Consider the following 1,153,433-nt stretch of genomic DNA (forward strand, 5'->3'; position numbering starts at 1 on the left):
GTACAAATGTTTAAGAAACAACGGACAACTCACCTGAAATAATTGCTGGCTGCTGCCAGGACTACACGGCGGCAACAGAATTCCTTGCTATCCACACATAGGACCACATCCGTGAGTGAGTTCTCCAGCTGAAGGTTCTCCAGACCATTCTGAAGGAGAAGCGAAAGTCCGGTAATCTAACTGTTTGTGCACCCCCGTCTGTTTGTGCTTCTCTGACGTCAGAGGAAAGCTTAAAAATACCCTGCATTCTGTACATTTGTGCCGGCACGTCTGAGATGCCTCTCCGAAAGCACCCCCTGACCCTGCCCGAAATCTAATATGGAATGCATGGAGAGGCACAGACAGACTGCATTAAGCAATATACACACGAGGAGGAGGCACAGCCAGATGGGGACCTGGAAACGACAGGAACACCAACATCATCAAAAGACAGCTTCTCCAGCCTGAACGCTCTACGACTTTATGAATGTTTTGGGGACATTCCTGCGTCATAGACACTGGGAGCGCTTCAGAGCTTTTCTCCACCGATTGAAAGTCGTAAATTGAAATGATGCGCCAGTGACACATTTGCCGGCTCCACTGATGTGATTCTCTTTTCCGAGAAAAGAGATGCTTGGTGTAAACGCCCAAGCTGTTGTATAGAGCAACGGAGTCGTGTCAGGATATCTATCAACAGGCAGTGGCAGACTTTTGGGCGTCCAAGAAGGCAGGAACGGGAGTGGTTGGGGGGGGTTGTGGTGGGCAGAGTAGTAACGGACTGCGGGAGGGAAGGGGGGGAGGCAGGGAAACAAAACAGTTTTAAAAATAAAGGGGCCGATAGCTATGGAAGGAGAAAAATGACAACATGGCCGTCAGGAGGCGGGATTAAGTTGAGGAAAACCAATCAGATTGCAGCATTTAGGAATTCAGCCAATCAAAAAGATAGGCGTAAAGTGGGCGGAGCTTCCCCCACTATCCTGTATACAGCATCTTTTGCGGAGACAGCGCATGCGCTGCCTAGACGAGACCTAAAAAGGGCATTTTCTCACACTGCCTCAGAAATGTGCTGGGCATAATTGATCATTTTTGACTTGACATTCATTCTTTTGCTATCCTCTCCTGTGTCTTTTGTGGCAGATGTTATCTTTTGTAGACTGGGACATATGTTATTGTGATTTCAAGATTCAATTGGCATGTTTGAACTAGGAGTGTTCTTGTTGTACTACTTTATTTTGGGTTTGATGTGACTGATTCTCTGTATTTGACAGGTGATAAAGAATCTAGCACAGATGCTTGGTTGAGGTAGATGCTGCTAAGTATAGAACAGGAGCTTGTTTAAGTGGTTTGGTTGATTTTAGCTATAATATATGAGAATTGAAACATGTCTGATGGGAATTGGGGAACAGAGAGGGTATCTGTATGAGTGATTGGTTTGTAAATAAAGCTAATGAGACTGAGCTAAATTAAAGAGTAGTTTGGGCTTGTATGGCATGGTAGGTCAGACCTCTGATTGTACTGGCATGTTGGAGCTTGTTTGTAAACATGAGTTCCAGTATTTGCCTTAATGAGTGTGTTGGGCATTGCACGACCTGCTTGAATGCAGGGCTTGACTACTCCAAGGAGGTCTGAGGCATGTTTGTCAACCCATGTTATACTATCTCAGAATTGACATTTTTGTTCATCTAAAGGGAAGACAGTACATTTAAGAGTAACTGCGATTGTGAAGCAGGTACATTTTGGCATGTAGACTTGCATTACTCCATTCTCAAATTTGTCTGTTTTTTAGCATGATTGTGTGGCTTTAGGGGAAGAATTTGTCATAGCCACTACTAACATTGTCATTGACACATGTGTCCTTGGTCCAACACTGTGAAGGTAAGATTCAATCAGGAGGTAATGGATGTCATAAAAAGTGCCACAGAGATGATCATCTGTTAATTAAGCTTAGTTTCAGACCAAGGCCTTGAAGATTGAAACTTTTTCAGGTCAACAGTGGTGTTGACGTTAGGCAGTGTTGGAGTTTGAGGTGGAAGGTGACAGCAGCAACATTGAATATCTGTGGGCCCGGAGCTAGGCTTTGGGGGTTTACAGCCTAGGAATTGATGGCTGTGAATGAGCCTGAGTGGGTTGCCAACCGAGGGCCCTGGCAGCATGAGTGAGCATGGGGACTCTTGCTGCACTTATTGCCTTTTGAGGATTTTGAATATCTCTTTAAAGACTAACATGTTCCTTTCATTGGCTTGGCCATGACAGTACCTGAGCTGTATCCGTTAGGCATGGTACCAGATTATCGAGCTCTAAATATTGTGGCAAATATTGGAGGTTGGTGGAATTAGATGTTGCTGTACAAGTAGGCAGGGCCTATCTTGTGGAGTGCTTTGTAGATGTTGATGTGAAGCTTGAAGTGTGTGCATTTGTATACATGGAGCCAGTAGAGGTCATTGAGCTTGGGTGTCAAGTTGGCCTGGCGTGGGACATTAAGGACCAGTCTGGCATTGAGTTCTGGACAGCCTGAAGTCTTCTTGTGAGCTGCTTGATTATTTTCGAGTACAGATAGTTTTCATGGTCCAATCAGCTAGATCTGCAGCACTAAATGTTCCACCCACTTAAGTAACCCTGTATCCTTAAAAACATGCCTCAGACCTGCCATTGCAGCCTGTCAGCAGTTCTAACTGCCTTCTTGATTTGGAAAAATAACCCCTTCGCTAAGCCTAAACCTTCCTTTTTAATACAAATAAGTAACTCCAAAAGTATGCCCTTTGTGCAGCACAAAATTGCCCACCCTTTACATGTCACAAATACTTAATATCTACATGACATGAATGTGCACTTAGCACATGTTTCTTGTGTGGTTTAACGATTAATGTAAGTGTTGCACTTGGCATCATTATTATAGAGTGCATTCACTGTAGGATTAGATGATATTCATATTGTGTGTTTTTACCATTACTGGTTGAGATATTATTTGAAGTCTTGATGCAATAAACCGTCCATACTTAGTAGATAAAGTACTTATAATAAAGATGAAATTTGACTTTCATAATGTACATTTTAATACCTTGAATAACATTTATTGATTAGCAAACTAAATAGAAACCAGCCTCATATATGCAGAATTGGATTTCACTTAAAACGAAAAAAAGTTTATGTAATGTGTGCACTAATGTTACACGTATATTTGATTTAAATGTACTTCCTACCCATACTTACACATGATTATTTTAAAGGTCTACATATGCTACATGTAACGTGACTCTAATGCTCTACACACTTATATTCACTGTTTTTTTTTTACTTATGTGTTTCTTTATTAATTTTTCAAACAAAAACAACTTATCCCCAAAGAGGAGACACACACCCCAACTAACACAACCCTACTTGTAGCCAATTATTCATAAGTTGATCTCTAAAAATACAGGACCCACACATCAACAGAATATGTAAGAAGGGCGTATCACAGCCTTGTACTAGCTGGCCAAATAATATAGCCATAACATGATACCACGTGTGACAAGCGATATAATACTATCAGGACAGACATCTATATTTTAATAGGACAACACCCTTCACTTGGGTTCTCTTTCTTTCCCATTGCTGATCGATAAACAGAACAACACTTATCTATGTAACAGCCAACTTTCTGGAAATAGAATAACATCACCAGACAGGAAGCCTTGACATGGGCATTTTCTTCGACTTCCTCTTCTTCCACCATCGAATTCAGCGGAGAGTATTTACATATCTTGGAGCTTCCCCCACTAGTTGCGAATTTGGGAAGAACCTACTTATATACTTTATTTAAGCCTTGAAAAAGTTACGGCAGTAACAAAACACGTGTCGACAGTTGGCTCTTTCTGCCCAGCCAAAAGACTGCATGTTCAAATGTTATATGACCAATGTATATTCATTTATAACATGCACTTTTTTTATATGCCAAAGTATGTGAACTATTAAATACAAGTTTACTTAAGTATTAAAACAGTTTTTCCTGTGACTAGAGGTACCTCCTCTGTTTAAAGGAATGATGTATTGAAAATAAATACTGTATTGGGAGTGCCGAGGTACAATTAATTGATTTTATTTGCATATAAATACTTAATCTGCCAATTCCTAATATTCTACGCGCGGCACTCCATACCTTATATACACCATGGAGGGCATTATAACAGACTTTTTTTAATAATAATTGTTGTTTAATTGCCGCCATAGACACCCCATGCGTCTTTTCCCATTACAAGTTCATATGGGGAGAGTACTTGCTCTATTTGCCCAATTGAACCAATCTGCATTGCCCCACAAGAACCCGAGTGATAGTCCTGTTTCTCACTCCAAAGTGGATAGCTCCTCCTCCCCTACACTCTCAGCCTTCCGCTAATCACGCTAGACCAGACTACCAAACTAATTTCTTTAGTTAAATCTGGATCTCCTCTCGACCCATGCCCACCGAAAATTCTTCACTTGGTCCACAAGACTATTGAGTCTGCACTTTGGCCTATTTTCAATCTCATGATCTCCTCAGGGCATTTCCTGGCGCAATGAAAAAAGCCTCCATTCTGCCACTTTTGAAGAAACCCAATCTGGATCCTGAGGACCCCTCTAGCTATAGACCCATATCCAGGCTGCTGTTTCCAGCTAAGATCATAGAAAGATTTCTAATGAATAATTGTCCGCTTTTCTTGTGGAGGGTGACATTCTGGACCACTCTCAATATGGTTTCCGGGCCCATCACAGCTAATTACTGTCATGAAAGAGCTTATGCAAACTCTTGACAGAGGGGGTAGCTCTGCCCTTATCCTGTTAGATCTCTTAGAAGCATTTGACACGGTCAACCACAATGTGTTGGTTGAGCGCCTCGCCTCGCTGGGAATCAGGGATAAAGCATTGCTCCTACTTAGTTACTCTCTGTCTAATAGATCACAATCGGTGGCACATGATGCATTTGTTTCCCCGGCTTTATCACTCCCTTGTGGAGTCCCACAGGGCTCATAGTTGAGCCCTACCCTTTTTAACTTGTATGCCACTCCCCTGGCCAAGATAATAAAAAGCTTTGGCTTTACACTGGTGTCCTACGAGGGTGACACGCAGATAATAGTTTCCACTAACAGCTCGTCCGCCGATACTGCATCTCGATTTAAAGACTGCAGGGGCCACACAGAAAAGTGGATGCAGGATAACTGTTTAAAGCTCAACACATCAAAAACGGAAGTCATGCTCTTTGGCAACATGTCTGTAATCTGGTCAGACAGCTAGTGGCTGAATCATATGGGTCCTCCCCCGACACCCACTAATAAAGTAAAAAATCTTGGAGTTCTCTTCGACACCAAGCTGTCCTTTGAATCCCAGATCAATCACACCACAGTGGCTTGCTTTTTCATTCTCAAAATGTTCAAGAAAGTACGTCTGTTTATTCCATTTGAGCTAAGAAAAAAAATAGTCACAGCGTTAATTGCCTCCAGGCTGGACTATTGCAATGCCCTTCTCACTAGTGCGAGTCCTGCTTGGGCTCACTCACTATGACTCGGCCTCCAAGGCTCTCGCAGAGCTACACTGGTTGCCCATCAGCAAACGTATTCATTTCAAAGCGTTATGTATTGTGTTTAAGGCTAGACACGGCCTCAGTCCTTGGCAACTGTCGCAATTTTTCAAACCCTACATCCCAGCTAGATCACTCAGATCAGCAGACAGGGGCAATCTGATCATCCCCAAAGTACACAAAGTAAAATGGGGAGGAAAAAGCTTTGCTTACATCACCGCCAAACTTAGGAACTCCCTGCCTATTTCGCTATAAAAAGAATCCAACTTGCTTAAATTCAGGATGCACATAAAAACCTGGCTCTACTAGCGCACCTCCACAGTTCTACCTCTGCTTGCATGCCCTTTCAAGCACCTAGACACCTCCGGGCACTTGTAGCGCTATATAAATTCTTCATTTAATTTCATCAAGATTTTCTTGTAGCAGCACTCGACTGTGTATCAGTGTAGTGGCCCCAATAATACAATTTCAGATTGGGGAGTGCCCACCCTCCTCTCTCTGTAGGTAATGTAAAAACAATTTAATGCCTGTTTGGGTCTGGAGTAAGCCCAGATAAACCGGGAAAATATATTTTCCATTGTCTTAAACCACTGGGATGAAAATTCTAAACGAATAGCCCAGGAAAAGTATATGATTTTGGGAGAAAAAGCACCTTGATCACATTACATCTGCCCCCTGAGGATAAATGCAGATTACTTAGTCTGCCAAAATCTTGCTTAATTTTACTCAAAAGAGCTTCCATATTATCTCTAATGATATTATCCATTTTAGCAGTCATACTGACACCCAGGTAAATTGCTTTCTCCACAACCCGACTGTCAGCCATCTTAATTGCTTCATTAATAACTATCTGGGTCTTATTTTTATTCAGGGCACAACCAGCGAATCTCCCAAATTGTCCAGCCTCCTCTTCCACGGCCATAAGAGCAGTTATCGGGTCAGCGATCACGAGTGCAATGACATCTTTATAGGCATGGGTTTTTGTCTTCCAGCCTCAAGTCTGAATCAATAGAATTGCAGCATTGCTCTCCAATCTGCGAATAGAGGCGTAACTATAAATAGCAAATATCGAGGAGCATGGGCAGCCTTGCCTAGTTCCCCGTGAAATCACGAATGGCTCAGATAAGACCCCATTTACAGCTAACTGTCCATTTTGTCAACAGATAACATTTTGACCGCTTGAATAAAACCCTGGACGACCCCGACTCTTACCAACGCTAACCAGAGAAACTGCCAGGAGACCCTATCAAAGGCTTTCACTGTGTCAAGCAGAATTAAGGCCATAGGGTTCCCTGTCCCACTGGTAGCATCAAACAGTGAAATAACTTTTCGGATATGGTCGGTTGCGGCTCTTCCGGGGATAAACCCATGTTGCTGTACCAAAATAATTTTATGGATAATTGGTGCTAGCCGAGAAGCCAAACCTTTCTAATAAATGTTGAAATCACAATTAATTAAGGTTTTTGGATTATAAGAACTCAGTTCAAGCTGTGATTTTTTATTTTTTTTAGAAAAAACAATAATTTTAGCCGAGAGAAAAGAGTTTGGAGGCCTACCTTCCTTAAAAATATGCTCAAATAGCTTGCTCATACAATCCTTGAGATGGGGAGTAAATATACAATAAAATTGCGTCTGGATACAATCAGTATCCGTAGCTTTACACCCCGCAAGGCCAGTAAGCAAAATCTCAACCCACTGCGGGGGACCATCTAGCTGTTCCTGATCCTCACTAGAGAATTTCAAAAACAGAACTAAATCTAAATATTCCCTGAATAAATTTGATCATGTTTTCTAAATACAATGTTTGGTAATATTGCTTAAATGCTTCCCTGATCATAACTGGGTCAATTACTCGACCCTATTCTGGGTCATTCATCTCCCGGACTGTATTTAGCATAGCCTGCTGTCTAGTTCGGATAGCGAGATAATGGCTTATCTGCTCACTAAATTCATACACTGACTCCTTCTGAACCACCAGTTTATCTGCAGCTTTTTTCACTAGCATTTCTGTAATAGCTGATTTGGCAACAGCCACCCTCAATTGACCCTCACCTTGATCACCACCCAATTGAGTGACAGTGACCAGCCTCTCCTGCAGAGGCTAAAACCACCTAAAGATCCTGTAGAATTTTTCTGCTTTGCTTAATATAAGTCAAGGAGATCCTTAGTGTTTCCCCTTGAATTCCCGTCTTCATGGCATCCCAAACCATCTGTGCAAATCTACTCCCCAAATTATCCCCCATAAACACAGGAATCCACTGCCTTATATGATTACATTAATCTTCATTTAACTGAAGAATTTGTTCCAAAGACCAAGACCTCGCCTTTGGATTAAGGTCAGCGCCCTCTAGTTCTAGAACTAACGAATTATGGTCTGAAAGAATACATGGTGCCAGTGGCGGCTACTACATAGGGGCGTTTGGGCACCGCCCCCCTGCTTTCTCGCAGTGCGAGAAGGCAGAAACATAAATGGTAATAATTTATGTTTCTGCCTTCTCGCACTGCGAGAAAGCAGAAGTGCCTGGTTGGGGGTGGGTGGCCCTGCTTGAGGGCAGGGGGGAGTGGCTTGCCCACTGTTGTGCATAGGGACTGTTTGGTCGGCCCTGGGGCCGATCAAACAGTCCGTATGCACAACAGTGGGCAAGCCACTCCCCCCCTGCCCTTGAGCAGGACCGCACACTCTCCCTTTTCTATATTTAGGCTGCTGCATGCAGCAGCCTACATAGAGAAAATGGCCCAGGTGGGGCGCGCTCAGATTCGCCTCGAGAGTTCTGATTGGTGGAGGGGAGGGAGGGAGGCTGCGTGTCCCGATGACGCAAGGAGAGCTGCAGCCGGCCGGCCGGCCGGAATTGAAGAACAGTAATTTTTATTTGGTATATATTTTTCCACTCCCACCTACCATCCACCCCCCACCCCACGGCGCGACGACCCAATTTCAAATCCTCCCCCCCCACCCGCCCGTAATGCAGTCCGCGAATGACATCCTGTGATTCTGGGCCTAATCACCAGTCCTCCCCGCCTGACTGCCCTCAACTGCCCGTTGGTGTCTACGTTTGACAGGATTCGCTGCTTTAAAACAACAAACTGGCTGAGAGGGGTTGCCAGTGACGCGGCTGTTCCTGTTCACAAACTGAAGAGCGCCAACGCTGGACCCCAGCCCAGGAGCAGAGGCCGGTCAGGTAAGTTTTTATTTTAATTTAAAACTCCCCCTGCCCCCACCCCCAGTTGCCTTGGGTGGACTTGCTGACCTAAACTACCATCAGCGAGTAGATTAAGTGAAATAACTAAGTCAGTGTCACTTCTTGTGGCGCATGGAGCAAGTACAGCTTAATTTACGTTAATTAGTGTCCACCCGCTGCTCGCGCCATGACTGAGGTGATATTTCTTCTTTTTGCTATTTTTTTATAGTGCAAAAACGGCCCGACCTAAAGTTATTTAATCGCTGTCCATGACCACCAATTACATTAAAGAATTTCACATTCAATTTGAAGACACGGGAAGTTTAAGTGATTTGACCAGGATCACAGGATGTTGAGCCGATGCCGAGACTTGAATCAGTTCCCCAGTTCCGAAGTCAAGCGCCACATCCTACTTCACGCTTTCACCCACTCCTCCTCTTACGATTCTTAGGACTGCTCGTGTCTTATTTTAAGAGGACTCTAGGACTGCATGTGACTTATTTTGAGAGGTTCTGGGAGCGACAGAAAGCTCAGGTGCTGCTCTGTGTGTGACGTATGCAGTCCGTCTTACGTTGTAGTTTGGTAAAATGCCTATGCTCTATAGTAGGAGCAAACACAAGAAGAGGAAAGTAAGTCATCAAGATCGTAAGTGCTGTTCAAATACTCATTCTGCATGTCAGTATACACTTCGCGTCAGTGCTTTAAATGGGAATAAATAAGTGTAGGTACTCATTAAAATAAGCTCGAAGTGTGTCAAGTGGGCGGAGCTAGGGGCGGGGCTAATGGCAAGATATGATGATACAAAATGGCTTCTGTACCAGTTGCAGCACATATCAAAACACATGAAATGCGTTTATCTAAACGAAACCGGGTAACTCATTACACAAAATGAAAGCCAAACTGGAGATCTTAACATTTCCTCGTTTTGTAATATTTGCTTTTTCTTAATGCCCTACTGTTATTTATTGTTGTTTGGCATAATACTGTTTATTCTCAAGCTCGCACACACAGAAAGCAGACATGTACACAAAAGCATTCCACACATTCCCTTTAATATATCTCCTGAGAGTGTCCTGATACTCTCCCTCTTTCTTACTCAAAAACAGGCACACACAAGCAGGCAAGCACACAGACATAAGCAAACACTCACACTTAAGTCCATTAATGATTTCAGAACTCAGCAAATACGTTTGCGCTATATAAAACTCTCCCCAAAAAATATCTGGCATTTTTATCTGAAAAAACGGCAAATCCTAACTTCACCTGTCAACTCACTTTACATTCCTCCTTCCCTCGTCCTGCTATGTTCGTCTCGTCTTTCCCCCAACCAAATGCATCAACAGTTGTCAAGGGAACTAATTCCTGGAGTGTTCCAACATTCCCTGCTGTGCATTGCCCTATGGGCAGGGCTCAATTCACACCCATTGTCCCAGTACCCTGGTCAGTCCCTGTTATTTTGAAAATGCAGCAATTAGTGTTTGCGGGGCACACAAAGGGAAGCAGCTCCTGTGCTAAACATAAAGATGAAAAGAAAAACGTCTTTGATGAAGGTCGAGGATTGTATTGCGCTGCCACATGCTTTAGTAGGGCCAGTGCAATACACTAAATGGGACTGGATGACTGTCTGGCAGTCCCAGCCCATTTCACTCACCTAATGGAGAGTTGGGGGGGAGGGGCGGCGAAATCACTTTCAGACTAATTGTCTTTGCGCATCTGATCAACAGTGCAGGGTCTGTCTAGACCCTGTCCTGTTAATCACAGCGTGATGTAAGCCCTCTCAACACCCGGCAGTCTTCAAACATTCAAGTGGGCGCTGCTGGAATCTGCAGCAGCGACAGCCCTGAGCTGGAGGAGATGCCTAACCTGCGCCTCCCTGCCGCTGATTAGGGTACCGGTACTCTTTCTGGCTAAAGAGAAGTGCCGGTACTGACAGGAAGAAAATTTGGAAGTGCCGGCACTCAGTACCGGTGAGTACCGGCCCATTTAAAGCACTGCTTCGCGTTGTAACCTGACACACATGGCCTCCCGGGAGGAGAAGGAGGGCATTTGCATTTGTCTAGTTTTCTGTTTTCTGTTTCAGGGACATCTCATGCAATCTCGGTGACATCTGCAGCAGAGAAACAGTAGAGGCTTTGAATACTCTTAGGGACAGAACCCTTGCCCCTTTCTATACTTCTCACTCTTGTGTCCTTATTCTCTCACCTTAACACAAACTCTCTTTCTCTTCTCTTTTTTGTTCACTCTATCTCTGTTGTGCACCCTTTTCTCTTATCTCTCTCAAGTTGCGCTGTGCGTCCCTTATTTTAGATCCGGAACAGTGAACACACAAATAATGTGCAGCACTTTTCTCTCACACACAAACAGATGACTAGACAGCAATCTAGCGAGCAAGTTTCCAAAGCCAGATGGCTCACTTCAGGCCTGCAAAAAAAGCCCTGCCTGTCAATGAACAACGAAAGGGAACTGCAAAGTGGGGTGCTTCAGGGAGCATTATTCTTCTAAGCAGAGGGCGGATCTCACCTGCTCCTAAAATAAGGCCAATATGTTTTTAAACTACCTTCAGACTGCTACTTCCTGATAAATCTCTTTGCACAACGCCGTGGTTTCTCAGCTATGCTTACAGTTAGGATTGCACGTACACATTACCACATACATTGTAAAAAGAGGTACTGTGAAATGAAAACAACACTTTTTGATGTGCAATGAACCACTCCTCCCCATCCTTGACTTATTCATTCAGCTTTTGTCAGGTGTAAGCTATAGAAAGAAGTTGTAATAAGACAATTTGCCACATGCTTTTTTCAAAATTTTCTCTGAGGGTGGAGAGAACCCCCTCTATATTGCTCTGACTCGCTCGCTTCACGATATAACACTCATCTCCAACTTTTACGCCCTACCACTTTGAAATATCACCAGCTGCCACTGCATGGTGCTTTTTCTATACTGCATTCATGAATTAGCGAGTTGGACTCAAACACATAATCTAAACTGGCATGCAATAAGTAAGGGGTGGAGAAAAAAGCAAACCCAGAGTCTAAGGGCTTTAAAAAATTCAAAATGTCAACCAATCCATGATCTTGACACAGGCCCCTCAATGCCTAGAAAACCATTTGTTTCCTTCCTGGATACCGCCAACCCTCTTTCACCGACCAATCACTCGGCAGGTTGATAATCCAATCTCCACATAAGATTATAGGAAGAGGCCATAATACTAATTCCTTAGTAACAACTTCAATTACTCCTGGGTCATCCACATTGCTCCCATACATTGTGCATATCGCAATTTTCCCCCGGAGCTTGATTGACATTCAGTAATAACCAAGCGGCCGAACTTATCAGCCCGCATCCGAGGAAACTGGAGCCCACCCCCGAAAGCCAAGAAAGCCACACCCTGCATCCGTACACTTTGGGCCATATTCTCAAGGAGCTATCGCCGAGTTAATGGCACTTTATCGCAGCCAAAGTCGCAATAACTCTATCACCCCATTTACAAGTTGGTGCTAACAGCCCATAGCACCAGTTTGCCTGCGATAGCAGCTGCAAAAACATCGCCACAGATTACCCCGGCAACTATCGCTAATGAGATGCAGAGTAGTCGTTCCCGAGCAAAAAGCCGCGACAACACCACTTCGCAACATTCTCAACGACCAGCCACATCGGTGATATGACCACAAAACACGCGATAAGGCGCATTAGCAGCAGGAAATTAACACCTGCTCTGACCTGATGTAAAGTCGGACGGCAGCCACACCTGAAGAACAACAGATGCCATGGAGCTACTCATCATGCATCTCAGAGCCCCAACAGGCCCACAACACCCACTGCCACCACCCCCAGTCCCGCCACCACACCCCGGATGCCTCCCGGACCACCACAGAGGCAGAAGAGTATGTCATTGCCCACTACAGGTTCAAAAGGACAACCATCCTCCGCATCCTCAACATCATTGCCCACAGGCTGACGGTTCCAGCACAGCGGATAACCAACATCCCACCTCAAACAAAGGTGCTGGCTGTGCTGCACCTGTTGGCCTCTGGTACCTTCCAACCAACAACTGCCAGTCGGAGGGGTCTCACAGCCAGCCCTATCAAAGTTCCTCAAACCTCTCCTGGATGCCATCATCAGCTTGGTACCCCAGTACCTATACTTCCCCCACACTGCGTAGGAACAGCTGGAGACCAAGCAAGGCTTCTACGCCATAGCTGCATTCCAACACGTGTTGGGAGCAATTGACTGCACACATGTCCTACTTGTGCTCCCTGCCGACACTGCACACAACTACCGCAACAGAAAGCACACACATTCCATCAATGTGCAGGCAATAGTGGACCACCGGGGACTCTTCACCAATGTCGTCGCGAACTACCCAGGCAGTGTGCATGATTCCTTCATCTTACGACAGTCCATCATCAACTGGCGCTCCCAGGATGGCACCTACGAAAATGCACTGCTCGTTGGTAAGTACCAAATGAACACACTACACACCTCAAATCCACAATCATTCAACTCACAACTCTGGGAATACACACGTTACAAACTCACATACAACATATCAAACAACATGTCCACCTACCAGACACGACAGCACAACTTACTGTGGTAAGCCATGTACACAAACAATCAACGGCATGGCACCTCAGGGCAAAAAACAGAAGGTCAGGGCACCTCAGCCACACAATAGAAGATTGTGGGGAAGGGTGGGAACCAGGCATGTGCGAAGGAGGCAAGTGACCCATTAATAAGCATGGACACAATGCCAAGTGTGGTGTGGATGTGCTGGCCAGACTGCAGTATGCAGACAACACACATATCTATGTCTACACACACCGCTGGTGTATGGAGTGTAGTGCAAAAACAACAGTTGATGGACAGAATGCAGAACAATGTCATACATTCACCCCAGTACAGTGATCTGGGCCTAAATCCATCGTTTGTTTTGCTCACCATGCCATTCCAGCTTGAACCCAGCCATATGCAAATCAGTCTTGACCCTGTGCCTCATGGGAACAGTCCAGCCTGAACTGCCAAGCCAGGTCCTCCCTGGACTGGAAACAAGTATCCTAGGACCGGTTTCAAAGTGGAGTGGAGTGGACAGTGGATGCAACCATGTCTCCCCAAACAGTGGGGAAGATCGCGGAAATGTAGCTTGTTACGTCTTCCCTGTAAGCTTCAGCAGAGTGGGCTGGCCCGGAGTACACCAGGCCAGCGTAGGGGTGTGAATAAAAAGCACATAGCTCTGGGCATGGTCGTCTTCCGGAATGCCCAATGTCTCTGCCAGGGCAGCGCCGCTCGCCCCGCCACAAGGCTGACACCGTCGCCGTGAGCGGTGCTGCTTGCGATCCTGTGGGCCTGATGCACCCCAGGCAGCTGCTTCCCCACCGGCGTGTGTCGAAGAGGGCCCACTACTTGCCGGTGCAAGCTCTAAGCCTGAGGCCTGCGACCTTGGCAGCCTCCTCAGACCATCACAACCTCCTCGACACAGGCCCGCAGTACTCCTTTCTCGCTGACGTACTCCACCGGCATACACAGCGGACTAGTAGGGCACACATTTGGATCTGTCTCATGCCCTCTACATGTCATTGTACAGGCCTAATCGCATACTACATCCCCTTCCAGCTCTGTTGCCCCTGAGTGTGTGCCCTGAATTTCATGGTTGAAATCTGTCTGTACGTCTGTGGCGTCTGGGCCCATGGGCTGGAGGTTGTCCTCCCCTACATGTAGCTGATACTGACAAGGTGGAAAAGTGGAGTCTGTAGCATTCAACTCCGCAATTTGCCTGTTCCTGTTTGATTCTGCCCTCTGCATCATGCCCTGGAGCGACACCTTCCACTGTCCCCCGCAACCCTCCGCGACATTCCCCTTGGACATCGACAAGTACACGCTCAGCTTGCATGGCCCCACCTCAGTGCACCGCAAGTCACCGTCCCGTGGCGGTGTGCCTGTGCCGGCTGCTGTGCATCCGGGGCCACAAACTCCGTGCTGCTCAAGTCAGGGACCCATGATGTCCGTACCTTGTACTGCTGATTGTCTGCTCACTGTTGTGGTTTTTGACAGTACCAACCAACCCCTGAGTGGTGGCTTACACTACCCAACATCCATCTAGCACAGGCGTCACTGGAGATGTGACCCTGGCAATAAAAAGGGCCGGGCGCACGTACCTATAGCCAGGCCCAGAAACTCACTCAGTGTGTCTGTGTGGTCAATATTTACGCATGTGGGAACGGGGCCATTCCACAGTACATTGTGCTGTGTACAGCGTGCACAACCATGTCACTGCAGGCAGTGGTGTAGACCTGGGACATGTAACCGTGTCGTATCTTCATGTGAGCGTAAGCGGGGTGGACAGGCGTGCGTCAGTACTGCGTAGTGGCGTCGCTCTTCCACACGTGGATCTGGGTGTGGTTTAGTGTGGGCCTTGCCAAGGATGTGGCTGATGCGTGTGTCTCTGTCACAGTGTCTGCGCAACCCGTCCCGCAATCGACAATGTTGCTATGTGGCATGTCCCCGGTGTGCGTGGTCAGCTGAAGGGGTACATGGGGGAGGGCATGCCCACTCGGGGTCAGGGATCACACATACCAACTGTTGTGTGTGTCGCTATTAGTGCAGCATGAGCCAAAGATCTACCCTCAAAGGCATGTCGAGTTCAGCCAGGCAGGTGCTCTACATCTGTGTCAGCACTGTCCTTGCAATGGGCCTACACACACGCGGTTGGCCAAATTCTGCGCAGCATCATCACTGTGTCGTACTCTGGCTTGTAGACATGTGCAGACAGGCATGTCAATGGTGTGCCGTAGGGGTGCATGTGATGTAATCGCGCTGCAAACACTAGTGAATGTGCTCGGGGGGAGGTGCAGCAGTGAGGCTACGTAGTACCCAGTGATGCAGCTCATTTGCAACATGCAGTACATGTCATACAGGAATCACTAAGTCACACATATCACACACCAATGAACCAGTGAGCCAGCCAACACATCATGCAGTATGTAGTTGTGACTCATGTCTCTCTGCACTGTCACAGGTGACCAAGAATATGCACTCTGCGCTTGGATGATGACACCCCTCCGAGCCCCAAATACACAGCCCCATTGTCAGTACAATTTGGCCCACAAATACACCAGCGGCATTGTGGAACTCATATTTGGCGTGTTGAAGTCACGTTTCAGGAGACTGGACATCAAAGGTGGTAAGCTCCTGTACAGCCCAGACCTTGTGTGCAAGATGATCATTGCATGTTGTGTGTTGCACAACATATGTGTACGCAGCAAAGCCCCATGGATTCGAGTGCCAGATACACCGGACGATGATGATGAAGATGAGGCAGTTGGACTACACCCACTGCAGCCGCAGCAGGAATAGCCCGTAGGGACTACATCATTGGCAATTTCTTCTCTGGTTGACGTCACATTGTGTGGGTCCTTTGCAGTGATGGCACAGTACGTTGACTGCCACAGACACTGCATGTGCTAATAAAAGCATTCCGATACACATTCCCTGCGTGCATGTCACTCATCTGTACAGGAACTTCACTCAGACAAGTGTGGGTGCGACATGTTGTGCTGTCAATTGAGGGATTTGTTGATGGATGGTGGGTGTGTCACCTCTGCGCAGTGAGGCTGTTTATGGTGTCACGTATTCTAACTGCCAGTTCTGTGTGTCACAGTTGTTACGTTATCCGACTCGTCGACGTTTCACATGTGTCCCAAATCATTCCATTTTGGCTGGCATTTGTGGCCTACAGGTGACAACAGGGATTCTTTTGCACTCCATTATGCACGGATGCACCCTGTGACTCAAGTCCCACGATTTGGGCAACATGTGCAGAAGTGGGAGTCACTGCCCCTACATTAGTCTGTGCTTTCATTCTTGTTTGGTCATGGACATGGCACGTCGGTGTGCAGGGTGTGTTATTTGTCCCTCTGCAATGTGAGGGGGAGATACGGTTTCACAGTGTGTACCATGTTTGTTTCCGCATTGGCGCAGGTTACGTACTGGCTGCATGTCTATGTGCATTGTGTCTGTTTGTGGGGAAATGCCTATCTGATTTGGACAATGGTCATTTGTTCTGCATCACAGCTGTGGGGTTGTGCTCGCAGGTTGTCATCTCACTGTTTATTTACTCTGATTTTATGTTGCATTTTCCCGCCAGACGCGTGGGATTTTTAGGCCGGTCGCTTGTTTTCGGTGCTTTTTGTAATGCAATTGGCCTCATCGCAGGATTTATTGCGTTCGCGTTTCGCATTTTTGCGGCATGGTGTTGATTTTATTGTGGCCATTTGACATGTTGTCTGGTGACTATCGCATGGTACCGCCGTGTTCTGAATACTTGGTTAACACGGCGTAAGTTTCCTGCAATGGACTGCGATGTTGTGGGTTGCGGTAAGTTACTTTTGCGATGGTTATCACATGTTCTTGAGAATATCCCCCTTTGTGTTGTCCCACTAATCCATTTATAACCCAGACATTTCAATAAATGCTGTTGTAACCCTCTGATATGAGTTTCTTGCACGCAAACAATATCTGCTGCAACCAGTTGTAACTCAAGTGCTACTCTCTGTCTTTTTTTAACATCATTAAGCCTGCAAATGTTGATAGTTGCCACACATAATTTACCCATACCAAATCTGTACCTTTACCCACACACTTACATAAATACTACAGTACACCAACATATATTGGCACAAACCCATCATATAAGACCTACAAACAGCATACTTTAGCCAATATCCCACCCCACCAGCGTGTGGGTTTCCCCATCTGGCTCCCCCACTGAACCCTCCACCCACCACCAAAACCACAGCAATCAGGCCCTGGCCTGAGCCTGAATGAGGAATTCTGATGCCATCCCATCTCCACTCTTCCCCCCTACCCCATCTATCACCAGAAATAGTCCACCATTGACCATAATACTAACTAAACTGTACCGGCCTCTCCCTCATTTAGTGCCGGACTCCCCAGCAGAAATTTCTTTCCACTGTAGCATGAGCAAAATCTGGTTTAAAAAAAAGATATTCCATCAAAGTCTATTTTAACATTAGGACATGCCAAGTCATACACAGCTTGTCGTAATAGAAAGTTCCCAAAGTACACCAACACTGCATGCGGTCGAGTCAAATCACTGGTGGATTTTTTGGACAACATCATTGGTAATCTATGAGCATGCTGAACTTCCTTATCCCAGTCACAGGAAGACAGTTCAAGGAGGGTGTCTTTCACCAATGTTACAACATACTTTCTAATTTCACTGCCCTCAAATCTGTTGGGTATCCCCAGCAATCTTACATTATTACACTGTTATCTATTTTCAAGGTCTTCCAGCTTCCACATAACATCGGTCAAGACCACCTCCTGTGAAGAGCACTGGGTCTTCAGAGTAGCAACCTCATTTTCCAGAGCTTCTGTCCTGTTTTAACCATACAGATTCTCTCTGCAATGTCAGAGGAATTTTTACCTATTTTCCTCATGGTACTTTGAAGTTTTTTGGCGCCAAGCTTTGCGTGTCGATTATCACTCTTCACTACCTTCTGACAGTGCCTTAATGATTGCAAAATCAATGCCACTGAGGGTTTCCAAGTTTATTCACCTTGTGCACACTGCTCGCCCTGCTCACTCTTTCGGCAGTAGTCGGATGTATCTTTTTCTCCTATTTTTCGCTCAGAAGGCAATAACTGTATGGCGGAGTAGTCTTATTTCCCCTGAGGTTTCTTTCTCAAAAGCCTCTAAAGAGGTTTCCATCCCCCATATTCTTCTTTTTCCCCCTTTTAGTATAAGATCTTCTCTGTTGGGTGAGACCCATCACATCTTCATGCATACTACTGCTGCTTAGCTGTGAGGCCGGCTTCCCAACTTGTCACCAAGATGCTTGCGTCTGAAATATCGGACTCATCTGGAAGGGAAAAAAACTTCTCGATTGTGTGCGGGGTCAAGCACATTCTAGCAGCGCCTTTTTCCTCAAGGTTTTTATCTCTCACACAACACAAGGACCATCAGACATTAACTCTCTTCCATTGATCACATTGGCCATCTCGTTAACCTCAGATAGGGGGACTACTCCGGATGCCATCTCTATAACATTACCTGAAGTAGCCACTATCGGAGGTGCTTCCAGAACAGTTACCTTATTTTGCAGTAACCAGGGACCTGCATCAATGTCACAGGCATTACCTGACTCTCTGATTTCACATATGAAGGGTGAGTTATTTGAGACATGTTCATTATAACCACCGTCGAGGGCACCCGGGATTCCTGTGAGCTCTTTATCGGTTTCCATTTGTGGCCCCATGACCCCAGAGGTTGAAAATAAATTATCAATTAGAGGTTGTGACCCCCCGGCTCCTGGGCATTGAGAGGTTCTCTTAGCCTGCTCTACTTTAGCCTTACCTGGTAGGAGTTCTCCTTTTTTCCCTCTGGGTCCGCGCTTGGGAGACCATTGGGGTAGGTGCTGCCAAAGGCACCAGGCGCTGCCTACCCCCTTTACCACCTCACGTGGTCATACCTTTGGCTGTAGAGCAGCTCTGGGTCTCCTGCCCAGACTTAACTGCAACTAGGAAACACAAATGCTGCTGCCATTGCCGCCGCCGATAACAAGCCAGCTGAGCACTTTTCACCGCTCGCAGCCAATTCTGGGCTTCCACTCACGAATCTGACCCCAGTGTTCAGAAACCAGGGTCCTAGTGCCAGGGCAGTCTTCACACCGCATATTATAGTTCAAACATCCGGAGGACAGGGTGCAAGGGGGTAGAGGTAGATAGTGACCTTACACAGACGCCATCTTGTCTAAACCAGACTTATATTCATCGTGTCTAAATGTGCACCACTGAGTTACAGTTTAATTTGTTCCGACTAGGCCTGTATTTCATCATGCTGCAGAAATACTGATTTCCATTTTCTGCTAACAAGACATTACTTGTAGGTATTTACAACCGTTGTTAGTTTGAGAGAAGATACATGACTGTACAAGCAATACAGGAGAAAGCCTGAGAAGACCTTGACTATAGAACATGAGGAGCCAGAGCGTTAACTGAGATTGGCGCTTTGTTCAGATTCTTTAGCAACCAGTAGTTTTTTGGTTCCGGCGCCAGATTGGGTCAGCCTCAATTAATCCTGAGGATCACACTATTGGTCTGCTATTTACTCTCTCCAATTGTATTTTGTAAATATCACTCCTTCCTATTCTTTGGTCAAATTGCTGTGCCATTATGGTTAACATCAACAAAATGTTATCAACTATAACAAATTCTTCTTTTTCAGTGCTACAAAGAAAATGCTGCTGATGCTCTTTAAATCCTTATGGATTTCAGATTCACTAGACAACATTGCATTGATTGCTACATCTGTCTTTTTTAGTATACACCCTTAGCTCCTTGATACAATAATTCTCTATATATGCACAAGAAAAAATGAAAAATAATGCTTTGAAAAATAGAATGCTAAGGTTAAGACATTACTTTATGTCATTTCATATCATGTCAGAAGCACAGAATCCTACAAGAGAAAGCCGTAGATGAATTTTCTCAGTGTTCCAATTGCAAATCTGCCACACTTGCCTCTCAAGACTTTTGCTCAGTTATTACAATTCATGGTCTCATCTACTCAGTCTTCTATATATGGGTCAACTATTGGCCACTGTCCTGATTGAGGCATTCATCTGGTTGTTTTTTTCATCATTCCTATATGGGTAATAATATAAATCGGTCCATATCTGTACATAGCTTCTGGAAGCAAGCTATATTTACAACTCCGTTGAAGAAACCGCCTGCTGATGACACAATTCCTAGCAACTACCATCACAAAAAGATAATGGCATGCCACTGGAGTCACGCTAGCCTGGCTGATGATGGGTGATACCCCGAAACAGGTCCCAGGATGCTTGTTTCCTGTCCATATAAGATCTGACCTGGCAATTCCGGATGGACTGTTCCCATGAGGAGCAGGGTCAAGTTTGATTTGCACATGGCTTGGTCTAAACTGGAATGGCATGCTGAGCAAAAGAAATGATGGATTTAGGCTGAGATCTCTGTACTGGGGGTGAAGGTTTGACATTGTCCAGCCTTCCGTCCATCAATTGTTCTTTTAGTAACTACCACCAACATCAAGTAAGGCAACTAATCAAGCTACCTATTTAGTTCAAGCTAGACTAAACTGTGCAGGGCGAAAGGCAAAATGCAATGTAAGAGAATACAATAATACTCCTAATTTCACTAGATCCCAAATGCCAAACACTTGAAGGGAATACTGGGATTTCTGTAAACTGTCAGACCAAGGTCTGCATTAGCACAGAGGTCCAAGACACAATTGTTGTAATTTCAGTGCTAGGTCATGGAAAGGTTTCATAGTTTTACCAAACCTAAGGAGTCCTTTGTGTCACAATCTGTCAAGGAGTGGACATTAAGAAGGCCTTTTGAGTTCCCTTGTTAATTGCCTGCGGAAAGGATGTCTCCTCCTAATAAGTGTTGTGCCACCCTGCATAGAACAGTACATGAAAATGATCAAATGTCTCCCTAAGAGAGTCTCAGGAGATAAAAACTATGAGTAAAAATTGTCCTCAATAATCTTGTATCTCTTGTCTGGAGATCAAGTTTAATACTGAAGTGATGTGGAAGGCACAAAATCTCCCCCTTGACATGAAGGAAGAAAAATGGGCCAGGTATCTCCAAAGTACAACCCAGTAGAAGTTCCAACTGCTAAAATCAAAATTAAGGACCAAAAGTAGTAGTTTTATATAGCGCAGACTTGACCCTAGTAGGGTATCCGAGTGCTTTACAATTGATTAGGCAAGAAGAAAATATGACAACCAAGCAACACAAATGCTGTCAATGCCCATTGCAAATTGGGAGGAGGTCAGTGAGTTAAACACCCTGATGGCGAGTGAGAGCCTGGGTTGAGACATTGTGTCAGTTAATTTCCATATGCTGAGTCAGAGAGTTCTAGTGTAAAACAGTTTGACTTCTATTTTGAATGAGGTGATTGACAGTTTCAGTCTGATTTCAAGGAAAAGGGAGTTGCAAATTCCAGGGCACATTGTAGAGAAGGCTTGGTTGTAGGTTTTCTTTATCCAAAATTTCTGTAGTTTTAACAATATGGTGGTAGCACTCCCAGAGGATCTGCAGCTGCCAGACAGTTCCAGTTTGTCAGCTAAGTACTTCAGTGTGTTGAAGTGTAGTGCTTTATGTGTCAAGCAAGTCATTTTCGTGTGTATCCTTGCCTGATAAAGCAGCCAGTTTAGTGTCTTCAGTTCAGGACTAATGTGATTGTTTCTCTTGGATCCAGTGATGAGTCTTGCAGCAGAATGAAGGCAAGCCTTCAGTGGAGCCAGCTTGGATTTAGGCAGACCACATAAGGTAGCACTTCCATATTCTGACCTGGAGATTATTAGTGCTTATACAGCTGTGTTAAGGTCATTGAAGGGGAGGAAGGGTTTTATTTTTCTTAGTATGTTGGTTTGAAGGTTGGCTCCTTTGGTGGATGTGCTGATGTGTTCTTGCATGTTGAGATTTTTGTTGAGTGTTATTCCCAGTGATCTAGTGAAATCTATAACTTGTGGAAGACAATTGGAGGCTGCTAGATGTTTCATCTAAACTTTGATGTTGAAGGATCCTTTTGGTGGGACTATTAAGAGGAATTCTGTTTTGAGTGAGTTGATTTTGAGGTGGTTCCTGGTCAGCCAGTCTTGTGTTTTTGTAGGATTGTGTTGAGTAGACGATATCTTCAGGGTGAGGAGATTATTAGGTACAGTGGGGTGTCATCTGCATACATGTGGTATTTGACATTGGAGGATTTCAGAATTTGGTTAGAGGCTCCATGAAGAGGTTGAAGAGAGTAGGCGATAGGGTGGACCGCTGCGGGACTCCTAAAGTGACCGGAGTGGTATTGGAAAGGGTTTGGCTAATCTTGTATCTCTGATTTTGTTGTGAAGAAACGAGGCAAACCAGTTTAGAACGACCCCTGATAACCTCATTCTGCATTCCAGTAGCTCAAGTAAGCTGTCATGTTTGGCTGTATCGAAGGCTGAGGAGAGTTTCAGAAGGATAAGGAGGCAAAAGTCCTTCTGATCCAGCATTTTAAGTATGTCGTCAACTATATGTGTTTGAACTGTTTCCGTGCAGTGACCATGATGGAAGCTGGTTTATGTGATTGCATAGTTGGGTATAGATGCCAGAGAAGGAATGGTGGAGATTGGTCGGAAGTTATTTGGATTCGAATGATCTGCTGAGATTTTTTTTTTTAGAATGGGGGTTACTTCTCCTGCTTTTAGGCAGTCTGGTATAACCCCTTGAAGTAATGAAGCATTCACTATCTTGGTCCAGAGTGGAAGTAAAGACATTTTAATCTCCTTGAAGAGGTTAAATGGTAGTGGGTCGCAGAAGTGGTTTGAAGGTTTTAGTATTGTTGAAAAATTAAGAATGGCCTTTTCGTCAACGGGTTTGAATGTGTTCCACAACATATTGTTTTTAAGGGTGAGATCTGTGAAGTAAGTGAACTGAGAGATCAGAGGTGGGCGGAGCTCAATCGCTATCTGGAGATCATTTTCAATCTTTGTTGTCTTATCAAGGAAGAAGGAGGCAAATCCATTGCAGTTTGGCTCCTGATTAGAATCAATTGTGAGGGGGTTAGTTTTTTGACTGGATTGTTGTTTGACAATTTCAAACTGTATTTTGGGTGATTTCTGGCCATGCCTAGTTGAGTTCTAAAGAAATTTGCTTTTAGTTTCTGATGCATGTGCTCCTCAGTGATCTCAGGTGCTTAAGGTGTTCTAGGGAACGGTGAGAATCTCCACACCCATTCTGCTAGTCTCAGATTGCATCTTTCTTTGATAGGGTTCTCATTGTACCATGGTTTAAAGGCTTTAGTGGAGAGTTATTTTAGTTGTAGGGGCGCAATAGTGTCAAGTATGGTCATCATGGAGTTGTTGTAGTAGTTTGTCAAGTTATAGAGATCAGACATGACTACCGAAGGAGGCAAGATGGTATTGCTGAGAGATGTCAGATCATTGAGGTGTTTGTCCCTAGTGTTCCTTTTCCAGTGTTTGGGTTTTTTAAGTTGAGGTTCATGTGTCCTCATTGATGTTGATGTCGGTCCAGTTGCATGGGACGATGGATTCAAGGTGAATGGAGTTTGCACTAGGAATGACTAGCTCCAAGGTTGCACTCAGGCTGTGAGTACGTCTGTCGCAGATTTGGCTGAGGTTTGCTTGGAAGGTTTTAAGGCTGTTAACTGATGGGGCATTCAGGTCATTCCAGTGTAGGTTGAAATCACTGAGGAAGATCTGAGCGCAGTGATGTTCTACTTTGGTAGTGATGGTTTCCATAATTTGTTCAATGAATGATAGGTTGTCACCTGGAGGGTGGTATATCAGGTGCAGTTTGCAGAGAGGTCTGCTATTGCCTGTAAAGTTTAGGCATAGGTATTCACCATGAGGTTACTGCTGTATATGCAGGCAGTGCCTCCGCCCAGTATGACTTGTCGGTCTGATCTTTTAATGTCATAGCTAGGTGGGACTAGAAGGTCAAGGATTGGAGTAGAGGAGTCATTTAGCCATGTTTCCGGAGTAATAGGTCTAGCTCATGAGCAAGATGAGTTTGGCAATATCTGCCACATGTTTCATAGCTGATCTGCAATTGAAAAGCATGCATTTCAGGTGAGGTTTGGTGTCAGCTTGGGATGTCTATGCAATGGGGACTAGCATAAGGTTGGCCTTATTTACATCTCTAACGTTCTGCCTAGGTTCTGATTGGGTTTGAGGTGATTGTTTCTATATGAGCTAGATTGCCTGTATTGTCATGTTGTGCCTGATTATATGTGTGTAGAAAGAAGTGAATGTCACTTTCAAATAGTAGGTCCTTTAGTCTGATGGGCCTCGTGGGGGGGCGTTGGGGTACGGTATAGATCGCTATTTCATGAGATGGGGTAGCGAGATTGGTAGTCGTGGGTAGTGTTTGGTGGGTGGTGGTGGGCTGAGTCTATTATTTCCTGAAGACCTTTTGGGGCATCTGGTGTATCTCATCTTGGACAAGATATTTATTTGGTTTCGTATGTCAGACTTGAGTTGGTGTAGGTCTTGTGAGATTTCGTCAAGCTAAATTACATCAAGGCATAGGAGTAGGTTGCTGTGGTTTGTGACAGAGGCCTGGGAGGGGGAGTGGTCTGGGAGGTGTGGTTAGAATGGTGCTCTTCTGAGTGAGTAGATGGGGGGAGGTTTAGAAGGACATGGTTTCTAGCTTGCGGTGTAAGGGAGAAGAGATTGGGAACCTTTTGGGCAGAGACAGGTGTGTCAAATGGGTTATGGGCAAGATAAGATTATCTAAGGGGGTGAAAACTGATAGTGTGGTAGGGGTGGTAGAGATATCTTCATTGTTGTGCATCTCTGTGATCCTTCTTTCAGTAGTGACATGGGCGCTGATTGTCTTGGAATTCATGGTGTATGTTTGGTAACAAAGAAGAAACCCAAGTTTGACATCCTTTGTCCCATGCTGCATTGTTTTGTGCCACCACTATCCATTATGTCAGGTGCTTCAAGCTGATGAAGAAACACCCCTCTGTCTGACTACACATGCAGAAACACCAGAGCAATCCAGTCAGTGGAAATGCCTAGGTATGTGCTAAATGTGATGTCCAATAATGTGCTATCAGGAAGTGGGCTGTGCACTACTTCATCCTCTGAATATGTGAAGTCTCCGGTAATCTACAGTACACCTGTCAACGCAACTATTGGAATAGATATCAGTACAGATGGACCACTTGTATGGCCACATTTCATATGTGTTGATAATATGTTCTATGCAATATCGCTATTGCTGTCTGAGGCCTGAGCACGTACAACAGGTCTAATCCCAGATACTGTAAATTCTGCATAATTGAGTAGCACATTCTTGTATGAGCTTGTATGATATGTTCAGCCCCATTGTCCTTGAACTGTGATGGGGAATTTTTCCATCTTGACCCTTCAAAATAGAAAACCCTAAAATATGTCCATAAACAAATGTCTTTTACTGCCAGTAATACATGTAGTTTGCTAATCTCTGAAGAATTTTGTGACCATTGTTTACATTTTTCTTGGGGATGTTGAGGACTAACATCTCAATGAGAGTAAGGCTTGCCTGACTTGTCCCAAAAGTGTTGAACACATAATTCATGTTTTTAGCGAGAATGGCATAGAAATTTACCAAAATGTATGTTATTTTATAAATTGTGTGCCTATATATTATATTCATCCTATTAAATGTACAGGAAATAAATAGTTGCCTTTCAGTAGAGTAAAAAAGTCTTATATTACAAAAAAATCTAGCTGCTTGCAAGTAACATACTTTTTGCAATCTCTTTTTCAGTCTTTAGACAGAAAAAGGATGAGCGTACCAAACTACCAACTATCTTTGCAATAACCCCCACCTTCACACGGCTGGTGCAGAAAGCAGAGTTGACACGTGTTTCCAACACATTTCTACATGTCCCAGAATTCCACTGGATTGTTGTTGAGGATTCCACAAATAAGACACAGCTGGTCACCTCTTTTCTGAAAAAGTGTGGTCTACGATACACCCATTTGTTCATCCAAACCCCAACGGGTGTAATAAAGTCTAGGGGTACTGTGCAAAGAAACTTGGCGCTATCCTGGCTGCGAGACACATTTAAGTCCAACCGCTCAGTAGAAGGAGTTGTATATTTTGCTGATGATGACAACACATATAGCCTTGATATTTTCAAAGAGGTGAGTACTTTACTTTTCTATTATAACATTTTTAACATGGGTGTTACTATTTTTTCAAAGGCAGAAAACAGCATCAAATCATCTTCAGGATAATAGCAATATGAAGAAAATGTATATCCTATAACATGTAGTAATAACATTCATTGAAAATTAAACTTTTATATCAAAAGGATTAGCAGTGTGTTTCAAACTAGGTGCCTTGTCACAATGGTGGTGAGACAGCTACCGACAGCCTGTCCAGGCGGTCTCACCGCCATCCATATAAACCGTCCGACCGTCGAATTATGATCTGGCGGTCAGAGCCATCGGTTCTAGTGACAGACAGCTGCTTTTCTGACTGGCTCAAGGAGCCCATCGGGGCAGCGGTCAGACCGTAATCTCTACCATGGGGGCGGTGCATGCTCAGGCACCACTGTAGGGATTAAAATTACCGTTTTACTCAGGCTGCTCATGGAAGTGTAACCGCCATGTACAGGCAGACTGAAAGGGACTTTGGGGGCCCTTAGCAGGGCCCCCATTCCCTATGAGGTCTGGGGGGTGCTTGTGGTGCCTCCCCCAAACATCCATGGACTGTGTGTCTCATGGTGCCTGGCACATGGCGCATGGATGTTTGAAACATGCCTATTTCTATTGTGGCAAGTGCTGCGGCCCTTTTCCGGGCCGCTTCTCAAGCTGCAATAGAAAACGGCATCTTTCCAACTGCCTGCATGGCAGTCTGATCATAATATGGCGGGTGGGACCGCTGACTACATGTCAGCTGGTATCCATCCTGCAATGATGGCAGTCAGACGCTTGTCTAACAAAGCAGGCTCAACACCTGAAAAGCTCTCAGTCTACACCCATTCTCATGGCAGAAAACCGCCGCCTGACCTCGGCTAGGCAGTGAATTCAATCCATTCTTTCTTCGTACCTCCTTGCTGTAACCAAATTCATGTTACCCTCCCTAACTGATCAGTCTTGGATTTTCTCAGCCAAATACCCAATCTACTCCCTTCCAAATGTACTTCACCACACAGCACACCCATCTCAGACTTCATACCCAAGTGCTTAGACACCCAAAATGCACTGAAATACATCCATATCATGGTCAGCCAAAACAGAGCAACCTTAAAACAATCAACACAACACTCAGGCAAAAGATGCAGCAGATCAAGCAACAAATCAAATGTAATCACCTCCCTCAACTGTCTTTCACTCCTCTACCTTGCTCTGCCCCAACCTTTCAACACTTTCCCCAATATGTCATCCTCCACGAGATCGAATCCCCAATACAGGTTTCCATAAAAGGATAAACCAGCCATTTTACCCGCTATTGCAGCAGGTAACAGACCACGGCCAATTAGAAACAAAACAAAACCCATGGCCCTCCTTTCCTAGTCCACCTAGTCCATGCTTGACAAACTCCCGGAATGGTCCTCAAAAGACACAAATTCACTCCAAGCCAGCCAAAAACTCCTCCTGGTGGCCTCAGCTAAAGATTTGTCAGTCAGCCTAAATGCTCTTACACCCCTCACTCCCAGATGTCCACCAGGACTGGTGTTTGCAAGCCTCTGCTCCCGGTGCCGGACTGTGAAAATGCTGCCACTGTGAATGAGACAAGGAATCAGCAAGAGAGTTGTTGACCCCAAGTACATGTTTAGCCTTAAAAACTATGTTCAGCTGTTAGCACAACAACATGAATTTGCGCAGCATGCGAAACACCCTCAAGTCTCTCTCACCTACTGTTTGTTGACCAAGTGCACCACAGTCATATTGTTCACATGGAATAGCAACGTCCTGTTTGCCAATTCTTTCCCCTAGACTGACAATGCCACCAGCAGCAGTGGAGAGAACTCCAAAAAGGCAATACTCCACCCTTGGGTCAACTGGTCCCTGGCCAGACCTCAGCACACCAGAATCTATCCCAGAACAAACCAAAACAAAACCATGCGCTCCTGCAGCATTGTCGAAAATCTGTACCTGCCACACTGTGTCCTCTTCAAGAAAGTGCATGGAGACGCCATTGAAATCCTGCAAAAAAGAATTCCAAACTTGCAAGTCTGCCCTCACCCCCATGGAAATCCATATCTTGTGATGGGGCAGAACAGCCCCAACAATGCCCAAACCCAATCCTCTGCAAAATGTCCAGCCAACCCGCACTACCTTGCGTGAAAAGTTCAGGAAACCCAGCAACATCTGCACCCCCCTGAGTTCCAATCTCCTCACCCCCAACACTTTTTCAAGGAAGGCGTAGTAGCCTGTCCTCGTGCCTTCTGCTCGTGGACACACTGTGATGTCACGGCCCAAGCTGCCCTTTGGCTTGCACCATGACACTTAGGCTAAGTGACGGTTGGCATTCCATGGTTGATGTACAATTTGTTGGCGTTATGCTTGCCGCATGGCTCGCTGTTTGTGGGAACTGTAAGATCTTATATTGCTGCAATTGTGTTTTTATTACTACTCACAATTTACATATTGCTGTATGGTGACAGTGAAATTCTTAAGGTCAAAACTATATAGTTCTACAAAAAAAACACTATGCAGGCTGTTCAACCACCACCACCCTTTCTTGACTCTCCAGGTGATCCTCCCATTAGCTGGCGTCACTGGCTTGACGCTTTTGAAACATATTTAGGGGCCATAGGAGCACATAGATTGATGCCTGAAAGGAAAAAGTTTTTATTGTTGCATTTGTATGGTTTTCAAGGGAGAGCAACTCTTAAACACCTTCCGGACCCCGTGGAGGGTGGTGAAGAGGAGCTAGACAAATACCGAGAAACAATAAAGAAACTAGATTGTAGATCTGATGTCCAGCAGAGCATAGTAGTAATAAGACACAAGTTCTTTGAAAGAATACAAAAAAGTGATGAGAACGTTGACACATATATTAGTGTACTCAGAAAATTGATAGCTGATTGTGATTTTGAAAACTTTAGCGAGCAATTAGTACGTGACCAGTTTATTAGCCATTACACAGATAGAACCATTAGGCAACAACTTCTGTCGTTAGGGAATCCCACACTTTATGAGTATTTCGGCATTGCCAAGAGTATTGAAACTGTGTCTGTGAAGGAATTAGAGAAAAACTGTTGCGGTGGTTACACCAGTATGCATCAACAATCCCAGAAAAAAAGGGAAGGTTTTCAGAGTAGTTTTTCAAAAGGACAGACATTTGCTTTTGGTGCAGTAACACTAGGCACAACAAACATAAAAGACTGTGCCCAGCAAAAAATGTTGTATGTAGGTCTTGTAGAAAAGTGGGGCATTTTCTAAAGTCTGCCAGGGACAGAGGAAAGAGCAGGTCAGGGTGGGTCATGTGAAGGACACCAGTGACAGTGATGCAGAAGACCTTATGTCAGAGATGAAAGACATGGTTCTAGTGGTCATTGAGAGTGAAGTCAGAACGGGTGACCCAGCAGATTGTGTGGATCCCTAAGCCAACATCCTGGTTGGGGAGAAGAGTCTACGACTTATTGTGGATTCAGGTGAGCGCATCACCATGATTACCCAAACGCTATTTAATGCCAATTGGGGTGAGAGACAGTTGATACTCCCTGATCGCGCACCAGTATCCTACGAAGGGTGTAAAATTGATCTGTTGGGATATTTTGAAGATATCATTGAATTTAAGGTCCGGCGCATACAAGGAAAAATCTACATAGCAATCAAAGGACTGAACATGCTTGGATGGTTTCATCAAGGTCTGTTTGATATGATGCTATGTCCTGGGGCTAAAGAACAGGTGTTGGCCATACGTAATTCTTCTCAGGTTGAAGAGCTGTTGAACAATTATCCCAAAGTGTTCTCAGGAGGCCTAGGAAAAATAAAAGGTTTCAGGCACAAGATAAAAGTCAAGGAGGGAGCCGTCCCTGTAAAACACAAGTTAAGGACTGTTCCTTTTAGTATCAGAGAGGACCTTGAAAAAGAACTGACAGCGCTGTGCAACAGAGGTGCAATCAGACCAGTCAAATCTTCAGACTGGTCATCTACATTGGTCGTTGCATGCTAGAAAAACAACGAGCTCAGGATCTGCATACACTTGCGCAGCTTGAACAAAGTGATATGGGTGGACTCCCACCCACTACCCAACATCACTGAGATGTTAGCCATGGTTGCAGGTGCCCAGTTCTTCACCAAACTCGATCTCGCATCAGCATACCACCAAGTTGAATTAGACAATGAGTCACACCATCTCACTGCGTTTAATTCCCCATCTGGCATTTTCCAGTTTTGCTGCATGCCGTTTGGACTAGCGTCAGTGGTATCAGTCTTTCAGCATCTCATGGTAAACTTACTCAAGGGACTAAAAAATGAAGTAATCTCATACATGCACCAGACAGGTTAACACATGACGAAGTCCTGCATAAGGTTTTGTCAATGTTTCAACAATAGTCTAGTCAAATTAGTTCCAAAAATGGGCTAACCTAGAACTAATTGCAATACAATTTCTGGGAGTGAATTGTTATTCAAGTTTTTCCATAGAAAACGATGGTGAAAAGTCTACCACTCTATCATGACGCGTTAATCCAATATGGCGGATTTTTCATAATGGCTGCCCATTATTAGAGATATAGGGTATAACTGTTTATATGCCCATGTGTGGTATCATTTAATATGTTTTTAGGGACGGGAAAGTCAAAAATAACATCAAAAATTGTTTCTGATGACCATAATATCAAATTGTGATTAATACAATAAACAACGATAATTATATGTTAATATGCCAAACATAGTTTTGACATTTTTTTTATTTACATTTTTTTAACATCATTTGAAAAGGATAAACAAATTTCAACTAGATAATATAGCACTTCTCAATATGACACTGACAAATGAAAATTGTTAAAGAGATACATTCAAACAGCACTCCTCAGTATAAGAATAGTATGATTTCAATCATCGTCCATGTCCACTTCCATGGAATTGCAACAGCGTATTCCTCGACAATCCGTGCACGCATCTGTTCACACTATTCCCTGTCTTTTGCATATACATTGCAGAGTCACACATTGACTCTTGCTACAGCCATATTTCACAATTTTTAATATATGATCTGGTGCTGGTGCTTGACTCATTCTAATGGGAGCCAATCTTCCATCTTTCACTTCAAATACCCACTGTAATGGATCCATATGAATACCCATCCACTGCTGCACCTGATGATATACTCTGAGTGAATGAAATTTGCAGGCATCCTCTGTAGGAGGCAAGACTTCCGGTTTCACATGTATTGTTGATTTTGTTGCCTTTGAAGTGAAAGTTCGAAGTCTCATGTCATGTAGTGTGCTGTCTCCTGTTATTCCTCCATGCAACTCTATAATAGCATTAAGACCAGCATTTTCAATTTCTTCTGTTGATTTTTGTGAAGTTTGGAATACGGCAGCACTTTCTTTGAAGCTGCCTGATTTTCTTAGCAAATTTATGGAGTCACGTTTTCCTAATCCAAATGGTTTGGAGGAGGTATCACATCCTAATACGGCGTGAGCAAATAAGATGTGAGAGCATAAACCTTTTGCTAATTTCCTAATATCATACACAGTTATATTTTTGGAAGATTTCTTAGGTTCTGGGCAAAGGAAAATATCAAATTGGTTTTCTTGAAAATGATGAGGGAGTAGTATGAGAAGATCGGTGTCCTCACCAACAATGGCTGTAGGATGAGTTTTGGCCGACTCAATAGCCTCCAAAACGACCATGAAGTCTGCATCACTATGAGCTTGCTTTGTTTTACACCCAGCTTCTTGTAACTTTTGCAATAATTGATCAATGAAGGCTTGTTTATTTTCATTATTACTCAGAAATAATTGTTTCTGGATAGTGATGGAGGTAGAAGTTATGAAATTTACTTTAGGTCCTACAATACCTCTGTTTCTTTTTAGATGGGCTTCTGATTTTGTAGAAAACGTATCTCCATATCTGTTGAATACTATTATTGCCTGGCCATACTTTGTTAGCACATATCTCTCATAGACACAAAGCAGCTCATGGAATGTCTGATTCGGACTCCAAGGCAGGTGATGTAGTAGCCACCCACCATCAATGACGAACTGCATATTTTCGGGCATGTTAGCAACGGCTGCTCTTTAATATAATTGGCAAGCTGCGACTTCCCAGATTCCCTCATAAGTCCATGCTTATTGAATAAACTAGCTGGGTATGAGCAAAGCTCATAACGAAACACCTCCTGCAAATCCACGCCACTAGTCTGAGAACAAAGCAACAAGCGCTGAAACAATAGTTCAGGATCCATAACAAAGGTTTCTTCTTTCAATTTAACAGATTGAACTGATTTCATTACCTTCACCTGTTTGCTTTTTCTGAAAGAGAACTCAGAGACTCTTTTGTCGGTCATCTCATTATGAATTCTATTTCCAATTTCTTCTGCAAGTTCAGGATTAACATCACTGCCATAAGTAACACCCGTGACAATGTTACGCAGGTTGCTGTCTCGCTCAAAAACATTGAACTGTTCTACATATACCAGTACTTTCTGTGTATCTCCTTTATCGCGTTCAATTCTTGAACTGGTCATAGTAACATGTTGCTCACTTGCTGAATACTTCACTGAAGCAAAGTCCTGCATGCATTCATTCAAATGGGCGCAAATAGGGCGTGACATAACCCAGACAAGCTGCTGCTGTTCTGTCATACCTTTTCCATGCATCATTCTGCCGAATCCTTCTATATTCTTCATTAGAACTTGTTCAATTACCAAATCAGTGGAAAGGCCACCACAAAACCTATCACTTCTTCGGAAAACATGCAGACCATTTGTAAATGCTGTGTATACATCAGGAGCTTCAAAGTCAAGCTCAAACATTCTCTCATAATACAGTCGTGCAGAACTGGCATATAAATTATGGCCACATGCTGCAAAAAATGGTAGCATCTCATTTACCATTGCAAGATGTAGATGCCAATGTCCTGTTCTTTCAGCTTTTAAGAATTGTTTCAGACTGTTGACCATTTCCAAATATTGCAACCAAAGTCAAGGAGTCCTGTAAAATTTAAGTTCATCTTTGGACTTTAGCAGTTTGGTTGCAATTTCGACAACAGCATTATGTGTAATATCCTCAACAGAAAGCTCCCCATTAAGAAGATTATTAAACAATGATCTAGCTGCCTGTAAATCGTCGTTATCATCTAGGGCTTGCGTTGCTAAAATCGTGTTGAAAACTGATGAAACAATAAGATGACCATGAATCGCTCTTGCAATAGCTTTACCAGAAAGCATGTGCTTTACAGCATTTCCTGCATATATGATCTCACGTGTATCAACCAAGCCTGCTCCACTCATCAAAAAACCGATGCATCCAAGAAAACTCATGATTGTGTGCAGGCCTCCTAGTCTCAGAATGACCTTCTTCAAAGGACTATCCTGTGATTCATTGGCTATGATGCTAAGTGCTTTGTGGAAAAGAGGCTGGTCGAATGTTATAACAGGGGTCTGGCTGTATCTCTTGGCATGGTCAGAAACAAAAAACTGTGTTGAGAGAATACACGTCTCATTTGTTGGATCCATGTTAATCATTGGCAGAAAGATGACAGATGATACACCGGGATGGTTACCTTTATGTAGTAGTTGGCATACTCCTTGCCATCCTGGAACACTGTTGCTGAGTAGATGTAAGATGTTCAATAAAATATCCAGGTTTTCAGATGGGTCACTGTACGCGATTTCCTTAATGGAATTATACTTTAAGAAACGCATCCCACTGGCCTGTGAATGATATGTTTTTATTGGGATTGGCCCCAACCTCCTCAGTTCTTCAAATGAAACTTGATGTTTCTTAATGACCGTTGAAAATTTTCCAGTTGGAGTCACAGTGGCAATAATGCCCATCCCATGAAAAGTACCATGGCCATCTATTGTAATAGTATTGTGATCAATATTGTCAGCTGCATATTGAACGAATTTCGGAGGACTTTCAGAAGGTTCCACAAGGACAGGTATAGTATTTCCTCTTTCTGCTGCAGCTGAACGTTCAAAACGAAGAACTTCTGAATAGGAGCTGCAGAATCCCATATGATTTACTGCTTCAACAACAAATCTCGAGCGTGTGTTGTCATGTAATTGAACTGCCAGCCCTAACTGCAACGGTGCAACTAAGACTCGTGGGCACACAGCTTGCATAATTGCCTGTCCTATAGAAGCTACTTTTCTCTCTCTGTTGGTTTTATCAGTAACAAAAACTGATAATAAGAGCCTTAACGAATCAGGAATATAGCTCACATGATAGTCAACACTACTCATGTTTTCAATGGGTGGATATGTTTCTGGTTCTACAGGGATGTCTTTAATATCATTTCTTATTATTTCAGCAGCTGCTATAAGGAGATTGTTTCGACCCTCTTCAACATCTTCATGGCTATGACTGTGGTACTCTTGCAATACATGAGCAGCTGTACTTTTAAAAGTAACGACATCAGCAGTCCCTGCAACTGTTCCTATGAAGATTTCATCTTCAAAATGCTCTTTGAGTTTTTGTTTCATATACTTCGAACTGTATGGTTCGCTATCTTCTGGCAGTAATTCTCGCATTTTATTAACAAGTTCTTTAACAGTAGTTTGTTCTTCATCATTTGCCTCCATGTATTTAACTACTTGAAGAAAAGTTTCCTGGCGAACTGAGTCCTCTGGTCGACCTGAAGATATTGGAGGGTTATCAGTGAACTGCCCGGGAATTAATTTTCCAGTATAAAAATTGACGTAACACTGTTTGTGGTAGCAGGCATCTACAGCATGTAAATCAGACACATTTTTTTACGTCTCTTAAATTTGTCTGCCCATTCATCATTGTGTTCGTTGCATTTTTGTAAAACTGATGATTTGAATTCAACTGTTCATGCATTAACCCCTTCTGTACCCATGAAGAGCTGGACTCGTCATGGAGCACAGTCGCGCTGTGCCCATGTCGAGTCCAGCTCGTCATGAGGCATTCCCTGGGGAATCCCTCTGGTGCGGGTACCAGAGGGATTCCCTTTCACTAAAAATAACCTCGGGAGCTGGGGAAGAGCTTCCCCAGCTCCCAAGGCCCCCCCCCCTGCTTTCAGTGTAATGACGATCGGCGCGCACGTCACGCCGACGTCATTACACTGAAAGTGAAACTGAAATGAGCCAAGAGGCTCATTTCTGTTTCTCTTTCTACGTGCTCAGTGGGCTATCTCAGCCCCCTGAGCACGTAGAAAGACGGGAGAGGTATCGTTGGAAAGGGGAGAATCTCCGCTTTCCAATGGTACCCCTCCCCAGTGGATCCCTGCTTGGGGATCGCTACAGGAGGGCGATCCCCAAGCAGGGATCCACCCACTAGACACCAGGGAGGGGGGAGCGGCCCCTTGGGCAAGGGCCTTTGCTCCCCCTGATTATTTTGGCACAATGTAGTCTTTTTGCCCCCCCTGAGGGGCAGATGGGGGCAGTAGCCCCCAATATGCCCCCCCGGGGCGGCAAAAAGCCCACTAGACACCAGGGAATTTTGAAAAAAATAAAAATAGGGGTGGGGCTGCCCAAAACGGGCAGGCCCATGCCCCCACCCCACCACCCATCCCCCAAATATTACAGTCTTTCTGCCCCCCCCCCGGGGGGCAGATGGGGCATTGGCCCCTAATCTGCCACTCCGGGGGGCGCAGAAGGCCCACTAGAAACCATGGATTATTTTGTTTTATTAGTGTAGGGGTAGGGGATCCCCAAAATGGGCATGACAATACCCCACCCCACCCCCAGAAAAATTCCAGTTTTTCTGCTCCCCCCTTGAGGGCAGATGGTGGCAGTGGCCCCTGATCTGCCCCCTGGGGGGGCAGAAAGCCCACTAGGCGCCAGCGAGTACGCAGGCTTTTTTTAGGCGTTGGGGTGGGGGCTGCCCAAAATGGTCATACCAATGCCCCCACCCCCACAAAAAGTAGCCACAGTCTTTCTGCCCCTTTAGGGGCATATCAGGATGAAACCCCTATCCCCGATTCCGCCCCAGGGTGGCAGAAAGCCCACTGGGCTCCGAATTGTTTTTAGCAATGTGCATACCTGTGGATTTTGGGCCCTAGCGCAGTGGGCACGTAGGCAAACCTAGCAAACCTGTACATTTTTTAAACCTAGACACCGAGGGGAATCCTGGATGGGGTGACTTCACTGGCTCTCACCAGGTTCTGTTACCCAGAATCCATTGCAAACCTAAAAATGTGTCCAAAATAACACATTTTCCTCACATTTCTGTGGTGGAAAGTTCTGGAATCTGCGTGGGTCCACAAAATTCCACCCACCCTGCATTCCCCAAAGTCTTCAGAGAAAAATGGTACCTCACTTACGTGGGTAGGCCTAGTGCCCGCGTCAGGCAAGGGCCCAAAACCTATTGAGGAGACATCAAAATTACCTATCACAAAACAACCTGGTTTTGCAAAGGTGGTCCCATATGAGTTTTTGGCCCCGGGCTTGGCGGCCATCTAGGGAAACCTACCAAACCCACACATTTCTGAAAACCTGACACCCAGGGGATTCCAGGTAGGTATGGCTTGCGTGGATCCCCCAACGTTTCCTTACCCAGAATGCCCTACAAACCTCAAATTTAGCGTGGGAAAGTTGTGGCATCACCGGGCTGACACAAATTTCCTACCACCCAGCGTTCCCCCGGGTCTCCTAATAAAAATGGTGCCTCACTTGTGTGGGAGGCCCAAGTACCCGCGACAGACAAGGGTCCAAAACGTAGTGCGCCTCAACAGGCTAGGGTCCTAAACGTAGTGCGCCTCATTACATTTTGGGCCCTTGCCCGTGGCGGGTCCTTAGGCTTCCCACACAAGTGAGGCACCGTTTTTATCAGGAGACCAGGGGGAACGCTGGGTGGTAGGAAATTTGTGTCAGCCCGGTGATGCCACAACTTTCCCACACAAAAATGTATGAAAAAGGTGGATTTTTCAGCTAAATTTGAGGTTTGCAGGGCATTCTGGGTAAGGAAACGTTGGGGGATCCGCGCAAGCCATACCTCCCTGGAATCCCCCGGGTGTCTAGTTTTCAGAAATGTGTGGGTTTGGTAGGTTCCCCTAGGTGGCCGCCGAGCACCGGGCCAAAAACCCAGGTGATCCCCTTGCAAAACCAGGTAGTTTTGAGGTAGGCAATTTTCATGTCGCCTCAATACATTTTGGGCCCTTGCATGTCGCGGGTACTTGGGCCTCCCACACGAGTGAGGCACCGTTTTTATCGGGAGACCTGGGGGAACGCTGGGTGGTAGGAAATTTGTGTCAGCCCGGTGATGCCACAACTGTCCCACACAAAAATGTGTGAAAAAGGTGATTTTTTCAGCTAAATTTGAGGTTTGCAGGGCATTCTGGGTAAGGAAACGTTGGGGGATCCGCGCAAGCCATACCTCCCTGGAATCCCCGGGTGTCTAGTTTTCAGAAATGTGTGGGTTTGGTAGGTTCCCCTAGGTGGCCACCGAGCACCGGGCCCAAAACCCAGGTGACCCCCCTTGCAAAACCAGGTCGTTTTGAGGTAGGCAATTTTCATTCCGCCTCAATACGTTTTGGGCCCTTGCCTGTCGCGGGTACTTGGGCCTCCCACACAAGTGAGGCACCGTTTTTATCGGGAGACCCGGGGGAACGCTGGGTGGTAGGAAATTTGTGTCAGCCCGGTGATGCCACAACTTTCCCACACAAAAATGTATGAAAAAGGTGGATTTTTCAGCTAAATTTGAAGTTTGCAGGGCATACTGGGTAAGGAAACGTTGGGGGATCCGCGCAAGCCATACCTCCCTGGAATCCCCCGGGTGTCTAGTTTTCAGAAATGTGTGGGTTTGGTAGGTTCTCCTAGGTGGCCGTCGAGCATCGGGCCAAAAACCCAGGTGATCCCCTTGCAAAACCAGGTCGTTTTGAGGTAGGCAATTTTCATGTCGCCTCAATACATTTTGGGCCCTTGCCTGTCGCGGGTACTTGGGCTTCCCACACGAGTGAGGCACCGTTTTTATCGGGAGACCCGGGGAAACACTGGGTGGTAGGAAATTTGTGTCAGCCCGGTGATGCCACAACTTTCCCACACAAAAATGTGTGAAAAAGGTGATTTTTTCATCTAAATTTTAGGTTTGCAGGGCATTCTGGATAAGGAAACGTTGGGGGATCCACGCAAGCCATACCTCCCTGGAATCCCCCTGGTGTCTAGTTTTCAGAAATGTGTGGGTTTGGTAGGTTCCCCTAGGTGGCCACCGAGCACCGGGCCAAAAACCCAGGTGACCCCCCTTGCAAAACCAGGTCGTTTTGAGGTAGGCAATTTTCATTCCGCCTCAATAGGTTTTGGGCCCTTGCCTGTCGTGGGTACTTGGGCCTCCCACACGAGTGAGGCACCATTTTTATCGGGAGACCCGGGGGAACGCTAGGTGGTAAGAAATTTGTATCAGCCCGGTGATGCCACAACTTGCACACACAAAAATGTGTGAAAAATTTGATTTTTTTTAGCTAAATTTGAGATTTGCAGGGCATTCTGGGTAAGGAAACGTTGGGGGATCCACGCAAACCATACCTCCCTGGAATCCCCCGGGTGTCTAGTTTCCATAAATGTGTGGGTTTGGTAGGTTCCCCTAGGTGGCCGCCGAGCACCGGGCCAAAAACCCAGGTGACTCCCCTTGCAAAACCAGGTCATTTTGAGGTAGGCAATTTTCATGTCGCCTCACTACGTTGTGGGCCCTTGCCTGTCGCGGGTAGTTCGGGTCTCCCACACGAGTGAGGCACCGTTTTTATCGGGAGACCCGGGGGAATGCTGGGTGGTAGGAAATTTGTGTCAGCCCGGTGATGCCACAACTTTCCCGACACAGAAATATGTGAAAAAGGTGATTTTTTTCAGCTAAATTTGAGGTTTGCAGGGCATTCTGGGTAAGGAAACGTTGGGGGATCCACGCAAGCCATACCTCCCTGGAATCCCCCGGGTGTCTAGTTTTCAGAAATGTGTGGGTTTGGTAGGTTCCCCTAGGTGGCCGCCGAGCACCGGGCCAAAAACCCAGGTGACCCCCCTTGCAAAACCAGGTCGTTTTGAGGCAGGCAATTTTCATGTCGCCTCAATACGTTTTGGGCCCTTGCCTGTCGCGGGTACTTGGGCCTCCCACACTAGTGAGGCACCGTTCTTATCGGGAGACCCGGGGAAACGCTGGGTGGTAGGAAATTTGTGTCAGCCCAGTGATGCCACAACTTTCCACCACAAAAATGTGTGAAAAAGGTGATTTTTTCATCTAAATTTTAGGTTTGCAGGGAATTCTGGGTAAGGAAACGTTGGAGGATCCACGCAAGCCATACCTCCCTGGAATCCCCCTGGTGTCTAGTTTTCAGAAATGTGTGGGTTTGGTAGGTTCCCCTAGGTGGCCACCGAGCACCGGGCCAAAAACCCAGGTGACCCCCCTTGCAAAACCAGGTCGTTTTGAGGTAGGCAATTTTCATGTCGCCTCAATACGTTTTGGGCCCTTGCCTGTCGCGGGTACTTGGGCCTCCCACACGAGTGAGGCACCGTTTTTATCGGGAGACCCGGGGGAACGCTGGGTGGTAGGAAATTTGTGTCAGCCCGGTGATGCCACAACTGTCCCACACAAAAATGTGTGAAAAAGGTGATTTTTTTCAGCTAAATTTGAGGTTTGCAGGGCATTCTGGGTAAGGAAACGTTGGGGGATCCACGCAAGCCATACCTCCCTGGAATTCCCCGGGTGTCTAGTTTTCAGAAATGTGTGGGTTTGGTAGGTTCCCCTAGATGGCCGCCGAGCACCGGGCCAAAAACCCAGGTGACCCCCCTTGCAAAACCAGGTCGTTTTGAGGTAGGCAATTTTCATGTCACCTCAATACGTTTTGGGCCCTTGCCTGTCGCGGGTACTTGGGCCTCCCACACTAGTGAGGCACCGTTCTTATCAGGAGACCCGGGGAAACACTGGGTGGTAGGAAATTTGTGTCAGCCCGGTGATGCCACAACTTTCCCACACAAAAATGTGTGAAAAAGGTGATTTTTTCATCTAAATATTAGGTTTGCAGGGCATTCTGGATAAGGAAACGTTGGGGGATCCACGCAAGCCATACCTCCCTGGAATCCCCCTGGTGTCTAGTTTTCAGAAATGTGTGGGTTTGGTAGGTTCCCCTAGGTGGCCACCGAGCACCGGGCCAAAAACCCAGGTGACCCCCCTTGCAAAACCAGGTCGTTTTGAGGTAGGCAATTTTCATTCCGCCTCAATACGTTTTGGGCCCTTTCCTGTCGCCGGTACTTGGGCCTCCCACACGAGTGAGGCACCATTTTTATCGGGAGACCCAGGGGAACGCTATGTGGTAAGAAATTTGTATCAGCCCGGTGATGCCACAACTTTCACACACAAAAATGTGTGAAAAATTTGATTTTTTTCAGCTAAATTTGAGATTTGCAGGGCATTCTGGGTAAGGAAACGTTGGGGGATCCACGCAAACCATACCTCCCTGGAATCCCCCGGGTGTCTAGTTTCCATAAATGTGTGGGTTTGGTAGGTTCCCCTAGGTGGCCGCCGAGCACCGGGCCAAAAACCCAGGTGACTCCCCTTGCAAAACCAGGTCGTTTTGAGGTAGGCAATTTTCATGTCGCCTCACTACGTTGTGGGCCCTTGCCTGTCGCGGGTAGTTCGGGCCTCCCACACGAGTGAGGCACCGTTTTTATCGGGAGACCCGGGGGAATGCTGGGTGGTAGGAAATTTGTGTCAGCCCGGTGATGCCACAACTTTCCCGACACAGAAATGTGTGAAAAAGGTGATTTTTTTCAGCTAAATTTGAGGTTTGCAGGGCATTCTGGGTAAGGAAACGTTGGGGGATCCATGCAAGCCATACCTCCCTGGAATCCCCCGGGTGTCTAGTTTTCAGAAATGTGTGGGTTTGGTAGGTTCCCCTAGGTGGCCGCCGAGCACCGGGCCAAAAACCCAGGTGACCCCCCTTGCAAAACCAGGTCGTTTTGAGGTAGGCAATTTTCATGTCGCCTCAATACGTTTTGGGCCCTTGCCTGTCGCGGGTACTTGGGCCTCTCACACTACTGAGGCACCGTTCTTATCGGGAGACCCGGGGAAACGCTGGGTGGTAGGAAATTTGTGTCAGGCCGGTGATGCCACAACTTTCCCACACAAAAATGTGTGAAAAAGGTGATTTTTTCATCTAAATTTTAGGTTTGCAGGGCATTCTGGGTAAGGAAACGTTGGGGGATCCGCGCAAGCCATACCTCCCTGGAATCCCCCGGGTGTCTAGTTTTCAGAAATGTGTGGGTTTGGTAGGTTCCCCTAGGTGGCCGCCGAGCACCGGCCCAAAAACCCAGGTGATCCCCTTGCAAAACCAGGTCGTTTTGAGGTAGGCAATTTTCATGTCGCCTCAATACTTTTTGGGCCCTTGCCTGTCGCGGGTACTTGGGCTTCCCACACGAGTGAGGCACCGTTTTTATCGGGAGACCCGGGGAAACACTGGGTGGTAGGAAATTTGTGTCAGCCCGGTGATGCCACAACTTTCCCACACAAAAATGTGTGAAAAAGGTGATTTTTTCATCTAAATTTTAGGTTTGCAGGGCATTCTGGATAAGGAAACGTTGGGGGATCCACGCAAGCCATACCTCCCTGGAATCCCCCTGGTGTCTAGTTTTCAGAAATGTGTGGGTTTGGTAGGTTCCCCTAGGTGGCCACCGAGCACCGGGCCAAAAACCCAGGTGACCCCCCTTGCAAAACCAGGTCGTTTTGAGGTAGGCAATTTTCATTCCGCCTCAATAGGTTTTGGGCCCTTGCCTGTCGTGGGTACTTGGGCCTCCCACACGAGTGAGGCACCATTTTTATCGGGAGACCCGGGGGAACGCTAGGTGGTAAGAAATTTGTATCAGCCCGGTGATGCCACAACTTTCACACACAAAAATGTGTGAAAACTTTGATTTTTTTAGCTAAATTTGAGATTTGCAGGGCATTCTGGGTAAGGAAACGTTGGGGGATCCACGCAAACCATACCTCCCTGGAATCCCCCGGGTGTCTAGTTTCCATAAATGTGTGGGTTTGGTAGGTTCCCCTAGGTGGCCGCCGAGCACCGGGCCAAAAACCCAGGTGACTCCCCTTGCAAAACCAGGTCATTTTGAGGTAGGCAATTTCATGTCGCCTCACTACGTTGTGGGCCCTTGCCTGTCGCGGGTAGTTCGGGTCTCCCACACGAGTGAGGCACCGTTTTTATCGGGTGACCCGGGGGAATGCTGGGTGGTAGGAAATTTGTGTCAGCCCGGTGATGCCACAACTTTCCCGACACAGAAATGTGTGAAAAAGGTGATTTTTTTCAGCTAAATTTGAGGTTTGCAGGGCATTCTGGGTAAGGAAACGTTGGGGGATCCACGCAAGCCATACCTCCCTGGAATCCCCCGGGTGTCTAGTTTTCAGAAATGTGTGGGTTTGGTAGGTACCCCTAGGTGGCCGCCGAGCACCGGGCCAAAAACCCAGCTGACCCCCCTTGCAAAACCAGGTCGTTTTGAGGCAGGCAATTTTCATGTCGCCTCAATACGTTTTGGGCCCTTGCCTGTCGCGGGTACTTGGGCCTCCCACACTAGTGAGGCACCGTTCTTATCGGGAGACCCGGGGAAACGCTGGGTGGTAGGAAATTTGTGTCAGCCCAGTGATGCCACAACTTTCCCACACAAAAATGTGTGAAAAAGGTGATTTTTTCATCAAAATTTTAGGTTTGCAGGGAATTCTGGGTAAGGAAACGTTGGAGGATCCACGCAAGCCATACCTCCCTGGAATCCCCCTGGTGTCTAGTTTTCAGAAATGTGTGGGTTTGGTAGGTTCCCCTAGGTGGCCACCGAGCACCGGGCCAAAAACCCAGGTGACCCCCCTTGCAAAACCAGGTCGTTTTGAGGTAGGCAATTTTCATGTCGCCTCAATACGTTTTGGGCCCTTGCCTGTCGCGGGTACTTGGGCCTCCCACACGAGTGAGGCACCATTTTTATCGGGAGACCCGGGGGAACGCTGGGTGGTAGGAAATTTGTGTCGGCCCGGTGATGCCACAACTGTCTCACACAAAAATGTGTGAAAAAGGTGATTTTTTTTCAGCAAAATTTGAGGTTTGCAGGGCATTCTGGGTAAGGAAACGTTGGGGGATCCACGCAAGCCATACCTCCCTGGAATTCCCCGGGTGTCTAGTTTTCAGAAATGTGTGGGTTTGGTAGGTTCCCCTAGATGGCCGCCGAGCACCGGGCCAAAAACCCAGGTGACCCCCCCTTGCAAAACCAGGTCGTTTTGAGGTAGGCAATTTTCATGTCACCTCAATACGTTTTGGGCCCTTGCCTGTCGCGGGTACTTGGGCCTCCCACACTAGTGAGAAACCGTTCTTATCAGGAGACCCGGGGAAACACTGGGTGGTAGGAAATTTGTGTCAGCCCGGTGATGCCACAACTTTCCCACACAAAAATGTGTGAAAAAGGTGATTTTTTCATCTAAATTTTAGGTTTGCAGGGCATTCTGGATAAGGAAACGTTGGGGGATCCACGCAAGCCATACCTCCCTGGAATCCCCCTGGTGTCTAGTTTTCAGAAATGTGTGGGTTTGGTAGGTTCCCCTAGGTGGCCACCGAGCACCGGGCCAAAAACCCAGGTGACCCCCCTTGCAAAACCAGGTCGTTTTGAGGTAGGCAATTTTCATTCCGCCTCAATACGTTTTGGGCCCTTTCCTGTCGCGGGTACTTGGGCCTCCCACACGAGTGAGGCACCATTTTTATAGGGAGACCCGGGGGAACGCTATGTGGTAAGAAATTTGTATCAGCCCGGTGATGCCACAACTTTCACACACAAAAATGTGTGAAAAATTTGATTTTTTTCAGCTAAATTTGAGATTTGCAGGGCATTCTGGGTAAGGAAACGTTGGGGGATCCACGCAAACCATACCTCCCTGGAATCCCCCGGGTGTCTAGTTTCCATAAATGTGTGGGTTTGGTAGGTTCCCCTAGGTGGCCGCCGAGCACCGGGCCAAAAACCCAGGTGACTCCCCTTGCAAAACCAGGTCGTTTTGAGGTAGGCAATTTTCATGTCGCCTCACTACGTTGTGGGCCCTTGCCTGTCGCGGGTAGTTCGGGCCTCCCACACGAGTGAGGCACCGTTTTTATCGGGAGACCCGGGGGAATGCTGGGTGGTAGGAAATTTGTGTCAGCCCGGTGATGCCACAACTTCCCCACACAAAAATGTGTGAAAAAGGTGATTTTTTCATCTAAATTTTAGGTTTGCAGGGCATTCTGGGAAAGGAAACGTTGGGGGATCCACGCAAGCCATACCTCCCTGGACCCCCCCGGGTGTCTAGTTTTCAGAAATGTGTGGGTTCGGTAGGTTCCCCTAGGTGGCCACCCAGCACCGGGCCAAAAACCCAGGTGACCCCCCTTGCAAAACCAGGTCGTTTTGAGGTAGGCAATTTTCATGTCACCTCAATACGTTTTGGGCCCTTGCCTGTCGCGGGTACTTGGGCCTCCCACACTAGTGAGGCACCGTTCTTATCGGGAGACCCGGGGAAATGCTGGGTGGTAGGAAATTTGTGTCAGCCCGGTGATGCCACAACTTTCCCACACAAAAATGTGTGAAAAAGGTGATTTTTTCATCAAAATTTTAGGTTTGCAGGGAATTCTGGGTAAGGAAACGTTGGAGGATCCACGCAAGCCATACCTCCCTGGAATCCCCCTGGTGTCTAGTTTTCAGAAATGTGTGGGTTTGGTAGGTTCCCCTAGGTGGCCACCGAGCACCGGGTCAAAAACCCAGGTGACCCCCCTTGCAAAACCAGGTCGTTTTGAGGTAGGCAATTTTCATGTCGCCTCAATACGTTTTGGGCCCTTGCCTGTCGCGGGTACTTGGGCCTCCCACACGAGTGAGGCACCATTTTTATCGGGAGACCCGGGGGAACGCTGGGTGGTAGGAAATTTGTGTCGGCCCGGTGATGCCACAACTGTCTCACACAAAAATGTGTGAAAAAGGTGATTTTTTTCAGCAAAATTTGAGGTTTGCAGGGCATTCTGGGTAAGGAAACGTTGGGGGATCCACGCAAGCCATACCTCCCTGGAATTCCCCGGGTGTCTAGTTTTCAGAAATGTGTGGGTTTGGTAGGTTCCCCTAGATGGCCGCCGAGCACCGGGCCAAAAACCCAGGTGACCCCCCCTTGCAAAACCAGGTCGTTTTGAGGTAGGCAATTTTCATGTCACCTCAATACGTTTTGGGCCCTTGCCTGTCGCGGGTACTTGGGCCTCCCACACTAGTGAGGCACCGTTCTTATCAGGAGACCCGGGGAAACACTGGGTGGTAGGAAATTTGTGTCAGCCCGGTGATGCCACAACTTTCCCACACAAAAATGTGTGAAAAAGGTGATTTTTTCATCTAAATTTTAGGTTTGCAGGGCATTCTGGATAAGGAAACGTTGGGGGATCCACGCAAGCCATACCTCCCTGGAATCCCCCTGGTGTCTAGTTTTCAGAAATGTGTGGGTTTGGTAGGTTCCCCTAGGTGGCCACCGAGCACCGGGCCAAAAACCCAGGTGACCCCCCTTGCAAAACCAGGTCGTTTTGAGGTAGGCAATTTTCATTCCGCCTCAATACGTTTTGGGCCCTTTCCTGTCGCGGGTACTTGGGCCTCCCACACGAGTGAGGCACCATTTTTATAGGGAGACCCGGGGGAACGCTATGTGGTAAGAAATTTGTATCAGCCCGGTGATGCCACAACTTTCACACACAAAAATGTGTGAAAAATTTGATTTTTTTCAGCTAAATTTGAGATTTGCAGGGCATTCTGGGTAAGGAAACGTTGGGGGATCCACGCAAACCATACCTCCCTGGAATCCCCCGGGTGTCTAGTTTCCATAAATGTGTGGGTTTGGTAGGTTCCCCTAGGTGGCCGCCGAGCACCGGGCCAAAAACCCAGGTGACTCCCCTTGCAAAACCAGGTCGTTTTGAGGTAGGCAATTTTCATGTCGCCTCACTACGTTGTGGGCCCTTGCCTGTCGCGGGTAGTTCGGGCCTCCCACACGAGTGAGGCACCGTTTTTATCGGGAGACCCGGGGGAATGCTGGGTGGTAGGAAATTTGTGTCAGCCCGGTGATGCCACAACTTTCCCACACAAAAATGTGTGAAAAAGGTGATTTTTTCATCTAAATTTTAGGTTTGCAGGGCATTCTGGGAAAGGAAACGTTGGGGGATCCACGCAAGCCATACCTCCCTGGAATCCCCCGGGTGTCTAGTTTTCAGAAATGTGTGGGTTCGGTAGGTTCCCCTAGGTTGCCACCGAGCACCGGGCCAAAAACCCAGGTGACCCCCCTTGCAAAACCAGGTCGTTTTGAGGTAGGCAATTTTCATGTCGCCTCAATACGTTTTGGGCCCTTGCCTGTCGCGGGTACTTGGGCCTCCCACACTAGTGAGGCACCGTTCTTATCGGGAGACCCGGGGAAACACTGGGTGGTAGGAAATTTGTGTCAGCCCGGTGATGCCACAACTTTCCCACACAAAAATGTGTGAAAAAGGTGATTTTTTCATCTAAATTTTAGGTTTGCAGGGCATTCTGGGAAAGGAAACGTTGGGGGATCCACGCAAGCCATACCTCCCTGGAATCCCCCGGGTGTCTAGTTTTCAGAAATGTGTGGGTTCGGTAGGTTCCCCTAGGTGGCCACCGAGCACCGGGCCAAAAACCCAGGTGACCCCCCTTGCAAAACCAGGTCGTTTTGAGGTAGGCAATTTTCATGTCGCCTCAATACGTTTTGGGCCCTTGCCTGTCGCGGGTACTTGGGCCTCCCACACGAGTGAGGCACCGTTTTTATCGGGAGACCCGGGGGAACGCTGGGTGGTAGGAAATTTGTGTCAGCCCGGTGATGCCACAACTTTCCCACATAAAAATGTATGAAAAAGGTGGATTTTTCAGCTAAATTTGAAGTTTGCAGGGCATTCTGGGTAAGGAAACGTAGGGGGATCCACGCAAACCATACCTCCCTGGAATCCCCCGGGTGTCTAGTTTTCAGAAATGTGAGGGTTTGGTAGGTTCCCCTAGGTGGCCGCCGAGCACCGGGCCAAAAACCCAGGTGATCCCCTTGCAAAACCAGGTCGTTTTGAGGTAGGCAATTTTCATGTCGCCTCAATACATTTTGGGCCCTTGCCTGTCGCGGGTACTTGGGCCTCCCACACGAGTGAGGCACCGTTTTTATCGGGAGACCCGGGGAAACACTGGGTGGTAGGAAATTTGTGTCAGCCCGGTGATGCCACAACTTTCCCACACAAAAATGTGTGAAAAAGGTGATTTTTTCATCAAACTTTTAGGTTTGCAGGGCATTCTGGATAAGGAAACGTTGGGGGATCCACGCAAGCCATACCTCCCTGGAATCCCCCTGGTGTCTAGTTTTCAGAAATGTGTGGGTTTGGTAGGTTCCCCTAGGTGGCCACCGAGCACCGGGCCAAAAACCCAGGTGACCCTCCTTGCAAAACCAGGTCGTTTTGAGGTAGGCAATTTTCATTCCGCCTCAATACGTTTTGGGCCCTTGCCTGTCGCGGGTACTTGGGCCTCCCACACGAGTGAGGCACCATTTTTATCGGGAGACCCGGGGGAACGCTAGGTGGTAAGAAATTTGTATCAGCCCGGTGATGCCACAACTTTCACACACAAAAATGTGTGAAAAATTTGATTTTTTTCAGCTAAATTTGAGATTTGCAGGGCATTCTGGGTAAGGAAACGTTGGGGGATCCACGCAAACCATACCTCCCTGGAATCCCCCGGGTGTCTAGTTTCCATAAATGTGTGGGTTTGGTAGGTTCCCCTAGGTGGCTGCCGAGCACCGGGCCAAAAACCCAGGTGACTCCCCTTGCAAAACCAGGTCATTTTGAGGTAGGCAATTTTCATGTTGCCTCACTACGTTGTGGGCCCTTGCCTGTCGCGGGTAGTTCGGGCCTCCCACACGAGTGAGGCACCGTTTTTATCGGGAGACCCGGGGAAACGCTGGGTGGTAGGAAATTAGTGTCAGCCCGGTGATGCCACAACTTTCCCACACAAAAATGTGTGAAAAAGGTGATTTTTTCATCTAAATTTTAGGTTTGCAGGGAATTCTGGGTAAGGAAACGTTGGAGGATCCACGCAAGCCATACCTACCTGGAATCCCCCTGGTGTCTAGTTTTCAGAAATGTGTGGGTTTGGTAGGTTCCCCTAGGTGGCCACCGAGCACCGGGCCAAAAACCCAGGTGACCCCCCTTGCAAAACCAGGTCGTTTTGAGGTAGGCAATTTTCATTCCGCCTCAATATGTTTTGGGCCCTTGCCTGTCGCGGGTACTTGGGCCTCCCACACGAGTGAGGCACCGTTTTTATCGGGAGACCCGGGGGAACGCTGGGTGGTAGGAAATTTGTGTCAGCCCGGTGATGCCACAACTGTCCCACACAAAAATGTGTGAAAAAGGTGATTTTTTTCAGCTAAATTTGAGGTTTGCAGGGCATTCTGGGTAAGGAAACGTTGGGGGATCCACGCAAACCATACCTCCCTGGAATCCCCCGGGTGTCTAGTTTCCATAAATGTGTGGGTTTGGTAGGTTCCCCTAGGTGGCCGCCGAGCACCGGGCCAAAAACCCAGGTGACTCCCCTTGCAAAACCAGGTCGTTTTGAGGTAGGCAATTTTCATGTCGCCTCACTACGTTGTGGGCCCTTGCCTGTCGCGGGTAGTTCGGGCCTCCCACACGAGTGAGGCACCGTTTTTATCGGGAGACCCGGGGGAATGCTGGGTGGTAGGAAATTTGTGTCAGCCCGGTGATGCCACAACTTTCCCGACACAGAAATGTGTGAAAAAGGTGATTTTTTTCAGCTAAATTTGAGGTTTGCAGGGCATTCTGGGTAAGGAAACGTTGGGGGATCCACGCAAGCCATACCTCCCTGGAATCCCCCGGGTGTCTAGTTTTCAGAAATGTGTGGGTTTGGTAGGTTCCCCTAGGTGGCCGCCGAGCACCGGGCCAAAAACCCAGGTGACCCCCCTTGCAAAACCAGGTCGTTTTGAGGTAGGCAATTTTCATGTCGCCTCAATACGTTTTGGGCCCTTGCCTGTCGCGGGTACTTGGGCCTCTCACACTACTGAGGCACCGTTCTTATCGGGAGACCCGGGGAAACGCTGGGTGGTAGGAAATTTGTGTCAGGCCGGTGATGCCACAACTTTCCCACACAAAAATGTGTGAAAAAGGTGATTTTTTCATCTAAATTTTAGGTTTGCAGGGCATTCTGGGTAAGGAAACGTTGGGGGATCCGCGCAAGCCATACCTCCCTGGAATCCCCCGGGTGTCTAGTTTTCAGAAATGTGTGGGTTTGGTAGGTTCCCCTAGGTGGCCGCCGAGCACCGGCCCAAAAACCCAGGTGATCCCCTTGCAAAACCAGGTCGTTTTGAGGTAGGCAATTTTCATGTCGCCTCAATACTTTTTGGGCCCTTGCCTGTCGCGTGTACTTGGGCTTCCCACACGAGTGAGGCACCGTTTTTATCGGGAGACCCGGGGAAACACTGGGTGGTAGGAAATTTGTGTCAGCCCGGTGATGCCACAACTTTCCCACACAAAAATGTGTGAAAAAGGTGATTTTTGCATCTAAATTTTAGGTTTGCAGGGCATTCTGGATAAGGAAACGTTGGGGGATCCACGCAAGCCATACCTCCCTGGAATCCCCCTGGTGTCTAGTTTTCAGAAATGTGTGGGTTTGGTAGGTTCCCCTAGGTGGCCACCGAGCACCGGGCCAAAAACCCAGGTGACCCCCCTTGCAAAACCAGGTCGTTTTGAGGTAGGCAATTTTCATTCCGCCTCAATATGTTTTGGGCCCTTGCCTGTCGTGGGTACTTGGGCCTCCCACACGAGTGAGGCACCATTTTTATCGGGAGACCCGGGGGAACGCTAGGTGGTAAGAAATTTGTATCAGCCCGGTGATGCCACAACTTTCACACACAAACATGTGTGAAAACTTTGATTTTTTTTAGCTAAATTTGAGATTTGCAGGGCATTCTGGGTAAGGAAACGTTGGGGGATCCACGCAAACCATACCTCCCTGGAATCCCCCGGGTGTCTAGTTTCCATAAATGTGTGGGTTTGGTAGGTTCCCCTAGGTGGCCGCCGAGCACCGGGCCAAAAACCCAGGTGACTCCCCTTGCAAAACCAGGTCATTTTGAGGTAGGCAATTTTCATGTCGCCTCACTACGTTGTGGGCCCTTGCCTGTCGCGGGTAGTTCGGGTCTCCCACACGAGTGAGGCACCGTTTTTATCGGGAGACCCGGGGGAATGCTGGGTGGTAGGAAATTTGTGTCAGCCCGGTGATGCCACAACTTTCCCGACACAGAAATGTGTGAAAAAGGTGATTTTTTTCAGCTAAATTTGAGGTTTGCAGGGCATTCTGGGTAAGGAAACGTTGGGGGATCCACGCAAGCCATACCTCCCTGGAATCCCCCGGGTGTCTAGTTTTCAGAAATGTGTGGGTTTGGTAGGTACCCCTAGGTGGCCGCCGAGCACCGGGCCAAAAACCCAGGTGACCCCCCTTGCAAAACCAGGTCGTTTTGAGGCAGGCAATTTTCATGTCGCCTCAATACGTTTTGGGCCCTTGCCTGTCGCGGGTACTTGGGCCTCCCACACTAGTGAGGCACCGTTCTTATCGGGAGACCCGGGGAAACGCTGGGTGGTAGGAAATTTGTGTCAGCCCGGTGATGCCACAACTTTCCCACACAAAAATGTGTGAAAAAGGTGATTTTTTCATCAAAATTTTAGGTTTGCAGGGAATTCTGGGTAAGGAAACGTTGGAGGATCCACGCAAGCCATACCTCCCTGGAATCCCCCTGGTGTCTAGTTTTCAGAAATGTGTGGGTTTGGTAGGTTCCCCTAGGTGGCCACCGAGCACCGGGCCAAAAACCCAGGTGACCCCCCTTGCAAAACCAGGTCGTTTTGAGGTAGGCAATTTTCATGTCGCCTCAATACGTTTTGGGCCCTTGCCTGTCGCGGGTACTTGGGCCTCCCACACGAGTGAGGCACCATTTTTATCGGGAGACCCGGGGGAACGCTGGGTGGTAGGAAATTTGTGTCGGCCCGGTGATGCCACAACTGTCTCACACAAAAATGTGTGAAAAAGGTGATTTTTTTCAGCAAAATTTGAGGTTTGCAGGGCATTCTGGGTAAGGAAACGTTGGGGGATCCACGCAAGCCATACCTCCCTGGAATTCCCCGGGTGTCTAGTTTTCAGAAATGTGTGGGTTTGGTAGGTTCCCCTAGATGGCCGCCGAGCACCGGGCCAAAAACCCAGGTGACCCCCCCTTGCAAAACCAGGTCGTTTTGAGGTAGGCAATTTTCATGTCACCTCAATACGTTTTGGGCCCTTGCCTGTCGCGGGTACTTGGGCCTCCCACACTAGTGAGGCACCGTTCTTATCAGGAGACCCGGGGAAACACTGGGTGGTAGGAAATTTGTGTCAGCCCGGTGATGCCACAACTTTCCCACACAAAAATGTGTGAAAAAGGTGATTTTTTCATCTAAATTTTAGGTTTGCAGGGCATTCTGGATAAGGAAACGTTGGGGGATCCACGCAAGCCATACCTCCCTGGAATCCCCCTGGTGTCTAGTTTTCAGAAATGTGTGGGTTTGGTAGGTTCCCCTAGGTGGCCACCGAGCACCGGGCCAAAAACCCAGGTGACCCCCCTTGCAAAACCAGGTCGTTTTGAGGTAGGCAATTTTCATTCCGCCTCAATACGTTTTGGGCCCTTTCCTGTCGCGGGTACTTGGGCCTCCCACACGAGTGAGGCACCATTTTTATAGGGAGACCCGGGGGAACGCTATGTGGTAAGAAATTTGTATCAGCCCGGTGATGCCACAACTTTCACACACAAAAATGTGTGAAAAATTTGATTTTTTTCAGCTAAATTTGAGATTTGCAGGGCATTCTGGGTAAGGAAACGTTGGGGGATCCACGCAAACCATACCTCCCTGGAATCCCCCGGGTGTCTAGTTTCCATAAATGTGTGGGTTTGGTAGGTTCCCCTAGGTGGCCGCCGAGCACCGGGCCAAAAACCCAGGTGACTCCCCTTGCAAAACCAGGTCGTTTTGAGGTAGGCAATTTTCATGTCGCCTCACTACGTTGTGGGCCCTTGCCTGTCGCGGGTAGTTCGGGCCTCCCACACGAGTGAGGCACCGTTTTTATCGGGAGACCCGGGGGAATGCTGGGTGGTAGGAAATTTGTGTCAGCCCGGTGATGCCACAACTTTCCCACACAAAAATGTGTGAAAAAGGTGATTTTTTCATCTAAATTTTAGGTTTGCATGGCATTCTGGGAAAGGAAACGTTGGGGGATCCACGCAAGCCATACCTCCCTGGAATCCCCCGGGTGTCTAGTTTTCAGAAATGTGTGGGTTCGGTAGGTTCCCCTAGGTGGCCACCGAGCACCGGGCCAAAAACCCAGGTGACCCCCCTTGCAAAACCAGGTCGTTTTGAGGTAGGCAATTTTCATGTCGCCTCAATACGTTTTGGGCCCTTGCCTGTCGCGGGTACTTGAGCCTCCCACACTAGTGAGGCACCGTTCTTATCGGGAGACCCGGGGAAACACTGGGTGGTAGGAAATTTGTGTCAGCCCGGTGATGCCACAACTTTCCCACACAAAAATGTGTGAAAAAGGTGATTTTTTCATCTAAATTTTAGGTTTGCAGGGCATTCTGGGAAAGGAAACGTTGGGGGATCCACGCAAGCCATACCTCCCTGGAATCCCCCGGGTGTCTAGTTTTCAGAAATGTGTGGGTTCGGTAGGTTCCCCTAGGTGGCCACCGAGCACCGGGCCAAAAACCCAGGTGACCCCCTTGCAAAACCAGGTCGTTTTGAGGTAGGCAATTTTCATGTCGCCTCAATACGTTTTGGGCCCTTGCCTGTCGCGGGTACTTGGGCCTCCCACACGAGTGAGGCACCGTTTTTATCGGGAGACCCGGGGGAACGCTGGGTGGTAGGAAATTTGTGTCAGCCCGGTGATGCCACAACTTTCCCACACAAAAATGTATGAAAAAGGTGGATTTTTCAGCTAAATTTGAAGTTTGCAGGGCATTCTGGGTAAGGAAACGTAGGGGGATCCACGCAAACCATACCTCCCTGGAATCCCCCGGGTGTCTAGTTTTCAGAAATGTGAGGGTTTGGTAGGTTCCCCTAGGTGGCCGCCGAGCACCGGGCCAAAAACCCAGGTGATCCCCTTGCAAAACCAGGTCGTTTTGAGGTAGGCAATTTTCATGTCGCCTCAATACATTTTGGGCCCTTGCCTGTCACGGGTACTTGGGCCTCCCACACGAGTGAGGCACCGTTTTTATCGGGAGACCCGGGGAAACACTGGGTGGTAGGAAATTTGTGTCAGCCCGGTGATGCCACAACTTTCCCACACAAAAATGTGTGAAAAAGGTGATTTTTTCATCAAAATTTTAGGTTTGCAGGGCATTCTGGATAAGGAAACGTTGGGGGATCCACGCAAGCCATACCTCCCTGGAATCCCCCTGGTGTCTAGTTTTCAGAAATGTGTGGGTTTGGTAGGTTCCCCTAGGTGGCCACCGAGCACCGGGCCAAAAACCCAGGTGACCCCCCTTGCAAAACCAGGTCGTTTTGAGGTAGGCAATTTTCATTCCGCCTCAATACGTTTTGGGCCCTTTCCTGTCGCGGGTACTTGGGCCTCCCACACGAGTGAGGCACCATTTTTATCGGGAGACCCGGGGGAACGCTAGGTGGTAAGAAATTTGTATCAGCCCGGTGATGCCACAACTTTCACACACAAAAATGTGTGAAAAATTTGATTTTTTTCAGCTAAATTTGAGATTTGCAGGGCATTCTGGGTAAGGAAACGTTGGGGGATCCACGCAAACCATACCTCCCTGGAATCCCCCGGGTGTCTAGTTTCCATAAATGTGTGGGTTTGGTAGGTTCCCCTAGGTGGCCGCCGAGCACCGGGCCAAAAACCCAGGTGACTCCCCTTGCAAAACCAGGTCATTTTGAGGTAGGCAATTTTCATGTTGCCTCACTACGTTGTGGGCCCTTGCCTGTCGCGGGTAGTTCGGGCCTCCCACACGAGTGAGGCACCGTTTTTATCGGGAGACCCGGGGAAACGCTGGGTGGTAGGAAATTAGTGTCAGCCCAGTGATGCCACAACTTTCCCACACAAAAATGTGTGAAAAAGGTGATTTTTTCATCTAAATTTTAGGTTTGCAGGGAATTCTGGGTAAGGAAACGTTGGAGGATCCACGCAAGCCATACCTACCTGGAATCCCCCGGTGTCTAGTTTTCAGAAATGTGTGGGTTTGGTAGGTTCCCCTAGGTGGCCACCGAGCACCGGGCCAAAAACCCAGGTGACCCCCCTTGCAAAACCAGGTCGTTTTGAGGTAGGCAATTTTCATTCCGCCTCAATACGTTTTGGGCCCTTTCCTGTCGCGGGTACTTGGGCCTCCCACACGAGTGAGGCACCATTTTTATCGGGAGACCCGGGGGAACGCTAGGTGGTAAGAAATTTGTATCAGCCCGGTGATGCCACAACTTTCACACACAAAAATGTGTGAAAAATTTGATTTTTTTCAGCTAAATTTGAGATTTGCAGGGCATTCTGGGTAAGGAAACGTTGGGAGATCCACGCAAACCATACCTCCCTGGAATCCCCCGGGTGTCTAGTTTCCATAAATGTGTGGGTTTGGTAGGTTCCCCTAGGTGGCCGCCGAGCACCGGGCCAAAAACCCAGGTGACTCCCCTTGCAAAACCAGGTCGTTTTGAGGTAGGCAATTTTCATGTCGCCTCACTACGTTGTGGGCCCTTGCCTGTCGCGGGTAGTTCGGGCCTCCCACACGAGTGAGGCACCGTTTTTATCGGGAGACCCGGGGGAATGCTGGGTGGTAGGAAATTTGTGTCAGCCCGGTGATGCCACAACTTTCCCGACACAGAAATGTGTGAAAAAGGTGATTTTTTTCAGCTAAATGTGAGGTTTGCAGGGCATTCTGGGTAAGGAAACGTTGGGGGATCCACGCAAGCCATACCTCCCTGGAATCCCCCGGGTGTCTAGTTTTCAGAAATGTGTGGGTTTGGTAGGTTCCCCTAGGTGGCCGCCGAGCACCGGGCCAAAAACCCAGGTGACCCCCCTTGCAAAACCAGGTCGTTTTGAGGTAGGCAATTTTCATGTCGCCTCAATACGTTTTGGGCCCTTGCCTGTCGTGGGTACTTGGGTCTCCCACACTAGTGAGGCACCGTTCTTATCGGGAGACCCGGGGAAACGCTGGGTGGTAGGAAATTTGTGTCAGCCCGGTGATGCCACAACTTTCCCACACAAAAATGTGTGAAAAAGGTGATTTTTTCATCTAAATTTTAGGTTTGCAGGGCATTCTGGGTAAGGAAACGTTGGGGGATCCGCGCAAGCCATACCTCCCTGGAATCCCCCGGGTGTCTAGTTTTCAGAAATGTGTGGGTTTGGTAGGTTCCCCTAACTGGCCGCCGAGCACCGGGCCAAAAACCGAGGTGATCCCCTTGCAAAACCAGGTCGTTTTGAGGTAGGCAATTTTCATGTCGCCTCAATACATTTTGGGCCCTTGCCTGTCGCGGGTACTTGGGCCTCCCACACGAGTGAGGCACCATTTTTATCGGGAGACCCGGGGGAACGCTGGGTGGTAGGAAATTTGTGTCAGCCCGGTGATGCCACAACTGTCCCACACAAAAATATGTGAAAAAGGTGATTTTTTCATCTAAATTTTAGGTTTGCAGGGCATTCTGGGAAAGGAAACGTTGGGGGATCCACGCAAGCCATACCTCCCTGGAATCCCCCTGGTGTCTAGTTTTCAGAAATGTGTGGGTTTGGTAGGTTCCCCTAGGTGGCCACCGAGCACCGGGCCACAAACCCAGGTGACCCCCCTTGCAAAACCAGGTCGTTTTGAGGTAGGCAATTTTCATGTCGCCTCAATACGTTTTGGGCCCTTGCCTGTCGCGGGTACTTGGGCCTCCCACACGAGTGAGGCACCGTTTTTATCGGGAGACCCGGGGGAACGCTGGGTGGTAGGAAATTTGTGTCAGCCCGGTGATGCCACAACTTTCCCACACAAAAATGTGTGAAAAAGGTGGATTTTTCAGCTAAGTTTGAAGTTTGCAGGGCATTCTGGGTAAGGAAACGTTGGGGGATCCACGCAAACCATACCTCCCTGGAATCCCCCGGGTGTCTAGTTTTCAGAAATGTGAGGGTTTGGTAGGTTCCCCTAGGTGGCCACCGAGCACCGGGCCAAAAACCCAGGTGATCCCCTTGCAAAACCAGGTCGTTTTGAGGTAGGCAATTTTCATGTCGCCTCAATACATTTTGGGCCCTTGCCTGTCGCGGGTACTTGGGCCTCCCACACGAGTGAGGCACCGTTTTTATCGGGAGACCCGGGGGAATGCTGGGTGGTAGGAAATTTGTGTCAGCCCGGTGATGCCACAACTGTCCCACACAAAAATGTGTGAAAAAGGTGATTTTTTCAGCTAAATTTGAGGTTTGCAGGGCATTCTGGGTAAGGAAACGTTGGGGGATCCACGCAAGCCATACCTCCCTGGAATCCCCCGGGTGTCTAGTTTTCAGAAATGTGTGGGTTTGGTAGGTTCCCCTAGGTGGCCGCCGAGCACCGTGCCAAAAACCCAGGTGACCCCCCTTGCAAAACCAGGTCGTTTTGAGGTAGGCAATTTTCATGTCACCTCAATACGTTTTGGGCCCTTGCCTGTCGTGGGTACTTGGGCCTCCCACACTAGTGAGGCACCGTTCTTATTGGGAGACCCGGGGAAACACTGGGTGGTAGGAAATTTGTGTCAGCCCGGTGATGCCACAACTTTCCCACACAAAAATGTGTGAAAAAGGTGATTTTTTCATCTAAATTTTAGGTTTGCAGGGCATTCTGGATAAGGAAACGTTGGGGGATCCACGCCAGCCATACCTCCCTGGAATCCCCCTGGTGTCTAGTTTTCAGAAATGTGTGGGTTTGGTAGGTTCCCCTAGGTGGCCACCGACCACCGGGCCAAAAACCCAGGTGACCCCCCTTGCAAAACCAGGTCGTTGTGAGATAGGCAATTTTCATTCCGCCTTAATACGTTTTGGGCCCTTGCCTGTCGCGGGTACTTGGGCCTCCCACACGAGTGAGGCACCATTTTTATCGGGAGACCCGGGGGAACGCTAGGTGGTAGGAAATTTGTATCAGCCCGGTGATGCCACAACTTTCACAAACAAAAATGTGTGAAAAATTTGATTTTTTTCAGCTAAATTTGAGATTTGCAGGGCATTCTGTGTAAGGAAACGTTGGGGGATCCACGCAAACCATACCTCCCTGGAATCCCCCGGGTGTCTAGTTTCCATAAATGTGTGGGTTTGGTAGGTTCCCCTAGGTGGCCGCCGAGCACCGGGCCAAAAACCCAGGTGACTCCCCTTGCAAAACCAGGTTGTTTTGAGGTAGGCAATTTTCATGTTGCCTCACTACGTTGTGGGCCCTTGCCTGTCGCGGGTAGTTCGGGCCTCCCACACGAGTGAGGCACCATTTTTATCGGGAGACCCGGGGGAATGCTGGGTGGTAGGAAATTTGTGTCAGCCCGGTGATGCCACAACTTTCCCGACACAGAAATGTGTGAAAAAGGTGATTTTTTTCAGCTAAATTTGAGGTTTGCAGGGCATTCTGGGTAAGGAAACATTGGGGGATCCACGCAAGCCATACCTCCCTGGAATCCCCCGGGTGTCTAGTTTTCAGAAATGTGTGGGTTTGGTAGGTTCTCCTAGGTGGCCGCCAAGCACCGGGCCAAAAACCCAGGTGACCCCCCTTGCAAAACCAGGTCGTTTTGAGGTAGGGAATTTTCATGTCGCCTCAATACGTTTTGGGCCCTTGCCTGTCGCGGGTACTTGGGCCTCCCACACTAGTGAGGCACCGTTCTTATCGGGAGACCCGGGGAAACGCTGGGTGGTAGGAAATTTGTGTCAGCCCGGTGATGCCACAACTTTCCCACACAAAAATGTGTGAAAAAGGTGATTTTTTCATCTAAATTTTAGGTTTGCAGGGCATTCTGGGTAAGGAAACGTTAGAGGATCCACGCAAGCCATACCTCCCTGGAATCCCCCTGGTGTCTAGTTTTCAGAAATGTGTGGGTTTGGTAGGTTTCCCTAGGTGGCCACCGAGCACCGGGCCAAAAACCCAGGTGACCCCCCTTGCAAAACCAGGTCGTTTTGAGGTAGGCAATTTTCATGTCGCCTCAATACGTTTTGGGCCCTTGCCTGTCGCGGGTACTTGGGCCTCCCACACGAGTGAGGCACCGTTTTTATCGGGAGACCCGGGGGAACGCTGGGTGGTAGGAAATTTGTGTCAGCCCGGTGATGCCACAACTGTCCCACACATAAATGTGTGAAAAAGGTGATTTTTTCAGCTAAATTTGAGGTTTGCAGGGCATTCTGGGTAAGGAAACGTTGGGGGATCCACGCAAGCCATACTTCCCTGGAATCCCCCGGGTGTCTAGTTTTCAGAAATGTGTGAGTTTGGTAGGTTCCCCTAGGTGGCCGCCGAGCACCGGGCCATAAACCCAGGTGACCCCCCTTGCAAAACCAGGTTGTTTTGAGGTAGGCAATTTTCATGTCGCCTCAATACGTTTTGGGCCCTTGCCTGTCGCGGGTACTTGGGCCTCCCACACTAGTGAGGCACCGTTCTTATCGGGAGTTCCGGGGAAATGCTGGGTGGTAGGAAATTTGTGTCAGCCCAATGATGCCACAACTTTCCCACACAAAAATGTGTGAAAAAGGTGATTTTTCAGCTAAATTTGAAGTTTGCAGGGAATTCTGGGTAAGGAAACGTTGGGGGATCCACGCAAACCATACCTCCCTGGAATCCCCCGGGTGTCTAGTTTTCAGAAATGTGAGGGTTTGGTAGGTTCCCCTAGGTGGCCGCCGAGCACCGGGCCAAAAACCCAGGTGATCCCCTTGCAAAACCAGGTCGTTTTGAGGTAGGCAATTTTCATGTCGCCTCAATACATTTTGGGCCCTTGCCTGTCGCGGGTACTTGGGCCTCCCACATGAGTGAGGCACCGTTTTTATCGGGAGACCCGGGGGAACGCTGGGTGGTAGGAAATTTGTGTCAGCCCGGTGATGCCACAACTGTCCCACACAAAAATGTGTGAAAAAGGTGATTTTTTCAGCTAAATTTGAGGTTTGCAGGGCATTCTGGGTAAGGAAACGTTGGGGGATCCACGCAAGCCATACCTCCCTGGAATCCCCCGGGTGTCTAGTTTTCAGAAATGTGTGGGTTTGGTAGGTTCCCCTAGGTGGCCGCCGAGCACCGGGCCAAAAACCCAGGTGACCTCACTTGCAAAACCAGGTCGTTTTGAGGTAGGCAATTTTCATGTCACCTCAATACGTTTTGGGCCCTTGCCTGTCGCGGGTACTTGGGCCTCCCACACTAGTGAGGCACCGTTCTTATCGGGAGACCCGGGGAAATGCTGGGTGGTAGGAAATTTGTGTCAGCCCGGTGATGCCTCAACTTTCCCACACAAAAATGTGTGAAAAAGGTAATTTTTTCATCTAAATTTTAGGTTTGCAGGGCATTCTGGGTAAGGAAACGTTGGGGGATCCACGCAAGCCATACCTCCCTGGAATCCCCCTGGTGTCTAGTTTTCAGAAATGTGTGGGTTTGGTAGGTTCCCCTAGGTGGCCACCGAGCACCGGGCCAAAAACCCAGGTGACCCCCCTTGCAAAACCAGGTCGTTTTGAGGTAGGCAATTTTCATTCCGCCTCAATACGTTTTGGGCCCTTGCCTGTCGCGGGTTCTTGGGCCTCCCACACGAGTGAGGCACCATTTTTATCGGGAGACCCGGGGGAACGCTGGGTGGTAGGAAATTTGTGTCAGCCCGGTGATGCCACAACTTTCGCACACAAAAAAGTATGAAAAAGGTGGATTTTTCAGCTAAATTTGAAGTTTGCAGGGCATTCTGGGTAAGGAAACGTTGGGGGATCCGCGCAAGCCATACCTCCCTGGAATCCCCCGGGTGTCTAGTTTTCAGAAATGTGTGGGTTTGGTAGGTTCCCCTAGGTGGCCGCCGAGCACCGGGCCAAAAACCCAGGTGATCCCCTTGCAAAACCAGGTCGTTTTGAGGTAGGCAATTTTCATGTCGCCTCAATACATTTTGGGCCCTTGCCTGTCGGAGGTACTTGGGCCTCCCACACGAGTGAGGCACCGTTTTTATTGGGAGACCCGGGGGAACGCTGGGTGGTAGGAAATTTGTGTCAGCCCGGTGATGCCACAACTGTCCCACACAAAAATGTGTGAAAAAGGTGATTTTTTTCAGCTAAATTTGAGGTTTGCAGGGCATTCTGGGTAAGGAAACGTTGGGGGATCCACGCAAGCCATACCTCCCTGGAATCCCCCTGGTGTCTAGTTTTCAGAAATGTGTGGGTTTGGTAGGTTCCCCTAGGTGGCCGCCGAGCACCGGGCCAAAAACCCAGGTGACCCCCCTTGCAAAACCAGGTCGTTTTGAGGTAGGCAATTTTCATTCCGCCTCAATACGTTTTGGGCCCTTGCCTGTCGCGGGTACTTGGGCCTCCCACACGAGTGAGGCACCGTTTTTATTGGGAGACCCGGGGGAACGCTAGGTGGTAGGAAATTTGTATCAGCCCGGTGATGCCACAACTTTCACACACAAAAATGTGTGAAAAATTAGATTTTTTTCAGCTAAATTTGAGATTTGCAGGGCATTCTGGGTAAGGAAACGTTGGGGGATCCACGCAAACCATACCTCCCTGGAATCCCCCGGGTGTCTAGTTTCCATAAATGTGTGGGTTTGGTAGGTTCCCGTAGGTGGCCGCCGAGCACCGGGCCAAAAACCCAGGTGACTCCCCTTGCAAAACCAGGTCGTTTTGAGGTAGGCAATTTTCATGTCGCCTCACTACGTTGTGGGCCTTTGCCTGTCGCGGGTACTTCGGGCCTCCCACACGAGTGAGGCACCGTTTTTATCGGGAGACCCGGGGGAATGCTGGGTGGTAGGAAATTTGTGTCAGCCCGGTGATGCCACAACTTTCCCAACACAGAAATGTGTGAAAAAGGTGATTTTTTTCAGCTAAATTTGATGTTTGCAGGGCATTCTGGGTAAGGAAACGTTGGGGGAACCATGCAAGCCATACCTCCCTGGAATCCCCCGGGTGTCTAGTTTTCAGAAATGTGTGGGTTTGGTAGGTTCCCCTAGGTGGCTGCCGAGCACCGGGCCAAAAACCCAGGTGACCCCCCTTGCAAAACCAGGTCGTTTTGAGGTAGGCATTTTTCATGTCGCCTCAATACGTTTTGGGCCCTTGCCTGTCGCGGGTACTTGGGCCTCCCACACTAGTGAGGCTCCGTTCTTATCGGGAGACCCGGGGAAACGCTGGGTGGTAGGAAATTTGTGTCAGCCCGGTGATGCCACAACTTTCCCACACAAAAATGTGTGAAAAAGGTGATTTTTTCATCTAAATTTTAGGTTTGCAGGGCATTCTGGGTAAGGAAACGTTGGAGGATCCACACAAGCCATACCTCCCTGGAATACCCCTGGTGTCTAGTTTTCAGAAATGTGTGGGTTTGGTAGGTTCCCCTAGGGGGCCACCGAGCACCGGGCCAAAAACCCAGGTGACCCCCCTTGCAAAACCAGGTCGTTTTGAGGTAGGCAATTTTCATTCCGCCTCAATACGTTTTGGGCCCTTGCCTGTCGCGGGTACTTGGGCCTCCCACACGAGTGAGGCACCGTTTTTATCGGGCGACCCGGGGGAACGCTAGGTGGTAGGAAATTTGTATCAGCCCGGTGATGCCACAACTTTCACACACAAAAATGTGTGAAAAATGTGATTTTTTTCAGCTAAATTTGAGATTTGCAGGGCATTCTGGGTAAGGAAACGTTAGGGGATCCACGCAAGCCATATCTCCCTGGAATCCCCCGGGTGTCTAGTTTTCAGAAATATGTGGGTTTAGTAGGTTTCCCTTGGTGCCGGCAGAGCTAGGGTTAAAAAACTACAGCTAGGCACTTTGCCAAATAAGGTTCATTTTTCACTGCGGAATTGAGGTGTGTCCACAATGCGTTTTGCGCCGTTTCCTGTCGCGGGCACTAGGCCGACCCACACAAGTGTGGTACCATTTTTATCGGAAGACTTTGGGGAATACGGGGTGGGTGGAAATTTGTGGATCCACGCAGATTCCAGAACTTTCCACCACAGAAATGTGGGGAAAATGTGATTTTTTAGGTTTGCAAGGGATTCTGGGTAGAAGAACCTGGTGGGAGGCAGTGAAGTCACCCCATCCTGGATTCCCCTGGGTGACTAGTTTTCAAAAATGTATAGGTTTGCTAGGTTTCCCTAGGTGCCGGCAGAGCTATGGTTCAAAAACTACAGCTAGGCACTTTGCCAAAAAAGGGTCATTTTTCACAGTAAAATTGAGGTGTGTCCACGTTGCGTTTTGCGCCGTTTCCTGTCGCGGGCACTAGGCTGACCCACACAAGTGAGGTACCATTTTTCTCAGAAGACTTTGGGGAACGCGGGGTGGGTGGAAATTTGTGGATCCACGCAGATTCCAGAACTTTCCACCAGACAAATGTGGAGAAAATGTGGTTTTTTTGGCAATTATTTAGGTTTACAAGGGATTCTGGGTAACAGAACCTGGTGGAAGGCAATCAAGTCACCCCATCCTGGATTCCCCTGGGTGTCTAGTTTTCAAAAATGTATAGGTTTGCTAGGTTTCCCTAGGTGCCGGCAGAGCTATGGTTCAAAAACTACAGCTAGGCACTTTGCCTAAAAAGGGTAATTTTTCACAGCGAAATTGAGGTGTGTCCACATTGCGTTTTGCGCCGTTTCCTGTCGCGGGCACTGGGCTGACCAACACAAGTGAGGTACCATTTTTCTCGGAAGACTTTGGGGAACGCGGGGTGGGTGGAAATTTGTGGATCCACGCAGATTCCAGAACTTTCCACCAGAGAAATGTGGAGAAAATGTGGTTTTTTTGGCAATTATTTAGGTTTACAAGGGATTCTGGGTAACAGAACCTGGTGAGAGGCAGTCAAGTCACCCCATCCTGGATTCCCCTGGGTGTCTAGTTTTTACAAATGTATAGGTTTGCTAGGTTTCCCTAGGTGACGGCAGAGCTATGGTTCAAAAACTACAGCTAGGCACTTTGCCAAAAAAGGGTCATTTTTCGCTGTGAAATTGAGGTGTGTCCATGTTACGTTTTGCGCCGTTTCCTGTCGCGGGCACTAGGCCGACCCACACAAGTGAGGTACCATTTTTCTCGAAAGACTTTGGGGAACGCGGGGTGGTGGAAATTTGTGGATCCACGCAGATTCCAGAACTTTCCACCAGAGAAATGTGGGGAAAATGTGTTTTTTTCGCAATTATTTAGGTTTGCAAGGGATTCTGGGTAACAGAACCTGGTGGGAGGCAGTCAAGTCACCCGATCCTGGATTCCCCTGGCTGTCTAGTTTTCAAAAATGTATAGGTTTGCTAGGTTTCCCTAGGTGCCGGCAGAGCTATGGTTCAAAAACTACAGCTAGGCACTTTGCCTAAAAAGGGTCATTTTTCGCAACAAAATTGAGGTGTGTTCACGTTACGTTTTGCGCCGTTTCCTGTCGCGGGCACTATCCTGACCCACACAAGTGAGGTACCATTTTTCTCGGAAGACTTTGGGGAATGCGGGGTGGGTGGAAATTTGTGGATCCACGCAGATTCCAGAACTTTCCACCAGAGAAATTTGGGGAAAATGCGTTTTTTTGAAAAACATTTAGGTTTGCAAGGGATTCTGGGTAACAGAACCTGGTGGGAGGCAGTCAAGTCACCCCATCCTGGATTCCCCTGGGAGTCTAGTTTTAAAAAATGTATAGGTTTGCTAGGTTTCCCTAGGTGCCGGCAGAGCTAGGGTTAAAAAACTACAGCTAGGCACTTTGCTAAAAAAGAGTAATTTTGCATTGTGAAAATGTGGTGTGTTCATGTTGGGTTTTGAGCCATTTCCTGTCGTGGGCACTATGCCTACCCCTACAAGTGAGGTACCATTTTTATCGGGAGACTTAGGGTAATTCAGATTTGTAAAGAAACTGTTATTACCTATTGACTTTCGATGCATTTCTGCCTTCCAAATGAAAGACATTGTGTAAAAAAGAAGTCATTCTAAAAAATGACTGATAATTCTCATGCTAGTATGCGTATACCAATTTCGGAAATGTGCAAATATCTACTGTTTATAAACTCTATATTTTGTTCCCATTTCAGAAATACATAGGTGTCTTTCATACCGATTTTTCCATGTACACATTTTTACAGAATAATTACTATATACCCAGTACATTATAAAAAACCATTGCAAGTTGCTGCTCAGTTTTTGGCTCTGGGTTAGTCGGGTTCTTGGTGAACCTACAAGTCATATATATCCCCACAACCAGTAATGTCCAGCAGATGTAACAGTATATTGCTTTCAAAGAGCTGTCAAAATTAGAAGAAGTTACAGGTGAAAACGTTGACACAAAAGGCGCTTTTTTTCAACAAATTTTAAATTTATCCTATATTTAACTGTTAGTTTCTATAAAGAAACCTTGATGGATCTACACAAATTACCCCTTGCTGAATTCAGAATTTTGTCTACTTCTCTAAAATGTATAGCTTTCCAGGATCCATTATTGCTTTTGTACCCATTTCTACCATTAACTGGAAGGAGGTTAAAAGCACAAAAAATAGCAAAAATAGGCTATGTCCCAGAAAAATGCCAAAACTGGGTAAAAAATGTTGGGTTTCTGACAAAAGTCTGGTATCCCCTAAAAGCTGGGAAAATAGTGATTTCAGCCCCACAAACTCTTTTTTGATAACATTTGCAGGGAAAAACCCAGATGCTTTCATTTGCAGCCCGTGTTTCCCATTTTCCCCCCCAAAAACTAAATTTTGCTGTATTTTGGCTCATTTCTGTGACCCCTCCAGGGGAATCCACAAACCCTGAGTACCTTCAGAATCCCCATGATGTTGGAAGAAAAGGACGCAAATTTGGCGTGGGTACCTTATATGGTCAAAAAGTTACAGGGGCCTCAGCGCGCACTACCCCAAATAGCCAAAAAAGGGCGTGGCACAGGAGGGGGAAAAGGCCTGGCAGCGAAGGGGCTAAACCAAGCATTTTTTTCCTCTCCGTGAAGTATAAACTTAACTCAGTACCACAGAAAAAACAATTTTTTCTAAAATCAAACGGGGTTTCACACGACCGTAGAACACGAGAAGCTGTGGGATCTGATTCTTTCTCCTGGAACGGAGTTTTCAAGTTAACAAAACGCGCTCTACATTTCTTGTGAACTTTCTGCCCAACACAAACGTGAAACTTAAATATTTTTCTCTCTTTGCATGTTTTTTGAATTCCAGTCACTCCTCTTTCAGTGAGTACAGATACATCGTCATCTTCTTGAAACACCACATCACAAATGAAACACTTTTCTACGTCCATTTTCACTGTATCTCAAAGCAACTCGCAAGAACCTGTAACACATAAATGAAACATTTTTGATTAACAAACAATAACAACAAAGTTACAAAACAAAACACAAACAATAGCAAAACTTTTATTTCAAAAGTTAATTGTAATATTTACGTTCCTTCACACTTTGTCATATAAGTCAACGAAAAAATTATACAAACTTTGTCTATCTGACATATTCCGCGATTATTTGATACTATGGTCATCAGAAACAATTTTTTATGTTATTTTGGACTTTCCCGTCCCTAAAAACATATTAAATGATACCACACATGGGCATATAAACAGTTATACCCTATATTTTAAATAAAGGGCAGCCATTTTGAAAAATCTGCCATATTGGATTAACGCGTCATGATAGAGTGGTAGACTTTTCACCATCGTTTTCTACGGAAAAATTTCAATAACAATCCACTCACAGAAATTGTATTGCAATTAGTTCTAGGTTCCACAACAAATTGACTTGTCTACAACAAGGCGTTGTGCTCAAGCGAGAAAAATTTGAGTACTCAAAGTCTGGGCCACACTATCTCAAGTGCAGGAGTCACGCCGAGACCAAGGCTAGTACAAGCCATTTTGGAAGCACCTCCACCCACTGACAAAACGGAGGTTAATTCATTCCTAGATTTGAGCGAATTCTACTCATGCTTCATCCCGGAGTATGCCACAAGAATACGACCCATCTCTAATCTGCTAAAAGAAGAGACAGTCTGTGCATGGGATGAGGAGTGTAAAGGAGCTTTCGACAAGTTAAAGACACAACTTAGTGAAGTCAAAGCATTGAAACCATATGATCCAGCGCTACCCTGCACATTAACTGTCGACGCCAGTTGCTATGGTCATGAGGCAGTTCTAACTCAGTCCAGAGACAATCTAGAACACACCATAGGATTTGCATCCAGGGTACTTAGGGACACGGAAACGCACTACTCTGTCATCGAGAAAGAGTTACTGGCATGTTGGTGGGCCATTGGAAAATTCATATGCTATCTTTGGGGTAGGAAATTCACCCTACAAACCGATCACAAACCACTACTTTCTATTCCGGCAACACAAATTTCCGAAACAGAACACCGCGCATTGCAAAACTTTCTTCGTCTCTCACCGGCACCCAGTATGGCCGTCATATTAGGTGCCGGTGAGAGACACGTCTGAGCACTAATAGTGCATGCCTTCTTAAACTTTGATGTGAAATTTACTCTGACTTACTTTACGGCTACATTAATGGATATCACATTTAACTGAAGATACACCGACTATACGTGAACTAAGAATCTTTTTACTTGCCTTCTTGGCCGGGACAGAATTATAACCGGTCTAAAGGTTGAAGGCTCACCTTATATTGCGAGTTAGCCCTGAGGAAGTCGTGGGTTACTCCCGGGCGACGAAACACGTGTTGGCTGGACCAACGGAAGAAAGAAAATTAAATTATATCAACTGTATTCTGTGTTGTGCATTACATTGATTTGTTGAAAATATTAAATGATAAAATTGAATGCTCGGGCTTGTAGTAATATTTATGTGATCCCCTCGGGTCGCGAGTTTTGAGGGGTGGATGTCTCCTCTCCCCTTGAACACCAACAGATAGGTACACTAGGGAACTTCTGGCTGGAATTAGTGAGCGTCACAACAGCACGGAGGCATATCATCCTGCTGAGTTATGTCCTTGTGTAACATCTTGAACACATCCAGATACTCATGCCTCCAAATATGTTTTTTGACCTTATCAGATACATGGGACCCCAGGGGCTTAGTCAGCCCCATGTAGGGCAACCGTTTCTAATGGGTTCCCTCCCTCTGTGCCATCTTTGTCCCACACCTCCACCACATTCTAGTTTGCCTTGGGAGTCTCAGGCTCCCCCTGTGTACTGTAGTCTGTGGCAGCAACCACCTTACCATCACTAGAAAACTCCCCCTATGACTGAACGCCTGCTTCGTCAATTCTCTCATCATGACTCCCCAGGATTTGCATACCTTCCAAGTGAGCCCACCTGCCTAGACTCCCAGACTGTCCACCAGTCGCCCTTTACTCTGGGAAACGGGCTGGGTTTCTGTCCGCCTGGTGGACCTTCTAGTGGTCGGCTCCATCCTCCGTCCTGCGACGGATGCATGGTTCGCACATGACTTTTGCAAAATACCAACTGGAGAGGTCATTGTGCCCACCTCCCCTTAGCTTGCGACTCATGCAACCGCTCATCCCCATCATCATGCACTTCACATCCTCCCAGTCTTCATTACCTTCATCATGATCCAGCTCCAATATGTCCCCTTGGTCACACAACCCTGTCTCAGACCGCTCTGTAGAACATATACACACACTCCCTGCCCTTACCTGCCCAGAAAGGGAGAGGGGCTCCCCCATAAAAGCGTCTCATCCCGTGCTGTAGGGAGCGCCGCCGATGATGCCCGTATTGCTTCAGCCCAAGGTGCTGCGGCCGTCATGCACCCCGGTAGGGTCTCCAAATGTCTGCCAGCCTCACCTCCTGACATTACCACTCTGCTCACCACAGGGCTGCTCCAACCATGTGGCCTCCTTGCACTACCAGCCCCACAAGCTGCAAAAGCTCCTTTAGAGAACTGTATGCCTTCCTTTCCCCAAGGTACCCAAACCCAGCACCCAGTACCCCAAACTGCCCGCCCAGACCCTCCCCATCCCCAGGGGCACCTTTGACCTTCTTAACCTGCCCACCCTGCTCCAAATGGCCCTCCCTCTCATTGCATAACCTTTCCCACTGCTCTTCAATTTCTTGCACCAGCCAGCGCTGCTTACTGAGCTGCTCCAAATCTATCCCCTGCCACCTACTCACCGGAATGGTCTCCAGCCCCTCCTGGAAAGAGAAATCCATGGACCCTTCAACCTTGGAGGTTCTGCCCCATGCCTGAGTGCCTGCCCTGAGGCTCAAACTCATGAGGGGCTCTTGTTGTGCCCCCCTTCTGTATCCACACTATCTTGAAAGTGAGGAGGGCCGTCTAAGTACACCATCCTTTTTCCTTTGTAGTCCCTGGCATATCAGACCGCTCAGAAAGGTCCAGATGCCCCTTCTGGTAGCCCATCCAGACTGGGTCAGAGTCCGAGACCACCACTGCTCCCATGGCACGCCTCTCAGGGAGGGCTCCCGCCCCCTGCTGCTCAGTGTGCTCTGACAGGCTGAAATTAAGTGCAGTCCATTGGTAGGGTGCCGGCTGACTGCTCCACCTCCTGTGGAGCGCATACCATTCCGCCACAGGGGACGCACTGCGTCCCTGCCCCGTGCCTTTTAGCTGCCTTACCTTTGAGCACGCACTTGCTGCCAGAGCAGCCACCACACTTGAGGCAGCTCTCACTGGGTGATACATGCCAACCCAGACCTCACATAGGACCCCAAGCCACAGACCCACTCTGGCCACTGCACCGATGGTGCGCAAAGCGGCGTGAACCATTTCAGCTTCGTCCACCATAAGGCCATGAAAGTCCTAAAGGAGAAAACTCCTAACTACAAAAGCCCTCAGCAACAGCCTAGCCTGTCGAGCAAGGGGCATGAGCCATAGAGAGGCTGAGCCTCTCTCTGCACACCTATTCAACCCTCGCCCAGTCCCCTCTCATGCCCACTAGCCTCCTATCCGGTCCTGCTAGATCATTCTCCTTCACAAAAGATCCCATGGGAAGACTAGGCTGCGCCCCTGCTTCCCATGAGACCCTCCATTTTTGTAGTCAGTTAAAAAATCTCTTCATAAAGTAAAGCCCAATACCTAGCAGTGGGCCGTTGGTGGGGGAGTCAGAGTAGTCCACTAGTATGGTTGAAACTGTACCCTGATTATAAGTTTTTTAAACCTTTGCTATAAATCGATAAGTTTGCTAAGTTAGTTTAATGGAATCAGTATTTTGCCTTGTGAGTTCGCTAATGCGCCAATATTACTGGCTGTAGTGACGCGAAATTTACCATAGAATTTTGGCTGCATGATGACCTTTAACTACTCCCATTGAAGATTTTGGCTAAAGAATAAAATATGCATAAAAAAAGTCCCAATAATAGACCGTAATGTATGAGTTGTCAGTGCTAAACCACAAGTCTGTGACAGTAATTCTGTGTAACATACAGTAGTTAAAAAAACCTGAAATAATAAAATCCAACAAGGAAAAACTCCCACCTGGGCATCAAAGGCATATTACTATTATAGGCGCCCATTCTATCAGCTCTACTTCTTCTGCTGCCCAGTCTTGTAGAGGGACCTGAATTTGTTTTAATTTAAGCAACTACACCTCCCCCTTCTCATCTGAACCCCAACTATGTAGGAGGCAACTGTTGTCAAACATTCAAGAATTCAACAGGACTGGGAGCGACCACAGGAAAGGAGTGTGTTTAAAAAAAAGAAAAGTAAATGTTTAAAAAGTTTTTTAAGGTAAAGAAGTGGTCCATGGGGCCACTGCTAACTCTTAAATATTCCTTTTTGCCTTTCATAAATGGGAAAGAGACCCACGGGGCCCTATCTTATTTGCAAATGGGTTACCGCCTCCTTTGAGTTGGTGGTAAAATGTTAATGCTTTTCGACCTGATTTCGGTCACAAAACATTAATACATTCTACAAAGAATTGGTATTTGCAAGAAACGTACCTAAAATGTTGCTTCCAAATTGTGATTTCTTATTGTATCCTAAATCCATTTAAAGTTTCAGAAAATATTTTCTGAGTCATTAAATGGGGTAAGTACATTTGAAAAGGGTTTTGGCATTCGCAAACCCTCTGATTTACCAGACCAGAGGGTTTACAAATGCAAAAACCCTTTGTAACTGAGACCCCCTTTTGCCAACATAACGACTTTTTGTTTTCTTGTAATGTATAAAAACTTTACACCAAACGCCAAAAGAAATGTAGATTAGACCAAGGCCTTACCTTTCTATTTAGTGTAAATATGTATTCCAGTTTGGAGCATGTATGTCAGAAAATCAATAACAAAGCTGTGATATGACATAAATATTCTTTATAAAGATACTGCTTCATTGGATGTAGAATTTCTATTAATAACTACGGATGGGTGATATATTATGATGGATCAGTGGGATATATTAAAGTTTTGTCAGATAATATTGTACTGATACAGTGTTTTCTGGGCCCACTTACTTACCATTGGTCCTCCGGTGCACCTTTTTAATCCGACTGAGAGGTGATGCAACTTAGCATTTACATTCAATCAAATTTCAATTAACCATGCAACCCATTTAGCTACACAATGAGGACCAGGAATTGGGAGGTTTAGAAGGTTTATTATAAATTAATATTCAAGTTAAAATACATAACTCTCTTAAAACTGTGCTGTAAAGGTACAGAATAACAATGGGAAGTCCCAACCTTCTAATGAAATTGAGGCGCACTAGTATTAAACAAAAAAGCAGTTCAGTAACAGCATTACAAATGAGCGGGATCAATATTTGGTGCTCACAAAATAGTCTAAGACTCTCTCTCGCCTATACGTTAGTAACCTAATCTCCTAAATCCTGTCCAGGTTAAGGGGGATGGTTCTGTAACCTAAAATCTATAGATCAGGGAATTTCCATACAGTAATTTACGACAAGACAAAGCCAGTCAAGTGGAAAAGAGGTAGAATTTCAGAAGCTTGGTCAAGAATCTTCAGTGAATCAGGAATGTTAGCCTAAGTCACACTTAGGCTAGAATCAACGGAAAGTATTGAGGTTTGGCCCAAACAAAGCCCATTCAGGTAGTAGGGAATCAGGAAGGTGCCTGCGAGGAATCCGCAAGAGAGATCTGCATAGAGTCTGGAAAAGGGTTCAGAAACACAGCTCTGAAGTCAGGAAAAGTTTGGAAGGGGTTCTGTACGGCTCTCTGAAGGGGTACTGAAGTCAGATGGGATAAACACTATGTTATAACAACCCTTGTACGTGTCATCAGGGGTCCATTGTTCTCGTCCATCTCGGGTTGCAGACTGCAACATCGGTAGGTTATCCCACACTGGGCATGGGAAGGACATCTCTTTCTCTCACACACGTTGGTTGCAGCATTTGCTCAATAGTCCTTTCAGTTAATGCTCTGGTTCCCTATGTACTACCGTCAAGGTCTTCTTCTCTTCCCCTATCTCTAGTACAGTAATGTATCTATTCTAAACTGACAATGCATGTGAATACCTGCAAGAAATATCAAATTAGCAGAAAATGGAAAACAGAATTTTATGAAATGCAGCATGGTGAAATACAAGCTTAAATTGTGAAGACAAGTTAAATATTAACTCAATGGTGCACATTTAATATGATGGACACATTTAAACACAAGTGGGTATAAGTTTCTAGTACATCGTATTGAATTCATACTACATGTAGCATAAAATAAATCTTCAAATTAATCAAGTTTAAGTATGACTAAAAACTACATTTACATGTATTTACATGTAACATTAGAGCACACATTTCCTAAACTTCATAGTCTTAAATTAAATCACATTCTACGTATATGAGCATGATTTCTATATAGTTTTCAAGTCATTAAGTGTTATCCATGCACTATAGCAGACGTTTATAAAAGTCCAAACTTCTTCTTCACTGAAAATACATTATCTACTAAGTGAGGATAACTTTAAAATCATTAGGACTTCAATTAATGGATCTATTATCATGATTGAAACATACACATAAGTATAATCTCAAATTCTAGAGAAAATGAACCCCTTAGTAGCAATGACGAATGCAACATTTTCATTAATCATCTGCCACGTAAGAAACATGTGCTAAGTGCACGTCCAGATCTAGTATCTGTTAACATATTTGTAGCTTATTTGTGACGTGTAAAGAGTGGATAACTTTGCACTGCAACAATCCCACCTCTGATGGCGAATCAAGTCATAACATCAATGTTTTTTTCAGATGGTCAATTCATAATCTGGTTATTTTCATTATCTTTTATCTGGAATCCTTCAGAAATTTCATGTCATCATAGTTGTGCATGTTTGTATACCTTATAGATTACAAACAAGAATAATCCACAAAGAGCAATTATCACTAAGAGTTTCAGAAAGCTTCCAACAATTCCACTACCTAGGTTTCCAAACCATCTGCCTATAGCAGAAAATCTATTCCGTATTGATTCCCAAGCACCTGCTGCTGTTAACCATTTCAAATCTTTTTTTAGGTCAGTCATGTTGCCAATGTATTTCTTCAAATCTTTACTTTCGTCTGGAATGTGAGTACAACATTGTTGAACTTTTAACTTTGGGCAGAATCCTCCCTCCTTTGCGAGAAGGACATCTAAAACAGGTCGAGTCTGCAAAAACATGGATCTGATGGTAGCCATTTCTGTATCTGTCACTAAAACACCTCCAGCTGTACCAGAAGACAACTTGTCAACCACAGTACAAAGCTTTCTAATCTTGTGTGAGTTGGCTATCACACATATAGATGATGTCAAAGCACCATAGATGTCTCCCACAACTTCACTAGCATTAGCACCTCTCTTTGTTCTCACATTTTTTTCCCTTGTTGAATCATTAATTTGTACCACATAATAGATATTTGGAAAAACTATCCCCAATGTAACATGTTTCATATCATCTCTTGAGTAACCTGTAAAATGTATTCTTTCCACAAACATAATGAACACCAAGGAAAACAGGATCTGCTCCATCTAGGTATAATCCCCAGTGTCTCTAACTTCAAATGTGCGATCACATTCACTAGTTCCTACAAAATGCGTGACAGTTGTGGATTTTCTATTGAAAATGCATTGCCTCCCTTATGATGCCAATCTAAAGCTAATGCTGCCATGTTTGCCGATAAACTATGTTCATTTTCATCTTTAGCCCTGTGTAGTACCTTGGAATGATTGATTAGTTGCTTTAGCCAATATATCTCTCCTACTGTCTTCTATTGAATCTATGACTTTATTCTCTACATCGGTTAGTAAACAGGTAAAGCTATGTCTATCTGCATAAGCAGTGTCCAGTGTCATGGTAGGTTTAAAGAAATGCCCCACTATCTCAGTGTTCTTAGCATCAGACTGTCGATTCAAGTGCTTCAGCACAGGAACATCTGAAAAAACCAAGCCATGATTTGAATAATGGTATTGAAAATGACCCTTTCCATGGAATAAGCTCAGCAATAAGATGTAAGTAAGTCCATATGTCAAGGGGAGATGATGATATGTAATATCCTCAGCAACTGACGCAGCTAATAGCATACAAACGTTGCAATCCCGAGTATCCATAGTGTTAACATATTCATAAAGCAGGTTTAAATAAACATGCAAGGAGTGATATCCACTAGAAGCATTTACATGTATTTCTTTCTCATCTATTGCAGGTAAATTATTGTCAGTAAGAAGTGATGTTTAAAGGTCATATGTAGATCCAAGCTCATCTACCTGTGAAAGATGGGGTAGACTCAAAATTACAAGTAAAGCAATTAGCACTGAAGTTAAAATGACAAATATTCTTATGCATATGCATTTACGTATATTAGTGTTTGTGTTAGGCTCCATGAGTTCTTTGATGACAGACCGTTTAACTAGAAGATTGCAGCACAATCCTTGCAGTTAGTTTCTACTTACGCAAGCAGCACAGCAAAGTTCAAATGTCTTTCCCAATAAAGTATGTACAATGATCTAAGTGAGACTTTTAAGTGACAACCTTACACTCCTTTACCAGCTGAGGTCGAGGTACTTTTCTTTGTAGTTTGAGCAAATCTATTAAGTTCTGTCCCTAATAAATGTGCAGTTCAAACTCACTAATGATCACTTCCAGAATAAATTGACTCCATTTCTTTAGTGGCAATACAATTTCAAAGCTCAGTTCAGCCAAACATTTCTGTTCAAGTACGGCTTAGTTGGATGAGAATTGTTATAACAGAAATGCTCTCTCCCAGTCATTGATAGCCAGGTAAGTCCATTTAGATGAAGAGTACCTCCGACAGGGTACCCTCACTCTCATGCATTTCATTACTTTTGGCCCTTCTTCATCACTGTCACTCAAGCCAGATCCTTCAGCATCTGCTGGGATAGTTTGTGGTGGATGTCATTCAGACAGACAGCATCTCACTCTCTCTGTTCTTCTTGGCCACCAGTCAACAGGTACAAGTGGTGTTACTACTGCATTAGACGTTTCATCAGATTGAGAATCTGGCACAGTCAACGCTACTGGATGGGACCCTCCAGGCCGGACTTCAACTGTCGACTTTCTCAGACACCTCATCCCCTCAAGCTGAACAAGTGCTGTCCCAGCTTCTTGCTGGTTCCCAACAGTTTGACTAACCTGCTCCCTCTGTTTCACAGTAACCACCGGCACATCAGGAACAGATGTTTCTATATCACCAAGGGGACAATGGACTCTTCGAGCATGGGCAGCATGTACCCAGTTAGGGAGACCTCCACACTTCACAGCTGTCGTGGTGAACAGAATCACCTGGTAGGGACCATGCCACCTAGGCTCCAACCACAACTTGTGCATGTACTTCTTCACCATAACCCAGTCGCCAGGACTCAAGTCATGGAACTGCTCCTGTTGAGGTGGGGCTGTAGCCTATCTATCCTGGTGAGTCACAGAACGCACCACATCAGTCAGTCCTTTGTAGCAATCAAGAATCATGGCATCTGTAATGTTCACAAGCACATTCCTAGGCACAACTGGCAGTCGCTTGGGAATTCCCATGATGATTTCATGTGGTGACAATCATGTTCTCCTATCTGGAGTACTGCGTTGACTCATCAACCCAAGAGGCAAAGCATCAGTCCACATCAGAGATGTTAAAGCACACACTTTAGCCAATCTGGATTTCAACATGCCATTGACTTGCTCCACAATTCCAGAAGCCTCTGGTGTATGACTGTGATGCAGTCTCTGCTCAACTTGTAACACTGCATTTAACATCTTCAGGACCTCATTGTTAAAATGAGTTCCTCAGTCTGAATCCAAAGAAGTCGGGAAACCAAAATGCAGTATTATCTTTCTCAACAACTATTTGGCCACTGTGAGACCATCATTTCTCCAAGTTGGGTAAGCTCCAACCCAACGTGAAGAGATGAACAGTCACTAGGACATATCTCAATTCATTGCAAACAGTCATCTAAATGAAGTCTAATTGCATCCTGTTGAAGGGACCTAATGATCTTCCTATGTGACTTGGTGTTACTGCCTCTGTTCTGCCTATGTTCTGCAGTTGGTGCACAACACATCTGTGACACAAACTTCCAGCCATTAATCTGAATCTGGGGTTAAACTATGTCTGCCTAAACAGGTGTACCATGGCGTCTCTCCATGCATGTGCAGGGCCACGATAATGTCTCGTAATGAAAGGTAACAAGCTATCAGGCAACACAGGGGTTCCATCTCCTGGAACCCAAATGTCATCCTCAGCTCTTTTGGCACAGCCTGCTCTGACCCAATCTTGCTGTTCTGCTTCTGGCACTTCTTCCTATAACTCCTTAACTTCCTCCCAAGATTCAACTGCAGTTTATAACAGATTGTAATTTGTAGTATCCAAATTTTCATTGATATACTCCCCATTAAAGGTGCATGAATTCAATGTGCAGTACCTTGTGGCCTCATTGGTATACTTATTACCCACTGTCACATAATCAGTACATTGCCAATGGGCGGCACACTTCACCACAGCAAATAGGACAGGCATTGCAAGGCCTGAAACAAATTTATCACAGTCTCACCATTGTGGATGTGTGACCCCGAAGAGGTCATAAATCCACATTGGGGCCAAAACTGGCCAAAGTTGTGAACGACACCAAAGCCATACTGATTATAAGTAAAAATTGTCACCTTTAATTGGTCTGAAACACAGCATGCTCTAGTAAGAGCAATCAATTCGCCCACTTGTGCTGTAAAGACGCCTTGAAGCCAAGAGGCTTCGACCACACCTGAAACAGTACTGCTCTCAGGTTTCCATCATGGTCTCGTAAGCAAGAGCCATCAACAAACAGCACATAATCTGATTTTGGTAGTGACACATCTTGTATGTCAGGTCTCGGATTGGTGCATAGTTCAGTAACATCAAGACAGTGATGCTCAACTTTGCCCTCAACTACCTCATTTTCTGGAAGGGGCAACAGGGTGGCAGGATTCAATACAGTGCATCTTCTAAGTGTAACATTGTCAACACTAAGGTTGACTTGCTCATACATGGTATGCCAACTATTGGTGAGGTGCTGTGTCCTAGTATGGATTAACAACACCTCCACTGAATGGGGCACAAAGATAGTTAAAGGGTGGCCTATAACAATGTTCTTCCACTGTTCAATGCTAGCACTAGTTGAGGCAACAGCTTTAAGACATCAAGGCAGAGCAGCAGCAGCTACGGCGTCAAGTGTGGCATACAATTAAGTCACAGCTCTGCGGCCATTGCCGTGCATCTGGGTTAGCACTGAAAGAGCACAGCCCTCTTTCTCACATCAACATAAAGCAAAACACTTATTATAATCAGGCATTCCCAGTGCAGAGACATTCTCTCAGCTCTGAGAAGGCACGCATGCAGCTGTCATCCCACGGTACCAGATCTGACACGCCTTTGTGTGTCAGGCTCTGTAAAGGTTTGGCCATCAGGAAAAAGTTGGAAATCCACTGTCAATAGTAGCCCAACATTCACAAAAACATTCTGACTTCTTTCTGGGCTGTTGGCGGTTTCATTTTCAGACTCAACAAAATTCTCTCTTGGGACACCTTCCTTGCGCCTTTCTCAATGTGATGTCCTAATTACAGGACTGTAATTTTGCTGGAAACACTTTATGTCCATTCTCAGCTAAGTGGTTCAGCAATGCAGTTGTGCCACGTTTGCAAGCCACCTGTGTATTTGCCATCACCGGTAGATCGGAAATGTTTTGGACTAGGACTGAGTGATAGCTCATCACTAAAGATTATAGGTTCTTTTTGAGTTTCTGTATGAAGATTGAGGGTTCTCAGTATACCCTTGTGGGACTGGCACCATGCCAAGATGCGGCTGCCAAACAGAAAGCGAAGAGAAGCTGACTATCCTCATGCATAGGTATGGAAAAGAGGCTTGACACAAGTCAATAACAGAGAACCGCTCAGCCATCTGAAACAATATCACAGCTGGATTTGGTACCTTAGAACAAAAAGGAACAACAATTGAATTTATCTTTCTCAAATCCGGCACCATGCAGTACTTACAGTACATGTGGTACTTGCCTTTGTGTTTCTGCAAACCCATTATGCGTGAGTTACATGGACTCCCAATAATCTGCTTCAGGATGCCTTGCTCAATCATTGAGCCAATCACAGGAGTAATCCCAGCAATGGTTTTGGGGTCAGATTATATTTTGGGTACTCAGCATTTGGCTTCACTGTAATGCCAACTAGTTCAACTCCTTGGATAAGTTTGATGTCTTTATCCAAAAACTCCCAGACTCCAGGTATCACTGTGTCTCTCAACTCTGTGGGAAAAACGTCTTTTAACAACATTGGGTACATTCCGATGTCTTATACCTGTCTAGAATGCTTAAAGGCAATGTTCTCATCATGCATCTGGAATTCTATTCCATTAGGGGTACAGTAAATGGAACAATTCAGCATGAACAAGAGATCTCATCCAAGCAGATTCACAGGACTATAATCACACACTAAAAATTGGTGAGTGTCCTAAAAGGACCCTATTTTGACTAGTACCGCTTCTAAAAACTGGGTTAGTCATTTGTTTATTACAACTCCTACAACTTGGATTCTTTGTCTCAAGAGGGGTAGGTTGGGAACCTCTGCTGTTCTCACTGTAGAGCGTGGAGCACCAGTGTCAATGAGGAATGAGACTGAATTCCCATTTACCTCAACATCCACGTATGGACCACGCTGGTCTACCTCTAAGATTGAGCCAAGTATGCAATACTTCTCCCTCCCAGGCCCCATCATTGTGATAGGTCTGGGCGGTGAGTGAAATAAATGCTGATTGTGTAAACTCTCCCAATTCAGAGGGGCACAAACCAAACAATTTGCTCTGTTTGTCAGCACAATTTGCTCCAAGTGTGGGAGTTTGTATCAAAATAGGGTTAGCGATTGATATGAGGCTGAGTTCATGGACGATTCCGTGTAAGTATCGGACATTTTTCTTTACAGTTAAGCTCTATAAGTAGTGGTTCTGAAACTGGGGTGTGGCCACTTCCCGGGATTGAACAGTATAGGATTTGGTCGAGAGAGGCCCGGGAAAACAATGCTATAGCTTAGTGAAAAAAATGCGGGCAGCCGGTCCGCTGTGAGAACTGAATATCACCATTCACTGGTGGTTTAAAGGAGTCCGTCAAGTGGAAGTTCCCATTAGGGTGGCGGCTTCGGCAACCGGTCTGTACTGGATTGTATATGCCTTGCCCGTTGACTCTGAGTGCCACGAACATGATTAGGGTGATGGGTGGTCTGTGTGGATTGTGTTAGACTTGTGGCGGGTCAGGTTTCTAGTGACTGTCTGGGAATATTTTAAGAAACCCATCACCACCCTTATTGCCACCAGCGCATAACTTAAGTTGAAGACTTCGCTTCTTACGTGCCGGGGACAGATTTCACTGAATTCTTCTCGGTGGCCCCACCCATTGCCTGGATTGGCACCCTTAAGCGGTGATTTGGCAAAGCCAGTCGTGCGTCACTCTGTGGACTTTAATGGCTGTTCTACTGATGGCGGAAGGTTGGCCGTGCTACTCGGCGCAGCATGCGTTTGTGGGTACAACTGCCCAGTAGGTGTCGGGATGTGTACACTGCATCGAAGGCATAGAGTACAGACCATGGTTTATTTAAAGTTGCGTCCGAGAGCAATATCTTTTCGGTAACGTGACGATCTCGGACCATGCAGCCTGTCCAAGTTATTTCAGATGGTCCCTGCAGCCTACTTGACTTGTGTCCAGCATCAGAGATGAGGCGGCCAGGTCATGGTCTTGTAGCGTTTGAGATAGGGTCACAAGCAGTGGTCGAAGTGGGGGGAAAAAGCAGGGGAACTGTGGGCAGAGAATCAGAGGACTTCCCTCCCCTCGTCCCTCCCCTCCCCTACATAATAATGACCACTGCGGGGGAGCGCTTGTAAGACCTGGACCTCGGTCACAGGCCTACACTCTCCCCAGCAGCTCCGGCACTCAGTCTCTGCCCCTGAGCCCCCAGCCTGGGTTCTCGAGGCTGCTGCTGCCCGCCTGCCACTTCGCGGTAAATCGTTTTTATGTTTTTATGCCCTGGTTGTGCTGTGTCTCACTGCCCCTATCATGTCCCCTCATCGTTCCCTTCTCCCTGTGCCTGCCGCTGCTGACCCGCAGCCCCTCCCCCCTGCCCTTGCCCGTTTCCCACCTGCCAGCTAAGCGTCCCTCCCCTCCCCTACACAACCGTGCAGCGGACGCGCGCAGCGGGCGCACTGCGTGCCAAAAGCAAGCCCGTCTGTGCCCGTCCGCGACCCGACTGCGGCCAGCGCCAGGGACCCTGGCTCCCCAGGGCACGACGATATGACGCCGTCACCCTCCTCGCTCTCAACCCCGGAAGACATCCTGGCTGCCAGAGGTCCTCACCAAACACCACCCACTGACCCTTCACCAGCATACACTGCCAACGTTCCTGCACCGCCAACAGCACCCCCACGTCTGCCGCAGACTCACGGGACACCCGTGCCACCGAAGCCCTGACGTGCATCCTCCTCAACGCGCACTCTCTCCACAGACAGATGGTAGATATCTGGGACCTGATCGACACCCTCGCGCCCGACGTCGCCTTCTTCACTGAGACCTGGACAACAGCCTCCTTCGGCCCGACATCGCCACCGCAATCCCCTAAGGTTACAAGATCCAGAGGAAGGACCGCCCAGACTCCTCAGGAGGAGGACTCGCCATCGCACACAAAACCTCCCTCCGACTCTCCACCTCCAGCACGAGTGACCCCCACTCCAACACAGAACACCTCCACTTCCGGATACGCGGCACCCTCACCTACAGACTCCCGGGACCACGCTCCTTGGCCACAACAGCTATCACCGACCTCATCGAACCCCAGGCCATCACCTCCAGGGACTAGAAGATCAAGGCCATCTATAAACACTTCAGTTACCAGATGCCATTCACCATCCCTACCCCCTCCGCTGACCACCAGCTGACCATCACCACCTGGACTCGCTCAGCCCCACGCTGTTCAACATCTACATGGCCCCCCTCGCCGCCATCGTCAGACAGCACGGACTCAACATAGTATCTTACGCCGACGACATGCAGCTCATCCTCTCACTCACGAAGGACCCCGAGGACACCAGGATCAGCTTCCAGGAAGGAATGAAGGACGTCACGGCCTGGATAAAGGACAGCTGCCTGAAGCTCGACACAGAGAAAACAGAGGTCCTCATCTTGGGACCCTCGACCTCCACCTGGATGTCGACATCAACAAGACCTTCCTACACAAGCTCCAAACCATCCAGAACACCGCGGCCAGACTCGTGCTCGGGACTCCTCGGCACGAACGCATGACGCAACACCTCCGGGACCTATACTTGCTCCCAGTCGAGAAGAAAATAACCTTCAAACTTCTCACCCACACCTACAAATCCCTCCACAACATCGGTCCCAAATACCTCAACAAAAGAGTCTGCTTCAACGCACCCAAAAGGAATCTCCGATCCGCCGACCTCGCCCTGGCAGAGATCCCTGCATCCACAGAAGCAGAGCAGGAGGAAGGACGTTCTCCTACATCGCAGCCAAGACCTGAAGCAAGCTCCCAATCAGCATCAGTCGCTCCCCGAACCTGCACACCTTCAGGAAGGACCTCAAGACCTTGCTCTATGACTGAGTTGGAGCTGATCACCCCCCCCCCCCCCAGCGCCTTGAGAGCCTCACGGGTGAGAAGCACCCTCTATAAACCCTCTGATTAATTGATTGATGAGGGCCACAGTCTTCACAGCTGTCTTTGTTCTTGCCCTCTAAATATAGCCCCAATGTATTTTTGCATTCTGATTTTACTCCCACACTTGTGCTAATATTGATCAATACATACCCTTTATATGACTTTGATAATGATGCCTAAATACTCAGTGAGGGGTCACTCTCAATTTTTAAACCAGCTACAGCTAATATTATTTTTTGTACTTGAGGGTATGTCTCTGACAGTGATTAGCATTATGACCTATCTACTGTTTTCATCTTATTTTGTTATAATTGTATATCTTCTGTTTCAGTTCTGGAAATTAGGGGGATTATGCTGGATCCCAATTCCAGCAGCTATTTTGGGCCGGATCTGGCCTACCCATGGAAATATGCAAAATGTGTCCTGGTGCCATTTCTGACACCGGGACAAAGTTCAGCAGCACCCGCACGTTGTCTTTCCTCTTTTTTTTAATTTTCTAGCCGGGCACAAACAAAGGCCTGATTTAAAGTGCAATCAGCTCTTCTTTTGTTCAAGTATCACCCTGGCAAGGAACTATCTGGGGGCTATCACCTAGACGCTAATGCAATGGAAGGAAACAAAGGCACACAGCATCACTTCTCAGATACTTTAGACTCTAAAGTTTAGAGACACTATGACTTGGAGGCAGGTTTTTGACTTTGTTCAACCCCCTTTTTAAGGGACATGTGCATTCACTGTAAGATTGCTAGATGTATCTGTGTGTATGAGTAGTTACACTAACAATGATATTAAACAGCACCTACTAATGTATTTTTTATTTAGTTATTTGATTGTGCTACTGATCCCTGTGGAAGGTGTCAGAGTACTTTATATCACACGCAGAGACACAGAGAAATCATATGTGTGTTAATCAAAGAACAGGAAATCTTACTTAAGACTTTTGAGTAATATAAGGTGTAGGAATTACATATCATCCATACTAGTAGACATTATGGAGCCAGATGAATAACCATTTTTATCAGTGAAAAAAGGGAAAATCGGGCCATTTGCGAGCGCTAAATAGGGTTGTAGTATATACAAAATCTATTTTTCAAATGAGTAACCTATTACCGACTCGCAAAATAGGGTTTGTGAGTCACTATTAGGAAGGCACATGCCAAGAGCGCCACATCCTAATAGCGAGTTGCAGGGGGATGTACGATTGTTTTGCGACTGCAAATGCGATCGCTAAAGAATCGCAGTTTACCGCCTACTTCAAGTAGGTGGTAAGCCATCCGCAAACGGGAAGATGTCCAAAGGGGACCTCTTTCCCTATGTGAATGTATGCAAAAATATTTTTTAAGAGCAGGCAGTGGTCCTACAGACTAATGTCTGCCCTTAATAAATCAAAAGAAAACTTTTCTTTTTATTTTTAAATGCATCATATTTTCCTTTAAGGAAAACGGGCTGCATTTGGGAAAAAAAAGTTGCTTTATTTAAAAAGAAAACACATACATAGTGTTCTGTTGTCAACAGCAGGCCACCATCCCTGGGCTTGTAGCCCATTCTGAATGAGATGCAAATTGCGACCTGCCTCATGAATATTAAGGAGGCAGGTCATTTGTGACCGCATTGGGAATCCCTAAACATGTCTGAGACACATTAGTACATTCCATTTTGTAAGTCGCAAAAAATTGCACTTTGCAACCCGCAGAACGGAATGGTCGTGCATCTGGCCCTATATGTTAAGAGTGAACTGTTGGGAGAAACACAAAGTCAGGATATAAAATGTGATGCAGTGATTGGGGTAGTCTCTACTAACAAAACTTTATTATTTCCCAGAGGAGGTCTTCTTTCCAATCTAAGAATACCATTATATTGATAAAAACCAAAACGGATTTACACCTTTGACTTACAGTTTGCATGCAGCTCCTTGATGCTGGTAAACAGATCACTGTGCAATATGAGGAAGATTACAATTTTTGAACTGGAAGTAACAAAATGATTTCAGTGTCAAAAGCAGAAGTGTCAAAACCACTTACCTATCTACATAAAATACAAATCATTTTATACAGTGTGCTTTGCAGCAGGTTCATTAATCCCCTATGATACTTTATGAGTCAAAACTGTAAAAACAGAACCCTCCCAAAATTGCATTAGGCACCAAAGTTATGTTACCGCCATTGTAAATCCCTTAAAAATGCTGGCACACAAAGATCTCTGTAGCAGGTGTCTTAACCCTGTTAGATGTTTTAAACCAATTAAGTAAGTTAAAAAAGATTTGCTCTCTCATTTTCCCTTGCTGCCAACTTCTTAGCAGCAGATTTTTTTTCATATAAATAAATATGCTGACTGTCAGATTTAGTTTTTTTAGCTCCACCCCTCATATCTCCACACTCTTTCCTCTACCACACCTTGACCTCCAATGTATGGGTTCCCAGAGTAAATGTTTCCTAATTCCAGTTTCTTTGCTGCAATAGCCATTCCACCTAAAAGCACAGGCATGCAACTCTTCAGATGGGCTCTGTGACAAATGTTTATGATTTCTATATTCATCTCGAACCAACATTAATTGTCGCTCTGACATAAGATATTGATCTCCTGCTTTCTTGACTCAGGGACCGACAGCATTCCGGTCTCCCTGCCATCTTCAAACAAACTATGTGATAGGTTATCTCATATTTGAGTTCATTATTTTTTCAGTGCTGCCAGGAGCTCTTTTCCATAGTTGTCACAAGCACTATTATTGACAAGGTGGACCCAGAACAGTGATGATATTTTCGTTAAGGAGGTATCAAATGGTATTGACAACTTACTAACTTCTTTTTCTTATAACGGAAACCTCACCAGCTACTTTATCTAATTGCTCAGAAATTAAAGATCTGGAATTTACGTTGTGATGTACAAAACTCTTTTCCAGTCACAAAAGCTATGATTTGCTAAATCTTAACCTTGGCAAATGCAAAGTTTACATAATGTAAGAGATAAATGTTTTTCCATGTCAAAAACTGCTGTTTGTAAGTAATTATGACTCGCAAATACTTAGGTAAAAATAATCCACGTTGTACATCAAATGATGTCAAGTATTAGTGCCTGTTTTAGATCTTGGCGGATCGGGTCCCACCTTTGCTTTTTCGGCGTTCTTCCCGTTCGCTGACTTGGTGGTCCGCCTCTTCTATTTAGATGTTGGCTGATCCCTGGAGGGATGACTGCCGCAGTCCTTACACCTCTGCCAGGATCTTTTTCCCATGTCGACGGGGTCAGAGGCAGAAGTAGCTGTTAAAGCGAGTCCTGACAAGATTCCTGCCATGCAGATTACGATGTACCTTTTCATTGACAACTGTGGCAAGTAAACCTCCAAGCTTGAGTTGGCAGTATCATTAAAAAGAGGTACAAGCTCACCTTTCTTCTGGGTTCCACCACCAAATCCATCTAGAATGCCATAGTCCAGGTCCTTCCTGTGCTGCTGCTACTTGACCACGACACTCAGCCACCGCGTTGTTGCCGGGATCTAAGGCCGGCTTTTATGATGGGTGCGGGTGTACATGCTATATGTATACATATATGTGTATTGAGATCAATCAATCAATCAGAACATTTGTAAAGTGCACTTGTTACCCGTGAGGGTCTCAAGGCGCTGTGGCGGGACGCTGCTACTGCTCGAATAGCCAGGTCTTGAGGAGTCTTCTGAAGGTGAGCAGGTCCTGGGTCTGCTGTAGGAGGATGGGGAGGGTATTCCAGGTCTTGGCGGTGAGGTGGGAGAACGATCTGCCACCGGAGATCGCTCTTCGGATGCGGGGGACTGTGGCGAGGATGAGGTCGTCGGAGCAGAGATGGCGGTTGGGGGTGTAGAAGCTGAGTCGTCTGTTGGGGTATGCTGGTCCGGTGTTGTGGAGCGCCTTGTGTGCATGGGTGAGGAGCTTGAAGGTGATCCTCTTGTTGACGGGAAGCCAGTGCAGGTCTCTCAGGTGGGGTGTGATGTGGCTGCAGCAAGGGATGTCGAGGATCAGACGTGCAGAGACATTTTGGATGCGTTGAAGTCGTTTCAGGAGTTTGGCCGAGGCTCCTGCGTAGAGGACGTTTCCGTAGTCCAACCTGCTGCTGACGAGGGCCTGGGTCACCGTTCTTCTTGTTTCAGTGGGGATCCACCTGTAGATCTTGCGGAGCATGCGGAGGGTTTTGAAGCAGGAGGATGATACGGCGTTGACCTACTTTGTCATGGAGAGAGTAGAGTCGAGGATGAATCATACGTTGCGTGCATGGTTGGTGGGTGTTGGAGCTGTTCCCAGTGCGGTCGGCCACTAGGAGTCGTCCCAGGCTGAAGGGGTGGAGCCGAGGATGAGGACTTCCGTCTTGTCCGAGTTCAGCTTTAATGGGCTGTTGTTCATCCTTTCGGCGATGGCTTTCATTCCTTCATGGAGGTTGGTTTTGGGAGTGAGGGGGTCCTTGGTGAGGGAGAGGATCAGCTGGGTGTCGTCGGCGTAGGAGATGATGTTGAGGTCGTGCAGTCGGGCAACGTGGGCGAGTGGGGCCATGTAGATGTTGAACAATGTCGGGCTGAGGGATGAGCCCTGGGGCATGCCGCAGATGATCTTGGTGGCTTCAGAGCGGAAAGGGGGGAGGCGGACACTCTGAGTTCTGCCAGAGAGGAAGGAGGCGGTCCAGTCCAGAGCCTTGTTTTGGATCCCAGTGTCGTGGAGGCGTGTGCGTAGGGTGCGGTGGCAGACAGTGTCGAAGGCGGCTGATAGGTCCAGGAGGATGAGGGCTGCAGTTTCTCCATTATCCAGCAGGGCCCTGATGTCATCGGTGGCGGCAATGAGGGCAGTTTCGGTGCTGTGGTTGCTGCGGAACCCAGACTGGGACGGGTCCAGGATGCTGTTCTCCTCGAGGTAGCGGGTCAGTTGTCTGTTGATGGTCTTCTCAATGACCTTTGCCGGGAACGGGAGTAGGGAGATGGGCCGGACGTACTTGAGGTCCTTGGGGTCGGCCTGGGTTTTTTGAGTAAGGCATTGATCTCAGCGTGCTTCCAGCTCTCCGGGAAGGTTGCTGTCTCGAAGGAGATGTTGATGGCTTTCAGGAGATGGGGTGCGATGGTGGTGCTGGCTTTGTTGAAGATGTGGTGTGGGCATGGGTCTGACGGAGATCCGGAGTGGATGGTGTTCATGATTTTGATGGTGTCGTTGTCGCTTATGTCGGTCCAGGAAAGCAGGGGGTCGGTGAGGATGGTGGCCGTGGGGACGAAGGTCTCAGTGGTTGTCGGGACGGTTGTGGCGTTGAAGCTGTCGTGGATGTCTGCGATCTTGCGATGGAAGAAGGTGGCAATGGAGTCGCACAGGTTTTGCGAAGGTGAGATGTCGTTGGTGTTGGAGCTGGGGTTGGAGAGTTCCTTCACGATGTTGAAAAGCTCTTTGCTGTTGTGTGCATTGTTGTCTAGATGGTCTTTGTAGGAGGCCTTTTTGGCAGATCTGATGAGGTGATGGTGTCTGCGGGAGGCGTTCTTGTGGGCTTTCGGCAGGTTTGCTTGGAGGCCTGGAGGTCTTCAGTGAACCAGCTGGATTTCTTGCTGGTGTGTCGGTTGGAGGGTTTCTTGATCGGGGTGAGGGTGTTGGTGCAGTCATCGATCCATTGTCTGAGGTTGCGGGTGGCGGAGTCAGGGTCGGTGGGGTCGGCAGGTGGGCTCCGGGCGAGGGTGGTGGTTAGCTGGTCTTCAGTGACTTTGCTCCAGCAGCGGTGGGGGATCTGTTGTGGGCGGTGGTACGTGGTGGGTTTCCGGAAGGTGAAGTGGATGCAGCGATGGTCGGTCCAGTGGAGTTTGGTGGTGTGGTTGAAGGAGACGTGGGAGCTTGCGGAGAAGATGGGGTCAAGCGTGTGGCCGGCGGAGTGGGTGGGAGTTGTGACGAGTTGTCTGAGTCCGAGGTTGGCGAGGTTTTCAATCAGGGTGGTGGAGTTGTGGTCGTTGTTGTTCTTGAGGTGGAAGTTCAGGTCCCCGAGAAGGATGTAGTTTGTGGAGGCGAGGGCGTGTGTGCTGACTAAGTCGGCGATGGAGTCGCTGAACTGTGGTCGGGGTCTGGGGGGTCTGTAGACGAGGGTTCCTCTGAGGGTGGTGTTGGGATCGGTGTGGATCTGGCAGTGCAGGTGTTCAGCGGTGCTGAGGGTGTCGTCGGTGTTGGTTGCGACTCTGAGTGTGTTCCTGTGGATGATGGCGATTCCTCCTCCTACTCCATTGGTGCGGTCCCTGCGGGTGATCTTGTAGCCGTCCAGGATGACTACAGCGATGTCGGGTGCCGAGGAGGGGTTCAGCCAGGTCTCCGTCAGGAAGGTGACGTCTGGGGAGGTTGAGTTGAGAAGGTCCCAGAGTTCAATGGCGTGTTTGCGGGTGGAGCGGGTGTTGAGGAGAATGCTTCTGAGGTCGTTGCGTTCTTTCCCGGTGCGTGGCGTGGCGGGCCGGATGCTGGTGAAGCTGCATCTCCAGCAGGAGAAGGGTCCTTGGGTGCGCTTCGGAGCGGCCAGGAAGCAGGTGTTTGATCGTCCGGTGTTGAAGGTGTGGAGGGTGCTGGCGGCGTAGCGGTGTCGGGCATTGTTGGGTTCGCGGGGGCCAGGGGTTCTGCCGCTGGGCGCGGTCTAGGCACAGACAGGCTTGCCTTAGGCGCAGCCATGCAGCGGCCGCCATAAGAAGGGGAGGTGGGAGGGAGGAGCAGCTGGGAGGAGGGAGTGGACGAATGGGCGAGTGGGGGGGCTGGGCCGCAGGGGACGCAGTGGTGAAAAAACGGGGGAGTAGCAGCGAAGGATACAGAAGGCAAAAGGAAGGGCACTGGGCGCAGAAAAAAAACAGGCAAACAACAGGCAAAAAGAGGGTACAAGGCACAGAAATAAAACAGGAGGGTAAAGGAGGAATGGAAACGAGCAGAAAAGCAGTAACACAAGTAATGCGATATTAACAAGCAAACCTACGGCCTACCACTGGCCACCAGGGATGAGGCGCAGGTGGTAGCCCGTGGGTGGAGGAGGACCTCGAACTGTACTCAGCAGCGGCTGCTGGGCTCAGGGTACGGTCACACAGGCGGTGCTGTGCGGCGCGGAGTGTGACCTGCCTAAAGGGTCAAGGGTCAGAGATGAAAATAAGTAGTACTTACCTGTTTCCACATTACCATGGCATCACTCCATCAGGACTCCTCTGCCAGGACACCACCAGCACAACGGACACATCTAAATCGGCCTGGCGCAATTTCGCAAGAGTACTGGTAGCCAACAGAGAAGACCGTGACCGCGACGTAACATCTAAATACGATGGGCGGACCACAATAAGTTTGACGGAGCACTTGGGAACGCCGCGTCAGTGGGACAGCAGTAATACCGCTAAAATCTAAATCAGGCCCTTAGATTTAATCCATCACACAAATTTGACAAAGGTGGAAACTCTCTCCCACTTTTGCAAAATTGATATCGATGATATAACTACTGTTTTAAATTTCAGTCACTAATGGCTTCCTCTTCAGGTTGGATACAGAGTTGAGATGTGTTTTATGCGAAGATTGCCTCCTTATCTGGCCAAACAGTGATGGGACTCCGAACAATCCTTTATGTTTTAGCATGCTATTAAAAAACAAGCATTTGCAATGCAATAGGTCTCGCATTTGCGTGTGTCTCAAGCTATAGGCAGTGTAAAATGACAATGCATTTTATTTATATGTTGATTTTCAAAACAGATAAATAAAAAGCATAGTCATTTATAATGGCAATAGCTTAAACTCTCGCAAATGGAAGACCTATTGCATTGCTTCCCGTTTCTGTCCGGGCTGCTGGCCTCCAGATGTCGAGCAGCAGAGAACCTGGATTCCGGCTCAAGAATCTTCGCGCTGCCATGATTGAAGCTGAGGGAGGAGGAGGAAGCTGCAGCCGAAGAGTGGGAGCGAAAGGGAGAGGAGGGGGAGGAGTCAGCTGCAGTGAGCTGTGCTGAAGAAAAGAAAGGTGCATCTCGTTGAAATCTATTTTTTTTTTCAATATTTAAAGCTTTTGGCAAGCTGCGCAGAATGACACCTTACTAAAAGCTAAGAATATTGAAAAAATTGACTTTGGGAGCCTCTCCTTTCCCTTCTTTGTTGCGGCTCGCCAAAGTTTATTTTTCAATATTGTAAGATTTTGGAAAGTAGCGCAGCACGCCGCCTGTGGTGCGTGGCTTACTAAAAGCTTACAATATTGAAAAATAGACTTTGGCGAGTCGCGCCTTTCTTTTCTTTGTTGCGGCTCAACAAAGTCTATTTTTTCAATATTGTAAGATTCTGGTAATCAGCGCACCATGCCGCCTGTGGTAAGCAAAGCGGACAACATTGCATGAAAGCGTGTTGTGCCTGCAGTAGGAGAAAATCATTAAAGAAAAAAGCGCTCACAGACTGTAAATAAAACATACATGTAACTACACAAGTAAAAGGGCCAGTCCTTGTGGGATGTTACAAATGTACAAAAGGTGGTACTAAGGAGGGACTAGCAAGCCTATTAACAAATCAGAAGCCAACATGTACAAAGGACTAGTCCATACCTGAATACAGCACATCTAGAAGAGACCACACAAGCGCTGCCTAGGCGAGACCTAAAAAGACCTGCTTAACCTGTGTGTGTAATTCTGGTTAATGACCCACCTTTCACACTGTCCGCTGGCTCTGGTGCAGCCACTGTGGCATCACATTTCAGCTTTAATTACTTATTACAGGAGAGCAACAATATATTTTTCTGATAACAGTTGAAGGTGATTGCACAACTACTTTTTTGCAATAGCTTTAGGGGCATTAGATTCTCATTTTACTAAAAGCGAGGGTCCAAGGAATCACCAATACACAGGATTTTAGTTTAAGAATAGTTCAATCAATAAATCAGGGGTTTATAAAGCGCGCTACTCACCCGTGAGGGTCTCAAGGCGCTGTGTGTGTGTGGGGGGGGGGGGTCGAAGAGCCAGGTCGAAGCTCCTCCTGAAAGTGTGCAGGGTGGGGGAGCGTCTGATGTTAACTGGGAGCTCGTTCCAGGTCATGCGATTTTCAAAGTACATTTTTCTAATGCAGTCAAAGTGAAATGAAGAACAATAGGATATAATGAAACTGGACTCTAATTTGTACATGTCAATAAAGGGAGATGTTGGGCTTAGCTGGATGCTGTATCGCCGTACAGAATACCAGTAGCTGTGTTATCATTGATTTGGAGTGTTATCCATGTATATATTTTAGTAGTGCAGGTGACTGCCCATCATCAATTTTTTTTCTTCATTTAACTTTGTTGTTTCTTATTAGTTTTGCATACTGTCCGACAAAAGATAATGCACTAAGCCAGCAAAGGTTTGGATTGGGACATACTTGACATATGTATACTTTGTAGCGAGGCATCACAAAGATTAATTGATGTGTTTGTTTAGTTCAGATTAAATCATAGTCTACTCTATAAACATTAATAGACTTTATAAAGCATAAATGTGTGTTCTATTTGATTAGTTATTCTGAAGAAAGTAATATGGCCTACAGGTTAGGAATCACATCACAGTTGGAATGCTCCAACAGGGTATCTAATCTGGGGAAATATGGGAACGCACGTTTAACTTCTAAACTGTGCAAAACAGGTAACCAGACCAAAGCAAACACACACAAACCATTTCAATAAATGGCAACAACCAAAACGCCCATGGGCTGGAAAACAGCTTTCTGCAGAAGATTAAGTAGGGTGAAAGACAAGTGAGATATTGCTTCAGTTCTGCCAAACATGAGCCAGTTCCATTTAACGCACTCGGAAAGGAAACTGGCCTTTACACGACAGCCGTACCAACCTCAAGTGATTGCAGCACTTGATAATGTAACTTGATTGTCCCACACAAACAGTGAGCATCTGGGAATGGGAAGAATGTATAATGTAGTATCTACACTCTTTAAAATTATTTTTATTGATTTTATTTGGCGTTTTATAGTGCGCTCATATGACCTGACGCAGCAGAGCAAGGGAAAGAGACTGGGAGGAAGGAATCGATTCTCAATTAAACCGCAAGCAGATGCAAACATTTAGAGGAACAGGTCTGGAGTTCTTTACTAAAATATCTCCTGTTAGATTCATTGTTAAGAAGAACCACTAGAGCGTGCCTGAGGGAAGAGCGTTGTTGGTAGAGACACCGGCCCCCAAGCCAATTCTTCTTGACAGGAGCAGTGAAAGAGGGCGCTGTTAAGCTAAACTAGCCAATCGGTCTGGGCAACAATAAATACATTGATTGGAGGTAGCCCGCAGCTAAGTCTCACAAGGCTTTAGGCACCAAGCAGAGGGTTATAAATTTGATCCTATGTTTGATGGACAACGAACAGAGCGAATTTACTGCGGGAGGGGGTGATATGATGGGAACCTTTCAAGCCAAAAATTAGCCTGGCAGCAAAGGTTTGGGCGCTTAGAAGTTTGCACAATGTTTTGCTCGGAGACCCTCATAAACTCAATTACGGTAGTCAATAAGTGAAAGGGCCACAGCAGTGACCAGAGCAAGTCTATCAAGTCTGTACTCCCACGGAGTTTTGTTTTTGAGTTTTTATATAGAGATAACTCGACCCGGAGGTATTGGAGTGCTTTACATGAGCACCAGTTACATCACAGGATGTTGAGCCGACGCTGAGACTCGAACTTGGTTCCCGAGTTGCCAAATCGGCAGCTCTGGCGCTTACCCCACATCCTCTCCTCTGAATAGACTGTGGTGGAAACCCATATTGTTGGTTACAGAGCTAACCTGAATGGTGAAGAATAATACAGAGACCAAGATAACTCCTTCGTTTCTAACTGGATTAGAAGTGCTGTAAAGTGCCGCAAAGTGCTCCCGGAGATGGGGCCCTTTGAGCAGCATGACAACTGTAGTGCTGCTTAAGGGCACCCATCCATTTCGCATGTTGGAGGCAGTTAAGCGCCTTGCTTCTGGTTTGTTTCTTTGTGGCTAAACGCTGCTAACTACACAACGCAAAGGTGTCTGGTAAGACACTGTTTTTCAAAGGTAGCATTGATTCGCATTAAATGAAGCTCTCCATCATGGAATTCAACTGTTGTAACCGATTACGGCCTTTCTGGGACAGCTGTAGGCGTCTGCAAACGGAGAGAATTCCTGCCCCCCATGGTACAGAAGCCGCAACAGGCCAGCAACCAAACCACCCATGTCAACACGCCGAGAGCCGCCTATTAAACTGGCATCCGCATCAGCGCACACATTGTGGATAGCTTTGATCGACCCTCAGGGTGCTATAAATCACATCGCAGCGCTTTTCCCTGTGCACATCCGAGGTCAGGCCCTCGCCCTCCGACCCTGAACGTTGTGCCTTGCTGTCTTGCCCCACTGTACCTCCTCTCCTTTTGACTCATGTGCCACTTTCAGTGAAGTAGACGGTGTCTCTCTTCACCTTTTTCTCGTTGATTCATCTAGCTGGAATCTTGCTCTGCGCTCCACTCCACTCCTCTTGCTAACATATTCATGTCCCCTTGCTGTGGGCTCCTCTGCCTGCACTGATATGCAGCCCACTCAACGTTTGTCAGTGTCACCATCATTGACATCCCGATTGCGCTGAACAGACAGCACTGGCCCCTGCTCTGAGGCCTGGCTCTGCTGTGAGGCGGCTGGAGCCCCGTGACTGATTGGAAGGGGAAGGGAGTCTCCAATTACAAAGGCAGGCTACAGTGTGCAAAACAGATGGCACACTGCACTTCAATTAAAAGAAGTGCAAGCAGAGCGAACTAACACTGTAGTTAGGCACCGCTGTATCGGGATTACAAGGAAGTTAGTAAATGACCAACAGCCAACAGAAAGGGAGATAACAACAACACTCCCACAACTAAGCCAATAGCAAGCGGAAAGACAGATTACATTCAATTTATCCCAACATACAGATTACTTTAGGTCTCGCTGAGACAGTGCATGCATTGCATGCACTGCCAAAGCGAGACCTAATAAGGCACTTAAAAATAAATGACTCAGACCATAGTGTTTTGGCAAGAGTATCTACAGGGGACATTGATATTTGAAGGTTGTTCCATTAGTTGGGGCAATTACGTACAAGTACTTTTGATTACTCTTAACAGTGCTACGATGTAGGTACCAAAGATGGATGTATAAAATGCTCCTTGGTCATTCTGTTGAATGCTCTTGGCCAATTTAACCACAACTATGGAGAATATACAAGCCTGCCCTTGGTACATGTATCTCTATAAAGGCCACTTGTATCTTAACATATGGTAACCAATTTGTTTGCCTCTTATAACTAAAACAGACACATTAAAAATTCCACTATGCAGGATGGTGCTGAGCATAAGGACGTCTGTCCAAATGGAGCCCATTATAATACAATTCTAATTGGATAGCAGCTCTAATATAATTATTCATAAAAAAAGAAAGTAATTCGAAAATGGATTGCCCCAGGATTTACACTGATTTCTGCACAACAAGCCTGGCTCATCTTTTAGTAACTATAGCACTTTTAAATACTTCTTGAGCTGCACATGCACTGCAATTCGTTGTTAAAAGCTTACCCATAGATTATGCTAGTTTAAGTTCATTTTCACCAAAAATGCTTAAATCTGTTTTCATGGACGTGTTTCGGTTGTAGATTACAACCTTATTCACAACAGTCATGAACAAGGTTGGAAACTACAACCGAAATGCGTTGACTAGTGCTCACCCATAATAAAACCAATAAAACCTTTGGGATTCACGTTCGAGTGCCGTCCTTGTTTTCCTGGTTTGGAAAGATGAGATTATTATGATATATATATATATATATATATATATATATATATATATATATATATATATATATATATATTCATGTGAGGACCTACTATTCAAACCATCTAAGAGTAAACTGAAACAAGCCGCAAAGGCTGATGAAATAGTGAGCAGTCCAAGGTTAATCTTAACTTATAGTAAACAAAGGGACAATATTAGACATATCATCAAAAAGAACTGGCACATGATCCAAAGTGACCCCATAATAGGAGATAAAATGCCTTTGTTGCCCATAGTCACTTTCAGAAAAGCATGCAGTACCAGTGACTATTTAGTGAGTAGCAGCCCGAGCTGTCCAAAAATGCCAGTTGGCTTAGTAAGCGCAAGGATTTTGTCAGATGTACAATCTGTAAGGCCTGTAAATATGGGGAGAACAAAACAACCTATAACACAGGCTTTAAAGACAAACCCATCACAATCAACAAGTTTCTAACATGTAAATCCGAGTATGCAGTATACGTATTAGAGTGCACTTGTGGATTAAAATATGTGGGAAGCACTCGCCTCCCAGTGCACAAAAGAATCTTATAACATCTAAGGGCCATATCCAATAATGATAGTTCATATCCGGTGGCCCGTCACTTCAACGCGATCCACAGTAAAAACCTGACAGAGTTGAAGTACTACGTAATTGACAATGTTCCACCTCTGTGAAGAGGAGGGAACAGAGATGCAATACTCAGACGCTTAGAAACTAAACTGATATTAGAATTAGACAGCAAAAATTCACATGGATTGAATACTACGGAAGATCTATACACATAGCTGTAAGCGAGGTAGTGATCTTATGACACCAAAATAGTATACCATTTGATTTTAACATTGCAATTCCTAAATATTATATAGCTTTTATTATATCTCTCCTCCCTCTCATAACAGTTTCCCTGTCATTAGTGTTCATGGGCTCATGACACAATGACATTGTTCATATGCACGGTGACACTTTATATATTTTAATTATTATGCTGATCAGCATAAAACACTTGGGACTTTACTGCACTATTTTGAACTTTATCATTGTATTATATAGTATGATCTAATAATGTTACAATTCCAATTAGAGCATCGGGTTGAGGCTTGTTATTACAACCATCTGCCAGCACAGACAACTATAAAACTACCACAACTCAGGAGCCAATATGTCCAATAAGGAAACATGTTTAAGCACCTAAAAACAATGGTTTTATTATGTGTGCAAGTAGGGCGTGTTTTTAATTGGTATTTATACAGTTATTTAAATCGCATATTTGCACCAGACATGGTTCCCCAAACAGTTTTTAATAAATGAGGTATAACCACATTGGACCTTCCAAAACAAAACGCTATTAGTATTGAAGATGATTATTGTTGCGGTTTGTTTTACTGTGTTTTGCTACAATTGAAAAGTATTTAACAGATATATAGTCAAGCCTACTACATCATTCCATATATTGAATTGTTTATTGAAGTGGACAATTTAATGAAGTATTACCTGATGCAATATTACGAAACAATATATACATTAGCAAGTCTGTACAGAGGAGCAATACAGCACTTAATGTTGAACGTTTGTCTTCTATGTTCATTTCACTAATTGAGCACACTGTCACTTTAAAAATGGGAGAAACTGCCTGGCAAGTCATGTGATCAAGGGCTCTGTGAAGCCCAAAACGCGTCATGTTGGCCAATGTACGAAAAATAAAGTAACAAAGCAAAAAAGAAGTGGTGTCCGTTCCGTTTTTCCTTGATAAGGCGATAAGGAGAAGGAGTATCAAGTAATAAATATATATATCAACCAGCAAGCTTCTCAATTTCTTCAAGCACGAGCCACACTGATCCAATTTCATCAAAGTATATTTATTTTTCGGGCAAAAAGACGCGTTTCGAGCTGTCCAGCTTTTGGTCACATGACCTCAGTTCAGAGTACAAGAATTATATACATTTAGGTAAAACTAAAAAAAAGACTTAGGAATTAATTCATCTCCCAACTTAAACGTGAGTATTACAATACATTTCATTTTGTACATGTATTACTATTCAAATAATTGTTAATCTTACAATTGCATGTGAAAGGATAATTTTAAATAACACTCTGTGCACAGACAGTCAGTTTGCATGTTTACGGAATCAAAAACTTTTTTTCTTTTTATACAAAGACATTATGTAGCGGTGACCAGGTTTAGTACCCAGTAGTACTTAGCTAAATCTAGCTTTTCTATTAGTACGCGGTCCCATATCCTAATTGGGAACCCAGAAAAGGCTGATACTAAGCATATATCGATCTATATATAATGAAGTAAGTGCTCGTGTTGGGTAAGGTATCCAAAAAGTGAACAAAAATTGAACTCAAAATATCTCAAAATGTCGTTTTTACTAACCTACACATGTCTAATATTCAATAGCTCAAAATAGTGTCTAGAAAAGGAGAGCGTGGTTGCAAGAACAAACATCTAATGCTCCATGCTCGTCGCTCATAACGGTAGTTGGTGACCCACACACTTCATCTGTCCAATATTTATTAAGGCAAACGGAAACAAAGGATAGGTTAGTCATATCTTCTAAAAAAGATTAGGCTATGTACACTCAAGCTTCATAACCTTTTCGTCCACTTCATAACAATATTGTTCAGTATCGTAACACCTGTTTTTGGGAAATCACATTTGCTTTCGTAGCTGGAAGACAATTGATTCATGTTAGGTTAAAACACCGCTTCCTAGTGTAATTGTACTTTGGGCAAACATGCTATACAAATGTGAGGGGATACAAAACGTAAAAAATGACAGGGTGGGGATAAGTGATACAGAAATAACTATGTACAAGTTAAAATCGATATAGAACTCAAGTTCTGTAAAGGTACATCAGGAGGTTTGTAGTAATCAAGTTAAAGATGTACATGCATCTCTTCATCATTGTTCATACCACACGGAACAACACTGCCAGCTTGCAAAATTAATCTTGATTCAGCTCTACGAAGGGCTAGGATCCTATTGCCACCCCTTGGGTTTTATGGGATGGTGTCTAATGTGAAATATTTTGCCTTCGTCCAGTCACCCTCATGATTTTGAAAAAAGTGTCTAGCTGTACTGTAACTTAAATCTTAGTTGGTGATTGCTCGCCAATGTTCAAGTATCATTTTCTTTACTGGGAAGGTAGTTGAGCCTATATACCTCTTGCCACAAGGGCAAGTGATCACATAGACTACAAAGTCTGTGCTGCACTGTATGTTCTTCCGGATATACCATTTTCTGTTGGTTCTATGTAGTGTCACCTCACTCACATTCTCACTATGACTACAAGCTTTGCATTTGCCACATCTATGGAATCCTCCCAACCTGTCTAGCCATCTGAGTTTCTGATGTTCCATGTGACTCCTCACTATTTTATCTTTGATGGATTGGCCTTTCCTGAATGTTATTTGTGGGTGTGGGCCTAGTTTTTCTTTGAGTGATTTGTCCTGTAAAAGGATGTCCCATCTTTTCCTGATTATTTGACTAAACTGATTAGACTGGGAGTTATAGGTTGTAATGAGTCTGATAGTGGAATCAGTTTGTTTTTTAGGTGCTTTGTACAAGGCCTCATTTCTCTCAATTTCATCTGCACTTTTTTCGTCCATTTTCAGCATTTTAAGTGGATACCCTCTGGCTCGAAACCTTTTAGACATTTCATCTTTATTCTTCTTTTATGTTCCCTCTGAGCTACAATTTCTCTTAGCCCGGAGGAACTCTCCAAAGGGTATACTCCACCTAAAGTTGGGTGGATGGATATATATATATATATAACCTACTGGCGATTGCCAGTAGGTAGTTATAGTTAGGACCTAGTTTCCATAGGAAAAGCGTTTTTTGATTTGCCAATGTCTTTGGCACTGTTTGACGAATCTTCGTGAAATTTTCAAAACTAATGGGACGAACGGGTCAGCTTCTATTTGGAAAGTTTTGGGGTGATTCGTCAAGCAGGGGCCGAGAAAAAAGGGGTCCCAAAACGCGCTTTCCCTATGTTCATTTCCATAGGAATTTTGAAACAGGTTACAGACTGAACTGCTGAACGTAATTACACCAAATTTGGCAAAAAGGTAGGTCTTAGTCTAGAAAGCATGCTTTTTTTTAAATGGTGTAAATCCGTTCAGTAGTTTCTAAGAAATTCAAAAATAAAAAGACACCGATATCTGGGCGGAGCCGAACCACTCACTCATCGTGAGATCTGATTGGCTGTCAGCACTCCAAACCAGGAAGTGTTGGCAGCTATCTTGTGACTCGGTAACCAAGTCACAAGAAAACAGTGGAAAAAAGATAATAAACAAGAAAAGGGGGCAGAGTAAAAACACCCCAAAAAAGAATTCTATAAAAAAAATTGACAGAATTCATGCTGAGTGAGCGAATCCTGCCAAGAAAACTTTTAAAAAATGAAGTGTGGGCTCCCGCGCTTCATTATCTGTAATCCCCTGGGTGGGCCAGGTCCTGGGGGCAATGCCTAGTAAATTAGCTAGGGGCCGCCAACTCCCCAGGGATTTTTTTTTTAAATGTGTGGGGGGCTCCTGCCCCCCCACTCTGCCCCAGGGACCACCACCACCCCGGGCCCTGTTTATCTATATGCGGGGGCCTCAGGGGCCCCACCCAAGCCCCAAGGACCGCCACCTCCCTGGGGCTTAATTAAAGAAATTAAAGTGTGGGGGGCCCTGCCCCCACACTACCCCAGGGACCACCACCTCCCCGGGGCACTAATTATTTGAATGCAGGGGTCCATTGCGAACCTCTGGCCCTGGGGACCACCACCTCCCCGGGGCCGGCTCCTGCAATGTCCCGGGGTTCCCACCACCGGAACATTGCTCTTTGCTATGGCAGGCCGGGAGCACACCTCCTGCCCTGCCATAGCAAACCTTGCTTTGCTTCGTTGAAGCGATAGCAGGAAAACCTGCATGTCAGCAGCTCTCCTTGCTCAAAAGCAATGCCAGCTCCCGCAGGAGGCAGGGAGTTGGCAGGGACACTGGGGACATTGGAGCTCCCCCCACAGTCCCCAATGCAAAGGGCCAGCCCTGGGGGATGGGGTCCCCGGGGCCAGGAGCAGCCCGGGAGGGGGGCCACGTGGTCACACTCCCATTAGTTAAAAAAAAGAATGGCCGGGTCCTGGGGATGGGGTCCCTGGAGCCGAAATTTGTCTTGGGAGGGGGGCCGCACGGCCCCCCTCCTCAAAAAGCTATAATTTTAATAATGGCCAAGCCTTGGGGGATGGGGTCCCCGGGGCCAATAGGGAAGGGGGTCCACTATTGAGGACCTCAGGACACAAGTGGACTTCATCCCTCGAGCAGCAGTGCCCCAGGAGGCATGTTTGCAGAGTGGTGTGAAAAGGGGGTGTGGCCTCAGACCACCTTTCTACAATCGAGCTGTGTGGTGCTTATTGGAGTCACCTGGTTGGCTAGTTGGCCCCCAGGGACCCACAGGAGGCAAGGGGACTTCATCCCCCAACCAAGAGCGTGCCAGGAGGCACGTTTGCTGAGTGGTGAAGAAAGGGGGTGTGGCCGGTGTCCACTCTTAGCAATCCCACTATCTGGGGCTTACTGGAGGTGTCAGGTAGGCTAGTCAGCCCCTAACGACCCCAAGCAGCAAAGGGGACTTCAATACCCATCTAAGAGATTACCATTGCTGCTGTATTGGGTCAACTACCCCTCCTATTACCTCCAGTAAGTCCCACACAGAGGTATTGCTTAGAGGTCTTTGGAGGCCACGCCCAGCACTCTGCAAATGCGCCTCCTGGCACACTATGGGTTGGGGTATGAAGTCCACTTTACTCCTGAGGGAGTTTAGGGGCCAAGAAGCCTTTCTGGTACCTCCTATAAATCCTTCACAGTGCAATTCCTGAACGCTGGTCGGAGGCCCAGACCCCTTTCTCCACCACTCTGCAAACTAGTAGTTAAAGAAGCATTTGCAATGTGATAGGTTTCGCATTTGCAAGAGTTACAGCTGTTTGCGTTGTAAATGTAAAAGATTTTTACTAATGTTTTTGGGAGTGGAGTGAATGTATGTTGTGTGTAGTGGAATTATGTGGATAGAAAGTACGTGGTATTTAGTGTGTAGGAATTATGTAGAGTGGGATTATGTGTTAAAGTGAGTAATTATGTGGTATGGTAGTCTGTGTTGTGGAGTGGTAACCTCAGGTTTAGTCTTCCTCATCTCTATAGAAGTTAAACTATAAACTCAATGAGACAAAAAAATGAAGAAACCACTGAGGAGCACTTCCAGACCTAGTTAGAGGTATGAGCAAGGCCACTGGAATTATGCAAGTGTTTGGCAGCACTGATTTTTGCATATTTATTAATTTTCTGCATTTGCCGAATAATCCTTCATCTGCTGTATAATCTGCAGACTTGAACAAAATAATCTTGTTTCTAGCTCAAAGAGCTCAAACTTTACCAAAAATGCAGCGACATGTATTACAGCGTAGTGGAAGGTCCTTTGCAAAGCTAGAATGGTCAACTGTTACTTATTGCTAAATGTGGGTGTTAAATTGGTACTAATGGTGCGCAAATCACTCTTGCTTCTTTCTGCACTTCTCGTGCCTCTTTTTGTGCTTCTCTTGCCTCTGTCTGCACCTCACTTCCCTCTGTCTGTACCTCTCATGCCTCTTTCTGTACCTCTCTTACCTCTTTCCTTACCTCACTTGCCTCTTTCTGTACTTCTCTTGTCTCTTTCAGCACTTCTCTTGCCTCTTTCTGCACTTCCCTTCCCTCTTTCTGTACTTCACTTGTTTTTCTGCACTTCTCTTGCTTCTTTCTGCGGTTCTCTTGCCTCTTTCTGCACTTCTCTTGGCCCTTTCTGCTCTTCTATTTCCTCTTTCCTCTTTCTGCATTTCTGTTCTTTCTTTTGGCACTTCTCTTGCCTTTTTGTGCGTATCTCTTGCCTGTTTCTGTACTTCTTTTGCCTATTTCTCCACTTCTCTTGCCACTTTCTGCACATTTCTTACTCTTTCTGTGCTTCTCTTGTTTTTTTCTGCACTTCTCTAGCCTCTTTCTGTACTTTTCTGGTGTCTTTCTGTACCTCACTTGCCTCTTTCTACAGTTCTCTTGTCTCTATCTGCACCTCACTCTCTTCGTTCTGCACCTCGCTTGCCTCTTTCTTCATTTCTCTTTCTCTTTTCTGCACTTTTCATGTTTCTTTCTGCACCTCTCTTGCCTCTTTCTGCACTTTGCTTTGCCTTTTTCTGCATTTCTCTTCCTTTCTGTGCTTCTTTTGCCTCTTTTTGTACTTCTCTTGCTTCTGTCTGCACCTCTCTTGTCTCTTTCTGCACCTTACTTGCCTCATTCTGTACCTCTCTTACCTCTTTCTGCACATCACTTGCCTCTTTCTGCACTTCTTTTGCCTCTTTCGGCACTTCTTTTGCCTCTTTCTGCACTTCTCTTGTCTCTTTCTGCACCTTACTTGCCTCTTTCGGTACCACTCCTGCCTCTTTCTGCATCTACTTGCCACTTTCTGCACTTCATTTGCCTCTTTATGTTCTTCTCTTAGCTCTTTCTGTACTTCTCATGGCTCTTTCTGTACTTCTATTTCCTCTTTCTGCACTTCTCTTTCTTCTTTCTACACTTCTCTTCCCTCTTTTTGCACTTCTCTTCCCTCTTTCTGCACTTCTCTTTCCTCTTTTTGTACCTCGCTTGCCTCTTTCTGTACTTCTTTTGCCTCTTTCTGCACTTCTCTTGCTTCTTTCTGCACTTCTATATCATCTTTTTGCACTTCTCTTACTTCTTTCTGCAAACCTCTTGCCTCTTTCTGCACCTTACTTGCCTCTTTCTGTACTTCTCTTAGCTCTTTCTTCACTTCTCTTGCTTATTTCTGCACTTCTCTTGGCTCTTTCCGTACTTCTATTTCCTCTATTTGCACTTCTCTTGCTTCTTTCTGCAGATCTCTTGCCTCTTTCTGAACTTCTCTTCCCCCTTTTTGCACTTCTCTTCCCTCTTTCTACACTTCTCTTTCTTCTTTCTGCACTTCTATTGCCTCTTTCTGCACTTCTCTTGCCTCTTTCTGTACTTCTCTTGCCTCTTTCTGTACTACTGTTGCCACTTTCTGCGCCTCACTTGCCTCTTTCTGCACTTCTCTTCCCTCTTTCTACACTTCACTTGCCTATTTGTGCACCTTACTTGTTTATTTCTGTACCTCTCTTGCCTCTTTCTGCACCTCACTTGCCTCTTTCTGCACTTCTTTTGCCTCTTTTCTGCACTTCTCTTTGCTCTTTCTGAACTTCTCTTGCTTCTTTCTGCACCTCTCTTGTCTCTTTCTGCACCTCACTTGCCTCTTTCTGTACCTCTATTGCCTCTTTCTGCACCCCTCTTGCCTCTTCCTGCATTTCTCTTGCCCCTTTCTGCACTTCTTTTGCCTCTTTCTGTAGTCCTCTTGTCTCTTTCTGCACCTCTCTTGTCTCTTTCTGTACCTCACTTGCCTCTTTTTGCACTTCTCTTGTTTCTTTCTGCACTTCTCTTGCCTATTTCTGCACCTTTCTTGCCTCTTTCTGTATCAATCTTGCCTCTTTCTGCACCTCACTTCCCTCTTTCTGCACTTTTCTTGCCCTTGTCTGCATTTCTCGTGCCTCTTTCTGCACTTCTCTTGCCACTTTCTACACCTCTCTTACCTCTTTCTGCACTTCTCTTGCCTCTTTCTGCACAAGTCTTGCCTCTTTCTGCACAAGTCTTGCTTATTTTCTGCACAAGTCTTGCTTTTTTCTGCACATCTCTTGCCTTTTTGTGCGCACCTCTTGCCTGCTTCTGCCTTTCTTTTTCCCCATTCTCTACTTCTCTTGCATGTTTCTGCACTTCTCTTGCCTCTTTCTGCACATTTTTACTCTTTCTGTACCTCTGTTGCTTCTTTCTGCACTTCGTTTGCCTCTTTCTGCACTTCTCTTGCCTCTTTCTGCACTTCTCTTGCCTCTTTCTGTAACTCTTTTGCCTCTTTTTGCACCTCACTTTTCTCTTTCTGAAGTTCTCTTGCATCTATCTGCACCTCACTCTCTTCTTTCTGCACCTCTCTTGCCTCTTTCTGCACTTCTCTTTCTCTTTTTGGCACCTCACTCTCTTCTTTCTGCACCTCTCTTATCTCTTTCAGCACTTCTCTTGCCTCTTTCTGCACTTCTCTTCCTTCTTTCTGCACATCACTTGCCACTTTTTGCACTTCTCTTGCTTCTTTCGGCACCTCTCTTGCCTATTTCTGCACCGTACTTGCCTCGTTCTGTACCTCTCTTGCCTCTTTCTGCACCTCACTTGCCTCTTTCTGTACTTCTCTTGCCTCTTTCTGTACTTCTCTTGTCTCTTTCTACAACTTACTTGCCTCTTTCTGTACCTCTCTTGCCTCTTTCTACATCTACTTGCCTCTTTCTGCACTTCATTTGCCTCTTTCTGCACTTCTCTTAGCTCTTTCTGTACATCTCTTGGCTCTTTCTGTACTTCTATTTCCTTTTTCTGTACCTCACTTGCCTCTTTCTGCACTTCTTTTGCCTCTTTCTGCACTTCTCTTGCCTCTTTCTACACTTCTCTTGTCTCTTTCTGTACCTTACTTGCCTCTTTCTGTACCTCTCTTGCCTCTTTCTGCATCTACTTGCCTCTTTCTACAATTCATTTGCCTCTTTCTGCACTTCTCTTGGCTCTTTCTGTACTTCTATTTCCTCTTTCTGCACTTCTATTTCTTCTTTCTCCACTTTGCTTGCCTCTTTTTGCACTTCTCTTCCCTCTTTTTGCGCTTCTCTTCCCTCTTTCTGCACTTCTCTTTCCTCTTTCTGTACCTTACTTGCCTCTTTCTGCACTTCTTTTGCCTCTTTCTGCATTTATCTTGCTTCTTTCTGCACTTCTCTTGCTTCTTTCTGCAAGCCTCTTGCCTCTTTCTGTACCTTACTTGCCTCTTTCTGCACTTCTCTTGCTTATTTCTGCACTTCTCTTGGCTCTTTCCATACTTCTATTCTCTCTTTTTGCACTTCTCTTGCTTCTTTCTGCACATCTCTTGCCTCTTTCTGCACTTCTCTTCCCTCTTTTTGCACTTCTCTTCCCTCTTTCTGCACTTCTCCTTCCTCTTTCTGTACTTCTATTGCCCCTTTTTTCATTTCTCTTCCTTCTTTCTGCACTTCTCTTGCCCCTTTCTGTACTACTGTTGCCACTTTCTGTCATTACTTGCCTCTTTCTGCACTTCTCTTGCCTCTTTCTGCACTTCTCTTGCCTCTTTCTGCACTCCTCTACCCTCTTTCTACACTTCACTTGCCTATTTGTGCACCTTACTTGCCTATTTCTCTACCTCTCTTGCCTCTTTCTGCACCTCACTTGCCTCTTTGTGTACTTCTTTTGCGTCTTTTCTGCACTTCTCTTTGCTCTTTCTGCACGTCTCTTGCTTCTTTCTGCACCTCTCTTTTCTCTTTCTGCACCTCACTTGCCTCTTTCTGTACCTCTATTGCCTCTTTCTGCACCTCTCTTGCCTCTTCCTGCACTTCTCTTGCCCCTTTCTGCACTTCTCTTGCCTCTTTCTGCAGCTCTCTTGCCTCTTTCTGTACCTCGCTTCCCTCTTTCTGCACTTTTCTTTCCCTTGTCTGCATTTCTCGTGCCTCTTTCTGCACTTCTCTTGCCACTTTCTACACTTCCCTTGCCTCTTTCTGCACAAGTCTTGCCTCTTTCTGCACAAGTCTTGCTTTTTTCTGCACATCTCTTGCCTTTTTGTGCGCACCTCTTGCCTGTTTCTGTATTTCTTTTTCCTCATTCTCTACTTCTCTTGCATGTTTTTGTACTTCTCTTGCCTCTTTCTGCACATTTCTTACTCTTTCTGTACCTCTGTTGCTTCTTTCTGCACTTCTCTTGTCTCTTTCTGCACCCCTGTTGCTTCATTCTGCACTTTCCATGCTTCTTTCTGCATCTGTCTTGCTTCTTTCTGCACCCCTGTTGTCTCTTTCTGTACTCGTCTTCCCTCTTTCTCTACCTTTCTTGCCTGTTTCTGCATCTCACTTGCCTCTTTCTGTACTTTTCTTGCTTCTTTCTACACCTCTGTTGCTTCTTTCAGCAATTCTCTTGCCTCTTTCTGCATTTCTCTTGCCTGTTTCTGCACCTCTTTTGCCTTTTTCTGCACCCGTCTTCCCTCTTTGTGCAACTCTCTAGCCTCTTTCTACACCTCTCTTCCCTCTTTCTGTACCTCTCTTGCCTCTTTCTGTACCTCTGTTGCTTCTTTCTGCACTTCTCTTGACTCTTTCTGCACCCTTTCATGCCTCTTTCAGCAACTCTGTTGCTTTTTTCTGCACTTCTCTTGCTTCTTTCTGCACCTCTTTTGCAAATTTCTATATCCCTCATGCCTCTTTCTGCACCCCTCTTCCTTATTTCTCCACCACTCTTCCTTCTTTCTGCACTTTTCTTGCTTCTTTCTGCAACTCTTGTACACATTTCTGTATCCCTCTTACCTCTTTCTGCACTCCTGTTCCCTCTTTTTGTACCTCTATTGCCTCTTTCTGCACCTCTCTTGCCTCTTCCTGCACTTCTCCTGCCCCTTTCTGCACTTCTCTTGCCTCTTTCTGCAGTTCTCTTGTCTCTTTCTGCACCTCTCTTGCCTCTTTCTGTACCTCACTTGCCTCTTTTTGCACTTCTCTTGTCTCTTTCTGCACCTCTGTTGCTTCATTCTGCACTTTCCATCCTTCTTTCTGCATCTGTCTTGCTTCTTTCTGCACCCCTGTTGTCTCTTTCTGCACTCGTCTTCCCTCTTTCTCTACCTTTCTTGCATGTTTCTGCATCTCACTTGCCTCTTTCTGTACTTTTCTTGCTTCTTTCTACACCTCTGTTGCTTCTTTCAGCAATTCTCTTGCCTCTTTCTGCATTTCTCTTGCCTGTTTCTGCACCCCTCTTGCCTTTTTCTGCACCCGTCTTCCCTCTTTGTGCAACTCTCTAGCCTCTTTCTGCACCTCACTGCCCTCTTTCTGCACTTTTCTTACCCTTGTCTGCACTTCTCTTGCCACTTTCTACACTTCTCCTGCCTCTTTCTGCACAAGTTTTGCTTTTTTCTGCACATCTCTTGCCTTTATGTGCGCACCTCTTGCCTGTTTCTGTATTTCTTTTTCCTCATCCCCCACTTCTCTTGCATGTTTTTGCACTTCTCTTGCCTCTTGCTGCACATTTCTTACTCTTTCTGTACCTCTGTTGCTTCTTTATGCACTTCTCTTGTCTCTTTCTGCACCCCTGTTGCTTCATTCTGCACTTTCCATGCTTCTTTCTGCATCTGTCTTGCTTCTTTCTGCACCCCTGTTGTCTCTTTCTGTACTCGTCTTCCCTCTTTCTCTACCTTTCTTGCCTGTTTCTGCATCTCACTTGCCTCTTTCTGCACTTTTCTTGCTTCTTTCTACACCTCTGTTGCTTCTTTCAGCAATTCTCTTGCCTCTTTCTGCATTTCTATTGCCTCTTTCTGCACCCCTCTTGCCTCTTTCTGCACTCGTCTTCCCTCTTTGTGCAACTCTCTAGCCTCTTTCTACACCTTACTTCCCTCTTTCTGTACCTCTCTTACCTCTTTCTGTACCTCTGTTGCTTCTTTCTGCACTTCTCTTGACTCTTTCTGCACCCTTCATGCCTCTTTCAGCAACTCTGGTGCTTTTTTATGCACTTCTCTTGCTTCTTTCTGCACATCTTTTGCAAATTTCTGTATCCCTCATGCCTCTTTCTGCACCCCTCTTCCTTATGTCTCCACCGCTCTTCCTTCTTTCTGCACTTTTCTTGCTTCTTTCTGCAACTCTTGTACAAATTTCTGTATCCCTCTTACCTCTTTCTGCACTCTTGTTCCCTCTTTCTGTACCTTTCTTGCCTGTTTGTGTACCTCTCTTGCCTCTTTGCACACCTCTCTTGCCTTTTTCTGCAATTCTCTTGCCTCTTTCTGCACCTCCATTGGTTCTTTCTACACTGCTCTTGCTTCTTTTTGCACCTCTGCTGCAAAGTCTGCATCCCTCTCTTGCCTCTGTCTGCACACCTGTTCCCTCTTTCTGCAGCCCTTTTGCCTGTTTCTGTAACTCTCTTACCTCTTTCTGCAGTTCTCTTGCCTATTTTCTGCACATCTCTTGCCTTTTTGTGTGCACCTCTTGCCTGTTTCTGCATTTCTTTTTCCTCATTCTCTACTTCTCTTGCATGTTTCTGCACTTCTCTTGTCTCTTTCTACACATTTCTTACTCTTTCTGCACCCCTGTTGCTTCATTCTGCACTTTCCATGCTTCTTTCTGCATCTGTCTTGCTTCTTTCTGCACCCCTGTTGTCTCTTTCTGCACTCGTCTTCCCTCTTTCTCTACCTTTCTTGCCTGTTTTTGCATCTCACTTGCCTCTTTCTGCACATTTCTTGCTTCTTTCTACACCTGTGTTGCTTCTTTCAGCAATTCACTTGCCTCTTTCTGCATTTCTCTTGCCTGTTTCTGCACCCCTCTTGCCTCTTTCTGCACCCGTCTTCCCTCTTTGTGGAACTCTCTAGCCTCTTTCTACACCTCTCTTCCTGCTTTCAGCAACTCTGTTGCTTTTTTCTGTACTTCTCTTCCTTCTTTCTGCACCCCTCCTGCCTCTTTCTGTACCCCTCATACCTCTTTCTGCTCCTCGGATACCTATTTCTACACCCCTCTTGCCTCTTTCTGCACTTCTCTTGCTTCTTTCTGCATCTCTTTTGCAAATTTCTGTATCCCTCATGCCTCTTTCTGCACCCTTCTTCCTTATTTTTCCACTGCTCTTCCTTCTTTCTGCACTTTTCTTGCTTCTTTCTGAAACTCTTGTACACATTTATATATCCCTCTTACCTCTTTCTGCACTCCTGTTCCCTCTTTCTGTACCTTTCTTGCCTGTTTGTGCACCTCTCTTGCCTCTTTGCGCACCTCTCTTGCCTTTTTCTGCAGTTCTCTTGCCTATTTCTGCACCTTCTTTCTACACTGCTCTTGCTTCTTTTTGCACATCTGTTGCAAAGTCTGCATCCCTCTTGCCTCTGTCTGCAAAGCTGTTTCCTCTTTCTGCAGCCCTTTTACCTGTTTCTGTAACTCTCTTACCTCTTTCTGCAGTTCTCGTGCCTCCTTCTGCACGTCACTTGCCTCTTTCTGCACTTCTCTTGTTTCTTTCTGCAGCCTTCTTCCTTTTTCTGCACATCTCTTACCTCTTGCTGCACATCTCTTGCCTCATTCTGTACATCTCTGGGTTCTTTCTGCACTGTACTTGCCTCTTTCTGCACCCCTCTTGCCTCTTTCTGCACCTCTTCTGCTTCTTTCTGCTCTTCTCTCTCTTCTTTCAGCACCCCTCTTGACTCGTTCTGCACCTCTGTTGCTTCTTTCTGCACTTGTATTGCCTCTTGCTGCACCTCTCTTGCTTCTTTCTGCACCCCTGTTGTCTCTTTCTGCATCCCTGTTGTCTCTTTCTGCACTTGTCTTCCCTCTTTCTGCACCTCTCTTGCTTCTTTCTGCACTTCTCTTGCCTCTTTCTGCACCTCTCTTGCTTCTTTCTGCACCCTTCTTCCTTTTTCTGCACATCTCTTGCTTCTTTTTGCATGTCTCTTGCCTCATTCTGCACATCTCTTGGTTATTTCTGTACTGCTCTTGCCTCTTTCTGCACCCCTCTTGCCTCTTTCTGGACCTCTTTTGCTTCTTTCTGCACTTCTCTCTCTTTCTATAGCCCTCTTGCCTCTTTTTACACCTCTGTTGGTTCTTTCTGCACTTCCCTTGCTTCTTTCTACACTTCTGTTGCTTCTTTTAGCAATTCTCTTGCCTTTTTCTGTACTTTTCTTGCTTGGTTCTGCACCTCTATTGCGTCTTTCTGCACCTCTGTTGCCTCTTTCTGTACTTCACTTGCTTCTTTCTGCACCTCTCTTGCCTCTTTCGGCACCTCTGTTGCTTTTTTCTGCACTTCTCTTCTTTCTTTCTGCACTTCTCTTCTTTCTTTCCACACTCTTCCTGCCTCTTTCTGTACTTCTCTTGCCTCTTTGTGCACCCCTCCTAACTTTTTCTGTACCCCTCTTGCCTCTTTTTGCACCTCTGTTGGTTCATTCTGCACTGCTCTTGCTTCTTTCTGTACTTCTCTTGCCTCTTTCGGCACCTCTGTTGCTTCTTTCTGAACTTCTACTGCCTCTTTCTGCACCTCTGACTTAGAGGTAGTTTTAATCCCCCTGCCCTATTATGTACTAGGGCCTTAAGGGGAGTTGTAGGAGAGTAGGATCTGCACTTATGTTGCCCCCACTTTGTTTCTGATGTATACACTGGTTTCTGGCTATAGTCAGGCTGGGTCCCTGCTAATCAGGGCCCTAGTCTCTCTGTTCACTCTAAACGACTTGGAGTGCATATTAGATGCACTAGTGATTGGTTACTGTGGTGCCTTATGGGCCCCTAGTATATGGTCCCTTAGGTACCAAGGGCAAAGGTACTTTACAGGCCTACCAGGGGCTGAAGCATGTATTATGCCACCCCTGTGAAGCAGACTAAATCTGACGCCTCAGGCCTGCTACTGCAGCCTGGGTGAGGTGGTGTTAGCACTCCTCACAGAGGTATAGATTCCTATATCTCACCATACACACACATATAAACCTATTAGCCACCCCTATGGCAGGCGCTATCAATCCTGAGGGCAGGGTGCTTGGTTTACAATGTGAGGGGGTGCCTCTGACTGAGCAGGGCCCCTCTGCAGCTGGCAAGGTCTATTCCCTGTGGCTGTTGGTGGATGCGGTTAAACCATATACTCTTAAGTGCATTATAACCTCCCGGTTAATGCTAACTTTGGAATGACTGCATCAAAACATGTCGTGTTTGGTGTCAAACATCTTGGAATCATACCCCCACACCAGTAACTGGTGTGGGAGTATGATCCCACCCTTCTAGAGGAGATGACATGTACCCACTGTGGAAACACGTAGAAATCTGAAAGAACCCTAGCATCACAAAATGAATGCCACCAGCACAGACACTGGGCTGCCCTCCTGCTGCTGACCGAAACTCGCAGTGGAGGAGGCCCAACAATAGGCATCCTGACACAGGGAGGTGACACCACCTTCCAGACAGGATTTAGTGTACTGGAGCTGGGTGGGTGCACTCTTAGAGTGCTTTGAAGTCCTGCACTGAGGGAGCAGTAGGCTCCTCTGTGCATATGCCAGCTCAAACCGGTTCAGGGGCTACTATCCCCTGCTCTGGCGCAAAACTGGACAAAGGGAAGTGGGTGTAACCACCCACCCCCCTGACCCTCCTAGAGGAGTGGTCATAGAGCTAGTCCCTCCCTTTCTTTTACTATAAGATAGGAAGACCTTTGCCATTGCAAGTTAGATAAACCTGGACGACGCTTTACAAGAAGAATACTGGCCCTTCGACATTCCACTACCTTTGGAAGATGGAAGAATCTCCCTTGGAGTCAAGGAGTGACTCCCCTGCTTGGCAGGCAAATGAAACTCTAATCAACAGTTGCAAACTTTCCCGCTCCTGCCGGAGTCCAAAGTTCCTGCAGCCCTGGAAGTGGATTTCCTGACTTCTCGACAGCAATTCTGAGTCCCCAGCAGAGCTGAGGTGAGTGGACCCCACGAGTGACGAGGAACTGCAATACCTGGGAACTGTGCACTATTGTCGAGTGCAACCCCTTCATGACGCTCTACAAACTTGTGCTTTGGACCATTTGTGGCCCAAGCCTCCAGCAGGTTATGCAGCAAAAATTCAGTGGCCTACCCCGTCCCGAGTGACCGAGGGCTCCTGTGAAGCATTTCCTCAAGAGGCGTCTTTGCGATCCCTTGCCTGTTAGCTTGTGGGTCCCCCAAAGACTTTCGTATCAACTAAAAAGGCTCCCCTGATTGCTCCAGGGCTGCCCTCATTCACTGTCACTGGGTGAGTCCCTCAGACCCTGCTGGTCTGCACCATCGACTTTCTTCACTTCACACGAGACTTGCTGTTGCCAAGGCTTGTTGGCTCCAATCCGGTTGCCGATACCACAGTCATCTGCAGACATTGTGGGACACTCTCAATCCAGCGGCTGGTCATCGTCGACCCCTCCTGGACCTCGTGAGCAAAGAGTCAAAACACCCTTGATCACCTGGAATCACCCGACATCCGTGGGCATCCATCTTCCTGGCCCCAGGACACTGGCACGTGACTGTGAACACTGTCCCTTCAATTTTCAGGTCTTCTACATCTTGAATCCAGCCTTGGATTCCACCGGACACTTCTTCAGTAGCCGCAAGCAGCAAGTCTTCTTTGGTCTCCATTGAAAACAGTGACGCGACCCGACACCAAAAGACCCCTATGCACCCGGCTTCCCTGGGTGAGGTAACTCGTGCACTCCTGTGCCCTTGTGTGTGTTGGCCCTCAAATTACTTACCTTGTAAGTGGCTTGCTTGTAGACTTCCTCAAAGTACCCTAAAACTTTAAAAATCAAACCGCGACTTGCTCCATTTTAACCAATAGGGAACCCGCGGCTGTGTTCTCACACTGCATGCGTCTCCCGTGGGTCTGTTACTTACCTGCTATCACTGCAGTCGTGAAGCCCCAGCGATTCTACAGGCCATAGGCCTTGTCATTCTGCAAGTTGACTTTCCTAAACCTCTTTTTTAGTATATGGTCTGGTACGCCCCTAGGGCCCCAGCCATATTTGTGCTTAACTTATTGTGAAACGTTGATATTTGAATGTGTTCCTGGCTTCTAACATCATAAAGAGATTAGTAGAGTGTGTCTAGAAATAAATACATATATATTTGATATATATACCTGTGTGGTGTCCTTTCATTTGGTAATTCAAGAGATTATAAGGTAAAACAAGCTGCTTTACATTCCTCTGAGACTTAGCCTGAAGGCTGCTCTCCACAGCTACCACTAGGATAGCTTTCTTTAAAAGGTTGTCTTAAACTTATCTACCATAAGAGTCGAATTGGACGGGTGCAAGGTGGCCACTATAACTAGTGACCAGCATATGCCAGGCCCACTTCTCACATTGGTGGGCAGCGTGTGGGATTCCAGCTTGCCATTGTTTTACCAGAAAATCTCTATTTGAATTACTAACTGAAAACCACTTAAGGTACTCAAGGTACATATAAAGTCAAGCTTAGTATCAATAAGTTCTACTGAACTTAGAGCTGTTTGTGAAGGGATAGCACACCCTTGCTAGAGCTCAAGCTAGGATCAGTAGGTCACAAACTAGTGTAGGTAGTACAACACTGCACAACACTAGAATGTCCTCAAGGGATGGACCCAGTGGATCCACCCAACCTCAGTATAAGGACATGACCTTCTTTGACTTGAAGGCCATGTGTGTTGCAAGACACCTGTGTTAGGACAGAGTCCCTCCACACAACACCTGATAAATGTGCTAACAGCAGTTGATCTGAAACTAGTTCTAGGACCTAGTGGATCTGGATCAGGAGGTAGGTCAGCCATAGTCACTGGGTCTGATGATGAAAGTCAAGATGACCTGGAGTCTGTGGTTGAAGGGCCAGACACACAAGGGTCTGTAAAGGACAGAGGAATTCTCCCTAAGAGAGCTGACAGGAGTGAAGAGAGGCCTAGGTCCCCTTCAAGGGAATCTAACCACTCATATCACTCTGGCAGAGAATCTGTCCATCAGAGGAACCCATACTTTAATAGAGAGACCTCCTCTGAAAGAAGGTACAAGATGCTCCAGTATGAGGAAGCTAAGCTTGCCCTCAGAACCAAGCAATTGGCCTTAGATACAGAAGCCTTTGAGCTCCAGAGAGCTTCTAGAAAAGAGGGGGTTAGATCCCCCTGGTGGCAGCAACAGTGTCCCTAGAGGCAGAGATTACATTCCAGACCATAGGAACCTGTCCAAGGTTGTTCCTCCCTACCAGAGTGGGGATGATATCCACAAATGGATAACTGCTATGGAGAGGGCCTGTAAAGTTCAACAGGTCCACCAGAAACAGTGGGCAGCAATCTTGTGGCTCTCCTTTTCTGATAAAGGTGTAGACAAGCTCCCCATTGTTAGAGAAGAGGATGCTGATGATTATGAAGTCCTGAAGAGTGCATTGATAGATGGGTTTGGCTTAACCACTGAACAGTACAGGTTGAAGTTCAGAGACACCCAGAAAGCACAGACTCAGGACTGGACTGACTTTGTTGATTGTGCAACCAAGGCTCTGGAGGGTTGGCTGGGTGGTAGTAGAGTTACTGATTTTAAGGGATTGTATAATCTTATCATGAGAGAACAGATCCTTAATAATTGCCAAAACCAGTTGTTGCATCAGTACCTGGTGCAATCTCATCTGACCTCTCCCCAAGAATTGGGAAAGAAGGCAGACAAATGGGTCTGAACCAGGGTGAGGCAGAAAACCCAGAACCAAGGGAGTGACACCAAGAAGCAAGATCCTAAAGGCTCTGAGAAAGGTGGGGATAAGGCAAAAGACCAGAAGTCTTCACAAGGGCCCCACAAATCTGCTTCTGGTGGTGATTCACAGTCAACAAAGGGAAAAGGCCAAAAGAAGCCCTGGTGCAAATTCTGTAAACAGAAAGGGCACTGGACTTCTGATTGTACCAAATCCAAAGACCATACCACCATCACTCAAGCCCCTAAGGCAACTGTTACCCCTAGTACAAGTACTGGTGGAGGTGGTAATCCGAATAAGGGTGTGGTAAGGTTGACCCTGGGTTCTGATGTGGACTCTGGCCTAGTCAGAGTACCAACACAGGCATTGCTAGTTTGTGAGGGAGACCTTGATATGTCCTTCCTAGTGAGCCCCAGTAAGCTAGGCAAGTAAAAACAGCAGCCTATAATAAATGGATAACAGGCTTTGGCATTCAGGGACACAGGTGCTAGTGTCACCATGGTGGCAGAGGATCTAGTGGACCCTGCACAGATCATCCTGGGTGAAATATACCAGGTAACCAATTCAAGCAATGTCAGGACCAACCATAGTCTGGCAGTTGTGAATTTTTCCTGGGGAGGGGTAACTGGCCTCAAAAAGGTAGTAGTCAGTGCAGACCTCCCTGTTGAATGTTTGTTGGGCAATGATCTGGAAACTTCAGCCTGGTCTGAAGTAGAGTTATGGACTCATGCTGAGATGTTGGGCCTACCTGCAGAGGTATTTGCTGTGACCAGGTCACAGGCCAAGATGCATAAAACTGAACCAGCTCTGAGTCCTGAAACTATGGACCAGATGCTACCCAAGAGGAGGAGCAGTAGGGTTAAGGCTGTGCCTACCCCTCTGTCTCAGATCTCAGATTCCCCTCCTGAGGGAGAAGAAGCAGAGCCTGAAGAAGGAACTGCCCCAGAGGAACTTGATCCTGATCCGGTTGAGTTTTTGGGGCAGGGGGACCTTCCAGGGAAGAACTGAGTAAGGAGCAACAGTGCTGCCCCTCTCTTGAACCCCTCAGACAGCAGGCTGCTGCTGGGGCTGCTGGGAGTGCTAGTGGGTCCCATAAGGTTTATTGGGATGAGGGACTCCTATATTCTGAGGCTAGAGATCCTACCCCTGGAGCCCCCCTGATACCAATACCTGTTGTGGGGGTTCCCTTTGAAAGGGTAGGAATTGACATTGTTGGTCCCCTTGACCCTCCAACAGCATCTGGGCACAGGTTTATCCTGGTGGTAGTGGATCATGCCACAAGGTACCCAGAAGCCATTCCCCTCAAGACCACCAAAGCCCCTGTGGTGGCAAGAGCCCTCATTGGTGTCTTCTCCAGAGTGGGTTTCCCTAAGGAGGTTATATCTGACAGAGGTACAAACTTCATGTCAGGGTATCTGAAAGCAATGTGGAAGGAGTGTGGTGTCAATTACAAATTCACTACTCCCTATCACCCACAATGCAATGGGTTAGTTGAGAGATTCAACAAAACCCTAAAGGGAATGATTAAAGGCCTCCCAGAAAAGCTTAGGCGAAAATGGGACCTTTTACTTCCCTGCCTTCTGTTTGCATACAGGGAGGTCCCACAGAAGGGGGTTGGCTACAGCCCTTTTGAACTTCTGTTTGGGCACCCTGTCAGAGGTCCATTATGTTTGGTGAAGGAGGGCTGGGAGTTACCTCTCAAACCTCCCAAACAGGATGTGATGGACTATGTACTTGGCCTCCGCTCCCGGATGGCAGAGTACATGAAGAAGGCAACCAAAAACCTTGAGGCTAGCCAAGAATTGCAAAAAGCTTGGCATGACCAAAAGGCTGTCCTGACTGTTTACCAGCCAGGTCAGAAGGTGAGGGTGTTGGAGCCTGTGGCCCCAGCAGCTCTACAGGACAAATGGAGTGGCCCCCATACAATTGTTGAGAAAAAGGGAGATTTCACTTACTTGGTGGATCTTGGAACTCCCAGGAGCCCCCTTAGTGTGCTCCATGTCAACAGATTAAAGCCATATGTGGACAGGGCTGACATGAGCTTGCTCATGGCAACTGATGAGGACCAGGAGGAGGAGAGTGACCCTCTCCCTGACCTGCTCTCACAGAACCCTGATGATGGGTCAGTTGATGGTGTTGCTTTGGCAAGCAGCCTCACTGAGCATCAGCAAACTGAATGCAGACAGGTTCTGCAGCAGTTCAGACATATGTTTAGCCTGACCCCTAGTCAGACTTCCTGGTGCACCCATGAGGTGGACACTGGAGACAGTCTGCCTGTCAAGAGTAAAATCTACAGGCAACCTGACCATGTCGGGGACTGTATCAGGACTGAAGTCCAGAAAATGTTGGAATTAGGAGTGATTGTGCCTTCAGATAGCCCTTGGGCTAGTCCAGAGGTCCTAGTGCCAAAACCTCACACCCAGGGTGGTAAGAAAGAGATGAGGTTTTGTGTAGACTACAGAGGCCTTAATGCAGTCACCAGGACTGACGCCTACCCAATTCCAAGGGCAGATGAGCTCATTGATACTTTGACCTCAGCCAAATATCTGAGTACATTTGACCTAACGGCTGGCTACTGACAAATCAAGTTAGGGGATGATGCCAAGGCCAAAACAGCATTTTCAACCCCTGGTGGGCACTATCACTTTGTGGTAATGCCCTTTGGTTTGAAAAATGCACCTGCCACTTTTCAGAGGTTGGTGAGTAAGTTCTGACTGGTATGGAAACTTATTGTTCAGCTTATCTCGATGATATTGCTGTCTTTAGTTCCACCTGGCAGGATCACCTGGTCCACCTCAGAAATGTTTTGGAGGCCCTGCAAAAAGCAGGCCTCACTATCATGGCCACCAAGTGCCAGATAGGGCAGAGTCAGGTTGTGTACCTGGGCCACCTCGTAGGTGGAGGCCAGGTTCAACCATTGCAGAGTAAAATCCAGACCATAATGGAATGGGTAGCTCCAACAACCCAGACACAGGTTAGAGCCTTTTTAGGCCTGACTGGGTACTATAGGAGGTTTGTTAAGGGATATAGATCTATAGTGACCCCCTTAAATGATCTTACCTCTAAGAAAATGCCAAAAAAGGTTCAGTGGACAGCTAGCTGTCAAAAGGCATTTGATGACCTGGAGCAGGCAATGTGCACTGCCCCCATCTTGCAGAGTCCAGACTACCAAAAGAAGTTCATTGTTCAAACATTCTTCAGAGCTGGGTGTGGGAGCTGTACTGTCTCAACTTAATGATGAAGGTCAAGACCAGCCAGTAGCTTTCATAAGCAGAAGGCTGACCCCTAGAGAGAAACGTTGGTCAGCTATAGAGAGGGCGGGCTTTGCTGTGGTGTGGGCCCTGAAGAAGCTGAGGCCATACTTGTTTGGCACTCACTTCATAGTTCAGACTGACCACAAGCCCCTCATATGGCTCAAACAGATGAAAGGTGAAAATCCTAAACTGCTCAGGTGGTCCATTTCCCTACAGGGACCCAACATGCCAATGCAGATGGACTCTCAAGGTATTTCCACTTAGAACATGAAGACTCAACTGGTCAACATTAGTTTAATGTCCCTGTGTTTGGGGGGGTTGTGTAGGAGAGTAGGATCTGCACTTATGTTGCCCCCACTATTTTTTCTGATGTATACACTGGTTTCTGGCTATAGTCAGGCTGGGTCCCTGCTAATCAGGGCCCCAGTCTCTCTGTTCTCTCTAAACGACTTGGAGTGCATGTTAGATGCACTAGTGATTGGTTACTGTGGTGCCTGATGAGACCCTAGTATATGGTACCTTAGGTACCAAGGGCATAGGTACTTTACAGGCCTACCAGGGGCTGAAGCATGTATTATGTCACCCCTGGGAAGCAGACTAAATCTGACACCTCAGGCCTGCTACTGCAGCCTTGGTGAGGTAATGTTAGCACTCCTCACAGAGGTATAGGTTCCTATATCTCACCATACACACACATATAAACCTATCAGCCACCCCTATGGCAGGCGCTATCAATCCTGAGAGCAGGGTGCTTGGTTTACAATGTGAGGGGGTGCCTCTGCCTGAGCAGGGCCCCTCTGCAGCTGGCAGGGTCTATTCTAGGCCTGGGCGTAGTTCGCGAAGTAGCACTTCGCGAAGCTACGCAAAGTGAAGTTCGCACTACGCGAGCTACGCGTAGCACTTCGCGAACTGCGTAGTACCTTGTTCGCACTGCGCCAGATGTCGTTTTCAATGATTGCACAGTGCGGACAAGCAACCGGCACTGTGCAATCATTGAAAATGGCATCTTGCACAGTGCGAGCTGTAGTTTTCTGCTGCTCGAGTAGATTTTTACTCGAGCTTCAGCTTTCTCAACGCGAACTGGTAGTTTCTCATCGCGAGCGGTCGCGAGCATACGCGACCACTCGCAATGAGAAACCTGACCTCCTCGCGTTGGAAATCTCGCCGGGAGGTTTATTTTCCATGTTCGCGATCGCCAACTTGTAGTTGCTGATCGCGAACAAGGAAAAAGTCTCGCCGGGATGTCATTTTGCTTGCTCGCGGTCGCCAACTTGACGTTGAGGACCGCGAGCAAGCAAAAAATGACCGCAGCACTACGCAACACTACGCCACGCGTGTTCGCACTGTGCTACGTGCAGTTCGCGTAGTGCGAAGTAGCGCGAACTTCGCAAACTACGCGAGCGTAGTGCTTCGCCCAGGCTTAGTCTATTCCCTGTGGCTGTTTGTGGATGCGGTTAAACCATATTAAGTGCATTATAACCTTCCGGTTAATGCTAACTTTGGAATGACTGCATCTTGGAATCATACCCCCACACCAGTAACTGGTGTGGGAGTATGATCCCACCCTTCTAGAGGGGATGACATGTTCCCACTGTGGAAACACGGTAGAAATCTGAAATAACCCTGGCATCACAACATGGATGACACCAGAACAGACACTGGGCTGCCCTCCTGCTGCTGACCGAAACTCGCAGTGGAGGAGGCCCAACAATAGGCATCCTGTCATAGGGAGGTGTCACCACCTTCCAGTCAGGATTTAGTGTATTCGAGCTGGGTGGGTGCACTCTTAGAGTGCTTTGAAGTGCTGCACTGGGGGAGCAGTAGGCTCCTATGTGCATATGCCAGCTCACACCAGTTCAGGGGCTACCAGCCCCTGCTCTGGCATGAAACTGGACAAAGGGAAGAGGGTGTAACCACCCACCCCCCTGACCCTCCTAGAGGAGTGGTCATAGAGCTAGTCCCTCCCTTTCTTTTACTATAAGATAGGAACACCTTGCCATTGCAAGTTAGATAAACCTGGATGATGCTTTACAAGAACAATCCTGGCCCTTCGACATTCCACTACCTTTGGAAGACGGAAGAATCTCCCTTCGAGTCAAGGAGTGACTCCCCTACTTGGCAGGCAACTGAAACTCTAATCAATGGTCGCAAACTGTCCCACTCCTGCCAAAGTCCGAAGTCCCTGCAGCCCCAGAAGTAGATTTCCTGACTTCTCGACAGCCATTCTGAGTCCCCAGCAGAGCTGAGGAGAGTGGACCCCACTAGTGACGAGGAACCACAATCCCTGGGAACCATGCACTATAGTCGAGTGCAACCCCTTCACAAAGTTCTACGAACTTGTGCTTTGGACCGTTTCTGGCCCAAGCCTCCAGCAGATTTTTCAGCAAAAATCAGCAGCCTTCCCCCTCCCGAGTGACCGTGGGCTCCTGTGAAGCATTTCCTCAAGAGGCGTCTTTGCGATCCCTTGCCTGTTGGCTTGTGGGTCCCCCAAAGACTTTCTTATCAACTAAAAGGGCTCCCCTGGTTGCTCCAGGCCTGCCCTCACTCACCCTTGCTGGGTGAGCCCCTCAGACCTTGCTGGTTTGCACCATCAACTTTCTTCACTCCACACAAGACTTGCTGTTGCCAAGGCTTGTTGACTCCAATCCAGTTGCTGACACTACAGTCAGCTGCAGACATCACGGGACACTCGGAATCCAGTTGCTGGTCATCATCGATCCCTCCTGGACCTTGTGAGCAAAGAGTCAAAATACCCTTGATCACCTGGAATCACCCGACATCCATGGGCATCCATCTTCCTGGCCCCAGGTCACTGGCAAGTGACTGTGAACACTGTCCCTTCAATTTTCAGGTCTTCTACATCTTGAATCCAGCCTTGGATTCCACCGGACACTTCTTCAGTCGCCGCAAGCAGCAAGTCTTCTTTGGTCTCCATAGAAAACAGCGACGCGACCCGACACCAAAAGACACCTATGCACGCGGCTTCCCTGGGTGAGGTAACTCGTGCACTCCAGTGCCCTAGTGTGTGTTGGCCCTCAAATTACTTACCTTGTAAGTGGCTTGCTTGTAGACTTCCTCAAAGTACCCTAAAACTTTAAAAATCAAACCGCGACTTGCTCCATTGTAACCAATAGGGAACCCGCGGCTGTGTTCTCACACTGCATGCGTCTCCCGTGGGTCTGTTACTTACCTGCTATCACTGCAGTCGTGAAGCCCCAGTGATTCTACAGGCCATAGGCCTTGTCATTCTGCAAGTTGACTTTCCTAAACCTCTTTTTTAGTATATGGTCTGGTACGCCCCTAGGGCCCCAGCCATATTTGTGCTTAACTTATTGTGAAACTTTGATATTTGAATGTGTTCCTGGCTTCTAATATCATAAAGAGATTAGTAGAGTGTGTCTAGAAATAAATACATATATATTTGATATATATACCTGTGTGGTGTCCTTTCATTTGGTAATTCAAGAGATTATAAGGTAAAACAAGCTGCTTTACATTCCTCTGAGACTTAGCCTGAAGGCTGCTCTCCACAGCTACCACTAGGATAGCTTTCTTTAAAAGGTTGTCTTAAATGTATCTACCATAAGAGTCGAATTGGACTGGTGCAAGGTGGCCACTATAACTAGTGACCAGCATATGCCAGGCCCACTTCTCACATTGGTGGGCAGCATGTGGGATTCCAGCTTGCCATTGTTTTACCAGAAAATCTCTATTAGAATTACTAACTGAAAACCACTTAAGGTACTCAAGGTACATATAAAGTCAAGCTTCGTATCAATAAGTTCTACTGAACTTAGAGCTGTTTGTGAAGGGATAGAACACCCTTGCTACAGCTCAAGCTAGGATCAGTAGGTCACAAACTAGTGTAGGTAGTACAACACTGCACAACACTAGAATGTCCTCAAGGGATGGACCCAGTGGTTCCACCCAACCTCAGTATAAGGACATGACCTTCTTTGACTTGAAGGCCATGTGTGTTGCAAGACACCTGGGGTTAGCAGAGAGTCCCTCCACACAACACCTGATAAATTTGCTAACAGCAGATGATCTGAAACTAGCTCTAGGACCTAGTGGATCTGGATCAGGTGGTGGGTCAGCCATAGTCTCTGGGTCTGATGATGAAAGTCAAGATGACCTGGAGTCTGTGGTTGAAGGGCCAGACCCACAATGGTCTGTAAAGGACAGAGGAATTCTCCCTAAGAGAGCTGACAGGAGTGAAGAGAGGCCTAGGTCCCCTTCAAGGGAATCTAACCATTCATATCACTCTGGCAGAGACTCTGTCCATCAGAGGAACTCATACTTTAATAGAGAGACCTCCTCTGAAAGAAGGTACAAGATGCTCCAGTATGAGGAAGCTAAGCTTGCCCTCAGAACCAAGCAATTGGCCTTAGATACAGAAGCCTTTGAGCTCCATAGAGCTTCTAGAAAAGAGGGGTTAGAACCCCCTGGTGGCAGCAACAGTGTCCCTAGAGGCAGAGATTACATTCCAGACCATAGGAACCTGTCCAAGGTTGTTCCTCCCTGCCAGAGTGGGGATGATATCCACAAATGGATAACTGCTATGGAGAGGGCCTGTAAAGTTCAACAGGTCCACCAGAAACAGTGGGCAGCAATCTTGTGACTCTCCTTTTCTGATAAAGGTGTAGACAAGCTCCCCATTGTTAGAGAAGAGGATGCTGATGATTATGAAGTCCTGAAGAGTGCATTGATAGATGGGTTTGGCTTAACCACTGAACAGTACAGGTTGAAGTTCAGAGACACCCAGAAAGCACAGACTCAGGACTGGACTGACTTTGTTGATTGTGCAACCAAGGCTCTGGAGGGTTGGCTGGGTGGTAGTAGAGTTACTGATTTTAAGGGATTGTATAATCTTATCATGGGAGAACAGATCCTTAATAATTGCCAAAACCAGTTGTTGCATCAGTACCTGGTGCAATCTGATCTGACCTCTCCTCAAGAATTGGGAAAGAAGGCAGACAAATGGGTCTGAACCAGGGTGAGGCAGAAAACCCAGAACCAAGGGAGTGACACAAAGAAGCAAGATCCTAAAGGCTCTGAGAAAGGTGGGGATAAGGCAAAAGACCAGAAGTCTTCACAAGGGCCCCAAAAATCTGCATCTGGTGGTGATTCACAGTCAACAAAGGGAAAAGGCCAAAAGAAGCCCTGGTGCAAATTCTGTAAACAGAAAAGGCACTGGACTTCTGATTGTACCAAATCCAAAGACCATACCACCATCACTCAAGCCCCTAAGGCAACTGTTACCCCTAGTACAAGTACTGGTGGAGGTGGTAATCCGAATAAGGGTGTGGTAAGGTTGACCCTGGGTTCTGATGTGGACTCTGGCCTAGTCAGAGTACCAACACAGGCATTGCTAGTTTGTGAGGGAGACCTTGATATGTCCTTCCTAGTGAGCCCCAGTAACCTAGGCAAGTAAAAACAGCAGCCTATAATAAATGGATAACAGGCTTTGGCATTCAGGGACACAGGTGCTAGTGTCACCATGGTGGCAGAGGATCTAGTGGACCCTGCACAGATCATCCTGGGTGAAATGTACCAGGTAACCAATGCAAGCAATGTCAGGACCAACCATAGTCTGGCAGTTGTGAATTTTTCCTGGGGAGGGGTAACTGGCCTCAAAAAGGTAGTAGTCAGTGCAGACCTCCCTGTTGAATGTTTGTTGGGCAATGATCTGGAAACTTCAGCCTGGTCTGAAGTAGAGTTATGGACTCATGCTGAGATGTTGGGCCTACCTGCAGAGGTATTTGCTGTGACCAGGTCACAGGCCAAGATGCATAAAACTGAACCAGCTCTGGATCCTGAAACTATGGACCAGATGCTACCCAAGAGGAGGAGCAGTAGGGTTAAGGCTGTGCCTACCCCTCTGTCTCAGATCTCAGATTCCCCTCCTGAGGGAGAAGAAGCAGAGCCTGAAGAAGGAACTGCCCCAGAGGAACTTGAGCCTGATCCGGTTGAGTTCTTGGGGCAGGGGGACCTTCCAGGGAAGAACTGAGTAAGGAGCAACAGTGCTGCCCCTCTCTTGAACCCCTCAGACAGCAGGCTGCTGCTGGGGCTGCTGGGAGTGCTAGTGGGTCCCATAAGGTTTATTGGGATGAGGGACTCCTATATTCTGAGGCTAGAGATCCTACCCCTGGAGCCCCACTGATACCAATACCTGTTGTGGGGGTTCCCTTTGAAAGGGTAGGAATTGACATTGTTGGTCCCCTTAACCCTCCAATAGCATCTGGGCACAGGTTTATCCTGGTGGTAGTGGATCATGCCACAAGGTACCCAGAAGCCATTCCCCTCAGGACCACCAAAGCCCCTGTGGTGGCAAGAGCCCTCATTGGAGTCTTCTCCAGAGTGGGTTTCCCTAAGGAGGTTATATCTGACAGAGGTACAAACTTCATGTCAGGGTATCTGAAAGCAATGTGGAAGGAGTGTGGTGTCAATTACAAATTCACTACTCCCTATCACCCACAATGCAATGGGTTAGTTGAGAGATTCAACAAAACCCTAAAGGGAATGATTAAAGGCCTCCCAGAAAAGCTTAGGCGAAAATGGGACCTTTTACTTCCCTGCCTTCTGTTTGCATACAGGGAGGTCCCACAGAAGGGGGTTGGCTACAGCCCTTTTGAACTTCTGTTTGGGCACCCTGTCAGAGGTCCATTATGTTTGGTGAAGGAGGGCTGGGAGTTACCTCTCAAACCTCCCAAACAGGATGTGATGGACTATGTACTTGGCCTCCGCTCCCGGATGGCAGAGTACATGAAGAAGGCAACCAAAAACCTTGAGGCTATCCAAGAATTGCAAAAAGCTTGGCATGACCAAAAGGCTGTCCTGACTGTTTACCAGCCAGGTCAGAAGGTGTGGGTGTTGGAGCCTGTGGCCCCAGCAGCTCTACAGGACAAATGGAGTGGCCCCCATACAATTGTTGAGAAAAAGGGAGATTTCACTTACTTGGTGGATCTTGGAACTCCCAGGAGCCCCCTTAGTGTACTCCATGTCAACAGATTAAAGCCATATGTGGACAGGGCTGACATGGGCTTGCTCATGGCAACTGATGAGGACCAGGAGGAGGAGAGTGACCCTCTCCCTGACCTGCTCTCACAGAACCCTGATGATGGGTCAGTTGATGGTGTTGCTTTGGCAAGCAGCCTCACTGAGCATCAGCAAACTGAATGCAGACAGGTTCTGCAGCAGTTCAGACATATGTTTAGCCTGACCCCTAGTCAGACTTCCTGGTGCACCCATGAGGTGGACACTGGAGACAGTCTGCCTGTCAAGAGTAAAATCTACAGGCAACCTGACCATGTTGGGGAATGTATCAGGTCTGAAGTCCAGAAAATGTTGGAATTAGGAGTGATTGAGCCTTCGGATAGCCCTTGGGCTAGTCCAGAGGTCCTAGTGCCAAAACCTCACACCCAGGGTGGTAAGAAAGAGATGAGGTTTTGTGTAGACTACAGAGGCCTTAATGCAGTCACCAGGACTGACGCCTACCCAATTCCAAGGGCAGATGAGCTCATTGATACTTTGACCTCAGCCAAATATCTGAGTACATTTGACCTAACAGCTGGCTACTGGCAAATCAAGTTAGGGGATGATGCCAAGGCCAAAACAGCATTTTCAACCCCTGGTGGGCACTATCACTTTGTGGTAATGCCCTTTGGTTTGAAAAATGCACCTGCCACTTTTCAGAGGTTGGTGAGTAAGTTCTGACTGGTATGGAAACTTATTGTTCAGCTTATCTCGATGATATTGCTGTCTTTAGTTCCACCTGGCAGGATCACCTGGTCCACCTCAGAAATGTTTGGAGGCCCTGCAAAAAGCAGGCCTCACTATCATGGCCACCAAGTGCCAGATAGGGCAGAGTCAGGTTGTGTACCTGGGCCACCTCGTAGGTGGAGGCCAGGTTCAACCATTGCAGAGTAAAATCCAGACCATAATGGAATGGGTAGCTCCAACAACCCAGACACAGGTTAGAGCCTTTTTAGGCCTGACTGGGTACTATAGGAGGTTTGTTAAGGGATATAGATCTATAGTGACCCCCTTAAATGATCTTACCTCTAAGAAAATGCCAAAAAAGGTTCAGTGGACAGCTAGCTGTCAAAAGGCATTTGATGACCTGGAGCAGGCAATGTGCACTGCCCCCATCTTGCAGAGTCCAGACTACCAAAAGAAGTTCATTGTTCAAACAGATTCTTTAGAGCTGGGTGTGGGAGCTGTACTGTCTCAACTTAATGATGAAGGTCAAGACCAGCCAGTAGCTTTCATAAGCAGAAGGCTGACCCCTAGAGAGAAACGTTGGTCAGCTATAGAGAGGGCAGGCTTTGCTGTGGTGTGGGCCCTGAAAAAGCTGAGGCCATACTTGTTTGGCACTCACTTCATAGTTCAGACTGACCACAAGCCCCTCATATGGCTCAAACAGATGAAAGGTGAAAATCCTAAACTGCTCAGGTGGTCCATTTCCCTACAGGGACCCAACATGCCAATGCAGATTGACTCTCATGGTATTTCCACTTAGAACATGAAGACTCAACTGGTCAACATTAGTTTAATGTCCCTGTGTTTGGGGGGGTTGTGTAGGAGAGTAGGATCTGCACTTATGTTGCCCCCACTATTTTTCTGATGTATACACTGGTTTCTGGCTATAGTCAGGCTGGGTCCCTGCTAATCAGGGCCCCAGTCTCTCTGTTCTCTCTAAACGACTTGGAGTGCATGTTAGATGCACTAGTGATTGGTTACTGTGGTGCCTGATGAGACCCTAGTATATGGTACCTTAGGTACCAAGGGCATAGGTACTTTACAGGCCTACCAGGGGCTGAAGCATGTATTATGTCACCCCTGGGAAGCAGACTAAATCTGACACCTCAGGCCTGCTACTGCAGCCTTGGTGAGGTAGTGTTAGCACTCCTCACAGAGGTATAGGTTCCTATATCTCACCATACACACACATATAAACCTATCAGCCACCCCTATGGCAGGCGCTATCAATCCTGAGAGCAGGGTGCTTGGTTTACAATGTGAGGGGGTGCCTCTGCCTGAGCAGGGCCCCTCTGCAGCTGGCAGGGTCCATATTCCCTGTGGCTGTTTGTGGATGCGGTTAAACCATATTAAGTGCATTATAACCTCTCGGTTAATGCTAACTTTGGAATGACTGCATCTTGGAATCATACCCCCACACCAGTAACTGGTGTGGGAGTATGATCCCACCCTTCTAGAGGGGATGACATGTTCCCACTGTGGAAACACGGTAGAAATCTGAAATAACCCTGGCATCACAACATGGATGACACCAGTACAGACACTGGGCTGCCCTCCTGCTGCTGACCGAAACTCGCAGTGGAGGAGGCCCAACAATAGGCATCCTGTCATAGGGAGGTGTCACCACCTTCCAGTCAGGATTTAGTGTATTCGAGCTGGGTGGGTGCACTCTTAGAGTGCTTTGAAGTGCTGCACTGGGGGAGCAGTAGGCTCCTCTGTGCATATGCCAGCTCACACCAGTTCAGGGGCTACCAGCCCCATCTCTGGCATGAAACTGGACAAAGGGAAGTGGGTGTAACCACCCACCCCCCTGACCCTCCTAGAGGGGTGGTCATAGAGCTAGTCCCTCCCTTTCTTTTACTATAATATAGGAACACCTTGCCATTGCAAGTTAGATAAACCTGGATGACGCTTTACAAGAAGAATCCTGGCCCTTTGACATTCCACTACCTTTGGAAGACGGAAGAATCTCCCTTCGAGTCAAGGAGTGACTCCCCTACTTGGCAGGCACCTGAAACTCTAATCAATGGTCGCAAACTGTCCCACTCCTGCCGAAGTCCGAAGTCCCTGCAGCCCCAGAAGTAGATTTCCTGACTTCTCGACAGCCATTCTGAGTCCCCAGCAGAGCTGAGGAGAGTAGACCCCACTAGTGACGAGGAACCACAAACCCTGGGAACCATGCACTATAGTTGAGTGCAACCCCTTCACAAAGTTCTTTAAACTTGTGCTTTGGACCATTTGTGGCCCAAGCCTCCAGCAGATTTTGCAGCAAAAATCAGCAGCCTACCCCATCCCGAGTGACCGTGGGCTCCTGTGAAGCATTTCCTCAAGAGGCGTCTTCATGATCCCTTGCCTGTTGGCTTGTGGGTCCCCCAAAGACTTTCTTATCAACTAAAAGGGCTCCCCTGGTTGCTCCAGGCCTGCCCTCACTCACCCTTGCTGGGTGAGTCCCTCAGACCTTGCTGGTTTGCACCATTGACTTTCTTCACTCCACACAAGACTTGCTGTTGCCAAGGCTTGTTGACTCCAATCCAGTTGCTGACACTGCAGTCAGCTGCAGACGTCACAGGACACTCGGAATCCAGCTGCTGGTCATCATCGATTCCTCCTGGACCTTGTGAGCAAAGAGTCAAAATACCCTTGATCACCTGGAATCACCCGACATCCATGGGCATCCATCTTCCTGGCCCCACGTCACTGGCAAGTGACTGTGAACACTGTCTCTTCATTTTTTAGGCCTTCTACATCTTGAATCCAGCCTTGGATTCCACCGGACACTTCTTCAGTCGCCGCAAGCAGCAAGTCTTCTTTGGTCTCCATAGAAAACAGCGACGCGACCCGACACCAAAAGACACCTATGCACGCGGCTTCCCTGGGTGAGGTAACTTGTGCACTCCGGTGCCCTAGTGTGTGTTGGCCCTCGGATTTCTTACCTTGTAAGAGGCTTGCTTGTAGACTTCCTCGAAGTACCCTAAAACTTTAAAAATCAAACCGCGACTTGCTCCATTGTAATCAATAGGGAACCCACAGCTGTGTTCTCACACTGCATGCGTCTCCCGTGGGTCTGTTACTTACCTGCTAACACTGCAGTCGTGAAGCCCCAGCGATTCTACAGGCCCTAGGCCTTGTCATTCTGCAAGTCGACTTTCCTAAACCTCTTTTTTAGTATATGGTCTGGTACGCCCCTAGGGCCCCAGCCATATTTGTGCTTAACTTATTGTGAAATGCTGATATTTGAATGTGTTCCTGGCTTCTAATCTCATAAAGAGATTAGTAGAGTGTGTCTAGAAATAAATACATATATATTTGATATATATACCTGTGTGGTGTCCTTTCATTTGGTAATTCAAGAGATTATAAGGTAAAACAAGCTGCTTTACATTCCTCTGAGACTTAGCCTGAAGGCTGCTCTCCACAGCTACCACTAGGATAGCTTTCTTTAAAAGGTTGTCTTAAACCTATCTACCATAAGAGTCGAATTGGACTGGTGCAAGGTGGCCACTATAACTAGTGACCAGCCTATGCCAGGCCAACTTCTCACAGGAGTCCATGCCAATCAGAGGGGTTACCCAACCCATAGTGTACTCTAGTGTATGTAGGTGTTTTCTCTGTATTCTAAGTGTATTTCAGCATAGCACTGGCTCTGGGCCTGGTTAGTCAGAATCAGCTACCACCAGTACCAGTCTGCAAAAAGTTGGGGGCACAGGATGACTTTGCAACAAGGCCTCTTTCTGCACCTTTGTTAGTTCTTTTTGCATATCTCTTGCTTCATTCTGTGCTTTTCTTCCTCTTTCTGCACATTTCCTGCCTCTGTAGTAATAGTTAGAAATTAGCATTTAAAAAAGCTTCGAAATTCACTCAAAAAACCATAGGTTTCAGGGATGTTATAGTTAGAAATTTTCATTTAAAAAACCTTTGAAATTCACTGAAAAAACCATAGGTTGCAGGAACGTTATAGTTAGAAATTAGCATTTAAAAAACTTTAGAAATTCACTGAAAAAACCACAGGTTTCAGGGACATTATAGTTAGACATTTCACTCATACAAAACCAGAGAAATTCAGCCGTTATAGTTAGTTCAGCTAACTATAACTCACGCCCTCACAAAGCAATGCTGATGACGTTACATATTACATCATTCATGGCATGGTCAGTGACATCACTGATGACATCACTGATGACATCTCAAATGACATCACTGATGACATCATCCACATGATAACCTGATGCACCTCCTCATACCCTAATATAGCCTTTGATACACCCACTCTAAAATACAGACTACCATTTTCAGAACCATAGGCACACCAATACCAGTTACTAAATACTCACTCACTGATTCCTAGGTATACACACACATCCACTAATTCACACATACAGTCACTCATGCATGCAGTCACACATCAATACGGCACTATCATATGCACTCATACACCTATACAGACACTCACACACCGCCACTCATCCATAGAATTACTCACACACCTAGTCAGTCATGCAAAGAATCAATCACACCACCATTTACTGACCTATACATTTAAACACACACCACCTCACTTATTAATACATATACTAACACATACGTACACTCTTATACAATCACTAATACAAGCACACACTCATCCATACAGCCACTCTCACAATCACTCACTCTCACATATAGTCATTTATATACTCCAACATTCACATATACTGCCTTTTACATATGTAGTTACTAACACATGTACCACTGAGACATCCATTCACTCACCAACACACCCATACACACACTCACCCATCCATATAGTCCATCACAGATACACTCTTGAAGCCATACACTCAGTGAATCACCCACTCATGCATCTATGCACACTCATTTAGCTACTCACCAACCCATACAACTGCTTACACACCAACTGACAGACTGATACAGACATTTACACAGTTTAGTCACTAACCCATGCATTCAGTAAAACACGTTAAATCACTCACTTATACAGATAGTCACATACCTACTAAATCATCCATTCAGACACTTATTCGCAATACACCTTCGCATATATATATATATATACATATATATATATATATATATATAAAACATATTTAAACTTTACAAAAGCACATAGTCACAGTGGAGATAATAAGCAAATATTGGTTGAACAATCTCCAATGCAAATTTGCATAGAAAGAGAAAAGTTGAACCCGACAATAATCTGTCTTCTATGGTTATGATTTTCACGTTGCACTTGTGGTGGTCTCTTCAAAAGAGAGATGAGAGTAATGCAAACCTAACCCGTGACCAAGGAGTGTAGGCTCCTAAATGCGTTGGAATATTTTAGCTGGTGTTGTGAAATGAACACGCTGATGTATTGGAGTCGCAACACTGTAGTTTTTTGGTTGGAGCAGAGAAGGATCCGGCCGCACCGACAGGCTCTGTTTTGAATATTTGGGGTTCACTACCTCGACACGTGGCTCATCGTAGAAAGCGGCTTTGCCTGAAGCGACGCGCTCAAATTGTATATATATATATATATATATATATATATATATATATATATATATATATATTTTTTGCCAATATTCCTTAATAAGGAGTGACGACACCGTGTCTTGTGCTGCAAAATGGATTGATTTGTCAGCTGCTGGACGCGTTTCGCCTGACCAACAGGCTTGCTCACCAACATTTTAAATAAAGTTTTTTCGCCATTTTAAATGTGCCAGAACTTAAACAGAGGTCACATGGTGAACTACATACACAGTGTGCTGGAAAAAAGACTCGTAGTTTTTTGCCTACAATCGTTATAAATTCACATTTCTTTTCTGCAACCGTGATATTTCAAAATTATTTCAAAAATATATATCAGTCAATTATGTAAGTACATATTAGATAAATTTGATCTCATAATTGATCGTTAAATAAAATGTTAAATACACTTATTTTATGCAAAACCAAGCGTGTTTATCTCTGTACATCGTGTTCTAACCATTCTAGCCCCAGTGGGCAACAAACGATTGAATTGTCGTCAATAATAATATTCTACGTCGACTCAGAAATATCAACTTATATTATATGGCTAGTGCCTATAAATCAACACTTGGTAAATGCAATTATGATACATCATATTCCGACTGATAAACATATATTATTTACATGTTATGTTGCAGCTGGTATAGCCCAAGTGGGCAATAATTGATACAATTATCTACAGTCTCTTTGTGACTCTAGTGGTATGTGACTCTCTCATAACAACTACTAAAATTAAATGTGTCTAATGTGAAATGGTTAAAACCGGTAAAGGGAGTGGCTTGTTCTTCATGATTCTATTATATTTACAAATGTGTAAACAGATCTTCTTCTACATTTAAACCTGCAGGGATTTTGCAGTTTAATTTTATTATATACTTGGATTCCAATCTTCTCAACTGCTTCTCACGGTTACTCCCTCTCTCATTTGGTCTCAGTGCATCTATTACATAATAGGATAAACCTGTTATGTTTTTCTGGTGATGTCGTTCAAAGTGACGTGCCACTGGGTACCTTTTGTCTCCATTTTTAATTGCTCTTAAGTGTTGCAACACTCTCTTGTGGACTGGCAAGATCGTGCTGCCCACGTACCTCAGGCCACAAGGACACTGTAGCACGTAGACAGCATGGTCTGTCTTGCAAGTATACTGACCTCTGATTTTAAATGCCTTACTCGCTAGGCTTGATGTGTATTTGATGGTATTAGTCCCATGGATGCACACTTTGCATTTCATTCATTTAATGAAACCTTCTTTTTTGTTCAACCACATCTTAGATGATTTTTTAGGCACTTTTTTCAGTACATTGCTGACCAACATTTCTTTAAAGCTTCTCGCTTTTCTGAATGTTAGTTGGGGCCTTTTTTGCACAATTTTACCCAGCACCGGATCGTTTTTGATCAGGTGCCAGTGTTTGGAAAGGATGTTCCTCACATGTGCATGTTGTGAGTTGAACGTGGTTATCATCCTGCATACATTCACATTTGAAGTTTCTTTTTTCTTTTTAGTGTTGATCATCTTGAATAAAATGTCTTCTCTTGTTCTTTTCTTAGCTTTAAAAATGGCTGAGTCTATACATTGATCTGGGTACCCTCTCGCCTGAAAACGTGTGTGTAAAGTTATTAACTCTATCTCACAGTTATTTTTATTGCTGCAATTGCGAATTGTTCTAAGGCTTTCCGCATACGGAATACTGTTAATTAAATTCCGAGGATGAAAGCTGTTGGCATGCAGCAATGTGTTGCCTGATGTAGGTTTGCGATACAACACTGTTTCTAATTTGCCCTTGTCAATGTAAATGATTAGATCTAAAAAATTGACTGTGGTATCGCTAATTGCACTAGTAAATTTTAGATTCAGGTCATTATTTTGCAAGTGTGAAATGAAGTCAATTGCAGAATTCTTGGAGCCTTTCCACACGATGAACAAATCATCGATGAATCTGCTCCAATGCATCACATTGTTCTGCCAAATTTATGGGTACAGTTTTTGGACCACCTGCTCCTCCCACCAGCCCATATGCAGATTCGCAAAGCTGGGGGCGAAGCAGTTGCCCATCGCCGTGCCACATATCTGATGGTATAGCTCTCCATTGAAGAGAAAGTAATTATTTTTTAGGCAAAAGGCTGTCATTTCAATTAGCATCTGGGTGTATGCCCAGAATTTTACTGGTCGATTGCCCAAAAAATGTTTAACTGTATTTAAGCCATCTTCATGGCGAATACTGGTATATAGACTTGTCACATCTATGGTTACCAATAAAAAATCACTTTCCCATGGCATGTCATACACTCGCTTTAGGAAATCCCCTGTGTCTTGAATGTATGATGAAAGACATTTCGTTAGGGGGCATAGAAAAGAGTCTACAAACTTAGAAGTGTTAGCTAAAGCACTGCTGATGGCCGAAATTATGGGGCGGCCCGGTGGGTTCAATTGATCTTTATGTATCTTTGGTATTAGATATAATACAGGTGTTACTGGGTTGCTAATTTTCAAGAAATTCATTTCTTCCTGCTTCAATAGTCCTCTTGTATACCAATCTGATAACATACTGTTGTACAAGACATGACTATTCTGCATAGTTGATTCAGATATTTTAACATAATTCGAACGATTGTTCAATTGTTTGTATGCTTCCAGTAAATATTTCTGTTTGTCCCAAAGTACCACGTTGCCGCTTTTATCAGCATTTCTTACAATGCAGTCAGAATTCATTGCTAGTTTATTGACCAAAGCAAGATATTCACGTTGTTGTTTTGATACAGTTTTTTGTTTGGACAGTGTTTTAGTACATAGTTGTTTTAGTTCATTGGTCACCAATTCGCTGTAGATGTCAACTGCGTCTTTTCCAGTCATGGGATAAATTTAGAGGTTGGTTTAAAATGTGTCGGATCATTGCTTATAATGTTGATTCCTTCGTCTTCTGCCAGAGATACAGCTTGATCAATGTCAACACTTGTACTAACAGATGGTTGAGAGGAGCATGGTTGTTCCTGCAGATTGTACATATCTAGCATTAAATTCATGTCGTCTACTACTAATTCAGTGGTGGCCTCAGGTGCAAAAGGGTCTTTGCACGATGATGGTATTTTCGTAGTGTTACTGAAATATTTCTTTAATTTTAATGATCGAACAAATTAGAAGACGTCCAGTCTTGTCTGAACATAGTTGAAGTCCTCTTCTGGGCAGAATGACAAGCCCAATTTTAAGATTCTCTGTTCTTTTTCGGACAATTTTATGTTGGTCAGATTTACAATTGTAGCTTTGTCAGCATCCATTATTTCCCTTTGTTCTTGGGCTTCCCTGCGTTTTCTGCATAGCTTTGTGCCTTTCCTCCTTTGATTCCTCTGCCTCTTCCTCTTGGAGGCTTTGTGTATTGGACGAATTGCCTTGGCCGGAGATTGAATCTCCTCTCTTGCTCTAAAAAACTAAACTCATCCAGTACTGAAGGGGTTGGGGCCATCCGCCCATTTGTTATTTCTTCTGCATCCGTGTCTACCTCTGAACTTGGGACACTGCTTAATTCTGACTGGCCTTGATATGTGGCTTTGCCTCCTTCATTCAATTTTTGACGTCGTATATTTTCAAATTTTTGGGCAAACGTGTAAATCTGGCCTCGCTCATAGTCCAGTTTGTCACGTATAAATTTCTGCGCTTTTCTTTCTTTTATTGACTCCTCCAACTTGCGCATTCTCTCTGACATCCCAATCTTAAATTTGTTAATAATTTCTTGGTCTGTTTCTTTATCAAGGAAGTCCATAATTTTCTGTATCTCTTCAATGATTTTTACTCTGTCTATTTCAGCGTATTTTATAAGAATACCTAACATTCTCGCTGAAGACTCGTAGTTGTTCTCTGCCCATTCACGTAACATGTTGGGATTCGGGTTTTCATATGTGGGAGCAACCAAAATGCGTAGTCCTCTAGGAATTCGCTTGACTTCAAGGTATCTTGTCAATGATTTCGTCTCCCACCATTTTGAAAGTTCTGCTCGCTTGAGCTTTTCCAACCGTTTCAATCGTACACTGACATCATCTTTGTCGACATCTTTTTGTGTTGCATATTTGGTTTTGGATTTAACCGATGCATCGTCGAAGATAGATAATGCTGCTTCCTCCCTTTCCCTTACTTCTTCAGCTGACATGTTGTATTACAAACAAAATAGTGCTTAAGAGCACGTTTTACTTGCTCCCACTTGAACCGCCAGTGTCACAGCTTGTAATTCAGCATGGACTGTAATAATAAAACCGGCTTTCCCTTTTCCTTATCGTCTAATTGAAGTCCCGGCTTACCTGGGTCTCAGTAGAAAGCCTCGGGTCCTCCGACTCGTGGTTCTGCCACTCAGCACTCCAGGTTTCTCTAAGGACGTTCTCCAAATCTTAACGCTCCTGCGTGATATGATAAGGGGGGCGGCAGTAGTTTAGATAAACATTGCGGAAAGGCGCTTGATTAATACTGCCGCATCTCCAAAGCAAAGGGCGCGTTGTCTCGTCAGACCAACCCAGCAAGGTCAGAAATGAATTGCCAATATTCTTTAATAAGGAGTGACGACGCCGTGTCTTGTGCTGCAAAATGGATTTATTTGTCAGCTGCTGGACGCGTTTCGCCTGACCTGCAGGCTTGCTCACCAACATTTTAAATAAAGTTTTTTCGCCATTTTAAATGTGCCAGAACTTAAACAGAGGTCACATGGTGAACTACATACACAGTGTGCTGGAAAAAAGACTCGTAGTTTTTTGCCTACAATCGTTATAAATTCACATTTCTTTTCTGCAACCGTGATATTTCAAAATTATTTCAAAAATATATATCAGTCAATTATGTAAGTACATATTAGATAAATTTGATCTCATAATTGATCGTTAAATAAAATGTTAAATACACTTATTTTATGAAAAACCAAGCGTGTTTATCTCTGTACATCGTGTTCTAACCATTCTAGCCCCAGTGGGCAACAAACGATAGAATTGTCGTCAATCATAATATTCTACGTCGACTCAGAAATATCAACTTATATTATATGGCTAGTGCCTATAAATCAACACTTGGTAAATGCAATTATGATACATCATATTCCGACTGATAAACATATATTATTTACATGTTATGTTGCAGCTGGTATAGCCCAAGTGGGCAATAATTGATACAATTATCTACAGTCTCTTTGTGACTCTAGTGGTATGTGACTCTCTCATAACAACTACTAAAATTAACCGTGAGAAGCAGTTGAGAAGATTGGAATCCAAGTATATAATAAAATTAAACAGCAAAAACCCTGCAGGTTTAAATGTAGAAGAAGATTTGTATACACATTTGTAAATATAATAGAATCATGAAGAACAAGCCACTCCCTTTACCGGTTTTAACCATTTCACATTAGACACATTTAATTTTAGTAGTTGTTATGAGAGAGTCACATACCACTAGAGTCACAAAGAGACTGTAGATAATTGTATCAATTATTGCCCACTTGGGCTATACCAGCTGCAACATAACATGTAAGTAATATATGTTTATCAGTCGGAATATGATGTATCATAATTGCATTTACCAAGTGTTGATTTATAGGCACTAGCCATATAATATAAGTTGATATTTCTGAGTCGAAGTAGAATATTATGATTGACGACAATTCTATTGTTTGTTGCCCACTGGGGCTAGAATGGTTAGAACACGATGTACAGAGATAAACACGCTTGGTTTTTCATAAAATAAGTGTATTTAACATTTTATTTAACGATCAATTATGAGATCAAATTTATCTAATATGTACTTACATAATTGACTGATATATATTTTTGAAATAATTTTGAAATATCACGGTTGCAGAAAAGAAATGTGAATTTATAACGATTGTAGGCAAAAAACTACGAGTCTTTTTTCCAGCACACTGTGTATGTAGTTCACCATGTGACCTCTGTTTAAGTTCTGGCACATTTAAAATGGCGAAACAACTTTATTTAAAATGTTGGTGAGCAAGCCTGCAGGTCAGGCGAAACGCGTCCAGCAGCTGACAAATAAATCCATTTTGCAGCACAAGACACGGCGTCGTCACTCCTTATTAAGGAATATTGGCAATTCATTACGGACCTTGCTGGGTTGGTCTGATGAGACGACGCGCCCTTTGCTTTGGAGATGCGGCAGGATTAATCAAGCGCCTTTCCGCAAAGTTTATATATATATATATATATATATATATTATCTACTGGCGGTCGCCAGTAGATAGTTATAGTTAGGACCTATTTTCCATAGGAAATCTGCAACATTCTATTGGGAATATTGTTGGCGCCGATTGACAAATCTTCGCCAAATTTTCCAAACTTTTGGCCAGCTCCGCTCCGCTCCTACCCTGAAAGTTTCGCGTTGATTCGTCAAGCGGGGGTCGAAAAAAAAGGAGGGTCCCAAAACGCGTTTTCCCCATGCAATTTCTCCATAGGATCTGTTGTCGCAGCTACAGCCCGAACCGCTGAACGGAATGACACCAAATTTGGCAAAGAGGTAGTCCTCAGTTCAGACTCGTGCCTTTTGCATAAATGGTGTGAATCTGTTCAGTAGTTCCTGAGAAAATTAAGGTAAACAAGTTAGTGATATCTATGGCCGCGGAGGATCCGCGGATCCTCCACGCACCCTCCCCGAACCCTCCCGAGCACGAGCTGAACGCTAATTGGCTGCCAACACTCTGAATCAGGAAGTGTTGGCAGCCATCTTGTGCCTCGGTAGAACCGAGGCACAAGAAAGCACAAAAACAAAGACACAGAACGCAACAAGGGGGCAGGGTAGAAACACCCTGACCCCATAGGCCTGCTCAGGGGGTCCCACAAGGACCCCCAAAGCCCAAAAAAATAAAAAAATAAATGTTTTAAATTGCGGGATGCGCGTATGGTCCGCGCATCCCGCAAATGAAAAAAAAACCGAAGCGCGGGCTGCCGCCCTTCGTTTACATTTAGCCCCCGGGGGGGCCAAGTCCCGGGGGCAATATAGTTTTATAATGGGGGGCCCAGAGGAGCTCCCCACCCCCCGGGGCTTATGTTAATGTATGCGGGGGGGCTCATGGCCCCCCCGCAGCCCCGGGGAACGCCATCCCCGGGGCTTTTTAAAAAAAAAAAACCCTGTGTGGGGGGCTCGAACCCCCCACATGCCCCGGGGACCGCCACCTCCCCGGGGCACTGATTATGTAAAATAGGTGGTCCGTTACGAACCCCCAAGTCCCGGGGACTACCACCCCCCGGGGCTTTAACTTAAGTGGGGGGGCCGCGTGGCCCCCCCTGGAGCCAATGATGGCCCTGGGGACCGCCACCCCCCAGGGCCGGCTCTTGCAGTGTCCCGGGGTGCCCACCCCCGGGACACTGCTGTTTGCTATGGCAGGGTGGGAACCTCGCGGCTCCCGCCATGCCATAGCAAACTGCTTTGGAATTTGGAAGAGAGAGCAGGAAACCTGCTCTCTCTTCCAAATACCAAAGATGATTGCTTTTCCACACGGGGAGCAGCATGTTAGCTGCTCCCCATGTAGAAAAGCAATGCCGGCTCCCGCAGGACGCGGGGAGCCGGCGGGGCTGTGGGGGGATTGGGGACACCCCACGGCCCCCAACGGAGGTCAGGCCCCGGGGTATGGGGTCCCCGAGGCCATAAGTGGCCCAGGAGTGGGGCCACGCGACCCCCCTCCCCAAATTGTTTTTTTTTTTTAATTTAAAAAATGGCCCCGGGGGATGGGGTCCCCGGGCCCATAGGTGGCACAGGAGGGGGGCTATGCAGCCCCCTCCATAAAATTTTGTTTTTTTTTAAAAAGGGCCATGCCCCGGGGGATGGGGTCCCCGGGGCAAATTATGGCCTGGGGAGGGGGGCCACGCGGCCCCCTTCCCGTTTAAAGAAAAAAAAAATCAAAATTGGGGGCAGGCCCTGGGGGATGGGGTCCCCATGGGCCAAAACAAAAGAAAAAGAAGTGGGGCTACACAGACCCCTTCTAAAAAACAGAGGGGGGAAAAAAAAGGATCGGGCCGGAGGCCACGCCCCCTCCTTACACCACTCTGCACTCTGCAAACACGCCCCCTGGCATGTTTGCAGAGGGGGAACAAATTCCCCTTCAATACTGGGGGTCCCTGGGGGCCAACTAGCCCACCAGGAACCTCCAGTATGCGCCAGGGGGCTGTGTTGCAGAGAGGTGTAATAGGGCCACGCCCCTTTTTACACATCTCTGCATCTGCAACGCAGCTCCCTGGCACTTACTAGAGGTACCTGGTGGGCTAGTTGGCCGCCAGGGGACCTCAGGATTCAAGGAGACTTAATCTCCCAACTTAAAATGCGCCACGGGGCGCGTTTGCAAAGTGGTGAAGGTAGGGGGCGGGGCCTGAGGTGATACTGTGCAAACACGCCCTGTGGCGCATTTTAAGTTGGGGAGTTCATTCCTCTTCAATCCAGAGGTCCCCTAGGGGACAAATAGCCCACCAGGTACCTCCACTAAGCACCACGGAGCTGCGCTGCAGAGTGTTGTAAAAAGGGGTCTGGCCTCTGAAGACGTCTCTGCAAGGCAGCTCCCTGGCGCATACTGGAGGTACCTGGTGGGCTAGTTGGCCGCCAGGGGACCTCAGGATTCAAGGGAACTTAATCCCCCAACTTAAAACACCCCACGGGGCGCGTTTGCACAGTGGTGAAGGTAGGGGGCGGGGCCTGAGGTGAGATCTGTGCAAACACGCACTGTGGTGCTTTTTAAGTTGGGGAATTAATTCCTCTTCAATCCTGAGGGTCCCTGGGGACCAACTAGCCCACCAGGTACCTCCAGTAAGCGCCACGAAGCTGTGTTGCAGAGTGTTGTAAAAAAGGGCGTGGCCTCTGAATACCTCTCTGCAATGCAGCTCCCTGGCGCATACTGGAGGTACCTGGTGGGCTAGTTGGCCACCAGGGGACCTCAGGATTGAAGAGGAATTAATTCCCCAAATTAAAATGCGCCACAGGGCGTGTTTGCACACGTCACCTCAGGCCCCTCCCCCTTCCTTCACCATTATACAAATATTCCTCTAAAATCAGCCGAACTACGAATTCCGATTTACTCACCTGTAATCAGGAGAGAACCCAGTGCTGCATCTTTTAGCCCAGCACTGACCCTGAAAAGTAATTCTAAGCGTACTTACCAGTAACTTGTATTTCCTTCCATAGGAATCCATTGTGTGGTTTTCACCAGAAAATTTTCAGTGTCCATTTTTGAAACGTACAAATATTCCTCTAAAATCAGCCGAACTACGACTTCCGATTTACTCACCCGTTATCAGGAGAGAACCCAGGGCTGCATCTTTTAGCCCAGCACTGACCCTGAAAAGTAATTCTAAGCGTACTTACCAGTAACTTGTATTTTCTTCGATAGGAATCCATTGTGTGGTTTTCACCAGAAAAGTTTCTAAGTGTCTATTTTCACAAACTAAAAATATTCCTAAAAAATTGTCTGTATGACTTAAACACATTCTTTCAACTGTTTACAGGAGGTTGGCCAGTGCTGGATCCAGGATCCACCACTGAGTAAGAAAAAGTAACGATAACACTACTTACCTGCTAAGTGAATTTTCTGCCATAGGATAACATTGGTGATTCTATGGGAAAAAGTTTCTAAGTTTAAAATACAATAATATTCCTTAAAAATCACTACTGTAACCAAAGCGCTTTTACTCAACTATTTACAGGAGATGTCCAAGGACTGAATCTAGGATCCAGTCTTGTGGTTAGAAAAGTAATCCATAAAGTAACTAATTGCATTTAACTAGAAATTCACATTAAGCTCAATGTTGCTTTGTGTTTGAAATTGTGTTGCCCATTGCAACAACTGTAACTACTGTACTTAAAAGTCTGTTGCCTATTTGCCAAGTATTTAAACTAAAGTAATTCATTCTGAGAAAGTATATTTTGTGTTGTAATGTATAATGTAATTATAATGTAATTAAAAAAAATATATCTAAAAATAAATAGTTTAAAAAATGTAGTAAATCAGTATAAAAAAAATCAGTATAACAATTAATACATTCAAAATTGTCATTTAGAAAACCTTTGAAATTCAATGAAAAAACCATAGGTTTCAGGCCTGATATAGTTAGGAATTAGCATTTAAAAAACCTTTGAAATTCACTGAAAAAACCATAGGTTTCAGGGGCATTATAGTTAGGAATTGGCATTTAAAAAACCTTAGAAATTCACTGAAAAAACCATAGGTTTCAGGGGCGTTATAGTTACCTGGACATTTCCCTCATACAAAACCCTAGAAATTCCCCTGTTATAGTTAGTTCAGCTAACTATAACTCGCGCCCCCGCAATGCACTGCTGATGACGTCACATATTACATCACTCATGACCTAGTCAGTGACATCACTGATGACATCACTGATGACATCTGAAATGACATCACTGATGACATCACTGATGACGTAATCCATGTGAAAAATTAGTGCTTCTTCTCGCACCCTTTGATATACTCAATCAAAATTTCAGACGTCCATTCTCAAAACCATAGATACTCCAATACCAATAACTACATACCCACTCATTGACTCTTAGATCTACGCACACATCCACTCACTCACCCGTACAGTCACTCATACTTACAGTCACTCAGTACAGGACTATCATATGCATTTATACACCTACATAGACACTCACACACCACCAATCATCCATAGAGGTACTCTCACACCTAGTCAGTCATGCAAATAATTAATCACACTCCCATTTACTCACCTATGCAGTTATACACACACAAGTTCACTTACTCATAAAAATAGTACTACATTCTTACGCTCTTATACAATCACTGATACAAGCACACACTCATCCATACAGCCACTCTCACAATCACACACTCTCAAATATACCCACTTATATACTCTTACACACATATATACTGCCTTTCACATATGTAGTTACGCACACATGTACCACTGAGATATACATTCAATCACTAACACACCCACAAATACACTCACCCAACCATACAGTCCATCACAGATGCACTCTTAAAACCATGCACCCATAGAATCACCCACTCACACATGTATGCACAGAGTCACACACACCCCACCCACACAAACACTCAGGCACCCAAACAGATACTCAGACAACCAATCAATAACCCATAGAGACACTCATATAGCTATTCACCAAACCATGCAGACGCTTATACACCAACAGACAGACGGATACAAACATTCACACAGTTTAGTCACTAGTCTGCAGTAAGATACGTTTAATGACTCACTTATACAGTCAGTCACGCTCCTACTAAATCATCCATTCACACACTTATACACCCACTCATTCTTCCATAGGTTTTTCCCTATATATATATTAAACATATTTAAAATTTACAGAAACACACACTCACTGGATGACGTCATCAGTGATGTCATTTCAGATGTCATCAGTGATGTCACTGACCATGTCATGAGTGATGTAATATGTGACATCATCAGCAGTGCATTGCGGGGGCGCGAGTTATAGTTAGGTGAACTAACTATAACAGGGGAATTTCTAGGGTTTTGTATGAGGGAAATGTCCAGCTAACTATAACGCCCCTGAAACCTATGGTTTTTTCACTGAATATTTATCTATATATATATATATATCAAGGCCCTCCGGGGCTGAAACGCGTAATGGCTGCTACATCGCTGTAAGGAGGAACAATAAACGCACTCTACCGCCAATTTGCTGTGGTCTACGCTCCTTTTTTTGCTCAAAGAGACGAGGAGACTTACGAGGAGTTTGTTGATATATATATATATATATATAATTCACTGAAAAAACCATAGGTTTCACACACACACGTTATAGTTAGGAATTAGCATTTAAAAAACCTTGCAAATTCACTGAAAAAACCATAGGTTTCACACATGTTATAGTTAGCTGGACATTTCACTCGTACAAAACCATTGAAATTCCCCCGTTATAGTTAGTTCAGCTAACTATAACTCGCGCGACCGCAATCCACTGCTGATGACGTCACATATTACATCACTCATGACATGGTCAGTGACTTCACTCATGACATCACTGATGACATCTCAAATGACATCACTGATGACATCACTGATGACATCATCTAGTGAATATGTGTCTTTCTGAAAAATAAATATTTTTTATATATGTATATCTAAAGGTTAATGGAAAAATAAATGGGTAAATAAGTGTCTAAATGGATAGTTTTTTTTTGTAGAATTAATTGTATAACTGACTTATTAACAGTATCTTAGTGAATACAAGTATTAGTGAGTAATGTTTAAATATTTAAATATCTGTATCAGTGTCTCACTTTGTGTATAAGTGGCTGCATGGGTTGGTGAGTAGCTACATGAGTATGTATATGGGTTATTAGTTCATTTTTAGAGTATCAGTATGAGTGTCTGTATGGTTCAGTGGGGGATGTTACTTAGCGTATAGATGCATGAATGAGTGACTCACTGTTTGTATGTGTTTTGAAGACAGTATATGAGCAGGACAGTATGGGTGGATGATTGTGTGTATGGGTGAGTAAGAGAGTGAATGACTGTCTCAATAGTGTCTTTATGAGTAAGTCCATATGTTTTAAACTAGTATATGTGAGTATTGATGTATATAAGTGAGGATATATGAGAGTGAGAGATTGGAAGAGTACCTGTATAAATAAGTATGTGTTTCTATAAGTCATTGTTTAAGAGAGTAAGTATGTGTACGTTTCTGTAGAAGTAAGTGTAGTGGTGTGTGTATAGCTGTATATGCAAGTAAATGGATGTTTATTTGCATGTGTGAGTATGTGTGTGAGTATTTCTATGTATGAGTGTAGGTGTGTAACAGGATGTATAGGTGTATGAGTACATATGATGACTGAGTACATGTATGAGTGACTATATAGAAGTGTTGATGAATGAGCGGATGCGTATGTAGATTTTGGAATTATTGAATAGGTTGTTCTAACTGGTATTGGTATCTCTATAGTTTTCAAAACTTTAGTTTGTATTTTTCAATGTGTGTATCAAAGTTTATATTAGGATAAGAGGAGGTCTGCCAGTCTTACACAAGGATGATGTCATCAGTGATGTCATCAGTGATGTCATTTGAGATGTCATCAGTGATGTCATCAGTGATGTCACTGACCATGTCATGAGTGATGTAATATGTGACGTCATCAGCAGTGGATTGCGGTCGCGCGAGTTATAGTTAGCTGAACTAACTATAACGGGGGAATTTCAATGGTTTTGTACGAGTGAAATGTCCAGCTAACTATATCATGTGTGAAACCTATGGTTTTTTCAGTGAATTTGCAAGGTTTTTTAAATGCTAATTCCTAACTATAACGTGTGTGAAACCTATGGTTTTTTCAGTGAATTTGCAAGGTTTTTTAAATGCTAATTCCTAACTATAACGTGTGTGAAACCTATGGTTTTTTCAGTGAATTTGCAAGGTTTTTTAAATGCTAATTCCTAACTATAACGTGTGTGAAACCTATGGTTTTTTCAGTGAATTTGCAAGGTTTTTTAAATGCTAATTCCTAACTATAACGTGTGTGCAACCTATGATTTATTAAGTGAATTTCAAGGTTTTTTAAATGCTAATTCCTAACTATAACGTGTGTGCAACCTATGGTTTATTAAGTGAATTTGCAAGGTTTTTTAAATGCTAATTTCTAACTATAACGTGTGTGAAACCTATGTTTTTTTTAGTGAATTTGTAAGGTTTTTCAAATGCTAATTTATGTATGTATTATTATATTTTTTATATATTTATTTTACAATAAACTACCTATGTATATAGTTATAGATTGACTGTATCCTGTAATATGGAATGGCTCAGCCCTTTTTTTTGAATTTGGATAAAGTTGAACAGCATAGTTAATATCTTCTATAAACTTATAAACAGTTTAAAATGTTTGTTTTTTTTAAGGGTTTTTCACGGTGCGCGCACCGCCAATTTTTTTTATTAAACGAAATGTTTTTTTTTTATTTACGTGGTCCTTTAGGGACCCCCTGAGAAGGTCTAGGGGGTCAGGGAGTGTCTTCCCTGCCTCCTTTTCATGTTTTAGAAATCGGGTTGAAAGTAATTTATTTCTGATCCGTGCGTGCATGCGTGCGAGCACCATGCGTGCACGGTGCGCACACGGTGCGCGCATACGTGCGAGCACCGTGCGCGCACGGCAAGTCATGTGATTACGAAACAATACTTTTCATTGGTTCATAGTAGTTTCTGTTCCAGAATCTTCAAACACCACACCCACTCCCCTCACTATTTCTTCTTATTTCCTGGGACAAGGAGCTGAACAGCTACTCTAGTAAAATTTTACTGGAAAATGGCAGAACAGCAGTCTACTTCAGGAAGTGAGGAGGAGACCTTTGTGGTACCACCAAGGAAGACCAAACAAAAAGACTCTTTCATCTGGAAATTCTTCACCTTTCCAGAGGGCCAAAAGAAGGTCAACGCCCCGAAGGTCACATGCACTATTTGTGGAACTGTCTTATCCAGAGGAGATCCCAGCAAGAAATACTCATTTAGTATTTATTCAATGCTGAGACACTTCAAGACAGTGCATCCTGTGCCTTATGCTCGAGAGACAACTAGAGCCCTAAGGGACAACCCTCCACCTGCTCAGCCGAGCACATCATCTGCGGCCGCAGATTATCCGTGTACCAGGCCACTGGACATCCGCCCACTTTTCCAGAAGGTGCAAATACATTGTAATGTGTGCAATGCTGTTCTTTGCTACGGTGAGAGCAGTATTAACTTGATTGAAAACAAAATACAGCAGCACACATGCTCCAGCCCATAATTTTTTTCATTTATTGTTTTTGTTCCTGTAGTACAGTTTTTCATTACCAGTTTTTTTTGGTGCTCTAAAAAAATTTAAAAAAATACAAAATTGTTAAAAAACTAAAAAAACAAAACAAAACAAAAAAACAGTTATTTTCAGAACTCACTTCACTTCGCCAAGAAGAGCTATATTCCTAATATACTGTGTTGTAATTTTATTGAATGAATGTGTAGTGTATACATGAATGATTGAAATGACTGAGTGAAGAGGAGGAAAGGATCAGTGAGAAAAGGAAAGTATGATCAGTCATGAAAGGGAAGTGAAAGACTGACTGCAACAAAAGGACTAAGGGTAGAGGATACAGGTAAGAAGAGTGAATGAGTAAGGGAATGGCAGTGAGTAATGGAGAGTGATGGAGGGGGAGTGAGAAAAGGGGAGTAAGGGACAGAGATAGGAAAAGGGAGTAACAGATTAAGCGGATGAAGTACAGCAGGGTAAAGGGATTGAAAGTAAGAGAAGTGGAGTGATGGTGAGATAAGGGGTATGAGGATTAGAAAAGGGGGTAAGGGAAAGTGAGAGATGGGGAGTGAGGAGATGGAGGGATTTAGGAAACTGGAGTGAGAGAAAGGGAGTCAGGATTTCAATGAGCAAAGGAGAGTGAGGGAGAGTGAAGGAAAGAATGCGAAAAGATGAAGGGGTGTGAGATACAGACAGGAGGAAGTGAAGTAGGAGAATAGGAGTGACTATGAGTAAAGGATAGTGACAGTTAGGGAAGGTGAGGGAAGGAGAATGACGGAGAAGGTTTAAAAAACTTAACATAGATGGAAAATGAGTGATGGAGAGAGGTGGAGTGGTAGAAACAGAGATGTTAAGGAAATTAAGGGTAAGACAGACAAAGGGAGAGAGACAGAAACAGAGACAGAGAGCAAGGAACTGAGAAGGAGTAAGGCAGTTAGAATGACTGAGACATATGGAGACAGGGAGATAAACATGGTTGAAAAAATAGTGATGGAGGCAGTAAACCTAGGGGAGTAGTAGAGAAGGAGTGAGAGAGTTACGAAAGAGCAGTAAAGGAAGAAGAGAGAGGGAAGGGGAAGTGAAGAAAAGGGAGCATGAAAGTGAAGGGGTGAGAAATACAGATATTTTAAACTTACCTGACCAACAAAATAACTTAATTAGAAATAAATGGTTTAATTACAAGAAAAATGGATTCAATTTCCTAAATTTTCTTTCTAGATCTGAAAAACGAAAAAAAGTAGTAATATTTAACAATACATTTCAGAATACAGTACACATATTTTCATATTTAACAAAGTAATTTTTTGCCCTTTTTTTTGCTGTTTTCAGAATATATTGAATTTCACTGAAAATAGTGATATCAATTGTATTCATCACTTAACAGCGGGCAAAAAAATAAACAATCTGAAAGATTGTTTAAAAAAGCCCTGAATCTATCCTCAGTAAAACATACCTTGATAGAAATGTAACATATATATTGAAAATATCTTCTAAGAACAATAACTATTTGCAATAAATAACGTCTGTAAATCTTGTTGCTTAAGCACATACACCAAAATATTATCTGTCAAAGAAGTCCAAAATAGAAACATTTACCTTTCCATGAGGCCAAATGGTAATTTTTAAATCCTTTTTAGGTGAAATATCCAATGGTAATCCTATAAAATCGAAATAATGGTTTCTTCAGATGCTGCAATTTGTATCTAAAATTTTGGTTTTAGAAAAATTAAGTAGGAATTTGGTAATTCTGCAGGCAAACGTTGCTTGAAAATCAATTGAGAATCATTACACAGTGTCCAGCCTTTTTCACATTTTAGATAAACTGTGTCCAGAAGTTATAGAAGGTCCATCATGGAAAATTATTGCAACTGCAACAAAAGTCTTTCCTGATATTGATAATTGATTTCCTACAAACTTCTTTATTAAAGTGTCCAATTTTGTTCCATCAGCTCTACAACGTTGCATCATTAAAATTACATACTGTCCATATTTCTTTAAAAATAACGTTGATAACATTTCTGATTTACATTGAGAACATTCCATGTTGTGATTTGCATCTTTAACTAATTAACTAAAACTCACTGATTTACTCTCTGGTAATGTTAAATGTATGAACCTTTCAGAATCAACATTAGTGCTGCATGTGTTCATACAGTTTTCACAACAATGTTCCCATTTATAAGAGAGACCAAACATATTTTCTATTTCTACCCCTTCATCTTCCAGTACCATAAGCATATACATTAAGAATTCCTGTGCATCTTGCTGGACATTTTGTGTAAACTGTGTACATCCAGAACATACATCTAAAAGATTTCTAACATCAGAAGCACTTTCTATTTTAGTTTTATCATTACTCAACTTCTCATAAAGGAAACTCAGCAGAGAACAAAATCTTTTTTCATGATTTAGTATCATCTGCTCTTGCAAACTTTCAAGATAAAATACAACATTCAGCACTACATTAGCGTAGCAGTTGACACCAGAGCTATTTTCAAAATGACAACCAACAACCTCTTCAACATTGTCATTTTTCTTTTTGCTTGCAATCACATCACTCTCCTTTTGTTTTCTCTTCTGTACATCCTCATTACAGATATTCTTAATTCTCCTTTTCCGACAAACAACACGTTTTTCAAACACAGGATACAGACCTAAATGAGGAGCATAGCTTCTTCTTAATCTTTTATACTCCTTTACACAATTTGCATCAGCACTAACTTTTGAGTCATCAAAGTCTATCATGAATAAACCAGATAATTTTTTCACTCGTGACAAAGCAACATATGCCATACCTTCTTTAAACACACTAGATCCAATGTTTACAAAAGCACTATCTACAGTTAATCCTTGAGATTTGTGAATAGTTACAGCATATGCTAGAGAAAACGGAAACTGCTTCCTACGTACATATAAGTACTTCACAAGCAAAAAACGAACTGGACAACGACTAATGTCTTTAACCTCTTCAATCTGATCAAATTTTATTTTTAAAAATGTAATTCCATCTTTTTTCTGGTAATTAACAAAACCCACAACTTTACCCATCGTTCCATTCACTAAACCTTTTTCTACATTCAAATTACTTCTTAAAATTACTCGACAGTTCATATATACATAAAGATTATTTTCTAAACCAGCTGTTTTCGATATGTTTTTCTCTAGAGAATCCAATTTAGTTTTCAATTTGCCTGTCAATATAATAGTTATTCCTTCATGCTGTATTTTATCCACAGCTTCCATTTTCATAATCTCTTCATTTTCCAATTTCAAAAGTTCTTCATTGAATATAGAGCATTCATGTAGTGTTGGCATTAAGCAGATTACAGTATTTTTTTCTGCAATTTTCTTGTATATTTTCTCTGGAACTATTTGTTCTGTTGGAAACAAATTACATAGCAATCGACTCTGTAAAGCTTTTCTGCCATGTTCTGTGAGTAGTCCAATTCTGATATCTTTGAGAATACTTGCATAATCATCATCATTTGCTTGCCGCATATTGGTAATGAGTTCTTTGTACTCAAGGTATGACCAAATATTCACATTACCTATACTTCCTAATGACTTTTTCGTGTCTTCATGTGCAAGAGTATTAAATACTGGTTGTCCTTTAACTGGAGTGAGCTGCAGTAGATCCCCAAAAACTATAACATGTTTTCCTCCAAATAACACGTCATAGTCTGTCTTTAGAATTTGCTGCATTCTTAAATGCACGAAGGCAAGCATTAAGTTTGATACCATGCTTACCTCATCAATAATGAGAACTTTCATTTTCTTCAACACTCTTGAAACTTCAAAACATGCTTCTCCTGTTAGCTTGTGGTATTCTATTTTGTTCTCATGCTCTACTGGTAACATTAGCAAACGATGTAAGGTAATTCCTTTTATGTTATATGCTGCTAACCCAGTTGGAGCAGTAACAACACAAGACAAAGTTGAATCCGTTTTTTTCTGTAGCTAGCTTCTAATTACTTTAATTAAGAAACTTTTTCCAGTTCCAGCTTGTCCACTCACATACATTCTGATTGGTTCAAATGATGTGCATGAGCACTCTTTATTTTCATGTAGTAATCCATGATCAATTTGTTTTGTGACTTCTTCATAAATTTGTTGTTGTTCATCATTCAGTTGTTGTTCCAAATTTGATAATTCTATTAAATCTTCCTGAGCTTGATTCATAGCTGTTTCCACTTCAGTCATGGCTATTGCAGCTTCATTTTCTATGATTGGTTGTCCTAGGGGATCTTGACTGAAAGTAACAGAACTTTGACTGTCTTGAGAACTGTCTCTAGCTACTTCAGCTGCAATTGTAGCTTCTTGTTCAATTTCTTCATTTAACATTTGTACATAATTTGTGAAAGTACTGCATTCTATGCTATCTTTACATGCATTAAAGGAATCTTCGTAGCTCTGAAAATCTCCAAGTAATTCATCCTCTGAACGCCATGGTTTAAACAGCTGTAAAAGTGCTAAGTAGTAAAATTCCTTTTTGTCAGTAGTGTCGCAACTCAGCTTCCTGTGATTAATCAAACTTCCTTTTGTTTGTTTCACCAAACATCCTTCCTCACCAATGACTTTATATTTTCCATTGTTGATGTCTTCTGTGGCATTCCGTGTAAAAATGTAGTTCTGCAGCACTTCATAGAGACACATGTTCTCAAGATGATGACTTCTGTTTGGGTAACATGTGTCCAACATATTTGTTTTCAAAATGTCTTTACTTTCTGGTTCATTCTCTGCTAAATATTCAATTTCTCGAATAGATTTCAGTACCCGATTTCGCATTCCTGCAAGGCCTAAACTTACCCAAATTATTCTTCTGGATTTGGAGTACAGACTTGCAGATGATAACCTATCTGAGCATTCGTATGACCCAATTTCTCGATGCGATAACATCTTTAAACTGAAACTGTATAGCTTTTTACTGACAGTCTTCTCGTGAGAAATTTCTTTCCACATTTCTTTCAATTCCGTTTTCTCAGATTTAGTGATGTAAGATGTGAAATACCGAGCAACAGCAATAGAATTGTCAGTTACATACTGAATATCCATGTTACCATTCCACATGGATAAAATGACTGGGTTGTGGTCATCTATATATTTTGACTCTTCTTTTCTTCTTAGGTTGTAGGTATTTTTCGGAGATTTTCTTGTAATGGTATGTCGCACAGCTGACATAAAACTGTTTACTCTTCCTTTTGAAAGAACAGGTCGTGGAAATCCAAATCGACATTTTGTGTAGAATTTATCTTTACTCTTGTACTTTCGTCGACAGTATTTTCCACACCGATGACCTTAGAAATGTAAAACTTGCTCTTTTAAGTTTTTATCTTCTGTGCTTTTAGGTATAGCACATGTTGCATATTCTTCAATGAAAGATAAAACTGCATCATCAGAATCTGTTCCAAATTTTGGGGCCTCCTTGATCCACAACAGCATATGAATATGGTACTCTTTTCTCCAAAAGAAATCCACAACTTCTCCAAGAGGTGGATTTTTTTTTATTGCAGATGAAGGACATCATAGCCTCAAATCTATGATTGAAATATCTGCAAACATTAACCGGATCCAATGAGCACAATTCTCCTGCTGACTTGTATTGGATGTTCTCAATATTTAAATTTGCCTCTCGAAGAAAATCCAGTAAATCATCCAAGCGTGTTCAGCACAGCTTAGGGTAAGGAACCATGTAGGAGTTCCTAAATTCCGTAGCATACATTTCAATTCTCCATGGCGTCGGTACCAATATTCATTAGTTCCACGCTGACAAGCCATCAGATTAATCAATTGAGATTCCAAATGATCATCTCGCTGTTGCACTTTGTTCATAAAATCCTTTGCAGACACATTATGTAGCTGTACTCCAGTTTTTAAAATGTGATTTCCTGCATAAGATAGTGCAGACAAGTCACTTTCAAATAAAAGATGGAACAAATAAGGAATACTTTGACGAAATCTTGGATCTTCTGCATATAATCTTGTAGCCCGATACTCAGAAGCAGGAATCTGTACTGGACGTTCATCATATCGTCCACCTTTTCCTGTAGGAAACAGCTGGGGAAAACAACGAGCTTCCAAGCTCTCCTCCCATACACTCACGGGAGTTCCTTTTGCTTTTTTCATCTGAAACAGATCAATAGTGTTTCCCATAAGTTCTTTAGAATGAAGAGGATGTCTGCTGAAATGTTCATAAGTTTCTGCTTCTTTTGACTTATCCACTTTTTCAATTTACCCAGTTGGAATTCCTGTGTCTGCTAGTAAAACTTCTTCATCTTCATCCATATAAATTGATTCATAGTACTTATTATTTCTTTTCAAATATAAATTTGCTCTTTGTACTTTTCGTACATCTACTAGCTCCTGCCAAATTTTCTTATTCTTTGTAGGTACACCATTAACCAGAATAACTAATGGTTCAGTTTCCAAACTATCTGCATCAATTGTTTCAATATTTTTTTTTCAAATCTAATGGCAAATAGACAACTCTTCCTTTTAAACCTCTTTGTAAATCTGAAGGAGGTAATTTACCTGTTTTGGGCTCCATACGAACTATAGTCTGAAACGGATGGACACACTGAATGAGTATAGACTCATACGTATTTAAATCACTAAGTTCTGCAGGAATATCAACCAATTCTAAATTATTATGTACAGCTCTAGCTGGCATTTTATTTTCTTCTAACTTGTTATAACAGTATTTACAAATACGCTGATCTTCACCCAAATCAAAACAATTTTCCAGAAACAAATATATAGCAAAATCCTTCCACTCATAATTATTTTCTTTTTCACTTTTTTCATAGCGATCAACATTCCTTGTTTGAGTTTTATAATGGCTTCTCCGGCAACAAATACAAGTAATATTTGGTATTTCATTAGAGATGATAGTAAATGTTGTCATTTGATCTTCAAAATTTTTACTAACAGTGGGTTCAACATTCTCTTCCACATTTTCTTCAATAACTGTGTCATTTCCTGCACTTTCTTGTTCTGGACCAAAATAACAAAACTGAATATCATCAGTAACCTTCTCTACATCTGATACAGATCCACGCAACAGAGCCCTATTCAACTCATTTAACTTTAGTGCTGGACTTTTAGCAAAATACAATCTTCTCCCAAACTTTCTCATGTCAGTATGATGTACTGCCAGCATCCTAAAATGGTGAAAAACACTTTGACAAACTTTCCTAGAAAGACAAGCCAGAGAATGTCCTTGCAAACCAGTATTTCTTCTCACTCTGCATGGATGTAGTCTTTGAAGCACCTTAACCTTCTGTTTAACACTTTTTTTACTATATTCTCTTAGAAAGTCACGTAATTTATCAATAGATTCTTGTCGTACAGTACAAATACTACTACAATTCCAAGTGTACACTGGGGCTTTAGGACGTTTCCCCATAACCTCATCAGCTAACACTTCTTCTTCATTTCTTGGAACCATTTTCTCCTTTTCCATTACACAACCATCTTTAACTTCAGAACTTCGACCACTGGTGTCAACTGCATGCAGCAAACTATTACTTTGAAGATAACTCTCTTCATTAAAAAATGGTTCAGTACTTGAACTATGCTTCCATTCTCCTAAGAACACATTACAAAAGTTATTTATTTTCACTACTCTTTTCCTTTTGCTTTTTGACTTCATTACATTGACTATTTTTTCTAATGTACGGATCCTGTTCAAAATTAATATGAATAGTTTTCTTTTTAATTCAAAAGCCTTTGCAACAATTGATTCAATATGTTTCTTTTTCTTATAAAATATTGCTTTCTACCTATATTTTTTCACATCCTCTAGCAAATTGAACACCACTCTTCTCTGAAACATTTTTTTACGAATGTTTTGAAATTCAGTTTTTCTTTTTAAGTCATTCTTTCTTGCTTCTGATTGGACATTAGCATTTAGTATTTTCTTTCTATTGTCTTGTTGTTTTCTTCTTGAAACACTATTTGCAGTGGATATACTTTGTACATTTTTTCTCTGTTTGAGGATATTTAAGAAATATCCTTAGTCTGCTTACCAGAAGACTTTTTCTTTTTTCCAACATGAGGTTCTTCAACTAATTTCTGTTGTCCAGTTGTCTTCAAATATAGATGTTTTTGCTGTTCTTTTCTCTTTCTTTATTTTATAGGCATGTTTAATTTATTTCAGTGTTGTTCAGCAATACCTAAAGGAAACTAAAAAAAAAATACCTTTATGTAATATAAATATATTACTATATTTTTTTGAGCTTTTCAAATCCTATCATATGAGCTGCCCTTTCCTACGAGTGCAAGTCTTACAGAACAAGAGCAACGCAAATTAAATCTCTGACAACAATTCCTGTGTGCAGACAGACTCATGGTGTGATTCTAGGCAGAAAACGATATTTGATTGGCAATTTCAAAGCACATTTACTACTGTGGTAGAGCAAGTGATAATTACTGTAACAGCCTGACACATTTTCCTTATAGTTTAGAGAGGCAGAAAAGAGCACATGTCCTAACAGCTACTTGAGACCATGAGCATGTGGAACCTGGGTGAGGGATTAGACTAGAGCAAAGAAAATGAGCCTTGGTGATGTTGAATGTGTTAGCGTTACACACTGCTATCTGAAATACCACACAGTGCTGAATAGTAAGCATGGGAGTGCAGGCGAAGCAGCTGCCTGTGTGCTAAGAGTGTGTTTCTGGAGACTGTGTATTGTCAGGTGCAAGAGAGATCTGCATGGACGCTTGCACAACTGCATGAAGACTGCAGAGATGTAAGTAAGATCACCTGTGGTAAGGGTTAATTGGAGTTTTGAACATGTAGGAACTACCTCACCCATTGCAGGAGTGGAAGGAAAATCTACCCTGTTGTTTTCAAATGTGTTAGCATTTGCCTCTCATCTGTGAGATAGTGATTTCTGCTGAATGCTAACCATCACAGTTCAAGAAAACAAGCTGCCCCTCTCCTACGAGTGCAAGTCTTACAGAACAAGAGCAACACAAATTAAATCTCTGACAACAATTCCTGTGTGCACACAGACTCATGATGTGATTCTAGGCACAAAACAGTATTCCTGGGTGATACCAGTACACCTTAACTTATGGTGAAGACATACTCCATAATATCTTACAAGTTCAAGGCAGTTAAATATCTTCCAAAACATAAAATGTAAAACACAACTTTAAAAGAAGAAACAAATGTATAATATGTATATCAAAATACACCACATACATCCCCTCTCATATTCATAACTCACCTTTAAAAGTAGTTAGTTGAGAAAGAAATGTGCCACTCACACAGCAGATTATCAGAGCCAGAATCTCTGAGCTGTACTCCTCTCACCAGAACCACTAAATGGCAAAATGTCCCTCTCTTTTTTCACACATATACATGTTAACTTCAAATCACATTGCTTCCCACATTTTTTTAAATGGAAACACACGTTTCTATTGGTTGCAAATTTCAACCCTTTCCAAATGATTCCTACCCCCAACATGACTTCTGCCTGCTACCATAGCAACAGATCATGGAACACTGGTGTGAGCAGAGAGGTCAGAAGTTCAGCACACAATGTTTCTAATCCAAAGAGCAAGAGTGCTTGACTTTTCAAACCTAACAGCATATCCAAAGTAATCTTCTGTGGGAACACATTTTTCTGAACCAATACAAAACATGCTTTTAAAAATTTAAACATACAGCCTAGTTTTTAGTGTTGAATGGTCTGAAACAGCCAATGAGTTCTTTTTATTAAAAAAAGTATGTAAGCCTTCATTTTACAACTAGCTTTCTTTTCATATTGCCATTCTACTGAAAGACACCTTCTGAGTGCATCCAGATCTCCTTGAAAGATGTTCACAGTGTGGATTGTAGGTCATAGCTATGTCTACTGAAGTGAAAAGTATGCGGAAAAAAGAGGTATTGTGAAAGACCTTGCTTTGCCAAATGTAGACATTAAATGGATTGGTCAGAGAGGGTTAAAGTGGCACCAATGAATGCCTTTGGTGAAATCCTTTCTACATCTCCCACAGCCTGACCTTATAATTGTGCACTGTGGTGGAAATGACCTAGGCACTTTAACTGGGGTAGGTCTGGAAATGCTTGTTAAGGACACCTTTGTGCAATTGATGTCACTTTTTCCACAAACTACCTTTGTATATTCTAATATATGCCAAAGGCAAAAGTGGAACTGGTCCAACCAATATTGTCCGCAGATTGAGAAAGCAAAAAAGCACGTCAATAAGTCTGTTTCTGCTTTCCTCAGAGACTATGGTATGGGTTCTATATACCACAACAACTTGCGTTTCAACATGCAAGGCATTTGTAGAGGAGGCGGTGTACATTTCACAGATGAAGGGAACAGAGTTTTCCTCTTGAACTTTAGACTCTGCATCGGTACTTACTTGTAGGTACAAAAAAACACTGAATGAACACAACGGCTCTTTTTAGAGCCAACCAACATCTAAACACTTAAACTTGATTTTTGATTCTATTTTTTTAATGAAATTTTTGCCGCCGTGCGCGCACCGTGCGCACACCGCGCAATATTTACCTTTTTTTTTTTTTTTGGGACCTTAGGGGTCTTTCATGGTCCCCCTGAGAAGGCCTAGGGGGTCAGGGAAAATAAAATGTTTTTTTCACCCTTCGGGGTCCTTCAGGGACCCCCTGACAAAGGCTAGGGGGTCAGGAACTCTCTACCCTGCCCCCTTTTCACGTTTTCCACCTTTCTTTTTCACTGTCACACACAAAATGGCGTCCGACACTTCCTGATTTCGACCGATTGGAATGTTGACTGACATCTAACCACCAATCAGAATTACGCTCGCGGACATTTGGTGCGCGCCCAGTGCGAGCACCGTGCGCGCACGGTGCGCGCATATAGATATTTATGTACTTTTAACTGCAATTTTCTCAGGAACTACTGAACAGATTGACACCATATATGCAAAAGGCACATGCCTGACCTGAGGACTACCTCTTTGCCAAATTTCAAGTAATTCTGTTCAGCCGTTCGGGCTGTACCTTCAACTAAAGGTCCTACGGGAAAATGCATGGGGAAAACGCGTTTTGGGACCCCCCTTTTTTCTCAGCCCCCGCTTGACGAATCACCCAGAGACTTTCAGGGTAGGAGCTGAGTGGAGCCCCCATTAGTTTTGAAAATTTCACGAAGATAAGTCAACCGGCGCCAAAGTTATTCAAAATAGAATTTTCAGATTTCCTGTGGGAACTCGGTCCTAACTATAACTATCTACTGGCGACCGCCAGTAGATAATATAATATATGTGTGTGTGTGTGTGTGTGTGTGTGGAGTTAGGTGTAGAAAATCTAGAATACTTAACCGTTGATATTTCCATTTTTGATATTTTGGCATCTATATTGTGTCCTATAAATATTCGGGTGTCAATATTCAGGGTGCACACATCCTGTGTGACCTCTAGGACATTGGGAGCTAGAAAAATTACAGGAAATTACAGGAAAAGCTTGAGTGGCTGTCACAGTAGTACTGAACAATGAATTGAATGTTTATTGTATGCATTGACTCTGATTTTATCTTCTTTCAGATGAGATACACCAAGAAGGTGTCTGTGTGGCCTGTGGGCCTCACAGGTGGTTTATCCTATCAGTCGGTCCATGTGAATGCTTCTGGAAAAGTGACAGGCTGGAAAGCAAGGTTTGCCCCAGACAGGCCTTTTGCAATTGACATGGCGGGGTTTGCTATCAATCTCGATCTGATCCTAGAAAAGTCAAATGCTTGCTTCCACTTGGGAATCAGACCTGGTTTCCAGGAATCTAGCATACTACAGGATATCACCACTTTAGACGACCTGGAACCAAGAGCTGACAACTGTACTAAGGTAAAAGTGTAACAATTGTCACCTGGCTGTGTAATTTGAAATACATTTACAAATGTTTTCCATATTCTGAGTGACAGCAGCATGGACAAAAAATAAGACGTTAGTTCAAAGGCTCAGCTTTTGAAAAACGAAGCATTTCGGTTCACCATCCCTCTATAGTAATTCAAAGCTAAGATAAGATACGAAAAAGATCGTTGCTTTTCCAGAAACCTTGACTTTGGAGTGAGCTTGTACTTAACACCTGAGTGTTAACAAACAGTAACCCTGAGCATTAAGATTTCGAACCCTCGATTCAGCCACAATTTTAAGGTCACAAGTTGACTCCATGGATCAGGGACTCTGTGGTTCAATCCTGGGCCATTACTTAAATACACAATGCTTTTTGGAAGACATAATTCAGGTTTTATACAATTGGACCAATTTACCTAAAGTTTGACAAGGGATAAAATGGAAAACCTATCCTCATACTTTAAAAACCCATTGAGCCCCTGTCCATATTTAAGTTTTCTCAATATACTCTCAGCCCAGCTTTATTCCATTAAGTCTTACCTCATATTTATTATCAACACCATCTTCATCATCATCATCATTTTTATTTTGGAAATCATCTTTTTCTATAAAACAAAAACATATTTTTGAAGAACACGCCATACATGTAATCAAAATACAACCAATGTTGTAACGAAATTCCCACATCGCAAAGTGCAGGTGCTTGGAAAGTGAAACAGGCATCAACATGTAGAACTTTGCTTCAGTCAGTACAGGCTATAAAAGTGCATATGCAGCATGCCAGGAAAGTTAAAAAACACCGATAAAGTGGTTATAAATAGTATTTTCCTAAAAGCTCCCTTAAAAAAAATACAACAATATAAAAACAAATACATTTTTGGGATAACATTTGTAAATAGGTCAAAGCCAGCCTGATGTTGGTAAAATTCATACCTTTAAGAAGGGGTACAATAAATGTGCAACATAAACCAGCATAAAGATCACAAAGCATAATAAAATGTAGAGTATCCTGTCCAGAAACTATATCGCACCTACATAGTTCAAGATATTTGAACTAAAACCATGCTTTTAAAGAGTTCACTACTACGAAAGAATGACTATATTTTGATGTTTGTGATTTGTGGTTAAAGAGAGGGAACCAGGTTCTGGGGTTAGCCATTTTCAAATGTATTTGTTGAAGATCTTATTCAAACTTTTCCCAGATCTTTTTATTGACTTTACTGAATCAACAACAGTTGCATCTATCATCTGAGAAGTATTTAAAATCAATAGATCCTTACATGTATCTGAAAATTGATCACCCATTTCCTTTATGCAGCTGTCTGGTTAAGGACTTAATCAAGAAACTTTTGTTGCTTGCTAGGAGTGCCATTAGGGTAACGGCATTAATGTTTTCGAACCGCTGTGTTTACCTTCACAAACTCATCTGCAATCCTCACTACCTTTTGTCCAAAATTCACCCATCCTTGACCCTCACTACGAGTCAAAGGCTAAACTCTGTATCAGAATTATAAGTTGTGTGGTAATTATCAAAGCCTCACAGGTTTTCCTGATAACTTCGGACAGGTAAATGTGCCAAAATGTTTTAGAGAAAAGGCCCAGAGAAACATGCAGAATTCAGTCTATTAAACAGCGATTCCATATGTTATTCCCCTTTTCCCTCTTGAAAACTCAGAATGAAGGCATTTACCATATGTGCTAAATATCTCACCCTGGGTTAACGGAGGTAAATACCCCACCCTCTTCTGACAAACTTGTAACCAGTGGTGGCTTCTCCGCTAAGGGAGAAGAGCATTGCTCCACTGCTTTTTGCAGTGAAAAGAAACAAAATACAAAATTATAATAACTCGATATTATTATCATTTTATTTGTTCCTGCTGCGGCGTCTTGGTGGGGCAGCGAGGGGGAGACAAAAGACAAAGCGGGCACAAAGATACAAACCTAGGGTCTACCACTGGCCACCAGGGATGAGGCGCAGGTGGTAGCCTGCGGGTGGAGGAGGGCCTCGACTACTACAATAGCGGCAGCGTCAGGGCACACAGGCAGAGCTGTGTGGGGGGAGCGACCTACCAGCAAGGTCAAGGGTCGCTCTCCTCACCGCGCAGCGGCCGCCATATATGGGGATATGGGAGGGAGGAGCAGCTGGGAGGCAGGAGGCTGGGGCAGCAAATGGGCAGTGAGGGTGGCGGGCCGCAGGGGTTGCAGCGGTGGGAACGGGAGCGGTGGGGGCACCTGAAGGCAATCGGGCACAACAGGGGCAGCGAGGGGGAAACAGAAGGCAAAAAACGGGCACAAATCAAGGGCAGCGAGGGGGAGACAGAAGGCAAAAAATGGGCTACAATCAAGGGCAGCGAGGGGGAGACAGAAGGCAAAAAATGGGCACAAATCAAGGGCAGTGAGGGGGAGACAGAAGGCAAAAAACGGGCACAAATCAAGGGCAGCGAGGGGTAGACAGAAGGCAAAAAACGGGCACAAATCAAGGGCAGCAAGGGGGAGACAAAAGGCAAAAAACGGGCACAAATCAAGGGCAGCGAGGGGTAGACAGAAGGCACAAAACGGGCACAAATCAAGGGCAGCGAGGGGGAAACAGAAGGCAAAAGGGCACAAATTAAGGGCAGCGAGGGGGAGACAGAAGGCAAAGCGGGCACAAAGATACAAACCTAGGGCCTACCACTGGCCACCAGGGATGAGGCGCAGGTGGTAGCCTGCGGGTGGAGGAGGGCCTCGACTTCTACAAAAGCGGCAGCGTCAGGGCACACTGTCGGAGCTGTGTGGTGGAGGAGCGACCTACCAGCAAGGTCAAAGGTGGCTATTACAGTTTTTATCTACATACATCCAATCACATGCTGTATCTCTTCTTTGGGCTTCAAGCACGCCAATCGATTTCCATTCATTCTTTAATGTGCCGTTCAGAAATGCTGGCTTTTTATCCGTTCATTGGTTGCATTTGTCACTCCTTCGGGTGCCAGGATCCCTCCCATTGCGACTGGCCTTATTGCATGTATGCATTCACTTCTGTTCTTTTCTGTCACTTTCGGCGCACTTTTTTTCATCTAGGTCGAGCCGCATGTGTAAACAAAGAGTTTGTAATGACATGCTTTTGTAGCCCCAAACGTCTTTTGTTTGATCAGCACTTCATGTTTCATTTTTTTTTTTCAAGGAGGTATGCATTTTGTATGTGCTTTTGGAGTCAGTGCTGATTTTATTGCCCACTGCATGAGTGTTTTCAAAATGCCCTTTCAAAAATGTGATGGCCTAGGTTGCCGCTAACAGAAACTGGTCACCACCACCATGTCCCCACCTCTGACACGCTTTTACTGCAGCCAGTTTAATGTTTTGTAAAAGCTTTTGCTTTCACTCAGGGTTTCTCCTGGTCACTCCTCCATCACTTCCGATTTGCTGATGTGCTCCCCTTCCCAGCATGCCTCGTGCACCCCTCTCCCCCATCTCCTCCTGGTGCCCCACTCCTTCTGCTCCTCCAGTGGCCTGATGAACAACTTTCATGAGAAGCCCCAGCAGCAGGGGCAGCAACAGCAGCATTTTGGGATGAAGCCTGAGGAGTTGCTGCCAGAAATCTGTGAATGTCCTATTCATTAAACTTAGAGGTGGTCAGGCAATTAATCACAACTCGTTGGTGGAGTTATCATTTTCCAAGATATTTTTTCGACCATCGATATACATTGGCCTTGCTCAACTTCGAATTGAAGGAGGAGGTAGTAGAAGCATGCTTTCAATTACCCGCATGACCTATAAATATAAATACAATGAACTGGTGCTGAAACCGTGCTGCGGACAGAGCAGCAGAAAGCAGGAAAGGGCTTCTCGGCGACTAAGGCTCCTCGTCCATACATAACTGCTCTGCAGTTGTACCCCTTACTGCCTTGTGCACACCCAACTCTACTACCCTTAGTTCTATGCCACTAACTGCCAGTCCTGAGCATGCCTTTAAATTGTTCTCTCCCTCGTCTATCTGAAGCCCTAATCCCTCACCTCCTAGAGGACATTATGTTGGGCTGCCTGCAGTCCTAACCCTTTATCTCCTTGTGCATGCCTAACATTTACCACTGTGTGCACACCCGGCTCTGTAGTCTGTGTACACCCATTTCTTCCCCTCTCCTGTGTGCCAAGACTTGGGGTTGCTGATCTGCTGCCAGACCTCCTAAATGGCAGAGCTTCTGCCGGGCTATGGTATTTTCTTTCCCATAGACTCCGTGAGACTTCAAACGCATATCAGGGTAATGCAGCTGTGCTTCCCACTGTATAAGGTCTTCTGACCTCTTTCTGCTTTCTAGAGTTATGTTATTGCCATTTGTTTAGCACGCATTACCCTTGTTAAGGAGTCGCAGAACATGAGGTGGGTGGTTTGTGTTGTTAATGGAGGGCTCCACTTCAGCACTCCTTGCTGAAGCATCCCATTAAAAAGTGATCACGTTCAGTCTCCCTCCCTTCTCCGCAATGTGCGTTTTAGCTCCCCTCTGTTGTTTTTTCTTTTTCCTTTTTGGTTTCGCCTGGGAAATCTACTTATTTTAATATCTGTTAAAAGGGATTTACATCCCATCTTCACTTCTTATTGGCCCATATGCTTGCCAGTTTGCTTTCCGACATTTCTTTTGGCTATAGCTTCTTTTGGTGGTGTGCTTCTGTTATCAGTATCTCGTGGCCCAGTTACTCATTCCATCTGCTTTTATGTCTGAAACTAGATTTATCGCATTAAGGATGGTATGCGACTCCTTTTACCTTGCCTGTTGGTAATGGACTACATTTCAAAACATCTTTTTGTGGCAGAACTTTTGTCTACATTTTTTTTTTGTTCTATGATACTTTTATTACTTGGGACTTTATTTAACTTTACGTGCCTGCACACGTTTGTTCACATGTTGGCAACGGACTACTTATAACTAATGTGTCCGTACCTTAGTTGATGCATTACAACATATCTTTTTGTGGCAGCAGTTCTGGCAACATTTATTTAGTTTCACGATACTTTTAATTATTTATGTGGCCCATTAATTAACTTCCCACGCTGCACACATTTGTTGGCATATTGCCATTGAATGATCAGTACTTTAGCTCATGCATTTAAACATTTCTTTGGTTCTCCGATACTTTTAATATCATTTGTACTGTGTTTATAAGGTAAATGCTTTTAAATTCTTTTGGTGCTCTGACTCCTTTTAGACAATATGGGGGCATATTAGCAAGTAAGGGCGATAATTATCGCCCATGCCAAGTATCGGGAGTTTTGTTATCGCCTCCTTTCCCCAGTAATATTCAGCTTCTTACCGATGTATTATCAACACGTGTGTAAGAGGCGATAGTGTCAGGGAAAGGGCGCGATAACTCCCGCTAAGAGGCGATAGGTATTCAGGCGATACCTTGCCTTCGGCAGCTATCAGCAGACATCAAAGAGGTAATGAGTATGTTGCATTATTATTATCGGGAAAGGAGGCGATAACAAAACTCCCGATACTTGGCACGGGCGATAATCATCGCCCTTACTTGCTAATATGCCCCTACCTCTTTGATGTCTGTGGGTCTTCTGATGGAGATCTGGCTTTAGTCAGGTTTTTAGCAGGTGTTAAAAACCTGCGTACATCTGGGTTTAGCACGAATTTTTTTATCGCGGGTCATCTTTAATAATGCAGCTTAGTGCTGTTTGCGATTTATACCGTGAAATTTAGGTTAGTAACGCCTACCTTGCATGTCATTAGCGATACATATCGCTGGCAGGCAAGGCGATGAAAAAAACGGCAGCTAACGCCGAAAGCTTGCGCTAACGCATGTTAGCGCAGGCTTGTTAATAGGGCGATAAACATATCGCCGCTTTATTGGCAAAAAGTGCCGCTAAAGCGGCGATAATGCCCTTGATAATATGCCCCTTGGTGTTGTTTATAATTCGCTTTACGCCACGCAAGTGGCTGCAAATTATGGGGCCTATTATCAACGGCCAGCGATAATTATCACTGGCCATTCATAGCGATAGAAAAATTATCTTGCATGTCATTAGCGATACATATCGCTGGCATGCAAGGCGATGAAAAAAACGGCAGCTAACGCCGGAAAGCTTGCGCTAACGCTTGTTAGCGCAGGCTTGCTAATAGGGCGATAAACATATCGCCGCTTTATTGGCAAAAAGTGCCGCTAAAGCGGCGATAATGCCCTTGATAATATGCCCCTTGGTGTTGTTTATAATTCGCTTTACGCCATGCGAGTGGCTTCAAATTATGGGGCGTCTTAACGAAAGTGTGACTACAGACGATTCCCCTCCCGGGCCCTGAAACGCTGCCTTTTCTTGCTGCATAATTCTAGTGGCCCGAACCCCGAACAATGACATATGAATGCATCATTGAAGGTACCGGTCATCAAGTCCCACATCTAAGCAGAGATGAAAGAAAGCAAAGGGGCAAGCCACGATTGTTAAAACCCTGCTGAAAGAGTGAGACAAGCCATGGGACTGACAGAAAATAAAGGCCTATATTAGTGAAACATCATCAAAGACTTGGCGGCGTGAGCGCGGACCCTAAGGGAAACTTCCAAGGGATGTCATTCATGAAGAACTTAAAACACAACAGAGAGAGCTAGGACGTGTGGAAGGCCGTCCTGTCTCTAGAGTCAATTATAAATCAAATAAGAAGGCCTCCTCAGATGACTGTCTGACACGATAATGTCTGGCACCTCAATGGTTTTTTAAGAAAACCCTCACACACCAACCTGGTTGGTGTCATGCTTCGTCATCGGGTTCCAGCTGAGAACAACACCTGTTTACAGTGGAGCAGGTTTGAGGTGTTGGGTGAATGTGATGAAGTGAAAGTGAAACGAAAAATACCTCCGGATTCTACCTGTTGAATTTATTCTTGGTGATCCTGGGTATATTTAAAAACTAGAGAGTGAATAAAGGATAATATGTGTAGCCAATTACTATCCAATGATGGTCGACATGTTTCAGCCCGCTCAAAAAAATAAATGGGGCTTTCTTCAGGACCTCTCAATTAACGTGAAAGTGAAAGTGTGTGGTAAAAAATCACCACGTGTTAGAGCATTTTCAGTGTTCTCGCTAAGGAACACTATGTATGCCAAAAAGGACTGACCGTAATATGGGTCCTCTCAATGGTTAAAACCTGTAAGAGAAAAGGACAAAATCCAATACGGTAAAGGACAAGTCTCAGACATGTAGTCAACTTCAGTCTCTATTGTGATTTCCTGAAAAGGAAAAAGGTGTAGTAACACACAGTGTCAGACATACGTGCACTACCCATTCATACATATGTCATGCATCAAAATGCCATGCTTGTATACAAAATGGTGGTCATGCCGTTCTATGCTGTGTAGACAATAAAGCGCATCTTTTGCCTTATTATTAGCATAGGTGTTCATGTGAACCTGTGGTGGTGATTGGCCAAAAAAGTGTTCGGCTATGTTGCGCTGTGAACATAAACCTATTATCGTTACCAGTGATCATAGAGCTGAATGATTAGTAGAAGTAGTTACATAAATCAGTTTTATCGCTCGCATATCTGATCCTGGGAGGGGGGGGAGCCTTTACATCACCAACTCTGGTGACAGAGAAAAACGAAAAAACAAAGGAATAGAATGATCTGGCTTGTTGATTAGCACAAAAATGGCGTTACGTTTAAGAAAAGAGTAAAAGGTGTACCGGCCGTGAAAGTGTAGCGCCGGTACCCTGCAGCGTGGAATAGTCTTACTTGAAGTTGTGGTCTCTCCCGCCATTCACCTAATCGGTATCCTCAGGAGCAGGCTGGCTACGGAGTGGCCGGTACTCCTTGTTTTTAAAAAGGGAAGCGGATCGGGAGCCTGCTTCCGGGAAGGGATACGTCATCACGTGGGTGACGAGTTGCGAGTAGCGCAGCGTCTAGAACGCTGAAAATGTTATGTAATGGCTCGCTAATGGTGGTGACCGGAAGTAAGAAAAAGCCCAATTTCGCAAAGGTGATAAAACACAGTGTCGAAGGCAAAACCACATTGAAGACAATAGTAGAGCCAAAATTAAAAATTAAAATGAATTTAGAACACACGTGATATGTGCTAAAAGGTACCTAGAGAAGGCGATTAATGAAGAGCATATCGTTTTAAGAAAAAATGCTTGATAGGGAAGTCCTTATCCATATACCAGAAAGTAATGCTTGGAGGAGTAATGCTATTGGTGATTACTATATAGCGTATAGATTTATAAAAATTAGATTTATAAAAAATTAAGATTTATAAAAACGCCATCACATCTTAAAGGTAATGTTTGTAGGGGCAATGGTTCAATGCTTACTATAGAGCATATAGTTTCAGAAAAAAACGTAATCACATCTTAAAAGTGATGTTTAATGGGGCAATGCTTCAGTGATTATTATCTATCAAGAGGATGAAACACAATGGTCAGACATGGGGCACATTGTTGGTCATTTAGCGATGAAGGCTGTTTCAAGGAATGTTATCATTCAAACCATGGATGTGGGTGGACATGCGGTACACCCATCTTTGTTCTTTATCCAATAGTTTTTGTTGGATATTGGTGGTGTTGTTATCTAGTTGTTCAATCACTACCCAGCGCATGTCATTCGGGTTGTGACACAGTTCCAAAAAATGATTAGTCATCCGGGATATGTTGCGTTTGCAACAGATGTTGCTTCTGTGTTCGCAGATTCTGGTTTTCATTCTCCGACTTGTCATTCCTACATAACGCAAGTTGCATGGGCAAGTTATGAGGTAGATAACATTTGTTGAGTTACAGTTTGTGTGTCTATGGATTTCCCAGACTTTACCCGGTACTAAGTTAAGTGTCTTGGTAGGGTGTGTTAAATGACACACACTACAATCACCACATGGGTGGTGTCCTGTTACTCTGGGTAACCCCCATGCATTATGGATGGTGTTCTCCTGCCGATTTCGTTGTTGGGGTCTTGTGTGGACAAGACTATCCTTCAGGCTTTTTCCTCTTTTATATGAGAATGACGGCTTTTCCCATTGTAGTTTGCCTGTGTTTAATAAAGTCCAGTGCTTCTGTACAATCTTGGCCACTTGGTTGGATACTGGATTATAGGTTGTCACGCACGTGAGAGGGACCGAAGTGTCTGCAGATGTTTTAGGTTCTAATAGTCCATCACGATTCTGTTTCCGTGCCAGTTTCTTTGCATTTCTTGTGATTGTATCAGGGTAACTACGGTTTTTCAGTTTTGAAGTCAGTTCCTGAGCCTGGTCTTTGTAGTCTTTAAGGTTGCTGCAATTTCTGCGAAGACGCAGATATTGTCCATATGGAAGGTTTTCCCTCAGGGAATAAGGATGGAAATTAGTGAAATGTAACAGGGAGTTTCTTGCCGTAGGTTTAAAATTAGTCTTAGTTTCTAGTTTTCCATGGGCGAGTGTTATTTTGAGGTATAGAAATGTCATGGTTCTTCTGCTTGTGGTGTGTGTAAATCTTAAATTAGGATCACAACTGTTGATCCAGGAAAAAAAGGCTTCCAAAGATTCCTCAGATTCTTCCTATATAAGAAGGACATCCTCTATGTACCTTTTGTAAAATTGTATGTTGGTGGTGAGAGGGTTGTTGGGGGTTAGTTGGAACTTTTGTTCGAAGTTGAAAACATACAATCCCGCTACACTTGGGGCGAATGTGCTCCCCATTGAAGTGCCAAATGTTTGTAAATATAGTTGCCCCTCAAATTTAAAGAAACTTTCTTTAAGGGCTAGTGCAGCACATTTCATGATGAAGGACTTTGGGGTTTTGTAGGACCAGGTGATACTGTCCATTGAGCTTTTCAAAACATCTAGTGTATCGTCCTGTGGTAGGCTCGTATAGAGGCTTTCTATATCGAGGCTGACTAGGAAGCTGGTGTTAGGGGTGAATGTAAGGTTCTTTGATTTGTCCGAGGAGGTCTTTTGTGTCTTTCAGGTAGGTTGTATTGGCCTGTACCAAGGGTTGAAAAAAAGCATCACAAAATTTGGAAAGTGGCTCTGATATAGAGCCTATGCCAGACACTATGGGACGGCCAGGAGGAGGGATTTTATTTTTGTGCACCTTGGGGATCGTGAAAAAGTAAGGTATTTTATCTTTAGAGGTGGTCAGGAAAATGGCTTCTTTTTTACTTTATAAATCTATATGCTACATAGTAATCACCAATAGCATTACTCCTCCAAGCATTACTTTCTAGTATATGGATAAGGACTTCCCTATCAAGCATTTTTTCTTAAAACGATATGCTCTTCATTAATCTCCTTCACTAGGTACCTTTTAGCGCATATCACGTGTGTTCTAAATTCATTTTCATTTTTAATTTTGGCTCTACTATAACCCTCAATGTGGTTTTGCCTTCGACACTGTGTTTTATCACCTTTGCGAAATTGGGCTTTTTCTTACTTCCGCGGGCACCACCATCAGCGAGTCATTACATAACATTTTCAGCGTTCTAGACGCTGCGCTACTCGCAACTCGTCACCCACGTGATGACGTATCCCGTTCCCGGAAGCCGGCTCCCGATCCGCTTCCCCTTTTAAAAGCAAGGAGTACTGGCCACTCCGTAGCCAGCCTGCTCCTGAAGATACCGATTAGGTGAATGGCGGGAGAGACCACAACTTCAAGTAAGACTATTCCACGCTGCAGGGTACCGGCGCTACACTTTCGCGGCTGGTACACCTTTTGTTCTTTACTTAAACGTAACGCCATTTTTTGTGCTAATCAACGAGCCAGGTCATTATGTTACTTCGTTTTTTCATTTTTCTCTGTCGCCAGAGTTGGTGATGTAAAGGACCCCCCTCTTCCCAGGATCAGATATGCGATCGATCAAACTGATTTATGTAACTACTTCTACTAATCATTCAGGTTATGTTCACAGAGCAACATAGCCGAACACTTTTTCGGCCAATCACCGCCACAGGTTCACATGTTCACATGAACACCTATCCTAATAATAAGACAAAAGATGCGCTTTATCATCTACACAGCATAGAACGACATGACCACCATTTTGTATACAAGCATGGCATTTTGATGCATGACATATGTACGAATGGGTAATGCACGTATGTCTGACACTGTGTGATGCTACACCTTTTTCCTTTTCAGGAAATCACAATGGAGACTGAAGTTGACTACATGTCTGAGACTTGTCCTTTACTGTATTGGATTTTGTCCTTTTCTCTTACAGGTTTTAACCATTGAGAGGACCCATATTACGGTCAGTCCTTTTTGGCATACATAGTGTTCCTTAGCGAGAACACTGAAAATGCTCTAACACGTGGGGATTTTTTCCCACACACTTTCACTTTAATTGAGAGGTCCTGAAGAAAGCCCCATTTCCTTTTTTGAGCGGGCTGAAACATGTCGACCATCATTGGATAGTAATTGGCTACACATAGTATCCTTTATCCACCATCTAGTTTTTAAATATACCGAGGATCACCAATAATAAATTCAACAGGTTGAATCCGGAGGTATTTTTAGGTTCACTTTCACTTCATCACATTCACCCAACACCTCAAACCTGCTCCACTGTAAACAGGTGTCGTAGCACAGCTGAGTAGCATTCGGCTACTCAGCTGGGACCCGATGATAAAGCATGACACCAACCAGGTTGGTGTGTGAGGGTTTTCTTAAAAAACCATTGAGGTGCTAGACATTATCGTGTCAGACAGTCATCTAGGGTGGCTGTCTTATTTGGTTTATGATTGACTCTAGGGACAAGGACGGCCGTCCACACATCCTTGCTCTCTCTGTTGTTTTTGAATTATAGGCAACGCACAGCTGCGAGAGCCCTTATTACGTCTCTTTTACAACTTGAGCCCAAGATAACACACTATGGCAGAAAATTTGGGCCTCACTTTTTCGGAGGAAACAAGCAATGATATCCTGGCAGCTGCACCATTAATGGCAGATCTTAATATTGCAAAAACAAAAGCACAAAGCACAGATTGGGAAATTCTAACTGAAATGAAACGCAATCACATCAGAACTATACTTCATGGGGTCATACTCACAGAATATCTAAGAACAAACACAGCACCACGAGGACTCATAGTGACCAATGCCCCTAGAATATTCCTCGAAGATGCCGCATTCCGGAGGGATTGGGCAAAAGTAGCTTGCCGCTGCACCAGGGATTGGATAGTATTAATTATCCAGACTTCTAAAAGATTGTCAGATGCCTTTTTAATTGAAATCTAAACCACTGAAAATCACTTTGGAACAACTTTAACAGGATACAAAAAAAAGCGAGATGAGGTCAACAAAGAGATGCAAGAGTACAAAGAGAAGTTGACCCAATCCAAAATTCAGAATTTCCCAAAAGATCTAAAAACAAATTCATACTCCAAGACATACCCACATGCGGAACCAGACTACAAAGCACCAAAACATCGCGATCAGTCTGGAAGCTCTGATGATGGCTCAACAACCAGTAGTGGCTCCAGCACAGGAAGCTACTACAATAAATGGGCTGGCAGAGGCTGGGCTGGGCCACGTCCCTGTCAGTTGCTTTTTCCCCCGTGCGGTGTTTCCTGACTATAGTCATACTACGTACTGATCAGCCAGACTACATAGGCAGCAAACTTGTGAGTACTTTTGGCCCTTGTACCGCCTTTATCAGTGGATCTGGTTATCTCCTTAACGTTTAGCTATTGAATTATCATTTCTGTAAATACAATGGAGTCACGCATTTGCTCAGCGGGGACTTTGGATGCTTACCTTCTGCGGGCCGACTCACTTATAAGCAAAGAAATTCACCTCATAGAACGTAGACTATCTATCGATTCTTCCCACCAGTCCCCACACAGCCACCTGTCTCATAGTACAGTTCCTTCTCCATCTAAAATACCTAATTCTATTTCCCCACCCGTATCTTCCTCTCCTACTACTCAAACTCTATCAGTTAATAGCAATACTCATCTCCACCCTGTAATTTCCTCTCCGAAGGGCCCACAAACTCGAGGGAAATTGAAACATCCTCAAGATACGATCCTAAGGACTACCCAGAAAAAGTGTAGGGCAATTAAACAACGCAGCAACCCCACTAAACCCAAAACGCTAACTCAGGGCACTCAAACAGACCAAGGGGAATCTTCTCCCACCCCCCAGCCCAATTGTAAAGTAACTTCATCTGATTCTAATCCACAACCTACTGTCAATCACCTAGCAGAAGAACTAAAAAATATTCTTGAACATAAACTTGACGTTATGGCCTCCAGTCTCCTTGCCAAACTGAACGACACACTTAGATCCTTTGAGATCAAGCTGACCCAACTCTCAGACTGCAAAGAGACACCCAGTTCACAACATTTTCTTTCGGATGATCTTTCTACTCCTCTTACTGACACTACTTGCTTAAATGATCCACTTTGCCAACCCGGGAAAAACAAACTGTATAACGGTGGCCCGCAACAACCAAATTGTCCATCAGCTAGTAGGAGCACAACAGATAAGAACTCACCTACGACACATTCTCAACAAAAGAAACTCTCCCCATCTGGTTACTCTAATAACCCTATCACCCTATCACCCTATCACAAGGCCTCATTTACATTTAGATCGTCCAAACCTGCCACCCGCTACTTGTCCATATATTGTAGTTCTGACTGGCGTTCCTACTTTAGACCAAGGAGTGACAGAACCCTGGCCTCCCTGCGAAATAAAGTGGTGGACTGGCTAGTCAAACACAGACACTTTAACGTGCATAACACAAACCAAATAATTATGGCACGTAGAGCAGACTGGATTGGTCTTTCACAAAAAACTATCCAGGGCGACTGTATAATTGTCAACTTCAGATCCCCCAGATTCGCTCGCTCCATCCTAGCACAAAAGGAGGATCATTCGCCCAATCAAACTGCAATTTCCACTGTTCCACTTGGTTTTTTCTATCGTCCTCCCACCCACCTATTAATACCAGTGAACGGTTCAATTTTAACACAAAACCGATTTAACTCTCTGTCACAAATTGAGGAAGTTGATTGACTACTTACGACCGCGAACCCTCTCTATATTTCAAAACTCGCACAAGTAACCAGCGAAAAACTGTTTCAACCAAATTTTTACTCAGACACAGCGCTTTCCTCACTGAGTAAACCATTACCTCCATCCCCTTCCCAACCCTTAATATCATTTATTCACCCCCAACCAATCCTATCTGTTCCCTTAATTTCCACAGACACTCAAGCTAACCCTCAAATTAAACTGCATACAGATCTCAAACCAATCCCAATCCCTGAGGTTCCTTGTGCTGCTCAAAAAATTCTTCAACCTACTCCATCAAGAACCTCAGTAAAACCTCCTCCCCGTTATTCATTCAGGTCCATTTTCTGGAATATTGCAGGGCTTCACTCTAAAATTCACCACGAGGGCTGGCTAGCCTTTGCAAGGCAGTATGATATTCTCTGCATGCAGGAAACTTGGGCTCTATTTCCAACCCATTTAAATGGCTACAAAACTTTCTTCTCTCCGGCGCTTCCCTCATCCTCAGGCCGGGCTAAGGGAGGCTTAGTGATTTATATTTCCAATCTCATTTCAGGCCAATTTATCAACGTTTTAAAATCCGAACCAAACTATCAGATTCTATTCATAATATTAAATAATCTCACCCACGTTTTGATTGTCAATTTCTATAATAACCTGCAAGACTCACAACTGATTGGTTTGTTGAAAGAAATTCGATATTTTCTCATAGAGTACTATAATCAGCCCCAAGTTAAAAATCCTATCTTAATTTGGGGAGGAGATTTCAACCTACCACTATGTGACAAAAACAACTTCACCTGCGGCCTTATGGATTCCAATGAATCCCCTTCTACTCACTTTTCCCATTCTATTAAAGGCTCGTTGATGAACGAAACTTTGTCCCTCTTACAAATTACTTTTTCCAATGAATTACTAATCCCAACTGTTAAGCTAAGCCCTACATATCATGGCAGAGGTGCTTTGACTTGCATAGATTTTATATTTCTGTCTTTTAGTGCAGTCAACCTGATTACTAACTTCTCCACCCACGACTGCATTTATAGCGACCATTTCCCCATCTCCATCACATTGGACTTACCTGGCTCCTCCATTCACACAATTAATTCACTCCACCAAGACAACCTCTCAATGAATCGACCAAATGGATACGCCCTAAAATGGTCCCGCATCAATCCTGAAAAAATTCTAAAAGAGCTTATCTCAGGAAACAGGGCAGCCTTTACAACTTGCTTGGCGGAGTCCTCTTCTCCTTTCGAGGTACTAGCAAATTTTAAAATCATTACAACAGAGATCAATAAGGCTTTAACCATTCCCCTTAAACCCAAAAAGAATTTCACAGTTAGCTGGTTTAATTCCACCTGCTCTAAGGCACACAAAGCACTTAAACTGGCACTAAAGAAAGTCCCGAGAGTTAAAACCGAGGTTTCCCAATGCAGAAAATTCTACCATGAGTGTTTAAAGAATCGTAAGTTAGAATTAAAAGAAGAACTCTGGTCCGCTCTACAAAACAGTTCCAAACTGAAGGATTCCTCAGCATTTTGGGAGGTAATTAACTCATCTTTCCTTTCAGGTCCAAAAGATCGCGGCACCCTAGAGGTTGCCATAACTGAGCAAGAATGGATCAACCATTTTTCCCATATGTTCAGTTTAACACATCTTCTTCCATCATCTCCACACTCTCTTGTCCAGAACACCCCAGCCCTTACTTATGCATCCAACTCCCCTCCTCTTGAATTCACCCTGGCCGATGTCACTTTAGCTCTTAAAGCCAGCAGGGGAGGGAAGGCCCCAGGGCCGGACGGGGTTCCCGTAGATCTATATAAGTCCAACACTGATCTGTGGGCCCCCCTCTTATGTAGAGTACTGAATGCCACAGGTGAGACTGGACCAATGGACTCATGGTCCGAGTCCATTCTGGTTCCAATCTTTAAAAAAGGGGACCGCAACATCCCGCTTTGCTACCGACCCATCTCGCTGCTAGACACCCTGGGCAAAGTGGTTGGTCGTGTTTTACTTGACCGGTTACAATGTTGGACGGAACACAACAGCATCATTTCTGACCTCCAATACGGCTTCAGGGAGGGTTTGGGCACCATCGACCAGGTCCTGAATTTAGTTTTATTAAGAGGAAAATACGTGAACGCAAAGGGAGGTAATTTCCACATGGCCTATGTCGACCTCTCTGCAGCGTTTGACTGCGTTTCACACGCAAAATTATGGTCCATTATGTTGGACATAGGGGTGGACGAGACCCTAGTGAATTACATCCGAGAACTTTACTCTGGCGCTACTGCTAGAGTGAGGTTCGGCACAGGGGGTCAACTTTCTTCACCTTTTAAGGTAGAGCGGGGAGTAAGACAGGGCTGCGTCCTGGCTCCCTTCCTTTTTACCATCTATACCAACGGCTTGGAGGCAGCCATGCTGGAAGGGAGCCAGGACCTACCTCTGATCAACAACCGCCCAATTCCCGCATTACTATATGCTGACGACGCGGTAATCCTCGCTCGTACTCCATTAGAACTTCAACGCTCCCTGATCCGTTATTATAACTTCATGTCCAATTTGGACCTAAAAATTAATCCACATAAAACATTCATCATGTCCTCTGGTAAAACACCATCAAAGGGATTAGGTATCTTTATTACCACCACCAAGATTGAACACACAACAACCTACCCCTACTTAGGAGTGGTGATAGATGATAGGGAGACTTGGAAAAGGGCAATCGAGTCTAGAAACCATCAGTTCTTAAAGGCAACAATGGCCCTAGTGTCCTTTACCCAGAGACTCGGAAAGAGATCCCCGAAGGAAATCCTGGAAATTTACCGCCCAAAATGTATTACCACTGCCACTTACGGTGCGGGTATATGGGGACATGCCCGAGTAGATTCCATCCAAAAAACAGAAAACACCTTTTTGAGATATTTACTATCAGTCCCTCAATCTTCATCTACCTACTCCTGCCACCAAGAACTCGGTTTGCCATTTATCACCGATCTCATCCGACTGCAACCAATCTTGCTGTGGCACCGCATCTGGACCTCAGAAAAGACGTCCTTAACTAAAGAAATCATCACCGATTGTCAAAAACTGGACCATTCCCAAAAAATTCCATGGTTACACTATGTTCATAATTTCTTTACTGATTTGGGTCATCCCAACTTCTACTCTGCTCCATATGATATGTTAAGGATTTCCCGTAAATCACTTAAGGCGGAATGTCTAAAACATCTTGACGATCTTCGGTTAGTAACAGAAGTCAACAAACCTTCTGTTCAGCATTCTTTATTAATTCAAACTTCTTTTAAAATTGAGCCCTACCTGTCCTCAAACTTCCCAATTTACGATGTTTTCTTACTTACTAGATTCAGACTCAACAACTTTCACCGACTAATCACCTTTCCCAAACCAAATGACTGGTCAAGGGTTCTTTCCATCTGTCCCTGTGACGATATTTCTTTACAGTCCCTTTTACATGTCACTTTCTTCTGTAAATACTTTTCTGAACCTAGAAAACGGTGGCTGAAACCCATTCTGCAGCAAATGTCAATACGCGAATGTCGCCCAGCCTTATTGGCATTACAAATGCTGGACACTCCCGCAACATGTTTTAATATTGCTATGTTCTTAAAATTTTGTATAAGGCACAGAACAAATCTTTAAATCTTAATACCTAGACGCTATGATTGTTGGCTGTTTGCGAACCAATCCCAAAAATTGCGTTCTAAAATCATATTTTAAATCACTTTGTATATGAACTCTGTTCATAATTAAGATTCCTTTATACCTGACATGTTTTGCTATCTCTGTGATTAACTGTCTCTACTTACAAAGAGAATGGATTGTCAGATTTCTCAATGCAATATCAGTATAGAAATTTTAATTTTGCTGCATTTGTTGTATTTGTATTTTGCTTTTATGGATGTGCCTTGCTTCCGAATAAAGCTTTTATTGAATTGAATTGAATACTACAATAAATCAAGAGGCCGAGGTAGATCGAACAAATGGCAACAACCATGGCACTATGGCGCACCTGGAAATTCTATGCAATTCCCATCAGGGAATCCAATGCAATTCCAGTCATTCCAACAAATGCCTCCCCATATCATGTATAGTTGGAACGCACCCTTTGCCCCTCCACAAGCTCCATTTATGAATCCTAATCAGAGGTTCCCTTTTTTAGGGAAAGGCCGCAGAGGTTGAGGAAAAAGACGGAGACACACACAAGTACATTGGGAGGACGATTCCCAAATAGGGGCCCACACCAGGAGCATGTTGAAAGATCCACGGACAGGACCGAGCACCAGCAAGAGTTAGTCACCAACTACTCTACCTATATCCCTAATCAAACAGAAATGGACCTACTGAACAAAGGCTTAGGCTTTGTACCAACGGCCCGCCTTGACAGATTTTGCCTCCAATGTGAAATGGACGATTTCTTCAGGAAAGTGAAGCTGAAGGCGTTCTTCTTTAATCAACCACCGTCAGATAACACTGAAGAAGGAGACACTAATTTAAAAATCAAGTCTAACTTTGTACCCCTCCCTTCCACAATACCAGTGGAAGTCGCAGCATTTGAACAGGCAGTCTTCAGAGAGATTGAATCACTGACAAAAACTAAGACATTCCAGAACACCACGAAACAGGAGTGGGAAGGATTAACAAAACTGAGAGACAACAAGAATGTGGTTATCAAGCCAGCTGATAAAGGAGGAGGGATTGTTCTACAAGACAAGACAGCCTATAAAAATGAATGCCTACGGCTACCTTGAAGATCGAAGGAACTATCAACCTCTTACAGAGGACCCTACACCTAGAATTAAACAACTAATCCAGGATCTGGTATCTACAGCAGAAAATAGAGGACACATCAGTAAAAAAGAAGCCATTTTCCTGACCACCTCTAAAGATAAATTACCTTACTTTTACACAATCCCCAAGGTGCACAAAAATAAAATCCCTCCTCCTGGGCGTCCCATAGTGTCTGGCAAAGGCTCTATATTAGAGCCACTTTCCAAATTTTGTGATGCTTTTTTTCAACCCTTGGTACAGGCCAATACAACCTACCTGAAAGACACAAAAGACCTCCTCGGACAAATCAAAGACCTTACATTCAACCCTAACACCAGCTTCCTAGTCAGCCTCGATATAGAAAGCCTCTATACGAGCCTACCACAGGACGATACACTAGATGTTTTGAAAAGCTCAATGGACAGTATCACCTGGTCCTACAAAACCCCAAAACCCTTCATCATGAAATGTGCTGCTAGCCCTTAAAGAAAATGTCTTTGAATTTGAGGGGCAACTATATTTACAAACATTTGGCACTTCAATGGGGAGCACATTCGCCCCAAGTGTAGAGGGATTGTATGTTTTCAACTTCGAACAAAAGTTCCTACTAACCCCCAATAACCCTCTCACAACTAACATACAATTTTACAAAAGGTACATAGATGACGTCCTTCTTATTTGGGAAGGATCTGAGGAATCTTTGGAAGCCTTTTTTTCCTGGATCAACAGTTGTGATCCTAATTTACGATTTACACACACCACAAGCAGAAGAAGCATGACATTTCTAGACCTGGAAATAACACACACCCATGGAAAACTAGAAACTAAGACTCATTTTAAACCTACGGCAAGAAACACCCTGTTACATTTCACTAGTTTCCATCCGTGTTCCCTGAGGGAATACCTTCCATATGGACAATATCTGCGTCTTCGCAGAAATTGCAGCAACCTTAAAGACTACAAAGACCAGGCTCAGGAACTGACTACAAAACTGAAAAACCATGGTTACCCTGATACAATCACATGAAAAGCAAAGAAACGGGCACGGAATCAGAATCGTGATGGACTATTAGAACCTAAAACATCTACAGACACTTCGGTCCCCCTCAGGTGCATGACAACCTATAATCCAGTATCTAACCAAGTGGCCAAGATTGTACAGAAGCACTGGACTTTATTAAACACAGGCAATCTACAATGCGAAAAGCCGTTATTCTCATATAAAAGAGGAAAAAGCCTGAAGGATAGTCTTGTCCCCACAAGACCCCAACAACGAAATCGACAGGAGAACACCATCCATAATGCATGGGGGTTACCCAGAGTAACAGGACACCACCCATGTGGTGATTGTAGTGTGTGTCATTTAACACACCCTACCAAGACACTTAACTTAGAACCGGGTACAGTCTGAAATCCGTAGACACACAAACTGTAACTCAACAAATGTTATCTACCTCATAACTTGCCCATGCAACTTGCGTTATGTAGGAATGACAAGTCAGAGAGTGAAAACCAGAATTTGCGAACACAGAAGCAACATCCGTTGCAAATGCAACATATCCCGGATGACTAATCATTTTTTGGAACTGTGTCACACCCCGAATGACATGCGCTGGGTAGTGATTGAACAACTAGATAACAACACCACCAATATCCAAAAACAACTATTGGATAAAGAACAAAGATGGGTGTACCGCATGCCCACCCATATCCATGGTTTGAATGATAACATTCCTTGGAACAGCCTTAATCGCTAAATAACCAACAATGTGCCCTATGTCTGACCATTGTGCTTCATCCTCTTGACAGATAATAATCATTGAAGCATTGCCCCGTTAAACATCACTTTTAAGATGTGATTACGTTTTTTTCTAAAACTATATGCTCTATAGTAAGCATTGAATCATTGCCCCTACAAACATTACCTTTAAGATGTGATGGCGTTTTTATGAATCTAATTTTTTATAAATCTAATTTTTATAAATCTATACGCTATATAGTAATCACCAATAGCATTACTCCTCCAAGCATTACTTTCTAGTATATGGATAAGGACTTCCATTTCAAGCATTTTTTCTTAAAACGATATGCTCTTCATTAATCTCCTTCACTAGGTACCTTTTAGCGCATATCACGTGTGTTCTAAATTCATTTTCATTTTTAATTTTGGCTCTACTATAACCTTCAATGTGGTTTTGCCTTCGACACTGTGTTTTATCACCTTTGCGAAAATGGGCTTTTTCTTACTTCCGCGGGCACCACCATTAGCGAGCCATTACATAACATTTTCAGCTTTCTAGACACTGCGCTACTCGCAACTCGTCACCCACGTGATGACGTATCCCGTCCCCGGAAGTCGGTTCCCGATCCGCTTCCCCTTTTAAAAACAAGGAGCACTGGCTACTCCGTAGCCAACCTGCTCCTGAGGATACCGATTAGGTGAATGGCGGAAGAGACCACAACTTCAACTAAGACTATTCCACGCTGCAGGGTACCGGCGCTACACTTTTGCGGCCGGTAAACCTTTTGCTCTTTTCTTAAACGTAACGTCATTTTTTGTGCTAATCACCAGGCCAGGTCCTTCTGTCCCTTCGATTTTTCGTTTTTCTCTGTCGCCAGTGTTGGTGATGTAGAGGCTCCCCCCCACCCCCGGATCAGATATGCGAGCGATCAAACTGATTTATGTAACTACTTCTACTAATCATTCAGCTCTATGATCACTGGTAACGATAATAAGTTTATGTTCACAGCGTAACATAGCCAAACACTTTTTCGGCCAATCACTGCCACAGGTTCACATGAACACCTATGCTAGTAATAAGGCAAAAGATGCACTTTATCGTCTACACAGCATAGAACGGCATGACCACCATTTTGTATACAAGAATGGCATTTTGATGCATGACATATGCATGAATGGGTAATGCATGTATGTCTGACACTGTGTGTTACTACACCTTTTTCCTTTTCAGGAAATCACAATGGAGACTGAAGTTGACTACATGTCTGAGACTTGTACTTTACTGTATTGGATTTTGTCCTTTTCTCTTACAGGTTTTAACCATTGAGAGGACCCATATTACGGTCAGTCCTCTTTGGCATACATAGTGTTCCTTAGCGAGAACACTGAAAATGCTCTAACACTTGGTGATTTTTTTACCACACACTTTCACTTTCACGTTAATTGAGAGGTCCTGAAGAAAGCCCCATTTATTTTTTTGAGCGGGCTGAAACATGTCGACCATCATTGGATAGTAATTGGCTACACATAGTATCCTTTATCCACTCTCTAGTTTTTAAATATACCCAGGATCACCATGAATAAATTCAACAGGTAGAATCCGGAGGTATTTTTAGATTCACTTTCACTTCATCACATTCACCCAACACCTCAAACCTGCTCCACTGTAAACAGGTGTCGTAGCACAGCTGAGTAGCATTCGGCTACTCAGCTGGGACCCGATGATGAAGCATGACACCAACCAGGTTGGTGTGTGAGGGTTTTCTTAAAAAACCATTAAGGTGCCAGACATTATCGTGTCAGAAAGTCATCTGAGGTGGCCGTCTTATTTGGTTTATAATTCTCGAAGAACTTGCCACCCGCAGTTCTTCGCACCACAATTAATGGTAATGAGCACTATGCAAACGCATAATTTGAAGTCCGGCCTGATCCATGGAATGCGTTTCTGGGTTGCGTCATTTCCGTTACGGCCGGTCTTGCGTATCCTCAGTATAAATAGACATGGCGACTGTTAATAACCTAGATATGTTTTTTAGGGCACATCTTGCTCATTTTGCATTGCCATCGCTTCTGCCCTGCCTGCTTTCAGTGCCAATAAGCAGCTAATGAGAAGGGCCTGGATTGATGTGCATTGACGTCCATTCTGACCAGCTGAGCTCCAGTCCTGGGATAAAGCCTTTGAGAATACCCATGCATTACCTCCGTTGACATAATGTGCAGATTTCATACATTCCCTGGCATGCAAACATGCAGACCTACAAAATTCCCAATTAGTCTTTGAGTCTTCGTCCCAAGCCTTTCAGATACATATTGTGAAAAATGTAATTTACAGCGATGTACAGTGTATCACTTGTGGCAGACTCCATTGTGTGAATTAGCACAGAAGGGGGCACACTCTAGAGAGGTGTAGATGAAAACAATAAGGTATGCAAGTGTGTTACTGGGTATCAAGCACTGTGAACCATTCTTATAATTTCGGGCGTATTTTCTGCTATTTGTACTAGCGTATACTTGCATTGTATGCTGCATCCCTAGCAATCATGCATCCCTTCTTCGCTTGGAAATTAGCCCTTTGTCTTGCAGATTCAAAGCACATTGCCTCACATGGATAAGTTACTTCAAGGTGCAATGTTTATTTCTGTATCTCAGGGTCTTTATTGTCATGGAAGAAACAGCTCAATTCTGACTTGTCATGACTGGAGCCATATTTTTACCTTGGAAATCACCTTGTAGAAGGGGCATCACAATCATTTGCTGATGCCAGTGCATTTTTAGCCTGAGGCAGTCTCGGCCTTACTTGTATTCCTCCAGCACTCAGTAACACAGTCTACTTCCTTCTGATTGTAGCGCAAATTGCACGTTCTGTGAAACTTAGTTTAAATTGGAGGAGGATGGTTTTAATTCCATTGCCATCGTTCAATCAATCTAGAAGTCCTATTCTCTTCAGATAAGCTATTCACAGACTCAGGAGCATGAAGATTTTTCATTATAGTTTTGTATCGTGATACAGCGTTCCTACTAACGCAATTAGTAGGATGTTATTTTCTCAGTCTTTGTTTTTTTTTACAAACAATACACTCCTCCCAGTCTGTAACTGACCTTCTTTGTGGACACACTACCACCTTCCTCTAACTTAAAACCTCTCTTTATAGATGCATCACAAATAGTCAGTTTCATTTAACAAAAATTTCACAGAAATAAAGACCCCACTGCTTCACCTGTTCTAAAACCTGGAGTCTTTAGTATTTGAGTATTATTAAACCCGTATGAAAACAGAACCATTGTATTAGTTCATATGTGCTGAAGGTGCTTCTATAAAGGCACAAACATTAATCATCTACTCCCACTACTCTTTTGTGCAGCCGTCGCGACCTTCAACGGGGTAATTACACTACAAATCATGTAGTGAGTTCCTTCTCCCGGTACTTTATCATGATTTTGAGATACGACAGCGGCTCATATGGAAATTATGATTGTATGCTGTACAGAATAGACGTATGAGTAAATAAAGAAAAAATCAATTGAGCAGTTCAGGAATCACGAGTGAAATTGTATTTTAGTGGCAAAATTCCAATATTGCGGCTCCTGGTACTTGGGGCCTTTATCTGCCATACTAGAAATTATAATCTGGATGTAAACAACACTTGCCAATTTTCATACTTTCAACTAAAACAAATTCACTGTTTTAGACATATTCTGGTCCATTAGGATGTAGGGTGGATCGCCACCGCCCGCATGGCGGTGGCAATCCGCCCTACATCCTTCCCCGCCTGCCACCCATTTCCCCCCGCCATATTAGTATGGCGGGGGGACCCCGGTGGACGGAAAGACCGTCCGCCAGTAGGCAATCCGCCCGATTGCTTAGTGGGCGGAAAAGCCAAGGAATATGGTGGCGTTGCTTTGCAGGCACCGCCATCCATATTTCAATGATGGCGGGGAATTGCCTTTTCATGGCAGAGACTCTGCCATGGAAAGGCAGGCGGTTCTGGTTTTGGGGGCCCGTTGCAGGCCCCCAGGGTGTTCGGGGGGTTGGGGGGTGCACCCTGCATTGTCATGGACATGGTGGCAGGCACCTCGCGGTGCCTGTCACCTTGTGCATAACAATGCACAACGTGCAATCCCAGCATTGTGGCGGGTGGTGCTGTGAGCACCGCCCACCACAATGCTGGGAATGGAGGATGCCACCGCCACAGTGGCAGTGGCATCCTAATTGCAGGTGCGGGACCGCCGCACCACTGGCAGCTGGTCCCAGCACCGCTAGGGTGGCGGGCGGACTAAAGTCCTCCTGCCATCCTAATGGTCCTCATTGTCTGGACTACCTTAAATAGCCAAGCATGTTTTTCCAAATAAAGGGAGTTTAGGTGGCCAGCCACAAATTGGCAAGACCAACAGAGGTGAAGTGGGATCGTCTCTTTCCGTAGAATACTTTTCCATGATATTTTGTCACACATGAGCTCTACAACAGCAGCATGAAACAGCGGTGGCTCCTCTGCTAAGGCAAAGGAGCACCGCCCCACTGCATTTTGCATAGTGGAAAGAGGAAAAATAAAATGATAATAATATATTAATATCATTTTATTTTTCCGTTGTCAGCAGGTTTGCGGGGCGGGACGGGGCTTGGCTGTCTTCACAGCCAGCAAGGGGAGAAATGGTGGGCACTTAAGTGTGCATGAATGTTTGGCCGGCCGTCTTGGGCCGGTCAAACAGTCATGTACACTTTGCATGTTCCCCACCAGGCTGTAATACACAGCCTGGTGAGCAACATGCTCCCACTGCCTGTATGAGTACCGAACCACAGGGCTCAGACCAATCACAATGCTGCATTGCAGCATTGTGATTAGCTTAGAGAAGCCTAGGTGTGCTTCCTGCTTCAAGCAGGAAGAGAAGAGGACGATGCGAGGCAGGCAGCGGTCCAGCAGCAAGGTAAGTAGTTATTTTATTTATTTTTCTATTACCCCGCCTCACCAGTGCTTCTCAGTGACAGCCACCACTGGAATGAAGGGAGTACAGCGAAAGGGCCCAGAAATATAGCACAGAAAGAGCAGCAGTTGATGGGTCAAGATAAAGATAGTGTCTCGGGGACTGGTCCTGAGCCGACTGATGGTCACATGTGACTGAAGAGTGTCACCATCACTAAATACCTAAGCATCACCATCTGAGACCTTACTTCCTTATTTTCTGGCCCCTCTGCACAGTACTCTAGCACAGTACTGCAGGTGAGAGTGTGTGTACCCATGCATTTGAGGAGAGAGCTGTGAGCAAATTAGATTGTGTGTCAAAGCTTCTAGGATGCCATGGTCCATGAGTGATTAGCTCAATCAATCGAGGCTTTTTTTCCATTCTGGTATTTGTAGCCCTGAATAGCATGGGAAACCTGATAGGTCTGTGTGTGTCTGTATGGGTGCATGTGTGTGGGTGAAGCAAACACCGTGCTGGCTGCATGTTTTTTTATTGTATATGTGAGGGTGTGAGCACATAAGAAAACTTGAAGATTTTCATTAGTTTCAGTATTAACTACATTCTTATATGGATATTTTCAGGTGAATTGTATCTGTGTGTTCATACAAATGTGTGTGTGTGTCTGTGTGTTTGTGAGTGCATGCATATGTTAGGAATTGGAATTCTGGTTGCAGCGGTAAGCGCCCTGTCCAAGCAGGAACAACAATCCTAGTCAGGGTAAGTCAGAAACACACCCTAAATTAACACGTGTCATCCTCAGGCAACTTGGCACACAGCAGTCAAGCTTAACTTAAGAGGCAATGTGTAAAGTATTTGTGCAACTCTTCAAATAGTAAAACAGTACCAACAGCACACAAAAATAAACCAGAGCTTAATTTAATAAACAAAACAAGACCACAATGACAAAAATCCAATAGGTAGAACTGGAGTTATGAATTTCTAAAGAGTAAACTGAAATGTAGTGCTTAAAAGCATAAAGCGCCAACAGAGGCTATCAGGTCGTGCTAGACCAGGACAAGGTCAAAAGTTAAGGCTGACCGCAATAGAGCAAGGGCCATCTACAGGGTCCAGGTTTGACCCGTTTATTTGCATTGTCACCGGAGCTGAGATGTGAGATGCAAAGGTGGGATGCGTCATCCTCGAACGGCTGGAGGAAGGCGATTATTCGGCCCGAGCCATGCGAAGTCGAGAATACATCAGGAATGGAGGCGATGCACCATGCTGTCAGCAATGCAATGTCCTTGGTCCTCATGGCAGTGGCGATTCATCAGGGGTGATGGAAATGCGCTGGTTCCTAGTGGCGCAATGGCATTGATGAGTAGATTTCTGCTTCACTTTATACCCATTTCAAATGGCCCAGGACTGGGTTGGCACCACTTGGCAGGGCAAGACTCACAGATGGCAGAGTCCAGGTGCTATAGCAGTGTGGTTGGAAGTCTATGATGTCCCTGAGACTTCAGAACAGGAAGCAAGCTCTTGGAGTCACTCTGGGTTCAAGTGATACATATCCAGTCTTTCTCACCCAGGCAAAGAGGACAGCAGGCAGGTCAGCACATCAGAAAATCTGTTTTCCCAGAGTAGAAGTCCAGCAAAGTGACAGTCCATCAGCAGCACAGCAGTACATCTTCCTGGCAGAGTATCCACAGGTCCAGAAGTGTACTCAGTTGGTATGGTCAGTAGTCCAGTTCTTCTATCCAGTGGTGCCTTTGAAGTGGGGAAGACTTCAAAGAGGGGCTTTGAATAGCACAGAGGTCCTCCCTTCCTGCCCTGACTCCAGACTAACTACAGGGGGTGAATCAGTACTTGGGTAGGGACAGGACAGCGCCTATTTGGGTGTAGGTGTAAGGCTGTGTCAAGCTCCACCCTCCCATTCTGCCCAGGATGGCCCATCAGCATGTGGATGGCCCATCAGTCACAACGACTGTCTAGAAGAAATGCACAAGGCCCAGCTGTCACCCACCCCTGACATATATTGGAGACAGGCAGCAGGGACACAGGGCTAAGAGTAGAAAAATGACATTGTTCTAAAAGTAAACACAAGGAGACTTTTCAGACACCCACCCTAAGTCACAGATCTGAGTTGAATCTATGAACATTCTTTATCTCACTTTGCCACCCCAGTTCAGACCCAGCTATATGCAAATCAGTCTTGACCCTGTGCCTCAAGGGAACAGTCCAGCCCGAAGTGCCAAGCCACGTCTTCCCTAGACTGGAAACAAGCATCATGGGACTGGTTTCGGGGTAACACCCCACATCAGCCAGGCTAGCTTGAATCCAGTGGCAAAGTGAGCAAGGGGCCCACGTCTGGGCAAACCCTGCCAACTTAGGGAGAATAAAGCAAACACAAGAAGATGATGGACGGAGCGCTGAAACTTTTCTGAAAATCAACCCCCAGTCACAGATCTGGATTAAATCAATCATCATTCTTTAGCTCACTTCGCCACTCCTGTTCAGACCCAGCTATAGGCAAATCAGCCTTGACCCTGTGCCTTATGGGAACAGTCCAGCCCGAACTGCCAAGCCTAGTCTTGCCTGGACCGGAATCAAGCATTCTGGGACCGGTTTTGGGGTAACACCCCTCATCAGCCAGGCTAGCTTGAATCCAGTGGAAAAGTGAGCAAGGGAACCACGTCTGGGCATACCGTGCCAACTCAATTGTTCTTTTTGCATCTCTCTAAAAGTGGCATTTTTAAAATTTTAATGATTAATTTGACTCTACCATTAAAGAGTATTTATCATTACAATTTCATAGGTACTAAACATGACAGCTCTATCTCCTTACAATTAGGAATTACACTTACAATGTTAACCTATGGGAGGGGTAGGCCTCACAGTGGTGAAATTCGAATTCAGGAGTTCTTCACTACCAGGACATGAAACACTTACAAATATATGTCCTGCCTTTTACTTGCAGTGCACCCTGACCTAGGGGCTACCTAGGGCCTACCTTAGGGATGACGTGTGTGTAATAAAAGGTCAGTTTAATGCTTGGCAAGGGGTTTTAAGTGCCAAGTTGACATGGCAGTGTAACCTGCACGCACAGGTTCTGGAGTGGCAAGTTTAAAGGGTAACTTAAGTGGGTGACACAACCAGTGCTACAGGCCCCCTAGTCATAATTAATTTACAGGCCCTGGGCACATGTAGTGCACTTTACTAGGGGCTTATAAGTAAATTAAATATGTCAATTGAGGATAAGTCAATCACATCAAATTTAGGGAGAGCGCACATCACTTGTGCCTGTGTGAGAGAGATATGAGTGGGTTTTTCCAACAGCTGTCTAGACTCATGCACACTAAAGAGGGACTGGGACAGGCAAATGTTTGGTGCTTTGTACAATTGGGCATAGGGTCAGTGAGGGTTAAGCTAGTGCTAAAGTGGCCAGTCACAGAATTGCACAGCTAGAGGAAGTCCATTGGAAGAGTGCAGGGGTAGAGGAGACCAGAAGGGGGGAGAAGATAGTCAGGGGCAAGGGGCAAGGCTATCATTGGTGCAGCAGGTGTAGTTGCCCCATGTTCCAGGGAGCGATGGCCAATGCACCTTACTTTTGAAGGTAGCTTACTACGCAAATGATTGCAGTGGCGCCCATCATCATTACTCATATTAGGATCTATGCCACCTTTACTGTGCCACTGGAAAAGGTCTAGTCCCAGGTAAAAGGCCCAGGTACCTATAGAAGGTGGGGCAAACACAATCTATGTGGGTGCATGACACACAAGGAGTACGTTGCACTGTTCCGTTTCTCCAGGGCCCAGGCACTGTCTAAAGGGGAGCAGGGTAAGCAACGTCCAGGCAATGTTAAGTGAAGAGCAAGTGTATGGACACAACAGAGCTCCCTAGTCTCCCAGGTCGATGAATGAGTAGTACTTCATCCAGTCCAGTTGTTTTCTTTGCATTCTGGGATTTGAAGTATTGATGTAATAATAGGATAAACAGGCCTAGAAATATTGGAATCCAAAGAAGAAATTGGACTGATGGAGATACTCCTAAAAAAAGTAGAGCTGTGTTGCAAAAACTCAACTCCTAATCAGTGTTTGGTGCAAAGTGAAAACACAACCATCTACCTCTCACATACAATGCCATTTTAGATGAGTATCTGGGATTTTGTGTATCAATCAATCAATCAATTCATTTTTGTAGAGGCAGCTAATCAACAGTGAGGGTATTCAAACACTAGGTTCTTGCTGGGACCAGTCAAAGAGCCAGGTTTTGACTCCCTTTCTGAATTCTTGGAGCAAGAGGGATATACAGAGGTGAAGGGGAATGTTGTTTCAGGACTTGGAGTTGAGGTAGGAGAAGGATTGTCCTCCACTGTAGCTTTAGTGGATGTGGGGAGTGTGTGAGAGGGCGGGGGAGGCAGAGCGCACATGTCTGGAAGATTGGTGAAAGTTCAGGCTGTGGTTGATGTATGCTGGTCCTTGGTCGTGGTGGACTTTGTCGGCATGTGTCAGCATCTTGAATTGGCATCTTCTCTGGATGGGGAGCCAGTGGAGGCTCCTAAGGGGGTGGGGGAGGGGGAAGTGGGTCCATTTTGGGAGGTTGATTAAGAGTCGGACAGCTGAGTTCTGTATTGTCTGGGAGTTTCTTCCAGATATGGGTGGTGATTCCTGCGTAGAGCGTGTTGCCATACTCCACCCTGCTGGTGACTAGGGCTTGGGTGACCATCTTACTGGCGATAACGGGGAGCCATCTAAAGTTCTATCGTAGCAATCGAAGGGTGTAAAAGCAGGGGCAGGAGACTGCATTTATCTGGCGTTTTATGCTGAGTTTGCTCTCCAGGATGACGCCAAGGTTGGGGGCATGGTCTGCTGGTTTGGGTCCAAGTTCAGAGGGTCATCAGATGTCTTCCACAGGGAGGTGTTGTTCTTAAAAATCAGCGCTTTCATCTTGTCCGTGCTTCAGGCAGTTGGTCTCCATCCAGTCATCAGCAGTCGTCATACAGTTGAGGAAGTTGGACCTAGTGGTGGACGGGTCTTCTCAGAGCGAGAGCATGAGCTGGGTGTCATCTGTGTAGGACATGAAGTTGAGGCCATGGGTTTTGATGACGTCGACCAGGGACATCATGTTATGTTATGTTGTGGATATTTGTAGCGGGCATGGCTACCTGAAGGCATCCCAGCACTAGCGGAGAGAGAGGCAGGTCACAACAGCTCAATAGGAGGGGTTTTGAAAAAAACAAGTTTTCAAACGTTTACGGAAGAGAAGGTGTTCCAGAGCTTAGCGGAGGTAAAGCGGAAGGAACGACCATCACTTCTCATCCTGTTGATTTTAGGGGCTGCAGCTAGGTAGAGACTGGATGAGTGAAGGGGTCTATTAGGGTGGTAAGGGGAGACGATGGCTTGAAGGATGGCGGTGCCTTTCTTCCAGAATGATTTGTGGCAATACATAGAGACTTGAATTTTATTCTGTCCGCAACCGGGAGGCAGTGCAGGGTTTTCAAAGCAGGCCTACCGGACTGGCTGTTGGGAATCAAAAAAAGCATCCATGCTGCACAATTCTGGATGGCTTGCAGTTTGTTTGTGGAAGCCCTAGGAGTTTCTAAATACAGAGTATTTCCATAGTCAAAGCGCAAGAGGATTCAAGCATGGACCATGAGTCTTCTTTCTGAAAAAAGGAGGAGCGGAAAAACTTTACGGAGCAGCCGCAGGATGCCATAACAGGATGCTGCCAGTTTAGTTGCCTAATGAACAAAAGTAAGTGACTGGTCTAGCCACATGCCTAGACTTTTGATCTGATTTTTGGGTGTTGGTGGGGAGCCGAGAGAGATTGGCCAAGCTAGGCCGATGCCAGAAATCGGCGAGTTGCCCAGCATCATGAGCTCTGTTTTCTCTCTGTTTAGTTTTAGGAAGGAGAGTTCCATCCATTTGGTGACTCTCTCCAGGCTGGGGCCTAGACTGGACAAGGTGGATCCTGGGTGGTTTAGGGCCACCACTAACTGGGTGTCATCGGTGTACGTAACAATGTTTATTCGGAAGGGGAGGATAATCTGTGCCAGCGGGTTCATGTAGACATTGAATAACATCGGGCTCAGGGATGAGCCCTGAGAGACGCCGCAGCCAAGTGGGATTTGATCTGAAGAGTTATCCCCTTCAAATACTTGAAAGTTCCTATCCTTGAGGAAGGACTGTAACCAGGTGATGACACTACCTGATGGACCAACATTCCTCAAAAGGTGGATCAGGATGTCGTAGTTAACAGTGTCGAAGGTGGTGAGGTCCAAGAGGATGATGGCCGTCGATCCTCCTTTGTATAGGATCATCTTGGCTTTTTCGACCATTGTGAGTAATGAGGTTTCAGTCCAGTGTTGGGGGCTATATCCAGTTTGAGACGGATGGAGTATATTATTAGATTAAAGAAAAGCATAGATAACTGAGTTAACGTGCTTTTCTAGCATTTTGCCGATCTCTGGCAGAAGGGAAATGGGGCGATAGTTTCCAAGTGTATCAGGGACAAGACTGGGTTTCTTCAATAGTGCTCTCACCATGGCGTGTTTCCAGGGTGGGGGTACTAGTCCGGTTGAAATGGAGGAGTTAATCAGCTTCAGCAACACTGGGAAGATAGTATCCCCAGCCTTACTAAAAACTTGGCAGGGTGCTGGGTCATTGAGAGAGACAGATTTTACTGAGGCACATATGTTCACTAGGGTGTCCATGTCTATCAAGGGAATTTCCCTGAGAAAGTGCTCACCAGACATGGAGTGCTCCGTGAGCCACTGATTAATGGATGGGGATGAATTGTAAATATCCTTGATCTTATTGGAGAAGAACTCTGCAAGTTTGTCACAGCGTGTGTTTGAGCAGTCCAGTGGAACATCCCTGACTGTTAGTTTTAGGAGGTACTTGGCGATCTTAAAAATTTCACGTGGGGCGTTTGAGGCGGAGTTAATTCTTTCCTCATAGTATAGCGCTTGTGCCTCCGTCACTTTGGATTGGTACATTTTGATAGAGCCCCTGTAGATCTGTTCGCTTGTTGTATCGTAATTTCTTCTCCATTTCCTCCCGAGTCTTTTCTCACATTTGTTTATACTCCTGCAATGTAGAGGAGTACCATGGAGAGGGGTTGTCATGTAGTTGGGGGCTGAGGTATGAACCTTGAGGGACGATGCAGACAGTGCTCTTTGGTTCTGAGTTAAAGGGTGGTAGAAGGATTCTCAGGGTTCATCCTGTGAAGAAGAGTGGGATCCATTTGAGAGCATATCTCCATACACTCTATATGCTGTACGTTTGATATGCTGCCACCTGTGCTGTACATAGTCTAGATGTGATGGTAGAGTGCACTCCCTGTGCATACATGTTATGTGTGTGAGGAAAGCTTGCTCTGGAGCTGCCTGTATCATGTGTCTTAGTTAGGCCCTAGAAGAAGTGTTATTTTTCACAGTGCACACGGTTCCTAGGTTACCCTCCCTTTCACACAATGACTCTTAACACACATTTGCATGCATGACAGTACTGGATTAGTTTCTTTGAAACTGGTCCACTTACAGATTCCACTGGGCAAGAACATTATCATGACTCGTTGAACACCACGTAAAAGGCACCTGTATGATGAGTAACAGAAACCTGCATTTCTGCCACTCACACTGTCCCTGTGCCAAAGATTTTAAGTTGTACCAGGAATGAGAAGCTGAAATTGCACTTTTGATTCTAGCACTGGGTGTCCTGTGCTTGGCAAATAAACCTACAAGTGCTGTAATTAAAATCTCATCTGGACAATCTACTGGAGAACTCTTTTGCTCTGTCTGTGAAGGTAATTTGCTATACTGGGCCATGTGCTGTACATGTTTGCAGGATGATGGTACTGCTTCTGAATTCACAGTTTTTTCTGAGTGAGGCAGATTTCCCTGCTGCTGCACATTCTTCCCATGTTTTGTTTGTAGACATCAGGGCTCTCCTAGACAGGGGAAGGACCGCTGCCCTGATCCTCCTCAATCGCCAAGCAGCGTTCAACACTGTGCCCCACCACACCCTCCTGCACAGTCTACATCAAATGGGGATCCAAGGAAAAGCCCTTGAATGGGTCTCCTACTTCCCTTCTAGACGAACCCAAAGCATTTGCCTCCCACCTTCACCTCAGGATCAAAAAACAGTATCTGCAGCGTCCCACAAGGATCCTCTCTAACCCCAACCCTCTTCAACACTTACATGGCACCCCGGCCACCCTAATCAGATCCCATGGCATAGCATAATCTGCTATGCAGATGACACTCAGCTCATCCTGTCACTCTCCCCAGGCCCTTACTAACACCATATCCAACTTCCACAGGTGCATGGCCAGCATTGCAAGCTGGATGCAAAGTAGATGCCTGTCAGACCTGGCACCATTGGCCTGCATTTTTTGCCTTGCCCCCTGTGTTTTTGCTGTATGTTAGACTCCATTTTCCTAGTCTACATGCTTTGGGCACTTTGCCACTGCGGTTCAGTGCCAAAATGCAAGTGCTCCCTTTGTAAATTACTGGTATGGGTTGGTGTTTTCATATGATTGGCTATTTGATTTACTAGTCAGTCCCTAGTACAGTGCACCGTGTGTGCCCGGGGCCTGTAAATCCAGTGTTGGTGGTGGGTGTGCAGCACTGATTGTGCCACCCACAGAAGCAGCCTGTAAATGTAACTCTGGCCTTCCATTGCAGAGCCTGTGTGCAGTCTAGTACTGCCATGTCGACTTGGCAAGTACACCCACATGCCAGGCCCTACCCTTTCCTTTTCTTGCATGTCAGACACCCCTAAGGTAGGCCCAAGGTACCCCTGTGGGCAGGATGCAGTTTATGTGAAAGGTAGGACATGCCTGATGTGTGAGGCATGTCCTGATAGTGAATTACTGCCAATTTAGTTTTTCACTACTGCAAGGCTACCTGTTCCCATAGGACAGAATGGGGAGTTTTTTTTATACCATCTTATAAACAGAACATGCCCTGGGAGCAAGGTTGGAAAATAAAGTGTAGTATGCCTAAACTCAGAATGTTAAAGTGCATCTTTTAGTGAGGGTGATTTTTTACATTCTGTGTTTGAAAATACCACTTTTAGAAAGTAGGTATTTTCTTGCCTAACCATCCAGTGTCCCTCTGCTAGGTTTGTGTATTGCATGTCTGGCTTTTGGATGACAGGGGCTGGAGAGGGGCAGTGGCTTTAGAAGTCTGATGAGTCAGGGCTTTGCTGAATAGACCTGGGATGCATTTAGAGTAGGGGGTGGAGATTTCCTTACACATGAATGGGCCTGGTCTGCCTTCAACAATGCTGTCTCCACCTCCTGCCAGGAAGCTGCACCAGTGAGGACCAAACTGGGTTTGGCTGGGTACAGACACTCTGCCTTCAAGGAACAAAGGATTTTTGTGTATAAAAAGAGGGGCCCAGAACCCAGACTTTTAAATCACTTCTGGGAAATCAAGAGGAACCTTTGCCAAGGAGAAGAGCCAGAGAAGCTGAGGAGGAATACTGCCCCTGTGCTGTTTGCTGTCTGGGGTTGGCCTGCAGTGGCTACTTGCTGCCAAGGAAAGGCGAAAAGGAGTTTGCTGCTTGCTTTGTTCGCCTGCTTGTAGAAAAGATCTCCAAGGGCTTGAACTGAGCTTGCCCCCTGTTCTAGAGGTCTCAGGAACAGCAAAGACCTCACCGTGTCTGTGGGCACCGTCTCTGATCATCTCCATAGAAGATAAGAGTAACCAACTCTGTCATCGAGTCAGTTGCAGGATTCCGTGTCCTGAAAGCACCGCCGAGAGCAACGCCTCGCTTCGCAACGCAACCCTGGTCTCACCGACTCCATCAACGAGCCGCTGCTTGCACCGAATCCTGAGGGCACAACACTCGGAAACGCTTCACTACACGCTGCAAGGACGTCACCGACTCCGTCGCTGCCCGACCCGAACATCACCCGTCTCGGTCACCACACTGTGACTTGCCACCACTGCAGCGAGCACCGTCTCACTCTTCAACTCAAGCCATGGTCTCACCGACTCCGTCAACAAGCCTCTGCCTGCACCGCATCATGAGGACACCGCCTACCGCAATGCTCTGCTTCACAACGCGACCACAACGTTTGCTCCGACTGACTCGAACCGACGTGTTGGGCGCAACAAGAAAGGTACTGTGTCGAGGTAGCCCCAGGAGGAGATACCGAGTCGGAAGAACTGTGTTTTATTGATTTTCCTGCAATTTAAAGGTTATTTTGCACACATACTATTATCAAGAGTAAAGCTTGTTGGATTTCTATTGTATTTGGTCTTGTTGGTTTAGAGAAAGATTTGCTATTTTTCTAAACTGGTGTGGTGTCCATTTGTAGTGTGTTAGAAATGGGGGTCTCTAGTTGGCAATGGCTGGCCACTGTCCAAGTAGGGACCCTTCTTCCTAAGTCAGAGTAAGCAGCCTACACCCTTTGACAACCCCTGCTCAACCCTGTGGTAACGTAGCACGAGCAGCTAGGCTTATCTCAGAGGCAGTGTGTGAAGCATTTATGACCATACACAGTAAGATAATGAGGAACACTACAAATGGACACCACTCAAGTAGTTATGAAAAATAGGTATTTTTATATAGACTTAATCACAAGACCAATAACAGAAAAAAAAATCCACAATACTATAAAAATATAATTACTTTAGGAATGCTGCAAGGAAAGATAGTTCAGGGTGCGCAAAATGATGTTTAGTTCAAGGCAGGGGTCTCGGCGACCCTTTTACTCACAAAGTATCTGGTTCCTGGAGCAAAGCAACAAAAATGTCGCTAAGGAGTTGTGGCGATAGATTTCCTCACGCTAGCCAGCGATGCGTTGAATCCTTACCGCAAGGGAGGATGATGCGCTGGGTTGCGGGCAGGACAAAGCGACAAACTTCTTCACGCTGATCCGGTGATGCGATAAAATCCTTGCCGCGAAGGGAGGATGATGCACAGGGCCTGTTGCGTGTGCGATCTTGCTGCGTTGACAACGGTGGCGCTCCGCGAGGAAGCGACGATCCGGATTCGATGCGGGGGAAATGGCGAACGCTCGGCGTCCGCGCTGCGATGATCCTGTTGCGATGATTTCCAGATAGCGGGCGTTTTCAGGCCTGCAGACATGTGCTGCGACGATCTTTGGATAGCGGGCGTTTTCAGGCCCGCAGACAGGTGCTGCGACGATCTTCGGGGTTAGCGAGCACTCCGCGACAGCGGAGCGGCAATTTCTTTCTCACGCTCACCAGCTGCAGCGGCTCGCTAACGGAGGTTAGCAACGATTTTTAGCGCTCTCTTCTCAGCAGTAGAACTAGAGGCCCTGGAACACACAGGAGCCTCACCTGCGGATAGTAATCCTCGCTGGGAGGAAACAGGAGGCTGATGGTGGAGTCTGATGTGCCTGAGACTCCAGCAGGAGGCTAGCTCTCTCCTAGCCCTTGGGTAGTTGCAGTAGCAAAAGAAATAAAAGTCCAATCAAAGTTCTTTTCCTCTTCTTGAAGTCCAGTAGTAGCAGCTGCAGGCCAGTCCCAGAAACAGCACACAGGGCACAAGGACAGTCCTTCTCCTGCAGATTCTTGTAGCCACACGGACAGAGGTTCTTCTTGTTATCCAGGAGCAATACCAATTGTAGGGGTTTTTGCACAAATATTTATAACCCCAAAATCTTTGTTCTTAGGGGTCCCAAGTCTCTGAACCCAGCCAGAACCAGTTCTGCCCAGCCCTGGAGCACTTTGTTGATCAGGCTGCATCCTTCCTTTCAGAAAGAGGGGGTCGGCCTCAGATGCACAGTGGGAGGTGGAGCCAGCATTCACCTTGCCAGGCACGGTCCTATTCAAGTGCAGGAGCTACCCCTCCCCTCACACCAAGGCAGGTCGCTCTATTCAACCCAGGTCTGACTCAGCCTGCCCTGTCCCTCCAAAACCAGACAGCCAATACACATCATAGCAGAGCAAACTGGAAGGCTTAGGAAAGAAAGTACCTATACTCTAAAAGTGGTAGTTTCAAACACAGAATATAAAAATAACCTTCACTAAAAGATGTATTTTAATATTCTGAGCTCAGGCATACTAGATTTGTTTTTCTACCATGTTCTGTGGGTCAGTTAGGACTATAGAATGTAATAGCCCAGACCTCCCATTCTGGCCTATGGAGAACAGGTAGCCTTACAGTAGTGAAAAACGAAATGGGGTGTAATTCACTACTAGGACATGCTACATACGTCAGGGCATGTCCTACCTTACACATACAATGCGCCCTATCATAAGGGGGGCTTACAGGATGCCAAGGGAAGGTTGAGGGGCTGGGAAGTGGGTGCACTTCAAAGCCAAGATGGCAGTTCTGGACTGCACGCAGACACTGCAGTGGCAGGTCTGAGACACACTTTACAAGCTGCTTCTGTGGGTGGCACAATCCCGTGCTGCAGGCCCACCAGCAGCATTCGGTTTACCAGCCCTGGGCACACACAGGCCACGCTACTAGGGACTAACAGGTAAACCAAATAAGCCAATCATGGATGTACCAATTCATATGTCATCTTTACAAAGGGAGCATTCGCGCTGTGGCACTGAATGGCAGTGGCACAGCGCCCAGAGCATCTATGACCAGCAAAACCAGAGGAGACACAGCGGAAAAATGGAAGGGAGACTCACGCCAATGGTGCCAGGTCTAACACACGTCCCCTCCAGCTGAAATGTGGGGAGAACTACCCATCCCCTGGGAGGTTCTCATCACTAAGGCGGAAAAATCTGGACAGACCATCAGCATTGGCGTGTTCTTTACCAGGGCGGTGTTCCACCGTAAAGTCCATACCCTGTAGGGAAATGGACCACCTTAACAACTTGGGATTCTCACCCCTCATCTGCATTAACCACCTGAGGGGCCTGTGGTCGGTCTGAACCCGGAAGTGAGTCCCAAACAGGTATGGTCTCAGCTTCTTCAGCGCCCAGACCACAGCAAATGCCTCTCGCTCGATCGCACTCCACCTCTGTTCCCGTGGAAGTAACCTCCTACTGATGAAGGCTACAGGTTGGTCTAATCCCTCCTCATTCATCTGTGACAGAACAGCCCCCACCCCATGCTCTGAAGCGTCTGTCTGGACAATAAATTCCTTAGCAAAGTTGGGCGCCTGGAGTACGGGTGCTGTACACATGGCAGTCTTGAGAGCATCAAAAGCTTTCTGACAGGTGTCAGTCCAGTTCACAATCTTGGGCTGCTTCTTGGAAGTCAGCTCAGTCAAGGGGGCAACAATGCTGCCATACCCCTTGACAAACCTCCTGTAATAACCCGTGAGTCCTAAGAAGGCCCTCACCTGGGTCTGGGTCCTGGGGGGCTCCCAAGCCAGGATGGTCTCAATCTTGGGCTGTAGAGGGGCCACCTGGCCACTCCCTACCTGGTGTCCTAAGTACACCACCGAACCCTGCCCAATCTGGCACTTACTGGCCTTGATTGTGAGGCCTGCTCTGCGCAGCGCCATCAACACTTCCCAGAGGTGGCGTAAGTGGTCCTCCCATGAGGAACTAAATACGGCAATGTCGTCCAGGTAGGCGGCACTGAAATCCTCCAGCCCAGCCAACACCTGGTTGACCAACCTCTGAAAGGTGGCAGGGGCATTCTTCATCCCAAAGGGCATCACACGGAACTGGTAGTGCCCATCTGGGGTGGAGAATGCGGACCTCTCCTTTGCCCCATCAGTTAAGGCGATCTGCCAGTACCCAGATGTTAGATCAAACGTGCTGAGGTACCGGGCAGCCCCCAACCGATCTATGAGCTCATCAGCTCTGGGGATGGGGTGCGCGTCGGTCCTCGTGACCGAATTGAGACCTCGGTAGTCCACACAGAACCTAAGCTCTGGCGTGTCACCAGGCGCTGCAGCCTTTGGCACCAAGACCACGGGGCTGGACCAAGGGCTGCTAGAGGACTCAATCACCCCCAGGGCAAACATTTTGGAGACCTATTCCTTAATGCAGGCCCTTACCCTGTCGGTCACCCTGTAAGCCTTGTGCTTGACAGGAGGACTGTCCCCGGTGTTTACCTCATGGACGCACCAGTCAGTGACACCAGGTACCAGGGAAAATAAATCTGGGAATTGCCCCAACAGCTGGTGGCAATCTCTCTGCTGTTCTGGGGTCAGTGTGGTGGAGAGGACCACACCCTCCACTGACCCATCCTTCTCTCCCGCACACAGGAGGTCAGGAAGAGGCTCACTCTCCTCCTCCATCCCTGCATCTGTGGCAAGAAGCATGCCCACTTCAGACCTCGCAAAGTGGGGCTTTAGGCGATTCACATGCAGGACCCGCAGGGGGCTCCTGGGAGATTTAAAGTCCACCAAATAGGTAACCTGACTTTTTCGCTCCACCACCTCGAATGGACCGGTCCACTTATCTTGGAGCGCACAGGGCTCCACTGGGGCCAGTACCCAAACCTTTTGACCAGGTTGAAACTCGACCAGAGTGGCATTCTGGTCGTGCCAACGTTTCATCTCCTCCTGGCTGGCTTCCAGATTTGCCTCAGCAATGTTTCTGAAACACCGAGTTTGGTTCCTGAAGGCCAGGATGTAGCTAAACACATCATGGGGAGGTTTCCTGGGAGATTGCTCCCAGCCTTCCTTGACCAAACTCAGAGGCCCTCTTACCGGATGGCCATAGAGCAGTTCAAAGGGGCTGAACCCTAAGGACTTCTGTGGCACTTCACGGTATGCAAACAACAGGCATGGCAAGAGGATGTCCCACTTACGCCTCAGGGGCTCCTCTAGGCCCATGATCATGCCCTTCAAGGTCCGGTTGAATCTCTCAACCAGACCGTTACCCTGGGGGTGGTAAGGAGTGGTGAACTTGTAAGTCACCCCACACTCCTTCCACAGAGACTTCATATACTGGGAGATGAAGTTGGTCCCCCTGTCGCTCACCACCTCTCTGGGGAACCCCACACGGGAGAAGATCCCCATCAGCGCACGTCCCACCACGGGGGCCATCACTGTCCTGAGCGGGATGGCTTCAGGGTACCAGGTGGCATGGTCCACCAAGACCAGGATGTACCTGTTGCCCATGGCTGTCTTGGGGTCCAGAGGCCCCACAATGTCAATGCCCACTCGCTCGAATGGGGTGCTAACAACTAGGAAGGGTTGGAGTGGGGCTTTGATCTTCCCCCCACTCTTCCCACTTGCCTGGCAAGTCTCACAGGTCCTACAATACGTATCTGAACTCTTGCGCATCTGGGGCCAATACAAGTGGGTGACCAGCCTTTCAAAGGTCTTGGTCTGCCCCAGATGTCCTGCCAATGGAATGTCATGAGCCAACCCCAGTAGGAAGGTTCTGAAGCACTCGGGTACCACCAGCACACGGGCTGACCCCGGCTCAGCAACCTTAGGCTCGCTATACAGGAGACTGTTCTCCCAATAAATCAGATGTGAACCGGACATATCACCTACTGCCTGGGCTGCAGCCTGTTGCCGCATACCCTCAAGAGAGGGGCAAGTTCTCTGCTGTTTACAAAACTCCTCTCTGGTGGGCCCACCTTCCTGCTGCCACTGGGTCAGCTCAGGCAGGTCCCCCAGGTCGGTACTCTGCTCCCCGGTAGGCTCCAGGGCATCCCCCTCAGGGTCTGCTCCCTCCTGGGCCGTGGGAACCAAGGGGGCCGGTTTCCCGCGCCCCCTGCCCTCTCCCTCTAAGGCAGGGACCTGGGCCATATTCTCAGGCTCCAGGTCTTTCTCAACACTCTCTTTGGCTGCCATGGACCGAGTGGTAGCACATGCCCACTCAGGCAGTCCCAACATTTGCAAGTGAGCTCTCCTCTCCACTGTAGCCCACGGTGAGTTCTCTAAATCATTGCCCAACAGACAGTCCACAGGCATGGCGGGCCTCACAGCCACCTGAAGAGTTCCTGAGACCCCCCCCCCCACTCAAAGGGAACCTGAGCCACCTCACATTGGCTCTCTGTGTTGTCTGCAGACACTACTGGGTAGAATGCGTGGGGCACAACCTGCTCTTTGGACACCAACCGGGAGCTGACAGCAGTTACACTGGCTCCGGTGTCCCTCAGAGCCTCCACTCTATGGCCATTGATGGTTACCCACTGCCTGTATTTTTTAGTGTTATCAGGCAGTGCAGGCTTAGGAACCCTTTCAAAGTCTCCTAGTGAGACAAGGGTCAACTCTTTGGGGTCCCACCCACCGGGGGCACCCATCTCCTCCTCCCCCAGGGCTACACTAGCAAGCTGGCGGTGCACGGGGTGGTGCAGGAGTATCCTTTTGGGGACACTGGGGGTCAAAGTATCTGTGGCCCACCTGGCCACACTTAAAACAAGTAGGGGGCCTCCTTGGAACAGGATTACCTGTTGGAGGCACTGGCTTCTTATCTGGGGGAGGCTGGGATACCACTGCCTGGTTCCCTTGGGAATTATCTTGGGGCCCTCGGTGGAACTCCCTTGGTTTACCCCAGTCCCCCCCACCTCTCTGCTGGGGACCCTGCCCACCTTTGGCGAAGTCTCCCACTGGACCCTTGCGGACCCGGGTGCTCACCCAGCGGTCCGCCTCCTCAGCAAGCTTCCTAGGGTTAGTTAGCTTGCTATCTATCAGATGCTGGCGTAGCTCAGGAAAACAGTTACTAGAAAAATGCTCCCATGCAATCAAGTCATACAGTTGCTCAAAAGTTTCTACTTTGCTGCCTTTTACCCAGCGCTCCATTGCTCTGCCAAAAAAAGACACATATTCAACCCACGTGGTACCCTCTAACTCCTTGCAGGTTCTAAATCTCTGCCTGTACATTTCAGGGGTCAAACCATAGCGGGTAATCAAAGCTTCCTTCATGTGGGCATAAATCATTCTACTTTCTGGGGGTAGGTCCAACAAGGTATCCCTCCCCTCACTCACAAAGCGTCCCCACAACCCCGCTCCCCAATCCTTCTCCGGGACCCGGTGGGACACCATAGCTAATTCATAAGCGGCAAACCATTGCCCAATATCCTCACTTTTATGAAAATCCTTAATAACCTCTTTAGGTATATACACTCTACTCTCATTATGCACTACCGGTATGCTGCCACCAGAGGGGGAGATCTCAATACTCTTGGCCTTAATCTCCAACTCCCTCAAAATTCTCTCATGTTCAAATTTCATCTTCATTATCTCAACTTCCAACTTCTTATTCTCTAGGTCTCTCTGACCATCCAATTTAAGCTTAGCCATCTCCATATTATGCCGCCTATCTCTCTCCCTGTCCTCCATCTCTTCTGGAGTCAGGCCCCTTGAGGACACACTAGTGCCCGGGCTGGAAAATGCTTTATCCCCTACCAAATCTACAATTTCGTCCTGCCGCTCTCTTGCATCCTCTCCCCCCTCCACAGGCTCTTCTACATTCTTTGGGGCATCCCTGGCTTCTAACCAGGCCTTCAGCGCCTTGTAATACTCTTACCTTCTAGTGAGACCTGTGATAGGGACTGTGAAGCGTTTGCAAAAATATTTGAGCTGCTTGGCATTGTAGGTGTCTAATTTCTCTTCTTCCCAGGAGAGATCCTCAGAGGCATTGGATCTGGGCTTGGCCATTGTAATAATAACTGGCAATATCGATCAAAAATAGAATCAAAAATCTCAAAAACGTACGTGGTTATGTTATGGTCTGCACTCACTAGTAGTGGACACTATAATTACTGTATGCAATCATAAATGCAAGTCCAGATCCTCACCGCTGATCACCAATGTTAGAAATGGGGGTCTCTAGTTGGCAATGGCTGGCCACTGTCCAAGTAGGGACCCTTCTTCCTAAGTCAGAGTAAGCAGCCTACACCCTTTGACAACCCCTGCTCAACCCTGTGGTAACGTAGCACGAGCAGCTAGGCTTATCTCAGAGGCAGTGTGTGAAGCATTTATGACCATACACAGTAATATAATGAGGAACACTACAAATGGACACCACTCAAGTAGTTATGAAAAATAGGTATTTTTATATAGACTTAATCACAAGACCAATAACAGAAAAAAAAATCCACAATACTATAAAAATATAATTTCTTTAGGAATGTTGCAAGGATAGATAGTTCAGGGTGCGCAAAATGATGTTTAGTTCAAGGCAGGGGTCTCGGCGACCCTTTTACTCACAAAGTATCTGGTTCCTGGAGCAAAGCAACAAAAATGTCGCTAAGGAGTTGTGGCGATAGATTTCCTCACGCTAGCCAGCGATGCGTTGAATCCTTACCGCAAGGGAGGATGATGCGCTGGGTTGCGGGCAGGACAAAGCGACAAACTTCTTCACGCTGATCCGGTGATGCGATAAAATCCTTGCCGCGAAGGGAGGATGATGCACAGGGCCTGTTGCGTGTGCGATCTTGCTGCGTTGACAACGGTGGCGCTCCGCGAGGAAGCGACGATCCGGATTCGATGCGGGGGAAATGGCGAACGCTCGGCGTCCGCGCTGCGATTATCCTGTTGCGATGATTTCCAGATAGCGGGCGTTTTTAGGCCCGCAGACAGGTGCTGCGACGATCTTCGGATAGCGGGCGTTTTCAGGCCCACAGACGATCTTCGGGGTTAGCGAGCACTCGGCGACAGCGGAGCGGCGATTTCTTTCTCACGCTCACCAGCTGCAGCGGCTCGCTAACGGAGGTTAGCAACGATTTTTAGCGCTCTCTTCTCAGCAGTAGAACTAGAGGCCCTGGAACACACAGGAGCCTCACCTGCGGATAGTAATCCTCGCTGGGAGGAAACAGGAGGCTGATGGTGGAGTCTGATGTGCCTGAGACTCCAGCAGGAGGCTAGCTCTCTCCTAGCCCTTGGGTAGTTGCTGTAGCAAAAGAAATAAAAGTCCAATCAAAGTTCTTTTCCTCTTCTTGAAGTCCAGTAGTAGCAGCTGCAGGCCAGTCCCAGAAACAGCACACAGGGCACAAGGACAGTCCTTCTCCTGCAGATTCTTGTAGCCACACGGACAGAGGTTCTTCTTGTTATCCAGGAGCAATACCAATTGTAGGGGTTTTTGCACAAATATTTATACCCCCAAAGTCTTTGTTCTTAGGGGTCCCAAGTCTCTGAACCCAGCCAGAACCAGTTCTGCCCAGCCCTGGAGCACTTTGTTGATCAGGCTGCATCCTTCCTTTCAGAAAGAGGGGGTCGGCCTCAGACGCACAGTGGGAGGTGGAGCCAGCATTCACCTTGCCAGGCACGGTCCTATTCAAGTGCAGGAGCTACCCCTCCCCTCACACCAAGGCAGGTCGCTCTATTCAACCCAGGTCTGACTCAGCCTGCTCTGTCCCTCCAAAACCAGACAGCCAATACACATCATAGCAGAGCAAACTGGAAGGCTTAGGCAAGAAAGTACCTATACTCTAAAAGTGGTAGTTTCAAACACAGAATATAAAAATAACCTTCACTAAAAGATGTATTTTAATATTCTGAGCTCAGGCATACTAGATTTGTTTTTCTACCATGTTCTGTGGGTCAGTTAGGACTATAGAATGTAATAGCCCAGACCTCCCATTCTGGCCTATGGAGAACAGGTAGCCTTACAGTAGTGAAAAACGAAATGGGGTGTAATTCACTACTAGGACATGCTACATACGTCAGGGCATGTCCTACCTTACACATACAATGCGCCCTATCATAAGGGGGGCTTACAGGATGCCAAGGGAAGGTTGAGGGGCTGGGAAGTGGGTGCACTTCACAGCCAAGATGGCAGTTCAGGACTGCACGCAGACACTGCAGTGGCAGGTCTGAGACACACTTTACAAGCTGCTTCTGTGGTTGGCACAATCCCGTGCTGCAGGCCCACCAGCAGCATTCGGTTTACCAGCCCTGGGCACACACAGGCCACGCTACTAGGGACTAACAGGTAAACCAAATAAGCCAATCATGGATGTACCAATTCATATGTCATCTTTACAAAGGGAGCATTCGCGCTGTGGCACTGAATGGCAGTGGCACAGCGCCCAGAGCATCTATAACCAGCAAAACCAGAGGAGACACAGCGGAAAAATGGAAGTGAGACTCACACCAATGGTGCCAGGTCTAACATAGTGTTTTCACTGTATTACTGTATGTGTTCACAAATGCTTTACACACTGCCTCTAAGATAAGCCTGTCTTCTCACGCCAAGCTACCAGGGGGGTGGGCAGGGGTTATTTTTAGAAGTGTATCCCCTTACCCTGACTAGAATCAAGGATCCCTATTTGGACAAAGGTACCTAACGCTGCCAACTAGAAACCCCCATTTCTAACAATGATTCAAACTCAACACAAACAAAACAGAAATACTCATCTTCTGGAGCAACTACTACCTGTGGGACGGTTCCTGGTGGCCAACGGAGCTCTACCCCGCACCCACAGAGCATGCAAAAAACCTCAGCATAATACTCGATAGCAAATTCTCGATGAGGAAACAGATCAATGCAATCTCATCCTCCTGCCTACTCACCGTCCACCTGCTCAGGAAAATATTAAAATGAGTCCCCCTTGACATCAAATGCACTGTCACCCAGGCCCTCACCACCAGCCGCCTGGACTACAGCGATTACCTCTACGTGGGAATCACCACTCAACTCCACACCTTCCCAACCTCAAAGCTCTACACTGGCTCCCCGTCAGCAAACGCTGCCAGTTCAAACTGCTCACCCACGCCGAAAAAGCCCTTCAGAACAAGGAACTAGCCGATCTCAACCGAAGAGTGAACTTCCACCAACTAACCCGCAATCTCTGTTGCTCATCCCTCTTCTTAGCCCAAACCCCCCGTATTCACAAAAGCAGGAGCGGAGGCCTCGTCTTCTTTCTCTTAGCAGCAAGTCCTGGAATGGCCTCCCCACCACCTCCACACTTTCCCCACCCTGCAGGCGTTCAAGAAGAACCTGAAGGCCTGGATACCCTCTGGTGTGATAAGCAGTGCTTTACAAATCCTGTTTTACTGTCTATGAGGCTCATCGCCTGAGTGAGAGAGGCACTTGTACTTTTGCTACTATGCTGTGCTTGTTCTGTGTGTGAGTAGAAGCTTGGCCTCTGGCTGCACATGCTGGACCAGTTGTGTGTCTGATAAAAGGGATTTTCTTATCTACGAGAGATTGATGATTTTCTCTCTCTTTGAAAGACATTAAAACCTGGCTCTTTCTGTCTCACCCTGTATTCTCATGTGCCACCTCCTTATTTATGAACTTTAAGTCCATCCTCCAGATCCTATTGTCAGGACACTCTTCTAGGTAACAACACAATATTTTACATCCCTAAATAAATGGAAGCTTCCACTTTGACTGCTCTAATGTGTTGTCCTGAAATGTGAACTTCTGTTGCCCCCCTTTACCTGCTCAGGGCATTAGTGAAGCTGGCACTACTGGCAATGGTGTCCCTGTTCTGCTTGTGAGCGACAGGGGTCTTCAGGTGTTTCAATTTGTACTTACTTGCTTCATCAGTCTCTTCACTTCCTTTCTTCCTACAGTATATCATTGGGCACAAATTGAAGTTGTGTGGGATTGAGTGCCCATCTACATCTGAGCTTCGGTATGCATGTGAATATCCGTATGTTTGTTTGTGAACATTCATATGTGCCTATGTGTGAGGCATGTATCTGTGCTTGTCTGGTGTTCACTGAGGAATTTTGGGAACACCCTGTATTTACTTAGTCACATATGTTAGAAAATGAAACATGTGTGCATTGCTGGGCCATTGTTAAAACTTGCAATGCGTCTTCACTAGGGCATTGTTCAACCTGTGCAATGTATGCTAGTGGGCGGGATTGTGAAACCTGGCCAAGTACATTTTTTGGCCTTATGAAAACAAAAGGTCTGTCTTGATGGGTGATAGACATGGATATGGGACAATTATGTAGAATATTGTAGGCATTTAGTTTTGTACATAGTATGATATGATGCTGGCTGGGTCTTTTGTGCACCAATAGAACTGCAAAATTAGAGAGGTGTTGACATTTGTTATATTATCGTATTAATGATATTGATTGATATCAAGGATAGTATGTGCTCTTGCCCAGTGGGACTGGGAATCTGAGATTCAAAGAGTTCATCGCTTTCCTCTGATGCTCAAAAAGAAAAAACATTTGAGGATGGCCACTATTGTGGTGATACCCAAAGAAGGGCGGCCGCCACAGAGATGTGGTTCGTATCGACCCATCTCCCTCATAAATATGGAGACCAAGATTCTGGCCAGAATTCTGGCCAATAGACTAACACATGTTATTACAAGACTTGTTCACAGGGACCAATCGGCTTTATGCCTAAGAGATTGACGAGACTTAGCCTTAGGCGAGTCTCCAACTGGTCGGAGACGGTGCAAAATAGAACTGATCCTCATCTCATACTGTCCCTAGATGCCGAGAAGGCATTCGACACAGTCCACTGACCTTTTCTCATGGCAGTACTGGATAGACTGGGATTTGGTCCCGAGTTCAGGAGGTGGATAGTCATACTATACGAAAGACTATTGGCAAGGGTTAGAGTCAACGGGGTTACGTCTCAGAAGTTTCTGGTAGATAGAGGCACCAGACAGGGCTGCCCCCTGTCTCCCCTGCTTTTCGCAATGGTCCTAGAGCCCCTTGCATGCATCTTTCGAGCACATCCGAACATAACTGGTTTCCGAGTGAGTGACAATGACGACCTTGATGAGCGTATTTCATTGTATGCCGATGATATACTGCTATACGTCACAAACTCCGGAACAACACTCCCTAATATTATGACAAGCTACGAGGAATATGGCAGGTACGCGGGGTACAGAATCAACTGGGAAAAATTGTGCGTTTATCCGGCAGGACAGGAGGTCGGGACCGTAATATATCCCAGCCAACTGCAGGTTGCACCCACTGGGATACAATATTTGGGTATTCATATCACGCTAGATAAACCGCTGGCATTGGAGCGGAACCTGTACAAGATACTAGGGGAATTCCGCTTAGACATGGATCGATGGGCTTCCCTACCTCTGACGCTGCTTGGAAGAGCGACACTCTTCAAAATGATAACCGTACCAAAATTCTTATATGTTCTGCAAAATACTTATCATCCAATCCCAGAAGAGGTGTTTATCAAGATTGATGACATTCTGAGAAAGTTTCTTTGGGATGGAAACCCCGCAGGGTAGCATTGGGAAAGCTACAGTGCAACCAATACAGTGGCGGCATTTCCCTGCCGGACCTTCACTCCTACTACTGGGCAGCCCATTTGATAGTAATAAACGACTTGGCATTCGGGGAAAGGGACCATCCTACATACGCGCTTGAGCACACACAATTCGTCAAAAACCATATTCACACTATCTTTATGGAGGTAAGGGGGTCGCAAGACTGTTGCCAGCCACACAAACTGTGATAATGGCATGGAAGAAAGCGGAGAAGTGGACGAAATGGGACAGCCGGGTGACCAAGGAAACCCTGCTTTGGGTGGGAACACGACTCAAGGAATTTGCCAAGCTGACAGGTTTTCAGAAATGGGACCTGGTGGGCTTAAGGACATAGTATCTCGTAAGGAGTTGGTGACGTTTTCGCGCCTCCAGACTGAGTATGACATAAACAGGATGCAACATTTTAAATATTTGCAATTCAGGCATGCTTGGTGGGCGCAGCGTATTGATATATAAGGGCCTCTCAGAATATGCCCCGCTGGAGGGAAGGCTCTTGATGGACGAAATTGGGGAAAAGGCAGTGTCCTGGACCTATAGAACAATTATGAATAATATACCAGACCCTTTGCAGAAACTGAGGTCACACTAGGAGACAGATTTGGGGGACATAGATAACTTGGATTGGAAAATGGCTTTGATGCACCCTAGGAAAGTAGCTATTAGAAACAGACTTCAATTGATTCAATTCAAGTACTTACACAGACTGTATTATGACAGAGCTCGATTGCATAGGATGGGTAGAGGAGAATCACCTAATTGCCTGAAATGTAAGACCATGGAAGGAACCTTCTTTCACACTGTTTGGGGGTGCACACACGTACAGAGATATTGGGGAACGCTGCTGAAAGAGCTGGAACTCATACTGCAAGACTCAATACCCCCAGATCCCATGTTTATTTTGTTGGGCATACCTACAGAAGTTGATCTCCCCAAAGCAAAACTAATGTTGCTCCAGCTGGGCCTGGTAGTAGCCAAAAGGGACTTGGCAAGAGCATGGGGTGCTGTGTCCAGTCCAACGCTAGAAGAATGGTGGAGGAGTGTGTACATGTATACGTTGGGGGAGAAAACACCCTATAAAGCAAGGGGGTCCCGAAAAAATTCTGGAAAATTGGAAGCCATGGACTTGCACTCACGGACTCACAGTGAATTGAAGGGGAGAGATGATGTGGTGGGGGAGAGGGGGACAAGGGATCATGTTGAAAGAAATTATTTTGGTAATGTTGATTGATTGTGTGACAGCATTGTCGAACTCCGCTCTGCATGTAATGAACAAGGTAATGAGATGCTCTGAATGTCCGAGATATTTTTGTTATGTAAATAAGAAAATGCAAATAAATACATTCCAAAAAAAAACAAGTCCAGCAGGAAGAGAAACCAAGAGCGGTTCTGGTATATTTTGGCAATTTTCTTCTGCGCCAAGCCATTTTTGACAAGGGAAGACCTGAGGCAAAGAGAACATTTGCGGGTCAAAACTTCTTTACTCGTCCGGATTGCTGCCATGCAACAGTGGAGCGGAGGTGGCAGTTCCATCAGCTGTTTCTACTATTTCAACGATTTGGTTGTGAAGTATATCTATTGAGCCCAGCTCGCCTCAAGATTATATTCAAGGGGAAGATGAGGACTTTTGTTTCGGTGATTAAAGCACAAAACTATATACAGGAGATTTCTAGCGAGACTGGAATGGGCTGAATGTTAGACATGGCTGGCTCTGGCTCTGTTGTCTTCTTTAGCTTTGCATCTCTAAGGGGGGTAGCTTACTAGTTTTTAGGTGTTCTAGTCCGGATGTGGGTTCTTGTGGCGGGTCTTCCTCTGGGGGTTTGTGGGTTTCTTTTTGGGGGGTGGTTTGCTAAGTTGAGGGTCAGGACAGGGGCAGCAGCGGCTTGGTGGGTGGGAACCATCATGAGGGTCAGGATTGACCCTTTTGCTCGTGATAAGGGATGGGAGCGGGGAGGGCTAGTTGAAAGGGGGTGGGGGTGGCATCCAAGCCATAAGGCAGGGGTTGGTCGAGCAGGCAGTAGGGCTTTTTTGGCAGGTTTTGCAGCATAATAAGTGACTAATGTAAGAATAGCCTCAATTAATATTTGCCGATTAAATAACTTTCAAAAGAGGCAAAAGGTGAACATAGAGGTACCGTTTTTGAAAGCAGATATCCTTTGTTTACAAGAAACGCATGTGGAAGGGTCTCAGAAACAGTTATTGGAATTTTCAGACTACCAAATCATTACCAGGACACTGCAAAGTTCCCGTATAAGGGAGGTTGCAATTCTGGGGCGAAAGGGCTAGATTCGCTCTAATAAAACTAGAGCGGATAGTCTTGTGAGATGGGCGGTTGCAGAAATTATGCACACGCAAGGCTTTTTTACTCTCTGCTCTATTTATGGTCCTGTTATTGATGACTCCACTTTACTAGATGGTATCTGCACCGAGCTAGCTGGATGGGCGTTCCCGTTAGTTATCTATGGGGACTTTAATATTAATATTAGGGGAGACTCCTTAAGGGTGGATACCGGGACCTATCAGGGACGCAAGCCTAAGGTCTATTGGTCACTAAAACATCTAGTTCAAACCCATGGGCTTTATGGTATATGGGCGGAACAGATCCCTTCGGACCCCGGCTTCACGTATTATTCTGCTCCACATAAAGTTCACGCCCGTCTCGATTACTTTTTTATTTCAAAATTGGATGTGGATGGCTTCAGGCGTCACGAATGTTTAAATACCCTTGTGTAATGTCCGACCATAACCCGTTGGTACTGGAGGTAGATATTCAAGCAAACCCTCAGATAAATAGGACATGGTCATTCGAGCGAGCACTACTTTTAGATGAAGACTATCTGTACCAGATGAGGAAATGGATACCGCTATTTATCATGGAGAACATGGGGACTGCCCCTCTGAGTACTGTATGGGACCCGCTGAAAGCAGGGATTAGAGGCGAAACGATGAGGTTTAGCTGGGGCAGGCAAAAGAAGGAGAAGCAGAAATTGCAGGAGCTATACCAGGCTCTCTCTTGTGTAGAGACTGGGCTGGTGGGGGCAGTTTTGGCTAAACGGGATATTGAGGAAGCCCAGCTCCGGGTTATTTTTGCTAAATCTGCAATTGGGGATATAGCTACTAAGAAGGCGGCTAGTAAATATACCGTCTGGAAAAAACATAATTTATGAGCTTAATGATAAAGTGGGCCACACCTTAGCTTTACGTGCAAGACAACAAGTGGTTTTTGGTGAGATTAAACGGATTAATGATACGGATTGTGGGCTCATCTTGGATGGAGATGGGATAAGGTCGCTTTTCAGAGATACTACCAACAACTCCATAAGGAGGAGATTTCGGATGTAGACGAGATAGAGTCCTATCTAGAGTCTTCTATCAGGGAAGGTTTGGATGAGCAAGATAGAAGTAGTTTGGATCAACCAATCTCTGCCTAAGAGATGGCACTTACAACTGCAGGGCTCTCATCGCGTAAGGCGGTGGGGTGGATTTTATATCTGGTGAATTTTATGAAGTATTTGCTACTACCCTTAGCAAATTTATGCTGGAGGTGTTTTGGGATATTCAAAGACGTTCTCCCCCACCCGAATCTTGGGCCTCTGCAAGGATTGTGGCCTTTCCAAAAAAGGGCAAACTAGTGCAGAAGTTAGGATCATACCGCCCATTCATGTTAATCAACTACAATTCAATGATCTTCGCTAAGATTCTAGCCTTAAGGTTATCTGGGATTATAAGGAAAATTGTGTCACCGGCTCAACACGGTTTTATTCCGGGGTTTGGATCATATTCGTCGGGTAATCACCTTATTTGATATAGCTAAAACTCAGGAGGACCCCATGGCATTGCTGTTACTGGACGCCGAGAAGGCCTTTGATAGGGTCTCTTTGCCCTATCTATGGTCAATCTTGGAGAAGAAGGGATTGGGGCACGAGTTTATTGGGTGGATTAAAAAGCTATATACTAATCCCACGGCTAGGATTGCATTAATGGGTGGAGAGTCAGAGCTAGTTACAATTCAGCGGGGGACAAGGCAAGGTTGCCCCTGCTCTCCCCTGCTTTTTGCCCTTTATATAGATCCGTTGATTACCCGAATTGAGATCAACCCCATAATTTGCCCAATTTTCACCTCGGGCTGGGAGACCAAAATATTGGCGTATGCGATGACCTTGCAGTCATTACTTCAGATTCTGCTTTGGCGGTTGGTCAAATTGAGACCGAGGCTCGTCTATTTGGTCGAATCTTGGATTATAAATTGAACCGAGATAAAACCCAGATTCTTATAAATGATAATGTTTGCTATGAGGATACACGGATATTGCCAGAAGCTGTGTATCTGTGGGTTAAGACTGAGGCAGACACGGATAAAATCGTTGAGAGGAACCTGGGACCATTAATAGACAAAACTAATATTGATCTACACAGGTGGAACAACCTCCGATTAACCCTGATTGGTAGGGGCAATCTATTAAAAAATGATATTTCTCACTAAGATTTTATATTTTTCAGAGCCATCCCGTTGGAGGTAAATAATAACTGGTTTAAGGTACTCGATAGCATGATGGGAAAGTTCCTCTGGGCCTATGGCAGACCACGAAGGGCATTGAAATTTCTTTGTTTATCAAGAGAACGGGGGGCTGGGAAGTACCAAATCTTGGGCTATACTACTGGGCTTCTGCCCTTCAACAAATCACTCCATTGCTTTTTGATACAGGTCAGAGAGGGGCGGTGGGCAGTACTTGTGCCAGGCAACCAGAGGAAGTGTCAGCACAAGTTGCGTTATACTGCGCAGCAGCAGGTAACAAGCTCCCTGGCCGCCCGTTGGAGTCCATAATTTAGGACTTAAGGTACTATTTGATCCACATGAGAATCAGGTCAACACACCCTGATTCATAGAGACCCAACAAAATACGGTCTCCACCACTTTTTCTTCTTCTTTTTAGGTCCTCAAGAAAGCCCACTTGACCCACATGGGCAACCACAAGGGCTGAAACATGTCGACCTTTTTTATGGACACTTACAGTGCGTTAGACCACTAACCAGTCTTCCCACGCACGACACGGATTTTAATACATCTTGAACCCAGACTGATTAAATTAAATCTGGGTATACGAGTTTTTAACATCACCTCTTGAGACTCACTTCGCTAAAAACACCTTTCTTTGATGACTACTGCAATAACCAATGGTTTACCTCCGGATGGAGGAAGCATACAAAAACTAACCCTATGATGATGCTGTCACGTTTTTAAGAGCAGGGCGGAGAATCAAGATATACCGCCTTTCCGACTTGTGTACGTGAATGAGGGTTTTTTATCGGTACACTGCACGAATTTTGCAAAAGCCTGGTTACTCAGGTCGAGTGATCCATTCCCATTTGATATCTAATCCTCAAACATCCTCAGCCTCAGTGATTCTGCCTGGAGTAGTGTATAATGAATGGCACATGTAATGTCAGCACAGCAACACCTTCCTTGAATGACCTTTGTGACTGGTAAGCAGGTGGAAGAGAGATCTGCATCCAGAGCTAGTCCCACCCATAAAACACCACCCAGTCTTTACCTTGCACCCAGGGAATGGCAGTGTTATTTATTGTCTGAGAACTTGTGTAATACAACTTTAAAATAAAAGCTACAGCAATTTTTTGTTAATGTTCTATCTCTTTAGCAATGGTACTGGGTGTTCCCCTTTCTTTAAACAAGTGTGGAAAATCCATCCAAATGATGGGCACAGGTTCCTTAGCTGGCATGCAATGATGCCTAAGAAACCTAGCGAATTAATACAATGCGACACTTGTGGACAATCGATCGCCATTGTGGCGGTCCGACCGCCGAATCAGAATGCGACAAACCGTGTTGGCTGTCGGAAAGTGCTCTATTACACTGCGGCTGGTGCTGCAGCCAAGGAAAAGGGTCACAGCACAAGCCGCAGTGTAAACGATCACTGTGTGGACATCCATGCACTTTGTGCCATGCACCATGTGGTGCATGGCACGTGGTGCATGGATGTGCTGGGGCAGGGCCAATTTGCAGTGGCCCATGAGGGACTGGGGCCCTGTTTTGGGCCCCCAAAGTCCCTCTCACACAGCGTTTTCATATCGGCCATATTGCCATGAAAAGGCTGTCGGAAAGGGGCATCGTAATCCTGACAACGCTGTCTGCTTCTGCACTGCCTCTTGTCGGGACTGTGATTACGATCGATGCCCTGTCAGGATCTGAGATCCTGGCATAGGCGGAAGTCTTCCCTCTGAAAGCTTGTGGTCAGACTGCCAGTATTATAATCCGGCAGTCGGACCTAAGGACTTTCTGTGGGTAGGATCGTCACCGGAGGCCTGTTGGTGGCGGTCCCACTGACATCGAAATCAACCCCCATTTGTGATTGGCTATCAGGAGAAAGAGAATGCAGAGTTCAGAGCCATACCCCACCCACAGATATCACTCTAAACCCACTTGCATGGGGGAGGTCATTCATTGAATTTGAACTCAAACATTTGCAACTTTTTAACAAGGATTGGCAAAGCCAATAGATATAGCTTTTTATAAAAAAGTAAAGTTGTGATTCTGCCTGGAGTAGTGTATAATGAATGGCACATTTATTGTCAGCACAGCAACACCTTCCTTGAATGACATCTGTGACTGGTAATCAGGTGGAAGAGAGATCTGCATCCAGAGCTATTCCCATCCATAAAAAACCACCCAGACTTTACCCTGCACCCAGGGAATAGCAGTGTTATTTTTTGTCTGAGAACTTGTGCATTACAACTTTCAAATAAAAGCTACAGCTACTTTTTGTTAATTTTTTATCTCTTTAGCAATGGTACTGGGCTTTCCCCTTTCTTTAAACAAGTGTGGAAAATGCATCCGAATGATGTGTACAGGTTCTTCAGCTGGCATGCAATGATGCCTAAGGAACCTAGGGAATTATTACAATGCGACATGGTCGGACCGTCGACCACTAATGTGGCTGACAGGAGACTGCATGACAAGCAGTAGGCGGTCCAACCACCGAATCAGAATGCGACCACCATGCTGGCTGTCAGAAAGTGCTCTATTACACTGCAGCTGGTGCTGCAGCCAAGAAAAAGGGCCACAGCACAAGCCGCAGTGTAAAAGATCAGTGTGGACATCCATGCACCATGTGCCATGCATCATGTGGTGCATGGCACATGGTGCATGGATGTGCATGGGGGCACTACATGTGCCCCCAGGGCCAATTTGCAGTGGCCCACGAGGGCTGGGGCCCTTTTTTGGGCCCCCAAAGTCCCTCTCGCACAGCCTTTTCATAGCAGTCGGATTGCCATGAAAATGCTGTCGGAAAGGGGCATCGTAATCCTGACAACGCCGCCTGCCTCGGCACCGCCTCTTGTCGAGACTGTCATTAAGACCAATGCCTTGTCAGGATCTGAGATCCTGGCGTAGGTGGCAGTCTTTCCTCTAAAAGCTTGTGGTCTGCCTGTCAGTATTGTAATCCGACATTCAGACCGAAAGGCTTTCTGTGGGTAGGATCGTCATCAACGGCCTGCTGGTGGTGGTCCCACCGACATCCAAATCAGACCCATTTGTGATTGGCTATCAGGAGAAAGAGAATGCAGAGTTCAGAGCTATACCCCACCCACAGATATCACCCTAAACCCACTTGCATGGGGTGGGTCATTCATTGGCTGTGAACTCAAACATTTGCAACTTTTTAACAAGGATTGGCAAAGCCAATAGACCTAGCTTTTTATAACAAGCATTTGCAATGCAATAGGTCTCGCATTTATAAGAGTTTGAGCTATTGGCATTGTAAAATTACAATGCCTTTTATTTATGTTTTGGTTTTAAAACAAATAAAAGCCATTGTCATTTACAATGTCAGTAGCATAAACTCGCATAAAAGCAGTGTGCGGCGTGCAGCAGTGTGCGGCGTGCAGCAGTGTGCAGCAGTGTGCGGCGTGCAGCAGTGTGCGGCGTGCGGCATGCAGCAGTGTGCGGCGTGCAGCAGTGTTTCGTGTAGCAGTGTGAGGCATGCAGCACTGTGTGGCGTGCAGCGGCGTGCAGCAGTGTGCGGCGTGCAGCAGTGTGTGGCGTGCAGCAGTGTCGTGCAGCATGCAGCAGTGTGTAATGCAGCAGTGTGCAGCAGTATATGGCGTGCAGCAGTGTGCGGCGTGCAGCAGTGTTTCGTGTAGCATTGTGTTGCGTGCAGCAGTGTGTTGCGTGCAGCAGTGTGTGGCATGCAGCAGCGTGCAGCAGTGTGCAGCAGTGTGAGGCGTGTAGCAGTTTGAGGCGTGTAGCAGTGTGTGGCGTGCAGCAGTGTGTGGCGTGCAGCAGTGTGCGGCGTGCAGCAGTGTGTGGCGTGCAGCAGTGTGTGGCGTGCAGCAGTGTGCGACGTGCAGCAGTGTGCGGCGTGCAGCGGCAAGCAGCAGTGTGTGGCGTGCAGCAGTGTGTGTTTAGAAACGAGAATGAAGTTAAAAGTAAATTTACGTTTCATCATTGTCATCTAATGACTTCGTTATGAGAACTGATGTACCCTGTCTTACTTTGAATACTTCAAAAATAATCATCTACATAGCAAAAATCTTTCAGAGAATCAGAATGTGTACCCATTTCTATTAGTTTAATGTTTTGGCCCCAATTACCCAGGCTGGGACAAAGCAATAATAAAAAAAAAAGAAGTAGGGGGAAATAATGAATAACGGTCCTTCAGAGAAGCAGCGGAGCAGGGCTGCACTCGAGATCTGTAGTAAACAAGCACAGTGTAGCCACACAGCTTGTTTACCTGTAGCTTGTAGTCATTTTACACAAAACGCTGCATTTTAAGACCGATCACATGCATAATCTTGTTTGCAGATTTGTTTTAAAGGCGAGCCCTCAACGTGATATACAATTTCTTAACTGTACACACAGGCCCCTAAACAGTGAGCCGTTATGCCTCATAAAAGAAGCCTAGTAAACAGTATGGCAGAATGTAAAGGTTTATAAAAGCAGCAGGCTTGTATTATGCTGTATGACGTTTGAGCACCGCATCAATGCTTACAGATGAATTACTGTACCTGCAGCCTTTTAAGGGAACCACATGCCTAATATTCTCTCCATAAGCCTTCAATTAAGGCTAGCACCCAACGCGGTACATGATTTTGTAATACCACAAGTACCGGCAATACCAAAAAAAGACTAAGTCAGCTGAATTTTTTAACAAAGCAGACTAGATCGTAGCTTTAACACATATTTACAAAAGCAGCTACCATAAGCAAGTAAAAAAAAACGAACACAAATATAGAAGACTCATGGAAACAACTAAACACTTAAGCGAGATTGCATTCCTCATGTGCTTGTTAAGGAAGAAGCACACATGGCGCCAGTGAGACGGCTGCCTATGTCCTCTCCTGAGAGTTGTAGAAACCTCAATTGTCGAACAACAAAGCAGTAAGCTAATTAACGCGGCGTGGCGCCAGCTAAACACGTGCTGGTCTTGAACACTGAATGCTAGCACGTCTTTGAGCGCGTTCACAAGTTAACAACTATTTTAGTCACCGCAAGGGCAGCAGTCTTGGCGGAGACAGAGCGCACTAATAAGCAGATTTCCCCATGCTAGTGTTGACATAATACAGAGCTAATATAGATGTGTGCACACAAATTCACAATAAGCCTAAAAGCACCAAAAGCATGGACGAGACCCTTGCAGCCTTATTATGCCTTATTAAAAAGGGCTCATACATAGTAGATCAGCTGTTCGCTGAAAATGAATATCAAGTAATGCAGTATATTAAAATGGACATGAAGAACACCGCTGAACGAGGGCAATGGCTCGTAATGCGAAAAAGCAGGCTTCGCTGCAGGAGGCACCACAAAGGCGGCAATCCTGATGTGGAGGGGGCACACTAATCCCCAGACCTCTGCATGCCAGTGGTGACATAATACAGAGGTAACTCAAAGAGGCCTTATACCCGATGGATCAGCAGTTTGCTGAAAAGTAATAGCAAGCAGTGCGCTATATCACAATGTGCCCCAGAAACACAGCCTAACAATGTACACAGTTCGCACTGCTGCGAAAGCAGCCTTCCCTGCAGGAGGCACCCCAAAGACATCAGTCTTAACGGAAAGGCCTCATACATGGTAGATCAGCCGTTCGCCGAAAAGTAATATCAAGTAATGTGCTGTATTAGAACGGACACGAAGAACACAGCTGAACGAGGGCAACGGCTCGAAGGGAAGCTGGGAAAAAGGAGAAGTGTGTGTGTGGGGGGGGAGGGGTTGTGAGTCATTCGTTGTAATCAGAGAAAACTCTGAAAACAAGCGCGCACTGAAGCTGACGAAGAGGGAGTGGGAGGGGGGAGTGGGGGCGGGCACGCAGGCTGCCAAATGGTGCGCTGAAAGGGATCGCGATCACATCACGGCGAAAGTGAAAGCAAACGAGTGCTTTCAGGCCTCCAAATGGTGCGCGCGCCCGGACGGCGCACATGCACTGTATTTGGAGGCCTGAAAATCCACTGTTTGCACTTCCAAAACTCGCTTACTATAAGTCTCGCCAGAGCAGCGCTAAAGCGCTGTCTCAGGCGAGACCTAAAAAGGAAAGTCGTTGTTACTGATAAGCAATGTTGTGCTTCTGGCCGATCATGTAGGACTGATAATTAGGTGAATGGACAGATGAGTTAAACCGTAGATGAATGGATGGGTGGGTTTTGTGCAGGGGTGGATAAAAATTTGATTAATTGGGTGGCTGGATGGCTGTGTTAGGGAGCACACCAACAAGTCAATCGTCAAGTCACCCTTTCACTCACCCAGTAATATATCCACATCACCAACTTATATTATCCCTGCATTCAGTGACTTGATGAGCCAGCCCATAAAAATGCACAAATTCACCATCAGTTACAAAGTACACTTAGCAACAAAAATCCATCCCTATGGACTTTGTCAATGTCCATTTTGAAATTGTAATTCCTTTGCCAGAGTACCATGAACATTCATCAACTTCAAGTTTTGCCATGAAAAGGCAGATGTGTCCCAAAGAAACCAGTGAATGACTTAAAAATGGTTTAATGAGATAATAAAACAATACCTATTTTAAAATGTTAAATGACCGATCTAGAACATATCCAGCAAGAAATTAGGTGTCCATTATGAAGGCGGGCGGACAAAGTCTGCCCGCCACCGTAACGGCAAAAAGGACTGCCCGCCATATGTGCGGCGGTCCCGCCATTTAAATTAGGATGCGCCCGCCACACTGGCGGGCGCATCCCGTATTTTTTACATTGCGGCGGGCGGTGCTGTTAGCAGCATCCGCCTCAATGTAAAAAGGCATTTGTGCATTTGCATGCACAACGTGGCAGGCACCGTGCGGTGCCTGCCACCTTGTGCATGCAAATGCAGGGGGTACCTAAGGTACCCCCCCATGTGCACCCCCCACGCCCTCAACACCCTGGGGGCCTGCTACGGGCCCCCAACAGCAAAGTTCGCGAGCCTTTCCATGGGGGCAATTCCGCAATGGAAAGGCGAGTGACCGCCTGCATCTTAATCTGGATGGCAGTGTCTTGCAGACACCGCCACCATGTTAAGGCCCTTCCCTTCCCATCCGCCGGGGTCCCCCCGCCATTGTAATGTGGCAGGGGAAAAGGTAGGCAGGCTGTGTATGTTGGCAGGCGGATCACCACCGCCATGCGGGCGGTTGCGATCCGCCCACCAACATAATTGGCCTCCTAGTTCTTTTTGAACCCTTAACAATTATTCACCAGTCTATTCATGGAACTGCACCCTGTCTTTTTGAGCTTCAAATTTCATCTTCGCCACCCCCGGCTCAATTTGTGATCCACCAGTCCGTTCTTATTGGACCTTCCAAAACCTAGAACAACAAAATCTGGTCCTGAGCTTTCTAGTGACTGCTGCAAGGGAATAGAATAGCCTTACAATCTCCCTTCAAAGTACACCTTTCTTTTCCATTTTCCGCAAATTACTGAAACCTATCTGTGTAGCCACCTACAAATTCCGTTGTGTAGCCAACTACAAATTCCATTTACAAGTTATGCTCTTTAATAGCACCAAGAAACATTGATGGATGAGTGCTCTATAGAGTGTAAATAACAGAATATAACAATGTTGCATTAGCCGAATGAAATGCAGGGACCAAGGCTTGCAGGTGCCGGGTGGCTGATGGACCGCCTGCCATCAAAGTAGCCTCTAAAGGTAGATCTCAATTTCCTTCCAGGTGCAGCATTCATTTGCTGCTGCAGAAAACATTTAAATGTCTCCTTTCTCAAGTGACTTGTAAAATCCTTGAAACAATGTCTGGCTGGGAGTATAGTACAGGTATATTAAAAGGCACTCACAGTAACTAAATCGTGCAGGGGCAATAATATCAGTATAAGCATAAAAAAATTTAAAGACTATTACTGTACAACTATATGATACCCTCTTTAGTGAGATAAGAAGACATATTCAGTTTTTAACAACTGTATTCCCAGACAAACTCATTTCATAGGGATTGTGCAATACACAAAAAAGAAATACATTCACGGAATACATATAAGAAAGAACGAGTCATCCAATTAGTGATTGGCCAACAGATGACACCCTCGTCTGCAGGCCCCCAGGCCCCAGACCCCCCTTCACCAACTCCATTGTGGACCTCATCACACCACAGGCTCTCGCAACCACCAACTACATCCTACTCAGAGACCTCAACTTCCACCTGGACAAGCCCAGTGACCAGAACACCGCCTCCCTCCTGGAGAACCTCCCCAACATTGGATTCAAGCTTGACCCCGTCTTCTCTGCTAGTGGGAACATCAGCTACAGCCACACCTCTGAATTTTTCTAGACCTACCATCACTGCATACACCTCACCTTTGGCACCCCCACCATACACCACCGTCATCATCGCCCCTCCAGCCACAGCTGGATCAAGGCCACCGAAGAACTTCCATCAACTCCCTCAGCACAACTACTTGCGCAACCTTCAAGTCTGCCGTCAACACACACCACCTCCTCCTCAAAACCACTAAGAAAATGGCCATCCAAGACAACATCAACACCAACGCACACACCAGCAAAGAACTCTTCACCATCATCAAGGAGTTCGCAAGGCCAAACAGCGAGACCGCAGACATTCCCCCATCCCAACAAACTCACCATCTTCTTCCACCACAAGATCAGGAAGATCTATGACAGCTTCGACACCCTAGGCCCCCACCATCGCAGACAACCAAGACGCCTCTTAACTGACCGTGCTCTGCTGGACCCCACTCACTACATGCTCAAGACCATGAAGAGCATCCACTCAGGGGACCTGATGGACCCATGTCCCTACCACATCTTCCATAGAGCAGCCGCAGTCATCGCCCCCTGCTCTGCCGCACCATCAACTGCTCCATCAAAACCGCCACTTTCCCTGACAACTGGAAACACGCCGAGATCAACTCACTCCTGAAGAAGCCATCCTCAGACTCGACAGACCTCAAGCACATCAGACCGTTCTCCCTCCTTCCCTTCCTAGCCAAGGACATAGAGAAGGCCATCAACTCCCAACTCTCCGAGTTCATCGAAGCAAACCACATCTTGGACACCTCACAATCCGGTGTCCGAAGGAACAATAGCAGAGAGACAGCACTTCTCGCCGTCACAGACGACATCCACTCCATCCTCGACCGGGGCAAGACAGCAGCCCTCATCCTACTAGACCTCTTGGTCGCCCTTGACACCATCTCCCACCGTACCCTTATCACCAGACTCCACAACGCCAGCCTTTGTGACAGGGCTCTGGACTGGATCCCCTCATTCCTCACTGAACCCAGTAAGTCAGACTACCACTTTTCCTCTCATAACTCACAGAGATCAGCTGTAGATTCCCCCAGGGCTCCTAAGCCCCACCCACTTCAACATTTACATAGACCCCCTCGCAGCCATCGTCAGAAGCCATGGACAAGACCGAAGTTCTCACCTGGGGACCCACAGCATTAGCCTGGGATGACTCCTGGTGGCCAGGAGCTCTGGGTCACCCCCCTCCCCACCCTGATGTACTGTTGTGTAGTTCCTAGGACCCCCCCAGGACCTGCGCGTTTTGGATGACCTAAACTGAGGGCTTGGTGTGCAGATATACTCTGGACACCCCCACAGGATGAGTCAGCCATTAGACCAGCTAGCTCTACGGTGCCACTACCTTCCCCCTGTATTCTACAGTGGTGTATGCAGTTTCTGGCAACCACTGAACATGACAACCCTGATTCCTCAGGTATGGTGGAAACAATATGGTATCTTTCCCTCAGTCACTCGTGCTTGCTTTTCTCAGAATACATAGAATGACGATTGGAACGGTTTCAATAATTATTTATTGGTCAAGTGTCAGTCTAGTATGAAACATGTTAGCTGCGACAATCAAAAGAGAGGAGCAGACAAATGTAATCGCTAGTACCAATATCGTAAAAAGTAGATACATTTCTACCATAGTGCTAATAAGATGAATAAAAACATACTATATAAAACAATAGCATTTACCTACTCCTACAATGCATAGCCTACCTAACTGTCACGGTACCTCGGAGGCCTCTCAGGATCGGTTTGTTGCTCAAATGGGTCCACCTATCTACATCCTTAATTCTGAGATGCTTTTATAGCACGGAAGCTTAAGGTGGTCAATCGGGGGAAGGAAAGGAAGGGAACAGTGGAGAGGGAGACCTGAGGAAAGAAGAACACCCTATTACAATACTGTATATAATACCTATAGCAATACAGTTCTCACTATTTAGCAAACGCTACTCCTATATACCTGTAAAGAAAATAAACACACTTCTGGCAGTGACTTTATGTAGAAGGATCAATGCTCCTCCTAGCTGCTAAGCCTTTACATCAGGCAGTACTGTGAACATAAACCAGATGATTAGTCCGAGAACAAAAAAGAAACAACTTGCAACCTCATATGACTCTTTATCTTTCACTGACTACCCACCACTGTAGTTGCAAAGTTCCACGTCCCAAGGGAGGAAGGATGGATTCTATGTTCATCATCTCACTGTCCCCTTGCTACAAAGCACGAACAAAAACACACAACATACACCATAAAACAGATTCCATAAGGTCCAGTTGAAGGATTGTCTGTTGAACATTATTAGATTCATAATGCAATGCCACTTATCCACCTGAATACCTTGCGGTCAAATTTATGGTATAAAGTTTTGAAGAACAAGTAATCAATATACCACCTGGTACATTCAAATTTCTCAGTATCAAGGTTTGGAGTCTTAACAGGGTTGAAACAAGACCTTTGAGGCCCCTTCGTAGTAGCGATATTTCAAGCACCTCAGAAAATGAGCACTTCCGCTTTACCAAGGCTAGGTTTGTTAGTTACAGTGAAAATGCGGCTTGCCCCTTCTATCGGCCACAATGGTAACGAACCGGGGAGGTGGTGTCATGGACACCCTTACGACACCAAGCGAGGACCACAGCAACCCACACGATTCCTTGGCATTTTCGGGATACCGGCCACATATTCAGGAATAATCTGCGCCGATCTCTGACGCCCGGCATTCATAGCCTCAGCGTTGTGACGTGACATAATTTCCTGTGCGCGCACGCGCCACACAGGTTTCTGGGGATTGGAGTTCCTACCCCAGTGTTTTCCGATCCACCATGCCCGTAGTGTTCGGTACGCAGCGGCGTACCTGTCCCAGGTCTCTGCCTGGTCTTCCCGCTGATTCCCTGCGGTGCCCGCCTCCCGTTGCTGAAAGGGTGTATGGGGTAAGTGTGTAACACTAACTGTGCTGAGCTTATATGTGTAGGTATTGCATGTATGTGTAAGTGTTGGGATATGTCCTAATGGAACCTAATGGAGCCGAAAATTCCCCGGGGAAGTACTAACCCCTTACCCAAAGGGTCTGAATGAAGGACACCGTCTCTTCGTCAAGGATGGCACCCCGCAAGGGATGTCAGATCTCTGCCTGTCGAAGGATCAGCCTGCAGAGCCTCGGTCCAGCCTGGAAGGAATTCTCCTCTGCCTTTTTAAGGGGGAGTGAGGGTCTTTTATACTAAAGTGGTCACTCCAGGGTTTTTCTACAATCGATATGTTTTGATTACGGTCCCTAATCCCCTGCTAATCCTTTTCTAACATGATCATGCACAGCTGGCTGTTGGCCATGGATGAAAAATAGTCGTGACCCTTATACAGAATAAGTCTACCGTGCCTGGGGACATGTTTATGTACATCAGGTACAGGGATTAAGATATGGTACCATGAGCCTGATTTCGAAGAGGAAGAAGTAAGCTACTAGGTAAAAGGTCACCTGTGTAAGACTGTTATGTCGTGTGGATGGGACACAATGTATGTAATCGGTATGTACATGATGGGACTAACCTAAAGGACATGACAGGACCACGCACGTAACCTTGGCATCATGCTGGACTCCTTGCTCATAATTGACCTCCAAATCAGCGCAGTTTCCTCAGCCTGCTTCCACACGCTCTGCCTGCTCTAAAAGACCTTCAGATGGATCCCCACAGATTCCAGAAGGACCCACGCACTCATCACCAGCAGACTCGACTACGGCAATGCACTCTATGCCAGCGTCACCCAGAAACAGCTCTATAAACAACAGAACATCCAAAATGCCGCTGCCTGACTGGGCCTTGACGTCCCATGCCACAATCACATCATGCAACACCTCCCACAATTCCACTGGCTTGCAGTCAACAAGAGAGTCACTTTTAAGCTCCTCACACAAGCCTCCAAAACCCCACACAACAAAGAATCAGCATACCTGAACCACTGCCTCAGATTCCACCTACCCACCAGACAACTCCGATCCTCCCAACTCACCCTCGCCTCCATCTCCAGGATCTACAAGACCAGAACCGGATGAAGATCGTTCTCCGACCTCGCTGCCAAGACATGGAACTCTGCCCCTGCACCTCAGGCAATCAGCTTCACTAATCCAATTCAGGAAGGACCTCAAGATCTAGCTCTTCGAATGATCCTCCAACCAGTCCAACCAGCAACCCCACCCCCAGCACCTTGAGACATTCATGGATGAGTAGCCACGGTTTAGAAGCCCCTGATTGATTGATTGATTGATTGATTGATTGATTGATTGATTGATTGATTGATTGATGCTAAATACATAGTGAAAGTCTGCTTCTAAATCCAAACCTCCAAACCGTGCCTAAAACAGAAACAATGCAAGAATCTACAATTCAGAAAAGAAAAAGGTCATCTTATCACTATATGCACAAACAAGCATTGGCAATGCCAATAGGTTTGGCTTATGAATGAACGTGCCTTTTGTGTCACTGATGGGTTTAGACACTAGATAAGTCATCTTACATGTACTCTGTCTCTCATCCTTACACTCATGCATCCATTTATCCATCCATTGGCTAAATCTTGCATTCACCCACTAACACAACCGCATTAAAACATACCCAAACTCAACAACATATGCATGATACATTAAAAGAATACAAGTAGACAAAAGAAAACATGCTGCCTTCTAAAAACGGCAGGCATGTGCTGGCAATAACAAAACTAAACATAGCAGTGGGTGACCATCTTGCAGAGGTATTGCAAATTGTCTCTCATTGTTTTAAAGTGCTAGCTTGGCCGCCACATTTAGAACCAATATGTTGGACATTTTGGAATGGTAAAACAAGGATACACTATGAACAATAGCATTCCTTAATGGTCTCCTGGTTTAGAGGAAGTGGGCACGTGGAATGTGGCACACTGCTGATGAAATGAGCATCAAAAAAGTGAGTGGTTACACTGCCTGGAGAGCTGTAGTACCGTCTAATAGATATTACAATAAAAAGAGGAGAAGCAAAGAAGTCAAAGGGGAACTATAAAAGTAGAAGATGAAACACAAAAGGACTGGCCAACCAGCCCTAACACTGAAGCATACTCATTTTCAGGTCGATGTGCACATGTGCCCAGAAAATGCACCATTGAGAGAGCCAATGACTGCTATAAACTGACCCATTAGCCCATGCATTATGCTGTCATGGATGGAAGCAGAGTGACACTGAAAAAGACTAATGGCAGAACAGAGCTGAACCAAAGGCCTTCTGTCTACCTATATGGGTATATATTTGATTATATAAGGATATGTGAACTATTTTATGGTTTTCTTTGTTACAAGAACCTGGAAGACAGCTAAAGAGTTTCTAGCATTATTACAGTGCAAATCCTCTTCCCCAGGGTTTGTCAGAGGCGGTAATCAGCTCCTAAATCTGTAATAAGATAATCTGTGGCATTTTATTTAACAAATATCTCTCTATAGGCTTTAATACGGAGAAATAACAACCCACTCTTAAATGTCTATTGTCTTTACCATATACTTTTTTACAGTGAATTTGGCAGGCCTACTCTGTTCATCATAACATTTCATAATAAACAGAGCAGACCTATGGCATTGGATATACTTTTTCCTTGTAAATCAATCAGGCCTCTAGCTAGTATCATTGGCTTGTCATCATAATCCTTTCAGACCTCTTATGAGGGTTAAACGCCTTCATGTATGCCACAATAAAGTTACACAAATGTACACAATGCAGTTGTCAAAACAATATAAAATCTCAACCAATATAGCCTAATAAGGTTTACAATAGTGCAAAATTGCCTATGCCCATGGTTTGTTTGGGTGGGTCACCTACACCAAAACCTTTGCCTACTAAGGTAATCTGCAGGATTCCATGTAACAAAATGCCTGTATACAGTTTAGCACAGTATAATAGCAATCCACCCTTAAAAGTCTGTTGCCTTTAACACATGTTTCAAAATCACTATCATAACTTTTCTTTGTAAACATATCACACCTAAGAAATCTTACATAACTTTTCCCAGTGTACTGATAAGTCTTCTAGCCTTTGTCAATGGCTTGACAATGTATACAACATAGGCCTACTGAAGTGTGTATAAACTTGCAGCCATGAAGCACAATGTTGTAAATGACAAAAATGTACAAAATTACAGTAGGAAAAACAATATACAACCACTCTCGATAGGCCCAACAAGAACCATCACTGGACAATTCGGCTGCAAAGGTGTGTCAGAGTCGGTGACCAACAGAAAAAACCTTGCCTATAATTGAAATCACTGAAATTACATGTAACCAAATACTTTTCTTCGGTCTGTAACATAGTGTGACACCACTCCACTGTTTTGATGCCTCCTGCTTTTACCATATGCTTTTCACAATAAAGAAGCCAGATCAACTGCTTGTGTCATAGGTTTTCATAATAAAAAGGCCAGACCTATGGCATTTGGCATTGCATTTCCCTGCAAAGCGATGAAACCATTGGGTTCTCACCATAACCTACTCAGGCCTACTAAACTGAACGTAAGCATTTCGACATGGTATTCATCAGGCACACAGTCATGAAAATGCAAATGTATATAAAATTACAGTTGCCATGACAAAATACTATCTCTTCTAACAGAGTTTAACAAGGATTCTCATAGAGCAAATCTGCTATACCAATGATTTATCTGTGAGATTCTATGTAATAAAAAAATCTATCTATAGGCTTTAATTCAGAGTGATAACAATCCACCCCTAAATCCCTATTGATAAAAACATTTGTTTTTCACAATCAATAATTTCATAATACACAATCATGCATTATCATTATCACATCACCAAAACCAACAATACTGAGCGCAAGCTTCCTACAAGGCAACTATCCAGCATTTAGTCATAAAAGTAAAAAATATATACAAAGTTAGAGATGGTAAAGCAAAATGCTACAGCTCCAAAGTGAGCCTGAAAAGGATTTTTGTAGTGCATATCTTCTGCAACCACAGTTTGTTCGAGTAAATCAACAACACCAAAACCCCGCTATAGTATTCTGTTAAAAAATATCTGCCTACCAGCTTTAGTACAGTGTAATAACAAACCATTCTTAAAAGCCAGTTGTCTTCAACACCTGATTTTCACAAGTAGGTCAGGCATACTGGCTTTTTCACAACATTTCTTAATAAATAGATCAAACCTCTGAAATATGGAAATACTTTTCCCAATGAACCGATGAAATCCTTACCCTTTACCATTGGCTATACAGTTTACTCAACACTGGCCTATTCAATTGCATACACACAGTTATAAAACTGCAAATATGTACAAAAATACAGCTTGCACAACAATATATAACCCCACTCATCAGGACCTAACAAGAACTAACACAGTAACAAATCCCCAGAGTTTGCGTGAGTGGGAGGCCAACCCCAAAACCACTGCATACTCCAGTAATCTGTGAGAATACAAGTAACAATATCTATTGGTAAACTTTAACATAGAGTAATAACCCTCAAAACTTAAATGCCTATTGACTTTAACATATGCTTTTCACCATAAATATGTCAGGCCTAGTGCCTTCACCATAACATTTCATAATAAACAGACCAGGCCCATAGTCATGATCTTTGGATTCCCACCATAAGCGATTTAGTTCTGGTGTATTGAGTATAACCTTTACCACAAGCCAAAAAGGGCCATACAAGCAGTCTTTTTTGTGACAGGCTTTGCTATTTAGGTTTTGAGCAGGCACTAGTCGCACTTTGTTATGTTTTCCCCTGTGCCAGCATGCTACCAACAGCAATGCATTGCATGTGAGGAGACTTCCAAGCAAACCTTTTTGCACTTGACTGACCACATCCCCATTGACCAGGGGGCTAGACAGGGCTTAGTTTTGGCACCTCCGCTGTTCACTTTATATGTTAATGATGTAATCGAGTTTTGAACAGGGATGGATGTGATGCACCTAAAATAGGAGGGTCTCACCCCTCCTTTTTGCGGATGATACTTTGTTAATCTCTAAGTCGCGACAGGTACTTCAACAGCTCTTGGATGCTTTCCAGTTGTTCTGTGTAGAACGGGATCTGGAGCTTAATAGCTCCAAGACCAAATGCATGATTTTTTCTAGACAGAAGGGGACCCGCTGTAAGTGACGAATGCTGGCGGGCAACATCCTCTTAGATGCATTGGCCAAAATCGATTACTTAGGTATAAAACGTACGAAAAGCCTATGCTCGGCACCGCAAGTGGAAAAGCTACAGATGTCTTTGTTCTAAACCAGTGCAAATATTGCAAACATCCACAGGAAAAACTACATCCAGAAGAGTGGCTAATGCACTAGAGATTTATAATGTCAAGGCTTTAGGATCAGTCCTGTATGGTGCGTAGTTATGGGGAGTATGAAAACCCAGAGCCATTCTACAGTGGAGCATGGGAACCTCCCAGTGAGTACTCCATTGACTCCTCTTTATTTAGATCTGGCTCAATAGAAGATTGTCAATAATATTGATTGCAAACTCCTTACCTTGTAGCATCTGCTCTGGTCTACAACAGCTTAAGAATCGTATTGGATGGGCCTTAAAGATCTCATGGCTTTGTAGTGTCAAGGCATTACTCCAGAACCTGAGCCTGGATACATAGTTAATCTCTCTTGAGACAATGTGTTCCATGTACAAGGCTAGTATCAAAGAGATTTTCTGGGAGAATGTTGCAGTTGATAGTATATTACAATGTAAGGGGTCATTATCAGTAGCCTTCACTGACTTTGAACCCGGTGCACTTTATGAGAATACTATTGATCACATTATTCCCCCTTTGGCAAGGAAGCTCTACTTACAATTTAGGTATGGATACCTACCTGTAAAGGCCTTTACTAGGAAGTGGCAAGAAGAAATGGACACTGTGATGATCTATATACGGGTTGCCAAGGGGGCCCTGAATCTTTTACTCATGTATTGTTTCATTGGCCATTTTTTAATCAGCTTCATAAAAAGTGGATTGTTCCCCTTTGTAAAAATCTGGGTACTAGGAAGTACCAGGAGACATTTAGATTACTGCTAACTGACTCAAGCCAGATTGTGTTCTTTTGCCTGGCCAAGTTCCTAATGGCAATGTGGATAAGATGCTCGAAGTATGTATAAAGTAGTTCTTACTTTGGTAGTTTCATACACTGGTGCATAGGGCCTTGCTCTGCATTTTGAATTTTATTTAGTACAGCTACCTCCTATTGGACCCCACCTCCGATATGCTGCTATCCAGTTGTACAGCTGACAGCTCTTTGTGTTTTATTATATAGGTGTTTTTTTTACTTAGTGCTGCAATCGGTGTGGATTTTACTCTTCAATGTAATGTCGATAGCCATTGTGATGTAAATTTTAAGAATTGGTTGTTCTATATATTATGATATTTTACTCAAAGAGTAAATATGTGCTATGTATAATTGTATTTACTTTATGTGTATATGTGGTGTCTTGTGTTAACCTTTTATGGTCTAAGGTGATCGAAAAAAAGTATTTTTCATTGACTGTTGCACTTTAATTTTTGTAAATGTTATGTTTTTGTATTCCAAAAGGTTCTTAATTCCGCTCATAAAATCAAAATATTATAAAAGCAGTTTATCTGCTGAGGACTTCTTCCAATTACTAACTGACAATGAAGTTTTTCGAGTCATAGGCTGCTTTTAAAAAAGTATTGTTTGCTGTTGGAAATCTATGTGTGATTATATGTGTGATGCCTCACTTGCTTGATTTATTTTAAGTGACCCTATGGTTTCTGTATGTACTTTTGTGATTATGAGAACTATAATTGAATGCAGTTTTTATGATGATGATGATGAAATGGTATACTCAGGGGAACTAACATGTGGATGGAGCCAAGCACCTTTCTCAATAGTACTCTAACAATATCTTTTTTTGCTGATCACATAAGTCAGGCAACAGTTACACTGTCAAGCTAGACCTAAAAGTCCATACTGATTAGTGTACCCCTTGGCATCCCATAGTGCTCTCAAACACAAATCTATACTCTGAAATCTAGATTTAATGATGGAAAGGGCGGGTGCAATTCATTGCTTATGGCCACCCTTCTCCCATTTGTGCCGGAGAAAGACAAACACTGTAAGTATCAAGCTATCTAGTAAATGCTAAAAGCATTGCTGTGGCCTGTGGGTGCCCTTGAAAATTCAAGCTCAGGCACTTAGAGAAATAAACTAAATATCAAAGCTGGTGGAGGGCCAGCACTTTTTGAGGAAGCCCACAACTTCTGTCTTATCAAAACATGTACTCCTGGCTCCCAAAACATGAGCGGAACCAAAGTCCTTCTCTTGGTGATTTATAATTGTCTAAGGACAGCTGCGCTATCAAGCCAGACCACTTGCTGTCCACAGGATCTCTGTGGGATACAAACAGTAGTGGTACGTGGTGAACCACACAGAGGGAAAACAAAACATTGTTTATTATGGATCTAATATATCTTGGCATTGTAGATAGTCTAATAATACTTGAGGAATTGTCCAGACATACACCCATACACATGATTACCATGCAATAGAAAATTGTCATTGGAAAGAATATCAATCGGTCCGTAACACTACTTATGCTTCGCCGAAACCAGATGATTGTGGAGCAGCACTGTGTGAAATGGCACAAATCTGGAGCAGGAATCATTACTTTTCTTTAAAGAATGTCTAATTTTAGACAGTGCCATCATGTAAAATGTTGTAACCTGGCCAGAATTTTACAAACATTACAGGTATTTTATTGTCAAGGTGCATACAAAAAAGATAAAATCAACAAAAACCAGCGTTTGTTCCCTCTGAAAAATAAATGTACGTAAGCAAATTCAAGAGGAAATCTCAAGTATTTTAGAGCTGTCTAACTATAGTTGAATGTTCAATGTAAACATAGCCAAAAATGTTAAAAGGTGCACACTTTTGATTTTACTAAAATTCTTATTTAAAGACAGGCTGTTGGCCTTCAAGAATCTCCAAGCAGATATCCAGGGACAGATCTACAAGAAAGTGCTGCAGCGCGGCACCAAAAGTCCTTTGGCTGCGCCACGCTGCGGCACTTTCAGAGCACAGGAATGCAACATATTTACAATGATATGTCGCATTCCTATCCTCTCCCCTGCTCTGGCGCAAAAACAGTTGCCATGCGCCGGCGCAGGCACCCTTGTACAATGGTCCAAGGATGCCTGCGCCATGGGGAGATTGTGTTTGTGCAGGAAGGGGCACCTTCCTGCACAAAAACAATCACTACAGGCATTTTCCTCTTTCAATGCGTGCTGTTGAATGCAGCACGCATTGAAAGAGGTAAAAACGAGGAGAAATGTTTTCATTTTTCCTCGTTTTTACCTCTTTCAATGCGTGCTGCATTCTACAGCACGCATTGAAAGAGGAAAATGCCTGTAGTGATTGTGTTTGTGCAGGAAGGGGCACCTTCCTGCACAAAAACAATCTCCCCATGGCTCAGGCATCCTTGGACCATGGTTTTCATTTCTCCTTGTTGCGCCTCACTACGCCACCTCTAGGGTGGCGTAGCATACTGACACATTTCCAGGTTTACGAGTCCTTGCAAATCTGAAAATGTGTCTCGTTCCATGGGTGTTGCATGGGAACACCCACAGCAACACCCATGGAACGCCCCTTCAACGCAAAATGCTGCGTGTAAGAGGGCCATATTTACAAGGACAGGAAAAGCCACGCAGGGTGGCTTTTCCTGTCCTTGTAAATATGGGGCAGGGAAAGGCGCTGTCAGTGAGTCACAAAAAGTGGCGTACTGGCAGCGCAAGGGGCTTGTAAATCTGCCCCCCCCGTATTTAAGCTTTGAATAGGTTGATAACCCTAGTTTGTTGAAGAATGTTCATTATGTTACAAAGTAATGTTTAAAACCTTCCCAAGTCTTAGATTTACTACTACCATTTGATAACTATCTATATTCTTCACTTTTAATAGATGATATTGAGCCTCCAAAAATGTGTGTCAAAACAAGAACATAAAGAGATGTTTTTGCATACTACACTTTATTGACATGTACAGGAAAGGAAAAATATGTATATGCAACCAAAATAACAAACACATTTTAAAAAGTATAATCCTTGCAAAACAGGCAGCCGAGACATCATTTAGGGCCAGATGTATCAAGGGTTTTCCCATTCGCAAACGGGCCGATTCCCAAAAGGCCACTGAAAAATAAGCAATTGCAAAATTTGCGATGTCCTATTTTACAAATGCATTTAAGGAGTAATTTTTCCTTCTGATATTATCTCTCTCTTCCTCCGTTCCTGTGTCACACCTCGGCTGCCCCTATTAACTTCTGGTGGGGACTCTCCCTTTTAAGCGCCAGGATACCCGTCGGGGGATAGAGCGCTATATAAGCACCTCATTACATTACATTACATTACATTACAAGGAATTGTAAATTGCGAGTCGCAAATAAGGAATGCGTAGGAATCGCTATTTAAATTTCGAAACCTACATATATTGCATTTTGCGAGTCCTTGATAGCGAATCGGTAAAATTCGCTATTAAGTACTCGCAAAATACAATGATGATACATCTGCCCCAATGCTTCTATTTCACAGTGCCAGCAACACGGAGGGCTGGGGTAATTCAGTGTTGGTTGTGCTGCATTGGTAGATGCTAATGAGAACAAAAAATAACACAAACAAAAAAGAAAAGTGCAATCCTTGCACAGCGCTAGGTACAAATGCTAGTTCTGCATCTGAGTGCAAATAGGGAAGAGTGGATTTACTATTCCTAGTTTTACATCTACGTACCTTGAAGCTATATATTTACCGTGGTGAGATATAGTAAAACTAGACTTACATGTCATTTATGTTTTTTTCGGGATTTTACACTCGAAATTGTGTACCATTGATATTCTGGGGTCAATGAATGGATGAAGCTGGACTCCCACTGGCAAAATATGAATGATGCTATAAGAGACCAATTAATACATATATGTATTTTTTATAATTGTAGTTGAAAAAAGGTCCTTGCTTACACTGGACCTAAACAGACATGGTTTGTGGATGTGCATGGCCGCTAGCAAGGACTGCTGGCTTTCCCTTTACTGTACATGTAATACAAGCTGAGAAAATCCAACTTATGGTTACAAGTTCTGCAGTGTTCCCTTGCTAAACATTGTTCTTGTTCATGCTGACCTGTTTGTTCCTAATTAGGAACATTTTAATGACAGATGGGAAACGTTTCTTCTAGCTTTATAATTAGTGGCATTCTGCCTGGTGTGCACTGAATTAAAGTGGACCACATAAAAAGACATCCAGGGAGGTTATTTACTTATGAACATTTTTTTACAAAGAAGGCACACTAAAAATCAGCTTGCTTAAAATTGCTGCTATCTGCTGTTTCAAGAGGAACAGATATCAGAGACCAAGACTTCCTGAGAACAATTTTATTATACAATTAATGTTATGTTCAAGAGATAAAGAAAGTGTATAATCCTGTACATATAAGGAAACAAACAGATATACTTCACATATAGAACAATTATTTAGTATTTAATCCAAAATTAATCAAGACCAAATTATCATAAAAAACAATAAAAAGAGACATGAGCCTACTACACCAGTAGGATCACTCGATATGGTTGCCTTACCCAATTCAGCATCTAATCTATCACTAATGCCCCTGATGGACAATTTTGGATTATGGTGCCGATTACGATCCTGTAAAAAAATTTCCTGTACGACTCGTATCCGGTCTTTTTACCGTACGAATCGTACAAGTGCCGTACAAACTGCCAAGTACGATTCGCATGGGAAAAAGTCCATACGAATCGCATTGGGAATAATTCCCCACACGTCCTCGGGTCGGAAAATGTGTCCGACACATCCTCGGACGATTTACCGTACAAATGTGAAAAGTGAAGTCCGACCGCGCTAGTACGATCCATCCCGTGCGTCCGATGTTACAACCGGATGGAAAAAACACCGTCCGCACCGAACTCCCATAGCAACCATGGAGACATGTGCCCGCATACGCGCCCAACACACCCCCCAGCCCTCCTATGTACGAGTCGAATCCCCACCCGTGTATGTACACCCGTGTATGTACAAGACGTACCCCCACCCGTGAATGTACACCCGTGTATGTACAACCGTGTATGTACACCCGTGTATGTACGAGACGTACCCCCACCCGTGTATGTACACCCCCGTACGTATGACCCGTACCCCCACCCACGTATGTATGGAGCGTACCCCCACCCCAACCGTGTATGTATGACCCGTACCCTCACCCGCGTATGTATGGAGCGTACCCCCACCCCAACCGTGTATGTACGACCCGTACCCCCACCCCAACCGTGTATGTACGACCCATACCCTCACCCGCGTATGCATGGAGCGTACCCCAACCGTGTATGTACGACCCGTACCCCCACCCCAACCGTGTATGTATGACCCGTACCCTCACCCGCGTACGTATGGAGCGTACCCCCACCCCAACCGTGTATGTACAGACCGTACCCCCACCCCAACCGTGTATGTATGACCCGTACCCTCACCCGCGTATGTATGGAGCGAACCCCCACCCCAACCGTATATGTACGGACCGTACCCCCACCCCAACTGTGTATGTACGACCCGTACCCCCACCCCAACCATGTATGTACGACCCGTACCCTCACCCGCGTACGTATGGAGCGTACCCCCACCCCAACCGTGTATGTACGGCCCGTACCCTCACCCGCGTACGTATGGAGCGTACCCCCACCCCAACCGTGTATGTACGGACCGTACCCCCACCCCAACCGTGTATGTACGACCCGTACCCTCACCCGCGTATGCATGGAGCGTACCCCCACCCCAACCGTGTATGTATGAACCGTACCCTCACCCGCGTATGCATGGAGCGTACCCCCACCCCAACCGTGTATGTACGACCCGTACCCCCACCCCAACCGTGTATGTACGACCCGTACCCTCACCCGCGTACGTATGGAGCGTACCCCCACCCCAACCGTGTATGTACGACCCGTACCCTCACACGCGTATGTATGGACCGTACCCCCACCCCAACATTCTAAGTACGGAGCGCACCCCAGGCCCCAACACCAGCACCTTCACACAACATCGCGCATGTACGAGTCGTACCAAGCCAGACACAAGGACAGCACTGTACAACAAAATTGCCGAAATACACACCGTACACACGCTAAAAACGCACGTACACAACCAGGACAAAGCACAACAACACAAGAATACACTATTCGAATGGCACAAAGCCACAAAACATGTCCAACTAGCCCAAATACAACACATTCACTGACCTGCAACTGCCAAAATCCCAAACAGAGGCCCAAAACACAACCACTCCTTATAACACACCCACCCAAAGTTCAAACACAGCCACACCCACCGATGGACCAATAAAAAGGGCCCACAGACACAAACCATGAGCCTTTGCAACAGACTCACTGCTGCCAGACCCCACAGACAACCTACAGCACCATACTTGAACCTTTACTACACCTTACACTTGCACACCTTCACACACCCACCTTCACAAACACCCCCTCATCACAATCACACACACACACCTGCACAACCACACCCACACACCCACAACCATCCACACCCACACCCCCCACAACCATCCACACCCACACCCCTCACCATGCCCACTAACAAGAATCCAAAGTTCACTAGCCAAGAGTTGGAGGTCCTTGTCGACGAAATCCTCAGAGTCGAGCCACACCTCTTTGGAACATTGGTCAGACAGACCAGCATTTCCGAAAAAACAGCCATGTGGCAGAGGATTGTCGATGCTGTGAATGCTGTTGCGTCCACCAGAAGGACCAGGCATGAATGCCAAGCCAGGTGGTATGATCTGCGGAGGAGGGTCCGAGCCAAAATGACCGACGACCACAACCAGGCCAACATCACTGGAGGAGGGCCGCCCCGCAGACCCGTACAATACCATCCCTGGGAGGAGAGGGTGAGGGCCATACTGCCGGTGGTGTCAGTGGACGGATTAGAAGGACTCCGAGACACGGGTGAGTACACAAACAACTCACCTCACATGGAGGGAACGTCATCCACAACCAAACTCACAATCAGTCATGCAACCACCCCAAGCTATCGCATGACTCAACCACACTCCATGAACACGCACATGCCACTAGCGCCACCATGCCCCATGCACCCAGCCGGACAATGCCAAGTCACAGGCCACAGAAAACACCAACACAAGACACGGTAAGCCGGATGGCGGGAGTGTGGGCCCCAAAAATCACATAGTGCAACTCAGAAGCAGACAACAATGCCCTCTGCCCATATGGCCTAGGTCACAGCCAGACAAACAGTGTGTCCCCACACAGGAAAGACTTGCCAGCAAATGGCGGACGCCTTGCATTAAGACATGGGGGTGAAGGCACGTTTTTGCACATGACAGCAGCTAATGAACAGCCAACACTGTGAAAGAGTGGCAGCACACACCACCACAGCAGCAGCGCAGACACAGACACTACACCCAATGGGTGCCTGGAGATCAGAAACAAACTCACATCAACAAGCCAAGGGCCATTCAAAGATCTGCAAAAAGTGTGTGCCCAGGAAGCTGGGCTGAGGTGACAGAGGGTGACACACAGAGGGAGGGAGAGGGGGAGAGAGAGGGAGGGAGACACAGGGAGACGGACAGAGGGAGGAGGCTGACACAGGGAGGGAGGGAGTGGGGGACAGAGAGGGAGTGAGAAAGGGACACACAGGGAGACCAATTCAGCCTTGTGGGGTGTGGGAATGTCTGCTCGTCAGCAGGTGGACTGCGTGCATGTAGACAAGGGTGGCCAGTGCCTGAATCCCCCTCTCTTCTCCATGGAAAAACACAGGGCCATGTCTCAACCTGTGCACGAGCACAACGCCAGCTACCTGCATTATATAAGTGTGTGGAACAACTCCATGTGCCCATGTACAGTGCAACACGGAAGGCGCCAATGCATGGCTCGCCACACCTGCTCACTCCACTGCTGACTGCAGTCACAATTGACGCAGAAAGTAAGACTGTGCCACACATAGGTAAAGTCTCAAAAGCTGTGGCCAAGGGACATACCCATGCACAAGTGCACTGTGAGTGGATTGCAAGACATATCCAAATTCCCAGAGGAAATGTGCCAACTTAGAAACGAATGAAACATGGATGTTGCATGGAACAAAATTAACATTGTCTATCTCACACACAGGTCAACGTCGTGGATCACCCCCCAACACTGGGGGGGAAGACTCACAGGACCCGGCTCTGCGGGATGACGGACCCACCGGCAGCGACGACTCTCACCACTCTGTGGACGACCCCGACCAACCTGGCCCCTCTGGTGTCCAACCACCTGCAGCACCTGCGTCGGGTACAACTGGGCCAACCACCACCCCCACTCCTGCCACATCCCAGGAGTCACCCAGGATCCCTGGCCCATCACCACAATGCAGCCAGGCTCACCAGGAGGGACACGGTGTACCGGGCACCCAGGAGGAGGCAGGCGACAACGCTAATGCCACCCCTCAGGGGTCCCGGAGACCCGATGTGCCCACAAGGGCAGGCCAGGTGCAAGTGGGCAGTGGTGGTGGGAGTGGAGGACGGCGGAGGCGCGAGCCTGACCAGTTGGCTGCGGAACCGGTATATTCCCATGTCAGAAACATCCTGGACACATACCGGCAGGACACCACGGGCATGGCCCAGGTGGTGTCCATCCTCGAGTAGATCAAGACCCAGCAGGCCCAGCAACATGCGGAGCAACATGCCTGTCTACTGCGACACCAAGGGCGGATGGAGGACAGACAGGCTGAGCTCGTGACGGTGTTCACGGGAATTCACAGTACACTCCGTCGGATAGCCGACAACATGGGCAACCCTCCCTGTGCCACCAGGCATAGAACATCACCACCCACAGGGAGGGATCAGGAGGAGGAGGAGACATCCGACAGAGCATCCCAAACATCGTCATGGCCTGCTTCTGAGGGTTCCCGCAGGAGGGCGGGTCGTCCACGGAAAAGACCGTGAGGGTCGGCGCAACAGCACCATCTCCCAGGACACCTGGCCTGGCACCTGGCCCACTGGACCAACAGCAGCACATCAGCAAAAGACATTCTCTGCCACATGGACTTGCTGGTCACTGTCTGACCAATGTTGACAAAGACTGTGGCATGGACTCTGAGGGTTTCCAATGGCAAGGACACCAACTCCCCTAGTGAACTTTGGATTCCACACACCCGGAAATCCCCTCATGTCATACCCCCCCCACGTACCCCAACAAAAACAAAAAGTTACACGATAAAGAGATGATGCCTACATTTTGCATTATTACCGTACATGTGTCTTGTTAAGTCTAACCATGCCTGAGTTCTCATATGACTTCAACCATCCACACCCTGGGGCCTGAGTCTGGCACAGGACACACATGGGTCACAATGTATTAGGCAACACAGACATGGAGCACCATACACACCCGTGATGGGCCCAACCAGCTGAGGGGGTGGCGCGCATATTGAGTACAGCAACAGCCATGCGCAGAGGTCAGGGATCATGTGGAGTGTCCTGGGGGGCACCCAGGTATGTGTGGACAGGTGGCAGAACCATGTCCTGCAAGCTTGAGTCAGGTGGATGCAGAGAAAGGTGGCCTGGCCAACGTTGGATGCATGGGGATGGCACATGTCACAATACCCACACAGTCATGGACATCATGCACAATACACAGTCTAATCCCACACAAACAGCTTGCATCTTGCTACTCGACACATAGACACATAGCCACTATCACGGAAAACCATGCCAGACATGCCGGATGCACCGTGGCAACACACCAGCATTGACTGAGAATAGGTACCTTGGAGGCATAGGGACACCTTTATTATTCATGTATTCGGGAATGCAGAGGCAACTCGGAGTACACATAAACAGGTCATGTGGAGTAACATGTGGGTCCAACACTGGAACCCCCCTTCTGCAGCACAAATGCATGATAGCCATGGAACTGGCACACAAGTGTCGGCTAACAGCTAAACACCCCCTGCTGCTCACGGAGAGGCTGCCATACACCATTGATCCTCTGATGTGGAAGTCCCACACCATGTCAAGCCAATGCAAACCGTATGTGTCCGAGGGCAGTGTTACACACATTGATGCCATCATCACAATCCACTATCCCATCACAGATGACTGTCAACAAGTCTGACCATCTATTCAGGTGTACCCAGCTACATGTCATGTGTCCCATGGTGATGCGACATGTCTGCAGAGGAACCAAACATCGACAGGGCCAGTGTGCACACATTGTAAACAACTGCCACACCCAATACACCCCTGATGCATCCCTTACCCTAAGGAGACTTCCAAACTTGTCCGTGCGTGTAACGCTGAGTCAGCACACGATGACGTGTCCATGAGGAATAGCAGTGCCACAACAATGCAACCAGCAGACGGCATGCGCAAGTACCTGGTGATGAGAGACACACAAGAAGTCAGCCACAAAAAGCACAGCCACTTGCATGTGCATGTACTCGACACATGTAAGGATGACAACATGCTAGGTCACAATTATGACTGGGGAAATACACTCATCACTGGCACCATCACTCCAGTGACACATCCACACACACCTCTGACTCACGTGGCATGCATGCAGATGGACACACACATCGCAACACATGCCACACGGGGACCAATGCGTGCACACACAGACACTGGTACTCACCACTAAGCAAAGAAGTCGCGTATGAGCCGACTCCGGATGTCCTCTTGCGGAACCACATCCTCCACATCACTAGCCCCATTGCCAAGCCCTTCGTCCTCCACGGGTGGATGGTCCTGATCATCTTGATCCAGGATGAGTGCCACAGCTTTCTCAACTGCCATGTTGTGCAGCATGCAGCAGACCATGAAGATTTTGCAGACCTTCGCCGGGGCATATGGGAGGGCGCCGCCGGTCTTGTGGAGGCATCTGAATCGGCTCTTCAGGAGGCCAAATGTCCTCTCTATCACTCGCCTTGTCCGGCCATGGGCGGTGTTGTAGCGGAGCTGGGCCGGCGTGATGGGGTTGCGGAGAGGTGTGATCAGCCATGGCATGTTGGGATAGCCAGCGTCCCCTACATGGAAACCACATGGACATAAGTAGGACAGGAGAAGCGGTCGTGCTGGAAGTCTACGCAAAATACAGGACAGACAGAGTGTACCCACCAACAACACATGCTCGTTCGTTGCGCAGCTGCGTCATCATTTCAGGCACCCTGCTACGCCTCATGATGTAGGAATCGTGTGCTGATCCTGGAAAATGAGCACACACATGTGAAATCACCATGTTGGACAGACACACCACAAGGGCATTGATGGAGTGGTAGTGTTTGCGATTCCTGTACGCTACCTCCTGTGCCTGTGGTGGTACCAAAGCCACATGTGTCCCATCTATGGACCCAATGACATGGGGCATCCCTCCCAGGGCATAGAATCCACGCTTGACCCCAGTCAACAGTTCAGGAGTTGGGAAATGGATGAACTCATCCAGGTGAAGCAACATGGCCTCTAAGAAATCATGCAGCACACGGCTGAACATGCTCTGGGACATGCCACCAACATGAGCTATGGTATATTGAAAGGTACCCGTGGCAAGAAAATGTAGGGCTGCCATTACCTTCAGCTTGGGTGTCAGTGCCGTAGGATACCTGTGCAGCGGTTGCAGGTGTGGTGCCAGCCTTGCCGTCAACTCCTCAATCAACGGTTGGGGGAAGCGGTAGCACCGTATACAGTCATTCTCCCGCATGTCAGCCAAGTCCGGAATTGGTCGGGGAAGAGGCGGCGCTCTGCAGTAATTTGGAAGTGACAAGGAAGAGTGAGTGCACTACAACAACAATTTATTTGTACTGAGCACATGTTAATCTGTCAATACACATATGCTACATACGGAGTCAGGTATGTGCCACATGCCCTGGACACGTATGGCTGCCAGGTGACACTCCTACCAAGACCCAGCTACACACGGAGATTGTGAACCTCCACATGCCATGGCATGGGATTAGCTGTGTCCCAGTGTAAGTGAACAGCCAGACGCAACACAGGAGTGACATACATCAACACATTAGCAGCAGTAGGATGTCGATTTCAGAGACAGGTAGCGGAACACTAGAGCCACAGGTCACATGACATTACACTAGGACAGCCCACACACCTTGCCAATAAGGTGTACATGTAATGACTCACCACACATTCATTGAGAGGATGCAGACATGTCCTTGTTACGCTACTCCGTGTCCCATGCATACATACGCACCTCACATCCGATACCACATGTGGCCTGGTGTGCGTAACAGTGTGCCATGTCCATCTACACACAGACACATGTTGGTTGCTGCAACAGCTGATGCTTTTGAGGGAGCACCAACATCAAGCTAATGGGAACACACCACACATACATGACATAGACACATCGTGCACCGTGGGTAGTCACATGTCTGGTGTGGTAACCCCTGTAGCGGGCATCAGGGGACACTTGCGTGTGTTGTTGACTGTGCCATGCCAGTGACGCTCATCCCAAGTGTGCAGTACGACATGCACACATGTCAAAGGAGTTAAGGGCATGCCTGGCACACATTGCACCGTCACACATAACATCTGTACACATCTCATCATACATCTGTTGCCTTCTCGACTCAGGAGTAATGTGCCACATCACAGCCTTTCACACCTGTGCCCCACACATGTAGTACTGCCCAGACAATGTCTTGATGTCCATCCATGGACAAGTATGTCAGCTCTATTCCTTCCTGTGTGCTGCCTGTCACCACTGTGATGTGTGAAAGGCACCGTACATTCGCTCAGAGGGCCTGTGTACCTTCCCTATCACTATGGGAGTGCTGCCGTATGTGTACCCATAGTGATAGTGAGCGTACGCACGCGTGTACGGTCCGTATCACTATGGGTACGCATACGCGAGCACACCCATAGTGATAGTGAGCGTACAGGCGTGTGTACTGTCCGTATCACTATGGGTACGCATACGCGAGCACACCCATAGTGATAGTGAGCGTACAGGCGTGTGTACGGTCCGTATCACTATGGGTACGTATACGCGAGCACACCCATAGTGATAGTGAGCGTACAGGCGTGTGTACGGTCCGTATCACTATGGGTACGCATACGCGAGCACACCCATAGTGATACGGACCGTACACATGCCTGTACGCTCACTATCACTATGGGTACGCATACGCGAGCACACCCATAGTGATACGGACCGTACACATGCCTGTACGCTCACTATCACTATGGGTGTGCTCGCGTATGCGTACCATAGTGATACGGACCGTACACACGCCTGTATGGGCCGTTGCTATGCATTTGGGGTGCCCTAGGGCCCCGGTACGCACCGTACCTGTGTTTGAAACTCCAAATTACATAGGGGACACATGAGGGACAAGTATAAAGGCCTACATGCATGCTGGTTGTCATGGAGACCATGTTTGAATTTTTTTCTGCAGGTGCACAGCAGAAGTCAGTTTGAATGAATCTACTTTGTTGCAATGTGGTTCTGGAGTTGACATCATGCTCAAGAAAAAAAACAATAAAAACCCACTGACTGTGCTAGGTTTGAAGGGATTGGAGGAAACAGGATGCAAATGTGAGTGACCAATCACTCTGTACTCCTGTGCATGAAACAGGCCAGCAAGGCAGATATAAGGCAGCCAGGTCCCACGAGGGAGCACTTGCCTGCACATCTTTGGATTCTACGACCCAGCTGCTGCTCCTGATTCCCTGGAACCATGTCAAGGTCTGTGGAGAGGGCACAGCCTTTCACCCTGGAGGAGAACCTGGCATTGCTGGATGTGATCCTCCCACAGTACCCCCTGCTGTATGGGCGACCAGGGTATCAGGTGAGTGCAGAGTCTACTAGCACAGACTGTGTCCCTTTTTTGTGACTGTGACTTCTGGCATTGTGTCCAGGTGTGACACACATGCTATGTACTGTAGGGGGGGCCCCAGGGGGGGAATGCCTGATGTCTCCCAGCCAGAGCATGCTGTGGTGCATGTCTGCCGTCCTCACTTGCATTGTGTTTACTGTGACAATCACTCCATGGTGCATGCCCCATTCTGCCTGTCTTGTCCTCCTGGGAATGTAGCCTCTACAGTCCTCATTTGATTATGTGGTCAGCCCAGTGTGACAGGTGACTGTACCCATAGATGTATGTTAGTTCTGTGTACCTGTGCTGAGAGTGTCCACATGATGTGTTCGTACCCTGGACATCGGTGTGTGTGTAAGTCCCCTGTCATGTGGGTGGGTGCATATGTGGAGTGTAGCACCCGGGCTGCATGAGGGATGGATATACCCTGTCCATCTGATGTGAGCAGGGAGCAGTGCTGTGTGTCTGACGTGCAGAGCCAGCCCCACACCTGTGAGCCCCCCCCGTCTAGTGGCACATGTGCAGAGTGAGGTTTGTCGCTGCATTTGACAATGGCAGGTGAATGTCCTGTGCCTGTGTGTGTCTGTGTACTCTGCTGAGGTAGCGTCAGTGGCCTGTGGCATGTGACTGCTTAGAGGTGCTGCACATAATCCTGGTGTAGCTTGTGATGCACAGTGTGAGCCTGGATCATTGATTGTGTTGTTGCCCTCATTCCACCTGTGTACTTTCAATGGCACGTATTGCTTTTGCCCTTCCCCAGAGGATCATGTCCCTATGACAAAGGTGCAATGCGTTGGATGCATACTATACCTTGTTGTAAACAGCATATTTGTTCTAATATGTGTCTCTGTGACATGTGCCAGGTGTATTGATGTAGTGTCACTTGTTCATCCTCACAGGTAGGCGCCTCTGCCAAGAAGCAGATCTGGATGAACGCCGTCAGTGCCGTGAGGAGGACGGAGGGCCGCAAGCGGCGCCTGGCCCAGGTGAGAAAACGCTAGCAGGATATCCAGTGCTGGACGCGGAGGATCGCACGAGTCCTGCTGGGGGACTCACCTGAGACCCATAAGAACCGCGGGCGCCGCCGTCTGACCCACATCCACAAGCGTGTGCTGGCGGTGGTATTTCCAGACTTGGACAGGCGCTTACAGGAGAAGCAGCAGCAGGAAGGGGGTAGGTACATGTGTGTCACCAGCATTTGTAAGTGCACAGTTGCATGGATACACTGCCAGGGTTTAAAGGTGCTGTGCAGATCCTGTTACCCACAGTATTGCGGTGCTCTCCTGCCTCCCTTCCCCTCCTTGCAATGTGTTCCCTGGTCTGTGTGTAGTGACTCCTTCACAAAGTTATCTAGGCTGGCACTTTATCCACGTGAACAATGCCTGTAGCATCATGTGTGGGGGTGGTGTGTAACAGGTTTTGGGAACTTGCCTGTGCCCTGTCCAGTTCAGTTCTTGTGGGTTCCATGTCAGTTGGCACTGATGCTGAGTCCAGACATGGGAGTTAGTCTCTCAAGTGTCATGCCTTACAGCACGCATGTCCTATGTTGTGGCCTGTGACATGATGTGCATGAGTGTGCAATACGCATGGTGCAGGGATGGTGGCGTGTGTTGCAGTCATTCCCATTCAGGACCATGGAGTTGTGTGGCCACTACTGTCCCCTGGGGCATATTTTCATAGGTGTCATGTGTGTCATCACAAAATGTGGACACTCTCAGTGTCTACAGCATAGGTTGTGCTCTGTGCCATTGTCCCCTGGCACCATGTATATTGACGTAAAATGTTGTACAAGTGTCCACTGTACAGCCTGACCTGATTTACCTTGTTCATACTCACGGTGGCCAGTGCCTGTGTGTCTTGCTACAATCATCTGATGATGACCATTTGTACATGATTATTTGGACAGGCGCACCTTGGGTATTTGGTGTCCAATCTTGCATTTATGCAGCCCATGTGTATTTCACATAGACTAAGAGATGTAAGTGCTTCCTGTGTCTCAACTAATTGTCTCATGTAGGGGGTGGTTGGTGCGGGCAAAGCCTACATGTCAAAACCTGATATCTCCTTGCTAGGTCTTGCCAGTGTGTGATGTTTGTCTGGACATACACTCAAGGTGCAGTGAGCCAGTCATGGTGGGCATGTTTTCAGTATTACCTATGCAGCATGTGCCTCAAGTTCATGGATATGGTCCCTGCTCATCCCTATTTTCGGCGACGCTGTGTGGTGCAGATGCAGTGCTGGATTGTCCCCAGGGCCTGGCTCCTCTGTCAAAATCCATTTCATGTCATTTGCTATTGTGTCATGCTCTCCATAGTTTTTCAGTGGCATGGTGGGTCAACCAACTGTGTGTTGCATGCCCTACATATGTACCTTGTTTTGTAGATGTTACTCATCTTTCTTTTCAGGCTATGCACTGTAACCTATGTAGATTGGACTCATGTGACATATGTATACAGTTGTATGATTAATTGCTGTCTCTTCACCTTGCCCACAGCATCGTCGGGGGACACGGAGGGAGACATCAGCACAGACGGAGCGGAGGGACCGAGCACCAGTGCCAGCAGTGACATCGTGGCTGGCACATCGAGTGGAACTGAGGCGGAGGAGAGTGAGGCCGAGGACCTGTCCACTGGCACCACAGAATATGAAGCTGACGGGTCCGAGGATGATCTCTCCGAGTGGGCGGAGGCTGCACCAGCAGCTGACAGCGGCACAACATTTCAGCCCGCCCCCTCCATTGCCATCAGCCGCCTCCCACTTGCTCGTGTCCCTTCCCAGCGTGCTTAGTCACCGCATGTCTCCTTCCTGCCAGGCACCGCACCCCCTGCCCCTGTCTCCACTGCTGCCACCAATGCCGAGTCTGTGGACATCCAGCGGCAGTTGCAGGTTGGTCAGGCTGCGATGCTTAATGTCCTCCATGGCCACAGCCAAGTGCTGAACAACATGGAGGCATACTTGGAGGGCATTTTCTCATCGCAGGCTGACCAACGCAACTTGCTGAGGTCCATTGACTCGACACTGACTGCAGCAGTGGGTCTCCGGCAGCGCTTCGTCCAACCCCCTACCCCTGACCCATCCACACTTCCCACTCCCATGCCTGTCCCACGTACACCCAGACGTCAGCATGCACCCACCACAACAGACACAGGCACCACACCAGCAGGGAAGGTCAAACGCACACCTCCTGGCACGCACACACAGGGTGAAGTAGGCACACTCACTGGGTCGGGGGGCAAACGTAAGACACGCAGCCAGAGTGGGAGTACGCATTCCACCAAATCCACTCCCTCCAAATCCCCTCCCCTCAGCTCTCCTGGCCACATATCCGGCAAAGACTCCTTCATGGTCGCTCTGTCCCTGAGCCCCACAGTGACATCACCCCGCAAGCGGTCAAGGGAGTCCCCGGTCAGGGTGGTTGAGTCCCCCCCCTGTCCACACCCTCCCCCAGTGGCGCTGCGACCCATCCCTCTGACCCCCCCCTCCTTGGGGCCTGTGGTTCCTTCGGGTGCAGGGGAGTCGCTGGAGGACCTTGCTAAGGTGTGCAGCGCCATCCTGGCCTCTGCCTTTGGCCCTGCCCCACCCCCTGTGGTGGAGTCCTCCATCCCTGCACCCACGACGCCTACCCTTCGCCCTCATGTCCCTGCGGTGCCTGGTCCTTCCCCCCCACATGATGCCCTCCCCCCTCTGGAAGACGAAGGAGTCTGACTGTGCAGGCAAGCTAGGGGACACACGTCCCACTGTGTCCCCCACCTGGCTTTGGACTTTGGATTGCCCTATGGGCATTGTACATTTTGAACTTTCAAGGGACAAACACATTTTTGGATGCTGAATAAAGCAATTTATTTTTCCTTAGTACACTACTGTCTGTCTGGTATTGCTGTTGGTGGACCGGCCCCATTATTTTGGGTGGTGATTATGTGTTGGGTGTGTGGGAATTGTAGTCTTGTGCTGGTGATAGGGTGGATCCTGGTATCTGTGTGCCATCACAAGCTGTTGGCTACATAACTTTGTTCATGCAAGCAGTTACTGCATGGTGACATCGTCTCAAGGTGTGTTCCTTCCTCTGTGTAACCTGACATCTTCCCTGCAGGGTCTTTCCAATATGTGGTGCAGAGCTGTGTCTACATTGGCTGGGTGTGTGACGGACTCGTTAGACTTGGGCCATGCATGCTGAGCGATGTCTCCACCTGCATCATTCGTGGCGTCCTTGGTGGTCACTGTACTTGTGTATGTAGACTGTTGTCATGACTTCATGTGGACATGTTTTCTTTTCGTCGCTATGCATGTATATACTCCCAGCCTCGCACACATGTGGTACATGTACTGCAGGATCTTTGTGCACCTGACTGACATTTGTGGGCATTGGATCTGTGGGTACTCCACCCTTTTCTTTGCAGGGGCACTGCTGTGAGTGTTAGGCACCCACCCCTCCTGTGTCTGGGCACTGCTGGGAGGCCTCTGCACACACCCCTCCTGTGTCTGGGCACTGCTGGGAGGACTCTGCACACACCCCTCTTGTGACTGGGCACTGCTGGGAGGCCTCTGCACACACCCCTCCTGTGTCTTGGCACTGCTGGGAGTGTTAGGCACCCACCCCTCCTATGTCTGGGCACTGCTGGGAGGACTCTGCACACACCCCTCCTGTGTCTGGGCACTGCTGGGAGGACTCTGCACCCACCCCTCCTGTGTCTGGGCACTGCTGGGAGGACTCTGCACACACCCCTCCTGTGTCTGTGCACTGCTGGGAGGACTCTGCACCCACCCCTCCTGTGTCTGGGCACTGCTGGGAGGACTCTGCACACACCCCTCCTGTGACTGGGCACTGCTGGGAGGCCTCTGCACACACCCCTCCTGTGTCTGGGCACTGCTGGGAGGACTCTGCACCCACCCCTCCTGTGTCTGGGCACTGCTGGGAGGACTCTGCACCCACCCCTCCTGTATCTGGGCACTGCTGGGAGGACTCTGCACACACCCCTCTTGTGACTGGGCACAGCTGGGAGGCCTCTGCACACACCCCTCCTGTATCTGGGCACTTCTGGGAGTGTTAGGCACCCACCCCTCCTGTGTCTGGGCACTGCTGGGAGGACTCTGCACCCACCCCTCCTGTGTCTGGGCACTGCTGGGAGTGTTAGGCACCCACCCCTCCTGTGTCTGGGCACTGCTGGGAGGACTCTGCACACACCCCTCCTGTGTCTGGGCACTGCTGGGAGGACTCTGCACACACCCCTCCTGTGTCTGGGCACTGCTGGGAGGACTCTGCACACACCCCTCTTGTTACTGGGCACTGCTGGGAGGCCTCGGCACACACCCCTCCTGTGTCTGGGCACTGCTGGGAGGACTCTGCACCCACCTCTCCTGTGTCTGGGCACTGCTGGGAGGACTCTGCACACACCCCTCTTGTGACTGGGCACTGCTGGGAGGCCTCTGCACACACCCCTCCTGTGTCTGGGCACTGCTGGGAGTGTTAGGCACCCACCCCTCCTGTGTCTGGGCACTGCTGGGAGGACTCTGCACACACCCCTCCTGTGTCTGGGCACTGCTGGGAGTGTTAGGCACCCACCCCTCCTGTGTCTGGGCACTGCTGGGAGGACTCTGCACACACCCCTCCTGTGTCTGGGCACTGCTGGAAGGACTCTGCACACACCCCTCCTGTGTCTGGGCACTGCTGGGAGGACTCTGCACACACCCCTCTTGTTACTGGGCACTGCTGGGAGGCCTCGGCACACACCCCTCCTGTGTCTGGGCACTGCTCGGAGGACTCTGCACACACCCCTCCTGTGTCAAGGCACTGCTGGGAGGACTCTGCACCCACCCCTCCTGTGTCTGGGCACTGCTGGGAGGACTCTGCACCCACCCCTCCTGTGTCTGGGCACTGCTGGGAGGACTCTGCACACACCCCTCTTGTGACTGGGCACTGCTGGGAGGCCTCTGCACACACCCCTCCTGTGTCTGGGCACTGCTGGGAGTGTTAGGCACCCACCCCTCCTGTGTCTGGGCACTGCTGGGAGGACTCTGCACACACCCCTCCTGTGTCTGGGCACTGCTGGGAGTGTTAGGCACCCACCCCTCCTGTGTCTGGGCACTGCTGGGAGGACTCTGCACACACCCCTCTTGTGACTGGGCACTGCTGGGAGGACTCTGCACACACCCCTCCTGTGTCTGGGCACTGCTGGGAGGACTCTGCACCCAACCCTCCTATTTCAGGATATGTACGCTTAGAACATACACGGGTGTGGGTTCGCTCCATGCATACGCGGGTGGGGGTATGGTCTGTACATACACGGTTGGGCTGGGGGTACGCTCCATGCATACGGGGTGGGGGTACGGTCCGTACGTACACTGTTGGCATGGGGGGTACGCTCCATACGTACGCGGGTGAGGGTACGGGTCATACATACATGGTTGGGGTGGGGGTACGCTCCATGCATACGGGGTGGGGGTACGGGTCGTACATACACTGTTGGGGTGGGGGATACGCTCCATACGTATGCGGGTGAGGGTACGGGTGGTACATACACGGTTGGGGTGGAGGTACGCTCCATGCATACGCGGGTGAGGGTACGGGTCGTACATACACGGTTGGGGTGGGGGTACGCTCCATGCATACGGGGTGGGGGTACGGGTCGTACATACACTGTTGGGGTGGGGGGTACGCTCCATACGTACGCGGGTGAGGGTACGGGTCGTACATACACGGTTGGGGTGGGGGTACGCTCCATACATACGCGGGTGAGGGTACGGGTCGGACTTACACTGTTGGGGTGGGGGGTACGCTCCATGTATACGGGGTGGGGGTACGGTCCGTCCGTACACTGTTGGCATGCGGGTACGCTCCATACGTACACAGGTGAGGGTACGGGTCGTACATACTCGGTTGGGGTGGGGGTATGCTCCATACATACGTGGGTGAGGGTACGGGTCGGACTTACACTGTTGGGGTGGGGGGTACGCTCCATGCATACGGGGGTGGGGGTACGGTCCGTACATATCCGTACCCACTCTGTGGAATGCTTGTGCGGGCCGTACCCAGGCCTTTGCCACGTGGGTACAGCCGTCCCGCCATTGTTGGGGTGACGTAGGTGTGGGCGTGGTACGACTCGTACCCACGCTCTTAAGGCGTGGGTACGGGACGTACCTGTATTGTTGTGTTGCCGGTTCGCGTCGTCAACCACTTCCGTTGTGGCGGACGCTGGCTTTGCTGGACACACCCCCACCCCCTCGTAGTGACCAGGGCCTGGGGGTCAGGTATGTCCAGGGCATGTGTGCTGTGTGACTTTGGTGGGGGTTTTGTGGCCTGCCCCTGCTCCTGCCCCCCCCCTTTCCCCCCTCCCTTTGTTGTTCTGACCTTCTGCGGCGCCTGCGGCGTAACCTGTAGAGGAGGTCGACTGCTATGAGGGCCGGGATGACACGTAGGTTCGGGTCCATGTCTGTCCGTCGCGTGCAGGTACTCCTTGTTCGCGTCGTCCTGATTTCCCGGCAGTTTTTGGCTGCCGAAAAATATTCTCCGTGCGGGATGACGTCGGTGCGAATCGTACTTCCTGGTTCGTGAATGGCAGGCTGCGTGCGTCCCGACGTCACGTCGGCGCTTTCCCGGATCACATTTGTATGTTTATTTTCGTCGGTCGGGGTTTTGTACGATTCGTACGGAAATAGTATTTCCGTGCGAATCGTACTTACATGTTTGTATATTGTTACGACCGGGTACGCGTCGGACAGAGAATATGCTCCGTCCGACGGTTCGTACCCGGTTTTTACAGGATCGTAATCGGCACCTATGTGTTTCTCATTGAGATTCATATACTATGTTGCTTTGGTTTTTTATTCCTTCCGTTTATTCTATGTTGAATCCTTCTATCAATGCCTTGTCTTGTAAAGCGCTCTGATACCCTGGGGTCCAGCCAGTGCTATATGAAACTCCCAAATAAATAAAAAATAAATAAATACTTGGTGGTGACAAGTGGTACACAGTGGATAACTTTTACTATGCATGTATGTATTTATAATTTATTTCTAGAGTATGTGTAATTTATGTGTAGAGCGCACGTACACTATGGATTATTGGCATTGGAATAAAGAAAACAAAATTACAGAAAGGCATCACAAACGCACACAGACGATCAAGGCAGGTTCAGGGGAAAGGTACCATTAAGATGGAAAGAGGGCAGTAGAAAGATGAGCTGTACACCACAGGGTCTGGTTACGAAGGCGGGGAGACTAACACCAACTGGCTGTAGGTGGTGGTCTCCCCGCCATTGTAACCAAGTTTACCACCCACCACAGTTGGATGGCAGGCGGCTGTGTGGCAGTCGGAAAAAACAACCACCACGGAGCCACTGGGCTCAAGAAGCCCGTCGGTCCATCAGAGGCGGAGTAATGCTTACAATGGTGGCGGTGCCTACCAGGCACTGCCCTCGACATAACGATGTTCCTTTATGCCGGCCCTTTCATGGCTGTGAACACTCCATAAAAAGACTGACGGAAAGGGAAATGTGGGCCCCCTGGCACCCAGACAGGGTACTTGGGGGCCACCTATGGTGCCTCTCTACATGGTGCAGGGATATGTGCAGTGTCTCTTTTATTCATTGCAACCGCCGTGGTGGCAGTTGCATCAAAATGCCTACTGCAGAACCACCAATCGCCTGTCCTAGGGTGCCCGATAGGGTGGCGGGCAGACATAAGTGCACCCGCCATTGTAATCGGGCCCCAAGTCTTCATATATCATGGGTTTATTGAACAAGCAACTTTCCCCCCATCCTTGCCTCAGCTCCTCTCCTTGTCCACGCTGTTATCCATTGAATCTCAACACTTTACACAGTATCACAAGGACAGGTACATTTCTTGGAATGTACCTGGCATATGCTTCCAAAGACCTCACACACCTAAGCTGTGATAAGGATATCACACATCTCCCTTCCTATACCATAACTTATTAAACTATGTACAATGTTTATAATACAAACATATTCAAATAACTGTTCATAAAACTGAGAGGATAAGGAAGTGTCCACAATACAGTGCAGCAAAGAAAGTAATTATTTATACATATTCTTTCAAATATGCAGGTTTGACCACACACCTGGCACTTCGTCTCACACACACACCACTCTAGCACCCCTACAATTATGATCTTCTTTACTCCCTCCTTCCTTAGCTGCTCTGTGAGTAAGCTTGACTATCCTGCTAAGGCTTAACACCCTCTGATCATCCGACCTGACTGCATTTATAAATACTTTAATCACCCTTATAGGCTCTTAATATTTTGAACCTGCAAGGACAAACCTTTTTGGGGCACTTTAATCTTCACCAAATCCCCCACTTCGAAACCGCTCTCCTATCAGCCTTGCATACATCAAACTGTTCTTTATTCTTGATCATCTTCTGAATCTCCACCTCATTTTTAGGTCTCGCCTAGCGGTGCTGAGCATGCGTTGCTCAATTTGCAAGGCATGCAGTATACACTATAGGTGAGGGAAGCCCCGCCCACTCCCCCGCCCACTTTTTCATTGGCTTGTGGCTTTTTCCTTTCTAAATGCTGCCTTCTCACTGGTTTAGAGGCTGCTAGTCCCGCCTTATGACGGCCATGTCTCCTTCCACGGCTATTGGCCCCTTTACTGCGTGTTTCCTGAGCACTACTTTTACCCGTGCCACCCCTCCCGCTGTCCGAGCCTTCTCTCCCACCCCTCCCACTTCCGCTGTTCGTGCCTTATTTTCCTTTCCATTCAGCCCTTTGCCTTCCTGGAAGCGGCCCCGCGCCACCTCTCAGGGGCACGCGCTCGCTAAACCGCTTTCCTCAGAAGGAGGACGCTGCTGAGGGATCCTCGCCGAAGCTTGTCCACGATGTCGGCCATATTGGAACGGGTCTGGTCTTGTTGTAAAGAACGAACTGGAAGACCGTTTACTTTTCGGCAGAGGCACACCTAAAGTAGATGTAACATTAAGTATTTTGGTATACACAGAACGCGGTAATAGTAAGGATAATAATTGGTTACAGTTTAACTAATAATATTGAAAACACTGTTTTCGACATTAAGTATATTATCCAATCTGCGCGGCTGTGAACGTCGCACCGGATAAAGAAGGGACGCACTCCTTGTTTCCATTGCGCCCAGGCTCTGCGCCGCGATAAGGCCTCCATTCCAAGATTGGCCTATTTGGTTTACTATCAGACCCCAGTAAAGTGCACCCGGAGTGCCAGGGCGTGTAAATACAAATGCCGCTGGTGGGCTTGCAGCACTGGTTCTGCCACCCACAGAAGCGGCCTTGTGAAATGTGTCTAGGTCTGCCATTGCAGAACCTGCGTGCAGTCTGGTAATGACATGCTGACTGGCAAGTGCACCCACTTGCCAGTCCCTAAACCTTCCCTTAACTTCATGTTAGTCACCCCTATGGTAGGCCCAAGGGCAGGGTGCATTGTAGCATAAGGTAGGACAAGCCCTGATGTGTGTGGCATGTCCTAATAGTGAATTACAGCCATTTTCGTTTTTCACTATTATAAGGCTACCCTGTTCTCATAGGCCAGAATGGGCTGTTAAGATTGGTACATCCTATGATCCTAACAGACCCAGGGAACGTGGTAGAAAATCAAGTTTAGTATGCCTGAACTCAGAATAATAAGGTACATCTTTTAGTAAGGTTTATTTTAATATTCTGCGTTTGCAAATGCCACTTTTAGAAAGTTGGCATTTGCTTGCCTAACAATTTCAGCCCGCCTCTGCGTGATGAGTATCTGCTGTCTGGCTTGTGTGAGTGACAGGGCTGGGGAAACCCAGATGGGCAGGGCTAGGTAGCCTGGTGGTGAATAGAAAGATTGACATATAGATGGGTGGGAGGAGTACACCTGGACTCTGAATAGGGCTGTGCTCTGCCACCACAATGCTGGCTCTGCCCCCTGTGGAGCGTCTGATGGCTCTGCCCTGCACCATGAAAGAAGCCTGCATCGCATCAACAAAGTGCTCCAGAACTGGACTGAACTAGGCAAGGGCCCCCCTGGCCTGGGAGAACAAAGGATTTGTGGTATAAATGTAGGAGCCCTGCTCCTAAGAAACTAGATCCTGTCCTGCCAAGAAGAAACCTCTGTCGGACCTGAAGGAACTGGAAAAGCTGCATGGAGGAGTATTGTCCCTGACCTGGGTGATTGGCCTGCAGTGGTTGCCTTGCTGCTGAAGAAAAGGAAGAAAAGACTCAAGAAACTTTTATTTGACTTGTGCTGAGAGATCTCCAAGGGCTTGTGAGTGAGCTTGCCCCCTGAACGAAGTCCCAGGACCAGTGGACTTCACCGCCGTGAGATCGCCTTGGAAAACGGACCGTTTTCCCCGCATCTTCGACTTGAACTGCTGCGTATGTCTCGCTGATCGCAGCGTACCCCCTGCAAGCTGGTATCCTGCTGTCCGGCCCGAACAAAGCGTCTGAGGCCCCTCTACGAGCCGTAGCTCGCACCGCAAAGGAAGGTATCGTCCGGCCTGAGCAACGCGACTAACAGGCCCCTACGAGCCGTAGCTCGCACCGTAACGGAAGGACTGCGAACCGTACTTGTTTCTACTCCCTACGAACCGTACTGCCCAGCGTATGCTCCTTTCCCCTGCTTTGGAAAGGCTGCGGTGCGGACGGTAGTCGCGTACGTCTCCCCTGTGCGGAGCGTACTGTTCGCTGGTATCCAGCGCTTTGAATCAAGATTGCCGATATCATGGTACGGCGCGAACGCCGTGACGAACATTGAACGCACCGTACCTACGCACCGTCCCCTGAAGCCCTGCACGCCCAAGGTCTAACGTACCGTAGTACGCATCGCACTAGGAGGACAACGCACCGTACATCGTGCTTGATGTCAGCGCAGCATCCGTGACGAACTCACCAAAAGTAAAGGTACTGTGCCTGTTCGCACCGCAGGGTGTACGCTTCATCCCGAAGCACCTACAGTGCGTGTGAGACCCGTTCCCATGCAGGTATTACCGCGTACGAAGCGTACGGAAAGGAACGAAGCGCACAGTACTTTAAAACTGCGCTAAACCCAAGAACTCTTTGTCTAATAAGTATTGTGGGCCGTTTAAACGTTATCTGGTCTTGTGCTAAGCCTAATCTATATATATAAAGTGTTATTTTTCTATATATCCCAGTGTGGAGTCCATTTGTGGTGTTGTCACTGAGTTACTGTGTGTGTGTACACAAATGCTTAACCTGAACGCTCTGAGATAGGCCTTGTCTGCTCGCGCCAAGCTACCTAGAGGGTGAGCAGGGGTTATTGTTGGAGTGTACCCCCCTACCCTGACTAGAGGAAAGGTTCCCTGCTTGACACAAGTACCTACCTGTGCCAACCAGAGAACCCGGATTCTAACATTGGTAGTCAGCGGTGAGTATTACGAATTTGCATTTGTGATACATACACAGTGATTGGTGAACGCCACATAGTGAAGGCAGACCAATACCGCAACCACTTACATCTAATTCGCATTTTTGCTGGAAATCGCCGGTTGTTAAAGAAATCGTGCCTGGTTCAGTTGTTGTGGAAAGGGCAGCATCCCTCATCTCTGAAACTGAAGACGTGGAATGGGAAGAAGAGAGATTAGAGAGCTACACCAAGGCCCAGCTGAAGGGCTTCTGCAGAAAATTCAAAGTCCCCACTGTTGGATGTAAGCTCAAAGTAGATCTTTGCAAGGCGCTGAGGGCCTGGATGGAGTCAAGAAAAGACTCTGATGAGGTGGAGGAAATTGAGCAGGCAGAGAGCATCGCTAGCTTGGGCAGAGGCCTGTCGCCAGAGTAATTGGCCGACGGGCAGGAAACCAGAGCTCATGAGATAGAGATGGCGAAACTAAATTGACAACTGGCAATGGAAAGGAAAAGGCTAGAGATGGAAGAGAGGAGAAGCCAAATGGAGCATGAGATGAAATTGAGGGAGCTGGAGTTGAAAGCCCAGGGCTTGGGAAGCACTCCCTCTGGTGGCAGCACACCCCCAGTGCAGGTAGAGTCCAGAGTGTACATACCCAAAGATGTATTGAAGGATTTTTTTTTAAATGATGACATAGGGCAGTGGTTCAAAGCCTACGAAGTAGCCATGTCCTCCCACCGGGTCCCTAAGAAGGATTGGGGAGCGGGGTTGTGGGGGCGGTTCTTGAGTGAAGGGCGGGACACACTGCTAGATTTGCCCTCAGATAACTCTTACCCCCATATGAAGGATGCTTTGATGGCTAGGTATGGGTTAACTCCTGAAATGTATAGGCAGAGGTTCAGGGGTTGCACTAAGATTCCCAATAGTACGTATGTGAAGTATGTGACTTTTTTTTGCAGAGCACTGGATGGTTGGGTAAAGGGTAGCAAGGTTGATAATTTTCAAGGGCTTCTTGATTTAATGGCATGGGATTACTTGTCCAGTAATTGTTTTCCTGAGCTACGCCAGCACCTGATTGATAGTAGGCTGACTAACCCTAGAAAGCTTGCTGAGGAGGCGGACCGCTGGGTCAGTACCAGGGTCCACAAGGGTCACGTGGGAGACTCCACCAAGGGTGGGCAGGGTCCCCAGCAGAAGAGTGGGGGGGACAAGGGTAAACAGAGGGAGTTCCAGAAGAAGCCCCAAAGTAATCCCCAAGGGAACCAAGGGAAGGGTTCTCAGCCTCCCCCACCCCAGAAACCGACCGGGGCCCGACAGGTACCCCTGTTAAAAGAGGGCCCCCAAACTGTTACAGATGTGGTGAGCTGGGTCATTTTGCCAATGATCCCAAGTGTCGCCAGTTTGGTAAGCCAGCGCCCACTGGTGCAACCCCCCGGCAGACGGCTAGTGTAGCCCTGGGTGGAGAAATGGGTGTCCAAGGTGGGTGGGGTTCGGTAGAGATGTCCTTGGTCTCATTAGGAGACCGTGAAGTGGTCCCCAAAACCCAGCTGCCTGAGAACACTAAGAAATACAGGCAGTGGGTAACCATAAATGGCCATAGGGTTGAAGCTCTGAGAGATACAGGAGCCAGTGTGACAGCTGTCAAGCGCCACCTGGTGTCTCAGGAGCAGGATGTCCCAGGAGCATTCTATCCGGTTGTTGCCGCTGACAACACGGAGAGTCACTGCCCGGTGGCTCAGGTTCCCTTTGAGTGGGGGGGGGTATCTGGTCCTCTTTAGGTAGCTGTGAGGCCCGCCATGCCTGTAGACTGTCTGTTAGCGAACGATCTGGAGAGCTCACCTTGGGCTAAGGTGGAGCGGAGTGCTCACTTGGAGATGTTGGGTATGCCTGATTGGGCGTGTGTCACCACACGGTCCATGGCAACCAGTAGGGGTGCTCAAGAGGACCTGGAGCCTGAGAGGGAGGCCAGGAACCGGCCTTAGGGAGAAGAGGCAGGGGGCGCGGGAAACCGGCCCCCGAAGTTCCCACGGTCCAGGAGGAAGCAGACATTGAGGGGGATGCCCTGGAACCTACAGGGGAACAGATAGCTGAACTGAGGGACCTGCCTGAGCTGACCCATTGGCAGCAAGAAGGAGGACCCTCCAGGGAAGAATTCTGCAGAGAGCAGAAAGAATGCCCTTCTCTCGTAGGTATGCGGCAGCAGGCTGCAGACCAGGCCAACGGTGATCAGTCTGGAACACATTTTATTTACTGGGTGAACGACCTCCTGTATTCTGAGCCTAAGGTTGCTGAGCCTGGGTCAGCCCGTGTGCTGGTGGTACCCCAGTGCTTCAGAGCCTTCCTACTGGGGCTGGCTCACGATGTGCCATTGGCAGGACATTTGGGGCAGGACAAGACCTTTGAAAGGTTTGTCACCCACTTCTTTTGGCCCCAAATGCGCGGGAGTTCAGACACTCACTGCAGGATCTGCCAGACTTGCCAGGCAAGTGGAAAGAGTGGGAGGAAGCAAAAGGCTCCTCTCCAACCATTCTCTGTGGTCAGTACCCCCTTTGAGCGAGTGGGGATTGGCATTGTGGAGCCGCTGGACCCCAGGACAGCCATGGGCAACAGGTTTATCCTGGTCCTGATGGACCATGCCGCCCGGTACCCGGAAGCCATCCCTCTGAGGACAGTGACGGCCCCTGTGGTGGGACGTGCACTGATGGGAATTTTCTCCCGAGTGGGATTCCCTCTAGAGGTGGTGTCTGACCGGAGTACCAATTTCATATCCAAATATATGAAATCCCTTTGGCAAGAATGTGGTGTAACCTACAAATTCATCACACCTTACCACCCCCAAGGAAACGGGTTGGTTGAGAGATTCAACCGAACCCTGAAGGGCATGATAATGGGTCTTGAGGAACCCATGAGGCATAAGTGTGACGTCCTCTTACCATGCCTTCTCTTTGCTTACAGAGAGGTGCCCCAGAAGTCTCTAGGGTTCAGCCCCTTTGGGCTTCTGTACGGCCACCCAGTGAGAGGACCTCTAAGTCTGGTCAAAGAAGGCTGGGAGCAATCTCCCAGGAAACCTCCCCAGAATGTATATAGCTACATGCTGGCCTTCAGGAACCAGACTAGGCGTTTCAGGGAACTTGCTGAGGCAAACCTGGAAGCCAGCCAGGAGGAGATGAAGCGGTGGTACGACCAGAATGCCACTCTGGTAGAGCTTCAGCCTGGACAGAAGGTATGGGTCTTGGCCCCAGTGGAGCCCTGTGCGCTCCAGGATAAGTGGACCGGTCCCTTTGAGGTTGTGGAGCGCAAGAGTTTAGTTACCTATTTGGTGGACTTGCGGTCTCCAAGGAACCCCTTAAGGGTCCTTCATGTCAACCGCCTCAAGCCCCACTTGGAGAGGTCCCAAGTGGGCATGCTCTTGGCAACAGATGCTGGGATTGAAGAGGAGACCGAGCCTCTTCCTGACCCCCTGTCAGCCCAGGAGCAAGATGGGTAAGTGGATGGTGTCATCCTCTCTTCCGCCCTGACCCCTGAGCAACAGAATGATTGTCGCCAATTGTTGGGGCAATTTTCTGATCTGTTTTCCCTGGTTCCCGGTGTCACTGATTGGTGCGTCCATGATGTGTACACTGGGGATAGTACACCTGTGAGGCACAAGGCCTACAGGGTGACTGACAGGGTGAGGGCATGCATCAAGGAGGAGGTCTCCAAGACGTTTGCACTCGGGGTAATTGAGTCCTCCAGCAGTCCTTGGGCCAGCCCAGTGGTCTTGGTCCCAAAGGCTGCAGCGCCGGGAGACACCCGAACTCCGGTTCTGTGTGGACTACAGAGGACTAAATTCAGTCACCAGGACTGACGCACACCCCATCCCCAGAGCTGATGAGCTCATAGATCGGTTAGGGGCTGCCAACTACCTCAGCACGTTTGATTTAACGTCGGGGTACTGGCAGATCGCCTTGACCGATGGGGCCAAAGAGAGGTCAGCATTTTCCACCCCTGATGGGCACTTCCAGTTCCGGGTTATACCCTTTGGGATGAAGAATGCCCCTGCCACCTTCCAGAGGTTGGTCAACTAGGTGTTGGTTGGACTGGATTCGTTCAGTGCAGCCTACCTGGATGACATCGCAGTGTTCAGCTCCACTTGGGAAGAACACCTGCGCCACCTCTGGGAAGTGTTGATGGCGCTGCGGAGGGCAGGCCTCACGATCAAGGCGAGTAAATGCCAGATCGGGCAGGGTTCCGTGGTGTACTTGGGGCACCAGGTTGGGAGCGGCCAGGTGGCGCCCCTTCAACCCAAGATAGAAACCATCCTGAATTGGGAGTCGCCCAAAACCCAGACAGAGGTGAGAGCCTTCCTAGGTCTCACCGGGTACTACAGGAGGTTTGTCAAGGGGTATGGCAACATTGTTGCCCCCTTGACAGCGCTGACTTCTAGGAAGCAGCCCAGGAAAGTGATTTGGACTGACACCTGTCAGAAAGCTTTTGAGGCCCTGAAAGCTGCTATGTGCACGGCGCCCGTGCTCTTGGCTCCCAACTTCTCCAAAGAGTTTATCGTTCAGACAGACGCCTCAGAGCATGGTGTGGGGGCTGTTCTTTCACAGATTAATGAGGAGGGCCTAGATCAACCTGTAGCCTTCCTTAGCAGGAGGTTACTTTCACAGGAACAGGGATGGAGTGCTATTGAGCGTGAGGCATTTGCTGTGGTCTGGGCACTGAAGAAGCTAAGACCCTACCTGTTTGGGTCTCACTTCCGGGTTCAGACAGACCACAGGCCCCTCAGACGGTTGATGCATATGAGGGGTGAGAATCCAAAGCTGTTGAGGTGGTCCATTTCCCTACAGGGTATGGATTTCACGGTGGAACATCGCCCTGGTACAGATCACGCCAATGCTGACGGTCTGTCCAGATTTTTCCGCCTTAGTGATGAGGAACTCCCTGGGGTAGGGTAGTTCGCCCCACTTTTCAGCTGGAGGGGACACGTGTTAGACCTGGCACCTTGGTGTGAGTCTCCCTTCCACTTTTTGTCGCTGTGCCTCATGTGTTTTAATGGTGTTGGCCGCTGAGAGCACTGTGTTACTGCCAACCAGTGCCACAGTGCAAGTGCTCCCCATGTAAAATGTATATGTTGGTTGGATTCCATGATTGGACTATTTGGTTTACTATCAGACCCCAGTAAAGTGCACCCGGAGTGCCAGGGCATGTAAATACAAATGCCGCTAGTGGGCTTGCAGCACTGGTTGTGCCACCCACAGAAGCGGCCTTGTGAAATGTGTCTAGGTCTGCCATTGCAGAACCTGCGTGCAGTCTGGTACTGACATGCTGAATGGCACTTGCCAGTCCCTAAACATTCCCTTAACTTCATGTTAGTCACCCCTATGGTAGGCCCAAGGGCAGGGTGCATTGTAGCATAAGGTAGGACAGCCCTGATGAGTGTGGCATGTCATAATAGTGAATTACAGCCATTTACGTTTTTCACTATTGTAAGGCTACCCTGTTCTCATAGGCCAGAATGGCTGTTAAGATTGTTACATCCTATGATCCTAACAGACCCAGGGAACGTGGTAGAAAATCAAGTTTAGTATGCCTGAACTCAGAATAATAAGGTACAACTTTTAGTAAGGTTTATTTTAATATTCCACTTTTAGAAAGTTGGCATTTGCTTGCCTAACCATTTCAGCCCGCCTCTGCGTGATGTGTATCTGCTGTCTGGCTTGTGTGAGTGACAGGGCTGGGGAAACCCAGATGGGCAGGGCTAGGTAGCCTGGTGGTGAATAGAAAGATTGACATATAGATGGGTGGGAGCAGTACACCTGGACTCTGAATAGGGCTGTGCTCTGCCACCACAATGCTGGCTTCGCCCCCTGTGGAGCGTCTGATGGCTCTGCCCTGCACCCTGAAAGAAGAAGCCTGCATCGCATCAACAAAGTGCTCCAGAACTGGACTGAACTAGGCAAGGGCCCCCCTGGCCTGGGAGAACAAAGGATTAGTGGTATGAATGTAGGAGCCCTGCTCCTAAGAAACTAGATCCTGTCCTGCCAAGAAGAAACCTCTGTCCGACCTGAAGGAACTGGAAAAGCTACATGGAGGAATACTGTCCCTGACCTGGGGGATTGGCCTGCAGTGGTTGCCTTGCTGCTGAAGAAGAGGAAGAAAAGACTCAAGAAACTTTTATTTGACTTGTGCTGAGAGATCTCCAAGGGCTTGTGAGTGAGCTTGCCCCCTGAACGACGTCCCAGGACCAGTGGACTTCACCGCTGTGAGATCGCCTTGGAAAACGGACCGTTTTCCCCGCATCTTCGACTTGAAATGCTGCGTACGTCTCGCTGATCGCAGCGTACCCCCTGCAAGCTGGTATCCCGCTGTCCGGCCTGAACAAAGCGTCTGAGGCCCCTCTACGAGCCGTAGCTCGCACCGCAAAGGAAAGTATCGTCCGGCCTGAGCAACGCGACTAACAGGCCCCTACGAGCCGTAGCTCGCACCGTAACGGAAGGACTGCGAACCGTACTTTTTTCTAACCCGCGACAAACATTGAACACACCGTACCTATGCACTGTCCCCTGAAGCCCTGCACGCCCAAGGTCTAACGTACCGTAGTACGCATCGCACCAGGAGGGCAACGCACCGTACATCACGCTTGATGTCAGCTCAGCATCCGTGACGAACTCACCAAAAGTAAAGGTACTGTGCCTGTTCGCACCGTAGGGTGTACGCTTCATCCCGAAGCGCCTACAATGCATATGAGTCCCGTTCCCAAGCAGTAGAGACCCGTTCCCAAGCAGTTATTACCGCGTACGAAGCGTACGGAAAGGAACGAAGCGCACAGAACTTTAAAACTACGCTAAACCCAAGAACTCTTTGTCTAATAAGTATTGTGGGCCGTTTAAACGTTATCTGGTCTTGTGCTAAGCCTAATCTATATATAAAAAGTGTTATTTTTCTATATATCCCAGTGTGGAGTCCATTTGTGGGGTTGTCACTGAGTTACTGTGTGTGTGTTCACAAATGCTTAACCTGAACGCTCTGAGATAGGCCTTGTCTGCTCGCGCCAAGCTACCTAGAGTGTGAGCAGGGGTTATTGTTGGAGTGTACCCCCCTACCCTGACTAGAGGAAAGGTTTCCTGCTTGACACAAGTACCTACCTGTGCCAACCAGAGAACCTGGATTCTAACAGTACTCTGTTACAGAGCACCTGCACTTCTCTTTACTGCCCCTAGGCGATTCGATTCTACCGTCCCCCCCACCGCATGTCCAGCCACAGGAAAGACTACTGCTCCTGAAAAACTACACAGCCCTCTATTGACAGAATACTTCATAGCAGGGTACAGTGTACCCCTTTCCGTCCTCTGCCCCAAGGTGACGCGTATACTTCCCAAGTGCTGTACACTGCCGTGGATCATATCCTCATTGCTCGTTGGAGGAAACAAAAGTGGTAGCATTTGTATCAGCTGTTGTTGTAGGACAAGGATTACAGTGCCTCGACGCTTTCTGAAAGAGTAGACAGTGGATGTTATTAATAGCAGGAAGGACATATAGAAAAGAATATAGGATGAAATGTAGCTAGCTGACTGCAGTTCGTGGAGTAATGAAAGCTTAAGAATGCCCTTCGTTGTCATGGTGAGCTGTACAGAAATAACATTTGGGTGTCAATGCTACGATAAGTACTAAATGCCCATTTTTTTCTTAATTCATTTCTGCTGTAGCGAGGTTGTTCTACTAAATTATCGACTCTGCACGTCACTTTCCATGAGTTGATGGCCTACACCTTAAAACCGGTCATACTTGACCGTTCGTTTCAACTTTGACCTTATGCCAATCCCTTACTTCAGGCGGACATCAGCACTGCCCACCCACCCAGTTCACAAGCAGCTGTCGAGGCAGACGGATTTCCCTTTGTGCTTAACTTGTTTTGTTGCTTGTACAGCACTCTGATACCCGGACAGGCTGTGTTCGCGCTATATAAACCTAATTCAATAAATTAATTTGCCCAGCAGCTTTTTTTTTTAACTAAATGGCAGTGAGAGGAGCTTGTGAATTCCTGGCAGTGATCCCCCTCTGCTCTCGTTCCCCTCCGGCCGCCAGCCATGTACCTGTCTGGTGTCTTGATTGTGGGCAGATGAGCAGTTATTTTGAAGAAGGACCCGTTCCTCTGACCAGGATCTAGGGCAGTCCACAAGCAAGACCCTTCAAGCGTTTTTTCCTTGGAGAAGTTCACTCTGTACTCACTCTAGAAACCAAACCCATAGTTGGGTGTGCCCCTTTAAATCCAGCAACATTAGCCCACCAAGAGCTCTGCGTCGTCTTTTACATCACTGCTCCGGTCTGGCAGTGCCATCTTTAAGGTTCCTTGTCTGACTACACCCCAGCTAGAGCAGCAGAGCGCCTTGTAATGAGGCCGAGATGTTTTACAGCAAGCAAGTAATATTCGGATATGCTTCAACATTCTAACAAAAGCATAAGCCAGAGAGAAAAACTTTAAATAACAAAACATAAATCGGGGCATTAAACCTGATAATGGAAAACAGTGATGCAGGCAATGATGCAAAATAAAGTTTATTCTTATGGCTGTGAAATAATAGGTCTGTGGTGTTTAAGTACACGAAGGAGGTATTTTTAAGCATTTCTTGAAGAGGGCTTTTGATGGAGGTGGGGGTAGTGCATTCCATATTTCATTTTTACGTCCACGGAAAGATTTTTTTAGGCACAGAGAAGAGTGATGTATCATTGTGTGGAAGGATGCATGTGTTAAGCGTGTCAAGGGAGCCATATACCTCTCTACATGTTATTAGTGTGTGTGTAGCTGCAGTGTCCTGTGTAAGAGAGAGGTGTTACAGAGGTGTGCAAGAACAAAGAGGGGTGGGGGTGAGCAGATGCAGAGCTGTTCACGGGTGTGACCGCACTGGGCTTTGGGTGAGTGCCAGGTCGGTAGTTACAGATGAGATGAGGGAGGACAGATTTATAGGATGCTGAGCGGGTGGTTAGTGCTAATGGAGCGCTCGGAGCTGTCACTTGTTGGGATAACGCTACAAAGAGCCAGAGAGCTCTCCAACATCGCTCAGGTAGCCTCGGAGTTACACAGCGACGATGTGGTTCTAAGAGGAGGGTGTTAAGCCCCCTCCTGTTGGGGAGAAGGGGTGTGACCTGATGCACGTGGACTGGGGTTTATTTCCAACCCCTCGGGGCACAGGAGGAGACTTGGCATCTGTTCGTGGTGGTCTTGCACATCTGGGATTCCAGCTTCGCTCTTCTGCTGCACATTTTACATGTGCGCTTTTTTAGGTCTCGGGACCATCCGGTCGGCAGACCGGAAGTCCGGAGATTTAATGTCATTGAGAAGAGGGGCTTGCACCCGCCCCTCTTCGCTCCTGTTCTCCATTGGCTGGCCTCTTAAATGCTGGCCAGCCACTGGAGAAGAGGTCCAGTCACTCTGTTGAAGCCCCGTCTTTTTCGGATCGGGGGGCGTGTTTTTTGCGAGAAGTCTCAGGGAGGAGACAACAGCAAAACACGCCCCCAGATCCGAAAATGAGGCTCCCTTTCTCCGAGGCATTTTCGCTGTGCCTCGGAGAAAGGCGGTCGTGTGCTCGTCCGCTCCCCCTTCGTCTGGTTGCTGCGAGTACTGATATGCTTCAAATCCAATTAGAAGAGCGTCTCAGGAGTTAATGTGATAACAGCACACTTGCCAGGCCTCCTCTAATGGTGTTAGTAGAAATGGTGACAAATACTTTGAAGACAGTTATGACTTCCGTTTTTTTTAGTAGCGCGGAAATGTCACCTGTATGTTGTGCTCTTAAGCACGTTTCTTTTTACAATGTACCGTTAGTGGTAATAATCCGTTACTGTGTCTCTGTGGGAAAGATTGCATGTAATAATAACATGCGTCAGGGAATTCCGAAGATGAGGAATGCACGAGAGTGCAAGGCGTGTGTCCGTTCTATCTGGTCTTGGTTGGTTTTAAATTCTCTTCCATTCCAGAGGCTCTACCGGCCCCATTGTAACTCTAATCTTGCAATTAGTCACGAACAAAAGTAAACAAGCAAGCATTGGGGAGGGATTTAAAACCCTCCGTTTGGCCTAGCCGTGCGTAGCGCTGGGCGGGATTCCACGCTGGGCTATACCCTCCCTCCCAGTCCCACCCCGTTTACAGGTTAGAAGAGGGTGGTTTGCGAAGCCTCGCATGCAAGAGCTTCCTTGCCTACGCTGCAGTGAATCCGTTTCTAGACAACTGCAGTGTTTGTAGACGGAAGCAGTTTACAAACATCCTAAGTCTACAAAAGCATGCAATGTACACTCTGTATGCACTATGCAGACGTTGTCTATCGCCAATGTTTTTTCCATTACCATTTTTATTTAACATTACTTTGCGTTGTGTGTAGGGATTTCCAAAGGACTGTCCCGACGCTTCTCTTGCATTTAATACATGTCCCGGTTTTTGGGACAAAGGTCAATTCATCCTGCAGAGCATAATTGAAATGAAACTCTCTCTGCTCTTTTTTCCACAATCGCTTTGGAAGTCTGGAACAATTTAAGCATTTTAGTTGTTTCTTTCAGGCACGCATGAGGAGATGGGTGCATGCTCCCAGCAGAGACCAGACAGGGTGGGGAGAAGGGCAGGGGGGCTCAGGGTAGAGGTCCTGCCGTAGCTAATGCCATGGAATCATGTAAACGTAGCCTTGTGAATATAAATGTGTGTACGTGTACATGCGTGTATGTATATCCAGTGGTCGAAGTGGGGGGAAAAAAGTAGGGGAACTGTGGGCGGAGAATCAGAGGGGGGGAATAACCTGAGGACTGGATCAGTGGGCGGAGTCAGAGGTGTGGCCAGAACGGGCAAAACATCCCAATTTTGTGTATTTGTTCGACACTGACCAGTTACAGCTTATTATGTTATTTAATTCACCCAAATGGATACACATGATTATTTAAAGCTTAATGAGTTATTGACATTAAAAAACATTCACAAAGTGGGATATGTTTTCAATCACAGAATGTCCCACATACGCTTAAAAGTGAAAGCACAAGCTATTTGTCTCCAAGCCATGGCGTTTGTCATCAGCACTTCTCCTCCCTTTTTTTCCCATGAGCAGTTCAAACATAAATAGCAAAATATACTAGTTTGCAAATGTTTTCTATATAATTGCTCTGCCATATATGACACATAATACATCATCTGCTGCATAATCTGACAATTTTAACTAATAATTGGTTTGTGGCTGAAACGGATCAAAAGTTACAAAAAAACTGACATGTTGCTGCAAAGAGGACGGCCCTTTGCAAAGGTTGACTGATCACCTCTCTAACTGCTGCATTTGTTTGTTACAATGGTACTAATGAGGCAACATTTTCTCAGAGACTGTTAGCATATGTAAAATGTCAAAATAATAAAGTATCAGTGTAAATATTGCATTACGGAAACTCGCAATGCCTTCAACTACATCCCAATTGTGCCCTGATATAAACACCTTGAAGCAACTCGATTCAAATTACGCACTGGACAACAGCAAGATGCTGTCTAAAAAAAAACCTCTATAAAGTGGTGCTAATGTGTTTAGGTGTGAAGAAGAAAACCAATCTGGCCACTTTGCGATCACTTCATCTTGCTTTATTTATTTATTTTTCAGGTTTTTACCCTTTTGTTTCTCTCCACCCAGAGGCTTCACTTTGGAATAGAAACATTTCAGAAAAAGAGTACCTTTCCAGCAAAAGTGTTTTTCCTTTTTTGATCCATTTCACAGGGGAACAAATAAACGAGCAGAGGAAAGAGAGGGTGAGAACCGTAGCTTGCAGTCACGGTTCTCAGTAAGTGAGGAGGAGCGAGACAGAAAGAGAGGGAACAAGAGGCAGCTGACCGCGGCAAAGCAGGAGTGGACACTGCCCTTGGCTTCTCTGGGCATGAAGGAAAAGCCAGAGTCCTTCTTCTTCTCTGCTCACCCGCCCCCGCACGCCCAGCCTTATCTGTAGGCTATTTCAGCCGTCCGGGGGCACATGTTTTAAACAAAGAAGTAAGGGTACGGAATCGATTGAATTTAAGAAGTACGGGCACGCCGTACCCTGCCGATCCCGCCCCTTCGACCACTGATATACATATGGGTGTGTGTGTGTGTGTGTGTGTGTGTATGTATGTGTGTATATATATATATATATATATATATATATATATATATATATATATATATATATATATATATATATATATATATATATATATATATATATATATATCCACACTGTTGCCCCAAGCTGTAAGGACGCACTCCACTGCTGTTCGTTTTCAAAACTTTATTTGGAAAACCGGCATTATTGCTGCTTGAACACTGTTCCCGGACGCGTTTCGGAGTTTCCTCTCCTTCATGGGGGTCTCTGGTATGTCGCAAAGCTTTACCAAGCACTTCCTTTTAAGATTACAGCTCCTCCCAGGTGAGTCTAATAACACAGTGGCATGCTGGTCATTGTAGTGCTTGGTAATTAATTTTAACCTTCCAGTAGGTCCCGCTTCATACCAGTTCGATCAATTCATTGCACCGCCAGAGAAATTGATATGGTCCACACGGGAGTGAAATATGCAGTCCTGTGAATGGTATTGCTGTTTTTAATTGTGCCGAACTTTACTCCTGTAGCCCACTGGAGGGCAGTGAAATTAATTGATCGAACTGGTATGAAGCGGGACCTACTGGAAGGTTAAAATTAATTACCAAGCACTACAATGCAGACTAGGAAAAACAAATGGTTACTTGTCACGGCTATACTGCGTATCATTCGTATGCACGGGGAGGCCCAGCAGCTGCACATAATATGGCGTTGGAAGGATCCATTCCCCCCACGCGCTCTGCTGCGTGCCCGTATCTTTCTGAAGGCGGCCCGAGCTCCCCGCCCCGGCTCATTGACATGCAGGGCCGGCATTGGGATGGTTTCTCGGTATTCCCTGTCTGTAGATAGAGGGCTGATAAATATGGCTGTGTCAACCCCTGCGCAGGGAGCTGCTTGGGAGAATGCCTTTCGCCGATGTATCCGTGTGGGCGGAGAGGGAAGATAGCTCTCGGGAAACCCCGACAGGCAAACGCAGCAGTGTCTGGAATCCGCCCTCAGAAATAATGCAGGGCAAGCGATTCGAAGAAAGCAGTGTGAAATGGAGCCTTTTCTGTCCCTGCGGTTTATAGAGGGGAGTGTGTGTGACGCACATAGATGCATTTGAGCACTGCCTCGCGAGCCAGCATCATGAACACTATGTGATTCTGTGTCGATAGGGTGTAGGTGCTGTGGCGAGACTAACAATTGATTCTTATCATAACTTTATTTGTAATTTAAAACATTCATAATAAAAGAGGCAGGCATGACAGACCAAGCTTAGCACACCGCTGAAAAGTTTGTGTGTATCAGTGTAGGGGCAGAATTGTGGTCATTGTTCAATCCCTTCATGGTTAATTAAATGTAGCGGGGACTGAAGTTTTATAAGGATCACGTCTCTGTCTAGTCAAAATGTAGGTAATAGATCCGTAAAATAAATTGCCTTCCGATTCACGATAGCTGTGGTTTGTGTTTATGTAATTAATGCTCCTAAGTATATAATCGCTTTGGATCAGAAATTCCATTTTTGAAAGTTTTAATGAGTGCATTGTGATTTAAATAATTTATAGAGACGAATATTCCAGCTTCTTATCGAGGTATGTAAATAAGAAAGAACATACAAACACCGCATTGGCAAAAAAAAAAAAAAAAATTAAAAACTCGGGGTCTTCTGGAAATGACAATCACGCCACTTCTCAGCTGCCGTGTTCGCAGTGCGCCTGTCCTCAGAAGCGGTCCTCCGGCCTGGGGTGTGCACCGGTTTCACCTTCTGTGGGAGGCAGACCGTGCCTTGACAACAGCCAGCCTCGCCTGCAGAGGGACTTTGCATTTTCCTGCGAGGGGACGTGGCGGCTGCTGCCAGTGCATGCTCATTCGGTTGTATCATCGTGGACTCCTGTCCGGAAGCCCAGGAGTGGTGCTTAGATTTATTGTACATAATGATATAGGCAGCCATGGATTTTAGTACCGCGTCGGTGTTTGACCGTCATAAAGGTAAGTCAATTTCTGGTAATTTCTAGGTGTCCTGCTTGCCCCCATCCCAACTGCATCCAAACACGCACAGACGCAACGTGGGCTCACCGGCCTTCAGCCCCCCCCCCCCCATGTGTGTCAGCCCGGCTGGCGTCCCTCTAATTGCAGCCGCACCCGAGTACTTCACAGGTCTTTAAAAGACCGTTTGCTCGTTAATGAGGCTTTTGTTGTGTTTCCACCCCTTTTTACAGCCACTCTGCCTATGGCTGGAAGACGTAGCCTCCCCCCCCCCCCCCCCGGAATCTTTTTCACCCCCCAAAAAATTTGGCTCTAGTTGCCCGCCTTTAAAGATCTTATGTTGGCTCCACTTTGCATCCGTCGGTGTTTGCTGTCAGGGATTAATAACAAGCATTTACAATGCAATGGTCTCGGCATTGGTAAAGTTAGAGCTATTGACAATGCCGTTTCTTTAAATGTTTTAAAAACAAAAACATAAACAAAAAAAATGTCATGAGCAATGCCAATAGCTCTAACTTTACCAATGCCGAGACCATTGCATTGTAAATGCTTGTGTTTTCAAGCAGCGGGACAATGGCGTGCTTCTTTCCAATGCCATAGTTCTCGCATTTAAATGCGAGAGCTATTGCATTGCAAATATTTTTTATAGCACTCCCACCATTCCCTACCGAAACCTTAAACCCACACCCCTGACAATTGGCAGCGCAATTATTTTATGCTAAGGTTTCCAGCCAAGACTTCCTGTTGCCGGACCACCCATCATCTGCCTGCCTATCCTGTGGCAGGAATTCATCGCCACTGGCAGGCAGGGTAAATTAAACGTTACCTTGCCAGAGGTCTGAAAACATTGCTGCCTACGCGATTTTCGAAGTTGCCCTGCTTTGCGCAGCTTCAAATACATGTGCGGTGCGCTCTGCGACTCGACATTAATTAAATCTAACTTTTGAAAACGTTCCCTGTTGGGCCCAATATTCGTGTCCTTAACTCTGCAGGCACAAACACTGATCGATTTCTCAAAAATGACTGTGAAATCTTTTAACTAATACATGTAAGCAACGCGGTCCCTCTTTACATTTAGCAGGTTTTACCCCACCTTGCTTTCTTTAAGACTAGTGGCTTTTTAACAGATTTTTTTTTTTTTTTTAACCAACGTATCACTCTTACGTAGTGCATACCGTGGATAGAATTGCCTGTAGGTGTCTATCGGTGTTCAGGTTTTGGGTGAATTTGAATATGAAGGGCCCGATTCAGAGCCCGTTTGTCACAGGGCATGCCTGTGGCTCATAAAGGTAGTCATGCTCCATGTGCGTCCAATCCTTGGCCTCTCTGCGGACAGAACGATCATATGTGTGCCAATTGTTAATTTACACTCTTTGGGAAAGTCAAAATGTAGCAGCATCAAAGACAACTCATTGCTCATAGGTGAGTAGGTGTGTTGTGGCTTAAGGGTAGGTCACGAGACTGTCCAAATACCTCTACACCTACCACAGACTTTAGTGATCTTTAATTGACAGTATTATATTTTCAGAATTTACATATTTTCTCTTCTAATTATGCACAACTGAACCCTTGTTACTCATTTCTCTGATACTGTCAACACGCAATGGAAACGCCAATATGTCTGTCTTCTTTTAGAACTATGTCTATTCAATTTTTGGATCATGCAATAACAGAAGTGTCACAGAGAATCTCCCAAATACCTATACTGGTCAGGTGGCATGCAGTTTCAAGCAATTGTTTTTTTAGTTTACACGTTGTAGGCCATGTCTTTAATTACATTAGCCACGCGTCTTGAAAAGGACTCACAGATAAGTTTATTTTGCCACTCCTCATTTAGAGACCACCCGACTTTTTTCAATCTATGTGATTTTTGTACAAAGCAGTGCTAACAGTTCCTTTTCTCTTTGGTGCCAGTGGCTTTTCGGATGTAGGCTAAAGCTTGCCATTTGTGAGTTTGTATAATGGAGGACAACCCTGACGGAATGGGTCACCTCACCTTCCCATACCATAGTAAGAGTGGATGATGTTTTTAGTGTTAGTCTTTCCCAAAGCATCATAATTTTTACGGATTGAGTGGCTCAAGCATTATTCCACCTACCCCCAGCAAGTGTGACCTTTGTCATGAGTTACCCCTGAGGAGACCCTTACACCCCAACTCACTTCAGTGGGCTATTATCCTGTTTTCTGTCATTGTCAAGACCAGACAGCTGCACATTGTCCTGGCACTTTAAACTTGCTCTCATGTGCACCCTTTTTTGCCCTCAGCTCAGCCGGGCGCCAACAGTGCTGGGTGGCATGCATGATACCGACTCTGTACATCCTGGCACTACCCATCAGTTTCCACTGCTACTCACACCAACGTATTTGACATTGTCTTGTCTTTAATATAGCGCAAACTCGAACTGAAGGAATTAGAGTGCTTTACCTGTGCACCAGTTACATTACACAAGGACACACTTGTTTTTTCTAGGCATGGGGAGATTAAGGGATATACCCAGAATACAGGATGCTGAGCAACGCCTAGGCTCAAACCTGGTTCCCCAGTTCCAAAGAGGCAGCTCTGGTCGTTACACCACATCCTGTCTCAACTGGCAGTGTTGGCTATTTGTCCTTATCACGGATGCAGAAGCATTGCATTAGAACACAGCTAGCAAGCGAATGTTTGTGTGTTAGGTGCGCCCATGCCAATTATGTCAACTCTAAGCCCTTATAGGAGAAAGTATGCTATAATCTCTAGGCAGATGTGGCTTGTAAAAGCCAAGGGGCTTTGTACCCGGAGCACCACCATGGGTGGCCACTAGAAATATTTAGACTGTGAGGAAAAGCTTGTTATCCTAGTGCTTCAACTTTCACAGAGTAAAGTATGTGACCCCAACGCTCCTCATAATAGTCTATCACATTGTATACAAACCTGGCACACATCTTACAGGCTATTTTGGCCTTACTAAACATTAGTGAAAACCTGTCCACACAAATACACACCACATAATTCCACTACAAAACACATTTCCCCATCTTATAATTCCACACCACGCAAATCAACTCCACATTATTCCACTACATAACACATAATGCCAGTCCATCAAATTCAACTCCACAAATTTCCACTCCACTCCATGCCAATAATTCCACTTCACATAATACCACTTCATTCTACTTAATTCCACTACACTCCATGCAACACAATTTAGCTCCAAATAATTCCACTACAAATAATGTCATTCCAACCCACATAATTACACTTCACTTCACAAAATTACATTACATATTTCCACTCGGCTCCAAAACACATAATTGCACTAAACAAAATTCAACTCCACAATCTGCCTCATATTTACACTCCATATAATTCCACACCATGCCACGTAACTCCACACATTGCCACATCACACAATTCTATACCACACAACATATTTACACTCCACTCCATACCACAAAAGAACAATCCACATAAATCTACTCCATACCACATACCATAGCTCCACATAATGTAATGTAATAACCATTTCTAAAGCGCACGGCTACCTCTAGGGAAGTGTCTCAGTGCTAAAGGCAGGCTCACGCAAAGGTCAAGGCTGGCAGTTATTACACTCCATACCATGCCACATAATTCCACTCAGCATAATTTCACTCAATGTCACACAATTCCACACAACACATTTCAGCTCCACACAATTCCATTCCACAACACAAAATTCAACTCCACAACACATAATTCCACTACGCACCACATACATCTAATCTGCACCACAAAATTCCACACCATAGCACATAATTCAACACCACACCGCATAATTCCACTCAATACACTCGAAAACAAGACACACAATGCCACTACACATAAGTCCACTACACTTAATACTTCATAAATACTGTCCACATAATTCCATTGCACATGCACGCTCTGATCCAACATTTCTCATAATGGCTCACTTCAGCTCTTTTAGACAGTTTCTTTACCTTAACTTTTTGAAAAATCCAAACCTCAAACACCCACTCTCCTCCTCTTCTTTCGGTGTCTTCTGCGTACACAAGAGCAGCCTCTTTTTGAATCTATAACCTTCTCACCCCTTCATACTCTCTATCTCACACACTCTTTATACTACTCTATCTAGAGTTCATTCCCCACTTCATACACAAACTACCTATCCCTCTCAATCTTACTTTCTATCTATTCTATACAACTCTCACCCTCATCTATTCACCATTCTGCATAGTACAAATATACAAATATACTACACATCACACAATTCCACACCGCAAAATTTCACAACTAACAAATCCAAATTAAACCACATAATTCCACTGCAAACAACATACATCTACTCCACTACAAACAATAAACATAAGTAAAAATACAATAAAATTATAACACCAATAGCTCTAACTCACAAATGCGAGACCGATTGCATTGCAAATGCTTGTTCTTCTCATCATCCATTGCACAACCCAGACCCTAGATCTTTGCCTAACACCCACAAGGGGCAAAGCATAGTGTCTGCCTTCATTTTCCGGAACAGTTCAAATGTAGTCTTCCCCGTCATAGTATGAGGTGTCAACCTATAATTCTTGACCCTCTTTTGTACCTCAGTCTCCAACATTTCTGGTTAGCCAGCACCCTCTAAATGGTTTCCTTTAACACAGGGATAAACCTTTCAACCATTTCATTGGTTTCTGGGTTATAGAGGGAAGTCTTCTTATGCACAATCCCCCTGTCACCCAGAAATGTCTCCATCTCTTTGGAAACAAACTGTCCTCCATTATCTAACACTATGGTCAGTGGAAGACCCTCCTTCTCCTGCTCCAGAAATGCCACCACGTATTTGGTTTCTATGTAATTGGCCAATTCAGGACATTTGAAGTACAAGTCTAATAATCCAATAAGATATTTATCCACACTTGATACCTTGATGGGACCCAGAATATCGATGGCTACTTCCTCCCAAGCTTCCTTGGGCAGTTTCCTCAAGGTCATGGGTTGTAACCTTGGTTTCAAAACCTTGTTCACACCTATTGCATTCTATACACTCCTTCACAGCTCGTTCAATGTGAATGTCCATTCCTGGCCACCGATACACCTTTCTTAGAATCTCCTTTGTTTTGGAAATACCTGAATGCCCATAATGGGCAAATTCTATCAAATGCTCTCTTAGGTTGTTGGGTGGAATAATTCTTGGGCCATCTCATCCTCATCATCAATATAAAGATGAGGTGTACACCGAGTCTTCATATAACATAGGTTTATTGAAGATAAAACTGTCACCCCAGCCTACTTGCCCCAGCTCCTTTCCTTGTCCAAGCCATTATCCTTTGAATCTAAACACTCTACATAGTATCGCAAGGAGAGGTACATTCCATTGAATGTACCTGGCACATGCTTCCAATGACCTCACATGCCTAAGCTGTGTTGAGGATACCACAGGCAGTTTTCAAATTCTTATGGAAGGTTAGGTACCCAGCGGTACAGCTCAGAGACTCAGGTAAGTCATTCCTAAAAGATACTCCAAATCTGCCACAATACTTAAACGTTAAACAATTATTTATCTGCTGTCCATGTGATAAGGGATTCAATTAAAAAGAGTTAGAGCTAGTGTTGTCCCTATCTGGATTAAGGGTCATCATCAGGACTATCAAATGTAAAGATAATTCCAGGATAGCCTACACCAAGAGTCAAGGTTTCCTGCACACCTACTCCTTGCTGACCTGACTTAATCCTTGCTTGTTTCTTCAAACACATATTAAAATAGGACCATTTATCCCATGCTTCTCTCTGGATATTTCTTTACATTTTCTGCTATACTTGTGATATCACTCTGAGTTCACACACCTTCCCAACGTCTCCTATTTTTTCATTAATAATTTATTATTATTGGGTCTGAATTATAAAGCATGTTCTGTAAGCATCTGGGTCATTTTCCTGCCATAAGTTTGACTCCCTTTTGAATTTTGAAGAGTAAAAAAAAAATTCTCTGAACAAAAAACGCTTTGTGAATCACACATTCTGTTGTTTTCTATCCCTATATCTCTCCTCTTCATTTTCCCTCTTGGCTCTTCCTTGTGATGCTGTGAATGCAGCTGCTGGACTGCTCAGGAGATCTTATTTTGTGTTGCAGGAAGTATAAACCATTTGAGTTATTTGTCTTCTTGATTATGCAGCAGGTGTTCAAACGATAGAGGTAGCCATTCATATTCTCAGAAGGAGAGGGTTACTCAGTACTACTTCAAGTGACTTTGGTCAATAAGAGATGCAATGTGATGCAGTGTTATTGAGAGAGGTGGGCGTTCAATTCTTTCACAAATTGGAACAGTGTTGAGACGATCCTGATGGTTGCAAGGATGTTTTCCAGATCATGGTCCATAGATGGAAAATGCCTGCTGCCTTGTTTCTTTCATTTATACACTTTTAGTCTGCAGCCTTGTGGTGTGCTGTCTAGGGGTGTGCCAAGACCCACCAGAGATGGTGAGCTTCTCTGATGCAGGGGGGGAGGGTACTGGTCATAATGGCTTTGTAAATGGTATGAGCCATCAAGGGGAGCCAATATAATTCCAACCTGGTGGGAGTGATGTGACCATATTTCTTCAGAACCTGCATGAGACAGGAAGTGGCATATTGGATGCCATTAAAGAGTGCCCGTGTCGAGTCCAGTAGGCCATGGAGCATGGCACTATCACTATCTACTTGCCAGAGTGTGATAGCTTGTTCAGAGAAAATCCAAGTGATTTGGCATTCAGTTAAAGTGGGGGTCCATGTCATTAAGGTTCCTGTCATTTAGGCAGGTTTGCACTGTTTCTTGTTTGGTATTCTATGTAAATAACAGGAATTCTGACTTGGTTGTGTTGTCCTTCATGTATGCAATTTACATCCAGGTCTGGATGATGTGCAGGCAGTGCATGCAAGTTGGATGTCTGAAACAGAGTAGACCTTAAAGCAGTGCTGTGTATCATCAGCATATTGATGAACCTTGAGGTTTCTGTCTATAAGAAGAGCGCCAAGCAGCTCCACGTACTGATTTAAGATGACAGTCAACAGTATCAAACCCTCAGAGGTTCACAGGTATAGGTATGCTCTGGAACCTGGAGATGCCCATATGAACAACCTGATGTCTGTTGAAAAGTTAGGGTGAGAATCAGTGAACACATTGCAAGTGAATCCCATTCAAGATAAGTTTAAGGATTAGGTTGTCTATAGAGAAATCTTTTAGGGATCTGAATGTTTGGGTTGACCTTGGTTTGTTGGAAAGACACTGCGTAGGAAGATAGGGATGGCAAACTGACATGTCTAGTCCTATATTTGAGTGGTTTGCAATGGATTGTAGGTGATGTTGATAAGACAAGGTAGAAGATGATGTTGCATTTGGAGTGTGTTGGTTGTGTGACATGCTGAACCATTTTGAGTGTGTCGATGAAATTGAGGAGGATGTCTTTTGTGTTTTGATGTCTGAGGAGTTGAAGTCACTGAAAAGCATGGTATGGGCATGTCATATGAATGAAGTGGTAAGGGGATCTGTAAATTCACATTTGAAGTCATTGTTCTGTACAGGGATACCTGTAGATAAGATGGAATGTGACTGTTCCAGTTGAAGAGAGTGGGAAATGGCATGTTAGCAGCTCTCTAAAGTTGTGTGTTACTTGCCTACCTAGGGTTCAGGATTAGAAAGACCTATGGATGACATTGAGGCTCTTTCCTTCCTATGTGTGCAGTACACCTAATAGATGCTATAACATGTGGGAAAAAGGATGTCTAGTATGTGCTTGCTTGTGGGATGAATGGTGTTTCTGTGAAGAAGGTGGTGAAGCTTGTGCTAGTGTGGTAATCTATTATGTGATGTAAGACAGAGGTGGAACACATGGGTGCCAATTACGATCCGGTAAAAAAATTCCCCGTACGACCCGTATCCGGTCTTTTTACCGTACGAATCGTACAAGTGCCGTACAAACTGGCAATCACGATTCGCATGGTAAAAAGTCCATACGAACCGCCTTGGGAATTATTCCCCACACGTCCTCGGGTCGGAAAATGTGTCCGACACGTCCTCGGACGATTTATCGTACAAATGTGAAAAGTGAAGTTAGACCGAGGAATCACGATCCAACCCGTGCGTCCGATGTCACAACCGTATGGAAAAAACACCGTCCGCACCGAACTCCCATAGCAACCATGGAGACATGTGCCCGCATACGTGCCCAACACTCCCCCCCGCCCCCGTACGTCCGAGACGTACCCCCCGTGTATGTACACCCCCACCCGTGTATGTACACCCCTGTACATTCGAGTCGTACCCCCACCCCTGTACGTGTCCTACCCCCGTGTATGTACACCTCTGTACGTTCGAGTCATACCCCCACCCCTGTACGTGTCGTACCACCGTGTATGTACACCCCTGTACGTTCGAGTCGTACCCCCACCCCTGTACGTGTCGTACCACCGTGTATGTACACCCCTGTACGTTCGAGTCGTACCCCTACCCCTGTACGTGTCCTACCCCTGTACGTTCGAGTCGTACCCCCACCCCTGTACGTGTCGTACCACTGTGTATGTACACCCCTGTACGTTCGAGTCGTACCCCCACCCCTGTACGTGTCCTACCCCCGTGTATGTACACCCCTGTACCTTCGAGTCGTACCCCCACCCCTGTACGTGTCGTACCACCGTGTATGTACACCCCTGTACGTTCGAGTCGTACCCCCACCCCTGTACGTGTCCTAACCCCGTGTATGTACACCCCTGTACGTTCGAGTCTTACCCCCACCCCTGTACGTGTCGTACCACCGTGTATGTACACCCCTGTACGTTCGAGTCGTACCCCCACCCCTGTACGTGTCCCACCCCCGTGTATGTACACCCCTGTACGTTCGAGTCGTACCCCCACCCCTGTACGTGTCGTACCACTGTGTATGTACACCCCTGTACGTTCGAGTCGTACCCCCACCCCTGTACGTGTCCTACCCCCGTGTATGTACACCCCTGTACGTTCGAGTCCTACCCCCACCCCTGTACGTGTCGTACCACCGTGTATGTACACCCCTGTACGTTCGAGTCGTACCCCCACTCCTGTACGTGTTGTAGCACCGTGTATGTACACCCCTGTACGTTCGAGTCGTACCCCCACCCCTGTACGTGTCCTACCCCCGTGTATGTACACCCCTGTACGTTCGAGTCGTACCCCCACCCCTGTACGTGTCGTACCATCGTGTATGTACACCCCTGTACGTTCGAGTCGTACCCCCACCCCTGAACGTGTCCTACCCCCGTGTATGTACACCCCTGTACGTTCGAGTCGTACCCCCACCCCTGTACGTGTCGTACCACCGTGTATGTACACCCCTGTACGTTCGAGTCGTACCCCCACCCCTGTACGTGTCCTACCCCCGTGTATGTACACCCCTGTACATTCGAGTCGTACCCCCACCCCTGTACGTGTCGTACCACCGTGTATGTACACCCCTGTATGTTCGAGTCGTACCCCCACCCCTGTACGTGTCCCACCCCCGTGTATGTACACCCCTGTACGTTCGAGTCGTACCCCCACCCCTGTACGTGTCCCACCCCCGTGTATGTACACCCCTGTACGTTCGAGTCGTACCCCCACCCCTGTACGTGTCGTACCACCGTGTATGTACACCCCAGTACGTTCGAGTAGTACCCCCACCCCTGTACGTGTCGTACCCCCGTGTATGTACACCCCTGTACGTGTCGTACCCCCCTGTATGTACACCCGTGTACGTCAGAGTCGCACCCCCACTACAACCTCCTAAGTACAGAGCGCACCCCAGGCCCCAACATCACAACCGCATGTACGAGTCGTACCAAGCCACACACAAGGACAGCACTGTACAACCAAATGGCCCATGTACACACCGTACACACGCTAAAAACGCACGTACACAACCAGGACAAAACAAAACAACACAAGAATACACCATTCGAATGGCACAAAGCCACTAAACATGTCCAACAACCACTAAAAAAACACATTCACTGACCTGCAACTGCCAAAAACAAACAGAGGCCCAAAACACCACCACTCCTTATAACACACCCACCCAAACTTCAAACACAGTCACACCCACCAATGGACCAATAAAAAGGGCCCACACACACAAACCATGAGCCTTTGCAACAGAATCACTGCTGCCAGACCCCTCAGACAACCTACAGCACCATACTACAAGCTTCACCACACCTTACACTTGCACACCTTCACACAACCACCTTCACAAACACACCCTCATCACATTCACACACACACACACACCTGCACAACCACACACCCACAACCATCCACACACCACCCCCACCATCCACACCCACACCCCTCACCATGCCCACTAACAAGAATCCAAAGTTCAGTAACCGAGAGTTGGAGGTCCTTGTCGATGAAATCCTCAGAGTCGAGCCACACCTCTTTGGAACATTGGTCAGACAGACCAGCATTGCAGAAAAAACAGCCATGTGGCAGACCATCGTTGATGCTGTGAATGCTGTTGCGGACACCAGAAGGAACAAGCAGGAATGCCAAGCCAGGTGGTACGATCTGCGGAGGAGGGTCCGAGCCAAGATGACGGACGAACACAACCAGGCCAACGTCACTGGAGGAGGGCCGTCCCGCAGACCCGTACACTACCATCCCTGGGAGGAGAGGGTGATGGCCATACTGCCGGTGGAGTCAGTCGAAGGATTAGGAGGACTCCGAGACCCGGGTGAGTACACAAACAACGCACCTCACATGGGGGGAACGTCATCCACAACCAAACCCACAAACAGGCACGCAACCACCCCAAGCTATCGCATGACTCAACCACACTCCATGAACACGCACATGCCACTGCCGCCACCATGCCCCTTGCACCCAGCTGGACAATGTCAAGTCACAGGCCACAGAAGACACCAACACATGACACGATAAGCCGGATGGCGGGAGGGTGGGCCCCAAAAATCACATAGTGCAACTCAGAAGCAGACAACAATGCCTTCTGCCCATATGGCCTAGATCACAGCCAAACTAACACTGTGTCCCCACACAGGAAAGACTCGCCAGCAAATGGCGGACGCCTTGCATTAACACATGGGGGTGAAGGCACGTTTTTGCACATGACAGCAGCTAATGAACAGCTAACACTGTGAAAGAGTGGCAGCAGACACCACCACAGCAGCAGCGCAGACACACACACTACACCCAATGGGTGCCTGGAGATCTCAAACAAACTCACAGCAACAAGCCAAGGGCCATTCAAAGAACTGCTAACAGTGTGTGCCCAGGAAGCTGGGCTGAGGTGACAGAGGGTGACACACAGAGGGAGGGAGAGGGGGACAGAGAGGGAGGGAGACACAGGGAGATGGACAGAGGGAGGAGGTTGACAGAGGGAGGGAGAAAGGGAGATGGACAGAGGGAGGAGGTTGACAGAGAGAGGGAGAAAGGGAGACAGAGGGAGACGGACAGAGGGAGGAGGCTGACACACGGAGGGAGGGAGAGGGGGACAGAGAGGGAGGGAGACACAGGGAGACGGACAGAGGGAGGAGGCTGACACACGGAGGGAGGGAGAGGGGGACAGAGAGGGAGGGAGACACAGGGAGACGGACAGAGGGAGGAGGCTGACACACAGAGGGAGGGAGAGGGGGACAGAGAGGGAGGGACACACAGGGAGAAGGACAGAGGGAGGAGGCTGACACACGGAGGGAGGGAGAGGGGGACAGAGAGGGAGGGACACACAGGGAGACGGACAGAGGGAGGAGGCTGACACACGGAGGGAGGGAGAGGGGGACAGAGAGGGAGGGACACACAGGGAGAAGGACAGAGGGAGGAGGCTGACACACGGAGGGAGGGAGAGGGGGACAGAGAGGGAGGGAGACGGACAGAGGGAGGAGGCTGACACACGGAGGGAGGGAGAGGGGGACAGAGAGGGAGGGAGACACAGGGAGACGGACAGAGGGAGGAGGCTGACACACAGAGGGAGGGAGAGGGGGACAGAGAGGGAGGGACACACAGGGAGAGCAAATCAGCCTTGTGGTGTGTGGGAATGTCTGCTCGTCAGCAGGTGGACTGCGTGCATGTAGACAAGGGTGGCCAGTGCCAGCACCCCCCCTCTCCTCCATGGCAAAACACAGGGCCATGTCACAACCTGTGCACGAGCACAACGACAGCTACCTGCATCATTGAAGTGTGTGGAACAACTTCATGTGCCCACGTACAGTGCAACACGGAAGGCGCCAATGCACGGCTCGCCACACCTGCCCACTCCACTGCTGACTGCAGTCACACTTGACGCAGCAAGTAAGACTGTGCCACACATAGTTAAAGTCACCAAAGTGGTGCCCAAGGGACACACCCATGCACAAGTGCACTGTGAGTGGAATGCAAGACAGATCCTAATTCCAAGAGGAAATGTGCCAACTTTGAAACTGATGAAACATGGATGTTGCATGGAACAAAATTAACATTGTCTCTCTCACACACAGGTCAACCTCGTGGTTCACCCCCCAACACTGGGGGGGAAGACTCACAGGACCCGGCTCTGCGGGAGGCCGATCCCACCGGCAGCGACGACTCTCACCCCTCTGTGGACGACCCCGACCAACCTGGCCCCTCTGGTGTCCAACGACCTGCAGCACCTGCGTCAGGTACAGCGGGGCCAACCACCACCCCCACTCCTGCCACATCCCAGGAGACACCCAGGATCCCTGCCCCACCACCACAAAGCAGCCAGGCTGGCCAGGAGAGACACGGTGTCCCGGGCACCCAGGAGGAGGCAGGCGACAACGCCAATGCCACCCCTCAGGGGTCCCGGAGACCCGATGTGCCCACAAGGGCAGGCCAGGTGCAAGTGGGCAGGGGTGGTGGGAGTGGAGGACGGCGGAGGCATCAGCCTGACCAGTTGGCTGCGGAACCGGTATATTCCCATGTCCGAAACATCCTGGACACATACCGGCAAGACACCACGGGCCTGGCCCAGGTTGTGTCCGTCCTCGAGGGGATCAAGACCCAGCAGGCCCAGCAACATGCGGAGCTACATGCCTGTCTACTGCAACACCAACGGAGGATGGAGGACGGACAGGCTGAGCTCGTGACGGCGTACACGGGAATTCACGATACACTCCGTCGGATGGCCGACAACATGGCCAACCCTCCCTGTGCCAGAAGGCGTAGAACATCACCACCCACAGGAAGGGATCAGGAGGAGGAGGAGGATACATCCGATGGAGCATCCCAGACGTCGTCACGGCCTGCTTCTGAGGGTCCCCGCAGGAGGGCGGGTCGTCCACGGAAAAGACCGTCAGGGTCAGCGCTACATCACCATCTCCCAGGACACCTGGCCTGGCACCTGGCCCACTGGAGCAACAGCATCACAGCATCAAGAGACATTCTCTGCCACATGGCCTTGCTGGTCACTGTCTGACCAATGTTGACAAAGACTGTGGCATGGACTCTGAGGACTTCCAATGGCAAGGACACCAACTCCCCTACTGAACTTTGGATTTGAAACTCCCGGAAAGCCCCTCACGTCATACCCCCCCCCCCCTCCCCCCAAAAAATAAAAAATCACACCATGAAGAGAATATGCCTGCTGGTTGCATTATTACCTTACATGTGTCTTGTAAAGTCTAAACATGCCTGACTTCTCTTTTGACTTCAACCATCCACACCCTGGGGCCTGAGTCTGGCACAGGACACACGGGTCACAGTGTATTAGGCAAGACAGACATGGAGCACCATACACACCCGTGATGGGCCCAACCAGCTGAGGGGGTGGCCGCACAGCCGTGCTGACAGACACATTGATTAGAGCAACAGTCATGCGCAGAGGTCAGGGATCCTGTCCAGTGTCCTGGGGGGCACCCAGGTATGTGTAGACAGGTGGCAGAACCATGTCCTGCAAGCTTGAGTCCGGTGGATGCAGAGAATGGGGGCCTGGCCAACGTTGGATGCATGGGGATGGCACATGTCACAATACCCACACACTCATGGACATCATGCACAATACACAGTCTCAGCCCACACACACAGCTTGCATCTTGCTACTCGACACATAGACACATAGCCACTATCAGGGAAAACCATGCCAGACATGCTGGATGCACCGTGGCAACACACCAGCATTGACTGAGAAGAGGCACCTTGGAGGCATAGGGACACCTTTATTAGTCATGTTTTCTGGATTGCAGAGGCAACTTGAAGTACACATGACCACTTCATGTGGAGTAACATGTGGGTCCAACACTGGCACCCCCCTTCTGCAGCACTAATGCGTGATAGCCATGGAACTGGCTCACAATTGTCGGCTAACAGCTAAACACCCACAGCTGCTCACGGAGAGACTGCCATACACCATTGATCCGCTGATGTAGAAGTCCCACACCATGTCAAGCCAATGCAAACCGCATGTGTCCGAGGGCAGTGTTACACACATTGATGCCATCATCACAATCCACTATCCCATCACTGATGACTGTCAACCAGTCAGACCATCTATTCAGGTGTACACAGCTGCATGTTGTGTCCCATGGTGATGCTACATGGCTGCAGAGGAACCAAACATCGACAGGGGCAGTGTGCATACATCGTGAACAACTGCCACACCCAATACACCCCTGATGCATCCCTTACCCTAAGGAGACTTCCAAACTTGTCCGTGCGTGTAAAGCTGAGTCAGCACACGATGACGTGTCCATGAGGAATAGCAGTGCCACAACAATGCAACCAGCAGACGGCATGCGCAAGTACCTGGGGATGAGTGACACACAAGAAGTCAGCCACAAAAAGCACAGCCACTTGCATGTGCATGTACTCGACACATGTATGGATGACAACATGCTAGGTCACAATTATGACTGGGGAAATACAACCATCACTGCCACCATCACTCCAGTGACACACCCACACACACCTCTGACTCACGTGCCATACATGCAGGTGGAGACACACATCACAACACATGCCACACGTGGAGCAATGTGTGCACACTCAGACACTGGTACTCACCACTAAGCAAAGAAGTCGCGTATGAGCCGAGTCCGGATGTCCTCTTGCGGCTCAACATCCTCCACATCACTAGCCCCATTGCCAAGCCCTTCGTCCTCCACGGGTGGATGGTCCTGGTCATCTTGATCCAGGATGAGTGGCACAGCTTTCTCAACTGCCATGTTGTGCAGCATGCAGCAGAACATGAAGATTTTGCAGACCTTCGCAGGGGCATATGGGAGCGCGCCGCCGGTCTTGTGTAGGCACCTGAATCGGCTCTTCAGCAGGCCAAACGTCCTCTCTATCACTCGCCTTGTCCGGCCATGGGCGGTGTTGTAGCGGAGCTGGGCCGGCGTGATGGGGTTGCGGAGAGGTGTGATCAGCCATGGCATGTTGGGATAGCCAGCGTCCCCTACATGGGAAGCACATGGACATCGTTAGAACTGGTGAAGCGGTCGTGCCGGTAGGCTATGCAAAATACAGGACAGACTGTACCCACCAACAACACATGCTCGTTCGTTGCGCAGCTGCGTCAGCATGTCAGGCACCCTGCTACGCCTCATGATGTAGGCATCGTGTGCTGATCCTGGAAACGAGCACAGACATGTGAAATCACCATGTTGGACAGACACACCACAAGGGCATTGATGGAGTGGTAGTGCTTCCGATTGCGGTACGCTACCTCCTGTGCGTGTGGTGGTACCAAAGCAACATGTGTCCCATCTATGGACCCAATGACATGGGGCATCCCTCCCAGGGCATAGAATCCACGCTTGACCCCAGTCAACTGTTCAGGGGTTGGGAACTTGATGAAGTCATCCAGGTGAATCAACATGGCCTCTAAGAAATCATGCAGCACACGGCAGAACATGCTCTGGGACATGCCACCAACATGAGCTATGGCATTTTGAAAGGTACCCGTGGCTAGAAAATGTAGGGCTGCCATTACCTTCAGCTTGGGTGTCAGTGCCGTAGGATACCTGTGCAGCGGTTGCAGGTGTGGTGCCAGTCTCGCCGTCAACTCCAGAATCAACCGTTGTGGGAAGCGGTAGCACCGGATACGATCATTCTCCCGCATGGCAGCCAAGTCCGGCATTGCTCGGGGAAGAGGCGGCGCTCTGCAGTAATTTGGAAGTGACAAGGAAGAGTGAGTGCACCACAACAACAAATAATTTGTACTGAGCACATGTTAATCTGTCTATACACATATGCTACATACGGAGTGAGGTATGTGCCACATGCCCTGGACACGTATGGCTGCCAGGTGACACTCCTACCAAGACCCAGCTACACACGGAGATTGAGAACCTCCCCATGCCATGCCATGGGATTAGCTGTGTCCCAGTGCAAGTGAACAGCCAGACGCAAGACAGGAGTGACATACACCCACACATCAGCAGAAGTAGGATGCCGATTGCAGAGACTGGTAGCGGAACACTAGAGCCACAGGTCACATGACATTACACTAGGACAGCCCACACACCTTGCCATGAAGGTGCACATGTCATGACTCACCACACATTCATTGAGAGGATGCAGACATGTCCTTGTCACGCTACTCCGTGTCCCATGCATACATGCGCACCTCACATCCGATACCACATGTGGCATGGTGTGCGGAACAGTGTGCAATGTCAATCTACACACAGACACATGTTGGTTGCTGCAACAGCTGCAGCTTTTCAGAGTGCTCCAACATCAACCTAATGGGAAGCCCCCACACATACATGACATAGTCACATCGTGCACCGTGGGTAGTGACAAGTCAGGTGTGGTAACCCCTGTACCGGGCATCAGGGGACACTTCCGTGTGTTGGTGTCCGTGCCATGCCAGTGTCGGTCATCCCAAGTGTGCAGTACGACATGCACACATGTCCAAGGAGTCAAGGGCATGCCTGGCACACATTGCACCGTCACACATTACATCTGTACACATCTCATCATACATCTGGTGCCTTCTCGACTCAGGAGTAATGTTCCACATCACAGCCTGTCACACCTGTGCCCCACACATGTAGTAATGCACAGACAATGCCTTGATGTTCATCCATGGACAAGTATGTCCGCCCTATTCCTTCCTGTGTGCTGCCTGTCACCACTGCGATGTGTGAAAACCGCCGTACTGCTGCTAAGAGGGCCTGTGTACGTTCCCATATCACTATGGGAGTGCTGCCGTATGTGTACCCATCGTGATGGTGAGCGTACAGGCATGTGTACGGTCCGTACCACTACGAGTACGCATACGCAAGAACACCCATAGTGGTAGGGCCGTACACACGCCTGTACGCTCCCTCTCACTATGGGTGTCCTCGCATATGCGTACTTGTAGTGGTAGGGCCGTACACACGCCTGTACGCTCCCTATCAGTATGGGTGTCCTCGCGTATGCGTACTCGTAGTGGTAGGGCCGTACACACGCCTGTACGCTCCCTATCAGTATGGGTGTCCTCGCGTATGCGTACACGTAGTGGTACGGGCTGTACACACGCCTGTACGCTCCCTATCAGTATGGGTGTCCTCGCGTATGCGTACACGTAGTGGTACGGGCCGTACACACGCCTGTACGCTCCCTATCAGTATGGGTGTCCTCGCGTATGCGTACACGCGCCTGTACGCTCCCTATCACTACGTGTACGCATACGCGAGTACACCCATACTGATAGGGAGCGTACAGGCGTGTGTACGGCCCATACCACTACGAGTACGCATACGCGAGGACACCCATACTGATAGTGAACGTAGGCACGCGTGTACGGGCCGTTGCTATGCATTTGGGGTGCCCTAGGGCCCCGGAACGCACCGTATCTGTGTGTGAAGCTCCAAATTACTTAGGGGACACATGAGGGACAAGTATTAAGGCCTACATGCATGCTGGTTGTCATGGAGACCAAGTTCAAAATTTGAATTTGTTCAGGAAGGTGCACAGCAGAAGTCAGTTGGAATGAATCTACTTTGTTGCAATGTGTTTGTGGGGCTGACATCATGCAGGAGAAAAAAACAGATTGAGAACCCACAGACTGCTAGGTTTGAAGGGATTGGAGGAAACATAGGATGCAAATGTGAGTGACCAATCACTCTGTACTCCTGTGCATGAGATGGGCCAGCAAGGCAGATATAAGGCAGCCAGGTCCCATGAGGGAGCACTTGCCTGCACATCTCTGTATTCCACGACCCAGCTGCTGCTACTGATTCCCTGGAACCATGTCAAGGGCTGTGGAGAGGTCACATCCATTCACCCTGGAGGAGAACATGGCTTTGGTGGATGTGATCCTCCCACGGTACCCCATGCTGTATGGGCGACCAGGTTATCAGGTGAGTGCAGTGTCCACTGGCACAGACTGTGTCCCTTTTTTGTGACTGTGACTTCTGCCATTGTGTCCAGGTGTGACACACATGCTATGTACTGTAGGGGGGGGTCCCAGGGGGGGGAATGCCTGATGTCTCCCAGCAGTGCCCAGAGACAGGAGGGGTGGGTGCCTATCACTCCCAGCAGTGCCCTGAGACAGGAGGGGTGGGTGCCTATCACTCCCAGCAGTGCCCTGAGACAGGAGGGGTGGGTGCAGAGTCCTCCCAGCAGTGCCCAGAGACAGGAGGGGTGGGTGCCTATCACTCCCAGCAGTGCCCTGAGACAGGAGGGGTGGGTGCAGAGTCCTCCCAGCAGTGCCCAGAGACAGGAGGGGTGGGTGCAGAGTCCTCCCAGCAGTGCCCAGAGACAGGAGGGGTGGGTGCAGTGGGTGCCTATCACTCCCAGCAGTGCCCTGAGACAGGAGGGGTGGGTGCCTATCACTCCCAGCAGTGCCCAGAGACAGGAGGGGTGGGTGCAGAGTCCTCCCAGCAGTGCCCAGAGACAGGAGGGGTGGGTGCCTATCACTCCCAGCAGTGCCCTGAGACAGGAGGGGTGGGTGCCTATCACTCCCAGCAGTGCCTAGAGACAGGAGGGGTGGGTGTGATGCACAGTGTGAGCCTGGCTCATTGATTGTGTAGTTGCCCTCATTCCACCTGTGTCCTTTCAATGGCACGTATTTCTTTTGGCCTTCCCCCAGAGGATCATGTCCCTATGACAAAGGTGCAATGCGTTGGATGCATACTATGCCTTGTTGTAAACAGCAAATGTGTTCTAATCTGTGTCCCTGTAACATGTGCCAGGTGTATTGATGTAGTGTCACTTGTTCATCCTCACAGGTAGACGCCTCTGCCAAGGAGCAGATATGGCTGGACGCCGTCAGCGCCGTGAGGAGTGCGGATGGTCGGAGGCGGTACCTGTCCCAGGTGAGGAAACGCTGGCAGGATATCCGGTGTTGGACGCGGAGGATCGCACGGGTCCTGCTGGGGGACTCACCTGAGAGCCATAAGAACCGCGGGCGCCGCCGTCTCTCCCACATCCAGAAACGTGGGCTGGCGGTGGTCTTTCCAGACTTGGACAGGCGCCTACAGGAGATGCAGCAGCCGGAGGGGGTAGGTACATGTGTGTGTTTGTTGTGTTTCACCAGCATTTGTAAGTGCACTGTTCCATGGATACACTTCCAGGGTTTATGGTGCTGTGCAGATCCTGTTACCCACAGTATTGCAGTGCTCTCCTGCCTCCCTTCCCTTCCTTGCAATGTGTTCCCTGGTCTGTGTGTAGTCACTCCATCACAAGGTTATGTAGCCTGACACCTTCTCCAAGTGTACAATGCCTGCAGCATCATGTGTGGGGGTGGTGTGTAACAGGTTTTGTGACCTTGCCTGTGCCCTGTCCAGTTCTGGACTTGTGGGTTCCATGTCAGTTGGCACTAATGCTGATTCCAGACATGGGAGTTAATCTCTCGAGTGCGAGGCCTTCCAGCAGGCATGTCCCATGTGGTGGCCTGTGACATGATGTGCATGAGTGTGCGTTACGCATAGTGCAGGGATGTTAGCGTGTGTTGCAGTCATTCCCATTCAGGAGCATGGAGTTGTGTGGCCACTACTGTCCCCAGGGGCATTTTTTCTTAGGTATCATGTGTGTAATCCGAGAATGTCGACAATCTCTGTGTCTACAGCATAGGTTGTGCTCTGTGCCATTGTCCCCTGGCACCATGTATATTGACGTGAGATGTATTACAAGTGTCCACTGTCCAGCCTGACCTGATTTTCCAAGTACATACTCACGGTGGCCATTGCCTGTGTGTCTTGTTGCAATTATCTGATGATGCCCATTTGTACATGATTATTTGGACAGGCGCACCTTGGGTATTTGGTGTGCAATATTGAATTATTGCATCCCATGTGTATTTCACCCAGACTAAGAGATGTAAGTGCTTCCTGTGTCTCCACAGATTTGTCTCATGTAGGGGGTGGGTGGTGCGGGCATGGCCTACATGTCAAGACCTGTAATCTCCTTGCTAGGACTGGCCAGTGTGTGATGTTTGTCTGGACATACACTCAAGGTGCAGTGTGCCAGTCAGGGTGGGCATGTTCTCAGTATTACCTATGCTGCATGTGCCTCTAGTTCCTGGATGTGGTCCCTGCTCATCCCTATTGCCTGCCACGCTGTGTGGTGCAGATGCAGTGCTGGATTGTCCCCAGGGCCTTGCTCCTCAGTCAAAATTCCATGTCATCTCATTTGCTATTGTGTCATGCTCTCCATAGTTTTTCCATGGCATGGTGGGTCACACAACTGTGTCTTGCAGGGCCTACATATGTACCTTGTTTTGTAGTTGTAACTCTTCCTTTGTTTCAGGCTATGCACTGTAACCTAAGTAGATTTGACTCATGTGACATATGTATACAGGTGTATGATTAATTTCTGTCTCTTCACCCTGCCCACAGCATCGTCGGGGGACACGGAGGGAGACATGAACACAGACGGCGCGGAGGGACCGAGCACCAGTGCCAGCGGTGACATCGGGGCTGGCACTTCGAGTGGGACTGAGGCGGAGGAGAGTGAACCCGGGGACCTGTCGACTGGCACAACAGAGTATGAAGCTGACGGGTCCGAGGATGATCTCTCCGAGTGGGCGGTGGCTGCACCACTATCTGACAGCAGCCCTACATCTCGCACCGCCCCCTCCATTGGCATCAGCCGCCTCCCACGTGCTCATGTCCCTTCCCAACGTGCCCGGTCACCGCATGTCTCCTTCCTGCCAGGCACAGCACCCCCTGCCCCTGTCTCCACTGCTGCCGCCAATGCTGAGTCTGTGGACATCCAGCGGCAGTTGCAGATTGGTCAGACTGCGATCCTTAATGTCCTCCATGCCCACAGCCAGGTCCTCAACAACATGGAGGCATACTTGGAGGGCATTCATTCATCGCAGGCTGACCAACGCAACTTGCTGAGGTCCATAGACTCCACACTGACTGCAGCAGTGGGTCTCCTGCAGCGCTACGTCCCACTCCCTACCCCTGCCCCTTCCACACTTCCCACTCTCATGCCTGTCCCACATACACCCAGACGTAAGCATGCACCCACCACAACACACACAGGCACCACACCAGCAGGGAAGGTCCGCCGCACACCTCCTGACACGCACACACAGGGTGAAGTAGGCACACCCACTGGGTCGGGGGGCAAATGTGTGACACGCAGCCAGAGTGGGAGTCCGCATTCCACCAAATCCACTCCCTCCAAATCCCCTCCCCTCAGCTCTCCTGGCCACATCTCCCCCAAAGACTCCTTCATGGCCGCTCTGTCCCGGAGCCCCACAGTGACACCACCCCGCAAGCGGTCAAGGAAGTCCACGGTCAGGGTGCTTGAGTCCCCCCCTGTCCACACCCTCCCCCAGTGGCGCTGCGACCCATCCCTCTGACCCCCCCCCCTCCTTGGGGCCTGTGGTTCCTTCGGGTGCAGGGGAGTCCCTGGAGGACCTTGCCGAGGTGTGCAGCGCGCTCCTAGAATCCACCTTTGGCCCTGCCCCACCCCCTGTGGTGGAGTCCTCCATCCCTGCACCCACGTCTCCTACCCTTCGCCCTCCTGTCCCTGCGGTGCCTGTTCCTTCCCCCCCACATGATGCCCTCACCCCTGTGGAAGACAACGGCTTGTAACTGTGCAGGCAAGCTAGGGGACACGCATCCCACTGTGTCCCCCATCCAGCTGTGACTCCTGGACTGCTCTATGGGCTTTGTAAATATTGAACTTCCTACATACCAGTTTTTGGATCATGCTGAATAAAGCTATTTATTTTTTGCCCTTGGAACACTCCTGCTTTGCTGGCATTGCTGTTGGTGGGGCTGCTACATGGTTGTGGGTGGTGTTCATGTGTTGGGTGTGTGGGAAATGTAGTAGTGTGCTGCTCATAGGGGGGACCCTGGGATCTGTGTGCCATCACACGGTGTTAGCTAGCTTTCTCCATTCATGTAAGCAGTTGCTGCATGTTGCAATTGTCCCAAGGTGTATTCCTTCCTCTGTGTACCCTGACTTCTTCCCTGCAGGGTGTCCCCTGACTTTAGCGCAGAGCTGTGTGTACATTAGCTGGGTGTGTGACGGAGTCCTTCAATTTTGCACATGCATGCTGAGCCATTCTCCACCTGCATCATTCGTGGCATCCTTGGTAGTCATTGTACTTGTGTATGTGGACTATTGACATGACTTCATGTGGACATGTTTACTTTTTGGCCCTATGCATGCGTATACTCCCAGCCTCGCACACATGTGGTACATGTACTGCAGGGTCTTTGTGCACCTGACTGACATTTGTGGGCATGGTATCTGTGGCTACTCCACCCTTTGCGTTTCATGGGCACTGCTGGGAGTGTTAGGCACCCACCCCTCCTGTCTCTGGGCACTGCTGGGAGGACTCTGCACCCACCCCTCCTGTATCTGGGCACTGCTGGGAGGACTCTGCACACACCCCTCTCATGTCTGGGCACTGCTGGGAGGACTCTGCACACACCCCTCTCATGTCTGGGCACTGCTGGGAGTGTTAGGCACCCACCCCTACTGTCTCTGGGCACTGCTGGGAGGACTCTGCACACACCCCTCTCATGTCTGGGCACTGCTGGGAGTGTTAGGCACCCACCCCTCCTGTCTCTGGGCACTGCTGGGAGGACTCTGCACACACCCCTCTCATGTCTGGGCACTGCTGGGAGTGTTAGGCACCCACCCCTCCTGTGTCTGGGCACTGCTGGGAGGACTCTGCACACACCCCTCTCATGTCTGGGCACTGCTGGGAGTGTTAGGCACCCACCCCTCCTGTCTCTGGGCACTGCTGGGAGGACTCTGCACACACCCCTCTCATGTCTGGGCACTGCTGGGAGTGTTAGGCACCCACCCCTCCTGTGTCTGGGCACTGCTGGGAGGACTCTGCACACACCCCTCTCATGTCTGGGCACTCCTGGGAGTGTTAGGCACCCACCCCTCCTGTCTTTGGGCACTGCTGGGAGGACTCTGCACACACCCCTCTCATGTCTGGGCACTGCTGGGAGTGTTAGGCACCCACCCCTTCTGTGTCTGGGCACTGCTGGGAGGACTCTGCACACACCCCTCTCATGTCTGGGCACTGCTGGGAGTGTTAGGCACCCACCCCTCCTGTCTCTGGGCACTGCTGGGAGGACTCTGCACACACCCCTCTCATGTCTGGGCACTGCTGGGAGTGTTAGGCACCCACCCCTCCTGTCTCTGGGCACTGCTGGGAGGACTCTGCACACACCCCTCTCATGTCTGGGCACTGCTGGGAGTGTTAGGCACCCACCCCTCCTGTCTCTGGGCACTGCTGGGAGGACTCTGCACACACCCCTCTCATGTCTGGGCACTGCTGGGAGTGTTAGGCACCCACCCCTCCTGTCTCTGGGCACTGCTGGGAGGACTCTGCACCCACCCCTCCTGTCTCTGGGCACTGCTGGGAGGACTCTGCACACACCCCTCTCATGTCTGGGCACTGCTGGGAGTGTTAGGCACCCACCCCTCCTGTCTCTGGGCACTGCTGGGAGTGATAGGCACCCACCCCTCCTGTCTCAGGGCACTGCTGGGAGTGATAGGCACCCACCCCTCCTGTCTCAGGGCACTGCTGGGAGTGATAGGCACCCACCCCTCCTGTCTCAGGGCACTGCTGGGAGGACTCTGCACCCACCCCTCCTGTCTCTGGGCACTGCTGGGAGGACTCTGCACACACCCCTCTCATGTCTGGGCACTGCTGGGAGTGATAGGCACCCACCCCTCCTGTCTCAGGGCACTGCTGGGAGTGATAGGCACCCACCCCTCCTGTCTCAGGGCACTGCTGGGAGGACTCTGCACACACCCCTCTCATGTCTGGGCACTGCTGGGGGGACACTGCACCCACCCCTCCTGTCTCTGGGCACTGCTGGGAGGACTCTGCACCCACCCCTCCTGTCTCTGGTGTCTCTGGGCACTGCTGGGAGGACTCTGCACACACCCCTCCTGTGACTGGGCACTGCTGGGAGGACTCTGCACCCACCTCTCCTATTTCACAATATGTACGCTCATAACATAAACGGATGTGGGTACGCTCCATGCATTCGAGGTGGGGGTACGTGTCGTACTTACACTGTTGGGGTGGGGGGTACGCTCCATACATCCGCAGGTGGGGGTACGGGTCGTACTTACACTGTTGGGGTGGGGGTACGCTCCATTCATCCGCGGGTGAGGGTACGGGTCGTACTTACACTGTTGGGGTGGGGGTTCGCTCCATACGTCCGTGGGTGAGGGTACGTGTCGTACTTACACTGTTGGGGTGGGGGGTACGCTCCATGCATTCGAGGTGAGGGTACGTGTCGTACTTACACTGTTGTGGTGGGGGGTACGCTCCATACGTACGCGGGTGAGGGTACGGGTCGTACTTATACTGTTGGGGTGGGGGGTACGCTCCATACGTACGCGGGTGGGGGTACGGGTCATACTTACACTGTTGGGGTGGGGGGTACGCTCCATACGTCCGCGGGTGAGGGTACGGGTCATACTTATACTGTTGGGGTGGGGGGTACGCTCCATATGTATGCGGGTGAGGGTATGGGTCGTACTTTCACTGTTGGGGTGGGGGTACACTCCATACTTACGCGGGTGAGGGTACGTGTCGTACTTACACTGTTGGGGTGGGGGGTACGCTCCATGCATTCGAGGTGAGGGTACATGTCGTACTTACACTGTTGTGGTGGGGGGTACGTTCCATACATACGCGGGTGAGGGTACGGGTCGTACTTACACTGTTGGGGTGGGGGTACGCTCCATGCATACGTGGGTGAGGGTACGGGTCGTACTTACACTGTTGGGGTGGGGGTTCGCTCCATACGTCCGCGGGTGAGGGTACGGGTCGTACTTACACTGTTGGGGTGGGGGTTCGCTCCATACGTCCGCGGGTGAGGGTACGTGTCGTACTTACACTGTTGGGGTGGGGGGTACTCTCCATGCATTCGAGGTGAGGGTACGTGTCATACTTACACTGTTGGGGTGGGGGGTTCGCTCCATACGTCCGCGGGTGAGGGTACGTGTCGTACTTACACTGTTGGGGTGGGGGGTACGCTCCATGCATTCGAGGTGAGGGTACGTGCCGTACTTACACTGTTGGGGTGGGGGGTATGCTCCATACGTCCGCGGGTGGGGGTACGTGTCGTACTTGCACTGTTGGGGTTGGGGGTCCGCTCCATGCATACGGGGTGGGGGTACGGTCCGTACATATCCGTCCCCACGCTATGTGATGCTTGTGCGGGCCATACCCAGGCCTTTGCCACATGGGTACGAGCCGTCCCGCCATTGTTGGGGTGACGTAGGTGTGGGCGTGGTACGACTCGTACCCACGCTCTTAAGGCGTGGGTACGGGACGTACCTGTCTGGTTGTGTTGCAGGTTCGCGTCGTCAAGAACTTCCGTTGTGGCGGTCGCTGGCTTAGCTGGACACGGCCCCACCCCCTCGTAGTGACCAGGGCCTGGGAGTCAGGTATGTCCAGGGCATGTGTGCTGTGTGACTATGGTGGGGGTTTTGTGGCCTGCCCCTGGTCCTGCCCCCCCCCCCCTTTCCCCCCCTCCCTTAGTTGTTCAGACCTTCTGCGGTGTCTGCGTCGTAACCTGTAGAGGAGGTCGACTGCTATGAGGGCCGGGATGACACGCAGGTTCGGGTCCATGTCTGTCCGTCACGTACGGGTACTCCTTGTTCGCGTCGTCCTGTTTGTCCGTCGCGTACTGGTACTCCTTGTTCGCGTCGTCCTGATTTCCCGGCAGTTTTTGGCAGCCGGAAAATATTCCCCGTGCGGGATGACGTCGGTGCGAATCGTAATTCCTGGTTCGTGAATGGCAGGCTGCGTGCGTCCCGACGTCAGGTCGGCGCTTTCCCGGATCGCATTTGTATGTTTCTTTTCGTCGGTCGGGGTTTTGTACGATTCGTACGGAAATGGGATTTCCGTGCGAATCGTAATTCCATGTTTGTATATTTTTTCGACCGGGTACGCGTCGGACGGAGAATATGCTCCGTCCGACGGTTCGTACCCGGTTTTTACCGGATCGTGATCGGCACCATGATGTTCTGTGTTCCGTGTTCCGTTATAGAATGTAGTCTTTAGAGTACAGTTGCCTCTTGTTGCTGTTTGAGATCAGATCTGAACACATACAACATGTGTTGGTGGTGTACATGAGGTAGTACAATTTGGCGATAAACGTAAAAAACACCCTTGGCGTGTGATTCATTAAGCTCAGTCCGTCACGATAACCACTGATAATGTTCGTGTGTAAGGTTGTTCAGGTATTATTGCACAGGCTCCAACTTTAGCTGTGTTTGAGGTGAGAGATCAGGGCAGTATTGCTTTTCAAGCAGCAAATTAATCTTGAGCGGCCAGATTGGTGGGCGACATTGATTAAAGTAGGGAAAAGATAAGGTCACTTTCTGGGCAGATGTATGGTGGGAACTGCAGATAAGCTACTTGCTGTGCAGATACAGATGTCCTCTTGCCTGACGGGCCGGCGGTGGCGATCGTTCCGCCATCATCATGACAATGACCCCTCCACATTATGATGGCGGTGGGTTTCGCGGCAGACGGAAAGTTCGTCCGCCGCTTTCCCGCCAGTAGCAACCATCACGATTGTCTGGCAGAGCGGCAAGCATGCTCACAATGGCGGCGGAGCCTAGCAGGCTCTGCCGGCACAATCATGATGCCGGCGGAAGTCAGCCTTTCCCTGGCGGTTGAACTTCCATTGAAAGGCTGGCAGATAATGTCTTCAGGGGTCCGGTGCGGGCCCCCCTTGTGTTGGGGGCAGGTGTGGGTGCACTGGGGGAGGTACCAATGGTACCCGCCCACATTTCACTGCACCAAATGGCAGGCACAGTGTAGTGCACAATCTGCTCTTTTTAACATTGCGACGGTGCTGCTGTCAGGAGCCACCGCCGCAATGACCGCAGCGGTGGCAGTCCCATCATAATTGTATATGTGGGACCGCCACACGCATGGCGGTCGGACCCAATTACTGCTACGGTGGCGGGCGGCCCAAGTCTGTCCCCATCATAATAATCCCCTTATTGCTGTTGAGAAGTCGAGGGCGGAACCATTCAAGATTCAGTTACAAGAGTCATCCTTGCAATTATTATTACCTTTTCTAAATTGGTACTCATCTCATTGATCTTGGAATGATGAATGGTTGAGTTGAATATTCCGGTATCTGCATCTGTGACCTACAGGCGACACATGGATTTCATGAGAGGGAGCTCAGTTTCTGAGCTTTATTATTATTTCTATGCTAGAATCTAATACTTAAGTAGAGTTAGGAAAAATAGTATGTGTGTTGTAAAATCATATTCATATTTAGGTGACCAGACAGAATGAACCATAAATGCATAGACAGACCATTAGAGTCACAGACCGTACAATTGGCGACAACTCTAATTAAAAGTCAGGAGAATGAAAGAGCTGAGATGCTATTTCCTGTGGCATTACATATGGTGATGAAAACACCACAAATTACTTAATTAATTTTTAGCCCCTCCCACTTTTTTGTTTTAAAAAACATTATGAATTATTTTATTATTTTAAAAGTTAATAATACACTGAATAAAAATACAAACTTTTAAAATGCATTACAAATTAAAATAATTTAAATGATTTACACAAACCTATATAGGGAAAAAAAGAACATGTTAGTGGGGGAGATTTTATTATTATTGTTTAAAAAATATTTTATTTAAATGAACTCTTTGTGCAATACAAAATTAATTTAACGAGTTATTGTGCTTTATCATTTTCTTTTATTAATTTTAGGATACAAATATATATTTAGATTAAATACATTAAGATATTTCTTCATATATTTTTTTAAAGAGTAAACAACTTTCAACATTTTCCCTATACTTTCGCATAGGGGATCTCATCACAGTGGCACGGATTTTCACGTATGTAGTAGTAATTTCAGGCACATGTGCTGCAGAAGCAAATATGACTAGACAATGTGACCTGCCTTTTTGCAAACTCAAGTGGCGAGATGAAAGAAAAAATGTATATGAATACCTCACAACGGGATAGAAAGTGACACCTTATTTCAACATGGGTAGTTTACAGAAGCTATCCTCCTGTTTATAAGAGGTAGCAGTTCTTGAACACCATCAAAAATAAATGTAAATATACTACAAAAAGTATGACCAATCTTTACCGCCTGTTAAACCACATGTGCCCTGCAGACACATGAACTACCTTCAGTTTTATCAAAGCACCTCTACTGACTAAACATTCTCTGCCTTCACCTCCAAGGCCTGCGCAGTGCTAGTAATATAGTTGCTCAGAATATAGTTTTTTTAATACGTGTTATGTATTTATCATTTATTTTAAATTTGTGATGTACTTTTTTGTATTAGTGTTGATTACGTTGTTTAATGTATGTGTTGGATTTTAGTAGTTATTACATTTAATTAAAATTCATTTTGTGTTTTTTAGTTCCATAGAGAGTAGCAGGTTTAGAGGGGAATGGGGTGAAAAATAATATATTTATAATAAATTAATGAATATTTATTATTAAATGATATTTATTTAATTGATATTTAATGGTGTTAATTATGATGTAAAGGTTTTTGGGGTAAATTGTATGTGTGGATTGTGGGGTTTATAGGGGTAAAGGGTAGGAGGTAATAAATGTTTAATTAATTTCTAATTAGTTGTTAATTATTATTAATGAATTAATTAATTGATAATTATGTTAATTGTGTAATTGTTTTAGGTGAGGGTTTTGGGTTATGGGGTAAAGACTTCAGAGGAAATTATTTCAATTAGTTTATAATTAGTTGTTAAATACTAATAGTTACTTATTTGAAAATTAATTTTAATTGTGTTTAAGGTTCATTTTAGTTGCAGGTTTTGGGGATTATAGGGGTAAAGGGTGGGAAGTTAATTCAGTTTAATGATTATAATTTAATTAATTATATTTGTTTAATTGATAATTAATTATGTTAATTGTGCAAATATTTTTTAACAAATAGATTTTAGATGTGGGGTGTGGGATTTGTAGAGGTATGGGGTGTGAAGTAAATTAATTTTAAGCAATTAATAGTTATTGTTTTAATTGTTATTAATTATTAATGTAATAATTAATTATGTTAAATGTGTACATTTTCTGGAACATGTTATGAGTGTGTTGTGTGCTTTTATAGGGATTTACTGTGGGAAGTATATTAATTATAATTAATTAATAATGAGTATTTAATTAATGAACATTAGTTTGTTAATGACTATTTATATTAATAGTGTAAATTAATTTTTAGGTGCAGGTTGTAAGTTTTGTGATGTTATAAGATGGGAAGAAACTAAACTAATTGTATGTAAAAATTAATGTTTTTGCTAATGAATAATTTGTAAGTAAAAATATTTATTTGTATGACAATAACTTTTTTATAACAATATTTGTAGGTATTTGTGATATGTATTTAAGATTGTGATATGTTTTTATCTTACATTTTTGTTTTAATATTAAATATATTTTTATTGTATTTTTCAACATATTTATATGTTTTTATTAACTTTTAAAAAAATATATTTTTATTTTTGTTGAAGATATTTTGCTTGTTTTTAATGTTGAACAGACTAGAAGGGGAATAGTACATTTTACCCCTCCACTATCCAACACTTTCCCTACTGTGAACTTATTGGAGTGTGAATAGTAAATGTTACCCCTCAGCAATTCAACCCTTTCCCTACTGTTGTACTGATGGAGTGGAAATAGTTAACTTTACCCCTCTGCTTTCCAAAACTTTCCCTACTGTTGCACTTATTGAAGTGGGGATAGCACCTGTTACCCCTCTGCAATCCAACATTTTCCCTACTGTTGTACTGACTGGAGTAGGAATAGAAAATTTTACCCGTCCGCTATCCAACACTTTCCTTGCTGTTGCACTTATTGAGTGGGAATCGTAAATTTTATCCATCCGCAATCCAACACCTTCCCTACTGTTTTACTGACTGAGGTTGGAATAGTAAATTTTACCCCTCCGCTATCTAACACTTTCCCTACTGTTGCACTCATTGGGGAGGGATTAGTAAATTGTACCCCTCCGCAATCAAACACTTTCCCTACTGTTGTATTGACTGGAGTGGGAATACTAAATTTTACCCCTCCGCTTTTCAACACTCCCCCTACTGTTGCACTTATTGGGGTAGGAATAGTAACTTTTTACCCATCCGCAATCCAACATTTTCCCTACTGTTGTACTGACTGGAGTGGGAATAGTACATTTTACCCCTCTGCTATCCAACACTTTCCTTATTGTTACACTCATTTGGGTGGGAATAGTACATTACCCCTCTGCAATTTAACACTTTCCCTACTGTTGTACTGGCTGGAATGGGTACTGTAAATATAACTTAACAGCAATTAAAAGCTTTTACCACTGTTGCATTTTTTGGAGGGAGATTTGTAAATTGTATCCAGTTCTATTATTTTGCGTTGTGTGTCGTGGGAGTAGTACATTTTTTATATATTCATTTCAATAGTTTGCTTAGTTTGGTATAAATTGTAGGGGGAACAGTATATGTGTTACATTTTATATTTTATAAGTTATTTTATGCCGTTATAATTTATATTATTATGTTTTTGTTTATTTAAAATCATTATAATAATATAATATGCGAAAAATAATTTGGGCTGCATTTAAAGAATTTTAAGTTGTTTCATTTTTTCATTTAATTACAACAATTTGTAAAAAAAAGATTTTATGTTAATGGTATATGAATATATATATATATATATATATATATATAGATTTGTTTTTATATTATTTTTAAACTAGAATATAAAATACATTATTAGTTTAATAACTTTTTTGTAAGTAGATAAATGTAAATATATTTAAATTATTATATATGTGTGTTTGACTTTTTTAATTACATTTATTTGTTATATTTGTTAACAAATATATTAAATATGTTTTACTTTTTAAAATTAATTTGACTATTTAATATATTTACTATTTAGGGCCCGATTCCAATTCCGGTAGGAAATCGGTCCAAATGACACGGACCAGGAATGTATTCCAACCGACACATACACGCGCTGTACGACCGGTGGAGTACGATGCAATGCGTGTGAAACACAACCGACTCACACGGAGCACAGTACGTACGACCGACACGTACGGAAACCAGTGATTCGGCCGTAAAAGAGCCCGATGCATCAGACTCATACGCGAACGATGCCACATAGGTTACATTTGCCCGACGCGACAGACTCGTACGCGAACAATGCCACATAGGTTAACATTAGCCCCACGCGACAGACCCGTACGCGAACAATGCCACATAGGGAACCATTAGCCCCACGCGACAGACTCGTACCTGAACGATGCCACATAGGTTATCATTAGCCCCACACGACAGACTCGTACGCGAATGATGCCACATAGGTTACCATTAACCCCAGGCGACATACTGGTACGCGAATGATGCCACATAACCTACCATGGATGGAACAGACTCAGACAACCCCACCAAAACATGACCAAGCATCCGTTGCGGTCAACGCATCTTCCATCTAATGTTCAATGAATACAATAAAAACAGATCACAAAAAAGCAAACAAGCATTGGCACATCCCCCAAAAAGAATTTCAGCCTCCTAATTTGTCTTCATGATAAGACACACCCACAACTCCACCTATATATAGGGTCAAATATTTGACCATGATCCTTTGCAAATTCCACTTACTAGCCAGCAAACCACAGCAGTAGACAGCACTGACACATACACACACAAATCATCCACCACACTACTAGCACATGTAAAATAATACACTCATTAAAACACACCTTTACTCGCACTCACTCACTAACCCTCACCTTCACACACACATCCATCTCCACCACCACCCATCACCATGCCACCAAAGAAGAATCCAAAGTTCAGAGACTGTGAGTTGGAAGTAATGGTAGATGAAATCCCGAGAGTAGTACCACAGTTATTTGGCACCTTGGTCCAACAGACCCCCTTGTCCCAGAAAACCAAGATGTGGGAGAGGATTTTCAACAAGGTGAACGCTCGAGCACCTTGCCTGCGCACAATGGAGGATATCAGGAACAGGTGGTACGATATACGCTGGAGGGTCAAGAAGCTCATTGAAAAGAACATGCCCTGAGCCAGCGTACTTGCGGTGGCCCTCCTGCCAAACCCGTGCATCTCACTTCCTGGGAGGAGAAGGTGCGGGCCATCCTACCACCAGAGGGCATACATGGAATATCAGAACCTGGTGAGTACATACTAAAATAGACTATATTATCCTGAAAATACTCATCCACAGACATCACTGTCAAGGACATAGTCATACAAATCACTGTTAGCTAATACAGAACTATATGAACCAAATGAGCATGGGATGTGTATAGCAGTCAAACAAAATTACCTGCAATCTCACAATAATCTAGAGCTATTCCATTACCTTTACAACAAACACTGAACATCTTTGTGCCAAAAATAGCATCCAGCACTGTTCGCCATCTTGTCAGCATGGTTAGATTCACTCACAGTAAGGCTGAGTCACAGGAAGGAAGTGTGGAATGGCTGGGAAGGTGGGTGTTGCCAAAAGCATGATGGGAGTCGTAGTCACAGCAACAGTTATCCTCCCACATGGACCAACAGTCCCACCTTCAACTATACACATTGCACAGGGAATGGAAAAGTACTGGCAAAATGACAGGCACTGGTCCATGGTGTGGGGACCACAAGGCCCAGTTGGGAGTTGTGCTCAAACTAACTCCATGCACCACTGTCAGACATCTTAGCTGTTACCTTCACATTCACTGTACAGAACGCATAGTACCAGGTGGCCTAGATTTGATATGTGGGAGGATGAATATTAGCAGTGAATGCAAATACCATCATGCCCTGTCCTATACACACCTTCTAATGCAGAATAAATAGCACTCTTGTGACTAGGCAGTTACTGTGTGTAAAAGGAAATGTACTGGAAAGATGGACACACAGGGGTTTCATGTAAGACATAGAAAAAAGTCACATACACTCCTTGCCCTACTCACACAACTACATACTCTCAAACACCTTCACAGTACATTAGCAACCAATTACAGGGAAAGCATTGTCCCAGGTGTGCTCACTGTGCTTGCTGTGAAGCTGTGTGGAGGACAGGACATGGTGTAAGTTGCAGTCATAGCCCTTTTCAAAACACACACACAATGAAACGTTCATTAGTGGCAATGGCTAACTGACAGTGAATGAATGGTCCACAGCAAGATGTCTGGCCCTGTTGCATGGTGTCATGTGCCCAAGGACTTGTTGTGAATAGCACTCAATTCCAACATCATCCTTGGCACTACACTCCCCTCACTGTCATTGATCCTCTGTCTACGAGTAGTAAGCTGCCCTGGTTGGGAAGAGGGGTAGAGGTCACAGCAGCACAACTCAAGCCCAAGAACCACTACAACTCACTGCTCTGTCCACGGAAAATAACATTACAATGTGGTTGTTGTAACAACAACGTGACAATTGCATGCGTTGTAATGCATGTGCTGTAATAGCTGTTTCCCATTAACACAATCAACAAAGTAGTATATAGTAAAAGCTGACATAGATTCTGGATTGTGAGTGCGCAATTCGCCACAGCAATGTGACACCTTCAAACATGCACAAAGGCAAACACACATGCACAAATCTGAATAAAGGTTCCAAATGGAAGAGTAAGTATGTCATTGTTAAAGCACATATGTGTGAAACCTCAATACCCCTGTGTCATGCACAGGGTGTCACATTACAGTCAATGTCTATGTACATTCAAGGAAATAAGACATGCACATTAATGCCTCAAGGTGGACATGCTCAGAAAAGCACATCTTGTCCAAATTACTATGTCCACATGACAAATAGTCCTGTGTTCTGTGATGATTGATGAGTATAAATTGTACTGAACTTCTAGATAACCTGCCAATGATTCTTATATGTGTATGATACGTTGACCAGTGCAAATACTCAACAAACCTTGTCTCACACTTCTACCCACAGGGTCTGATGATGAGACAGCAAGAACAGACCAGGAATCACAGGCCCAGACTCTGGTTGACCCTGAGCTCTCCGGTCTTGATGTCTCTCAGCCCTCCTCGGATGAAGACGAGCTACCTGGCAACTCCGGTGTGGGTCAGCATGCAGCACCAGCAGCAGTAACATCAGCACCCCCAGCGACCACTCCTTCATTATCTGCGATCACCCAGATGACCAGTACCCACACGGACACATCAAGCCAGGCAAACCCTGGGAGCACTGCAACACAGGGTACTCCAGAGCTGGTAGTTAACATCCCCACTGTCAACAATGAAGGAGGCCCTGTTGTGTCTGTGCATCGTACAACAGGTCCTGCTCGTGTGGGTAGGGGTGGTGGGAGTGGGCATGGTGGGAGGTCACGGCATGCAGCTGGTGCTGATGTTCAAGATGACCCACAGATGGGCTGCATTCTCGATACTGCACCGGAGACTTTGGCCAGGTAGTTGGGGTCCTCAGGTACATGAAAGAACAGCAGGCTGCCCATTTTGACCGTGTGGAAAGACATATGGACCATATGGAAGCAAAATGGGCCAAAATCGATGATCTTTCAGCAGTGCACAGGGACATACTCACCTGCCTCCGCCAGAGAGCAACAAACATGACCCCAGCTCCCTGTGTGCCCACAACATCTGTTGCCTCAACATCTGCAAATGCCACAGGGAGGGATGAGGACTCGGGCAGAGAGTCCTCTGCACCGCCGCAGTCTGCACCTGAGGGTCCCCATTGTGTGCAAAATGTTCACTTTGTTGACTTTCACTGGACTCTCCCACATGGGATGGAGTGTCAAAGTTGGATCATGTTAACAAATGACTGTGGACTTTGCTCTGAAATTTTTCATCTATCACCACTTCCAACTCCTCTGTGAACTTTGGATTTAATTTTCTGTACAGCATTTCACCTTACTTTTCTTATTTCACACATTCACTGCAATAAAAAAATATTTGCACAATACTTGTTTTTTTCCGGTGAATGAAATACAGTTTCCAGAATTTATATGATGATCAATTTAGCAAAGATTTCTCTTTTAGAAAAAAGGTAAGGGGTATTTCTACCGTATTGTGAATGAATGCTATATAACACATATGAGAGATACACACACACCAAGGCCAACACAAGACACATAGTACATGCCATAGATATTCATTGCCTCCACTCTTGTAAAATTGAAACATTTAACTGCACAAAAACTAAGCATTGTCTTATGAAAACAACATCAGGGCATAAATACTGTATATAAATGAATGTTTTATGTGTGTAAACAGACAAGGCACACCTCAATGTGTCTCGCAGCTTTATTACACCTGCACAAGCTGTTGCACTCACCACTAAGTCAAGCTGATGACACAGTGTCAATAATCAGGAATAACTTAAAATTATCATTATATGGCTGATGTGAAAGTGTAGCATTGATTCATGATCCTAATGAAGATTCTATCATGGAACAGCATTGTGGGTCTTGTAGGTAACTTATATACATACAACAGCTAAGGGACCCTGTGAAGGAAAGGCATAGAACATTATTAAATCAGAAATGTATTTATTTATGTCATTTATAAAGCGCATGAATGACCCCAACCAGGGTATCTCCGTGCTGTGACGGCCCTTGACAACAAATCCGGGAAAGATCAGAACAGTGCGGTGTTTAACTGCTTTCTGAAGGATGTGTAGTTGGCGCAGAGACGAAGGTGGATGGGCAGCTGGTTCCAATGAAATAGGCCTAGATAGGAGAAGGATTTTTCCCCCAACCGAGCCTGTTTTATGCAAGGCACAAGAAGGAGATCTTTGGACCCTGAGCGGAGGGTCCTGGAGGGGGTATATTGGACCAGTTTGTCTGTAATGTACCTAGGTCCCAAGTTGTTAAGGGCTTTATAGACCATACAGAAAATTTAAAATGTAATCCTTTTTTGTATGTGGAGCCAGTGCAGCTTGCGGAGTAGGGGAAGTGAAGCTGTTGTGGGAGGGGCGTTGGTCACTAATCGAGCTGCTGTGTTCTGGACTACTTGCAGTCTGTTTAAGGAAGATCCCTTGGCTGAGATCAACAGAGCATTGCAGTAGTCCAGACGACTTGAGACCCATGCTTGTATCAGAGTTTTCCGTGTGGACAACAGAAGTGGGGGGATGACTCTGCGAAGAAGGATTAGTATATGGAAACAACCCTAGTGGTTGAGGTGGTATGCTCCTCTAAGTTTAGCTTCTGGTCAATTTGGACCCCTAGGTTCTTTACCACTTGTTTTGGGGACGGGCCGGGCCCAGTTCTCCTGGCCACCATTTGGGAGATCAATTGGTGTTGTTGTTTTAACATCGCCCTAATGTATTTTTAACATCATTATTTACATTTGCACACCAGCTGTGAGTAATGTCAACACTGTACTGGTGATGATTAAAACTCAATATACACAGACTAAAAACAAATACCATGTCAACTAGCATACACACACACTTATATAAACATAGTGTACAGCATACACATATCATGCAAAGAAAATGCTGTATCAAACCATCTTAACATACTTACACTCATGAGAAAAAGTTGCTTATGAGCTGTCTCCTAACATTCCCCTCATCCTCCTCATCACTGGCAACGTGTCCCAGTCCAGGATCCTCCCCTGCTGGAGGCAGCTTGTCTCCTTCATCATGTATGAGCTGTATCTTCTTCTTCACTGCCATGTTGTGTAGCATGCAACACACAATGATGAACTTACACACCTTTGTTGGTTCATATTGTAGTGCTCCTCCTGTACGGTCCAAGCAACGAAATCTTGTTTTGAGTAGACAAAATGTCCGCTCAATCACTCGCCTTGTCCGACCATGGGCCTCGTTGAAACGTATCTCAGCAGGGGTGACTGGGTTCCTGAGTGGTGTCAGCAATCACGGCATGTTGAGGTATCCAGAGTCTCCTACATTTAACACAGAAAAATAAAGCACTTATCAGAAAACAGGGTACAACATGACTTACAAGTAACACACAACAGAAACAGACAACATTACCCACCAACAAGCCAGGCATGCTCATTTTGCAGCCGAGACATAATCTGTGGTATCCGACTCATTCTCATGATGTACGCATTGTGTGCTGATCCTGGGAAACGTACACAAACATGTGAGATGATCACGTCAGCCAGACATACCACCAGGGCATTTATTGAGTGGAAATGTTTGCGATTCCTGTATGTCTGTTGATTGGCTTGTGGTGGTATCAAAGCCACATGTGTACCATCATTTGAGCCAAGGACATTTGGCATGTGTCCTAAAGCATAAAACTTGCTCTTGATGGCACAAAACGTTTGTGGTGTTGGGAACCTGATATAGAGGTCCAGGAAATTCAACATTGCCTCCAACACATAGAACATAGTCTGTGACATCCCACCTGCACTGGCCACAGTATACTGGAAACTTCCTGTGGCAAAGAAATGTAGGGCGACCATCACCTTCACCTTTGGAGTCAGTGCAGAGGGATATGTGTGTCCAGGTTGCAAATGGGGGGCCAACTGGTCTGCCAACTTCTCAATAAGTCTTCTGGTGAAGCGGTATCGTCTGATGCTGTCACGTTCTTACATGGTCTGTAGGTCGGGTAAGGGTTTGTGGACAGCTGGTCTCCTGCGGTACAAAATGTTTGAAACATCAACATATATCATACAGTTTCAAATATCACAATCTACGTTCTTAAACTCAACCACCACATGAAATCAAGACACTATAAAGGCAGATGTGTGATGCCAAGCAAATACACAAAGGACAACAATGTCAGCCTGCACATACATTTTATTTTGTTATGGTCTGTAAACAAATACAGTGATGTACATTGAATAATCAATGGTGTCTGTCACTGTCCATGTGATCAAACATCACATACTCTAGACAACCCATAATAAACTATCAAAGACATTTGTTTGTAACAACTCTCACATGTCTGAAAGGTACACAGACCTGTTTCATGAAATGCAATATAGCTGATACACTAGGTACAGACAGCTTGTCACCATGCCCACCACTGTCATATTGTGCACAATGGCAATATGTCATGTCAGTCATACATGTACTATCACATACACAAAACATCCATGATGTGTTGCACATCAGTATTTGACACGCATACATGTAAGTTGGTGACACAAACACACAACAGCAAATCACATGAGAATCCAAAGCTGATGCTAATGCCTAAATACTATCTTTAGTTAATAAATGAAGTGTCTGCGTTGTACAAGACTCACATACTGTGTATTCACATGAACTGACTTCACACTATGCATATTTCCTCACTCAGTCAGTAAAGCACTGATTGTGCATGTTTGTAACCTTTTTTGACACATTCATCCCCTGGGACTGTGTCCAAGCATAGGTGGGTGATCTGTGAAGTGGTCAGTCACAGTTGTGATGTTCCTCTGAAACAATATATTTGTTTCACATGCAGCTTGGCTCATCTTGAAAATGTTCTTTGTAATGTCACATGTACCTTATGACATGCGCCACACTCCATCCACACATGTGATGCACCATTAAAGGAATATTTGCTATAGTGTTCAACATGGTGATTTAATGTTGTTGTGCACTTGAGCTCCATCAACATCACATCCTTTGCCTGTCAACTACAATGAGGAACGAGGCGGGTAAGTATAGTATGGATGCGTGCGCCACATTGTGTCTGAGCTGGACAAACCGTTTGCCTGTTTACTTCTATGAGGAACAAGGTGGGTAAGTATAGTGTGGACGCGTGCGCCGCGTCGTGACCGAGCTGGACCAACAATTTGCCTGTTTCCTTCTATGAGGAACGAGGCGGGTAAGTATAGTATGGATGCGTGCACTGCACCGTGACCAAACTGGACAAACCATTTGACTGTTTACTTCTATGAGGATCGAGGCGGGTGAGTATTCAAAAGACGTGGTGCCGCATCCGGCAACAGATTGGCTGTTGGTCATCATGGTAAAAGACGCGTATTTTGTGTCGTGGACGATTCGCGTACAAGCCGAATAGGTTAACTTTTTACACAAATGTATCCAATTCAATAGTGTTGTGAAGAGTACAATTTGAACGTTGAGGTAGGCGTGAATGATGTGTGAAATCTAATGCATTGTACCAAATCATATAATGCGAATTACTCGGACCTATCAATTTGGAGGCATGGAACAGAGTCTGCCTCTGCTACACAGATATAAGTCTGTCTGTTCCCAGGATAAATCACTTGCCTGCACTACATGACAATGGACTTCATCTCACCATACCACTGCTGCTGTCTCTGCATCCTCTGGATTATACAATGGCACGTACTGTGGAGAGGGCCCCAGCCTTCACAGAAGAAGAAAACAAGGCCCTGCTGGACAGCCTCCTTCCACAGTACAGCAAGCTGTATGGAAAACCAGAGGAGCAGGTGAGTGTTGATTATACTGTGATTTTCATAGGATATGTCTAATAAAGGCACTACTGGCATTGTGGTCACAAGGGCAAGCATGCAAACATAGTTAATGTAATTCTTACAGTGTGTAGATTTCTGTACTGGACATGTAAAGTGATGTAGAAGTGTATGTAGAGGGTTCTACTTTTTTGCACTGTTCTCATGTTTGTGAGGGAGATTTTCACACTGGACAAGTGACCATGATGATATTTGGCTACCCTTTGGACATTAAATGCCAGTCTAACCATGACTTATATCTTCATGTGTGTGATTCATATACATGTTGCATTGGGTGCAATGGTGTGTCACCTTGTCATCCTTACAGGTCGACGGCCATCAGAAAAATGAGATCTGGTTGACCGTTAGATCTGTGGGGGTATACAGACGCCGCATCTGCCACTGCCAGAAGAGGTGGCAGGACCTCCATGGCTGGACCAGGAAGATTGCAAGGGTCCAGCTGAAGCTGTCACCTCCTCTAAAGGGGTGGACGATGGACCCTGAACCCCCACATGCTCAGGATACTGACGGTGGTCTTCCCTGACCTTGATAGGCAGTTGTAGGCCAGACAGCAGCAAGGAGGGGGTGAGTATGTGCCATGTTGCTGGACTATGTCTGACATGCTTGTTACACTCCCTCGCCCTGCTTACACTCTCACAGGTTATATGCCTGGCATTACAACCCTTCATGTGCAAAATGTGATTATGACCCATTGACATATGATGTGCAGGTGTATCTCTTTCTGTCCGAGACATGTGTCACTTAGGTGCTGTATATGTTCTGTAGTCCAAGGTTCATGTGATCAGCACCATATACAACAAGTGCAATGAAATGTCCATTATGAGTGAAGTAATTGTCAAACCTGTGTCAGCACATTGAATGACATATGACCTGTTCTCATTGGGATACATACTTATCTATTAAAAATGGTGATGTTGATGCACACAAGTTTAAAAAAAATGATACACATACATGCAGCAGGTGAGACCAAAGTGGATGCCTCAGACAAATTAAACGGATAAATGTTGAAAATGTGTTGTTACCTACATAGTTCTCAGTGTAATCACATGTATCACATGTACCAATGTCAGGTATGCCAACTCAGGCCATACAAGACACTGGCACATCAGATTTTTGGGGGTCAGGCAACACTTACATCATTAGAATTTCAAAATGACATGTGTCGGACTATGTTACAGTGTGTACATGTAGAAATGTTAGATATACACAGGTGTCAAATTTATGTATTATGTACATACATCTAATGTGTGGAATGTGGCTCAGATACACAAGACAAAACATGTGTAACATCCCTTAAATGTGCATACTGGTGGCTTAAAAACATATGGGTATGCTGCATTACTTCTTTGTATTTGAGGTCTGACGAATTCATGGAAATTATTTTTTTAAATTTACATACTCCAAAGTCCTACTAGTACAAAGTGAGCCTGTCAAAGTGGTCATATCGTGTTTAGTACATAGGGGACATGTATACTTGACCCCAACAGATGTTGCTTACATCCGTCAATACATGATTGTGACACGGTGTAGACTTTATTTGTGAGAATTACTGGTCCTGAACAAGCATCAGTACAGACTGTTGAGCCAGACAGGCTAGTGGCATACTTTTACAAAGGTACTTTTGTGGAGATGCAGTATTTCAATGTGTCTGTAGTTATGCATGCAGAGCATCAAAGCACTGACGTACAATACCTGGGTGCCCATCATGATGACTGTGGATGGATGTATATTCCTCAGGTAAACTGAGATAACTTTTCCATCCCAAATGCTGTGTCACTTCCACACTCCCTTGCTGCAGCTGTGACTGGTTTGTAATGACACATGCCCCTCCGGAGCATTTCAGATCTGATGCTAAATATTCCGTTACTGGACATGCATCCATTGTTAATAGGATATCTTCTGACAAATGTTTCACATGCCTTCTTATTTTTGGGAAGCATGGTTTCCTGGCTGACTGACAAGTGCCATTTCCACATATGTGTATGGATACCAAATAAAATAAGTGAAGATAATGCTAATGTTTGCTCTGTGATGTGTTGTGTTGTAACTCTTGTGTCAAGTCTGTGCAGATGGCTGATGTGAATCTCTTTCTCATCATCGCCGTCTACAGGAGGAGACAGTTCCACAAAACAAGGGGAAGCGGAGAGCCAGACTGGGTCGATTGCGGAGGAGGAGGAGGGACCCAGTGGCTCAGAGGGTGAGGGAGCCACACTGAGGGCCGGTCTGAGACATCAACATCTGCAGGAGACCAGGAAAGCTCCAGTGATGGCTCCCTTTGTGGTGGTGGCTGCTCCCACATCAGAGGACAGTAGTTCTGAATCTGTTACCTCCCCCAGCACCACCTCCACCCTCACACCCGCTCCCATTCCCAGTGTCCGTGGTGCCTCCTGTGTTAGGGAGCGTGTCTCCTTTGTGCCAGGCACCGCACCCCCTGCATCTGTTCCCCCTACTGCCCAGAGTGTGGAGGCCGTGGATTTACTTAAACAGTTACATGTGGGGAAAACATCCATGCTGAGTGTACTCCATGCGCACACCAGTCTTTTGACACAATTGGTGTCATTCATGGAGGGCATCCCATCAAATATGTCTGCCAAACATGTTGGTCAAATCAGACCATGGCCTCTTCACTGATGACTGCAGTGTCCCTCCTCCAGCAGTCACTCACCCCTCCCTCCCCTGCCCCATCCATACTAACCACTACACAACCTGGCCCCAGCACACTCACATAGGCACATGCACACACAACAACAGACACAAGCAGCAAACAACCACCCAAGACAAAGCTTAAAAAAACAGCCACGCACACTCAGGGGACTGACATCAAACACACAGGGGAGAAGGACAAAAAACTCACACACCTATCCACAAGCACTACACATTCCTCACCTACGTCCACCTCCAAAACACCTACCCCGCACTCTCCAGCCAAACCCACTCCACAGGTTCTCTTTCTCTCTGATCTTGGCCTCTTACCTAGTGATTCATCTGACAAAACTCACATGAGGAAGGGGAAATCCCCCAGGACAGAGAGTCGATCCACACATGCTTGCACCCCCTCTTATAAGAGCGGTAAACCTGAGACTCCCATCCGTACCTCCCCCAAAACCAAATCATCAAAGTCCGAACACCATCCCACACCTCACCGCCAAAATCCAAATCCTCACGGACCTAGCCCACCCCTCCCAAAAAATCACACCACACGAGTTTCACCCATACACCGTTACAAGATCCCAAAGATAATCAGGCCTCCCCTCACCACATGCACGCCCACTCCCATGACACCACACATTATCTCTGTTCCAGACAATGCATTGGAGCCCCCACCCACTCAATCCAGACTGTCTACTGCAGTGGAGCTAACCACCCCACAATCAGCCATGTCCACTGCAGTGGATCCCAACACTGGTTTAGGCCCCATCCCTCCCACAACCCACACTGGTACCCCCTAGTCCTGTTCCTGCGGTGACTGGCAAGGTCATTTAGATGCCCCTCCAAGGTGAGATGTCCCAGAGTATTTTTACAGTGCAGGCAAGCGAGAGGATGATCCCTATTTGCACCCACCAAGGACTTGAAATCTTTTACTCTCCATTGTCCCAAGAGGTATAATTTGAAAGAGTTTATTTTTTCAAATGCTGAATAAAGTACTTATTTTTTTGCAAATTCTTTCTTGTTGTGTAAAAAGCATTGACAATATGTGAACTATCATTGATGGCCTAATCTTGTGGTGTGTGTACAATGAAATGGTGATGTCATGGACTGCATGTGCTCCATGGCATATGTGTCCTATTACCGTACGTATCTGAGTCATCATTGTATTATTTTGTCATGTTGTCATGAGCCACGACATTTGTGTGCATGATGGTAATATGCTTATACGTAAAATTGTTAAGAATTATGTCACTTTGGAGCATAGGTAGGGTTGACATTTGTAGATATTGTGCAAGTCTTTCAAAGTGCAAACATCTAGGGTGGACATGCATACTAGCGCTGTGAGGAGCTTCAAGTCATCTATCTCATCAATATAAATGTGTATACATGAAGTTTTTCTAGGTGCAGATGAGTTCAGACACACACATGTACACATGCTGATGTAAACATACTCTTCAGTGACTTGTACGTGTTGGAGCCATGTCTGAGTGTCATCATGACATGGTAGACCCATGCCAAGCACAATCTTGCAACAGCTGTACTTCCACTGCAGGTGATTCGACTCATGGCAGTGTGTTTATCAGTGACATATCCTGACACCATGATGTGTGTGAGTTGAGCAGCTATATCAGTCTTCAAATCCCCTATCATACCAAGACCATAGTCCCTCTAGTAGTGACTGTTTGAGTAGCTATCTGTGTGCTGGCTATTACAGTGCGTTCTCCACCTCATTGACTTTGTTTGGCCAAGATGTCAGTGCCCAATTTGATTATAGTCAATCTGATGACATCCCTGTTTGGGTCGAGACAAGGGCCTGCACTGTGAGCAAACTCATATGTGACTGAATCTAAATTTCACATTTAAACTTTGTTAGCATCATCAGTGTTATTTTAATGATGCCATGTGTATTTGCAAGTGTGACACCTGTATGTGTCAATGACTGCTCACAGTCATCTGATTATACACTTCCGTGTAGCATGTTGGTAACATTTCTTCTTTGTATGTCTCCTTGAGTGATTTGAGGATTCAGAGTCAGTGTTGAAGTGCCAACTGTATACATTGCATATCACATTGTGCACGTCATCCATCCTAAATGGATGTTAGAATTTCACATGTGTTATGTGTATTGTGTTTGTGATGCACAGATCCCAACAACAACCCTGGCGTTGTCCACAGTGCATGTAGGTTGGCTGACATATTTGACTGTGCTATGTCACCTGTCAATGTAGTTTTAGATGATGCACATTTGTGATGATAAATGTGTGTGTAGTTTATACAGTCAAAGTGTGGCTTGGATCCAGGAAAGGGCCTTACCTACAATGTAGCTTCACATTAGCAGCCATGTCCTGTGATTGCTTTTTGGGTATGTGAGTAGATAGTGGTTCATGCATGGTATGTGACACAGTGTGTAAGAGTGAGTATGCTCAAAGGATATGGCACACATCCATACTCAGCATCACAGAGGGTCAGCAGACAGAATTCTGTCTACCCAGTGTTGTAGCCTTGTGGGTAATGTGGAAGTGAGTCCGTTTATTGATATATTGTTTGTTGTTCCACAAAACTTCTTCAGCATATGATTCTTGGGCACCAGCATGGCAAACAATGCCTGCTTCCAACGTAGGCAATTGAAGATGTATATGTATTTATTCAGGATAGGACTCAACACACACCAGCCTTAATGGAGTTCAGCACCACAACGTATGTGTACAGCCAGGCTTTGTCAGCGGCCACACTGACAGACATGTTGTGTTTGTACACAATATAACAATTGGCACTATCATTAAGCGGGTTTACGCCGACAATACCAGATTTGTCTGTAAAACACAAATGGGGTTTACCCCCCAATACACATATTGGCACTGGAGTTAATGAAGTTTAACCCCACAAGACCTTTTTAGTCTGTTCAAAGCAAGTGTGGTTTACCCCCAATACACCATTTGGCACTAGAGTTAAGGTTGTTTGAACAACCCCAAAAATATTTGTCAAAACAATCCAAATGGTTTTTAGCCACCAATACAACTATTGGCATCAGAGTTAAGGGAGTTTACCCACAAAATACCATATTTGTTAGTACAATTAAAGTGTGGTTTAGCACACAATGCACGAATTGGCACTAGAATTAAGTGCGTTTTACAACGCAAGACGATATTTGTTTCTACAATCCAGGTGGTGTCTGCCACAGATACACGGCATAGCAGTACCATGAAAGATTTCAGGCACACATATACATATCTATCACTGCTGTGATGGGGGGGGGGTTAGCCATCATGATATTTAGGGTGTAAATGGTGAAGGTGCTTTCAACAGGGATTAACACCAACTATGGGGTACACATTACTATAAGTGTTATGCATCCACCCCCTAATGGGGTGACAATGCTTGTAGTGATAGGCATCCACCCCCCTATGGGGTGTGCAATGCTGGTAGTGATAGTCATCCACCCCCTATGAGTAGAGACTAACTTGTAGTGATAGGCATCCACCCCCCTATGGGGTGTGCAATGCTGATAGTGATAGTCATCCACCCCCCTATGAGTAGAGACTAACTTGTAGTGATTGGTATCCACCCCCCTATGGGGTGTGCAATGCTGGTAGTGATAGGCATCCCCCCTATGGGGTGTGCAGTGCTTGTAGTGATAGGCATCCACCCCCCTATGAGTAGAGACTGCTGGTAGTGATAGGCATCCACCCCCCTATGGGGTGTGCAGTGCTTGTAGTGATAGGCATCCACCCCCCTATGAGTAGAGACTGCTGGTAGTGATAGGCATCCAACCCCCTATGGGGTGTGCAGTGCTTGTAGTGATGGGCATCCACCCCCCTGTGAGTAGAGACTGCTGGTAGTGATAGGTATCTCCCCCATGGGGTGTTCAATGCTTGTAGTGATAGGTATCCACCCCCCTATGAGTAGAGACTGCTTGTAGGGATTGGTATCCACCCCTCTATGGGGTGTGCAATGCTTGTAGTGATAGGCATCCACTCCCCTATGGGGTGAGGAATGCTTGTAGTGATAGGCATCCACACCCCCATGAGTAGAGACTGCTTGTAGTGATAGGTATCCACCCCCCTATGAGTAGAGACTGCTTGTAGGGATTGGTATCCACCCCTCTATGGGGAGGGCAATGCTGGTAGTGATAGGCATCCAACCCCTTATGGGGTGTGCAATGCTTGTAGTGATAGGCATCCACTCCCCTATGGGGTGAGGAATGCTTGTAGTGATAGGCATCCACCCCCCTATGAGTAGAGACTGCTTGTAGTGATAGGCATTCACCCCCCTATGAGTAGAGACTGCTTGTAGTGATTGGTATCCACCCCCCTATGAGGTGTGCAATGCTGGTAGTGATATGCATCCACCCCCCTATGAGTAGAGACTGCTTGTAATGATAAACATCCACCCCCCTATAGGGTGTGCAATGCTTGTAGTGATAGGCACCCCCCTATGAGTAGAGACTGCTTGTAGTGATAGGCATCCCCCCCCCCCATGAGTAGAGACTGCTTGTAATGATAAACATCCGCCCCCCCTATGAGGTGTGCAATGCTGGTAGTGATAGGCATCCACCCCCCTATGAATAGAGACTGCTTGTAATGATAAACATCCACCCCCCTATGGGGTGTGCAATGCTGGTAGTGATAGGCATCCACCCCCTATGGGGTGTGTAGTGCTTGTAGTGATAGACATCCACCCCCCTATGGGGTGTACAATGCTTGTAGTGATAGGCATCCACCCCCTATGAGTAGAGACTGCTTGTAGTGATAGGCATCCACCCCCCCCATGAGTAGAGACTGCTTGTAGTGATAGGCATACACCACCCTATGGGGTGTGCAATGCTGGTAGTGATAGGCATCCACCCCCCTATAGGGTGTGCAATGCTTGTAATGATAGGCATCCACCCCCCTTTGGGGTGGACACTGCTGGTGTGATAGGCACCGTTACCCTATGGTGGTATTGTCTTTCGCAGGGTTATGCCAATTTGGTGGGTGTGGCGGGTGTCTGACTTACCGTCTGTGACGACCGCGTAGGTTAAGGTTGTAGGCGTACAGTATAGGGATGACATGCGCTTTTGGATACATGGCTGGTCCGTCTCGTATGCGTTGTACCTGCTGTGGCGTGAATCGGAGCTGGAATACGTCACGTCCGGTTGCTGTGATGTGTCGGAGTTGACATCCTGACGCGTAGGAAGTACACATTGCATTTGCAGAGCCAGAAACTGATTGAGAAAAGCCTCCGGACGACTCCATTCAGCATTGACGGAGCCTGTTCATCCGTAAAATGTTGCTGGATTCGGAGCGTACGTGTCGTCCGGGAATTGGAGACATCTGCACTTCGTACTACGTCGTTTGGATAGACCGGCTCCTGGAATTTGTTGGTCGGAAGGTATTTCTACAGATAGCTTTGGGAGGGCCCTCCGACCGAGATCAGAATCAACCCTTTAATATTTTATTTTATATATTTAAAAATCCATATTTTATACAACTATAGTAATTACATCTTTTTTTTTTCTTCGATATTTTTGTATTTACTTTATAAGTATAGGATGTCAATATTTTTGACAGCAGTATTTTGGTCATGATATTTTTGTTTGGGGATATTTTGTGTGTCGATATTTTGTCAGTGTACCCCAGGAACACATGGGCAGCTTGTCCTTATGGACATTGGTTGGGGCTCCAATATCCTTGTTTTTTGTCAATTCTTTTTATTGTTACCCTAATAGTGAATAGTATTCACTATTTGGGTACTAAAAATGGCGTTCAATTAGCTGAAATATGAACCTCCTTCGAAGCTGACATAAGAAACACATTTTTAAATGTATGCTGTGTGCATGTTTGCAGGTGAGAGTATATTTATGTGTGAGAGTGTGTGTATGTGTGATTGCATATGTATGTGCAAGCATGTGTGTGTTAGTGAACTTAAAGGTTAAAGGGCGTGTGATGTTACCTCCTGGCCTTTTAATGAATTGACGTTAATGTGAGACATGTGGGAGAAAAAATACAAAGAGAGAAAAACAGGAGAAGACAATGAAAGAAGGGGGAGAGAAAGAGTAAGATGGTGAATGAAATGAAAGGCAAAGGAGAGAACACAGAGGAAACAAAATAGGGAAGGAGGCAGAAAGAGATAATGATAATGTAAAAGAGAATAAATAAAGATCAAAGAGAGGGGAAAAAGAGAAGGGAAATTTTAGAGAGCAAGAGAAGAGATATGCAAGAACAGAGAGAGGAACACAGGCAAACAAAACAATAAAGCCAAATAGAAAGAAAAGGAGGGGGAAGAGCGAGATCAGTGATTTAGCATGAGTGCAAACATGGCAATTGATCCTCTACCCACAGTCTTGGTAGTAAAAGACAGTCATACAGAAAAAAAGAGAAAGGTTGTGATGAAACTAGTAGAGTAGGTGTTTGTCTCTCTTCTCTGGCCAGCTATGATGACAGATGGCACTTCATCATGTTACAGACCTAAGAATATTCGCTAACTCCTGCTCCTGTATATGCCTCTTACCTCGACCTCCTCCCTTGTGACTTTTACTCTCAAAATATGCAGGAAGGAGGACCCCCCCCCCCCATCCACCTTTACATATTGACAGATACATTATGCCTGGTCACAGTCACAACCTAAAAAACAAGTTACGTGCACTGTTCAGTACAATATACAGTCTATCATTGATACAAAGGAACAAACTTTTCTGGGTTATGATGTAGTGTCTAGCCATACCCTTTTCCCTGCCCAGAATATTTTTCATGACCTCCTCTGCCATTTATCACACATTCCTAATGATCCTTTTTGTAAAAATTGCATTCCAAGACATTGTTTACACTTTACCTGGCCCGAGCCAGAGATTACAGCCTGAGCAGGAGAGTACAGCCCTAGCCGGAGAGTACGGTCTTAATTTTAAGAGTCGTAAGTGATTTCTGTGAATACCAAAAATCGTTTAAGTGTCTTCTGTTAATACCAGAAGTAGTAAGTTTAGGATTTTGTCTAAGATTAGTTCTGTGAATCGTCCCCTTTGTCTTTTCAAAGTATTAGATGTATTCAATAAAAATGACATCACAGCAGTAATGTGACTAGCAACCAAGTTGTTACAATAAAATAAAAACATTTTCTACTGCTTTCCATCCAATTGTATCTTTAAAATCCTTGTGCAATTCAATTGCTTCTTCAGTGATTCTTCTTCTCTTTCTTTTCTTGCTTATATCATTATGACACCAAGTGATATAGCAACTACTTCTAACACACATTTTACCCCAACCAATCTGATCCAATATTTCAGGTTCTGCTAATGGGTGAACTCCTTGTGCAATATCAGTTGAATTTGTAACATTCTAGAATGATCTGATGCATTCATACAGCATTGAATGTTAATTGCCTTACAAACAGCTCTCTATTTTGCTAAACGTATATCTAAAGTAATTCGATGTTAAATTGCCATACTTCTAATTGAAAGCATCTCTTCACTAATACTAGCTAAATCATCTGCTGTCTAAATAGCAAAATGATTTCTAATCTTCACATCATTTAAAGCAATCCCTATAAGAGGAATAAAGGTAGAGAAAACATCCAGAATATTTTACCCTGCGCTATCAAGCTTTACACTACTATTGCAAACATGTATGTGAAACATTTTAGCAAACACTAATGCTGAAACCCAAGCCCATTGGAAGTGTGAAATATGCAGTATTGCTACATATCGGATAAATACATCTAATCATAGGGCCAATACCTAAAATGTAATGCCTATTTACATCATAAGTATACATCTACTCTTTTTTACTTCACTTTAGCATTTCACTCATCACATGTCATACGTGTCCTTTGCTTTCTTTCCACATTCTAAGATTATGATATATTTGTGACTTCTTAATCTCAGATTCTTCTTTAGAATTAAATCTCAGCACTCCAAAACCTGCAAGTTTAACATTCTGTTGTTGGTTACTATATTATGTGATAAAGCAATGCTCTACTGCAGTTAGTTTGCAAGTACTTTTCTCAGACAAAGAAATCTTCTTCACTGTAATACTTTTTATATTTGCACTGTGAAACTTTATAGGAACTGGCATAAGCTCTAGTCTTACAAAACAGAAGGCAATTCATCTATTGGAATATTTAAATCTGTATTAACTTTATCTAAGAGACTCTGAAGCATTATTATGGAGGAATATACGGAACAGGTTAAAGCATAGGTAATTGTATGAAAGTCACACTTTCAGAAGTAGGGAGATTTGTACAAATATATAAATCAGTAACATTCATGATCTCTCTATACTTCTTTTGCAATACTATGTAAGTATTTACAAAATAATCATTTTCATGATTATTTCTAATATATAATTCATAAAGGATAGTAATATTCTATTTAGCAGTCTTTGAGATATACCCCGGGGGGGGGGGGTATATCTCAAAGACTGCTAAATAGAATATTACTATCCTTTTTTTACATAGGCATGAGAGTCATGAAGATGGCAGAGTAGGGGTCCGAGCTAAGCAGATCACCTGAGGTCCTCCTCCTCTCCCTCCCTCACTCGGAGAGAATGAACCGCGACGGCGAGGCTCAAACCGAGATGTGCTGAGAGAAACTCGTAAAGACGGCCTGATCCTTCCCAAGCGCCGGAATTCGAAAAACTTTGGCGGTGTTGCGGTGGACGCTTACATCGATGTTGATATTGCCGGCCTCTGTTTTGCTTCTTCGGCAGACGATTCAGGGTCTACGCAGGAGCTCCGGACTCTGCTGGCTTCGGGTTCTTTCTAATCCAATCCGGTGGTTGAAGAGAATGCCTCAAAAAAATCTACATCGCGCAACGAGGCACAACAAACAAAATACTGGCACGGCCCCCCCGGCTGTAACGGCACGAGCGCCCGCTTCGGGAGCAACAGCAGCATTGGTCTCAGCTGTGCTGCCTCTGATCGCTCCGGCTGGAGCTGACGGAACACCCGAATCAAGAAAGGACGGGCGCAGCAGAGCCGCGGAGGCCGGGGAGATGAACAACGAAGCACTTTCCTTGCTAATGCCATTGCCTCTTTCACCATCCACCGAACCACTGCTGCAGGAAAGAGGGAATAACACTAAACAGGTACTGAAACCACCCTTGTTCACCGCAGACTTACATCTTAGGAGCTCAGGCAGAACTGTAGCTAAGCCGATGGTCAAATCTTCAGCGGGGGTTGATACAGTAGGTCCTACCTATGTTATTAAAACTGCTTTGGCGAAAGTTTCCTCCACCTTAAAGGAGACTTATATTGGCAGGGCTACTATATCTAACTTACAGGGAGTTAGTCAGGGAGTTAGTCAATCAATCCCTTGTATTTGCGACACAACGGAGACTTATGATGGGACTTCCCCTGGTCCCTTAAAGGAGCAGGTACAAGCTGAAGAGCAGACCAATGTTTTAACGGCTGGAATAGATGAGGTTCTGTCCCCCGGCTCACGCACTGCTGTGCAGAACCCAGCTGGGGAGGAATCCACTTGGGTCTACTATTAGCTGAGGGGCCGGGTGGGGGCTCCCAACAAGTGCTGCAAGAAACTGGGGCAAGTAAGGCGGATGAGCATACTTCGGGGAGAGAAGGGCTATTAATGGATCACACGACAGCTACTGAGCTCATTGAGGCAAGTGAGTTTATTGAACAAGATACCTCTCAGGAATTGATAGTAGGGTCCGGAACAGAGGATGAGCTGGAGGAGAGACGAGAGAAGGATCTTTATAAAGATAATAAGCCTAAACCACGATTAGGCAGAGGACACAAACTTAAAGGCAAGTCTAGGGCTAAACAAGCATTTACAATGCAATGGTCTCGGCAATATTATAGGTAGAGCTATTGGTATTGCTCATTATTTTTTTATCATTTTTGTATCCCTAAATAAATGGCATTGTCATTTCTATTGGCATTAGCTTTTTTTTGCATATGTGATACCTATTGCATTAGCAGAGAGAGAGTGAGGTAGTGAGATAGAGAGAGTGAGGTATTGAAATAGAGAGTGAGGTAGTGAGAGAGAGTGAGGTAGATAGAGAGTGAGGTAGTGAGATAGAGAGTGAGGTGGATAGTTACCTGCATTACCTATAAGATTGTGTACAAATGTGTGGGGAAAGGAAAGTCGGGATAGGGTGTGGGAATAATAAGAAAGAAAAGCAAGTAAAAGGGTGGAAAGGAGGAAGAAAATGGAGTTTGTAAAGACAAAAGCAAAGAGAATGAAGTGCAATGGCGTAGAAGGGTGCCAGTGCCTTACTGCAAGCAAAGAAAAGGGATCCCCAGTACTATGGTTGGGAATTAAAAAGGAGCCATTACTATGGAGCAAGGGGCCCCCGTCACTCCTGGGCCCCGGGGCCAGTTTACAGTCTGCACCAATGATTTCCGATTACCGATGTATTGGTAAAGCAGAGAAGGTAGCGTGAAAACTGTGTGAGGGGACGTCAGTGACAGCAAAGTGAACGAGCATCGAGGTGTGTGGGGGAGGAGAGAGAGGAAAGAAATGTTGTATTGCGAGGTGCAGGAAAGGGGTTGAGTATGGGTAGTGTGAGGGGAAGGACGGAAGGTAGTGAGGGAAATGCGTTAAGAAGAAATGTGTTAGGAAAAAGTAGAGGGGAGGGAGACGGAGAAGTAAAGAAAAAAAGAGAGAGTGAGGTGTATGCGGGGCAAAATGAGATGAGGACAGAGGGAGAAGCGTGTCGGGAAATCAGGCCATTTCGAGATCTTAACAGCCATAAATAACCTACCCATATAGGGGCCCTTACGATGAAGAGAGGCCATGAGAAAGGCACGAGGCAGAACACGTTCATCACACACACCCCCACACACCTTCCCCGAAAAAGTGTGGGCCCGAGAGAGGCGCGAGACTCCTTTAACACAACACTAGGAGGCAACGGAGAGCGGGTGAAACGGACCAGCTCGGACAAGAGAGGCGCCCCGCTCTCTGACCAGAAGAGCCGAGGAGGACAAACAGAAGAAAAGAACCCCCATATCCCACCCGCAAAGTGCCCCATGAGCACCAAGAGATATGATAGGCACCAGGCATGATACTTCCATGACCAGATAGATACAGACTGGTATACGGCCCCTAGGCAGGAAACGGACCCAACACCCCTCCAACAGAGAGAAAGAGAGCAGTAAATCGGCGCGAAGCCCCCCTCCCCCACGGACAGAGTCGCTGGAAGTAGGGGCGCGGCTGGGGCTGCAGCACCCCTAGACTTGGGAACATTTCATAAAGATAATGGAAAACAGCAAAGCCATTCACTGCTCACGTCAGGCAGCACGAGCCGTTTGTTCAAATACACTGACAGTTAAATGGCAACAAGAGCTCTGCGAACCCCCGATACCGCTGCCCACCCCCTGCCATGTATGTCCACGTTCATGTTATTTGTCTTCAAATAAATAGCATTTGTTAAAAAGGTATTATCACTCTTGTGATCGGGTCAAGAGTGACGCAGTGAAAGGCGCCAACGTAAACAAATAAATCCCACTTAATTAAGGTTTACCAATATTGTAAATGTGCTTCTTTTGGCTGTTTTTATTGCAGATTGTGGTGGCAGGCAAGTTTCGAAATAGGAAAAAACACACACTCTCACAGAGAGCTGAAAAAAGAACAAGATGGCTTACCTTACTCGTGCACAACAGCAAGAAGATCCTCACGGCCAGACGATACATAAAAAATGGCGGATAGAAGCTTCCAAACTTTTTCTGATTCGGGGGCGTGTTCCTGCTGTTCGAAAAAGGGCGTGGCTAAAAAGTGGAAAGAACAGCAAGAAACACGCCCCCGAATCTGAAAAAGACGGAGCCTATTTGGAGGGACGGCTCTCTCCTCCAATGGCTGGCCTCCGTTTAGGAAGCCAGCCAATGGAGGAGAAGCAAAAAGAGAGGCGGGCTAAATAGCCACTCTAGGAAACATTAAATCTCGACTTCCGGTTCTGCCTTCGGCAGACCGGTAGTCCTCGACCTAAAAAGGAGGCAAGGCCACCGCTATATCAATCCGGCCTATTACAGATAACATTCAAAATTTTAAGAAAACCCACCTAGACAAAAGCCCTTTAAGAAAATGGATAGAGGCAAAAGGTCTTGTTAAAAACATAACGATGAGACTGTCAGGAGCTAGCCTTATCGATACCTCTGAATATGTAGAACATACAGAATCTCTACCCGTCAGAGAAACACCTTATTCCTCCAGTAGTCCTCTCAATCAGGAAAACCATACTTTAACTGCTTCACTTAATTCCTCACCAGATGGGTTGAACGTTCGAGAGCTGTTACTGACTCAAGAATGTATGAGTGATCCTATAGCACGAGCAGGGAAAAACCCACAATCTATTACATCTACAGCTTCTCCGCTGACCCGCCATACTTCCCCCCCACCCCTGGAGAGTACTATTACAACAGCGATACTCCCTTTAGCCTCCCAAACGCAGCATCTTCACACAACTGACAAGGGACAAGGGCAAGAAATGATGGATTCCTCTCCAACAGACCTAATACTTCGGATCTTGAATGACCAACGGGCTACCACTCAGGAGCACTATCTCCAACTGAGGGAGGACAATAGCAAAATGCAAGCATCATTACAAGAACTCACCTCTAAACTGGGTGGGATAGCTCAGGATATCAACGAACTTCAACAACGTGTGGTCGAGATTGAGGAGACAAACTCGCGAAACACCGTTGTACTGGATAAACATGATACACAGTTATCTACACTTCAATTAAAAGTCGAGGACTTAGAAAACAGACAAAGACGCTCCAATCTAAGACTGTTTGGGATACCAGAAGGGTCTGAGGGTTCAGACCCCAGGGCTTACCTTGTGGGGCTGCTCCAGAAAGCCTTCCCTGACTTGGCAGACTGGGACTGGGATTCACAAATTCAGCGCGCTCAACGCCTACCTTTGGTCAGGAGGAACAGGGAAAACCAGTTTCCACGTCCATTTTTGATCTTCTTTGTGAACTTCCTACTCCGTCAGGCAGTTTGGCAGAGAGCACGGCCCAACACCCCTATAGCTATAGGGGAATTTTCCATTTTTGCCCGCTCAGACCTAAGCAAGGAAACAATGAATAGACGATGGATGCTTCGTAAATTAATAGATCCCATTAAATCTAGCGGGGGGTCAGGCATTTTTACAGGAACCTGCATGCCTCAAGGTCGTTAAAAATGGGCACACTCATCTTTTTAATGATGTTAAGGCAGCTGAAGCATATATTTTTGGTACAAACGCGAGCAAGAGTCAGACGGAGAAACAGCCTTAAGCCCCGATAGATTTAAATACTAATATAACCCATATGTTTTAGGTCTGGCTGGGCTATGTGGGGGTCGCATTTTGTATTAATAGTATACCTAGTAGTTAACCATTATAGAATTAAGATCTAACTTTTTGGGGTCTCCTTGCTATGTTTATTTAGACTATGAGAATACACTTACTAAGAGTTTTTTTTTTTTTTTCTCTTCTTTTTTTCTTTGTTTTTCCTCTTACCCGAGGGAGGGATTGGAGGGGGTTTCCTTAGGTGATTTGCTTTGTGCGCTGCCTCATCCAGCGGCAGCTGATAGCTAAGGGTGGTTCTGCCCCGGCTGGGGCTAGAACCAGGGGGGTGAAGTGGGGTGGGTCTGGGGGGGTGGCTGGGGGGTGTGTTAAATATAATAAAAAATGCCTACAGGCTGACATGGAAGAACTTTGTAAGATTATATTGGTAACAATTTTTTTTTTTCTCTCATTTTTTTTGCATATGTATATGTATAGGAATCACATTAGAGCATCTGGAATTGGATCCAAGGTTTTTACTCTCTACGAATGTACGAAATAAAATGTTTAGCTTGGAATGTCGCGGGGTTAAATAGTAGAAACAAAAGATCTTTGATCACAGAAGAATTAAAATTACACAATCCCCATATTGCTCTTTTATCTGAGACACATATTGCCGGGAAAGATAAGAAACTCCTCAACCAATTGGGCTATGACATTGTGATTTGTTCGAGCCTAGGGCTCTCTATTAGAGGAGTGGCTATCCTTAAGGACAAGCGCTTTAGGACAGAAACCTTACAGACCCTCTGTGATAAGGATGGTAGATGGGCGATTGCCCAGCTATGCATCGAGAACCATAAATACATCTTCTGTGTAGTTTACGGCTCTAACAAAGATGAACCGAAGGTTTTTGATCAATTGAATATCAAACTACTGGATTGGGAGGGAGAACTTATCATCATGGGGGATTTTAACTGTATCATGGATTACAAAATAGATATAACTAGAATCAGTAGCTTTCAAAGGATGCGCAAAACTAGATTATCTATTTTAGATTTATGCCGTATCCATGATATAAAGGATGCCTGGCGACACTTATACCCAAAAGCACCGGGCTACACATATTATTCGGCACCACATACACTGTGCTCAAGATTGGATATGGCACTAATAAGTGACAATTTACTAAAGATCAGCAATATGGTTCTATGTCCCCGAATCTCCTCGGACCACAATGCAATAATTCTTATAATTACTATGTCACAAAATAGGACCCCGCCTAGACCATTCTCTTTCCCTAGACACTTGATTTCAGACCCACAGTATGTGACGCAGCTTAAATTGCACCTTACAGAATTTATACATATTAACATGGACTCGGCTGTATGTGACATCGTCTGGGACGCTTGCAAAGCAAGTATTAGGGGTTTTACTCAGGCTTACATAATTAGGCAAAACGCGGAATACAGAAAATCCAACGCTTTGCTTATATCCAAAATAACCACTCAAGAAGAACTGTTGGCTTCTGCACTCCGGCTAGATCTGCCAACGACTACAGAAATAGGTCTTAAACTCGGACTTTTAAAAAATGAAGTTAAAACAAAGCTTATTCAGAAGAGCAGTGCTAAAATCCATAAATTCAAAATAGCTCAATACGAGGGTGGGGATAAAATTGGTAAAATTTTGGCCTATAAAGCCGCTGAGAATAGAGCCCGAACCCTGATTACTAGTATTCGGGGGGATGATAATATATTATATAGCCAGCCATCAGATATAGTCGAATTATTTGCTGACTATTATAGAAAATTATATACTCCTGAAAATATTCCTAATCCAGATACAATTCGGGACTATCTGGACCAACATATAACAAACCTTCAGGTCATTTCGGGAACGGACTCATTGTCTGACAATATAACAATGGCAGAATTACACCAAGCTATTGCCTTACTTCCTGTAGGGAGAGCGGCAGGGGAAGACTCACTTCCGTTGGAGATATATAAAGTCTGCTTAGCCGAATTGGAATTTCTATTCCTGAAGGTACTGCAATCTGTTGGGCTTAACGGTAAAGCACCCAACTCTTGGAATAGGGCGAAAATAATCTTTTTTTTTTTAAAAGATAAACCAAAGGTGGAGAGAGGGTCATATCGACCCATTTCTCTGATAAATACCGATGCAAAAATATTTGCAAAAATTCTGGCTCTAAGATTATCCCCTATCTTGCCTAAAATTATTAATCCTCAGCAACACGGGTTTATAACCGGGAGAGATACCACAATGCACGTAAACATGGCTATTACGGCATTTGACGTAGCAGAGATAGAGTCCACCCCACTCGGTATGATACTATTAGACGCTGAGAAGGCTTTCGACCGAGTGGGATGGGACTATCTCTGGTGCGTCTTGTCCAATATGGGGTTCGGAGGGCAATTTTTGCAGGGTATTCAGGGCCTATATGATAACCCAACAGCCCATACTTGTTATGGGGGCCTGACCTCCCCAGACTTCCCAATACTCCGTGGTACACGACAGGGATGCCCCTTATCACCCCTTTTGTTTGCTCTCTCACTAGAACCTTTTTTATCCGCTCTCCAGTCCCAAACCCAAATTGTACCTTTTAGCTCTGGTCCTCAAATGTTAAAAATAACAGCATATGCTGATGACATCGCTGTCTATTCACAAGACATCGTGGAGGCCCTTCAAGGTATTGCGTAGGAGGCTAGGAAATTCGGGGATATTTCTGGATATAAACTTAATCTACAAAAGACTCAGGTTATTGCTAACTATACCCCTGCTTCGGTTGTTCCTGAGATTTGTCAAAATGCTACATATCTAGGGGTCAAACTAACGGCCAAAATACAGGAAATTAATAACATTAATTATAATGCACTAATTAAATCTACTATTTCGCTATTAAAAAAATGGCACAGATTACCTTTGAACATAATCGGAAGAATCAATTTAATAAAGATGACGATACTACCCAAATTTCTGTATTTTTTTCGATCCATTCCATTGGCTCTAAATAATTTGTTTTTCAAACAACTGGACGGTGCATTCAGTAGATTTATTTGGGGCTATAAAAAAGCGAGAAGGTCTATGAATCTTCTTAAAAGTAACACTGATATGGGAGGGCTTAATTTTCCTGATTTTAAGTTGTATTTCTGGTCTGCTTTTGTTTCGCGCATTCGTTCTTCGTTAAACAGTGGAGGAGCACTTCTTTTCCACATTTTTATGTTGAAAGATGACTCTAACAGGTTTCTGCTTCGAGTTAATGACCCTAACTATTTTAAAAGAGTCAAATTCAAGACCGCTAGAGACTTAACAAAGATTTGGGGCAACATATTAACTTACTGTAATACTACGTTTTTTCATTCAAAATTGTCGCTATGGGGTAATCCGGGCCTTCCTGTGATTTTCAATGATAGCATCGCTCACAGCTGGTCTAGGATGGGCATTAGTGTTTTAGGGGATCTATATGGCACGCACAGGTTTCTAGACTTTAACACTCTCAAATTGCTATATGATCTTCCCGAAACCACGAGGTATAAATATCTTCAGTTGCACGACTACTTGATTAACAAAAAACAGCTCTTGGTGGTCTCAGATAGCGATATATGGACTTGCCTATACTCTGGTAAAAAAAAAATCAATAATTAGTGACACCTATAGTATTCTGACTAGCCTCAAATCAAATGATTGCTCTAAATTAGCTGATAAGTGGGGCAGGTTATTAGGCCAAAATATTACAGTGAGAGAGATAGAGTGCTCTCTGTCAAATATTAATAAACGGGTTCGATCATCCAGCTTAAGGCTCCAACAGTTTAGAACGACTTGTATGTATTACACGCCTGAAATAATTTCTAAATGGTCTGTGTAGGAGAGTAGGGTCTGCTATCCTATGGTCACCCCAAATTTTTGCTTTTTGCTTCACTGGTTTTTGACATATTGAGGCTGTGGGCCTGCCAATCAGACCCCCAGCCTGCTGTTCTCTCTACTAAATTAAAACTATGCACCCTAGGTGCATAACCAATTGGAAGTGGGTCACCCTGTCAGCCCCTGTACCAGTGTACACTAGGTACCCAGGGCATTGGTGTACCCAAGGCCTGCCAAGGGCTGCAGCATGTATTATGCCACCCCAGGCTTGGCCTAACGATTTGACACAACTGGCTGATCACTCAGCTGGGGTAAGTTGGTGTAATCACCTCTTACTTAGGTGTAGTATACCTATACCTAACCTTAAATGGGACACCTGGTAACCTATAAGTCACTCCTATAGCAGGCCTTAACAATCCTGAGGGCAGAGTGCTTGGTTCCATGTGAGATGGTGCTCTGGCATGAGCTGAGCCTGTCTGCAGTGGTCGGAACAACTTCCTTCTACTGTTTCCAGATATCGTCATACCATATACTCTTAAGTGCATTATGAACCTCGCGGTTAAATGCTATCTTTGGTTTGGCTTTATCAAAACATGTCGAGTAAGGTGTCATACGAATTGGAATACTAACCCCTCGCCAATTCTGGCGACGGGGTTAGCATTCCACCCTTCTAGAGGGACACGACATGTACAGTACCTGAAACCCGGGTAAAATCAGACATAGCCTCAGCTCCACAAAATGGATGCTGCCACCACAGACACAAGTCTGCCCTCCTGCTGCTGGGAGTCCTTCCAGCTTGGGAGGTGTGGACAAAGGGTTTCCTGCCAGGGGAGGTGCGTGCACCACCCCAGACAGGATTTTGTGTATTGGTCAGGTAGGGCTTGAAAGAAACCAGACATGCCTGTGGCTCACAAGGAGCCTCGGTGCATATGCCAGTTCAAACCGGTCCTGGGGCACACCAGTCCCGGGCCTGGGGCGAGCTGGACAAAGGATTGGGGGTGTAACCACCCCCCTTCCTGGTCCCACCCATAGGGAGGGACCTAGCAGGTAGTCCGGCCCCTAGAATCCGAATAAAGGTAGGAGCTGTGTCCTAAGACTTCAGACATCCTGGAATCAACTTGAAACTAAGAAGAAGACGGGAACTTCGACATTCTGCTGCACAGAAGACTGAAGAAAATCTCCCCTGTGGTCAGGGAGTGACCACCTTGCTAACGCAAGCACCATCCAGCGAATCACCGTCTGCTTTGCCGCCGCCTCCCGCCGGAGCCCGAGCCCAGAGACTGACAAGACCTGGACCTCCAGACCTCTCACCGCCCGATCCACAGTCCCTGAAAAGAGGAGACCCGTGGAGGCACCGAGACACGTGGAGCCAGCCATCTTGGAACGACTACGACAAGCTGACCAGTGCAACAACCGAGGCTCCCTCCAAGTTGTGCTTTGGGTCCTGAGAAGCCCAACCCTCGAGCAGCATCTGCACCAAAGGTGAGCCCTCCAGCATCTCCACGATCTGCGTGGGGCCCTTCTGCATTTTGCCACTCGACGCGCCTAACCGGTTGCTGGCCCGCTGGCTAGTGGCCATCTTGGCGACGAAATCTACGACAAACACCGCTGGTCTGGTTGCTCCAGACTGGCCCTTGCTCCCCTCCAAAGGAGCAATCCCTCTGACCTTGCTGGTCAGAACCAACAGCTGATTTCCGAATCCTCCTACAATTGCTTTTGCCAAGGCTTGGTTGCTTCGATCAAGTCGCCGACACCGCCGACAGCGAGAGCCTGCGTGGGACAGCTCGTGTGCCGACTCCTGGACGTCGTCGACCTTCAGGGACCACGTGGCTGCGGAGACAAGCTACCCCTCATCACCTGTTTGCACCCGACATCGCCTGGTACCCACCTGGTGCCACGCTGGTCACTGGCTAGTGACTGTGAACACTGTCCCCTCTGCTTACAGGTCTTCAACATCTCCGATCCACTCTTGGATCCACTGCATCTCTTCCCGACCGACCGCCTGCAGCACTTTTGTCTACAGGCCCCACGGAACAGATAGAAGAAACCCGACGCACTTCGAGGCCTATGCACCCGCTTCCTGTGGGTGAGGTAAAGCTGGCACACCTGTGCCCAAGTGTAGTATTACATCTCTAGTGCCTGTGTTCCAAATCTTAAGTTCCTAGGTCATCCGGAAGATTCCTTTTGCAGTAACTTTGTACTTTTTACGCACCCATTGAAACCTATGGGAGCACGCGTGTGACTATTTGCTCTGCACACGCCACCCGTGGACCTCCTGGTCACTAACTGACGTTAGCTCCTTGTAGGCCCAGCGATTCTAGAGGCCCTAGGCCTTCTCCCTTTTCTGTTCGTGGTACTTATACCACTATTTTAGTATATGGTTTGAGTGGCCACCAGGGCCTATCCATATAAAGTGCAACTTCTGTGTATTCTGTGATAATCTTGTTTGACGATTTGTGCTCCTGTGCTCATAAAGAGACTAGGGGTTACTTTGAGAAATAAATACATATATATTTTGAATATATATCTGTGTGGTGTCCTTTCATTGGTATAAAAGGGGGTTACTATCGGTAAAACAGCCTGCTTAACACGCATCACGAGTTTAGCCTCAAAGACTGCTTAGCCTACGCTACCACTAGGGCAGCTAGTCCGAAAAGGTTGACTTACAACCACACCATAAGGGTTGCTTGGCATGGTACAAGGTGATCACTTTAACTAGTGAGCATCATATACCAGGCCAACTTCTCACATTGGTGAGCAGCGGTTGGATTTGAGCTTGCTGTGTTTTACCATTGTAATCTCTTGGTTACCAATTGAAAGATCACATAGGTACCTGTAGGTACATATAAAACAAGATTAGATATACTTAAGTTCTACTGAACTTAGTTGTTGTAGAGCAAAGGGAGTAGCACACCCTGACTACAACTACTAGATAGGTTTAGTAGGTAAACCCAAGTGTAGGTAGATTGCAACACATCCACCCACACTTAAGAGCAATGGCCGGGGCAGAGGGGTCCACTGTACCCATCTCTGTTGAGAGTGACCCCCAGAGGGCACCATCCAGCTTTGCTACCCTTAATCAGAATGAGCTCAGGCATTTGGCAACTCTTAGAGGCCTTAAACAGCCCAAGAACCCAAACTCTGCTGAGCTCAGAGAGCTCTTACAGAATGATGAGAATCAGAGAGCACTCAAGAAAGCTTCCCAGTTAGCCCCCTTAGGGACAGGAACAGGAGGCCCCCCTTCTAAAGATGCCACTGAAGTACCCCTTCCCAATAGTCACCCCTTAGATGGGATGCCTACCACAGAGGATGAGAGTGAAAAGGATACTGACAGTAGTGAGGATGAAGGGAGAACTAGCCCAGTGCCAAGTGTTATACTTGGCCCAGCTAAACCAAGGCTATTGGGGACTGACAGTGGGTTCAACCCACTGGATCTCCCCAGTGGACTTAACACAGGGCTTGGAAGGCAAAGGAATCGCTCAGGTGACTCCAATGCTTCCCATGGCTCTAGAGGCTCTCAAGGTCACTCCAGAAGAAGGATGACCACCCCTCAGAGGAGGGAACATGAGGCCAAGATGCAAGAGGCTCAGCTGAGGATCAGGAAGCAGGAGCTAGAAGTAGCCCTGATGGAAGAGAAACTTAGCAAGGCTAGACAGCATAAAGAGAGTGGGTCTATACCCACTGGTGGCAGCATTGTCCCTAAGGACAAAGATAGGGTTTTCGACAATAGAAACCTGTCTAAGGTTGTGCCCCCCTACAAAAGTGGGGATGACATCCACAAGTGGATAACTGCTCTTGAGAGAGCCTGCAAAGTACAGCAGGTTCCTGAAGATCAGTGGGCAGCAATCCTCTGGCTCTCCTTTGAAGGAAGAGGCAGAGACAGACTCCTCACTGTTAGAGAAGAGGATGTCAGAAACTACAGAGTCCTGAAGAGTGTTCTAGTTGATGGGTTAGGCTTAACCACTGAGCAGTACAGGTTAATGTTCAGAGACACCCAAAAGACACAGACTCAGGACTGGTCTGAATACATTGAATGTGCCACTAAGGCTTTGGAGGGTTGGTTGCTGGGAAGTAAGGTATCTGATTTTACAGGATTGTATAATTTGATGATGAGAGAACAGATTTTAAATAACTGTCAAAACCAGCAACTGCATCAACACTTGGTTGACTCTGATCTGACCTCTCCCCAAGAATTGGGAAAGAAGGCAGACAAATGGGTCAGAACCAGGGTTAAGCAAAAGAACCAGAACCAGGGCCAAGGGGGTGATCAGAAGAAAACAGACCAAAAGGGTGGAGATCAGAAACCTAAAGACCAGAAGTCTTCAACAGGGCCCCAAACTACTGCTAAGGAGGGTGGGTCCCAACAGTCCAAGAAGAAGAAAGAAGGTCAGAAGAAACCCTGGTGCAATCATTGTAAAAATACAACTCACTGGACTAGTGATTGCAAAAAGGGTGGAGCCCCCAACACTGTTGCCCCTAAGGCACCTGCTCCCAGTACTACTGTTAGCAGTGTTGGTCCCCAGACAAAGGGTGTAGTGGGAATCACTATGGAAACTGAAGGAGATTCTGACTTAGACAGAACCCTGACACAGGCAGTCTTGATCTGTGATGGGGACATTGATTTGTCCCTGACTGTGAGCCCCAGTAACCTGGGCAAGTACAGACAGACTCCTTTAATTAATGACAAAGTGGCTCAAGCCTACAGGGACACATGTGCCAGTGTCACTATGGTGACACCAGGCTTTGTGGACCCTGGACAGTACATACCAGGTGAGAACTACCTGGTGACCAATGCCAGCAATGCCACTACTTCACATAGTGTGGCAGTTGTTAACTTCTCATGGGGAGGGGTAACTGGCCTCAAAAGGGTTGTGGTTAGTGCAGACCTCCCAGTAGAATGTTTGTTGGGCAATGACCTAGAGAGTTCTCTATGGTCAGAAGTGGAGTACAGGACTCATGCAGAGATGTTAGGTATATCATCACATGTCCTTGCTGTGACCAGGTCACAGGCCAAAAAGTGCCTCACTGAACCTCAGGTCTTGGATCCTGGAACAATGGACCAAGTACCTACCAAGAAGAAGAACAGGAGGGTCAAGGCTGTGCCTTCCCCCCTGCCTCAGAGTGATGATCAGCCTTCCCAGGAAGCTGATCTAGAGGACCCTGAAGGAACTGTCCCTGAAGAGCTTGAACCTGATCAGGTTGAGTTTCTGGGGACAGGGGGACCTTCAAGGGCTGACTTGAGGCAGGCTCAGTTATCCTGTCCCTCTCTTGAACCCCTCAGACAGCTGGCTGCTGCTGAGGCTGCTGGGAATGCTCAAGGTACCCATAAAGTGTATTGGGATGAAGGGCTCCTTTATTCAGAGGCTAGAGACCCCAAGCCTGGTGCAACCAGGAGGTTGGTCATACCTCTGCAATTTAGGGGCTTCCTCCTTACCTTGGCCCATGATATTCCTTTAGCAGGACACTTAGGCCAGAACAAGACTTGGGACAGGCTTGTCCCTCACTTTCACTGGCCTCATATGAATGAAGATACAAAGGAGTTTTGTCGCTCCTGTGTTACCTGCCAAGCCAGTGGCAAATCAGGTGGCACAACAAAGGCCCCCCTAATACCACTACCTGTGGTGGGGGTCCCCTTTGAAAGAGTGGGAATAGACATAGTGGGTCCCATGGATCCTCCCACTGCATCTGGGCACAGATTTATACTGGTGGTAGTGGATCATGCCACCAGGTATCCAGAGGCAATTCCCCTTAGGACCACTACAGCTCCTGTTGTGGCCAGGGCCCTGCTGGGAGTATTCTCCAGAGTGGGGTTTCCTAAGGAGGTAGTATCTGACAGAGGTACCAACTTTATGTCAGGATACTTGACAGCTATGTGGAAGGAATGTGGTGTCAACTACAAGTTCACCACCCCTTATCACCCACAATGCAATGGGCTTGTTGAGAGATTCAACAAGACCCTAAAGGGTATGATCAAAGGATTACCTGAAAAGCTCAGGCGAAGATGGGATATCCTTCTACCCTGCCTTCTGTTTGCTTACAGAGAGGTCCCACAAAAAGGAGTTGGCTACAGCCCCTTTGAATTGTTGTTTGGGCACCCTGTGAGAGGCCCACTGTGTTTGGTGAAGGAAGGATGGGAGTTACCTCTCAAAAAGCCTAAGCTAGACATAGTGGACTATGTACTTGGTCTCCGCTCCAGGATGGCTGAGTATATGGAGAAGGCATCTAAAAACCTTGAGGCAAGCCAGGCCTTACAGAAAGCTTGGCATGACCAAAAGGCTGTCTTGGTTGAGTATCAGCCAGGACAGAAGGTATGGGTGTTGGAGCCAGTGGCCCCAGCAGCACTCCAAGACAAATGGTCTGGACCCCATACAATCCTGGAAAAGAAGGGAGAGGTCACCTACTTGGTCGACCTAGGAACTCCCAGGAGTCCCCACAGGGTACTCCATGTTAACAGGCTTAAAGCATATGTTGACAGGGCAGACATGGGCTTGCTCATGGCTACAGATGAGGGGCAGGAGGAAGAGAGTGACCCTCTCCCAGACCTGTTGTCTCAGAACCCTGAAGATGGCTCAGTTGAAGGAGTGACCCTTGGAGGCAACCTCACTGCCCATCAGCAGACTGAATGTAGACAGGTTCTACAATCATTTTCACATATGTTTTCCTTGATACCTAGTCAAACTGACTGGTGTACCCATGTTGTGGACACTGGTGACAGTCTGCCTGTAAAGAACAAACTTTACAGACAACCTGACCACGTCAGGGACTGTATAAAGGCTGAGGTACATAAAATGCTGGAATTAGGTGTCATTGAACCCTCAGAGAGCCCCTGGGCTAGCCCAGTGGTTCTGGTCCCCAAACCTCACACCAAAGATGGCAAGAGAGAGATGAGGTTCTGTGTGGACTACAGAGGACTCAATGCTGTCACCAGGACAGATGCACACCCTATTCCAAGGGCAGATGAGCTCATAGACAAACTAGCTTCTGCAAAGTTTTTGAGCACATTTGACTTGACAGCTGGCTATTGGCAAATCAGGTTAGCTGAGGAGTCTAAGGCCAAAACAGCATTCTCAACCCCAGGTGGGCATTATCAGTTTGTGGTGATGCCCTTTGGTCTGAAGAATGCACCTGCCACCTTCCAAAGGCTGGTGAACCAAGTCCTTACTGGGTTGGATGACTTTTGCGCAGCATATCTTGATGACATTGCTGTCTTTAGTTCCACCTGGGAGGATCACCTGATCCACCTGAAGAAGGCTCTTGAGGCTCTGCAAAGGGCAGGCCTCACTATCAAGGCTACTAAGTGCCAGATAGGGCAGAGTAAGGTTGTGTATTTGGGCCACCTTGTAGGTGGGGGCCAAGTTCAACCACTGGAGAGTAAGATACAGTCCATCAAGGATTGGTCCCCTCCAACCACCCAGACTCAAGTTCGAGCTTTCTTGGGCTTGACTGGGTATTACAGGAAGTTTGTTAAGAACTATGGGTCCATTGTGACTCCTCTTAATGATCTGACATCCAAGAAGATGCCCAAAAAGGTTCAGTGGACAGTAAGCTGTCAAAAGGCATTTGATGACCTGAAGGAGGCCATGTGCTCTGCACCTATCCTGAAAAGTCCTGACTACTCCAAAGAGTTTATTGTCCAAACAGATGCTTCTGAGTTGGGTGTGGGAGCTGTGCTGTCACAACTTAATGTAGATGGTCAAGACCAACCCATTGCTTTTATTAGCAGAAGGTTGACCCCCAGAGAGAAGAATTGGTCAGCTATTGAGAGGGAGGCCTTTGCTGTGGTGTGGGCCCTGAAGAAGCTGAGGCCATACTTGTTTGGCACTCACTTCAAGATTCAGACCGACCATAAGCCCCTCTTGTGGCTAAATCAGATGAAGGGTGAAAACCCCAAACTGCTTAGGTGGTCCATTTCCCTACAGGGGATGGACTTTACAGTGGAGCACCGGCCAGGTACTGACCATGGGAATGCAGATGGTCTCTCCAGGTACTTCCACTTAGGACATGAAGACGAGACTGGTCAAGGCTAGTTTAATGTCCCAGCGTTTGGGGGGGGGTTGTGTAGGAGAGTAGGGTCTGCTATCCTATGGTCACCCCAAATTTTTGCTTTTTGCTTCACTGGTTTTTGACATATTGAGGCTGTGGGCCTGCCAATCAGACCCCCAGCCTGCTGTCCTCTCTACTAAATTAAAACTATGCACCCTAGGTGCATAACCAATTGGAAGTGGGTCACCCTGTCAGCCCCTGTACCAGTGTACACTAGGTACCCAGGGCATTGGTGTACCCAAGGCCTGCCAAGGGCTGCAGCATGTATTATGCCACCCCAGGCTTGGCCTAACGATTTGACACAACTGGCTGATCACTCAGCTGGGGTAAGTTGGTGTAATCACCTCTTACTTAGGTGTAGTATACCTATACCTAACCTTAAATGGGACACCTGGTAACCTATAAGTCACTCCTATAGCAGGCCTTAACAATCCTGAGGGCAGAGTGCTTGGTTCCATGTGAGATGGTGCTCTGGCATGAGCTGAGCCTGTCTGCAGTGGTCGGAACAACTTCCTTCTACTGTTTCCAGATATCGTCATACCATATACTCTTAAGTGCATTATGAACCTCGCGGTTAAATGCTATCTTTGGTTTGGCTTTATCAAAACATGTCGAGTAAGGTGTCATACGAATTGGAATACTAACCCCTCGCCAATTCTGGCGACGGGGTTAGCATTCCACCCTTCTAGAGGGACACGACATGTACAGTACCTGAAACCCGGGTAAAATCAGACATAGCCTCAGCTCCACAAAATGGATGCTGCCACCACAGACACAAGTCTGCCCTCCTGCTGCTGGGAGTCCTTCCAGCTTGGGAGGTGTGGACAAAGGGTTTCCTGCCAGGGGAGGTGCGTGCACCACCCCAGACAGGATTTTGTGTATTGGTCAGGTAGGGCTTGAAAGAAACCAGACATGCCTGTGGCTCACAAGGAGCCTCGGTGCATATGCCAGTTCAAACCGGTCCTGGGGCACACCAGTCCCGGGCCTGGGGCGAGCTGGACAAAGGATTGGGGGTGTAACCACCCCCCTTCCTGGTCCCACCCATAGGGAGGGACCTAGCAGGTAGTCCGGCCCCTAGAATCCGAATAAAGGTAGGAGCTGTGTCCTAAGACTTCAGACATCCTGGAATCAACTTGAAACTAAGAAGAAGACGGGAACTTCGACATTCTGCTGCACAGAAGACTGAAGAAAATCTCCCCTGTGGTCAGGGAGTGACCACCTTGCTAACGCAAGCACCATCCAGCGAATCACCGTCTGCTTTGCCGCCGCCTCCCGCCGGAGCCCGAGCCCAGAGACTGACAAGACCTGGACCTCCAGACCTCTCACCGCCCGATCCACAGTCCCTGAAAAGAGGAGACCCGTGGAGGCACCGAGACACGTGGAGCCAGCCATCTTGGAACGACTACGACAAGCTGACCAGTGCAACAACCGAGGCTCCCTCCAAGTTGTGCTTTGGGTCCTGAGAAGCCCAACCCTCGAGCAGCATCTGCACCAAAGGTGAGCCCTCCAGCATCTCCACGATCTGCGTGGGGCCCTTCTGCATTTTGCCACTCGACGCGCCTAACCGGTTGCTGGCCCGCTGGCTAGTGGCCATCTTGGCGACGAAATCTACGACAAACACCGCTGGTCTGGTTGCTCCAGACTGGCCCTTGCTCCCCTCCAAAGGAGCAATCCCTCTGACCTTGCTGGTCAGAACCAACAGCTGATTTCCGAATCCTCCTACAATTGCTTTTGCCAAGGCTTGGTTGCTTCGATCAAGTCGCCGACACCGCCGACAGCGAGAGCCTGCGTGGGACAGCTCGTGTGCCGACTCCTGGACGTCGTCGACCTTCAGGGACCACGTGGCTGCGGAGACAAGCTACCCCTCATCACCTGTTTGCACCCGACATCGCCTGGTACCCACCTGGTGCCACGCTGGTCACTGGCTAGTGACTGTGAACACTGTCCCCTCTGCTTACAGGTCTTCAACATCTCCGATCCACTCTTGGATCCACTGCATCTCTTCCCGACCGACCGCCTGCAGCACTTTTGTCTACAGGCCCCACGGAACAGATAGAAGAAACCCGACGCACTTCGAGGCCTATGCACCCGCTTCCTGTGGGTGAGGTAAAGCTGGCACACCTGTGCCCAAGTGTAGTATTACATCTCTAGTGCCTGTGTTCCAAATCTTAAGTTCCTAGGTCATCCGGAAGATTCCTTTTGCAGTAACTTTGTACTTTTTACGCACCCATTGAAACCTATGGGAGCACGCGTGTGACTATTTGCTCTGCACACGCCACCCGTGGACCTCCTGGTCACTAACTGACGTTAGCTCCTTGTAGGCCCAGCGATTCTAGAGGCCCTAGGCCTTCTCCCTTTTCTGTTCGTGGTACTTATACCACTATTTTAGTATATGGTTTGAGTGGCCACCAGGGCCTATCCATATAAAGTGCAACTTCTGTGTATTCTGTGATAATCTTGTTTGACGATTTGTGCTCCTGTGCTCATAAAGAGACTAGGGGTTACTTTGAGAAATAAATACATATATATTTTGAATATATATCTGTGTGGTGTCCTTTCATTGGTATAAAAGGGGGTTACTATCGGTAAAACAGCCTGCTTAACACGCATCACGAGTTTAGCCTCAAAGACTGCTTAGCCTACGCTACCACTAGGGCAGCTAGTCCGAAAAGGTTGACTTACAACCACACCATAAGGGTTGCTTGGCATGGTACAAGGTGATCACTTTAACTAGTGAGCATCATATACCAGGCCAACTTCTCACAGTCTGTTAACAATTTAAATGGTGATCGAACCAAATGCCCAAAATGCTCTGCTGAGGCCGCGGATTTGACACATATGTTGTTTTCCTGCCCTATCCTTAAGGTCTTCTGGAGGGACATCCAGAAGGTTCTCAAAATCAAGCTTATTCAGTTACCTTCATTTACTGCTGCCTCAGTTTTGTTAAGACATTTATCCTACTTCTTTCCCACAGGCTCCTCTGGCCTCAATTCTTATGTCTTGTGCTAAGTTAACTCTGGCCAGAGCCTGGATTCGTCCCGACCCACCTACGGTATGGGATTGGTGGGCATTGGTAACTGAGATCCATTCAATGGAGTTAGCACTAGCAAATCTAAGAGGGATACGCTCTCTGAGCACACATGAAAATAATTGGGGAACTTTTATGGAATGAAGCGCCTTTATTATATGTCTAGCAATGTGTAATATTTTTTTTTTTTCCACTACGACTTTGTGATGAATGAATGATATAAAAAAAAAATGTATGATATATCTGTTTCTCTTTGTTCACCAATGCATGTATTTATGTATGTCTCTCTTGTCAGCCTGTTTAATAAAAATTTAAATAAAAAAAAAAAAGAGATATACCCCAGAGGAGCAAATTAGTACACCAGCAGTCCAATAACAACAGATGAACTAAAACTACTATAACTAATTTGGAAGCCATAGAAATCTTCACCCTATTAATGGGTATTTTCTTGTTTGACCTGTTTTTTTTAAAGCAAAAATTATTATTCAAAACAATTTTCAAAAACAATGTTCTTGAAAACTCAGTTCAAAAGAATTTCAATAGTTAACTGTTTACTGTATTTCAGGAAAATGTGTCTATCACCTGAGGATTTCTCTGACTCTTTTCAATTTGTGGCTGCTCCTTTCTTCTGTTTGGATTCTTGATTCTTCCCATGGATGCCCATTCAAGAGCTGTGCACTTCCTATTTGGCTTTCTCTGTCTTGCATCAGGCCCTCCAGTAGTACTTTCTCCCGATTCCGGAGGTACCTTTGAGTCAGTATGTGCTAACTACTTCACACAACTCTTCTTCAAGTTCACCTTCAGTTTGAACTTGTTTTCCTTGAGTTAGATTTTGCGCGACTGTACTTCCACTCAAACTTCACTTTTCTTTGGTTGCTTTTAAACTTTGGTTTTCATGGTTTTTGCTTTCCTCTTCTGCCACCCTCCCCTCTATAGTTTTGAGTCTAGCTCCCTGATTCAACAACTCAGTCATTCTGGTACCCACACTCTCCGAGTATACGCGTGATTAATCCCAGAAGGTACTCCATTACATTTTACAGCAGTGTGTATTACCAGGATAACATGATAAACCCATTGCCTTGCTGTTGTAGGCAGTCCCTTCATGCTTTTGACAAGAATCCACTTTCGTAGTTGAAGATCATGACATGAAACTGATGGTACAGTGAGAGTGGCTGGCTATACCTGGTGAGAGATAGAGCATACTGCATCAGTCACACACTTGTAATAATCAAGGATCAAGTCATAGGTAATACTGAGAAGAGCTGCAGATGGGATTCCAGAGATCCACATTGATTTATCCATTAATATTTAATGTGGGCTTAGACCAGTATTTTTGTTTGGAGTACACCTCATGCTCAGTAACACCAGAGTGAGTGCATCTGGCCATTTCAAGGAAGATGATGCACACACTTTTGCCAGCTTGTTATTTTCACATCATTCAGTCTCTCAACAATACCCAGTTATTGAGTGGCAACTGCAGAGAAATCTTTGATAAGTGCTTAATGCATAACAGATCATCTTCATGATGTAATCCTTAAAGTGTCCACCTCTTTCCAATTTGATCATCAATGCTATCCCATACCTAGGTATCAACTCACTGAGAGAAAAGTTTGCAACTGTAAGTCCATCATATCTCCTGGTTGGGTATGCCTCAACCCACTTGCACATTACTACTAATATGTAACTTAGGTTATTATATAGTGCCTTTCCTACAAATCTGCTAGGAATCTGGAGAAAACACAGTGTGCCTTTCCCAGATGACTCATGACTACATGTGTTTTCTTTCCAACATTCTTTAACTCACACATTGCGCACCTATGGCAATTACTTTCTGCACTATTTATAAAGTGAGGTTTGAACTAGTAGCAATTAAATGTAAGTATCATCCCATCTCTACCCACATGTGTAGGTCTATGAAACAATCCCACTATTTGTGGTAAAGGTGAATTTGTCAAGATAAATCTTTCATCAGTGCTTTCTCAGAAGCCATCCTGTACACATAGGATTCTCACAATTTGACACTGAATCCTGAACTTCCCTCATCTCATACAATGTTTATATTGACACACAAGTAAAAACAGGTTATCAAACCACTTTAGAAGTACAGTGCCCATTGTTGCGTAGAAATGTGACTTCATCTGCTTACTTATTTCCTTTAATGACATCATCACTTCCACGCCTATGTGCTGCACATTTCACTACTGCAATTTTAGATGGCAATCTCGAGAATACAACAAATAGAAAATAAGTACTCCTTTTTGAATGGTGTCCTAGCATAAGTCATAACCCCATGTTGTGATCTAAATTGGCCAAAATTGTCTGTGACTCCAAAAGCGCACTGACTACAAGTTTGAGGACCTGAGTCAAAAAAGTCCTCCGCACTCGTGGGAAGTCGTGAGGGAGCTCCATACTCGGGACGGAATCTCCGTAGTGAGATTCCGCGCTGAGTACGGAGACTGAGACTCACCCATGACTGCAGGGCCTTCGCCACAAGTGTGGAGGCCCTTTGTGAATAAGGACCTGAATGTGCAAATTGTAAAACTATGTGAGTGAGAAATATAACAGGCTCTAGTGACAGCAATCAGCTTGACAATTTGAGTAGAATACACATTGCAGAAATATGATGCTTCAACAAATGTTAATATGCAAACAGCATATGCTGCCCACAAATTTCCTTAAATGGCTCTTAAACAAGAGGCATCATCAAATTGAAACAAATCCACTTGAATCAACAGTGCATCTTGTTTGTCAGATAAAGGTTTTGTGCACAATTCTAATACCTTGAAATAATCATGTTCTTCATCAACATCAATATTGTTATCTACTTTCAGAAGTGGAAACATTTTTGCAGAAGTTAATGTACCACAACTGCTGATTAATGCATATCGGGCTGCAAGAATTATTAGCTCATACTTGCTCAATATCACATTAGTAAGATGTTGAGTCCTGCTTCAGGTCAAAAATGTCTCCACTGAGTGCGACACAAATCCAATTAATGTGTGACCCAAAAGCATCAATCATTTTGGGTGATGACTACAGCAGTAGCTGCAACTGATCACACAGATCCAGAACAACTTGATCTAGGGTTCCATAAAAATTCAAAACAGGTCTTTTTTCTTTTGCTGAGAACAGAAAGAGGGAACTCTTCTCTTTTATGACAATACAAAAATACCCCGTTAATATAATAAGACATTCAAAGAGTGGGTGCTATACACAATGTGTTCCAGGAAGGCTTTCATGCATTCTCCATTCCAGGGTGGTAGATTAGTTATATCGTTATGTGACTGTCTCTGTAAAGGCTTTTGAGTCAGTGACAAACTGAGAATCCACTTACAACAGAAGCTCACCATTCCCAAAACATGTTCATCTCTCTCTGTGTATGGTGTGGACTCATCCTCTAAATTGAATGGATGTACTCTTTTGACACCATTCACACTCCTTTCTAAACCTGATGTCATAAATAACTTCTAACTGGCACTACTGTAATTTTGTCAGTGAGACCTTGTGTCCCCCATCAGCAAAATGCTTTAACAGTGCAATATTGTCTAAGTTACAAACCGCTCGTGTATTGCACGATCATTAGAATATGAATACATCTGAAGAAAACTGACTCACAGGGTAATCTCCGTGCCCCTAGATATTTCTGATGATGGATGGTGACTCTGTATATCCTTGAGGTAATCTTTGCCACACCAGTACATTGTTTTTGGTTTGGAGGCCAAAAGGTACTGGATATCATCATGGTGAGGAATAGTAAAGCATGTTGAACATAAATCAATTCATGCGAACCACTCTGAATCCATGGATGTTGAAACAATATTACTGATGGATTCAGGACTACTGGACAACATGAGAACATTGTGAGGCCGATTAGGATGCAGTTGTAAAAGGTTCCCACCCTGGGTCAGAGCCTTTACAACCGTATCGTAATATGCCGGTCGGATTCCTTTCTGACCACCTCATTACAGTGGAGGTGGTCTGAAAGGAATCTGACCGGTCATTCCTTCTGGCTTCCCATGGCTTCAGAGAGCCTGTCAGCCAGCCAGAATGCGGCCTTTAATCCCAAGGGCGGATCTTTCTGGTTGGGGTTTCTGCAGTCTTTCCGTGCCGGCCTGTCAGACACAGAAAGGCTCTGAAAACTTGCATTTGGGGGCCCCCAGCAGGGTTCACGGCCTCCAAGACGGTCAGGCATCTTCTAGGTCATAGGACCGACTGACACCCGTAATCAGCCCTTATATCTTTAATCATTTTTCAAACTTGTACTATTCTCCAATTCCCGTTGGCCTTCGAAATCCCTACTATAGGGGTGCTACATGATCTGTCCAAACTTTTCCTTAGGATACCCTGCTTCACTATATTCTAAATCACTAGGGCAATCCCATAGCTAGGCTTCACAAGAGAGTCTGTATTAGGGTATATGTGGATAGACTGCTGGTTTTATTATAGCATGCACTAGCTTATCTCTTTTAATAAGCTCATTACCTTTACCTGTCAAATCCCAAACCAGGAGGGTCACTGCCTGCACATAAACAATGGCAAGTTGCTGTTTCTATGTGTGCTGCACAATGCAGCACACATGGAAACAGCAAAAACAAGGAGAAATAATGCATTTCTCCCCATTTCGCCTGTGTAAGACAAGCTTTTCCCCTGGTCTTAATTTTGGCACAGCTTCCTATTTAATCCACCCTTGTAAATAGGGGGCAACGCCACAATAAATAGGTGTTGCGGTGGAACGCCCACCGTACCACTCATTGCCCCCCCTTTCACACTAAGTACAGCGTGAAAGGGGGCCTTATTTACAAGGCAGCATTAAGTCACGTTAAGTGGCTGTTCTGCTTGGGTTTTCGGATCAGATAGAACCTGCTCAGTAGAGCCTCTCTAACCCAAACCAGAACGTTACCCCCTCCCTAGGGCCTATTTACACCTAAATAACCACATATATGTACCACCTAAGGACAGGGAATTCCTACTATATATACCAAGACCTACAAGTCACAGCCTCGCGGTCCCAAATGGACCCAGGACTTCCTGCCCAGACGGCAGCCACAGACTTCCTGCCCAGACGGCAGTCACAGCCTCGCGGTCCCAAATGGACCCAGGACTTCCTGCCCAGACGGCAGCCACAGCCTCGCGGTCCCAAATGGACCCAGGACTTCCTGCCCAGACGGCAGCCACAGCCTCGCGGTCCCAAATGGACCCAGGACTTCCTGCCCAGACGGCAGCCACAGCCTCGCGGTCCCAAACGGACCCAGGACTTCCTGCCCAGACGGCAGCCACAGCCTCGCGGTCCCAAACGGACCCAGGACTTCCTGCCCAGACGGCAGCCTTAGACAAGTCACAGCCTCGCGGTCCCAAACGGACCCAGGACTTCCTGCCCAGACGGCAGCCACAGACTTCCTGCCCAGACGGCAGTCACAGCCTCGCGGTCCCAAATGGACCCAGGACTTCCTGCCCAGACGGCAGCCTTAGCACGAGTTCATCCTATAATTACCACGACATCAGTGTTACTATATATCAGATCACACAAAGACAGCTAGTTGAGCACAACTTGTTCCCCAGTTCGAAGGGCTCCTTTCTCCCTTATTCAGTTACCACCTACCTGATCAGGATTAACATCTGTTCATGTTAAGTCACAGCTGACTAGAAGAATAGGTTACCCTCTTACACAAGAACACGTAGCACATATTGCTTTACTACAAACTGAATACTTTATTTAGTTATTACATGCACACTCACGGAACATCACATAACCTGCAAAGAAAAGTGAAAGATTAAGTTGTACACTCTAATAGTAAGGGGTTGACATCACCTTGATCGTATGTAGCCTGCACTCAATGGTCATCTAGGTTCCCTTCTCGTCTGCGCCTCGGCTTCGCCTGGAAGTCACACCTCCGCAATCACGGGTTTACTCCCGTCTCCCTCTCCGAGTCACTGGGACCTCTTCCTCATCGGCTACTCTCTTCGGAATATCTATCTCTCGGTTTTTTCTCCACCTCCAAGTTTGTCATCTGTCTTCCCTGGAATAAGTAGCAGCTTTACTACTAACGGCCAGGTGCCGCCCATGGACAAGAAGCAAGTGCCAGTATCTGCCTCAAACTTTCACTAATATAGATGTGCATTTCCTCATGGAAAATTCCAGCCCGTAACCTGCCGCCCACCAAATTCTTGTACCTCCCAGTGCCAAGGACACGTTCCCAGCCGGCCGGCCTGATGTAGTGTCTTCGGCATGAAGAAAAATACAATCCTTCGATAAGGGCCGGCCTGAACCGGTTCTCTCCAAGCGAATAACACCTCCTAACTAAAACACTGCCTATGACCTAGAAACATCCCGAGCTGCCAGAGCAGGAGGAAAGATGGAGTCTCTCCCGTTTAAGGCCTACCAGGCCTGAATTCAGCACGGCTCCATGAAATACCCTCACTACAGAACAGATTACCCCTAATGCTAACGAATCTATCCCCTAGGATGTATATGCAAACCCTGATCTATGGGGAAGAACACAGGATCATGTCGAAGTGCCTAATAAATAGGCTCTATACACTACTCTAACCCTTAGACTTGAATGGGAAGAGACTGAAGTCACTTAAATCACCCTTCAACACAATAAGACCGGAAAAATCGAGCAGTACAGTGGCATAAGGCTGCCTTGTAAATAAATCAAAGTCCCTATTGCCCCCTAAATGTAAATAAAAGTAAGGTGCCAATAGGAGTTGTAAATATGCTCCACAGTTTCTATTGCCAATATCATCAATGGCATTTCAACCCATGAGTAGAGGGTCATCATTAGGGCATAGGGAATTTAGAGAATGCAAGAGTAGATAAGCTTCTGCAGGTAAAAGATATAATATGAGGGTATTAGCAATTACAAGGTAATTTTGGAAAGGGTGGTTAATTCCCCCCAAAAAGGTATCAACTTACATGGTCAAACTTCAAAAATACACTGTGAAGGTAAGCAAAAGTTAAAAAAAATAAAAGAAAATGGGCTGAGTGATAGATCAGTGCACCTGAAGAGAAGAAAGCTTAAGTGAGCCATCACCGGCAAAGAATGGAGAATAAAACAGTTGCTTCCTACCCAAGTGGGGCATGAATATTGTATTGAATTAGTGAGTTTGTATCTAAATCAAAAGGAGATTTGTTAAAAATAAAAATTAGCAAAGAGTGTAAAGTAGTGCAATTTAAGGGTAGGTATGTGATGAGTAACTTACTTGATAATACATTTCAAAGTTTATATATTTTTTTTTTCCAATTCATCATCTTTTTTCGGTCAAAATATATTAGACCATAAAAGCACATCAAAAGGAGGTACACAAATAAAATACAATACAGTAAAAGGTCCCATTTCATTTATCAAAAATACATATTTTAAAACCGTTCTTTTCATGCTAATCTAAAATTCATCTATACCTGGTTTTAAATCATCCCCACTAAAATTCTATACGTACAATCAGAGGTGTATATACATGAGTAAGAACCTCAAATCTCGATCCACCATACAATCCTATTCAGCTCTCTTGAATTAATTAATGATAATAAAATTACATTATAAAAACAATATATTGGTATTTTCCATACACAGGACAAATGAAGATACCTTTATGATTCATATAATCACTTTTCCCCTAACTGGCTGGATTATTCATATCCTCCTGCAAAATGATATTCCCGGCATATAAAACACTCCATGAAAAGGATGTAATTCTTACACAAATATCAAGATTAGGCAGTGTCTGTAAAAAAAGATACGCCGGTCAACAGAGTAAACGATAACTGTTTTAAAAGGCTTTGAATATAGTACTTCCTCCACTTTTAAAAAAAATTAAAAAAGAGAACAACGTGCATTTTACTCTTTGTCGAGGAACTGTCACAAGGACATTTACATAAGTTTGAGGACCAATCGTTAAGTTCGGGGAAGGGGACCATACAGTGAAAAATGTCCATTCGAAAACGAGTCAAAATGTGTCTGTGCTTTTGATTCGGTACAACTCTCAGGTAGTATTGCATGTCAAAACTAGTTATAATAAGCTGGTTTCTTAAAACGGTGGGCTTTAGTAATTCGGCAGACAACCTTACATTCTTTAAGTGCATTATACAGTCAGCTTTTAAATCTTGCTGATTAATTTCAGCTAGAGATTCAAGATTAGTAAAGTAGTCTGGATGCCTCCGGTCCTGACAAAAACACTGTACATATATCAACCATGGGATTCGTGTATATAGGGTTGATTTGACACAATCCTCTATAACGGACCGATTCAGAGCAGCGTACTCAGACGACCAGACTTTGTGCCACAATATAATAGGATGGATCTTAACTAGATCAGTGAGGAACTGTGCACCCAACCCTGCATGCCACACAAAGGTTGAGGCACATTTAGGTGTAGCAAGCAAGTACCTGAAAAACTCATTTTCCATGAGTTGCAATGCAGTACAGTTTGCATGTCCCATATAATGCTTTACTAACACATCTAGCCTTATAAATAATGAGCATTTCTTGAAGGGCATTTGTACCTAATCTAATGGCAAATTTCCATAGTGCCATACAGGCACTTCTAAACAGCAATGCCCTTAGCTTGATGACACGCTTCCATGTGCCATCTTTAGCGAATCAAACACACAGATCTGAAAAGTGGTTAGTAAATTATATGGTAGTACCAGGATTTCAATGGCACAGCAGTTTCCAATTTTCCTGCCGCACTTCATTATGAAGTTAATTCAAGCTTGTACGCTTGCTCCAAATGCACACATGATCTCCAATGGATATTATGGAATCCCTAATATAAAATAATGATCATTAAATAAGGTGGTTGCTAACACAAATGAAAGCTTCCTCCCATCCGCACATATGTGTATATGCTCATAGTTCAAGATAGGTATCGGGCAGCCCCTGTTCTTGTTACAATTCTGAAAATGGCACTTTCAGGAAGTTGTAACTTAAAATTTGACTTTACCATTAAAGAGCATTTTAAAAGTTGCTGTGAGTGACTTGGTTCGTGCCTAGAGCACCCACAGTAATGGCTGTACAAGGGGCTGTGGTGCGAGCCCCAGGGCCATCTCCACCCCTGCAGCTCTCCGGCATGCACCCTTTGTGGTGCAGTGGGGGCCGGCTCCATCGGGGCACAAACCTATGTTCCCTGCTTGCAAGAGTGTGAGCAGGGACTTTAAGTTCTCCCTGCCTGTGCTCTTGCAGGCACGAAACTGCCATGTCCAGGGGTTTGCAGTGTCCTGGACACTGCTGCCATCGGCCCCTGGAGATGGAGTCCCTGTGGACTACAGGAATGGAACAGAGATGTTTCATGAAAATAAAAACATTTTCTATTGCTTTCCGTTCGGACTTCTATTTTGAAAATACAAATACACTATAATTTACTGTGCGAGCATTCATTTTGTTCATGAGAAAAATAACACCTTAAAAATATATTGCATTATTAGTTTCTACAATATCTTCTTGCATGTACTCCATGCTGGAAGAAATTATCCAAAAATATAACAATATGAGAACATTTTTACTTCTGTCAAAACATGTTGCAGACCTTAACCTGGTAATGTTACATCTTGTTAGTACTGGAAACATACAACGGACCAGAAAACCAGGAGACTCAAGTTATTCACTATATATTTCGATTGCACAGAGAAAGAACCACACATTTATTTGCTGTGTGTGTATTACCTACTGTTTAAGCAACTATAAAATTGATGTTGAAAACATTTTTAAGGTGAAAATTAACTTTCTCATGACCACTTATATTTTCTCCAAGGGGTCCCTTTGTATTTCCATTTCTGGCACGGTTTCAGTGATCCCTTACCCCAGGAGAGCCTCCAAACTACAGACCTAGTGCTTAGTTTGTCTAAACACCCTGTAGTGTCAAAGCAGAACTCAGAGGGTGTCTACTGGCCTCCCATTCTAAATTAAGCTTAGTGACCTGTGGCAAAAAAGGTCTAGTCATCAATGTTTCTGTGCACATTATGTGAATGGTGTTTTTATTAAGTGTGTCAGTACAAATTAGTACAAGCAAAAGGATCCCCTTTAGCACACTTTTCCTAGGCATATCCTGAGCTGATCGCAAGCTCATTGAGACCTACATTGATACCAACTGTAGGACATTTGCCCTTTCTGCAAGTTCACCATGGATATTTCACCTTTTTCTTACCTCTATGTTTTTTCTGGATGTAGAGCTCTGTGCACTTTACCTCTGCTAACCAGTAATATAGTGTCAGAGCTCCCCCTTTTAAGTTTAGTTTAGTTTTTAAATTTATAATGCGCGACAGCTACCCAAAAAAGGGTTTCCTGGCACAGAAGCAGGTCAAGGCGTGATAGACAGAAAGCATTCTATTTATCGAACAGCCAGGTTTTTAGCGACTTGCGGAACTTGATATAGTTTGTCTCATTACGGAGAGCAGTGGGAAGAGAATTCCAAAGTGAGGGGCCTAGGTGTGAGAAGGATTTGCCGCCCATCTGGCCTAATTTGAATTTCGGGACAACAAACCTTCCTTGGGTGGCTGATCAAAGATTGCGAGAAGGAAGGTATGGCTTGGCCAGGGGCAGCAGGTAGCTGGGAGCACTGCGGGATTTAATTTTGTGCATATAGTTAAGCGCCTTGAATTTTGTTTGAATCTCGATTTTCAGGCAGTGTAGTTTGCGTCGATAAGTCGAGATGGGGGTGGTCTTAGGGACTTCACATAGAAGTCTAACTTCAGCATTTTGGGCCATCTGTAGTCTGTGAATTACCGATTTGTTTGATCCCACATAGAGCACATCACCGTAGTCAAGCCTTGATGTAATTAAGGCATTGACTACAGTTTTTCTAGTTGCTTCTGGTAGCATCCAACAAATTTTCCGCATCCATTTAATGATGGTGAAGCAGGTTGCTGCGACTTTGACTGATTGGGGATGCATACTTAAGTGCATCATCAATTATGATGCCCAATTTACGGACTTGTGGTGAGGGGGATGGGAGATCACACATTTTGCACGGCCAATGTTGCTGGTTCCTGAGGTCTTTCTGTTTTCCCAACACCAGTACCTCCGTTTTCTCTCCATTTAATTTCAGAAAATTCTTTTGCATCCATGATGCTATATTGTTTAGGCCAGTTTTTAGAGGAGAGGGGGTAGTTGTGTTATGTGAAGATAGGGAGAAAATAATTTGAGAATCATCGGCAAGAAAACATGGATAAGCTGGATTTCTCAGCCATCTCAGCCAATGGTCTTACATAAAGATTAAATAATAAAGGGCTGAGGATGGATCCCTGGGGTATCCCATGGGCAAAAGAATGGACTTCAGAGCAGGCAGTCTGGGAGAAAACTTGTAAGGTACGGTTGGAGAGGAAGGCAATGAGCCAATATAAGGTGGCCCCTCCAATACCCTGTGATTTGAGTGTATTTATAAGCACAGTGTGGGATACCGTGTCAAAAGCGGTGCTCAAATCCAAAAGAATGAGCGCCACTGTGTCCCCGTTGTCTAGATGGCGACGTATGCCTTCCATAACCCCAAGTAGGGTGGTTTCAGTAGAAAAGCCCGCTCTGAAGCCTGATTGAGAGGAATGGAGAAGGTGGTGTGTTGTGGCATATTGAGTTAAGTGAACATGAATATGTTTTTCTAAAACTTTAGACAGCACGGGGAGCAATGATATAGGATGGTAGTTGCTGGACAACTCTGGGTCAGCATTCGCTTTTTTAAGAAGGGGATGTATCATCGCATGTTTCCATGTCGAAGGGATCTTGGATTCCTCTATTGAAGCATTTAGGAGATGGGTTATCACAGATAGTGCTGAGGTGTTTAACTGTTTTAGTATGGATACAAGTAATGGGTCTTTTGGAGATCCAGATTTGATGTTCTTTAAGAGTATAGTTACACTATCTGTTGTAAGTAGAGGCAATGCCCTAAGAGAATGATCTGGGTCATTGAGTTTTTCAGCTTGGTTTGGGGGGAGAATGTGCCATATCAAGAGTGGGTTGTGATGAATGGGTTATGGTGGAATGTGCTGTCTGTTCCGATACAATATCTTGATATATTTGGCCAACTTTATGGATAAAGAAGGAAGCTAACTCCTCACATTTAAACTGAGTCAGCGCAGGAGGCTGCATTAAGGTTTTAGATCCGGCTAGTTCTTTTACTGTGTTAAAAAGGGTTTTAGAGCAATTTGTCGCTTTGGAAATGGTTGCAGTAACAAAGTTTGCTCGTGCCTGTTTACAAAGTTTATGATATTTGTAGACCAGTTTGGACGTAGAAGCGTAATCCTTTCTCCATTTTCTTTCTAGGATCTTCCAATTAGTTTTTACAGTTTTAAGTGACTCATCGTACCATGGCGCAGGTGAACGATGGTTATTAGTTTTTTGATTAGTCAGAGGTAGACAGGTATCTATGGCATCAGTGAACCAACTTGCACTGAGGCTGAGAAATGATCGACATTTTGTTCATACAATGGTTTTTGGGCATCTAAAAGATCATTGAGACTATCCATATCTATTTTTTTCCCCAATTTCTTTTCAGTGCCCCCAGTGAGCTGATAGTAGTGCCTTTGTATATTGGCAGTGTAAGGACAAATTTGATCAAATAATGGTCTGACCAACTAGTTGGAAGGGCCGATGAGCAGGAAATCTCTGTTAGATTAGAAAAAATAGAATCCAAAAAATGCCCAGCAGCATGTGTCGGACCCGAGTTTAATAAGTGGAGATTCAGGGAGGCCATATCAGAAATAAAATTGGAGCTATTTTTACAAGCTGTGTTTTCTAAATGTAAGTTTATATCTCCTAGAAGGGTGAAGTTGGCTGTTTTTATAGCATGTGGAGCAATAAGTTCGGGGAAAGTTGAAGACCAGGCTGAGGAGGAATCTGGAGGACGATAAACAAGTATGCCTGAAAACGTAAAATTGGGGGAAAGAGTCAGCTAGAAAAGGGCAGCTTCACAATTTGGGAAGGAATGATGTTCAAAGTCGCATTTGAATATATTCTTGAAAATAATTGCTATCCCTCCACCTGTTTTTAAATTACGATCCTTCCATACTATGGCATAATTTGTGGGTAACGCTGCTGCGATGTCTGGGCATGAGCTCTCATGGAGCCAGGTCTCTGTAAGGAAAACTGCGTCAGGTCGGTCATTAAATAATAAATCGAAGATGTCAGATTTGTGTTTCGGCAGCGAGCCACAATTAATACTGATAAAGGTGAAGGATTTATTATATAGAGTTTGTGGATTTGGATCGAAAGATGAATTAACGATCCTGGCTTCTAGATTGGGAATAAAACTAAAACCGCAATTTGCACATGCTTTGAACTCTACAATGGAGTGGGCTCTAGTACAATTAGGCATCAACGGTATCTGGAGAGTCTTTAATTTTTCAACTGGGTATTTACAATTGCGGGCATGTGTCTTGGTTGCCGGGTTTCAGTTATGAGAAAATCATACCTGTTCAATAGCTGGCCCTGTGCCCGGTACAGGCGCAGACGGGCGCACACAGGCTTGCCTTTTGCGTCCGCTGCACTCCCACGTTGTATCGCACATTTGTGCCTGGGCCCTGCCTCTGACTCCTCCCCCTCTCGGACAATTGGCTAAGGCCTAGGGGTGGTGTCTGGAGCGTCAGAAGAACAGCAAACAATTCAGTCCAATTTTAAAAAGGGGGTGAGTGATTCTAAACACAACAAATTCTAATGTGACAATTTTAAAAGCAAAGAGCGCTGGCAGCACCGATCTGCTCAATGACAAGCCTAAAATGGCTTGCTCTCGCGCTACGGCGTGCTTTTGAGCCTGGCCCCGCCTCCGACTCCTCCCTCTCTTGGCCGATTGGCTATGGCCTAGGGGTGGTGTCTGGAGCGTCAGAAGAACAGCGAACAATTCAGTCCAATTTTAAAAAGGGGGTGAGTGATTCTAAACACAACAAATTCGAATGTGACAATTTTAAAAGCAAAGAGCGGTGGCAGCACCGATCTGCGCAATGACACAAGCCTTTAATATGGTATAAATGGCATACCCCCTGACAGGAGTATTTAACTTTTCTATAAGTCACTAGTCTATGGTACAAATTTTAGCCACGGTCTGTGAATTAATATCACTAATCGACTACAGCACCCATTCGCCACCCACAACAGTGACAGTGCAAACATGACTGCAGGCCTATCATTTGTAGGTTGGCTGTTGCAGTTTTAAAGTGCGAATTCAACCTGTTAAAATAATTAAAATAATCTCTTTTGTCAGGAAAATCCTTCCTTTTAAGTATTTTCAAGTCCCCCCTATATAGGCTTTTTTGCCTTTAAAGCGACAGTGTGTTTAAAAGTAGGACATGCAGGAATTTAATGTTAAACATGTCCTCACTTTGAATCCCCCCCAAAGCTATTTTCATAGTAAACAAGGCTGGCTGTTACCAAGAAAAACACTGGGTTAAGAAATTACATTTCGGTTTGGAAACAGCTAGAAAATAATTAAACAACTATTTTTAATAGTTGTAAAAATCCAATTCAATTGAATATTTTAAAATATTAAGGAAAATTTACTTTTGGAAATTTACCTTTTCCCTACCTGAAGACATTGGAGGCCCATTTGCATTTGCTTTCCTACTTATGCCAGTCAGAAATTAGCATTTGAATAGGTGTAAATGGATGTGAAATTCATGATGGGGCTATGAGCCTTCTTTTTGACATTAAATCCTGCTTAAATGTCAAATCCTGCTTGACAGGTCTGCTGGGGTTTTCCATGTAACACTTGAGGTGGTTTTCAAAGAGGTCTCCTCTGACACAGGCACATGTTAGCTGACACCGGACAGGGCTCTGGCAGGCTCCAATCACAGTGAATGCCTCTTTTTGACATTATAGTGTCAAGTCGTGCTGGAGTTTGAACTCCTGCTTGAGAAGTTTGCTGGGGATTTATCTATAACACTTGGGGCACACTTTAAAGGGTGAGAACAGGATGCCTAAACCATTTTTATGTATCTATTGACTGGTTACTAGAAAACCCATCTTTGTTCCGCCAGACTTCGGTCCCTGATTTTATTAGGGGTACAGGGACTGCCTCAAACTGGATTTTATTGTTAGATGTAGGAGGACACTACGATTACCATAGTACACTCCCAACGCAACCCTAGGACCTAAGTTTTGTTTGGCCCAAGCTTTCACAATGTTGGAAATGCCCAAAGTGGGTAGTTTAGCCCCAGGAAACCATTACTCCAGTGGGCAGTGTGTGCGCAGGAGGCAGTCTCACCCATTAGCTCTTGACAGGCATACATATGGCATCTTCAGCACCCACATCAGAATATTCTTGGATCTGAGGAATATCAGAAGAAGACTGAGCCTTCTGACTGCAACCAGAGAATCGTTTTAAAGCGGCTAGAGCTGCTCTTTCTTGTATCCAGGACAAACAAGTGAACTCCAAGAGTCAAAAGGCTGGTTGGTGTCAAGGGTCATACACCTGTTTGGTGTATCCGAACAGTGCTTCATCATAGTCAGCATCAAATTGCGGCTAAGTACCAGTCTACCTCAACCATTGACTATCATTGGCACTTTATGCTTCTTGCCTCCATTTCTACTTAAACCTTTAAAACTTCGGTTCCAGTATTCCATGAAATAAGAAGGGCGATGGCCCTGCATGGCCCATGAGTAATACACGGGAGAGGGAGCGGTGCTAAGGCTTCACTGTGCTTGTAAGATTTACAATGTACTGCCATAATTTTGCTCTGTTGCAATAAAAAGATTTTTTTTTTTTTATTAAACCTTTACAACTTCATATCTCCAGTTCCTCTTATTGGATTTTTGTCATTTTCATGTGACATTGTTCTTTAAGTTGTAGGCTATGTTTCTCATTCAGGTTGGGATTTTTATTGAGCTGCATTTCAACTTTATTACTGTTTTGGTTCTGTATACGTACTTACACATTGCTCCAAGCTAAGCCTGACTGCTCTGTGCCAAAGCTACAAGGGAGTTGAGCTCAAGTGAATTTTAGGAATCTGACAAGAGTTGTGATTATTCCTTGAGGTAGTCACTCACTACAATTAATAATCCAGTTTCTTACATCATACTTCATGGATCCTGTTGCAGGGCTTCCTGAACGTGGAGATGCATGTTTACATTTTCCAATTCTATTCTTTTCTATTAGCACTTATATAGTGCATTGCTACCCGTAGGCCTCCCAGCACTGTTAGTGCAGCACAGATAGGAATTCACAGAGACAAATTCTAGAAGAGCCAAAGTTTTTAGTGATTTGCAGAATGAGAGTTCCTTTTCAGCAGAGCAAAGAGAGAAGGGGAGGCTATTCCGTAGTTTTGCTGCATTTTAAGAAAATGATCTCCCTCCAAATTTTTGTCTCCTGATGACAGGGATTTTGGCCTGATGTGCATTAGAGGAGCGCAAAAATCTCCCAAGTCTGCAGGGGGAGAGCAATGACCGGGCGATCAATGTCCTTCATCTAGAAGTGCCCCGCTGGCGATATAGAGAGATTCAAATTTAATCCTCTCTGTCACCGGAAGCCAGTGTAGGAGGCATAGGGTTTGTCATTTAGATTTATTTCTTGGTATGTTATACAGGATATTATGTGACCGAGTTCTGTACCACCTGCAATTTCTTCACTGTGGCTTTGGGTGCTCCTAGGTTAAGTGAATTGCCTTAGTCCAGGCCATGCTTTTTGAGGTGAAAGGGCGAAGGGGGAGATGTTTGCGCAGCATTGTTCTCAACATGCCGTAGTAAACAGCAGCTAGTTTTATGGCTTTAGAGATACATTTGAGAGACTCCTTCACCCACATCGCTAAGCTCTTTATGGATGGTTTGGAGTTGGAGGAGGACTTTACCAGCACAGCCAACCCTGATGTAAGAATGGGTCAGGGTTGTTGCAGAAGTATAAGCTCTGTTTTCCCCATTTAGTTAAAGACACAAGCTTTTCATCCAGTTAGAAAAGGTCTCTGAACAGAGACCTAGAGAGGGAGCCATCTGCCTGGGTTATCGAAAAGATCAGCTGCGTACCCTCCACATACTAAATCATTGAAATTCTGTAAGTGAGGACAACATCAACAATAGGTCTCATATATAAATGAAAAAGAGTAGGGTTCAACGAAGAGCCCTGATGTACTCCACATTTGAGGGGAAGGCTCCCAGAAGTGCAGTCTCCCTCAAAAATCTGGAAGGCCCTATCTTCCAGGGAAACTTGAGCCAGTCTAAGTCAGATCCCGCAATTCCGGCAGTCTGTACTCTCTCTATGAGAATGTTGTGGCTTACAGTATAAAGGTTTAACTGAGATCTAAAAAAATAATTGCTACAGAACCTCCTCAATCTAGTAGCCTTTTAACTTCTTCTACCACCGCCAATAGATCTGTCTCTGTGCCATGGTAAGGACGAAATCCTATCTGTGTAGGGTGCAGAATATCATGGTTCTCTAGGAATTCAGAGAGTGACCGATTAGTATGTTTTTCCAGCACTTTACTTATTCCTGGCAAAAGAGATATTGGACGGTAATTTGTTGGATCAAGGCGGTCAAAATTTGTTTTTTTCAAAAGTGCTTTCATCATGGCATGTTTCCATACCACTGGGAACTTGGCAGAGGTTCAAGAAATATTTGCCATTTCGAGCGGGGTAGAAAGAATCACCTATGTTCCTTTGGCCAAAATGTAAAGAGGGACCACATCCCTAGGAAAGCTGAACTTAATTTTGCTCAGAATGATTGAGAGGTTCTCATTTGTTAAAGCTGGGAACTCACTCAGCAAGGGTAAGTTAATATGTGGCACATTTTCCATAGGCTTCTCTGGATTGGTTGAAATGTGTTGTAAATGTTCTGAATTTTCCTTTGAAAGAATTTTGCAAAATCGTTACACTGTGTAGGAGAGGCTTCTAGGGTGGTTCCAGTTGAAACATTTTGCATGGAGCATTAGAGGCACCATTCATTTTCTCCTCAAAGTATGTTATTTGAGCATTTTTGATCTTGGTATGGTAAGCTCTAACGTTTTCCTGATAATTCTGTTTAGTGACTTCTTCATAACGTCTTCTCCACCCCGTTTCTGCTTTTTTGCATACTTGTTTAAGTTTACATACAAGAGGAGAATACAAGGGTGCTGATTTTCCTGTGCATCTTCCTGCAAGAGACTTCATAGGGATCACCTGATCCAATGAAGACTCTAACCACTGTGAGAGTCCCTCATTACCAGTGGTTGGATCAGACCCTAGCGATGGCCTAGAATCCCTTAGAACCTGTATCCATGCTTCTAAGGGCAATATAGACCAAGCTCGGTCTTTCAGGGTAACTGTTATAATATTTACAGGTGATTTACGGGAAAACAAAGAGAGTGAAAGCAAAAAATGGTCAGACCATGTTACAGGGAAAGGTTCTAAATGATTATATGTGGAGAATACAGGGTCGAGTAAGAGGCCCTTCTCATGGGTAGGGCGTGACACCCTTTGGGACAGATGGATGGTCATCATATCCTTTAGGAGACCTAAAGCTTGAATATTCACTGGGTCTTCCAGGTGGAAATTATTGTCTCCTAATATGGAGAAGTCGGCTCTAGTGCTGGCCAAATATGCAACTACTTATGGCAGCACTAGAGTAAATTACACTGGGTCCAGGAGATCTTTACAACAATGTGCCAGAGATTGTGGTTGTAGGAGAGAAAGTGGTAGAACAGATAACACTTTCACAATCAAGAATATGTGCATGTTCCATGAGGCAGGCAGTTTCTACCCTTCTTGTTCTCCCAGCCTTTCTGCAGGGGCAGAACCTGTACCTAGTCAGGCCCTGCCTCCACATGGAGCCAGGTTTCCATTAAAAAAACTGCCTCCGGTTTCCTATCTTCAATAAGAGCAAAATCTTTCAACCTATTAGCTCGAAGCAATCTACAATTTATTGCAAGTATATACCAGCTGTTCTCAATGTGTTTCTTAGAGTCCCCTACTCCCCTACTTCACAAGCGGAAAGAGAACATTTTTACAGACTGTTTCTCCAGTGCATAAATTTCCACAGTGGAGGCAGCCTTCACTGACATTCCCTCGTAATGCAAGTAATAAAGGGGCCAAATAAGTTAGCTTACCTTCTGAAACCATACCAGGCCTCCTGGGCTCCGGTCCCATTTGAGCGTCTGGTCCCATCAGCGCACCGCCTCTCATTATATAGAGGTCTTCCCTTCAAACACTGGAGCACTAACCAAAAGGGTGACTCCAACCAAGAGCAAGTGCAAAAAAGTGCAATGCAAGTTTTAAAACAGTGCTATTGATTAAAAAAAGTTAAAAGAGCACACTTTCTCTGCAAAACTCCCAAGTGCGTCACACTAACAACGCATCAGCAAACAGCATCTCATTATAAAGATGTATAATCTTCAAACATTGGAGCGCTAACCAAACTCCTCCACTATTGATTTTAAAAAGTTAAAAGAACACACTTTGCCTACTCAGTTTCCCTCATGATTAGCAGCAACAGGCAATGTTTCCCAAGTGTGTGACACTAACCTCCAAGGCTAGGACTATGCCTGGTACCCTACTGATTCTCTGCTGGACTGCCCTCCACTGACTAAGCCTCTATGCATCCCCACCAGCCAGTCTCAGGAGTACAGAGATGCAGACACACAGCAGATAGAAGCGCTCTATTCCTCACTAGAGACTGGAGGCGGGTTTGTCATGCAAGTACTAACTGCAAATATTGATGTAGTGAATGGTGACACTGACTGCTAAGCACACTGTCATGTCCTTCAGGCTAATCCTGCGATGTATACCCCTTTTTATATACATTGTCCCATCCACATGACAATACAGGCTATGAACAGCTGGCCTTTTACCTAGTAGCTTGCTCCTGTCTCTGCGACACCAGGCTCTTAGGAGTTTATCATAATCTCTGTACCTGACACACATAAACATGTCCAGAAGCACTGCATAATTATTCTGTATAAGGGTCACCACTTTTTTCATCCTTGGCCAACAGCCCGCTGTGCAGGATCACATTTGTTTGGAAAAACACTTATGATTATTTTCAAAACATATATGATTGTTTAAAAAACATCGATTCTAGAAGAAACCCTGGAGAGACCACTCTGGTATACAAGACCCTTATTTCCCCCTGCAAATCATAGGAGATTCCTTCCAAGTTGACATGGGGTCCTGCATGCTGAATCTTCAACACGCAGCGGTCTGACATCCCTTGCGGGGTCGAAGCAGAGACGGGGTCCTTCATTCTCTACCATCAGGTGAGGGGGATTGTTCTTCTCTAGGGGTCTCTTGGCTATATACACATATACATGGTACACCTACATCTCTAGGCTAGATACATTTAGGAAAATTGCTTAGGGTGTGCATTTTAGGAATATGCAAGTGCTACTATTTTTTTCTGAACTGCTTATGTTCATCTTATTAGCACTATGGTAGAAATGTATCTACTATTTACTGTATTGGTGCTTGCAATCTATTATGTAGACTTCTGTCTCCTGACTGTCGCAGCAAATATGTTTTACTCAAAATTGACGCTGGACCAATAAATACTTATTGAAACATCCTAATCGCCATCCTGTGTATTTTCCGAGAATAAGCAAGCACAAGTGACTGAGCGAAAAGTACTGTACCGTTTTACACGATCCCTGTGGAATCAGGGTTGTCATGTTTAGTGGTTGCCAGAAACTGCCTACATCACTGTAGGATACAGGGGTGGTGGTAGTGGCACTGTAGAGCTAGCTGGTGTAACTGCTGACATATCCTGTGGGTGTGTCCAGAAGCGGTTTAGCCACCAAGCCCTCAGTTTAGGTCATCCAAAACATACAGGTCCTGGGGATCCTTAGGAACTACACGACATGGTGCTGCCAACGTTCGTTTGCTTTGTATATTAACAGTGAAAATCTGAGTAGTTCAGTCGTGCTTTCTCAGAAAGCCCTACTCACACTTTTCGGAGACGTCTGAAGTGGGAAGGGAAATCCGCCTCAGCTGAGCAGATATACCCTGTGTATTGGCTGACAGTTTAACAAGCTAATCGGGAAGAAGGTTCCCACATTGTGCAAAACCCCTACATTTCTAAAAACATTTATTCTTCTCTTTTTGAGAATGACTGAGTCCACGAGTGGTGGTTCAGGTACGGGGGAAGAAGAATTTCTAACGCTCTCAACATTACAGAGAACTGTAAAAATGCAGTAACTATTAAGTTGATAGAACACGGCGTACCTGCAACAGGTGTTTGGATCGGAGGTATTCTATTCTTGGGTTCAGTTCCTGCCTGCAGATCCACAGATTAAATTGTTCCACACATACATTGTAGCTGAACCACTAGAAGAATACATTCCATACAAAGACATTGAAGTCCTGTTAACTTAACAGCAACACAGAAGCTGGTTTAAAGGCGCCCTTCCACACACAACATGTGTTGAGAGACTCGGTCCACTCAGCATAGAAGGAGTGGCCTGGCCAATCTTAGTGACATACACTCCACATCCAGAGATAAATACACTACCAGTAGATGAAGTCCATACAATATACAAAGACATAGTCTGGCTGTACAGACACATTGTCCAGTTCATTCTGCGAACATTGACAGTCCAATCTGTGAGAAATGCTCCAGTCGGTCCACATAAGACCACACCTACAATTAATCTACAGACACTAAAATCAGTGATGGGGACAGCTGAAAGCAGTATTTCCCCATACGGGTACGCAGGAAAAACATAGAATGCTAACCACTTGCTTGCCAATGGGTATGATTCCCTCAATCGCGGATTGTACCACTTGGGGAACAATCTTTGCTGCCGTCTACATCAGAGTACACTGTACACCTTCCATAGCAGTCATTCCAGAAGTATTGAAACAGATATAGAATAAGTACGGGGCAGGACCTGCCCTGGACTTGGGAATTAAACTGATGGGAATGAACCTGACTCAGCTTTTGAACAGGGAAGGAACTCTGATGACGATAGACAGTGTGGTAGAAGTAACAATAGCTCACCAGAACCTGAAGGATTTTCTGGTGACAGCAGTATTGAATGAACATATCATGGTTGAAACACCCGATACATGAATTAGTGTTCCACATCGATTACACAAAATTACATTCCAAATAGAGGGGGACATCTCAAGAAAAGTTAAAGGTCTCTTTTGGGAGAACATATGGATATGACATTCTGTTATCAGAAAAAGATTGGCCACCAGAATTTGTGATGGATTGCCCAAAAGGAGAAAGCGTCATTTTGCCTGCTTTCTCAGACCTCATTCAGAATCTTTAAAACATTCCGACGCGCAGGTGTGGGCGCTAGCGCTAGCTCCGGCATTATACCGCAACCATGGAGGGTGGGACATGGAGTCTACTCACCACAAAATCCAATTAAAATCTACTCCAAATCCACAGAGACAGTTCTCTATTAAAAATGATGCAAAAACACAGGTCAAAGAAATTTTAGACAAACTTGAATACCAAGGAGTAATTGAGACTTGCACCTCCCCCATGAACAATCCTTTGTTTCCTGTAATGAAACCTGATAACTCATATCATCTAGTTTTAGATTGCTGACGTTTAAACACATGCACACGAACATTTGCAGTTCAAAATGCACATAGTGCCGCATTAATGAATAACATTGTGTGGAAGAAATACAAAACGACATTAGATATCTCAAATGGATTCTTCTGCCAAAATATAGCTCCAGAAAGCAGATATATGACAATTCTCTGCCCTGGGCACTCAGCAGAATTTTTGTCATTTGCCCCAGGGGCATAAGAACAGCCCTGGGCTATTCTCGGCAAGAGTCTCGGAATTAATACAAATGTGCAATGAGGAGGCAGTGTCCTATGTAGATGATATCTATCTGACGGATGATGAATTACTTGAACACTTGAACAGGGTGAACAACATAATTGTGGATTTCGCCAACTTGGGCTACAAATTTAATTTCAAGAAATCAAAAATTGCCCATCTCAGTGTCCTATTTTTGGGGTATGAGATCTCAAGTGAAGGCAAGAGCCTGGCAGTCAACTTTTAAGAAAAGTGTGTGCTGCTCCAACATCCAAAGACTCTCAAAGGTTTGCAATCCATTTTAGGATTTTAAAATTTTGGCAAAACATACATTCTGGATTATGCAGAAAGAGTAAAACCTTTCTACAACTTAATCAGACCTGATTTCACATCACATAGGTGGACATAGCAACACACAGATACTCTCCGTTCAGTTCAGGCTGACATGATTGAATCAAAACATTTGCACACGTGTGAATACTACAAACTTGATGATAAGGGTAGTACCGGGTTTATCAGGATATACAAACATCACTTTGAATGAACGTAAGACAGTCCCAATTGCATGCAAATCACATTTATACACAAATGTTGAAATGCGATTTGCGGCAACAGAAAAAATACTGACAGCAGTACAAGTGCTGTAGTGAGAGAAAGAGCACAGGGGAAACGCATTAATAGTTGTTACCGCTGTACCAACTTTAGAAGCTGTTACCAAAGCGAGCATTCCAAATGCAAAAACACTGCATCCACAACGGATGCTATGGGCTAATTATCTCACTGCAACAGACGTAGATTCCAAATACGACCCTCCATTGGAAACACAAGCATTTCTGCAGTAAGAACAAGAATACCCTCTACAGAATGAAATCTTGCCTCTAGAAAAATATGAATACAGCATTTACACTGATGGTTCTTCTCAGCCTGCCATTGGAAGTAAACAACAGTATAGCACTGCTTGTGCTGTAGTGAAGGGACTTATGCGGGACAGTAAGTTCCATCCCAGCAATATGACTATACAATCTCTGTACAGCACAGCTAGCAGAGCTGAAAGCCCTGATACTAGCACTACAATAAACGGATCGGGAATTCCCCACGCTGATAGTGTGCGATTTGTTTTACTGTGTGCAGTCTTATAATGAATATCTTCATTACTGGGGCCAGAATGGGTTTAGAGATTCCAAGGATTGCACAATTAAGCATAAATTGTTATGGGAACAAGTGGCAAAGCGGAAAGCATGCCTGCCACGGCCTCAAGTTATTCACACCTTGAGTTATCAACATGTTGGCATACACGTTGAAGGGAATTCACTGACTGATGAAGCCACCAATGCGATAGTGCTAACTGCTGCCATTGCTGCAATCACTCGTTCTAGCACAAGGATAGACTGAGACATTATGAGAGCTGTCAGCGCCTCAAAGAACGGCTCTGCCATGCCAAAGGGCTTTCCTCTCAAATATTCCTAAAAAGTAGATGCGTAAAACACATTGTATGCTCAAATTACAGGAGTGGGCGATAGAGTCGTACCAAACATGGATCACAGATTAGGTTTAATTCTAGCTGCACACGAGGGTCTGGGCTCAACACACGCAGGAGTCACTGCTACAATTTCATTACTGTAGCAGCGATTCTGGTGGCTAGGTTTATCTAAACAATGGGTTATGTCCTAAAGTGTGCCATCTGTTAGCAGATGAAATGTTCCACCGTAGCACGGCCACCGCAAACACCATTACTTATTTCAGACAGACCTCTCACATGTGTCTATTTGGACCACTGCAGCCCCTTAAATTCCGATGTGGCTTACAAGTACATCTTGGTGGCAGTGGATTCATGTTCGAGATTTCTATGGGTTGGGCCAGAGCGCTCAGCTGACGCTTGAACGGTTTTAACGGATTTGTGAGTCTTCATCAGGACATACGCAATTGGCACGTTACATTCTGACCTTGGCCCTGCGTTTAGCTCATGGGCTTACAAGGAAGCCATGGAAGGCATGGGTGTGGCCTTGTGGTACTCCTCCCCATACCATCCAGAAGGAAATTTGGTGGTGGAAAGGAAAAACCGGGACCTAAAACAATCCTTAAAAGCAAGGGTATTAGGTGTGGGTGGTAGTTGGGTCAATCACCTATATGGGGTCAAGAGGGCACTAAACAACATGCCAAGAAAATCCTTGAGAGGACATACCCCCATGAGATCCTGCTTGGGATAAGAATGTGGGTACCTGACCTCGATTGTGCCAGCACAGTGGCAGATGTAAAACCATTTGAATTAAGTGATCGTTTGGCTGTTTTACAGGAAATCAATGAATTAAGGGCATTACAAAGCAACGTCCAAGTAAAATGCACTGCCACGGGGGAAGTGAAACAGGTTCTGGCAAGACCTGCCTGGGTCCTAAAGATTGGGGACCTGGTCAGAGAAAAGATCCTGGACAAGAATCAGTTTGGGCCATCTTACGGAGCACCTTTACCTGTCCTGGCAGTCAAAGGAACAAGAACAGTACTTCTTGCAGGAATATAAGAAAGAAGATTCGTATCCATTGATCTGATCAAACCACACTATGTGGCCAATCCCCAAACAGTAGGCCGTGAGGAATCCTGGGTAGCCGCAGATCTCCTCTCACTACAATACAGGAAGTTCAAATGGAAAGACTAATAATGTTTCAAAACTCACCTGTGCAAAATGCAGGAGTATCAAATAATGGAGTACAAATCACATCTGTTGAAATTGAACAAAGGGCCCTGAAACGCAAATTGCAATTTGGCCCAATAATGAAATCTACATCAATGTGCCTTCACAAGAAGCACCTGCCAGTTCTCAAAAAACTGCTGAGCTACCAAGGATAGATCAAGCTGTGTCTGGTTGCTTCATCAACTTCAATGACTTTTCTTCAGATCCAAGTGAACCTGAGCAAACGCCACCCATTTCCAAAAAAGAGAACATTTGAGAATTCTATCTCTGGCTTATTTTTCTCCTTTTCTGCTCTAACTGAGCTTATTTGCTTTCAAGGTGCTCAGTGTAATAATAACAACATATACAAGTTTAGAGGACCTTTTGAAAGCTTTTAGGGAAAATGACTTTTCTTTTATGGACATTTTTAAAGGCTTTTAAAGTGCTTTTAGTATCTTAATTATATATGACTTTTATGCTTTTAATTGCCCTAGCCTTATTATTATCAAGCTGATCCTGTTGACCTCCTGATGTGGAGTGGGTGTCATGTCCTTTAGGCTCGTCCGGCCATTTATACCCCTTTTTACATACATTGTCCCATCCACGCGACAATAACGGTTATGAACAGGTAACCTTTTATCTAGTAGCTTGCTCCTGTCTCTTCGACACCAGGCTCTTAGGAGTTTATCATAATCAATGTACCTGACACACATAAACATGTCCACAGACACTGCATAATTATTCTGTATAAAGGTCACCACTTTTTTCATCCTTGGCCAACAACCCGCTGTGCAGGATCGCATTTGTATGGAAAAACACTTATGGTTGTTTTCAAAACATTTATGATTGTTTTCAAAACATATCAATTTGAGAAGAAACCCTGGAGTGACCACTCCAGTATATAAGACCCTTATTTCCCCCTGGAAATCAGAGGAGAATTTCCTCCAAGCTGACACGGAGTCCTGCATGCTGAATCTTCGACACGCAGCAGTCTGACATCCCTTGCGGGGTTCATCTTCGAAGCGGAGACGGGGTCCTTCATTCTCTACCATGAGGTAAGGGGGATGGTTCTTCTCTAGGGGTTTCTTGGCTATATACACATATACATGCTACACCTACATCTCTAGGCTACGTACATTTAGGCAAATTACTTAGGGCGCGCATTTTAGGAATATGCAAGTGCTACTGTTTTTATCTGAACTACTTATGAAATGAATTTTTTTTTTATATAGTGCGTTAGCTACCCTGAGGCATCCCAGCGCTGCAGACAAGAACTCAGCGGTTTAGAGGCAGTTATTAAAAAGTATGGTTTTTAAAAGTTTGCGGAAGGGTAAGAGATTGGACTCCGTCCGCATGCGTAGGGGAAGAGCATTTCAAAGCTTGGCGGAGTTGTAGGAGAAAGAGCGTCTGCCGCATCTAGCTCTCTTTATTCTGGGCAGTAGGGCGAGGGAGGAGGATGCTGAGCGGAGGTGCCTGTTGGGCTGGTAGGGGGTTATCATGGACCGGCTGATTAAAGAGCCCGTCTTCCAGAAAGTCTTGTGCGCAATGCACATGCCTTTGAATTGGATTCTCTCCCTGACCGGTAGCCAGTGGAGGCTCCTTAGTGCGAGAGCTGTGGACTGTCGATGGGGGGTCTGGAGGAGCGTGCGGGCTGTGCAGTTTTGGATTATCTGAAGCTTGCGTATGGTGGATTGTGGGGCCCCTATGGACAGGGCGTTCCCATATTCCAGGCAGGAGAGGATAAGACCTTGAACAATGATTTCTTTTGCTTGAAATGGGAGAAGGGGAGTATATTACGTAGCATCCTCAGCAGGCCGTAGCAGGCAGCCGACAGTTTTGCCGCTTGGTAGTTAAAACTGAGGGAGCGGTCTAGCCATATGCCAAGGCTTTTGATCTGGTCTTTGGGGACTGGAGCGGGGCCAAGTTATTTCGGCCAAAGTTGCTCCAGGTTAAAAGAGGGGGAGTTCCAGAGAAGCATAAGCTCGGTTTTGTCCCCAGTGAGCTTTAGGCAGGAGAGTTCAATCCATTTGGCATCCTTCTCAAGACAGCTTTCTAGGTTGCTTGGTGACTTTTCGGGGTGGTTTAATGCCACCATGAGCTGAGTGTCATCGGCGTAGGTAATAATATTTATTCAAAATGGACGGACAATCTCTGCCAAGCACAATCATCTTATTAGACCAATACCAAGATGGCCGCCAGATAGGAGCTCTGCTTCAGAGCTACCGGGTTGGGGATCACCAAATCGGTATCTATCCCCGGATAACCCTGCCATCCACCTCGCGCTGCAACACTCTACAGAAACACTGCAAGCTGCGATCTCGGAGCAACAAGTTTCCTGATATTGGGCTTACCTATTTCGAAGATCTCTGGGAGAGGGTCGTGTTCCCTCCGTCGCCGACCATCTTGGATGCCGCTCACGGAGTCGCGGCAGCGCCCTGCTGTGGAGCAAACCGATTGTACTGCCGGAGGGATCGTCCATCTAAACTTCGGTGGTGCCCTGGTGAGGAGCTTGCCGCGACGTCCTCAGCCGGTGTGGATGCAGACGCGAAGCCCGCCCTTCGCCCTCATCTGAAGCAGAGTTTGGGGGCCGGTGTTTCCACCTGCCTCTGATGCCTGTTTGCACCCCTCTTCCGCCTGCCTACAGTGCCGAGCTTTGAGAATTTTGAGAGGTTTTAGTCCGATATTTGATGCCGGTTTGACCCTGCCTCCCGCCTGCCTGTGGTGCCGTGTGGGACCGGAGCTGGATGCCGGTGTCGAGCCTGCCTTCCGCTTGCCTCTGATGCTGCTTTTCTTCACGGTGCTCCAATGTAGAGCCGAGCCCGCTTCCTGCCTGCCTGTAATTGCGGTTTGACACCGGAGTTGGATGCCGGTGTTGAGCCCGCCATCCGCCTGCCTCTTATGCCGTTTTCCTCACAGCGCCCCAGGAAAGAGCCAGCTGGAGTGCGGATCAGTCATTGGTTGCTGCGGGGGTCCCGACGAGTGAGTCCTGCGCTCTATATCTCTCCGTGGACTGCCCGGACCCTAATTACTATTTGGAAGCGGGGCGCGCCTCGCAGGGCGTCTCACCTGAGTCCCTAACTTCGGATCCCGGCTCGCCCGCTTGAGAAAAACGCCGACAAGCCTGCCTGTTCTAATGGAAGGTGAGAGCCATGCTGGCTACTATGATTGTAGGGGTGCCACTTGAGAGACGCTTGCTTTGTTTTTCTCACAACCTGCCCGACCTAACAGACGATGAGCGCCACGCTGGCTACCATGACTGTAGGGGTGATCTTTTTGTGCGCCACTTGAGAGACGCCTGATCTGTATACACCCTAGGATTGTAACTGTCTGAGACGGCCATCTTAACCTTTATGGGCTGGCTCATCCACTTTGATGACGCTTGCATCACACAATAGAAGCTGTCCTCACTTGCCCTACTCATAGTAAGTGAAAGAGGACTGAACCATGCTTTCACAACAATAGAAAGAGGACTGGGCCAGAAGCTACCTACAATAACAGAAAGAAGACTTTTACAGTGGCCATCTTAGCATGGGCGTTGTTCTTTCGCCCTTTCAACCTACTCTACTGAATGTCACCTGGTAAACCCCCACCCGGGCATGGGCATATGTCTAACAGCCCTTGCACTTGCTTTTAGCTGCTCATTCAGATGGGCCATCTGGACTCGGCTGCACTTTCCTTAAGCAAACCTCGATAATAGGGCAGGCCTATGTATATATATCACGACGCAAACCGAATGCTGGGGCGACAATCCCATCACTCTCCCCAACATGGCAGAGCCCTTGACCTCCACGGGGGATAAATACTATACCGTTATCTATCCTCCTACTCTCTCCAAATCCGCCCCCAAATCCCTTAAACACTATATCCTGAAAAAGTCATCCCCAGACCCTGATATCTGACCATCGTCTCTGCATGAACAAGGGCACTGTCATCAACGACCTCATCTTCTATTCCAGGAAAACGTCCCTCTGGCACAATGCCTTTTCGAGCCTCCTCAAAGTACAGGAAGCCAGGAACATCCCTCACCGAAAAAAACTCTCAATCACTCCATCTGCAACCCTGCGTGCTGACCTTACCTTCACATTATACAACAGCGGTATTATCCTAATTCAAGGGCCTCCCAAAAACCTCATCAAATTTGCAGACCTCTTCACCCTCCTTAAAAAACATGTTCACAACACGTCTCAGTCCACGCTCCCGCCGCTCTACCTCTCGCCCAATCCGCCTAGTGTGCCTTGCCGCGCACCAAACACTCCTGCCAGTGACCTCGTCACTGGACATCCCGGCCCTGACACCCTGTCACCAACGCATGCCAACCACTGCGCGCCCACACCACCGAACCTAGACCTTCAAGCGATCCCCGCTCCGTTGGCTTCTGAAACTCCCCCTAGAGCCCACCTCACATGCCAACCCAGCCCCGCTATCACGCATCCAGCACATACCCTCAGAAGCGTATCTAAACCCTCAACCTTCTGCCCGCAGAATCTTCTTGCACTCCGGGTTACGGAAACTCCTACTAGGGCCCACCACACTGGTATGGAAACGCCTAATATGGCCCAGAACTTTGGTCAAGTTAGCCCCACCTCTAGGCCACACACTCAGTCAGACGAAATCGCTCCCCCCTTTCGGGCCCCTTCCCACAAGACTTTTCCTCTCATAATGACACCGATCGACCTAGCCCCCCCCTAACTCCATCAGAATAGCGCTCCTGCAACTGGTCCTCTGCCCGCCTAAACCCACCTCTAGGCTGCCAGCACACACTATCAGGACCGATCCCTTGCAAGTGGCCCCCTGCCGTCCAGAACCTACCTCTCTTAGAGACATTGATAATCTTCACCGCAGAGCCACAGAATTAACACTGGGCATCCACAAGTCCATTCTGGATCTAAAGCACCTTCTTCACCGCAGAGCCACAGAATTAACACTGGGCATCCACAAGTCCATTCTGGATCTAAAGCACCTTCTTCACATCACCGAACTCTCCTTCTCCAATCTCTGGCTCTCGCAGAACGTGACCCACATCCCCATCACAAAGCCCCTCCTTCACCCCCTACCACTTTTCCTGAGACACCTGCGCCCCCACAAGCAACCCTGCCTGCCACCTCTCGGAGGAGGAAATGTTTGCTCTCCTCCATACCTACAATCCCACCCTGGCACGCTTAATCCCTCACAACTCTCGGAGGAAGAAGTGGCTGACCCCTCAGTGGTTAAGACTCTGCCTTGACCACCCCATGCCCCTCAGACCGGAGGGAAGTACTCCCTATCGACACGGTTGCATCTAACCCTAACAAATCTGTTACCCTCCGCATCAGAGGGGTGGTAAATAGCAACCTTGCTAGAGTTCCCATCTCTGCTTCTACCCTTGACACTCACTCCGGCCCCTCCCTAGCCGGCCTCCTAATAAACTGCCGGTCAGCTGTAAAACATGCATCTGATGTCGCCGACCTCATCCTGAGACATAAATCAGACCTAGCGATTTTGACTGAATCTTGGCTCAAGGAATCCTCATCGCCCTATCTAGACCTCTTACCCCCACCCAACTATAACATCGTAAGGATGGACAGGCACTCAAAGAAAAAAGGGGGTGGCATTGCCTGCATCTACCGCTCCAACCTCCTTGTTACGGAACTGCCGGTGGACCCTACAGACTCCTGCGAATACCTCACACTCTCCCATCTCCAACAACACTTCACAACTGTGCAAACTTCACATCTTTTACTACCCCCCAGGCAAGAACGACACCTTTACGGACCTCCTTATGGAAATCATCACAGCCTAGATTTCTCCAAACTCTAATGACATTTTCCTTGGCGACTTCAACTTGCATTGGAATGACCCTAAGAATCCTCAGGTCAATGCCATTAGAGACTTCTTGGCCGATCAAGCCCTTACCCAAGCCTGCTCCCTCCCTACTCATTCGAAAAGTGTCACCTTAGACTGGATCATTGCTAAAGAATCAGCGGTCAAACTTATCTCTATTGACCCTTGTGATTGGTCTAGTACAGAAAGAACGGGTTTAGTATCTACAGGAAGAAATGGCGCTCAGCTAGTCAACGTATAAATGTCTCTAATTGCAACAAATAGGTATGGTGCTGAACTGGGAAGGGGAAACCCTAAAACCCCTTAATTTGCACAGGGAAACCCTACAACATAATAAGAACCTACAAAAACCCTTGCACACATACAAAATTACACAAGGCAAGGTACATGCATAACAACAGATTTGAACCAAATCCAACGGAGATATCTAGTCTTCTTTAATAAGTTGTACACAAAGGAGCCAGCCGACACGTGTTTCATCAGAGAGACAAAGGTCTCTGAATCTTCAGGGCTGGGAAAGATACAAAGTAATATCTGAGAACACAGTCAACATTCAAAGAACACATGTTCTCATAACACAAAACAAAAAACACCCATTACTAGTGGAGACCAAAAACCAAAGCGAAAAACCGAAAGGAAAAATTTAGTGTGAAGCTTACCCTTATATTATTAAGATAAAATCTTCCATTACAAATCATTGAAAAAACTATTTCATCGTTACAAAATTTTTAAAACATATAAAAGAAGTGTCTATCTAAATTCACAATATCAATAAAGAGACCCAAACACCAACCCGAGTATAAGTGACCAGGAGAAATACACAGAAGTGAGGCATAACTAAAAAAAAGTTAAAAAGTGACAGATAGAAAAGGTAGCAAAAAGAAGGCAACACAACCGAAAAACCTATCCAAGTGAGGAAAGTAAAGCATACACGAACCAGATACCTGTATGCTCTAATTCCAGATCAGCAAAATCTAAGAAATAATTCATGAATCAAAATTAATAGAAGCAGTCACTATATTTCTATTGCTCTATAAAAACACGCTACAAATCTAATCAACAATTACAACCACAACACAAATCCTTACCCAAGCCACGGTGATGATTCCAACCCGGTAGGGCATTAATAGGTCAAATGCAGAAGTCTCTGGTGCGCGCGAACATGAATGACTGCCAGGTGCAAACCATTGATGGCATAAACTAAATAAATAAAGTAAGAAGACAGAGTACACTAAAAATGTAATAGAACAAACACTAATAATCAGGCCAATTAAATGAAAAAATGCCATATAGTAGGGAACAAAATATAATCTCACCACAAAATCGGTGACCACTCCAAGAAACATTTAAGTGAGGTGGTGAATACGTATACCATAAGGTGAACAAAATAATCTGTGGGGAGTAAAAAAAGAAAAAAGAAAAAAATGTTGTGGCCAATAGTCACTTAAAACGAGGTAAGGATAGCTCTTGTTGAATATAAGGAGAGAAGAAGGGAAAAAATAACAACAGAAACCTCACCTTCAATCAATCCAAATATCACGGAAGAATCAAGCCTGTACAATCAAAATCCCGAGACAGAATCATGCCATGTAATACGATCCTGAATGTAGAATCACAAACAACACAAGGAGAAAAGAAACAGGAAAAGGAAAAGCAAATGAGAATAAAAAACGCCAAAAGAAAGAGCCACACGTACAAAAATTCCCGACACATACACATGAGAGAATACTCACGAAAGTGTGTCTTAATGGAAAGTTCCGGGTAAGACACGTGTGTTGTGTCTAATAGACCCCCTATGGGTCCAAACACATAAAAAAAAAGAGAGAGAGGGACAAGAGAAAGTGTTAAGGTTGCCTACCCATTGACCTCCACACAGAGGGAGAATATAATAGTGAATCAAAACAAAGAAAAAAGTCTAAGCGCTTATTTCAAAACGGAGAAATTAAGACGTCCTGGCGGTCCCACTACAATCCTGGAGTTACGCCGCAGCGTCCCGGAAGTGCAGATATATGTCCACAACCAAACAACTACTAAACCGAGTCCCACTACAATCCTAAAGTGACGTCGCAGCGTCACGTGGTCCGGAAATAAGTCCAAAGTAGGACAACAACTAGACCGAGTACCCAAATAACCGTGAGCAAATAGTACCCACCGGAAATAAAGAGCATAATAATACCTACACTTATCGTGACAGAAAATGGAAGCAAGCTCTGAACCAAAAAAAATAAGAAAAATAAACATACCAAGAATGTCTAATTGTAAAATTAAACACAATAATAAAAAGAAAAAAACAGGGGGCAAATCGATAAGGCAACCACGCGCTGACATGAATAATAAAAAAACGAAAATCCTGGCACACTATTAATGAAGCCATTACAAATGGCATCAAGACCGCTTCGCGAGTAAAGATACTCTGTAGATCGTAAATAGGCGTCAATAGCAAGATCTTAATCTCTCAATAAGAAAAAAAGAAAAAAGGGGGGATCGGGCAAAAGGAAGGGGAAAGCAGAGAAAGAGAGGTTCAATGCAAGGAAAGAAATCAAAAACTAAGGGGAAAAATTAGAAGAAGCACCCAAAGAAAAGGAAAAATCCAAGTGAATATTATATCACACCCAATTCTTTCATATTCATAATAACAGATGCCTAATCAGACAATCTGGAAACAGCAGTACTAATGAAATTACTATAGCTTCAATACATAACAAGATTGTCATATGCGCATAAGCACAAGAATGGACATCAACAGTATTTTGAGATTCTATGACTTCAATATTTATACATAATAAAATTGTAATTCGCACATTAAAAAAAGCAATGAAAATGGATCTCAGAGAGGGCAGTACTAAACACATAGTAAAGATAAGTAGTTAGATGCCATTAAACATAATCTAGTAGGTAGTAACAAGTGCTGGGGTAGACATTGTAATATAGAAACTCCTCAGCGGGCTTACTGCAAATACTACGTCCTAAGCAGATTACAAATGTACCTGGAGTTCGTGTTGGTGTACCTGGACAGAGGACTGCGAGGCCCAGCAGCCCTCCACCTTCCCGCTGCCTGCCTCTTCCTCGAGTCCCCGCCCTTGGTGACTACATCAATCCTCGCGGCCCCCGCTTCGCGGGAGCCGCTCGTTTACCTGGAGTTCGTGTTGGTGTACCTGGACAGAGGACTGCGAGGCCCAGCAGCCCTCCACCTTCCCGCTGCCTGCCTCTTCCTCGAGTCCCCGCCCTTGGTGACTACATCAATCCTCGCGGCCCCCGCTTCGCGGGAGCCGCTCGTTTACCTGGAGTTCGTGTTGGTGTACCTGGACAGAGGACTGCGAGGCCCAGCAGCCCTCCACCTTCCCGCTGCCTGCCTCTTCCTCGAAACCCCGCCCCCTGCCCACCCTTATACTTCCGCTCATGCATTTCCGCAGCGCGGAACGCAGCGCGGGCGAAGCCCGGGCCAAGGGCGGGCCCGTTTTTGCCCGTTCGTGCCCGAGAGAGTCCGGTCCGGCCCTACCCTCTTATCGCATCAATCTTGTGAGTACATTTAAATCTTGTTCAAAGTGCAGGAGAACAATGGTGAATAAAAGGGGCTTGAAACCGAGTGCTACTGATCATGTTGCTGGCTCGCTGGACAAATTTATCGTAAGAGCCTCTTCAATACTTGAGCACGAAATTTCAATTACTGAGCGTCGGTTGTCTATGGAACCACTCTCTTCTAAACGCTCTTCATTGGGCACTATTGCATCTAGCCGCTCTCCTGTTGTCTCCCCCGCTACCATGTCCACCATGATCACTCATAAAGGTCATCCTTGCCCATCAACTTTATCTATCGTTCCCACTGATAAATCTATAGTTACGGCCATTAATGTTCCCGCTTCTGTACTGGGCCCTTCCATTTTGCCTGTAACTCCAGTTCGGGAAGTTGGTACCATCCCCAAAAGGAAACGAACTGGGATATCACCAAAACGCAGGAGGAATAAAATACAGAAACCAAATCCTGATACCTTGGACACTTCTTTGACTGTATCATCAGCTACTACCAATCTAACTTGCACAGAGCGTCCTTCCCCAGATGTAGTCTCACCGCTTTTTGATATAGACTTGCTACTTGGGAAAATGTCTACTGTACTAGATCTAGCCATTCGGCCACTCGAGTCTAGATTGGTTGCTATAGAAAATAGGTTGGTTGCACTGGAGACAGCTTTAGCTAAATATGACGAAAATATACAATCTTCTGTACCTCGTTTACATTCATGCCAAAATCAGGCTAAAATTCCTGAAAACCCCATAATTTTGCAAGATCTAACTGATACTCAGTCGATCCAACAACGGGGAGTTGCATGTAATCCCCATCAGAGTCTTAGACGGGGGCCTTCTTTACCCAAACCACCTGCTAAAAATATGTCTGTTAGCTTCCTTCCAACAGCCAACCATTGTCCTGAACCTCCTGTTGAGGCTCCTCACCTGTTGGAATCCCCACGTATCGATCTTCCCCCCGAAAGTGCCCCTTACGTGGTTGTTTTGACCAATGTTCCCAAACTGACCTCTAAGAGACCAGAATCCTTTCAGGAACTTAAAAATAAAGTAATGTTCTGGTTGAACACCTACAGACCCCTGCCTATGAACGCACGATCTTCTATTTTGTTTGCCAGAAGAGTTGGTTGGGTGGGCCATAAACAAAAAAATGTGGGAGGTGACTGTGTCATTGTTAACTTTCAAGACCCTGAGGTGGTCGACCACATTTGTAGCCCGCCTTTGATAATGTATCTACCAACATTAAAACGCTTCCCCTAGGTTATTTCTACCCCCCGTCTACCAAACCCCCTTTTCCATGCCTAAGGCCTCTTGCTCCGTCTCACAATTATGTTGACCGAGAGAAATTTAGTGATGGCACGTGGGGTAGGCAGCCTGTTAATGAAGCTTTAGGCTTTCCAAATCATAATAGGTTTAGCCTGTTGGATGAGGTGGAATGACTAGAGACACAAGTTAACTACCAACCTTCCTTCACCCCCACTGTAGACGAGACCGGTGCCAAGGGAGGCCATGGTGACCTACCAGTGACCACTTTTGTGGGTTCTGCACCTTTGGCAGTCGAAACCATTTCTCCTATCCTTTTAGGTTCTACGTGGGACGCACCCACTCAACCTTCGGCTTTGAAGGTTGTCTCTGTGACCCAACTAGTAACTACTGACACTTTACCCGCCCAGTCTAATTCTATAGAGGTTCTCCCTAACCCTGATAGCCAGCTCAAAGTTCTTAGCTGGAATATCGCGGGCCTAGCTACTAATACTGGCAATCCAGAGTGGTGTTCCTTTATGGACCCCTTCGGGATTTGCCTATTCCAGGAAACCTGGCCAACTGAACCTATTCATAGACTGGGGTACATTACTTATATGCAACCTGCCATAAAAGGTCATCGGGGGAGGCCTTCGGGGGGTCTGTGTGTCTGGGTGGGCACTCATCTTGGTTTTAACATCAAGAGGGTTGAAACGAATAGTAGCGATATAATATGCATTCTTTTGTCCCATAAAAAGACTCCTAAGATTGCACTTATTAATATTTACTCGCGCCCTACTCGTGGGGGTGGCTCATCACCCACCTTCGATTCCTTGTTAACCCTTTTGGAATCACTTCCAGACGATGTTGTGTTGATGATCGGAGGAGAATTCAATTGTCACTTTGAGCCTCTGTCTGGAGTAACCCCATTTACACTTGAGGAAGACGAGGCTAGATCTATACCATTGACTAGTATGTACCCAGTTAAACATTGGACCCCTCTGGTTCTCCAGCTTACCTCCCTTACCTACGCTTTCTCTATGAGAGCGTGTAATGGTCGTTTTAACGGAGATATACCGGGCCAGTCAACATATAGGGGAATGGGTCATGAATCTGTGATTGACTATGTTTTGGTCAGTCTAGATCTATGGCCCAATGTGCTGGACTTTAAGATAACTAGACGAACTGAAAGTGACCATGATCCCTTGACAGTTGTTCTAAATTTCCACCTATTGAACATGGGGCTAGCTATAGTTACTCCTCCAGCAGGTAACCTAAGAGTCATACAAGGGGGGAAGAGGATTCGCTGGCAAACTATAAAACAGTCCGACACGGCATTAGCCAGCTTGTACCTACAAATACTCCCTCTACTTGATAAGGTGTTTAAAGGAGACGTTAACAATATTGCAGCTGATGGAACCTTGGATTTGGTTAAAATCCATATGGATCTTATAGAAATACTGCGTGGCTCTTTTTACACCACAGGTACAGTCAATGCAAAGAAGCCGGGTAACAAAAATTCCTGGTTTACAAAGGACTGTAGGCTAGCTAAACAGGACTTATTACAGGCCATCAGGGGGGGCAATCCTTCATTTATTCGGGAAGCTAGGCGGGCATATAGAAAGCTAATTCTTATTGCTAAGACCGAGTGGGAAGAGGAAAGATGGGTTGCTATGAGATTAGCTCTCGTGGCAAAAGATCTCAGATCATTCTGGAACCTTGTCCATTTTGGGAAACCGGAGGGCAACACTCTGATTGACCCAAACGTTTCCGAAGACGCTTGGGATTCCCACTTTGAAAATTTGTATTCGATTAATACAATCAGGAGTGTTGATCCCCCTGCTATTTTAATGGCCATGGATCCTTCCTGGCTTGTTCCCCCCTGGACCCTATCAGAAGTGGATCTGGCATTGGACCAGCTTCAAGCGAACAAGGCCCCAGGGTTAGATCGTATTCCCGGGGACCTCTATAAGGACGAACCGAAGATCTGGGCCCCTTACCTTCAAATCCTCTTCAACGCCATCTTACAAGGTTCACTGGTACCATCAACCTGGATGGGTGCGGAAATTATTCCCATCTTTAAAAAGGGATCTCCCCTTGATCCAGGTAACTACAGGCCTATAAGCCTAATAGATGTGAGCCAAAAAATCTACTCTAGGCTCCTCCTGCAACGGCTACAGAACTGGATAGAAGAGAATAATATACTAACCCCACTTCAAGCGGGATTTATGCCCAAAACGTCAACTATGGACCAATTATTTAGGCTCCAGATGCTTTATTGGAAACATGTCATATTGGATGGGGGTAGCCTATATATGACCTTCGTGGATTTGAAATCCGCATTTGATATGGTGGATCGTAACCAGTTATGGAACCTATTGCTAGCCATGGGGGCCCCGCCATACCTATGCTATCAATTGAAGATTCTCCACGATGGGACTTATGCTAGAGTCCGTTACGGAAAATATGGCAACTTGACTGGCCCCTTCCCCGTTGAAAAGGGAGTACGACAGGGCTGTGTTCTTGCCCCAACCCTGTTCTCTCTCTTTCTTAATGGGCTCATTGCCGATCTTTTGGACACCACTGACATAGACGCACCAAAATTGGCCTCTAGAAAATATCCTGCCCTCATGTTTGCTGACGACACCCTGCTGCTGTCAAAATCCCCAATGGGTATGCAGCGGGTGTTGGATCAGTTTACTAACTTCTGTAAAAAAAGGAACCTGGTGGTCAATATAGGTAAAACGAAGTACATGGCTTTTAATGTAAAACCCTCCAACTACCCACATCCCAAAATGGAAGGTATCGCCCTCGACCGGGTCACTATATTTGAGTACCTAGGTCTGACCTTGAACGACAAAATGGGTTGGTCCCCACAAATGCGTAAAGCCAATTTAAAACTTAACCAGGCTGTGGGGGGCATCCTTAAAGTTTACAAGAAATGCCGTTCAAAAATCATAAGTGCCCCCTTAGAAATCTACTGTGTGCAATCTAGATCCTCTACACTGTACGGGGCTGAACTTTGGGGCCATACCCGTGCAAATGATTTGGCTACCACTGAAAACAATTTTATGAGGAAACTCTTATCCCTTCCAATTAACACGCCACTTATGCCATTGAGGTTGGACCTTAACATCCGCCCCATATTAGAGGTCGTTGCCACTAGACCGGTGATGTACTGGAAAAGGCTCTGGAGTACACCAGAGCTGGCATGTTACAGAGACGAATTGAAAGTAATCCTGGGCTCACTCGGGGCCGATAAGATCCCTTGGCTACAGTATGTTAGGCAGACATTAACCCACATTGGCCTTGCCCATCTCTGGGTTAACCCAGATAATTCTACTCTAGGCATTTCCCCAAAAACTCTTGCCTTAACATTTAAAGATTACTTTCTAATGAAAGCTTATAGTTCAGTCAGACCATCTAGTCTGACAGATGCTTTCCTAGATGTTAAATCTCACTACGCCTTTGTACCTGACCTTAATGCTATCCAGCCCATTTTAGCAAAGAAGCTGTACTTACAGTTTAGATATGGAACCCTCCCTCTTTATTCTTTTACTGACCGATGGGTGGGAGGTTCCCAGCATATTTGTCCTGGTTGTTCATCTGAACTGGAAACTATGAGCCATGTCGTGCTTTTCTGCCCAGCATATGTCGGTATCCGGAAAAAATGGATCATACTATTATGTTTAAACTTGGGTATTAGGAGTTACCTTGATTTTTTTAGGATCTTGCGAAGCGATTTAAATCCACTTGTTGTGGTTGCAGTTTCTAAGTTTCTGTTCGCGATGTGGTTAATCCGTAGGAAACTAATAAGCAACAACACTGATTGATCCATTGGTTCTAAAAGGGGTCTGCCTACCGATAAACTACCATGACATTCTGTTTTTTAATATGGGCTATTGTATCAACTGAAATATGTATTCTAAATGAATTGTTTTATATTGTACTTTTATGATTTTAAACAATCGCAATAAAGCTTTTTTGGATTGGATTTGGATTACAAATGTACAAACATTTGATATTAATTTAAAAAAAAATGAAATCAAGACCAGTAGGGCAGTACAATACTGCAACCACTTATACATTAGTTCCCCAAGAAATATTGCATCTCAGAATCACAGTTGAGTCCATGCTCAACCGTATGTAAACGCATGATCCACATGGCCTCAGTTCGTCTAAGGTGTAATTCTCTATTACCACTGTATGAGAGTAGGGTTTGCTTCCTATGGTCACCCCCACTTTTTGCTTTTGCTTCACTGGTTTTCGACTTAGATGTGGCTGTGGGCCTGCTAATCAGACCCACAGCCCAGCTGTTTTTCTCTCTAAATTCACCTTATAGGGCCCTGTACAGTGTACCCTAAGTACCCAGGGCATGGGTGTACCCTAGGCCTACCAGGGGCTGCAGCATGTATTATGCCACCCCTGGCTGGCCTCCCATCATGACACAACTGGCTGATCACTCAGCTGGGGCAAGGTCGTGTAATCACCCCTTGCTTAGGTATAGTATTCCTATACCTACCTTATATATAGACACATGGGTAACCTTTCAGCCACTCCTATGGCAGGCCTTAACAATCCTGAACCAAGGGAAAGAAGAGTACCTGCCACGGATTGATAATGAATAAGGCCCTGAACAGGGTCCAACTGATTAGACACCACAACCAAAAGGCAAACCAAGACAGGGGAAAAACAACAAGACAGGGTCTAGATGAATGTAAGTATTTTAGAAAAAAGTATTTTTATTTCATCGTTATTGTTAGTATAGATGTAAGAATCATTTTTTTGAAATTTAACAGTGTAAATTAACAGAAACAATAAAGGAGAATATCAAAATAATACAGTTCCTATACATCAGATTACTAACAGTCCCACAAACTCTCCTTCAAACAAACACGCAATCATACTATCTCGCATCCGACAGCAACATCAAACAATACATAACATTAATACATACTAATAAAAACATGTACAAATTAGAATGGTCATTCCACAGATCATATTCAAATGAATGGACTTTGGACAGCCCGTAGGTCTAAAAAGCACCAATGAGCACGTTTGGAATAGCCAGAAATTCGGTTACAGAATTCTGTAACCGAATTTCTGGCTATTGCAAATGTGCTCATTGGTGCTTTTTAGCCCTACGGGCTGTCCAAAGTCCATTCATTTGAATATGATCTGTGGAATGACCATTCTAATTTGTACATGTTTTTATTAGTATGTATTAATGTTATGTGTTGTTTGATGTTGCTGTCGGATGCGAGATAGTATGATTGCGTGTTTGTTTGAAGGAGAGTTTGTGGGACTGTTAGTAATCTGATGTATAGGAACTGTATTATTTTGATATTCTCCTTTATTGTTTCTGTTAATTTACACTGTTAAATTTCAAAAAAATGATTCTTACATCTATACTAACAATAACGATGAAATAAAAATACTTTTTTCTAAAATACTTACATTCATCTAGACCCTGTCTTGTTGTTTTTCCCCTGTCTTGGTTTGCCTTTTGGTTGTGGTGTCTAATCAGTTGGACCCTGTTCAAGGCCTTATTCATTATCAATCCGTGGCAGGTACTCTTCTTTCCCTTGGTACTCGTTGATTCCCTTGGTATACCTGCCCGCATCTCATTTCAGGGGTCCCCCTTCTTAGTGGACTTAACAATCCTGGAGGCAGAGTGCTTGGTAACATGTGAGATGATGCTCTAGCATGAGCTGAGCCTGACTGCAGCTTTCGGAACCATGTCCTTATAGCTGTTCTATGATATCGCCTACCATATACTCTTAAAGTGCCTTATAATCCTCGCGGTTATGGTAACTATGGTTTGGCTTTATCAAAACATGTCGTGTAAGGTGTCTAACACTTTGGAATACTACCCCCATCCCATTTCTGGTGATGAGGATGGTATTCCCCCCTTCTAGAGGGGAAGACATGTTAAAAACCTACTACCCGGTTAAAGTTAACCAGAGCCGCAGCATCACAAAATGGATGCTGCTGCCACGGACACAAGTCTGACCTCCTGCTGCTGGGAGTCCTTCCAGTGAGGGAGGCGTGAACAATAGGTTTCCTGCCTTGGGAGGTGCGAGCACCACCCTAGACAGGGCTTAGTGTATTGGGGCAGGGAGGGATGAAAGAAACAAGACACTGCCTGGGGCACACAAGGTGTCCCATGCATAGTCCGGTTCAAACCGGTGCTGGGGCACTCCAGCCCCAGTCCTGGCGTGAAACTGGACACAGGGAAGGGGGTGTAACCACCCCCATCCCTGGTCCCACCCATAGGAGGGACCTAGCAGGTAACCCAGCCCCCCAGATTAGAATAAGAGTGGGAGCTGAGTCCCTAGGACTTTGGATTATCCTGAATTGAAACTAGACACGAAACTCTGGACCTTCGACATTCGACGACAAGAAGACTGAAGAATCTCCCTTGTGGCCAAGGAGTGGCCACCCTGTGCAAACAGGCACCAACAAGCGATCTGCCATTTGCTTTGCCCAAGTTCTACGAGGAACCGACTGCAGAGCCCGACCAGCGCCTTGACCTCCAGACTTCTCTGACCCTGAACCACATCCACAGCCAAGCTGAGATCCGTGGAGGCGACGAGAGACGTGGGACCGGCTACCTGGGAAAATTGGCGAGTAGCTTCCAGCGCAGCTTCTGAGGCAACCTTGAAGTTGTGCTCTGGGGATTGAGAAGCCCCAACCCCGACCACCATCTTCACCAAAGATCAGCCCTCCACACTCCACGAGTTCTGCGTGGGGCCCTTCTAAATTTTCTTGCTCAACGCATCTGTCTGGTTGCTTGCCCGTTGGCTAGTAGCCTCAGTGACGATGAACCCTTGACTTTTCACTGCTGGTTTGGCTCCTCCAGACTGGCCCTTGCTTCCCTGTGAAAGAGAAGCACCTCAGACCTTCCTGGTCTGCACCTGAAGCGAATTTCCCATTCCGCGTGGGTTTCCTTTGCCAAGGAATGTTGACTCCAATCGGGACGTCGACTCCGCCATCAGCAAGATCCTTTGTGGAACAGATTGTACCCTGGTTTTGGTTGTCCTCGACGCCTCCTGGTCCACGCAGCTGCAGAGACAAGCTTCAAGACATCACCTGTGTCCTGCACGACATCGCCTGGTTCCTTCCTGGTTCCACACGGTCACTGGCTAGTGACCCAGACTTTGTACCCTCTGCTTGCAGGTGTTCTTCCTTCAAGATACACCCTTGGATCCACCGGACATCTTCCTCCTGGCCGCCTGCCAGCATCTGTTCTTCAGGCATCTATAGGATCCAGCGACGACACCCGACACATCTTCACACCTATGCACCCGTCTCCTGTGGGTGAGGTAACGCGAGTACTCCGGTGCTCCAGTGGATATTGACTATCCAAGTGTCTAAGTCTTTAGTTGCTTCCTCCTAGTTACTTCGGAAGTGTCCTTATTCTTCCTATTTCTAACTGTTACATTCCCATTGACTTTAACGCAACCCGCGTCTGTATTTCCACACTGCACACGCTTCCCGTGGGCCTCCCACTTCCTAACTATTGGTAGGGTAGTGTAGCCCCAGCTATTCCCTAGGCCCTAGGCCTACTCCCTGTTCGTGACGTGGTACTTATACCACTTTCTTAGTATATGGTTTGCGTGGCCCCTAGGCCTAACTGTATTTTCCTGTGTAACTTAACGTATGCTACTTAAGAAATTGTTGTGCTTAGACCTCTGAACTCATAAAGAGTGCTGAGGGTTTATGTTAGAATAAATACATTCTAATTTTATATATATCTGGTGTGGTGTCCTTTCATTTGGTATTCAAGGGATTGTAATGGTATAACAGCTGGCTTCACATGCCATACAGAGTTTTGCCTAAGACGGCTCTTGTCCATGCTACCACTAGGATAGCTGGTCTATAAGGTTGACTTTACAACCAATCACCATAAGGGTTGTTTGGACTGATACAAGGTGTACATTAGAACTAGTGACATCATATATCAGGCCAACTTCTCACAACCACCTCTTGGGTTGAGTTCTATAGTCTCAATCCCCAAAAAAGTAAAAGTCTTATGGGGGCCCTGTGTGGTACATGAAGAAGCGTGTATTGCTACCGTATATCTAACATCCTGCTGATGTAACGCCCTCATATGTTCTCCAATTCTTTCTTTCAGTGGCCTAATCGTACTGCCCACGTACTGTTTGCCACATGTGCATTCAATGATATAATTTACAAATCTAGTCGTACAGTTAATGTTAGATCTTATTACATATGATTTGTTATTAAAACCATTGAATGTTTTAGCATTGTTCTTGGCCCACTTGCAAACACCACAAAACCCACATTTGTGGATGCCTAAGGTGTGTGGTGTGGGCCAAGTGTGTATTTTATTTTCTCTGGGAACTGTAGGGCTAAGTCTAGTGCGAAGTGTCCTTCCACGTTTGAAAGTAATCTGAGGCCGATTGGTGATGAAACCGGCCAAGGAACTATCAGCTAAAAGAATGCCGCAGTGTTTGTTGAGACTCCTTCTGAGAATATGACTAAGATCATTAAAGTCCGTCACCAAACGGAGCCTGGGATCTAAAGTGTGAGATTTCCTCTTGTTCAGTAAGGTATCTTCTCTTTTTACATTAGAGATGCGATTTTCAGCCCTTTTTAGATAGTCAGGTGAATACCCCCTGTTAATGAAGCTTGTTTTCATGTCCTTAATGCATTTCAGAAATTCAGGTTCTTCGCTACAGTTACGTCTGGCTTTGATAAATTCTCCATATGGAATAGATCTAATTTGATGTATGGGATGGGAGCTATCCGCATGTAACACTGAATTGCATGACGTGCTTTTGCGAAACAGACGACTATTGAGTTTGTCATCTTTGACATACAATTCAATGTCAAGGAAGCTAATGGTGGTGTGGCTAGATTCCATTGTAAACTGCATGCCAAAATCATTAGTATTCAGATATGAGCAGAATTTGGTCCAACTCTAATTGAGTGCCGGACCATAACAAAAGGCAGTCGTCAATGTACCTGCCCCAAAAGATTACATGATCAATCCAAGCAGACCCTTTAGTACCCCAAATCCAATCCTTTTCAAGCCAGCCCATGAACAAATTGGCAAATGAAGGGGAACATTTTGATCCCATCGCTACACCTCTTATTTGTTTATACCAATTATTTTCAAACAAAAAGAAGTTATTGTGGAGAATGAGGTGCATCATGGTAATCAGCATTTCATTATGCATCCATTGTGCGGCTGGTCTATTATTCAAGAATAGTGTCACAGCCTGTATGCCCAATTCAGGTTGTATATTGGTGTAAAGAGATACAACGTCAAGAGTGGCTAAGATCATTCCCGGCTGCCATTGTACGTCAGTCAAAAGGCTCAATATGTGTTTCGAGTCCTGAATGTAAGAGGCCAGGTTACGCACCAGTGGACCTAAAAAAATGTCCACATACTCAGACAATTTTTCTGTGGGGCCACCAATGCCCGACACTATCAGTCTGCCCGGTGGAAAGGGTAGATACTTGTGAATTTTGGGCAGAGTGTAAAGCACCGGAAAGGTGGGTCTAAAGATTTTTAAATAAGCATACTCATCATCATCAAGAAGGCATTTGGAGTGCCATTCCGTAAGATGTTTGTTGATCCGGATACTCAAAGGACCCATAGGGTTATGGTTGATTGGTTCACAGCAAGTACAGTCATCAAGTTGGGACATGATCTCTTGGTTGTAGTCTGACTTGTTCATAACAACTACATTCCCTCCCTTATCGGCTTCTCTGATTAATAAATCTTGGTCATTGCTTAAAGTCTGAAGAGCAAGACGTTCCCCTGCAACTAAATTATCTTGAAAGAATCTCATAGTGGAGGTTTTCTTGTGATCATGAGAGTTGAGATCTTCCAATACACGTTTATAAAACGTGTCTATTGCATTGCCCCCTTACAGGGTGGGAATCCAATTCAATTTGTTCTTGAGACCACTCGATATAGACATATCCATGTCTATATCCAGTTCCTCAAAAAGGCGTGCCATGGTGTAGGGAGATTGCTCTACATCTGTCAAAGAGAGTAAGAGTTTTGTGGCTTGTACATCCCGAATACTAGGAACACCATGGACATTACCCATCGCAGTATTTGTGACTTTTTTATTCATAGACGGATTACATACAATTTTTTTTTCAATTTAAGTCCTCTAATATATTTGAACAAATCAACCTTCATTTTACACAGAACCTGCACATTAAATGCTGCAGTATCTACTTGTTCTTCTCGTTGCCGGACCTGAGTTTCTTTTTGTAATCCTCTTTGTCTGCCCCTGTTGCCTCTACGAGTTTTGGATCTAGGCCTACACGTGTGCCCTGTGTTCTGTTGCCCCTGCGTATGGTCCGGACCTCTCGTAAAAAAGAAGACACAACCCGTCTGGTGCCTGAATTGCTATTTACAAAAAGAAACTCAGGTCCGGCAACGAGAAGAACAAGTAGATACAGCAGCATTTAATGTGCAGGTTGTTAACCTTTCATCCAAAATTCTCACACCAGACATGATTTCACTTTTGAGCAAAGGTCTTAGTTATAACCCACGGGATTCTGGGGATCTGTGTAAAATGAAGGTTGATTTGTTCAAATATATTAGAGGACTTAAATTGAAAAAAAAATTGTATGCAATCCGTCAATGAATAAAAAAGTTACAAATACTGCGATGGGTAATGTCCACGGTGTTCCTAGTATTCAGGATGTACAAGCCACAAAACTCTTACTTTCTTTGACAGATGTAGAGCAATCTCCCTACACCACGGCACGCCTTCTTGAGGAACTGGATATAGACATGGATATGTCTATATCGAGTGGTCTCAAGAACAAATCGAAGTGGATTTCCACTTTGTCAGGGGGCAATGCAATTGACACGTTTTATAAACGTGTATTGGAAGATCTCAACTCTCATGATCACAAGAAAACCCCCACTATGAGATTCTTTCAAGATAATTTAGTTGCAGGGGAACGTTTTGTTCTTAAGACTTTAAGCAATGACCAAGATTTATTAATCAGAGAAGCCGATAAGGGAGGGAATGTAGTTGTTATGAACAAGTCAGACTACAACCAAGAGATCATGTCCCAACTTGATGACAGTACTTGCTATGAACCAATCAACCATAACCCTATGGGTCCTTTGAGTATCCTGATCAACAAACATCTTACGGAATGGCACTCCAAATGCCTTCTTGATGATGATGAGTATGCTTATTTAAAAATCTTTAGACCCACCTTTCCGGTGCTTTACACTCTGCCCAAAATTCACAAGCATCTACCCTTTCCACTGGGCAGACCGATAGTGTCAGGCATTGGTGGCCCCACGGAAAAATTGTGTGAGTATGTGGACATTTTTTTAGGTCCACTGGTGCGTAACCTGGCCTCTTACATTCAGGACTCGAAACACATATTGAGCCTTTTGACTGACGTACAATGGCAGCCGGGAATGATCTTAGCCACTCTTGACGTTGTATCTCTTTACACCAATATACAACCTGAATTGGGCATACAGGCTGTGTCACGATTCTTGAATAATAGACCAGCCGCACAATGGATGCATAATGAAATGCTAATTACCATGATGCACCTCATTCTCCACAATAACTTCTTTTTTTTTTTTTAAATAATTGGTATATACAAATAAGAGGTGTAGCGATGGGATCAAAATGTTCCCCTTCATTTGCCAATTTGTTCATGGGCTGCCTTGAAAAGGATTGGATTTGGGGTACTAAAGGGTCTGCTTGGATTGATCATGTAATCTTTTGGGGCAGGTACATTGACGACTGCCTTTTGTTATGGTCCGGCACTCAATTAGAGTTGGACCAATTCTGCTCATATCTGAATACTAATGATTTTGGCATGCAGTTTACTATGGAATCTAGCCACACCACCATTAGCTTCTTTGACATTGAATTGTATGTCAAAGATGACAAACTCAATAGTCGTCTGTTTCACAAAAGCACGTCATGCAATTCAGTGTTACATGTGGATAGCTCCCATCCCATACATCAAATTAGATCTATTCCATATGGAGAATTTATCAGAGCCAGACGTAACTGTAGCGAAGAACCTGAATTTCTGAAATGCATTAAGGACATGAAAACAAGATTCATTAAAAGGGGGTATTCACCTGACTATCTAAAAAGGGCTGAAAATCGCATCTCTAATGTAAAAAGAGAAGATACCTTACTGAACGAGAGGAAAACTCACACTTTAGATCCCAGGCTCCGTTTGGTGACGGACTTTAATGATCTTAGTCATATTCTCAGAAGGAGTCTCAACAAACACTGGGGCATTCTCTTAGCTGATAGTTCCTTGGCCGGTTTCATCACCAATCGGCCTCAGATTACTTTCAAACGTGGAAGGACACTTCGCACTAGACTTAGCCCTACAGTTCCCAGAGGAAATAAAATACAAACCTGGCTCACACCACACACCTTAGGCTTCCACAAATGTGGGTTTTGTGGTGTTTGCAAGTGGGCCAAGAACAATGTTAAAACATTCAATGGTTTTAATAACAAATCATATGTAATAAGATCTAACATTAACTGTACGACTAGATTTGTAATTTATGTCATTGAATGCACATGTGGCAAACAGTACGTGGGCTGTATGATTAGGCCACTGAAAGAAAGAATTGGAGAACATGTGAGGACGTTACATCAGCAGGATGTTAGATATCCGGCAGCAATACACGCTGCTTCATGTACCACACAGGACCCCCATAAGACTTACTTTTTTTGGGATAGAGACTATAGAACTCAGCCCAAGAGGTGGTAATAGAGAATTACACCTTAGACGAACTGAGGCCATGTGGATCATGTGTTTACATACGGTTGAGCATGGACTCAACTGTGATTCTGAGATGCAATATTTCTTGGGGAACTAATGTATAAGTGGTTGCAGTATTGTACTGCCCTACTGGTCTTGATTTCATTTTTTTGAATTAATATCAAATGTTTGTACATTCGTAATCTGTTTAGGTCGTAGTATTTGCAGTAAGTCCGCTGAGGAGTTTCTGTATTACAATGTCTACCCCAGCACTTGCTACTACCTACTAGATTATGTTTAATGGCATCTAACTACTTATCTTTACTATGTGTTTAGTACTGCCCTCTCTGAGATCCATTATCATAGCTTTTTTTTATGTTCGAATTACAATGTTATTATGTATAAATATTGAAGTCATAGAATCTCAAAATACTGTTGATGTCCATTCTTGTGCTTATGCACATATGACAATCTTGTTATGTATTGAAGCTATAGTAATTTTTTTAGTATTGCTGTTTCCAGATTGTCTGATTAGGCATCTGTTATTATGAATATGAAAGAATTGGGTGTGATATAATATTCACTTGGATTTTTCCCTTTCTTTGGGTGCTTCTTCTAATTTTTCCCCTTAGTTTTTTATTTCTTTCCTTGCATTGAACCTCTCTTTCTCTGCTTTCCCCTTCCTTTTGCCCGATCCCCCTTTTTTTCTTTTTTACTTATTGAAAGATTAAGATCTTGCTATTGACGCCTATTTACGATCTACAGAGTATCTTTACTCGCGATGCGGTCTTGATGCCATTTGTAATGGCTTCATTAATAGTGTGCCAGGATTTTCGTTTTTTTATTATTCATGTCAACGCGTGGTTGCCTTATCGATTTGCCCCCTGTTTTTTTCTTTTTATTATTGTGTTTAATTTTACAATTAGACATTCTTGGTATGTTTATTTTTCTTAATTTTTTTGGTTCAGAGCTTGCTTCCATTTTCTGACACAATAAGTGTAGGTATTATTATGCTCTTTATTTCCGGTGGGTACTATTTGCCCACGGTTATTTTGGTACTCGGTCTAGTTGTTGTCCTACTTTGGACGTATTTCCGGACTTCCGTGACGCTGCAACGTCACTTTAGGATTGTAGTGGGACTCGGTCTAGTAGTTGTCTGGTTGTGGACATATATCTGCACTTCCGGGACGCTGCGGCGTAACTCCAGGATTGTAGTGGGGCCGCCAGGACGTCTTGATTTCTCCGTTTTGAAGGAAGCGCTTAGACTTTTTTCTTTGTTTTGATTCACTATTAATATTCTCCCTCTGTGTGGAGGTCAATGGGTAGGCAACCTTAACAATTTCTCTTGTCCCTCTCTTTTCTTTTTTTTTGTGTTTGGACCCATAGGGGGTCTATTAGACACAACAAACGTGTCTTACCCGGAACTTTCCATCAAGACACACTTTCGTGAGTATTCTCTCATGTGTATGTGTCGGGAATTTTTGTTCGTGTGGCTCTTTCTTTTGGCGTTTTTTATTCTCATTTGCTTTTCCTTTTCCTGTTTCTTTTTTCCTTGTGTTGTTTGTGATTCTACATTCAGGATCGTATTACATGGCATGATTCTGTCTCGGGATTTTGATTGTACTGGCGTGATTCTTCTGTGATATTTGGATTGATTGAAGGTGAGGTTTCTGTTGTTATTTTTTCTCTTCTTCTCTCCTTATATTCAACACGAGCTATCCTTACCTCGTTTTATGTGACTATTGGCCATAACATTTTTTAATTTGTTATTTTTAATTTTTTACTCCCCAAAGATTATTTTGTTCACCTTATGGTATAGGTATTCACCACCTCACTTATCTGTTTCTTGGAGTGGTCACCGATTTTGTGGTGAGATTATATTTTGTTCCCTACTATATGGCCTTTTTTCATTTAATTGGCCTGATTATTAGTGTTTGTTCTATTAAATTTTTAAGTACTCTGTCTTCTTACTTTATTTATTCAGTTTATGCCATCAATGGTTTGCACCTGGCAGTCATTCATGTTCGCGCGCACCAGAGACTTCTGCATTTGACCTATTAATGCCCTACCGGGTTGGAATTATCACCGGTGCTTGGGTAAGGATTTGTGTTGTGGTTGTAATTGTTGATTAGATTTGTAGCGTGTTTTTATAGAGCAACAGAAATATAGTGACCGCTTCTATTAATTTTGATTTATGAATTATTTCTTAGATTTTGCTGATCTGGAATTAGAGCATACAGGTATCTGGTTCGTGTATGCTTTACTTTCCTCACTTGGATAGGTTTTTCGGTTGTGTTACCTTCTTTTTGCTACCTTTTCTATCTGTCACTTTTTAACTTTTTTTAGTAATGCCTCACTTCTGTGTATTTCTCCTGGTCACTTATACTCTGTTGGTGTTTGGGTCTCTTTATTGATATTGTGAATTTAGATAGACACTTCTTTTATATGTTTTAAAAATGTTGTAACGATTAAATAGTTTTTTCATTGATTTGCCTTGTGATTGGTCTGACCACCACGCCGTCACCTTCCTCCTGCCCCGCACCCACAAGACATGGACTCCTCAACCTGTGATTCCCAAACGATGGGTTAGAGACACCAAGAACCTTGATCACGAGAAACTGGTAGCGTGTTGTGAGACTGACCTCCCCCCCCCTCAGTGCACTTCGGTTGACAACCTAGCGGATCATTACTCCTCAACCATATCCGACATTCTCGACGACCTGGCACCACTAAAATTAAAAAGAACCCAGATCAAAGACAGAAACCCCTGGTTCAGCGGATCCCTCAACAAGGAGAGGAGATCCCTTCGACAGACTGAACGTAACTGGAAACAACACCCTTCAGCAGCACATCTACAATTTCTCCGCCAGGCCAGAATGCCTACAATAAGAAAATCCTCAACTCAAAAAAAGAATTCTTCAGAACGGAACTGGAGAACGCCAAAAATCGACCTCGCAAGCGGTTCGACTTGGTCAAACACCAATCCAACAAACTAGCGAAAACCTCCAAAGAAACACCTAAACCCCTAATAACAAGTGAGGAATTCTCTTCCTTCTTCTGCGACAAAATCTGTGCCCTAGGTAACGAACTCAAATCTGCAACTCACCACCAAAATCAAAATCTGCCAGCTCTACCCCTTCTCTCCGCGTTGTCCTCCCAAACCTCACCCAAAAACCTAGCGCACTGGTCCAATTTTAAAATCTATGACGAACACTCTATCTCGAAAATTCTTGCCTCCTTAAGCCCGAACAATCACTTCAATAATCCTCTCCCATCTAACTGCCTAGCTGCAGCCTCTTAGGCTATCATCCCTTCCTGGACCTCAATAATCAATATCTCCCTCCTCCAGGGCTCAATTCCTGATTCGCTCAATGCTGGCCAAGTTGTCCCCATCCTAAAAAAAAACACGCTGGACCCTGCTTCCGCTGAGAACTATAGACCCATAACTAACATCCCACTCCTAGCCAAAGTTCTGGAAAAATGTGTGCAACAGCAACTGAGCCTACACATCAACAAATTTCACCTGTTAGATGACTTCCAATCCGGGTTCAGATCGGGACACAGCACGGAAACCACCCTGCTCCACATTGTAGATGACGCTCTCCAAGCCCTCAACCAAGGCAAAACCTGTCTCCTAATCCTCCTAGACCTTTCCTCTGCCTTCGACACGGTTAACCATCAATTTCTCCTTGAACGCCTCAAATTCAGGATGGAGTTGGATGGCACAGTCCTTGAATGGTTTAGATCCTTCCTCCAAAACCGCTCACAGAGAGTCCTCATCAACGGTAATCTATCCGCCCCCTCTCCGGTTATGGTTGGAGTCCCCCAAGGATCAACCCTCTGCCCTACCCTCTTCAACCTCTACCTTGAACCTCTCACCGAGGTTCTACGTGCTGCGAATATCTCCTACCTTATGTACGCCGACGATACACAAATCTACATAAAAATCTCTTCCCCTGAGGACATTTTCTCCCTGAATGAGGCCTTGAAACTGACAGTCCACTGGCTCACCACCAACCAGCTTAAACTCAACGCAAATAAAACTGAATTTCTTCTGATCGCTCCACCCAAACCCAATCCAGACCTCCAGGAATGGATCAAGACCATCTCAGCACTAAATTGCCCACCTACCATTGTTGACTCGGCAAAATCCCTTGGAATAACCCTGGACGGCAGCCTGAACATGCATGGCTATATAAACTCGATGGCCAAATAGGCTAGATTCCACCTGAGTTACCCAAGAAACCTAAAACCCTTCCTCGATGTGCCGACCTTAAAACGGCAGTACAGGCACTAGTCATTTCCAGATTAGAATATGGATGCTCTACTCTTCCAGGGCTACCCAAGAAATCTCTGGCAACATTGAAAGCCTGCCTCAACACCGCCGCCAGACTACTAACCACCTCAAAGCGCTGAACTGGCTTCCCTTAGAGGCCAGAATCCAATTTCAACTGGCCTGCATTACTCACAAAGCTCTTTATAACAACTCCCCTACATTTCTCGCACAAAAACTCATGATATCAGGAGGACCCAGAAACTCCCGATCTGCCTAAAGACCTACTGCTGCAACCTGCACGCTTCCGGAAGAAAAAAACCTGCAATCGGGCCTTCACTGGGGCTGCGCCAAGGATTTGAAACTCTCTCCCACCCGCCATCAGAAGACTTCCGTCCTTGGCACACTTTAAGAAGGAGACCAAAACCTTCTTAATGGGTAAATACCTCGCCTAATGAACACGTTACATTATTATCTTTCTATGGACGATACCTATTCCTGCACTCCTGGGCATTCCTCCAAGAGTGAGACTATGTGCCTTCTTGTACAATGTATCTACCTGTTTTGATTTCTTCCCCACATGTAGCCGGGACTTTAGACTACGTGTTTTCTTGCATTATTTATCCCCTATTTTACCCAATTGATCCCTCCCTTCCCATTGCTTTGTACACCACCCTTAATACTGTAAAGCGCTCTGATACCCTCACGGGTCTGGTTCGCGCTTTATAAAACTATAAAATAAAAGAAAGAAATAATAAAAAATTAGCACTATGGTAGAAATGTATCTACTATTTACTGTATTGGTACTTGTAGTCTCTTTCATATGTTTCTGTCTCCTGATTGTCGCAGCAAATATGTTTTACACCAGACTGACGCTGGACCAATAAATACTTATTGAAACATCCTAATCGCCATCCTGTGTATGTTCCGAAAATAAGCAAGCACGAGTGACTGAGCTAAAAGTACTGTACTGTTTTCCACGATCCCTGAGGAATCAGGGTTGTCATGTTCAGTGGTTGCCAGAAACTACCTACACCACTGTAGGATACAGGGGGATAGTAGTGGCACTGTAAACTAGCTGGTCAAAAGGCTTACATATCCTGTGGGGGTGTCCAAGCCTCAGTATAGGTCATCAAAAATGAGTAGGTCCTGGGTATTCCAAGGAACTACACGACAACACTCCCTCTCTGCTTCAACATTTGTATTTCTGACCTTCTTCCTCTTTGTGGATACCCTATAACTTTTCTTCTCTGAGAACTAACTTGACTTCTCCTGCGAGCATTGGGCACATATCAACCTTAGAACCTGGGCAACAGAAGTGTGCCTAATCCATTTTGGGGTGTCCCCTGACCACTATGCAGTGCAAAGGTTCAGCATTTGACTGGCTTGCATGATATCCAAAAACAGGTAGCAAGAAGAGGGTCGAAATTTTAGTACTAGTGTGTGTCTTGTTCCTATAGATATCCACTATGACCACCTCCTTGAGTCAAACAACCTCCACTGGTACCCAGATCTGCCCACTAGAGAGGAAGAGGGGTATTACTTTATAAGGAGAGGTAGAATATATACTCCCTAAACTAAATACCAAATAAAATTCATAGTTCTGTCCACTGCACACTTGGAATCCTAAGGTGTAGCAGTTGGGCCTTTGTTCCCAATAGGACTTTTAACCCTCCCTCACATTGTATAGCATGCTTTATCATCAGGTTCCTGCAGAGGTTAGAGCAGGTGCAATTGTCTTTTATATCCTGGCTGCTGACCCTGTAGTACTACAGTAAGTCTGTTGATTATGGAGAAGTTGTGGCACTTCTAAATAAAAAACCATCTAGTCAGTCAGAGGTGTGGGTAAGAGTGGTTGACTGCTAGGTCCCGGCTTCTGACCCAGTGGTACTACCATAAATTCAGCCATTCAGGCAATTATGGAGCAGTTGTGATCCTCCTATATATGAGACCATCTAGTTACTCTATCCTTTTATGTCTAAAACCTGTGAAACCAGTCCTGATGAAAGTGTCATATCAGAAAGGACGCTGAAACATATCAACCAATATCACATGCAGGGCCTGTCAAAGAAACTAGCTTGCCTGAGAGTAGCTGTGCAAATAAATTTGATACCAATGCAGTATACCGTCACTTGCACATAATTTGAAAACACCATGGTTTACGTCACACTTATAAACTACATCATGCTTTTTCTCCGGCAAATATGCATACAAGATAGTCTGTTTAACAAGGAGAGCATTTCAGGGTGTATCCTGGTGTTAGTTGGGGACACGATTGTTAGACCTGGCACCATTGGCGTGGGTCACCCTTCCATTTTTGTCTGTGCCTCAATGTATTTTTGTGCTGGTGTTAGCTGCTCAGGTCACTGTGCCACTGCCATCCAGTGCCACAGTGCAAGTGCTCCCGATGGGAAAATGTATTCTGTGAATTGACTTCCATGTTTGGCTTATTTGGTTTACTATCAGTCCCTAGTAGAGTGCACCAGGGGTGCCAAGGGTTTGTATATCCAAATGCTGCTAGTGGGCTTGCAGCACTGGTTGTGCCACCCACAGAAACAGCTGGGTAAAATGTGTCTAAGGTCTGCCATTGCAGAACCTGCATGCAGTCTGGTACTGTCATGCTGACTGGGCAAGTGTCCCCACTTGCCAGTCCCTGAACCTTCCCTTACCTTCATATTAGTCACCCCTATGGTAGGCCCTAGGGCAGGGTGCATTGTAAGGATAAGGTAGGACATGCCCTGAAGTGTGTGGCATGTCCTAATAGTGAATTACAGCCATTTTCGTTTTTCACTATTGTAAGGCTACCTGCTCTCCATAGGCCAGAATGGGCTGCTAGATTATAACACTCTATAATCCTAGCAGGCTCAGGAAGCATGGTACAAATTCGTGTTTAGTATGCCTGAACTCAGAATAATAAAATACATCTTTTAGCAAAGGTTATTTTAATATCCTGGGTTTGCAAATGCTACTTTTAGAAAGTTAGCCTTTGCGTGCCTAACCATTTCAGTCCGCCTCTGCTCTGTGTGTGTGTTCTGCCTAGTAACAGTAAAGGAGCAGGGCTGGGGAATTCCAGGAGACAGGCTGGCTGCCAGGTGGTGGGTAGAGAGATTACACCAGGATGGGTGGCAGGAGTACACCTTTGACTCTGAATAGACCTGTGCTCTGCCACCACAAAACCGGCTCCGCCCCCTGTGGAGCGGCTGATGTCTCTGCCCTGTGCACTGAAAGGAAAGAGCAGAGTCACCACAACAAAGTGCTCCAAAACTGGACTGAGCCAGGCCCAGGCACCCTGGCGACAAAGAACAAAAGAAACTTGGTATAAATGTAGGAGCCCTGCTCCTAAGAAATCAGATTGTGATTGAACCACGAAGAAACTCTGCCTGACCAGAAGGACCTGGAAGAAGCTGAAGGAGGAGTAACTTTCCCTGACCTGGGGGATTGGCCTGCAGTTGGTGCCTTGCTGAGAAAGGAGAGGAAAAGACTGAAAGAGACTTTGCACTTTGTTTTTCAACTATCTCCAAGGGCTTGGAAGAAGAGCTTGCCCCCTGAACTGAGTCCCAATCAATCAATCAATCAATCAATCAATGACATTTATAGAGCGCGCTACATACCCGTAGGGTCTCAAGGCGCTGGGGGGGGGGGTGCCGCTACTGCTCGAACAGCCAGGTCTTCAGCTTCTTCCTGAAGGAGAGGTGGTCTTGGGTCAGGCGCAGGTTGGTCGGGAGGGAGTTCCAGGTCTTGGCGGCCAGGTAGGAGAAGGACCTTCCTCCTGTAGTCGCTCTTCGGATGCGGGGGACGTCGGCGAGGGCGTGGTTGGTTGATCGGAGGTGGCGTTTGGGAGCGTAGAAGTTGACTCGGCTGTTGAGGTAGCTCGGGCCTTGGTCGTGTAGGGCTTTGTGTGCGTGGGTGAGGAGGCGGAAGGTGATTCTTTTGTTGACGGGGAGCCAGTGAAGGTCTCTCAGATGTCCGGAGATGTGGCTGGTTCGTGGGATGTCGAGGATGAGTCTGGCTGAGGCGTTCTGGATCCGCTGGAGTCTCTTCTGGAGCTTGGCGGTGGTACCGGCTTAGAGGGCGTTGCCGTAGTCCAGTCGGCTGGTGACGAGGGCCTGGGTGACGGTCTTCCTGGTCTCGGTGGGGATCCACCAGAAGATCTTCCGTAGCATGCGAAGGATGTTGAAGCATGCCGATGAGACGTTGTTGACTTGCCTGGTCATGGAGAGGGAGGAGTCCAGGATGAAGCCCAGGTTGCGTGCATGGTCTGTCGGTTTGGGTGCGGTGCCCAGGGCGGGAGGCCACCAGGAGTCGTCCCAGGCGGAGGGTGAGGAGCCCAGGATGAGGACCTCCGTCTTGTCCGAGTTCAGTTTCAGGCGGCTGGTCGTCATCCATTCGGCTACCTCTTTCATCCCTTCGTGCAGGTTGGCTCTGGCGGCGGCGGGGTCGTTGGTCAGGGAGAGGATCAGCTGGGTGTCGTCGGCGTAGGAGATTATGTTGAGGTTGTGCTGGCGTGCGATGGCCGCGAGGGGGCTCATGGTCCCAGGACCATTGGACTCATCTGCCTTCCAAAATTGAGTTGCCTGGACGATTTGTGCTTGTTTCCCTGCTGGATTTGGCCCCAGTATGCCTCATACCCCCATCCGCCGCGAAGCCGTGTCTTTGCCGCCCGGCACCGTGCATCTACGCTGATCCAAAAGCGTTAGTACGCGCTGTATTCCTCCCGGCCGCCTTGCACCTAACCTTCCCCGCCGATTCGAGACGTACAACACTGGCTGCCGAACCCTGTACGCCGGACCCAAGCTCCATCGACCCGCAGGTACGGTCCGTACGCTGCTAACGTACTGCACCGTGGCGTACTCAGAGCCGAGAAGCCGCAGTACGCTGATCCTCCCCGTACGCTGTACGGCGCCGAGAAGTGACGCCGCCCATCCGCACCGAAGGTACGGCTCGAACGCCGAATGCCACGGACTCCGCAAGCTGATCCGGGCCATCCGCACGTATCCCTGAAGATCGTGTACCAACGCTGCGTACCGACGCCACGACCCGACCAGACCGAATACGCTGCCGAACTACGACCCGGACCCATCAACTTGTCCCGCACCGTCCGTCGCGGACCCCACGAACTTAAGGTACTTCTTTGTTTTTAATGCGGACGAGTCGCACACCCAGGTACGAACCGTACAAAGCCTGAAAAGAAGCAGAATTGAGTAAAAGAAGCCTATTTTTTGCATTTTAAGCCTTTTTACAAGAACATTGAACTTTAAAATAATACTGTGGTCATTTTATTCGTTATTCTGGTCTTGTGCTAAGCCTTATATAAAGAAAACTATTTTTGATATAACCTTGACTGGTGTCCATTTGTGGTGTGTCATTGTTTTACTGTATGTGTTCACAAATGCTTAACCTATGACACCCTGAGAATAGTCTTGACTGCTTGCGCCACACTTCCTAAAGGGTGAGCAGGGGTTATTTGAAAGGGTGATCCCCTTACTCTGACTTAGAATTGAGAGTCCCTGCTTGTCGCAAGTGCATACCTGTGCCAACTAGAGACCCCCATTTCTAACATTGGTGGTCAGCGGTGAGGATTTGAATTTGCATTTGTGATTCATGTACAGTGATTGAGTGAACGCCACGTAGTGAGTTCAGACCGATAACGCAGCCACACAGTATTGATTTTTTGTTTTGTTGAAGAATCTCCACTTTAAGAAACCATGCCTAGCTCAGTCAATGGAGGCGGGCGTCCTCTATATTCTCTGGGGTTGATGACATAGATTGGGAGGAGAGGGCACTGCTGAAGTGCACAAAGGAAGTCTTGAAAGGATACCTCTCCAAGTACAGAATTAACAAAACTGGATTAAAAAACAAGGAGCAGTACACAAAGGCTCTGAGGGCCTGGTACGCATCAAAGGTCCCAGAGAATGCACTGGAGGTGATACCCCCAGAAGGTGTTGCTGCGCCTAGCAGAGGCCTGTCGCCAGAGGAAATGGCCGACAGGAGTGCGGCACGAGCACATGAAGTGGAGATGGCAAAACTACAGATGGAAATGGAAAGACAAAGGCTGGCCATGGAACATGAGGTGAAAATGAGGGAGTTGGATCTCAAGGCCAAGAGTTTAGACCGCTCTCCCTCTGGTGGCAGCAATTTAACAGAGTCAAGGGTGCACATTCCTAAAGATGTAGTGAAAGAGTATTATAAGCAGGATGATATTGGGCAGTGGTTCAGGGCCTATGAAGTAGCTATGTCCTCCCACTGGGTCCCTGAGAAAGATTGGGGAGCGGGGTTGTGGGGAAGGTTCCTGAGTGAGGGGCGGGACACACTGCTGGATCTCCCCTCTGATGTCAACACATCCTATCCACACATGAAGGAAGCTCTGATGACAAGGTATGGGTTAACTCTCGAATTGTACAGACAGAGGTTTAGGGATTGCACCAAGAAACCTGGTACCACTTATGTAGAATATGTGACTTTTTTTTCCAGAGCGCTAGATGGTTGGGTGAAGGATAGCAAAGTGAATGATTACCAAGGGCTGTTTGATTTAATTGCATGGGAGCACTTGTCTGATAATTGTTTTCCTGAGCTACGCCAGCACCTGATCGATAGCAAGCTGACTAACCCTAGGAAGCTTGCTGAGGAGGCGGACCGCTGGATCAGCACCAGGGTCCACAAGGGTCCCGTGGGAGGCCCCGCCAAAGGTGTTCAGGGTCCCCAGCAGAAGAGTGGGGGGGACAAGGGTAAACAGAGGGAGTTCTACAGAGGGCCCCAAAGTAATTCCCAGGGGAACCAAGGGAAAGGTTCTCAGCCACCCCCACCGCTGAAGCAGACCGGGGCCCCGACAGGTAACCCTGTTCAAAGAGGGCCCCCCAGATGTTACAAGTGTAACAACCTGGGGCACTATTCCATGGATCCCAAGTGCCCCATGTATGGTAAACCAGCACCCTCTGGTGCTCCACCCCCCAAGCAGGTGGCTAGTGTAACCTTTGGGAGGGAGGTAGATGTCCACGGGGAGGGGGTTCCCGTACAGATGACCCTAGTCTCATTAGGAGACAGTGAGATGGTCGCTGAGGCCCAACTGCCCCCCAATACTCAAAAGTATGGGCAGTGGGTGACCATAAATGGCCGAAGGGTGGGGGCTCTTAGAGATACAGGAGCCAGTGTGACTGCTGTCAAGCCACACCTGGTGTCTCAAGAGCAGGTTGTCCCACACGCATTCTGCCGTGTTGTCAACGCCGACAACACAGAGAGTCAGTGTCCAATGGCTCAGGTTCCCTTTGAGTGGGGGGGGGGTCTCTGGTACTCTGCAAGTGGCTGTGAGAGAGGCCATGCCTGTTGATTGTCTCCTAGGTAACGATTTGGAGAGCTCCCCTTGGGAAAAGGTGGAGAAGACAACTCACCTGAGGATGGTGGGTTTACCTGATTGGGCGTGCGTGACCACCCGGTCGATGGCAGCCAGTTGGGGTGAAGGAGAGGCCCAGGAACCGGCCTTAGGGAGATGGCGCAGGAGGCACGGGAATCCGGCTCCTGAAGTTCCCACGGCCCAGGAGGAAGCAGACCTTGATGGGGATGCCCTGGAGCCTACCGGGGAACAGATAGCCGAACTGGGGGACCTGCCTGAGCTGACCCATTGGCAGCAAGAAGGAGGCCCCACCAGGGAGGAATTCTGCAGGGAGCAGAAGGAGTGCCCCTCTCTAGTGGGTATGCGGCAGCAGGCTGCAGCCCAGGCCAATGGTGATCAGTCCGGTACTCACTTGATCTACTGGGAGAACGACCTCCTATACTCAGAGCCTAAGGTTGCTGAACCTGGGTCAGCCCGTGCGCTGGTGGTACCCCAAGAAGTTCAGAGCCTTCCTACTGGCACTTGCTCATGACGTTCCGTTAGCAGGGCATTTGGGGCAGGACAAGACCTTTGAAAGGCTTGTCACCCACTTTTATTGGCCTCAAATGCGCAGGAGTTCTGACACTCACTGCAGGACATGCCAGACTTGCCAGGCAAGTGGTAAGAGTGGAAGGAAGCTGAGAGCTCCACTCCAACCTTTCCCTGTGGTCAGTACCCCATTCCAGCGAGTGGGGATTGACATTGTGGGGCCACTGGACCCCAAGACAGCCATGGGCAACAGTTTTATCATGGTCTTGGTGGACCATGCCACCCAGTACCCTGAAGCCATTCCTCTGAGGACAGTGACGGCCCCCGTGGTGGGACGGGCACTGATGGGAATTTTCTCACGAGTAGGATTCCCTCTAGAGGTGGTGTCTGACAGGGGGACCAACTTCATATCGAAATATATGAAATCCCTTTGTCAAGAGTGTGGTGTGACATACAAGTTCACCACCCCTTACCATCCACAAGGAAACGGGTTGGTTGAGCGCTTCAACTGAACCCTAAAGGGCATGATTATGGGTCTTGAGGAACCCATGAGGCGTAAGTGGGACGTCCTCTTACCATGCCTTCTCTTTGCGTACCGTGAGGTGCCACAAAAGTCTCTGGGGTTCAGTCCCTTTGAGCTTTTGTATGGCCACCCAGTACGAGGACCTCTTAGTCTAGTCAAGGAAGGCTGGGAGCAATCTCCCAGGAAACCTCCCCAGAATGTATACAGTTACATGCTGGCTTTCCGGAACCAGACTAGGCGTTTCAAGCAACTTGCTGAGGCAAACCTGGAAGCCAGCCAGGAGGAAATGAAGCGGTGGTACGACCAGAATGCCACTCTGGTTGAGCTTCAACCTGGTCAAAAGGTATGGGTCCTGGCCCCTGTGGAGCCTTGTGCACTCCAGGACAAGTGGACAGGACCCTTTGAGATTGTGGAGCGCAAGAGTTCTGTCACCTACTTGGTGGACTTGCAGTCTCCGAGGAACCCCTTGAGGGTCCTCCATGTCAATCGACTGAAGCCCCACTTGGAGAGGTCCGAAGTGGGCATGCTCTTGGCCACAGATGATGGGACGGAGGAGGAGTCTGAGCCTCTTCCTGACCTCCTGGTAGCCTCAGAGCGAGACGGGTCAGTGGATGGAGTTAACCTCTCACCCACCCTGACCCCTGAGCAACAGGATGACTGCCGCCAGCTGCTGGGGCTGTTTCCTGACCTGTTCTCCCTGGTTCCTGGTATCACAGATTGGTGCGTCCATGATGTGGATACAGGAGACAGCTTACCTGTGAAGCACAAGGCTTACAGGGTAACTGACAGGGTCAGAGCCTGCATCAAAGAGGAGGTCTCAAAGATGCTTGCTCTAGGGGTGGTTGAGTCCTCCAGCAGTCCTTGGGCCAGCCCAGTGGTCTTGGTCCCAAAGGCTGCCTCGCCGGGTGCCACACCCGAATTCCGCTTCTGTGTGGACTACAGAGGACTCAATTCGGTCACGAAGACTGACGCGCACCCCATCCCCAGAGCTGATGAGCTCATCGATCGGTTAGGGGCTGCACGGTACCTCAGCACGTTTGATTTAACGTCTGGGTACTGGCAGATCGCCTTGACTGATGGGGCCAAAGAGAGGTCCGCATTCTCCACACCAGATGGGCATTTCCAGTTCCGGGTTATGCCATTTGGGATGAAGAATGCCCCTGCCACCTTCCAGAGGTTGGTCAACCAGGTGTTGGCTGGGCTGTCCGAGTTCAGCGCAGCATACCTGGATGACATTGCAGTGTTCAGTGGCACATGGGAAGAACACCTGCGACATCTCTGGGAAGTGTTGATGGCGCTGCGCAAGGCAGGCCTCACGATCAAGGCAAGCAAGTGTCAGATCGGGCAGGGTTCCGTGGTGTACTTGGGACACCAAGTAGGGAGCGGCCAGGTGGCGCCCCTACAACCCATTATCGAAACCATCCTGGCTTGGGAGCCCCCAAAGACCCAGACGGAGGTGAGGGCCTTTTTAGGACTCACAGGGTACTACAGGAGGTTTGTCAAGGGGTATGGCAGCATCGTTGCCCCCTTGACAGAGCTGACTTCGAAGAAGCAGCCCAGAAAAGTGATATGGACTGACACCTGTCAGAAGGCCTTTGACACCCTGAAAACTGCCATGTGCACGGCGCCCGTGCTCTTGGCTCCTGACTTCTCCAAAGAGTTCCTTGTGCAGACAGATGCATCAGAGCATGGTGTAGGGGCTGTTCTCTCACAGATCACTGAGGAGGGCTTTGACCAACCCGTAGCCTTTATTAGTAGGAGGTTACTTCCCCTGGAACAAATGTGGAGTGCGATTGAGCGAGAAGCATTTGCTGTGGTCTGGGCATTGAAGAAGCTAAGACCCTACTTGTTTGGGTCTCACTTGCGGGTTCAAACAGACCACAGGCCCCTCAGATGGTTGATGCAGATGAGGGGTGAGAATCCTAAGTTGTTGAGGTGGTCCATTTCCCTACAGGGGATGGATTTCACGGTGGAACATCGCCCCGGTACAGACCACGCCAACGCTGATGGTCTTTCCAGATTTTTCCGCCTTAGTGATGAGAACTCCCTGGGGTAGGGTAGTTCTCCCCACATTTCAGCTGGAGGGGACACTTGTTAGACCTGGCACCATTGGCGTGGGTCACCCTTCCATTTTTGTCTGTGCCTCAATGTATTTTTGTGCTGGTGTTAGCTGCTCAGGGCACTGTGCCACTGCCATCCAGTGCCACAGTGCAAGTGCTCCCGATGGGAAAATGTATTCTGTGAATTGACTTCCATGTTTGGCTTATTTGGTTTACTATCAGTCCCTAGTAGAGTGCACCAGGGGTGCCAAGGGCTTGTATATCCAAATGCTGCTAGTGGGCTTGCAGCACTGGTTGTGCCACCCACAGAAGCAGCGGGGTAAAATGTGTCTAAGGTCTGCCATTGCAGAACCTGCATGCAGTCTGGTACTGTCATGCTGACTGGGCAAGTGTCCCCACTTGCCAGTCCCTGAACCTTCCCTTACCTTCATATTAGTCACCCCTATGGTAGGCCCTAGGGCAGGGTGCATTGTAAGGATAAGGTAGGACATGCCCTGAAGTGTGTGGCATGTCCTAATAGTGAATTACAGCCATTTTCGTTTTTCACTATTGTAAGGCTACCTGCTCTCCATAGGCTAGAATGGGCTGCTAGATTATAACACTCTATAATCCTAGCAGGCTCAGGAAGCATGGTACAAATTCGTGTTTAGTATGCCTGAACTCAGAATAATAAAATACATCTTTTAGCAAAGGTTATTTTAATATCCTGGGTTTGCAAATGCTACTTTTAGAAAGTTAGCCTTTGCGTGCCTAACCATTTCAGTCCGCCTCTGCTCTGTGTGTGTGTTCTGCCTAGTAACAGTAAAGGAGCAGGGCTGGGGAATTCCAGGAGACAGGCTGGCTGCCAGGTGGTGGGTAGAGAGATTACACCAGGATGGGTGGGAGGAGTACACCTTTGACTCTGAATAGACCTGTGCTCTGCCACCACAATGCCGGCTCCGCCCCCTGCGGAGCGGCTGATGTCTCTGCCCTGCTGCTGAAAGGAAAGAGCAGAGTCACCACAACAAAGTGCTCCAAAACTGGACTGAGCCAGGCCCAGGCCCCCTGGCGACAAAGAACAAAAGAAACTTGGTATAAATGTAGGAGCCCTGCTCCTAAGAAATCAGATCCTGATTGAACCACGAAGAAACTCTGCCTGACCAGAAGGACCTGGAAGAAGCTGAAGGAGGATTAACTTTCCCTGACCTGGGGTTTGGCCTGCAGTTGGTGCCTTGCTGAGAAAGGAGAGGAAAAGACTGAAAGAGACTTTGCACTTTGTTTTTCAACTATCTCCAAGGGCTTGGAAGAAGAGCTTGCCCCCTGAACTGAGTCCCAGGACCATTGGACTCATCTGCCTTCCGAAATTGAGTTGCCTGGACGATTTGTGCTTGTTTCCCACTGGATTTGGCCCCAGTACGCCTCGTACCCCCATCCGCCCCGAAGCCGTGTCTTTGCCGCCCGGCACCGTGCGTCTACGCTGATCCAAAAGCGTTAGTACGCGCCGTATTCCTCCCGGCCGCATTGCACCTAACCTTCCCCGCCGGTTCGAGACGTACAACACTGGCTGCCGAACCCTGTACGCCGGACCCAAGCTCCATCGACCCGCAGGTACGGTCCGTACGCTGCTAACGTACTGCACCGTGCCGTACTCAGAGCAGAGAAGCCGCAGTACGCTGATCCTCCCCGTACGCTGTACGGTGCCGAGAAGTGTCGCCGCCCATCCGCACCGAAGGTACGGCTCGAACGCCGAACGCCACGGACTCTGCAAGCTGATCCGGGCCATCCGCACGTATCCCTGTAGATCGCGTACCGACGCCGCGACCCGACCAGACCGAATACGCTGCCGAACTACGACCCGGACCCATCAACTTGTCCCGCACTGTCTGTCGCGGACCCCACGAACTTAAGGTACTTTGTTCTGTTCGCACCACAGCGTGTGCGTCACGGACCCCGTAGTCCGCACTGATTGTTTGACTCGTACTTTCTTTGTTTTTAATGCGGATGAGTCGCACACCCAGGTACGAACCGTACAAAGCCTGAAAAGAAGCAGAATTGAGTAAAAGAAGCCTATTTGTTGCATTTTAAGCCTTTTTACAAGAACATTGAACTTAAAAATAATACTGTGGTCATTTTATTCGTTATTCTGGTCTTGTGCTAAGCCTTATATAAAGAAAACTATTTTTGATATAACCTTGACTGGTGTCCATTTGTGGTGTGTCATTGTATTACTGTATGTGTTCACAAATGCTTAACCTATGACGCCCTGAGAATAGTCTTGACTGCTTGCGCCACACTACCTAAAGGGTGAGCAGGGGTTATTTGAAAGGGTGATCCCCTTACTCTGACTTAGAATTGAGAGTCCCTGCTTGTCGCAAGTGCATACCAGTGCCAACTAGAGACCCCCATTTCTAACAACGATGATGAAGCATGACCCACTATGTGGGTGAGGGTTCATTATTCTGTTGGTAAAAAATGGATGAGGTTTAGCTTTGGGATTGGGTAGGCTGCACTTTGTGTTTTCCTCTTGCCACATTTGAGAATACTATGATCAGAAGATCCCAACCCTAGATTTGGGACTAAGCATATTGTCCAGATCCCACCACACTGCTGTTTTCCTTTACACATCAATTATTTAGTGGACTTTCCAAAAATTTCAACTGACAGCAGTGGTTAATGTGTTACCATAATTTTGGCAGGAAAAACAGTTCTGTTCTCTTTAATTTAGAAACAGTGCAGGACTCAAGATCAGTTAATAATTGCAAACAGTACATATTGGGGTATATTTTCAAGAACATGTGATAACCATTGCAAAAGTTACTTAACCCAACCCTCAACATCGCAGTCTATTGCGGGAAACTTACGCCGTGTCAACCAAGTATTCACAACACGGCGGTACCATGAGATAGTCACCAGATAACGTGTCAAATGGCCATGTTAAAATCAACGCCACGCCTTAAAAATGCGAAACGCGAACGCACAAAAAGCTGCGATGAGGCCAAGCGAGATACAAAAAGCTGGGAAAACCAGCGGCAGGCCTGCAAATCCCACGCATACAGCGGGAAAATGTACTATAAAAGCAGAACAAGAAAAACACACCAGAAACAATCCAAAGTGCGCAGCAACATGGATGCACCCTGACCGAGAGCAGAGGCCAACGCGAACCCCACAAGCCCCACAGACCACCAGCAAGGTACAACGGGTCGGGGAAGGCCAGGGAGAAGAGGGAGAGGAAGACTGGGTGCAGTCCGCAGGAAAACAAGACAAGCGTCACGGAGGTGACAGAAGACTACCATCAACTGACCCACAATCAAACTACCTGATATGCAGCCGGAGTGTCGAGGAGGCCACTGGAGGAGGCCAAAAGGCGCCGGCATGACGTGAAAACCTAAACCAGGCACAAAGACACCACCAACAGGAAGGCAACAACGGCGACAGGAGGTGGGAGTCCTGCGAGGAGCCGGGGGAAATGGAGGCCAGTCATCAGTGTGGAGATGGTGCAAGGAGATCGAAGTACGGACACAGCTCGAGAGGACCTGGCACAACAACAACAGGGTGAGTAACGACCAGGGACTGTAGAAGTAAGTAGAGCACACTGAACACCCACAATGACCCAGGATCATGTCCCTCATCCCCATGGCACACTGCAGCACACACACATAGCAAGAACAGCACATCCCATGACAATGTCGCACAAAGTGCAACACCGACACTGCAAAACAGAGGACACAACTGGGTCCACACATGTGCAGAAACAGGCCACTCACATTGAACAGAGCAGGAAACTGTCAGATGCATATGTACGTGTACAACCTCACATCCGTCACGTAGTCCAAATGTCCACTGTCCCCCCTCAAATTGCCAGCACGACCCAAACAGTCACTATGTACATTGTCACACATTCTGCATGTCTACAAGGACAATGCACCAACATACATGCCAACATGCATCTCCCCTTCACATTGCAGAGGGACAAAAATCACCTCCAGCAGGTCAGACCAGACAGCACAGCAGTGATGCCGAAGACCACCACCACACCTTCGACACCGACGCCCTACAACAGCCCATGGACATCCCAGGTAAACCACCAACATGAGCAGGGCAGCCAAGCTACATAGAGAAGACCCCAGCCCCTGCACAGACCACACAGCTGGAAGCACCCGCCACAACAGCTGGCTCCCAACACTCCACCTAAGCACACATCGCATTCCAATGCCAGGTGTCAGAATGCCAAAAGGAGGTGGCCGAACAGGTGCGGGTGGGGTCAGAGCTCATAGAAGCCGAACTTGACCACATACCTGGATGTACAAGTCCCATCAGGGACCACCTACACCCCACAAAGGAGTCCCACACTGCGACAGAGACACATGCAGATGGACATTCCCAGTTCAGAACCACGCCCAGGGGCATGCACACATCAGTCACACACCCACGTTGGCTCTGCCCACGATGGCCCAGTCCACTACCCTTACGAATTGAGTGGGTGACAACAAAGCGACATGTCCAAGCTCTGATTCGCCGCCTGTGGTGACATGTCTGCGTCTGCTGCACACAGCACAATGTAATGTCGTAGGGCCCTCATGCATACAACAAGACCACAGGGACACACGCAGATATCATGTAGAACTAGCTATGGGCACGTGCGCCCCGCCCCTTTATTGGCAGGGCCACATCTACAGTGACCCCTGTGCTGGATGTGTGTGGGGTGAGTATAAGCCAACCCGCACGGAGTGCTTGGTGCTGGCAACAACTTGAACAGTGGACACCAGTGCAATGGAAACAAAAAACACCTGCATAACAGAGTCAACTGCTGAGCAACATGGAGGGAGCAGGAGCAAGTATAGAGCTCACCCAACATACAAACAGAAGTGTCTGTGAGTTGCAGTGCACCGAGGTTGGGGCACTAGAGATGAGCGAGCTCATGTGAAGAAAATGTCTAGGATTGTGTTCCTTCGGGTCATTCCTGATGCAGATGCAGTGGAGTGTGTTAGACCTGCATCAACCTCCTTATCAACGTCACAGGTCTCCCACACTGCCTGAGGTGACATTGCTGCGCAACCTCTCCACAGCACAGGAATCAAACAGTAACGGTCCATGGGTTGCGGTGCACTGGGTCAGTGGCACCTGGAGTGCTCAGCAGGGGATCAGGCAGATGATGGCATCCACGACAGGTCCGAGCAACTCTGCTAGTCTGCCAGCACCACTGTTTAGACTCTGGCAGATGGTGGTTGGAATTTGCCCTGACGATGGTGGTGTGTGCCTCCTGTGGTGATGCGACGTCCGGGCCGGTCAGCACTCGATTTGATATGTTATCCCTGGTGGTCTGCATTTGAGGCCGGAGGCAGTGGACAGTGCAGGGCCACATGCACATGCGTCGCACAGAGGTCATCCAATATTCATTCAGACAGGGTCCCTGACTTGAGCTGCACAGAGTTAGTGGCCCCGGATGCACAGCGGCTGGCACAGGCACCCCGCCACTGGACGGTGACTTGCGGTGCAGTCAGATGGGCCACGAGAGCTGAGCGGGTCCTCATCAATGTCTGAGGTATATGTGGTGGAGGGTTGTGGGGGACAGTGGAAGGTGTCCTCCAGGGCATGATGCAGAGGTTGGATGTTATCCTGAAGCAGCAAATGGTGTGGTGGAAAGCGACAGCCTCGTTGCCAACACCAATTAGGTATCAGCCACACAAGGATGAAAACTACCCCCTTGTCCATAGACTCAGACGCCACCAATGTACGACCAGAGAGTGTCCATGAATGTCGGGGAACAGACTTAGTGGCACCGGGGTTCTAAGGGAATGCAGTCTGCGTTGAGGCCTGTACAATGACATCAAGTTAGTCATGCATAAATCAAGACTGAATTTGAATAGTGTGTGACTTACTCCACCACAGTGGAGGCCTGAGGCAGCGGTCAGCAGGGGCCCACAACCACGTGTAGTCAGTGACACCAGGGCAGTTGTCGGTGGTGTTCGTTCACCTCCGTAACGATGATCCTTTTACTCTCCGGACTGAAACGCGTCATCCTCTTACACCTCTCCTTTCATGCAATGATATGTACTCTGCCATTGACAAAGCAAGACTCAGACCCTCCGGTACGAATGACTCAAACGCAGCATGGCAGGGCAGTAGTCCTCGTGGGCCCACAGACACCTGTGGATGGACTGCTATGCACAGACTTGGTGGCACCACATCGATGCGAGTATAGTGAGATAAAATCTGCCATAATTTATGTTCTCTGCCATAGTGTAATCAAGACTCAGTTCCAAATGTGTTACCTACTTGACTGTTGTGTAGGCCAGGTGCAGCAGTAGAGTACGTCAACAAGAAAGGAGTAAAGCGGGCCTGTGTCGTGGAGGCCATGATGGTCTTTGGAGGCTGCCAGGGACGTGGACCTTGGGCTTGGAGCTTGCAGCGGCACATGGTGGGCCCTCCTTGACACACGCCGGTGTCTGCAGGTGATTGGTGTGGCCTGGCTGCGCAGGAGCAGGCCTGATGGCTTTGGGGTCCAGCGGGCCGGGGTACGGCAGGCACACAGGATCGCAGGCAACTCCGCTCAAGAGGACGGTGTCAGCCTCGTGGTGGGGTGAGTGGCGCCGCCCTGGCAGAGATGTTGGGCATTCTGGAAGAGGACCATGCCCAGGGCTACGTGCTTTTTATTCACACCCCTACGCTGGCCTGGCATATGCCGGGCCATCCCACTCCGCTCATTGTTATGGGGGGGGACGTAACAGGCAAAATTTCCGCGTACTCCCCCACTGGCTGGGGTGACATGGTTGCGTTCACTGTCCACTACACTCCATACACCAGGGGTGTATGTCGGCATGGATATGGGTGTGTTCTGCATACTGTGGTCTCTCCAACACATCGCCTCCACTCTTGGCATTGTGTACTTTCCCAATCATGGTTCTCCTGCCTCCTTCGCACATGCCTGGTTCCCACCCCTCCCCACATTCCGCTATTGTGTGGTTGGGGTGCAATGCTGTTGATGGCTCATGTTCACGGCTTGCCCAGGTTTACATTGTAAGTTGTTCTGTCGTGTCTGGTGGGTGGGCATGTTGTTTTGCATGTTGTATGTGATTTGCATGGTTGTGGAGTTGAGGTGTGTGGGGTATTCATTTTGAACTTGCCAAGAGGCTGTGCATTTCCTTTGGTGCCATCTTGGTAGCGCTTGTCGATGATGGACTGTCGGAGGATGAAGGACTCATGCATACTGGCTGGGTATTTGGCGACAACATTGGTGTAGATTCCACGGTGTTCGGATGTTGCCTGCACATTGATGTGAGACGTGGCTTTCTGTTGTGGGGATTGTGTGCCGTGTCACCAGGGGGCACAAGTAGGACATGTGTGCTGTGGATTGCCCCCAACACTTGCGTGCATCCAGCTATGGTGTATGGTCCTTGCTTGGTCTCCAGTGGATCCTGCGCATTGTGGTGGACGTATAGGTATTGGGGTACCAGGTTGATGATGGCATCCTGGATAGGTGTGAGGGACTTGGACGCGGATGGCTGTGAGACTCCTCCGACTGTGGCGGGTGTTGGTTGGGTGGTACCAGAGGACAACAGGTGCATCACAGCCAGCAGCTTTGTGTGGGGTGGGATGTTGGTTGTCTGCTGTGTTGGTGCCGTTGGCCTGTTGGGCAATGATGTTCAGGATGCGGAGGTTGTCCTTTTGAGCCTGTAGTGGGCAATGGCATCCTCTAGTGTTGAGTCTGTGATGCTGGTGCGTTTCCTGTGGGTCCACTATCTTTATCCTTGCTGCCTCTGTGGTGGTCCCGGGGGGGGATGTCCGGGGGGGTTGTGGTCCTGGGTGGGGTGGCGGTGGGTGTTGTTGCCCTATTGGAACTCCGTGCTGCTCGGGGGCATCTGTTGTTCTTCATGCTTGGCTTTGGGCTGTGCTCCCTTAGCTGCTGCCAGTTGTTGTCTGACTTTACACCAGGTCAGAGCAGGTGTTAGTTTCCTGTTTCTAACCCGCCTTATTGCCTGTTTGTGATCTTTTCGCAGATGTGGCTGGTCGTTGAGAATGTTGTGGAGTGGTGTTGTTTGCGGCTTTTTGCTCGGGAACGCCTGCTCTGCATCTCATTGCCGGGGTCATCCTTGGCGATGTTTTTTACGGCTGCTATTGCCGGAAAACTGGTGATATGGGCTGTTTGCACCAGCTTGTGAATGGGGCGGTAAGTTTATCGCAAATTTGGCTGCGTTAAGGTGCCAATAACTTGGCGATAGATCCTTGAGACTATGGCTCATTGTGTGTTAATTGGGTTCTCATTCATACAATTGTGTGTCACTGTACATTGTTTTTCATACTTTGCATTGCTTCATCACAAATATTGCTGAACAGATATTTATATTTTGTTATATTACTAAAATGTATTTATAGAAAATAACTACCCTGGCTGGGCATTCCCATCTTTATTGCAACTGTAATATTTGTTTTCTATTGCACCCAAACTCATCTATAATACTGCTTCTTTTCAGCTAAGCCTTGACTACTCATTCATGTTGCCTGGAGATTCAAGGAGACTTGGAAAGCCAAATTTCCAATGCACAGTTCAATAGTTAGTGGATGTAAACAGGCTTTTTGCAGGTTCGCCTCCACCATTTGCCCCCATTTTGACTACTATATACTGGTGTAATGACTGAGTCCTGCTAATCAGAAATCAGTGCATGTGCTTCGACTTTTAAAATGGTTTAACTATCAACTCAACTTCGTCATTTAAGGTAATGGGAAAGCCCAGACCTCCTCCTTTTTTAACATATATATCACCCCTAATTTAGGTCTGTCGAGCCCTAAGGCAGAGTGCTGTACATTAAAAGGTGGAACATTTACTTTTGCATTTTCCTCCAGTAAAAACACAAAATTGTTGTTTTTTTTCTGTGGAAATGCTAGTAGCCCCATTGGCAAGTACAGCATGTACAGAGTTACAGGCTGACCACTCAGGCCTGCTAACTTCTGAATGGAACTCCTAAAGTTGGTACTGTAAGGTATCAAAGGAATCAGTGGATTAAATCCAATTTAAGTGTTAAACCAAATTTACTGTCATTGGTGGGCAAAGTGCAACTTTAGAATTTGCCAGATTGGTTGCCCAAGAATTCCAGTGCCTGTTTACGGTTGCACACTAAGACTGACCTTGAAGACAGCCTTTTGTCGTCTTGAGGTGACGTGTGAAAGACTCTCAGGAAAGGACACAAAAGGAGCCTGCCTTTGATAGCGGAGGTAAAGGGCTACCTGCCAAGCAGTCAAAAAATACAGACAATTTTATAATTTGGTCTCTGGTTTCTTGAGCGTCTTGTGCATTTCTTCTTCAAGTGTTTTTGTGCTGTTTAAATGCTTTACAGTTCTTCTTTGTGTAAGCCTGACTGCTCAAAGCCACAGCTACCCATGGTAAGCTAGGGCTTTACCAAACAAAATCTACTAGACTAAAGGAGTTGGTAACTATATTACATGGTGAGTTCGCACAGCCCCACCAATTATTATAACCCATACGCACACATTGATGGCAGCAGTGAGATCCAGAAGTTGTGTTTAGCAGGACCATACAGTTGCTGGAGCTTGAGACCACTGAGTATCCGGCTAAGGATACATCTACAAAGTGATCCTTGTGTTTCCCAGCTAGTTGTTGTAGAAAGAGTTGTGACAAATTTCCAATAAGTTCTCAAAAGTTTGGGAAGTCACTTCTAGCAAATAAAACATGGAGCTTGACATGTCCAATCTGTCCACCCTCAAAAGGAATGAGTTGAGGAAGAAAAGAAGAGTTAGGGGCCGATTCCGATTCCGGCCGCAAAACGAACCGACCGACACGGACCCGGACCGGATACCGACCGACACGGACCAGCGCCGTACGACCCGTGCAGTACGATGCAACGCGTGAGAATTACAACCGACACGTACGGAATACAAGCCGTACGACCGAGCCGTAGGGAAAATAGTGAACCGACAAAAACCCAGAATGAACCCGACCGACCCGTACCCGCGATGTCCGATCCGCGCAGTACGATGCAATGCGTGTAAATCCAGACCGACTCGCACGGAGACCAAGCCGCATGACCGACACGCACAGACCGGGTCCACAAGCAATAGAGACCTTCGCGACTGACCCGTATGAAACACAGAAGAAAGGCAGCGTGAACGAGGCGGAGAAGCCCACACGAGACAACAGCAGCGTCCGTATCCGTTAGATGAACGTCTCCTTCATGCCTACAAAACCCAAAGGAAAAAATACAAAAAAAGGACCAAACAAGAATTGACAAAGCCAATAAATATCAAATAAAAAAAACCTGGGACAAAGACACACCCACAACTCTAACTATATAAAGGACTACAACCACTACCATCATCCCTTGCAAACAGGAGACACAGCCAGCAGCAAACACCATTACCCAGCAACCACAGACACACTCACAACTCACCCATCACACAACCCACACACCATCAGCACCTCATCCAAAAGCACACACACATATAGCCAGCAAAACCAACACCAACCCACCCTCACTTGCACTCTCACACACACATCCCTTACCACCACCACCCATCACCATGCCCCCAAAGAAGAATCCAAAGTTCACAGATAGTGAGTCAGAAGTGCTGGTAGATGAGATCATCAGAGTAGAGCCACATTTGTTTGGTACATTGGTCCAAAGGACCCCCATGTCACAGAAAACAAAGATGCGGGCGAGGATTGTGGACAAGGTGAACGCTCAAGCACCAGCAAGGCGCACAAAGGACGATATCCAGAACAGGTGGTATGACGTGCGCAGGAGGGTCAAGAGATCACGCCCTGAGTCAGTGCACAGGCGGTGGCCCTCCTGCCAAATCTGTCTACTTCAGGACCTGGGAGGAGAAGGTGCGGGACATCCTACCACCAGAGAGCGCCCATGGGCTAACAGACATACCAGAGCCTGGTGAGTACACAAACAACATACCCAAGACTGTGTGGCAAGGGGACAGCGAAACCATGCACTGCAAGCAAAGCTACACTAACCAATAGATAATCATCCCAAGATGTGTATGCCAGTCAGACAAACACAATACCTGCCATCTCATAGTGACTTGGAACTGTGTCATGACATGCACCAACCTACAAACAAATAGAGCAAGGCAGTGGCACAAAGCTAAATCTACACTGCCAGACAGTTTGCCACCACAAACACACTACCTCACAGTGCAGCTGACTGACAGGAAGGAATAGTGAGGATGCAGGTGAAGTGAGTGTATCCAAAAGCATGAAGGGGCCTGTAGTCACAGATAATGCTCCCCCTCCTGATTGGCCCATCAAGACCTCTCTGAAACATGCCCACATCACAGGGAGTGGAAAATGTCTGACAAGATGGCTGACACTGGCTCCTGCTGTGGGGAGCACAAGGCCCTGGTAGGGCATGTGCGCAAATCAGAAGCAGGACACCACTGACTGACATCCTGACAACTTGAACGCCCCACAATGGAAGCACGTTTCATGGTGGGATGTCTGGCCGGGTGGGAAGGAGGACTGACAGCTCTGACCATACTTACCAGCATGTGGAGACACACACACCCCTCAACACAAACTCCACATAACTCACCGGGTAGAATACATTGACCCACACCTCTCTGAAATATCAGCAAAAGATACACCGTACTGGGTGCTGCTGTGTGAAGCACAGGGGCTCTCTTAGGGCTTGTAGCCAAACAAACACCAGGATTTCACAGTCAGCCATCTTGCCATTGCTGTCACACCCCCTCACAGGGAAGCAGAGTCAAGAGGAAGGAAGTATGGGCATGCTGGGAAGGGGGTTGTAACCAAGACTATGATGGGAGTTGAAGTCACAGACAATCTACACCCACCCACATGGCCCAGTAAGCATACACTGAACCATGCTCTCCTCACAGGGAGTGGGAAGGGACTGACAAGATGTCTGACACTGGGCTCTGTTGTGGGGAGCAAAAGGCCCTGCTGGGAAATGGGCTACAACAAACACCAGGACTTCACAGTCAGCCAGCTTGCCATTACTGTCTCACCCCCTCATAGGGAAGCAGAGTCAAGAGGAAGGAAGTATGGGCATGCTGGGAAAGGGGGTGTAGCCAGGAACATGATGGGAGTTGCAGTCACAGACATTCCCCACACACCCACATGGCCCAGCAAGCTCACACTTAACCATGCTCACCTCACAGGGAGTGGGAATGGACTGACAGGATGTCTGCCACTGGACTCTGTTGTGGGGAGCACAAGGCCATGCTGGGAACTGGGCAACAACAATATCAAACTCTGTCCGTGACAAGCTGGGAAACAGCAGTGTACAGGCAGGCATCTGTTCGTAAAGTAGAAAATGTCATGATTGTGAACCATCGATGCATGTAGAAACATAACTCACATCGTGTGTTCTTCCAAACACAGGTGGTGCTGGGCACCCAGCACCAAATGAAGAGGATTCCCAGTCCCAGACTCTGGTGGACACTGAGCTCTCTGGTTTGACTCTGTCTCTGTCTCTGTCCTCTTCAGATGACGATGACCAACCTGGCCCCTCCGGTGTGAGTCATCATGCAGCACCAGCAGCATCAACATCTGCACCCCCTGTACCAATGCCTCCAGCATCTGGAAAGTGACAGGGCACCCCCGCCAACACGGACAGACCAAGGCCACTGAACACCCACAGCACAGGGACACAGGACCCCCCGGAAGCTACAGCAAACACCACCAGCAACACCACCCAAGGGGTCCCAGTGTCACCTGTGCGTCCCGCCGCTGGTCCTGCCCGTGTGGATAGGGGTGCTGGGAGGGGTGGGAGGCAGAGGGCACGCCTTGCAGAGGGGTCTGGACTGCATGATGACCCCCAACTGGCACGCATCATAGATGCGTACCAGGATAGCACCAGAGGATTTGGCCAGGTAGTGGGGATCATGGACATGCAACAGGAGCAGGCTGCCCACCATGCCCGTATGGAGGCCAAGTGGATGCCCTTACTGCGGTGCATCGGGACATACACCAATGCCTCCGCCAGATCAACACAAACCTGTCCACACCTCCCTGTGTGGCCACAACATCTGTTGCAACACCATCTGCCAGCACCACAGGGAGGGAGGAGGACTCTGGCGGAGAGTCCCCTGCACCGCAGAGACCTGCACCTGAGGATCCCCCCCCCAGGAAGAAGAGGGGTCGTCCGAAGAAGGACATGTGAGAGGCAGATGTCCCAGCACATCCCCCCGGGCCTCTAAACCTGTTCTGGACAATGTTCTTTGTGCGCAACCCGTTCACCTTGTCCAATCGCATACAACTCGCCCACATGACATAGAGGGTTTATGTTGGGCCAATGTCGCAGGTGACTGTGGACTTTACTCTGGACATTTCATCTACCAGCACATCCAACTCTAATGTGAACTTTGGATTCCAAAACCAATGTACAGCACCCACCAGCCTGTGCACTTTCCTCACACATGTTTGAAAATAAACTCACCAGTACACCATACTTGCCTCTGTTGTGATTCCAACTTATAATGTGTCATGGAAATGTCGATCTGATACACAACACAGTGTATGCCAAATACTGCAACAATGTGACCAACGTTAGGTAAGTCATGGTGATGTGACACATGTGAGGGAGACACACCACTATGGCACCACAACACATACTCACCATGGCCATGTTACTCATCCCACACAATGATGTTGACCTGAAACACATTGTCATGCACAGACACAACACCAACCCCAGTCAGTGGTAACAAGTCCACAGGTGAGGTAAGCAGATGTCAGTCAGATGTGGGAAGACAGACAACGCACATAACAAAGCATAGCACAGGTTCATTACATATCGGCAACATGTTAATTCCACAATAGTTGCAAGGTAATTCTACGTAACAGTGGACACACGCTCACAAAGTTTTGGAGAATTGAAGTCCAGGGATGTGTGGTACATCAGTTGATGGGAATTGACAACTTCCACACTGGTGTTGGATTCTGGGTGTTGGGGGTCAGTGTTGACAGAACAGGAGAGAAATGAAATACACATCCACAAAACATGTCGCAAGAAACCTACACAAAAACAAGTTAGCAGTACTATCCTATAGTGGAGTACACACCACCTGAATGGACACATCACTGCACGCATCCAGTCAAGTGGCACACAGACACACTCAGACAGCAACAGAGCAGCCACATTACATTCCAGGCTGTTGGACTTGGCCCTTCTAGCAAGTTCACCCCTAGAACTTTTTGCAGTATCCTAGCCTTTTTCCTGTGTTGTACTAGTGGTTTTAGGCCTCTAGGCGCTTTCACACTGTGTCCCAGTGGAAAGCGCGCGCGCTCTGTGTGGTTGAATGAGACTGACCTGCCCTCCCATAGGAATGCATGGGGGACCTGAGTGACCGTGCTAGTTCCTGAGGCGTGGGGAGTGCAGGGTCGAGTTTGATATGTGCAAACTCGTGAGAGTGAATGCTGCGCAATGATGTGTGCGGCGTTACTGTAGCTAGTATAGAAGCGCCACTTCTAGACACTGGCATAAATGTGCAGTGACTGTCTGGCGTGTGATTGGCTGGTGAGCCTGGCTCCAGGAGTCAGGATGGGTCTGCCCCAATGGTGGGTGGAGAGAGCTGCATGTTGATGAGTGGGAGGAGTAAACCTAGGACCTGAATAGGGCTGGGCTTTCCCCACAGAATGCTGGCTCCGCCCCCTGTGGTGCGACTGATGACTCTGGCCTGTTCTGTGAATAGGGAGAGGGGCTGAGCAAAACAAAGTGCTCAGGAACCAGTTGCATCTGGTTCGCCCCTCCCCTGCACCTTTGCAGACAAAGGATTTGGTGTATAAAAGAGGGGCTGTGACCCCATGAAAATGTTCTTGTTCTGGACTTGAATCTACCAGGGGCGTGCTGCTGCTGGGGCCCAGGGGAAGGCTTGCCTCCCTGGGCCCTGCCCTGCCCAGCCACTGGATGCTTGATGGACTTCTTTTGGGGGACCCTTCTGCCCTGCATTTCCCTACGTTCCCAAGGACTCATCATTTTTGGATTACTGAGGACTTGTGCTTTTGGGGCTGGGGCTCCTTGCGCCCTGTGAGCGCTTTGCTCTTTGTAGTCCATGGCCTGGAGGACAGGGACTGCATATAGCGCCTCGTGTGCGCTTTCTTTCAATTCCCCTAGGAGAGGGGAGCGCTACAGCCTCGCAGCGTCAAGCTGCCCATCGCTCCGGAGGGAATCCCCAGCGTAGGGATTCCCCCCACATTGCCGTAGTCGAGCGGGTGCCCACCCCGCTTGTTGTCCATCCTGGCGGGTGCCTACCCCGTTCACTGGCCGTCCCGGCGGGTGCCCACCCCACCGGTATCTTGAGTTTGACTCGCGGGTGCCTACCCCGCATCGCCGCCAACAGCGGATGGGAGATCACCGCCGCGGCCGGGCCGCAATGGAACCTCTTCCGGGCCGCTGCCCAGCGTGACCCGGAAGGAGGGAAAGACTGTTCCCGTGGGCGGGGCTTCCTCGCAGGAGGAGGGAAGCCCCGCCAGTGAGAGGAGCCGGCGACCGAGGCTGACGATGGCAGCACGGGGCTGCCAGGAGTGCAGGGAAGCCCTGCGCCACGAGAAGAGTGCGGCTGCTCCCGCCTGCTGTGTCCCGAGAAGTCCGTGTGAAGAAGAATCCCGGTGAGTAGGGGGGCTCCCTGCGTGCCTGTTCGAGGCACAAGCTCCCGTCCGCTCCATTGGGGGCATGATTTGGTTGAAGCTCCCGTGCGCCCCAAGAGGGGAGGTGAGATCAGTGCCTACTGCTTGAGCGGCCCCACATGGCAGAGGGCCGCTCCATCGGGGGGATGTTTCTTTTTAAGAGCCCCGTGGCTCCAACGTGAGCATAATGATTTCCAGAGCCTGCGTGGCTCCAAAGGGGCATTCCTGATTTTCAGAGCCTGCGTGGCTGCAAAGGGGCATAGTTGTTTTCAGAGCCCCGGTGGCTCCAGCATTTTGGCAAGTTTGTTCTTAGAGCCTAGATGGCTCCAACGGTTGGCGCGTAATGATTTCAGGAGCCAGTGCGCTCCACAGTACCGGGGGACATATCGTTTTAGAGCCTAGGTGGCTCCAACGTTTTTGGATACTATTACTTCCCCAGCTGCGCAGCACTTATTGCCAGCTGCAGCGTTTAGGCCCTGTTCTTGTCCCCAGCTACGTTTAGGTTCTGGTGCGACCTGGACCTAATGCGATTGAGGTGTTGTTGTGATGCATTTATTAATGCTTATGGTGTTAGGCAATGTACTGTGTGTAGTATGTTTTGCGCACCCTGTGTTAATGCTTATGGTGTTAGGAAATGTACTGTGTATAGTATGTTTTGCGCACCCTGTATTTTATACCTCTAGATAGGATTTCTGATTATGAGGTTGTTCTTGCTAGTGAGATTATGTCTCCCTGTGTGATGTACGCCCCTAGTGTAGTTATACTTAGGTGGCTAGGTCTAATGCGTTAGACTAATGAGAAATTGCATAATGTGTTTATGCCCCTGTGATGGATACAGGATAGGTTTTATACCTGATGCTAGTGTGAGGACGCTGAGGTCATTATTGCGCCAGTAGTTACTGGTTGTGCTCTACCGTGCTAATTTGTGTTACAGTTAGTATATGTCCTATGTACAATTGGTGATTTGTGCTGATTCTGACAGTGTTCCATGTGGCCCTGTCCCGTGTAAATAGTCCCTTGTAAAATTCTGCCCAGTGCCAGTTGGCACAGTGTAAATTGTGTGAATATTATCTAATGTGTTTTAGTATAATACAAAGGCTATTTTTATATAATACCTTGTGTGGAGTTTATTTTGTGGTGGGCCTTGGGTGTTGTTGCTGGGTGCGCGCACAAACGCTTTACACATTGCCTCCGGGATAAGCCTGACTGCTCGTGCCAAGCTACCAAGGTGGTGAGCAGGGGTTATCTTTGGTGTGTAACTCCCCAGCCCTGACTAGAGTGGTGGTTTCTGCCTGGCTTTGGCGCAAGCCCTAGCCAACCAGAAATCCCATTTCTAACACAGGCTAACTCCATACATTGACATAACAACCCTGGAAACTCACATTCAGGTGAAGAAGTTGTTGATGAGCTGTGAGCGGACGTCACCCTCATCCTCATCATCACTGGCATCTTGGCCCAGGCCGGAATCCTCCACAGGTGCCGGTGGTTGGTCATCATCATCGTCATCCTGGATGAGAGGCACCTTCTTCCGTGCTGCCATGTTGTGTAGCATGCAGCATACAAGGATTATGTTGCATACCTTTGCAGGCTCATATGGAAGGGCCCCTCTAGGTCTTATCCAGGCAGCGAAAACGGCTTTTCAGGAGGCCGAATGTTCGCTCAATCACCCTCCTGCTCCGACCATGTGCCTCATTGTAGTGCATCTCGGCTGGTGTCGCAGGGTTCCGGAGGGGTGTCAGCAACCACGGCATGTTGGGGTATCCGGAGTCACCTACACACACAAAAATGAACAAGTAGCTGAGTTTTGTAGGAGAGCGGAATACAACATTGACAAACACACACAATGAGAAACAGTCAGTACACACCGACAAGCCAGTCATGCTGAGCTGGCATCTGTGACATCAGCGTTGCAATGCAACTACTTCTCATTATGTAGGCATTGTGCGCAGAACCAGGGAACCGTGCACACACATGTGTGATAGACATGTCAGCAAGATATACCACCAGAGCATTGATGGAGTGGTAGTGCTTCCTGTTCCGGTATGCCTGCTCATGTGCCTGTGGTGGTATCAGGGCCACATGTGTCCCATCAATAGATCCGATGACGTTCGGCATCCTCCCCAGTGTATAAAAGGTATCCTTTATTTCAGGGAGTACAGCTGGGCTCGGGAACTTGATGTACAGGTCTAGGAAATGCAACATCCCCTCAAAGACATCGCGTAGCACCCGACTAAACATCGTTTGCGACATACCACCAGCAGTAGCCACAGTGTACTGGAAAGTACCAGTAGCAAAGAAGTGCAGGGCTGCCATCACCTTCACCTCTGGGGTCAGTGCTGTAGGGTATGTCCGGCCAGGTAGCAGATGTGGCACCAACTGCTCTGCCAACTCCTCAATCTGTGGCCTGGTGAAGCGATACCGTCTGATGCAGTCGCATTCCTGCATGGTCGCAAGGTCTGGGAATGGTCTATGGACAGCTGGTGCCCTGCAGTACAGAGATGCACAAAGGAAGATTGTCAGTTCATCCACCCATGTGGCCATGACCAGGCTCAATATCACATGATAGATCATGACATTACGCAAATTACTGAAGTGTGTGCTGTTGGGCATGGACACATATGTCACCTACATGACCATCACCTCACATCTCAATTCCACATGTCCACATGAGTCCCATGTAGTGCAATGACCAATCATCTGGGTGTGTCACCCAACCTATGTACTGCTGTGACGTTACAAACACACACCACAGTGACAAGTGAGGCCTGATGTCTCCCAGGCATCACAGATCTTTGCCATGCAGAAACCCAGGGTCCCTGTATTGCCACATCGACACTGGCATGGACATAGCGTATCACGTACACACCACAAGGCAAGTGTAAGTCCCACAGGTAGTGGCCATTGTTGTTCCTGCAGGCCCTACATGTACGTCTCTTAGACCCACACACACCATCAAGGTTGATGCATATACCACATGGATGTGGAGACTGTCATCCATTGGGCACATTTGATCAGACACATCTGAGACACAACATGCACACAGACTGTGGGTGCACATCAGTATTGTGGCTACAGGTCTCACTGTGCCGTACATGCCATCACCCCCTGGACTCAGGGTGTATGTGACATGCCCCAAACATATCCAACATGAAACTGTGTCCGTGACTCATGCCCATTACTGTACAATTGCACATCACCATGGTAATGTGCACGACACACAAAGGATTCTGCCCCCATGTACATGTGCACAGCCTGGGAGTGGCTGCACAAAAGTGCCACCCAACAAACCAAATGTGGCCCCCCCAGACACCCAAGGAATGCAGCCTTACATGCCATGGGACACTGTGTGGCCAATGCTGTAGTGTGGTAGGTGTGCACAGGTGTCCCTGGCAAGTAATTGTGTATTGAATCCGTCGAATCGTCACACCAATGAAGTTCGACAAGGGTGACAATGCGTACGCATTGCACGGTTCATGACCGAGCCGTGCGTACGCTTTGTCATTGACTGCAATGAGGTCCGACGCGGGTGACAATGCATACGCATTGCACGGTTCATGACCGAGCCGTGCGTACGCTTTGTCATTGACTGCAATGAGGTCCGACGCGGGTGACAATGTGTACGCATTGCACGGTTCATGACCGAGCCGTGCAGACGTTTTGTCATTGACTGCAATGAGGTCGATGTGGATGACAATGTGTACGCATTGCACGGTTCATGACCGAGCCGTGCATACGCTTTGTCATTGACTGCAATGAGGTCCGACGTGGGTGACTATCATGCATACGCGTCGGGCAGGCATGGTCCGAGACAGGCGTACGCCTTGGCCATTGAATCGCATGGAGACGGGTGTGTGTGTATTTTCAAAATATGCGTTGTACAGTCAGTTGACCGAGCCGGGCGCACCCATTGACTCTGGACTGTCATGGAGACGGATGCGGATTCAAAACTTGTACCAGTTGTGCACTGGAAATTCAATTGGATGCCTACAACAATGTTGCAATTTCAAGTGTTTCATGAAGGTGAAGATTTGAACGATGTGGAAGGCATGTACGAGTCGTACATTTCCATGGATTGGCCAGATTCATAGAATGCAACCGTGTTGAACCTATCACTGGGGACACATGGCACAGAGTCTGCCTCTGCAGCACAGATATAAGGCTGTCTGGCCCCCAGGGAGCACACTTGCCTGCACTACATGCTCCTTGACCACATCCCTGCTATCACTGCTGCTGTCTCTGCATCCTCTGGCTCCTGCTATGGCATGTACTCTGAAGAGGATCCCAGCCTTCACTGAGAAGGAGAACCAGGCCCTGCTGTACAGGCTCCTTCCACAGTACAGCAAGCTCTATGGAAAACCAGGGGAGCAGGTGAGTGTGCAGTCCACTGCCTTCCTAATTATGCATGTTGTCTGACTAGCAGTACTAGCAGTGTGTACACCAGTGGCAAGCATTCTCACTGACTACTTTCATCCCCCAAAGTGTGTAGGTACATGTAATGAACAGGTGACCTGCTGCTAAAGTGCATTAGTGAAAGCTTAAACTATCCAGGCATTGTAAACATGTCAGACATGCAGGTGATTTGTCCTTCCCCATGGTTGCACTACCTGTGTAACTCATTTCCCTTTGTGATGATGACATGTATATCCAAATGTGAGCAGCACAAATCTGGGGCATGTGTGTTAATGGACTTTTAAATTTGTCATCCTCACAGGTTGATGCCCACCAGAAGCAGGAGATATGGCTGACCATCGCCCGGGCAGTTCGTTCGGTGGGGGTCTACAAGCGCTGGATCTGCAACTGCCAGAAGAGGTGGCAGGACCTTCGGGCTGGACCCGGACGATAGCTAGAGTCCAGCTGAAGCTGTCACCTCCACGCAGGAGGGGCAGACACCGGACCCTGACCCCCCACATGCTCCTGATACTGGCAGTGGTCTTCCCGGACCTGGATAGGCAGCTGAAGGCCAGACAGTAGCAGGAAGGGGGTAAGTCCATGCCTAATCTGTGTACTATGTCTGACATGCTAATTGCAGTCTTTTGGCCTGGTCACACTTCCACATTACGTAGGTCTTGTAGTCCAATACTCAGGTCCCTCAATTGTGGGATGCACCCTCCTCATCTGTTCCACAGGTGTGGCCCCTACAGTCTGTTGCTTGTGTCACTAGGGCGTTGTGTCCCTGCAGTCAGCTATGCTTCATCTACTGGATAGCATCTCTTACCGTGACTCTGTTGTGTGTTTCATGGGTGGGTCAATTGTTTGCCCAATGCCTGAGATCTGACATGTGATCTGTTTGTGCCCTTGAGATGTGTTCCAATTGCTGGTCTGACTCGCAACATGTGGCTGGGGTATTACAAACAAACCCATGCAGCAGGGGACTCCAATTTTGGGGCCTCAGGAGTATGTATATCAAGTATGTCACACTTGCTTAGCCACCTGACTACTGTCCAGGGCCAAACACTGTTTCATGTAGACCTGGGCAGTCATGCCTCCTCAAGGGCATTTAGAAACACTCTGTAATCCCACTCCTGTGTATTAAATTACAGGTTGTGCTTAGTGACAAGTGCCCTCAGGTGTCTGCCTCTGTGTCATTATGGTGTGGCTTGTTGTTACGTACAACTGGGGTGTCCATGATTCAGAGGGTCAGCAGGACATCTGAGATGTGACTGTGAGAGACAAGACCTGTGTGACATATAGGTGTGTGATCATGTGACAGCGCACAATGGTGTATGCAACTGTGTCCTTCATGCAGCTGGGTTACATGCACGGCAGACTGTGATGTGTTAATGTACAGGGAGTTGTGTTTGCAGAGACTCATATGTCTGATTTGCATGATGTGGGGTCTTCTGGGTCCTGGATATGTTGTTTGCAGAGGATGGGCAAGTGCGCCGGTCATCTGCAGAGTTAGCTTTACCCCTGAGCTAGGATTGTGAGTCAGTGCATATTGTTGTTGTCTCGATGCCCTGCCCCTGTGATAGGAGACAGTGTTGACTGACTTTCCAGGCATCCCAGTGCCATGGCATTTAACTTGCTATGAGTGATCCTGCATTGTGTTCAAGTGTGCACTAAGCACCCCATTGTGGCATTGCCAATCAGGACATGAGAACATCATAGTGTGTGTTACTGGCATGCATCACAAACATGTGAAATGAGTCTCTGCCCATCCCTTCATCCGGACACCTGTACTGAGTCAGTAGCAAGAGATGTGCTGTGTGTATAGTGACATACTCCTACATGTTCACTTGCATGTCCAACTTATGTGTGGGTGGTGCATGTCGGCACATAGGGGTATTAGCATCCAACATGCAACAGACATATGTGTGCAAGTCAAGGAGGGATATGTGTGCCATGGTTGATGTTGAGAATGACAATTGGCTTATTCTAAACAGTGTTGGCACTTTGAGCTGTGTTCAGCTGATGATGCCAGGGCTTGCCCTGTGATGTGATGTACTCACTGTGGTGTGTGCAGTCAGTGCAGGTGACTTATGTTGTTCTCTTACTTCCTATTCCTATCCAGATACATCCACGGCCACAGGAGGGGACAGTTCCATGGACCAGGAGGAGCCACAGAGCCTGACAGGGACAGAAGGAGAGGAGTCGGGGGGACCCAGTGGCACGGAGGGCGAGTGGAGCCACACCGAGGAGTCGTCAGCACCGTCACCCCCAGCTGAGCACAGCAGCTCTGAGGATGACTCCCTTGTGGAGGCGGATGTCAGCAGCCACCAAAACCAGCTAGTGAGGCTGTCCCCGCCACCGCCACCACCACCACCATCACCACCCTCCCATCGGCTCCCATCCCAGAGGTCCCTGTAGGCTCCAGTGTTCGTGAGCATGTCTCCTTTGTGCCAGGCACCGCACCCCCTGCCCCTGAGTCCCCTGCTGCCCTGAGTGAGGAGTCTGTGGACTTACTTAGACAGATCCATGTAGGGCAGACGTCGATTCTGAAGGTCCTCCATGCACACACAAGTCTGTTGACGCAACTGGTGTCATTCATGGAGGGCATTTCATCAGGCATGTCTGCCCTACAGAGGACCAATCAGTCCATGGCCTCCTCCCTGATGACAGCAGTGTCCCTCCTCCAACAGTCCCGCACCCCTCCTACCCCTGCACCACCCATGATTCCTAGCAGCCTACCTTTCCCAAGCACACAAACACCTGCACATTCTCACAGAGCCACAGACACGGGCAGCACACAAACACCCAAACCAAGGTCTAGACGTGCACACAAGCAAGCGCACACTCACAGGGTCTGGTTTGCAGACACACACACAGTCATCCACAACCACTCTGCAGTCCTCCGAAACCTCTCCCTCCCAGCCCCCTTTCCTTGCCTCGCCTGCAACCCCATCTCCCCAGAAGCTCTTCCTCTGTGACCATGGCCTCTTCCCCACCGAACCAGCAGATCCTGATTACAAAGGGAAGAGGAAGTCCCCACACACAGAGGGGAGTGCCCCTCACACCCCTCACACCCGGACACCCTCCCCCAGGCGCAGTCAGCCTGAGACCCCCACCTGCAAGTCCCCCCGGAGCCGGAAGGGCAAGACCCCCCCGCCACCACGCAGCTCCAAGGCAAAGTCTCCGTCCACCATTCCCCTGGCCACCACTCCAGAGGTTCCCCCGCCACTCCCTGCCCCGGATTCCCCCAACCACAGATACACCATCCCCAAAATGCTAAGGCACTCCCCCCTACCACTTGCTCCTCCACACCTGGTCAGACAGTTAGTGCCACTGATGTGGGGACCGTGTCCCCCCCGCCAACCTCACATGCACCCCATTCCGCTCCCATGGATGTAGACACTGCAGTGGAGTCCACGACCACCCCGTATGACTTGGGCACTGCAGTGGGGACTCAATCCACTCCATCTGACCTGCCCACTGGAGTTGTGCTGGCACCCACCCCGTCTGACTTGTGCCCCACAGTTGTGACTGCACTCACCTCTTCAGTTAGCTCCACTGCAGTTGCAAGTGTCTCGCCTGCATCCACCACCTCTTCACTGTCTCCTTCTGCTGCGCCCTGATCCTGTCCCTGTGGTGCCTGGCCTGCTCCCATGTATGCCCCTCCGAGGGGATGACCCCGGTCCTTAGCAGTGCAGGCAAGCAACATGTGACAGTTGTCACTCTAGTTCACTCCTTGGCATTTGGACATGGACTGGCCATTGGCCTTTTGTTTGAACGGACGTTTAACTTTTAATATTCTGAATAAAGCTTTTTTCTTTATCCCTGTGAACTTGATTTAGCTGTACATTATGTTGATAATGTTTAACATGCCCTTGCACCTGTAATGCTTGGTTTCCAATGTTGAATACTGATGTGTTGATGTGAGGTACTCCATGTGGTCCATGAGATATGTATCCTATTCTGGTGGGTATCCATGTCATCCTTTGCAGCTTCCTGGGTGTGTCATGATCAACTATTTGTGGACATCTCTGTGAACATTTCATTTGCATGGTCACATCTCTGGCTTGCACGCTTGCACCCATGCACATATGATGTGCTTCCCATTGTCCAAATTGTCAATTTCACAGACTGTGTGCATCACCACTGGACCTACAGGTGTGGGCATCATTGGAATAGGAGCAACTGGGTCCTCTGTGCAACTTGCTAGACATGTGTTTTGAGTATGTGCAGATGACTTAGGGGAGACTCACGTACCCAGGCTGTTGTGACCAGAGCCTTAATTGTGTGGTAACTGATGGCTGATTGACCAAGTGCTCTGCTGACATGAATGAGACATGCTGTGAATATGTTTGGCACAGCTGGGCTTCCACAGGAGTTGGGTCTCCTCAAGTAAGTGTGTTGTCCTGTGACATAGCCTGGGCCCATGGTGTGTGTTGTATGAGCATGTGTGTGTGTCCACATCCCTTTTCATGCACAGGCAGTGTTCCCTTGATATGTTCCTGTTGTTGATACTTGCTGAGTGGTACTGTGTTCATCCCACTACTTTGCCATGGGCTACCAGATGTGTGGGTGCATGACACAATACTGTTAATTGGTGTATCATCATTGGATTGGGATTTGTCAGTTCTGAGTGGTGATGATGTTGTCAGACACAGATGGGACACAGTCAGGGTTCCCCAAGGCACTTGTTTATTCGCAATATCATGTAGTTGTCTCTAGGTGGTACCTTTCAGTGATTGAGACGTGTATGTGTGTGTGATTACTCCCACTTGTCGGGTTCAGGGCTGCAATGTTGGCAGGTGTCAGCATGTGTGCCTTGTGGTTCTCCTTGGCTTCTGCATTGTCCTGGGACTGTGGCAGGTATTCTGAAGGTTACGTGAACTTTGACGTCATGGCCATGTACCGCATACTGTGCAGTATGTCTGTCATTCCCCAGGGTTGTAAACTGTCCTTGTGTGATGAGTCTGTGCACCTTAGTTCCTCCCAACATTCCTGTGTTTGTCATGGGTGCATGTGCAATGTCACCTGTCCATGTGGGCTTCACAGATGCACATTGATGCAGTTCAGGGTGTGTGGTGTTGAGGGTGGACTGATGTAAATGTTTGCATGGATGGTCCCCTAGCTCCCATTTGTCCATGGATGAGGGGCCATGCTTAGTGATTTGTGTTTGTGTATGTGTGATGTATGTTTGTGGAACAGGACACATGTCTGGGTTTCCCAGTTTGTACGACATCTGCCTTTGTCATCACAGTGGAGGTGTCATGCATGCTTGTGTCACCCCAATGTCTGGTCACTGGGGGTAGTGCTGGTTTGTGTCAGTCTCTTGCTGTGTTAGTTGGTGTTCATTCAAGCTTGTGTCACATGTGTCTGTTGTGCTCCCTCTCATCTCACAATGCCTGATTGCCCACTAAGGGTGTCCCAATGATGGTTTACTTTTGTATGGCACTATGTCCACATCTGTGTCACTGTGGTTCAGCCCCCTTCATGTGTTGTGTAGTTGCCTGGGGATACTGAGACACACACACACACACACACACATGTTGTGTCAGATGTGCAGTGTGAGGTTTCCTGTTTGTGTTTGTGCATCTGCATCACTGCATTGGTATTGCTGTTGTGGGCCTTTGTCTGGATGCTGTTTCTGTGATTTTCCCTGCTGTCCCTGTGAGTCATATCACATCATTGTGCACATTCATCCTGGTTGTTAGGTCCATTGCTGGCATGGAATGGGAGTTTGTAAGCTGACACCTACAGTCTATACAGGTTGTTTTGATTAGTGCGTCTATTTTCGAGATGTGTGTATGCTTTGTGATGGTCACTTCTGCTCTTGTGTCATTGTACACTGTATGCATTGTCAGCCCCCATGTGGGGTGCCTGTCAGCACATGGCTGAGAGTGTGTTATGTTTTCACAGCACTGTTAGCCTCACCACATCTCTGTGCGAATGGGACACAACCACTACTTCGCCCCAGAAGTGTTTAATGTTTTGGAAGCAGGGATCATACATGCTGTTTGTTATTTGCAGCTTTGACCATGATGACACTTACCTTTTGGTCACTGTGATGAGGGGGGGTTTAGACCCCATCACCACAATGCTCAACATCTGCTGTAGTTTGGAAGCCCACACTTGACTTTTGTTCTACACAGTGAGGGGGTGTTCTTTTTACATTGACACAGTGCTATAGTGGTGCTTGCCTTGTGTAGGGCACACTCATTTGTTGGTCACCCATGTGCTGTTAGTTACATTGTATGTTCGAAGTCATAATCACTGGTGTGGGCATTTGTCACAGACTACACACTGTTGTCATGATGTTAGGGGGGATGTATTTTGCTGACATACCTAATATTGGAGTATGATGGATGCGTGGCGCATCACCCATCCGATGAGTGGGGGTGGCAGGGTTGATGGGCAACAGGTCCCCTATGAGTGGGGGTGGCAGGGGTGATGGGCAACAGGTCCCCTATGGGTGGGGGTGGCAGTAGTGATTGGCAACAGGTCCCCTATGAGTGGGGGTGGCAGGGGTGATGGGCAACAGGTCCCCTATGAGTGGGGGTGGCAGAGGTGATGGGCAACAGGTCCCCTGTGGCTGGGGGTGGCAGTAGTGATGGGCAACAGGTCCCCTATGAGTGGGGGTGGCAGAGGTGATGGGCAACAGGTCCCCTACAGCTGGGGGTGGCAGTAGTGATGGGCAACAGGTCCCCTATGAGTAGGGGTGGCAGGGATGATGGGCAACAGGTCCCCTATGGGTGGGGGTGGCAGTAGTGCTGGGCAACAGGTCCCCTATGAGTGGGTGTGGCTGGGGTGATGGGCAACAGGTCCCCTATGATTGAGGGTGGCAGGGGTGATGGGCAACAGGTCCCCTATAAGTGGGGGTGGCAGGGGTGATGGGCAACAGGTCCCCTATGGCTGGGGGTGGCAGTAGTGATGGGCAACAGGTCCCCTATGAGTGGGGGTGGCAGGGGTGATGGGCAACATGTCCCCTATGGCTGGGGGTGGCTGTAGTGATGGGCAACAGGTCCCCTATGAGTGGGGGTGGCAGGGGTGATGGGCAACAGGTCCCCTATGGGTGGGGGTGGCAGTAGTGATGGGCAACAGGTCCCCTATGGATGGGGGTGGCAGGAGTGCTGGGCAACATAAGCTCTATGAGTGGGGGTGGCAGGGGTGATGGGCAACAGGTCCCCTATGAGTGGGGGTGGCAGGGGTGATGGGCAACAGGTCCCCTATGAGTGGGGGTGGCAGTAGTGATGGGCAACAGGTCCCCTATGGATGGGGGTGGCAGGAGTGCTGGGCAACATAACCCCTATGAGTGGGGTGGCAGTAGTGATAGGCAACATAAGCCATATGAGTGGGGGTGGCAGTAGTGATTGGCAACATGAGCCCTATGGCTGGGGGTGGCAGAAGTGATGGGCACCAGGTCCCCTATGAGTGGGAGTGGCAGTAGTGATGGGCAACATGAGCCCTATGGCTGGGGGTGGCAGTAGTGATGGGCACCAGGTCCCCTATAAGTGGGGGTGGCAGGGGTGATGGGCAACAGGTCCCCTATGGATGGGGGTGGTAGGAGTGCTGGGCAACATAAGCCCTGTGAGTGGGGGTGGCAGTAGTGATGGGCAACATGAGCCCTATGGCTGGGGGTGGCAGTAGTGATGGGCAACATGAGCCCTATGGCTGGGGGTAGCAGTAGTGCTGGGCAACAGGTCCCCCATGGGTGGGGGTGGCAGTAGTGATAGGCAACATATGCCCTATGGCTGGGGGTGGCAGGGGTGATGGGCAACATAAGCCCTATGGGCGGGGGTGTTAGTGGTGCTGGCCATGCATCAGCTATGGTGGCCTGTTGTTAGTGGACAGGATGTGGATCCCCTGTGTGTGTGTACCATTTTGCAGGTATGTGTCGTTTGTTTGTGTGATAGGTGTCTGACTTACCGCCTGCACCGTCGGCGTCGGTTCCTGATCCGGTTATAGATGGAGAGTACTGGTATGACCTGCGCAAAGGGATTCATGATCTGTTCGTGTCGTACACTCTGCTTGTTGCTCCGTCTCGTACCCGCTGCAAGCTGGTCCGTCTCGTAGCCGTGGATTGAGTTGTGGCGCGAATCGTAGCCTAAATGCTTGTTTTCCGGATGCTGTGACGTGCCATACGTGGCGACCCATCCGGCACGTAGGAAGTACGCATCGTACTTGACAGGGCGGAAACTGCTATGGATACTGCTTTCGGGCGACTCGGTTCGGCATTTGGAGTTACGGCACGGACGGAGAATGATGCTTGAATCACAGCCTACGTGTCGGTCGTGTTTTTGGCAGTTATGCGCATCATACTTCATCTACAGGACGGACCAGCTACGGGTACGTGTCGGTCGCACGGTAAGGCTACGGACAGCTCTCGGAGAGCTGTCCGACCCGGGATCGGAATCGACCCCTTAATGTGTTAAACAATTCCAAGAAGGAGGACATGATGAAGACCCTCAAAGTTAGGGAAGAGGCCCACAGGGTCACACCACAGTTAGAGAAGGAAATACCCCAAAGTAGGGGTAAAGAAGAAAAAGAGGAGGAGGGGGTTGATGTTCTCTACCCCAATACCAGGCCAAGGCTGCCCTCTGGAGCACACAGTGTAAGGAGCACAGGCACCATCAGGTATTCCCTTCAAGAGGAAGTGGGAGCCCAGGTGCTGGAGGAGAGGGACCCTGGCAGAGAGGAAACTGGTCCTTGAGGAAAGAAGAGTCAAGATAGGCATGAGGCTCAGAAAAGATGGTGGCAGCAACAAGGAGATTGAGGTATCTGACAGGGGTGCCCAACAGGTCAGATTGCCAAAGGAGAATTGGCCCTCGCTATATCCCAGGGGATGACATTGACAAGTGGTTAGCCTCATATGAAAGAGCTCTTAGGATGTGGAAGGTGGGTGCACAACACTGGGGGCAGTACTCTGGGAGTAAGTGCGAATAGTTGTTATAGATAGACTGCGTTCATTTGAGGATGAGGTAGTAGAATCCTACCGGTATATGAAGTCAGCACTTGTGAAGGTGTTTGGACTCACTCCTGAGGAGTACAGACAGAGGCTTTGGACACCCCGCAAAGGGACAGCACAGACCTGGGTAGAGTTTGCAGATGCATCACTAAAGGTACTGGATGATTGGGTAAAAGGAAACATGATGGACACTTAAGAAGGGCTGTACATTTTGTTGATTAAGAAGCACATTTTATCTCATTTTCCATCATAGAAGTTACACCAATACCTAATGGACTCAAAGCTAACTAGGCAAAGATAGCTGGGCAAAATAGCAGATGAGTGGGTTAGGAAAAGGGTGCAAAGGAAAAACTAGGGGGGTGTGATCCCAAGAGGGTGGAGTTAGGCCTACAGCAGGGAATGGAGGGATGCAGTAATCATACCAAAGAGGTTCACTCAGAACCCCAGTACCCTAGGGAGAGGACTAATACCCAGCCCCCTTCAAGCAAGCAGAATAGTGGTGACCCAAGGTATAAGAAACTCTTAGACAAGAGGTTATGTTTTTATTGTCAGTCACCAAGAAACCACAGAGTGGATGCAGCATGTCCCAAGAAGAAGGTTACCACTGTGTCGCCTTTGAGGAGGACACCACAGATGAGTTGGCCCTAGTAGCTTTTAACTGGGAGAACGGTCCATACGGTAAGCTGGTGTCTCCCTGAGGGTGGTAGTGGGCACTTACACCAGATCAAGGTAAATGAGACTCCCACTACTGCCTTGAGAGACACAGGTACCAGTTAAAACATATTGGTGGACTGGTTAGTGTTCCGAGAGCAGTACCTGCCAGGAGAGGTAGTAGGGGTAAAGGAAGCCCAGGGCAAATCACTGTCCACCCTGCAGCATTAACGTCCCTAGGGGGTACCCTTCGCTGGCATAGGGTGGTAATCAGACTTGACCTCCCCCTAGAGTGCATTCTAGGGAATGAGTTGGTAAGTGTATAACAATGAGGTCCTACAGCCACACCATATAATACACCCCATGACCTCACAGGGGATAAAAAGTGGAACTGCCAAGGTCAAGCAAAATAGACAGACACTCTCACAATACTGTTGTTTCCTGGTGCTAGAGCACATAATTCAGGAGTACTGTCAATTCTTTTTATAAGTTGCATTTTTGTGTGGGTCAACTACAGGTTGTGCTATAGCTAAGAATTAAAGTTAAGTGACACAGATGTGTTTGGTTCATAGGACAGCAAGTAGGAGGTGTTGCATACCATATTTAGGCAGTAATAAACAGAAATAATGTACGCCTCCCAACACTATTAGAAATAAAAAATAATGAATTTTCTTACTTAAATATTTATGAATGAGCCCTGGAATGCGTCTTCAAAGTAGGAGCTGCAATCAATCCTGCACCTCTAGCAGACTGGAAGCAATGACTGTCACTTCCCTATGCTCTACTTAAAATGGAGGATGTGCAGGAGCCTCAAGAATTTAAAATGCCTTCTGTCATGCGAGTTGGATAAGAAGCGAGCTCAAGTTACAAAGATTTAAAAAATAAAAAGGGGTTTGAACGGACTCCAAAGTTACTACATTGAGTCATGTGCGCATGGAAAAAGACATTTTATTAAAATATATATTCTTGTACTCTTTTATCAATTGTAAAAAAACGCCCCTTTTTGCATGATCACCCCAAAGTTTTGTACTAATGTTGCTGGTTTTTCGGCACTGAGAGTGCACAGAGATATGCTAAACAGGCCTTAGTACCAGTGTTCTAACCTGTTACAAAATGTATTTTGAATTGACTACCCCCAATTGGCATAAGCTGACTTACTTATAAGTCCCTAGTATATGGTACCAAGGTTACCAAGGGCATGTAAGTTAGAGTGCCCACACAGGGACGCAGCACTGATTGTGCCATCTTGCATGTGACAAAGTACAAAATGTTTCCCAGCCTACACTGCAGCCTGGAAAAGCAGTTTTAAAAACTGCTAGTTTGAACTTTCCCATTTAAACCAATGGCAAAGCCCCCACTTCCCTTAACAATATATGTGAGTCTCCCCTAGGAAGGCCTATTGAGCCCTAAGGAAGGGTGCTGTAGTGTACATAATAAATGGGACATACACTTGAATATGTCCTAGCAGCAAAACCCTCATATAGTCGTTTTTGCTGTGGGAAATTTAGAAGTCCCATTGACTACTACAGAGTTACCAGTTACCTCTCAGCCCGGCTAACTTCTGAATGGGACTACTAAATAGGATACTTCAAGGTATCAAATTAATCGTAGCTTTAAACTCAACTCGACCACATATCGTGAAGATGTCACGTGGCAAAAGGGATATTTGCAGCCCATTGGCTAGTGACTGCCTGATCCCTCCAGGGCCCTTTCTGGGCATACATATGATACACCTGGCATCATGAACCTCAGATCACATCTGGACTGGAGAAAGGACTGAAGAAGGACTGCCCTGCTGACCCCTGAACCTGGCAAGAGAAGCTGCACCAGCCTCTGAACTGCACATGCTGCCCCTTGAGCTAGCAATGAGACGACTGTGCCTATGGAACTTGGCTTGAGGAAAAGTTTCTTCTGAGCCCCAGACTGAAGTCATGACTTTAAGGGTCAGTCTGCTGATTCCCTGTTGCAGAACCAGGCCCATAAAAGCTGAAGTAGCCAGTCCTAGTGCTGCAGCGGAGTTTAACAGCTCTATACATACATACACAGAACACTCATTTTGGGCCCATATACATTCATACATTCAATGAGCTAGCAAATATTCGCTGGTCATCAATTTTGATTTACCTCAGAGAACCTTTACAGCAGCATTCTTACCATCCCTGCCTCCTAAGTAAATGTACTTTGTCGAAAGATCTAGTAGTAGTTTAGAATAGGGAGGAAATAATAGTACATTTAACCTTTATTCAAAGAACCACAGACTCAATAGGAGTTTTAAAAGTGTATCTGAATTAATAATTTTTTTATGAGTCAAGTCAGGATACAAATAGATACACCAAATTCTTCAACAGGCAAGAATATACAGTTAGCTTAAGATCATTATTAGCTGGAATCTTTATGATGACAGTACTTGAGGAGAGAAAGGAACAGAGAGCAAATAAGAAGCACAACCCGATAGAGCTATATTTACCTAAAATTGTGTGAGGACCTAGACATCGGAGTATCAAGGATTCAGGACAGGGAAGGTGATCTCTTCTAGTGTAACTCCAGCGTTACACCCCTCTCTGGTGCTACTCTCTCCGGCTCGGGCGCATCCAGACTCCTTCCTAGATGTGCCTCCTCGGTTGTTCCGCGGTTTTTCCCTAGTGTTGGATTCTTCAATCAGATTGCAGCAAATTCGGGCAGCATCTCAGCATAGCATCAGCATCAAGTGGGTCAAGTGTGTCTAACTAACTAGAACTTACCTCTGTTATACCAATTCAAACGTATGATCCACCCCCAAATGTTTCAATTCTATGTACACCACTCAATTTGATTGGGCCAGACAGTGTGGTGAGGACATCACACCATACTAAGTGCAATAACTTTCTTTAGTTCTATTGTCTAATTCCCCGCCCCTTAATTTTAATACCCACAAACTTTATTCCCACAAGCATTTCATATGTGGATTGATAAATCTGTATCACAATGTTTCGGCTTCTTCCTCTCATAGGGTCAGAAGTTGATCTTCCCATGTCCTTGCTGGGCACATGGGTTGGCAGCCATTTAATGACTTCATTGGTCTCAGAACAAGGATGTAGGATGCATGCGTAGTTGTCGCAAAGGATTAGGACATCGGTCACCATCCAAGGCCCAAATGCGAGCTATTAATAAAGTTAGAGAAAAACATGTTAGAATACGACTTTAAATGAATTCACTGTATACCACTCACTTCTACTCTAACCCCATTTACTTAATATATTCTTTGCATTAATGGCTTAGTAAAACTTGCATAGGTTAGTTTCAGCATGGCATGTGCGTTAATGCAAGGGTTTCGAGCAGCCGTGTTAAAAGCTATTGCGCAGCTGCAAAGATTTCCCACCAAGCGACAGGAAACGTCATACTACATAGATGCAGTAGACGCATGCGCAGAAGAGTTACCGCGTTTTGGTATCCATTTTAAAGACACTCGGGTTACTGGTTAGTAGAATACGTAGAAAACCTTCCCCATGATACAATATGTAAAGTGTAATGCAAAATTAGTACTTACAAACATGTTGATTATAATGTTACAGGTTTATTCGAGAGAATTGCATACGAGCAAGTTTCTTTCTACATGAAACCTTGCTCCATCACTAGTCAGTTACTAGCCACTCGCAAGGAATCACCATTGACCGCTGAAGTGCACCCAAGACGACCTCTACCACAGACTCAAAATTGCCCTTGAGTATGCCAGACTCATGAGAGTAGTCAGAGTGTGGATTGATCACCAAAGATGGACACTAGCCCTCACCTAAGAATATCGCTTGACCCCGGTGTGTGGAGATTGGTAGCGCAACCGCAGCTGGAATTCAACTGGCCGAAAGAGGACTTTGAGGGACTCCGACCCTGTGACTAAAGACCTTACCCATGGACAGAGGAATAAACCCAGGAAGACCCCCGTTGACCGCAAGCACCCAGAGCATCTTTCTGCGTCTTCAGCATCCTGCAAACTCAGCTTCAGGACCACTCTATTGAAGTCTATGGTGGTCATGATGTAAAAGTGTGGAACTGGACTTGAAACTGTTTTGGTGGCCAGGTAACTGTATAAATACTTTGTACTGCCCTCCCCCCTTGGCCTTTTACCTGTTGGAATTGGTTCCCCAACTTGGGCTAGAGGAGCTGAACACAACTCTTCCAAACTTTTTGAAGGTTTGTAAACTTTACCATTAACAATGTTTGTTTGTGCTTTGGACTGAAAAGCTGAGATGTACATTTTACTTACAAATCTATATATCCACAAACCTTTGGTGGGTTTTGCTCATCTTGGTGTCTAAACATTTATACAAATATAATCTATATTTATAAATTGGTGTCAGATTTCTTTCCTATTGAGTGGCTGTCTTGTTTCGTTGTTTGGTACTTCTAAGTGCTTTACACTATTTCCATTGTTTAAGCTTTGCTCCTCTAGGCCACAGCTACACAGGGTTGAGTTAGTGGTTTTTCAAATGATCCTCACTGGAACCAAGACTCCCATACTCACATCAATGAACACTGAAAACATACAGTACAATTGAGGGCACTAATATTTACACTACGTGCTGGATGCAGGTTTATACTAAGAGAAAGAAAGATACATTACCCAGAACATCAGTTGTTTACTCATTAACAGCTAGTGAAAAAATTATTAAGCCGTATCAAAACAAGAAGGAGTTATTTAGAAAACAAAAGTTCACACCAATGTGCACTGAATGTGAAGGACATTATGAGGATAAAGTGCAGGAGCATTCATATCCATGGAAGACTCAATGAATTATCAAGGTATTGCAGTCTTACTTTGAAATCAGTCCTGTTTCATTGGAATCTTAGGAGAGACTCCACCTCATCTTCCTCCTCCATCTGCTGTGTGAACGCTGTCAATTACTTGACATTTGAGTTCATTTTCACTATGATCGTATACATCAAAAAATGAAACTCTCATTGCGTTGTTTTTTTTTTAGTGGGCTCTGGTACGATGATGGCTTAGCCTGGTTTTTACATTTTGTATAGTATGGCAAACACACTAAAGGCCACAAGGATACCATATGCAGCAGATCATATTAGTTGAGGTATGGTTCAAAAACGGGGTTCTATGTTAGAGAAACCTAGAGAAAGCAGATCTAACAAGTCATTTTTATCAAGCCGGTTTTTGTTTTTCAGCCTGCACAGCTTGTTAATGAAAATAATTTTGCTAATGTACTTCTTATCAGAATTTCTTGAATTCAAACTTGTTTTTCCTTTTTATTTTAAATCCACTCTCTGTCCTTTCTCGTTTTGCGGAGGGGGTTCCTCCCCTGGCATCCCCTGTTTTATTTTACCCACTACCACTCTCATTCATTTTATTTATTTCATTTTGTGAATTGCAAGAAGGTTTTCCATTTCGTGGATACCAGTATTAGGTTTCGAACCCAGATCCATGGAAAAATTCTGTTTTTTCATAGAATTGGGTATGCTTTGCTTTGGCACTTCATCAAAATGGAGTTTCAACAGCCTGGGATTTTTTATTTTTGGAATTCATCGAGCTAAGATAACAGAAAATTGAGTTAAAGTGTAAATGATTTCTTTATGTTGGAACTTATTGACATCATTAGTTAGGTGAAAAGAACTACAACTGCTACATTTAAAATGTTACAAAACAATTGGAGAATGAAAGACGTTCTATAGGATTTTTGTTCTCCTGAATGCACATCGCGGTCCTTGATATTACATTCCCTTTTGAAAGCAGAAAGTTCAGGGTTAGGTCACATGCCTGTAAAATATTCCAATGATTTTTGATACTTGTATCAAGCACCTTTTTGTTTTCTCCTTGTGTATTTGTTCCGTTTACCTGCAAATTAAAATAAATGTATATCGTCAACAAACTATTGGGCGATTCTTCAAATAACCCCTTAAGCAGTATCAAAACAAGAAGGAGTTATTTAGAAAACAAAAGTTCACACCAATGTGCACTGAATGTGAAGGTCATTATGAGGATAAAGTGCAGAAGCATTCATAAAGTGCAGAAGGCCTTTTCCCCCCAATGCTGAGCCCTTTTTTTGGCTATTTGGGGTAGTTTGCGCTTAAGCCTCAGTAACCTTTTGACCACATAAGGTATCCACGCTAAATTTGCGTCCTTTTCTTCCAACATCATGGGGATACTAAAGATACCCAGGGTTTGTGGATTCTCCTGGAGGGAACCCAGAAACTAGCCAAGATGCAGCAACATTTTGTTTTTTGGGGGAAAAATGGGAAAAAGTGCTGCAAATGAAAGCGTCTGATCTTTTCCATGCAAATAGTATCAACAAAGGGTTTATGGGGCTGAAATCACCATTTGCCCAGCTTTTAGGGACTGACAGTCTTTTGTCAGAAAACCAACATTTTTTACACAGTTAATGGTAGAAATGGGTATGAAAGCAATAATGTATACTGGAAAGCTATACATTTTAGAAAAGTAGACAAACTTCTGAATTCAGCAAGGGGTCATTTGTGAAGATCCTTCAAGGTTTCTTTATAGAAACTAACAGGTGAATATAGGAAAAATTGAAAATTAGTTGAAAAAAACAGCCATTTGTGCCAACGTTTTCACCTGTAACTTCTTCTAATTTTGACAGCTGTTTGAAAGCAATATGGGGATATATAGGAGTTGTAGGTTCACCAAGAATCCGACGAACCCAGAGCCAATAACTGAGCAGCGTCTTGCAATGGTTTTTCATTATGTACCAGGTATATAGCAATTATTTTGGGAAAACATATACATGGAAAAATCGGTATGAAAGACACCTATGTATTTCTGAAATTGGAACAAAATATAGAGTTTAGAAACAGTAGATATTTGCATATTCCGAAATTGTGAGTACCCATACTAGCATGAGAATTATAGGTCATTTTTCAAAATGAGTTCTTTTTTACACATTGTCTTTCATTTGGAAGGCAGAAATGCATCAAAAGTCAATAGGTAATAAAAGTTGCTCTACAATTCTGTGTTACTCTAAGTCTCCTGATAAAAATGGTACCTCACTTTTGTGGGTAGGTCTAGTGCCCGCGACAGGAAACGACTAAAAACGCAAGTGGACACACTTTAATTTTACAGTGAAAACTGACCCTTTTTTTGCAAAGTGCCTAGCTGTAGATTTTGAACCCTAGCTCTGCCGGCACCTATGTAAAAATAGCAAACCTATACATTTTTTAAAACTAGACACCCAGGGGAATCCAGGATGGGGTGACTTGACTGGCTCTCACCAGGTTCTGTTACCCAGAATCCCTTGCAAACCTAAATATTTGTCCAAAAAAGACACATTTTCCTCATATTTCTGTGGTGGAAAGTTCTGGAATCTGCATGGATCCACACAATTCCACCCACCCCAGGTTCCCCAAAGTCTTCCGAGAAAAATGATACCTCACTTGTGTGCGTAGGCCTAGTGCCCGCGACAGTAAACGGCCCAAAACCAAACATGGACACACCACATTTTCACTGTGAAAACTGACCCATTTTTTGCAAAGTGCCTAGTTGTAGATTTTGAACCCTAGCTCTGCCAGCACCTAGGAAAACCTAGCAAACCTATACATTTTTTAAAACTAGACACGCAGGAGAATCCTCGATGGGGTGACTTGACTGGCTCTCACCAGGTTCTGTTACCCAGAATTCCTTGCAAACCTAAACATTTGTCAAACAAACCACATTTTACTCACTTTTCTGTGGTGGAAAGTTCTGGAATCTGCGTGGATCCACAACATTCCACCCATCCTGCATTCCCCAAAGTCTTCCGAGAAAAATGGTACCTCACTTGTGTGGGTAGGCCTAGTGCCCACGACAAGAAACGTCCCACAACGGAACGTGGACACACCACATTTTCACTGTGAAAACGGATCCTTTTTTTGCAAAGAGCCTTGCTGTAGATGTTGAACCCTAGCTCTGCCGTCACCTAGAGAAACCTATCAAAACTATACATTTTTGAAAACTAGACACCCGGGGAATACAGGATCGGGTGACTTGACTGGCTCTCAGCAGGTTCTGTTACCCAGAATCCCTTGCAAACCTAAAAATGTATTAAAAAAAAACAAATTTTATGGCAAGGCACGGAGGCCAATATTATGCATGTATCTTTAATTGCAAACTCACAGCAGCAACACCAAACAATGCAAAGAATTTAGAACATTACTTTAGCATTCCAAAGTCCACAAAATCCTGTGCAGCCATATTCCTTCTTTGTTGCTGCTCACAGCTAAGATAAGTTCGCTCTCATTAGATCTAACTTTAAAGTGATTTTCGGATGTAAAATATGATGTAAAAGAAGTTTAAAATAATTAATGGAATGTTTGGAAATGAATATATTATTATTTGTGATGGTGATATTGATTTTATTGATTTTAGGAGAATATAGTTGTTTTAAATATTTTTTAATTTAATATTGATTTAAATTTCATTCTCAGTTTAATACTTCTTTACCGAGCGATGATTATTTTACATTTTGTTTATTTGGGATTGGTAATTTGAATGTTCCTCTTCGAGCGTGACGGTTAAATACATTTGCGTCTTGAAATGGATACCGCTATGTGTTCGTGAGCGTCTTTATGCATTCGTATGATAAGATAATTATCAGACTTGTCTTCTGAGCGTCCTTACTTCCGTATCGCAAGGGCGCTCAGTTCGTTAACATGAATTGTTCTTTCTTCGTTTATTTGTAAACGCTTGCATTCTTTGAAGAAGCATTTACGAATAAGATTGATGAGAGGCGCGCGAGCTCAACCGGCGCGTCTCTCTCCTCTCTTAGGTGCGCGAGATCAACCGGTGCGTCTCTCTCTCTCTCAGTCACGTAATTAATTAAAAGTTTGTACTTGACGCGCGCACTTATTTTATCACGTGAGCAAGCGAGAAACAGATTTATATTATACATATACCAAATAATATAAAATATATCGTTTTACCTTGACAAGGAGCTCTCTCTGCGAATTTTGTTGTGAAGATAATCATAGTATACTTTTGAACCTTAGAGGCCACCGTATTTTAGGATCACATGATAGTACGGCCATTTTGGATTGGGAATGTAATATTTTTATCAGTGAAAGTCTGGCAGCCATCTTTTGGACATGCAAAAGAGCCAGAAATCGGTTACTTTTTTGACAGGGTAAGATTATTATCACACAACCGTCAAACTGAGTTCAGCTGGAGTTACATGAGGAGAGTGTTTGTTTAAGTCTTTTGAAAGTTAAATTGTGAGGTTAGTTATTTTCCCCTTCTTAAGTGGATTTTAGTGGTGTTGTTTGTATTTTTATCGGATTCTATGTTGGTTTTGAGGAAGATTTTTGAACCCTACGAGGGAAAGTGATATTATGGAAAATAGTAATGAAAATGGAGACGTATTGGAAGGGAAGGTTAAGGAATGTGTTGACAAGGCTATGTCTGTACTGGCTTCGCAGCTTGGAAAAAAAATTGGACGATTGTGTGAATAAAATGGAGAGAAAGTTCTCTGTTGCAGACGCGAGAAGGAGACCACTGCACCCTTATGCCACATGTCGCCCACCGTGGAAATTCCGATGTCGTCCCAATTATCAAAGCCCTTGCTGTGCCTAAGCCTCCCGAGCCGCTTCGTATCCCACAGAGGCGTGAGCTGGGTCAGAACTCCTCTCCACCCCAGCCTAGCCTGGGCCGCATGCCATATGGCCACAGTCTGCCTCAGGGGGCCAATTAGGTCTGGGGTTAGCCTCCCGTCATACAAGGGTGATAGCATACCCCTTGTGCTCAGTATGTCTCTGTCCGCTTTAAATGCTGGGTCAGATTGTGAGACGTGAAGCCATTGGTTGATGACCTTTAGCTGTGTCGCCCAATAGTAAAGTTGGATGTCGGGAAGTGCTATCCCCCCGTCGTACCAGCTGCGGGTTAGTTTGGACTGTGCAATACGCGCCGGCCCGTTATTCCACAGAATGCCAGTCACTTGTGCCGTAATTGTATGAAAATACGTCGGCGGTATTTGGTACGGTGTGTTTTCCAGCACGTAGATGAAGCGAGGCAAGGCCATCATCTTAAAAAGCGCCGCCCTCCCCAACAGGGTCAGCGGCAGCGCACCCCAATGACAGACATCCTGCTTGAGACGGTCCAATGGGGGCCGAAGATTCCTTTGGAAAAATTCAGCTTGATCTTCTGTGATGTGTATACCCAGATACTTAAATGATCCTTCTGCCACCCTAAGGGGGCAATCTGCCAGTAGTTGCGGTGGAGGGACGCGCAGCACATACATGACAGATTTGGACCAGTTTATCGTATACCCTGATACCTTGCCAAAGACTTTGCAGATATTGAGTAGTGTTAGGATGGAGCGTCGCGGGGAGGCCAGATACAACAGTACATCATCCGCGTAGAGCGAGACTCTGTCTTCCCAACCATCCGACCACTTGAGTCCCCTTATCGAGGGTTCCCAACGTATCCACGCCGACAGAGGCTCAAGCACAAGGGCAAATAACAACGGCGATAGAGGACAACCCTGACACGTGCCCCGCGTCAGGGGGAAATCATCGGACATATGCCCGTTGGCTGTAACATGAGCCACCAGCTTGGTGTATAAAAGCCGAATCTAGGCACAAAATTTGGGCCCAAATCCCAGATGGTGCAGTACTGCAAACAGAAAGGGCCATTCGACCATGTCGAACGCCATCTGTGCATCCAGTGATAGGAGCACCGCTGGCTCCCCCACACGATCCGCCCGAGCCAGTGCGCTGTGTAATCGCCTTAGGTTATGGGCCGTACTTCTGCCGGGCATGAAGCCAGACTGATCCGGATGTATAATTTCAGACAGGTGCGGTGTTAGCCTAGTTGCCAGCAGCTTTGCCAGAATCTTTGCCTCTGCATTAAGTAACGAAATGGGGCGGTAAGAAGTACACTTATCCGCCGGCTTGCCTGGCTTTGGTATTACCACAATGGTGGCTGTGCGCTGATCAGGCGGGAGTTCGCCTCTCTGCAGACTGTCCGAGAACATATTGAGCAAGTGAGGGGCAAGTGTCCCCACCGTCCTCTTGTACAGCTCGACCGGGATGCCATTCGGACCTGTCGCTTTACCCGACTGCAGCGCCCCCACCGCAACCTGTATTTCTTCCACCGTGAGATTGGCTTTCAGGGCTGTCATTGCTTCAGGGGCCAATCTGGGCATATCCAGATCTTTAACATATGTCAGCGCCTCTTCCACTGTCATAGAGGAAGCGGAAGAGTAGACTGCTTGAAAGTGTCCTGCAAGGATGTTCACTATGTCACGCGGGTCAGTGGTTACCTGACCTCTCTCCGAGCTGATCTGCGCTATCCACCTAGAACCTCTTTCCCTTTTATCTAACCATGCCAGCAGCTTCCCAGTCTTGTCCCCAACATCATAGATTCTGTGCCTTGTGGTTTCCAACCGCTGCCTGGTTCGCTCCGCAAGGTGCTCCTTGTATTTCGCCTGTGCCGCTCGCAAGCCTCGGGAAGTCTCAGGCGTCGGGTTTGTGGCCTGTTGTGCCTCTGCCGCGTTAAGGTCTAATTCTAGCGACTGCAGTTCAAGATGTTTCTCGCGCTTGTGCGCCGCAATGGAAGCAATAGCTTGCCCTCTCAGGACTGTTTTATATGCTTCCCAGAGGATAGCTGGGGAGTCAACAGAAAAGGCGTTTTCTTTAAAGTAGAGACTCGTCGCCTTCCCAAGTGTGTTGCAGATTACAGGGACCTGGAGATAACCTGGGTGGATGGAATAAATACGGCTTCTGGTCATGTGATAGTGTGTGTATTGTAGTAGTATCGGGGAGTGATCCGATATGCCCCTGGGCCTAATTTCCACGCTATCCACATTCTGGAGACCGCCCGCAGAACCTAGGAAGTAATCTATCCTAGTCAAACTATTGTGCACCCCAGAGTGATACGTGTACTGGTGTTGTGCTGGGTGATGGAGCCTCCATATATCCGTTAGCCCGAGTGCTTTGAAGAAGCTCCCGAGGCGGGATGTCCCCTTGCCACCAACCCGTGCCGGGTAGCGATCGATTAGGTCGTCTATAACCGCATTGAAGTCTCCGCCCATTATGAGCTCCCCCTCCGGCAGATCAAGCAGGAATCCGCTCAACGCAGGAAGTGCTGTGGCATGTAAGGCAGGAGGAATGTAAACCGAAACAATATTCAAGGAACGCCCCTCCCACTGGGTAAGGATCGCTGCAAATCTCCCTGAACCATCGGTTTTGGCTTTGTGTATGATTAGTGGGGACTGTTTTTTCACCATTATACCCACCCCACGGGAACCGGATGAAAATTCAGAGTGTGCTACCATCTTATATCCCCACCTATCCATTGCTTTACTAGCAGTGCCCATGAGGTGGGTCTCCTGCAACAAGACCACCGCAGGGGAGCCCCTCTTGAGACTCTGAAGGACCAGACCCCTTTTAATCTTGTCTCCTAAACCGCGCACGTTCCATGTGAGTAGGGAGAGAGGCTGCGCTGGAGTGAGAGGGAACTTATTGGACTGCCCTTGCGCGGTATCAGCTATCACTGCAATTGGAGTAATGTAGAACTGGCGTTGTGAATGGATTGGCGCTGGCCGTGCCTGTTATGCTTGGTGCTTGTACTGTTTGTTGAGATAACCTTGACATCATTAACATGAACTTTCGAACAAAACCTTTGAACAACCCCTTACCCCCCCACCCCCTCCCTGCCTCCCTGCCATACGGACTCCGAACTGCCCGCCACCCCAACTCAGCAGAGTGCTCAAAGCCCAATCCCCGGAACAGTACTTGCGTGTAGTGGAGTGGGCGGTCCGAGGAAGACCAAGTACTTCCCCTGTCCCAAAGTTCAACTGTCCACCCGTTAAAGTATAACTGAGTAGGCACCGTCTATCCCCGTAGGCCATCAAGTTCTCTGCACCTTTAGAGATCAAAAAGGAACACCCAGCATGATACTTTACTTCATCCTACAGCCGGTCCGAGTCCTCCTCTCCCCGATCCTGGTCGCCGATGTCCTCCGTCCCCCCCCCCCATTCGCCGCCTCCGCCTGTCAGAGCGCCCAGAGCTGCCCACCCGACGCCATCCCTCGAGCCAGTCGTGTGCTTCCTCCGGCGTCTCGAAGAACAGTGTCTTCCCATCCGCCACCACCCGCAGTCGCGCTGGAAAAATCATGGAGTAGGGCAGTTCCCGGGCTCTCAGTTTTTTCTTGATCTCCAAGAAGCTCCTCCGCCGCGCCGCCACCGCTGCCGTGAAGTCTGGGAAGAATGACACCGTCGAGTTCTGTATGCGCAATGGCGGTGCCACCCGGGCTGTTTGAAGAATGGCATCCCTGTCGCGGAAATTGAATATACGAGCCAGTACCGGCCGGGGGGGCGCCCCAACCTTGGGCCTACCTCCAGGCACTCTGTGAGCGCGCTCCACCGAGAAGAAGGACAAGAGACCCCTGGGCTGCAATTTGGTTTTTATCAATTCTTCCACATACAGGTCCATGGCGGGATTCCCTTCACTTTCGGGAATTCCCGTGATTCGTACGTTATTGCGCCGGGAGCGCCCTTCCTGATTATCCATCTTTGTCGCCATTCGCTTGGTTTCTGCCTCTAGCTGGGACACTTTTTGGAGCAGAAAATGAGTGTCTTTCGTCAACGCGGTTGTCACTTGCTCCACTTCCGTGACCCTGGTCGTCATTTTCTGGAGATCCGCTCTGAGTAGGGACACATCCATGGAGATAGACCCCACTGTGGTCTGCACTTTAGTGAGAGCTGCCATGATGTCCTCCAGCGTCACTTTAGGTGCCCCAGCCTCCTCCCCGGCCTTTTCCGCTCTCCCATTTTTCTCCGACATTGCGGCAGCGTCTTTATTATAGGCGAATTTGCCCAGTTTACCCTGCTGGTGCACACGAGTCCCTTTCCCAGTCATTTCTGGGCAGGTGGACGCCGTCTCGAGTCTTCTCCACGCCTCACCGATCAGTCGGGGGAGTGGGGGGCCCCGGATAGACAACCCCGGCCACCACACAGATCAAAACGCAGCGAATTCGGAGCCCCCGGCAGGCAGCACCTCCACCCTGGACCATAGACCGGCCGCAGGCTCACCTTCAAGTCAGTTGGGGCCAGAAGTTTCGATCACCACTGCACCTCTCCTCTCAAGTCCTCCGCTTGCGCAGCACGACTCATGGGGCCCACCCGAGGGCGTCTGCTCATGGGGCGAAGGGCCTCCGCAGCCGGCGATTACATCGCTTGATCAAACGGCAGTGCAAGCCGATATTTCTTCCCCGGGTTGTGCCGGCGCCAGCCCCCCGCCAGGGGCCACCACCTGATGCCTGCGGTGCGGTATCACAGTGCGGGGCAATCTTCCAGGGTTTCAGCGTAGCGTTGAGCCTCGTTCGCTACAGCGCCGCCGCCTCCAACGCGACGTTCGGATCCGGCCGCCTCACTGATCCGCCCGATCTTAGGCTCCCTCCGCACCGCGCCCGGCCTCCAGCCAAATCGAGGCCCCGGTCGTGGCCGGCGGCACAGGCCGCAAATGTTGGGTCAGCGTCGATTGAGCTCCCGACCACGTAGGAGCCCCAGAGTCACCTCAGACGGTGCCGCTACCTTTAGGCTCACAGCCTATAGTACTTGGGGACAGCTTGCTTAGCGGATTGATGTCCGGATGCAAGGTGAGTCGGCCTCACCCCCGGAGCTCCTTCAGGCTGCGGCCATCTTGCCTGGCTGCTAGCCACGCCCCCCATTAGGTGAGTTTTTGGCACGGCCGGGAGATTACGGGGCCGATTTCCCGGCCGTGGAATTGGTATCACTAGAGGATCTTTTTCCAGATGTAGTTTCCGGTCTGGAAATTATCAAACAGGCTCCTATTCTCCTGGATTCTACCCACAGAGACAGAGAGGAGGAAGAGGCCATTTTAGAGGTGAAACTAGAACCAGATATCAAGGTATGTTTGCCAAAAGACCCTTTTTCTACTCAGCCAAAGGTGGGTGGCAGACTTGCTCTATTCTTAGACAGATGGAAGGATATCACTTCAGATCCTTGGGTCCTTAAGACAGTTGTAGGTTATCAAATAGATTTGGTAGGAAGTCCAATTCAGGAAAGGAGACCTCCTCTTCTAAGATTCGCAAAGGAACAGGAGGATTTAGTAAGTCAGGAGGTTTTGGAATTAGAAAGAAAAGGTGCCATAGGGAAGGCAGAGACTTTGTCAGGTGGATTTGTAAGCAATCTCTTCTTAGTAGAGAAAAAAGACAAAACCATGAGACCAGTAATAAATCTGAAAGGATTGAACGAGTGGGTGGAATACAACCATTTCAAGATGGAGGGTATTCACATGTTGAGAGATGTTTTGAGAAAAGGAGATTGGTTGACTCGACTTAAAAGACGCTTACTTAACTATTCCGGTTTGTGTAAATCAAAGAGATCTACTGAAGTTCATTTGGAAAGGGACAATGTGGAAGTTCAAGAGCCTTCCCTTTGGTTTGACCTCTGCCCGTTGGTGCTTCACGAAGGTGATGCGACTAATAGCAGCCTGGCTTCAGTCAAGGGGAATAAGATTAATCATTTATTTGGACGACATTCTTATCATGTCGGAGAACAAGGAAAAGCTCAGGAACACACTACACTAGCGGTCAGAGTTATAGAGGATTTAGGTTTTATAGTAAACAGGAAGAAATCTTGTCTGATTCCCAGTCAAGAGAGTGTCTTTCTTGGCTTTCAGATCTCGACCTTGGATTGTGTGTTGAAGTTACCAATGGAGAAAGTCACGAAGATCCACAGGGAAGTGAGGAGATTTTTTAATGAACGGTTGAGTTCCTTTGAGACAAATAGCGAGAGTTATTGGACTTCTCACAGCCTCAATTCAAGCAGTCTTCCCAGCCCCCCTTCACTACCGTGCTTTGCAGAGAATGAGAACCTTATATTTAAAGAAAGGGGTGAGTTACTCTCAGAAAGTACACTTAGATTGAGAAGCAAAAGTGGAACTAACATGGTGGTTAGAAAATCTTGTGGCTCGGAACGGCAAAACAATCTTCGGCCCTTCTCCAGATATGATTATAGAATCGGATGCCAGCCTTCAGGGTTGGGGTGCAAGATGTGGTTCAATGACTACAGGGGGAAAATGGACAGGGAAAGAGAGGAATATGCATATCAACTATTTGGAGTTGTTGGCAGGTTCCTTTGCAGTGAAGAGCTTCACGAAGGATCAAGTCAAATGTTGCGTCCTATTAAAGATGGACAACATTTCTGCAGTAAGATATGTCAACAAACTCGGGGGTCCTCGATCGAAGGCATTGGCAGATTTGGCGAAGGAATTTTGGCATTTTTGCCTGAGCAGAAACATTATGCTTCTTGCTCAATACTTGCCCGGGGTGAGCAATTCGATTGCGGATTGGAACTCATGACAACTGCAGGATTTCAGCGATTGGAGGTTGAAAAGAGCAATGTTCTTGTCTCTGAACAAGATGTGAGGTCCCTTTGCTTTAGATCTCTTTGTGAATCGTGTAAATGCTCAGGTTCGCAGGTTTTACAGTTGGAGGCCGGATCCAACTGCACAGGCGGTAGATGCATTAATGCAAGTTTGGAACGAGCCTCGAAGCTACGCATTTCCCCCTTTCGCTCTCATTCAGAGGGTCCTGCTGAAGGTGAGGAAAGACAGGGCGGGGATAGTTCTCATAACACCATTCTGGATGACTCAAGTCTGGTATCCAGATGTTATGGATATGTTGATTGCAGACCCGGTACTTCTTCCGGATGTGCCGGATTAGTTAACCAACGCTTCAGGAGATCTTCACAAGATGGTTATTTAGGGTCATTTAAAGCTCATAGCTTGGTTGATTTCGGGAGAGCTTGGCAAATGCAGGGCTTATCTTCGGAAGCTTCAAAGCTCATTAAGGAATCATGGGCACCAGGAACTGCAAAGGCATACAGATTGGCATGGAGGAGATGGGTTCGTTGGTGTACTTCGAGGAGTTTGGATCCAGTATCAGCTCCTTTAGTTGAGGTGGGTAATTACTTATCGGAAGTTTTCCATAGCGGTAAGTCATATAGTACTGTTAATATAGCAAGATCAGCTATCTCTTCAGGCCATGATTTAGTGAATAGCATCACTATTGGACAACATGATGTAGTCAGGAGACTTTTGAGTAGTGTTAGAATTAAGGCTCCTCCTGGGGCTAAGTATTCTTCCCTTTGGGATGTGGACCTTGTATTGAGGATTTTGATGAGTTGGAATGAAAATGAGTTTCTTAGTCTTAAAGATCTTTCACTCAAATTAGTTATGCTACTGTGTCTTATTTCCTTCAGAAGAGTATAAGATGTTAGGGTCTTAGAAGTTACAGGGCGTCGTTTTGTGCCGGAGGGTGTTTGTTTTTCTATTTCAAAAAGAACCAAAACCTTGTCTAGTACTATTTTCTACCCAAGTCTTAACGATTGTAGGAAGCTTTGTATGGTGAGATGTATACGTGAGTACGAAAGGATGACTGAATCATTAAGAAACGATCAAACCCAACTGCTTATTTCCTTCAAACCTCCACATAAGGCTGTCTCTGCACCTACCTTAGCTCACTGGGTAAGGAGGTCATGTTAAAAGCAGGAATTGACTTAAAACCGTTTGGTGCACATTCTGCTAAAGGGGCTATGGCTTCTAAGGCCTTTATTCTGGGTGGTGGTTTAGCAGCTATTTTAGCTGCAGCTGATTGGTCTTCTGACTCTGTCTTTAAGAAGTTTTATTTTAAACCTGTGGATTGTCCAGTAGAGAATATTATGGCAAGGCTTTGAACATGCATAATATTGGCCTCCGTGACTTGCCATAAAATTCAAATTTTCCACAGCTTGGGTGGGTAGAAAATCATGATTTTATTAAAGACACGGAGGCTGATATTATCCCTCCCTGTGTTCCCACCCCTTTAATGCTTTGTTTTGACTCTTTCAGGTGGAGACATTAAGAAGTGAGCCATTATGGAGAAGCGTCGTTGGATATTTGGAGTTTATCCTTTGCATTACAGTTCTTTGATATGGATCGAACTTATGGACTTAATCGCAGCCTTAAAGAAGGAATATGGCTGCCTCTCACAGGATTTTGTGGACTTTGGAATGCTAAAGTAATGTTCGAAATTCTTTACATTGTTTGGTGTTGCTGCTGTGAGTTTGCAATTAAAGATACATGCATAATGTCAGTCTCCGTGTCTTTAATAAAATCATGATTTTCTACCCACCCAAGCTGTGGAAAATCTGAATTTTCCTCACATTTCTGTGGTGGAAAGTTCTGGAATCTGCGTGAATCCACAAAATTCCAACCACCTCACGGTCCCCAGAGACTTCCGAGAACAATGGTACCTCACTTGTGTGGGCAGGCCTAGTGCCCACGACAGGAAACGGCCCAAAACCAAACGTTTCACAGTGATAAAGGAACCTTTTTTTGCAAAGTGCCTAGCTGTAGATTTTGAACCCTAGCTCTGCCGGCACCTATGGAAACATAGCAAACCTATACATTTGTTAAAACTAGACTCCCAGGGGAATCCAGGATGGGGTGACTTGACTGGCTCTCACCAGGTTCTGTTACCCAGAATCCCTTGCAAACCTAAATATTTGTCCAAAAAAACACATTTTCCTCACATTTCTGTGGTGGAAAGTTCTGGAATCTGCGTGGATCCACACTATTCCACCCACCTCGCGTTCCCCAAAGTCGTCCAAGAAAAATGGCACCTCACTTGTGTGGGTAGACCTAACGCCCTTGACAGGAAACGGCCCAAAACGCAACGTGGACACACCACATTTTCACAGTAAAACTGGACCCTTTTTTTGCAAAGTGCCTAGCTGTAGATTTTGAACCCTAGCTCTGCCGGCACCTAGGGAAACCTAGCAAACCTATACATTTTTGAAAACTAGACACCCAGAGGAATCCAGGATGGGGTGACTTGACTGGCTCTAACCTGGTTCTGTCAACCAGAATCCCTTGCAAACCTAAAAATGTGTCCCAAAAAACAAATTTTCCTCACATTTCTGTGATGGAAAGTTCTGGAATCTGCGTGGATCCACAAAATTCCACCCACCCCGCATTCCCCAAAGTCTTCCGAGAAAAATGGTACCTCCCTTGTGTGGGTTGGTCACGTACCCGGAACAGGCAAGGGCCCAAAACATACTGTGGAGACATTAAAATTACCTATCACAAAACAACCTGGTTTTGCAAGGGGGGTCACCTGGGTTTTTGACCCCGTGCTTGGCGGCCAGCTAGTGACCCCTACCAAACTCATACATTTCTGAAAACTAGACACCCCAGGGATTCCAGGGAGGTATGGCTTGCGTGGATCCCCCAACGTTTTTGTACCCAGAATCCCCTGCAAACCTCAAATTTAGCTGAAAAAAATCACTATTTTTTGTGTGCAAAAGTTGTGGGATAACCGGACTGACACAAATGTCCTACAATATTGATTGAAACCGGCATACCAGGACTCACGCCTGGTGATGCCTAACTCCACCGGATTCCTCTCTGTCCAATACAAAAGAACCTACTGACAGCGAGGAAATTCCGGGACACGAGTTCTCCGTGCTCGACAGTAATTTTCTGAATCTGCAATTTTCAACTAAGCACCTAGACGCGAATCACCACGCTCTGGAAGCATTTGAAGGTCAGAGGTAAACGCCCCTCCTGACCAGTTATAAAGAAAAGGCTGTGCCATTGCCTTGGCGCTCCGTCTGCCCCACGGGGCAGCATTAGGCTATCACCTTCCCCCGCCTTTGTCCTGATGAAGACCCGCACTGACTTACTATTAGTGCAGACCCTGGGTTTAAACGTCGACAATATACCCTGGACCAGTCCTAAGGCTCTGTGAAAAAAGACCTATTCATTGAATTCGCAGAATCATTAATTTCCAATATTTGTGTTCTGGCCACCGAATTTCCTGTACATATTTTAATCACCTTGTACATATTGTGCACCACTACCATTTCACTGAGCACTAGATGTCACTTTTGTCACATATCACGCTATATTTCGTTTTGTGTGTTGGCAGCCTTACAAAGAATGTTGGGGTATTTATAAATGAAGTAATTTATAAAAATTATGCAATACCCCAGATGGTCTTCATGTGTGTTCCTATGATTTAAAGTAAACATTGAATAACTCATTGATTTTTTTGGTTGTTGAAGTAATACGTGTCACCCGACAGGACCATTGTCTTCTCTATATACGATTGCCCAGGTTCTGAGGGATACTAGGTTACGCCATTGCTACTAAACTTCTATCCCTGCATCGAGCACACTTTACAATGACGACATGGTCGCTCCTTTTTGGGTGTTGCAGGAAGTTTATCAGCAAAGTGTTACTCCTGCAGCCTTGCCACGTCCTCCAGAACACATAAAGTGGAGGCTGCTGCTTCTGTATCAGTGAGACTTTAAATCAAATACAACTGAAAGTCAAGGAAAGACATGAGTCTTCCTGTGGTGGTCTGACGATAAACAACATACGCATTGTATGTTGCCATCTGGATCAAGTGAGTAAACATTTTCTTATACCAAGTGCGAGTTTAACGACTTGCATTGTATGGCTGAAGAACCTGGTCGTTCTGGTCCACTCCACCCATGTACTTGTTGTAATAAAGTATACAGGTGGGCTAGTGGACTTCGGCCAACTGACCCCAAACCGTGACAGGGGAAGTGCTCTCAGCATGAATTGTAGTGAGCACGTACACGTCACACCTATCTGAGAACTTGACTGCGAGCAGTTCGTTGGAACGCAACGCAGTGCACTGGGATTTCTGGAGCTTCTTGCAAACAAGCTCCTGCGGGAATCCTTTGCGGTGACAACGAATTGTACCGCAAGCCACGGTGCCAGCTTTGTAGAGCTCACTGAACAGCTCTACTCCTGTATAGAAATTGTCCACATAAAGGTTATAAACTTTGTGGAGAAGTGGCTGGACAAGATTGTCCATATAAAGGTTATAAACTTTGTGAAGAAGTGGCTGGACAAGCTCCCATGCGATCTTTCCTGTGACTCCTAGCATGGGAGGGCAACCAACAGGGTTAAGAGTTGTGTCCTTCCCTGTATACACTCTCAAGCAGTAGACATAGCCAGCCAAGCTTTCACACAGCATGTACAGCTTGATGCCATAGCGAGTGCGTTTGCTCGGAATGTACTGCCTAAACAGCAGCCGCCCTTAATACAAGATCAAGGACTCATCAATGGCTATATTCTTTCCAGGAGTATAAACCTCTGGAAACCTGGCAGACAAATGTCCCACGACAGGCTGAATTTTGAACAACCTGTCATGGTCATAATAGTCCCGGGGCAATGCAGCAGAATTGTCATTGAAATGCAGCATGTGCTGCAATAGCAAAAAACAATCTCTGCTCATGTATGGTGCGAAGATGGGGGTTAACCAAACCGTTTTAGTAGACCAGTAGGATACCAAGGTTGGTTTATGTACTACCCCCATTTTAAGCGTGAGGCCCAAAAATATCTTCAACTCCCCTAAAGTCCACTTGCACGCCCTCGAATGAGGCCCAAGAGTGCCTCCTTGTTCCCTCAGAAATTGTTCGGCACGCAAATTTGTTTGCTGCACAATTTCGTCAAGGAAGTCTACATCCAAAAAGAGATGGACGAAGTCAATTGGCAAAATAATTTGCCGTATCGACTTTACATCCAGCATCACCAGTGAAAGGCGGAATTTGGGGCTGAACAAAATTGGGAGGCTGCCAAGACAGCACTCCGTCTGTGCTTGGGGCCGCACGTGCCTGCACTCTGGGTTGCTCTAACCTGTTACTGGTGTCCTGCTGCACAGACTGTGATGGCAAAGGGACAGCACAACTGACATTGTCGCCTTCAGAATCGCTGGAAGATGAGTCATCGGATGGAACTGCGCCGACTGAAAAATCACTCCCAGATTCGGCTCCATTGTCCTCTCCCTCAGATGCAGTCTCTGATCCTGCCTCAGAGCTGGACTCCAGATCCAGACTTAGAGCCTGGGCAGCATTCATCCAACGATATGCCATCTCTGCGTAAAAGCCAAATGGATGCTGGTGTTGTTGTGACTTTGAAGCTCCACTTGATTCCTGCTATAGCCTGTGAACAAGGGCCGAGGTTGGCCCGAAACGCATCAGGCATCGCAACTAATCCGGACATGACGGCAAGCTTCACGCGTCAATAAAGAGCTTTTGTCCAAGTTACCTGCTGATGTACGCGTCCTCAATTCTTTGGACAAAACTTGGAGATATATTTACGGCTGTCCCGCCGAGAGGCACGCTGCCACCAGATGAATGTCTGAATGGAGCAGCAAGGCAACCGAACTGTTCATCGCCCGCTGCAGCAACAACAGGGAAGGCGCTTTTCTAATTATGTCTGGAGGGCATTGCACAAAGAATTTCCCCTGAAATGAATTCTTTGAAACCATAGGAAATCAAGTACACCAACTGGAGGGTAGAGTGCTACGCTTCTACACTACATATCCCAGCATGCTGTTAAAAAAACTAACTCACCTGCGAGAGCTCAACGAGGGGCGTAAAAGCCAAATGGATGCTGGTGTTGTAGTGACTTTGAAGCTCCACTTGATTCCTACTATAGCCAGTGAACAAGGGCCGAGGTTGGCCCGAAACGCCTCAGGCATCGCAACGAATCCGGACATGACGGCAAGCTTCACGCGTCAATAAAGAGCTTTTGTCCAAGCTACCTGCTGTTGTGCGCATCCTCAATTCTTTGGACAAAACTTGGAGATATATTTACGGCTGTCCAGCCGAGAGGCACGCTGCTGCCAGATGAATTTTTGAATGGAGCTGCAGGGGCACCGAACTGTTCATCGCCCCGCTGCAGCAACAACAGGGAAGGTGCTTGCTAATTATGTCTGGAGGCCCACTAGAGGGCATTGCACAAAGAATTTCCCCTGAAATGAATTCTTTGAAACCATAGGAAATCAAGTACACCCACTGGAGGGTAGAGTGCTACGCTTCTACACTACATATCCCAGCATGCTGTTCGAAAAACTTACTCACCTCCGAGAGCTCAACAAGGGGCGTAAAAGCCAAACGGATGCTGGTGTTGTAGTGACTTTGAAGCTCCACTTGATTCCTACTATAGCCAGTGAACAAGGGCTGAGGTTTTCCCAAAACGCGTCAGGCATCGCAACTAATCCGGCCATGACGGCAAGCTTCACGCGTCAATAAAGAGCTTTTGTCCAAGCTACCTGCTGTTGTGCGCGTCCTCAATTCTTTGGACAAAACTTGGAGATATATATATAAATATATATATATATATATATATATTTATTTTTATATATATTCACTGAAAAAACCATAGGTTTCACACACGTTATAGTTAGGAATTAGCATTTAAAAAACCTTGCAAATTCACTGAAAAAACCATAGGTTTCACACATGTTATAGTTAGCTGGACATTTCACTCGTACAAAACCATTGCAATTCCCCCGTTATAGTTAGTTCAGTTAACTATAACTCGCGCGACCGCAATCCACTGCTGATGACGTCACATATTACATTACTCATGACATGGTCAGTGACATCACTCATGACATCACTGATGACATCTCAAATGACATCACTGATGACATCACTGATGACATCATCCAGTGAATATGTGTCTTTCTGAACAATAAATATTTTTTATATATGTATATCTAAAGGTTAATGGAAGAATAAATGGGTAAATAAGTGTCTAAATGGATGTTTTTTTCTTGTAAAATGAATTGTATAACTGACTTATTAACAGTATCTTAGTGAATACAAGTATTAGTGAGTAATGTTTAAATATTTAAATATCTGTATCAGTGTCTCACTTTGTGTATAAGTGCCTGCATGGGTTGGTGAGTAGCTACATGAGTGTGTATATGGGTTATTAGTTCATTTTTAGAGTATCAGTATGAGTGTCTGTATGGTGCAGTGGGGGATGTTACTTACGTATAGATGCATGAATGAGTGACTCACTGTTTGTATGTGTTTTGAAGACAGTATGTGAGCAGGACAGTATGGGTGGATGAGTGTGTGTATGGGTGAGTAAGAGAGTGATTGACTGTCTCAATAGTGTCTTTATGAGTAAGTCCATATGTTTTAAACTAGTATATGTGAGTATTGATGTATATAAGTGAGGATATATGAGAGTGAGAGATTGGAAGAGTTCCTGTATAAATAAGTATGTGTTTCTATAAGTGATTGTTTAAGAGAGTAAGTATGTGTATGTTTCTGTAGAAGTAATTGTAGTGGTGTGTGTATAGCTGTATATGCAAGTAAATGGATGTTTATTTGCATGTGTGAGTATGTGTGTGAGTTACTCTATGTATGAGTGTAGGTGTGTAACAGGATGTATAGGTGTATGAGTACATATGATGACTGAGTACATGTATGAGTGACTATATAGAAGTGTTGATGAATGAGTGGATGCGTATGTAGATTTTGGAATTACTGAATAGGTTGTTCTAACTGGTATTGGTATCTCTATAGTTTTCAAAACTTTAGTTTGTATTTTCCAATGTGTGTATCAAAGTTTATATTAGGATAAGAGGAGGTCTGCCACTCTTACGCAAGGATGATGTCATCAGTGATGTCATTTGAGATGTCATCATTGATGTCATGAGTGATGTCACTGACCATGTCATGAGTGATGTAATATGTGACGTCATCAGCAGTGGATTGCGGTCGCGCGAGTTATAGTTAGCTGAACTAACTATAACGGGGGAATTTCAATGGTTTTGTACGAGTGAAATATCCAGCTAACTATAACATGTGTGAAACCTATGGTTTTTTCAGTGAATTTGCAAGGTTTTTTAAATGCTAATTCCTAACTATAACGTGTGTAAAACCTATGGTTTTTTCAGTGAATTTGCAAGGTTTTTTAAATGCTAATTCCTAACTATAACGTGTGTGAAACCTATGGTTTTTTCAGTGAATTTGCAAGGTTTTTTAAATGCTAATTCCTAACTATAATGTGTGTGAAACCTATGGTTTTTTAAGTGAATTTGCAAGGTTTTTTAAATGCTAATTTCTAACTATAACGTGTGTGAAACCTATGTTTTTTTTAGTGAATTTGTAAGGTTTTTTAAATGCTAACTTATGTATGTATTATTATATTTTTTATATATTTATTTTACAATAAACTACCTATGTATATAGTTATAGATTGACTGTATCCTGTAATATGGAATGGCTCAGCTCTCTTTTTTTTTTATTTGGATAAAGTTGAACAGCATAGTTAATATCTTCTATAAACTTATAAACAGTTTAAAATGTGTTTTTTTTAAGGGTTCTTCACGGTGCGCGCACCGTGCGCGCACCGTGCGCACACCGGCAATTTTTTTTATTAAAGGAAATGTTTTTTTTTTATTTACAAGGTCCTTTAGGGACCCCCTGAGAAGGTCTAGGGGGTCAGGGAGTGTCTTCCCTGCCTCCTTTTCATGTTTTAGAAATCGGGTTAAAAGTAATTCATTTCTGATCCGTGCGTGCACCGTGCGCTCATGCGTGCGAGCACTGTGCGCGCATGCGTGCGAGCACCGTGCGTGCATGGAGTGCGCATACGTGCGAGCACCGTGCGCGCACGGCAAGTCATGTGATTACACTTTTCATTGGTTCATAGTAGTTTCTGTTCCAGAATCTTCAAACACCACACCCACTCCCCTCACTATTTCTTCTTATTTCCTGGGACAAGGAGCTGAACAGCTACTTTAGTAAAATCTTACTTGAAAATGGCAGAGCAGCAGTCGACTTCAGGGAGTGAGGAGGAGACCTTTGTGGTACCACCAAGGAAGAGCAAACAAAAAGACTCTTTCATCTGGAAATTCTTCACCTTTCCAGAGGGCCAAAAGAAGGTCAACGCCCCGAAGGTGACATGCACTATTTGAGGAACTGTCTTATCCAGAGGAGATCCCAGCAAGAAATACTACTTTAGTATTTATTCAATGCTGAGGCACTTCAAGACAGTGCATCCTGTACATTATGCTCGAGAGACAACTAGAGCCCTAAGGGACAACCCTCCACCTGCTCAGCCGAGCACATCATCTGCGGCCGCAGATTCTCCGTGTACCAGGCCACTGGACATCCGCCCACTTTTCCAGAAGGTGCACATACATTGTAATGTGTGCAATGCTGTTCTTTGCTACGGTGAGAGCAGTATTAACTTGATTGAAAACAGAATACAGCAGCACACATGCTCCAGCCCTTAATTTTTTTCATTTATTGTTTTGTTCCTGTTGAACAGTTTTTCATTACCAGTTTTTTGGTGCTCTAAAAAAATACAAAATTGTTAAAAAACTTTAAAAAAAATACAAAACAAAAAAGACAAAAAAAACAGTTCTTTTCAGAACTCACTTCACTTCTCCAAGAAGAGCTATATTCCTAATATACTGTGTTGTAATTTTATTGAATGAATGTGTAGTGTATACATGAATGATTGAAATGATTGAAATGACTGAGTGAAGAGGCGGAAAGGACAGACAGAATGAGTGAGAAAAGGAAAGTATGATCAGTCATGAAAGGGAAGTGAAAGACTAACTGCAACAAAAGGACTAAGGGTAGAGGATACAGGTAAGAAGAGTGAATGAGTAAGGGAATGGCAGTGAGTAATGGAGAGTGATGGAGGGGGAGTGAGAAAAGGGGAGTAAGAGACGGAGATAGGAAAAGGGAGTAAGAGATGACGCGGATGAAGTACAGCAGGGTAAAGGGATTGAAAGAAAGAGAAGTGGAGTGATGGTGAGATAAGGGGTATGAGGATTAGAAAAGGGGGTAAGGGAAAGTGAGAGATGGGGAGTGAGGGGATGGAAGGATTTAGGAAACTGGAGTGAGAGAAAGGGAGTCAGGATTTCAATGAGCAAAGGAGAGTGAGGTAGAGTGAAGGAAAGAATGCGAAAAGATGAAGGGGTGTGAGATACAGACAGGAGGAAGTGAAGTAGGAGAATAGGAGTGACTATGAATAAAGGATAGTGACAGTTAGGGAAGGTGAGGGAAGGAGAATGACGGAGAAGGTTAAAAAATTAACATAGATGGAAAATGAGTGATGGAGAGAGGAGGAGTGGTAGAAACAGAGATGTTAAGGAAATTAAGGGTAAGACAGACAAAGGGAGAGAGACAGAAACAGAGACAGAGAGCAAGGAACTGAGAAGGAGTAAAGCAGTTAGAATGACTGAGACATATGGAGACAGGGAGAGAAACATGGTTGAAAAAATGGTGATGGAGGCAGTAAACCTAGGGGAGTAGTAGAGAAGGAGTGAGGGAGTTACGAAAGAGCAGTAAAGGAACAAGAGAGAGGGAAGGGGAATGAGAAAAGCAGAGTGAGGAGAAGTGAAGGAAAGGGAGCATGAAAGTGAAGGGGTGAGAAATACAGATATTTTAAACTTACCTGACCAACAAAATATCTTAATTAGAAATAAATGTTTTTTTTAATTACAAGAAAAATGGTTTCAATTTCCTAAATTTTCTTTCTAGATCTGAAAAAAAAGAAAAAAAGTAGTAATATTTAAAAATACATTTTAGAATACAGTACACATATTTTCATATTTAACAAAGTAATTTTTTGCCCTTTTTTGCTGTTTTCAGAATATATTGAATTTCACTGAAAATAGTGATATCAATTGTATTCATCACTTAACAGCGGGCAAAAAAATAAACAATCTGAAAGATTGTTTAAAAAAGCCCTGAATCTATCCTCAGTAAAACATACCTTGATAGAAATGTAACATATATATTAAAAATATCTTCTAAGAACAATAACTATTTGCAATAAATAACGTCTGTAAATCTTGTTGCTTAAGCACATACACCAAAATAATATCTGTCAAAGAAGTCCACAATAGAAACATTTACCTTTCCATGAGGCCAAATGGTAATTTTTAAATCCTTTTTAGGTGAAATATCCAATGGTAATCCTATAAAATCGAAATAATGGTTTCTTCAGATGCTGCAATTTGTATCTAAAATTTTTGGATTTAAAAAAAAAATAGGTAGGAATTTGGTAATCCTGCAGGCAAACGTTGCTTGAAAATCAATTGAGAATCATTACACAGTGTCCAGCCTTTTTCACATTTTAGATAAACTGTGTAATGACCAGAAGTTATAGAAGGTCCATCATGGAAAATTATTGCAACTACAACAAAAGTCTTTCCTGATATTGATAATTGATTTCCTACAAACTTCTTTATTAAAGTGTCCAATTTTGTTCCATCAGCTCTACAACGTTGCATCATTAAAATTATATACTGTACATATTTCTTTAAAAATAAAGTTGATAACATTTCTGATTTACATTGAGAACATTCCATGTTGTGATTTGCATCTTTAACTAATTTACTAAAAGTCACTGATTTACTCTCTGGTAATATTAAATGTATGAACCTTTCAGAATCAACATTAGTGCTGCATGTGTTCATACAGTTTTCACAACAATGTTCCCATTTATAAGAGAGACCAAACATATTTTCTATTTCTACCCCTTCATCTTCCAGTACCATAAGCATATACATTAAGAATTCCTGTGCATCTTGCTGGACATTTTGTGTAAACTGTGTACATCCAGAACATACATCTAAAAGATTTCTAACATCAGAAGCACTTTCTATTTTAGTTTTATCATTACTCAACTTCTCATAAAGGAAACTCAGCAGAGAACAAAATCTTTTTTCATGATTTAGTATTATCTGCTCTTGCAAACTTTCAAGATAAAATACAACATTCAGCACTACATTAGCATAGCAGTTGACACCAGAGCTATTTTCAAAATGACAACCAACAACCTCTTCAACATTGTCCTTTTTCTTTTTGCTTGCAATCACATCACTCTCCTTTTGTTTTCTCTTCTGTACATCCTCATTACAGATATTCTCAATTCTCCTTTTCCGACAAACAACATGTTTTTCAAACACAGGATTCTGACCTAAATGAGGAGCATAGTTTCTTTTTAATCTATTATACTCCTTTACACAATTGCATCAGCACTAACTTTTGAGTCATCAAAGTCTATCATGAATAAACCAGATAATTTTTTCACTCGTGACAAAGCAACATATGCCATACCTTCTTTAAACACACTAGATCCAATGTTTACAAAAGCACTATCTACAGTTAATCCTTGAGATTTGTGAATAGTTACAGCATATGCTAGAGAAAACAGAAACTGCTTCCTACGTACATATAAGTCTTTCACAAGCAAAAAACGAACTGAGCAACGACTAATGTCTTTAACCTCTTCAATCTGATCAAATTTTATTTTTAAAAATTCAATTCCATCTTTTTTCTGGTAATTAACAAAACACACAACTTTACCCATAGCTCCATTCACTAAACCTTTTTCTACATTCAAATTACGTCTTAAAATTACTCGACTGTTCATACATACATAAAGATTCTTTTCTAAACCAGCTGTTTTCGATATGTTTTTCTCTAGAGAATCCAAATTAGTTTTCAATTTGACTGTCAATATAATAGTTATTCCTTCATGCTGTATTTTATCCACGGCTTCCATTTTCATAATCTCTTCATTTTCCAATTTCAAAAGTTCTTCATTGAATATAGAGCATTCAGGTAGTGTTGGCATTAAGCAGATTACAGTATTTTTTTCTGCAATTTTCTTGTATATTTTCTCTGGAACTATTTGTTCTGTTGGAAACACATTACATAGCAATCGACTCTGTAAAGCTTTTCTGCCATGTTCTGTGAGTAGTCCAATTCTGATATCTTTGAGAATACTTGCATAATCATCATCATTTGCTTGCCACATATTGGTAATGAGTTCTTTGTACTCAAAGTATGACCAAATATTCACATTACCTATACTTCCTAATGACTTTTTCGTGTCTTCATGTGCAAGAGTATTAAATACTGGTTGTCCTTTAACTGGAGTGAGCTGCAGTAGATCCCCAAAAACTATAACATGTTTTCCTCCAAATAACACATTATAGTCTGTCTTTAGAATTTGCTGCATTCTTAAATGCACAAAGGCAAGCATTAAGTTTGATACCATGCTTACCTCATCAATAATGAGAACTTTCATTTTCTTCAACACTCTTGAAACTACAAAACATGCTTCTCCTGTTAGCTTGTGGTATTCTATTTTGTTCTCATGCTCTACTGGTAACATTAGCAAACGATGTAAGGTAATTCCTTTTATGTTATATGCTGCTAACCCAGTTGGAGCAGTAACAACACAAGACAAAGTTGAATCCGTTTTTTTCTGTAGGTAGCTTCTAATTACTTTAATTAAGAAACTTTTTCCAGTTCCAGCTTGTCCACTCACATACATTCTGATTGGTTCAAATGATGTGCATGAGCACTCTTTATTTTCATGTAGTAATCCATGATCAATTTGTTTTGTGACTTCTTCATACATTTGTTGTTGTTCATCATTCAGTTGTTGTTCCAAATTTGGTAAGTCTATTAAATCTTCTTGAGCTTGATTCATAGCTGTTGCCACTTCAGTCATGGCTATTGCAGCTTCATTTTCTACGATTGGTTGTCCTAGGGGATCTTGACTGAGCGTACCAGAACTTTGACTGTCTTGAGAACTGTCTCTAGCTACTTCAGCTGCAATTGTAGCTTCTTGTTCAATTTCTTCATTTAACATTTGTACATAATTTGTGAAAGTACTGCATTCCATGCTATCTTTACATGCATTAAAGGAATCTTCAAAGCTCTTAAAATCTCCAAGTAATTTATCCTCTGAACGCCATGGTTTAAACAGCTGTAAAAGTGCTAAGAAGTAAAATTCCTTTTTGTCAGTAGTGTCGCAACTCAGCTTCCTGTGATTAATCAAACTTCCTTTTGTCTGTTTCACCAGACATCCTTCCTCACCAATGACTTTATATTTTCCATTGTTGATGTCTTCTGTGGCATTCCGTGTAAAAATGTACTTCTGCAGCACTTCATAGAGACACATGTTCTCAAGATGATGACTTCTGTTTGGGTAATATGTGTACAACATATTTGTTTTCAAAATGTCTGTACTTTCTGGTTCGTTCTCTGCTAAATATTCAATTTCTCAAATAGATTTCAGTACCCGATTTCGCATTCCTGCAAGGCCTAAACTTACCCAAATTATTCTTCTGGATTTGGAGTACAGACTTGCAGATGATAACCTATCTGAGCATTCGTATGACCCAATTTCTCGATGCGATAACATCTTTAAACTGAAACTGTATAGCTTTTTACTGACAGTCTTCTCGTGAGAAATCTCTTCCCACATTTCTTTCAATTCCGTTTTCTCAGATTTTGTGATGTAAGATGTGACATACCGAGCAACAGCAATAGAATTGTCAGCTACATACTGAATATCCATGTTAGCATTCCACATGGATAAAATGACTGGGTTGTAGTCATTTATATATTTTGACTCTTCTTTTCTTCTTAGGTTGTAGGTATTTTTCGGAGATTTCCTTGTAATGGTATGTCGCACAGCTGACATAAAACTGTTTACTCTTCCTTTTGAAAGAACAGGTCGTGGAAATCCAAATCGACATTTTGTGTAGAATTTATCTTTTCTCTTGTACTTTCGTCGACAGTATTTTCCACACCAATGACTTTGGAAACGTAAAACTTGCTCTTTTAAGTTTTTTTCTTCTGTGCTTTTAGGTATAGCACATGTTGCATATTCTTCAATGAAAGATAAGACTGCATCATCAGAATCTGTTCAAAATGTTGGGGCATCCTTGATCCACAACAGCATATGAATATGAGGAGCACCTCTTGCTTGGTACTCTTTTCTCCAAAAGAAATCCACAACTTCTCCAAGAGGTGGATTTTTTTTATTGCAGATGAAGGACATCATAGCCTCAAATCTATGATTGAAATATCTGCAAACATTAACCGGATCCAATGAGCATAATTCTCCTGCTGTCTTGTATTGGATGTTTTCAATATTTGAATTTGCCTCTCAAACAAAATCCAGTAAATCATCCCAAGCGTACTCAGCACAGCTTAGGGTAAGGAACCATGTAGGAGTTCCTAAATTCCGTAACATACATTTCAATTCTCCATGGCGTCGGTACCAATATTCATTAGTTCCACGCTGACAAGCCATCAGATTAATCAATTGAGATTCCAAATGATCATCTCGCTGTTGCACTTTGTTCATAAAATCCTTTGCAGACACATTATGTAGATGTACTCCAGTTTTTAAAATGTGATTTACTGCATAAGATAGTGCAGACAAGTCACTTTCAAATAAAAGATGGAACAAATAAGGAATACTTTGACGAAATCTTGGATCTTCTGCATATAACCTTGTAGTCCGATACTCAGAAGCAGGAATCTGTACTGGACGTTCATCATATCGTCCACCTTTTCCTGTAGGAAACAGCTGGGGAAAACAACGAGCTTCCAAGCTCTCCTCCCATACACTCACAGGAGTTCCTTTTGCTTTTTTCATCTGAAACAGATCAATAGTGTTTCCCATAACTTCTTTCGAATGAAGAGGATGTATGCTGAAATGTTCATAAATTTCTTCTTCTTTTGACTTATCCACTTTTTCAATTTATCCAGTTGGTATTCCTGTGTCTGCTAGTAAAACTTCTACATCTTCATCCATATAAATTGATTCATAGTACTTATTATTTCTTTTCAAATATAAATTTGCTCTTTGTACTTTTCGTACATCTACTAGCTCCTGCCAAATTTTCTGATTCTTTGTAGGTACACCATTAACCAGAATAACTAATGGTTCAGTTTCCAAACTATCTGCATCAATTGTTTCAATATTTTTTTTCAAATCTAATGTCAAATAGACAACTCTTCCTTTTAAACCTCTTTGTAAATCTGAAGGAGGTAATTTACCTGTTTTGGGCTCCATACGAACTATAGTCTGAAACGGATGGACACATTGAATGAGTATAGACTCATACGTATTTAAATCACTAAGTTCTGCAGGAATATCAACCAATTCTAAATTTTTATGTACAGCTCTAGCTGGCATTTTATTTTCTTCTAACTTGTTATAACAGTATTTACAAATACGCTGATCTTCACCCAAATCAAAACAATTTTCCAGAAACAAATATGTAGCAAAATCCTTCCATTCATAATTATTTTCTTTTTCACTTTTTTTATAGAGATCAACATTCCTTGTTTGAGTTTTATAATGGCTTCTCCGGCAACAAATACAAGTAATATTTGGTCTTTCATTAGAGATGATTGTAAATTTTGTCATTTGATCTTCAAAAATTTTACTAACAGTGGGTTCTACATTCTCTTCTACATTTTCTTCAATAACTGTGCCATTTCCTGCACTTTCTTGTTCTGGACCAAAGTAACAAAACTGAATATCATCAGTAACCTTCTCTACATCTGATACAGATCCACGCAACAGAGCACTATTCAACTCATTTAACTTTAGTGCTGGACTTTTAGCAAAATACAATCTTCTCACAAACTTTCTCATTTCAGTATGATGTACTGCCAGCATCCTAAAATGGGGAAAAACACTTTGACAAACTTTCCTAGAAAGACAAGACAGAGAATGTCCTTGCAAACCAGTATTCTTTCTCACTCTGCATGGATCTAGTCTTTGAAGCACCTTAATCTTCTGTTTAACACTTTTTTTACTATATTCTCTTAGAAAGTCACGTAATTTATCAATAGATTCTTGTCGTACAGTACAAATACTACTACAATTCCAAGTGTACACTGGTGCTTTAGGACGTTTCCCCATAACCTCATCAGCTAACACTTCTTCCTCATTTCTTGGAACCATTTTCTCCTTTTCCATTACACAACCATCTTTAACTTCATAACTTCGACCACTGGTGTCAACTGCATGCAGCAAACTATTACTTTGAAGATAACTCTCTTCATTAAAAAATGGTTCAGTACTTGAACTATGCTTCCATTCTCCTAAGAACACATTACAAAAGTTATTTTTTTTCACTACTCTTTTCCTTTTGGTTTTTGACTTCATTACATTGACTATTTTATCCAATGTACGGATCCTGTTCAAAATTAAAATGAATAGTTTTCTTTTTAATTCCAAAGCCTTTGCAACAATTGATTCAATATGTTTCTTTTTCTTATAAAATATTGCTTTCTTCCTATATTTTTTCACATCCTTTAGCAAATTGAACACCACTCTTCTCTGAAACATTTTTTTACGAATGTTTTGAAATTCTGTTTTTCTTTTTAAGTCATTCTTTCTTGCTTCTGATTGTACATTAGCATTTAGTATTTTCTTTCTATTGTCTTGTTGTTTTCTTCTTGAAACACTATTTGCAGTGGATATACTTTGTACATTTTTTCTATGTTTGAGGCAATTTTAAAAAAAATCCTTAGTCTGCTTACCAGAAGACTTTTTCTTTTTTCCAACATGAGGTTCTTCAACTAATTTCTGTTGTCCAGTTGTCTTCAAATATAGATGTTTTTGCTGTTCTTTTCTCTTTCTTGATTTTATAGGCATGTTTAATTTATTTCAGTGTTGTTCAGCAATACCTAAAGGAAACTAAAAAAAAAATACCTTTATGTAATTTAAATATATTACTATATTTTTTTTGAGCTTTTCAAATCCTATCATATGAGCTGCCCCTTTCCTACGAGTGCAAGTCTTACAGAACAAGAGCAACACAAATTAAATCTCTGACAACAATTCCTGTGTGCAGACAGTGCATGGTGTGATTCTAGGCAGAAAACGATATTTGATTGGCAATTTCAAAGCACATTTACTAATGTGGTAGAGCAAGTGATAATTACTGTAACAGCCTGACACATTTTCCTTATAGTTTAGAGAGGCAGAAAAGAGCACATGTCCTAACAGCTACTTGAGACCATGAGCATGTGGAACCTGGGTGAGTGATTAGACTAGAGCAAAGAAAATGAGCCTTGGTGATGTTGAATGTGTTATCGTTACACACTGCTATCTGAAATACCACACAGTGCTGAATAGTAAGCATGGGAGTGCAGGCGAAGCAGCTGCCTGTGTGCTAAGAGTGTGTTTCTGGAGACTGTGTATTGTCAGGTGCAAGAGAGATCTGCATGGACGCTTGCACAACTGCATGAAGACTGCAGAGATGTAAGTAAGATCACCTGTGGTAAGGGCTAATTGGAGTTTTGAACATGTAGGAACTACCTCACCCATTGCAGGAGTGGAAGGAAAATCTACCCTGTTGTTTTCAAATGTGTTAGCATTTGCCTCTCATCTGTGAGATAGTGATTTCTGCTGAATGCTAACCATCACAGTTCAAGAAAACAAGCTGCCCCTTTCCTACGAGTGCAAGTCTTACAGAACAAGAGCAACACAAATTAAATCTCTGACAACAATTCCTGTGTGCACACAGACTCATGGTGTGATTCTAGGCAGAAAACGATATTTGATTGGCAATTTCAAAGCACATTTACTACTGTGGTAGAGCAAGTGATAATTACTGTAACAGCCTGACACATTTTCCTTATAGTTTAGAGAGGCAGAAAAGAGCACATGTCCTAACAGCTACTTGAAACCATGAGCATGTGGAACCTGGGTGAGTGATTAGACTAGAGCAAAGGAAATGAGCCTTGGTGATGTTGAATGTGTCAGCGTTACACACTGCTATTTGAAATACCACACAGTGCTGAATAGTAAGCATGGGAGTGCAGGAGAAGCAGCTGGCTGTGTGCTAAGAGTGTGTTTCTGGAGACTGTGTATTGTCAGGTGCAAGAGAGATCTGCATGGACGCTTGCACAACTGCATGAACACTGCAGAGATGTATGTACTACTGTGGTAGAGCAAGTGATAATTACTGTAACAGCCTGACACATTTTCCTTATAGTTTAGAGAGGCAGAAAAGAGCACATGTCCTAACAGCTACTTGAGACCATGAGCATGTGGAACCTGGGTGAGTGATTAGACGTGCCACTCACCTCATTTCTGCAATCGCCGTGAGGGGAACGGCTGACCTTTGCTCTCCGCTTGCCTGTGAGCAGCCCTTGCTGTATCTCGAGCCGTGAGGGGAACGGCATCAGCATCGGGGCCAGGAAGGACTACAGATGCCAGGGGTCCTAGCGCCAGGAGCACGCCTGACGTCAACAGAGGGCGTTGAAGGCCACAAAAGACGCGAGCGCCTCCCGCAGCGCGGGACGCGCCACTCACCTCATTTCTGCAATCGCCGTGAGGGGAACGGCTGACCTTTGCTCTCCGCTTGCCTGTTTGCAGCCCTTGCTGTATCCCGAGCCGTGAGGGGAACGGCATCAGCATCGGGGCCAGGAAGGACTACAGATCCCAGGGGGCCTAGCGCCAGGAGCACGCCTGACGTCAACAGAGGGCGTTGAAGGCCTCAAAAGACGCGAGCACCTCCCGCAGCGCAGGACGCGCCACTCACCTCATTTCTGCAATCGCCGTGAGGGGAACGGCTGACCTTTGCTCTCCGCTTGCCTGTGTGCAGCCCTTGCTGTGTCCCGAGCCGTGAGGGGAATGGCATCAGCATCGGGGCCAGGAAAGACTACAGATCCCAGGAGGCCTAGCGCCAGGAGCACGCCTGACGTCAACAGAGGGCGTTGAAGGCCTCAAAAGATGCGAGCGCCTCCTGCAGCGCGGGACGCGCGCGGGTTCGCCCGGGCAAAGCCCGGGCCAAGGGCAGGCCCGTCTCTCGCCCGTCATCGACAGGAAGAGGCAAGGCTGGGCCACCCCCCTAATGTCGACTCTTTGCCCATGCTCACAAGGCTGCCCGGACCCCGATTGCCATCACCTACAGTAAGCACTAATTCTATACTTATTTTGTGCTTAATAATGGACTTTGCCGGTGAACTGTGATCGTGGTTGGAGCGGACTTGAAGGCAAAAAACATTGGGTTAACAACAATTGGTGGTGTTTAAAGGGGGTGCTGAAGGCCCCCACAGGTGGCACGGGAAACCCTGCAGGGGTCTTGCTGAGTGGGTGGCGGGAGTATAAGCTGCCGAATATTGCTTGAAGGTACGAGGCTAATTATAGATAGAATGGCGGGCACAATCAGAACACGTTCAACTAAATCTAAGCTTAGGCTGCCCACCCCGTTAAAGCTGCTCACACAGGAAGATGGTATACCTCCCCCACAGATCACTCAACCCACGGCAATTGATCGCATGCTACAAAAAGCAATTGGGGCAGTCTCCAATGAAATTAAACGAACAGAGAGACGCCTATCTCTTACTCCAGTAACTGAACCATCAAACCCAACCCAGGTGCTAGACTGTGAGATCATGGATTTTTCCCCTTCTCGCTCGCAAGAGCTTAGTGTTCTAGACTTACCTTGTGCTCAGCAGAATCGTGAGGGGGAAACAGGGGACCACATTATGGGTACATCAACAGAGGTATGCAGCAAAACGCAAAGCCGGCTCAATAAAAGCCAGACTAAAGAAATCTAGAACCGGTAGTGCCCCGTCTAATATGAAAATTACACCAGGGGAAGGGAGGGAGGTCGAGCCAAAACAACACGTATTTCCACCTATTTGGCTATCGCAAATAGTGGCTGACCTACAAACACATTTGGAAACTTTCATTGTAAGCCAGATCAAACCACTCGTAAGTAGATTGGACAAAATAATTAATGAAGTGAAAAATAGGGATAGGGCATACAGGTCAGCGACAGATACTACTACCATCATTAATGCAATTGGCCCCAATCGGGCCCCTGTAGTAGAGGGGCAAATTAGCAGATCAGAGGAGGGACAAGTTTTAGGCATGCAGATACCAACACGAGAGGCCCATACAACGCAGCAGATTGAGACTACTAGTGCAAACGAGAGGGATCAGCATAAAGGAGGGGGAGGACAGGGCTCACTCACAATATCGAGGGATCAACTAAGTCCCCTGAACACATCTCAGATAAATCAGGTGACTTATCAGTCGGTGAGTGTGCCTTGGATAGTACCCACTGTTTCTCTTCCAACGATTAATCTACCCCCAGAGGCGTACCCACTAGTGGCGATTCTTGCGGGGGTACCAGAATTAAAAGGTGAACAGAAGGAGTCCCACCAGGAATTAAAAAAAGGGATCACACACTGGCTGAGCTATAATAAACCGTTGCCAAAGGGGAAAGATGGGGAGATCCTCTTGGTCAGAAGGGTGAACTTGCTTGGAAATAGGCATAAAGATATTGTAGGAAATTGCATTGTCATTAATTTTAGGGACAGTAGCGTAGTAAAACATATTCTCAGCAGAGATATAGGAAATTATACTGGGAATATAAAACCTCTGCCCCTGGACTATTTCTATCCTCGCCAGCTTGCCCCTAATGAGGAAATATGTTATCAGGAAGGACGAAGGGAGAGACCCCACACAAGTCCCCGCACAAATCAGAGACATTATGGAGAAAGGTTAGGGATGTGGGAAGGAGGCTCGGCTAGCTGGAGAAATAGGTTTACCCCCCTGATGTCCTTAGAGGACAATGACTGACTAACTCTCTCTCCCGTGTCACTGTTACAGCAAAGAAATGAGGAAAAGCTTAAAAATGCGGTGGCTTTGAGGGATGGACGGACGAGCCTGTTACAGAATCTCTTTCCTCTAGTCACGGACAATACAGACTCATTAGTGACATTGAGGGGAGTAAGAAATGAAGAGATTGTCGACCAGTTATTTGTACCTAATGGAGATATATTGCATCCTATCAGGGTGGAAAGGGAGATTGAGAGAGGCGAAACTCCCCAGGGTCGCGAGGGAACAATAAGGGTGTCAAGGCCCACGGGAGGGTCAAATGGGACTCAAGAAAACAGTCAAAGATTGGGTCAGGCAAGGAAGTTAGAGGGAGGCTTAAATATTATCTCCTGGAATACGGCTGGCTTAGCAAGCAAGTTTAATAACCTGGAGTGGAGGGAAAAGATCAAACAATTTGAGGTAATTAGCCTCCAGGAAACCTGGGTGACCGATAATAGCTCCTTCCATATGCAGGGATATAAATGCTTTTTTACCCTAGCTCTAAAATCTAGCTCAGGCAGAGCTATGGGGGGTTTGTCCCTGTATGTGGATTCAAGGGTGCAAGGCAAATGGTCCAATATAGTAAGTCCATCCCGTAACGTACAGGTTGTAAGGTGTGAGGGCAAGGGACTTGGACTGATCTTATATAATGTTTACAATTTGGGAGAAGGTAAGGAGGAAAATTATACTTTGGGGGTATTAGACTCGAAATTGAGTAAGGAACACTCACATACAAATGGGGCAATGCACCCATTTAATATAATCATGGGGGATCTAAATATCCACTTATGTCCATTCCTGCTCCCAACTAATTCAGATTGGTCACGTTGCCCCACCAAAAAAGGCCCTCATTTTGCCCATACATCAGAAGGAAGGGACCTGGGCAAGATTTTGTTTAGCCATGATATTGTTCATACGATAGATATGATGGCCATGGAGAATGATGGCACCCTCCCCCCGACCTTTAAAGGGAGAGGGTGTTCGTCAATTATTGATTACATTTTAGTCTCTAGGCCCCTTAAGCACAGGATTGTAGCAGTTGGGATCGAGTGGAGCCCATTTAGTGACCATAATCCCCTAACAATGGACCTCCAGTATCAGGTCTCACCTAGGACATGTCCAGTGGAGGGCATTGCTGAGAGGGTGACAGACCAAGGAAGGTGACTTAAGTGGGCAAAAATAGAGAGTGCCACATTTTATAGAGCCTTGATGGAGCAAGGGAATCAGCCTATTGAAGAATGTCTAGATCTCGAAATTGACGGGCCACAATTACTAAATGCATTTGGGCAGATAACTAGTCTGGTTGAAGGGCTCTTGACAACACGTACCTCAAAAAAGACCTTTAACCAACCAAGATGGTTTGATAGGGATTGTTCACGGGCCCTTAGGGAGTTAAAAAGTTGCCTTAAACAGAAGCCCCGGGACATAAATAGGGTAATTCAGTGCAGAGCAAAATACAAGGCCGAGGTTAAAAGGAGAAAATTAGCACTACAGGGGGAAGTGTGGGCAGATTTAAGGGAGGCAGGGGAAAGAAGGGACATTACCAAATTTTGGAGCATAATTAATAAACCCTGTTTTCATGATAGCAGCGCCCCGGAGGTTGGTGCAAACATCCTACCGGAGCAGTGGGTCTCCCATTTCAAGAGCCTGTATAGTCACGAAAAAGGAGACCGCTGCCCAGGAAGAGGGTGCTGCCCCTCAAGAGCAGTTGGTTGAGTTCACCTTAGCAGAAATCACTGAGGGCATTGAGGGGCTAACCAAAAATAAGGCACCCGGACGGGTCCCCATCTGACCTGTTCATTAGTAATGTGGAGTTATGGGCCCCGATTATGACTAGGGTGATAAACGCAGCCATCACATTTGGTTTGCCCCGATCTTGGTCAACTGCTATTATTGTCACTATTTTCAAGAAAGGTAATAGGGATAACCCCCAGTGCTATCTGTCAATCTCGCTAATTGATGTTTCTGCTAAGATTTTGGGAAGGGTAATCCTCAACAGATTAACTGAATGGACCGAGGAAAAAAACATCATATCGGACATCCAATATGGCTTTAAATCAGGGAGATCAACTAGTGACCAATGTTTGAATCTCTACATGTGAGCCGCCAAGTACACTAAAACAAGTAACGAAACCATCCATCTAGGGTTTATGGACTTGGCGGCTGCTTTTGATCATGTAAATAGGGACAAACTCTGGCTAATGATGAGTCAGCTTGGCATTGACCAGGGCCTGATTACCATACTTAGGGAATTACATAGGGACACTACAGCCAGGGTACGTTATAACATCGAGGGGGGCCTTACTGAGCCCTTCGTATGTTCTAGTGGGGTGAGACAGGGCTGCATTCTTGCGCCCTTCTTATTCTCACTATATATTAACAATCTAGACCAGACCCTCATTAATCTAAACGCTGATTGCCCAAAAGTTGGTACACGCCATATCCCAGTCCTGCTTTACGCAGAAGATGCGGTTATGTTAGCCCGCACCCCGAAAAGTTTACAGATTTTAATCAATGGTTTTGTGAAGTTTATGGGAACTTTAGATCTCTCCGTCAATCTTGGCAAATCATTTGTAATGACAGTAGGCAATAAATCTCGGTCAAAGTTCACGCACAGAATTGGGAGTCACATATTGGAAAAGTTGCAGACATTTTCTTATTTGGGCCTGCTGTTTGATGAGACGTTAAAATTCACCCCCTTGGTAGAGGAGTGATGTGGGAAATTATTATCATCAAACGGTGCAATAACTAGTTATGGGCGGAGGCTAGGGCGATGGTCTCCAGAACAAGCAATGAACCTGTACAGCTCCATTTGTTGTTCTAAAGTCATGTATGGTGCTGAAGTCTGGGGATTTGTAAACATAGAACAATTGCAGCGGGAAGAAAATAAAATTGTACGGTCAGTACTAAAAATCCCCCAGAGTATTCCCGCTGTAATTGCCCATAGAGAGCTGGGGAGGCCATATATTGAAGACATGGTTAAGTATAGACCCATTTTATCGTGGCTTAATATCTGGACAAATCCAGAAGCTGCGATAAGCAGGGAAATACTGAGAGACTGTTTAGGAAGAGAAAGATGCATGAACATACCTTGGCTTAAGTATGTTAAGACCAACCTGGAGAACCTGGGCTATACAGACTTTTTTGTCAACCCATCAGTAATCAGAGCTCAGGACAAACCCAAGCTAAAAAGATTGTTCCTTGCCCAAAGAAACACAAGCAGAATGACAGAAGAAGGAACTAAGGGAACAGTGAAAGCGCATAGCTCCGTTAAGACTACTGTGGGAAGGGAACCTTATCTCTACCTCATGCATAACGCAAAGGACAGATTTTTAATATCTCGTTTTAGTCTCAATCTTTTACCACATTTATTAGCTGACCCATTAAGTTACACTGTTTCGATTGAGCAGAAGGGTGCCTGCGGCTGCGACAATATGTCTCCGCAGGACACCCTTCATTTTGAATTTTTTTTGTTCTTTTTATTTAATGCCAAGGCGGAGATTTTTAATTGATATTATTAAAAAGGCCAAATTGACTCAAACTAAACCTGCGCTACTTTTCTTACAAAGGGCAGGTGATTCACTGACTCTGTGCTGTATTTTGAACTTTATAAAAATCGCACTGAGATTAAGAGCAACTAGAGGACAGGTGTAAATTGTGATTGCTATGAATTTATGTACCTCTCTTGTGAATATGCATTCTTCTTTTTACCAGAGTTTTTATGATGTTGATATAACTATTTTTTAAGAAGAAAGCATTGTGTATATATATCCTTTTAGGGTGTTTTAACAACCAAATAAAGAACTATTGATTGCTTGATTGAGTGATTAGACTAGAGCAAAGGAAATGAGCCTTGGTGATGTTGTATGTGTTAGCGTTACACACTGCTATCTGAAATACCACACAGTGCTGAATAGTAAGCATGGGAGTGCAGGAGAAGCAGCTGGCTGTGTGCTAAGAGTGTGTTTCTGGAGACTGTGTATTGTCAGGTGCAAGAGAGATCTGCATGGACGCTTGCACAACTGCATGAACACTGCAGAAATGTATGTAAGATCACCTGTGGTAAGGGTTAATTGGAGTTTTGAACATGTAGGAACTACCTCACCCATTGCAGGAGTGGAAGGAAAATCTACCCTGTTGTTTTCAAATGTGTTAGCATTTGCCTCTCATCTGTGAGATAGTGATTTCTGCTGAATGCTAACCATCACAGTTCAAGAAAACAAGCTGCCCCTTTCCTACGAGTGCAAGTCTTACAGAACAAGAGCAACACAAATTAAATCTCTGACAACAATTTTTGTGTGCACACAGACTCATGGTGTGATTCTAGGCAGAAAACGTTATTTGATTGGCAATTTCAAAGCACATTTACTACTGTGGTAGAGCAAGTGATAATTACTGTAACAGCCTGACACATTTTCCTTATAGTTTAGAGAGGCAGAAAAGAGCACATGTCCTAACAGCTACTTGAGACCATGAGCATGTTGTACCTGGGTGAGTGATTAGACTAGAGCAAAGGAAATGAGCCTTGGTGATATTGAATGTGTTAGCGTTACACACTGCTATCTGAAATACCACACAATGCTGAATAGTAAGCATGGGAGTGCAGGAGAAGCAGCTGGCTGTGTGCTAAGAGTGTGTTTCTGGAGACTGTGTGTTGTCAGGGGCAAGAGAGATATGCATGGACGCTTGCACAACTGCATGAAGACTGCAGAGTTGTATGTAAGATCACCTGTTGTAAGGGTTAATTGGGCTTATGAACATGTAGGAACTACCTCACCCATTGCAGGAGTGGAAGGAGAATCTACCCTGTTGTTTTCAAATGTGTTAGCATTTGCCTCTCATCTGTGAGATGGTGATGTGTGCTGTATGCTAACCATCACAGTTCAAGAAAACAAGCTGCCCCTTTCCTACGAGTGCAAGTCTTACAGAACAAGAACAACTCGAATGAAATCTCTGACAACAATTCCTGTGTGCACACAGACTCATGGTGTGATTCTAGGCAGATAACGATATTTGATTGGCAATTTCAAAGCACATTTACTACTGTGGTAGAGCAAGTGATAATTACTGTAACAGCCTGACACATTTTCCTTATACTTTAGAGAGGCAGAAAAGAGCACATGTCCTAACAGCTACTTGAGACCATGATCATGTGGAACCTGGGTGAGTGATTAGACTAGAGCAAAGCAAATGAGCCTTGGTGATGTTGAATGTGTTAGCGTTACACACTGCTATCTGAAATACCACACAGTGCTGAATAGTAAGCATGGGAGTGCAGGAGAAGCAGCTGGCTGTGTGCTAAGAGTGTGTTTCTGGAGACTGTGTATTGTCAGGTGCAAGAGAGATCTCCATGGACGCTTGCACAACTGTATGAAGACTGCAGAGATGTATGTAAGATCACCTGTGGTAAGGGTTAATTGGAGTTTTGAACATGTAGGAACTACCTCACCCATTGCAGGAGTAGAAGGAAAATCTACCCTGTTGTTTTCAAATGTGTTAGCATTTGCCTCTCATCTGTGAGATAGTGATTTCTGCTGAATGCTAACCATCACAGTTCAAGAAAACAAGCTGCCCCTTTCCTACGAGTGCAAGTCTTACAGAACAAGAGCAACACAAATTAAATCTCTGACAACAATTCCTGTGTGCACACAGACTCATGGTGTGATTCTAGGCAGAAAACGATATTTGATTGGCAATTTCAAAGCACATTTACTACTGTGGTAGAGCAAGTGATAATTACTGTAACAGCCTGACACATTTTCCTTATAGTTTAGAGAGGCAGAAAAGAGCACATGTCCTAACAGTTACTTGAAACCATGAGCATGTGGAACCTGGGTGAGTGATTAGACTAGAGCAAAGGAAATGAGCCTTGGTGATGTTGAATGTGTTAGCGTTACACACTGCTATCTGAAATACCACACAGTGCTGAATAGTAAGCATGGGAGTGCAGGAGAAGCAGCTGGCTGTGTGCTAAGAGTGTGTTTCTGGAGACTGTGTATTGTCTGCAGAGATGTATGTAAGATCACCTGTGGTAAGGGTTAATTGGAGTTTTGAACATGTAGGAACTACCTCACCCATTGCAGGAGTGGAAGGAAAATTTACCCTGTTGTTTTCAAATGTGTTAGCATTTGCCTCTCATCTGTGAGAGAGTGATTTCTGCTGAATGCTAGCCATCACAGTTCAAGAAAACAAGCTGCCCCTTTCCTACGAGTGCAAGTCTTACAGAACAAGAGCAACACAAAGTAAATCTCTGACAACAATTCCTGTGTGCACACAGACTCATGATGTGATTCTAGGCACAAAACAGTATTCCTGGGTGATACCAGTACACCTTAACTTATGGTGAAGACATACTCCATAATATCTTACAAGTTCAAGGCAGTTAAATATCTTCCAAAACATAAAATGTAAAACACAACTTTAAAAGAAGAAACACATTTCTATTATTTATATCAAAATACACCACATACATCCCCTCTCAAATTCATAACTCACCTTTAAAAGTAGCTAGTTGAGAAAGAAATGTGCCACTCACACAGCAGATTATCAGAGCCAGAATCTATGAGCTGTACTCCTCTCACCAGAACCACTAAATGGCAAAATGTCCCTCTCTTTTTTCACAAATATACATGTTAACTTCAAATCACATTGTTTCCCACATTTTTTTTAAATGGAAACACACATTTCTATTGGTTGCAAATTTCAACCCTTTCCAAATGATTCCTACCCCCAACATGACTTCTGCCTGCTACCATAGCAACAGATCATGGAACACTGGTGTGAGCAGAGAGGTCAGAAGTTCAGCACACAATGTTTCTAATCCAAAGAGCAAGAGTGCTTGACTTTTCAAACCTAACAGCATATCCAAAGTAATCTTCTGTGGGAACACATTTTTCTGAACCAATACAAAACATGCTTTTAAAAATGTAAACATACAGCCTAGTTTTTAGTGTTGATTGGTCTGAAACAGCCAACAAGTTTTTTTTATTAAAAAAAAAGTATGTAAGCCTCCATTTTACAACTATCTTTCTTTTCATATTGCCATTCTACTGAAAGACACCTTCTGAGTGCATCCAGATCTCCTTGAAAGATGGTCACAGTGTGGATTGTAGGTCATAGCTATGTCTACTGGAGTGAAAAGTATGCGGAAAAAAGAGGTATTGTGAAAGACCTTGCTTTGCCAAATGTAGACATTAAATGGATTGGTCAGAGAGGGTTAAAGTGGCACCAATTAATGCCTTTGGTGAAATCCTTTCTACATCTCCCACAGCCTGACCTTATAATTGTGCACTGTGGTGGAAATGACCTAGGCACTTTAACTGGGGTAGGTCTGAAAATGCTTGTTAAGGACACCTTTGTGCAATTGATGTCACTTTTTCCACAAACTACCTTTGTATATTCTAATATATGCCAAAGGCAAAAGTGGAACTGGTCCAACCAATATTGTCCGCAGATTGAGAAAACAAAAAAAGCACGTCAATAAGTCTGTTTCTGCTTTCCTCAGAGACTATGGTATGGGTTCTATATACCACAACAACTTGCGTTACAACATGCAAGGCATTTATAGAGAAGACGGTGTACATTTCACAGATGAAGGGAACAGAGTCTTCCTCTTGAACTTTAGACTCTGCATCGGTACTTACTTGTAGGTACACAAAAACACTCAATGAACACAACGGCTCTTTTTAGAGCCAACCAACATCTAAACACTTAAACTTGATTTTTGATTCTATTTTTTTTATGAATTTTTTGCCGCCGTGCGCGGACCGTGCAATATTTATTAAAAAATTTGGGTTTTTTTGGGACCTTAGGGGTCTTTCATGGTCCCCCTGAGAAGGCCTAGGGGGTCAGGGACTCTCTACCCTGCCCCCTTTTCACGTTCTCCACTTGTGTTTTTAGCTCTCTTCTGCCTCTAAAACTCAAAATGGCAGCTGGGGGGAGCGCTCACCGTGCGCGCACCCCGCTATTTTTTGAAAAAAAATAAAATGTTTTTTTCACCCTTCGGGGTCCTTCAGGGACCCCCTGACAAAGGCTACCCTGCCCCCTTTTCACATTCTCCACCTTTCTTTTTCACTGTCACACACAAAATGGTGTCCGACACTTCCTGATTTTGACCGATTCGAATGTTGACCGACATCTAACCACCAATCAGAATTACGCTCGCGGACATTTGGTGCGTGCACCGTGCGCGCACCGTGCGCGCATATAGATATTTATGTACTTTTAACTGAACTTTTCTGAGGAACTACTGAACAGATTGACACCATATATGCAAAAGGCACATGCCTGATCTGAGGACTACCTCTTTGCCAAATTTCATGTAATTCTGTTCAGCCGTTCGGGCTGTACCTTCGACTAAAGGTCCTGTGGGGAAATGCATGGGGAAAACGCGTTTTGGGACCACCCTTTTTTCTCAGCCCCCGCTTGACGAATCACCCCGAGACTTTCAGGGTAGGAGCTGAGCGGAGTGTACTATTAGTTTTGAAAATTTCACGAAGATAAGTCAACCGGCGCCAAAGTTATTCAAAATAGAATTTTCAGATTTCCTATGGGAACTCGGTCCTAACTATAACTGTCTATTGGCGACCGCCAGTAAATAATATACGGTAGGTAACTCAATTCTGCATGCCAGCAGCTCCCATCCCAAGCACCTCATTCAAAGCATTCCTTATGGGGAACTACTACGAATCAAACGTATTTGCAGTGATAGTGGATCCCTGAAAATAGCCCATCAGGAATACATTAACCGTTTTAAGGTACGAGGTTACAGCAACAAATGCTTACAAAAAGCCCTAACCAAATGCAATCAGGTTGACAGAGGGACTCTGATTTGTCAAACCCCAAAACACGAAGCCCCTGGCGACAGGTCAACCAATAACTTCAGATTCCCGTCAGGAGGGAGCAGTAAGGAAGATTATCAATAGAAATTGGTACCTTATAAGACAGGACCCCATAATCGGTAAAATGATCCCCAAACGCCCAGCTATTTCATATAGAAGAGGAGTATCTATGAAGGACATGTTGGTGGATAATGACACTTGTGGGATGGAAACCAAGGGATCTTGGCTGTCACAAAGACGGGGATTCTTCAAATGTAAGGTGTGTAAGGCCTACCAATATGGGGTCTCGACAACAAACTACACTACACCATTTGGGGGCCCCAACAATGAAATTACCAAATCATTGAGCTGTAAGACGGATCATGTGATATATGTGTTAGAGTGCCCATGCAAATTAAGGTATATTGGGAGCACCATTCTTCCAGGGCACAAAAGAATACTCCAACACATTCGTTCAATCAAAAACCATGACCAGGCGTATCCAGTGGCGCGTCATTTCCAGGCGAAACATGAGGGTAACCCAAAAGATTTAAGTTACTTCCTCATTGATTCTGTCCCTAAAAACAAAAGAGGGGGGGACAGAGAAAAAACACTCAGAATATTGGAAATGTACTATATTTTAAATCTAGATAGTAAGCACCCAAATGGACTAAATAGCTCGGAGGAGCTCCACGCCAGTCTGTAACGGTCACACTTATGCAAAGGTATCAAACCATAATATATACATACATGTATATAAAAAATCTGTTCCTTGCTGTAACCCTGTTCCAATCTTTGACATGGAGCCAGATTAACATTAACTATTTTTTTGTACTAATTTTAAGCTCCAGCAGTATTTTACTATTTATATATCGGCCGATATTATAGTAACTACTGGGCTACTATGACATCTAGACTTGCTTCCTTTTTTTATACATATATATATATTTATTTTTTATATATATATATTCTCTCTTTTTTTACCAGCACTTATCACATTTTGCACATCTATATATTTAGATCTATATAGGTATCAATAAATACAAAAAATAAATAAAAATTAAAATAAACTATAAAAATGTATTGGGCAAGGTTTGCCTGGAATCATCTTCTAGTAGGCAACCTGATTTGTCTTTTCCCTGTTTTTCCTTTCAAGATACGGAACCTCAGTGAACTATTGCTCCAAGTATGCTAACTCCAACTAATCAACGGCGGTAACTTTAGTCCCAACCACGTAGTTATTAGGGAATAAACCAACTGTTTAGGAGCAAACACTTAAACAGAGTAGGATTATCTCAATACACACATAAAATAAATCTATAACAATAAATCATTGCGCAATACCCTAGTAAGGATTTATCCTTTTATTCCCTGTTGGGAGCAGTTGGGTGGGCGACTTGTGATTTTACCATTGCATACCAAATGATGATTTTATTGCATTCTGGTATTGAGGACTGTTTTTATGTTTATATTTATGAAAATTGTGTATTATTACTAAACTTTTTACACAGAATTTTATACATATGTGGTTTCTTTTATGTATTCATATATTTATACATGATTTTATCTTGGGTATTTTGACGCCAGGAATGTTTTTATAAATTTATGGATTAATCTATTTATTTATATATTTATTTCTGATTGGTGAAATACAATCTGTTCATTTGAACCGGGCTCAATATACATAATTACAATCATTTATGAGACATGATATTTGAATGATTGTATTGCCTTAGTGTGAGGTTCTGTATAGATATTTATATCTGTTTAAATGAGGCATAAGGATGTCTAAATTGATAGGAAAAGCATACAGTGAAAGGACAATCTGTAAAGAAGAAATAAACATGTTGAAATTAAAGTTTAAAAAAAAAAAAGCTGTTGAAACAAACAGTGCCCAACCCCTTTAAAAGTGTAACACTATTGGTGGTTCAGCGTCATGTGATCAAGTCCCCATGCAGGGATGAAACGCGTAATGGCTGCTGTGTTGTCGATGTAACCTACAGGACAATAAACCTATCGGTATTTGAAGGATTGTGGTCCGTGCTCTTTTTGCCGTGGCTGGTGGAAGAATCGCGGAGTGGAAGAGTGCTTGACGACATATATATATATATATGCAAATGCAACCACAATCCTTAGTTGAGACGTTGTGTGAAACACAACCAGGAACGGACCACCACGCAGGTAAATAGTTTCCAAGTGCAAGTTTATTTTCCCCTTACATCAACATGACGCGTTTCGCCCGGATTCAACCGGGCTTGATCACATGACATGTCAAGACCAATCAGTGCTTTAAATACAATTTCAAGTGAAAAAAACTCATCCTATATGTTTCATAGAGCAGGAAAACAGACTAGAGCGTGGGAGCACCATTGAATACATATCACAACAAAAATGTACAAAGTATAAAATTGTAGTTAATATTGTTATTCAGGTCTGTTGCTGTGATAAATGCCGTACATAAATATTTATATAATAAATAAATAAATATGATAAAACGACAACATTAACCCCTTCCCTGCTCATGACGGAGCCACTCCGTCATGAGCCACGGTTGCGCTGTGCTCATGACAGAGTGGTTCCGTCATGCTGCGGCCGTTGGCCGCCGCTCCGCCCACGCGGCGCTAATTCCCTGCCTGTGCGGGCGATTAGCGCAGTGGGCGGAGACGTGACGAAACCACTCCGTCATGAGTACAGCTCAACCGTGGCTCGTGACGGAGCGGTTCCGTCACGAGCACAGCGCCACCGCGCTGCCCCCAAACCCCCCCAGCGCCGCGGCGGAATTCCTGCCACGGCGAAGGGGTTAAGGTTAACATCATTGGAGTTAAAATTGTTGTCCTTATAGAATTCAAAATATCCAAGAGTTACAATTTCAGGGCAAGTGCCCAGTGACTTATGGCATTTTAAGTCTCCCTATATTCCTCATACGTCAGTTACTACTATGTTTTTAAGAAATAGGAATAAAGTGCTTAGTGCAAAAATATGTGCTGAATACCTATTTGTAAGTGCCATATTAAATAAATAAAATAATAAATACAATGCATGTTCACTATTAAAACCATAGATCTCTTGCATAAAGTGTGTATAACAAACAGATTCAGCATATAGACGACCAAAATCTTATAAATCAATAGTCAGAGAAATTGTTCTTAATTGCAAATACCAAATTATAATCATATGTCAGCATAAGGTATTTACTAGTTAACAAACTGGGATGTATGACATTACAACGCGTGTCATTACAACGCGTGCAGTTACATCGCATGTGTTACAACGCATGCGATGTTACAACGCTATGCCATTACAACGCAAGTCTTTACATCGACTTGCACTAGATGGCGTGCTAACATTAGAAAAGTGTAATTTACTATTCCAACTCCAGTCCACGTAACAGTAGGGAAGGTGTTGGGATAGTAAACTACACTATTTGTAATGTTAGCATGCCATCTAGCGCAAGTCGATGTAAAGACTTGCGTTGTAATGGCATTGCGTTGTAACATCGCATGCGTTGTAACGCATGCGATGTAAAAGCTGCGCGTGGTAAAAACCGCGTTGTAATGGCTGTTCCCCAACAAACTGATTATTGAAGAAAATCAGGTTAGCAGCATTTAGCAGATATACCATAGTAACAAAGTGATATGTATGCAGATATGAGTGTTGAGAATAGACAGCATCAACAGTTCATACAAGATCCACTCAGTATCATAAATATCAAAAATTCAATAGTTGGGATGACAGAAAACTATCAAGGAACTCAAGAAATTGTATCTTAGACCTTGAAAAGAAACAACAACCGCGGTATTTTATTGTGTAAATCCCAAATGGAATAACGGTAAAATTAATTAATACAATTAATCAATAAAACCGGTAAAAAATCTGATAAAAACCACAAGATCGAAGCACCAATATGTCTACAAAGCTAAAACATTGGTTTATAAAAAGTTGTGTAGATCTTCTCCAATGTTAAGACCATTTGGCATCTTACTGTCAAATTGTAAAATATTTTGGCTTTCCAATTGACGTAGTTTTTTCTCCCTGTTGCCTCCTCTTATTGATTTAGGAACTGCGTCTACTACAAAATAACTGAGATCATTCAGATTATTGTGATGTATCAGTTTGAAGTGACGCGCAACAGGGTAGGTAGCATCGGAATTCACAATGGCACGTAAGTGCTGTAAAATACGGTTGAAAACTTGTAATTTGGTGCTACCTATGTATTTCAAATGGCAAGTGCATTCTAATACATAGATAGCAAAATCTGTTTTACATGTGAAAAAACCTTGGATTTTAAAAGGTGTTGGAGAAAAAGCATCTGAGAATTCTTGTCTGTTAACGCCGAACTTACATGCCCGACAAGAGCTACATTTATAAAAACCTTTTCTATTAGATAGCCAATTAGCAGTGTTGCTTACTTCTGGACTGGTTTTTACTAAGGCATACCTCATAGAGGGTGCCCTTCTAAATGTGATAGCTGGTAGGGCATTTAATTCAGGTGCAAGGGTGATATCAGATTTAAGAATTGGCCAGCTTTTATTTATGATTCTTCTTACTTGTTTCTCTTGACTATTGAAAGTCGTTATGAGCCTAACTGTTGGTTTTCTGTCTTCAACATGATTGGCTTCAGTAGGAGCTTCACAAGTATGATCATTGGATAACAGAGTATCACTATCCATACCTTTTACTTTGATTAAAGCTGACTGCAAATCCTTCATCCTGTACCCTCGAGCCAAAAATCTATTTACTGAATCCTCTAGGCAATCTGTTAAGTCACTCTCATTGCTGCAAATTCTTTTTATCCTTAAAAATTCCCCATAGGGTATACTCTTGATTAGATGTCTAGGATGTGTGCTGCTAGCATGTAGTGTTGAATTTCCGGCCGTGGCCTTTCTGTGGAGTTTGGTGTGTATGATGTTATTACTCACATACAATTCTACATCTAGAAATTCAACCCTCTCTTTGCTGATACTAGCTGTAAACTCTAAATTCAAATTGTTATTGTTGATTTCATTGACAAAAAGTTGTGCGGACTCTTCAGATCCCTTCCAAACCACACACACATCGTCTATAAATCTCCACCATCTAACAATGTTGTTGGTGAAAACGTCATTATTGGTGTGGCCGAGGACATGCTTCTCCCACCAGCCAACATGCAAGCATGCATAGCTGGGAGAAAAGCATGCCCCCATAGCCACACCTCTAAGTTGTTGGTATAGCTCCTTGTTAAATAGAAAGACATTTTTGGTCAAACATATTTCAATCATTCTCAACAACATTTTGTTGTGTTGGTTAAATTGTATTTTTCTATTCGACAAACAATTCTCTATCACATTTAACCCATCATTGTGATTGATATTAGTATACAGGGAACAAATGTCCATAATTATAAAACAGTATTCAGTGTCCCAGGAAATTTCTCTTATTTTGTGTAAGAAATGACTAGTGTCTCTAATAAAGGAGTGATAATGCAAAATGAGATAAGCAGAGCACTCCTACTTTTCTAATTAAACCACAGGTATATTCTGAATGATATAGGTGCTGCAGCGTGATGCCTGCTGTCAATCAGGCAAGAAGAAACAAGATCAAATAATTCAATCAACTAATGATTGACGCTGCGTAACTGAGTTACTAACAATTAATCTTCTTCACAAAAGGTTCAAAAAACACCAAACAATGGTTCTCGTTTGAACATATATTTTCAGCATATATGTAAACATCAGCTTCAAATTATAACATCATGAATATATCAACACATTTACAAGAAACGGTAGACAACTACCATATACAGTGCAATATTTAAATGTACCACATAATATTTCACAAAATCACTACAAGATGCTTGTGATGAGCCCAATGCATTTCGGGACTTTGCTGTCCCTTCGTCAGGGGCGTTCTGTGGAGAAAATATATATATTTAACAAAATCATTCTGGTATTTATACAAGAAGGATACATGGTGGCAAATGATGTTAGTTAACATGGTACAGGGAACTTAGCAGTAAAACACTCATGCGATGAAATGAACTCTCCATTTGATTTAAAGGTCACGATTATATGAAAGAGAAATACCGTCACCCAATAGTGTGGAACTCAAAATGATAATAAACAGTAGCTCTGAAGAGAAACATTAAATGAAATGAGAGTGCATTCCAGAATAAAAAGAAAGGAAAACCATACATGAGAAGAATCTGCTGAAAATGTGGTGATGTTATCTCACCTTAAATATTATGTAGGTGTTTCCATGATTGGAACAAAACGATGAAGACAGGCTAACTGTTGCCACTAAGTAAGGAGACGATATCGACGAGAGAATAACTGAAAAAATATAGGAATAAGATATAATCAAAATGGATAACAAATATATCCTGCCGCTAATTAACACACAATGAAGCAGAAAGGTCATACTCACTAGTGTAAGTGCTGAGACACCTGGATACTAGAGTTAACGTGTAGTCCAAGCATAAAATAGAGCTGTATGCTCAATCAGTCACCCGAGGCAGATGTATGGCATCAAGTGAAAATAATGCGTCTCCGTAAACAAACGCTACAAAATAATGATAGTATGTGGTTACGACCGGATCTTAACAATAATACAAGAGTCTATAACAAGCACACCACTAAACTCGATGAACACTACTTACTTAAGGAACGAGACGGAAGAGACAAGTCCAGTTCTCACAGATGGCGTCCTGTCATCACAACAAGATTTTTTTACTGGCGAAAAGCGCGCCGAATTTAAACCAACCGTAATTGCAACGTCGATGGGAGATTCATGGTGATCGAGAGAGGACTTACGTATGACGCCATGAATGAAGTGAAGTGTTCAATTTCTAACACGAACAGGGCTAAGTGTAAAGTGCAAGAAATCCTTATGAGAACAATTTCTTTGACCGCTTGTGCGTAAAGCAACAAACAGTATACTCAATTACAAGAAAAGTTACTACGTACGCCCGCACGTGCTGAATAGATACAATGTATCGGTGACTCACCGGGACCGCAATCAGATCTCCAGCGTTATGACTAGTGTAGACGCTTGCTAACCTCTACGGTTCTATTAATGAAATAATGACCGGTTAAACATGTTATTGTGATGTTTCGGTTTGTAGTTTAGTTTTTCCAGATCTTTATTAACTAATGTCTCAAAACTGTCCAAAGATGAGATCTCCACCTACCATCCATTCAAACCCAAGAGTACCTTCATGCCACCAGTATCCCATAAAACTTTGGACAGTTTTGAGACATTAGTTAATAAAGATCTGGAAAAACTAAACTACAAACCGAAACATCACAATAACATGTCTAAACATGAACGTTTAATTCTGTCTAAACTATCACAAAACCCTCTGATCACAATACAACCGGCAGATAAAGGAGGAGCCATAGTGTTGATGGATACAGAATATTACCATTCCAAAGTTGTGGCACACATTTCTGACTCCAACACTTATTTGCAACTGGCAAGTGATCCCACAACATTGCTTTTGGAGTTACTCAAGTCTATCTTAAATGAGGCCCTTGAACAAACATGGATTGACAACAATACACATCTCTTTCTGTCTTCAACCAACCCACAACGTCCCTATTTGTACATGATCCCTAAAATACATAAGGATCCTCAAGACCCTCCATTTCGCCCAATAGTCTCTGGATGCAAATCTATTTTTGACCCCATTGGCAAATTTTTGGACTACTACCTTCAGAAGTTTGTACAATCTTGGCAATCTTACATAAAGGACACTACCCACTTTTTACAACTGCTTCAACAAACCACTATTGGACCTCAGGACTCCATCTATCTATGTACTATAGATGTTACAGCTCTTTATACCTCCATTCCCCATGCGGCTGGCCTTGAAGCGGTTGAATGGGCATTACTTCAAATGGAAGACGTTAACATTGAGAAGGTTCTGGTCTTGCAACTCTTAAAGTTTTGCTTACACAACAGCTATTTCCAATATCAAGACAAATTTTATGCTCAATTGAATGGTACATCGATGGGCTTTTCAGGAGCACCAGCCTATGCAAACATCTACATGGCCCAATACGAACTGGAGCACATCATTTCCAATTCAGATTGGTGGACAAAAATACGCCTCTATTGTCGCTTCATAGATGATATTTTTTTAATCTGGGGTGACTCGAAACAGTCTTTCATTTCCATGATAGAGACACTAAATATGCAACATACTCACATTCAGTTGACCTACACTATTCATCAGGATTCTGTCCATTACCTGGATGTACAAGTCACCAAAACATCCACGAATCAATTCCATACTACAGTTTTCCACAAACCCACTGATCGGAACAGTTTATTGACCTTCACAAGTTTTCATCCACGCCACTTGATCAATAATTTGCCATTGTCACAATTTACCAGAATTCGCCGGATTTGTTCCGACTCTGATAACAGTACCCTTCAACTTCAAACCACTGTTGATAAATTTTCCTCAAGAGGTTATCCTAAAGAGGTATTACAAACATGCCTCACACGAGCGATGTCCATTCCAAGAACAGACTTATTGCAACAGAAACCAAAGACCTCCTCGACTAGATTGGTATTCGTTAGTAACTTCTCCACATCTTCACCTAAAATCAAGAAAATCATCCTGACACGGTGGGAATTATTACAACAAGAGCAGGATTTCCAACAACTTTTTCTGGAAAAACCTTTGTTTGCATACAAAAGAGGCAAAAATGTACGGAATTTATTGAAATTCACCAAAACTTCCGACAAATCCATTGTCTTTCATGGCACTCGCAAATGTCATTCATGTATCCACTGCAGCAATGTCATCACTGGGAATACCCTGACTCATCCCACGTCTGGCTCCAACATCATTTTGCAACACAACAGTGACTGTAATACCACCCATGTCATCTACTGTATAAAATGCCCCTGTGGCAAGGCCTATGTAGGCAAGACTGAAAGGAAAATAAAAACACGGATTACTGAGCATAAATCCAGAATTAGGAACAAGCACAGCACCTCAAGCCTAGCCATGCATTGGCTTGAAGCAAAACATTCTATTTCTCAACTTTGTTTCCAAATTATAGAGTCCATTGATGTCAAACCAGGTGTAGATATTACCAATTTACTTCTACGCAGAGAGCTCTTTTGGATTCAGAAACTACAGACTCTGGCCCCGAGTGGGCTCAATGACCGTTTAGATCTTTCATGTTTTTTATAAACATGTCTTTTATAAACATAGAATTGTTCATGGTCAAGCGCGGAACCTCATGTACCACTGTGATTACTCTTTATTTACTGTTGACATGTTACCATAACTTGTTTGAACATAATTGTATACCATTTCTCTGTTCCAACTCCTTTGAGGCTTATGGACTTTTTTAAACACCGTTTATTATACTTTTTCATCACACTAAGTTATTTTATTTTCACAAACTTTTTTTAACCATCTTTATATCCATCTTGATTCCACTGTTCTATGTTTATTTGTTTGTCTGATTATTTCACCTCTCACTGTCTTTATCTTGCATTCATGGTTTAACCGGTCATTATTTCATTAATAGAACCGTAGAGGTTAGCAAGCGTCTACACTAGTCATAACGCTGGAGATCTGATTGCGGTCCCGGTGAGTCACCGATACATTGTATCTATTCAGCACGTGCGGGCGTACGTAGTAACTTTTCTTGTAATTGAGTATACTGTTTGTTGCTTTACGCACAAGCGGTCAAAGAAATTGTTCTCATAAGGATTTCTTTCACTTTACACTTAGCCCTGTTCGTGTTAGAAATTGAACACTTCACTTCATTCATGGCGTCATACGTAAGTCCTCTCTCGATCACCATGAATCTCCCATCGACGTTGCAATTACGGTTGGTTTAAATTCGGCGCGCTTTTCGCCAGTAAAAAAATCTTGTTGTGATGACAGGACGCCATCTGTGAGAACTGGACTTGTCTCTTCCGTCTCGTTCCTTAAGTAAGTAGTGTTCATCGAGTTTAGTGGTGTGCTTGTTATAGACTCTTGTATTATTGTTAAGATCCGGTCGTAACCACATACTATCATTATTTTGTAGCGTTTGTTTACGGAGACGCATTATTTTCACTTGATGCCATACATCTGCCTCGGGTGACTGATTGAGCATACAGCTCTATTTTATGCTTGGACTACACGTTAACTCTAGTATCCAGGTGTCTCAGCACTTACACTAGTGAGTATGACCTTTCTGCTTCATTGTGTGTTAATTAGCGGCAGGATATATTTGTTATCCATTTTGATTATATCCTATTCCTATATTTTTTCAGTTATTCTCTCGTCGATATCGTCTCCTTACTTAGTGGCAACAGTTAGCCTGTCTTCATCGTTTTGTTCCAATCATGGAAACACCTACATAATATTTAAGGTGAGATAACATCACCACATTTTCAGCAGATTCTTCTCATGTATGGTTTTCCTTTCTTTTTATTCTGGAATGCACTCTCATTTCATTTAATGTTTCTCTTCAGAGCTACTGTTTATTATCATTTTGAGTTCCACACTATTGGGTGACGGTATTTCTCTTTCATATAATCGTGACCTTTAAATCAAATGGAGAGTTCATTTCATCGCATGAGTGTTTTACTGCTAAGTTCCCTGTACCATGTTAACTAACATCATTTGCCACCATGTATCCTTCTTGTATAAATACCAGAATGATTTTGTTAAATATATATATTTTCTCCACAGAACGCCCCTGACGAAGGGACAGCAAAGTCCCGAAATGCATTGGGCTCATCACAAGCATCTTGTAGTGATTTTGTGAAATATTATGTGGTACATTTAAATATTGCACTGTATATGGTAGTTGTCTACCATTTCTTGTAAATGTGTTGATATATTCATGATGTTATAATTTGAAGCTGATGTTTACATATATGCTGAAAATATATGTTCAAACGAGAACCATTGTTTGGTGTTTTTTGAACCTTTTGTGAAGAAGATTAATTGTTAGTAACTCAGTTACACGTAGCACAGTGCGCAGCGTCAATCATTAGTTGATTGAAATATTTGATCTAATAAAGGAGGGCAGAGCTTCCACATACTCATGGAGAAAAAAATCCACATATTTGGACATGGATTCCAACAGGCCTCGTTGAGCAGAAATTATTGGGCGACCTGGCACCGGATTATTTTGTTTGTGTATTTTAGGAATAAAATACAGAGTCGGCGTGATGGGATGTTCCGTTTTCAAAAAATTGTTTTCATCTTTGTTTAATAGACCTTCCCTCCTCCATTGTGATAACTCTTTGAATACTTGATCCTTTGTAGTTGTGAGGTCATTAAATGTGGCTTTTTTGTAGCATAATGAATCACTAAGATGTTTATTGGCCTCTTTCAAGTATGCTTCCCGGGGCCACAGCACAACGTTACCTCCTTTGTCAGCTTTGTTGACTATAATGTTCTTATTGTTATTGATTGTACTCATTAATTTAGAATATTGTTGTTCTGAATAGCTCCGGTGTTTGTTCCTTTGTATGACTGTTTTATTTAGTTGTTTTAAATCAGCAATGACGCAATCACCAAAAACATCTATTGCATCTCTCGGCATCATAGGACAAAACACCGATGGTGGATGAAATGGACTTGTCACTGGGCTGGTACTTATGATACTCATTTGTTGGAGTTCTTGTTGAGTACAAATAGGATCTTCATTAGAATGTTCTGCCAAAGAGTACATAGTTTTTAGCGTAGAGACATCTGATACATGTAGTTGTACACTTGGTTGAATTTCGGTGTGAATAGAAGTAGCAGCAACGCTTGCTTTATTGAGTTTATGATACTTGATTAATTTAAGCTTCCGTATGAACTTGAAAACGTCTATACATGACTGGACGTATTTAAAACCATTTTTAGGGCAAAAAGAGAGTCCCAAAGATAAGAGTTGGAGTTCAGCGGCATTAAGTTCTATAGTTGTTAGATTGATTACAGTATTGTCATTATTTGAATTTATAGACTTGGATGGAATTTGCCTCTCCCCGCCTCTGTTATATATATATATATATATATATATATATATATATATATATATATATATATATATATATATATATATATATATATATATATATATATATATATATATTACCTACTGGTGGTTGCGAGTAGGTAGTTATAGTTAGGACCTATTATCCAATTATCCATAGGAAAATCGTAACATTCTATTCCCAATAACTTTGGCGCCGGTTGACGAATCTTCACAACATTTTCAAAACTAATGGCCCATTCCGGTCAGCTCCTATCCCGAAAGTTTGGGGGTGATTTGTCAAGCGGGTGCCAAGAAAGAATTAAATTTTAGACACGGCTACAGCCCGAACTGCTGAATGGAATTACACCAAATTTTGCAAAAAGGTAGCCCTTGGTTCAGAAAATGCCCTTTTTTTAAATGGTGTAAATCCGTTCAGTAGTTCCTAAGAAATTCAAAACATAGTGGTGAAAAAATCATTTTCACATAGGAACCTGTAGACACTGTTATAGCAAAAACTGTAATACGGAATTGCACCAAATTTGGCAAAAAGGTACTGCTTGGCTCAGAAAGCAACCTTTTTAAAAATGGTGTAAATCCGTTCAGTAGTTTTTGAGAAATTAAGAAATAAAGATAGTGATATCTAGAGGCACGGAGGATCCGCGCACCCTCCCGATCACGAGCTTCATGCTATTTGGCTGTCAACACTCCAAACCAGGAAGTGTTGGCAGCCATCTTGTGCCTCGAAAACTGAGGCACAAGAAAAGCGAAAAACACAAAAAGGGGGCAGGGTAGAAACACCCTGACCCCCTAGGCCTGCTCAGGGGGCCCCACAAGGACCCCCAGGGCCAAAAAAAGCATTTTTTTTTAAAACCCCACGGAATATGCAGAGGATCCGCGGATCCAGCCGCAAAAATGAAAAAAACGAAGCGCAGGCTCCCGCGCTTTGTTTTCAATTAGTCCCCAGGTGGGCCAAGTCCCGGGGGCAATGTTTAGATTATAATGGGGGCCCAAAGGGGCCCCCTGCCCCGGGGACCGCCACCCCCCGGGGCTTTTCAAAAGTATTTGTGGGGGGGGCTCACGGCCCCCCCGCAGCCCCGGGGGACCACCACCCCCGGGGCTTGAACAGTAAATGGGTGGGGGGGCTCAAAGGTCCCCCGCAGCCCTGGGTACCGCCACCCCCGGAGCTTTTATAAAATATTGGCGGGGGAACATGGCCCCCCACATGCCCCGGGGACCACCACCTCCCAGGGCTTTGCACATTTTGGGAGGGGGGCCATGCAGCCCCCCTCCTGGAGCCCTGTGATGGCCCTGGGGACTGCCACCCCACATGGCCGGCTTAATGGAGGTACCTGGTGGGTTAGTTGCACCCCAGGGACCCTCAGGATTCAAGGGGACTTAATTCTCCAACTTAAAACGCGCCACAGGGCGTATTTGCACACATGTCACCTCAGGCCCGGCCCCCTTCCTTCACCACAGTGCAAACGCGCCCCCTGGTGAGTTGTAAGTTGGGGAATTAATTCCCCTTCAATACTGAGGGTCCCTGGGGGCCAACTAGCCCACCAGGTACCTCCAGTATGCGCCAGGGAGCTGCGTTGCAGAGAGGTGTTCAGAGGCCACGCCCCTTTTTACACCTCTCTGCAACGCAGCTCTGTGGCACTTACTGGAGATACCTAGTGGGCTAGTTGGACATTAGGGACCCTCAGGATTCAAGGGGTCGTAATCGCCTAACTTAAAATGGCCACAGGGCGCGTTTACACAGTCGTGAAGGGAGGGGACGGGGCCTGAGGTGACATGTGCAAACACGCCCTGTGGCGCGTTTTCAGTTAGCGAAATAATCCCCCTTCAATCCTGAGGGCTGTTGGGGGTCAACTAGTCCACCAGGTGCTTCCAGTAAGCGCCACTGGGCTGCGTTGCAGAGAGGTGGTCTAGGCCGTGCCCCGTTTTACACCTCTCTGCAACGCAGCTCTGTGGCGCTTACTGGAGGTACCTAGTGGGCTAGTTGGAACCTAGGGACCCTCAGGATTCAAGGGGACTTAATCTCCCAACTTAAACCGGCCACAGGGCGTGTTTACACAGTGGTGAAGGGAGGGGACAGCGCCTGAGGTGACATGTGTGCAAACACGCCTTGTGGCGCATTTTAAGTTGGGGAAATATTTCCCCTTCAATCCTGAGGGCTAAAGGGGGCCAACTAGCCCACCAGGTGCTTCCAGTAACCTCCACTGTGTTGCGTTGCAGAGAGGTGGTCTACGCCGTGCCCCTTTTTACACCTCTCTGCAACGCAGCTCTGTGGCACTTACTGGAGGTGCCTACTGGGCTAGTTGGACCCCAGGGAACCTCAGGATTCAAGGGGACTTTATCCCCCAAGTTAAAACTCCCACAGGGCGTGTTTGCACACATGTCACCTCAGGCTCCCCCCCCTTCACCAGTGTGCAAACGCACCCCGTGGCGCATTTTAAGAGGTAATTTTAATCCCCCTGCCCTATTATGTACTAGGGGCTTACAGAGGAGGTCATGCTAATCACAGGGGTACCCCAACGCATAGTGTTCCGTAGTGTATGTATGTGTTTTCACTGTATTCTAAGTTTCTTTTAGCATACCACTGGCTCTAGGCCTGGTTAGTCAGAGTCAGTTAACACCAGTGCCCGTCTGAAAAAGTTGTGGGCACAGGATGATTTAGTAACAAGGTCTCTTTCTGCGCCTCTGTTGGTTCTTTCTGCACATGTCTTGCTTCTTCCTGCACTTTTCGTCATCTTTGAGGACTTCTGTTGCTTCTGTCTGCATTTCTTTTGCTTCTTTCTGTGCGTTTTTTCTTCTTTCTTCACATGTACTACCTCTGTAGGCATAGTTAGAAACTAACATTTAAAAAACCTTAGAAATTCACATAAAAACCATAGGTTTCAGGCACGTTATAGTTAGAAATTAGCATTTTAAAAAACCTTAGAAATTCACTGAAAATAACATAGGTTTCAGGGGCGTTATAGTTAGTTGTACATTTCACTCGTACAAAACCATAGAAATTCCCCCGTTATAGTTAGTTCAGCTAACTATAACTCGCGCGCCCGCATTGCACTGCTGATGACGTCACATATTACATCACTCATGACATGGTCAGTAACATCACTTATGACATCACTAATGACATCTCAAATGACATCACTGATGACATCACTGATGGCATCATCCTTGTGATAGAGTGGCAGACCTCCTCTCACCCTAATATAACCTTTGATAAACACTCAAAAATAGAAACTAACATTTTCAAAACAATGGACATACCAATACCAGTTACAACACACCTATTCAGTAATTCCAAGATCTACACACACATCCACTCATTCAGCAATAGCCCTATACAGTCTGACTAACCAGCCCTAGAGCCAGTGCTATGTTAAAAGACACTCAGAATATAGTGAAAACACCTACATACACTAGGGAACACTATGCGTTGGGGTCCCCCTGTGATTAGCATGACCTCCTCTGTAAGCCCCTAGTATAATAGGGCAGGGGGATTAAAACTACCTCTTAAAACGCGCCACAGGGCGTGTTTGCACATGTCACCTCAGGCCCCGTCCCCTCCCTTCCCCACTGTGTAAACACGCCCTGTGGCTGTTTTAAGTTGAGAGATTAAGTCCCCTTGTATCCTGAGGGTCCCTAGGGTCCAACTAAACCACTAGGTACCTCCAGTAAGCGCCACAGAGCTGCGTTTTAGAGAGATGTAAAAAGGAGCACGGCCTAGACCACCTCTCTGCAACGCAGCACAGTGGCGCTTACTGGAAGCACCTGGTGGGCTAGTTGGCCCCCCGGGTCCCTCAGGATTGAAGGTGAATTATTTCCCCAACTTAAAACGCGCCACAGGGCGTGTTTGCACACGTTAACTCAGGCCCCGTCCCCTCCCTTCACCACTGAGTAAACGCACCCTGTGGTCATTCTATGTTGAGAGATTAAGTCCCCTTGAATCCTGAGGGTCCCTAGGGGCAAAATAGCCCAGTAGGTACATCCAGTAAGCGCCATTCCAGAGAGGTGTAAAAAGGGGCACGGCCTACACCACCTCTCTGCAACGCAGAGCAGTGGTGCTTACTGGAAGTAGCTGGTGGGCTAGTTGGCCCCCAGGGTCCCTCAGGATTGAAAGGGAATTATTTCCCCAACTTAAAACGCGCCACAGGGCATGTTTGCACACATCACCTCAGGCCCCGTCCCCTCCCTTCACCACTGTGTAAACGCACCCTGTGGTCATTCTATATTGAGAGATTAAGTCCCCTTGAATCCTAAGGGTCCCTAGGGTCAAACTAGCCCACTAGGTACCTCCAGTAAAACGATCGATATAGGTACCGGCAAACCATGGCTATTAAGAAAGCACACTAATTGCAATACTGATAAGGTTATCTATTTGATCACCTGTCCGTGCTCCTTGCGATACGTTGGCATGACTACCAGAAAAGTTAAACTATTAGGTGCAAGAAACAGGCGACAAGATTGACCAATCATTTTCTTGAACTGAAGCATAAGGCAGAGGATCTGAGATGGACTGTTTTGGAACAAGCTTACATTCCACTCCATGTGAGTGATATTTCAAGATTTCTATTCATTAAAGAACAGGAATGGATTTTCAAACTTAAAAGTGACACCCAGGGGTTAAACAATGATATACCTTGGGTTACACTATAAAGTATCTGCTAATAGAGATATTGCAATACAATAGATAAGTTATTGGCTACTGTTGGACTCATAATTGCCATAAATAACTTCTTTTCATTTATCTCGTATTTATTGTCTACTTGACTGGTTTTGCAAGCAGTGCTATATTCTATTGTGACCATAGCATCTCACATAAACACTGTTTGAATATTGACATCACTTAAATCACCCTTTCAGGAGTGATCGGATCAGATCAATGTCCTTATCATTATTTTTTCAAACTACCAAAACCAACCCTTTTGTATTTGAGACACATCACATGGAGTAATTCAATATGATGAACGAGGGCCAATGAGTGGGTTATTTGTTTATACACTACTCACACCAACACAGAATCGGTATGTCTAGTAGGCTGTGTTGTAACATATTGACACTTTATACATCCTTATCCGTTGGGTCATAATGAGCACATAACATAAAATGAGATACGTTATGTATCCCTGCAGTTTGGAGTCGTATACAGATTACTGCTTATTTTATTCCTGTTCCTCACGTCTTTCAAGTTCTCCATTGACTAAATTAATACATTACTGCCATCTTGTGGCTGTGGCACTCAGTGCACCGTTGTTATTATTTCACAGCCTCGACGAAGAAGCCAGCATTGGAAATAGACGCACGCACACAGGTGCTGCACATTCGAGAGCGATCACGGTCATTTGCTTAGATAACAATTTAAACAGCTATTCCTGTCCGTGCGGTTACCTCCCCTTCCGGCTCAGTCCAGATCGAGGTACCGACGGACAGGTAAGGACTCCCTCGCTCATGCAGCAGCCACGTTATGTCACTTTGCTGATTGTGTAGACTCGTTTTTGCCCTAATAAGTATGTCTTTTTTGTATTTCAAGTATGTAGTAATGCACTTTGCCTTATACTACAAAACAACTTTTGATACAATTTCTGACATCGTTTTGAGAACACATTCTCCTTTTTAGCTTCATCATAAATAGATAAGGTAGCAATCTAGCCTGACATTATGATATCTGAGATTGGGCTAGACATCATCTGCCTATACCCTTATGATATCGCCAGAGGCATTTTGCTGACAAGAGATTGGTCAATCTTATCATTTATTTCTTTTTATATAATTTACTTGTTTTGCTGGTGATTCAAGAGGTAGGTGTCAAGGAGCACCTTTTGTATTATATTGTTAGGCACTACCTGTTAGCCAGCATTTTCCTTGTTCATGGTCTGGGCGGATTAGCGCGATTATTTAAAATATATAAATATGTTAGGTACTCCCTTCTTGAAGTATTTGACTTTAATAGGTGGTTTTCAATTTTTGTACCTTCATAACAGAGCGGGGCCTCATTCCCTGAGCGGATGCCAGGTGAGGTGAGGCGCACACCCGTAGGAACAGCGTGCGTGCGTGCTGTAAGCATAGTGACCACACCGTCATCCGCTTCAGTCAACACGCATACACAGACATCACCCAAAGATTACACTGACACTTTATTTGTGGGTGAAGAACTGCTGCAGGTTTATTTCATACAACACAGTATGATAATAAAATTGGGTTATCTTACGGGCGATCCAGGGCAGGCAGCCCCTTGCTGCCCGCCCGCCTGGTGAGCCAGCACACACGGTGGGTCGATGCCCGGCAGTGTGGCACATAAATATTTGCAGATCATCCACTGGGTCACGTGATCTGCCTCCTACTCCCGCCCCTTCCGACAGGGGCGGAGCGTGTTTTGGCCACCCCCGGTTGGTCAGGCCCCCCAACCGCCCGAAGGACTAACGGGGCGCCGTCGCGGTCTTCCCAGAACCCCCTTCGGCTCCTGGACCTTGGCTCGGGCACCCTTACTGTGCCGGACAGGGGTACCCTTACTGTACCGCCTGTCGCAGAGGTACCCTTACTGTACCAGTCTGCATCCAGATCGCCCTGTAACTCCGCCTGCAACGCAAAAGAAAAAATTAAACATTCCAATAACGCGCTGTGCCTGACACGTGGGGTAAGAGGAAAGGGTGGGTGAACGCGTGTCCAGGCTGGTGCGGCGCGCAGGAGACAGAGGAGGAACTGGGCGAGAGAGCCAACTAAGTAGGGGGGTAAGCCGCGCCCCCCGCCCCCCCCCGGCCCGCCTCCAGCTCCACCCGATAGGGGTCTTACCCAAGTGGGCGTAGGCCTCGCGCGCGAGGCAGCAAGGGGGGAAGGCTCCGACGGGCGGCCACTAGAATGCTGCCCTGCTGATGTCCCACTGCTTGGGACGCGGGCAGCGGCATAGTGACCACACCGTCATCCGCTTCAGTCAACACGCATACACAGACATCACCCAAAGATTACACTGACACTTTATTTGTGGGTGAAGAACTGCTGCCGGTTTATTTCATACAACACAGTATGATAATAAAATTGGGTTATCTTACGGGCGATCCAGGGCAGGCAGCCCCTTGCTGCCCGCCCGCCTGGTGAGCCAGCACACACGGTGGGTCGATGCCCGGCAGTGTGGCACATAAATATTTGCAGATCATCCACTGGGTCACGTGATCTGCCTCCTACTCCCGCCCCTTCCGACAGGGGCGGAGCGTGTTGTGGCCACCCCCGGTTGGTCAGGCCCCCCAACCGCCCGAAGGACTAACGGGGCGCCGTCGCGGTCTTCCCAGAACCCCCTTCGGCTCCTGGACCTTGGCTCGGGCACCCTTACTGTGCCGGACAGGGGTACCCTTACTGTACCGCCTGTCGCAGAGGTACCCTTACTGTACCAGTCTGCATCCAGATCGCCCTGTAACTCCGCCACAGCTCTGGGGAGGCTACCGTCGCTGCCAGAGCCCCCCTTCCTCCTTTCGCTGTTTATAGGTGCCCGCCCCTGCGAGCCAGCTTTTAGTGGGCTAAATAATGGGTCCTGTTCTGTAACCGTAAATATACGGCATTAAGTTGCAACATTACTCAGAAGCCCAGGGCAGACTAACCACGAATGACTCTAGGCCCCAATGCCGCTCAGCTGAGGCGTGACTGGAGTTACTAGCCTTCTAAGCGATGCCACTGCAGATCTTCCTATCGTAATTATGGGAAGATCTAGCACCTACAAATGGAGTCAGAACTAAACCATAGCTGAATTCGTCAATCCATCGCTTCCCCTCATAACCTAGCCCTAAGGTGTTGATTTCCGCTTTGTCTACACAGGGATGTATATATAGCGGCATGGTACCTAAAAAACAGCTGCTGCTGCGGGGAATTGCATGATTTCTTTAGCAGGACAGAAGATTTTTTTTTTTTTTTTTTGTAACTGCTAAATGGACGTCTGCTTCTTTCATGACTCCGGATAAAGCCGATATGGCTGACTGAGCTGCCGAAGGTACATCGCTCAGCTCGAGGACCCAAATTTGTGAACGTTTCCCCCCCTCCCTTGCTCCAAGGAAATGCTGGGCGAGAAGAGTAACACCTAAATCTGATTTTCAGGCTGGAAATATGGCATCGGTAACAGGGCATTGGTGAAATAGGCGCTTATGGACCTGCCATCCCCTTAATACTTTCCAATTGGCCAACTTGGGTGCCAACTGGCACGGAATTGTGTTCCCAACAGCTACAGCACCATAAGCAGGGTGAAGGTAACGTGTGAGTTAACCCCTTCACCTACGTATATAAACACAAGCTGACATCACTGTTACCTAAATTTGCTCCCTTTCACATCGTATTAGTCTATTGTTTACTACAACCGGCCCATATCTTAGCAACATCTCCCGGTTTTGGCCTCTCTACTTGCAAATTAAGTTACCTTAAATTGGACGATAGAGTCTTATACTAGTCCCGCTGTTATCCCACTCTTTCCTTACTCTCCACTGGGACAGCGTATCCAATTCCTTGCTTGTTGAATAGCAGCTGGCTTTGGACTCTATTGCTGCTGAAAGGAGTTAATATCTTTGCCTACAGTCCTAGTTACACCGGTGTTGCAGTGCTGTAGGTAAGTCGTGGCACCGACATCATGGCTTGGAAGGAAACTTCCCATTGCTATCAAATAATTTGTTGTGAGCCCCAGTTATAATTTCGTTCCTAACCCATAATTGGCAGTGTCTCTATCCTGCCAGTGCCTCGGTCACGACCACCTTAACTCATGACAATACATCTGGCTTTTCCGCTAGCCTTGTCCATTAACCTGTCAAATGCCAGTGGAGAGCAGCACATCTCTGGTCCTGCTTATTTCAGAAGGTGCTACGCCCATGTAGGTGAGGGCATGCCATTCCCGGTGTCTGGTTGAAGTATGCACAGGGCATTGCCACTCTCCCACGTGCAGTGCTGTGAACCGTTTGAAGTAGTTCATCAGATTCAGCCAACCACCCCCTAGGTGGAGGCTTGCACTCCCAAACTTCTGCTCGTGTAAAACCCGGCCACACCTTCAGTTCAGGGAATTTTAGTAATTCGCGACACTGACAGCCCCAGGGGCCAAATACTGCGCTGTGTAAATGCGGCCCGATACCACCATGAAAAATTGGCTTGTAGGGATGGGTGTTAACCTAGGCTGGCTGAAGGCAAAACCTTTGCCAATCACTCCTGGCAAGACGTGCCACCGCAGGTAGAATAAAGAGTTATCCAGCCCTCCTCCCTTCCTTTCCCAGTTCGACCAGGTCGAAGGAGAATGCCCCTTCCAGAAAGGTCATGGCCTTATCCCTGAAGCTTATCCATCCAGCATTCTACCGGGAATCTACCGCATCGCCTAGTAAAGCAAGGGGTACGTTCGCAATATCAAAGACATGCATGTTCAACATGCTGACAGGAATCGGAGGAAAGCTAGGGGGCGATGGTGTGAATAGTGAAGGGGCATCTGGTTCACGGCTTTCAGGAATGAAAACAGCCTCCAAGGTAAACTTTTAAAATGTATGGTAGTGCTGCACGACCAGCAAGGTATCGAGTGTTTGCGCGCTTTACCTGCACACCAACTAACGCCACCCCAGGGACACACACTTTTCTTATTAGGCACAGGGAGATTAAGTGGTTTTCCAGAATCACTGCATATTGATAAGGCGCTGAGACTTCTCTCTTCATATGCAAATCAACAGTAGTCTAGAGGCATCACACCAGAGTTGTTCGATTGCCTTTCCACATAATGAAAAACACGCTTATATGTGATTAGATATTATGGGTTTTCCTAGCGCCACTTGTGTTTAAAACACATCTAGAGTGAGTGAACTTATTAGAGACGCGGCATTTGTTGTAGGAGTTGTGGCAGTCTGAGATTTAGAAAGTAAATATGTCCCCCATTTCCAAACACGAGAAAATATATGTTGAGGGGTTCACACGGAAGGAATTATGAATAAATACGGGTGGATTGCTCATACTATACGCTCAAGGCCAATATGTTCATTGACCGCCCCTGGTTCTTGCCCTTTCGATATCTGGCTTGACAGGGCATTTTTCTTATAACCCTATAGCTACAAATGCTTCAAAGTTCGGGATGGGATAAAATGTTGGTTCCCCCAGAGCAGCGTTACTCACATCATGTTACTGGCTGCTCGGTGGATCATTCCACCTCCAAGTTAATGCTTTTATTGAAAGTAGCAGGGACTACTTAAACGCTCCAAAGTACAATATATCCTCACACTTTTTTTTTTTTTTTTTTTTTTCTTTCTCCCATAAAAGCATAAACTAGAGTGACCAATCGTTCTTGCTTTATTTCCTCTGCCTATTACGTTTTGTAGTCAGGATACAAACTGAATGCTCGCCAGGCATATCAACCGGTTCGCCCAGAGCACCCACCGCGCTCCAAAACCTTGAAAGCTGGCCTGAACAATGTCGCAAACGGGCGGCGCACTCGAACCTGGCATACCGCTCCCAGTCGGCACCTCACAGCTTGCCGGAAGGCGTATGAGGTGAGAACGTTATGGCTGCAGGACGGACTGAATTGCAAAGCTCTGAACTAGCCTACGGTGAAAGCAGCCTGGCCGGAACGCCGCACAGGACTGATTTGCCAGCGGCACCTACATTGTTCCTGCTTTCTTTATAGTCATGTCTCCAGAAGGGTATTCCAGTATGCCACACTTGCAGTCACTAGCTGAAGATTAAACACTACTCTGTATAAAGGATTTTTTAGCAGGGTGTATCGGAATCTCAATGAGCCAATCAACTATCAAACGGACATATGATACTGTAACGAAATTGAATCTAATTATGGAATGCCATTCCCCAATGAGAAAACCGATTGCAATACAACAAGGATACGTCCGGAGCAGAGAGACAAGTGTCTTTATTACCATGCCTAGCAATCTTGCCCTGGGGCCAAAAACGGACAACATTCCGATGCAAAGTCTTCGCCTGGCGAGGATGAGCGTAGTTTATACCAAGGTATGTTACTGAGACTCCTTCCTGCTCCAAGCTATGCTATTGAGACTCCTTCCTATGCAAATAGTGTCCCCTTCTGCGCAGCGTAGCTCAAACCGATAGGCCGTATCTTCTCCCTTTTAAAAGCATTAGAGCAACTACAGGCATGTGAATCATCCTAGAAAATAATGCAACAAAGTGATATAGTAGGTGTGTCCTAGGATGTTTTGCAACACTGATCAATGTTCTAATAATGTATACTTTGCATTGTGTATGCAGTTCTAGGATGAGAGTTGATAGCTCACTATCCTATATTAGGACTTTAAGTTATAAATTGCAAGTAACCAAACAAGGGAAACATTTGCATCGAGTAGAGTTCATAGCTAATACAAACTAAGCAATAAAGAACTATGGGCCTTGTCTCAAAAGTGTGAATGGGTTTTCCAAATAATGCAGTAATAACAGTTTGGAGTGAAGATGAAGTGCGAATTGATAACTTTTTATGATTTTTACAAAGCAACAAGCTAGAGAGTTCACAAGAGAGAAGAAAGTGCCTCAAAGCTCGCACATCAGTTAATTCTCCATTTATACATGTGTTCATTGAGTACGATGGAGGATAGGGTATGCTGTAGAGAGGAAGCCCTGTCTCTTCTGCCTGTGTCCTAAAATGCCACACAGACACTCTCCTACCCAACCGCATTTCTAATACCCTGGAAATTGTTAGGACAACAGTTACATAGGTTAGGTTTACCATTCAAGGTGCTTGACAAATTAAACCCGTTCTGCAACATGATCAACATTTTAAATTCGTACGCTCTGTGCGGGCGTCTTAGGCCCTGAGATTAAAAAACCAGCAAGTAACAGAGGGATGCCTCTTTCGAAACAGCAACCCGCTTGCCCACGTGCATAACACGCACTCGGAATCTACTAGGCACATGCGCTTGCAGCAGGCACATTAACCCTCCGCACAAATCCAACTAAGTCAAAACCCACGAAGCGCAGAGTGTATTACCAGAATCTGTGCTAATTTGTTTTGCGAGTGTGCTCTTCTGCAAGTTCCCTGCTTCCGTTTGCTGTTTTGTCTGGCAGAACATCGTAGCGCCAGTCCTATGTTGGGCCGGGTCACGGCGCCTTGTCTCAGCGAGGGATTCTTCTGTGTAGAAGTTTGATTTTTCACTGGAGGATGCGTGCCCGATCTCGGTACATTGCCCACAATGAATGTCTGTGCATTTTGTTTTAAATTCCAGGCACCCTCAACCCTACATAAACTACCGATTGACCCGTGCACTGCTTATTTTTGATTGACACGTGAGCGCATCTTTAAAGTAAGGCACTTTAAGCGAAGCCTAGATTTGTGTAATTAAAACGGGGCTCCTCATGGGAGAGTGACCCCAAGGAAAGGGTGAGGGGGGCGCTCACTGATGATGTCACTGATATTCCTAGGGAGGTGAGAAGAGGGGGGCCCGCGTTGTGTGTGTGTGGGGGGGGGGGCGGGTGTTAAGTGTAAACCATGACCATGCAGCCTGCATCTCATCGGTGCGCCCTGGCAGGGCCTGTATCTTACCAAGAGGGGGGCAAGAACCCCCCCGTGGCCTGCATCTCCCCCTTCTGAGAGTGCTGACGTCAAGTGGCGGAACGCTGACCGAAGTGCAGGTAACGCGTCCCTGACGGGTCATGTCTCACGCACGTGCATCAAGCCCGGAAACACCAAACTGTGCAGTGTGTTTCCTCACCGTGACCCCCCAGACCCACCACAAATTCCAGGAGAGCAATCACACCGCAAATCACGCCATCAAAAACGCTCGCAGCTCCCTATTGACTACCGGGGCCCCAAGATATACGTTGCAAGCAACAAAAGGATGCCTCCCCTGAAAACGCTCGCAGCTCCCTATTGACTACCGGGGCCCCAAGATATACGTTGCAAGCAACAAAAGGATGCCTCCCCTGAACACAGCAACCCGCCGAGTCACCCACATCACACGCACTCCGAAAAAGTCCACCCGGCACACGTTCCCCGCAGCGGGCATAAAGTCAAAAACCTCCACCACACAAATCCCTGATCTCTCTATATGCCCAAACAACCAATCCCAGGGGATTCACACAAAGCCCGCGACAACATCACACGCCGCTGGCAATCGCGCCTAAACAACCACAAGGGTGGCCCCGCATCGCCTTCCGCCTGCCGTGCGCAAACCAACCTGCAGAGCGCCCGAACATGTAGGACACATGCACACTCCACCTCAAGATACAGGGACGATGTCAAACATGGAACACCTCCACAAGACCAGTGGACTCCCCCCGCGCGCACCACCCGGATCCAAAAACAGACCAGCAAGCAAAGCAGTCCGCTGGGCAGCCCGAGTGTGGATCACCAAGGATAATGACAACCCAGAGACGACCAAAGAACACAGTGCGGTTTGAGGCCCACTCCCCGACTGCCGCAGTCCTGCCCCTCCTCTCCTACGATCGCCTCCTCCACTCCCAAACTTGACCCCCGATCACCTCCACAAAATTGCAAGGCCCAGGAGCCCCTCTCCCGCGCCATCTCGGCAAGATCCCGGCTCACGCGGCCACCCACAGGCACGCCTGCGCAGACACAGCCGCTGCCAGCAACGGCGTCAGGGCCGCGCGGTCGCCAATTCAGGCAAGGGCTTAATCAACAATTTACAACAAACTCCTACATGACCGCAAAATATGGTCAGGGCTCGGACGTGCCCCCGCAGCCAAGGATCCCACACCGGCAACCAGGGAAGCACTCACTGCAAAAAACCCGACCCCCACTCCTCATGGGGCCGGGTACAACTGCCACGGCGCCCGACTGTCCCCCTGCACAGCCCCACACCGCCGGCAAAAGACTACGTTGGAGGGGGGGGCCAATACCCCCCCTGCACTCACCGGACAATGCCGACGCCAGGACCCAACAGCGGAAGAACCGACGCCAGACAATGGACCCATCAGAACACCAAGATCTCGCGTGACAAAATTCGCGTGGCCAGGAGCGCATGGAGAACGCGTGTCCAGGCTGGTGCGGCGCGCAGGAGACAGAGGAGGAACTGGGCGAGAGAGCCAACTAAGTAGGGGGGTAAGCCGCGCCCCCCGCCCCCCCCCCGGCCCGCCTCCAGCTCCACCCGATAGGGGTCTTACCCAAGTGGGCGTAGGCCTCGCGCGCGAGGCAGCAAGGGGGGAAGGCTCCGACGGGCGGCCACTAGAATGCTGCCCTGCTGATGTCCCACTGCTTGGGACGCGGGCAGCGGCATTACAGGGAGTGTAATCCCACCTGCTTCTTGCCATTGGTTTACTCCTCCATTGCTTTTCTTTGTTGGCTTCTGATTGGTTGACACTCCTGTAACATCACTTTCGGTTTTCTCTCAGGAGCACCGGCCAACTACAGTTTTGTTACGCTGTAGGTGTACATTTGGTCCTTTGGGGACTAGTTCTTTAATTTCCACGCGTGCATAACTTTTCTCCACACGGTGCTGCACTTCAAGTTTCAGCACGGAGCCCGTTTCTATGTATCTTGTTTATTGTCCAGAAGTTGCCGTCATTCCCGTTGCTAATCATATCAAACGGTAACATGATGTTTCTGCTATAAATAACGGCATAATATAGGCCAAACAAGCCACATTTCTCAGTGCAAACAGATCTTTTGGGTGCTGCCTGGGAACATGAAATTTGATTTGACCGATAATGGACCATTTTTTAAACCATGTACATTTTGTTTTGTACTAGCCTTAGTGCTCCCCAAATCAGAAAGAAATGGTCACCGCCTCTTCACAGATCATATAGGCTGGTGGTGCCTGTGAAAGACGCAAAGGGTGAGGAGGAGCCTGCTGCCAGTGCTTCTAGCACAAAATGCACTGGGGGCGCTGAAGCATCCATGGCACAGGGCTGTACGAAGCAGAGGGAGACAAAGGCAGCGCTCGGCCAGCATTCTGTCATTTTCGGCTCCTCGTCTGCCTCTGCCCCCTCCTCGTGTGTGCACAGAACACTGGCATCCTCCGGCCCCTTCTCTTCATGCAGTCTTCCCTGTACATGCACATTAACATGCATGCAATGTCCAGTGCAAATGCTAGCAATCTGCACGCACACACGCTTTCTTGTACACAGTTGCTCATTCTTTGCCACACACACCCATGCACAGTCATTCGTAACCAGGCCCTCTCATACAAATCGTCACATGTGTCCTTTTACACTCCCATCACCATAGCAGCTGAGGACTTCTAACAGTGCATAGCGGAGCTTGGGGAACATAGCGGCTAACCGGCAGTGGTCTTCTCGGATGAATGTTTTTTACGTGCCGAGCGGGTCCCCCCACCTACCTTGCTCCACTAGTTCTTTTCTCCTCTTCGTTTCTCTCCTGGCTCCAGCTGATGGGGGGCCTTAGGCTCAATCCTGCATTGGTGGTGACCAGGCGCGCAACACCCATTGGACTCAAAGGGCTTCAGCCCCCCCCCCCCCCCCCCCCCCCCCGTCGTGTGCGGCAGCCCGGGATGAGACACCTTCCCGGGCAAAAAAGCAGCCGCACCCGAGCACTTCACAGGTCTTTAAAAGACCATTTGCATGTTAATGAGGCCTTGCTGTTGTTTCACCCCTTCTAAGAGCCCCTGCAGCTCCACTCTGCCAATTGCAGTTCAGCCCCCCCCCCCGAAATGTTTGCTCAGCCCCCCCCCCCCGAAATTTGGCTCTAGTTGCGCCTCTGGTTGTGACTGCAGCTTGGGTGTCGACTCTCTCTTGATACGAGTCCCGTGCTGTGAGAGCACCACAAAGGAGCTCCGTCAGTGCCGTGAGTCTGCAGTGCTGTTCCAGGGAAGCAGAGCCAGCACAAGCTGGAAGGCGACTGGGATTGTCTCTGGACTATCTGCGGTGCACCTCGTAAGAGGCCATGGTGGGGGACAGGAAAGTATTCTCCCCCAAGATGTAGGAGTTTGTAATTCTCATACAAATGAGGCGCAGAAGGATGAGGGCTCCCTTTGAATTGTGAGGAGCTGGTAGTCTCTCCTGCCTATGGAGTAGGGTAAAAGATACCAGAATAGGACTGTTAATCCTACGGGGAAACTCTGCAGGTATACCCTGCGCACCAGGGATATTCCAGCTATATCTGGAGCAGGACCAGTGTTGGTGCCCCCTTCTGTAATGTTAACCCTCGACATTAGAACCTCTACTAAGAGACAGAGCATGCTGTCTAGCTGGGCAGTGGGTGCGAGGAGTCCCGTTGCTAAATTGGAGAGAGTGGGACAAGTTGCTGCAGGGTAGAGTCCTTGGAGTAGGGGTAAGGCCAGGAGAGCGCCTCAATCTATAGTAAAGGTAACTCCCGCTTAACAAAACTTATTACAAGGTCATTGCATCCCCTGGAGCTCTAAGTGTGGAAAGAAGTATTGAGGGGAGAACAAGCCGGCATCACTCTAGTATGGATCAGAATGTCAGTGAAGCCGTAGTTGATAATATAATAAGGTCCGGCCTGCCCCTGTGGCCTACAGTGGCTTACCAGATAGTCTGGCCTTGCCATCAGACCTCGCTTCCCTTGATGTGCATAGCTTGATGGTGGGTCCCCCGAGCAGTATATATATACAGGGAATAGTCCCAGGGTGGTCTAGGAGCAGTATTTGGCCTCTATTCTCTTGGGACTAAAGGAAGAGATGAGGAGCAGATTCAAGATCTCTGGGCAGAATCAGGCCAATATCCAGACCTCCTGCGTAGCCTTAGCTCAGAAGCTCGATGAGGTGGATGCCTGAACCAGAGTTCTGGAGCAGGAGGTGACCACTATGTGGCAAGATATTGCTAAGAATACTGCAGGTGTAAGTTGTCCATCTAAACAGAGCCAGGGAGTGAAGGAAGATCTCGAAAGGCTAGGAAACAACTCTCGTAGGAATAATCTCAATGTCCTCAATGTTCCAGAGTCCACAGAGAGCTCGACTATCAAGGCCTTTGTTATCTCACTGCTGCAGGGCACAGCTCTGAAAAATAGGCTGGATATCGATCTTGCCTCCAAGATTCAGCATGTGCATCGGGACCCCTTTAAAAGAAACCCTCATAAGCAGAAACCGAGAAAAATCTTATTTAATTTTCTTTCATACACAGTTAAGGAGGTGATTTTGACTTTGGCATTAAGAGATGGCTCCTATCCTACTGGTACTTATTAATTTTCCATAAGATCAGATGTTTGCCGTGACACTGACCAGAAGCATTGGGAGTTGGAGAAGAAGATTGAGGAGCTGAATAAGCTTGGTACTAAAGCGCAATTGAAATTCCCTGCTACACTCCAGATAATGTGGAACAACCACATGTATAATTATCGACCAGTGGAGAAAGTGGATGGTTTGATTGAAATAATCAGGAAAGGAGCAGGTCCTTTATCCAAACTGGGTTGGGTTGGGCTTTGAAGGGGTGAGGCTGGGCCGCTATAGTTCTTATCACATTATGTTAGTTTCTTCAGAGAAAAGACCATTAGGCATCTATACCTAAAAATCGCGGGAGGGTTCCCCAGGGTGGGGGGAGATGGGGTCACAGGGATGGGTCTGGGGATGGGTTTAGGGTAGGGCACCAGGTGGGGAGCAGTGGGCACATTTAAAAAAAAATAAGTCCTCATTATCACCATTGCATATGAACATAGCGCTGAAGGCAGCTCCGCATAGTATTAAAATTCAAACTACTAAGATGGGGGAGCCCAATGGGCTAACATTTCTGTCCTGGAATGTGAATGGTCTTAGGGCAAAGCATAGGCAAAGGCTAGCCATGAGATATTTAGAAGAAAGACAAGCTCATATTATCCTTCTGCAGGAAACTCACCTAGCTGCCAGTGAGGGTAGGGCCCTCTGCTTTTAATATAGTTGGATAGACAATGTTCTAGTCTCTGAGCAGACCGAGCACTGTAAAGGTGTCGCAATCGTGACCAGGAGCGGGTCTGGGATTGTCATAAAATTCTCAAAGAGAGACAATTCTGTGAGGTGGATTATTGAAACTTTGGGCTGCGGGGGAGTCGAGTTAGTGTGCACAGGTTTTATGGCCCTAACATTGATGACCCTCGTCATCTAATCTGGAGTGGAATCTAATGGAGGCCACATCCCCAATAATTATCGGGGGGGACTTTAATGTCCTCCTCGATCCAACTCTGGATAGGTCTATGCCATTGAATTATGCCCATGCCCCCGCGTGGCCCAGGGCCTTAAAAATATGCTATACAATCTGGCTCTGTTCAATGTGTGGAGACACGGGATGGGAGCTAGTCAAGGCTTTAAGTTCCATAGCAAAAAATAGGGCCACTTTTCTAGATTAGATTATTTCTTTGCGGATAGAACCTTGGCAGATAACATAAAAGCAGTTTATATCTTACCCGGCCACATCTCTGACCATGCTGCGGTCACTATGTCCTTCAAAAAGCTTTGGTAGCTTACCACGGCCAAGGTGGGCGCTAAATAGAGCTATTCTTTCTGATTCAGAGGTTGGCAGGGCATTAAAGCGAGCGAGTGCAGCCTATTTTCTCAACAATGTGGGATCTACTTCCCTGATGTTGTCTAGGACGCCTTTAAGGTGTATATTAGAGGGGTGCTGCAAAATCTGGCACATTTTAAAACCAAGACTGAGAGATTAAATTTGAAAAGAAAGGAAGATAGCATGGGATCATTAAAGGTTGATCTTCTGCGGCATGGCCCCCAATCAAATATAGGAAAGGAGCAGCTGCAAAGGCCATTGGAAGAGACGAGGCAGAACTACAGGCTTAAATTAGATCAGAAGTAATAATAAGCTGGCTGTATGAGGAATTTTGAGTACAATGATAAAGCGGGGGCACTACTGGCATGGAAAGCTAGGGCAGATAGATCAAGAAATGTTATCAGGCAGTTAGTAATTAACCCCAGGTGAGATGTTTCTGATAAAACAGAAGAAATGCAAGCTTGCCTTATATCCCTATTTTCCAAGCTATACGCGGAGGATGTCTGCCCTGACCAAGACTCACTTAAAGCCTGGCTGAGAAAAGTGCAATTGCCAAGATTGACAACGGAGGGCAGAGAGGGGCTGGAAGCCCCCTTCACCAAGAAAGAGGTCCGTTCATGTCCATGTCAGAGCAGAAACGGTAAGGCCGCCAGCCATAATGCCCTGCTGATTGAAGTATGCAAACCTTTAATAGAGGAACTGGTTTCAGTTCCGGTTACCCTGTTTAACTCAATATATCCTATCTCACAACAAGGTCTCTATAGGAGGAATTATTACCACCCACGGTACCACACCACTATATAATACACACAAAAGGTAACCGGTGCAAGAGGGAACCAATGATGAATCATGTCACCCAAAGGGTGAGTGAGGGTTCTCGTCTTTAAAAAGCAAATGCCCCCTTTTTAGTTCTGTTTGTGCACATTCATATTCACATTCTAGTTAGGACACCATCCGGTTAACTCAACATATCGACAGGGAGGGTGGATCTCCAAAACATGGAAGGAGGCCACAATAGTCCTGGTCCTAAAACCCTCTAAGGACCCTAACTTACCCGATTCTTACCACCCGATCTCCATGCTGAATGCCGATTATAAAATCTTTGTGAGCCTTTAGGCGGGGAGATTGGCAAAGCTTGCCCCACAGCTGATCCATTAAGCCCAGAAAGGGTTTATCCCCAAGAGAGGAGATCCAGGAGCTGACGCAACAACTTATAGGCACCATTGATCTCGCCACAACCTGCTTTGTTCCCTTGGCTGTGATCGTGATAGAGACGCCCAAGGCATTTGATCGGGTGTGTTGTCAGTACCTTTGGGAGGTCCCGAGAGTCATGGGATTTGACTCAGATTTTATATATACCCTCCAGATGGTGTATGAGAACTAGTCAGCCAAGATCCTCCTCAATGGTATATTAACTACTAGTTTTACTATATCAAGGGGTACTGTTAGACCTGGCACCTTGGCGTGGGTCTCCCTTCCATTTTTCGCTGTTGCCTCATGTATTTTTTGCTGGTGTTAGTTGCTCAGGGCACTGTGCCACTGCTGTCCAGTGCTACAGCGCAAGTGCTCCTTATTGTAAATTAATGTATGATTTGTGATTCCATAATTGGTTGGTTTGGTTTACCTGTCAGACCCTAGTACAGTGCACCAGGAGTGCCCAGGGCTTGTAATCCAAATGCTGCTGGTGGGCTTGCAGCACTGGTTGTGCCTCCCACAGAAACAGCCTGTAAAAATGTGTCTAAGGTCTGCCATTGCAGAGCCTGCGGGCAGTCTGGTACTGTCATGCTGACTGGGCAAGTGCACCCACTTGCCAGTCCCTAAACCTTCCCTTTTCTTCATATCAGACACACCTATGGTAGACCCAAGGGCAGGATGCATTGTAAGGATAAGGTAGGACATGCCCTGGTGTGTGTAGCATGTTCTAAATTATAGCCATTTTCGTTTTTCACTTTGGCAAGGCTACCTGTTCTCCATAGGCCAGAATGGGCAGTTTGGTTATTACATCTTATAATCTTAACTGACTCGGAGAACATGGTAGAAATTCGAATTTAGTATGCCTGAACTCAGGATGATAAAATACATCTTTTAGTGAAGTTGGTTTTAACATTCTGTGTTTGAAAATACCACTTTTAGAAAGTAGGTATTTTCTTGTCTTACCATTCAAACCTGCCTCTGCTAGACTGTGTATTACTTTGTCTGGTTTCTGTGAGTGACAGGGCTGGGGGATTCCAAGAGACAGGATGAGTCAGCCCAGTGGTGAATAGAGAGATCTGCATCTAGATGGGTGGGAGGAGTTGCACCTGGGACCTGAATAGGGCTGTGCCTTCCCTCCACAATGCTGGCTTCACCTCCTGGGGAGCGGCTGATGTCTCTGCCCTGCACAGTGAATGAAGAGAAGGAATCCTGTCAACAAAGTGCTCCAGGGCTGTAACTTGCCTTCCACAATGCTGGCTCCACCTCCTGTGGGGTGTCTGATGTTTCTGCCCTACACTGGGAAAGGAAAGGAGAAGTCTGGTAAACAGAGTGCTCAGGAACTGGTTTGAACTGGGCAAAGGCCCCTCTGCCCTCAGAGGACAAAGGATTTTGGGGTATAAGTATTGGGACCCTGATCCCAAGACTTTAGATCACTTTGGGAAAACAAGAAGAACCTCTGCTGAGGGAGGAACCAGAAGCTGAGGAGGAAACTATCCCTGAACCTGGGGGATTGGCCTGCAGTGGTTGCCTTACAGCCAAAGAGAGGAGAAAGGAACTTTGTGTGTACGTTTGCTCAACTTGTGAAGGATCTCCAAGGGCTCAGAAAAGAGCTTGCCTCCTGCTGAAGTCTCAGGAACAACAGACTTCACCCCCCCAGCTCCCCAGAGTTCTTTGGAAGTGCCTGCTGCTGTTGTTGGGCCTTCTGAGGGACTGCGTGTCACAAGGAGCTGGAAGCGCGACTCAAGAAGGAGAAGCGTGCCGCCGTCGGAGCTGTTGTCGTCGCATCTCGTAAAGTGTGTCGCCGCTGCAGCATCGCATCGAGCGGAAGCGTCTCGCATCATCCAGGAAGTGTCTCGCAACGCCGAAGAAGCGTGTCGCCATCGCAGCCTTCGTAGCTGACGCATTGCACCGCATCAAGAGAAGAGTCTCGCATCGAGGAAGAAGCGTGCCGCCGTCGGAGCTGTTGTCGTCGCATCGCGTAAAGGGGTGTCGCCGCTGCAGCATCGCATCGAGCGGAAGCGACTCGCAATGTCGGAGAAGAGTGCCGCTGTCAAGGCCGCTGTCGTCGCATCGCGTAAAGGGTGTCGCCGCTGCAGCTGAAGCATCGACTCGAGTCTTCTCGCAACATCGGTGAAGCGTACCGCATCTGGAAGATCTTCACGTCTTTATTTCTTTACAACAAAAACTTAATCGCATCAACATCGTTGCACCACTTTCGTTGCCCTGCGTGTCGCATCTAAAAGGTACATTGACTTAAAGTGTCGCATTTAAGAACTAAAGAGAACTAAGCAAAATTCTACCATCTAAACTAACAGTATTGTGTGTTTTTGTCATTTAATGGTCTTGTGGTAAATCTATATAAAGAATACTTATTTTTGATATAAAACCTGTGTGGTGTCCATTTGTAGTAATAAGGATGGCATCCCTCCCTAAATTGACATATCTCTTTAACTGTATCCCTCTTGCGTTCCCTAAACCTAGTATTAATAAAATTCTGGGGAAAATTGTTTGTTTTATTTGGGCCAATAGGGGTCCAGGCTGGCTTGGAAAAAGCTTAGACCTAGGCTTGATAACGGCGACTGGCCCTTCCTGACTTAAATCTGTACTGCGCAGCATTCCAGTTTAAGAATGTGCAGATGTTATTAGGGAAACCCGATAATTTGGGTAAGCTCCTGGGCAAAATGGTTAGAGAAGTGAGCGATGAGCGATTCTTGTATAAGTTTGCTGCCCCTAGATTCTTCTAGAAGGTACTCTTGAATGTCTTGAGGTCCACATTGAATTTATGGTACAGAATCAGGAAAATGCTTAGCTTAGGTTTATTCTGACGTTGCCCCAATATGGGATTCCCTGGACACCCTGGTCTGTATGAAAGACGGCCTTAGTCTCCCATTAAGGCTGGCTGGAAGTGCTACCTGGGCAGCTTTGATGACAACTCAAGGGCTGCTCCCCTGGGAAGTCCCAAGAGCGAAAGTTGGAGATAGTTTGACCAGGTTTAAATTTGTGCAACTATCCTCCTGGTTTGCGGCCTCGAAACAGGAGATAGGGGGTGATTGGGATTTCGAGCTTTCCCTCCAGGATGTTAGACCTAAGAGAAAGGAGGTCTCAGTTTTGTATTAGAGACTCTTGATCTCTAACAAAAATAATCTAAAAACCCTGTATTCAGTGTGGAGAGGTGTCTTTCAAGAGATGGATCTTCTACCAGCTTAGATCAACTCTCTTATATTCAGTTGTCAAACCAGCACAAATTTAAAGCGGAACAACTTTTTCACCATTAACCGGCTTTATTGGACGCCATCCAAAATAGCTAAGTTCACCCCCTCAAACTCGCCCCGCGAGTGCAGAAGGTGCCGTTGTGTGGAAGCCAATGATGACCATACTTTCTTCCTGTGTCCCAGGTTAAATGAGTTTTGGAGTGGAATAGAACTTATCCTGAGAGATATCTTTGGGGTGGTGATTGACATGAACTCAATGTTAGTTCTCTTGGGAGTTGACATGATAACGCGCAACCGCCTACGGTGGGAGAAGAGTGGGTTATTATTTTATCTTATACTCATCTCATGGAAGGAAGTCTTCAAGATGTGGATTGATCCGCTACCCCCAAAGGTGGAGGACTGGGTCAGGGTGGTTGTCTGGGTTTGGCGCTGAGATTTGGAATAACAAATGGACAATCCTTCTGCACTATGGGCCGATCTTTTGAAGTGGTGCAGAGCTCAAGGAATTGGCTAAGTATTTCAATGATTACACCGAGGCACCGTCAGAGGTGGTGGTCTTGTCTGGCTATGTCGAGACCCTGGGCAAATCCAGTCGACTGCAGGGCGGAAAGATTGAGCAGTCTGAGATTTGCAGACGCTCCGGTGATATGAGGACAATAAAAAAATAACCATAGCAGCTGAAATGGTGGCCAAAAAAACAACACAAAAATGGCAGGGGTGGTTGCGGCTGCAAGTGCATCCAGAACTAGCTGCTCATCACCACCGTAGTGCTAGTGTGCTAGTGGTGCTTGATAAGTGCTGTCCCCTCCGCTGTCCCTCATCTCTCCCTACAAATCCCACCGAGGGTGACTAACCATCCCTATTTTTCACGGACTGCCCGTGAGAATTCCTTTAACCGAAACAATTTGTCTGTAATTTTCGTTATTTTGGGAGACAGCCAATGAAGCGGTGTCTTTTACCCTCCAATGGTCTCCCTGGACTTTGTGTGGAGAGCTACTAGGATTGCTTCAAAGCCATCAGCCAATCTTAGTGCTCACTGCTCCACCGCAGGACTAATCTAGGCCAATAAAAACAGCTTTGGTAACCAGCCATGGGTTGCTTTAGCTCCTGCAGAGCACGCTTTCAGTTTTTTCGTAACTTGCTTGCAGGGTCCTGCACTTTTGGAAGTACAACTTCGTCCTCAACCGAACACCAAATCAGCCATGGGTTCCATTTCCACCTCCAATCACCTTCTCCAAGGATAAGTGGAATGATTGTGCTTCTCACGTTAGGAACATTTACATGTGCATTTATTTTCAGTATAATGAAGTTTGTCTACGGTCTTTCTCTCCGTCTCCCCATGTGTACTTTTTCTTTTTCGCGCTCTCTATCTTGCTCTTTCCCTATCTCTCTCTCTGCTGGTTCCCACTCCCAGGGTTATCATAGCTGTGGCATAAAATATAGTGCACTTTCATTTTGCGGTGTGAGGAATCTGTACACAGAACCCACAAGATAAAGAAAGTGCTCAAGATAGGCGGAAATATGAAAATAGAATAGTAGTGGCGATACCATCAAATGGCTGACGTGTTACTCGTGCAGTTGGCTTCTTTACTTACATGATATTATCACATTTGTTTGGCTTAACTCCAGGGCTGGTTGTTTAAATGAAACGAAAAGGAGAATTACATCCACCTAAACGCATTATAAAAATAGGTACATGTATTATCACGGCGACTACAGGATGTATTCAGCAACTTAATGTTTGGCAACAAAAAAACGATTTCAACTATAGGGTTCTTCCATGCCTAGTAGAATGGACAGAGATTGTTCTATAGAAATAAACTGAAGCTCTAGTTACACCTTTTTAGGTCGAGCCTAGACAGCGCATGCGGTGTCGCAAGACCTAAAGTAAACTCTATATTGAGTGTAATCCCGCCTGCTGCTTGGGATTGGTTCACTCCTCTGCTGCTCTTCTTTCCTGGCTCCTTATTGGTTACTTGTCCCGATACATCATTTTTGGCCGAGCACCACCAACCAACTACAGCTTACTTACAATGTAGCTGGTTAGTTCTTCCTTTAGGGACTACTTGGTTTATTTCCTGCTTGTGATTCCCCAGGGGGCCCGCTTAATGGTATGCTGACCACATTACTTGTAGGTACACGCTTGTTAGGCATGGGGTGACTTGCCCAGTATCACATGATGTTTGAGAGCCTTTACCACAGAGGTCTTCAAACTTTTGTAGGTTGAGCCCCCCAGCTGAATGTTTTTAGATGTTGGGACATGTTAGGGATTTTGGGTGCCCTGGGCCAAAACTAATTTGGGGGCTCCTGTTCAGTACAGCTTTGAGTTTAAATGATTTACTTTCAGCTCTGCCATACCCTATTTAGCCAGGCTTCTAACGGTACACAGGCACTGTAGTCGAAATTCTAAAAGCGTTTACATCTAAAATTCAGAGATAGTGATGTGTTTTCACTGTTGTAACAAAGCAGCAGCGCACTAATTTTACAGTGCATAATATCTGTGATATCCTCCAATTTCTCATATGTGAGGACCCGCTTGGATCTAAATTTTTTATGGTTAACTTTTTTATGGTTGTTGCATGAAACAAACACATTTCCCTGCAAATAGTAATAGACTCCCTCACATCAATCACATTAAAAGGAAATTAAACAAAACGGTGTTTGCAAGAATCTGTTTAGGAATTATTCCAGGCCATAAGGGCAAAAACAGAACTGTCTCTATCAAGGGGCCCCTGGAAGACTGAATTGCAGTGCATTTAGATGTCTCCTTTTGTAATTTAGGACGAAAACCTTGATGGGGCACGACATGCCCATACTTGTGTACAGGGGTGAGTGAGGTGACCATATGAATTTGGGTACGCATGTTAGTGCAGAGTCGGACGAATTAATGTAGTGGTGGGCTTATTTGAGTGAGATAGCAAATTGAGCAATGAGAGGGACAGGTGAGTGAAGTGTCACATGAGTGCAGGTTGAGTAATGTGCTCGTGTGACTGCAGGGTGAGGTACAGGGTGAACATCGCAAGTGCATTGTGAGTGCAGAGTGATCACTGTGAGTGCAGGGTTAGCGGGTGAATGGTGTGAGTGCATGGTGATCAGTGTGAGTGCAGGGTGAGCGGGTGAATGGTGTGAGTGCATGTGATCAGTGTGAGCGCATTGTGATCGCTGTGAGTGCAGAGTGATCACTGTGAGTGGAGGGTAAGCGGGAGAATGGTGTGAGTGCATCAGGATCAGTGTGAGTGCAGGGTGACGGTGAAAGTGAAGGGTGAGAATGAGCAGCGAGATGTCTGAATGCAAGGTGCAATCCCAGACACTTGAAGTAACTCAGCATGTTATTGACGGCAGCGTAGGGTTTCAAATGTGTTAAATTATTGCTATTATGGCAGTAACCAGGGATCAGGGTGGAGGAAATAAATAACGTGCTGATCCCTCAACAAACTTCCAGTCTTATGATTAGGGTTGCCAGCTCATTATTTTGATGTCACAGATGGTATAAAATAAGCAGTCACCTAAAGATGTATTTTCAGCACTTGTCTGTGTATACTTTGAACAGCAAATATAAATAGAGAGTACCTTTAATTGTTTTCTAGGGATGTATGACATTACAACGTGTGTCATTACAACGCGTGCAGTTATATCGCATGCGTTACAATGCATGCGATGTTACAACGCTTTCCATTACAACGCAAGTCTTTACATCGACTTGCACTGGATGGCGTGCTAACATTAGAAAAGTGTAATTTACTATTCCAACTCCAGTCCACGTAACAGTAGGGAAGGTGTTGCGATAGTAAACTACACTATTTGTAATGTTAGCACGCCATCTAGCGCAAGTCGATGTAAAGACTTGCGTTGTAATGGCATTGCTTTGTAACATCGCATGCGTTGTAACGCATGCGATGTAAAAGCTGCGCGTGGTAAAAACCGCGTTGTAATGGCTGTTCCCCATTTTCTAGAGCTGCCTGAATGATCAATGACTGATAATAAAAGGGAACAAAGTCACATTACAAATGAATACATACTTCTTTATTTATAATCATATTTAGTGTCAAGACAAGCAATTTGCAGGCTGTTTAAGCAACACATGGCTGGCTGGCATTTTGCGTGCCTGCCTGTGTAATTTTAAAAGAAACTTGCAGGGACGTTTTATGGATTTTGGGGGCCCTGGGCCAAATGTATTTTGGGGGCCCCTGTTCAGACCAGCTTTGATTTTTTGATCTAGTCTCAGCTCTTTCATGCCTTCTTTGGTCAAATAATAAATGTGTGTATATCTGATATTCAGTGATAGTGATGTGTGTTTTTAGTATGTAACACAACTGCAGCTCACTAATATTACTGCAAATAATCTCTGTCACACCCTCCCATTTCTCATGAGTGAGGTCCTCTATTGAGCTAAAATAAACTTTTTACATGCATGACGCATAAACACATTTTGTCTGCAAAATGTCTGTAATAGACTCTTACACATTAAAAATGAATAGAAAAACGTTATTTACAACATTGTGTTTAAACATTATTCAAGGTCATGAGGGCAAGACTCCATAGAACAGAACTGGCTCTTTCAGCCACCCCACCCCACCCCCTTTGAAAGGCTGGGGCCCTGGGCCAGAGCCCACTTTGCCCATGCCTTAAAAGGTATCTGGAAACTTTGTCTCCTTTCTGGGAAGAGCTAACTCTCCCAGGAGGGGGTTAATTCATAAAGCTGAAATGCTTCAGCTGCAGTGGGAGGCAGGGGTCTCCTCCGCGATGATAACGAAAGCAAATGATCAGGACTGTATTGGTTGGCTTTTGGTTTTCGCAGAGGAGACGTCCTGCCTCCCACTGCAGCTGAAGCATTTTTTCAGCTCTATCAATTAACCCCCTCCTGGGAGAGTTAACAAGACAAAAGCATGGGCACGTAGTGCCCCATCGATTTCGCCTCCCTCCCCCCTCCTACCATACCGGAGTTCTCAAAGAAGATTTGCGATTCAGGGAAAGAAAGTAAGATTAGAGTGAAGTGCGCGCCCCCCCTGAGATGGTGTCGCACCCCCCCAGGGGGGCACGCCCGACAGATTGAACAACTCTGCTCTACCGGACTCAAAACGCAGCTGCAATGTCGGCCGCACTAGCCGTTAAGCCACACCCTCTCCCATGTTGAAATACAAGGTGAGGTTTGTGCCGGTGAATATTTTACCTTATCATATATAGATATCTACAATGACCTGGAAGCTGCATTCCATTTTGCCCAATGACGTCACGCGTAACACTAGGGGCTGTGGTGGTACTCACTGCAGGGCTGGCCTCTCACCTGCCATGACCTGGTGCCCGCGCCCCCTCCACGGCCTTTGGTTATTCCTGGCAGGGACAGATTATGAAAACAAACCCGAGAACGGCGGCCTACCCCAGCCTGAAAGCCGCTGCGCCATTCTTTATTATGTCAGTTACGTGACTTTCAGACATGGCCTGTGCTTTGCTCCAGGGTGAATTGCTGGCATTCCACGGGCATGCTTTCGCCTACTCGTTTGAACCTTGGACTGCAGTCTGTCCGAGGGGGCACACTGGCACACCCTGCACGGCACGCTGTGGGTGTGCACCTGACCCAGAGCTCCCTCGGACGTGCAAGCAGAATTTGATCAGTGAAACCCATTAGGGTACATTGAAGGTATTCGGAAGAAGGATAAAGCGCCATTGTTCGCAGGGAGCAATGGGAAGTTTAGCAAGCAGCACAGTGGGTCAAGGCACCTGCTGTCGAGGTATGCATTATACGAATCATAAACAAAGTGGCAGCAGAAAAAGACACCCTGGTCCACTCCGACAGCCAATTACCTCTAACTCTTCTCTTTGTCCACCCAAGGCCCCTTGCTTCAAAACACACACCTTTGTGCAAAGAAAAGACCAACGCTCCTAATACATTTATTGTTATCAGGAAAAGCCACACAATACAATAGTAAAATACCCCGTCATAAAACGTGTAAAAGTGTAAATAAAACACAAGTCCAACAAGCATGAGCAAAACAAACAGTTCTAACCTTGGCGACCATGGAATGCATTTATGTATTTATTTACTTTGAATGACAAGTAATCCGCAAAACAAACAAAAAAATGGTAGACAAAAATTATGCACTTAGTTGTGACCAGTGCTTTAAATGGACTGATACTCACCGGTACGGAGTACCGCCACTTTTTATTTTTCTCCCTTTGAGTACCAGAACTTTTCCTTTGCCAAGGACAGTACCGGAAAGTCAGGCAGTGCAGGCTCGATGGCACTGGAGACTGTGCTGCGCAGAAAGTGCTCTGCTCGGCTGCTGCCGAAAAAGAGAAGGCAGGATGGAGGGAGGGGCAGTGTATGCCTCTGAATGGAGCCGCTGCTGAGCAATCCAGCAACGGCTCATTTGCATCACTTAAGGGCTGTTTATGGTTGTGAATGCCCTGTGGCCCTCTGTGAATAAAAGGTAAGGGTCCAATCAGACCCTGCCCAGTCAATTACACTAGGTGTGGGACCGTGAGCCTATCCCCTACCCCACAAATCTAATTACAGCATGACACTCGAGATGAATGCAGCTCTCAGCACGAGTCTGTGGGGGGAGGGGGGGGGATTACAAGCTACCCAGATCGGATTGGGAAGGCGGACATTGGGCGATGGGATGTTTCCTAAGGGTCTCTCTGCTTTTCTTCCCTGCTCCCTGTCCAGGCTAGCGCCCTGAAGCAATAGTTTGCTGGGAAAGGGGGAGAGTTAGTGAATTGGCCTTGCTGTGTGCCTGTTGTTAGCACCTTCGCTCCAGTGTCTTTCACTTGGTGGGGGGTTTATGTTTGCATAGGCTGTGAGGCATCTTTCCCAGATAGGAAAATTGAGAGGATGTAATGTTAGGGCCGGTCAGAGCTGCCTAACAAGGAACTATGAAAATAGGTTTGAGTCCCAGCTTCAGCTCAACATCCTGTGATTCTGAGCAAATGACTTAATTGTCCTAGTAATTGTCCTAGGCCTAAAACAAAAAATAATGTGACTTTCTGTAATGTAACTGGTGCTCATGCATGTCATCTCTGCCCTTGTGTGTCTGATATGTTTGTGTGTTTGCCTGCATTTGTATTCCTGTTTTTGTAAGAAAAAGGTAAGAGAGAGAATCAAGACACTCTCAGGAGGTATTTAAAGGGTGGCACTTTGTGTGTACATGTTTGCTCGGCGACAAAGATTCATAAATAACAAAAAAAAAGGGTGGGTGGGTGAATGAGTGAGTGGATTGATGAGTGAGCAAGGGTGGATGTCTGGATGGATGGATGAATAGATGGATGGATGAGTGAAAGCATGCATGGGTGAAAGAGGGTGGATGATTGGCTAAAAGGGCGGATGATGGGTGGATAAGTAAAAGATTGGATGGATGAATGAAAGGGTGGATGATGGATGAATGAAAGGAGGGATTGAGTGAAAGGGTGGATGGAGTGAAAAGGTGGATGGAATAAAAGAGTGAAAGGGTTGATGGATGGATGAGCGAATGGATTGATGGATGAGGGAAAAGGTGGATAAAGAGATGGATGAGTGAAAGGATGAATGGATAGGTTTGGAGATGGATGGATGGATGGATAGGTTTGGAGATGGATGGATAGGTTTGGATAGGAAGGGTGGATAGATGGAATGGTGAAAAACTGAATGATTGATGAAAGACTGAATAGAGGATAGAATGTAAAGGTTAAATGGTGGACATCAGCAGGTAAATGGTAGGATGAAAGGATGAATGGATAGATCGATGGAAGAGACAAGAGATTTCTTCTGGGGAGGGTCATGATTGTTTGCTTCATTTGCTTGGTGCAATGAAATCTTTTGTTCGAAGTGGGGGTATTTTCAGTTTCTTCCTACTCGCGTGCTCTAAAATATATAGTATTGTCCCAAACAGCAATTAACAGTATGACATTAAAAAGGTGCAACTATTGCAACAAAAAAAAAGGAAATGTTAACATATTATCACATTTCTCTTTCATTTTGTGTAATAAGTTAACTTGCTTTGTTTATATAAACACATTTCTCATGTGTTTTGGTATGGGCTGCAACTAATATAGAAGTCGTTAAGTATCATCATTTCTGGCCTTTAGCCCCGCCCCCTGCCCCGCTCCCCGCCCCCTGCCCCGCTCACTCACTACACCTCTAGCTCATTTTAATGAGTACCTGCACTTATTTTTTCACATTTAATGCACTGGTTGTGACCTCTGTTTTGCCCCCATCAATCGAGCTGAGGTGCACCTGGTGCAGATCGGAGCTTCCGAATCCCCTCTACTTCCACGGACGGAGTGATTTCACAGTCACACACACACATACACATCACACGCTGGTGGGGCCCATAACACCAACATTCATCCTACCACTCTATCCGTGCCATGTATAAAGGAAACACTTTTCTATACCCAACCAATCTGCATGTACCCTGAGGTTAATGAGATCAACTAGTTGCTATAGATTTGGTGATACAACTTAACACTCTAAATATTCAATAAACATAACAATAAAATAACCACCTGACACAGTAATTCAAACAGAATATTGTTTATCTAAATCGAATTGTAAGAAAAGCCAATTAAATGCAAGATCATTTTTTTTCCATATTTACCTATTCTGGCTAAAAGTCGTTTTCTAAGTCAGAAATGGTCCTCAGCAAATAGTTAAAGATTTCTATTCGTCATGTAGAGTCCCCGTCCTCTCCGTCAGCGTCGGGACCTCTGATCATTGGTTCGAGAAGAAGTGGCGCTAGACCTCTCTAGTCTACTAATATTTATACCAAAATTTACATTCCAAATGTTGCAAACATAACTTTCAAAACATTCGATTGGCGGAAAATATGTCGTCTTGGTACATTAAGCTACACCATTAAATTTTCTCATGTATTGATAGTTTCAAATTCTGAATAGAAATTAGAAGTCCAAAGCTAATTCGTTACTTCTACGGATGTCTCCTCGGGATAAATGTATCTCATCCATGGGACCATTATAAGTTCATCAGGTCGGATTTTAAGTTGCAACATTTCTTCACGTTCAGGGGCATCTGGCAACACTCCCAGATTTGTCGTCATGTACATGGCTTTTCAGTTCAATCAGAGGACAGGGTCGCAGTCAGCGCAAAGCCTCTTTTCATATTTTCCATCTACTCGAATGCAGGCTGCGGGTGGTGGCCATTTTACAGTAGGCCACAATGGTCAACTTAAGCGAAGAAAACACAAAATTATAATTACTACATGGAAATGATTATACAGTGTTATTCCCCTGCTAATACCCTTAAGTGTATGTATTTATCTAGCCATTTGCGACATCAAAAGCCATTAATGCATATTTGTTATAAGCGCAAAACACAATAACATCACATAAGCAACATCTATACTGTCAATTTGCTCACCAACTTAGTTCACTTATTATTTTAGCCATGCAATTGCATTCCCACGTGTAATTCTTCTGTTAATAAGGTTGGTTAGACAAGACTCGACAAATCTTTAGTAATTACTAATTAATCAGTAGTACTTTTAATAATGACATACAAAAATGAAACAGGTATTTGGTTTTAAATTAAAAACCCTGCTCCAGCAATCCCCCCTTTGGTGATATTTTATCACCACAAAATCAAAACCCAAAAATCAATTTAATTTCCCCTTTTTGAAGAAATTCAAAATGTCTTCTTGTTCGTTTTTAAACTCTTGTTTCTTTATCATCTTCTCTTTTTGTTTCTATATACATACTTTCCCTCAATTCTTCTAATTCTATTTCTTGTGGATCTCTTTCTGGTTTCTTTTGTCTCTTTTTAACATTTTCTCGTGTTATTTTCTTTTTATGTCTTCTGTATCTACAACACATACACCCTAATCTAAGAATTAATAATGCAACAATTACACACGTTAGTGGAAATAATACCTTACCAAATATGGTACTACCTATTTTAGCTATAAAATTCTTAATAGCAATCATCTTATTAGCCATTTTAGTCCAGATACTTTCAGCTTCCAGTGGTACTAATTCTTCATGCAAATCAGTAATATTTTTAATATAGACCTTTAGATCTTTGCTTTCGTCAGGAATGTAAGTGCAACAATGTTGAACTTTCAGCATTCCACAGACTCCACCCTCTTTTGCCAATAGAATATCAAGGGCAAGTCGATTTTGCATCGCCATAGCGCGTAAAGCAACCATTTCAGTATTTACCAAAAGAAAGCCTCCAGCGGTGCTTGTTGACAAGCGATCCACCACTGTTGACAGCTTCCAAATGCAATATGCATTCAATGAAATTCCCACTGCTGGTATTAAAGCTCCAAAAATATCTCCTACAATTTCTGTCCATGTTTATCTTCTATAGCGTGTTAATGGATTAGTTTGTTCAGCATTTTCTACTCTATCCATGTGAAAAATCTTTGGAAAGACCAGGCCAACATAACATGTGCCATACCAATGGTCAGGCAACCTGTAATAAGCCTTGTTCCCACAAATATAATACACTCCCAGAGAGACTGGATCTTCTCCACCTCTAAATCCCCATCCGGTTGCAATAAAGTATGTATCATGGCACTCACTAATCCCTATGAAATAATAATCATACTGGGATTTCTTCCTGGTAATGCATAGTTTGCCTTTCTGTGGTGCATCTATAGCCATAGTTGGACTGGATCCATTTTTCAACTCTTTTTCTTTCTCAATATCCCACACTGTTTCACTCATCTTATGTCCTTCTGCTTTCTTATGCATGTTCAACCTTCTTCTCTCAACCATGTCTAGGAAAGTTTTCTCTTCTTCCTTCAAACTACAGGTTAAATTGTTTCTAAAAACATATTCTAATGTTAATTCTCTGGTTTCGATAAAAATCTCACCTAAAGTGTTAGCTTCTTTAGCAGGATTCAGTTCTTTATTTATAGGCAGTTGCCCAAGAATATTATCTACATTAGACATGTTATAATCTAATTTCCCTAATTGATAAAATATACTAATCAACACACTACATGAAATTCCATACGTAGCCGGAAGGTGATGATAAGTCACTCCTTCTGAAACAGAGGCAGGTAATTGCATACAGACGTAGCAATCCCTTACATCCATTGTCCTTACATATTCGTACAATAATTTTTAAAACACATTGCTAGAAAAATCATTAATAGACCTATCCTTATGTACATATACATTGCTAGTTCTAGTTGGAACTATCTTCTGTGAACTCTTCCCTATGTTTGTCATGTTCTCAGTATGTCCTCCTAAAGTGTCTATTGTTACTCTAAAAGAGATCAGTAGAGCAAGCACGCGCCAAAGTAGCATTAATAATCCTGTACAGCAGCAGCACATCTTGCACCATCTTTTCATGAAGGTACATCTACTTTGATTATTCTCAGTGTTAGCCATCTTGTTAATTTGACTGTGTCTTTTGACTTAGCCTCTTCTACTCCACTACCGAACTTTTAGGGTAGCAAGTACCCACCAGATTATTACAATCTATTAGTTTTTTAATTTACTTCTTCACTTTCTTCTTCAAGTGACTTCTTTGGATTTACTCAATTTGGGTTTTCATCATTTTTCACTCTTTCCTCATTATCATCAAACTGTATTAGGTCCTGAACATCCGTTTCTTCTCCAATGTCGGACAAGATAACTCTCAGGAATCCAACTGCTTCTTCTTCTTCAACCACTTTCAGTAAAGCCTCCTCTGGATTTCCTTGACTGTCTGCCTCTTCACCTTGTTCAGGCAGTGCCACATACGTCCATTCTGGCGACTTATACTTCTGGTTTGGTGTTCTGATTCTTTTAGTTTCTTCAGATATCTTTGTTTCCTCTCCTTTCGTTTGGTTTTGACTTGACACTTTGTTCACCTGTTCAGCTTTTGAAGAGTTAACTCGTGTCAGTCGATATCTCAGTCTCTTTATCTTGTTGGGCCAAAGATCTCCTTTAGCATTTCTTTTTTGTTTTCCCTCTTTCTGTCTCAATTGCCTCTTGTTCATCAACAATTTTCCCTTCTCCAACAACTTTCTTTTCTCCAACAGTCTCTTTTTCCCCCGATTGAGATTTCCCTACTTCTGTCCCTCCTCGGGTCTCCGACACGCAATCTTCTTGCTGTCTACTTGTCCCTTCACCTAGCTTGTTGTCGATGTTCCCTACACCTCCTCTGGGTTTTTCCGCAATCTGTCCCTCTCTTTCTTTTTCTGTCCCTTCCTCTTCAAGAATTATCTCAGGTGGAACTTTTCCAATTTTCTCATTTGATTCAGGTGTCACCTCTGTTGGAATGTTCTTTTCTTTCTTTCTTTTTGTGTTCGTCACTGTTAGTTGGGACTTCAGGCACTTCTTCAGAATCTGGACTTGTCTCTGAAGTTTGCAATGTTCTTTTCAGAATTCCTTCTGGTGGGACAAAAGTTGCTCTTGACCCACTTTCCTCCCTTTCAGGATTCTTTTTTCTTTTTACTGCCTCACTGTCTGCATCATCACTGGAATCTGATTCCTTAAAGTATTCTTTTCCAATGCCGTCACTTGGATTTGGAACTCTCAGAGTGTGACTGGCATGTATCCAATTTTTCACTCCAACACACTTCACAGCAGTTGTTGTATTCAGAACGACTTGCCTTGGCCTTCCCCACCTTGGAACCAGGCAATTTCTTCTTCTGTGGACTTTTATTCTTACCCAGTCCCCTGGGCTCAGATCATGGGCTGGTTTTCTTTCAAGTGTGGTGGCGTCTTCTCCAACCTGGTGAAACACAGAATGAACTGCGTCAGCCAGGCCTTTACAGTAATCCAAAATCATGTCATCAGTTATAGTCATCAGCTTGTTGACTGGTACAAACGCATGTCTCATAGCACGTCCCATGATGATTTCATGTGGACTCAAACCTGTTGTTCTATCTGGAGTAGACCTAATTGACATCAGGACTAGAGGCAAGACATCAGGCCATTTCATTCCTGTGGCCAGGCACATTTTGGCAATTCTGTTTTTGATGGTACCATTCATTTGTTCAACCACACCAGAAGCCTCTGGTCGGTAAGCACAATGTAGCTTCTGCTGTACACTTAATGCTTCACAGATCAAACCCATGATTTCATTATAAAAGTGTCCTCCTGTGTCTGATTCAATGGTCACTGGGAACCCATACCTTGGGATGAATTCTCTTAACAGTAGCTTGGCCACTGTTATCCCATCATTTCTTCTTGTTGGAAATTCCTCCACCCACCTAGAGAACAAACAGACTACCACCAGGACATACCTTAATCTATTGACTTGGGGCATTTTGATGAAGTCTACCTGCATTCTGGTGAAGGGTCCTCCCTCCCTGCCTATTGTACCTAGGCTCACCACTGTTTTCTTTCCAGGATTGTATTGCTGACATATCAGGCATCTCTGACAGAGACTCTCTGCTATCAGCCTGAATTTTGCATTGTACCAGGTTTGCTTAAAGGCCCTTATCATAGCGTCCCTCCCCAGGTGTCCCTGGCCATGATACATCCGTGCCATTGTTGACAACATGCTATTGGGCATGACTGGTCTTCCATCCCTATAGACCCACGCGTGGTCTTTTTCCCTTGGTGCACAACCTGCTTTCACCCAATCTTTCATTTCCTCATCTCCTGCCTCATCCTGCAACTGCTTTACTTCCTCCCATGTTCCTACCACATTAGTAAACATTAAGGAACAAGAAGACATTTCCCTTTCCTTACTCCGGTTAATGGAGTGATTATTCCTTGCACAATACTGTGCTATGTCATTGGCAAATTTGTTCCCAAGGGTGACGAAATCATCACCTTGACTATGAGCAGCACATTTTACAACTGCTAGTTCTTTAGGCAGCTGTATCGCCTCAAGCAATTTTCCAACCGCTTCAGCATTCTTTATGGGAGTTCCACTTGAGGTCAGGAAACCTCTTTGTAGCCATAATTGGCCAAAATCATGGACAACTCCGAAGCCATACTGGCTGTCAGTCATTACAGTCACTCTCACATTCCTTCCAATCTTGCAAGCCTTCGTTAGTGCCACCAATTCTGCCACTTGAGCGGATTTAACTCCTTTCAAAGGTGATGCTTCCACAACTCCTGAAACTGTACACACAGCATATGCGGCACTCAGCATTCCTTCATCAGTTCTCAGACAGGATCCATCCACAAACAACACATGATCACTCTCAGGCAGTGGCAGATCTCTTATGTCCGGTCTTGGTTTTGTACAGTAATCAAGCACATCTAGGCAATCATGATCAACATCATCTCTTACCCCCACACTTTCAGCATCTGGCAACAGCGTTGCTGGATTCACATTCACGCATCTCTCAAGACTCACATTTGATGCACCAAGAATGACTTTCTCATATTTAGTCAGCCGACTATGAGACATAAACTGTGTCCGGCTCCTTGTTAAAAGGATTGCCACATCATGAGGTACGAATACCCGTACAGGATATCCCATTATAATTCCCTCACTTTGTTCCAGACTTCTGCATGTAGCAGCTACTGCTTTCAGGCAACCTGGTAAACCCACAGCTACTGGGTCAAGTGTTGATGAGAAGTACACAATTGGCCTCCTCAGACGTCCATGTTTCTGGATTAACACTGAAAGTGCACATCCATTCCTTTCACTACAGTACAGCTCAAATTCTTTTTCGTAATCTGGCATTCCTAGGGCAGGAGCTTCACATAACCTGTTCTTTAATTCTTTGAATGCTGCCAATTCTTCTGGGTTTAATTCCAATGGGTCTTTCACCTCACTTTTAGGCAATTTAATCAGTGGCTTGGCAATTAATGAAAAGTTACTTATCCACTGACGACAATAACCAACCATTCCCAGAAACATTCTTACTTCTCTTTGTGTCATTGGGGTTCTCATCCCTCTGATGATTTTGATCCTGTCAATGGTCACTTTCCTCAGGCCTTTCTCAATATTATGTCCCAGATACTGGACTTCTCTCTTGCAGAATTGCAATTTGGCTGGAGATACTTTTAATCCTCCATCTGCCAAGTGATTCAGTAAAGCAATGGTGTCTACTTCACAAGCTTCACGTGTTTTTGATGCCACAAGCAGGTCATCAATGTACTGGACCAAAACTGAATTTTCTGGCATTGTTAAACTCTCCAGAGATTTCTTCAGCAATTGATTAAATATCGAAGGGCTCTCTGTATACCCCTGTGGAATTCGGCACCATGCCAAAATTCTCTCTCCAAACCGAAATGCAAAAATCGCCTGGCAGTCATGATGCAACGGGATTGAAAAGAAAGCATGGCACAAATCAATTACTGTGTACCATTCTGCATCATGGGGAATCTGATACAAAATCACTGATGGATTTGGCACAATGGGACAGCATGTACTATTCTGAACTTCCCATTGGGTTTCTTCAGTCCCATTATAGGTGAATTACATGGGCTGCTCAATATTTCCCTTAACACCCCCTGCTGGATCATTTTCTCAATTAAAGGTGTTATTCCTTCAATTATTTCAGGTGTCAGTCTGTATTGTGGGATGTTTGGGTAAACTATTCCATCTTTTACAGAAATCTTTACTGGATCTACATTTCTCATCAGGCCCACATCTTCTCCAGTAAAATCCCAAACTACTGCTTTTACTGTCTGTTTTAATTCTGGGGGTAATCCGTCCGGATTGAATACAGCATATGTTCTAATAGCCTCACTTTCCCTGTTATCTAGGGTCATTCTGTATAGGACATCCTCATCTGGTGTCTCAAAGGCTATTCCATCTGGGGTACAAAAAATAGTGCAATTCATCTTGCACAGCAAATCCCTTCCTAACAAGTTCACAGGACTGGTGTCACACACCACGAACCGGTGCATATCTGAGAATTTCCCTATTCTAACCCTTATTGGTTCAGTAAGATGAGTTTTGATCTGTGTGTTGGACACACCAACTACTTGGATTGCTTCATCCGAGAGAGGAAGATTCTTTATATCAGCTGACCTGACAGTCGATCTCGTAGCTCCCGTGTCAACTAGAAAAGTAACACTTTCACCATTGATTTTTCCATCTACAAAAGGTCCTGCCTGGTCTATTTCTAGAGTTGCGCCATGTACGCACTCTTCCTCCTCTCTTCGGCACCGTCAGAAGTCTCCCTCAGAATCACTTCCCTCATTCCTTAGCCAATATTGTGACACAGTGCTTGCGCGTTTCGGCTTGTTTACCTGTTCTTCATTGTAGAACCCCGAATCCTGGCTGTACTTCTGGGATCCTCTGTTTTGTGGCAAGGGCGGTTTTGGCACCTGATTCTGCTGCTTAACAGCCTTCCGCTGTTGCTGCTGCTGACCACACCCCTCACTCTGCACCTGTGAATTCAATGATGGATTGTCATCGTTAGCAGACGGTGGATTCTTACACTCGGATTTCCAGTGCTCCAATTTTCCACAGTTGTGGCAGGGAAACCTTTTCTTTGCTTCCTCAATATTGCCTTTCCCTTTTCCTGGGCCAAATCTAGGTTTATTTCCTGGGTTATTTGCTTGTTCAACCAACTGTGCTTCCTGTCTTTCTGCAACTTTCACCTGTGCCCACATTGCCTTTTCTTTCAGTTTTCTTTGCTTTGCCTCAATCTAATCACTCAAGTATTTTGCATGTCTCAGGATCTCATCAATCTTTTTGCTCTGCCAGTCTACGGTATGCTGCCTTATCATTTCACTGATTTCAGGTCGCAAGCCATACACAAATCTATATACAAAATGGCTCAGATCCTTGTCACCCAGATGTTCATCTCCACTGAACTGTTTGAAAGCTAGTATTAGTCTTTCATAGTAGGCATGGACTGATTCTTTCACTTCTTGATGTGTTCGATCTATCTTAACCCAGTCTGTTTCTTTGGGAGGTACCTTATTTTTCAGGAAAGCCATAATCTGCTCATACTTTTTCATTACCTCGGGATCGGGTGCTCCCGTTTTGGGATCTCTGGAGTATTCCTTTGTTGGCCAGTCTATAACTATCTTACATTCTGCCCACAAGTCTGCTGGTACAATTATATCAAACAGACTATTCAGGTTGATCCACAGCACTTTTGACAACTTCACAAATCTGTCAACCTGTCTATACCACTCGACGGGCTTCTCTCTCAGTCGAGGGAAATCATTTGTAAATGACAAAATATCTTGTCTGGTCCATGGGACATGTACATACCCTCCTCCTGGAATCTCCGTCATGGGATAAGCTGTTACTGTTTTCTCTTTTTCTCTTTTAGGGAATGTTGAATAAGCTCTGTCTGCTGCATCTTCTCGCTTTTTATACCATCTATCTTTCCATTTCTCCACATCTCACAATTTTCGCAGCAAAGCAATCATCTCCTTAATCTGCCCTGCTCGGCCTGCATTATTCAGATTCTCGATGTCCTTATCTGTAAAATCCACTCGGTAAGGCTTTTGTAAAGCTTTTACCTTGTCCATGTCAATTCCCATTTCACTGGCTATTCCTTTCAACCTGTCATGTGTGTTCTTTGCTCTCCATGTGATGCTCTTGCACAAAAATAGTAATTCCCCATCCTGATAGTTTTTCAGCGTTTCTGTAGGAATTGTTCCTACTATTAGCTCCTCCAATTCCATACGTAGTCTAGCTACATCAATCGCCTGGGATTCCTTTTCTTTCCCCTGCAAAACTTTTAACCAATCATTCAAATCTTCAGCAGTTATCCCCATAGATTTTTCTGCACCCACTGGTTCTGTCACTCTTTGTGGTTCTAAGATCGATCCTCCAATCATTCTGTTCCCTTCCACACAACCGGAATTCAAAACCGAGTTAGTCTGCACATTCAACTCTCCTCCACATATGGTATGTCTCCACTGATTTTCTCCTGATCTCCACTGATTTTCTCCCGATCTCATTTCTATCTGTTCTGGAGGAACAACCAGTCTGTTGCCTACATATGGAACTGTTAAACCACCTTCACCAGTCCTCTGCTTCTCAAAAATAGGCATAACCGGACCTATTGTTACAGGCACCGTAACTGCTTCAAGATTTTTAGTCAGTTCTCTGATTTTCTCTGTCAATTCAAATGTGGTTCTTGCTAGTTCTCTTGTCTTTTCATCCTCAATTTCATTTTCCCTTTCTCTCTCTCTCTCCGCAAGAGAACTACTGCTTTTCAACTCAGGGGTCATAACTTCTGTCTTTATAATCCGCAGGGTGTCTCTCATTGGGGTAACTGGTGGTCCTACTTCTGGTTCTCGTCTATACGGGGGTGGTCTTTTGTAGAACATGTCATCTAAGACATCGTCTTCAGACTCATTCGCCCCATACCTCCTTGTTTCTACATTATGTTCTTTCTCTGTACACTTTTTCCCTTCTGTCTCCCCTGCAGTTCTTACAGGATATAATCCCTCAGTCATACTGGCATCTCGCCATCTTCTCATCCGATCATGATGAGTTTCGCGATCATACTGTCGCCCGAACATGTACCGGTAGTTTCCTCCACTCCTCTGCTTTTCTCGCTCATGCATTTCATCTTCCCATTCAGTCAACGCCTCAAACTGCATTGGCCTAGGCCGAGGCTCTAGATTCATCATCCTCTCCCGTAAGTTTCTCAATATGGCCAGATTAAATGAGCCATGTTCCGGGAAAGCTAAAACTCCATCTTCTTTGGTGTACTTTGCCCAATTGTTTAACCAAATACAGGTATGATACCCATATTTTGCAACCATGAAGGATGCGGGGGTTCTTATCGGAGGAAGTAACTGTCCTTCCCTAGTCACAATATCCTTATCCTTGTCAAACCAGGTCTTAACCTTACTAAACAAGGATTTCTTTTTCTTTTCCTCAGTGTGGTAATACATTTTCTTGTTTTCCGCAACCCTTTAGTCTTTTCTACAACTGTACGATCTCCTGTCCAATTGCAGCGCGACTCACACTAACACACCAATCCTGGAGCGTCTACGTCACCCTGTATGTCTCCCAATCCTTGCGCAGCGTACACTAGCACACCAATCACCGTGCTTCCACCGTTCTAACCCACTGTCCAATCACAGCGTGGTCTTCCTGACGTCAGCAGTCGCTGCAGCAGCTCCTGCTCCTGTCTCCTGTCTCTCTTCTACCCCTCCTTTAAAAAACTACTCGGTAGACTTTGTTTCAACTTCTACGAGTCTGTTACAACATACAAACATCTCCATTGTCTGCTTCGCTAACCACAGAACAGCAAAAGACCTTTCCCACGAGAATTCTGCCTTTCCCGGGAGCAGCGCTTACCTCTGCCCTACTACGGAATCGTTACTTCCGTTGATAAAGTAGCACATCCCTCTACTCTATCCTTCTAGCAAGCACCAATTTACTGTTTTCTCCGGAATGCTCCTAAGAGTTTCACAATTAACCAGAATGCCTTCTCATCCACGCACTTTAACACCAGAAAATGTAGTACATTCACACAGAATCCTGTCTTTCCCGAGAACAGCGAACAGTCTGTCCTACTACAGAATTATATCACACGTTAACAAAGCAGCACTTACCTCTGCTCTGTCCTTCTAACAAGCTCAGAGAATACCTATTAGCTTTCTAGTGATAAGCGTTATCGGAATGCCATAAGGATCCCTGATACCTAAGACCAGAACTTCACAGGTAACCTTCGCTATCATATACACTTCTCTCACACAGAAAATAAGTTTCTAATGGCAACACACGACGATGCTACCTCATCGAACCTAGACAATGCGACGCGCAACTTCAATTGTCACCCGTTTTCCCCTGTCTACATACAGGGCCAACAATCCCGCCTCTTCCGAGAGCAGCGCTTCCCTCTGCCCTACTACGGAACTGTCACCGACTTCCTACGTCCCAGAAGCCGTACACACTACATAAAACTCAATACGACTTCAACATATAGTGTTAGTACATATATCAATATCAATCAATAATCAAATAGCTTATATACACGCAAATTCACCAGATCAAGACAATAGTCAACCATCATTCTGCTACCAAGAAACTGGTGCAGATCAGAGCTTCCGAATCCCCTCTACTTCCACGGACGGAGTGATTTCACAGTCACACACACACATACACATCACACGCTGGTGGGGCCCATAACACCAACATTCATCCTACCACTCTATCCGTGCCATGTATAAAGGAAACACTTTTCTATACCCAACCAATCTGCATGTACCCTGAGGTCAATGAGATCAACTAGTTGCTATAGATTTGGTGATACAACTTAACACTCTAAATATTCAATAAACATAACAATAAAATAACCACCCGACACAGTAATTCAAACAGAATATTGTTTATCTAAATCAAATTGTAAGAAAAGCCAATTAAATGCAAGATCATTTTTTTTCCATATTTACCTATTCTGGCTAAAAGTCGTTTTCTAAGTCAGAAATGGTCCTCAGCAAATAGTTAAAGATTTCTATCCGTCATGCAGAGTCCCCGTCCTCTCCGTCAGCGTCGGGACCTCTGATCATTGGTTCGAGAAGAAGTGGCGCTAGACCTCTCTAGTCTACTAATATTTATACCAAAATTTACATTCCAAATGTTGCAAACATAACTTTCAAAACATTCGATTGGCGGAAAATATGTCGTCTTGGTACATTAAGCTACACCATTAAATTTTCTCATGTATTGATAGTTTCAAATTCTGAATAGAAATTAGAAGTCCAAAGCTAATTCGTTACTTCTACGGATGTCTCCTCGGGATAAATGTATCTCATCCATGGGACCATTATAAGTTCATCAGGTCGGATTTTAAGTTGCAACATTTCTTCACGTTCAGGGGCATCTGGCAACACTCCCAGATTTGTCGTCATGTACATGGCTTTTCAGTTCAATCAGAGGACAGGGTCGCAGTCAGCGCAAAGCCTCTTTTCATATTTTCCATCTACTCTAATGCAGTCTGCGGGTGGTGGCCATTTTATAGCAGGCCACAATGGTCAACTTAAGCGAAGAAAACACAAAATTATAATTACTACATGGAAATGATTATACAGTGTTATTCCCCTGCTAATACCCTTAAGTGTATGTATTTATCTAGCCATTTGCGACATCAAAAGCCATTAATGCATATTTGTTATAAGCGCAAAACACAATAACATCACATAAGCAACATCTATACTGTCAATTTGCTCACCAACTTAGTTCACTTATTATTTTAGCCATGCAATTGCATTCCCACGTGTAATTCTTCTGTTAATAAGGTTGGTTAGACAAGACTCGACAAATCTTTAGTAATTACTAATTAATCAGTAGTACTTTTAATAATGACATACAAAAATGAAACGGGTATTTGGTTTTAAATTAAAAACCCTGCTCCAGCACACCCGATGAAAATCGTAGAATGGGTGGCAGGGCAGTGGCTGTGCAGGAAGTCCCTGCCCTTGTCCCTTCCTTAAGAAAATTAACTCCTGTGGTTCCGAACATAATTTAAATCTTAGCTACTCAAATAGTCATTGTTTAAACTGCTGATCTTCGCTAACGGTTTGCGAAATTGCATCTTTTATTTTTACAGGTTTTGTAAAATTTTGAAAACATGCGCGTTTACGTGAAAGTATGCATTAAGTGAAACGTGTGGTTTGCCGAGAAAGAAAATGGTTGGAGAAAAAAATGTTTCTCAGTTATACGTTTCTCTACTCCCCAGGGGCAAAAAGACAAATTCCATAACGGAAATTTACACATTTCAGGAACTTGGAAAATGTTGTCGACTTAATTTACATTTCACCCCTACAGGCCTCCACGATTAGTCAGTGCCAAGAAGCTGCTGAGTGAATGTGCGCTTTTTCAATACAATAAATACATAAATAAATAAATAAACTAAAGAGAAAGTAAATTTCGATGCTCTTAGAAACAAAGGGAATTAGTGTTAAAGAGCATAAGTTACTAATACTGATGAAATGCATATATATCCTTCCAACTTACATTCCCTGTACTCTTGGACACTTTCTTATTCTCTGGACCCAATTGGCCCCAAAAGACTAAACGTTGGTCACGTGCTAAAAGACAACATGTTTATTGGCCATGAGCCCAGGGTGGCCAGCATTCGAGTCGACGCTCACCTAAATGCTATTTTAAAGAAAAATGTGTTAAAATATGTTAAATCTTAATTATAATAATCTTCCTGGTGAAACCCTAAGGCACCGATATAACTTCGCCCGCTTAAAATGATTGGCAACTTTAGATGCTCCAGAAAGAATTTGCAGGTTCATTCACCTGTGGCAAACTTGCCTCTTTCACTGTCAGATCTTCAAAAGCTTTGAATAAAAGGCAGACATACATCCCATCCGTTTCTTTGTAGGTGTTGAGCAAACTGCTATTGTCTGGGAATTCTCAAAGAATTCTAGGAGAGGTCAGGGAAAGTTAGAAATGTCCTTGCCTAGTCGAAAGAACAGGCATTTGAGCATGTGGAATTGTAAGAGATTTGCAATACTGAATATGTAGATTAGATGCATTTGTGCATTAGCGTGTAACTTTTTTGTTTCCCTTTGATGAAAATATTCTCACTATTATGTAAACTCAACTCCTATCAATTTTCAGGATATTCATTTGGTTTCATATTCAAGGTGTGAAACTACCTGCAGATCGCACCTGTCCATGCAGTACGACCTCCTTAGAAGCATCTGACAAGCCCCATCTTGGGCTGGGTTTTTGGATGCAGAGATCCCGCCATACTTGCCGCATTTCTTTGCCTGAAACATTTTGTTTGTGAGGCAAAACTGTGAATCAGGAATGGGGGTCTTTGCAAATATTTTGTTGTGCATAAAAATGTGAATTAACATACTCAAAAGCCCTTAAGAATCAGGCCCTCTGTACATTCTCAAGTGAAGATGCACACTTAGCACTACATGCCATCGAAGCTATCAGGCGTGGAAGTGAACCTGGATCCCCCTCTTGTAATCATCCATACTTCTGTTTCACCATTTTCACCAATATCTTTCAAGGTTATGCAGACCTTCATTTTTAGGTCGAGCCTGGCAGCGTATGTGCTGCTCTGTGATGCATGCTGTATTCGAATATGGAATTGAAGCCGTTCCTACTCTCCGACCATATTTTTCATTGGCTTGTGTAATTGTCCTTCGTAAATGCTGGCTTATGATTCGTTAATAGGCTAGTTGATCCCTCCTTAGTACTGCATTGTCTTCATTTATAACCTCCCATGAGCACTGGCCCATTTACTTCTGTTGTTACTCGGTATGTGTGAGAAGTTGGCCTGGCATATGCTGTTCCTAGTTATAGGGACACCTTGCACCAGTCCAATTCGACTCTTATTGATGATAGGTTTAAGACAACCTTTAAAGAAAGCTATCCTAGTGGTAGCTGTGGAGAGCAGCCTTCAGGCTAAGTCTTGAAGGAGTGTTAAGCTTATTGTTTTGACTAGAGTGGGAGGTGAGACAACCTGCACTCCGAATTGTATCAAAAAATGTGCGCTATTTTAACAAAACGAAAGGTGTAACTGTAAATCTTTCAATTATCAAGGGTGCTGCCTTTGTGTGACCTGTTCAACCCCCGAACAGGCTATGAAATATAAGAACACAAAATTTTCAAACAGCAGTTTGAACAAAGGCGCACTATACACCAGCCCTGTAAGGTGCGAATTTTCAATGTAACTAAATTTTAGAAAGTAATCAATACATCAGAATACTAATACAAAAAATTGCACGTACTAACGTAATCCAAACACTTAATGACAGTGTCAAATAAAAAACAGTGTCAAGTGAGTACAACGTTGTAATCCAAAATAGAACTCCTGAAGATTGCGGTGTCAACGGTCAGTTCATATTAAATGACGAGTGTCAATACTCTTCAAACAAAACTTCACAAGTGACTATGAAGCTGAAGTCAAGAGTCTTCTTTTATTTTCTTGTTCCGAAAAAGAATTGATGCTTTCAAAACAACATCATGGCGTCCCAATGCATTTCGGTATCAAAACCTTCGTCAGGGGAATGCTGAAAGAGTATATATGTATATATATATATATATAATTCATGTCAAAAATTCATTTCTAAGATACAAACAAGTCTAATATGAGAAGCATATGTTGTATTCCACATGTAACATTGTTAAGGCTTTCACATCCAGTCTTGTACCAGCCAATACCGTATTTGGTAATGTCACAAAAACGATCGATAATTTAAAACAAAACTTTTTTTTAAAACATAGCTCTTGAAAACATGCAGACAACTGTTCACATTTATGTCCAAATACGTTTCGTGTGATAAGTATAAAAAACATGAAAAAGGATTTATCGTGAAGGGCCACCGAAACCACGTGAACGCAACGGTGTAAACGACCAGAAAGAAAGTGAGCGTATACGTAATTTCCACTGATCCCCAATACACCAATATAAGTGGTATCCTTAATTAAGTGTGATGGGAGGGCTCACCTCCGAAAGTCTCTGAACACTTGCGAGTGTCAAACACGAGTATATTATTGCAAACTGACGATACTGAAGGAATCAAGGGGAACAAACAGAACTATTACCAAATGGTGTCTGGCATCCAGGGCCAAAAAGATTCAAAGTGTTCAACGTAGAGAATGACAAGTGTTCCCACTTACTTAACCGCTGTTCGCCAAACGCGTACACATAGGATGCACCGCTAACCCGGAAGTTTGCGGTGACGATGTATAGTAGGCATCTGTGTGAATAACGAGGGCAGCAATGAGTACTTAAGTTACCGAGAGTTATCTCAGTAAGAGAACTGATCAAATGGTGAATGCCATGAAACTATTCAGTTACCTGCGTCAATATGTCTCACAGTGCCTCCGCGGGGTTCAATTTGCTCAAAGTAACAGCAGCGAGGATGTGTAACCGTGCGAAGGCGACGCCGGAGTGAATATAGGAAACGGACTACGTAACGTGCGTCAGTGTGTGCCTGACATAGAGAGAGGACTGAACTGAGAGGTGAAAGGTGAAACTTTTCAAAGTGTGCTATCAGCTGAATCTAAAACAAATCGAGTGTAAGAAAATCTAGTCACATGTACAAATAATAATGTGAATCGGAAGCGTCTGGAGAGTATAAAGAGAGATAAGAAGTAAACACCACAGTATACCATGGGGAATCAAGAAGGTATAGGAAGTATAGAAAACAGCTGAAAAGACCAGGGTATAAGAATGTGAAAGAGACTACTCAAATAAAACAAAGTAGACGAACATAATTCACAAAAGACATAATAAATCTAAACATTTCTGTGATCAGATTGCGCTTTTCAAGTCTCCATATATACAAGCAGAATAATACAAACAGAATAATACCATATAGAATAATACAATGTAGACAGTTATGCAAAAAACAGTGTGTTAATTAGCAACTAGCTATTAACAACCGCCTATTATCAGAGAAAATGAATTAATTCTATTTTATCATTCAGACCACATGGGCTTAGGGTTTTCAAAAAACGAATCCAGAAAGTTTCTCTTTGTGCCAAATGTTTGTGTGGGTCAACATGTGCTAGTACCGATACTTGTTCGAGCACAGTGAATCGTAATTGGGGTATGGTGTGTTTATCTGTGAACCAGTGTGCCGCTAGACAGGATTTCATGTTAGATGTGCAAATGGAGCTTTTGTGTTCAGTCACCCTTATTTTTATCTTCCTGGTGGTCCTCCCCACATAAACCAGTCCACAAGGACATTTAATGGCGTATATCACCATTGCTGTGTTACAATCAGAGGAGTGTTTTAGCTTGATCAGTTTGCCCGTGTGAGGGTGTGTGAATGTGTCACCAACCATCACATTGCCACAGTGTCCACAATTGTAACACTTTCTCATGCCTAATCTAGTAGAAATGACAGAGTCTTGCATCTTTTTGGCTAGAATTTCCTTAATATTTTTGGATCTGGAGAATGCGAAGATGGGTGTTGCACAAAATACTTTTTTAAAATCATGTTCTTGTTCAATGATCTCCCATCTTTTAAGAATGCACCGTTTGATCGCCGTAGCGGCTGTAGAATATTTTAAGACACAGACCTCCCGTTTGGAAACAGGTTTGACAGTTTTCTTAAGAAGCTGCGATCTCTCGATACTGTATGCTTTCTGCTTGGCTGCTTCTAGAACTGATGTGGGGTAACCTCTCTCCAAATATTGTTGAGACATGGTTTCTATGTCTGATTTCCCTTGGTTGTCATCCGAACAAATTCTTCGAACCCTGATAAATTGGGATAACGGTAGGTGGTTTTTCAGGGTTAGGGTGTGAAAACTATTGTAATGGAGTGCGTTATTCCTGTCGGTTGGCTTTTTGAATACTCTAGTTGTCAGAGTCGTGCCTTTTTTCTCGATCAGGATATCCAAGTAATTGATAGTGGAAGAGTTGATGGAGTATGTGAACTTTATATGTGGATGACAATCGTTCAAAATCGCAATAGCACCTTCCAACGACTGTTGGGTACCTCTCCATAGGATCAAAATGTCATCAATGTACCTAAGGTATAGCAGTAGATGATCAGTCCAAAGCTTGTTATGCAGAACATGTGTGTCCTCGAATTTTGCCATAAAAGTATTGGCATACGTAGGTGCCCCAGTAAAGCCCATAGAAGTGCCTGTCTTCTGCAAATAAAAGTGGTGCTTCCATGTAACCTTGCCTTTTGGACGACCAGAGCACTGTGTGGAGGCTCTTACCCTTCTTAACTTCGTCGCTGGATTTCTTCGCGGAAAACTCTACACCTTGCAGGACCCGCTGCGCGGGTCCCGCTGCGCGGGTCCCGCTGCGCCTGCACCTACTGAGAGGCTCGTGTGGGGAGCTGGAAACTTCCTGGACCATCTGCACTCCGGCAGGGCTGCGAGCAGCCTAGCAGGGACTCCATTGCCCAGGAGTCCCTGCGTGTCACACCTGTGGCCGCTCTCCCTGCCGGCCACGCCCCCCGCCCTACCCCAGCTCTATATTAAAGATAGGAGTTACGGCTGCGCGGTAGCGAGTGGGAGCGACCGGGGCGAAGACCGGGCAAAGAGCGGGCCGTTTGAGGCCGTTCGAGTACGTGAGAGTCCGGTCCGGGCCCCTCCTCTTTCATGTTCACATTTAGGCCGCTCAACCACCAGCGAAATGAGCACCAGGGAAACCAGAAGTAAAACATCTTCCCTAGCCGCGGCCGGAGCTGTCAAAGGACCTATTGACACCTACTTTGCTAAAGCTGGCTCTCTTCTGATCGAGGAAATCGAGGTGCTGGAGCGAAGAATCTCCCAAGAAATAGACTGGGTAAGGAGATCTTCAATGGGCCCAATGGCCCAAGCCAGAACCCCAGAAGTTAGATCCTGCCTATCAACTAGTGGTAGAATTGATCAAGCACCATGCTCACTCCCTGGCACCTCAACTACTAATCCAGAGTTCAATATTGAGGTGCTGAGTGACCTTGAGGACATGAGCCTAATGGCCCTACCTAGCACCCAAATTACCCTACCAACACTAACCGAGAACACTGAGGCAGTTAAAGCTATAGAACCTAACACAGATAGAGATAGGGGGGTGAGAGAAGGGGCAATACAAAAAAAGAAGAGGGGGCCCCAAAACAAAGAAAATAATAGGACAAAATCCCCCAAATCCAAACAATCGAGAGGCAAAGGGGGGAAAGGAGCCACCTCTGTCTCTATGCTAGAGAAGTCAGGAATGACAACTCCCCCTAGAATTAATAATACAATTCCATTACCACAGTCCACCAATACCGCGCCAGTGGATATTACCTCTGATGATATCACACTGGAGGACATAGGCACACTCTTAAGGTCCCTATTGAGTCCCCTTGAAGCTAGACTGATTAAAATCGAAGCTAGATTAGTTAGCATTGAGAAAGCCACTGTACAACTTGTTGACGCAAGGAAACTTGACAATAGTGGAATTAAAACTACAATAGAGGGTTTAGGACCAAAGCCCACTAAGGGTAATGGACCACCTATTGCCACAAATAACAAGCCTCCACTCACAAACCCCAAAACTCCACACGTTGTACTAAATAAGACCTTGCAACCCTTAAATGATAACAAGGACCCAACTCCAACCCAGCCTATAGTAATTGTCACTCCGAAAATAACCCCCCCGCTTAAAGCTACTGCTATACCCGCAACCAATAACAAGGGTGATTCGCCACCTATTGGCGAGAAACCATACCCTAACCGCAGACAAAAGCCTGTAAACCTCCCCCCAGAAGCAGCACCCTACACCTTAGTTCTGGTAGGGGTCCCGGAATTAAAATCCTCAACATTCGAATCCACTACCTCTCTTAGGAATAAAGTTATCAACTGGCTCTCTATTAATAGACCCCTTCCGAGAGGAACAACCAGTGATATCTCCATGGCCAGGAGGGCAACGTGGGTGGGTTACACCAGGAAATCTATTAGTGGGGACTGCATTCTGGTCACCTTTAGAGACCCGAATACAGTCGCATATATCTGCACGTGGGTTTCTGACGAGGACTTTGGCAGTAACATTCAATCACTTCCTCTTTCATTTTTCTACCCTTCGAGCCTCTATAATTCAGAGGACCAGAGATGGGGGCACCATCAAGAGTTGCTGGAGGATTGGGAAAACTGCCCCAGGGAGAGCAATGTGCCCCAATACCATAGGGGAAGACCTATACATAATTTCCACCAGTATGGGGGGGAGGCTGGTTGGGAAACTGTTACACGGAGGAGGGGCGGGGGTGGAGGATATAGGAGAGGAATCCCAGGGCCACACAGAACACATTATCCAGCCTATTTACCCACCCACAATAGATACAGCAGTCTGGAAATGGTAGACTGACAGGTGGATGAAGTGGGGAGTTCTCTAATAGTATCTCCCAGGATGGAGATTAGTATACCCCCAGTCCCGGATATACATACTAGGGCAATTGACATAGTCGAACACAAGCCGGCTCTCGTATTAGGCATGACGGATCTCATCCTGTCTCCCATTAATATAACCTCTATCACAAATTATTCCCCCACTAGCCAAATGGCGCCCATTGAGCTTAACTCTAATAACTTTGTCTCCGCAGGCCTAGACACCACCCAATCGGCGCATATAACTGTGATCTCTTGGAACGTGGCAGGCCTAGCCAATAAAATAGACTCCATAGAGTGGGGCTCGTACATTAGCTCCAAAAATATACTTCTTTTCCAGGAGACTTGGGCACGTGAGGAAATATTATTTCCGGGCTTTGCCTCCTTCTCTAAACCCGCAAAGTGGGGGGGAAGGGGCAGGCCGTCGGGGGGACTTACGACCTGGGTAGCAACTGACCTAGGTTGTCACGCCACTTGCCTAGAGACCGCCTCGGATGACATATTGGCTGTCTTACTCGAGTGGTCAGACTCCACTAAGTTGTTAGTCATTAACATATATTCAAGGCCTGTTCCTATGCTAAAAGAATCTTGCACTATAGATGAATTATCCGGGTTCCTAGAAGGCATTCCTTGCGAACTTGCCTGCTTGGTGGGAGGTGACTTTAATTCACAGTACGAACCACTTTCTGGACTACGTGATGGCCCTTCCTATGAGGAAGATTCATGTTGGTTTGTTCCAGAAACGGTGGCCCCACCACTTAGGGCCTGGACTCCCTTGGCCTTGCAGATTACTGCCCTCACTCTTAATCAAGGCCTAAGGGCTTGCAATGGCCGCTGCAAATCGGACATCCCTAGCATGTATACCTATAATAAAACAGGTAGCGAATCCAGACTGGACTATATTTTGGTCAAATTGTTCATGTGGCCATTAATAGTCGATTTCAAAGTCACTGAAAGAATGGACAGTGACCATAACGCTTTGGAATTGACTTATTCCCTGCCAGGGGGCGAGGACACATCCTACGGACCGGATAAAGATAAAGCAGGGCTCTTACTTGAAAACAATCGGCGGAGAGTCAAGTGGGAGAAATTGGTCAATAGTCCAGATAGAATACCGCAGTTATATGCAAGGATCATCCCATTGCTGGAGAGGGCCTTTCAGATTGGAAAGGAGGTGCAAGATGATCCCAATAGAGGAAAGCTTTCACAAATTCATGCAGACATAATCATCACCTTCGAGCAGGATCTGTTTTCATCCTCAGGGAAAAGGAAAGGCCCCCTGTCCAAAACATCCTGGTATAACGCCACTTGCAGGGAATCCAAGGCCCATCTGTTACTTGCTATAAAAGGACGCTATGGCAAGGAAGAAATCCAAGCTAGGAGAAGATCCTACAAAAGGCTCCTGGAAAATGCGCGGGCGGAATGGGACCAGGATTATTGGGAAAACCTTGTTAAAACACTAACTAACAGAGACTCGCGCAAATTTTGGCGCATAGTCGCCAATGGTACTGAGGATTTATCCTCGGCAATAGAGCCCAACATAGTGCCCATGATATGGCAGCGCCACTTTGAGACGCTTTATGCTGAGGTAGGGGGGGAACAAAATACAGTTGGTGGCATAAAGACATCTAGTCATACGGGAGCTCCCTTTACTGAAAAAGAGGTGAGGGAGGTCCCCGATACTTGGCTGGGAGCAGAGGTGGTTCCAATTTTCAAAAAGGGTTCCCCTCTGCTCCCAGCCAACTATCGTCCTATCAGTCTCATCGACATACCCCAAAAACTTTTCGGAAGACTGATTTTGGACAGGCTTCTGGCCTGGATAGAGGAGATGGACATCCTGTCCCCTATCAGGCGGGCTTCAGACAGGGTGTATCGACAGTAGATCAAATTTTCCGGCTGAATCTCCTTTACTGGAGAACAGCCGTAATCGAGGGCGGTACTTTGTATACTATTTTTGTAGACTTATGTGCCGCCTTCGATTTGGTACCTAGGGCACGGCTGTGGAGAGTCATGGAAGAGCTAAACGTCCCTGGTGATATTCTGGCAATCCTGATGAGACTTCATTATAACAACTACGCCCGCGTAAGGTGCGGCAAAGATGGCAAGTTAACTGATGGTTTCCCCGTTCGCAGAGGGGTTAGACAGGGTTGTGTCCTTGCACCGACCCTGTTTTGCCTCTTTGTGAACGGGGTAGTTGCCCACCTGAACAGGATTGCCAACACCGATGCCCCCAAGTTGACAGGCAGCAGGGTGCCTGCAATCATGTTTGCAGATGACACCCTGCTGTTGTCTAAATCCCCTATGGGGATCCAACGCATCCTAGACGGTTTCTTAGAGTTCTGCTCTGAGCGTGGATTGGAAATTAATCCTCAAAAAACTAAATTTATGATTTTGAATCCTAATACCCATAACCAAGCTCCACCTAGGTTAGGCACAGTCCAATTAGAACGTGTGCATAACATCGAATACTTGGGGATTACTATAAACGAACATCTAACGTGGACGTCACACCAGACTAAAGTGACTATCAAACTGGCTCAGTTGGCGGGTGGCACTATGCGTCTGGCGAACAAATCTTCCTATCGCCCACTAACCCCAATCATTCATATTTACAAAACTCAAGCCCGCGCGGGTGTCACATACGGGGGTGAGCTGTGGGGACACACCAATCTGTCTAAACTACAGTCAACGGAAAATAAATTTCTGAGACAGATCGTTGCCCTACCGCAGAGCACTCCACTACTGCCCCTAAGATTGGACATGGGAATTCGATCGATAACTGAGGAGCTAGGTCTTAAACCCTTGACATTTTGGAGACGATTGTGGTGCTGCCCAGATCTCATAAACTACAGAGAGGAGTTACAGGAATTCCTGCACCTACGGAACGCCAAGCAAATTCCATGGATGATTTATGTTAAGGGAATGCTAGAGGAGATTGGTTATCCGGAACTATGGACGGATCCTACAAACGCCTGTTTAAAGACTCCAAAAAAGGTTCTTGTGAGAGCATACCAAGAACTATTGCTCACCAGAGCTATCGATGCCACACGAGAAGGATCTTTGACCCATTTGTTCCTAAAAGTAAAAGATTCTTACCATCTTGAAAGTACTCTAGATGCCATGTCTCCTGTACTAACGAGGAAATTATTCTTACAATGGAGATACGGAACACTTCCCTTAGCATCGTTCACAGCGTCCTGGACATGCCGCTCCTCCATAGAAACTTGCCCAGTGTGCGCACATCCAAAGGAGAATGACGTTCACGTTGTTTTCTTCTGCAAGGGCTATGAGAGGAGCAGGAAATATTGGTTAGTCCCCCTACTTAAGAACTTGGGTTTTAGATCCTTTCAACCTGCTTATAGAGTTTTAAAGACAGACCTCTCCCCCACTGTAGTCTTTGCCCTCTCGAAATTTTTAACTTCCATGTGGTACACCCGAAGCCGATGGGTAAAAAGACTCGTATAAAAAGTCTCCTTGATAGCTACAGACTGAATTTTATGCACCCTCTTTTTAACACTGTTTTAACTACTGGATCACACTGTTGTTTAATTCGTTTTTAAAATTTTTTGTACTAATGTTATGCATCTTTTATGATCTGTGATCGAAATAAAGATTTCTGAAATGAAATGAAATGAATAGTTTTCACACCCTAACCCTGAAAAACCACCTACCGTTATCCCAATTTATCAGGGTTCGAAGAATTTGTTCGGATGACAACCAAGGGAAATCAGACATAGAAACCATGTCTCAACAATATTTGGAGAGAGGTTACCCCAAATCAGTTCTAGAAGCAGCCAAGCAGAAAGCATACAGTATCGAGAGATCGCAGCTTCTTAAGAAAACTGTCAAACCTGTTTCCAAACGGGAGGTCTGTGTCTTAAAATATTCTACAGCCACTACGGCGATCAAACGGTGCATTCTTAAGAGATGGGAGATCATTGAACAAGAACATGATTTTAAAAAAGTCTTTTGTGCAACACCCATCTTCGCATTCTCCAGATCCAAAAATATTAAGGAAATTCTAGCCAAAAAGATGCAAGACTCTGTCATTTCTACTAGATTAGGCATGAGAAAGTGTTACAATTGTGGACACTGTGGCAATGTGATGGTTGGTGACACATTCACACACCCTCACACGGGCAAACTGATCAAGCTAAAACACTCCTCTGATTGTAACACAGCAATGGTGATATACGCCATTAAATGTCCTTGTGGACTGGTTTATGTGGGGAGGACCACCAGGAAGATAAAAATAAGGGTGACTGAACACAAAAGCTCCATTCGCACATCTAACATGAAATCCTGTCTAGCAGCACACTGGTTCACACATAAACACACCATACCCCAATTACGATTCACTGTGCTCGAACAAGTATCGGTACTAGCACATGTTGACCCAAACAAACATTTGGCACAAAGAGAAACTTTCTGGATTAGTTTTTTGAAAACCCTAAGCCCATGTGGTCTGAATGATAAAATTGAATTAATTAATTTTCTCTGATAATAGGCGGTTGTTAATAGCTAATTGCTAATTAACACACTGTTTTTTGCATAACTGTCTACATTGTATTATTCTATATGGTATTATTCTGTTTGTATTATTCTGCTTGTATATATGGAGACTTGAAAAGCGCAATCTGATCACAGAAATGTTTAGATTTATTATGTCTTTTGTGAATTATGTTCGTCTACTTTGTTTTATTTGAGTAGTCTCTTTCACATTCTTATACCCTGGTCTTTTCAGCTGTTTTCTATACTTCCTATACCTTCTTGATTCCCCATGGTATACTGTGGTGTTTACTTCTTATCTCTATTTATACTCTCCAGACGCTTCCAATTCACATTATTATTTGCACATGTGACTAGATTTTCTTACACTCGATTTGTTTTAGATTCAGCTGATAGCACACTTTGAGAAGTTTCACCTTTCACCTCTCAGATCAGTCCTCTCTCTATGTCAGGCACACACTGACACACGTTACGTAGTCCATTTCCTATATTCACTCCGGCATCGCCTTCGCACGGTTACACATCCTCGCTGCTGTTACTTTGAGCAAATTGAACCCCGCGGAGGCACTGTGAGACATATTGACGCAGGTAACTGAATAGTTTCATGGCATTCACCATTTGATCAGTTCTCTTGCTGAGATAAGTCTCGGTAACTTAAGTACTCATTGCTGCCCTCATTATTCACACAGATGCCTACTATACATCATCACCGCAAACTTCCGGGTTATCGGTGCATCCTATGTGTACGCGTTTGGCGAACAGCGGTTAAGTAAGTGGGAACACTTGTCATTCTCTACGTTGAACACTTTGAATCTTTTTGGCCCTGGATGCCAGACACCATTTGGTAATAGTTCTGTTTGTTCCCCTTGATTCCTTCAGTATCGTCAGTTTGCAATAATATACTCGTGTTTGACACTCGCAAGTGTTCAGAGACTTTCGGAGGTGAGCCCTCCCATCACACTTAATTAAGGATACCACTTATATTGGTGTATTGGGGATCAGTGGAAATTACGTATACGCTCACTTTCTTTCTGGTCGTTTACACCGTTGCGTTCACGTGGTTTCGGTGGCCCTTCACAATAAATCCTTTTTCATGTTTTTTATACTTATCACACGAAACGTATTTGGACATAAATGTGAACAGTTGTCTGCATGTTTTCAAGCGCTATGTTTTTAAAAAAAGTTTTGTTTTAAATTATCGATCGTTTTTGTTTTTGTGACATTACCAAATACGGTATTGGCTGGTACAAGACTGGATGTGAAAGCCTTAACAATGTTACATGTGGAATACAACATATGCTTCTCATATTAGACTTGTTTGTATCTTAGAAATGAATTTTTGACATGAATTATATATATATATATATATATACATATATACTCTTTCAGCATTCCCCTGACGAAGGTTTTGATACCGAAATGCATTGGGACGCCATGATGTTGTTTTGAAAGCATTAATTCTTTTTCGGAACAAGAAAATAAAAGAAGACTCTTGACTTCAGCTTCATAGTCACTTTTGAAGTTTTGTTTGAAGAGTATTGACACTCGTCATTTAATATGAACTGACCGTTGACACCGCAATCTTCATGAGTTCTATTTTGGATTACAACGTTGTACTCACTTGACACTGTTTTTTATTTGACACTGTCATTAAGTGTTTGGATTACGTTAGTACATGCAATTTTTTGTATTAGTATTCTGATGTATTGATTACTTTCTAAAATTTAGTTACATTGAAAATTCGCACCTTACAGGGCTGGTGTATAGTGCGCCTTTGTTCAAACTGCTGTTTGAAAATTTTGTAAGCTTATTGTTTTACCATAATAACCTCTTGAATAACCAAATGAAAGAGTAGCCCACACAGGTATATATATAAAATATATGTATTTATTCTAGACAGAATCCCACAGTCACTTTATGTGACTAGTGGCAAAGTTATACTTCAAACAAGCATTTATAAACACAATAAATAGCACAGAAATCAATGGGCCCCAGGGGGGGACAAAACCATATATCAAAAAAGTGGTAAATAAGAACCACGACAATTCTACAGGCAATGCCTAGGGCATTCAGGATCGCTTGCCCCTTCAGAATCCACCCACAGTTATGAGGAAGGGGACCCACGGGAGACGAGTGCAGTGCAAAGAGCTGCTATCGGGATCTCAATGTTAGCCTATGGAGAATGTCGCGGTTTAAATTATACAGATTAAAGTCACTTCTAGCAGGAGTACAAAGTTAAAACTTTAGACTTAAGCTTTTGAGGAGCCCACTACCCCGAGAGTACCGAGGTACCACGGTTACCTGCCCCAGGGAAGCCGGGTGCATAGGTCGATTCTGGTGTCTGGTCGCGGGCTGATTTTCTATAGGAAAATGTTCAAAAGTGCTGCTAGCCAAAAGCGTCGATGATGCCGTGAAGATCAAAGATGTGAAGATTGTAGAGGAGAACCTGAAAGCAGAGGGGACACAGTCTGGTTCACGGCACAGTGACCAGGAGGCTCAAAGCAAGGAGCCCTTCGATGCCGAGTGCTTCAGGTGAGAGGTGCTGTTGCTTGGATCTGCAGCCACGGGCTCCGGGAGGCTTCAAGGAAGGCCAGCTTCCGGAGAGCGACTGTCCCACGTCGGATGAGGGTCGCTGCGGTGTTAGTGTCCGGATTGGATCCACTAAGCCTTGGCAACCGCAACCCATGAAGAATAAACAAATTGGCTACAGTGCAGACCCACGAGGTCTGGGTGAGGTCTCCTTTGGGGAGACTGTAGAGCAGTCCTGGAGCAACCAGGGGAACTCTTGTTTGTTGAAATAGACCTCTGCTAGGGCCCACAAGTCGAGAGACAAGGGACCGCAGGAGGCGGCAATTTGGCGTGCGTAAAAGGGCACCCACAGGCCACCGGAGGGGGCTAGGGTGCTGGTCTTTGGCACAAGTGCTGTAGAGTGGTTGGCTCAAAAACTGGCCAAAGCACAACTTCCCCACTGGTCAGGGTCGTGTGCTATGCAAGGGGTGGCCGGTGTCCTGGGGTATTGGGGGTCTCGGCACCCACGCGGTCCACGGTGCCCAAACTCGTTGAGCACACTCACTGGCCTCTGGGATGCGCTGGAAACCCACCTCAAGGATGCTGGAAGTCGTTGAAGTCCGTCGGAGCAGCGAAGTTCCAACCAGGTCACTTGCAGTGTTTCAGGTGCCTGCCAAGCAGGGGGATAACTCCTTTATCCCAAGGGAGATTTCTTCTGTCAGCTGGGCAGCAGCAAGTTGAAGGTCAAGACTGTAAAGTTCAAGATTAATCTGAGGCTCTGGGGCCACGTTATTCACCTTTATCCCAAGATTAGGGGAGTGTCCAGAGTAGTGTCCACCAATGAGTGGTGAGGCAGGAAAGGGTGGCTACACCCTCTCCCCTTTGTGTGTTTCCCGCCTGGGCGAGGGGCAGGATGCCCCTGAACCGGTTCCAAGCGGTGTATGCAGAATGAGGCTTCTGCAGCTGCCTACGTGCAACTCTGAAAGGACATTTGGTGCACCCACCCTGTTCCAATCCACATAATCCTGTCTGGGGAGATGCTAGCACCTCCCTGCCACAGGAGCCCTATTGTCCAGCTGGCGAGGCTGGGGTTTTCCCCAGCAACAGCCAGCCAGAGTCGTGTGGGTGGCGGGCAGTAGCCATTTTGTACTACTAGTGCACTTTTAAATTGGTGTCTAAATTCTACCGCCTTTCCCATATCGCCCCTCTAGCAGGGGGGAATCATACCCTCATGCCCATGGCTGGACTGGGGGTATGATTCCTACATGTTTGACACCAAACACAATATGGTTCTGTGTAGCCATTCTCAAGTTATCGCGATATCGCAATAGACTTATAATGCGGTTAAGAGTATATGGTATGGCTACACTACAAACAACCCAGCAATGATTTTACGAAGGTTGCAGAGCGGCCCTACTCATGTAGGGGTCCCCCCTTACACATACCTCAGCACCCTGCCTTGTAGGATTACCAAGGCCTGCTATAGGGGTGACCTATAAGAGTATATGTGTTGTAATGGGGTGTGATCTAGGATACCTATATCCCTGTAAGGGGGGCTAGCACCACCTTACCCGGACTACAGTAGTGGTCTGGTGGTGTCAGTTTGTATGGCTGTCCCAGGGTGGCACAATAAGTGCTGCAGCCCTGGTAGGCCTACTGGGGGCCCCATGCCCTGGGTACCTAGGGTACCATCTACAAGGGACTGGTAGGGCATGCCCAGCATCCAATTAGGTTTGTACCTAGAGTACTCACAGCAGTTTTAGGGAGAAAAAAGATAGGCTGGGGTCCTGGATAGCAGGATCCCAGCCAGACTAGTCAAAAACCACTCAAATACCAGGCAAAAAGTTGGGGGCAACCATTAGTCAGATTCCACCTTCCTACAGTATGCCTTATTTAGTCTATAAGCACTATTTTGTTTAATTAGTTTCTAGTACTGCAGGCACGATGTGCTTTCTTGCAACTTTCAGCGCGCCATGCATGCTTTCACTTTCAAAGCAGCCCGGGACAATCATGGCCATTTCTTTGCAATGAAATAGGTCTCGTATTGACGAGAGTTTGAGACAACCTATTGCATTGCAAATATCTTTTTGTAAAAGCGCCCCATATGGAGCTTTCACTTGAATGTCAGCCGCACCTCTTTCTTTAGACGTGCTCGTCTCAAAAAAGGGGCGTGGCCCACATAAATGTTAAAGTGTGGCATGGGATTCGTTCAGAAACCGCATTTGCAATGCAATAGGTCTTGCTTTTGCAAGAGTTTAGGCTATAGGCATTGTCATTTACAATGCCAATAGCTCAAACTCTCGTAAATGCGAGACCTATTGCATTGCAAATGCTTGTTAAGTCAGGCAGAGATATCTTTAAATGCCTTAAAAGCATTAATTGATAATCGCTCTCATTCATGGCCTATGAATGTTTGCCATTGCACAAAGCCATAAGGCCATTTGACTGGCTGGGAGGAGTTCACATAGTGAGGGGTACTTTTTCTTTGTTTTCTATGGAATAATTACTTTGTTTATCGAGCTCTGAAAGCATGATTAGCAATAGAGGCATGCCAGATGCACCTCTGGTGCCAGGAAGACTAGGCGAAAAGCCAACCAAATGTGAGACACACCTATCTGACAGTTTAGTGGAGCAGATTTATTCATTTCACTTACTATTCTAGCAGGTCATTTTGACTGCAGTAACTTCGGTCATATTCCAGGTGAGCCTCTGAAAGAGCAGTGGGGATGAACCAGCCCAGTAACATATCAGGGACGCACACTTATGAAAGACCAGTAGGGCTCCTCGCTTTCACCTTTACCTGGCCAATTGGGATAAGGAACAGTCAGTCACGTTAGCAATAGTTCTGACAAGTTGGTAGTTCAGAGTAAGTCACATGCCAAATATGCTTTTTAATAACTGGACGTTTTTTGTCTATGAATGTTTCTAGCCTCTGTGTATCTCTCTCCTATGTCTCGCCTCTTCTGTCCATCATTAGCTCCTGACAGCGTCCACTTGCCGTTAATACCTGCTGTCACTGCTATCCCTATCTAGATTCTAAATGTCTTTGCTGCCAGTCTCTTAGCACTGGACTGCCTTTGCTGTCCTTCTATAATGCCTGACTATCTCTGTTGCCTGACTCTCATTTCTTCAGCATCTTTGCTCCCCTGCTTAACCTCTGCCTGCTTCCTATGTTTGCCTTTTCCTCTGTCTCAGGTGCACAATTACAGCCCCGCGAGCCTGTAGCCCGTGTCTCTGCTGACAGTCTCTAGCCCTTACTATCTCTAGCCCCTGACCCTTTACTCTGCAGGTCTCATTGGAAACTGGTAGTCCTGGGATAATAACTCTGATTATTTGTTTTGTGGCTTGCGGTAATCCTGTTGCCCTATGTGGCTTAATTGGAAATCGCTTTCCTAGCACAGTTACCAGCTATTGTTTATTTTAGTTTGGCCGATAGATTTTACTAAATGTAAATGTATGTGCTTTCCTTTACGAGCTTGTAACTTTCAATGCTCCTGAAGAAAAGCAGTACTGCTTGAAATGCTTCATGATGTGTAATTCTCCAATAATAAACAGAGAATAATTATTTTAAGTCCAAATTTTCCACGCCGTTTGTAGACGAATTAATTGACAAATATATCAATTAACTATTAAAAAGTACCAATACAATGCTCACTTTGCAACAGCTCAAGACTCTGTTTGTGGTGACTGAGCACTTTAGAAACACATACTACATAACACATAGCATGATATAATACCATAGTTAAGAGAATATATATATATATATATATATATATATATTGATTTTATAACCTTCCTATTATCAACCCCAAAACATCTGAATAATAACCATAATAAGAACATTCTGTACACAAAAGTGGGTACTAAAATGAGGTATACATTACTATCTCATTAAATGTCTAAGGGCAGCCAAAACCACATTGCACTTTACTTACCATGCACAAGTACTCTAGTGTGCTCTACTCTCTCAAAGATTCTCTTCCAGTCATAGCCTCAAGCGTATCCTGGGCTGAGCTGAACTATGGAAGAACATGTACAACAGGCTGGCATTACAAGGCATCCTTACCTCATCACACATCTTATTCTACTGTAAATGGCTGAAACTATTGTATTCTTTTTTAATTTTTATACTATTTGTTTCACTCATTTTTAGGTCGAGCCTAAACAGTGCTTGCTCTGTTGGTGATCTGTTGCCTGTACTTTGTGGGGTCTGACTCCTCAAACAGTATGGATTGGCTTTAGTGTGTGTCCTTTAAAATTCGTAGCCTACAAATGGCTACTGATGGGTGCATGACTCACCTTTTCTCGCAAGTATACTCCCACGGAGTGTTGCCGGGGGAGCGAGCATGGAGGCGCACGTAGTCCCTACAGCAGTCTATTTGTCAAAGCAATGTGACCCGCTCATGTGACTTATGCCAGTTGCTGCTGAAAACTAGAGCCACGCATATATCTGGTGCCGGCACAAGGAATATATTGGCACTAGCAAAGGACTTTGTGGGCGACTGTCCACAAAGCCATGGAGGCTGTACCAGCCAGCTTCCTCCTGCAGCCACTTGTCTTCCATCCGGTATGTAACACAAGATCTTTTTTTAGGTCTCGGCTAGGCCGCGCGCATGCGCTGTCTCTCCGAGACATTTAGTAATCTATATTGGTAGTCAAACTCTGCCTATTGCAGAGTAATTTCTCGCCGCTTGCCATTTGTGGACTTTGGCATTTTTTTTGTTAGCGGGGTTCTTATTGGATCTCGATCCGATACGTAACTTCCGTTTCTACCAGAAGCAGCACTGCCTCACTACAGTCTCATTACGCTTACACAGCATAATTGTTATTTTATAAAATAGTGCGCATTAACATGCGCGCGCTACTTGCACGTCTGTGTCATGCCTCCACCTTCATCACCCCTACCGTGTTTGGTTTCCTTGCAGTGTCCGCTATGCGGCCGTCGCGCTCTCATCTCTTAGCATGGCAGCCTTGCTATTTTGGGATTTTTGTAATTCTTTTGACAGAAAGCGTTTCAGTCTTTGCCGCAGGCTTTGTTGCAGCACTTTTTGCATCATTCAAGAGTGTCGGCATTACTGCTTTGTTGTTTGCATTAGCCAGCCTCTACACTCTAAGAATCCCGACGTGGGGATGGGCGGAACAGGCAGTGTCATGGAAGCTGCACAGCCGGGGTCGCCGTAAACATTGTTCAGGTTTCCCTTTATTGTTTGTTGTTTATCAGCCCCACATCTACTCTGAAAGATACGGAAGGGCTCCCCCTCCCAACCCCACCCCCTGGAGCTCCATGCGCTAGTCTTTTATTGCAGTTCCCGGGATTGACCGAGTGTACGGCGGAAAGGGTTGTAAGACATGCAAAAGAAATAGCCACTGGGTGGCAGGTATGCAGTCTGAGCTAGGAGCAGATGGGAAGGCTTCACTGGGGCCTGGGCTCTCCGGTCACCCACTGTTTCTAGGAAACGGAACTACCAACACCACAGAAGCAAATTCTCCTTACGTACAGTCTGCCACACAGCACCCTGTGAGCTCTCCTCGACCTAAAAGTGCCCGTTTTAATAGAAGAGAGACTCAACCAGTTAAAAGAAGGCCCGCGATTACAAGTATTGTACTTTTTGTTTACATAATGTCCATGCGCGTTTCCATTTTTTTCTGTAATCGTACAATTGTGCTTTCCATTAAATATGTTTCTATACTTTTTGAAACCTATTCCTTTATGAAACAACGCTTTAACTCATTTAAGAAGTTTTTTGTGCTTTTACCCTAACTTCACATCTGTGGAAACGTGTCTTGCTGCATGCACGCACCCTCAGTCTGTATCTTCCTTCCAAGTCTCCTTATGTCTCAGCCTGAAACCTGCTCTACAACAGTAGTCGAGGGAGCGGGGCAGCAACACCCAAATGTTTACCTTGTGGCTTTTGTGGTAGTCATGTTAGACTTGCCCACGTGGAGTTACGTTATTTCCAGGGGTTTTATCTTTCTCTGCCTGTGTGCATGAATGTGAAGACTGACTGGGATTAGGTATGTTAGGAGATAAGGAAAATAGTTTTTTTGTACGATGGTAAAAACATCAAAATTAACTCTGTTCACATTCTGGCAGCCCTGTAAAGTGCGCACTCCTCACTCGTCTTTAGTTTCACCTCATGTGGGACCGGATCTGAAAGTATTTGTAAGCTTTATAACTACAGTTCACAACTTTGTAAAGAAAACCGTTCCAGCAGTTTCTTGGTTTTGTGTGTCTATGCCACCTCCATCACCCACATGTGCCATGGTACCTGCCTGCCCTCTGTGGTAGATTGGGATTCCAGTAAGTAATAGCTAGCCAACGTGTCCTAAGCCTTAGTGCAAGAATGGAACTGGGCCAGCTGGCTGCTGTTTGAACTGTGAAATGCAGCAATAATTAAGGCCCCTCACTCTTCGGTGCCCCGATGCCACTGCACCCGATTCACCAATGGAAGCTGCAACCCTGCTGGGGATAGTAAAGCCCATATGTAGCCCTGCTGGAATATCTGGGTGTCTTGAGATACTGTATGAAGGAGTATATTATATATTTTGTTACGGTAACCTTTATTAGATACGACTTGCTTGCAGTTTTGTCTTTTATTTATCTTACTTTCATGGCGAACAGTCCGGCGGAAACGTCAGCTTTGAAATTAAACTAATCTGTGGTTTTAGGCCAAGGGTCTAATCAGACACCATTTTGTGTAAATGTAAGCATTTGAGTTGCATATCAATAAAGGTTTCTGCAACATGGCTGACAAAAGAGTAACTGAGTCTTTTATTGGTAAGAAATCTACATTACAGGTCTGTTGAATTATTTTTGGGGTGCCAGGCGAGCATGACTGTACTACAGTTAACCGCTGGCAAAGGTACACTTACCCACCGAGCTATCTTAGCAGTGCATTCATCTGCTCTGTGGGGCATGCCCACGGTGCAGTGGCACCCTTTGTGCGCACAATTTCTTTCATTGAAATAATGCACAATAGGTTTGTCAACTGCATTATAAACTCGCTGCCAGCTCGAAAGCAACCCATCCACCATGACACTCTGCCAAAAATCCATACAAAAATATATAGAAAGGTATATATTAAAGCACACAAATTCTGACTTGCAATCAATTGGTCAGGTTAAGGACTTGCTTACATGGGAGAAGAATGTACACGCCCGAGAGCAATGTTGAATACACAATATAACAGAAGTCATTAATTTGCCCTAATTATGCCTCCTTTCCCAAATCTTAAACTATTCTTTCGAGCTGCCCTCCACCTGCTGCTAAATGATATATTTTACATTGTTTTCCATTTTTTTAAACGTTTAAGCTGTGGTATTTCATGGCACACGCACAAACAAAATGCAGATCATGCCTTTTATAACAAAGGGAGCATTTATTCAGCATCTCTTCATGGCACTGAAGCCTTTTCATAACTTATTTCTTTAACTCATTTCTGGGTTGTTTCATTTCAGCCATCCGTCTGCAAATCTCCAGACGCAGTTACTGAATTAACATTATAGTGAAAGTGAAGTGTTTCTTTTCACCAGTGTTCAGTGTGTCTTTCAACCTTGACATCTAGCTAATTTTGTGAATTTGTGCGCAATGAAAGGCCTCCTTTCTTTGTAATTGTTTCATCATTTTCAAACTTGGTAACACAATCCACACAAATACATTCCACATCTTGCCACATAATTCCAATTAGCATAATTTCACTCAACCCCACACACTTACGCACCACACAATTCAACTCTAAACATTTCCATTCCACACCACATAATTCGACAACAAACCACATAATTCAACGCAATTACACAACACACATACATCCAATCCACACCACAGAATTTCAAATCATGCTACAAAATTCAACAGCATACCACATAATTAAACTTCACCACATACCAGTCCACAAAATATCATTCCACATAATTACACTCCATGACACACAATCCCACTCCACATGATTCCAATACATTCAATACCACATAACTACTATCCACATAATTCCACTGCACACCATGCTACATAATTCTACTACACAGATCCACTCCATACCACACAATTCCACCACACACAATTCCACAACTAACAATTCCAATCCAACCCACATAATTCCACTCAACACCACATACATCCACTCAAAACCAAAACACATTGGTAAAAGACATTGTCATTTACAACGCCAATAGCTCGCCAATAGCTCTAACTCTTACAAATCTGAGACCTATTGCATTGCAAATGCTTGTCTTCAAAGCAACGTGCGTGATTTGGCGGCCGCCATGTGAAAGTTGAAACATATTTCAATTGTATACTTATATGTAACGGAATCACTAAAGCTATATTTCGAAACAATAGAAAACTGTTAAACATAGTCGAATTTTAATGACGTTCCATCAATATTGTTATATATTTTCCAATAACTTAAAAATATCTTTTTAACATGCATTCGAAATAATGCCATTTGTCTTTATATAAAGTTTCAGTGATGCAGCAAACAAACCGAGGGACTAAATAAACACAATTCCATAACTAGAGCGTCACCTAGCGACCATATTGGGGTAATAATCCAACTCACTGTCCAACAAATACAGCTTGTTAGCTCTCCAGAAAATAGCTTTATCCTCACTGTCCGGCAGGTTTGGTTCGTCCACCTTCACGTGATAAATGAGACTGCCCCAATTCATTAAGTTTAATTAAAAGTAGCTGCTGTTTTTTTTAAGCACCAGGGACAATGGCTGACGTTGCAGACACCTAGCTGGGCTTGGAAAGTGGCTCCTACTTGGCGTGTGGTGAGCCGTATAGCCTTTGAAGATACTCTACTGTCCCTCAGGGTGAGAAAGGGAGGAGTATTTGTGCTGCCCAAAGTCATATGAAGATTACAGCTCACTGCTAAAATCTTTGTTTAATCGCAAAATGTTTAGACAGTCCCTTTTGTTTCTTTTTATTTTGTGGTTTGATTTGACAGCGGTTCAGTTTGGAAGAAGTATAAATAATATACACATTTAAAAATGGGCAGTTTGAACCCCATTACAATTTAGCTGAGGGGGCTGTTAAATATTATGGGCCCTTCACCCACTAATATTATTCGTTGCGATTGTTAGGCTCTCTTCTGACTCGGCAGTTTAAAGACAACCATTGTTTCTTGCGAAAAGTTCCTAGAATAACTTCTCTTTCTACTTTTTTTTTCTGGTTCGAACATTTTGTCCATATGAATTACGTAAGCAGTCAAAAGTTCTGGCAACGCACACAATTAATAGTCTACGTTATCTGAAACATCACGAACCAAATCGACCATATACCCGCAAAATCCTATAAAATTATCACTGAAAAAACTAGAAGATAGAGAAAGATCATAACTACATTTTAGAATCACGCATGTTTGATGTTTCAGATAACGTAGTGGTAGGACGTGACACATAAAACGTTGCCGAAAAGGATTGCACCATCTGTTTCCTTGTCTCACCAAAAAATCAGTAGATACTACCAGTTGAAAGACAGTAGATACTACCAGGTGATGGTGAAACAACAACATGGGACCCAAGAAACCAATTGTACAAACTATAACACCACCCTGGGATGACTATTGTTTATCGATGTGAATAGGGTAACAAAGCTAACAGCCTTATACCGATGCGAAGATTATTGGTAACGATGTAAAACATGGTAACGTTGCTCCATATCTAAAAATCAATCATGACTTAGCATACTATGTATGAATAAAAAGAAAACACGCACATTCCCCCAAAACTCTGTTTGGGCCCTACGGGGGGGGGGGGGGGGGGGGTTGACAACATAGACCACAGGCCAGATAGTTGGTGTGAAAAAAGCCGCTTTATTGGAAACAGGTGCACCTTACATAGAAACATCCCTTGGCCTGTGCCGTACAAAACTAATCCTCGCTAAATATAGCCTTCCTATCCGGCCCCCCACCCCCTCCCCTAAAAATGTTTCCCCCCCTGCAACAATAATCAAACAACTTACAATTCCTAACTTCCTACCCTAACTAACTAGGTAAATTCTTATGTCCTACCCCACCGTAAACACAAATCAGTAGATGTCCCCCATGACCTAGGAAAAGCGCCCCAACTCCTAGCGCACCACACCAGCACCTTGTTCCAGCGACAAATCCCCAACAAAGCCTCCTTCCCTGACGCACCTGTCACCAAGAAAACAACCCCAGCTTCCAACCAGAAACAACACCCCCCCCAACCCCTAAGAGGGGTGGGGGACCACCAGCTCAAAAGGGAGGGTGGGCGGGACAAAACAACCCCAAACACCCCCAGCCGGCCATTGTGTCACGATCCACCAAATGGTGGGTCGCCACACAAAATGGCCGGCTATATACCTCCCCCAGCCCAAAAGTAGCCCAAGGAGCCCAATAGAGCCCAAGCCCCGGAAGTGTTACTCCCGTGCTCCGGATGCCCCCCCCCCCGGCCCAAAACCCCCCGGGAGGGCGAGCCTCCCGCTGGTCGGCCGCCCTCCCAAAGCCCTATTCGCAGCATGTGTCTACCCAACGGCGCTCATGCCTTGGGATGACACACGTGGGAAACACAGACCCGCGGGGACTTACAGCACCGCCTCTCTTAGTTCCTGCCCTCAGCGGCGGACACAGTGAGATACAGAGGTACTCAGGTAGTGCTAAATCTTTGACGAAGTAAGTGGGGGCACATTGGGGGATGTGAAGGTTCACGTAGGTGGCGAGAATAGTTACTATGATCCCCGAGGACAAGGAACCAGTCCAAACTTGCATTTTTATGTTTGGATTGCAGTGACGGCTCCACCTCCCCGCGCATGATTGAAACGGATTTCCCATTGTTAAAATTCCATTGCGGGAACCGTTACACCAAAAGACCCGGTTTCTACACCTAGCGGGAACCCATTATAAAGAAAGTCACTTCTGAGGTGGGCATGACTACATAGTGAAAATAGGCAGACAGATGCTTTAACTTTTTTTTAACCTAGATTACCATCATGTACACCCGGTTCTTTTGCACAGAAACAGACAACGATAAAGGAGACAAATGTTTGAGCTCACGCATACTTTATACCATCTAGAATTTTGTGTGAAAAGACGATGAGAGCTTTGAATGCGTCAAAAAAATGCACCTTATCCCAGATCATTGAGAATGTTCTATTACTTACCGGTAATCTTCATTACTCCAGGTCCCGTTGTCCTCGTCCCATTCATTTACATATTGGAGATAACCATCTCCCGACAGAAAAAAAGAACAGAGCAGTGGTCGAAGTGGGGGAAAAAAGTAGGGGAACTGTGGGCGGAGAATCAGAAGGCGGGAATAACCTGAGGATTGGATCAGTGGGTGGAGTTAGAGGTGTCACCAGGATTGGCAAAACATCCCAATCTTTAGTATTTGTTTGGCATTTCACTGACCAGTTACAGCTTATTATGTTATGTAATACAACCAATGCATACACATGATTATTTAATGATTAATATGAGTTATTGACAATAAAATACATTCACAAAGTGGGATATGTTTCTAATCACAGAATGTCCCAAATATGCTTAAAAGTGGAAGCACAAGCCATTTGTTTCTGAGCCATGGAGTTTCTGTCAGCAATATACACAGAGACAATCAATTTTACGTGTGTAAATCACTGTATAGGAAATGTAACATAAGACAAAGGACTACAAGGTGTAGGAGTCACATGACAACCATATTAGTAGGCAGTATAGTTTAATAGTGATTGATCAGGAGAAACACAAACACAGAATGTACAACTTAATACCATGATTGGTGGTTCTCTTTAATAATTATTATTGATTTCTATCCAAATGAACACTTTTTGCAACATTAGGATAATCAAAGGCTTAGGGAAAAAACCATAAAGCTCTAGTTTATACCTTGCAATTTGTATGCAGCTCTTAGATGAAAGTTAATAGTTCACTGTTCTTTGTTAGGATTTTAACTTATATAACTGCAAGTAGCAAAAGGATCTTACTGACAAAAGCAGTAACCCACTGACCTATTTTAAATATGTGCACTTTGTGATGGACATGGTACATTTTCTTTGCAGCAGGCACATTAACCCTCTGCACTATCTTTCCATGAGTCAAAACTTCCACTAGACAAAACTCCGATCTCGCTCTAGGAAGAAGTTTATTCACCGGAGTTATCATGTAATTTTTATTATTGCCAAAAATTGCTGTAGGCCAGGAAGGAGGCAGCAAGTGCTTTTAAAACCATAATTTACAACGCCCCCCCCCCCTCAAAGTCAACACCCGTTGCAGTCACAGCGGTCGCACCACCCTAGAGCCGGCTCTTCTCAGGGGTCCAGTGACCTCAGTGACAAAGTCACTGTTGATCTAGGGTCTGCTACTTCGTAGGCCTGCCCGCAAGACTGGAGGTGAACTTCAGAATGGATTGTGGTGGGCAAGCCTTCAAGGTGAACCCACACTTGCCACTGCTAGCGTCGACCTGCTGGTTCTAAGACACCAGGGCTTTTCCGGTTTTGCGGGGCCTTCTAAGGTCTAGCATGGGAATGTACTCCCTCAGGAGAGTGGTCTGGGGGATTGTTCATGAAGGCTGAACCTGGTTCCCTAGTTCTAAATTTGGCAGCTCTGCCCCCAGTGCTACATCCGCTCCCTCACTGAACACCATACTGCCCCACTGACAAAATTCACACTGCCTTCAACTACAATCCAATTTGACCTGCTATAAACACCTGGATGCGACTCAATTCAAATTACGCACTAGGCAAGAGCAATATGCTGCCTAAAGGAAAAAGTAACATCATCCTGGAAAAAGTAAACACTCATTGGGAATGAAAGATTAAATAAAGCATGTGAAATGTAAGCAGGAACAACATGGTGAACTTAACGCTTTTACACTCACTATTCAGAAATCAGTTAGTGCTTCTGCCTGAAAACTACAGGGCCCAGAAAGGACCCATTTCAATGTCCACTGCTAATATGCTTACAAAACGTAAGCAGTATGGTTAAAAAGACCACGGGGCATATCATCAAGGACCTGCGATAATTATCGCTAAGTGCACTTAGTGCTAGGACAATTATCGCCGGGTAACGTGGAATTTTATCGCTGAGATAGCGTGTTATTAGCAACGCTTATCTCAAAAGCGATAACATTTCAAGCACTAACTACCAAATGTCAGATTATCGCTGGAAATCCAGCGATAATCTCACAAAGTTTGTCGATAGATTGATGATAGGGCAAGGCATACTTAGCCATGATATCCAGCTTACATAGGATATCATGGCTAAGTCAGTCTTGAAGCAGGCGTAAGGAAAGTAGCGATAACAGAGGTTATCGCTACTTTGCTTGTCGCTCTGCAGGTTAGCGTGCCCATTGATGATTGGAGAAATGTCGCTTAGCGACATTTCTCCAGTTATGTCAGGGCAGGAACGCCCACTTTGCATCTCATTAGAGATGCAAAGCTGGGCGTTCAATAAACAGGCGCTAATGCAAGGATTCACGCGAGAATGGACGCAAAAGCGGCGATAATTTTATATCGCCTCCTTGATGATATGCCCCCTGATTCGTGAACACAAAACCGCCGTACACATTTTGTTTTCCAATCCACTCATCAGCCAGGTATGGCAAACTCGGTAAAGTGACGCTAATGTTTTTGGGGTTTGAATAAAACCAATCTGGCCACTTTAAGAACACTCCATCTTGCTTTATTTAGTTATTGATTTTTCATATTATGAACCCTTTTATTTCCGAGGCTGCACTTTGGAATATAAAAATGTCAAAACGGCATTTCCAGCAAAAGTGTTTTTCTTTTTTGCATCCATTTCACAGGGGAACAAATGAACGACAGGAAGAAAGAGAGGGTGAGAACCATTTCTTGAGTCACGGTTTTTGGTATGTGAGGAGGAGTTAGACAGACAGAGAGGGAATAAGAGTAAGAAAGAGAGGGGGGGGCAGCTGCCAGCATCAGAGCAGAAGCAGACACTGTCCTTGTCTTGTCTGGGCAGGAAGAGCCGGAGATCTTTTCCTTCCCTGCTCCCCACCCGTCTGCGAACAGTCACTAATGCCGAGACCTCTCTGCAGGCCTTGGATATTTCTGACGTCCATGGACGCATGTGCAAAATAAAAAAGTAGGGGAACGGAATCTTTAGAATTAAAGAAGTAGGGGCACACCGTGCCCTGCCATTCCCGCCCACTTCGACCATTGGAACAGAGGCATGCTGGGACCCCAATACTGCCCCTCCCACCGGGAGTACATAAGCAGTACTTACCCAGCATCCCGTCTGTTCTTTTTTTCTGTCTGTCAACAGAAGGGACGTGGTTTTGCTGGTGCTGCTCCTGCTGGGCTGGAGTGGTCTTTCTTTTCTCCTCCCCCCGCCCTGCTGCCTGGCTGTGAGGGCGGGGGGTCTTCTGGTCCGCCTCCTGGACTGCCGGGCTTGCTGGGTTGCGGGCCTGTTCATGGCCGGATTTGCCTCCTATGGCTCTTCAGGTGGGGCTGTGGGTGCCCTGGCGTTCACAGTTGGTGGAAGATTCCAGGGTTTCGCATGCCGCTCCTCTGTTTCCTGCCGGCCGGCCCTTTGCGGCTGGCCTCCCGGTTGCTTCCGGGTCACGTGCGCGTCTTCCTGGAGCCGGGCCGGGTGGAAGGCGCGCCGTGTTTGCTGGCCTCCTGGCGTTCCTGGATTTCATGGGTCCGCCGGGTCGGTTCGCTGCGGCTGTTGGGGGGGGGGGCACGTCTTCCTGGTGACGTCTCGGCCCCCCTCTTCCTTTTCTTGGGAAGGAGAGTTGCTGTGGCCTCATGGTATTGTTTCTTGCAGTGCTTTCACGGGTGGGGCCTCGTCCTGTGTGCAGTGTCCCACGGACTGGGCGTTGCCCTGGGCCATTTCCTTTCTCTGTGCTGTTCTCGCACTCCTTTTCCCTGGAGTGTTGTTCTCTCTGCCGCCTGCCTTTGCATTTGGGCACCGGAGGCTGTGGCTCAGTGGCTGCGTTTTGTGGTGCTGGTGTGGCGGCCCCTTTCGCTGCTGGGGTTCGTGTCCCGCCGCCGGCTCCTTTTTTCCCGGTTTGCTGTTCATATTCCTGCGCCATTGAGTTGGGCACCAATGTACATCTGTTATTCGGCGTCTTGCGACCCCTGGGTGATTTGTGCGCTTTGCGTATACAGGTGTTCTGTTGTGTCATGCCCTGTTTCAGGTTGTCTGTTTCTGTACATGTCTGGTTCTGTTCTTCTGTCTTGTTTTGCCTCCTGTAGCTTTGTTGTGCTGCGGTGGCTCCTGGGGATGCCGAGATTTGGACCCGGGACCTCATGCTTCTGCTGCATGCGCTCTGCCTCTGTGCTACCTCCCTGTCTGCGCCCTCCCGGCTTCCCTGTGTGCTGGCGCTGTGCTGTTGCTCTTCGCTTGGGCTGCCCTGCTCCGGTGTTGTTGGGGTGCGTGGCTCCTTGCGGCGCCTTCTGCTCACTTGCCTGCTGTGTGTCCGGGTCCTTCTCCTACTGCCGGGGTTTGTGCCTATGACTCTACCTGTTTTGGCGCTGGGTTTCCGGGTTGGGGCCTGGTGTTGGCTTTCTGTGCCTTCGTCCGGCTCCGCTTGGGGTGCATCCTGTTGGGGCCACTCTGCTCCTCGCGGGGGGCTTGCTGTGGTCTCCGGGCTCTGGTGTCTGCTGCCCTGGTCCGTTGCGCCTTGGTTTGGCCTGTGCTTCTGTGGGTGCGAGTTCTGCTTCTGCAGCTCCTCTTGGGGGACATCCTGTCGGGGCTGCTCTCATCCTCCGTCTTGGTTCGCATGCTGCCTACTCTTTCCCTCGCCCTCCTCCGGGCTTGCTCTGCCCGGTTCGAGTGTGCCCTTGGTTGCGGCTGTGCCCCCCTTATCTCCAATATGTAAATGAATGGGACGATGACATAAGGGACCTGGGGGTAATGCTTCTGACACACTCTTCCTTTCCCACATAGAGTGTGACTACAAGACAGCACCATCCACTTGATCCGCATGTTGCCTATCAAAAGCTTCCAGTAGGTAAGCACGAGACATTCAAGTTGCAGATAAAAACAGATTTACACAGGTTTTAGGTACAAATAAAATCCATTACCACTACCCTTATTTCTTATAACTGGACCTATTGTAGCCCACACATGATAATATAACAGGAAGAATTTAATAACATGCACAAAGATCATCATGATCCTTTTTTTGATCACTACCTATAGAGAATCTTAACATTGCATGATGAATCACGAGTTGAATGTAGTTTTGAGAGGGATGTATGTGCACACCACACAGAATAGTTGTTAAAACCAAGACAACAAGGTCCAGTATATAGTAAGGGAGGAAGCACTATGGAATCATCCTACCTTCAATACTTGCTTATGTTTGACGTCCCTGTATTGTTTCTTTTCCTCTGAATAGAAAACCTACTGAATGACACAGTGAAGACAGGTGAGCGCATTAGACCTCACTTCAGTGCATGAAACTCGTGCACCTCTCACAAGCAGGGACACTTAACAATAGATAACTAGCCCTGAAGAAGGCCCCAGACCCACGTGGGCTCAAAGTGCGGGCCAAAACATATTGGCACCTTGAAAGGGATACAACTAAATGATTACATTCAGTATAACCCCACATTTTGCACGCTTTAACTACAATCCAATTTGACCTGCTATAAACACCTGGATGCGACTCAATAAACCCTCCTAAAAAACATATTGTTTAGGTATACCTGAAGGTATTTTTATGATCACTCATCTGGTTCCCTGCATGACCAGCTTCTGCTTTATATAAGAACTCCCATTACATCTTTGGTTGAGTCCGCCCAGGTAGTACCATCTAACCTGGGTGTGGATAGACTCCTATAATGAAGCATGTCACGATAAGTGAGTGAGGCATCTACTCCAATATCTTTGGATACCCCATTGCCCAAGTTCAGACAAGGGACATCAATATACTACTTAGGGAATTGGCTTACTGCCTGTTTCTCCTCCGGGAAAGGCTTGATATCAAGCGGCAGCAGTTGCTTATATGTGATAAGATAGTCAGTGACATCACTGATGACATCATCCAGTGACTGTGTGTTTCTGTAAAGTTTAAATATGTTTTTTATATATATATATATATATATATTACCTACTGGCGGTCGCCAGTAGGTAGTTATAGTTCGGACCAAGTTTCCACAGGAAGAGCATTTTTTGTTTTGCTTATAACTTTGGCGTCGCTTGATGAATCTTCATGAAATTTTCCAAACTAATTCTTTGTTCATATCAGCTCCTATGTTGAAAGTTTAGGGGTGATTAGTCGGGGGGGGCCGAGAAAAAAGGGGGTACCAAAACGTGTTTTCTCCATGTTAATTTCCATAGGAAACTTTAGACAAGGCTACAGATCGAACGGGTGAACGGAATTACCCCAAATTTGGCAGGGAGAATGGTCTTGGTCTAGAAAGCACGCTTTTGTTTATTTGGTGTAAATCCATTCAGTAGTTTTGGAGAAATATCAAAATTTACAGATATCAATATTTGGGAATTCTGCCATCTGATTTGCTGAGGCGTTACGAGTACGAGCTTGCTGCTTATTGGCTGCAAACGGTGCGAGCGGTTGGGACTAGGAAGTGTTGGCAGCCATTTTGTGATTCTGTTGAAGCGAGTTAGGGGAAAAAAGGGTGAAAAAGTAGGAAAGAGGAGGGTAGGAGCACTGTAACCTCTGTGGGGTGTTTAGGGTGTGCTATTTAGGGGGTGTGAAGCGAAATACTCATTCCTATCGGTCTGAAAGTGCTGGGCTATGGAAATTAAGTGAGGTATTGCCTAGAGTCTGATGCTGCTAAGGGGAGCTGCTGCGGGACTCGGGGATTAAAGCGTGAGCCCCAACTGTGTGTCTTATGTTGTGAAGTCAGGTGCCCTCTCCGTTGCACCACACCTGTGGAAGTAGTGTCAGCATGTGTTTATACCTACTAGGACGAACTACTGACCCCTACTGGTCTGAAAGAGCTGGGGTACGGAAAATATGTGAGGTATTGTCTAGATGTCAATGTGCCTAGGTCGTTTCCACCACAATGCACAATCTTGAGGTCAGGGTGTTGGAGATGCAAACAGGTTTTAACCAAAGGCAACAATTGGTGCCACTTCAATCCTCTCTGTGCAAACCACTTAATATCCACATTTTGTAAACCTAGGTCTAAGTCAATACGTCTCTGTTCTGCATACCTCTTGCACCAGAAAACATAGCTATGTCCTACGATCCACACTAGCATTTTGGAGGTATGGCTGGAAGGTATGGAAAGATGTCTGTAGCTCATGCAGTTCCTTCGTAGAGTAAGAGGTATGTTTAAAGATGGGGAAAATCTTTTTTTTTTTCCACAGAAAACGATAATTGATTGGAAGGTAAGAAGCATTGGGTACTAAAAACTAGGGTGCATATTAGTTGCGTGAAAAAGCATGTTTGTCATTGGTTAATAAAGAGCAGTTTAAACGTGGAGTCCATACGATAGGATGAAATGTGCTCAGCTCAACCAGACATGCTACTTGCATCTGGAAGGTACATTTGGAACTTAAAACAATGGTGAACTTTTAACCCACAGGTGCTGTTAAATGTTTGAGAAAATGTTGAAAATCATGAATGTTCCAGAAAGTGTGGTGACAAAATAGGTTGAACTTCTGACCTGTATGTGGCGCGGAATATTAAGTAGCTTTTCAGATGGAAAATTCAAAAATAACCAATGGAGATAAGTTTTGGAATGTCGATGAAGGAATGAAGTATTCTGATTTGTTCTTTACATGTATTTATATGTGGAGCGACAGAGAAATTGTGCCATTACTGGTTCCATTCTTGATGAAAGCGGTGCATTACATGTACTATGTGACAAAGAAAGAATTGCATGCGTGTGTGACATTTGAAATCTGCATACCAACTACAAAGGTGAGGTTGAAATGAACAAGGTGTGTTATGTGTTCTGTAGTAGTGATTAAGTATTTTAGGTGATATTTTTAAGTTTAAAAGTATTTTTTATTTCAAAATAATATACTGTTAGTAAAGTATGGTGTGTCATATTGGTTATAAAATATGCATAAAGTTTGACCTGTTGTTACATAAGTACTTTATATATGTTTAGGAATTTTTCACAAAGAAGAAATGTAGTTTGTTATCTTTAAAGGACTGTATGGTTTTGAAAATGAGGTACAGAGTTAATTTGGGTTTGCTAATGTATTCAGGTGAGATAAACAAAATGTCCCACGTTTGCAAATTATACTTTTTGTGGAAGTAGTGGGGAACGGGGGGTAGGAGATGTATGTGTTATTAAGTTAAAAGCGATAAAACCAAACCCAGAAATATTATGTGGACAGGTTGTGGTCTCATTTTTGACACTGAGAGGAAGAGTTGAATATAAGTCTAGGTAGGTTGTTGTACTGTGAGGCCGCCTACAGTGTTTGGAGATTACACGGAGAGGAGATGGAGATAGTTAAAGTGATATGTTCCTTTTACATGTACGCATAGTTTGAATCATTTGATCATAGGTTGAGATATAATATGAACAAGTTTTCTGGTTTACATTTGGGTATAGTTAATAGTTTTAGTAGTTTGTGACTAGTGTATAATAAAAAGGTAGATATACTAAAATATATGGTAGTAAACGTTTTAATGATTGTCTGTTCTTATGAAATAGAAGTGGTTGGGGAGTGTTTCTTTAGAAGAGACGTTTTATAAATGTGTGAGAGATAAAAAAGAAATGAAAATGTTCGGTATCTTTTCTGTATGACTTTTTTGACATTAGTAAACTACATGTGATTATAAGTGATACTAATTGTCAGGCTGTGTCCCTGTGCTGAATATACGTCTGTGCTTAGTGGTCCGGGTTTTACCGGTGCTCAGCTTCACTATCTCTTTTGAGACACTCGTCAATTTTTTCATTCCATTTAATGTCCTTAATATACATACAGTAAAGGGACGGTATATCAAAAGTTTGCAAATTAGAACTTTGTTTACTCTCCCCATCCTCTGCTATAACTCTACAGAGTGTTTAAACGACTTTATTAACATACAGATGTCGAGCTAGTAAAGGTGGTGTAGTGCCACTGGGTCCATTTATAAACCGTGCTATGGGATGGTTTATGTTTTACCCGCCAATTTGCATGTTTGAATACTTTTTCCTTATAAACGTTCCGGAAGACACCTGTTAAAATTAAGCCCGTGTATGGGTATAGTGGCGCTACTAGGAATGGTGGGGGTTTCTGTTTAATTTCGAATGGTTAAGCAAGGGCGGGGGTGGGGTGGGGGAGGTGGGTATGTTGGTGATTAAAACACAGACTTTAGTAACGTACAGATGTCTAGCTACTAAAGGTGATGTAGTACCACTGGGACATTTATAAACCGCCTTATGGTATGGTGTATGTTTTACTTGCAAAATTGCGGGTTTCAATACCTTTTGCTGATGAGCGTTCCGGCATACACCTGTTGAAATTAAGTCTATGTATGGCTATAGTGGCGCTAACGGGAGTGCTAAGGCTCGTTGTTTGATTTTGTAAGGTTAAGCAAGGGCAGGAGTGGGGGTGGGAGAGGTGGGTATGTTGCTGATTATAACACGGACATTTGTAATGTGCCCATGTTTAGTTAGTAAATGTGATGTAGTGCCACTGGGTTCATTTATAAAGTACACTATGGCATGTTATATGTTTTATCCGGAAATTTGCATGTTTTAATACATTTTGTTGCTGATCGTTCCGGCAGACACTTGTTGAAATTAAGTCCCTGTATTGTTATAGTGGCTCTACCAGGTTTTCTGGGGCTCTTTCTTTGATTTCGTAAGGTTAAGCAAGGATGGAGATGAGGGTGGTGTAGTGGCACTGGCCCCATTTATGAACCGCTTTATGGTATGGTATATGTTTTACTCGCAAATTTGCATGTTTTAATACCTTTTGGTGATGAGTTTTCCAGCAGACAGCTACGCAAATCACACAACATTTCTGTGGATAACAAATCTTCGTGCTGATAGACACTCTTGATAGAAGGCTGCCAGCGTTGATTGCAAATTATGAAACTTGGTGCCATTGTACATTTAAATGGAAGCTTGGACCATTTCTTTGTTACCATGGTGCAGTCAGGGCTTTAAGTGGGAAAAAAACTGGAGGTGCTCTAAAAGGGGCGGGGTAAACCTCTTAAAGGGGTGTGGGCTATCCAAGTAGGAACGTGGTCTAAATCAAGATAACTAGCATTGTGTGCTTAAGAAAATCCCCTCCAAATATCCTACATTCGGAAAACACACTCTTTAAAGGATTTCCCTTCCTCCTACAACGTGGCTTACCTAGCATGATGTCTCCACTTCTCAGCAGTAAGCAAAATGAGCATGCGCACATCGATGTGCATGCTCTCAATGCAGTCCAATAAAAAAAAAAGTAAACTGACTACCTTTTGCGAGGGCCAAAAATAGAGCCCGATAGAGACCCGTTTCGAGGCCTTCTGAAAATAACTGCCGGTGCTCAGAGCCGGCCCACTTAAAGACCTGCATCCATCCATCCTAAGCACTGCGCCATCCAACCATCTTTCAATTCATCCATACATTCCTACCTACATACATACATACATACATCTGTCCCTGCACTTATCCTAAGCATCTATCAGCCCACTCGCCTATGGTAAGCACTGTGCCATCCATCCAGTCATACGCCCATATATCCATACATACATCTGTCCCAGAACCAATCCTAAGCATCTATCAGTCCACCCGTCTATCCTAAGTACTGGTCCATGCATCCATCCATTCATCCTTCCATTCATACATCCATCCATCTAGCTATCCATTCATCCATCTGGCCATCCATCCACTCGCACTTTATTCAACTATCCGTCCTTATTTCCGTGCACCCTCCACCCCCGATCCTAAATACCGCGTATTATACTCATCCACCCAGCCTCTTAAGGGGCCGAAAAGGCTGGCGATAAGCATTGACAGGCAGATGTTTCTGATAAAGAACAAGAAAGCTTTGAGTTGCTCTTTGTGGACCATAGTTCACCACCCTTCTCTGGTGGTGTTTTAAACAAAGGTTGATCCAGCGAAAGAAATGTAAAGCAGCTTTTCAGTGCAAGACGTTAATTTAGAAACATAACGGGGCATATTATCAAGAACGGCGTTAAAATTATCGCCGCTTTAGTGGCAGGAAACTGTCACTAAAGCGGCGATAATGTGCTTCATATAAACGCCCTTGTGAAATCCCATAGCAGCCCAGGTTCTGGGATGAAGCTGGGCTTCTACGGGAATTCACAAGGGCATATTATCAAGCTCATTATCGCCGCAATAATTTTAACGCCGTTCTTGATAATATGCCCCTAAGTGAGCCAGGCCAAGCGTGTGTTTTCGTAGCACTACAACAAGACACTGTGAAAGGTGAGAGCAGGGTTGTGCTGGAGTTTGCTGCGTGTGGTCATCTCCAAAGGCGCAACCAGAGTGAAATTTCGGGGGAGGCTCTTTCTTTCAGCAATAGGCAGAGTGGGGATGTAGGGGCTCTAAAAAGGAGTGAAAAAGAACAGAGCATCATTTACAAGCAAATGGTCTTTTGTAGACCTGTGAAGTACTCAGGTGCGGCTCTGTGTGAGCGATTGGGAAGCTGTCTCAGGGAGTCCGGGGCAATGGGCATTGCGCGCCTGGTGGTCTCTCTGCTAATCACACCACGATGATGTTGCTCCTGCGCTGCAAAAAGAGAAGGGAAATCCTGAGAGAAAATGGCTCTCTTTTAAAGGATTTCTTTTCTCCTACAATGTGACTCACCTGGCATGATGTCTCCACTTCTCAGTAGTGAGCAATGTGCATGCTCTCACTGTCTCACTACAGTCCAATTAAAAAAAAAAAAAAAACAACGGTCTTCCTTTGCGAGGCCTGAAAATAGAGCCCCATAGAGATCCGTTTCGAGGCCCCCAAAAAGAAACTGTCAGTGCTCAGACCTCCACAGACCCCCCCCCCCCACTTAAAGCTTTGGGTGCAATGTTATGTTTGCGATAAAATTGTTAGGCTAATAATGGTAATTTTTCTGTGTGCCGTTTGGTTGATAATATCATCCTAAGTACATAGATTACAATTTTTAAAAATACTATTTATAAAGTTGTCTGCAGTGGGTTGCAGAGGGAGTGCTGTGGGGTGGTGGGGTGCGGTGCGGTAGAGAGGTAAAAGTACGAGGTAGTGCAGTTACATGTAAATTGTAAAGGTGTATGTAAATACTTGCTGTATGTTCTATGGCACTATCCGTCATCTTACTGCTTCCCTGCCCTGCTCCATCTTGTTGCAGCACTGCCTCTGAAAGCCGTCAGTAGAACTTATGTAATTGTATGTTATCATTTTAATATATTGAACAGATGTAAAAAAATTATTGAATCTATTTTTTTTTTCAGAAAATTATTTCGTTTGGATTAAAATTTGAAAATGCCTAGGAGAACTGAAAAAAAAGAAAAGAGAAAAATAAATATATTTGAACAAAAGGAAAGATTTTCAATTAGAAAAAAATGAGAATACTGCACAAACAGTTTCTTCTGGTAAAAACACTAGAAAATTTCTGAAAAAATATTACGAACATTTAATGAAAATAACATCACACAAAGGAAAAAGAAGAATTTTTCAAGTAAGGAGAAGGAGACTTCAATTTCAAATACCAGGAAAAGAAAACATGATAAAGAAATAGTATCTGTTACCCGGAGACAAAAACTATTTCAAGAAATTCGTCAGAGAATTTTTTGAACTAGAGTGATTCAGAATTTAATGAAAACATGCTGCAAATATAAAAAGAAAGTGCTGCAATTCAAACAGAAGCAGCGTATTGAAAGTATAGTGGATACTGCTTTCACTACAAAACAGAAGTTATTTATTGTGATGTTGAAGAGGATCAAAGTGTTTGATAAAATAATCAAAGTGTTGAAAGAGAAAAGTAGAAGAAAAAGACTTGTGAACAGAACCAACTTTTGCAAAATCTTTAGTGAACACTGGAAACATACTTCTACTAGTGAGCCTTTTTTTTAATGAGGAAAGTTACTTCAAGGAAAATAGTTTACCATTGCAGTTGATACTGGAGGTCATTGCTGCGAAGTTCAGGATGGTTGTCCCCTTCAAAAGAGGAATTGGTTGGTAAAAGTGCAGAAGAGTTAATAGCTGAAGAAGTGCAAGGGAAACGTACACAAACTCCTGTGTATAAGTGGGGTTGTAGCAGTATTTGTAGTATTCAGGAATCTATTGATATAATGTGAAATTTGCTACGAGAATATACACAGAAAAGTAGTAAACAGAAGATTACGTTGTTGTAAGGACTAGATCCATGTAATGTAAGAAAATATACTGAGAAGCATGGGCATTCTCTGGCTTGTCTTTCAAGAAAAGTGTGTAAAAGTGTTTTTCATCACTTGAGGATGTTAGCAGTACACCATTCAGAAATGCGGAAGTTTGTAAGGAAACTGTACTATGTAAAAAGTCCTGCATTATGTTTAAGTGAACTGAATACAGGTCTTTTACATGGTTCTTTATCAGATGTTCAAAAAAAGTGTGATGATATTGAAATGCGATATTTTGTTTCAGAAGAGCAGTCCATAGAAAGTGAAAGTTTGAAAATTACAGATGTTGAAGGAGATGGGAAAGTGATTAGCACTGATCAGTTTGAAGAAGAAATTGGAAAGTTTAATGAAGTGTGCTCTGAAATACCAAACTATGTTTTGTTTGTTGTCGACGTACTCATTATAAAAGTAAAACTAGGAATGTTGATTTGTATTTGAATAGTGAAAAGGAGAACAATAGTAAGTGGGAAGAATTTGCAACTTAATTGTTGGTGGAAGGTCGATTTGAGTTAGGTAGTGATCAACATATGTAAATATTGTTAAAACAAATTAGAAGAGAACAAAATGCCTGCTAGAGCAGTACATAATAATTTATAATTAGTAGCTATTCCGGAGGAACTGGCAGAATTGAATACATGTGAGTCGGTTCTAATTCAATCTGTTCATCCTTTTCAAACTATTATTCGGATGGAGCCTAAAACAGGTAAACTGCCACCAACAAACTTGCAAAGAAGGCTGAAAGGAAGAGTGGTGTACTTACCTTTGGATTTTAAGAAAAATATTGAAACTATTGCTGGAGAGAAAGAGGAAAATGAGGCAGTAGTCATTCTAGTAAATGGTGTACCAACAAAGAGTCGGAAAATATGGCAAGAATTTGTGGATGTTAATAAAGTTGAAAAGACTACCTTATATCTTATAGAGAACAATATTTATTACAAAACTGTAAATGTGGATGAACAGGTGATAGGTTTAGAAGATGAATGTGAAATTTCAAGTGGTCAAATAGAGAAAGTGGACAAGTCAAGGACTGAAGAGATTAATGAACATTACACAATATGTCCTTTGCATTCAAATGAAGTAATAGGAAGCAGCATTGAGTTATTTCAAATGAAAAAAGCAAAGGGAACTCCAATGAGTGTATGGGAGAAGAGCTTGGAAGCTCGTTGTTTTCCACAGGTGTTTCTATACTGGAGAAGGTGGAAGGTATGATGACCAACCTGTACGGATTCCAACTTCAGAATATCGGTCAACAAGATTATATTCTGAAGATCCTATATTTCGACAGTGCATTCCATACATATTTCACCTTTTGTTTGAAAGTGATCTATCTTCTTTGTCGTATGCAGTGAACCACATACTTAAAACTGGAGTTTATCAATCACTTCTTTCTGCGAAAGAATTTGGGGAGAAAGTTCAAGAAACAGATGAAAATTTAGAAGCACAGTTAATCAATTTGATGGCATGTCAACGTGGAACAAATGAGTATTGGTATCATCATCATGGAGAACTCCAGTGTATGTTACAGAACTTAGATACACCAACATGGGTTGTCACACTTAGCTGTGAAGAGTATGCATGGGAAGATTTGTTTGAGTTTCTAAGAGAAGTGAATTCCAATATAAAACATGTTGAAATAAAGACTCCTGGTGAACTGTGTTCATTGGATCCTGTAAATGTGTGCAGATATTTTAATCATAGGTTTCAAGCTATGATGTCTTTTATCTGCAATAAAAGAATCCACCTCTTAAAGAAGTTACCGATTTCTTTTGGAGAAAGGAGTACCAAGCAAGAGGTGCACCTCATATACATATGCTACTATGGGTCAAGGATGCACCTAAATTTGGAACTGATTCTGATGAAACAGTATTGTCTTTCATCGAACAGTATGTGGCATGTGAGATTCCAAAAGAAGAAGGAGATAGAAGCTTGAGACAGCAAGTTTTACGTTTCCAAAGTCACCGTTGTGGAAAGTACTGCAGAAGAAAATACAAGTCTAAAGGAAAATTTTAAACCAAATGTCAGTTTGGTTTTCCACATCCAGTCATTTGTAAAGGAAGAGTAAATTTTTTTTTTTCTTCCGTAAGGCCCACAATAACTCGGAAATCTCGTAAGAATACCTACAACTTAAAAAGAACAGAAGTGTCAAAGTATATCAATGACTACAATCCAGTCATTTTAAAAATTTGGAATGAGAACATGGACATCAAGTATGTTGCACGTAACTCAATTGCTGTTGCACGTTATGTTACATCGTACATAAAAAAATCAGAAAAAACAGAGATGAAACAAATGTGGAAAGAAATTGCACAAGAGAAAAGCCTTAGCAAAAAATTGTACAGCTTTACTTTGAAAATGCTTTCCCACCGAGAAATTGGATCCTATGAATGTTCAGACCACTTGTGCTCTTCAAGTTTATAGTCAAAGTCATGAGGAATCATTTGGGTAAGTTTAGGCCTTGCCTGCTCACGGAATAGAGTGTTGAAATCATTAGAAGAAATTGAATACTTAGCAGCAAATGAACCAGACAGTACAGACATTCTTAAAACTAATATGTTGGACACATACTATCCGAAAAGGAGTCGACATCTGGAACAGCTATGTCTGTATGAAGTACTTCAACATTACAGCTTCAAAAGAAATATTAAACAGAATTTAAAAGAAGGAAAATATGCAGTAGTTGGATGCCATGGTTGTTGAGTAAAACATGCAAAGGGTAATCTTATATACCACAAGAAACTCAGTTGTGAAACTCCAGATAAAAGATAATGTTACTGTTTAGCACTTCTCCAACACTTTAAACCATGGTGTAGCGAAAGTGAATTACTTGGAGACTTTGACTGCTACGAAGATTCTTTTAATGCATTTAAAGATAGCATTGCATGTACAATTTTCCCTACATATTTAAAAATGTTGAATGATGAAGTTGAACAGGAAAAGAAAATTACAGCTGAAATAGCTAATGAAAGTTCTCAAGATAGTCAAAGTAGTGGTAAATGTAGTCAAGTTCCTCTTGGACAACCAATACTGGAAAATGAAGCAGCGATTGCTATGCATGAAGTTGAAATTGCAATGCAACAAGCACACAGGGAGAATATTACATTGGAAAAGTTAGAAGAACAACTAAATGTTGAACAGAAAGAAATATATGTACAAGTGAGAGAACAGATAGAACATGGTTTGTTGCATGAAAAAAAAGAATGTGTGTGTTCATCTTTTAAACCTCTTCTGATGTACATCAGTGGTCAAGCTGGGACAGGTAAATGTTTTTTAATTAAAGTTTTGACCAGTTATCTTAAAAAACTACTGGTTCACATTTATGTTCTGTGGTAACAGCTCCAACTGGATTAGCTGCACACAATGTTAAAGGAGTTACTTTGCATAGATTACTGATGTTACCAGTTGAGCATGATAATAAATTACAATATCAGAAGTTGTCTGGAGAAGCTTCTCGTGAAGTGTCAAGAGTGCTGAAGAAAATGAAACTATTAATTATTGATGAGGTGACCATGGTCTCAAACTTAATTCTTGCTTTTGTACACTTAAGATTGCAACAGGTATTAAAAACTGATTACGACGTTCTCTTTGGAGGAAAACATTTAATTGTATTTGGAGATCTGCTACAACTAACCCCTGTAAAAGGAGAACCAGTGTTTGAAACTCTTCTACATGAAGACACAAAGAAATCTCAGGGAAGTATTGGAAATGTGAATCTGTGGTTAAATTTAGAATATAAAGAACTCACTAAGAATATGCGACAAGCAAGAGATGAAGATTATGCAAATATTCTAAAAGATGTAAGAATTGGTGTTCTAAGCAAACATGGTAAAGAAGCTTTTCAAAGTCATCTACTAAAGAACTTGTTTACAAATGAAAACACACCAGCAGAAGTAATGTACAAGAAAATGAAAGAAAAAAAGTTTGTAGTTTGCTTGATGCCTACAGTGGAAGAGTGTCATACATTTAATAGAGAGACATTTAATAGAGAGCTTATGAAATTAGAAAATCAAGAAATATTTCACATTGAAGCTATTGATAAAATCGAGCATCAAGGAATAACAATTCTTCTTTCAGAAAAACTACAGACTAAATTGGATTATCTGGAAAAGTCTGGATCAAAAACTGGTGGGTTAGAAAAAAAATTAGATGTATGTTTAAACTGTCGGGTAATTTTGACGCATAATCTGAATGTAGAAGAAGGTTTAGTGAATGGAGCAATGGGGAAAGTTGTTGATTTTGTGAAATATCAAAATAGAAATGGAATTGAATTCTTGAAAGTTAAATTTGATCAGATTACAGAGGTAAGACCGATTGCACGTTGTGCTGTACGTTTTTTGCTTGTAAAAGACTTGAATGTTCGTAGAAAACAGTTTGCCTTCTGTTTAGCATATGCAATAACTATTCAAAAATCTCAAGGTTTAAGTGTAGATAATGCTTTGGCAAATGTAGGAAGAACTGTGTTTAAAGAGGGAATGATATATGTTGCAATATCTCGAGTTAGAACGTTGTCTGGTTTGTATTTAATTGATTTTGATGAGAACAGGGTTAGTGTTAATTGTGTAAGCGAATATAATCGTTTGAGAAGGCTTTATGCTCCAAGTTTAGGTGAATATCCTATTTATGAGAAACGTGTTGTGTGTTCAAAACACAAACGTGTTGAAGAATCAACTATGGTTGGAAAGCAGAAACAAAATCAAGAGATAGAAAAGATGTAAAGAAACAGAAAATACAAACAAGTGATGATGTTGTCGAATACCAACTAGAAAATGCTTCTGGTGTCAACTGCTATGGTAGTGTTATTCTAAACGTTATATTTTATCTTGAAGATGTTTATGGTGAAATTATGGAAAGTCAGGAAAAAAGATTATGTTCAGCACTTTATACTTTATTTCAAGAATTGAGAACTGATAGAAGTAAGATCCATTCTGCTTCTGGTATTCGCCAACTGGATCTTTAACGTTCAGTGCTAATATACAACAAGATGCACAAGAATTTCTTATGGTTATGCTTGGAGTAGTAGAAGATGAAGGAATTCAGATTCAGAGTTTATTTGGACTCAGTTACAAATGGGAACATAAATGTGAACAGTGTTCATTAACTTCAAGCACTATAGTTGACAGGAACGATTTCTATATTTGACAATACCTGACTGCAAATCTGTACCATTTTCCAAATTAGTAAAAGAAGCTGATCACGAGATGATCTGCTCTTGTTGTAAATCAACAACGCTATCTACATTATGCCTACAAAGATATGCAAAATATTTGATTATACTGCTGCAACGCTGTAGACCAAATGGAAGAAAAGTGGAAACCAAAATTAAAAATGTTGTTGCTAGTCAGGTATCTATTTCTGGAAGAACTTTTGCAACAGTTGCTATTGTTTTCCATGCTGGAAGTACTACTACAAGTGGACATTATACAGTTTATTTAAAGTGTAATAATGGCTGGAGTCACTGCAACGATACATACTTGGAAATGAAACCGAGATTGCCTTATGAATTACCCAACTCATACTTGATATTTCTGAAACAAAGATTTTAGATACATCATTCGGCCTAGTGGGAAGGTGTAAATATATGTTAAGGAATGTATACTGAAGGATTTCAAAGCGAAATTTTTGATAGATTATTTGGCGTATTGCAAAATGTGAACAGAAACTACAATGTAAAGGTAAGATTTGAAGATTGGAAATAGTATTGGATGTGTTATTTGTGTTGATTTTGTATTATATTTGTGAGAATTAGGGATTTGTTTTTTTTAACTAATCTAGTTGATTTTTTCCCCCTGCTGTTTATGATGAAACTACACTGACATCACTGTGAATAGTGAAGTTAAGTAGAAGCTGATGACAGCAAAAAAAATTGTTTTGTGAATGTTAAATTATTTTGTATTATTTAAAAACTCACTGAAATATATTACATTACATAGCAGTTTTGCAGTTTATTTTATGTAGTTGAAAAGTTAGAAAAAACAGTACTAATGACAAATAGCACAATAGTAGTTCGATATTTCAAAAACCTTTGAAATTCACTGAAAAAACCATAAGTTTCACTGATGTTATAGTTAGGAATTAGCATTTAAAAAACCTTAGAAATTCACTGAAAAACACCATAGGTTTCAGGGACGTTATAGTTAGGAATTAGCATTTAAAAAACCTTAGAAATTCACTGAAAAACACCATAGGTTTCAGAGACGTTATAGTTAGTTGGACATTTGACTCATAAAACCAGAGAAATTCGCCTGTTATAGTTAGTTGTGCTAACTATAACTCGCGCGCCCCCAATGCACTGGTGACGACGTCACATATTACATCACTCATGACATGGTCAGTGACATCACTCATGACATCACTGATGACATCTCAGATGACATCACTGATGACATCATCCATGTGATAGTCTGACACACCTCCTCACACTCTAATATAACCTTTGATACACGTACTCTAAAATACAGACTACCATTTTCGAAACCATAGACACACCAATACCAGATACTAGATACCCATCCACTGATTCCTATCTATATATTGTAAGCTAGACATACACTCATAGTCACTCATTTATGCTGTCACTCATCATTACATCAGTATAATATCCACTCATACACCTATACATACATTCACACAGTGCTACTGATCCATACAGTTACTCAGTCATGCCAAAAATCAATCACACCCATGTACTCACCTATGCAGATATATACACACCACCTGACTTATTTATACACACACCACCTTCCTTATTTATATAGATACTAACACATACTTACTCTCTTATACAATCACTAATACAAGTACAGATTCATGTATGTAGACACTCTTGCAATCACTCTCTCTCACGTAGTCAATTACACACCCCAACACTCACATATACTGTCTAAAAACATATATAGTTAGTCACATATATACAACTGAGACATCAATTCACTAATCAACACACCTGTACATACAGTCAGCTACCCATACAGCCCTTCCGAGATGCACTTTTGAATGTATACAACCAGTGAATCAGCTATTCAGACATTTATGCACAATCAGACACCCCCACCCACCCACATAGACACTCAGACACCCATACAGATACTCATACAATCAATCAATAACCCATATAGACACTGATGTAGCTACTCACCAACCCATGCACCTGCTTACACACCAACTGAGAGACTAATATAGACATTCACACAGTTTAGTCATTAACCCATGCATACAGCAACATACGTTCAATCAGTTACTTATACAGTCAGTCATGCATCTACTAAATAATCCATTCAGGCACTTCTACATCCACTCATTCTTCAATAGACCTTGGCATAGATATATATGAAAAATATTTAAACTTTACAGAAACACACATTCACTGGATGATGTCATCAGTGATGTCATTTGAGATGTCATCAGTGATGTCATGAGTGATGTCACTGACCATGTCATGAGTGATGTAATATGGGACGTCATCACCAGTGCATTGTGGGCGCGCAAGTTATAGTTAGCTCAACTAACTATAACGGGCAAATTTCTCTGGTTTAATGAGTCAAATGTCCAACTAACTATAATATCTCTGAAACCTATGTTTTTTTCAGTGAATATATATATATATATATATATATATCTCACCAACACTCGCCCACAATCCGTATATTTTCTTGGAAAGACGAGGCGAACCCAGATTCTGTGATTTCAAAGATTTATTCCGTGCCCTGCACCGCCGCCATTACGCGTTTCAGCTCCCAAAGAGCCTTGGTCACATGATACACCACATGATTGACGTTACACCATTTAAAGTGACACTGCGCGGGAAGGGAACGGCAGGCTCTGCCGTGTGAAAATCATAGACATAGACAACATACCAGCTTAATGCTTCCTAATACCCTTTCCACTGTATAAGTTCAAATTTGTAATAAACAAATCAATATTCTTAGCATTGTAACAATACTAAATGTGCAAAATAATGCTATGTACAAACAGATGCAAGTGTTATGGTCTAAATACCAAACGAAACTCATGGTCAATAAATATATGAATACATATATAAATATATAAATATATTCATTAAAAACAATCATATATGATTAAAAAGGGATTAAAAAACAGGGTTTAAATAACCACTCCTATTTTATAAAATCCTAATACATATTGTAACTTTGGTTTAAATCCATCTATGTATAACCTTATTGACACATGAATAAAACTTGCTCATATTTGTTGAATAACTACCACAATGAGTGATTGTACATAGCAGAAACTAATAGCACGCTGAGTCAGTAATCTACCCGGTGTCATTTTCAAATGGTGTTAAAAAACCTACTGTGCAAAATTGTGCTATAAATAACAAAAATCATAAAATTGTGTGTGTACAAAGAAAATAAAAATCTTATACTATCATAGGTTTAAAAAGAGAGAATGCGCTAGTGATATAAATGTTCAAAAGACAGCAGGATTGGATATTAGTTAAATCAATATATCATAAGTGAGTAAAAAAGTCCTCACTAGAATTCAATCCGTTGGGGATCTTGCTATCTAACTCAATTATATATCTTGTTTCTAGTTTTCTAAGTAGGGAATCACGATTCCCGCCTCTCCTTAGGGGAGGAACTGAGTCGATCAAAAAATATTGTAGTTCACTAGATCTCCTAGAGTGTGTTTCGTCAAAGTGGCGGGCTACTGGGTAACTAGGGTCACCGTGATTGATAGCTCGAATGTGCTGCAAAATTCTTTTATGTGCCTGTAGTTTTGTACTGCCCACGTAGCGTAAGCCACATGGACATTCCAGTACATAAATAACAAATTCTGTTTTGCAAGTGAGTTTTTTATCAATTTTGGTCATCCTGTCACTCCATGGAGTAGTATATTCTGTTTTGTTTATTCCATGTTTACATGCTTTACAACTTGCACACTTTATGAAGCCTTTGCTAGTGGACAACCACGTGGTGTTATCAATCAGCTCAGGACTGCTTTTGACCAGTTTATCCCTCATAGAGCGTGCCTTTCTGAAGGTCAGGTTGGGTGATCGACACAAAGTGTCTCCCAAAACTAAGTCACTTTTGACCAACGCCCAGTTCCTAGAGACAATCCTCTTATGATATGCTGTTGTCGACTATATGTCAGGATTAATCTAGGTGATTCTGAGGTACCTGGGTCAGTGGTAAGACCACTAGATGATTTCTTAGCTAGTGCCTGGGTCCTACCCCGATCATTGGCTTTGGATATAGCTGTATCTATCATTTTCGTGGTATATCCCCGAGTCAGAAACCGTTCTCGGCATTCTGATTGCGCCTTAAAGCAGTCTAAGTCAGTAGTACATATTCTTCTGATGTGCAGCATCTCCCCAAAGGGGATACTGTGAATCAGGTGTGCAGGATGGTGGCTAGTAGCATGTAGGAGAGAGTTTCCAGCAGTCGCCTTTCTATGGAGTCTAGAGTGTAGGTGGTTATTAAGGATAAACAATTCAACATCAAGGAAACAAATACTGTGACAACTAATTTGACCTGAAAATCTGAGATTCAAACTATTGTTGTTGATGTCGTCAATGAATTGGAGAGCCCCAATCTCCGGGCCCTTCCAAATAATCAGAAGATCGTCGATGTACCTGTACCAACGAACTATGTGGTTACTAATGACCTCTTGAAAGGATGCCATGAGAACCTGTTCCTCCCAAAGTCCCATATGCAAACAGGCATAACTTGGGGAGAAACAGGCCCCCATCACCACGCCTCTAATCTGTTGGTAAACAATTTTTTGAAATAAAAAGAAATTGTTTTCAGGGCACATGGAAATGATTGACATCAGCATTTTGTTGTGCTCAGTAAAACAAATAGGGCGTTTGTTCAAGTAAAACTCTACAGCTTTAAGACCGTCTCTATGATTGATGCTAGTATATAGCGAAGAGACATCAAGAGAGATGAGCAAATAATTATCATGCCAAACAACATTTTCCAATTTGCGCAAGAGATCACCAGTATCTAGGATAAATGAGGGTAACTGTCTCATAAAGTCTTGTAGAAAAAAATCTACATATTTACTTGCATTCTCTAAGATACTGTTGCGGGCTGATATGATTGGCCTCCCAGGTGGAACAAGGGCATTTTTATGAACCTTTGGTATAAAGTACAATACCGGCATGACAGGGTTATCGTTCTTAAGGAAATGGAATTCATCCAATGTTAGTAACCCTTTGCTCTTCCATATCAGTAGGTTAAAATAAAACACTTTCCAAAAGGCTTTGACCGTAATCATATCACTCCTTCTGTAACAATCAGTCACATTTAGTTGGCTGAGGGCTTCTGCCATGTACATACTGCGTGGCCAAAGAACGATGTTGCCACCCTTGTCGGATTGTCGGATGATTATGTCCTTATTATCCTGTAGTTTTTTTATCAAGCAATAGTATTGATTGTCCTGTGCAGTGTACTTCCTTTTGATGGCCCCCTGTTTTTTATACAGGGATTTCAGTTCCTGTACAACCTTGTCATGAAATAGGTCGATGTTGTCCTTGATCATGATGGGGCAAAAAGTTGATTTGGGTTTGAATGTTGTTAATGCCCCAACATCTTGTCGCGCTAATTCTTGGCTGAACGTTGATGTGCTCTCGCCAGACTCTTGTTGTAGGTCATGTAAATCCCGCATCAAACCCATGTCACCCACCGTTAAGGCCTGCGTGATATTATCGGAAGCCTCAACTTGTCTGTTTCTGGCGGGTTGTAATAGATGAAACTTACGCAGTTTCAATTTGCGTATGAATTTGAACATGTCGATGCGGGATTCTGTATAGTTGAAGTCACTCCTAGGACTAAAGGACAAACCTAAGGACAATGTAGATCTCTCGTTTTCAGTTAAAAGAATGTTGGAAAGGTTAATGATAGTTTGGTCATCTTTGTTTGCATTTACTTGCGCACCCACTGCTTCTTTGCTTTCTTGTTGTAGTGTTTTTTGCCTGCGTTGTTTACATTTCTTTCGTCTTTCCCCTCTTTTGAAGTTGCGTCCGAGACGTCCTTGGCATTTTGGACACGTGGGCGTAGGGTTTGTCTTCTGTCTTGACGTAGACAATCCAACTCCTGCCCCAGAGAGAATTTCTAAAACCCCGACCTCTGAGCCCTCAAAAGTTCATTATCGGACTCCCTATCGATGGCAGAACTCAAGTCAGAGATTGACGTTGAGGGAACCAGGTCATTGGATTCGCCACTAGGAACTGGTATTGGTAACGCAATCCTTTTGTTCTTTGCTTTCACGCTGTCGTATTTTTTAGAGAACGTGAACACCTGCCCATTTTCATAGTCTAATTTGTCCCTCTGGAATTTGTATGTTTTCCTTTTCTTTATGATCTCTTCCTCTCGTGCAAGTCTGCCCATCATATCCTCTCTATACTTAGTGATAAGGGCTGTCACCTCAATTTTGTTAATTTCCATATTGAGTAAGTCAATCTCTTTCTGGATTCTTTCACGGTCACTCTCTGCATATTTCACGAGGAGAACAACCAATCTGCGTGAGGATTCTAGATTGCATTCGGCCCACTCCGAGAGCATTTTGGGGTCAGGATTCTCATAACTAGGGGCAATCATTATACGAAGCCCCCTCGGTATGCGCCCAACTTCAAGATATCTACTGAGGGATTTATGCTCCCACCATTTAGATTGTTCTGATTTCATCAGTTTTTCCAATTTCTTAAAGAGTTCAGGTACATCAGTACTGTCATCCAATGTACTACGAGCCACTGGTCTGGATACAGGTTCATTGCTCGGTGAATCATTAAACATATCACATGCTGCAGCCTCTCTACTGCGTAGTGTATCAGCGGACATGGTGCAATATTGTTTGGGGCAAATTTTGGTGGTGTTCAAAGGTGCCTGATTGAATGTCACTTGCCTTCAAACACCGCACACTCCTTCACCGGGCACTGTGTAAGCTCCAAATTCTGCTTTGCTTCCGGCGCTGGTTTCTTCCGATTCCAGCTCCTCGTCGCGTTGCCGTAGGTGCTTGTTTCCGCCGCCCGGGGGTACCGCGGTTTCTCCTTTCTGAAGACTGTATTTATCCCGCCAAAAGAGTCGGAATGGTAGCTTCTTGCCGCTTGACCCAGAATACGAAGGAGGGGTTTCGCCAATACCGAGGAAGCCACTCGGTAAATATCACCAACACTCGCCCACAATCCGTATATTTTCTTGGAAAGATGAGGCGAACCCAGATTCTGTGATTTCAAAGATTTATTCCGTGCCCTGCACCGCCGCCATATATATATATGAAACAAAACGCTCCTTGATTACCACAATGCTTGGTAACTCAAACACGGGTACGGACCACAAAAGTGCAAATTTGATTCTTTCAGCTTTATTCACCCAGTCACCCAGTCAATCAGTCAGCATAAATATATATATATGTTCCAATGCTCTCTCCCGTCTGGGAAAAAAGACAATAGGACTTGCGGGGTTAGATTTCTGCAACCTCCTTTAATTCACAGCGTTGGAGCATATATGGAACACGGAGCACCACCATGTATAAAGCACCCGCCGCATAAGTGATCCGGTAATTGAAAGGTGCGGATATATATATATATAAGCGCCAAGGTGTTATATTGTGTTATTTTATTATAACTTCTATAGCGCACGATTACCCAGAGGTGTCTTGGCGCTGGACTGAAACAACCCTGCAACGTCGTCGCTTCTTAATTCTGAAATAGCCACGTCTTTAGATTTTTCCTAAAAGCGACCTGGGACGTAGAGGCTCTCAGTTCCTTTGGTAGAGTGTTCCAAATTTTAGCCGTGCTATAGGCTATGCTTCAGCCACCCCAGCTCGATGTTCGAATCCTAGGAACTACCATTAACCCGGCATTGGAAGACCTCAATTTTCTGCCCGGGTTGTACCATGAATATAGGCTTTTCAGAGAAGCCGGTCCTATGTTATTCAGGGCTTTGTAGGCTAAGCAAAGAGCTTTGAACCTAATGCGTTTTATCACTGGCAACCAATGAAGTCTTCTGATTTCTTCCTAACTGATGCATATTTTGAAAGGTTCGATAAGAGCCTGGCAGCTGCATTTTGCACCATCTGAAGCTTTTTTAAATGTTGTTTCTGTAATTCGAGATAAAGACCATTACTGTAGTGCAGTTTCGATAACACCAAGGTAGTAACCACTGTTCTCCTGGATTCAGGGGGAATATAGGGGAGAAACTTCTTTAATTTTTTTATCAAGTAGAAAGAGGATGAGACAGTAGCATTCATTTGTTGGGTGAAGGTGAGTTTACTATCTAGCAGAACCGCTAGGTTTTTGGCTTTTTCTACTGGTTTTGGTGTTTCTCCAATTTCTGCCGGCCACCAGTGAGCATCCCAGCCCGGCTGGAGGTTACCGAAGGTTACCACTTCAGTTTTATCCAAATTCAACTTGAGGCAGTGCCTTCCCATCCAGCCACTGATTTCCCTCATGCATTTTTGAAACTCGATTGCTGGGAATGGGAAAATGTTTGCGAGTCGCAATCACAATCTGGGTATCGTCAGCGTATGATGTTAAATTGAAACCAAATTTTCTGACTAACAGAGCCAGTTCGATACATATATCTTAATTAAGGAAGGGCTCAGCGAGGAGCCTTGAGGGACACCACATGGGAGCACATAGGGGTTTGATTTGAATGGTCAAGAGTCACTGTCTGTCTTCTATTTTTCAGAAAAGATGATATCAGAGACAGTGCCAGCTCCTTGATCCCTAGCTTATCAAGGCTCTGGAGCAGCGTGTCATGATGTACGGTATCCAAAGCCGCTGACAAATCGCACCTCCTTTATCCATCACTGCTCTTATCTCCTTAGTTGCCTTGATCAGTGCTGTCTCCGTACTGTGTCCTGGACGGAAACCGAACTGGGATGGATCAAGTAATTCGTTTTGTTGAATGAATTGGGTTAACTGGCTATTCATAATTTTTTCTACTGACTTTGCTGGGAGGAGCAGCCTAGCAATTGGTCGGTAGTTGCTAGTTAATAAGGAATCCAGATGAGCTTTCTTTATTAGCGGTAAGTTGGCTACGTCTTTCCAGATAGCCGGGAAAATACCTGAGGCGAACATGTTATTAAATATTTTGGTTGATGTGGGGCCCACCACCCTTCCAATGTTTCTTAACAGCATAGGAGGGCAGGGATCAAGTGGAGATCCCGATTTGATTCCCTGGATGAGTTCTTCTACCAGCTCATTTGAAACCTCTGAGAAATTAGAAAAGATGTTCATTTCAGTCACCTTACTCAAGGGTTCCTTCACTGGTTTATTAGGGGTGGTCAACTTAAATATGTTATATATGTCATCAACTTTATTTCTGAAAGCACTAGCAATACTATCACAGAGAGATTGACTGCTCCCTGAGGCTTTATTTTTGGGTGCCATTGTGAGTTTCTCAACTACCCCAAAAAGTTCTTTGGTTGAGTTTTTAGCTTTCTCAATCTGTTGGGAGAAGTAGGACCTTTTCTCTGTGATCAAGAGAGATTTATAGTTAGATAGTGCGTGTTTATAGTTATTTTTATCCAGAGTCTCATATTTCAACCTCCAACATCTTTCCATTCTATGACAATTCTGTTTTTCTTGACGCAAAGCTTCAGTGAACCAGGGGGCTGATGGTTGAGTACGATTCCCTGAATTCGTGCAGGTGGGAACTGTAGTCCTAAAGGCATCATTGAGCCAATTAGTGTATTATTCTGCTGCTTGGCCTGTATGGCTACTCAGGGTTGGCTGTGTTTGTTCCAGTTTTAAATTATTTATATCTAATTTGCTCCATGCTTTATAAGTGCTTTGCTGTAGTTTGGTAAATCTGGCTTTTAGTATTTTTGAAGTAGTATTGAAGAATGGATGGGTGTATAAGTGTCTGAATGGATGATTTAGTAGATGCATGACTGCCTGTATAAGTGAGTGATTAAAGGTGTCTTACTGAATGCATGGGTTAGTGACTAAACTGTGTGAATACCTATATCAGTCTGTCAGTTGGTGTGTAAGCGGCGGCATGGGTTGGTGATTAGCTACATGAGTGTCTAAATGGGTTATTGATTGGTTGTCTGATTATCTCTATGGGTGCCCAAGTGTCTGTGATTGTGACTGTGCATAGATGTGTGAGTGGGTGGTTCACTGGGTGTATGGGTTCAAGAGTGCATCTGTGAAGGGTTGTATGGGTGGGTGAGTGTGTGTATTGGTGTGTTGTTGAGTAAAAGGATGTCTCAGTGGTACATGTGTGAGTAACTACATAGGTGAAAGGCAGTATATGTGAGTGTTGGAGTACAAAAATGACTATATATGAGAGTGAGTCATTGTGAGAGTGGCTGTAGGGATGACTGTGTGCTTGTATCAGTGATTGTAATCGAGAGTAAGTATGTGTTAGTGTCTGTATGAATAAGTGAGGTGGTGTGTTTATAACTGTATAGGTGAGTAGTGTGATTGATTTTCTGCATGACTAACTAGGTGTGTGAGTAACTCTATGGATGAGTGGCGGTGTGTGAGTGCCTGTATAGGTGTATGAGTGCATATGATAGCGCAGTATTGATGAGTGACAGTATGAGTGGATGAGTGCATAGACCTAGGGATCAGTGAGTGGGTATGTAGTAACTGGTATTGGTGTGTCTATGGTTTAGAAAATGGCAGTCTGTATTTTAGAGTGGGTGTATCAAAGGTTATATAAGGGTGCGAGGAGTTGCATTGGATTATCACGTGGATGATGTCATCAGTGATGTCATCAGTGATGTCACTGACCATGTCATGAATGATGTAATATAAGACGTCATCAGCAGTGCATGGCGGGGGTGCGAGTCATAGTTAGCTCAACTAACTATAACCACCAAATTTCTCTGGTTTTATATGAATGAAATGTCCAACTAACTATAACGTCCCTGAAACCTGTGGTTTATTGAGTGAATTTCTAAGGTTTTTTAAATGCTAATTTCTAACTATAATGTCCCTGAAACCTATGTTTTTTTCCAGTGAATTTCTAAGGTTTTTTAAATGCTAATTTCTAACTATGCCTACAGAGGTGGGACATGTGCAGAAAGAGGAAGAAAGACACAGAAAGAAGGAAGAGAAATGCAGAAAGAGGCAACAGATGTCCAGAAAGAGGAAGAAAGGTACAGAAAGAAGCAAGAGATATGCAGAAAGAATCAACAGAGCTGCAGAAAGAGACCTTGCTGCAACATCATCCTGTGCCTTGGGCACCCCCCAACTTTTTGCTTACTGGTGGTAACTGACTCTGCCTAACCAGGCCCGGAGCCAGTGTTATGCTGAAAGACACTTAGAATATAGTGAAAACACCTACATACACTAGGGTACACATGTAAGGCCCTAGTACATTTTAGGGTAGGGGGGTTAAAACGACTTCTAAGTCCCTAGCATATAATAGGGCATGGCAGTATCGAGGCAAGCAGCCCTTTTCTGCACTTGCATGTGTGCACAGCTGAGCCTGAGGTCAATTTGAAAGTAGCCTTGTGTGTGCAGAAAGAGGTAAGAGGGGTCAACAAAGATGGGAGTAGGGTGCAGAAAGAGGCAAGAGGGGTGCAGAAAGAAAGAAGAGAAGTGCAGAATGAAGCAACAGGGGTGCAGAAAGATCCAAGAAGGATGCAGAAAGAGGCAAGAGGGGTGCAGGAAGAGGCAACAAAGATGCTGAAGGAGGCAAGAGAACTGCACAAAGAGGCAAGAGAGTTGCAGAAACAGACAAAAGAGGTGCAGAAGGAGGGAACAGGGGTGCGGACAGAGGCAATAGAAATGAAGAAAGAAGGAAGAGGGGTGCAGAAAGAGGCAAGAGTTGCAGAAAAAAGCAAGTGCAGTGGAGAAAGAAGCAACAGAAGTGAAGAAAGAGGCAAGAGGGGTGCAGAAAGAGGAAAGAGAAGTGCAGAAAGAAGCAAAAGAGGTGCAGAAAGAGGCAAGAGGGGTACAGAAAGAGGCAAGAGGGGTGCAGAAAGAGGCAAGAGCAGTGCAGAAAGAACCAAGAGATGTGCAGAAAGATGCAAGAGAGGTGCAGAAGGACAACACAGGTGTGCAGACAGAAGCAAGAGAGGGGCAGAAAGAGGTAAGAGGGGTTCAGAAAGAGGCAAGAGTGATGCAGAAATGTGCAACAGAGGTGCAGAAAGAAACAAGAGCAGTGCAGGAAGAACAAACAGAGGTGCAGAAAAAGGTAAGAGAGGTACACAAAGAGCCAGTAGAGGTGCACAAAGAGGCAAAAGGGTTACAAAAAGAGTCAAGAGAAGTGCAGAAAGAAGCAACAGAGGTGCCGAAAGAGGCAAGAGAGGTGCAGGAACAGGCAAGAAAGGTGCAGAAAGAGGGAACAGGGATGCAGGAAGAGGTGAGAGCGATACAGAAATTTGCAAGAGAGTTGCAGAAAGAAACAAGAGCAGTACAGAAAGAACTAATAGAAGTGCAGAAGGAAGGAAGAGAGGTGGAGAAATAGGGATGAGGGGTATAGAAAGAGGGATGCAGAAGTTTGCAAATGAGGGGCAGAAGGAAGCAAGTGCAGTGGAGAAAGATCCAACAGAGGTGTAAAAGAGGCAAGAGGGGTGCAGAAAGAGGTTGGAGAGGTGCACAAAGAGGCAACAGGGGTACAGAAAGAGGCAGGAGGTGTGCAGAAAGAAGGAAGAGAAGTACAGAAAGAGGCAAGAGGTACAGAATCAGGCAGGAAAGGTGCAAAAAGAGGGAACAGGGGTGCAGAAAGAGGCAAGAGAGGTGCTGGAAGAGGGGTACAAAAAGAGGCAAGAGAGGTGCAGAAAGAAGCAAGTGAGGTGCAGAAGAGGCAACAGAGGTGCAGGAAGATGCAAGAGAGCTGCAGAAACAAGCAAGAGAAGTGCAGAAAGAGGCAGGCGAATTGCTGAAAGAAGCAACAGAGGTGTAGAAAGAAGCAAGAGAAGTACAGAAAGAGGCAATGGAGGTGCAGAAAATGGCAAGAGAACTGCAGAAAGAGACAACAGGGGTGCAAAAAGAAGCAAGAGAGGTGCAGAAAGAGGCAAAAGAAGTGCAGAAAGAAGCAACAGAGGTGCAGAAAGAGGAAAGATGGATGTAAAAAGAGGCAAGAGCAGTGCAGAAAGAACAAATATGTGCAGAAAGAGGCAGGAGAAGTACACAAAAAGGCAAGTGAGGTGCAGAAAGAGGCAAAAGAACTGTAAAAAGAGGTAAGAGAGTTGCAGAAACATGCAAAAGGGGTGCAGAAAGATGGAACAGGTGTGCAGACAGGGGAAAGAGAGATGCAGATAGAGGGAAGAGAGGTACAGAAAGAGACAAGAACGATGCAGAAATTTGCAACAGAGGTGCAGAAAGCAGCAAGAGCAGTGCAGAAAGAACCAACAGATGCAGAAAGAGGAAAGAGGGGTACGGAAAGATGCCAGAAAAGTACAGAAAGAAGCAAAAGAGGTGCAGAAAGAGGCAAGAGAACTGCAGGAAAAGGAAAGAGAGGTACAGAAAGAAGCAAGAGATGTGGAGAAATAGGGAAGAGGGGTGAAGAAAGAAGCAAAAGAAGTACAGAAAGAAGCAACAGAGATGCTGAAAGAGGCAAGAGGGGTGAAGAAAGAGGCAAGAGAGGTGCAGAAACAGGCAAGAAAGGTGCAGAAAGAGGGATCAGGGGTGCAGAAAGAGGTAAGAGGGATACAGAAATTTGCAAGAGAGGTGCAGAAAGAAGCAAGAGCAGTGCAGGAAGAAGCAAGAGAAGTGGACAAATAAGAAAGGGGGTGCAAAAAGAAGCAAGAGCAGCGCAGAAAGAACCAACAGAGGTGCAACAAGAGGCAAGAGGGCTGCAGAAAGAGGTAGGAGAGGTGCATGAAGAGGCAAGAGGGGTACAGAAAGAGGCAGGAGGGGTGCAGAAAGAGGGAAGAGAAGTACAGAAAGAGGCAAGAGTTACAGAAGCAGGCAGGAAAGGTGCAAAAAGAGGGAACAGGGGTGCAGAAAGAGGCAAGAGAGGTGCTGGAAGAGGCAAAAGAACTGTAAAAAGAGGTAAGAGAGTTGCAGAAACATGCAAAAGGGGTGCAGAAAGAGGGAACAGGTGTGCAGACAGAGGAAAGAGAGATGCAGATAGAGGGAAGAGAGGTACAGAAAGAGACAAGAACGATGCAGAAATTTGCAACAGACGTGCAGAAAGCAGCAAGAGCAGTGCAGAAAGAACCAACAGATGCAGAAAGAGGAAAGAGGGGTACAGAAAGATGTCAGAAAAGTACAGAAAGAAGCAAAAGAGGTGCAGAAAGAGGCAAGAGAACTGCAGGAAAAGGAAAGAGAGGTACAGAAAGAAGCAAGAGATGTGGAGAAATAGTGAAGAGGGGTGAAGAAAGAAGCAAAAGAAGTACAGAAAGAAGCAACAGAGATGCTGAAAGAGGCAAGAGGGGTGAAGAAAGAGGCAAGAGAGGTGCAGAAACAGGCAAGAAAGGTGCAGAAAGAGGGATCAGGGGTGCAGAAAGAGGTAAGAGGGATACAGAAATTTGCAAGAGAGGTGCAGAAAGAAGCCAGAGCAGTGCAGGAAGAAGCAAGAGAAGTGCAGAAAGAAGCAAGAGAGGTGAAAAAATGGGGAAGGGGGTGCAAAAAGAAGCAAGAACATTGCAGAAAGAACCAACAGAGGTGCAACAAGAGGCAAGAGGGGTGTAGAAAGAGGTAGGAGCGGTGCACGAGGAAGCAAGAGGGGTGCAGAAAAAGGCAAGAGGGGTGAAGAAAGAGGCAAAAGGGGTTTAGAAAGAGGCAAGAGAGGTGCAGAAACAGGCAAGAAAGGTGCAGAAAGAGGGATCAGGGGTACAGAAAGAGGTAAGGGGGATACAGAAATTTGCAAGAGAGTTGCAGAAAGAAGCAAGAGCAGTGCAGGAAGAAGCAAGAGAGGTGGACAAATAGGGAAGGGGGTGCAAAAAGAAGCAAGAGCAGCGCAGAAAGAACCAACAGAGGTGCAACAAGAGGCAAGAGGGCTGCAGAAAGAGGTAGGAGAGGTGCATGAAGAGGCAAGAGGGGTACAGAAAGAGGCAGGAGGGGTGCAGAAAGAGGGAAGAGAGGTCCAGAAAGAGGCAAGAGGGTGCAGAAAGAAGCGAGGGGCATAAAGAGGCAACAGAGGTGCAGAAAGACGCAAGAGAGGTGCAGAAACAAGCAAGAGAAGTGCAGAAAGAGGCATGAGAATTGCTGAAAGAAGCGTAGAAGTGTAGAAAAAGGCATGTGAGGTGCAGAATGAGGCAAGAAAGGTGCAAAAAATGACAAGAGAACTGCAGAAAGAGGCAAGAAGGGTGCAGAAAGAGCAAGAGGGGTACAGAAATAAGCAAGTGAGGTACAGAAAGAGGCAACAGAGGTGCAGAAAGAGGCAAGAGAGGAGCAGAAAGTGGAAGAGATGAGCAGAACGAGGCAAAAGAAGTGCAGAAAAAGAAAGAAAGGTACAGAAAGAAGCAACAGAAATACAGCAAGAGGCAAGAGAGGCGTAGAAAGAAGCAAGAGTGGTTTGCACACCATTAGTACCTATTTAATACCCAAATTTAGCAATAACAGGTGACTATCCTAGGTTTGGAAAGGGCCTTCCACCATGCTGTAACGCTTGTTGCTGCATTTTTGGTAACGTTTGAGCCGTTTGAGCTAGAAACAAGGTGTTTTTCTTCAAATTTGCAGATTATGCAGCAGATGATGGATTATGTGGCAAATGCAGAAAATGTATAATTATGCAAAAGGCCATGCCCCCTTTTAACACCACTCTGCAAACGCGCTGCCTGGTGCAATGCTGCTCAAGGGATGAAGTCCACTTCAGTCCTGAGGTCCTCAGAACACAAGAGGACCTCATCACCCCACCAGCAGTGTGCCAACAGGTGTGTTTGCAGAGTGGTGTTAAAAGGGGCATGGCCTCGGACCACCTTTCAGCAAACCCACTGTGTAGGGCTTACTGGAGGTACATGATGGGCTAATTGGCCCCTAAGGACCCTTAGCATTCAAGGGGACTTCATCCCCCAACTCAGAACGCGCCAGGAGGTGTTTTTGCAGAGTGGTGCAGGGAGGGGGCGGGGCTTCTGGCGAGATGCTGGCTTTTCTTTTCTTTCTGTATTTTTAGAAGGGGGAATGTGTGGCTCCCCTTCTTTTGGTATTTTTTGGCCCCTGGGGACCCCATCTCCCAGGTCCTGCCCCTTTTTTTATTTAAAAAAAAAAGGAAGGGCGTCGCGCGGCCCCCCTCCCGAGGCTGATTTCGGCACAGAGACCCCATACCCCGGGGCATTGCCACGTTTTTAAAATATATTTTTTAATTATGGGAGGGGGCCACGTTGCCCCCCTTCCCTGGTCATGGGGACCCCATTCCCCAGGGCCTGGCTAGCCTTTGTTTTTTTTGGGAGGGGGGCCATGTGCCCCACCTCCTGAGGCCAATTATGGCCCCGGGATCCTATTACCCGGGGCCTGGCCAGCCTTGTTTATTTGTTTTTGGAGGGGGGCCGCGTGGCCCCCCTCCTGAGACGAAATATTAGCCTCGCTGACCCCCTCCCCCAGGGCATTGCCTCTATTTTTTATTTTAGGGGACAGGGGCCAAGTGGCCCACCTTCCCTGGGCCACTTATGGCCCCGGGAACCCCATCTCCCGGGGCCTGGCCTCAGCATTGGAGACCGTGGGGGAAGCCCCAATGACCTCATGATCCCTGCCGGCTCCCGCCTCCTGCGGGAACCGGCATATCTTTTGGGCAAGGGGAGCTGCTGACATGCAGCTCCCCTTGCCAAAAGCAATTTTGCAGATTTCCTGCTCTCGCTTCCAAGAAGCAAAGCAGTGTTTGCTAAGGCAGGGCAGTCCAATAGACACATAAGGAGTTTTCAAATTGCAAAACAAAAAATGTTGTTTACGCAATCATCTGCCCATGTTCGCAAATGTATTTTGGAAAAACTACCCAGGCGGTACGGGAAAGAATTGTGCAACATCGCTCAAGACTGAAGAATAAAGTGCAGAATGCACCTTTAGTCCATCATTTTTAAGAATTCCAACATAATGAAAAAGAATTTAATTGGACAATACTAAGCGTACTTAAGCCTAATCCAAGAGGTGGGGAACCTGAAATTGCACTAATAAGGAGAGAAGCATATTTAATAATGAAGTTTGACACAGCAGCTCGAGGACTCAACGAAATGACGGAAATCAACTGACTTTGAATCTCAAGCGATCCTTTGCCAAGAGATGGACTCTAATCACTGTAGATTCAAGATTGTATTTTTATATTTTATTGAACAGCCTTAACTCTGTCTAAATATTCCACTACTGATCCCAGCATGCGCTTCAGATCGGCGATCGCTTGAATGTAGACAGTTTACAAGTAATGCCTGCCCGATTGTTTCTGCTTTGACTCATTTCCGTGTTGTTTGAGCGCCGCGATCAACCTAGGAATCAAAGGAATTCACCGTGCTTTGCTGCTCAAGGCAAGATACAAGTTATGAGATTTCAGATGCATGCAGCAACGCTTAAACGTTGTTTCCAAATCGATTGAAGTGACACAAAGTTGCGCTTGTATTTCAGATCTGACACACAGTTTGCACATTATGGGAAGGGAGAGAATGCTTCAACAGGCGAGGCAAGTTAACAGTCTGCTAAGGCTACAATTATGCGTTTTCCGCCAAATGTATAAAAGTTACAAGTTTTTCATGAACTTTATGCTCAATAAGCTACAGAATTTGAAAGTGTGCGTTTTAGCGTTGCCTCTGTCATTTGCCTGGAATTAACATCACACTGCTATCAAATGCTTAAAGAAGTCCATTTGCTATCAATTATCGAGATAAAACCCACAATGTGATTTCTTCTTTAGAAACTGTCCCTAAATACATGGAGGGGTCGCCTTTAAGGAACAAGCAACACGATTGGAATTTGTTGTGTGCTCCAGTAGTAAATCACAAACTCAAAGGTAGATCCAGCTTTATTTAATTTTGTTTAGTAGGGACACTTGTGGAGTAAGAGAACAAAAACCTAAAATATGGTTTTATGTTAAAAAAATTTAGTGTTTGCCCCAGTCCCGGTCCTGAGGAGTACCCCAAAGGTCACAAAGGGTTTGAAACGCATTGACCACCCTGGTTAGAAAAGATTGAACTGTGACTAGACTATTAGTAGTTAGCAAACACGGCAATTGGCCTGTTGTTCTACCACGTAATTCCAACCAGCGTCCACTAGCAGGATGTATACTCATATTGATGCGAAATGATAATTCCGCCATGTGCTCTAATTAGAGAGTAAAGGACTGGTCCATGTCATAATTGTTGTGTTTTTGTATTTGAATGGTAATATTTTTGTTTGTCTTATCATTATTGTGAAATATATATATGTAAATAACCAAAAAAGGCTGTCCATCAATAGAAAGACATGGTATACATGTTCATAATTACTTCTAAAAATGAAAATATAAGTGTGAAATAAATCACTAAGACCGCTATATTTAGAAATGTGGGCACCCATACACTGTACTGTGGATTATTATAGGAGGCCTAGTCTGGGTGCTATCTATGGGCCCAACCCCCCTTCTTCTAAAACTGCCATAGCAAACGGCAATGTCCCAGGGGTGGGCACCCCAGGACATTGCAGGAGCTGGCCCTCGGGGTGGTAATTCCCAGGGCCATGGAGGGCTCCAGGAAGGGGGGCCCTCCTCCCAACTGTTTAAAGCCCCAGGTCCCCAGAGCCTTATTTAAATAATTAGTACCCCTGGGAGGTGGTGGTCCGCGGGGGAGTGTGGGGAGGGGCAGGAGCCCCCCCACACTTCTATCATTTATTTGGAGGTGGCGGTCCCCGGGGCTTGGAGGGGCCTGTGAGGCCCCCCACCCCTATTAAATTAAAACCCTGGGGAGGTGGCAGTCCCCGGGGCAGCTGGGGGGGGGGTAGGAGGCCCCCATGCATTTGTTTTATAAATAAGCCCCAGGGAGGTGGCGGTCCCCGGGGCTACGGGGGGCTGTGTGCCCCTCGCATATGATTATCTAAGTCCCCAGGGCGGCGGTCCCCTAGGTATTGCCCCTGGGACCTGGCCCACCTGGGAGCTTATAGTAAACTAAGCGCGGGAGCCCACGCTTTGCTTTTTAAAAAATTTTTAGCCAGATTTGCACACCCTGTGCAAATTCTGCCATTTGTTTTGTCCCTGGGGGACCTTGTTGGACCACTTGAGCAGGCCTGGAGGATCAGGGTGTTTCTGCTCTGCCTCCTTTTCTTGTTTTTTATCCTTTTTTTAACTGATATCTTGTGACTTGGTTTTACCAAGTCACAAGATTGCTGACAACACTCCAAACCAGAATTTGTTGGCAGCGAACCAGAATTAAGCTCGTGCTCAGGAGGGTTTGTGAATCCTCCTTGGTGCTCAGATATATACATTTTTTATTTTTTGAATCTCTCAGCAACTACTAAATGGATTTAAACCATTTAAGAAAAAGCGCACTTTCTGGACCAAGACCTATCTGTTTGCCAAATTTGGTGTACTTCCGTTCTGCAGTTCGGGCTGTAGCTTTGACTAAAGTTCATTTAGAAATTATCATAGGGAAAACACGTTTTGGGACTCCCCCTATTTCTCGGCCCCCACTTGACGAATCACTCCGAAATTTTCAAGACTGGAGCTGACCTGAACGAACCGTTAGTTTTGAAACTTTTGCGAAGATTCATCAAATGGCGCCAAAGATATTGGCAAAAGAAAAAATGCTTTTTGAATAGAAACAAGGTCCTAACTATAACTACCTACTGGTGACCGCCAGAAGGCTGGGAAGCCGAAATGCATAGACCGTCTTTTTTAAGCCATGTTTTGCACTTTGGTGTGCCACTAAATACATGAAAACTACCTCTTCTGGGGTGCCGTGGATTCTTGCTGTGGTGGATTAAATTCAAGCATAGAATTAATATTGATATATATATAATATTCAGTGAAAAAACCATAGGTTTCACACACGTTATAGTTAGCTGGACATTTCACTCGTAAAAAACCAATGAAATTTCCCCGTTATAGTTAGTTAAGCTAACTATAACTCGCGCGCCCGCAATGCACTGCTGATGACGTCACATATTACATCACTCATGACCTGGTCAGTGACATCACTCATGACATCACTGATGACATCTCAAATGACATCACTGATGACATCACTGATGACATCATCCAGTGAATGTGTGTTTTTCTGAAAATTAAATATGTTTTATATATCTCAAGGTCGATGGAAGAATAAATGAGTATATAAGTGTCTAAATGGATGATTTGTTTTTGAAAAATTGATTGTATTACTGACTGATTAAGTGTATCTTATTGAATACATGGCTAAGTGAGTAATGTTTAAATGTGTAAATACCTGTATCAGTCTCTCACTTTGTGTATAAGTGGCTGCATGGGTTGGTGAGCAGCAACATGAGTGTCTATATAGGTTATTAGTTGGTTTTTTGATTATCAGTATGAGTGTCTGAGTGTCTGTATGGTTCAGTGGGGGGTATTACGTAGTGCATAAGTGCATGAATGAGTGACTCACTGTTTGTATGTGTTGAAGACAGCATATGTGCAGGACTGTATGGGTGGAAGAGTGTGTGTATGGGTGTGTTAATGAGTGAATGGCTGTCTCAATAGTGTCTCTATGAGTAATCACATATGTTTTAAACTAGTATATGTGACTATTGGTGTATATAAGTGAGTGTATGTGAGAGTGAGAGATTGAAAGAGTTCCTGTATGAATAAGTATGTGTTTCTATAAGTGATTGTTTAAAAGACTAAGTATGTGTAAGTTTCCGTAGAAGTAAGTGTGGTGGTGTGTGTATAACTGTATATGCAAATAAATGTATGTTTGATTCTTTATTAGCATGAGTAACTATGTGTGTGAGTAACTCTATGGATGAGTGGCATTGTGTTACAGGATGTATAGGTGTATGAGTACATATGATGTGTGAGTACACGAATGAGTGACTGTACAGGACTGTTGGTGAATAAGTGGATGTTTATGTGGATCTTAGAATTACTGAAGAGGTTGTTATAACTGGTATTGGTATGTCCATTTTTTTGAAAATTTCAGTCTCTATTTTTGAATGTGTGTATCAAAGGTTATATTAGGGTGAGAGGAGGTCTGCCACTCTATCACATGGATGATGTCATCAGTGATGTCATCAGTGATGTCATGAGTGATGTCACTGACCATGTCATGAGTGATGTAATATGTGACGTCAACAGCAGTGCATTGCGGGCGCGCGAGTTATAGTTAGCTTAACTAACTATAACGGGGAAATTTCATTGGTTTTTTACGAGTGAAATGTCCAGCTAACTATAACGTGTGTGAAACCTATGGTTTTTTCACTGAATTTGCAAGGTTTTTTAAATGCTAATTCCTAACTATAACGTGTGTGAAACCTATGGTTTTTTCACTGAATTTGCAAGGTTTTTTAAATGCTAATTCCTAACTATAACATGTGTGAAACCTATGGTTTTTTCAGTGAATTTGCAAGGTTTTTTAAATGCTAATTTCTAACTATAACGTGTGTGAAACCCATGGTTTTTTCAGTGAATTTGTATGGTTTTTTAAATGCTAATTCTTAGCTATAACATATGTGATTCCCATATTTTTTTTTTATTGATTTTTTATGATTTTTTTATTATAAATTCTTATATTAAATGTGTTTTTTAAAAAAAAAAAAACAAGTTTTTTTAAAACTTTTTATTCTCTTAAAACACTATGTTTTTTTTCTAAAAAATCTGCAATATTTCAAGTTTTCTCTTTTTTTTTTTTTACCAAACAGGTAAGATATATTAGTATAACTTTGAAAATATATATATTTTTTTTTTTTAGTGCGCGTACGGTAAGCTTACGGTAAGCGTACGGTTTACGCAATGTCCGTAATTTATCTACTCTGTTTGCGTATAGTTACGCAATTTGCGTAGCCACGCGTACTGCGCGTGGGGCGCGTAGGCGTGTACGCTACACGCGCACGTTACGCGGAAGTGTTGGGGAGTGACTGTTATGCGCATGCGCGCGAGCGCGTGTCTTTTTTACGCGCATGCGTACTTTTGCCGTAAGCGCACCGTAAGCACACCGTAAGCGTAACGTACGCGCACGGTGGGTCATGTGATCATGAAACACAACTTTTGATTGGTTGAAACTACTTTCAGTTCTAGAACTCTCCTACACCACACCCATTCCCCTAATTTCTGCTTGTGATCCCTTAGGAGAAGGAGCTGGGTTGTCTTTGTGATACGATGGCAGAACAGCAGAGCTCTTCTGAGAGTGAGGCTAGCAGCACTACCTTGAGGCAGAGAAGGAGGAAAGAAAAGACCTCTTTCATATGGGAGTATTTTACTTTTCCAGAGGACAAGAAAAAGGTAAATGCACCCTTAGTGACTTGTAAGCTGTGTGGCCGTGTACTTTCAAGAGGGAATCCCAACAAGAAGTATTCCTTCGGGAATCACACCATGTTGAGACACCTTAAAGATGTACACAGAAGGACACATGCTCGACATACTGAAGCTAACCCTTCAGTAAGTCAACCAAGCACATCCACAGCAGCTCAGCCTGGTCCATCATCTGCAGGGCCGAGTCCATCTTCGGCAGGTCAGGTGAGCCCTTCATCTGTGGTGGGAGCATCTCCTTTTTCTTCTCCTCTGGAAACAAACCATCGGTTTGTGAGGGTTGAAATACGGTGCGCCACTTGTCATGATCTAATTTGTCATAGGGAGACCAGTGTTTCCCTAGTGAACAATAAAATAGATCAGCACATTTGTCGTACCGACTAATATTCCCATTCTTTCTTTCCTCTGTCCCTGCATGAACACAACGGCTCTTGTAAGAGCCAACCTTACCTTTCAACTATTGTTTATATATGTTTTTAAAACTTTTTTTTGATTTTTTTTTACCGTACGCGTACGGTACGCGTAATTTTTTTTTATTTTTTTTTTAAAAACACTAAAAATCAATTATCACATTACAAGGTCCGTGAGAGACTACAATGAAAAACTGAAAATGTGATTGTGGAGAAGTGGAAAAAAGGGACCATGAAATTTTTGACTTACCATACCCACACAAAAATATATTTATTAATTTAATTTTAATTGCTTTAAAAATGGTTCTAGTTTTCGAAAATTTTCTATCTCAATCTGAAAAAAAAGAAAAAAGTATTAATATTTAATAAAACATTTTATAATACAGTACACATATTTACATTTTTTTCAAAAAAATGTTTTGCCTTTTTTTTGCTGTTTTCAGAATATATTGCATTTCACTATAAATTGTGAAAGCAATTGCATTCATCATTTAACAGCGGGCAAAAAAAAAATTAACAATCTCAAAGATTGTTTTAAAAAAGCCCACAATCTCTTTTTGCATAAACATAACTTTATAGAAATGCATAATATTCTTAAAAAATATCATCTAATATCAATACTTATTTCTTTAAAATACCGTCTGACATTTTTGTTTCAGAAGTATAATCACAAAAATATATCTCAAATAACTCCACAATACATCTGGTTCCATTTCCTTTAGGCCAAATAGTAATTTTAAAATTCTTTTTTGATTAAATTTCCAATGGTAATCCAATAAAAATCTAAAGTTTAAATTGTACAGATCTCACCGATTGTCTGTAACATTTTGGTTTCCGAAAGATTAATTAATAATTAAATAAGTCCACAATAGAATTGTTTACCTTTCCACATGGCCAAATAGTAATTTTAAAAATCTTTTTTGAATACATTTCCAATGGCAATCCAATAACATTCCAAAATTTAAATTGTGCAGATGTTACCGATTTTGTCTAAATTTTTGGTTTTCCAAAGTTTCATTAAAAATTGAAAAAGTCCACATTACAATTGGTTACCTTTCCATTAGGCCAAATGATAATTTGTAAAATCATTTTTTTTGAAAATTCCAATGGTAATCCAATAAAATGGTAAAATTGTTTTGTACAGATGTTGCCAAATCTCTCTAAAATTTAGGTTTCAGGAAGATTAGATAGGAATTTGCTAAATCAAAAGGCAAACGTTGCTTAAAAATCAATTGGGAATCATTACACAGTGTCCAGCCTTTTTCACATTTAAGATAAACTGTGTAATGTCCAGAAGTTACAGTAGGTCCTTCATGGAAAATTATTGCAACTGTTACAAAAGTTTTTCCTGAAATTGATAATTGCTGTCCCGTAAACTTCTTTATTAAAGTATCTAATTTTGAACCATCAGCTTTACAGCGTTGCATCATTAAAATTACATATTGTCCGTATTCCTTTAAAATTAACGTTGAAAACATATCAGATTGACACTCACTGCATTCCATGCTATGATTAGCATCTTTAACTAATTTAGCAAAAGTGACTGTTTTACTTTCTGGCAATGTTAAATAAATAAACCTTTCAGAATCAACATTAGAGCCACATATATTGTAACAGTTTTCACAACTATGTTCCCATTTATAAGAGAGACCAAATACATTTTCAATGGGAACCCCTTCTTCTTCCAGTACCTGAAGAAAAAACATCAAGAATTCCTGTGCGTCTTGCTGTACATTTTGAGAAAACTGTGTTCGTCCTGAACATACATCTAAAAGTTTTCTAATTTCAGTAGCACTTTCTATTTGAGTTTTATCATTACTCAGCTTTTGAAAAAGGAGACTCAACTCAGAACAGAATCTTTTTCCCTGATTTACTATTATCTGCTCTTGCACACTTTCCAGATAAAATGCAACATTCAGCACTACATTAGCGTAGCAGTTGACACCAGAGCTATTTTCAAAATGACATCCTACAACCTGTTCTTCATTTTCCTTTTTCTTTTTGCTTGCAATTACATCACTCCTCTTTTTTTTCCTCCTCTCTACATCTTCATTACAGATATTCTCATTTCTCCTTTTACGAGAAACTACACGTTTCTCCAACACAGGATACTGACCTAAATGAGGAGCATAGGTTCTTCTTAATCTATTATACTCCTTTACACAATTTGTATCAGCACTAACTTTTGAGTCATCAAAGTCTATCATGAATAAACCAGATAATGTTTTCACTCGTGACAAAGCTACATAAGCCATACCTTCTTTGAACACAGTTGAACCAATGTTCACAAAAGCACAATCTACAGTCAATCCTTGAGACTTGTGAATAGTTACAGCATATGCTAGCGAAAAAGGAAACTGCTTCCTACGTACATATAAGTCTTTCACAAGCATGAAACGAACTGAACAACGACAAATGTCTTTAACTTCTTCTATCTGATAAAATTTTATTTTTAAACATTCAATTCCATCTTTTTTCTGATAATTAATAAAACCCACGACTCTTCCCATAGCTCCATTAACTAAACCTTTTTCAACATCCAAATTTCTCCTTAAAAATACTCTACAGTTCATGCAAACATATAGATTTTTTTCTAATCCAGCTGTTTTGGAAATGTTCTTCTCTAGTGAATCCAATTTATTTTTCAGTGTGCCTGTTAATGTGATAGTAATTCTTCCATCCTCAATTTTGTCCGCTGCTTCCAATTTCCTGATATCTTCCTTTTCCAATTTCAAAAGCTCCTCATTGAATATTGAGCATTCACGTAGAGTTGGCATTAAGCAGATGACACTTTTCTTTTCTGCAATGTTCTTGTATATCTTCTCTGCAACTATTTCTTCCTTTGGAAATAAATTATGTAGCAACCGACTCTGTAATGCTTTTGTGCCTGCTTCAGTGAGTAGTTCAATCCTGATATCTTTCAGAATACTTCCATATTCTTCATCGTTTGCTTGCCTCATATTAGTAGTAAGTTCCTTGTACTCAAAGAAGGACCAAATATTTGCATTACCAATGCTTCCCAATGACTTCTTTGTGTCTTCATGTGTCACAGTATTAAACACTGGTTGTCCTTTAACTGGAGTAAGCTGTAGAAGATCCCCAAAAACTATGACATGTTTTCCACCAAATAACACGTCATAGTCTGTCCTTAGAATTTACTGCATTCTTAAATGCACAAAGGCAAGCATTAAGTTTGATACCATGCTCACCTCATCAATAATGAGAACTTGCATCTTCTTCAATACTCTTGAAACTTCCAAGCATGCTTCTCCAGTTAGCTTGTTGTATTGTATTTTGTTCTCATGCTCCACTGGTAACATTAGCAAACGATGTAAGGTGATTCCTTTTATGTTATAGGCTGCTAACCCAGTTGGAGCAGTAACCACACAAGACAAAGTAGAATCCGTTTTTTGCTGTAGGTAGCTTCTGATGACTTTTATTAAGAAACCTTTTCCAGTTCCAGCTTGTCCACTTACATACATCCTGATTGGATGAAATGATGTGCATGAGCACTCTTTTTTTTATGTTGAAATCCGTGATCAATTTTGCTTCTGATCTCTTCATAAATTTGTTGCTGCTCTTCATTCAGTTGTCTTTCCAAATTTTGTAAGTCTATAAATTCTTCTTGAGCTTGATTCATAGCCGTTTCCACTTCATTCATGGCTATTGATGCTTCATTTTCAACGATTGGTTGTCCTAGGGGATCTTGACTGAGTGTTCCTGAACTTTGGCTGTCTTGAGAACTGTCTCTAGCTACTTCAGCTGCAATTGTAGTTTCCTGTTCAATTTCTTCATTTAACATTTGCAGATAAGTTGTGAATGCACTGCATTGTATGCTGTCTTTGCAAGCATTAAATGAATCTTCATAGCTTTGAAATTCTCCCAGTAGTTCATCCTCTGAACGCCATGGTTTAAACAGCTGTAAAAGAGCCAAGTAGTAAAATTCCTTTTTGTCAGTAGTGTCGCAACTCAGCTTCCGGTGATTTATCAAACTTCCTTTTGTTTGCTTCACCAAACATCCTTCCTCACCAATGACTTTATATTTTCCATTGTTGATGCGGCTTTCCGTGAATAAATGTAGTTCTGCAGCACTTCATAGAGACACATGTTCTCCAGATGATGACTTCTCTTGGGATAATATGTGTCCAACATGTTTGATTTCAAAATATCTGTACTTTCTGGGTCATTCTCGGCCAAATATTCAATTTCTCCAACAGATTTCAGTACCCGATTTCTCATTGCTGCAAGGCCTAAACTTGCCCAAATTATTCTTCTTGATTTCGAGTAGAGACTTGCAGAAGATAACCTATCTGAACATTCGTAGGATCCAATTTCTCGATGCGATAACATCTTTAAACTGAAACTGTACAGCTTCTTACTGACAGTCTTCTCGTGAGAAATCTCTTCCCACATTTCTTTCAATTCAGTTTTTTCAGATTTAGTAATGTAAGACGTTACATATCGAGCAACAGCAATGGAATTGTCAGCTACATACTGTATATCCATGTTAGCATTCCACATGGATAAAATGACTGGGTTGTAGTCATTTATATTTTTTGATTCTTCTTTTCTTTTAAGGTTGTAGGTATTCTTAGGTGATTTTCTTGTGATAGTATGTCTCACAGATGACATAAAACTGTTTACTCTTCCATTTGAAAGAACAGGTCTAGGAAATCCAAATCGACATTTAGTGTAGTATTTATCTTTGCTCTTGTATTTCCGTCGACAGTATTTTCCACACCGATGACTTTGGAAACGTAAAACTTGCTCCTTTAACTTTTTCTCTTCTGTGCTTTTTGGTATAGCACATGTTGCATGTTCTTCAATGTAAGATAACACTGCTTCATCAGCATCTGTTCCAAACTTTGGGGCATCCTTGATCCACAACAGCATATGAATATGAGGAGCACCTCTTGCCTGGTACTCTTTTCTCCAAAAGAAATCCACTACTTCTCCTAGAGGTGGATTTTTTTTATTGCAGATGAAGGACATCATAGCCTCAAATCTATGATTGAAATATCTGCAAACATTAACCGGATCCAATGAGCACAGTTCTCCTGCTGTCTTGTATTCGATGTTTTGAATGTTTGAATTTGCCTCTCGTAGAAAATCCAGTAAATCATCCCAAGCGTACTCAGCACAGCTTAGGGTAAGGAACCATGTTGGTGTTCCTAAATTCCGTAACATGCATTTTAATTCACCATGGCGTCGGTACCAATATTCATTTGTCCCACGCTGACAAGCCATCAGATTGATCAGTTGTGTTTCCAAATGATCATCTCGGTGCTGCACTTTCTCCATAAAATCCTTAGCAGACACATTTTGTAAATGTACTCCACTTTTTAAAATGTGATTTACTGCATAAGACAGTGCAGACAAGTCGCTTTCAAATAAAAGATGGAACAAATAAGGAATACTTTGTCGAAATCTGGGATCTTCAGCATATAGTCTTGTAGTCCGATACTCAGAAGCTGGAATCTGTTCTGGACGTTCATCGTATCGTCCTCCTTTTCCTTTAGGAAACAGCTGGGGAAAACATCGAGCTTCCAAGCTCTCCTCCCATACACTCACGGGAGTTCCTTTTGCTTTCTTCATCTGAAACAGATCAATATTTTCTCCCATAACTTCTTTTGAATGAAAAGGATGTATGCTAAAATGTTCATAAATTTCTTCTTCCTTTGACTTGTCCACTTATTCAATTTGTCCAGTTGGTGTTTCTGTGTCTTCTTGTAAATCTTCTTCTTCTTCTTCTTCTATATAAATTGATTCATACCATTTGTTATTCCTTTTCAAATACAAATTTGCTCTTTGTACTTTCCGTACATCTACCAGCTCCTGCCAAATCTTCTTATTCTTTGTAGGTACACCATTAACCAGAATAACTAATGGTTCAGTTTCCAAAGTATCTGCATCAATAGTTTCCATATTTTTTTTCAAATCCAAGGGCAAATACACCACTCTACCTTTTAAACCTCTCAGTAAATCTGAAGGAGGTAATTTACCAGTTTTGGGCTCCATACGTACTATGGTCTGGAACGGATGAACACATTGAATAAGTATAGACTCATAAGTATTTAATTCAGAAAGTTCGGCAGGAATAACATCCAATTCTAAATTATTATGTACAGCTCTGGTCGGCATTCTATTTTCTTCTAATTTGTTGTAACAGTATTTACAAATACGCTGAACTTCACCCAATTCAAAACAATTTTCAAGAAATATATATGTGGCAAAATCCTTCCACTTATAATTATCTTCATTTTCACTTTTTCTATAGAGATCAACATACCTGGTTTGTTTTCTATAATGAGTTCTGCGGCAACAAATACAAGTAATATTTGGTCTTTCATTAGAGATTTTTTCAAATTTTGTTATGTGATCATTAAATGTCTTACTTACAAATGGTTCTACATTCTCTTCCACTTCTTCCTCATTTACTGTGTCCTTTTCTGCACTGTTTTGTTCAGGACCAAAGTAACAAAACTGAATTTCATCAACAACCTTCTCTACATCTGATACTGACCCACGGAACAGAGCCCTATTCAATTCATCTAACTTTAGTGCTGGACTTTTAGCAAAATACAACCGTCTCACAAACTTTCTCATTTCAGTATGATGAACAGCCAGCATCCTAAAATGATGGAAAACACTATTACACACTTTTCTAGATAGACAAGCCAGAGAATGACCCTGCAAACCAGTATTCTCTCTCACTCTGCATGGATCTAGACTTTGAAGCACCTTAATCTTCTGTTTTACACTTTTTTTACTATATTCTCTTAGAAACTCACGAAATTTATCAATAGATTCCTGACGCACAGTGCAAATACTACTACAATTCCAAGTGTACACTGGGGCTTTAGGACGTCTCCCCATAGCCTCATCCGCCATCACTTGTACCTCATCTCTTGGAACCATTATCTCCTTCTCCATTATGCAACCATTTTTCACTTCGTAAGCACGACCTCTGGTGTCAACTGCATGCAGCAAACTATTACTTTGAAAATAGCTCTCTTCATTAAAAAAAGGTTCACTACTTGAACTATGCATCCATTTTCCTAAAAACACTTTACAAAAGTTTGTTCTGTTCACTACTCTTTTCCTTTTGCTTTGTGATTTCAGTACATTAACCATTTTATCTAATGTACGCATCCTATTCAAAATTAAAATGAATAGTTTCCTTTTTAATTCTAATGCCTTTGCTGCAATGGCTTCAATTTCTTTTTTTCTCTTGTAAAATGTTGCCTTTTGCTTATATTTCTTCACATCCTTTATCAAATTGGACATAACTCTTCTCTGAAACATTTTTCTACGTATCTCTTTAAACGCTGTTTTTCTGTTTAAGTTAATCTTTATATTTACAGAAGGTATATTTGCATTAACTAAATTCTCAATTTTTTCCTGTCCTTTTCTATTGAAAACATTCTTTCCAGTACAGACATTTTGTACATTTTTCCTTTTTTTGAATATGTTCTTTAAAAAATCTTTTGTCTGCTTACCAGAAGATTTTTTCTTTTTCCCAACATGAGCATCTCCAACTAACTTAGGTCCTCCAGTTGTCTTCAAATATAGGTTTTTTTTGTGGTCTTTCTTTAGTCTGGATTTTGTAGGCATCTTAAATTTTGTTCACTGCTCTTCAGCAATACCTGAAAAAAACAAAAAAAAAATTCCTTTATTTTATTTAAATATATTAATACATTTTTTATGTTCTTTAGAAATCTTAAAATACTATAAACCCCTTTCCTATAAATGAAAATCACAATAACACCTTCACAAATTAAATATCTAAAAATAATTCCTGTGTGCACACAAAGTCATGCTTTGAAATTAGACAGAAAACGAAATTTCTTTGCCAATTGCAAAGCATACTTTCTACTCTTTTTTTTGGCAAGTGATGAACGCTTTTACAGACTGACACATTTTGAATCCACTTTTCAGATTCTTAAAAAAGCACATGTCCAAACTGCTTTTTCAGACCAGCACCATGTGTAACCTGGGTGACTGACTACACTCCAGCAAGAGCAACCAGCCTTAGTGATGCTGAATGTATTTGCATTACTGACTGAAACCTCAAACCCCACTCGGTTGTGAATACTATGCATGATTCCAGAGGATAAGCAGCTGGGTGTGTGCTAAGAGTCTGCTTCTACACAAAAAAAATGGCTCACCCTTTCCATCAAATGCAAATGTGAAATCTCCAGAGCAATACGCAATAAATCTCTGCCTGTAATTCCTCTTTGCACACAGAGTCATGTTTTCATATTAGTCACAAAACGAAATTTCTTTGCCAATTTGAAAGCACACTTACTTTTCTTTTTTTTGGCAAGTGATAAACACTTTTACAGACTGACACATCTTGAATCCACTTTTCAGATTCTGAAAACAGCACATGTCCAAACTGCTTTTTCAGACCAGCACCATGTGTAACCTGGGTGACTGCCTACACTCCAGCAAGGGCAACCAGCCTTACTGATGCTGTATGTATTTGCATTACTGACTGAAACCTCAAACCCCACTTGGTTGTGAATACTGTGCATGATTCCAGAGGATAAGCAGCTGGGTGTGTGCTAAGAGTCTGCTTCTACACAAAAAAAATGGCTCCCCTTTTCCATCTAATGCAACTGTGAAATCACCAGAGCAATACGCAATAAATCTCTGCCTGTAATTCCTCTTTGCACACAGAGTCATGTTTTCACATTAGTCACAAAACGAAATTTCTTTGCCAATTTGAAAGCACACTTACTAGTCTTTTTTTTGGCAAGTGATAAGTTTTTTTTACAGACTGACACATTTTGAATCCACTTTTCAGATTCTTAAAAAAGCACATGTCCAAACTGCTTTTTCAGACCAGCACCATGTGTAACCTGGGTGACTGACTACACTCCAGCAAGGGCAACCAGCCTTAGTGATGCTGAATGTATTTGCATTACTGACTGAAACCTCAAACCCCACTCGGTTGTGAATACTGTGCATGATTCCACAGGATAAGCAGCTGGGTGTGTGCTAAGAGTCTGCTTCTGCACAAAAAAATGGCTCCCCCTTTCCATCTAATGCAACTGTGAAATCACCAGAGCAATACGCAATAAATCTCTGCCTGTAATTCCTCTTTGCACACAGAGTCATGTTTTCACATTAGTCACAAAACGAAATTTCTTTGCCAATTTGAAAGCACACTTACTAGTCTTTTTTTTGGCAAGTGATAAACACTTTTACAGACTGACACATTTTGAATCCACTTTTCAGATTCTTAAAAACGCACATGTCCAAACTGCTTTTTCAGACCAGCACCATGTGTAACCTGGGTGACTGACTACACTCCAGCAAAGGCAACCAGCCTTAGTGATGCTGAATGTATTTGCATTACTGACTGAAACCTCAAACCCCACTCGGTTGTGAATACTATGCATGATTCCAGAGGATAAGCAGCTGGGTGTGTGCTAAGAGTCTGCTTCTACACAAAAAAATGGCTCACCCTTTCCATCTAATGCAAATGTGAAATCTCCAGAGCAATACGCAATAAATCTCTGCCTGTAATTCCTCTTTGCACACAGAGTCATGTTTTCACATTAGTCACAAAACGAAATTTCTTTGCCAATTTGAAAGCACACTTACTAGTCTTTTTTTTGGCAAGTGATAAACACTTTTACAGACTGACACATTTTGAATCCACTTTTCAGATTCTTAAAAAAGCACATGTCCAAACTACTTTTTCAGACCAGCACCATGTGTAACCTGGGTGACTGACTACACTCTAGCAAAGGCAACCAGCCTTAGTGATGCTAAATGTATTTGCATTACTGACTGAAACCTCAAACCCCACTTGGTTGTGAATACTGTGCATGATACCAGAGGATAAGCAGCTGGGTGTGTGCTAAGAGTCTGCTTCTACACAAAAAGAATGGCTCACCCTTTCCATCTAATGCAACTGTGAAATCACCAGAGCAATACGCAATAAATCTCTGCCTGTAATTCCTCTTTGCACACAGAGTCATGTTTTCATATTAGTCACAAAACGAAATTTCTTTGCCAATTTGAAAGCACACTTACTACTCTTTTTTTTGGCAAGTGATAAACACTTTTACAGACTGACACATTTTGAATCCACTTTTCAGATTCATAAAAAAGCACATGTCCAAACTGCTTTTTCAGACCAGCACCATGTGTAACCTGGGTGACTGACTACACTCCAGCAAGGGCAACCAGCCTTACTGATGCTGTATGTATTTGCATTACTGACTGAAACCTCAAACCCCACTCGGTTGTGAATACTGTGCATGATTCCAGAGGATAAGCAGCTGGGTGTGTGGTAAGAGTCTGCTTCTACACAAAAAAAATGGCTCACCCTTTCCATCTAATGCAACTGTGAAATCACCAGAGCAATACGCAATAAATCTCTGCCTGTAATTCCTCTTTGCACACAGAGTCATGTTTTCACATTAGTCACAAAACAAAATTTCTTTGCCAATTTGAAAGCACACTTACTTTTCTTTTTTTTGGCAAGTGATAAACACTTTTACAGACTGACACATTTTGAATCCACTTTTTAGATTCTTAAAAAAGCACATGTCCAAACTGCTTTTTCAGACCAGCACCATGTGTAACCTGGGTGACTGACTACACTCCAGCAAGGGCAACCAGCCTTAGTGATGCTAAATGTATTTGAATTACTGACTGAAACCTCAAACCCCACTCGGTTGTGAATACTGTGCATGATACCAGAGGATAAGCAGCTGGGTGTGTGCTAAGAGTCTGCTTCTACACAAAAAAAATGGCTCACCCTTTCCATCTAATGCAACTGTGAAATCACCAGAGCAATACGCAATAAATCTCTGCCTGTAATTCCTCTTTGCACACAGAGTCATGTTTTCATATTAGTCACAAAACGAAATTTCTTTGCCAATTTGAAAGCACACTTACTAGTCTTTTTTTTGGCAAGTGATAAACACTTTTACAGACTGACACATTTTGAATCCACTTTTCAGATTCTTAAAAAATCACATGTCCAAACTGCTTTTTCAGACCAGCACCATGTGTAACCTGGGTGACTGACTACACTCTAGCAAAGGCAACCAGCCTTAGTGATGCTAAATGTATTTGCATTACTGACTGAAACCTCAAACCCCACTTGGTTGTGAATACTGTGCATGATACCAGAGGATAAGCAGCTGGGTGTGTGCTAAGAGTCTGCTTCTACACAAAAAGAATGGCTCACCCTTTCCATCTAATGCAACTGTGAAATCACCAGAGCAATACGCAATAAATCTCTGCCTGTAATTCCTCTTTGCACACAGAGTCATGTTTTCATATTAGTCACAAAACGAAATTTCTTTGCCAATTTGAAAGCACACTTACTACTCTTTTTTTTGGCAAGTGATAAACACTTTTACAGACTGACACATTTTGAATCCACTTTTCAGATTCATAAAAAAGCACATGTCCAAACTGCTTTTTCAGACCAGCACCATGTGTAACCTGGGTGACTGACTACACTCCAGCAAGGGCAACCAGCCTTACTGATGCTGTATGTATTTGCATTACTGACTGAAACCTCAAACCACACTCTGTTGTGAATACTGTGCATGATACCAGAGGATAAGCAGCTGGGTGTGTGCTAAGAGTCTGCTTCTACACAAAAAAAATGGCTCACCCTTTCCATCTAATGCAACTGTGAAATCACCAGAGCAATACGCAATAAATCTCTGCCTGTAATTCCTCTTTGCACACAGAGTCATCTTTTCATATTAGTCACAAAACGAAATTTCTTTGCCAATTTGAAAGCACACTTACTACTCTTTTTTTTGGCAAGTGATAAACACTTTTACAGACTGACACATTTTGAATCCACTTTTCAGATTCTGAAAACAGCACATGTCCAAACTGCTTTTTCAGACCAGCACCATGTGTAACCTGGGTGACTGCCTACACTCCAGCAAGGGCAACCAGCCTTACTGATGCTGTATGTATTTGCATTACTGACTGAAACCTCAAACCCCACTCGGTTGTGAATACTGTGCATGATTCCAGAGGATAAGCAGCTCGGTGTGTGCTAAGAGTCTGCTTCTACACAAAAAAAATGGCTCCCCCTTTCCATCTAATGCAACTGTGAAATCACCAGAGCAATACGCAATAAATCTCTGCCTGTAATTCCTCTTTGCACAGAGTCATGTTTTCACATTAGTCACAAAACAAAATTTCTTTGCCAATTTGAAAGCACACTTACTAGTCTTTTTTTTGGCAAGTGATAAGTTTTTTTTACAGACTGACACATTTTGAATCCACTTTTCAGATTCTTAAAAAAGCACATGTCCAAACTGCTTTTTCAGACCAGCACCATGTGTAACCTGGGTGACTCACTACACTCCAGCAAGGGCAACCAGCCTTAGTGATGCTGAATGTATTTGCATTACTGACTGAAACCTCAAACCCCACTCGGTTGTGAATACTGTGCATGATTCCACAGGATAAGCAGCTGGGTGTGTGGTAAGAGTCTGCTTCTGCACAAAAAAATGGCTCCCCCTTTCCATCTAATGCAACTGTGAAATCACCAGAGCAATACGCAATAAATCTCTGCCTGTAATTCCTCTTTGCACACAGAGTCATGTTTTCATATTAGTCACAAAACAAAATTTCTTTGCCAATTTGAAAGCACACTTACTACTCTTTTTTTTGGCAAGTGATAAACACTTTTACAGACTGACACATTTTGAATCCACTTTTTAGATTCTTAAAAAAGCACATGTCCAAACTGCTTTTTCAGACCAGCACCATGTGTAACCTGGGTGACTGACTACACTCCAGCAAGGGCAACCAGCCTTAGTGATGCTGAATGTATTTGCATTACTGACTGAAACCTCAAACCCCACTCGGTTGTGAATACTATGCATGATTCCAGAGGATAAGCAGCTGGGTGTGTGCTAAGAGTCTGCTTCTACACAAAAAAAATGGCTCACCCTTTCCATCTAATGCAAATGTGAAATCTCCAGAGCAATACGCAATAAATCTCTGCCTGTAATTCCTATTTGCACACAGAGTCATGTTTTCACATTAGTCACAAAACGAAATTTCTTTGCCAATTTGAAAGCACACTTACTTTTCTTTTTTTTGGCAAGTGATAAACACTTTTACAGACTGACACATTTTGAATCCACTTTTCAGATTCTTAAAAAAGCACATGTCCAAACTGCTTTTTCAGACCAGCACCATGTGTAACCTGGGTGACTGACTACACTCCAGCAAGGGCAACCAGCCTTAGTGATGCTGAATGTATTTGCATTACTGACTGAAACCTCAAACCCCACTCGGTTGTGAATACTGTGCATGATTCCACAGGATAAGCAGCTGGGTGTGTGCTAAGAGTCTGCTTCTGCACAAAAAAATGTCTCCCCCTTTCCATCTAATGCAACTGTGAAATCACCAGAGCAATACGCAATAAATCTCTGCCTGTAATTCCTCTTTGCACACAGTGTCATGTTTTCACATTAGTCACAAAACGAAATTTCTTTGCCAATTTGAAAGCACACTTACTAGTCTTTTTTTTGGCAAGTGATAAACACTTTTACAGACTGACACATTTTGAATCCACTTTTCAGATTCTTAAAAAAGCACATGTCCAAACTGCTTTTTCAGACCAGCACCATGTGTAACCTGGGTGACTGACTACACTCCAGCAAGGGCAACCAGCCTTAGTGATGCTAAATGTATTTGCATTACTGACTGAAACCTCAAACCCCACTTGGTTGTGAATACTGTGCATGATACCAGAGGATAAGCAGCTGGGTGTGTGCTAAGAGTCTGCTTCTACACAAAAAAATGGCTCACCCTTTCCATCTAATGCAACTGTGAAATCACCAGAGCAATACGCAATAAATCTCTGCCTGTAATTCCTCTTTGCACACAGAGTCATTTTTTCATATTAGTCACAAAACGAAATTTCTTTGCCAATTTGAAAGCACACTTACTACTCTTTTTTTTGGCAAGTGATAAACACTTTTACAGACTGACACATTTTGAATCCACTTTTCAGATTCATAAAAAAGCACATGTCCAAACTGCTTTTTCAGACCAGCACCATGTGTAACCTGGGTGACTGACTACACTCCAGCAAGGGCAACCAGCCTTACTGATGCTGTATGTATTTGCATTACTGACTGAAACCTCAAACCCCACTCGGTTGTGAATACTGTGCATGATTCCAGAGGATAAGCAGCTGGGTGTGTGCTAAGAGTCTGCTTCTACACAAAAAAAATGGCTCACCCTTTCCATCTAATGCAACTGTGAAATCACCAGAGCAATACGCAATAAATCTCTGCCTGTAATTCCTCTTTGCACACAGAGTCATGTTTTCACATTAGTCACAAAACGAAATTTCTTTGCCAATTTGAAAGCACACTTACTTTTCTTTTTTTTGGCAAGTGATAAACACTTTTACAGACTGACACATTTTGAATCCACTTTTTAGATTCTTAAAAAAGCACATGTCCAAACTGCTTTTTCAGACCAGCACCATGTGTAACCTGGGTGACTGACTACACTCCAGTAAGGGCAACCAGCCTTAGTGATGCTAAATGTATTTGAATTACTGACTGAAACCTCAAACCCCACTCGGTTGTGAATACTGTGCATGATACCAGAGGATAAGCAGCTGGGTGTGTGCTAAGAGTCTGCTTCTACACAAAAAAAATGGCTCACCCTTTCCATCTAATGCAACTGTGAAATCACCAGAGCAATACGCAATAAATCTCTGCCTGTAATTCCTCTTTGCACACAGAGTCATGTTTTCATATTAGTCACAAAACGAAATTTCTTTGCCAATTTGAAAGCACACTTACTAGTCTTTTTTTTGGCAAGTGATAAACACTTTTACAGACTGACACATTTTGAATCCACTTTTCAGATTCTTAAAAAATCACATGTCCAAACTGCTTTTTCAGACCAGCACCATGTGTAACCTGGGTGACTGACTACACTCTAGCAAAGGCAACCAGCCTTAGTGATGCTAAATGTATTTGCATTACTGACTGAAACCTCAAACCCCACTTGGTTGTGAATACTGTGCATGATACCAGAGGATAAGCAGCTGGGTGTGTGCTAAGAGTCTGCTTCTACACAAAAAGAATGGCTCACCCTTTCCATCTAATGCAACTGTGAAATCACCAGAGCAATACGCAATAAATCTCTGCCTGTAATTCCTCTTTGCACACAGAGTCATGTTTTCATATTAGTCACAAAACGAAATTTCTTTGCCAATTTGAAAGCACACTTACTACTCTTTTTTTTGGCAAGTGATAAACACTTTTACAGACTGACACATTTTGAATCCACTTTTCAGATTCATAAAAAAGCACATGTCCAAACTGCTTTTTCAGACCAGCACCATGTGTAACCTGGGTGACTGACTACACTCCAGCAAGGGCAACCAGCCTTACTGATGCTGTATGTATTTGCATTACTGACTGAAACCTCAAACCCCACTCTGTTGTGAATACTGTGCATGATTCCAGAGGATAAGCAGCTGGGTGTGTGCTAAGAGTCTGCTTCTACACAAAAAAAATGGCTCACCCTTTCCATCTAATGCAACTGTGAAATCACCAGAGCAATACGCAATAAATCTCTGCCTGTAATTCCTCTTTGCACACAGAGTCATGTTTTCACATTAGTCACAAAACGAAATTTCTTTGCCAATTTGAAAGCACACTTACTTTTCTTTTTTTTGGCAAGTGATAAACACTTTTACAGACTGACACATTTTGAATCCACTTTTTAGATTCTTAAAAAAGCACATGTCCAAACTGCTTTTTCAGACCAGCACCATGTGTAACCTGGGTGACTGACTACACTCCAGCAAGGGCAACCAGCCTTAGTGATGCTAAATGTATTTGAATTACTGACTGAAACCTCAAACCCCACTCGGTTGTGAATACTGTGCATGATACCAGAGGATAAGCAGCTGGGTGTGTGCTAAGAGTCTGCTTCTACACAAAAAAAATGGCTCACCCTTTCCATCTAATGCAACTGTGAAATCACCAGAGCAATACGCAATAAATCTCTGCCTGTAATTCCTCTTTGCACACAGAGTCATCTTTTCATATTAGTCACAAAACGAAATTTCTTTGCCAATTTGAAAGCACACTTACTACTCTTTTTTTTGGCAAGTGATAAACACTTTTACAGACTGACACATTTTGAATCCACTTTTCAGATTCTGAAAACAGCACATGTCCAAACTGCTTTTTCAGACCAGCACCATGTGTAACCTGGGTGACTGCCTACACTCCAGCAAGGGCAACCAGCCTTACTGATGCTGTATGTATTTGCATTACTGACTGAAACCTCAAACCCCACTCGGTTGTGAATACTGTGCATGATTCCAGAGGATAAGCAGCTGGGTGTGTGCTAAGAGTCTGCTTCTACACAAAAAAATGGCTCCCCCTTTCCATCTAATGCAACTGTGAAATCACCAGAGCAATACGCAATAAATCTCTGCCTGTAATTCCTCTTTGCACAGAGTCATGTTTTCACATTAGTCACAAAACAAAATTTCTTTGCCAATTTGAAAGCAATCAATCAATCAATCAATCAATCAATGACATTTATAGAGCGCACTACATACCCGTAGGGTCTCAAGGCGCTGGGGGTGGGGGGGTGCCGCTACTGCTCGAACAGCCAGGTCTTCAGCTTTTTCCTGAAGGAGAGGTGGTCTTGGGTCAGGCGCAGGTCGGTCGGGAGGGAGTTCCAGGTCTTGGCGGCCAGGTAGGAGAAGGACCTTCCTCCTGTAGTCGCTCTTCGGATGCGGGGGACGGCGGCGAGGGCGTGGTTGGCTGATCGGAGGTGGCGTTTGGGAGCGTAGAAGTTGATTCGGCTGTTGAGGTAGCTCGGGCCTTGGTCGTGTAGGGCTTTGTGTGCGTGGGTGAGGAGGCGGAAGGTGATTCTTTTGTTGACGGGGAGCCAGTGCAGGTCTCTCAGATGTCCGGAGATGTGGCTGGTTCGTGGGATGTCGAGGATGAGTCTGGCTGAGGCGTTCTGGATCCGCTGGAGTCTCTTCTGGAGCTTGGCGGTGGTACCGGCGTAGAGGGTGTTGCCGTAGTCCAGTCGGCTGGTGACGAGGGCCTGGGTGACGGTCTTCCTGGTCTCGGTGGGGATCCACCAGAAGATCTTCCGTAGCATGCGTAGGATGTTGAAGCACGCCGAGGAGACGTTGTTGACTTGCCTGGTCATGGAGAGGGAGGAGTCCAGGATGAAGCCCAGGTTGCGTGCATGGTCTGTCGGTTTGGGTGCGGTGCTCAGGGCGGGAGGCCACCAGGAGTCGTCCCAGGCGGAGGGTGAGGAGCCCAGGATGAGGACCTCCGTCTTGTCCGAGTTCAGTTTCAGGCGGCTGGTCGTCATCCACTTGGCTACCTCTTTCATCCCTTCGTGCAGGTTGGCTCTGGCGGCGGCGGGGTCGTTGGTCAGGGAGAGGATCAGCTGGGTGTCGTCGGCGTAGGAGATTATGTTGAGGTTGTGTTGGCGTGCGATGGCCGCGAGGGGGCTCATGTAGACGTTGAAGAGGGTGGGGCTCAGTGAGGATCCTTGAGGGACGCCGCAGATGACTTCGGTGGCCTCTGACTTGTACGGTGGTAGACGGACTCTCTGTGTTCTTCCGTCGAGGAAGGAGATGATCCATTCCAGCGCCTTGTCCTGGATTCCGACGTTGCTGAGGCGCTGTACTAGGGTGCGGTGGCAGACAGTGTCGAATGCTGCGGAGAGGTCTAGGAGGATGAGGGCCGCTGTTTCTCCGTTGTCCATCAGGGCTCGAATGTCATCGGTGGCGGCGATGAGGGCGGTCTCGGTGCTGTGATTGGCTCGGAAGCCGGACTGTGAGGGGTCGAGGGATCCATTCGTCTCGAGGAAGGCGGCCATCTGCTTGTTGACGGTCTTCTCGATGACTTTGGCTGGGAACGGGAGGAGCGAGATGGGGCGGTAGTTCTTGAGTTCGGTGGGGTCCGCTGTGGGTTTCTTGAGTAGAGCGCTGAGTTCGGCGTGCTTCCAGCTCTCAGGGAAGGTGGCGGTGTCGAAGGATGTGTTGATGATGTCTCGCAGGTGGGGTGCGATGACAGCGTCAGCCTTGTTGAAGACGTGGTGAGGGCAGGGGTCGGTCGGTGATCCGGAGTGGATGGAGTTCATCGTGCGGATGGTGTCTTCGGTGCTGATCGGGGTCCAGGCGTGGAGGGTGGTGGTGAGGGGTGGTTGTTCGGGCTTGGTGTGCGTAGGTTGGTTGTTGAAGCTGTTGTGTATGTCCGCGATCTTGTTGTGGAAGTATGAAGCGAGGGAGTTGCAGAGGTCTTGCGATGGGGTGATGTCGTTGTTTCCTGCGCTGGGGTTGGATAGCTCTTTCACGATGTTGAAGAGTTCCTTGTAGTTGTGTGCGTTGTTGTCCAGCCGGTCCTTGAAAGCAGTTTTCTTGGTGGCGCGGATCAGCTGGTGGTGCTTCCGGGTGGCCAGCTTGAAGGTGGTCCTGTTGTCCGGTGTAGGATCCCTTCTCCAGACTTTCTCGAGGGCTCGGCAGTTCTTCTTGGAGCTCTTGAGTTCGTCGGTGAACCACGGGGCTTTCTTGCTGCCGGGTCTGCTGGGCGGGGTCCTCAGCGGGGCGAGTTCGTCCGCGCAGTTGCTGATCCACTTCGTGAGGTTGTCGGCGGCCTGGCTGGGGTTCGCTGAGCTGGCAGGAGGGTGCTGGCTCAGGGAGGTGGCGAGCTGGTCTGCTGTGATCTTGTTCCAGCTTCTGTGGGCGGCCTGTTGCTGGTGGTGGTGGGTCGTCGTTCTCTTGAAGGTGAAGTGGACGCAGCTGTGGTCCGTCCATTGTAGCTCTGTGGCGTGGCTGAAGTCGATGTCTGTGCAGGACGAGAAGACTGCGTCGAGTGTGTGTCCGGCGAGGTGGGTGGGGGTGGACACCAGCTGCTTGAGTCCAAGATTGGCGAGGTTGTCGAGCAGGGTGCTGGTGTTGCGGTCGTTGTTGTTCTCCAGGTGGAAGTTGAGGTCCCCCAGGAGGATGTAGTCGGCGGAGGGGAGGGCATGCGGGCTGACGAAGTCGGCGATGTCCTCGCTGAATTGTGTGCGTGGTCCCGGGGGTCGGTAGATCAGGGTGCCTCTGAGGGTGGTGTTCGGGTCGGTGTGGATCTGGAAATGCAGGTGTTCGGCGGTGGTCAGGGTGTCGTCTGTGCTGGTCGTGATGCGGATGGTGTTCCTGTGGATGAGGGCGATGCCTCCTCCCATCTGGTTGGCGTTGCGGTCCCTCCGGACGATCTTGTAGCCCTCCGGGATAGCGATGGCGATGTCGGGAGCTGAAGAGGCGTTCATCCAGGTCTCTGTGAGGAAGGCAACGTCAGGGGCTGTGGCGTCTAGGAGGTTCCAGAGTTCGATGGCGTGTCTGTGGACGGAGCGGGTGTTGAGCAGGATGCACTTGAGGTGGGTGCTGCTGGTGTTCGACTTGGCGGCTGCTGGTGCGAGGCAGGTCCGGATGCAGGTGAATTTGCAGGCGTGGCAGCTGAAAGGTCCGTGGGTGCGTCGTGGTGTAGCTTGATGGCAATCTGGGAGTCGGCCGGTGTTGAGTGCGATGAGGGTGGCGGCGGAGTACGTCTGGCGGGTCGGCCGGGGTCTTCGAGGTCCAGGGGTCCTGGCACTGGGCGCGGTCCAGGCGCGGACGGGCGTAGACGGGCTTGCCTTTGGCGCGCCTTCGGCGCACAATCGGCGCGCACGCTGCGCGTGACCGCTGCGCGTACGCACGGTCGCCATATAAGGCGAAGTGCGCGGGTGGGCGGAGCAGCTGGGAGCGGGGAGGGAACAGAAGGAAAAAAGGGGCGGGGTCAGCGGTGGTGGCGGGAAGCGGGGAGCGGGGAGGGAAGACGGAGGGCGGCGAGGTAGGCGGGCAAACAGGAAGGAAAACGCTGACACTGGCACAAAACAACAATAAAATACAGCAGGCACAAATGGAGATCAGTACGTTAACACGGGCACAAAGAAATAATAACAGGCACAAATGACGGCAAAAACAAAACCAAAACAAACAACAGCGGAGTCAGCCGGCAGCCGGTAGCGAGGCAGGCAGCGAGGCAGAGGGCAAGGCAATGGGGCACACGCAGCAGCTGGTGGCCGTGCGGCGCGGGGGTGTCCCACAAGTGGGTCACCACTTACTAGTCTTTTTTTTGGCAAGTGATAAGTTTTTTTTACAGACTGACACATTTTGAATCCACTTTTCAGATTCTTAAAAAAGCACATGTCCAAACTGCTTTTTCAGACCAGCACCATGTGTAACCTGGGTGACTCACTACACTCCAGCAAGGGCAACCAGCCTTAGTGATGCTGAATGTATTTGCATTACTGACTGAAACCTCAAACCCCACTCGGTTGTGAATACTGTGCATGATTCCACAGGATAAGCAGCTGGGTGTGTGGTAAGAGTCTGCTTCTGCACAAAAAAATGGCTCCCCCTTTCCATCTAATGCAACTGTGAAATCACCAGAGCAATACGCAATAAATCTCTGCCTGTAATTCCTCTTTGCACACAGAGTCATGTTTTCATATTAGTCACAAAACAAAATTTCTTTGCCAATTTGAAAGCACACTTACTACTCTTTTTTTTGGCAAGTGATAAACACTTTTACAGACTGACACATTTTGAATCCACTTTTTAGATTCTTAAAAAAGCACATGTCCAAACTGCTTTTTCAGACCAGCACCATGTGTAACCTGGGTGACTGACTACACTCCAGCAAGGGCAACCAGCCTTAGTGATGCTGAATGTATTTGCATTACTGACTGAAACCTCAAACCCCACTCGGTTGTGAATACTATGCATGATTCCAGAGGATAAGCAGCTGGGTGTGTGCTAAGAGTCTGCTTCTACACAAAAAAAATGGCTCACCCTTTCCATCTAATGCAAATGTGAAATCTCCAGAGCAATACGCAATAAATCTCTGCCTGTAATTCCTATTTGCACACAGAGTCATGTTTTCACATTAGTCACAAAACGAAATTTCTTTGCCAATTTGAAAGCACACTTACTTTTCTTTTTTTTGGCAAGTGATAAACACTTTTACAGACTGACACATTTTGAATCCACTTTTCAGATTCTTAAAAAAGCACATGTCCAAACTGCTTTTTCAGACCAGCACCATGTGTAACCTGGGTGACTGACTACACTCCAGCAAGGGCAACCAGCCTTAGTGATGCTGAATGTATTTGCATTACTGACTGAAACCTCAAACCCCACTCGGTTGTGAATACTGTGCATGATTCCACAGGATAAGCAGCTGGGTGTGTGCTAAGAGTCTGCTTCTGCACAAAAAAATGTCTCCCCCTTTCCATCTAATGCAACTGTGAAATCACCAGAGCAATACGCAATAAATCTCTGCCTGTAATTCCTCTTTGCACACAGAGTCATGTTTTCACATTAGTCACAAAACGAAATTTCTTTGCCAATTTGAAAGCACACTTACTACTCTTTTTTTTGGCAAGTGATAAACACTTTTACAGACTGACACATTTTGAATCCACTTTTCAGATTCATAAAAAAGCACATGTCCAAACTGCTTTTTCAGACCAGCACCATGTGTAACCTGGGTGACTGACTACACTCCAGCAAGGGCAACCAGCCTTACTGATGCTGTATGTATTTGCATTACTGACTGAAACCTCAAACCCCACTCGGTTGTGAATACTGTGCATGATTCCAGAGGATAAGCAGCTGGGTGTGTGCTAAGAGTCTGCTTCTACACAAAAAAAATGGCTCACCCTTTCCATCTAATGCAACTGTGAAATCACCAGAGCAATACGCAATAAATCTCTGCCTGTAATTCCTCTTTGCACACAGAGTCATGTTTTCACATTAGTCACAAAACGAAATTTCTTTGCCAATTTGAAAGCACACTTACTTTTCTTTTTTTTGGCAAGTGATAAACACTTTTACAGACTGACACATTTTGAATCCACTTTTTAGATTCTTAAAAAAGCACATGTCCAAACTGCTTTTTCAGACCAGCACCATGTGTAACCTGGGTGACTGACTACACTCCAGCAAGGGCAACCAGCCTTAGTGATGCTAAATGTATTTGAATTACTGACTGAAACCTCAAACCCCACTCGGTTGTGAATACTGTGCATGATACCAGAGGATAAGCAGCTGGGTGTGTGCTAAGAGTCTGCTTCTACACAAAAAAAATGGCTCACCCTTTCCATCTAATGCAACTGTGAAATCACCAGAGCAATACGCAATAAATCTCTGCCTGTAATTCCTCTTTGCACACAGAGTCATGTTTTCATATTAGTCACAAAACGAAATTTCTTTGCCAATTTGAAAGCACACTTACTAGTCTTTTTTTTGGCAAGTGATAAACACTTTTACAGACTGACACATTTTGAATCCACTTTTCAGATTCTTAAAAAATCACATGTCCAAACTGCTTTTTCAGACCAGCACCATGTGTAACCTGGGTGACTGACTACACTCTAGCAAAGGCAACCAGCCTTAGTGATGCTAAATGTATTTGCATTACTGACTGAAACCTCAAACCCCACTTGGTTGTGAATACTGTGCATGATACCAGAGGATAAGCAGCTGGGTGTGTGCTAAGAGTCTGCTTCTACACAAAAAGAATGGCTCACCCTTTCCATCTAATGCAACTGTGAAATCACCAGAGCAATACGAAATAAATCTCTGCCTGTAATTCCTCTTTGCACACAGAGTCATGTTTTCATATTAGTCACAAAACGAAATTTCTTTGCCAATTTGAAAGCACACTTACTACTCTTTTTTTTGGCAAGTGATAAACACTTTTACAGACTGACACATTTTGAATCCACTTTTCAGATTCATAAAAAAGCACATGTCCAAACTGCTTTTTCAGACCAGCACCATGTGTAACCTGGGTGACTGACTACACTCCAGCAAGGGCAACCAGCCTTACTGATGCTGTATGTATTTGCATTACTGACTGAAACCTCAAACCCCACTCTGTTGTGAATACTGTGCATGATTCCAGAGGATAAGCAGCTGGGTGTGTGCTAAGAGTCTGCTTCTACACAAAAAAAATGGCTCACCCTTTCCATCTAATGCAACTGTGAAATCACCAGAGCAATACGCAATAAATCTCTGCCTGTAATTCCTCTTTGCACACAGAGTCATGTTTTCACATTAGTCACAAAACGAAATTTCTTTGCCAATTTGAAAGCACACTTACTTTTCTTTTTTTTGGCAAGTGATAAACACTTTTACAGACTGACACATTTTGAATCCACTTTTTAGATTCTTAAAAAAGCACATGTCCAAACTGCTTTTTCAGACCAGCACCATGTGTAACCTGGGTGACTGACTACACTCCAGCAAGGGCAACCAGCCTTAGTGATGCTAAATGTATTTGAATTACTGACTGAAACCTCAAACCCCACTCGGTTGTGAATACTGTGCATGATACCAGAGGATAAGCAGCTGGGTGTGTGCTAAGAGTCTGCTTCTACACAAAAAAAATGGCTCACCCTTTCCATCTAATGCAACTGTGAAATCACCAGAGCAATACGCAATAAATCTCTGCCTGTAATTCCTCTTTGCACAGAGTCATGTTTTCACATTAGTCACAAAACAAAATTTCTTTGCCAATTTGAAAGCACACTTACTAGTCTTTTTTTTGGCAAGTGATAAGTTTTTTTTACAGACTGACACATTTTGAATCCACTTTTCAGATTCTTAAAAAAGCACATGTCCAAACTGCTTTTTCAGACCAGCACCATGTGTAACCTGGGTGACTCACTACACTCCAGCAAGGGCAACCAGCCTTAGTGATGCTGAATGTATTTGCATTACTGACTGAAACCTCAAACCCCACTCGGTTGTGAATACTGTGCATGATTCCACAGGATAAGCAGCTGGGTGTGTGGTAAGAGTCTGCTTCTGCACAAAAAAATGGCTCCCCCTTTCCATCTAATGCAACTGTGAAATCACCAGAGCAATACGCAATAAATCTCTGCCTGTAATTTCTCTTTGCACACAGAGTCATGTTTTCATATTAGTCACAAAACAAAATTTCTTTGCCAATTTGAAAGCACACTTACTACTCTTTTTTTTGGCAAGTGATAAACACTTTTACAGACTGACACATTTTGAATCCACTTTTTAGATTCTTAAAAAAGCACATGTCCAAACTGCTTTTTCAGACCAGCACCATGTGTAACCTGGGTGACTGACTACACTCCAGCAAGGGCAACCAGCCTTAGTGATGCTGAATGTATTTGCATTACTGACTGAAACCTCAAACCCCACTCGGTTGTGAATACTATGCATGATTCCAGAGGATAAGCAGCTGGGTGTGTGCTAAGAGTCTGCTTCTACACAAAAAAAATGGCTCACCCTTTCCATCTAATGCAAATGTGAAATCTCCAGAGCAATACGCAATAAATCTCTGCCTGTAATTCCTATTTGCACACAGAGTCATGTTTTCACATTAGTCACAAAACGAAATTTCTTTGCCAATTTGAAAGCACACTTACTTTTCTTTTTTTTGGCAAGTGATAAACACTTTTACAGACTGACACATTTTGAATCCACTTTTCAGATTCTTAAAAAAGCACATGTCCAAACTGCTTTTTCAGACCAGCACCATGTGTAACCTGGGTGACTGACTACACTCCAGCAAGGGCAACCAGCCTTAGTGATGCTGAATGTATTTGCATTACTGACTGAAACCTCAAACCCCACTCGGTTGTGAATACTGTGCATGTTTCCACAGGATAAGCAGCTGGGTGTGTGCTAAGAGTCTGCTTCTGCACAAAAAAATGGCTCCCCCTTTCCATCTAATGCAACTGTGAAATCACCAGAGCAATACGCAATAAATCTCTGCCTGTAATTCCTCTTTGCACACAGAGTCATGTTTTCACATTAGTCACAAAACGAAATTTCTTTGCCAATTTGAAAGCACACTTACTAGTCTTTTTTTTGGCAAGTGATAAACACTTTTACAGACTGACACATTTTGAATCCACTTTTCAGATTCTTAAAAAAGCACATGTCCAAACTGCTTTTTCAGACCAGCACCATGTGTAACCTGGGTGACTGACTACACTCCAGCAAGGGCAACCAGCCTTAGTGATGCTAAATGTATTTGCATTACTGACTGAAACCTCAAACCCCACTTGGTTGTGAATACTGTGCATGATACCAGAGGATAAGCAGCTGGGTGTGTGCTAAGAGTCTGCTTCTACACAAAAAAATGGCTCACCCTTTCCATCTAATGCAACTGTGAAATCACCAGAGCAATACGCAATAAATCTCTGCCTGTAATTCCTCTTTGCACACAGAGTCATTTTTTCATATTAGTCACAAAACGAAATTTCTTTGCCAATTTGAAAGCACACTTACTACTCTTTTTTTTGGCAAGTGATAAACACTTTTACAGACTGACACATTTTGAATCCACTTTTCAGATTCATAAAAAAGCACATGTCCAAACTGCTTTTTCAGACCAGCACCATGTGTAACCTGGGTGACTGACTACACTCCAGCAAGGGCAACCAGCCTTACTGATGCTGTATGTATTTGCATTACTGACTGAAACCTCAAACCCCACTCGGTTGTGAATACTGTGCATGATTCCAGAGGATAAGCAGCTGGGTGTGTGCTAAGAGTCTGCTTCTACACAAAAAAATGGCTCACCCTTTCCATCTAATGCAACTGTGAAATCACCAGAGCAATACGCAATAAATCTCTGCCTGTAATTCCTCTTTGCACACAGAGTCATGTTTTCACATTAGTCACAAAACGAAATTTCTTTGCCAATTTGAAAGCACACTTACTTTTCTATTTTTTTGGCAAGTGATAAACACTTTTACAGACTGACACATTTTGAATCCACTTTTTAGATTCTTAAAAAAGCACATGTCCAAACTGCTTTTTCAGACCAGCACCATGTTTAACCTGGGTGACTGACTACACTCCAGCAAGGGCAACCAGCCTTAGTGATGCTAAATGTATTTGCATTACTGACTGAAACCTCAAACCCCACTCGGTTGTGAATACTGTGCATGATACCAGAGGATAAGCAGCTGGGTGTGTGCTAAGAGTCTGCTTCTACACAAAAAAAATGGCTCACCCTTTCCATCTAATGCAATTGTGAAATCACCAGAGCAATACGCAATAAATCTCTGCCTGTAATTCCTCTTTGCACACAGAGTCATGTTTTCATATTAGTCACAAAACGAAATTTCTTTGCCAATTTGAAAGCACACTTACTACTCTTTTTTTTGGCAAGTGATAAACACTTTTACAGACTGACACATTTTGAATCCACTTTTCAGATTCATAAAAAAGCACATGTCCAAACTGCTTTTTCAGACCAGCACCATGTGTAACCTGGGTGACTGACTACACTCCAGCAAGGGCAACCAGCCTTACTGATGCTGTATGTATTTGCATTACTGACTGAAACCTCAAACCCCACTCGGTTGTGAATACTGTGCATGATTCCAGAGGATAAGCAGCTGGGTGTGTGCTAAGAGTCTGCTTCTACACAAAAAAAATGGCTCACCCTTTCCATCTAATGCAACTGTGAAATCACCAGAGCAATACGCAATAAATCTCTGCCTGTAATTCCTCTTTGCACACAGAGTCATGTTTTCACATTAGTCACAAAACGAAATTTCTTTGCCAATTTGAAAGCACACTTACTTTTCTTTTTTTTGGCAAGTGATAAACACTTTTACAGACTGACACATCTTGAATCCACTTTTCAGATTCTGAAAACAGCACATGTCCACACTGCTTTTTCAAACCAGCACCATTTGTAACCTGGGTGACTGCCTACACTCCAGCAAGGGCAACCAGCCTTACTGATGCTGTATGTATTTGCATTACTGAGTGCAACCTCAAACCCTTAAAGTATTCCTTATTTTTCCCAGTACACCTTAATTTATTGTGAAAACATAGTCCATATTATTTTACATGTTCCTCACATTTAAATTTCTCCCAAAACAGAAAATGATAAACACAACTTCAACAAAAGGAATTCCATTTCTATTATTCATTTCTTAATTTACCATATACATCCCCTCTCAAACTCTAAACTCACCTTTAAAATTAGTTAGTTGTGAAAGAAATGTGGCACTCAAACAGCAGATTATCAGAGCCAGGATCTCTGTTCTTTACACCTCTCTCCTCTCAGCAGAACCAGATAATGGCAAACTTTCCCTCTCTTTTTCCACACATATACATGTTAATTTCAAATCTCAGTGCTTCCCCCTTTTTTTCAAATGTAATCACACATTTCTATTGGTTGAAAACCCAACCCTTTTCCAAAAGTACCCTTCCCCCAACTTGACTTCTGCCTAGTACCCTTCCCCCAACTTGACTTCTGCCTGCTACCATAGCAACAGCTCATGGAACACTGCTGTGTGGAGTTAGGTCAGAAGTTCACCAAACAATGTTTCAATTCCACAGAGCAAGAGTGCTTGACTTTTCAAACCTAACAGCAAATCCATAGTACTGTTCTTTGGTAACACATTTTTCTGTACCAATACAAAACATGCTTCTATTAATTTACACATACAGCCTAGTTTTTATTCTAGAATGGTATGAAACAGCCAATCAGTTCTTTTTTTTATAAAAAAAATATGTATGCCTCCATTTCCAAACTGTCTTTCATTTCTTTTTACCATTCTACTGAATTTCACCTCCTGAGTGCATCCATTTCTCCTTTGAAGATGTTCACAGTGTGTATTGTAGGGCACAGCTATGTCTTCTGGAGTGAAAAGTATGCAGAGAAAACAGATATGGTGAGAGACCTTGCTTTGCCAAATGTAGACATTAAATGGATTGGTCAGAGAGGGTTAAAGTGGCACCAATTGATGCCATTGGTGAAATCCTTCATGCAAATCCAACACCCTGACCTCATAATAGTGCACTGTGGTGGCAATGACCTAGGCACTTTGACTGGGGTAGGTCTGGAAATGCTTATGAAGGACACCTTTGCACAACTGTTTTCACTTTTCCCTAAAACTGCCTTTGTCTTTTCTAACATATGCCAAAGGCAAAAATGGAACTGGTCCAATCATTTTTGTCCGCAGATTGACAAAGCAAGAAAGCACGTCAACAAATCTGTTTCTGCTTTCCTCAGAGACTATGGTATGGGTTCCATTTACCACAACAACTTGCGTTACGACATGCAAGACATTTATAGAGGAGATGGTGTGCACTTCAATGATGAAGGGAACAGAGTCTTCCTCTTGAACCTTAGACTCTGCATCGGTACTTACTTGTAGGTACCACTAAAAAATCAAATCACTTCATAAACACAACAGCTCTTTTTAGAGCCCCCTAATATCTAAACTCTTAAATCTGAATTTCATTTCTTTTTCTTTCTTTTTATTTTCTACCGTACGCGTACGTTGAGCTTACCGTACGCGTACCCCGCGATTTTTTTTTAAAATCAATAAATGTTTTCTTTGTACTTTTCTGTCCTTCTTTGACCCCCTTTCAAATGTTAGGGGGTCTGTAACTCTCTCCCTTGCCCCCTTTTCAAGATATCACCCTTTTTTTTCTGAGTGAAACACACGAAATGGCGGCCGCCGCTTCCTGGTTTCGACCGATTCGAATGTTTACTAAGATCTAACAGCCAATCAGAATCGCGCTCGCGCACGTAAGCGCACCGTAAGCTGGCTCAGATATATATATTGATTTAAAGGCTATTTTCTCTGAATCTACTGAACAGATTTACACCAAACCTACAAAAGGCACTTCCTTGACCTGAGGACTACCTCTCTGCCAAATTTCAAGTAATTCTGTTCAGCCGTTCGGGCTGTAGCTGTGTCTAAAGGTCCTATGGAAAAATGCATGGGAAAAACGCGTTTTGGGACCCCCTTTTATCTCAGCCCCCGCTTGACGAATCCCCCCGAGACTTTCAGGGTAGGAGCGGAGCGTAGCGCCCCACCTATTTTGAAAAAATCGCGAAGATTCGTCGACCGGCGCCAAAGTTATTCCAAATAGAATGTTGCGGATTTCCTATGGAAACGTGGTCCTAACTATAACTACCTACTGGCGACCGCCAGTAGGTAATATATATATATAAATATATATATTCACTGAAGAAACTATAGGTTTCAGGGGCGTTATAGTTAGCTGGACTTTTCACTCACTCGTACAAAACCATTAAAATTCCCCCGTTATAATTAGTTCAGCTAACTATAACTCGCGCGCCCGCAATGCACTGCTGATGACGTCACATATTACATCACTCATGACATGGTCAGTGACATCACGGATGACATCACTGATGACATCTCAAATGACATCACTGATGACTTTATCCAGTGAATGTGTGTTTTTCTGAAAATTACATACGTATTATATATGTATATCTCAAGGTCGATGGAAGAATAAATGGGTATATAAGTGTCTAAATGGATGATTTGTTTTTGAAAAATTGATTGTATAACTGACTGATTAAGTGTATCTTAGTGAACACATGGCTTAGTGAGTAATGTTTAAATATGTAAATATCTGTATCAGTCTCTCACATTGTATATAAGTGGCTGCATGGGTTGGTGAGTAGCTACATGAGTGTCTATATAGGTTATTAGTTGGTTTTTTGAGTATCAGTATGAGTATCTGAGTGTCTGTATGGTTCGTGGGTGGTATTACATAGTGCACAGGTGCATGAATGAGTGACTCACTATTTGTATGTGTTGAAGACAGCATGTGTGCAGGACTGTATGGGTGGATGAGTGTGTGCATGGGTGTGATAGTGAGTGAATGACTGTCCCAATAGTGTCTTTATGAGTAACTACATATGTTTTAAACTAGTATATGTGACTATTGGTGTATATAAGTGAGTATATGTGAGAGTGAGAGATTGGAAGAGTTCCTGTAGGAATAAGTATGTGTTTCTATAAGTGATTGTTTAAAAGACTATGTGTAAGTTTCTGTAGAAGTAAGTGTGGTGGTGTGTGTAGAACTGTATATGCAAGTAAATGGATGTTTGATTCTTTATTAGCATGAGTGACTATGTGTGTGAGTAACTCTATGGATGAGTGGCATTGTGTAACAGGATGTATAGGTGTATGAGTACATATGATGAGTGAGTACATGTATGAGTGACTGTATAGGACTGTTGGTGAATGAGTGGATGTGTATGTGGATCTTAGAATTACTGAATAGGTTGTTGTAACTGATATGTCCATTGTTTTGAAAATGTTAGTTTCTATTCTTGAATGTGTGTATCAAAGTTTATATTAGGGGGAGAGGAGGTCTGCCACTCTAAACAAGGATGATGTCATCAGTGATCTCATTTGAGATGTCATCGGTGATGTCATGAGTGATGTCACTGACCATGTCATGAGTGATGTAATATGTGACGTCATCAGCAGTGCATTGCGGGCGCGCGAGTTATAGGTAGCTGAACTAACTATAACGGGGGAATTTTAATGGTTTTGTACGAGTGAAAAGTCCAGCTAACTATAACGCCCCTGAAACCTCTGGTTTCTTCAGTGAATTTCTAAGGTTTTTTAAATGCTAAATCCTAACTATAACGTGCCTGAAACCTATGTTTTTTTCAGTGAATTTCAAAGGTTTTTTAAATGCTAATTTCCAACTATGCCTACAGAGATAGGACATGTGAAGAAAGAAGAAAAAATGCACAGAAAGAAAAAAAAGAAATGCAGTAAGAAGCAACAGAAGTCCTCAAAGACAAAGAAAAATGCAGGAAGAAGGATAACGTGCAGAAAGAACAAACGGAAGAGCAGAAAGAAGCCTTGTTGCAAAATCATCCTGTACCCTCAACTTTTTCAGACGGATACTGGTGGTAACTGAGTCTGACTAACCAGTCCTAGAGCCAGTGCTATGTTAAAAGACACTCAGAATACAGTGAAAACACCTACATACACTAGGGAACACTATGCATTGGGGTCCCCCTGCGATTAGCATGACCTCCTCTGTAAGCCCCTAGTATATAATAGGGCAGGGGATTAAAACTACCTCTTAAAACGCGCCATAGGGCGTGTTTGCACAGGTCACCTCAGGCCCCGTCCCCACCCTTCCCCACTGTGTAAAAACGCCCTGTGGCCATTTTAAGTTGGGAGATTAAGTCCCCTTGAATCCTGAGGGTCCCTAGAGTCCAACTAGACCACTAGGTACCTACAGTAAGCGCCACAGAGCTGCGTTGCAGAGAGGTGTAAAAAGTGGCACGGCCTGGACCACCTCTCTGCAACGCAGCTCAGTGGCGCTTACTGGAAGCACCTGGTGGGCTAGTTAGCCCCCAGGGGCCTTCAGGATTGAAGGGGAATTATTTCCCCAACTTAAAACGCGCCATAGGGCGTGTTTCCACACGTCACCTCAGGCCCCGTCCCCTCCCTTCCCCACTGTGTAAACACGCCCTGTGGCCGTTTTAAGTTGGGAGATTAAGTCCCCTTGAATCCTGAGGGTCCCTAGGGGCAAAATAGCCCACTAGGTATGTCCAGTAAGCACCATTGCAGTGAGGTGTTAAAAGGGGCACGGCCTGCACCACCTCTCTGCAACGCAGAGCAGTGGCGCTTACTAGAAGCACCTGGTGGGCTAGTTGGCCCCCAGGGTCCCTCAGGATTGAAAGGGAATTATTTCCCCAACTTAAAACGCGCCACAGGGCGCGTTTGCACACGTAACCTCAGGCCCCGTCCCCTCCCTTCACCACTGTGTAAACGCGCCCTGTGGCCGCTCTAAGTTGAGAGATTAAGTCCCCTTGAATCCTAAGGGTCCCTAGGGTCAAACTAGCCCACTAGGTACCTCCAGTAAGCACCACAGAGCTGCGTTGCATAGAGGTGTAAAAAGGGGCATGGCCTCAGAACACCTGTCTGCAAAGCAGCTCCCTGGCGCATACTGGAGATGCCTGTTGGGCTAGTTGGCCCTCAGGGACCCTCAGTATTGAAGGGGAATTAATTCCCCAACTTACAACTGGCCAGGGGGCGCGTTTGCAGAGTGCTGCAAGGAGGGGGCATGGCCTCCGGTGCGATGCCAGTCTTTTTTTTTGTTTATTTTATTTTTTTAAGAAGGAGGGCTGTGTGGCCCCCCTTCTTTTTCTAATTTATTGGCCCTGGGGACCCCATCCCCCTGGGCCTGCACCCTAATTTCTTTTGTTGAAAAAAATTAATGTGGAAGGGGGCCGCGTGGCCCCCCTCCCAAGGCCTTAATCGACCCCGGGGACCCCATCCCCCGGGTCATGGCCTTTTTTTTTTTTTATTCTTTAGGAGGGGGGCTGCGTTGCCCCTCCTCAGGCCACATATGGCCCCGGGGACCCCATCCCCCGGGGCCGGCCTTTGTTTTTTATTATTATTATTTTTTAAATATATTTATAGAAACACCTAGGACATGCTGGACAAACCGTATGTACCTATCACCATGACGATTTGCGTGATATTCATTAAAAGGTGACTGCATACAATGAATCCATGTGGAATGTATTTACACCGCTAGTGAAGCTCTGACATGTCTGACGCCCTACCGTGCCTAATCCCGGCGCCCCCGCCGGTGGGTACTCTCCAAGTAGACACCCTTGTCGTTTATTTATACAAACATGGGTAGCTATTGACGGGCACATTTAATACACACGCACACCAAGCCATTCAAAGGGGATTTGACAAAAATTCGACCAAACTATGCAAGATACCCCCCTCACGGTTAATAAAACACACATCCACCGCCGGATGTGTAATACTTTTTATTTTACTCTCTAGAAAGGAGACGAACCTCACTTGAGAGTCACAGCATGCTCCTGGCTGAGCCCAATGCTGTGTTACACCCACCAGTGCCCGCCGAGTGCCACACACCTCTGGGTTGTATTCCACCAGCTAGTGCGTATGCTATGACACTCTCTAGCCCATGTGCACTGTAACACCACCCCGTGAATATGTCATGCCACACTTGCCTTCGCACGGGTTATATTGCCCCATCTAACGTGCCTTCCTCGATGCCTATGTTATAACGCACAGCGCTATGCCATACATATTACAATCTGGGATCCATATCTTTGTCACAGTGCATATGCAACATTACACTCCCCAGCACATATTTTATATTACAACTTTAGAGACTAGTTAGGTTACACAACACTGCCCTGTGCATATTACACTCCAAGGCGCATATCGCATAGCACGCGCTAGTGCCTGTGCTATCTCACGCTCTCCAATGAATCTCTCATTGCATACAATGTATTGCATATTATATTTCACACCCCGGTTCATCTTATAACACATTTTTTGGTGAATAGTTTATACCATATACTATATCTAGTTTTCATTTTCAATCGTGCTCTCAGGACTATGTTCTATATAACACTGCGTCCATCTACCCTTTTCACGGGCATTACATTTTGCGATGGGGGGTGGAGGGTCAGGGGGTGTTTCTGCCAAGTGATCCTGGAGTCACAGTCACAAACGTCCTCTTCTTCCTGAATAAAAGTGAGATAATGCTGCATACTTGTTCATATTTTAAGTAGTTCGCACAGACACACATTTTAAAAACAATAAAGTTCCTAATACCCACCTTCTCTGAACAGTTAGCTTGCTGCCCCATCCACCTCCTCCCTATCCTCTGTTTATGAATCCATGGACTAGCCTCCTCCCTCCTGCCATGCATGGTCTGATGTGCTGCCACTGCCCTCCATTTAGCATGATGTACCAGTCCACTCCTCCTGCCTTCCATTGCCCAATTCTATGGCCCATCATTGACCTCCTGCTTAGCCTCTGTGCTTAGCTTGCTGTCCCTATTCTCCTTCCCCCTGCCCTCCGATGTCTTTGTGCATGCCCCTGCTCCATCCTTTTTGCCCACCATGTTCCATGGACCTGCCACTCCTATCTACTCTGAGTGTTCTGTTGAGCTGCCACTCCCCTCCCACCTGCCTAGCATTGTCAGATGACTGTAACCTGTCCCTGCCACCTCCACCCTGCCTGTCCACATGCCATGCCCCTATCCCCTTCCTCCTGTCCTCCATGGTCCATTTTACTGCCACACCCTTCTGTCCTCCCTGGACTGTTGTGCTGCAACTGCTCCTCCTGCCTGCCCCGTGTGGTCTGTTGTGAGGCCCCTTCCCCTGAACTCTCTTGTCTGTGCCTGGGTCCTGACCCTCCTTTCTATCCTCCATGGTCCTTTGTGCATGCCCCTGCACCCTCCTTCTTGCCCATCATAGCCATTGTGCTGCCACTAACCCTCCCGCTTGCCATGCATGGTCTTCTGTGCTGCCATGGCCCCTCCCACCTTCCCTGTGTGGTCAGCTAGCTGCCCCTTACCCCCTCCCACCTTCCCTCCATGGTCTGTGTGTATGCCATCACAGTCTCACTATTGCTCTCCATGGTGTGTCTTGTTTCTAGTGCCCATCCTGCCTGACCTCCATGGTCATCTTGCTGCTCCTGCCCTGCCCCCTTGCCCCCAGCCCTCTGTTTCCATGTGCAGACCCCTATTCCCTCCCTCCTGGCTTGTCTGTTCCATTGTAATGCCCCTGATCCGTCCCTCCTGCCCTTTATGGTCTGTTATGCTGCAGCTTTCTCTCCTGTCTGTCCATTATGGTCAGCTAGCTACCATTGCCTCTTTCCCCTCTGTTCTCTGTTGTCCATGTGCATGGTCCTGTCCCCTCCCTATTGCTTTCTATGGATTGTTGTGCTGCACTCCCGTCCCTCATGCCCTGTGTGGTGTATTGTGCTGCTGCAAACCCTGATGCCTGCCCTGTAGGGTCAGTTTGGTGCACCTCTCCATGTCCCTCCTGTCCTCTGTTATCCAAGTCCATGTCCCTACCCCAATTCCTCCTGCCTACCATGATCCAATGTACCATACGTACATGTCATATGCAGATGACACCCAAATGATTATCTCCTTGGAGAATGACTCCACGCAGGCTGAAATGAACTTCAAACTGTGTTTGACTGCCGTCCTTCAATGGATGTTGAACAATCATCTGAAGTGTAACACGGACAAAATGGAGATTCTCCCTATAGGGCTGGATGTCTCCTTCCAGCCGTCTAAATGGTGACCTGATGGAGCAACCCCACCTCCCGAGGTTGTGAAGGTGGTCAGGAACTTAGGAGTTCAATTTGACAACTTTCTTTGTTTCCTTCCCCATGCTAAAACAGTTGCAGGCACATGTTTCACCCTAATTAAATCTTTAAAAAAAAATGTTTAAGTTTCTTCCTCTGTCTGCAAGAAAGTCCGTTGCAGTAGCCCTGATACTCTCTCGCATTGACTATTGTAATGGCCTCTTGGCTGGAGTCAATAGGTCAGTTTTAAAGAAGCTCCAGGTGGTGCAGCATGCTGCAGCCCGCCTGGTGCTCAAGCTCCCTAGAAAATCTTCAGCCTCTGCAGCCTTGAATACACTTAATTGGCTTCCGATTCCCAAAAGAATCCTTTTTAAGGTTCTTCTTGTTACATATAGGGCAAAAATGAAAGTTGGTCCCAAATTTTTGTCTGCACGCTTTACCCCATATACCACTACTAGGGTGCTTAGATCTTCTTTGGCTAATCTTCTTAAACTGCCCTACTTTAGATACAAGTCAAAAGGGGCAAGAACCCTGGCCTTCCTGGGCGCTAGAGCTTGGAATAAGCTCCCAGCTCAGATCAAACTTTGCAACACTGAACTTTCATTCAGGAAAGAACTTAAAACCTGGATCTATAGCATTTTGGAGGACTGCTGTCTTGCTCTGATCTAATCACTCTTAGCAGGTCAATATCCTTTTTCTCTCATCGCTGTATGACGCTAGCGCCAAGATACTCCTTGCGGAGTGATAGCTGCCCTTTATAAGTACAATCTCAAATCTCAAATCAAATCATACGTGCGAACATTTTGAACTTGATAAGAGGGAGATTTTGAAAAAAAACTGGGGTATTGATTTTCCCCTTTAAGTTACATTGAAAAAGAGGAGATTGTAGACAGGAGACAGATCAAATAAAGCCCATTTGAGCTTAAAAACATTGGACGTTTCCTGGCTGAAACGGGTCTGTTGGCATGTATGGTTGTACTACCACTGCCTCTTCCTTCTGCCCACAATGGTCTATTATATTGCCACAGCCTCTCTTGCCAGTCCTGTATTGTTGGTTTGTTGCCCCTGCCCCCCTTTCCACTGCCCTCCATAGTCTGTTGTGCTGCCACTGCCCTTCCTGCCTGCCCAGTGTGGTCAAATTGTTGCCTCTGCACTCTACTACCTGCCTTCAATTTCCAGAGTCCGTGCCCCTGGCATCTGCCTCTCAACAGTATCCCATTGAACAACTAGATTGCTAACATTCTGGTGCCGATTCTGATCCGGTAAAAATAATTTGCGTACGACCCGTATTTTTTTACGTATGAGTCGCACAAGTACCGTACAAACTGCCAAGTACGATTGGGACTTGAAAAAGAACTACGAGTAGTGTTGGGAAAAGTCTACGAGAGTGCGTCGGAAAGTGTCCACGTCCGAATATCGTCGGGAAAAGTGTACGAAAGTGAGCCGGACAGTTTCACTTACAAATCGTAAAACACAAGTCCGAGCGCGCAAGTACGATCCCGACCGCCCGTCCGAATACACAATCGCACGTAAAAAGGCCCATGTGGAGACAACGCAGTAGCACACATGTATACGGGTAAACTCATGCCCGTGTACGAGCCGTACAGCCCCCCCACACCCAAATATGTCAGCACCGTTCAACACCCTGTCCGCACTGCACCCCAGGCCCGCAACTGTACGCGCCATACCCCCCATGTACGCGCAGCACCCCCTCATGTACGCGCCGTACCACCGCATGTACGCACTGTACCCCCAGCCCCCACCGCATGTACGCACCATACCCCCAGCATGTACGCACCGTACCCCTGCACCGCATGTACGCACTGTACCCCAAGCCCCCTACTGCATGTATGCACCGTACCCCTGCACCGCATGTACGCACTGTACCCCCAGCCCCCCACCGCATGTACGCACCGTACCCCTGCACTGCATGTACGCACTGTACCCCCAGCCCCCCCACCGCATTTACGCACCGAACCCCTGCACCGCATGTATGCACTGTACCCCCAGCCCCCCACCGCATGTACGCACCGTACCCCTGCACCGCATGTACGCACTGTACCCCCAGCCCCCCACCGCTTGTACGCACCATACCCCTGCACCACATGTATGCACTGTACCCCCAGCCCCCCACCGCATGTACACACCGTACCCCTGCACCGCATGTACGCACTGTACCCCCAGCCCCCCACCGCATGTACGCACCGAACCCCTGCAACGCATGTACGCACTGTACCCCCAGACCCCACCGCATGTACGCACCGTACCCCTGCACCGCATGTATGCGCCGCACACCAACACCGTACCCCAGCCCCCTCACCCAGCATCGCGTATGTACGGATCGTACCTACGCAAAAAATACTCTTACAGAACCAGGACACTGTAGAACAGCACAAGGAGGGTCAATCCGACTCGCACAACAACACGTCAACATGAAGAAATACATCTCAAAGACTGACCTGGCACATCCAAACAGGCAAACAGAGGCCCAAAATCACAACCACCATTTATAATGCACCCACCAAAATTCAAACACAGCCACACCCAAAAATGGACCAATAAAAAGGGCCCACACACACAACCCATGAGCCTTTGCAACAGACCCACTGCTGCCAGACCCCACTGACAAACAACCCCACACAACTCATACCTTCGCTACACCTTCACTCACACACCTTCACACAACCACCTCCACAAACATCCCCCTCTTCACATTCACACACACACACCCACAACCATCCACACCCACACCCACACCCCACATCATGCCCACAGACAAGAATCCAAAGTTCAACACGGCGGAGCTGGAGCTCCTTGTCATAAAGTCATCAGAGTCGAGCTACAGCTGTTTGGAACATTGATCAGACAGACCAGCATAGCTGCAAAATCAGCCATGTGGCAGAGGATTGTCGACAAGGTGAATGCTGTTGCGCCCGTCCAAAGGACCAGGCATGAATGCCAAGCCAGGTGGTACGATCTGCGCAGGGCGGTCAAGAGGAAAATGAATGAAGAACATGCCCAGACCAACATCACTGGAGGTGGGCCGCCCCGCAGACCCGTACACTACCATCCCTGGGAGGAGAAGGTGATGGCCATGCTACCGCCGGTGGGACTACACGGAGTCGAAGGAGTCGCAGAGCCTGGTGAGTACACAAACAACTCACGTAACTTGGGGCGGATGGCATCCACACCCCAACCACAACAAATGCACGCACCTACCCCCAAGCACTCACCGCACACAACCACACCCAAAAACCACACCCATGCCACTAACATCACCATTCACCCATCACAAATCCAAGGCTACAACAACCACAAACACAAGACTGGATGTCCGGGAGGCTGGGCCCCACACAACACACTGTCAAAATGAGACGCAGACAACAGTGTCCTCAGCCCATATGGCATAGGTACATACCCATGCACAATGCACAGGGACTGGCAAAGTATTGACAAGGTAGCTGACACTGGGCCCTGCTGTATGCAGCACAAGGCCCTCCTGGGACCACTGTACAGCCAAACACCAACTCCACAAGCACAGGTATCTAGCACAGGAACTCACACACACTGTCATGCCAGCATGCACCATGAGGGGACACACACATCACCTGGGAGACCCAATGACAACTCACTGTACACACAACAGCACGCCCGGTCACACCCCCCCCCAACACAAGCACACCCCCCCCGGGGCAGACAACGGATTCACACACTCCCACAATGGACATGTGACACAACAAGACCAATCCAGAGCCAAGTATGCATCAGAGCCAACTATCTACAGGTCACACACTCAGGAGAACATCCCAATCTGTCCCCCGCAACATGCCCATCCCCAAGTGAACACTGAGAGGAATGCTAGGGACATCCAACTGCCTGGGTGAACTGTGTCAACTTGAATATGTATGAAACATGGATGTGGCATGAAACAGCATTAACATTGTCTCTCTCTCACACACAGGGCAACGTCGACGATCTCCCCCCAACACTGGGGGGGAAGAATCACAGTCCCAGGCACCGCGTGAAGACGATCCCACCGGCAGCGACGACTCTCACCACTCCGTGGATGACAACGACCAACCTGGCCCCTTTGGTGTACAAGCCTCTGCAGCACCTGCGTCAGGTACATCTGTGCCAACCCCCACCCCCATTCCTGCCACATCCCAGGAGACACCCAGGAGCCCTGCTCGCACTGAACAACACAGCCAGTCTGACCAGGAGTGACAAGGTTCTCAGGGCACCCAGGAGGAGGCAGGCAACCCTGCAAATGCCATCCCTCAGGGGTCCCGTAGACCCGATGTTCCCACAACGGCAGGCCAGGCTTGTGTGGGCTGGGGTGGTGGGAGTGGAGGCAGGCGGAGGCGCGAACCTGACCAGCCAGCTCAGGACCACAGTATGTCACACATACGCAACATTCTGGACTCATACCGGCGTGAATCCAGAGGCATAGACCAGGTCGTGTCCATTCTTTCCGGGATGCAGGGGACCCTCGATGAGATAAAGAACCTGCAGGTCGAGCATCATGCCAGTCATCAACAACACCAAGGACGGATGGAGGCAAGACTGGCTGAGCTCCTGGCGGTGCACAGGGACGTGAGCCAATTGCGATTCTCCTATTAACATGACCAGAGAATCTGGATTTCATTAAAGACACGGAGGCTATCATTATGCATTAATCCTTTAATGCAGTCACAGACAGCCGCACTACATCATAAACAAGAAAAGTTCTAGAATGTACAGAGTAGGGAACAAGTGGCATGAGGCACAAACAGACTGCCTCTTTTAAATGCAAACGAGTAGATAAAAGTCCAAAGATGAGATCCATGATGAACCAGAAGATGAAGGAAACAATCGATCCGAAGCGAAGAAGACTGGAGGATGGAGATTATCCAGAATTATCTGAAAAGAGAGTAAATGTCAAAAAATGAAATAAAAAGCAAATGTAATTGCAAAGCATGAACTGATATCAGCAAATCAAACTGAAGGGTGGGATAATGATAGCCTCCGTGTCTTTAATGAAATCCAGATTCTCTGGTCATGTTAATAGGAGAATCGCAATTTCATTACAAGACCGGAGGCTACATTATGCATGTTGGTAGCCATGAAGTACCACATCAGACATATGTTCTACAGGTTTACAATAATGACGAGCAAAAGTTGAAGCATTAGACCAATCAGCAGCTTTAAGAATAAGATCCAAGTTGCCACCAGACCAAAAGGATTTGCTTGCCATAGCACCTCTGAGAGAATGAGCTTGGAATTTAGAGAGATCAATGCCGGCCACATTCATAACAGACTTGACCCATCTAGCTATAGAGGAAGAAGAAACTGGTCTAAAGGGTTTAACGAAAGATAAAAGGAGTTGGTTTGCATCCAAAGGACGAATGTCTTTCATTCTCAAGTCATATTCTCTCATGCAGTCTATGACGCACAACTTCTTACAAAGGTCGAAGCGGGGATAATAAATCGAATCAGACATGGTTTTAGTCCTTCTGAACAAGTCAAACTTAACTCCAAACATATCATAGGATCTATACGAAATATCAAGGCATCTCACATCTGAAACTCTACGACAGGAGATTAAACAAAGAAGGGTAGCGAGTTTAAACGATAGATATTTCCTGTTTAGGAGGGCATTATCTGGCCAAGAGGAGAAAAGATCTAGGATAGCTTTCACATCCCACCTGTATTGGTACTTTGATTTGGGTGGTCTTTTAAGTCTAATACTTTTCATCACTCTACAAACGATATTGTTCTTACCTACCGTCTTACCGTTGACAAGGGAATGTCCAGCAGAGATAGCTGATCTGTAGCAGTTAATCGACCTATAGGCTAAACCTCTATCGAATTGTTCGACAAGGAAATTAACTATATTGACGATGGGAGCCTCCAAGGGATCCAAGTTCCTTTCCATGCACCAACAAACCCATTTCTTCCAGATGTTGTTATATCTGTAGTGTGTTCCGGGTGCCCAAGATTCCCCGAGGAGAGAAAAAGCTGATGTCGAAAGGCCAGACAGTTCGTTGGATTGCCTGACACTTTCCAAGCAAGAAGGTTCAAATTCCCTGAAGAGATTAGGTGGTGATCTTCTCCGTCCGCGTTGGTGAGAAGACCCTTGCTCGCAGGAATGAGGAAGGGAAAGTCGCAAGAAAGTTCCAGGGTGGTCGGAAACCAAACCTGAGACGGCCAGAATGGAGTTATCAGAATCAGGGAGCACTGGTCCGATGTGACTTTCTGGAGGACTCTTTGAATCATGGCAAAGGGGGGAAAAGCGTAACCCTGGAGGTTCGACCAACATTGAAGAAATGCGTTTACTGCCAGAGCACCCGGGTCTGGCATCCAGCTGAAATATTTTGGGAGCTGGAAAGACAGTCTGCTGGCAAACAAGTCCACTTCTAGAGGACCCCAAAAGAGAGAGAGAGTATTGAAGATGTTTGCATTGAGTTTCCAGTCGGTCCTGTCTGAGAGGAATCTCGAGTTCCAGTCCGCTGAGATATTCGACTTCCCAGGGAGGTATTCTGCCTTCAGAGAAATCTTGTGTTCTAAGCAGAACATCCAGAGTTTTTTGGCTAAAGCCGACAAGTCCGCTGATTTCGTACCGCCGAGGCGATTGATATAGGAAACTGCGGAAATGTTGTCCATTTTGAGGAGAACGGACCTGCCCTGGAGACATTGTTTGAAACTGATTAGGGCGTATAAACCTGCAGTGAGTTCTAGGAAGTTTATGTGGTGGGAGGACTCCGCAAGTGACCATGCGCCACCAGTATCTTGGTCGAGGAGGCGAGCGCCCCTGTGCTCCTGGTGGTGCACAGGGACGTGAGCCAATCACTCCGTCAGATCGCCCAAAGCCTGGCAAACCCTCCCTGTACCACCAGGCGTAGACCAGCACCAGACACAGGGAGGGACGAGGAGGAGGAGGATTCGTCTGACGGAGCGTCCCTGACATCGTCAAGGCCTGCATCTGAGGGTCCCCGGAGGAAGGTGGGTCGTCCACGTAAAAGACCGTGAGAGTCAGCGGACCATCCCCATCTCCCAGGTCACCTGGCCTGGCACCTGGCCCTCTGGTGCAACAGCAGCACCTCACCCAATGACATTCTCTGCCACATGGACTTGCTGGTCACAGTCTGACCAATGATGACCAACACTGTGGTCTGGACTCTGATGACTCCAACTGACAAGGATGCCATCTCCCCCTGTGAACTTTGGATTCTATTCCCCCGGTAGAGCACCTTGGCACATCTACCAAAAGACTCACCCCACCAAAAATAAATTCACATTGTTCTGCACATGAGATGTTGCTGTCATTTTGCATTATTCAACGACATATGTGTGTGGAAATGTCTAGCTATGCCTGGGTGTTGAACTAACTCCAGCCATCCATACCCTGGGATCAGAGTCTGGTACAGGACACACATGGGTCACAAGGTATCATTCAATGTAGGCATGGAGCACAACACACACCTGTGATGGCCTCTGGCTGCTGAGGGGGGGCTTGCTAAACTGTGCGGACACACCTATTTGGGAGATCATCATCAAGGCGTAGAGGTCATGGCCCATGTGGAGGGAGTCCCAGGTATGTGTGGCCAGGTGGGAGAACAATGTCCTGTATGCTGGAGTACGGTGGATGTGAAGAACGGTGGCCAGGGCAAGGTTGGATGCACGGAGATGGCCCAACGGAATCTAGGATGACAGACGTACAAGGTTGGTTTGGGGTCGGGGTTGTGGACTGCCTCCTGAGTGTGGGTGGGGAGTGTGGAGGTCATCCTGCAGCAGACAGTGATCCATTGCAGCTATCTATGGTGGACGGTGAGGTGGCTGGGGCGCAGGGTGTAGAAGCAGAGGTGTGCAGATGCCCCCTGGAAGTGGACCAGGTTCCTGGGAGTGCGGATGTACTTGCACCGTAGAGGGCAGGGCAGTATATGAGATGGATGTTGTCATGGACCTGGGGGATGGTCTGTTGTAACTTGGAGTGGATCTATCTGTGGATCATGTGCATAATGCAGAGGGCGTTGTAGCATGAGGTACAGATGCTGTGGACTAGCATGGCATATGTGAGCGAGCCAAACATGATGCACACCATCTCGTGTGTGTGGCCACTGGGTGCTTGTGCAGGGCCCGCAGCAGCAGGCGCCATCTCCCTGAAAAGTGCCCCATTTTGCACACAAAGACTAGGATGTCAGAAGGACAACTGCAACAGGCGCGTGTGTAGAGTAAGAAGTGTCCAGTGTCACATGGCACACCCAGAGACAATGCATGCACAATCACCAAAGAGCCATTACACCGGATCAGGAAACTGAAGGGCGACCTGCGCACAGGAGACACACCCTCAGCAGCTGGTGATGGCCCATTGTGTGGTCGACCTTGCTAAAAAACATACACGACCATGTACTTCATGCCCAATAGAGAGCCTAATCCATGAGCAACTGCATGCATGTCGCTAGACTACACATGGACTCCTATGCATTATCGATAGCAAGTATGCCAGAGATGCCGCATGCCAAGTGGCAAGAAACCTGCATTGACAGAGACGAGGCACCTTGGAGTGTGATGAACACCTTTATTACTCCGCCTCACACCAATGGAATTGCATCCATTGGAACAGAATCACAGGTCATTCGGCTGACCATGTGTGACCTACACTGGACACCCCCTGCAACACACAGATGTGGTAAATCCTACTGAGCTGGCACACAAGTGAAGGGGTTGAGCCTCACACCCCTTGCTGCACACGGAGAGTGTACAATTCCCCATTGAGCCTCATATGGGGATGTCCCACACCATGTCCACCATTGGCATCCCGTATGTTCCTGAGGGACGTTATACACACATTGATGCCTTCATCAGAATCCACAATCCATGACAGATGACTGTCAGGAAGGGTGACTATCAATTCATGGGAGCCATGCAACACGTCAGGTGGCCCATGGTGAGTCGACATGTATGCACGGTAACACAACATGCACAGGAGCAGTCCCCACATATCACAAACACGTACCACCCACAAAACGCCTTGCTGCACTCCTTACCCAAAATGACTTTTCACCATGTCTGTGCATGTAACTCTGATCCAGCACACGTTGCAATACTCATGAGGAATAGCAGGAGTTCAATGATGACATGAGCAGACGACAGCCGCAGGAACCTGGGGAGGACAGACACACAACAAGTCAGCGAAGAGCTAGTAATCCGCAGACATGTACATGCACTCTACAGGATTTATGTTGTCACCATGCTAATAATGAAATTTGTGTACCCGCTGAAATTTGGGGAATGACATCATCACTTGAATGACACATCAGAGCACACCTCCAAGTCACTTAGCACACAGTCAGCTCGACACACACATTGCAACACATGCCACACAAGGCTCTAAGCGTGCACACTCAGACACAGGGAGTCACCATCATGAGAAGAAGTTGCGGATAAGCTGACTCCGGATGTCCTCATCCTCATCCTCATCCTTATCCTCACTTGCCCCGTGCCCGAGCCCTTCATCCTCCACGGGTGGATTATCCTGCTCATCCGGATCCAGGATGAGTGGCACGGCCTTCTCCACTGCCATGTTGTGCAGCATGCAGCACACAAGGAAGATTTTGCAGACCTTCACCGGGGCATATGGGAGTGCGCCGCCGGTCTTGTGGAGGCACCGGAATCTGCTCTTCAGGAGTCCAAAAGTCCTCTCAATCACGAGCCTCGTCTGCCCATGGGTGTCGTTGTACCGATGTTCTGCGGCTGTTCTCGGTTTGCGGAGCGGCGTCATCAGCCATGGCATGTTGGGATAGCCAGCGTCCCCTACATGGAAACATCATGGACAGAAGTGGGTCAGGAGAAGCAGTAAGATATTAAGATACCGCTAAATACAGGACTAACAGAATATACCCACCAACAAGACATGCACGTTCGTTGCGCAGCTGCAGCATCATTTCAGGCACCCTGCTACGCCTCATGATGTAGGCATTGTGTCCTGATCCTGGAAAACGGGCACAGACATGGGATATCATCATGTTAGCAAGACATACCACAAGGGCATTGATGGAGTGGTAATGTTTGCGGTTACGGAAGGCTACCTCCTGTGCGTGTGGTGGTACCAAAGCCACATGTGTCCCATCAATGGCCCCAATGACATGGGGCATCCCTCCCAGGGCATAGAACTCACCCTTGACACCTGTCAACTGCTCACAAGTTGGGAAATGTATGAATTCATCCAGGTGTAACAACATGGCCTCTAACACATCATGCAGGACATGGCTGAACATGGTCTGGGACATGCCACCTACATCAGCTATGGTCAATTGAAACGTACCCGTGGCAAAGAAATGTAGGGCTGCCATCACCTTCATCTTGGCTGTCAGTGCAGTAGGATACCTGTGTAGCGGTTGGAGGTGTGGTTCCAGCCTTGTGGTCAAGTTGTCAATCAACGGTTGGGAGAAGCGGTAGCGGCGTATACAGTCACGTTCCCTCATGGCAGCCAAGTCTGGCATTGGTCGGGGGAGAGGCGGTGCCCTGCAGAATTTTGGAAGGAATAACGAAGATTGAGTACAGCACTAAACCACTGTCAATGAACTGAGCACATGTTCAACAGCTAATGCACATATGCTACATACAGAGTCTGCACTGTGCAATGCATCCAGGACACGTATGCCAGCCAGGTGACACCCCTACCAACAGTCAGCTACACACGTGGGTGCTCAAGGTCAACATGACATGTCATGGAACTAGCTGTGGGCCAGTGTAAGTGAACAGGCAGACGCATTACAGGAGTGACAGACAACCACATATGTGCATGAGAAGGATGTTTCATCATACAGACCGGTTGCGGAACACTAGAGGCACAGGTCACATGTCCTTGAAATAGGACACTCCACACACCTTGCCATGAAGGGGTACATGTCAGGAATGATCACACATACATTGAGACTACGCAGATATGTCCTTGTCTCGCAAGGCCATGTGCGATGCATACATACACCCGTTACATCTGATTCCACGTGTGGCCTGGTGTGCGTAATAGTGTGCCATGCCCATCGACACGCACACACATGTTGGATGCAGCAACTGCAGATGCATGTCACTGAACAACTACAGCAAGCTCATGGGAACGCATGACACACACATGACATAGTCACATCGTGCAACGCCGGTAGTTACATGTCAGGTGTCATTATCCGTGTCCCTGGCATCAGGGGACAGTTGCGGGTGTAGGTGACTGTGCCATGCCAGTGATGCAGTGCTCGACTGTCCCCAGAGAGTAGCTCCTCTGTATCAATTGATATCAAGTAAATTTGCTGTTGTGTCATGCTCCCCATTGTTTCCCAGTGGCATGGTGGGTAGACCAACTGTGTGGTGCAGGGCCTACATATGTTTGTGGTATTGTAGATGTCACTCATATTGCTGTTCATGCTATGCGCTTTGTCCTATGTAGTTTGGACTCATGTGTCATATGTATACAGGTGTCTGATCATTTCCTGTCTCTTCACCTTGCCCACAGCATCGTCGGGGGAAACCGAGGGAGACACTGGCACGGACGTGGGGGAGGGATCCAGCACCGGGGCCACCAGTGCTGGGGAGTATGGCGCAGCAAGTGGCACGGAGGCCGAGGGGAGTCAGGCGGAGGACCTGTCCAGTCCCATCACTGCCCTCCCACTTGCTCGGGTCCCTTGTGCCCGTGCTAGGCGACAACAGGTGCGTGAGAGACGGCAAGGAGGTGTATTTAAAAGGTGAAGGGTGCACTTCCACTCCGGATCATTCTGTGGTGTGTAGGCAGATTCAATTGCATGGTGCTTGTCGTATGCACGCTCATGATTTAGCTTGTATTCTGAGGTGGATTCGTGTGCCAGTTATGACCCCGTCTTGTACGCTGCTTGATAACGGTAATTATGTGCTGTTCAATGATGAAGCTTGCTGTGGGATGCTTCCGGGAATTCCTCACATCGTGACTGTATCACTACGAGTGGTTTTCTGTCATTACGTCCTTTTCCCACCCCCGCATGGCCGGCTCGATGTATCCATCTGGCCATCCATTCCAACCTTGAAAGCAGAGTTCAACAAGATGAGCAGAATAAAGGCTCTATTGTCTCAAAAACAAGTCGTGTTGACTTCATCCCGAGAAACATTTGTCCTTCACGTAGCTCACACGCGCACAGAGGTGCAAGCGCTTTTGGACACTGATCTCCCACTACATATTCGGGACTCGGATTCAGACTATCTTTCATGCCTCGTCAACAAGTGGCCTGGATGTTTTTTTCTAAATTGTGTGCTCCGGCCTCGTGACCTCCTTCCATACTCTGTTTGGTGTGATCCCCGCATTTCATCATTCGATTTTTTCTAGCGTCTTCGAAGGTCTCCCTTTGCTTCTCGCACTCGTGGCTGGGGTGCTATTATTGATCTGCGTACTACGCTGTGGCTTCACAACTTGCGTTACAAGACAGCATGCACCGGCTGCTCCATCTTCGGAAACAGATTCTTGAATTCTACGGCACTCTGCCGCTGGCGACCTTAAGCAGTGCCTATGGATTGTCCTTCCGGTTTCCCTTCTTTACCTGCGTGCAACCTGTCTTTCATTGCCTAGATTGTCCATTCGAATGGGCTCTGGATTTGTGCCTGTGTAACTCGGTGTCTCCTGACCCGGATTATGATCGACTGATGAGCCCCTTAGTGGCTCATGAGTTGGACTGTTCTGGCGTCAGGATTATGGCCTGTGCTGCAGCACATGGAGTCCTTGGGAATTGGGACATCGGAACGGCTGCAACTGAATTCTTATCCAGAAGTTATCTTGATGTCCCCACCTGTTGTCCACAAATGGTGCTGGATGCCCCGATTGTTGAGGAACACGTGTGTTCTTTCCCCCTGCTGAACTGGATGGCAGATAATTTTGCGGAACGTTCTAATGATTTCCTCTTGGAAGCTGTTGCAACTTATTGTGCTTATACCTTGATGGATTGACTTTAGCCCTGCTCATTTCATGGTGCATCCATCGATGTTATGTTTTTTCCCCTTTTACATGGTTCATTTCCCATCGTTCATCATTGACATTTCTTTTCTGACTTTTTCGCTTCCCTTCTATGAACTTCCAGTTGATGCCCTTGGTTCCGTTCTATCAAACTTGAACTCTGCGTTCTCGATTTTGCGCCCCTAGTGGTTAGTGGTACAAACAAGGGGGGGTGTAGTCATGATTCCTATCTCCCTATGTACAATGCTAAGTTGGCACCACCGCATTAGTTGTTAGTGAGCCATCTTGCCAATTTTGCTGCTTTTGCACGCGACACTGTAGTTGCGTGTTATCAATTTTAAAATGCCTACTCGAGTTTGCTTCACATGAGGACTGTCTGTTGTTTGACATCCTTCACAGTGAGCAGCGAGCTTGTACTGTACATTGTGTACACAAACAGTCTGGGTGACTAGACGGTGCATGTTGTTGTGTGCAGGTTGATCGGCCCACTATTTAGCCATTACATGCACGCAGCTGCAGATACCTGATAGACGAATGCTTGCCAGATTGCAGTGCAGCACGTTTGAGTTTCATTGTGATGGGGAACTTTCGCAGGAGAAGAGACTTGATGATCCTGTGATGTGATACCACTGAGCTGATCTGTACGGTGGGGGGTCCCCCGTTCAAGCCTAGAGACCTTCTATTAGTCGAATGATACTACTATTGGTTTACTGGCGACAGGAAGGTTGCTGTTTCCACTGTCATTTTCTCATGATTGCTCCTTTCATTGTCTATGATATTGCAACAATGCTGATGCTTCTGACCTTAACCATTTGTCTGCTTATGTTCGCCACAGTACTGCATCTTAGGACGCGAGGTTCATTGAAGGAACTCTTTCAACTTTACCGTGTCTGTGTCTATTCTGTTGTGGACTGATCTGAGAATAATGACGAACAGGTATGTCTGATTCCCACCATTCGTGAGAATATTGTCATGCGCTTGTTCTGGGTTGTCTATACATTGGGACGGCCGAGCTCAACCTCGGCTAACGAATGGGACACTAAGCTAGTCGGATAAGGGGTTCTGTGTTCTGAGGGGAGTTTGTGGTACACCAAACATGTCTCCTTCATGCCAGGCACCGCACCCCCTGCCCCTGTCTCCCCTGCTGCCGTCAATGCAGAGTCTGTGGGCATTCAGCGCCAGTTGCAGGTTGGTCAGACATCGCTCCTGCGTGTCCTCCATGGCCACACCAGACTGCTGACACGGATGGTGTCGTACATGGAGGGCATGTCATCAGCGATGTCTGACCAACGGATGTTGCTGAGGTCCATTGACTCATCACTGACGGCAGCAGTGGGTCTCCTGCAGCGCTCCGTCCCCCCCCCCTACCCGGCACCATCCGCACTTCTCACTCCCATGCCTGTCCCATACACACCCAGACGTCCCCATGCACGCACCCCACCAGACACAGGCAGCACACCACCAGGGAAGGCCAAGCGCACACCTCCTGTCACGCACACACAGGGGGAAGAAGGCACAGGCACTGGGTCGGGGGGAAAACAGCAGCCACGCTGTCACATTAGGAGTCCGCAGTCCTCACGACCCACTACCTCCAAAACCACTCCCCTTGGCTCTCCTGCCCAACAGTCGGACAGAGAGTCCTTCATGGCCAGTCCGTCCCCAGCCCCAGTGTGACACCACCCCGCAAGCGTTTGAGGGATTCCCCGGGCAGGGTAGTTGATTCTTCCCCCCTGTCCACACCCTCCCCCAGTTGTGCTGCTACCCATCCCTCCGACCCCCCCTCCTCCTTGGGGCCTGTGGTTCCTTCGGGTGCAGGGGAGACACTGGAAGAGCTTGCTGCCGTGTGCAGCGCCATACTGACCTCCTCCTTTGGCGCTGCCCCACCCCCTGTGGTGGAGTCGTCCGTCCCTGCACCCACGACACCTACCCGTGCCCCTCCTTTCCCTGCGGTGCCTGGTTCTTCCCCCCCAAATGATGCCCCCCACTCTGTGGATGATATGGTACAGTGCACTGTGCAGGCAAGCTAGGGGAGACGCGTCCCCCCCAGGACTTCGCATCTGGCGTGGCCCATGGGCTTGGTGAATAGTGTACTGTAGCTACTTTTCTTCGAAATGCTGAATGTGTTTTTCTGTTTTTCCTTTGCACACTATGGCTTTTCTGGTATTGCTGTTGGTGCTGCTGCTCCCTGATTTGGGTTGGTGATGATGTGTTGTGTGTCTGGGAAATGCTGTAGTGTGCTGCTCATGGGGTGGACCCTGGTATCTGCATGCCGTCACAAGGTGACTGCATGTATTCTTAGGTGATGTTAGCTCTTACTGCATGGTGACATTGTCCCAAGGTGTGTTCCTTACTCTGTGGCACCTACCATCTTCCCTGCAGGGTGTTTCCCAATTGTTGTGCTGAGCTGTGTCAACATTTTCTCGGTGTGTGACACATCCCTTCGACTTTGGCCATGCATGCTCTGCTATGTCTCCACCTGCATCGTTTGTGGCATCCTTGCTGGACACTGTACTTGTGTATGGAGTGTATTGACATGACTTCATGTGGACATTTTCCCTTTTCCGCACTATGCATGTGTGTACTCCCTGCCTCACACACATGTGTTACGTGTTCTGCAGGGTATTTGGGCACCTGACTGACAATTGTGGGCATTGTATCTGTGTGTACTCCAACCTTTTCCTTCCATGGGAGGCTACAACTTGTTCGTTGCCCCAGCACCTGTACATTCCTATCATTCCTGGAATGTGGGTGACAGTGTGTGTTCCCTTAGGCTCTCTTAGTTTAGTGGTGTTTGACATGAGGATACTGTCTTGTTGCATGATCTCAGTGTGTGTATTGTGCTGCCTCCGCCAGGGGTGGGTATGCATGTGTAATTTGTCATCACACCCACATGCGGTGTGTCATGCAGTGGGGGAAGGATATCCAACCTCATGAGAGTGGGACACTGCAGTCAGTGATGTGTTGGCATGGCACTCTCAACATTGTCGCACATTGTGTATGCCTTCATGCACCCATGGAGTTTTGCTCATCGGAGGGTGATGTACACACCCCCATGGCTCTGTCCACTGCTGGGGTCCTCTACACCCACCCCCTCATATGTCTGGGCACTGCTGGGAGTGATATGCACCCACCCCTCATATGTCTGGGCACTGCTGGGAGTGATAGGCACCCACCCCTCATATGTCTGGGCACTGCTGGGAGTGATAGGCACCCACCCCTCATGTCTGGGCACTGCTGGGAGTGATATGCACCCACCCCTCATATGTCTGGGCACTGCTGGGAGTGATATGCACCCACCCCTCATATGTCTGGGCACTGCTGGGAGTGATAGGCACCCACCCCTCATATGTCTGGGCACTGCTGGGAGTCATATGCACCCACCCCTCATATGTCTGGGCACTGCTGGGAGTGATAGGCACACACCCCTCATATGTCTGGGCACTGCTGGGAGTGATAGGCACCCACCCCTCATATGTCTGGGTACTGCTGGGAGTGATATGCACCCACCCATCATATGTCTGGGCACTGCTGGGAGTGATAGGCACCCACCCCTCATATGTCTGGGCACTGCTGGGAGTGATATGCACCCACCCCTCATATGTCGGGGCACTGCTGGGAGTGATAGGCACCCACCCCTCATATGTCTGAGCACTGCTGGGAGTGATAGGCACCCACCCCTCATATGTCTGGGCACTGCTGGGAGTGATATGCACCCACCCCTCATTTGTCTGGGCACTGCTGGGAGTGATATGCACCCACCCCTCATATGTCTGGGCACTGCTGGAAGTGATAGGCACCCACCCCTCATATGTCTGGGCACTGCTGGGAGTGATAGGCACCCACCCCTCATATGTCTGGGCACTGCTGGGAGTGATAGGCACCCACCCCTCACATGTCTGGCCCCTGCTGGGAGTGATAGGCACACACCCCTCATATGTCTGGGCACTGCTGGGAGTGATAGGCACCCACCCCTCATATGTCTGGCCACTGCTGGGTGTGATAGGCACACACCCCTATGTATGTGTCCACTGTCGTGGTACGAGCCGTACCCACACGCTGATGGCCTGGGAAGGGCCCGTACCCCTATGGCACCCCAACTTTGGGGGTGCGGCCCGTACCCATGCCTTTGGGACGTGGGTACCGGCCGTACCGCCATTGTTGGTGTGACGTAGGGGTAGGCGTGGTATGTGCCGTACCCACGCGCTGATGGCCTGGGTATGGCCCGTACCCCTACGGCACCCCAACTTTGGGGGTGCTGCCCGTACCCATGCCTTTGGGACGTGGGTACCGGCCGTGCCGCCATTGTTGGTGTGACATAGGGGTAGGCATGGTATGTGCCGTACCCATGCGCTGATGACCTGGGTACGGCCCATACCCCTACGGCACCCCAACTTTGGGGGTGCGGCCCGTACCCATGCCTTTGGGACGTGGGTACAGGCTATACCGCCATTGTTGGTGTGACGTAGAGGTAGGCGTGGTACGGTCCGTACCCACGCTCTGGGGGGTGTGGGTACGTCCCGTACCACCATTGTGGAGGTGACGGGTAGGCGTCCACGTCCACTTCCGTTGTGGCGGGACGTGGGATTGGTGGACACGCCCCCCGAAGTGACCAGACCATGGAGGTAATTAATGTGCATGATGTTTCAGTAATTTGTGGGGTGTGGGTTATGTTTCCTGCCCCTTGCGCGCACACACACACACACCCCTTTGCCCCTAGGGGTTGTTCTGACCTTCTGCGGCATCTGCGTCGGTTTCTGTACACGAGGTGGTAGGCTATGAGGGCCGGGATGACGCGTAGGTTGGGGTCCATCGCTGTCCGTCGCTTACCGGTGCTCCTTGTTCGCGTCGTCCTCAATTTCCCGGCCGTTTTTGGCTCCCGGAAAAACTGTTGCGTGCGGAGTGACGTCGGCACGAATCGTACTTGCTGGTCCGTAGAACGCTGCCTGACTCCGTCAGGACGTCGCGTATGCGCCGTCCAGATTCAGATTTGTATGTATTTTTTTGCCGGTCAGTGTTTTTTACGACTCGTATGGAAATGGTGTTTCTGTGCGAATCGTACTTGCGAGTTTGTAAGGTGTTTTTCCCGGGTACGAGTCGGACGGAAAAAACGCTCCGTACAACCATTCGTACCCGGGTTTTACAAGATCGGAATCGACACCTCTATATTTATTACAAAAGTGTGGAACACCTGACGTCTTCTTGATGTAATCAAAACTGTAATACCTAGAGCATTTCCTTTAGAAATTACATATATGAGAGGGTCTTATTTGCATCAAAATGATGGTTAGTGCTCTAAAAATCTAAAATGAGGAAATATTTTCTGAGTTTTCAAACAGCGACAAAGAACTTTTAAATTATTTGTAATCTTTATGTTTTATTATCCAGTTGACCACTTGATTAAATGTTGCACTTACGGGAGAGGATGTGGTGTTACTTCCAGAGCTACAGACTTTGCAACTGGGGAACCAGGTTGGAGTTTCTGCTTCAGCTCAACATTCTGTGATTCTGGTCAAATCACTTAATCTCCCCATGTCTACAACCAAAATGAATTTGATCTTGTGTGATGTAACCAATGCTCATGTAAAGCACTCCAATACCTGACAAGTCTGCACTATATATAACTGCAAATACACAACAAATAAGTGTTTTGCACACTTCTGTCATTGAGCTACATGTGGGCTACATCTGGGTGATATTTGTGCTGCATTTGGGCTCTTTTGTCTCTGGTGGCCATCTTGGGAGATTTATTTGTTATGAAGTTTTCTAATTTCCTCATTTACTGCAGTCTCCTCAGTAGGAAATGCTTTCAGTTTTTTACTTTGATTCCACCAAGAAGGTATTCAGATATGTCACACATTTGCCATAAATTCTGAATGTTAGCGCTCTAGTTGCTCATTAGATCACTGTAGTAAAGCTACTGCTCACCACGGAAATCTGCTGCTGGTATTTAAAATGCATGTTTCAGTCTGCATATCAGAATTTTTTAATGAAATAGAAGAAGATTTGAGTAGTCACTGAAAATGTGCCCTAATTTTTCTTTCTTCAGCACTAATCATAATTTCTATGGCAAAATGAACCCCCTCATTGTGTTCCTTTTTAAATTAAATGTTTTAAGTGTTACCAGTTTATTCCAATCAAGATGGCTTCAGGTGTGCCATACTTTTGTCATAAGTAAGCGCTCTAGTTGTTCTTAAGAACATTCTGGGACATTCTGTCATTGGGCTATACTTGGGCTACATCTGGGTGATATTTGGGCTACATTTGGGCTCTTTTGTCTCTGGTGGCCATCTTGGGAGATTTATTTGTTATGAAGTTTCCTAATTTCCTCATTTACTGCAGTCTCCTCAGTAGGAAATACTTTCAGTTTTTTACTTTGGTTCCATCAAGAAGGCATTTAGATGTGTCACACATTTGCCATAAATTCTGAATGTTGGCACTCTAGTTGCTCATTAGATCACTGTAGTAAAGCTACTGCTCATCAGGGAAGTCTGCTACTGGTATTCAAAGTGCATGTTTCAGTCTGCATTTCAGAATTTTTTTATGAAATAGAAGAGGATTTGAGAAGTCAAAATGTGCCCTAATTTTTCTTTCTGCAGCACTAATCATAATTTCTATGGCAAAATGAACCCCCTTATTCTGTTCCTTTTTAAATTAAATGTTTTAAGTGTTACCACTTTATTCCAATCAAGATGGCTTCAGGTGTGCCATACTTTTGTCATAAGTAAGACTGTTAGCGCTCTAGTTGTTCGTTAGAACACTCCGGGACATTCTGTCATTGGGCTATACTTGGGCTACATCTGGGTGATATTTAGGCTACATTTGGGCTCTTTTGTCTCTGGTGGCCATTTTGGGAGACTTATTTGTTATGAAGTTTCCTAATTTCCTCATTTACTACAGTCTCCTCAGTAGGAAATACTTTCATTTTTTTACTTTGATTCCATCAAGAAGGCATTCAGATGTGTCACACATTTGCCATAAATTCAGAATGTTAGCACTCTAGTTGCTCATTAGATCACTGTAGTAAAGCTACTGCTCACCAGGGAAGTCTGCTGCTGGTATTGAAAGTGCATGTTTCAGTCTGCATGTCAGAATTGTTTAATGAAATAGAAGAGGATTTCAGAAGTCACTCAAAATGTGCCCTAATTTTTCTTTCTGCAGCACTAATCATACTTTCTATGGCAAAATGAACCCCCTCATTTTGTTCCTTTTTAAATTAAATGTTTTAAGAGTTACCACTTTATTCCAATCAAGATGGCTTCAGGTGTGCAATACGTTTGTCATAAGTAAGACTGTTAGCGCTCTAGTTGTTCTTTGGAACACTCTGGGAAGCTGTAGTAGAACACAAAGGAATGAACTGACAGTCTCTGCCCTTGTTGGATGTACATGTTTTACTGAGAATGTCAGACTTCATTCTCACATGACTGAGAAAGTTAATGTGAATTTACAGAAAATATGCTCTCAGTTTAGCTTATAGATCACCTTCCCACCCTCTGTGGGAAAAGCATGAGAAAATAGTTTTCTCTCAAACATGATTCATGATATCACAGCAGAATGCTTTTCACATGGTAAAATCACCTTAGAACACACCAGAATTCGTAAAATGAGTATGGTACCATCAACAAATGATTTATAATGTAACTAAAGTCTTAAAACCTTCTATTAACTGCAATGCTTTTTAATGAGGTGCTATAATGTGTATTGGTCCCAAGACGGCTGCCAACACTTCTTGGATAAAGTACTGACAGCCAATCAGATCTCACGATGAGATGTGTGGTTAGGCTCCCCCCAGATATATCTATCTTTTTAACCCTAATTTTCTCAGGAACTACTGAACGGATTGACACCATTTAAGCAAAAGGCACGAGTCTGAACTGAGGACTACCTCTTTGTCAAATTTGGTGTAATTCCGTTCAGCAGTTGGGGCTGTAGCTGCGTCAACAGGTCCTACGGGAAAATGCATGGGGAAAACGCATTTTGGGACCCCCTATTTTCTCGGCCTCCGCTTGACGAATCACCGTGAAATTTTCAGGATAGGAGCGGACCGGAGCTGGCCAAAAGTTTGGAAAATTTTGCAAAGATTCGACAATCGGGGCCATCGTTATTCCAAATAGAATGTTGCGGATTTCCTATGGAAAATAGGTCCTAACTATAACTACCTACTGGCAACTGCCAGTAGGTAATACACACACACATATATATATCTATATACAGAAAAAACTAAGATTAAAGTTTAAATTGTTTAGATTGAAGTTAAAGTTAGGTGAAAATGTCAGTCATAATGTTACGTTTTAAATGCAATACAAATTGCAATCATTAGTTACAGTTACAGTTTAGTTATCAAACCAGATCTTACGTCCATGCCATGCTCTGCTTATGACATCACATCACGCATGACCTGTTCAATGACATTATTGTTGCAGTACCGATCACATAGTTGCCCACTTATGTGCTTGATTGCCATAATATTTTGGCTATGTGTTCAGTACAAGGTGAAGGCTTTGTGTAGTCGGGCCTTCAGCTTCTAAGGGGCCTTGGGTATGTGGAGCGAGTGGGCTTTCCATGGGGCAGTTCTGCACAGGGTGAAAACTGTTTGCAATAGGTACCTTCCCACCCATGTTTGATTGATTGCTCATGAGAGGTTGACAAGGGATTCAGTAGAGGACAAAGGTTGTGCTTAGTAGGGGATTGCCCCCCTGCTGGGGCATGGGTGTCTGGACACAGTGAGTTCTCTATGAAACGTTTTTCACAGGGCAAAGGTTGCCACGGGGTCTTTGTGTCTGGTTGATTGCCCTCATGAGTTTGGCTCGCCACAAAGGAATTCATACCCCAAGACCTTTTTAGGCTCTTGAAGAGCAGCTCTCAAAGGAGGATGAGCACCAGTTGGGCACACTCTAGTCATTTTCTAGCTCAGACTACAGTTAGAGGGCACCCTGCCTAATCAAGCATGAAAAATGAAGCATTTAAAAGGGTGCTCCTTGACAGCGCAAGAGCAAATCATCTTGCCTTGTATTACCCTGCTGTCGTCACCCCCTACATGTGTGCCCAATACCTTTGATTGATTCCACAGACCCTTGTAACAAAGGGAAGAAGCGGCAACTAGTTCATGAGGAACTATTGGCCTTTAAGCCACAGATACTTGGCCTAACTGAAACCCATCTGGCCTATAAAGATAGGTCTATGTTGAACCAATTAGGGTTTGATGTCTTAGTTTGCTCCTCCCAGTCCGTTTCCATACGCGGGTTGCTTTGTTGAAGTCTAAGAATATGCATGCTATTGTATTGCAAACTTTGGCAGGTTCCAAGGGGAGATGGGCAATAGCACAGTTTCTAACTTCTGGGAGCACATTCACTGTATGTTTGGTCTATGGTCCCAACATTGATTTCCCTGACATATTTTATCTTTTAAGTACAGAATTATTGGGGCGGGATGGAGATCTTATTGTTATGGGGGACTTTAACTGCATTATGGATCAGACGATGGACACCACCAATAGAGAAACACTGGCTAGAGCAGCTATTCTCGAGCTTATGCATATTAATTAACTAGAAGATGTTTGGAGGACGCTCTGTCCTGCGCTGCCAGGATTTACATTCTACTCTAATCCGCATAAACAATATCCATGCATTGACATGCTACTTGCCAAGAGATCTATTTTGGAGAATGCACTTACTGAAATCTGTTCTAAAGTAACATCTGATCACATCCCATGGCGCTAACAATACTGAAACAGCAGATTGTAAGGGGTTCTCGCCTGCCTTTTTCATTCCCTATGTACTTGATAAACAACCCAGAGTACCGTACCATCTTAGAGAAGCGCTGAGTGAACATTTAGGTAATAATAAGGGCACTGCACCAACCCACAGAGTCTAGGACTGTATGAAAGCTTTCATAGGAGGGGCAATCCTGCAGTTTATTATGGCTCAGATCAGGCATTTATCCCAAAAGTTGGAATAAAATCGACACAACTGTCTCGAATTAGAGCGACTGCATGCACAGGCAGTCATGGCTGGCAATATTACAGAATGGAAGATCTACTTGCAGCTTTTAGATAAACGGTCAGTGTTGAATGGAAGACTCACTGAGAAAATAGCTGCTAATTTTCATAAATCTAAAGCAATGCAGTCCGAGTATGGGGAGAGTGTTGGTCGGCTACTGGCTTCACAGATTTCAGACAGGAAGTCCAAATCGAATATAAAAGCGATGAGGGGGAGGGCAGGCAGCTTTACACTCAATCCTCTGCGATAGCAGAGCAATTTGGAGCCTTTTATGCTAATCTTTATGGTGACTTAGTTTCAAAAGAGAGTAGGCGCCAAGATTATTTGCAGGAGCCATCTTCCATGACTCGATGTCGATGAATTTGCTATACCACAAGAAGACATATTGTCAGTCGAGGTGCAGTGTACAATCAAGGACTTGCCTTCGGGTAAAGCTGCAGGTGAGGATGCTATCCCATTAGAATTCAATAACGTTTTTGGTGATATTTTGGTACCATAGGCCACGGAATTAACTACTCATATTTCGAATGGAGGGGAAGTTCCAGCTTCTTAGAGTTTTACTATTATCACTGTGTTTCCCAAGAAGGGAAAATCTTTGGAAGATAGAGGCTCTGATCATCCTATTTCTTCAATTAATTCTGATGCAAAAATATTATCTAAAATTTTGGCTGCGCGTGTGGCCCCTAATATCCATCAGCTTGTGTCTGTCAACAACACATGTTTGTTCCCGGCAGAGACACTGCATCTCAAATTAATACTGCTATAGCTACCTTTGACGTATCCAGCAAACTGAAAACACAAATCGGTATGATCATGCTGAATGCGGAGAAGGCTTTCGACAGGGTAGCCTAGGAGGCACTCTGGGGGACAATGTCGTAATTTGGACTGGGGACCTGGTTCATTTATCTCGTTTAGGAATTGTATAAGAAACCGGTCTCAGTCATTAAGGTGAACGGCCTTCTATCTACTCAATTCCTTGTCCAGAGGGGCACTCTCCAGGGCTGCCCACTCTCCCCTTTGCTTTTTTAACTCTTTATTAAGCCCTTTAAAAGACATCTCTTGCAAAATACTGGGATAGCCCCTGTCAGACTGAATAATATATATCTAAAGCTTACCGCATATGCGGACAACATTGCTGTCTACGTGTGTTAATCCTGTTGAAGCGCTAATTCATATAACAGACGAGGCCGCACATTTTGGCTCTTTCTCTGGCTATAAGTTGAATTAAGCTAAACGCAGACAATCCTCAAATTTCATTCTGATATATTGTCAACATCTCTGGGGGTTACTAATATGGCTATATATTTAGGTATCTGTCTTACCAGTCGGTAGAGGAGCTAATTGCCCTTAGCTATGACCCACTCCTTAAATCTGTCACGGCCAAACTTCGCAGCTGGCATCGGCTTCCTCTTAGTATTCTCGGCAGGTGTAATTTAGTTAAAATGAATAGTCTGCCTAAGTTCTCATACCTTTTTCGCTCAATCTCTCTCAGGGTCCCAAATTCTTTTTTTAAGCATCTCAAAGCACGATAGGCAGTTTTATTTGGGGTTACAAAGGTGCCAGAAGGGCTCTTAGCCTCATCAAATTGTCTGATCAACAAGGTGGCTTTAGGCTTCCAGACTTTAAGTTCTATTCTTGGCCTGCATTTGAAGGGCGGATGCGGAGCTTGCTCAATGGGTTGGAATCAGGACTATCTTCAATGGCCTACCAATTAGATTGTGGGCCGTCTATAGGATTCACCCTTTATAAGACCTCCGACCCTAATGACTACAAGCAAGTCAAATTCAAGGTGATTAGGGATATAACCAGGATCTGGCACAATATATGCGAGAAATGTTCTTGGCTTTTACTGCATTGTAATACTGTTTTATGGGGAAAACCAATCTTGCCCGATATATTTCAGGATCCTGTTGGAAGAATCTGGCTATCTAGGGCATCAATAGGCTATTCCAACTATACAATAATCAGGGTTTTCGTTCTTTCACCGCACTCAGAGATGAGGTCAGGCTCCCATATTGCTCCTTCTTCAAATACCTGCAGAATAAAGATTATTTTTTAAATGAGCAAAGAGTATTAACCGCACCATATACATCTGAAATATTGGTGGGCAAATAAGGGAAATCTGTTAGAGGCGTTATTGGTGCAGTTTATCAGAAACTCATCACATCAGCTAATGATGATAACCTGCACATATCTGTAAAATTAAGCCAGCTCTTGAAAACTAATGTTCTACTAAAGTAGAAGTGCATGATTCATTAGACATCTTAAATAGAGCAGTAGCCTCCATTAACCTAAAGCTGCAAAAATACAAGATGGTTTTTATGCTGTACTACACACCTAAGCTCATTTCAAAGTGGGCAACACCCCAATATCTTCGTAAGTAACACTGTCCCAAATGCAATCTCTTTGCTGCAGATCAAAAGAACATGTTTTTGGATTGTCCTTTGCTTAGGCTATTTTGGAAAGGCTTATGCACATTATCAACACAATTTGGTCACCAGTTTTCAGCCTAATGAAAAGGAAATCTTCCTCAGGCTTAAGCATGAGGTCATTAACTCTGAGAGGGCATTATTCTCTATTATCATAGCCTGTGCTCATCTGTGCATCGCTAGATCATGGATAAACCCTATCAGTCCAAACGTTAAGGAATTTTGGGCACTACCTAGACAGGTGTTTGAATCAGAGCTAGCTTTAGCTAAAGTCAGAGGCCCTCTTGCTTGCCGCAGGTTTAATAGGGTTTGGTCCAGTCTGCAATGAGTTTAGTCATATATCTACTTTCATTTTCTCTGTATTTTATCGTGTAATATTGCTGTAACCCCTGAATGTCACGACCTTTCAGTTGCTTTCTCTCCCTCACTAAGTATTGTATCAATCTTATTAAGTGTTAAGAAAAGGTTCTTCTTTTCATGTTTTGTAAGGTATCATACTAATGGCTAATACAAAATGTTAAAAAAAGAATCTGCTGAAGACAGTAGTCAACCATTTCCATAAACACCCTTACTTCTCTCTATGTGTAACTGTTGGGTTTATTTTCATTCTTAAAATGATTGAAATGCAGTCATTGGCCACCTTTCTCACTCTCTTTTCAATTTGGTATCTCAAATAAATTATTTATTTTTGACAGAATTCCAATTTAGCAGGTGTGATATTATGTTCATTTTCAGCCAAATGATTTAAATGAGCAATTGTGAGAAGTCAACAGCCTTTTCTTGTTCTGGCTGCTACAATAGGGTCATCGATATACTGCAACTGCACAGAATCACAAGAAAAATTTAAACTTTCCAAGTCTTTCTTGAATATTTGTGAAAAAATGAAGGACTCTCTGAATACCTTTGTGGGATTCTGCACCAAACAGAACCCTATTTTGGAATACGAACACAAAAAGATACTTACTATCCTCGTGAAGAGAAACCAAGAAGAATGCTTGACACAAATCTATTATGGTAAACCACTCAGTTTCTGCAGTAAATACAATTACTACAGGATTTGGTACCATAGGATAACATGTATTTTGCACAAGTCTTGTACTAATTGCCATTCTCTACTTGTCTTTTTTTTTTATTCCCATGATCAGAGAGTTACATGGACTCCCTAGCACTTCTTTTAAAATGTCCGAGTTAGTAATTTTGTCTATGACAGATAACATTCCATACACTGCTTTCTGTTTTACAGTGATCTGCATTGACTTTGCACTTTTAAACAACCCAATTAATTTTTATTGTAAAATCCCAACCTCCTTATTCAAAACATCTTAAATCCTCTAAAGTGAGCACTGGAAACATTTTAACATTTGTCCCTTGTGGTTTTATTTTAAGATTTAAATCTTCATCTTGTGTTTGAATGACACCATTAGCATTAATTCACACAGTTCAATTTACACAAGCGATCACTACCCATCATCTTAAGTAAAATTGTCTCTCTAATTATGAACTCATATTTATAGTTTGACCAATTTTACTGGGAAATTCACTGACAACTTATTAGTCACTTGTTATTTGACCTACCTCCAACTTGGATTTTTTTCCCCGGAGGGGTAGGTTAGGAACCTCTGTGGTTCCGTGAATTCTGAACCCATTCAATGAAGGTTGTCGTATCGTGATGATTTTGGTATCAGCGAACCGCGACTGACAAGTGCGGAATGCATAAGCGTTTTCGTCATGCTACACCGATGGATTCACTGTGTATTTGACGATCTAGTCTGCACCCGTGGGTTCCATTTTGTGCATAACCGCCATTTTGTGGTTGCCCTCACATAGGCTAATGACTACAGGATGACTGTGGCCAAGCGAGCCTCTAGGGACGCATACACCTTAGTTCGAGTTCGTGTTGACTTCAGTTTGACCTGAGTCAACTGACCCTGTTGCCCGAGGCTAAACTTGTTGAGCCAGTACCTTGTTAAGCAGCTGGTCAGATAGAGATCAAAGAGCAGGGCATTATTGATTCTATGGCACACGCACACACCCCTCTATCTTTCCCTTCATCTGTTTCTGCTCCTTCCTTTTATGGCCTTATGGCCTAATTATTGATTTGGGTTGAGGTCTTTTATGATGGGCCCGTCCGGCCTGTTCGAACAAGAATGCTGGATTTTTGTCTTGTCATTAGCGACGGGTTGGATAACTGAAAGTGGGTTTGTCGTTCTGTGATGCCTCTGTAAATATCATCCTCTGATTGGTCAAATTTGTGAGTAATTGATGCTAGCCAGGAACGTGGTTTTTGGCATAAAAGACGATGCTCCGCTCTGATATGTTGAGCAGTCTCCTGAGAACATACACCGTGTTGTACTTCTAGGACCTCTGTTACTGGCTGCAGCTAATAAAATTGATCTTTGATGTCAACAGAAGAATCCCGTGTCTCTGTACTCTAAGACAGGTGAACCCGAAGACTTCGGGCGTGTCCCCTGCGCCGCTGGGATTAAATCCCGGTTCTTCAGTTGGCGCCCAATGTGGGGACGACTTCAGCGGTACTGGTCCAAGCCTGAAGATCATGAGGAGCTTCGTGTGAAAATTCTGGAGGGAGGCCTACCACTTCATCGACCCCTGTATGTCGTTGTGGTCCGAAAGTCTTTGCTGCGAAGTTCCCCGCATTCCGACGGCTACGAAGGACTGCTACCCTGACTGTTGCCCTGTCTTGGAGCCTTTGATGACTTGTAAAGCGAGACGATAGACGGGTCTTCTGGCGACGTCATCGATATTTCAGTTAAGTATGAGTGGAGCGTCTCCCAGTCCTTAGTTTGTTTTGGTATCCTTCGGGATCGCTTTGATTACTACCTGCAGGCCCCAAAGCCGAGGGACTCGTGTATTCACGAGGCTATCGTTTTGATATTCCCTTGAAGTTTGAAGCTAGACTAGTGAGCGAGGATGCCTGGTCTTAGCAGACTTGGAAAGATATTTTGTTATGGTTATAATAGGGATTCCCGATTGGAGGACTCGTGTCCGGTACCTCCGATTGGAACTCCGACCTATGAGCTCTATTTAAAACACGGCGTGGGCCCCATCACGTATAATGATGTATGGATTAGGTATACTAGGAAGGATGGTGTCCTAAAGTGGCCCCAATATGGTAGTTACAACACGGAAATTTTAGATAATTTAGAAGTCAGACTCTTCAAAAAGAAAGCCCGGCCGGCAATGTTTGACTTTTTCCGCCTTTGGCGAAAGGAAGCCAAACAAAAGGAATTTAAGTTAGCGAAACGAAATAAACGTGCACGAGGTATGTCGATGGTGCAGGCTGCTATACAGTTTAAGGATAATGAGGAAGAGCAAGAAAGCGAACAGATGTTTAGGCAACGTAAATTAGCGGTAGACAAATGTTACCCAGCTTTGCTGCCTCAACAGCAAGAAGAAAAGAAAGATCTTGCGAAAGATCCTTTAATGTCACATCTATTAAGTTCACCACCCCCTTATGCTCAGAGTGCTACCGCACCTCCGCCACTTGTAGTTGTGCAACCCCCGGTTGTTTTACCTCCAGTGGTTCCTCAACAGCCAGCTCTCCCTTTACTGGCTACTACTGCCTCGGCGCAGCCTTCTCAAGGGCCGCCGTCTTTGCTACCTCCTTCGTCTGCTACTCCTATACCTGTGTTGTCTGTTCCCTCTGTCACTGTTCCGACTTCGGTTCCTTCTCATTCTGCTTTGTCTCCTGTTCTTTTGTCACCTTCTCCTTCTGCTCGACGAAGGATGACTGATGCGGTTGCTAGTCTTTTTTCTCCTCTAATGGGTTCATTGGGTATGTCTCCTGTTGTAGAGCGTAAGCAATTGCGTAGTCAATTGCCTGGTCCTGATGAACGGACAGTGTTAGATCACTTGGCGCATAAATGGGTTACCTTTCCTTCGCACTATGATCTTGAGGGTGTTATGGATGTTTTCCATCAATGGGAAGCACCGAAACAGAGATACGTATTTGATGTGATGTGTTCTTTCCTTCGTGAACAGTGGGAAGATAGCGAGGTAGGGCAGACTACGCATGAGTTGTTCCGTGTGCAGTCCGAGTTTGCGAAAGGAACTATAGGAACTATAGTCGCGACATTGTTGTCGTTTAGGAGTGAGTTTCCTTCTAGGTCGTTATTTGAGCCTGATTCTTCAGTTAGGAGAAAGGCACGTCAATACCCGATGCGTGAGGTTCCTCCCGTTTGGAGACCTGGTGATGCGAATGCTAATCCACCTGTTCTGGCACATTTCCAGCGCGTTTGGGTACATGTTCCATGGAAGCGTGCCGAAGTCCTAGCTCTAAAGCATGCTCTGCCTGATGCACGTAAAAATCCTGCGGGGTTTTATAAGGAGCTATCTCAAACTGCGGGTTCATGTATTATGAATTTGGCTGATATAGATATGTTATTTGGGAATGTGGTTCCACAGCCTATATGGAGTAAGATTCGTCATACGGATCATGCGCAGGAATTAGGAGATACATGGAATAACCTTAGAACTGCAGATGAAAGACAAATAGGTGTTGCTAAACCCGAGAATGTGATTGCTGATCTCCCTGGTAGAATTATTGATTATATGAAGACTTTGATGCCTGCTATGCGTGTCAATTGGGACAAGTTGTCTGCATGCAAGCAGAAGAAAGATGAAACTGTGTACGACTTTTTCACTTGATTTGAAGAGACATTTGCAGACCATAGTGGTCAAGACATGAGTACGGAAGGTGGTCAAAGGTTGTTCGTTGACAAGTTTGTGCATAATTTGCTTCCCGAGTTGTGCAATAGGTTGAAGGATTCTGAAAGTGCCTGGGCTGTTTCTTCGTCGGCACAGATATTGGCTACTGCCCAGTACTATGAGAATAGAAATAAGGATGAGATAGAGAAAGCGGACAAAAAGACTAAAGAACTGAAGACTAAGGTTCTTTTGCAGCAAGCATACCCGCCTCGCAATACCCAGCGTGATTATCAACAACCCCAACAATATCAGAGAAACTCGCAAAGGTTTGAGTCTTCTCAACAGCGTTTTTCTGTAGGTCCTAATCAGTGTGCGTATTGCAGAGAAGAGGGTCACTTCAAGAATAGTTGCCCGACTTTATTACAGCGCACAAATGGTGTTTCTGGTATGAGAGGTCGAGGTGTTCAACAAGCTCCGCGAGGTCGAGGACGTGGTATGTCTCCGATTGCGCGTTGCTTGCCTCCGCAGAATTCGATGAATTGTTTTGATCAACAGAATGGTGCGTCTGGTAGGACGGCTCAATACTATGCGGATGATTATTACGTTGAAGGTGAGAATATGGAAGGTAACGATTGCTAGGACAGCTGTGGTAAATAATTTAATTACCGGTACTTAATTTGATGCGGAAAATTAATAAGAATAGCTCAGTAAAATAAGAGGCAGAATCCGTGGTATTAGAGATTCGGAACGGGCTTTATTCCAATAACAATTCGAATTGTTGGCTTCATATTCCATCACCACGGAGGTTCAGGAAGTGAAGGACAATACATTATTGACAGGTAATCATTTTTATAGAAGAGGCATTACAGTGAAACAGATGCAGGAGGCGTAACAGTTGATAACAGAGATAAAGATATACATGCGTAACTAAAATGGGTGTAACTAGGCGTAACTAAAGAACGTCATTAGGTATGATGTCACAAATGGGTGGTTCCATGAAAGAATTTCGCAATGTCAGCAAAAATACTTGGCAGAGATGCGCGCGCGGCAGCATGACGTGTGATTTGACGTGCAACTAGGGGGAGAATGGGACTTGACATTTAGCTCTACATGTGGAGACAAAAGTCTGGGGTTATGTCAACCTAATCCCAAATCATATCTAATATCCTATGTTTAATGAACTGTGTTATCCAAAAAGAGAGGTCTCTTAGGATAGAATCTTATTCTATACTGACTATACTGACTGTTAGTGCGTGTACAAGCGTCTAAGTGTCTACACTAGATGCGAGGGGGTAGGAATATTCCATGGTAACAGGGTTTATGAATTACTTGCATGAGGACAGCGAGGCCTGGCCCCTTTGCACGGTAGCTGGAGGAATGTTTACCTAAACTGCTAGACAGGAATGCATCGGATGAGGGGCGGAGGAGATAATCTTGAAGGTGAAGTACAGTTTTCTGGCAGGCTACGGGCTGGATCAGGCACCGTTAGCCGCACAGGGAGTAGGACAAAGTTCATGGTCACAGATGCAGGCTCAGACTGGAGCTTTCAGAGGCAGAAGGCAGGAAAAGGCTTGGTGGCAGAATCAGGGCCTACTCGCCTGGACTGTAAAATGGGATAAATGAACCATATAAAGCCGGTGGCCTTTCATACTTAGGAATAGAATATCCAGCCCATTCATGGCGGATCTGAAAGAGGACATGTTGACGGTGGACGCACATGTGTTTGCGTCTTCATAACTGGAACTGGAGGGAACATACATGTACTTGTGATTTATACATGAAACCGTTGGGGTCCAAGATAGGGGACATAACCGACCATAAAAATCCATATTTCCACATTCCCTCCTTGTCCCCTACTGGCCCTTAGGAGATATCAATCTTCATCAATCCATCGATCTGTTCATATAACATCATTTGTTCTTCTTTCTTCTTCCGGGATCTCGAACGAAAACTTGGATGTGGGATACACGAGGTGGCACACAGACCACAAATCGCTGGCCCACATTGTAGACATAAGCAGCAACTGAATAGTATGAGAAAGCCAATACCTAGGAAGGAGAGCATTCTCCATCCCCAGGCTGACAACACGCCCCAGAACCAACCGGACCAAGTCCAGGTGCCTGGACTCTGGTGTATCTGGCTTACAATCTTATGAAGGCGGGTTATGGCTTTATATACTGACGGTGAATTTTCTGGTATGAAAATGCAACAACTTGATCCGATGACCCTACAAGCTCCGCCCCTATCGGCCAGGATGACGTCAAGGACAAGACGATTCTGAAGCACAACAATCCGCATAGCAGACTGTTCTTCTGTTAAATTGCCTAAGGCGGAAATAGTTTCGTTCACTACTGCTTCAAGGGTTCTGGTTAATCTACGTATCAATTTACTATTAGTGACTGTACCTATATAGGGAAAGAAACCTTTATTGAAATCTGTGTGTTTTTCCCATGCTGTTTCAGTGTAATCGACGATTGGGAGATCTCTCTGCTGTCTATTGTGTACTAAATGAGTATTTCTATGATAATCAGGAGGAGCTAGGAAAACAGGTGGTAGGAGGAATGCTATGTAACAGGTACCATCCCAATCTAGAGGTAGGCGTATATATGCGGTCTGGCCACATATAAAGTAGGAATGACGAGAAGCTCTAAATGTAGACTTGCCTTGATCACTGAATTTTATCACAGTGGTGCATTTACTATGGCCCATGTGTATGGAGCCATTCTTTCTTATACATAGTTCCCCTTTTACTGGGAATACGGACATGGCGGGCAAGATTGGTGTAGCTTCAGATTCAACGTTCAGGATCATGAGGTTAAGTGTAAAATTACCTAATCCATATACTTCATTTTCTAGATCAGTTCCTGTTCTTTTGGGAAGTCCCTCCTTGTTAGGGTAGCAGACTTTAAGCAAAACTAAGTTCAGGTTTCCCCATACCCAGTTGTCTTGATAGACTGCGGAATTCGAATCTAGGGAATTAATCAAACTAAACCATGCTCCACAGGAGCCATTGTGTGTGAACGGATAAGGAAAGAGGGGCAAAACTCCCTTATAGTTCTGATAGGGAGGGAGTCGGCCACATATCCAACAATTTGTGGCATTGCTGGTTTGATGGGAATGATGTAGCATACTAATGAAAGTGTTATTGCGCAGCGCAAATCTATAGGACAACTCATGCGGGGGTAATTCACTAAAAGAATGTTCAGCAGTAATATTGTAAACATGTTTAGAAATAGGATAATATATGTGCAACAATATACTTGCAGCGATTATTAAAAGACTTAAGAAAAACAAGATTAATAACGTCACTGTGCAATGACTACACAGTGATTTACAGTACGCATGCTTTTTCAACTGCATCTTTCGGTTTCTTTCTCTATTCAGGTCTAGGGGATACATGTCAGAGACAAATTCGACCGATTCACCTTGGAGAGGACTTAAACAATCAAATTGTCTGACTTATTAGACCGTAATTTTAGTTTGTATAGTTCCTTATCGCTTTGTTCAACCAAAGGGAGCTTTGAGTCAATCGGTGAAGACACGCGAGGTGTAACGTTTACATCAGACGGTAGTCCATGAAATTTCTTGATATGACTTGAATGTAACCATCCTTTGCGACCCTCGATCTTCACGGCTGTCCTCGTGGTGAGTAGTACAAGTTGAGGCGATTTCCACCTAGGATCCAGCTGAGTCTTCCGGTCAAAATTACGCACTAACACCAGGTCCCCGGGAACTACGTCATGGGGTTTCACCTCGGTGTTGTCGGGAAAGGCTGCAGCTACCAGTGAACGACAAGATTGTAGTGCAGACATCAAGGAAGCCAGGTAATCTGTCAGCATATTACAGTCAACATCAGTTATTTTGCGTGGTATAGGCGTCCCCCACATATTTGGTGGTCTGCCAAAGATCACCTCATAAGGGGATAGCCCTGTTCGAGAGTGCGCCACCATTCTCATGTAAAAGAGTGCAACTGGTAAGGCTACTACCCAATCGACACCTTTCTCTCTACATATTTTGGACAATCTAATTTTCAGAGTTTGATTATGTCGTTCCACGAGACCTGCTGCCTCGGGGTGTCGGACACAGTGAAATCTCCATTGATAGCCTAACAAAAGTGAAACGTGTTTCATTAGTTCGGATGAGAACGGCTGGCCGTTATCTGAGTAGACAACACGTGGTAAACCGTACCGTGGGAAGAATTCTCGAACCAACTGTTTGGCAGTAGTCGGGGCAGTGTAATCTGAGACCGGGTAGGCTTCTGTCCAACGGGAAAGAGCACAGACAACTACAAGAACATATTTGAATCCTCGACATCGTTCCATCTGGATATAATCCATCTGGAGGACTTCAAAAGGGTGATCAGGAGGCTGAAATCCACCCTGTTCTACGGGAATGCTTTTACCTGGGTTAAACTGACAACAGATCATACAGGTACGAACTTTTTGTTTAGCTGCTGCTCGTAAATGTTTGTTGAACCAAATGTGTTGAATGCTGTCTAGCATAGCTTTTTCTCCTAGGTGCGCTGGACTATGTATTGTATTAATGATAACTTGAACCATAGAGTCGGGAAGAAACCATATAGATTTTTCCTTCGTCATCCATCCTTGATTCGTTTGGATCCCTCCTAATTCAGTCCATTTCTTTATTTCATCTGGTGTAGCATGTGTCTGTATGTCAATTACGTCAAGAGCGGGATCCTTAACCGTCATGCAATGTGTTGGTGTCAGAACTATTGTCTTTGTCATGTCAGATGTGTGAGTTTGATTCTGAGAAGTCTGTTTAGCTGTTCTGTCAGCTAGGTTATTGCCTTGGGAAATGATATCAGTAACTTTCGTATGAGCTTTACATTTCATAATTGATATTGCAGTGGGTAGATGTATTGCATCTAATAAGGCATGAATGAGGGGTCCGTGCTGAATGTGGGCACCGTGAGAAGTTAAATAACCTCTCTCTCGCCACAGTACGCCGAAGTCATGTACAACTCCGAATGCATAACGTGAATCAGTGTATATGTTGACTTTCTTATTTGTGGCTTGAATACAGGCTTGTGTCAGAGCGATGAGCTCTGCTGCTTGAGCTGACAAGGTGTTTATGCAATTTGTTTCAATGACTTCAGTGTCTGTTGTGACTGCATACGTGGCCACTAGCTCTCCTGTACTTGTTCTCATACATGAACCATCTACATACAACGTCAGGTCTGGATCTGACAATGGGATATCTGTCAAGTCTTGTCTGGGTTTCGTCGTGATAGTAATAACTTCGATACAATCATGTGCTAGTGGGTCTGTTCCGTTTACTGGCAAAAGTGTGGCAGGATTCAATGTACTACAACGTCTGATTTCTATGTGTGGCTGAAACAATGTCAATTCGTAACCGGTAAGTCTTGCTATAGTCAAGTGTTGTGTTTGCGTTCGGTTCACAAGAACCTCTACTGCGTGTGGTACTTGTACTGTCAATGGATGTCCTAACACTATGGCATCGCTTTGTCTGATTGCTAAAGCTGTCGCTGCCACTGATTTCAGGCACGCAGGCAGAGCCTGAGCTACGGGATCTAATGTACTAGAAAAATAAGCACATGGTTTGTGTGATCCTGCTTGTTCCTGTGTGAGTACTGACAAAGCAGTACCTTCGCGTTCTGTAACAAAGAGTGTAAACTGTTTACTGTAACATGGTGTTGCTAGGACAGGTGCTTGACATAAAGCTTTCTTTAGGCTTTCAAAAGCTTGTGTATGTTCCTGAGTCCAAGGGAGGACAGTCGACGTGGCCGCCTCCTGTGTTGTCAACTGAATGAGTGGTTTTGCTAGACATGCATACTGAGGGATCCACTGCCTACAATATGAAGTGAGGCCTATAAAAGCCCGTACCTCCTTTTGTGTCTTGGGTATTGGCATGTTAGCAATTAACTGGATGCGATCTGACGTAAGCTGCCTTCCCTCCTTGGACAGCGAGTGCCCAAGGTAAACAACTCGCTGGACACAGAATTGCAGCTTAGAAGGGGACACCTTGTGCCCCTTTTCGGCCAAAAATTGTAAAACCGTCAGTGAAGCTTTTTCACATTCAGTTTCGCTTCTAGCGGTGATCAGCAGATCATCGACATATTGAAGCAGGGCAGTGTTGACTGGCATGTGGATACTGTCAAGTTCTCGTTTCAGTGCTTGGCTATAGATGCTGGGGCTTTCTGTGAATCCTTGAGGTGCGCGTGTGAATTTAAAGCTTCGTCCATTTAAACTAAATCCGAACAAGTATTGGCTTTCCGGATCTATTGGGACGCTGAAAAAGGCATTCTTGAGATCAATTACAGTAAAGAATGTTGCTTCGGAATCAATGGCTGTCAGTAATGAAGAAATGTCTGGAACTACGGGGTATTGTGGTACGATACATTTATTTAATTCGCGCAGATCAATAACCAATCGATATACTGGCGGGGCTTTTGGATCAGTTCGTTTAAGAATCGGAATTATCGGGGAATTACATACATTGGAGTCGGTTTCCACAACCACTCCTTGGGTAATAAGCTCGTCAATGATTTGCAGTAAAGCCACTACAGCATCTGGGGGTAACTTGTATTGTCGCATTCGTGGTAGTACCACTCCTGTCTTTAGTGTGACTCGATATGGTGTAATGTTCATGCAACCAACATCTGTAGGGCCTTGTGCCCATAAATGTGTGGGTAAAGTCTGTAGTCGGTGATCCATGTCTCGGGACACATAGTGCCCTTTGAAATCACGTAAAAACAATCTTACTCCTTCCGGAGAACAACATATTATAGCTCCTAGAGCTTTCAATGTTTTTATACCTAACAGGTTTTCTGGACATGATTTTGTAAGCAATAAATCTGTAGTTCGTGTCAAGGGACCAATCGTAAGTGGAAGAGGCTGTGATACTTCGTTAATGATAGGTTTTCCTGAAAAACCAAGGGAAATATTCTGTGAGCCTGAGAGGGGTGCCCCTGGAACTTCACTACGTTTTATGGTTGTTCGGCTTGCCCATGTATCAAGTAAAAATTTTCTATCTTGGCCTAATAGTTCACTGTGTACATAAGGTCCTTCTTGATCTACAGGGACCTCGATAAGGGGTAAGCCAACTTCCCTCTCTAGGCTGTTTCATGAGTATCGTTGATAATCAGGATAGTCATACTGTGCGGTCTGGTACATCTGTCGTGTCGTTGTTGGTGTGGCAGCAATAGGCTGCGGTGATGGAGCTGGCATAGACTGTTGCGGAGCTGGCATGGCCTGTGCATGCTGCGGGGCTCCTTGTTGGTTCTGATCCTGTCTAAGTGGCCGTGGTCTTTCTTTTGTATTACCTATGGCGATATTATGTTTTAAAACTGGACAATCGTGTACATAATGACCTGGCTGTTTACAATAGTTGCATGTCCCTTTTACAGAACCTGCTGAAACACTGGACTGTGTCATACCCTTTTTATGACCGTCAGCTGGAACTGTCTGGGAAACTAGCATTTTCATTTTCGTGTCTTTCATGCGTCTTTGTTCATGTTCTTGTTCCTCTCTAATTCTATTGTGATGGTACTGTAGCATTTGTAACATTTGTGACGGAGTGTTACCTTGCCAGGTACTCTCGAATTTCAATACTCTATTCTTAACTTGGGGCAAGGCATTTTCAACTAATTTTGTCACAAACAGATGTGGATACGATTCGCTACTTGCTTTTATTCCACTATTTATACCAAAACATTTTTCGAATCGGGCATAAAAATCACTAGTGTCTTCATCTTGCTTTTGTTTACAGGCTGATATTGCACCCCAGTCTTCCTTTTTCGTAGTTAATAAACGTGGCAGTACCTGTACTAATAAACCTGGTAGTATTTTGGTCTTTTCCCCAAGCCCTAAACCTGGACCTCGAGCTGTTTCTTCGTTTTCTAATGCTGTCCAATCTATCTTTTGGTCTCCCACCTCCCAATCCTTTTCTTTGAGTTTTTCATAAATGCCCGCAGGCATTAATACCTTTAATATTTTCATAATGTCGGGATAGGTATACTCTCCCATGAGCAGCATGTCTTTAATTTCACGGTGGAAACCCGCTGGGTCTTTGTCATGACTGGGTACCACTTTCTTCATTTCTAATAGTTCCATTTTAGATATGGGTGTGTATACAAACACACGTTTAAACTGATTGTCATCACCTTTTATCGGGTGCACTTCGCGTAAGGGATTCTGTCTATCCATATAATACGTCGTTCTTTCCTTGATGGGCAGTGAGACATGTTCGGGGCATACAAAAAGAATGTACTGCTTTCTGGATTTTAGTATTTCTCTAATTAACTCAGTACCTGAACCTCTCCATTTATTCGTGAGTAATTCAGTCAATATATCAGGTAAGGGACTAGGATCGGAGTGTTGGCTTTTATATAATATAAGGAGTTGTTGAATCATGTAGATACCAGCTAAACGCTGTTCATCTGGGGTGAGGTTCAAAAACGTGTGCGCTAGTGTATCATCACTATATTTTCCGGGACTGTCAACCCAGTGAACGGCTGACCTGGCTAATTCTTGTTCGTCCATAGAATCGAGTATATGATAACCCCTTCGTTCTCGGAGTAATTTGTCAGCGGCTTGGAACGAATGTTCGGGGGACCTTATATTTATTATAGGGGTTTGGAAATTTCTGTTATTTTCTGGACGTATCGGACGTATCGGATCAGTAAAGCCTCTAGTATTATTACAAGATCTTCCTCTACCTACATAGGCCATGGTTTCTAACTGTCCTGTGGGCAGTTCTAATTCTTCCTCCTCCTCGTTTTGTTCAGGCTGGTCTACCGCCAATCTTTCTTCGTGTATTCGTTCTACTTCTTTGCGGATCTTTCGGCACATAGCTACTATACTTAATAATCTATCATGTCTCCCCTCTGATATATTCCGACTCCATGTGGTAAGAATTCGCATTTCCTCCGGATTTACCCCTGGTCGGTCTTGATTTCTGATCACACAATTTATGAGGAAACGTAACAGTTCCCCCTGTATCTCCACTTTCTGGTACTCCATGGCTCTATTAATACTTTCAGAATCTCGCCCTGACTGGACAAAGTGATATATATTTTCTAAATGTGTAGTCATTCCTGGTAGCCTCCCTAAATATATTGCAGCTCGTCGGATACGTAATGATGCCAGCAGCATTTCGTCCTCTTTGCCGGGCACAGGGTCATATCTACAATCTACTAGAAGTTCCTTAAGCATGTCGGGAGTTACTAGTTTGGGCGTACGTTGGTGGGCTAATTCTGGAAAGGAAAGTTTATTTACTCTGGGTGGCGTGGAAAAAATGTTTGTCGTACCTCCTGTAGCACCGCCTGGGGTGCTGGATGTGAAAGGATTCGTTGAACGTGATATAGCAACCATAGGTGTGGGTACAGCTGTAGAAACAGATGTGCTTGCCGGAACTTGTGTCGGAGTTTGTTGTTGCGGAGGTACAGACGGAGGGTCTTGGCGTTGAACCCCCTCGGCAGGCGGTCTATGTGGTGCAGTATTAGCATACTCGGGAGCTGCGTCGTCTAAATAAGAGGAAAGGAAAACATCTTCTGCTGTTCTGGGATGCCCTTTGGGATGTGCTTTTATCGGAAACAATGGAGGTGGCAAGTCTTTTGGTATCTCCGGAGTAGCCTTAGGTAACCCTTCGGCCAGAAGAGGATACATACCATTCATAAGGGCATTTCTTTGTCTGTCTACTTGTTCTGCTTTTGCTCGGGTACCTTCTTCAATTAATAGATTTTCTCGGACTTTATTTGAATTCTCCTTACTTTTCTCTTCCTGTCTGAGTGCTTTTTCTGTAGGTCTATACGATTCTTTACGCCATAATTCAATGGCATCTTTCTGTGATTGTCTAGCTTTCTTTTTCCATAATTCTTCCTCTATTTTCATGATGCAATCTGCATCCCAGGTCCCAGCTGCGGGCCACCTCTGACTTTCTGGTAATTCCTTGGTGTAGTCTACCCATAAATCAAGAAATAATATGGCGTCTAGGCCATGTTTATGATACATGAAGTACCCTGGAGTGTCCCTAGGAGGAATGGGAACAGCTTCTTCGAGCACCCCTTTTCTAGTTTTGATCTGTCTTAATTTCGAAAAGAGCGGCATATTGAGAACTGATCTGAGACCTAATTTTGAACACGTTTAATACAACAAAACACAATAATGAACAGTCATTCACACCACAATATGCAGAACGTATTTAAAACATTTAACATTTAATATTTAATGAACAACAATGATGGCCATTTAGGGAACTAGTCACTAAGCATAATACTCGGCACTAACTAGGTATTCTGAATTATATACTAGACATACTAGATATACTGCTAAACAGTACAGATACACTGCTGAAACAGTGCAGACCGGATTTGTGTACCCAAACCCGTCTTGACCGGCACAACCTATGTGCACGTCAGAACGCCTCCCCGGCAATGGTACTCACCGGGTAGCTCGGAACGGAAGGCCTCGGAACTGAACTGAACTGGACTTGGACCGGACTGGACTCGACTCGAAACTTCGGAACTTCGGAACCTGGTGGGCCTCTGTATACCTCGGATCTTGCTCTCTCAGCTAGGCTCTGGTCGGGATACTTCGCACTTCTCACCGCCTCATCTGGGTGTTGATCGCAGCCTCAGTTACCCCCGCTCGGCAGGAGGGAGATACAGGAAATCCTGTGGGTACGCGTTGTTGTCCGTCCAGCTGTGGCAGGAGACCGGGCCTGCAACGCACCTCCGGCGCATGAGATGAGAAAGTGACCCTGTTCGGGCGCCATATATGTGGTAAATAATTTAATTACCGGTACTTAATTTGATGCGGAAAATTAATAAGAATAGCTCAGTAAAATAAGAGGCAGAATCCGTGGTATTAGAGATTCGGAACGGGCTTTATTCCAATAACAATTCGAATTGTTGGCTTCATATTCCATCACCACGGAGGTTCAGGAAGTGAAGGACAATACATTATTGACAGGTAATCATTTTTATAGAAGAGGCATTACAGTGAAACAGATGCAGGAGGCGTAACAGTTGATAACAGAGATAAAGATATACATGCGTAACTAAAATGGGTGTAACTAGGCGTAACTAAAGAACGTCATTAGGTATGATGTCACAAATGGGTGGTTCCATGAAAGAATTTCGCAATGTCAGTAAAAATACTTGGCAGAGATGCGCGCGCGGCAGCATGACGTGTGATTTGACGTGCAACTAGGGGGAGAATGGGACTTGACATTTAGCTCTACATGTGGAGACAAAAGTCTGGGGTTATGTCAACCTAATCCCAAATCATATCTAATATCCTATGTTTAAAGAACTGTGTTATCCAAAAAGAGAGGTCTCTTAGGATAGAATCTTATTCTATACTGACTATACTGACTGTTAGTGCGTGTACAAGCGTCTAAGTGTCTACACTAGATGCGAGGGGGTAGGAATATTCCATGGTAACAGGGTTTATGAATTACTTGCATGAGGACAGCGAGGCCTGGCCCCTTTGCACGGTAGCTGGAGGAATGTTTACCTAAACTGCTAGACAGGAATGCATCGGATGAGGGGCGGAGGAGATAATCTTGAAGGTGAAGTACAGTTTTCTGGCAGGCTACGGGCTGGATCAGGCACCGTTAGCCGCACAGGGAGTAGGACAAAGTTCATGGTCACAGATGCAGGCTCAGACTGGAGCTTTCAGAGGCAGAAGGCAGGAAAAGGCTTGGTGGCAGAATCAGGGCCTACTCGCCTGGACTGTAAAATGGGATAAATGAACCATATAAAGCCGGTGGCCTTTCATACTTAGGAATAGAATATCCAGCCCATTCATGGCGGATCTGAAAGAGGACATGTTGACGGTGGACGCACATGTGTTTGCGTCTTCATAACTGGAACTGGAGGGAACATACATGTACTTGTGATTTATACATGAAACCGTTGGGGTCCAAGATAGGGGACATAACCGACCATAAAAATCCATATTTCCACACAGCCACAGACAAAGAGAGGGAGTCGTTTCAGTTCCAGTAGATCAGAGTGGACCTTATGTTGAAGTGATTGCATCAGGTGTGTCAGAGCCTTTTCTGTTGGATACTGGTGCCGCGAAGAGTTCTATCATGCACTCTAAACTCCCTGGCGCAACTTTGTCTGGCTCAACGAATGTTTCAGTAGGTTTTTCTGGCGCCCCGGTTAGAAATCCGATTTCTAGTCCTTTGTCTCTTTCTGTCGGACCTTGTGAATTCGAAGCACCCCTCATTCTGACGACAGGTTGTGGTAAGAACTTGTTGGGATTGGACTTGTTGAAGAGATTGTATGCGACGCTTTATTATTCTCCTTCAGGAGTACAGCTTACTTGGGAAAGAGAGTGATCTCTCCGATGTATTTGGCTAAAAACCAACTTCCAGCTGAATTGTCTTCTCTTCCTGATTCTCTTTGGGCTACTGGTCCTAATGATGTGGGTCTTTTGGAGATTCCGCCTTATGTTGTGACATTGAAGGCGAATGTTAGATTGCCACGCATTCCACAGTATCATATCTCAAGTGATGGTGAAAGAGCACTCTTGGCAATCATCTCTGATCTGATTGAGAAAGGTGTGATTGAGGAAACGAGAGGTAATGTGTGCAATATTCCTGTTCTGAAAAGAACCGACTCTTCACAACCTCCTGTATATAGGTTTGTGATCGATCTTCGGGAGATGAATAAGATCGTTGTTCCACAATTCCCTGTTGTGCCTGATATCACCGCTTTACTGACTTTGATTCCGGCTACAGCCACGTGGTTTTCGGTGATTGATCTGAAGAATGCTTTCTTCAGCATCCCTATTGCCGTGGAGAGTAGAGATATTTTTGGCTTCTCTTTAGGAGGCCGAAGTTTCCGGTTTAAACGCGCTCCTCAAGGCTATTGTGAGAGTCCATCGATCTATAGTCAAGCCTTGAAGACGCAACTTGATTTGTTGGTTTTACCTGATGGTGCTGCCCTTATTCAGTATGTTGATGATCTTTTAGTTGCTGCTGACAATGAAGAGACTTGTAGAGAGGCTACTCTGTCGTTGTTACGTCACTTGTCTGATTTCCATCATAAGGTTTCTCTTTCAAAGTTGCAATATTGCCGACAAGAAGTTACCTACTTAGGTCACCTCTTATCGAAGTAGGGAAGAAGATTGACCCCAGAAAGAATTCAAGCGATTGCGAAAATAAGTGTGCCTACGACACAGAGAGAAGTGCATGCGTTTCTAGGTATTACATCGTACTGTAGACAGTGGATTGCTAATTTTTTGTTGCTTGCAAAACCTGTGATAGCTCTTACTGTTAAGGATACTCCGAATCCTATTCCTTGGACTGACGAATGTCAGAAGAGTTTTTCAGAATTGCGTGATGCGCTGTGTTCGGCTCCTGTGTTGGGTACTCCCGATTACGGTAAACCCTTCACATTGTATGTCCACGAGAGAGAGGGATGTGCATTGTCAGTTTTGACTCAACAGTTTGGTGATAAGCAACGTCCATGTGCTTATTTTTCGTCGACTTTGGATCCGGTAGCTAGAGCGTTGCCGAGTTGCTTGAGAGCTACAGCGGCAGTGGCTGTTTCAATCCGACAGTCTGCTGGTTTGGTGATGGACAATACACTGATCGTGATGGCTCCACATGCAGTGGATACCTTGTTGAACCGTACCAAGACACAGCACTTAACTAGTGCTCGGTTTTCAGGTTACGAATTGACATTGTTAGCAAGTAATGTACATATAAAGAGATGCAACACGTTGAATCCAGCCATGTTGTTGCCGATCTCAACTGAGACAGATGATACCGAACAGCATGATTGTTTTCTTAGGACTGAGGAAGAAACGAAAGGGAGGATAGACCTTAGGGACACTCCTCTTGCGGAATGTGATGGTACTTTATGGGTTGATGGTTCGTGCTTCAAGCTTCCGAATGGTGATACGACTGCGGCATATGCGGTTACGACTTTGCATACGATTGTTGAAGCTGCTCGTATCCCACATAATTCAGCACAAGCGGCAGAGTTGATTGCATTGACAAGAGCGTGTGTGTTGTCGAAAGGGAAAAGAGTGACTGTGTACACTGACAGCCAGTATGCGTTCGGTGTTGCTCTTAGCTTTGGACGATTGTGGAGAGAACGTGGGTTTCTGACTTCGCATGGGACCAAGATCCAACATGGTGAATTGGTGAATGAACTTCTTGAATCCCTTACTCTGCCGTTGCAAGTTGCGATCGTGAAATGCAGTGCGCATAAAAAAGTCACGGATGATGTTGGTCGTGGTAATGCGTTTGCAGACGAAGTCGCGAAAGAGACTGCGAGAGATGTGTTGAGTCGAATGTACGTTGCGGGTCCGGCAAGATGGATTCCAGATAGAAGTATGTGTGAAGATACAATTGAGAGTGTGAAATCCATCCAAGCTGAAGCTACAGAGAAAGAGTTGAATGAATGGAGAGAAAGCAAGGGTAAATTGGACTCGAATGGTTGTTGGGTTGAGTTGTCAGAGCATCAGCGATGGTTGTTGCCTGATGCATATGTACTTCCAGTGGTTACGATGGCACATGGAATGGCCCATATCAGCGTGAAAGGAATTTGTAAGTTGTTGGCCCCAGTATGGCAAAATGCTGGAATTCCTAAGTGTGCAGAGAATTTGGTCAAGAACTGTATGGTCTGTTTGATCTACAATCCTGGTAAGGGAACTCCAACCCCAGCTGGTCATTTTGCTCCTCCCACGTATCCGTTTGAGGCTTTGCAGCTAGATTTCATCCACATGGAGAGGTGCAACAATCTGAAGTATGTCTTAGTGGTTGTTTGCTCCTTTTCTAGATGGGTGGAAGCCTACCCGTTGAAGGACAATACTGCCTTGTCCGCAGCTAAAGCCCTTATTAAGGAATTTTCCCTAGGTATGGGTTGCCGAGAATGGTCTGGAGTGACAATGGGAGTGAATTTGTGGGTCAAGTGATGAGGAGAGTGTGTGATGGGTTAGGAATCCGGCAGAAGTTCCACGCTGCCAATCATCCCCAGTCAGCTGGTCTAGTTGAGTGCTACAATGGCACGTTAAAATTGAAATTGGCCAAAATTCAAGCGAGCTCTGGTCTACAATGGACTGATGCTTTGCCGTTAGCCTTTCTGTCCACAAGAATGACTGTGCATTCGAGAATGGGGCTGAGTCCTTATGAGGTTGTGTTTGGTCGCCCAGCAAATATTTGGGGAGTGCCGCGGCCGACAAAATTTAGTGAGATAGAACACCCTGTATTGCTTGACTACCTGTACGAATTGACAGCTAAATTGCGTGTTCTGCATCAACAGGTTCATGATACTTTGCCACAGGTTTCTGAAGATCCAGGGCACACCATTGAACCTGGCGCGTGGGTGCTCGTGAAGAATTTTCAGCGAACCAAAAACGGGCAGCCCCGCTGGACAGGACCGTATCTGGTGTTATTATCCACCCGTTCTGTGGTATGAGTGCACGGTAAAAAGAACTGGATTCACGGCGTACATTGTAAGAGGGCCCCTTTGCCTCTGCCGTACGACCGGTGGGTCCAAAAAGGACTTCCTGATTCTGAGACTGAGACCGTGCCTCGTTTTCTGCCTTTCAGCGATGCCCGTTTGATTGGAACAAACACTGAACCAGAGAGCGATAATCTTCTTCAAGAAGCTGTGCCTCCATCGAACCGTTTGAACACTGTTAAACATGAGCTACTTTTCCGAGAACAGACATTGCCTGGCAAAGAGCGTTACAATTTGCGACCAAGAGTCGCGGGACAAATAACAAATTAAGTTCCTTCTTTGCTATTTTTTTAAGGTCAGCTCCCCTCCGAGAAACTATTTTTGATTTTTGTTTTTCGAACCACCATCCGGGTTCAGCTGTAGGGTCGCGGTGCCAAGTCCTTGGAGTGCAAGCCGAAGACGTTAGGTCGACGGTTCTGGTTGGTCTAAGGGCGTTCCCTGGACCAACAGGCGCATTCCTTAGCACGGAACACCAATCCGCGGCGAGCAGCACGGTTAGAGGATGGAGTTTTTCGGGATGGAGAGACCTACTAAAAGAATGAGCTTCAAGAGCAAAATGTGTATAATAATGAGTAGAAAACGTTTTTTAATATTATGTCTGTTTATACTGTTCAGTTTAATGATGTTTTTAATTGGATATGTGACATTCTCTATTCAAGTGACATTCATGCCCACTGCACAACCCATGCCTCCTCCTACTGTCTCTTCACATTCTTTTCACCCCCTGCCCGAACATGAGTCCATTAGGAGAATGGAATTCGCTATATAATTCCTTTGTTCAGCTTCTGCACCAACACCAGCTAGTAGTGAACACAACTAATTGTTGGGTGTGTGGCCTTATGCCCCATACTACCGATAAAGGTATTCCTTACCTGGTCCTGCCATTTAGCTACAATGGTTCTGTGTGGGCATACAGAACAATGTTCATTTTTGCCCGTGAAGTTAACCCCCTACGTTTGTGAAGGATAATCCGAAGAATAGTGCTCTGGTCAAGGGAATAGTCGACATGATTAGAGGAATAGGTTCTTATGAGACTATCCCGAGAGAAGAGACGCTAGCGTATATTGGATGGAACGTTACTGGATATGGAACTAGTCTGAGTGGGAACCAGCGAGCGAAGAGATCCTCCCCGATTTGAATAGTACCCCATCAGGGTCATTACTGTCTGCAAGGCAATGGCAAGAATCCTAGAGCTCAGTTAGGGAAGAGTGTTTGCATTGAGACATATGTTTTTGCATCCGAGACTTCCCCACCGTTTCTAGCAGCTAAGGGTACCTACTTCATTTGCCATGACAGAGCGTATACATGGTTGCCCCCTGATTTCTCGGGCACATGTTTTGTCTCGTTCTTGTTACCCCCTACATTTACAGCTGCGGCAGATTACCACAAGATGAGAGTCGTTAGAGGTGTCTTCAGAAAGGAAGATACCGCAGGACAAGAATTGGGAGATTTCTCGAAGGGTTTTCTGCCGTTTTGGGGACCTATGGTTAACAGCAGGAACATACGGCAATTGATGAGAGTAGTTGAGTCCACCATAGTCGAGACTGCCGGCGCCCTTAGTAACTTGACTGCTGAGCTCCAGTCGAATCGCCTTATGACTCTTCAGAACAGAGTTGCGTTAGATGTCATACTTGCAGATAGAGGAGGGGTCTGTAAATTGATCCAATCAAGCTGTTGTGTTTTCATTCCAGACAACGCTCCGACTGTTTTCCAAGCCATCTCCAAGCTACATAAGGTCTCCGAGTCCGTACATGTGGATGAAGGAGATTGGTCGTTAATGGGATGGTTCTGGGGATTGTTATCAACCTGGGGATGGAAGATTCTGATGGTCATTGGGATGGTATTAGCTATCCTTTTCCTGTTCTGTCTTTGTATACAGTATGCTCCTGCTATCTGTGCCCTTTTTGCTACCTCGTGTTCGAGGAGACCTGTCCAGAGAGAGTTACTAAGTACCAGGATGATGCTACAGCAACATCTCAATGATCTGATGAATATAGACCTGGACTCAGATTGACGTGAGTTTAGGTTATTGCCTATGTAAGGGCAAAAGGAGGGTCTGTGGTTCCGTGAATTCTGAACCCATTCAATGAAGGTTGTCGTATCGTGATGATTTTGGTATCAGCGAACCGCGACTGACAAGTGCGGTATGCATAAGCGTTTTCGTCATGCTACACCGATGGATTCACTGTGTATTTGACGATCTAGTCTGCACCCGTGGGTTCCATTTTGTGCATAACCGCCATTTTGTGGTTGCCCTCACATAGGCTAATGACTACAGGATGACTGTGGCCAAGCGAGCCTCTAGGGACGCATACACCTTAGTTCGAGTTCGTGTTGACTTCAGTTTGACCTGAGTCAACTGACCCTGTTACCTGAGGCTAAACTTGTTGAGCCAGTACCTTGTTAAGCAGCTGGTCAGATAGAGATCAAAGAGCAGGGCATTATTGATTCTATGGCACACGCACACACCCCTCTATCTTTCCCTTCATCTGTTTCTGCTCCTTCCTTTTATGGCCTTATGGCCTAATTATTGATTTGGGTTGAGGTCTTTTATGATGGGCCCGTCCGGCCTGTTCGAACAAGAATGCTGGATTTTTGCCTTGTCATTGGCGATGGGTTGGATAACTGAAAGTGCGTTTGTCGTTATGTGATGCCTCTGTAAATATCATCCTCTGATTGGTCAAATTTGTGAGTAATTGATGCTAGCCAGGAACGTGGTTTTTGGCATAAAAGACGATGCTCCGCTCTATTATGTTGAGCAGTCTCCTGAGAACATACACCGTGTTGTACTTCTAGGACCTCTGTTACTGGCTGCAGCTAATAAAATTGATCTTTGATGTCAACAGAAGAATCCCGTGTCTCTGTACTCTAAGACAGGTGAACCCGAAGACTTCGGGCGTGTCCCCTGCGCCGCTGGGATTAAATCCCGGTTCTTCACCTCCACCAGCTGAACAGTGGGATGGGTAGTACGTGTACTGTTTAAAAATTTTACTGGATGTCCATTTACTTCAACTTCCACAAAAGGGTCATTCTAGTCTAACTCCAGGATGGCACAAAGCATTCAATCCTACTCCCCTCTCAGTCGCCATCATTGTGCTTGACTCTATGCCGTAGGAACTCCAATTGTAGCTACAAACATTGGAAGTGTGTCATTAATTACTGAATGCTTTTGCTGAAATCTGGCTAATATCCTTGCATGTTATTTTGCATGGACTGCTGCATGACTGGGGCTAAAAGCAAACTCCTATTGAATTGACTTGGATTTTGCATGTTGTGCACAGAGGGTGTAATAATTCCATTCTGTGTCCGCTAATTCAGATTCTGCTGCATTTGGAGAACCATTTAAAAGTCACTTTGAAATCTATTCAGATTTTTTTGCTGTTTCCAATATGCATTTTTCCCACAGATGTGCGTATTTCTCATTTGTGCAGTGTTAATACCATTGCTCACATCAGCATTTTAAGTAAATCCTCTACATTAGCATTGTTAGTGAAGGCCCTTCCTTAAACACGAAGACCATCATTTCCACCTTTCAAAAACTGCACTCCATTGCCTTGTACAAAAACACCTTACATACCAATAGCAGTAGCAACACCAAAATCAGGTACCTGGAAACCACCTTGAACATCCATCTGAAAGAACTTCATTTGAGCACCAACATTTTTTCCTTCGTTGTTTTCTTGTTAGCATCGCAGCAATCTCTTCAATACTTTGTGTAGGAATGGATTTTGGCTAGCGATTTCACTTGCCAACACATTACGCTTTACTGAATTTGAGCACTAATCTCCAGATGCACTCCCAACACACATGCATAGACAAATTCTGGAATGCTTTTTAGGCAGGGTCATCAACTCCACTATTTTGTCTGTAAATGTTTATCAGCCTCTTATAATATGCATGCACTGACTCATCTGGATTTTTGTGAGACTGTACTGATTTTTACTAATTGACTAGTTTCAGGGGCGCCTTTGTTTTCAAATACTCAATAACCTGATTATATTTTTGAACAACATTTGGAGAAGGTGTATTACGAGGGGAGTATATCTGTGGCTCCTTGCCTGATCACTGTACTATAATCTTGCCATAAGTCCACAAATGCAAAGGTTCAACAATTGAAAATAAGGAATGCAAATCTTCCCAAAGCACATTTAAAATAGTAACAATACTTTCCACCTCTGTATACCACTGCTCGGACTGCTCAGACTTTGTAAATGTAGAACGATCACTCCTTGACCAAGTTATATGCAGCACCTCTCTAAAAGGAAACTATTTTTCAACAACCACTTCAGATTCACAACCAATCATCCTCACATTTTTCTTCGTTTTACTCATTTTCAATGCTGCAGGCTATTAAGAACTTCTTTCCATATTTATCTATACCTTGTCACATCTTCTCATTCATTGATCGAGTCTAATAATTGTCTAACATGTTCTTACAAGGTTTTAGAATCTTGTCTGCAAAATTCCCTTTCAGTCGACTTCACTCTAAATGTTTCTCAAATTCTTTTTTTTGTTCAAACCACATTTAATTTTTCAGCCAAATGATCATGCATTTCAAATGCATTTTGTGCATACTTTCCTGATTCTATTACCCACATTTTTCAATTTATATTTGTTATATGTTAAAAGTTTGTAACTGTAACTTCCCGTTTCTGCCAACATTTCTAAATTCCCATTAGGTTTGAAAGTATTAATCTCCACCACTTTCATCTCACTTTGTGAAGACGAGTTAGACTCCACCTCATCTCTCCTCCTATCCCTTCCACCTGCACTTGCACATGAACTTTGTTATACAGAGGTTCTAGCCTCATTCAACAATCTGCCCATAAACTGATCCTCTTTCCTAGAGTAACTCTTTTCTCTCTCATTCTTTTTCTCATCTTTGTTATTATTCGTATTATTTTTTGTTTTCCTCTTGTCTGGTTCTGCAGTAATTGGATAGAAAGCACCAACTGTTTGCAATACGTCCTGATGGCCTATCTTATTCTGTAAACACACTCTAATCCAGACAATTGTTGACAGGTTTTCCAATTTATGGGGTTTTTCACTTTTTCTGTGTTCATTCAAGACTTTCAACAGTTCAGATCTTGGCTGCGGCTTCGTCTCAAACATGACTTGCCTCAAATTCCTCAATATTTTTTACTGCAAGTGTACCATTCATAGAATATTATCATATTTTTTCATCAGCAGTCATTTTATTCCATTCTTTAAGCCACAGGCATCTGGGCATAACTGAGTTAAGGAGCATCTCATGGCTAGGGTACAGACTGGGGCAAAGTCGGGCGTTCACAGGTAGGAATCGCAGATTTATTCAAAAGTGTAATCTTAATTTAGCTTTACATTACAGGTTATACTAATCACAATATGATTTAACATCAAGACCTGAAACCCAATAGGTAACCTTGATAATCAAAATAAATAAACCTCCGTCTGTTGACCGGGGTACAGGGCAGAAAATCAAGCTCACTGCAGAAGGGAACAGCATGTACCAAAAGGTGCACACAATCACACCAAGATAGGCCTTCGACCAATGGCAACCTACCCTTAGGGCACGAAAATCTATCCTTTTCTAAAAAATAAACACCACTACTTAATATTAATGGTCATATGAAACTAAATTATTAAAGATTTCATAAAACTTTAACCTATAACCAGGCTAGGTGCCACATGCCTTTATTCAGCAGATAACCTTATAATATTATTTCAAGCTTTTGGATTTCCATAACTCTGTAACACTTATACATAACTACATGATCACAATATGTCATCATGACAAAAGTACTAGTTAAACAGCTTTATCAATTTGTGCAACATATTACAGTGCAAGACAGTTTTTGACATATGCACAAAACAAAATACCGTTGGCATAATGCTCTGCAGCACACGCAAAACAAATGATTTCACTCCAAATCACACATGACAAGACAACACATTCCAACTAAGACAATTTATAAAGCGAATCCCTATTAACGTCCACGTAATTCAACTCCTGACAAGACTAACCAGGTACATCAGCGTTAATCTAAACAACTCCAGGATTCTCCAAAGATTGACAATCTTTTGAGTCAAAGATTTTTACAAATTATTTTATATTAATTAAAAATACTCTCACACTTGTGTTATTGAATCCTTGGTGCATAGACCTAGTCTGCTGGCTCTTGACAATGCAGACACATGACCAGCAATCTACCTTTATCAGCATTAAAAGATGCAAGTCAGTGAGTCCTGCCAGCATGTGCTACCACATTAAGGCTAGCAGTGTCTCTGGCTAGTCGTGCTGAATCCTAGGGAATTGGTTCTGTCCAGCTGACCTTTACAATTGTGAAGTTATGGCCTGCAATCTGCCATTATCACATTAAATGATTAAAGAAAAATGTTATGCCCAGCCAGCCAGGAAAAATCAAACTTCTCCATACCACATCAAGAAAGATTGAAATGGCTCGGGCTAGTCTGGCTGATTTCTGGGCTCGTGATCCCATCTTGCTGACCTTTTACAGTAAAAGGATATGACCGGTAATCATTATTAGAAAATGCAAGCAGGCTGAACACAGCTAGCATGCCCTACCTCATTTTGGGTGGTTGTCATGTCTTGGCTCGCTTTGGTGAATCCTAGGGAATTGGTTATGTCCTGTTAAGTCACAGTAATCCAAATATTCATAATACAAATTTACATTTATTGACAATTGGCCCGCAATGCAAGCATAAGACATAACTAAAAATAAAGTGCACAACTTGTATAGATAACAGCTACGTTATGATTTAGCCGCTGAAGTATGCTTTAATAAAAGTTGTTCAATCTTCGCAGCAGTTCAACATTGATAAAGTGTTGTATCCTTCCTTAGATTATGTTTTTGGATTCCTTTGTGAATGAATATAGTTGTAATATATTTGTTTGCTTGGGGACTTTGAGCATGTAGGATCGATGGAAAGAGTTCTGTGACCTGGTTTGAGGCCTAGTTCTGCATGTTTTTGGAGGTTGTTATGGATTGTTCATTAGGTCTCCCGTTAGCCAATGCCTTTTGACTTTAAAATGCATTTATTTGCTAAATACTTATTTGAAGAGGCTTTTAGACAGTTTTTTTCATCCATTCCTCTGTTGGTGTGCTATTTAGGTTTCCTTCCGCCCACCACAGCATATAATATGGGGCAGAGCGTCATTCCACTTCAGTCACAAGAGAACTTCCCTTTGATTGAATTTTGTTCTTTCACAAGGAACACATCCGCACACAAGCTAATTCCCTTGTGTACCAATGTTTATTTTAATTTATTACCTAGATGTTGCCTTTGTGTTTAGAGTCTGATGTGACAGCAGGACGCTATACCAGATGTGAGCACAGGCCACATTCCATTCTTTTTCAGTTCCTGTCTCTTGCCAATGCTGTTTTAAATTCCTATTTGCAGTGTCCTCTGTTTACTGTCTGACTGCTGGTATTTCACAGCATAACAGAATGCGTCCATTTGAAACAGTTCTGTATAAAGTTATTCAGAGCATCAATATTATACCTCTGAATTCATAAGTGGACAATTTATCAGGACACGTTTATTCTTGACTCAATTTCACCAATAGTCCTTTAAAAAACTTTGCCCAGGAAGAAAACCAGCCTTTATCGCACCTAATTTACTGCATTTGTAACACTTTTTTACTTCCTTCTTTCTTTCCTTCTTCCTTTAGTCTTTGTTTTTTTATTTCCTTCTTTCTTGCTTTCTTTCTTTCATTCCTCGTTACATCTCAACTTTTATCTTTCCTTCTTTTTTCTTTCTTTCATTCTTTTCTTCCTTTCTTTTTTATTTCCTTCCTTCTTGCCTTCATTCTTGCAAATTCATTATTTCATTCCTTCTTTCATGCTTTCCTTTCTTCTTTCATTCTTCTTTCTAGCTTTCCCTTATTATTTAATCAAATCTTTCTTGCTTTCCTTTCTTTGTTCCTTCCTACTTTCGCTTTTTCTTTCATCATTGCAGTCCTTCGTTCCTTCTTTCTTTCTTTTTCGCTTTCTTTCCTTTTTTATTTCTTTCATGCAAACGTTTTCCTTCTTTTTTGTTCCTTTTATTCATTGTTTACTCATTTCTTGTTGTCATTCCTTCTTTCTCGCTTGTATTTCTTCCATTCTTTCTTTTTCTCTTTCTTTCCCTATCTGTCTCTCCTGTATTTACTCTTTCAGTCCTTTCTTGCTCTTATTTCTTCATTCCTTTCTTACTTTCTGTCTTTCTATCCTGATTTCTTGCCTATTTCTTTCTATCCTTCTTTCTTTGCTTTCTTTCTTTCTTTTGTGCTCTCCTTTCTTTCCATATTTTGTTCTTGCGTTCTTTCTTTCCCTCTTTCCTGTCTTCCTCTTTTTTTCCTTCTTTCTTGCTTTCTCTCCGGCCTTTTTGCCTTCTTCCTTACCTTCTTTCTTTCTTTCTTGACTTCACCCTTTCCTTGTTTCCTTCTTTCTTTCCTGCTTTCTTTTCTTCCTGTCCTTCTTTCTTTCCCAAAGGCAAGAGGCTGACATCCAGCTGAACAACTTCTTTAGGTCTGTGTTAGCCAACACCTTTTGATATTATTACAATTATGTACATGACATAGGGCCTCATGTAGGTAAATAAATTTTACCGGTTCTTAAATACCGAGCCGTACCGAATCGGTAAATTAGAATCGGTAAGTTATATGTAGGTAAAAATTCGGTAACAGTTACCGATTCGGTAACATTCGGTAAATACGAATCGGAATTCACCGAATCGGTAAATACCGAGGTGATAATTACCGATTCGGAAAATACCGAGGTGGTATCTACCGATTCGGAAAATACCGAGGTGGTATCCACCGAATCGGAAAATACCGAATCGGTATGTACGGATTCGGTAAATAACATCACATGACTTGACGAAACAGCTAATCCTGTGCAACGACAGCCCACCCAACCAGGAACTGCCCACACCCAGGCAGGTGTACACAATTAGCCGACGTGGCCACACCCAGGCAGGTGTACATAATTAGCCGACCCTGGAGAGGCTTGGAGTGCAGAGGAGAGGCAGGGAGCAGTTGCATGTGCGAGCGGGAAACGAACAGCATGTCCAGCCAGAGAACACAGAAAGACGGAGGGGAAAGGAGGAGGAAGCTCAAATTCAGCCCCAAGGAACTCCAGGTGCTGGTGGAGGAGGTGGTGAAGCAGCACCAGAAGCTGTTTGGGAGGCAATCCCTGCAAGTGCCTGAGGCTGAAAAGCGCAACATATGGCTGGCCATCCAGGCGCAGGTCAATGCTGTGGGAGTGACCCACAGGGACATTGAGGTCCTCAAAAAGCGCTGGTATGACCTGAGGATTGTGACCAAGAGGAAGATGGGCGACATCCAGAAGGAGGCCAGCCAGACCGGAGGTGGAACCAACAGGGCACCTGCCCTCACCGAACTGGAGGAGCTGGTGGCGGCCACAATCGAGCAAGAGAGCGTCGTGGGTCTTGGGGACGCCGACAGCTCTGCCAGAGCCGCAACACACCAAGGTAAGACGAAAGCACAGCAATGTAGCCCCCCCTACCCCTATCCCACATCCCCCATTGTGAAACGAGAATCACACTGCAGTCCACACGTGTCAGTGCAGACAGGCAATGCATTCCGGGAGATGTAGTCAGGGCAACACTAACCATGACGTAAATGTCACAGGGCAACAGGGCATGTCACGCACTCGAGGCACAAGGAGACAGAGGACAGATTGGAATGTGAAATGATTTATTGTGACGCTTGCAATGCAGCCCTTCGGGGACACTGAGCCAATGTTGTTTTTCTGTCCACAGATGTGACATCATGCAGTACAGGGCATGCTGCAGGGGAGACGGCACACCTGCCACAAAAATCACCTCTAGCCAGCACGAGTTCAGACCAGGGAGCAGGCCCACTGGCAGCCGCACCACCAACACAGCCAGCCTCGCCGCACACAGAGCCAGCATCACCTCACCGAGAGCCAGCATCACCACAACCACAGCCAGCATCGCCACTCATGTTCGAATCACCGGCCACATCTCCGCTTGCAGGTGTGAGAATGAGGAGGCGTCCAGCAGCCAGGCTACGGGCCTTCGACACCTCGTCAGACGACAGCATGGGCCCAGAAGACCGCACCGGGCACCAGGAAGGGAGCCATCCCACTGTGCCCCACACCTCACAGGCAGCACAGACGGGAGCAAGAGGGCGCCGCAGGTCGCGTGTCCAGAGTCCACCAGCACCCACTGACGGCCATGGTGTCTTCTTGGGGCTCGAGGGCCAAATGTTGAAGCAACAGCGCCTGCAATCAAAGGCAGTTATGTCAGTCCAGAGGCACATGCGGGTGATGAAGACAAGCTTAGTCAACATGGACACAAACATTGGCGGCATGGCTGCGGGCATTCGGGACATGTCCCAGTCAATCCAGCAGTTGTGCAGCAAATTAGATGCTGACATCGAAGCACGGCGCCGGGAACGCCAGAGAAGGGACACTACCAGCAGGGCACTCAACCGTCTGGCAACTGCGACTTCCCTACTTTGCCGGCGCTCTGTGACGATGCAGGAGGGCCTAACACAGTGCTGCAGCGACCTGTCTCGGGGGATGGTGCAGGTGACAAGTGCACTAGGGGTGCTATTGAGTAGTCAGGCGTCGACAACTGCTGCAGGGGATGCTGCGGAGCGCATCGACACCAGCAGCAGCATCACACCCCCCGTCCCAGAAGCACGCAGGAGCAGCAGGCGGCTTGGGGTTGGCTCTAGTGAGGATGCACAGGCCGTGCAATCCACCACTGCAGCGCGTATGCGCAAACATTGATGTGGCCCTGCTTAGCCACTTCCCATTGGGTGACGTAACCCTGGACATACTCCTTGTATAGATGGTATATTGCCAGATTGGCCTGTTCATGTGTTCATGGCGTGGTGCCACATTAAACTACGTCATGACTTCTCACAACTCGCTGTGTCCCCTCACTTACTCAGAAATAGTTGCATGTGATCTCTGCCCGTCTCTCTCTCCCATCGATTGCAGTTGGCACTCTAGCTGCGCTGCCCTCTGGCTGGCCTGACTCATCCTCGTTGTCCTCAACATATGTTAGTTCCACATCTGTACCTTTTTTCGTGGCAAGGTTGTGCAGCATTGCACAAGTGGCAATAATCTTGCAGCAGGTGATGGGTTTGTACTGGCGTGCGCCTCCGCTCTTGTGGAGGCAGCGGAACCTGCTCTTCAGTAGTCCAAACGTGCGCTCCACCACATTGCGTGTTGTTTTGTGGGCCACGTTGTATCGTCTCTCACTCTGGGTTGCTGGGTGTAGGTAGGGAGTGAGGATGAATGAACGGCATGCATATGCACTGTCGCCTGGATGAGTAAGAGGGAACCATCAGTTACATGCCTCTATACACTCTGATTTGCAGGTTTCAAGGGGCGTCACTGTTACTTACCCAGCAGGTATCCCTCTCCGAATTCGCCGGCACTCAGTCGTGTGTAGATCCCACTATTCTGGAAGATGTATGAGTCGTGGGTGCTCCCAGGAAACTTTGCAACAATATCTGTGATGATGTTCCCTGCATCACAGATCACCTGCACATTGATGGAGTGGGTGGACTTCCTGTTCCTGTAGATGTGCTCTGTGTCAGCTGGTGGACAGATTGGGATGTGTGTACCATCAATACAGCCGATGACATGGGGGAACTGTGCCATGTGATAAAAGTCTGTTTTTGTTTTCTGCAGTGCAGCCTGTGTGTTTGGGAAGCTTATGTAGTGGTGCATTCTCTGCATCATGGCATCCAGGAACTTCCTGAAGAAACGGGACAGGCAACTCTGGGATACACCACCCACCGCAGCTATCACCACCTGATAACTGCCGGATGCCAGTAGATGTAGGCTGCAGAGCACCTGCACATGTGGTGGTATGGCGTGCGCCCTTCTTGTTGGCTGGTCCAGGAGTGGGTGCAGGTCCCTTATCAGGTCCATGATGGTTTCGGGGTGTAGCCTGTACCTCTCATGTATCTCTGCATCAGTCAGCTGTAATAGTGTGATGCGCTGTCTGTAGATTTGTTCCTCCCGTCGCCACACCCTCAGTCCTGCTGCCTGTAGACGTAGGCGCCTTGCAATGACGTACATGGCGGCCATGTTGTCCACGCTGTTGCATTTTGGGATTGCTTATGTGCATTGTTGATGGTTACCACCTGCTTTCAATCCGTGTTAATTACCGACTCTTATTTACCGATTTTCCTGGATTTCTTAATTACCGCCTGCTCCTACATGTCATTTTAAATTTTTACCACTTCATATTTACCACTTCATATTTACCGATTCGTTAATTATGTATTCGGTAAACATGAATCGGTATTTTGGAATTCGGTAACTATGAATCGGTATTTACCGCCTCATATTTACCGAAAAGTGGTTTTTGGACTCCTACATCTCACTTGTCTGAATACCGGTCGGTAACGGCATATTTACCGAAAATCGGCCGTTACCGACCGGTATTTCGCTACCTACATGAGGCCCATAGTTACATATAGGGGTTTTCAGCTACACTTTATTCATTTGTCTGAAGTGTGTCATTCACATTTTTCTCCAATGCACGCAAGCATGCATTAAGGAGTAATGCATCACCATACTTCAGCCATTGGTTGATTTCACTATCAGCAATGGCTCCTCCGCAGGGGGGGAGGAGCGTCCCCCCACTGCAGAATAGAAAATAAAACAATAATAAAACAATTGTATTATCCTTTTATTTTTCACTGGTAGCTGATGCTGCCGAGTCTAGAGCGGGCGGGCCAGGCATTCCTTTGTTCACAGGCCAGGGACTGGGAGGAGGAGTGGAGGGCACTTGTAAGTTCACAAGTCAGTTTGGCCGGCCAGCTTACGCTGGCCACACAGACATGCGCACTAGGAATTTCTCCACCCAGCTGTATTGCGCAACTGGGTGGAGAAATGGCACAGGCTCCCAGTCCCTTCGTGAGCGCCTAACCAGGCCGCTCAGACCAACGAAGGCGCTGCTCTCACAGCATGAGAACAGCATCTGGATTGGGTGGGTAGCCTGTGCTGGCCAGGGAACTTCCAGAAGAAAGGAGCACCTAGGCAGCCAGCAGACGGAGTAGCAGCGAGAGAAGCGGGTAAGTGTGTTTTTTTAAATTATTTGTCCCTTTGCTGCCCACCACTTTATTTTGCCAGCAGCAAACAATCCACCCACAGATAGGAAACAAAATGGATGAAAAACAGAGCTCCTTGTGACCTCATGATACTGGAGTCCCTCTGCGCAACACACTGACAGCTCATCACATCAGCCAAAGCAACATACTATTCCACCTCCACCAATGAAGCCATCAACAAAGGCAGAACGCTTTTCAAGACAATCAAGCACTGCTTCAACCCCATGTCAGACTTGCCTATTCCTCCCGCCACAAAAAAATGCAATGCCATCACCTCTTCTTCAGTGATAAAAAACAGGAGGTCTGACAGCATATCAATAACACCATGCCTGCTTCATCTCTCAAGCTAACTCCTCCCCACAGGACCCCACACTAGTAAGCCTTTAAATTGCTATAACTCGCAGATATCATCAACATATTCAAGTACCTCAAAGCAACTTTGTACGAAAATGAAGTCTTACCCTAGTCTTTCATCAATGCTCTCTTTGGGGTCACTCTCACCCCTTCTTATCAGTGTCAATGCCTCCCTCACTCAAGGTATTTTTCAGGCAGCCCTCAAAACAGCTCAGATATTTGCTCTCCTAAAGAAACCTACCCAAGAACCCACTGACTTCACCTACCATTCATCACCAAGATCACTTGAAATGCGGTCTATGGTCAGCTCCAAGATTACATAACATACTAACCACCTCTTACATGACTAACAGTCTGGTGTCAAATCATACTGAAACACAGAGATTCCTACCTTACACAAAATTGACAATGTCCTCTTGACTAAAGATGAAGACAACCGCTGCTTCATGATATTGCTGGAGCTCTCACATTCCTTTGACCTAGTCGACCATTCACCCTAATATGCACGCTGATGTCTTAAATAGGATTTGCAGACAATGTCCTTCGCTGGTCCTCCTCCGACCTTTCAAACCGTTGCAAGTTTGTTCACATGGGCAACTCAAGGTCCCAAAAGATCCTTATCATCTCAGGAGTCCTCCAGGATTCCATGTGGTGTCCGGCCATCATAAAACTTTACATGGAGCCACTTGGTGGTGAACTTGCAAATAAGAGCATCAAGATTCACCAATATGCCGATTATACACAACTGTACTTGAAAGCCTTTTCAGTCTCAGACATTCAAAGCTTGAAAAAATGCCTTCACATCATTCAGATCTGGATGTCCAGCACCTACCTGACCCTTACCTCAACCTAGAAAGAATTCCTGTCATTTGCCATGAACAACAAACAAGCAACAATACCAACCTAGCTTAATAACAAACATTGATGGCTTCAAACCTCAACTTTCATTGAATGCCAAGTTACTTCGATTCACAAACCTCACCCTCAAGGAACAGATGACCAAAGACAGCCAGGTATCAGCTCTCTCTTCTAAAGAAAGTCAAACTGTTTCTTCCAGAAAGCAACTTCAGAACTGCTTTTGAAGCCCTTAGCTATGGAGCTCAATGGCCTCTTAGACTTCTCACTGGCAAACCTAAGGGGCAGCATGTATCATTCAGGACCTTACGAAATATGATCATGTCACCCACATCCTAATGGACCCCCAATAGCTCCCATTGCCAGCCCACAATATATTCAAAACCAGCTGCAGCTGCTTATTTTGCAGACATGCTTACCAACCCTAGCACACCCGCAGGTGCGATCAGACGGCAGACTAAGAAGTGTAATAAAGAAAAAAAGACAGCAGGCCTTTTTCATCGATGCACCCATGATCAGTAACAACATCACTGTATCCTTCAGGCTCAACCAAACGCTGCTCCAATTTGAAAAAGAGTTAGACCTACCTCCTAAAAGAACCCTACATCACATAGCAATTATCATTCATAGCATGCTACCTCTCCTATCTTTCGTTGACTTTATACTTGTCTTTGATCCTATACAGTGGACCTCTGCCGTTTGACTAGGTTCATGTTATAGAAATATCATATACATACATTCATAATAATATCTTTTAATAGTGCCCATTGAAAGGCCTTGAAGGGCAAAAAGCAAAATATATATATATATTTTTTAAAGTTTAGCTTGTAAAGGGTCAATCTTATGGCTACAACACTAGGCTACCGAACTGCTCCTGCGCCCAGCATAAATGGACTTTGTGGAAGGGCTTCTGTCAGAGAGGATGACATCCACCACCTCGGGCAGCAGGTCAAATGCAGTCAACTGCTGCTGTTCATTCTCTATGCATGGGTATGGTTCCTCCTGTTTGGCAATGTACAACTTTGCTTTTCAATAACACATCACCTTCAGGTGAATGAGGAAGAATTATCACATGATTTTGATCATGTCCGAGCTAAAACACCAGAGACGCACCTGATGTGGGTTTGTGACTGAAATCTATGTTTTGTAATCATGACATGGTTTGACTACTGTCAGTAGGCCGATGATTTTAGGAGCGCAGCTCTGGTTCTGAGTCAGAGGGTGCCAACAAAAAGTAACTGACATCATTGCATGGATGGCTATTCTATGCGGCTTCACTACATCACAGGGTGGCACAGAGCCAGTTCAGAGCCACACAGTGCCACCTACCAGCATGCAACAGCATTACTGGAAAACATTTCCGGATCCAATCAAGCATCTGGGGAGTTTTATTGAGGGGAAGAAGCTGCAGTTAGAAGTATCCATCAGAAATATAGTTTGCATGTTCACTGTTTAAGGTTTCATACTGAAATTGTTTTGAAGTCAACCGGTATGGCTTTTCAGTATTGAAAAGCAACATAGAAACATGTTTGTGAAACTGTAATAAAGTCTCTATGCACAGTGAAATGGCTATGTTCGTATAGCTGAAAGTAGTTTGAGCATCCTTTGTCGAAGCCAGAAGGCATCGCATTTTATAATTGCATGCCAAATGAGCTTCCATAGGTTTATATAGGCATATAGTGGAACTAGGCATTAGGGTCTGCAGTTACACACCATTGAAGGTGCCTCAGATCTACGGGTTCTAGACTCTAGGGGGGTCGTGGAAATATATGACTGTTCCTTATACCCCCTGTAGTTTGAGTCCCTTTAGAAGGTTTTCCCATTGGTTGTTGCACCTGCTTTACAGTTCTAAGTGTATACGTAGTATTTAGTGTTGCATGTATTAAAGTACGTTTTCTTTTTAAAATGACATTGGAATTGGAATTATTGATTGTTATTTGTTGAGTTTTGAGTTTCAAACCCTCATAACCTGAATAAGGACTGATCAGAATCGCTAACAGGGATACCTGGTCCCTGGTTTGAAAGTATAGGAGCCCCAGGAAATTAGAAGTGACGGTCCCTAGGTGTCACAATTGGGGCCCACAAATTGCTGGGACCCTCCAAACAGGATTTGTCAGGCTTAACATATGTACTTCACGAACAGGATGCAGTTCCAACCAATTAAGGGTTTTGCCAAACCCAGTTTAAATCCCAATTTTATGTGGTGTCTGTTTGGTTTAGATTTTACTTACTAGAAAAATTTCCCTTGAATGTTCATTGATCATATCTAGTCGGGTGTATCAGTACATGACCAACGATCAATATTTTACAACTGAGTCCAGTGGAAGACATATGCCAATTCCTCAAATTAAATTCCCACCAGACACATGTCAGTACAAAGCCATATCCTCTGCAAAAGCACAGCTATTCTGATTGTTCAGCTGGAATTCCAGATATTCTAAATGACCATGAGTAATATTTCAGACCTGGAGCTTGCAGAAGATTGACTGAAAGATAGTTTCATCCGTCAGGTGGCAAAAATGTATATCTTCACATCAAGTAGGCAAGAAATACATCGATCCACATTGCTGTATTGTTTTTAATAGGAATTTTCTCCTAACCGGTGTCTGTTTTTTCTAGCTTTCCAATCTATGTGTTCATTTATTCTTTGTCTTTCTGCAGGTTTTAGTTTGGCACACAAGGACTGAAGCTCCACGGATTCATTTTACAAGCTTTCCAGACACATTTGTCGAGGTGTAAAGGAATAGGTGAATAAGATCCAGTGGTCGAAATGGGCGGGATCGGCAGGGCACGGCGTGCCCCTACTTCTTCAATTCTATAGATTCCGTTCCCCTACTTTTTTATTTTGAACATGCGTCCCTGGACGTCAGAAACATCCAAGGCCTGCAGAGAAGGCTCGGCATTAGTGGCTGTTCGGGGACGGGCAGGGAGCAGGGAAGGAAAAGGTCTCCGTCTCTTGCTTCCTGCCCAGACAAGACAAGGACAGTGTCCGCTACTTCTCTGCCGCTGGCAGCTGCCTCCCTCCCCTCTCTTTCTTACTCTTATTCCCTCTCTTTCTGTTTAATTCCTCCTCACTTACCAAAAACCGTGACTCAAGAAATGGTTCTCACCCTCTCTTTCTTCCTGTCATTCATTTGTTCCCCTGTGAAATGGATGCAACAAAGAAAACCACTTTTGCTGGAAATGCAGTTTTTCTATTCCAAAGTGCAGCCTCGGAAATAAAAAGGTTCAAAATATGAAAAATAAATAACTAAATAAAGGAAGACAGAGTGTTCTTAAAGCGGCCAGATTGATTTATTCACACCCAAACACATTAGCATCACTTGACAGAGTTTGCCAGTGAAGCATTACTTTTGTTTTCTTGTCTTTCTTTGAACAGCATTGTTTTCCCCCAGTGGGGAAGTGCACCAAAGCTGAAGGTACTGCAATACCTGGTTAATGGGTGGATTGGAAAACAAAATGAGTACGGCGGCTTTGTGTTCACAAATTATGTCTTTTTTCAACCATACTGATTACGTTTTGTAGTGATTTAAGCAGTGGACATTGAAATGGGTCCTTTCTGGGCCCTGTCGTCATGCCCTTAACTTTTCAGGCTAAAATACTCCTTGATTTCTGAATAATGACTGTAAAAGCATTACGTTCACCATGTTGTTCCTGCTTACATTTCACATGCTTTATTTAATTTTGCATTCCCTATGAGTGTTTGTTTTTTCCAGGATGTTGTTACTTTTTCTTTTAGACAGCATATTGCTCTTGCCTAGTGCGTAATTTGAATTGAGTCGCATCCAGTTGTTTATAGCAGGTCAAATTGGATTGTAGCTGAAGGCAGTGTGAATTACTCTCAGTGGGGCAGTATGGTGTTTAGTGACGGAGTGGATGTAGCACTGTGGTCAGAGCTGCCAAATTAAGAACTGGACAACCAGGTTCAGCCTTCATGACCAGTCCCCCAGACTACTCTCCTGAGGGAGCACATTCCCATGCTAGAATTTAGAAGGCCCCGCAAAACCGGAAAAGCCCTGGTGTCTTAGCACCAGCAGGTGGACCCTAGCAGTGGCAAGTGTGGGTTCACCTTGAAGGCTTGGCCACCACAGTCCATACTGAAGTTCACCTCCAGTCTTGCGGGCAGGCTTACGAAGTAGCAGACCCTAGAGCAACAGTGACTCTGTCACTGAGGTCAAAGGACCCCTGAGAAGAGCTGGCTCTAGGGCGGTGCGGCCGGTGTGACTGCAGCGGGCACTAACTTAAGTGGGGGCGTCGCATATTATGGTTTTAAAAGCACTTGCTGCCTCCTTCCTGGCCTCCAGCAATTTTCGGCAATCATAAAAATGTCATGATAACTCCAGTGAATAAACTTCTTCCTAGAGTGAGATCGGAGTTTTGTCTAGTGGAAGTTCTGACTCATGGAAAGTTAGCGCAGAGGGTTAATGTGCCTGCTGCAAAGAAACTGTACCATGCCCATCACAAAGTGCACATAATGTAAATAGGTCAGTGGGTAACTGCTGCTTTTGTCAGTGAGATCCTTTTGTTACTTGCAGTTTATAAGTTAAAATCGTAACAAAGAACAGTGAGCAATTAACTTTCATCTAAGAGCTGCATACAAACTGCAAGGTAAACAAGAGTGTTATGGTTTTTTCCCTAAGCCTTTGATTATCCTAATGTTGCAAAAAAGGTTCATTTAGATCGAAATCAATTATGATTATTAAAGAGAACCCCCAATCATGGTATTAAGTTTTAAAATCTGAGTTTGTGTTTCTCTAGATCAATCGCTATTAAACTATACTGCCTACTAGTATGGTTGTCATGTGACTCCTACACCGTGTAGTCCTTTGTCTTATGTAACATTTCCTATACTGTGATCTACACATTTAAAATTGATTGTCTCTGTGTATATTGCTGACAGAAACTCAATGGCTCAGAAACAAATGGCTTGTGCTTCCACTTTTAAGCATATTTGGGACATTCTGTGATTAGAAGCATATTCCACTTTGTGAATTTATTTTATTGTCAATAACTCAAATTAATCGTTAAATAATCATGTGTATGCATTGGTTGTATTACATAACATAATAAGCTGTAACTGGTCAGTGAAATGCCAAACAAATACTAAAAATTGGGATGTTTTGCGCATCCTGTCCACACCTCCAGCTCCACCCACTGATCCAATCCTCAAGTTTTCCCGCCCTCTGATTCTCCGCCCACAGTTCCCCTACTTTTTTTTCCCCACTTCGACCACTGATAAGATCATTTATTTTGACCAGCAGAAAGAACGACTATGTAACCAAATCCCAATGAAAATAGTAAATATCTTCGATGAACAAATATGGCACAAAGACACTCATCAAGGTATCCAATTACGAAATAATGTGTTATATTATTTACCTGGAAAGACTGACACAAGCTTGCCTAAGCGACCTCTGGAAGGCGAAGGAGTCCAAAGCTGCAGCTAAGAATTTGACTGAAAAGCCGCTTGGACGCAATAAAGTGTGAATTCTATAGAAAGGTTATCAGGTTGTTGTCATAGCTCAAAAGTACTGCTGTGCATTTAAATATGTGATGACAGGAAAGCTCCCTAATCCCAAACAATAACTCAACAACACTGGAACCACACATCACTGAAAAGTAGTCTTAAAATGTTTAATATTTTCAAGAAGATTCGTGTTTTCTAAGCACCAGACGCTCTTCAGTTTTATATGATATTTTATACTACATTGATCTAATTTAAGTCCACATACTTTAATAATCAACTTGCATTTCTTGTCATCAATCTGATATAACATTGTATAAAATATAGTTAAAACAGTGATGTTTAATAGCACTGGAAGAAGCAACAATTAATGGGAATACTTGTTTCAGTATGAACACAGTTTATTTGTGTGCTGCAATAACATAAACAGAATTTACAATTGCTTCCACAAGGAGGCCCTCGGGAATCCCTTCATTTTGGCCCTTTTTGCTTCCACCTTGGTGGGATCAAGTTCAGTGAAGGTGTTGGACAAGCACAAAACACTTCCATGAGTATTGAAAAAGGCAAATTGGGCATAACAGATGCAGCCTAAACATCACACCCAGCTGAGCAGAAGAAGCGTTGGAGAACAGCCAGTGCAATCATTAATGGTTTCTCACATTTATGAAGACCAGGTAAGGGCCAATGCTGAAGGGTTGATGCTACAATTGGCCACAGCTTAAGATACATGAATAATCCAAAGAATGTGGATCTGGATAAGAAGGGTTCCACAGGATAGGCAGGTGTGTAGCGGTGAATATGATGACACTGTGGGAGAAGAAAACCATGAGGAAGCCGTGGGTAGGTCCTGGATTCTAGAGTAAAAAAGAAGGCAAAGGTAGCAGCAAAGAGTGGTGGGAGGTATAGTGGACGTTTGCAGAGAGGCAGCAGAGCTGGGGCATAGGAGAACTATGTTCTGTCATAAGTATGTCATAGTGGCTGTGCTACCGTATAACACTGCAGTCAATTCCAAAGTATCTGCTCCACAATGAGACCATACTATTACACTCATTGCCCTACTGTAGCAAATTAAGTGATGCAATTGGAGTCTATCGTTCAAAGAAATGTAATCCTAATTGGGCTAATTCCGTCAAGCTATTACATTCTAAATGAACAAACTGATGCATATTTGAGAGGTTTCCTTTAATCATTTCCACTGCAGAAAATGTCTTGTTCTTAGGGGCAAGGAAGTGGCTGGCATGACATCTTTGATTTAATACACTGTCCAAATTATGCTTAGTGGAAATGGGTTAATATGGCTGACATATAAAAACAGCATGAAATTGAAGCATGCATTGGTATTGATTAAAGTGTCTTTTACTTGTAGGATACTACAAGAAACATGTTTAAATTAAATGTTCCACCACCAAAGCAACACTGTAATCATTACTCACACATACATGCTGAATTGACTGGAATGGAGTGCTAATCTTCACTAAAGTCATACTTTATTTTGCTTAACAATGACCGACATACTTGAAAGCGTCTGTACACGTTTATATATAACAGAGATGCAGTCATGCCTCTGTAGTCCCTATCTAATCCAGATTGTTGCTAAATTCCATAGGAAATCTGATTTTTGCACCCTTAATAACTTGGGCACCCTTACGAGAAAAAAATGCATAGTAGGATATCTAAATTACCGCCATATGTGGCAAAGATTGGGGAAACAGATCAAAAGGTATAAAGGGATCACAAAATCATTTTTCACATGCCGATGCAATGGGATTTCTCCTAGCAATTTTTTGTGTGTGCATAACTTCAAAACTGCCGAACAGATGGTCACCAAATGTTAATGCCATGGCAGATTCATCTATGTTCAGTTCTTTTTCTTGGTTAAATGAAGATCCATTGAATCATTTCAGAAAGGTAAGCCAAAATGTAAGGTTCTAGTGTGCATGTAAATGTATGTATATACTCCAAAAAGTTCACAAACCTCTGACGAACAAGCATGGGAACTGGATCGTATAACATCATATGGTTCTAAACTTCAAATGAAATAACATTTTGAAAAATGCATTTTAGTACGGTTTTGTGTTCCGAATTCAGTGTGGTTGAAGCCCAGTCCCCGTGTTGCAAATAAATAACCGGTCCCCTCACAAACATAAATGCTCAATGGCACATATTAAGTTTTATTCTGGACACCTGTTTGCAAACAGGTTTGAAAGAACACACAAGACACAGAAAAAACACATACTTTAGTCAGCATGGGAAAAGGTCATTCCTTGGCGGACCATGAATACATACAATACTGTCCGTCAATGCACAGAATATGTTGCCATAAAGATAGGACAAATATCAATATGGCCCTCAAATTGTGTACAATCCTTGTGCTTAATGTTAAAATGGATGTTGCACTGGTCATGGTCTTTTTCTGGACTAAGTAACTTGGACTTTCCAACATCTATATGCATTTATGAAATGGTTAAAGCTCTAGCCAACCCCGAAGCAAGGTATAGTTTCCATAACACATGCAACTTGGATATTTTGCATATAGGATTTTTCCATGTTATAACTACTTCTAATATTATTTTCAACCACGTATTTTGAAATGAGCTTCGACTCTTATGACTCTCTTGCTCTGACATTTTGCCATTTAGATGTTTTCAATCAATCAATCACTATTTGTATAACATGACTTATCACACCGGGGACAATCCAGGCGGTGTGCTGCAGGTCTCAGTCAAAGAGCCAGGTCTTGAGTCCCTTCCTGAAGTGGTTGAGCGATGGAGAGATGCCGAGGTGTAGCGAGAGTGTGTTCCAAGCTTTGGCAGTGAGGTAAGAGAAAGAGCATCCTCCAGTGCGGCGGATGCGTGGTGTCTGTGCGAGGGCGAGGTAAGTGAAGATTTCTGGGTGGAAAACTTTGGACCAGATTTAGACCTTGGCAGATGGGCTACTCCGCCACAATAGTGACGGATATATGTCCGCCAAAAAAAAGAAATCCTTTATATCCTATGGGATTTATATTTAGGCAGACAGGATATCCATCACCGTTGTGATGGAGTAATCCATCCTCCAAGATCTAAATCAGACCCTAACTTTGCAGGAGGCACATACATAACACATACTTGGAGGCAACAAATCTTTAACACAATATGTATGGTAATCCATTTTCAATGTCTTTTGCCTGAATAATCTGTCTTTAAATCAACACCGTAAAAATTGTTAAATAAGGATTTTTACAATTTTGGGGGCGCTAGGTGGTGCACACGCAGAATGACCGCACTGCTGTGAGGCTCCTGCAGCCCAGTGTTATTATCCTTAAATTTATCCTGCTTGGAGGCATCGGTGGAGGTCGAAAACGGTGTTTGTGAGGAGCGCATATGCCTGTGAGGAATCGCTGAAAAATACAGCAACTTTGGGGCAACGCCACGCATACCGTGCCGCTGGGGAGCTTTGGCCGGAATAGCGATCAGAGCGGAGCGGTGCCCTTCTTCGGTCTGCGAGAGCACGCAAGGCCGGTGCTGCCCACAAGGTAACTGGGCCCTGGAGCGCGCCTTGAGAGGCGAGATCGGCACAGGCGTTCCCGGCCCATGGGAATGGCGTCTGTGAAGTAGCTGCCTGCCTGATTCCTGGCTGGGGACTGCGGCGGACATTGTGGTGTTGCAGCGACGCGGTGGCAGGGACGACCGGCGCGGCGCCCCACCTCGGACCACACGAGCACGCAGGTTCGGTGCTCCTCGTGGGGTGCTTGGGCCCTGGGGCGCGCCCTGAAAGCAGCGACGGACGCTGGTGTTCCCCGGCCTCAGTGAGTAACGCCTGTGAAGGGGGTGACTGCCTGCTTCCCGGCTGGAGTCTGAGGCGCCTATAACGGAGGTACAAAGAAACGGTGGCAGGGAAGGCTGCGTGGTGCCGCGCCGCCCTGGGGGCACAGTGGAGGCGGAGACAGGACGGCGGAGTTTGCAGAGCCTTGCCGCGGTGCGCTGTGGTGGGACGTGGCACCAAGTGCCTGTTGCTGCCTGCTGGGGTGAGATCCTGGCGCTTTCTGCCTGCGGCATACTTGGACTGCTGCTTGGGACTCTCTGACGCTGCGGTGGCTTGGGGCCTCGAGGGCAGATTATAGGTAAGGCGAATCGGGCGGCCCTGTCGGACCATCCAGGTGGATCCTCCTGCAGCGCTTGGGGTGTGAGGAGGGCTAATTGCCTATGGTCCCACACCCCCCTCAGGATAAACTGCTGGTACAGAAGTGCACTTGCGCTGAAGATCGGGGCTGTGCAGGTCGCGAGTGCTGGGCGAAGGAGGGCTGGTGTGGGCTGCCAGTGGTGGATGTAAAAGGGATCGCTGCCCTGAGCACAGAGCGTCCTGAATCTCTCCGTGAAGTTGCTGGTGCACAGAGAGGAGCATAGCTTCTTTATTGAATGTCAGAGCAGCGGGGCGCTGAGATCATTGGGACATTGCTGTATTGCCCCCACGGCCCACCTGAGATTGCTGGCTACTGGTGCACTGGGGGACCCGGATTGGTCTGGGGTGCTACGTGCTGGAGGAGGGATGTCATAGTATTCCTCTTGTAGAGTCGCCCTAACTCGACCTGGTCCTCGCTGGATTTCGGGGGCTATATCCCGACTTCCTAGTGCAGCGCTGACAGTGGGGAGGTTAGTCAGGCTAAGAGTGTTCCATCATCGCGGCGCCATGGGCAAGTCGGATGCCCGGCAACCTAAGTTGACCTTCGAGACGGTGGCCCTGTCTAATGCCTCTCACAGCTACAAGGTGTATCTAGGTGCCGGCGTAAATGCCTCATTATTTTTCTCCCACAGGATAGCCAGGTGATGGATAATGTTGAGGAGGCTCAGCGCGGGGAAACTGCGGTGGCTACTGATGTGCAGAGCATTCTACAAGAGGTCCGGCAGGGGTTCGCTACCATAATGGACAGGATGTCATCGTGTATCGACGCCATTGAGCATAAATTAGACGGCCACGAAGATCGTATAAAAGAGACAGAGAGACGCATCTCGGACACTGAGGATACTACCACTCGGGTCACCACGCAGGTCACCCGCATGGAGAAATTGCTGAAGCTGGTGGCCACAAAGAATGAGGACTTGGAAGCGCGCAGCCGCAGCAACAACATTCGCGTCTTAGGCATTCTGGAGTCCACTAATACGGGGAGGATGGAGGACTATGTGGAAAAGATGCTACAGACCTCTATCGGAGTGGATGCTTTCTCCAGTCAGTTTATAGTTGAGCGCGCGCATCGAACATTGGGGCCGCGCCCACCTCCCGGGGGCACGCCGCGCCCCATTATAGCACGGCTATTAAATTATAGGGACCGGGATGTCGCTTTACGAATAGCAGGAAGCAAAAAGCAGCTGACATATGAGGGCAACACATTTTTCATCTACCCGGATTTCAGTCCCCTGGTTCAGGAGGAACGTCGCAAGTTCACGACGGTCAAGAACAAACTGCGGCTGGCTCAAATCGATTACGCGCTGATGTATCCCGTGCGCCTTCGTGTGACCTATCAGGGCCAGCAGCGATTCTTTACTACGCCACAACAAGTGGAGGATTTTCTTAAACATCTGAAATGGACAGGTCGCAATATTGACGCAGCAGCTACGTCGCCGCACTCTTCGCCTTCGGGGGCGGATGACGGCGCACAGTAACCATTGCATTGCTTTATTTCACTGCAAATTTCCTGTTTCAGATTATGCTCGTTTTGGGCTGTATTGTGGGCTTTGTGATAATGGGAATGGCTGGATGGTTGGGAATTTGGTGCTCATTACATTTGTTGTTCGACTGACCGGCCACTCTAAGTACCTTATTCGACAAGCTGGGCACTCTCGGCTCCGTTAGGGTCCGGCTCTCACCATATGTAACGAACCGGTGGAGCGGGGAGCAGTAGTGCTGCCGCCTACGGCGACTCCCCATGGGTACTCCCCCGCGGTGGCACACTGCATGGCCTATGCCATGTGAGTTGGTCTTTGTTATATTGTATGTTTTTTTTTGGTTTTTTGTTTCTTTTTCCAATTTTTTTTACTATTTTTTGGGGCGGGTGGGGGGGTGGGTGAATACTTCTGGCAAGTTGGGGTTGCTTCAGTGGGAGGTGGAGGGATCTCAAGGGGGTAATTATCAGCATCATTTGTTTTTCCCAGTACAGGATGGTTTGAGTTTACATGTACTGAGCACGATAGTGGCTGGCAGAATTGAGCGTATGGCACAGGATGTAATACTGCAGTTTATGCGTTTTTCAATTTTGAATTGTGAACAACGGGCACGGACCTTGTTGGTTATTATTGAATATGTATGCATATGACTGATGGGGAGGCAGAAAAACTGAATGTTATCACTTGGAACGTCAGAGGGCTGGGAGATGCACGTAAAAAGCGACACATCCTGGCCTACCTAGACCGGCATCAGGTGCATATAGCCATGCTGCAAGAGACGCATTTTAGTCCCCGGAGCCCTAACACATTTGCAAGTAAATGGGCGGAGTACCACATTTTTTCCTCTTACTCCTCCTATGCTCGGGGCACAGCTATCCTTATAAAGAAACGCACACCATTTCAGCTGGCTGGGGCTACCTGGGACGCGCAGGGGAGGTACTGCATGGCTTGGGGTAGACTGGGTTCTGACTCCGTCACCCTGGCTTGCTGCTATGGGCCGAATGTGGACGCCCCAGACTTTTATTCTGAATTGTGGGCTAGGATTCTTGATGTAGGCTCAAATCATATCATTTGGGGAGGAGATTTTAACGTCGCATGTGACCCAGGGGTTGATAGGTCCCACCCCGCCCCTCATCATTACACCAAAGCCCGAGCTATCCTCCAAGACACACTCTGTACTTTCATTTACTTGATGCATGGCGGCACCATCAGCCACACAAACTGGAGGGCACGCATTTCACGGCTCAGGCAGCATCCTGGGCGCGATTGGACTATATCTTCGTGACCCGCGGCCTGGGCCCAGCCATAGCACAGGCGCAGCATTTGGCCCGCACTTATTCAGATCACGCTTCAGTTAAACTTACACTAACTTCGGTGGATTATGGCCCCCCGCGCAATAGCTGGAGACTGCATGCTCCTATTTTGTTGGACCCGGTTTTTCAGGCCGGGCTAGGGGAGGAGGTGGGAGATTTTATCATATGGAACAAAGGCTCAGTCGAGCAGGTTGAGACCGTTTGGGAGGCATTCAAGGTCACGCTCAGGGGGTACTGCACATCTAAGGGAGCAGGGGTGCTAAAAGATATTTTGGGCACACTGTGGAAGCTGGATGGTGAGCTGAAGGGCCTGGAGACGAAGTTGACCGCGTGCCCGGATGGCCCCACCCAGCTCAAATTTAGCGAAGTGCTTACTGAATACATGGAGGCGGCGCGGCGCGAGGCGCGCTTTCGGGGTAGATATTGGACAGCTAGGCGGTATGGTGAGGGGGAACGACCGGGCAAGGCGCTGGCGGACACGATTCGGAAACCACGATATTCCTCCTTCGTGCTGGAACTCGCGGGCCCAGGAGTAGTGTACAGAGATACGGCCAGTATCCTCAATGCCTTTGCCACACATTATGCTCAATTATATACCACGCAAAGGATTGGGGAGCTGGATCTAGATAGCTATTTGGCTGAGGTGACATTGGGGTGGCTAGGTGACAGGCAGCGAGAGTTTCTCTGCGCCCCGTTTCAGCTGGATGAAGTTAGGGACGCAATTATGCAGCTACAGTCAGGGAAGGCCACTGGCACAAATGGCATACCTGTAGAATTCTATAAAATGTATATAGATCAGATGGCCCCCATATTGCGTGAAGTATATGAAGATGCCCTGGAAGTCGGGCACCTTCCTCCTTCTATGTGGGAGGCCCTAATCCCGTTTCATTATTAAAGCCTGGGAAAGCGCCTCATCAATGTAACTCATACCGTCCGCTATCGCTCCCTAACTGTGACGTTAAAATACTAGCCAAGCTAATAGCCAACCGGCTTAGCTTATTGCTGGAGACCTTAATACTGCCTGATCAGTCTGGTTTTGTGCCTGGCCGCGCTACCTCACATAACCTGCGCACTCTTTTTACGGTGTTGAATAATGTCGCTCCTGAACTGCCTTTGGCGGCAGTGTTTCTCGATGCCACAAAGGCTTTTGATTCAATTGAGTGGGATTATATATTTGGAGTGATGTTACGCATGGGCTTTCCTCCTCTTTTTCTTTCATGGATTAAGCTATTGTACTGCTCGCCAGTTACTAAGGTGCTCATCAATGGTCACGTGTCCCGGGCATTCCCGGTCACAAGGGGTACCCGGCAGGGCTGCCCCCTATCCCCATTACTTTTTGCGCTCACGGTCGAGTCTCTAGCTGCAAAACTGCAGCAGCATCATAGGGATAAGGCGCTGCGGTGCAACATGAGGCAAATATTAATCTCCTTATATGCAGATGACATCACTCTTTATGTTCGAGACCCGCAAACCAATCTGAATCCGATCCTTAGGGAGTTCATCGTGTTCGGGAAGCTCTCGGGGGTCCAAATAAATTGGAGTAAATCCTGCATCTTCCCTCTGACGGCTGCCGCGGTCCGCTTCCCACTAGACTATCCCCTGGAGTGGTACGAGGATGAAGTGCGGTATTTGGGCATTAACGTCATGAGAGATAGGGATGCATTAATGCGCCTTAATTACGGAACAGCTCTGACGCGTATAATGGAATACGTGACCCGCTGGATTACCCTCCCTCTTTCAATGGCAGGGCGGGCATCTCTGATTAAAATGGTGATCTTGCCCCAATTATTGTACCTTTTCTTAAACATACCATTCTATCCCGGAAACTACTTTTTTAAAACACTGAAATCTGAATTGATACGCTTGGTGTGGGGGGGGGCAAACGCCCGCGACTACAGTGGAGTGTCCTTATTAGGCCGTACTCGCAGGGGGGCCTTGGTGTACCCAGTTTTGAATTATATTACCTCAGTGCGCAGGCTCACTATGCCTATTTTTGGGTGCATCAGCCGCGATATATGCCACAAGTGGCAGCGGAACACTAGCTTGCTCATCCCATCCCGATAGACGGAGCACTGTATGATGTGTCTGTTGGCAGGGAGCGGCCGACGACAACGGTTGCTTGCACTGTGGCGGCGTGGCAGCGCATAAGTGTCCTATTGGATGCTCCTATGCTTTATTCTTCGCTATTGCCTCTTGTCTACCACCCTAGTAGGCCCCTGCTTCAGGAAACGGTGTTTCACAGATTTGCAGAGCGCGCGCGCATTAAAACTTTGGGGGATCTTTACCAGAACGGTCAATTTCGGAACCTAGAGCATGTACTTCAGGGCTTGCAATGCACTCCACTAGATGTGTTTTTATATATTCGTCTTCGTCAGGGCGTTCGCTCTCTTACTCCTAGCTTCCCGGCTGAGCTCCCCGAGCTTGCGCCACTGCAGTTGACCCTTAAAAGTGCGACAGCCAAACGACTGGTATCGTTAATCTATCGTACTGTTCACACGCAGAGGCAGGAGCCATGTGCACTGTCCCGGACACGCTGGGATGCTGAATTGGGTTTTGAGCTGACAGACGAGCAGTGGGAGTACTGCTCGTCGCACACAGAGCAGGTCTCGGCCAGCAGTAGGCTGCGTATAATGCACTATAAATTTCTACATAGGCTATATTACACACCGGCCAGGATGTACAGGCATAAACTGAGGGCAGCGGACAACTGTGACAGGTGTCGAGCGCCGAGTGCGGATTTTTTACATTTAGCCTGGGAGTGCCCGGTTGTATATAATTATTGGAAGAAGGTTTTTGAAGCTTTAGACCTGATGGTAAATGAGCACATTGAACCCACACCCCTGCTGGCCCTACTAGACATTGTTAAACCATTAAAAGCAATACATCGCAAATATGTCGCCCTGGCGCTCTTGTTGGCGAAGAGGCCCGTGGCGTGCCGCTGGGGCAGAGGGAGGGCGCCTAAATTTAAGGTCTGGATGGACGATTTAATATATTGTCAGGAACAACTTGCCCCATATGCGGAGCTGTTGCTGAGTACTTCCAAGCCCAAGGATCTCTGGGGGCCACTAAAATGTTATTTACTTGCACACCCACGGGGGGGGCGCCGCTGCAGAGTGAGAGGGGCATGTATTCTGGAGAGGCCCTGGGCTACCTGACAGCGCGGGTGGGGGTTGGTTCCCTTATGGAGATGGAGTGTCTTGGGGTTATACAGATTGGAATGCATTCAGTCGGGTTTGGACTGGCCAGGGTTACCAGTGAAGGAGTCTCCCTAGAAGGGATGGATTGGAAACTGTCCAATGTGATATTGTGGTCTGTACAGAAGGTATGATATTATCGACTGTGGCCCTGTCTAATGCCTCTCACAGCTACAAGGTGTATCTAGGTGCCGGCGTAAATGCCTCATTATTTTTCTCCTGCAGGACGAGAAGGAACTGTGCCATACAATGTATTGATATTGTGCTGAACTGGTGTTCATATCTATGATACAACTGTTTGTATTGTTTGAAAATAATAAATAAAAAAAAATTAAAAAAAGGATTTTTACAATTTCATTGGACAAGTAAATTTCCCATGCCCATAATATCAAAAATAGGAATAAAGAAAGTATTTCAGGAGGCTAGGAAAGGATACTGAAAGCAAGGAGAGGATGTTAGTAGCAAAACACAACAAATGGTCAATTTGAGATGCAAAATAACAAGCGGCACCAATATGGCCTATAAAGAACAACTCGGCACATAGTTATTGGAAGTCGGTGTAAATATTTACATTTGTGGTTAGGGAAATGTGGAGGAAAACTTCAGCCATACTTATTTGTTCTGTTCACATGTTAGAAACTGCTATATTTAATTTAATAGGCTTCATTCTGATATGTTTTTTGGAAAAACACATATAATGAGAAGTTTATAATGTCTGAGAATTCTCAATTTACATTGGAAAATTATAGGTTGCTTCCTTACAAAACATCGACAATTACATTTCTCAACAGCAGGTGCCTTTAAAAGCTCACTCTTTTGGATTCTCATGTGAGCATTCTCAGTTGTATGCTAAAATATGTGTTTGGCAAATCTAAAAGTGTATGCCGTCGACGCAAGTGAAAATGTTGCATACTACAAAAATAAATTCCCAAAGCCGGCGTTTGTTTTCGGAAAATTGCAAATCAATGACTCCGCATCATGAGAGTTTTATCCAAATGATGGAGGACAGTACCCCCCCCCCCCCCCCCCAAAGCTATCCAGTCGCCCAATCTAATTTGGCAGGAGGTCAGGTGGCTAAACTCTGTTGGCTCGTACTGCATTGGGCCATCGGAGGAGCATGTATGGGATTGAGGCAGAGTAGGCTTTCATCCACATACCATTTGGTACACCTACTTCTAAATTGCCAGGCAGACGGGAGTTTGGCAGACTGCTGCGAAAGTGTGCCCTCTCTGCCAAACCATAAATCAGTCACTCAGTCTTTTATTCCCTTCAGCTCATCACTATAATCAATCAATCAATCAATCAATACATTTATAGAGCGCGCTACTCACCCGTGAGGGTCTCAAGGCGCTGAGGGGGGTGGGTAGGGGTTGCCGCTACTGCTTGAAAAGCCAGGTCTTGAGGTGTTTCCTGAAGGTGAGATGGTCTTGGGTCAGTCGTAGGTGTTTGGGGAGGGAGTTCCAAGTCTTCGCTGCCAGGTAGGAGAATGATCTTGGCGAGGCTGGTGAAGCGGAGCTGGCAGGTGGGGGTGTAGAACGAGAGGCGGCTGTTGAGGTATTCGGGGCCCATGTCGTGGAGCACCTTGTGTGCGTGGGTGAGCAGCCTGAACGTGATCCTTTTGTTGACGGGGAGCCAGTGGAGGTTTCTCAGGTGGGCGGATATGTGGCTGTGGCGAGGGATGTTGAGGATGAGTCGTGCGGAGGCGTTCTGTATGCGCTGGAGACGATTCTGAAGTTTGGCAGTGGTTCCTGCGTAGAGGGTGTTCCCGTAGTCCAGTCGGCTGGTGACGAGGGCCTGGGTGACTGTTCTTCTGGTTTCGGTTGGGATCCATCGGAAGATCTTTCGGAGCATGCGCAGGGTGTTGAAGCATGAGGATGAGACGGCATTGACTTGCTTGGTCATCGTGAGGGAGGAGTCCAGGATGAATCCCAAGTTGCGTGCGTGGTCCATGGGTGTTGGTGCGGTGCCCAGTGCTGTGGGCCAACAGGAGTCGTCCCAGGCGGATGGGGATAGTCCGAGGATGAGGACCTCCGTCTTGTCCGAGTTGAGCTTCAGACGGCTGTGCTTCATCCATTCTGCTACCTCTTTCATACCTTCCTGAAGGTTGGTTTTTGCGGTGGCTGGGTCGTTGGTGAAGGAGAGTATCAGTTGGTTGTCGTCTGCGTAGGAGATGATGTTGATGTTGTGTTTGCGTGCGATGGGGGCGAGGGGGCTCATGTAGATATTGAAGAGTGTTGGGCTGAGTGAGGATCCTTGAGGTACGCCGCAGATGATCTCGGTGGCCGCGGAGCGGAAGGGGGGGGCGGACTGTCTGGGTTCTGTCGGAGAGGAATGGGGTGATCCAGTCCAGGGCCTTTCCTTGGATCCCAGTGTTGTAGAGGCGGGTTATTAGGGTGCGGTGGCAGACGGTGTCAAAGGCTGCTGAGAGGTCTAGGAGGATGAGAGCGGCTGTTTCTCCGTTGTCCATCAGAGTTCTGATGTCGTCTGTGGCTGCGATGAGGGCGGTCTCGGTGCTGTGGTTGGCTCGGAATCCGGACTGGGAAGGGTCGAGCGAGTTGTTTGCCTCGAGGAATGTGGTCAGCTGTTTGTTGACGGTCTTCTCGATGACTTTAGCCGGGAAGGGGAGAAGAGAGATGGGGCGGAAGTTCTTGAGGTCTTTGGGGTCCGCTGTGGGTTTCTTCAGGAGGGCGTTGATTTCTGCGTGTTTCCAGCTCTCAGGAAGGTGGATGACGTGAAGGAGCTGTTTATGACGTTCCGCAGGTGGGGTGCGATGATGGTGTCAGCTTTGTTGAAGATGTGATGGGGGCATGGGTCGGAGGGAGAGCCGGAGTGGATGGTGTTCGTGACGTGGATGGTGTCTTCACTGCTGATGGGGGTCCATGAGCTGAGGGTGGTGGCTGGGGTCGCTGGTTTGGTGTCCGGAGGTGGCGTTTGGTGTCCGAAGCTGTCGTGTATATCTGCAATCTTGCAGTGGAAGAACGTGGCGAGGGAGTTGCAGAGGTCTTGCGAAGGGGTGATGTCGTTGTTGCTGGCGTTGGGGTTGGAGAGCTCTTTGACGATGCTGAAGAGTTCCTTGCTGTTGTGGGTGTTGTTGTCCAGTCGCTCTTTGAACGATGTCCTCTTGGTGGTCCGGATCTGCTGGTGGTATTCGCGGGTGGCGTTTTTGAGGGCTGTCATGTTTTCTGTTGTCCGTTCGTGGCACCAGGACTTTTCGAGTGTTCGGCAGGATTTCTTAGCGGCTTTGAGGGCGTCTGTGAACCATGGGGGTTTTCTGTTGCTGGTCTTGCCTTGGGGGTTCTTCAGTGGAGCGAGGTCATTGGCGCAGTTGGTGATCCACTGTGCGAGGTTGTGGGCTGCGTTGTTGGTGTCAGGTAGATTGGTGTCGGCTGGTGGGTTCTGGCTCAGCGATGTGGTTAGCTGGTCTCTGATGATTTTGCTCCAGCATCTGCGGGGGATCCGGTGCGTGAGGTGGTGAGATGTAGTCTTCTTGAATGTGAAGTGTACGCAGCTGTGGCCGGTCCAGTGTAGTCCGGTGGGGTGGTTGAAGGCGACGTGGTTACTGGCGGAGAAGATGGCGTTGAGCGTGTGGCCAGCGAGGTGGGTGGGGGTGTCCACCAGTTGCTTGAGTCCGAGGTTGGCGAGGTTGTCGAGCAGGGTGGTGGTGGTGTTGTCGTTGTTTTTCTCCAGGTGAAAGTTCAGGTCTCCTAGGAGGATGTCTTCTGGTGAGGCTAGGGCGTGCCGGCTGATAAAATCTGCGATGGTTTTGCTGAATTGTGTGCGCGGGCCCGGGGGTCTGTAGATGAGCGTTCCTCTGAGGGTGGTCTGGGGGTCGGTGTGGATCTGGAAGTGTAGGTGTTCGGCGGAGGAGAGTGTGTCTTCGGCGTTGGTCGTGACGCTGATGGTGTTCCTGTAGATGATGACGACTCCTCCTCCTGTTTTGTTGATGCGGTCCTTCCGGGTGATTTTGTAGCCGTCTGGGATGGCTATGGCGATGTCGGGGGCTGAGGAGGCGTTCATCCCGGTTTCCGTAAGGAAGGCGATGTCTGGTGCTGATGTGTCGAGGAGGTCCCAGAGTTTGATGGCGTGCTTGTGAACGGAGCGGGTGTTGAGGAGGATGCACTTGAGGTGGTTGTTGTTGCTGTTTGGTTTGGCGGGCGGGGTGCGGGGTTGGAGGCAGGTGAATTTGCAGGCTTGACAGGTGAAGGGTCCGTGGGTGCGCTTTGGGGTGGCTTGGTAGCAGGCGGGTGGTCGTCCGGTGTTGAGTGCATTGAGGGCGGCGGTGTCGTATCTCAGTCGGGGGTCCTGGTTCCGGCAGGGGCAGGGGTTCTGGCGCTGGGCGCGGTCCAGGCGCGGATGGGTGCAGACGGGCTTGCCTTTGCCGCCTCAGCGGCGCGCCCGCTTAGCGCGTCCACTGCGCTTCCGCGCGGCGTCCTCCATAAATGGCAAAGTGGGAGGGAGGAGCAGCTGGGAGGCGGGAGCAGGGCGGCCAATGGGCGTCGGGGGGAGCGTGGTACAGAAAAAAGGGGCGGGCCGCAGGGGAGCAGCGGCGGGAAGCGGGGAGCAGGGGGGCACAGAAGCGGGAAAAAACAGTCACGGAAAATACAGAATTTAAACAGGCAACAGGAAACAAACCGGGCACAATGCAATACAATACTGGGGGCACTTAACAGAAATACTCAGAAGCACGGTTGCGGTGGCGAACTCGCGGCAGCAGCGGTGATGGGGCAGAAGTCCTGGTCACCCCCGGGGAGCCGTGCGGTGCGTGGAGCGACGGCCCTGCGAGCAGGGTCAAGGTTCAAGGGAATAAAAGCCAATTTCCAGCTTTCTTTCATACAAAAATTCTTCCAGAAATCCATCAGAGAAACTGGAATCATGCAATTTTCCCAATGCTACTCCTAGATGTATTCTATAAATTGCAGTTTAGCATGGCAAATATACATGTGTATATTTTCTCATGTAAACGTTCTGACTATTGAGAAACACCTTGCCCTGATGCTCATTAAATCAGCATTCCTGTCCTGGATACGGGTTTGCTCCTGCCTTTAACAGGAGTACATTTCCAACTGGATCAAGTGTGAGACTGGATTGTTAATGGGCTTAATTCTCAAAGTAATATCAGCACCTAAACAGTCTTTTTTGCATCAGTTTACATGTAAGCTTGAGATTTACAAAACAATTGATTTACACCTATAAAACCATTTACTCACACTTACTTGTATGTAAGTACTTGTCTCTCCAAGGGGCAGAGATTATGGCATTCAAAAGTATGGTTTTGAGTATTCACAAACATTTACGCTGCTCATGAAGAACCTTCAAAAAAACGGAACCAGTTATTAAAAATATTCTATCACCATTAGAGAAAGGATTTGGTTTGGAAATGTTGGAAACAGTTTGTGTTTAGCTCCTTATGTACAAAGTTCAAAGATCTATTTTTAACTTTATTCGGGAATGGTAGCTAATGAAATTATCCGGCAAATCATTTGAAAGGAATATTTGGCTACTGTATGCTACTTTCCTTGAAAATAGGTAATTGGCTTTCTGCAGGCAGTCAGACTACGAGTAGCTGCAGTAGAATATTCAACTGTTAAAGATGATGCTTAAAATAGTGTTTTGTCTGGGGTGATTTATGAGCTAATGTCATGAGCGCCTTTAACTATGTGTTTGTCCACTGTGAGAGAATTGTAAAACATGCCTCCCATATTCTTTACTTTTGTGCATTTTTGCTGTGAGCATTTTTTTTTACGCCAAAAGTTGTGGGACGTTTGTTATAAGGTAGCTCTGAAGCTGTAATGCTTTAGGACTGGTAATGTTCGTTTTCATGCATTTAGTTTCACAAAATCCAGTTTTTTTTCACAGGCAGAATGGTATAGTATGGACTGCAATACTGATGGTTGTGGTTTTAAGGTGGGCATTTCCATTTGATAGTTTCATTTTAAATCACCGGCTACATTTAGACTATTAGGAGATACTACGCTAAACAATGCCCAAGGGCCAGGACAGTTTAGTCTAACATCTAGCCTAGAAATAGGAAAATGAAGCAGGAAGTTTCACTGTTGCTTGCACAAGAAGTGGCGAAAGGTGAGGGCACCTTATGTCACTGTGCGCCATCAATGAAATTCTACTGGGTACTTATAATTTTTGTGCCTGGATCCTATTCCTTTTGTCTGTTCCACGTCAACGAAAGTTGAGGAGAGAGTCCAACTCTAAGCCTTGGTTTACCCATGAGCTGAGGATTTTAAAACATGAGTGTAAATTACTGGAGAGAGCTTGGCGCTCCAGTGGATATTGTTCCATTGCTAAATGTGCCCTTAGAACCAAACAAAAATTGTACTATACGGCCATCGGAGAGGCCAAAGGGCGGTACTACTCTGACCGCATTGAGAGGGCCAATAACAACTCAAAAGACATTTTTGCCATTGTACAGAATTTCTTGACGCCTACTGCCCAAGTGGTAGTGACACCGTCCTCGGAGACCTGGTGCAACTCCCTGGCTTACTTTTTTAGGGATAAAATAGTTAGCATCCAAGAGACGTTTCTGACTTTCCCGGACAAGATTGATGGTGGCATGGTGGTGAGGTCAAGGGAAAACCTGGCTCCCTCCTTTTCTGCATTTAGTCCGATTGATCTCCCTGGCTCTTTTAAGATTCTTAGGGCTTTAAAGTCGGGATCGCCTAAAGATCCATGCGCTGCCAGTCTGCTGTCTGATGTGGCAGACACCATCAACTTAGAAGTTAATCATATGATTAATAAATCGCTGCTTGAGGCGCATGTTCCGCTTGCATGGAAGCAGGCGCTGATTCTTCCCCTCCTTAAGAAGACATCTCTTGACCCTCTTCTTCCTGAGGATTATCGCCCTATCTCACTCTTGCCTAGCCTGGCGAAAGTGTGCGAGAGAGTGGTTACGGCCCAACTTACTAACTTTATTGAGAGCTCGGGTTTGCTTCACCCGGCCCAATCCGGTTTCCGTGCTTCTCATAGCACGGAGTTAGCTCTGCTTGAGGTGACAGAGGCGATCCGTGACTGTTTGGATGCCGGTGGGAAAGCAGCCTTGGTGATGTTAGATCTCTCAGCTGCTTTCGACACCATGCCCCATTCTTTGCTCCTGGATCGTCTCTCTGAAATTGGCATCGCTGGTTCTGCCTTGCAGTGGCTCAGGTCTTTTTTGGAGGGTAGGTCACAGCAGGTCTGGATCCCCGCATGCGCCTCCGTGCAACTGCAAATGACTACGGGTGTGCCGCAGGGTTCATCCCTTAGCCCCTTGTTATTTAACATCTATATGACTCCGCTGGTTTATCTCGCGGAGTCATTGGGGGCGAGAATGATGGCCTATGCTGACGATACTCAGCTCCTATTTTGTTGGAGTAGGGATGATGACTCGGTTATGGCTGCGCAACATTGCCTGTCGTCAGTCTTTCATTGGCTGGCAAATGCCCAATTGAAATGCAATGAAGGCAAATCTGAGGTTCTCTTCAATGGCTCCTTTTCTTCTGGGTTTAGAGATAGGTTTTGGCCTCTGGGTTTCCCTCGTCCTACCACTGGTAAAGGCGCGGTAAAAAATCTTGCCGTCTGGTTCGGAGAGAACTTGAATTTTGCAACTCAAGTGAAGAAGCTGGCCAGTGCTTGTTTTGGTATTCTCAAAACCTTGCGGAAGTTTCTTCCTTTTCTACCTGGTAAGGCTAAAGAAACTGTGGTTCGTGCCCTTATTCTGTCCCGTTTGGACTATGCCAACGCCCTTTTGGTTGGTAGCCCGGGATTTTTAGTTAAGAAACTGCAAGTTGTTAAAAATTCGGCGGTCAGGCTTCTCCTGGGCTTGTGTCCTAGACTTAGTGTTCGTACTCATCTGCGCTCCTTGCACTGGCTCCCAGTCGAATCTCATTAGAAATTCAAAATGCTATCCATTGCCCATCGGGCCCTTTATGGTCTGGGTCCCATTTATCTGCGTAAGAGGTTTGCCTTTTACACACCAGGGAGACTGCTGCGTTCGTCTGCTCAGCTTTTGGTCCAGACCCCCAGGTTTAATCGCCAAAGACTGGGTGGGAACTCCTTTGTTCGTAAAGCGGGCTTAGCCTGGAATCAGTTGACTGTAGCGCTTCGGGCTACCCATGACCCTCTTTTGTTTAAAAGAAAATTTAAAACTTTCCTTTTTTGTCTGATTGGTGTGCCTTTCTTCTTTCTCTTTTCCGTAGCTAGCGCGGTGACACTTTCGAGTAGCTGCACGCTGTATAAATTAAAGATAGCATAACATAACATAACATAACATAAGCATGTTATTGACATTCCATAAAAGGTATTGCGACGTCTTACGCCAAAGAAGCATAGACACATCAGTGCTGATGCACTGGGTCTACTTTCAGAGCACTTTTTACAAGTAGTATTCCACAAGATACCGATGCTTTACCAGTTGTTTTTGATTTGCAACCAATAGTAACCAGTGTCAAATCTTCTCTACTAAAATTAAGAATTAAAGAGGTAACCATCTAATGTGATCGACCAAATTATATGCCACTGACAAAGAACATTAGCATATGGAACACGCTATCATAGAACATGGTTAGTATATTATTATGGACATGGAGGAAGATTATTTTAAGTCAATAAATTGTACACAGTCCTGATTTGTTTGAGCACTTTTAAGAAATGAGGGCTTGCAACTGTTTACAAGGCTATTGCTGATAACTGATAGGTTTGAAATGTAATTTTGGTTTCCTGTTAGTGCTGCATTTAGGTTAGTCTTGGGGAAATATAAACAACTACTAAGTGTATCGAAAAGCATAAGATGAGATAAGAAAGCGTCCTGAATTTGTTCATGGGTGGTATGATGGTGTCTGCATTGCACATTAGCAGGCTGGTCATGTTTTGGTAAAATACTTTGCTATGGAGTTTGAATTATGGGTTACGTTGAGTTGATGGGGATATTGTATATTCAAAAGTGTTCTTCAGAAGCTAGAAAGAGTCCTAGATGATACAGGTAGTGGAAGGGAGGGAAATGTCAGCCTTAAAGGTATCATGCTTAATGCTGTTCAATGGTCCCTTGCCACAGATACATGATTCTTTTGTGATCAAGTTAAGAGATCCAAGCAACTACTCTTGTAATTTGGAATCAGCATTGTCATGTCAGTGATAGCCCACTAGGCTCCTTGCCTAGTTATTTTTGTAGTCCAGTGCCAATAGTAGAGCGCTTGCATTATCAAAGTACTGAAAATTATATTTGGCCCTGCCATGATTTTTTGACAAAAGCCCTTCACACAATGATCCACAGTCACTCAGTGCTCCCTCACTTACACACTGGTCACTCTCAGTCATGTTGTACACACTGATAGCTATAGCTTGCACACCCTGAGCCTCGATCTTCATGCAATTAACTTTCCTTTATCACCTGTGCCCATGCTTCTGTATCTACTGAGCGCACATCCATTATGTTACGCTATCTGCATATTTATATTGCGCTATCTCCTGTGAGGGTATTCTGGTGCTTTGTCAGGTGTGTAAGGCTAGCCTCAGGGGAACTTACTCAAAGAGCCATGTCTTCAGCTTCTTGTAGAATTCAACAAAAGAGGTGGAGACGTTAATGTTGGTGTGGGAGGTCGTTCCACCCTTTGGTAGTGATGTAGAAGAATTCACAACCTTCTGATCAGCTTTTGCATATGTGTGGGACGTGTGCTGGTGAGAGTCTCGCTGAGCAGAAGTGCCTGACTGCTGGTGGAACTACACACCGATGTTGAGATAGGCTGGGCCTGTATTGTATAATGCTTTGTATGTGTGGGTGAGGAGCTTGAATTGCGCATTCTTATGTATTAGGAGCCAGTGAAGTTCCCTCAGGTGTGCTGTGATGTGAGACCAACGTGGGATGGTGAGGATTTTTCTGGGTGCTGCGTTCTGAATGGTCTAGAGTCATTTTGTAAGTTGGTTGGTTGGTTATTCCCACGTGGGGCACAATGGTTATTCCCACAAAGAACATCCTTATATATTCTGCAAACAAAGGTAGAAGAGCATCCACTTCAAGTATCAGGTTCATTCAGCTAGCAGTCTACCAACCTAGATTTGCATTTCGGAATAGCAAATTTCAGCACTACAAGCCAAGCTGCAATCTCAGATCGGGTTGAGATTCTAACATGCTAATTGCAAACTTTACGAACGCCAGATTATAAGGAACAGTGTTTAGGGTCTAGGCTTCAAAGTTTTGGAATTTACATTAGGGAATGCATGGCATAAGCTAAAGATCTGCAAAGGCTTGAGCCCAAGGATATTAAATCTGTAGGTAAAAGCACAGTACAACAACCTGTTCATGATATGTTGTCCTCCCTATTACTACAGCAGGAAAAACACATCAGTAATATAATTTGTAATTGTTCACTTAAGATGAAACCCTCCGCTATGCCCTCAGCTAATCTCTTCACACTCCCCACTATTCTCTTTATATTCTCTTCACACTATCGCCCAGACAATACATATCAAGCAGGCTCGGCACAGCTTTACTGGACATAGGAATATTAAAATGTGAAGTTAAAGGCGCTGTTGACACACATCATAGCGATGTGGAGGGAGGAGAGGGACAAAGGAAGTCACAGGGAGAAAAAGACTAGACTTTTCTAGGGTTATATGAAAGTGTACAGTATGTATATCTTCCCTTGCTCAAAGAAATGATCATGAGAGCCCTGTAGGCATTGGTTAGCAGTTCTCGAACACAGCAACCATTACCTGAATGAACCTACAGTCTCTCTTAAGGTCTTATCCAAAACAGAAAATGGAAAATGCAAGTACCCTTATGACTAGCTGCAGAGGTGCAACAGTGCACCCTGCCTGCAAGTAAGAACTCAAAGAACAGTACATTCCATACCAACATGTGCTCAAGACTTATTTTGATTTCTTTAACTGAGTCAATTTAGTGCTGAAATAATAAGACCTACTAAGTTTACAATGGGTTTGTCACTGTGATCTTCTGTGCATTTGTATGAACTATATTTTACTGAATTCTCCAGCATTTGGTCAGGCCTGAAGTATCATTGAAGCACTTCACACATGTGGCTCCTGTTTCTGACAGAAGACTTTTCCAGATCCGGCACTTGCATGTGGCTTTTCTCCCATGTGTATGCTCGCTTATGTGGCAAGCCTGGAGTTGAAACTGAAGAAATTCCCTTTTGTCCTTTATATACATGGTTGTCTTGTGTATAAAGTCTTAAGTTTGGTAAAACTTGAATAATCCCAAATTCATTTCCTATAGTAGAAGCATGTTTTTCTCCCATGTGTATTCTCTGATGTGTAGTGAGATTTGAGTTGTGACGGAAGAATTTTCCACATTCAGTGCATGCATATGGTTTTTCTCCTACATGTATTCTCTGATGGATGGTAAGATTAGAGTTGTGCCAAAAACGTTTACCACATTCTCCACAAGTATATGGTTTTTCCCCAGTGTGTATTCTCTGATGTATGGTAAGATTTGAGTTGTGACTGAAACACTTTCCACATTCATTGCATGTATATGGCTTTTCACCTGAGTGTATTCTTTGATGAATGGTAAGATTTATGATCTGGCTGAAACTTTTACCACAGTGATTACATGCGTACCGTTATTCTGCTTGCATCCATGGATTTCTAGTAGGGGTAATGGACTGCCGGAATCCCTTACTACTTTCTTGGCATCCAAAGCTTTCCTCCCTGGTGCAGAGAGTTTGATTATTGTTAAAAGCCAAGTTCTTACTAAAACTTGTCCCATTTTCAGTACATGTATAACTGGTTTTCTCTTGCTCCGTTATCAGCTGCTTGCTATAGTTTGCGGCTTTGAGGACATCTCTTTCACTGTAAGTGGATTCATTGAGTATTTTTTGGTCAAGCGATTTCCATCTCTTTCTGGTTTCTCTTGGTTCCTTGACCATCCTGGATGCCTGAGGAGGATTAGTATGTAAAAGATATACATCATCGGTTCCTTCTTAACAGAAGTTGTCTTTCACTGATTCTGTTAAAGAGATGCAGAGTCCGATATTAGAACATATCATATAAGGAATTAGTAACATTAACAGAGGCATTTTCACTAAACCAGGGTTAGCTATTTCATAGGAAACATTGGGATACAATATAACGTTTAAGAAATGTATCTCTGCCTGGGGAAAAAACTACACATATTTTTGGGACTTTTTAAAACATTTATTACAAGCCTAATTCATTGGTGAAGTTGTATTTATCATACATATTTTATAAAGATTACTTTTAAAGTGTCACCTTTGCCATGCCTTAAGACCCTAGAAGATAAGTCTGCATTTTGCTCTCTATTCTGCCAAAATTATTTAGAAGTTTAAGGTGCATGAATGTGGGGTGAATTTGTTCACAGGACTAGAACAAAAGGCCTTGGTTGTGGGGATGTACTGGTGAGCCCAAGATAAGAAGGCCTGAGTACTGGACCCTAGGACTTGATTAATTTGGATCACCCTGTTTCAAGCAGATGTAGCTAACGCCCAGGCCTGTACTCTTCTTTTGTCCCTGCAGCTAGACTGGTCTCCATCACAGTAGGCCACTTGATGACGTCACTGTGTCAGATCCTGTTAGTGTGTCTAGCCCTGCTTGACAGCTCTGCTGAGGTTTTCTATATGACATTTGGTCACACAACGGAGGAGAGAAACAGAATGGCAAAACAATTTGTGTGTTTCTCCTGTCCAGTTGCTGAAAGCTCAGCTTTGTTCTACCAGACTTCTGTCTATAAATGAATTTTAGTGTTAGATGTGAGGACACTAGGAGTACCGAAGTATACTACTACTACTACTACTACTACCACACACACACAGACACACACACACACACATCCCCCAGAAGAATTTGGCCATCTTGAAAATATCTAAAGTGTACAGGGTTACTCCCAGAAACCTTTTGCCCACTGGTTAGGATGTACCCATAGATCATTCCCACCCACTAGCTCATGCCAGACACATATGTGCCATATCCCAGCACTCACTTCAGAATAAACTATGACCTGTGGAAGATTAGAAGAGAACTGAATCTGCTGTATGAGTCCTGAAAGGAGCCTATGAGATTAGAACTGCTCTTCTTTCTGTATGGGTCAAAGGGATGTCCTTATGTTACAGCTACAGGGACACAACAAACATTTTGCTGCAACTGCCCAGCTTACAAGCGGCAAATTGACCTGGATTTGACCCTATTGCAGCCTTTACCTGACACCCTGTGAGTCCCTAAGTGTCTCCCTTGAAGTGCTGGGGGGCTTTAGCAATGTACGCCTGTGGTGGATTGGAACTTAAAGAACTATGGTCAAGAGGTAAATTCTTTGACCAGGAACCTGATTAGAATATTCAGACTTTGCCTCATTGTAGTCAGCATCCAATTGCACCGACGTTATGTTCTACCGTGACCTTTGCTTATCATTGGCATTTTGTGCTTCTCTACATACAACTTTAAATGTGCATATCTCTAGTTTTTCTTGTTGGATTTTTGTAATGTTGGTGGCATTTTGTTTATTGAATTTTACACATTTTTTCCAATTTGTTTTGGGATTCTTATTGTTTTGCATTTTGAATTTATTACTGTGTGTATATATACTCTACAAATTGATTCTAAGTTAAGCTTGTCTGCTCAGTGCCTCAGCTACTAGGAGGTTGAGCTCAGACTTATTTTGTAACTTTAAGGGTTCATCCTGACAAGGATTGTGATTATTACTTGAGGTGTGCACTCCCTCCTCCAAAAGAATAACCCAATTTCTTATAAATAGTAGCATGATAAGCATTCTGCTGTGATAGATTCAGGTGTCTGAAAATTCAATATATCACTCTACTGGCAGAAGGGAATGTGCCTATTGTTACTGTCCGCTATTGTCAATACATTTTGTTTTGTTACTGTGAGAAATTGGGTTGTTGTTTGAGTGTCAGGATCAACCACAAAAGTCACTAAATTAACCTGTGCTTAACCCTCTAGTAGCTTGGCACAAAAGCAATCAGGCTTAACTGAGAGCAATGTGTAAGGTATTTTTGCGGCACACAAACAGTAACAAAGTAAAAGCACAACACAAGAAAAATCCCACACCAATTTAGTAGGTAAGAATAACTGACGTTCTGAATTTGTAAAGAATAAATTGTAAAATCACTCCAAAAAGCATAAACGGCCAGTCGGGGATATCTGGTCGTGCTGGAACCGGGTCAAATAAAAAAGTTCAGGCTGACTGCGATGTAGCGTGGGTCAGATACTGTCCCAGATTAGTCCTGCTGAAGGTTTACCTCTTCAAGTTTTGTGCCAAGAGTCCCGTTGATATGGAAGAAGATCGGCGGGAGCAAGGAGTGTGTCACAGGCCGTGGTTGGTGTGGTGCAGGAAGCAGGCCAGGCATCGCGGATAGGCGGGCTGGATCCTCACATTGGTGGTCTAAACGGGCGATCGATGCTTGCTGTGCGAAGAGACACCCTTATGGCAGCTAGTGCTGATTTTCGTTGCAGGCGGGTCAGCACAGCAGGGCAGCAGTTCTTCCAAAGCAACAGTACAGCAAAGTGACAATCCTTGTAGCAGGACAAACCGCTCTCCTTTCTGGCAGAGTATCCACAAGTCCAGAAGTGAATTGAAGAATTGGTGACTACAGTCCTTCTTTTATACCCTGATGCATTGGTTCTGGAAGGTGAGAGGAGCTTCTAGACACTGTCTTTGAAGAGTATGGGCTTCCCAGCCTCCCCTGCCTTAGCCCCAAGCTGGCTGAAGTGACAATGCAGAGTTGTTAGGTCTTTGGAATGAATTCAGAGCACAGGCTATTCATTTGTAAGGGGGGCTGGGCTCAGCTTTGTCCCCGACCCAATCCTGCCAGCAGATTGCCCTTCCAAGCACACCTAATCCCTCTGTTGTGTGACTGTCTGGGAGGAATTTACAAAGTCTGTGAGTTACACCTAGTTATATGACCCAAGATAGGTTGCATGCACAAAAGCGCTAAGGGCAAGTTAATGCCAACTTTCTAACAGTGTCATTTTTAAAATTGTAATAAAAAATCTGACTCTACCAATAAGGGCCCGATTTCAATCTTGCTAGGAAAGCCAACCGTAAAACTCTGATTCGGAGGGCTTTCCAAGCGAGACGAGCGAGTACGATGCTTCTGTATGCTTACGGACTCGATTAGCTCGGACTTCCATTGAACTCTATGGGAGCCCGTGTACAGACACATTCACAGGCTCCCATAGCAGAAAAGGGGTGGGTGGGGAACAGCGTACACCCTGTGGTGGGCACCCCATGGTGCCCACCACACTGTGCATGCCTGGATCGGGGGACCCATGGACACACCCCCGTGACAGATTCGGAGAGCCCCGGGTGAGGAAGGGCCTGCTTCCGCCCCCCAAAGTATGCATCCGACAGCCGTTTCTTCTTGCAGAGACCGAGGCGAATCAGCTGTCCGAATCGTGCATCGTAATCACTCGGTCAGAATTCGGCTCCATAGCGCGGCACAATTCGGCAACTAATGAGTCGTCGTTCGGGTCCAGAAAACGATTCAGTTGGTGCGTACGCAATCTTCGCATCGTACTCGTTCGTTCGGACCTGTGTATGATTCGGTCATAAACAAGGGCTACAAATTGGATCTGGTAAAGCCAAATCCGATTTGGAGGCCTTCTGAACAACATCGGAATCGGCCCTAAATAGGGTTTGTTATTACAATTTCATAGGTACTAAACATCACATATCTACATGCTACATATCAGGAATTACAGCCTATTGAAGGTAATAAAGAATCCCCAAACTTATCCAATAGGAAGGGTACGTCTCATAGTAGTAAAAAACGAATTTGGGAGTTTTTCACTACCAGGATATGTAAAACTTAAAAGTACATGTCCAACCTTTTAATTACAGATCACCTTGCCCTATGGACTTCCTAGGGCCTACCTTAGAGGTGACGTATATGTACTAAAAGGGGAGTTTATGGCTTGACAAGGAGGTTTAAATGCCAAGTCGACGTGGCAATGCATTCAGGCTGTATTCGCAGGCTTGGGACATGTTTTGGAGGGCGACTTAAGTGGGTGGTGCATTAAGTGATGCAGGCCCACTGGTAGCATTTAATTTACAGGCCCTGGGTATATGGAATACCACTCTACAAGGGACTTATAAGTAAATGAAATATGCAAATTAGGTATATGACAACCAAACCATGTTTAGGGGAGTTAGTACAAGCACACTTGCCACTGGTTAGCAGTGGTAAAGCGCACAGAGTCCTAAGGCCAATAGAAATTAAAACCAGCAAAATTGGGAGGCAAGCAGACAAAACATTTTGGGGAAGACTACCCTAAAGCTGACTGGTCAAACACCTGGCTTTGAGCACCAGCTTCTTCATGCTTTTCTCATGCTCCATCAATAGTACTCTCTCAGCTAAGGCCCTTTCAGCCCAAGCTTTTCTCTCCTCTGTTTTCACTTTTTCTCTTGCAATGGCTCTCTCTGCCTGATCCTTCTTCTCTTCTGCTTCTAGTTTCATCTTGGTCAGCTGAGTAGAGGGACGGACCATGGGTAGACATACAGCTTCTAGCCCTCTCGTGGGGCTCTTCTCTTGGGGATGAATTATGCTCCTCCTGAAACTCAGGAACCGTGTCTGGACCCTCCTCCTCATCAACCAAATGAATTCCTTGCTTCTCAGGGTTGTCCTCATCTGGTGTGCCCTACAAATGTTTGACCTTCTCATAGGCTCTGAGGGCTATGTAATGGTGCAACTTGGTGGCCTTCTTGCCTGCATTCAGTACCCTGTCCTTGCAGAGCCTTTGCAGCTCAGCCCTGGTGAGGGTGTCAATGTTGAGCAGCTCCATCCCCATGATTCAAAACAGGAGATACGGTACTTAAAGTTAGAAAAAAGTCAACTCTGATGTCAAATTATTCATATGGACGTTTTGTGTTACACAATTCACTGTATTATACTGCACAAACTACTGGACACCCACAACTGATCACCCATGGGAGAAACTGGGTTGTTGGTTGAGTGGGGTGTTGACCTCGTTCAAGCGACAGCCACAATCCCTGTTAGGGTGAACCACAAAAATCACTAAATTAATTTGCGCTTAACCCTTTGGTAGCGTGGCACAAAAGTAGTCAGGCTTTACTTAAAGGCAATGTGTACAGTATTTGTACAGCACACAAACAGTAATAAAGTGAAAACACAACACAAGAAAAATCCCACACCAATTTAGAAACAATTAGAAAATATGGCTGACCACGATGAAGCTCAGCTTGGATACAAGAAGTGATTTGGGCCCGGCCAGTGCTTACCTTCGATAACAATAGATCTGTAAGAAACATAGTTTAGTTATAGATTCCTTACCTTAGAATTACCCCCAGGTGTTAGACTGGATCCGGACAGTTTTTAGTCACAAGTACCCCTGCGTGTTGAAAGGTAGTGTCGATTGGCTCTGCGTTCGTCGTTGGCGTCGCGGTTGCTGGGATGACGTCGCAGTAGCTACATAGATGTCGCCCTCGGGCGCTGATGTCAGTTCTGTACACGACTTTTCGAGCCAGAAGCACAGAGCCATGCAAGACACTGACCACTGGTGCACAAAACTAGGGCTTTGAAAGGAAGTCCTTAACCCTAGAAGTCGGTTCGCCGAACGGGGAGGATGGGTGGGGCGGTAAGGAATCTATAACTAACCTATGGTTCTTACAGATGTATCGCTACCAAGTAATTTGTTCATCTGAAAGAAACAGTTATAGATTCCTTACCTTAGAATAGATACCCCAGCAATACCAACCCAGGAGGTGGGACTGCAAACTAAGTTAACACCAGAAAGTCCTGGAGAACAGAACGGCCAAAGAAGCCGTCTCTCCAGACTTGGCTGTCCAGGCAGTAGTGTCTTGTGAACGTGTGCAGCGATGCCCACGTTGCTGCCTGACAGATGTCATAAAGGTGGACTCCATGTCCCAAAGCAGTGGTAGCTACCGTCGCCCTGGTGGAATGGGCACGCAACCCCACCAGAGGCTACTTCTTTGCCAAGGAATAACAAGCTTTGATGCACAAAACGACCCATCGAGAAATGGCCCATTTGTGCACAGCCTGACCTTTTTTGGCGCCCACATAGCCAACAGAGAGATGGTCATCCACCCTGAATTGTTTTGTGCGATCCAAGTAAAAGGAAAGCGCACGTTTTGGATCCAGACGGTGGAGCCTCTCTTCCTCTTTGGAAGGATGCGGAAAAAAGGTAGGCAAAGTGATGGTCTGTCCAATATGGAAAGGAGTAACCACTTTGGGAAGGAAGGATGGACGAGTTCGAGGGACAACCTTGTCCGGATGAACAGTCAGAAAAGGAGGCTTAGAAGAAAGCACTTGGAGCTCACTCACCGTGCGCGCAGAGGTGATGGCGACCAGAAAAGCAGTTTTTAAAGTCAGAAGCCTGAGAGGACAGTTCTGTAGCGGCTCAAAGGGAGTGCACATTAGATAGGTAAGAACCAAGTTCAAGTCCCACTGGGGCATTACAAAGGGAACAGGAGGAAAAAGATGAGTAATGCCCTTAAGGAAGCGATTTACAACAGGGGATTTGAAAAGAGAAGGTTGATCAGGAACCCTAAGGAAGGTTTAAATGGCCGAGAGGTAGCCCTTTAGAGTGCCTAGAGCAGAGCCATGCTGGGCCAAAGAAAGGAGGAACAAGAGAACCTTAGAAAGAGAGGCAGAAAGGGGATCCACAGCCTTTGCTGTGCACCATGCCACAAATTTGTTCCATCCGCAGGCGTATACCGTCTTAGTGGAGGGACGCCTGGCTGCCAAGATAACATCACAGACTTTGGGAGGCAGGTCAAACGATGTCAACTGCCATAGCTCAATCCCCACACAAAGAGGTGGAGGCTGGACAGGTTCGGGTGGAGGACCGTCCCCTGGTGCTGCGACAGAAGACCCTCCCGAAGAGGCAGTCTGATCGGAGGAACAATGGCCATGTGTAACAACTCGGGATACCAATCCGGTGCCACAAGAATTACTTGGGCCCAGTCGCGCTTGATCTTCTTCAGCACTATGGGCAGAAGTGGTATAAGCGGAAAGGCGTATAGAAGACCGCAACTACTCTCGGGCCGAAAAGCTTCGCCTAGCGAGTGCCACCATGGAAATTCCAATGCTCAGAATTGCTGACATTTCAAGCTCTCTTTGGTGGTGAATAGATCTAACAAAGGCTCTCCCCACTGTCGAAAGAGACCTTGCACCACCTCCGAGTGAAGACGCCATTCGTGATTCATCATGCACCTGTGGCTGAGTTCGTCCACCCTGGCGGTCAGGGAACCTGCCAGTTGCTGAACCACCAGGGATATGATCTGATGTTCCAGCCATGTCCAGAGATGGAGGGCCTCTTGACATAGGGTCCACGACCCCACCCGGCCTTGTTTGTTGCAGTACCACATGGCGGTGGTGTTTTCCGTGAACACCTGCACTACTCTTCCCAGGACAGAGGGAAGGAATGCTTTCAGTGCAAGATGAATCGCCCGAAGCTCCAGAAGGTTGATGTGGATCCTGGACTCCGCCACAGCCCAGAGGCCTCTGATCTCCGCCTCTCCCATGTGGCTTCCCATCCCAGAAGCGATGCATTGGTCACCACTGTGAATTCTGGTTGGGGAAGGGAGAGGGATCTGCCATCAACCCAATCCTGGTTCGTTAGCCACCACTGCGATTGGTGTGCAGTGACCTCCGAGATCTGGATGCAATCGGACAGATTCCCCTGATGTGCCCACTGGAACTTCAGGTCCCACTGCAGAGCCCGCATATGCCATCTGGCATGGTCCACCAGCAGGATGCAGGAAGCCATCAGGCTCAGTAGCCTGAGGGTCATCCTGATCGAAACCCAGGATAGAGACAGAAAGATCGAAATCATAGCCCAAATATTCCGGACTTGCTGTTTGGGAGGATAGACCCGAAACTGCATCATATCCAGAACCAATTCGATGAAGAGGAGCTTCTGAGAGGGAGTCAGGTGTGACTTCAGCACGTTGATGGAGAACCCCAGCGAATACAGGAGGTCGGCCGTAGTCTGGAGGTGGGAGACGACAGCTTTGGGCGAGCCTGCCTTCAACAGCCAGTCATCGAGATAGGGGAAGACTGGAACCCCTGATCTGCGCAGATAAGCTGTGACCGCCGCCATCACTTTCATGAACACCCGAGGGGTGCTGGTAAGGCCAAAGTGGAGCATGGTAAACTGAAAATGCTCGTGGCCTACCGTGAACCGCAGGTAACGCCGGTGGGCTGGCAGGACGGGGATGTGAAAATAAGCGTCCTGCAAGTCCAACACTACCATCCAGTCTCCATGGTCGAGGGCAGACAGGACCTGAGCGAGCGTCAACATTTGGAACTTCTCTTTCCTGAGGAAGCGGTTGACATTCCTGAGATCCAAGATAGGACGCATGCCTTTGTCCTTCTTGGGCACCAGAACGTAGTGGGAATAGCAACCACGACCTACTTCTGGGACAGGAATGCGCTCAATGGCTCCCTTGGCCAAGAGTGCCGAAACTTCCTGTTGGAGAAGGTCCAGATGATCCTCCGACATGCGATGGTACTGAGGTGGCATGGATGGAGGGGTAGTCTTGAAGGGGAGGGAGTAGCTCCTTCAGGCTATTTGCAAAACCCACCTGCCCGACGTGATGGTGCGCCAGTGGGGGAGGTGATGGCGAATCCTGCTGCCCACTGGCGTTTGGTGGCCCTGAAAGGTCAGACTGGGAGGGTTTGGAGGCTGCTGCAGAGGGGTCTGTGGTGGACTGGCCCGCCCGCTGGCCCCTGGAACCATGGCAGTGGTTCTCACGTCCCTGGCTGCGCAGGGGCTGAACAGCTTGCGCTGGCCTGTGGCTCTGGGTGGACATGGCGAGGCACCCCTTCCGTAGCCACGAAAGGGGTGAAAGGTAGACTGCGCAGGGCGAGAGGTGGAGAGGTCAAAGGACCTGGCCGTAGTCCAAGAGTCCTTAAAGCGCGCCAGCGTATTGTCTGCCTTATCGCCGAATAGGCGACAGCCATCAAAGGGCATGTCCATAAGAGTGGATTGGACATCCCCTGAAAAACCAGTCGACTTCAACTAGGCGTAGCATCGAAGGGCTACCAAAATCGTCCTGCCTAGTGAGTTGACGGTATCCAGCCCACAGCAGATGGTAAACTTTGCTGCATCTCTCCCTTCGGCAACTGCTTGGGAGAGTACGGCCCGGGCCTCCTCTCAGCACTGGGGCAGCACTTGCGCCACCATATCCCACACAGTGGGTGTAATGGCCCAACAGACATTCGGTGTTTACCGACCGCAGTCCCAAGCTGGAGGAAGAAAACATCTTCTTTCCAAGATGCTCCAGCTTTTTGGATTCCCTAACAGATGGGGTGTTAGGGAATGCACCTTTGGAGGTGGAGGCTTGGACCACCAAGCTCTGAGATGTGGGGTGTTCGGAGAGGAAAGTGGGGTTGCCGAGAGCCGGGCGTTGGCGTCGGGCAATCATTCTATCCACAGCAGCCCCTGTGTTGGGCTTGGACCAGGTGCCCAAAAGGATGTCGGTGAGGGCTTCATTAAATGGTAGAAGGTGCTCCGAGGAGCTTGCTGCCGGTTGAAGCATCTCTGTCAGGAGGTTAGTCCTGACTGCCACCTTAGGTAGCTCGAGGTTGAGAGCCTTGGCCACCATACGCAACACGACGGCGTAAGACGCTCTCTCCTCCGTAGCCACAGTAGGAGACAACATGCCAAGATCTGGTGATGTACCCAGACCACAGGCTTCCCCCAGTTCCTCTCTCCAGTCCGGTTCATAGCCCAACTGGTCATTTAGAGGGTCTCAAGACCCCTCCCAGTCCTCCTCACCCTCCTCTGGCTGCCAATCTGGTCTCAAAGAGCTGGGTAGAACAGGGACACAAAAGTACCCGTGTCTACCTCAAGGTGGAGGCCGGGGTCGATGCTGGCTGGGGACACAACTGGCATCAGCTGCGGGCGTGGTTCCGGTGGATTCGGCGACAGGGGAAGTGTAATTAGGGTGACCGGCACCGATCCGGATCCAGACCTGGATCCAAGGGGACCCTGGAGTACCAGGGCTGGAGCCGCCGGCATTGAAGGCCCAGGGCCCCCGGCCGAGTCCGCGGGTGCCGAAGGCACACCGGCAGAGTCGGGCTGCCCAAAGATTGCATGCTTCGCTTCGTAAAATTGGCGAAGCAGGGCAGGGTCCCAGGAAGGGAGGGAAACCCGGAGTCAACCCTTCGGGCTCTGCACGCAGAGCCGCGGGAGAGACACCACCCCCATCCCACGTCGCGTCGGCCGACGGACGGGGAGAAGTCGAAGAGCGACAATGCTTCATCAACTTCTTCTTGTGCTTCTACTTACCTGACCCCAGTATGAAGACTTGGAAGAAGAATGATGATGATGACTCCGCGACCGGTCCCTTGACCTCCCCCGCGACTAGGACCTCGAACAGCGCGGAGCCGACTGCCGGGCCTCGACAAGGTTTCGGGACCGCTCCCGCAAAGACTTCGGATTCATGGTCCAGCAGTCGGAGCACGAATTGGGGTCATGGTCGCACTCCAGGCAAAACAGACACACACGGTGTGGATTCGTCACTGTCATCAGTCGGCTACAGAGACCGCAAGCCTTGAAGCCTGGCATCCCTGACGTGCACCAGGAGTCAAAGACTCGTAAAGCGTGTCGACAAAAGTCAGCAAAATGTCTGTCAAAAAGTGACTGAAGGTACCGCTCTCTCCGGATCTGCACTGGCTCGTGTGGAAAAAGAAAGAACTGATGTCAGCGCTCCATGTAGCTACCGCAATGTCATTCTGGCGACCACGATGCCAACGACAAATGCAGAGCCGACAGACGCCACCTTTCGACGCGCAGGGGTACTGCTGACTAAAAACTTTCTGAATCCAGTCTGACGCCTGAGGGTGATTCTAAGGTAAGGAATCTATAACTAACTGTTACTTTCAGATTGTTAGGATGCACACACTACTCAATTCTAGGACCATGCATTATACATAAGCCACAAAAAAGTGCATTTTACTTTGCTATATTGCTTTAAAGTGTGTGTGTGTTCCTCAGCATAGGTGACAGGATAGTATTCCTATTGAACAAGTTACTTACCTTCGGTAGCGTATTGTCTGATAGAGGCACAGTCTTGCCACAGATTCCTTAACTTTTGAATTCACCCCAGGTGTCATACTTGATCAGGAAATGTTTTGGAAGTAGCTCTGCGCTCCAGGGGATGGCGCTGTATTGCTCCATGATGACGTCGACTCCAGTTGTGACGTCCCCGCTGGCACGTGGACGTCAGTTTCTTCTGTGAAATCTTTCGTGCCAGAATGCGGAGTCACTACAGAGACTGGCTGTGTGAACAGTTTGTCAAAAAAGAAAATGGAACTGTGTAGTAGGACCATAACAAGGCAAGGCCCATAAGGAAAGAGCAAAAGGAATCATGAAGCAATCATCACCAAAGGTATGACAGGACCATGTCAATATAAAGGAAAAAGATCCAAGTAACTTGTTCATCTGATAGAGACATCTAGCCGCAGATTTCATAACTTTTTAAATAAATGTATTTATTAACATATTCTTTAATACATTACAAAGACATTGATTAATAGCAGCACACAGTGGCACCTTCAGCGAGACATCGGCATCATACAAGAACAAAAGTGGCGGGTGATCTAGTAACTCTTCTAGAATCTCATACATTAGTTGGGAGCATCTTTCAACTGCATAACCCACAAGTCCATCGCTAGAGATCACTGTGAATCAGAGAGCGACAACCCATAGTGTGTCAACTATGGCTTCCATATTTTCCAGAACTTTTTGGGGCAACCCCGTGCTTTATAGGTCGTCTTTTCCCCCAGCATATACATATCCATACTTTTTTCCCACTCCGTCAGTGACGGAATCACCACAGCCCCCCATGCCTTGGCCAAGTCACGTTTCGCAACCACCAATCCCAACTGAAGTAAGGTTAACTTTGGTTTAGGGAGATCAATGTCAGTGGATATCCCCAGCAATACGAACTGCGGACTGTGTGGTATCGTCTCTCCTAGGACCGTACCCAACCTTCCCAGCATGTTGGCCCAATACTGTTGAATCTTTGGGCAGTCCCACACAGTGTGAAAAAATGTACCCCGCGACACTCCACATCTCAAACAATCCGGTGTTTGCGCACTCCCTATACGATGTAGTCGCGCCCTATCATAATATGCTCTGTGCAGGTATTTAAATTGTATCAGTCGGAGCCTGGACTTAATAGCCACCTCACGTGGGTGCATCAGTGCCATTTCCCAATCTAAGTCATCCATCTCACCTAACTCTGCTTCCCATTTCGACTGCAACTTCTGTAGATTGTCTGGCTTGTTGTTAATTATCGTCCAATAGGTCCATGAAACCGCAATTTCTCCCATTAGTAGTCGCCCCTCCAGTGGCGCATATTCTGGAATGTCATTAGTGTCCAGGTGTTGTGCTCGCCAGGCATGGGTCAGCTGCAAGTATTTGTAGTGTTGAGTCTTGCTCACATCATATTCAGCCTGTAGGTGTGAGAATGTGACCAGTTCTTTACGGTGTATGATATCTTTGAGTTGTGAAATGCCCAGTAGGTCCCATTGTTGGAAGCCTCAGAGTTTTTTATTTTCCCGAAGCCGGATGCCGACCCAAAGAGGGGTTTCCCTAGTGATCCGGCCATCCCACTTCATTTGTCGCTCTGCCTGCTTCTAGGCTGTTATAACAACGTCAGGAGTCGAGCTGCCCCCTTCCCTCCATATAAATAATGTGTGTATGGGCGCTGGGCAAACTGCACGCGTTCAAGTACATATGTGGGATGATCTCTCTCTGCATGCTGCCACTCGTTCACAACGACTAGGTGGGCCGCCCAGTAATACGCCCGAAGGTCAGGCAGCGAGATACCGCCGCTGTATTGATTACGTTGCAGTGTCACCAATGCTATCCTGGGCGGCTTCCCCTCCCAGATAAAACTGCGCAACTGATCATCAATTTTATTGAACGCTTCGACTGGTATGAACTGGTAGGTATTCTGCAATACATAAAGAAATTTGGGGAGCACTATCATTTTATACAGTGCTGTCCTGCCTAACAACGTTAGCGGCAGAGACCCCCACCTTTCGACGTCCGGAACTCCCTGAGCACCCTATAGAGATTGCGTTCCAACGCCCTTGCTACATTGGTGGTAACATAAATCCCTAAATACTTGAAACCCTCCCGGGCCAACTGAAGGCGACTGTGGCCAAGAGCTTGGTCTTTACTCTTACCTACTGGATATATGTACGATTTCTCCCAATTAATTTTGTACCCAGCATGAAAACCATAAGTCTCACAGCTATCCATAATTGAGGGGAGCGTCCTCTCTGGGTTTGTAACGTACATCAAGATGTCATCCGCATGTAAGAATATGAGTTCATCCATCTCTGCATATCCACTGCTCCTAAATACTGTGATGTCCGGGTGCAGTCGGATCACACAGGCGAGTGGCTCCAACACCATGGCGAAGAGCAGGGGTGACAAGGGGCAACCCTGTCGGGGGGCCTCTACCTATTGGGAATTCCCGTGACACAGCCCCATTGACTCTAACCCTGGCCACTGGTCTCTCGTAAAGCACAATGATCCAGCGTCTAAATATCGGACCAATTCCAAATTCCTCCAATACAGACATAAGGAAAGGCCAGTGGACAGTATCGAATGCCTTTTCAGCATTGAGGGAAAGGACCAGGTCAACCTCTTCTAACCAATTGTGCAACCTCCTCAAATTAAGCCTTGTTGATCGTTTGGGCATAAAGCCGGATTGGTCCCGGTGAATGAGACTGGTAATGACTATGGTTAGCCTGTTTGCTAAAATTCTGGCCAATATCTTTGTCTCCATATTAATGAGATAGATTGGGCGATATGAACTACACTCTTGCGGAGACCTGTCCTATTTGGGGATTACTACAATTGTGGCCGTCCGCAAGTCTCTGGGGAGACTGCCCGCCTCATTCGCCTCCAAATATAGTTGGAGAAGATGCGGGCCAAAAAGTGCTGCATTTTGCTTAAAGAACTCCGGAGGTAGCCCGTTAGGCCCTGGCACCTTTCCTGCTTTCATTTGGCCAATTAGCTAACGCGAGTTCTTCTGCTGTGATTTTGTCATCCAACATCTTGGACTCGGCGTCTACCAATTTGGGGAGCTGTATATCACGAAGATATGTTTGTATATGGGAAATTTCGGCCAGGTGACGCCGTGTGTAAAAGGCCTCATAATAGTCTGCAAAGGCATCAGCTATTGCGGTAGGGGTCGCGTGAGTCCGACCATCATCCGTTTGTATCTGTTCAACCCATCTACTGTCAAGTTCTTTGTTACAAAGCCATGCGAGTAACCTACATGTCTTGTCACCGACATCGTATATGCGCCGGTACATGGCTTGTATCGCATTCTGTGCATCGTGCTTGGCCAGTGAATAGTATTCCTGTCTGAGGAGTTGTAGACTGCGTAGCATTGAGGGGTCACTACACACGCTTGCCTGTGACTCGAGCTGCAGCAACTGGGATTCCAGCCCCGTGATTTCCTCATGTTCTTTTCGTTTCTTATGTGCTATAATATTTTGTGCCCTATCTCTTAGCACCGGTTTGTAGGCCTCCCACAGGGTGATAGCCGAGTCCACCGACCCCAGATTTTCCTTAAAATACAACTCCGTATCCACCCTGAGCTCCTTAGCAACCTGAGGGTCCTTAAGTTCCCACGGACTCAGTTTCCACTCTCACTTCTGTCGGTGTGCACGGGTGCCCATCATAAGCCACAATGGTGAGTGATCCGAAAGGCCCCTTGCCAGGTAATCTACTTTGTGGACCTCCCCAAGTTCCCCCACCGGAGCAAATATGTAATCAATCCGTGAAAAGGTCTTGTGTGCCCCTGAGTAAAATGAGTAGGCTCTAAACTGAGGATGTTGTAGACGCCATATATCCACAAGCGCTAGGGTATCTGTAAACCGTTTAAGCGATGTCTCCCTAGGGTTCCCAGTTGTGACAGTCGTGCGGTCCGTTGTGGGGTCCATAACATCATTAAAATCACCCCCTATAATGTGCGTGTCTGACCCAGCTTCTAAGCGAATTGCTATGAGTTTGTCCATCGTTTGCTTTTGGAGCTTAGGTGGTGCATATACGCTGATAAATGTGATGTGCCTCCTATTTCATACCCCTTTAATCGCCACATACGTGCCATTGGGATCTGTCCAGGTGCATTCTACTCTGAAGGGTGGGTTTTTCCTGAGAAGTATTGCCACTCCCCTCGCCCCTGTGGAGAATCCAGCATGTGCCATAAGTCTATAGGCCCCCCTGCCTAGGAACCCACATTTAGTGCCTTTCAAATGCGTCTCTTGCAGGAGGATGACATCAGGTTTCAACCTTTTGAAGTATGCAGCCACTAGTCCCCTCTTAACCTTGCTTCCCATCCCATTCACGTTCCAGGAGAGAATCGAGTACATTTCTGAATTAGATGTAGCCATCCCGGTGGTGTATTGTGTCTGACATGTCAGCGATCGCTTTGCCCCTTCCCCACCGCTGTCTATTTCGTAATATCACAGTATTTGCCTTTCCATCGCTATGCCACCCTGCCTCAATATCAGTGCTTGTGTAATTCTGTAAAACAAAACAATCCCCCCTCTTACCCCAAACTCTAAATCCCAAATAACAAGCTACCCCCAGCATACCCCCCTCCCCACACTCTGCAGGCACTCCCGTCACCCCTTAACTGGTCAACAGGACAACACTGGTGCAGGTAGACCACCCCGAGGTCTGTAGCCCCCCCCCCTCCCCTACCCACTCAACTATCGAACACTAAGGGACAATTCACTGTGTGCCTCCCTCTACCCAAAAAGTGGCCTGAGTCCTCCAAACCTTGGGTAGCCAACATCGTCACTCAGAGGGCAGCCAGCCCCAGTTCATCCTTTCTCTTCATCTCCGCTTTTCAACTGCTGGACTTGAGGGTTATTGCATGGAGGGTCCGAGCCTGACGCCTCCATGTGTTGGATCTGTTCCAGAAGGGGGTGCGCGCCGTCTTCGACCGCGGATCTGCAGGTTTCTGCTTGTTCAGAGTTCTCGTCTCCACTTGACCTCTGCGAGGTTTTTCACATATATTCGAGGGCAGTGTCATCATCCGTATCTGTGTTAACGTTTCTCTGGCCCTTGGGTCGTAGGGATCTCCCCAGGGTTATCATACCCTGAGTCCGGCACCTGGGCTGTCGTCTCCGTCGCCTTTTCTTGCTCGGGCCCCAGTCCAGCCCCGCTGTTTGTCGGCCACTGAAGGGGCCACCGGCGGGGTTGCCCGCCTCAACTGAGGTCTTTCCTCAATCCATGAACATGCCTGCTCTGGTGTCTGAAAAAAATGAGTCTTGTCTTGAAAAATAACCTTTAGTTTAGCTGGAAACAGGAGCATATATTGGATCCCAAGAGCTCGGAGTTTCACCTTCACTGGGTCAAAGCTGCGGCGGTGTTTTTGCACATCTCTGGAGTAGTCAGGGAAAACCATCACCTTCGTATTTTCATATTTTACCTCGCCCTTCTTCCGGAACTCTTGAAGTATTAAATCTCGGTCCTGATAATTTAAGAATCTAGCTATCATTGGCCGGTGTGGGGCTCCTGGTTGCGGTCGGACTCCAGGCATTCTGTGTGCCCGTTCAATGACGAAGCATGAGGAGAATTGTGCCTCCGGTAAGGTGTTTGTGATGAAGGTGAGGAGGAACCGGGCTGGATCCGATCGTTCTGCGTTCTCTGGAAGGCCTACAAATCGCAGGTTGTTCCTACGGGCCCTGTTTTCCGCGTCGTCAACCCACCAAGCCACTTCCTTCACAGTCTCTAATAAACCAGCCATTTCTGTGGTTTTGGTCCGCGAGTGATCGTCCAGGTCTGAGACTCGTTGTTCAACCTCCGTCACTCTTTCCACGACCTTTCTCAGATCTTGACGCAGAAAGGAGACCTCCGTCCGCACTTCAGCAATTTTGGTTTCCATGCTTTCTCATGTAGCCTGGATCGCTTGTAATATTACATCCGTGTCGGGGCGAGGAGTAGAACTTCCCTCTGCTTCCGTTGGGGCCGATAGAATTGTCGTGAAGAGATTTCATAACTTTTGAATTAAATACCATAGCTATACCTACTCGGAGGACAGTCTGCAAATCAATCCTACACAAGTCCATAAAAAGAACTTGCTGGTCATAATTAGCCATAGACCAGACATACATAGGAATTCGATAAAAAAAGAGCATGGCTCCATACAAAAACAGTGGCAATGACCACAGACAAAAGAAATAAGAAACAGGCCCAGAAAAAATCAAAGTCTGGAGGGAAACAGGAAACAACAACCTGTCAGAAGACATCTGACAACAGTCAGACAATATTATTCAATACCCATATAGAAAAAAAACCTTTAGACTAGGAGGGTCAAAGATAAAAAGAATGCCATGTAACCCACATCCTTTACAACAGTAAAGAATCTCTGAAGGAACCTAACTAAAAACTCCAGAATAGGAGGACTTCCAATACCCATTCTCATTAAAACCAAAATGAATAGCTCATTCATTGCAAGGTCTGGAGTAGCAAACCAAGTATCAAGGTAGATGAACATTATAGTCCACCCTTGAAACAAAAACATATTTTAGCCAAAACGACCCTCCAAATGCTCACATAATGTATAGTGAGAAATAGCAGATATGAATCTGCCATATAAATTTAACATTTGTGTCCAGATCCATATTACTGCATTCCAAACTTACACAGATACCATCACATCTCACAATAAAAAAATTGTAGCAGAACCATAACCCAGCATGTGCAACCACAGATGAAAAAACACTTATGTACATGGATAAATAAATGGAACTGAATAACCATCCCATAGTACCATACAATTTAGCGTCAAGAGAAATTTTGCACCCTCCACAAAACATGTGGGAGACTTTGCATAAAGATAATGCTGCCTGACAAAAGTATCTTAACAGGCTGATAATACGTGATGAAAACTACATAAGAATGACCCCTTGCTATAAGCAAGCCCCTATGACAACACTTGACCAAGAAGGTCAATATAAATAAAACAAGCCAAGCACCTGGAAATTACCCAAAAAGGGATTCCAGTTGGCATAATTGTCCACAAAATAAATGAGCCAAAATCAAATCTGACCATAGGGCAGACAAAATCCCTAAATAGGCATATTTTAGTTCTGCAAGAACAATGAAGCACCACATCTTAACCTGGCACCTCCCTTAAAAAGCTGTAAGGTACAGAAAATAACAATGCTTAACAGAGAAAAGGAACTGTCCACAGGGAGACAGAGAACATCAAATTTCCAGACAGGAAATTAATGGCTATCAATAGCCAAACAATAGGGAAATATACAAGACGTTCATAAACTGAAAAAGGATCAAACAAATTAACCTTCTCTTTTGATGAAACTTCTCAACCAGGTAAGGCATGTCCGTAAACAACCTTAAGGTAACAATTCTAACACTGCATCTCAGGTAATCTCAGAAATAGAGCTCACAGTACAACCATGTTCCAAAATTGAACATATCACCTCCAAAAATGTAGGAAATAAAGACTGTACATATTCAGAAGAATACACATCAGACACAATAAGCTAGTCAGATGTAGAGCCTCCAACAAATAGAAGCACGCTTCCATGGAACAGACTCCTATGTGCAGGTAAGTGAACTCAACACATAGGGGCCGATTCCGATGGCCGGTCGGACAGCTGTCCATAGCCTTACCCTGCGACCGACACGTACCCGGAGCCGGTCCGTCCTGTATAGGAAGCACGATGCGCATAACTGCCAAAAACACGACCGACACGTAGGCTGTGAATCAAGACCCATTCTCCATCCGAGCCGTAACTCCCAAAGAGGAGTCGTGTCGCCCGGAAGCAGTATCCATAGCAGTTTCCGGCATGACAAGTACGATGCGTACTTCCTACGCGCCGGACGGGTCGTCACGTACGGCACGTCACAGCATCCGGAAAACAAGCATATCAGCTACGATTCGCGCCACAAATCAATACACGGCTACGAGACGGAACAGCTTGCAGTGGGTACGACACGGGGCAACAAGCAGTGTGTACGACACGAACACATCATGAATCCCATCGTGCAGGTCATACCAGTACTCTACATCTCTGACCGGACCAGGGACCGACGCCGATGGCGCAGACCGTAAGTCAGACACCTACCACATAAACAAACGACATGTACCCGCAAAATGGCACACACACACAGGGGATACATATCCTGGCCACTAACAACAGCCCACCATAGGGGTTGCATGGCCAGCACCACTAACACCCCCACCCATAGGGGGCCTGTTGCCCATCACCCCTGTCACCCCCACTCACAGGGGACCTGTTGCCCATCACCCCTGCCACCCCCACTCACAGGGGACCTGTTGCCCATCACCCCTGCCACCCCCACTCACAGGACTTATGTTGCCCATTACCCCTGCCACCCCCACTCACAGGGCTTATGTTTCCCATCACCCCTGCCACCCCCACTCACAGGGGACCTGTTGCCCATCACCCCTGCCACCCCCACACACAGGGCTTATGTTGCCCATCACCCCTGCCACCCCCACTCACAGGGCATATGTTTCCCATCACCCCTGCCACCCCCACTCACAGGGGACCTGTTGCCCATCACCCCTGCCACCCCCACTCACAGCGCTTATGTTGCCCATCACCCCTGCCACCCACACCCATAGAGGGCCTGTTGCCCATCACCCCTGCCACCCCCACTCACAGGGGACCTGTTGCCCATCACCCCTGCCACCCCCACTCACAGCGCTTATGTTGCCCATCATCCCTGCCACCCCCACTCACAGGGCTTATGTTGTCCATCACCCCTGCCACCCCCACTCACAGGGCTTATGTTGCCCATCACCCCTGCCACCCCCACTCACAGGGCTTATGTTTCCCATCACCCCTGCCACCCCCACTCACAGGGGACCTGTTGCCCATCACCCCTGCCACCCCCACTCACAGGGCTTATGTTGCCCATCACCCCTGCCACCCCCACTCACAGGGGACCTGTTGCCCATCACCCCTGCTACCCCCACTCACAGGGCATATGTTGCCCATCACCTCTGCCACCCCCACTCACAGGGCTTATGTTTCCCATCACCCCTGCCACCCCCACTCACAGGGGACCTGTTGCCCATCACCCCTGCCACCCCCACTCACAGGGCTTATGTTGCCCATCACCCCTGCCACCCCCACTCACAGGGCTTATATTTCCCATCACCCCTGTCACCCCCACTCACAGGGGACCTGTTGGCCATTACCCCTGCCACCCCCAGCCATAGGATGGGTGATGCGCAACACATCCAGCATACGCAAACATCAGGTATGTCCGCAAAATACATCCCCCACGACATCATGACAACAGTGTATAGTCTGTGACAAATGCCCACAACAGTGAATATGGCTACGAGCATACAATGTAAGTAACAGCACATGTGTGACCAACACATGAGTGTGATATGCACAAGGCAAGCATCACCACAGCACTGTGGCAATGTAAAAAGAACACCCCCTCACTGTGTAGAACAGAAGACAAGTGGGGGCTCACAAAATGCAGCAGATGTGGAGCATTGTGGTGATGGGGACCAAACCCCCCTCAACACAGTGACCAAAAGGTAAGTGTCATCATGGTCAAAGCTGCAAATAACAAACAGCATGTATGATCCCTGCTCCCAACACATCAAACACTTCTGGGGGAAAATAGAGGTTGTGTCCCATACACACACAGATGTGTTGAGGCAAACAGTGCTGTGAAAACATAACACTCTCGGCCATGTGCAGACAAGCACCACAGATGGGGGCTGACAATGCACACAGTGTACAATGACACAACAGCAGAAGTGACCATCACCAAGCATGCACACATCTCGAAAATTGACACACCAACCAAAACAACATGTGTAGACTGTAGGTGTCAGCTCACTAACTCACATTCCATGCCAGCAATGGCACCCAACAACCAGGGTGAATGTGCACAATGATGTGAAATGACTCACAGGGACAGCATGCAAAATCACAGAAACAGCATCCAGACAAAGGCCCACAACAGCAATACCAATGCACTGGTGCAGAAGCCCAAACACAAACAGGCAAACTCACAATGCACATTGGACACAACATGTGTGTGTGTGTCACAGTATCCACAGGCAACTACACAACACATGAGAGGGGCTGAACCACAGTGACACAGATGTGGACACAGTGCCATACAAAAGTAAACCATCATTGGGAAACCCTCAGTGGGCAATCAGGCATTGGGAGATGAGAGAGAGCACAACAGACACATGTGACACTAGCTGGAATGAACACCAACTAACACAGCAAGAGACTGACACACAACAGCACAATCCCCAGGGACAAGACATTGGTGTGACACAAGCATGCATGACACCTCCACTGTGATGACAAAGGCAGATGTCATACAAACTGGGAAACCCAGACATGTGTCCTGTGCCACAAACGTACATCACACATACACAAACACAAATCACTCAGCATGGCCCCTCATCCATGGACAAACGGGAGCTAAGGGACCATCCATGCAAACATTCACATCAGTCCACCATCAACACCACACACCTGAACTGCAACAATGTGTATCTGTGAAGCCCACATGGACAGGTGACATTGCACATGCACCCATGACAAACACAGGAATGTTGGCAGGAACTAAGGTGCACAAACACATCACACAAGGACTGTTTACAACCCTGGGGAATGACAGACACACTGCACAGTATGCGGTACATGGCCATTACCTCAAAGCTCATGTGACCTTCACAATCCCTGCCACTGTCCCAGGACTATGCAGATGCCAAGGAGGAACACAAGGCACCCATGCTGACACCTGCCAGCATCGCTGCCGTGAACCCGACAAGTGGGAGCAGTCACACACACATACAAATGTCTCAATCACTGAAAACTACCACCTAGGGACAACTACATGATATTGCGAACAAACAAGTGCCTTGAGGAACCCTCACTGTGTCCCATCTGTGTCTGACAACATCATCAACACTCAGAACTGACAAATCACAATGATGATACACCAATTAACAGTAGTGAGTCATGCACCCACACATCTGGTAGCCCATTGGAAAAGTAGTGGGATTAACGCAGTACCACTCAGCAAGCATCAACAACACAAACATATCAAGGGAACACTGTCTGTGTATGAACAGGGATGTGGACACATACACCACACACCATGGGCCCAGGCCATGTCACTGGACAACACACTAACTTGAGGGGACACAACTCCTGTGGGAGCCCAGCTGTGCCAAACATATTCACCGCAAGTCCCACTCATGTCTGCAGAACACTTGGTCAGTCAGCCATCAGTTACCGCACAATGAAGGCTCTGGTCACAACAGCCTGGGTACGTGAGTCTCCCTTAAGTCATTTGTACATACTCAATACATATGTACAGCAGATTGCACAGAGGACCCAGTTGCTCCTATACCAATGATGCCCACAACTGTAGGGCCAGTAGTGATGAGCACAAAGTATGTGGAAGTGACAATTTGGACAATGGGAAGCACATTATATGTGCAGGGGTGCAAGCCACAGATGTGACCATGGCAATTAAATGCTCACAGAGAGATGTACACAAATGGTTGATCCAGACACACCCAGGTAGCTGCAAAGGATGACATGGATACCCACCAGAATAGGATACATATCTCATGGACCACAGGGAGTACCTCACATCAACACATCAGTATGCAACATTGTAAACCAAGCATTACAGTTGCAAGGGCATCTAAAACAACCTCAACATGATGTACAGCTAAATCAAGTTCACAGGGACAAAGTAAAAAGCTTTATTCAGCATATGAAAAGTGAAACGTCTGTTCCAACAAAAGGCCAATGGCCAGTCCATGTCCAAAGGGCAAGGAGTGAACTAGAGTCACAAATTCAGTATATGAAATTCGAAACGTCTGTGCAACCAAAAGGCCAATGGCCAGTCCATGTCAAATTGCCAAGGAGTGAACTAGAGTGACAACTGTCACACCTTGCTTGCCTGCACTGCTATGGACCGGGGTCATCCCCTCGGAGGGGCATACATGGGGGCAGGCCAGGCACCGCAGGGACAGGATCAGGGTGCAGCAGAAGGAGGCAGTAAAGCGGTGGGGGATGCAGGCGAGACACTTGCAACTGCAGTGGAGATGACTGAAGTGGTGGGTGCTGTCACAACTGTGGGGCACAAGTCAGATGGGGTGGGTGCCGGCACAACTCCAGTGAGCAGGTCAGATGGAGTGGATTGGCTCACCACTGCAGTGCCCAAGTCAGACGGGGTGGGCGTGGACAAAGCAGTGTCTACATCCATGGGAGCGGAATGGGGGACAGGTGAGGTTCCCACATCAGTGGCAGAAACTGTCTGACCAGGTGTGGAGGAGCAAGTGCTAGGGGGGATGGCCTTAGCATTTTGGGGATGGTGTATCTGTGTGTGGGGGAACCCGGGGCAGGGAGTGGCGGGGGATCCTCTGGAGTGGTAGCCTGGGGGATGGAGGACGGAGACTTTGCCTTGGAGCTGTGTGCTGGCGGGGGGGTCTTGCTCTTCTTGCACCGGGGGACTTGCGGGTGTGCGTCTTTGTCTGAGTGCGCTTGGGGGAGGGTGTCTGGGTGTGAGGGGCACTCCCTTCTGTGTGTGGGGACTTCCTCTTCCCCTTGTAATCAGGATCTGCTGGGTCGGTGGGGAAGAGGCCAAGGTCACAGAGGAAGAGCTTCTGGGGGGATGCGGTTGCAGGTGAGGCAAGGGAAGGGGGATGGGAGGGAGAGGTCTCGGAGGACTGTGGAGTGGTTGTGGATGACTGTGTGTGTGTCAGCAAACCAGCCCCTGTGAGTGTGGAATCAGTCCCCTGCGCTTGCTTGTGTGCACGTCTAGCCCTTGGTTTGGGGGTTTCTGTGCTTTGGACAGGTAGTGTGCTAGGAATTGTGGGTGCTGCAGGGGTAGGAGGGGTGTGGGACTGTTGGAGGAGGGACACTGCTGCCGTCAGGGAGGAGGCCACGGACTGGTTGATCCTCTGTAGGGCAGACATGCCCGAGGAAATGCCCTCCATGAATGACACCAGTTGTGTCAACAGACCTGTGTGTGCATGGAGGACCTTTAGCATCGACGTCTGTCCCACATGCATCTGTCTAAGTAAGTCCACAGACTGCTCACTCAGGGCAGCAGAGGACACAGGGGCAGGGGGTGCGGTGCCTTGCACAAAGGAGACATGCTCATGAACACGGGAGCCCACAGGGACCTCTGGGATGGGAGCCGATGGGAGGGGGGTGGTGGTGGTGGTGGTGGCGGTGGTGGCGGTGGCGGAGACAGCCTCACTAGCTGGGGTTTGGTGGATGCTGACACCCGCCTCCACAAGGGAGTCATCCTAAGAGCTGCTGTGGCCTTCAGCTGGGGGGGATGGTGCTGACGACTCCTCTGTGTGGCTGAAATCGCCCTCCGTGCCACTGGGTCCACCTGACTCCTCTCCTTCTATCCCTGTAAGGCTCTGTGGCTCCTCCTGTTCCGTGGAGCTGTCCCCTCCTGTGGCCGTGGATGTATCTGGATAGGAATAAGAAGTAACAGAACAACATCAGTCACCTGCACCGACTGCACACACCACAGTGAGTACATCACATCACAGGGCAAGCCCTGGCATCATCAGCTGATCACAGCTCAAAGTGCCAACACTGTTTAGAATAAGCCAATTGTCATTCTCAACATCAACCATGGCACACATATCCCTCCTTGACTTGCACACATATGTCTGTTGCATGTTGGATGCTAATACCCCAACGTGCCAACATGCACCACCCACACATTAGTTGTACATGCAAGTGAACATGTAGGAGTATGTCACTAGACCCACAGCACATCTCTTGCGACTGACTCAGCACAAATGCCCAGATGAAGGGATGGGCAGAGACTCATTTCACATGCTTGGGATGCATGCCAGCAACACACCATGATGTACTCATGTCCTGATGGGCAAGGCCACAATGGGGTGCATGGTGCACACTTGAACACAACGCAGGCTCACTCATTGCAAGTTCAATGCCATGGCACTGGGATGCCCTGCAAGTCAGTCAACACTGTCTCCTGTCACAGCGGCAGGGCATCCAGACAACAATAATATGCACAATCCTAGCTCAGGGGCAAATCTGACTCTGCAGATGACCGGTGCACTTGCCCATCCCATGCAAACAACATATCCAGGACCCAGAAGACCCCACATCATGAAAATCAGACATATGAGTCTCAGCAAACACGAATCCATGTACATTAACACATCACAGTCTGCCATGCATATAACCCAGCTGCATGAGGGACAGAGTTGCATACACCACTGTGCGCTGTCAGATGTTCACACACCTATATGTCGCACAGGTCTTGTCTCCCACAGTCACATTGCAGATGTCATGCTGACCCTCGGAATCATGGACACCCCAGTTGTACGTAGCAACAAGCCACACCCTAATGACACAGAGGCACACACCTGAGGGCACATGTCACGAAGCACAACCTGCAATTTCACACACAGGAGTGGGATTACAGAGTGTTTCTGAATGCCCTTGAGGGGGCAGGACTGGGCAGGACTAAGTGAAACAGTGTTTTGCACAGGACAGTAGTCAGGTGGCTAAGCAATTGTGGCATACTTGCCATACCTACTCCTGATGCCCAAAAATTGGAGTACCCTGATGCATGGTTTTGTATTGAATACCCCAGAAACATGTTGCGAGTCAGACCAGCAATTGGTACACATCTCAAGTGCACACACAGTTCACATGTCAGATCTCAGGCATTGTGTAAACAATTGACCCACCCATGACACACACAACAGAGTCACGGGAACTGATGCTGACTGGTACCTGATACATAGCTGACTGCAGGGACACAGTGCCCCAGTGACACAATCCAAAGACTGTAGGGGCCACACCTGTGGAACAGATGAAGAGGGTGCATCACACAGATGAGGGAATTGATTTGGGGACTACAAGACCTACGTAATGTGGAAGTGTGACCCGGACAAAAGACTGCTATTTGCATGTCAGACATAGTACACAGATCAGGCATGGACTTACCCCTTCCTGCTGCTGTCTGGCCTTCAGCTGCCTATCCAGGTCCGGGAAGACCACCACCAGTATCCGGAGCATGTGGGGAGTCAGGGTCCAGTGTCCGCCCCTCCTGCGTGGAGGTGACAGCTTCAGCTGGACTCTAGCTATCCTCCGGGTCCAGCCCCGAAGGTCCTGCCACCTCTTCTGGCAGTTGCGGATCCGGCGCTTGTAGACGCCGACAGAACGAACAGCCTGGGCGATGGTCAGCCAGATCTCCTGCTTCTGGTGGGCATCAACCTGTGAGGAGGACAAACTGAAAAGTACATTAACACACATGCCCCAGATTTGTGCAGAACACAATTAGATATACATGTCATCATCACAAAGGGAAAATAATTACACAGGTAGTGCAACCCTGGGGAATGAAAATTCACATGCATGTCTGACATGTTAACAATGCATGGATAGTTTAAGTTGGCAAGAATGCACTTTAGCAGCAGGAAAAATATTCAGTACATGTCCCTACACACTTTGGGGGATGAAAGTAGTCAGTGATAATGCTTGCCACTGCTGTATACACTGCTAGTACTGCTAGTCAGACAACCTGCTTAATTAGGAAGGCAGTGGACAGCACACTCACCTGCTCCCCTGGTGTCCCATAGAGCTTTCTGTACTCTGGAAGGAGCCCGTCCGGCAGGGCCTGGTTCTCCTCCTCAGTGAAGGCTGGGGCCCTCTCCAGGGTACGTGCCATAGCAGGAGCCAGAGGATGCATAGACAGCAGCAGTGGTAGCAGGGATGTGGTCCAGTAGCATGTAGTGCAGGCAAGTGAGCTCCCTGGGGTCCAGCCAGCCTTATATCTGTGCTGCAGAGGCAGACTCTGTGCCATGTGTCCAAAGTGATAGGTCCAACACGGTTGCATTCTATGAATCTGGCCAATCCATTTAAAAGTACGACTCGTACACGCCTTCCGCATCGTTCAAATCTTCACCTTCATGGAACACTTGAAATTGAAACATTGTTGTAGGCATCCAACTGAATTTCCAGTGCACAACTCGTACAAGTTTTGAATCCGCATCCGTCTCCATGACAGTCCTGAGCCAATGGGTGCGCCCGGCTCGTTCAACTGATTGTACAACGCGTATTTTGAATGTACACATGCACCCGTCTCCATACGATTCAATGGCCAAGGCGTACGCACGGCTCGGACATGACCCGTGCAATGCGTATGCATTGTCACCTGCGTCGGACCTCATTGCATTAAATGACAAGGCGTACGCACGGCTCGGATATGACCCGTGCAATGCGTACGCATTGTCACCCGCGTCGGACCTCATTGCATTCAATGACAAGGCGTACGCACGGCTCGGACATGACCCGTGCAATGTGTACGCATTGACACCCGCGTCAGACCTCATTGCATTCAATGACAAGGCGTACGCACGGCTCGGACATGACCCGTACAATGCGTACGCATTGTCACCCGCGTCGGACATCATTGCATTCTATGACAAGTCTTATGCACGGCTCGGACATGACCCGTGCAATGCATACGCGTCGGACCGCATTAGTGTGACTATTAGACGGATGCAACACACATATACTGGCCATGGACACCTGCACACACCTGCCACACTATAGCATTGGCCACACAGTGTCCCATGGCATGTGAGGCTGCATTCTCTGGGTGTTTGAGGGGGCCACAGCAGTTTTTTTGTCTGGCACTTTGTGCAGCCACTCCCAGGCTGTTATCTTGTACATGGGGGGAGAGTCCTTTGTGTGTTGTGCACATTAGCACTGTGATGTGCAATTGGACAGTAATTGGCATGAGTGAAGGCCACAGTGTCAGGTTGGATATGTTTGGGGCATGTCACATACACCCTGAGTCCTGGGGGTGATGGCATGTACGTCACAGTGAGACCTGTAGCCCCAATACTGATGTGCACCCACAATCTGTGTGCATGTTGTGTCTCAGATGTGTCTGATCAAATGTGCCCAATGGATGACAGTCTCCACATCCATGTGGTATATGCATCAACCTTGATGGTGTGTGTGTGTCTAAGAGACGTACATGTAGGGCCTGCAGGAACAACAATGGCCACTACCTGTGGGACTTACACTTGCCTTGTGGTGTGTACGTGATACGCTATGTCCATGCCAGTGTCGATGTGGCAATACAGGGACCCTGGGTTTCTGCATGGCAAAGATCTGTGATGCCTGGGAGACATCAGGCCTCACTTGTCACTGTGGTGTGTGTTTGTAACGTCACAGCAATACATAGGTTGGGTGACACACCCAGATGATTGGTCATTGCACTACATGGGACTCATGTGGACATGTGGAATTGAGATGTGAGGTGGTGGTCTTGTAGGTGACATATGTGTCCATGACCAACAGCACACACCTCAGTACACTGTGTAATGTCATGAACTAGCATGTGAGAGTGATCGTGGTCATGGCCACATGGGAGGATGTACTGACAATCTTCCTTTGTGCATCTCTGTACTGCAGGGCACCATCTGTGCATCGTCCGTTCCCAGACCTTGCAACCATGCAGGAACGCGACAGCATCAGACGGTACCGCTTCACCAGGCCACTGATTGAGGAGTTGGCGGAGCAGTTGGCGCCACATCTGCTACCTGGCCGGACATACCCTACAGCACTGACCCCAGAGGTGAAGGTGATGGCAGCCCTGCACTTCTTTGCTACTGGTACCTTCCAGTACACTGTGGCTTCTGCTGGTGGTAAGTCGCAAACGATGTTTAGTCGGGTGCTACGCGATGTCTTGGAGGGGATGTTGCAATTCCTCGACCTGTATATCAAGTTCCCGAGCCAAGATGAACTGCCTGAAATTAAGGATGCCTTTTATACACTGGGGAGGATGCCAAACGTCATTGGATCCATTGACGGGACACATGTTGCCCTGATACTACCACAGGCACATGAGCAGGCATACCGTAACAGGAAGCACTACCATTCGATCAATGCTCTGGTGGTCTGTCTTGCTGACATGTTGAGCACACATGTGTGTGCACGGTTCCCTGGTTCGGCGCACGATGCCTACATGATAAGGAGTAGTCACATTGCAACGCTGATGTCACAGATGCCAGCTCAGCGTGCCTGGCTTGTCGGTGTGTACTGACTGTTTCTCATTGTGTTTGTTTGTCATTGTTGTATTCCACACTCCTACCAAACTCATCTACTTGTTCATTTTTGTGTGTGTAGGTGACTCCGGATACCCCAACATGCCGTGGTTGCTGACACCCCTCAGGAACCCTGTGATGCCAGCCGAGCTGCGCTACAATGAGGCACATGGTCGGAGCAGGAGGGTGATTGAGCGGACATTCGGCCTCCTGAAAAGCCGCTTTCACTGCCTGGACAAGACCGGAGGGGCCCTCCCATATGAGCCTGCAAAGGTGTGCAAAATAATACTGGTCTGCTGCATGCTACACAACATGGCGGTGTGGAAGGAGGTGCCTCTCATCCTGGATGAGGATGACGACGACCAACGTCCGGCACCTGTGGAGGATCCCGGCCTGGGCCAGGATGCCAGTGATGATGAAGATGATGGTGACGTCCGCTCCCAGCACATCAACAACTTCTTCACCTGAAAGTGAGTTTCCAGGGTTGCTATGTGAATGTATGGAGGTAGCCAGGAATGTGTTGAGCCAGCTCTGTTGCTGTCTGAGTGTGTCTGTGTGCCACTTGACTGGATGCGTGCTGTGATGTGTCCATTCAGGTGGCGTGTACTCCACAATAGGATAGTACTGCTAACTAGTGTTTGTGTAGGTGTTTTGCAACATGTTTTGTGCATGTGTATTGCATTTCTCTCCTGTTCGTCTGTGCTTTTGACTGTATCTTGTCTGTCCTTCCCAGGGTCCTTTGCCTGTTGTGTGGTCAACACTGCCCCCCAACACCCAGAAGCCAACACCAGTTTGGAAGTTGAGAATTCCCATCAACTGATATACCACACATCCCTGGACTTCCATTCTCCAAGACATTGTGAGCGTGTGTCCACTGTTACGTAGAATTACCGTGCAACTATTGTGGAATAAACGTGTTGCTGGTGTGTAATGAACCTGTGCTACGCTTTGTTATGTGCGTTGTCTGTCTTCCCACATCTGAGTGATATCTGCTTACCTCACCTGTGGACTTGTTACCACTGACTGCGCTTGGTGTTGTGTCTGTGCATGCCAATGTGTTTCAGGTCAACATCATTGTGTGTGATGAGCCACATGGCCCTGGTGAGTATGTTTTGTGTTGCCATAGTGGTGTGTCTCCCTCACATGTGTCACATCCCCATGACTGACCTTACGTTGGTCACATTGTTGCAGTATTTGGCATGCACTGTGTTGTGTAGCAGATCGACTTCGCCCTGAACATGACAAGTTTGAATCACAACAGTGGCAAGTATGGTGTACTGGTGAGTTTATTTACAAACATGTGTGAGTGAGGTGCACAGGATGTTGGGTGCTGTACAGTGGTTTGGGAATCCAAAGTTCACATTTGAGTTGGACTTGCTGGTAGATGAAATGTCCAGAGTAAAGTCCACAGTCATCTGATACATTGGCCCAACATGAAACCTCCATGTCATGTGGGCGAGTTGTGTGCGATTGGACAAGGTGAACGAGTTGCGCACAAAGAACATTGTCCAGAACAGGTTTAGAGGCCCTGGGGGATGTGCTGGGACATCTGCCTCTCACATGTCCTTCTTCGGACGACCCCTCTTCTTTGGGGAGGGGAGGGGGGGGGGAAAGCTCATGTGCAGGCCACTCTCCGCCAGAGTCCTCCTCCCTCCCAGTGTCGCTGGCAGATGGTGTTGCGACAGATGTTGTGGGCACACAGGGGGGTGGGGACAGGTTGGTGTTGATCTGGCGGAGGCATTGTAGTATGGCCCGATGCACCGCAGTAAGGGCATCCCACTTCACCTCCATGCGGACATGGTGGCCGACCTGCTCCTGTTTTATGTCCTTGAGGATCCCCACTACCTGGCCAAATCCTCCGGTGCTATCCTGGTACCCATCTATGATGCGTGCCAGTTGGGGGTCATCATGCAGTCCAGACCCCTCTGCAAGGCATGCCCTGTGCCTCCCACCCCTCCCAGCACCCCTCTCCACACGGGCAGGTCCAGCGGCGGTACGCACAGGTGACCCTGGTACCCCTTGGGTGGTGTAGCTGGTGGTGTTGGCTGTAGCTTCCGGGGGGTCCTGTGTCCCTGTGCTGTGGGTGTTGATTGTCCTTGGTCTGTCCGTGTTGGCGGGGGTGCCCTGTCGGTGTCCAGATGGTGGAGGCGTGGGTACAGGGGGGGCAGATGTTGCTGCTGCTGGTGCTGCATGATGGCTCACACCGGAGGGGCCATGTTGGTCGTCGTCATCCGAAGAGGACAGTGAGAGAGTCAGACCAGAGAGCTCAGTGTCCAACACTCTGGGACTGGGTATCCTCGTCATTTGTCAGTGGGTGCCCAGCACGACCTGTGTTTGGAAGAGACACACAATGTGATTTATGTTTCTACATGTATCGTTGGTTCAAAAACATGACATTTTCTACTTTTATAACAGATGCCTGCCTGTACACTGCTTTTTCCCAGCATGTCACGGACAGAGTTTGATCTTGTTGTTGGCCATTTGCCAGCATGGCCTTGTGCTCCCCACAACAGAGCCCCGTGTCAGACATCTTGTCGGTCCCTTTCCACTCCGTGTGAGGCGAGTATGGTTCAGGTTGATCTTGCTGGGCCATGTGGGTGGGTGTAGGTTGTCTGTGACTGCGAGTCCCATCATACTCTTGGCTACACCCCCTTCCCAGCATGCCCATGCTTCCTCCCTCTTGACTCTGCTTCCCTGTGAGGGGGTGTGACAGCAATGGCAAGATGGCTGACTGTGGAATCATGGGGTTTGTTTGGCTAGCAGTCCCAGCATGGCCTTGTGCTCCCCACAACAGAGCCCAGTGTCAGACATCTTGTCAGTCCCTTCCCACTCCCTGTGAGGCGAGTATGGTTCAGGTTGATCTTTCTGAGCCATGTGGGTGGGTGTAGGTTGTCTGTGACTGCGAGTCCCATCATACTCTTGGCTACACTCCCCTGCCCAGCATGCCCATGCTTCCTCCGTCTTGACTCTGCATCCCTGTGAGGGGGTGTGACAGCAATTGCAAGATGGCTGACTGTGGAATCCTGGTGTTTGTTTGGCTAGCAGTCCCAGCATGGCCTTGTGCTCCCACAACAGAGCCCAGTGTCAGACATCTTGTCGGTCCCTTCCCACTCCCTGTGAGGCGAGTATGGTTCAGGTTGATCTTGCAGGGCCATCTGGGTGGGTGTAGGTTGTCTGTGACTGCGAGTCCCATCATACTCTTGGCTACACCCCCCTTCCCAGCATGCCCATGTTTCCTCCCTCTTGACTCTGCTTCCCTGTGAGGGGGTGTGACAGCAATGGCAAGATGGCTGACTGTGGAATCCTGGTGTTTGTTTGGCTAGCAGTCCCAGCATGGCCTTGTGCTCCCCACAACAGAGCCCAGTGTCAGACATCTTGTCGGTCCCTTCCCACTCCCTGTGAGGCGAGTATGGTTCAGGTTGATCCCGCTGGGCCATGTGGGTGGGTGTAGGTTGTCTGTGACTGCGAGTCCCATCATACTCTTGGCTACACCCCCTTTCCCAGCATGCCCATGCTTCCACCCTCTTGACTCTGCTTCCTTGTGAGGGGGTGTGAAAGCAATGGCAAGATGGCTGACTGTGGAATCCTGGTGTTTGTTTGGCTAGCAGTCCCAGCATGGCCGTGTGCTCCCCACAACAGAGCCCAGTGTCAGACATCTTGTCGGTCCCTTCCCACTCCCTGTGAGGCGAGTATGGTTCAGGTTGATCTTGCTGGGCCATGTGGGTGGGTGTAGGTTGTCTGTGACTGCGAGTCCCATCATACTCTTGGCTACACCCCCCTTCCCAGCATGCCCATGCTTCCTCCCTCTTGACTCTGCTTCCCTGTGAGGGGGTGTGACAGCAATGGCAAGATGGCTGACTGTGGAATCCTGGTGTTTGTTTGGCTAGCAGTCCCAGCATGGTCTTGTGCTCCCCACAACAGAGCCCAGTGTCAGACATCTTGTCAGTCCATTCCCACTCCCTGTGAGGCGAGTATGGTTCAGGTTGATCTTGCTGGGCCATGTGGGTGTTTGTAGGTTGTCTGTGACTGCAAGTCCCATCATACTCTTGGCTGCACTCCCCTTCCCAGCATGCCCATGCTTCCTCCCTCTTGACTCTGCTTCCCTGTGAGGGGGTGTGACAGCAATTGCAAGATGGTTGACTGTGGAATCCTGGTGTTTGTTTGGCTAGCAGTCCCAGCTTGGCCTTGTGCTCCCCACAACAGAGCCCAGTGTCAGACATCTTGTCGGTCCCTTCCCACTCCCTGTGAGGCGAGTATGGTTCAGGTTGATCTTGCTGGGCCATGTGGGTGGGTGTAGGTTTTCTGTGACTGCGAGTCCCATCATACTCTTGGCTACACCCCCTTTCCCAGCATGCCCATGCTTCCGCCCTCTTGACTCTGCTTCCTTGTGAGGGGGTGTGAAAGCAATGGCAAGATGGCTGACTGTGGAATCCTGGTGTTTGTTTGGCTAGCAGTCCCAGCATGGCCTTGTGCTCCCCACAACAGAGCCCAGTGTCAGACATCTTGTCGGTCCCTTCCCACTCCCTGTGAGGCGAGTATGGTTCAGGTTGATCTTGCTGGGCCATGTGGGTGGGTGTAGGTTGTCTGTGACTGCGAGTCCCATCATACTCTTGGCTACACCCCCCTTCCCAGCATGCCCATGCTTCCTCCCTCTTGACTCTGCTTCCCTGTGAGGGGGTGTGACAGCAATGGCAAGATGGCTGACTGTGGAATCCTGGTGTTTGTTTGGCTGGCAGTCCCAGCATGGTCTTGTGCTCCCCACAACAGAGCCCAGTGTCAGACATCTTGTCAGTCCCTTCCCACTCCCTGTGAGGCGAGTATGGTTCAGGTTGATCTTGCTGGGCCATGTGGGTGGGTGTAGGTTGTCTGTGACTGCGAGTCCCATCATACTCTTGGCTACACTCCCCTTCCCAGCATGCCCATGTTTCCTCCCTCTTGACTCTGCTTCCCTGTGAGGGGGTGTGACAGCAATGGCAAGATGGCTGACTGTGGAATCCTGGTGTTTGTTTGGCTAGCAGTCCCAGCATGGCCTTGTGCTCCCCACAACAGAGCCCAGTGTCAGACATCTTGTCGGTCCCTTCCCACTCCCTGTGAGACGAGTATGGTTCAGGTTGATCTTGCTGGGCCATGTGGGTGGGTGTAGGTTGTCTGTGACTGCGAGTCCCATCATACTCTTGGCTACACCCCCTTTCCCAGCATGCCCATGCTTCCGCCCTCTTGACTCTGCTTCCTTGTGAGGGTGTGTGAAAGCAATGGCAAGATGGCTGACTGTTGAATCCTGGTGTTTGTTTGGCTAGCAGTCCCAGCATGGCATTGTGCTCCCCACAACAGAGCCCAGTGTCAGACATCTTGTCAGTCCCTTCCCACTCCCTGTGAGGCGAGTATGGTTCAGGTTGATCTTGCTGGGCCATGTGGGTGGGTGTAGGTTGTCTGTGACTGCGAGTCCCATCATACTCTTGGCTACACCCCCCTTCCCAGCATGCCCATGCTTCCTTCCTCTTGACTCTGCTTCCCTGTAAGGGGGTGTGACAGAAATGGCAAGATAGCTGACTGTGGAATTCTGGTGTTTGTTTGGCTAGCAGTCCCAGCATTGCCTTGTGCTCCCACAACAGAGCCCAGTGTCAGACATCTTGTCGGTCCCTTCCCACTCCCTGTGAGGCGAGTATGGTTCAGGTTGATCTTGCTGGGCCATGTGGGTGGGTGTAGGTTGTCTGTGACTGTGAGTCCCATCATACTCTTGGTTATACCCCCCTTCCCAGCATGCCCATGTTTCCTCCCTCTTGACTCTGCTTCCCTGTGAGGGGTTGTGACAGCAATGGCAAGATGGCTGACTGTGGAATCCTGGTGTTTGTTTGGCTAGCAGTCGCAGCATGACCTTGTGTTCCCCACAACAGAGCCCAGTGTCAGACATCTTGTCGGTCCCTTCCCACTCCCTGTGAGGCGAGTATGGTTCAGGTTGATCTTGCTGTGCCATGTGGGTGGGTGTAGGTTGTGTGTGACTGCGAGTCCCATCATACTCTTGGCTACACCCCCTTTCCCAGCATGCCCATGCTTCCGCCCTCTTGACTCTGCTTCCTTGTGAGGGTGTGTGAAAGCAATGGCAAGATGGCTGACTGTTGAATCCTGGTGTTTGTTTGGCTAGCAGTCCCAGCATGGCCTTGTGCTCCCCACAACAGAGCCCAGTGTCAGACATCTTGTCAGTCCCTTCCCACTCCCTGTGAGGCGAGTATGGTTCAGGTTGATCTTGCTGGGCCATGTGGGTGGGTGTAGGTTGTCTGTGACTGCGAGTCCCATCATACTCTTGGCTACACTCCCCTTCCCAGCATGCCCATGTTTCCTCCCTCTTGACTCTGCTTCCCTGTGAGGGGGTGTGACAGCAATGGCAAGATGGCTGACTGTGGAATCCTGGTGTTTGTTTGGCTAGCAGTCCCAGCATGGCCTTGTGCTCCCCACAACAGAGCCCAGTGTCAGACATCTTGTCGGTCCCTTCCCACTCCCTGTGAGGCGAGCATGGTTCAGGTTGATCTTGCTGGGCCATGTGGGTGGGTGTAGGTTGTCTGTGACTGCGAGTCCCATCATACTCTTGGCTACACCCCCTTTACCAGCATGCCCATGCTTCCGCCCTCTTGACTCTGCTTCCTTGTGAGGGTGTGTGAAAGCAATGGCAAGATGGCTGACTGTTGAATCCTGGTGTTTGTTTGGCTAGCAGTCCCAGCATGGCCTTGTGCTCCCCACAACAGAGCCCAGTGTCAGACATCTTGTCAGTCCCTTCCCACTCCCTGTGAGGCGAGTATGGTTCAGGTTGATCTTGCTGGGCCATGTGGGTGGGTGTAGGTTGTCTGTGACTGTGAGCCCCATCATACTCTTGGCTACACCCCCTTTCCCAGCATGCCCATGCTTCCGCCCTCTTGACTGCTTCCTTGTGAGGGGGTGTGAAAGCAATGGCAAGATGGCTGACTGTGGAATCCTGGTGTTTGTTTGGGTAGCAGTCCCAGCATGGCCTTGTGCTCCCCACAACAGAGCCCAGTGTCAGACATCTTGTCGGTCCCTTCCCACTCCCTGTGAGGCGAGTATGGTTCAGGTTGATCTTGCTGGGCCATGTGGGTGGGTGTAGGTTGTCTGTGACTGCGAGTCCCATCATACTCTTGGCTACACCCCCCTTCCCAGCATGCCCATGCTTCCTCCCTCTTGACTCTGCTTCCCTGTGAGGGGGTGTGACAGCAATGGCAAGATGGCTGACTGTGGAATCCTGGTGTTTGTTTGGCTAGCAGTCCCAGCATGCTCTTGTGCTCCCCACAACAGAGCCCAGTGTCAGACATCTTGTCAGTCCCTTCCCACTCCCTGTGAGGCGAGTATGGTTCAGTTTGATCTTGCTGGGCCGTGTGGGTGGGTGTAGGTTGTCTGTGACTGCGAGTCCCATCATACTCTTGGCTACACTCCCCTTCCCAGCATGCCCATGTTTCCTCCCTCTTGACTCTGCTTCCCTGTGAGGGGGTGTGACAGCAATGGCAAGATGGCTGACTGTGGAATCCTGGTGTTTGTTTGGCTAGCAGTCCCAGCATGGCCTTGTGCTCCCCACAACAGAGCCCAGTGTCAGACATCTTGTCGGTCCCTTCCCACTCCCTGTGAGGCGAGTATTGTTCAGGTTGATCTTGCTGGGCCATGTGGGTGGGTGTAGGTTGTCTGTGACTGCGAGTCCCATCATACTCTTGGCTACACCCCCCTTCCCAGCATGCCCATGCTTCCGCCCTCTTGACTCTGCTTCCTTGCGAGGGTGTGTGAAAGCAATGGCAAGATGGCTGACTGTTGAATCCTGGTGTTTGTTTGGCTAGCAGTCCCAGCATGGCATTGTGCTCCCCACAACAGAGCCCAGTGTCAGACATCTTGTCAGTCCCTTCCCACTCCCTGTGAGGCGAGTATGGTTCAGGTTGATCTTGCTGGGCCATGTGGGTGGGTGTAGGTTGTCTGTGACTGCGAGTCCCATCATACTCTTGGCTACACCCCCCTTCCCAGCATGCCCATGCTTCCTTCCTCTTGACTCTGCTTCCCTGTAAGGGGGTGTGACAGAAATGGCAAGATAGCTGACTGTGGAATCCTGGTGTTTGTTTGGCTAGCAGTCCCAGCATTGCCTTGTGCTCCCACAACAGAGCCCAGTGTCAGACATCTTGTCGGTCCCTTCCCACTCCCTGTGAGGCGAGTATGGTTCAGGTTGATCTTGCTGGGCCATGTGGGTGGGTGTAGGTTGTCTGTGACTGTGAGTCCCATCATACTCTTGGTTATACCCCCCTTCCCAGCATGCCCATGTTTCCTCCCTCTTGACTCTGCTTCCCTGTGAGGGGTTGTGACAGCAATGGCAAGATGGCTGACTGTGGAATCCTGGTGTTTGTTTGGCTAGCAGTCGCAGCATGACCTTGTGTTCCCCACAACAGAGCCCAGTGTCAGACATCTTGTCGGTCCCTTCCCACTCCCTGTGAGGCGAGTATGGTTCAGGTTGATCTTGCTGTGCCATGTGGGTGGGTGTAGGTTGTGTGTGACTGCGAGTCCCATCATACTCTTGGCTACACCCCCCTTCCCAGCATGCCCATGCTTCCTCCCTCTTGACTCTGCTTCCCTGTGAGGGGGTGTGACAGCAATGGCAAGATGGCTGACAGTGAAATCCTGGTGTTTGTTTGGCTTCAAGTCCCAAGTGAGCCCCTGTGCTTCACACAGCAGCAGCCAGTATGGGGGATCTTTTGCTGATATTTCAATGAGGTGTGTGTCAAAGCATTGTAGCTGGTGAGTTGTGTGGAGTTTGTGTTGGGTGGGTGTCTCCCCAAGCAGTATGGTCAGGGCTGTCAGTCCTCCTTCCCATCATGACACGTGCTTCCATTGTAGGGCATGCAAGTTGTCTTTCAGGATGTCAGTCAGTGGTGTCCTGCTTCTGATTTGCGCACATGCCCTAGCAGGGCCTTGTGCTCCCCACAGCAGGACCCAGTGTCAGCCATCTTGTCAGTCATTTTCCACTCCCTGTGATGTGGGCATGTTTTAGAGAGGTCTTGATGGGCCAATCAGGAGGGGGAGCATTATCTGTGACTACAGGCCCCATCATGCTTTTGGCTACACTCACTTCACCTGCATCCCCATTATCCCGTCCTGACAGTCAGCTGCACTGGTGGTGTGTTTGTGGTGGCAAACTGTCTTGCTGGATGTATTTGGCTTAGTGCCAGTGGCTTGCTCTATTTGTTTGTAGGTTGGTGCATGTCATGACACAGTCCCCAGTCACTATGAGATGGCAGGTATTGTGTTTGTGTGACTGGCATACACATCTTGGGTTGATTATCTATTGGTTAGTGTAGGTTTGAGAATAATTTCAGATTTTTTTAGGGTTCAGTTTGAGATGGTTAGAGAAGAACCAGGCTTGGATCTTACTTAGGGTGTTGTTGAGCTGAAGAATGTGTGAGTGGGATCTAATCTTATAGTAGAGTTGGGTGTCTTCGGCATAAAGGTGATAATTGATTCCAGCTTGTTTCAAAATGAGGGAAAGGGGTTCCATAAAGAAGTTGAAGAGGGAGGGGGAGAGGATAGAGTGCTGAAGGACGCCCAGGGAGACATGTGTAGTTTTGGACAGGCAGTCTGTGATTTTGATTTGATTTGTGAGCTTCAAGTGAGTTGAGTAAGGAAGAATGGTAAACAGTATCAAAGGCTGCAGAGAGGTCAAGGAGTATAAGAAGGCAGGTCTCACCATTGTCGAGGGAACATTGAATGTCGTCAACTATGTTTACCATAGCGGTTTCTGTACTGCAGCCTTTTCTGAAGCCGGATTGAAGGGAGTCAAGTAAATTGAAATTACCTATGTGTTTGTCCAATCTGAGCAAAGCACATTTTTCAAGAGCTTTAGAAAGAAGTGGGAGGTTAGAGATATGGCGGAGATTGTTAAGATCGTTGGGGTCAACAGTGCAGTTTTTCAAGATGGGAGTTAAAGGGCGTCGGGGACGCAACCAGTGGCAAGGGAGGAGTTGATGAGATTAGTTCAAAAAGGGTCAATGATGTGGTTAAAGTGTGAACAAGATTAGAAGGGAGAGGATCTTTAGTATGTGAGGTTGACTTTAGTTTAGAAATTATACTGAACACTTCAAGCTCAGTCATAGGATGAAAGTTATGCCAGGAGGCATTGTTTTTCTGAAGTAAGTTGGGAGGGTTATCCTCGGGAGAATTAGTGGTGGGTAGGTAAGACAAAGGATTAAGTGGTTGAGGTGGCGTTAGTAAGGGGGGGCGTGTCATTGGTAACATTAAGAGCATATGAGGGGCTGGTCGGAACCAGAGGTAGAAGGAAGGATTGGTCAATTTTGGTGATTTTGTCTGAGAGGAAGTTAGCAATTTCCTCACATCTCTCAGTTGAGGCCATCAACTCAGGAGGGGCAGATGACGTTTGTTTTCTAACAAAGTTAAACTTTTCTGGGCCTATTTGTAGTACGCTCAAGTTGAGCTCGAACAAAAGGTTGCCTTTTCAGTGAAAATGTGTTTCTTATAAGTTGATCTAGCCGATCTGAGGAAGGCATGATGAGAGGGCGAAGGGTGTTGTCTCCATGTTCTTTCTGCCAGTCTAAGTTGTCATCTTTCGTGATTGCGTTCCAAATTAAACCAAGATTTGGAATGAATTTTTCTTTGATGCTTCAGTTTAAGAGGGACAATTTGGTCCAGGACGTCGCTAATAGTCTTATTAAAGTGTTCAATGAGTTTGTTAGCATTTTGGAAGAGAGGGGGAGGATGAAGTTGTGCTTGGAGTTTAGATTCAAGTACACCGGGGGAGATTTGTTTAAGGTTTCTGGTCCACTTCAAGTGTTTGGTATTTTTAGTAGGGGGTAGTGGGGCATTGGTAGCATCTTAAACAGGATGAGGTGATGATCAGAGCAATCGGTTGGGATGATGTTGGAAAGGGAGGTCAAGTCAGTGTTGGAAATGATGGCATCACGTGTGGCCCCTTTGATGTGGGTAGGTTTATGACATAGTTGCTTCAGGTCATTAATCTCTAGAAGGTTGGTGAGGGGCATGACAGTGGGATCCTCGAGATTATTCAAGTGGATGTTGAAGTCTCCTAGGAAAAGATTTTTCGAGTCAGAAAGAGAGGAGTCTGAAAGAAGGTAGGATAATTCATCAGCAAAGAGAAGAGGTTCACCAGGAGGGTGGTAGATGTTGTGTAGTCTAACCGGAGGAAAGCCCTGAATGGGGAGTTCAGCACCAAGATATTCAAAAGTTGAATGATCAGAGTTTGTCTTATAATTAGTTTTTAAATACAATAAGTTTTTTAATAAAAAATAAGTTTTAATTGTGTAATTAATTTTTTTATAGTTTAATTTTAACTGTGGGTTGTGGGGATTATAGGGGTAAAGTGTGGGAAGTTAAATAATTTTTATGAGTTGTTTTTTAAATTAATAATACATCTTTAATTGGTAAATAATTATGTTAGTTGAGGAAGTACAGTTTTTTAAAATTTAGATGCGTGTTGTGTATTGTGTAGTGTTATAGGTTGGGAAATTTAAATAAAGTAAATTTTTGCAATAATTAATGTTTTTGTTTTTAAATATTTTTTAATTAAAAATATTTATTTGTTTGGAAATTGTTTTTTATTTTATTTAATATAATATTTGTAGGTATTTGTTATATGTAGTTAACATTATATATATATATATATATTTTAATATTAAATATATTTGTATTTGAATTTTTAACATATTTATATATTTTTAAATTTGTTTAGTTTTTTAAATATTTTTATTGTTGTTTACATTTAGTTTGTGTTTAATTTTGAACTGACTGGAGGATGAATATTAATTGTTACTCCTCTAAAATCCAACACTTTTCCTACTGTTGCACTCACTGGAGTGGGAATGGTAATTTTTCCCCTCTGCTATCGAACACTTTACCTACTGTTGCACTCACTGGAGTGGGAATAGTAATTTCTATCTCTCCACTGTGCACCACTTTCCTTACTGTTGCACTCACTGGAGTTGGAATAGTAATTTTAACCCTCCGCTATCCAACACTTCCCCTACTGTTGCACTTACTGTAGTGGGAATAGTAAATTTTACCCCTCCGCTATCCAAAACTTTCCCTCCTGTTGCATTCACTGGAGTGGGATATTTAAGTTTGAAGATTCTTAAATAGTTTAATGTTTTAATTTATAATAGATAGTTTTTTATTAGAGTGTATGTTATTGGTATGTATGTATATATATATTCACTGAAAAAACCATAGGTTTCAGGGGTGTTATAGTTAGCTGGACTTTTCACTTGTACAAAACCATTGAAATTCCCCCGTTATAGTTAGTTCAGCTAACTATAACTCGCGCGCCCGCAATGCACTGCTGATGACGTCACATATTACATCACTCATGACATGGTCAGTGACATCACTCATGACATCACTGATGACATCTCAAATGACATCACTGATGACATCACTGATGACATCATCCAGTGAATGTCTGTTTTTCAGAAAATTAAATATGTTTTATATATGTATATCTAAACAATGATGGAAGAATAAATGGGTATATAAGTGTCTAAATGGATGATTTGTTTTTGAAAAATTGATTGTGTAACTGACTGATTAAGTGTATCATAGTGAATACATGGCTTAGTGAGTAATGTTTAAATATGTAAATATCTGTATCAGTCTCTCACTTTGTGTATAAGTGGCTGCATGGGTTGGTGAGTAGCTACATGGGTGTCTATATAGGTTATTAGTTGGTTTTTTGAGTATCAGTCTGAGTGTCTGCATGGTTCGGTGGGGGGTATTACGTAATGCATAGGTGCATGAATGAGTGGCTCACTGTTTGTATGTGTTGAAGACAGCATGTGTGCAGGACTGTATGGGTGGATGAGTGTGTGTATGGGTGTGTTAGTGAGTGAATGACTGTCTCAATAGTGTCTTTATGAGTAACTACATATGTTTTAAACTAGTATATGTGACTATTGGTGTATATAAGTGAGTATATGTGAGAGTGAGAGATTGAAAGAGTTCCTGTATGAATACGTATGTGTTTCTATAAGTGATTGTTTAAAAGACTAAGTATGTGTAAGTTTCAGTAGAAGTAAGTGTTGTGGTGTGTGTATAACTGTATATGCAAGTAAATGTATGTTTGATTCTTTATTAGCATGAGTGACTATGTGTGTGAGTAACTCTATGGCTGAGTGGCATTGTGTAACAGGATGTATAGGTGTATGAGTACATATGATGAGTGAGTACATGTATGAGTGACTGTATAGGACTGTTGGTGAATGAGTGGATGTGTATGTGGATCTTAGAATTACTGAAGAGGTTGTTGTAACTGGTATTGGTATGTCCATTGTTTTGAACATTTTAGTCTCTATTTTTGAATGTGTGTATCAAAGGTTATATTAGGGTGAGAGGAGGTCTGCCACTTATCACAAGGATGATGTCATCAGTGATGTCATTTGAGATGTCATCAGTGATGTCATGAGTGATGTCACTGACCATGTCATGAGTGATGTAATATGTGACGTCATCAGCAGTGCATTGCGGGCGCGCGAGTTATAGTTAGCTGAACTAACTATAACGGGGGAATTTCAATGGTTTTGTACAAGTGAAAAGTCCAGCTAACTATAACACCCCTGAAACCTATGGTTTTTTCAGTGAATTTCTGAGGTTTTTTAAATGCTAATTCCTAACTATAACGTGCCTGAAACCTATGTTTTTTTCTGTGAATTTCAAAGGTTTTTTAAATGCTAATTTCTAACTATGCCTACAGAGAGGACATGTGAAGAAAGAAGAAAAAATGCACAGAAAGAAAAAAACAGAAGTGCAGAAAGAAGCAACAGAAGTCCTCAAAGACGAAGAAAAGTGCAGGAAGAAGGATAACATGCAGAAAGAACAAAAAGAAGAGCAGAAAGAATCCTTGTTGCAAAATCATCCTGTACCCTCAACTTTTTCAGACGGATACTGGTGGTAACTGAGTCTGACTAACCAGTCCTAGAGCCAGTGCTATGTTAAAAGACACTTAGAATACAGTGAAAACACCTACATACACTAGGGAACATTATGCGTTGGGGTCCCCCTGTGATTAGCATGACCTCCTCTGTAAGCCCCTAGTATATATTAGGGCAGGGGGGTTAAAACTACCTCTTAAAACAGGCCACAGGGCGTTTTTGCACACGTTAACTCAGGCCCCGTCCCCTCCCTTCACCACTGTGTAAACACGCCCTGTGTCTGTTTTTAGTTGGGAGATTAAGTTCATTTGAATCCTGAGGGTCCCTAGGGTCCAACTAGCCCACTATGTACCTCCAGTAAGTGCCACAGAGCTGCGTTGCAGAGAGGTGTAAAAAGTGGCACGGCCTGGACCACCTCTCTGCAATGCAGCTCAGTGGCGCTTACTGGAAGCACTTGGTGGGCTAGTTAGCCCCCAGGGGCCCTCAGTATTGAAGGGAAATTATATCCCCAATTTAAAACGTGCCATAGTGCGTGTTTGCACACGTCATCTCAGGCCCCGTCCCCTCCCTTCACCACTGTGTAAACGCGCTCTGTGGCTGTTCTAAGTTGAGAGATTAAGTCCCCTTGAATCCTAAGGGTCCCTAGGGTCAAACTAGACCACTACGTACCTCCTGTAAGCGCCACAGAGCTGCCTTGCAGAGAGGTGTAAAAAGGGGCTTGCCCTCAGAACACCTCTCTGCAGCGCAGCTCCCTGGCGCATACTGGAGATGCCTGTTGGGCTAGTTGGCCCTCAGGGACCCTCAGTATTGAAGAGGAATTAATTCCCCAACTTACAACTCGCCAGGGGGCGCGTTTGCAGAGTGCTGCAAGGAGGGGGCGTGGCCTCCGGCACGATGCCAGTCTTTTATTTATTTTAAATTTTTTTAAGAAGGGGGGCTGTGTGGTTCCCCTTCTTATTCTAATTTATTGGCCCTGATGACCCCATCCCCCAGGGCCTGTCTCCTAATTATATTTTTTTGACCCCAATCCCCAGGGCCGGCCACTATTTTTTATTATTTTTTAAAAAATATATATTTATAGACACACCTAGGACATGCTGGACAAACCGTACGTACCTATCACCATGACGATTTGCGTGATGTTCATTAAAAGGCGACTATGCATACAATGAATCCACGTGGAATGTATTTACACCACTAGTGAAGCTCTGACATGTCTGATGCCCTACCGTGCCTAATTCCGGTAGACACCCTTGTCGTTTATTTATACAAACATGGGTAGCTATTGACGGGCACATTTAATACACATGCACACCAAGCCATTCAAAGGGGATTCAACAAGAATTCGACCAAAACTATGCAAGAAACCCCCCTCATGGTTAATAAAACACACATCCACTGCCGGATGTGTAATACTTTTTATTTTACTCTCTGGAAAGGGGACGAACATCATTTGAGAGTCACAGCGCGCCCCTGGCAGAGCCCAATGCTGTGTTACACCCACCATTGCCTGCCGAGTGCCACACACCTCTGTGTTGTATTCCACCAGCTAGTGCATATGCTATGACACTCTCTAGCCCATGTGCACTGTAACACCACCCCGTGAATATGTCATGCCACACTTGTCTTCGCACGGGTTATATTGCCCCATCTAACGTGCCTTCCTCGATGCCTATGTTATAAGGCACAGTGCTATGCCATACATATTACAATCTGGGATCCATATCTTTGTCACAGTGCATATGCAACGTTACACTCCCCAGCACATATTTTATATTACAACTTTAGAGACTAGTTAGGTTACACAACACTGCCCTGTGCATATTACACTCCAAGGCGCATATCGCATAGCACGCGCTAGTGCCTGTGCTATCTCGCGCTCTCCAATGAATCTGTCATTGCGCACAATGTATTGCATATTATATTTCACGCCCGGTTCATCTTATATCACACTTTTTGGTGCATAGTTTATACCATACACTATATCTAGTTTTAATTTTCAATCGTGCTCTCAGGAGTATGTTCTATATAACACTGTGTTCACCTACCCTTTTCACGGGCATTACATTTTGCGATAGGGGGTGAGGGTCAGGGGGTGTTTCTGCCAAGTGAGCCTGGAGTCACAGTCACAAACGCCCTCTTCTTCCTGAATAAAAGTGAGATTATGCTGCATACTTGTTCATATTTTAAGTAGTTCGCACAGACACACGTTTTAAAAACAATAAAGTTCCTAATACCCGCCTTCTCTGAACAGTTAGCTTGCTGCCCCATCCCCCTCCTCCCTATCCTCTGTTGTGTGAATCCATGGACTAGCCTCCTCCCTCCTGCCATGCATGGTCTGATGTGCTGCCACTGCCCTCAATTTAGTATGATGTACCAGTCCACTCCTCCTGCCCTCCATTGCCCAATTCTATGCCCCATCATTGACCTCCTGCTTAAACTCTGTGCTTAGCTTGCTGCCCCTATTCTCCTTCCCCCTGCCCTCCGATGTCTTTGTGCATGCCCCTGCTCCATCCTTTTTGCCCACCATGTTCCATGGACCTGCCACTCCTATCTACTCTGAGTGTTCTGTTGAGCTGCCATTCCCCTCCCACCTGCCTAGCATTGTCAGATGACTGTAAACTGTCCCTGCCACCTCCACCCTGCCTGTCCACATGCCATGCCCCTATCCTCTTCCTCCTGTCCTACATGGTCCATTGTACTGTCACACCCTTCTGCCCTACCTGGTCTGTTGTGCTGCAACTGCTCCTCCTGCCTGCCCCGTGCGGTCTGTTGTGAGGCCCCTTCCCCTGAACTTTCTTGTCTGTGCACAGGGCCTGACCCTCCCTTCTATCCTCCATCGTCCTTTGTGCATGCCCCTGCACCCTCCTTCTTGCCCATCATAGCCATTGTGCTGCCACTAACCCTCCCACTTGCCATGCATGGTCTTCTGTGCTGCCATGGCCCCTCCCACCTTCCCTCCATGGTCTGTGTGCATGCCATCACAGTCTCACTGTTGCTCCTCATGGTGTGTCTTGCTTCTAGTGCCCATCCTGCCTGACCTCCATTGCTATCTTGCTGCTCCTGCCCTGCCTCCTTGCCCCCAGCCCTCTGTTTACATGTAAAGACCCCTACTCCCTCCCTCCTGGCTTGTCTGTTCCATTGTAATTCCCCTGATCCATTTCTCCTGCCCTTTATGGTCTGTTATGCTGCAGCTTTCTCTCCTGTCTGTCCATTAGGGTCAGCTAGCTGCCATTGCCTCTTGCCCCTCTGTTCTCTGTTGTCCATGTGCATGGTCCTGTCCCCTCCCTCTTGCTTTCTATGAATTGTTGTGCTGCACTCCCGTCCCGCATGCCCTGTGTGGTGTATTGTGCTGCTGCAAACCCTGATGCCTGCCCTGCAGGGTCAGTTTGGTGCACCTCTCCATGTCCCTCCTGTCCTCTGTTATCCAAGTCCATATCCCTACCCCATTTCCTTCCATGATCCAATGTACCATACTTGCGATCATTTTGAGCTTGGTAAGAGGGAAATTTTGAAAAAAAACTGGGGTATTGATTTTCCCCTTCGAGTTACATTGAAAAAGAGGAGATTGTAGACAGGAGACAGATCAAATAAAGCCCATTTGAGCTTAAAAACATTGGACGTTTCCTGGCTGAATCGGGTCTGTTGGCATGTATGGTTGTACTACCATTGCCTCTTCCTTCTGCCCACAATGGTCTATTACATTGCCACAGTCTCTTTTGCAAGTCCTGTATTGTTGGTAATAATTTTAGTAATTTTTTATTATGCATAATTAATTAAAATCATTGCATATGGTAATCATACAAAAAAGAAGCGCAATTTCTTGGTAATAAAACTTCTGTACATTTAAATTAAAAGAAATGCTTTTCTTAAGATCAGAGAGTGTTATACAATTATAAAAAAGGAAAAGTTAATTCTTAAAACGTGCAAGTAAGAGAAATTTGCAAATCATCCGAAGACTAGTCGCTGTTTCATTAAACTGATAGCAAATCTAATTGGATATTTAATCTTTTCTCTGTAATGTCCAAAAATTTTGTAAGGCGGCAGTTTAATTGAGTTACAGTTGGATTAAAACATAGAAGTATTGCTTGTCTGCAGGTCCTCACACCATGCTGAATAAAAAACGGTTTTAATAAAGATACCCTTATGTCCTTCAGTTTTTCACATATACAGATGATGTGGGTAATGTTCTCTTCACCTAGTCCACATAATCTACATTCATTGTTATGTCCGATTCGTTTCCATGGCGGTAATAATGCTTTTATAGGTCCAACCCCCAATCTTAACTTCAGGAATTTTTGTTTTATATGTATCCTTATTCCTAAATTTAAATAGGATTGAGGGTTGCTATTCTTGTAATTGCTTATAACTGTCCATCCATGAGTACGTTTTGACAATGTTTCCTTATCCAGTGCGAGGGAGATACTCTTTGTTGTTTTTGTCACTAGTTTTTTAAAAACATTGTGAGATACTGAAGTGTTCCATAAGTTCTCTAGGCTCAGTTTCTTAATTGCATCTATAAGGTATTTATTAAATGGGGATTTATTATTCCGAGTTAGTTCAATCCATAAAAGGTCATTCAAAGTGCCTTTTTCGGCAAGTCTAATTTTGTGCCATGTTTTTACGTAGGATCCCATTCGCTCCACTATTTGGTTTTGTACACCAAATTCCAGTCGAAGTTGGGCTGGAGAGACATATCTTGGAAGCTGGAATATCACACGATATGCTTTTGTTATGATATTGTTTAACGGTAAAGCGTCTCTCCCTCTCATTTGTTCGCTCCCGTATGAGATTGTAGGCTGAAATTTGGCTCTCAGAATTTTTAAGAAAGGTTCAAGGGAGAGATCTGGCAATTGGTTCTTCAGTGGTTTGAGTGTCAGGCAAGATGTCATACCTTTTTTCTTTAGGGACTCCAGCTGTGGTTTACACGAGTTGTTGTGATCCAGGAGGATCCCCAGATATTTGTAAGTGGTGGCTTGTAGTATTCTATGCCCATCCAGGTACCATTTTGGTGAAGATTTTTTATGGTAATTCACTACCATAATTTTGGTTTTTGAGTTATTTATATTTAAGATATTTCTTTTTGAAAATCTATTAGTTGTGTCCAAAAGGCGTTGTAAGCCAATAGCGGTGCGGCTAATTAAAACTAGGTCATCGGCATAAAGCAGGTTTGTCAAGGTTTTACCTCCTAATGATGGACTATGAGATGAACATTTATCCAGTTCTTCTGGCAGATCAGCCATGAAAAGGTTAAATAATATTGGTGAGAGGACGCAGCCTTGTTTGAGGCCCTTGTTAGTTGGAATTTTTCTCGATAATCGCGAACCTTCTCCCAGTTTTATCCTAATCCATGTGTCTGTATATAGGTGTATGAGCTGGTTCAGCAGTAAAGAAGATATCCCCCATTTTGCCAGTTTATACCAAAGCATATCTCGGTCCACATGATCAAATGCTGCTGCGTAATCTATAAAACAGAGGTATAGTGCATGTGTTTTTTTCTCTTGCAGCATCCATAAGTAAGGACAGGGCCAGGATGTTCGTTGTTGTTCCTTGGCCTTTTTGGAAACCGGTCTGTGTTATGGGAATGATGTTAGTTTCGGCTGTCCATCTTGTAAGTTCTTCCAGTAGGATCCCTGCATAATATTTGGCCTCTATATCTATTAGAGCAATTAACCGATAATTGTTTGGATTGTCACGTCCACCTTGTTTGTATATCGGGCTTACAATTGAGCCTCTCCATGAGTCTGGTAGTTGCATATGTGTTAGGGCATATCTGTAGACTGGCTCCAGGATTTTACTCCAGTAAATGGGATCTTGCTTAAATAGCATCGGGGGAATTCCATTGGGCCCCGGTGCACCTACTCTCCTGCCTTTTGCAATTAGTTTCCTGATGAGTTGTATTTCTCTGTCTGGGTTATCTTCTGATAAACTCATTAGGTTTGATTCAATCAACTGGTCTTTGTTCATTGATGGCAAGAAAGATATTTTTTGTCTTGCCTCGCTTGTCGCTATTTTACTACTCTCCGGGACTGAGTTGAGGGCAGAGACTGTTGTTGGTGCATCTATTATCCGGGTGTCCACAATCGGTTCCGAGTCATTAAAATGGTTATGTAAATAAGTATACCATTTTGCTTCGGTGACATTAGAGCTTATCCCATGATGTCCTGGTCTCAATAACATTGACACCTTTTTCCAAAATTTAGCACTGTTTTTTTGCTTTGCCTCATAATACAACAATGACCAGGCTTTATGGTTTTTCTCTTGTTTGGCTCTCCATCTTTTTTGTTTTAATATTTTCCTTGTTTGTCGCAAAGTATTATGCAATTGCCAATTAAAAGGATATTTACGTACCAATTTCAATGTATGATTAGTAATTCGGGTCAATCTCTTAATCTCCGGGCATTTCACTATTTTGTTGGAATTATACGAGGCTGATTTTGCCTCCTTATTTGATTTGCTCGGAAATGTCTCACTGAGAGTTTTGGTGAAATTAGTCCAGCATTCTAGGGGGTTGCCACCCTTTTTGTCCATTTGTGCATAGAGTTGTTTTGCAGTTGCAGCTATTGTCTCTATGTTTTCCGAGCTGCATCTTATTCGCTTAAGATTGATAGTATTAGTTTGGACTATTTCTGTGGCTGCTGGAAATATCTCTACTGGATTTGCTCTCAGGGTTAGTTCTTGAGGAAAATGGTCACTAAGGTCAATGTTGCCAATTTCAAAAGCAGTTATCTTGCTAAAAAAATCTAGGCTCACGAAGGTATAATCTAAGTGAGTTGAGGCTTTAATCGTGTGGAAAGTTGCCGCCGGTGGTTGGTCTTCGCTAAAGCGGCCATTCAGAGCCCTCAAATTACGATGTTCTAATTCCTGTAGAAATTTTTTTGCACCATTGGACATTTTAATTTTTGGTCCAGGGATCTGGGTTGGTATTTCCCAGGCGTCCGATATCTCTTGTATGAAATCTGAGGTTTGACCCGGTTCTATGAGATGCATATTAAAATCTCCTGCCAGTATAATATGGTCCGATTTTTCCTCTTCCATCAACCTGTCTAATTCGGCTGGTAATTCCATAATCGCTTTTTTCTTCCCTTTTGGGTGTAAATAGGTGTTTATTATTATTACTGTCTGTATTTGTTTATCTATTTTCAGCTTTATTTTTATGGCTTGCACGCTGTTTGGAGGAGATATTTTAAAGGTTAATGGTATAGTTTCTCCAATAGTTGATGCAGAAGTTAATATTGATAAGCCTCCTGAGCTACGGCCTAGATTTGAGGTCTTAGTAGCTAGAGTCGACAGTGATGTAAATCCTTTCAAACTGAATGAGTTATCTTTCCATGTCTCTTCCAAGAGTATTATGTCGAATTTTTCTATATAGCTCAAAAATTCTTGCTCTGACATTTTAGCCGCTAATCCATTGATGTTCCACGTGCATATTTTTATCCCACTTTGTTTAGATTGAGGTGAGTGAGTGATTATCCGGTCAGGTCATATATTGGCCTCTAATGTAATCGTGCGATGGTTTCCTTGCCAATTTTTGTTAATTAAGAGTTGTGATGGGGTTAATTGGGGAGCATCGTTCACGATTGTGGTTGACAAGTTCGCTTCTCTATTGGCTCCAGGACTTCTACTTTTAGCACCTCTTAATACTGAACTGATTGTTTTATCTGGGTCAGTTAATTTTTTTATTAAGAAAGGAGTCGGATATGATGGTATTGTAACAAGCTCCAGTTCTATTCCCCAGTTTTTAAAGCAATCCTTTTCTTGGTATATTCTTCTAGAAATCTCAGAGTTTTGCCATGTCGCTCTGGTAGATTCTGATTTTAGGTTATTTTTTCGTATAAATTCGATTGATCGTAGGTCAGAGGACATGATGTTTTCTAATTTTTTATTAGAGTGTAAAAGTTGTAAGATGTTCTGTCTCTTTAGTATGTCCATAGGCCCTCTCGATTCATATAGCGGATGAAATATAATGATGTTTGATTCTGTTTTATTTTCCTGTTGGTAATTATCATTATCGTGGAATCGACTATCAGTCGTATGGCTAATGTTTACCCTTGAGTCCAGAGCTGACCTTATCATTTCTAGGTCTTTAGACCCTGCTTGTTGTTTGGTTGCCCGAGGGTTCATATCGATTTTGCTTCTGTGGATCATAGTGTTAAAATTATAAGGGATAGGTTGAATGTTTAGGCTCTGGGTTATATCCTCCTTATGGAGGAGCGGTCTTTCTTGGGGGCTAGTATCTTGATTATGTTTAGTTTCTTCAAACCTTTCTTTTAGATTTTGAATAATTGGTGAGGGATCTTGCTTCTCTAATACCACTATGGGTTTACCTAAACTGCTATCCTTCCGTATTACTGTTTGTAGTTGTTTATTCTCATTTGACATCAAAACATGTGGAGGGGTTTTTTGAGGTGTTAACTGTTGGTCACTTTTGGAATTAGAAAAAGGATGGCGTCCTCTACTTATCTGTTTGTTTTTCCTTCCTTTCCTTTTGGTTTTACCGACATTTTTTTCTCCAAAAGTAGTATTTCTCTCTGCATCTACTTTCCCGTTTTCCTTTTGGGATTCATTTTGTTTTTGCGGAGATTTATTATCTGCAATAATTTCCGTTTTATCTGTTGATAGGAGTAGTACTTTTTTGTCCGTCGTACCTGCGGTTTTTATTTGTGTTTGGTCTTTGAGAACTTTTTTTATGTCGAGTAATAAGTCACCTAATATACAAGGTAATATAGATAATTTGTCAATTATTGGTGCGCATGTGCATTCTTGGTTAACTTGTTGTATTGCATATGTACCTTCCTGGCCCTTCTTTATTAAATCATTCAGGCCAGCTAGTTTCTTATCTATCCCAGCTGTTGAATCAGCAAGCGCCTGTAAAATAGTCAGCTGAAGGTCCATTTTGTGTGATTGGTACTGCAATGCTGCTGTTGAGTATTGCATTGTGCTTAGCATTGCCTCCCAGATTATTTTATTGTTTAAATATGTTTTGTCTTCCAAAAAGTTTTTATCTAATATTGTATCTGGTATTGTATCTTGATTATAAGAAGCGACCATTTCTTCCCATTCTTGCGTGGCTAGAAAGGACATATCGCTTTTATCTGATTTGTCCACAAGTGCGATCTGGTGGGAGCAATCTGAGTGGACATTTTTTGATGATGTTAGATCCGTCTGGTTTGGTAACAGTTGGTTCAGATCTGTACCTATACCCCTATTTTGTTCTAATTTAAGTCGTGATCCTTTTGTTTCCATGTCTTTCATCTCTCCTTCCTTTGGATTTTTATCTTTTACTGTTTTCTCGTTTAGATGTTTTTCCTCAAGCTCCCCGAGCTCCCCAAGCTCCCCAGTTATTGTTACTTCCTGTGTATTCGTGTTAACAAGTGGTTTTTTATTGGTCATAGATGAAATGTCAGCTACCAGACCCTGTAAAATTTGTGGGCTCTGTGTATTTATATCGATGTTATCATGCTCTTCGCTTAGTGGTTGATGGATAAGTCCACTAAAATCGTCAATGGGTCCCAGGGTAGACGGTTTTGACAGTTGGTTTTTATGTCCCAGATTTATGTTACTTTCCGTTTCCGTTTCGAAATGTTTGTTGTATAGTGTGATAGCATTATTTATTTGAAGTCCTTTCACACAGGCGGCCTCCATTAAATTTGTTGGTTCATCATTATTTGTTTGACGGGTCGACCTAGCTGGTTCATTATCCCTGATATCCATTTTCTCGTTAAGTCCTTGCTGCACTGGTATAGATTGTTGGTGTATTTCTGGGTTACTTTGAGATGTCCAATTAAAACAATTTGGTTCCAGAGGCAAAAGAGGGGTTTGCAAGCCTTCTAACAGACTCGTTTTTGAAAAAATTGCTGTTGTTGGATCTTTCAAAAAAGAGAATTTTGTGTATATCTTGGGTTGGTAAATACAAGGGTTATTTCCCTTGTTTCCGTTAGTTGTATTTTTTGGTGTGACAATTGTGACAATTGGATTAATTGGTGAAGGTTTATTTATTTCCCATGTAGGAGCTATAGATGGAACGGTGAGTTGGGACTTCCTTTTTTCTAATTTTGAGTTTGTTATGGTAGTATCCTTATCTTTATTGTTATCACTCCCTTTTGTCTCCGTTATGTCAAGTTTTTCGCGTTTAATCTTTAAAAAGTCCGCGTAGGATTCATTAAGATTCGGCTCCTGAGAAGGGCCGTTATTTTCGCTCACCGCTTTCCTTTTCTCTGCTTTAAGTTGGGCTTTTGACTTTGCCTTTACTGTCGTTTTCCTTACTCTCCCTGATCGCATAGTTGCAATTAATAATGATGTTAATGTATAAACTGCGATTTTTAATCTATGCACAGGAGCCTGTTGAGGAACCTGTTAAGGGCTTGTAATACTTGGTTAGTTAGTTGCTCCTTGTTACCTTGTATCCCACCCTTGGGATTAATTCCAAGTACAAGGACCAGTAATTCGTCAGATTCCTCAAATACAGTTTTAAGTTTTTTGCAATTGATTTAAGCTTCTCGGGAAAACAATTCCAGTAAGTCCCCTAGAGCCCGTGCAACACTCCAACACCTCCAACACCTCCTCACCTGTCACCTGTAGGGTGCAATGGCGTGCTCAACCCTGCGTCCGAGTCCAGAGAAGGGGAGCAAAGGGAGCAAGGAAGAGGTTAGGGCAAAGGCAGAGGCAGGGGCAAGGGGCAAGGCTGAGGCTGAGGCTGAGGCTGTGGTTGAGGCTGAAGCTGGCGTAGAGATAGATGGAGGCAGGTGGGGGCGGACTCTCGGCTCTAGCTCCAGCTCCAGGCACGCCGATTCTTCCTGCCTCGTGCCTCTTTCCGCTTTTCCTGTTGGTTTTTCCCTGATAGCAGGAGCACAGTAATCTGCAATACTATGGAGGCGGGAGGGCGGGAGCGTCTACAGCTACCGCCGCGCCTATCCCGCTCTCCGTACTTCGTACTCTGTGCTCTGCACACTTACTGTGCTTGCTGTACGCTCCCGTCTGTGTAGACGCGTCGCTACGAATCCAGCGGCCTATGGCTGTGACCACCGCCAGTCTACGTCCTCAGGGGGAAGAGACGGTCCAAACGGTGAAAACTCCGCGAGGAATCTGCTCGCGGTTTGTGGCGGCGGCAGCGGCTCAGCGGCACTCAGCAGACTCTCACCCTCTATCGCTCTCTGCTCCACAGCGACGCCACACACGATGCCCACACGCACTCAACGGTGATTTTCGGCCACGATTTCGGCCGCGATTTTCGGCCGCGGTGCGGTGCGCGTCTCTTCCTGCTTCCTGCACTGCACTGCTCCGCTGCTGGTGAACGTGGTCGAAAACCTGGACTGGACTTCCTTCCCGGAGGTGTCTTGGCGCTGAATTGTTGGATTGTTGGATTGTTGCCCCTGACCCCCTTTCCACTGCCCTCCATAGTCTGTTGTGCTGCCACGGCCCTTCCTGCCTGCTCAGTGTGGTTAAATTGTTGCCTTTGCACCCTCCTACCTGCCTTCAATTTTCAGAGTCCGTGCCCCTGGCCTCTGCCTCTCAACAGTATCCTAATGAACAACTAGATTGCTAACATTCTATATTTATTACAAAAGTGTGGAACGCCTGACGTCATCTTGATGTAATCAAAACTGTAATACCTAGAGCATTTCCTTTAGAAATTACATATATGAGAGGGTCTTATTGGCATCAAAATTATGGTTAGTGCTCTAAAAGACTAAAATAAGGACATATTTTCTGAGTTTTCAAATAGCGACAAAGCACTTTTAAATTATTTGTTATCTTTATGTTTTTTTTATCCAGTTGACCACTTGATTAAATGTTGCACTTAGGGGAGAGGATGTGGTGTTACTTCCAGAACTGCAGACTTTGCAACTGGGGAACCAGGTTGGAGTTTCTACTTCAGCTCGACATTCTGTGATTCTGGTCAAATCACTTACTCTCCCCATGTCTACAACCAAAATGAATTTGTTCTTGTGTGATGTAACCAATGCTCATGTAAAGCACTCCAATACCTCACAAGTCTGCACTATATAACACTGCAAAAACACAAAATAATAAGTGTTTTGCACACTTCTGTCATTAGGCTATATTTGGGCTACATCTGGGTGATTTTGGGCTACATCTGGGCTCTTTTGTCTCCGGTGGCCATCTTGGGAGATTTATTTGTTATGAAGTTTCCTAATTTCCTCATGTACTGCAGTCTCCTCAGTAGGAAATGCTTTCAGTTTTTTACTTTGATTCCATCATGAAGGTATTCAGATATGTCACACATTTGCCATAAATTCTGAAAGTTAGCACTCTAGTTGCTCATTAGATCACTGTAGTAAAACTACTGTTCACCATGGAAGTCTGCTCCTGGTATTAAAAGTGCATGTTTCAGTCTGCATGTCAGAATTTTTTAATGAAATAGAAGAGGATTTGAGAAGTCACTCAAAATGTGCCCTCATTTTCTTTCTTCAGCATTAATCATAATTTCTATGGCAAAATGAACCCCCTCATTGTGTTCCTTTTTAAATTAAATGTTTTAAGTGTTACCAGTTTATTCCAATCAAGATGGCTTCAGGTGTGCCATACTTTTGTCATAATGAAGACAGCAAGCGCTCTAGTTGTTTTTAAGAACACTCTGGGACATTCTGTCATTGGGCTATACTTGGGCTACATCGGGGTGATATTTGGGCTACATTTGGGCTCTTTTGTCTCTGGTGGCCATCTTGGGAGACTTATTTGTTATGAAGTTTCCTAATTTCCTCATTTACTGCAGTCTCCTCAGTAGGAAATACTTTCAGTTTTTTACTTTGATTCCATCAAGAAGGCATTCAGATGTGTCACACATTTGCCATAAATTCAGAATGTTAGCACTCTTTTTGCTCATTAGATCACTGTAGTAAAGCTACTGCTCACCAGGGAAAACTGCTGCTGGTATTGAAAGTGCATGTTTCAGTCTGCATGTCAGAATTTTTTAATGAAATAGAAGAGGATTTGAGAAGTCACTCAAAATGTGCCCTAACTTTTCTTTCTGCAGCACTAATCATAATATTTATGGAAAAATGAACCCCCTCATTTTGTTCCTTTTTAAATTAAATGTTTTAAGAGTTACCACTTTAATCCAAGCAAGATGGCTTCAGGTGTGCCATACGTTTATCATAAGTAGGACTGTTAGCGCTCTAGTTGTTCTTTGGAACACTCTGGGAAGCTGCAGTAGAACACAAAGGAATCAACTGACAATCTCTGCCCTTGTTGGATGTACATGTCTTACTGAGAATGTCAGACTTCATTCTCACATGACTGAGAAAGATAATGTGAATTTACAGAAAATAAGCTCTCAGTTTAGCTTATAGATCACCTTCGAAACCTCTGTGGGAAAAGCATGAGAAAATATTTTTCTCTCAATCATGATATCCCAGCAGAAGGCTTTTTCACATGGTGAAATCACCTTAGAACATACCACAATTCCTAAAATGAGTATGGTACCATCAACAAATGATTTATAATGTAACTAAAGTCTTAAAACCTTCTATTAACTGCAATGCCTTTTAATGAGGTGTATATTGGTCCCAAGATGGCTGCCAACACTTCTTGGATGAAGTGCTGACAGCCAATCAGATCTCAGGATGAGATGTGTGGTTAGGCTCCGCCCACATATATATATGATTTTACTTTTGATTTTCTCAGGAACTACTGAACAGATTGACACCAGACCTGCAAAAGGCACATCCCTGACCTGAGGACTACCTATGGAAAATTGCATGGGGAAAACGTGTTTTGGGACCCCCCTTTTTTCTCAGCCCCCGCTTGATGAATCCCCCCGAGACTTTCAGGGTAGGAGCGGAGCGGAGCGCCCCACCTATTTTGAAAATTTCGCGAGGATTCGTCAACCGGCGCCAAAGTTATTCCAAATAGAATGTTGCGGATTTCCTATGGAAACACGGTCCTAACTATAACTATCTACTGGCGACCGCCAGTAGATAATATATATATATATATATATATATATATATATATATATATATATATATATATATTACCTACTGGCGGTCGCCAGTAGGTAGTTATAGTTAGGACCACGTTTCCATAGGAAAACCTCAACATTCTATTTTGAATAACTTTGGCGCCGGTCGACGAATCCTCGCGAATTTCTCAAAATAGGTGGGGCGCTACGCTCCGCTCCTACCCTGAAAGTCTCGGGGGGATTCGTCAAGCGGGGGCTGAGATAAAAGGGGGGTCCCAAAACGCGTTTTTCCCATGCATTTTTCCATAGGACCTTTAGAACGAGCTACAGCCCGAACGGCTGAACAGAATTACTAGAAATTTGGCAGAGAGGTAGTCCCTAGGTCAAGGAAGTGCCTTTTGTAGGTTTGGTGTAAATCTGTTCAGTAGATTCTGAGAAAATAGCCTTTAAATCAATATATATATCTGAGCCCGCTTACGGTACGCTTACCGTACGCTTACGGTAAGCGTACGGTGGCGTGCGCGAGCGCGATTCTGATTGGCTCTTAGATCTTAGTAAACATTCGAATCGGCAGAAACCAGGAAGCGGCGTCCGCCATTTTGTCTACCGCACTGAGTGTTATGTATCAAACATGATGGCCAAAAACATGTTATGGGGATGTTTTGACAACTCCCTCTCACATAGTCATGTTGAGGGAGTCCCCAAACATCCCCCAAGAGCAAAAACGGCATTATTTTTTTTTCGGCAATTTCGCGGGGTACGCTTACCGTACGCTTACCGTAAGCGTACGGTAAAAAAATAAAAATAAAAAAAAACACTATCCACACTTTCTCCACCCCTTGTGCAAAGGATGGCCGAAGGCCACCATTTGTGCATGGCTTATCAGAGCACAGAAATTTCCCAAAACATTTCAACAGATTACCTATCACAAGGAAGCGCATAATATGTCCTCCATGTGCGCACGGTGCGCGAAGCGCATCGTGCGTACATGGCCCATCTAGCGTAACGTGGGCACGGCACTAACTGCGTAAAGTGGGTGCGCGGTGCGCGAAGCGCACCGCGTGCTCACTGTGCGCGCATGGTGCGCGAAGCGCACCGTGCGCGCACGGAACGAACTGCGTTAAGTGGGCGCGCACGCCACGAATGGCGTAAAGTCACTTAGCATTTAAAAAACCGTACAAATTCACTGAAAAAACCATAGGTTTCACACACGTTATAGTTAGGAATTAGCATTTAAAAAACCTTGCAAATTCACTGAAAAAACCATAGGTTTCACACATGTTATAGTTAGCGGAAATTTTACTGATAAAAAACCAATGAAATTGCCCCGTTATAGTTAGTGCTGGCAACTATAACTCACGCGACCGCAATCTTCTGCTGATGACATATGTGTCTTTATGAAAAAAAAATATTTGTAATATATGTATAGCTAAAAATGTATGGAAGAAGACATGGGCAAATAAGTGTCTAAATACAGTATTAGCATCAGCAGAGGATTGCGGTCGCGTGAGTTATAGTTGCCAGCACTAACTATAACGGGGCAATTTCATTGGTTTTTTATCAGTAAAATTTCCGCTAACTATAACATGTGTGAAACCTATGGTTTTTTCAGTGAATATATATATATATATATATATATATATATATATATATATATATATATATATATATATATCTCAACAAACAAAAGCACCCAGCTTGGAGAGCCAACATACGTTGTCACCTTTCTGAAATCTGTAAGGCAATCCTGCATCATAATCACCAGACGTGCAGCGTTTAAGGCACCAACATTTCCCAGCGCGTTTCGGGCGTCACTGCGACCTTGCTCACGGGTGCTGGCGAATGTGATTCAAAGCATACCACACCTCCTGGTCAGCTTACTTATCCTACCTTGTGGGCGTATTAAAGCAAAGTGCATGCTGGCAGGTGAGTTTCTTATTAGATAGTTCTCTTTATTGACCTTGATCGCCAAAATCACATTAAACATTAATCACCCCAATGGGTTACTGTCATGTGTAGGGGTTCACTTACAAGGCTGTTAATGTCCTTGCCGATGAGACAACGTTCCGATATGCGGCAACTATTTAGCTGCGCCCGGACCCGCTCGTCCACTGGAGGGCTCTCCGCGACCCAGGCAAGGCTGCAATTATGTCTCACAACAAACAAAAGTACCCAGCTTGGAGAGCCAACGTACGTTGTCACCTTTCTGAAATCTGTAAGGCAATCCTGCATCGTAATCACCAGACGTGCAGCGTTTAAGGCACCAACATTTCCCAACGCGTTTTGGGCGTCACTGCGCCCTTGCTCACGGGTGCTGGCGAATGTGATTCAAAGCATACCACACCTCCAGGTCATATTACTTATCCTACCTTGTGGGCGTATCAAAGCAAAGTGCATGCTGGTCAGGTAAGTTTCTTATTAGATAGTTCTCTTAATTGACCTTGATCGCCAAAATCACATTAAACATTAATCACCCCAGTGGGTTACTGTCACGTGTAGGGGTTCACTTACAAGACTGTTAATGTCCTTGCAGATGGGACAGCGTTCCGATATGCGCCAACTATTTAGCTGCGCCTTGGCTCACTCATCCGCGGGAGGGCTCTCCGTGACACAGGCAAGGCCGCAATTATGTCTCAGAACAAACAAAAGTACCCAGCTTGGAGAGCCAACGTACGTTGTCATCTTTCTGAAATCTGTAATGTAATCCTGAATCGTAATCACCAGACGTGCAGCGTGTAAGGCACCAACATTTCCCAACGCGTTTCGGGCGTCACTGCGCCCTTGCTCACAGGTGCTGGCGAATGTGATTCAAAGCTTACCACACCTCCTGGTCAGCTTACTCATCCTACCTTGTGGACGTATCAAAGCAAAGCTCATGCTGGTCAGGTGAGTTTCTTATTAGATAGTTCTCTTTATTGACCTTGATCGCCAAAATCACATTAAACATTAATCACCCCAGTGGGTTACTGTCACATGTAGGGGTTGACTTCCAAGACTGTTAATGTCCTTGCAGATGAGACAACGTTCCGATATGCGACAACTATTTAGCTGTATATATAGCTAAATAGCTATTTAACTATATATATATATATATAGTTCTCTTCACCAGGTAACACTTGTATACCAAAAGGATGACGAACGTAGACCCAGAATCGGTGCAATTTTTGATTTTATTTAGTGGACGCCCGCACCATCGCCATGACGCGTTTCGGGCATCCCAGTGCCCTTGATCACATGATATTCATATACTTACCTGCAAAATACTTTAATTTTCGATGTAAAGACATGCATCGTAAAGGCTTAGGCATGGTAAAATTTTGTATGGTAAGGAAATATAAGGATATGCTATGTAAAGGCATATGCATTGTTAAGAATGTGTGGTAATGGTATTGTATGGTGCATCCACAGTGTAAAGGCTGTTTCCTATGGAGAACATATGATTATAATATATGGGGTAGTGGAGTGAGAATTCCTTCATTCAACTTAAGTCTTAATTGTCGTTTTTGTAAGTTTTTAAAATGGCTCAGTATTTAACATTTATGAAACTGTGCATTCATAAAATATACTGCATATCTAAATATTTGAGTTGTTAATAAGAATGTTATTGTATTGTGATTGCATTTTTATAGTTCTTTTTACCCCTGATGCTGTAACCCAAAGTTAGTGGTAAATCCAACGGTTATTAATTAGGTTGTAAATGTGTTAGTTATTGGGTTAGTCTTCCAGCTTCTCGTGGTGGGTTAAGTTAATAGCAGTTAGTCGTAATTATTAGAGTGAATTCTTCCAAGTGGAAAAATTAGATAAGTAATAGGGTTGAAGAAGTTAGTTAGATATTGTGAGATTGTAAGGAGAGGTTACACAAAAGTTATCATTTTTTTGTCATTAATATAAAACATAAATCACTTTGAATGAATGAATGATGGATGGATCTTCATAGAGATGTGTAAAATAAACACCTATTAATCTTGTGGCTGGGTAGGATATAAGGACACACAATTGACGACTGGCAGTGTCTAAGTAAAAATAATCATAGAAAATAAAACACCTGCTTCTAGAGTTTTTTTTAGACATATTTGCTACCTATTAATTGCCCCAGTCTCTGTGGACAACATTTGAAATCTAGTTGACAGGATTATCATATATAAAATACTCTCAGTGCACAGAAGACCTTGTTTCTTGTTTTCTAAAAACTAATATCTGCTTTTCTTGCTTGTCTTTGTAAAACAAAAAATAGCAATTTACCACGTCTTTTTAAAGTGGCCACATTTGTTATTTTCTTCTGTAGTTGTAATTAAAAAAAAAAAACAGGCCCCTTGGTATTACAGAAGGGGCCAAGGACGATTGTGAAGCCCCTTCTGTAATATTGATAGTGCTGGCACACATGTTGCACCAGCGTTATTGCCAGAGGGCATTCCCTCATTTGCATGGGGGCAAGGCCCCACGCAGTTGAAGGAATCTCTTTGCCTCCGCACCCTCACCGTATTTTGGGCATCGGTGCAAAGTCAAAAAAGCTGTTAGGAAGCACACTGAAAGTAGACCACAAAAATATGGTGCACTATCAGTGCATCCCCTGAGGGCAGCCCTCTAGAGTAGGGAAATGTGGGTCGAATGGACTTCCCAAACAGCCCCCCTGCAGGGGGTGCAGTCAAATACTGCACCTGCCTGCAAATCTCTAATATCTCCTCAAAGGTTTCCGCCTGCACTGTGAAACATGAAGCAGCTTTGAAGCAACCACTCCATAGTTCACTTGAAAGCACTGCCCCCTGGGCAGCATGAGTTCGTGGCCACCCTGAGAGCAGTGCATTTTCTGTAATAGGGTGCACATTCCCGGTCTGTATACAGCACACCTATTTAAAGGGGCACTGTTGTGCAAAAGGGGAAAGTGAGCCTTGTGTGTAATAAGGGCCTTGGCTGTTAAGTCTTTTTTCTGGGATGGCTACAGCTCGGGCTGATAGAGACTGACTCTGCGGCTCCAGCCACTTAAAGTCCTGTGCTGCCAAATTCTAATTAAGGCCATTCGACTCCTGCGCCTTACTAGATAGAGAATATCTATTCGGGCCAGTTATTCATTTTTTAATATGGATTTATACCTGGAATGTCAGGCAAATTTACTACATTTGGTGTTGTAAATTCAGGTATCCTTAAATGATGTATCAGAAATATTTCATAGGATTGCAGCCCCTAAATTGACTCCTTTAGTTTTTCATAGAAATGTATCTCACACTTTCAAAATCAGTTATTTCATGTTGTGCCAAGGAGCTCTCAAAAGGGTTTAGGCTTAATTGTTCACATTAGGCAAGTGATGCTAACTTTACTGGTACTCGGTACTCTTAATCCACAAGATCCACAAGACCAGAACCGAAGGAAGGTTGTTTGTCCACCTTGCGGCCTGGAAAACCCTGCCTCTCCACCTCAGACAATCCCGTCGCTGACCCAATTCAGGAAGGACCTCAAGACCTGGCTCTTCGAATGATCCTCCACCTAGTCCTACTGATAGCCCCCCACCCAAAGCCCCTTCAGATCCTGACGAGTGAGTAGCCGCGCAATACAAGACCCTGATTGATTGTTTGATTGATTAAAGTTTTTGAACCATAACCCTCTGGAAGTCCTGTCATACTATTTGAGATGTGTGTCTATGGGACGATGTCCTTGGTCCAAAAATACCATTTTATCGGCGAGCTCCTTAGTTACAGGAGCTCCCAACTAACTAGGAGTGGATTAGAAGATACATTGTCCTCTAAAAGCAGGCTCCTATTTGTGCATACTTCTATTTACTTAGAAATGCTCCCTCATTCTCTCTCACAATTTTCCAGGACAGAAAGGATATGGGCTTCTTTGAAAACAGATGGCTGCTTTATCTTGCTTGCCTTTATGCATGCCAGCAAGAAATTCCATTAAGAAACAGGTCTTCTCTTTTTCAAATTGATCTGACAATTCCTATTTACTTTGAGTTGATGGTAGCGCAGCTAGTCCATCACACTCACTTAGGCCTGCAGTTTGTGCCTAGGGATTAAACATAACAGGCATTTTCTTTTGACCCCGGATATGTAGGCCAAATGAAGTAGCGCTAGATTTTTGGTGATTAAAACGGTTTCTCAAAATTGTAGCCACATCTAGAGTGAGGCCTTTGTAAGTGTCTTCAAGATTAGAGTGATACCCAGCTTTATAATCATCCTTTTACATTTTCCCTTTCATGGTCTCATTAGAAGACATGTTGTATCCTGACCACATGCACAGAGTGATTTACTAATGCAGGATATACAGGGCTCATCACATACCATTATGTGCCCAGAGACACCACCCTCATGAGACTGCATGGTATTCAAGGTGAACAGAATTTTATGATGAAGTGAAGTGGCGCAATATATAGGAGTAATTGGTTAAAAAGGAAACTTGTCATAGGACAGGTGAAAAGGCTGTAGGTACTGAGAAGATGGAAATATTCAGTCACTTCACAAAACTACAACATATGACATTTCATGGCCCTACCACATAGCTTGACTCCTCTATGAAGATCATTATGGCAGCTTAAAAGCACTCAAACACACAAAAGGTGATTGCAAGAATGTTTGCAATAAGTCTAATCACTGGGAGCTACCCCGAACGATTGCCAGTGGCAATCACTTGGGGTGTATGATGAGCTTAAAAGCACTCCACAAGTTTTTTTTAAATTTTAATACGTCAATACCTATTGCTATATTTCATTTGATGATGCACCTACTGCTCAGGTGGTGCTGAAAATTCTCTTTACCAGGGCACTCACTGACTGGTCTTGCAAACACAATCTAGACAAATAAAATTTTCTCATACTCGCCAAAGATTCCGAATACCAGAATAAACAATGCTTCTCTCAAGCTCACCCCTATCATCCTACACTTCACCCACTCCCTCTTTATAAAGCTCTCCAACTTTTCCCTCATGTCTCCTTCTGGGTTAATCCCCATTGTTAAATGTGCATTCTTTGACCTCTGCACCCTCAAATACATGAAATCTCTAACCATGTCTTCCCACTTAACATCCCGCATAGCATCCCTCATCAGTTACCTTTTAACAAAGAAAACTATCCTCCCTGCTTCAGGATCTTTAGCTCTGGAGCTGTCCTGCCACAACTAAAAACACTGCTGACCCAGATTCCCCAGCTATTTGCCTGTGGGTTTTTTCTCATTCTTCTCAAACATTCTTGAATGATTACTTTTTCATTGTCTTCTTCCTCTCTACTCAGGGTGCTGTATTCTACAGAAATTGCCAGTGTCACATATCCAACTTGGCAACCTCTTCTTACCACAATCACCTCTCTTCTATTCTCCTATTCCTTGATATCTCTGAGATATTCAATACTGTCAGACACCCCACTTTACTGTGCAACATATCCAATCTAGGCATCACAGAATCTCCTCCTAACTGGTTTTCATCATATCTCATCATTTCTTTGCTCTTTCCCCCTTCTAGTAGGGAGAGTCCTTGGTTCCCTTCTCTTCTCACTTTACACATCACTTCTTGGCAATTACATCAATTCTTTCTGCTTCTCGTATTGTTTCTGTGATACCCACATCTTTCTATTTTTTCCAATTACACTCATCAGTTCTAGGCACAGATACAACCATCCGCTGTTGTACGTCACTTTGCTCGTTTATGTTAAAATCCAAAATGGAAATGCTCTAATTTCAACCATTTCTGCCAAGTCATCGTGACACCGGTATCCTCTGCATGAACCTTTTTGAAATCCTCTGCATTTCAACCCTTCAATGAACTAGGAAGCTTTCATAATGAACACAGCCACAGCAGCCTGATTTCAAGTGCTGACTGTACAGCACTGACTGTACAGAAAATGGGTTTAAATGGTCCCTAAATGGTCTATCCAGTCAAGACACTGATCTTCTCTCTTTTCTTAAGCAAACTGAACTACTGTACTCCCTACTAGTAAGTCTCTCCCAGTGGTTTTTACATCACTAGATAAAGTTTTATTGTGTTACTAGATATCTCTCCAATCTCCCCAGACGAACTACTACCTCATATAGCTGCTACCTAACTCTCTCTCTTTGAATGTGAGCAAAAAATAGAGCACTATTTAAGCTATGGGTTGTATTCAAAGGAGCTATCTATTATCATGAGTATTTAAGTGCCAACTCACGACTTATGCTCACTGAACATAAACCTCCTGGCCACAATCAAACCTCCATGTGCAACAGTGAGGTGAGGTTCAGCAGGCAGACATTCGGGCAATTCGTCTGTTCGTACATTCTCACTACATACATATTGTTGGCCCTTTCTGCAGGGTTATCAACAGTCTTTTTGCCTTTAAACCCTTGTTTTCTGAACCCGTTTGTGTTGGCGCTTTTATGACTCTGCTCACTTTGACACTGCTAACCAGTGCTAAACTGCTTGTGCTCACTCCCTAAAACGTGCCAGAATGGCTTATACCCAATTGCTGTATTTTATTTACTTAGAAGTCCCTAGTAAAGTGGCACTACCTGTGCCCAGGGCCTGTAAATTAAATCCTATTAGTGGGTCTGCAGCACTAATTGTACCACCCACATAAGTAGCACTTTAAACATGTATCATGCCTGCCCTTGCAGTTTGTGTGTGCAGTTTTGAACTACCATTTCGACCTAGCAAAGCAAACCTCTTGCCAGGACCAAACCTTCCCTTTTAATACACAAAAATCACCCCTATGGTAGGCCCTGGACAGTCCCGCAGGCAGTGTGCAATGTATTTAAAATGCAGGACTTGTACTTTTATGTTTTACATGAACTGGTTGTGAAAAACTCTTACATTTGTTTTTTACTACTGCAAGGCCTACCTCTCCCACAGGATAACATTGGAGTCACCTATTACACTTTATAGGTGTAATTTCCAAAAGGCAATATGTACCCAGTTCATGTCTGGTGTCTCTGGAATCACAATTTAAATTCCTAACTTATAGTGAATTCAGATTATAAGATGTAATTCTGAAAATTACACTTTTAGAAAGTTGGCATTTGCTTGCGATATCCATTAGGTGCCTGCCGCCTGTCTCTGGGTCACATGACTGGGTGTGGAGGACAGGTGGGGTTTGTGTATTCCTCCTAGATTGTCACACACAATGGGGAGCTTAAGTGTGACTGAATGGGCCATCACTGGCAGGATGGGAGCAAGGAGTTGGGCCCAACCCCAATGAAACTTGAATAGGCTGTATCCAGACTCCACATAAAGGGTGACATACCCCCTGTAGTTAGTCTGGAGCTAGGAAGGCAGGGCCCCAGCACAATTCAAAGGTATGCCTCTGGAAGCTTCTCCCCACTTCAAAGGCACAAATGGGTACAAATACTAGACCTCAGACACCAGCTCTCCGGAACACTTCTGGACCTGTGGATATTCTGCCAGGAAGAAGGATTGGTGTGCTTCTGGAAGGACAGTCACTCTGCGGGACTGCTGCCCTGAAGGAACTGCCGCCTTGTTGTTATGACCTTCTGCCTGCTGCCCTCTTGCCTGGATGAGGAGAGAACTGAACCTGCAACTTTACACTTGAACTCAGGACACCACAGTGACTCCAAGGCTGCTGGCCTCCTGATCTGCATTTCAGGGACACAAAAGGCTCCCCAACATCCTGCACTGGCCACTAGACCCTGCTGAAGTGAGTTGCTGATCCACAGTGGTGCCCCTCACGTCCTGGACACTTGGAGTGGCTCAAGGGAGCTGTATTAAAACTTTTGGGCTCTTCGCAACCCCAAACAGGACCGTTCACACAGAGACAGCGCTGCTCACACCGCGATTCAACGCAAAGCTCCGTTAGTCGCCTCTCCACACTTCATCATTGACCACTGGTGGGGTACGGCCAGCGTGAAGCTCTAGCAAGGCCCACCCTTGATGCCTGTCTCCTCTTCACGCTACTCTGGCAGCCTCCTGCGACACTCCCTTGCTCTTCGCAGCCCCCTGCATCATGAACTGAACTCTGGGCCCAAATTTAAAAAGGTAAACTTCAATGGGCGTAACCTGGTGAATGTAGCTGACTTGCCCTCCATGGTGGTTGTGCTGAAATTGTGACTTTCACCCAGTCCAGTGCAGCCAGATAGCCACAGATGGCACTTTGTGCTTTTTGGCGCCATTTTACACTGAAAAAAATAATAACTGTGGTTCTACTGACTGAATGTTTGTCCTTGTTTTATTGATTAAATTCTGCACTATTTTTCTAGACTGGTGTGGTACCCTTTTGTGATGTGTTTTCACTGTGTTACTGTTAGAAGTGTTGCACATTGCCTCTAAGTTAAGCCTCAGAGGACTGAGCATAGGTTAATTTGGAGTTTGTTTGTGCCTCACCCTCACAAGGATTGTGGTTGCTGCTTGACCAGGGCTCCCACCTCAGTCAACCAACCACACAATTTCTCTAAAATATGTACATATGCTAATGGAATAATATATGTAATGTCATGATTAATGTATCCCTCTTCCATCGTAACCCACCAAATCTCTACATTTTCACCCAAAACTGCTAGAAATCTTATGTACCAACGTACTAGATGTACTCCTTTCTCGTCCAAATTTGTTTAATTTGTTCAAACAAAAAAATGAATTAAAGCTCATATGCACTATATGGAGGACTTAACGAAAATCATAGAGGAGGCTATTGTTGTCAAGTATATTACTTCCGTTCTGTTTTCCGCAAATATACAATTTTCATCGGCGCTTCTCTGGTAGTCAAAAACATATTGAAAACGTTGCCCTAACAAAATGAATGTGGAAGAAAAATTATTGAGAAATGTTGAAAAAAAATCCTTTTAATTTCTATAAGACATACAAGCTGAGCAAAATAGGCTGTAGGTGGGATAAGAAACTTAAGGAAAAAAGCTGGTTGGTGGTGCACAAGTCAAACAATTGTAACCTGTCGACAATTGTAAAGAATGCTTCTCATTTGCGGTAGGCTGTATTATGGTATTAGTAATCATTATGGCCTTCGCTAATGCCTTATGATGGAAGCTAATAACCATAATAAAGAACATGAATGTATATTTTTTTCTGCTTCACCTTGTATTGGGTATTCAATGTTTCCATGAGAGCACAACAAATATATAGCACATTAGATCAGGTACAAGGTCGAGGAAATGTACATAATCGCCCTTGGCAAGTCTCATATTATAATAGCAATAATATATATGTTTTCATGGCTATCAAGGCAGAGAATGTCATGTACATTTAGAACAAGGTAAGAATAGGTAAAGGAATGAGAACTATTGCAATAATATTGTCACACATTGTAGTGATTAATAATTTATTGCAGATAGCGTGTCAAACTGAATGTTAGTTTAAAGTAGCTACAAACAAACTTTTCTTTAAATAAAAAAGTTTCAGCAATCTCCTAATCTTGTTTTCTTTGGAGAGATGGTGGGCTATAGTAAGCATTCATCCCCCAAGTCTTCCCCACATTTTGATGCAGCCAAATGCGCTCTACTGTGCAAATTTGAACTTGATGATGAGGCGAATTTTCACCAGAGGTGTTAGAGGCTCCCAGCTGCTGATTTTGTTGAACATGTAAGGTCAAAGGGGCAGATTTACAAGCCCCTTGCGCCTCATTTACGCCGCCGTTGCGTCACTTTTGTGACGCAGCGGCGGCGCAAATCCTGCGACATGGTGCAGAGTACTTACAACGTGACGCATCTGGGAGATGTGTCATGTTGTAAAGCCCTACGCCACATGTAGGCGTTCCTGCGCAGGGGGGGCGTTCCGGCGCAGGAACGCCTCCTAAAAGTGGCTGAGTGAAATCTACAGGATTTCACTCAGTCACTTTTAGACCCATGCTGCGTCAAAACCCTGCGCCTCTGTCACGCATCTGTGCCGTTTTTGCCCCATGGTGCGCCGCATTGTAAATGCGGCGCATCCATGGTGGCGGGGCTGTGGCGCACAATACCTGGCGCATCCCTGCTGATATGCAGGGATGCGCCAGTTATTGTAAATATGCCCCTCAGTGTTCAGGTAACAGAACAATTTTTTTTTTAAAGTGAAGAAAGCCATACATTTCTGCCAGTAGTCTGAAGAGGCACATTTGAAATATTCCATTAATCTTGAGGAGTGCTAGCCAATTCCTCATGAGGGTTGCAACAGAGCATTACCATCTAAAAAAACATTCAAACAATTGTGCAAAATTGCATATTTTTCAGTCCAATTTCCCTAAAAATGATAAAAAAAAGTCACAGGTTTTGCATACAGTTCAGATAATGTGGGGAAGAACTTTGATGTAGGCTTATATTACATTTCAAGAGGCATATTGCATCTGTCTTCGCTTTTACTTCCCACCTCATTTCAATTGGTCATCCTACGCATTTGAACAAGATTTTCAGTAATAAATTATGAAAGAACATCTACTCAGGTGTGGCAGGGTGGGCACTTATAAAGCTATAAGCTCAGACAATAGAGCTGCCATTCAGTTTACTGATAACTTACAAATTCAGTCATTAGACATAACCATAATGTCATTAGGCTTTGGATAAGACAACATTACATATGAGAAGGTCATACAATCTTTATCAATATAGATGACCAAATGCCTTCATGTAATTCGTAAAATACCAGCAATAGCAGTAAGTGGCCTCTGTCACCAAGTTAATCACACCTGCAATGTGTGTCCCTAACTCAGAATTAGTTATTGTTCAAACTGCAATTTCAAATATTTAATTTGTGAACAATAATTTTGTCCCCAAAGAACAGCTTGATAACGACTGGAAAAAAATACGCATTTCTCCAAAGTGACTTATTATTATTTTGGAAAATCGATTTCCTCGAACAATAGTTGGTAATTTGTAAAGAAAATAACTCTTTGTCACTCAAATACCAGCTTTTAATTTTTTTTGTTTTAATTCATTTGTTTTAATTCAATTTTAATTTAATTGTTTGGCCCTTCATACTTGCATGCGGTTTTCATCAAGTACACACATTTACTAGTTTCCTATGTGAACACATTCAATCCCACATGTCCGTGCATCATAATCGCATATCGGGGTTCTTGATTCCTTTGTTCTCTCTCCTTTCTTTCTTTTATTTCCTTTTTTCTTTTTCACTCTATTCCTTCCATTTTATAGTCTACATTCTTATACTTTCCTCTCCCCTCAAATTTCTCTCTTCTCTTCATTATGTTGTCCTTCTCCCCTTCTTTCTTCTTCACACCTTGTTTCACGCCTTCTTTCTTTTTCTGATTTTCCTATGGTTTGTTTCCCCCTCCTTAATTTGTATTTCCTTTTTATTTGAACTCACCGATTCGGTTTATATTTCTCTCTCTCTCGTTGTTTTTCTTTCTTTCTCTTTTCACCCTAGTTTCGCGTGCTTTTTTATATCTCTTCACCACCTATAGCCAGGGGCGTAGGAGACACTAAAATTCTGGGGGGGACAGGGACAACCTTGTGCACTTTCCAGTGACCCTATACAAATCACCGCCCGTTAAACAAATACAATCGCATACTTTCGAAGTGAAATATTGAGAAAAGCAGGCATGTAGTCACAGTTTGCATGTATGCTTTATTGTTATTTACATTCATATAGTAATGAGACCAAATGTTTAAAAAAAAACATATATATGAATCTTGCATCTTAATGCACAAAGCAAACAAAGGCCGCTGACTTAGGGTGGGGGCGTCGTATTTGCAAGTGCATTAGGGTTTGAAAAGTACCTGCTGCTGCATTCCTGGTCTCCAGCAATTTTCAGGCAACAATAAAAATGTGAAGATAACTTTGGTGATTAATGTTCTTTTTTTGAGAGAGATCGAAGGCTTGTCTAGTGAAAGTTTTAATTCAATAGGTCAGTGAGTTACTGCTTTTGTCTGAGATATTCTTTTGGTATTTGAAGTTTATAAGTTAAAATCCTAACATTGAATAGTGAGCTATTAACCGTCATCAAAGAGCTGCATAAAGACTTCAATGTATAGATTAGAACGTTATAATTTTTCCCCAGTCTTTCCCTATCCTAATGTTGGAAAATGGGTTCATTAGGATAGAAATCAATTCTGATTATTGAAGAGAGCCCCCCAACCATGGTGTTATGTTTTACATTCTGAGTTTGTGTTTCTCTAGTGTTGCAAAGCCGCCCTGGGCACTCCCCAACTTTTTGCTGACTGGTACTGGTGGTAACTGACTGACTGGCCCTGGCCTCTGCCTAAACAGCCAGTGCTATTCTGAAAGAGGCACTTAAAAATACAGTGAAAACACCTACATACACTAGGGTGCACTATGAGTTAGGGTACCCCTATGATTGGCATGACCTCTCCTATAAGGCCCTAGTACATAATAGGGCAGGGGGATTAGAACTACTTTTAAGTCCCTAGAATATAATAAGGCATGGCAGTTTAGAGGCCAGCAGCCCTTTCTGCGCTTGCATGTGTGCACTGCTGAAGCCTGAGGTCAGTTTAAAAGTAGCCCTGTGTTATAGGGCTGCTTTTAAAATGCAAATTGTGCCCAAACTCGACTTTTGGGTTTGGGGAACTTACAAATTGATCAACTACAATGTTGGGGCAAAATTAAGTGGAAAAATGTTTTCCACTTAACTATGGCTGTATCATATTTGCCACATAATACATCATCTGCTGTATAATCTAACGATTTCCTCCAAAACAATGTTGTAGCTCAAACGGATCCCAAATTACTAAAAGAAATGTGACTTGTGTTGCTATGAAGTTTAGGGCCCTTTGCAAAGGTTAGTAAAGAAAACAATTCCTAAGAAAACAATTGGTCCCAGACACTCCTAATGACACTCAAATTAATACCTGTAGGAGAGTGTAGTATGCAATCAATTCATACAACCAAAAATGTATAATGTAAAGGCACATTCAACAGGGAAATCTCATAGATAAGAGGCCAACCAAAGTCAATTAAATTGCAAACATCAATTTATTTCCCGCTGAATCATATTCATAAAATGCAAACTTAGGGGCTGACTACGATGGCAGGCGGACTTCAGTACCACCGCCATCGAATTGGGGAATGGGATCGCTGGCCTTCAAGGTGGAGGCCCCACGATAGGCATTACAATGCGACTGCCACTACGGTGTTCGCAGTGCCTATCTTTTACATTGCAGCAGGTGCTGCTGGCTGCATCATCTGCCGCAAAGTAAAAAACAAGCATTTACAATGCAATAGTCTCGGCATTGGAAAAGTTAGAGCTATTGGCATTGCTCTTGACATTGTTTTTGTTTATGTTTTTGTTTTTAAAACATTTAAAGAAACGGCATTGTCATGAGCAATGCCAATAGCTCTAACTTTAACAATGCCGAGACCGTTGCATTGTAAATGGTTTTTTTTGTATGTTTTTAAAACATTTAAAGAAACGGCATTGTTATTTACAATGTCAATAGCTTAATCACTCTCAAAAGCGAGATTTATTATGCGAGCATTATTTGGGAAGTTTGGCAAATCCATAAATATGAGGAAAACGCTGCAGCATCGCAAAATGCCAGTGGCCCAGACTAATATGCATGATTAGTATTTGGATCCCATGCCCATTCCTTCTTTGTCCTCTCTGCTGAAACTGCTGCCTGAAGTGTCAAATTTTATTAATACTAAACAAAAATCGCACTACCGTGCCAGGGCCAGACTTGGCGTTGATAATGATTGTTTGAAAAGGGAACTTTGAAAGGATACGAACTTGACCAATTCTGGTTTCAAAATATAAGAGAACACTGTAGAGGCATGCGTCTACCAACCGTTATATATAATTTGAGATATATTTCTTAATCTGTCGAGTTCAGCCACTGCATGATTATATTGTTGTCTCTTTTTGAAACTCATGAGCAGTAACATTGTCGTGGTGTCACTAGGGCTTCAAGTGGATGCTTTCTCAATATTATATACAAGCCACAGTTACTGCTAATTTATTTTATGCAACTAACAACGATTGACAAGGCCAATTGTCCTAACTTGTTGTAGGTATCATGTTACTTGCTGTATCATTATGCCTGGATGCAATGACAAAAGAGACAGCAAAAGGTGAGGAGGGCAGACAGGTGAGGGGGGCAGGCTGAGGACAGTTAGTGACTAGGGTAGGCAGAACCAGGGCAGATGTGAGGAGTTAAGAGGTGGACATAATGAAGCCAAACAGGTGTGCAGGAGAGGAAGAGGTTAGGGCAGGGTTGAGGGAAGTGAGAGGTAGGCAGAGAGAAGGCAAACAAGTGAGTGACATAGGGAGAGGCAAGGTCAGACAGAGGCGAGGACAGGCAGGTGAGAGCTCCAGAGGGCAGAACAGGTGGGCACAGTAAGAGCACGAAGGTGACGGCAGCCTGGGAGTGGGCACCGCGAGGCTAAAAGTGGGGACATGCAGAGGCAAGGACACAGGTGACGCCAGTCTTAGGTGGGCACACGGTAAGAGGACGCACCCCCGGCGAGGACCCTCAAAGGTGGGGACATACATAGGACAGGGCAGAGGTTAGGACAGGGCAGGCAGAGGTCAGCGCAACGAGGGCAGACAGGTAAGACCGACCAGAGGTGAGAACAAACGCGGCACTGGCATGTATGGGCGCGGATGCCACCATGCCATGCTGCACTGGGGATCACGCCGAGGAACTTACCAGGACCAGTCAGGGAGGTCGGGCAGTGCCCAGCTCCGAAAAGCCAGGGCCTCGTGGGGGGTGCGAAGGGTGAGTGTCTGTCCGCAGCCCCCGGGCTTCCTGGGGTGTTTACACACAAGGCGCAGTGTGCGCCCAACTGACTCAAACTTCATCACAAGTAAAGCCCAGAGGGGTGTCCGCTTTCAGCCATGATCAGCCCAGAAACTAGAGCCGACGGGGCCCCGCCCCCAAGCCAGCAGAGGGGCAGCGTGGGGGGCAAGGCAACACGGGACAAGAAGAGGGGCTCCAGGAAGAAGAGGAGGAGCCGATATAAAGAGAGAAAGAGGGGATGGGGGGGGGGTCAGAGGGTGGCGAGGTAGGGAGGAGGAAACGTGGGCGGGACTTAGGAGAAGGAAATAGGGGGAGAAAGAGGATTGGATGGGAGACGGTGAGGGCAGAGGATGGGGACATGCAGGAAGGATAATAACCGAGGGGAAAGAGACTCGAGTAAGGGGAGAGAAAAGGAGGAGGCGGGAAGTAGAATAGAAGAGAGATGGGAGGATAGAGTTGACGTTGAAATAGAAGGAGAGGCGAGGCGGAAGAAAAAGAGGAAGCAGGGTCAAGGGGAGAAGGGGCAGTGACGTAACATAAGCCCACACAGACAGGGGTCCCCCTCCAGCCCTGGCAGGCCCCTGGAAAGAGAGCTCCCCCACCATGTACCTTGCAGGGGACCAGGCGGGCAAAAAACGCAACAAAAGCCTCGTTAACGAGTAAATGGTCTTTTAAAGACCTGTGAAGTACTCGGGTCCGGCTGCAATTAGACGGACGCCAGCCCGCGAGGCTCTCTCAGCCGGGCTGATACACATGACGGGGGGGGGAGGGGGGCTGAAGCCCGGTGAGGCCAATGGGTGTTGCGCGCCTGCAGGGGACCCACCCTCAAGTTTAGTTACGCCACTGGAGGGGGGGAAGGGAGATTGGGGGTGGGTAGAGAAACTCTGGTTGCGGGTTATTGTGGGAGGCAGGCCTGGTGAACACTGCTGCGCTGGGGATACAGTCATACATACCATGTGTGCGGTTTATTTTACTCTGGCAAAGCTTATTCGGACTTCAATCCTTCTGAAGTCGGGGACTCGGGTACTGTTACAACGTGTAATGGCAAGTACTAGGAACGCAGGTCATTTACAGTGCTTCAAGATGCATAGGTCTTGTGGTTTAAATTATTGTATCATTTGTGAGACCAACTGGAAAGTCTCCACAGCTTTTTAGAACGGTTCACGGCTGCTATGATTTTCTGACACGAAGGGGGAGCGGACGAGCACACGACTGGATTTAGTGGGTCCCTTTTCTAAATCGACGGATGAGTCTCCGAAGTAGGCTGTACCATGTCCTTTTCGAGAGTGACGCGGCGGGCAGCCTGGAGGTTAACAGCGTCAAACAAGGAGATCAGGTGAGGGAGCAACGCCGGGACACCACCGCCTTTCTCCGAGGCAGAGCAGAAATGCCTCGGAGAAAGGCAGCGTCCTTTTCGGATTCGGGGCGTGTTTTGCTGTTGTCTCCTCCCTGAGACTTTTCGCAAAAAACACGCCCCCCGATCCGAAAAGGACGGGGCCTAAATGGAGTGACTGACCTCTTCTCCAGTGGCTGGCCAGCATTCAAGAGGCCAGCCAATGGAGAACAGGGGAGAAGAGGGGCGGGTGCAAGCCCCTCTTCTCCAAGTCATTAATTCTCGCGAGCGAGACTGCGCAAGCGCAGCCTTCGCTAGCCGAGACCTAAAAAGAAACATGTTAAATATATCGGTGCCTGACACATGGTGCAGTGATATGTTGTGGGGCATCATAGATGCCCCCCAGGACCCATGTCTGAGGGCCAGGGGTAAAGGGGCCTGCTACGGGCCCCCAATGTCCCTTTCGCCAGCATTTCCATGGCAGGTGAACCGCCATTGATAAGCTGGCGGGTAAGGGACATCGTAATCCCTGCTGCGGTGCATGGTAGGCACCACCAGCATTGTAGGAACCACGAGCCCCTCCACCACACCGGTGGGCTCAATAAGCCCATCGGGTGCGTGGTGGTTGGTCTTTCCGACCGCCAGGTAACCACCCGCCATTGTAATATGGCGGGCTGTGATGCAGTCACCAATGGCGGTGGGACCGCCACCGACGGGGTGATGTGGCGGTCCCACTGCCATTATAATCACCCCCTAAGTTTGGTGTGCATGCAAATCCTACATTGCCAACCCCTGGCAAGTTGCACTGCTAGTGCTGGAAAAAGGCCAATGGAGGTACCAATGGGTGAGGTGGACTGGCCTCAAGGGTCTTGTGACCTCAGTTACAGATTCACTGTCGATCTAGGATGTGCTTCTTCATATGCCTGCCCGTAAGACTGGAAGTGAACTGCAGTATGGATTGTGGTGGACAGGTCCACCTGCGGGTGCTAAGACACCTGGGCTTCTAAGGTCTATCGGGCCTTCTAAGGTGTAGCATCGGAATAAGCTCTGTCAGGAGTGTGGTATGGTGAACTGGTCATGAAGGTCTGAACATGGTTCTCCAGTTCCAAATTCAGCAGCTCTGGCCAGAGTGCCACATTCTCTCCCACACTGAACACCATACTGCCCCACTGAGAGAAACTCGCACTGCCTTCAGCACAACTCAATTGTGCTGCGACTAAATTCAAATTATGCACTAGACAACAGTAAAATGCTGCCTGAAAAAAAATGTATAACACCCTGGAAAAAGCAAACACTCATAGGGAATGCAAGAATAAGCAAAGCATGTGAACTGTAATCAGAAAAAAAATTGGTTACCTTAACGGTTTTAAACTCATTATTCAGAAATGAGTAAGTGATTTTGCCTGAAAAGTTCAAGACATGGCTACAGGACCAGGAAGGGACCCCTTTCAATGTCCATTGCTTCTATCCTTTCAAAATGTATGCAGTTTGGTTTAAAAAAGACCACATCCCCAAACACAGAGCCGCATTTTATAAGCTAAAATAATTAAAAAGTTTAAAACGATCATATTAAACATTTCCACTCTACCCATCAACCAGGTATTGCAGTCCCTTTAGGAATGGCGCACTTACCCACCCTGGGAAAACAATGTTGTTCAAAGAAAGAAGATAAAAAGAAAGTAGCGCTTTCACTGGCAAACTCTGTAAAGTGGCGCTAATGTGTGTGGGTGTAAATAACAGTCTGGCCTGTCTGCTGTCCACTCTGTATTGCTTTATTTAGGTATTTAACTATTTTTTCTCTCCATTCCTAGGTTTTTCTTTTCAATAGAAAACGGTCAGAAAATGAGGACATTTACAGCCAAAGTGTTCAGCCTTTTTTGGATCAATTTCACAGGGGAACAAATAAAGAAAAGGAGAGGCAAGAGAGAGTACCTTAAGAGCTGCCTATTGAAATCAGCACGTAAGCAGGAGCGAGACAGAGACAGAAAGAGATGGAGGAAGAAAGAGAGGAGGGCAGCCGCCAGAGGCAGATCAGGAGTAGTGGACACGGTCCTTGCCATGAAGGAAAAGAGACAGCGTTTATTTTTCCTCCGTTCTCTGCCCTTCCCAGAACGGCTGAGCCTTCCTGCAGCATAACAAAAGGCAGAGGGCGGGTGGCCTCTGACTCCAGGCAGGTCAAGTGCAGGGCCATTAGGTAGCGCTTTCGCGTGCTAATGGCCCTGCAATAACAGAAGGGAGAGGGGAAATTCCTTTGTCCCCTCGTCCCCCCCACCCTTGTCCCCCGTGTCCCCCCCACTCCAAAATCTGGGGGGGGATATATCCCCCGCGTCCCCCACACTTCCTACGCCCATGCCTATAGCATCACTTAATTCCGAACTCTCACATCTGTTATAGTATTCCCTACCAGAGTCGGCCTATCTGGCAACCTTCACTGTAGCTGCTGCAATGATTGGTTCACAAAGCCACTGCCTGATTTATACTTTAACAAATAAATTGTCAAGAGGGTCAAGGGCTGTACTCATAAAGCTTAATTTGCCTATCTATGTGCAACTCAGGCTGATAAATGCAATTATTTGCAGGCACGTTTTACTCCCCCACAGGAACGCTACGCACTCAAGAGCGATTTCTTCATTTATTTTTTTATTATTGCATGTGACCATAATAAAAACAAACCAACATACGCATTTCGGCCCCTGGCCTTTGTCAATGTCAGCGTCCATTACACTGTCCCTATCTTATATATTGTTGCATCACTATTGGACGGCTGGAATGGCATGAACATAGATGATGGGCTTCTATAATTTCTAAACCAAACGTGTTGTCGGGGCAGCCATTTTAAAACATATATATCTGCAATATGTTTTAAGTTGCTCAAATGAAAAAAAACATAAACTGGGTCTCATATAATCGGTTGCTCAGGTAAATTACATATATATATAAATGCTATGCTCTATAAAACTTTGTAAAAATACTCAATACAACCCAATTCATTATACTGGCTAGGAGATAATTCACTCTCTAAATGAGTTTTGTACCGGTTTTCTAATTGCACTTACCCAATTAAAAGGGGAAACTATACATTTCATAATTGTCTTTATCACAAAAACCAGATGTAAAAAGTGCAAATCATACGAGACAGCCTCCAATATGTATATTCACTTAACTATAGTTCCTGGAATGGGCTGCGAGATCATATGGGGATGTGTTGAGCCTGGTCCTTCTATCACGTCCTGTATGGGCTTGAACTCTCGACCATAGCCCCCATCAAGAAAGTTGCCTGTGCCTTCTAATAAAATAACTATTTGCTCTGTGCAAATCTGTTCTAATCAAAAACCCTTGCTATATAAACCATATAAAAATAATGAAATATTGAAATGTTAAAGTCTAAAAAAGTCTAAACAGTAAATATTCCTTCGAAAATTTCAACCTATGTGTGCCCACAGCTCTTCATCACTACTGGGGCCCCACGGGTTCGAATTCTCATTTCAATATTGTATTTGGACTTATATTGTCTTAGGGATTTAACTTTGTCTCCTCCCCTTTATTTGGGTGATACCTGGTTAATACAAAAGAAGCGTAGGAGGTTACTATCACTTTTATGCACCACAGAGCAGTGCTTAATTTGTAAAAATAAATAGGTGCCAGGGCTCTCATCAGGAGGCCACTGCAGCTTGCACCACCCACTGTCCCCAACAGTGCTGCCAGTGCCTGTAACAACCCAACTTTTAACCATCACACTCCTATCGGTGTGCTAATTCAGACTATTCCAGGCCTCCAAAGCTAAAAGAAGTGCATGGGCGGCATATATTAGATGTTTTGAATGTATATTGAACTAATAAATTACTGTTGTTGTTCTCATCTCCAGATTACACAAACAGCACCACCATGTGGCATGCTGTCATAAGTCCTGCTGTTGACAATTAAGTGTAGGTGCTGAGCACCGGAAACCACCGGCTCAAATTAAGCCCTGCCACAGAGAAGTGTCTTGCCACCGGGGTATGACTCCTCCTTGGTAGTGATGGGCCTGGCGTGCTCTAATACTCTTCTCTTCGCTGGGTGGACTGTGCTTCCTACATATTTGTTGTCGCTTGGGCATATAAGGCTATACACCACAAAGTATGTATTGCAATTTAAGAGCTTAGTGCTTTGCTTCTGCTTTATAGTCCCCGGGACTTCAACCTCCTTTGCTGTTTCTACACGCCTTGCAACTTGTGCAAGGAAAGAAACCCACCACCATGGAGTTTTCTTCTCTTGTCGATAAAATGACTGTGGACTAACATATCCTTCAACGAGGTACCTTCTCTGTGTGTTATACTGGGTCTCACAGGAAGAGTAGGACCTATGGTGGGGTCAGCCTGTAGAATTCCCCGGTGCTTTTCTATTGCTTTACAAATCTCATATTTTGCTGACAAATTCAAATTTAATCTTGTCACGGACTCCCCTTCTTGCTCCTTTATTGTAGGGATCAATAATCTCTGCCTATCTCACCAATTACGGCCCCTCAATCCAAGGGCATGGGAGAAAACAGCACAGCCAGGTCACTGCAGGTTAAAAGTAAGTCCTTCTTATTTTCATTTCAAGCCATCAACAGTGCAAAGATAGATCTATGCATTTCGACCTGAGCCTTCAACATATATATATGCTTGAAATATCAGATTTACTATGCATCATAGCAAGAAATGTGTTGAATGTTTGGATCTGAAACTAACAGTAGAAAATGTAATGATTCAAACAGAACTCTACAGGAAGGTAACACCAGGCAACTCGATTTTACATGCTTTGGGTTGCCATCCTCCCAGTTTCCAATGGGGGATACATTACAGCGAGTTCCAGAGGGCATAATGTAATTGCAGCTCGGTGGAGAGCTATCAACGCACCAAATATGGGATGGTGGAATGCTTCAAAGCTAGAGGCTACCCCTATAGAGAATTGAAACATGCAGAAGCCTGAGTAGAAAATTAAAGTAGAGATGAGGTAGTGTTCTAACCACCAAGCCCTACAGTCTCCAATGATGAAAAGCAGGAACCGATACGTTTCATCACAAGATTTAGCAGTCAGACTGGACAGTTGCATAAAATTCTTAAGAACAGATGGGGATACTAAGACAAGACCCTGTTTTAAAAAACAAAGTTGGTACCAGTCCATCTATGACTTATCAAAGAAATGCTTCTCTGAGGGATCTTCTAGTAAAAAGCCATCTCACAGAGAAAGAGACAAGTTGGCTCAAACAAGCAAAAGGATTCCGCAAATGCGGGAACTGTAAAGCCTGCTTGAACAGTAAAAATATCACTGAGGTTACCCTAGAGAGAGTAGGAATTTGTTGGAAAATCCCTAAGTTCATCACATGAAGCACTGATCATGTGGTATATGTGATAACCTGTCCCTTTAACTTATGGTACATTGCCTCAACCACGTTCCCTGTAAAGAAACTGATACTGGAGCATTGGAAAGCCATTACGATTAAAGACTTCAGTTACAGTACAGCTAAACATTTTGTTGAGAAACATGCAGGAGACTGGACCAGGGCCAAGTACTTTGGCCTTGACACAGTCGTGACACACCAGAGAGGGAGAAACCGGATTGCGTCTTTATGCAAATTGAAAATCCCAATTTATTCTCCAGTCTAAAACTATATTTCCCAATGGCCTTAACTATGATGAAGAAATGCATTCTCACCTGACTTGCACCCTGTTCTGATATTTTGGAAATTTGATTTGTATGCCCTTCCCCTTATTTACCCCCTCCATCTCTTATCACTTTTACTTCAATCCTTCTACCAACATTCCTAGGGCATTACATTTGTAGGTTGTGTCTCCTATTGATGAACTTTGTTACATTTATGAATGACAAAGTTCTAAAGCGGATACAATAATCATGTGTTTTATGATTATTTTTAGGAATTTTGACTGGCACGGATCCAGGATCCAACAGATTCACCTTAGTTAAAGCTATGTGCACGGAGGCGCAGTGTTGTTCCAGCAAACACACACCGCACCCAGTACCCTAGTCAACTATGGGTATTTTGACTTTATTGAATATAGCCAATTGATTTTATACGGGTACTACATCTTGATGTTTTTGCAAGGATTGCTTCCCACTTATGAAGGTTTATAATTTTGTGTAGTGCGTTGTAAATATATGGGTACTATACCTAGATTAGTTGCGAATCTGCTCTTTGTAGAATTACCTACTTCATGAATTTAACTAATGCAATATTTTTTTTTGATCATGTATGTAACAATAGTATGGAAATCAAATTATGGTTTCTAAATTCATGCAATGCTTGATTAAACAGCTATGTTGTCACTATGTCCTTGGATCCAGTAACTAATAAAGTTGCACTTGTGGGGCACACTATTTTATTTGGTCTGCCGCAAAGACAAACGAAATTGATTTATTGTTGAGAACTTTTTTCGTGAGCAACCACATTGCTGCAGCAATTACCACTTTAAAACTGTATTGATTAAATGATGAATTATAAGAAGGAAATAATTATGTAAACTGTTTTTATGTCTATCCATTCACGTCGTGTGTCATGTGGAACTGTGCCCCTTTAAAAAAACTCCATGATCCATGTTGGGAGTAATGTGATCAAGACCTCGGCGGTGGTGGAAACGCATTTGTGTGCTGCCAAATAAAGAATTATTACCCCCTTACCAGTTTGGCTCGAGAATCTCTTCTTTGTTGTATTCATCGCGTGGGATATATATATGTCACTGACAATGTCATGAATGATGTAATATGTGATGTCATCAGCAGTGCATTGCGGGGGCGTGAGTTATAGTTAGCTCAACTAACTATAACGTCCAAATTTCTCTGGTTGTGTACGAATGAAATGTCCATCTAACTATAACGTCACTGAAACCTGTGTTTTTTTCAGTGAATATATATATATATATATATATTCACTGAAAAAACCATAGGTTTCACACATGTTATAGTTAGCGGAAATTTTACTGATAAAAAACCAATGAAATTCCCCCGTTATAGTTAGTGCAGGCAACTATAACTCACGCGACCGCAATCCTCTGCTGATGCTAATACTGTATTTAGACACTTATTTTCCCATGTCTTCTTCCATAAATTTTTAGCTATACATATATTACAAATATTTTTTTTTCATAAAGACACATATGTCATCAGCAGAAGATTGCGGTCGCGTGAGTTATAGTTGCCTGCACTAACTATAACGGGGGAATTTCATTGGTTTTTTATCAGTAAAATTTCCGCTAACTATAACATGTGTGAAACCTATGGTTTTTTCAGTGAATTTGCAAGGTTTTTTAAATGCTAATTCCTAACTATAACGTGTGTGAAACCTATGGTTTTTTCAGTGAATGTGTACGGTTTTTTAAATGCTAAGTTACTTTACGCCATTCGTGGCGTGCGCGCCCACTTAACGCAGTTCGTTCCGTGCGCGCACGGTGCGCTTCGCGCACCGCGCGCCCACTTTACGCAGTTAGTGCCGTGCACGCACGGTGGGCACGCGGTGCGCTACGCGCACTGCGTGCCCACGTTACGCTAGATGGGCCATGTACGCACGATGCGCTTCGCGCACCGTGCGCACATGGAGGACATATGATGCACTTCGTTTTGAAAGGTAATATTTTAATTTTTCACACCGGTTATAAGCCATGCACAAATGGTGCCCTTCGGGCACCATTTGCACACGGGGTGGGGAGAGTGTGGATAATTTTTTTTTTTTTATATTTTTTTACCGTACGCGTACGGTAAGCGTAATCAGCGAAATTAGCGAAAAAATAAAAATTCAGTTTTTGGCCTTGGGGGATCTTTGGGGACTCCCTCAACATGGCTAGGTGTTTTGGAGCTGTCCAAACAGCCCCTTTACATGTTTTTGTGCTTTGTATTTTAATCCACACTCTCAGTGCGAGAGAGAAAATGGCGGCCGCCGCTTCCTGGTTTCGGCCAATTCGAATGTTTACTAAGATCTAAGAGCCAATCAGAATCGCGCTCGCGCACGCCACCGTACGCGTACGGTAAGCGTACCGTAAGCGCACCGTAAGCTGGCTCAGATATATATATTGATTTAAAGGCTATTTTCTCAGAATCTACTGAACAGATTTACACCAAACCTACAAAAGGCACTTCCTTGACCTGAGGACTACCTCTCTGCCAAATTTCTAGTAATTCTGTTCAGCCGTTCGGGCTGTAGCTGTGTCTAAAGGTCCTATGGAAAAATGCATGGGAAAAACGCGTTTTGGGACCCCCCTTTTATCTCAGCCCCCGCTTGACGAATCCCCCCGAGACTTTCAGGGTAGGAGCGGAGCGTAGCGCCCCACCTATTTTGAAACATTCGCGAGGATTCGTCGACCGGCGCCAAAGTTATTCAAAATAGAATGTTGCGGATTTCCTATGGAAACGTGGTCCTAACTATAACTACCTACTGGCGACCGCCAGTAGGTAATATATATACACATATATATCTTCAAACAAATTTTCCAATGACATGCGCTCTCAGTAACAAAGTATCCACCAGGTTTTTTTCATAATCCAAGGGTGTTTATTCACTTACAACATGTTTCGGCTTACACTGAAGCCTTTTTCACGTAAATGAATGTGCTTGAAAACAAAACTGATAAAGCATTGGGCAAGTGCTGGACACAAACAAAGAACTGAAATTAAATACTTTTCGTCAAAATGCGTGGCAGACATTGTGTAGTATATGATGAAATGTGGAAGCTGGTAGCTCATGCATGCATAGAGATCGTAAAGTTACCCCAATGGTGTCATAGGAGAAACATAATGAGACATTTGAATCATGCAAGCAATGCAGTCTCTATATTGCCTCAGGTGAAAAATAAATAAATAAACCCTCGTGCGACATTGAAATTCATCAGTGTATTCCCACAAATGTTACGGGGTACACACGTCCGTGTAACTCCCAGCGTTGTATGTGGCACGGGGGCACATATGTTTGTAATGTAAACATGATGATGTGAGAATGAGGTTACTCCTGTAGGCATAATGTCTGAAATGGTGCCACACATCAGAAACAATGGCTGATGTCCCACCACAAAAACGTCCCATATCCGTGTGAATTGAGCATATTGCGACTTAAATAAACAGCGGCTAGTCGGATACCAGTTACCACGTAAAATGCGTCTCTTCATAAACAACACATGGGTCAAATGACATTCAACTTATTCTGTACCCATGAGGTGTTGGCAATTTGCAAACTGCGAGGACAGGGACTAGATAACTTCAAGTTGCCACTTAAAATACGTTAGTGCATGCACCCGCCATCCCATGGAACTGGTCCGGTGTCAACCATCATGTCAGAAAGTTCACAATGCTGTATTCAAAATGTAGAAAAACATGCACAACCTATTCGTAAATATCAAGCCAATGTCCTCAACATATCAGTGAACTGCTAGATTGCTGCACAGATGAACAATTTCACATGGCGCAAGTGTAGAGTGATAGTGGCTGTATCATGCACTAGAATGCTCATTAAAGGTTGGAGACGTTAAGTTGTACTTGCCGGAGAGGCCCATCAGTGAAGGCGTGCTCAGTGATAAGATGGTGAAAAGGGTAGGTTGCCCGTGAACAGTGAGTGTTGTGGTTGGGCCCCTTCCTTTCCTCCTGTTGGAAGAAACATAATAAAACATCAGTTGCAATGTAGATTAAAAACAGTACAACAAAATAAACTTCTTCTTATGCACTAGACTAAATGGTAGGAGAGAGACGGAAGAATGGAGCAGACATGGAGCAAGAATGGTCAACAGAAACCCGCTGGCATGGAGCCAAGGGAACCACCTAGAGAAGATGTGATGTTGCTGCAGATCAGAGCTTATAAATTCTCCCTACTTCCACGGACAGAGCAATTTCACAGTCATGCGCACATACACTCATCATACGCTGGTGGGCCCATAACACCAACATTCATTCTATTACTCTATCCACACTGAATATAAGAGAGAACTCCTAAATCAATCTGCACCTAATTGGAGGTCAATGCAATCAAATTGAATTGTCTCGAGTCATGATTAAAACAGTTTAAACACATTTGAGATCTCAATAATATGACAAAGAAATAACCACCCGACACTGAAATTCAAACAAGAATTATTTTATCTAAATTAATTCATAAGGAAAGACATTCAATTGCAAAATCATTATTCTCATATTTACCTATTCTGGCTAAATGTCGTACTCTAAGTTAGGACAGGTCTCTCAGTAAAGAATCAAAGTCTCTCGAGTCGCCGTCCTCTCAGTCAGCATCGATCCTCTTGAGCATAAGTTCAGGAAGAAGTGGCCTTAGACCCTCTCTAGTCTAGAAATATTTATACTAAAATTTGCATACTAAAAGTTACAAACAAACTCTAAACGTCCGTTGAGCAGAGCGAGCAGGAAAGGATGTTAGCTTGCAACATTTAGAAAAATCTTCACTCTCGGATATCTCAAAAATAAAAACACGGAAAAAAGGAAGTCACAACTAGATTTGCAACATCCATGGATGCTCTTCTCCGGAATTATATCACTTGCAGTGAAGCCACCACAAGTTTATCAAAAATGTTCATTTGTAACAAATGTTCTCCCCCAAGGATATTTGGCGACCATCCCAGAGTTGTCGTCTTTTCATAACTTTTAGCTCAGACAGAGGCCGAGGTCATATTCAACCATATTCAGCAAGGCCTCTCTTCATATTCCATCTACTCAAATGCAGGCTGTAGAAGTCGGCCATTTTCCCAACAGGCCAAAACAGACAACTTAATCAAAAAGAAACACAAAACGACGTTACTACATCGTATTAATTATACAGTGTTAATTCCCACTAATACCCTTATGTGTATGTATTTATCTAGCCATTTGCAACATAAAGAAGCATTAAAGCATATTATTTTAAAGCGCAAACACATAACAAATAGCACATTAGCCACACTTATTTAATTAATTTGCTCACCAACTTAGTTCACTTATTAATTAAGCCATGCAATTGCATTCCCACGTATAATTCTTTCATTAGTAAGGTTGATTAATAAAAAACTCGACAAAACTTTAGTACTTAGTAATTAAACATTAGTAATTTTAATTATGACATATAAAAATATAAGCTGATGTTTGGGTTTAAATAGAAAACCCTGCTCCAGCAATCCCCCCTTTGGTGATATATCATCACCACAAAAATCCAACCCAAAAAATGTAGTCCCCTTTTTCTTAGGAGAAATTCAAATGTCTTTTTGCTTTTTATTTAAACTCCAGTTTCTCTTTCATCATCTCTTTTTGTTTCTAGATACATGCCCTCTCTAAATTCTTCCAATTCTATTTCTTGTGTGTCTCTTTTTGACCTCTTTTGTCTCTTTACAATATTTTCTTTTATCATTCTCTTTTTACTCCTCCTATATCTACAACATAAACACCCTAATCTAAGAATCAATAAAGCAACAATCACACATGTCAATGGAAATAATATCTTACCAAAATGGTACTACCTATCTTAGCAATAAAATTCTTAACAGCAATCATCTTATTAGCCATTTTAGTCCAGATACTTTCAGCTTCCAGTGGTACTAATTCTTCATGCAAATCAGTAATATTTTTGACATAGACCTTTAGATCTTTGCTTTCATCAAGAATGTAAGTGCAACAATGTTGAACTTTCAGCATTCCACAGACTCCACCCTCCTTTGCCAATAGAATATCAACGGCAAGTCGATTTTGCATAGACATGGCGCGTAAGGCAACCATCTCTGTATTTACCAACAGAAACCCTCCAGCGGTGCTTGTCGATAAGCGATCCACCACTGTTGACAGCTTCCGAATTCCATATGCATTTAATGAAATTCCCACTGCTGGTATCAAAGCTCCAAAAATATCTCCTACAATTTCTGTCCAAGTTTCTCTTTTAAAGCGTGTTAGTAAATTAATTTGTTCTGCATCTTCTATTTTATCTATATGAAAAATCTTTGGAAAGACCAGGCCAACATAACATGTGCCATACCAATGGTCAGGCAACCTGTAATAAGCCTTATTCCCACAAATATAATACACTCCCGGGAAAACTGGATCTTCTCCTCCTTTGAATCCCTATCCCGTTGCAATAAAGTATGTATCATGGCACTCACTAGTCCCAACAAAATAATTATCATATTGGGATTTCCTTCTGGTAATGCATAGTTTACCCTTCTGTGGTGCATCTAAAGCCAAAGTTGGACTGGCCCCATTTTTCAACTCCTTTCCCATCTCAATGTCCCACACTGTCTCACTCATTTTATATCCTCCTGCCTTTTCATGCATGCTCATTCTCCTTTTCTCTACCATGTCTAGGAAAGCTCTTTCTTCTTCTTTTAAACTACAAGTTAAATTGTATCTAAAAATGTAATCTAATGTTAATTCTTCTGTTTCAATAAAAATCTCACCAAAAATGTTAGCTTCTTTAGCAGGATTCAGTTTTTTATTCATAGGCAATTGCCCAAAAATGTTATCCTTATTAGACATCTCATAATCTATTTTCCCTAACAAATAAAAAATACTACTCAACACACTACATGAAATCCCATACGTAGCTGGGAGATGATGATAAGTAACTCCCTCTGAAACAGATGCAGGCAACCGCATACAGACATAGCAATCCCTTACCTCCATTGTCTTTACATATTCATACAATAATTTTGAAAAAACATTACTTGAAAAATCATTAATTGACCTATCCTTATGTATGTATATATTACTAATTCTAGTTGGTACTACTTTCTGTGAACTCTTCCCTATGTTAGTCATATTCTCAGTATGTAATCCCAAAGTGTCTATTGTAACTCTAAAAGTAACTAATAAAGCAAGCACACTCCATAGTAGCATTAATAGTCCTGTACAGCAGCAGCACATTCTACATCATCTTTTCAAAAAGGTACATCTACTTTGATTATTTTCTATGTTAGCCATCTTATTACTTTGACCGTGTCTTTTGACTTAGCCTCTACTACTCCACTACTGAATCTCTAGAACACTAGATTATTACAATCTGTTAATTTTCAGAACTCTTCTTCACTCTTCTCCAAGTGACTCCTTTAGTTCACTCAATTTGGGTTTTCATCACTTTTCACTTCTTCTTCAGCAACATCAAATTGTATCAGATCCTGAACATCTGTCTCTTCTCCAATGTCAGACAAAATAACTTTCAGGATTCCAACAGTTTTCTCCTCCTCAACCACTCTCCATAAGGTCCCCTCTGGATTTCCTTGACCCTCTGTCTCTTCTTCTTCTTCAGACAGTGCCACATACGTCCATTCCGGTGACCTATACTTCTGGTTGGGTTTTCTGATTCTTTTGATCTCCTCTGGTTCCTTTGATTCCTTTTGTTCTTCTTTTGCTTGATTTTGACTTGACACCTCGTTCACCTGTTCAGCTTTCGATGAATTTACTCGTGTCAGTCGATATCTCAACCTCTTTATCTTGTTAGGCCAAAGATCTCCTTTTACACTTCTTTCCTGCTTCACTTCTCTATTGTTTCTTTCTCCAATCCAAGTTCTCTTTCTCAGAACTCGACCCTCTGGTATCTCATTCTCACTCTCATCCGATTCTGTCTCATTTGCCTCTTGTTCATCAACAATTCTCTCTTTTTGCACAGTCTTCTTCTCCACCGATTGAGATTTCCCTGCTACTGTCCCTCCTCGGGTCTCCGACACGCAATCTTCTTGCTGTCTACTTGTCCCTTCACCTAGCTTATCATGAATGTTCCCTACACCTCCTCGGGGGTCTTCCGCAATCTGTCCCTCTCTATCTTCTTCTGACCCTACTTCTTCAGAAGTTATCTCAGGTGGATTCCTCTCAATCTCTTCATTTGACTCAGGTATAGTCTCTGTGGAATCCCTCTTTTCTTCTCTTTCTTTCTCTTTATTTTCTCCACTGCTCGTCAGAACTTGAGGCACTCTTCCAGAATCTGAACTCTCTTCTGAGGTTCGCAATGTTCCTCTTGAAACTCTTGAAACTTCTTCTGGTAAGAAAAAAGAATCACCTGACTCTCTTTCTGACTCTCTTTCCCCCCTTTCAGGATTCTTTTTTCTTCTCACTGTTTCAGTGTCTGCATCATCACTGGAATCTGATTCTTCAAAGTACTCTTTCCCAGTCCCATATTTTGGATTCGGAACTCTCAGAGTGTGACTTGCATGAATCCAGTTCTTCACTCCAGCACACTTCACAGCAGTTGTCGTAGTCAGAATGACTTGTCTTGGCCTTCCCCACCTTGGAACCAAGCAATTTCTTCTTCTGTGCACTTTTATTCTCACCCAGTCCCCTGGGCTCAAATCATGGGCTTGCTTCTTTTCAAGCGTGGTGGCGTCTTCTCCAACCTGGTGAAACACAGAATGAACTGCGTCAGCCAGGCCTTTACAGTAATCCAAAATCATGTCATCAGTTATAGTCATCAGCTTATTGACAGGCACGAATGCATGTCTCATTGCACGTCCCATTAATATTTCATGTGGACTCAACCCCGTAGTTCTGTCTGGAGTAGATCTAATAGTCATTAGCACTAGAGGCAAGACATCAGGCCATTTCATTCCAGTAGCTAAGCACATCTTGCCAATTCTGTTTTTGATTTTGCCATTCATCTGCTCAACAACGCCAGAAGCCTCTGGCCTGTATGCACAATGTAGCTTCTGCTGTATGCTCAATGCTTCACAAATTAAACTCATGAGCTCATTGTAGAAGTGTCCTCCTCTGTCTGACTCAATTGTCACTGGGAACCCGTACCTAGGAATCAACTCTCTTAACAGCAACTTGGCCACTGTTATTCCATCATTTCTCCTAGTTGGATATGCTTCCACCCACCTTGAGAACAAACAGACTACCACTAAAACATACCTCAATCTATTGACTTGAGGCATTTCAATGAAATCAATTTGCATTCTGATAAAAGGACCTCCTTCTCTGCCTATTGTTCCTAGGCTCACCACTGTTTTCTTTCCAGTATTGAATTGCTGACAAATCAAACATCTTTGACAGATGCTCTCTGCAATCAGCCTGAACTTTGCATTGTACCAGGTCTGCTTGAAGGACCTAATCATAGCATCCCTCCCCAGGTGTCCCTGGCCATGATACATTCTTGCCATTGTTGACAACATAGAATTTGGCATGACTGGTCTTCCATCCCTATGGATCCAAACATGATCCTTTTCCCTTGGTGCACAACCTGCTTTGATCCAATCTCTCATTTCCTCATCTCCTGCTTCATCCTGCAACTGCCTCACCTCATCCCATGTTTCCAGTACATTAGTAAACATCACAGAACAAAAAGACATTTCTTTCTCCTTTCCCCTGTTAATGGAATGATTGTTCTTTGCACAATACTGTGCTATGTCATTTGCAAACCGATTGCCAAGAGTAACAAAATCATTTCCCTGTCCATGAGCAGCACATTTTACAACTGCTAACTCTTTAGGCAGCTGCATCTCCTCAAGCAATTTCCCAATCACTTCAGCATTCTTTATAGGAGTTCCACTTGAGGTCAGGAAACCTCTCTGTAGCCAAAGCTGTCCAAAATCATGAACAACTCCAAATCCGTACTGACTATCAGTCATTACAGTCACTCTCACATTTCTCCCAATCTTGCAAGCTTTTGTCAGTGCCACCAATTCTGCTACTTGAGCAGATTTAACTCCTTTCAAAGGTGAAGCTTCCATAACTTCTGAAACTTTATACACCGCATACGCAGCACTCAGCACACCTTCTTCTGTTCTCAGACATGATCCATCCACAAACAACACATGATCACTCTCAGACAGTGGCAGATCTCTTATGTCTGGTCTCGGTTTTGTACAGTAATCAAGCACATCCAAGCAATCATGATCAACATCATCTCTCACACTCACATTTTCAGCATCTGGCAACAGTGTCGCTGGATTCACATTTACACATCTCTCAAGAGTCACATTTGATGCTCCCAGAATGATTTTCTCATATTTAGTCAGCCGACTATGTGACATATATTGAGTTCTGCTTCTTGTCAAAAGAATTGCCACATCATGAGGTACGAACACCCGTACAGGATATACCATTATTATACCCTCACTCTGTTCCAAGCTTCTGCATGTAGCAGCTACTGCTTTCAGGCAACCTGGTAAACCCACAGCTACTGGGTCAAGTGTGGATGAGAAGTACGCAATTGGTCTCCTCAGACGTCCATGTTTCTGGATTAACACTGAAAGTGCACATCCATTCCTCTCACTACAGTACAGTTCAAACTCCTTCTCATAGTCTGGCATTCCTAGAGCAGGAGCTTCACATAATCTGCTCTTCAATTCCTCAAATGCTGCCATTTGTTCTGCATTCAATTCCAATGGGTCTTTTACTTCGCTTTTGGTCAATTTAATCAGTGGCTTTGCTATCAGGGAAAAGTTACTTATCCACTGACGACAATAACCCACCATTCCCAGAAACATTCTCACTTCTCTCTGGGTCATTGGTGCTCTCATTCCTCTGATAATTTTGATCCTGTCAATGGTCACCTTTCTTAGACCTTTTTCAATATTGTGTCCAAGATAATGTACTTCTTTCTTGCAAAATTTCAATTTGGCTGGAGATACCTTTAATCCTCCATCAGCCAGATGATTCAATAAAGCTATGGTATCTACTTCACAGGCCTCAAGTGTCTTCCATGCCACAAGTAGGTCATCGATATACTGTACCAGTACTGAGCTTTCAGGCATAGTCAGACTCTCCAAAGACTTCTTCAGCAACTGATTGAATATTGAAGGACTCTCTGTATACCCCTGTGGGATTCGGCACCATGCCAAAATAGGCTGTCCAAACCGAAATGCAAAAATCGGCTGGCTGTCATGATGCAATGGAATCGAAAAGAAAGCATGGCACAAATCAATTACCGTGTACCATTCAGCATCATGAGGAATCTGATACAAAATCACTGATGGATTTGGCACAATGGGACAGCATGATACCACAATTTTGTTAACTTTTCTCAAATCTTGCACTATTCTGAATTTCCCATTAGGTTTCTTCAGTCCCATTATAGGTGAATTACATGGGCTACTCAGTAACTCTCTCAAAACACCTTGCTGAATCATTTTATCAATTATAGGTGTTATTCCTTCAATTATCTCCGGTGTCAATCTGTATTGTGGGATATTAGGATAAGAGATTCCCTCTTTCACTGTAATCTTACTGGATCTACATTATTCATCAATCCCACATCCTCTCCAGTAAAATCCCAAACTGCTGCTTTTACTGTGTATCTCAACTCTTGAGGCAAATCATCAGGATTAAATACAGCATATGTTCCAACAACCTAATTTTCTCTATTATCTAGAGTCATCCTGTATAAGACATCCTCATCCGGTGTCTCAAAGGCTATTCCATCCGGAGTACAAAAAATTGTGCAATTCATTTTACACAACAAGTCCCTACCTAACGAATTCACTGGACTAGTGTCGCACACTACAAACCTGTGCATATCTGAAAATTTCCCTATCCTTACCCTTACTGGTTCAGTAAGACGAGTCTTAATCTGTGTATTAGACACACCAACCACTTGGATTGCTTCGTCCGAGAGAGGAAGATTTCTTATATCTGCTGACCTGACAGTTGATCTCGTCGCTCCTGTGTCTACTAAAAAAGTAACACTTTCCCCATTTATTTTCCCATCTACAAATGGTCCTGCCTGGTCTATTTCTAGAGTTGCTCCAAGTATGCACTCTTCCTCCTCTCTTCGGCACCGTCAGTAGTCCCCTTCAGACTCACTCCCCTCATTCTTTAACCAGTACTGTTGTACTGGATTTGTACGTCTCGGTTTGTTTACCTGTTCATCATTGTAGAATCCCGAGTCTTGATTGTATTTCTGGGACCCTCTGTTCTGCGGCAAGGGCAGTTTTGGCTCTTGATTCTGCTGCCTGACAACCTTCTGCTGTTGCTGCTGATGATTACACCCATCGTTCTGCACCTGTTGATTCAAGGATTGATTTTCATTATTCACTAATGGTGGATTCGTACACTCGGATCTCCAATGCCCTAATTTTCCGCAGTTGTGGCACGGAAACTTTTTCTTCGCCTCTTCGATGTTCCCCTTTCCTTTTCCTGTACCATATCTAGGCCTATTTCCTGGATTATTTGCTTGTTCAACCAGCTGTGCTTCTTGTCTTTCTGCAACCTTCACCTGTGCCCACATCGCTTTTTCCTTCAGCTTTCTTTGTTTTGCCTCAATTTCATCACTGAAGTACTTTGCATGTCTCAAGATCTCATCAATCTTCTTACTCTGCCAATCAACTGTGTGCTCACGAATCATTTCACTGATTTCAGGTCTCAAGCCATATACAAATCTGTATACAAAATGACTTAAATCCTTATCACCCAGATGTTCATCTCCACTGAACTGTTTAAAAGCCAGTATTAACCTTTCATAAAAAGCATGAACTGATTCTTTTGCTTCCTGATGTGTTCGATCTATCTTAACCCAATCTGTCTCTTTAGGGGGTACCTTATTTTTCAGGAACACAATAACCTGCTCATATTTTTTCATTACCTCCGGGTCTGGAGCTCCTGTTCTTTGATCTCTCGGGTATTCTTTAGCAGGCCAATCTACAACTATTTTACATTCTGCCCACAAGTCTGCTGGAACAATTATATCAAACAGACTATTCAGGTCAATCCACAGCACTTTTGACAATTTCACAAACCTGTCTACCTGCCTATACCACTCGACAGGCTTTTCTCTCAGTCGAGGGAAATCATTTGTAAATGACAAAATATCCTGCCTAGTCCATGGGACATGTACATATCCTCCTCCAGGAATCTCTCTCATAGGATAGGCATCCACAGTTTTTTCCTTTTCTCTCATAGGAAATGCTGAGTAAGTCCTGTCCACTGTATCTTCTCTTTTCTTGTACCATCTATCCTTCCACTTTTCCACATCACCCCATTTTCGCAATAAGGAAATCATTTCCTTAATCTGCCCTGTTCTGCCAACATCATTTAAATTCTCAATGTCTTTATCCGAAAAGTCCACTCTGTAAGGCTTCTGTAAAGCTTTCACCTTGTCCATGTCAATTCCCATTTCACTCGCTATTCCTTTTAGCCTGTCATGTGTATTCTTAGCCCTCCATGTGATACTCTTGCACATGAATAACAACTCTCCATCATGATGATTTTTTAACATTTCTATAGGAATTGTTCCTGCTATAAGCTCCTCCAGTTCTATGCGCAACCTGGCTACATCAATTGCCTGAGAATCTTTGTCTTTCTTTTGGAGAACTTTCAACCAATCATTCAAATCCTCAGCCGTTATTTCTGTAGACTTTTTCCCTGTACTCACTTGTTCTGCCATCCTCTGTTGTTCCAAAATTGATCCTCCCATCATAACATTTCTTTCTACACAACCAGTATTCAATCTTGAATTAGGCTGTACATCTGACTCTCCACCACATATAGTATGTCTCAACTGATTTTCTCCCATCCTCATTCCTGACTCTCCCGGAGAACCAACCAATCCATTTCCTACATATGGAACTGTTAAACCACTTTCACCCATTCTCTGCTTTTCAAAAATAGGCATAACCGGACCTATTGTTACAGGCACTGTAACAGCTTCCAGATTCTTGGTTAATTCCTTGATCTTCTCTGTCAACTCAGATGTGGTTCTTGCTAATTCTCTTGTTTTTTCATCCCCGATTGCACTCTCTCGCTCTCTCTCCCTTTCCCTTTCCGCGAAAGAGCTACCACTTTTCAGATCAGGTGTCTCAACTTCTGTTTTAATGATTTGCAAAGTATCTCTCATCGGTGTAGCAACTGGTGTTCTCACTTCTGGTTCTGGTCTATATGGAGGTGGTCTCTTGTAAATCATGTCATCCAAGACTTCATCCTCATATTCATTAGCCCCATACCTTCTCAATTCTGCATCATGTACCTTTTCCGTACCTTTCCTCCCTTCCGTTTCTTCAACAGTTCTCATAGGATATAGTCCCTCTGACATACTAGCATCTCGCCATCTCCTCATTCGATCATGATGAGTTTCACGATCATATTTCCTCCCAAAAATGTACCTATAATTACCTCCACTCCTCTGCTTTTCTCGCTCATGCACCTCATCTTCCCATTCTACCAATGCCTCGAACTGTGTTGGCCTTGGTCTCGGCTCTAGACACATCATTTTCTCCCGTAAATTTCTCAACACGGCCAGATTAAATGAACCATGTTCCGGGAATGCTAAAACACCATCTTCTTTAGTGTACTTAGCCCAATTGTCTAACCAAATACAGGTATGATACCCATATTTCGCAACCATGAAGGATGGAGGAGTCCTTGTCGGAGGTAATAACTCACCCTCTCTAGTTATTATGTCCTTATCCTTGTCAAACCATTTTTTAATCTTACTTAACAAGGATTTCTTTTTCTTTTCCTCTGTTTGGTAATACATTTTTGCGTTTACCACAACCCTCTAGTCCTTTCTACAACTGTACGATCTTTTGTCCAATAACAGCGCGACTCACACTAACGCACCAATCCCGGAGCGTCTACGTCACCCTGTGCTTCTTCCAATCCCTGCGCGGCTCACACCAACGCACCAATCACAGCGCTTTCGCCGTTCTAACCCACTGTCCAATCACAGCGCGGTCTTTCTGACGTCAGTAGTCGCTGCAGTCGCTTCTACTCCTGTCTCCTGTCACTCGTCTACCCCTCCTTTACAAAACCTCTTAGTAGACTCTGTTTCGTTTCAAATTCCACAAATCCATTAGTTACAACATATAAACATCTCCATTGTCTGCTCCGCTAACCACAGAATAGTAAAGACCTTTCCCACGAGAATCCCGCTTCTCTCTAGAACAGCGCTTACCTCTGCTCTACTACGGAATTATTACTTTCGTTGACACAGTAGCACATCCCTCTACTCTGCCCTTCTAACATGCATTCATTAACTGTTTCCTCCCAGAATGTTCCTAAGAGTTTCACAATCAACTAAATGCTCATACATTCACACACTTTTACACCAGAAAATGTAGCACATTTACACAGAATCCAGTCTTTCCCGAGAACAGCGAACAATCTGTCCTACTACAGAATTATAACACACGTTAACCAAGCAGCGCTTACCTCTGCCCAGTCCTTCAAACAAGCTCAGAGAATACCTATTACCTCTCCAGCAGTAAGCTTTAACGGCGAACCTTACGGATCCCTGGGACTTAAGACCAGAATTTCACAGATAACCTTTGCTATCATACACACTTCTTTTATACAGAAAAATATGTCTCTAGTAGTAACACACGACGATGTCACTGAATCGAACCCAGACAATGCGACGCGCAACTTCAATTGTCACACGCTTTTCCCTGCATTCGTACAGGGCCAACAATCCCGTCTTTCCCGAGAGCAGCACTCACTTCCCTCTGCCCTACCGCGGAACTGTCACCGACTCCCTTCGTTCCAGAAGCCGTACACACTACATATAACTCAATACGACGACTTCAACATTTAGTGTTAGTACATGTGTCAACATCAATCAATAAATTCAAAAGCCTATGTACAAGCAATCTATCAGATCAAGACAATAATCAAAACCATCATACTGCTACCAGGAAACTGCTGCAGATCAGAGCTTATAAATTCTCCCTACTTCCACGGACAGAGCAATTTCACAGTCATGCGCACATACACTCATCATACGCTGGTGGGCCCATAACACCAACATTCATTCTATTACTCTATCCACACTGAATATAAGAGAGAACTCCTAAATCAATCTGCACCTAATTGGAGGTCAATGCAATCAAATTGAATTGTCTCGAGTCATGATTAAAACAGTTTAAACACATTTGAGATCTCAATAATATGACAAAGAAATAACCACCCGACACTGAAATTCAAACAAAAATTATTTTATCTAAATTAATTCATAAGGAAAGACATTCAATTGCAAAATCATTATTCTCATATTTACCTATTCTGGCTAAATGTCGTACTCTAAGTTAGGACAGGTCTCTCAGTAAAGAATCAAAGTCTCTCGAGTCGCCGTCCTCTCAGTCAGCATCGATCCTCTTGAGCATAAGTTCAGGAAGAAGTGGCCTTAGACCCTCTCTAGTCTAGAAATATTTATACTAAAATTTGCATACTAAAAGTTACAAACAAACTCTAAACGTCCGTTGAGCAGAGCGAGCAGGAAAGGATGTTAGCTTGCAACATTTAGAAAAATCTTCACTCTCGGATATCTCAAAAATAAAAACACGGAAAAAAGGAAGTCACAACTAGATTTGCAACATCCATGGATGCTCTTCTCCGGAATTATATCACTTGCAGTGAAGCCACCACAAGTTTATCAAAAATGTTCATTTGTAACAAATGTTCTCCCCCAAGGATATTTGGCGACCATCCCAGAGTTGTCGTCTTTTCATAACCTTTAGCTCAGACAGAGGCCGAGGTCATATTCAACCATATTCAGCGAGGCCTCTCTTCATATTCCATCTACTCAAATGCAGGCTGTAGATGTCGGCCATTTTCCCAACAGGCCAAAACGGACAACTTAATCAAAAAGAAACACAAAACGACGTTACTACATCGTATTAATTATACAGTGTTAATTCCCACTAATACCCTTATGTGTATGTATTTATCTAGCCATTTGCAACATAAAGAAGCATTAAAGCATATTATTTTAAAGCGCAAACACATAACAAATAGCACATTAGCCACACTTATTTAATTAATTTGCTCACCAACTTAGTTCACTTATTAATTAAGCCATGCAATTGCATTCCCACGTATAATTCTTTCATTAGTAAGGTTGATTAATAAAAAACTCGACAAAACTTTAGTACTTAGTAATTAATCATTAGTAATTTTAATTATGACATAAAAAAATATAAGCTGATGTTTGGGTTTAAATAGAAAACCCTGCTCCAGCAATGTCACTATTCCTCCCTGAGATGTACTGCTAGTTCCTCATCTTGATTGAGCCCCCCCCGGGTCTTTGGACTGGAAATCAACAATGTACTTAGACTCTATCTTCCTGAGTTTTAGCACCCTGTTACCCCCCCCCCGGGGTTCCTGGTGATTTGCTCTAAAATGAAGAATCTTATTAGTGATGTATTAGAGAAATGTTTGTCCCTGTAATGACGGGCCACCGGGTATTTTTCATCATTGTGCGTGATGGCCCGACAATGCTCAAGAACACGTTTCTTGGCTAATAGGGTGTTACTCCCTATATACCAAAGTTTGCAAGGGCATTCAATCACGTAAATCACGTAGGTGGAACTACACGTGAGAAATTGTTTGATCTCTTTCTTGATACCGTTGTAGATAACCGTGTTGGTGAAGGTGCTGTTTTTGCACGCCTTGCAATGGCCACAAGGAAAAAATCCCTTGAGGCCATTCCCGTGCCCAGTGGAATAGGTGCTGACATCGCTTCATACCAACATGTCCCTGATGTTCCTCCCTTTCCTATATGTCACGCTGGGTCTGTTCGAAATACACTCCCCAATGATGTTGTCACACTTGAGGATGTCCCAATTTTTGGATAATATCCTATAGATGTTTTTGGATTCTGCATTATAGGTCATGATCAGGCGGGTATTGCGATCAGTATCACCTTCGGCTTCAGGGGTCTTGTCAGATAGAGTCAGAGATCTGGGAACATCACCAGCTCTATCTTTAGCTTTGCGAAGCACCAATTGGGGTAACCCCTGATTATAAAGCGTGCTAACATTTCACTGCATTCTTGTTGGTATGCCGATTCAGTATTACAGTTTCTGTTGGCCCTCGGTAGTTCCCCGTAGGGGATACTCCATTTAAGGGTATCCGGATGGCTGCTGAGGGCATGAAGGATACTGTTGCCTGCAGTGATCTTCCTGAAAAGTGATATGTGCAATTGATTGTCCTTGATGTCAAGTCTTACATCTAAATATTCAGGAGAGGTTTTACTGATATGGCTGGTCAGCATGATGTTGTTTTTGTTAGTATTCAGTTCATCAAGGAACTGAATCGCTTTTAGTTCGCTCCCATTCCAAATGACGAATAGGTCGTCGATGTAACGCCACCATGTGGTGACGTGTGTGAGGTCTGGCAAAGATCTCCTGCTCAACCATACCAACCACCTGTCTATACAGGACACCATCAAACAGAAAGATGTTGATTGCAAGACAGAACTCCATCATTCTCAACAACATCTTGCTGTGTTCCCTGAAACGTAAGGGCCGGGATTTAAGAAAATGATCACAAGCTTCTAAGCCCTGGTGATGGTCAATGATGGTGTATAATGAATGGACATCCAGTGTTATGAGGAGACAATCCTCATCCCACTGTACTTCCTGGATTTTGGTAAGGAAATCCTTGGTGTCCTTGATGTAACTGGGCAGACTGCTGGCCCATTCACGGAGGTACTGGTCTACATATTTGGAAACATGTTCGGACACACTAGCCCTGGAGGACACTATGGGCCGTCCTGGTGGATTGTCCTGATCTTTGTGTAGTTTGGGCAACAGGGAGAGGACTGGTAAGACCGGATGGTAATTTTTGAGGTACCTAAATTCCTCCCACTCTAAGATCCCCTTGTCATTCCATGTGGTTAATTTCTCCCAAATGTCAGTAATGTTGTTGTTGTAAATATCTGAAGTAATGGGCATGTAGAACTTCAGGTCATTGAGTTGCCTGTGCGCTTCAGCAACGTATTTGTCCCTGTCCACGATAACAACATTGCCACCCTTGTCTACTGGACGGATGACTATGCTGTTATCCTCCATCAGAGATTTGAGTGCCTGTCTCTGGACGGAGGAAAGATTATTTTCAATGGACCTGTAGTTTTTCTTCTTGTGCCTATAAATGCCAAAATCTTTACTGACACTGTCATGAAATGTGTCGATTGAATCATGGGGAAGTGTGGGAAGAAATGTAGATTTCGGTTTGAAACCCGAGGCGGCACTGCTGTCAGTGATGAAATCTGCGTTGTGTAAAATCTGTGTGCTACTGGTAGAACCACTCTCTCCCTCGACAGGTTCTGCCTGATAGTCATTAATGGTATCAGAATTGCCTGCACCCTCCTGCTCTAGTTGTAAAATGTCAATGAGGGTGTCCACATCAACAATAGTGATATTATCTAGATTATTGGAGGTGAGGGGTTTGGTTTTCTTGGGCCCCCCCAGCCTTTTCAGTTTGTGCCACTTATTAAACTTCAATTTGCGAATAAATTTAAATAAATCTATTCTGGACTCTGTATAGTTGAAAGGCATTGAAGGACAAAATGAGAGCCCCAAACATAATGTCATTTTTTCAACATCACTCATCTGTCTCCTGGATAGATTAATGACAGTCTTGTTTACCATTTCAGAATCCATTAATGTCCTCTTTTGGAGCGCGTCCTGCTGTTTCCCACGCCGCCCCTTGCTCTGCCTCTTTTGCCATCTCTGTTGTAATCTTTTTCTTTGGTTTCTACGCTTCCCCGTCCTCTGCCGCGTCCTCGGCCTCTCTGTCCCCTTGTCCTTGTTGCCGGAGTTTCTTTCATCGTCCGTCGGCTCCGGCGCAGATGACGATATTCCTCTAAAAAAATATATATAGGTACATTTTTATATAATTTTAAATTTAAATTTAATAATTAATTGTTTTAAAGGAAATATGAATTATTATGTATGTGTGTTTAACTTTTTCAATTGAGTTTATTTATTATATTTTTAAATCTACTTTATTTTTTATATTAATTTTATTATTTAACATATTTAATATTTATTATTTTATATTATATATAAATATATATATATATATATAAATAAAATTCAATATGTATATTTTTTACATCAATACTTTTTTTTCCGGCATTTTTGTACTTAACTGAGTAAAGGGAGTTGATATTTTAGCATTCTATATTTTTACATCGATATTTTTTACTACTATATTTTTAACTTTGATATTTTGCCAGTGAACCGTCTACCTGGACCACCAAGGTGGCATGGCCAGGTAAAGCTCCTCAAGCTATGTTGTGGGCAATAACACTAGAATCCTCTCAAAACTCATACTCAAGTGTAAGCCTGGGCAAAGCACTACGCTACGCTTGCGTAGTTTGCGAAGTTCGCGCTACTTCGCACTACGCGAACTGCACGTAGTACAGTGCGAACACGCGTAGCGTAGTGTTGCGTAGTGCTGCGGTCATTTTTTGCTTGCTCGCGGTCCTCAACATCAAGTTGGCGACCGCGAGCAAGCAAAATGACATCCCGGCGAGACTTTTTCCTTGTTCGCGATCAGCAACTTCAAGTTGGCGATCGCGAGCATGGAAAATAAACCTCCCGGCGAGATTCCCAACGCGAGGAGGTCAGGTTTCTCATTGCGAGTGGTCGCGTATGCTCGCGACCGCTCGCGATGAGAAACTACCAGTTCGCGTTGAGAAAGCTGAAGCTCGAGTAAAAATCTACTCGAGCAGCAGAAAACTACAGCTCGCACTGTGCAAGATGCCATTTTCAATGATTGCACAGTGCCGGTTGCTTGTCCGCACTGTGCAATCATTGAAAACGACATCTGGCACAGTGCGAACAAGGTACTACGCAGTTCGCGAAGTGCTACGCGTAGCTCGCGTAGTGCGAACTTCACTTTGCGTAGCTTCGCGAAGTGCTACTTCGCGAACTACGCCCAGGCCTAAAGTGACAACAGCCCTATGTCCCACTAAATAATATAGGAATTTTGTGAAAGAGTATAGGTGGCTGGTGGCACCTGTAGCTGAAAAGAATGAATAAAAGCATTTAAAGGTGGTCAAATGGATGCCTTACAGTCAATTCTCTATTTTAGGTTATACAGGTTATTGCTCATGCTTTTCATACAAATATCTTCACATGTTCAAGTTTTTTTGTGCATTTTTTCATTTTGTTGAGACCAGCATATAATTTCTTCTATTGGTTACAGCAGTGCATCCTGTCATCCTGTCAACTTATACCTTCCCTGATACTTAGGGGTCTATTACGAAGGGACCACCCGCCATATGTGCGGCGGTCCCGTGATTGATAATAGGATGCGCCCGCCACACTGGCGGGCGCATCCCGCATTTTTTACATTGCGGCGGGCGGTGCTGTCAGCAGCACCCACCGCAATGCAAAAAAGGCATGTTGTGCATTTGCATGCACAACATGACAGGCACCACGCGCTGCCTGCCACGTTGTGCATGCAAATGCAGGGGGGTACCATAGGTACCCCCCATGTGCACCCCCAAACACCCTGGGGGCCCGCAACAGGCCCCCAAAGAAAAAGACGCATGCCTTTCCATGGCGGAGAAAGGCAATTCCCCGCCATGATACTAATATGGATGGCGGTGCCGGGCGGATTGCCTACTGGCGGAAAACCGGCAGACGGTGTTCCTGTTGGCCGGGGGGAAAAGTAATGCGCGAGATGACTTTTGGCCGGTGGATCGCTACTGCCATACGGGTGGTGGCGATCCACCCGCTATCATAATAGACCTCCAAGTTTTCTGGCATCTCTTATTATTTTGTTAAAACGTGTATTACATGGGTTGCAATAGAAAATCAACCATGTTGATGTAAAAGTATGCCCAAGGTCAATACAAAGGTATATGAGATGACCGTGGAATAATACGGGGAAGTCATCCATGGAGAAAGACATGTCTATTCACCAATCCTGAACAAATGAAGAAATAATCAAATCGCATGCTCAATCTCTTTTTAATGTTCAATACGGGGCGTGGCTAAGTTGCGCATGGAGTGACACGTGTTTGCTTGGGTCTCCGCACCATGGCGCTTGACTAAAGCTACCTGCACCGACCGCCGGGGCTCCTGTCTGGTGTCTTGGCCACCACATTGCTGCTGAAGCATCGAGGCTGCCCCTGGTTGCTCGTGGGGGCTCCTACCTGGCTCGGTGACCGATACCCTGAACCAGCTGCTCGCCGGGGATTGATGGCCACCATCTTGGGCGAGCATCCTCACAGTGCGGACCCCGCTGAGCGGCGTCTCTCGTTCTGATGAACACAGCATCCAGAGCAGCAGTGGGGGAGGCCCCGGTCAAAGTGCCCTGACTGGTGAGGGAACTCCGGAGCAGCGGGACGCCCAGTCGAGCCCTGAAGATCGTGGGCTTTCAGCGACGCTGCGCCTAGCATCGGCTGTGATACGTAGGCTGGTTATACCGCAGATGCAGCGAGAAAGGTGAGGTGGGTCCCCGTGCAAGCCTGATATAGGAGGCTCTGCTGGATCGGTGCGGGGACCCCCGGGGGCTAAGCAATTGTCGGCTTTGGGACCAGATTTACTGGCAGCCCTTCTGGCGCCATTTTAGAGAGCAGCACTACGCTGTATCTCCCCAGCCCTGTGAGAATCTTGACCAGGGGCTTTTGAGCCCCACCTTTGCCCTCCTGCGAGCTTGACACTGGAGGCAATTGTGAACTAGCTGAAACACACTGGTGGATGAACCCTGGGGGATGCTCTGGTGGCCTTGGACTCTCAGTCACCCTGCAGATTGAAGGCTGTGAGTGGTGTGGAAAGATTGAGACCGTTGTACTGCCGGCTGGGGACGAACTGTGACCAGACCAGCCTCCCGGTGGAGTTGCATCTTTGTCTTCTGAGAATTTGCTCTGGGGAGCTCGATGGGACTCGACAAACTCTCTTCCTACCGCTCTCTGGGCCCCATTTTCGTATTTTGACCTGAACTAAGTCCTGTGGCGGTCAGAAGACAATTATAACAAGTCTCGTCAACAGCCAGAGTTTCCTGCCACTACTAGAGGCTCTGGGGCTTACTTAGAGGATTGATGGTCATTTGGTCTCACGACAGTCCTGTGCCTTATGGGAACTGCAGATTGCTCTGTGCAGTGAGCGCTTACCCCTCTTGACATCCTGGACCAGAATCTTTGCTGGGGGCAGAGAGGGTTTGCTAACGCTCCTCTGGAGTCCTCCTTCTGTCATTTACACCCCGCGTCAGCTCCTTGCGAGCACGGGGTCAGAGTGGAAAGTCTGCGGCTACAGCTGCGCTTTGAGGAGACTCCCTAAATCTACCCGTTGGCCTCCAAGACAGTCAACAACATCTGATGATACTGAATGAGAGGCGATCTCCCTTGGGTGGAAATTGGTAAGTGAGGTTGGTTTCAGAGCTCATATTGTATCCCCCCTGCTGACTCCCTATCCCTGGCAGGGGCAAATCGGTCGCGCTTGCCCGGTCCTCTGTGGAGATACTCTATTCAAATAGTTGCTACACTAATATCCCCCATACTCCAGCCATGCCCCCCAAAAACAAAGCCAACAAGGACACGGACTCGACCTCATCCAGAGATAATCTGGTAACCTCTTCATGGTCTAAAACTACCATGCAGAAGCAGGACACCCCTACACCTTCGGCGTCTGCTCCAGACCAACCAGGACTGGGAGTGCCGATTACACAGGCCTTCATGGGGTCCTTCCTCCAAGAGATCAAAGATGAAATTGGCTCCTTCAGGCAGGATTTCAAAGACATCCGGAGTGAGGTTACAGAGATAGGCGAAAGGGTGAACAACCTAGAACGCACAATGGATGCCAGATCTGAGGACCACAAGAGCCTGTGGAAAAGAATGGCGGAGCACGAGGACCAAAACATCACTCTGCAGCTGAAGCAAAAGGACTTGGAAAATCGCAATAGGCGAAATAACCTACGTATTAGAGGTGTCCCACTGGGAGCGGAGGGCAAAGACATCATGGCCTACACAGCTGACCTCCTACATGCGATCCAAGAGGGAGAAGAAGCGTCGCCCCCCCTATGCTGGACAGAGCTCATCGTGTGCAGGGTTCACGCAATAGACCTGATTTCATCCCAGACATCCTCACAAGAGTACACTTCTTTGCAGACAAGGAGGCTATCTTGAGAAAGACTCAGGGGGCAAAGACATTTCTTACAATGGTCTATCAATCCAAATTTTCCAAGACTTGGCATTAGCTACTCTGAAAAGGTGAAAGGAATTTAAAGTAGTCACAGATAAGCTCCGAGATCTTAATATCAAGTATCAATGGGGCCATCCCTTTGCTCTGTTGGTCACCTTGGAAGGAAAGCGGCGAGATTTCTGATCGCATTCGGAAGCGAAAAAACACTTACAACTCCCAATTGAAACAGAAGACGCAGACCTCCCTACTCCCTGGGAATGTCCCGGAGGAGCCTTATGCCCAGATTGGTCCACGGTCGGACCGCCTAAACACAGATGACGTCTTCAGGGGCGAGACTCTTCTCAGGCCAAACAGGAAATTATTAGCCACATCAGGGCCTTGAGTGACGACTCTCCGCAGTCTCGCTCGCCGGCCCACACGGAATAATGTGACCATATCTCACTTCTCCTCTTGATGTCTCACTGCCGCCTGTGGTATCAGGTTACTCCGATTAGATCTTCTCCTCTAATTAACTCTGATCAGCTGGTATGTGATCGAAGAACGTCACACGATGGTACTTTCAGTCTTCCCCCAGGAATGCACTTGCTACTGGGAAAGTCCCCTGGGCACCGACACTACTTGAGCCATCACCGGCAGCATACCGGTGGTTGTAGGGTCCACGAGATGCCCTGCGCTAGCCACCACCTTCTCTTACAGGGTCCTTCCAGAATGGCCTGTCATTCGGACTTTGGGCTGATCCTCATGGACTCTGACAATGTTTGGCCCGGTTAGCCATGTTCTTTGGTGTTCTTTCTTTTCCTATTCTTTTTTTCTCTTTTCCCTGCTGCGCTGCTAATGGAGGGATGGGGTCTGGCTTGTGTCTTGAGCCTTTGGGAAACCCTGGGAGATATCTAGCAAACATGGGGGTACGGGAGCGTGTCTGGGGTCTATTGCTGCACTACGGAGTGAGTATAGGGAGGCTACTGAGTTTGCCATGTTGGCCTAGACCTTGCTATGGGCGAGGGGACTGTTCAGAATGGATCTGGCTGATTCTGTGAAGTTTATCTCTTTGAACGTAAAGTGGCTCAACTCTCCCAATACAAGGGGCCAAGATTGGCAGTATTTACTTCAACAAGATCCCAACATCATATTTCTTCAAGTGGCCACCTCCTCTCCTATGACACTCGTCTCATGACTCACCCCAAGTATCCCCGACAATTCTGGGCTTGTGCCCCTACTAAAACGGGTGGTGTGGTTGTTTTGCTTAAAGCCAGATGGGGTGTCCAAAGTGCTAGGGCTACGAAAGACGAGAGTGGGAGGTTCTTAAAGCTCCAACTACCCTGGGGTAGGGGATCCCTGACCCTCCTGAACATTTATGCCCCCAATCAGAACCAGGATACATACTTACGCTTCCACCTTCATGACCTCCTTCACTCAGTCACCACGCCGAATATTCTTGGGGGGATTTCAACTAAGTCTAGAACCCGGAATGGGATCGCACGGCACCAGCCCCCCACAATACTAGAGCAATGTCGGCCACTTTAAAAAATGCTATCACGGACTTGGGACTAATAGACGCAGGGAGATACTTACACCAAGACTCTAAAGACTATTCCTTCTGCTCCCACGTACATCGTTCCTACTCCAGTATCGACTATTACTTTCTTTCTTTCTTTATCATTACTAAACGCGCTCACCACTGCTGAGATCTCTGATATCTTTCTCAGATCATGCACATTTATCGATATCTCTACAATCCCCTAGGCCTCATGTAGAAGCCATCCCTTGGCGGAGGCTCCTGCCTCAGGTCCTACGAGACCCTGTTGACATAGCGGACATCCGTAAGGAGATCAAGGCCTTTTGAAAGGTGAATGACCTCACGGACACTTATGAAGCTACTAGGTGGGATGCTTTTAAGGATAATATCTGTGGGGTTATCTCTACTATTTCATTTGCGAGAACCCATGAATCCCGTCTTGTAGAGAATACACTCACCGCGGACATTAAAACATTAGAAAGACGGGACCAACTTCAACCATCATTTCGCAATAAACGTATACTTGCAGAGGCACAGGGGAAACTACTTTTACATCGCACCAATAAGGCGGAGAGACTGCTGCTTGCCCTTAAACAGAAATTTCATGTGTGTGGTGACAAGGTGGGGACATGCCTCGCGCGACGTCTTCGGGCTCGGAACTCGAGGGCGCATATAGCCAAACTCAAGCGTTTGGATGGTACATGGGCTATCTCAGAATCCGATAAGTCTATGGTTCTCTCTGATTTTTATGGGGCACTATACGCGGACGCTCTCTGCACTCGTGAAGCAGTCGGGGAATTCTTGGATTCTTGCCCTTGGGACATTATTAGTGCCAATCATAGGGGTCTGATGGAGGAACCCATCTTGCAGGAGGCAATAGTGAAAGCTCTGAAACAACTTCCAGTGGGGAAAACTCCGGGACCCGATGGCCTGCCATTAGCCTTTTATTGGGTCTTTTACCCGCAACTGCGAGAACATTCATTACACCTTTTTAACAGTTTTAGGAGGCTTCAGGCCTTACTCCGACTTTGGTGGAAACAGAGATTGTTCTGGTGCCAAAACCCGGAAAAGACCACTCTTTCCCTCACTCGAATCGCCCTATTGCTCTCTTAAACACAGACTCTAAGATGTTAATGTTAGGCAGACTTATAAAGCGCACTATCACCCCACAAGCATCCTGGTGCTGATGATGAATGCCAAGTCATCCAAGACTTGTTTCAAGGCGACAAATTCCTCTCTTTTGATCAATGCAAACGATCCTTCCACCTTACAGAGGGTGCTCGGATGCAATACTATCAGTTGTGACATTGGTTGCTCGCTCAGAACTATGCCCAAGGAGCCACTAGAAAACTCACAGACTTTGAAACTTTAGTGCGACATTTTGCTGGGTCTTGGGGTCTGATCTCTAGCACTTACACCGTCTTGCAACACATCAGCCGCTGCCCCACACTTACCAAAAGCAATGGATTACTGACCCGGTTATGGCAGGAAATCCCAAAAATGTAACATAGGTATACCACAGCGTGAATCAGCATACAAGTTCATGTCGCGTAGGTACCTTACCACGTCCGACTTTACCAGATGTTACAAAATTTCCCCCTGACCTGTTGGAGATGTCAGGCTGACAGAGGGGACTTTCTACATATTTGGTGGTCCTGCCCGAGTCTTGAAATGTTTTGGAAAGAGAATAGTCATATAAAGGATGTAGTGGGTTTCCCTATCCCCTCCTCCCCGATGATCACCGTACTAGGCATTAAACCCCGACAACGACGGCTATGAAGTATACAGACTGGCGGTTGATACTACAGATGGTTGGTGCCGCCAGGCAATCTATAGCTGTTTTTTGGAAGAACGCCCCCCCACCCCCAGTGTCCACTTGGTTCTTCCATTTGTGGAACGTTTTAGCCCTTGAATTGCTCACTGTACATATCAACCATGCAGATGCCAAATTCACCCGTGTTTGGCAGCCCCTAATATGACATCTTTCTAATATGGAGCACTCTCGATTGATCCCCCCTAGGCTACGAGCCCTCCAGTTGTTTGATGACTCCCTTGTACCTTATGTGAGGGGCCATCGACAAGATTCCCCTGAACCTACACCTTTGTAGAAGAGGTCTCACCCTTCCCTCTATGCCAGGATCTCTGAATCCCTCCAAACACAGGTTAGTCTTAATGCTACTTCCCTTGCTCCCTCATTTGGTTGAGCAGTTTGACCCTCTCTTCTTTCTTTCCCTTTTCTTCTTCTTTGACTGACTGACTGATAGCTTATAAAGCCCACTATAGCCGAGGCGTCTTGGCGCTAAGGTGAGTGGAAGCCGAGCGAGCACTGATAGATCTTAGGGCTTAAGGAAGAGCCATGTCTTTATCGATTTCCTGAAAAGGGCCTGTTTAGTTGTAATCTTGTCAGGGAGAGGAAGTTCCACAGTGTGGCTCCTTGATACGAAAAACCCTTTCCTCCCCATCTGGCTATTTTTATCTTAGGGACGAGAACCAGTCCGGCATTAACAAACCTGAGACAGCGTTGCGGCTGATACTGGGGAAATAGGGTTTGAATGTCCGCGGCTCCTCCTCCGTACAGAGCCTTGTGCACTAAACAGAGTGTCTTAAAATCCGCTCTCCGTCGAACTGTAAGTCAGTGGAGCTACTTAATGCTAGCAGACGTGGGGTGATGTTTGGGTAAATCAAGCAATACCCGGGCAGCCGCATTTTGAAGTGACTGAAGTTTGGGGATCTGCCCCTTATCAGCTCTTAAATATAAAGCGTTGCAGTAGTCGAATCTGGAAAGAACCAAAGTACCGACTACTAAGTGGTATAGGGATAAATGTCAGAATTTTGCGCAGAACTAAACGTAAAGAAACATGCAGAGGAGACTTGATTTATTTGTGGAGCGAGCTTCAGGTCCTTAGCGAACACAAAACCAAGGTTCCTAGCCTTGGACACAGGGACCGGGCAGTTCCCAGCCTCAGGGAGCCACCATAATTGGTTCCATACAGAGGTTTTTTGATCAAACGCGATGACCTCAGTTTTTTCGGTGTTAAGCTTAACAAAATTTGAATTCATCCATGCCATCACATCCGTAAGGCAATTACGAAACCTGACAGCTGTTAAATCCACACTTTGCGTTACCGACACCACTAACTGGGTGTCGTCCGCATACAACACTACCGTAAGAGAATGATCTTTAATTAGTCTTGCTAATGGTGTGACATATAGGTTAAACAGTGTCGGGAACAAGGCCGCCCCTGTGGGACTCCACATGGGAGTTAGAAATTTCCTGATTGCAGGCCGTCCCAGTGAATCAGTTGTTCCCGGGATGCCAGGAAAGATGTAAGGAGAGTTAACGCTGTATCTCTAATACCTGCTGCCCTCAGCCGCCGCAGCAGCACCGCATGATTTACGGTGTCGAATGCTGCAGTCAAGTCAAGCAGGATGAGAGCGTCTCTACCCCCTCCATCCATCACTTTACGGTTCCCTTTGGTGGCCATAATCAAGACTGATTTGGTGGAATGCCAAGATCTAAAGCCATGTTGGGTGGAGTCAAGAATGTTATTACGATCCAAATAGTATGTTAATTCCAAATTCATGGCTTTCTTCAGAATCTTTGACGGTAAAGGAAGGCAGGATATTGAGCGATAATGTTTCGCCTCCGTGGGATCTAGAGAAGCTTTTTTTAGGATGGGTCTAATACAGGCCTTTTCCAGGAATGTGGAAATTCCCGGGAGCTAGTGATCTCATTTAATAGAGGAGTCAAGAAAGCACTGACTTCCTCAGGAACCAGATGGAATATATGCGGAGGACAGGAGTCCAGGGGCGAACCTGACTTGGTTTGTAACAGCAAGTTTGCAACTTGTTCTGCCGCTAGAGCAGAAAAACGTGACAGACTACGCAGAGATCCTCCGATAGATCTTCTCTGTTCCCCACAGGATCACTTGCTGAGTTCAGTAGTTCGTTATAGACTGTTTGGACTTTATTCTGAAATAAGGAGGCCATTTTGTCCACAAAATTTTGATCCGGCGAGAATAAACTGTTTCGCGGACACTTCGATAGGGCTGTCACAGTTTTGAACAACTCCTTAGAGGAATTCTTGGCTGTCTGAATTTTAGCGGTAAAATAAACTGTCTTGGCAAGTTTTATAGCTGCCTTATATTCCTCCAAGGTGATATTATAGTCCTTTTTATGATCCACATTGTAATCCGATCTCCAAATACGCTCCTTGTGTCTGCATTTAACTTTAATTTGTCTAAGCTCAGCCGAATACCAAGGTGAGGTAGCTTTTCTTTCATCTTTCCTATTGTTTAATGTGAGCTATGTGCCCCTAATGTCGCTCAATTTGGAATATTAGTTTGTCTAGTGTATGAGCCAGGTGAGCAAGCTATCCTACAGGTTGTTTTTGTATAAATCACCTACTGATGTTGGTTGGGAAAGCCTCCATAAGATCTCAGCGATGTCGAATGCCCTCCCTGTGTCCTTCCCGAACTGTGAGAGAAGCCTAGTAACCAGTAGCATATTGTTTTGCTTTCTGCTTTACTTCTTCTCCCTTCCTTTGCAGAATGTACTGACTCTTTTATTTCCGTTCTATTCAAACTGTTTTGACATCCAAATTGAGTGAGGATATTCTTTGTCTTTTTGGTGGGGCTACATAGGCTTCACCTGTGTGTTATGTTTTCAATAACCAGACTTGAAACAAAGAGGAGAATGCACAGAGCGAGGCGCTGCTCACTAAAGTGCGTAGTAGAGAGAGATAGATCCTTATTTTCAGAAGCATTTCCTATGTCTCTAGAGCTAACCATTGCTATTCCCCACACTCAGTCATCTCTCTATAGGAAACCAAGCTAATATTGCAGCCCTGTGACCCCTTTTACCAAAACCCTGGGACAGCTCACGTTGGCGGGTCAGACGTGGGAAGGAACAGCACCCTAATCCCTGTGACCAGTCTTCCTGTCTGCATACACCACGTGCACCCCAGTCCCCACCTTGCAGGACGGCAGGTTTGTGTTGCGCCAAGCTGCGGTGGATTAGGGCCTGTTGGGGCACCCCTGCACCCCTACCATCTCAAACAGGAGGACTTCCAAAGCCATCCCAGAGTCGTGGGATGATCATCCAACACGTTCGAAGTCCTTTTCACATCATCAGACATCACCATGCTCCTTAAGTAATCCGTGGAGCTTAGACAATTGGGCCCGATGATTTGAGGAAGTCTTGCAAATGAGTGTCTAGTTACTTTACAATATATATGAGTAGGTTCTTGATGATTTCAAATTGTTATCTGATTACTTATCACAGTTAGTTTGCAGGCTCGCAAATGGTAATAGTCCCATTACCTTGGATAGCCATAACTGAATTTGGAAGGAGAGCCTGGAGACCATGTATGGTTGCAGAATAACAAGCAGGTTGGAAGCTGGCACACTGCATGGCTCTGTGACATAGTGGACGAATAGACTTTAAAAAGAAGGATGGCTAAAAGAAGACAACAACACAATAAAGAACTGTCAAAACATTAAAAAAAAGAATAAAAACAAAAAAAGTTCAATACATCGAACTCAAGATGAGAGGAAACAAACACAGACATTAAGTGCCATACAATAAATAGGCAACAAATCACCGAAACACACACTTCACACCACCTCCACATAAATGGCCTGGAACTGGCAGTGCTGAGAACCTGCACACATCAAGAGCTATTTAGGTTTTTCCAAGTGCCCAACCTAGACACATCACCAGGAACTGTCAAACCAATGGCATGTTTGAAACTATATGCAAGTACAGAAAGGAAACAAAAAGAACATTTCAGAGAAACTGGAAGATTTTAATCTACAGTAGATTTGTGAAAAACTAATTTAGTTTATAGTTTATGGCACTGAATTGGCATGAGAATACATTACTGCTTTTGTCGTGGGGATACAGAGGCCTTTATTTTTCTCTTCCAGTGACATCTGTTTAATGTTAACTCATTTTGCAGCGAAGTGGGTTGTATAAAATGTTCAGCATCAATGGTTTAGATGGTTAGTGTTTTATACCAACTGTATTTCTACAATGGCTGGAAAAATATTGCTACTGTGAAATAAGAGCAGCAGTAAGCGTCATAAATAGGAGCTGGATAAAAAGCATCAGGCCATGATGAAGGATGGGCAGGGGTGGTGGACACATGCTGCTGTCCTTCAGGATCCTTAAGACAGGGCTAGGTAGCAGTCAAAGAGTGAGTGGGGTACTCCTAATAACAAACACAGCACCTGTCGTGTAGTTCCTATAAACCTATATAGGATCTGCGTATTTAGACAACATAGACTGTGGGATTGGTGTCCAGACTGATTTCAGACACCCCCACCGGGTATGTTTGCCTGTATACCAGCTAGCTCACAGTGCCACTAGAAACTCCTCTTACCAAGGAGAGAATAGTTCTTGGAAACTATTGAACAAGACCACTCTGTCCCCGAGATGAAATGCTACTAGTGTTCCTGAGGAAGATGGCGGCCGGCTAACGTAACCGGTCGGGAGCTCTCTACTACCAGTCCTGAAGATATGACAGTTCCGTCACTCTAAACTTAAAAACCCCTCATAGAGATCTTTTGGTGTTGACAAGATTGCGTTTCTCTTGCCTCTTTCGGTCATGAGATACGATTTACTTACCGAGCTTGTAGATGCGGTAGTGGGAAAACCGAAGACATCGCGGACATCGTGTACAGACGGCAGCGCCTCGCTCGGCGTTTGGGCGGAAGCACAAGAGGCAAGGACCGGCTTCTGGAGGGCAGCAGCTAGGTTCTCTTTCCGGGTCGGCCAGGGCAGAGCAGCGGTGTTTGAACCAACACCGAAACTGACACAGGAGCGGGATCCGGCGCATTCATCAGGAGATCAGGATTCAAAGTCCCTGAATTTCGACACGAGAAAGGGGGAAACCGTTACAAGGAACAAGAAACCGGAGAATAAGGTAAGAGTAGGGGGCTGCATGAGGAGGGCAAAGAAATTAGAGGGAGTTCCCCCTACGAAGGCTTCAAATATAAAACCCCCTCCCACAACTGGCAAGCAGACGGAGAATAAAACTCCGAATGACAATCTAACACCGAATTTGGCTTCCTTAACAACACCAGTAGGTGGTAACTCGACTTTGGGGAATACAGGGGAGGTCAATAGAGACATTTGTGGATTGAACAGCGGAACTAGTTATTGCCTAAGGAACAAGCAATTCTTAGCAGACTGTCCATTGACTAGCCTCAACTCAAAAGCCCCACAGATTACTCCTGCCAGTAATAAAAAAATAAGGGGTAAAAAGCGAGGTATTACTATAAAAACACCATCAGCCTCCTACTCAAAAAACAAAAATAAACAGGATAGGGTTAAGCATCCCCTTCTGGAGACAGGCCTTAAACTTAAGGTTACACCCTCCCTCAGATCTTTTTTTAAAATCCAGATCCAAGAGGAGAAACAAATGAATGAACAAAACGCTGAAACAATTTTGCAACCTATCTCAGACAGCGCTACCTTAGATCAAGATAACAACTTAACAGATACCACCACTATTGCTAACATGGATCCTGTAAGTAACGGAGCTAAGGCCAGGAGCAGCCCGAACGAAACAGAAACGGAGACCACAATTGAATCTAGGTTTGACCCAGATTCTGCTTCAAAGGCCAGGGGGGAGAGGGGCTTAGTAAGTGAACATCTCTGTACTATAGTCAATGACCTCCCCCAGGCGGATTCACCCAAGGGTATACCCTCAGATCCTAATATGATCGATCAACAGGTATCGATGACTTAATCGAGTAGTCTCCTTGAAACTGTTCTGTCAGAAATGAGAAACAACTTTGCTATCTCGGAGAAGAATCAATTAAGAATTCAAGAGACATGCGAGGCATTTGATACCAAGCTGAATGCTCTGGGAGAAAGAGTCAAAATAGTGGAAACAGCAGTGGAACTTCTAAGCAAGGAAGTAGAATCCTCGCAAAGTGAGATCAGCGTTTTAAAATCTAATGAAGCTGCTCTTCGAGATAAGTTGGAATCGCTTGAGAATCAATCTAGGAGAAACAACATAAAAATTCTCAATATACCAGAGGGTCGAGAGGGTGGAGATATGAAAAGTTTTGTAACAGGCCTACTTAAAGACTACTTCCCTTGGGCAGATCCTGCAGTTTTAGCAGAGGATATACAAAGAGCACACCGAGACCCATTTGGGAAAGATAAACTCAAGAAAAATCCTTATTAACTTTAAAACTTATTCCCTTAAGGAAAGAATACTGGGCGAAGCTCTAAAAAAGGGAGTTTACAATAAAGATGATTGGTCCTTCAGAATCAGATCCGATGTCGCCAAGGCCACACAGGATAGGCAATGGCAACTTGGACAATTTATGACCGAGCTAAGATCTCTTGGGGTGACGGTACAGATGAAATTTCCAGCCTCCTTGAAGATTATGTGGAGAAATAAAATGCACAACATTAGAGATCCAAAGGAGGTTGAGCAATTACTGATACAGATGAAGGAACAACAATAAGAGAACAAGTCTTAGCCTGGTAGGTAGAGAGCTCAAACGGGCAAATCAATTTGCCAATGAAAGAAACAAGGGAGGCTTCCTCGGAGTGGGCTTTTAGATGTACTGTAAATCAAACAAGAAAAATATTGCACAAAAAGGGTGGGGAGCAAAATAGGGAAAAAATAAATAAAACGTCCTCAAAATAAAAATAGGAAGGTGGAAGGGGATCAAAGGGTAACAAAAACACCCCCCAGCACTGAGAAAAAGGCACTACCTCATGGATGATCTATTGACAGTAAAAACTTTATCCTGGAATTCTAGACTCAAAACTTGATAGACAACCTCCAAGGAAAGAAACAAATCTACCAAAAATGAGACAATGGATTTCACTGAGCATAAAAGATCTTGGATTGGTAGACATCTGGAGAGAAAAAAATCCTGGAAAAAAGGGATCTACTTTCCAAAATAAAAGATTGGGCCACTCCTCCAGAATTGACTTTTTTCTCTTAGACTCCAGCCTAGTGCCAAACATTACTAGAGTAGAACACATTTCGGCACACTTATCAGACCACTCAGCAATAGTTCTGGACTTACAGGTGGCAAAAAACAACGTCCCAGGGCGCTGGACAGTAGATCGCACGATTTTTCTAGATAATCAGAATATAGATCTACTTATGACTGAGACAGTAGAATTTTTTAGGATAAATAAAGAAGAGTTGCCCTTGCAAATAGTCTGGTACACTTACGAAGCAGTTATGAGAGGCAAAATTCTAAACATTGCAGCTTGGAAAGTAAAAACGAATAAATCTAAGATCAGACTTATGGAGGAAGAACTAAAAACCCTTGACACTAAAATTGAAGGAGAGTCATCAGTTTTAAACAGAGTACAATTAACAGCTGAAAGAACTCAAAAAAAGGCAAATCTAGCTGATCATCTAGAGATGAGATTAAGAGAGAAATGGGATACGAGTAAACTTTCACACCACGAATATGGAGAAGGCTGTGGGAAGCTATTAGCATGGAAATCAAAAACAGAACAAACTAGGAATAAGATACTTAAGATACGCAAGGGTAACTCGGGAATATTAACAGCAGAAGATGCAGAAATCAGAGAAGAATTTCAAAACTTCTTCAATGGTCTAAATAAAGAAGACTGTTTTCCGACTGAAGCTCAACTCCAAAACTATCTGGAATCTATAGACCTTCCTTCTATTACCAACGAGGAGAGGAATAAACAAGAAAATAGATGAAGAAGAAGTCGAAGAAGCTATCAGAAGTCTTAAGAGAGGAAAAGCACCTGGACCAGACGCTTTACCGAATGAATTGTACCAGTCACTAAGTAAAGTTTTAATCCCACATTTAACAGAATTAATGAACGACATCTTTATTAACAAAAAGGATCTCCCGATTTCATGGAATGAAGCGATTATTAGCATCATATTGAAACCGGGAAAAAACCCTGACCAGTGTGAATCATATAGGCCCATATCCCTTTTAAATTGTGACTGCAAGATTTATACACAAATCTTAACAAAAAGACTGACCAAAGTAGTCAGCCCTTTAATCAATAACAACCAGAAAGGTTTTATGAAGGGTATACAAATTCAAGAACTAACCCAAGAACTTATCACAGCTATAGACATAGCAACCCAGGAAAAACTTCCATTAGCTATCATCACCTTGGACGCAGCTAAGGCGTTCGATAGGGTCAACTGGTTATACTTGAACGCGGTTCTGAGCAGATATGAGTTAGGAGACAACTTTCAAGACTCAATTAAATTAATATATAGAAATCCATCAGCTAGAATCCTAGTCAATAATAATCTCTCGAATAGTATACAGATTATGAGAGGCACCAGACAGGGTTGCCCTCTGTCACCACTTCTTTTTAATGTGTACATAGAACCTCTAGCAACTAAATTAATGAACAACTTTAAAATATCTCCATTCTCCTATAATGGTTGGACGAAAAAAGTTGCCCTTTTCGCAGATGACCTGATGATTTTTACAGACAATTTTTTTAAATCCCTCCATGATATTGAGGTTTCTATTAATCAGTTTGGTGCAATTTCCGGATATATGGTTAATCAGGCCAAATCTGAAATTATGGTGTGGAACTGTACTAATAATCACCCCTTGATAAAAACGAAAATAAGATATCTGGGTTTAGACATATTTACAGATATAAACAAAATCGCGGAAGTAAATTTTAAAAGGTTACTAAGTGAAACTAGAAAATTGTAAAAAACTTGGAGTGGTTTAACCTTAACTTTTATGGGAAGGTCAAATATTATCAAAATGACGATACTACCGAAATTTACCTACATCTTTAGTACGATTCCGTTGGAGTTTGATAGAACATCAATAAAGAAACTACAGGGAGAATTAAATTCCTTTATATGGGCTAATAAAAGCCCCCGAATCGCTTGGAATAAACTTAGAAAGAAGAAAGATCGAGGGGGTATAGCGAGCCCGGATCTATTACAGTATTGTAGGGCCTTCCAGTTCAAATACGCCAGAATTTTATTAAATGATTATGAACTTTACCCACCTTACCTGCAAGCTATAGCGAGACCTCTGGGAAATTTTCTATACAAATTCGGTCACCCAAAATTTTACAAAAAAATCAAATTAAAGGTTCTCTTATCACCAGCTAAACTGTGGACACAAATAAGAAAGTCAATTAAAATCCCCTACTACAGCGAATATGCCCCGATTTGGGATTCCCCAGGCACACCGGAATGCCTCCAAGATAGTCTTTCAACTCCCTTATTTTTAGCAGGGATTACTAGATGGGGGGCAACTTATAAAACAGGATCACATTATAAACTGGTCTCTCCTGGATAATATTATGGGAGGCTCCCTATCCAAATTCAAGTTCTATCAATTATCTAGCTGGATCAAGGCATTGACGGAATCCTACGAAGGAGACAGAGAACTGGAGCTTAAAATGCTCAACATCGGAGCTCAAAAGAAAGAAGTTTCTCTATGGTATTGGGCACTCATAGAATCAGGAGAGGATAATCTCAAGACACTAGAGAAGATCTGGAGGAACGCACTGTCGACGAGTGATATCGAGAACTTATGGCAAGTATCTATGGGGAAATGCTGGGGTGTTATAAAATCTGCTGCCCTAAGGAGGAATCACTTGTTCACTCTTCACAGAGCGTACTGGACATCGAAAAAACTCTAAAAATTTAAAAACTCGTATCGGAAAAAATGCCCGAAATGTGAAGAAGAAGAGGTAGACGACTTGCACATGTTTTGGCAGTGCCCCCAGATCGATGTCTTCTGGAGAGAAGTGACTAAAACCCTGGAGAAGGTATTTAAATATCCAGTTGATGTAAGTACCCATCTGGTTATCTTTGGGGTTAGAGAAGAGGGGGCAAATCTTGTTAAATTAACGAAAGAACAAGAGAATCTGCTTTTTAACCTAATTTTACTTGCCAGAAGGGAAATATGTGTGAATTGGATAGGAGCTAACCCCCCCTCACATATGGGGCGGATAAACCACATACATAGGATTTCTCGATTAGACAGAGGTGGGAGGGTTAACAAAAGATTTAAATTTTGGGAAATTTGGGAACAACAAGAGGTCTTGACTAGTTAAACAAAAAGATGTTCTAAAATGGGTCCAATGATTATGCAATGGCAATACACCAGAAGTTTCGACGGCTGGAGTAGCCTGAATGGCTAGCTCTTCCCACCTCCCATAAAAGGGTAAAAGTGATACAGTGACCTTGACAGAACAAGGGAAGCTTCCCTATTCATATTCTGTAATGGGGGTTGCGAAGGAGAGTAATACAAATGTCAAGAGATCCCTGAGAAATCTCAACACACAGTATTGCAAAATGAAGACTAAAACAAAAAAAAAAAGACCACTCTGTCCCATTAGGGAACGTGGAAACAGTACAGTACTTTTTGCTCAGTCACTCATGCTCACTTTGTCTCAGAGAGATACACAGAATAAACGGTGGGGACGTTTTTCAATAAGCATTTTTTTGAACCAACGTCATTCTAGTGTAAAATAGGTGTGCAGAAACAACCATAAGACAGAAACAGATATAAATGATTATAAGCACCAACAGAGTAAAAGAATGGTAGATGTCTACCATTGTCCTAAACCAATTAATACAGGCAGGTATAAAAAATACATGACAGTAATAATGCGTACTCCTACGATGCGAGCCTAACTAGATGTACCTAAGTGTACCTAGCATGAATGTAGGTTTAAAGCCAAGAATCCCTTTAGGATAAAGTCAACCCTATTACCTGAAGTCAGAGACTGTGAGATCCCGTCTCGATCTCGAGATTGACACCACGCGAGGGATGTCAGACCATTGCGAGCTGGAGTGTCTGCGTGCAGGAACCTCAGCGTCTTGCATCAGTGTGTCAGCATGGAAGTCCTTTTTCTCCTCTCCCTGCCTTAGCAAAGATAGTGTTTATTTACCCAAAGTGGTACCCTCAGGGGATCTACCTTGCTACGTCATGTCAGACTTAGGATGACAGAAGGAATGACCCTTATACATAATTATTATGCAGGAGATGGTAGTCCTGCTGGGTTTCCAAGAATCCTCATGCATAATGAATGAGGCTAGTTTTCAGGGAAAACCCCACGTCCTGTTAACAGTACTGTAACTAGGTAAAAGGTCAGTCCCAAGAACCGTTATGTAGTGTAATGGTAGGGGAGAATATAGGTGAAAGGTTAGGTTGCTACCGGAGCCTATATTGGGGAATCTGAAACATAACACCCACTCCTCATCCGACTGGACAACATACTATAATTTAAATGTACTTCTAGGCATTGTATGCAAACAACTAATTAGTCCATAAAATGGTGCGTAAAAAATGTAAAACTTTTAAAAAATACAAAAATTCTATTTTAAGCGGTGGAAGTCTTACTAAAATATGTTTGTATATATAGTTCAAACAACTATGAGTGTCTGAAAGCCATGCAGCTCAGCAAGAAAAAGGTGTCTATTGTTTAAAAATTACAACTTTGGTTGTTTTGAAAAAGGTCACATTTTTCCCAACACACGATGAGCCAAATGTTTATGTGCCCTGGCTGGGAGATGCAGCTTCACTGTTGCTTGCCATCGCAGACGACGATCCCTGCAACACCTCACAGATCAGGTCAATCGAGCACACGTGATCTTCTGTTTTATCCACAGCCAATGCTAGGGGAAGCCTGTGTGACATTCAAGACCTGAGTACTTGTTGAGGAGCTGGTATCCATTCCAATAGGAGCTGAAGCATCCTGTGGTGGCTATAAGAATGCAGACATCAACATGGTAATACGCTGAGGACACAGCAATACATGGGCGGTTATTGGGTTCAGTAAAGCATCCACGTCTGGTGGCGCAACCAATGGAAGTGTTAGACAGAAATCCAACACGCATTCTTGTCCGCAGACAGGCATCGAGTACAGGCAGACACAGTCGATCCAGACTGGTCTAAATGATGGGAACCAAGGCTCGCTTAGTTCTCATAGGCGAGGTGTGGCCAGAGGGAGTGCTATGCGATCATGGTATTGGTGCTCCAGGAGCATTTTTTCCATCTCCTTGGTGCCTGTGACGACTATTGCATAGCAGAAAAATTACTATCAGGATTCCTGCTATTAGGAACAGGATCAGCGACAGTCCTCCAAAAATGCTTCCGAATACGGAGTGCATGAAGTTTGGAATCACTCTAAAGACGTTCTGAAAGGGGCTTAACAGTCCAGAACCTATGGTGTTAAATAGGTGTACTATACCCGTCATATCAGACATGTTAAAGATACGTTGTACCATTTCTGTGAAATGGAAAGGGCAGTTTGTTTGTACTAGTGCCAGTATCTCAGCTGAGGACCTTGCGACCTGGAGATCAAAAGTCTCTTGGGTGGAGTTTAAGGGCACGGTTTTCTGTAAAAGCATGGATTTCATTAGGCTCAGAGTATCAAACCGTATAAAGGAAACATTCAACGAAGGTCATAACGGTGCCTCCCTCACTGTGTGGGTCGGTGGAAACAATACTTGCCTACAACAAGTAACTTTGGAGTCGACAGTGACAAGATATGCAATGCCTGGAAGCATCCCACAACAACCTTGATCATTCAGCATCAACTCCCATTTGAAAGTAACTTGAACATTGCATTAATCACAGCAGCTGGGGACCCTTTCAAATGACAGGATAAGTTTGCAACTTAATTGTTACAGGCCCCGTGAAGCATGCTATCCCGGCATATGAGAGATCCACTTTCAGAGTTCTCGCAGTTAGTACCGCTTAGAAACACTTCCATGTCCCCACTCCTGCATCGAAATCTGTATGGTAATTCCCAAGATTCCTTGAAGAATTCCCTATCCATCGCTTCATATCTGCCTGCCTGTTGTTGTTCTAGGCAATACTGAAACTGGAAAGTTGTGACCGGTAATATTATATGGCCATGGATTAACCATTCTGTGGAGGGTGACTCTGCCACAGTGAAAGGTAACTGGTCTATTTTTTCAATACGCAGCATTGTATATTTTTCTCCCCTTTGTGCCATAGTTATGTATTTTAGTTAGATTGTATGTAGAGAACAAAGATGTACTGTTGATACATCACCAAGGCACATAATCAGCACGCAATGATTGCAGCGCCCAGCTTAATAACATAATAGAATATAGCTGAGACTGTCCATGCTGTAATATGGACAAATCCTATTCTAGTATATCTATAGCAGAAGATACAATGTTGCCAAGTTAATAAATCCTAGATGTTAATGTAGTCATACCATTGTCAACTACAGCTAACGCCTTTTCTAGGTTAATTGTATCTATTTCATGAAGCCTCTCCACAGCTTATTGTTGAGAGATTTTCCAGATTTCTTTATTGACCGCGTATAAGAAACGTTTCTGACTTACCTTTCGGGGACCTAATAAAAAATCCCTTAGATCCACCTCATCTGAGAGTAAGGATAAGTGCTGTTTCACCTGGGACAGTGTTGAGGTTTTTAGCCAATCGAGGCATAACTTCCCAACACTGTATGATATCACCACTCCCGGATGTTCTCTTTGTACATAGCGTTGGTCCAGCCTTTGAACACTAAACCCTTCCGTTGTACCCCTGACTCTTGATTGACATCTGTTTGTGTCTGTGGGCCAAACTAATCATCCCTTCCAATTAGGGGCCAAACTAACCATCCTTTCCAATTGGGGTCTGATGAATTGTACTGTATGATATCACCTATTGTATCCCCTCCATGTGATTTAAAATTGATGTGTGATGGTGTGGGAATCCGAGATGTGTGTTTAAATCCTTGTTCTTGGCTATTCCACGACAGGAAGTCTGTTGCACAGTGTCATTCAGAAATATTATCTGCTGTGGAATGAGGCATGCTCGAAATAGCGCTTCTGTTCCCTGAACCTGCTATTTCTTTAAACCCCAGACTGATGTTATGTCTATAGTGTCCTTCCATAAGTCGAAACCCTGTTAAGACAGTTAGGAAATAAAGGATGCAGAATAAATCTGTTTGGTGTTAGTTAGCATATTTTTCTGTATAATAATATGAGGTCAGAAGTGTTAAACTCTGAAAAATAAGAACATTTCTGTGCAAATGTTTTCAAACTACCTTTCGGTGGTGTCAGGCAATGTTTCCATTGGTGGTATGTACAAACATTACGTGAGATACTGGATTTATGTAAAAGGTGATGACCATAATGTTGATAACAGTACATGGTGTAAAACTCAGATGTGTCCTCGAACATTTCATTGCTTAAAAATGTAGCGGATTGTCATGAAATCAGACAACATATTATTTACAGTTTCAAAATCCCAATTGTCAGAAAATTTACTGGCGGTAATGATATCATTTAGAGACATTTTAAATACTTGTAGTATTTATAAAAGTTCAGTGGGACCAAATACATCATAATCAACCTTGTCCCAAACTATACCATCAGGAATTGGAACCGCTGTAATGTTCACGAAGGACAGGTCTCTTTCTTCACGTTGAGAAAAGGTATGAGGTTTCAGGACCAAGTTTACATTTGATACTGCAGAGTGTTCTGGGAGATAGTTTTCGTTCATGAGTAAGCAAAATCAGTAGGCCAATCCAGAACAGAAAAAACTGTATTCCAGTTATTATCCAGAGCTGGAGCCAAGGTGATACTATGTAAGTCTTTTCCAGAAAAAGTTAGAAGTCATGAATTTGCTGCTTACGGGAAACTGGAGCTGGCGTTGTTTCAAGTTCACTGGGATCCAGAGAGAAGGTACCTAAACTGATGAAGTAGCCGAATGCAGTTCGATCTATTTTTGGTAGCTCAGCATTTTGTTGAACAGGCAGACGTCTCTTGTAGAGGCACATTAGCAACCCCATCAACAAAGATTGCCGCGGTACAGGAGCTCCGTTACGGAGCTCCGGGGTTAAGATTACCATATCGGTAGATATCCCTTTTTTACCCCGCCATCCACCCCCCAGCTCAGACCCCCTTATTTATTCTTTATTTTATTTTGAACGTTTTCTACAGCGCGAACATGACCCCAACGGGTATCAGAGAGCTTTACAGTTTATACACCAAGAGGAATATAAACAGTCAAAAACAGAACCAACAAAGCGAAAAATACACAGACATGTAAAGCCAAGGCATTCTCATGACCGTGTCAGCTGGGCCACAGATCTGTGACTGTGACCTCAGTCTCCAATGGAATAACCAGTCCGAGGCAGAAATTTCATCATCAAGAGCACTTTGACATCCTTTTTTAAGAGGACAGTGGAAGGATTCACCCTGACTTCAGGGGGGAGGGAGTTCCAAATCCTCAGTGTCATACCTGAGAAGGAACGATTGTAGGTATTTTTTCTTGAATATTTGTGGTTTGAGCAATAGGGTGCTGGCGCTTCTAGAGGCTCTCGAACCACATGGGAGCTCCAGTTTCTGAGCAAGGTACAGTGGGGTATTGAAGTGAATGGCCTTGTGTGCCTTGCAGGCAATTTTTAACTGTATCCTAGCTTCATATGGAAGCCAGTTCAAGGACAACAGGTCAGGAGAGATATCGTTGTATTTTTTGGTGCTTGTTACGAGCCTAGCAGCAGAGTTGAGTGCAGCCCTAAGAGGAGCAGTCTTCAGTCTAGGTAGGCCGCAGAGGTTTGCGCTTCCATAATCCAGCTTTCAGATCACTAAGGCTTGCACTGCCACCTTTACATCATGAGCAGGGAGATAAGGTTTGAGTTTCCTTAGAATACTGAGTTGGAAGTTTGCTCATTTGGTAAGGAAGCTGATGTGCTTCTGCATGTTCAGACTTTTGTCTAGTATAATTCCCAAAGAGGTTGAAGAATCAACAAGGCGTGGCCCACAGTTAAGAGCAGTGAGATGATTCAACCATTGTTCGATGACCGGAGATTGCTTGTGTGGTGCGATTAGGAGGAATTCCCTTTTGAAAGAATTTAACTTCATGTGGTTCAGTGTCAGCCAGCTTTGAGTTTCCAGTAGGACTGAGTTGAGGGACCAGATTTCCTCAAGGGAGGGGATTGTCAGGTAAAGTTGGGTATCATCCACATACATGTGATAGTGAATGCTGGATGATTTCAGAATTTCTGTCAAACGCTCCATGAACAGGTTGAAGAGCGTGGGTGAGAGCGCTGAACCCTGTGGGACCCCTAGCGGTTACCGGCGAAGGATGAGTTCGGGACAAGTCGTCATGGTGCTTCTTTGGAACATCACAGGAGGTGAGGCTGCTTCCCTTCCTCCACGGCTGGCTGCATTGAAGTGTCTCACCCCCTGCAACAGGGATGGGCGGTGTGGCGCTGCTCTTGGTCTTCGCAGGAGGAGGGACGGACTCCCATCTTCCACAGCTGGCTGCGTGAGTGTCTCCCCCACTGCTACAGGGATTGGCATTGTGGCGCTTTTCTGTATCGGCGTGGGAGGAGAGTCTGTTTTCCGTCCTCCACGGCTGGTATTGTGGATCTTGGGGCTGGTGGACCACTGAGTCGGGAGGCACAAATGGAGGGAAAGCACAGTCCTACTTGCGGGTAAGTGACGGTGTGCTGTGCTGATCAGCAAGCCTACCTGTTCTTCCAGGGCGCGCCTGTGGAGAGGCTCGCTCTACACTGATCCGACTGGCCCCTGCCTTGGCCTGACCTGTTGTGGTCCCATGCTGTCATTTGCGGACGAGTCTCGCCGCTGTGGAGTTTGAACCATTGTGGTCTTGCCTTCCGAGTTCCATTTGCATCACACTGTCTGGTCACTGTCTGGTCCCAGTGCGGCTGGCTTGAGACTGCCATGACCGGGTATGGTAAAGGCAGGCATTTGAGGTTTGTGGGTGCCTAAGATGGATTGGGAGAGTGTCTGCTGCATTTTTGCCCAGTTTGTTCTACCAGCAACGAGGAGGCCTACATTGCCCACATAGAGAGAGTGTGTTTGTATTAAATGTGAAGTCACCTTTGTCGCTCAGCCAGTGCTCAACGGATGCATGATTTTAATACGATCTGCTAAAGTACATTTGCTCTATGGATGTGAACTCTAGGCCTCCATTTTAGTGATTCCCTCAATCCTGCTACTAGCTCCCCCTCTCACTCAAGAAGTTTCTCAAGATGGCCTCCTGAGTCTGCTGAAAGGAACATAGGACTCGGTCCTAGTGAAGTTTTCTATGGAAATAGTAGTAGGACTAAGTCTACCGCCGACAGCCTAGGATCCCAATGAAAATAATAATAGGACTAAGGCTACCAAATAGTCGAAGGAGGCTGCCATCTTGGAAAGGGGCCAGGTCTTTCTCAGTAATCCTTGAGCCTCCTTGAGCTGCACCCCCTTGCCTCATCTGTAAACATTTTCCTTCCTGATTCACCTTAACTCTTACCTCATCTCTGAGGTAGGGTTTAGAGCTACCTAGAATCAAAACTGTCATTTCATTCTCTATGCAGCCTTGCTACTAGTGTCTAGAACTTTGTCCTAACACGCAGTTGGGAGGATTGGGACACATATTTATTTTCCCTGTAAAGTGTCTCTGCTTTAATTTGTCTACTTTTCTTCCTCTACTTCTAAGTGCCCCTACTTCTAAGTGCCCCCCTAATTAGACTAGCTTTCCCTCATCTATCGCTAAGTGTTCTCTATAATGTTTTATTTCACCTCCTCTTTCTGTTAGCTACCCTCACCATGGCCCTTCACACATATTGCTCCTCTGACCACCTTGCTCAAGTAGGTCTGAATTCTCTTAAGATTATCTACCCCTCCAACCTGTCGAAGAATGTAAAAAAGACCTTCAAACACAATCTCCTCAAATGCTGTCCTGAAACGCTTATCTCAGCCACTTATGTTTCCACTAAGGGCACTGTTGTGACAGACCTCATCTTCTACACTAACAAAAGGGCCCAGTGGAGAAAGTCTCTAACTTCTGAGCTCATTTCCAAACAACTGACCAGAATACCTCATGGTTTCCGTTTAACCACACTTCCCTCCCCTGCCCTTAAGGCAGATAGTCACCACTCTGTTCCTTCCAACATTACAGAGGATATGTATAGAAACCTCACCTCTAACCCGGACAACTCTGTTACCACTCACTTGGACTGTGATATTTCCTACTTGAGTGCCAATCACCATGATGTTGTCCCCAGTACTTCTCTTCTTTTCCCTCTCCTCCCGTCAAATCGCACTTCTCCCAGTGTACCCTCTTTGACCCCCAACAACGGGAGGCCTGGGCACTATACCAGCTCAAACAACCATGATAACCCTATCCCAAGCCCAGGTCTTACCAATACAAAGGCCTTAGACCTAGCTGCTATCTCCGGTCACTTGACATGTAACCCTCACACACCCTCCTCTTCCTTCTGTGCTTCCTTTTTCGCCTCTGTTAAATTCATCCTGCCCGTTACTAATCTCAATCCAGGATCTGCTCAGCTCCTCCCTGCTCCTATTCTTAAATCCCATCATGCTAAACCCCCCTCCTTGGTGGATGTTGAAAACATATGCAAGCTGGATTCTATCTCCCTCTGTAATTGTGGTAAGGGAATTACTCTACCCTCTAATACCCCTTTCACAGTGAGGTCCGACCTTTCGTCTCACTCTGGGTCGGCTGAGGAGGGCACTTGCCTTGAAGAGAAGATCGCTGACCTCAAGCAGGATCTCCTTGCTGTTAAAGAGATCATGCAGACTCTTCAACAATTCTCTTTGGAAGATGGAGAAGCTCTGGAATACACATCCCTCCCAGTGGATCGATCAATACAATCCTCGGAAAGTGTCCTACGTTGGTGACGATCGATCCTCTATCCACTCCTCCCTTAGAGCCTGTTGGAGTTCTAGGCCTCTCCCTAACCACCATTCCAGGTCTCATAGACTCCAGCCGCAGCTTTCGGAGGAGGACACTCTTGCTCTTCTACTCTCGTACAGTGGTTCAAGGATTCTCTCCTCCTCCTCTAACTCGACTACCAGCACCCCTACTATTAATTTGGACCCCGACAGGGAACCTAGTGTCAATCATAGATCGGTTAACAAGGGAAACCTATTTCAAATAAATACCGCTCTTCATGAAGGGATCACTACCAACCAAAACATCAAATTGATGCTGAATCTAACTAATGGGTAGTGAGGTCTCTGCTGCGCAAAGTCTATTGGTTACAGTAACTAACTAAATTCACATAAGTTGCATCAAAGGGAAATTCCAAACAGCCACCACCCCACGCTGTAAATATGCAATTGCAAGCAATTGCTAAAAGCTACACAGATGATTCCCTGAGCAATAACAAAATGTATGTGTCCATATTATGCAAAAAGAAATTTCTCAATCATAAATCCAAAATAGAAGTTAATAATGTCCAATAAGTAACCACAGTCTTTATTTTCAAGTTCCGTAATTCCTCTGAAAGACTTGTTAGCTCACAATTCCGTTTTTATATAATACAGCCAATTCTGTTTTCAATTTGTACAGCCGTTTTCAGTTTGTACAGCCAACACGTGTTTCGTCTATGGTAAATTTCCAAAAGACTTCCTCAGGGCTTGAGCGGTATATATAATGTAAACGCTCCTCGTATTCAATATCACCATAAAATCAAAAGTCAAATATGATACTTCTATATTAACAATGTCAGTTCAGCGATGCCAATCCTTCCAATAGCTTCTCGTCTAATATCATCTCCCATATTGGAACAAATACTTTCAGCGTATCCTGCCGATAAGAAAATTTGGCGTGTTGCATCAGCGCCATGTTTACGGCATCATTTATTTCCACTCCCTCAAATCGATGCTACTCAACTGCAGATCGGCAGTGAAACATGCAGCGGATATTTCGGAACTCATCATTTCGGAAGACTTGGACCTTCTGATTCTCACTGAAACCTTGTTCAATGATACCTCCTCCCCTGTCCTTGACATATTAATCCCCCCTGATTATGCCATTATCAGACGCGATAGACTTGTTAAAGCTGGGGGGGGGGCGTTGCTTGCATTCATCGCTGCAGCCTCACTATAAAGCAATCAAAATGTGCTTTTCTGTCTTCTTGTGAGCATCTACTCATCGAAATTTGGAATAAGGGCAAGATTGCCTTTGTGCTTCACTCGATTTATCATCCTCCGGTGGATAATCTGATCTTCATAGAGCAAATCATGGAGCTCATTAGTTCGTGTTCGGACCAACTCTGCCATATATTCCTCGGAGACTTTAACCTCCACTGGAATGACACTAATGTTCCCTTAGTCTGCTCCTTTAAGGCTTTCCTCACCAATCTTAACTTCTCACTGTTCTGTAAGGGACCTATCCACAACAAGGGCACCACTCTCGACCTTATCATTGCCAAAGACAATAGCATACAACTGGGGGACATCCTACCCTGTGACTGGTCGGATCATCATTAAATTTCCTTCCATATCTTGGTAAAGGTCACATGCACACAAGGCCAACCCCTTAAAGCTAAACAACTGACTCGCAATTTGAGAGACATCAACACCAATGTTCTAACAACCTACACCAAAGATAGGCTTCAGCCCCCTCCTAACATGACTAACCTTGATGAGCTTTCTGATCACTACATTAACTCTATGGCTAACATTTTTGATACTATGGCACCAAAGCAACTCAAAAGGATTCCAGTCAAACAATGCAAACCTTGGTTTAATGGTGCCCTAAATGATGAGAGATGCAATCTTAGACTCTCAGAGAGACTTTGTAGAAACACACCTTCCACCACAAGCCTTTATCTGCTAAGGAAGGCGAGAAGTATTTACAACAAACACATCCGCATCGCTAAAACTGACCATTCAGAGCTCAGCTGGATGGCGCTATGAAGAGACCCAAATCATCAAGCTAACCACTCCTGCAACACTATCTCGACTTCCTTGTCCTTGCTTCCTAGTGGGGAGAACTTCTCACAGCCCTTCTCAGAAAAATCAAGGAAAATCAAACTGGAGCTGATACCGGACTCTCCCATTTTTCGGCCTCTTAACCTCACCGCATCATCAGCTGAGTTGGTGGAACCTTCAGCGTAGTCCTTACCCTTGGGTTGTTCCCTCAAAAACGACACCTCTTGGAATTCCTTTCTCCTTCCAGTTGTCACGGAGCTGCTCCATAACATGGCGTCCCATAAACCTTCCAACCATTTCTGCGACCAACCTGCTAAGTTTTCCAAAGATCTCAATTCAGCCATTCTCTCCCTGTGGTCCCGGATCATTCACGAATCTCTCTTACAGGGCAGGATACTGAATTGCCTCAAGACGGGGCAAGTCACTCCCATCCCTAAGAAGCCCAACTCTGATTTATCTGATCCTAACAACTTCCGTCTTATAACCAGCATCATGACTCTAGATACATTGCTCGAGAAATGCATCCACTCACAATTACGCAACCACATAGAGAAATTTCAACTCTTTGACCCCTACCAGTCAGGTTTCAGAGTAGGTCACAGTACTGAAACAGCACTAACGCTCATAGTTGATGATGCCCTGAGATCCCTTGCTCAAAATGTCCCTTGTCTCCTGATCCTTCAGGACCGGTCGTCAGAATTTGATACCATCAAACATGAAAACTTGATTGCTCTTCTGCAACATAGGATGGGTCTCACAGGCCCGGTCCTAAATTGGTTTGCCTCCCTCTTACATAACTGCACACAAAGAATCAAAGTTAACCATTCCCTTGCAACCAGTACCCCTGTTACGACTGGAGTTCTGCAAGGATCCGCACTCTCACCCATTCTTTTCAACTTTTTTATGGAACCTCTGACCGTCATTCTGAACTGTTCCAACATTCAGTACCACATGTATGCGGATGACACACAACTGTACTTGAAGATCTCCTCTCAAGAGGACATAAAAACGCTAAATGATGCTCTCTCAACAATGGTTAGCCCAGAACCATATTTTGTTAAATACTTTCAAAACTGAATTCCTTCTGATTACTTCCCCCAACCACTTTGTATCTACCCTGGACTGACTTAAACAACTCACTGTTCTTAATTGCACCCCTCATGTAGTTGACTCTTCTAAATCGTTAGGCATCACCATGGACAAATACCTAAACATGCAAGCGCACATCAGTGCAACTACTAGGGTGACCCAACTTTCAACTCAACACCCTTAACAAAATCAAGCCTTTCCTTCCCCTCGAAGACATCAGACCTGCTGTACAATCGTTGGTTATCTCTCGACTGGAATATGGCTTGATAACCCTTGCTGGGCTGCTCAAAGCTAACTTGCCTCTTTCAGAGCTACTCTAAACGCTTCGGCCAGGCTCATCACTGGCTCCAGAAAACATGATCACATCTCCCCCGACCTTTTGCAACTAAATTGGCTGTCTATCAAAGCTAGGATACGCTTCAAGATAGCTTGCTTGACGCATAAAGCCTTACACTACAACACCCCACCTTACTTGGCAAATAAGCTTGAACTATCGGGCTCATGTCGGAACTTAAGAAGTACGTATACACTAATTAAAAAAGAAAAGATCTTACAATTGTGCTTGCACCGGACTTGCTCAAACAATTTGGAACTCTCTGCCTGCTGAGATCAGATCCAATCCTTCCACTGCATCTTTTAAGAAACATGCCAAACAGCTATTCTTGAGTGAACACTAACAGCTTCAACTTATTCTCATGCAAGTTTGGTTACTATTTTACAGCGTTGTTTCGACTTATTGTATTCTTGTCTGATAACTGGTAACACGCTCTAGGGCAATTGATTCTTATTTTACACTTTTGTTTCAACTTACAATATTCTTGTCTGTTAATTGGTTTAGTGTGTAGATTTTTCTACACCATTTGTACAATTGTGTTTTATTTGTACCTTCCCCACTTCTGTACAGCGCTCTGATACCCGCAAGGGTCTTGTTCGCGCTTGATAAAACTTTTCAAATAAATAAAATAAATATTAATGTAGACATTGGTGTTAGGCTGAATTGATATTTGTCTTTCATTTGTGTTTTGATGTTCTGTTTCCAGAGGAACGAGTTCCATTTCATTGTTGGAAACTCCATTACTTTTTATGGGTGACTCTTCAAACGTTATGAGTCTTTCTGTCTGAACGTCCTGTATGGTAGCGAGTGGAGAGCGTCGGCTACCCAGGAGCCCACGAGGCCAACTATGCAGTATCGGCCACACAGTGTGGTTTGATCAGATCAATGGAGACAAATCCCTTTTCTTTTTTGCCGGCAAGAGGTGGAAGAAGTACTGTTCTTGCTCCTTCGACAGCCAGGGCAGGTACAGGCTTTCTGTAAGACTAACCAGATTTTTTCTTGTACGCAATCTTTTCTCTGACCAGATCCCCGACATTAGGGATCCAGGCAGGTCTTGCCGTGACTGGTTTGACTTCGCCAGTGGTGGTGCGTTTTACTTCAATGTTGCTTTGAAGTGCTCGGAATTCATAGAGATCCTGTAAAACAGCCAAATGTTTACTGATGTCAAATGGTTTTTCATCCGCTACTGTGCTTTCATAGTCAAGATAAGGTACCCACATTCTCGTCCAAAATAGGACCTCCTAGGGAACTTCTTGGCATATTGTTAAGGGCTCTTTGGACCCGGTATAAGTAATTGAGCCAACTACCACGCAAACCTGAAACTCTTGCTGTTAAAGATTGCTTTAAGTCTCGGTTTTTCCTCTCCACGGCCGAATTTCCCTCGGGATGGTACGGAGAGGAGTACTGCAATGCAACACCCAAACTTCCCATGGCTTCCTTGTAAGCCCTAGAGGTAAATGTGGGGCCATGGTCATAATGTAATGTGCTGACTGTTTATGTCCCTATAAAGACTCACAAATCTTTTATAACAGTTCGAGCGTCAGCCGATCGCTGAGGCCAAACCCACAGGAATCTTGAGCATGAATCCACTGCCACCAAGATATACTTGTAAGCCCCATCTGATTGTAAGGGGCCGCAGTGGTCCAAATAGAAAAAAGTGAGTGGTCTGTCTGATATCAATAATGGTGTCTGCGCCGGATGTGCCACTGTGGAACCCTTCATCTGCTGACAGATGTCACAATTTAAGAACAAATTATTTGTCTGTTTAGTTAGTCCTGGCCACCAATAGCGTTGTTTCAGTAAAGAAACCTTCACGGTAACTCCTGTATGTGCAGAACCTAGACCATCATGTGCAGCTAGTATTAAGCATAATCTGCGATCTATGCTTGGTATTACTCTATCCCCCACTCTTGGAATCTGAGCATACGGAATATTATTTGCATCTAACTTGTAGGTGTACTTGAGTGGAAAGCCTTTCGGTAAGGCTGTGCTATTTTTGCAAGAAGCAATGACAGCTACCATTATATATCCATCTATTCTCATTTTTGAACAAGTGATTGCAGCTACAGCAGCAGTTCGTACTGCCCCTTTTGCCACTTCAATGGCCAATGAATTCCCTTCAACGTGAAAACCATCACGTTGATGACTCAGCGTGTGTAATCAGTGTGCTCTAGGGAGTTCGTTTTTCACCTCAGCTACCTGTTCCCATATCAATTTATGCTTAATTATGCCACCTCTTGAGTCTTTACACCCATTATGACCCCAGTAGTGAAGATATTCATTGTATGACTGGACACAATAAAAAGAATTGCACCCAATCAGTGTGGTGAATTCTCGGTCCGTATTTATTAGTGCCATTAACAGGGCTTTTAGTTCTGCCAGCTGTGCAGTGCAGTCTCCTAGAGACTGTGCCTTCGTACTGCCAGGATGGAACTTGCCTTCCTGCATATGCCCCTTCACAATCGCACAAGCGGCACTGTATTGTTGTTTATTTCCTATGGCTGGCTGGGCAGAACCGTCAGTGTAAATAATATATTCATACTGATCTCGAGGCATTATTTCATTCGGGAGAGGATATTCTTGTTCATATTGCAGAAATGATTGCGTTTTAAGTGTAGATTCAAATTTGTAATCTACATCTGTTGCAGTTAGAGAATTTGCCTATTGCATCCATCTTGGATGTAAAGCTTTAGCATTTGGAACGCTTGCCTTTGTAACAGCCTCTAAGGCTGGTGCTGGAGTTATGACAATTATTAGTTTCCCCTGAACTAGTGCACTTTCTCTGACTATGGCAGTCTGTACTGCTATCAGAATTGTTTCTGTAGAAGCAAAACACATTTCTGCATTTGTGTACAAGTGTGATTTGTATGCTATCTAGTGTTGTTTTGTATTTTTTTGGCACAATGTTATTCATTAATGCGGGACTGTGAGCATTTTGTACTGCAAATGTTTTAGTGCATGGGTTCAGATGTCTGTAGTCTAAAACTAGACAGTATGAATTATCGGGTTTCATTACGGGAAACAAAGGATTATTCATGGAGGAGGTGCAAGTTTCAATTGCACCTTGGTATTCATGTTGATCTAAGATTTCCCTGACCTGTTTAGCTTCTTGTTTTATTGGGTACTGTCTCTGTGAAGTTGGAGTAGTTTTTACTGGGATCACATGGTGAGGTGACCACTCCTGCGCGTATGTATGTTTTAAGTATATTGGAACGAGGTCTGAAAAAGCCGGTAAAATTACTGTTTCTCCCTTCCGGCATTCCATAACAATTGCAGACGGCCAATCTTTTTCAGCTAAAAGGATGTCATATCCATAAGTCAGTTTCTCCCAAAAGAGACCTGTTAGACCTGGTACCATTGGCGTGAGTCTCCCTTCCATTTTTTATGATTGCCTCCCCTGTTTTTGATATGTATTGCTGGTTTATATGCTTTGGGCACTGTGCCACTGCTATTTAGTGCCACAGTGCAAGTGCTCCCTATGTTAAATTGATGTATTGATTAGTGACTCCATGATTGGGTTATTTGATTTACTTGTCAGACCCTAGTACAGTGCACCATGTGTGCCCAGGGCTTGTAAATCAAATGCTGCTGGTGGGCTTGCAGCACTGGTTGTGCCACCCACAGAAGCAGCTTGTAAAGTATGTCTCAGGTCTGCCATGGCAGAGCCTATGTGCAGTATGGTACTGCCATGCTGACTGGCCAAGTGCACCCACTTGCCAGTCCCTACACCTTCCCTTTTCTTCATATCAGACACCCCTATGGTAGGCCCAAGGGCAGGGTGCATTGTAAGTATAAGGTAGGACATGCCCTGGTGTGTGTGGCATGTCCTAATAGTGGATTACAGCCATTTTCGTTTTTCACTATTGCAAGGCTATCTGTTCCCCATAGGCCAGAATGGGCAGTTCGATTATTACATCTTATAATCCTAACTGACTCAGGGAACATGGGAGAAATCCGAGTTTAGTATGCCACAACTCAGAATGATAAAATACATATTTTAGTAAAGTTGGTTTTAACATTCTGTGTTTGAAAATACCACTTTTAGAAAGTATGTATTTTCTTGCTTAACTGTCCAAGCCTGCATCTGCTAGGTTGTGTATTGTGTTTCTGGTTCTGTGAGTGTCAGGGGCTGGGGGATTCCTGGAGAGAGGGTGAGTCAGCACAGGGCTGAATAGAAAGATCTGCACGTTGATGGGTGGGAGGAGTTGCACCTGGGACCTGACTAGGGCTGTGCCTTCCCTCCACAATGCTGGTTCCACCTCCTGTAGTGCGTCTGATGTCTCTGCCCTGCACTGTGAAAGGAAAGAAGGAGTCTTGTCAACAAAGTGCTCCAGGACTGACCAGAACTGGTTTGGACTAGGCAAAGGCTTCTTTGCCTTCAGAGAACAAAGAGAAAAGTAGTATAAATATGGAGACCCAGACCCCAATAATTTAGATCACTTCTGGAACAACAAGAAGAAACCTCTCCCAAGGAGAAGAACCAAAGGAAGCTGTAGGAGTGGACTGCCCCCCTGCCAGTGTGCTGTGTTGCTGGGATGGCCTAAAGTGGTGTCTTCAGTGCCAAGGAGAGGATAAGGAACTTTTGTGTGTACTTCATCATCTTGCAGAATATTTCTCCAAGGGCTTGAACTTGTGCTTGCCTCCTGCTGAAGTCTCAGGGACAAAAGACTTCACCACCAGCTCCCCTCTGAATTTCCTTGCTAGGAATTCTATCTGCAGAACCCTGCGTGTCGCTGGGAGCTGGAAGCACGATTCAACAAGAAGAAGCATGTAGCCGCCGCAGCTGTAGTCATCGCATCGCCGGAGAAGCGTGCCGCCGCATCTCCCAGAAGCGTGTCTTCGTCGCAGCTGTCTGCTGTCGCATCACCGGAGAAGCGTGACGCCACCGTGAGGGTCGCCTTCGCATCATCGGAGAAGTGTGTCGCAGGGCCTGTCGCGGCTGAGTCGTCGCAAGGCTGCCAGGGCATGTACGCATCGTCTTCACATCGTCGCATCAAGGGCGCCATCTTATCGCATCGCACCGGATTATCGCATCGAGGTGCCATCATGTCGCATCGCAACCGGGCTGCAGCACGAGAATCTACGCATGACCTTCTCTCTGGTAAGGATCAAGACGCATCCCCTACTCTGCGCAAGCATTGAGGCACGACGCATCATCTCCCCCGAAGCGAGGAACCAAAGCATCTCCAACGCTGCGAGCCTTTTGTTTATCTTGCGTTACGCATCCAGGCACTTTTGTGAGAACTTTGTCGCATTTACCATCAACTTGAAGTAAGTTAATACTACCACCTTTAAGTCAATTTTGAGTACAGAATTGTGGATTTTTGTTGTTAGTGGTCTTGTGTTAAGTCTATATAAAGAATACTTATTTTTATAAAACCTGTGCGGTGTCTGTAGTGTTTTCACTGTATTACTGTATGTGTTCACAAATGCTTAACACACTGCCTCTGAGATAAGCCTTTCTGCTCGTGGCAAGCTACCAAGGGGGTGAGCAGGGGTTATCCAGTAGTGTAATCCCCTTTCCCTGACTTAGAAGCAAGGGTCCCTATTTGGTCAAAGGTACCTACCTCTGCCAACTAGAGACCCCCAGTTCTACCAAGACCTTTAACTTTTCTGATTTGTCCCCATCCATTTTGAGTGTTTTTTCATGTAACCTATGTGGGACACTTATCCCCGTATCGGATGTTTCCACCGTGATATGTTCATTCAACTCCGCTGTCACCAGAAATTCCATCAGGTTCTGGCAAGCTATTGTTACTTCTGCTGCGCTGTCTAGCATTGTCAGAGCCTATTCCCCGTTCAGGAATTGAGTCCTTAGAATTCTGGGCATGTCTAACTTTAAGACCTGCTACCTTCTTTTTAAATTGAGGTTTTCATTTTTGTTTATCTTCTTTTTTGGAAGTATAGTCTGAAGAGCATTGCTTGTCTCTGGACTTTGTACGCTCTTCTTGTCTGTGTTCTTACCCTACCTCCCTCTCTGAGTTTTTTAATGAACCGTGAAAGGAACGAGAGGAACGTGAATCAGTATCCCGATACCTGTCAAGTTTTTTTAATGTAATCATGATTCCTAAGGTTGTACCTCCTTTCGGAGGGCTTCTGTTGAGGAGACCTAACCCTGGATTGTGATCTATTCTCTATATTCTTTTGTTTTTTATTGTTATTATCCCATTTCTTCTTGGAAGAATCAGGTGCTTGCTTGGTGTTCTCTTTCTCAGGACCACCCATGAGTTGAGGTTTTGTTGTTCTAGCTCCCAAACTATCTCTACCTAATTCAGCATAGGTGTCTTCAATAATTTTAGGTAACTCACGTTTCTGTTGTGAAATCCCTCAGGCGTTTGCTTCTTGCCACTGCTGCTGCCTCCTCTTTTATATTTGCTAATATAATAGCGGATACCTGGGCAAAATTACCTAATAATTTCATCCCTAGGTTCAGAGCAGGTTCTGCACCATACTCGTTCTATATTTGTCTTATTACATCTGGTATTACTGCTAATGAAGGGATACCATGAGTTCTGGTTTATATGGCAGCGAAAACTGTACCCCAAGGGGTACAATCCTCTATCTGGGGAGATATCCCCATTGGCAAGCAGATTGTTAGAATTCTGTGTTTTTCTTGAGGGCTAGTTGAAATGCTGCCTCTAGCTGGGTTATTTGTTTAGCTAACCAGAATGGTATTTGCTCACGTCTAGTGGGTATTTTACCCATAACTGCGTGTAGCGTTTGTGGAGTTATTTTAGTTGTAGATCCCTGAATTTGTCCTGCTTGTGTAGTCCTTGCTGGCTGTAGTGTGAGTGTTCTCATCACAAACTGTGTCAGGTTTCCGTAAAGTTTTATTATTTCTTTATGAAGTGGATGTAAGTCTGCTAATGGCATTTTGTACATTTCTGGATGTGGTGTGCAGGCCACTAGGACTGGCCAAGTTGCTCCATCTCTTCCAAGCGGACTGAGTCTCTGACTGAGGGAGAGTGCCTTAAAACCAGTTTATGTGCTCCTGACAGGTGAGTGGAATTTTAATGTACTCATACGGACAGTACTCATTTGGTGTTTCATCTTCAGTATAAAAATTAAATGTGGGGCCTGCTGTCGGGCCCCTTCTCCCCTTCTGGCATAGGCGCCGGGGACTGATCTCTGGTTAAATGTGCCTCTATCGTAATAGAAGGGAGATTCCTCTTTTGCCCTGCAGCACTAGTCCTGATCCCCTATGCAGACATTTGTTGTAGCAAATACTGCCCGGACACTCTGTTTGCTTATGATGTATGCTAGTGCAGATGCACGCTATTATTGGATCTACATGTCTGTTGTAACTCACATGCGGCATGCATACCCACACCTCCTATCACTTTCTCTGTAGCCCCCAGCGCACGACCTCTTTTATACTCCAGGGGCTTCGTTCTACACCACGTTGAGGGGCTTTGAGAGCAATCATGAGAGGGCCCTCCTACCCCCCCCCATTGACCGTAAGGCAGGCCGGCCACTGGAGGGCAGACTGTGACTCTTCTCTGACCCTGCTGTGGCCCTCCCCACCATCTCCTTTGTCCCTAGAAGGAGTGACTTCCACAGAGCCACCCTGGTCTCCACCACTGGGCCGCTCCTGGACTGGAATGGTTCTTCGTTGCCCCATTGGCCTTCTCGTTGTTTGTTCCATTTCCTTCTTCCCGCTCACTTCCTTCCTATACTCTCTTACCTCTTCCTTTCCTCCATCTGGACCCTTGGGGAGAGAACCAACATTCGGCAAGACTACCCAGCTCCTTGGCCGGAACTTCTGGGGACCGACGAGAGGACCCGCTCCCTCCCGTGCTGGACCAGGCTTTCACGCTCCCCCCAGGCTCTGCTACAATCACCGCCTACACTTTGGACTCGGAGCCAAGCGAAGGAGAGATGTGACGATCCGCATATCTGCCAGCGCATGTCCTCACTCGTAATGACCGATGGCACATCTTAAATGTCTCTCCCTTAATGTCAAAGGCCTAAACACCCCAAACAAAAGGAGGCAAATCTGGCGCTACCTTCTCTTGCAAGACCCAGACATTATCTTTCTCCAAGAAACCCATCTTTTATGCACTGACACTTCATGCATGTCTCGCCTCTAATTCCCAATACAATCCTGGGCCTCTGCGCCAACCAAGACAGCAGGGGTTGCCGTTCTTTTTAAAGCGGGCCTTCCTTACAGATCACACGCACCATATGGGACAAAGAGGGTCGGTTCCTTAAGCTTTCACTCCTAATACAGGGGAAGCCACTCACTTTGCTTAATGTATAAGGCCCCAACCACGTGCAAGATTCTTTTCTCCGCGACCTACTTCGAAACTCACTCTCTTGAGAACCAAACCCCATTATCTTCGGGGGTGATTTTAATTCAGTGTGGAACCCCAGTCTGGACCGCACCACCTCCTCTTTCCAGGGAACAGGGGCTATGGCTGCAGCGCTTAAGCGCGATATAGAAGAGCAGGGCCTCATCGATGCTTGGCGTTACCGGGAGCCAGAGACACAGGATTATACTTTCTATTCTCATGTCCACCGCTCCTCTTCTCATATTGATTACTTTTTTATATCCCAGTCTCTTATTCGCTCCTTGGACTCTGCAGCGATTTCGGAGATATCCATCTCAGACCATGCACACCTAGAAATCACCCTGTCAGGCATGGGCAGACACCCGAGTTCCACTCCTAGGTGGCGCCTTCCCCCACATGTCCTTCGGAACCAGGTGGACGTAGCTGAATTACGGCAGGTAATACAATAATACTTTGCTACTAATGATCTCCCGGAAATTCACGGACACACTTTGTGGGACGCTTTTAAAGCTACGATCCGGGGCACCATTACCTCTATCTCCATAGCCCACAGGCAGGAATTCCACCTGGAGGAAGATAATCTTACCCACGACATCAAAACCTTGGAGCAACAAAGCCATAGGACGCCCTCTATCTCAACGCGAAAACGACTTGCCTCGCTCCGGGGCCAGCTTAAAGCTCTCCGCGTTAATAAGGCAGAACACTCCCTCTTGGCTTTAAAACAAAAATTTTATGGAGGAGGTAACAAGGTAGGATCCATGCTGGCGCGTCGCCTCCACCTTCAGATAGCTCACGGCCACATCTCTAAGATTACTTTATCGGGAGGGGATTGGGCAATCTCAGAACAAGCCAAACAACGGGTGTTTAGTGCGTTCTTCTCCAACTTGTATGACCGGGGCAATGCCTGTGTGGATCAGATGGACCCCTTTCTGGCTTCCTGCCCCTGGACACCGATAACCCCCTTTTTCACACAACAACTGGAGGAACCCATCACAGCAGCAGAACTTCAAAAAGCGTTAAAAAGCATGACTGTGGGAAAATCACCGAGCCCCGATGGCCCAACGCTGGCCTTCTATCAACTATTTCTCCCGGAACTCCAGGCCCCTTTGCTATGCCTTTTTAACTCCTTTGCGGAAACCAGGTCGGTTACACCGACGACGGCCGAAGCTGAGATAGCACTCATCCCCAAGCCTGGAAAAGACCCCACTGCATGTGCCTCATACCGACCTATTTCTTTATTAAATGTAGATGTGAAATTACACACCAAAATCCTCGCCCAACGAGTTGCTCCCCATCTTCCAGGCTTAATTGAGCCAGACCAGGTAGGCTTCATTCAGGAACGTCAGGGGGCTGACAATATCCGCCGTGAAGCCCATTTAGTGCAAAAGGCTCAACACAAGAACACACCAGCTTTTTTCCTCTCCCTGGATGACGAGAAGGTTTTCAACCGGGTTGACTGGTCTTTCCTCCTGGCGGTCCTCCAGCATAGAGGTCTTGGGCTGAATATAGGTTGCGTGAGTCATGGCCCCCTACATGGCACCCTCCGCACGGATTTGTGTTAATGGTCTCCTTACCCCCTCCTTCTTCATCCGCAGGGGCACGCGCCAGGGTTGCCCGCTCCCACCTCTACTTTTTGCTCTTGCTGTAGAGCCCCTGGCGATTGCCTTCCGTTAGTCGGAGAACATCTGGGGCCTTTGAATGGGGGGGACCGAGCACAAGGTTGCCCTCTTCGCTGACGACCTCCGCCTGACGCTCACAGACCCGGCAAGCTCTCTCCCAGCACTCATTGATCTACTCTCCCAATTTAAGCTCGTGTCGGGCCTTCGCAAAAGGTGGGCAGGGTCCCCAGCAGAGGAGTGGGGGGGACAAGGGTAGACAGAGGGAGTTCCAGAAAGGGCCCCAAAGTAATCCCCAAGGGAACCATGGGAAGGGTTCCCAGCCTCCTCCTGAGAAGAAGGCAGGGGCCAAACTGATAAGACTGTTCATAGGGGGCCCAAGACCTGTTTTAAGTGTGGTCAAGGGGGCCACCGCTCATATGAAATGTCCCCTATATGGGAAAACCGCACCCATGAGTACACTGCCCCGGCAGATGGCTAGTGTAGCCGTTGGGGAGGAGATGGCTACCCAAGGTGGGTGGTGTCCCGCAGAGATGTCCCTTGTCTCTTTAGGAGACTGTGAGTTGGTCCCCAGGACCCAGCTGCCTGATAACTCTAAGAAATACAGGCAGTGGGTGACCATCAATGGCCCGAGGGTGGAGGCTCTGAGAGACACGGAGCCAATGTGACAGCTGTCAGTTGCCGGTTTGTGTCTAAGGAGCAGGTAATCCCCCATGCGTACTTCCCTGTAGTTGCCGCTGACAACTCAGAGAGCCACTGCAAGGTGGCCCAGGTTCCCTTTGAGTGGGGGGGGGTCTCAGGTACCCTTCAAGTAGCTGTGAGGCCAGCCATGCCTGTTGACTGTTGTTGGGCAATGACTTGGAAAGATCCCTGTGGGCTAAGGTGGAGAGAAAGTCTCATTTGGAGATGCTGGGTCCACCTGAGTAGGCGTGTGTGACCACTCGGTCAAATGCAGCCAGTAAGGGTGTTCAAGAGGACCTGGAGCCTGAGAGAGTGGCCCAGGTACCTGCCTTAAAGAGAAGAGGTAGGAGGCACGGGAAACCGGCCCCTGAAGTTCCCACAGTCCAGGAGGAGGCAGACGTTGAGGGGGATGCCCTGGAACCTACAGGGGAGCAAGTTGCTGAACTGGGAGACCTGCCTGAGCTGAAACATTGGCAGCAAGAAGTAGGTCCCTCCAGGGAAGAGTTCTGTGAGGAGCAGAAAAAGTGCCTTTCTCTTGTGGGTTTGCTGCAACAGGCCACAAACCAGGCAGCAGGTGATCAGTCTGGATCACATTGGATCTACTGGGAGAATGGTCTCCTGTATAGTGAGCCTAAGGTTACTGAGCCTGGGTCAGCCCGTGTGCTGGTGGTATCCCAGCGCTTCCGAACCTTTCTACTGGAGCTGGCTCATGATGTGCCTTTAGCAGGACATTTTGGGCAGGACAAGAACTTTGAACGGCTTGTCACTCACTTTTATTGGCCCCACATGCGCAAGAGTTCAGACACTCATTGCAGGACCTGCCAGGCAAGTGGAAAGAGTGGGAGGAAGCACAAGGCTCCTCTCCAGCCATTCCCTGTGGTCAGCACCCCATTTGAAAGAGTGGGAATTGACATTGTGGGGCCTCTGGATCCCAGGACAGCCATGGGCAACAGGTTCATCCTGGTCTTGGTGGACCATTCCACCCGGTACCAATCCCTCTCCGGTCGGTGACGGCCCCCGTGGTGGGTCGTGCGTTGATGGGGATTTTCTCCCGTGTGGGGTTCCCCAGTGAGGTGGTGTCAGACTGTGGTACAAACTTCATTTCCAAGTATATAAAGTCCCTGTGGCAGGAGTGCGGTGTAACGTACAAGTTCACCACTCCTTACCACCCCCAAGGTAATGGGCTGGTTGAGAGATTAAACCGGACCCTTAAAGGCATGATTATGGGTCTTGAGGAACCCATGAGGCGTAAGTGTGACGTCCTCTTGCCATGCCTTCTCTTTGCTTACCGAGAGGTGCCACAGAAGTCCCTAGGGTTCAGCCCCTTTGAACTTCTCTATGGACTCCCGGTAAGAGGACCTCTGAGTTGGGTAAAAGAAGGCTGGGAGGAAGCTCCCAGGAAACCTCCGCAGGATGTATATAGCTACATGCTGGCCTTCAGAAACCAAACCCGGCATTTCAGGCAACTCGCTCAGGCGAATCTGGAAGCCAGCCAGGAGGAGATGAAGTGGTGGTACGATCAGAATGCCACTCTGATTGAGCCTCCGTCTGGTCAGAAAGTGTGGGTCATGGCCCCAGTGGAGCCCAGTGCGCTCCAAAATATGTGGACCGGACCCTTTGAGTTGGTGGAGCGCAAGAGTGATGTCACCTACTTGGTGGATTCGCGGTCTCCTAGGAACCGTTTGTGAGTCTTGCATGTAAACCGCCTGAAGCCCCACTTGGAGAGGTCCGAAGTAGGCATGCTCCTAGCCACCGATGCTGGAAAGGAAGAGGAGACTGAGCCTATTCCTGACCTCCTGTGTGCCAAGGAGCAAGATGGGTCAGGGGAGGGTGTGAACCTCTCTAACTCCTTGACCCCTAAGCAGCAGGAGGATTGTCGCCAACTGTTGGGACAGTTTCCTGACTTGTTCTCCCTGACCCCTAGTATCCCTGATTGGTGCATCCATGATGTGGACATTGGGGACAGTCCTCCTGTTAAGCACAAAACTTACAGAGTGACCGACAGGGTGAGAGCTTGCATCAAGGAGGAGGTCTCCAAGATGTTTGCATTGGGGGTGATTGAGTACTCTAACAGCTCTTGGGCGAGCCCAGTGGTCTTGGTCCCAAAGGCTACCGCTCCTGGTGCCACACCCGAACTCTGATTCTGTGTGGACTACCGAGGACTCAATTCAGTCACCAGGTCTGAGCGCACCTCATCCCCAGAGCTGATGAGCTCATTGATTGGTTAGGGGCTGCCCGGTACCTCAGCACGTTTGATTTAACGTCTGGGTACTGGCAGATTGCCTTAACTGATGGGACAAAAGAGAGGTCAGCATTCTCCACACCAGATGGGCACTACCAATTCCGGGTTATGCACTTTGGGATGAAAAATGCCCCTGCCACCTTTCAGAGGTTGGTCAACCAGGTGTTGGCTGGACTGGAAGATTTCAGTGCCGCCTACCTGGATGACATAGCAGTGTTCAGCGCCAGTTGAGAAGAACACCTGCGTCACCTCTGGGAAGTGTTGATGGCACTGCGGAGGGCAGGCCTCACGATCAAGGTGAGTAAGTGCCAGATCGGGCAGGGTTCCGTGGTGTACTTGGGACACCAGGTTGGAAGCGGCCAGGTGGTGCCCCTACAGCCCAAGATTGAGACCATCCTGGCTTGGGAACCCCCCCCAGGACCCAGACAGAGGTGAGAGACTTTTAGGACTCACCGGGTGCTACAGGAGGTTTGTCAAGGGGTATGGCAGCATTGTTGCACCCTTGACAGAGCTGGCTTCCTGGAAGGAGCCCAAGAAAGTGAACTGGACTGGCACCTGTCAGAAATCTTTTGATGCCCTGAAGACTGCCATGTGCATGGCACCCATGCTCCTGGCACCCAAAATTCTCAAAAGAGTTTATTGTCCAAACAGACACTTCAGAGCATGGTGTAGGGGCTGTTCTTTCACAGATAAGTGAGGAGGGCCTAGACCAACCAGTAGCCTTCATCAGTAGGAGGTTACTTCCACGGAAACTGAGGTGGAGTGCGATTGAGCGTGAGGCATTTGCTGTTGTCTGGGCACTGAAGAAGTTGAGACCATACTTGTTTGGGACTCACTTCTGGGTTCAGACAGACCACAGGCCCCTCAGATGGTTGATGCAGATGAGGGGTAAGAATCCAAAGCTGTTGAGGTGGTCCATATCCCTATTCACGGCAGAACACCGCCCTGGTACAGAAAACGCTAATGCTGATGGTCTGTCCAGATTTTTCCGCCTTAGTGGTGAGAACTCCCAGGAGGTAGGGTAGTTCTACCCACATTTCAGCTGAAGGGGACACGTGTTAGAACTGGTACGATTGGTGTGGGTATCCCTTCCATTTTTCGCTGTTGCCTTCTGTGTTTTTGCTACCTGTTTTGCTGGTCTAGATGCTTTGGGCACTTTGCCACTGCTAATCAGTGCCAAAGTGCAAGTGCTCCCTGTTGTAAAGTGCTGTACTGAATTAGTGACTTCATGATTGGCCTATTTGGTTTACTTGTCAGACCCTAGTACAGTGCACCGCGTGTGCCCAGGGTCTGTGAATCAAATGCTGCTGTTGGGCTTGCAGCACTGATTGTGCCACCCACCGGAGCAGCTTGTAAACTATGGCTCAGGCCTGCCATTGCAGAGCCTGTGTGTAGTCTGAGACTGCCATGTCGACTTGGCCAGTGCACCCTCTTGCCAGTCCCTAAACCTTCCCTTTGCTATATATTTGTCACCCCTAAGGTAGGCCCAAGAGCAGGGTGCATTGTATGTAAAAGGTAGGACATGCTCTGATGTGTGTGGAATGTCCGGATACTGAATTACAGCCAATTTCGTTTTTCACTATTGCAAGGCTACCTGCTCCCATAGGCCAGAATGGGCAGTTTGAGTGTAACTTCTTATAATCCTACCTGACCCAGGGAACAAGGTAGAAATTCAAGTTTAGTATGCCTGAACTCAGAATGATAAAATACATCTTTTAGTGGTTTTAACATTCTGTGTTTGAAAATAACACTTTTAGAAAGTAGGTATTTTCTTGCCTAACTATCCAGCCTGCCTCTGCTAGGGTGTGTATTGCTTGTTTGGGTTGGGAGTGACAGGAGGGCTTGGGCTCCAGCAGTCTGATGAGTCGGGCCTGCATTGACTAGAGAGTGGGGGGGGGGAGATTTCCTTTCACTGACCTGAGCACTTATAGAATAGAGAGTAGGGGTAGGAGATCTCCTTTCAGCTACCAGGGACAGGTCTGCTCTCAGACAATGTTGTCTCCACCTCCTGCCAGGAAGCTGCACAGAACTGGTTATGACTGGGCACAGGACCCTCTGCCTTCAGAGGACAAAGGATTTACTGGTACAACTATTGGGGCCCAGACCCCAGAACTTTAGCTCATTTCAGGGAATCAAGACAAAGCTTTGCTGAGGAGAAGAACCAGGAAACTGAATGAGGAGACTACCCCTGTGCTGTCTGCTGTTTGGGGGTTGGCCTGCAGTGGTTGCTTCATTGCCAAAGAAAGGAGAAAAGGACTGAGTGTGCTTTCATCATCTTGAAGAAGATCTCCTAGGGCTTGAAGATTGAGCTTGCCTCCTGCCTGAAATCTCAGGGATACAAGACTTCACCACCAGCTCCCCACTGATTTCCCTTGCTGGGAATTGAAGTGTCTGCTGTTGTGCTGGGCCTTCTAAGAGACTGCGAGTCGCTGGGAGCTGGAAGCGCGACGCAACGAGAAGTGTGTCGCCGCCGCAGCAGTTGCCGTCGCATCGCCAAAGAAGCGTGCCATCGCTGCAGCTGTTCGCCGTCACATAACCGACAAAGGGTGTTGCATCACCGAAGAAGCGTGTCGCCGCCGCAGAGGTCGCCGTCGCATCACCAGAGAAGCGTGTCGCAGGGCCTGTCGTGGCTCAGAAGTTACCAAGTTCGCCGCTCGGCCGTCGAGCATGCACGCATCGCATCCAACGTTGTCGCATTGCATCAAGGACGCCATTTTGTTGCATCGCACCGGATTGTCGCATCGCATCGAGGCGCCATCTTGTCGCATCGTCACCGGGCCGCAGTAAGAAACGACACATCAACTCCCCACACAGTAAGGAAGCGAGCCTCAACTCCCCTGCACAGCAGTAAGGAACCGACGCATCCACTCCCTTGAGTGTAAGCAACTGCGCATCAACTTCTCTGCGACCCTTTTGCTTGTTTTGCGTGACGCATCTAAGGTACTTTGAGAGTAAAGTGTTGCATTTACAATCTAAAGTGAACTAAGCTATTTCTACCATTTTATAGTCTTATTTTGGAATATTGTATTGTGGATTTTTGTTGTTGGTCTTGTGCTAAGTCTATATAAAGAATACTTATTTTTCTGAACCTGTGTGGTGTCCATCTGTAGTGTTTTCACGGTATGACTGTGTGTGTTCACAAATGCCTTACACTTTGCCTCTGAGATAAGCCTGCCTGCTCGTGCCAAGCTAGCAAGGGGGTGAGCAGGGGTTATTTTAGGAGCATAGCCCCTTACCCTGACTAGACGCAAGGGTCTCTATTTGGACAAAGGTGCCAACCATTGCCAACTAGAGACCCCCAAATCTAACAATATGGATAAGTGAAGTTATGAAAATTGCATTAAAGAACAAAGACCTACAGCTCAGGAGTGCATCTTTAGATGTTATGTATGTAAAACAGTGAATTGAGTTCAGAGGAAGTGATTTGTCTCTGTTTTCTTGGGCAGAATGATCTCTGATCACTTTTATGACGTAGCTCGGGAAAATATGATTGTAGAGAGTATTGTGGGATCTGTGGTCAAAGAGTATTCAGGTGTGTGTGGTGTGTTGGGTACCGGGACCCTATTGCCTGTCCCATTCATTATTCATACTCCACTCTGTATTTTGGGCGTATGTACTAACACCAATTTTAAACACGGTGTGGCAATTCAACAAATCCCAGACTGGCGGTTGATATAATCTTCCGTATCTATAAGGGGGGGGGGGCTGTCAACCCAGCTAACTATTGCCTAATCTCTTTTTAGCAATGAGGCAGAATACTTTGTAGGGCTGCTTTTGAAAGATCTGGAGACATGGACTAATAAGCAGCAGATAGTTCCACCATATCAAACTGCAAAAAGTGATTGGATCAGCAGCAAATCGTCTGACACTCTCAACCCTCATGGATACAGCAAACTCCGCTAAATCTATGTTGCATATTTGTTTTGTGGGATTTAACACAGCGTTTGACTCCATTCCCAGGGGCCTTTTATTGCAGAAACTAGCCCACAGGGTCATTCAGTCTACCTTCCTAAAAACAATTATGATGTTATATACCAAAACCTAGTTTCAAGGTAAAATCAGAAACAGTAGCAGTCACACGCAAAATTTATACAGTGGTTGGTTTAAAACAGGAATGCATCCTGGTACCAATACTTTTAAATATCTTTATAGCAAACCTACAGACTTGGAGAGTATAAATGTACATGCGCTCAAGCTCAGCAGGAACTCGATTACATGCCTTTTTTATGCAGACAATGCCCTTTTATTATCTAGAACCAGGATTGGGCTCCAATGACTCTTAAATAAGTTTTATGAGTATGTTGAACTTGATGGATTAACCATTAATCTAGATAAAATTCTGAGTCACTGCCAACCAGTTGGTGATCCGCCCGCTGAATTACGATGTTGGGGGTTTGTTGAAGGAAAGACAGTTAGAGTCCCAACGCCGCTGCCAACCATTCGCAGACCAATGCGATGGCGGTAGGGGGAAAACAGTTGTAAAAGGACAGTACAGACAAGGTTACCGCTGTCAGGATAATGAGTTACCTCCCCATCGAGAAGACCGTGGCAGGGAGACTGCCTACTTCGAGATGGCGGAATCAAAGGAATTGGGGTGAAAACTCTCTCATTTTCTTCTTCAGTCTCCTACGTGGATCCATTCTCCCAGGGCCCCCATTCACAGCAGCATCTTGACCCTGAAACAAACAACCCTGTCGGCGCGGACATCAAGGTTAGTTTGTTTTCCACTGTTCACCCATTGACTGGACTGGGCACATATGGTCTTGATTACAGCAATGGAAAAGTAATTGTACTAGGTATTTTTTCACATGTGTCAAGCATATGTGTACATTTAATATTTGTGCAGTCAAAATATACAAACCTGTATCAACACATTTGAAACTATATTCCCTGCCATCAGAAACACTGCATCTGGGCCAGTACTGACATCGTAATATGGTAGGAGAGAGACAGCTAACTCGGCGGTCTTTTTGGGACCGCTGCAACAGCGGTATGGCGGTAAGTCCACCAAACATCTTATCAGGCCCTAAATCATGGTTATAGGAAGGAAGATCAAGAAGCCATGTGTTTGACAAGTAAGTGGCTTACCAATCAAGAGAATAGCATTGTAAAAATACCTGGGGTTGTGACTGATATCCGAGGAATGTTCCTACCTCAGAAACAATCCATAAAAGCAAAGGCTTCTTCCTTGTTCGACACTTTCTTAAGTACTTACAAACAAACTTTGGGGCCCAACACTTGTCCCAATTGCAAAAGACATATGTGCCAAATTACTGCCAACTTTTGCACACAGGGCAGAAGCAATGTTCGGAAGATAGTCCATGATTCTCGATCAACCCATCATTATCTTCTATAGATGAGCATTACAGCTCCTGAAGCATAGCTCCCTAGCACAGATCCGGTTAGGATTGGCCTAAGAAGCAAACAATGGAAAAACAAAGGATGTTCGTGAAAATCTGTTTAAAGCAAAGAGCAGTCAATGAAAATACATTAGAGCATCAACTGTAATAGGACAGCGGCATGTACTTTTCTCAACAACTAATTACATAAGCTGCAGAGAGAGAGTTTATGGACCACTTCAGTAACATTCCCAAGTTTTAAAAGAATTCTAACAAATCTTCAACAACAGTATTGAGTGGAGGGCAAGCAGTATTTGGCAGAGCGTACGCATGACTGGATGGTTTTAAATACCTATGTGAAAGTAGATCCACAACTAAACCTGGGCCTCTCTTTCTCTAAGAAACGTAAGCATAAATTGCTGCCATATCTACTGTGAGGGCTGCTTACATTTGAATGCATCCCGAAAGAGTTAAAAGAGACACTAAATGACATAACCAAAATCGTTACCAATCAACCTAATAAATTATGTACCTTAAATCATACTAATACAATCAAAAAATATTAACTGTAAACATTTAAACAACACCCTAAATATGAATAAATATGTATATATACATAAATGTATTGTCAAAACTATAAAACTATATATCATTCATTAAAACAAAAACCTAAATTAGTGTTAACCATAGGACATAACTAAGCTAACAAAAAAAATAAAAGTATAAACAACCTTAAACAATAAAATCACACAAGAAATACTTCAAAAAAGACAAACGCAGCAAGACGAGGAAACTCTGCTGGATTCTCTCACCAAACCATTAAATAAAAATTATATAGATCTCAACAACTACCTAAATAAGTAAAACGTAAATTTAACCTTAAGCGTACTTGGCAATGAACTTAAAAATATAAAAATAACAATTAGTTAATAAAATACTCTCAAACTTCTATCTCTTTACATAGACTTCCTACAAGACAAAATTACGATGAGAAAAATCGATAAGCTGCCAGATAAAAATGACCACTACAGACAAAATAAAGTAAGCATTCATAAATTATTGAAAAATTTTCAGCTCACCCAAATAGTGAGTAAAAATCAAATTAACAACCTCAATCACAACAAACAACCTCCAAATTATCATTTAAAATTCAACTAATGTTTTTTCCCATCCAACACAGGCCTCTCGCCCACTCACTATGGCGAGTTAGATTTTATCAGGGCGAGCTATATTTAGGGCCTACTCACCCCTTCTGTTGAACTGACAAACAACAGATGGTCTGTTCACTCACAAAGTGAATAAGCTTTAAAGATATCTTTAAATCATATTTTTAGCTTGTCACCTTTATTCTGTGTTCAGAGACAGAGGTTAAAAGTCAGTCTACATCTAAAATTACGTTTCTTGCTCAGAGGAGGAAAGTGAAACGTCTGACTAATGTAATGTACAAAAAGTGTGAAGTAAAAAGACTGTAGGATGTCATGTTTTATTCCAATACACATTTAAATAGCTACAAAGTGAAATGTACAAACATTTCAAAATAAATTTCAGTAGTTATGAAACCCGTGTAATATTGTGTCATTAAAAAAATATTTTAGTAGGGTGAAAACAAATCGGAACACTTTACTTGGTGATGTGCAAATGATAAATATGTTTGCTGAAACGCAATGGGGCTCTTTACGATGTTGGGCGGACGTACCGCAGCGGTCTGTTACCACCCGACCTTAGGTCGGTGGTTCCGACCTCAGTATTAGAATGCGACCGCCCTTAGGGCGGTCAGAAACATCCATTTTAGTATGCTACCTTGTACGGCGGGAGGAAAAGGCCTGCAGCAAAAGCTGCCATAGTAAAATGGATGTTTGGAAACATCCCTGCACCATGTCACGGTGCCTGCCACTTGGTGGAGGGATGTCAGGCCCCATAGCGGAGGGTCAGGGGGATTGGGGCCCTCAAGGGCCCCCAAAGCCACTTTCTGACAGCCTTTCCATGTCGGAAATGCTGACATGGAAAGCTGTCAGAAACCAACATCAAAATCTCGAGGGCAGAGGGCAGAGCTGAGGCTGGCTCCACCGCCAATCAAGGAATAACATTACTGCTCCTCTTCCGAAGGGCTCTGGGAGCAGAATCCCCCCGCAGGTTTCTCTAAGACCACCATCATCATAATATGGCGATAGGAGGGAAACCCTGGATGTTGAGCGGAAAGCCTGTTACTTATACTTTGAATATTAGACTGGTGGAGGCTCCTCAGGTGTAAGAGAGGCGTTGCCCTACCAGTCTTATTAGTAACCATGTCCACAGCCAGGGTTAAATAGTTATAAATTGTAGAACAATTGCGAGGCGATGGTAGCACGCTAAGGGCACCAGAAGTTCCCTTCTTTTTGCCCATAATCAAATACTGTGATAATACAGATCAGTGTAAAGGGAACAACAGGAATCCTCAGGCGTCAAAACAATTACATACGGAGCGGAAAAGAAAATGCAAATGCACAGTACCGCTGATAGAAGGAGCAAACTTATGTGCGCTTGACCATGCTCCAAAATATCCAAGGGCAAATCTAAGGGGGGTGGCCCAGCCCAGCCTGTTCCGGGCTATGATGGGTTAAGATGGGCCTGTCTTGGCCCAATCGTCCCGCGCAGTGGGATGCCTCTACTGATTTCGTGGTGCTCCGTCGCAATTTTCACTATCCAGGTGCACCTAACCCTTAATCCACTATTGTTCGCCCCTATCACTAGCGCGCTACGTTCTACGCCTTCTACCTTGGACTTATCTTCAGCCCACCCGGCATACCTGTATTTGCGCAGCCTTCACACCATTAATCGCTCTCTTGTACCCTAGTGCATCCGACACTGCCTGAAGTTCTCCTTGCCCTGCTTGGCGCAACTATCACGCTCACAACCAAGCCCTCAAGCCATCAGCCACTCGTACCTTTTTGGGCAGAAGTACCACGCGCACGATATCACCCGTCGTACCCTTGCGCAGCCCACACTGCCTTTAGTTCTCCATTTCCCGCTTGGCGGTGTTCACTCGCTCACAAGCAAGCCCTCTGGTCATCAACTACTTGTGCCTTCTTGGCAGACGTACCACGTGCTTGTTGTATATCTTTTGATGGAAGCATTTCGGTGAATTTATCCTTTATCCTTCATATAGGCACTTCATTAATTGTCACCGTGCATCACCTTCCTAAGTCTAACCTTTCGCCATTTCATGGTCGGAGTGCACTCAACCACGTGCATGTTGCGTCTGCTTCACACCTTGACTGCCCCATGGCTGACACAATGTTTTACGGCTCTGTATTAGACGTTCCCTAATCTCCTTCCCTTTTCCTCATTTTCCACAGGCTATTTTAATTGATTCAGGCTTGCACCTTAACTGTCCTGATGATGATCCTATTATTGTTTTTAAAGGATCAAAACGTCGTCGACTAATGTAAACAGTTTGCACGTTAATCGCACATGATAAAAAAATTGCAGTTACTGTTTCTCTAAGCTTGTTAGAAATTGTGCTCAATATTTTCACAAGCTACCCCGTCTTGCCTGATATGTTTTTGTTCTAAATGTATTTGTCATGTGTTCATGTAGGATGCAGGATTGTGTCCCACGTAATTGCTACGTTTGTATTTTTGTTCTTTGACATTTTTGATTTATTAAATTGATTGTCTGGCTTGACACACGCATTATAGTACTGATTCAAGTCTATAATTATCCTATTTACTCAACTGTTGCGTTTAAGGACCACTGTTCTAATACTAAATGGCATCTAAGTCCAGCAGGTCAAATCTCACAGCTTAGTAGCTGCACAAAGTGCACACTGACCAGAAAATGGGTAAAAGTTAAGAGAACAAATTGAAGAGTGATAAAAAGCAACCTAATCATCCTTTAAATGTAAGATGAAGTCTTTTTCTAAATTTAGTATGGAGTTTTGTGATTTTTCACAAACAGGTCACAAACAGTGCACACATACATAAGTTAATATGTTAAAGTACTCCACGTTTCCTGCTCTTTGCTTTTCCTGCGTATAAGTCTGTGATGTACGAGGGGGTGGATGCTAGGTTGCTCTCTGAAAACGTGCCCCGTAGCATTCCTCCTCGTACGGCTCTCCTGTCTCCGGAGGACGCTGCAATTACTTGGCAGCTCAGACAAATAAGCAGGCATGCAGAGCAGCTAGGTTAACTCTGACGCTGCATCTACCCTACTGGAAGATGCACCCCATCCACCCAATTTCCACAGATTATTGTTTATACACTATGGAGCTCATTACGATGTTGGGCGGACATACCATAGCGGTTTGGTACAACACGTCCTTAGGTCGTAGTTCCGACCTCAGTATTAGGATGCGACCGCATCCATTTTACTATGGCAGCTTGTGCGGCGGGCAGAAAAGGACTGCAGCAAAAGCTGCCATAGTAAAATGGATGTTTGGAAACATCCCTGCCCCAGGTGGCAGGCACCCTACAGTGCCTGCCACTTGGGGCAGGGATGTTAGGCCCCATAGCGGAGGGCCAGGGGTGTGGGGACCCCGAAGGGCCCCTAAAGTCACTTTCTGACAGCCTTTCCATATCGGAAATGCCGACATGGATAGGCTGTTGGAAACGGCATTGTAATCTCGAGGGCGGAGCCGAGGCTGGCTCCACCGCTATTCAAAGAATTACAATAGCGCTTCCCTTCTGACGGCTCTGGGAGCCCTTCAGAAGAGGAGCGGAATCCCCTGCAAGTTTCTCTCCGACCTCCATCATCATAATATAGCAGTCAGAGGGAAACCCTGGATGTCGGGCGGAAGAACTCCAACCTACTGCTGGTTGGCTTTTGGCCCAACATTCAAATCGGGCCCTATATCGTTTTATAAGTAAAACTGCATGTTAGTGGGAACATGTTTGCCCATTTCAAAGGACAATGTGCTGTCTTTAAATGAAAGTGCACTACCACCTCATGCTTTAGTAATATATTTATTAAAAGTGAGTTATTAAAGATTAACTGAGAAACATTCCTACCCCTGCCCTGATGGCACTGCTAGTAGTGAACTAATAGGCAAATCAGCACCATGTGTACCCTATATGTGGGCTGGATTCTTATTATGCATGGAGAAAACGTTTAGTTAAACCAAATAGAATTTTTTGTGCAGCAGCAATGCTGAACTCACATATTGAGAGGTGCTCTCATATGTGATAATGAAGAAAAAAGTGGCTCTATAAAATATATGTATTGCATATGATGACATGAGACCAGCTTATAGGTCGGGTACATTACAGTTAGGTTGAGTGGATTATTCCATTTACTAGAAATGCAGGACTAGTGACATTTTTATAATTTTTCAAGGTCTGCAAACAAAAAGGGAAATCTGCTTCACATTAGAATACCCTCAACAGAAAATCTTTTATAACAGTGTAAAACATATTAAGAGAGCAAACATGTAAGTATACAAAATAGAAGTGATTGCATAATTTAGCATATCTATAACAAACAGTACTTTCAGATACAATAACTGAATCAGCAAAGTACATCACATCTGAGAAAGTAAAGCAGTTACAAAATCACATAGGCTTCACCTACAGTCAAGAAAGAGCATCCACAGAAAATTTAAACAGGAAATGTACCAAATATTATTCTAATGCATGCTATGGGATGGAAAATACAGAAAATGGTGTTATAATTCATGTAAGAGAGCACAACCACCCTCAAATGTGACAGATATAGAAGTAAGGGAGGTATCACAATATATATGAGAGGCAAGCACAAGGTCCCAAGACCCACAACCAAAATCATTAAAGATATACTACCTATTGTCCCTGAACACATCCCATGCCAACTACCACCTATTCCCAATTTAAAATGTTTAATTACACAAACTAAAACAGCTACCAGCAATATTTCTCCTACCCCCAGAAAATATCAAGACAAAGAAATACCTGAATATTGAACAATAACACATAATAAAGAATCTTTCCTGTTGCATGACAAGCTAAATAATGAGAAACGCATCCTGATATTTTTCACTGTCAAACGTGGATGATGGATGGGACCTTTAAAATGTATCCCAAACCTTTCACTCACATATACACCATACATGGTGAATATCAAAATACAAATATACCTTTTATATAAATGCCTGAATACCAAATAAACAAAGCAGCAATTACTCCAACCTTAATAACTACAACCCCCAAACAAAACATAATCATAGACTTTGAACAATCCATGATTAAAGCCCCCACACATCCATACAAGGCTATTACTATCATTTCAATCAAAGCATATGGAGACACCTCCAAAGATCTGCCCTAAGTGTAGAATATTGTACAAAAAGTCAATTTGCATTTGAAATGTAAATAATAGATAGCACTAGCCTATGTCCCTGTCCAGAGACAGCCAACCACTGAAATTTACCGATAGCTACTAATAACAAACTGAAGACAAGCTATGCCCCTTAATTGTTTATTTCAAAGACACTTGGGTTGACAGACATTTGCGCAAGACACAGATGCCATACAAAATTCCAAATACCATGGTGTGATGTCTATCCTTTGGCACAGCAAGCTACAACAAACAACACAGTGAAAGGATGGCACAATGCCTTTCAATCCACAGTAGGCAGAACTCAATCTGCACTCTATAAGTTGTAGAAACATTACAAAAAGAGCAAAGCAATCTGTTAGCCCAATTGCACTGAAACTTAGCAAGCAAACTAAAATAATGCACAACATGCTACAATGTAAAGTCAAAGGGGTCCATTATGATGTCGCTATCCGCCCGACATCTTTCCCCGTCCGCCCTCCATTGACCCCCCGCCATATTACAATGGCGGGGGTTACAGCGGCAGACGGAAAGACCGTCCGCCGCATTTTCGTGGCGGGTGGAACTCAGGCCTCATATGGTGGCAGTGTCTGGAAGACACCGCCATCCATATCAGGATGTCTGGTGGAGAAGGCCTTTCCATGGCGGCGGTGCCTGTCACGTTGTGCATGCCAATGCACATCATGCACATTTCCCATTGTGGCGGGTGCTGCTTAGAGCACCGCCCGCCACAATGTTAAATGTGCAGGATGCGACCGCCAAGGTGGGTGCCACACCCTAATGGGCACAGCGGGACCGCCGCACCTCTGGCGGTCGGTCCCATTCACCGTTACGGTCGTAATGGGCCCCAAAATGTTCATAAATAACACTGGAAGAGACTAGTTAGAAGTAATAGCCAAAAGCATATTATAAAATAAATAGTCATCAACCAAAGTCCTAAAACATTATGACAAAATGTAAACCAAGATAACAAATTCTGTTTTTTATAAATGACAAATGTAATATTTCATTACAATAGTTAAAAATGTAAATATAATTTCTATATTAATGCATATTGAAATAATAAATTATAAATGTAAACATCACCTACCATAAAAATAAAATCAAACTTAATCCATCACATAAATTAATTACAACACATAAAACATACAAGTCTAAAGAACAATTAGATAATATTTATGCAAACAATATAAATATCACATTACCCACCCAAAAGAAATGAAATCAATAAAACTTTGGGCCTGATTATGAGTTTTGAAAGGCCCCGCCGTGGGCACGCCAAAGGACCGCCCGTCAGACTACAAAAATACTTTTAATCTGGAAAGTAGGCATTGGTGAGCTTTGTGCAGGATCAGGACGTCGGCGTGGCAGCCAGCTCCTGCACTGCCAGTAGTCAGGCCCTTACTGTTCTGTAGCTGCAGTTCTTCCTCCATATCCACTTGGTGAAAAACGAGTAATTCACCAAAAAACTGCAAAAATAAAATGAAGAAAATAAAAATCCCTCAAAGCAATCCAAGGTATGTTGGAACCATTTAAAACCCGAAAATGTGTTTAAAAAAATAAACACTCCAGGAAACCCAGAAAAAAGAAAGTAAAAAGCATTAGTTTGTGATTGACCACAATACATTTACTTTTAAAAAAAAACTCCCTATGCTCAAGGGACACATTAGTAGATAACATACATAAACCGACCCGCAAAACAAATGACATTCCCCAAAATTCATATACATCACACTTAATCATTAAAATATATGTAACACAACAAGATTAAACATAACAATACATTACTAAAATAGTGTATAAAAAACAAAACTACTAACTAGTGAAAAACAATACTATATACCAAAAAGTCACAAACAAAACTATAACTAGCATTCATCTAAACCTCTCCTACTCTCAGAACCCAAAAAAAATCCTTAAAAAAAGGACAGCAGCACCTTACCGCTACCTGGTTCTGGGGAAAATAGACTACAAAATAGAAACTAGCAGTAAAAATAAAAGGCTCTAAATGTAACTGAAAAAAGACTATCTCACCTTGAAAATAAATGGGAAATAATGTAAAAATGTTGAATAAATGTATTACAATTGTTTAAAAATAAAAATAAAATGGAAAGCATGTCACAAAGTGGTACAAAATGGTACAACATTGTAAAGTATAAATTAAGTAATAGTATGAAATATATACAAATATTTAATATATACAAAAAAAATTAAAACTATATATATAGTGAACAAGGCTCGTGAGAGCTGAAACGCGTATTGACGACAATGGAGGAATAAATATATCTTAAGCACCTACTTTGGGTCTGTGTCCGTCACTAGTCTCCTACGATTTTGGATTCTCGCCTGAAAAAAGTTTTATATATATATATATATATATATATATATATATACACACACACAAATGTTAAACTGTTGAATAATTCCTAATAAAAATTTGGAAAATATACAACATGCAATAGTAATTAAACTTTTTTTTCATTTATTTATTTGAATTTATTTTTATTTACATATTATATATAAATATATCTTCAATACGCCTGCTTTCTGTATCTACAACAAGCACCAGAACGCTCTGGTTCACTCTTTCAAGACAGCTTTATTTGGCTCACAGCAGATCCGGTAAAGTGTTTCGACCGCAGCCGCAGTCTTTGTCAAACCGTCTTCCATTGGCCTTCAGTGAATTATTTATTTATATTCCTGATATTCAAAGAATTAAAGTGACAGTGCAATTTCCATTATTTAAAGTGATACATGCTTATATTCCGCTACAGTGCTACTTTTTCAGTAAAGTGCCTTGATTTACAGTATTGAAATACCATGGCATTGCACACAACATATTGATGACAATTCATATGATATTCATGATTATTGATATATGTATATGTGGGGTTGGTCCATGCCAAATAACAGCACACTCTGAATCAAGGGCAAATGCCCTTTTTGTGCCCTTTCCCTGGGTAATCCACCCATGAATGTATCAAATAATCATAGCAACAGTATCGTCATTGATATTATGAACTGTGGAAAATTTTGTTAGATTAAAGAAAACAATTTGCTGATAAAGTGCAAGTGCAATTAACTGTGAAAAAATGTCAGGAATTTAAAATCATATGTATAAATTACAAAACAGATCTAGGGAGAAATTGATTAAAACATACAGATGCTGGAAAGAAAACTTCTTACAATGCTATAGTGATACCAGAGAGTAACCTGACTAAATTAATTCAAAGATGTACATGCATGTCCTCCTCAGTGTTGAGACCATTCAGAATCCTTGAATTGGACCGGATAATGTACCTTGATTCTAGCTGTCTCAGATACCTTTCTCTATTACCACCTCTTGACCTTACTGGTACCTGATCCAGCACAAAATACTCCGAATCTTTGATGTTACTGTCATGGATCAATTCAAAGTGTCTCGCCACTAGGTACATCTGATCTTTATTTTTGATTGCTCTGATATGTTGCAACACATGCTGATGTGCTACCAATGTACAACTTCTGACAGTAACTGCATAATTGGGGACCCCCTCTGGAGAGCAATACGTTCAGGCCAGGGAGAAGAGGGGAAAACAACAGAAGAGCACTAGGAACACGCCCTCATGGCCTATCTATTCATACACTAGGGACTCAGTCACAGTTGGGAACAAAAATACATTAAATCACAATAGTGACACTTAACTGAAATTTAATTTTCATTTAGTTTATTATTTCATTTCTTTATATAATTTGTGAAAATTCATTTATTCTGTTTTTTATCCAGCTTTAAAAAAATCTTTTTCTAAAATTGTATACATCACAAAAAACAACATAAATCCCATTGTCACATCAAATATAAACAACACATATTTACATATATAAGAGTACTCAACAAAAATAGTACCCTGGAGACATCATATCAATGCATTAATTTCACACAATCCACTCAAACACATTCAAACTCACACAAACTGCATACAAATTGCATCTGAATAAGGGGGAGAAAATTGATGACAAAAAGCTCTCCTCGACCAAATTAGATCTGAATAACTGGTCGACGTGCGTTTTGGTGGAATATGAAGAGGAATCAAACCACCTTCATCAGGACCTATCCAGATACCCACACAGCTCTCATAGCACCCAGGGAAGAAAAAGGAAATTACAGGGCCAATAATCACCAGCCAGTCGTTGTACTTAGAAATAAAGGCACTTGTCTGTATTCTAGAAAGACGACATACAATCTAATGTCATTATACTGCCCAAATTATCATGTGTTAGCACTTCTTTTCTTCCTTCTTATGAAAGAGACCACAACCTGCAGAAACAGAGTATTTGGAGAAACGTGAGTACATAGGGATCCACGAAGAGACCTTAGTTTTTCATCTCTTCTCCATCAATTAGACATCCAAATTCTAATTCTTCACAGCTTGAAATCACTTCCTTATACAGGACAGCTTTGTCGCTCTTAGCGGAAAGTTGATTCTTCAATTCCATGACGCCCACATCTCACTGGCAGCTGCACCTCAACAAATATACAGCATATTCACTACTAGATCTGAGAGGCTTCATAATCTGCCATTTTCTATCTACAAAAGGCAAGGGCACTTCCGTAGTGTTGATGCCATAACTATAGGCTTTGCACTTATGGTACCATCTGAAGCCTCTACTCCCACTCAACCACGTCTCCTGCTGTTTGTTCCCTGGGCCATTGAACACTAAGTCTTGCTTCATTGATCTAGCTTTGCGGAACATAATGAGGGTTTTCTTGTGTAGCTTGGATTCCAATACCGGATCACTGCATAGTAGGTACTAATGTTGCTGAAAAATGGCTCGAATTCTCTGATGTTGCATGTTGTAACAGGTGATAAAGCATCATTTCTGTTCAGTTTCATCTGGAGTACAGTTTTTGTTACCTCAGTAAAGATCAATTGTTCCCTGGGTTCTAAGTTGGCTTTGCGTTTTGCTTCATTCAAGATGGCTTTGTTGTAACCTCTTGCGTCAAACCGCTCTGTGAGGTCAGCTTGAGCTTTTTGAAGGTGCTCGGAACTGCTATAGTTCCTTCTCATGCGCAGATTTTCGGTGTAGGGAATATTATTTTTTAACTTGGTGGGATGGAAACTCTGAGCATTCAGCACTCTTTCTGAGTGTTTTTATCTGTATTCTGCCATCTGCCAGATAGATTGTTCAATCTAAAAACTTTACTTCCTGGTCACTTAGTTGTGCAGTGAACCGAAGATTTAAATTGTTATGATCCAATCTGTTCACAAAAATTATGACATATGACAAAAAGATCGTCAATATAACGGAGATAGAGAGAGAGAGAGAGAGTGTGTGCGCATGCGTGTGTGATAAATATATATGTATTATCTACTGGCGGTCGCCAGTAGATAGTTATAGTTACAACCTAGTTTCCATAGGAAATCTCAAAATTCTATTTTGAATAACTTTGACGCCGGTTGACGAATCCTCGCGAAATTTTCAAAACTAATGGGGCGCTCCGTTCAGCTCCTACCCTGAAAGTCTCGGGGTGATTCGTCAAGCAGGGGCCGAGAAAAAAGGGGGGTCCCAAAACGCGTTTTCCCCATGCATTTTTCCATAGGACCTTTAGACACAGCTACAGCCCGAACGGCTGAACAGAATTACTTGAAATTTGGCAGAGAGGTAGCCATAAGGTCAAGGAAGTGCCTTTTGCAGGTCTGGTGTAAATCTGTTCAGTATTTCCTGAGAAAATAGCATTTAAAAGCATATATATATGTGGGCGGAGCCTAACCACACATCTCATCCTGAGATCTGATTGGCTGTCAGCACTTCATCCAAGAAGTGTTGGCAGCCATCTTGGGACCAATATACATGATAGCACCTCATTAAAAAGCATTGCAGTTAATAGAAGGTTTTCAGACTTTAGTTACATTATAAATCATTTGTTGATGGTACCATACTCATTTTCTCATGCTTTTACCACAGAGGTTTGGAAGGTGATCTATAAGCTAAACTGAGAGCTTATTTTCTGTAAATTCACATTATCTTTCTCAGTCATGTGAGAATGAAGTCTGACATTCTCAGTAAAACATGTACATCCAACAAGGGCAGAGACTGTCAGTTGATTCCTTTGTGTTCTACTGCAGCTTCCCAGAGTGTTTCAAAGAACTACTAGAGCGCTAACAGTCCTACTTATGATAAACGTATGGCACACCTGAAGCCATCTTGCTTGGATTAAAGTGGTAACTCTTAAAACATTTAATTTAAAAAGGAACAAAATGAGGGGGTTCATTTTTCCATAAAAAGTATGATTAGTGCTGCAGAAAGAAAAATTAGGGCACATTTTGAGTGACTTCTCAAATCCTCTTCTATTTCATTAAAAAATTCTGACATGCAGACTGAAACATGCACTTTCAATACCAGCAGCAGTTTTCCCTGGTGAGCAGTAGCTTTACTACAGTGATCTAATGAGCAAAAAGAGTGCTAACATTCTGAATTTATGGCAAATGTGTGACACATCTGAATGCCTTCTTGATGGAATCAAAGTAAAAAACTGAAAGTATTTCCTACTGAGGAGACTGCAGTAAATGAGGAAATTAGGAAACTTCATAACAAATAAGTCTCCCAAGATGGCAACCAGAGACAAAAGAGCCCAAATGTAGCCCAAATATCACCCAGATGTAGCCCAAGTATAGCCCAATGACAGAATGTCCCAGAATGTTCTTAAAAACAACTAGAGCGCTTACTGTCTTCATTATGACAAAAGTATGGCACACCTGAAGCCATCCTGATTGGAATAAACTGGTAACACTTAAAACATTTAAATTAAAAAGGAACACAATGAGGGGGTTCATTTTGCCATAGAAATTATGATTAATGCTGAAGAAAGAAAATGAGGGCACATTTTGAGTGACTTCTCAAATCCTCTTCTATTTCATTAAAAAATTCTGACATGCAGACTGAAACATGCACTTTTAATACCAGGAGCAGACTTCCACGGTGAACAGTAGTTTTACTACAGTGATCTAATGAGCAACTAGAGTGCTAACATTCAGAATTTATGGCAAATGTGTGACATATCTGAATACCTTCATGATGGAATCAAAGTAAAAAACTGAAAGCATTTCCTACTGAGGAGACTGCAGTACATGAGGAAATTAGGAAACTTCATAACAAATAAATCTCCCAAGATGGCCACCGGAGACAAAAGAGCCCAAATGTAGCCCAAAATCACCCACATGTAGCCCAAATATGGCCCAATGACAGAAGTGTGCAAAACACTTATTATTTTGTGTTTTTGCAGTGTTATATAGTGCAGACTTGTCAGGTATTGGAGTGCTTTACATGAGCATTGGTTACATCACACAAGAACAAATTCATTCCGGTTGTAGACATGGGGAGACTAAGTGATTTGAACAGAATCACAGAATGTCGAGCTGAAGCAGAAACTTCAACCTGGTTCCCCAGTTGCAAAGTCTGCAGTTCTGGAAGTAACACCACATCCTCTCCCCTAAGTGCAACATTTAATCAAGTGGTCAACTGGATAAAAAAACATAAAGATAACAAATAATTTAAAAGTGCTTTGTCGCTATTTGAAAACTCAGAACATATGTCCTTATTTTAGTCTTTTAGAGCACTAACCATAATTTTGATGCCAATAAGACCCTCTCATATATGTAATTTCTAAAGGAAATGCTCTAGGTATTACAGTTTTGATTACATCAAGATGACGTCAGGCGTTCCACACTTTTGTAATAAATATAGAATGTTAGCAATCTAGTTGTTCATTAGGATACTGTTGAGAGGCAGAGGCCAGGGGCACGGACTCTGAAAATTGAAGGCAGGTAGGAGGGTGCAAAGGCAACAATTTAACCATACTGAGCAGGCAGGAAGGGCCGTGGAAGCACAACAGACTATGGAGGGCAGTGGAAAGGGGGGCAGGGGCAACAAACCAACAATACAGGACTTGCAAGAGAGGCTATTGGAGGGAAGATCTATTACGGGTCAAGGAAGCTAGGGGCGGTCTCCAGAGCCCCGGGAGCCACCACAGAACTGAGCAGGAGAGTGAGTCAGGGACAAAAGGGGCACCTTAATTTGAGCCGGGGTGCCTAGGAACGCTTGCTCCAAAAATGAAGAAAACAGACATATGAGACATGGAATTGGAGGCAGAATACAATGGCAGTTTAATGAGAAGATGCAACTTCAAAGAAACCGCAGAATAGAGACATAGGTGCCGATCACGATCCGGTAAAAAATTCCCCCGTGCGACTCGTATCGGGTCTTTTTACCGTACGAATCGTACAAGTGCCGTACGAACTGGCAATCACGATTCGCATGGTAAAAAGTCCATACGAACCGCACTGGGAATCATTCCCCACACGTCCTCGGGTCGGAAAATGTGTCCGACACGTCCTCGGACGATTTACCCTACAAACGTGAAAATCCAAGTCCGACCGAGGAATCATGATCCATCCCGTGCGTCCGAGCGTACAACCGTATGGAAAAAACACCGTCCGCACCGAACACCTATAGCAACCATGGAGACATGTGCCCGCATACGTGCCCAACACTCCCCCCAGCCCCCGTACGTCCGACACGTACCCCCCGTATATGTATACCCCCACCCGTCTAGGTACACCCCAGTACGTTCCAGTCGTACCCCCACCCCAGTACGTGTCGTACCACCGTCAATGTACACCCCCCCACCCCTGTATGTGTCGTACCACTGTCTATGTACACCCCAGTACGTTCCAGTCGCACCCCCACCCCAGTACGTGTCATAGCCCCGTCTACCCACACCCCAGTCCGTTCCAGTCGTACCCCCACCCCAGTACGTGTCGTACCACCGTGTACCTACACCCCAGTACGTTCCAGTCGTACCCCCACCCCAGTACGTGTCGTACCACCGTGAACCTACACCCCAGTACGTTCGAGCCACACCCCCACCCCAGTACGTGTCATAGCCCCGTCTACCCACACCCCAGTACGTTCCAGTCGTACCCCCACCCCAGTACGTGTCGTACCACCGTGTACCTACACCCCAGTACGTTCCAGTCGTACCCCCACCCCAGTACGTGTCGTACCCCCCGTGTACCTACACCCCAGTACGTTCGAGCCACACCCCCACCCCAGTACGTGTCGTACCACCGTGAACCTACACCCCAGTACGTTCGAGACCCACCCCCACCCCAGTACGTGTCATACCCCCCGTGTACCTACACCCCAGTACGTTCCAGTCGTACCCCCACCCCAGTACGTGTCGTACCACCGTCAATGTACACCCCCCCACCCCTGTACGTGTCGTACCACCGTCAATGTACACCCCCCCACCCCTGTACGTGTCGTACCACCGTCAATGTACACCCCCCCACCCCTGTACGTGTCGTACCACCGTCCATGTACACCCCAGTACGTTCCAGTCGTACCCCCACCCCAGTACGTGTCGTACCCCCCGTGTACCTACACCCCAGTACGTTCGAGCCACACCCCCACCCCAGTACGTGTCGTACCACCGTGAACCTACACCCCAGTACGTTCGAGCCCCACCCCCACCCCAGTACGTGTCATACCCCCCGTGTACCTACACCCCAGTACGTTCCAGTCGTACCCCCACCCCAGTACGTGTCGTACCACCGTCAATGTACACCCCCCCACCCCTGTACGTGTCGTACCACCGTCAATGTACACCCCCCCACCCCTGTACGTGTCGTACCACCGTCAATGTACACCCCCCCACCCCTGTACGTGTCGTACCACCGTCCATGTACACCCCAGTACGTTCCAGTCGTACCCCCACCCCAGTAGGTGTCGTACCACCGTGAACCTACACCCCAGTACGTTCGAGCCACACCCCCACCCCAGTACGTGTCATAGCCCCGTCTACCCACACCCCAGTACGTTCCAGTCGTACCCCCACCCCAGTACGTGTCGTACCACCGTGTACCTACACCCCAGTACGTTCCAGTCGTACCCCCACCCCAGTACGTGTCGTACCCCCCGTGTACCTACACCCCAGTACGTTCGAGCCACACCCCCACCCCAGTACGTGTCGTACCACCGTGAACCTACACCCCAGTACGTTCGAGCCCCACCCCCACCCCAGTACGTGTCATACCCCCCGTGTACCTACACCCCAGTACGTTCCAGTCGTACCCCCACCCCAGTACGTGTCGTACCACCGTCAATGTACACCCCCCCACCCCTGTACATGTCGTACCACCGTCAATGTACACCCCCCCACCCCTGTACGTGTCGTACCACCGTCAATGTACACCCCCCCACCCCTGTACGTGTCGTACCACCGTCCATGTACACCCCAGTACGTTCCAGTCGTACCCCCACCCCAGTACGTGTCGTACCACCGTGAACCTACACCCCAGTACGTTCCAGTCGTACCCCCACCCCAGTACGTGTCATACCCCCGTGTACCTACACCCCAGTACGTTCCAGTCGTACCCCCACCCCAGTACGTGTCATAGCCCCGTCTACCCACACCCCAGTACGTTCCAGTCGTACCCCCACCCCAGTACGTGTCGTACCACCGTGTACCTACACCCCAGTACGTTCCAGTCGTACCCCCACCCCAGTACGTGTCTTACCCCCCGTGTACCTACACCCCAGTACGTTCGAGCCACACCCCCACCCCAGTACGTGTCGTACCACCGTGAACCTACACCCCAGTACGTTCGAGCCCCACCCCCACCCCAGTACGTGTCATACCCCCCGTGTACCTACACCCCAGTACGTTCCAGTCATACCCCCACCCCAGTACGTGTCGTACCACCGTCAATGTACACCCCCCCACCCCTGTACGTGTCGTACCACCGTCAATGTACACCCCCCCACCCCTGTACGTGTCGTACCGCCGTCAATGTACACCCCCCCACCCCTGTACGTGTCGTACCACCGTCCATGTACACCCCAGTACGTTCCAGTCGTACCCCCACCCCAGTACGTGTCGTACCACCGTGAACCTACACCCCAGTACGTTCCAGTCGTACCCCCACCCCAGTACGTGTCATACCCCCCGTGTACCTACACCCCAGTACGTTCCAGTCGTACCCCCACCCCAGTACGTGTCATAGCCCCGTCTACCCACACCCCAGTACGTTCCAGTCGTACCCCCACCCCAGTACGTGTCGTACCCCCCGTGTACCTACACCCCAGTACGTTCGAGCCACACCCCCACCCCAGTACGTGTCGTACCACCGTGAACCTACACCCCAGTACGCTCGAGCCCCACCCCCACCCCAGTACGTGTCATACCCCCCGTGTACCTACACCCCAGTACGTTCCAGTCGTACCCCCACCCCAGTACGTGTCGTACCACCGTCAATGTACACCCCCCCACCCCTGTACGTGTCGTACCACCGTCAATGTACACCCCCCCACCCCTGTACGTGTCGTACCACCGTCCATGTACACCCCAGTACGTTCCAGTCGTACCCCCACCCCAGTACGTGTCGTACCACCGTGAACCTACACCCCAGTACGTTCGAGCCCCACCCCCACCCCAGTACGTGTCGTACCACCGTCAATGTACACCCCCCCACCCCTGTACGTGTCGTACCACCGTCAATGTACACCCCCCCACCCCTGTACGTGTCGTACCAACGTCAATGTACACCCCCCCAACCCTGTACGTGTCGTACCACCGTCCATGTACACCCCAGTAGTTCCTGGCGCACCCCCAACACAACCTCCTAAGTACGGAGCGCACCCCATGCCCCAACATCACAACCGCATGTACGAGTCGTACAAAGCCACACACAAGGACATAATCGTACAACCAAATGGCCCATGTACACACCGTACACACGCTCAAAACGCACGTACACAACAAGGACAAAACAAAACAACACAAGAATACACCATTCGAAAGGCACACAGCCACTAAACATGGCCAACAACCACTAAAATAACACAATCACTGACCTGCAACTGTCAAAAACAAACAGAGGCCCAATACACCACCACTCCTTATAACACACCCACCCAAAATTCAAACACTGCCACACCCACCCATGGACCAATGAAAAGGGCCCACACACACAAACCATGAGCCTTTGCAACAGACTCACTGCTGCCAGACACCACAGAACCAGACTACAAGCTACACCACACCTTACACTTGCACACCTTCACACGACCACCCTCACAAACACCCTCTCATCACATTCACACACACACACAACCATCCACACCCCCCCAACATCCACACACCCCCCACACCCACACCATCCCCACCCACACCCCTCACCATGCCCACTACCAAGAATCCAAAGTTCAGTCACCGAGAGTTGGAGGTCCTTGTTGATCAAATCCTCAGAGTCGAGCCACAGATCTTTGGAACATTGGTCAGAAGCACCAGCCAGGCAGCCAAAACAGCCATGTGGCAGACCATCGTCGATGCTGTGAATGCCGTTGCGGACACCAGGAGGACCAAGCAGGATTGCCAGAACAGGTGGTACGATCTGCGGAGGAGGGTCAGAGCCAAGAGGCAGGAGGAACACGACCAGGCCAACGCCACCGGAGGAGGGCCCTCCCGCAGAGCCGTACAGTACCATCCCTGGGAGGGGAGGGTGATGGCCATACTGCCGGTGGAGGCAGTTGAAGGAGTAGAAGGACTCCGAGACCCGGGTGAGTACACAAACAACGCACCTCACATGGGGGGAACTGCAACCACAACCAAAATTACCAACAGGCACGCAACCACCACAAGCCATCGCATGACTCAACCACACTCCATGAGCAGGCACATGCCACTGCTGCCACCATGCCCCATGCACCCAGCTGGACAATGTCAAGTCACAGGCCACAGAAGACAACAACACATGACACGGTAACCCGGATGGCGGGAGGCTGGGCACCAAAAATCACATAGTGCGACTCCAAAGCAGACAACAATGCCCTCTGCCCATATGGCCTAGGTCACAGCCAGACAAACACTGTGTCCCAACACAGGAATGACTTGCCAGCAAATGGCGGACGCCTTGCATCAACACATGGGGGTGAAGGCACTGTTTTGCACATGACAGCAGCTAATGAACAGCCAACATTGTGAAAGAGTGGCAGCACACACCACCACAGCAGCAGCGCACAGACACACAGCAGACAAAATGGGTGCCTGGAGATCAGAAACAAACTCACATCAACAGGCCAAGGGCCACTCAAAGATCTGCCAACAGTGTGTGCCCAGGAAGCTGGGCCAAGGTGACAGAGGGTGACACACGGAGGGAGGGAGAGGGGGACAGAGAGGGAGGGAGAGGGGGACAGAGAGGGAGGGAGAGGGGGACAGAGAGGGAGGGAGAGGGGGACAGAGAAGGAGGGAGACACAGGAAGACGGACAGAGGGAGGAGGCTGACACACAGAGGGAGGGAGAGGGGGACAGAGAGGGAGGGAGAGGGGGACAGAGAGGGAGGGAGAGGGGGACAGAGAAGGAGGGAGACACAGGAAGACGGACAGAGGGAGGAGGCTGACACACAGAGGGAGGGAGAGGGGGACAGAGAGGGAGGGAGAGGGGGACAGAGAGGGAGGGAGAGGGGGACAGAGAGGGAGGGAGAGGGGGACAGAGAAGGAGGGAGACACAGGGAGAGCAAATCAGTCCTTTGGTGTGTGGGAAAGTCTGCTCGTCAGCAGGTGGACTGCGTGCATGTAGACAAGGGTGGCCAGTGCCAGAACCCCCCCTCTTCATCATGGCAAAACGCAGGGCCATGTCACAACCTGTACACGAGCACAAGGACAGCCACCTGCATCATATAAGTGTGTGGATCCACTCCATGTGCACATGTACAGTGCTACAAGGAAGGCGCAAATGCATGGCTCGCCACACCTGCACACTCCACTGCTGACTGCAGTCACACTTGACGCAGCAAGTAAGACTGTGCCACACATAGTTAAAGGGGCCAAATTGGTGCCCAAGGGACACACCCATGCACAAGTGCACTGTGAGTGGAATGCAAGACAGATCCTAATTCCAAGAGGAAATGTGCCAACTTTGAAACGGATGAAACATGGATGTTGCATGGACCAAAATTAACATTTTCTCTCTCACACACAGGTCAACGTCGTCCACTGGAGCAACAGCATCACAGCATCAAGAGACATTCTCTGCCACATGGCCCTGCTGGTCACTGGCTGACCAATGTTGACAAAGACTGTGGCATGGACTCTGAGGATTTCCAATGGCAAGGACACCAACTCCCCTACTGAACTTTGGATTCCCTAATCCCGGAAAGCCCCTCACTTTGTCCCCCCCCCCCCCAATAATAAATCACACTATTAAGAGTAGATGCCTGCTGGTAGCATTATTACCTAACATGTGTCTTGTACAGTCTAAACATGTCTGAGTCATCTGTTCACTTCAACCATCCACACCCTGGGGCCTGAGTCTGGCACAGGACACATGGGTCACAGTTTATTAGGCAAGACAGACATGGAGCACCATACACACCCGTGATGGTCAGAACCAGCTGAGAGGGTGGCCGAACAACCGTGCTGACAGACACATTGAGTACAGCAACAGTCATGCGCAGAGGTCAGGGATCCTGGCCAGTGTCCTGGGGGGCACCCAGGTATGTGTAGACAGGTGGCAGAACCATGTCCTGCAAGCTTGAGTCCGGTGGATGCAGAGAATGGGGTCATGGACAACGTTGGATGCATGGGGATGGCACATGTCACAATACCCACACAGTCATGGACATCATGCCCAATACACAGTCTCAGCACACACACACAGCTTGCATCTTGCCACTCGACACATTGACACATAGCCACAATCAGGGAATACCATGCCAGACATGCAGGATGCACCGTGCCAACACACCAGCATTGACTGAGAAGAGGCACCTTGGAGGCATAGGGACACCTTTATTAGTCATGTTTTTGGGGTTGCAGAGGCAACTTGAAGTACACATGAACACATCATGTGGAGTAACATGTGGCTCCAACACTGGCACCCCCCTTCTGCAGCACAAATGCGTGATAGCCATGGAACTGGCACACAAGCGTCGGCTAACAGCTAAACACCCACAGCTGCTCACGGAGAGCCTGCCATACACCATAGATCCGCTGATGTGGAAGTCCCACGCCATGTCAAGACAATGTTAACCGTATGTGTCCGAGGGCAGTGTCACACACATTGATGCCATCATCACAATCCACTATCCCATCACTGATGACTGACAACCAGGCAGCCCATCTATTCAGGTGTACCCAGCTGCATGTCGTGTCCCATGGGGATGCCACATGTCTGCAGAGGAACCAAACCCCGACCGGGGCAGTGTGCACACATCGTGAACAACTGCCACACCCAATACACCCCAGATGCATCCCTTACCCCATGGAGACTTCCAAACGTGTCCGTGCCTGTAACGCTGAGTCAGCCCACGATGTCATGTCCATGAGGAATAGCAGTGCCACAACAATGCAACCAGCAAACGGCATGCGCAGGTACCTGGGGAAGAGAGACACACAAGAAGTCAGCCACAAAAAGCACAGCCACTTGCATGTGCAGTTACTCGACACATGTATGGATGACAACATGCTAGGTCACAATTATGACTGGGGAAATACTACCATCACTGCCACCATCACTCCAGTGACACACCCACACACACCTCTGACCCACGTGCCATACATGCAGGTGGAGACACACATCACAACGCATGCCACACGGGGACCAATGCGTGCACACTCAGACCCTGGTACTCACCACTAAGCAAAGAAGTCGCGTATGAGCCGAGTCCGGATGTCCTCTTGCGGCTCCACATCCTCCACATCACTAGCCCCATTGCCAAGCCCTTCGTCCTCCACGGGTGGATGGTCCTCGTCATGTTGATTCAGGATGAGTGGCACAGCTCTTTCAACTGCCATGTTGTGCAGCATGCAGCAGACCATGAAGATCTTGCAGACCTTCGCCGGGGCATAAGGGAGTGCACCGCCGGTCTTGTGGAGGCACCGGAATCGGCTCTTCAGCATGCCAAATGTCCTCTCTATCACTCGCCTTGTCCGGCCATGGGCGGTGTTATAGCGGAGCTGGGCCGGCGTGATGGGGTTGCGGAGAGGTGTCAGCAGCCAAGGCATGTTGGGATAGCCAGCGTCCCCTACATGGGAAGCACATGGACATCGTTAGAACTGGTGTAGCGGTCGTGCTGGTCGGCTATACAGAATACAGGACAGACAGACTGTACCCACCAACAACACATGCCCGTTCGTTGCGCAGCTGCATCATCATGTCAGGCATCCCGCTACGCCTCATGATGTAGGCATCGTGTGCTGATCCTGGGAAACGTGCACAGACATGTGAAATCACCATATTGGACAGACACACCACAAGGGCATTGATGGAGTGGTAGTGCTTCCGATTGCGGTACGCCACCTCCCGTGCGTGTGGTGGTACCAAACCTACATGTGTCCCATCTATGGACCCAATGACATGGGGCATCCCTCCCAGGGCATAGAATCCACGCTTGACCTCAGTCATCTGTTCAGGGGTTGGGAACTTGATGAAGTAATCCAGGTGAATCAACATGGCCTCCAAGAAATCATGCAGCACACCGCTGAACATGCTCTGGGACATGCCACCAACATGAGCTATGGTATTTTGGAAGGTACCCGTGGCAAGAAAATGTAGGGCAGCCATTACCTTCAGCTGGGGTGTCAGTGCCGTAGGATACCTGTGCTGCGGTTGCAGGTGTGGTGCCAGTCTCGCCGTCAGCTCCAGAATCAACGGTTGGGTGAAGCGGTAGAGCCGGATCCTGTCATTCTCCTGCATGGTAGCCAAGTCTGGAATTCTTCGGGCAACAGGAGGCGCTCTGCAGTAATTTGGAAGTGACAAGGAAGAGTGAGTGCACTACGAGAACAACTCATGTCTACTGAGCACATGTAAATCTGGCAATACACACATGCCACATAGGGAGTCAGGCATGTGCTACATGCCCAGGACACGTATGGATGCAAGGTGACACTCCTTCCAAGACCCAGCTACACACGGTGATTGAGAACCTCCCCATGCCACGCCATGGAAATAGCTGTGTCCCAGTGCAAGTGCACAGCCCGACGCAAGACAGGAGTGACATACACCCACACATCAGCAGAAGTGGGATGCCGATTGCAGAGACTGGTAGCGGAACACTGGAGCCACAGGTCACATGACATTACACTAGTCCAGCCCACACACCTTGCCATGAAGGTGCACATGTCATGACTCACCACACATTCCTTGTGAGGATGCTGACATGGCCTTGTCACGCTACTCCGTGTCCCATGCATACATGTGCACCTCACATCCGATAACACATGTGGCATGGTGTGCGGAACAGTGTGCAATGACAATCTACACACAGCCACATGTTGGTTGCTGCAACGGCTGCAGCTTTTGAGGGTGCTACAACATCAACCTGATGTAAATCCCGGACACATATATGACATAGTCACATTGTGCACTGTGGGTAGTGACAAGTCATGTGTCATGACCCCTGTACCGGGCATCATGGGACACTTCCGTGTGTTGGTGTCCGTGCCATGCCAGTGACGCTCACCCCAAGTGCGCAGTCCCACATGCACACATGTCAAAGGAGTCAAGGGCATGCCTGGCACACATTGCACCCTCACACAGTACACATGTACACATCTCATCATACATCTGGTGCCTTCTCCACTCAGGAGGCATGTTCCACATCACAGCCTGTGACACCTGTGCCCCACACATGTAGTAATGCACAGACGATGCCTTGATGTCCATTCCTGGACAAGTATGTCCATCCATGGACAAGTATGTCCGCCCTATTCCTACATGTGTGTCGCCTATCACCACAGTGATGTGTAAAAACCGCCGTACTGCTGCTGAGAGGGCCTGTGCATGTTCCCAAATCACTGTGGTAGTGCTGCCGTATGTGTACCCATCGTGATGGCGAGCGTACAGGCATTTGTACGGTCCGTAGCACTACGGGTACGCATACGCGTGCAGACCCATAGTGATAGTGAGCGTACATGCGAGTGTACGGTCCGTAGCACTACGGGTACGCATACGCGTGCAGACCCATAGTGATAGTGAGCGTACATGCGAGTGTACGGTCCGTAGCACTACGGGTACGCATACGCGTGCAGACCCATAGTGATAGTGAGCGTAGATGCGAGTGTACGGTCCGTACCACTACGGGTATGCATACGCGTGCAGACCCATAGTGATAGTGAGCGTACATGCGTGTGTACGGCCCTATCACTATGGGTCTGCACGCGTATGCGTACCCGTAGTGGTACGGACCGTACACTCGCATCTACGCTCACTATCACTATGGGTCTGCACGCGTATGCGTACCCGTAGTGGTACGGACCGTACACTCGCATGTACGCTCACTATCACTATGGGTCTGCACGCGTATGCGTACCCGTAGTGGTACGGACCGTACACTCGCATGTACGCTCACTATCACTACGAGTACGCATACGCGTGCAGACCCATAGTGATATGGAGCGTACATGCGTGTGTACGGTCCGTAACACTACGGGTACGCATACGCGTGCAGACCCATAGTGATAGAGAGCGTACATGCGTGTGTACGGTCCGTAACACTACGGGTACGCATACGCGTGCAGACCCATAGTGATAGTGAACGTAGGCATGCATGTACGGGCCGTTGCCATGCATTTGGGGTGCCCTAGGGCCCCGAAACGCACCGTACCTGTGTGTGATGCTCCAAATTACATAGGGGACAAGTATTAAGGCCTACATGCATGCTGGTTGTCATGGAGACCAAGTTCAAATTTAGAAATTGTTCTGGAAGGTGCACAGCAGAAGTCAGTTGGAATTCTTCTACTTTGTTGCAATGTGTTTGTGGGGCTGACATCATGCAGGAGAATGAAACCGATAGAGAACCCACAGACTGCTAGGTTTGAAGGGATTGGTGGAAACATAGGATGCAAATGTGAGTGACCAATCACTCTGTACTCCTGTGCATGAGACTGGGCAGAAGGGCACATATAAGGCAGCCAGGTCCCATGAGGGAGCACTTGCCTGCACATCTTTGCATTCGTCGACCCAGCTGCTGCTACTGATTCCCTGGAACCATGTCAAGGGCTGTGGAGAGGACACAGCCATTCACCCTGGAGGAGAACATGGCTCTGCTGGATGTGATCCTCCCACAGTACTCCATGCTGTATGGGCGACCAGGGTATCAGGTGAGTGCATAGGCCACTGCCACAGACTGTCCCTATGTTGTGACTGTGACTTCTGCCATTGCGTCCAGGTGTAACACACATGCCATGTACTGTCGGGGGGGTCCCAGGGGGGGTGCCAGATGTCTCCCAGCAGTGCCCTGAGACAGGAGGGGTGGGGGCCTATCACTCACAGCAGTGCCCTGAGACAGGAGGGGTGGGGGCCTATCACTAACAGCAGTGCCCTGAGACAGGAGGGGTGGGTGTGATGCACAGTGTGAGCCTTGATCATTGATTGTGACATTGCCATCATTCCACCTGTGTACCCACTGTGGCACGTACTGCTTTTTCCCTCACCAGGGGATGATGTCCCTATGACAAAGGTGCAATGCGTTGGCTGCATGACATGCCTTGTTGTAACCAGCTAATTTGTAGCCATATGTCTCTCTGTGACATGTGGCTGGTGTATTGATGTGGTGTCACTTGTTCCTCCTCACAGGTAGGCGCCACTGCCAAGGAGCAGATCTGGCTGACCGCCGTCAGTGCCGTGAGGGGTGTGGATGGTCGGAGGCGGAGCCTGCCCCAGGTGAGAAAACGCTGGCAGGATATCCGGTGCTGGACGCGGAGGATTGCACGGCTCCTGCTGGGGGACTCACCTGAGAGCCACAAGAACCGTGGCCGCCGCCGTCTGAGCCACCTCCACAGGCGTGTGCTGCCGGTGGTCTTTCCAGACCTGGAGAGGCGCTTACAGGCGATGCAGCAGCCGGAAGAGGGTAGGTACATGTGTGTTTGTTGTGTGTCACCGGCATTTGTAAGGGCACAGTAGCATGAATTCACTGGCAGGGTTTAAAGGTGCTGTGCAGATCCTGTTTGCCCCAGTATAGCGCTGTGCCCCTGCCACCCTTCCCCTCCTTGCAATGTGTTCCCTGGTCTGTGTGTAGTCACTCCTTCACAAGGTGATGTAGGCTGGCGCTTTGTCCACGAGAACAATGACTGTAGCATCATGTGTGGGGGTGGTGTGTAACAGGTTGTGGGACCTTGCCTGTGCACTGTCAAGTTCACTGCATGTGGGTTCCATGTCAGTTGGCACTGATGCTGACTCCAGACATGGGAGTTGGTCTCTCATGTGTCATGCCTTACAGCGCGCATGTCCTATGTAGTGGCCTGTGACAAGATGTGCATGAGTGTGCGATACACATAGTGCAGGGATGGTGACGTGTGTTGCAGTCATTACCATTCAGTAGCATGTAGTTGCGTGCCCACTACTGTCCCCTGGGGCACCTTTTCCTCAGTGGTGTATGTGTCATCATAAACGTGGACAATCTCAGTGTCTACAGCGTAGGTTGTGCTCTGTGCCATTGTCCCCTGTCACCATGTATATAGACGTGCTATTTTGTACAGGTGTCCACTGTGCAGCCTGACCTGATTGTCCTTCTTCATACTCACAGTTGCCAGTGCCTGTGTGTCTTGTTATACTCATCTGAGGATGGGCACTGGTACCTCATTATTTGTACAGGCGCACCTTGGCTGTTTGGCGTACACTCTTGCTTTTTGCCTGCCCCTGTGTGTATCAGCCAGACTATGAGATGTTGGTGCCACCTGTGTCTCAACAATTTGCCTCGTGTAGGGTCTTGTTGGTGCGGGCAATGCCTATGTGTCAAATCCTGATTTCTACTTGCTGGGTCTGGGCAGTGTGTGATGTGTCTGGACACACACGCAATGTGCAGTGACCGAGTCATGTTGGGCATGTTTTCAGCATTACCTATGCAGCATGTGTCTCAAGTTCATGGATATGGTACCTGGTCATCGGTATTTTCGCCAACGCTGTGTGGTGCAGATGCAGTGCTGGATTGTCCCCAGGGCCTGGGTGCTATGTCAGACTCCGTTTCCTGTGTTTAGCTATTGTCTCATGCTCTCCATGGTATTTCAGTGGCATGGTGGCTCAACCAACTGTGTGTTTCATGCCCTACATCGGTACCTTGTTCAGTAGATGTTAGGGATCTTCCTTTTCAGGCTATGCAGTGTTACCTATGTCGATTGTACTCATGTGACTGATGTGTACAGCTGTCTGATTAATTTCTGTCTCTCCACCCTGCCCACAGCATCGTCGGGGGACACAGAGGGAGACATGGACACAGGCAAGGCGGAGGGACCGAGCACCAGTGCCAGCCGTGACATCGGGGCTGGCACATCGAGTGGGACAGAGGTGGAGGATAGTGCGGCCGAGGACCTGTCGACTGGCACGTCAGAATACGAAGCTGACAGGTCCGAGGAGGATGTCTCCGAGTGGGCGGTGGCTGCACCAGCAGCTGACAGCGGAACAACACCTCGCACCGCCCCCTCAGTTCCCACCAGCCGCCTCCCACTTGCTCGTGTCCCTTCCCAGCGTGCCCGGTCACAGCATGTCTCCTTCCTGCCAGGCACCGCACCCCCTGCCCCTGTCTCCACTGCTGCCGCCAATGCAGAGTCTGTGGACATCCAGCGGCAACTGCAGGTTGGTCAGGCTGCGATCCTTAATGTCCTCCATGCCCACGGCAAAACCCTCACCAACATCGAGGCTTTCTTGGAGGGCATTCATTCATCGCAGGCTGACCAACGCAACTTGCTGAGGTCCATCGACTCCACACTGACTGCAGCAGTGGGTCTCCTGCAGCGCGACCTCCCCCCACCTACCCCTGCCCCATCCACACTTCCCACTCCCATGCCTGTCCCACGTACACCCAGACGTCGGCATGCACCCACATCAACGGACACGGGCACCACACCAGCAGGGAAGGTCCACCGCACTCCTCCTGACACGCACACACAGGGTGAGGTAGGCACACCCACTGGGTCGGGGGGCAAACGTGTGACACGCAGCCATAGTGGGAGTCCGCATTCCACCCAGTCCACTCCCTCCAAATCCCCTCCCCTCAGCTCTCCTGGCCACATCTCCCCCAAGGACTCCTTCATGGCCGCTCTGTCCCTGAGCCCCACAGTTACACCACCACGCAAGCGGTCAAGGAGGTCCCCGGTCAGGGTGGTTGAGTCTCCCCCCCTGTCTCCACCCTCCCCCGGTGGCGCTGCGACCCATCCCTCTGACCCCCCCCCCTCCTTGGGGCCTGAGGTCCCTTCGGGTGCAGGGGACTCCCTGGAGGACCTTGCAAAGGTGTGTAGTGCCATCCTGGCCTCCGCCTTTGGCACTGACCCACCCCCTGTGGTGGAGTCCTCCATCCCTGCACCCACAACGCCGCCCCTTTGCCCTGATGTCCCTGCGGTGCCTGTTGCTTCCCCCCCCCGATGCCCTCACCAGTGTGGAAGACGATGCCATTTGACTGTGCAGGCAAGGTAGGGGACACGCATCCCACTGTGTCCCCGATCCAGCTGAGAATCATTGACTGCCCTATGGGCTTTGTGAAGATTGAACTGCCTGCGATCCACGGACATTGTGCTCATGCTGAATAAAGCTTAATTTTGTTTTCATTATCACACTACTGCTATGCTGGTATTGGTGTTGGTGGGGCTGCTACATGGTTTTTGGTGGTGTGTAAGGGTTTGGGTGTGTGGGATATGTAGTAGTGTACTGCTCATTGGTGGGACCCTGGGATCTGTGTGCCATCACAAGGTGTTGGCTAACTTTCTTTGTTCATGTAAGCAGTTACTGCATGGTGTACTTGTCCCAGGGTGTATTCCTTCCTCTGTGTACCCACCTTTCTTCCCTGCAGGGTGTTCCCAATGTTTAGCGCAGAGCTGTGTCTACATGAGCTGTGTGTGTGACGGAGCCCTTCTACTTTGGCCATGCATGCAGGGCCATGTCTCCACCTGCAACAATCGTGGCATCCTTGATGATCACTGTACTTGTGTGTGGAGTCTGTTGACATGAGTTCATGGGGACATGTTCCCTTGTAGCCAGTATGCATGTGGATAATTCTGGCCTCACACACATGTGTTACACCCCTCCTGTCTCAGGGCACTGGTGGGAGGACTCCACACCCACCCCTCCTGTCTCAGGGCACTGCTGGGAGTGATAGGCACCCACCCCTCCTGTCTCAGGGCACTGCTGGGAGGACTCCACACCCACCCCTCCTGTCTCAGGGCACTGCTGGGAGGACTCCACACCCACCCCTCCTGTCTCAGGGCACTGCTGGGAGTGATAGGCAACCCACCCCTCCTGTCTCAGGGCACTGCTGGGAGGACTCTGCACACACCCCTCCTGTCTCAGGGCACTGCTGGGAGTGATAGGCACCCACCCCTCCTGTCTCAGGGCACTGCTGGGAGGACTCCACACCCACCCCTCCTGTCTCAGGGCACTGCTGGGAGGACTCCACACCCACCCCTCCTGTCTCAGGGCACTGCTGGGAGTGATAGGCACCCACCCCTCCTGTCTCAGGGCACTGCTGGGAGGACTCTGCACACACCCCTCCTGTCTCATCCTGTCTCAGGGCACTGCTGGGAGTGATAGGCACCCACCCCTCCTGTCTCAGGGCACTGCTGGGAGGACTCTGCACACACCCCTCCTGTCTCAGGGCACTGCTGGGAGTGATAGGCACCCACCCCTCCTGTCTCAGGGCACTGCTGGGGGGACTCTGCACACACCCCTCCTGTCTCAGGGCACTGCTGGGAGGACTCCACACCCACCCCTCCTGTCTCAGGGCACAGCTGGGAGGACTCCACACCCACCCCTCCTGTCTCAGGGCACTGCTGGGAGTGATAGGCACCCACCCCTCCTGTCTCAGGGCACTGCTGGGTGGACTCTGCACACACACCTCCGATTTCAGGATATGTACGCTTGGCACATACACGGTGGGGGTACGCTCAATGCATTCGAGGTGAGGGTACGAGTCTACTTACACTGGTGTGGTGGGGGTACGCTCCATGCATACGCGGGTGAGGGTACGGGTCGAACTTACACTGTTGGGGTGGGGGTACGCTCCGTACGTCCGCGGGTGGGGGTACGGGTCGTACTTACACTGTTGGGCTGGGGGGTACGCTCCTTGCATACGCGGGTGGGGGTACGGGTCGTACTTACACTGTTGGGCTGGGGGGTACGCTCCTTGCATTCGCGGGTGGGGGTACGGGTCGTACTTACACTGTTGGGGTGGGGGTACGGTCCGTGAGTCCGCGGGTGGGGGTACGTGTCGTACTTACACTGTTGGGCTGGGGGGTACGCTCCTTGCATACGCGGGTGAGGGTTCGAGTCGTACTTGCACTGTTGGCATGGGGGGTACGCTCCATGCATACGCGGGTGGGGGTGCGGGTCGTACTTACACTGTTGGGCTGGGGGGTACGCTCCATGCATACGCGGGTGGGGGTACGGGTCGTACTTACACTGTTGGGCTGGGGGGTACGCTCCTTGCATACGCGGGTGGGGGTACGGGTCGTACTTACACTGTTGGGCTGGGGGGTACGCTCCTTGCATTCGCGGGTGGGGGTACGGGTCGTACTTACACTGTTGGGGTGGGTGTACGGTCCGTGAGTCCGCGGGTGGGGGTACGGGTCGTACTTACACTGTTGGGCTGGGGGGTACGCTCCTTGCATACGCGGGTGAGGGTTCGAGTCGTACTTGCACTGTTGGCATGGGGGGTACGCTCCTTGCATACGCGGGTGAGGGTTCGAGTCGTACTTACACTGTTGGGCTGGGGGGTACGCTCCTTGCATACGGGGTGGGGGTAGGGTCCGTACATATCCGTCCCCACGCTATGTGATGTTTGTGCGGCCCGTACCCAGGCCTTTGCCACGTGGGTGCGATCCGTCCCGCCATTGTTGGGGTGACGTGTGTGGGCGTGGTCCGACTCGTACCCACTCTCTTCAGGCGTGGGTACGGGACGTACCTGTCTGGTTGTGTTGCCGGTTCGCGTGGTGACGGACTTCCGTTGTGGCGGTCGCTGGCTTATCAGGACACGCCCCCACCCCCTCGTGGTGACCAGGGCATGGGAGTCAGGTATGTCCAGGCCATGTGTGGTGTGTGACTTATGTGGTTGTTTTGTGGCCTGCCCTGGTCCTGCCACCCCCACCCCACCCCACTTTCCCCCCTCCCTTAGTTATTCTGACCTTCTGCGGCGTCTGCGTCGTAACCTGTAGAGGAGGTGTACTGCTATGAGGGCAGGGATGACTCGTAGGTTCGGGTCCATGTCTGTCCGTCGCGTACTGGTACTCCTTGCTCGCGTCGTCCTGTCGCGTACGGGTCCTCCTTGATCGCGTCGTCCTGTCGCGTACGGGTCCTCCTTGCTGGCGTCGTCCTGTGTGTCCGTCACGTACTGGTCCTCCTTGTTCGCGTCGTCGTCTGTCCGTCGCGTACTGGTGGTCCTTGTTCGCGTCGTCCTGATTTCCCGGCAGTTTTTGGCTGCCGCAAAATATTCACCGTGCGGGGTGACGTCGGTGCGAATCGTGATTCCTGGGTCGTGAATGGCTGGCTGCGAGCGTCCCGACGTCAGGTCGGCGCTTTCCCGGATCGCATTGGTAGGTGTTTTTTTGTTCGGTCGGGCTTTTTTACGATTCGTACGGTAATGGTGTACCCGTGCGAATCGTAATTCCTTGTTTGTGAAAATTGACGACCGGGTACGCGTCGGGCGGAGATTGTGCTCCGTCCGACGGTTCGTACCCGGTTTTTGCAGGATCGTGATCGGCACCTTAAAGTACAAAATACAGAATCCAGATAATCATACAGCTGTCATGATATTCTCTGTATCTCAATTAATGTACTGACAGAGAGAGAGAGAAAACACATCTATAAATGCATCATGAGAAACAAGTTACACCAAGGAAAATGTTACCTAGGAACACTCACGTTTACTCTTAGAGCAAGCATTCCTGCAATTACAATACAAAATCTTTTAAATGCAAAAGTAAAGAGAACAATGGTTAAACATAACATGACATTTCATTAAGGTAAAATAGAATAAGATACTTCAAGCAAAGCAGAGCAAGACATTTTAAGCAAAGGAAGACAAGAGCTCCCAGCTCTTGGGGAAAACCTGCACAGCCTGTTAACCTACATACAGACGGCGAGGTAGTCCGTCGATATCTGTGGGTGCTCCCTTTTTATATCATTTTGTGGGCTCCTTTGCACGCTACATCTACCTACGTATGCTACCCAAAAGCTTCGTCTGCAGATTTTACCAGACATTTTGTCATTTACCCACTTAATGCTGACAATGGACTGGGTGAAAAGGTCAGTCTCTCAGGCCAATCGCTTATCGTAAGTTCCATAGAGCAAGCAGAAAATAATGGGTATTGTACGGGAATTCAATATATTCATGTATAAAATCTCCTCAGTTCTCCTAACTTGACGCTCTGCGGTTGCCACTTCCTTAAAAGCGGGAAACCTGCCCAGGAAGCAAGTACCAGTCCAGGATGCAGCCTACTGTATGTCGACAGCTTCAGGGGGATGTTGAACTTTGATACCGAGCACGGAGCACTCGGGTAGGGTGGGGGCTACTAGTTTGGAGCAGAAGGCCTTGCAGACCTGCCTTCAGACTGCTATACACTAAAATTGCAGAGCTATGGTCAATTTAACAAAGCGGCCTACACATTGAACAGAAGGGCCTACACAGGGGTTTTATGCTGGATGAGTGGTAAGGATGTCTCAGGATAATTATATAGCAACACAGGGTCCGCTGTTCAATTTAATACGGCCTACAAATGCGGCTGGCAGGGCAAGGACAAGGGTCTCATACTTCAGGTGTGGACAGAACGGGCCAGGGTCCCCCTGTGATACAAAATCTACCCTCCTTCAAGGCTGTGGCAATGTAATAGACCATTGTGGGCAGAAGGAAGAGGCAATGGTAGTACAACCATACATGCCAACAGACCCGATTCAGCCAGGAAACGTACAATGTTTTTAAGCTCAAATGGGCTTTATTTGATCTGTCTCCTGTCTACAATATCCTCTTTTTCAATGTAACTCAAAGGGGAAAATCAATACCCCAGTTTTTTTTCAAAATCTCCCTCTTACCAAGTTCAAAATGTTCGCAAGTATGGTACATTGGATCATGGAAGGAAATGGGATAGGGACATGGACTTGGATAACAGAGGACAGGAGGGACATGGAGAGGTGCACCAAACTGACCCTGCAGGGCAGGCATCAGGGTTTGCAGCAGCACAATACACCACACAGGGCATGCAGGACTGGAGTGCAGCACAACAATCCATAGAGAGCAAGAGGGAGGGGACAGGACCATGCACATGGACAACAGAGAACAGAGGGGCAAGAGGCAATGGTAGCTAGCTGACCATAAGGGACAGACAGGAGAGAAAGCTGCAGCATAACAGACCATAAAGGGCAGGAGGGACGGATCAGGGGCATTACAATGGAACAGACAAGCCAGGAGGGAGGGAGTAGGGGTCTGCACATGTAAACAGAGGGCTGGGGGCAAGGGGGCAGGGCAGGAGCAGCAAGATAGCCATGGAGGTCAGGCAGGATGGGCACTAGAAGCAAGACACACCATGAAGAGCAACAGTGAGACTGTGATGGCATACACACAGACCATGGAGGGAAGGTGGGAGGGGGTCAGGGGCAGCTAACTGACCACACAGGGAAGGTGGGAGGGGCCATGGCAGCACAGAAGACCATGCATGGCAAGTGGGAGGGTTAGTGGCAGCACAATGGCTATGATGGGCAAGAAGGAGGGTGCAGGGGCATGCACAAAGGACGATGGAGGATAGAAGGGAGGGTCAGGACCTGTGCACAGACAAGAAAGTTCAGGGGAAGGGACCTCACAACAGACCACACGGGGCAGGCAGGAGGAGCAGTTGCAGTACAACAGACCAGGGAGGGCAGAAGGGTGTGGCAGTACAATGGACCATGTAGGACAGGAAGAGGATAGGGGCATGGCATGTGGACAGGCAGGGTGGAGGTGGCAGGGACAGGTTACAGTCATCTGACAATGCTAGGCAGATGGGAGGGGAGTGGCAGCTCAACAGAACACTCAGAGTAGATAGGAGTGGCAGGTCCATGGGACATGGTGGGCATAAAGGATGGAACAGGGGCATGCACAAAGACATCGGAGGGCAGGGGGAAGGAGAATAGGGGCAGCAAGCTAAGCACAGAGTTTAAGCAGGAGGTCAATGATGGGGCATAGAATTGGGCAATGGACGGCAGGAGGAGTGGACTGGTACATCATACTAAATTGAGGGCAGTGGCAGCACATCAGACCATGCATGGCAGGAGGGAGGAGGCTAGTCCATGGATTCACACAACAGAGGATAGGGAGGAGGGGGATGGGGCAGCAAGCTAACTGTTCAGAGAAGGCGGGTATTAGGAACTTTATTGTTTTTAAAACATTGTGTCTGTGTGAACTACTGAAAATATGAACAAGTATGCAGCATAATCTCACTTTTATTCAGGAAGAAGAGGACGTTTGTGACTGTGACTCCGGGCTCACTTGGCAGAAACACCTCCTGACCCTCCACCCCCTATCGCAAAATGTAATGCCCGTGAAAAGGGTAGGTGAACACAGTGTTATATAGAACATAGTCCTGAGAGCACGATTGAAAATGAAAACTAGATATAGTGTATGGTATAAACTATGCACCAAAAAGTGTGATATAAGATGAACCGGGCGTGAAATATAATATGCAATACATTGTGTGCAATGACAGATTCATAGGAGAGCGCGAGATAGCACAGGCACTAGCGCGTGCTATGCGATATGCGCCTTGGAGTGTAATATGCACAGGGCAGTGTTGTGTAACCTAACTAGTCTCTAAAGTTGTAATATAAAATATGTGCTGGGGAGTGTAACGTTGCATATGCACTGTGACAAAGATATGGATCCCAGATTGTAATATGTATGGCATAGCACTGTGCGTTATAACATAGGCATCGAGGAAGGCACGTTAGATGGGGCAATATAACCCGTGCGAAGACAAGTGTGGCATGACATATTCACGGGGTGGTGTTACAGTGCACATGGGCTAGAGAGTGTCATAGCATATGCACTAGCTAGTGGAATACAACACAGAGGTGTGTGGCACTCGGCAGGCAATGGTGGGTGTAACACAGCATTGGGCTCTGTCAGGAGCGTGCTGTGACTCTCAAGTGATGTTCGTCCCCTTTCCAGAGAGTAAAATAAAAAGTATTACACATCCGGCAGTGGATGTGTGTTTTATTAACCGTGAGGGAGGTTTCTTGCATAGTTTTGGTCGAATTTTTGTCGAATCCCCTTTGAATGGCTTGGTGTGCATGTGTATTAAATGTGCCCGTCAATAGCTACCCATGTTTGTATAAATAAACGACAAGGGTGTCTACCGGGATTAGGCACAGTAGGGCATCAGACATGTCAGAGCTTCACTAGTGGTGTAAATACATTCCACGTGGATTCATTGCATGCATAGTCGCCTTTTAATGAATATCACGCAAATCGTCATGGTGATAGGTACGTACGGTTTGTCCAGCATGTCCTAGGTGTGTCTATAAATATATATTTTTTTAAAATAATAAAAAACAGTGGCCGGCCCTGGGGATTGGGGTCAAAAAAATATAATTAGGAGACAGGCCCTGGGGGATGGGGTCATCAGGGCCAATAAATTAGAATAAGAAGGGGAACCACACAGCCCCCCTTCTTAAAAAATTAAAATAAATAAAAGACTGGCATCGTGCCGGAGGCCATGCCCCCTCCGTGCAGCACTCTGCAAACGCGCCCCCAACAGGCATCTCCAGTATGCGCCAGGGAGCTGCGCTGCAGACAGGTGTTCTGAGGCCAAGCCCCTTTTTACACATCTCTGCAACACAGCTCTGTGGCGCTTACTGGAGGTACCTAGTGGTCTAGTTTGACCCTAGGGACCCTTAGGATTCAAGGGGACTTAATCTCTCAACTTAGAACAGCCACAGGGCGCGTTTACACAGTGGTGAAGGGAGGGGACGGGGCCTGAGGTGACGTGTGCAAACACGCACTATGGCACGTTTTAAATTGGGGATATAATTTCCCTTCAATACTGAGGGCCCCTGGGGGCTAACTAGCCCACCAAGTGCTTCCAGTAAGCGCCACTGAGCTGCATTGCAGAGAGGTGGTCCAGGCCGTGCCACTTTTTACACCTCTCTGCAACGCAGCTCTGTGGCACTTACTGGAGGTACCTAGTGGGCTAGTTGGACCCTAGGGACCCTCAGGATTCAAATGAACTTAATCTCCCAACTAAAAATGGACACAGGGCGTGTTTACACAGTGGTGAAGGGAGGGGACGGGGCCTGAGTTAACGTGTGCAAAAACGCCCTGTGGCCTATTTTAAGAGGTAGTTTTAATCCCCATGCCGATTATATTCTAGGGGCTTACAGAGGAGGTCATGCTAATCACAGGGGGACCCCAACGCATAATGTTTCCTACTGTATGTAGGTGTTTTCACTGTATTCTAAGTGTCTTTTAACATAGCACTGGCTCTAGGACTGGTTAGTCAGACTCAGTTACCACCAGTATCCGTCTGAAAAAGTTGAGGGTACAGGATGATTTTGCAACAAGGCTTCTTTCTGCTCTTCTTTTTGTTCTTTCTGCACATGATCCTTCTTCCTGCACTTATCTTCGTATTTGAGGACTTCTGTTGCTTCTTTCTGCACTTCTTTTGTTTCTTTCTGTGCATTTTTTCTTCTTTCTTCACATGTCCTATCTCTGTAGGCATAGTTAGAACTTAGCATTTAAAAAACCTTTGAAATTCACAGAAAAAACCATAGGTTTCAGGCACGTTATAGTTAGGAATTAGCATTTAAAAAACCTCAGAAATTCACTGAAAAAACCATAGGTTTCAGGGGTGTTATAGTTAGCTGGACTTTTCACTTGTACAAAACCATTGAAATTCCCCCGTTATAGTTAGTTCAGCTAACTATAACTCGCGCGCCCGCAATGCACTGCTGATGACGTCACATATTACATCACTCATGACATGGTCAGTGACCTCACTCATTACATCACTGATGACATCTCAAATGACATCACTGATGACATCACTGATGACATCATCCTTGTGATAGAGTGGCAGACCTCCTCTCACCCTAATATAACCTTTGATACACACATTCAAAAATAGAGACTAAAATTTTCAAAACAATGGACATACCAATACCAGTTACAACAACCTCTTCAGTAATTCTAAGATCCACATACATATCCACTCATTCACCAACAGTCCTATACAGTCACTCATACATGTACTCACTCATCATATGTGCTCATACACCTATACATCCTGTTACACAATGCCACTCATCCATAGAGTTACTCACACACATAGTCACTCATGCTAATAAAGAATCAAACATACATTTACTTGCATATACAGTTATACACACACCACCACACTTACTTCTACGGAAACTTACACATACTTAGGGCCATATGTAGGAAGCCTAATACCGGTCGGTAACGGACGATTTTCAGTAAATATCCCGTTACCGACCGGTATTTAGGCTTTTGGTATGTAGGGGGCACATTTCAGGATTCGGTAATTTACCGAACTGGTAAAATTACCGAATCGGTAATTTTACCGATTCGGTAGATACCGAAACCTGAAATGATATGTAGGGGGAGTGTGTGGTTGGTGTGGGGATTCGTTATTTACCACCAACTAAAAGTTGGTGGTAAATGACGATTAGCTGTAAAAAAGCATTTTTGTGCACTTTGAAGTGTGCAATGTGGCAGACATACATGCCCTTAGGGCATGTATGTGTGCCACATGTGCACACATGCACGAATCAGGGGTGCAACAGGGTGTCAATGTGACACCCTGCCACCCATGATGATGCCTCCCCCATTACCGATTCGGTATTTACCGATTCGGTAATGGCAACTGGCTTCCCATTCATTCCTATGAATGGGAAGCCAGTTGCCATTACCGAATCGGTAAACACCGATTCTAAAATACCGACACTTACCGATTCGGTAATATTTTACCTACATTACATTTACCGATTCATAAATACCGAATCGGTAAAATTCGGTATTTAAGAATCGGTAAATGTAATTTACCTACATATGGCCCTTAGTCTTTTAAACAATCACTTATAGAAACACATACTTATTCATACAGGAACTCTTTCAATCTCTCACTCTCACATATACTCACATATATACACCAATAGTCACATATACTAGTTTAAAACATATGTAGTTACTCATAAAGACACTATTGAGACAGTCATTCACTCACTAACACACCCATACACACACTCATCCACCCATACAGTCCTGCACACATGCTGTGTTCAACACATACAAACAGTGAGTCACTCATTCATGCACCTATGCACTACGTAATACCCCCCACCGAACCATGCAGACACTCAGACTGATACTCAAAAAAACAACTAATAACCTATATAGACACCCATGTAGCTACTCACCAACCCATGCAGCCACTTATACACAAAGTGAGAGACTGATACAGATATTTACATATTTAAACATTACTCACTAAGCCATGTATTCACTATGATACACTTAATCAGTCAGTTACACAATCAATTTTTCAAAAACAAATCATCCATTTAGACACTTATATACCCATTTATTCTTCCATCGACCTTGAGATATACATATATAAAACATATTTAATTTTCAGAAAAACACACATTCACTGGATGATGTCATCAGTGATGTCATCAGTGATGTCATTTGAGATGTCATCAGTGATGTCATGAGTGATGTCACTGACCATGTCATGAGTGATGTAATATGTGACGTCATCAGCAGTGCATTGCGGGCACGCGAGTTATAGTTAGCTGAACTAACTATAACGGGGGAATTTCAATGGTTTTGTACAAGTGAAAGTCCAGCTAACTATAACACCCCTGAAACCTATGGTTTTTTCAGTGAATATACATATATATATATATATATATATATATGTTCACTGAAAAAACCATAGGTTTCAGGGGCGTTACAGTTAGGAATTGGCATTTAAAACACCTTAGAAATTCACTGAAAAAAACAAAGGTTTCAGGGGCGTTATAGTTAGCTGGACATTTCCCTCGTACAAAACCCTAGAAATTCCCCTGTTATAGTTAGTTCAGCTAACTATAACTCGCGCGCCCGCAATGCACTGCTGATGACGTCACATATTACATCACTCATGACATGGTCAGTGACCTCACTCATGACATCACTGATGACATCTCAAATGACATCACTGATGACATCACTGATGACATCATCCTTGTGATAGAGTGGCAGACCTCCTCTCACCCTAATATAACCTTTGATACACACATTCAAAAATAGAGACTAAAATTTTCAAAACAATGGACATACCAATACCAGTTACAACAACCTCTTCAGTAATTCTAAGATCCACATACATATCCACTCATTCACCAACAGTCCTATACAGTCACTCATACATGTACTCACTCATCATATGTACTCATACACCTATACATCCTGTTACACAATGCTACTCATCCATAGAGTTACTCACACACATAGTCACTCATGCTAATAAAGAATCAAACATACATTTACTTGCATATACAGTTATACACACACCACCACACTTACTTCTACGGAAACTTACACATACTTAGGGCCATATGTAGGAAGCCTAATACCGGTCAGTAACGGACGATTTTCGGTAAATATCCCGTTACCGACCGGTATTTAGGCTTTTGGTATGTAGGGGGCACATTTCAGGATTCGGTACTTTACCGAATCGGTAAAATTACCGAATCGGTAATTTTACCGATTCGGTAAATACCGAATCCTGAAATGATATGTAGGGGGAGTGTGTGGTTGGTGTGGGGATTCGTTATTTACCACCAACTAAAAGTTGGTGGTAAATGACGATTAGCTGTAAAAAAGCATTTTTGTGCACTTTGAAGTGTGCAATGTGGCAGACATACATGCCCTTAGGGCATGTATGTGTGCCACATGTGCACACATGCACGAATCAGGGGTGCAACAGGGTGTCAATGTGACACCCTGCCACCCATGATGATGCCTCCCCCATTACCGATTCGGTATTTACCGATTCGGTAATGGCAACTGGCTTCCTATTCATTCCTATGGGCCTCCAGGCCCATAGGAATGAATGGGAAGCCAGTTGCCATTACCGAATCGGTAAATACCGATTCTAAAATACCGACACTTACCGATTCGGTAATATTTTACCTACATTACATTTACCGATTCATAAATACCGAATCGGTAAAATTCGGTATTTAAGAATCGGTAAATGTAATTTATCTACATATGGCCCATTTATTCTTCCATCGACCTTGAGACATACATATATAAAACATATTTAATTTTCAGAAAAACACACATTCACTGGATGATGTCATCAGTGATGTCATCAGTGATGTCATTTGAGATGTCATCAGTGATGTCATGAGTGATGTCACTGACCATGTCATAAGTGATGTAATATGTGACGTCATCAGCAGTGCATTGCGGGCACGCGAGTTATAGTTAGCTGAACTAACTATAACGGGGGAATTTCAATGGTTTTGTACAAGTGAAAAGTCCAGCTAACTATAACACCCCTGAAACCTATGGTTTTTTCAGTGAATATATATATATATATATATATATATGTTCACTGAAAAAACCATAGGTTTCAGGGGCGTTATAGTTAGGAATTGGCATTTAAAACACCTTAGAAATTCACTGAAAAAACCAAAGGTTTCAGGGGCGTTATAGTTAGCTGGACATTTCCCTCGTACAAAACCCTAGAAATTCCCCTGTTATAGTTAGTTCAGCTAACTATAACTCGCGCCCCCGCAATGCACTGCTGATGACGTCACATATTACATCACTCATGACATGGTCAGTGACATCACTGATGACATCACTGATGACATCGCAAATGACATCACTCATGACATCACTGATGACATCATCCATGTGATAAATGAGTGCATCTTCTCACACCCTAATATAACCTTTGATACACCGACTCAAAATTTCAGACGGCCATTTTGAAAATCATAGATACTCCAATACCAATAACTACATACCCACTCATTAACTCTTAGGTCTACATACACCTCCACTCACTCACCTGCACAGTCACTCATACTTACAGTCACTCCGTACAAGACTATCATATGCATTTATACACCTAGATAGACACTCACACACCGCCAATCATCCATTGAGGTACTGACACACCTAGTCAGTCCTGCAAGTAATTAAACACAGTCCAATTTACTCACCTATGCAGTTAAACACACTCAAGTTCACTTACTCATAAAAATAGTACCACATTCTTACGCTCTAATAGAATCATTGATAAAAGCACACACTCATCCATACAGCCACTCTCACAATCACACACTCTCACATATACCCACTTATATACTCTTACACACATATATACTGCCTTTCACATATGTAGTTAGTCACACATGTACCACTGAGATATACATTCAATCCCTAACACACCCATACATACACTCACCCAACCATACAGTCCATCACAGATGCACTCTTAAAACCATGCACCCATAGAATCACCCACTCACACATCTATGCATAGAGTCACACACACCCTACCCACACAAACACTCAGGCACCCATACAGATACTCAGACAACCAATCAATAACCCATATAGACACTCATATAGCTATTCACAAAACCATGCAGCCACTTATACACCTACACACAGATACATACAGACATTCACACAGTTTAGTCACTAGTTTGCAGTAAGATACATTTAATGACTCACTTAAAGAGTCAGTTACGCACCTACAAAATCATCCATTCACACACTTGTACACCCACCCATTCTTCAACAGACCTTTCCCTATATATATTAAACATATTAAAACTGGACAGAAACACATACCTACTGGATGATGTCATCAGTGATGTCATCAGTGATGTCATTTGAGATGTCATCAGTGATGTCATCAGTGATGTCACTGACCATGTCATGAGTGATGTAATATGTGACGTCATCAGCAGTGCATTGCGGGGGCTCGAGTTATAGTTAGTTGAACTAACTATAACAGGGGAATTTCTAGGGTTTTGTACGAGGGAAATGTCCAGCTAACTATAACGCCCCTGAAACCTTTGGTTTTTTCAGTGAATTTCTAAGGTGTTTTAAATGCCAATTCCTAACTATAACGCCCCTGAAACCTATGGTTTTTTCAGTGAATATATATATATATATATATATATATATATCTCCAGTTTGGTTCCCAAACAGCACGCTCAACATGAAGGTGCTGGCGTCCAGGACGGAACCATGTCCTGCATCAATAATCTACCAAAAGAATACGCCGCACTCCAGGAGTTAGTTAGCAGTTCATTTATTCAGTAGGCCATTGCCACATAGCACAACAACCTAACCGTTTGGACTAAAAAGTCTTGTTCGCGGTCAGGTGAGTCCTTTTTTAGTTTCATTATATATCCCATGCTTGCGTATAATGAGGCATTATGGGATTAGTAGTTCAAATCAAATTAGAGGAGGAGCCGCTAACCGCGAGGAGATCTTCTGGGCCCAGGGGGCGGGGCCAAGGTAAGACAGACCAGCCGAAGCTGGGAGGCGGGCAACAGAGTCTGCTCATGTGGCTGGAGCCGGGTCCATCTGTTGAGTCAGGCGGTGGGGGGGCTGAGAAAGAGATTGAGGAACCAGCGCCATTGAGCTCGGGCGCCGGTTTCAGCCAGGATGAGCAGGGGCCCTGGGGGCAGAGAGCGTCCCGCTAGAACTCTCGTGCAGGCCTTCTAAGGGTAATGTAGATAGGGATGAAGCAGGTTGGAGGGCCCCCACTCTAATAAGTTGAAGAAGGCGGAGACCCAGGGTCCAGGGCAGGGGGCAGGCCCCAGCAGCTTGGGGAATGGGGTAGCATCTAGAGAGTTGGAGGGGCTGGGCAGGGAATGGGTTTCCTCCATTATTGCCTCTCTAGGAGTGCCTTTCTTTGGAAGAAAAAATCAGGGAGCAGAAGCAGATTATCCAGAACAATGAGGCCAGGTGGGCAGTAATGTGTGAAGCAAGGAGGGTGCAATAGGTAAGACTGAATGGGGGAGGAGGCAGGGGACTGGGACAGTTTTCAGGAGCAGGCAAGGGGTAAGTGGGTGTGGGTCGCTGCTGGATGGCAGTTAGGTAAACGGGCAGGGACAGCCAGCATGGCAGTGAAGGCTGGTGGTGTGGGGGGGCCCCCCGAGTTGGAACAGCTGGGGTGGGGGGCACACCCGGTGGTCGGAAGTAGCAAGGGGGTCCGCGGTGGCCGACCTGCCACCGAGGGAGCGCGCAATGCCAGCGGCTGGGAGGAAGTGTGCCGGGAAGAGTGGGGATGTTGTGAGAGAGCAGAAGAGAGTGGTGCAGGAGAAAGTGAGTGAACTAGTGGTGGCTGAGATGGTGCTAGACTACCAGGAGGAGAGTGACGAATGGAAGGAAGGTGAAGTGCGAGATGAAGAGGAGGGAGAGAAAGGGCCTCCCATGGTCCTGGAGAGAGCAAACAGGAAAATTGGTGTTTTTCAGGAGACTATTGCGGCAAACGAGAAAGGAGTGACGCAGAAAAAGTCCGGCTACTGGGTCAGCAGCAAGGAGACCCGAGGAGGCCCCTCAGGTACGGGGGACTGGTGGACAGCCTGGGGAGAAAGTGCTGCGCGGGCAAAGGGGAAATCCTGCCGGCCAGTGGGTGTGGGAGATGGGAAAGTAAGGGAAGTGGGGTTAAAAGGAGACAGAACAGCAGCTCCGAGTTCCCTTTAAGGCGCGCACGCACCTCTCCTGACATCAGTGCGCACTGCCGTGTGTGGAGCGCGCACACAGCCAGGACGTCGCAAGAGAGAGTTGCGCTGCCGCTTTAAAGAACCGAGCGGCGCGAAAAGCAGGCACTTTTAAATGCGATGTGCATGCCGGAGGAGTCGTGACGGAGTGCAGGTAAGGGGTATTGTGGGCTTGGGGGCTTGTGCGCTTAAGGGCATGTGGGCGTGTGGCTGCAGAGCGCGGGCAGATTGTGGCCTTTTGTTTAGGTATTGATGTCCATCACAGCCTGTGAAGGGGCTCTGATTAACATCAATACTTAAACAAAAGGCCACAATCTGCCCCGCACCGAACTTGAATAACAAAAGAGTAGAGCCAGTTTAAAAACACAGCGTGTACTTTCAGAAAGTACACGCTGTATTTTGAAACTGGCTTTACTCTTTTTGTTAGTAAAGTGTGGTGCGGGGACGATTGTGGCATTCTGTTTAAGTATTGATGGTAATCACAGCCCGTGAAGGGGCTCTGATGAACTTTGGGGCTGGAAACCAGAGTTCGAGCCTCGAGGTTGCGTCCACATTCTGTGATTGTGGGCAAATCACTTAATCTCCCTTTGCCTGAATGTGTAATGTAAATACAGTCTCATGTACAGCGCTCCAATACCTTCGGGTCGAGTTCGCGCTATATAAATATGCTCCAATATATTTGCAAAATTACCAATAGAGTGGATTGTTGGGAACAACTTAATGCCATTAGAACAAGGAGCATTTTGACATGGGCATTCTACTGTCAACCACTGTTTTGCTCTTTAGGTCACTGGTCGAAAGCGTATTGTGATAAACCAAAAATAATGATGTTGACTTCCACACAGTATTTCATACTGTGGCCAGGGTTCTTTAGTGGGGGAAAAAAACATTTAATTGAGGAATATCATCTGGCGCAATTGGCTCTTAGTCAATTACACACCTCAAACTGGGCAAGGTAGAATTAGATTTGTCTGGGCATTTGTCCAATAGAATATAGATAGTAAATGGATTATGGTATGAATGTGTCCATGCACCCTCTTTTTGGTCTTTATATTTCTAACATATATGTGTTTGGGGTCAGATCAACCATATTTGAAGCTCAAGCCTCTGACTACTGTCTCTGCTATGAAGAGTTAGTCATGTGATATGGGTGTTTCTGAAAGCCTATCTCTGTCTGCACTTCTGTCCACCTTATTATACACAGGGGTATCAAGAGACACAATCTCCTTTTTGTCAAGGGGTGGGTGTGAATGTGCGGCAGTGATCACATAATCCCATGCCCCTAGCATGACGTGTGCATGTGCAGGAGCTTGTATGAGTGGCTGTACGATTTAAGTATTGATGTTAATCAGAGCCCTTTCATGGGCTGTGATGAACATCAATAGTTAAACAAAAGGCCACAATCTGCCTGCTCCTGGCCAACGTGCACCGAGTGACTCAGACTAAGGCTGGTTTTGCTAGATAGCGCTATGGTCACCATCTGCACATTGCTGGGACGAGGGTGTGCTGCTGTGCATCAGTCCTCCATCCAGCAGCATGTGTGCTTAACAATGACTTCATTGATGATGATCTGGATGGCAACCTATCGTCCTCAGACCCAGAGCTGTTCGCTCTACAAGACTGCTGTAGTAGAGTATGGGAGAGAAGCAGCGTCCACTCTCCTCCCACATTTTCCATTGGCTTGTGTCATTGTCTTTCATAAATGCTGTCTTCGAATTCGTTAATAGGCTTGTTAGTTCCTCCTTAGTACGGCCTTGTCTACATTGTACCCTCCCATGGCGACTGGCACTTTTACTTCAGTTGTTACACGGGACCTGTTATTTAGTCTTGATGCACTATTTACTTATTGAGTTTCTCTTACTGCAAGCTGGACATGCGCTTTTTAAAGTAAACGTTTTGAGTGAGGTCTGGTTCCTGGCGCACATAGCCATGGTTGCAGCGCACAGAGACCCTCCACTGCCGCACACAGAGGAAACAAATTAGAGGGAACATTGGTCACGACTAGTAGATGCCAGTGTCCAGACGGACAAGAGTGAAGAGGCAGATGTTATGTTATGTTATGTTATTTATTCTTTTGTATAGCGCACGGCTACTCAAAAAGAGTGTCCCGGCGCTTTTTTTTTGGAAAAGGAAGGCTGCAACACAATAACATAACACCATTAAAAGAAAAAACAGAATGCCAGACAAATACATGCAAGAAAAACAAACTACTGAGTAAACAGCCAGGTTTTAAGGCTTTTTCTAAAAGCTAATAGGCTGGTAGCTCCCCGCAGAGTGAGCGGCAGAGAGTTCCACAACTGTGGCGCCAGCAGTCCAAAAGAGCGGCCACCTAGGCGAGCTCTCTTCACGCGCGGAACAACCGCCAAAAACAAAGATTCCGACCTCAAAGACCGGGTCGGCTGATAGAAGACCAGTCTCTTTTGAAGATACTTAGCTCCCACCGCGTGGAGAGCTTTGTAGGCCAGAGTCAGAGCCTTGAAGGCGATCCGCTTCCGGATAGGGAGCCAATGCAAGGTTCTCAACAAGCCAGATGCACTGGCCCGTCTATTTAATCTAAAGATTGCTCTGGCAGCAGCGTTCTGCACCACTTGGAGCCGCTGCAGCAAATACTCTGGCAGGCCCAGGTAAAGAATGTTAGAATAATCCAACCTGGACCCGATCAGAGCCTGCACTGTCAGTTTCCTATGCTCCTCAGACAGCAGGGGAAGGAACCTCCGCAGCATCCTAAGGATGCCGAAGCAGGTGCCCGACACCCCGAGGATCTGGGCTTTAAATGTTAGCCCCTTATCCATCTTAACCCCCAAATTCTTGGCGACTTGGGAGGAGCAGGACGGAGGAAACATATCAATCGGCCACCAGGCCTGCCAGTCTGGCTCAGTGTCGCACCCAAAGAAGAGTACCTCAGACTTATCGGAGTTGCACTTGAGGCTGTTCAGTTGGAACCATTGAAAAACAGCCCCAAGGCAATCCCTGATACTCTCCCCATCAAAGTCTCCTCCTCTCTTACACGAGAAGAGGAGCTGGGTGTCGTCAGCGTAGGATACGATCTGGGCCCCATACGACTCCGCCAGTGCCGCCAACGGGGTCATGAAGATGTTAAATAGGGTCGGGCTCAAGATAGAGCCCTGTGGGACCCCGACTCCCAGAGGCGGCATCACGGCGGAAACTGGCGAGGCCCAGACCGTTTGCCGGCGGCCGGCAAGAAAGGAGGAAAACCAGCCGAGCACCGTCCCCCGCAGACCTATCTCAAAGAGTCTTGCGAGAAGGCCATCATGGGGGACGGTGTCGAACGCCGCCGACAAGTCCAACATCACCAGCATGGCTTTGCCCCCAGAGTCCAGGACACCTTTAATGGTTTCTGAGACCTCAAGGAGCGCAGTCTCTGTGCTGAGATGAGGACGAAAACCAGACTGGGTAGCGTGCAAGATCTCGTTGGTCTCAAGAAAATTGGAGAGCACAACCTGAACGTGCTTTTCCACAATCTTCGTGAGAGCCGGCAACAAAGAGATGGGCCTATAATTGACCGGGGCCTTCGGGTCTAGGCCTGGCTTTTTAAGCAATGGAATCACCATCGCCTGTTTCCAGGCGTGCGGGACCACTCCCTGACTCAACGAAAGATTCAGCAGCGGGTTTGCTAATGGATTAATCACCTCCGCAACTTTCGCTAAAAATTTAGCAGGGCATGGGTCGAGGGGCGAACCCGATTTAAGATTGCCCATTAGTGCTAAAGAGTCGGGAGCCGAGAGCAAAGGAAACACACTCAGCGTCACACCAGGCCAAGCCCGCGGGGATAAAATAGCTTCAGGATTAGTCTGGCCCATGGGCCCAGGCGATGGAAAAGAGTCCTGTATGCGTTGGATCTTGCTCGTAAAAAAGTCAGCAAGGTCCGAAGCCCAGGTACCAGACGGTTTTTCATCCGAGGTGTTAGACCATGGGGAAATAAATTCTCTCACAATGGAGAAAATCTCCTTGCAGGAGTTAGAAGCAGCTTCTATTCTCCTTGCAAGATACGCTTTTTTTTCCAGGCGAATGTCCCGGTGATAGGCCTTGACCACCGTTTTATAGGTCAGCTTGGCTATAGTATCATATTGTGCCCGCCAAGCTCTCTCGGCCACCTTACACTGCTGCCGCGTAGCCGACAGTGCTGCGGTGAACCAAGGCGCAGAGACCCGTTTCGGTGTCAGGCGGGGTGTCAGTTCCGGGGCAAGATCATTCAGCCTGTCTAGAAGCCAAGCTTGCAGGGTCTCCAAGTCCCTATCCAGATCGCCCGAGAGGGAGCATGGATGATCCACAGCAGCCTGAGCCAGCATCTCTGGGGTCACACGATGATATGCCCTATGGACACAACCCTGTTGCTGTGCCAAGGCAGCCACCGGTTTGACTGTGCCTTTGATCGTAAATTTGGCCAGCAAGTGGTCTGACCATAGTACTGGTATAGTCTCAATCGCCCCGAGAGGGGAAGACGAGAATACCTGGTCAAGAGTGTGCCCCTTCTCGTGCGTAGGTTCCTGCAAATGAGGAATCAGTCCCAGCGGGGCCATAGCCTCAGAAAGTTTAATGGCAGCAGGGTCAGACGGATCATCCATCCGAAAGTTGAAATCCCCTGCCACGATGCAATGTTCCGCTTTCAGGGCCAGCCCCAACAACACGGAGTCCAGATCTTCAAAAAACGTACCGGGTAAACCAGGTGGTCTATACACGAGTAATCCCTTAACAGATTGATGTGGAGACAGAGTAATAGAAAAAGCGAGGGTCTCTGAACCTCGGATATCCTTCACTGGCAGGATCACACAAGGCGTGCCTTTCTTGACCACCAATGCCACTCCACCACCCCTTCCCTTAGCTCTATCCTTCCTGAAAATGTTATAATCCGGCGGGATTGCCGTAACTACATCAGGATTGGAAAATTCACCCCACCACGTCTCAGTAAGCATAAGGCATAGTGGCTTCAATGTATCTAGAAGCTCAAATATGTCTTGCGCATGTTTGCACGCCGACCTGGTGTTTAATAGCATGCAGCGATAACCCACACTGAGGGTGTTCTTATTGCGGCGTGATACCTGAGAGCGGATAGGGCGCCAGCCACAGCCAGGGCAGCCGCGTTTCCCGCCATGGCGTCCGGGAAAGACAGTGCGACAGCCTGCGACCAAGGTGTCAAAGGAGCGAAGTTCCCCCAGGGAATACTGCAGCACTTTTGTCCCAGGGGGGCACATTCCAGATGTTTAGAGCCCTACCCACCGCTCCGGTCGCCTCCGGGACGCTGACGGGCGCAGACGGGCAGGACTCTGGCGAGACTCAGGCGTAGCGAAGGCACGTCACCGCTGCGCGTGACCGCTGCGCTACGCAGATGGTGTTATATAGGCGTGACAGGCAGAGCACTAGAGCGCTCACCTGGATGTCGAATGAGCGTTCCAACCCGCTCCAAGATGGCGGCCAAAGTGCGCGCGGGAGCCCCGTGAGCCCGGACCCGCCGAAACAGCAGATGAGAAGGAAGACAAGACAGGGGACAAGTACCATAAAAAACTGCCATATATGGGCTTGGCGATGCCACTAGATTCCCACCTCTAAGACAGGACAAGAACCAGGATTTGGAAGCACAAGTTTGTAGATGTGTTTAAACTCTTGCATAGGGAAATACAAGCTAAAGAAGGGTCTAAATAAGAGGAATGGGAATTGACAAGTAGTCCCAAGGGGCCCATTAATATGGATAATATGGATATGGATATGGAGCGACCCTTGACCTCCTTGTAGGTCGCTCCCCCCCGCTGCAGCTCCACCTGCACCCCCGCTGCCGCTGCTCACTGACCGCTGCTGCTGCCACCGCCGGTGAAATCGAGGCCCTCCTCCACCCGCAGGCTTCCACCTGCGCCTCATCCCTGGTGGCCAGTGGTGGCCCTTAGGTTCGTTTGTTTCACTGCTTCGTTTTCACTGTTTATTTCTCACTGTTTACTTTGCCGCCGTTGTTTTGTTCCCGCTCGGTCTGTGCCCCCTGCCCCCCGCTCTGCTTGTGCCCCTGTATTTGCATTCTGTATCCCAATCGCCGCTTTGCTCTGTGCCCCTGTTTTTGCTTTCTGTATCCTGATCGCCGCTCTGCTTGTGCCCCTGTATTTGCATTCTGTATCCCCATCGCTGCTCTGCTTTGTGCTCCTGTGTTTTGATTTCTGTATCCTGATCGGCGCTCTGCTTTTTGCCCCTGTGTTTTGATCTCTGTATCCTGATCGCCGCCTGCTCTGTGCGCCTCTGCTTTGTACACTTTTCGCTCCTCCGTACCCCGCGCCGGTCTCCCGTCCTCCGTACCCGCCGCTGCCTCCCCTGTGGCCCCGCCCCCTCCGCGCCCATTCGCCACACCCGTCCCTCGCCTCCCGCCTCCCAGCTGCTCCCCCCTCCCCACATATGGCGGCTGGTGCGCGGTGAGGAGAGCGACCCTTGACCCCTGATAGGTCGCTCACCCCCCGCTGCAGCTCCGCCTGCACCCCCGCTGCCGATGCTCACTGACCGCTGCTGCTGCCACCGCCGGTGAAATCGAGGCCCTCCTCCACCCGCAGGCTTCCACCTGCGCCTCATCCCTGGTGGCCAGTGGTGGCCCTTAGGTTCGTTTGTTTCACTGCGTCGTTTTCACTGTTTATTTCTCACTGTTTACTTTGCCGCCGTTGTTTTGTTTCCGCTCGGTCCGTGCCCCCTGCCCCCCGCTCGCCGCTCTGCTTGTGCCCCTGTATTTGCATTCTGTATCCCAATTGCCGCTCTGCTCTGTGCCCCTGTCTTTGATTTCTGTATCCTGATCGCCGCTCCGCTTTTTGCCCCTGTGTTTTGATTTCTGTATCCTGATCACTGCCTGCTCTGTGCCCCTCTGCTTTGTACACATTTCGCTCCTCCGTACCCCGCGCCGGTCTCCCGTCCTCCGTACCCGCAGCTGCTTCCCCTGCGGCCCCGCCCCCTCCGCGCCCATTCACCACACCCGTCCTGATCCTCTCCCTCACAAAGGACCTCCTCACCGCCAAATCCAACCTTCACCAGGGAATGAAGGCCGTTGCCGACTGGATGGAGGACAGCCGCCTCAAACTGACACAGACAAGACGAAAATCCTCGGACCCAACCCCTCCGCTTGGGACGACTCCTGGTGGCCCACTTCACTGGGGTCCCCCCGGCCCCCACCGACCACGCACGCAACCTGGGAGTTATCCTCGACTCGAAACTCTCCATGACCAAACAAGTCAACGCAGTCTCCTCCACCTGTTTCAACACCCTCTGCATGCTCCGCAAGATCTACAGATGGATTCCAACAAACACGAGGAAAACAGTCACCCAGGCCCTAGTGAGCAGCAGACTCGACTACGGAAACGCCCTCTATGCCGGAGCCCCTTCCAAGCTCATCAGCAGACTACAGAGAATCCAGAATGCCTCCGCACGCCTGATCCTCGACGTCCCGCGCTGCAACCACATCACCCCCTACCTGAGGCTCCCCGTCGACAAAAGAATCTCCTTCAAACTCCTGATTCACGCACACAAGGCACTCCACAAAACCGGCCCAGCCTATCTCAACAGCCGACTCTCCTTCTACGTACCCAACAGGAACCTCCGCTCCGCCGACCACGCCCTGGCCACGGTCCCTCGCATCCGGAGAACCACTTCCAGAGGCAGGTCCTTCTCCCATCACGCCGCCAAGACCTGGAACACCCTCCCCCTCGACCTATGACAAACCGAAGACCTGCTGTCTTTCAGGCGACAACTCAAGACCTGGCTCTTCGACCAGTAACAGCTCCTCCCCCTCCCAGCGCCTTGAAACCCTCACGGGTATGTTGTGCGCTTTACAAATTTTGTGATTGATTGATTGATTGATTGATTGATAACTGGACCTCTGCATTTCTGATCTTCGCCAGTTTTACTGCGAAAAATATCTAGATAGAGCGATCGCTCTGTTGAAATATATGGACATAATACGAAAAGCTCAGATACATTTCGGGGGTTTTGCATGGGGTCCGGGGGGTCTATACACGAGGGTTCCTCTGAGGGTGGTGTTGAGGTCGATGTGGATCTGGAAGTGCAGGTGTTCGGTGGTGTTGAGGGTGTCTTCAGTGTTGGTCGAGATTCTGAGGGTATACCTGTGGACAATGGCGATTCCTCCACCCGGTCTGTTGATGCGGTCCCTGCGGGTGATCTTGTAGCCATCCGGGATGGCTATGGCAACATCGGGTGATGATGAGGGGTTCATCCAGGTCTCCGTCAGGAATGCGACGTCCGGGGAGGATGAGTCGAGCAGGTCCCAGAGTTCAACGTTGTGCCTCTGGACAGAGCAGGTGTTGGGCAGTATGCATCTGAGGTGGTTGTTGTCTGGCTTGGTGGGGTGGGCAGGGCGTGCTGGTGTACGCTGGCTGGCGAAGCTGCAGTTACGGCAGGTGAAGGGTCAGTGGGTGTGCTTCAGGGTGGCCTGGAAGCAGGCGGTGGATCGGCCGGCGTTGAGTGCGTGGAGGAAGGTGATGTCATAGCAGCGTCTGGCATCATGGTGTTCGCAGGGGCCAGGGGGTCTGGCGCTGGGCGCGGTCCAGGCGCGGGCAGGCGCAGACGGGCGTGCCTTAGGCACGCCCGTGGTTCGCCCGCAGCGCACCACTGGCGCAATGGATGGCATGTTTGCTCCAAGGAAAAGTGGATGACATGCAGGCATTCTCGTCACAGGTGGTGGGAGAAAAGAAAATTGACTTGAGGACTGTTCAGAAGTTGCTGGGCTTCCTGAATTGTGCCTGCAGAGTGGTAAAAGCAGGAAGGACATTTTGTAGGCAGCTTGGCATGGTCATATCAGGCGCAGTCCTGCCACACCACACGGTCAGGATCTCAATGGGGGTCAGGGCAGATCTGGGAGTGTGGCAGATGTTTTTGGATTATTTCAATGGCATCCCATTAGATTTTGTGGAAGAGAACACAGTCTGGCAGGTGCAGATATTTTCTGATGCCGCTGGCGCTTCAGGCTTTGGTTTGTTCTGGGACGAGCGTTGGTGTGCAGAGAAGTGGCCGGTGCATTGGCTGAATCAAGGGCGGAGCATTTTTTCCATTACTGGTGGCACTGCTTGTTGTGGAGCAGTGAGCTGAAGAACTGGACCGTCCTGTTGCACATCGACAATACCACGGTAGTCGAACTGGTGAAAAGACAGAAGGTGAGGGATTTGAGAGTGTTGAGACTGTTACACATGCCAAACACGTGTCTGGGGCTAGCAATGATGTGGCGGATGCTTTGTCTCGTTCCGAGTGGTAGCGGTTTCAGAGATTGGCACCTGGAGCAGAGCAGTGCAAGATGCAGTTGCCGGATGACATCGGGGCCTGGGGTGAGTGAGGAGGGAGAGTAGTAGGCCTGGTTGAGAAATCACTCGCAGAATCGACTCCATGGAGTTACAGGCTGGCTTGGTCCGAGTTTGGAGAGTTTTTGGTCCTGGAGTGGCATCAGCGAATATCACTCGACAGGAGGCAGAGCAGGGAGTTTGGGATTTTGTGTTACGTTGTATTTATAGGGGGCTTTCGCAAACGACCATAGCTGGGAAATTGGCAGCGATAGCCTTCTACAGTTAATTGTATTTGGGCTTTGATCCTGCAAAAGAAATGCTGAGTAGGATGCTCAAAGGCTGGGGGCGGGGGATGGGGGGAGCATTGAGGGGAGGTATTACTTTTGGTTTGTTGGGGGAGTTGCTAGGAGTTTTACCTGTTTGCTGCTATGATGCATCTGAAGTGGCCATATTCAGGCTGAGCATGATCTGGATATGTTTTTGAGCTATCTGAGTGTCAGAGCTGTTGGGATCACCACAGCGGTCGGGGCTGTTGCATGGCTGTTGGACTTGGCCCTTTTTGCAGGGTCATCCCTGAACTTTTTGCCTTCCTCCCTAATTTTGTCTGACCTGTTGTTGGCTGTTTTATGACTCTGGGCACGTTATCACTGCTGATCAGTGCTAACGTGTATATGCTCTCCCTATTGTAAATTTCTGTATGGATTAGTGATTCCATGATTGGCTGGTTTGGTTTACTTGTCAGACCCTAGTACAGTGCACTGAGTGTGCCCAGGGCTTGTAAACCAAATGCTGCTCGTGGGCTTGCAGCACTGGTTGTGCCACCCATAGAAGCAGCCTGTTAAAGTGTGTCTAAGGCTTGCCATTGCAGAGCCTGTGTGCAGTCTAGCCATGCTGCCTGGGCAAGTGCACCCACTTGCCAGTCCCTAAATCGTCCCTTTTCTTCATATCAGACACCCCTATGGTAGGCCCAAGGGCTGGGTGCATTGTAAGTATAAGGTAGGACATGTCCTGGTGTGTGTGGCATGTCCTAATAGTGAATTACCGCCATTTTATTTTTTCAATATTGCAAGGCTACCTGTTCCCCATAGGCCTGAATGGGCAGTTTGATTATTACATCTTATAATCCTAACTGACTCAGGGAACAAGGTGGAAATTCGAGTTTAGTATGCCTGAACTCAGAATGATAAAATACATCTTTTAGTGAAATTGGTTTTAACATTCTGTGTTTGAAAATACCACTTTTAGAAAGTAGGTATTTTCTTGTCTAACCATCCAAACCTGCCTCTGAATAGGGCTGTGCTTTCCCTCCACAATGCTGGCTCCACCTTCTGTGGTGCGTCTGATGTCTCTGCCCTGCACTGTGAAAGGAAAGAAGGAGTCATGTCAACAAAGTGCTTCAGGACTGACCAGAACTGGTTTGGACTAGGCAAAGGCCTCTCTGCCTTCAGAGAACAAAGAGAAACTGTGTATAAAAAGGGGACCCAGACCCCAGAACTTTAGATCACTTTGGGAAACAAGAAGAAACCTTTGCTGAGGAGTGGAACCAGAAGAGACTGAGGAGAGACTATCGCTAAGCTTGAGGGATTGGCCTACAGTGGTTGCCTGACTGCCAAAGAGAGGACTTTGTGTGCACTTTATTCAACTTGTAAGGATCTCCAAGGGCTTGGAAAAGAGCATGCCTCTTGCTGAAGTCTCAGAGACAACAGACTTCACCCACCAGCTTCCCAAGAGTTCTTTGGAAGTGCCTGCTGTTTTGCGAGGCTTTCTGAGGGACAGCGTGTCGCAAGGAGCTGGAAGCGCGACTCATGAACAAGAAGCGTGTTGCCGAACTGCCGCTTCACAACACAAAGCGCCTCGCATCGCCGGAGAAGAGGATCGACGTCGCAGTAGACGCTGCTGCATCACCGGGAAGCGTGTCGCAGAAGAATCGTTGAGTCATCGCAGGTCCACCGAAGAGCCTCGCATCGCCAGGGGAGAGGATCGACATCGCAGCAGACACTGCCGCATCACTGGGAAGCGTGTCGCAGGGCCTGTCGCGGCTCACATCGTGTGGAAGCATCTCACATCGCCGGAGAAGAGGATCGACGTCGCAGCAGACGCTGCCGCATCACCGGGAAGCGTGTTGCATCAAGAAGAAAGCACCATCTTTGTTTCTTTGCACCAGATCTTCACCACATCACCGTCCTTGCAACACTTTTGTTGTCTTGCGTTACGCATCTTAAGGTACATTGAACTCTGAGTGTCGCATTTACCATCTTAAGAGAACTAAGCTAACTCTACCATTTTAAAGTACAGTATTGTGGATTTTTGTCGTTTGTGGTCTTGTGATAAGTCTATATAAAGAATACTTATTATTTATATAAAACTTGAGTGGTGTCCATCTGTAGTGTTGTCACTTGATTACTGTATGTTTTACACACTGCCTTTGAGATAAGCCTGTCTGCTCGTGCCAAGCTACCAAGGGGGTGAGCAGGGGTTATTTTAGGAGTGTACCCCCTTACCCTGACTAGACGCAAGGGTCCCTATTTGTCAAAGGTACCTACCTCTGCCAACTAGAGACCCCCAAATCTAACATTGGTGGTCTGCGGTGATGATTCTGGACTTGCATTTGTGACTCATGTACAGTGATTGGTGAACACTACTAGTGAGTGCAGACCAAAACGCGACCACATACTTTTGGCAGATTGTTTTTCTAGGACTTTCTATTTTTGCAAAGAACTGCAAAGTTTAACAACCATGGAGAAAGCAGCATCCATAGTGTTAGACCTGTCCGCCCTAGGGTGGTCTTTCCCGTTTTTTTTCGCCCTTGCCTCGTTTTTTCCACCCTCTTTTTGGTTGGCCCTAGGTCTCCGGGCACCTTACCATTGCTAACCAATGCAAAGGTACAGGTGCTCTCTACTACTAACATGTCTGCCACAGACCCCTGCTCAGGCGGAGCGGTCTTTCTAGTAGCGCCCTAGTTGTCAGGAGCTGGCTGGAACCACTAATTATTGTTACATCACCAGCCTGCCTCCCCTGACCATAGCTAGAATGTGGAAGCCCCTGGAACCTTCCGGAATAGAGAGTGGTCACCTGACCTGGGAGTATATAAAGAAAGGGCGGGAAACTTTCTAGTCAGTTGGGGCATCACTGACCTGGGGAGACCCTGTACTGGAGTTTTAGGCGGAAGGGGGAGGGGGCACCTATACCACTAGGGGTGACTGGGTCTAGGCCTTGCCCTCTAAGCTGTGTGAGGAATCCTGACCAAACCCACTGACCTGGCCCAGTGTGAGGGAATCCCCAGGGGACCATCCAGAAAGGCTTGACTGACAGCCTCCTCCAACTCGACCCCCCCCCCCACTGCCTTAACCAACCCCTCAACTGGGAAAAAGGGCTACGAACCATCAGCGCCACAAGAAACCACCACCTGAACGAAGGACTGCTGGGGAATCAACCGAGTATCCTCCCCAGAGCCCCCTCATTGACTCTGCCAGCGCTGTTACCCTGTCAGACTCCAGTGCTACGCGCTAGAAGCACTAAACTTGATGGGCGCTGTCATTCCCCTGAGGCGCTGAACCCTGAAGCGCTGTGCTAAAAGCGCTAATCATCACAGCATTCACCGTCGCTGCCCGAGTTCCTGTCAGCGCTATAGCTGCGAAGCACTAATTAACCCCAAACTCACCGCCGCTGCCCGGAGTAGCCGCAACTGAAAAGGGGGGCCGGCCGTCCCTGTCGTGACCCCCACACCAACTGAGGAGAACATCCCCGCGGAGGCAACGGCGGCCGCATCCGACCTGAGGATATCCTCCAGCGTCATGTGAAGGGGGCGCCGGCCGTGTCATAGGCCTCGCCCCCGCCCACGTCCAGCCTCCATTGCACCTCGTCATCACTCCCCGCGAGCTGCGCTGCTTCCAGCGGGAGTGAAGCGGGATCGTGACTTCCCCAGAGTCCCCCCTCTGGAGGCATCGGCTTGAGGAGACCGGCGCAAGGGCCCCGGAGGGCCGAAGAACGCAGGTAACATCCCCGGGGAGGGAGGCGGAGACTTGAGCAGCGCGGAGGGCTGCCGAGAAGTGTCCAACCCTCGGGAGGCAGCCCCGCACCCGCCCCTCCCCGGGAGAGACTGGGACCGTGCTCGAGAGCCTGGGGGAGACACCGTGAGGCCCAACTCGGGTCATTCCCCCCCCAAACTGGGACCGTGCTTGTGAGGCTGGGGAGGACAGTAAGGGAGGTGCCATAGCCCCATAAGGAAACCCTCACGGGGGGAGTACAAGGAAGCCATTCATCTTATTGCTCCCCTCACCATGGGTTACAGTCCCCAGATGCCGAGACACTGCAAAGTGGGTTAACGTTATGCTGATGCCTTAATGAATTCATGATAATTTATTTCCAACGTTATGCTGATGCCTTAATGAATTCATGATAATTTATTTCCAACGTTATGCTGATGCCTTAATGAATTCATGATAATTTATTTCCAAAGTTATGCTGATACCGTGATGAATTCATGCTAATTTATTTCCAATGTTATGCGATATCTTGATGAATTCATTCTAAAGCTGATCTGAGGTGGATTTAGTACCCACGGGGTGCTGTCGAGGGACTTTAAAGTGAAAAGGGAGAGTTAAAGTGATTCTGTTGTTCCATGTTAAACTGAGAGATGATTACATGCTGAATTAACCCTCTTTCTCCTGCAAAAAGCTACATAAAGAGACTTGTTTTTAAGCACACGTGGTGTGGTGTCAGATCATTGCGTGCGTTGCTCTGCCTAGGTGGATGCGTGTGCTGCACAGCTGCTTTACACAGGATGCCTTTAGGTGCCTTCCTGCTTTGCGCCAGGCTACCCTTGTGAATTGGCAATCCCAGTTCCAACATTATTTGGTGCTCAGCGGTGGGATCCGAACCTGTGGTTGTGCTGCACCCTCCAGTGAGTCAGAGTACGCCGCAATTGGACACCTATTGTTCAGCAAGCATAGCCAAGTGACCCCCACTGTCTAACTGTGTGCCCAGAGGATTGCCCTAAGCTGTTGCCTACGTCCTAATATTCACTTACATTGTCTGGGTCCCCACCTGTCGAAATGGAGTTCCAGCTGGCCAACATAGAGGAGTACTCGGTGGTCCAGCTGAGGAATTTCTGTCAGGGAATGGGGGTGGCAGTTGGGAAGAGAGCCAAAGGAGAGGAGCTCCGTAAAGCCCTACAAGCATGGGTATTAGCCCACCCAGAGGGAAAAGGGGATGAGGAACCGGAGGGGCAGGGGGCACTAGGGGAGGCGGGCACGTCAGGAGAGCTAGACCTACTGCACATTGATGTCAGTGAAAACCTGTCACCAGGGAGACGTTCTGGGGCAGGCAGTAGTGTATCTAGAAGGAGTGCATCGCCAGAGGAGTATGAGGACAGGAGGGAGGAGAGGCTACTAAGATGGGAGCTTGCAAAGTTGGAGAAAGAAAAGGAAGATAAGAGGCTAGCAAAGGAGGAGAGGAAGCTTGCGCATGAGCTCCAGCTAAAAGAATTGGAGTTGAGGGCATTACAGATCAGTGCGCAAGGGAATGTATATGGTGGCAGCGTACCAGAGGTTCCACGTGAGCCTAAATTCTATCTCCCACAGGATGTGATCGCCAGTTACGGTGTAGTGGATGACATCAACAGGTGGTTGGAGGCGTACGAAGTATCCCTGAAGGTCCATGGGGTGCCCACAAGCTACTGGGGGGGTGGCCTGTACCAATATATATACCTCCCGTAGTGAGGGACACCCTCCTGTATTTAGAGAAGGTAGACCAAACCAACTCTCCTGTTATGAAGGAGGCCCTGCTTAAAAAGATTGGCCTCACCCCTGAGAGATACCGTCAGAAATTCCGCAGCAGTCACAAGTTAAGCACACAGAACTGGGTGGATTTTTATGATCATGCCCGGAAGGCTTTAGATGGATGGGTGCGTGGCAGCGAGGTGCAAGATTTTGAGGGCCTGTACGACCTATTTTTGAGAGAGCACCTCTTGGATAAGTGTTTTCCGGAGCTGCGCCAACATCTGGTGGACCGCAAGTTGACCGACCCCCGTGCACTTGCGGAGGAGGCGGACACTTGGGTTAGCACCCGAGTGACCTTCAAGGGACCCGGGGGAGATGGCCCGAAGGGTGGACAGAGCGCCCCCCAGAAGAAAGAGGGGGGAGATAAAAAGAAGGAGCTCTCCCGAGGCCCCCAAAACAGACAATTTGGGAAAGGAGTAGGAACCCCATCTCAGTCCAGTTTCCCAAAGCCCACTCACCCTGACAAGGGTCAACAGCCAAGAACAGTCAGGTGGTATGAATGTGGGGAGGTAGGACACTATAAGGGGGATGCCCAGTGTCGCAAGAGAACCCCCGGCCCCACAGGAGGTAAGACCCCCGGGATGGCTAGTGTAGCGCTTGGGATGGAGTTGCCCCTAGATAAGGAAGGGGAGTGGACAGGCCTGACCCTGGTTTCACTGGGGGATAGAGAGGAGGTCCCAGTGATATCCTTACCATTGAATACTGCCAAGTACCGGCAGAGGGTGCAGGTGAATGGGCAGGAGGTGGAGGCTCTGAGGGACACAGGTGCCAGCATGACCACCGTAGTAAGGCGGCTGGTGTCCCCTGAGCAGTTGATTCCTGACGTGTTCCATCCGCCCGTATTGGCTGACGGCAGCCTGAGTCACTACCCGGTGGCTCAAGTTCCATTTGAGTGGGAAGGAGTCAAAGGCCCCTTGACAGTTGCCGTGAGCCCCGCCTTGCCAGTGGACTGTCTGCTCAGAAACGACTTGGAAACAAACATCTGGAAGGAAGTGGAGCTGCGAGCCCACACAGAAATGCTGGGGTTACCAGGGTGGGCCTGTGTGGTCACAAGGTCCATGGCTGCCCGGCAAAGAACTCGCACCGGGTTGGAGCCGGAAACAACGGCCCAGCCCGAGGCTGGTCAAGAGGAGGAGGTGGACACCCCCCGTGTGATGGATGGGGAGCCGGCGGTAGTGGCCCCAGAGTCCGCGGAGGTGGATGTTGTTCCTGTGGGGGACCTGCCTATCCCGGGCGAGTGGTGCGTGGAAGGAGGGCCTACCCGGGAGGAATTTTGCCGGGGCCAGAGGGAGTGCCCCACGCTTGAAGGCATGCGGCGACAGGCCACAGCCCAAGCGACTAATAAGGAGACCGGTAGTTACCACGTGTACTGGGAGGATGGCCTCCTTTACAGTGAGCCTAAGGTTCCGGTGCATGGATTTTCAAGGGCCTTAATAGTCCCCCAATGCTACCGGACCTTTTTGCTGGAGTTAGCCCATGAGATACCTCTAGCTGGACACCTGGGCCAGGACAAGACTTTCACGCGGTTGGTCCCGCATTTTTATTGGCCCAGAATGAGGGTTGCCTCTGACACCTACTGTAAGACCTGCAAGACTTGCTAGGCAAGTGGCAAGACAAGGACTAAGGTGAAGGTCCCTTTGGAACCGCTTCCGGTGGTCGGGACCCCTTTTGAGCGGGTCGGGATTGACATTGTTGGGCCATTGGACCCTCCGACCTCTTCGGGACACCGGTTCATCTTGGTGTTAGTGGACCACGCCACCCGGTACCCTGAGGCCATTCCTCTGAGGACCATCACTGCACCCGTGGTGGCGCGGGCCCTAATGGGGATTTTTACCCGAGTGGGATTCCCCAAGGTCGTGGTGTCGGATAGGGGCACGAATTTTATGTCAGCCTATATGCAGGCCATGTGGAAGGAGTGCGGGGTGACCTATCGGTTCTCCGCTCCTTACCACCCCCAGACTAACGGGCTCGTAGAGCGCTTTAACAAGACCTTAAATGGGATGATCCGGAGCCTGCCAGAGGACTTGAGGCGGAAATGGGACATACTCCTCCCTTGCTTGCTATTTTCGTACCGCTAGGTGCCTCAGAAGGGAGTCGGGTTCAGCCCCTTTGAGCTGCTCTATGGCCATCCCGTTAGGGGGCCCCTCAGCCTTGTCAAGGAAGGGTGGGAGAAGACTTCGATGAAGCTTCCCCGTGATGTTGTCAGCTATATGCTGGCATTCCGCAGCCAGATGGCCAAGCTGTGGAAGGAGGCCTCAGCCAATCTGGAGGCCAGTCAAGCCGTCATGAAGGAGTGGTATGACCGCAACGCTCGGACGGTGGAGATGGATGCTGGACAGAAGGTGTGGGTCATGGAGCCTGGGGAGCTTAGCGCCCTCCAGGACCGGTGGACTGGTCCGTTCGAGATTGTGGAGCGACGAGGCCAGACCACCTACGTAGTAGATTTGAAGACCCCCCGGCAGCCCCATCGGGTGTTCCACGCCAACCGCCTGAAGCCGTACCATGAGAGATCGGAGATGACCTTCCTCATGGTGACGGATGGGAGCGAGGAGGAAGAGAGCGAGCCTCTTCCTGACCTTCTGGCGGCCCAAGAGAAGGATGGTTCAGTAGAGGGAGTGGTCCTCTCCCCATCCTTGACCCCGGAACAACGGAGGGACTGCCGCCAGGTGCTGGAGCGGTACGCCTCGTTGTTCTCCCTCACGCCTGGAATCACGCATCTGTGTACCCATGATGTGGACACAGGGAACAGCCCACCGGTTAAAGCCAAGTCTTATCGGCTGTCCTACAAAGTGAAGAGTAGTATCCAGGGTGAGGTGACCAAGATGCTGGAGCTAGGAGTTTTTGAGCCCTCCAGCAGCCCTTGGGCAAGTCCGGTAGTGTTGGTGCCAAAAGCGGCCCCACCGGGCACCACACCAGAACTTCGGTTCTGTGTGGACTATCGGGGTTTGAATTCCGTCACCAAGACGGACGCTCATCCGATCCCACGGGCAGATGAGCTGATTGACCGGCTGGGAGCAGCCCGGTCCTTCTCAGCTGCCTACCTGGATGACATAGCTGTCTTCAGTAGCGGCTGGGAGGACCATCTGCAGCATCTCCAGGAGGTGCTGCGGGCTCTGCAACGAGCTGGGCTAACCATCAAGGCCAGCAAGTGCCAGATTGGACAGGGATCTGTCGTTTACCTGGGACACCTGGTGGGCGGGGGTAAGGTGCAACCCCTCCAAGCCAAGATTGAGGCCATATTGGCCTGGGAGCCCCCCAAGACCCAGACTGAGGTCCGAGCTTTTCTCGGCCTCACTGGATATTACCGCCGGTTTGTCAGGGGGTATGGAACCATCGTTGCCCCCCTGACTGAATTGACATCTAAAAAGCAACCACGGAGAGTCAACTGGACAGCTGCTTGCCAGGAGGCATTTGACACCCTGAAGCATGCGATGTGCACCGCTCCGGTGCTTAGGACTCCTGACTATACCAAGGAATTCATCGTGCAGACAGACGCCTCTGAGCACGGCATAGGCGCGGTGCTCTCGCAACTGAACCAGGATGGCCAAGACCAACCGGTGGCCTTTATATCCAGAAGGCTCCTCCCCAGGGAACAACGGTGGAGCACCATCGGACGTGAAGCTTTTGCGGTGGTCTGGGCACTGAAGAAGTTGAGACCATATCTTTTTGGTTCTCACTTCCTCATTCAGACCGACCACCGCCCACTTCGCTGGCTCATGCAAATGAGAGGCGAGAACCCAAAGTTGCTAAGGTGGTCCATTTCCCTACAGGGGATGGACTTTCGGGTGGAACATCGGCCCGGAGTTGACCACGCCAACGCGGACGGTCTCTCCCGGTTTTTCCGCCATAGCGATGAGAGCTCCCTAGAGGTTGGGTAGGTCTCCCCGCTTTCGGCTGGGGGGGACGCCTGTTAGACCTGTCCGCCCTAGGGTGGTCTTTCCCGTTTTTTTTCGCCCTTGACTCGTTTTTTCCACCCTCTTTTTGGCTGGCCCTAGGTCTCCGGGCACCTTACCATTGCTAACCAATGCTAAGGTGCAGGTGCTCTCTACTACTAACATGGCTGCCACAGACCCCTGCTCAGGCGGAGCGGTCTTTCTAGTAGTGCCCTAGTTGTCAGGAGCTGGCTGGAACCACTAATTATTGTTACATCACCAGCCTGCCTCCCCTGACCATAGCTAGAATGTGGAAGCCCCTGGAACCTTCCGGAATAGAGAGTGGTCACCTGACCTGGGAGTATATAAAGAAAGGGCGGGAAACTTTCTAGTCAGTTGGGGCATCACTGACCTGGGGAGACCCTGTACTGGAGTTTTAGGCGGAAGGGGGAGGGGGCACCTATACCACTAGGGGTGACTGGGTCTAGGCCTTGCCCTCTAAGCTGTGTGAGGAATCCTGACCAAACCCACTGACCTGGCCCAGTGTGAGGGAATCCCCAGGGGACCATCCAGAAAGGCCTGACTGACAGCCTCTTTCAACTCGACCCCCCCCCTCACTGCCTTAACCAACCCCTCAACTGGGAAAAAGAGCAACGAACCATCAGCGCCACAAGAAACCACCACCTGAACGAAGGACTTCTGGGGAATCAACCGAGTATCCTCCCCAGAGGCCCCTCATTGACTCTGCCAGTGCTGTTACCCTGTCAGACTCCAGTGCTACGCGCTAGAAGCACTAAACTTGACGGGCGCTGTCATTCCCCTGAGGCGCTGAGCCCTGAAGCGCTGTGCTAAAAGCGCTAATCATCACCCCATTCACCGTCGCTGCCCGAGTTCCTGTCAGCGCGGTAGCTGCGAAGCACTAATTAACCCCAAACTCACCACCGCTGCCCGGAGTAGCCGCAACTGAAAAGGGGGGCCGGCCGTCCCTGTCGTGACCCCCACACCAGCTGAGGAGAACATCCCCGCGGAGGCACCGACGGCTGCATCCGACCTGAGGAGATCCTCCAGCGTCATGTGACGGGGGCGCCAGCCGTGTCATAGGCCTCGCCCCCGCCCACGTCCAGCCTCCATTGCACCTCGTCATCACTCCCCGCGAGCTGCGCTGCTTCCAGCGGGAGTGAAGCGGGATCGTGACTTCCCCGGAGTCCCCCCTCTGGAGGCATCGGCTTGAGGAGACCGGTGCAAGGGCCCCGGAGGGCCGAAGAACGCAGGTAACATCCCCGGGGAGGGAGGCGGAGACTTGAGGAGCGCGGAGGGCTACCGAGAAGTGTCCAACCCTCGGGAGGCAGCCCCGCACCAACCCCTCCCCGGGAGAGACTGGGACCGTGCTCGAGAGCCTGGGGGAGACACCGTGAGGCCCGACTCGGGTCATTCCCCCCCCAAACTGGGACCGTGCATGTGAGGCTGGGGAGGACAGTAAGGGAGGTGCCATAGCCCCATAAGGAAACCCTCACGGGGGGAGTACAAGGAAGCCATTCATCTTATTGCTCCCCTCACCATGGGTTACAGTCCCCAGATGCCGAGACACTGCCAAGTGGGTTAACGTTATGCTGATGCCTTAATGAATTCATGATAATTTATTTCCAACGTTATGCTGATGCCTTAATGAATTCATGATAATTTATTTCCAAAGTTATGCTGATACTGTGATGAATTCATGATAATTTATTTCTAATGTTATGCGATATCTTGATGAATTCATGCTAAAGCTGATCTGAGGTGGATTTAGTACCCACGGGGTGCTGTCGAGTGACTTTAAAGTGAAAAGGGAGAGTTACAGTGATTCTGTTGTTCCATGTTAAACTGAGAGATGATTACATGCTGAATTAACCCTCTTTCTCCTGCAAAAAGCTACATAAAGAGACTTGTTTTTAAGCACAAGTGGTGTGGTGTCAGATCATTGCGTGTGTTGCTCTGCCTAGGTGGATGCGTGTGCTGCACAGCTGCTTTACACAGGATGCCTTTAGGTGCCTTCCTGCTTTGCGCCAGGCTACCCTTGTGAATTGGCAACCCCAGTTCCAACACATAGCATCTGTTGATTGTGATTGGGAAGAGGAGAAACTAGAATGCTACACCGTTACCCACCTCAAGCACTTCTGCAGGAGGTTCAAAGTTTCTATGACCGGTTATCTCCAGAAAAAAGGATTTCCAAAAGGCGCTGAGGGCCTGGATGGAAGCTAGGAATACCCCTGAGAATGAGGAAGGGGATGAGAATGCAGATGGGCAGCTGGAAGGGCCATTGGGTCCAGGAAGGAGGAGAGCAGTCTCCCCAGCAGGTAGCAGTGTTTCTGCCAAAAGCCTGTCTCCAGAGGAGTTGGAGGACAGGGAAAGATGTAGGGTGCATGAGATGGAGCTGACCAAGCTCAAGTTAAGTGGGCAGTTGGAATTTGAATTGCACAATTAGGAAAATAGACCTAGAGGAAAAGAGAATACAGTTTGAGCATGAGTTAAAAATGAGGGAGCTTGAGTTTAAGCTCGAGAGGCTTGAGGCCATGAGTGTCTCAGCACAGCAACAAGATATATGTGTAGCTCAGAGAGTGAGCTTTGCTGAGTTGGAGGTGGAATCCAACTCAGATGGTGGCAGCAATATAGAGTTCTCTAGTGCTATGAGAGTAGTACACACACCCAGAGATGTGGCGCCTGACTTGAAGGAGGGGGTTAATTTACACCAGGAGGTTCAAGGATATGAGGTGGCTCCAGTGGTGCACAGTGTCCCTGGGATGGATTGGGGAACTGGCACAGGGGTTCATTGTCTTAGTGCGGGAGGGACACTGTACTGACGCTGGATGAGAGGTGCAGGGAGAGGGGTTCCCCCATGGTTGAAGTCCTGGTGTGTGAGTGTGAAGACCGCCCGGAAGAGTGTGGGCTGAGTGACAGAGACAGTCAGATGCTGTCTTGCCAATCTCAGAAGAGTGGTGTGGAGTAAGTGTGCGAGACACTGGATAGTGAGGTGAAGGATAGTTTGGTTAACCCTTGTAGGGGGCTGTGTGATCCAATTGTGGGAGAGCATATTGTAAGTCCCTGTTTTCCAGAGCTATGCCAACACCTGTTGGAGAGTGAGTTCTCTGACCCCAGGGAGCTCACATGGGAAGCAGACCTTTTGGTGGATTCCAGAGGGTCTGGTGAGGCATTGGGGAGTGATCCTAAGAAGAGTAGTTCAGGTATCTTCCAACCCAGAGTGGGGGAAGAGGTTCAGTGTAGACCAGCTAGATCCCAGTATAGTGGGAGGGGTGCAGAGACTACGTCCTGTCTCAGTGGAGAAGGAGTGAGTGTGCGGCTGCGTGTCCCAAGGTGCCCGAAACCCAGTCACAGAGCCTGGATGGTTCTTTAAGGGAACAGCAGGTGGGGAGCCTAGTCAGTCCTGAGGGGCTGCCCATTGTGCGGGATCCCCTAGTGTCTGGTGAACTGGGAGTGTCTGTAAGCAGGCCTCCATCCGTTCTGGTCTGGCAGTGCCACTCCTAAGAGGGGGGTTCAGAAGTCCAGACTGAGGGGTGAGAGGGGGAAAGAGTCCCCAGTGGAGGAACCAATGGGTCAGGGGCCAGCAAGAAGGGCTGCGTCACCAGTGAATGACCATGGTGACACCACTTCTGTCCTGGGGGATCTTCGCGCACTGTCAGATGGACAGGGGTCGGGAGATCTGCGCCAGGCAGACTATCACACAACACATGAGTTATGTGTTACCCTCGGGGGCATGCGTGCTCCCCAGGAAGCCCTGGTGCGCCGGGCAAGTGTTCAACCGCATGGGATGGTCCCTGGGTTGGAGAGCCAGGTTCAGGTGTTATCTGACCTGGCGGGAGGGACCACTGTAATCAGTGTCCTGACCGATGTAGCTTCTAAGGTGGGAGGGTACAGCACTCTGGAAGGGGGTGCAGAGGGAGGGAGTCCTCGCCTCTGACCCCGGTGCAGCCTGAGGGTTTAGACCCTAGGTTGGAGAGCCAGGTTTAGGTGTTGTCTGAACTGGAGGGTGGGACAACTGTAAACAGTGTCCTGACCGGTTTGTCTTCTGGGGGTACCGCTCCTGATGGGAGGGGGCAGTACTCTGGAAGGGGGTACAGAGGGAGGTAGTCCTCGCCTCTGACCCCGGTTCAACTGGAGGGTTTAGACCCTAGATTGGAGGACCAGGTGCAGGGTGTCCCCCCTGACCTGGACGTCCAGTTGCAGGATAGAACCCCTGAACTGGTGGGCGAATTGAGCAGGACACCCGCCACAGGTGCCCTGGCAATTTTGGAAGGGGGTACCACTCCAGGTGGGAGGGTACAGAGCCCCAACAAGGAGGCGGAGGACCGGGTGTGGGAAAGCCCACCCCAGTCTCCTGTCCAGCCACCGGGTACAGGCCTGGGGCTGGTGGGTCAGTATAAGAATGTCATACCTGACCTGACAGGAGGGAGAGTGGAAAAAGGGTGCCAAGCACCTGGGGCTACTGCCCCCCGCTCCCCGACGCCACGGAGGTTTGCGAGCCCTGAGAGGCATAAGGCCTGGGTCTCATCACGGAACACTGTCATTGGCCACTGTGGCATCTTGCGGTCTGTCTGCTGGGACACCCCTGTGAGCAAGTTAAGGTTAGATGCTGCACAGGTGGTGTCCACAGGTGAGGAGAAGGGTTCCCCATGGATATGCTTGGTGGGCCCTGAGAGGATGGACAGAGATTACAATAGGTTCAGATTGGTGCAGAACTGGAATATGGCCCTGCAGTTGCGGGCCAGGTCCTTGTTCTATCGCCCAAAGCAGGGAAGCCCATCAAGGTAGTGATTGGTCTACCCTGCGTTTTGGCTAGAAGGGACTTGTGTTGGACTTGGCCCGTTTTGCAGGGTCATCCGTGAACTTTGTGCCTTCCTCCTATATTTTTTCTGACCTGTTGGCTGTTTTATGACTCTGAGCACTTTATCACTGCTGATCAGTGCTAAAGTGCATATGCTCTCCCTATTGTAAATTGATGTATGGATTAGTGATTCCATGATTGGCTGGTTTTGTTTACTTGTCAGACCCTAGTACAGTGCACTGAGTGTGCCCAGGGCTTGTAAACCAGCACTGGTTGTGGCACACACAGAAGCAGCCTGTTAAAGTGTGTCTAAGGCTTGCCATTGCAGAGCCTGTGTGCAGTCTAGTACTGCCATGCTGACTGGGCAAGTGCAACCACTTGCCAGTCCCTAAATCTTCCCTTTTCTTCATATCAGACACCCCTATGGTAGGCCCAAGGGCAGGGTGCATTGTAAGTATAAGTTAGGACATGCCCTGATGTGTGTGGCATGTCCTAATAGTGAATTACAGCCATTTTAGTTTTTCACTATTGCAAGGCTACCTGTTCCCCATAGGCCCGAATGGGCAGTTTGATTATTACATCTTATAATCCTAACTGACTCAGGGAACATGGTAGAAATTCGAGTTTAGTACGCCTGAACTCAGAATGATAAACTACATCTTTTAGTGAAGTTGGGTTTAACATTCTGTGTTTGAAAATACCACTTTTAGAAAGTAGGTATTTTCTTGTCTAACCATCCAAACCTGCCTCTGCTAGGCTGTGTATTCTTTGTCTGGAGTTTGAGTGACAGGAGCTGGGGAATTCCAGGGTGAGTCAGCACAGGGCTGAATAGAGAGATCTCCATGTAGATGGGTGGGAGGAGTTGCACCTGGGACCTGAATAGGGCTGTGCTTTCCCTCCACAATGCTGGCTCCATCTCCTGTGGTGCATCCGATGTCTCTGCCCTGCACCGTGAAAGGAAAGGAGGAGTCATGTCAACAAAGGGCTCCAGGACTGACCAGAACTGGTTTGGACTAGGCAAAGGCCTCTCTGCCTTCAGAGAACAAAGAGAAACTGTGTATAAATAGGAGACCCAGTCCCCAGAACTTTAGATTACTTTGGGACACAAGAAAAAACCTTTGCTGAGAAGTGGAACCAGAAGAGACTGAGGAGATACTATCCCTAAGCTTGAGGGATTGGCCTGCAATGGTTGCCTGACTGCCAAAGAAAGAAGAAAGGACTTTGTGTGCACTTTATTCAACTTGTGAAGGATCTCCAAGGGCTTGGAAAAGAGATTGCCTCCTGCTGATGTCTCAGGGACAACAGACTTCACCCACCAGCTCCCCAAGAGTTCTTTGGAAGTGCCTGTTTTGCGAGGCTTTCTGAAGGACTGCGTGTCCCAAGGAGCTGGAAGCGCGATTCACAAACAAGAAGCATGTCGCCGAACTGCCGCTGCTGCTTCACGACACAAAGTGCCTCGCATCGCCGGAGAAGAGGATCGAAATCGCAGCAGATGCTGCCTCATCACCGGGAAGCGTGTCGCAGAAGAATCGTTGAGTCGCAGGTCCACCGAAGCGCCTCGCATCGCCAGGGGAGAAGATCAACATCGTAGCAGACGCCGCCGTATCTCCGGGAAGCGTGTTGCAGGGCCTTTCGCGGCTCATCGCCGGAGAAGAGGATCAACGTCGCAGCAGACGCCGCCGCATCACCGGGAAGAGTGTCGCAGGGCCTGTCGCGGCTCAAATTGTTGTGGAAGCAACTCGCATCGCAAGGGGAGAGGATCGACGTCCAAGCAAATGCCGCCGCATCACTGGGAAGCGTGTCGCAGGGCCTGTCGCGGCTCACATCGTGTGGAAGCATCTCGCATCGCCGGAGAAGAGGATCGATGCCGCAGCAGATGCCGCCGCATCACCGGGAAGCATGTCGTATCAAGAAGAAAGCGCCATCTTTGTACCAGATCTTCACCACATCACCGTCCTTGCAACACTTACGTTGTCTTGCATTACGCATCTTAAGGTACATTGAACTCTGAGTGTCACATTTACCATCTTAAGAGAACTAAGCTAATTCTACCATTTTAGAGTACAGTATTGTGGATTTTTGTTGTTTGTGGTCTTGTGATAAGTCTATATAAAGAATACTTATTTTTTATATAAAACTTGTGTGGTGTGGTGTCCATCTGTAGTGTTGTCACTTGATTACTGTATGTGTTCACAAATGCTTTACACACTGCCTCTGACATAAGCCTGTCTGCTCATGCCAAGCTACCAAGGGGGTGAGCAGGGGTTATTTTAGGAGTGTACCCCCTTACCCTGACTAGACACAAGGGTTCCTATTTGTCAAAGGTACGTACCTCTGCCAACTAGAAACCCCCAAATCTAACAATGGTGAAGTGAATTTGGGGCACGGTAACGTGGGAATTTGGTTGAGACAATCTAAAACGGATCAGGCAGGGAGGGGAAGATGGGAGTGGCTAAAAGAAAGTGGATGCAGTGAAGCTTGCCCGGTGTGTGAATGGCAAGGGTATGAATTGAATGGGAAACGTCCTGGAGCAGAATTTCTTTGTCATGCATCGGGGGACAGAGTGACATCTTTTCAGTTACTGGCGGTGCTACGTAGGACTCTTTGAAGGGTGGGGAGGGAGCCCGCCGATTATGAAACACATTACTTCTGATTAGGCGCAGCTACATCAGTGACGCACCTGGGTTGGTCATGGGGACAGATTTGCCGGATAGGCCTTGGCATTCCTGTTGTTGTGAGAGATATGTGAGGAAGTGATGAGGCTAGCGAAGGTAGCTGCAAGGAAGGCGAAAAGAGGGGGGGGGGGGGGGGGGGGAATAAGTATTTTGTTTTCCAGAGGTTAATTCTTATCTCTTTATACTACAGGCTGTGTGAGAGGACCAGGGACTAAGATGCCACCTGGATTGTGGGACACTCGTTCTTGCTCTGGGCAGCCAAGTACTCGGACCAGCAGCTATATGGATGGACTCTGGGTTTGAGGAGCAGCCATCATGAAGTTTGCTGGTGGGGTAAAGGGGGTATGAGATGGGGTGCACTGCTGCCTTGGTTAACTAAGATGGTAAAACAGAAGGGCTGCACAGATATTCTAGTTCTGCATCTGGTGAGAATGTCAGGCCTGGCCTTACTACAAGACATGCAAAGGGACTTGGAGGTTCTGAAGAAGAACTTGGCAGGAACATGTATAGTGTGGACCGAGCTGGTCCCTAGAAGAAAACTGGATAGAGTTTTTTGCCGGGCAAAGGATATCAAATTGATTGCTCATGGGGGTTTGAGGTTGGAGGAACCTGTGCTATTTAGAGATGATGGGGTGCACCTTTCGAGATTGGGCAATGCGTACTATATGATGGAGGTACGGGATACGATCAGCAAGCTCTGGAATGAGACCATATGGTGCAGCAGGGACGTGTGAGGTGCGAAAGGTATACGTGTATTTGGGGCAGGGAACCGCCCTACTGGGGTTTCCCTGGTTGGCAGAACTTTAGAGGGGTGGTGAGTCTTGGACGGGCGGGGGGGGGGGGGGGGTACACAGGTGAATGAGGACGGAGCGCAGGATGCAAGGTGCAGCAGAAGAAAGTCAAGAGAGGATGTTTAAGAGGGCTGTGAAGGTGAGAAGGGATGTTTGGAGAAGTTTACAGCAAGAATAGGGGGAGTGAAACAGGGGAGACAGTTGGTGAATGGATGAGAGGTATGAGTTATTATTGTTGAATACAGTTATAAAGTTGCATATTATGTTTAACAAATGTTTGGAGCTATGATAACCTTGTCCTAATAAATGGCCTTTTACGCTTCAAGTCAACGTGGAGTGTAGTTATTGCGTCATCTCTTAATATCTCGTCGACGATATCCTCATGGTAGTCTAGTAGACAATTCACTAATAATTATGTTTCTCACAGGTAAACAAGAAACCAGACCTTCCTTTTGGTACTTATCAATAGCTTATAGCAATCAGTATTCAAAGTCTGAGAGAATCACAGAGTCATCGATTTCAAAAATGTACTTTATCTCCCAACTCAGAGGCATGCCTACATGGAAATGTAACACAAGTTGCTGCGTCCAATTATAGTGCAATACAATATAAAACAATTCACATTATACTCTGTCATTCTTATATTCCTGCACCAGAACACTAATTGGAAATACAGGGCCAGCATCATTCAAGTCACATGATGTTCCGTGAGATTTAGTGTTCGTATAGTGAGATGGGCATGGATAGTGACATGGGCACTGGCCGTGAATGGGGAAACAGGAAGTGTTTGCTAGCAGGGTAAAGCATAACTAAGACTTAGTGTACCCTAGAGCTGATGGTGACAAGTGACATGGCACCGACGGTAAACAGAGGCACTGAAAGTGATACTGACGGTTCACATGGTCACTAACAGTGAATGGAGGCACTCAGGCACTCGGGCGATTGTGAAAGGTGACTAGTACTGATAATAGCAGTGATAGTGAATCAGGGCACTAGAAGTGTAGCTGAAGGGCCAATGGCTACTGATAGTGATCCTGGGCGCCAGAGATAATAGTAACCTGTTACAAGGTCAGTTACAAAGACATGGACATTAGAGTTTTTGCCAGTGATCCTGACCTCAGCACTGAAAGTTACAGTGACATGGCACTGATATTCGGAAATGAACTGAAAGTAATAGTGAAATGGGCACAGAAAACGACTGAGGCAATGCAAGTGAAATTGACATGGGCACCGAAGGGGATTGTGAGAAGTGACAGAACCTGATAGGGACCTAGGCATTAAAGGGGATTATGAAAATTGACATGGGCACCGATGGGGACTTGACCGTTGATGTTGATAAGTGGTATGGCACTGACAGTATAGGAAGCACTGAGGTGATAGTGACAGGTAGCACTGCACTGAAAGTGACATGGGCACTGACAGTGGCACTGATTAAATGGAGGCAGAGAAAGCGGTGGTGGCATGGCAGAGATCACAACTGAGGCACTGGAGGTGAATGTGAAAGCTGGAATGGATACTGACAATAGCGCTGACAGTGAACTGGGACACTGAACGTAACAGCCCGCCCAACGCTCCTAATATATGCAAATGACCCTCGCGTTCAATGCTTCCAGAAGCCTTGATTCAAGCACAAACTTCCTCGCACAAGTGGTTTTCTCCTCGGGGTGTCAGCAGAATACAATCCCAACTGATTTGTTTAATTGTCAACACGGCTAATGATGAAAATAGTGCACTTTTCAGGTATTTTCCCTCCCTGAAGATAAGCATTTATCAGGAAACGCTAAAATTTCCCATGATTAACCGCCTGTACTTTGTTCGAGATTGCTGCAATAAAATTCAGAACAATTTACGTATAATGAGGATGGATGGGTGTTTTTTTGGGAGGTAAGATAAAAGTGGTCCTAGCCCAATCTATCCCCTAATTTTACACCGAAAGCGCAAGAATGAGGAAGCACAGGGACAAGTTTGCCCCTAGCCTACAGTGAGTAAAGAAAAGATTTCTCAAAAGAAACAGAAAAAGAATGGGACTGCAAGGAGACTGTAATCGGCCGGTGCTCCTCTGTCTTGAACGGAAGTGAGCTATTGACACCCAGAACTAGTCAGGATGCAGCAATTAAGAGGGGCACTGGAGGGAACCTATGGCAAGCAGCAGGCGGGCAGAAACACAGTGTAAGTATTTACAAAAGGTCTTGCAGACAGCGCATGCGCTGTAGGCTCGACCCAAAAAAGGAATAATAAACAGTGAGTTTAAAAAAAAATTGGGGTGATTTCGTAGCACAATGGGGAAAAAAAGGCAAAGCAAAAATGTTTGATGGCAAGTGCACCCCTTGTTACAATAAACAAGCATTTGCAATGCAATAGGGCTCGCATTTGTGAGAGTTACAGCTATAGGTGTTGTGAATGATGTTTTTACCCATGTGTTTTTGTTTGGAGGCTTGTGGATGTATGTGGTGTGGAGTGGAATTAAGTGAGTTGGATTGGAACTGTTAGTTGTGGAATTATATGGGGTGGTTTTATTTGTTGTATTTTTGTTTTGGTGAAATTAATTTGTGGTACCAACGTGTCCCCTGTGGGTATATGTTCACATGCCACCGCCGTCCCGGAGTTTGTCACAATGTAGCACCATTTTTAGACTCTGTTGTAAGAGGCTAAGTGATAGGAAAAGAACAGCTGTGTTGACCAAAAAATATTATGTGAAAAGTTCGATTGTACTCAGCCCTGATAGTGAAAGTGAATTAAGTTTTACTGATTGCAGCATGATTGCAGCATGAGCGGATTCATTATCATAATAAAAGAGATATTTTAAATGCATCATATGTCGGTTATTTTCACTTTTTCATTTACAATCATTGGTATAAGTATGGATGACAAATCAGCTCTCTTCTTACCTAGCAGCATGTGTCCATTCCGCAGTTAGTTATGCAACTTAAGATTCCCATACTCAGCATGGTTATGCGGATCCCCTCCTTTGAGTCTGCTACAACAGGGCATTGTCTGTACACTTTATCTCCAAGTAATAGGGACGCTGTCTATTATTTTTGAATGTGCGGTTGCTGTATGATGACCGAGGTTGGGGGTATAGATCGGGGATATAGTCTTGGGTCAATGATGGTAACTCACAGGCAACAAAAGCATGCTTATCAGGTTGGATTAAATGTCTCCCATAAAACAGCTCTTATAAGCTACTATAACCCAACAGGTTGTAGAAGGAGCTCTCTATAACCATCCAACCATATTTTACTCCACATTTCTTAGATGAACCTGATTCCACATATTAATGTCAATTTCCTTTGCCTCCTGATACCACAGTGGCTTCCATACACTTACACAGCTGTACCTGATTTTGGAATTGATGACAACTTATGTCTTTGTTGACATTGAATATTCTGTCTCTGCTCATGGGAGAGATACCTTAATGGCAATTTTACGCCTGTGATTTGTTTTTCTGTTTTTACATTGTTTAGCACTCAGAAGCAACCTAGGCTGTTTTGCGATACTAAAAAAAAACTGAAGTAAACAATGGCCATTCCTTTCAGCAAGACATTCTGTATTTTATACAGCTAACTGTTCAGATCCGCTGATAAGATAGAAAATGGCAATGACAGAGCCCAAAAGTAATTTGTGGAGCATATAAAACGCTTGTGAGGCAGCAGTGTTTGTTGATATGGTAAGCGGTGAAAGGCAAAGACAGATAGATGAACACATGCCTTAAATGAGGCTCTAGGGAAAACATACTTTAAGTCGAGTAATACAGGGCTGAAATGATACAATAGTTGGGCTCAAATATGTTAGGTGTTTCAAACAAAAATGATTTGACGCTTGAATAAAAATACTATTTAAATTCAGGCTATTGTAAAGAACGAAGCATCATTAATGGACAATATCTCTCAGCAAGATGGTTCCAGTTTAGTATACCAGTGTGCAAGCGTACTCATTTCACCACTGAATTCCTTAATAATATTTGATGCTATATGTGTCCAGCATATGCCCTGTTCAGCTGTTTAATTTATGAGCTAGGTAATATGAGAAGTGATGAAGGCCTAATTCTCTGGATGCAGAGAAAAATCCTGCCAAGTGACAAAAAGGTCGATTAGGAAATGATCTGCAGCAGAGATTGCTGCTGCAGGTATAAATCTTTTTCCCCAAAATGATCCTTCTTGTCTCAGTTCGCTTGCATCCATGATGTACTGTACTCCCAAAGTAACCAAACAAATGAAATCACTCACCATCACAATATCAAGACGCAATATTTAAATGTTAATGATGCCATGCAGTGCAACCGAAATCGGCAGCGGAGCTGCACGCAGATACTTTAAAAAAAAATTCTGAACCTAAGTTCAGCAGTGCGGTCTCTTCCAATGTAGCAAGGGAGACGCTTTTGCTTTTTATTTAGTGCGTGGGACCATCTCGTTTGTGGCTCATATGAGGCTGGGTAACCTCACCAGGAGCAGTATTGTTTCTTCCGGTGCAGCAGGAGAGACAAGCACTTTATTACCTGTCCACGCTATAGTGTCAGCGCTATAGAAAATTGAATAAAAATAAACGTGTGCTCCAGTTGAAGTGGTAAAGCCCGAGCAGTGTGAAGGCCACCGCTGATGTCATCATACCATGCAACGAAGGCGTGATGTGTTTTACCTACATGCTCTCCTACATCCTCCCACGTCACCACCACAAGTGTGTTTAAAAGTACTACTACCACAGGACTTACACCCACGCCCTTCTCTGTCCCAGGAGCACCGGTGCGGCGGTTAGACACTAGCAGCGGGAGATGTCAGTGTTTTTAGACTGACTGTGGTACGCTAGATAAGCACGTCCTCCGAGGTTGATAAAGATCACAGTACACAATAATTACTTTATGTAGCTTCCTAATATCACATTTACTCATTTACAAGTGCTGTGCGCTGGCCAATGTACTATTATCCGATTTAAAGCTATTAAGTTTGTCGACCTCTGCACAGTACCAGTAGAGGGAAATAAAACAAGTAGCTCCAAACGAACAGATCAACACCTCAAGAGTAATGAAACTGTAGTTGGCCGGTGCTCCCAAGCTAAATATGGATGTGATGTATAGGGGAGCACCGGCCAATAATGACCCAAGAAATAGGAGTGAAGCGGAGGTGAACCAATTGAAAGCAGCAGGGAGGATTGTAAGCCGTATAGCAATTACAACAGGTCTTGCAGGCAGCGCATGCGCGCGGATGCTCGACCTAAAAATGGGAAGAGGGAGAAAGATGAGAGAAGTGGAACTGAAAAACATGAGGAAGAGGAGCAAGTTTATGAGAGAAAGGAAATATAAAGTAAGGGAGGAATCCTGCCATGGACTACACAGTGAAACTAGTTTGGACAAAAGGACCAAGGTTGTGAATTGTATCTGCAACTGATACCATGTTGATTATTTGCATAGTGCTGTATGCCATCCCAAGGTCACCTCAAAGCACTGTTGAGGACAGTAGATATGGGAAAGCGTTCAGTTGAGAAGAACATGGGCACCAAGACAATAAAAGAAGGTGGTGCATTGTACAGGAAGGTATCTTTCCCCAGCTGTAATACCAGATGGAGAGGTAGTGCATTGTGGGTAGTGGACCGCAGGAGTTTGACTAACAAGGAGGAGGGGTAGCCAGAGACGTAATGGGGCAAGGTCTGCAGGGGGCAGGGGTAGGGCGGTGGAGTAGGATCACAAGAGGGCTCTAAGAATCACTCAAGAGTTGGGTGAGGGGTGACAACGAGAGGATTTGGAGGATGACAGGAGCTACAAATCTTGGAATACTGTTAAATATTCATGCAAAAGAACAGGAGAGCCTGGCTTTGCAATACAGTGAAAATGCTTCGCTTTGCAATACAGTGGAAATGCTTCAATATTGATTGTATGTGGCAGCTCCAGGCCGTTTTTATTGGAAATAGAGTTTTTATGTGTTAGACCTGGCACCATTGGTGTGAGTCTCCCTTCCTTTTTTCGCTGTGTCTCCTCTGTTTTTGCTGGTTATAGATGCTCTGGGCGCTGTGCCGCTGCCATTCAGTGCCACAGCGCGAATGCTCCCTTTGTAAAGATGACATATGAATTGGTACATCCATGATTGGCTTATTCAGTTTACCTGTTAGTCCCTAGTAGCGTGGCCGGTGTGTGCCCAGGGCTGGTAAACCGAATGCTGCTGGTGGGCCTGCAGCACTGGTTTGTGCCACCCACAGAAGCAGCTTGTAAAGTGTGTCTCAGACCTGCCACTGCAGTGTCTGCGTGCAGTCCAGAACTGCCATCTTGGCTGTGAAGTGCACCCGCTTCCCAGCCCCTAAACCTTCCCTTGGCATCATGTAAGCCCCCCTTATGATAGGGCGCATTGTATGTGTAAGGTAGGACATGCCCTGTTGTATGTAGCATGTCCTAGTAGTGAATTACACCCAATTTCGTTTTTCACTACTGTAAGGCTACCTGTTCTCCATAGGCCAGAATGGGAGGTCTGGACTATTACATCCTATAGTCCTAACTGACCCACAGAACATGGTAGAAAAACGAATCTAGTATGCCTGAGCTCAGAATATTAAAATACATCTTTTAGTGAAGGTTATTTTTATATTCTGTGTTTGAAACTACCACTTTTAGAGTATAGGTACTTTCTTGCCTAAGCCTTCCAGTTGCTCTGCTATTATGTGTATTGGCTGTCTGGTTTTGGAGGGACAGGGCAGGCTGAGTCAGACCTGGGTTGAATAGAGCGACCTGCCTAGGTGTGAGGGGAGGGGTAGCTCCTGCACTTGAATAGGGCTGTGCCTGGCAAGGTGAACGCTGGCTCCACCTCCCACTGTGCGTCTGAGGCAGACCCCCTCTTTCTGAAAGGAAGGATGCAGCCTGATCAACAAAGTGCTCCAGGGCTGGGCAAAACTGGTTCTGGCTGGGTTCAGAGGCTTGGGACCCCTAAGAACAAAGACTTTGGGGGAATAAATATTTGTGCACAAACCCCTACAATTTGTATTGCTCCTGGATAACAAGAAGAACCTCTGTCCGTGTGGCTACAAGAATCTGCAGGAGAAGGACTGTCCTTGTGCTTGTGTGCTGTTCCTGGGACTGGCCTGCAGCTGTTACTACTGGACTTCAAGAAGAGGAAAGGAACTTTGATTGGACTTTTATTTCTTTTGCTACAGCAACTACCCAAGGGCTAGGAGAGAGCTAGCCTCCTGCTGGAGTCTCAGGCACATCAGACTCCACCATCAGCCTCCTGTTTCCTCCCAGCGAGGATTACTATCTGCAGGTGAGGCTCCTGTGTGTTCCAGGACCTCTATTTCTACTGTTGAGAAGAGAGCACTGAAAATCGTCGCTAACCTCCGTTAGCGAGCCGCTGCAGCTGGTGAGCGTGAGAAAAATCGCCGCTCCGCTGCCGCCGAGCGCTCGCTAACCCCGAAGATCGTCGCAGCACCTGTCTGCGGGCCTGAAAACGCCCGCTATCCGAAGATCGTCGCAGCACCTGTCTGCGGGCCTGAAAACGCCCGCTATCTGAAATCATCGCAACAGGATCATCGCAGCGCGGACGCCGAGCATTCGCCATTTTCCCCGCATCGAATCCGGATCGTCGCTCCCTCGCGGAGCGCCATCTTTGTCAACGCAGCAAGATCGCACACGCAACAGGCTCGGTGCATCATCCTCCCTTTGCGGCAAGGATTTCATCGCATCACCGGCTTAGCGTGAGGAAGTTTGTCGCTTTGTCCTGCCCGCAACCCAGCGCATCATCCTCCCTCGCGGTAAGGATTCAACGCATCGCTGGTTAGCGTGAGGAAATTTCTCGCTACAACTCCTTAGCGACATTTTTGTTGCTTTGCTCCAGGAACCAGATACTTTGTGAGTAAAAGGGTCGCAGAGACCCCTGCCTTGAACTAAACATCATTTTGTGCATCCTGAACTATTTTTCCTTGCAGCATTTCTAAAGTAATTATATTTTTATAGTATTGTGGATTTTTACTGTTATTGGTCTTGTGATTAAGTCTATATAAAAATACCTATTTTTCATAACTACTTGAGTGGTGTCCATTTGTAGTGTTCCTCATTATATTACTGTGTATGGTCATAAATGCTTCACACACTGCCTCTGAGATAAGCCTAGCTGCTCGTGCTACGTTACCACAGGGCTGAGCAGGGGTTGTCAAAGGGTGTAGGCTGCTTACTCTGACTTAGGAAGAAGGGTCCCTACTTGGACAGTGGCCAGCCATTGCCAACTAGAGACCCCCATTTCTAACATTGGTGGTCAGCGGTGAGGATCTGGACTTGCATTTATGATTGCATACAGTAATTATAGTGTACACTACTAGTGAGTGCAGACCATAACATAACCACGTACGTTGTTGAGATTTTTTGATTCTATTTTTGATCGTTATTGCCAGTTATTGCCACAATGGGCAAGCCCAGATCCAATGCCTCTGAGGATCTCTCCTGGGAAGAAGAGAAATTAGACACCTACAATGCCAAGCAGCTCAAATGTTTTTGCAAACGCTTCACGGTCCCTATCACAGGTCTCACTAAGAGGGAAGAGTATTACAAGGCGCTGAAGGCCTGGTTAGAAGCCAGGGATGCCCCTAGGAATGAGGAAGGGCCTGTGGAGGGGGGAGAGAATGCAGGAGAGCAGCAGGAAGAAATTGTAGATTTGGTAGGGGATAAAGCAGTTTCCAGCCCGGGCACTAGCATTTCCTCAAGGGGTCTGTCTCCAGAAGAGATGGAGGACAGGGAGAGAGATAGGCGGCATAATATGGAGATGGCTAAGCTCAAATTGGATGGTCAGAGAGACCTAGAGAATAAGAAGTTAGAAGTTGAGATAATGAAGATGAAATTTGAACATGAGAGAATTTTGAGGGAGTTGGAGATTAAGGCCAAGGGTATTGAGATCTCCCCCTCTGGTGGCAGCATACCAGTAGTGCATACTGAGAGTAGAGTGTATATACCTAAAGAGGTTATTAAGGATTTTCATAAAAGTGAGGATATTGGGCAATGGTTTGCCGCTTATGAATTAGCCATGGTGTCCCACCGGGTCCCTGAGAAGGATTGGGGAGCGGGGTTGTGGGGACGGTTTGTGAGTGAGGGGAGGGATACCTTGTTGGACCTACCCCCAGAAAGTAGGATGATTTACGCCCACATGAAGGAAGCTTTGATTACCCGCTATGGTTTGACCCCTGAAATGTACAGGCAGAGATTTAGAACCTGCAAGAAGATAGAGGGTACCACATGGGTTGAATATGTGTCTTTTTTTGGCAGAGCAATGGAGCGCTGGGTAAAAGGCAGCAAAGTAGAAACTTTTGAGCAACTGTATGACTTGATTGCATGGGAGCATTTTTCTAGTAACTGTTTTCCTGAGCTACGCCAGCATCTGATAGATTGCAAGCTGACTAACCCTAGGAAGCTTGCTGAGGAGGCAGACCACTGGGTGAGCACCCGGGTTCGCAAGGGTCCAGTGGGAGACTTCGCCAAAGGTGGGCAGGGTCCCCAGCAGAGAGGTGGGGGGGACAGGGGTAAACCAAGGGAGTTCCACCGAGGGCCCCAAGATAATTCCCAAGGGAACCAGGCAGTGGTATCCCAGCCTCCCCCAGATAAGAAGCCAGTGCCTCCAACAGGTAATCCTGTTCCAAGGAGGCCCCCTACTTGTTTTAAGTGTGGCCAGGTGGGCCACAGATACTTTGACCCCCAGTGTCCCCAAAGGGATACTCCTGCACCACCCCGTGCACCGCCCCACCAGCTTGCTACTGTAGCCCTGGGGGAGGAGGAGATGGGTGCCCAAGGTGGGTGGGACCCCGTAGAATTGACCCTTGTCTCACTAGGAGACTTTGAAATGGTTCCTAAGCCTGCACTGCCTGATAACACTAAAAAATACAGGCAGTGGGTAACCATCAATGGCCATAGAGTGGAGGCTCTGAGGGACACAGGAGCCAGTGTAACTGCTGTCAGCTCCCGGTTGGTGTCCAAAGAGCAGGTTGTGCCCCATGCATTCTACCCAGTAGTGTCTGCAGACAACACAGAGAGCCACTGTGAGGTGGCTCAGGTTCCCTTTGAGTGGGGGGGGGTCTCAGGAACTCTTCAGGTGGCTGTGAGGCCCGCCATGCCTGTGGACTGTCTGTTGGGCAATGATTTGGAGAACTCCCCGTGGGCTACGGTGGAGAAGAGAGCTCACTTGCAAATGTTGGGACTGCCTGAGTCGGCATGTGCTACCACTCGGTCCATGGCAGCCAAAGAGAGTATTGAGAAAGACCTGGAGCCTGAGAATATGGCCCAGGTCCCTGCCTTAGAGGGAGGGGGCAGGGGCCGCGGGAAACCGGCCCCCTTGGTTCCCACGGCCCAGGAGGGAGCAGACCCTGAGGGGGATGCCCTGGAGCCTACCGGGGAGCAGAGTACCGACCTGGGGGACCTGCCTGAGCTGACCCAGTGGCAGCAGGAAGGGGGGCCCACCAGGGAGGAGTTTTGTGAACAGCAGAGAACTTGCCCCTCTCTTGAGGGTATGCGGCAACAGGCTGCAGCCCAGGCAGCAGGTGATGTGTCCGGTTCACATCTGATTTATTGGGAGAACAGTCTCCTGTATAGCGAGCCTAAGGTTGCTGAACTGGGGTCAGCCCGTGTGCTGGTGGTACCCGAGTGCTTCAGAACCTTCCTACTGGGGTTGGCTCATGACATCCCATTGGCAGGACATCTGGGGCAGACTAAGACCTTTGAAAGGCTGGTCACCCACTTTTATTGGCCCCAGATGCGCAAGAGTTCAGATACGTATTGTAGGACCTGTGAAACTTGCCAGGCAAGTGGGAAGAGTGGGGGGAAGATCAAAGCCCCACTCCAACCCTTCCCAGTTGTTAGCACCCCATTCGAGCGAGTGGGCATCGACATTGTGGGGCCTCTGGACCCCAAGACAGCCATGGGCAACAGGTACATCCTGGTCTTGGTGGACCATGCCACCCGGTACCCTGAAGCCATCCCGCTCAGGACAGTGACGGCCCCCGTGGTGGGACGTGCACTGATGGGGATCTTCTCCCGTGTGGGGTTCCCCAGAGAGGTGGTGAGCGACAGGGGGACCAACTTCATCTCCCAGTATATGAAGTCCCTGTGGAAGGAGTGTGGGGTGACTTACAAGTTCACCACTCCTTACCACCCCCAGGGTAACGGTCTGGTTGAGAGATTCAACCGGACCTTGAAGGGCATGATCATGGGCCTAGAAGAGCCGCTGAGGCGTAAGTGGGACGTCCTCTTGCCATGCCTGTTGTTTGCATACCGTGAAGTGCCACAGAAGTCCTTAGGGTTCAGTCCCTTTGAACTGCTCTATGGCCATCCGGTAAGAGGACCTCTGAGTTTGGTCAAGGAAGGCTGGGAGCAATCTCCCAGGAAACCTCCCCAGGATGTATTTAGCTACATCCTGGCCTTCAGGAACCAAACTCGGCGTTTCAGAAAAATTGCTGAGGCAAATCTGGAAGCCAGCCAGGAGGAGATGAAACGTTGGAACGACCAGAATGCCACTCTGGTCGAATTTCAACCTGGTCAGAAGGTTTGGGCACTGGCCCCAGTGGAGCCTTGTGCGCTCCAAGATAAGTGGACCGGTCCCTTTGAGGTGGTGGAGCGCAAAAGTCAAGTTACCTATTTGGTGGACTTTAAATCTCCCAGGAACCCCCTGCGGGTCCTGCATGTGAATCGCCTGAAGCCCCACTTTGAGAGGTCTGAAGTGGGCATGCTCCTTGCCACAGATGCAGGGATGGAGGAGGAAAGTGAGCCTCTTCCTGACCTCCTGTGTGCAGGAGAAAAAGATGGGTCAGTGGAGGGTGTGGTCCTCTCCACCACACTGACCCCTGAGCAACAGTTAGATTGCCGCCAGCTGTTGGGGCAATTCCCTGATTTATTTTCCCTGGTGCCTGGTGTCACTGACTGGTGCGTCCATGAGGTGGACACCGGGGACAGTCCTCCTGTCAAGCACAAGGCTTACCGAGTGACTGACCGGGTAAGGGCCTACATCAAGGAGGAGGTCTCCAAAATGTTTGCTCTAGGGGTGATTGAGTCCTCTAGCAGCCCCATGTCCAGCCCCGTGGTCTTGGTACCAAAAGCTGCAGCGCCTGGTGACACTCCAGAACTTAGGTTCTGTGTGGACTATCGAGGTCTCAATTCGGTCACGAGGACCGACGGGCACCCCATCCCCAGAGCTGATGAGCTCATAGATCGGTTAGGGGCTGCCCGGTACCTCAGCACGTTTGATCTAACGTCTGGGTACTGGCAGATCGCCTTAACTGATGGGGCAAAGGAGAGGTCAGCATTCTCCACCCCAGATGGGCACTACCAGTTCTGTGTGATGCCCTTTGGAATGAAGAATGCCCCTGCCACCTTCCAGAGGTTGGTCAATAAGGTGTTGGCTGGGCTGGAGGATTTCAGTGCCGCCTACCTGGATGACATTGCAGTATTCAGTTCCTCGTGGGAGGACCACTTACACCACCTCTGGGAAGTGTTGATGGCGCTGCGCAGAGCAGGCCTCACAATCAAGGCCAGTAAGTGCCAGATTGGGCAGGGTTCGGTGGTGTACTTAGGACACCAGGTAGGGAGTGGCCAGGTGGCACCTCTACAGCCCAAGATTGAAACCATCCTGGCGTGGGAGCCCCCAAGGACCCAGACCCAGGTGAGGGCCTTCTTAGGACTCACGGGTTATTACAGGAGGTTTGTCAAGGGGTATGGCAGCATCGTTGCCCCCTTGACTGAGCTGACTTCCAAGAAGCAGCTCAAGATTGTGAACTGGACTGACACCTGTCAGAAAGCTTTTGATGCCCTCAAAACTGCCATGTGTACAGCGCCTGTGCTCCTGGCGCCCAACTTTGCTAAGGAATTTATTGTCCAGACAGACGCTTCAGAGCATGGGGTGGGGGCTGATCTGTCACAGATGAATGAGGAGGGACTAGACCAACCCGTAGCCTTCATCAGTAGGAGGTTACTTCCACGGGAACAGAAGTGGAGTGCAATTGAGCGTGAGGCATTTGCTGTGGTCTGGGCACTGAAGAAGCTGAGACCATACCTTTTTGGGACTCACCTCCGGGTTCAGACAGACCACAGGCCCCTCAGATGGTTGATGCAGATGAGGGGTGAGAATCCCAAGTTGTTAAGGTGGTCCATTTCCCTACAGGGTATGGACTTTACGGTGGAACATCGCCCTGGTACAGAACACGCCAATGCTGATGGTCTGTCCATATTTTTCCGCCTTAGTGAAGAGAACTTCCAAGGGGATGGGTAGTTCTCCCCACATTTCAGCTGGAGGGGACGCGTGTTAGACCTGGCACCATTGGCGTGAGTCTCCCTTCCTTTTTTCGCTGTGTCTCCTCTGTTTTTGCTGGTTATAGATGCTCTGGGCGCTGTGCCGCTGCCATTCAGTGCCACAGCGCGAATGCTCCCTTTGTAAAGATGACATATGAATTGGTACATCCATGATTGGCTTATTCAGTTTACCTGTTAGTCCCTAGTAGCGTGGCTGGTGTGTGCCCAGGGCTGGTAAACCGAATGCTGCTGGTGGGCCTGCAGCACTGGTTTGTGCCACCCACAGAAGCAGCTTGTAAAGTGTGTCTCAGACCTGCCACTGCAGTGTCTGCGTGCAGTCCAGAACTGCCATCTTGGCTGTGAAGTGCACCCGCTTCCCAGCCCCTAAACCTTCCCTTGGCATCATGTAAGCCCCCCTTATGATAGGGCGCATTGTATGTGTAAGGTAGGACATGCCCTGTTGTATGTAGCATGTCCTAGTAGTGAATTACACCCAATTTCGTTTTTCACTACTGTAAGGCTACCTGTTCTCCATAGGCCAGAATGGGAGGTCTGGGCTATTACATCCTATAGTCCTAACTGACCCACAGAACATGGTAGAAAAACGAATCTAGTATGCCTGAGCTCAGAATATTAAAATACATCTTTTAGTGAAGGTTATTTTTATATTCTGTGTTTGAAACTACCACTTTTAGAGTATAGGTACTTTCTTGCCTAAGCCTTCCAGTTGCTCTGCTATTATAAGTATTGGCTGTCTGGTTTTGGAGGGACAGGGCAGGCTGAGTCAGACCTGGGTTGAATAGAGCGACCTGCCTAGGTGTGAGGGGAGGGGTAGCTCCTGCACTTGAATAGGGCTGTGCCTGGCAAGGTGAAAGCTGGCTCCACCTCCCACTGTGCGTCTGAGGCAGACCCCGTCTTTCTGAAAGGAAGGATGCAGCCTGATCAACAAAGTGCTCCAGGGCTGGGCAAAACTGGTTCTGGCTGGGTTCAGAGGCTTGGGACCCCTAAGAACAAAGACTTTGGGGGTATAAATATTTGTGCACAAACCCCTACAATTTGTATTGCTCCTGGATAACAAGAAGAACCTCTGTCCGTGTGGCTACAAGAATCTGCAGGAGAAGGACTGTCCTTGTGCTTGTGTGCTGTTCCTGGGACTGGCCTGCAGCTGTTACTACTGGACTTCAAGAAGAGGAAAGGAACTTTGATTGGACTTTTATTTCTTTTGCTACAGCAACTACCCAAGGGCTAGGAGAGAGCTAGCCTCCTGCTGGAGTCTCAGGCACATCAGACTCCACCATCAGCCTCCTGTTTCCTCCCAGCGAGGATTACTATCTGCAGGTGAGGCTCCTGTGTGTTCCAGGACCTCTATTTCTACTGTTGAGAAGAGAGCGCTGAAAATCGTCGCTAACCTCCGTTAGCGAGCCGCTGCAGCTGGTGAGCGTGAGAAAAATCGCCGCTCCGCTGTCGCCGAGCGCTCGCTAACCCCGAAGATCGTCGCAGCACCTGTCTGCGGGCCTGAAAACGCCCGCTATCCGAAGATCATCGCAGCACCTGTCTGCGGGCCTGAAAACGCCCGCTATCTGAAATCATCGCAACAGGATCATCGCAGCGCGGACGCCGAGCGTTCGCCATTTTCCCCGCATCGAATCCGGATCGTCGCTCCCTCGCGGAGCGCCATCTTTGTCAACGCAGCAAGATCGCACACGCAACAGGCTCGGTGCATCATCCTCCCTTCGCGGCAAGGATTTCATCGCATCACCGGCTTAGCGTGAGGAAGTTTGTCGCTTTGTCCTGCCCGCAACCCAGCGCATCATCCTCCCTCGCGGTAAGGATTCAACACATCGCTGGTTAGCGTGAGGAAATTTCTCGCTACAGCTCCTTAGCGACATTTTTGTTGCTTTGCTCCAGGAACCAGATACTTTGTGAGTAAAAGGGTCGCAGAGACCCCTGCCTTGAACTAAACATCATTTTGTGCATCCTGAACTATTTTTCCTTGCAGCATTTCTAAAGTAATTATATTTTTATAGTATTGTGGATTTTTACTGTTATTGGTCTTGTGATTAAGTCTATATAAAAATACCTATTTTTCATAACTACTTGAGTGGTGTCCATTTGTAGTGTTCCTCATTATATTACTGTGTATGGTCATAAATGCTTCACACACTGCCTCTGAGATAAGCCTAGCTGCTCGTGCTACGTTACCACAGGGCTGAGCAGGGGTTGTCAAAGGGTGTAGGCTGCTTACTCTGACTTAGGAAGAAGGGTCCCTACTTGGACGGTGGCCAGCCATTGCCAACTAGAGACCCCCATTTCTAACATTGGTGGTCAGCGGTGAGGATCTGGACTTGCATTTATGATTGCATACAGTAATTATAGTGTACACTACTAGTGAGTGCAGACCATAACATAACCACGTACGTTGTTGAGATTTTTTGATTCTATTTTTGATCGTTATTGCCAGTTATTGCCACAATGGGCAAGCCCAGATCCAATGCCTCTGAGGATCTCTCCTGGGAAGAAGAGAAATTAGACACCTACAATGCCAAGCAGCTCAAATGTTTTTGCAAATGCTTCACGGTCCCTATCACAGGTCTCACTAAGAGGGAAGAGTATTACAAGGCGCTGAAGGCCTGGTTAGAAGCCAGGGATGCCCCTAGGAATGAGGAAGGGCCTGTGGAGGGGGGAGAGAATTCAGGAGAGCAGCAGGAAGAAATTGTAGATTTGGTAGGGGATAAAGCAGTTTCCAGCCCGGGCACTAGCGTGTCCTCAAGGGGTCTGTCTCCAGAAGAGATGGAGGACAGGGAGAGAGATAGGCGGCATAATATGGAGATGGCTAAGCTCAAATTGGATGGTCAGAGAGACCTAGAGAATAAGAAGTTAGAAGTTGAGATAATGAAGATGAAATTTGAACATGAGAGAATTTTGAGGGAGTTGGAGATTAAGGCCAAGGGTATTGAGATCTCCCCCTCTGGTGGCAGCATACCAGTAGTGCATACTGAGAGTAGAGTGTATATACCTAAAGAGGTTATTAAGGATTTTCATAAAAGTGAGGATATTGGGCAATGGTTTGCCGCTTATGAATTAGCCATGGTGTCCCACCGGGTCCCTGAGAAGGATTGGGGAGCGGGGTTGTGGGGACGGTTTGTGAGTGAGGGGAGGGATACCTTGTTGGACCTACCCCCAGAAAGTAGGATGATTTACGCCCACATGAAGGAAGCTTTGATTACCCGCTATGGTTTGACCCCTGAAATGTACAGGCAGAGATTTAGAACCTGCAAGAAGATAGAGGGTACCACATGGGTTGAATATGTGTCTTTTTTTGGCAGAGCAATGGAGCGCTGGGTAAAAGGCAGCAAAGTAGAAACTTTTGAGCAACTGTATGACTTGATTGCATGGGAGCATTTTTCTAGTAACTGTTTTCCTGAGCTACGCCAGCATCTGATAGATTGCAAGCTGACTAACCCTAGGAAGCTTGCTGAGGAGGCGGACCGCTGGGTGAGCACCCGGGTTCGCAAGGGTCCAGTGGGAGACTTCGCCAAAGGTGGGCAGGGTCCCCAGCAGAGAGGTGGGGGGGACAGGGGTAAACCAAGGGAGTTCCACCGAGGGCCCCAAGATAATTCCCAAGGGAACCAGGCAGTGGTATCCCAGCCTCCCCCAGATAAGCAGCCAGTGCCTCCAACAGGTAATCCTGTTCCAAGGAGGCCCCCTACTTGTTTTAAGTGTGGCCAGGTGGGCCACAGATACTTTGACCCCCAGTGTCCCCAAAGGGATACTCCTGCACCACCCCGTGCACCGCCCCGCCAGCTTGCTACTGTAGCCCTGGGGGAGGAGGAGATGGGTGCCCAAGGTGGGTGGGACCCCGTAGAATTGACCCTTGTCTCACTAGGAGACTTTGAAATGGTTCCTAAGCCTGCACTGCCTGATAACACTAAAAAATACAGGCAGTGGGTAACCATCAATGGCCATAGAGTGGAGGCTCTGAGGGACACAGGAGCCAGTGTAACTGCTGTCAGCTCCCGGTTGGTGTCCAAAGAGCAGGTTGTGCCCCATGCATTCTACCCAGTAGTGTCTGCAGACAACACAGAGAGCCACTGTGAGGTGGCTCAGGTTCCCTTTGAGTGGGGGGGGGGGGTCTCAGGAACTCTTCAGGTGGCTGTGAGGCCCGCCATGCCTGTGGACTGTCTGTTGGGCAATGATTTGGAGAACTCCCCGTGGGCTACGGTGGAGAAGAGAGCTCACTTGCAAATGTTGGGACTGCCTGAGTGGGCATGTGCTACCACTCGGTCCATGGCAGCCAAAGAGAGTATTGAGAAAGACCTGGAGCCTGAGAATATGGCCCAGGTCCCTGCCTTAGAGGGAGGGGGCAGGGGGCGCGGGAAACCGGCCCCCTTGGTTCCCACGGCCCAGGAGGGAGCAGACCCTGAGGGGGATGCCCTGGAGCCTACCGGGGAGCAGAGTACCGACCTGGGGGACCTGCCTGAGCTGACCCAGTGGCAGCAGGAAGGGGGGCCCACCAGGGAGGAGTTTTGTGAACAGCAGAGAACTTGCCCCTCTCTTGAGGGTATGCGGCAACAGGCTGCAGCCCAGGCAGCAGGTGATGTGTCCGGTTCACATCTGATTTATTGGGAGAACAGTCTCCTGTATAGCGAGCCTAAGGTTGCTGAACCGGGGTCAGCCCATGTGCTGGTGGTACCCGAGTGCTTCAGAACCTTCCTACTGGGGTTGGCTCATGACATCCCATTGGCAGGACATCTGAGGCAGACTAAGACCTTTGAAAGGCTGGTCACCCACTTTTATTGGCCCCAGATGCGCAAGAGTTCAGATACGTATTGTAGGACCTGTGAAACTTGCCAGGCAAGTGGGAAGAGTGGGGGGAAGATCAAAGCCCCACTCCAACCCTTCCCAGTTGTTAGCACCCCATTCGAGCGAGTGGGCATCGACATTGTGGGGCCTCTGGACCCCAAGACAGCCATGGGCAACAGGTACATCCTGGTCTTGGTGGACCATGCCACCCGGTACCCTGAAGCCATCCCGCTCAGGACAGTGACGGCCCCCGTGGTGGGACGTGCACTGATGGGGATCTTCTCCCGTGTGGGGTTCCCCAGAGAGGTGGTGAGCGACAGGGGGACCAACTTCATCTCCCAGTATATGAAGTCCCTGTGGAAGGAGTGTGGGGTGACTTACAAGTTCACCACTCCTTACCACCCCCAGGGTAACGGTCTGGTTGAGAGATTCAACCGGACCTTGAAGGGCATGATCATGGGCCTAGAAGAGCCGCTGAGGCGTAAGTGGGACGTCCTCTTGCCATGCCTGTTGTTTGCATACCGTGAAGTGCCACAGAAGTCCTTAGGGTTCAGTCCCTTTGAACTGCTCTATGGCCATCCGGTAAGAGGACCTCTGAGTTTGGTCAAGGAAGGCTGGGAGCAATCTCCCAGGAAACCTCCCCAGGATGTATTTAGCTACATCCTGGCCTTCAGGAACCAAACTCGGCGTTTCAGAAAAATTGCTGAGGCAAATCTGGAAGCCAGCCAGGAGGAGATGAAACGTTGGAACGACCAGAATGCCACTCTGGTCGAATTTCAACCTGGTCAGAAGGTTTGAGCACTGGCCCCAGTGGAGCCTTGTGCGCTCCAAGATAAGTGGACCGGTCCCTTTGAGGTGGTGGAGCGCAAAAGTCAAGTTACCTATTTGGTGGACTTTAAATCTCCCAGGAACCCCCTGCGGGTCCTGCATGTGAATCGCCTGAAGCCCCACTTTGAGAGGTCTGAAGTGGGCATGCTCCTTGCCACAGATGCAGGGATGGAGGAGGAAAGTGAGCCTCTTCCTGACCTCCTGTGTGCAGGAGAAAAAGATGGGTCAGTGGAGGGTGTGGTCCTCTCCACCACACTGACCCCTGAGCAACAGTTAGATTGCCGCCAGCTGTTGGGGCAATTCCCTGATTTATTTTCCCTGGTGCCTGGTGTCACTGACTGGTGCGTCCATGAGGTGGACACCGGGGACAGTCCTCCTGTCAAGCACAAGGCTTACCGAGTGACTGACCGGGTAAGGGCCTACATCAAGGAGGAGGTCTCCAAAATGTTTGCTCTAGGGGTGATTGAGTCCTCTAGCAGCCCCATGTCCAGCCCCGTGGTCTTGGTACCAAAATCTGGAGCGCCTGGTGACACTCCAGAACTTAGGTTCTGTGTGGACTATCGAGGTCTCAATTCGGTCACGAGGACCGACGCGCACCCCATCCCCAGAGCTGATGAGCTCATAGATCGGTTAGGGGCTGCTCGGTACCTCAGCACGTTTGATCTAACGTCTGGGTACTGGCAGATCGCCTTAACTGATGGGGCAAAGGAGAGGTCAGCATTCTCCACCCCAGATGGGCACTACCAGTTCCGTGTGATGCCCTTTGGAATGAAGAATGCCCCTGCCACCTTCCAGAGGTTGGTCAATCAGGTGTTGGCTGGGCTGGAGGATTTCAGTGCCGCCTACCTGGATGACATTGCAGTATTCAGTTCCTCGTGGGAGGACCACTTACACCACCTCTGGGAAGTGTTAATGGCGCTGCGCAGAGCAGGCCTCACAATCAAGGCCAGTAAGTGCCAGATTGGGCAGGGTTCGGTGGTGTACTTAGGACACCAGGTAGGGAGTGGCCAGGTGGCACCTCTACAGCCCAAGATTGAAACCATCCTGGCGTGGGAGCCCCCAAGGACCCAGACCCAGGTGAGGGCCTTCTTAGGACTCACGGGTTATTACAGGAGGTTTGTCAAGGGGTATGGCAGCATCGTTGCCCCCTTGACTGAGCTGACTTCCAAGAAGCAGCCCAAGATTGTGAACTGGAATGACACCTGTCAGAAAGCTTTTGATGCCCTCAAAACTGCCATGTGTACAGCGCCCGTGCTCCTGGCGCCCAACTTTGCTAAGGAATTTATTGTCCAGACAGACGCTTCAGAGCATGGGGTGGGGGCTGTTCTGTCACAGATGAATGAGGAGGGACTAGACCAACCCGTAGCCTTCATCAGTAGGAGGTTACTTCCACGGGAACAGAAGTGGAGTGCAATTGAGCGTGAGGCATTTGCTGTAGTCTGGGCACTGAAGAAGCTGAGACCATACCTTTTTGGGACTCACCTCCGGGTTCAGACAGACCACAGGCCCCTCAGATGGTTGATGCAGATGAGGGGTGAGAATCCCAAGTTGTTAAGGTGGTCCATTTCCCTACAGGGTATGGACTTTACGGTGGAACATCGCCCTGGTACAGAACACGCCAATGCTGATGGTCTGTCCATATTTTTCCGCCTTAGTGAAGAGAACTTCCAAGGGGATGGGTAGTTCTCCCCACATTTCAGCTGGAGGGGACGCGTGTTAGACCTGGCACCATTGGCGTGAGTCTCCCTTCCTTTTTTCGCTGTGTCTCCTCTGTTTTTGCTGGTTATAGATGCTCTGGGCGCTGTGCCGCTGCCATTCAGTGCCACAGCGCGAATGCTCCCTTTGTAAAGATGACATATGAATTGGTACATCCATGATTGGCTTATTCAGTTTACCTGTTAGTTCCTAGTAGCGTGGCCGGTGTGTGCCCAGGGCTGGTAAACCGAATGCTGCTGGTGAGCCTGCAGCACTGGTTTGTGCCACCCACAGAAGCAGCTTGTAAAGTGTGTCTCAGACCTGCCACTGCAGTGTCTGCGTGCAGTCCAGAACTGCCATCTTGGCTGTGAAGTGCACCCGCTTCCCAGCCCCTAAACCTTCCCTTGGCATCATGTAAGCCCCCCTTATGATAGGGCGCATTGTATGTGTAAGGTAGGACATGCCCTGTTGTATGTAGCATGTCCTAGTAGTGAATTACACCCAATTTCGTTTTTCACTACTGTAAGGCTACCTGTTCTCCATAGGCCAGAATGGGAGGTCTGGGCTATTACATCCTATAGTCCTAACTGACCCACAGAACATGGTAGAAAAACGAATCTAGTATGCCTGAGCTCAGAATATTAAAATACATCTTTTAGTGAAGGTTATTTTTATATTCTGTGTTTGAAACTACCACTTTTAGAGTATAGGTACTTTCTTGCCTAAGCCTTCCAGTTGCTCTGCTATTATGTGTATTGGCTGTCTGGTTTTGGAGGGACAGGGCAGGCTGAGTCAGACCTGGGTTGAATAGAGCGACCTGCCTAGGTGTGATGGGAGGGGTAGCTCCTGCACTTGAATAGGGCTGTGCCTGGCAAGGTGAAAGCTGGCTCCACCTCCCACTGTGCGTCTGAGGCAGACCCCCTCTTTCTGAAAGGAAGGATGCAGCCTGATCAACAAAGTGCTCCAGGGCTGGACAAAACTGGTTCTGGCTGGGTTCAGAGGCTTGGGACCCCTAAGAACAAAGACTTTGGGGGTATAAATATTTGTGCACAAACCCCTACAATTTGTATTGCTCCTGGATAACAAGAAGAACCTCTGTCCGTGTGGCTACAAGAATCTGCAGGAGAAGGACTGTCCTTGTGCTTGTGTGCTGTTCCTGGGACTGGCCTGCAGCTGTTACTACTGGACTTCAAGAAGAGGAAAGGAACTTTGATTGGACTTTTATTTCTTTTGCTACAGCAACTACCCAAGGGCTAGGAGAGAGCTAGCCTCCTGCTGGAGTCTCAGGCACATCAGACTCCACCATCAGCCTCCTGTTTCCTCCCAGCGAGGATTACTATCTGCAGGTGAGGCTCCTGTGTGTTCCAGGACCTCTATTTCTACTGTTGAGAAGAGAGCGCTGAAAATCGTCGCTAACCTCCGTTAGCGAGCCGCTGCAGCTGGTGAGCGTGAGAAAAATCGCCGCTCCGCTGTCGCCGAGCGCTCGCTAACCCCGAAGATCGTCGCAGCACCTGTCTGCGGGCCTGAAAACGCCCGCTATCCGAAGATCATCGCAGCACCTGTCTGCGGGCCTGAAAACGCCCGCTATCTGAAATCATCGCAACAGGATCATCGCAGCGCGGACGCCGAGCGTTCGCCATTTTCCCCGCATCGAATCCGGATCGTCGCTCCCTCGCGGAGCGCCATCTTTGTCAACGCAGCAAGATCGCACACGCAACAGGCTCGGTGCATCATCCTCCCTTCGCGGCAAGGATTTCATCGCATCACCGGCTTAGCGTGAGGAAGTTTGTCGCTTTGTCCTGCCCACAACCCAGCGCATCATCCTCCCTCGAGGTAAGGATTCAACGCATCGCTGGTTAGCGTGAGGAAATTTCTCGCTACAACTCCTTAGCGACATTTTTGTTGCTTTGCTCCAGGAACCAGATACTTTGTGAGTAAAAGGGTCGCAGAGACCCCTGCCTTGAACTAAACATCATTTTGTGCATCCTGAACTATTTTTCCTTGCAGCATTTCTAAAGTAATTATATTTTTATAGTATTGTGGATTTTTACTGTTATTGGTCTTGTGATTAAGTCTATATAAAAATACCTATTTTTCATAACTACTTGAGTGGTGTCCATTTGTAGTGTTCCTCATTATATTACTGTGTATGATCATAAATGCTTCACACACTGCCTCTGAGATAAGCCTAGCTGCTCGTGCTACGTTACCACAGGGCTGAGCAGGGGTTGTCAAAGGGTGTAGGCTGCTTACTCTGACTTAGGAAGAAGGGTCCCTACTTGGACAGTGGCCAGCCATTGCCAACTAGAGACCCCCATTTCTAACATTATGTCTGGGGTTAGCCAAGACCTTTAATTTGGTGTTAAAATAATGTGTATAATATACTTACTTTTAAGAATTTTGAGCAAACCCTCTTCATCCATTGGTCTGTTATTCTGCCATTCACATTTTCCTTCCGCCTACTACAAAATACAGTGTGGAGAAGTGGGTCAGCCCACTTCAACCACTGGCTAACTTCACTGTGAGTGACGGTATTTTTCTGCTGTTTCACAAGGAGGACATCAGCATACAAAAGACTGAAAACATTTTTTTGCTTTTGGCCAATGTCTCTTTTCAGATCGATGAGGGCCCTGCAGCTCCCCAACAATAAGGTTTTGCAAAACAAATAACACAACAAAACAAGCATTAACAAAGCCAAAAAGCTGATTGCCATAACCAGACCTAATGGCTTACCAATGCTTGTTTAATTATATTTTGTGTTATCTCATTGTAAAAATGTGTCCTCAATCTACCATGTATGGGGATGAGATGCAATAGAAGTCATATGGGACCCACTGAATTTATCTAGCACTTTAGCATGGTCAAGGTGATGTCATACATGCCATAATTGACCTTTCTAATAAATGCGGTTGTAAAACTTCACGCATCACTTTATTAATGTTGTTAGTTAGCACTTGTACTTTTTTAAATGAACGCCTCTAGGATTGCATAAGTGTTGACAGGAGCCTTTTCTAATTGCATTCTGTGTTATTTATTTAACAATGTACTCCTAAATTCTTCATGTATGGTTTTAATTACTGGAGTCATGATATAAATGAACTTGAAAACTTGAAACTTTACCTAACACCGGCCTATTCAAGTGCACGTGTTAAACGGTAAAAAATGTATTTTGTTAAGTTAGCCTCTACTTCTCTTCCATTTTGTCTACCAGCCCCCATTTTGTGTTTCTGTGGGGACTTTTTGCAAAGTCAGAGGTTACATGTTCACTGAAAGCTGGTTGTGCTGATAATACTTACGTGTCAGAGTAGAGGCCCTGCCCTGCCGAAAGGCCAGAGCACGCAGAGGTTCCTATCTACAAGCCCATCAACGCCTGTATCCACCTCTCCCTATCTATGAAAGTGATGTGGGAGGGGGTTTATCAGGATTCAACAGTTCAGCATGCAAGCCTTATACAAAGGGGTTTTGTAAGGGGTTGTGTAAGCATTATGTAACAATGACAAAGGGGTTTCAATGCTTGTCTTACTGTACCTAATTTGTATAAATATCAGGTTTGAAACCATGCTAGTCAGTTCCCTCTCAGACACTTGCAGTGTCTATATGACGGAGCCCGCTCATGAGATGTAATAAATGTGTGTTTTGTTCCACTCCAGTGTTGATCCTCATTTTGTGAACCCGTAGACTAAGGGTGTCCCTGCACCAGTGAGACAGACACAAATCTCACTTCTACACATGCAGCTATAAAATTAAAGATATGTAGGAAAATATAGCTTCCAAAAGAATATACAATCCCGTTCTATAGGGCCTAACCAGGATCTTCGCAACGAAAACTCCCAGAGTTTGTTGGAGTGAGTGGTCAGAGCCAAAACCCGGGCCTACTATGGTAATCTACATGTTACATAAAGCTTGTATATAACCTGTAATGCAATGTAGTAACAACCAACTGTTAAAGGCTTATTGGCTTTAACATATGCTTTTCACAATTAAGCAAGACCAACTTCCTCTGTCATAATGTTTCATTAAGCACACCAGACCAATGGCATCCAACATAACGTTTACACTGCTCCAATCAGGCCTTTCGCTTGTCACCATAACCAGCTCAGGCCTACCGCTTTGAGAGTAAGCATTTCCACAAAGCAACCATAAAAACACAGTCCAAAAATTACAGCAATCGAGAACTGTGAGTCGCCATACATGAACTTTAGGAACGGGTTTGCTTCTCTATAGATATGAGTGCAGCTTTTGTGCTTTATAGTGTGTTATCATTATTGTTTTTTCATTGAAATATATTGATCAATACAGAGGCTTAGAAATGTTATTTCAGCAGGGAAGTCTGAAGTGAAGCCACTATTTGTTGAGTTCTCCTTGGTCGAAGTTAGATTTGATTTGTCTGGATAGCAGAATAAGTCTGCTTTTTCCCCGTGTGAAACACCAAATTTCGGAGATTTTTATACAAATTTTCAATTTACAAACTTCTTTGATAAAGGAGATTTTCAAGCAAATTTGGGGTTTGGCTACATACTGGTGAATCAAGACACTAAACGTCTCCATGAAGATTCTCACGATACCCATATATGAATTGAACTTTATGGGAGCCAGGATGGAACCTATTGTGATGCAATTGAGAACTAGAACAGGCCGCGAGAAGCAGTTCATCATTTTAACATGTTTTTTACAGTTGAAGAGAAATAAGGTGCATCAGCTCAGAACCCTGCCCTTCAAAGTCATATGAGATTCCAGAATGAGAAGAAGCCCTCCATGATCAAATGAGGTCAATCAGTTCATAACATTGCACTTGAAGCCCAGGTAAGACTCTAGGATCGGGAAAAGCCTACCATGATCATCTGTACCAATGGTCATCAAAGGTCCAGAAAGATGGGGGAATGGGCTTCACCTTTACCCAGTTTGCAGTATATTTTATCACGTACCTGGAGGTGGAAATTTTTGTGATGCACCCATTGGAGAATGCTGATTGATAGATTGCAGGGTTTAATATTTTCCATTAAGGTGCTAAACTGCTCTAAAATTGACATTTACAACTGTTGTTCCAAGCCACAAAATATTTGTTTTGGGTCAATTATTATCAGGTTGGTTCGGGTTTCCTTGTGGCTTTTTATTGAGGAAAACCTTTGCAATGCTTTTGAGAGCCAGAGAAGATGCCATCTTGGAGTGATAGATTATTTAGCACCATATGCTGCTAAAAAGATTAAAGTTGTTGCTGATTATTTTGGCACAGCTGACTTCATCATAGCAGATTGTTGGGTTTAACTCACTATTACTGTTAGTTTCTCTACACAAATAGGTAGTGTTTTGTCCAAGCTTTAAGGCCAATTACGATGCTGTAGGAAATGGCTCTGACCCTCGGTTGGAGCCGTTCCTACAGCATCGTAATCAGCAGTTTGGATTCATTTCCGACTGACCCATTTGGGTGGAGTCAGTCTGAAATGAATACAGACTGGATTTCTACCGATGGGCTCGGAGAGTCTGTCTGTCATTCGGAAAGCCTCCTGTAATCCCAAGAGCGGCTCTTTCTGCCCGAGGGATTACAATGTCGGATTCCAACAGTCTTTCTGTGCCGCCCTTTCCGACACAGAAAGGCTATTAGAAGTTTACTTTGGGGGCCCGAGAAGGGCCCCCATGGGTGCAAGGCCTCTGGATTGCAGCCGCCGGGGCACCTATGGTGCCCCCTGCACCTCTTCTCTTTCCAATGAGAGCATGCATTCTGGTCGGAATGCATGCTCCCACTGTAAAGAAAAGGACTGCGAACAAACAGTGTTTGGTCGCATCTTAATTGCTGGGTTGGGACTGCCGACAGGAGGTCGTTGGTCCCAGTACCCAATCGATGTCAGATGGAATAAGGTCCGTCCGACATCGAAATCTGGCCCTTAGATGGGATAAAGGCTTTAAACCACACTCAACTAAGGCGATGGATCACACTCAGCAGATAAAGATTTATATTTCATGCTAGCATACAAAGTAATCCCAATCTTCTAATGTCAAGAAGCTTTACTTACTTGCCAAACTGCGTTCAGGTTTTTCTCTCTCCTCAGCACAATCCGGCATCCGATGGAGCTTTCTCCTATCCATCCTGTCTTCCTCATCTGAGTCCTCAAAAATGATGATAGATGGCTCATTGGCTTCTTCACTTACAGGTATAATCTCAGGCTTCACAGTCAAAGACGTTTTGGTAGCACTGTCCATACCATCTTCAACCTCCGCTTTGACTGGTGAACTTCCACCTATTGCAACCTTTGGTGGATCCTCAGTTTTCACAGTGACAAATAGAGCAGCATGGATTTCACTTCGTTCATTCTCCATTGAGTCCATGAGATTTATAACCTGTGGCTCCTTATTTTCTTCATCCATTTGTACAGTTCCAGGTTTCACAACAATAGGTCCAAAGCAAAAAGAAAATCAAACAAAATAACATTAGAAAATACTTTTCACAACTGATTTTTATGTATCTTGAATGCGGGGTCATGCACTAACCTCATATTTAATTAGATGCTAATTCATCGCACTTAGTTAATGCCTGAATCATGGGCAATAGGGTATCGCACAAAGGCAAAGCAGTTTTGAGACGGTGTTTGCCGGTGGGGGCCACCCGCACATATTTTTGGCGACAGGCACTTATTTTTCTGCATCAGACATTTTCCAAGAGCAAGAGGGAAAAACAAATACAGCGGAAAGAGGAAGAAGAAAAAGGCTGAAAAACTGTCACAAAGGAGAAAGCTGGAACCTGCAAGAGTGAGACAAGAGGGTCTGAGGTATCAGGAGGTGGATTAAAGAGGCAAAAGTTGAATTTAAGACTACACAGCTTTGGTATTTGGCCCGCCAACATCATGGTGCACCTGCCCTCGGCTTCTGAGCAGATATTTGGGGACAGGCACTCAATCTATTACAAATTAGGTACAGAGTGTGCCAGAATATGGATTATGGAATCAAGAATGCTTTGTTCCTTCATGGGTGCCTGAGGTATGCTGTTGGTATTGCACAGCAGTGGGTAGTGGAGATCCTGTGCATGAGTATGCAACTGTAAGGTACAAATTATTTAAAAAACAATCGAAATACTAGTCTAAGAGGCAATGTTTACTAAAACCAAGAGATCATTCATCCTATGTGAGTGTTTTGTAACTTTAAATACAATACATCAATCAGAAATATTATCTACTGATATGATGTTCACAGGAGACACAGTGTGCAAATTGTTTTTCTTAAATAGTTTGTACTGACCCGTAGAGCTGTGTTGTAAAGTTAAACTGCATCCAGGAGTTTGTGTGAAGGCTGGTTTTATGTTTTTTTAAATGCACAATAAGTTTAAGTGGCCCATTTGATCAGCATTGGAGTGAGCACCTCAAGTTCCATTGCCTCTAGAATCATAAGCATCTCAAAGGGAAGCATTTTGAGATAGATGTGACAATGCAACAGTCTCTGGTTAAGACCTGATACTCGTACAGTCAATGCAAGAGTTGTTACATTTTGTGTCCTAAAACTATGTGTTGTAGTAAGCAAGGTGAGACTTGCCTCCTTATTTACGTGGGGCACAATCTAATTTTGGTACTGAAATATGTAGGAAGCTGGTTATGTTTATACTATACCAAAATGAGGTATAGTGTACACAAAGTCCAGTGGAACCCCAAAGTTAGGCCGAGTTAAAAGTAGATGGCACTTACTCTCTACTGTGGTAGTGTGGGCGAGCAGTAAGGCTTTATCAGAGAGTAGTGCTAAGCATTTGTAGTACACACTCAGGCAGCAAATGATGTAACATACTCAAAGACTGAACTCAGACCAATTTATTTGCATAAAAAATATTATTTTGTGATATTTATTTTCTAGAACCAAGCAAGCCTGGCACAGGTAAGTGTAAGTGATACTTTTCAAGGCAAGTTGAACAATACAAGCAAGCTGAATGAAAGTGACTTTTTACAGGTATGTAAACACTTTGAATACAGGAAAGATTACTTTTGATTACTTTATGGATTACTTTTTCCTACTCAGTGTGATATGCCTAGATGTCACACTGGGACATTTCCTAGTGAAAAGGTGAGTAAAGCAGTTTGTAGTAGGCCTGGGCAGTGAACTTCGCTCCGTTCTCGGAGTTTGCGGAGGTTATTGCCCTGGCAGAGTGCAGAAAAGTCTGTTTCGCAATGTGCAGTGGAGTTTTTTCCCCGATCGGGAACGGTATCGCAAACCGTAAGTTCGCGAACACGAGCTGCCGCTCAGGTAAAATTTCTACCCGAGCTGCAGGAATACCAGCACAAACTGCAGTTTGCACTGCACTCCGCTACTCGCTGAGGTTTTTTGTACTTTCACGGAGTTCCGCGTAGCAAAACTCCACAAACTATGCCTAGGCCTAGTGTTGAAGTTCATGAAAGAAAGGTAAACTCAAGAGCAGGTAAGGTACCAGAGTCTTTATTCTGATCATCCACTCTCCACATCAAGGTTCTCAACATTCTATCGCAAGTTCTAGGGGAATGTTCTATGGGAGTAGGAGAAGGAGGGGGAGGCGGAATGTACCAAGAGGAAGGAATATGCTACTTACCAGTATGCATCTGTTCTTGGCATGTAGAGCTGCAGATCTACACACTTTTGCATAGATCGCCATCTGGTGTTGGGCCCGGATGTTTGCAGTTTGTTTTTCCTCTTGGAAAGTCTTTGGAAGTCACGAGGTCGGTGACTCCTCCCTTGGTTCGTATTGCGCATGGGCTTCGGCTCCATCCTCAGATTGTTTTTCGCCAACAGGGAAAGATGGAGCGTAGTAATGACAGTGAAGAAACCCATGTGTGTTGTATCTAAATAAGATAGACTGGAAACAGATACAGGTAGCCGGAGGCCGGAGGCAGGTTGGAGTGTGTAGATCTGCAGCTCTACATGCCAAGAACAGATGCATACTGGTAAGTAGCATATTCCGTTCGAGGCATATGAGCTGCAGATTACACACTTTTGCATAGACTATATAGCAGTTCCCAATCTTAGCGGCGACCACCAGTATCTGTTGCAGTGGTTTGAAATAGTGTTTTTAGTACAGCCTGGCCCACACTAGCTTGTTGCTTGGTTTGCACATCTACACAGTAATGTTTAGTGAAAGTGTGCGTTGTTGACCATGTAGCTGCCTTGCAGATATCATCTAATGGGATGTTCCCTAGAAAAGCCATAGAAGCCCCTATCTTTCTTGTAGAGTGGGCTTTAGGGGGAACAGATAGCGTGCGTTTTGCTTTGTGGTAGCAAATCTGTATACATTTTACAATCCACCTAGCTATCCCTGATTTAGAGATGGGGTTGCCTTTATGAGGTGGAGAGAAAGAGACAAACAGTTGCTTTGTCTTTCTGAAAGGTTGTGATCTCTGGATATAGTAAAGCAAGGCCCTTTTAACATCCAGTGTGTGTAGAGCCCTTTCTGCAACAGTTTGAGGTTGCGAAAAGAAAACCGGTAATTCTACCGATTGGTTTAGATGAAAGGGTGAGATGACTTTGGGTAGGAATTTTGGGTTGGTACGGATGACAACCTTGTTCGGGTGCATTTTGAGACAAGGTTCTTGTATAGAAAGTGCTTGTATCTCACTGACCCTTCTAAGGGAGGTGATGGCTACAAGGAAAGCTGTTTTCCATGTGAGGAATTGCAGTTCGCATTTATGCAGAGGTTCGAAAGGCGGTCCCATTAGCCTTGTGAGAACTATATTTAAGTTCCACACAGGTGAGGGTGGCACTCTGGGGGGAATTATTAGTTTTAGGCCTTCCATGAAAGCTTTAATGGCAGGCACTCTGAAAAGTGATAGGTGCTGTCTGTTTTGTAGGTAAGCGGTAATTGCTGCGAGGTGTAGCCGAATGGATGTATATGCTAGGTTACATCTTTGTAGATGGAGTAAGTAGCATATGATATGCTGTATGGATGCGTCTAGAGGGTTGATTGTGTTGTTATGGCAATAAACAACAAATCTTTTCCACTTGGCAGCGTAGCAGGCTCTAGTGGTAGGGCGTCTAGCTTCTCTGATAACGTTCATACAGTCGGGGGGAAGGTTAAGGTATCCGAATTCTAGGATCTCAGGAGCCAGATCGCAAGGTTTGAGCTGAGCTGGGTCCGGGTGTCTGATATCTCCATGGTTCTGGGTTAGGAGGCATTGTGAGAGGTGCAACTTTTGGTGTGGCACTACCGAGAGTTCCAGCAGCGTGGTGTACCACGGTTGTCTGGCCCATGTTGGAGCTACTAGAATCAGTGTGAGGGAGTGGTGTTGTAGCTTTCGCACCACTAATGGAATTAGTGGGAGAGGTGGAAAGGCGTACGCAAATTTGCCTGACCAGTTCATCCATATCGCATTGCCTTTGGACAATGGGTGCGGGTATCTGGCGGCGAAGTTTGGGCATTTTTTGTTTTCGTGGGTGGCGAATAGGTCTATCTGTGGATGCCCCCACATCTGAAAGAACGGGTGAAGAACCTGCGGGTGAAGCTCCCACTCGTGGATCTGCTGCATCTGTCTGCTGAGCAGATCTGCCATGGTGTTTTGGACTCCTGGGACATGCTGGGCTAGGAGAAAGATTTGGTGTGGAATTGCCCATCTCCATATGCTCTGTGCTAGTTGAGAGAGCTGTGGAGAGTGTGTGCCGCCTTGTTTTTGAATGTAGTACATGGCGGTCATGTTGTCTGTGGGAATAAGGACTGCCTTGCCTAAAATCTGTGTGTGAAAGGATTTTAGGGCTAGAAAGATTGCCAGTAACTCCAGATGGTTGATGTGGAGTAACTTTTGTTGCGGCGTGCATGTGCCCTGCACTGTGAGGTGTAGTAGATGAGCTCCCCAGCCGGAGAGCGATGCGTCTGTTGTCAGGATTATTTGTGGAACCGGGTCCAGGAACGGCCGACCTCTGAAAAGATTGGTGGTGTTCCACCACTGCAGAGAGCGATGGGTGCGACCGTCTACCAACACCAGATCTGTCAGTTGCCCCTGGGCCTGGTTCCATTGGCGCGCTAAGCACTCTTGGAGTGGACGCATCTGAAGTCTTGCATGAGGCACTATGAAAATGCAAGAGGCCATCATCCCTATCAGTTGCATAAACACTCTTGCTGGGAGGGAGTGTTGAAGTATGAATTTTTGACGCAAAGCCTGAATGCTTGCAATCCTGTCCGGATTGGGGTAGGCTATGGCTTTTGAGGTGTCTATGGTGGCACCGAGGTATGGCTTTATGTGGGATGGTGTTAGCTGGGACTTTTGGTGGTTCACCGTGAAGCCTAGTTGGTGAAGTAGTTGGATTGTAGTGGCGGTGTGGTGTACACATTGGTTGTAGGACGCGGCTTTTATCAGCCAGTCGTCCAAATATGGGAAGACGTGAATGTGCTGTCTTCTGAGATGTGCCGCCACTACCGCTAGGCACTTGGTGAATTCCCTTGGTGCTGTTGTGACCCCGAATGGGAGCACCTTGAACTGGTAGTGTTGCCCGTCCACTACAAATCTGAGGTACTTTCTGTGGGCATGGTGTACCGGAATGTGAAAGTATGCGTCTTTCAAGTCCAGTGTGGTGAGAAATTCGTTCTGGGAGAGGAGCGGAAGTACCTGCTAAAGTGTTACCATGTGAAAATGGTCCGAATGTATGTATATGTTTAGAGGCCGGAGATCTAAGATAGGTCGCAGAGTCTCGTCTCTTTTTGGTATCAGAAAATATAGGGAGTAGACCCCTACACTTTGCTGATCGGGGGGACCTGTTCTATTGCCTGTTTTTGTAGGAGGGAGATTACCTCCTGTTATAGTAACGTGGAATGTTCTTGTGACATTGGGCGTTGCCTGGGTAGAATGTTGGGGGGGGGTAGATGTGAGTTATAGGCAGTACCCTGAACGAATAATTTGGGTCACCCATCTGTCTGATGTGATGGACTCCCAGACGTGAAGGAAATTTTGTAGTCTGCCCCCGACCGGAGTGGGATGGTCTGGAGGGAGCAGGGGAAAGTCATTGGGTAGGCGGTGTGGCAGAGCGGGCGGTATTTGTTTTGCCTCTGCCTTTATTGTTATTGCCTCTATAGCCGCCTCTTTGATAACCCCTTGTGAAGGTGGCTTGAGGAGGGGATTTGTAGGACGTGGACGCGCTATCTGAGGAGTAGCCTCTGCCCGTGCCCCGAAAGGAAGAGCGGCGAAAGGAGCGCCTAGGAGGGTGTGACTGTAGGGCTCCCATAGATTTCGCCGTATCTGTGTCTTTCTTCATCTTCTCGAGGGCCTCATCTACCTTTGGACCGAATAAATGTTCTTGATTAAATGGATGGTTTAATATGGAGGCTTGTACCGTGGCGACGGAGGAGGACACAAGTGTTAATGGCCCTGGAGGCTGTGTCTGCTGCGTCTAAGGCACAGCGTATAGAGGTGTTAGTTATGGTCTGACCCTCTTGAATTAATTCGTTGGCCCTATTTTTGTATTTTTCTGGGAGATGGTGCATGATGGTTTCTAGTTCATCATAATGCGCTCTGTCGTATCTGGCCAAAAGCGCTTGAGTGTTGGCGATACGCCATATATTGGCTGCCTGTGACGCAATGCGTTTTCCTGACGCGTCCAGGAGCTTTGACTCTTTGTCAGGCGGTGGTGCTTCGCCTGACGCCTGGGAATTTGATCTCTTCCTTGCAGTGGATACCACTAGGGAATCCAGTGGCGCTGGCTCCTTGATGTAGGTAGGATCTGTGGGGACAGCTTTATACTTCTTCTCTATGCCTGGGTTGAGAACCCTAGCCCTGACTGGGTCTTGAAAAATTTCTGGCACATGTTTTATTACCCCTTTGAGCATAGGTAGTATAGAAGTAGACCTATGTGCAGTGTCAAAGGTGTCTAGGAGGAAATCCTCCTCTACTGGGTCAGTGTGTAGCTCTACCCCGTGGTAATGTGCCGCCCCTTGAAGGAGGTGGTGAAAACCTAATGAGTCTTCTGGTGGAGATGGCCTGGATGGATAAAGGTCATCTTGTGGGACATCTGGAATGTCTGGATTATTATAATCATCCCATGGGTCTGGGGATCCTGTAGGGGTGGGGTCTTGTGGCACATCTGCTGGGTCGTAGTATGGGTCCCCCTGATCATCATGGTCTGGAGACGGGGTGGGAGAGCGATGAGGCAGGGGTGGAGAAGGCGGAGGGGGTGGAGAGGGTGGAGGAGGTGGGGAAGGCACTCTGAAAGGGGAGGTAGAACAGTCTTTCCTCTTTGGAGGTGGAGGTGGAGCTGGTTTGTCCAAATGTCTCTTTTTAGAAGACAGTGCCAAATGTCCAGTTTTTGGATCCTTGGTAAGTGTCTTTTGCAAAGGATCCGGTGTAAATAGTTCTTGCGACACTGGCTGTTCGGTCGGCGCCAAAGTTTTCGGGACCGATGGCTTTTTAGGCTTGTCTGTGCCGTGCTTTTTTGGAACCTCCGATTTTTTGGTCGGCGCAGAGGCAGGCTTCGGCGCGGGAGTGTCGGTGCCGAGGGCCTTATGATGTTTGGTCGGCACCGAGAGGCTGGGTTTCGACACCGAGGGCTTTGGTGCGGAGCTCGGTGTCGAGGTAGAGGCCGATCTCTTCTTCGGTGCAGGCTGGCTCGAGCCCGAGCCGCCGGAAGGCTTATTAGGCTTCTTCACCGGGCCCGAAGGTGGGGTGTTCGAAGCAGTGTCTTTGGTCTTGCCTAGGCCCGGAGGCGAAGGCGTGACCGAAGCCTTTTTGGGTGTCGGCGCGGGTGTGGGAGGGGGTATTTTACTCACGAACCTCTGTGCCGGGGTGATGTCCTCCACATCCGAGTCACCGGCTTCGGAAGCACTGACTAGGTCCTCTTCGGTGTGCTGCTGTCCCGGAGCTTCGACGTCGTCCCCGAAGATGTCGACTGGAACGGAAGTCGAGGAGTGCGCCATTTTTCATCTGGCCCTTCAATCTCGAATAGTCTTTTTGGATCTAAAAGACTTGCAGGCGGGACAGTCTTGAGCCTCGTGTTCAGGGGAGAGGCAGAGGTTGCACACCTCATGAAGATCGGTGTGGGGGAATTTGGACCCACATCGAGGGCACTTCTTGAATGGAGTTCTTTCCATCAGCCGGGACCGGAGCCTGGATAGGCCCGAAGGCCGCCGCCGATGACTGGAATCGAAGGTGTGTCGAAGAAGAAGGTGATTGAGGAGATCAGGATCTGAACAATACCGGGAAGAGCGAGGATTCCGCTTCGATCATCGAACTGGAATGTTCGGAACCAGAACGCGAAGTATTACAGCCGAGCCCGATGGCAGAAAAAAACAATCTGAGGATGGAGCCGAAGCCCATGCGCAATACGAACCAAGGGAGGAGTCACTGACCTCGTGACTTCCAAAGACTTTCCAAGAGGAAAAACAAACTGCAAACATCCGGGCCCAACACCAGATGGCGATCTATGCAAAAGTGTGTAATCTGCAGCTCATATGCCTCGAACATATACCAACTATTCTGAGATTACAACACATCTCCTTATATAGGGGAACATAAGGTCAGGGTGGAAGCAACATTCTAAGAAATGTCCACAATTCTATCATTACTCCATGTCTGTCCATTTTCCAGGCGAACAACATTCTTGCCAGCCTTTTCCACTCGTAGGGGAGCATGGTACTTGCTCGACCCAGGTTGCACATGAGTGGGTTCCTTGACAACCACCGGGGTATCCGCCTTGTACTCGTGGACCTTGACTCCCTGTTTTTTCTCATACAAACTCTTATATTTTTGTTGGTGTCAATAGATTTTCTCCTTACTCTGGTCAAGGTCAGGCACTACTCTTTTCCCACCTTCCAACCACCTGGGGTTCATTTTGGTGCTGGGTTCCCACACTCTCAGGGACACAAAAGGCAACACTCCAGTGACAAGGTTGGGACCGGTGTGGTATGCCCAATTACACTCTCTTAGAGAATCTTCGACATTGAATCCATTGGTGATGTCTAATTGAATGTGTTCTTTCACCATACGATTTGCCCTCTCCACCAGGCCATTCGCTTTACGACAATAGAGTGCAGTTTTCTCGTGTTTTATGTTGAAATCTTCCAAGAATTCCCTCATTGTCTCCGAAGTGAATTGCACACCATTGTCTGTTAAGAGAGTGGCTGGTATGCCTTCATAGACAAAAATATTTTTTAAGAAAGAGATGAGATTGTTTGTCGTGGTGGACGGTGTAAACTTGAAATTTACCCAATGGGAGGTGTAATCTACGAGAACAAACATGAACGTTTACTGGGGCCCTAAGGCATCCATTGGACCAATTATGTCCATGGCCAGCTTGGTCCATGGCACTTCCGGAACATCGACTGGAGATAGAGGAGCTTTATGAAGGACTTTGCTTTTGTCGCTTTTAGCACAGCTGGTGCATTCTTTGACCTTGAGTTCGACCATTGAATCCAATCTTGGAAACCAAAAGCAACTTCTGACTTTGTTTTTTGTGAGGCTCCTGCGTAAATGCCCTTCATGGGCTAAGTCGATTATTTTGTTCCTCAAATCCATGGGTGGAATAATCTTTGCACCTCGATGTATCCTATCGGACATGAGAGATAATTCATACCTGACCTCCCAATAATCTTTGACAGTATCTGGAACTTCAGATCGACTTTTAGGCCATCCATTGATGATGAAGTCTTTGAGAACCACCATGTCTTTGTCTTTCTTCGTACTCTCATCCCATTCATCTTTTGTAAGTGAGGGGAGATGCATGGAAAAAATGGGAACATCTAACGGTTCCTCGCTATGGCTGACCGCAAGAGGAGACCTGGGTAGGTAGTCCGCAATCACATTATCAGGTCCTGGAAGGTATTCTACCTTAAAGCAGTAATGTTCTAGGCCCAGGACCCATTTGTTAATCCGTGGAGACTTGTTTTGGGCATTTTTAGATGAGAACATGAAGGTTAACGGCTTGTTGTCAGTGCGTATAACAAACCTTATGCCCCACAAGAAAATTTAAAATGGTGCACTGCCCAGAACCATGCCAACGCTTCCTGCTCGATAACTGAGTAGTTCCGTTCTGAGGAGCTGAGGGACCGGGATGCAAATGCAATGACGGTTTCAACCCCCTCTCCTTTTTGAGAGAGCATAGCTTCCAATCCTTTTCCAGATGCATCAGTTGTTAGAACAGTTTTTTTCCTAGGGTCAAACGTTACAAAGGCAGGCGATTCAAGAATCTGTTGTTTTATTTTATCAACCATCTCGTTATGTTTCTCTTCCCATTCAAACTCTGTGTTTTTCTTGAGGAGGTCACGTAACCCATCACACAAATCAGCAAAATTTCTTACGAACTTGGACATATTTTCTACCAGTCCGAGAAATGATTTGAGTTCATCTTTGTTCGATGGGTATGGAGCATCCTTGACTGCTTGGATTAAGCTGTTCTTGGGCCTAAAACCATCTTTGGAAATAATGTGCCCCAAATAGTCAACTGAAGTGACTTTGATCTTGCATTTGTCCAGTTTCACTGTTAACCCTGCATCAGAGAGTCTTTTGCACACTGTGTTGAGGGTGACGTCATGCTCTTCCTCCGTTGACCCATACATCAGTATATCATCTTGGAAGCAGAGGGTATTATTGACACCATCCAGAATGTGTTGCTTTACTTTTTGGAAAATGGAAGCCGCTGAGGCAAGGCCGAACGGCATTCTAACAAACATGTAGGCCCTAAAAGGTGAGGAGAATGCTGTCAACGGTCTTGACTCTGGGTGTAGTTCTACTTGATGATAGGCAATCGACAGATCAATGACTGGAAAAAAACATGCCTTCCCCATGGTGCTTAACATCTCGTTTATGTTGGGGAGAGGAAATCTCTTTACCCAGATATTTTCGTTGAGACAGCGGAGGTCCACACATAGGCAGATACCTTGTCCATTGGACTTAGAGGCCAAAACCAATGTCGCCAGCCATTCTGAAGCTTCTATGGGTTGGATGACACCCATCTCACATAATTTATCTAATTCGGCCTTAAGAGTTTCTCTGAGGCGGAGAGGTACTGGTCGTGTTCTGTGCACTATGGGTTTAGCGCCTTGCCAAACCTTGATTTTGTGTTGGAAGTCTCTTAATTTACCCAGCTCATCAGTGAACAGGTTAGGAAATGTGTCCTGTTGCTATTGGGAATGTCAACTAAAATGACTTGGTTTTTGTCATTGGGGTCCAAAATGATTCCTATCTCTTTCTGATTTTGCCATCCCAGAAGATTCGCTCCACTCTCAACTACATACACCCTACCCACCGTGGTTCTTCCTTTAAAGTCTATGTGGCTGTTGACCATGCCCACGAGGGGTATAGGGTCTCTGGTGTATCCTTCTGGCGAGATATCTGGAGGTTTTAACATGGCTTTGCTAAGACCCAAAGACTTCATGAAGTCCTTAAGGTTTACTAACGTGAACGGGGAACAAGAGTCAGCATACATCTCTAAGGGTTTGTTGTCTAAGAGTACTACACACTTCGGGTAATTGGGTTTGGAGCATCCGTCACTGTCTTTCAATTGGAATATAAATTTTGGCCATGGTTCATCATTAACACTGACCACATTGACTGTACTACTTACTCCGTCTCTACACACTCTAGCTAAGTGCCCTCTCCCATTGCATTTTTTACACAAGACACCTCGAGCTGTACAAAAGGGGCTGTTGTAAATGGTTGCTGCTGCCACATCTAAAACATTTTAAACCATGGCCCTCCTTGGTAGAAACCTCTTTAGTGCCCATCTGTTGGATACTTTGAGTATTTTGCTGTTAGCGTCTTCAACTTGTACAGAAGCCACTATTTCTCCTTTAATTTTCATTTCTTTTACACACTTAGCTGTATGTTCAATCGACTGTGCAATAGAAATTGCATCTCTGAGTGTGGAGTTTTTAGCGAGTAGCTTTTCCTGAACTCTGCTGCTGTTCGTGCACCTGACCAGTTGGCCTCTTATAAGGGAGTCATTGAGATCCCCGAACTCGCATAACTGTGCGAGTCCTTTTAAAGCTGCGATATAATTGTTAATGGATTCGTTCCTCCCTTGTATTCTGCTAAAGAATTTGTGGCGTTCAAGCACCACATTGACTTTGTCCCCAAAGTGTGTCTCTAACTTCATAAGTGTGATATCATAAGCATCAAGATCGTCATCATCATCCAAATCTGGTTCTGGTAGAGTTTCGTAAACTTTGCGTCCATGAACACCTAAGTTATGCAGTAATATATGTTGTTTACGCAAAGCTGAGAATTTCTCTCCCCCATTGCAATCAGGTAAGACTCAAACAATTTAGTCCAATCCTTCCAGTGAATTTCAGGGTCTCCACATTCATTCAAGAAGGACGGTGGTTGGCTAATACCTGGAGTGCCCATAGTGGAGGTAGAAGGAGGGCAAGTAGGGGGTAGAGAGACTCAGGGGGAAAAAATGCCCACAGAAAAGTCTAATGTTATTCTGTGCGACAAGGACTTGGAAGGAAGAGAAACCGTTATGGCAGGAAACTCACACTTCAGGTATTTAATGAGGGCTCATGTCACAGTGAGGTACGGAATGTGCAGAGAGAGGTGTGTGTGTCACCGAGAGTAACACACAATGGTGAGTGTGACAACAAACTGACAGAAATCTAACCAGAAGTGGGGCTTACGATCATGAATATCACGAATGACACACAGAATGTGAGCGTGTCACAGTGAGGCTGAACCCGGAATGGCACCCAGGTGAGCCCCTGAGGAAACAGTACTGAAATCTTACTTGAAATGAGGCCAAACAGGATCGCCAGGCAAAGTCCTCCTGCAGCGTCGGAATAAACAGGCAGGAAAAGAGAGGAAAAAAATGGCCCCCTTGCGGTAGGTGCGCCGGAAGCGCACGGGAAGGAGCCGCAGTAAAGACCAGCCCCCTGTAGGCTGGTGCGCCGGAGACACTCAGGGATGGAAGGCAGGAAGTCCGCAGGCAGAACAAAGGTGCCCCGCTGACAGGAAGGCACCAGCAGTGAAGGCCGCCGAAGGAAGTTCACCGAGGGACCAATGAGGCAGCTGATGACCCGGGCCGCACACAACGGTGCGCCAGAGGCGCCCAGGGAGGCAGGAGGATCGACACTCTGGAAGGTGGGACCCGAGAGGTCCGCGGGAACCGCCACTGAGGAGAAGCCTCTGGAACGCCTACAATCCTGAGACAGACGACAAGAGAATCCTGTAGCGCAGCCCCAGCACAACAAGGCAAATGCGAGGCAGCTGATGAAGCCCAGATGCGCAGCCCCCACACAACAGGAGCGGAAGTCACCGACAGAGGGTGGAAACCAGCCAACTTCACGACTCTGAGGCAGAGATGTCCACCAACGACAACTCCCGATTCGGCAGCAGAGGAGCACCGGGCTGGGGAAGAACAACTCGGCAGTCTCAGAATAGCTGGAATAGAAAACAAACAGCACCCCCTTCAAGCAGTTGGTCAATTGATTCTTGAAGGTGTTCCTCACGAGAGCAACTCACCGGCCAGGCATGTAGAATAGAAGACAAAGGTCCGAAGGTAAAACCAGGCCCATTCAACCCTGACCTGGCGGAACACAAGATGGGGGAGGTGCAGGCAACACCTTCACTGGGAGGAACAGCACAGGAAACCAGAAGACATCCCAGTCCACAGAAATCCAGGAGACACTTGAGGTGGCTGCAAGGGAATGTATCCTCCACCAGTGAATGCCAGGAGCTAGGAGAGAGTACTCAAAGGGGAGATGATCAGCTGCCCCCTTCGCAGGTCGTCGCCAGTGTTGAAGTTCATGTAAGAAAGGTAGACTCCAGAGCAGGTAAGGTACCAGAGTCTTTATTCTGATCATCCACTCTCCACATCAAGGTTCTCAACATTCTATCGCAAGCTCTAGGGGAATGTTCTATGGGAGTAGGAGAGGGAGGGGGGAGGCGGAATGTACCAAGAGGAAATATACCAACTATTCTGAGATTCCAACACCTAGGGCCATATGTAGGTAAGTTAAATTTACCGATTCCTAAATACCAAATTTTACCGAATCGGTATTTAGAAATCGGTATTTCGTATGTACCTAATTTTTCAGTAAATATTTCCGATTTGGTAAAATTCAGAAAATGGTTACCGATTCCACAATACCGACCGGTATTCCAGAATCGGTATTTTCCGAATCGGTATTTACCGATTCGGTATTTTCCGAATCGGTATTTACCGATTCGGAATTTACCGAATCGGATTTTCAAAAACACATCAATTGAGGAATCAGCCAATCATGTGCAACCCCCACCCCTCCCAACCTGGAAGTGGCCACACCCAGGCAGGTGCACACAATCGGAACCCTCTGAAGAGGCTGGGAGTGTTGAGGAGTGCAACAGAGCCAGTGCCTGAACATTGTCAACTGATCCTGCACAATGGCCAGCCAGGACACAGATGGAGGTGAAAGGAAGAGGAAAATGAAATTCAGCCTGAAGGAACTGCAGGTACTTGTGGAGGAGGTGGTGAAGCATCACAATAAGCTTTTTGGAAAGCAGTCCCTGCAAGTTGCAGAATCGGAAAAAAGAAGGATCTGGCAAGGAATCCAGTCGCAGGTAAATGCTATTGGAGTGACCCCCGGGACATTGATGTGCTCAAGAAGCAGTGGTATGACATCCGGATCATCACCAAGAGGAAGATGGCTGATCTGAAAAAACAGGCCAGCCAGACAGGAGGAGGAAGGAACAGGGCACCTGCCCTGACTGAACTTGAGCAGCTCGTGGAGTCCACGATAGAGCCTGAAAGTGTCGTTGGGATTGGGGATGCAGACAGCTCTGCCAGAGCTGCTACCAAAAAAGGTAAGAAGCATGCGCAGCATTGTGCCCCCCCTTCCCCTATCCCAAATCCCCAATTGGGCTATGTGATTCCCACTCCAGTACAGGTTTTTGTTCAGACCAGCAATGCATTATGGGTGATGTAGTCAGTGAAACCCCTATCATGACAGGAATCGCACCGAACAACAAGGCATGTAACACACATCTGCGATAATCAGGCAGAGGACAATGAGATAGTGTTGCAGAAATGTATTTTGATGTGAGCAATGCAGGGCTGCAGGTACACTGAGCTAATTTAAAGTTTCTGTCCACAGGCGAGACATCGCGCAGGACTGCTCAGGAGAAGGGAGAGAGGGCACCCCAGAAGCACATCACCGAGAAGGCCACCACGAGTGCAGGGCACACAACACCACCACAGCCAGCCTCACCACCACAGCCAGCCTCACCACCACAGCCAGGCTCGCCAACACAGCCAGCCACGCCACCACAGCCAGCATCGCCACCACAGCCAGCATCGCCACTACTGCTAGCCTCACCAGCATCAACACCACCTGCAGTGGTGAGACCTAGGAGGCGTGCTATTGCCAGACTGCATGTGTCCGAGTCCTCCTCAGAAGACTCGAGGGGGGATGAATCAACCACTGTGCCACTGGATGATAGCAATGCTGGTGTGCTGTCCACCGTTGAGGGAGCACACACAGGTACCAGACGCTGCCGCAGGGCTCGTGTGAGCAGTCCACCTCCACAGGGTGAGAGCCATGGTGTCTTCGGAGGGCTGGCTGGAGGCAACCATGGTGAAGGTGCAGTGCCTACAAGGCAAGGCAATACAGTCGGTACAACGACAAATGAAGTGCCTCAATGAAAAAATGAGCAACATTGACAGGGGCATTTCCTCAATGGCTGAGGGCATGAGGGAGATGGCTGCGGGCATGCGGGACATGTCCCAGTCTGTGATGCTGCTGTGCAGTAAAATGGATGAGGACAGAGCAACACGGCGAAGGGAGAGGCAGAAAATGGAGCATACGAGGGCAGTGAACTGATTAGCTACTGCCACTTCTCTGCTCTGCAGGCGCTCCGTGGCCATGCAGGAGGGGCTTGCGCACTGCAGCACTGATGTTTCTAGGGTGCGTTAAGGTGACCACTGCTCTTGAGGTGCTGCTGACGAGCCAGTCTGCCAGTACTGGTGCTGTGGATGTTGTGAACAGCGAGGACACGACCAGTCGGAGCAGCATTACCCCCCCTGTCACAGACACACGAAGGAGCAGCAGACGGCATGGGGCTGCCACTGGTTCCACAGCCATTGAGGACAGTCAGTCACTGGCATCCCGCACTGTAGTGCGTGGCCGCAGACGCTGATGCAGCACACACTTCCAGGACAGAGTTGGGTGAAGTAACCCATGACTTCCTACTATGGATGTCACCAATTTGATAGCCCAGTTTGGCCGTTTGTGTTGTGGCGTAGTGCCCACAAATTAAAACTACGTCATTGCATCCAACAACTGGCTGTGTCTCCTTACTTACTTAGAAATAGTTGCATGTGATCTCTGCCCGTCTCTCTCTCCCATCTGTTGCTGCTGGCACTCCTGCTGCGTTGGGCTCTGGCTGAGCAAAATCATCATCATTCTCCTCAAAATCTGTTATTTCCACTTCTGTACCTTTCTTTGTGGCAAGGTTGTGCAGCATTGCACAAGTAGCAATGATCTTGCAGCAGGTGATGGGTGTGTACTGGCGTGCGCCTCCGCTTTTGTGGAGGCAGCGGAACCTGCTTTTCAATAGTCCAAACGTGCACTCCACCACGTTGCGTGTTGATTTGTGTGCCACATTGTATCGTCTCTCACTCAGGGTTGATGGGTGTAGGTAGGGAGTGAGGATAAATGACCGCACGGCATATGCACTATTGCCTAGGTGAGAAAGAGGGTGCCATTAGTCACATACACCAATACACATTCATCTGCGGTAAGTATAAGGGAGTGTCACAGTGATTTACCTAGCAGGTATCCTTGTCCAAATTCTCCCGCAACCAGGCGTGTGTAGATCCCACTGTTCTGGAAGATGTAGGAGTCGTGGGTGCTCCAAGGAAATTTGGCTACGATGTCAGTAATTATGTTGGCAGCATCGCAGATTACCTGCACATTTATGGAGTGGGTGGACTTTCTGTTCCTGTAGATATACTCAGTGGCTGCTGGTGGGCAGATTGGAATGTGTGTGCCATCAATACAGCCTATGACATGCGGGAACTGTGCCATCTGGTAAAAGTCTGTCTTGGTTTTCAGCAGTTCAGCCTGTGTGTTTGGGAAGCTAATGTAGTGTTGCATTCTCTGCATCATGGCATCCAGGAACTTCCTGAAGAAACGGGACAGGCAACTCTGGGATACCCCGCCTACCGCAGCTATCACCCCCTGGTAACTGCCAGATGCGAGTAGATGGAGGCTACAGAGCACCTGCACATGTGGTGGTATGGCGTGCGCCCTTGTTGTTGGATGGTCCAGGAGTGGGTGCAAGTCCCTTATCAGGTCCATGATGGTTTGGGGGTGTAGCCTGTACCTTTCATGTATCTCAGCCTCAGTCTGTTGGAAGAGTGTGATGCGCTGTCTGTAAATGCGCTCCTCCCGTCTCCAAATCCTCACACCTGCTGCCTGTAGGCGTAGGCGACTTGCAATCACATAGAGAGCCGCCATGGGGATCACGCTGTTGCATTTTGGGATTGCTTATATGCACTGTAGCTGATTACCACCTGCTTTCACTCAGTGTTAATTACCGATTCTTAAATACCGAATTTCATGAAATTCGGTAATTCCGAATTTACCTACATCTCTTTTCTCGTTTTACCATTTCCTATTTACCGATTCGGTAAATAAGAATTCAGTAATTCCGATTCAGTAATTTAGAATTCGGTAAAGATGAATCGGTATTTACCGATTCATAATTACCGAATCCTTCTTTTTGGCCTCCTACATCTCATTCGCCTAATTACCGGTCGGTAACGTGATATTTACCGAATTTCGTCCGTTACCGACAGGTATTTAGCTACCTACATATGGCCCCAAGTTTTTAGGTATATGCAGTTTTTCAATGTTTCAAACAAAACCAACTCTACACACTACAATTTTCAAGGAAAAAGTCAATGTATTCCTATGGAGAATAATGAAGTTAACGTTTTGCAGATAAGTACAAGTTTGTGGGAGTTGGTATTCTGGGATTAGAACCAGGGTTCCCCCAGGGTCAACGATGCACCCTCTGGGGAACTAGGGCGGCCGGGTGCAGTGTGCTGAGGCCCAATGTTATCCAATGGGGGTAAGGGGCCTCCGGTTGGTGGCTGCTCATGAGCAGGCCACAAGGTTGTGGGAGCAGGGCTCCTGGTGTTAGGCTCAGGGCAAAGGGGGATCCGAGTTAGCACCCAAAGTACAGCCGCTGCAGCGCAGGGGCGGCTGGGTGCAAGGTGCTGGTTTGGCGTTGGGTGCCCTGTTGATTTCAATGGAGATTCTCTGGTTGCAACAAAGACTGCAGGCTGCATGGGGATGCTGGGACACCGTCGGTTGGGCCACCCAAGGCCGTAGGACATCAGGTGCAGGGGTGACTTTAAGCGTCGGGTTTTCTTACCAGCTCCGATCACGGTCGGGGGGATCCCCCAGAAAGAGGCTGCAGGCTTCGCTTGGAGATTTCGAGGCAGATCAGAGATCACCAGATCTCCGGTCAGAATCGCCGGGGAGACCTCCTCGTGGTGTAGGGCCCCTCGCACTCGGGCCATAGGCGACAGGTGCAGAGTGGTGCAGACTCACGGATTTGTTCGGAGCCAGAGAGGCAAAGTCTTTCAAATGGAAGGCAGGGCAGGCCTTGGGATTCTTGAGGGTGCTGGCTGCAGTACACATCGGGATTTCGCTGGAGCAGGTGCGAGGTGGGGACAGGCTGGGACGGCTGGGGCCAAGTCAGTGGGCGTCCTCCTCTTCTTAGTTTCAGCACGGCTCTTTGGTCCTTCTCCTTCTCTTCTTCTTGGTCGGTTCTTGTCTGAGGAGGCAAGGTTCAGGGTTGCCCCTAAATACTAGATTTAGGGCGGTTACAGGTAAGTAAAGATTGGGACCAATGGGTCCCTTCCTTGGGGTGGGTACACCCCCTACCATGCCACCCTCCAGTGGGAGGAGGGCATATGCCTCACTCTGGTTGGCTGGGCCCCCCATCTGCAAGATGGCAGGGACTGAGAGTTGTGCTTCACCTCGCCTCCCCAACCTGAGGCATGAAGTTGGCAAAGGTGGCCACACCTCCCTTCCTCACTTGGTTTTCCTGCCGATTCTCCAGCCCAAAGTTGGAGTCAGAACTGGTGAGGGCCAGTTGCTGGATGCAGCAAAGGCCTGGGGTAGCTCACAAAGGCGGCAAGCCTTTAAAGCTTCCCCTTCGTGGACCCTGCTCATCCTGGAGGAGGAGGCTTGGCACCTCTTCCCAGGATGTGCATTGTTTCAGACCCCAGCAGCAGGCTCTCGACCCAGGGGTCCAGTAACATGTCCGGTGGAGGCACCTGGCGAGCAGCCACTCAACCTGGACACTAGTGTTAGGTCTTTTTTCAGGGGGTATCTCTAAAATGCACTCGGAGTGCATTTTTTATTAAATTCCACACTGGCATCAGTGTGGGTTTAATGTGCTGAGAAGTGTAATATCAAACTTCCCAATTTTCAGTAAAGCCGTTATGACGCTGTGGAGTTCGTAATGACAAACTCTCAGCACTATATACTCTTAATGGCATTACTGCACTTACAACGTCTAAGAATTGGCTTAGACACTGTAGGGGTACAGGCCTCAGGCACCTGTACCCTCACCACTCGTATAGTGGACTCAGCTGGAGGGGTGGCTGACCTATGCCAAGGCAATGGGTTGTAGGCATGGCACACATCCCGGATGTGTGCCATGTACATCCCGGATGTGTGCCATGTCGACTCTTCACTTTGTTCTGCACCAAAACACACATCCTGCATAGGCAGTGTGTGTGTAAAGATACGGGGCCTCTAAGGTTGGCACAATAAGTACTGCAGCCCTTGGAGGTCTTCCCTGGACAAAGTGCCCTTGGCACCTGTGGTACCATTTATAAGGTACTGACCTGTGGCCAAAGAATGCAAATTAGATTTTGTTTCTAAGCAGATTAGGGAAAGAACATAGGCCCTGTGTAGCTGTTTGGCAGGAACCCAGGGAACACACTCAGTCAAAGTACATCAGCAGTTCAGTGAAAAGTGGGGGCAACCATGCAAAAAAGGGGCACTTTCTTACAAAATAGTTCTCTTACTACCACTCCTTTGTTTAGAAAAAGAACTTTGCATGGCTGATGATGAAATGACCTGATATGTGTCAAAGTTAAAGAGCTTGGCAATCAATTGGAAGTCACTGACCAAGACAATTTAAAAAACTATTTTCTCAACATGTACACTATCTGATAGTGAACAGGAGTTAGCTGTTGGGGCAGGAAGGAGTCAAGTGCAATATACATACAAGATTACGCATGACTGTTTAGCTTAATGAGAGAAACCAAGAAGCTATTTATAAGATTCCATAGTTGCAACCAAATATCTTTCAGTTTGAATACAATATACCGAAAACTATGTGTCACTAGGAGAACGTTATTTTTTAACAAGTACTTCGATTAATCTTCACCTCAAGTTCTTAATTCAGAAGCAATATTATTTGCTTCTTTACCGCCAGTTTAGTTTGGAATTTAGTTGACAGGTTTTTCTCTCTAACAAGTTGGCAGGTTTACGAATGAGGCCAAGGGGGTAGGTGATAATCTGCTGGATTTAGTCATGCAGATCAGGGCAGCACACATTTCTTTAGCAAAGTGAATGTATTCACTATGGGAGGAGCAATCTGCTGATCAATATCTCAGTAATAAATCCCACCATAGTAAGTCAATGAGTTGCGTAAAGTAGATCTAAGGCCTAGTTCTACAACTGTCATGTATGCAATGTGAAGCGTAGCGATGTAGCATGCAGTGCCTTCAAGTCGCGGTGCAAGCAGCGGTTCGGTGATGGTCATCCATCGGCGTCAGTGAGACCAGGGCTGCAGAGTGAGGCTGTGCTCGTTGTGGTGCTGACAGGTCACGGTGCAGAAGACAGTGCCGGTTGATGGGAGCCAGTGTCAGTCGGCACAGACTGCAGTGTGGGACAGGGTGGTGCGTTGTGTAACTTACGAGCGGTGCCCCCAAACCACAGTGCAGTCACAGGTGTCGCGGTCAGGGACGCCGTCGGTGAGACCAGGGCGGCAGAGTGAAGCGAGGAGGTGCGGAGTGCAGTGCCCATAGGTCACGGTGCAAGCAGCAGCTTGGTGGCAGCAACGGTTGTCGTCGGTGAGACCGAGGTTGCGGTGCGAAGTGTGGCGGTGCTGTCTGCAGTGCCTTCAGGACACAGAGCTCGCAGCTGTGTCAGTGACAGTTTCGGCTGCTTTCCCCCTCTGATACAACTGAACCCTACGGATCCAGAGGCTGTACCCAGAGGTAAGAGAAGGCTGTCCCTGAGACTTCGAGAACAGGAGGCAAGCTCTATTTCAAGCCCTTGGAAATACTCAGCACAAGTAAAGAAAGTTCAGTCCAGTCCTTTCACTGCCCAAGGCAGAAGCAGCAACTGCAGGCCAACCCAACAAAGCAACAACACAGCAACAGGGCAGTACTCCTCCTAGCAGTTCTTCCAGCTCTTCTTCTTGGCAGGTTCTTTGATTCACGCAAGTTCTAAAGTTCTGGGCTTACATACCTATACTGCATTTCTCTTTGTTCTCTTAGGCAGAGTGTCTGTACTAAGTCCAAACCAGTTTGGTCCTCTCTGGCCCAGCTGTGGAGACAGCATTGTCCAAGGCAGCTCAGCAGGCCCATTCAGATGCAAAGAAATCTCCTCCCACTACTCTAAATGTGGCCCAAGTCTATTTAGCCCAGCCCTGACTCATCCAGGAAAGGCAGGACACACCTCGACCCACCAGTGGCTGTCTGAAAAGAATGCCCATCCCAAGTCCCTGTCACTCCAAAGCCAGACAGTCAATTTACAACCCAGCAGAGGCACACAGGATGGCTAAGCAAGAAAATACCTACTTGTCTAAAAGTGGTATTTTCAAAAACAGAACATAAAAAATCATCTTTAGCAAAAGATGTATTTTTACATTCTGCGTGCAGGCATATTAAACTCCATTTCTCTGTCTTGTGCCAATGGGAACATGCACTCATAAATTGTTACAGAGTATCCTAGGGGACAGATGCCCTTAAATTGAGTGGAGCATAGGCAGACGAGGGAAATGGAGGTTTAATATGGTGGTCGTTATGAGGCAACTTTATACCAGGTACGAATGGAAGTGCTTTACGAGTAGATAGTGTTTTGTTAGGGGAAGAGGAGTAAGAACGTTTATGCAGAGGATGATTCAAATGAGATGGGGATAACATCGGGATCGAGTATAGTCACGTGACAGGGGAGGTTAAGGCACGGGGGAGGTTTGGAGTTTTGTTTGTCACAGAGAGGATTTTTATGACAATCTTTAGTAATATTACTGGGGTTGTATCAGGATTAGCATGGGTTCGATGGAGCATTTAAGACCAGTCGGTACATAATGGGTTTAGTTTAAGTTATAGAGTTATAATGGGCATGTTTATTAAATGCAATTGTGAACTATGTCGCTTGTTTTTTAAGAAAAAGTGATTCATACATGTATATTTTAACATTATAGATACCCCTGACGAAGGTTTTACCGAAATGCATTGGGTGTGACGTAATTCTTATATAATGTGGAGGATTCGAGATTCAGATCATTGCGCATGTTTAAGCCTGGATGGGCAATCATGAAGTAATTATATGCATAAGTTTTAACGAATCTCGTAACCCTGGCGTGACGATGAAACTTGGATAAATAATGAAAATAAACATGGATTAATTGTGGAAAAACTTTGGTGAAAGTGAATTATTTGGAACACTCAGTTTACACAGCTGTGCAACTCGTGATGAACTGCAAGGTGCGGGACATCTATTTTCGAGACTTAATGTAATGTGTGCCAATGGAACAGAGCACTCAACGAGTGATGCACGCTAAATCGGATTAAAGTCAAAATAAATCAAGTATTAAAACAGGGTGTGCTTCAGTATTCTGCTGCTAGCTCACTAGCAGCATTTGATTTATAGGCCCTGGCACTCTCAGTGCACTTTACTAGGGACATTCCAGTAAATCAAATATTCCAATCATGGAAACACCAATCTAAAATATAATTTACAATAGGAGCACTTGCACTTTAACACTGAACTACAGTAAGAAAGTGTGCAGAGACACTAAACCTGCAAAAACAGAGTCAAAACCAGGAGGTCCGAAAACAAAAAGACTGGGGAAACATGCCAAAAGATGCCAGGTCTAACAGCCCCCCTCCAGCAGCACTCTCAGCGCCTTCATACCCTAACAGGTGATTAGCCGCACTATACAATTCCAGATTGATTGATTAATTGATTGGTTGATTAGCATTGGCTATTTCCAATTCATGCCAGTAGTACAATAAGTCCAGTTTTTACGCACAAAGTCAGCACACATAGACAATGGTAAACACAGGGTTGGGAACAGATGTCAGCACCATGTCCATAAACCAGATGAAGGATTTATGTACAGACAGAGGGTGGAGGATTCCCATTAGGGACCAGTTTAAGACACTGGGTGAAAGGGAAGAGGCTGTAGTTGACTCTGGGGAGGGAAACATGGGAGGAACCCAGGACGAGAGCTCTATGGATTCGGCTCTAGGGTCCCTTTAAGACATATATATATCCCAGAGACACACAAAGTGTGTTCCTTATGCATTTTCCAGAGTTTCCCCAAGACATTCGCCACCCACACTGAAGTTCTATGGATGTCACTGTCACCACTTCCAGGAGTAAAACGCTTGGGTGGGTTGAGTCTAGCAGAGACACTGAACTTGCAGTTGGTTCTCCAGAAGGCTAAGCCTGAGGAAGAGGAGAAGGCCAGAGTGTTTGAGAGGAAGCAGCTAAAACTAGCTCACCAGGAACAACAGGACAAGAGGCAGGACAGACAAGGAATGGGCCCGAGAAGAGAAATTGTGAGAGAACATTGTAGCAAAGAGAAAAGGAGGATAAATGGAGACAGTGGCAGAAGCAAAAGATAAGACAGCTAGAGAGGGAAAGGATTGCTGTTGAGAGAGAAAAACTTAGCGTGCCAGGATTGATAACTCCATCTGGAATAAATTACTCTACATGCATTTTAGGCCAGGTTGTGACCAAGGTTCAAAGACATCTTGTGCACGTGTATGTGGAAGATCAGGACATCTTGGAATGGTTTGTGAGCCGTGAGGTCACTTGTAAGGCGCAGACCTTGAATAAGGTTTCTAAGGCAACTGCCTTATTGGGGATCATGCCATTGGAAGGGGTTGGAATGTTGCCTGTAGCAGACCAAATGGACTAGGAGCAAATGAAGAAGGCTCTGATTAGATGATTTGGGCTGAAGCCATCTCAGTACCTTTAGAGGTTCCGGGACTGCAAGAGAGTAGATGGTGTTCCATTTGAGACCTGGATTCATGGGGTATTGCATGATTGGAATACGTGGGGTAATGGGATGAAGGCCAAGGACTTTCAGTCCTTTATCCAGCTGTTGGTGATGGGAAAACTCAAGCAAAATTGCTCTACCCAACTTAGGCAATACCTGTCAGATCTGACCAGGTGGGATCCAGAGAAGCTTGCAGGTGTTGGCTGACAAAGGGTTAGCTAATAGGGTTCAGAAGGGACTGCAACAGCAGGCTTGTAAGCCGAAGGGGGAGAGGCACTCTCCACGGACTTGTTTAAAAAAAAAGAGGGTAAGGGGCAGGGTAATTCACATGGACTCGAGGGCTCAAGCAAAATGGGAATGGTGACACTTTGTCCGGGAAGGACGACTAGTGCCACCAGGTGGGACACTGCACGAGGGATTGTCAGGCCAGACCCAGCAACACTCACATTAGCAAGTAGGTGAAGGGACCTGAGAGGGCCCAGTTGTGCTCAACGTAGTAGCTATGGAAATCTGGGAGAGGGGCCCAGATGTTGTGAAGCAGATTCATCTTCACACAATAGGGTTTGTGCAGGTAGTGAGCATCAAAGGGGTGAAAATGCCTGCCCTGAGGGATACTAGAGCCTTCTGCACCATGGTTGAGAGGAAGTACCTTAATTCTGAGGATATGCTCCCTGGTACCAAGAATACAGGTTTGGTAGCTATTGGAGAGGGCATAGAGTATCCGCTTTCCAGGGCTGAGATTGAGTGTAATGACAAGGCAGCTATGGTTCATGTCAGGGTAAGGGAAAAAAAAGGTGCTGAATGTGTCTTGGACAATAATTTGATTGCCTCAGACTTGGTGCCAGGACCGGAAGCCTTTATGGCTTAGACTATGTCAGCTGTGTTGACCAGAGCACAGGCTGCACATCAGGCTCAGAGTGAGACAAGGATCATTCGTGATTTGAAGGGACCAGGACAAAGTACTTTGCAGGAAAGAGCAGACTCCAGGAAGGCAGCGGCCCTGGAGGTCACTGTTTCTGTTCCAAGGGGAAAGGAGACTTTGTTCCAAAGGGGAAGTAAAATGAGGCTCCAGTTGCTGACCGGGTGCTGGGTTTGATAGCTGCTGTAGGGCCTACTCTGGAAGATTTTCGCAAGACACAGGAAGCATACCCTACACTTGAAGGACTTCTGAAGGAAGCCCGAGAACATGTCATCAGAGGAATAGTTGGGAAACAATATGTTGCCTGAGAAGATGGCCTACTTTATAGTGTGCAGGTTAATCCTAAGCCAGGATCTAGCAGGAGGCTTGTGGTTCCACTAGTGCAGAGGAAGTTCCTGTTGCCTCTGTACCATTAAGTGTCCTTGGCCTTAGACAAACCCAGGATATGTTAGACCTCTGCTCTACTGGCCAGATATGCGCAGGGACACAGAAGGGTTCTATAGAACCTGTCCCATGTGCCAGATGAGTGGTAAGACAAGAGAAGATAAAAGCACTGTTGGTGCCTCTACCAGTTGTAGGTGTTCCATTTGAGAGGGCAGGAATAGAGATAATTGGTCCATTTGACGCACTCTCACAGTCAGGCAAGCTGGTGTAAAATACCACTTCTTCACGATTTACCACCCACAAACCAATGGTTTGGTGGAGCAGTCTGACAAGACACTGAAGAGTAACAGGAGGAAGTGGGATCTTCTCCTGCCATGTCTCTTGTTTGACTACCAAAGAATCTGCAGAATTGGGTAGGGTTCAGTCTATCTGATATTCTGTATGGACATCAGGTGCGGGGTCTACGAACCTTAGATAGAGAAGGGTGAGAAGAAACCTCAGAGTCTCAACAGAAGGATGTGGTGCATTATGTGATTTGCCTGAGTAAGTTGATGGAGCAATACAGGAATTCAGGCAAAGCAAAACCTACAGGTTAAACAAACACTGATGAAGAACTGGTATGACCAGAAAGCTATGCAGACAGGGTATCAGGAAGGCCAGGAGGTGTCCGTGCCAAAGCCTATTTGTCCCAGGGCTTTTTAGGACAAATGGTGTGAGACATACACGGTAGTTCAGAAGGCTTATGATGTTGACTACTTGGTAGACAGAGGTGCCACAAGGGACCGCAGGAGTGTACGCCATGTGAACAGGCTGAAGCCTTACCTCATGAGAGAATACACAGTGAATGTCATGGCTATGGAAGAGGAAGTAGAGGAAGACAGTGGGCCTCTTCCTGAGTTGTTTCACAGTGACATGAGGGGTGGCACTGTGGAAGGGGTTCAGCTAACCCGAGTTGACTCCTGTAAGGCAGATAGAGTGCTGAAGGGTGTTTGGATGGTTTGCAAACCTCTTCTTGCTGGCTCCAGGATTGACACCTGTCTTTTTGCATGATATAGACACAGGATGTCCAGAATGCCTGACAAAAATGTCTGAATGCCTGCCCAAAATGTCGGGCAATCTTGTATTCCAAGGTCTCGTCCGTGGTGCTAGTATCAAAGCAAGGGTCTACTGAATTGCGGTTCTGCATGAGCTACCGAGCCCTAACTAAGGGAGCCAACACGTCTGCCTATATAATTCCAAGAGAGGATGAGCATGTGGATCAGTTACATTCTGCAAAGTACTTGAACATCTTGTATCCAACCAGTGAGCGTTAGCACTGGTTGCGATAGCACCAGATGCCAAGGAGAAGACAGCATTTTCTATGCCAGAGGGCTATATCAGTTCAAATTTATGCCCTTTGGGTCGAAGAATGTTCCTGCCACTTTTTGGCTCATAGTCAACCAAGTTCTCACAAGGCTGGAGAAGTTCTGTGTAGCCTACCTGGATGACATTGCGGTGTTCAGCAATTCATGGCAAGACAACCTGAACCACCTTGAACATGGGTTGGCTAGGATAAAGGAGGCAAAACTGACCATCAAGTTGACCAAGTGTCAGGTGAGACAGTCTTCTATAGGTCACCTTGGACATTAGGTGGGTAATGGGAAGATTTGCCCGTTGGATGATGAGATTCAGTCTGTGATGGAATGGGAGGTGCTTACTACCCAAACTAGGATGAGATCCTTTTTTTTGACTCAGCAGGTGTTTCAGGAACATTGTGGCAAGCCCCATTGACTGCTCTGACCTCCAAGAAGCAGCCAAGGAAAGTGATATGGACTGAGGAGTGTTAGAAAGCATCGAGGAACTGAAGAAGGCACTATGCATTGCACCTGTAGTGAATGCACTTGACTGCAGTCAGCCTTTCAATGTACAGATGGACGCCACTGACAGGGGAGTTAGAGCGGTGTTAGCTCAACTGGTTGCCAAACATAGGCTGTGTCAGGTAGCCTTTATTAGCCTTTATTAGTAGGCAGTTACTACCCGCCCAGAGAAAATACAGCCATGGAGGAAGAGCCCTTTGCCATAGTGTGGCCTTACGTAAGTTCACCATTAATTGTTTGGAACTACGTTTGTGGTGCAAACAGATCATAAACCATTGAAGAGGTTGATGGCTATGAAGGGAGAGATTAAAAGTTGATGAGAAGGTCTATTTCGTTGCAGGGCTTAGATTTTGTAGGGGAGCACAGAGCCATATTGAGCCACGGAAATGCTGATGGATTTTCCCAAAGCTTTTACCAATCTTACCACCCAGCCTATCCAGGTTAGGTGCTGGTTCAGGGGTAGGCAGATATGGGAGGGGCGTCTGTTTGGGTTGAAAAGTCCCTCGAATGGTGACAAATGTCTACCACTGCCCTGAGTGCCCAAGCTGCAATGAAGTTTGGATCTCTGGTGCAGATTATTGTCATGGGGAACACAGAACATGTGTGTGTGACATGACATAGGCCTGTCTCACTAATTGAGGTCTTTGGGCCAAGAGGGGTGCCCAAAGTGCTACCCTTATAGCGGTGAAAGGCTACTACCATTGCCAGAGGTTAAGCAGCAGGTGCGCAGTGGTGGCTGCATACCGTGTAGAAGTCAGTAGAAATAAACAGGCCCTTTTTAGGTCTCACCTAGACAGTGCATGCTAGACATTTTGTTTACATACAGTGAGCTTACAGTCCGCCCAGTGTACTGCACTGTTTGGCTTCTTTGTCACTCTCATCAGCCTGCTTCTGTATGGTCAGCGCTTACAGGCATCCATTATTATGGTATGCTTAACCAACCGATGGAGCAATGCCCAAATACTTGTGAGGCAGCATCATCCCTGTTTCGTGTTTTTACGCCTCCCTATCCCTGTCCATCTTGCTTCTACCCTTCACCCTGTCCCGGTTTCATCTAAAGTCACTGTTTCTTTTCCTTCCAAGTGCACCAGTTCCTTCTGCTCCACCCAGCTCATCTCTACTTCATCTCTCCCACCCACCCATCACTGTATCTTCTTCCCCCACCAGCCCCGTCCCTGTTTCTTCTCCCCACTCACAACTGATAGAAGGGGAAAAAGTGTGAAAACACGACCAGTTGACCGCTTCATGTGAGAAAGTGCCATCTTTCTTGCATGGTATGCCCCCACTTTTTGCTGAATTGTTGAATGTACTTTGGGGCACCAAAGGCAAGCCTGTCTGCGCCCGTCCGTGACCCGACTGCAACCAGCGCCAGGAACCCTGGATCTCTGCACCGCCAATGCTACAACCCAGCGGCACTCCACGCTCTCAACCCAGGCCGCAACAACAACTGCAAGCTAGCATCACCTGCCGACACTCACGGACCCTTCAGCTGTCACCGCTGCCGGCACACCTGCAGCACTGCCAAGACCACTGACCCAGCGCAATCCGCCCGCAAGAACACAACCGAACCGAAGACCCTGCAAGGCATCCTCCTCAACGTCCGATCCCGCCACAAACACGCCACTGAAATCCGGGACCTCCTCGACAGCACTACCCCGGACATAGCATTCTTTACCGAAACCTGGACCAACAACACCTCGGGACCGGACATCGCCCTCGCCATTTCCCAAGGATACAAGATCTCCAGGAAGGACCGCCCCACCCGCCCGGGAGGAGGAATCGCCATTGTCCACAAATCCACCCTCCGCCTGAGCACACTCCCCGACGAGCCCACAGACCTGATGGAACACCTTCACTTCAAGATACTGGCCAGCCCGACCTCCACCCTCCGAAGAACCCTCATCTACCGACCCCCTGGACCCCGCGGACTTTTCGCCAACTCCATCACGGACATCATCGTGTCCACCAACTACACCTACTGGGAGACCCCAACTTCCACCTCGGCAACCAACTGGACCCCAGCACCACATCCCTCCTGGAACCCTCCACAACATTGGACTCCACCAGATCGTGACCGAACCCACGCATTCCGCAGGAAACACCCTCGACCCCCTCTTCACAACAGGAAACTCCATCACCTTCAGCCACACCACCAAACTCCCATGGACTGACCATTGATGCGTCCACTTCACCTTCAGAACACCCACCATGCACAGACACCAGCACCTGCTCCCATGAAGAAACTGGACCAGAATCACCGAAGATCAGCTAACTTCATCACTCAGCAACTCCACCCCAACCATCGCAGAAAACGATGATGCCAACACCGCAGCCCGAACCCTGCACAGATGGCTCTCCGACAGCACCAACACAATAGCCCCCCTCAAGAAAAACAACAACACCCACGCCAAGAAAGCTAGATGGTTCACCACTGAACTTCGAGAGTCCAGACGCACTTGCCGCCGCCTCGAAAAGGCCTGGAGGAACACCAAATCCACAGAAGCCCTCAACAAATTCAGAGCCACCACCAACGCTCACCACCAACTCATCAGAAAAACGAGGAAAAAAGCGATTGAAGACAGAATCTCCACTCATGCACACAACAGCAAAGAACTCTTCAACATCATCAAGGAGTTCGCCCAACCCACTAGCGAGTCCACCGACATCCCTCTGTCGTAAATAAAGTATTACGCACTCATAATTTCTATAGGTATCAATAGGATCATGCATAAAGCAAGAGGCTGAGTCCGTGGTATCAGGTTCAAAAGGGCTTTATTCCAATAACTCGAGTTATAGGGAGAATGGTTCCATCACCACAAGGGATCAGGAAGGGTCTTCTCTAACTTTATTCACAGAGCACAGTATATATACATTCCATATTATACGTAAGCAGGAGCGCTTCAGGCAGAACAAGAGAGAATGAGATAAGAGCATGTGGGCGTGTAAGTAGGCGTGAAGGTGGGTGTCCATGTGGGCGTCCACTTGATGAGTCATAGGTGAGTGTCATAGGTGGGTGGGTACCTGGAGGGGGTTGCGTGATCAGCTGGAACTTTACTGGAACTTTGCCTTACTTGTGCTCAACTCGAGCATGACGTGTAACTGACGTGTAACTGGGGGAAGGTTGCTGTGCAGCCGGGGAGTCTGGAAGAGAGGCTTCAGTGTCAGGACGACCAGCACATCTTGTATTATCTGATATCTAAAGTCCGGAGCAGGAACTGATCTGTGACATAGGTTGCCTATCACCAAGAGCCGATGTGGCTTCTATTTCTTTATTCACTGCGTGGGCCTTACATGGGGGCTATGGGTTTTTCACTGACGTGAGCTTTGCAATCACTGAAAGGGAGACAGAAAGGCTAGGCTCTATCCTTTGCAGACGGGTTTTTTTTATTCCTCCTTTTCCAGGCAGGAATGTGATTCAGTAGGAGTAAGCAGATAACCGTGCTCAATACTATTTCGGCACCCCGGACTGGGTCCCTTTGGCTGAGGCCCAAGTGTGCGAGGCCAAGGATACGCAGCTGCAGCTCTCAGAGCGTCTGAGGCCTGAAACCTCTTTTCGGGCTCCGGCTGAGCCACAAAATGGGCTTTCATGAAAATGGCACGAGTGCAGGAAAACATGATGCAAAACGTGTAGGCCTCAGTGCAGATTTGTCGTTTCTCTCATGGGATACTTGATGGCAGGCCACGTTATAGCATAGGCATCATGGTTGACAGGCCATGGAGGGAAAATGCATGGCGTACATGCATGTACACGAAACGTTGGGGAACACATAGGGGACACATAGGCCTTGTCATAATCTTTATTTTCTCATTCCCTCCTTGTCCCCTAGTGGACCCTTCATGTCACATCTATTCTCATGAGACAGTCGATCTGTTCTTGCAGCATTATTTTTCCATTTTCAATGTTATGTATATGGGGACGTGGAACACATGCAGTAGCACACAGGCCGCAAATGGCCGGGCCACACTGCAGACATAGACAACAACTGAATACCATTAGTAGTATTAACCCACAGACGGTCAACACTTTCCCTCCCCATGCCGATATTACTCCCCAGAGCCAACTGGACCAAGTCCACGTGCCTGGGTCTTGATGTATGCTTTGGGCAATCTTGTGGAGCCTTGTTATTGCTTTGTATACAGATGGTGCGTTATTAGGAATAAAAACGCAACAGCTGGAGCCGATGATTCTACAAGCCCCGCCCCTATCCGCCAGGATGACGTCAAGAACAAGGCGGTTCTGAAGAACGACCATTCTCATAGCAGACTGTTCCTGGGTCAAGTTCCCCAGGGCTGATGCAGTCTCTTTTACAACTGTTTCTAGAATCCTTGTTAGCCTGCGGATAAGTTTACTATTCTGGACGGGACCTATGAAGAAAAAGAATCCTTTGTTGAAATCTGTATATTGCTCCCAAGCTGTCTCGGTCTGGTCAATGCCGGAGGCATCAAGCCCTCGTCTGTATCTGATAAGTGCTAGTTGGGGATCTTGATGATAGTTCGATGGGGCCAAGAAAACGGGTGGTAAAAGAAATGATATGTAGCACGTCCCACCCCAGTCTAAGGGCAGCTGTACATAGGCTGTCTGGCCACAAATAAAGTAGGTGTGTCGTGATGCTCTGAAATAGGACTTTCCTTTGTCTTTAAACTCTATTATAGTATTACACTCGCTGTGCCCCAAATGTACTGAGCCTTCTTTTCTGACACACAAGTCCCCTTTTACTGGCAGGATTGTAATTGAGGATGGACCTACATTGTGTATGGGCTTGACATTCAACATTATAAAGTCGAGGGTCGCATTTCCTTGCTGATACTCTTAATTTTCTAGATCTGTACCTTTTCTTTGGGGAAGACCTTCTTCGTCTGGGAAACATGCTTCATTCATGACTTTATTCAAGTTACCCCATACCCAGTCACCCCTACACTCCTTGTCTTGACATTCTTTGGCATCACCGTTGATGGATGTCATTAAGGCAAACCATGCTCCGCAAGAACCATTATGGGAGAACGGAAAAGGGAAAAGAGGCAACACTCCCTTCACCTTCTGATACGGGGGAAGTCGGCCACAGACCCAGCAGTCTGTAGCATTGCTAGTCTGATGTGAATGGTGCAGCATCTGAATAAAGGTATTGTTGCGCAGGGCAAGTCGATAGGATAGCTCATAGGATGGCAGATCACTAAATGTGTGCTTTATGGTATCATTAGTGGAGGAGTGTAAGAGTGAGGCAATAGGAGGAAAAATAGCATGTAGTATTAAGCTGATACATATTATCGTGATGCACAGAAGAGATAGAAAAATCAAAGTCACTATACATCTACCACGTAATATTTTACAGTATTTGCTTTTCATCTTGCTCTTTTTATGATTATCATTGTCCGAGATCTTATGCAAGTCAGAATACATGTTCAACCGATTCACCACCTAGTGGACTTAATTGATCAAACGGGGTCTGGCTTTCTAGATCTAAGTTTAGCTTTGTACTCCTGCTGAGGAGTCTCCTCTAGTAAAGGGGGCTCAAAGTCTGAAAAGTTTGTTTCCTTTTTAAAAGAGTCGTTATTCCCGAAGTAGCGCTTGCAGTGGTGTATATGCAGCCATCCTTTCCGTCCTTCGACTTTAACGGCTGTCCACGTCGTCAATAGCACTAACTTCGGCGCCTTCCACCTCGGCTCAAGAGGACTCATCCTGTCAAAGTTCCTTATTAAAATATAATCCCCAGGAGCGATGGAGTGTTCCTTGACCTGGGTGTTGTCAGGGAAGGCGGCGGCAACCTGCGAATGACAAGAGAGTAGTGCAGACATCAAGGAAGCCAGGTAATCTGTCAGCAAGTTACTATCAACATCAGTAATCTTTTTAGGCATCGGAGTGCCCCACATATTCGGTGGCCTACCAAAGACCACTTCGTAAGGAGATAAGCCAGTTCTAGAATGGGCTACCATTCGCATGTAAAAGAGGGCAACCGGCAGGGCTACCATCCAATCTACACCTTTTTCTGCACAAATCTTTGCTAGTTTTGTCTTTAAGGTCTGATTGTGCCTTTCTACAAGGCCTGCTGCTTCAGGATGTCGCACACAATGAAACTTCCAGGTATACCCTAACAGAAGGGACACCTGCTTCATGAGTTCAGAGGAGAAAGGCTGACCGTTGTCGGAATATACGACACGCGGTAATCCATAACGTGGGAAAAACTCTCGCACCAATTGTCTGGCGGTAGTTACAGCAGTATAATCAGGGACTGGATAGGCTTCTGTCCATCTTGTGAGTGCACATACAACTACCAGGACATATTTGTAACCTCTACATCTGTTCATTTGGATATAATCCATTTGGAGGACTTCAAAAGGATGGTCAGGTGGAGAGAATCCACCTTGTTCCACCGGAATGCCTTTACCTGGATTGAATTGGCAACAGATCATACATGTTCTGACTTTTTGTTTCGCTGCTGCACGCAGGTGCTTGTTGAACCAGATATTCTGTAAGCTGTCTAGCATTGCTTTCTCTCCTAAGTGTGCAGGACTATGTGCGGTATTTATGATCACTTGTACCATCGCATCAGGAAGAAACCGTGTTTCTTTGCCCTTAGTCAGCCAACCCTGATCAGTCAGTACCCCTCCTTGTTCCGACCATTTCTTTAATTCGTCTAGAGTAGCATGTGTCTGTATGTCTTGTATATCCTTGGAAGGATCCCTGACTGTCATGGCTTTGGTCATTGATGGTATCTGTGAGTTCGTCATGTCTAGTGGGGTCTGAGCTGTCTGTTTAGCAGTTCGGTCTGCCAGATCATTGCCTTGAGAAATGGTATCTGTGGCTTTAGTATGTGCTTTGCATTTCAGGATAGCTATAGCTGTCGGTAAATCTATCGCTTCCAGAAGGGCTTGTATAAGGGGGCCATGCTGTATCTTGGCCCCGTGAGAAGTCAAGAAACCTCTTTCCCTCCATAGGACGCCGAAGTCATGCACTACCCCATATGCGTATTGTGAGTCTGTGTAAATGTTTACTCTCAAGTGCTTAGCTCTTATGCATGCTTGTGTCAGAGCGATGAGCTCTGCTGCTTGTGCTGACAGTATGTCTATTCTTTTAGTCTCTATGATTTCAGTAGCAGTGGTCACTGCATACGCTGCCACTAATTCTCCCGCCCCCGTCCTCATGCATGAGCCGTCAACATAGAGTGTTAGGTCAGGGTCTGGGAGTGCAACATCTGTCAAGTCTTGTCTTGGTTTAGTCACGGTATGTATCACTTCAACACAGTCATGTGGTGGAACGTTTTCTGTACTAGAGGGCAAAAGAGTAGCAGGATTCAGTATGTTGCATCGTCTGATCTCTATGTGTGGTTGAAATAACGTCAGCTCATAACCTGTCAGTCTCGCTACAGTCAGGTGTTGGGTTTGTGTCCGGTTCAAGAGAACCTCCACTGCGTGCGGTACTTGTACTGTCAGGGGGTGGCCCAGCACTTTCGAGTCACTTTGTCTTATGGCTAAGGCCGTTGCTGCAACAGATTTTAGGCACGCAGGCAAAGCCTGGGCTACTGGGTCCAATGTACTAGAAAAATAAGCACAGGGCTTGTGTTTTCCTGCATGATCTTGTGTGAGGACAGATAGTGCTGTTCCATCCCGCTCTGTCACAAAAAGCATAAAAGATTTGTTGTAATCAGGGGTCGCTAAAACTGGTGCTTGACATAAAGCTCTTTTTAATTCTTCAAATGCCACAGTGTGTTCTTGTGTCCAAGGGAGGACATTAGTAGAAGCTGCCTCCTGTGTCGTCAACTGCATTAGGGGCTTGGCTATGTAAGCATACTGGGGAATCCACTGCCTGCAATATGAAGTGAGGCCAATGAATGCACGTACCTCCTTTTGTGTCTTGGGCTGTGAAAGGCCAGAAATCAATTGAATACGTTTCGGTGTCAGTCGCCTACCCTCCTTGGAGAGCAAGTGCCCAAGGTACGACACTTGCTGTTCACAGAATTGTAACTTCGAAGGGGACACTTTGTGCCCCTTGTCAGCCAGAAAGTGTAAAACCGTGAGTGATGCATCTTCGCAGTCAGTTTCTGATCTTGCTGTGATGAGAATGTCATCTACGTACTGTATCAGTGCTGTAGTGGTAGGCATATGAATACTGTCTAGTTGGCGTTTGAGTGCCTTACTGTAGATGCTAGGACTCTCTGTGTAGCCCTGTGGTGCTCTTGTGAATCTGAAGCTGCGGCCTTTTAAACTGAAGCCAAAAAGATATTGGCTGTCTGGATGTATTGGGATACTGAAAAATGCGTTCTTCAGATCGATAACTGTAAAGAACGTAGCCTCTGCATCAATAGCAGTCAATAATGAAGAAATGTCCGGGACCACCGGGTACTGTGGGACTACACATTTGTTCAATTCTCGCAGGTCCACAACTAATCTATAGACAGGTGGTGCTTTGGGATCAGTTCGCTTAAGAATAGGAAGAACAGGTGAGTTGCATACGTTTGAATCAGTCTCCACCACCACCCCTTGTGCAATGAGTTCGTCGATTAATTTCAGTAACCCTACTTCAGCCTCAGGTGGGATCTTGTATTGTCGTATCCGTGGCAGCACTACTCCTGCTTTGAGGGTGACCTGGTGTGGTGTAATGTTCATGAAACCTACGTCAGTCGGACCTTGTGCCCATAGGTGCTGTGGTACATTTTGGAGCCTGATGTCAAAATCTTTTATTACAAAATGTCCCTTGAAATCATGTAAATACAGTCGCACTCCTTCTGGCGAGCAACAGATAATTGCTCCCAGTTCCTTTAATGTCTTTATACCAAGTAAGTTTTCTGGACATGATTTAGTAAGCAGTAAGTCTGTTGTATGTATCAGTGGACCAACTCCTAAAGAGACTGGTTCCGAAACCTCGTTAATAATTGGCTTTCCTGAAAAACCCAGGGATATGCTCTTTGAGCCCGAGAGGGGTGCCCCTGGAACCTCGGAATGACTGATGGTAGTTCTACTCGCCCCAGTGTCAATCAAAAACTTTTTATCCTGTCCCAGTAAACGTGTATGTACATAGGGACCCTCTTGGTCCACAGGAACTGGAATAAGGGGCAAGTCGAATTCCCTCTCTAGGCTCCTTCATGAATATGCTTGGTATTCTGGATAGTTAGGTTGAGCGTGCTGATACATTTGTGCTGTAGCGTGGGTGGGTGCAGGTGCATGGACTGGCGGTGGCGGCGGTGGAAACGTATCTGATGTCTAATGCGTGTTATTTTCCTTGGGAGGAGATGGACGTGGTTTTGTTTTACCTGTAGCTATATTGTGTTTCAGGACTGCACATTCATTTACGTAGTGGCCTGGCTTCTTGCAATAATTACAGTTCCCTTTAACTGGTGTCGCGCTACTTTTGTTCGTGTTTGTGTTTGCCGGTGCCGATTGGGCCACCAGCATCTTCATCTTTGTGTCTTTCATGCGTCTCTTTTCCTGCTCGTGTTCTTCTCTAATTCTGTTCTGGTGATATTGTAACATTTGTAACATTTGTGAAGGGCTGTTTGCTTGCCAAGTACTCTCAACCTTCAGTACCCTATACTTAATCTCGGGTAGGGAATTTTCTACTAGTTTGATCACGAAAAGATGGGGGTATGATTCGCTACCAGGCTTAAGGCCACTATTGATAGTAAAACATTTCTCAAACCTAGAGTAAAAATCGCTTGTGTCCTCGTCTGGTTTCTGCTTACAGGCTGAAATAGCATCCCAGTCTTCCTTTTTAGTAACTAATAATCTAGGCAAAACTTGTACAAGGAGTTCAGGTAATTCTTTAGCTCGGGGACCCAGACCAACCCCCGGGGCTCTGGCTGCATCCTCTCTTTCCAACACATCCCAGCTAATCTTTTTCTCTCCCACCTCCCAGTCCTTTTCTTTAAGCTTCTCGTAAATACCAGCAGGCAATAGTACTTTCAATAATTTTAGAATGTCAGCATATGTATACTCTCCTAAGAATGTCTTTTAGTTCTCGGTGAAAACCCCCCGGGTCTTTATTAGGGGAGGGCAACATCTTTTTCATTTCCAGTATCTCTAATTTCGACAAGGGGGTGTAGACATACACCCGTTGTAGCACATTGTTTGTATCTTTTACAGGATGAACCTCTCGTAGGGGGTTCAGCTTGTCGTATAACTGTCGCCTATCATGGGGTGGAGCGGGAAGCAGGGACCTAGTCACGAATTCTATATATTTGTGTCGCTGATCTAGGATGACATTAATCAATTCAGTACCCATGTTCGTCCACCTATCTAGTACTATGTCGTCCAGCAACTTATACAATAGACCGGGATCCGAATATTGACTCTCATACAACGTAATCAAATGTTGGACCATGTAAACACCAGCTATGCGCTGTTCGTTTGGTGGGAGGCTCAAGAGCGTTTGGGCTACTATATCATTATTATATGTATCATATTGGGACACCCACAGGGTGGCTGACCGTGCTAATTCTTTTTCGGTCGGGGTGAGGGGCTGGTCGTTACCTATCCATCTATTCAGGGCCTTTTCGGTAGTTTGGAATAAACTTTCAAGGGAATATCTTTCTTTTATAGCCGTTCCCTGTTTACGGTAATTGAGGCCCTTGGGCCTCTCGAACCGTCGGGCATGGCCCACGTATAGTACTTTGTCTTTGTCCCCGGCTTCGTCATCAGAGGATGACTCAGCCTTTCCGTCCGGTCCTGCTTCGTGTGAGGCTATTATTGCCTTTCGGATTTTGGTCAACATGCTGTCTGTCTGTCCTGATTTATCATGCTGACCGGCATCTATGTGATCACTCCAACCTATATAACAAGGGTGTACGTCCCCGTCACCTTCGTCTTTTTCCCTGATCAGACAGTTAATTAGGAAACGAAGGATATAGTTCTTAACAATTACTTTTCGGTTTTGTGTTTTGGGTTCCTGATGCTGTCCCGGATCCCTCCCCGCCGTCCTCGAGCTCCTGGAGTTGGGCCTGTGTTGGGGGTGCAGGGAAAGATCCGTCTAGGTATGCTGGTGGGGATTCCTCTAGGTAGGTTGTAACAAACGCTTCGGATGCTGTTGGTCTTATTTTTCGGGGTACTTGCGGTGGCACTCTAAAGGGTCTTTCTACTGGGGCCACTCTTGCTAGTTCCTCTGAAAGGACGGGATAAATACCAGCAACGACAGTAATTCTTTCTCTTTCAGCCTGTTCTCTTTTGACCCGCTCCCCTTCCTCCTGTAACTTCTTTTCTTTGGCTTTTTCAGACTCCTGTCTACTTCTCTCTGCTTTGTGGAACTCTTTCTCTGTTCTTCTATGTGACTCCTTGCGCCAAAACTCAATGGCATCCTTCTGAGCAGGTCTACATTTTCTCTTCCATAGCTCTTCCTCTACCTTCATAATGCATTCCGCATCCCACGTTCCCGTGATAGGCCATCTATACTGTGTCTCTAAATCCTTCGTGTAATCCACCCATAGCTCTAAAAACAACACGGCATCTAAACCATGTTTACAGTACATGAAATGTCCAGGTGTGTCTCTAGGCGGAATGTTAACTGATTCCTCTAATACACCTTTCCTAGTACCTATTTTACGCAGTTTCGAAAACAACGGCATGTTGAAATGTAACCAAAAAAAAAAAAAATCACAATGAAACAATCTTACATACAAACCTGACACATTCAAACCTAACTGAACCTGACTAAGACAATAACATTCATACAGTTGAATCGGTGCACCTGAATACTTGAATACTTGAATACTTGAATGACTCTATGCATGCACTTGTATACTTGAATACTTGAAAACTCTATGCACTGGAATACAGCACAACCATACCGGCCTCACAAGTGAGACACGTCTTTACCGTGTTCATTAAATGAACCCGTCTTTATGCAACCCCCATGAAACTCACCGGGAAGCAGAACTTGAAGGCCTCGGACACTCGACGCTGCGCATGCGCGGGAATGGCGTATCTTTGGCGGATCTCTAGAAACCTCGGACACAGCTCTCTCGCAGGGTGGGCTCTGGGTCGGGACGATCCGCAATCCTCACCGCCTCGTATGGATGCCTGGTCGCAGTCCGTCTCCTCCGTTGGCCTGAGGGAGTTGGCGGGAAAACCCGCGACGTGTACACTTGAAGTCCGTCACGGCTGTAGAAGGGGGCAAAACTGGACCTTCATCTCCGGCGCGTGGGGAAGGGGATTCGTCCCTGTTCGGGCGCCATAATAATGTCGTAAATAAAGTATTACGCACTCATAATTTCTATAGGTATCAATAGGATCATGCATAAAGCAAGAGGCTGAGTCCGTGGTATCAGGTTCAAAAGGGCTTTATTCCAATAACTCGAGTTATAGGGAGAATGGTTCCATCACCACAAGGGATCAGGAAGGGTCTTCTCTAACTTTATTCACAGAGCACAGTATATATACATTCCATATTATACGTAAGCAGGAGCGCTTCAGGCAGAGCAAGAGAGAATGAGATAAGAGCATGTGGGCGTGTAAGTAGGCGTGAAGGTGGGTGTCCATGTGGGCGTCCACTTGATGAGTCATAGGTGAGTGTCATAGGTGGGTGGGTACCTGGAGGGGGTTGCGTGATCAGCTGGAACTTTACTGGAACTTTGCCTTACTTGTGCTCAACTCGAGCATGACGTGTAACTGACGTGTAACTGGGGGAAGGTTGCTGTGCAGCCGGGGAGTCTGAAAGAGAGGCCTTCAGTGTCAGGACGACCAGCACATCTTGTATTATCTGATATCTAAAGTCCGGAGCAGGAACTGATCTGTGACATAGGTTGCCTATCACCAAGAGCCGATGTGGCTTCTATTTCTTTATTCACTGTGTGGGCCTTACATGGGGGCTATGGGTTTTTCACTGACGTGAGCTTTGCAATCACTGAAAGGGAGACAGAAAGGCTAGGCTCTATCCTTTGCAGGCGGGTTTTGTTTATTCCTCCTTTTCCAGGCAGGAATGTGATTCAGTAGGAGTAAGCAGATAACCGTGCTCAATACTATTTCGGCACCCCGGACTGGGTCCCTTTGGCTGAGGCCCAAGTGTGCGAGGCCAAGGATACGCAGCTGCAGCTCTCAGAGCGTCTGAGGCCTGAAACCTCTTTTCGGGCTCCGGCTGAGCCACAAAATGGGCTTTCATGAAAATGGCACGAGTGCAGGAAAACATGATGCAAAACGTGTAGGCCTCAGTGCAGATTTGTCGTTTCTCTCATGGGATACTTGATGGCAGGCCACGTTATAGCATAGGCATCATGGTTGACAGGCCATGGAGGGAAAATGCATGGCGTACATGCATGTACACGAAACGTTGGGGAACACATAGGGGACACATAGGCCTTGTCATAATCTTTATTTTCTCACCTCCCTCACAAGACCTCTGCGACAAACTCAGCACCTTTTTCCACCACAAAATCAAGAGCATCTACGACAACTTCGACAACTTCGACGAAGACAACCAACACACTGAACTCTCACCAACCACCCCCGACACCCTGAAGCCAGCGATCGACAACTGGACAGCCCTCACCACCAAAGACACACTGAAGACAATGAAGTCAATCCACTCCGGGGCCCCCACGGACCCCTGCCCCCCACCACATTTTCAACAGAGCCGCCAACACCATCGCACCCATGCTATGCCACATCATCAACCGCTCCATGGCAACCGCCTCATTCCCTGACGACTGGAAACACGCTGAGATCAACCCCCTCCTGAAGAAACCCTTGGCGGACCCCACCGACCTCAAAAACTACAGACCCATCTCCCTGCTCCCGGTTCCCAGCGAAAGTCATCGAGAAAGCCATCAACAGCCAACTCACCACATTCATCGAAGAGCACAACATCCTCGACTCCTCCCAATCCGGCTTCAGAAAAAACCACAGTACGGAAACCGCCGTACCTTACTGGACAAAGGAGAAACAGCAGCCCTCATCCTCCTCGACCTCTCAGCGGCGTTCGACACAGTCTCTCACCGCACCCTAATACGCAGACTCCACCCACGATGCAGGGATCCAAGACAAGGCCCTCGACTGGATCCGCTCCTTCCTCTCCGGCAGGACACAGCGGGTCAGGCTTCCCCCTTTCCTCTCAGACCCTACACCTACCACCTGCGGAGTCCCCCAGGGGTCCTTCCTCAGCCCTACGCTCTTCAACATCTACATGGCTGCGCTCGCCCCCATCGTCAGAACCTATGGACTCAACATTGTGTCATACGCAGAAGACACCCAACTCATCCTCTCCCTATCCAACGAACCCAACACCGCCAGATACATCTTTTGAGAGGGCATGGAAGCCGTCGCCAAATGGATGACAAACAGCTGCCTACAACTAAACACCAACAAAACGGAAGTACTCCTCATGGGCCCAAACCCAGACGCCTGGAATGACACCTGCTGGCCCCCCGCCCACGGAAGCCCGCCTACCCCCACGGACCACGCACGCAACCTGGGAATCATCCTGGACTCAGAGCTCAAAATGGACCGCCAGATCAACTCCGTCTCGTCCTCCTGCTTCCACACCCTCCACCTCCTACGTAAGACCTTCAAATGGATCCCCCTCGAACACAGAAAGACCGGCACTCACGCCCTGGTCACCAGCAGGCTCAACTACGGCAATGCACTCTATGCCGGAATAAACAAAATCCTCACCCGCAAGCTACAGAACATCCAAAACACCGCCGCAAGACTGGTCCTCAACCTGCCAAGACACTGCCACACCTACCAGCACCTGCGAACACTCCACTGGCTCCCCATCGAAGCTAGATTCACCTTCAAGATGCTAACCCACGCTCACAAGGCCCTCCACGACACCGGACCAGCATACCTGAACAGCCGACCCAAATTCCACACACCCAAAAGGACCCTACGATCAGCCCAGCTCTCCTACACAGTGATCCCCTGCACCAGAAAGACCAGATCAGGAGGCCGCTCATTCTCCTTCCTCGCGGCCAGAGCCTGGAACGACCTTCCGCTCCACCTCAGACAGATAACATCGCTCCCCGTCTTCGCAAGCAACCTCAAAACCTGGCTCTTCGACATACCCCCTCCTTGATGGACTGGAACCTACGAACCACCCCCCCCCCCCACACCCCCAGCGCCTTGAGACCCTTACGGGTGAGTAGTCGTGCATAACAAACACCTGATTTGATTTGACATGTTGCTGGACCCCTGGGTAGAGAGCCATCCGCTCTCCTGGGCCTGCAACAATGCACATCCTGGGCGAGGTGCTAGGTCTCCTCCCCCAGGATGGGCAGGGGAAGCTTCAAAGGCATGCTGCCTGTGTGAGCTTCTCCAGGCCACTTGCTGTACTCAGCAACTGGCCTCTATCGGTTCTGAACCCCCACTCTGGCGGGAAGTCTGGCCGGAAACCCCAAGGAAGGACAGGGGGTGTGCCAGCCTCTGCCAACCCCACCCCTCAGGTGGGGGAGGCGAGGTGAAGCACATCTGCGGGCTCTCGCCATCTTGAAGCTGGGGAGCCCTGCCCAATCAGGACTAGGCCACTGCCCCCCTCCCACAGGGGAGTGGCAGGATAGGGGGTGTACCCACCCCAGGGAAGGGACCCAGTGGTCCCTGCCCTTTACCTACCTGTAACGCCCCTAAATGTAGTATTTAGGGACCCCTGAACATTCCTTCCTTAGATCCAGATTCCAAAACAGCAAAGAAGATCAAGAAGAAAGAAGACCTGCCGTGCAGCTGCTAACAAGAGGAAGACACCAACTGCTTTGGCCCCAGCCCTACCGGCCTGTCGACCCTCGAACCTGCTCCTGCTAAATCCCAGCATCTCCTGTGGCCAGCAACCTCAAAAACCCTGGAGGACCTGGCAACCTTGTGACTCTGAGCATCTGGGACCCCAACTAGCAGTGGCACTGCTCAAAGCAAGTAACTGACCCCTGGCATCAGTCAGGAACCGCGACCCCTGGCATCAGTCAGGAACCGCGAACCCTGGCCTGTGCTGGAGTGGACAAAGACAACAAGGACGTCTCCCCGGCGACTGTGACCCCGAATCCAGCACCCAAGAACCCACCTCGATGGTCCTGACGACGCCCGCAGCCTCAGAACCAGGGACCCCCCCCCCCAACCGCGATCAACAGAGGGTAAGATTTCCTGACACCAAAAGCCAGCCCTGCGGCCCCCTGTGCCCAACTCCTGGGTACCTACCTATCCTCCAACTACCCAACTTACCTCTCGAAGTTGTGGTCGCACCTGAAGAATCTTTGTCCCCGAGCTTGCAGCCTTTGTTCGTTCTTGAGCTTCTCCATTGCAATCCATTGAGCGCACGACAGCTCAAAAGCACCCTGCACCCAGCCGCTCGAGTGGCCCTGGCAGTGCAACTTCTACTCTAACCTACTTCCCCATTTGCCCTGAGCAAGTGACCAGGAGTCCAGCTCCCACAGCCGCGTGGCCTGCTTGCCAGCAGCCACCAACCACGGGCCCCCTGCCTCCCAAAGGATAACATTGGGCCTACCTCACTCTGCACCCGGCTGCCCCTGTGCCGCTGAGGATGTAACAACTGTACTTACCTGACCCTGGGAGACCCCTGAGTCTATGCCCAGAACCTTAACTCTGCCAGTCGAGTACTTACCCAAAAGCCGATAACTCACTTTTCTTCCATAGGGTAACATTGACTGGATTCACTTGATAATTCTTTTAAGTGTGGAGTTTCTAAACTTTAAAATATTCACCTAAAATCAACCGAGTAACGAAATCGAAAATACTCACCTGCTATTAGGAGAGATCCCAGTGCTGAATCTTGGTGCCCAGCACTGACCCTGAAAAGTAATTACAACCATACTTACCATTGACTGTTTTTCTGTGAAATTTCTTGTGTCGATTTTTGCAAACTACAAATATTCTTTAAAAATCGTACCAACTGTGAAAACGTAACTTACCTGTTTTAGATAGATGTCCCAGTACTGAGCCTAGGAGCCTAGCACTGGATTACAAAAGTAACGAGAACATACTTTACCTATAACTTGAATTTTCTTCCATAGGAAACCATTGACTGTTTTTCTGTGAAATTTCTTCGAAGTGTCGATTTTGCAAACTTATAAATATTCGTTAAAAATCGCATGTATAACCTAAATGCATTCTCTCAACTGCTTACAGGTGGTACACTAGTGCTGGATCCAGGATCCAACACTGACCTAGAAAAAGTAACAATAACCCCACTTACCTGCTAAGTGAATTTTCTCCCATAGGATAATATTGATGATTTTATTAGAGAAAAGTTTCTAAGTGTAAACTTTTAAAATACCAAAATATTGCTTAAAAATCACAACAGTAACTAAATCGTTTCGAGGAACTGTCCCAGGACTGAATCTAGGATCCAGTCCAGGAGTTAGAAAAGTAATCCTAAAAGTATTCAATTGCATTTAACTTGAAATTCCCATTGAGCCTATTGCAACAAACTGTAACTATTGCATTCAAAAGTCAATTGCCTATTACAAAGTATTTAACTAAAGCATCTCATTCTGAGAAAGTATATTTTGATACTATTGTTGGCCTAGAGTTCAGTTCTTGAGTGTGTGAGACCATTTGCTGACTGAGTGTTTACAACAAATGCTTTACACTGTCCTCTGATACTACCTTACTGCTCGACCAAGCTACCACTTTAGACAGTAAGGTTATATCTAACTTTAGCCTCTGTCAAACCTCTGGGGACTGTAGACTCTGTACACACTGTACCTATTTGGGAACAGTATATACAGAGCCACTTTCCTACATTGGTGGATCAGCGGTGGGATACAAACTTGCATTTGTTGGACTACTTGGTTACCATCTGTTCACACTACAGAACTCTTAAAATTTCCTTTAGAATTCAGATTGGTCTTTTCCAAAATACTAAAAGTCTTGTCAGGGCCTTGCTTAAGTTCCATTAGAATTTTAGAAAAATAAAAGTCACTATAGTCAAGGGTAGAGGGTTAGAACTGTCAGGTTAGAATGTCTCAAAGAAATCCAGCTATTAGTGAAAATAATACCATGCAGGACCTGGTGGAGGAGCTCGACCTCACACCTTACTTACACTCGTCTTTCAAGGAATTGAGGTCCCTATGATGCAAACTTAAAAAATTACCAATGGGCCTGCATCCAACCAAACTAGGGCTCCAGGAGCTCTTGGCTGAGTATGCTGAGGACCACCCATCTGAACATGGTGATGACCAGTCAGATGAGGACAGGGAGGAGAAGGAGGAGGATAATGACCCCCCCTCCAGTAATCCCTAGGGAGGAAAGGGCCACCATACCCTTGAATCCAAGAATCAGCATCTGGGAACCTAGAGATCACACAGGTGAACCAGGTACCAGAGAGTTCACTGGGGGACCCCCCAGGAAAGAGGACAGCTTTTTAGCAAAGCTGGCCAAAAGGTTGGATCTAGAGTCCAGGCTCCTGGCTCTAGAGAAAGAAAGGAGAGAGATGGGTTTAGCACCCATCAATGGTGGCAGCAATAATAAAAAAACGATAGGGAGGAAACTTCTGATCCTAAAATCCCCAAATGGATTGTCCCTAAATTTCAGGAAGGGGATGACATCACCAAATGGTTCACAGCCTTTAAGAGGGCTTGTGATATAAGAAGAGTAAAGAAACCTCTCTGGGGGGGCACTCCTGTGGAAACTGTTCTCTGGTAACTGCAGAGACAGGCTTCTGACACTCTCTGGGCCAGATGCAGGGTCCTGTGACCTCATGAGGAAGACTCTGATTGAGGGATTTGGATTCACTACTGAGGAGTATAGAATTAGATTCAGGGGGGGGTCACAAAACCCAGACCCAGTCCTGGATTGACTTCGTAGACTTCTCAGAAAAGACACTGGATGGTTGGTTAGCTGGACATAGTGTGCATCATTTTACTGGACTTTACAATTTGTTCATGAAGGAACATATATTAAGTAATTGCACAAATGAAAAGTTGCATCAGCATTTGGTAGACCTAGGTCTAATTTCTCCCCAATAATTGGGAAAGAAGGCAGACCACTGGGTCAAGACTAGGGTGACAAGACAGCCACTGGGGGTGACCAGAAGAAGGTGGTCACAAAACCTCCCCAGGGGAAAGGTGGTGAGAATCCCCAAGATAAGAAGTCTTAGTCTTCCAAAGGGCCCCAAACACCAGTCCAGGGGGGTGGGTCCCAAACTACTCCATATGTGCCTCAACCCCATAGGGGGAAGAACTTTGATCCCTTAAAGACCTGGTGTAATAACTGTAAGAGGTCAGGACACCTAACTGTAGATAAATCTTGGCCCCACAACAAGGCCCCTAAGGCACCCAGTACAGCTACTCCTGGGGCAGCAAGTCTACAGATGGGATCAGAAGTGTGCCCTGAGCAAATCTGGGGACACACTGAAGCAAGTCTAGTTTTAATAGGGGAAGTGAGTTTGCCACTGTAGCTGTGTGGCCACCCAACTTAAAGAAATATTTGCAATACCCCTGGGTGAATGGAACTAGGGTAGAAGCTCTGAGGGATACAGGTGCCAGTTTCACTATGGTGAGACACACTGGTTTCCCCTGAGCAATATTTGATTGGGAAAACTTACCCAGTCACCAATGCGGACAGTGTCACCACTAGTCATCCCATGGCCATGGTGACATTAGGCTGGCGGGGTTACTGGCCTCAAACAGGTAGTGGTCTCTCCAAAGTTACCAGCTGCTTATCTGCTAGGAAATGATCTGGAAACCTCAGCCTGGGCTGAGGTTGAGCTAAAGGCCCATGCAGCCATGCTGGGCATCCCTGAATTGGTGTGTGTGTAAACCAGAGCACAGAGCAAGAGGAAGGGTGGAAAAGTAAGTATGGAGCCTGAAATAATGGCCCAACCAACCAAGAGAAAAGGTAAGAAGACTGAGGAACCAGCTTCTGCACAGCAGACCACTCAGGACCCCTCTCCACAGGACTTGGATACCCCTGAGGGAACTGAGCTCAGGGAGCTTTACCCTTACCAGATTGAACTCTTGGGCCCAGGGGGACCCTCTAGGGAAGAGCTGTGCCAGGGTCAGCAAGACTGTCCCACTCTTGAAAGCCTGAGGCAGCAAGCTTGACCCTTGACCTTGCCTGGTAGGTCGCTCCCCCTCCGCTACAGCGCCACCTGTGTTCCTGACCCTGCCCCAGCTGCCGCTGCTGGTTGAAGTTGAGGCCCTCCTCCACCGGCAGGCTACCACCTGCGCCTCATCCCTGGTGGCCAGTGGTAGTCCTTAGGTTTGTATTCTATTGCTGTCCACTCTGTACTGCTGCTGTCTGTATCCCCCCTGTGCCTGCCTTCTCCTTGCCCGTTTTCTCTCGCTTCTGATCCCCTTGCCTGACTGTACTCGTTTTGCCTTCTGTACCCCCTCTCCCCTGAATGTACTCGTTTTGCCTTCTGTACCCCTTGCCCCCTGATTGTGCCCGCTTACCTTCCCTCACCGCTCCCGTTCCCGCCGCTGCGTCCCCTGCCCCCCTCACTGCCCATTCGCTGCCCCTGCCTCCCGGCTGCTCCTCCCTCCCACCTCCCCATATATGCCGGCCGCTGCGCGGTGAGGAGAGCAACCCTTGACCTTGCCTGGTAGGTCACTCCCCCTCCGCTACAGCCCCGCCTGTGTTCCTGACCCTGGCCCAGCTGCTGCTGCTGGTTGAAGTTGAGGCCCTCCTCCACCCGCAGGCTACCACCTGCGCCTCATCCCTGGTGGCCAGTGGTAGGCCTTAGGTTTGTTTTCTGTTGCTGTCCACTCTGTACTGCTGCTGTCTGTATCCCCCCTGTGCCTGCCTTCTCCTTGCCTGTTTTCTCTCGTTTCTGTTCCCCTTGCCTGACTGTACTTGTTTTGCCTTCTGTACCCCTTGTCCCCTGACTGTACTCGTTTTGCCTTCTGTACCCCTTGTCCCCTGATTGCGCTTGTTTTTGCCTTTGTAAACCCCCTGCCCCCTGTTGTTGTCTACTCCGTACTGCTGTTGCTCGGTTCTGCTTCTGTTCCCCTTGCCTGACTGTACTCGTCTTGCCTTCTGTACCCCTTGCCCCCTGATTGTGCTCATTTTTCATTCTGTTTCCCCCCTTACCCCCTGATTGTGCCCGCTTACCTTCCCTCACCGCTTCAGTTCCCGCCGCTGCGTCCCCTGCGGCCCCCTTCCCCTCACTGCCCATTTGTTGCCCCTGCCTCCCAGCTCCTCATATATGGTGGCCGCTGTGCGTCCACGCCATTCGCGCGCTGAAGGCGCGCCTAAGGCAAGCCCGTCTGAGCCCGTCCGCGCCTGGACCGCGCCCAGTGCCAGAACCCCTGTTCCGTGCGCCCCTCGCGCCCGCTACAACGACCGACGCCGATACGATGCCAGCATGCTCAACGGTCTCAACCCCGGACGGACCATTACCTGCGTCAAGGCCGCCCCGAAACGCACACATGGTGCCTTCACCTGCCGGAACTGCAGCTACACCTGCCTCAGAGCCGCCGAGACAGCCGCCAAGGAGGACCTCAACCATCTCCGATGCATCCTACTTAACACCCGCTCCGCACGCAAACACACCGTCGAGCTCTGGGACCTACTCGACACCTCATCACCGGACATCGTCTTCCTGACAGAGACCTGGATGAACGACTCCTCCGCACCCGACATAGCCATCCCTGACGGCTACAAGATCACCCGCAGAGACCGCACCAATGGAGTCCACAAAAACACCATCAGGGTCTCGAGCAGCACCGACAACTCTCTCAGCACCGCCGAACACATGCACTTCCAGATCCACACGGATCCCAACACCACCCTAAGAGGCACCCTCGTCTACAGACCCCCCGGACCCCGACCACAGTTCAGCGACTCCATCGCCGTTCTCATCAGCATGCACGCCCTGACCTCTACCGACTACATCATCCTCGGAGACCTGAATTTTCACCTGGAGAACAACAACGACAACAACTCCTCCACCCTGATCGACAACCTCGCCAACCTCGGACTGAGACAGCTCGTCGCGACGCCGACCCACATCGCCGGACACTAGCTCGACGCAGTCTTCTCCTCAAGCTCCCACGTCTCCTTCAGCCACACCTCCGAACTCCTCTGGACCGACCGCCACTGCATCCACTTCACCTTCCGGAAACCGGCCGCATACCACTGCACCCAACAGATCCCCCGCCGCTGCTGGGGCAAAATCACCGAAGACCAACTATAGATAAACCTCGCACTCAACCCACCCACCGACCCCACCAACCCCGCCGCCGCCGCCCGCAACCTCAGACGATGGATGGACGACTGCGCCAACACCCTAGCCCCGCTGAAAAACACCCACCTACAAAGACACCAGCAAGAGAGCCAGCTGGTTCACCCCGGGAGACTCCTAGCCTCCAAGCACACCTGCCGGAAACTAGAGAACAAATGGCACAGCGAGAAGACGCCGGACAGCCGCGCAGCCTACAAAGACGCCATCCGCCACCACCATCACTTCATCAGATCCGCCAAGAGGACCTCCTTCAAAGACCGCCTCGACAGCAACGCACACAACAGCAAGGAGCTCTTCACCATCGTGAAGGAACTCTCCAACCCCAGCTCCAACGCCATCCCGCCGTCGCAAACCCTGTGCGATTCCTTCGCCACCTTCTTAATACGCAAGATCACCGACATCCATGACAGCTTCGACTTCCGGACGTCCCCAACAGACCCCGACACACTAGACCCACCGCACCCTATAAACCACGACCCCTTGACAGCTTGGGCCAACGTAAACATCGAGGACACCATCAAGACCATGAGTACAATCCACTCCGGCTCCCCATCAGATCCTTTTCCACACCACATCTTCAACAAAGCCGGCAGCTCCATCGCACCCCACCTGCGCAACATCATCAACCTCTCCTTCGAGACCACGACCTTCCCAGAGAGCTGGAAACACGCGGTAATCAACGCCCTCCTCAAAAAACCCAAGGCGGACCCGAAAGACCTCAAGAACTTCCGGCCCATCTCCCTGCTTCCGTTCCCAGCAAAGGTCATCGATAAGATCGTCAACAGACAACTCACCCGATACCTCGAAGAAAACAGCATCCTGGACCCTTCCCAGTCAGGGTTCCGCAGCAACCACAGCACCGAGACCGCCCTCATCGCCGCCACCAACGAAATCGGGATACTGCTGGACAACGGTGAGATGGCGGCCCTCATCCTAGACCTCTCCGCTGCCTTCGACACTGTCTGCCACCGCACACTATGCACACGCCTCCACAACGCAGGGATCCGAGACAAGGCCCTGGAATGGACCACCTCCTTCCTCTCCGGTAGAACCCAGAGCGTCCGCCTCCACCCATTCCGATCCAAAGCCGCCGAGATCATCTGCGGCGTACCCCAGGGATCATCCCTCAGCCCAACACTGTTCAAAATATACATGGCCCTACTCGCACGCATCGCCCGACAGCACGACCTCAACATAATCTCCTACGCCGACGACAGGCAACTGATCCTCTCCCTCACCAAGGACCCCCTCACCGCCATATCCAACCTCCACGAAGGAATGAAGTCCGTCGCCGACTGGATGAAGTGCAGCTGACTGAAGCTGAACACGGACAAGACGGAGATCCTCATCCTCGGCTCCAACCCATCAGCCTGGGACGACTCCTGATGGCCCTCGACCCTGGGGGCACCCCGACACCTACCGACCACGCACGCAACCTGAGAGTCATCCTCGACTCAACGCTCTCCATGACCAAGCAAGTCAACGCTGTCTCCTCCTCCTGCTTCAACACCCTCCCCATGCTCCGCAAGATCTACAGGTGGATCCCCACGGACACGCGAAGAACAGTCACCCAGGCCCTAGTTAGCAGCAGACTCGACTACGGAAATGCCCTCTATGCTGGAGCCGCGGCCAAGCTCATCAAACGACTACAAAGAATCCAAAACGCCTCTGCACGCCTGATCCTCGACATTCCACGCCACAGCCACATCACCCCCCACCTGAGAGACCTGCACTGGCTCCCCGTTGACAAGAGAATCTCCTTCAAACTCCTCATCCACGCACACAAGGCAATCCACAAGACTGGCCCAGCCTACCTCAACAGTCGACTCTCCTTCTACGTTCCCAACCGCCAGCTCCGCTCCGCCGACCTCTCCCTGGCCACCGACCCGCGCATTCGAAGAACCACCACCGGCGGCAGATCCTTCTCCCACCGCGCCGCCAAGACCTGGAACACACTTCCTCTGAACCTACAACAGACCCAAGACCTGCTGACCTTCAGGAGGCGACTCAAGACCTGGCTGTTCAACCAGTAGCGGCAACCCCCTCTTCCTCCTCAGCGCCTTGAGACCCTCGCGGGTGAGTGGTGCGCTTTATAAATTCTGTGATTGATTGTTTGAAGCTGTTTCAGAAGCAAAGGGAGATGTCAGTGGTACCCACAGAGCTTATTGGGAAGAGGGATTACTGTATGCTAAGGCAAGAGACCCCACTCCTGGAACCACCAAGAGGGTGGTAGTGCCACAGAAGTACAGGGAGTTCCTCCTAACTTTGGCTCATGACATCCCCCTAGCTGGACATCTGGGGCAAACCAAAACTTGGGAAAGGCTAGTTAGTCACTTTTACTGGTCCCAGATGCACCAAAGGTGAAGGGGTTTGTCAGCTCCTGTGTAACATGTCAAGCCAGTGGCAAGACAGGTGGCCACCTAAAGGCCCCCCTAATCCCACTACCAGTGGTGGGGGTGCCCTTTGAAAGGGTAGGTGTGGACATTGTGGGTCCACTTGAACCTCCCACAGCCTCAGGGAACAAATTAATTCTAATAGTAGTGGATCATGCTACTAGGTACCCTGAAGTAATTCCACTTAGGACTACTACAGCTACTGCAGTAGCCAAGGCCCTCCTGGGTGTCTTCACCAGGGTAGGGTTTCCTAAGGAGGTGGTTTCAGACAGAGATTCCAACTTCATGTCTGCTTACCTGACACACGTGGAAGGAGTGTGGAGTGCAGTACAAGTTTACTACACCCTACCATCCACAAACCAATGGCCTTGTTGAGAGATTCAACAAAACATTGAAAGGCATGATCATGGGACTCCCTGAAAAACTCAAAAGGAGATGGGATGTCCTGTTGCCATGCCTGCTTTTCGCTTACAGAGAAGTGTCACAGAAGGGAGTAGGTTTCTCACCCTTTGAACTTCTGTTTGGTCATCCTGTGAGGGGACCACTTTGTCTTGTAAAGGAGGGCTGGGAGAGGCCTCTCCAAGAGCCCAAACAAGACATTGTGGACTATGTGCTTGGCCTAAGGTCCAGAATGGCTGAGTACATGGAAAAGGCATCCAAGAATCTTGAGGCCAGCCAGGAGCTCCAGAAGCACTGGTATGACCAAAAAGCTGCACTGGTTGAATTTCAACCTGGGCAACAGGTGTGGGTTTTGGAGCCAGTGGCACCAAGGGCAATCCAAGATAGATGTAGCGGCCCTTACCCTATCCTAGAAAAAAAGAGTGAGGTCACCTACCTAGTTGACCTGGGCACTAGCAGGACACCCAAAAGGGTTATCCATGTGAACCGCCTTAAACTCTACAATGACAGGGCTGACATCACCATGCTGATGGTGACTGATGAGGAACAGGAAGCAGAGAGTGAACCTCTCCCTGATCTCCTCTCCTACAGCCCACACGATGGGTCAGTAGATGGTGTGGTCTTTTCAGACACCCTCTCTGCCCAACAGCAGACTGACTGCAAGCAAGTCTTGCAACAGTATGCTAGCCTCTTTTCCCTGACCCCTGGTCAGACAAACTGGTGTACCCATGGTGTGGACACTGGTGACAGTGCACCTGTCAAAAACAAAATCTATCGTCAGTCAGACCAAGTCAAGGAAAGCATCAAAGCTGAAGTCAGCAAGATGCTGGAGTTAGGGGTTATTAAACCCTCCGAGAGCCCCTGGGCTAGCCCAGTGGTTCTGGTCCCCCAACCTCATCAACAGGATGGAAAGAGAGAGATGAGGTTCTGTGTGGACTATAGAGGGCTCAACTCTGTCACCAAGGCAGATGCTCAGCCTTTTCCAAGAGCAGATGAACTGATAGATGAATTGGGAGCAGCAAAATTCCTCAGTACCTTTGACTTAACTGCAGGGTACTGGCAGATTGGCATGGCCCCAGGAGCAAAAGAGAAAGCAGCATTCTCCACACCTGATGGGCATTATCAGTTCATTGTGATGCCTTTTGGGTTAAAGAATGCCCCTACCACCTTCCAAAGCTTGGTGAACCATGTCCTGGCTGGGTTGGAGTCCTTTAGTGAAGCTTATCTTGATGATATTGCTGTCTTTAGCTCCACCTGGCATGATCACCTGATCCACCTTGGGAAGGCTTTAGAGGCTCTGCAAAATGCAGGCCTCACTATCAAGGCATCCAAATGCCAGATAGGGCAGGGCACTGTGGCATACTTGGGCCACCTTGTTGGTGGAGGCCAGGTACAACCCAAGATCCAGGCCATCCTGGACTGGGTAGCTCCAGCAACCCAGACCCAAGTCAGGGCATTCCTTGGCTTGACTGGGTACTACAGGAGGTTTGTGAAGGGATATGGGTCCTTTGTGACTCCCCTCACAGAACTCACCTCCAAGAAGATGCCCAGGAAGGTTAACTGGACAGAAGCTCCAGATTATGCCAAGCAGTTCATAGTGCAGACTGATGCCTCTGAGCTAGGGATAGGAGTGGTCCTATCCCAGACCAATGATGAAGGCCAAGACCAACCTATTGCTTTTATAAGCAGGAGGCTACTCCCCAGAGAGCAGCATTGGATTGCCATTGAGAAGGTTCCAGGTTCAAACTGACCACAGACCTCTCAGATAGCTAATGCAGATGAAAGGGGGAAAATCCAAAACTACTAAGGCGGTCCATCTCCCTACAGGGAATGGATTTTGAAGTGGAACACAGACCAGGGACTGCCCATTCCAATGCAGATGGACTTTCCAGGTTCTTCCACTTAGACAATGAAGACTCCATAGGGCAAGGTTAGTCTCATCACCTTTTGTTTGGGGGGTGGGGGGTTGTGTGAGAAAGTGCCATCTTTCTTGCATGGTATGCCCCCACTTTTTGCTGAATTGCTGAATGTACTTTGACTAAGTGTGCCCTGGGCTCCTGCCAATCAGGTGCCCAGGGCCTATGTTCCTTGCCTAAAAACTGTGCTGAAACCTAAAACCCAAATTGGCAAACCCTGGCCACATGTCAGCCCCTGGTAAATGGTACACTAGGCACCCAGGGCCTTGTGACCAGGGAAGGCCCCTAAGGGCTGCAGCACTTATTGTGCCACCCTTAGAGGCCCTGTACCCTGACACCAACACACTGCCCTTGCAGGCTGAGTGTCTGGGTATAGAACAAAACAGAGAGTCGACATGGCACACATCCCTGTGTGCCATGCCCACAACACACACTGCCCTGGCCTACATCAGCTGGGTGCCCTATGCCAGTGGTGGGGGTACAGGAGCATGAGTCCTGTGCCCCTACAGTACCCAGGTCCATTCCTGAGCACTGTAAGTGCAGTGCTGCCATTTAAGAGTATATGGTGCTGGGAGATCGTCAACACGAACTCCACAGCACCATGATGGCTCCACTGAAGACTGAGAAGTTTGGTATCAAACTTCTCAGCACATTAAACCCGCACTGATGCCAGTGCAGGATTTAATGTACAATGCACGACAGAGGGCATCTTAGAGATGCCCCCTGAACCTAACCTACAATCCACGTCTTGTCTGAGGGGCTGCCTAGGCTGCCACACAGCAGACATGTTGCTGGACCCCTGGGTAGAGAGCCATCCGCTCTCCTGGGCCTGCAACAATGCACATCCTGGGCGAGGTGCTAGGTCTCCACCCCCAGGATGGGCAGGGGAAGCTTCAAAGGCATGTCGCCTTTGTGAGCTTCTCCAGGCCACTTGCTGTACTCAGCAACTGGCCTCTACCAGTTTTAAACCCCCACTCTGGCAGGAAGACTGGCCGGAAACCCCAAGGAAGGACAGGGGGTGTCCAGCCTCTGCCAACCCCACCCCTCAGGTGGGGGAGGCGATGGGAAGCACATCTCCGGGCTCTCGCCATCTTGAAGATGGGGAGCCCTGCCCAATCAGGACTAGGCCACTGCCCCCCTCCCACAGGAGAGTGGCAGGATAGGGGATGTACCCACCCCAGGGCAGGGATCCAGTGGTCCCTGCCCTTTACCTACCTGTAACGCCCCTAAATTTAGTATTTAGGGGCCCCCTGAACATTCCTTCCTTAGATCCAGATTCCGAAACAGCAAAGAAGATCAAGAAGAAAGAAGACCTGCCATGCAGCTGCTAACAAGAGGAAGACACCAACTGCTTTGGCCCCAGCCCTACCGGCCTGTAGACCCTCGAACCTGCTCCTGCTAAATCCCAACATCTCCCGTGGCCAGCAACCTCACAAACCCCAGAGGACCTGGCTACCTTGTGACTCTGAGCATCTGGGACTCCCATGAGCAGTGGCAATGCTCAAAGCAAGTAACTGACCCCTGGCATCAGCCAGGAACCACAAACCCTGCACACTCTGCACCTGGCCTATGCTGAGTGGACAAAGACCACGAGGACGTTCCCCTGGCGACTGTGACCCCGAATCCAGCACCCAAGGACCCACCTCGATGCTTCTGACAATGCCTGCAGCCTCAGAACCAGGGACCCCCCCCAACCGCGATCAACAGAGGGTAAGATTTCCTGACACCAAAAGGCACCCTTGCACCCGGCGCCCTGCGGCCCCCTGTGCCCAACTCCTGGGTACCTACCTATCCTCCAACTTCCCAACTTACCTCTTGAAGTGGTGGTCGCACCTGAAGAATCTTCGTCCCCGAGCTTGCAGCCTTTGTTCGTTCTTGAGCTTCTCCGTTGCAATCCATTGAGCGCCCGACAGCTCAAAAGCACCCTGCACCCAGCCGCCCGAGTGGCCCTGGCAGTGCAACTTCTACTCTAACCTACTTCCCCATTTGCCCTGAGCAAGTGACCAGGAGCCCAGCTCCCACAGCCGCGTGGCCTGCTAGCCAGCAGCCACCAACCACGGGCCCCCTGCCTCCCATAGCATAACATTGGCCCTACCTCACTCTGCACCCGGCTGCCCCTGTGCCGCTGAGGATGTAACAACTGTACTTACCTGACCCTGGGAGACCCCTGAGTCTATGCCCAGAACCTTAACTCTGCCAGTTGAGTACTTACCCAAAAGCCGATATCTCACTTTTCTTCCATAGGGTAACATTGACTGGTTTCACTTGAAAATTCTTCTAAGTGTGGAGTTTCTAAACTTTAAAATAGTCACCTAAAATCAACCGAGTAACGAAACCGAAAATACTCACCTGCTATTAGGAGAGATCCCAGTGCTGGATCTTGGTGCCCAGCACTGACCCTGAAAAGTAATTACAACCATACTTACCGCTAACTCAATTTTCTTCCATAGGAAACCATTGACTGTTTTTCTGTGAAATTACTTGTGTCGATTTTTGCAAACTACAAATATTCTTTAAAAATCGTACCAACTGTGAAAACGTAATTACTTACCTGTTTTAGATAGATGTCCCAGTACTGAGCCTAGGAGCCTAGCACTGGATTACAAAAGTAACGAGAACATACTTTACCTATAACTTGAATTTTCTTCCATAGGAAACCATTGACTGTTTTTCTGTGAAATTTCTCCAAAGTGTCGATTTTGCAAACTTATAAATATTCGTTAAAAATCGCCTGTATAACCTAAACGCATTCTCTCAACTGCTTACAGGTGGTACACTAGTGCTGGATCCAGGATCCAACACTGACCCAGAAAAAGTAACAATAACCCCACTTACCTGCTAAGTGAATTTCCTCACATAGGATAACATTGGTGATTTTATTAGAGAAACGTTTCTAAGTGTCAACTTTTAAAATACCAAAATATTGCTTAAAAATCACAACAGTATTTACTCACCTGTTTCGAGGAACTGTCCCAGGACTGAATCTAGGATCCAGTCCTGGAGTTAGAAAAGTAATCCTAAAAGTAATCAATTGCATTTAACTTGAAATTCCCATTGAGCTCAATGTATTATCGTGTTTGAAATTGTGTTGCCTATTGCAACAAACTGTAACTATTGCATTCAAAAGTCAATTGCCTATTACAAAGTTTTCAACTAAAGCATCTCATTCTGAGAAAGTATATTTTGATACCTATTGTTGGTTCTAAAAAAAAACAACCATATATTTTTACATAGAAACCATTGGCCTAGAGTTCAGTTCTTGAGTGTGTGAGACCATTTGCTGACTGAGTGTGTACAACAAATGCTTTACACTGTCCTCTGCCAAACCTCTGGGGACTCTGGACTCTGTACACACTGTACCTATTTGGGAACAGTATATACAGAGCCACTTTCCAACACTACATAGCACTTTTATTTACCATCCTGCTCCCACCCACACTCGTCCTCCCTTTCACCGCCCTCACCCGACCGCCAAAGCTAATAGCTCGCCTATAGTCGACACCTATTGGCTTTTTCAATGCTTCTTACCTATCTCACGAGAGTATGGCCTAAAGACTCATGTAAAGTTCTGTTGCTGTGTGCTTAACTCAACCTTAACCTACATCAAGTTAGTATTTAGCGCAGGAACATGATACATGGAAGAGTCTGAATTCCATTTCACAGAACCCAGGGCTGACTGGAGGAGCACATGGAGGTAGACAAATCCCCCAGACAGATTTGTGGATTGCTGCATTCCTGTGAGCTACGTGAGACACGCACACATGAGGCTGATCAGCCAGGCTCTTCAATACACTTCAAATGGTTCTCTTCTATTCAGAGAGAGGCCTGGCCATATCTCAGGAAGGAAATGGGGCTGGTAAGAATCATAGGGCTGTGGCCCTGGGGCAACATTTTGATACATATCTCATTGTGGCTGAAATCTGGGGAGAAAGGGCAGGACAGAGGAAGGGGCACTTTAAAAAGAAAGCAGACCTCTATCATAAACTTCAAAGACTCAGAACGGTAAATCACATTTGTTGTCTGGAAATAGACGAGGAAGGGAAGCTGAAGGCCCCCCAAAGTGGTCAACCTTCAAGCAGCCAGTTAGGCTGTGCAAGGAAGGGAACTTCTACAAGAACTTTGACTGTGACCAGGACTGTGTGTTAAGGCCTTGCAGTCTAAAGCAAATGGAGCGCATTATCACTCCTAACTCGGTGCACAGCTTTGAAGAGGAAATAACACACTGTTTTTAAATTACTTCAATTTTTGACGATGATTGATCAAAGTACTCCAACATTTTTGTTAAACTTCATTTATTTTTTCAGTTTCTTTCACACGTGAGATGCTACAGCTTCTCATGTCTCGTATATGCCCATCCGGGCCTTTTGCGGACACGCCAAAACATATAAACATCCACAGTAGCTACTCTAAGTTGTACCCAATGCATTTCGGGCTGTTTAAAATGCCCTTCTTCAGGGGTTCACTACAAAGAAAAGAAATCACAGTTAGCACATGGTTTCATACCCTCTAACTAACTCGAAAATACAAGCTGACAACTCCACATCATGTTTTTAAATTGCCCTATTGAACACCGCTTCCCTCTAAAGTGCAGTGCAGAACGCTACCGCAACTGTTACCTGGAACACGCCCTTATCTCTACTCATAAATCTTCACTTTCCCAATTCTAATTTCGTGACTCTGCGTTTATCTGAAAACCTTCATATCTACCTTTCGTTACAATCCAGACCCAATCTCCGTGAATTCATACCTTCACTACTTCTTTTCACATGTATCTCTCAAGTCGGTTCCCTTCGTCAGTGACTGTTACCAAACACGTAACTTCCCTCTGTTTTAAACCATGTGACATTAACCCGCCTCTATGGTTGAGCCTATCACCAACTTCCATTAGTCACTGTCTTAACCTTGGACACTCCATAACCCACAATACACCTCTTTTTGAATCGCCATAAACACAAAGTCATTCTACAATCTACTTCTAGATCTTTTTCTCTGTACGTTTCTGTCATTAACCGAACTCCGTGTTGCCCCAGGCATTTAATACTGTTGAATATTACGCTGTAACTCAGATCTTCAATGGCATTTTGAACAAAAATAAAAATGTGACACGTGGTATTTTAAACACACATTACACAAATGTTCAAACATATAATTAAATACATAACATTTCTATTATCAACTGTTTTACATTGTCCGTTCAGCTGGATAAAACCAACACTATTCGCAAAGTTCTTCCCATTTCTGGGATGTGCGGATCACGTGCGTGTTCTTTCCGTTAGAGTTAATTTATCATCCGTTTCGCTCTATGGGTGCAACTAGCAGGTAGGGTAGAAAAGTATTCGATGAATCACAATGGTTGCAGTGCACACCTTCGTTCTCCCACTTTTGACTTGTTAATCCATAATCATCTCGAACTGTCCATTTTTGCGTGCTACCTGAGTCGCGTGATCCACCGCAGTATCACGCTTTTTGTTGATTAACTAAAGCAAATGGAGCGCATTATCACTCCAGCCAGCTGGAAAATCCATGACCACCTGCCCATGGAGCCTGGAGCACGAGTGTCTGCTTGCTTGCCAAGACCAGTGTGCCCTGTGAGGAAGAGAACGTTGCTGGAGGGAGCGAGGTCCATTGAGGGAACCTGACGAGGCGATCCCTGTAGTAAGGTGTGAGGATAGGAACTTACTGCATTGCTGATCAGGCAGTTGCCTGGTGCGGTGTGTATGTCGGTGACCCCGCAATGCCACAGGGGGCCGCCATGAAGTTAATCACACCGATGTTTGAGCTGTTGCCTGTTTGCATTGTATAAGTCAGCAACCCAATATACCAAATGGCGCTATTGTGAAATTTAATTGCTTAATAGGCCGTCCCGTTACACAGTGGTTTGTAAGTCATCGACCCCATATGGCAGTCGGGGTACGCCATGAAGTTAGTCATGTCTATCAGGTCGTTGCCCATGTGCAGCAGGACAGTCAGCAACCCTGTATGTCAGAGAGATCTGCTATGAAGAGGACCTTACTGCTGTGCCAATCGGGCAGTTGCCTGAGTGCAGAGTAGGAGTAATGATCCTGTACGCCAGAGGGGGTAACCGGAAAGGACATGAATCATAACCTGATTGATGCCATCGCTGAGAGGGGAGGGTACAGTGATGACCCGTGTGGGTATGAGCCCTGAGGGAGGATCAGAAACAGAAGTCATTGAACCTACCACCACCTGTGGGAAGGATCAAAAGAAACTTAGTGTTGCATCGGAGGAAACCCAAGGACACCCAGACACTGTCCCTGCAGAACCTCAGGTGTTGCTCACAAAAGGCAGCCATTGCAGCCTCCAAGCCTGTGAATAAGATGCTCTTATAGACTCTGGTGTTGCAATCCCTGCTGGTGCAGCAAAGACAGATCAAAGGACCACAAGACCCTGGGGGAATCTACCTGCCAGATAGCGTTTCAGCGCTGGAACACTTTTGAGTTTTCTAAAGGAGTCGGGGTGGGACTCCTGAAACGCACTCAGACTGCTAGTGGGGCCTTACCTGAATGTTGCTTATAGAGAATGGGGAATAACCACTCGCGCTAACCAGAGGGAAGTGGGACTCAGGGGCTTCCCTATTAAACACTAGAATCCTGTGCGTATTGTTCATGTATGCTGTATTTCACATTGTGTTTGCATTTAAATACTACTTTTATCATAAGAAACAGTATTTGGCTATAGAAAATAATTTCTTGCTCCTATTGAACATACTTTGAGTGTTGAGGCTGTGTTCACCTGCCCCCTGTATCTACCCCCACCACGAGAAGCCTTGGCATGCTCGCCGCACTACCACTAAGAGTCAAATGCTGAAGGGGTAATTGGATCAACTGCTCAGAATCCACAGTAGTTTGGGCCCCGGGACATCAGAAGTAAATGGCCTCAGCCCATGCGGTTGGGCCCAGTAGCTGCTGCTTGCCACATTGCCATCTGAAATGATTTCTGACATGAATACTCCACCAATGCGAAAATTGCCCATGAAATAAAACAAAATTATCCTAGCATACGTCTCTGTTACTGAAACAGCAAAACATAACAAGCTATTGATATAATCACCATATTATCAACGAAAGGAACAAAAATTCACTGCAATAGTAGACTACTTTTAAAATACTTGGGTAGACAAACTACACCATTATGGACACAGACACCAACCCAACTATCATATACCATGGTAAAATGTTTACTACGGTACTGTGGCAAAAGAGGCAAAAACAAAAAACACAGTTAAAGGGTGGCACAATTCCTCCCAAGGAATTCTAGGACAAAGCCACCCTACACTATACCATTTTGTAGACATTTTAAAATAGGAACAAAGCTACCAATAACTAAGGATGAAACAATCAGTCACGCAATTAAAACCTAAATTGTTATGAAGCAAAGTTCAACTCTTTGCCACCAATCAAGGCCTACCATAGCAAAAATCTTACTCTAAACTAACCAATACAAACACCACACCAAAAACAACCATAAATACCTTTATACAGCAAAACATTTTTCATGTATTATTATTGTTTTAATAGCTTTACTATTTAGGGGCCGATTACGATCCCGTTCGGAAGGGCTCTGAATTCTAATTCGGGCTGGCCAAATCCAGAACACTTGTTGCCGACTGAATTGTACCCAGTTCCGAACGACCGATTACGATGCCTGGAAAACCATTTGGGCTGTCCGAATCGGTTCCGAAAGGCATTCGTTCAGGTCTAGCCTTTCGGAGCTGCTTCGTACGGCTCAATGGACACGGTTTTCCAAGCAAGCGAATATGATGACAGACTTGGACAGCCGTTCTGATTGGGTTTGCCCAGAACGAAAAGGCTGTCAGAATCAGTCTTTTGGGGCCAGTAGTAGGCCCCCCTTCACCCGAGGCCCTCAGAATCAGACCCCTGGGGGTACCCAAGGAACCCCTCTTTCTTACCATGCACAGTGTGGCAAGCACCAAGGGGTGCCCGCCACAGGGTGCACGATTTTCCCCAGCCAGCCCTTTCTTCAATGGGAGCCTGTGCTCTCGTTCGGAGCTATGTATTTCTGAAATGGGAACAAAATATAGAGTTTAGAAACAGTAGATATTTGCACATTTCCGAAATTGGGATGTGAGAGTTCCGATGAGTCAGAATCCCGGAACTCAGGCGAGGGAGACAGCGACTCCCCACCGGAAGGACGGAGCGGTCTAGTGGCCCAAGCACTTCTGACACACCACCAAGCGTCACCCACGTCACAGACACGGGATTGGTGCAACGACCAAACGAAGGCGGAGAGAGGGGCAGTCCAGAATAGAAAAGAGGCGGGGAATGAAGGAGGAGCGGTCTGCCAACAGGAAGAGACTGAACGCGAGGAGGGGAACGACGAGAGCAGGGAACAGAACGAGTCGGGAAGGAATCAAGAGCCAGCTGAGAGACCAGAGCGAGTGGAGCCCAGCGGTAACAAAGAGGAGAAGAAGACGGGAGATCCGAAGACCGGAGGGTCCGGGAGCTACGACCGAGGACGCTCAAGGTCCCAGCGCCGCGGCCCAGTTCCTGGGTCGTGGCTCAAGGCAAGTGACCGCTCGGGGTTCGCTGTGGTGGTGGGCTGGGCAGGGCTGCATGGGGCTGTGAACGGGGCACAAGAGGGTTGGAGGTGAATTCTTTGCCGCTACTGACCAAGGCTCTTTACGTTGACCAAACAGCACCCAGTCCCACTTAGACCGATTACCCTTTTAGTCACTTTAAACCCGTTAGAACCACAATCCCTGGTGACGGTAGCACAAGCGGAGACTAGCGCACAAACAAACCAGTAACCCCGTGTATTTGTTGTTTTACATGTCTCTGGGGCCCGGAGTCCTCCACGATCAGCCAGAGAAGCGAACAGCTGACGGACTTCGCAAGGGAAGACTTTGGCCTGCACGGGACAAGAAACTTCTGGTGTTCTGCCTCCTCTACTCGTTTACAAATTACGTGTGTACTTTAACACAGCACTTGAGAAAACAAAGAAATTAAAAGAAGCAGCAACTTCTTTAAAGGAAAACTTTATTTGTTTCTGTCGTTTTTCTGACAAGCCATCCCCTTTTCCCCAAGTTGGTCATCGCGGCCCGGCCACCCGGCCCACCGGGCTATTACATGGGAGTACCCATACTAGCATGAGAATTATAGGTCATTTTTCAAAATGACTACATTTTTACACATTGTCTTGCATTTGGAAGGCAAAAAATGCATCGAAAGTCAATAGGTAATACCTGTTGCTCTACAATTCCGAATTACCCTAAGTCTCCCGATAAAAATGGTACCTCACTTGTGTGGGTAGGCCTAGTGCCCACGACAGGAAACGGCTCAAAACGCCTGGTTCTGTTAGCCAGAATCCCTTAGAAACCTAAAAAATTGTCCAAAAAAACCAAATTTTCCCCACATTTCTATGGTGGAAAGTTCTGGAATCTGCGTGGATCCACAAAATTCCACCCACCCCGTGTTTCCCAAAGTCTTCCGAGAAAAATGGTACCTGACTTGTGTGGGTAGGCCTAGTACCCGTGATAGGAAACGGCGCAAAACGCAACGTGGACACACCACATTTTCACAGTGAAAAATAACCCTTTTTTTTCCAAAGTGTCTAGCTTTAGTTTGTGAACCATAGCTCTGCCAGCACCTAGGGAAACCAAGCAAACCTATACATTTTTGAAAAGTAGACACCCAGGGGAATCCAGGATGGGGTGACTTGACTGGCTCTCACCAGGTTCTGTTACCCAGAATCCCTTGCAAACCTAAAACATTATCCCAAAAAACACATTTTTGTCACATTTCTGTGGTGGAAAGTTCTGGAATCTGCGTGGATCCACACAATTCCACCCACCCCACGTTTCCCAAAGTCTTCTGAGAAAAATGGTACCTCACTTGCGTGGGTGGGCCAAGTACCCGCGGCAGGGAAGGGCCCAAAACCTATTGAGACAACATCAAAATGACCTATCACAAACCAACCTGGTTTTGCAAGGGGGGTCCCATGAGTTTTTGGCCCAGGGCTCGGCGGCAATCTAGGGAAACCTACCAAACCCATAAATTTTTAGAAACTAGACACCCGGGGGAGTCCAGCGAGGTATGGCTTGCGTGGGTGCCCCAACATTATCCTACCCAGAATCCCCTGCAAACCTCGAATTTCGCTGAAAAAGATAACTTTTTCTCAAATTTTTGTGTGGGAAAGTTCTGGAATCTGCATGGATCCACAAATTTCCTCCCACCCAGCGTTCCCCCAGGTCTCCCGATAAAAATGGTACCTCACTTGTGTGGGTAGGCATAGTGGCTGCAACAGGAAATGGCCCAAATCGAACTGTGGAGACTTCAAAATTACCTATAACAAAACTACCTGGTTTTGGGGGGGCACCTGGGGTTTTGGCCCAGGGCTTGGCGGCCATCTTGGGAAAGTACCAAACCCAAACATTTCGGAAAACTAGACACCCGGGGGAGTCCAATGAGGTATGGCTTGCGTGGATCCCCCAATGTTTTCCTACCCAGAATGCCCTGCAAACCTAAAATTTAGCTGAAAAAAAAAACATTAGTCCACATATTTTTGCATGGAATCACCGTGCCGGCACAAATGTCCTACCCCACAGCGTTCCCCTTGAGTGTCCCAAGTAAAATGATACCTCCAGGCACACCGCCAGCCAAGCGCCAGTCCACGCACACCGCCAGCCCACACACACCGCCAGCCAAGCGCCAGTCCACGCACACTGCCAGCCAAGCGCCAATCCAGGCACACCGCCAGGCCAGCACCAGTCCACGCACACCGCCAGCCAATCGGCAGCCCACACGCACCACCAGCCAAGCACCAGTCCATGCACACCACCAGCCAAGTGCCAGCCTACACACACCGCCATCACATTTAAAGGATTTATTTTATATAAAAAAGAAAACACAAACAAATTGCAAATAGATACATATCTACTAACACAAAATCTGAAACTAAATACATTGCACAAATGCCAACCTTGAAACTGAACAAAAAATATAAAACAATAGAGACTAGGCAGTTCACTTTACCACTCATGGATGCTGCCAACAATTATTTTGCGTGTGGTACATTCTAAAACAAGCAGGCACACACAGCCCAGGGTTAAAAGGACACTCGGGCAGTACGTACGAGTCTCCTTCCGCGTACCGCTTCGAAAACAGACTCTACATCTCCTACTGGGAAAGTCTTTTGAGGGTGTGAGAGGAATGTGAACAGGAAAGTGGCGATCTTTCAATCTAGCCACATCCTCCACCACTCCAACTCTAGGAACACTTTCCTGTTCTACTAGAACAAGGCTGCCTATTACAGACTCCTGAAACTTAGCAAAAGTCATCTTTGACTCAGGACAAGAATCCTTGAATACAACAATAGCATTAAAGGTTGCCAAGTGGAAAAGATGGATAGCCAACTTCTTATACCAAATGTAAGCCTTACGAAGAGCAGCGTAAGGTTCCAACCTCTGATCTACTTTATCAATACCACCCATGTGCCTATTATAGTCTAAAATGCACACAGGTTTGCGCGCTTCAGCAACCTGACCCCAAACAGTCACAGGTGAAGTGCTTTCATCATGGATGGTAGTAAGCCTGTAGACATCTCTCCTGTCTGAAAACTTCACAGCTAGACGTTCCTCGCAACGCACTGCACTGTCGCTGCACAAGCTTTTGACAAACAAGTTATTTTGGGAAACCTTTACGGTTAGAGCGGATTGTGCCACAAGCAACAGTGTCCACTTTGGCTAATTCCCTGAACAACCGCACACCAGTGTAGAAGTTGTCTATATATAAATGGTGGCCTTTGTTAAAAAGTCCTCTACCAAGTTCCCACACAATTTTCTCAGTCACTCCAAAAGTGGACGGACAACCAGGGGGGTTAATCCTGGATTCCTTATCGGTGTACACCCTGAAATTAGAGACATATCCAGTCCTACTGTCACACAGCATATACAGCTTAATTCCATAGCATGCCCTCTTACTAGGAATGTATTGCCTAAAAACCAAGCGGCCCTTGAACAAGACCAAAGACTCATCCACTGCTATTTCTTTCCCTGGAGCATAGATCTCAGAAAATCGATCAACAAAGTGATCAATGATAGGCCGAATCTTAAAAAGACGGTCACAATCAGGGTGATCTCATGCCAACGCTAAACCGTTATCGCCAAAATGCAGCATCTGAAGCAGAAGCAAATACCTATCACAACTCATGACTGCCAAAAATTTAGCCGTTGCCATCAAGGGACTGGTAGATCAATATGAAGCCATTGATAGCTTTCTTAGCAAGCCCATCAAAAAAGTTAAACCCAAGAACTTCTTCATCTCTTCCAGATTTGTGGGAGTCCACCGGGTAGCTCTAGAGTGGGGCCTAAGGCTGGCACTGTTGTCCCTCAAAAACTGTTCGGCATACAAATTAGTCTGCTCAACAATCTTTGCCAAAAACACATCGTCCATAAACAACTTAAAAAAATGTTTGGCAAAATAAATTCTGTATTCACTCTACACCCTGGAACACCAGTAAAGTCTGGCAATGCCGGCTGCACCATGCCTGTGGCAACCCAGAGATCATCACTTCCAACTGCCTTGGCTGCAGCCCAGATGCCTCTTGCTGCACTATCGGTACATCAATGTCCTCCTCTAAAACAGGCACTTCATCCCCAATAAGAGTAGCTTCATCCGCACTGAGAGTTATCATTACTAAGAAAGGAGACTGCACAAACAAGTCAACAACAACCAACACTGTGCAAAATAAGTAAGTAACAAAAATAGGTGCCTTTATCACAAAGATCTATATACTCAAAAACTATACGATTCACTTGCAAGAGACAGCTACACTCACCAGCACCTACTCCGTAGCACAAACCAATGATATCCCACTAGAAAGATAAAAACACAAAACCAATTACTCACAAGACAACAAAATACACATCGAGCACAAATGCAAAAGGTTTTTGACACTCAAAAAACAGAAGCCAAACATACTGCTATTATTACACCCTTTGCAAAAAACACATACATGCCGAGAAATCAAACTCATTTACATTGCACAAAAAAAGTCTCTTATCAAACATATGCAATTACACAAACAGCAGAACCACCAGTAACGAAACCGCAACCTGGAACAGTCTATAGAGCAAAAACATTGAACTAAAACAAAAAGGGAGAAATAAAGCATTACAATTGCAATTCACAAGAAATAAAACAATTAACATTATAACAGGCTATGTCACTACCCAAATAGTCAAATGGGCCTTCAAATAGGGCTGAGAAAAATGGGAGGAGATCTTTCCCAAGGGATCGGGTGAGGTTGTCTGCCAGGCCGATCTGTCCCCCAGGTGGGGCAGAAAACAACAGACAGAAATTTGCCCCGTTCCTAAAGAAATAAATCCCTGGTGCCTAGTAGGGTTTTCTGCCTCCCCCCTCCTGCCTAGGGCAGAAAGGCCAGAAAAGGGACAGATCTGTCCCCAGGAGGGGCAGAAAAAACATTAACCAAATTTTACCCCCTTGGAAGCCACCATGTCACTTCCATTACACACAAAACAAAATCCCTGGTGCCTAGTGGATTTTCTGCCCCCCCCCCCCAGTGCAAAAAGGCCACAAAAACAGGCCGATCGCCCCCGGGGGGGGGGGCGGGCGGCAGGGGGAGGGGGCAGAATACACACATTAAAAAAATCTGACCCCTGGAAGCATCCCCTGCCCAAGGGGTCGCTTCCATTTTAATTTAAATTTTAAATAACTCCCTGGTGTCTAGTGGGCCGCTTCCAATTTCTTTATTTTTAAATCCCTGGCTCTAGTGGGCTTTTCTGCCCCCTTAGGGCCAGAAACACCAAAGAGTGCAGGCAATCTGTCCCCAGGGGGGCGCAGAAAAGTCTTTAAAATTATTTAGGCTCATAAGGAAGCGACCCTTGCCCAAGGGGTTGCTTCCATTTAAAATTTAAAACACTTCCTGGAGTCTAGTGAGGTTTTCTGCCCCCCCCCCCCGGGGGCTGAGAGGCCAAATAAACAGACCGATCTGCACCCCCCGGGGGGCAGAATATACTTTTTTTTTAAAATATGGCCCCTGGAAGCAACCATTGCCCAAGGGGTCGCTTCCAACTTAATTTAAAAAAAATCCCCGGCTCTAGTGGGCTTTTCTGCCCCCCTCCCCCCCCCCGGGCCAGAAAGGCCAAACAAGTCGGGCTATCTGCCTCAATGCGACCCGATCTGGCCCCCCCACCCCACCAGAGCACAAAAACATACCTGCTCCTCGCCTGGAAACAAATGGTTTCCAGGCGTCCAGCAATTCCTGATGACGTTGGCGCGCGCTGACGTCACAGGATCGCCGAGGGGGGAGTCGGGGGTGGCAGCAGAAGCTATTCCGCTGCCATCCCCCTTCGTGGCATGATGTTGGGCTGCCCATAGGGGGAGCGCCAGCGCTTCCCCCATGGGTGGGTGCCATGACAGAGCGGTTGTCATTAGCATACGCACGCCTACCGTGGCTCATGACGGAACCGCTCCGTCATGAGCACTGAAAGGGTTAAGTTCGACTATTAATAAATATTATGGAAAAGGTACCTTTAGAAAGATACCTATTCCCTGTGTAGCCTAAAAGGCAATCATAGGTGTCAATGTACTATCCCAATCCCATTCCCAGCCACATTGGAGAAACTGTTGGACTTTAGATTACAAGACCCACTCCAGTCAAAGTAACATTGGGAAAAGCAATGGACTTTGAAGGTGTAGATGTACTATTCCCACTCAAATCAAAAAGGAACTGGGGAAGGGCTAGACTTTCAAGGGGTAGACTTACTATTCCCACTGCAATGTACACCAAATTATGGAAAATGCTAGACTTTGATTCATTTCTATGTATTAATAAAATAAGTTAATTAGCAACTTACAAAAACTCATACAAAAGATAAGATTAAAATAATTTTGGCAAGTGAATATTTTAAATAGTATAACTAAAATACAAGAGAAATGTAAAAAACAAAACATTTAATTGAAATGTAAAAAATAATACATAATACTATTCTAATAACTATCATTTGACTAAATTCAAAATATAATTTATGATAAAACGTGAATAATTACCCAATTACATTATTTCAACAAATCGGACTAAATGATTACACATAAATAAAACATTTTTTAAATATTTTAAAAATATAAAAATGATTCACATTTAAAATAAATATTTAAAAAAAATTTAAATCAACTTACCATTCAATAAACCATACAACCAACTCCTAAAACATTTGAAAAATATAAAAGATATACCAAAAATAACAATTTATAGGACTTTTCATAATACATTAAAAAACACTAAAATATTAAAAGTTAAAATTACACCACAAACTACATGTATTTTTAAAACATTTGTATACATTACTCCCCTCCCTTTACATCTTACAACCCACACATCCAGCTCATGAAAATGTAAACTACTTAAAAATAAATAACAAAAAAATGTCAACAAGAACATAGCATAAATGGCAATATTAACTACTTTATTGCTGATATATATATATTTTTTAAAACCTTAAAATGGCGTCCTTACCTGCAATAATAAAATTGCAATATGTTTTACATCACAATATTACTGCAACAACATTCATGTCCCACATTATTTTTAATTTGATATGTTGGCAGAATACACCTCGGAATATGGCTAATCCACTATGTGTCTAAGAAATGATTTTTACTGGAGGCGCAGAGGAGATGGCAATTCAAAGTTGCTGAGCTTTGCTGAAACTCAGGAGGTGTACCACAAGGAACTTTATGATATTCACAAATACAATTAAGTAAACATGCATGAATAAGGTAACATCAGAAGAGGAAGAATATGGATTTTCTGCCTAATGCCAGCAGAACTACAAATCGGCTGTGGAGGTATTTTGTCCGGCGCATGGGGTGGCATGGGCGTCTGACCCGGACAACGCCATTGTGACATGGATCATTCATACGCCCCGTGGCCATGCTACAGGGGTTCCGTCAGTGGGATCCTATAGGCATCTCCACATTAGGAAACATTATGAAGAGCACTACTCTTAAATCCTTCACAAAACAGCAGGAAGAGTTTCATCTTCATAAATCCCAGTTTTACAAGTACCTCCAATTACGTCATGCTCTTACCCCATTGCTTGCGAATTTAGACGACCATCCGGAGTTTCACCCCCTGGAGGGTTGCCTCCTTCTGGGCGATCTGGGCGCACACAAAATCTGGTAGATATACCAAACATTGACTACACATTTCACCACGACCCTACACAAGACTAGGAAGGCATGGGAGGACGATATTCCGGAGCTCACAGATGACGATTGGGCGGAGGCCATAGCTAGTCCCCAGGGCGCCGCTGTGTCCTCCAGGTACCGTCTTTTCCAATTCAAATACGTTCATCGTGTGTATTACACATGCCTGCATCTTTGGAGGATGGGGGTCATAGCATCTCCTCACTGCCTACGTTGTGATAGGGAGGAAGGGTCTTTCTTCCACACGGTGTGGAACTGTGCTGAAATATGGTGCTTTTGGCGCAAAATTTGTACCTGCCTTAAAGAGGTGCAATCTTGGGATCTCCCACTGGACCCAAGATTGTTCCTACTCCACAACACAGAAGATATTGTCGGGAACCGCTATAACCAGCACCTACTTTTCCTTGCACTCACAATTGCTAAATGCAACATTGCCCAACTGTGGAAGGGAACATCACCACCGACAATAGGGAAGTGGTGGAAAGAACTAGACAACTGCATGGGTGCACAGATAGCGGTTTTCCAGGCATGGGGTTGCCCGCAGAAACATAGGAAAATATGGTAGAGATGGGCTATGTACAGGAGTATAGACCTCCCCCCTCTTCCTTTGCAATCCTCCTAAAGAGCAGCGCCACAAGAGGTTTGGGGCCATGGTATATGACATTGGGTTCGCCTTTTTAAGACACATAGCTGTGATCATACGTTCTCGCCAGTGGGGGTGGGGTGGGGGAGTCTGCGTACAGTTTTGTTGTTCATCTTTGTTTTTGTAACTACAAAATGTACCCAATGATATTGTCCTATTTGGAAAATTGTCAATATCCTGTTTCATGGAATTATATGCCAGGCGTTTGCCCAGTGGTACTATAACACTTCAATAAAAAAGGTTAAAAAAAATAAATAAAAGAGGCAGAATATAAATATGAATAAGGTGCCACAGTAACATAAAGGGTGGAGTGACTGTGCAGTGCTCTGTGGGTAATGCTATAAAATAGTCATCTATTATTATTTTTCAGAATGACGGTGAAGACCTGAATTCCCCACCAGTGTGAAAATAATTGTGGGTGGCACAGTGCTCTTTTTTCAACAGTTAAGTAAGAAAATGTTCACAAGGAACTTATTCAAAGTAGTACATTTGTAATATGGAGTAGAAATTATACTCACAGCTGATTTAATCAAAAGACAAAAAAGTATACCAGGGGTTATTTCGCTTTGCCAAAGAAAACAATTACTTAATTAGCCTGGAGAGCTTATTTACTTCAGCCGAAGTAAATATAATTTATTACATAAATCACAATTATATCACAAACATTTTATATTTTTCAGGCACATAAGAAAAATGGTGAAAAGGTGAGAAAAGATATAATAGAACCCAGTGAGGTGATCATAGCCTACAAGGTGAACATAATATTTAAGAGGTCTTAAAAAACAATGAGAGGCATGTGATAGTGTAACAAATCTTTTTTGCTGGACAACCTTGCCAACATCGGACTAATGCAGCTTGTCACCACCCCAACCCACAAGGTAGGACACACCCTCAAACCCCATCTTCACAGAAGGGAACAACATCCCCTTCAGCCACACTACACAACTCCTCTGGACGGACCACCACTGCGTACACTTCTCCTTCTCTAAACCCACTGCACACAAACCTACACCCCATGCAGGAATTGGAGCAAGGTCACCGAAGAACACCTCAGCTCCACCCTCAAATACACGCCCCTTCCCCCACGACCGACATCAACTCTGCAGCTCACAAACTCCAAAAATGGATCAACGACTGTGCAGACAGGCTCACTCCCCTAAGTAACTCCAACAAACAGCGCCCATGAAGGCTACCTGGTTCACCAACGACCTTCAAAAATCCAGACGCACCTGCAGACGTCTCGTGAAAGTCTGGAGAAACACCAAAACCCTGGAAGCATGGACCAGCTTAAAGAACGCAATGACAGAATACCACCAACGCATCAGATACACCAAAAGGAACTTCATCCAGGACAAAATCCGCGCCAACTCCAGCAACTCCAATGAGCTCTTTAAAATCATACAGGAATTCACCAAACCTTCAACGAACAGATACCAGACTCTTAAACCTCACCTACCTCCAGCAACACCAGCCGGCCTACCATTTCCGCATGGACCCCAGTCACTACAGAGGACACCTCCACAACCATGAAGAGCATTCACTCAGTACCCCCGATGGACCCCTGCCCACTGCACATCTTCGACAGAGCGGCTGCCACCATAGCTTCCGAACTGTGACACACCGTCAACTCCACCTTTGAAACCAGCATGTTCCAGGATGACTGGAAACGTGCAGAAGTGAAGCCCCTCCTCAAGAAACCCTCCGATGACCCAACGGACCTCAAAAACTGCAGGCCTATCTCTCTCCTCCCCTACGCAGCTAAAGTAACTGAGAAGATCGTCAACATTCAGCTCACAAACTTCATCAAAGCTAATTCCATCCTCGACTCCTCCCACTCCAGATTCTGCAGCAACCACAGCAACGAGACCGCCCTCCTAGCCCCCACAGATGACATCCGTACAGTCCTCGACCAGGGCCAGATGGCGGCCCACATCCTATTTGACCTCTCTGCAGCTTTTAACACCGTCTCCCACCGCACAGTCACCGCCAGACTCCACAACGCCTGCATAGAGGGAACCGCCCTCGACTAGATCTGCTCTTTTCTCACCGGCCAAACTCAAAGAATCAGAATCCCGCCTTTCCTCTCCAAACCCACAGAGATCTGCTCTGGAGTACCCCAAGTATCATCGCTCAGCCCCATGCTTTTTAACATCTACATGGCCCCCCTCGCTGCCATTGTCAGACAGCACGGACTCAGCATAGTATCCTATGCTGACGACACCCAGCTCATCCTCTCCCTCACAATGGAATCCGACACTGCTAGACTAAGCTTCCAGGAAGGAATGAAAGACGTCGCTTCCTGGATGAGCAGCAGCTGCCTGAAGCTCAATTAAAAGAAAACAGAAGTCCTCGTACCCACCCCCTCCACATGGGACAACACCTGGTGGCCCACCGCCCTCGGCAACCCCCACACCTACACACAATGCCCACAACCTCGGCATCATACTCGACTCATCCCTCACCATGACCGGACAGGTCAAAGCCATCACCCCCACGTGCTTCAACACCCTCTGCTTCCTCTGTAAGACCTTCAAATGGATTCCCCCGAATCCAGGAAGACCATCACCCACCCACGCACTCATAACCAGCAGACTAGACTACGGAAACGCCCTCTACACCGGAATCAACAAAACCCTGCTCCAAAAACTCCAGGCCATCCAGAACACCACTGCCACACTCGTCCTTGGCATCCCACGACAAGGCCACATCACCCAGCACCTACGAAACCTCCGCAGGCTCCCCGTCAAGAAGAGAATGACCTTCAAACTACTAGCTCACGCCTACAAATCCCTCCATAACACCGGATCTCAGTACCTCAACGAAAGTGTCTCCTTCTAAGCACCCAAGAGAAACCACCACTCCGCAGACCTTGCCCTTACCGAAACCCCTAGCATCCGCAGAGCCAGAACGGGTGGGAGAGCCTACACCTACATTGCGGCAAAGACCTGGAACAAACTCAGACGTTCCCCCATTCTGCTTGCCTTCAGGAAGAGCCTCAAGACCTGGGGGCAGATTTATGAGCCCCTTGCGCCACTTTTGCGTCACTTTTAACATGGGAAAAGTGACGCAAAAGTGGCGCAAGGGGCTCATAAATCTGCCCCCTGGATCTTTGGGTAAGATGTAGCTGCACATTTCTCCCACCGTGCATGTGTGAGTAGCACACATCACAAATTCCTGATTGATTGATTGAATATGTGAGCTGTAGAATAAAGCACAAATGCAAAGAGGAAGTAAAAAAGCAAAATTAAGGTTTTTCCCCTGTTACTGCTCTCTCAGGTAGGTGCACGATTTTCACATTAAATCAGGTTTACTACCTTCAGTTAATCATGAATGCATTAAAATACAAGGGTGGGTGTATGGCGACGCTCATGGTCCACCCATTTAATGTCAACCTGACACAGTGTAACCAACGTGATTCACTTTTTGTTTTTTTACAGAGCCACGCAAGGTGACACAAATTGGTCCCTGAGTGGCTTTCTAAATATCAAATATCATTTTGAATTGTGGCTGCTCCAAAAAGTGGCACAACCACAATGAAAAATGTTAGTAGGTCTGAGCCTAAACTTCTAAGTGCTATCCCTGAGGTAGTGAGACACTTTGTGTCTAATTGGACTTCTGCTGCAATCTCTGCAATTTTGGGACATAGAATGGTTTAGAACTTCCAGCCATAGGAGAACTGAGACCAACCATGTGAGTGTATCCCACAAGAGTGCAGCAGCAAATCTGTTTCAGCTGGTCCTCTATGAGACGGTATCCAGGCTGGTGGAACTCATCATCAGATAGCACCTTTAGCCCTGTCAGATTGTGAGAAGTTGGCCTGGCATATGCTGGTCACTAGTTATAGTGGCCACCTTGCACCAGTCCAATTCGGGTTTAAGACAACCTTTTAAAGAAAGCTATCCTAGTGGTAGCTGTGGAGAGCAGCCTTCAGGCTAAGTCTCAGAGGAATGTAAAGCAGCTTGTTTTACCTTATAATCTCTTGAATTACCAAATGAAAGGACACCACAGAGGTATATATATCAAATATATATGTATTTATTTCTAGACACACTCTACTAATCTCTTTATGAGATTAGAAGTCAGGAACACATTCAAAGATCAACGTTTCACAATAAGTTAAGCACAAATATGGCTGGGGCCCTAGGGGCGTACCAGACCATATACTAAAAAAGAGGTTTAGGAAAGTCGACTTGCAAGGGGACAAGGCCTAGGGTATGTAGAATCGCTGGGGCTTCACAAATCCACTCAAGGCAGGTAAGTAAAAGACCCACGGGAGACGTGTGCAGTGTGAGAACACAGCCGCGGGTTCCCTATTGATTACAATGGAGCAAGTTGCGGTTGGATTTTTAAAGTTTTAGGGTACTTCGAGGAACTCTAAAAGCAAGCCACTTACAAGGTAAGTAATTTGAGGGCTAACACACACTAGGGAACCAGAGTGCACGAGTTACCTCACCCAGGGAAGCCGGGTGCATAGGTGTCTTTTGGTGTCGGGTCGCGTCGCTGTTTTCTATGGAAGCCAAAGAAGATTTGCTGCTTGCGAAGACTGAAGAAGTGTCCGGTGGAATCCAAGGCTGGATTCAAGATGAAGACCTGAAAGTAGAAGGGACAGTGTTCACAGTCACTTGCCAGTGACCCGGGGCCAAGAAGATGGATGCCCACGGAAGTCGGGTGATTTCAGGTGATCAAGGGTATTTTGACTCTTCCACCACAAGGACCAGGAGGCGTCGACGACAACCAGGAGCTGGATTCGGAGTGTCCCACGAAGTCTGCAGCTTACTGAGGTGTCGGCAACCAGATTGGAACCAACAAGCCTTGGTAACAGCAACTCTCGTGGAATTCAAGAATAGTCAGCGGTGCAGACCAGCAACGTCTGAGGGACTCACACAGCTAGGGTAAGTCAGGGCAGGCCTGGAGCAACCAGGGGAGCCCTTTGGTTCGATGAAGAAGTCTTCAGGGGACCCACAAGCCAGCCGGCAAGGGATCGCGAAGATGCCTCGTGAGGATTCGCTTCACAGGAGCCCACGGTCACTCGGGGCAAGGTAGGCCTCTGATTATCGAAGGAAATACTGCTGGAGGCTTGTGCCACACGTGGTCCAAAGCACAAGTTCGTAGAATGTCGTGAAGGGGTTGCACTTGACAATAGTGCACGGTTCCCAGGTATTGCAGTTCCTCATCACTCGTGGGGACCACTCGCCTCAGCTCTGCTGGGGACTCACAATTGCGGACGAGAAGTCAGGAAATCCACTTCCGGGGCTGCAGGGACTTCGGACTCCGGCGGGAGCGGGAAGGTTTGCAACCGTTGATTAGAGTTTCAGGTGCCTGCCAAGCAGGGGAGTCACTCCTTGACTCCAAGGGAGATTCTTCCGTCTTCCAAAGGTAGTGGAACGTCGAAGGGCCAGAATTCTTCTTGTAAAGCATTGTCCAGGGATATCTAACTTGCAATGGCAAGGTGTACCTATCTTATAGTAAAAGAAAGGGAGGGACTAGCTCTATGACCACTCCTCTAGGAGGCTCAGAGTGTGGGTGGTTACACCAACTTCCCTTTGTCCAGTTTCGCGCCAGAGCAAGGGCTGTTAGCCCCTGAACCGGTTTGAGCTGGCATATGCATAGAGGAGCCTACTGCTCCCCCAGTGCAGGACTTCAAAGCACTCTAAGAGTGCACCCACCCAGCTTCAATACACTAAATCCTGTCTGGAAGGTGGTGACACCTCCCTGTGACAGGATGCCTATTGTTGGGCCTCCTCCAGTGCAAGTTTCAGTCAGCAGCAGGAGGGCAGCCAGTGTCTGTGCTGGTGGCATGCATTCTGTGATGCCAGGGCTCTTTCAGATTTCTACCGTGTTTCCACAATTGGTACATGTCATCCCCTCTAGAAGGGTGGGATCATACTCCCACACCAGTTACTGGTGTGTGGGTATGATTCCAAGTTGTTTGACACCAAACACGACATGTTTTGATGCATTCATTCCAAAGTTAGCATTTACCGGTAGGTTATAATGCACTTAAGAGTATATGGTTTAACCGCATCCACAAACAGCCACAGGGAATAGACCCTGCCAGCTGCAGAGGGGCCCTGCTCAGGCAGAGGCACCCCCTCACATTGTAAACCAAGCACCCTGCCCTCAGAATTGATAGGGCATGCCTTAGGGGTGACTGATAGGTTTATATGTGTGTGTATGGTGAGATATAGCTCCTCTGTGAGGAGTGCTAACACTACCTCACCCAGGCTGCAGTAGCAGGTCTGATGTGTCAGATTTAGTCAGCTTCCCAGGGGTGGCATAATACATGCTTCAGCCCCTGGTAGGCCTGTAAAGTACCTATGCCCATGGTACCTAAGGTACCATATACTAGGGGCTCATAAGGCACCACAGTATCCAATCACGAGTGCATCTAATATACACTCCAAATTGTTTAGAGAGAACAGAGAGACTGGGGCCCTGATTAGCAGGGACCCAGCCAGACTATAGCCAGAAACCAGTGTTAACATCAGAAAAAAAGTGGGGGCAACATAAGTGCAGATCCTACTCTCCTACACAACCCCCCCCCCAAACGCAGGGACACTAAACTAACCTTGACCAGTTGAGTCTTCGTGTTCTAAGTGGAAGTACCTTGAGAGTCCATCTGCATTGGCATGTTGGGTCCCAGGTCTATGTTCCACTGTATAGTCCATCCCCTGAAGGGAAATGGACCACCTTAGCAGTTTAGGATTTTCACCTTTCATCTGTTTGAGCCATAGGAGGGGCTTGTGGTCAGTCTGAACTATGAAGTGAGTGCCAAACAAGTATGTCCTCAGCTTCTTCAGGGCTCACACCACAGCAAAGGCCTCCCTCTCTATAGCTGACCAACGTTTCTCTCTAGGGGTCAGCCTTCTGCTTATAAAAGCTACTGGCTGGTCTTGACCTTCATCATTCAGTTGAGACAGTACAGCTCCCACACCCAGCTCAGAAGCATCTGTTTGGACAATGAACTTTTTTGTGTAGTCTGGACTCTGTAAGATGGGGGCAGTGCACATGGCCTGCTTGAGGTCATCAAATGCCTTTTGACAGCTAGCTGCCCACTGAACCTTCTTTGGCATTTTCTTAGAGGTAAGATCATTTAAGGGGGTCACTATAGATCCATATCCCTTAACAAACCTCCTATAGTACCCAGTCAGTCCTAAAAAGGTTCTCACCTGTGTCTGGGTGGTTGGAGCTACACATTCCATGATGGTTTGGATTTTGCTCTGCAAAGGTTGAACCTGCCCTCCACCTACAAGGTGGCCCAGGCACACAACCTGACTCTGCCCTATCTGGCACTTAGTGGCCTTGATAGTGATGCCTGTTTTTTGCAGGGCCTCCAAAACATTTCTGAGGTGGACCAGGTGATCCTGCCAGATGGAACTAAAGACAGCAATATCATCTAGATAAGCTGAGCAATAAGTTTCCATACCAGTCAGAACTTTGTTCACCAACCTCTGAAAAGTGGCAGGTGCATTTTTCAAACCAAAGGGCATCACCACAAAGTGGTAGTGCCCACCAGGGGTTGAAAATGCTGTTTTGGCCTTGGCATCATCAGCTAACTTGATTTGCCAGTAGCCAGCTGTTAGGTCAAATGTACTCAGATATTTAGCTGAGGCCAAAGTATCAATGAGCTCATCTGCCCTGGGAATTGGATAGGCGTCAGTCCTGGTGACTGCATTGAGGCCTCTGTAGTCTACACAAAACCTAATTTCTTTCTTACCACCCTGGGTATGAGGTTTAGGCACAAGGACTACTGGACTAGCCCAAGGGCTATCTGAAGGCTCAATCACTCCTAGTTCCAACATTTTCTGGACTTCAGTCCTGATACAGTCCCTGACATCGTCAGGTTGCCTGTAGATTTTACTCTTGACAGGCAAACTGTCTCCAGTGTCCACCTCATGGGTGCACCAGGAAGTCTGACTAGGGGTCAGGCTAAACATATTTCTGAACTGCTGCAGAGCTTGTCTGCATTCAGTTTGCTGATGGTCAGTGAGGCTGCTTGCCAAAGCAACACCAGCTACTGACCCATCATCAGGGTTCTGTGAGAGCAGGTCAGGTCACTCTCCTCCTCCTGTTCCTCATCAGTTGCCATGAGCAAGCCCATGTCAGCCCTGTCAACATATGGTTTCAATCTGTTGACATGGAGCACCCTAAGGGGGCTCCTGGGAGTTCCAAGATCCACCAAGTAGGTGACCTCTCCCTTTTTCTTAACAATTGTATGGAGGCCACTCCATTTGTCTTAGAGAGCTGCAGGGGCCACAGTCTCCAACACCCACACTTTCTGTCCTGGCTGCTATACAGTCAGCACAGCCTTTTGGTCATGCCAAGCTTTTTGCAGTTCTTGGCTAGCCTCCAGGTTTTTGGTTGCCTTCTTCATGTATTCAGCCATCCTGGAGCGGAGACCAAGTACATAGTCCATCACATCCTGTTTGGGTGGTTTGAGAGGTAACACCCAGCCCTCCTTCACCAAACATAATGGACCTCTGACAGGGTGACCAAACAGAAGTTCAAAAGGGCTGTAGCCAACCCCCTTCTGTGGGACCTCCCTGTATGCAAAGAGAAGGCAGGGAAGTAAAAGGTCCCATTTTCGCCTAAGCTTTTCTGGGAGGCCTTTAATCATTCCCTTTAAGGTTTTGTTGAACCTTTCAACTAACCCATTGCATTGTGGGTGATAGGGAGTAGTGAATTTGTAATTGACACCACACTCCTTCCACATTGCTTTCAGATACCCTGACATGAAGTTTGTACCTCTGTCAGATATAACCTCCTTAGGGAAACCCACTCTGGTGAAAACTCCAATGAGGGCTCTTGCCACCACAGGGGCTTTGGTGTTCCTGAGGGCAATTGCTTCTGGGTACCTGGTGGCATGATCCACTACCACCAGGATAAACCTGTGCCCAGATGCTGTTGGAGGGTCAAGGGGACCAACAATGTCAATCCATACCCTTTCAAAGGGTACCCCCACCACAGGTAGGGGTATCAGGGGGGCCTTTGTTGTGCCACCGGACTTGCCACTGGCTTGGCAAATGACACAGGAGCGACAAAACTCCTTTGTGTCCTCTGACATGTGTGGCCAATGTAAATGTGGAACAAGCCTGTTCCAGGTCTTGTTTTGGCCCAAGTGTCCTGCCAAAGGGATATCATGTGCTAGGGTCAAGAGGAACCCCCTAAACTTCTGAGGTATTACCAACCTCCTGGTGGCTCCAGGGGTAGGATCTCTAGCCTCAGAATATAGGAGTCCCTCATCCCAATAAACTTTATGGGACCCACTAGCACTCCCAGCAGCCTCAGCAGCAGCCTGCTGTCTGAGGGGTTCAAGAGAGGGGCAGCACTGTTGCTCCTTACTCAGATCTTCCCTGGAAGGTCCCCCTGCCCCCAAGAACTCAACCTGATCAGGCTCAAGCCCCTCTGGGGCAGTTCCTTCTTCAGGATCTGCTTCTCCTCCCTCAGGAGGGGAATCTGTGATCTGAGACAGAGGGGAAGGCACTTCCTTAACCCTACTGCTCCTCCTCTTGGGTTGCATCTGGTCCATAGTTTCAGGATCCAGAGCTGGTTCAGCTTTATGCATTTTGGCCTGTGACCGGGTCACAGCAAATACCTCTGCAGGTATGCCCAACATCTCAGCATGAGTCCATAACTCCACTTCAGACCAGGCTGAAGTCTCCAGATCATTGCCCAATAGACATTCGACAGGGAGGTCTGCACTGACTACTACCTTCTTGAGGCCAGTTACCCCTCACCAGGAGAAATTCACAACTGCCAGACTATGGTTGGTCCTGACATTGCTTGCATTGGTAACCTGGTACATTTCACCCAGGATGATCTGCTCAGGGTCCACCAGATCCTCTGCCACCATGGTGACACTAGCACCTGTGTCCCTGAATGCCAAAGCCTGTTTGCCATTTATTACAGGCTGCTGTTTGTATTTGCCCAGATTACTGGGGCTCACTAGGAAGGACATATCAATGTCTCCCTCACAAACCAGCAATGCCTGAGTGGGTACTCTGACTAGGCCAGAGTCCACTTCAGAACCCAGGGTCAACCCTACTACACCCTTATTCTGATTACCACCTCCACCAGTAGCTGCACTAGGGGGAACAGTTGCCTTAGGGGCAGGAGTGGTGGTGGTTTGGTCTTTGGACTTGGTACAATCAGAAGTCCAGTGCCCTTTCTGTTTACAGAATTTGCACCAGGGCTTCTTTTGGCCTTTTCCCTTTGTAGACTGTGAATCCCCACCAGATGCAGATTTTTGGGGCCCTTGTGAAGACTTCTGGTCTTTTGACTTATCCCCACCTTTCTCAGAGCCTTTAGGATATTGCTTCTTGGTGTCACCCCCTTGGTTCTGGGGTTTCTGCTTCACCCTGGTTCTGACCCATTTGTCTGCCTTCTTTCCCAATTCTTGGGGAGAGGTCAGATCAGAGTCCACCAGGTACTGATGCAACAACTGTTTTTGGCAATTATTAAGGATCTGTTCTCTCGCTATGAGATTATACAATCCCTTAAAATCAGTAACTCTACTACCAACCAGCCAACCCTCCAGAGCCTTGGTTGCACAATCAACAAAGTCAGTCCAGTCCTGAGTCTGTGCTTTCTGGGTATCTCTGAACTGCAACCTGTACTGTTCAGTGGTTAAGCCAAACCCATCTATCAGTGCACTCTTCAGGACTTCATAATCATGAGCATCCTCTTCTCTAACAGTGAGGAGCTTGTCTCTACCTCTATCAGAAAAGGAGAGCCACAAGATTGCTGCCCACTGTTTCTGGGGGACCTGTTGTACTTTACATGCCCTCTCCATAGCAGTTATCCACTTGTGGATACCATCCCCACTTTGGTAGGGAGGAACAACCTTGGACAGGTTCCTATGGTCTGGAATGTCATCTCTGCCTCTAGGGACACTGCTGCTGCCACCAGGGGGTTCTAACCCCTCTTTTCTAGAAGCTCCCTGGAGCTCAAAGGCTTCTCTATCTAAGGCCAATTGCTTGGTTCTGAGGGCAAGTCTTGCTTCCTCATACTGGAGCACCTTGTACCTTCTTTCAGAGGAGGTCTCTCTTCTATTAGAGTATGAGTTCCTCTGATGGACAGATTCTCTGTCAGAGTGATATGAGTGGTTAGATTCCCTTGAAGGGGACCTAGGCCTCTCTTCAACTCTGTCAGCTCTCTTTGGGAGAATTCCTCTGTCCTTTTCAGACCCTTGTGGGTCTGGCCCTTCAATCACAGACTCCAGGTTATATTGATTTTCATCATCTGACCCAGAGACTATGGCTGACCCACCCCCTGATCCGGATCCACTAGCTCCTAGAGCTTGTCCAAGATCATCTGCTGTTAGCAAATTTCTCAGGTGTTGTGTGGAGGGACTCTTTCCTAACCCCAGGTGTCTTGCAACACACATGGCCTTCAAGTCAAAGAAGGTCATGTCCTTATACTGAGGTTGGGTGGACCCACTGGCTCCATCCCTTGAGGACATTCTAGTGTTGTGCAGTATTGTACTACCTACACTAGTTTGTGGCCTACTGATCCTAGCTTGAGCTGTAGCAAGGGTGTGCAACCCTTCACAAACAGCTCTAAGTCCAGTAGAACTTATTGATATTAAGCTTGACTTTTATATGTACCTTGAGTACCTTTAGTGGCTTTCAGTTAGTAAGTCAGTAAGTAAGTAAATCTTTATTCGGTTATAAAGAAACAATAATAACCATTAAAGTACATAGAGAATGTATCACATGCAATCTAAACAATATAAAAAGCGCCTAAAATTGACAAAGATTGCTTCAACAAGGTTTGCTCTATGTTTAAGAATACACTTTAAAAACGTGCTAACACATTTCGTTATCAATGTGGTTTTCAGAAATTGCAAGTACAGCATAGCAGGACGACACCCTCTGAAGCCAAGAGTTCTCAGCAGTGGAGTTAGCCATAATTTACAGTGTTTGGAATAGTATTTACAAAACAGTACGGTGTGCATTGTTGATTGTTTCGACATCTCGTCGCAAGGGCACACCATTGAACCCTCTTTCCAGTCATGACATTTGGGAAAGACTACAAGCCTATGGAAGACATTCAGTCTAAATCGTGTCAACAAAAAGCGCTCAAATTGTGACTCGACATAGGTCAAATATGGTTCCATTTCCAAAGTGGTCATGACTACCAGAGAGTGTTGAGCAGATGTTTTAGTTATCTCTTTGCTCAACCGTAATTCTTCCATATAGCTCATAGCCCTTATTTTTAGCTCTTTCTTCGGGATCTCAATGATTAATTCGGGGTTAGCATAGTATTTATTCAACCCCATATCTACAAGGAGATTTTTCACATAGAGCAGCCACTCAATTTTCCCCGCGTGTTCCAAGGACATGCAGTCTGCCACTATCTCTTTTGTGAGTGAATTTTTTGTTGACGTCCAAATGCGGCGCCACAACAAAAGAGGTTGGATTTTGGCCAAATCTTCAATGTGGGGCATGCCAAGTTCTGCGCGACAGGAAAAATAGACGCTCGTTTAGGTGCCATCAGGAGAAATCTCATGAATGTATTCTCTGCTACTTGGAGGGCGTTAATATTTTTATGACCCCACATCCCCGCCCCATAAAGTGCAGTGGAATGGCACTTTGCTTCGTAAATGCGGAGTAGCTCCACTGGTGGCCTCTTTCCTAGCCTCTGGGAAAATTTTATAAGAGCAATTATTGCTCGCAAGAGTTGGTGTTTGCGGGCTTCAATGGCCGCTTTCCAATTAAGTTTTTCATCTATCATAACCCCAAGATATGGATATTGGGTAGTCGACTCCACTCTCTCTTTATCAAGGGAGATAATCCTTCCCCTTTTCTTTCCCTTTCCTGCCACCATCACATATGTTTTTTTTATATTTATTTTAAGGTCCAAGCTTCCCATAAACTTTGCATATCTATCAAGAGCTTTCTGTAGCTCTCTCGGGGTGCGTGTCAAAATTACGGCGTCGTCTGCATAGAGGAGCGCAGGCACGAGGCGATTTTTCACACGTGGGAGGTCCTGGCCCCCTCTCAACATCTCTGCCTCGAGACCATTAGTATAAAGAGAGAAGAGAAAGGGGGCCAGCACACAGCCCTGCCTCACGTCCCGCTCCACCCTGAAGGACTCAGATAATTCGCCCTGCGTTCCAAAGCGGACCCTGGATGAGGCGTTGGAATATAGTGCTCGAAGAAGATGTAAAAGAGCTGGGTCTATGCCCATATCGGTAAGAACTGACCAAAGCTTCGAGTGGGAAACACAGTCAAAGGCTGCGGAAAGGTCGACATAGACCATATATAGCCTTCCTTGCTTTGCTGATGCGTATTTTCCCATTAATAGAGCTAAATTCAATGCCTGCTCAGTTGTTCCGAAGCCCTCTCGAAAGCCAAACTGGATGTCAGATAGTATGTTGTGATCGTCTACCCACTCCTGGAGGCGCTGGAGAACCACTCTGCCCAGGACTTTACCAAGCGAGTCCAATAATGAAATTGGCCTATAGCAGGTCACCTCTTCCCTGTTTCCCTTCTTAAAATTAGGGACCATAATTGATTGGGTCCAAGTTTTGAGTAGCCCACACTTTGTTACTGCATCAAACACTCTCTTTAAGATTGGGGCCCACAAGTCTAATTTAAACTTAAAAAAGTCAAGTGGTACGCCGTCCGGGCCAGGGGCTTTTCCACTTTTGCTCATTTTAACAGCGTTTGTGACTTCATTTATTCCGAAAGTTAAAGGAATCGGAAATAAGCCTTCTTGTGGACTCTTATTATTCTCCTCTGATAAATCTGCTCCTTGTATTTTTCCAAAAACTTTAGAGAAGTGGTTTACCCATGCTGAGCCCTCAATCGCTACTTCCACTGTTGGCAAATCACAAATATCTGTCAGGAAGGGAGTCTTTACTACCTTCCAGAACTGTTCACTGTTTCGGTTCTGGGAGCTTTCGTATAATTGGTCCCAGAGGGCTTTTTTCAATTCCTGTTTTCTTATTTTACAGGCTGATCGATATGACCTTCTTAATCTGCGGATCTCCTCTTGATCTCTTACAGGTTTTGTCAGTGCTTTTTTTAAGGATTTGTGGGCCAAGGTACAATCATGGTTAAACCACCCTTTTTTCCCGCCCTTATTCCCTTTCTTGTTGGATGTTAGAAGATCTTTTGCCTTTTCCAAGATTGAACTAAAATTGTGCAAAAGTTCTTCTTCACTAGTATCCATATCTAGACACTTCACAATGGCGGGATACACCGCGTGAACCACCTTATTTGTCATAACTAGTGGGTCAATCTTTCCCCAACCTATGGCATAGCCATTTGTTTTTGTGAGGTAGATGTTATTCTGGGCGAGTGCAGTCATCATCGGGTGTAATGTGAATTGCCAATGGTTAATAACCAAGTCAAAGGCCAGGGCAGCATGATCGCTTAGGGTGTTGACTATCAATCTAAAACTCTGGGCCTTACTTTCGAGTGTTGCTGAGACCAGTATGTAGTCGATCGTCGACTCCCACCCCCTGCCTAGATAAGTGGCCTGTAGCTGTCCAGACAGGATGTTGATTTTGTTCAAGATCAGTAGTCCTAGCTCTGACAATATTTCATTTGAGAAATCTCCTACCTTAGTGTGACTGAAGTGAGTCGTGTAATTTTCTGTTTCTTCAGCCACACCACAGATATTGTTATTTTCCGCGTTGCAGGGATGGTGATTAAAGTCCCCACCCCAAACGATGCTTGGGACATCTAATCCTTGTGTTTTTTTCGTCAGAATAGATAGTTTATTACGGAGAGCCCCGAGTAGATTTGCTCTCTCATTTTCTGGCAAGTTATCATACATGTTCACTAAGATGATTGTCCCGTTCTTCGGGAGTGAAAGTTTCAATATCTGGTAATTAGAATGTAGGCTAAGGGGTGTTACTTTTAACCCTGATATGGTGTTTTTTATGAACACCGTCAGGCCCCCCTTAGCCCTACGATGGGGACCTGCCACTGCCGCAGAAAAATAAGTTTTATAGCCTATCAGATGGTATTCATTAGTGGACCATGTCTCCTGTAAACATATTACATGGTAGTCTTGAACAAAATCCAGCATGCTCCCATTCATTATTTTAGTGCGTAAACCTGCGATGTTCCATGACATAATTTGTACTATAGTGTCATCTTTTCTAGGATCATGGCGTTTGTTTGTGGGGACTGCCTCTACTACAGGAGGGTGCTCCGGGGCTCTTTGCCCTTTGTCCCCCATCTGCGTAGATTGATGTCTACGAATATTCCCCAGGGTAGTAATATCAGCTCCTCTAGGCAGTGTTAAATTAGATGCTGGGAAGGGAATGCTACTTTCCGTTTCTTGTATTTCTGCACTTTCACTTGTTATGTTATGTTATTTATTTTTGTAAAGCGCGCAGATGCCGCAGCAAAGTGGCGTCCTGGCGCTGAGGAGATAGTACAACATAACGGCGAAGAAATACTAATCGCAGATGAGGTGAAGGACCTAAACCGTGGAAAACAGGAAGGTTTTCAAACATTTCCTAAAAGGAAGAAGATTGGGGATGGAACGGAGCGAAGGGGGGAGGGTATTCCAGAGTGAGGCGGCTAGCACCGAAAAAGAGCGTCCGCCCATTCTAGCTCTTTTGAAGCGGGGGACAATAGCCAGATTTAACCCCGCAGAGCGAAGCGCTCTATTAGGGAGATAAGGGGAAATGGTCTGGGCGAGAATGGGAGGAGTGGACAACTTTAGAATTTTAAAAGTGAGGCAGAGTGCCTTAAATTTAATCCTCTGCTCCACCGGGAGCCAATGCAGATTTTGGATGGTTTGGCGGGCAGAGCAAAATCTTGGCAGGCCAACCAGCATCCTGGCCGCCGCGTTTTGAATGCGCTGGAGGCGAAAAAGCTCCGCTTTGTTGACTCCTAGTAGAAGCGAACTGGCATAGTCCAGTCTGCTCAGGACCATAGCTTGAACTATGATTTGCCTGGTGGTAGGGTCGAAAAATTTGAAGATTGGTCTGAGACACTGCAGAGTGCCAAAGCAGACCCCAGCCAATCTTTTAGTGTAGGGAATGTAGGACAGCTTGCTGTCGAACCACACCCCAAGATTTCTGACCTCGTCAGCAGGCACCGGAACAAATCCAAGCTCAGGGGGCCACCACTGGTTACCCCAGAGGTCGGTATTTTTTCCAAAGATTAAGACCTCGGTTTTTAAGGCATTCAGCTGCAGCTTGTTGTCCGACATCCATCCCGTAACTCCTCGTAGAGCGATCTGAAAGGCAACGGCGTCCATTGCGGACTCACCATTAAGGGCCACCGCCAGCTGGGTGTCATCAGCGTAAGACACCATGGTGAGACCGTATCTCTGGGCTACCTCAGCCAGTGGTTGGACATGTAGGTTGAACATGGTTGGGCTGAGAGCAGACCCCTGAGGAACACCTTGCAAGATAGGACGGGAGGCGGAAACAAAAGGCGGCGTGGACACCTGAAAGGATCGGTCTGTAAGAAAAGACCGAAACCAATCGAGAGCGATCTGGCCAACCCCGGCTTCCGAGAGTCGCTGGAGGAGAACAGAGTGAGAGACGGTATCAAAGGCAGCACTGAGATCCAGCAGGATCAGCGCTACCGTTTGATCTCTGTCAAGTAACTTTCTGATTTGCTCCACTACCGCAAGGAGAGCGGTCTCGGTGCTATGGTGTGCTCGGAACCCATTTTGAGATGGGTCGAGGATGTTAGCTTCCAACAAATGGGAAGACAGAACGCAATTGGCATGAGATTGCGCTAGTTTGGAAACCCAGGGGAGAAGGGAGATGGGGCGGTAGCTCTCGGGAAGGGAAGGGTCCAGGGAGGGTTTTTTCAGGATAGGGACAACGGTTGCTTGTTTCCATTTGACTGGTACACTTCCTGTTTCAAAGGATAGGTTAATAAGATCAAGGATAGCCGGGTAACAGCACTCCTCGAGCTCTTGGAATTGAGTAGGGCGCAAAGGGTCCGTAGGGGAACCTGATCTAACTTTCATAGTTAATTTTTTGAACTCCTCTAGATTAGGACCACGAATAGAAAGAAGTTGTGGAGCAGTATTAAGCTTAGTACTAGAAGGGTACTGCGCCCGAGAGTCTTGGGGAAAGGATCCGTAGATTGCCTCAACCTTTTCTACAAAAAAAGTGGCTATTTTTTCACATTGAGTCAGAGTAGCTTTAACAGGAGTAGAGGTCTGTTTGCTGGTTAACTCCTTACAGATTTGGAAAATAATCTTAGTAGGATTCGGGCTATTTGGGAGGACAATATCGTTAGGGGTAGTTTGGTGTGCCGCCATGGATTTTTGTGCTAGAGCCTGTTCTACGCTAAGTCAATCTACACTTTCCAAACCACACAAGGCTGAAAAGCGATTAGAGGTGGGTATGTTAAACCTCTGGTGTGGCTGGGGGTGGTTATTCCAGTATGTAGCATTTGGGCTCTGAAAAAGATGGTAATTATTATTCAGGAGCCTCCCAGTAGACTGAGGATGGAACGGGTAGTTACGGGCGCTTTAGCGGGGGAGTTGATGGTCTGCTTCCCTCCAGTCTAAAGAAGGAACTTTTGTGGCGTAGTGATTGGCATAGGAAATCAGTTCGCGTGGATAAAAATAGTTGACATAATGTGTAGAAATTACATCCCCCCCTCTGGCTTCATACCAGTCGCCAATACATCTGACGGCTCTATGATCCCTAAAGTTTATGATTATCACGTCCCCCTTCTTTTCTTTTGGTCTTGTTCCCACCCAGCTCGTGCGTCTCACCATTAAGATTTCCCCATTTATATGTGCGGGAAGAGATCTATTTTGCTTCAACCAGTAAATGGTTTTGTTTTTTAAAGCATAGTAGTCCTCCCTTGTGCCTTCTGATAGTTCAGGTACTCCTGTCATGATGATCGTATATGGAGCTGATTCTGGGGGTAGGTCCACTCTTCTACTAGGTGGATTATACTGGGGTTGAGGTAACCATTCACTATTCCCATTATCCGTAGGGTCTTTTCTTATCATATTATTTGTTCCCGGAAAGTTATTTTTGTTTTTTGGATCTTCGACTTTTGCCGTTAATCCACATTTAGGGCTATTACCCGCCTTTCTCTCCCTCTCTATTCCTTTGCCGTTTGATGGGGGATTAATTCTGCCTATGTCTGCAGTTTTTTTAGATGACTTTCCCGCAGATTTTTTACCCAATATGGTGTACGTTTTCATTAAGGTGCCACTAGTTGATGGTTGTTCTGGCGAGGGAGAGGAAATGGCAACTGGATCAAAAGTGCTGCTTTTGGTTTGAGTTTTTAAAAGTTCAGATAAGGAAAGGTTGTTCCCTTGCATTTGTTTGCCCAGATCATCCAAGTGTAGGCCTATTAATCTAGTCCTCTCAAGGAGAGGGAGTAAAAGGGACTTGACCATGGTCTCTATTTTAGTGAGTAGTTCGCCGACAGGATCCTGCCCAGTAAATAACCCTATAGTATTAGTACTTAAGGAAGAGTTATTTATCGCGGGGAAGCCAATGAGAGTCGAGGTTTGCACTAAAGGTTTAACCTTCTCTTTCTTAGCCAAAGATGACATAATGGGAGAGCCTTGTCTCTTTCTTGAGGTGTGACTATTCTCAAGGGGCCCTATGGTCAGTGAAGGGGAAATGATCGAGTTCGGCGAGTCAGATAACCCTGATGTAGTTAGGCTAATTATTTGGTCAGGAGAAGGAACCGTGCCTGAAGAATTTATCTGGATCGCTGTTTCAACCCTTTCAGGACTGGGGCTCCCTACTCCCTCATTTGTTGCCCCCGGGGAGAGTACTTTTCCAATTGTACCCAATGAGGAGCGTTTGCCACTCAGCAAATCAAGGGATAGGCGCTTTTCTGTATCCGCGATTTCCTTCTCCAAAACAGTAGTTACACGTTTGAAGAACTGATCTATTGTACCTGACACTGGGCCTTTAGAGGTATTAACAGTTAGAGTGCGTGATTTCCCTGCGTCTGACGGCATGTTAATAGACTACGGGGGAATACTAAAGGATAGCGACGGAAACAAGTCCAAGTTGGCAAAAATGTAGTGTCCAGGAGTTATAGATGATTGTAACAATGCAGAAAAAGCTGCTCTTACCACAATATAGAGGTTAGGGGGGGTGGCCCGTCCCGTCCTCGATCGTCCCCGGACGGCCACAGACGGCCCGCCCTTTGCCCGGGCTTAGCCCCGGTCAACGCCCCGCACGCGTCCCGCTTACGCGATAATAGGCGTAAGCTAAATAGCAGAGAGGGGAGGGGCCAGGAAGAGGCACCAGGTGCGCTGCGGAATAACGTTGCATGGCAGCCTGGGCCTCGCAGTCCCGGGAAGGATGTCTCAGTTCAGGGGTGTGTAGCGCTATGTGGAAATCTTCCTCCAAGCTAAAAATCCATGAAAAAGAAAATAACCATCTAGTCGTTCCTCCTCAATTTCAAATCGGCGTTGTCCCAGAAACACAGTTCACGACTGCGAGCGGCTCCCGCGATGCGGGGGCCGCGAGTCGTTTTCAAGGGCCTTGCAACAAGAGGAGGGGCCGGGAAGAGGCACCAGGTGCGCTGCGGAATAACGTTGCAGGGCAGCCTGGGCCTCGCAGTCCCGGGAAGGATGTCTCAGTTCAGGGGTGTGTAGCGCTATGTGGAAATCTTCCTCCAAGCTAAAAATCCATTAAAAAGAAAATAACCATCCAGTCGTTCCTCCTCAATTTCAAATCGGCGTTGTCCCAGAAGCACAGTTCACGACTGCGAGCGGCTCCCGCGAAGCGGGGGCCGCGAGTCGTTTTCAAGGGCCTTGCAACAAGAGGAGGGGTCGGGAAGAGGCACCAGGTGCGCTGCGGAATAACGTTGCAGGGCAGCCTGGGCCTCGCAGTCCCGGGAAGGATGTCTCAGTTCAGGGGTGTGTAGCGCTATGTGGAAATCTTCCTCCAAGCTAAAAATCCATTAAAAAGAAAATAACCATCCAGTCGTTCCTCCTCAATTTCAAATCGGCGTTGTCCCAGAAGCACAGTTCACGACTCCGATCCGGAAAACGTCCTCAGTTTGTAAAGCATCGTCCTCTTCCTCCCAGGCATTTGTGTTCTCCTGCCAGGTTTCCAAGTCCCCTAACTCGGGTTAATCTGTGGTGATAATTCCAGACCACAGAAGGTTTCTGTAAGGGCATGGTCGGTCGCAATGTTCTCTATCACGCTCTCAAAATTATTTGTCAGGCCAGTATTAATAGTGCTCCGTTTTATTCACAGTTCAGTATCACGACACCGTCATAAACACACAAGCATGCCAGCCGAGTATAGCCACATTTCAGTTAGTAATTCAAATAGAGATTTTCTGGTAAAATAATGGCAAGCTGGAATCCCACACACTGCCCACCAATGTGAGAAGTTGGCCTGGCATATGCTGATCACTAGTTATAGTGGCCACCTTGCACCAGTCCCATTCGACTCTTATGGTATATAGGTTTAAGACCACCTTTTAAAAAAAGCTGTTTTAGTGGTAGCTGTGGAGAGCAACCTTCAGGCTAAGTATCAGAGGAAAGTAAAGCAGCTTGTTTTACCTTATAATCTCTTGAATTACCAAATGAAAGGACACCACACAGGTATATATATCAAATATATATGTATTTATTTCTAGACACACTCTACTAATCTCTTTATGAGATTAGAAGTCAGGAACACATTCAAATATCAACGTTTCACAATAAGTTAAGCACAAATATGGCTGGGGCCCTAGGGGCGTACCAGACCATATACTAAAAAAGAGGTTTAGGAAAGTCGACTTGCAAGGGGACAAGGCCTAGGGCCTGTAGAATTGCTGGGGCTTCACTAATCCACCCAAGGCAGGTAAGTAAAAGACCCACGGGAGATGCGTGCAGTGTGAGAACACAGCCGCGGGTTCCCTATGGATTACAATGGAGCAAGTCGTGGTTGGATTTTTTGAGTTTTAGGGTACTTCGAGGAAGTCTACAAGCAAGCCACTTACAAGGTAAGTAATTCGAGGGCCAACACACACTAGGGCACCGGAGTGCACGAGTTACCTCACCCAGGGAAGCCGGGTGCATAGGTGTCTTTTGGTGTCGGGTCGCGTCTCTGTTTTCTATGGAAGCCAAAGAAGATTTGCTGCTTGCGAAGACTGAAGAAGGTTCCGGTGGAATCCAAGGCTGGATTCAAGATGAAGATGACCTGAAAGCAGGAGGGACAGTGTTCACAGTCACTTGCCAGGGACCCGGGGCCAGGAAGATGGATGCCCACAGAAGTCTGGTGATTTCAGGTGATCTAAGGTATTTTGACTCTTCCACCACGAGGACCAGGAGGCGTCGACGACGAACAGGAGCTGGATTCGGAGTGTCCCACAAAGTCTGCAGCTTACTGAGGTGTCGTCAACCGAATTGGAGCCAACAAGCCTTGGCAACAGCAAGTCTTGTGGAATTAAAGAAAAGTCAGCGGTGCAGACCAGCAAGGTCTGAGGGACTCACCCAGCAAGGGTAAGTCAGGGCAGACCTGGAGCAACCAGGGGAGCCTTTTGGTTCGATGAAGAAGTCTTCAGGGGACCCACAAGCCAGCCGGCAAGGGATCATGAAGACGCCTCATGAGGATTCGCTTCACAGGAGCCCACGGTCACTCGGGACGAGGTAGGCCTCTGATTATCGAGGGAAATACTGCTGGAGGCTTGTGCCACACGTGGTCCAAAGCACAAGTTTGTAGAATGTCGTGAAGGGGTTGCACTCGACAATAGTGCATGGTTCCCAGGTATTGCAGTTCCTCGTCACTCGTGAGGTCCACTCGCCTCAGCTCTGCTGGGGACTCACAATGAGCGTCGAGAAGTCAGGAAATCCACTTCCGGGGCTGCAGGGACTTCGGACTCTGGCGGGAGCGGGTAAAGTTTGCTACCGTTGATTCAAGTTTTTGGTGCCTCCTTGACTCCAAGGGAGATTCTTCCATCTTCCAAAGGTAGTGGAACGTTGAAGGGCCAGGATTCTTCTTGTAAAGCGTCGTCCAGGGATATCTAACTTGCAATGGCAAGGTGTACCTATCTTATAGTAAAAGAAAAAGAGGGACTTGCTCTATGACCACTCCTCTAGGAGGGTCAGGGGGGTGGGTGGTTACACCCACTTCCCTTTGTCCAGTTTCGCGCCACAGCAGGGTCTGGTAGCCCCTGAACCGGTTTGAGCTGGCATATGCACAGAGGAGCCTACTGCTCCCCCAGTGCAGGACTTCAAAGCACTCTAAGAGTGCACCCACCCAGCTCCAATACACTAAATCCTGTCTGGAAGGTGGTGACACCTCCCTGTGACAGGATGCCTATTTTTGGGCCTCCTCCACTGCGAGTTTTAGTCAGCAGCAGGAGGGCAGCCCAGTGTCTGTGCTGGGGATGTATGACGTTACAACGTGTGTCATTACAATGCGTGCAGTTACATCGCATGCGTTACAACGCATGCGATGTTACAACGCTATGCCATTACAACGCAAGTCTTTACATCGACTTGCACTAGATGGCGTGCTAACATTAGAAAAGAGTGATTTAGTATTCCAACTCCAGTCCACGTAACAGTAGGGAAGGTGTTGGGATAGTAAACTACACTATTTGTAATGTTAGCACGCCATCTAGTGCAAGTCGATGTAAAGACTTGCGTTGTAATGGCATTGCGTTGTAACATCGCATGCGTTGTAACGCATGCGATGTAAAACCTGCGCGTGGTAAAAACCGCGTTGTAATGGCTGTTCCCCCTGTGCTGGTTGCATCCATTTTGTGATGCCAGGGCTCTTTCAGATTTCTATCGTGTTTCCACAGTGGGTACATGTTGTCCCCTCTAGAAGGGTGGGATCATACTCCCACACCAGTTACTGGTGTGGGGGTAGGATTCCAAGTTGTTTGACACCAAACACGACATGTTTTGATGCAGTCATTCCAAAGTTAGCATTTACCGGTAGGTTATAATGCACTTAAGAGTATATGGTTTAACCGCATCCACAAACAGCCACAGGGAATATAGACCCTGCCAGCTGCAGAGGGGCCCTGCTCAGGCAGAGGCACCCCCTCACATTGTAAACCAAGCACCCTGCCCTCAGGATTGATAGGGCATGCCTTAGGGGTGACTGATAGGTTTATATGTGTGTGTATGGTGAGATATAGGAACCTATACCTCTGTGAGTAGTGTTACCACTACCTCACCCTGGCTGCAGTAGCAGGCCTGAGGTGTCCGATTTAGTCTGCTTCCCCGAGGTGGCATTATACATGCTTCAGCCCCTGGTAGGCCTGTAAAGTACCTATGCCCTTGGTACCTAAGGTACCATATACTAGGGGCTCATAAGGCACCACAGTATCCAATCACTAGTGCATCTAATATGCACTCCAAGTTGTTTAGAGAGAACAGAGAGACTGGGGCCCTGATTAGCAGGGACCCAGCCAGACTATAGCCAGAAACCAGTGTAAACATCAGAAAAAAAGTGGGGGCAACATAAGTGCAGATCCTACTCTCCTACACAGATGGAGGATACTGACCTCTGAGAAAAGAGACTCAGTGCCTGATTACGAGTTTGGTGGTGAGATGGACCGTCAAACCCATGGTGGCAGTGCAGTAACCGCCACACCAGTGGTTGGACTGCCGTATTACAAGGATGGCAGTGAAACCGCCATAGGACCACCACAACCACCAGAGATCCGCGATCCCTGGCAGTGGATCGGTGGCCTGAGGACCACACTAAGCTGGCAGTACCTCTACAGCACCGTCAAGCATATTATAGACTCCTCGCATCCAACGTTTTCATGGCGGTGAGCCCCCCATATGAAGGGTGGCGGTGAGGCAACTTGGGGGCGTTACAGGATCCCCGGTTCCCCCAGGGCCATGGGATGCATGCAGGGTGGCACTTTCTGCATGCACCCCCTTTCCTGCACGGCATGGACTTTATAGTCCATGCGCACGGCATGGACTTTATAGTCCATGCCGTGCAGGAACGGGCTTTGGCGTTCCCATTGCGAGGCCTTTTTAATAGGCACCACCGGTGGAGCGCCCAAGGACCACCTGCCAGACTACAAGATAACTCTTAATCTGGAGTTATCTTGTAGTCTGGCAGGTGGTCCTTTGGCAGTGTGGGAGGGAGCAGTAGCGTGGTGTGGCGGCCCGCTCTCCCACCACCAAACTCATAACCAGGCCCTAAGTCCAAAGGTATAAATCTTGACTCGTCTAACAAAAGTACTTACTTGACACAAAATTCAGACATCTCCCACCTAGAACTTTCCCCTCCAAAACTAACAGCTTCACCAAGACCTTTGCCTAAAAACTATCTGGCTTCCATAAAACCTCTTCTGGTACAGCCTGCAACATTGCCGGGCTCAAGGATCTCCACTTCCATTTCTAAGTCCTAAGGTAAAATCTTCAACCTGAATGAACCTGTTTGGTGTATCTGACTGCATTCCATCTTGGTTTGCCTCAAATTGCACCTAGCTCCAGGTCCCCCATAAACAGTGAAATATTATTGACAAACTTTCTTGTGAAAAAATAATACCTCAGGTTCCTCTTACTGGTTTTTCCTTGTTTTGAAGTCAATCTGTTTATTCAATTTTAATCTGTTTTTGTATATTGGAGTTGGATTACTTTTGTGTTGTGTTTTAAACTTTTAGGTGTTTTGGTACTTTTGAATGCCTGACACATTTTCTCTAATTTGACAGTGTTTGCTTTGTGCTATATCTACCAGGGGATTAGTTCAGGTTTAAATTACTGAAACCTTAGCTTGGACCAATAATGTTTGCGACTTTATTACTTTGCTGACCCATTACCCACTCAAAAGTAATAATTCATTTCCTTACAGGTACTCTATGTGGTTCTTATCTACATTACCTTCTCTATCCCTGCTATGCAACTGTTGGATTGTCAGAGTTGCCAACAATCTCAGAGTTTGTGAAAGTTTAATATAGGCTGTCCTAAATACTGCCTACACACACCAGCGCATAGCATCTTTAAACTCTTATGCACAACAACAAGGAAGAGAGAAGCTCCAATACTTAAAGCAAGAGCACATTACAAGCTCTTCAAAGTTCAGGGTTTACACCTACAATGAAGTATTAGTCCATGAGCAGAGAGAATATTGGTTGTATCCAGTCTAAAAAGGTTAGATTGTATTCATTTGATGTCTGTGTCATTCATTACAGACAAATGTAACTAAAATATTACATAATATCAGAACAGGACTCATGAAAGATCTTTGAGCTTTAAGGGCACAATGTATAGTTTGATAGGCGGTAGTCTGTCAGTCAGGGTGGTGGAAGAAATTACATACGCCACTATGATGAAGTACAGCACACGAGATTTAGAGTTAACCTCTGGCCCAGCAATGATCTCTTCTCTGTGCCTTCAGAGTAACAGCTGTCACAATGGGCCTATGAAGGTACAAAAAGCATTGTGAGCAGCGGACATCGTTTTTGACAGCCACCCACCAAACTCCAAAAAGATATATGGGCTCATGAGAATGTTGGGAGTTATCACTTCCGCCCGACACTGACTCAGTCATGGGACCGACCGACACCCGGTCATCAGCCCGACCGCCCCATTAGGATGTTCTGTCTCATTCCTATATTTTACTATGGGAGCCTGCATTACGACAGTAAACCAGCCGTAATGCATACTCCAATGGTAAAATGGGAGGTGTAGTTCATCCCTGCACCCCTGGTAGGCACCTCTTGGGATCCTCTCAGCCTCAAATGGGAGGCCGGGCACCTGCTGGGGCCCCCGAACATGCTTTACAACATGGTTTCCATCTCCGACAGACTGGCATGTAAACCATGTCAGAAACCATGATCATAATCTTAAGGGCAAAAAGAGCCACCCTTGAGATTGCATGCCACAAATTCCGACTGGCAGACGGGTTCTCCAAGCCAGTCGAAGCCAGCCGGAATGACCGGTCTGATTCTATTCCGACTGCCTCCATCAAAATGAGGCGGTTGTAAAGGAATCCAACCAGCCCATTATGACGCGGCTCGCCATCCGAGCCATATCGTAATGGGCCCCTTAGTGTCATGGCTATGGTGTTGTCGACCCTCAGCCCATATGCTAGTAAATAAAGTGACACAGGTTTCATCATGGAACTTGCCCCACACTTGTGCACCCAGCCCCTGTTATTAGCAGTGTCACCTACCCGGTGATACATGTGATGGATGGGTGTCAATAAATCCGCTAAGGAACGGTAGTTAAGTTCTGTGTTCAGCAGAACACTACAATGGCAAAGATACTAATACGTGATATATTGTGGCCAGGGATAACCCATTAATTCAGAGCCTTTGCTTATTCTTCTGACTCTTGTATTACCCATGTGAAAGTGATGCCCTTGGAAATCACTAACTGGCACAGTGTTAGAGGTTTATTACATGATTAGATACAAGAAAGCATGTCAGAAATATTTTACATGTACTTGATTAGTGTGAAAGTACTGGTTAGTTCAATTTGAAGCCTAAAAAACCTTGAGAATTTGTGGCATGTAGGACAAAATCAGCATAGTACGAGAAGTAGAAATCATAAAATATGGTCTTTGCAGTGTCTTCCCAGCCCAGTTACTCACCAATGACTATGCCACACAGGGAGACTTTATTCGTGTACATACAACTGCAACTCACCACACTGAAACAGCAAGCGATGCATTATGCTCTAACACTTACTTCACGTTTCTAGGGAGACAATCAGGACCCAAAAGGGTTCCGTCACTATTAACTCACAAGATACTACAGTCTGTTCAAGTACATTTTGCCAGAATGTAATCATTATAAAACTGCTACATTTATGTAAAATCCAATTTATAATTAAACTTTTTGACCCCCCGAAGAAGATCTGAGTTTTGTTTTGTCCTTCTTGTGTCATTTCTCCTTGTTTCTCTCACTCTATTTTATCACAAGGGCCCTCAGTTTGCTGTTATGCTTTTTGACCAGGGTCCTAGCCTCTCATCTATTTTTTAAATTCTCAATTACTTTCCAGATTTGAAAGTGAATGTCTTTGTAAACACTCCCGAGCATTGTCAGAGACATTTGTGGCCTATTAAGTTATGCCAATCCATTTTTATTACATGTGTTTATTGGGTTTTTCAACTTACATAGAAACATAACATGCATCAATGCAGTGTATAAATGCACAGCACGGTCAATAAGCATACCTACTGCTAGAGGTAATTCTGCAATGTAGTATCTACAGCGGATCGCAATAGCATTTTAACAGGCGTTTGTTAATTAAGCACAGACCTTCACTATGATATGGGCAACAACATTGTGAAACGATTCCACACTTTCAGTTTGTTCATAAGGAGACATAGGCAGAAAAATGAAATACACTTATCGTGCGTTTCTCCCCACCCGCAGGGCCCCCAGCTGAATGTCCATGTTGTGCACCCGAACCCAAAGCACACAGGTTCAGATCGAGTGTTCCCTCGCATAATCCATCAGGGGCTCCCAGATGTCTCTTGGGCGAGACAAGGCTGGCAGAAGTTCTGCATAGTTCATTAACTGATCCTTACAATAAATAAGGTCTGCTTGCCATTCCTTGAATTTGGGGGCCCGCCCTCTGCCCCATCTGCATGCCACCCTCCGGTTGGCCAGCAACAGACTCATTGCTACACATTTTCTGTATGATGTTTGTACTTCAGCTGTGTAGCCCAGAAGTGCCAGTAGGGGGGACACGGCAAGAGGGGTGTCTATCATTTGGGACAGAGCAGCAATCACCTCACGCCAATACCCATGAACTTCGCAATGCAAGGTGTAAGAAGCCGGCCCGCGCTTACGACATCTCTCACATAGGTCGTCAGTTCTCAATTTGTGTTTGTAGAGCCACGTGGGTGTATAGAAAGTTTGATGCAAGTATTTTAAGTGTATGATTCTTAAGCGACTGTTTGCTGTAATAGCTTATATCTGTGTGCAGCAATGTGTCTACTGCCCGTCCATCAAGGACAGATCCAGGTCATGATCCCATGCTTCACTGACCCCGTGTTACGGCTGTGTCCTCTCGAGCAGTGCGACCTGGTATATGCTGGAAACCGCGTGCTCTGGTCCAGCCATTTTGAACAGGGTGTGTAGTGTTTATAGAGTTGGGGGTTCCTGAGGGAATCCCGGGACATTGGCCCTAAGTTTGTGTTTCAGTCTTATATAAAGAAATATCTCCAATGGAGTGACATTATCCCCAGTCAATAACTCCTGCCTTACCCTGAACGCATACCCGGTAAAGTTTGCCCCAGCAGTTTAGGTCTCTCCTACGGAGCATCTCGCGGCATGCAGCCTCATGTGTGACCGGGGCACACGAGAGGTATGGGAGAGGCACAAGTGGAGAGTACAGTGTCGGTTTACCCACTATTTTAGCTAGGCGCTCCCAAGAGAGGCACAGGTGGGGAGTACAGTGTCGGTTTGCCCACTATTTTAGCTAGGAGCTCCCAGGCTTGGTTAGTGCAGGTTACCGTGTGATAGGCTACTCCAAGGATGTGTGTTCCTAGAAAGGAAGTTGTGGGCGTAGGAGCCATATATCCCTGCTCGATGGCCAGGTGTGGCATAAAGGGTGGCGGATGGAGCCAATATATTGTGTAGTGGGCTTAAGCAGCCAGAAAATATAGCTCCATATCTGGGGCCTCAAAACCCCCATTGAGGCATGGTTGCGTCATGGTCCGCCATCCCACTCGGGGTTGTTTCTCGCCCCATGCTAGTCTGATGAGTAATGATCGGAGGGTGTCAAAAAAGGGCGTCCCGGGTTAAAGGGTATATTAATGAATAGATACAATAATTTAGGTAATAGGACCATTTTCATCAAGGCCACTGTGCCAGCCAATGAGAATGGCACCGTGATCCATCGAGACACCCAGTTAGTGATAGTTTCAATTGCAGAGCCACAGTTTGCGTGAAGCGTTTCTTTTTTATTTCTTGTCATTATCACGCCTAGATATTTTATTTCCATTTCGCACCATTTCAAGGGGAACTGAACAGTGCTGGGCGTGAGCGGGACCATCTGCGATTTACTTCAGTTGATCCCTATCCCAGAGAGGGAAACAAATCTGATGAACTCTCTTAGGATCAGTTTGAGGCTAATCTGTGGGTCCCGTAAATAAAGGGTGACATTGTCGGCATATAATGATATTAGTATCTGACTTGAGGAGAATGGTATAGCATGCTCTCTATGATGTTGCCCTACCTTGGCCGCGAGGGTTTCGATGGCGAGAGCAAAAAGCAATGGGGACAGAAGGTAGCCCTGGCGTGTGCCTCGCATAATGGGGGTCGGATTGGAGTATAGACCGTTAATCTGTATAATGGCCTTAGGCCCGCCATACAGCAGCTTTATCCATGCCAGGAATGGCTGGGAAAGGCCCATTCGACCCAATATTGTGAACATGTAATCCCATTCCAGTGACTCAAAGGCTTTAATGGCATCTAAGCAGATGTCTGCTGCGCTGATCTCCGGGTCAATGTCGTGTAGCAATGCGAATGTTGGGAGCAGATTATGAGAGGTGGCCCTGCCAGGTGTGAAACCTGCCTGGTCTGGGAGCACCAGGCCCTCCATCAGCAATGTCAACCTATTTGAAACGACTTTAGCTAGGATCTTGGTGTCACAGTTGATGAGCGAAAGAGGTCTGTAGGCCTCAAAGTTGCTGGCCTTTCTGCCTGGTTTGAGCAGGGATATGATCATGGCTTACGACAATGTCATGGGAAGAGTCCCAATTTCTCTAGCCCAACAAACAAAAGAAAGATGGTAGGGAGTCTCTGTGCAGGGAAGTGATATTCGTGGTAAAAGTAAATATCCCGTTAGAGCTACTGCTTCAAGGTCAACCATACAACGACCACCCAACGTCGCAAAATATGGGCAAAGCCCACTTCACAGTTAATTGAAAAGAGGTAAACCGAGCAAAACAGCTCTTATATCAGAAGGTCAAATAAAGTCCAAATATCCGTTCTATGTTCGTTTCTTCTTCTTTAATTCAATCTTGTCACATATATTTCTTGTTCCTACAAGGGTTCAAACCCCACCAGGAGAAATTTTTTTTATAATATTTCCCTTAATTTTTCTATTTTACCGAAATGAAAGATGGCCCTTTGTAAATCACCCTTAGCAGTGTCTGGGAGATTTGTGTCTTTTTTAGTCAAGCCAGTGCATATCAGACATTTGTGACATGCTGTGGCACGTGGAAGGGGGGCAAGGTTTGCCATGAAAAGAATCCCTTAATTTGTGGAATGAGACTTTGGGAATGGTTGTGTAAGAAAACTAAATGCATGGGCCAAGTGCCAGAGTGAGAGGAAGGAAGGACTCTTTGTTTATAAATAATGAAAATCAAGTGTAGATTTGTGGCATGTAAAAGGAAAAACGGCAGGGAAACAGAAGAAGGACATCATCCTTTTTCCAAGACACAAAGGCTTTGGGCACTGAACCTCTATGCAGGTCATATGCTACAGTGGTAGGAAACAGGGGCTGTGAATGCTTTTTGACAAGGGTTCAAACCCCAGCTGGGGAAAATCGATTTTTATATTCTTTTCTATTTTTTTTCTATTTTACCCAAATGAAAGATGCCCTTTTGTAAATCACCCCTAGCAGTGTCTGGGAGATGTGTGTCCTTTTTAGTCAAGCCAGTGCATGTCAGACATTTGTGATATGCTGTGGCATGTGGAAGGGGGGCAAGGTTTGCTATGAAAAAACAGTCCCTTAATTTGTGGAATGAGATTTTAGGAATGGTTGTGTAAGAAAACTAACTGCATGGGCCAAGTGCCAGAGTGAGTGGAAGGAAGGGCTCTTTGTTTATAAATAATGAAAATCAAGTGTAGATTTGTGGCATGTAAAAAGAAAAATGACATGGAAACAGGAGAAGGGGTTGGAGCCCAAGTCTAGCATGTGGCATATGTCATGACATATGCCACAGCCTGCCACATTTTGTGTATATGTAGCTTGAGGTATAATGGTGTTATAAACCCTCCAGAAGTGCTAGTTGATTATTTTAAAGATATATCTTCCATCTGGGTTGAATTAACAAAAACATAACAAAACATTTGAAATACAGATGATATGGGCCTTGAACCCTTGTCAAAAAGCATTCTTAACCACTGTTACCTCCTGCTGTACCATATGTCTTCCTTCAGTAACCTTCAAGCCCAAAGCCTTTTTGTCATGAAAAGAATGTACTGGTCCTTCTTCTAGTTCCATGTTGTTTTGCTTTTTACATGCCACATTTCCCCACTTTATTTAGATGCTTTATACACAAATACCCCTTCCTTTCTTTCAGTCTGCCGCTTGCCCCATGCATTTCTTATTCTAACACAATCATCCACAAATTCTCATTCCACTAAATAAGGGATTTCTTTCATAGCAAACCTGTCCCCTCTTCCACATGCCACAGCATGCCATCAATGCCTGACATGCACTATGACTAAGGAGGACATAATTCTCCCAGACACTGCTAGGGGGTGATTTACAAGAGCAAAGCTTTCATTTGTGGAATTTAGAAAAAAAATATAAAAGAATTTTAAAAAACGATTTCCCCCAGCTAGGTTTGAACCCTGGTCAAAAAGCACTCCTAGCCCTTGTGAACTGCCACCGTACCATCTGTTTTATTACTTTTTAATGCCGCCCAAGGCCTTTTTGTCATGGGACAATTATGCTGGTCCTCCTTCTATTTTCATGGTGTTTGGATTTTACACGCCAGAAATCCACTCTTGATTTCCATGCTTTATATCAGGGCTGGCTTTTGGGCGGTGCGAGCGGTGCCACCGTCCATATGTGTCTTAAATCGGCACCAGCAGTGGCAGTCACATCGTCCAAAAGCCTGCACTGTTAAACGGTTGTCCCTCTTTCTTTTCTACGATGTTAATCATCGTAGAAATGGAAGAGGGAAAACTATGTTTAACAAATCAGGAGGCACGCTTTTGCCTGCCCATGCGTTGCTGTAAGTGTTTTGATTAGCAGCCTGTACTACATCGTGGGGCGGGCCCTGGAAAAGTCAACAGATGTACTCGGCATCGACATTTTGAAACGCCAAAGTACTTCCGGCGGCTAACATTACTGGCGCGTGCTCTCCACTGGATTTTTGTCACAGAGAGCCCAGCTCTGCTCTCTGCAGCATAAAGGTCAGTAGGTCAACATTTGTTATTAAGCAAAAATTGTCCTGTTAAATGAAAAATATGAATGCCGCCCGCCCGGGTGATCTTGCCACTGGAATGCACTATGTAAAATGATTAAGAGGTTTGTGGAAGTTGGAACTGAAGAAATTAAATGTTTTTCATTTTAGAAAAAATGAGGGAAAAGCGAGTCAGAGTCAGACACTCGAGTTTTGTGAAATTGTGACTGTCAGTTGAAGTTATATAATTCTGGTACATCCAGGGGCGACGTGCCACTGTGGGTATATTTGACTGCTTCACATACTCCTTAACTTATGCCCCGTTTTGTAACTGGGGTGACGATTTGTGTACCCGGGTCTTGCAGGTGAGCACGTGACCCAGTGTCTGCTTCCAGGAGGCACTGCGAACTTCTGGTGCATGGAATCCACTGGCAGACACAACGGCATGAACAGGAGACTGGCCTGAAGGCAAGTGCAGTTCGATACCCGGTAGTCATGGAGACAGCTGAAATGGGTCCTTTGGGTATTTCCGGGTTGGTGGTAAGGCGCAGTACCCGAGCGTGCGCTTAGCTGATTAAAATCATTTGAACACCAATGCGCAGAGAGGAAACCAGACCAGGACTCGAGATGTCCTGGCTTGCTAAAGTAAATTCAATACTCCCCAGCGAACCCTCCAAGGGCTAGTGTCAGGGAGGGGCAGACATGGAAGTATTCTTAGGGGGCTAAGGCCTTATACAGGCGCAGCGGAAATACAGGTGACAGAACATTCATTGTGCATTAGGGATGCGGGCCCTGAAATGGCGCGGTAGCTGGGGCATATAATGCCCTTTGACCTCCTCTTGTGATGTCCTTGCCCCAGGCAAGCTGCTGAGGTGCACGGATGGGGAGCGGCTCGTGGGTGTGAAGGGCTGCTCTTGGTACAGCAGAGCACCCCAGCCATGGCGCAGAGGAGGAGAAGCCAGTCTGTGGTGGTACAGCTAGCTACACCAACCAGCGTGAGGATTCCCTCACAAAAGCCCCCAAAAGGGAGCTCCCCTGTGAAAGGGAAACAGGGGGTCTGTGATCCTGGATAAAAACGAACTGCAGGGTTTTTTCCAACATAAAGGCATACGCTGAATGGACTCAATGTCCTAGGAATGCCAGTAAATTAGGAAAAATTGAGGGGTCAGTTTTGTGGAGGAAGGTTCTGCAGAGTTGGTGTCCTCAAGCGTTTTGTTTCCCTCCAGAATCACACACAATAGTTGAAGTGGTATTCAAGGTGGAAGGACGTAAACTGTACACCGATGGGTGTATTTACTAAGCCTACATCCAAAAACACACTCCTGCACGATGCTAATGTGCACCCAACCTCACTTTAAATAATCTTCAATTTGTGAAGCTTTTTATATTGAGACACATCTGCGCACAATACGCGGGGTTTGGTAACAAGGCTTTGATTATACAGACTATACAAGTAGCTGACTTAAAGGGGAGCAAATGGTACGATCAAGAAATTCTGCTGCAGCTTCGGAACCAGGTACGTTGACCATTTCGTTTGTGTGATGACACATAATCTATCAGTTAAGTAGTGGCCGACTTCATTAAGTAAGCTGGGACATTTTAAATTTCGGAGATGCCACAAAAGCAGAGGCGGCGATGTGAATAGACTTCAACTTCATTTACGTCTGATTTCCTTGAGCCACCAATACCATAGCATGACCGCGCTCCAGCTGGACAGTAGAGTTCATTTGAGGACTTGGCTTTCCAGGGGTTGCAAATGCAAAGTCCAGCATTCAAGGCTTGGTTTAGGAAGTGATGCGAGGTAGATGCTCAAAAATGAAAAAACTGTGAATAAAATTCAATAAACTAAAGGTCCACCTAGTGCTATACATTCGAAGAATAGGATGTTTGTATACAGATAAGTAAAGAGAACAGTTGAAAACGTAATTGTCCTTGAAATCCTAATGGTATGAGCACGTTTTGTGCATATAATTTAACCCCAATCCCCTTTTAGAATTTATGTGCTAGTTTCTCTCTAACACTGCACTGTGGCCAGTGTTATCTTGCATGACTATGTTCGTGCTGACTCTGGAGACTTCTGCCTTACTATGAAACTTACTAACAAAGCCGCAGTCAGTGGACAGAGGGGCCACACAAAAAGAAAGCAATGTAATCTTTACATTGTTGTCCTTCTGTTTCAATCATCTCTGTCTCTAATTTTAACACTGGCAACTAACTGGACTAAAGAGCAAAATCTAAGTTTCCAGTTATAAACAGGGCAGTGCGAGTGGTGCAGCCGCACTGGGTGCTGACCTATGGGGGGGTGATGTGACCTCAGGAGGGTGCTGTGTTTATAAATATCTTATGATAGGAGAGATGAGGGGCACTTTTGCAGGAGGTAGGGAGAGAATCCGAGGAGGCGGTCATGAGATGTGGGGGCGTCAATAGAGATTGTCGCACCGGGTGCCACCAGCGCTAAGACCGGCCCTCCTTTATATACAAATAGCCCTTCCTTTCTTTCAGTCTGCCACTTGCCCCATGCATTTCTTATTCTTACACAATCATCCCTAAATTCTCATTCCACTAAATAAGGGATTTCTTTCATAGCAAACCTGTCCCCCCTTCCACCTGCCACAGCATGTCACAAATGTCGGACTTGCACTGGCTTGACTTAAAAGGCCACAAATCTCACAGACACTGCTAGGGGTGCTTTTCAAAAGGGCATCTTTCAATTGGGTAAAATAGTAGGAAAATATTAAAAAAATCGAATTTTCCTAGGTGGAGTTTGAACCCTTCTCAAAAAGCACTCAGACACTACTAGTTATCGCTGGACCATCTGTGCTGCAAAAATATTTTATGTCCAAAGCCTTTCTGTCATTGAAAAAGGGTGCCATCCTTCTTCTATTTCCATGTCGTTTTGCTTTTACATGCCACAAATCATAGCACTTGTTAGCTTCCACTAGACCCTCGGTTTTGCATAGAGCTATGTTTGTTCAAAGCCTTTGTGTCAGAATAGAGGGTGCTGTGCTATTTTCATGTCATTTTGCTGTTACATGGCACAAACACAGACTTGATTCTTGTGATTTATAAACAAATAGCCCTTCCTTTCTTTCACTCTGGCACTTGCCCCATGTATTTCTTTTTCTTACACAATCATCCACAAAGTCTCATGCCACAAATTAAGGGATTTCTTTAATCACAAACCTTGCACTCCTTCCACATGCCACAGTATGTCACAAATGTCTGGCATGCACTGCTTGACGAAAGAGGCCACAAATCTCCCGGACACTGCTAGGGGATGATTTACAAAGTGACAGCTTTTTTTTTATCACTTAATTTACCATTTTCATATTGCTTAGAACATTGCATGGTCATTCACTGTGATCATAGAAATTTAGTAAGGATAAAGACAAGTATCATTTGCAAAACAAGTGTACTCAAGCGGGCAACGCACCAATGTCTCAGGGTAGCATATATATCATAAATTGTGATATCAGCATCTGACCAACCTGGACCAGCTGGCTCTCCCTCACTGTCTGGCCTGCACTATCCTTGACATAATAAACACAGCAATTGAGCAGTTGGGTGGAACATGAATGACCCCACCCCAGTGGGGAATATCCCAGCAGGCTGTTGTGAAATAGGGGCGGCACTAATCTCCAGTAAGTAATTTTTAAGAGGCTCCCAAATGTCATTTTGCCTGGATGCCGAGGGCTGGGTTGTAGCATGAAGGTCACAATTAGTATTACAGTATGTGAGGCTATTGAGCCAATCTTTCACTGTGGGGGAGGCCCTACTTCCCCATTTGAGAGCTATTTCCCTCTTGGCGAGCAAAAGGGCAATGGCCGTGAATTTGCGCAACTTCTTCGGGAGACCTCTACATAGCCCAACAAGGTGACCTCGGATATACGGACCATCTCAAGGTGGATCATTTGTGTTATTAATCTGAAAATGGATCTCCAGAAGTCCCCAATCTTAGCGCAGTTCCAAGTCAGGTGGGCAAAATCGGCTTGTGGGCCACTGCACTTAGGACAAAAGTGTGTGGTCGATTGCGATCAATGGAGTGAACCTTCGCTGGGGTCATATAGACCCTCCCGAAATATTTGAAATGTAAAAGCTTATGCCTGCTGTTTAAGGAGGCCTCTTTCGTTTGTGGACAACAAAAGGACCAGTTAGAGTTTTGAATTGGGTGCCCAAGGTCTCGCTCCCATGCCTCCTGTATCTTGGCCTCCCTGCTAGGGACTAATGACATACATGCATTGTATAGCTTCGAGGTTAGGTGTTCTCCCCCGTAACTTGTGATTAAGAGAGTAAGCGGAGGGAAGGACTCGGGCTCCAACGGGTACTCCGGAATCTTAGCTCTGAGTGCCCTCCATATCCGGCTAAATACAAATTGATCCATGAATGTTGCCTCACTGAATCTCCCACCCTCTGTGATAGAAAAAACATAGCCCCCTAGGAACAGATCCCCAATCTTATTTATTGAATATATAGTGAGTGTATGCTGTGCCAGTTTTTCTTCTGTAATGGGGATCCAGGGGTTAGTATTGACAGGGATCTCTGATGAGTATAGAACGCCACCTCCAGTCACTTTCGTCAACTTATGCCAGGCCCAGCTAGTGGTACAAACTGTTTGTATATCCCGGGGATCCCTGGCAAAGCCCCATGGCAGCACCGTACATGGGGCGCCGGGAGCACCAGGTCAGGCTGAGGTCTAGTGTAGGGGATCCGGGCATCCGGGTGATACCAGGAGTGTGCGAAACTGCACTGAGCAACCAAATAGTAGATCTGAAGATTGGGCACCCCAAAACCACCTCGCTCATATGGTAAGGCCATGGTGTCCCAGCTAACTCTAGGTCTTCCTCCCCCCCAGATCAATCTGATGAGATAAGAATGCAAAGTGCGTAAAAAAGTGTTGGGGAGCGGGAGAGCAATGTTGTGAAACAGATACAAACACCTTGGGAGGACAATCATCTTCACAAGTGCAACTCGACCAGCATGGGGAAGCGGGAGTCTCAACCAATGCTCGAGCTGCTGCTCCAGGTTATGCGCCACAGGGCTGTAGTTTAGTATAATAATTTGCTTGGTTTCTCTGTGGCTCTGAATATCCAAATATTTGGCCGACTCCTCACACCATGTTAGCGGGAACTCACATTCCCAATGAACAGTGCTCAGCGTCAGGGGGAGAATGTAGGATTTTCCCCAATTTATAACACAGCCCTGGAAAAACGCCAAACCGTATAATCTCTCTGATGAGCGGTTCCAAATTCTCCTGGGGGTTTTGGACATATAGGATGATATCATCCACACATAGGTATCTTTCCTGGAAATGGTGAACCAGAGGGTCCAGCGCCAATATGAAGAGCAGTTGGGATGGCGGACAACCCTGTCTGGTGCCGCGAGTGAGAGCGAACGAAGGGGACAGTGTGCCATTCAGTCGAAGCCTAGCAGTGGGCGTGGTGTAGACACTACTTGGAGGTATTTACAAAGGGACATCTATCATTTTTGTAAAATACAAAAATTAAGGGAAATGTTATAAAAACGAATTTCTCCTGGTGGGGTTTGAACCCTTGTCAAAATATATGTTTTTCCCTCCGTAATGACCACTGCACCATCTATAACAATGGTGAAGTATACTGCACACGATTGTTTTTACACCACACTTTTTCTTCTTTCCATGTGCCACAACATGCCACACATTTTTTACATGGATTGGCATGACTTGGGTGGCGCTTGAGAGCCAACAAACAATATGGCCGCACTGCCATGAGGCTCTGTTAACCCAGGACTATAATCCGCCAGAATCCTCCTTCCTAAAGTGGTGAAAACTGCCTTTAAACACGTTATGCCTAACACAACTCACCGGGGAGCTGATAAGACGAGTGCGGACTCGCTGACACGTCTAAGTGATCCCACGCAGCGCATCCCTGTTTTGCGGCCTACAGCTGTTCTAGATGGCGGTGACGGGATTGAGCTAGCCGGGTCTGCATCGCCTGGCCCTGCTGTCCGCAATTGCCGCGGAGGGACCCCGGACGCCGCCACTGCCAGGAACCAGGAGCTGCCCAATGCCAAGCTGCACTATGGGAAGAGGGTTGCCCGCTGAGTGAGATCGGGACCGGATGAGGTAGGCCTGCGCCGACACTAAGGCTGAGCCAGGTTGAGCCCACGCTGCTTCCCCTGAGCGACTTTGGGCCTCGGCTGAGGTGATGGGCCGCCCTGATGCGAGTCACGCTGGCTGGCTCCCCAATCCCCATTCGCACACTGATCTGGGGCCTGAAGGGGTGGAGAGGGGAAACCTGTTGAGACGCGCTACTAGAAGGGTGCTGATAGACCTGTACGACCTGTACAGTGCCGGGAGGCAGCGCGTTGAACGGTGAGGCCTTGATCCTGCGGCGTAGATTGGCCTTGCAATACTCGGTAAGACAGGCTGCAGTGGACATTATCTGCAAAATCCCTAGCAAGACACACTGCTTTTGTGAGCCTGGGCCCTCTTCAGCAACACAAGAATCAGGGCGGAGGGTGAAGAGTTGGGCCATGGCAGAGCCAGAGCTCTCCCAAATAACCGCACGTAGGCACAAACTGGCCTGTATAACCGCCCAAAGGCAGAAACTGGCGCCTGTTGACCTGAGTGGGATCTGCTCACCCTGAGGGACAAGAGGAGCTAGCTGCTGCATCCTGATCTTCCTGAGAGGCATACCGTGCCCGCCCATACCACGCAGAGGGGAGAATCATGGATCCAACGGATGGCAAACAGGCCAAACTCCAATTCCCGGCCTGTAAAAGCACTACCAATACCACTGAAGACACAGACTCATGCCGGGAAGAGGAAAGCACAGCATCAACTACCCCACAAGATACAGATATAAAAGAACTTCTCCTCATGATGTGCCAAAGCCTCACTTCCATCGAGTCCAAAATGGACGCCATGAATATGAACATGGACTACATCACACAAAGGTTGGAGAAGCATGATGGCTGCATTACCAAAATGGAACAGCGGATATCCACCCTAGAAGACTCTTCCTCTGAGTGCCGTGAACAACTCCAAGAGATGGATAAACTATTAAAAATTATTGCTGCAAAGACTGAAGACTTGGAGGCGCGTTCACGCAGGAACAACGTGCTTATAGTGGGGAACCCGGAGTCTACCGCAACTGGCTGCATGGAGGTCTGTGTAGAATGACTGCTGCTTGGGATCTTTGGTGCGGAGGCAATCTCCAGAGTTCTAGTGGTGGAGAGAACCCATCGCTCACTTGCAGCCAGACCGCCATGGGGCACTCCTCAGCGGCCCATACTGGCGCGGTTACTCAATTACAAGGACCCCAACACTGTGCTGAGACTAGCAAGGGAAAAGCAAGAACTGGTTTACGAAGGGAACAAACACTCGATCTACCCAGACTTCAGCACGGCAGTACAAGAAGCACGCAGGAAGTTTCTACCGGTCAAGCGGAAACTCCAGCAAACCAACATACAGTACTTGATGCTCTACCCCATCAGACTGCGAATCCCCTACCATGGAATGACACACATCTTTAACACCCTGCAGCAAGTTTAAGATTTCTTAAAAACTGTTAAGAGACGGTCACCCATAACTCGGGATGGTGATCCCAGCTCCCGACGGACGCCACCTGCTCCTGAAGAAGACTAAGGCCAGGTCATTGTATGGAATTGGTCACCGGCATCACTGGTAAGACTATGAATTCCCTATTTCATTGCTAATCGGTTTGAAAATATGCGCCGGCCCTGGGGGGAATAGCCACACACGGACCCTGATGGAGCCAGCATGGGTGGTGCTGCCGGGACTAATGAAATCACCAAGCAATAATGACTTCCCGCGCATCCTCGCTCCTGCGAGGTGCGCTGACAGCCTCTCTGGTGCATTCCCCCAGTGGGAATTCCCTGAATGATGTAGTGTGTTGAAGTTATGTTACTAATTGACTCAAATGTTCTATGCGGAACTCCTGCCAGCCTGGTCTCGCCCAAGAGACATCTGGGAGCCCCTGGTGGATTATCTGAGGGAACACTCGATCTGAACCTGTGTGCTTTGGGTTTGCGTACATGAACTGGACATTCAGCTGGGGGCCCTGCGGGTGGGGAGGAACACACGATAAGTGTATTTCATTTGTCTGTCTAGGTCTCCTTAGGAACGTTGTGCCCATATCATAGTGAAGGTCTGTGCTTAATTAACAAATGCCTGTTAAAATGCTATTGCGATCTGCTGTAGATACTACATTGCAGAATTCCCTCTATCAGTAGGTATGCTTATTGTCCGTGCTGTGCATTTATACACTGCATTGATGTATGTTATGTTTCTACGTAAGTTGAAGAACCCAATAAACACATGTAGACATTCACTTTCACATCAGGAAAGTAATTAAGAATTTATAAAATAGATGAGAGGCTAGGACCCAGGTCAAAAAGCATAATGGCAAACTGAGGGCCCTTTTGATAAAATAGAAAGAGAGTAACAAGGGGAAATGACACAAGAAGGACAAAACAAAACTCAGATCTTCCTCGGAGGGTCAAAACGTTTCATTATAAATTGGATTTTACATAAATGTAGCAGTTTTAAAATGATTACATTCTTGCAAAATGTACTTGAACAGACTGTAGTATCTTGTGAGTTAATAGTGACGGAACCCTTTGGGTCCTGATTGTCTCCCTAGAAACGTGAATGTACTCATGCCCCTGGCTCCTGGGTGATCTATAGTTCCCTTTCTGAGGTAAAGGGAGGAAAAACAATGCACGGGAGACTTAGGTTTCGGGGACTTGTGGAGCCTTTTATTTTTAATCCAAAAAGAGTGGGGGGGGGAGGTTTTGGCTCTTGGTATTGATGCTTGGTATTGTTATTCCGTAGTCCCAGGGTGAGCTCGGCGTTTTTCGGATTGGAGAAACAACATAAAAAAAAAAGCCCTGCGGCCAGACAACAAGTGGGGTTCTTTCCTTAAATGTCTCTTGTGAAAGTTTCTCAGTCAGTAGATCTCTCTCTCTCTACTCTGGGTCCTTTGCTGTGGAGTCGCTCCGGGTCTGGTCAGCTTCTGGGTTCTGGGTGTCCGTCTCCTCAATCAGGGAAGCAAAGAAAGAATAAACAAGAGTATTATGGCTCTCTCCCTCGGACAGAAGGGTCCACAGGGAATTGTGCTTCTGCCACCGGGTCCTAGCTGTGAGGTGTCTAAGTGAGGGAAGGAAGTATTGTGTCTTAGTGTGTCGTGCCCCGTATTCCCTCCCACCAACCCAGAAACCAAAAAGAACCTGGCACTTGCCTGAACCCACGACCCTCCTGGGCTGTGGGGAGGGGAGCCTCAGCCTCCGCTTCCCTTGCTGGAGTACCGGACTCGAGGGCGCTGCTCCTAGAGCGGTAGTCTTTTCCTTGCTCCTCTTCCGATTCCGGCAGTCTCTCGACAACACCATAGCCATGACACTAAGGGGCCCATTACGATACGGCTCGGATGGCGAGCCACATCATAATGGGCCAGTTGGATTCCTTTCCAACCCCCTCATTTTGATGGCGGTGGTCGGAATGGAATCAGACCGGTCATTCCTGCTGGCTTCCGACTGGCTTGGGGAGCCCGTCTGCCAGTCGGAATGCGGCATACAATCTCAAGGTTGGCTCTTTTCCCCCTTGTGATTAAGATCATGGTTTCCATGCCGGTCTGTCGGAGATGGAAACCATGTTGTAAAGCGTGTTCGGGGGCCCCAGCAGGGCCCCCTTTGGTGCACGGCCTCCCATTTGAGGCTGCTAGGATCTCTTGAGGTGCCTACCAGGGGTGCAGGGATGAACACATTACTAAACTACTGTTCCTGAGCGGTTTTATTGACACCAATCCATCACATGCATCACCATGTAGGTGACACTGCCAATAACAGGGGCTGGGTGCACAAGTCTGGGGCAAGTTCCATGATGTAACCTGTGTCACTTTATTTACTAGCATATGGGCTGAGGGTCGACAACACCATAGCCATGACACTAAGGTTCCCATTACGATACGGCTCGGATGGCGAGCCACATCATAATGGGCAACTTGGATTCCTTTCCAACCGCCTCATTTTGATGGAGGTGGTCGGAATGGAATCAGACCGGTCATTCCGGCTGGCTTCCGACTGGCTTGGAGAGCCCGTCTGCCAGTCCGAATGTGGCATGCAATCTCAAGGTTGGCTCTTTTCCCCCTTGAGATTATGATCATGGTTTCTGACATGGTTTCCATGCCGGTCTGTCGGAGATGGAAACCATGTTGTAAAGTGTGTTCGGGGGGCCCCAGCAGGGCCCATTTTGGTGCACGGCCTCCCGTTTGAGGCTGCGAGGATCTCTTGAGGAGCCTACCAGGGGTGCAGGGATGAACTACACCTTCCATTTTACTACGGGAGCATGCATTACGGCTGGTTTACTGATAAAATGCATGCTCCCATAGTAAAATTTAGGAATGAGATAGAACAGTGTTTGGCGCATCCTAATGGGGCGGTCGGGCCGACGACTGGGTGTCGGTCCCATAACTGAGTCAGTGTCAGGCGGAAGTGATAACACCCAATATTCTCATGAGCCCCTATATCTTTTTGGAGTTTGGTGGGTGGCCGTCAAAAACAATGTCCGCTGTTCACAATGCTTTTTGTACTTTCATAGGACCCATTGTGACAGCTGTTCCTCTAAAGGTACAGAGAAGAGATCATTGCTGTGCTGGAGGTTAACTCTAAATCTGGTGTGCTGTAGTTCATCATAGTGGCGTATGTAATTTCTTCCACCACCCTGACTGACAGACTACCGCCTATCAAACTATGCATTGGGCCCTTAAAGCTCAAAGATCTTTCACTAGTCCTGTTCTGACATTATGCGACATTTTAGTTACATTTGTTCTGTAATGAAAGACACAGTCATCAAATGAATACAATGTAACCTTTTTAGACAGGATACAACCAATATTCTCTCTGTTCCCGGACTAATACTTCATTCTAGGTGTAAACCCTGAACTTTGAAGAACTTGTAATGTGCGCTTGCATAAAGTTTTGGAGATTTTCTCTTCCTTGTTGTTTTGCAGAAGAGTTTAAAGTTGCTATGTGCTGGTGTGTGTAGGCAGGATTTAGGACAGCCTATAATAAACTTTCACAAACTCTGAGATTGTTGACAACTCTGAAAATCCAACAGTTGCATAGCAGGGTGAGAGAATGTAGTGTAAATAAGAACCACATAGAGTACCTGCGAGACAATGAATTTTTACTTTTGAGTGGGTAATGGGTCAGCAAAGTAATAAAGTCACAAACATTTTTGGTTCAAGCTAAGGTTTCAGTAATTTAAACCTAAACTAATCCCCTGGTAGATATAGCACGAAGCAAACAATGTCAAATTGAATTTGCAGGAAAGTGCATGTAGAAAGTGCCCCCATGCATGCATCCCATGGCCCTGGGGGAACCGGGGGCCCTGTAACACCCACCAAGTTGCCTCACCGCCACCCTTTATATGGGGGGGCTCACCGCTGTGAGAACGTTGGATGTGAGGAAACTAGTAATATGCTTGTCGGTGCTGTAGAGGTACTGTCAGTTTATTGTGGTCCTCAGGCCACCGATCCACCACCAGGGATCGCGGATCTCTGGTGGTTGTGGCGGTCCTATGGCGGTCTCACTGCCATCCTTGTAATATGGCAGTCCAACCACGGGTGTGGCGGTTACTGCACTGCCACCATGGGTTTGACGGTCCATCTCACCACCAAACTCCTAATCAGGCAATAAGTCTCTTTTCTCAGAGGTCAGTATCCTCCATCTGACAAGGCTAAAGGTTCTATCTGATGATGAGTTCCTCCAGCCTGGATACCTTCTGATAGAGGACCAGCAAAAACAGATTTCCTGCTGCAGAGAAGTTCCTTGCATGAGAAACCTTTTTCTTTAACCCAGTGAAGCTGCACTCTTGTGGGATTGGCTCAGATGGGTGCTCTCAGTTCTCCAATGGCTGGAAGTTCAAAACCATTCTATGTCCCAACGTTTCAGAGATTGCAGCAGAAGTCCAGTTAGCTACACCCAAGTGTCCCACAACCTCAGGGACAGCACTTAAAAGTTTAGGCTCAGACCTACTAACATTTTTCATTGTGGTTCTGACACTTTTTACAGCAGCCACAATTCAAAATGATATTTGAGATTTAGAAAGCCACTCAAGGACCAATTTGTGTCACCTTGCATGACTCTGTAAAAAAACAAAAAGTGAATCACGTTGGTTACACTGTGTCGGGTTGACGTTAAATGGGTGGACAATGAGCATTGACATAAACCCACCCTTGTACTGTAATGCATTCATGATTTACTGAAGGTAGTAAACCTGATTTAATGTGAAAATCGTGCACCTACCTGTGAGAGCAGTAACAGGGAGAAATAGCTTAATTTTGCTTTTTTACTTCCTCTTTGCATCTATGCTTTATTCTGCAGATCACATATTCAATCAATCAATCAAACAGGAATTTTTGATGCGTGCTACTCACACGTGCACGGGGGGAGAAATATGCATCTACGTCTTACCCAAAGATCCAGGTCTTGAGGCTCTTCCTGAAGGCAAGCAGAATGGTGGAACGTCTGATGCTGAGCGGGAGTTTGTTACAGGTCTTTGCCATGATGTAGGATTAGGCTCTCCCACCCGTTCTTGCTCTGCTGATGCAAGGGGTTTCGGCAAGGGCAAGGTCTGCGAAGCGGTGGTTTCTCTTGGGTGCGTAGAAGGAGACTCTTTCGTAGAGGTACTGAGATCCGGTGTTATGGAGGGATTTTTAGGCATGAGCGAGTAGCTTGAAGGTCACTCTGTTCTCGACAGGGAGCCAGCGGAGGTTTCGTAGGTGCTGGGTGATATGGCCTTGTCGTGGGATGACGGGGACGAGTCTGGCAGGGGTGTTCTGGATGGTCTGGAGTTTTCGGAGCAGGGTTCTGTTGATTCTGGCGTAGAGGGCGTTTCCATAGTCTAGTCTGCCGGTTATGAGTGCGTGGGTGGGTGACGGTCTTCCTGGATTCAGGGGGATCCATTTGAAGGTCTTACGGAGGATGCGGAGGGTGTTGAAACACGTGGGGGTGATGGCTTTGACCTGTCCGGTCATGGTGAGGTATGAGTCGAGTATGATGCCGAGGTTGTGGGCATTGTCCATAGGTATGGGGGGTTGCAGAGGGCGGTGGGCCACCAGGTGTTGTCCCATGTGGAGGGGGTGGGTACGAGGACTTCTGTCTTCTCTTAATTGAGCTTTAGGCAGCTGCTGCTCATCCAGGAGGCGACGTCTTTCATTTCTTCCTGGAAGCTTAGTCTAGCGGTGTCGGGTTCCATTGTGAGCGAGAGGATGAGATTGGGTGTCGTCGGCATAGGATACTATGCTGAGTCCGTGCTGCCTGACAATGGCAATCTAGGGGGGCCATGTAGATGTTGAAAAGCGTGGGGCTGAGCGAAGATACTTGGGGTACTCCACAGCTGATCTCTGTGGGTTTGGAGAGTAATGGCGGGAATCTGATTCTTTGGGTTCGGCCGGTGAGGAAAGAGCAGATCCAGTCGAGGGCAGTTCCCTCTATGTCGGCATTGTGGAGTCTGGCGGTGAGTGTGAGGTGGGAGACGGTGTTGAAAGTTGCGGAGAGGTCAAATAGGATGAAGGCCGCCATGTGGCCCTTGTCGGGGGGGGGGTACGGATGCGTACACTTCTCCTTCTCTAAACCCACTGCACACAAACCTACACCACGCCCCCATGCAAGAATTGGAGCAAGGTCACCGAAGAACACCTCAACTCCACCCTCAACCACGTGCCCCCTCCCCCTATAACCAAAGTCAACTCTGCAGCTCACAAACTCCAAAAATGGATCACCGACTGCACAGACAGGCTCGCTCCCCTAAGTAACTCCAACAAACAGTGCCCACGAAGGCCACCTGGTCCTGGGAGGGCGTGACGTCTGAGGCTTCGCTAGGGGGTTTGGTGAATTCCTGTATGATGTTGAAGAGCTCATTGGAGTTGCTGGTATTGATGAGGATCTTGTCCTGAATGAAGTTCCTTTTCGTGGATCTGATGCGTTGGTGGTATTCTGTCATGGCGTTCTTTAAGCTGGTCCATGCTTCCAGGATTTTGGTGTTTTTCCAGACTTTCACAAGATGTCTGCAGGTGCGTCTGGATTTTCAAAGGTCGTTGGTGAACCAGGTGGCCTTTGTGGGCACTGTTTGTTGGAGTTACTTAGGGGAACGAGCCTGCCTGCGCAGTCGGTGATCCATTTTTGGAGTTTGTGGGCTGCAGAGTTGATGTCGGTCGTAGGGGGAGGGGGAACGTGGTTGAGGGTGGAATTGAGGTGTTCTTCGGTGACCTTGCTCCAATTCCTGTATGGGGGTGTGGTGTAGGTTTGTGTGCAGTGGGTTTAGAGAAGGAGAAGTGTACGCAGTGGTGGTCCATCCAGAGGAGTTGCGTAGTGTGGCTGAAGGGGATGTTGTTCACTTCTGCGAAGATAGGGGTTGAGGGTGGGTCCTGCCTTGTGGGTGGGGGTGGTGACAAGCTGCTTTAGTTCGATGTTGGCAAGGTTGTGCAGGAGGGCGGTGGAGTTTGGGGTCGCTGAGGTTGTCGAGGTGGCAATTCAGGTCTCTGAGCAGTATGTAGTCCATGGAGATGATGGTGTGGGGCACGATGAGGTCAGTGATGGTTGCGCCGAACGCAGTTCGTGGTCCAGGAGGTCTGTAGGTGATGGTGCTGCATAGGGTCGCTCTAGGGTTGGTCTGGATCTGGAAATGGATATGTTCTGTGGGGGTCCAGGAGTTGTTTGTGATGGATGTGGTGAGCCGGAGGGAGTTCTTGTGTGTAATGGCGAGTCCTCCTCCCAGCTAGGTTGAGAAGGTCCTTCCTCTGGATCTTGTATCCATCGGGTATGGCGGTAGTGGTGTCGGAGGGGTTAAAATTATTATTCCCACTCCAGTAATTGCAACAGTAGGCAAAGTGCTGGATAGCGGGTAGGTAAAAATTACTATTCCCACTCCAGTGAGTGCAACATTAGGGAAAGTGTTGGATAGCGGGTGGGTACAAATTACTATTCCCACTCCAGCGAGTGCAACAGTAGGAAAATTTTGGATAGCGGGGAGGTATAAATTTATATTTCCACTCCAACTAGTGTGACAGTAGGGAAAGTGTAGGATAGCGGGTGGGTAAAAATTACTATTCCAACTCAGAGTGTAACAGTAGGGAAAGTGTTGTATAGTGTAACTGTGAAAAATAATATTTCCACTCCAGAGAGTGCAACAGTAGGGAAAGTGTTGGATAGTGTAGGGGTAAAAATTACTATTCCCGCTCCAAAGAATGCAACAGTGGAGAAAGTGTTGGATAGCATAAAGGTTAGAAATAACATACTTAATTTTTTATTTTTTTTATAATTAATGAATTATTAATGAATTAACAATACATTAATTAAAATACCAATCAATAAAAATTAATTATTACTTTAATAACATTAAATTACATCCCACCCTATTCCTCAATAAACACACAACCCACTCCACATAAAATGTCACATAATTAATATAATTATCAATTAATCAATTAATATAAATTAATTACCAATGAATAATTAATTAACAATAAATGAATTATCAATCCCCCAAAATAAATATGTATAATTACTTAATTACAATTAAATTACTTCCCACACTATTTCCATTTAAACCCAGAACGCGCTCCAATAATAATTAATACAATTAATATAATTATCAATTAATAAAAATGAATTACCAATTAATAATTAACAATAAATTAATTCTCAATACCAATACATAACATTTAGGTGCCGATTCCGATCCGTTAAAAAAAATTTGCGTACGACTCGTATCCGTATATTTTTACGTACGAATCGTACAAGTGCCCTACAACCGGCGAAGTACGATTCGTACGGGAAAAATACATACGAATCACTTCGGGAAAAGGGTACGAGAGGGAGCCGGACTTCTTTACGGACCAATCTTCGAACTGAAGTCCGAGTGCGCAAGTACGATCCATACCGCCCGTCCGAATACACAACCGCATGGAAAAGGCCCCGTACAGAGCGAACGCAGTACCACTCATGTACCCGGGTAAACTTGTGCCTGGGATACGAGTCGTACAGCCCGCCATCCCCCTCATATGTCAGCACCGTACCCCCGTATGTCAGCACGTACCCCCCCATGTCCGCACCGTACCCCAGCCCCGTACCTGTACGCACCGTACCCCAGGCCCGTACCTCAGCCCCATACCTGTACGCACCGTACCCCAGCCCCGTACCCCAGCCCCGTACCCCAGCCCCGTACCTGTACGCACCGTACCCCAACACCGTACCCCAGCCCTGTACGCACCGTACCCCAGGCCCGTACCCCAGCCCCGTACCTGTACGCACCGTACCCAAGGCCCGTACCCCAGCCCCGTACCTGTACGCACCGTACCCCAGGCCCATACCCCAGCCCCATACCTGTACGCACCGTACCCCAGCCCCGTACCTGTACGCACCGTACCCCAACACCGTACCCCAGCCCCGTACCTGTACGCACCGTACCCCAACACCGTACCCCAGCCCCGTACCTGTACGCACCATACCCCAGGCCCGTACCCCAGCCCTGTACCTGTACGCACCGTACCCCAACACCGTACCCCAGCACCCTCACCCAGCATCGCGTATGTATGGACCTTATAACAACATTGCAGATAGAGCACGGTACACCAACATCGCGTATGTACGCACCTTACCTACGCGAAAAAGACTCGTACTGAACCAGGACACTGTAAAACAGCACAAGGAGGGTCAATTCGACTCCACACAACACCACAAAATACGTCTACAGTAGAAAATTCATCTCAATGACTGACCTGGCACATCCAAACAGGCAAACAGAGGCCCAAACTCACAACCACCTCTTATAACACACCCACCAAAATTTCAAACACAGCCACACCCACAAATGGACCAATAAAAAGGGCCCATACACACAAACCATGAGCCTTTGCAACATACCCACTGCTGACAGACCCCACAGACAAACAACTGCACCCATACACCTTAACTTACACACCTTCACACAACCTCCTTCACAAAGACCCCCTCTTCACATTCAGACCCACACCGTCACATTCACACCCACACACCCACAACCATCCACACCCACACCCCACACCATGCCCACAGACAAGAATCCAAAGTTCACAAGGGAGGAGCTGGACATCCTTGTCAACGAAGTCATCAGAGTCGAGCCACAGCTCTTTGGAACATTGGTCAGACAGACCAGCATAGCTGAAAAATCACGCATGTGGCAGAGGATCGTCGATCGGGTGAATGCTGTTGCGCCCATCAGAAGGACCAGGCATGAATGCCAAGCCAGGTGGTACGATCTGCGGAGGGCAGTTAAGCGGAAAATGAACGAGGACTACGCCCAGAGCAACATCACTGGAGGTGGGCTGCCCCGCAGACCGGTACATTACCATCCCTGGGAGGAGAAGGTGATGGCCCTGCTTCCGCCGGTCGGAGTACACGGAGTCGAAGGAATCGCACAGCCTGGTGAGTACACAAACAACTTACGTAACATGGGGGTAATGACATCCACACCCCAAATACACCAAATGCACGCAACTACCCCCAAGCCCTCACCGGACACAACCACACTCAAAAACCACGCTCATGCCACTAACATGTCCATGCCCCATTCACAAAGCAAGGCCATGCCATGTCCCAGGCTACACGAACCACAAACCCAAGACTGGATGTCCGGGATGCTGGGAGGGTGGGGCTCACAAAACACATTGTGCAACTCAGAAGCAGACACCAATGCCCTCAGCCCATATGGCCTAGGTACATACCCATGCACCATGCACAATGCACAGGGACAGGCAAAGTACTGACAAGGTAGCTGACACTTGGCCCTGCTGTATGCAGCACAAGGCCCTCCTGTGAACACTGTACACTCAAACACCAACTCCACAAGCTCAGATATCTAGCACAGGAACTCACACTCACTGTCATGCCAGCATGCACCATGAGGGGACAGACACATCACCTGGGAGACCCAATGCCAACTCACACTACACCCAACAGCAGACCCTGTCACACACACCCCCCTTACACAAGCACACACCCCCGGGGCAGGCAACGGATTTACCCACTCTCACAATGGACATGTGACACAACAAGATCAATCCATAGCCAAATAAGCATCCTAGCCAAAAATCTACAGGTCAAACACTCAGGAGAACATATCAATCTGTCCCCCGCAACATACCCATCCACAAGTGGACATTGAGAGGAATGCTAGGCACATCAAACGACCTGGAGGAACTGTGCCAACTTGACTATGTATGGAACATGGATGTCGCATGAAACAGCATTAACATCGTCTCTCTCTCACACACAGGGCAACGTCATGGATCTCCCCCCAACAATGGGGGGGAAGAATCACAGTCCCAGGCTCGGCGTGAAGATGATCCCACTGGCAGCGACGACTCTCACCACTCCGTGGATGACCCCAACCAACCTGGACCCTCTGGTGCCCAAGCCCCTGCAGCACCTGCTTCAGGTACATCTGTGCCAACCACCACCCCCATTCCTGCCACATCCCAGGAGACACCCAGGAGCCCTGCTCACACTGAACAACAGAGCCAGTCTGACCAGGAGGGACAAGGTTCTCCAGGCACCCAGGAGGAGGCAGACAACCCCGCAAATGCCATCCCTCAGGGGCAGGCCAGGCTCGTGTGGGCAGGGGTGGTGGGAGTGGAGGCAGGCAGAGGCGTGAACCTGACCAGCCAGCTGAGGGAACCGGTATGTCACACATACGCCACATCCTGGACACATACCGGCGTGACACCAGGGGCATCAGCCAGGTAGTGGGGACCCTCACAGAGATAAAGGGGACCCTCGACGAGATGAAGAACCTGCAGGCCGAGCAACATGCCAGTCAACAACAACACCAAGGACGGATGGAGGCAAGACTGGCTGAGCTTCTGGCGGTGCAAACGGACATGAGCCGTTCACTCCGTCGGAACGCCGACAACATGGGCAACCCTCCCTGTGCCACCAGGCGAAGACCACCACCAGCCACAGGGAGGGAGGAGGAGGAGGATTCGTCCAACGGAGCATCACAACCATCGTCAAGGCCTGCATCTGAGGGTCCCCCCAGGAAGGTGGGTTGTCCACGAAAAAGACCGTGAGAGGCAGCGGACCATCCACATCTCCCAGGTCACCTGACCTGGCACCTGGCCCTCTGGCGCAACAGCAGCACCTCATCCAATGCCATTCTCTGCCACATGGACTTGCTGGTTACATTCTGACCAAATGATGACAAATACTGTGGTCTGAACTCTGATGACTTCCAATGCAAAGGATCCCATCTCCCCCTGTGAACTTTGGATTCTATGCACACTGTATAGCACCTGTTTGTCCACACTAAACACGCCCCCCACCGAGAATAAATCTTAATTTCTCTACTTATATGTTGCAGTCATTTTGCATGAGTACACAACCTACGTGTGGGGAAATGTCAAACTATCCTTGAGTGTTGAAGTAACTCCAGCCATCCATACCCTGGGATCTGAGTCTGGTACAGGACACACATGGGTCACAATGTATCATCCAATACAGACATGGAGCACAATACTCACATGTGATGGCCTCAAGCTGCTGAGGAGGGGCTTGCAATACTGTGCAGACAGACCAATTTGGAAGAGTATCATTAATGCGTAGAGGTCATGGCTCATGTGGATGTTCACAGGGAGGGAGTACCAGGTATGTTTTGCCATGTCCTGCATGCTGGAGTACAGTGGATGTGAAGAATGGTGGCCAGGGCAAGGTTGGATGCACGGAGATTGCCCAACGGGGTATCGTATGACAGACGTACAAGGTTGGCTTTTGGGTCTGGGGTTGTGGACTGCCTCCTGAGTGTGGGTGGGGAGTCTGAAGGTCATCCTGCAGCAGACAGTGAGCCATTGCAGCTATCTCTGGTGGACGGTGATGTGGCTGGGGCGCCGGATGTTGAAGCTGAGGTGTGCAGATGCACCCTGGATGTGGACAAGTTTCCCTGGAGTTTGGATGTACTTGCTCCGTAGAGGGCAGGGCAGTATTTGACACGGCTGTTGTCGTGGACCTGGGGGATGGTCTGTCTTTCCTTGGAGTTGATCTATCTGTGGATCATGTGCATCATGCAGAGGGTGTTGCAGCCTGAGGTACAGATGCTGGTGATTAGCATGGCAAATGTGAGGGAGCAATCCATGATGCACACCATCTTGTGTGCGTGGCCACTGGGTGCTTTTGCAGGGCTCTTGCGGGTGGGACACAAGCAGTTGACCCAGCTGTAAGGGGACAATCCTCAGATGATTACCTCAGTCCTGTACAAGTCCAGCCTCAGGTGGCTCATGTTCAGCCATTCATCAATGGATCTCATGCATTCTTGAATTTTGGAACTGGCAATGTCTGCGTCTTTGGTGAGGGTGAGTAGCACCTGGCTGTCAATGGCATACGAGCTGATGATGAGGTGCTGTGCGCATGTGATGGTGGAGAGGGGGGTCCTGGACACATTGAAGATTGACACGCTGAGAGATGATACCGGGCCATGTGCCAGATGACGCCACCATACTACATGCTGAAGGCTTGAGTCCCACTCCCATGGCCTTGCTGGGGTACGGAGCCGGTGGGGAGTAGGAGGGACATGACCTGGTTGGTGTGACAGGGCCTGGAAGGTGGGGCAGCGCTGTGTAGGCAGTTGGAGTTGCACACTCATCATGCAAAGGTGTTGTGTGTGCGCTTAGGGTATGCCTGAGAGCAGGCGGTAGATTTGCGGATGGACATTGCTTGGAGGGTGGCTGCAACATCAGACTATAGTGTGATGTGGGTCATGCAAGGACATGAGGGTCGTGCAATGTGCACGTTGCATGCGCTGACGGTCCAGCCTTTGGCACCGCGTGGCCGCAACAGTGGCACAAACAAGCTGATGACAGCCAAATGAATTGGTGGAGGGAGGAAGGGAGGAGCATCTTTGAGGCGTCTGTGTTGTCGAATCCGGCAACTTTGTGGGCCCTTGCTGCAGGGGCCGCATCAGCAGGCGGCATGTCCTGGAAACTATGCCACAAGTTGCACACAAAGACAAGGATGTCAGAAAGGACAACTGCAACAGGCGTATGTAAAGGAAGGAGTGTCCGGTTTTCCATGGCACACCCAGAGACAATGGATGCACAATCACCAAAGATGACTGACACAGGATCAGGAAACTGAAGGCCGAGCTGCGCACAGGAGACACACCCTCAGCAGGTGTTGAGTGCCACCGTAGCATCCCGTATGTTTCAGAGGGAAGTTTTACACACATTGATGCCTTCATCAGAATCCACAATCCCATTACAGATGACTGTCACGAAGGGTGACTATCAATTCATGGGAGTCATGCTACATGTCATGTGCCCCATGGTGAGTCGACATGTATGCATAGTAACACAACCTGCACAGGAGCAGTGCCCACACATTCCAAACACCTACCACCCCCAAAATGCCTTGCTGCAATCCTTACCCAAAAAGACTCTTCACCATGTCCGAGCATGGAACGCTGATTCAGCACACGTCGCAAAACTCATGAGGAATAGCAGGAGGCCAACGATGACACGAGCAGACAGAATGCGCAACTACCTGGGGATGACAGACACACAAGAAGTCAGAGAAAAGATTGTCATCCGCATGCATGGTCATTTACTCTACAGGAATAAGGTTGTCACCATGCTAGTTTAAAATTTAGTGTCACAGATAAAATGTGTGGAATGACATCATCACTCGAGTGACACATCAGAACACACCTCCAAGACACTTAGCATACAGTCAGCTGGACACACACATTGCAACACATGCCACAAAAGGCTCCAAGCGTGCACACTCAGACACAGGGACTCACCATTATGAGAAGAAGTTGCGTATGAGCTGACTCCGGATGTCCTCCTCCTCCTCCTCACTTGCCTCGTGACCATGCCCTTCATCCTCCACAGGTGGATGTTCCTGCTCATCCGGATCCAGGATGAGTGGCACTGGCTTCTCCACTGCCATGTTGTGCAGCATGCAGCACATGAGGAAGATTTTGAAGACCTTCACCGGTGCATATGGGAGGGACCCGTCTGTCTTGTGAAGGCACCGGAATCGGCTCTTCAGGAGGCCAAACGTCCTCTCAATCACTCGCCTGGTCTGCCCATGGGCGTTGTTGTAACGGTGATCTGCAGCTGTTCTGGGGTTGCGGAGAGGCGTCATCAGCCATGGCATGTTGGGATAGCCAGAGTCCCCTACATTGAAACATCATGTAAAGAAGTGGGTCAGGAGATGCCGTAGGATACAAAGATACCGCTAAATACAGGACAAACAGAGTATACACACCAACAAGACATGCTCGTTCGTTGTGCAGCCGCAGCATCATTTGGGGCACCCTGCTACACCTCATGATGTAGGCATCGTGTGCTGACCCTGGAAAACGTGCACAGACATGGGAAATCAGCATGTTAGGTAGACACACCACAAGGGCATTAATAGAGTGATAATGTTTACGGTTGCAATAGGCTACCTCCTGTGCCTGTGGTGGTACCAAAGCCACATGTGTCCCATCAATGGACCCAATTACATGGGGCATCCCTCCCAGGGCATAGAACTCACCCTTGACACCTGTCAACTGCTCATGAGTCAGAAAATGGATGAATTCATCCAGGTGCTCCAACATGGCTTCTAAAACATCATGCAAGACACGGCTGAACATAGTCTGTGACATGCCACCAACATCAGCTATGGTGAATTGAAACGTACCGGTGGCAAAAAAATGTAGGGCTGCCATCACCTTCATCTTGGGGGTCAGCGCAGTAGGATACCTGTGTCGCGGTTGGAGGTGTGGTTCCAACTTTGCGGTCAAGTTCTCAATCAACTGTTGCGAAAATCGGTAACGTCTTATGCAGTCACGTTCACTCATGGCACCCAAGTCTGGCATTGGTCGGTGGAGAGGCGGTGCCCTGCAGAAAATTGGAATGAATAACGAAGATTGAGTACATAACAACATCAATGTACTGAGCACATGCTCAACTGCTACTACACATCTGCTAAATACAGAGGCTGGTCTGTGCAATACATCCAGGACACGTATGCCAGCCAGATGATACTCCTACGAAAAGCCAGCTACACCCGTTGATTGTCAAGTCTACATGACATGCCCTGAAACGAGCTGTGGGCCAGTGTAAGTCAACAGCCAGAGACATCACAGGAGTGACATACATCCACATATCTGCATTTGAAGGATGTCATCTCATACAGACAGCTGGCGGCAAGCTAGACGCACAGGTCACATGTCATTAAAAATGTACAGATCACACACATTGCGATGAAGGGGTACACGTGAAAACTGAAAACACAGACATTGAGACAACGCAGATATGTCCTCATGTCGAAATACCATGTTCAATGCATACAGACACACGTTATGTGGGATTCCACATGTGGCATGGTGTGTGTAGATGTGTGCCATGCCCATCTACACACCAGCACATGTTGGACGCAGCAGATGCAGTTGGTGGGACACCAACAGCCAGCTCATGGGAACACATGACACACACATGACATAGTCACATCGTGGCACGCTGGTCGTTAAATGTCAGTTATCAGTGTCCCTGTCCCTGGCATCAGGGGACATTTGCAGGTGTTGGTGACTGTACCAGTGACGCTGTGCTTGACACGTTTGTACTACATGCACACATGTGCAAAGTGTGAAGGGGAAGTGTGCCACATAGTGCCCCATCACACATGACATGTGTACACAGGTCATCACACATCTATTGTGCTTAAACATGAGGAGACATGTGCAATATCACTGCCTGACACACCTAGGCCCTGCACATGAAGGACTGCAATTACAATGACTTGATGTACAGCCTTGTGCGAGTCTGACACCTCAAGTGATTACGTGTGCGCTCCCTATCACCAGTGTAAGCGTGTGAAACGCACCGTACACACGCTCTGAGGGCGTGGGTACGGGCCGTATCACTATAGTAGTGGTGCTGTAGGAGTAAGCGTGTTACGGGCCGAACACACGTACGTGTACTGCCTTAGTACACATACGTGTACTACCAGTGCCTATACGTACGTGTACACGTACGTGTAGGCACTGGTAGTACACGTACGTGTACTACCACGTACGTGTACTACCTCAGTACACGTACGTGTACAACTAGTGCGTACCCGTACGTGTACTACCTCAGTACACGTACGGGTACGCACTAGTTGTGTACTACCAGTGCCTACGCGTACGTGTGAAACGTACCGTACCTGTGTGGGGATTCGAAAATTACATAGGGGACACATAAGGGACAAGTTTTAGGCCCTAAATGCATGCTGGTTGTCATGGATACCCAGTTTTATGTTCAAATTTTTCCATCAGGTGGCCTTGAAAAGTCAGTTGGCCACAAAATACAATGTTGCAAAGTGGTTGTTGACTTGACATGATACTGCTAATTTGAACCATGCAAATGCTGTCACTGGTGTATGTTTAAAGGGATTGGAGGAAACGTAGGATGCAAATGAGTCTGACCAATCACTCTGTACTCCTGTAAATGAAAGACCCCAGCAAGGCAGATATAAGTCAGGCAAAACCCATGAGAGGACACTTGCCTGCACAACCTTTCAGTCGACACCACTGCTGCTGTCTGTGCTTCCTCTGGCACCATGTCAAGGTCTGTGGAGAGGGCCCAGCCTTTCACCCAAGAGGAGAATGAGGCATTGCTTGATGTCATCCTCCCACAGTACCCCAGCCTGTATGGGAGACCAGGGGAGCAGGTGAGTGCTGACTCCACTACCTTTGACTGTGCCCCTTTTTTTGTGACTGTCACTTCTGGCATTGTGTCCAGGTGTGACAGACATGCAATGTTGTTTAGAGTGGGTCCCAGGAGGGTGAATGGCTTATGTCTCTCATGCAGAGCATGATGTAGTTCATGTGTGCACTCCTCACTTGCATTGTGCTTACTGTGACATTCACTGCATAGTGCATGGCACATTCAGCCTGGCTAATCCATTGGGCCATTTTTGTTCTAGAGTCCTGAGGTGATTCAGTGGTAACCCCGGTGTGACAGGTGACTGTACCCACAGATGTGTGTGAGTTGAGTGGAGCTGTGGTGAGAGTGTCCAAATGATGTGTACACCCCCTGGACATTGATGTGTGTGAATGTTCCTTGTCATGTGGGTGGGTGTCTATGTGGAGTGTTGCACCACAGCTGCATGGAGGAGGCAACAGCTCTACCCATCTGATGTGAGAAGTAAGCCGTGCTATGTGTCTGACTTGCTGAGTTAGCCCCACACCTGTGACACCTCACAGGCAAGTGGCACATGTGCAGAGTGAGGTTTGTATCCGCTGTTGCCAATGGCAGGTGATTGATCTGTGCCTGTGTGTGTCTGTGTACTCTGCTGAGGTTGCGTCAGTGGCCTGGGGCATGTGACTGCTTTGAGGTGCTGTCCATCAGCCTTGTGTTGCTTGTGATGCACAGTGTGTGCCATGATCAGGGAGTGTGTCGCACCCCTCATGCCACCTGTGTACTTGCAACGCCATGTAGTGCATTGGGGCTTCCACAGAGGCTAATGTCCCTATGACAAAGGTGCTATTCGTTGGCAGCATACTATGCCCTGTTCAACAAATCAAAGATGTTCAAATGTGTGTCTCTGTGACATGGAGCAGGTGTAGTGATGTTGTCTCATTTTGTTATCCTCACAGGTAACTGCCTACGAGAAGGGGAAGATATGGAAGCGGGCTGTCAGGGCCGTGATATTGGTGGAGGGTCGCAGTCGGCGCCTAGCCCAAGTGAGGAAACGCTGGCAGGACATCCGGTGCTGAACCAGGAGGATCGCCCGGGTCCTGCTGGGGGACTCACCTCCACGCCCCCATGGCGGGTGCCGACGCCTGACCCACCAGATGAAGCGTGTCCTGGCGGTGGTCTTCCCTGACATGGATAGGCGGTTACAGGAGGGACAGCAGCAAGGAGGGGGTAGGTACATGTGAGTTTGTTGTGTGTCACCAGCTTTTGGAAGTGCTCAGTCGCCTGGATACACTGCCAGGTTTTATATGTGCAGTGCATATCCTGTTCCCCCAAGTCAACCGGTGCTGTTCTTCCTCCCTTCCCCTCCTTGACATGTGTTCCCTGGTCTGTGTGTAATCACTATTGCACATGGTCATCTAGGCTGCCAGTTATTCCAAGTGCACTCTGCTTTCTGCATCATGTGTGGGGTTGGTCTGTGACATGTGTTGGTACCTTGCCTGTGCCCTGTCCTGTTCAGTCATTTGGGGGTCCATATTTGTTGGCACTGATGCTGAGTCTCAACATAGGAGTGTGAGGTTTCAAATGACTTGCAGCATGCATGACCGATGTTGTGGCCTCAGACATGATGTGCATGAGTGGGAGATATGTATAGTGCCGGGACGGTTGCTCCTGTTACAGTCAGATCATTCCAGGAGCATGGAGCAGTGTGCCCACTACAGTCCCCTGAGACACCCTTGCCTCGGAATCATGTGTGTCATCCAACACTGTGCCCATTCTCTGTGTGTTCAGCATTGGTTGGCCTCTGTGGCATTGTTCCCTGGCGTCATTTGTTTTTATGTAAAGTGTGCTACATGTGTCCACTGTACAGGGTGACCCCATTTGGCTTGTGCATACTCACACTGGCCAGTGCCTGTGTGTCTATGTACAACTATCTGTTGATGGTTGTTTGTCACAAATATGTGTGGGCAGCCTCACGAGGTGATGTTGAGTACATTTAGGAATTCTTGATGCACATTTTAGTAAACCCAGATTAAGAGGTGTAACTACTTGATCTGTCTCAATCACATTGTCTCAGGTATGGGGGGTTTGTGCGGGCAAGGCCTACATGTCCAAACCTTATGTCTCCTTGCCAGGTCTGACCTGTGTGTGATAATTGTCTGGACTGACACTCAACGTGCAGTGACCCAGTCATGTTGTGCAGGGTTTAATGTTGGTGCTTTGCAGCATGTGTCAAAAGTTAAAATACATGGTTCCTGCTCATCCATTTTTGCCACCAATGTGTGGTCCCGCTGCAACGTAGTTTGGTCTTTGTGTGCTGACATCTGTGTGGACATTCTTGGTTCCCATGAGGGTGTCTCCTCAGTGCAGGTGCTACTTATTCCGACACAATTGCAGGCCCATTAGCTTATGTATTGTCCTGTGTTTGGACATGTGTGCCACTCCACATGACAGGCAGTGGGTCAGATGTGTTTCCAACTGTGTCATCATGGTACGGATGGCCATGTGACAGGTGGCATGATTCAAGTTGTAAGTCAAGAAGTGTGGTACCTTGGCACTCACTACACTTGTCAACATGTCTCAATTTTCTCAATGCTTGATTTTTATGTTTTGTTGTGAAGGACAATAATGTGCCTGCATGACAGATGTCTCCCAAGGAAGTGCACAAGAAACCACCTTTCCACTTTCCGGGGACACGCTGGCACATTTAAAAGAAAGGCACAGTTCGAATAACACTTGTTTTGAGATTATACATATACATGTTCCCACAGTGTGGTTGCATTTGGGTAAGTCCTTGTTTGTTGCTGATACCAACTTACCAGCGTTAAGTCATCCAGACCGCCGTGGTGCCATGTATATGTACTTACTGAAACCCCATTTCTTCCTAACAGTGGCTTATTTGAATAAGGCTGGCAGCTCATACAATGACTGTGTAAATGTAGTTTTGTGTGCAACTCCTTGTGTGACTTCTTTTATACAGGCACATGTGTGTTCTGTTCACAAAGTGGCACATTCACACATTCTGAACATGTAGATTGTGTAAAGTGTTGTGATTCCCAAGGGATCACAATGTATTTCGTTTGGGTTTCCAAAGTACTCACAGGTCTCTGAGTGTGGGGACACCTTCAGCATTGAGGTCTGTCATTTGGCCTTGGGTGCACCAATACTGTTTCGTTCACAGTGAACAAGAGGTGGCATGCCTTCATAGTCTTGCTGTGCTCAACTGTTCCCAGACACTAGCTTCTCAGTATTATTCGATATCAAGTTATTTGCTGTTGTGTCCTAATTTTCCTGGTTTCAAAGTGGCATGGTGGGTCACCCAACTGGGGAGTGCAGGGCTTACATATGTGCGGAGTATTCTAGATGTTACTCATGATGCATTTCCTGATATGCACTGTGACATATTTTGTTTGGACTCAGGTGTCAGATGTATACAGGTGACTGATTATTTTCTGTATCTCCACCTTGCCCACAGCATCATCGGAGGACACCGAGGGAGACACCTGCACGGACGTGGAGGAGGGATCCTGCACCGGTGCCACCACTACTGGCGAGTCAGCGGGAGCAAGTGGCACGGAGGGCGAGGGGAGTCAGGCGGAGGACTTGTCTGGTGGCGAGACCGAATACGACACTGACGGGTCCGAGGCTGAACTCCTCGAGGGGGCGGAGGCTGCTGCAACACCTGGCAGCAGCACAACATCTGTCACCGCCTCTTCCATTCCCATCACCGCCCTCCCAGTTGCTCCAGTCCCTTCTGTCCGTGCAGGGCACCACCATGTCTCCTTTGTGCCAGGCACCGCAACCCCTGCCCCTGTCCCCCCTGCTGCCCTCACTGCAGAGTCTGTGGACATTCAGCGGCAGTTGCAGGTTGGGCAGACATCGATGCTGAATTTCCTCCATTGCCACACCAGACTGCTGACACAGATGGTGTTGTTCATGGAGGGCATGTCATCAGCGATGTCTGACCAACTCACTGCTGCCGTCAGTGAAGGGTCCATGGACTCTTCACTGATGGCAGCAGTGAGTCTCCTGCAGCGCTTCGTCCCCCCCTACCCCTGCACCATCCACACTTCCCACTCCCATGCCTGTCCCATGCACACCCAGACATTCCCAAGCACGCACCCCACCAGACACAGGCAGCACACCAACACGTAAGGGCAAGCGCATACCTCCTGGCACGCACACTCAGGGGGATAAAGGCACACCCACTGGGCTGGGGCACACAGGCATACACACAGCCAGAGTCTGAGTCCGCATCCCTCACTACCCAGTCCCTCCAAAGACACTCCCCTGCCCCACAGTCTGACAAGGAGAGCTACTTGGCTGTGCTGGGCCTCAGCCCCACTGGGTCACCAGCCCGCAAACGGGCAAGGCACTCCACGGGTAGGGGAGTTGAGTCCCCCCCCTGTCCACCCCCTCCCCAAGTAGCGCTGCACCCCAACCCTCCGACCCCCCCCTCCTTAGTGCCTGTGGTTTCTTCGGGTGCAGGGGATACTCTGGACGCCCTGGCAGCAGTGTGCAGTGCCGAGCTCACCTCCACCTTTGGCGCTGCCCCACCCCCTGTGGTGGCGGCGTCCGTCCCTGCACCCACCATACCTAGCCTTCCCCCTCCTGTCCCTGCGGTGCCTGGTCCTTCCCCACATGATGCCCCACCCCCAGTCGACGAACCTGAGGGTTCTAATGTGCAGGCAAGCTAGGGGAGACGCGTGGCCATGTGTCCCCCCCCAAGGACTTCTAATCTGGACTGGCCATTGGCCTTTGTAAATAGTGTCCTTTAATAATTATTCATTTAAAGCTGAATAAAGCATTTTCTTTTTACTTTGAACACTATTGCATTTCAGGTATTGATGTTGGTGCTGATGCTCCAGGAGTTGGGGTTGTAGTAATGTGTTAGGTTTCTGGGAAATGTTGTAGTCTGATGCTCATGGGGTGGCCCATGGTATCTGCGTGCCATCACAAGGTCTCTGCAAAGAATCTTTGGTCGTGTATGCTATTTGTGTTTGGAGACATTGTCCCAAGGAGTGTTCCTTCCTCTGTGGCACCTGACATCTTCCCTGCAGGGAGTTGCACAATTGTTGTGCTGACCTGTGTCTACATTTCCTTTGTTGGTGACGGATTGTAGGAAGGTGGAATCTGACTATATGGTTGCCCCCAACTTTTTGCCTGGTATTTGGATGGTTTTTGACTAGTCTGGCTGGGATCCTGCTATCCAAGACCCCAGCCTATCTGCTTCCTCCCTAAAACTGATGTGAGTACCCTAGGTACATACCAATTGGATACTGAGGATACCCTGTCAGCCCTTGTAGATGGTACCCTAGGTACCCAGGGCATGGGTTCCTCAGAGGCCTACCAGGGCTGCAGCACTTATTGTGCCACCCTGGGACAGCCATACCAAATGGCACCACCAGACCACTACTGTAGTCTGGGTAAGGTGGTGTTTGCACCCCCTTACAGGGATACAGGTACCCTGTATCTCACCTAGGTACAACACATGTATTCTCATTGGTCACCCCTGAAGCAGGCCTTGCTAATCCTACAAGGCAGGGTGCTGAGATATGTGTGAGGGGGGACCCCTACCTGAGTAGGGCCCCTCTGCAACCCTCGTAAAACCATTGCTGGGTTGTTTGTAGTGTAGCCATACCATATACTCTTAACCGCATTATAAGTATATCGCAATAGCGTGATAACTTGAGAATGGCTACACAGAACCATATCGTGTTTGGTGTCAAACATGTAGGAATCATACCCCCAGTCCAGTCATGGGCATGAGGGCATGATTCCCCCCTGCTAGAGGGGCGATATGAGAAAAGCGGCAGAATTTAGACACCAATTTAAAAGTGCACACGTATCACAAAATGGATGCTACTCGCCACCCACACGACTCTGGCTGCCTGTTGCTGGGGAAAACCCCAGCCTCGGCAGCTGGACAATAGGGATACTGTTGCAGGGAGGTGCCAGCATCTTCCCAGACAGGCTATGTGGATTGAAACTGGGTGGGTGCACCATAGGATAACTTTCAGAGTTGCACGTAGGCTGCTACAGCGCCTACATTCTGCATACACCGCCTGGAACCGGTTCAGGGGCATCCTGCCCCTCGTCCATGCGGGAAACACACAAAAGGGAGAGGGTGTAGCCACCCTTTCCCGCCTCAACTACCATTGGTGGACACTGATCTGGACACTCCCCTAATGGATAAAGGTGAATAACGTGTCCCCGGAGAATCAGATTAATCTTGGACTTCCCGGAGCCCGTGGCAGATCCAAGCTACACCTTTTCCACTTGAAGCACCCGACATTGAAGGGCTCTTCTCCTCGAGCTCCCTGGTCACTGTGCCGTGACCCAGACTCTGTCCCCTGCTTTCAGGTTCTTCTCTACAAGATCTACAACTTCAATCTTCACGGCATCATCGACGCTTTTGGCTAGCAGCAGTTTTGTACATTTTCCCATTGAAAATCAGCCCGCGACCCGACATCGAAAACGACCTATGCAACCGGCTTCCCTGAGGCAGGTAACAGTGGTACCTCGGTACTCCCGTGGTAGTGGGCTCCTCAAAAGCTTAACTCTAAGTTTTTAACTTTGAACTCCTGCTAGAAGTGTCTTTAATCTGTTTAAATCAAACCGCGACATTCTCCATAGGCTTTAATAGAGATCCCGATAGCAGCTATTTCCACTGCACGCGCCACCCGTGGGTCCCCTTCCTCATAACCTGGGGTGGATTCTTAAGGGGCCAGCGATCCTAAATGCCCTAGGCATTGTCTGTAGAATTGTCGTGGTTCTTATACCACTCTTTTAATATATGGTTTGGCCCCCCCCTGGGGCCCTGTGATTCCAGTGCTATTTATTGTATCTATAAATGCTTGTTTGAATTGTAACTTTACCTCTAGACTCATAAAGAGACTTGTGGGATTCTGTTTAGAATAAATACATATATTGTATATATATACCTGTGTGGACTACTCTTTAATTTGGTCATTCAAGAGGTTATCTATGGTAAAACAATAAGCTTAACACTCCTTCAAGACTTAGCCTGAAGGCTGCTCTCCACAGCTACCACTAGGATAGCTTTCTTTAAAGGTTGTCTTTTAAACCTATCACCTTAAGAGTCGAACTGGACTGGTGCAAGGTGGCCACTATAACTAGTGACCAGCATATGCCAGGCCAACTTCTCACACGGATCCCTTCAACTATGGCCATGCCTGCTCAGCAATGTCTCCGGCTGCATCGTCTGTGCCATCCTTGGTAGTCACTGTACTTGTGTATTGAGTATGTTGCCATGCCTTCATGGAGAAATTGTCCCTTTTCCGCACTATGCATGTGTGTAATCCCAGCCTAGCACACATATGGTACTTGTTCTGCAGGGTATTTGAGCACCTGACTCACAATTGTGGGCATTGTATCTGTGGGAACTCCACCCTATTCCTTCCATGGGAGACAACATCTTGGTGGCTGTCCCAGCACCTGTACATTCCTATCAGTCCTGGGATGTGCGTGACAGTGTGTGTTCCCTTTGGCTCTCTTAGTTTAGTAGGCATTGACATGACTATACAGTCTTGTGGCATGATCTCTGTGTGTGTATTGTGCTGCATCCACCAGGGGTGGGTATGCATGTATCGTTTGTCCTCACACCCACATGTGGTGTGTCATGCAGTGGGGGAAAGACATCCATCCTCATGGGAGTGGGACACTGCTGTCAGTGATGTGTTGTTATGGCACTATCAACATAGTCGAAAATTAGGGATGCGTTCATACACCCATGGAGTTGTGGTCATCTGATGATGATGTACACACCCCCATGTCTCTGTCCACTGCTGGGAGTCGAGTCCTCTGCACCCACCCCCATGTCTCTGTCCACTGCTGGGAGCCCTCTGCACCCACCCCTCACATGTCTCTGTCCACTGCTGGGAGTCGTCTGCACCCACCCCTCACATGTCTCTGTCCACTGCTGGGAGTCCTCTGCACCCACCCCTCACATGTCTCTGTCCACTGCTGGGAGTCGTCTGCACCCACCCCTCACATGTCTCTGTCCACTGCTGGGAGTCCTCTGCACCCACCCCTCACATGTCTCTGTCCACTGCTGGGAGTCCTCTGCACCCACCCCCATGTCTCTGTCCACTGCTGGGAGTCCTCTGCATCCACCCCTCACATGTCTCTGTCCACTGCTGGGAGTCCTCTGCACCCACCCCTCACATGTCTCTGTCCACTGCTGGGAGTCCTCTGCACCCACCCCTCATGTCTCTGTCCATTGCTGGCAGTGATGGACACCCACCCCTCACATGTCTCTGTCCACTGCTGGGAGTCCTCTGCACCCACCCCTCACATGTCTCTGTCCACTGCTGGGAATCCTAAGCAGCCACCCACCCACCCGCCCGCACCCTTGGTGCAGTACACTGCTGTCCTGGGCATACACACACCCCAATATACTGGTTATATGCTGCACCAGGCCCTATGACAACATTTGTGGCGTGTGTACGCCTTGTATCACAAATGTACTGGTGCCCTAGGGGTACGGGTGATGCGGTCCCTACCCCCGCATTCATAGGGTGGGTACGGTCCGTACCACCATTGTAGTTGTGATGTAGGGGCACGAGTGGTACGGACCACACCCAAGCTCTGAGGGCGTGGGTAAGGTCCATACCACGCGTACCCCTACATCACCACTACAATGGTGGTACGGCCCGTACCCACGTCCTCAGAGCGTGGGTACGGTCCGTACCACCATTGTTGTGGTGACGTAGGGGTACGCGTGGTACGGCCCGTACCCACGCTCTGAGGGCGTGGGTACGGTCCGTACCATGAGTACCCCTACGTCACCACAACAATGGTGGTACGGCCGGTACCCACACTCTGAGGGCGTGGGTACGGGCCGTACCACCATTGTAGTGGTGATGTAGGGGTAAGCGTGGTACGGCCCGTACCCACGCTCTGAGGACGTGGGTACGGGCCGTACCACCATTGCAGTGGTTATGTAGGGGTACGCGTGGTACGGACCGTACCCACGCCCTCAGAGCATGCGTACGGGCCGTACCACCATTGTAGTGGTGATGTAGGGGTACGCGTGGTACGGACCGTACTCACGCTCTGAGGGCGTGGGTACAGGCCGTACCACCATTGTTCTGGTGACAGTATGTGTCCACGTCCACTTCCGTTGTGGCGGTACGCTGGGATTTGTGGACACGCCCCCCGAAGTGATCAGACCCAGAAGGTAATGTATGTACAGGATATATTTTTTAAAAATTGGACAGGGGTTATGTTTCCTGCCCATCGCCCCCCCCTTTGCCCCTGGGTGTTGTTCTGACCTTCTGCGGCGTCTGTGTCGGTTTCTGTGCACCAGACCGTAGGCTAGGAGGGCCGGGATGACACGTAGGATGGGGTCCATGGCTGTCCGTCGCGTACCGGTGCTCCTTCTTCACGTCGTCCTCAATTTCCCAGGAGTTTTTGGCTGCCGTAAAAAATGAGACGTGCCGAGTGACGTAGGCACGAATCGTACTTGCTGGTCCGTAAAACGCTGCCTGACTCCGTCCGGACGTCACGTACGCGATGTCCCGGATCGGAATTGTGGGCATTTTTTCGCCGCACGCAGTTTTTTACGATACGAACCGTACTCGCTGCTTTGTAAGGAGGATTGCCCGGGTACGAGTCGTATGGAGAATACGCTCCGTACGACCATTCGTACCCGGGTTTTACAGGATCGGAATCGACACCTTAATAATTACTTAATTACAATTAAACTATTTCTCACCCTATTCCCCTATAAACCCACAACACACTTCTAAAATATTAACAAATTAATTGTTAATAATTAATAACTAATTAATATTTTTACACACTAAACATAATTACCAATAAATTATCAATTTATAACTAATTAATAATGAATTAACACAATTAACAATATAAATTAAATACAGAATTATTAATTAATTAATTTTTTAATTAATAAATTTAAATTAAATTACTTTCCACCCTAGTCCCCTATAAACCCACAACCCGCTACGGAATAAAATTACACAAAAATTAAGTTCTAACTAATTAATTCAAAAACATTCTTAATTAATATATTATAATTAAATTACTTCCCACCCTATTCCCCTATAAACACACAACCCGCTACAGAACTAAAAGACACAAAAATAATTTAACATAAAATTCATTGTTTTAAAAAAATTCCAACATACATTACAAACATTATGTAAACTTTTAACACATATACTAACACTTAAAACACCCCCCCAAAAAATGATATTTTTAAAAACTCTATTATGACTGTCGATATTACTAACTTTGATATTATTTAAAACGATATTTCTTATCTGCATTTCGATATTCTGCACCACTATATTTTTGTAAGTCGATATTTTGGCAACTCGATATTTAAAATTCGATATTTTGGCAACTCGATATTTATAATTCGATATTTAGACTGTTCACCCTTTTGAATGTGATATCTTTACTTGTATATGCAGGATTTTTGGTGTTTTATTCTGATAAATATTGGTTATTTTTCTAAACTGGTGTGGTGTCCTTTCGTAGTGTTTTCACTGTTACTGTGTTTGTATGTACAGATGCTTTACAAATGCTTTACAATTGCTTTGCCTGCTCCAGCCACACTACCAAGGGGGTGAGCAGGGGTTATCTGAGCTGTATAATCACCCTACCCTGACTAGAGTGAGGGTCTCTACTTGGACAGGGTGGAAACCACTGTCTGACACTGTGTTTCTTAACACCCCAGTCCCCTGTGGATTTCGGCTCAGACCTCTTTTACACTGTTAGTATTTCAACTTTAACCAAAGAAAACAATAAGCTGTGAAACTTATTTATGTTCCATGTATTGCAAAAGAGTTGATGTTCAGAAACTGTATTTCTAAACAAGGAAGGATTTGTGTGAATCTTTATGCGCTGCTTAAGTATTACCAGCTCCAACATGAATGTACCATATAAACAATCATATAAATATGTTGACAAGAATCGTAACTCATGGTATAAATAATTGGCCAGGCTAGATTAAATAATTCAAATAGGAGGAAGAATCCAAGTGCTACAAAATACCAATTTGTGCAATCATTCCTATATTGTGTGTTATTTGTGCAATGTATCATGAATGTGAATGATGAACAAATCCGTGCCCATGAACTACAAAGTGTGTCATCATAAGATACTAAACGTGCCTAACTGCTGTTGTGTGTCATAACACTATAAGATACCATAAAGTTCTATGTATGGGCAGTATACCACCGAACACTTGCTTTTTGACAGCTGCTTTTGCTCAATCGTTCATTGCCCCATGATAGTTGTTTAATACCCAAAGTTAGATTATCCTTCTACCAATCAGTGCTTAAATAGAGCCAGAGGTTGCCGGTGTGGGGCAGTAGCACTTATTTTTGGGGACCAGCACTTATTTTTTTTCGCATCTGTTGCTTCAAGATGGCAAAAGAGGGAAAAGAGGGGAAAGATAGAGAAAGAGAAAAATGAGAACATCGCAATGGGAGGATAGGCAAGAGTGAAATAAATGGGCAGGTAAATGTGCGTCATTGGAGTTAAGGTGCATCATGAGTTTTGAGACAACCAGCTTTGGTATTTCATGCACCATCTTTTAATTGTACGGCCCATAGGCTTCTCATAAAAGTTGTGGGTATCAGCACTCAGTATTTTACGAATTATGCGCTGCTACTAGTGCTCTCCTTAGGCTTTTCTGTGCATCACCATGTATCATCATCATGCAGCTCAAGTAAACGCCAATTGTGTTTGGTAGTCACACTTAATTACGCTAACTGAGCACCCATGTCTTATCATCTGTGTATGTTTATGTATGTATACTTGCAAAGCAATTAGAAAACCAAAGCTTTTCTTCATCCTATAGTGATTTTGCCGACTGTAAGTCTGTTTCATCTACCAACATACACTTCATATTTCTTTATCTCACTCTTGCAGGTTCCATTTCATATCTGCTTTCTCTCTTTCTCACTATTTTCTGTCTTTCTCTACCTTCCTTGGGTTTTCACCTTTCTCTCTGGGCCAAAACCCAATTAAAAATATTTTCCCTTTCACCAAAAAGAGAGTCGCTTGATGCCCCGCCTCGTGCCACAGACTTACAGTAAGCACCAATGAGCACATTTCAGTGTTCGTTTGACAAAGTGTCTTTGATAGGTTCACATTAAGGACATTGACATATTACACAGTAACTACGTGGTGATTTGGAAGGTTTTGGACAGTGATCTTAAGGCCCCACAGACCTTGATCCAGGCCCATGCTTCTGCTTACCCTGTCTTAATCGTTACAACAAACAAATGATGGATGGAATGCTGACAATGCAGACATTCTCCCCCAGTCAAGAGGTCTGGGTTAAATCCATCGTTCTTTTGCCCACTACACCACCCCAGTTTAGACATGGCCATATGCAAATCAGTCTTGACCCTGTGCCTCATGGGAACAGTCCAGCCCGAACTGCCAAGCCATGTCTTCCCTGGACCGGAATCCAGCATCCTAGGACCGGTTTCTGGCTATCAGCCGTCATCAGCCAGGATAGCTTGACTCCAGTGGCGTAGTGAGCACGGGTCCAACGTCTGGGAATACCCATCCCAGTTAGGGCGAAAAGCGTTACAACAAACAAATGATGGACGGAATGCTGACAATGCAGACTTTCTCCCCCAGTCAAGAGATCTGGGTTAAATCCATTGTTCTTTTGCCCACTACACCACCCCAGTTTAGACATGGCCATATGCAAATCAGTCTTGACCCTGTGCCTCATGGGAACAGTCCAGCCCGAACTGCCAAGCCATGTCTTCCCTGGACCGGAATCAAGCATCCTAGGACCGGTTTCTGGCTATCAGCCGTCATCAGCCAGGATAGCTTGACTCCAGTGGCGTAGTGAGCACGGGTCCCACGTCTGGGAATACCCATCCCAGTTAGGGCGAAAAGCGTTACAACAAACAAATGATGGACGGAATGCTGACAATGCAGACATTCTCCCCCAGTCAAGAGATCTGGGTTAAATCCATCGTTCTTTTGCCCACTACACCACCCCAGTTTAGACATGGCCATATGCAAATCAGTCTTGACCCTGTGCCTCATGGGAACAGTCCAGCCCGAACTGCCAAGCCATGTCTTCCCTGGACCGGAATCAAGCATCCTAGGACCGGTTTCTGGCTATCAGCCGTCATCAGCCAGGATAGCTTGACTCCAGTGGCGTAGTGAGCACGGGTCCCACGTCTGGGAATACCCATCCCAGTTAGGGCGAAAAGCGTTACAACAAACAAATGATGGACGGAATGCTGACAATGCAGACATTCTCCCCCAGTCAAGAGATCTGGGTTAAATCCATTGTTCTTTTGCCCACTACACCACCCCAATTTAGACATGGCCATATGCAAATCAGTCTTGACCCTGTGCCTCATGGGAACAGTCCAGCCCGAACTGCCAAGCCATGTCTTCCCTGGACCGGAATCAAGCATCCTAGGACCGGTTTCTGGCTATCAGCCGTCATCAGCCAGGATAGCTTGACTCCAGTGGCGTAGTGAGCACGGGTCCCACGTCTGGGAATACCCATCCCACTTAGGGCGAAAAGTGTTACAACAAACAAATGATGGACGGAATGCTGACAATGCAGACATTCTCCCCCAGTCAAGAGATCTGGGTTAAATCCATCGTTCTTTTGCCCACTACACCACCCCAGTTTAGACATGGCCATATGCAAATCAGTCTTGACCCTGTGCCTCATGGGAACAGTCCAGCCCGAACTGCCAAGCCATGTCTTCCCTGGACCGGAATCAAGCATCCTAGGACCGGTTTCTGGCTATCAGCCGTCATCAGCCAGGATAGCTTGACTCCAGTGGCGTAGTGAGCACGGGTCCCACGTCTGGGAATACCCATCCCAGTTAGGGCGAAAAGCGTTACAACAAACAAATGATGGACGGAATGCTGACAATGCAGACATTCTCCCCCAGTCAAGAGATCTGGGTTAAATCCATCGTTCTTTTGCCCACTACACCACCCCAGTTTAGACATGGCCATATGCAAATCAGTCTTGACCCTGTGCCTCATGGGAACAGTCCAGCCCGAACTGCCAAGCCATGTCTTCCCTGGACTGGAATCAAGCATCCTAGGACCGGTTTCTGGCTATCAGCCGTCATCAGCCAGGATAGCTTGACACCAGTGGCGTAGTGAGCACGGGTCCCACGTCTGGGAATACCCATCCCAGTTAGGGCGAAAAGCGTTACAACAAGCCATGTCTTCCCTGGATCTCTTGACTGGGGGAATATGTCTGCATTGTCAGCATTCCGTCCATCATTTGTTTGTTGTAATGCTTTTCGCCCTAAGTGGGATGGGTATTCCCAGATGTGGGACCCGTGCTCACGTCATTTGTTTGTTGTAATACCCTGTCTTAATGGCACAATGTGGAGTGGCAATGTCAGAATCCAGAAACCAGTGCCTCTTTCTTTCTTCTCTCCTCTCTTGCTTCTTCCTGCTATCTCTTTTCCCTCTTCGTCTTGACACCGTGAGGGTGACATATTTGCACCCCGGGTTTAGGAACAGTGTCATTGATTTTGGATTATCTGTGGGTGCACGGACACTGGACCATAATTAGCTCCTGGTCCCCCTTTCTTTTGTTTTGATCGAGAATCCTGTTTCTGTCAGCAATTCTCCAGGATGAGTGACACAACCTGCATATGAAAGGTGGCACTTTTCACTGCTTAAGCAGGTAGAAGTGGTAGTTGATGAGGTAGATTATTCCACTGTATGGCTATATATTCGAAAACAACCTCACAAAATAACTAGAGCTAAACAGGGGTGTCACATGGCAAAGAGGAAGGCCTATCAATGAATTACCCTAATACTTGAAATAGAAAAGGGACTGCAGTTTTTTTAATTTAAAGATTTATAAAGCGTGCATCTACCCAACAGGGTTTCCCGGCGCCGACAGCGGAACAAGCAAGACAGAAGCTCAGTTGGCATTAGGCCTGGCTAAAAAGAAAAGCCTGGAGCTTTTTACGGAAGGCAAAGAGGGATTGACAATTCCAGAGTTCTAGCGGAAGAGAGTTCCACAATTTTGGTCATAGGAAAGAAAACGAACGGCCACCCATACGGGCCAGCCGTACTCTAGGGACTGAGAAAAGGAAAAGATTAGCAGATGTTAGATTGCAAGAAGGTTAATAGGGCTTTACAAGATATGGTATGTATGCGGGAGCCAGGGCGTGCTGAGCTCTAAACATGTAGCAGAGAGCCTTAAATTCGATACGCTTGCCAACCCTGATCCAGTGGAGTTGATAGAGCAAGGGGAGACAGAGGCGTGGCGAGGCAACCTATAAAGTAGGCGGGCAGCTGCATTCTGAATGAGCTGGAGACGGCGTACAGAGGTCTTGTCCCCACCAAGATACAATACATTACCATAATCGAGCCTGGCGATCACCAAAGACTGCAGGACAGTCCACTGAGCAGCAGGTGGAATTAGCCAGAGAATTTTCTTTAACCTCTTGAGGACCACAAAGCAGGCCGTGGGTGACTCCCGAGACCTGAGCAATGAGAGAGAGCTTGCTGTCAATGGAAAATTCCAGGTCCTTAACCTTAGGAACCGGGGTGGGTAAAGGTCCCAAAGATACAGGCCAGTGGTTGTCTCCCCAAAGCTCAGGATTGTTCCCCAGGATGAGCACCTCCATTGTAGAACCATTCAGCCTGAAAGCTTTTCTGGACATCCACAAGGAGATGTTACACAGACCATGTTTAAGTGAAGAAGGATCTTGATGTTGAGCAGATGATAAAGAAAAAATAATCTGCGTATCGTCAACGTATAAAAAGATGATTTTTCCACAATGTCTGCCAAAGGGCGAACGTAAAGATTAAAAAGTGGAGGACTCAGGATCGAACCCTGCGGAACTCCAGATGTCAAGGCAACAGAGTTAGATTTCATGGTGTGAGAAAAGACTTGAAAGGAGCGATCCTCCAAAAAAGAAATCAGCCACTGCAAGGCTACACCTACAATACCGGAGCTTACGAGGCACTACACCAGAATGGAATGGGATACCGTATCAAAAGCAGCGCTCAAATCCAAAAGGATGAGCGCTGCTTAGCCCCCACAATCAAGCTGCTGCCTAAGGTCCTCCATGACCCCCAACAGAGCTGATTCGGTACTGTGACCAGGACGAAAGCCAGACTGAGACGGATGAAATAGCTTATGTTTCGCCAAATGTGCAGAAAGTTGAGAGTTAATGTGTTTTTCCAATATTTGGAAAAGGTGGAGAGAAGAGATATAGGCCTGTAGTTAGACCAGCAGAGGGGATCTAAACCAGTCTTTTTCAACAGTGGAAGCACCAGAGTGTGCTTCCAACTGCGAGGCAACTGGCCCAGATTTAGGGAGGAATTGAGAAGCTGAGCAATCACCTCAAGAGAAGGCTCATCCAGGCATCTGAGCTTGGAAGGAGGGAGAGGATCAAGTGGGGAGCCAAACTTGATGTTTCCAATTAGATTTATCAAAGGAATTCAATCAATTGGGAGCCAAGCCTTAACTTGACAAGATTCATCAGATGCAAAATCAGGGGGAACAGTCACAACATTGTCAGAAAGTTGAGTAGTGGGAAAGATGAAAGATGAAGTTGTCATGAGAAGAGGAATCCAACTCAAGCTCACGATGAATAGTCACTACTTTATTATGAAAAAACTGTGCAAGTTCATTGCAATGGTGTAATGGAAGAGAGGGGGATGGCAAGAACATATTGGATGCAGAAGGTTCGGACACAACTTTAAATCGGGTTTTCTGACAATTATGGGCGGATGTAATGTTATCCGTATAGAAGGAGGCACGAGCAGATCTGTAAAGAGCATGATATTTTTTTTTTGTGCCTCCAGATAAGTGGCTTTGGCCTCTGGCGCATAATGCTTTCTCCACAGTCTCTCTTAAACTTACATTGTTTTATTCCAGCTCTAAGGGAGTCAGTAAACCACGTAGCAGGGGGAAGCACTCTGGATTGGGATTTAGTAGAAAGGGGAAGAATGGAATCGATAGCCTCAGACAACCAATGATCGACAAGTAGCTTGTCCTAGTCCAGTTGAGAGGAAATGGAAGGAACAGTCTGCCAAAGTAGCTCATTTAGTGCCTTCAAATCAAGTAGAGACCAGTTCCGAGTTTTCTTTGGCAAGGCGGGAGGGCGAGGCGAATAAGCCAAGGAGAAATCAATAAAGAAAGGAATGGCAAGGTGATCAGACCAGCCTAGCTGAATGAGAGGAGCAGTGGACACAGTAGGAAAATTTAAAAAAATAGGGTCCAAAAGATGACCTCCTACATGGGAAGGTGAGGAATTGATGAGTGAAAGATTCAGGGTCAACAGATTGTCCAAAAGAGTTCGAGCAGATTTATTACTAGGATCATCAAAATGAAAATTCAAGTCCCCAAGCACAGAAAATGTGCCACACGAAGAACAAGAGGGGCAAGTGATTAGGTCAACAGGGAACCCCACTTTTTAGATGGACCAGGGGGACGGTAAATGAGGGCACCAGAAAAGGTAAGAATTGTGGAGAATGGGATAGAGAAAAGTAGGGCTTCACAAATGGGAATCGTGAGTGCCTCAATTTTGCAGTTATAGATTCTTTTTTAAATAATTGCAATTCCTCCACCAGTTTTCAGAGGTCTATTTATACGTAATAGAGCTAAATTCTGTGGTAGTGCCACAATCACATCTGGTATGGACCTGTTGTGGAGTCAGATCTGTGTTAAAAAACCACATCTGGATCCATGTCAACTAGGAAGTGAAATGGGTGCAACTGGTGTTTGGGAAGGGAGCGACAATTGAGACTAAAACAGCGGAAAACCCTAGATGAATGTGGGCCTGAATTGTCAACTCTGGAAAGGTGGGAAGTCTCTCCTTCGAAAGAAGGGTGGGGGCCAGGCCGGGAATAAGTGGGGAAGATATTATCAAATAAACAATGAGAGCAGAACTGATGCTGGCATCAGGGGCAAGAACCTGACAAACATCATTAGGGTGAGTTTAAAACTCCTAAGATCTTGAGAGAAGAAAGTGAGTTGAGGCTGCAAGCAAAATTCTGCAAGCAAGATTCTGGCCCCTGGTCCAGGCCGGACGCGGACGGGTGCATACGGGCTGGCCTTAGGCACGCCTTCGGCGCAACAGCAGCGCACCCGCCATGGCATGGGTTTAAATAGGAAAACCCCGGAAATGCTGTGAAACGCGAGTCTGGCTGGTTCGGGAATGCCCTCCACCCAATCGGCACACAGCCGCGGCAAAACGGGGCGGAACCAGGAAGAAAAATTCCCCAGCGTGTGGAGGTGAGAGCCCATCAAGTAAAAATACAAAAGTAAACGGTAATTAGCCACCAGTTAAAAAGTTAAAAAGACAACGTCATAAAATCAAACAATGGGATAGCGTACAGCAACAGCGCAACTGACCTCACTCATGTTATTGGATGCAAGATCCTTTAGGCAAAATACAGGAACTAAGAAGCTGCTTGGTTGTTATCCAGGGTTCTAGACTGACAAGTAGAATGTTTCAAATGCACTTTTCTTACATAATTGAAAGTATTTAGCAATCATATTATAGAGAGCACACAGAGAAAAATGAATAGCTATTTTGTGGCTAAGAGTCTTGAAAAGTAAAAGTGTTTTGAGGCATGCAAAATACATATGAAATTGTGGCAGAAGCTATACAGAAAGAGTTTGCGAGAAACATATTTATGGGACTGGTCTCAGAATGAAAGAGAAGGAGGGTTATTTATTTATAAAGCATGAAAAGCAAGTGTGGATGAAATATTTTATAGCCAACGCATCAAGAATTCTGTTAAGGACACGGAGGTGAGGAATATGCTTCTCATTTCTTTACTACTAATTTCAGCAGCCAATCTCAATAAAGTAATACACAAACTACATTATCCATGTTTCCCTGTACCTCCCATGTCACATGCTCCAATCATATATGAGCTACCCATGTAACTGTAGAAGTCACCATTTTGTGCACTCTTTCTTTGTTAGATTAGACTATAAGAACAGAATATTCCAAAGGGAAACAGGGTAAAAGTCACCAAAGATCCATACAGCCCAACGTGGACTCAAAACTTCCAGATGATCCAACAGGGATGTATTGCCTCAACCACAGTCCGTGACTGAACTTTGCAATGAGATTAAAATTGCAGCGAGTCAACACGCCATATATAACTCCTCTCAAAGGAAAGAATTCCAAAGCAGAGTGCACCTCACAGCTGTTCTGGGAGTTTCCTGAAATAGAGAGCGATTCCCAAAGTAAAATCTGGCATCATAAATATAAAGCATAGACTATTGCCAAAAATCACCAGGTGGGAGAAATAAGACAGAAACAACTCAATTTTGTATCAACATTAGCTATAACAATACACTTTTAACAATTGAATTATAGTTCAAAATCAATTGCATCTAAAGTGTGAGCCACGCCTCCGTGTACTTAATAGAATTGGAAATTCTTGATGTGTCATCTAGACACAATTTCATTCTATGTCACGACCGGAGGCTCCGATTATGCTAGTTTAAAGTCATGTTACCACCACAGATGCCACATCTACAATAGGTTTATAATAGTATTTCTTACGTGTAGACTCAGAGATCCAGTCTGCCGTTCGTATGATGTCTTCTACATGAGAGCCGAGTGCATATGATTTGGATGCCATGGCTCCTCTGGCAGAATGCGCCACAAAGACAGAAATGTTGACGCCTGCTTCTGCCAGTAGTCATTTCATCCACCTGGCTGAGGTAGCTGCAAACACAGTTTTTTTAGGGTTTTTGTAAGGCGATAACTAGTTGTCCTCCAGCCTCCTATCTCATATCACAAGTAGCGATTTCATAATCCTTTAAGTATTGCACCACACTTAATTTACTACTGTTGGAGAAACTTGGATAGGTTACCAACATGGAAATAGATTTGGTGCGGCGTGTGATAGTACAGGAAATGCCATCTGGAGAGAATACTATATCTGATAGATCCAATACTCGTAAGTCCAATACCCTTTTATAGGAAATCAGACATAATAACATTGTGAGCTTGGCCCGAAAGCTGTTTGCACTACAAGTATTTGTTTGCAGGCCATTGCTCCAAGAATTTGAGAACAACATTCACGCCCCAAATGGGTGTATACTTGGGTCTCGGAGGGTTGACCATACGGATAACTTTCATCCATTTGCAGACTAGAGGGTGTTCATCTAATAGTTTACCCTCTACTGGGAGGTGTCCTGTGGAGATTGCTGATCTGAAGTTATGAACTGTTTGGTATGCTAAACCTGAAGATGCTAGTTCTGATAGAAATGTTATTACTATACAATGTTGTACCCCCACGGGATCAACACTCCATGTGTTGCACCAAGCACTCTATCTCCTCCGAGCTAAAGAATATCTTTTATGGGTGGTATCTGGCCAGGCTTGCCTGATGAAGGATGCAGCTTGTTGTGAAATGCCTTCGGTATGCCATTTTTTCCTGAAACCATCCAAGCCACCAGCTTGTGTTGACCTGGTAGATTCAATGGGTGAGGAATACCTTCCTGGTCTAAGAGGAGATCAGGCTGAACTGGGAGTAGAACTGGAAACGCACTCGCTAGAGTTAGAGCTACTGAGAACCAAGGTTGCACTCTCCAGTAAGGTGTTACCAAAATGAATTCTGCTTCTTGTCAACTGATCTGTGACAGGACACAGGGAATCATCAGGAATTGGGGAAAGGCATAGCCTCTGAACTGATCCTAGTCGTGGATAAATACATCTGTCGCCTGGGCTTCTGGATCTGGGCGCAAGCTCAAAAAATGTGGCAGATGCCGATTGGGTCATGATGCGAACAGATCTATTTCACACGGGCCCCACAATCTGTTCAGAGCTTGGAAAACTGAGTGATTCAGTTTCCAGTCGCTGAAATCTTGTAGGTGTCTGGAGTTCCAGTAGGCTATGGTGTTCCTCTTGCGTGGTAGATGCTCCACTATGAGGGAGATGCAATGATCGAGTCAGAAGGGACAGAAGTCCTTGGCAATCTCGTCTAGTTGACGTAGCGGACTGCTGAGATGTTGTCCATTCTCAGTAAGATATAATAGTCTGTCTTTATCGGGGAGAGACTTCTGATAGCGAAAGAGCCTGCCAGGAGTTCCAGGAAATTTATGAGGAGCCTGAGCTCCGCCTCCGACCACCACTTCCCTGTCGACATCGTCCCGCACCTCACTCCCCAACCCAACCGGCTGGCTTCCAATTCAATCCCTATTTCTGGCGAGGTGCCGAAAATGGCTCGACCATTCTAGGATTCCATGTGGTCCAACCACCATGTGATCTCTGTTCTGGCTTTGCCCATCAGTGGAACTTGTTCTGTGTAAGATAGACCCTTCCATAAGTGTTGGATTTTTTATATCTGAAGGGGTTCTGTAATGGAGGGGTCCTGGAAATATGGCTTGTATCGATGAGGCCAGGAGTCTCATGATTCTGGCAATCTACCTCAATGATACAGTCTATTTGCACAACGCAGACCTCAATTCCCTCTTGATATTGCAAATCTTTTGGGTTGGAAGGAGCAATTGTGTTCGGGCTGATTCTATCTGGAAACCCAGAAATGCCATTTGCTGGACTGGCGATAGGAATGACTTCTGGGAGTTGATCAGGAATCCCAGCCTCTGAAGAAGTTGTATAGTCCATGATAGATGAGTCCTGAGTGTCTGAAGGTCCTGGGCCATCAACAGGAGGTTGTCTAGTCAATTAGACCTACTCCTCAAGCCCTCAGTGCGTCTACGACTGGTCTCATCAATTTAGTGAAACACCCGGGGCCTATGAGAGACCGAATGGAAGGGCTTTGAATTCCATGCACTGTCCTCGTCATATGAACTGTAGAAACCATCTGTGAGGTGAGAATATGGGGAAAGAGAGGTAGGCAACCTCCAGGATCAGACGGACCATCCAGTTGCATTCATGTACAATATCTCTTAGCAAGAGAATTTCTTCCATTTTGAAATGTCTGTACATTATCCAGACATTGAAATCTTTGAGGTTTAGGACTAGTAGTGACCTCTGCCCTTATTTTCGAACAGAAAGATGGGTCTCATGAACCCTTTGGGGTGTGGAGTTGTCAGACATATTGCCCCTTTGTCTAGGAGAGTTTGAATATAAAAACTTGTTGTGTTTGGAAAAAATACATTTGTCTTGGGGGGCCAGACTGAGTTGGAGATTCGTAAAATTCCAGTTTGAAGCCCTGATTGGTCTCCAGTACACATGGGTCCATGGATATGCATTTACAATTGTGGTGAATAGCGACACTCTTCCTCCCAATATCACTTCCGAGAAGGGAATAACTCATACCAGTATATCTTGTGTCCTGAAATGCATTCTATTGTCTGTGTCTGGATCTGTGGCAGAATCTGGGGTGGCCCCCTCTGGGTTGAGTGGGATAGAATGTGGGATCTGGTTGGTCTCCATACCAACCACCTTTGCCGTAGGCATAGTAGCTTTGTTGAGAGCTTTGGTGGGTTCCACAGCTTGGCACACCCTCCATGGGACCTGGCCCTGACAAATGGCCTCTCCAGAATACTCTTTTTAGCGACATTTGGACCTTGTATATAGTCGAGTAGGTGGCACAAAATTTAGACAATTCCTTAACAGAGGAGCCCCCGAATAATAGTCTGTCGGCCATTGGGCTGGCTTACGAATTGGATAGATCATTCAGTTTAGGATCTATTCTCATCAGGATAGATCTCTGGCACTCCGTAGACATGGTGCAGTTGGTGTTTCCTAACATGCAGACTGCTCACTGAGCCCAGCCAATCAGATCGCCAGTACTTACTGGGGAGTTGGACTCTTTGGCTTAGTATGCTAAGTCTAAGATCTTAGTCAAGATTCCTGTCAGGTCAAGTAGTTTATCTTGGCACATCCGACATGAGCGATCCAGGCCCTTTTTCAGATCCCTTGCATATTTTTTCATAAAAGTGACCATGATAGGATCTACCTCTGGTGTGTCTGCAACTTTACCTGCCAGGTCTGGGCGGGGGCACTCCATGTGGAGGCATGCACGTACCTCTTTATCAAAGCTCTGCCATAGATGGGTATGAAGGTATTCCGCAACCCCTGGAGGGGGAACCCACCCTACCGGACGCAGCCCACCCTCATGCGACAAACTGGCTGCTTTCTTCACTGAGAAATCAAGGCTTAAAAACATTGAACTCACCTCCAAGAAGGAGCTTCTGCCATCCTCCGGGTCTGTTCCACCCCTAGACCTTTTAGAAAACCGCAAACCTATCAGTCTGATCACCAAGAACAATGCATCATAGGGCACCTTTACCCCTTTCAGTGAAAAAGACATCAACAAGATTCTTCAGAATATCAACCCTTCTAACCATTTCAGTGGCCCCCGGCCATCTTCAAAGAAATCAATAAAGTTCTCATCCCTACCTGGACAAGGATTGTAAATGCTTCACTGTCACAAAGCATGATCCCAGATTGTCTAAAAGCAGCTCAGGTATCACCGATACAAAAAAAAAACTAACGCAGATAAAGCTGACCTCAATAACTTCCGCCCTATCTGCAACATCACCACCCTAGCCAAACTCCCAAGAAAAATGCGTACAATCCCAACTTTGTGCTCACATTGAGAATTTCAAACTCCTGAACCAGCATCAATCTGGCTTTCGGAAGGGGCACAGCACTGAATCGGTTCTCACTCACGTTATGGATGACATTTTAAAAATGCTTGACCAAAATGAATCCTGCCTCCTAATCCTCCTCGACCTTTCCTCCGCATTCGACACGGTCAATCACGCTAACTTCCTATCCATTCTGAAGAACAGGATGGGCTTCTCTGGTAGGGCATTACAATGGTTCTCGTCCTTCCTCCACCATAGATCACAAAGAGTTACGGCAAACCACTCTCTCTCCCAGACCTCCCCAGTTCTCATGTGTGTACCCCAAGGGTCCTCCCTATCTCTTAAACTCTTCAACCTTTTCCTGGAACCATTAGCAAACTCACTAAATTTCATGAACATTTTCTTATATATGTATGCGGAGGATACACAACTCTATTTGAAAATCTCCCCCCCGGATAACATCATCTCACTCGACTCTACCCTATCGTCTACTCAAAATTGGTTAACTGAGAACCATCTCCTACTCAACATCTCAAAAACTGAATTCCTTCGCATCTCTCCTCCGAACCACATGCCCAAACTAGACCTTTGGATGAATCACCTCACAGCTTTCAACTGCACCCCCCTCATTATAGACTCAGCCAAATCTCTCAGAATAACCCTGGACAAGCACCTGAGCATGAATAATCATATCAGCAACATGCGTAGAGGAACAAATCACTTGATGAGGACACTTAGAAATATCAAACCATTCCTTCCACAAACGGATTTCAAGCAGGTGGTTCAAACCCTCGTCTTACCAAAATCAGACTATGGCAGCGCTATGCTCTGTGGCCTTCCCAAATACACCATGGCTCCACTAAGGGCATCACTGAATGTTGTGGCCAGACTGGTTACTGGTACCAAATGAAATGTGCACATATCCCCAGTCCTAAAATCTACGAAGCTCGAATCCAGTTTAAGATTGCCGCTCTGGCGCACCAAGCATTACACCTCAAAACTCCCAGGTACCTAGCGCAAAAACTTGAATTATCCTGCGGGGGAGAGCCTCAAGAAGCACTAACACTTTCCTCTTGAAACCTCGAATCTTTAGGAAAAAGAGAACTTGCCTACGAGCCTTCTACGGTGCTGCCCCAAAGTTATGGAACTCTCTGCCACCGGAAATACGCAGAATCTCCCTAACGGTTGCTTTCAAATGGGAAGTCAAAAGATTCCTAATGAACACATTCCTACCTTAATTGGGTTAGGGTCACCTGCACTAGGTCATTGATTCTACAACCATTGGACCATCTTTGGATGAGGCTCTTCTTAATCTCATAGTTTTGTGGAATGAGACTTTGGGAATGGTTGTGTAAGAAAAATAAATGCATGGGCCAAGTGCCAGAATGAGAGAAGGGAAGGGGTCTTTGTTTATAAATAACGAAAATCAAGTGTAGATTTGTAGAATGTAAAAAGAGAAACGGCATGGAAACAGAAGAAGGACATCACCCTTTTTCCAAGACACAAAAGCTTTGGGCAAAGAAGATATATCCAGAACAGATGGTACAGTGGTAGGTGACAGGGGCTGTGAGTGTTTTTTGACAAGGGTTCAAACCCCAGCTGGGGAAAATCGATTTTTATATTCTTTTCTATTTTTTTTCTACTTTACCCAAATGAAAGATGCCCTTTTGTAAATCACCCCTAGCAGTGTCTGGGAGATTTGTGTCATTTTACAGTGCATGTCAGACATTTGTGACATGCTGTGGCATGTGGAAGGGGGGCAAGGTTTGCTATGAAAGAAATAACTTAATTTTTTAAATGAGACTTTGTGAATGGTTGTGTAAGAAAACTAATTGCATGGGCCAAGTGCCAGGGTGAGAGGAAGGAAGGGCTCTTTGTTTATAAATAACGAAAATCAAGTGTAGATTTGCGGCATGTAAAATGAAAAAACAGCATGGAAACAGAAGAAGGACATCACCCTTTTTCTAAGACACAAAAGCTTTGGGCAAAGACACCTTATCCAGAACAGATGGTACAGTGGTAGGTGACCGGGGCTATGAATGCTTTTTGACAAGCGTTCAGACCCCAGCTGGGGAAAATCGATTTTTATATTCTTTTCTATTTTTTTTTCTATTTTACCCAAATGAAAGATGCCCTTTTGTAAATCACCCCTAGCAGTGTCTGGGAGATTTGTGTCATTTTTAGTCAAGCCAGTGCATGTCAGACATTTGTGACCTGCTGTGGCACGTGGAAGGGGGGCAAGGTTTGCTATGAAAGAAATCCCTTAGTTTGTGGAATGAGACTTTAGGAATGGTTGTGTAAGAAAACTAATTGCATGGGCCAAGTACCAGGGTGAGAGGAAGGAAGGGCTCTTTGTTTATAAATAACGAAAATCAAGTGTAGATTTGTGGCATGTAAAAAGAAAAACGTCATGGAAACAGAAAAAGGACATCACCCTTTTTCCAAGACACAAAAGCTTTGGGCAAAGGAACCCTATCCAGAACAGATGGTACAGTGGTAGGTGACAGGGGCTATGAATGCTTTTTGACAAGGGTTCAAACCCCAGCTGGGGAAAATCGATTTTTATATTCTTTTCTATTTTACCCAAATGAAAGATGCCCTTTTGTAAATCACCCCTAGCAGTGTCTGGGAGATTTGTGTCCTTTTTAGTCAAGCCAGTGCATGTCAGACATTTGTGACATACTGTGGCACGTGGAAGGGGGGCAAGGTTTGGTATGAAAGAAATCCCTTAATTTGTGGAATGAGACTTTAGGAATGGTTGTGTAAGAAAAACTAATTGCATGGGCCAAGTGCCAGGGTGAGAGGAAGGAAGGGCTCTTTGTTTATAAATAACGAAAATCAAGTGTAGATTTGTGGCATGTAAAAAGAAAAATAGCATGGAAACAGAAGAAGGACATCACCTTTTTTCCAAGACACAAAAGCTTTGGGCAAAGAAGATTTATCCAGAACAGATGGTACAGTGGTAGGTGACAGGGACTATGAAAGCTTTTTGACAAGCGTTCAGACCCCAGCTGGGAAAAATCGATTTTTATATTCTTTTCAATTTATTTTCTATTTTACCCAAATGAAAGATGCCCTTTTGTAAATCACCCCTAGCAGTGTCTGGGAGATTTGTGTCCTTTTTAGTCAAGCCAGTGCATGTCAGACATTTGTGACATGCTGTGGCACATGGAAGGGGGGCAAGGTTTGCTATGAAAGAAATCCCTTAATTTGTGGAATGAGACTTTAGGAATTGTTGTGTAAGAAAACTAATTGCATGGGCCAAGTGCCAGGGTGAGAGGAAGGAAGGGCTCTTTGTTTATAAATAACGAAAATCAAGTGTAGATTTGTGGCATGTAAAAAGAAAAACGGCATGGAAACAGAAGAAGGACATCACCCTTTTTCCAAGACACAAAGGATTTGGGCAAAGAAAAGCTATTTAGAACAGATGGTATAGTGGTAGGTGACAGGAGCTATGAATGCTTTTTGACAAGGGTTCAAACCCCAGCTGGGGAAAATCGATTTTTATATTCTTTTCTATTTTTTTTTCTATTTTACCCAAATGAAAGATGCCCTTTTGTAAATCACCCCTAGCAGTGTCTGGGAGATTTGTGTCCTTTTTAGTCAAGCCAGTGCATGTCAGACATTTGTGACATGCTGTGGCACATGGAAGGGGGGCAAGGTTTGCTATGAAAGAAATCCCTTAATTTGTGGAATGAGACTTTAGGAATGGTTGTGTAAGAAAACTAATTGCATGGGCCAAGTGCCAGGGTGAGAGGAAGGAAGGGCTCTTTGTTTATAAATAACGAAAATCAAGTGTAGATTTGTGGCATGTAAAAAGAAAAACGGCATGGAAACAGAAGAAGGACATCACCCTTTTTCCAAGACACAAAGGGTTTGGGCAAAGACAATCTAATTAGAACAGATGGTATAGTGATAGGTAACAGGGGCTATGAATGCTTTTTGACAAAGGTTCAAACCCCAGCTGGGGAAAATCGATTTTTATATTCTTTTCTATTTTTTTTTCTATTTTACCCAAATGAAAGATGCCCTTTGGTAAATCACCGCTAGCAGTGTCTGGGAGATTTGTGTCCTTTTTAGTCAAGCCAGTGCATGTCAGACATTTGTGACATGCTGTGGCACTTGGAAGGGGGGCAAGGTTTGCTATGAAAAAAATCCCTTAATTTGTGGAATGAGACTTTGGGAATGCTTGTGTAAGAAAACTAATTGCATGGGCCAAGTGCCAGGGTGAGAGGAAGGAAGGGCTATTTGTTTATAAATAACGAAAATCAAGTGTAGATTTGTGGCATGTTAAAAAGAAAAACGGCATGGAAACAGAAGAAGAACATCACCCTTTTTCAAAGACACAAAGGCTTTGGGCAAAAAGAATCTATGCAGAACAGATGGTACAGTGGTAGGTAACAGGGGCTATGAATGCTTTTTGACAAGGGTTCAAACCCCAGCTGGGGAAAATCGATTTTTATATTCTTTTCTATTTTTTTTTCTATTTTACCCAAATGAAAGATGCCCTTTTGTAAATCACCCCTAGCAGTGTCTGGGAGATTTGTGTCCTTTTTAGTCAAGCCAGTGCATGTCAGACATTTGTGACCTGCTGTGCCACGTGGAAGGGGGGCAAGGTTTGCTATGAAAGAAATCCCTTAATTTGTGGAATGAGACTTTAGGAATGGTTGTGTAAGAAAACTAATTGCATGGGCCAAGTGTCAGGGTGAGAGGAAGGAAGGGCTCTTTGTTTATAAATAACGAAAATCAAGTGTAGATTTGTGGCATGTAAAGAGAAAAACGGCATGGAAACAGAAGAAGGACATCACCCTTTTTCCAAGACACAAAGGCTTTGGGCAAAGAAAATCTATGCAGAACAGATGGTACAGTGGTAGGTAACAGGGGCAATGAGTGATTTTTGACAAGGGTTCAAGCCCCATAGCTTATGTATTTGGAATTTGTTATTATGTTTTTGTTAATTTAACCCAGATGGAAGATATATCTTTAAACTATTCCACTAGCACTTCTGGAGGGTTTCTAACACAATTATACCTCAAACAACATATCCACAAAATGTGGCATGCTGTGGCTTATGTCATGGCATATGCCACACGCCAGACTTGGGCTCCAACCCCTTCTCAAGTGGCAACCTGAACCTGCAGAAACAAACTGGAAAGAGCGGCTGATGGCACTGTGTGTCTCTATGCGGAAGTTACAACTTGTCTGTGAGAGCAGCAGGGGAGCCCTCGTTTTGCGTTATCTTTATTGAAGTGAAAGCCGGTTAGTGTGCAGTTGCTGGAAACAATAGAGATAAGGGATGAGTATTTTTCTTCGCACACAGCAGTGGGCCGTTTATACGCCTGTAAAAGAGCTGATCTTTTACAGGCGTATAAACGGCCCACTGCTGCTTGCGAAGCAAAAGACTCACTCACCCCTTATCTCTATTGTTTCCAGCTCCTGCACACAAACCGGCTTTCACTTCAATAAAGATAATGCAAAACGAGGGCTCCCCTGCTGCTTTCACAGTGGAAGCTTTCGCATGTAGACAGTTGACATAGAATGCTGGGGTGTTCATAGCTGCCAAGGTCGCAGATTCCTTATGTGTGACATTTTTATAATCTCAGTGTTTTTATGAGTGACATTCAACGACTATGAGTGACACTTTCTACCGAGCAAAATCAAGCAATGTAGAGAAGGAGAACTTGTAAATATCAGAAATTACACCCATTTGCACAACGAGAAATTCTAAGTTCTTAAAACTGCATTAAAGCACCAGAAATGTAAAGGCACTGTGGGACCCAACTGCACCAAACAGGTTTGTTTCATTGCTTAATTGTACACAATTTTTACGTGGCAGCAGTTGAGTACAGCTGTGAGCTTGAGGTGGAAGAAGATCGGTAATCCTTCTATGTGCAAACAATGAGCATGCAGAACTTGATATTTATATTTTATTCGAAAACGTTTTCAAGGTGATAAAAAAAACACTACCCTTTTTAAAATGTGCATTCATATAGTTCAAAAACGAAATGCGTATTTTCAGGTGGCCGTAAGCAGGAGCAGCTTACTTCAGGATCTAAATTCAGGCATCCGCTTTATGTGCAGAGGGCTTGTCTGCAGCATTTCGTGTTGTTGCCAATGTTTTTGGGGCATAGCTTTCACTGTCGGACTTTGACTCATGTTACTGCACCTCCTATGTGCTGATGCTGGAGCAGGATTTTCTAATGAAAATCTATAGGGTTTTGAAGCTCTGGTTTGTCTATTTGTCATAAGCTAACATTATTAATTATTAATTACTAATTATTTGTTTTGTGTAAGTGTTTTTACTTATCAACATGTATGTTTTAACAAGAGAGAACTACACGTGGGAACGCGTATGTGTTGCATATTAACAATGTGCATGTTTTATTAAATAAACGTTGCTGAGTGCTGTTTATTTTAAGCACGAAACGCTTTTGAATTAATGCTTTTCTGTGTTGCTAAAGCTAGATAATTACATACACATAAGGGTATTAGTGGGGTTAACACTGTTTAATCACTATGCTGTGGTAACGTTGTTTTTGTCTCTCTTAATTAAGATGGTCCATTTTGGCCTAACCAAACATGTCCGCCGTTTGCAGCCTGGCCTCGAGTGAGAATTTGTGATGAGAAGGCCTTGCTGAACACATTTGATCACAGTCCTTGCCTGGTTAAAACTTTCCGTGAGGACAGCAGCAGTTCTGGGCAGGTTTCCAGATGTATTGGATAGCCTTGGAGGACAAAGGAACTGTTAAGAAAGAACTCTGAGCATTGTGTCATCGCTGAGGAAATGTGGACTGTAAAGAGATACTTTTTTATTTTTGGTTCCTGTTCTGTCTTTTTATTTTTGTGATTTTCCTGAGCGGAGATTTTCCAAATGTAGCGATGCTACATCCTTTCCTTCTCGCTTTGCTCAGAGGTTCAGCGGACGCGATGAATACTTTTTGTTGCTTTCTTTTGTTTAAAATACTATAAAAACTGTTAGCCTAGAGAGAGTTTTTGCCACTTTGCCATTTTCTTCCCAAACCTGCGTTGGTGAGGATCGATGCTGTGAGGATGGTGACTTGGGAGATTTCTACTGAGAGACTTGTCCTGATGACCCATTCTGACATTTAGCTAGAATAGGTAATTATGAGAAAATGATTTATTCTGATTAATTTCTTTTGACTAATTTTAGATAAAGAATCATAATTTTAAATACGGTGTTGGTGATTATTTCTTGTCAATTATTGAGTACTCTATTTGATTATTGATGTATAGATTGTTTAGATTATGACAATTGCAATAGCTAGGTCTTATCGACCTCGGTGTAGATGTGGGGTTTAGGAGTTTTAGGAGTTTTCTTTCCACAGGTTCAATCCTGGTAGAGTATTTGAGTGTATGTTAGTGAAATGGGCCCTAGTGTATGGTGAGTGTATGTGCGTGTAACTGTGAAATTACTCTATCCGTGGAAGTAGGGAGATTTTGTACACCCCAATCTGCATCAAGTTCCTGGTAGCAGAGGATGGTTATTGATGATTGTCTTGATCTGATTAGATTGCTTGTACATTAGCTTATTGATTATTGATTGATGTTGGTATATGTACTAATACTATATGTTGGAGTCGTCACGTTGAGTTATATGTAGTGCTTCTGGAACTTGGGAGCTAGTAGCAGTTCCGTAGTAGGGCAGAGGGAAGTATATGCTGCTCTCGGGAAAGACGGGATTGTTGGTCCTGTACGTATGCAGGAAAATTCACATTGTCTGGATTCGGAATCAGTGACATTGTTGTATGTTACTATTAGAAATATTTCTGGTATATAAGGAGTGCGTATGGTAGTGAAGGTTATCTGTGAAACTCTGGTTTTAAGTCCCAGGGATCCGTAAGGTTCGCCGTTAAAGCTTATCGCGGGAGAAGTAATAGGTATTCTCTGAGCTTGTTTGAGAAACTGGGTAGAAGTAAGCTGCTTGGTTAATGTGTGTTATAATTCTGTAGTGGAGCAGATTGTTCGCTGTTCTCGGGAAAAGCAGGATTCTGTGTGTATGTACTATATGTTCTTGTATGAATGTGCGTGAATGTTCGTATATTTAGTTGATTGTAAGACTCTTTGGACAAGTCCTAGAGGAAACAGTTAAGGAATGTATGAAAGAATCTCGTTGATTCTTGTGAAATAGATTTTCTTTACTATTCTGTGGTTAGCGAAGCAGACAATGGAGATGTTTATATGTTGTAACTAATAGATTTTGTAGAAATTTGACACGGAGTCTACTGAGAAATTTTGTAAAGGAGGGGTAGACGAGTGACAAGAGACAGGAGACAGAAGCGACTGCAGCGACTGCTGACGTCAAACAGACCGCGCTCTGATTGGATATTGGATCAGAATAGTGCTCGCGCTGAGATTGGTGCGTTGGTGTGAGCCGCGCAAGGATTGGTGGAGCTATTCTAGTGACGTAACGTTTCAGGATTGGTGCGTTAGTGTGAGTCGCGCTGTTATTGGTTGAAAAATCATATTGTGCAGTTGTATTACGGAAGGGATTAGAAAGTTTTGGTAAACGTTAAAATGTATTACCAAGAAGAGAAAAAGAAAAAATCTTTGTTCAGAAAGATTAAAAATTGGTTCGACAAGGATAAAGAAGTTAAAACGAGAGAGGGTGAATTGTTACCTCCATCGAAAACGCCTGCATCCTTCATGGCTGCGAGATATGGGTATCATACCTGTATATGGTTGGAGAATTGGGTTAGGTATACTAAAGAAGATGGAGTTTTAGCATTTCCAGAACATGGTTCATTTAATCTGGCCGTGTTGAAAAATTTACGGGAAAAGATGTTATGTCTTGACCCAAGACCAAGGCCGACACAGTTCGAGGCTTTAGTGGAATGGGAAGAGGAAGTGCATGAGCGAGAGAAACAGAGGTCTGGAGGCAACTATAGGTACATGTTCGGGAGGAGACATGGTCGTGAAACTCATCATGATCGAATGACGAGATGGCGAGATGCTAGTATGTCAGAGGGATTATATCCTGTGAGAACAGTTGAAGAGGGAGCAGAAAGGGTTCCTGAGGCAGAAGTGAGAAGATATGGAGTTAATGAATATGAGGATGAGGTTTTGAATGACATGATTTACAAAAGACCACCTCCATATAGACCGGAACCAGAAGAGAGTACACCAGTTGTTTCTCCGATAAGAGATACAGTGCGTATCATTGAGACAGAAAATGTGACACCTGAGTTAAGAAGTGGTAATCCTTTCAGGGAAAGAGAGAATAGAAGCAGTGGCGAAAATACGAGAGAATTAGCCAGAACTACATCGGAGTTGACTGAAAAGATCAAAGAACTGACAAAGAATCTAGACGCTGTTACGGTACCCGTAACCATAGGTCCGGTTATGCCTGTTTTTGATAAGCAGAGGATGGGTGAGAATGGTTTGGTTATTCCATATGTTGGGAATAGATTGACAAGTTTGGCTGGTCCTTCAGGAGATTCAGGAAAAAGGGCAGGAAAATTCAGACATGACACATGTAATGAAGGATTAGAGGAGTCTAATTCAGGACTGGATGCTGGTGAAGCTAGTTGTTCAGGGATGCCGATTTTAGAACCGCAGAAGAAAGTGGTTCCAGTGAGAAAATCTACTGAAATAACAGCTGAAGATTTGAATGAATGGATGAAAGTTCTTCAAAAGAGGGATAAAGATTCACAAGCAATTGATGTTGCTAGGTTACGTGTAGAATTAGAAGAGCTTGTTGCAGGGACAGTTCCAACAGAAATTCTAAAAAATCATCATGATGTTGAATTATTGTTTATGTGCAAGAATATCACCTGGAGAGCGAGAAATACACATGACAGATTAAGAGCAATAGCAAATGACTATGGAGTTGACATTGATAAAGTGAAAGTTTTGCAGAAGTCTTACAGGATGGATTTCACAGATAAGGATATTGAAAATTTGAATGGTACTGGTAGAACAGGACAGATTAAAGAGATGATCGCTTTATTGCGAAAATGGGGTGATGTTGAGAAGTGGAAGGATAGATGGTACAAAAAGAGAGAAGAATCAGGGGATAGGACTTATTCAGCATTTCCTGTGAGAGAAAAGGAAAAACCAGTGGATACTTATCCTATGAGAGAAATACCTGGAGGAGGATATGTACATGTTCCATGGACCAGACAGGATATTTTATCATTTACGAATGATTTTCCTCGATTGAGAGAAAAGCCCGTCGAGTGGTATAGGCAGGTAGACAGGTTTGTGAAATTGTCAAAAGTGCTGTGGATTGACCTGAATAGTCTGTTTGATATAATTGTTCCAGCAGACTTGTGGGCTGAGTGTTAAATAGTTGTGAGTTGGCCTACTGAGGAATATCCAAGAGATCAGAGAACAGGAGCACCAGATCCAGAAGTAATGAGAAAGTATGAGCAGGTGATCGTATACCTGAAAAATAAAGTACCTCCAAAAGAAACAGACTGGGTTAAAATAGATCGAACACATCAGGAAGCAAAAGAATCAGTTCATGCTTTTTACGAGAGGCTGATACTGGCATTTAAACAATTCAGTGGAGATGAACACCTGGGTGACAAGGATTTGAGTCATTTTGTATACAGATTTGTATATGGCCTGAGACCTGAGATTAGTGAAAGAATTCGTGAGCATACTGTGGATTGGCAGAGTAAGAAAATAGATGAGATTCTGAGACATGCAAAATACTTCAGTGATGAGATTGAAGCAAAACAGAGAAAGCTGAAAGAGAAAGCAATGTGGGCACAAGTGAAAGTTGCGGAAAGACAGGAAGCACAGTTGGTGGAACAGGCGAATAGCGCAGGAAATAATGCAGGGAATAGACCTAGGTATGCAGGGAAAGGAAAGGGGAACCTTGAGGAAGCTAAAAAGAAGTTCCCATGTCACAACTGTGGCCAACTGGGACATTGGAGATCTGAGTGTACCAATCCACCATTAGTGAATAATGAGGGAAAATCCTTAAATCAACAGGTGCAGAACGAGGGGAATAATCAACAGCAGCAACAGCAGAAAGTTGTGAGACAGCAGAGTCAAGAGCCAAAACCGCCCTTGCCGCAGAATAGAGGAGCACAAAAGTATAATCCGGATTCGGGATTCTACAATGATGAGCAGGTAAACAAACCAAGGCGTTCTAACCAGGTACAACAGTACTTGTTAAAGAATGAAGGGAGTGAGTCTGAGTGTGATTATTGACGGTGCCGAAGAGAGGAGGAAGAGTGCATACTTGGTGCAACTCTAGAAATAGACCAGGCAGGACCATTTGTGGATGGAAAAATAAATGAAGAAGGTGTTACTTTTTTAGTAGACACAGGTGCGACAAGATCAACTGTCAGGTCAACAGATATTAGAAATCTTCCTCTCTCGGATGAAGCAATCCAAGTAGTTGGTGTAGCCAATACACAAATCAGAACACGTCTTACTGAACCAGTAAGAGTACAAATAGGGAAATTTTCAGACATGCACAGATTTATCGTCAGTGACACAAGTCCAGTGAACTTGTTAGGTAGGGATTTGTTATGTAAAATGAACTGTACAATTTTTTGTACACCAGATGGAATAGCTTTTGAAACACCAGATGAGGATGTTTTGTACCGAATGACTCTAGAAAATAGAGAGAGTGAGTTAATTGGTGCATATGCTGTGTTTGATCCAGAGGATTTGCCTCAAGAGTTGAGAGACACAGTGAAAAGGACAGTTTGGGATTTTACTGGAGAGGATGTGGGATTGATGAATAATGTAGATCCTGTGAAAATTTCAGTGAAAGAGGGAATTACTTACCCTAACATTCCTCAGTACAAAATGACACCAGAAATAATTGAGGGAATAACTCCTATAATTGAGAAAATGATTCAGCAGGGAGTTCTGAGAGAACTACTGAGTAGTCCGTGTAATTCACCGATAATGGGGCTAAAGAAACCTAATGGGAAGTTCAGGATTGTACAGGATTTGAGAAAAGTTAATCAAATTGTGGTGGCATGTTGTCCTATTGTGCCAAATCCATCAGTGATTTTGTATCAGATTCCACATGATGCTGAGTGGTATACAGTGATTGATTTGTGTCATGCTTTCTTTTCAATTCCATTGCATCATGACAGCCAGCCGATTTTTGCATTTAGATTTGGCCAGCGTATTTTAGCATGGTGTCGTATCCCACAGGGGTATACAGAGAGTCCTTCAATATTCAATCAATTATTGTAAAAGTCATTGGAGAGTTTGATCATGCCTGAAAACTCAGTATTAGTGCAGTATATTGATGACCTACTTGTGGCATCAAAGACACGTGAAGCTTGTGAAGTAGATACTATAGCTTTACTGAATCATCTGGCAGATGGAGGGTTAAAAGTATCTCCAGCCAAATTGCAATTCTGCAAGAAAGAGGTGCATTATCTTGGACACAATATTGAGAAAGGTCTGAGAAAAGTGACTGATGACAGGATCAAAATTATCAAGGAAATGAAGGCCCCAAAGACCCAGAGGGAAGTGAGAATGTTCCTGGGAATGGTGGGTTATTGTCGTCAGTGGATAATTAATTTTTCGCTGATAGCAAAGCCACTGATTAAGCTGACTAAAAGTGAGATGACAGACCCATTGGAACTAGATGGGGAACAAATGGCAGCATTTGAAGAGTTAAAAAGCAGAATGTGTGAAGCCCCTGCTTTGGGTATGCCAGATTATGAAAAAGAATTTGAATTGTACTGCAGTGAGAGAAATGGATGTGCACTTTCAGTGTTAATTCAGAAGCATGGATTACTGAGAAGGCCTATTGCGTACTTCTCATCGACACTTGACCCTGTAGCTGTGGGTTTACCAGGTTGTCTGAAATCTGTGGCTGCAACATGCAGAAGCCTAGAACAGAGTGAGGGAATCATAATGGGATATCCTGTAAGGGTATTCGTACCTCATAATGTGGCAATTCTTTTGACGAGAAGCAGAACTCAGTACATGTCACATAGTCGGTTGACTAAATATGAGAAAGTCATTCTGGGAGCATCAAATGTGACTCTTGAGAGATGTGTGAATGTGAATCCAGCGACATTGTTGCCAGATATTGAAAATGTGGGTGTGAAAACAGAAGATGATCACAATTGTTTGGATGTGCTTGATTACTGTACAAAACCGAGACCAGACATAAGAGATCTTCCCTTGCATGAGAGTGATCATGTGTTGTTTGTGGATGGATCATGCCTGAGGAATGATGAGGGTGTGCTATGTGCAGCATATGCAGTGTGTAAGGTTTCAGAAGTAATGGAAGCATCATCATTGAAAGGAGTGAAATCTGCGCAAGTTGCTGAATTAGTTGCATTGACAAAAGCTTGTGAAATTGGGAAAGATTTGAGAACGACTGTGATGACTGATAGTCAGTATGGATTTGGAGTTGTGCATGACTTTGGCCAACTTTGGCTACAAAGAGGTTTCTTGATGTCGAGTGGGACTCCAATAAAGAATGCTGAAGTGATTGGGAAATTACTTGAGGCGATACAGCTGCCTAAAGAATTAGCAGTTGTAAAATGTGCTGCTCATGGACAAGGAGATGATTTTGTGACAGTGGGCAGTCGTTATGCAAATGACATTGCTCAATATTGTGCCAAAAATAATCAGTCCATTAATCGGGAACGAGAAGGTGAAATGTCTTTTTGTTCTGTGATGTTTACTAATGTCTTAGAGACATGGGATGAAGTGAAACAGTTGCAGGATGAGGCAGAGGAGGAAGAAAAGAAAGATTGGATTAGGGCAGGTTGTGCCCCGAGAGAGACAGACCATGTTTGGGTCTATAGAGATGGCAGACCAGTAATGCCGAATTCCATGCTGTCAGCAATGGCAAGGATGTATCATGGCCAGGGACATTTGGGAAGGGATTCAATGATTAGGTCTTTTAAGCAAACCTGGTACAATGCAAAGTTCAGGACAATTGCAGAAAGTATCTGTCAAAGATGTTTGATTTGCCAGCAATTTAACACTGGGAAAAAGACAGTGGTGAGTCTGGGAACAATAGGCAGAGAAGGAGGTCCTTTTACAAGAATGCAGATTGATTTCATTGAAATGCCCCAAGTGAACAGACTGAGGTATGTACTAGTGGTAGTCTGTTTGTTTTCAAGATGGGTTGAGGCCTATCCGACTAGGAGAAATGATGGAGTAACAGTGGCAAAGTTACTGTTAAGAGAGTTGATTCCTAGGTACGGATTTCCGGTAACGATTGAGTCTGATAGAGGTGGACACTTCTATAATGAACTCATGAGTTTGATTTGTGAAGCATTAAGCATACAGCAGAAGCTACATTGTGCATACAGACCAGAGGCTTCTGGTGTGGTTGAGCAGATAAATGGCACAATCAAGAACAGGATTGGTAAGATGTGCTTAGCCACTGGCATGAAATGGCCGGATGTCTTGCCTCTAGTGCTAATGACTATTAGATCTACTCCAGATAGAACTACTGGTTTAAGTCTGCACGAAATAATAATGGGACGTGCAATGCGACATGCATATGTACCTGTCAATAAGTTGATGACAATAACTGATGACATGATTTTGGATTACTGTAAAGGCCTGGCTGACGCAGTTCATTCTGTGTTTCACCAGATTGGAGAAGAAGCTACTACACTTGAGAAGAAGCAAGCTCATGATCTGAGTCCAGGAGACTGGGTGAGGATTAAAGTTCACAGAAGAAGAAATTGCTTGGTTCCAAGGTGGGGAAGACCAAGACAAGTCATTCTAACTACGACGACTGCAGTGAAGTGTGCTGGTGTGAAAAACTGGGTGCATGCGAGTCATACTCTGAGAGTTCCAAACCCAAAGGATGGGACTGGTAGAGAGTATTTTGAAGAGTCAGATTCCAGTGATGATGAAGACCCAGAACCAGTGAGAAAGAATCAAAGTTCAGGAAAAGAAGCAGAAAAGGCTTCAAGTTCAAGAGAAACATTGAGAATCTCGGAAAGGAGATCTGATTCTGAAAGAGAGCCTGAAGTTCCAAAAAGCAGTGGAGGAAAAAGAAAGGAAAAGAGCAGTTCTACAGAAATTACTCCTGAATCAGAAGAGGAGGAGATTGAAGAACCACTTGAGATTATATCTGAAGAAGTAGGGTCAGAAGAAGATAGAGAGGGACAGATTGCGGAAGACCCCCGAGGAGGTGTAGGGAACACTTCTAATAAGCTAGGTGAAGGGACAAGTAGACAGCAAGAAGATTGCGTGTTGGAGACCCGAGGAGGGAAAGAAGTAGGGAAGTCTCAAATAGTGGTGAAAAAGACTGTGGAGCGAAAGAAAACTGCTGAAGAACAAGAGGCATTTGAAACAGAATCGGATGAAAGTGAGAATGGAAAATCAGAGGGTCGAGTTCTGAGAAAGAGAACTTGGATTGGAGAAAGAAATAAAACAGAAACAAGACCGAAAAAGGTCGTAAGAGGAGATTTTTGGCCTAACAACAGAGTAAAGAGGCTGAGATACAGACTGATAAGAGGGAATACATCGAAAGCTGAACAAGTGAATGAAGTGTCGAGTCAAAACGAAGTAAAAAGAAAGGAACAAAAGGAGTCAAGAGAACCTGAGGCAATAAAGAGAATTAGAAGACCCAACCAAAAGTACAGATCACCGGAATGGTCTTATGTGGCACTGTCTGAAGAAGGAGAAGAAGAAACAGTGACTCGAGATAATCCGGAGGGGATCTTGAGAAAAGTGGTTGAGGAAAAGGAAGAATCTGTTGGAATCTTAAAAGTTATCCTGACTGACATTGGAGAAGAGTCAGATGCACAAGATGTTGTTGATGATCTGATACAATTTGATGTTGCTGAAGAAGGAGGAGTGAAAAGTGATGAATATCCAAATTGAGTGAACTGAAGAAATCACTTGGAGAAAGTGAAAAGGAGAAAGTCTGAAATTCAGCTGTCTGAAGTAATCCAAAGTTTGAGAAATTACAGTAGTGGAGTAGTAGAGGCTAAGTCAAAAGACAAGGTCAAAGTAGTAAGATGGCTAACATAGAGAATAATCAAAGTAGATGTGCCTTCTTAAGAAGATGGTGTAGAATGTGCTGCTGCTGTACTGGATTATTAATGCTACTATGGGGTATTTTAGCTTTATTAGTTACATTTAGAGTTTCAATAGGTACATTTGAGATACATACTGAGAATGAGACAAATGTAGAAAAGAATTCGCAAAAAGTAGTTCCAACTAGAATTAGTAATACTTACATGCATAAAGATAGGTCAATTAATGATTTTTCTAGTAATGTTTTTTCAAAGTTGTTATACGAATATGTGAAAACAATGGAAGTAAGGGATTGCTACGTTTGTATGCAATTACCTGCAACCGTTTCAGAGGGTGTTACTTATCATCATTTACCAGCTACGTATGGAATTTCTTGTAGTATATTAAGTAGTGTTTTTTATTTGTTAGGGAAAATAGATTATAAGATGTCTAACAAAGATAGTATTTTTGGGCACTTGCCAATGAACAAAGAGCTGAATCCAGCTAAAGAAGCTAACATTTTTGGTGAGATTTTTATTGAGAAAGAAGAATTAACATTAGATTACATTTTTAAGAATAATTTAACTTGTAGTTTGGAAGAAGAGGAGAAAGCTTTCCTGAACATGGTGGAGGAAAGGAGATTGAGCATGCATGAAAAGGCAGGGAAATATAAAGTGAGTGAGACAATTTGGGACATTGAGATGGGAAAAGAATTGAGAAATGGAGCTAGTCCAACTTTAGCTTTAGATGCACCACAGAAGGGTAAGCTGTGCATTACAAGAGGGAAATCCCAATATGATACATATTTTGTTGGGACTAGTGAATGTCATGATACATACTTCATTGCAACAGGATGGGGTTTCAGAGGTGGAGAAGATACAATTTTTCCAGGAGTATATTATGTTTGTGGGAACAAGGCTTATTACAAGTTGCCTGACCATTGGTATGGCACGTGTTATGTGGGGCTGGTTTTTCCAAAGATTTTTCATATAGATAGAATAGAAGATGTAGAACATATTAATTTACTAATGCGCTTCAAGAGGGAAACTTGGTCTGAAATTGTGGGTGACATTTTTGGAGCTTTAATTCCAGCAGTGGGAATTTCTTTAAATGCTAATGGGATTCGGAAACTGTCAACAGTGGTGGATCGCTTATCGACAAATACCGCTGGAGGGTTTCTTTTGGTGAATACGGAATTAATTGCCGTACGTGCCATGTCTATGTAAAATAGACTTGCTCTTGATATTCTATTGGCTAAGGAGGGTGGAGTTTGTGGAATGCTGAAAGTTCAACATTGTTGTACTTACATTCCAGACGAAAGCAAAGACCTGAAGGTCTATATCAAAAATATTACTGATTTGCATGAAGAATTAGTACCACTTGAAGCTGAAAGAATCTGCACTAAAATAGCTAATAAGGTGATAGCTGTTAAGAGTTTTATTGCAAAAATAGGTAGTACTATTATAGGTAAGATATTGTTTCCTTTAACTTGTATAATTGTTGCTTTATTGATATTGAGATTGGTGTGTTTGTGTTGTAAAAACAGGGGAGGGAAAAAGAAATTAATTAAAAGAAATAATGAAAAGAGAAATAAAAGGTTGAAAAGAGAACCACAAGAAATTGAATTAGAAGAATTAAGGGAGAGTGTCTACTTAGAAACAAAGAGGGATGATGAAAGAGTGTCTGGTGTGTAGTGTTGTGTAAGGAGGAAAAAGACATTTCCAATTTCTCCTAAAATGGGACTAAATTTCACTAAATTTTTTTGGGGTTATTTGGTGATAAAATCACCAAAGGGGGGATTGCTGGAGCAGGATTTTCTAATGAAAATCTATAGGGTTTTGAAGCTCTGGTTTGTCTATTTGTCATAAGCTAACATTATTAATTATTAATTACTAATTATTTGTTTTGTGTAAGTGTTTTTACTTATCAACATGTATGTTTTAACAAGAGAGAACTACACGTGGGAACGCGTATGTGTTGCATATTAACAATGTGCATGTTTTATTAAATAAACGTTGCTGAGTGCTGTTTATTTTAAGCACGAAACGCTTTTGAATTAATGCTTTTCTGTGTTGCTAAAGCTAGATAATTACATACACATAAGGGTATTAGTGGGGTTAACACTGTTTAATCACTATGCTGTGGTAACGTTGTTTTTGTCTCTCTTAATTAAGATGGTCCATTTTGGCCTAACCAAACATGTCCGCCGTTTGCAGCCTGGCCTCGAGTGAGAATTTGTGATGAGAAGGCCTTGCTGAACACATTTGATCACAGTCCTTGCCTGGTTAAAACTTTCCGTGAGGACAGCAGCAGTTCTGGGCAGGTTTCCAGATGTATTGGATAGCCTTGGAGGACAAAGGAACTGTTAAGAAAGAACTCTGAGCATTGTGTCATCGCTGAGGAAATGTGGACTGTAAAGAGATACTTTTTTATTTTTGGTTCCTGTTCTGTCTTTTTATTTTTGTGATTTTCCTGAGCGGAGATTTTCCAAATGTAGCGATGCTACATCCTTTCCTTCTCGCTTTGCTCAGAGGTTCAGCGGACGCGATGAATACTTTTTGTTGCTTTCTTTTGTTTAAAATACTATAAAAATTGTTAGCCTAGAGAGGGGTTTTGCCACTTTGCCATTTTCTTCCCAAACCTGCGTTGGTGAGGATCGATGCTGTGAGGACGGTGACTTGGGAGATTTCTACTGAGAGACTTGTCCTGATGACCCATTCTGACATTTAGCTAGAATAGGTAATTATGAGAAAATGATTTATTCTGATTAATTTCTTTTGACTAATTTTAGATAAAGAATCATAATTTTAAATACGGTGTTGGTGATTATTTCTTGTCAATTATTGAGTACTCTATTTGATTATTGATGTATAGATTGTTTAGATTATGACAATTGCAATAGCTAGGTCTTATCGACCTCGGTGTAGATGTGGGGTTTAGGAGTTTTAGGAGTTTTCTTTCCACAGGTTCAATGCTGGTAGAGTATTTGAGTGTATGTTAGTGAAATGGGCCCTAGTGTATGGTGAGTGTATGTGCGTGTACCTGTGAAATTACTCTATCCGTGGAAGTAGGGAGATTTTGTACACCCCAATCTGCATCACTGACACTCCTCGACCCCCAGTGTATGAGATCTCAGAGTATTTCTTCTGTCTCCAGCCTGACTGTACTGGTCCCCATCAACTATTCACCTAGAGTGAGTGGAAGCGGAGAAGGCCTCGGGTCCCTCGTCAGTGCCAAGCGCTCTCGCCTCACTCTGCCACCGGGGGCATTTTAGCGCACAGACACGTCACTGAGTAGAACTGCAGAATAAACAATCAGATGGGCTGTTATCAAGCCCTGCCTTATTTAACGCCACATCCAGTAGCAGCACTAGCAGTCCTGTGACCTCACCAAGGAAGGCCCACATCTAACCCCATGAAACGCTGCACAGCCCCTGTACGAGTCACAGTGACGGACCTTGCAGCACAATCTACGCATAGCACACAGATTAGCACAGCAGTGACTGACAGTACCAGAGGGTGGCTGTGCAGTGCGGCGTGGGTGGGCGGGCGTAACGTATATAGTGTCAGGCAGGGGGAGGTTAGAAGAACCCTCGCAAGACTGTGGTGCTGACTGAAACAGAGCAATTTAAAGGCAGAAGGAAGAGCAGCTTTCGGAGCTGACTTCAGTGCCCTGCTCAATTCAGACACACATGCTCCTGTCCCAGAGCCGCCCTGCAAACCTTATAGGAACCCTGATTCATTTAGAACTTGAACGCAGCGCTGCTGTATTGCAGTGCGACCGCAGTTACTACCTGCTTCACCCGGGCTTATTTTTTTTTTTTAGTTTTTATTTTATTGTTCTTTACCAGCACATACAAGTCAATTAAATCATCTTTAACAACATCGCTCCTTCCCGCCCCCCCACCCCGGGTCCAAAAAGTGACAAAGAATAAAAGAAGAAGAATACTAAATACAAAGTAAAAGAAACAGAGAGAAGACAAAAAAGGGGCAAGATATACTTATCAAAACTAAGGCACAGTCATTTCAAATATATACAAAAATAGAAAGTGGCTGTCTACGCTAAAAAACAGAAAAGAGAGCAAACTTAAAAGAAAAGAGAAAATAGACCCGGAGAGGAGCAGGGGATCGGTGGAGAGAGAGAGGGAGGGATAAATAGATCGCAAGTATACGGGAAAATATTCTACATATACATTATACATCATGGGCACTCAGAGTATCAAGCCATCTAGTCAAGCCAAGCCTCCCCTCTCACTAGGTAAAGAGAGAAGGTTAAAAGCCCTTCTCGGACTCGTGTATGCCCAGATAAACTGAGAAAAAATGTGTTCAAAAACTAAAAGTATATGTCTATTAAAAATAAGCGGAATTGTACGAAAAAAATAAAGTAATTTTAGAAAATATGTCATTTTTAAAACGTTACATCTTCCAAGTATAGTTAAATGTAAATTGTCAATTTTCCTGAGTGATTTTCTCATATTAGTGGCAAGAGGAGTCAAGTTTTCTATTATCAAAGTGTCCAGGTCTGACACAATATCAACTCCAAGATATTTTGCTTTCTTAGTAATTCTTTCATCTGCCCAGGTTATCATTTTATTAACAACTATCTGTGTCTTTGTTCTATTAAGGGCATAACCAGAAATCATTCCAAATTTTTGAGTTTCTTGTTCCAGAGTCCTGATAGCGAGCTCAGGTGCCGGCGTAACTATGCCGATGTCATCGGCATAGGCCATAATCTTTGTATCAATACCGAACCTCGAAACCGGGGGAATTAAAGGATTAACTTCAATTCTTCTTCTTAAAGGGTCAATATATAGGGCGAAAAGCAGGGGCGAACAGGGACACCCCTGCCTCGTTCCTCTGGTTATCTGTATTAATTCTGTCAATTGGCCATTGATGCATATTTTGGCTGTTGGATTCTTATTTAATGCCTGTATAGCCTGAATAATTCTTACTCCAAATCCAAGATGCCGCATGATGGCCCAGAGGAATTAGTTTAATCAAAGCTGGACGAACCCAGAAGTGTTGGTACAGTCACTGTCAAGCAGTGCTTGGGAACCCACTAGGTAAGTAAAAAGACCCCTCACACACCAACCTAGTTGGTGTCATGCTTCATCATAGGGGTCCCAACCGGGTGACCGAATGCCCCCCGGTTGTGCTACGACGCCTGACTACAGCGGAGCTGGTGTGGTGCAAAGGTGTGATGTGGTGAAAGTTTAAAAATATCTCTGAGAGTCCTTGCCGGGGAAAGTTTATTAATGGCGGCTCAGGATATGTTAAAAATAAAACTATGTGGTGCAACTACGAAAGAGTTTAGTTTCTAATAGTTGTCTATGTGGTTGGTCTACATGTTTCAGCCCACGTCAGGGTGTAAGGGGCTTTCGTCAGGACCAGTGAGTGCAGTGAGTGGCAAAGTGAAAGATGCCACGTGGATGGTGAAAAAATAAAAAGGTAATTTACCTACACACTCGCTAAGGTGTGTGGAATCGGTATCGGTTCAATGGCAGACACCGCAGCGAAAAAAGACCTGTGGGGAAAAGAAAACACAACACAAAGACATGTATGACACATGATTTGAGGTGCTAAGTATCGCAGCAACTATAAGATGCAATCTTACTTGTTGTGAGGAGAACAACACTTGCAGATGGACGTACCTGTGGCAACACACATACTTTACTTGTGTGGCATGCTGCTGTTGTCTGATGCTGACTACTGCCAGGTGATAAAAAGGACGTAATGTGCCCTGTGAATAATATCGGTGAAAAGAAGCTGAGTCAGACAGGCAAGCGGGGTGTAAACTATACACGTGGGGTGCCTGGTGAAATGCAGCAGGCAACTCTGGAAGTGATGCCATGAGGCCACTGACTAGGATGGTCGGGCTAAGTCGCAAACAGTACCCAGTGAGCGCTCAAAGGATTAGCATGCCGAGTGGCTGTGCGTATAACTGGCAAACGTGCTAAGTACAAGGAGGGGCAATGCGCCTGTGTGGCGCGCTGTGGGGAAATGAGGAAGAAGAAAAAGAAATTACACTATGGCTGAGTGTGATCGCTGATCAGGATGAGGGAGGAGTGCGCTCCTCGGTACACAAATTCTGTAGGAAAAGAAGTAATGACGGGCATGAGGAGCGGGATGAGAAGGGACGGAGCAATCCAGCAAGAAAAGCGCGCGTCACCTTACTTGGTCATGAAGCAGCACTCGCATGGCACCTACTGCAGTCTCCCGGATCCCGGATGGTGTGGAGTCCAAGTTGGTGGGAGAATATATGGTGATAGAGGCCATAGGTTACGTGCTGGGAGACCTGTAATCGCGGGCTGGGCAGAGTGAACTGCGCATGTGCCGGGCAGAGACAGAGGTTACACGCGTATGCGTGAAGGAAGCGGCAAAGTCGCGCATGCGTGGAGGGTACTAATCAGGCGCGCGTGCGCAGATGGACTGGGTGCAACGAGCAAATGTGTAAAGGAACACATGTAGGTGTTAGCAAGTAGAAAGGTAGTTTTGGTGCTGTAGGCATTTGTGTGAGCGACTGGCTGGCATGAAGTAAAGAGTGTCAAGAATATCTACAAGTGGTATGACAGCTCCGATTGGGACTGGGGGCTGCAGATTATGCCAGGCTGGTGGCAGGATGCCTGGAGAGGGATGAGTTTTTAGGTGGCTACTGTGGGCCAAACCAGAGAATGAAAGCACGTGGTTAGGATCTCTTGAGGCTGTTCCAGGGGATATTGTCATTTAAACCAATGGTGTGGCTGGAGAGACGGTATATCCATCTCTGTTCTTGTTCTAAAAGGCGACTCTGGATATTGGGTAGGTTGTGGTCTAGGGCCTCCAGAACGACCCATCTCATATCATTAGTAGTGTGGCCTTTTTCTAGAAAATGGTTGGTCATTTTCGTGATGTTTTTCTTGCAGCGTATTGTGCTGCGATGTTCGCAGATCCTGGTTTTTACCTTGCGAGTGGTCATACCAATATAGGTGAGGTTACATGGGCACGTGATCCGGTACACAACATTTTCTGTGTTACAGTTTGTGTGTTTACGAAGTTCCCATGTTTTGCCAGGTTCAAGATTCAGGTGTTTGGTCGTCTCGGTGATATGGCAGACGCTGCAGTTGCCGAATGGGAAATGTCCTTTAATGTTGGGGAGACCCCAGGCGTTGAGGACCGTGTTGGTGGGTCTGGGTAAACAAGGCGGTCTGGTGGATACTATGGTGTCTTTAATGGTGCGGGCTCTTTTGTTTGATAGGAGGGGAGGTTCCCAGTTAAGTTTGCCCGTGTTCAAGATTCTCCAGTTCTTTTTGATGATTTGGGCAACCTTGTTGGTCACCGTGTTATAGGTAGTCACGCATGTTAGTGGCGGACTGGTGGGTTCCTTGATGTAGTTATCCAGTAAGCCATCGCGATTTTGGTTTCTCGCCCTTTTGTTAGCTGCCTTGGTTATATTTAGTGGGTAACCTCGTTGGTGCAACTTGTGGCAGAGGTCAGTGGCCTGTATCTTGTAATCCTTGGTATCACTGCAGTTTCTACGGAGGCGAAGGAATTGGCCATATGGAAGGTTTTCACGGAGGGCTCAGGGGTGGAAACTGGTAAAGTGCAGTAGGGAGTTGCGGGCCGTGGGTTTGAAGTGAGTCTTGCTCATGAGGCCTCCCGAGGTTGCTTTTATGTCCAAGTCAAGGAAGGTGGTCTGGTGCCTGTCTGAGCTATGTGTGAACCTAAGATTGGGGTCGCACGTGTTGATCCATTCGCAGAAGGAGGCCAAAGATTCCTCTGATCCCTCCCAAATCAGAAGGATATCATCAATGTATCGTTTGTAAAATCTGATTTGAGGAATGCGTGGGAAGTTGTTATTGAGGAGGTGTTTGGTCTCAAAGTGGAATACATACAGGCCCGCTATGCTGGGGGCGAAAACGCTCCCCATAGATGTGCCGTACATTTGTAGATAGAGCTTTCCCTGGTATTCAAAGTAGTTTTCTTTGAGCGCTAGGGTAGCGCATTGCCAGGAGACCCGATCAAATGCCTTTTCAGCATCAAGAAGTATTAACGAGATCGGGTCTCCTGTCACCTCAGCGGCGTCAAATAGAGTAATAGTCCGACGGACGTGTTCAGTAGTACCTTTTTTTGGAATAAATCCATGTTGCCATTTAGATACTAGTGGCTCAATATTTATAGATATTCTCATGGCAATAATTTTAGAAAAGATTTTTGAGTCAGTGTTAATTAAAGTTATCGGTCTATAGGATGCCATCTCGAGGGGTGATTTATCTTTTTTCGGAAACATCACAATTTTGGCTAAGGACCAAGAATTCGGTGGAGCGGCCCCCTCAAAGATAGACCTTACTACACTTGTAAAAAGGTCTTTGATTTGAGCCGAGAAGATTTTATAAAATTTGACTGGTATACTATCCATCCCAGAGGCTTTACCATCCGGAAGGCTAGCCAGTGCTGTTGCGACCTCATCCTAAGTAGGAATATTTTCCAATGAGTCATGTGTGACATCGTTCAGTTTATCAATCGATATTCCCTCTAGATATTCTCCTATCTTCATATCTAAGTCTTCAGGCGGCCCATTAATTTCTTCTAAATATAGCTTTTCATAAAACTGCCTGAAAGGCTTCCTCTATTTTTTTCGAATCGGTGATAAGCCCGTCTGTCTCGGTATTAATAGAAGTAATGGTATTTGCTGTTATCCTTTGTCTTGTGGAAATAGCGAGCTGATGTCCAATACGCTCACTCCACTCATAGCATTTCTCTCTAGATGCAGCCCATTTGATGGCTATTTTTTCTGCTAAAACAGCCCCCATTTCTGATTTAGTGACTGCTACCAGAGTCTGTGCCTCATCTAGTCCTACGCCCGTCAGAACCGCCTGTGTTAGGTTTTTTCCGCTTCTATCATCTGTAGATGTAATAATTCAATTAGTATTTTTTCCTGTTTATTCTTTCGGATTGAAAAACGTAATGTTTCCCCCCTGATGCCTGCCTTAAGGGTGTCCCAGAACACCTTTACAGATGCTGTCCCAATATTTATATCCAAAAATTCCCGTAACCAACCGGCCATGTATTCTCGGTAGTTGTTGTCATATAAAAGAGCCTTTTCAAACGTCCAAGTTGAGCCTGGTCTCTGAATACCCCAGCCCTCTAAGTTTAAAATAAGAGGGTTATGATTCGACAGTAATCGGGGGGCGACATCAATGGAACAATCATGGATAAAGGCAGAGGAAACAAAAAAATAATCCAATCTAGCTAGAGACCGATGAGGGGCAGAAAAAAAAGTGAAGCCGTTCTGATCAGGCTTGAGGTAAGCCCAGACATCTTTTAGGCCATGCGTATTTATTAAATTATTCAAAGCCCGAAAAAATTTGGGTGTTCTTCCCTCGTAGCACCAAGATTTGTGGGAGTCCCAAGTACTAGGGAGATTTAGATTTAAGTCACCACATAAAATTATCGGAAGTGGCCAATGCACTAATTCTTGATTAACATAATTTATCACCCCAGGGTCATCTAAATTACGAGCGTATACCGAACAGATCGTAAACACAGGATTGAAAGGTAAAGAGCATTGTAATATGACCCATCTCCCTAATGCGTCGGATTTAACCTGATTCACTACTATTGGTAGTGTTTTACGTACCAAGATCCCAACCCCCTTTATCCGGACCCCCTGCGAGGTTGCCCCAATAAGTTTAAAACCAAGAGTATTCAGCAAATATTTCTGGCACCCTTCAATATGAGTCTCTTGGAGGCATACCATGTCCGCCCCCATCTGTCGTAGTGCCTGCGCGGCTTTCTGCCTTTTCAGTAAATCATTTAGCCGCAAATATTTAATGAGACTATTCTAAGCTTATTTGATGAATTCACTTTTTTCTTTTTCTTTTTAAATGCTGATAATATACAGGCTGATACCCTACATGTAGTCCTGTATCAATCGAGTCCCCCACAAACCCGTATCCCACAGCCCACCACTCACCATTCTCCCCCTCCACCCCCCTGACCCTGTAGTCTCTCCAGCCAAGCCAATTTCCTGCTCTCTTAGATTGCCAATGTAAATGAAACCTAAAAAGTAACATTAAATATTTTTTAAAGAAAAGAATACTAACATATTGGCTTTTAGCCCCAAAGCATTCAATACGAACCTGGACCCCCACCCCCAGCCCCACCCCCCCCCCAGAAAAAACCAGTCAGGAATCCCCTGAATTATGGAAGCGAATGTGAGACCCGCAGCTGCCGCAAAAAAAAAAAAACAGTCCAATCTGAATAGCCTATCAGTTACCCAAAGAGAGAAGTTTGAAGAGGTTATTTACTTTTTTTTTCTTTTTTTCCCCACCACCCCACTTAACCCCCTTTTTTTCTTTTGTTTTTTTTTGCCTCACGCCCCACACCGATTAGGTAAGGGTTTTTTTTTTCTTCTTTTTTAGATATTATTTGTCCCAAAAGTCCCACAAGTCCTACAAGATTTATTTTCTCTTTCTTCCCGTTATTTCCTTTAGGTATTCTCCGGCTTTGATCTCGGAGATAAACACTCGGGTCGATCCCTCAAATATGACTTTCAGTCTTGCAGGGTTCATCAGGAAGGCTTGAGTGCCTTGCGATTGCAAAGGAGTTATTAATTGACGCAGACGCCATCTTCGTTCCACTGTTGTGTGCCCAAAGTCTGGCTTAGCAACAAACTTAACTCCATCGACTTCTCTCTGGGAGTTTGGCCTAGCCTGATCATAAATTAGTTGCCTTAAGAGGAAATTGCCAAAAAAAAACAAAAAGACTCTGGGTCTCTCTTTTTCGTGGTTACTGCTGACCTGGTTTTGTCTTAAATTAAAGGGGAAACGGTGAGCCCTTTGTACTTCCTGATCCCAATTCCAGCTAGTCTGTAATGGAAAGGCGGACCGAAGTAATTTTACAATGTACCCTCTGGGGTCATCTCCCTCTACGCCTTCCAGTATCCCTAGCAGTCTTAAGTTGTTTCTCCGTGATCTATTTTCCTGCTCCTCGAGCTTGGTCATCATATCGGTAAGACGAGCCTCATGGGATGTTCCTTGTTCCTTTAGTAGGGAGACCTCTGCTTCCAGGGTCTCTGTACGGGTTTCTACCACAGTGACCCAGTCACCAATATCAGTGCAGATTTTATTTAATTTCTTTATACTGCCATGGAGTTTTTTTGTAGCCCCTTTTGCAGCAAGATTGTCTGATCTGACCTCTTCCTGAAACTGCTGGATGGAGGCAAAAATTATTGATAGAGAAGGTTCCAAAGGGGTTTCGATGGTAGACTGTGGGCTTGCGACTGATTGTAAGTTAGAATCTCCATCTGAGGGAGGACCATATAGCTCTAAGTGTCCCCGTTTCAATTGGCCACGTTTTTTGGTAGGTATTTTTTTCTGTTTGATAGTTCTAGAAGCGAGGCAGTTCAACTCCCCTTCAGATTTACTGGTTCCTGTGGAGCTCGCTAGCTCATTGTCAGTTTCAGTTAAAGATCCATCTGAAACGGAAAAAAAGTTCTCGTTAATTAGATCAGGTGTCTGTGGGTCTGTCAGTCCGGGTGTCAAGTTTTCCAAACCATTCTCAGGAACGGTAGAAGGGGCAGAGGGGGTTGTCGCGGCCAAGGGAGTAATGCTGGAAGCGGCAGAAGTGGAGGCAGAAATGGTAGAGGTAATACTAACGATATTTTGATTACAGAGACTGGGCTCACGGAGGCAATTGTGGGAGGAAAGGGTGTATGTTTCAGAATTGGGAAATGTTTAGTGATAGAACTCCCAGCATTCTCCATTATCTTCTCCTTTAAACACATAGCACCCCCTCCAGACTTATTCATAATCTTTTTAGGTCCCAGGTCCCTTTTACCTTTTAATGGGGGATCCGGTCTATCCGTTTTTTCCAGCTTTTCCTTCTCTCCCATCTCCTCCTGTGCGGCGGTGGGTCTGGATTTATGTATCCTCTGTCCGCGGGTAGCCATTTCCAAACGGCGGCGAATGTTGCTTCCTGCTTTTGCTCGTGCAGGGCACCTTTTGTATTCTGCCGTTCCAGAAATCAGCAGAAAGCATTTCACCACACCATAGCCAAGGTAAGAAAAAAGAACATTCAGTAAAACTGAGAAATATGTGTTCCAACCCTGTTGTTGTTTGAAGACTTTGTAAAACTACCAACAATAAAATGTTGGTGTTAGTCTTCATTCACGCACCGCTTTATTCTCCCTCTCCAAGAATTACCTCAGACATCAAAGCTTAACACTTTGTCCTTAATTCTTGGAGGGGGAGACAGGAGCATGTGATGTGAATCAGCATTTTTATTTTTGCCAGTTTTACATATGAGTGCACATAAAAACAGAGTCTAAAACTCTGTTTTTGTTAGCGCCAAAACGAAATACTGATTTTCCCCCATACTCATGATGTGGTGTTATTGCTGGAGTTGCAGACTTAGAAATAGGGAACCTGGTTCAAGTCCTGGAGTTGGCTCATCATCCTGTGATTTCGGATAAATAATTTAATCTCCCCATCCCTATAAGCAATGAGTGGTGACATTGTGTAATGTAATTGGTGCTCATGTAAAGCATTCCTGTACCTTCAGATCGTGTCTCCTATATGGACCATACGCTTTCTATCAGTTCGTATTCCTAAATGTCACTAAAGCTGAAACCAGTGACATAAATAACACATCTGCTTTGTGATAACAATATTTCTCTACTGCAATTTATTATCCAACTCTCATCTTTACCACCCTTTTTCTTTGTTACCAGCTCACCTCCAAAGTGTACACACAGACTAGTACATTTTGTGGCACCAGATTTTCACAAAAATGTAACTCAATATACAAGTGCACTGTGCAAACAGGAGTCTCTGCTCTAATGTGCTCTCTCCACCTCATCTTCATCACCAGCTCATCTTCGAGGTCTACAGATTTGTACTTCAGTGCCTCAGACTGTCGCAGGTATTGACTCAGATTACAACAAGAACACAACTAGTGTACTGTGTGGGCAAAAACACCTCTTTGTAATTTTTTGCCTTCTTCATTACCCCCTTGTATTTGTCACTGTCGTTTCTTCTTGGTGTATTGGGCTTATACGTTATCACCCATTATGTTGACGTTATGCATTTATGAAATAAATACATATGACTCTCTTCCTCGAAGTGAGCATGCTACATTCTAATTACAGGTGTATGTATGACCTATTTCTTTGAAGCAGAAGTTATTTCTTGACCAGGGCAAAATAAATCTTTCCCAGTTACTCCTGTGACCCATTTAGTGTTATGCCTGACCTGTTTCGCGTTACACGTTATTCAGGTCGTTGCACACATGCATATTTCTCCTTCTTATCGAAATTGAAATGTTATCATTGACCGTCAGAGGCAACTGGAACAATTAAGGACAGTCGCACAAAGCAAATGTGTGCCTTCATCAACAGCAGTTCTGAATTACCTTCGGGTCGCGTTCCCACTCTAAACACTAACACTCTTTGAAGTGCAGAGTGACTCTGCACTTCAAAGAGTGTTAGTGTTTATAGAGTGAGAACTCAGACTGGTGCAAAAAATGTTTCTTACTCTGAAGCTACAGGCCCTGCCACGAGTGATGCACCTCTGAGAAGCATACACACTGAGTGCCAGCACTGGACCTAGCTTCAAAAACATAACAATAGAAATGTTTCTGATGCAAGGTCCTGCTGGCACACAGCGTGTATATTGCTCAGAGGTGCGTGGAACTGGCAGGGCCTAGCTTCAGAAACATTTCTATCTACATGGTGTTATATGACATCCCTTTATTAATATAATAACTGCACTTTCCCAATTGCTTTATTAAACTTCTTGCTTCTCAAATTTGCTTGAAAATGCACCATTTACCCACGCTTTTTTCAAAATGTTCTTGGGGGAAAAGCCCCCCGAACCCTCCTAAAAATGATCGGCTCACTCGCTGCGCTCGCTCGCCATGGTGCACTACAACATAAAGTTTAACCCCCACCACTTTCAGATGTCACCAGCCACCACTGCCTGTGATCCATTTTGTGATATGCCTGACCCGTTTCGTGTTACGCGTTATTCAGGTCTTTCCGCCCACGCATATTTCTCCCTCTTCTCGAAGTTGAAATGTTGGCATGTATGCGTAAATGATTACCCTGGCAAAATCTGAATCATCACCTTAAATCCATACTGTCTACGACTACTGCCATTGTAACATTGACAATATATATTTATCAGTATAAATGTTAATCGATATTGGGATTCTTATAGTCCTGTATACTCTCAACTAAGTGAAACAAGCATTGGCATAGCCAATAGATCTCGCTTTTGGGACCTTATAAGTATTTAGTTATGCAGCAGAATATCCTTGGTGCATCAACAACAACTGTTGCATGGCTAAACACTTATAAGGTCCTAAATGCAAGACCTATTGGCTATGCCAATGCTTGTTTCAGTCTGCTACGCATGTGTTACTTGGCCGTTCAGTGCTATATGGATTGAGAAGGCTCACCCACAGCTCTTGTATTTATGTATGTATTTTATTTGGAGTAGTTTTGGAAAAATACCAAGAGGGAAAGAAAGCTGAAAAAGACCTAAAAATAAACTGCATGCTACAATAATACATTAAGATGTAAAGACAGTTTAAATCGTAGGCCAAACCTAAAAAAATAAACCGCATTCTATCAACAATGTAGTGTTTTAAATTGCTATTCTTGAGCAACACCAGAATACAGGGCTGTGGGTGCAGGGGCTGCACTGTGGGTACGGGGCTGCACTGCCTACTCACAGGGGCTGGCCTGTGTTTTGAGTGAGTCACTCATTCATCTGGGACATGGAAGAGCACGATTTTGTCAGCACTGACTGGCTGCACAATCAGCAGTTCAGTTCTTCCATTTCTGCGGGACCTAGAGCAGCGGACGTGGTGTATGAGTGCTAGAGCCAGGCCAGATTTTTAGGATGACCGACAAGATTCATGTTTTGAATAACTCTGCGTACATGCATCTGTTGTGGCTATCCAAAAGCATGGTAATTCTCTGGCCCTAGTGCACCAACCTTGGAAACCCCATGTCTAGAATTGATCTGTGCTACTGGGTTCAAAATGTCACTATAATTAATTGAGCGGTGCATCACCCACTGAGCAATAGACTACCAGGATACCCTCCTTCTTCAAAGCTTGCAAGTGGTCCACGTAATGGCGGTCCCTTGTGTCAACACTGACTCAAGGTGTTGCACAAGCTCTGATTTTTTAAGCTGAAGTTCAATTAAGAGGAAAACTGCAAGTTCCAGAACACAAAGTGTTACGGGATTTAAAAAAAAACAAGCCCGGGAGTGCGTGCGCTAAAAGAAAATAAACAAAGTTACAAAGGCATACAGCAGGATTACACAGCAGGTACTAACCGGCTCTGTTGCGTCTGTGTTGCAAGTCCCTCCAGAACAGCTCCTGATAGCACCGGTTCTTCCTAAGCAGTAAGGAGCTGAGCACTGAGGAACTCAATGGCTACAGATCGGGATCCATTGTGTTGCTCTGCGCAGGCCTAGCTCTAAAGAAGACTGGCGTCAATTGTCCGGAGGTGGGCGCCCACTCTCGCATCGGCTGGTAGAAGATTAGTGCCGGTGACGTCACTGAGAGGGCCGTGCATCACCATGCGGACTGAGCCTGCCCCCTCCCCCCCCTGGAACTGGGAGGAGCAAAGGAAGTCTAGAAACAGCCTGTTGAGAACTGTGGAGCCTTCTCTCGGGTGCACACGTGACTCACGCCGAATTGAATTGCCAGTAGAAAGGCCTGGTGCGACAGATGAGAGCGCCAGGGGTTGATAAGTGCTAGTGCCGCGATGAGCAAGGGGGAAAGAGCAGAGGAAGCGTGGGTGTCATGTTGCGGCACCTCATTGAGAAAGGGAAACGAAACAATGCTTGTTCACGCCCGCCCCGTAAATCTTATCCGCCAATTGTCGTACTGCTGATTACAAAAAATAAAAAAACACAACACATGAAATGTAAAGCTGTTTACAAGTTGCTGAAAGTTGCTGATCAAACAAGCAATGGCCGCGAGGCCGTGAAAGTGACACGGCCGCGTAGCGCGAAAGTGAAAGTAACATGAAGCTGACCAGGAGGGAGTGGGAGAAGAGAGGGGGTAGGGGAGGGGATTCACGCTGGCAGCTGTGCACGTCGCGCGCGCTTTTGTGCGTAACAGCAAGCTGGTGGCCGGCAAAAGCCTCTGGGTAGCGCTTTTAAAACCGGCTTACTAAATGTCTCGCTTGAGACAGCGCACGGGCTGGTTCAGGCGAGACCTAGAAATGGCCTCTAAGCCCTTGCTCCCACCTAATTAGGGGTGGTGAAATGGGGGAGGGGCGAGAGGAAAGGTTCATTAATTGTTTTTTGGGGTTTATGATGTTAGGCAACAATCTTATTTATAGGGGCTGTACCATCTTTTGTCGGCATATCACTTTTACTACGCCCAAAAACTGGAAAGAAGATGTCTTACTACAGTGTAAGGAATATTGGTTCCTTATCATAATTCTTTTTAGAGGTTACAGAGCTGGCGCCAAGGGATCTCGTCGTTGAGACCTCTGATGCCACTAAAGATCCTATAAATCCATTTTTGCTCCCTTATGAGAAGTATGTCCTTGATGGTTCTTGCATTCTGTGGAATAAAGGGTTTATCTAGTACTGTCCAGTGAATATTGCCTACCTTATGGTTTGCCTCTGCGAAGTGTGTCATAACTTTCGTCTTGGTTTTTATGCATTTTATATTGCTCTTGTGTTGTGTTATTTGTATCTTTACCTTTTGGGTCGTCAACCCTACATATAAAAGGATGCATGGGCACTGGATTACGTAGATGACCTTCTCAGAATTGCAGGTCGTATGTCTAGTCTGAACCCTGGGGTATTTGAGTCCAACATATACTGTTTTGGAGCTACAAGTATGGGAGCACACCCCACACCTGCCGCAGGTAGTGTGGCCTGTCCCCACCGGGCGGTCCCATAATCTGGGTTGCTGGGTTTTTGCCTTAAATTGGGGTCTCGTATGTACCACCATGTCCCTGATGCTTGCACTTTTTTTGAAAGAGCACATGGATGTTGTATTGTGTAGCCCATTTGAATTCAAACTCCGCCGATTGTTTGTGATTATTTTTGTCACATGATTGGAGGCCGTGCTGAAGGTTGTCACACATATTGTCCTATCCACTTTCTTCCTTTCTTTATTCTGCATAGTGCGTCCCTGTTGTTATTCCTTGCCTGACGTTGTGCCTGATGTATGACCCACTTGGGATAGTTATTTTCCTTCAGTTTCTCCTTCTCTCTCTGATTCCATTTTGAAGTCCTCTTTATTGGAACAATTTCCCCGGAGTGGGAGAAACTGTCCAAAAGGTAAATTATCTCGAAGAGATTTGGGGGGAAAGCTTCTAAATGAGAGTAAGTTGTTCCTTTTGATCGGTTTGTGATAAACCTGTGTGTTTAGCCTGCCTGCTTCTGCTTTTATCTCAAGATCCAGAAATGGTAGTGCAGTTTTGGTAAAGTAGAGGTGAAATCTAAAAAAGGATTTGTCCCATTCAGCCATTCTAAGAAATTTGTTATGAGTTTCGGTCCCCTCTCCATATCACTAGGACGTTGTCAAAATAATGCTTCCATAGTCTCATGTATCCTGTCCACAGGGAGTTTTCTGCCTAAATATGTAGTTTTTCAAAATCAGCCACATAAAGGCAGCCAACACTAG

At 46.0% G+C, this 1,153,433-nt stretch overlaps 1 protein-coding gene, 1 long non-coding RNA gene and 1 pseudogene across 2 annotated transcripts; 1 reads left to right on the forward strand and 2 right to left on the reverse strand.

Moving 5' to 3' along the window:
- Window positions 1-8,510: 8,510 nt before the first annotated feature.
- Window positions 8,511-697,968, forward strand: LOC146871493 (galactosylgalactosylxylosylprotein 3-beta-glucuronosyltransferase 1-like; the record flags this gene model as incomplete). Its single annotated transcript, XM_085647092.1, has 5 exons — window positions 8,511-8,691; window positions 26,013-26,392; window positions 156,347-156,640; window positions 646,385-646,578; window positions 697,376-697,968. Coding segments are annotated over 5 exons (1,056 nt in total), but the record flags the coding sequence as incomplete, so codon positions are not given.
- LOC146871494 (uncharacterized) lies at window positions 369,235-370,852 on the reverse strand. The gene is made up of 6 exons (XR_014959567.1): window positions 370,548-370,852; window positions 370,333-370,414; window positions 370,131-370,206; window positions 369,903-370,014; window positions 369,759-369,788; window positions 369,235-369,325 (listed from the first exon to the last, which is right to left on the reverse strand). It is a non-coding gene; the product is annotated as an uncharacterized LOC146871494 (long non-coding RNA).
- A 23,356-nt stretch (window positions 697,969-721,324) lies between the features above and the next one.
- LOC146871495 (uncharacterized) lies at window positions 721,325-969,025 on the reverse strand (annotated as a pseudogene).
- Between the last annotated feature and the right edge of the window lie 184,408 nt (window positions 969,026-1,153,433).

This window comes from Triturus cristatus, chromosome 1_1, assembly GCF_964204655.1.
Source record: "Triturus cristatus chromosome 1_1, aTriCri1.1, whole genome shotgun sequence".
Taxonomy (NCBI): Eukaryota; Metazoa; Chordata; class Amphibia; order Caudata; family Salamandridae; genus Triturus; species Triturus cristatus.